Source organism: Podarcis cretensis (genome assembly GCF_951804945.1).
Source record: "Podarcis cretensis genome assembly, chromosome: 9".
Classification (NCBI taxonomy): domain Eukaryota; kingdom Metazoa; phylum Chordata; class Lepidosauria; order Squamata; family Lacertidae; genus Podarcis; species Podarcis cretensis.
This window is the reverse complement of record NC_137178.1, coordinates 75,710,922-76,843,251: the sequence shown is the minus strand read 5'-3', so window position 1 is coordinate 76,843,251 and position 1,132,330 is coordinate 75,710,922. Positions and strand designations below refer to the sequence as shown.

At 43.7% G+C, this 1,132,330-nt stretch overlaps 23 protein-coding genes and 2 long non-coding RNA genes across 77 annotated transcripts; 13 read left to right on the top strand and 12 right to left on the bottom strand.

The window, feature by feature from the left end:
• Positions 1-6,933: 6,933 nt before the first annotated feature.
• Positions 6,934-57,111, top strand: C1QTNF7 (C1q and TNF related 7). Of its 5 annotated transcripts, XM_079991723.1 has the most exons (4): positions 7,178-7,544; positions 9,567-9,690; positions 55,169-55,414; positions 56,083-57,111. In XM_079991723.1, the coding sequence occupies exons 3-4, from the start codon at positions 55,177-55,179 to the stop codon at positions 56,712-56,714; spliced, it is 870 nt and encodes a 289-aa protein (XP_079847849.1). In that variant the 5' UTR covers positions 7,178-7,544; positions 9,567-9,690; positions 55,169-55,176; the 3' UTR covers positions 56,715-57,111. The 5 variants fall into 5 exon arrangements, with proteins under 5 accessions (XP_079847850.1, XP_079847849.1, XP_079847848.1 ...); XM_079991724.1 differs by lacking the exons at positions 7,178-7,544; positions 9,567-9,690 and adding an exon at positions 6,934-7,162; XM_079991722.1 differs by lacking the exon at positions 9,567-9,690 and having other exon boundaries at positions 7,180-7,544.
• An 8,718-nt stretch (positions 57,112-65,829) lies between these two features.
• Positions 65,830-121,912, top strand: CC2D2A (coiled-coil and C2 domain containing 2A). Of its 3 annotated transcripts, XM_079991489.1 has the most exons (37): positions 65,830-65,871; positions 66,992-67,081; positions 71,828-71,916; positions 72,893-72,994; positions 74,253-74,354; positions 75,066-75,248; positions 76,195-76,357; positions 78,393-78,529; positions 79,838-79,969; positions 80,883-81,092; positions 81,373-81,483; positions 83,302-83,438; positions 84,802-84,958; positions 86,532-86,779; positions 87,769-87,946; positions 89,226-89,382; positions 90,715-90,862; positions 91,930-92,068; positions 92,436-92,639; positions 93,364-93,456; positions 94,868-94,959; positions 96,318-96,485; positions 99,068-99,173; positions 100,269-100,378; positions 103,647-103,743; positions 105,267-105,368; positions 105,547-105,723; positions 107,982-108,002; positions 109,262-109,465; positions 112,654-112,743; positions 114,587-114,700; positions 116,039-116,173; positions 116,391-116,513; positions 117,732-117,790; positions 118,918-119,095; positions 120,061-120,245; positions 121,870-121,912. In XM_079991489.1, the coding sequence occupies exons 2-37, from the start codon at positions 67,051-67,053 to the stop codon at positions 121,895-121,897; spliced, it is 4,710 nt and encodes a 1,569-aa protein (XP_079847615.1). In that variant the 5' UTR covers positions 65,830-65,871; positions 66,992-67,050; the 3' UTR covers positions 121,898-121,912. The 3 variants fall into 3 exon arrangements, with proteins under 3 accessions (XP_079847615.1, XP_079847616.1, XP_079847617.1); XM_079991490.1 differs by lacking the exon at positions 121,870-121,912 and having other exon boundaries at positions 120,061-120,358; XM_079991491.1 differs by lacking the exons at positions 107,982-108,002; positions 121,870-121,912 and having other exon boundaries at positions 65,832-65,871; positions 120,061-120,358.
• Positions 121,913-122,064: 152 nt separating this feature from the next.
• On the bottom strand, positions 122,065-152,194 carry FBXL5 (F-box and leucine rich repeat protein 5). 2 transcript variants are annotated; one of them, XM_079991565.1, is made up of 11 exons: positions 151,977-152,194; positions 145,939-146,154; positions 144,179-144,274; positions 141,779-141,974; positions 140,508-140,690; positions 138,840-138,965; positions 135,935-136,083; positions 135,647-135,729; positions 132,306-133,031; positions 130,175-130,323; positions 122,065-122,873 (listed from the first exon to the last, which is right to left on the bottom strand). In XM_079991565.1, the coding sequence occupies exons 1-11, from the start codon at positions 152,058-152,060 to the stop codon at positions 122,797-122,799; spliced, it is 2,085 nt and encodes a 694-aa protein (XP_079847691.1). In that variant the 5' UTR covers positions 152,061-152,194; the 3' UTR covers positions 122,065-122,796. The 2 variants fall into 2 exon arrangements, with proteins under 2 accessions (XP_079847691.1, XP_079847692.1); XM_079991566.1 differs by having other exon boundaries at positions 141,785-141,974; positions 151,977-152,189.
• Positions 152,195-169,216: 17,022 nt separating this feature from the next.
• Positions 169,217-196,081, top strand: LOC307224666 (ADP-ribosyl cyclase/cyclic ADP-ribose hydrolase 1-like). The gene is made up of 9 exons (XM_079991728.1): positions 169,217-169,541; positions 183,901-184,030; positions 187,015-187,150; positions 188,540-188,622; positions 189,044-189,120; positions 189,658-189,750; positions 193,332-193,418; positions 194,876-194,946; positions 195,811-196,081. The coding sequence occupies exons 1-8, from the start codon at positions 169,303-169,305 to the stop codon at positions 194,937-194,939; spliced, it is 909 nt and encodes a 302-aa protein (XP_079847854.1). The 5' UTR covers positions 169,217-169,302; the 3' UTR covers positions 194,940-194,946; positions 195,811-196,081.
• Positions 196,082-202,735: 6,654 nt separating this feature from the next.
• On the top strand, positions 202,736-236,541 carry HTRA3 (HtrA serine peptidase 3). Its single transcript, XM_079991567.1, has 9 exons — positions 202,736-203,855; positions 212,836-212,935; positions 215,233-215,455; positions 217,176-217,370; positions 218,929-218,961; positions 220,117-220,231; positions 226,224-226,272; positions 235,366-235,461; positions 235,955-236,541. The coding sequence occupies exons 1-9, from the start codon at positions 202,751-202,753 to the stop codon at positions 236,118-236,120; spliced, it is 2,082 nt and encodes a 693-aa protein (XP_079847693.1). The 5' UTR covers positions 202,736-202,750; the 3' UTR covers positions 236,121-236,541.
• An 18,131-nt stretch (positions 236,542-254,672) lies between these two features.
• ACOX3 (acyl-CoA oxidase 3, pristanoyl) lies at positions 254,673-280,583 on the bottom strand. 4 transcript variants are annotated; one of them, XM_079991561.1, is made up of 18 exons: positions 280,516-280,583; positions 278,909-279,083; positions 277,946-278,179; positions 274,377-274,451; positions 271,519-271,608; positions 270,834-270,977; positions 269,817-269,905; positions 267,781-267,877; positions 267,340-267,522; positions 266,521-266,643; positions 264,447-264,567; positions 264,202-264,324; positions 262,742-262,855; positions 261,766-261,881; positions 259,720-259,894; positions 258,834-258,901; positions 258,169-258,255; positions 254,673-255,569 (listed from the first exon to the last, which is right to left on the bottom strand). In XM_079991561.1, the coding sequence occupies exons 2-18, from the start codon at positions 279,065-279,067 to the stop codon at positions 255,450-255,452; spliced, it is 2,118 nt and encodes a 705-aa protein (XP_079847687.1). In that variant the 5' UTR covers positions 279,068-279,083; positions 280,516-280,583; the 3' UTR covers positions 254,673-255,449. The 4 variants fall into 4 exon arrangements, with proteins under 4 accessions (XP_079847687.1, XP_079847690.1, XP_079847688.1 ...); XM_079991564.1 differs by lacking the exon at positions 280,516-280,583 and adding an exon at positions 280,223-280,308; XM_079991562.1 differs by lacking the exon at positions 280,516-280,583 and adding an exon at positions 280,213-280,276.
• Positions 280,584-281,540: 957 nt separating this feature from the next.
• TRMT44 (tRNA methyltransferase 44 homolog) lies at positions 281,541-304,685 on the top strand. 3 transcript variants are annotated; one of them, XM_079991589.1, is made up of 11 exons: positions 281,772-282,165; positions 283,241-283,358; positions 286,981-287,200; positions 287,860-287,928; positions 288,608-288,715; positions 289,772-289,843; positions 291,625-291,725; positions 294,011-294,194; positions 295,511-295,895; positions 301,979-302,095; positions 304,299-304,685. In XM_079991589.1, the coding sequence occupies exons 1-11, from the start codon at positions 281,817-281,819 to the stop codon at positions 304,541-304,543; spliced, it is 1,968 nt and encodes a 655-aa protein (XP_079847715.1). In that variant the 5' UTR covers positions 281,772-281,816; the 3' UTR covers positions 304,544-304,685. The 3 variants fall into 3 exon arrangements, with proteins under 3 accessions (XP_079847716.1, XP_079847717.1, XP_079847715.1); XM_079991590.1 differs by lacking the exon at positions 283,241-283,358 and having other exon boundaries at positions 281,541-282,165; XM_079991591.1 differs by lacking the exons at positions 301,979-302,095; positions 304,299-304,685 and adding an exon at positions 296,147-296,690 and having other exon boundaries at positions 281,541-282,165; positions 295,511-295,932.
• A 2,071-nt stretch (positions 304,686-306,756) lies between these two features.
• On the top strand, positions 306,757-340,890 carry CPZ (carboxypeptidase Z). The gene is made up of 11 exons (XM_079991594.1): positions 306,757-306,953; positions 320,058-320,087; positions 320,583-320,957; positions 322,353-322,562; positions 323,772-323,968; positions 324,863-325,024; positions 325,707-325,865; positions 330,878-331,013; positions 335,223-335,362; positions 339,111-339,210; positions 340,337-340,890. Exons 1-11 carry the CDS (start codon positions 306,869-306,871, stop codon positions 340,699-340,701), a joined length of 1,959 nt encoding a protein of 652 aa, XP_079847720.1. The 5' UTR covers positions 306,757-306,868; the 3' UTR covers positions 340,702-340,890.
• Positions 340,891-460,197: 119,307 nt separating this feature from the next.
• On the bottom strand, positions 460,198-462,986 carry HMX1 (H6 family homeobox 1). The gene is made up of 2 exons (XM_079990130.1): positions 462,610-462,986; positions 460,198-460,975 (listed from the first exon to the last, which is right to left on the bottom strand). The coding sequence occupies exons 1-2, from the start codon at positions 462,914-462,916 to the stop codon at positions 460,296-460,298; spliced, it is 987 nt and encodes a 328-aa protein (XP_079846256.1). The 5' UTR covers positions 462,917-462,986; the 3' UTR covers positions 460,198-460,295.
• A 47,335-nt stretch (positions 462,987-510,321) lies between these two features.
• ADRA2C (adrenoceptor alpha 2C) lies at positions 510,322-511,680 on the bottom strand (the record flags this gene model as incomplete). The annotated part of the gene is made up of 1 exon (XM_079990103.1): positions 510,322-511,680. One exon carries the CDS (start codon positions 511,678-511,680, stop codon positions 510,322-510,324), a length of 1,359 nt encoding a protein of 452 aa, XP_079846229.1.
• A 12,930-nt stretch (positions 511,681-524,610) lies between these two features.
• DOK7 (docking protein 7) lies at positions 524,611-563,850 on the bottom strand. Of its 3 annotated transcripts, none has more exons than XM_079991573.1 (11): positions 563,239-563,850; positions 563,020-563,065; positions 557,697-557,927; positions 554,299-554,499; positions 550,967-551,086; positions 547,746-547,853; positions 545,248-546,116; positions 540,991-541,033; positions 537,769-537,840; positions 536,572-536,721; positions 524,611-525,077 (listed from the first exon to the last, which is right to left on the bottom strand). In XM_079991573.1, the coding sequence occupies exons 1-11, from the start codon at positions 563,293-563,295 to the stop codon at positions 525,070-525,072; spliced, it is 1,905 nt and encodes a 634-aa protein (XP_079847699.1). In that variant the 5' UTR covers positions 563,296-563,850; the 3' UTR covers positions 524,611-525,069. The 3 variants fall into 3 exon arrangements, with proteins under 3 accessions (XP_079847699.1, XP_079847697.1, XP_079847698.1); XM_079991571.1 differs by lacking the exon at positions 524,611-525,077 and adding an exon at positions 530,175-533,248 and having other exon boundaries at positions 563,239-563,848; XM_079991572.1 differs by lacking the exon at positions 524,611-525,077 and adding an exon at positions 533,173-533,298.
• A 3,053-nt stretch (positions 563,851-566,903) lies between these two features.
• RGS12 (regulator of G protein signaling 12) lies at positions 566,904-656,490 on the top strand. 6 transcript variants are annotated; one of them, XM_079991492.1, is made up of 18 exons: positions 566,908-567,171; positions 573,281-575,219; positions 589,610-589,726; positions 607,266-607,287; positions 611,222-611,391; positions 612,408-612,500; positions 617,639-617,782; positions 619,165-619,335; positions 620,196-620,349; positions 620,744-620,832; positions 622,979-623,173; positions 624,742-624,815; positions 625,101-625,227; positions 628,872-628,968; positions 634,240-634,310; positions 635,109-635,262; positions 639,263-639,871; positions 653,293-656,490. In XM_079991492.1, the coding sequence occupies exons 2-18, from the start codon at positions 573,375-573,377 to the stop codon at positions 653,646-653,648; spliced, it is 4,488 nt and encodes a 1,495-aa protein (XP_079847618.1). In that variant the 5' UTR covers positions 566,908-567,171; positions 573,281-573,374; the 3' UTR covers positions 653,649-656,490. The 6 variants fall into 6 exon arrangements, with proteins under 6 accessions (XP_079847621.1, XP_079847620.1, XP_079847618.1 ...); XM_079991493.1 differs by lacking the exon at positions 566,908-567,171 and adding an exon at positions 568,347-568,446; XM_079991495.1 differs by lacking the exons at positions 635,109-635,262; positions 653,293-656,490 and having other exon boundaries at positions 566,904-567,171; positions 639,263-639,459.
• On the bottom strand, positions 647,889-651,380 carry LOC307224711. Its single transcript, XR_013842710.1, has 3 exons — positions 650,788-651,380; positions 650,147-650,229; positions 647,889-648,295 (listed from the first exon to the last, which is right to left on the bottom strand). It is a non-coding gene; the product is annotated as an uncharacterized lncRNA (long non-coding RNA).
• A 4,341-nt stretch (positions 656,491-660,831) lies between the features above and the next one.
• Positions 660,832-681,703, top strand: HGFAC (HGF activator). The gene is given in 12 exon segments (XM_079991657.1): positions 660,832-661,048; positions 662,810-662,873; positions 665,010-665,141; positions 668,138-668,248; positions 670,973-671,147; positions 671,850-671,935; positions 672,784-673,036; positions 676,759-676,898; positions 677,359-677,499; positions 679,754-679,902; positions 681,422-681,566; positions 681,569-681,703. Coding segments are annotated over 12 exon segments (1,494 nt in total). The 5' UTR covers positions 660,832-660,979; the 3' UTR covers positions 681,598-681,703.
• A 3,657-nt stretch (positions 681,704-685,360) lies between these two features.
• On the bottom strand, positions 685,361-713,982 carry MSANTD1 (Myb/SANT DNA binding domain containing 1). Of its 11 annotated transcripts, none has more exons than XM_079991737.1 (7): positions 713,791-713,982; positions 711,861-712,079; positions 709,652-710,096; positions 698,742-699,006; positions 696,604-696,654; positions 689,621-689,905; positions 685,361-685,794 (listed from the first exon to the last, which is right to left on the bottom strand). In XM_079991737.1, exons 4-7 carry the CDS (start codon positions 698,993-698,995, stop codon positions 685,554-685,556), a joined length of 831 nt encoding a protein of 276 aa, XP_079847863.1. In that variant the 5' UTR covers positions 698,996-699,006; positions 709,652-710,096; positions 711,861-712,079; positions 713,791-713,982; the 3' UTR covers positions 685,361-685,553. The 11 variants fall into 11 exon arrangements, with proteins under 11 accessions (XP_079847863.1, XP_079847860.1, XP_079847865.1 ...); XM_079991734.1 differs by having other exon boundaries at positions 713,824-713,982; XM_079991739.1 differs by having other exon boundaries at positions 709,652-709,802; positions 713,824-713,982.
• A 587-nt stretch (positions 713,983-714,569) lies between these two features.
• HTT (huntingtin) lies at positions 714,570-821,592 on the bottom strand. Of its 2 annotated transcripts, XM_079991477.1 has the most exons (67): positions 821,180-821,592; positions 813,398-813,481; positions 809,104-809,224; positions 808,466-808,525; positions 807,033-807,112; positions 805,466-805,604; positions 803,518-803,659; positions 802,105-802,283; positions 800,933-801,137; positions 795,732-795,779; positions 791,560-791,637; positions 790,564-790,922; positions 789,623-789,746; positions 789,329-789,444; positions 788,795-788,906; positions 787,818-787,958; positions 786,403-786,561; positions 786,209-786,306; positions 785,075-785,214; positions 784,865-784,928; positions 784,101-784,201; positions 782,556-782,702; positions 781,443-781,563; positions 781,181-781,257; positions 777,606-777,760; positions 775,882-776,084; positions 775,159-775,285; positions 771,773-771,900; positions 771,047-771,157; positions 768,298-768,375; positions 767,984-768,207; positions 766,973-767,051; positions 766,150-766,311; positions 765,023-765,078; positions 764,091-764,239; positions 763,421-763,557; positions 762,443-762,559; positions 760,417-760,539; positions 759,869-760,107; positions 759,439-759,581; positions 757,845-758,052; positions 755,673-755,814; positions 752,313-752,492; positions 750,417-750,593; positions 749,875-749,951; positions 749,477-749,615; positions 748,169-748,291; positions 746,208-746,418; positions 744,190-744,335; positions 743,181-743,358; positions 741,999-742,094; positions 740,755-740,942; positions 740,233-740,359; positions 739,159-739,259; positions 738,337-738,491; positions 734,456-734,595; positions 733,761-733,843; positions 732,500-732,630; positions 731,237-731,366; positions 729,433-729,588; positions 727,002-727,192; positions 726,059-726,173; positions 725,056-725,269; positions 722,786-722,891; positions 721,388-721,550; positions 719,736-719,896; positions 714,570-716,394 (listed from the first exon to the last, which is right to left on the bottom strand). In XM_079991477.1, the coding sequence occupies exons 1-67, from the start codon at positions 821,371-821,373 to the stop codon at positions 716,181-716,183; spliced, it is 9,372 nt and encodes a 3,123-aa protein (XP_079847603.1). In that variant the 5' UTR covers positions 821,374-821,592; the 3' UTR covers positions 714,570-716,180. The 2 variants fall into 2 exon arrangements, with proteins under 2 accessions (XP_079847603.1, XP_079847604.1); XM_079991478.1 differs by lacking the exon at positions 795,732-795,779.
• Positions 821,593-824,318: 2,726 nt separating this feature from the next.
• Positions 824,319-848,431, top strand: NOP14 (NOP14 nucleolar protein). The gene is made up of 18 exons (XM_079991525.1): positions 824,319-824,552; positions 827,891-828,025; positions 830,772-830,913; positions 831,747-831,889; positions 832,124-832,258; positions 833,877-833,999; positions 835,069-835,197; positions 835,915-836,197; positions 837,146-837,276; positions 837,405-837,490; positions 838,801-838,936; positions 839,737-839,838; positions 842,696-842,849; positions 843,048-843,204; positions 844,343-844,490; positions 845,870-845,985; positions 847,341-847,496; positions 848,294-848,431. Exons 1-18 carry the CDS (start codon positions 824,334-824,336, stop codon positions 848,385-848,387), a joined length of 2,589 nt encoding a protein of 862 aa, XP_079847651.1. The 5' UTR covers positions 824,319-824,333; the 3' UTR covers positions 848,388-848,431.
• A 6,030-nt stretch (positions 848,432-854,461) lies between these two features.
• MFSD10 (major facilitator superfamily domain containing 10) lies at positions 854,462-878,841 on the top strand. 4 transcript variants are annotated; one of them, XM_079991660.1, is made up of 14 exons: positions 854,462-854,606; positions 856,229-856,338; positions 858,381-858,575; positions 859,788-859,884; positions 860,173-860,276; positions 862,408-862,566; positions 865,412-865,600; positions 868,024-868,132; positions 869,113-869,215; positions 871,121-871,229; positions 872,189-872,279; positions 874,248-874,295; positions 875,669-875,758; positions 877,272-878,841. In XM_079991660.1, the coding sequence occupies exons 2-14, from the start codon at positions 856,324-856,326 to the stop codon at positions 877,373-877,375; spliced, it is 1,413 nt and encodes a 470-aa protein (XP_079847786.1). In that variant the 5' UTR covers positions 854,462-854,606; positions 856,229-856,323; the 3' UTR covers positions 877,376-878,841. The 4 variants fall into 4 exon arrangements, with proteins under 4 accessions (XP_079847786.1, XP_079847789.1, XP_079847787.1 ...); XM_079991661.1 differs by having other exon boundaries at positions 854,480-854,606; positions 856,240-856,338; XM_079991663.1 differs by lacking the exon at positions 865,412-865,600.
• A 3,788-nt stretch (positions 878,842-882,629) lies between these two features.
• Positions 882,630-931,042, bottom strand: ADD1 (adducin 1). 6 transcript variants are annotated; one of them, XM_079991547.1, is made up of 17 exons: positions 930,949-931,042; positions 918,807-919,016; positions 917,287-917,449; positions 916,702-916,853; positions 912,498-912,578; positions 909,131-909,280; positions 907,046-907,189; positions 906,845-906,943; positions 906,286-906,462; positions 904,854-905,198; positions 901,752-901,853; positions 900,489-900,578; positions 899,648-899,740; positions 893,470-893,623; positions 890,217-890,312; positions 888,124-888,157; positions 884,697-884,836 (listed from the first exon to the last, which is right to left on the bottom strand). In XM_079991547.1, coding segments are annotated over exons 2-17 (2,073 nt in total). In that variant the 5' UTR covers positions 918,999-919,016; positions 930,949-931,042; the 3' UTR covers positions 884,697-884,835. The 6 variants fall into 6 exon arrangements, with proteins under 6 accessions (XP_079847668.1, XP_079847670.1, XP_079847669.1 ...); XM_079991542.1 differs by lacking the exon at positions 888,124-888,157 and having other exon boundaries at positions 882,630-884,836; XM_079991544.1 differs by lacking the exon at positions 888,124-888,157 and having other exon boundaries at positions 882,630-884,836; positions 904,947-905,198.
• Positions 931,043-934,335: 3,293 nt separating this feature from the next.
• Positions 934,336-961,939, bottom strand: SH3BP2 (SH3 domain binding protein 2). Of its 2 annotated transcripts, none has more exons than XM_079991606.1 (13): positions 961,835-961,939; positions 948,799-948,938; positions 947,977-948,079; positions 947,014-947,131; positions 945,528-945,598; positions 944,791-944,879; positions 942,283-942,348; positions 939,816-940,401; positions 938,442-938,571; positions 937,125-937,180; positions 936,606-936,687; positions 936,435-936,494; positions 934,336-935,419 (listed from the first exon to the last, which is right to left on the bottom strand). In XM_079991606.1, exons 1-13 carry the CDS (start codon positions 961,849-961,851, stop codon positions 935,282-935,284), a joined length of 1,656 nt encoding a protein of 551 aa, XP_079847732.1. In that variant the 5' UTR covers positions 961,852-961,939; the 3' UTR covers positions 934,336-935,281. The 2 variants fall into 2 exon arrangements, with proteins under 2 accessions (XP_079847732.1, XP_079847733.1); XM_079991607.1 differs by lacking the exon at positions 961,835-961,939 and adding an exon at positions 960,846-960,950.
• Positions 961,430-1,007,707, top strand: PPP2R2C (protein phosphatase 2 regulatory subunit Bgamma). 4 transcript variants are annotated; one of them, XM_079991678.1, is made up of 12 exons: positions 961,430-961,520; positions 963,598-963,782; positions 966,080-966,202; positions 967,399-967,558; positions 988,906-989,003; positions 990,570-990,735; positions 993,591-993,703; positions 997,419-997,596; positions 1,000,024-1,000,188; positions 1,002,437-1,002,606; positions 1,004,629-1,004,720; positions 1,005,148-1,007,707. In XM_079991678.1, exons 4-12 carry the CDS (start codon positions 967,489-967,491, stop codon positions 1,005,437-1,005,439), a joined length of 1,344 nt encoding a protein of 447 aa, XP_079847804.1. In that variant the 5' UTR covers positions 961,430-961,520; positions 963,598-963,782; positions 966,080-966,202; positions 967,399-967,488; the 3' UTR covers positions 1,005,440-1,007,707. The 4 variants fall into 4 exon arrangements, with proteins under 4 accessions (XP_079847804.1, XP_079847806.1, XP_079847803.1 ...); XM_079991680.1 differs by lacking the exons at positions 961,430-961,520; positions 963,598-963,782; positions 966,080-966,202 and adding an exon at positions 981,455-981,538 and having other exon boundaries at positions 966,484-967,558; XM_079991677.1 differs by lacking the exons at positions 961,430-961,520; positions 963,598-963,782; positions 966,080-966,202 and adding an exon at positions 981,444-981,550 and having other exon boundaries at positions 966,487-967,558.
• On the bottom strand, positions 990,052-1,037,405 carry LOC307224716. The gene is made up of 3 exons (XR_013842715.1): positions 1,036,998-1,037,405; positions 990,162-990,258; positions 990,052-990,125 (listed from the first exon to the last, which is right to left on the bottom strand). It is a non-coding gene; the product is annotated as an uncharacterized lncRNA (long non-coding RNA).
• Positions 1,008,306-1,028,473, bottom strand: WFS1 (wolframin ER transmembrane glycoprotein). Of its 6 annotated transcripts, none has more exons than XM_079991528.1 (8): positions 1,028,317-1,028,473; positions 1,025,031-1,025,126; positions 1,017,724-1,017,806; positions 1,016,200-1,016,344; positions 1,014,665-1,014,835; positions 1,013,695-1,013,778; positions 1,011,438-1,011,583; positions 1,008,306-1,010,674 (listed from the first exon to the last, which is right to left on the bottom strand). In XM_079991528.1, the coding sequence occupies exons 2-8, from the start codon at positions 1,025,119-1,025,121 to the stop codon at positions 1,008,872-1,008,874; spliced, it is 2,523 nt and encodes an 840-aa protein (XP_079847654.1). In that variant the 5' UTR covers positions 1,025,122-1,025,126; positions 1,028,317-1,028,473; the 3' UTR covers positions 1,008,306-1,008,871. The 6 variants fall into 6 exon arrangements, with proteins under 6 accessions (XP_079847654.1, XP_079847657.1, XP_079847655.1 ...); XM_079991531.1 differs by having other exon boundaries at positions 1,025,031-1,025,123; positions 1,028,317-1,028,446; XM_079991529.1 differs by having other exon boundaries at positions 1,028,277-1,028,394.
• Positions 1,037,406-1,041,478: 4,073 nt separating the features above from the next.
• JAKMIP1 (janus kinase and microtubule interacting protein 1) lies at positions 1,041,479-1,127,844 on the top strand. Of its 6 annotated transcripts, none has more exons than XM_079991533.1 (22): positions 1,041,479-1,041,500; positions 1,059,864-1,060,130; positions 1,066,821-1,067,315; positions 1,068,109-1,068,318; positions 1,069,715-1,069,834; positions 1,072,066-1,072,212; positions 1,074,332-1,074,472; positions 1,075,407-1,075,466; positions 1,085,835-1,085,963; positions 1,088,606-1,088,734; positions 1,089,981-1,090,064; positions 1,094,503-1,094,565; positions 1,099,584-1,099,682; positions 1,103,833-1,103,934; positions 1,104,984-1,105,037; positions 1,107,652-1,107,717; positions 1,109,588-1,109,656; positions 1,112,245-1,112,322; positions 1,115,421-1,115,624; positions 1,124,005-1,124,070; positions 1,126,152-1,126,196; positions 1,127,602-1,127,842. In XM_079991533.1, exons 2-22 carry the CDS (start codon positions 1,060,002-1,060,004, stop codon positions 1,127,632-1,127,634), a joined length of 2,523 nt encoding a protein of 840 aa, XP_079847659.1. In that variant the 5' UTR covers positions 1,041,479-1,041,500; positions 1,059,864-1,060,001; the 3' UTR covers positions 1,127,635-1,127,842. The 6 variants fall into 6 exon arrangements, 5 of the variants coding, with proteins under 5 accessions (XP_079847659.1, XP_079847661.1, XP_079847663.1 ...); XM_079991535.1 differs by having other exon boundaries at positions 1,126,121-1,126,196; positions 1,127,602-1,127,841; XM_079991534.1 differs by lacking the exon at positions 1,041,479-1,041,500 and adding an exon at positions 1,048,192-1,048,409.
• On the top strand, positions 1,082,315-1,085,963 carry LOC307224688 (uncharacterized protein). The gene is made up of 2 exons (XM_079991772.1): positions 1,082,315-1,082,643; positions 1,085,835-1,085,963. The coding sequence occupies exons 1-2, from the start codon at positions 1,082,538-1,082,540 to the stop codon at positions 1,085,864-1,085,866; spliced, it is 138 nt and encodes a 45-aa protein (XP_079847898.1). The 5' UTR covers positions 1,082,315-1,082,537; the 3' UTR covers positions 1,085,867-1,085,963.
• Positions 1,127,845-1,132,330: the final 4,486 nt, after the last annotated feature.

Here is a 1,132,330-nt window from a genome sequence, read left to right as displayed (position 1 = left end):
TTCTTTATGTTTTGCAGCAACAACATGGAAATGGTTCAGAAATATTGTGTCTTTTTAAAAATTACCACTAGAGGGCAGTCGTATGCAGAAAGCAATCAGAAGGAGTACTTTGCTCTCCTATGAAGCATCCAGTCAGTTAAGCATGAAATGTGCACACGTCTGATCATCATGGGTTATGTTATGTACTGAAGTTCTCACCCTGGGACAGCAGGGGGATACTGTAGATAGTTATGCAAATGAAGGGTCAAAAAGTGACGTTCAGTGATTGGATAGTTTTGTATGCAAACGAAGGATCGAAAAGTGACATTCAGTGATTGGATAGTTTTAGAAAATGGCAACAGTTACATTGTTCTGGAGCTCTCTATAAGCAGGCTGACTGAGCCCCTCAGCTTAGTTCTGTTCTGGCATCTGAATAAAGAAGAGCTGTTTGAGGAATCGCTGTGTCGTCTGATATGTTTGCCCACAACTTAACAGGTTACATGCGTGTTGCTGGCATGCTTTTTCACAGATCGTTTCATTGCAGGAATTTCTTAACGTTTCAAGCCGTTGCTTAAGTCTACAGGTAGCTCATCTTTTTAGTCTTACGACTATTATAACCTCTGAAAAGTTAATTTTTAAAAAATCTGAATCCATTGACAAATGGAAAGCCAGAAAACATAGTGGGGGGGCGGGGCGGGGCGTCATTGGTGCAGATCCTGCACAATGGAACTGAACATGCACCAAGTCCCTGCCATTTGATCTAGAACTTCCTGGGAAGTATCAGCTCCGTCCCACGCAGAATGGTCTGTGAGCCATTTCCTCCACTGCCGCTTAGTGTGAGATGTCCCTGGGCCATGTGAGTTTGACTATGGGCAGCCATGGCTGCTATGCCCAGCAAGTCTGGAGACCTGGGAGTGGAAACAGACATCAGTTCTGCCTTGTTCTCCAGCCAGCTGTGGCTTGTGCTAGTACGTTAGAGGGATGGGCTTCCAGGAGTGTCCCCGTGGTGAGTATACACTAGCAATAAGCCATTTCGGGGTAGACAGCAATTGCCCCCTGCCCTCCTGCTATCAACAAAGGTCTGGTGGACATGGATATCCCCTCCCTCCACTGCCGCCACTACGTCAACGAGAATCATAGAATCATAAAATTGTAGAGTTGGAAGAGAGACCCTGAGGGTCATCTAGTCCAACCCCCTGCAAATGCAGAAATCTCAGCTGAAGCATCCATGACAGGTGGCCATTCAACCTCTTCTTAAGAACCTCCAAGGAAGGAGAGTCCGCCACCTTCTAAGAGAGTCTGATCCACTGTCTAACAGCTCTTACTGTCATCATCCTGATGTTTAGTCGAAATCTCCTTTCTCATAACTTGGTTCAGATTCTACCTTCCAGAGCAAGAGAAAACCAGTTTACCCTCATCTTCTATATGACAGCCCTTTAGATATTTGAAGATGGTTCATCATGTCTCCTCTCAATCTCCTCTTTTCCAGGCTCCTTCAACCGTTCCACATAAGGCTTGGTTTCCAGACCCTTGATCATCTTGGTTGCCTTCCTCTGCACACGTTCTGGACTCTAGACTTCTCTTGATGCCTTGAAGACCATTAGCATTTTTTATGCTGCATCCCACAGTTGACTCATGTTGAGCTTCTGGTCTACTAAGACCCCAATATCCTTTTTTTTTGCATGTACTGCTGGCAACCCAGGTGTACTCCACTTTTTATTTCTGCATCTTGTTATTTATTGTTATGGTTTTCTTAGAATGTGTGTGTTGTTGTTGTTGCTTATTAAATTTATATGCTACCCTCCATCTGAAGATTACAGGGCAATTCACAACACAGAAATACAAAATGTGTTTAGTGGTTCTTGCTTTTATCTGCAAGCCGCCTTGAGTCTCTGTCAGGGAAAAAGGTGGGTTGCCTTGAACCCACTTCAGACATGAACTAATTCATACATTTAAACACTTCTGTGTAGAAAACAGCACTCAACATACATGCTGATGATTATATATGTGAAACATGTGCACTTTGTGCGGGCTACACACTGTGGCATTTATGGAAGTGCTTTCTTACTGTGATCTGCTTTAAATCTTACCCTTCATTGCAGTTTTACTTCCTGTTTCCTGTTTAATTCCCAGTTTAGCAAATGTAACTTCCGGTTACTGCTGGGCTCCCGTGAGCTACAACGTACATTCGCCACACTTTTCACGTAGGAATTATGCCAGGTTGTACCAATCCACAGAGTCAGCCGTAATGCAAGGAAGACAGGGCAGTTACGAGTTTCTGAATGCAGATGTATTCAGTTTGTAGAGCACAAGGGAAATCGCAGATGCTGACATCAAAGACTGAGCCATATTTTATGCCACAGAGTCACATTCCTCCCTGCCAGACACTCGCTGTACATCAAGACACTCACTTGATTCCCAGTGCTGCTCCTTGCGGTGGAAATTACTTCCATAGCCCTGATTAGAACCTGCTGCATCTTGGAACTTCTTGGAAAGAGAGTGAAGAGCAGCCCTCAACAAGGCACAGCTGCCTGCCACATGAGCCTGTTAAAGACAACAACTACTAAGGGTATCATGATGGTTTGCAGCCTCTGATACATTCACCTCCAGCTGCACATGTCCCTCTGTTTGGGCTTATTTTATTACCCTCTTACTCAAGAAAAGCATCTATAAACTACGAGGGAAATGCTGGAAAGGAGCCATGATTTCCCTTTTTTGTGTAGTTTTAAATTCTTACTTTTAATATGCTTGTGCATTTATATATTTCAACTGTGAAGTGCTCCACTTGCATTACTTCAGAAATTATTACTAACAGCCTTGTAAGGTAGACTATTATCATTTTCACTTATTGCCCCGTCTCAGGGTTTGGATCAGATTTTTTCAGGGTTTTTAGCTTTCTCCTCCAGTCTCAAATTTGGAGAAAATATCAGGGTGACAGGGCAGAAATCACAAAATAAGACATTAAAATCAAGAAAACGTAAAAATCATTCAAACACATTGACATTTTGAACAATGAGGAAGCAAGCTGAACCTCCTGTAGGACATTTCACAGCCTAGGCTCCACCACCAATAAGGCCCTGTTATTAGTCAAGTTCCTCACAAGTTTCACACAATGGCAGGACTGCCAACAGAGCCCCCTCTGCAGATCTTTATTGACAGGATGGCAGATAATCCTTTGAGTTTTGGGGCCTAAGTCATTTAGAGTTTTATATGTCAGTATCCAAGTGAACAGTGAACAGGCAGGAATCAGGCAATTCCAGTAAGATACATAATATTCCAGTCTCTAAGTTACCAGAACATGAATTGGTGTGGCAAAGTTATCTGGATCCAGGAAGCAGCCAAACCAGTTGGATCTCGGCAGAGGCACTCCTGGCTACTGAAGCCAGCTAGCAACATTACGGTGACTTTAATGGCATTTTATGACTTCATGGCTAAGAAGGATTTGAATGCAGCAGTTGACACCAGCTGGACTGAAATTACAGTCACACCAATACCTGCTGTGGCCCGAACAGCTTGCAACTCACCAAACACAAGGCAGCCCCCCCCCCCCCAATCTCGGCATTGTGGTCTTTCAGGTACTTGAGAACCCACAGACCCCCACATACACTATTTTTCAGGGGGTGGGGCAAAAAAATTGACTGGTGGAATGACAAGATTTTCAACAATGTTTTAAGGCCCATTCTTGGATGAAATTGAGGTTAGATTACAGAAAGGAAAAGCCCAATATTCTATGTGCTTGAGTTAGCCAAGCATTCATGAGCAAAGTGCTAATGTCCCTCAAGCCAGGAGCGAAACTAGGTTTCATTTGCCCAGGTCGAAGACCCAGTTAGGCACCCCAACACACACACATTTGCATACAGACACAGGCTGGGAGCCTCAGTGGTGCCCCCTAGAGGCTTAACCCAGGGCAGTAAGAGCTGCTAACATCTGGGCCCAGCTATGTGGCAAGGCTCAGTCTTGATTTGGTGTTTTGGGCTGGTTTGAATAAAGGCGAGGCGGAGGGTGGGGGACTCCTTTGTTCCTTTCTTGTGGGCAGATCACTAGAAGGTAGAGCTTAGGATCACTGCGAATCCTAACTCAACAGGAATGGAGGACCACGCCAAAGACTGATGGACCCAGACTGTTTCCTGATGTTTCCAGGAGATTTATTACATCTATTACATTGAATTACTGACATGTGTTCTACATGGAGCTACCTTTGGGGAACATCTAGGATAGTGCCATATGAAGTTGTGTTGCCTTTGACAGGAGCCGATTGTTTGAAGCATCAGACTTGGTCAGTACACCATCTGCATTGGCTTCTGGTTCATTTCCAGACTCAGTTCAAAGTCCTGCTCACTCCCTTGAAAGCCCTCCTGATATGCGAGTCTGCCCATTCTCTGAGGTTATCTAGAGAGGCTTTGTTGCATATTGTGTTGGTTTCTGAGGCTCAAAATGGCAGGTACTTGGACAAGGCTTCTCAGTTCTTGAGCTGAGGCTTTGGGAATATCCTGCCCTGGAACATCCATTTGGCATTCTGTTTAAGACAAAATCCTTGGACAGCTCCACACCATACATTGGAACACACATGATTTTCCTCAAAGAATTCAGGGAAATGTAGTTTTTTGAGGATGCTGGGAAACAATTCTCAGAGAACCACGATTCCTAGGGTACTTTAGGGAGTGTCATCTGAGTTTCAACCTATTTCACTGATCTGCCTTGAGCGTGTCAAACTGAGGCAGAAAGGTGAAAGACAAACTCTCATCACTAACTAACTAAAAGACAACATGTCTTGCGAGCATGTGTTGCACTCACTTCTCGTAATGTTGTAGAAAAGGGAACAGCAACTGGAGCTAGCCAGTAAGGAAGGCAGCGAAAGATGGCAGGTTCTACATGGCTACTTGGGAGTAAGCCCTGCTCAACCCAAAGGGGGCTGGGTTTGCCTGTGTAGGGTTGCTTACTATGAGTGAGTTGGCTGAGCATTTTCATCTGGGGCAAGGAAACAGAAAAGAGGCAAGAGGGAAAACTCTGGCTGAAGCATCCCTAGAAGAAAAAGAGGAGGAACCTGGCCACTGAGGAAGCACAGACTTCCAGTATAAAGTGGGAACAGCAAGTAGGAACAGACTGTGGCTGCAGGGGGGGGGGGATCTGCCGTCCTTTCTGAGACAAGCTCTACCTTCAGCTTAGCCAGGTCATAAAATAGGGCTATAAATAGTCATCAGTGGCTCTCAAACACCATTTTACAACCAGCTGGGAGTACAGATTTGAACTTTCTTCCATTATAAGGCCCCAGCAAAAAGTACAGAAGGAGGGGCTGAAAATGGCTCAGTGCAGTAGCTCTTGAAGAGGGGCGCTTGACCCTTTCCCTCACGGCAACATCACCCGCCCAATCTTGCAGCGCAGCGGGTGGGTCTTTCCATTCAGCTGCGCCTGTTTGGTGCGCCACCTTCCTGATGCACTTGCGCTCACTGCTAAAACACAAGCCCGATGTGAGCCTATGCACAATGGCATTGCTGGTCATTAAGGCACACGTGTGCTTTTGTGCACAGATAAAAACACAGCAATAACAAAAGTAAAGTTGGTTGTATCAATCAGGTGGGACGCGGGTAGCACTGTGGTCTAAACCATTGAGCCTCTTGGGTTTGCCAATCAGAAGGTCAGCGGTTCAAATCCCCACAACAGGGTGAGTTTCTGTTGCTCTGTGCCAGCTCCTGCCAGCCTAGCAGTTCGAAAGTACGTCAGTGCAAGTAGATAAATAGGTATCTACTGCTGCGGCAGGAAGGTAAACGGCATTTCCGTGCGCTCTGGTTTCCATCACAGTGTCCCGTTGTGCCAGAAGCGGTTTAGTCATGCTGGCCACATGACCCAGAAAGCTGTCAGTGGACAAATCCAGCTCCCTCTGCCTGAAAGCAAAATGAGCACTGCACCACATAGTCAAGTTTGACTGGAGTTAACCACCCCAGGGTCCTTACCTGTATCAATCATCTTTTTGTACAGCGGCCAGTGGATGGTCTCAAAGCAGGACTCCCCAGCGGTCAGTCTCCTGCAAGCCTGGCTGACTGCGCTCTCTGATTCAAGTGCACCACCTAAGCTGCAGCGCTGGCTGGCCTGAACACCCAGTCAGCAGACCTGAAGGACTAGTCCTTGTCTACCGGACCCCAAAATTGCCTGGCTGCAATACTGCTTAATTGCCTCTTTCTGGTCCTGCCTGGTTTTGACTATCCACATGCCTGTGGAACTTCTGGACCTTGTTTGCTGTTCTGGAAATGGACCTCTTTCTAGGCTTGACAATATACCTGCCCACTTGGTACTTGTTTTTCTGGAGCCTGAACTCTCGCCACAGCCCAGCATGTACAGTGGTACCTCGGGTTACATATGCTTCAGGTTACATATGCTTCAGGTTACAGACTCCGCTAACCCAGAAATATTACCTTGAGTTAAGAACTTTGCTTCTGGATGAGAACAGAAATCGTGCTCCGGCAGCGTGGCAGCAGCAGGAGGCCCCATTAGCTAAAGTGGTGCTTCAGGTTAAGAACAGTTTCAGGTTAAGAACAGACCTCTGGAACGAATTAAGTACTTAACACGAGGTACCACTGCACAATGTGCAGGAGCAGGTGGATGCACATTGGTAAAACCAACATAGGCTTGCGATATGGATATACTGATAAACAATCAGCCTGAGGGTTAGGAGGCGGCTGCCATTCAGGCTGGGAACATGTTGCTGGGAGAATAATTATTATTATCTTATTTTATTTTATCTTTTTACGTAGAGTTAACCCTTGTCCCCAGCTTTGTATCTACCATTTTCTAGAATTAAATCACCCACCACCACACAGCTGCATTAAACAAAACAAAACGAAAACCCCAAAGAAGAACATGTTGGCCGATCTCCAGCATCAGGTCTCGTCTGGCCCTGAGCCAGCCTTTATGGATGATCCGCTCGTTTGGTTTCCATTCAGAGCCTGGAGGTTTGTAAGGCTTGTTTCGAAACCCATCACCAATTCAGCTTTGGCCAGAAACAACAGGAGTTTCCCTTCTTTTATGTTTTTCTTTTCACAGGAGGAGACAATTTGAAAGATTGCATTTCCCAAATATTATGTCACATCATTATCCAGAACATATGGTGCACCAGCGGAATCTTACACAGGTCTACTCAGAAGTAGGTCTTCTGGAAGTCCTTGAGCTCCATGGGGCTTGCTCCTAGGTAAGCGGGTCTACGATTACAGTCTGTGCTGTATTACTTCAAGCAGGCAATGAAGCAAGCCGCTTGCAGTGTGCAGGGACCTCTTCCCTGCATTTAAAAGTAAAGTTGACAGTTGCTTTAAATTAGAGTGGCTGGCTCAAGTTCAAGGCAGCGAGTGGGTGTTTATTTAGCTGAAGAAGACAGTTGCAAAACTTGGGAATCAAGCTCCAAATGAATCCAGAGAAACCTATTATTTGAAAGAAAGACACCTCTCCTTGTTTTTGGAAGGACTTTTACTCATTTAGGACAGCTATATTTGCGTGAATTTTAACCAGTATGTTGCAGCTCCAAAGGAAACATACGGTTTTGCTGGGAAAGCTGAGATCGGTGGCTCCGAAGCAAGGTAAGAAGAAAGTGGCTTTGTTGCAAAACTTTTTCAAACAAAAATTAATGAAGGGAACAAAAGTGGAGAGGGCTTTGATTCAAAATGCAGGTTTGTGCAAAATAATAGCTGAATTCCAGTGCTGTAAAGTTGCTGCAGAAGTTGTGTATGCCTTAAATGCAGAGTTGTATATCCCAATAAAATAGGAACATTCCTTTCAGAACAAACAGGGCTTGTAAGAGCCCTCTTTTGTACAAACAGAACAACTTAGTTTTTAGCAGAAGTGTTTCCATTTTTGCAAGTAAGTCCCACTGTGTTCAATGATTCTATTTGGGAGGTGGTGGACTCTCCTTCTTTGGAGGTTTTTAAGCAGAGGTTGGATGGCCGTCTGTCATGGATGCTCCAGTTGAGATTCCTGCATCGCAGGGGGTTGGACTAGATGACCCTTGGGGTCCCTTCCAACTCTATAATTCTATGATTCTATGAGACTACTGGCTAAGGCTTCAATCCTTGCCCTGCTTATCTGGGAGTAAGTCCTAATGGAATTCACTTGGACTTACTTGTGAGGAGATATGGTTAGGATTGTGCTGTAAACGTGCTTCAGATTACAGCTTTAATTATATTAGGCACAGGAAGTTAACATTTGAAACTTCTGGATTTCAGTGAAGGGGCTGGGGTTTTTGTTTTTGTTTTTTAATTGCACAAAACCTTTTGGATGTTGCTATAAGAGTTTGGGCTTGGTACGGAAAGTAAGTTTCTCTATTAATTAAGAGGAGGAAATGGGTGCTTTCATATATTTTATATGCATATTAACAGAATGACCCTTTGGAGAGGAATGTGTAAATGATGAAGAACATTTTAATTTTAAAAAATTATAATCAAAGGGGACACAATACAACCATAGTTAAACACCTTTTGTGTTCATTTGCTTTCAATGAGAATTGAGATCAGCAGGGTTTAAAACTGCTCAATTGCTCTTTCCTTTTTTTATTTAAAAAAAGGCATACATATTTGGTTTGGCTTCTCTCATTCCTTTACCAACTGACTTGAATGTTTCTGGTTTTGCTTTCCCATGAACGATGTGAACATAATTCCAAACATTCCCTTTAGCTCAGTTGCTATGGCTCCTTGTGCACTTGTTTTTCTAACTGCTCTGTAAATACAAAATAAACGATAAGGCTTTGGAGTCATGCTTTAGCAAAGTTTGAGCAATCCCAAAACAGTTCTTTCTCTTTCTTACACACACACACACACACACACACACACACAGAGAGAGAGAGAGAGACAGAGAGAGAGAGAGAGAGAGAGAGAGAGAGAGAGAGAGAGAGGTTGGTCAGTCAAGCATCATTTGAAACATCTATCACAACATGTTAAAGCAGCAGAACTTACTGAGCTTTCTTGACATTTGAAGGATTGCAGCTGCTTAACACTTGGTGGGAGAAAACATGCCAGAATGAAAGGAAGTCTTCCATTCTCTGTTCACGCCCTCTTACAAAGTGTGAGATGTAGGTCGTGTACACATGAGCATTTGCTTTGGCACCTGTGTGCTCCCACTCCTCCTGTTTGAAGCTGAGTACACATGCAGTTGGCCATAACCCAGGTGTTTGCCGCAGTTCCTTGAGAAATACTCCTGTTTGGAGCTTTTCCCCTCAAACCAACTTCCATTCAACTTGAAAACGTAAGTCACAAGTACAAATCCTCCAGGTATCCCTATTTTCCAGAGACAGTCCTAGATTTACAGAAGACATCCCGGTTTCTGATTTGATTCCAGAATGTCCTGCTTTTCTTAGGATGTCCCTATTCTCATTGGAGGGTATGTATGGAGTTTTGAGACATCCCGAGCCAAGGAAATAACTACACAACCTTTAGAAAGCATCTGAAGACAGCCCTGTATAGGGAAGTTTTTTAATGTTTCATGTTTCATTGTTTTTATATATGTTGGAAGCCACCCAGAGTGGCTAGAGCAACCCAGTCAAATAGGCAGAGAATAATAATAATAATAATAATAATAATAATAATAATATGTCCCTATTTTCATCGGAGAAATGTTGGAGATCATGCAATTAAGCTGAGGTGTGTATATTTGAGGCAGGCGTTGCATGTGTGCAGATGACAGCTTCATTGAATAGGCATTTGGGAGTGTTGCAGGTGCAGGAAAACAAATAAGGTAATGTGCGTCAGGTGTGTGCAGTAACAGCCTTGCTACATTTTAAGCCACCATAAATCTCACTGAGAGATTTATAGCTCAAGCCTATACATGTCTACACAGACATAAGTCCCATCATTTTCAGTAAGGTAAATTCCCAGGTAAATTCTATACCATTTTGTTCTATACAATACAAGATTGCAGCTTTCTTTTATACTTAATAACCAGGGCAGGAAACAGTCAGTCAGATTTTGTCGTCATTATAAAGAAATTGACAATTTAAGCCCAAGGCCTAGTTTATACACCCAATAAAATCAAGTACTGTAATAAAACTTTCCCTGGTCTGTGTGACTTTAGACTGCAGATTCCCTGGGGGGGGAAATGAGTCTGTATTTTAATATCTGGACGTTCCAAGGGTGCATTTTCAAACATGGGGGGATTTCAGTTAGAGGGTGCACAGTTTGAAAGCATGCACCTGCATCTATTCAAAATTAAATGTTTTAAAGTTGTGCATTTGAAGAGCATTGGTTATAGTTTTTTTCCTCCTCCTTTTTGTACCTAACAATACAGTGGTACCTCGGGTTAAGAACTTAAATCGTTCTGGAGGTCTGTTCTTAACCTAAAACTGTTCTTAACCTAAAGCACCACTTTAGATAATGGGGCCTCCTGCTGCTGCTGGAGCACGATTTCTGTTCTCATCCTGAATCAAAGTTCTTAACCTGAAGCACTATTTCTGGGTTAGCGGAGTCTGTAACCTGAAGCGTATGTGACCTGAAGTGTATGTAACCTGAGGTACCACTGTAAATGAGAGCAGAAGTGTGAGTCCTTAGCTTATAGTCGCTGTGATGTGTACACCTTATTTGGGTTTTTTCGATAAGCAAAGCAATTTGTTCCTTCCTAGATCACATTTTGCCACCTTTTGAAATAGCTTCTATAACTGTGGTGGGAGCTAGAGACCCCCACCACATGGCAAAGATCTACTCATGTAGAGTCCCTTCACAGCATGCTAACTGAAACACTTGGAATTGGAGGTGCCTACTATGTGCAGGACTAACGTCTGCTCTCCATATTACTTAAATGCAAGGGAGCAGTCTGACTCTCACTGATCTTTAGCTCCACAACAAGTCAAATTTTAGCACTGATTTCTGCATCTCAAACCTCTTTTGAAAGGATAGAAGGTCAGGACATCCCCACCCCCGGTGAGCTGGCAATCCTAATTTAGATTCAGGCAACTTAATGGTTTATTACAATAGACGAGCAATGATGTCAGCAACGGAGTTTAAATTGTAAACATCGAAGGAACGATAGTAAACAGTAGTGACATTTGAATTGAATTTTAAAACCTTAAAAGCCAATACTTGGTCATAAACATAAGCACCAATTCTGTGAATTGGCTATATTTTTACTGCTATTTGTAGCTCAATACTACTTATAATGTCATATTTTTATAAACTGTTTTCTGGTCATTGACCGTATTAAAGATATTTGAATTTGAATTTTATTACAATAATCAGTGTGTGGAACCACCAGTAAGTGGACGATACAGGCTCTCCTGAGGAATCATAACATGGTCTAAACAATTTCATTTAAACCACCTTAAATTAAATTTCTAGAGCCGTCCTTCATGGGAATGGGGAGGGGGGGACTTCCCTGCACACAAATATAGAGGATGTTGAGTAAAGTTGCTTTCTCCCTGATATGCCTTTCATTTATGTGCAGGGGGAAGCTTGAACAAAGAAGCATATTCAAACGAGCTGGGGAAATATGCGGCCAAATTACCTGTAACAGACCAGTATGAAGTAAGCGGCACATAAGCGGCACACAAAACACTATCAAACCATTCTACCTTCTAAATCTTATATTAATAATCCAAAAATTGAGAGAACAAGGTACAAGATCTACTACAGAAGCCACAAACAGAAAAACTCATTCAAATTGTGTCCAAAAGGAAGATTCAGTCTTTAAAGTTCCTTTAGCCAGGCTCCTGTAGATATCAACAAAGGTAAGTTTGATCAAGTGAAGTGTCGGTGTTGGTTTGTGCCACCAGTGAATGTTTAGAAATATATCAAAACCATGAGAGAGAATTTACTGAAGAAGCCCGAGACTTCATGGGGGAAACAGGTGACAAACGCCGACACCCTGTCTACCTCTCATGAGTAACATCACCGACACTTCGCTTGATCAAACTTACCTTTGTTGATATCTACAGGAGCCTGGCTAAAGGAACTTTAAAGATTGAATCTTCCTTTTGGACACAATTTGAATGAGTTTTCTGTTTGTGGCTTCTGTAGTAGATCTTGTACCTTGTTCTCTCAATTTTTGTATTATTAATATAAGATTTAGAACGTAGAATGGTTTGGTGGTATTTTGTGTGCCGCTTATGTGCTGCTTACTTCATACTGGTCTACTACCAGTATTGGCAGCATAGGTTCATTTCTTCAGTACTTAAATTACCTGTAACAGCTGCAGGGGACTCACATGTTTAAACCTGAGGCGGCCCCAGTCATGTAAGAAGCAGGCAGCAGGAGCCTCCCTAGATGTCCCAGTGCTTAGAGCCAAAAGACCAAGAATAAGCTCTGATGGACTCTGCCCATGAGTAGACCTGGGTTTCGGTTAAGCAGACAAGTCTGCCATTATATATCTAAAGGTAAAGGTAAAGGTACCCCTGCCCGTACGGGCCAGTCTTGACAGACTCTGGGGTTGTGCGCCCATCTCACTTAAGAGGCCAGGGGCCAGCGCTGTCCGGAGACACTTCCGGGTCACGTGGCCAGCGTGACATCGCTGCTCTGGCAAGCCAGAGCCGCACACGGAAACACCGTTTACCTTCCCGCTGGTAAGCGGTCCCTATTTATCTACTTGCACCCGGAGGTGCTTTCGAACTGCTAGGTTGGCAGGCGCTGGGACCGAGCAGCAGGAGCGCACCCCGCTGCAGGGATTCGAACCGCCGACCTTTCGATCAGCAAGTCCTAGGCGCTGAGGCTTTAACCCACAGCGCCACCAATACCAGCCATGGGAAAGTGCAGTCTTCATAACTGAGTCACTGTCAGGAGAAAAGATGGAATATAAATGAATATAATCCTCATCAGAGGCACAAGCTTAGACATCCTGCTTTTGGGGGTTACCCATTTGGCAGCTAAAGTTGGCATTGCTTCAATGGAGACACCGCGTCTCACTGAAATGTGTCCCCCCAAAATGTCTGCCTAGTGCCCATGTTTGTATATTTTAGATGGCCAGAAAAGAGTATTTTGCTTCTGAATGACTTTGGGATTTCCTGCTGGTTTAGTGCTACCAGTTTTGGTGCTATTTTAACATTTGGCTTGTCTTTATTCATATAACCTATAATCTGTCATGCTAGTTTTGTATAGCTTTTCCATCATAGACGCTCAATATGTGGTTTAAAAACAGATAATTATCACAGTAATAAGTTCATCTCTTTAAATTTGATGTTGTAAGCTAATTTGAATGTAGATGATGGAAAGCTGGAATAAAAGTATTTTAATTAAATAATAGCAGACTTCTACAACCCATCTGTTGCTCAGCTGTGCCGCTTCAGACCTGCAGCCCTAACCCTGCAGAGTGCAGGTGTGCTTAAAGAAAGAAGACATCTTTATAGAAAACTAACATCCCAGAGAATAGCTTTATAGGCCTGTGTTTTCTCTGACTCACCATTTTTCGTTACGGGGGGGGGGCGGGGGGGAATTCAGACACCTAGTTTCCCCACCTGTGATCTGAAGAGAAGGTGCAGGTCCATCGCACAAGTCTGCTGGTATGTTGTAGATTAGCCCCTGAGTCAGGCAAAAGATCTGTTTACTAAAACTTGTAGCAGCTATTGAGGGCTGCATGCACAGATTCTTACCTTGTCTAGCCCACATTTTACCAGCTTCTCTGCAAGGATATCATAGGGCACTTTGTCAAAAGCCTTACTAAATTCAAGATATACTATGTCCTCAGCATTCCCCTGAACCATCAAGCTCGTAACTCTATCAAAAAAAGAAAGAAATGAGATTTGTCTGGCATGACTTGTTTTGTGAGAAACCCATAGAAATGTAGAGTTGAAAGGGACCCCAGGGATCATCTAGTCCAGTGTTGCCCAACCTTGTGCCTCCAGCTGTTTTTGAACTACAACTCCCATCATCCCTGACCAGCAAGACCAGTGGCAAGGGATGATGGGAATTGTAGTCCAAAAACAGCTGGAGGCACAAGGTTGGGAAACACTGATCTAGTCCAACCCCCACAATGCAGAAATATGCAACTGCCTATACAGGGATCAAACCTGCAATCTTGGAATTATCAGCACCATGCTCTAACCCAGGCTTCCTCAACCTCGGCCCTCCAGATGTTTCGAGACTACAATTCCCATCATTCCTGACCACTGGTCCTGCTAGCTAGGGATCATGGGAGTTGTAGGCCAAAAAACATCTGGAGGGTTGAGGTTGAGGAAGCCTGCTGTACCCAACTGAGCTATCCTGTAAGGGCATGAGGGTTATTTTGCTGGAAAACATTTAGAATGTGCTCCATCCATTTGCCCACACTACCAGTGGTTGTTTTAAGCAGCCGGGGCAGGCAAAAATAGAGAATGCAAATGGGAAGGCTCAAGCTTCCAAGACTCTTATCCACATCCTCGGGTAGAAAAAGCTGCAAAGTACCCACACTAACAAAACCAGGCAGAAACCTCCAGCACATCCACTAACTCTACAGTCAGCTTGAAGTCTTAGGTTGGAGCAGATGGGTGGTGTTTTTTTCTGCCAAGTGTTTTGCAAACTAGTCACAAGGGGCCTCTCAGAGTCCTACTCCACCTTACAAAGGCCAGGAAATATATATGAGACCCTTCATCGCCCCTCAGAACTGCTTTCACCGCCAACACTCTGCAGATATAGAGATGGAAGGGAGATTTCTTTACTTCCTTCAGGCTTGAAATGAGCTCTCAGCTGAGTCTTACCCCATCTGTCACCCTTGTGTTTTCATCATTCCCACCAGGAGATGTTTGTAAGCTCTCCCAATAATAATCAGAGGGGGGGGTTTGGGGGGGTGGCTCCCAACACTGTCCCAGAGACCCCTCCTGCCGACTGAGACAGTGACACTATTGGTTTTCTGCTTTGGATCTGGTGATAGATCTTTTGTAATCCCATCAGTGTTTTAAAAAATCAGAATGTTATTGTGTGGGTGGTGTTCCAAGATATACCAACCCCTCATGTCTGTGTCTAATTTCCCCTGTTCCCTACACACCCCTGCAAAAAAAATAAAAATTAAAAATCAGAGACAAGAGCTATGGCCTTTTTCATTATTGCTACGATCTTAATTTGCTTTTATGATGATGAGGACCTCATGGCTAAAAGTGCAGGACATTGTATAAAATTATAAAGTTCCAACTGCCTAATTTAATCTAGATACTTGTTCCCATTGATGAAGAGCTCTTTTATGGTGAAATTTTTGCGCCCAGTTTGTGTCCGTACTGCAAAATACTATGATGCTGTAGCCTTATGGTTAAGGCCGGCCAATCAATCAATCAATCAATCAGGACAGGCTTCCTCAACATCGGCCCTCCAGATGTTTTGAAACTACAATTCCCACCACCCTAGCTAGGGATTATGGGAGTTGTGGGCCAAAAACATCTGGAGGGCCGAGGTTGAGGAAGCCTGGAGAAGAATATTGCTGAAAATATAAAGAGCTATCCTAGTCCTCCTCAGAGGAGAGCCATTGACCTCAACTAGTCCTCCTCAGAGTAGACCCATTGAAATTAATGAACCTAACTTAGTCATGTCCCTAAACATCAGTAGGTCTTCCATACCCTCCAAGTGTCCCTATTTTCCAGGGTCAGTCCCGGAATTACAAAAGCCATCCAGGCTTCTGATTTGCTTTGTGTGTCCGTGTCTAGTCTTGCCCCGTTCTAAGATTTATTTATTGGTGTGTGCTTTTCTATTTGCAAATCTACCAAAGAATAAAACCAAATCAGGTTAAGGGGTTTTCTCAGGACGGTGGATGGTGTGTGCGCTGTGTCCCGTTGGTGGTGGGAATACTCTGTGGCGACAAAAAATGGGGGATTGAGGAGGGTCAGTTGCGGCGGAGTGAGAAATCTCCCTGTTTCCATCTGAGGGATGTTGGAGGGCATGGTCTTCTCTGAGTAGGGCTTGTGTTGAATGCCACCTTTTAAGGTCTGCAGATGAAGGTTTGAATGTGGTGAGGCCAGAGGAAAAGTGGGGGGAGATATCTTTAGAGGAGGGACGGCAACAGTCTGCCTCAAAGACTGCATTGCGTGCAGCCAAAAGGGTTCTGGCAAACTAATTTTAGCTCTCCTGATTTCTAAAGGCCACCTGGCTTAATTGTGCTCTAACCCAACATCTGTTTCAATTGCTGATGTGGGAAGCTTCAGTCTTCATGGAAGATAATGAAGCGGGATGAATATAATGGCCTCACATTTAAAATGTTTTTAATTAGGCAGAAAGATTTGTCAGTGGCTGAAGATGCAGAGTAGCGTATTGTGCTCTGATTGTGCTTGGTTATTTATGTTTATATGCCACTAGTATGTCGGGAATAGCAAGTTTCCTTTATGATCCCCATCAGTAGCCTTAGTCAAAATGCATGGTTCATCGGAATAAGGCCAATTTGTGCAAAAGCCATGATGCATCTACATCTTATCCAGGAATTAGTTTTAAAAGCCTGGCTAGTCAGTGTACAGAACTGCACTGTTTAACTTTGGCTAGGCAGTGATTGGGGCAGTTTCCTTCCCTGAATTTAAAATCGTAATAATAATGTTCTCTTTGAGATCAGTACAGTAAATTTGAAATCAGTTTCCACCTGCCTGGTTGTACTATTGTGTGTCACATGATGTGTTCAGATACTGCTTTGCCAAATCTAATACAACAAGGAGAAATGGGCTTATGGCTTGTCCCTGCCTGCTGGTTGCACAAACAATCCCAAACCTGGAGTACAGGAGAGGACAGGCCACAGGGTCAGGGAAATTTAAGGTACAGGCAGGTGCCATGTCTCCTTAACTGGGTGTTAATGTTCTGTGTCTGGTTGTGGAGTCAGTATGAGGACAAGCTAAGGCCCAAGACGCATCCTTCTCTTATGCCAGATGAACATGCCTGAAGCTAACAGCTGTGGAAGTAGTGCTCAGTTTATTTTTACAACTCTCTCTCTTATAATAATGCAAAGTTGTAGTTCACAAAGGGTGTGGATTTCAGGGTTTTTGTTAAAGGAAATGAATATTGGAATCTTACTTTGGAGATCTGGGAAACACGAGACATATAATACTAAAAGCAATGCTAAAATAAACACAAGGAATGGTGGACATCCATCTGGTGTGGGTGGGGGCTCTCAACTTTCTGTCACACTCAACCAATAAAAAGAACCCCCCGGTCTTGAAGGTAATCTGGTAAGAGCATCCTTGATTATCAGATTCTGGAAGCAGCAGGGGCAAAGCACAAATGTGCCCCCTTCACGCCGCCCTGTCCTTGAGCAGCCTAATTTTCCTTCTGCCATATGGGCGTTGTCCTTCAGTCTTCTGCAGGGCGGGGGGGGGGGGTTAAAGATCTGGGCTGTTGAAGAGAAGGGCAAATCTGTCCCCTGCCTCTTGGTTCTGCATGGCTTGGCCCCCACCAACAGGAATTCTGCAGGTGGATTCAATGCACAAACACTTCCCACAAATGTGCTCCACCGCTTATGGCAGATATTTTGCCAGAGTACTTATACTGGCTTCTGTTTAACCCATGTACTATTTGGGCTTCATCTGTTGCAAATGCCATGCCTTGCTGACCTAAGAATTTATTCCAGCTCTCTGTTGGCAGGTAACGATAGCTTATAGCTGTTGTTATGAGTTGGGTAGGCTGTATGCTGAGACCCTTCTAACCCCTAGATCCCAGCAAGTGTTAAAATATGAGCTAGCTTCCTGATGAGGCAATTGGCTGGGCGATGGGCCATTAAGGGGAACAAAGGAAAGGGGCTCTGTGCAAGATGGAGCCCATCCCTCAGCTCACATATAGTTAGAAGGACAAAGCCAGAGTTTAGTGCTGCAGTGATGTGAGCTAGAGGGATAGCAGCAACCTGGAGAAAGAATCAGACTGGTATTTGATTTCTGTTTGAATCCAAGGCTGTAGCTATGGGATACGAATGCTATGAACCCCTCTATTGTTGGCTTAGACACCACATTCTCTGCTGTGCTTCATTCCAAAGGAAACGCAAACCCTGGGTAAACACCTCGAACCCCTGGAATCTCATCCTGCTCGAAGACTGGGGTTGTGTGCAACAATGTGTTTAAATGAAATGAGGACCACCCCTGGCTATTCTCGGCTCACAACCCTTTCTGGAACACTTTCAAAATCTGGAAAGCAAAGTCTGTGCCATAAGCCAAAACATCTGGGGAAAGACTGTTTAAAAAATAATAATGGAGAGAATTATTCCAATTGTGCATTCTTGCCAGAGTGCTGGATATGGATTGGGAAAGCCTGTGCTAACTTTGAGCAAGGCTCCCTTAGCCTAACGTAACCTCTCATAATTGCTGTGGCGATAAAATTGGATTGTCCTCTTGCCTTGGAGAAAGGGTGGGAGACAGGTGTGATGAAGGCATAGCTGCTAGCTGCATAGTAGTACATGACTGTTGAAACCTGTCATTTCTTTAGCAGGAGTAGCTAACCTGTGACCCCCTCAGATGTTGCTGAACTACAACCCCCATAATCCTTCACCATTGGCCATGCAGGCTGTGGCTGATGTGACTTAGAGTCACCTGAAAATCTGAAAGGCCAGCTGGGAAGTGGGGCAGGAGGGTCACCTGGCTCAGGGCCTCAAGTTCAAAGAAGGCTTCAGATTCAGGAACTTGCTACATTTTCTGGCATTTGTAAAGTTTCACAACTTGTTTTTACGGACATGGGACAAACATGTGACAGACACACTCTCAGCTTAGAGATGCAAATGTAAGGAAATAAGAGGTGTGATTTGGTAAAAGTAAGGCCGCCATACGTCCAGGAATTGGACTGTCAAAATGGTGGCCATATGTCTGGGGAAACCTGGATGTATGGCAACTAGGGCGATTTTTAAAAGAAAAAGGCTGTAAAAATCCCACTTTTGGGAATATGGCAACCCTAAAATGCTCTTTGTTTGTTACCTGTACTGAGTTGAATAGGATCCAAAAGGCAGCAGTCTGATTGGTCCTAGAACAATAGGGTCCAGAATGCAGCAGTCTGATTGGTCCACAGGAGCCACCCAATCCAGTTCCAGGTGGAAGTGAATCCGCAACCTGATTGGCTTACAGGTGAATCCTGGAATTAGCCAATCACGTGGGGCCCATTGTGTAAATAATGTATATAAAGCAGACATTCTGGGGGAACTTCCATTCCTCCTCACCAGTATTTGCTGAATAAAGAGCATGAAATCCACTCTCGACTCCGAGTATATTTCATACCTGTTATAGACTGATATGGTCTGCTCCCAAGACAGAATGTTTCCGACAACTGGAGTTGTTCTCTTGATAACTGGAAATCTCTCTGCAGCTTCTGCAATGTAAAACTCATTGAGGAGACTACTTCTTTCAGCTAGTTGGAGAAGAAAGAGGGAGGGAGACAGCCTGGAGCCCTTTTCAGCTAGAACAGAGAGACTGAGGGAGAATTTCTAATTGTTAGCTGACTGGAGAGGAAGTATCCTTGGAAGACAATTGTTCTCTTTGTGGACTGAGTGCATGATTAGTAGTTGTGCTCCCTCCTGAAAGCATCAGTGCTGTTTCCACCATGCTCTGCTTGCTCATTAGTAAATACAGCAAATATATAAAGCTGCTCTCTCTCATCCAAATAACCCTAAACACTGTAGTGTGGTGCCTGGATTTCTCACTCCTTGAATAAATTGCAGCATATCAAATCTAAAAGTACTAACATTAAAGTGCAGACGATCTCTTGGGAACATTTGTTTCATTTCCATAGAAATGAAACTGTCAGCAAACTTTTTAGCACAGCTCAGTTAAAATTGGCAAAGAGCCAGACAACAAATGTTTTGGGGGCCAGGACTGGTCTCTGTGTTTCTATCGCTTCATTAGATAATATCTCAGTTCCTCAAAAAGTCAACACTTCAGCGCACCTTCCCCCCACAAAATGGCCTTATTGTGACCATCAAGGCATACCTAGAGGGTGATGTCCTCTCTAAAAGCATGCCGGCTAAAACAAAGAGTCCAAGATCGTCTTTATTTATTCTGTCTGGTTGGGTTTGGCTGTGTTTTCCATTTTAAAAACATCCTAACGTCATGCCCTATGGACCAGTGGGTGGTTTCCCATACCTTCTGTATGAGGTGAAGTGACATGCAAAGCAAGTTTGGCATCCAGATTCGCGAGTGAAGGGGATGCCACATCAGTTTCCAAATTCATCAACCACATTATTTTGTTGAGGGTGGAGGGGGCACCTAGCTATTTTAAACAATACGTGTAGCAAGACTGTCCTTTGCATATGCAAATGCTTTTGTTTTTCCCATGTTCGACTGACCTCTGAGGTTTTTCTGGAATGTGCTCGGGATTCTTAGAAATTAAAGCTAGATGATCCCATAGGAAGAAAAAAGCCTTGTTTGGACTAAGGCTGCCAAGATATCCTTAAAAGGAAGGGTCTGCCTGACACATAGCACTGAAAGCATTTTGTGGCAGTTTTGGCCTCTGCTGGAACTCAGGACTCGCGATGCCAAATATCCACGGGAGGTTCCAGTCTTTCAGGCCCTGCAAACGCCACACAAGGTTTGTAGAGCTATATCCAGTGTTTCCCAAACTTGGGTCTCCAGCTTGATGTTGGATTACAGCTCCCATCATCCCTGACCAAGTTTGATTGCCAGCTAGGGATGATCGGATTTGTAGTCCAACAACAGCTAAGGGACTCAGGTTTAAGAAACACTGGGTATTAAGTCATTATAAGCAATAAGAGCTCATCCGGTTTTAAAAACAAACAAAAAATCTGGGGCAAATCCCCCAGCTTTTAATGTTTCACAGATTATTGTATTTTAATATTTTGTTGGAAGCTGCCCAGAGTGGCTGGGGAAACCCAGCCAGATGGGCAGTGTTAAGTTGTCGGTGAACATATCAGACAACACAGCGATTCTTCAAACAGCTCTTGTTTACTCACAGGTCAGAACAGAACTGAACTGGAGCGTTCAGCCAGCCTGCTTATATAGAGCTCCAGTACAACGCAACTGTAACCATTTTCTGCAACTATCCAATCACTGAACGTCACTTTCAATCCCTTATTTGCATATGTGGACCTGAGTGAAAACTATCTACAGTATCCCCCTGCTGGCCCAGGGTGAGAACTTCAATACATAACAGCCAGGGTATAAATAATAAATTATTATCATCATCATCATCATCACAAGGTTCTCTCTTAGAAAAGGCACACTTAAGTTGATGAGAACCACACAAGAGCTCACAACCATTTCAGTGGGGACTAAGAAGGAGAAATTCCAGTAAATTGAGACAAACCCAGGGCCGGCCCAAGACATTTGGACACCTGAGGCAAAACAGGTGTTCAGGGAAGAAGAGGTAAGTAAAGATCTACATTGGGATTTGCTGCCCCTGTGAATCCTTCTGCCTGAGGTCACCTCCCCTTGCCTGGTGGGTGGGCAGCCCCCATCCCACCCATAGAGTGCCACCCACTTCCACCTCTGGCCATAACCTTCACTAACAGACACAGGTGAGGAGTAATATAGAGTAAAACAAAGTACCTCTGAGTGTATACAGAGCACCTTCTTTCACCAGTGAGCAAGACATAATCCAAGTACTAGCGGCGATTCAGGTAACAGAATTTGTTTGTGGGTGGGGTTTTTAAAAACATGAATAGTAATTTATATTAAGGTTTTCAATATTGCTTTACAATATAATAAGGAAAACGAGTGCAGAATAAGACAAAATAAACAAAACAATGTTTGTGGGTTGGGTTCAAAATGCCACACAATAGACAAATGGAAAAGAACTTCTGAAACATCTCTGGCATTGGAACATGAAATTATAGATAAAGAGATGAATCTGAGAGGTCGACTCATTTTAAAATTCCCAATATATCCAGTATCATAGCCATGGAAAGACCAGACTCTCTCAGAGATAGGCCCTTTGCCGAATGTTCAGCATTCTTATCTTTTTAATCAAGTTTTCTTCCCCTTTACTTAGAAAGATATCAGGAAAAGCGTGCAGGGAGTATTTTACCCAGCTGCTCACTAACGTCTGGTGTACACATGATACCAGGTGAGCAAAAAAGGACTAACCCACACAGTGTAAATGTACTGGGGTCTCTTTTAACTCAGGTCATCAGCTTCTGTGCATGTTTTGTTAGGATCCCAGCACAACACACACCCAGGCTATAGGTCCCTGACGTGGGGTGGTAGCCCTGTTTGTTTCCATGCCAACTTTCCCCCAAGGAACTCAAAGCAGTGTGTATGATTTCCCTTTCCCAAGTTTATCCTCTCAACAATCCTGTGTAGTCAGTTAGGCCAATTGGTTCACCCATTGCGCCGAACAGGGTGCAAATCTGGGTCTCCTCAGTCACAGTCTGACACTAACCACTACATCACACTGTCAGCCTGTGGGCCAAAAATCACCCACCAGGCCTCCCCATCCGGCCTGCCATTTCAGGTGTGGGGCAGCTACCAAAGTGACTAGAAGGAAACAACAATCACATGGTGGATGTGGGGAGCACACCTTGCTCCAATCGCACCAAGGGCTTTCTGTTGAAACCAGTGCGAAAATGGAGCAAAAAAAGCTCTGTTTTAGCAGCAGTTTCAATGACTTGCCACTGTCGGAGCAGCCAAGCGCTCAAACCAAAGCTGAAAACTGTGTGTCCACACGTTGCTTGTGGATAGAACACTTAATCTTTGCTCTTGACTGGTAAGAGCAGACATAATGGATTATGAATAGAAACAGAAATGTGGGTAATTAAAGAAGGTGAGATAGCCCAAAGATTTGCTCAGAGAATATCCTGAGAACAGGATAGGTCAGATGTAGCTATTCTAGACTACTCTGTGTCTTTGACTCTTAATGCTGTTTTTTAGAAGCTCTTCCCAGATGTTCAGCTGCGTAGGCAACTGAACACAGTAAGTTGAGAAGGAAAGCAGGACTATTTCTTGGTCTCTGCCGAGAGACCAGCTACCTTTGGCTCTCTGCAACAATCACCTGCTAGCAGCTGTTCCAGAAAGCTGCAGAGAAGCAAGAAAGAAGCAAACAGGACTATTCTTTTACCTCTGCTGACAGATCAGCTGCCTTTGGTGACCTCGTGGCAGCCATTCCAGCAGACTACGTGAACTGTTCCCATCCTGGGTGGTCATTACAAGAATGGTAATATTAAGAACTGGTGCCCAAGCTAGTTTTTCCCTCCCTGTGCCCTTTTCCTTATGTGTTGTGACTGTAAAATAGGCAGCGATCCTGTAGTAAGATACACACCTCCCTGTGTATGCAAGCAACTTTTCCAGTTTCTTTGTGAGTAAAGTGAATATTCTGCACTCAAGGTACCTTCTGTAATGAGTTGTTATTTACAAATGTGTACGTATGCAAGTTGAGCACAGGTTTTGCCACACTTGAATCAGCAGTCAGCCTACACTACCCTTTCGGTCTGCACACAAGCAAGTGAGGTGTCCCACAAGTGCCTGTGGCTTGGAGTAGCCACCAGCCATCAAAAGCCATTAGCTGTGATCACCCCCCTCCCCCATACTGAGCTCTGACTCAACAGAAATGGATATTTAAACATCCAGCCAAATTGCTGCAATGTCTGAAAATTTGTTACTGTGCTAGTTCAGTGGCCAAAATCCCCCGCACTGTGAAATTATTTGCTAAAAATGCTTATGTAACCAATTGCAAGAGTGGTCTGCTAGAAAATAAACATTTATTCAAGAAGGCTGCTATATTAATGAAGAATAGGCATGGCTTTAAAAGAAAGCATAAATTTATTTTAAGTGCATGTCTGTGGGGTGCTTGTGATCTGAACAAGACCTGGATGAGTCCCAGGGCAAGAAATCCTTCCTCTGTTCGCTTTCTCAGCATTCCCTACATCTTAACCACTTGTTATTTGTAGTAGAGCCACATATGGGTAAAATGGGAGACATAGCAGCTATCAAGCAACAGACCTCCAAGTGTCCCTATTTTCCAGGGACAGTCCCGGATTTATACAAGCCGTCCCTATTTCTAATTGGATCCTGGAAGGTCCTGCTTTTCCTTAGGATGTGCCTGCTTTCATCAGAGAAATGTTGGAGGGTTCTGGTGTGTGTGTTTCAGAGCTCATTGACACATCCATTTCCCCCTACCACTTTTGTTATGTACTGAAGTTCTCACCCTGGGCCAGCAGGGGGATACTGTAGATAGTTATGCAAATGAAGGATCAAAAGTGATGTTCAGTGATTGGATAGTTTTAGAAAGTTGCTACAGTTACATTGTTCTGGAGCTCTATATAAGCAGGCTGATTGAGCTCCTCAGTTAGTTCTGTTCTGGCCTTTGAATAAACAAGAGCTGTTTGAAGAATCGCTGTGTCGTCTGATATGTTCGCCCACAACATAACAACTTTCCCTCAGGGAAACCCAATCTTTAGTGCTGAATCGGCACAAACTGCAATTGAGTTTCCCGCAGATTGCTGTTTGTTCCACTTCAGAGCTAAAGAGCAGGTTTTCCAGGGGAAAGTAGTGGAGCAAAGGCTAAACCACTCCGACTCGTGCCTAGATATTGTGGGACAAGCAGGAAACTGCTTGTAGCCGTGCTTTCTAGGAACAGGACAAGCAGAAGTGTGGAAAAGCAGGCTTCTATACATGGACTGGAATCAGTGGTGTAGCATGGATTGCCAGTGCCTAGGGGAGGCAGGGAGATGGAGTACGTATTCACATTCAACTGCCTAACAGTGTCCATGACACCCAGGAGATGGCAGCCGCAGAGATAATAAAAACAAGTTGTTTCATTGTCTGGAGAGGTCACTTCCTGGTTCGCAGGGAGAAGCCCATCAACAGAAGTGCACAGCTGTATTGAGACAGCACCGGGTGTTGAAATTTTGTGCCCCTAGCAATTCCCCCCCCCCCCCGGGGCAACTGCCCCTATGGACCCCTACATGATATACCGCTGACTGGGATCCACATGTGCACATGCTTGCTGTGCCCCAGCACACGTTTTTCTTCTTTGCTCTATTTGAGAAATCAGGGGGCACAGTAGGGGCCGTTTGGAGGTCTAGTGCATCTCACTGGAGCCTGAACTGGGGTCCAAAAAATCTATGGTCTGTGTGCCCTGGTGCTTGTCTGGTGATGCCTCAAGTCCCCTGAGCCTGTTGTGCCACTTCCCACATGGGTCAAGCCCTTGTTGCTCCTTCCTCTATATCAGGCTTCCTCAACCTCGGCCCTCCAGATGTTTTGAGGCTACAATTCCCATCATCCCTGACTATTGGTCCTGCTAGCTAGGGATCATGGGAGTTGTAGGCCAAAAACATCTGGAGGGCCGAGGTTGAGGAAGCCTGTTCTGTATGATTCTGTGGCATATGACAGGTGAAGATCACCATCCAAGGCAGGCAGAGATGTCTCTGGTACCCTGAGGCATGCCTGCAAGTTGGGAGCCTAGTTCAGAATCTATCCAGGAAACCTGAATGAATGGCCACATGATTTGTCTAACTTTCCCAGAGGAATTCTGAATTAGGCTGGGTGAGTTTGCCTATCTCTGAACGCTTTATATTTGAAATATACTCAGAGTCGCAAAGTGATTTCATGCTCTTTATTCAGCTCATAGTGGTGAGGAGGAATGAATGTCCCCTCAAAGTATCTGCTTTATATACATTATTTACACAATGGGCTGCACATGATTGGCTAATTCCAGAATTCTACTGTAAGCCAATCAGGTTGTGGATTCACTTCAATCTGGAGCATGATTGGGTGGTTCCTGCCAACCAATCATACTGCTGCATTGTTCTAGGACCAATCAGACTGCTGCATTCTGAATCCTATTGTTCTAGGACCAATCAGACTGCTGCCTTTTGGATCCTATTGTTCTAGGACCAATCAGACTGCTGCAGTTTAGATCCTATTTGACTCAGTACATAACACCCCTCCCCTCTAAGTTCCAGTCCTGCCCGGGAGGTCGCATTCATAGTCCTCAAGGTACGCTGGCGGCCTACATGTGCGTTGCGGCCTGGGGTGTTCCCTGGTCCGGGGTTCAGGTTCTGGCTCGTGTTCCAAGGATGCTGGCTGTGATGGGGCTGTTTGGTCTGGCGCAACCGGCTCACTCAGTCGTGGTTCTGGTTCCAGTGTCCTTTCGGCCTCACGGGTCCTCTCTGTATTTACTGATTCTGCCTCTCCTGCTGGCCCCTGCTGCTCTATGGGCCTCACTGCCCCACTGTTCCCTTGGGACTCCTCTGACCTGTCCTCCTCCTCCTGGTTTTCTCCCGGGAATCGTCGGCGTATCTGGTCGCAGTGGCGGCGCCAGAATTGCCCCCCATCTGTTAGCACCTCGTACGACACGGGGCCAGTGACCCTGGTGACTGTGGCGGGTACCCATGCAGGGCCTGCTCCAAAATTCTTTGCGTACACTGGGTCCTGGGCCTCGAAGGTCCGGGGGTTCCTGCCTTCCCCCACCACTACCTCATCCTGAGCTCTATCGGGGTGAAGGCGGTCCAATCTGATTGCAAGGCGCCGACCCATTAGTAGTTCAGCGGGGCTCCTGCCAGTCGTTGAGCTGGGGGTGCTGTGCTGTGCTAGAAGGAATGTGGCAAGGCGGTACTCCCAATCCCCTTGCGTCATGCGGCGAAGGGTTTCCTTGGTGGTCCGCACCATGCGTTCTGCTTGGCCATTGGTGGCAGGGTGGAATGGCGCCGAACGGATGTGGCGGATGGCGTTCTGCGCTGTGAAGGTTTGGAATTCTCCTGACGTAAATGCAGTCCCGTTGTCTGAGACGAGAGTGTCAGGGAGCCCGTGGGTAGCAAACAGCCTGCGTAGTACCCGGATGGCTGCGGACGTAGAAGTGGACGGTACCAGTGCGACTTCCAGCCATTTGGTGTAGGAGTCCACCACTATGAAGAATGTTTTCCCCTGAAAGGGGCCAGCAAAGTCCACATGCAGTCGTGACCATGGTGCTCGGGCGGACTCCCAGGACTGGACTGGGGCCCTTGGGGGATCCGGGCGGGATTCTTGGCAGGCCTGGCAGTGTTTGACCCAGGCCTCTATCTCTCCGTCGATCCCTGGCCACCACACATAACTCCTGGCAAGGGCCTTCATTCTTACTACCCCTGGGTGTGTCTCGTGTAGGGCTGTGAGGACCCTTTTTCGGAGGCACTGGGGAACAACGACCCTGCTTCCCCATAACAGGCATCCCTTGTGGGCCGACAGTTCATGTTTGCGGGTTGTGTAGCCAGCGAATTCTGGCCCGGGGCTGCTGCTGGGCCATCCCCTCCACACCCAGTCCAGGACCCGGGAGATGACCCTATCTTTCTTGGAATGGTGTGCAACTTCTTGTGCCTGAATGGGGCGGTCAGGAAGCAGCTCCAGGCTCATAACCTCTTGTGCAGGTGCTGGGTCAGGGCCTGTTTCCGGTAGTGGCAGCCTGCTGAGGGCGTCTGCATGGCCCATCGCCTTCCCAGGGCGGTGAATCAGTGCATACTGGTAGCTGGCAAGGAAAATTGACCACCTGAGGACGCGAGGAGATAGCACTTGGGGGGTCTGCTTTTCGGGGGCAAACAAGCCAAGCAACGGTTTGTGGTCCGTCACCACGGTGAAGGGCCGCCCGTACAAGAAATCATGGAATTTTTTAACTCCCTTCACGATTGCCAGACCCTCCTTGTCGATTTGTGAGTAGTTCCGCTCAGTTGCGTTGAGTGTCTGGGAAAAGTATGCCACCGGTACCTCTCTTCCATCTGGGAGTTGGTGTCCCAGGACAGCGCCAATGCCATAGGGCGAGGCGTCGCATGCTAGCACCACCGGCAGCCTCTCGTCGAAGTGTGCCAAGACCGAGTTTGAGACAAGCAAGTCCTTGACTGCCTGGAATGCGGCCTCCTGGCGCTGGCCCCACACCCAAGGGGCCCGCTTGTCCAGGAGTCTGTGTAGGGGCTCCGCTACCGCCGCCTTGTGGGGAAGGAAGGAATGGTAAAAGTTCAATAGTCCCAAGAAGGCCTGAAGTTCAGTCTTGTTCTTGGGCGCTGGGGCATCACAAATGGCCCGTACCTTGTCCCCAGTCGGGTGGACCCCTTCTGCGTCCACCATAAATCCCAGAAAGTCCACCTGGGGCACTCCTAGTAGACATTTTTCCCGCTTCACCTTGAGACCCGCTGTCTGGAAACGGTGCAGAACGGTGCGGAGGCGGTCCTCAAACTCCTCTGGTGTGGGCCCGGCAATCAACACATCATCGAAGAAGGGGGTGACGCCAGGAATCCCTTTAAGGAGAGAGTCCATTAGATTCTGGAATATGCCTGGTGCCACGCTGACACCGAATTGCAGCCGCTTTACCCTGAATGCTCCTCTGTGCGTCACAATCGTCTGTGCCTCTGCTGTGGTCTCATCTACTGGCAGCTGTTGATATGCTTGGGCCAAGTCCAGCTTGCCAAAAATTTTCGACCCAGCCAGGGTGGCAAGGACATGGCTGACCACTGGCACTGGGTATGCATGGGCCGTGAGGGCCTTGTTTATGGTACATTTGTAGTCTGCGCAGATGCGGACTGAACCATTAGGCTTGACAGGTGTGACGATTGGGGTTTCCCAGGGGGCATTAGGCACCGGTTCCAGCACTCCTTGCTCCATGAGCCGGTCCAATTCCTCGTCTATACGGGGTTTCAGGGCGAACGGGACCCGGCGGGCCTTGAGCCTGACCGGTCGTACTGCGGGGTCAAGCTGTAGAGCAATGGGGGGGGGCCGTATACTGTCCCAATTTCCCATCGAAAACCCCCGGAAATTCCTTGCATATGGCGTCCACGTCCACTTGTAAGCTAGTGTGGTTCACCCCGGTGACAGCTAGCCCCAGTGGTCCAAACCATGCCAATCCCAGTAGGCTAATGTAGGGGCCCTTGACCACAAGTAAGTCCAGTTGCCGCGTCCGCCCTCGGTATTGCACCCTGAAGGTCCCCACCCCCATTGTGGGGACCTTACGTTTCTGGAAGTCCCGGAGGGTGAATGGGGCCGGCCTGAGTTTGGGACCCCCACTAGGACACAGTTTCCTTAAGGTCCTTGCCGAGATTATGGATAGAGTTGAACCTGTGTCAAGCTCCATGCGGCATGGGGCCCCCTCTATCTGTACCTCTACATAAATTTTCTCTATGTTGGGGTGGGGCAACTGGTATACCTGGAAGTCCGTGAGCTCCGTCGAGTTGCCTTGGTGCGTTGGGCCCCAGGACCTGGGGTTCTTGGATTGGTCATCTGATGCCTGGCATCGGGTGGGCCGAGCCCGACACACCCGGGCGATGTGTCCCACTTTTCTGCACTGCCTGCACACTGCGTTGCGGAAACGGCAGGTCCTCCTCTCGTGACTTTCTCCACAGCTTGCGCAGTTCCCTCCTTCTCGTCGAGGCAGCTGTGGTATGTGGGCTGCTTGAGTGCGCTGCTGTACTCGGTGCACCTCCTCCCTGTCAGATCCTGAGTCGTCGGTGAGGTCTTCGTGGTGGACCCTCGGTTGGGACGGCTGGCTCGGCCGTGCCTCTTGCGTTGACCTCTCGGCAGCTTCCGTTGCCAGGGCCTCCTCCAGAGCGACCTGGAACGTTAGGTTCTTAGCGTAGAGGCGTCGTTGCAGCTTCTCATCCCTCAGGCCACCGACGAGGCGGTCACGAAGCATGTTCTCCAGCTCTGAGAAGTTGCAGAACCGGGCGGCTTGGCGGAGAGAGGTCACAAACCCAGTTATGGTTTCCCCAGGGGCTTGCCGCTTTGCGTAGAAGGCATTTCGACGAGCCACCACTGAGGGCTGTGGCGAAAAGTGCCCCTTCAGCTGTTCCATTATTGTTTTGTATGGAACAGTAGCAACGTCTTCAGGCGCAAGGAGAGCCCGGGCGATTTCAAATGTCTCCTCTCCGCAAACGCTGAAGAATATTGCCCTCTTCTTGGCGTCTTCTTCATTGGTGACCCCTTTGGCTTCTAGGAGGAAGGTGAAACGGGAGGCGTACGCTTCCCAGTCTCCGGATGCTGGGTTGAACGGTGAGAAGCTGCTGTCGGTTGCCATTCTGAGTTCCTTGTGTCCCGGAGCTGAAGCCTGGATACACGGTGCGAGGCAGCGGTGCGGCAGGTGGCGGTGCTGCGGTGCTGTGTGTGGCAGTCAGCTCAGCGGGATCCCACCCTCGTCGCCAGTGAAATATACTCAGAGTCGCAAAGTGATTTCATGCTCTTTATTCAGCTCATAGTGGTGAGGAGGAATGAATGTCCCCTCAAAGTATCTGCTTTATATACATTATTTACACAATGGGCTGCACATGATTGGCTAATTCCAGAATTCTACTGTAAGCCAATCAGGTTGTGGATTCACTTCAATCTGGAGCATGATTGGGTGGTTCCTGCCAACCAATCATACTGCTGCATTGTTCTAGGACCAATCAGACTGCTGCATTCTGAATCCTATTGTTCTAGGACCAATCAGACTGCTGCCTTTTGGATCCTATTGTTCTAGGACCAATCAGACTGCTGCAGTTTAGATCCTATTTGACTCAGTACATAACAATATTGTTGGTGGTTTCCTCTTTGGGACTGTGCCGTGACACACTTTGCACACGCTATTCTTACCGGAGTAAAAGTCTTTAGTTGACTCGCAACCCTCCACGGTGGGAGAATGAAATGAGATGCCACTATACTCTGGGCCCTGGGCTTTATCTTCTGAGGGGTGCAGAGAACCCTTCCTATGTATCTCTTTGAGAGTTTTGCATGGCAGAGCACACTGCCATTTTTGTGCTGCAGTTGTTTGTCCTCGTACTATTGCTCAGCTATGCATTCAGCCAGAAGATAATGTAATTTTTTGGTAAAAGGGAGTGGGGGTGGTTGAAGTTGGGGTATTCTCCTTCTTTCCCATTAGACCAAAGCCACAGTGAAGTTTTTCCTCTGCATACATTTGCAGGGCACATAGTCTGCTTTGAGTTCTTCTGCTGTCAGGGTGGACAACTGATAAACTATGTTAGAACTTTGTAAGGGGGAAACCAGGAAATTACTTATCAAGCTCCAGCTTTGCAGAGTTTCTGGTGCCAACGTTTGGGGTGAGGAAGGGGGGAAGGCTCAACCAAACACACAACATCTGCACGCATTATAATCTTGAGGCTCCAGCTGTTCAGAACTCTTTCAAGCCATGTAAGTGAGAGAAAAACTTTATTTCTCTGAGGCGAATTGTCATTATTCTCTTGGCTCCTGAAAGCTCTCAGAGAAACCAGATTCCAAATAGGTTTGCTAATACCAGCTCCGGTTTTAACTGGCTTTCTTACACAGCAACACACACCCATGGGCATGATAAGCAGCATACTGTTTTGTTTGTAAATGTAATGATACGCTAGCCTATTCTCTAGGCAGCATTTTCTTCCTTTGCTCTTAAATTATAGAAATCTCTGCATTTGTGGCTTCAAGAAAAGGAGATCTGGTTTAATTTTTATTTTATTTTTTGTCTTTCCAGTGCACAAAGCGCAATTTATTTTCAGAGTAAAGTGTGCTGTTGATAAACTGCGGAAATAAGCATGGTTATTACAAAGCTGCTTTTCTTGAGATTGTAGCTTGTGATTTGAGACAAATGAAACATTTTAAGAGACATAGGGCAGTTTGCTGGAATCATTGTTGCCCTTAATACAAATTGCATCTGTTTCTGCTCTGCAATGGGCTCCTGTCAAATGACTGGTTTTGCAGTTTCTGGTATGATTCAGTCAAATGGGAGACAATGGCTGATTCAACCATTGTTTATATGGCTGCAGTAGGTGTCTACTGGTGAGTGTCTATGACATCACTAGATATCTTCCTTGAGAAGTTTAGGAACAAACATGTTTGAAGTGTTTGTATATGGTCATTAGTAGCTATTGGAAGGTATGGCCCATTTCAGTAGCCCAACAGTTTTCTCCAAAATTTAACTAAGCAAGATTTCAATGATTTAACCTGTTTCAACTCACTGAAGTCTGCAGAGCTAGAATGCAGTGAGATGCCCAACCCACGATGCTGATCCTGATGTTGGGACGCAAGTTTAGAATTGCACCCTTCTGCTTCCCCTTCCAACTTCCAGCATCTCATCTCAAGTATAGAGCTAGACCCAGGGGCTGCTGCTATTTGTGGATCTGGAGGCGACAATCACACCTTGGGGGGAAGGCTACAAGTTTCATCAGTATCCAGAGCAGATCATTGCTAAAATATAAAGCACTGGGCCTCTAGTCTCTGCTTTTTAAAGCTAACCCCATTCCCACCACCCAATCTGAGCTGCTTAATTTTACTTACTTTTTATCTCTTTGCTAGTAATGAGTTTCCACAGCTTTCTCACGCGGGCAGTGCCATCCTTTGCATGCTAACTCACAAGTAGGGCCCACTAACTTCAATGTGACTTTCTTTGTGGTAAACGCACACAGGAGAGCAGCCATGGCTTGCTCATTCATAGATTTGTGCCCTACGCCACCCACTGCATAATCTGCATGCCTTCCTCTCCCTTTTCTGTTGGAGAACTCTCTGCTGAAGCAGACTGCACCAAGCTCCAGAAGGATGTCTCTAAGCTAGACCAAACCCTTTCCGTTCACAACTTTCTCAGTTGGGAGATCTCCTTCTTCTGGAGCCTGACACAGTCAACCTGGTCAACTGGTTCTTCACAGGACCAAGAGAAAGGAGAGAAGTCCACAGGCCGAGGAACTGATGGACTAAACAAGGTTCTGGAAGAGTGGTCCCAAGAAGAGAGTGATCCAAGTTGTAAAGTAATACTTCTTATTTTACAAGTATCACAGCTCCAAAAAAACCCAAAATGGCTGCCTACTGTTTCAGAATTCTGCAGCTCTGTAGCACAATCCTTGGAACTAACCAGGCTGCCTATGACTATTGAATTTGAATCAAGGCTTGGAAAGAGAACTTTCTCACAGTTTGTATTTTAAGAAAATAAAAACTTGCAAACATTTAAATATCTGCACTTTAATATTGTAATGGGTTTGGGGTTAGACTAAGTTGGTTTTGGGGGTCCTTGGACTGTGCGTAACAATCTTACTGCTCTTACCATCTTTATTATGGAAACACTCTTTAAGAACTGGAACCAGAAATTTTGCTGAAATTTATCCAGATATGTGAAATATACAAATAAAATGGAAAAGGATACTACACAAAAATAAGATTAATTGGGAAAACTTGATGAACCAAATGCAGACAGGCACTTTTCAGTTATCAAACAGTATTCACCACCATTAAAGTATTTGTGAGAATTGACTAAGTTACCTATGGGCAATAGACTTTGCTATTCGTAAGCTGATTCATCTTGCAGTTTGATAGCTTAAAAGTCTGTGTCTATATCTGGCTTGCAGGTTTGTATTCACCATTTTATTATTGTGTACATAGTACTCTTTCCATTTTATTTATATATTTTACATCTCTGGATGAATTTTAGTACAATTTACAGTGACTGTCTTGATCTTTTAAAAATTGCTTTTTGTTGTTGTGAGCAGCCTGCACACTTCTTTTTAATCTGGCATTTTTATTATGGAGCTTGAGCATTCGTGAGGATGACGTTTTGTGTAGCAAAATACGCTTCCAGCCTCTGGGCCTCTGGCTGGAGAGGGGGCTCCTGAGAGTACACAGAGTGTGCTAATGGGGCTAATTGCTACCGGAGCCGAGTGGATGGAATTTCCATCTGGAAAATGGAGCTGGGGGTTGTTAATTTCCCAAGTGTTTCCATCCTAATCTAAATTAAACCTCTTTGTCCACAGCTGCTTTTTATCAAATTTAAAAAGAAGGGAGAGCCAAACTTGGCTCTCCAAAGTCTCTTCTAGTTTGATCTTCATTCAGTTACACACAGAGACACAGACACACACCGTTTATAATATAGGGATGATAATAAAACTGACTTATTTTACAGGATTCTTCCATGATTATTGAAATGGTGTAAGCAAAGAACTTTGAACACTCAGAAGTACTATAGAAGTGTTTGGTATGGAATATTATCTCAATAAGCAAAAACATGTACTTCGATGTTCAGGGTAAAGTATTTTCAGTAGGTCTGTAGATCCTTTCATCCTATATAATAAAGCTTTCTGAACCTTTTATTCCTTATCTGTTTGATCCAACAGATGTCCCTTGGTCCACAGATGGTTAGCCTATTTAATTTTCTCTGTAATCCTCAAATGCTCTGCTCAGTGCATTTTCTTTATGCAGGAATGTGCTGGTTTGTATCATATAGACTTCATATACTGAATGAAGAGCCCTTCTGACTGGTGAATGATGTCATTTCCTGGCTCCAAAGCTAATAAGCCACACATGTCATATTGTGTATTTGCGATGGTTAGTTTCTTCCTCTCGCTTAATGCGTAGTTTCCAACTGGCAGCCTTTGCACTGAAATGCTTCAATGTGGCTCAATTCTAGTTATGCAACCTATCAAATAGGATTTGTTGCATAAGGAAGTGTTTCGCTGGATATTAGTCCCCAAAAGCTATATTCAGTGAAGATGCTGAAATTGTATTGTTACAACCCATGCTCCACACCAAAAAGCCCACCAGAAGCTTGGTAATTATTCTGTTTTTGTTACATGCTTCAAAAAAAACCTCATGGCGGAGGCCTGCATTTAGCTTGGTGGATCACACGTGGTACAGTTCTATTGGTAAAATCTCCCACTATAATATTTCTAATACTCTTGTCATCACACTGAGCTACTAGGGGAGTGAAAGAGGCACACAGACTTCCGGTCCTTCCGGGAACCTATTGGACAGCCCGTGCCTGAGTCCAGGGGAGCATCTGGGGAGTGAACAGAGTCTGTTCCCAGGCTTTTCACCTGCCTCAGGTGTTCATCCTTGGCTGACCTGTGATAGAGCCCTGGGTCAGCACTGCCTGCAAGGGTGCAGGGAGCTACTCAAACCAGAGCCTATGCAACCAGTCACTTTCTGTAATCAGTAAAATTGTGGCCTAAATTCTGCCAAAATCCAAACTAAAATTTGAGTCAAATGTGTTTTTATTTAGGGGGAAGATCTCTGGGTCGGAACACGCAAATATTGTGGCCGGGAAGAGACACAGAGGCTTGCCTTGCTGTCTGTACTGAATCCAAAAATATGGCCTTGGCTTTGGGGGACACCAAAAGAAACCTAACCAGAGAGCATGTTTTGTTGGAGCATTATGCTGTGTGTTCAGCTCAGCCTCTATGTGTTTGTAAATATAACCATATATAACACCACCATCTCCAGTGACTTTCATTCTACTGCAACCAGACCTGGATTATGGCTGTGTCACCCCTGAAATATCTCACCACTAAGAAATCAGGATGCACATGAAAGTACATCTGGGGAATGGAAGTGTTCTAGGTTTGCGGGGGGGGGTAGTCCCTAGAAATTAATCAATTTAGTTATTTGGAATATGAAGGGGAAAACACAAGCTGCAGAGGAATTCCTGGGCTAGCCTATGCAAAATGAACTGGCCATGAAGAAACAATACAGGGCCATTGGCAATGCAAGAGAACTGGCCTTCCCCTGCACTGAGGTGTGAACAGAGGCAGGAGATTTGGAAGGTTGCCAGGGTAACTGGGTGTGAGGTGATAGGAAAAGAGAGTCTTTAGCAAGGTGTGCTGGGAAGAAAGCCAAAAATAATAATGACTGGGATCCATCTTGGGCAGGCTGGCTGAAGGCAAGCTGGGAAAGATGACTTAGATTCCAATGCTGCACTGTTGTCGGGAATAAGATCTTCTTGATATTACCATGCTGCAAGATCTGGACTGCCTCCATCTAAATTCAGATGTAAATATGTGAATAAATTATATTTATTTATATGGATCTGCCTTTCACATGCATATGCGTCTTGAGGGCAGCAGAAAAACAATAGAAGTTATCTCAGTGCAAAAATACATATATGTCTTTGTTTTAGACATCCCTTGTTTTTACCCACAAGATTTTGGAATGGTTGTGATTGGCCAGCCAAATCTAGTAGCCTCCCCTCCCCCACCTCTGTATACTTTCTTCTGCAGTAAATAAATGCAGATTTAATTTGGTTCCCTAAAGGATAATTCAAGACAGGAATTCATCCTGCCACATGACATGTATGTTATTGAAGCATTTGTCTGCTAGGACAGCATTTTGTTTTTGAACAGCTGCTGTTTAATTGTAGCAAGAGGATGAATGCATTCAAGCGCCAGGTGGAATTCTGCTACCAGACAGCAAAGGACAGCTGAAAGAAAGGAGCTCCAAAATAAATCCCCTATACAATGGAAAGATGTCATCATCCTCAGGTGTTGGCTGCCAAGCTTCTTCTTTTTTTTTTTTTTAGGTCAGTCTGTAGCCTAAAAGATGAAACTTCATTGCTTACGTAAATCACTAATAAGCAACAGGCCTTGAAGGGGCCGGCATCAAGTTTGCAGCTCCGCGTGGGGCTGTAGCTTAAAAGGGCTGGCCAGGTGAGCAGGCATAAGTGGGGTGACTCAGATTTATGACTTGATAAATGCCTGGAAAATTGGCTGAATAGTGATGGAGTGGGGTAATTAGAAATTGCAGGCCCTTCACTCCCACACGTCCCATTTTTTCCTCTCTCTCAAAGCCCTACCTCCTTTCCTTGTCCTCAACTCACCTACTGTCAGGATGCTGTCAGCGGCTCCCGGCTGGTTGCCCAGGAAAGTATAAAGACAAGGAGAAGTTTCTTACCGTCCTTTTTTATTCAAATCTTTACAGAGAGAGGCTATAGAACCCAGCCTCTTGGATAATGGCGTCTTCCTGAGTGAATCTCCACCCCCCATCTCTCCCACTTCCTCATTCATCATTCTCATCATCTCCTCTATGGGTGCTGCTACATGCCCTCTGTCTTTCAGCTCTTTGCTCTCCTACTTTTAAGGCTCGCCGGGTTCTGGGAGATGGAGGGTCTGGAATGCTTTCTAAAGCCAACATGTCAGCTGGGTGTTGTTCCAGCTCTCCCATGATTCCCCAGCTTCTCCCCTCATCTGCCTCTGAGCTGCCACCTCCCTCAAACCTTCCTCTTCCTCCTCCCTTGAAGGGTCAGGCTGGGGAGCTGGTTTCCACCATTCCTCCTCTGCCCAGTCCCTGACTCCTGCTGAGGCTGGGTGCTGAGGCTAGCCTCGGTCCTTGTGGGCAGCTGTGGTGGTGTTGCCTTCTGCAGCCAGCAAAAGAAATATCGCTGGGAGAAATAACTGAGACTGGAAATATAAGCTTGGGTCCCAAGATTCCCATACATGAGTGGAAGGAACTTCTGCTGGTGAACTCAGGGGTAGGATCACTGATTCCTCCCTCTCTGCACCTCCAGAAAGCCCTGTGCCCCTGTGTTGCATGGTGCTCTGGAGAGATTTTAAGCCCTATATGTGCAGGCGCAACAGCAGAGCAGATTCAGCATTCCTCCTGACCACAAGTAGGAGTGCCATGGAAATTCGTATGCTATCCCCAGAGGCAGTTCGGATTTCTGCCGCTACCTGCAGTTTCTTGTCAACATATGGAGACTTAATGGGGCCAAGTAAAATGAGGAGGAAGAGGGGGAAGACCTGATATTGTCTGTCAGACTTTGTAAAAGCTGCTGTGTTTGTGACTGGAATGCTGTCTGTGTTGTGCTTTGCCATACAACCAGGAGTGCCAACTTGAATAAAATATTGGGGGCAGGCAGGTAAGCATCACCCCGCATAATCGATCACATGATGTGGGGCATGCATGCCATTTGAATGGCAATGCCCATCAATTTTGGGGAGGCCTCTCAAATATTTTATGGGGGGGGACCGAAGCCCCCTTAGCCTCCAGAAATTGGCTCCTATGCTCACAACATTTTCTATAGTCACTCTTCTGCAATAAACTATTTCATTTCATACTTGGTATATTATTCTTCAGCGATGAGGTCAATTGTGCTGCAGTGCTTCAACATGTGTATTTTTTTTTTAATGAAGGCTTCATTAAAAGCTAATTATGATCAATTAGATTCCAATTACTGTGAATGGGGCAGGAAAATAAAATAGGTACTGAGGGGAACTGAGGTATTGACCTCAACATGGTAAACTGTCATTTATACTGGTGCAGCTGTATGATTATTGCTATTATTGTTGTTGTTATTATTATTATTATTATTATTAGTAGTAGTAGTAGTATTACTGAAGTCTCCTCTCTTCCCCCCCCACCCCCAATCTGAGTAAGGAATATTAGAAAAAGAGAGACATTAAGGTACCGTGCTTTTGTTGCTTGAGGTATGGCAGTAACTAGTTATCCAATGTACCTCTGAGTATACTTGCACAAATTCTTCAACTGCCTGCTATATAATTGAAACACCATGATGCATCTGTAGCAGCGAAACCTGGCACCTTCACCTGCCCCAGATGTAACATAACATGTCTCTCCCATATTGGTCTCTACAGCCACAGAAGGTTCTGTAACTCTCCAATTGTTTGACTTTACATCTAGTGGTGCAAACTTCCATTGTCTTTCGAGACAGGCGAATCTCTTGCTTTTAGTCTGCTAAATTATATCTTGTGTGAGGATGTATAGACATAGGGACTGAACCACAATGGAAGCAGACTCCGATACAGTGATTCATTGATAGCATGTTTTACTGATATGCATGTTTAGAGCTCTACAACAAAGCAAGCCCTGAGCAGGGCAACAAATTGATACTTCCTATTGTCCTGCAGTTTTCCCACAGGAAAAACCACTCTTTAGTGCTCAGCTGGAGCAAATGGGCAATTTGGGTTTCCTCTGGATTAGCATTTGCTCCCATTTAGCCCTAAAGAGCAGGTTCTCTCTGGTTTGTTGCCCTTAACCCTACAAGGGCTGCTTCAACTACTGAAGGCAACAAACCTCTGAATATCAGCAGCTGGGAAATGGGGAAGGTTCTGTTGTGCTCAGATCCTGCCTCCTGGCTTCTCACAAGCATCTGGTTGGCCACTGTGAGACTAGGAAGCTAGACCAGATAGAAGCTAGACCAGATATGCCACCAGCCTGATCCAGAAGGCTCTTCTTATGAAACTCTACTCACATTTTTAATATCAGACCTGGTGTTGATGAAACTCATAAACTCGCAACTTTTCGCTTAGTACCTAGATCTTATTTCACTCAGCTCTGATGTGGCAGATACTGTCTCCTTAAGACCACCTGGTCTGAAAATGGCTTTAAGGCTTTGGATCATTGGTCTTTGGTGGGTGGGTTGGGATCTACTCACTGATCTACAGAGAGCTGCTACAGCAGCACAACCACCGTACACTACAAATACATGGTAAAAAAAAATGAAGAGAGTCCCCAGGTGCATGTTTGTGTTAAATATGGGTTCTGGGCCTGAAAAGGTGGAAGAGCAGTTGCTCTAGATTATATTTAATGTGGCAGTAGTGCAGCAGTTTTCTAAGCTTGGGAGCCCTGGGTTTTCTTTGCGTTCATGCTCAGTATTTTCTTTTCTGTTCATGTACAGAGGCAGATGACAATTTAGCTGGTTGCTGCCTAGGTTAGTTCCAGATACCACTTATTCTTCATAGCTGCCAAGGTCTTCTATGACCTCACTGAGGACATGAATGCTTTGAGAATGCTCTCTTCAGCTTCCAAATGGAGCAGCTTCTGGGTAGCAGCCATGGGTTATTCCTATGCAACTCTCTTTCCTTAGCTGGCGTTGGCTTACAAAGAACTAACCATTCAAATGATTGTTTCCATTCATTCACACATAACTCTTCAACTCAATAAGCTTTCAGAAGAACTTCACAGCTTCCACAGTTTATTCAGATTCCCCACCAAATTTGCCATAGGTTATGAGGTTTCTTCTTTTGCAATTTCCCCAGCCCAGCTCCCTCCTCTTTTACACACAGATTCCCTCTCTGCTGAAGGGGTATGGAAAGGGTGGGGAGAATGCATTGCAGATATCAATATTGTGCATCTTGAAGCAATTGGATGCATAAAAACCAACTCCTCTTGGAATAAAAATTGTCCAGACCTATAAATATTATTCAAACCAGAACTGCTTCAAAACAGGTACAAAAACAAATCAATACCTCCAAATAGTTCCATAAGACACGTGCTTGGCCTTAGTCACTTGATTCATTTCAGGGTGTGTCTCAGCTGCAGACCCTCCAAGTGTCCCTATTTTCCAGGGACATCCCTGATTTAGAGAAGCTGTCCTGGTTTCTGATTTGATCCTGGAATGTCCCACTTTTCCTTAGGATGTTCCTATTTTCATTGGAGAAATGTTGGAGGGTATGGAGTTATACAACCCCCTGAGCCATCTGAAGGCAATCCTGTTTAATGTTTAATTACATTTTCATATGTTTTGGAAGCTGCCCAGAGTGGCTGGGGCAATCCAGTAAGATGTGTAAAGAGTAAAATTATCATTATGGAATGGGACGTCCCTATTTTCATCGGGGAAACGTTGGAGGGTATGCAGCTGTAAAACAAGGCCAATGATCTCCATATGGTGTATGGCTAATACAATCGGAGTGAATGTAGTCTGAGCTGTGCCTTGGAACCATCCGCTGAACACCCACTTTCTGCTGGTGACAAATCTGAGTGTGGTTTCTATTGGCCCAGCCATAGAACAAGCTCTCAGTTGTTAAATGGGGCTGTTATATCACAAATTAAGGCAGCACCCCTGTCAAATGCTAAGTGGGGCAAAGCTGTGCTCTAGCTAGGGAAGTGCACCCATTGGCCCCACTCTGGCAATGGTGCCTTGCTTTGCCTTGCTGTTTTCACCATCTGGGGCCACGCCATGTGAAATGCTTGCATGAACATCTAACTCCCAATTTCTGCTTATGATGCTTTGATGCCAGGTAGCATTCATCCAGCCATTGACTGCCAAGCCACTTCTCTGAGGTGCTTGAATCTTATGCCTAGCCCCGCAAACTCATGTGCTAAGAGTGTTCCTACTTTGACCGTTAAACTTGGAGGATGCAAGAATGTTGTGCTCCTAGTAGTGCCAGAATCATGAATCACTTTGAAGAGTCTTGGACTTGTCATTCCCATGTCGTGCATGTGTCAAATCTTAATACACAGAAATTCAGACTGCTGGCCTGTAGTCTTAAGCATGCATACCTAAAACTAAATTTATTTTGCTGAAAAGAATGGGGTTTCCACCCAAATAAATGTGTTTAGGATCAGGATACCAATATTATATATTTCTAGCTCAGCTTTTGATAGCTGTTTATTCTCCCTTTTCAGAGCAGCTTCTTGTGAAGGCTGTCGGTTTCCTTGTGATGAGAGAGCATGAAGGTTTGCACTAATTCATTTGGTTTATTTACAAAGCAGGATGAGGACCATAGAAACACCAAGACAGAATATATTTAAAGTGGTGGTAGAGAACCTGTGGCTCTCCAAATATTGTTTGATACATGGCTACTGACCATTCCAACTGGGACTGATTGGTGGGAGGTGCAGCCCATCAAGATATCTTCCTCATCACAAATTTAAAGCACCATTAAAAGGTAAAGGTAAAGGTAAAGGTACCCCTGCCCGTACGGGCCAGTCTTGACAGACTCTGGGGTTGTGCGCCCATCTCACTTAAGAGGCCAGGGGCCAGCGCTGTCCGGAGACACTTCCAGGTCACGTGGCCAGCGTGACTAAGCGGCATCTGGCGAGCCAGAGCCGCACACGGAAACGCCGTTTACCTTCCCGCTGGTAAGCGGTCCCTATTTATCTACTTGCACCCGGAGGTGCTTTCGAACTGCTAGGTTGGCAGGCGCTGGGACCGAGCAGCGGGAGCGCACCCCGCCGCAGGGATTCGAACCGCCGACCTTTCGATCGGCAAGCCCTAGGCGCTGAGGCTTTAACCCACAGCGCCACCTGCGTCCCACAAAAGCACCATTACTTCTCCCCAAGGTAAATATGACACTGAAGCCCCTGCCAAGCTCCTTCAGTGCTGGCATCATTCCATGTGCCAAAATGGTTCCTTCAGCCAGTGGGGTTTGTCAGATAACTGGCAGTTAATAGGCATCAGTGACTTATATGGCAAGTATGTTCTAGCCATCAGTATCTATTGAGGAAGCATTTTAGGTATTAGCTAAACAAAATCTGATGGTACGTGGGTGGCGCTGTGGGTTACACCACAGAGCCTAGGGCTTGCCGATCGGAAGGTTGGTGGTTCAAATCCCCGCGATTGGGTGAGCTCCCGTTGCTCGGTCCCTGCTCCTGCCAACTTAGTAGTTTGAAAGCATGCAGTGCAAGTAGATAAATAGGTCCCGCTCCAGCGGGAAGGTAAACAGCGTTTCCGTGCGCTGCTCTGGTTCGCCAGAAGCGGCTTGGTCATGCTGGCCACATGAACCACAAGCTGTTCGCTGGCTCCCTCAGCCAATAAAGCGAGATGAGCGCTGCAACCCCAGAGTTGTCCGCGACTGGACCTAATGGTCAGGGGTCCCTTTACCTAAACAAAATCTGGGAGAGAATGGCGCCATTACAATACTTTGTTTCATTCTATTGGCCTCATTATGCTTCATCGTTCCCTTTAAGAAATCCTTTTTATTGTGGATTTGTGATGATTTGTGCTCCAGATGGTGCTGGGGCAGTTATATGTGATCCCACTTTCAATGTTTTTTCTGCATGCAAATAGTTCAGGGCAGACATACTGCTTCGTTTCCGATCCATGCATGTCCTTAACTTCCTGCTAAAGTTGTGCTGTGCAGTGTTTTATATCACAAATGTTCTGGAGTGGGTGGGCTCTGTTTTGTTTTCATTGTGTTATATGGGGCAAGCGCACCCTTCCAAAGCAGACATGTTTCTATTTCCACACCATTCTCTGCTTTTGCACCGTCCATGCATAGAATTGGATCTTTTTTCTTACTGGACAATGATTTGCTCCTTAAATCTTTCATTGTTTATCCTCTTTCCTGGTCCACAAAGCTGTGGAGCTGTTAGAGTTTTGTTTATATGACTTATCCATAATGTTTGGAATTCACACTTAACTTGGCAGACATTCCCCAGTGTGGAGAAAAATTGTAGCATTTGAATGAGGTGGAAGTTCAGTGTCCTGCAGACTCTGTCAGCAAGTCTTTTTGTGGTTTGAGTGATGTTGGGTTTCCTTTGGCTTTTGAAAAAATCCATAACCACAGAACTGGATGGCAACATAGTGGAATACCAATATGGTGAAAAAATTAATTGTCTCTGCCTTGATTTCAGCCCAAGTTTTCAGCAACAGAATGCCATGAGCTTATGCCAGCTATTTGGTGGTCTGTATGAATCATTCTATCTAGCAAGCGACAATGCAAAAAATATATTTCTGCCACCATGTCATAATTACTTTACTGTGATTAATGGCTATTACCAGATGTTAAGTATTGTGTTCCAAATCCACACCACAAATCTGAAAATATAATATTTTATCTTTCTTCTTTGCCATCCTTTACATTATTGCCCACATATTTCCCCCTTGAAGCATACGTAGTTCTATCACTGGTGCCAGGGTCATGCAGACGCAAAAGAACCCCAAATTCCGCACCAAGAAAAGGGAAGTTATGTGAATTGTATAAAATGTGCATGCAGGGAGGGGTAGCTTAAGCGTAGTGATACATAATTTAAAATGCTTCAGCTAGTTATGGGAAGAGGCAAGGAAGCACATCTCTTAGAAATCTTACTCAGTCAACTCTTTGGCATTAGAATTGAGTAGACAATGAAGAAGTGCACCTTCAGAGGTGACATCAAACTGTTGGAAGATGCCTGCTGTGGCTCTAGAGACCAAAACAGGAGAGACATGTTTTGTTACAGCTAGGGCAGGTGAAGGCGTCCGGTTTTGCTGCTACAGGTGCACCATGGCATTTCTGCGCTCCTCCAAGCGGTCATTCCTTCTCTGGTCACTCTGGATACATGGTCTGACTGTCTGTTTCCAAGCACTGTGGTCATCTGCAAGGGATTCCCCTTCCCTGACACCTGCATGGGAAAGGACCCCCAAAACACACATGGGTACTGTTGACTCATTTGTGGCACAGGAAGTTCAGTTGGTTGCAACAGCTTAGTCTTAATCAGCTTTCTAGAATGAGAACGGAAGTGTATGCTAAACTGTGTAGGGGGAAAAGTGTTTCTGTCAGCTGAAGGAAAGTGGTTTCAGGAAAACACGTCTAGAGATACAGATGGAATTTGCACTGCAGACTAAAAGAGAATGTGCTGGGACAGTAACAAGCAAAACCACGTTATACAACTGTGTCTGGGATGCTTTGCTTACTGTGAATAAATGGGCAACTGATGAGTGTTCAGGGACTTTCACAAAAGATATCCATGAATCTTTTGCTAGCCCCTGGCTGTTTCAAAGCTACAATTTCTGCTTTTAAAAAACTGGTTTATTAGGAAGCCAACAATTTTCATCTAATAAAAGGAAAAGAGAAATGGTATGAATGCAGTTTTGCAGTTAAAATCAGGGAGCATCAGGGGTAGGCTGAGACCTTAGCAAGTGTTGACTAAGACTAGAGTGCAGAGTTGGAGCACGGTAGACTTTGGTGGAGGGGATATCTGTTGCAGAACGAGCAGCTTTGCTGCCTGATTTGATGAGTCCCCTTCCAACAGATTGTGCTTCAGTATTTGTAAATAAAACTGTTAAGTTGTGGGTTGACATAACAGACGGCACAGCGATTTCTCCAAGTAGCTCTTTATTTTGTAAGCTGGAATAGAACTGACTGCAAACCGCTCAGCCGGCCTGCTTTTATAGGCAGCCGGCTGTCAACATTGTAGCAACAACAGCCCAGAGTTCCCGCCTAAAATAACTGACGTGGACCTGAGTGAAAACTATCTACAGACCTGAGTGAAAACTATATACAGTATCCCCCTGCTGGCCCAGGGTGAAACTTCACTACATAACACCCCTCCCCACCGAGATAAGGCGTTAGTTACAATTGTAATGGTTTCCTTATATACAGCACTACGCGTAATGGTTCAATTAGGCACAAAAGCATATCGGTTACATTTCCCATACTTAGACCAACAGTGATACATGTCCAACAACATAGTCCTTTAAATAAGTTGGGCGCTTGGGAACTCTGCCAGACCGCCGGGGACTGGTAGCCAAGTCCGGAGGGCCACACAGTTCTTGCTGAGGCTGTGGTGCGACCCTAGGTGGCGTTGGAACCAACTCCCCTGGATCCGCTGCTGTGGGTGGAGCCTCCGCAAGTGGAGTGGTCTGAGTCTGTGGTAAGTCTGGCAGACCCTCTGAAGCGGCTTGGTTCGGTTCCACGCTGGCAGTTTGCGAGGGAGGTGTAGGTGGGGCCTCGCCATCTGTACGTGTCTCTTCTGGAGCCGCAAGCGCAGTTGGGGGCACCTCGGTAGTGTCCAAGTCCCCAACCCTGCGCCTAAGCTGGTCTATGTGCCGTCGCCACAAGCGTCAGTCTTCGAGTGCCACCTGGTACGAGCGAGGTCCAGTGACTCCAACTACTGTGGCTGGCACCCAAGGAATGTCCCCCACATAGTTCCGGGCAAAGACCTGGTTTCCTGGGACAAATGACCGTGGCGCGTTGGCACAGCCTGGGGGTTCAGCCACGGCAAAGTCCGGGTGTAGCCGGTCGAGCGGTGACCTGAGGCAGCAGCCCATAAGCAGTTCAGCAGGACTCCTCCCTGTGGCCGCATGGGGGGTGATGTGTTGCACGAACAAGTATTCGGCGACCCGCTCATGCCAGTCTCCCCGGTCCAGGCGCGCCAGTGCCTCTTTTGCTGAGCGCACCATTCTTTCTGCTTGCCCGTTGCTGGATGGATGAAAGGGTGCCGTTAGGGCATGGCGGATGCCCAGTCCCAAAAGATACCGCTCAAACGTGCCTGACGTGAACTGCGGTCCGTTGTCAGAGACAAGGACATCAGGACACCCATGCATTGCAAACAGGCCTCGCAGCACCCGGATGACAGCTTCGGTAGTGGTGGAGGGCATCAGGGCGACCTCCAGCCATTTGGAATAGGCGTCCACCACTACCATAAAGGTCCGGCCGTGAAAGGGGCCAGCCAGATCGATGTGCACCCTCGACCAGGGTGTCTTTGGCGTCCCCCAGGTGTGTCCCTTAGCTGCCGGTGGTGCAGGCCTCGACTCTTGGCACGCTTGGCAGGCGGACACCCAGGCAGTGATGGCATCGTCCATATTAGGCCACCAGACGTAACACCGAGCCAACGCCTTCATTTTGACAACTCCCGGGTGGCCAACGTGCAGAGCCTCCAGGACGCGCTGACGGAGTCCCTGGGGAATCACGACGCGGTCTCCCCACAGCAGACAGCCGCGATGAGCTGAGAGTTCATGTTGTCTGGTTGCGAAGGGCTGGAACTCCGATGCAAAAGGCCCCCTCCACACCCAGTTGAGCACCCGGCTGATGGTGCGATCCTGGGCAGACGCGGAGGCCACAGTGGCAGCCGATACAGGCGCTGCCGGAAGATCCTCAATCAGAAGGAGCGATGAAGCTGGAGCCGGGTCTTTCACAAATGCTGGAAGAGGGCAACGGCTGAGGGCGTCGGCATGGCCCATCGATTTCCCCGGGCGATGGATGAGCCGGTAGTGGTAGGCAGCCAGGAAAACAGTCCATCGCAGCATGCGTGGCGAGAGGACCGGTGGAGTTGGACGATCACCGGCGAGGAGGCCCAGGAGTGGCTTGTGGTCAGTGATGAGGTCAAAAGTCCTGCCATAGAGGTATTCATGGAACCTCTTCATTCCAGCCACAAGTGCCAGTGCCTCCTTGTCGAGCTGGCTGTAATTCCGTTCCGTTGGAGATAGCGTCCTGGAAAAGTAGGCGAGCGGTGCTTCTCTTCCGTCTGGAAAACGGTGACTAAGGACAGCACCGATGCCAAAAGGTGAGGCGTCGCAGGCAAGGGCCAGCGGCCTGGATTCACTGTACTGTACCAGCACACTGTCTGATGAAAGGAGAGCCTTGACCGCGTTGAAGGCCGCCGTCTCCCGATGACCCCAGGCCCAAGGCGTCTTAGTGCTAAGGAGTCGGTGAAGAGGCTCAGCCACTGTGGCTTTGTGGGGCAGGAACATGTTATAAAAGTTCAGCAGCCCCAGGAACGCCTGCAACTCCGTCTTGTTCTTTGGGGTGGGGGCCTGCTGGATAGCGTGGATCTTGGATGTGGTCGGGTGAAGGCCGGAGGCATCGATAAGATAGCCCAGGAACTCTACCTGTGGAACGGCGATCTGGCACTTCTCCCTCTTTACCTTGAGCCCGGCCTCTTGGAACCTGGTCAGCACGGCACGGAGGCGCTCGAACAGCTGCTGGTGTGAGTCTGCAGACACCAAGACGTCATCAAAATATGGTACCATGCCCGGAAGCCCTTGCAGGAGACGCTCCATAAGGCTTTGGAAGATGCCAGGAGCCACACTCACCCCGAACTGCAACCGGCGGCAACGGAATGCCCCCCGGTGGGTGACGATCGTCTGGGCTTCAGCAGTGGCATCATCGACTGGCAGTTGTTGATAGGCTTGGGCAAGGTCCAGCTTAGCGAAGACCTTACCCTCACCCAGGGAATGCAGCAGGTGTTGGACAACAGGAACTGGATAAGCGTGCTGCTGAAGTGCCTTGTTGATCGTGCACTTGTAGTCAGCGCAGATTCTCACCGACCCATCTGGCTTGACAGGCGTGATGATGGGGGTTTCCCACTTGGCGTGGTCAACCGGCTCCAAAACTCCTTGGGCGATCAGTTTGTCCAGTTGTTCGTCCACCTTAGCCTTGAGAGCAAAGGGAACCCGGCGTGGCTTTAGCTTGATGGGGGCGACTTGTGGATCAAGGCTAAAGGAGATGGGCGTACCTGTATATTGTCCCAAGGTGCCGTCAAAAACCTCGGCAAAGTCTTTGACCAGACCCTCAGTCTCTGCGTTAGAGATGCAGTTGATGCCGGTGACTTCCAGGCCGAGGGCATCAAACCAGTCTAGCCCTAGGAGGCTTGGCCGCTGACCTTCGACCACCACCAACCGGAGCAGGCCCGAAAAATCCTTGAAGGCGATCCGGAACCGGCCAACGCCTACCACGGGAATGTCGTTTCCCTGGTAGTCTCTCAGGTGTACGCGATGAGAGTCGAGTTGCCTTTTGGACACTCTGGGTACCAGTCTTTTGATGGTGCTCCATGACACGATGGACAGGGCAGACCCGGTGTCGATCTCCATGTCACATGGAGCTCCTTCAATGAGCACCGTGACGTTCAGCTTGCGTCGCGTAGGCGAGTCGGTTTGGCCAATCGTGGTTCCAGACGAGCAGCGGCAGTTGGTGAGAGCGAAACAACTTTCCTTGGCAGACTGGAGTGAAGACTTGGACTTGCGAGTCGATGAAGGGGGGGTGTCAGACGGAGCCGATCGGCAGACCTTAGCGATGTGGCCCCTTCTGGAACACTTCCTACAGATGGCGTCTCTGAATCGACACTTGGCACGGGAATGGTTGCCTCCGCAGCCGGCACATTCCGGTTGGCCCTTGGACTTCTGTTGGAACTTCCTGCGCTCCCGCTTTGTCTGGTGCACATCATCGTCTTCACTGGAGGATGCCTCATCACTGCTGGCCTCTTCGTGATGCACCGGAACTGGCTCCCTAGCAAGACGCGGGCTGCTGGACTTGCGGATCTCCTGGGCGGAGCGTTCAGCAGCTTCTGAGGCCACAGCCTCCTCAGTGGCTTTCTGTAGCGTGAGGTCTGGCTTGGCGAGGAGACGCCGTTGCAGATGGATGTCCCGGACCCCGCAGACGATTCGATCCATCAGGGCATCGTCTAAGTCTCGGAACTCACAGTGCATTGCAGCCTGTCGCAGGGCGGTGGTGTAGTTGTTGATTGACTCCCCCTCTGCCTGGTTCCGGTGGTAGAACGCATGGCGGGCAGCAATCTTGGACGGCTTTGGTGCGTAGTGGTTGCGGAGCTTCTCTTGGATCGTGTCCCATGGTGTTGCCTGGACTGCTTCAGGCGCAACCAATGCTCGGGCCATCTCAAACACCTCAAGCCCACAGAGGCTGAGGAATAGGCCCCGCTTCCGATCCTTTGATACTGCTGTCAGCTCGTTGGCTTGGAGGTAGCAGTCAAACCGAGCGAGGTAGGAGTCCCATGATTCAGAGGCTGGCGCAAACGGCGGTAGAGGCACAAGTGAAGCCATGATTCCGATGCCGGCGTGAAGGGCGATGGATGGAACACAGTGCTCTTAGCCAGAACAGTCAGCTCTGAATTGGTTCTGTCCAGTGATTTCGCTCAGTGATTTCGCTCTGTGATTCAGCTCAGTGATTCAGCTCAGTTCAGAGGCTGGCTGCATCTGGCTGTGCTCTGATGTCCATCGATCCCACCTTCGTCGCCAGTGTTAAGTTGTGGGTTGACATAGCAGACGGCACAGTGATTTCTCCAAGTAGCTCTTTATTTTGTAAGCTGGAATAGAACTGACTGCAAACCGCTCAGCTGGCCTGCTTTTATAGGCAGCCGGCTGTCAACATTGTAGCAACAACAGCCCAGAGTTCCCGCCTAAAATAACTGACGTGGACCTGAGTGAAAACTATCTACAGACCTGAGTGAAAACTATATACAGTATCCCCCTGCTGGCCCAGGGTGAAACTTCACTACATAACAAAAACAAATATTTGTTAATAAAGCAAAAAATAAACTATAACTCTCCAGTGCTATCTCATACAAAGGAAGCTAAGTACTTCAACCCTGGATTTCTCACCCAATCAGAGAAATTGAAGCACATAATGGCAGAATATTTTTTTGCTTAGCTGGTTTTGCCAAACCACCAACTTAAAACAACAACAAGATTCCATTCATATGTTGTGAGTCATATACTGGATCTGTTGCTCTATATTCCTCCTTATAGCATCAGTATGGAACAAAGATTGTTTGGTCTACAATTTCATCTGTATTAAGTGGTACCTCCTGCAGCAAAAGCATTAATTCTTGTTTTGGCTACAACAGCTGATCAGATTTTAGTGGCCCTTAAGCCTGCAGGGGAGAACTGCACACGAGCCCATGATGCATCCATTATATTCAATTTTACTGCTTTTAATTTTAACAACCAGTAAAGTTGTCCCACCTCCAGCATTCTAGAACTGAGATGTAGAAATGTCACTGTAGTCGTGCCGCTTTAACAACAGAACTTGCCACAGTTTGAATGACTGTTTTCATAAGTAAAATTTGGCAGGGGTTCTGTATTTGCTATAGAAAATATTTGACATTTCAGACATTTGTATTTCACATGTTTGAAAGCAGTTGACAAGACAGCTAACTTCCAAGTTCTGCAGCGCCTGAGTCAAGAAAAATACAACCAACTTGTTCAGGCACAGGTCTACATGCCAAAATACTTTGATGATATTATTTGCCTATTATGTGATCAAATGACTTTAAGCGATTTTATGAGGGGAAGGAGTATTGTATATTGGAATGAGTTAGATTGGTTAGATTGTGAAAACAGAGCTTCGAGAGGCTGGTGGACAAGTGAGCCGCCATTGCTGAAGGTACTCATCTGATTTATTCCAACCAAATGGCCCTGTTTGCATATTTACCCGGCCAAATATCCTAATTCTGAGGCAAGGGAGCAATTAGTGCAGTGGCAGTTGGTGCCTGTGGAGTCTGACAGGGCAGAGGGCAGAGAGACCAACAGCAGATTCCAAAAGATTTAAAGAAAGTATTCATGTACGCCACCAGTGGCGTAGCGTGGGTTGTCAGCACCCGGGGCAAGGCAAGTAATTTGCGCCCCCTAACCCGTGGATTTGCGCCCCCTAAGTGAGGAGGAATTAAAGAACCTTTTATTGAGGGTGAAAGAGGAGAGTGCAAAATATGGTCTGAAGCTCAACATCAAAAAAACGAAGATCATGGCTACTGGTCCCATCACCTCCTGGCAAATAGAAGGGGAAGAAATGGAGGCAGTGAGAGATTTTACTTTCTTGGGCTCCATGATCACTGCAGATGGTGACAGCAGCCACGAAATTAAAAGACGCCTGCTTCTTGGGAGAAGGGCAATGACAGGCCTAGACAGCATCTTGAGAAGTAGAGACATCACCTTGCCAACAAAGGTCCGTATAGTTAAAGCTATGGTTTTCCCAGTAGTGATGTATGGAAGTGAGAGCTGGACCATAAAGAAGGCTGATCGCCAAAGAATTGATGCTTTTGAATTATGGTGCTGGAGGAGACTCTTGAGAGTCCCATGGACTGCAAGTAGATCAAACCTCTCCATTCTGAAGGAAATCAGCCCTGAGTGCTCACTGGAAGGACAGATCCTGAAGCTGAGGCTCCAGTACTTTGGCCACCTCATGAAAAGAGAAGACTCCCTGGAGAAGACCCTGATGTTGGGAAAGATGGAGGGCACAAGGAGAAGGGGGCGACAGAGGACGAGATGGTTGGATAGTGTTTTCGAGGTTACCAGCATGAGTCTGACCAAGCTGCGGGGGGCAGTGGAGGACAGGAGTGCCTGGCGTTCTCTGGTCCATGGGGTCACGAAGAGTCGGACACGACTAAACGACTAAACAACAACAACAACAACCCTACCCCTAACCCCCAGATGTTGCACCCGGTGCGGCCGGGCCCCCCTGCCCCCCCCCACGCTACGCCACTGTACGCCACCACCGCAGCAAGAGTTGTGATTGCACAGAACTGGAAAAGGGAATGTTTACCGACCAAAAAAGATTGGTTGACCAAATTAATGGAGTACGTGGAGATGTACAAGTTGACTGGGCAGATAAGAGATCAAGCAAAACAAAAATTTAAAAAAGATTGGAACATATTCAAACAATATTTGAAAGACTATTATAGGGAAGTTGAAATCTGTAAAAATAAAATACTAAATACTAAAGTACTAAAATATAGCGGAAAATCAGGAAAACAAACTCAAAGACGTGTTAAGAGAGGCATTCAAATAAGTAAAACTGAGGACCCAAGTAAGAAGGGGGAGGGAAGTCAAGTATAATAGGAATATGAATGACTCAAGCAATTAAGCACAAACTTTTGTTTTTGTTTTCTTTACTTTTTATTATTTAGAAATACATGTTTTGCCATGAACGTAAATTAAAAGAATAGAGATGATTTGCAGAGAGAGAGAGAGAGAGAGAGAGAGAGAGAGAGAGTTGAGGACAGGCAGAGCTGAGGGATTCTATCTAGCCCCTTCCTCCTCCCTGCTGAGTTCTACAAGCGGCCACACAAAAACTAAGGGGAAAGAAGTCAGTGTAATAGTGGTGGAGGCAATGACTATTGGTTGTTAAGTCAGGAGAGAGGTGGGTGCTGACTGAGGGCAGTTTCGGCTAATTGGGAGAGTGCTGTTTGTCCTGAAGGCAGGGGGTGGCCCATCCCATTTTGCTGCCTGAGGCGAAATGGGAAGGTGCCGCTCTTGCCCACTGCTGCTTCCTCCCTCCCCACTGCTCTGTTTACTGGAAGCAGCGGCTTCCGACGAGATCTCACGAGACTTCATGAAAGTCTTGTGAGATCTGGCCAGAAACTGCCACATCTCTGGCAGGGGCAGCAGGGCACCCGTGGGGGCACCAACCAACCCGTGCGATTCTACCACCCGAGACAGCTGCCTCAGTCCGCCTCATGGGTGGGCCCTCGGCCTAAAGGATCGTTCTCCAATGAACACAGGCCTGAGATGCATCCAACATGGGGGGGGGGTTGATATCACACATGTGCATGATGTCACACGTGTTGCATGGGAGAACTGTTGTATCAGGAGAGGCCGCCCAGACCTCCTCCTGATGCGACATTCTTGTGCCAGGTCACGCTAGTCTGTGCACTGTCTCCTGATGCTGTGGGGCCCAGGGCAACGTCCCACCAAGCATCCTCTGCCCCCCCTCCCCCAAGATTGAGGGGGAGCTGAGCCCCATCCTAGATGACATGGGGGGGATGTAGAAGCCTCAGCCGCATACAGTTGGCATACCTGCCACTGAATCAGCCCCCTTCCACACCCCTCTGCTGTGGTTCCCCAGCCCCCATTACCTGAGGCTAGAGGCTAATAATAACAGAGACACCTTATTTCTGTGGTTTAAAGTTGCTTTAATATGTTTAATATTGTGCCTTAATTGGTGTAACCTGCCCTGGAATCTTATGGTGAAGGGTGAGTTAAGTAATAGTAGTAGTTCTCATCATCGTCATCATCATCATCGTGATAAAAATAATAATGATGACAGACCATCCAAGTGTCCCTATTTTCCAGGGACATCCCTGATTTAGAGAAGCCGTCCCAGTCCCAGTTTCTGATTTCCTGGAATGTCCCACTTTTCCTTAAAGGTAAAGGGACCCCTGACTGTTAGGTCCAGTCACGGACGACTCTGGGGTTGTGGCGCTCATCTCGCTTTATTGGCCGAGGGAGCTGGCGTCCAGCTTCTGGGTCATGTGGCCAGCATGACTAACCCGCTTCTGGCAAACCAGAGCAGTGCACGGAAACGCTGTTTACCTTCCCACTGGAGCGATACCTATTTATCTACTTGCACTTTGATGTGCTTTCGAACTGCTAGGTGGGCAGGAGCAGGGACCGAGCAATGGGAGCTCACCCCGTTGCAGGGATTTTCCTTAGGATGTCCCCATTTTCAGTGAACGGTATGGTGTTATCCGACCCCTGAACCATCTGAAGGCACTCCTGTATAGGGAAGGGTTTTTATGTTTAATGTTTTATTATGTTTTTATACATGTTGTAAGCTGCCCTGGGCAACTGGGGCAACCCAGCAAGATGTGTGGGGTATAAATAGCAAAATGATCATTATGGAATGGGGCGTTCCTATTTGCAGCAGATAAATGTTGGAGGGTATGTGATGATGGCGGTGATAGGTTCGTGTCTGAACACATTCACAACAGTATTTCTTAGCTTTTCTACTGTAATGGTACAGTACACATGAACACACAACCACAGAGGCAGACTCTGGGGCTAAATCGATGTCTATGAAAAGTATGTGGTCTCATCAAGGCCAACTGGTTTAGGTAACAGTAAAGGTAATGGACCCCTGGACGGTTAAGTCCAGTCAAAGGCGACTATGGTGTTGTGGCACTCATCTCACTTTAAGGCTGTGGGAGCTGGCGTTTGTCCAGTTTTCTGAGTCATGTGGTCAGCATGACTAAACAGAGTGCACAGAAATGCCATTTACCTTCCCGCTGGAGCGGTACCTATTTATCTACTTGCACTTTGACGTGCTTTTGAACTGCTAGGTTGGCAGGAGCTGGGACGGAGCAACGGGAGCTCACCCCGTCGCGGGGATTCGAACCACTGACCTTCTGAACTGCAAGCCCAAGAGGCTCAGTGGTTTAGACCACAGCGCCAGCTACATGGCCTCAGTGAATTGTATAGAAGTTATTATGCAGAAGGTTGCTCTACAAGCTGTTCAGCATTTCTCCAAGTTGATCCTTGACAGATTGTGTTGGCTCTAGTAACCGGTGTGTATTTTGTAATGTTTTTGCTGGCACATACATTAATTATTTTAGTGTCAATTTTACAGAAAGAAAAGGAAAACAATGAAAACAACATCCAGCTACATTCATATTTCTGTATTTCATCTTGGCATCATGTACAAAATGCAGGCAAAATGCTACCTCTTGCTTTGGCAAAGTTTGCAAGGCGTCTGATTGCTCTGTCTTAGGGCCGAGCTGGATGTTTGCAGGAAGATGCTTAGCTGAGGACCCCGCTACACCCTAACAGCTGCAGAGCAGTGGGCAGGGTGTAGTTTGCAGCAGAAGAAAGCAGTGCTTGGCAGGGCTACACAGGCCCGGCAGCAGAGTCAAGCAACTGGTTTCAGGCAGCGTCATGGAGCATAGACAGGAATTGATGTCTGAATGGTACAGCAAGAATTGAGGCCATATGGTGTGGAAGGGTGCCACTTGACTCCAGTTTAGGCAGCAAAATCTCTTGGGCCAGCCCTGAACTCTTCCACAACCCTCCTGCCACCATGTTGTTTATGAGTTCCTAAAATGGAAATGGTTTACTGGTGTTTTGTAGATTGCCAGATGACTTAGCGCAGATTTTCTGTCAATTTTCTGTTCCCTGCCATCCCATCCTTTTGCTGTATAGCATTGCCAGGCATAACATTCTCTTCCAAAAGTAAAAGCTGGCATAAATTAATTGGTTGTCACAAGCCACATAGTCATACACATGTAATGTTTTTCAGGAGCAGAACTGTCAAATCTTTTTTCTTAATGCTAGATATATATTTTCGCAAGAGCACCGGGGGAAATTGCCCATGGAAAATAACGCTTTTAAGGTTGAGGCCCAAATTGCTTGCCAAGCAAATACAGTAGGTGGGCCTCCTGCAACTGCACATAATTTGGTCTTCTAAAATAAGGTATGCTATTGAGATTGGCATAGTATATTTAGGTGTTTTTTTCTGCCTGAAACAAAGTCTATTGGTAAGATGCTTACAGCCTAAGCTTTAGCGCATTTACTTAGAAGGAATTGCTTAGAAATTAATTATTTTCATAAAACCATCAAGGAGCACCCTAACTGATGGAACATAAAGATGTACATAATTTGTATATTTTGATATGTGCGCACCTAAAATGTGTTGTTATGTACCTATATGTGTGTATAAATGCACATATTTTAAACAAGTGCCCATCAACTACTGTTAAAGTTTGAACTAAATAAGATGAATTGATTGTCTGCACATTTTGCATTTTTTCCAGCACCAGAGATGTTTGTGTTGTTCTGTGTCACAAGTTTGGCCATCTGTACAAGTGGGCAGCCTCTTCTCAGCCAGTTTAAAGGCGAGCATTATTCCACAAGATACGTATGTAGCATACCTGGGTTGCCAGGTGCTGCAGGTCTTCCTGGAGATAATGGATTACCTGGACCTCACGGGCGCATTGGGATCCCGGGACGAGATGGCCGAGATGGCAGGAAGGGAGAAAGGGGCGAGAAAGGCAATCCAGGTACTGAATATTCATTCTCTTCTTTCTTTCTTTCTTTCTTTCTTTCTTTCTTTCTTTCTTTCTTTCTTTCTAAAACAAAACTCTATCAAAACCATTTTATAATACTGAGTGGTGTTCAGCTAATTTTACTCAATGTAATCACAGGGAAATTATTGAGCCTGGCTAGGTTAGGTTCATTTATTTCAGTAGGTCTACTCTGAGTTGAATACCACCCCTAGATTCCAATGCCAGCCCTGTAAAATGCTTTATTGGAAGTATTCAGCACTACATAATTCAAATTTGTTTAATTTTGTATTGATTGTCAGGAGTTCATTGCATTTGTTCCATTCAGTTGATTCTACTTGATGCAGCTCTAAACTAAACTTAACTTGCTCTCTTGGAAATGAATATTTTTAATTTAAAAAACAGACAAGATTCACATTGTATACTTTGATAGCCCATGTATTTTGGTGGAGACAGTGGGAGTCCTGCTATCAGAGAAATATATTCCTGGGACAAATAAAGGAAGAGAATTCTTTAAAGCTATATTGCCACTGGCTGTGCGCTTCATTTCTATCTAATAATCCTGGATTTTTTGTGTGCTTGATAATAACTGGATGCTAGCCAACTAAGTCACATATTAGAGCCTTTGAAAACAATGGATTTAAGTGACTTTCTTCTCTTTTAAGGTTTAAGAGGAAAGACTGGCCCTGTAGGACCAGCTGGGGAGAAAGGAGACCAAGGAGAAGCTGGCAAAAAAGGACCCACCGGGTCAGGAGGTGTTAAAGGCAGCGTGGGTCCCGTGGGTCCCGTTGGTCCCAAGGGGGAGAAAGGAGACAGAGGGAAACCAGGTTTACCAGGAACCTGCAAGTGTGGGCAAATAGTTCTGAAATCCGCCTTTTCTGTTGGGATCACGACGAGTTACCCGGAGGAAAGGCTTCCAATTGTTTTCAACAAAGTCCTTTTCAATGAAGGAGGGCATTACAACCCTTCGAACGGGAAGTTCATATGCGCCATCCCAGGGATCTATTACTTCTCCTATGACATCACTTTGGCAAACAAACACCTTGCCATTGGCCTGGTCCACAATGGGAAGTTCCGGATAAAGACCTTTGATGCCAACACAGGGAACCATGATGTTGCTTCCGGGTCCACCGTGATGTACCTTCAGCCGGAGGACGAGGTCTGGCTTGAGATCTTCTACACGGATCAGAACGGTCTCTTTGCCGATCCGACGTGGGCAGACAGCCTGTTTTCAGGATTCCTCCTGTATGTTGATACAGACTATCTTGACTCCCTATCAGATGAAGATGAATTGTGAGGCTGGAGATAAGCGGCCTCTAAGTGAACACAAGACAATGAACAGAATCTGGCCTTCGCTGTTACTGAGACAAATCAAGGGAGGGTTTTTGTTTTGCTGTTGAGGCCTCCGAAGCAGAATACTTCTCTTGCAGTAACAGATGCTGTCTGCTGTTGCTTTTATTAAGCAGATGGTTCTCCTAAGTCGATGTACATAACAGTTCTCTCAGAAACCATGCTTATAATATTTAAGCAAATGTATGATAATGTACATGCAGTTTTATATAAAATATGTTGAGTAAATGACTGGATTACTATTTCTGTAAAGCTAAATATAAATGATATCTGTGGTAAATACTTTTATGGTTCAAGGGAGGTAAGTGTTAATAAAGTAATGCAATAAAAAATTGCAAATACAATTATACTGCTGTTCACTCTTTGAAATGATTTGACAACAGTCAAGACTTGGGAAAGTGTGCAAGCTGATTCCTGTACGCCTTCCCTCCACCTTAATAGCCACCCTGTGTTGCAAATAGGAATGGAATTTTCTGGGAAAACTCAAAGCCAAATGTATCCACACAGTTTTTTTTCAAATTCCCATACTGAGCCTTAATCTCATCAAGCAGCTAAAATTACAAACAATTCCACGCATAATATATGTGTGTTTATAAAGGCCAGGTTTCCTAAGTTAAGTTGCACATAAGCATATAATATTAAAAGGTAAAAAAGGTAAAAAAGGTAAAGGACCCCTGGACGGTTAAGTCCCGTCAAAGACGACTCTGGGGTTGCAGCGCTCTTCTTGCTTTCAGGCCGAGGGAGCCAGCATTTCTTCACAGACAGCTTTCCAGGTCATGTGTAGCACTTGAATAAACCACTTCTGGTGCAATGGGACACCGTGATGGAAACCAGAGTGCACAAAAATGCTGTTTACCTTCCCGCCACAGCAGTACATATTTATCTACTTGCACTGGCGTGCTTTCGAACTACTAGATTGGCAGGAGCTGGGAAAGAGCAACAGGAGCTCATCCCGTCATGGGGATTTGAACATAAGACGAGTCTGCTGGAGCAGGCCAATGGCCCATCCAGTCCAGCATTCTGTTCTCACAGTATCCAACTAGATGCTTGAATCTGCCACTGGTTCAAGACGGGGTGATGCACCACTTCATCCCGGAATTGATGACTAAGATTCTACCCAATACCTTACCTCAGCGCAGCCAGATTAAATGCATTGCTGGCCAGCAGGGTATGAAAGCAGACAGTGCCTGGCCAACCAGTGAGACCCTGACCAGAAATAAGGGCTTCTGATTTGCCCACTTGAACTTAAGGTTTTGTCAGGCAATTATGCCCAGCAAACCAGTCACAAAATGATCTGTAGATGGCTGCTAGGGGAAAAGGGGGAGGCTGTAAATATGGCCCACCCAGGAAAGGGGGTGAGCGGCCATTGCTGAGCCTCCTTACCCAATTGCACTCTCATTTTTCATCCCTGCTTATAACACATTTTCATAGCAGCTACTTCCAAATTGATCGTCGAAGTGATAACATGGCAAAAGGCAAAAATAATTCATTAATTCCAGCTGTGCTCTAAGTGCAGCTACTCACCCTCTGTGTTAACAGCCACATAAAGCTAAAATGAAGTGTGGACTCACAAGTGTCTTAGCCACACCTATGACTGAAATTGAGTCACTAATATACGTAGCGGGAAAGACAGATGTTACCCTTTAATGGGGTCATGACAGCAATGGAAAAGTGAGTTCAGTTTCCTTAGATTTCCCCATGTGGATTATGTATTTTCAACTGCTGAATAATATTGGCATGCATTTCCTTAAACAAGAAACATCTTAATCATTGCTCTTGTAGGTGGTGGCAAAAACTGCTTAGGAATATGGGTGTATTTTGTTAGAGAGACACACAGCGTGCCCCACAGCTACTGCCCATGTTCAGCCCAGCCATGTTTACCTCAGGGTGACTGGCATGAGGAGAAACCACATCTTCTATCACAGGCTGAGCCAGTTCCAACTGCTCAGCCCCTCTCCCTTGCCTCAGGAGGGGTTTGGCATGGAATAAGAAGGATCACAGCCTGAATGATCCTGGTCCCACATGTTCCTCTACCAGATTTCAGCATGAAGCAGCTCCGATGAGTAACAGCTACAGAAATAAGCAACAAATATAGAATAAACAATGAGTAGCAACTATAGAATAAACAGCACATCCCCAACTTTGTAGCTTTTCTTGAAATACACATAATGGTGATTTACAACAATGGTTTGTTTGAAAGCCCGGCAATTTATTTTTCACTATTTGGTAACAAATATGGGTCGCAACTGACCCCTTTAGATAGAGAGCATGCACAAATCACTGCAGGTTTTTCTGCTTGCTCCTTGCTCCCCACCATCATTCTGCAACCCATTTGATTTATAGCTGAATGCTGAGAAAGGAGTCTGTCTTGCCCCTCCTGGTGGCAGAACACAGTCTCTGGATCTCCAAGGAACGCAAGGAAACACTGCAGCCTGAAACAACTGCGTCAGTAGATAGACAACAGTCAGCAGCAAGATGAACCTATACAGTGGTACCTCGGGTTACAGACGCTTCAGGTTACAGACTCCGCTAACCCAGAAATAGTACCTCGGGCTAAGAACTTTGCTTCAGGATAAGAACAGAAATTGTGCACCAGCTGGAGGCCCCGTTACCTATAGTGGTGCCTCAGGTTTAGAACAGTTTCAGGTTAAGAACGGACCTCCAGAACGAATTAAGTTCTTAACCCGAGGTACCACTGTAATCTGACTCACAGTGGGGCAGCTTTGAATGTTTACATTTTCTTTCTTTAAAATAAATTTAAAATGCTGTGTGTGTGTGCGTGTGTGTGTGTGTGTGTGTGTGTGTGTGTGCATTCATTCAATGTTATGTACATTTGTTTTATTGCTCTTTAAGAAAAAAGGTAGCATTCATTTTTAAATATTAAAGAGACTTCTTTGGGCACTGAGTTAGTGACCTGACTTGTTTCCCATAAGCCACTGCTGTGTACAACAGCTTTTGCTGCAAAGAACGTATTTCCAAGATAATTACATCAAAGTTCTATGAAAAACTTATTTCCTTCAAATTTAGAAACTTCAGGGAGGAACAAAAATATAAATAAAATTATTGGGCACACTGAATTCTTCCCTCTCCCAACTGCACAGCTAGGCATGAAGAAGATGTAGAAGAGATGAACAACACTCATTATTCACAGGCATTCCATGGCAGATACAGAAAAGCTCCTCAGAAAATATCAATATTGGCAAAATAACAGCAAGATGGCTTGAGTGTGTGCTTTCTGATGGTGCCTGTGGGTTGCCAGTGCCCAGGGCTGTGCAGAGGGGGGGGGGACGGGAAACGGACGGAGCATGCTGTCCTCCACCACCCCGCATTCCCAGCTGTCAATAAAGATAAAAGAACACATTTCTAGCATTTCATAGAATCAGAATTATAGAGTTGGAAGGGACCCCCAAGGGCCATCTAGTCCAGCCCCCTGCAATGCAGGAATCTCAGCCAGAGCATCCATGACAGCTGGCCATCCAACCTCTGCTTAAAAACCTGCAATGAAAGACAATCCACAATCTCCCAAGGAGGACCTTTCAATGCCGGACAGCTCTTACTGTCAGAAAAACTGATGGACCTTTGGTATCAGACAAAATGAGTGGGAACTATTCTGAGTGCCTTTCCTTGCCACCCAAAAAATCCTTCCAGGTGTTCAGGGCCTTTGTACTAGGGTTGGGGAAGGCTGGGAAGCTGTGGCTCCCTGCAGCTTCCATCACCCTGACCACTGGCCGTGGCTGGCTGGGAGTTGGGAGCCCAACAACATATTGAAGGCCACAGGGTCTCTCACACCAGTTTTGTACCACCAGTGGCCAGTTCCCGGTCTCTCCTCATGTCTGTTTGCACAGTTAAAACACTTTTCTTCTAGCTGGTAAGTGGTGCTGGCAAGTGTCCATGCTACACCATTCATTCCCAAAAACTGCCTGGCAGTTGAAGAGTCTGCAGTCGGATCTCTTTATATGCAATGGGGCCTGTGTCATAGCATGGATTGCCAGCGCCCGGGGCTCTGCAGAGGGGGAGGGAGGGAGGAAAATGGACGGAGCATGCATGCTTATTCAACTGCCTAATGATGTCCATGACACCTAGGAGATAGCAGCTGCAGAGCTAAGAAGAGTCATTCCTATTTCTGGGGAGGGCACTTCCTGGTTTGCATGGAAAAGCCATTTTCAATGGAGCCTGTGATGGAAGTGCACAGCTCTATTAAGGCAGCACTGGGTGTTGAAATTTTGGGCCCCTAATAATTTTGCGCCTGGGGCAACTGCCCCAGTGGCCCTCCACGCCCCATGCTATGCCACTGGATAGCGCCCAAGAACACTTCCATAGCCATTTGGGAACTGCACAACTCTGGCAGTGTAAAGGAAGGAGATCTAGAACATGTGCAAGGAATCTGAAAAACAAAATCCATGCCAAGAGCAAGGCCACAAGCAGACATGATGTGGGAGATTGCCTGTCTGATACTATCGGTACCTGTAGATATTATACTGGTATCTATATTATTTCTAAAAGAGCAAAAGTAGCTGTGTTGGCCAAATTCCACAGTAGGTCAATACCATTTTTAAATTAGCCAAAATATTGCAAAATAGTGAGCAAGCTCCCCGTATAAGGCTAGTTTACCTCCCCCTGAAAAAAGTTCTGAAAAGTTTCCAAGTATATTCATTAGGTTATAGTGGCTGTCAAGACATAAAACCTGTTTACATAAGGGAATGTGAACTAATGCTGTGTTCTAAAATACCCACCAACATGACTGGCTACTATGAAGTGCCCATTGGACCTTCTGTTCCCTGGTAGAGGCTGAGCACATTTTATTGTAGGATATAGGAAAAGTGTCTTGAGTGTGTGTACATTACGGCCTTGCTTCCCATTTTCAATGAAATAAAACATTTAAAAAACACCACCACCACTTTTTGGCAGTAACAGATTTAGCATTTGATACATCTTTAATATGCAGCATGGGTTTATTTATATTTTACTGAGAAATTTGGTGAATCAATAAATGGTAACTGTGGCTTAATGTAGAGCATCCAGTTCATTTTTATAAATCTGTTCCAGAAGGTGATAAATCTGACTCAATAGGCCATTAATCTGAACCCCTAGGTGATAAATATGGCTAGGAAAGCCATCTATCTGAGTCAACAGGTTATATATCACCTACTGAACTGCATCTGCCCTGTCTTATTTAATAGTTATATCTTTCCCTTTGAGTAATTTATCTTTTCAAGAAACAATTTATTGCTTGCTGTTTAAATTCAACATGTAGGACATTTATTGAAGGAAGCGTACACGTTTCAGTAGCATGTAATCTGCCACGTGTGATTTTTAGAAGTATCTCATGCACACATCACATTAGACTGAGTGCTTTAGGGATGGGCTTTCCGTGAGACATTTTTTCTTGTTTTCTTACACACTTTTAACTTGCCATCCATCATCTGTAGAACAAAACGTTAGTTTATAAAGTAAATTAAAATCAGAGCTATTGAGAAATGTAATCCAGTGTACTTTATTGTTGTTTTTTACTGAACTTGTTGATAGTAAATCACTTTCAGCTGCTAGAGGGTGCTAAATCCCATTGATTTGACCAAAGTCCAGTTCCTCAATTAGCTCTTTGCAATTCAGAGCCATATGTAAATTAGCCAAGGTGTATTGCAGTATTAGGAATAGACTCATCTCGGGAGAACTCACTTGGTAGAGCCACCTCTCTCATGGAATTCCTGATTGCCTTCCATTGTATTCTTGCACATAAGAGAATGGCTGCTGTTTTTCCCACATAGGATACCGTATTTTTCGCTCTATAACACGCACCAGACCATAACACGCACGTAGTTGTTAGAGGAGGAAAACAAGAAAAAAAAATATTCTAAACGAAATAGTGGATATATGATTTTTGTGGTTCATGCTGTGGCCACAGACATGTGATCTGACAGTGAGTTTGGAGTAGCCCAATGCAAAAATCCTGAGGATCCATGTGGATCCATGCTTTGTAACCACGGAGGAGGGAAGGAAGGGGAACCATGGATCCTCTGCTCATGACTGCAGCAGATCCCCCCCCGCCACCCACAGGCATTCGCTCCATAACACGCACAGACATTTCCCCTTACTTTCTATGAGGAAAAAAGTGAGTGTTATGGTGCAAAAAATACGGTAATTCTAAAAAACCAGACTGCTGCTTTTGCAGACACCATTACAGAGGCAGCAAAGTACTGTATTTTCACGACTCTGCCAGTGGATGGTCTCATGTGCGCAAGCACAGTATATCTTTAAGAACAGACGGCACAAATATTTACTGCATTCCTCTATTTAATGCACACAAATATTTATTGCACATATATCCCGACTGTCATAATGGGAGTCAGAGAATCATAGAACAGTAGAGCCGGAAAGGACCAGTGGGGTCATCTAGTCCCAATGCAGGAACCTTTTCGTCCAACATGGGGCACAAACCCACAAGCCTCATGCTCTACTGACTGAGCTCTCCCACATAGTTGGCAGCCTGTTGGGCCAGAGAGATCTAGGTTTTTAAATCCCTGCCCATCCACAAAGCTTAAAAGGTGACCTTGGGCCAGTTACACTATCAGTATTACCTGCCTCACATGCTTGTTGTGAGGACACAGAATAAATTAAATCATAAAGCAGCGGCAGCGGCAGCAGCGAAGGGGCCCACTGCTTCTGATGTGGCTGACAGCAGTCCTCGACTCTGCACAAATCTCTGGGATCCTGTTGTTTCACATATCGTGCCAACTCTTTATCCTCATAGCACTGACAAGAACACTGGGCTTTGCCATCACTCCCTGAAGCGGTCTGCCAAATGTGACAAATCTTTCCTTAGCTGAGAAGGAGAAGAACTGGAAGAAGATATTCCATAAACAGAGTTGCCAACTTCGTATACTAACAAGGCTCTTGTGCCAGCAGAAATTCCCACTTCTGTTGGGATTGGATTTTTGTCTGCTTGAATTTTTGTCTGCTACACGGTACTTAAAGCCACACAAACTGTACAGCAGTGGCAATCCCAAAGATGAGCAATGGGATAGCTGGTGATATCTATATTTCTTTAATATCAAACATTTAGATCATATACAAAAAGGAGGTTTGTGACTGGAAAATGTACTGCTGTCATCCTCTTCTGTGGCAAAAAAGAGAGCTCTTATTTTACCTGAAAAACTATTATTATTATTATTATTATTATTATTATTTATTTAAAGACCCTTTGGACAAATGCATGCAAGTCAACAGAGCACAATGCTTTTGCGTGCAACTAAGTACTGAATCTGACCTGGGAAAAGGTACAAGGGGGCAATTTTATACTGCTCTTTGAAGAACTGAGTGTTTTCTTTGGGGGATTTTTTTGGTTGAGAACCTAAATTTCAGCAACCTGCAACATGGATTGATCTCAAATTTTTAGATGAATTATAGCCTCACAACTCTATTGAGCCCACTGTCCTGCAAACGGTGTTGGCAAGAGTCTGGTGCTGATAATGCCAGTGTTGCAGGTTCGATCCCTGGGTGGGGCAGCTGCATATTCCTACACTGCAGGAGGCTGGACCAGATGATCCTCAGGGTCTACTCCAGCTCTAAAATTCTATGATTCTAAGAGCGTGGAGGATTGCAGCCTTATTTATTTTTACATGGAAGGCTGGGCCTTGTCTGGACAGGGTTGAAGGAACAACGGCTGACTCACTTGTGCCCACTCACTGCCGCTGTAAAATGTTGGTTTTCTCCGTTGAGTCCTGCATTGTAGTGGGCTGGGATAGATGACCCTCGGAGTTCCTTCCAACACCACGATTCTGATTCTAGAGTTCGCAGGGTATGGGAAACAGGAGGATCCCAGAGGACTGCAGAGTGCAAAGACTGCTACCAAGCAGCCTGTCCCTTCATGTGATTTCATAAACAGGCGTCTTTTATTGGAGTCTTTGGCTCCCCAATAAAATATGTGAGCCCTCCCCCCGAGTTGATGGCCATTGCCATTCAAATGCTGTGCATGGGCTGCATCTTGTGATCAGCTGTGGGGTTTTCAGTGGCGTAGCGTGGGGGGTGCAGGGTGGGGGGCGGCTGCACCAGGCGCAACATTTTTGGGGGGGGGGCCGCGCTCGCACTCGCAGCTCTCTGCCCCTACCTGGCTCACTCTCTCTCTCCCACTGCTGTGCTGGCTGTGCGAATCCGATCCGGGTCGCCGCCCACTGTGGAGGGGGGGGTGCCAGGCATGTGGGTTAAAAAGGTAAAGGTACCCCTGCCCGTACGGGCCAGTCTTGACAGACTCTGGGGTTGTGCGCCCATCTCACTTAAGAGGCCAGGGGCCAGCGCTGTCCGGAGACACTTCCGGGTCACGTGGCCAGCGTGACATCGCTGCTCTGGCGAGCCAGAGCCGCACACGGAAACGCCGTTTACCTTCCCGCTGGTAAGCGGTCCCTATTTATCTACTTGCACCCGGAGGTGCTTTCGAACTGCTAGGTTGGCAGGCGCTGGGACCGAGCAGCGGGAGCGCACCCCGCCGCAGGGATTCGAACCGCCGACCTTTCGATCGGCAAGCCCTAGGCGCTGAGGCTTTAACCCACAGCGCCACCTGCGTCCCTTGGCGTGCGGGTTAGGGGGCGCAAATTACTTGCCTTGTCCCGGGTGCTGACAACCCATGCTACGCCACTGGGGGTTTTTAATATTCTGTTGGGAGCCACCCAGAGTGGCTGGGGAAACCCACGGGGTATATTATTATTATTAATTATTATTAATTATTATTAAAGTTTGCACCCCGATTTCATATGATTTCAAAGGGCAGCTCCCGTCCCAATCCCAGGGGGCAGATATCTGAAAACCCCAGCGACTTACACGCCCGGAGGCCTCTGCCTCCGTCCCCCCCCCCCCTTGCATCCCCCCCCCCGGCCCGGCGGCGCCCCAGACCCCGCGCAAGAGCCGCGCCCCAAGGGGAGGAGGAGCTGGGCGCCGGAGAGCCGGAGCGCGCAGCCGCCGCAGGAAGGCAGGCAGGCAGGCGTCTCCGGCCCGCCCCGCCGTCTCCGGGGGAACGGCGGGCCGCGCCCGGGAGTCGGGCGCGCGCTTCCTCCGGCCTTGCGGGGGCCGCCCGAAATGAGGGGTCCGCGCGCGCGCCCTCGGAGGGGCAAAAGGTATGTGCAAAAAGGAGAGGGGGGCGCAGAGGAGAGGCGGCTGGGAAGCCGAGTGCATTTCTCCGTGGGGACGCCTTCCTCGGGGGGCGGCCTGTGGCATTTCTGGGCCAAACCCCGACCTGCGAGAGGCGTCTCACAGCAGCAGCAGCAGCAGCAGCAATCGGCGAGGATCTGCCCCGCATCATCCATACAAGACGCGGTGCGCGCACACCGTTTGAATGGCAATGCCCATCAACTCGGAGTTGGTTCTTGTGCACAGTGACTCTTCTGAAATTCGAGATGAACCCCACTGTGCCACTCTTATACCGTAAAGTTGTTCCAAAGGATTATTTCAAAGATACCCCCCCCCCATCTGTTCTCTGGTTTATGCCAACTAGCTGCAGTTTATCATAAATGTCTCAACCTGAGCTCTAAACTGTAGTTACTATGGTTTATTGAAACAGCCATCTTCAAACCATGGTTTATGATTAATTGCCGTTTAGGGTTAAGATTAATCACAGGGGGAGGAGAATGCAAGAACATCTGAAAAGCCCGGTGCTTGTCTATGTAATGATAAACCATAGCTGTTATGTCGAAATGTAGTCATGTAGTCACAACTGATTGTGCTGAGAAGCTTCTTTGGAGCAAGCTGGTTTTATGGCCTTCTCAGTGAGCAGCCACTGCCTCACTGGGTTAGCTGCAGATGAATCTCAGGTGACATTTACCTTCCATCACCTGTTAATGTGTTTCAGCTGCTTGACTGCTCACCTGTCTCCAGTTTCAGATGTGCAAAGAGGAGATATGAGCCTGAGCCCCTTCCCCAAACTTGTTTCTAACAACATTGCAAATCTTTGTTTTGCAAGCTAAAGTCAATTAGATAAGGAACTTGAGAACCCTCTCTGGCAAGCTCTGCCACTTGGTGCTCGTTCACGTACATAGAATAAAGTGTTCAAGCGAGATGCTCCTGTGCACTAGTGAAAAGCAGCCACACACACATTTATTTCTTGCGTCTTTGGGAAAGCCATCTTCCACCTGGGTCACCTAGAAGCCACCCATTGTTGCTTAGCAATGGGATCTCCAACCCTTTCTCACTCGCACTCCTTCTTCCCTCCCTCTCTTCTTGCCCAATCTGACTTGTAAGCTGCAGAGAGAAGACAAGAAGTGCCTAAGAGATAGGTGGCTGAGTGAGAGGGACACACTATGGCAACTACCAGTGACCGGTCACCACGCAGTAAGTGCTCCAATCATTTGGGACTGAGGGGTGGAGAGGGGCCTGCCCTTCCCTTGACTCATCTGCAGGAGTGGGCCTTGTTGAGCACGGATCACATTTGCCTGCCAGTACAAGAGGAGAATCAGCTCTGTTGGCTCAGCAGAAATTAACCATACACTTTAGCCAGTGGCGTAGCGTGGGTTGTCAGCACCCGGGGCAAGGCAAGTAATTTGCGCCCCCTAACCCATGGATTTGCGCCCCCAAACCCATGGATTTGCGCCCCCTAACCCTAACCCCAGATGTTGCGCCCGGTGCGGCCGGCCCCCCCTGCACCCCCCACGCTACGCCACTGACTTTAGCTACTTTGTGACTAAAAATCAGCTATCTCAAAAAGGAAGATGAAAATAACTACAGTAATACACCCACGAACATCTGCCTCGTCTAGCGTCCATTCCGGAGAACGTCCATGGCAAACCCAGAAGTACCAGAACAGGTTTGCCACTCACGCATGTGCAGAAGTGCTGAATTGCGCATGCGCATAAGCGCAAACTGCTGCATGTGATCCCGGTCACAAAACAAGGTACGACTGTATTTTGTGTGCGTGCCTTTTGTTTTGCTACTTTTGTAAGTAATAAAGTTGCACTCTTTCAAGCTTTTCTCTTTGATGCAGCCACAAGGACTAAAATCCTTTTCATAAGATGAAATTGGTAGCAGTTACTTCCTATTGCATGTTTCTTATCTAAAGTACAGGGCAGAGAGCTTTCTAAATTGTAATGTAATTGTGTGACACATGTTTATAGTGCTGGGTTGTTGAGCTGAACTCTGCAGAGCCTTTTCAAATATTTATATATTCTGTAGCAGAGGGAACTAAATAATGCAACTGTTCCCCGCCTCCATATGAAATACCCCAAAATTCAGTTGAGTGTGGCTTATGTTCATTCTAGGTTAAGAGCCACCTGCCATATCAGACTGAAGCCCAAGTTAGCTCCGTGTTTTGTGTCAAGCAGTAGTTTCCCCCCCCCCCAAGTGCCTCTGAGAAGTTCACAAACAGGGCATGTTATTCACAGCTCATCCTTCTTTATCCCCCCATCACAGGTTACTTATAGCGAGAGTGGACATTCCATTTACCTAATATTGTCATAGTTCTATTAATTTATCTATTTTTAATATAAAATGCTGCCTTAAGTTAGTTACTTCGTGTATATCTTTGATAACTGGATGGTTTGAGCTGCTCAACATTATGCAGAGCCCTGCATAATTCAAAAGCCTGCATGCACTACCAGTGTTAAGTCACTGGAATCAGTACAGTCATCATTCCTTGCCAATGTCCCTGTGCTGTCCATTGTTGCTGTTCGGACAGAGGTGCTGCATACCAAGGTGGGAAAGAAAATGAGGTGGGAAAGCAGAACAGGAAGCTTAAGGGCTGTGCTCTTGTGCTTCTGTTATGCTGCTTCCATCATGATTCCATCACGCTGAGCAGAGTGCAGATGCAAGCCCATAGTGGACCAAATGACAGCAAGGCAACTTGCTTCCCTTCAGCTCAAGGTCTAATGGGGAGTGGGAAAGTGTGTTGTTCCCACACCCCTGTCAGATGACTCCTGCTCTGAGGATTGGGCTCAGGCTGATCTGGACCCTCCAGAAACTTAGGAACAACCCAGAACAACAGCCAAGGAGCAGCCATGACCCTCAGAAGGACCCTTCCTGCAGAAAGGGAGCTGAGCGTCTGAAGCAGGGGCAGAACAACCCCTTAGCCCCAGGAGTGATGGCAGCTCTGGTCAGAAGCAGCTCTGCTTGTGGAGTAAAGGGCTGCTCAGGAGTAGGTCCCTTAACATGTGAAGAACTCTCTGCAGAAAGCTCTAAGAGGCAGCAGCTGGGCCCAGGATATAATTCTGGAGCTCTGGTTTAGAAGCCTCAGTGGGAGAGTTTTGATCATGGCCCTTGAACTGCCCCTTGCCTGAATCCTTCTTAGATCTGCTTGCCTGAAATTGGACCTTGGTGAAGTTCCTTTGGAGAGGGATGGAAATAGTTTAGGATTTTAGGAGTAGGTCAAGAATGGACAGTAGAATATAGCAGGTTGAAAGGGACCACGTGATCCACAGGGACCTAGGTTTTGTGCATGTGCCCTCACCCACAAATATTCCCACCCAGATTATTCCCACCCTCTAGTGAGCTCCAAGCAGAAACAAGCACTGAACTGCAATACAATTGGACTGGATGTGTTCTGATCCTGTCTATTAAGTATGTATTTTCCTTGCTAAAATGAATTTTTCAGGAAACCTACATTGGTGTCTCTGCAGGCAAGAATGCTAATTTGCCATTCTCACAGATGCTATGACATATATGAGATTAGGAATCCCTGCTTTCTACCTGAAAGTAGATCACGTGCATAGCTAGAAGAAGGTTCCTTTTAAGATGGCACTATGTAACTTGATCTTTTAAAACATATATTCAGTGTGCAACATGTCCTCACTAAATCTCTCTGCATTCTGATCTCTGCCTTCTCATGAGCGCTTTTACTCTGATTCTGGTTCCTCGCCCCACTAAATAGCTGTAACTTAATCATAATTGTTCTTGAAGGTTGGGGATCTGCTGTCTCCCATTTTTTAAACAGTCTTGAAACGCTGAGATTATTCTCAAAACTTTTCTTTTCTTTTTCTTTTTTTGGTAGAGGGGTGGTGAGGAGGAATTGTGGCGTGTCCAGAACTTACTCAATGTCCCTAGGAGCCACTCAGTGTAATATTTATTTTGTTATCCTCATTCCCCGTCTGACAATGTGTATTTAAAATTACATCCATAGAAAGACTAACAATTGCAACAAGATACTTTCTTTTCCCTTTGAGTATTGCTCAACAGTTTCCTTAGCCTTTTTAAAGGCTAAAATCCCTTGGCAAAAATCTTTCATTTCCCTTTTGTTTAATCTTTGCAGTCTCTTGGATTCAGAACTACCATTTTAATTCCAAGGCACTGGCAGTATTTTAATCCCCTAATCAAGCAGACTAATAGTGAATAGAAAACAGCTGTGAACAATGAGGAAAAGGTCTTTTAGGAGACTTTAAAGATTTGACATTTATTCCCATGACAAATGCTGCAAGATGCAAACATTGTGGAGTTCATTCTCTATTTCTAGTGCTGTTGTTAAGATGGCCACAGGGGTCGTGCCTCAGTACATTTTTATGAGCCGTGGGGGTTTTAGGAGTCTGCACAAGTTCACACACAAGGAGCAGTATCTGTATTTAGTCTGTCAGATACAAATCTTGATTGTAGTCCTTGATTTTTATTTTAATGAAAGGAGAAATGTTGGCCTGTTCCTTTCCTAGCTTCAAGTGTTACACCAGTGTGGTGTAGTGGTTAAGAGCGGTAGTCTCATAATCTGGTGAACTGGGTTCGCTTCCCCGCTCTTCCACATGCAGCTGCTGGGTGACCTTGGGCCAGTCACACTTCTCTGAAGTCTCTCAGCCCCACTGTTTGTCGTGGGGGAGGAAGGGAAAGGAGAATGTGAGCCGCTTTGAGACTCCTTCGGGTAGTGATAAAGCAGGATATCAAATCCAAACTTCTCTTCTTCTTTTCTATTGCTGTCCCTGAACAGCCTCTCCTCATTTGTATTCCTTACATTATTGTTCCACACAGACATTCTTTCACAAAAGCGTGAGGAAAGAAGTTGAGTGGATTTTGTAAGAAGTCTTCTTTTCCCACCCACTGCCTATTGCAAAATGGCCTGAGGATCCCACTGCCCTTGAATACATTTCATGCAGGCATTTATCAAAAGATCCCAGAGTACAACATTAAGATCACAATGTATGCACTGTAATAATAAAAACATAATACGCAGCATAATAATACACAGCATAATAATAACATAATCATAATAACAGCCCCCCCCCCCCGGCATTTAACAGGCCATAGATTATTTCAGTGGCTGAGGGCTTGGGTAAAGAGGAATATTTTCACCTGCCATCTAAAGACATGTAATGATGGCAAGCCTCTCTGGGGAGAGCATTTCACAGATGCGGAGCCACTGCAGAAAAGGCCCGTTCTCATGTTGTACAAAGTTAATGTTCATGTTAATTTCATTCCTACCCAATTTTGCCTCTGGCCCAGGCCACCACTGGCATGTAAAACTCCCACCAGGAAAGTAGTGCGATTTGGAATCAGTTTACTGGGATAGATGGGATAGATGTTGTCTGATCCAACAATGCAGTTACAGTGGTGCCCCGCAAGACGAATGCCTCGCAAGATGAAAAACCCACTAGACGAAAGGGTTTTCGGTTTTTCGAGGCGCTTTGCAAGACGAATTTCCCTATGGGCTTGCTTTGCAAGACGAAAACGTCTTGTGAGTTTTCCCCCTCCCCCCCCCCTTTTTCTAAGCCGCTAATAGCGCTAAGCCGCTAAGCTGCTAATAGGGATGCTTCGCAAGACAAAAAAACCGCTAGACGAAGAGACTCGCGGAACGGATTATTTTCGTCTTGCGAGGCAGCACTGTATTAAGTTCTTAAGTGTTTGTATTCTCTGTTTTGATAGAGCAGAACCTACCAGCTAGATTGGTTAATGTACAGTCTTACTGAGAGCCTTGATTGCTAAACTATAAGATTTCCATAATAAAACATGTTTTTTTCTTAACCTTAAGCATCTTCTTTCAAAGTTTATTCCTCTCTAACCCAGATTTCCAAATGCTGTAAATGTTTTGAAAAGTTCTCTTAACGCAATGTCAGATTAATCTCCAGTCTGAGGATTCTTTTGAAATTTATGGTATTGCTTTCTCCTGTGCAGGCTTGCCTCCAGCTCCAGGTACCTCGGGGACAAGCTTTGCGGAGTTTTCCATGAGAGAGCGAATGAGAGAGAAACTGAAAGCTGCACGGGTGAGACTACGGGTGTAAAAATTTTAAAATGAACTCTGGTGGTTTAGTGCTTATCAGTCTGGAAATGAAACAGGGCCGCCCTAAAACAAGGAAGAAGTGGCTGCCTACTTGGAGACTCCCTAGCCATGCAGAGCTATCCATGGTTTCCAAACGCTTGGCAATTTGGCCTGCAAATGGCCTGACCAAAGACCTTTGAGCTTCCTGATTTGAGGACATAGAGTCAAGAAAATAGTAGAGTTGTTCCTCTCATCTGGGGAGAGGATCTCCCACGTCCACGTTGAATGCCATTGTAAATCACATTGAAGACATGAACTTCTGTATCTGTGGAATGGGGCGCAGGGACTGAGTGGGAGGAAAGAGGTGCTGTGTTCCAACCAAAGCTAGGTGTGGGTGAAAACAAGGCATACTAACCGCCGTACCCACTCCAAACCCGAACTGCATTGGAAGAATCCTTCTCTAGGCTGACTGGAGGCCTGGACTAGAGCACTCCTAGGTTAGAGAGGTACACTGCATCATTCTCTTGCTGATGCCAGTAATATACAACATTTCTGGTTTCTTCCTTAACATACCTATTAACGTGCTGCTGGTGACACCACATGCTTTCTGATAAAGACTCTTGTTACCGATTTTAAACAGCTAATTTCACCTGTTCTAATAATAGATTGTTGGTTAGAGGAAATATTTGTATTCTAAGTTGAGATTTGCCAAGATACTTAAACTGCTATGAAATAATATCACAATCTGTACACAGTGTGTTCATGTTAGCAAACCGAAAGAGTTGGGCTACAACTTTGAAGCCAGGAGATTGTGTATGCAGGAGTAGCATCTGGGTAGAATTTGGGAGTTTCTTCTTCGTCTGACCTATTAGCAGCTCTTTCTGTAAGCTGTCGAGCTGTTTTTTGTACTTCCTGGTTGTAGACTGTTAACGGAAAGCAGCACATAACTAATGAAAGCTAAGATTCTTCCCTCTGTTTAGTCTAAAGCAGAAAGCGCTCTTCTGCAAGAAGCCTCAGGTCCTCATCTGCGGTCCCTGAAAAGCCTCAGAGGGAGGAAAAAACAAGCTAGTTTGGAGAATGAGGTGAGCAGATTGTCAATCCCTGTGTTGTTTCCCTTCATTACATCAACATATTTCACAAGAAAGAGATGGATTGTCTGACATTTGGAAGGTTAATTTAATTCCTTTTTGATGACTTATACCAGTTCTTACTCTTATTTTTTTGTAAACCATTCCCTGTTTAGCAGAAATTGCACACGGTAACCCTGTACACTGAGTAGGAATCACTAAGTTTTAGGGAATCAAATGAAAGGTGCAGCCTATGTGAGGTTGAGCAAAATAACCTTTTGCACCAGACAGGTGTCCTAGGTGTCACCCTTAATTGTAGTTCTTTCATCTTGTTATGCCCTTCCTCCACAGCGTTCAGGGCAGTTTTCATGATGTCACTTGTTCCCTTTTTACCCCTCTGACAAATCTGAGAGACGGGTCAGGCTGAGAGATGATGACTGCCCTAAGATCACCCAGTAAGCTTTGTAGCTGAGTAGGCATTGTTTTGTTTTTAATTTTGCGGCTGGACAAGTGTGTGTTTTATCAACCAGCTGTTTTTTAAAAAGAGATAGGAGGTTTGACTATTCCTGTCATCCCCAGTGGAAAAGGACCGAGACCTGACTCTGCAGCATTGAAAACCCTTGCTTGTGTTGGTGATGCTTCCATTTCAGTTGAGCAGGCATTAACCACTGCTTCCAGCGGCTGCAGCTCAGCAGCAGTAAGTGGGTGAAGGGAACAAGTCCAGAGTCAGCCTGCAGCACCAAGGAACTACCTTATCACATGCCCAAAAACTGAGTGGGAATTTCAACCCAGGGCTCCCTAGTCTAAGTCTAACACTCTGTCTGCTGCTCTACACTAGAACTCTGTATCATGCGCCCCTCCAGAGCTTGCCAGAACTATTACGTTCTAGGGCAGTGGTCTCAAATGGAATTGGGCACTCAGCCCTTAAGCCCCATTGCAGAGCCACAGAGGGCATGTATTGTAGTGATACTGCATGTAGTGATGCTGTGAACTGGCTTCAGTTTGAAGCACAACTTGACACACATTTTCTGTCTCTAACAGTGGCCAACCTGACCTCTGCTGATAGAGATGCAGGGTGTGTGTGTGGTTTGTGTGCGTGTGTGTGTACGCGTGTATATATGCATGCACAAAAACATTTTATTTTATTTAGATCCCCCATCATTTTCCACATGTTGCATGGCCAACATGTGACAACACCTAAAATACACACTTCCCCACATTCCACCACTCATAATTAACAGTGATCATTAACAGTGTGTGTGTGTGTGTGCAGGTAGATGAAGGTGAACTGAGTGCAACAGAAGAGAATAAATGCAAGGTGTCAGCAAGAGTAAAGTTCCATGATTCTGTCAAAAAAGTCAAGCAAAAATCACAGGTAAGGGCTGATCTTATTTTGAAATAAAACGTGAGGTGTATAATTGCAATTTAAAATACACAGGCTGAGCCAGCCAGTCCTTTATGTGTACCATCTGTTATGTGCTGCTTTCCTCTCCCCAGAGAGTGATTTCTTGGGGAGTGGTCCCATTCCTGGAGCAGCAGCAGGAGGAGGAGGAGGGGGGGTGGGGAGCGTGTGGCAGGTGACCAGATCAACCCTGTAGTTTGTAAAGCAGCCTTGCAGTCTCTCCAATTCTTCTACATAAAGAGGCCTCCCTTCTCAACTCCAAAAGTATGCACATTCAGTATGTTTGCTTCAGTATAAATGAACAAAGTAAAATAGTTCTTTATTAAAAAGTAATAATCATATCAGTTGGTTGACAGTATAATCCCAAGGCTTGCTGAGCCTGCAAATATTTGCAGAGACTACGAAATATTAGCTGCTGCGTTTAATGAAAAGATTGCGAAACGTGACTTTTCAACAAGAGAGTTGGCTGTATATGATGCACAAGTTCAAATATTTTGGTTTGGAGTGTACAAGTTTTTTTAAATAAAAAATCTGGGGGAAGCAATCTGTGTTTTTGTATTGTAAACTGCCCTATGAACAGTGGTGTAGAAATATCAATTAAAAAATAATTTTAACTGTTTTGTTTTCATTGAAATATTGCACTGTGAAACTGATCTATAATTACCTTTTTTCCATTCGTTCCAGACTAGTTATCCTTCTTCTGAAGAAGCCTATAATTTCTTCACTTTCAATTTTGGTCCTGAACCAGAGAATGTTGTGGATGACATGCAAGACAAGACTAAGGGTGTGTTGAATCTAGATGGCAAGGAGAGGGAAAATCAGGAATCTGCACTCGGCCCCCGAGAAGAACAAGAAGAAAATGAAATGGTACTAATGAAATTATGTGTCCCTACCTGTTTGGGCAAGGTTTTAGTGTTAGTTATTTGTTTTGTATGGTATATGAAACTTGGAAGTGTGCAGCCAGCAGCTGATGGGCAGCAGAATCCTATCTATATGACTATTTGACTTGTCCTTGCATATTGAGCTTAATGGCACATCTGACATTTAAGCACATAATGTCCACCAGCCCAGACTTTTGTCTGAAACTCTGGCGATGCACTGCAAGAAAGTGTGGGCGATGCTGACCTAGTGAGACCAGTATTCTAACTTAGTAGTTTCCTGAGTACAGGCATGATTTGTGCAAGCATAGCCTTTGTGCTGAAGATGCTTGAGTGTAATTCGGAAGTGATGAACATGAGGCAGGAGTTGATAATGCAGGTGAGCTGCGCACAGGTGAGCTGCATTCAGGCTGCCGGCCAGCCCTATGGAGTCTCCTTTTATTGACACAAATATGCATTTTGGGCTGTGACCTTTACACATCTTCTGGTCCCGAGATAGTGGGGTGGTACAAAGTTATTTTGGCACCTGTTTCCACCGCGTCATTTTCCTCTTGCACAGTGTATGACGAAGGAGACAAAAGGTCTCAGAGACAAAGGTTGCAGACAGGACACCGTAGACTACTGAGACCGCAAAAGGTTAGACAGAGGGTACAATGTTCAGACAGCTGTGGCTTGTCTGTGAAGGGGGAGTGTGCCCCACACCCCAAAGTCAGCCCCCCAAAGGCTGAAGCTGCCTGCGGGTGGGGAGTGTCCTCCCTCCGGACCCAGCGATCATCCCTACATAATTCAAATAATGAGTGGGAAGTTTTTAATATACTAGCAATGCGGTGGCTGAAAAAAACATTTGCATATGCAGACCTGTGAAGTATGATGTCGTTTGTCCAGGGATTATGATGAAAAGTTGTTGTTTTTTAATGTTTGCATGTGAAATGCAGGATGAAGAGGAGCATCTTGTTCATGAAAAAGAGGGTGATGACCTATTCCTTATAGAACACACAGCCCCGGACGTCCTAGTGACTAGACCTGCAGAATATGAAAGCTACTCTGCACGTGTGCAGAAAGAGAGAGAAATACTGTTCACCCCGAGTATGCGAAGAGGTATGCCTGGCGTATTTTTACTGTGAGGTTTTGTGTGTTATTCAAGTTGTTAATGTGCCACTTGTAGTTGCAATAATTATTAGTCAAGCTTATGGGTCTATAAGTAAAGGACATGTTTACAGAATGATTGGGATATGAAATAATTCAAGATATATTTGGTGTACAACAAAACAATTCTGAAATGCTCTAGGTGGGTGGTTTGTCTCATAGATTGCCAAGGAAACATCCATCCAGACCTTGATTTGCCAAGAACAAAATACCTGTCATTAATCTCTGTTGGCTATCACTTCTCAAAAACTAAATGTACCCAATACTGCAGTCCAAAGCATAGTTAACATGAAAATACAGTAGTTTAAATAGCCTCTATTTCTTTATTTTTAAATTCAAAATCAGAGAGCCAAATCACAGTGAAAGTAAGGATATGGTCAGGTATGTACCGTATTTTTCACCCTATAGGACGCACTTTTCTCCCTCCAAAAATGAAGGGGAAATGTGTGTGCGTCCTATGGGGCGAATGCAGGCTTTCGCTGAAGCCTGGAAAGCGAGAGGCGTCGGTGCACACCGACCCCTCTTGCTCTCCAGGCTTCAGGAAGCTATCCACAAGCCTTGCGCGCCCGGCGGGAGTTCCCCCGGGTGCGCAATGCTTGCAGGCGGCAGCCTGCAGCGCCGAGCACGGGGCGCCCTCCGGAGGATGCCCTGTGCTTCGCGCAGGTGTCCGCAAGCCTTGCGCGCCCGGGGGAACTCCCCCCGGGTGCACAAGGCTTGCGGGCGGCAGCCTGTTCTGGGGACTGGGGTCGGGGGAAGCTCGGGCTTCCCCCGCCCCCGCCCCAGCCCCGCGGCTGGGGGGAGGGGAAATAATTTTTTTTAATTCATTCCCCCCCCCAATGAGGTGCGTCCTATGGGTCAGTGCGCCCTATAGGGCGAAAAATACGGTAATTTACTGATGGTATGGAAGTGACATGATAAGCTGTATCTTCATAAGGGATTTTTTTGCTGCTTCAGAATTCAGAGGGGTGGTACTAAGGGGATGTGGTTGCAATGTAGAACTGAAGCTGCAAGACCAAGACTAAACGTACATGATGAAGGGCCAAAAAAAATTCATTAAAATTACAGTGCGCTTTCTCTCTCTCTCTCTATCTATATATATATATATATATAACATCCAGCCTGAATAATTGTTCTTGTTTTTTAAAAAAAGCGACTATTTGTTGTGGTGGTTGGTCCTAAGAAAAGTATAATTTTGCCACCAGTTGTTCCCTTTATTTTTCTGTAAAAATAAGGTTTAATTGCCCAAGGTTTGTGTATAGTTTTGCATTTTTCTTCTTTGATGATTCTGACCCATCAATTTTTACAGCAGATTATTAAGGTAGATTTGTATAGGACTACTCAAAAGCTACGGACGCGGGTGGCACTGTGGGTAAAACCTCAGTGCCTAGGACTTGCTGATTGTATGGTCGGCGGTTCGAATCCCCGCGGTGGGGTGAGCTCACGTCATTCCGTCCCAGCTCCTGCCCACCTAGCAGTTTGAAAGCACTCTTAAGTGCAAGTAGATAAATAGGTACCGCTTTATAGCGGGAAGGTAAACGGCATTGCCGTGTGCGGCACTGGTGCTGGCTCGCCAGCTGCAGCTTCGTCACGCTGGCCACGTGACCCAGAAGTGTCTTCGGACGGCGCCGGCTCACGGCCTCTAGAGCGAGATGAGCATGCAACCCTAGAGTCGGACACGACTGGCCCGTACGGGCAGGGGTACCTTTACCTTTACTCAAAAGCTATTAACCTTTATTTCTTATTCATCTCAGTTAGACAGACCCTTTGACTTAAGGACACTTAAGAGTTCTAGTTCTCAGCCATGTGCTTGGATCATTCACTGCTTCTGTCTTGAGTTCCCTGTCTGTAATATGGCTATAGCAAGTCCTCTCAAAGCTAAACAAATATTGCAAAGAAAAGTGCATGTTGAGAGTGCAACATGTAATGGCAACATTACTGGACTAGTGGCTAATAGTATGTTTGTGTACTGTGTGTCTCTTGCTTTTAGTGCCTGCCTCTCTGAAGGTACCAGAAAATATGCAGCCAAGGTACCTTGAGGATGAAGGTCTGTATACAGGAGTGCGTCCTGCTGTCTCACTGTCAAACCAAAATATTGTAGAGAACAGGATTCTCAAGCAGGAACAGGTAACATTGTCCTCTTCTTTTTCTCATTTTGGTGCCACAAATGCAGGCACTTTCTGGGAGGCAACTACAGTACCTTGTGATTCTCAAATGACTCACTCAAGCAGTGCCTCACTTCAGCATCATAAAAGTTAATGCAGGCAGAAGCTTCCTTCACACAATGCAGGAAAAGATGTGGCCTCGTGATTTTCGGTGGCTAGGTGATCCTGCTCTGTTGACAAGGGTCTCTCCTCTGCAATCTAGCCCAAGGGCCCTTGAGGTTGATCCATGTGAGCTGTGTCCCTTTCATTTTAGCATTGACTTCAGGATTTCAAATGGCTGGGTTTTCATCTTGTTTCCCTTTTAACAAAACTTCCGTTTCCCTGGTGGTGGGAAAGGCTTTGTGTTTTGCAGGGTGAACTAAATATTCTTACAAATCTATTCAAGATTTCACGGTAGAATTATTTAAACAACATAAATGTGTATGGCATAAGAGCTGAAAATCAGCTGCGTGTGTGTCTTAATTAATCGACAAAGTGAACGACAGGCAACTGGTTGTTTCCTTTCAGGTTTTCAGAATGCAGATACGGAACTGACAGAGCTGGTCAGAGCGTATTTTAAACATTTAGCTATCTTCAACCATGCATCTTATCTATTTATTTTTTAATAAAACAATGGACACGATCTGTCATTATATGGGCAGAGTTGTCGGTCAGTGCTATCTGAGCCCTGAGGAAAGTGCAGGCATAGAGTTCAGCTAAGCGCAGGCATAGTGCCTCAAGTACTGTGTGCCAGACAAAAGAGCTATGGGGGGAATAGAACATTTGTTCCTTTAATTGCCTGTTGTGCTGTGTGTGTGGCAGTCCCTAAAGGAACAAAGCTCTGTGGGGTTTTCTGCGATCCCTGTGGGTGGGTGGTTATGCCCACATGGAAGTGTGCCGTGCCCAATGTTGCATATCCCATTGCTTTAAAAGCACTTAATTCTGGTGATGGACGCATGAATCCTGGATGCACACACCTTGCAGAATCACGGCAACTATTTAACCTATTAAAAGCCTTTCCAAGCTACGCAATATCTACAAAATCTGGACAGTGTGCAGAAATAAAAGCAGAAAAGCTTTGAAATGGTTATCATAAAAACAGAGATTTAGTAATTTGTCTATGGGTCAGGGAAAGGCTGAATGAAAAGAGATGACTTTGCAAGATGTCTGAAGCAGCTGAGAGATGATGTTTGGCTGAGAGAAGGGAGTGGTGGAATGTAGGGTTAATGATGGAAAGTCACGTTTATTGAAGATAGTTTTGAGCATTTTTATTGTCTTCTGTTGTTTGTAGGGGAAAAGGTGGTTTGGAGATGATGGCCAGATTCGGGCTTTGCCCAATCCAGTTAAACAGTCTCTTACTAGACCTCCAATATTCCCAGTTGAGGACGGGAAAGAACCAGAGCTGGTGACATTTTATAAAAAGGTGAGTTTGTTACTACCTCTTACTGATCTGTCAGAGTAGTGTGGCCTACTGGATAAGAAGATTAAATTATTCTGGCTTAAAAGACTGGGCAGTTTTTTCAGCCTTGGAGCCAGCTATTTAAACAGACCCCAACCCCTCCTGTGCAATCGGTGTAGTTTCACATTCAAGCTTGTGGAACTGAAACGACTCTAGGCTCCATAGCAATGTATTGAAGTGTGTCTGGTTTGGCGCTGGCTCACACTGACTTCAGGAGCAGAAGCCAAGCAGGAGGCTAGGATTTGTATGCACAATTCACCTCACATGAAATATTTTGTGATCTGGAGCGTACATAAAGATTTCTGTACACCTTGTGCTTGCAGTCTGTCCGCCTTACTAATTTTGGGATTTTGTGGCAAATGAATTAGGTGTACGACCAGAGTTTCATGTTAAGTTTTGTATATGATAGGGTGGGTGAGGGAGACACATATCAGCCCTAGATTCATTTATTTCGCCCCTGCCTCCTTTCTTTGCGTGCTGACTTTGGTACTGCAGTCCTTGCCAGTTTAAACCAGTGTTTCCCATTTCATGCAATACAATAACTCTGGTTTAACATTGGTTTGCTAACAGGGAACTTATACCACCATGTCATTAGAGTTCCTAATTTTGGACATAGTGGAGAACTCTGTTTCAAACAGTGTTGCAGTACTGAAGCCAGTGTATGAGGCGTGGGGAAGAGTGAGGCTCAACACTCATTTCCAGATTGGCAACCCATCGTTTAGCAAGCTAGGATCATTACATCCAAAAGGGGCCAAGATGTGCATTTGTGGTTTGATGGCTCTGTTCTTTCCCGCTCTAATGTACACCTCAGAGAACTGTTTTTTGTTTGTTTTTTCAAACCTCTGCTTTGTGTTTGCATTTTTAATCTGCTTCCTAGGCCATAAAAATGAGGCTTGCTAATCAGTACATTGTCGGATCCGGGGACCCTCAGGGGCAGTTTCAGCTGGATGTCGATATTTCTGGATTAATATTCACTCACCACCCCTGCTTTAGCCGTGAGCATGTCTTAGCAGCTAAGCTGGCTCAGTTGTATGATCAGTATCTATCAAGGAGACAGAAAAATATTACCGAACTTCTTACAGATAAGGTAATGCCATAGTTTTTTGAAGCTTCACAGTAAAATAGAAATCCTGGTGAAGCATTGCAAATATACCTTTCATAACATGTTTGATGAGGATATAGCAAGTGTCTAAAGATCCACTTTTATATACTTTATATGACAGAAAGAAGCTATCGCTCGACTGTCACCTGTCTGTGAGTTCTGCCTAAGTGTAGAATCTTCTTTTCTCTGACAGTATTTTAGATTGAGTACAGTAGCGCAATTACAATATATCAATTAAACTCCCCGCCCTTGATTTATTTTTAAGCTGCGTGCTCTGAGAAATGCCTTGGAGAATATTTCAGATCCTGGCGAAGGTGGCATTCTTAATCCAGTAGCAAAACAAAGCAGAACTGAATACAAGATTGAAATAAGGCAAGTAGAGGACATTTTTGTATTTACTGTGTCTTGTGCATGTGTAGAAAGGTTCTCCAACATGATGTTTGAAGGCCTAGTTTCTGTGACATGATCAGCTCCCTGAACCACTGCTCTGGTTTGCTCATTACTTGCCCTATCCCGGACACTTGCCAAGCAGTCAGAAAAGAACAAATGGATGCCTTTTTTCTTTTCTTGCCCCCTCCCCAAAAGCTTTTTTACAAAGATTGTCAAGCACACTGCCTCCAGCAGGCCTGACAACCTTTGTAGGAAGTTTTGAGAAAGGGTCCAATTCATTCCATTCTTGGTTGGTCCCTTTCCCCTCATACCTTTAGCTGGTGGTACGGGCAGCACTTGTCATGACTTTCCTTTCTTTCTGCCTGTGGGAAATGAAGATGCTGGGCAAGTCCGTTCGGACTTTTTCCTTCAAAAGGAACAAGAGCAAGAAAGGAAGTTGTGGTTCCTGTTGCTAAGGTCACGCCATAGCGTCCAGCCCTGGCAGCTCCTCTATGTGAGAAAGTCCTTTCTGCTCATGCAAATGTGGATCAAAGTCTTAGTGTTCTGAGCCCCTCATTGGCATGACATCCATGGCATTGTTTCATAGCAGAAGGAGCCGGGTTGTATCCAACTAGGTCATACTCAGAGTAGACCCATTGAAATCAGTGAGCTTCAGTTAATCAACTGAAGTCCATGTATTTTAATGGGTCTACTCTGACTATTAGTTGGCTACAACCCATTGTTCTCAATGGCTTCATTCTGTTTGTGCCTCTATTCAGAAAATAGATAATTAAATATATGAATATAAACAAACTGACTTCATGGGTTTTTTTAACTGACACAATAATACATACCTTCAGTAAGTATTACTTCATAGGATCACTGTAATTGCTGTTTATGCATGCTGGCTGTAATTCAGCCCATAGCCATGTGTATGAATTTTTGGCTTGCACATAATGGGACTTGCACATATTTGTGGGCTGGTTGGCAGCCACAACCATTGGCATGTTCCTGATGTGGTTTGTTTTAATGAACTCAATCTGAGCTGGAGATCTCTAGTCGGGGAAATGATAATTGGCTATTAAGAATCACATAATGCAGGTCCAAGGAGCTGCATCCAGTTATGGGATAGTGGGTTGAGTTTGGACGAGGACTGGGAAGACCTAGATTAAAATCCCTATCAGTCAGGAAGCTCACTGGGCGATCTTTGAACAATCACTACCTCTCAGCCACATCTACCTTATAAGGTGGTTGTGTAAACAAAGTAGATGGGGTAGAGGGAGAACCATGAGCAAACTGGAGCAGGAAATGTGGGATAAAAATACAATAAATAATTGAGACAATAAAATAAATCTTTGTTTTAATGTTTTGTTTGGTCACATTTCTATTTGCTGTTTTGAGCACCTCCAGTGGAAAGGACAAATAAATACATTTATAATAAACTTTTAAGTGATGACCAAACTAGATGCATCACAGTGTACGTGAGTCCTAAAGGTTTGGGGTTTTGTTTATCTTTCATGCAGCCACAAGGACATTTTACTTGAGCAGTAGTAAGGGAGAAGTGATGCTATAATCATTTTCTCTCTTCGCTCTTTCGCCAGTAGCTTTACCCTAATAATAGAATTATAGAATTGCAGAGTTGGGAAGGGCCACCGGGATCATCTAGTCCAGCCCCCTGCAGTGCAGGAACCCTAAGGCTCAGTTGAACCCAGCGCATTGCAATCGGGAAAGAAGTTAAATGTCAACACATCATTTGACTTTTAATGGTGCATGTATTCAGTGTGTGGTTCCCTCTAATGGCATGTGTGTTTGTGTGCACAGGCAGACAAGACGACTTCGTGATGTTGAGCAAGAAAGAGATCGGACATTGCTTAAGGCCATTATCAAAGTTTGGAAAGAAATAAAATCCCTGCGTGATTTCCAGAAGTTCACTAACACACCCCTGAAGCTCTACCTAAGGAAGTATGTTTTTACAGGAACTTGGTTGTTCGTTGTAGCAGTAAGATAAGATTGAATGCTTCCATTTGGTGCTGATTCATTTCTAAGGTCTAATGTACTACCCTAGCCTACTCACGGGGTTGAATTTTCCTCCAGACCATAACATCAAAAATCCCAACAAACAGAAATCTAGCATGTCAATCGACCCAAAGACTTATTTCAGTTCATTTTTAAATCTTTGTATCCTACTTTCCCATTAATAGAAACACCCAATGTGCCCAACAAGAGTTTAAGATATTCATTAAAAACAAGTACAGTAAATCAGTCGCAAAATAAAGTGTAACTCGGCAAAACCAACACAGCTGGTGACACTAACCCTGAAGAAAATTTTGACCCCACCTCAAAAGCCCAAAGGAGCAAAGAAGGCAGATGGAACGGTCAAAGTTGTCACTGTATTAGTGTTACAGGCTACCTCTCCAGTTAGTACTTTCAACGGTTGAGTTTTGTACCAGTTGAAGCATTTTTCAGAGGCAGCCCTAGAAAGAGAATCTTGCTGACATTTAACCTAGAGGTTACCAAGGCCTCCATTAACTGTAGTCAGGCTCCTGCTCCCAAACTATGAACCTTCTTTTTCAGAAAAAAAAACATATACCTCATCCAAAATAGTCTATAAACACCTAAATCTGGATCATTTTCACCCCCAAGCCACAAGTACAGTGGTGCCTCGCAAGACGAAAAGAATCCGTTCCGCGAGTCTCTTCGTCTAGCGGTTTTTTCGTCTTGCGAAGCAAGCCCATTGACAGCGGATTAGCGCTATTAGCGGTTTAGCGGCTTTTAGCGTCTTATCAGCTTAGCGGATAAGCGGTTTAGCGGCTTAGAAAAAGGGGGGGGGAGTCGGAAAAACTCGCAAGACATTTCGTCTTGCGAAGCAAGCCCATAGGGAAATTCGTTTTGCGAAGCGCCTCCAAAACGGAAAACCCTTTCGTCTAGCGGGTTTTTCGTCTTGCGAGGCGTTCGTCTTGCGGGGCACCACTGTACTTCTATGGAGTAAGTTTTTGCTTGTAGCCCCATCCAACCCTTCATTGATTATCATAGAATCTTAGAGTTGGAAGGGACCAAGGGTCATCTAGTCCAACCCCTGCAATTCCAGGCACCAGTGTATTCTATTTAATTTGGACTAGAATCTGCTGGAAAGGAGATGGCATTGAGACATAAGGCTGAACTAACACCCCCCTCCCAACCTTCTCTTTCATGTCTGCAAGGAGGATTTCAGCTCCTTCCCCCCCCCCTTCCATTTTTAGATTTACCGCAGCTTGTTGTGGTGTCAGAAGTGTGGATAACCTTAAATTAACCTTATAAGTAATAAATATATTGCTTGCTGTTGAAGGGAAGATGTTGATCAAAGGTTGGACGAGAAGGCATATGAAGCAGAAATTCAGGCTGAAATATCTGAGTTAACAGAAGAACACATTGAAGAGTATGAAAAGAAAATGGAAGAATATAAAACTGAACTTCAAGAGTGGAAATCTTGGAAGAAGGCACAGGTTTGAGAGAGCATAATTGTGTATTGGAACATGCATGGGACAGGCTCAAGACTAGTTATCTAAGCCCTTCCTTACTTCTTCCTTGCAAAATGGCATTTCTTAGATGAGATGTCATGGTGGTGTAGCAGGAGGTGAGAGGCCCATGAGGAGCTGGGGAATCTTTAAGGGCTGGGAAAACTGTGGTGTTGTGGTTAAGAGCAGTAGACTCGTAATCTGGTGAACCAGGTTCGATTCCCCACTCCTCCCCATGCAGCTGCTGGGTGACCTTGGGCTAGTCACACTTCTCTGAAGTCTCTCAGCCCCCCTCACCTCACAGAGTGTTTGTTGTGGGGGAGGAAGGGAAAGGAGAATGTGAGCCGCTTTGAGACTCCTTAGGGTAGTGACCAAGTGGGATATCAAATCCAAACTCCTCTTCTTCCCCCAAAATGGGAGGACAGCTTCACCCCCATATATATATCTGTTATTGATAATATTTATAACTACCACAATATTTGTGCTATTTTATGATAAAATAAATCATTTGCATTCAGAAATTATGACCACAGCCAACGCAGTTTGTTTCTTTCATTTTCCAAATTTCTAGTCATCTGCACATTGCAGCCTTCCTGGGTGCCTGTGTTTCCTGAAAACTGCATGACTTTCCTCAGCTCGGCTTAGAGGAGACTGCCTCCTTTGTTCCTACAGCTGTCTATCATTGCTTGAAAGTCTTTATTTTTGAAGAAATCGGTGTCATTGTTTTTTAGGGCAAAAAGAAGGACTTTCCTTAAAATCAGCAACTGCACATATCTCAGGCCCTCAACAGTCATCCTTCCGGGCTTCCTTGTGTTTCAAATAAACCTTAGAAGAAGACATCATGAAGCAACTGCTTCTGTGGAGCTTTTTCAGTTCAAAGGCAGCTGGGGAGGCTGGAGAGCAGTGGGAAAATGTTTAATGGGATTGCGGGGTGAGAGGTGTACCACTCATAGCTACCACACAGTGTTAAGTTAAATAAAGAGAAAGAGGCAGAAGAATGGAATCTTTCACAAGGAAGGAAAGTTTTGAGAAATGGAAGGACAAGTTTCAGTACAGCTTTAATTTTTGAACCTTTTTTGTCAGTTTTTGTACAAAGTTTTTCATTCTCGATAGATTTTTTTTAAATGGCTAATTGTTTAATTACTTTTTATCTCACTGCTTTATCTGTCATTAAAAAAATGTTGTGTTGTAAATTTATGTTTGGATTTACTGTCTTTAGCTTATAAGCTGCCCTGGATCTCAAACACACACAGACCCCCCCCCCCCAAGGAGTGTGAGATACAAGTTTGTGAATTAAATGACATTGTGTAGATACATATCTGAGTGGCAGAAGATCAGATGAGGAGTAATAGGAAAAATCTGGCATTATAATAAGTTCTGCGTGAAACTAAGAAGCGACTGATGCTAGAAATAGCAAAACTTTCTTTTCTTAGATATTTGGCACTTTTTTATTATCAGTTTGGTCACTTCAAAATTATCAGAAGTAACTAATCCAAAGATAGGTCCAGTTTTTATTGACATTCTCTGCTGAAGGGGGAAAATCTTTTTTTAACACACACAGAAAATCAGAAAGAAAAAGAAGAAAACAAGCCCAAATGCAGAAGATGAAGCAGAAGCAGAAGAAGCATCCGAGTGTGTGGAAGGGGAACGTATGAAACCTGTTCCTCCGCCGCCCGTAGTTGACAGGTTGGAGGTGGAGCAGGAGGTGAGAGAGAGAGCTGCTAAGATTAGAAGGAAACCGGGAGAATCCATTCTAATTCCCGAGTTGAGCTTGACGGGGAGCGTCACTCCAAACGAGCTTTGTCCTAGGTGAGCTTATACATGAACATTTTTATGACGGTAAGGTGGAAATGTCTGTTCAGCTATTTAGCTCATGGTTCTTACATCCCTACTTTAAAATGTTAATTTGCAACTCATTGAAATCTTAAGTTACCCTTGCTCTACAATAAGTCATTGGATGATGTGGTGCAATGATCTTCCGCCCCGAGGACCACATCAGATGGATGCCCCACCCATGCAGATAGCAGGTGCAAAGAGCTGAATCTGGATCAAGATTCTAGTGTTCAAGTGTGTGTGCAGGGGGGCTTTAACCTTTTGCCCTCCTTTGGTCCCATTCAAGATTGGGCCTCCTACCCCTGGAATCTGCACTACCGAAAGAGATCCATTTGTTTTTAATATGAAGGCTTATAGCCGACTAAGTCCTACCCGTAGAAATTAAGGGGTGCAAGTTGGTCATGTGCATTGATTTCAGTAGGTCTGATCTGAGTAGAACTAGCATTGACAGTAAGAGCTGTTCGACAGTGGAATTTGCTGCCAAGGAGTGTGGTGGAGTCTCCTTCTTTGGAGGTCTTTAAGCAGAGGCTTGACAACCATATGTCAGGAGTGCTCTGATGGTGTTTCCTGCTTGGCAGGGGGTTGGACTCGATGGCCCTTGGGGTCTCTTCCAACTCTATGATTCTATGGATGCAACCCATCCTTCTTTGGACAATGCAAATTGCAATACAAGGGGACCCATTCTGGATCAGGACCACAGCAGGGAGGCAAAGGGTTAAAGCTGACCCGCACCTATACATGGAACCTAGTGGTCAGATAATCACTGACGAAGAAGGTGGAAAGGCAGCATCCTGTTAACCCACAGCGTGTGGAGGCAATACTTGTTGGGAGCTCTGTCATACTCTATAAATAACAAGTTCTGCGTGTTTGAAGTAATAAAAGTCCTGTCAAGCACCCCAAAAGTGAAAGACAACTTTCTGGTGAATATGCACATTTTGAGGTGATCTTTTAAAACTTGTTTCCAGGGCTGAAGTTTCAAGACGCGAAGATGTAAAGAAACGTTCTCTGTTCCTAAAAGTCCTTTTCAATTCAAAAGAGGTGTCAAGAACAGTGTCCCGGCAGATGAGCTCAGACTTTAGAGTTCATTTTGGGCAGATTTTCAATTTGCAAATATTCAACTGGCCAGAGAGTTTGAAGCTGCAGGTATGTTGCATATTGGTGTGTGTATACATATATATATATATATATATTACTGTACATAGACATACATACTGAGGTCCTGTGCATTATTTATTTTATATTCCTACAAAGTAAAAAGCAACAACTTCATAATAATTAGTTCACAGGTTCACAGAGTAATTTAAACAAAACCTTATTGAAATACTCAATAAACCAATTAAAGGTAATAAACAACATAAGCAGTGCAGTAAGCAATTAAAATAGCCCTTAGAACTGCAAAGTAAAAACTTCAGTTCCAGTTTTATGAAGAGTTGTAATGAGGCCCTGGCTATGCACAGCTCCATCTCAAAGGAATAGTCACTTGGGCCCAGGATTGTTGGTTTTTTGTCTTTATTTTGGTTTTTCCCAAGGAGTTGTCTGGACTGTACCACTTCAGACAACAAGTGGCGGACTTGAAGGGTTGAATATTCCTCACAAAAAGTCCATTTACATAGAGAGTTAAGACATCAGGGAAAAGATTTTTTCCCCTGCATTGCAGGGAGTTGGACTAGATGACCCTCAGGGTCCCTTCCATCGCTACAATTCTACAGTTCTGTTATTTTAGCCTAGCACCTGCACCTTCTGGCAGTTCCCTCACTGCGAGAAGTGAGGCTACAGGGAACCAGGCAGAGGGCCTTCTCGGTAGTGGCGCCTGCCCTGTGGAACGCCCTCCCATCAGGTGTCAAGGAAATAAACCACTATCTGACTTTTAGAAGACATCTGACAGCAACCCTATATTGGGAAATGTTTAATGTTTTACCGTTTTTTATGTGCTATAAGCCGCCCAGTATGGCTGGGGTTTAAACAGTAAAATCATTTTCACTTCAGGGTATCCGAAGAAGTGTGCATACACACGAAAGCTTATACCAAGAACAAACTTAGTTGGTCTCTAAGGTGCTACTGGACAATTTTTTAATATATTTTGACTGCGTCAGACCAACACGGCTACCTACCTGAATCTAGTAAAATCATTATTATTATTTGGCTTAGCGTGTTATCAAAAACTGGTCTAATGGTTAACATCTCTCCAGACAAACCACAGGCCTCAGCCAGGGTGGGTTTGGGTGACACCCTAAGCCAAACCCCAGCTGAGCTCCACATGCTGTAGCATTGGCAAAAACCAAGTGCCCCAGTGCCCACCATCTCTTTCCTGGAAGGCCTTGTGTTTTCTCATTTGTGGTAAGCCATAGCATGACTGTGATTATGTGCAAATGAGGGCATAGTGTCTGGAAATGAAAATGGTGCTCTGCTCTTGGCCACACAGCTCTATGAAACGGTTGGGCTCGGCAGCACTAACCTGTTGGTGGAAGTGTTCATACCAGTCCCTGAGACTACAGTTCTTACTGGGAGAGCTCCTGTGGAAGAGATGGAATTCAGCAGTGACCAGCGTGTGCAACTGGACCATGAAGGCGTGGGAAGTGGTACAGAGTTGTCTTTTAAGTCCAAAGATTTAGAAGTTGCTCACATGCTTGTTGCAGACCCTGTGTTGGGACATAGTGGGTTGTTTGCTGCACCTGGGTTCAAATCCCCAAAGGTCTCTGGATGCCTATGAGTTAATCTTGATCTTTCAGCCTAAAAGGCCTAGGAGGGAATCATATTTATATAGCAACCTGAGCGCCTCGTATAATGATAAATGTAGTTAAAGAAAAGGCATTTGTTACCTTATCTCTTTTTATTCCTCTCCTCCCCCCCCCCGCCCCCCAGAACCCTGGATAGTAAGTGTGTGTCCTTGTTCCCCCACCACCACCTATTTTATTTTCACAAACAAGTTTTGCAGTGCAGATTTGGCTAAGAGATGGTGACGTGCCCAAGGTTATCCAGTGAGCATTATAGTTGAATGGGAGATGAGGACTGAAATCCAAGTCTGCCTGGTCCACATCCAGCACACTGTTCGCTATACTGACACTCTAATTGAGTCGAACAGCTCAATACATACTGCCTTTACTTCTTTATTGGGCTGTAAAAGTCTTATTTTACGATTGTTGGTACAAGCCAGCCAAGAGCTGCATGTGTTCCATATTACACTCGTGATTAATTATTTTGATTTTTCTGCAGGATTAAAATGTAGGAAAACACTTCAGGTTTCTTTCAATAAATACTCCCTAGCTTTCTTTTTCCTGATTCTTTTATGATTATAAGCATTTATAAGGAACCTTCGCTTTGTATTTTTATTTATTGATTGATTGATTACTTACTAAGTAGATACTTTGACTAGGTGTATTTCCTAGAGTTTGTGTTTCTAATCTGTTCAGGATGTCCTGAAATTTTGGAGAGCTCATGACCCTCAGCCTATAGGACCCATTTGGGGAATTTTCATGTCTAAATTTGACATGGTATCCAATGCCATTCTGTAGGGCAGGAGTGGAGAGGGGTGGCAGGCTAAATCTTTAGGACACTCCCCACTCCAGCCTTGGTGGCCTCTGTGACATATAGGTGGGGTTGCCCTGCTATTGTTGTGACCCTGATGTCTGGTGATCAATTCACTCAGGAAGTGTGATCTGGGCCACTGACTATCTAGCATGTCCCTGGCATGTAACAGTTAACAAACTGGTTTTGACGAAATCACCATTTGGTGAGTTTGGACAAAGCAACAAATTTGCTGCTAACCAAAAATGGAAATGTTAAATCTTCTTTCTATGCTTGTGAAAAGGGGGTGGAGCTTGAGATTTCTGACCACTCATGCATGTAACCAACAAGCCACATTTTTGTTTGCTACATCTGATCACGCTAATGTGTTTGGTCTCTCATTGCAGGTGTGCCATTTTCATTTGAAGCCGACGGCAGTAATAAAATTATTTTAATGACCTCAGGCAAAGTGTCCTGCAGTGTTTCCTGGGCAGTTGGAGAAAACGGGATACCCTTAATTCCACCAGCATCACAGAAGAACGCTGGAATCTCAAGGTAAATGAACTTCAGCAAGCATTTCAGAAACATTTTTAGTATATGCAGTTAGATAAATCATTCTATGGGCAAGCAGTTTCATTTTAATATCTGTTTGGTCAGCAACATAAAGTAATAGAAACCCATCTGCTCACTGCCTCTAAAAAGCATTTTATTTATTATGCATGATTGCTAATTCTAGTTGTACTCAGAGTAGGCCTGTTGAAATCTCTGTACTGATGTACATTGATTTCAATGGGTCTTCTCTGAACATGACTAGCATGATAGACCACTATTCATCAAGAGAGCTCAAGGCGCAGCACATGGGTTTCTAGGCTGTCTCCATCTAAGCACAGACCAGACGCAGATGTAAATTTCAGCAGATTTCCGGTATCATATCCCTTAAGACCAAGCCTTTCCCCTAGATATAGTTTGCTGGTGTTCTGCAAAGCTCAAGGTCTGTCCATTTGTCTCCCTTATGTTAATAATATAAGAGTTTTGCTGAAATTCCAAAAATTAGGTACCTTTTTGCATTTTGTGGAGAACTACACAAAACCATATTATTTTTCTTTACCTCAGATGAAGGGTGTTATATAAATATAATTAATAATAATAATAATTAACCCAATTAGGGAGTAGGGGGCGTATGCTGCCTCTTTTTTCACTGCCCCCCAAGAGATATAGGTTGAACTTGTGTAGTGGAGAGCCCCTGTAGTTGCCTCGTCTCTCTGTAAACTTAAAACTTGCCCTTTATTTATGCGCCAGTGCGCAGGGACTCCTTAGGAGACAAATCAATACAGAAAAACTTCTTGGAGTTCTAGGACATTTTAGTTGCTGTTGTTGTTTAAGTTAAGCAATTAGGAATACTGAGAAGTGAGTTTCAAAATGTACCCTTTGGTGTACAAATAAGAAGGCAAATGAACTAAGTTTCCAAAGTACAGAAACCCATACCTAATAGAACCATGGATTGTAGGATAAGTGTCACTTATCTGGTCCCAGAAAGAATAGGCAGATTGCTTTTAACTTTGTGTTTGTTTGTTTGTTTGTTTGTTTGTTTTAGAAAATATTACTAAATGTTGTCATTTCAGTGCTTTGAAGAATATTGATGCCATTGCATCAATCGGCACATCGGGGTTGACTGACATGAAGAAACTTGCCAAGTGGGTAGCAGAGGCAAAGCTCGATCCAAACGACCCAAGCAATGCTGCTCTGATGCAACTCATAAAGGTAAGAATGGCTTCGTGAAACATGGTGCTGAAACCTTGGATTTGCAATCCCAGCTCCCTCTGCCTCCGGAGTTTCATAGAGAATTTCCTGCCGAGTGCTGAGAGAGCTATGCCGTATTTCTGCATATGGTTGAATAGTCACAGATTGCCACGTTGGGTTCTTGGTCTGCAACTAATTTTTGCAGAGAGGGTGGGCCAGAATGTTGCTCCCCTATGTCCTCAATATCTCTCTTCCATCTGGGTTGGCAAGGAGGTAGAAGCTGGGCTGCCTCCAGGAGGAACCGTGTACTGATTCCCAGTGCAGGGGGTGGGTTAGAAGCCACCTAAATTTGCAACACCTTTCCATAAACTTCACATTTATTGTTTAGGTTGCTACAAGCGGCGATGCTTCCGTTCCTGATTTCTTCAGGCTGGAGCAGCTGCAGCAAGAATTTAATTTTGTTTCTGATGAGGAGTTTGACAGATCTAAAAGATTCCGGCTTCTCCAGCTCAGAAATAGTGAAGTGGCTGAGTTTCGAAGTTATAAGTGCGTCCCATTGTTGGAAAGAGAAATCAGCGAAAGAATCTTCCAGGTCAGACGTCACCTAAAATGGTTGGGATTAAGTTCATCATCTTTTGGATGAAGTATCCTCCTATTAAATAGATTCACTGCTGCAGTCTGTAAAAAACCCAGTGAACCTCATTTTAGAGAGTGTTCAGAGCAGTTCTTCCCAAACTTTGTTAAGACCACTGCCCCACTGGTTCCATAAACTCATTCCCAATGTTCCCTTACCCCGTCCTATAAAAAGCAGCATTTAGTATAGTGGTTTGCACAACCCAGTAAGGAAGATAACAGCACAGTAAAATTCAAAACAGTTAACTATTAATTGCACATTTATTAATTGCACATTTTCAAAATCCTGTCAAAATTATTACATTAAATTAGATTAATTCCGCTGGGGGCAGGACCACCCATCTTGGGAACCACTGGTTTACAGGATGGTGGTAGTATAATACATTTGAAGCAGAAAAGTCCAGGACTACATTTAAAAAAAAACAACAAACTTCTGACTATTTACTTGGATCGCTAAAATTCTAGTTTCTTACTCATCTTTATCACTTGACCACCCTTTTATTAGTTTGCATGCATTTCTTGGAGGGTGTTTAGGGCTCCCTGCTCCTCCCCCAAAAGTGGGATTTTCTGTTTATACCTCAGGGTCCCTTTTAAATCCCTTTGAAGCCCCTTCTCTGCCTGACAGCACTAGAAGTGATGTAGAACATTTAAAGAGCTCGTGGTTGTTGGCATTTTCGTTTTAGGAGTACGAGAAAAGATTGCGTGAGAGGGATGTCGTTGATACTAAAGACCATCTGGATGCACACAGAGCATTAGTTGCAAAGTACCTCCAAAAGGTAGGAGGCAAAATAGAGTCTTAGTTTTTATTATGCACAATTGTTCATTTTGGCAAGAACTGTGCTGGAGTGTGTGTATTGAAGTCTTCAGCGGCCACCCTCTGTGGCTTCTGCACTCTGGTTCCTTCGATGCAAAGGGCCAAATTAGACATGTGAATACCTTGAAGGCACTTGCATACGCTCCCTCAGCTGTGACATCTCCAGTTTGGTTCAGCAAGTTCCTTTTGGGTATCCTGACATTGTGAAACATTGCAAAGCTGCCAGTCCAAAAGGATGAATTAAGAGATAACACCTGCGCGTCCGATGAGCTGTAGAAATCACATGCTGAATACAGAGACAGCTATTAGTTTCACAGTTATTAGTTTCTGCTTTGTGGTCTTGTTCCTTCAAATACAATACAATGGTACCTTGGGTTAAGTACGTAATTCGTTCCGGAGGTCTGTACTTAACCTGAAACTGTTCTTAACCTGAAGCACCACTTTAGCTAATGGGGCCTCCTGCTGCTGCCGCGCTGCTGGAGCACGATTTCTGTTCTCAACCCGAGGTACTATTTCTGGGTTAGCGGAGTCTGTAACCTGTAGCGTATATAACCTGAGGTACCACTGTAATCTCCCAATGGTATGTGTTTTTAGTTCTTTGGGGTGTTTTTCCCCATGAAAATGTTTACTGGGGGCTGTAATCAGGAGCAGAAGTAATAGCCAAGGCCTTCAAAGAAGGTTAATTTCTTCCACCTGAATGGCTAATTTTAATTGGCTGTTGCTGATTATGCTTGGGGGGGCGGGGGGCTGTCAGGCTGCTCCTGTTCAGTTATCTTGTTTGTAGGCACATACAGTTTGTAGGCACATCCATCTATCATGGATGCTTTACAGTGGTACCTCGGGTTACATACGCTTCTGTTTACATACGCTTCAGGTTACAGACTCCTTCCCCTCTGTCCCCGGACCTGTTTAAAGCAAGGGGCGGCGGGGAGAAGATTGCTTCTCCCCGTTGCCTGCCCCGCAATCTCCGGGGACAGAGGGGAAGCGCCACGCGCCTTCCCCTCTGTCCCCTCTTTTGAAGCAAGGGGCAGAGGGGAGAAGATCGCTTCTCCCCGTTGCCGCCCCTTGGTTCAAAAGGGGTCCGGGGACAGAGGGGAAGGCGCGCTGTGCTTCCCCGCTATCCCCAGAGCTTGCGGGGCAAGCTTCATTTTGCAAAGCAAGCCCATAGGGAGATGCGTCTTGCGAAGCGGCTAAGAAAACGAAAAACTCCTTCGTTTAGCGAGTTTTTCATCTTCCGAGGCATTCGTCTTGTGGGGCACCACTGTAATCTTTGACCTGCCTTGTTGAGAAGAAGATGAAGATCCCTAGAAATGCTACTCCAATGTTTTTTAAGTGATTTCAGATTCAAAGTAAGTTTTGTTGTTTTTTTTCAGGTTAGAGAATCGGTCATTAACCGATTTCTGATTGCAAGGCATCATTTTCTCCTTTCTGATCTGGTCAATGAAGATGAGATCCCTACTCTTGGGTAAGGAAGAAAATGGAAAGTTAGATCAGAACCATAATAATGAGCTTCAAGTCAAACACATTTATGTCTTATTAAGTTCTTGATTTGTATTTTTGCCAAGCTCTCTTTTCACCTGCAATTCCTTTTCGTCGTTTTAAAGGGGAAGATTTCTGCAAGGTGTCACAAACATCTCTGCAAGCAAATGATATCTGACTTTTACAGAAATGTGTATGCTTTTGAAATAACATAGGGGCCAAATGCAGCCCTCAAGGCTTCTCTGCCTGGCCCTCAGGACTGCCTTCATCCCACACCCCTCCCTGCCCCTGTTTTTTGCCCTCCTCAAGTGCTTTTGCCTGGCTGAGATGTGGCCTTGAACTGTGAGAATGCCCTGCTGCTTACAGGAACCTGTGAGCTTTCCTTTGCGGGGTTGGAATGTCACCTGCTTACAAAGCTACAATAATTGCGCCAACCCCTTTTTTTCAGCCACCCCTAGCATGAAGCCAGTGCTCTATGACTTTGGCCTGGGCTTGAGTTGTCCTTAAGAATCTCAGCGCAAGAAAAGGGAGTGGGGAGTTTCATGTGTTTTGCAATCTTTCAGGAATGACCTCAGCCAGACTTTGGCTGAAATACAGTGTTTTAGAGCATTATGCCGCTGCCTTGAGCTAGTGAGGAGCTTACTAAGACTTGCATAGTTTTATTTATACGTTTAACTGGTCATCCATGCATGCTTAGGTAATTATCATTCCATACATGCAGATGTGACAGAAAACACCTGTCAGGCTGTATTTCATGCTACAGAAAAAGGCAACATTAGGCACACATTCCCCTCCCCTCTTCCCCCAAGTGGCTTGTAAGGAGAGCAGCTGAGATTTCACACACACACACTTTCATTTACATGGGAATTTGACTATGATTTGTTATTTCTGGGAAGTTTTCAGATAACTCGTCTGTTGTATGCATGCATTTGTTTTTGCTTGGGATTCTCTAGAGTTTGTAACATACAAATCCACATAACTGTGTTTTATTCTTGGTTTTTCTTTTTGTCCTGCTTTGCCTTCTGTTAAGTTCTGATGGCCCAGGGTATGTCATTATGCATCTGTTAATTTCTGCTTCTCTGTTGATGGTTGCTTTTGCTATGATACATGCATCCAAATAGGCATGTTTTGTAGAGTACTATCATTGTTTATATGCCATATGTATCATACGGTGTAAGCTCTTATTTATACCTTCCCATATCTATTTCCTTTCTGTTTCTCCTTTACTTTTTATGTCAAATAACATTGATAATTACCTTTTTAATATAAAGTATTTTATCATTTATTATAATAACAGAAAAAGTTACATGTGCAAATCTATTTAACTCTGCTTTTTATAATTAGCATTTTGGGACTCAGCCTGTTTAAATTGGCAGAGACAAAAAGACCCTTAAAACCAAGACGAAAAGAGAGGAAAAAAGTAACTGTGCAAAATCTCTCAGATGGTGACATAAAACTCTTGGTGAACATCATCAGAGCTTATGAGATTCCCATTAGAAAGCCTGTTGGGAGGTATGGAATTTTCTTTCCATTTTTCTTCACACACAAATTGTCTTTCCTGAGAAACATGTATGCTGTCTTTAGAAGGCTGATCAAGGTCTTCATTTTCTGAGGATCCTTTGAGTAGATCACTTAGTCGATTGATTTTGCTGCTGGGTTTTTTTTTGCACTGATTTATTTGTCTTTGTTTATCTTAAGTATTTTCAGCACTATCTTTTGTATACTGTTTTGATGTTTTTATCAAAAAGGTATAAATTATTTATCCATCTCTATCTTAGTGTAAATAAAGTACAAATCCCTTGGGGCTTCTATCTCTAAACTCTAACCCACACCAACCTCATAACATGTGAAGATAAAAATGGAACAGTTTCTTGTACTCTGAGCTTCTTGGTAGGGTCCAAACAATTCTGACCCCCTCAAAAAAAAAGAAAAAATCCAAGTTATTTTGTTTCTGGTTATTTGCTCGAACTAGCTCTTCTTCATCCAAAAATGCAGTAGCCCTAGGACTGCAGAAGCAAAGGGAAGGCACACGTTGGCATCTGCCACTAACCAAAGCACCAAGGGGCAGTAGGAGACTGCAGCCCCTGCCTGCTAGGAAGAGTCAGTGTGCAGCAGCTCTGAAAAAGGCAAATGACACACTAGGGTGGTCAGTAGGACAAGGATTGAAAAGAAAACTGATGACATAACACCACTATACAAACCAATGGTACAATCACACCTGAAATAATGTGTACCTTCTGGTCAACTCACCTCAAAAAGATAGTGTGGATGCATCAGTATCATATTGGAGCATCCAGCCTATTTTGGACTGAATACACCTTAAATTCAATGTTTTCTAAAATTATTTCCCTTCACAGAGTGTATATTTTGGGTGCATGAATCACAGGTTCTTTTCCTGGCAGAGAGTTGAGTGTGCTACACCTTTCTCAGTCCCCCGTTTCCATATGCTCTGTGCTCACTTACCCACTCTGAAAGATGGAGATGGGCATGGAAGAGACTTGATCTGGATTGTGGCTATTCCTTCAAATAAGATCAAGAACCTTAGTCTTTAGTGCTGCAAAGTCTTATTTATGAGAGGTGCATTTGCAACAAACTAGCTCCTGTTGTTCGGTCCCTGCTCCTGCCAACCTAGCAGTTCGAAAGCACGTCAAAGTGCAAGTAGATAAATAGGTGGGAAGGTAAATGGTGTTTCCGTGCGCTGCTCTGGTTTCGCCAGAAGCGGCTTAGTCATGCTGGCCACATGACCCGGAAGCTGTACGCCGGCTCCCTCGGCCAATAAAGCGAGATGAGCACCGCAACCCCAGAGTCGTCCACGACTGGACCTAATGGTCAGGGGTCCCTTTACCTTTACCCTTTATATAAACAGTGTAACTAAATAAAATTAAATAAAAGCAGAGCGTGATCACTTAGCCTGGAATAACTGGCATGATGGATCCAGATAAGATAATGATTAGGACAGATGTTCCTTTTACTCAGGGTCCCCTTGACACACACTGTGGAGCTCTCACTACATTGTTGAGTCTCCATGTCTAATGGCCTTTTCCCAGTCCACACTTTGGCTTTCGACTTCTATCCACACTGACATCCTTCGTCCAGAACTGGCAGATCCAGACCATTGGCAACCAGGGGCTTTTCCTCCTAAGGAGCGGCAGATGGAGTACCTGTCTCTTTGAGCTGGTGGGGAATGCCCATCCTTTGGTTTCTGTAGCTTCCATCCTGATTTTAGTGTGGTTGCACCATAAGGTGAGATTTGTGATCTGCCCATTTTGGTTAAAGGATCTACTCATGCTTCTGAAACACTCTTGACAACTCCTGTATTGCTTACCTTGGCAATGTTATTATAGGAAGAGCATAATTCAATAGCATACATTTCCTTATATTGTTTGAATAGTAAGAAAAAGTGAAGACATCAAAAGCTATACAACATGCTAATTTTAATATTTAAATATTATTGTTAGCAAGCCTAACAATACATTTATTATATTTATATAAAAGTGTATTACAACTTCAGGCAGCCTCATTTTGATTGGAATTATATTACAGTGGTGCCTCGCAAGACGAAAAGAATCCGTTCCGCGATTCTCTTCGTCTAGCGGTTTTTTCGTCTTGCGAAGCAAGCCCATTGACGGCTTAGCGGATTAGTGCTATTAGCGGCTTAGCGGCTTTTAGCGGCTTATCAGCTTAGCAGATCAGCTGATAAGCGGCTTAGCAGCTTAGAAAAAGGGGGGAGGGGGGAAAAGTCGGAAAAACTCGCAAGACATTTCGTCTTGCAAAGCAAGCCCATAGGGAAATTCGTTTTGCGAAGCGCCTCCAAAACGGAAAACCCTTTCGTCTAGCGGGTTTTCCGTCTTGTGAGGCGTTCGTCTTGCGGGGCACCACTGTACATCTGTAAGTAATGTTTTTTAAAAATCCCAGGGAAAAACATTGCAGCAGAAAGACATCTGTCCTGCAAAGCTTTCTTACAAAGGTAGTGAATTTTTTATATATATAAATTTTTTTGCAGAATTATATTTTATTCAGTTTTCAGTGTACCTGTATTTTTTCATGGTCTTCTTGGAAATTCACTGTGATTTAAAAAACTTCTTCCTCTCCAGCAAGCTTCAGCAGCCATCTAAATCATCATGGTCGTTCAATGAGATGTTTGCTGCTTCTGCCCCCCCACAGAGCCCAACCCACAGCGTAGACTGGGCCTTTAATCAGGTAACACCAAGCACCAGACAGACGCAAGTTTGGAAACTGCTATATCAGATCTGACTATTAGTATAGAAAAAAACCCAGAACATTTATTTTAGAAATATATTTCATGAGTTTGCAGCTATTTTTTTAAAAAAAATCATAGAAAACGGGGGTTTGTTGTCTCCTGTTTCCTTATAACTCCTCAAGGTACAGTTGTGCCCCGCAAGACGAACGCCTCGCAAGACGGAAAACCCGCTAGACGAAAGGGTTTTCTGTTTTGGAAGCGCTTCGCAAAACGAATTTCCCTATGGGCTTGCTTCGCAAGACGAAAATGTCTTACGAGTTCCTGCGGGGTTTTTTCCCTTTCCCCCCCCTTTTCCTAAGCCCTAAGCCTCTTATCAGCTGATCCGCTGATAAGCTGCTTATCAGCTGATCCGCTAAAAGCCGCTAAACCGCTAATAGCGCTAATCCGCTAAGCTGTCAATGGGCTTGCTTCGCAAGACGAAAAAACCGCTAGACGAAGAGACTCGCAGAATGGATTCTTTTCGTCTTGCGAGGCACCACTGTAATTCAGTTTGGTTCCATATCTTCTTATACTAATCTAAAAGTAATGGAATATTTATCCTTTTCTGGAAAGCATAATACATACACTTTAGCAATAATCAGATGATTGGTAACCAATCCAAGTCTATCTTTTAAGACAGCGTAACAAAATTATGGTGAGGTCCTTAGGGTTGGTAGGTCAAATTATTTCCAGTTTTTGAAAGTTTTCCATATGTTTGTTCTTAAGCACATTCTTTCCCATTTCCATTATAGCCTCTCTTGACTGGCACTTTTTTCTAGAAAAAAAGTTGTGTCCGATGTAGTTTTGTTATGCAGGCAATTACAATATATAACTTGATAAAACAACTATTTATCAATAATTGTTCATTGTACCTCTGTAGCAATGATTTAATAATAGTTATTACATCAATAATAAAATAATTTAAAAGGCCCCTTGAGAGTAAAAGGTGCGTCGTGGCTTACATGTTGGAAAGTTAATACTTGCCATTAAATAATTTGCAAGCATCCTTCTGCACACTTTGGAAAAACATGAGCGCTTTGTCTGTTTCATTGTAGGTCTTAGTCCGACCTTTTGTAGAAGTTTCTTTTCAGCGAACGGTTTGCCGAACAACCACTGCTGAAGGACCAAACCCAAACTGGAATGAGGAGCTTGAACTTCCATTTAGGTGCGAATGCATCTTCTGAAATGTTTAATTCTCTGCCTCGTGGTATGACAAATGATAGCCTAGCGTGAATGTTTAAGGACTCCTCGCTCTCTCCATATAACCTAAATAGCTAGCTTTTGACTTCTGAATTCAGGAGCACTGTTGAGGTGGCAGGGTCAAGCCTTTTCCTGATATTGGTGTCCCCAGTGTTTAGTGGTGCTTGAGTCCGGCTTTCTCGCTGCTGCCACCACCATCATGAGGTCTCTGTTTGCACTTCCTTTGCTTTCTCTTATTAAAACAGATGGCTTCCATTGGCTTGTCAGAGAGAAAGAAAAGATGTGTAGTTGAGATGGGCAGTCAGTAGAATTGCCCCTTCCCCAGGCTCTGCTAATCCCAGTTTCAAGAGAAATGCGGTGGGTGGGCTCTACTCCATCTCATAAGCATTTCCGATAGCAATTCCATGAACTGCTTTCCATAGAAGTTACCGTAATTTTCGCTCCAAAACACACACTTTTTTGCTCCTAGAAAGTAAGGGAAAATGCCTGTGCGTGTTACGGAGCGAATGCACGGATCGGAGCCATGGCTGCCGTCAGTCAAGCAAAGCGGGAGCCACTTACACACTCTACGAGGCTCTCGCTTTGCTTGCTTTAAAGTGACCTGGAGCCGGGGAGGAGGGAGGGAAGGAGAGCCATGGCAGCAAAGCGGGCAGCAGCCGCTTACACGGGAGGAGGGACAGACACTAGCAAAGGTCTGCGCGCTCTCTAAACAGAGCAATGAGGCTGCAGAGGGACGGCAGGAAAGATAAAATTTAAGCAACCAGCAGCAAAATAAAACCAACCTCGAGCTCTGAGCCACGCAGTGAAAACCAGGAAGTTAAAAAAAAGGCTGGGGAGGGCACCGGATGAGGGAGAGGGGAAAACTTCGCAAATCCCCCGCGTCTCAGCTTGTTTTCAGGATGGATTTGAGCATTGTCTGGGTCCTAGTGCCCCTACCGCTTTTTTGTGCTCCATTCTATTGCTGCTGGTGGTTGCTTATCACTCAGGCTGCAAGGAGGAGCACTTTTACACACCTAATCCCCTGCAATCCAAGTCTTCCTCACTTGCTCAAATCTATTCTGCCTCAAAACAAGGAGTGGAAGGAAAAGGCTGCAAACTGTTAAATGGAAAAAAAACCCAGGCACAGGGCAAATACCTTAAGTATACCTTTAAAGCAACAGTGCTCTTTCCCTCCCTCCTCCCTGCTCAGCTCGCTGAAAAGCTCCTTCTCCACACACCCCATGAGTGCTCCTTGTCCCTTGAGTGCTTTTCCTTCCCTCCCCACTTAAAACATGGTTACAAAGCATGGATCCACATGGATCCTCAGGATTTTTGCACTGGGTCACCCCAAATTCACCATCAGATCACATAGCATGTCCATGGCTACAGCCTGCACCAAAAAACACACACGCACCCCCTGTTTCATGGGGCCGCAATGGCGCAAAAACGTGGTTACAAAGCATGGATCCTCAGGATTTTTGCATTGGGCTACCCCAAACTCACCGTCAGATCACATGTCTGTGGCCACAGCATGAACCATAAAAATCATACATCCACTGTTTCGTTTAGAATATTTTTTTCTTGTTTTCCTCCTCTAAAAACTACGTGCGTGTTATGGTCAGATGCGTGTTATAGAGCGAAAAATACGGTAGTGAGATGCGCTGATGTACCTGAAGGAAGAGCTCTGGCAAATGGAGTTTGCTCACCACTGCTCCTTCTTGGTCTGCAACCTAGCACTGATTATCAATGTGCTCGATATTTGAGCAACATGAAACATTCCTTGATATGTACTGAGTTGAATAGGATCCAAAATGCAGCAGTCTGATTGGTCCTAGAACAATAGGATCCAGAATGCAGCAGTCTGATTGGTCCGCAGGAGCCACCCAATCCAACTCCAGATGGAAGTGAATCCGTAACCTGATTGGCCTACAGGAGAATCCCGGAATTAGCCAATCATGTGGGGCCCATTGCGTAAATAATGTATATAAAGCAGACATTTCGGGGGGACTTCCATTCCTCATTACTATGAGCTGAATAAAGAGCATGAATCCACTGTCTACTCCCAAGTATATTTCACTCCTGAACACAGGAGAACTTTTTCACTGGCTAAGTTAAATGCTTTTTTGCCATCAGCATTTATGGAAAGTTAATCAGGCTACCTGAGCACCTGACAGATTGTCCTTATTAAAGCAGCTTGGTGTAAACGTTAGTTCAGGTGATTCTCGGCTGCAATTTTTGGCAGGGCGTAAGAACCTGTTTCATCTCAGCTTGGGAAGATTCACTTGGAGTTTAATTTTATGTCTCAGTTTTAATGACAGATTCCAACCAAGATCTCAGAAAGATTTCTATAGCCATGAAAATCAGGTCACCTTTGTTAAAGGGAAGATGAGTTCTGAGTAGATTATCTGTATTTTTAACTAGTTGGATTTTGTTATACTTTTGTTTGAAAAGCCACTTTTTGTTTGCGTTTATACCGTATTTTTCGCTCTATAGGACGCACTTTTCCCCCTCCAAAAATTAAGGGGAAATGTTTGTGCGTCCTAGGGAGTGAATGCAGGCTCCTTGGCTTCAGCGAAAGCAATGCAAAGCCTCCAAAGTGCAGAGGGAGCGCTCCCTCCGCGCTCCGGAGGCTACACACTGCTTTCGCTGAAGCCTGGAGAGCGAGAGGGGTCGGTGCGCACCTCACGCTGCGCTCCAAAGGCTTCGGGTGGCTATCCCTGAAGCCTTTGGAGTGCAGTGGGACCTCGCGCTGCGCTCCAAAGGCTTGGGGGTAAGCTGCGCAAAGCCTCCACGGGGCAGCGGGGATGAAGGCTCCTCATGCCTTCATCCTCATGCCTTCATCCTCCTCATAGCTATCTCGGCGGCTATCCCAGAAGCCAGAACAGCAAGAGGCTCTCTCAGAAACCAGATCCCTCTTGCTGTTCTGGCTTCTGGGATTCAGAATTTTTTTTTTCTTGTTTCGTCCCCCCCAAACTAGGTGCGTCCTATCGTCTGGTGCGTCATATAGAGCAAAAAATGCGGTATATGTATATTTTCCTTTCTTGGTTCTGGTTGCCTTGATGCTCATACACTCTATCTGATGTTTATGGTCTATATACCAAATAAATAAACTGAACTGAAGGAAAGAGGTGGTGGGGGGGAGCAGGGAGGAGTGAGAGGGAAGAGGCACATAAACTGGAACTATATATGTATGATTGCAAATTGTACAGAGTTTTTATTTCAGACATTTCTCTCATTTTTTTATAATGTTGCAGAGCCCCAAATGGTGACTACAGCACCTCCAGCTTGCAGTCAGTGAAGGATGATATCTTCATTAACATTTTTGATGAAGTATTGTACGATGTCCTAGAGGTAAAAAAAAGCAAAATCTCAATAATTATGTTGACTGTGTATGCATAATAAGGAGGTCAAGGTATAAGGAGCCTGACATGTTTGCCCGAATGGAGTCCAGTGATGAAAAGCCTCTGGAATCCTCCCAGGTGGCTCCTTGTGGCCAGCCCATATCAGCTTTTGTGGGCTGAACTGTCAAACACTGGTCTCTGGCAGAGATGGGGCAAGAGATCAGGGCTGAGCCAAAATAGGGAACGCAGCGTCTGTCACGCAGAAGCCAACAAATGCTGGGCGGTCTTGGTAGCCGAGCATTAGTCTCTCAATCTGGTTCAGTGGCACTGTGGCAGTGCGACACAATTTACATGCACTTCTCACTGCAGACAGTATCTGATGAAGTGACATGACACTTGCATTAGGTAGGCTGATGGACCACTGCTTTTGACAAATCCCATCCTTTAGACCCAGATACATAGGTTTCAGTATAAACGCAAATATTTCCTGGCGTAAACCTATTTTAATTTTCTGTAAGACATTTTGCTATTAAAAAATGAAGGCAGGCAGCCTTTGCTGCCTTAACGACAAGGTTTCTTTTGTCTGTGGCATGATTATTATCCAGAGCAAACTTACCTGGAAGGATTGCTCAGTGATTCCGACTTCTGGGCGCCTAAGTTCAATGTCTAAACCACACTGGGCATCTGCAAAAGGCATTGCAATGTTTTAGCTTTTAGTTATAAATGCAAAGGATCTTACAAAGAGGTGTTACCATTTAAACGGCTAGTGTGAAGTACAAAGAAAATGCTCTGCTCTTCTCTGGTCTCTCGTGTGTGTGTGGTTTGGTGCTATACGGGTAGGAATATTTTCCACCCAAGAAGAACGCTTTTGCATCATGATGCAGTGCAGTTTGTGGAAGTCTTCTGTTTCAGGGAACGCAACGAGGAGCCAGGGCACTGCTTAAAGAAGCTTCAGTAAAACCCAGAGCCACCTCATATTTTGACATTGCACAACCCCTGCAAAAGTTTTTATAATTCATCCCCCCCACACACACCCAAAATATCCTCCTCACTTTAATGGGGAGAATAATGCAATAATGGCAAGTAAAGGTAAAGGGACCCCTGACCGTTAAAGTCCAGTCATGGACGACTCTGGGGTTGCACGCTCATCTCGCTTTATTGGCCAAGGGAGCCGGTGTACAGCTTCCAAGTCATGTGGCCAGCATGACTAAGCCGCTTCTGGCGAACCAGAGCAGCGCACGGAAATGCTGTTTACCTTCCCACCGGAGCAGTACCTATTTATCTACTTGCACTTTGACGTGCTTTCAAACTGCTAGGTTGGCAGGAGCAGGGACCGAGCAACGGGAGCTCACCCTGTCACGGGGATTCAAACCACCGACTTTCCGATCGGCAGGCCCAAGGCTCTGTGGTTTAGACCACAGCGCCACCTTCGTCCCTAATAGTGCAGAGTAGCTGTGTTGGAAAAGGAGAGGCATGGGAAGTAGCCACTTCATTTCTGGAAGAATTTGTCAAGAGTTTTGTGACTTTTCTTAGGATGATCGTGAAAGAGAATCCGGCGGAGTTCATACACGTGTTGAGAAGCACTGGCTTGGTTCTGTTCGGATTCCATTTACAACCGTATATTTTCAAGCAAGGGTAAGTAAGCATGAACAGGCAGAAGAGCATTAACGTTTTTGGAGCCTTAAGCAGTGAATAAAAAAAATATCAAAATAAGTCATCCTTTTTATTATTAATAAAATAATATCGTTGCCATTCGTGGCTGCTTATGCTCAACTGCATATTGTTACATGGCGTGTTTGTTTTTTGTTTGTAGATAGATGGTACATTTAAGGTAGATATTCCTCCAGTTCTTCTTGGATACAGTAAGGGAAAAAATCTTGGAACTGAAAGAACCTATGATTCCATTCGAAATCTGAGTGAAGGATCATATCTATCACTGTTTATTACTATTGAACCCCAGCTCATTCCTGGAGAATCAGTTCGCGAAAAGGTAAATCTCTTCGCGTTTTACTTCTGGGCATGTTTTTAAAATGTACAGCATAGTTCACTTACCCCTTAACTGCTGAGCTTGACCAAAGATAGTGGAGCCAATAGTCATATAAATGACCTGGAGTGACTTATTTTCTGAGCCAATGTGTATATACTTATTTTAATAGACTGACGCAGGTGGCGCTGTGGGTTAAAGCCTCAGCGCCTAGGACTTGCCGATCGAAAGGTCGGCGGTTCGAATCCCTGCGGCGGGGTGCGCTTCCGCTGCTCGGTCCCAGCGCCTGCCAACCTAGCAGTTCGAAAGCACCTCCGGGTGCAAGTAGATAAATAGGGACCGCTTACCAGCGGGAAGGTAAACGGCGTTTCCGTGTGCGGCTCTGGCTCGCCAGAGCAGCGATGTCACGCTGGCCATGTGACCCGGAAGTGTCTCCGGACAGCGCTGGCCCCTGGCCTCTTAAGTGAGATGGGCGCACAACCCCAGAGTCTGTCAAGACTGGCCCGTACGGGCAGGGGTACCTTTACCTTTACCTTTACCTTAAGCATGTGTAAGGGCAAGTGGCAGTAAAAAAGTAGGAAATACATCACTTTTAGAACTAGACTGAGTGGAAACCTGATTAGCAATACAGTGGTACCTCAGGTTACATACGCTTCAGGTTACATACACTTCAGGTTACAGACTCTGCTAACCCAGAAATAGTGCTTCAAGTTAAGAACTTTGCTTCAGGTTGAGAACAGAAATCGTGCTCCAGCGGCGCAGTGGCAGCAGGAGGCCCCATTAGCTAAAGTGGTGCTTCAGGTTAAGAACAGTTTCAGGTTAAGAACGGACCTCCGGAACGCATTAAGTACTTAACCCAAGGTACTACTGTAAATAGGGGACGCAGGTGGCGCTGTGGGTTAAAGCCTCAGCGCCTAGGGCTTGCCGATCGAAAGGTCGGCGGTTCGAATCCCTGCGGCGGGGTGCGCTCCCGCTGCTTGGTCCCAGCGCCTGCCAACCTAGCAGTTCGAAAGCACCTCCAGGTGCAAGTAGATAAATAGGGACCGCTTACCAGCGGGAAGGTAAACGGCGTTTCCGTGTGCGGCTCTGGCTCGCCAGAGCAGCGATGTCACGCTGGCCACGTGACCCGGAAGTGTCTCCGGACAGCGCTGGCCCCTGGCCTCTTAAGTGAGATGGGCGCACAACCCCAGAGTCTGTCAAGACTGGCCCGTACGGGCAGGGGTACCTTTACCTTTACCTTTACTACTGTAAATAAGGTGATTTGATTGACCAAATGCATTAATTAACTGTGGCAATGCTATTGTTTGAAATAAGTAATTGCAATTGTCACCAGTCTGGCACTGCTGTTCCTTACAGCTCTCAGGTGTGCTATAAGGCGGGACATGGTGGGATCCTCTCTTTACAGAGGTCCTAGAGATAGTAGCTGACTGCAAGGAATCGAGCAAGCCAAGCATAGGAGATGAGCTCAGCTTAGCTCTCCTCTCGACATCTGTGGCAGTTTGTTAGCATGCATGCATAAATGCTTACCTATATATGTGGCCCTTTACAAAGTAATGTAAGCAACAAAAGAAGCTCTTTAGATTTCACTGACCTCATTTGTTCTCTTTCAGAATCAATGTTAGCTAGTTTCCTTCAAGACAGAATCCAGACTCTCTTAAGAGTTAGAAAGGAAAGGATGTACCATAGACCCTGGAGTTGCAGCTAAAAGCTATACTACCAACCTTTTAAAAAAGTAGTAGCTAGAACCAAAATTTCAGTCTGTTGGAAGAAAGTCACTATCAAAATGCTAGCTAGACAGTGCTATTAAACATAGTAGGTAACTCAGAGTGAACAAGTAAGGTAAGAAATTTCACAGATCAGCTATTTATTGTGCCTTAAGTTGCTAAGATGAGAATAGAATATATTTTGCAGGGGGCGGTGGGTGTTAACTTCTTTTTTGCATCAGTTCTTTTAATGTGATTATTCTCTTTTTAAATCTTCTATCTGATAGAACCTCATAGTTTCCTGAAATTTCCAGAAGGTCTCTTCCCTCTAGTTTATGCAAGCACAATCCATGCTATGTGTCATAGCATGGAGACCATGCAGAATACCTAAACCTCCCCCCACCTCTATTATTACTTCTAAGCTTTCCACTAATACAAAACAATTGGATGTGTGCCTGTATTTTCTCAGCTGCTTAACTTTGATAGTCTTTCATGTTGCATTTTTTTTACATTGTTCACACCTTTATCTCTTTTCTTGCTTACCTTCCTGAATCTATGTAGATGAATGAAATGCTTAAGAAGGTACAAAATATTCATACTTCTTATTTTACAGTGGTGGTGATCTGTTAGAATTGTTTCGTGTGTCCATGGCCTAACAATTTTTTGTTAATGTAGTATTTTGTCTATAATGTGCGAATTAATATAGGGCAAATTCCTATGTGTTTAATTGTTGTACTAAAAAATGATGGGTGGTAGTTTTACTCAGAGTAAACCCACTGAAATTAATTGACATGACTAAGTTAAGTCCATTCATTTCAATGGGTTTACTCTGAGTAACAGTTGTTGCCAAATAATCTGTAAGAAACTGTTTTTAAACCAAAGGTGCAAACATTTCTGCAAAGTTTAGAGCCAGCTAGAAGAAAGATGGGAGTGATGAAATGCTGAGTGCTTCACCCACCATGGACCACTATGTTGCAGTGAAAGTCAGTCATAGAAAGGTGTCTGGGCAATTCATGCTTTGTGCATCCCATAGATTCATTTTTTGCTGTTTGGAAAATTTGAAAAGTGTAAATTGGTATTTATTTTAATGGGAATCTAGAAAAGCATCAGTACCTTTTTAGATGTCTGGCCAGATAAGTATTATATGATGATAGTTAAATATACATTTCCTTCCTTTTTCTGTACAAAGATGTATGGAATATGCCCATTCTTTATCTAGAATTACAGCACCCACTATCCCACTATCAGCTGTTCTACCAGTTTATTCCTGACCACCTAAGACCAGAACAAATTAGATATTACAGTGGTGCCTCGCATGACGAAAATAATTCGTTCCGCGAGTCTCTTCGTCTAGCGGTTTTTTCGTCTTGCGAAGCACAGCCATTAGCGGCTTAGCGGATTAGCGCTATTAGCGGCTTAGCGGCTTAGAAAAAGAAGAAAAAAGGGGGGAAACTCGCAAGACTCGCAAGACGTTTTCATCTTGCGAAGCAAGCCCATAGGAAAATCGTCTTGCGAAGCGCCTTGAAAAACAGAAAACCCTTTCGTCTAGCGAGTTTTTCGTCTTGCAAGGCATTCGTCTTGCGGGGCACCACTGTACAGCGTTTTCATTGTGACTGGTAATACTGTACTTCCTGGTATAATATGGAATTCTGAGAGACATGAAAGTTGCATGCAAAAACCCTGAAGGCTGCATCTAGACAACATACCAAAATCACAGTGTGTTATCGTCTTCTTGTACTTGAATGGAGTGCATAGTTGTCCTATTCATGAAGCGGAGATGTGGTGATGGGAGAGAGAATTCATAAGCAAAATCACATGCACTTAACTTGTTTTTCCCCAAGTTTGACACCCAGGAAGATGAACAACTTCTCCAAGCAGCTGAGAGGTACCAAGCTGACTGTGCACTCAAGTTTCCAGGTCGCCAGTGCCTGACGACTGTAATTGACATCAATGGGAAAACAGTCTTCATTACTCGATACATCAAACCTCTGAACCCACCAGATGAGCTCCTACGGGTTCATGCCGACAATCCCCAAGAAACGTCAGTAAGTGTTTCTCATGCGATAGAGGAATATGTTTTCAGTGATGGGTCAGAAAACAGGCTAGGAATCCTCACACAATCCAGTAAGTGTAACAGGGGAAACCTACATGACCTGAAGGTGTTGCTGTGTAATGCCAGGTCAATGATGAATAAAACCACTGCCATCCACGACCTGATTGTGGATGGAGGATTTGACCTGGCATGTGTGACAGAGACCTGGTTGGAGGAAGCAGATGGGCCTGTCCTTGCCGCTGCTTGCCCACCAGGTTTCTCTTATGCACAGCAACCCAGGTTATGTGGGCGGGGAGGGGGGTTGCAGTGATTTTTAGGAAGTCACTAGCTTGCACCAGGCGTCCTACTGGGAAGATCCAGTTTTCTGAGTGCATGTTCTGGAAGTTGGGCAATAGGGGCAGTACAGGATTCCTTTTGGTGTACCGACCTCCCCGCTGCACCAAGGATTCCCTGTCTGAGCTGCTTCAGGTCGTGGCGGATTTTCTCCTGGAGACACCTAGTTTGGTTGTCCTAGGAGATTTTAACATCCATGCCGACACGACCTTACAAGGGGCTGCTCGGGACTTCGTGGAAAGCATGGCCTCCATGGGGCTGTCCCTGAATAAGTTTGGCCCAACTCATAGTCATGGACATGCCTTAGACCTGGTGTTCACCTCTAGTGACGTGGGTGATCTGACACTAAGTAAAAGTGAAACAAAAGAAGTGCCATGGTCAGATCACTTCCTGGTGCAACTGGACTTCTCCGCGACCCTTCCCCTCTGCAGGGAGGTGGGACCAATTCGGATGGTCCGCCCCCGCCACTTAATGGATCCAAATGGGTTCCAGAGAGTGGTAGGGGATGTTTTATCCCATGTTGATGGCCTTTCAGCTGATTCCCTGGTGGCCCGCTGGAATGCGGAGTTAACCAGGGCTATCGACTGTCTGGCTCCGAAGCGCCCTCTCCGATTGCATGGAGCCCGGACAGCTCCGTGGTTTTCTTCGGAGCTGAGGGCGATGAAACAATCGCTGAGACGGCTAGAGCGTCGGTGGCAAAAAACTCACTCCGAATCTGACCGGACACAGGTTAGAGCTCAACGTCGAGCCTACCAAGTGGCGATAGCGACGGCGAAGAAGACTTTCTTCACCGCCTCTATTGCATCTGCAGAAAATAGTAGCAGGAGACTCTTTCAGGTGGTTCGTAATTTAACGGAACCACCTTTACCACCGGGGCCTTGTAAAGACCCCAAGATCTCCTGCAACGATTTTGCAAAGTTTTTTGCAGATAAAATCACTCATATTCGGAAGGAGCTAGACACCACCGTGGGAGCAGTGCCGGGGCGGGAGAGTGCTAGAGCTCTGTCTGGTCAAGTTGCATGGAATCAATTTCAATTCGTTACCCCCGAGGATGTGGACAGGCTGCTTGGATGGTGAAACCAACCACCTGTCTCCTGGATCCTTGCCCATCCTGGCTAATAAAAGCAAGCCGGGAAGGGCTGGGCGATGGGCTCTGCGGGGTGGTGAATGCTTCCCTCTGTGAGGGAACATTCCCAGATCCGCTGAAAGAGGCGGTCATTAAACCGCTTCTTAAAAAACCATCTTTAGACCCGGCCAGTATGGCCAACTATCGCCCAGTCTCAAATCTTCCTTTCTTGGGCAAGGTGATTGAGCGCGTGGTTGCTGAACAACTCCAGGCACGCCTGGAGGATGCGGACCATTTGGATCCCTTCCAATCGGGATTCAGGCCTCATCATGGGACTGAAACTGCCTTGGTCGCACTGGTTGATGATCTCCGGCGAGCTAGGGACAAAGGTGAGAGTTGTTTCCTAGTTCTGCTGGATCTCTCAGCGGCCTTTGATACAATCGACCATAACATCCTTCTGGACCGTCTAGAGGGGCTGGGAGCTGGGGGCACTGTTATACAGTGGTTTCGCTCCTTCCTCCTGGGCCGTGTTCAGAAAGTGGTGGGGGATGAGTGTTCAGACCCCTGGTCCCTCACTTGTGGGGTGCCTCAGGGTTCCATCCTCTCCCCCATGCTTTTTAACATCTATATAAAGCCGCTGGGAGAGATCATCAGGGGGTTTGGACTGGGTGTCCATCAATATGCAGATGATACCCAGCTCTACCTCTCCTTCAAATCAGAACCAGTGAAGGCGGTGAAGGTCCTGTGTGAGTGCCTGGAGGCGGTTGGAGGATGGATGGCGGCTAATGGATTGAGGTTGAATCCTGACAAGACAGAAGTACTGTTTTTGGGGGACAGGGGGCGGGCAGGTGTGGAGGACTCCCTGGTCCTGAATAGGGTAACTGTGCCCCTGAAGGACCAGGTGCGCAGCCTGGGAGTCATTTTGGACTCACAGCTGTCCATGGAGGCGCAGGTCAATTCTGTATCCAGGGCAGCTGTCTACCAACTCCACCTGGTACGCAGGCTGAGACCCTACCTGCCTGCGGACTGTCTCGCCAGAGTGGTGCATGCTCTGGTTATCTCCCGCTTGGACTACTGCAATGCGCTCTACGTGGGGCTACCTTTGAAGGTGACTCGGAAACTACAACTAATCCAGAATGCGGCAGCTAGACTGGTGACTGGGGGCGGCCGCCGAGACCACATAACACTGGTCTTGAAAGACCTACATTGGCTCCCAGTACGTTTCCGAGCACAATTCAAAGTGCTGGTGTTGACCTTTAAAGCCCTAAACGGCCTCGGCCCAGTATACCTGAAGGAGCGTCTCCACCCCCATCGTTCTGCCCGGACGCTGAGGTCCAGCGCCGAGGGCCTTCTAGCGGTTCCTTCATTGCGAGAAGCAAAGCTACAGGGAACCAGGCAGAGGGCCTTCTCGGTAGTGGCGCCCGCCCTGTGGAATGCCCTCCCACCAGATGTCAAAGCAATAAATAACTACCTGACATTCAGAAGACATCTTAAGGCAGCCCTGTTCAGGGAAGTTTTTAATCTGTGATATTTTAGTGTATTTTTGGTTTTTATGGAAGCCGCCCAGAGTGGCTGGGGAGACCCAGCCAGATGGGCGGGGTACAAATAATAAATTATTATTATTATTATTATTATTATTATTATTATTATTATTACTGTATATGTCTAAGAGTTTGGTGGTTGCCCTGATACAGTTAGTTAGGCTCTGGGTTTCATTGGCAGCTACAGCACCAGACTGATGGAGTGTTCTCGTCTTGTTTTCTCTTCTTGTTTATGTGTAGGAATTGATGGCCCGCTATGTTGCCTTGATTCCTTTCTTACCTGACAGTGTATCATTTGCTGGAATCTGTGACTTGTGGAGTACATCAGATGTAAGTTAAAGGCTTAGATTTTATTTTTTTTATTTATTTTATCTACTTACTTATTTACAAAGTAATAATCATAAATAAATAAGAATGAAAATGTGCGAATTTATTGAATTGGCCAAATAGACGGCGGCAATCAGACTACAAACTAATCAAAATTTAAGGAAAGAATGGGTATGTGTTGATGAATATATGTTAAAATGATGTTCCAAAAGTGATGTACTGATATGTTTGGACTGAGATCCACAAAGTTAAAAGGAAACAGAGACAAGATTTTACGGTTAATAGCAATAATATACCGTTCAAACACAATTTAAAAGATACCGTAACAAAGCTCATAGCGCTAAACATGGGTGGAGGGAAGTCACAGAGGGTGATAAATAAGTAAAAGTATTTGGAGATATGTATGTTGAATGTTTTGTTAGAATGTTAAAAGAAGGCTGATCTATTTTTGTTCACATCATTGTAATACTGTGATATGGTAAGAACTAAATGGGGAAAAATGGGAAAAAAGAATGAAAATGTGCACTCCACCACCGAGACCATTCCATTGTAACTATCCAACCTCCCAAAATTTCAACACCCCTTGCAATAGTTCGACCCTTTTCCGTTTTAACAGTACAAATTCTACAATCACCCTCCATATCTCCTCAAAATCATTTATCCTGCATATTCCCTGTCTTACCTTAACATGAATAGCTATATCCCACACCTCTTTATACGATTCTTCCATTTTATCTTCTGCTTGCCCTTTCCACTTCCTAGCTATAATAACTCATGCAGCCATCAATAAATTTGTGAGCAATTCCTTCATAGCCTGTGAACCTCCCACCCCATCGTAAATTGATAATAATGCTACCTCTGGACTTTTGGTAACCCAGTGATTTCTGATATCTCCTTAAAAACCCTTTGCCAAAAAATTGTACATATTTACACCCCCACCACATGTGTAGAGTTCTTCTTAATGTCAGCTATCATCTATGGATAAATTCATCAGCTGTTGTAGTAGAGTCTCAGAACAGAATCAATAAAGTTACAAGAATTTAAATTTTTGGGAGGAAAAATTGATAATTGATTTTTAAATTCTGTGGGGTTGACCTTTTTGAGTTCATTGTGATTTTCTTTTACTACAGAACTATCCTTCGGCTACTATGTGTGCCTAGAATGCACAGTTCAAGGTCCAGATTAGATAGAATGAAGAGCTAATTGCTGAGGCAATGAATCCTCTTTAAAAGGTTCTGGGTTTCTTTATGCCAGAAATGCCCTTAGGTCAGAACCAGAATCTAATGCCTTAAATATAAATAGATCCCAAATCCTGTCATTATGGTGAAGTTCCATATCAGAACTGCAGGCGGAGGTTCTTTCCACAGACACCTGAAAGACTTTATCCAGTCTGTTTTTACAGTCCACCTCCACAGAACTTTGAATTGTAGGAGACGGGAACATTGCCTGCATTTCATCAACCTCAAAAGCTGCTTGTCTGCTTTTGTTTCTAGCTGTTTGGTTCATTTATGAACTAGAAAGATGGTGTGTATCTTTTTAATAAGAAAATGTTTTTCTTCATCTATATATTTATTTTTCATAGTTTTCAGATGCCCTTCATGGTTCATAAATTAACCGTTCAAAATGAATGGAGTTTGGAGCAATGGTTTGCCAAGTCAGACTTCATGTAAAATCACAGTTCAGCTTCTTTAATTCTAGTTTCAATTGAGCCAAAATCTTTGGGGACACAAACATATTTCCAGACAAACAGAGCCATACTTTATGGGAGGAAGATTCCTGAACAGTGCAGATAAACTAGAAACATTGGCTATATTGTTGATGCAACTTGTTTGCTTGCATTCATTAGCAATTCCTTGATCTTTTGGCTGGAGATGAAGAAGAGCACGCTGTACTCTTGTGCAATTATTTTCTTGCTCTTGGCAAAAAGGCTTGGCTTTTAATTGGAAGTGCTATTCCTGAGGTAAGTCAGTAATTTATTTATACTCCAACAAACTTCCACATGCCTGAGAATGCAGTACACACGCTGAATGAATTGCGTCACAAATAATGGTCAGATTTATATTGTAGTCAAACTTTTAAAGCAACTTTGTCGGACAAAGGCATGATGCAAGCAAAACTCTAGTTTTGATATTGTTGTCAGTAAAAAAATTAGTAGTTGCAACTTAATCTTCTTCAGATGGAATTGAATGGTATTGCATGCACCCCGCTGCAGGGATTCGAACCGCCGACCTTTCGATCGGCAAGTCCTAGGCGCTGAGGCTTTAACCCACAGCGCCACCTGCGTCCCCCAGGTTGTACTAGACTAGGCTATTTGCAAGGACCCATAATAAGATAGAGATGTTTTCCCCTGCTTCCTAATGCTGGTCTAAGTTACATGGCAAATTTACTATTTGTTCTCAGCCCTACAAATTTCCCCAGAGAATATGTATATTTGCCTAGAGTTGAAGATAAGTACATAGTCCTCTCAGGTGTTCAAAGCACCTCACATTTACTATCTTCTTGTAGTTCTCAAATACACCCTCATAGGAGGAAGATAATACCTATCTCCTGCTGAGGCTAAGAGAGATGAGTTGCCTAAAGCCATCTTCTGAGTTCATGAAAGAGGAAATAATTCAAAACAAGGAATTATTGGTCTGTAGCTAAGAGCCTTATCCATTATACTTACAACACCCTGTCTCCACCCTCCAAGTTAAAACACCTTAAATCTTAGTAGGCAGTTTGTGCTTCAACATGAGGCCTGCTAAAGAAAAACTTAATTTTTTAAAACTTGGAAGTTTGGTGCATGCAACCTGTTACAGGAATCCATACATTGTAGAATCTCCTAGATTTTACTCTGTGCAACATTTAGCAGCCCTGCCAAGGCAGTGTGAAACTGCAAGTCTGTGAGTAATTGGAAAGTCCTGATCTTGCATTGGACAGAATTCATTAATACCAAAGGACTGGATACAAAATATATAAAATAGTATTGTTTCATTGGACAAACTTCTGTTGGCAATGGAGTAGACAGGTTTCCAGTTACATGGAATTCTTTACTGTGCAAAATGGGGAAATAGTTCATCCTGTTTAGCGGCTTAGCAAGAATAATATTTTTTCAGCGTATGAATTGCAGATATAATCCCCAGTGTGTGTGATTGGTAGCCTTCACAGAGGCTACTGCAGAGAAAATGAGCTGAAACTTATATCACATACATCAGCTGCACCTACTACTAAGTTCTGAGGGGTAGGAAATGCATGTAAAATCTAAATATATCCTGCATTGGAAAAGCAAGGCTTGAAGGAACTTGACAATTATTTCCAGGGACCAACAGCATATGTACTAACTTGGGAGCAGAATCAGTATGTGATCTGGAATCCAAGTTGTGGCCGTTTTTATGGACAGTATGATGCCTTCTGCCCCTTGCAGAGCGTGGGCTGCCTCATTTCCTGTGACAATGTAAGTAATTCACATCTCTCTATCTGCCATTCTTTGAATTCGATTCATTTAGGCCAGGATTGTTGACTGATAGCAGGTGCTCTGGTCAGCTGTTCAAAGAGAGTGGGGGGAAATTCCACTGGCTCTTCTATGAATCAAAGTTAACTCAAACCGAGGGCAGAAGTAGTACTGATTTGTGGTTAAGATGAAGAAAGTAACTAAAAAAGTTCTCTTTCAGGTTTGGTTCAATATTCAACAATATGATTCTCCACTAAGAATAAACTTTGATGTCAGCAAACCAAAATTCTGGAAACCCTTTTTTTCAAGAAGTTTACCATTTCCTGGTCTCTCCAGTGTGCAGGTATTAGGATTTTTAATTTTATAGGGCTGCATAGAAATAATATCTGCATCCTTTCATCTGTATCTGAAATTGTTTTGACCTTAAGGGAGAGATTACAGGACAGATACGTTAAAGAACTGTAACAAAATGAGAGGTAAAACTGATTTTACTATTTTAGGAAATGCAATAATGAATTTTGCTTGCTGAAAACATTTGCATGTGGTTTGTTCCACAAACTGGATACCAATTAAGACTGCATTCCTACCTTATTCATAAGCATGGAAAATCAGAATGTTTCAAATAGCATTGCAAAATGCTTATTATAGTATGCAGATGCTTAAGCCTAGGATAACACTGAGATGATTTTGCAACAAGGAGATGAGGTAATATTTTGTAGTGTGGGAATCTTTCTTCTTAAGTATCCGGAGAATAAAACATTAGTTAATGTATTTGCATTGCCAACTTCTTACTATATACAGATTATTCCAGATAATCAGGGAGTTGGGAATCTCTCTCCTAAGTTTGGAGTCTAATGTCCATCAGAATTTGGGAACATTATCCAGCTAATGGGAGGGAGTAGAGAAACAATCTGAAGTTCAGCTTTTAGCAGAGTACTGAGAATCAGAGAACTGCAAGTTGGATGAAGACAAAAAACTCTGGCTACAGGGACTCTCTGGGGTTCCTGTGTAGGTTTGTAGATTCCCTGCTTGCTGCAAGAGTGCCCACTTTAAGGTGCCTACCACAGGTACAGTTCTCCAGTATAAAAGGCCTCGGTCCAGTATATCTGAAGGAGTGACTCCACCCCCATTGTTCTACCTGGACACTGAGGTCCAGCGCCGAGGGCCTTCTGGCGGTTCCCTCTCTGCGAGATGCCAAGTTACAGGGAACCAGGCAGAGGGCCTTTTCGGTAGTTGAACCCACCCTGTGGAATGCCCTCCCACCAGATGTCAAAGAGAACAACAACTACCAGACTTTTAGAAGACATCTGAAGCTTTTAATGTTGGATGTATTGCAGTATTTTAATATTTTTTGGGAAGCCGCCCAGAGTGGCTGGGGAAGCCCAGCCAGATGGGCAGGGTATAAATAATAAATTCTTCTTCTTCTCCTCCTCCTCCTCCTCCTCCTGGCAGAGTAGGTGGGTTGAAGTATCAGTATATCCCAGTACATCTTAAAAGCAAGATTGCACATTTCACATTATGTAAATACCGAATTATACCTTACCCCTTCATATTTTGCTAGCCTGACGAACTAGTCTATCAACGGGTGGACAAGACAGCTGCCCTAGAACTGCAGAACAGGTACGCATGTCTATTGAATGTGTTTTGCAACCGCATTTAACCATGACATACATCAGATGTTAGGTGTATGGGGTTTTAAGAGGAGAGGCAGTACCTCTGGTCCCTTCTGGGGTAGTTTGTCCACCTTTGGACCACATCAGCGAGGCCGAGGGTGGGGGGGTCCAGTTTATCTGGGCAGTCCAGCACCTCCATACACACACTCTGAAGAAAAATGAATGCCAGCAATATCAAATGTCAGTTCCAATTGGATATGGAATCCTTGGTGGTTCCGATTGTGAAATTATTTGATTCATAGCTCTTTTAAGTTCAATACTTTATAAAGGGATCTGGAAAATTCTAGTGACTTGGACTACCGTATTTTTCGCTCTGTAAGACGCACTATTTCCCTCCTAAAAAGTAGGGGAAAATGTGTGTGCGTCTTATGGAGTGAATGCAGGCTGCACAGCTATCCCAGAAGCCAGAACAGTAAGAGGGATCTGTTCTAGCTTCTGGCTTAGCCACGCGAAGCCTCTTCAGGGCACGGAGAGCCTTCATTCCACTGCCCTGAAGAGGCTGCGCAGCTATCCCAGAAGCCAGAAGAACGATCCTTCCAACTGTTCTGGCTTCTGGGATTCAGAATATTTTTTTATCTTGTTTTCCTCCTCCAAAAACTAGGTGCGTCTTATGGTCTGGTGCGTCTTATAGAGCGAAAAATACGGCGCTTTATTATGCAGCCATTTTGGTTGCCTTGCAATATATTTAGCTTGGCCCTCTCCAAGTTTGACATTCCGTAACATCCTGACTTTGTTCTAACAAATAGCAGAAGAAAACTAGTAAATCAGACGAGCTTAAAACTTTTATCCCAAGCATCTAGTTTTTTAGATATAGGTTATTTTACCAGAGGAGCATTCAATAATGTAAGGCTTGGTCCTCCTTCAGTCTGAAATGATGCTTGAGAATTAGGTTTGCCACCTCGGTTTCTTACATAAGCATGTTGTGGAGAAGTCATTGAAATACAGAGTGCCTGTGGCATTTCAAATCTGGCTGCAATTGTGGAATTCTAAAAATCTCTAGTGTGCTTGTGAAGCCACAGTTGCACTGGAGCAGCAAAATTTCAAATGCAACTTTTAAAACATTTTAAAATGCAGACTTGAGAAGATACTGAAAGAAAAGATCATGGGTTGGAGGCCAAGACACTTGACACGTTGGAACAGATACTGTACCTCTACCCTTCGACACTTCTTACCTCTGCTGGAAAAAAATCAGGGCAAAGATGTAGAGGATGACCATCAGGCGGAATTACAGAAGCAACTAGGAGATTACAGGGTAATGTATAGAATAACGGCCCCTAGGGAACTGGGAGTTTAGTAACATTACTGGGATTATAGGATAGTGCTTCCCGTCCTCCCCCCAGGGTGATGTTTGTATTGGGGCCTAGCAGTAATTCACTCCACGTGAATGATGAAATCTCTCCATTCTAGCTTGTGATACAGTGAAAGCATTTTGCTGACTTATTTGAAAGTAGTCTAGAAATGTGTCTCTTACGGCAAGTTTTCCAAAGCTAAAAAGTTTTTCTTGCTGGTGAGGGAGGGTATCAACTGGCCAGCAGCATGGGTGGTCCACCTGGGCAGGGGGGAAGTGTGCTACCTGCTATTGTACTACGATGACAAGCACAGAAGTGTAATGGTGAACAATGCTTCAATCTAAGAGAAAGCTAGCTGTCAAGATACCCCAGTCAACAGAGGTCTTCGCTAGGGCAGGAGAGGGTGGTCGGGAGGAAGGCATGCAGTTGATCTGTTGTTCTCCCAGTCATCTTGAGCCAAGAGATTCAATTTACCTTAAGTCAGACATGGCCAAACTTGGCCCTCCAGATGTTTTTGGGACTACAGTTCCCATCATCCCTGACCACTGCCTTAAGTGGAAGGGCTGGCCCATAATTGCAGAATGTATATGGCATCATTGCATTCATCATAACATCTACAGTGGAACCTCGGGAGAAAAACGGCTCTAAACTTGAACATTTTGGCTCCTGGGTGATTGTTCCAGTTTTTGAATGGTTTTCGGAAGCTGAACGTCCAGTGCAGCTTCCAATTAGCTGCAGGATGCTCCTGCAACCAATCAGAAGCCATGCCTTGGAAGTCGAACGTTTTGGAAGTTGAAGGACTTCCGGAATGGATTCCGTTTGACTTCCAAGGTATGACTGTATTTCATTTTCTTAGTGGCCAACTGAGTCCAGAGGTGGTATTGTGGGTAAATTGACATTTTTTTACATTTTCCCCTCTTACTTGCAGGTGTCAGGATTTCCTATCCACATGGCATTTTCAGAAGTTACACCTTTAGTGGAGGCGGTGTATAGTACTGGAGTTCATAGCATTGATGTTCCAAACATAGAGTTTGCATTAGCTGTGTATGTTCATGCATACCCTAAAAACATTCTTTCAGTGTGGATTTATGTTGCTTCACTGGTTCGTAATAGGTAAGAGTTACTCAGACTTACTTTTTACTTGTAGTATTTAAATTCATTAGTATCATCTTATGATTTTGTATTAAACTCTAGATCATTAAAATGTGCAGATTAAAATGCTGCAATGCCCCATTAAAGCTGTATAAAACCTTTCAGCTCCAGCCACCCTGGAATCATGTGCTCAAAACCCCTGAAGCCATGCTGTGCTATGTATTCACAATTAGGCCGAGCAGCGTAGCAGGTTATTTTCCCGTGATTAAGAATTGCCATAGCAAAGCCAGGCTGCAGAAAACACTTGCTTACCTCTGCTGAAAGGAAATATGTAAGATGTTTAAATTCCTCCTGACTTACTCCCATGTCTGTATGGGTTACTCACTCATCAAGTTGACATGTGAAATGTAGCTATTATGTGGCTCTGGCACCTTATTTTCACTGCTCCCATATGGCAGTATCAGCACAGAAAAGGTATTTGCCTAGTCCTGGCAGCAGTCTGAAGTAAAACAAATTCCTGCCCCCTCCCCCATATCATCTTCATATTTTCTACCCAGGGCCTCTGATGCACAAAGTGAATGCTGCTTTTGCTGGAACACAGCTAAAATGTAACAGAGCAGGCATATGATTTCTACATGCAGAATGGTTGATAATAAGGACCATTTAAAGATGCTACACAAGAGGTGGGACCAATCTGTCTATTGGTTTAACACTGTCTGTACTGCAGATATCTTTCCTGTTTATAGGCTAACAATTAAAACTCGGTCAAAATACAAAATTAAAGAGATGGGATGAAACGTCTGTTAAAGGTAAAGGTACCCCTGCCCGTACGGGCCAGTCTTGACAGACTCTGGGGTTGTGTGCCCATCTCACTTAAGAGGCCAGGGGCCAGCGCTGTCCGGAGACACTTCCGGGTCACGTGGCCAGCGTGACATCGCTGCTCTGGCGAGCCAGAGCCGCACACGGAAACGCCGTTTACCTTCCCGCTGGTAAGCGGTCCCTATTTATCTACTTGCACCCAGAGGTGCTTTCGAACTGCTAGGTTGGCAGGCGCTGGGACCGAGCAGCGGGAGCGCACCCCGCCACAGGGATTCGAACCGCCGACCTTTCGATCGGCAAGCCCTAGGCGCTGAGGCTTTAACCCACAGCGCCACCTGCGTCCCTTGAAACGTCTGTTATTGTCCCTAAATTTCATTCCAGTTGTGGCAGACAGTTTTGTGCAAATTCATCTTTAGCTTAATGCCATACACAGTTGGAGAGCTCTAGTTCACTTGATTTGCAAACACAGCAGTTACTCATACTGCAGCAGTACAGTCTGACGTGTCTTGTGCGGAGGTTCCATTCCTGGGGTAAAACGTCTAGGGGAAAGCATTTATACTCAAACCACTCCCCTGGAATCATTGTGCAAGCATGCTTACCTTTCCGGAGCCATGCACTGAGTAGGCCTTGCCCACCTCGCGCCCCCCCCCCCCCCAATGCAAGGGACAACTTGGATTGGCCACACACACTGCTTTGTTTTGCTCTTCTCCTGGGATGCTCTCGTGAGAGCACTGCAGAGCCTGATAAGCAAAGCAGAGAGCTTAAAAGCTTTCGGCACCCAAAAAAACTCTGTGCTAAAAGAACTTTGAAGCTGTCTTCCTTCCAGGCATTTATGTGATTTTAACCAACCTTGAAGTGTGTTAAAGCTGAAATTGCACACTTAAACACATGTAAGTTGTGGCCGTACTGCATTAAAAAGTTTACCAACACATTTAGCTTTCAAGTTGCTGGAACAATATTGTTATTTTGCAATGCAACTGAACTTCCCCTCCATTCAAATGAGCAGATTACCACCAGCAAGTTCCTTAAAGCTGAAAATTTATTTATTTCAGTTGCTCTTACAGCAGAGAAATTACTTCTTGGAAAGTCCCTTTCAGAATTCAGCGTCTTTAATGAATTTCTATAGACAATACAGGGGTCCTGGTTGCTATGCAACTACAGTTAAGCAAATACTTTGTGAAGCCCACAAAAAGATGTGGCAAACAGTCATTGGCTTGCTAACTTATCCAGACAAATTCAGATGCTGATGGGAATGTTCCATGTGCTGTTCTTTAAGCTTATAACATACGAAGTCAGTGCTAAGACAAAGTATCTGTAAATTCTGCAGTAAGACAATTCTGGGATCAGAAGTTATGGGAGAAATCACTACTGAACAATATATATTGTTATCCAGATGTATTTAATATTTATATTGAAGCATGAGCTTAAAAAATAATAATCTTAAGGGCTTAGCACAAAACACAAAATAAAAATATTAAGTGCCAAACGTTAGGGGGAAAGTGTCAAAAACAATCTGAGTAAGTTTCACGGCACAAAGAATTAAACCTCCCACCTTCCGAAATCAGAGTGAAACATTGTGAGAATGGTGTGACCCTACACAGTTTGCTTATAAGATTCTGAATTATGGGGCAGAAAGGACCTACAATTTGCACTTCGGAAGGGAACTGTTAACACAAGATGCGGACTGTAAGTAAAGTGCATGAAAGGAAGTCTGCTGAGCTAATGAAGTAGACTGAAAAGGAAAGGAGTCAGGTCATTCACCAGAGCGGCAGCAGGCTCTGAAACCACACTGCAAGTTCTGGCATCCACTGGCGGTTTCGGCGTGAGGACCTGTGTAAAGACAGAACAAATGTGAAAGGAAGAAAAAGGGATGGTGTTCATCTTGTGCAGTAGCCATCCATAGCCTTTTTCATCAAGGGATATTTCATACTCATTCAGAGTCTCACATTGCAATTGTAATATCTTACTGGTATACAACTGATTATACCACATTTAAATATATTATTTGCCCAACAGACTGCACAGCAGTGCTGTGGCCTTCCAGGTGCTAGACTACAAAACCCATCATCCTTGGCTGGGGATGATAAGTGCTGGGGTCCAGCAGCATCTGGAGGGTTCAGGTTAGCTTCCTTGGGCTTAACAAATGTAGCTCCTATATGAGCTACCTATTTTACTTGGAAGAAATGATAAAGCACCTAATTTTTTAAAAACCTTCCAGAATAGATGATCTGTTTCCCAAATGTATACTCTGATGAGTTCTGGCTCGAAGATTATAATTTATTTTTTTAAAGTCCCATACCAAAGTTGTACCAAGTTTCAGCAACCATCACTTACCTTCATTTGCAAGTCATTTTAATAAACAGTGAAATTACTGCACTATTGGCAAAAGCCACATATGCATTTAAAAACAGGTGCCCTACATTATTTCAGGCACAGGACATTCATCTTAATGAATTAAAGCCATGAAACTGGCCAGACCAACCCTGCTGTCTCCTTGCAATACTCAGGGTATTTTATATAATCAAAACTGGACAGAAAGTATGTGAGGGTGTGTTAACAAATAATAACATGCCTGAAAACAGTTAAGGGGGAAATGAACCTCTTTCATTACTGAAACCAACATTTGTTAGTACAATTCAATATTCTGGAAATACACCGAACACACACTTCTGGCTATTCATCTTGTAGGATTCATGTGAAGGGCACCTTGACAGCAGAATACTATTATTAATTAATTAACGGCTTATATGTCAAAATGGCTTCTAAGCAGATTACAGCTATAAAATAAATCCATAATTAAAATGCACATTTGTAATTAAAATGCACAACAATTTAAACAGCAACAGTTAAAATAACCAAGTCATAAGATCAGGGAAAGGCTTGTCTACAGAAAAAAGTAAAAACTAATGGTGAGGATTTGTTGAACTAACAATTTGAATTGGAATACAAGAAAGGGAGGTATGAGGAGGTCTGGAAAATAAGTTAAAAGAAAATAAGTGATGGAAATTTTATGTGTTTTTAACTATTTTTGTATTTTTGTATTTTTCTTTTCTGTATTTTTGCTATCTTTTTGTTTTTACTTATTCTTTTTCAGTTTATATTGTATTAATTTTTGAAAACTTTAATAAATATTCTATAAAAAAAAGACTTTCCTAAACAGATGTGTTTTTAGGATCATATGAAACGATCAGCAGTGCTTTGCCTCCTATAAGGCTGCAAATAAAATCATTTATTTCATGTACCTGGGTTAAATAGACCAATTTTTTTTTCTTTCTTTCTTTCTTTCTTTCTTTCTTTCTTTCTTTCTGCATGGCCTCTCATAAGGCCAAACTACAGTTTTTATATTGAAGGCAAAGTGTCCTGTTCCAGCGTTACACTTGTTTCCTGCCAAAATTTGATCTCCCAGACTGCTATTTGCTCCTTTTGCTTGTAATAAACAGCATCTCTTTGGGCAAAAGCAGCTGGAGAGGGAGGTATTCTTGGCAAGAAATGAAGGCAGTGTCTCATTTCAGACTGGGAGAGAGCAACTGGTTTTCCTCGAAAAGCAAAGCTGAGTACAGTGGTGCCCCGCAAGACGAACGCCTCACAAGACGGAAAACCCGCTAGACGAAAGGGTTTTCCGTTTTGGAGGCGCTTCGCAAAACGAATTTCCCTATGGGCTTGCCTCGCAAGATGAAATGTCTTGCGAGTTCCTGCGGGGTTTTTTCCCTTTCCCCCCCCTTTTCCTAAGCCGCTAAGCCGCTTAACAGCTGATCCGCTGATAAGCCGCTTAACAGCTGATCGCTAAAAGCCGCTAAAAGCCGCTAACAGCGCTAATCCGCTAAGCTGTCAATGGGCTTGCTTCGCAAGACGAAAAAACCGCTATACGAAGAGCCTCACGGAACGGATTAATTTCGTCTTGCGAGGCACCACTGTATACTTTTTAAAAGTGTGAGTGACATTAATCAACATGCAGTTTGGTTCTTAGATGGATACTCAGTTCCTTAATTTAAGAAGTTTGAAGGTGAAATTTACTGAGACAAAACTAGAGAAATAGCAATTCTGAATTAGGATTTTAAGAAATACATTCAAGTTAGGCTATGTATCATCTAATCATGACCATACTTTTCCATGTGTAAGACTAGGGGGTTTTTTTTACTAAAAAATAATGTTAAAAAGGGGAGATAGTCTTCTACACGGGGGCAATCTCCCTCCATTTTCTTAATTTTGAGTCCCCAGTATATGTTGAAAGATCAGAAAAACTGTGGTTTTGCGCCCCAAACTCAGAATTAGAGAATTTCCATGATCAAGAAGAAAACTAGCTAGCTTCTGGAAGGGTTGAATGATTTTATTTTTCTCTGAGAGTCCAACACTAAATATGTATCTTCCCCCACCCCAAAACACAAATCTTAACTAAAAAACCTTTGGTCATGGATGAAAGCCTAGTTGACTGAAGCATTTTTTAAGACCAACCACAAATGCTTTCCCTTTTACCCAACAAATCATATTCAATGTGTTTTATTTGCTAGTTTTCCAAGTACTCTGACAGTGCACTTCTACACATGCCAACTCAGAATTAAGTTTAATTAAATGCAGTAGGATCATTTTCCAGGTAAGTAATCCCAAATCTTATATTCAAGCTACAAGTTTAGGAAAATCTGGGCAGGCAGAATTTAATTATTTGCTGCTGCAAAACAATAAACAGGGAAAAACTGAATGATCTCTTTCACCCAATCGATACCAATTCACATGTGATAAAATGAAATGAAGAAACTAAACAGATGTTTCAAGAAATATGATCTAGAAAAACAGCAAAAAAACTTGAGTAAGGAGGATACCCTTAGAGGTATAAAACGTTTGGCTTTTAAAAAGCACTTTAAATAGGGAAATAAACTTTTAACAAGAAAGTGACAGAAAAAAATAAGTCTCCCCATTTAAACATAATGGCAATTTAGCTAAAGGAATGAAGTTAAGGGTTGTTTTGTGAAGCTGTTACAATTCAGAGGTCAAAAGATGGAAGTATGCTTTACAGAATATTTTCTATTAAGGAATGGTTTTATCACCACTTTAGTAATAAACAGGAAATTTTAGAATGAATAAATTAAAGAATAAATCTCCTGCACCAAACACTTTGTTGAAGTATATTATAAAAAACTTTCTAGGAGATACTGGTTCCTGTTTTTGATTCATGTAATTAAGAGTAGCATCCAATTAGTCACTCTCAACTTACAGAACACATCCATCAGGAGAGGGATTTTTTTTGGCACTTACACCTTGTCAGCAAGAATATAGGCAGGTAAGAAGGTAGTGTTACAGATATATATATATATATATTTCGAATGTATCTTTATCTCCATATTTCAAAAAAAGAAAAAAGCCATTTAGCAAGCCATTTACTTTGGGAGGGGGAAATGTTAACACTTCACAGAAAAGGATGACATCTGTTTGGCAGTACCTAATTTAAAGGGTGTATTATGAAGCTCATCAGTTCGGCTAGTTAGCTTCACATTTTCACTATGAGAATGCAAAAGCCCTACACTATAGAGCTGGAATTGTTTTATTTATTTGCAAATGTTTAAACTGCTTTTCAGGCACATTGCCGTCACAAGGCAGCACACAAAGATTCACAACAGTGCACTATATAAGACCATCAGATTAAAACCATATCACATCTCTCTTCAAGTGAGCTGTAATAATAAAACACAGCAATTGGTTAACTCAGGTCAAACTATAAATAACAAAAGCTTGTTTAAAAGTCAACAATGACAGGGCGTATTGTACTATCTGGGGGTAGGGCATTCAAAAAATGTGTGACCGAGGAAGACCTGTTCCTGTCACCCGCCAAGTCTAACATCTTTCACTAAAGGGCCAGAGAGTAGTAGGGCACTAGCAGTTGGTGTTATTATGGCTTTACAGAAATTTAAGAACTTGGAATAAGTATAGAAAAATTCTTTCACCATTAGTACTGAAACTAGGGTAAAGAGAAAGGAAGGGGAAGGGAAAGGACCCCTGACAGTTAAGTCCAGTCGCAGACGACTCTGGGGTTGCAGCACTCATCTCGCTTTACTGGCCGAGGGAGCCAGCATTTGTCCTCAGACAGTTTTTTCGGGTCATGTGGCCAGCAGGACTAAGCCACTTCTGGCGAAACCAGAGCAGCACACAGAAACGCCATTTACCTTCCCGGCGGAGCGCTACCTATTTATCTACTTGCACTTGACGTGCTTTCGAACCGCTAGGGGGGCAGGAGCTGGGATTGAACAACGGGAGCTCACCCCATTGTGGGGATTCGAACCACCGACCTTCTGACCGGCAAGCCCAAGGATCAGTGATTTACACCACAGTGCCACCCATTTAACTTGAATTAATCTGTTAATTATCTTTCAACTTTCTGCGCACTAGCACATTCACTAGCTAACTTCCTGTTGTATCCAACAACTTGGAGCTCGTTTATGAACTTACTTTCTAATAATGAAACAGATTTCCCAGAAGATCAAGTACATATGATGACCTCTGGTTCCAACACACAGCTAAGAGAGCCAACCCCCCTCCCCATTTTGCCATCACCCTCTTCTGCACTCTTGAGAAGAGCATCACACACACAGCACAGCCTTATTCGTCCATATCAAAGCAAATTTGGATATCATAGCATTATTTCTTCCCCAGGAGAATCTGCTTTTCCTTGTTTTTCCTTGTCGTAAGTGCAGCATGAGCACACACCATCAGAGAAAATAAGGGAGGTATGCAGTCAGCGTGGTGCTTTTATTTATTTATACAGCAAGAAAAGCAGGTAGGTGAGAAGCTGCAGCATATATGGGCTTTCCAAAAATGAAGGGCAAGGCATAGCTGGAATTGAATACCATAGTTGCCTAGCCTAAAGGCACTGAAAGGCTTTAGCACTTATGATCCCTCCTTAAAAGTGAACAAACCCATATACCCATCCCAAAGGGAAACAACATCCAAACAAGGAAATGTTTGTTAAGGCATGAACCATCCAGTACTTACATTTTGAGAAGAGATATTATGTTAAGAGCTATCCATTATAGCAGTTCTTCACAATCTACTCTTAAAGATGATGCCAGCAAAATGGTTACAGTTTATTCAAACATTAGCCAAGGTGAAATATTTTTCAGTGGCTGACATTTGGTCACTTACACACGTTAAATTAGACTTTTAGGTTGTCGGCAAGGCAAAATGCGCTGTTGTACCATGCAAGAGGAACAAAATAAAACAAAACCTGGGCAAGCCCCTCTCAATAGCAGATAAGCCCCAGGATGTTTCCAACTGAGCCAGCTAGGACAAATTAGTCTTATTTTCCTGAAACAGCCAAACAGCATAATCTTTTGGGAGGTAATAAACTGTGCAATGAGGATTTGTTGTTGTTCTTACTGTGAAAGGGTTGGTGTAAGTCTGCTCCTTAGGCTAATTTCAACTGGCCCCAAACTCCTTTTATTAATTAATAATAAAATAATAATAATAATAATAATTATTATTATTATTATTATTATTTATACCCCGCCCTCCCCAACCAAGACTGGGCTCAGGGCAGCTAACATCAGGTATAAAAACAGGATTAAAATACAACCTAAAATGCAGCCTCCAATAGCTACCTGAAGACAAACCATTCATGCATCCACTGTTCACTAAGGACAAATTATTAAAAAAAGAGAACTCTCCATTTATGCTGTGAGAAACTTCAAAGAGGAGCACAAAGCTAACACTACTGGAAGAGATACGGATACAGACTTGTGAAACGTTCAGAAGTAATAGGAGTTTGTTCCAATAATCTTATCTGAGGCAGACCTGGGGGGGGGGGGATTACGTTGCGGTCTACTAGCTTGAGAGTTGTCTCATGTCAATAACTAATCCAGTATCACAGCTCCTCTTCTGTGAAACAAACCAGTCAAAGTACCTGTGCCAACAAGATTTCCACAGAACACGGAGGTCTAGGCTAGGCTTAATAGGATTTCAACTTTGTACACTACCATGACTTTTGTCATATTAAAACAAAGGCATTTCAATAGTTAGGAAGTTAGCAGCAAATGTTAAACGGAATCAATCCATTTTCAAGAGCTCAAGATCAGTGTTAGAAACTGAGATATGAAAGATAGGAGCTAAATGGCACCTTAATCCAAGTTACGGGTGCAACAACAGAATGTCTAGGTGTGCTTTTCTATAACAAGAATCCAAAGCTGAAAATGAATGAAATGCAGCTGAAATACTATGTTCATTTTTCACAAGGTCTAGTCATTCCCCTGCCCGCTCCCCTAATATTCTTCAGGGAGTAGCTGGAAGTGGGGAGGCAGAAAAAGGTCCTCCTTGCCTTCCACTCTGCAGTTTTAATCTGAAATTTTAGGCGCAGAGCTTGGAAACTGCTCACACTAATGATATTCCCTGTCACAAAATGCGCCTAGAACAATGGGAATTTTGAACACTGCTCAAGATACACAACACTCCATATTAACATTATTCTTTCAACTGATTCAAACTTTTTCAATCCTAATGTAATCTCTTTATATCAAAATGAGAGCTATCAAGAGGTGGAGCCAGTTACTTCACTGAAATGGGATTTTAAATGATCCACCACAAGTATGCTTCCCTGTTCTATGTCTAGAATGGTATCAATCAATCAAGCTTTATTGCAGTCAAAGATCAGACAGCAAAGTTAACAACAGCAACATATGCCACAACTGCATAAAGAAGCAGATGTAATTAAGAATTCCCTATAAACTTATTTACATTAAAAATAACACTCCTTCAGCTAAAATCTGTATTCCAGAGATCATAATCAGTACTCATTCCCTGGCTAACAATGTCACCACTGCCTGTCTTGTCCTATAAAACAGAATTTCGCAACAGGCCTGATGATATCCAAATCTTCATCGGCAAAAGGGTATTTAACGTATGTTTCCTCTGAACTGCCAGATAATTTCCTCAATAACGGTAAAATTAGCTCTCTTCAGCTAACATGGTACAACGGGCAGTATAGAAGAACTTGTAATATTTAAATCTATGCCTTCATAGACACATTAAACTTTTAACAATGAAAGGCTCAGAGGACCTACAACTACAGAAAGGAAGTGGCTTCAAATTCTGAACATTCCAAGGGTTAAATATAAATGCTTTTAAAAGGTACTTTATTCAAAAGACATTACCGTTAATGTTATCACAGTAGTAAAAGTGTTCATGATTCAGAGAAGGGCATACAGACACCAAATCCTGCAGGCCTGCACCGGTTACAGTCAGACAACCGGAGAGATTGAGGTGTTCTAGATGAGGGAGCCCACCTCCCAGAGTCAGCATCCTAATGTGGAAAATAAAGGCACATTAAGACCATGCCAGGAACCAAACAGGTAGCAGGAGAATTCTGCTTCTTTAGCAAGATGATATATACATTTAAACCACTCAGGACTTTTAATATTGGAGCATTTCTTTCCTCAACCTTCATTATAGCAGCCATAAAGTTCATTAAACACTACCCTGCTTCATGCAAAATGAATTCAAGACTGCCATTATTAGTGTAGGGCCCTGCTGGAATATATGGTTTGTTCAGACTTAAACAAAACTTTCTAAGAATTAGACACCTACTTTGCTCACCCAGCCCTACCATAGATAATACAGTGGATGAAATGCAAGGAACAGAGATGGGCAATGGAGTAAAGTAGGGATACTACAGTCATATAGGATCCCGTTTGACTTTTGTCTGTAACCAAGCTTAGAGGAAAGCAGAAATTCCATAGTACTGATAGGTAAATAAGCAAACAAATCAGAGTTAGATCACAAAAAAATTGACCATGGTAATAACAAAAAAGGAGTACAGTGGTGCCTCACAAGACAAAATTAATTCGTTCCGCGAGTCTTTTCGTCTTGCAGTTTTTTCGTCTTGCGAAGCACGGCTATTAGCGGATTAGCGGTTTAGCGCTATTAGCGGCTTAGCGGCTATTAGCGGCTTAGAAAAAGGAAAAAAACTCGCAAGAACTCGCAAGACGTTTCGTCTTGCGAAGCAAGCCCATAGGGAAATTCGTCTTGCGAAGCACCTCAAAAGACGGAAAACTCTTTCGTCTAGCGAGTTTTTCGTCTTGCGAGGCATTCGTCTTGCGGGGCACCACTGTAACCTGGCATCAAGAAACTTGATGAGGCTTGAAGTGCATGAGAGTAGACAGCAGTTATTAAGAGACAGGGGTAAGGCAGCGGATGTCTTCCTATGCCAATCTAGAAAGCCTATTCAAGGTAAATGAACCAATGCTCCCTTCTCAAGTTAGCTTTTGCACATACTCTAAGTGGATGTCTCCCATGCTATGTCACATCTAACAGTGAATCCCAGCAGAACAAATGTAGCTGTCTAAACTGGTGGCAAGATGTTCTAGAACAGGGGTAGGCAACCTAAGGCCCGGGGGCCAGATGTGGCCTATTCGCCTTCTAAATCCAGCCTGCGGACGGTCTGGGAATCAGCATGTTTTTACATGAATAGAATGTGTCCTTTTATTTTAAATGCATCTCTGGGTTATTTGTAGGGTACAAGAATTCATTCATATCTTCTTTTTTTTCAAAATATAGTCCAGCCCACCACATGGTCTGAGAGACAGTGGAAAAGGTTGCTGACCCCTGTTCTAGAAAACCCTTCTTTTGAAGACCGCTTGAGTTTATGTGTGTAGTTCTAACTTGTAATGTCTGGTGAATGTTGATGCGCACATCCATCCCAAAGGCTATTTCAATTTCCAAGCCAGAAACTGGTTTCATGTATTCTAGAAGATGGTAGTCATGGGAACTCCAGTGGGAGCACATATCAGCAACATTATAATGCCCAGATCCAGTTGAGATGGAAGAGCAGTTAAAGTCATCCTGAGTTGTAGGGAGAGATTAGCATCCAGTGTTTGGTTGGGAGCTTTCTTCCCAATGACAAACATGTTTTCTTTTATTGTCTTCAGATATACCTAAGGGGGGGGGGGGGCAAGGAGACACCAGAAGGGGGAAAGTGTATGGTTGGGGTTTTTTTTAGAAAATAAAACTCCGCTCCCCACCCCGGATTTTGGAAGAGAAAACTTTATAGAGGATTGTAGTCTAAGAGAAAGAAAAATTCAGAAAAGAGGAATGTGAACTCAAAGGCAGGGAGGAGAGGAATAATCATATCTGCTTTGGGCAAAGCACTTCTCCACCTCCAATCGTCAATGCATTACCACCAGATTCAGTGGCTAAGTAATGATGAGATAACAATATGATTTTGTGTTGTTTGTTTTTTAAATGGCATTAATGGATTTTGGCAGGGGTTTTAAAGAGGCTACATACCTGAGACCGTGGTCTGTTATCTGGTAACATCCTGACAGACTGAGGAACTGAAGAACTCGCGCTGTCTCATGGTCTGATTTTGCACTCCTGAAGTATGCAAAGTCTTTCCCCTCTGACTGTTTACTAGTCCTTGGTGCATGTTTAGATAGTGCAGAGGATCCTGGGAGTGCCTGAATAGTTCTTAAAGCTGTCCCAGCACAACAGAAAGAGTGACCGCAGTAGGTCAAGGCAGTAGGAGCACAGTGCTGCTGCCAGCAAATACTAGTCCTTAGTCCAAAAATGTCTTTGCTGCAGCATGTTGCAGAACAAGTGAAATTTGATGAAGGTTCTACCACACAAACTCCTTCAATATTTCTGTGTTTCCACTCAGCAGCATCTTCAATATCTGCCAGATCTTCCGCATCTAACATCCAGATATAGGCAGAGTTAAAGCTCTCTGATCTGACAGGTGCAATCCAATGGCTTTCATTTCCTTCTCCTTTAATCAAATTTTCATTTGCAATATCATGCAAACTACAATTCATTTTGCTGGCCTGCATGGCAATGTCTTTGTTTTTCCACACAGTTTTTCCATTCCTGTTTTGACAACTTTTCAGAGATCCTGCTTCATTGGGTGACAAAACTCCCAAGGCTCTGGAAATCTTTTTTACAGCCACATCTGTGATTCTCTCACATCCAGAGAGATCAAGATGCCGGAGATTCTGGCAGCAACCAACCCAAGACCAACTGAAACAAATATTTACATATTTGTTAACCAATATTTTGTTAGTGTCCCAACCAGCATATTCAAGCTATTGCAGATAAAGTAGTCATATTCGGATCAATGAATGTTCAACCCTAAATGCATAAAATACTAATAGAAATCAGTTAAGGATTAATAGCAACTATGCCATGCATACCCAACAAACTAGCTTTTCCCTTCTGAAAAGGGCATATAACTCTCCCTTGTAATGTATGACAGGAGTCAGGAAGTACAATTCATAGATTCTACGACATACATTCCCCTACTATTGTCCCTCAACATAGTTCAGGTGACCTTCCAGATGTTGCTGAACCACAACTCCCATGATCATTCCTTGCCATTGGGTATGCTAGCCAAGAGCAATAATATTTAAGTCCAACAATACTTGGAGGGGCAGACGTTGCTTTAAATTATCTGACTGCTGTATTGTAGGACAGGTTCAAAGGGTATGAAAACAAGGTTGCAACTCCTGGCACTGCGTGTTGCCACTGTTGTGTTGACTATCTGGCTGCACTGAGAATGCTCCCTCCAACCCTTCCCCCTCCTTTCATGCACAAGAAAGGAAGATTGTGTCCAGTTCTGGATACCGCAGTTTAAGAGGAAAATTGACGAGTGGGATATGTACAGAGGAGGGTGACCAAGAAGATAAAGGATCTGGAAGCCAAGCCTTAGGTGGAACAGTTGAGGGAGTTGGGAATGTTTAGTCTGGATAAAGAGCCTGAGAGGAGATATGGTAGCCATCTTCAAATATCTCAAGGGCTGTCACATGGAAGAGTTTGCTTTCTCCTACTCTGGAGGATAGGATCCGAACCAATGGCTTCAAGTTACAAGAAAGCAGATTCTGACTCAACATCAGGAAAAACTTTCTGATGTTAAGAGCTGTTTGACAGTGGAATCAACTCCCTCGGGAGATTATGGACTCTCCTTTATTAGAGATTTTAAAGCAGATTGACTGAGCAGACATGGACTTGCAACGCTCTGCACTGTCAATAGTTTGTACAGCTAATAAAGCCTGGAAAAGACAGGTTGGAGTCTTGCCTGTTTGCTCCTGAGCAACCACATCAGCACCTGACACAGATGCTGGATGGTCCTCTGGCCCTGGTGCTTCAAGTTGAGATTCCTGCATGGCTGGGGGTTGGACTAGATGGCCCTCAGGCCATGGTCCCTTCCAATTCTACAATAAGCTTCCATTACTGGTTTGTTGTCTGCTTCCAGCAAAATAGCAAACCACAAACAGGAGCCTCTGATCTCCTCCCCTCATGAAGAGAGACAAAAAAGAAGAGTGTGCATATATCCATGGCTTGTGTCTGTTCATTACCATGCCAAACGATGAGTTAGTGTTGCATTTGAATAGGATCTCTCTCTTTCTAAGACAGACAGGCAGGAAACCCAGCTCAGTCAAAGCTTTGCTACCAACAGAATGTCAGCTGCTGCCTGTGTGTGCATGCTACACTAAACCTTCTTTAAGAATCAAAGCACTGATAGCTAAATGAACCAAATAGTGTGGCCACACAATCATTCTCCATCATTTGCCAGGTCAAATGCAAAGGAAAAGACTGAAGGGGGTACCTCCCTACAGAAACAGAGTGAACAGTCTGCTTTTAGCAAGGAAAAGATGTCCCAGCCTATCACCCATGCCAGAAACACTGGAGGGAAATAACAGGGAAGCCCTATTCTGTTTATATAAGCCTGGTACAGACCTGGACAATGCAGAAAACAAAACATTCCACATTCATGGATCACTATGGTTTAATAAGCATTATTATTAGCTAAGAGTGTCAGACTAGATCCTGGGAGACCAAAGTTCACATCCCCACTCAGCAATGAAGCAGACAGGGTGGCCTTGGGCTGGTCACTATCACTCAGCCTAACCTACTTACAGGCTTATGAGAAGATAAAATGGGGAGAGGAAGACCCATGAGTGCCACCTTCAGCTTCTATCTAATAGCAAACTGCAATTCTTGCAGCACTGGGATTTCTGTTTTAAACCGTTTTGCTGTGTGCAGTTTTAGACTATATGGACAGTTTTTTCTTTTACCTACTCCTCCCATTTGCCAGGATGCAAGATACATTATCTTTCCCACACAGACAGTATAACAAAGCCATCCATCAAAATGAATTTATGCATCTTGTCCTGCTAAAAAGCACATTTGCTTTTATTGTCTCAGTTTCAGCTTTAACACACATATTAGTCTGTGGTTATTATCAGAAGGTTGTAGCATTCTCAGTAGGTGCTCCCACACCTTTCCAGTGCAATGTAAATCCCATATGATTATAGAAAATCAATTATTATTAATAATGTGTTGGATATGCCTAAGTATTGCTGGTCTGTTCTGCAGAAACAATGTGCCGCAGAAGCAAAAGACTTACACTTTATTAGAGACAGGAGCAATGGAATATAGAGTCTTAGACAGAATAATAACCCTTGCCTAACTCTTTTCCCTCATTCTGCAGGTAGCGTATGATATGTAACAACTTCCAAAACTAACATTTCTCCCTGCCAAAAACAGTTCACATAATCAAGGCTCTAGTAATTACTATACTGTTGGTAATTTACCAATGGCAAAGTAAGCAACAGACACCCCAAAGGATTACCAACCTTTCAAATGCAGAATCAGAAATATCAGTTTGAGTGAGATCAAGATGCTCCAAGTTAGGACAGAGTTCTAAGATCTGTCTGACCTAGGTTTAAAAGAAAATGGAGTATCAGTTTAGGGTTGCAATAAAAATTGTGTCAGAGATTATATTGCTGTCTTTATACTGTTAATCCACCTTGAGTACAGAGCAGGCAGAAAAGCAACAAAGAGATTATTTTATTGAAAAGCACCCACTTAAGCACCCTTATTCTTTACAGATTCCCCAGATGTATTCATTATGTATACTGTACCATTTTGTTAGATATGGCTGAGCTGTATGCGAGCACAATTGTTTTCACTGAGGTGCCTACACGTGGGAGAACATTATGAATTAAGCCCTGAAGAAAGTCCTTTTCTTTTTGAATAATGCTGATAGCCAAGGATTCTTCTGAATTTTCTTCTATAAAAGGGATCAAAGGACAAATTTAAGAATAAAAAATGGACATATATACAAAGTATGCAAATATATTAATTTTAAAAACATCTATATATCAAATGCGAATTAGTATAATAAAAGCTGCAGCCTAAGTACTTTAGTCAAAAGGACAAATTTCAGATGCAGAGCATTCTCCCTGCATGTTTTGCCAACCACCACAAGAGGTCAGCCTTCAGAGCAATGAAAGTTACCGTAGTTCTCTACGGTGTCAACAGTCTTAATCTGACACTGAGCAAAAGTAGTTTTCTATCCTGAAGCTAACTTACCATATACAGGTGAAACTCGAAAAATTAGAATATCGTGGAAAAGTTCGTTTATTTCAGTAATTCAACTTAAAAGGTGAAACTAATATATGAGATAAGACTCATGACATGCAAAGCGAAATATGTCATGCCTTTATTTGTTATAATTGTGATGATTATGGCGTACAGCTGATGAAAACGCAAAATTAACAATCTCAGAAAATTAGAATATTAAATGAAATCAGCAAAACAAGGATTGCAAATAGAGCAATATTGGACCTCTGAGAAGTAGAAGCATGCACATGTACTCAGTACTTGGTTTGGGCCCCTTTTGCATCAATTACTGCCTCAATGTGGCATGGCATGGATGCTATCAGCCTGTGGCACTGCTGAGGTATTATGGAAGACCAGGATACTTCAATAGCAGCCTTCAGCTCTTCTGCATTGCTCGGTCTCATGTCTCTCATCTTTCTCTTGGCAATGCCCCATGGATTCTCTATGGGGTTCAGGTCAGGCGAGTTTGCCGGCCAATCAAGCACAGTAATCCCATGGGCACTGAACCAGGTTTTGGTACTTTTGGCAGTGTGGGGAGGTGCCAAGTCCTGCTGGAAAATGAAGTCAGCATCCCCATAAAGCCCGTCTGTGGAAGGAAGCATGGTGCTCCAAAATCTCCGGGGTTGATGGCTGCATTGACCCTGGACTTAATGAAGCACAGTGGACCAACGACAGCTGATGACATGGCTCCCCAAATCAACACAGACTGTGGAAACTTCACACTGGACTTCAAGCATCTGGCATTGTGTGCCTCCCCATTCTTCCTCCAGAATCTGGGTCCTTGGTTTCCAAATGAAATGCAAAAGTTGCTCTCATCAGAAAGGAGGACTTGGGACCACTGAGCAACAGACCAGTTCTTTTTTTTCTTTAGCCCAGGTAAGACGCTTCCAACGTTGTTTCTTGTTCAGCAGCGGCTTGACAAGAGGAATTTGAAGCCCATCTCCAGGATCCGTCTGTGTGTGGTGGCTCTTGATGCGCTAACTCCAGCCTCAGTCCACTCCTTGTGAAAGTCTGAATGGTCTTTTCCTGACAATCCTCTCCAGGCTGCGGTCATCCATGCTGCTTGTGCACCTTTTTCTTCCACACTTTTCCCTTTCACATAACTTTCCATCAATGTGATTCAATACAGTACTTTGGGAACATCCAACTTCTGCAATTACCTTTTGAAGCGTTCCCTCCTTTTGGAGGGTCTCAATGATGGCTTTCTGCACAACTTCCCCATGACTATACTTCCTACTGAACCAGACTGTGAGACCATTTAAAGGCTCAGGAACCCACTGCAGGTGTTATGGATTGAATAGCTACTGCACCTTTTCACAATATTCTAATTTTCTGAGATTGTTAATTTGGGGTTGTTATCAGCTGTACACCATAATCATCACAATTACAACAAATAAAGGCTTGACATATCTCGCTTTGCATGTCATGAGTCTATCTCATATATTAGTTTCATCTTTTAAGTTGAGTTACTGAAATAAATGAACTTTTCCACAATATTCTAATTTTTCAAGTTTCACCTGTACATACAAACCAAGCTTTCCCCAAAACAGCAAGGAAACTATGCCTTAAATTTGACGGGCATGGTAGTTCTAACGAAAGTGTCAAGCACAACTTAACCGACAGAAAAGGCGCAATGACTTTATGAGAAATATGGCAATCAAAATTATATAGATTTACAAGTGTACAAGTATGCTTACTTAACTCTAAACATCAGTCAAAAATACCAGCAGTACTAATAAATATCATCAAAGAATAGCCCCTTCAAATGTCCTGCTGTTGGTGACTTGTTTTTTGGTGACAAGTGTCTACATCCCTCAGACAAACAGACCTATTCCTCTGCAAAAACAAGCCATGATCTCAAGGTATCCTTGCCAAGTATAACACTCTAGATGAGGTTCTCAAGCTTTTTGGGTCCACGGCTCCCTTGACCAACTACACTTTGTGCAGCACCCCTGTGGGGCTCAGGAGCCCCGTTATGTCACCCCTTCCCTGCAGACCTGGCAGCCTCTCGCCCTTTTCCGAACACCCTCCCTTGTGGAGTGTTCCCTTAGCCTCCTCTCCCCTCTTGGGAGTCTTCTGGGCAGCCACAGCTGCCGCCCCTGGTTTCTGAGCTGCCTCCTCCCACTGCCCCTCAGGGACCTGGGAAGCCCCGCCCCTGACCAGTCCCAGAGGCACCATTTGCCTGCGGAGCTTGCAGCCAGGGCTGCTGCAACAGCTGTGCAATCCTTTGGGAGGCAGGGATGCAAGAGGGCATCAGAGGAGAGAGGGAAGAAAAGAGGGACAGAGGCCAGTGTCACCCATGGCACCTGTGACCATCATTCAAAGCACCCCAGGGTTCCATAGCACACTGGTTGGAAACCACTGCTCTAGACCACCCAAGACAAAACTGTAAAGGGAAGATATACAGTTCACCCCTTAACTTACCAGACTCATCTATATCAGCATCTTCATCCCATTCCTGAAAAGCACAGCTTTCATCTTTTCTGTTTTTTACCCATTCTTCATCAGGATCTGTATCAAGATCACCAGGTGGGCCACTGGACCAGTCTCCTAAATAGCCAACAAGAAAGCATTTAATTATGTTACAGCAACCTTTGAATTACCCACACAGATCAGAAAGAAGTAGGCTTTTTAAGAAGTGTCAGCCAGCAGAAAACACAATGGTGTTACAAAGATCATGCATGTTGCTCTCCTTGTCCTTAATCCTTGGAGACTGGGAAAGTAGCACATGTAGAATTTGTATCTCCCCTCTCCTGTTCTGAAAAGGGCCCTCCCTTTTCAGAACATACCAGCGGTTCAGTGCTCGGATGTCGTTCCCGTAATCAGACGTTTATTGCTACAGCTTAGTCATCGAGGTGTCAAAATCAGTTGTAAGAGAATTGCACTGAATTAACAAGTGGAATAAGGAAAATTAAAATTAAAAATCCTTAATTTTTCTTTAATTTTAATCACAAGTGGACTCTTTATTACTGCAATTGCAGTTGTTCAAAATAAAATCTAGTCGTACCTTGGTTTTAGAATAGCTTAGTTTCCAAATGTTTTGGCTCCTGAACTCTGCAAACCCGAAGTGACTTTTCTGGTTTGTGAACGTTCTTTGGGAAGACGAACGTCCGACGGGGCTTCCAATTGACTGCAGGAGCTTCCTGCAGCCAATCAGAAGACACTCTTTGGTTTCCAAACGTTTTGGAAGTTGAACGGACTTCCGGAATGGATTCCGTTCGACTTCCAAGGTACGACTAAATTTTGGAAAGAGAAGAAATGAGCACTGAAACACTTATTTTAATCTCCTTACTGCACTCTTTACTGCATTTGCAATTGTTTATGATAAAACCTATTTGAGAAGGAAACTACTTTTGCCATTTTTATAGACGTTTATTGTTTGTTTACAGATAGTTGCCTTGGTGATATTATCTTGTAATATAGGTAAAGGTAAAGGTACCGCTGACCATTAGGTCCAGTCGTGGACGACTCTGGGGTTGCACGCTCATCTCGTTCTATAGGCCGAGGGAGCCGGCGTTTGTCTGCAGACAGCTTCCAGGTCATGACTAAGCCGCTTCTGGTAAACCAGAGCAGTGCACAGAAACGCCGTTAACCTTCCCACCAGAGCGGTACCTATTCATCTACTTGCATTTGACGTGCTTTCGAACTGCTAGGTGGGCAGGAATCTTGTAATATAGGTGTGGCTAATCAGGTGCCCTCCAGATATAGTATGACTACAGCACCCATCATCCCTGAAAGTTGAATCCAACAATTTCTGCTGGAGGGCCACAGGTTAGCCACCCTAAATGTGTTAGATACAAGATAAATAATTCTAAGCCCAGTCTTAACTTGGTGATTTAAAATAACTCAGACTGAACATAATTAATTAATTCTGTCTGTCTTGTATGTAGTATATCAGCAGTAACAGGTCAATGCAGGGCTATTCACAAGTGTACGCTAGCCAAATAATATAGATATGCCATAAAAAGAGTAATTTACGTTTACAGTGCTTGATCTCAGAAATTATATACCTTCTTCCTTAATGGCTTTTCTTTTACACATAAATGGATGGTAATCTAAGCTTCTGAAGAGCTGGGAATTTCAGCCACTTACCTCTGGCCCAGTGCACGGGGTAAAGATGTTTCCAAAGAGATCCAGTTTTAGCCAACTGAGACCATTTGCTATTTACTTGACTGCATCGACACAACTCCTGAGGGCTAAGGTAACTAAAAATAGTCAGCACAACCTCAGAAGGAAGATCAACAATATTGGTGGTTTGCCCTTTTTCTTCGGTTTCTGAAATATATGGGAATACATTCAGTATTTTGGCAGTGGCTTGAAGAGTATTATTCTGTTTAGAATGCAACAATAAAAAAATCATCACTGAAGCTGTGGCAGAAAAGCAAAGCTGACAGCATGTATAAATGGGGAGAGGGGGCAGAGCCCATCAACTTTTACATCTCTCCCTCAGAGGCATAGCACTGAGTGTTGACATCCTTTCCCAAAAGAATAACAAACATAAATACCCCAAACTCAACTGCTACTAAATTGCATGAACATTAAGCAATTAAACAAGTATAACTAGTGAAAAACCAACAAAGATAAGCACACTCAGCTGTCCTGGATTGAAGCCTAAATGTTATTTCCCAAGCTCTCTGGTGTCAATTCAGCGATCACTTTTTAAAGTCTTGATTTCTTCGTTGCCATTTATCTAATGGGCTTTCATATTAGCCACTTCATCCAAAAACAAAGCAGCATGCAGGACAAAATCATTGTGTTTTTATTTATTTTTATTATTTTCTTAAATTTATATACAGCCCTATACCTGCAGGTCTCAGGGCGGTTCACAGGATAAGATCAGAATATTAAACCACCATAGACATAATTCAAAATAAAAACATAACCAACCCATTTTAGAATATTTCCCAACCTTTTCTTACCATCCTGCAGGTGTCCCTTATTAATCTCTATACCACAAAGTAAAAGATGTACTTGGAAATAAATGCTGCTATTTTCAAGAAAGCTCATCAAAGCACTGCTGCTACTTGTTTTGGCAACCCAGATATTTTCCTGCAGGACTCTACTCTGCAGCATTATTATTTATTATTATTATTCGGCACTACCTTCAATCAGAAAACGAAAGCTAGTCTGGGGTGAAAATGCTCAGTCTAGGATACGAAAAATGTTTCAGTGAGTAAGACTGACCAGACCTGAGTTGAGTATAACAGAGACAAGATCACTAAAGAGACCGAAAGTAACTGCAACCTACATCAAAAGCTCTACAAGTTGCAAGAACATAATTTTAAGTGCCATGGAGTTATGTGACATTATTTTCTAGAAAACCAGCTGAGAAATTCGGAAGATTGCTACAAATAAAAGGTTACCTTCACCTTGATCTGCTTTTTCATCCACAGAATATTTAAAAGCTTTCTGCAGTTCCTCGGCTTGATTCCAGAGACTAATACCTTTACGTATTTCTGCTGCAGCTTCCTTCTGGGAGCAGTGTTGCGCAATTACTTTCTTTTTTATGTCCTTCAATTCCTCATAAGTAAAATATTCCATCAACATTGGCTGGAAAACCTAAGATACACAACAAACGTCACTTTTTGAATAACCCAATTGTTCCAACTTGCTCTTGTTTTGGAAATACTACATTTAACTTTCTCAGTCCAAGATCATCAAATACATATGATACACATACAAGGATGAGAAACAACACACACATAGGATTAGCTGCAGTAGGGCTGGGCGATATCTGGTTTTTAACATGAAATATCACCAGCGAACCATTGCAATATAGCAATATATCACAATGTCTGAAAGAAGGATGGGTGAGACTGGACTGAGGAGGGAGGGAGCAAACAGGAAGCACGACCAGGAGAAAGGAGGCAGCCCGCTTGCCCCAGCGAAGGTGTAGGCAGGCAGGTGCCCAGGTTCTTGGGCGCCCTCTGCCAATTTCGACAACTGGACTACAGAGGGAGCGAGCGAGCACTGGGCGCCCAGGGGTGAAATATGCTTTGCTGGTAGCAGCTAGGGAGCAAATGGAGATGTGCAATATATTGCTAGCTCAAAAATTCTGAAGCCATTATCACAATCTGAACTTCCAACCAGTTTCAGACGATGTATTGATATATCACCAAGCTCTGCAGGTTCTTTTGCAGATTAGAACCTGGACAGACAATAACTCATAAAAATTGAGACATATAATCATAGAATTGTAGAGTTGGAAGGCACCCAAGGGTCATTTGGTCCAACCCCCTACAATGTGTGAAGGCCCTGCCACAGGTCACTGCTAACTCGGCAACCCCCAGTGGGGACACCACCAACAGAGCCTCCCCTGCTGGTTGTATGGCCTGGGGAAGGTGCTCTTTTAGGTAATTGGGTTCCAAGCCATTTAGGGCACTGTATGCTCAAACTGGGAGTAAAAGCTGGACCATAAATAAGGCTGATCACCGAAGAATTGGTGCTTTTGAATTATGGCGCTGGAGGAGACTCTTGAGAGCCCCATGGACTGCAAGAAGATCAAACCTCTCCATTCTTAAGGAAATCAGCCCTGAGTGCTCACTGGAAGGACAGATCATGAAGCTGAGGCTCCAATACTTTGGCCACCTCATGAGAAGAGAAGACTCCCTGGAAAAGACCCTGATGTTGGGAAAGATGGAGGGCACAAGGAGAAGGGGACGACAGAGGATGAGACGGTTGGATAGTGTTCTCGAAGCTACCAGCATGAGTTTGACCAAACTGCGGGAGGCAGTGGAAGACAGAAGTGCCTGGCGTGCTCCGGTCCATGGGGTCACAAAGAGTCGGACACGACTAAACAACAACAAATGCTCAAACTATTCTTGAACTGGGTCTGGCGGCTCAATGACAGTCGTGTAGTGATCCAGGTACTGGTCACATTGGGCTGTCATACTTACCAATCTAACAACTGCATTCTGCACTAGTTGCGGTCTCCAAGGGCAGCTATACATAGAGCACATAACAGTAGCCCAGGTGTGAGGTCACCAGAGCACAGACAACTGAGGCCAGGCAGGCTATCCTGATTCAGGAAAAGCTGATGAAGAAGCCTAGGCTGGGCATAAGAACTCCCAGCCATGGAAGCCATTTGAGACTCCAGTGACAACTTGGAACCCAAGAGTACTACCAGACTATGAACCTGTTCATTCATTGGGGTATAACCCTACTGAAAACAGGTTGTACATCCAATTCCTAGACCCGGGAACTACTGGCCCACAACACCTCCATCTTATCAGAATTCCGCCTTAGTTTATTAGTCCCTCTTTATCCCATCACGGCTTCCAGACACTGGTCCACCTTCACAGCCTTTCCCGAAAAAAAGTGACAGAATGGAGAGATAGAGCTGTGTGTCCTCAACATACTGATGGCACTGTGCTCCAAATATCCTTGCAGAAAATGGAAATGAAGAGAAGTAGACATGAGCTTGCCATTTTTGGCAGCAGACCAGTTTTGTCTTTTGAGGACACTCAAATCTAAGACTAAAGGCTCTTGACTACTACAGTCAGAATCGAAAGAGTTACTTAGGATAATACAATGAGGTTCCCCCCTTTTTTTATTTGCTTTGAATAGCAAAATCTGCATACCACCAACTGCTCTTAAAGCTTCAAACATTTGCCACAAAGTAAATATGCCTCTTGTTCAAAAAGCACATCTAAAGCCTGCTTGGACACATGGCATTCTGAAGCTTAATTAACCATCCAATTCCAATCCATTCACTGGGTACAGTCGAACGTAATGGCCAGAAACCATTTCCTAGTACAGCTCACCTCCTCCTCTTCTTTCATGTGAGGAAGAAAATCCCTGGTAAAAGCTTCAAGCCTCTCCTTTAGCTGTTTCGCATAGTTTAGTTGTTCATATTCATTCTGAGAATGATAAAAAATACCATTACTAAGCATTTGTGCCATTTGAACACTTACGATCAATTGTTAGAAATTGTTAAGTTCTAAAATCCTTAAAATTAAATATGAAGCAATATTGAAATACCAATTGGTTTGTGTCAATTTCCACAGTAAGTTCAAGCCCTCAAAAACAACACACCTCTTCATTAGATGTCTTAAGTACCCAGATACCCAGAGACCAACTTATATAAAATATGTTAGCATTTCATTTCTAAAATGCTATTATTTTAGTGCAAATGTAAACACTTGTTGTCAGGATGTCTAATTACAGTAAGGTAGATTTTGAAATAATTCCCCAGATGATGCTTCAGATTAATTTTAAAGAACTTGTAGGTGACCAGATTTTGTGAGTATTTCATTATATCATTTAAGTACTTAACAGGCATTGAAAACTAGCAGTGGTACCAGTAGAATTCAACAAATGAAAAGATTAAAAGGATTACCGTCTGACATGTCACAAGCATGGAAAAGTAACTACATATGCCACTTTGTAAAGATAACATACAGTGAGTCAGAAGCCTATAGACTCATGGGTCTCTCTGATATACCTATACAATTAAAGGGGTCAGAAACTGGCAGTCCAGGGGCCAGATGCAGCCCCTCCATTCAGTCTGCAGAACCCCCTTCTCCTCCCAGACAAGTTTCAGGTTTTTTTTAAAAAAAAACCTTGGTTGGCTTTTCAAGTCTAATTTTGGGAGGAAGAATCAGGCAGGGATTGCATCTGGGGAGGGAAGTGCTTACCCTCTTTGTGCTGTGAATCCCTCATGCCAGAATAAGGGGAAAAAGCCTTCTACTTGGGGGAAAGCTTGGGGGGGAAGCTTTCTACTGGTGCTAATGGAGGGCTGTTTTCAATGCTAACTGCCACTTGGGAAAATAGGCTATCTTTAAAGAAAGTACAGCTAGCAAAGGAAGGCTTAAACTTCCCCTTCCTAACTAATACCTATGAAGATCACACACACACCACCATGCAGCTATTTTTCCACCCTAGTGTGGTGGAGGGAAGAAAGAATAAGAATCTGCATACATACATGTGTGAGGAGTGTGCTATATGTGCATTCTGGTGGTGCAGAGGAGAAAGAGCATGGTGTGCCCATGGAAACTTTAATCACATACTCCAGAATTAGCCTCTCCTGCCAATGGCATATGACCCCCAAGAGGGGTGGTCAAGATGGAACATAGCCCCCCAACTGAAAGATTCCCCACCCATCAAATCTTAAAGCTATGATGTTCTTATTCATCCACATCCCATGTGACACCTGTTTTATAAGGTGTGTTATTCAGGCATGTCATACTGCCAGAAGTGTCAGCTGCTGACATCGCCCAAACTGCTCTCAACAAAAAGCAGCTGCTTGCTAGGAAGTAAACCATATTTTTGGAGACCTTCCCTTCTACCTGGAGGAGTCAAGGATGCACAAGAAAGTTATGACTAAGCTGGAAATTCTAAAGCACACTTGCAAGAAATAAGCCTCACTACGTGTAGCATGGCTTCTTTCTAAGCAAGCATATATACAACCAGCCTTGTGGCACCAGAACTATGCCGAGACTGCACAAATTCACACATGATCTCAGAAATGTGATTTTGCATTGCTCCACCCAGAAACCAAACACTCTTCTTTCTGAAAGCTCACCTTCACATTCTTCAACCCTTTCTCAAAGAGGCTAAGCATTTCTGAGAGTTTATTGTCTGAGTGTACATTATACACAGTCCGGCTGCGTTGCTGAAGTAATCCAATTATGTATTCATTTTCAATTTGTTCATGCATTTTGAATTCCTTAAAAGTAGCATATAGGGATTGGAGGAGAGCCCGGAAGTCATTGTTGTTGGAGAAGTTGGTCTTAGAAAGCTGATGGGAAGAAACAAAAAATGATCAGTTTTTTTCTGGGCTAATACTCAGTAAATCATGTTATCCTCTAAAAAGGTATTTGACCCCATCCCACTTTCCTGGTCAAATGTGTTTCCCCTCCCCACCACAGGTGTTTCTAACTCTGATTAAGAACAAAACAAAACCTGCCTGACAACACATTATTACTACAGCTAAAAAGTCCTGGAAAGTTATTTTAACATATGGCAAATATAGCAAAACCTCTGTTTTAACTTCAGTAGTAAATGTAAAGGGCTTTCTCGGTAGTGGCACCCGCCCTGTGGAACGCCCTCCCACCAGATGTCAAAGAGAAAAACAACTGCCAGACTTTTAGAAGACATCTGAAGGCAGTCTTGTTTAGGCAAGCTTTTAATGTTTAACAGACTATTGTATTTTAATATTTTGTTGGAAGCCGCCCAGAGTGGCTGGGGAAACCCAGCCAGATCGGCGGGGTATAAATATTATTGTTGTTGTTGTTGTTGTAATTATAGAAAAAAAGGTTTTGCTCATAAATCTGGTAAGAGCACAAGCTTTTAAAGTGCTTTTAGGGTTGTGCTGTCGTTCAGTGCTGAGGTTCAGAGACTTTTCATACATACACACACACTGCTCCCACTAGGCTGAAGGAACCATCAGTGACCCTCAGCTATGGACTGCAAATTCATTTTGTCACAGACACTCTCCACAACAGATGAAGTGTCTTTGGATATCCAGTCTCTGGCATCCTTTGATTCTCAACAGAGGTCATCCCACAATACAAGGACAGAATACTGGAACAGACGAGGCTGGATGCTTCATCCCTCTCTAGGCATCGCCACACATCCAGGACAGACTCAATCATTAGCTTAGGAAAGATACCACATTCAGCTCACTCTCTAAGATGTGCCAGTGAGGCTATAATGTTAGCACCAATGAAGGCAGAAAATGAAATGTCTTGAAAAAGAAGTTCAAGGAATTCAGTTCCTACACTCAGGAGTATAGCCCAGGATGATGCTCTTTTACAATAAGTTGGCAACCATCCTTCTACACTAGAAATATGTGACTATGGTCTATTCTGAGGTATCAGTGTTCCCAACCAGAGTCAAAGGACAAGCCCCAGAACAACCACAGATGCAACATCCAGGCAAACCTCATCACCCAGACCAGGAACATCTGGCCAGACAACAAAGACTTCTTCCCGCCTTGAGACCCCCAAAGTAGGGATCAATGCCAATTCTGCCACTAGTATCCAGCACTCTTGTTTCTCAAATGGCACCCACACTGGGTGAGGGAGAAAAAGAAGAGAGAGAAATCCTTTTGCAAATTGCAAACAACACAATTAAGGTCAAAGGTTTATTTCAGAGATTATGTAGCATGTTCTGACATAACTGTGTAAGCCCCGCAAAGACACTAATTAAAGACCAAGAATTTCAAAGGATCTCCTCCTCCACTCTTCTTTCCACTCCCATATTCCATCAAATGACTCAAAGGAAAACAAAGGAAAATATCAACCCACACTGATAGTGACCTTAGTACTCATGCCAAACTTCTGAGCATCGGAATTTCCCCAGCGGACTCCTTAAAGATGAACCCACGCTCAGCCAAAAGCCTTATCGAGCAAAGATTAGCAGACATTGAAAATCAACACAACCTCTCCAGGGGTGGGGGTGTCTGCTCCCCCAGGTATCACGGAATAACCCCAGCACTTGGCCTTCCATCATACATGTCATCTCTTTCATCTGTACCACACCGACTTGCATTTATTCGTGCAAGGTTCAATGTTTTCCCATCGAACCTGCTGAGCCACAGATTTTCCAAGGGTTTGGTGTCTCCGCTATGCGAGTATGACGGGAAAACAGTTGAATCTCTTCCACATATAATGTTCAACTGTCCCTTACATAGCATAGCCAGGACTAAATTCCTGGGTCCTGCTTTATTGCGCTTGGTTGGCAGGCCCGTTGAGTCACATGCCGCACTGCTTTTGCAGGACACAGACCCTTCTATAACTCTGCAGGTGGCGAGATTCCTGAATGCGGTTACTTCACACACAAAAACCACCAAAAAACAACAACAACAACAACAAAAATTAATCGGACAGTTATGATGAGAGTGCATGACAGATCTCGCCTCCAGTTTTCCTTTCTGTGAACCGTCCTTTCTGTGAACCGTCCCTTGGATCTTTCCGGGCCCCAAGCTGTTATTTGTCACTCCTCAATGACCCACCCTTGCATCGTGGTGTTCCCCTTCTGTTGTTAGATGTATTGGTTTTTTATGCTTCTGTGCTTTTATGTTTGTACATATTTTATGGGCTAATAGCCGTAATAATAATAAAGAAAGACCTTAGTACTCACTGGCAGCAACAAACAACATAACTTAAGAGGATAGTGCAGGGGCAAGGTGGTGATTTAAAACACCAAGGGGGGGGGGAGGCAAATTTAAACCACTAATTTAGATCAAGTTTCCCACAGACACTTTTCATAAAATACCAAAATAATAGTGTAAATATGACCAGTACACCATGTTAACTTCTAACTACAGTATCATAATATTTTGACAGTGACGCCTGTCTACAAACAAAAACAAAATGAAATACCCATGGCTGAAGAAAATGTTTCTACTAGAAGCTTCTGGATCAGGAAGTTCTACCTAAAACGCAGAGGCTGAGTCACAGTCCCTTCAGAGAAAATGTCTGTACTTAGCCTGAGAAAAGCTGATCTATGGAACTTCTTGCCACAAGGAAATGTAACAAAAAAAGCAAATTCAAAAGTTGGATTAAATATCAGTGGGAAATGATGTCCATAACTGTATGTTGATTTTGTTAAACCTCGCTTCCATCTGCCACCATTTGCCCTGCACCACCATCTTGTTGGGCCTCAATATTTTTCAGTCATCTCAAGTGGGCTCTGGGGGTTGGGAGCTGTACTATAGCAACACACACTACAGTGGTGCCCCGCAAGACGAACGCCTCGCAAGACGGAAAACCCGCTAGACGAAAGGGTTTTCCGTTTTGGAGGCGCTTCGCTAAACAAATTTCTCTATGGGGTTGCTTCGCAAGATGAAAAAATCTTGCGAGTTCCCGCGGGTTTTTTTCGCTTCCCCCCTCCCTTTCCTAAGCCGCTAAGCCGCTTATCAGCTGTTCCGCTGATAAGCCGCCTCTCAGCTGATCGCTAAAAGCCGCTAGACCGCTAATAGCACTAATCCGCTAAGCTGTCAATGGGCTTGCTTCGCAAGACGAAAAAACCGCTAGACGAAGAGAATCGCGGAACGGATTAATTTCGTCTTGCGAGGCACCACTGTACATGTGATCATATTCAGTAAATTCTGTGTATTTGACATGCATATGGCCAAGTAAAATGGCCCCTCACCTGAAAAAAATAAATTAAACTGCAAATAAAGTTTACCCTGAGCTGCTCTTTTCTACAAAGGCTTTCCTGTAGTAGAGCAGGGGCAGGGTGTGGGGAGGTAGATCAGGATATACCTGTACATGTGGGAGTGACCTGAAATAGATCAAGTCTTTCTTACTCCCAGATAATTAACAATGGCAACAAATATGCTACTGACATGAAGAAGGGTGGAGAAGAGACGTACACAGAAATGGATATTTGTGTATTGGAAGGTGTGTGAGTTCAATTCAGTTCTGGTTCAAAAAAACCGCTCATGGACTGAGATTTAATTCTAAGTACCTGTATTTTGTACCTCTCTCCACTTACTAGGCCTCAGGAATCTAGTGAAAAACTAAGTCTTGCAAGCCTGGAATGTGCCCTGCCCTACAGTTTGATAGTACCCACCTGAAACCTACAGTTTATATTGTTTTAAGTTATTCTTTACTGGCAACTTGAAATAAAGGCACATGAACACACTCAATAATCAAAATCTGCATTGCTATGTGGAAAAAACTGCCAACAAAAATTGTATAGTCATACCTCAGGTTGATTGTGCTTCGGGTTGAGCGCGTTCGAGTTGCGCTCCATGGCAACCCAGAAGTAACAGAGTGTGTTACTTCCAGGTTTGGCCGCTTGCACGTGCGCAGACGGTCAAAATGACGTCACGCGCATGAGCAAAAGCGGCGAAAAGCGACGCATGCGTGCGCAGATGGGCCGTCGCTAGTTACGTTTGCTTCTGGATGCGAACGGGGCTCTGGAACAGATCCCGTTCATATCCAGAGGTACCACTGTAGTTGCAAATTACTTTTGAGGGAAGAGGGGTGTGCAGCTGCCAGGTACAGTGGTGCCTTGCAAGACAAAAAGAATCCATTCCGCGATTCTCTTCGTCTAGCGGTTTTTTCGTCTTGCGAAGCAAGCCCATTGACGGCTTAGCGGCTTAGCGGATAAGCAGATAAGCGGCTTAGAAAAAGGGGGGGAGGGGAAAAAAGTCGGAAAAACTCGCAAGACATTTTCGTCTTGCGAAGCAAGCCCATAGGAAATTTGTTTTGTGAAGCACCTCCAAAACGGAAAACCCTTTCGTCTAGCGGGTTTTTCGTCTTGTGAGGCATTCGTCTTGCAGGGCACCACTGTAAATCAGTTATGCTCCCCATTCACAGTGTGTGACTGCCTATTTTACAGACCACCTTGTGCTAGACCACCTTGCTTCAACCTTGAGCCTTTAAAGCTTGTTGGGATTACAACTCCCATAACCTCTGATCACTGGCTAAACTGACTGGGTCAAGCCAAACATGCCATCAGGAAGCTGTAATAACCAAAAGACATTGAGCAATACATTATCTTGGGCCCCTGCGATCTCTGCATTTCCTTGCTCTCCTTTACTCGTTAAGCTGCCAACTTAAAAAGCAAAGACACCTGCTTCAAGGAATGTGCACTCTAAAATGATACAGGGAGAGAAAAATCTGCCTTTAAGTTGCGCCTGCTGACACACCAATTCTGCATTGCAAATGTGACATGAAGGCTGGAAACATTAACCTCATGTGGGAATCCTTGCTCATCCACAGCAGTGACTGGAGGAGGAAGGACTGCTGGGAGAAGCACAGAGAAAATAAATGCCAATGTCTCTACAGTCACAGCAGGCACTGTAACTCTAGGAGAGTTCAACCCTGGAGGTGCACAGAGGGATGCCAACCATCTATGTTTTTTGACATTTGGATTTCTGAACGAGCTTTTCTTTGTCTATATTCGACACGCATGGCTCATGTCATCAAAAGTCCAATAACGTCTTCTACAGAGTTTCTGCCTTCATGTAGCAGCACAGCTGGGAATCGCAGTGGGGGAGGGAAAGTCGGCACCTAAGGCACTTAGGCCGCGCTTCGTTCGGGGTGGGGGTGGGGGGCTGCCTTTGGAAAAGATTCTTAAGCCCGGGACACACGTGCGTTCGTGCGTGCACACGTGCGGCGAGAAGGCCGCACCCGAGATACAAAACCCCACCAGCAGCGGAGAAGCCGCGTCACGTCTCCGCTAAGGCGGGGAAGGAAGCGCAGCCGGCGACAGAGCCCTGCGAGGGAAAGGGGTTCGCAACCAAGCGCCCAGAAACCGGGGAAGGAAGAGGGGAAACCTGCAAGCGGAGGAAGGCGGCGCGGGCGGGGGGGGGAACGAGTGTGCGGACGACGGTGGCCGAGAGGAGTCACGGCGCGCGCCAGGCGGTGGCAGCTGCGCATGCGCCCCTCTCTCCTCCGGCTCCCCCGAGGGTGCGCGCGCATCCCCTCTCACGCAGCAAACGAACGCCGGCCGAGCGAGGCCTGAGGGGGGGGGCCGAGGGGCGTGTCCCGGCGCCTCACGTCACGAGGGTCGCGCGACCACCTCGCCGCCGCCGCCCCCCCCTCACGGCTATGCCCCGCGCGCGGTCGCCCCCTCAGAAACCTCCCCCTCCCCCCCTCCTACCTTGTCACAATAAAGCCCGACGAGCTGCTTCATCCGCCAGTGCGGGGCCGTGAAAACATCCACCTCCTCAGGGAAGGGAGCCATCTTCTCTCCCCCATATATATAGAGAGAGAGACAGAGAGAGGCCAGGCGCTCTCGCTCGGCAGCCGCGGCCGGAGACGCTGCCCCTTCTGCGCGTGCGCCCCGCTTCCACCCGCCGAGTCACGTGCGCGAAGGACAAACCCGAGAGCTGCGGAGGGTAGAGGAGACGCGCGGACTGGATAGGTCGCTTCCGGGTGTGTCATGGAGGAGCCTTCTCTCCCCCCCCCCCCCGCCGCCCCTTCGTTTGTTTCAATGTCTCCCAGGGCAGAAGTGGGAAGAAATCAATCCAGGGATCTACATCCACACCCCAGTTAACAGAGAAGTTCCAGCTCTTCCGAGATCAGTTTTCATTTTGTGGTCAAACATTTAAGTTTGGGGTTTCTTTTTTAATATATCATTTTTATTCAATTTTCTGTTTTACAATTTAGAATATTCATTTAAACATCCTTAAGATATCATGGCTCATTTTGCATATCATAAATCCCTGCATATTTTATATAAACTATACCATTCAGTATTCCATTATTACCTCCATCAAAACTTATTTACACTGTTGAATTTATCTTAATGCTGCCAACATTTCCAGGTGTACATGATTCCCCCCATATAGTCCAACATTTTCCAGTCCTCTTTAAACGTATTTTCTTCCTGTTCCCTTATTCTATGTGTTAAGTCTGCAAGCTGTGCATATTCCATCAGCTTAAGTTGCCATTCTTCTTTCCTTGGGATCTCGCTCATTTTCCATTTGGGGGCTTAAGTTTTTCGTCCCTAAATATACTTTTTGAAAGATGGCCCTCCGCAAATTCCACCCGCTGTGTAGCTATTGTTTTATTTTTATCTATTAAATTTACATACCACCCCTTCATCGGAAGATCACAAAGCAGTTTATGATATAAAAACACGGAATACATAACATAGCAACAAAGTTATCCTCATAGATCACAACATAGTACTGCAAAGTACTCTAGAAGGTGGGAGGTCAGAGCAAGGCTGAAATAATAGTGTCTGCAGGGGGTGGCAAACCTATTGCACCCCCACCTCCAGTGGTCACTCACAAGCAGGAAGGACAGCGGCAATCCAGCAACAGCTGGTGGGTCACAGGTTCCCCCAACCCCGCTCTTCAGAACCCCACCAAATGTGGAGAGACACTCCACTCCTCTGTCGTCTTATATGGGGAGAACCAGCTTTTATCCAAACTACTGATTCCTCCAACCGCTGCCATCACTTACCTGTACTATACCAAGGCCTTAACGATAAAGCCAGTAGCTTTGGGGAGTTTTAGAAATGGTGCCAAACCAGCTTTTCACACATCCATAATTAAACTTTAAATTAAACTATATAATCCTACTTTGCTATGAAATCTAAAGGCGAATGATTCAAATCTGCTGGACACCACTGTGTGATACGAGGTTCCAGGAGCTTACCCAGGGTTTGTGTTTCCTTTGGAAGGTGTTGTAAACAAAAATTGCCCTTTTCCCTTATGGGGTATCCAAGAGCCCATATAGAGTCCTTACATAGGTTCCCTATTGGTGGGAGAGAATAACAGAGGCCAACCAGAGAATATTGAAAAGCAAAGCAGCCTGTAGGCTTGATCTTTATTGATCTGATGCAACAGGGTGCTCCCCTCACACGCAGGAAAGGAGGAGGACCCAGAAAAATGGTGTGCAAGGCCTTATAAAGACTTTTGAAATTGCCCCCCTGTAGATCAAGATCACCCCCAGAAACATCATACATACATCACAGAAGGGGTGTAACCTAAGACCACCCCTCAGATACATCATACCTACATCACAGAAAAGGCGGTCTAAACAGAAATTTGAATATTGTTTTTCTCCTGTTGTTGTTTATCTCTTGTCTGGCAGGTTACTTGATTGGATTGCCTGTGGAGCCCGGCCAGTCTTTTGTAGTGATAAATACTTAGTTACTGGGCCAGGTCTCAGGCTCACACCCTATTCAAACACAGACAGGATTTGTGAAAGAAAAGACAATGGGGAGGCTTTTCCATTTTGACTTTACAGAGAGTCAGTTTAGGAATCAAAATGGTTCCAGGTTGGCCTTCCTGTGCTGATCTATGTATGTGCTTGGTTGGTACACTTATGAACATTACCATATATCTAAGACCATTAAATTCCTATTACAAAGGGCAAACAGCAGAGATGTTTTTATGATACTGTATAGGGTAAAATGTGGGCTGGGCAATGTAACTGTTAGGTGGATTTGTAGCTTCTTGATTGACCAAATCCAAAGAGTGCTGGAAAAAAGCGACTAGTGGGGTGCCACAGAGTTTTGTCCTGAAGCCGTTGTAGTTCAGCATCTTTATAAAGGACCTGGACTTCCAGAGGCGGCGTGAAACGGCAATGGCGGTCCTCTTTGCGCTGTGAAGAGGGGCCCCGCAGAAAAGGGTCGTCCGCTACGGCAAAGCGGAGACCCATTAAGAAAAACCACAGGCAGAGTGAGCCTTTGGCCGTGAGACTCGGCGGGCACCAGAAGCCCCCCCAGAAACGAGGAAGGAACCCCGTAAGGGGCTCCGGAGCGTGGAAGGGGGAGCGGTGCTGTGAGTTCATCGCTCTTTCTGCGGAAGTGAAGCCGTGCGGCTGCTGCCGATGAGCGCCGACCTTTTTTCCTGGAACATCAGACTTCAAACTACAAACCCGTGAGTAGGGGATCCTAAAAATTTGGGACTAAAGTGATTGAAATTCGGCTAAAAGCGGGAGACGTAACCAGGAAGTTCGTCTCCTGATTGTGCTTAAAGGATCAAAGCAAAGACTTTGACAAGCTGGAAGCATTCAAAAAGGGCTGTAAAAAGCGTGGATTTTCGCGCAATAATTGAACTTTGTTTTTAATAATAATTGAAAAGAGATAATTTTGCTTTAATTTTACTGGCTTTTGATTGGACCTTTCCTCTCCTTTGTGGATTTATAAACTGAGAAGCCCAAAGTCACGGACTGCCGGGGCAACAAAGAGCTGTCAAATTGCTGAAATGTTTTTAATTCTGAAAGTGCTACATTTGAGCACTACAGTTTAGTTACAAACTGGGGAACTGTATCTTGCACATCTTCAAAGACTTTGTTTCAACATTGAGGAAGCTCTATAAACCAAAAGGAATTTGAAGGTTCTCTTTAAATCTGTCTTTAACTGCTGGGATTTTAATGGCGGAACAGTCCTTTCTTTCTGCTGAAGTACAAATGTACTCCCCCTAGAGGACTTTGGATTTATAATTTTCTGGGAACTGTATTTTGTTTTGACTCTTTGCTGCCTTGTTGTTTACTCTTTGGAACTGTCTTTCCCACAGGACTGTATATAACTTAACCTTGGCACGTAGTCAGGATTGGAATGAGTGGCACAGGGAAAGCAAGATTGGCTAAAACGAAAGCTAAACAACTAGTACAAACAACTTTGACTTCTCAGCCACGCAGATCTTCTGTCCCAGCTGTTCTAGTACAAGAAGAGGTAGTTGCGCAAACTGCACCAAAGGATATGGCATCTGGAGAATCTGAAACAGTTTTAAATCAAATTTTGGAACAACTGGCAATTTTAAATAAAAAGGCGGATGAGCATTCGTCCAAAATTGACCAAGCAACAGCCACTATTAGCAAACTGACTGATCAAGTTGCTCAACACACACAAGCAATTGGGAATATTCAGGAAGCAACTGTGGAAAATTGTAAATTGGCTGAGGAAGCCAATCAGAAAGCAGAGGCAGCCAATCAGAAAGTTGACGCATTAAAAGTGGAGGTAAAGCCCTTGCACAAACAGATCAATGAACAGCAGGTCTACCTGGCTATGACGGAACTGAAGAATAGGGAAAATAATCTTAGGTTGAGAGCTATCCCAGAACTTGAACAGGGAGATCTGATTGGTTATTTGACATCAGAAATTACAAAGTTCTGGGGTATAGAAGAAGATAAGGACTTTAAAATTGTAACTGCTTTTAGATTGGGAAGAGTGGTGAGGAAGGACAGATCCAGAGACTGTCTGATCATCTTGAGATCTAAGCAAGAGAGAGATAAAATACTAGGCCTTCATTTTGGAAAATCACTTGTTATCCAAGGCATCAAGGCAGAAATCTACAAAGACATCCCGAAACAACTTTTGGACCTTAGAGATACATTATATAGAATTAACAAGACTACTGAGAAGCAACTCAATTCCCTTTAGGTGGGAGTTCCCTCAAGGACTATCCTTCAACTTCAAAGGAAAGAAAGTTAAAATCAAAACAGCAGAAGATCAACAAAAGTTTTTGAACGACCACGAAGAGGACCTACAGAAAGGAACAACAGGATCTTGGCCACCACCTCCACCTATACCTACACCTGCACCTACACCCTCGGGACCAGAGGACCAAAAGAAAGAGATGCCACCACAGGACTAACAGACTGATCCAGGATGTCTCTGCAGCTTCTTAGTTGGAATATAAATGGCGGAAATTCCCCAGAAAAAAGAAGAAGAATTTTTCATATATTGAAAAAAGAACAATTGGACATTATTTGCTTGCAGGAAACACATGTGACTAGGCTTCACAGAAAAGTGTTAATTAATAAAAGACTAGGCCAAGAATTTATTTCATCGGACAAAGTTAAGAAAAGAGGAGTGGTGATTTATGCAAAGGAGAGCCTGTCACCAAAACTCTTATTTAAAGACGAGCAAGGAAGAATTTTGGCAATTGAAATACAGGTCCAAGGAGAAAAGTTTTTAATATTAGGAATTTATGCGCCGAATGAGGGGAAATCAGAATTTTACAGGAAACTGCATGAGACAATTCTGGATTATCTGGACTATACCAACATCATTATGATGGGAGATATGAATGGGGTGGTCTCTACAAATATGGATAAGTCACAAAATCAAAATTTAACAAATGACGGCAGACTACCTAAAACTTTCTTTGAACTAACTGACAATACGGATTTGATTGATATATGGAGGACAAAGAACCCCTTAGGCAGAGAAGGAACTTTCTTTTCTGAAGCCCACCTGTCATGGACAAGAATCGACCAAATATGGATAACTAGAGGACTGGCACCCAAGACTAGAAAAGTGGAAATCTGCCCAAAAACCTGCTCCGACCATAATGCTATGAAAGTGGAAATGAGACTTATTCCAACCGGTTCCTTCAGATGGAAAATGAATGACACCCTATTAAGAGATCAGGAGATTGTCAAGAAGGCCCAAAAAACTTTAAAAGACTATTTTGAAATAAATTTGAATACTACGGTGGAAAAAAGAATAATCTGGGACGCAAGTAAAGCAGTTATGAGAGGCTTTTTGATACAACAGAACACAATAAAGAAAAGACTTTGGAATGAAAAAAAGGATAAGATTTTAGACAAGATAAGAGATGGTGAGAAAAAATTGAGATCAAAACCTAAATCACAGGAGGTTCTGAGAGAAATTAAATTTTACCAAGCACAATACGCTAAATTGATAAATCAAGAAGTTGAGTGGAAAATTAAACAGATGAAACAAAGATCATTTGAATCAGCGAATAAGTGTGGGAAACTGCTTGCATGGCAGTTGAAAAAGAGACAAAAATTGAACACGGTTATCAATTTAGAGATTGAAGGGAGGAATATCCAGAAACCAGAGGAAATTAGAAAGTGCTTCCAGAGATATTTCAAACAACTTTATATGCAAGGGCCGCAGGAAGAGACTGAGATAGACCATTTCCTAAAAATTAATGGACTACCAAAATTATCCCAGGAAAAGAGAACAATCCTAAATGATAAAATAACGCAACAAGAAATTGAGGGTGCCATTCAGAATATGCAACTAGGCAAATCTCCAGGACCTGATGGTCTTACCTCCAAGTATTACAAGACATTGAAAGATTTTTTGACACAACCACTAATGGAGGTCTGTAACCAGATCATGGAGGGGAAGAAGAGTAGTTTGGATTTGATATCCCGCCTTTCACTCCCTTTAAGGAGTCTCAAAGCGGCTAACATTCTCCTTTCCCTTCCTCCCCCACAACAAACACTCTGTGAGGTGAGTGGGGCTGAGAGACTTCAAAGAAGTGTGACTGGCCCAAGGTCACCCAGCAGCTGCATGTGGAGGAGCGGAGACGCGAACCCGGTTCCCCAGATTACGAGACTACTGCTCTTAACCACTACACCACACTGGCTCTCAAGAAGGCACCAGAATCGTGGAAAGAAGCTTTCATCACATTGATACCTAAAGTGGAATCTGAAAAGACTCAACTTAAGAACTACCGTCCCATCTCACTCCTAAATGTGGATTATAAAATCTTTGCGGATATTTTGGCAAGTAGATTTAAAAAAGTGCTAAATGAAGTAATTCATAAAGATCAGGCAGGCTTTCTTCCAGGTAGACATTTGTTTGATAATACTAGGAACATTATAGACATTTTGGAACTTTTGCAAACTAATATTAACACAAAAGCAGTGTTAATTTTTATTGATGCGGAGAAGGCCTTTGACAACATTTCTTGGAGGTTTATGAAGAAAAACTTGGAAGGGATGGGAGTGGGACGGGGGTTTGAAAATGGAATAGAGGCAGTTTACTCAGAGCAAAAAGCTAAATTGATAGTTAACAATGTGGTGACAGAAGAGTTTAAAATTGAAAAAGGAACACAACAAGGTTGCCCCTTATCCCCTCTGTTATTTATTTCAGTCCTAGAGGTGCTTTTGAACATGATTAGGGAGGACCGGTTGGTGCAAGGAATACAGGTCGGAGTGAAACAGTATAAATTGAAAGCTTTTGCAGATGACTTGGTAATAACATTACAGGAGCCAGAATCTAGTACGAAAAGAGTTTTGGAACTGATATATGAGTTTGGTCGGGTGGCGGGATTCAAATTGAATAAGCAAAAAACTAAGGTTTTGGTAAAAAATCTGACATCTTTGGAAGCAGAAAGGTTTCAGAATGAGACAGAGTTAAATGTGGTTAAAAAAGTGAAGTACCTAGGGGTTAATTTGACTGCTAAAAATTTGAATTTATTTAAAGATAATTATGAAAAATGCTGGTCAGAAATTAAAAAGGATTTAGAAATTTGGTCAAGATTGAAACTTTCCTTGCTGGGTCGAATTGCAGCTATAAAGATGAATGTATTGCCAAAGATGTTGTTTTTGTTTCAAACTCTACAGATTGTGGACAGAGTGGAATGTTTTGGAAAATGGCAGAAAGATATTTCTAAATTTATCTGGCAGGGCAAAAAGCCCCGAATAAAATTTAAAATATTAACTGATGCAAAAGAAAGAGGGGGGTTTGCCCTGCCAGATTTAAAGTTATATTATGAAGCTGCAGCTTTCTGCTGGATGAAAGATTGGTTACTTCTTGAGAACACTGATGTCCTAGATCTGGAAGGGTTTAATAATGCTTTTGGTTGGCATGCATACTTGTGGTATGACAAGGTAAAGATTCATAAAATGTTCAAAAACCATATTGTCAGAAAAGCAATATTTATTTTCTGCACAAAATATAAAGACTTACTAGAAAGTAAGATCCCGAGATGGCTATCACCAATGGAGGCTAAGGCCCGGAAAAGACTCAATATGGAGGCCTGTTGGCCGAAATATTGGGAAATAATAGAAAAAATTGGAGACAAATGGAGGTTGCAGAGCTTGGAGAAATTAAAGAATAAGGTGCAAGATTGGTTACACTACGCTCAAATTCAAGAGGTTTTTATATTGGATAAAAAGATAGGATTCCAGGTGGAGAAGTCGAAATTAGAGACAGAACTGTTGGAACCAAAGACTAAGGTACTTTCGAGAATGTATAACTTGCTGCTTAAATGGAACACACAGGATGAGACTGTTAAATCAGCCATGATAAAATGGGCTCAGGATATTGGGTATAACATTATGTTTGAGGACTGGGAAAGGTTATGGACCACCGGAATAAAATTCACGGCATGTAATGCCTTGAAGGAGAATATTATGAAAATGATATATAGGTGGTACATGACCCCAGTCAAGCTTGCAAAAATATATCACCTGTCTGATAATAAATGTTGGAAATGTAGAGAGGCTGAGGGGACATTCTTTCACCTCTGGTGGACATGCCCAAAAGTGAGGGTCTTCTGGGAAATGATCTATAATGAACTAAAAAAGGTATTTAAATATACCTTCGTTAAGAAACCGGAGGCCTTCCTCTTGGGCATTGTCGGCCAGAAAGTGTCAAAGAAGGACAGAAGTTTCTTTATGTATGTGACAACAGCAGCAAGAATACTTATTGCAAAGTATTGGAAGACACAAGACTTGCCCACACTGGAAGAGTGGCAGACGCAATTGATGGATTATATGGAATTGGCTGAAATGACTGGCAGAATCCGAGACTTGGGAGAAGAAACAACGGAAGAGGACTGGAAGAAGTTTAAGGACTATTTACAAAAACAATATAAGTTGTATGAATGTTAAGTATCTGCACGATTTAGAAAATCTCAGTTCCAGCAAATAGATTTTGTAAAATAGAAAATTAAGTTATAAGTAAGAAAAGGTCGAAATTTAAGGCAACAATATGTTTAAATTTAAGGTATGAGTAAATGATAAAAATTACCTTAAATTTAGAAGTATAATATTTGGAAAGTACAAAATAAGGTATGAAACAAGGTAATAATTTGCTGATATTTTTAATATAAATAATGCAGGGTAAAGGAGATGTGAGGAAGTCCAGTTAGTTATATATAAAAAAATTGTATTGAATGGTTGGTTTTTTTCTTTTCCTTTTTTCTTTTTTATTTCCTTTTTTTCTATATGGTTTTTTGGTGTATTTGTTCTGGCTTTTTTGTGTACTATTTTTTGGTGAAGGGATCTTGTATGTATATTGTGTACTATGAAAATTTAATAAAATATTTAAATATATATATATATATAAAGGACCTGGACTGAGGAATTGAGGGGATTACCTTTACCTTTAATCAAATCTGCAGATGATAGCAAAGTGGGAGGGGTAGCCAATGCCACAGAAAACCAGATTGGAGAATTGGGCCCAAACTAACAAAATGAATTTCAATAGGGACAAATGTAAGGTTCTGTACTTAGCCAAGAAGAACCAGCTGCACAAATATAAGATGGGGAATACCTGGCTTGCCAGTAGTACATGTGAAAAGGATCTAGGGGTCTTAGACTACAAGCTGAACACGAGTCAACAGTGTGGTGCAGCACGGGGGAAACCTACTGCTATTCAAGGCTGCATCAACAGAAGTATATTGTCATCTTCAAATATCTTATGGACGGTCACGTGGAAGAGGGAACAAGGAGATTCTGACTAAGGAAGAACTTTCTAACAGAGCTGTCCAACAGCAGAACAGCTGGGCATGTTTAGCCTGGAGAAGAGGAGGTTAAGGGGTGATATGATAGCCATGTTCAAACATATAAAAGGATGTCACATAGAGGAGGGAGAAAGGTTGTTTTCTGCTGCTCCAGAGAAGCGGACACGGAGCAATGGATCCAAACTACAAGAAAGAAGATTCCACCTAAACATTAGGAAGAACTTCCTGACAGTAAGAGCTGTTCGACAGTGGAATTTGCTGCCAAGGAGTGTGGTGGAGTCTCCTTCTTTGGAGGTCTTTAAGCAGAGGCTTGACAACCATATGTCAGGAGTGCTCTGATGGTGTTTCCTGCTTGGCAGGGGGTTGGACTCGATGGCCCTTGTGGTCTCTTCCAACTCTATGATTCTATGATTCTAAACTCCAACAAAAGGTGGTTGTTAAGTTGTGGGTGGACATATCAGACAACACAGCTCTTGTTTATTTACAGGCCAGAATAGAACTGAACTGAAGGGTTCAGCCAGCCTGCTTATATAGAACTCCACTAGAAGGCAACAGTAACCATTTTCTGTAACTATCCAATCACTGAATGTCACTTTCAATCCCTTATTTGCATATGTGGACCTGAATGAAAACTATCTACAGTATCCCCCTGCTGGCCCAGGGTGAGAACTTCAGTACATAACAGTGGTGGCCTCTCCCATTTACCCTCTAACACAGAACAACTTTGTTCAAGAAATACATCAAGAAACTTGCCTGGTTAATTTAGGGTTGCCATATGCCTGGAATTTCCCGAACATAATTGGAATACTGCAGTCGGAAGCAGTGTCCATGTGGAAATCACACACACACAAAAATGTCCGGGAAAATCCGGATATATACGTCAGCATGTGTCAGCATGCTCCCCCCCCCCCAAAAGCTCAAAAACTTCAAAAACAAACCACAACCATTTCAAGAGCTCAACAACCTCAGGTATTAAAAGGGACTCAGGCATTATGCAGGCTAACCTCACTCCCTGTAAACTTACACCAGTATTTGTATTATTATTATTAATTTATACTCGTCTTTTTCCCTGAAGGGACTCAAGGTCTGCATGCTGCTCAGCCCTCTGAAAGCTCAAGGGAAACGAGGTTTCCACTCCTTCTACCTTCTGTAAGGCACATTGGGCTGTTTTTGACAGGTGGTAGAAACAACAGCAGCCTTGATGAGATGTCTCAAATGTGGGACCCAGATGTTTCTGGTGGGTGTTGCAGGCTAATGGTAAAGGACCCCTGGACAGTTAAGCCCGGTAAAAGGTGACTATGTGGTGTGGCTCTCATCTCACTTTTCAGGCTGAGGGAGCCGGTGTTTGTCCACAGACAGTTTTCTGGGTGATGTGGCCAGCATGACTAAACCACTTCTGGCGCAATGGAACACCGTGATGGAAACCAGAGTGCACAAAAACACAGTTTACCTTCCTGCTGCAGCGATACCCTATTTATCTACTTGCGCTGGTATGCTTTTGAACTGCTAGGTTGGCAGAAGCTGGGACAGAGCAACGGGAGTTCAGCACATTGCATGGATTTGAACTGCCAACCTTCTGATCAGCAAGCCCAAGAGGCTCAGTGGTTTAGACCTCAGTGCCACCCACATCCCTAGGGACTGTAGGACACAAGATGGAAGCTGATGGTAGAAGCAATGGTGGATGGGCTGGTAGAAGCATCCAGAGGCAGCGGCAGGTGAAACAGAGCCCTCATGTCCTTATTTTGCAGGCACAGTCCCGGATTTTCAGGAGCCATCCCAGTTTCTGATTTGATCCCAGAATGTCACGCTTTTCCTTAGGACATTACTTTTTTCATTGGAGAAATGTTGAGGGTTATGACAGGGTGTAGAAATGGTAAAGGATCCCTGGACAGTTACGTTCAGTCAAAGGTGACTATGGGGTTGCAGCGCTCATCTCGCTTCAGGCCAAGGGAGCCAGTGTTTGTCCACAGACAGCTTTCTGGGTCATGTGGCCAGCATGACTAAACTGCTTCTGGCACAATGGAACACTGTGATGGAAACCAGAGCAGCGCACGGAAACGCCATTTACCTTCCCGCTGCACTGGTACCTATTTATCTACTTGCACCGGCGTGCTTTCGAATTGCTAGGTTGGCAGGAGCTGGGACAGAGCAATGGGAGCTCATCCCATCATGCGGATTCGAGGCTCAGTGGTTTAGACCACAGTGCCACCCGCATATGATAGCGCATACCTATTTTCAAGAGAGAAATGTTGGAGGGTATGGTGAAATGATGGTTGAGGGTGGTTAAAAAAAAAGAAATAGTGGTACTGATAAGTCCCTCCTTCTGATCCTCCAACTGGGACAAGGGTCTATCTCAGCCTTCCCCAACCTTGGCCCTCCAGGTGTTTTTGGCCTAAAACTCCCATGATCCCTAACTAGCAGGACCAGTGGTCAGGGATGAGGGGAACTGTAGTCTCAAAACATCTGGAGGGCCCGAGGTTGGGGGAGCCTGTTCTATCTCTTCATATCCACTTCTCTCCTTGCTGAGTGCAACAAGGACTGCTGAGTGAATACGCCGTCTATGTCAGGCCACCATAACTTGTGACCTACCAAATTGGATGAAGCAGACAGCAAAATCTGAAGGGTTTGCTGAGTCCCTGGCAACGTATAGCTGGCAGGCTGTATTTAGCAGGGAGGATCTGCAGATCTCACCTGTGATTTTAAAGTTACCTATTCTGTGGTTGTTGCTGCCATTTGTCAGATTAAATCTATGAAGAGCCATATCCTCTAGATGGCACCTTTGTGTAACAGATACAGTCAAGGGAATTGTAATGGTTCTAGGGGGTTGCTCATGCGTAAGTTGCCGCCACTCTTGGCTTGGTTGCCTGGTTGAACCCTTTCTGTCTGGACAGCCCTTCACTGCGTGGCTGTGTCAGTCGCTGGCAGAATCCGTCAGTGGGCGTTTCTTAAACTTCTTCCAGCAAAGAAGTTCTTTGACGCCAAGTCTCCTCCTACTCTCCCTGCGCAGAAGTCTTCTGCGCAGGGAGGGTGTGGGCAGCGGAGGACCCGTGCTCTCCCCACTAGTCTCCGGTGAAGAGTCCTGGAGCCTTTTCTCCGATTCCCCCATCTGCCCCCCTTCTCTCCTGGTGTTACGTTGATTTCCTTCCCCAGCAGCTGGGCCACCTCTCTCCCTGCTGGGACCCTCTCCGGCATCGCTCTGGAGCCTTCCCTCCACCTCTGTCTCTGATGGCAGTTCCCTGACAGGAATGTTCAGTTTGCAGCTTTTTATTAGACATTTGGTGTTGCAGCATTCTCTGTCCTGAGCCAACACCAACAATACTCCCTAACCGGGGCATTAAAACAGCCTACTTGGATTTAGCGGATCATGAAGCCCACCAACAGTTCCTCAGTCATCCAGCTCAGGAGCAGGGGGGCAACATGTAAGTACGAGAATCTCCTTGCTTTTTTTAATTAAAAAAAAAAATTGTATTGGTTTTTAAACAAATGCAAGTACAATGACTATTAAACACTTGCAGTTTCTAACCCAGCCTTTTCTAGGGCAGGTGTGATGATGAAGAAACCTATTTGCAGTTTCCTTCCAAGACTTTCCCATATTTCCAGCTAACTTGAGGCAAGGTTTGGTTAACCTCTACAAGGAGTCAAAATTGGTCGTTTTCCCATGCAAGGAGAGCAATTAGCTGGGCACCCGGTTTAGTTCTCCAGCCTCGTTTCAAGCTGCTTTGTAGACTGGTCATCTCTCACCTTGAGCTCTTGGGAAGAAAACTGGGAGCTCAATGTAATAAATAAAGAAATAGTAGTGCCTGAATCTGTTTTCAGTTCTTGAGCCCTTTGCAGATGCAGTTTCTTGGAAGACTCCAGAGTGCTCTCCCTCCCTGTCCCTGGCCTGGAACTATTAAAACAAAGGAAATACATATTTATAGGTCGGGGGAAATCAAAGCAATTAAGCCTTTAAAAAAATATTCAGGGTACTGTTTGCAAGCTTTCAAATTCTCCTGAACTCTTCATCAGACTGGATGGTTTAACAACAACAACAACAACAACAACAACCAGCAAAAGGGGAAGATGGCTGCTGGTAAAGCTGCCTGTACATATTGTAAGGCTATGCACACACTAACCCGTTTGTAACACAAACATGCAGTTTTTCTCAATCTGGAATCCTTCCTGTGTGTCCTCAGCAACCTGCTTTCAATCTTGATTCAGGGCTCATCCACACTTCTGCTTCTCCTGTGCCTAGAGGAAGCACAAGTCCCAAGTGGTTTTCTACTCGACTCGCACTCTCTAGGCATGGATCCGAGCGGTTTCCCCTTTGCCTTGCTTCTTTGCCAAGGAAAACATGCTCTTTCGTTTTAAATGGGAAACCTGATTGCTGTTAGCTCCGACTGAGCACTAAAGAGCAGCTTTCCAGGGGGCAGGGAAGCAGCGGGACAAGATGACAGCACTCCGAAGACTGTGGGGCAGAGGCATGGGGCCAGGAGAGTGACGCAGGAGAAGGGGCCAGTGATGGGGGGGGGGTTGATGCCGCCCACAAGGCAGGAACCAGGGGAAGGGGCAGAGTAAGGGCAGTCTGAGACAGAGGAAGAAGAGATGGTTCAGCTGACAGATGGCTCAGTAGACTCCTCGCCTTTCACTGCCCCACTTGTCTATGAGAACCAGAAGGGGCTTGAAGCGGGAAGAGCAGTGGTGCCTTCCGTGCAGGAGGTCTCAGGTTATGGGTGCACAACCCATCAGGGTCTCTCTGTTGCTGCAACTGCTCTGCACAGCCTAGACCTGTGGACAGCTGCCCAGAGGCTGGAAGATAGTAGAAGATAGCTACCAAATCTCCTCTCAGTCTCCTCTTAGCCAAGCTAAACATACCCAACGTCCTCAGCCGTTCATCATAAGGCTTGGTTTCCAGACCCTTGATCTTCCTGATCATCCTCCTCTGCACACGTCCCAGCTTCCTTCTCAAATTGTGGCTCCCAGAACTGGACACAGTAGTCCGGGGGGGGTGTCTGACCAAGGCAGAGGTAATACTCCCTTGATCTAGACAGTAGGCATCTGCTGATGCAGCCTAGAATCACATTACCTTTTTTTTTACTGCTGCATCCCTCTGTAGATCCTTTCCCCATGTACTACTAGCAACTCAGGTGTTCCCCATCTTATATTTGTGCATTAAATATACTCAGTGTCGCAAAGTGATTTCATGCTCTTATTCAGCTCATAGTGGTGAGGAGGAATGAATGAAAGTCCCCTCAAAGTATCTGCTTTATATACATTATTTACACAATGGGCTGCACATGATTGGCTAATTCCGGAATTCTACTGTAAGCCAATCAGGTTGTGGATTCACTTCTATCTGGAGCATGATTGGGTGGTTCCTGCCAACCAATCATACTGCTGCATTGTTCTAGGACCAATCAGACTGCTGCATTCTGAATCCTATTGTTCTAGGACCAGTCAGACTGCTGCCTTTTGGATCCTATTGTTCTAGGACCAATCAGACTGCTGCAGTTTGGATCCTATTCGACTCAGTACATAACAGTGCAGCTGGTTCTTGCTGCCTAAGTGCAGAACCTGCCATTTGTCCCTATTGAAATTCATTTTCTTTGTTTGGGCCCAGTCCTCCAATCTGTCAAGGTCGTCTTGACTCTTGATTCTGTCTTCCGTGTAATAGTTCCCATGGTGAGAAAGTTTCAGCCTCTTTTGTTGCTGAGCCTATTGTTAAAGAACAGAATCATAGAATTGTAGAGGTGGCATGGACCCTGAAGGTCATCTACTCCCATCCTCTGCAGTGCAAGAATCTCAGTCCCCCATCCAATTGGAAACCATACTGGACCCTCCTTAAGCTGTGCAAATGTGTCGCAGTTTTACTGCTGCACCACTGGGAGAACTCTGCAATGATTGTTATTATGCATTGTTGAGGTTTCGTTATATGGAGGAAGCTGAGGTTACCTGGGAGCGCCTTAGGGACGTCTTACCCATAGAGGCTAGTGGCGCGGGGCGCCAAGTTCTGGAGGGCGCCAGGGAAGAGGCGGAGGCCTCCCGGCATCAGCTCGCCGCCCTCACCCGTCTCCGCCATGCCGCGCTGAAACAGTGTCGCGCCCAGAGCCTCCATCTGCCGTGGCCACCGCGGCATGAAGCGGCCAGCTGAGCCGGAAGGCACCAAGTCCAGCCTCCACCTGAATTGCCCAGTCAGTTAAGCTTCCACTAGAGGAATATGTAGAAAACCTGCTACTTGGGATAAAGCATCTCCAGCTGCATTTCTTATGGAAACAACCAGGCCTTTATCTTATAAAAGATAAAGAATTCAAAAGCTTGCTTACAATTTTGTGACATTTTGGTTGGGCAAATAAAGGCCTTGCTTGCTCTAATGTGGATTTTGGAAATTTTCTTGTTCATTTTGCTTTTTGATAATAAATTTATCCTTAGCATTTAATGTGCCACAGGGAAAGTAATTTTTGCTGCAAAATACTAACACGCTACCGCTCTGAAAGTTGTCACAAACTACCTTGTTATTTGGCTTGTTGAGAATGTCTTTTTCTTTTTAAAGAGAATTCCAAAACTATGGTCCCACCCAGTTTATTTATATCAGCATACTTTGTAACGAAGGTTTGCATTCAATTTAAACATATTGGCAGACCACCTTGCAAAAATATGGGAATTAGGAAGAGAAGACTAACAACTGTTTAATAGCTGGAAACAGTGCTTTTTTGGGGGGGTGCAGGGGTACGCATACCCCAGTGCCGGATTTACATATAAGCTAAGCAAGCTATAGCTTAGGGCCCCACTCTCTTGGAGGGGGGGCCAAAAAAAATTAAAGGAGAAAAACTGGATGTACATTTCCAAAACATAAGATAAAAAACAAATAAAATAAAACCTACATACAACAACAGTGTTTTGTGTTGTGTAGGCTCCTATTTGTTATGTGCAAATGACTTTAGATACCTATTAGGTCCATAAATTACCATATGGCATATATTCAACATATGAAACAGCAGCAATTTGTTGTTGACAAAGGACAGCTGGACATATAAAGGGCCCCATTACCTTCAGTAGTTTAGGGCCTGATCAAACCTAAATCCGGCCCTGTGCATACTCCTAAACAGTTTGTGAATCATTTCACTTTTGTCCATTTACTGTATTTATTTTTCCTGATTTGAACTATGAAACGGTGATTTTCTTGAGTCAAAATGAGAATACCCCTAAACATTACAGTGGTACCTCGGGTTATGAACTTAATTCGTTCTGGAAGTCCATTCTTAGCCTGAAACTGTTCTTAACCTGAGGTGTGCTTTTGTTAATGGGGCCTCCCGGTGCCACCATGCCACCACCGCACCCGGAGCAACTACTTCCAGTTACCTTGGGTTACAGTGGTACCTCGGGTTACAGACGCTTGAGGTTACAGACTCTGCTAACCCAGAAATAGTACCTCGGGTTAAGAACTTTGCTTCAGGATGAGAACGGAAATAGTGCAGCAGCAGTGGGAGGCCCCATTAGCTAAAGTGGTGCCTCAGGTTAAGAACAGTTTCAGGTTAAGAACGGACGTCCAGAGCGAATTAAGTTCGTAACCCAAGGTACCACTGTATTTTATTTTATTTTTAGAAAAGAAAACACTGGCTGGAAGGGATTCCTTTCTCTCTGTTTCAGACAGCCCTTGATTTACTTTGCAAAATGTTCCCTCTGAAGTTTTTGACAAGGGTGGGACATGAGTGCCCTCCTTGTGAGAAGCAGATTACAAAGACTGCGTAGCAGACCTAAATACAGACAATGTATTTAAGAACAGGAATGTCTGGTCACTATATCAAATTTGCAGGGTGCTGCAGAGATCTGCCCTGCTTTGGGTGCAGCCTTTTTATCTAAACCAATAGAAATGCAACTCATGCTCCTCTGCTCATTGGTCTTTACGTTGGGGGGGGGGGGAGAGAGAAACAGAAAGGGAGAAAGGAGGAGGAGGAGATATAAGAAAGTGACTTTTCTGCCAAGGATGAACGAAACAGAAGCAGCAGCTGTTGCTGCTTTTCAGAAACTTCCAGCGAGATGCCCTTTGCAAGCAGCTCTTCCAGGACCCAACGGCACAAACTGATATTGGCAGGGACCATGGTTGTTTTAGTTGCCTTAGTGAGTGCTGTGTTGCTTGCTGTGTTCATACCTGGAAGGAAAGGAACCCCTGGCTCAGAAGTATTGCAGTGGAAAGGCCAAGGGACCACTAAACAGCTGCATGAAATCGTCTTGGGGAGATGTCACAACTACATTGCCATAGTGAATCCTGAGCTCAGGTGAGTGCTAAGAATACACTTTTGAAGAATAAAAGCAGGAGTGCACAGTGTAGACAAAGAAGGAGCAGTAGGGAAACTGGACCGCAGCTATTCCAGAGAAAAATGTATAGGCTGAGATTTGAAGCTGTTCATTTCCTGCCCAAAGTGCTAAAAAGCTGGACTGAAAACTAGCTGAACAGCTCCTGCATTGGAATTGTTCAGGGCTTTTATATCTCTCTTATATGCATGATAATAAGCATGCAATGATGCGGGAAAGTTCCACCTTTTGAATTCTGGCCTGTTAAACAGCTGCTAAAAGTGTAAGAATTGCACAAGCAAAGATTGTCTTTCAAAGCGGGTTCTTTAAATGAAAGCAGGGCAGGGGAGGGTTTCCTGTATGTATAAGATGGGTCAGAAATGTATTTTTTTTAGCAATACTTACAGTGTTCACAGTTTTTGAAGTGCTTCGTGTACATCAGCTCAGAAATCCATACAATGGCATTGTGAGGTAGGTTAATGTTATTGGAGATGGCGTGTCTAAAGAATACTGACTTGATCAAGGCCATTTAGTGATGTTACGACAGAAATGACATTTTAACTTGGGGGCTTCTTGTTCCTGGTTCGAGGTTCCCAGTACAGTTCTACCCATATTTCTCCAGAACTTATTCCAACTCCATTTAGTTGAAATAGCTGCCAGGTAAGTATGAACCGAATTACGGCCTGGTAGTACAATTCTATGTGTGGTTTACTCAGAAACAAGGGCTACTAAATTCAATGAAATCAGTACATTGGGTTTAGGGCTGCAGTCTCTTTGACTTTCAAATAAGGGCCAGGGGGAAAGTGTTGAAATCACCAAATACATGAGAAAAGATGTGGTTGATTGGGACTCAAATCACAATATTTTCATTATCTTACTAGCTTTGGTGCTCAGAGGCATGTTGTAAAAACTTGTCAACAGAAGAACTTATTGAACCTTATCAGTACAGTATCTTGTAATAGCATTTGTTGAACCTTATCACAATGTTGCAATGAGGAAATAATACTGTCTCTGACTAGAGGGAGAGGTTGGTGAGAAGCAGACTTTGGCCATATGAGGAATGTTTGGCATCTGCTACCGAAAGATCTGTTGAGATATTCACCAGAAGGCTTGCTTTTCATCTGCTCAGCCTTTATCTGGGTAAATGTTGGGAGCCAGGCAGAGGGCCTTCTCGGTAGTGGCACCCACCTTGTAAAACGCTCTCCCATCAGATGTCAAGAAAATAAACAACTACCCGACTTTTAGAATACATCTGAAAGCAGCCCTGTTTAGGGAAGTTTTTAATGTTTGATCTTTTGTCGTGTTTTTAATATTCTGTTGGGAGCTGCCCATAGTAGCTGGGGAAACCCAGCCAGATGGGCAGGGTAAAAACAATAAATTGTTGTTGTTGTTGTTGTAGCAGCTTCAAATTTGATAAAATTCCTACATATAATATGTGCAGTGCACTTACATTTGTACATAAAATATATTGGTTGCTGTGTGTAAATTATGGATTACATTTACACATATACCTCTATACATCAGAAAATTGCCCAAGGCCATATGCAAAGTAGACTTGTATATTGTTGTTGTTTGAAGCAATCCATGTTCAAGTTGCATGCATGTGCATTCAGCCCATGATCATCCACATATAGGATGCACACTCTTTCTACATGGAAATGGTGTGCAAAATGTGTCTCCCCTCCTCCTTTCCTGTGTGGCATCATGTAGACCTCCTCCTCCCCAATTTTAGTATATGTGCTGCCGAAGCGAGCACCCTTCTCCCCAATTTTGAAAAAAACAGTGGTTAGCTTTTATTTGCTCAGAAACCAAAACTGCCTAGTCATCATACTTTGGAGTTGAGTAGGTTGGCAAGCCGCTATCTCCTGTGGTATTTTGGCTTTAGCGGTAATTGGCTTCTGTGGTATTTTGACTTATTGGACCTCTTTAGCTGATAGTCAGCTGTCTGGGTTATGTACCTACTCTCTGCTTCTGATATGTTGTGATCTGATCTGAACTGGTCCTTGAATAGGTTTTCTGTGGAGCTCTGTAAGCTTTGAGTAGAGTGTTACAGAAGATGTGCTCTTTGAGTGGGTAGTCATTTCTCAGAAGAGCACTGTGATAGCTCAAAGCATTTCCTCTGATCCCGTAAACTCCCCTCTTTTGTTTTACCACAGGAAGTGGGTCAGATTATTTTAATGCAGTTAATCTAGTCTCTGTAGAGATTATGTGTGAGGGTCACACACAATCCCCATGTCACTATCTTAAAGACACAAATCTTTAGTTGCCTGATTTTAGGCTGCCACGAAACCTCTAATCCCTATTTTTTGAGTGGTGGGGAGAATGGGTCTAAAACATCTTACAAAATGACTCCCTTTTATCTTCCTTAGGAGCATGAACTCCACTGAAGTGTGAGAAGGGCTGAGGAATTTATCCTGTAGGACTGAAAAGTGAAATCAAATGTATTTAAGGAAATTGGAGTTTGCAGGCAGTTAAAGTGAAAGATAATGAAAAGAAAGAAAGAAAATGCAACCTATTATTCTGCTTTCTAATCAGGAGGGAGAAAAATGTAAAATGAAAAATAGTTCTGGGTTCATTCTGCTTTCTGGCAGGGGGGAAGTTCGTCTGTGACTTCCTGGGCACCGTAGTCCTTCAACCCCTCTAGCTCCACCTGAAGTTGTCTCTCTGGTGCACAGAGAAGAATTCTATGTCTTCATCACTTCTGTGACTTTATGTAATAACATTTCAATAGGATTTTTTCTTCCTTCTTGTCAACTGAACCTTTTGTGATGTAGAGAGACCTCTATAGTATATTGTGCATTTCAAACATCCAACTGTACTAAGGTCAAGCAAGCTTACCTTCTCTCGAGAGCTATCACATGGAAGATGGAGCAAGGTTGTTTTTTCCTGCTCTGGAGACTAGGACCCGAACCAGTGGATTAAAGTCACAAGACAGGGGATTCCGACTAAGCATTGGGGAAAACTTTCTGACAGTAAGAGCTGTTTGACAGTGGAACAGTCTCAGGAGGTTGTGGACTCTCCTTTGCTGGAGGTTTTTAAGCAGAGATTGGGTGCATCTGTCATGGATTCTTTAGCTGAGATTCTGCATTGTAGGGGTTGGACTAGATGACCCTTACTCGACAATATGGTTCTAGGAAAGAAGTCTCCCTATTGTAGAGCCCTCCAGATGTTGTTGGATTCCAACTCCAGCAGCTCCCCTCATCCATCATTACCGATTAGGCTGTCTGGGACAACAACACTGAAAGGGCTAAAGCTCTATCATCCTTTTCTGAAGGTAGATAATGATGAAAAGCTGTCTGCCAGAAAAGATAGTTTGCTATTTGCTGCTTCTCTTCTCATCAAGAAACCTGATAAGCTTCCACAGCGCCACCCGCGTCTTCCAGGTATTACCTTACTCATATAGATAGGATTTGCACCCCACCTTGTATCTTGCACCCGAACCTCCCTTTTGCACTATGTTCCTCCCCCTTACCTTGTAAACTGACGAACCTGTGACAAATAAGACCCCCCACAACTGCGACTCTATAAAATTCTGAACTTACCTTTGGGCGGGGTTCCTCATACCTTTTGTCACCTTTGTGTAGGGAACCTGGTTGCAACAGAATAAAGGATTTATGCTTTTAAAAAGCCACATGATTCTTTCTCTCCGTGGTTGGACATCACCCGTCTTCTCCTCCAACCGTAGCGGACCCCTTTGGGACCCCAAACCCAAATTCTGAGTGTTTTACATCAGAATCAAGAACTGGGACTCTTGCCTCTGCTTTGAATTCAGTAGATGAATTCTTAAGCTCGCCACCCAACACTGCCTCAGCCTTTTCATATGGAGATGATGGCAATGCTGACTTATTTCACTGGATTGTTTTCAAGGATTTAAAGAAGGGGGGAATGCATGTGAATTGCTTTGAAAATTTGAAAATAAATGCTAAATTCTGCACACTAACAAGATACCTATTTTTGGAAATTTCTTCAATCCAGCATGATAACTCCTAAAAACAGTCCAGCTTATTCATGTTGGCAGGAAATGGTTTTCTCTAAAGAGCTCTGATCACAAAGTAGGTGCTTTTGAACATCAGTATCATGATTTTGTTCTATTTTTAATGTTTCATTTAGTGCAATCTTCTTGTTTGGTGATCACTCATAGCCATGTAAGATTGTCTTCCATGAACATGGTCTTAACAGTGAGTCCGTAAGTCACGGTGGAGGCCAATTCTGGATCCACAAGTCCTTCCACAGTGGGGACAGATTTGTGAGCGGGAGTTGATCATGGTGAGGTTTTGCCAAATGTGCCTTCTCCTTAGCCCCTTTCTCCTTTTCGCCCTGAGTTTGTGCTTCCCTGACACCTTTGGTGATGGCTGTTCTCCAACTGGAGCACTCGCAGGCCAGTGTTTCCCAGTTATCGGTGCTTATACTACATTTCTAAAGATTTGCCTTGAGAGTATCTTTTTTTCTTTTCTTGAGAGTGTCTTTAAACCCCTTTTGTTGTCCATCAGTATTTCGCTTTCCATTCTTAAGTTCGGAATAGAGTAGTTGCTTTGGAAGGTGATAATCAGGCATCCGCACAACATGACCAGTCCAACGAAGTTGATGTTGAAGAATCATTGCTTCCACACTGGTGATCTTTGCTTCTTCCAGTACACTGGCATTAGTTCACTTATCTTCCTCATCCCCCAATCCATGGCCTTCGTTTCTCATTTTAGGCCTATTATTAATACTTCTAGTCACCAACATTATTTCAGAAGGAATGTCACAGAGCCCGTGGCATCTGTCTTGGTCTTTCTTTTGTTTGCTTGATAAGTTCCTGAGAAGGGCAATTCCTCCTACCCCTTCAGTGATTCAAAGCCTATGCTTGTGAAGGGGGAGAAAGACTTCTTTGTTCCAAGTTTCTGGCTTTGCTTCAACGACTAAACATTTTAGTGCCACAAATTCTTGCCCAGACTTCCTTTAGTCCTCCATCATGTCTGCATCACCGTTTAATTAAAAACCTTTCTGGGCACTGCAACTGACCCAGTTGTGCTGAAAAATCCTCTGTGAGGTGCTCATCTCCAAAGCTAAATTTATATGTTTGTCATTCTACTTATAATTAATTATTGCTAAATTCAGCTTAAGGAAGTGTAAGTACACTTGAAAAATGCATGGTTCTTGCTAGAACCATGTGAGTCACTTAGGGCATTTCAAGTAAGAGCCAGTTCATACAGAATCAGTTCATAAAACATTTCCGTGCAGTACCATTTCAAGCTACAATTTAGCAGAGGGGCTTGATGGCTCGTGTTCATTTGGATAAATAGTGGTCACTAGCTTTCCTTCAAGCTAAATTGTGGCACAAGAGGCTGTTGTTTGGCAGTGGGGAGGCACTTTTCTCTATCTCCTCTCCAGCTATGACCATCCCCACTTAAAACACCCCAGCATGCAGCACTTAGGCACAAAAAAGGTCTCCCCACCCATAGTTGTTTTGTGTGCATAGGATGTTCCTAGGAGGGTAAGAGTTAAATCTCTCCCCCTCCACTTCAATCTCTAGGAGTATCACATGTACCCTGCTGGTGCCTATGCATGAAAAAAATCTATATATAATTTCAGTTGCTGATAGAGGGTGGAAGTGCCCATGCCTACTTCTGTTTTTAATGTGTGTCACCACCAACAACAACCTAGTCCTAGATTTGAAATATCATTTACTTTCCCATTTTAAAATAAAGGAAAGGGAAAATGGAGAGTTACAGTGAACTGTCTGAGTGCAAGGACCAGTGTTAGAAACCCCCATCGTTTCAGGCACATTTTGCGACAGGGAGTTTCATTAGTGCAAGCAGTTTGTGAGTTCTAGGCACAGTACACCCTTTTTAATAGACATTAATTTCTTGTTTTGAAATATACTCAGAGTCGCAAAGTGATTTCATGCTCTTTATTCAGCTCATAGTGGTGAGGAGGAATGAATGAAAGTCCCCTCAAAGTATCTGCTTTATATACATTATTTACACAATGGGCTGCACATGATTGGCTAATTCCGGAATTCTACTGTAAGCCAATCAGGTTGTGGATTCACTTATATCTGGAGCATGATTGGGTGGTTCCTGCCAACCAGTCATACTGCTGCATTGTTCTAGGACCAATCAGACTGCTGCAATTTGGATCCTATTGTTCTAGGACCAATCAGACTGCTGCAGTTTGGATCCTATTCAACTCAGTACATAACATGTTTACTATGTATTTTTATTTCCAGTTTCAAATTCTGTCATAGGTTCTATGTGTGGAATAACCAACCTCAAAAAAAAAATAAAAATGCTGAAGTTTAATCAATGCATGAAAGGGTTAATACCATACAGTAAGCTGTCCTGCTAGGTTACTATGTCCACTTCCCCTCAGATTGGGAGGAGCTAGGTCATCAAGTCTTTGTTCTCCTCCAATCTACCCGAGAAGCTCAGTGGACCAAGGAGAAGAGTCGGTGGAAGAAGATTGGAAAAAATTTAAAGTATATCTTCAAAAACATTGTAAAATTAAGGAGTGTTAGAAAGATGTTGGAAAAAGAAAATTAGGTGGTTTTGGTAGAAATGATATAAAGGACTAAGTAAAAATGAGTTGATGAAATTGATGAAAGAGAGGACGTTAAATTATAATATATTAAATTAAATTATTTAAATGAAAATAAGGTTGGAAGGATTTGCTGAAATAACGATTCGAACTGGAATACAAACTTGGGAGGTGAGGGGAGGTCAAGGAAATAAGTAAAGGAAGAAAGTTATGTAAAGGTTTAATCAGTTCTTTTTATTTTTTAAGTGAATGTATTTTTCTTTTTCTTTTTTATTTTCATTTTCATTTTTTTTTCTGTTGTTGTGGTATTCTTCTTTTTGTATTTTGTATTCTTCTTTTTTCTTTTTGTAACTCTTAAACTATGAATAAATATTATTTAAAAAAAGAGAGAGAGAAGTTCAGTGAGTGTGTGAAGAAGTTGGAGCTGGTTCCTCCAGCTAAACCATATGGCTCTCATAAGCCACCCGAGTTCCAATAATTTAGGAACGATCACCACTTTGTAACTAAGCTAAATATTACTGCCCATGCAACTTTTCTGAAGGACATGAATTTTGTAAGTGAACCATTTTAAAAACCAGGTGTGATCTTTTCCTCAGCTGGGGGAAGAGGAAAACTTTGGAAAGAAACAAGCAGACATTCCTGAACTCACTTGGACATATTTTAAAAATCTAACAATCTAACCTATATTTCCACCCTTTACTTTGCTGCATGTTTTGTGATTTTAAATCTCTCCTTGGGTTCTCTCATCAAAGAGCACTTTAATTCAGGAATTCTCCTTTCTTGCTCGTTCTCTATATTGCACCAACACTATGGGTCTGAAAACTTGAAAACTTAACTGCAGTGTTTTTATTACTTCTGAAAGCCACTGAGTTTGGCGTGAAAGAATGAAAGTTTTAGGTAATGTTTGCAGGGAGAACTATTTGCACACAGATTTGACATTCTTTGAATAAACATCCCCCACAAAAGAGTGAGCTAAATAGCATTTGGGTCGTCCCTTTCCCCCCTACTTCCTTATTTACACACATTCATAAAGCCATTAAAAATACAGTGGTACCTCAGGTTAAGTACTTAATTCGTTCCGGAGGTCCGTACTTAACCTGAAACTGTTCTTAACCTGAAGCACCACTTTAGCTAATGGGGCCTCCCACTGCTGCCGTGCCACCGGAGCATGATTTCTGTTCTCATTCTGAAGCAAAGTTCTTAACCTGAGGTAATATTTCTGTGTTAGCGGAGTCTGTAACCTGAAGCCTATGTAACCTGAGGTACCACTGTATAATAAATAGAGTAGTTAGAATGCACTGTGGGGTCATCAAAGTCCTCAACTAGAACATTTAACCTAAGTTCCATTCAACTCATACATGCATTTTTAAATTTAAGAGAAGTATGATGATAGGACAAAAGGGCAGATATGTCTCATTAAAATTCCACACTTAAAGCAAATACTCAGAGTCTACTCAGGATTGATGGCTTGGGTGTCCCAGTTTTCTTCTTGGTAACCCAGGAAACGCAGCATCTCTGCTCTGGACCAAGAACGGCTGCTTGGTCATTTGCCTGTAAGTTGCCATCTCATTCAGAATGTGGTTTTTAGAAATATCTGGAAGTCAGTGCCCATTGACGGTTCTTTTGCACTTGGCAAACTGTACAGAGGTAAAATCTTCAACCTTGGATTTCAAAAAGTGCTATTTAACAAAAATGCCAAAGTGAATATTCCCATTTTTAGATGATGGATACCTCCAGGAAGGTGGATCAAACTGAAATAAAGACAAAATGTGAAAAGTAACTTCCCCTAATTACAACTTCTTGGTTGCTGAAGTTGATTCCATCTTTCCTACAACCATCTAATTGTATACAGTCGCACCTTTACCTACTTGTGATCACAGTAGGACATGCCCTCCCCTAATTTACAACAATAACATCATGGAGCAATGCTCTAGTAGGCCAAGTGTGTCCTTAACTATAGTCAATTTCCCTCTTAGTTTAAAGGTTAAAACTTGAACCAAAAGTTCTCAAAATTCAGACCCCTTGAGATAGTTAGCAGGGTTCAGGGTTCAATTTTATTGAGCAATTTTTACAGGTGTTTGTGTAGCATGGAGTCTGCCCGTAAGTCTTCAGGCTTCAGTCACATGCACACTGTACTAATCAGGATCACTACTTCAAATGTCAGCATTTTAAAACAAATCTTTACAGCCTGGGATGACCCCTTACCGATATGCATTTATATTGTGACTGAAGCACATGTAAAAAAAATAATGTGAATTTGCTAGCTGTTTATCAGAGTGTGGTATTGTCTGGGTGTGAGTTGGTCACCAATTCTGCTTTATTTATGTCATGGACTTTGTATGCAGTAATAAACCAAAGGAAAACAAAGCTTACAAAGAGGCTTTGAAAAGCCATTTTTTTCAGGACCTCTGAAATTGGCAGGAACTTTCAGAGGCATGCAAGAAAGCCTGAAAGAGCTCTCTTTTTCTGAATTCAGCAAGCATTCAGACTTCTACAACATTTAAAGGGAGAAAGCGGGGGATGACTACTTTTCCCCAAAGCTTGGAAATGAAGTCTCCCCTCTCTTCTACCACCAGTTTAGAGCTGTATTGGTGGGATGGTACCCTTCTAAGTCCTATGCAGAGTTGACCCATTGAAATCAATGAACTTATTTGAGTCCATTGACTTCAGTTTTAAATAATGACTAATGTTGGACACCATCCTAGGTTCGTCTTGTTGCCCCCTTGTTTAGCTTACTTACAGTTGAAACAAATGTCCTGTGAACATGGAAGAAAGCAGTTTACAGTACACACACCCTGGGAATCCTAATATTTATCTTCAGAACTATTTGATATTTTGCCTTCTTATTAAAAAGACAGATTTCCTTTTATCGGTAGCTAACTTGGGCTACAGTCTTACTTGCACTTAACACAGTGGGACTTACTTCTGAGCATTGCCTTGCCTTGGTAATGGACTGGATGAGAGCCAACAAACTGAAGCTCAATCCAGATAAGACCAAGGCACCGTTCATGGGTGGTTCCTTAGACCAGATGGCTGGGAGGTGGCCTGCTCTTGATGGGGTTACCCTTCCTCTGAAGGAGCAGGTATGTAGCTTGGGGGTGCTCCTGGATCCTGGCCTCGGTGGTGTGGGGTGCTATCCATCAGCTGCGGCTGGCGGCCCAGCTGTGCCTCAGCTGGACAGAGATAACCTAACTTTTGTTGCCTATGCTCTGGTAACCTCTAGGTTAGATTACTGTGATGCAGTATACACAGGGCTGCTTCTGAAGATGGTTTGGAAATTTCAGCTGGTGTAGAATTCAGTAGCCAGAGCAAGACAGTTTGAGCACATAACATCAATCCTGATCAGACTGTATTGGCTGCCAGTTGGTTTCTGGGCCCAGTTCAAAGCGCTGGGGTTTGCCCTATAAAGCCTTAAATGGCTCAGGACCAAAATACCTCAAGGACCTCCTTTCCCTGGCCCAGACCCTGCAATAATCATTTGTTGATCCCCCCCCCTCAATTTAATCATGAATTAAGATGATGAAAAATGGTGCAGAATAGCTGATGGGAAAGCACACATGAGAACTGCATTTTTACCACCCCCACTGTTGCACTTTAGCCTCCAGAAGGTGCACTATGGGTCGATGCAGCCCCCAGCCCAAATTAGGTTAGCGCTCAAGTGCCCAAGGGAGGGGAGAGAGTGCAGAAGCCAAGACTCCTGCTGGTAACAACTGGACCTTCCCTTTTCTCTTTCTGGCTGAAGACGGTTCATTTGAAATTACAGTAATTTTGTGCAAACAAGCTCCATAGATAAGAGTCCAAACAGGCATAAATGGAAAACAAAGAGAAACATTACAAAAAACTACAGTATAAGGACCTTTCCCTCAAACACCTGTGATGTGAAAAACATATTGCCACAGGCACTTTAGTAAGAGCCCAGCTTATTGTTGTATCCATCTTTCCATATGAAAGGAAACAGACCCACAATTTTAAACCGAACAAATTTTAAACAAAACCTTATTCTACCTGCTTTCGTACATGCTCCTCTCCCAGTTAATCCTGCGTTAGGCTAGACAGAGAGGCTGTATACACAATACGGGTTTAAAATGCAGAGAGGTTGTCCCACCGCCCTCCACTACACATCATGTCGTATTTGCCTGTCGTCATGCACATTGGTGTGGTAAGATTTGTTTCCAAGTTGCCCACTATCTGCCCACACCAGGGGTCAGACAGCGGACATGGGCATCTTCATACAGTCTACCTTTTCAAATGGAATCAAGACTGGTTTGTGGGGGAATGCATCCAAACTCAGCATTTCTCAAGAAGCTACAGGACAGAGGGGGATTGTGGCTAGCATCATGTGTACATAGCTTGGGAGTGTGCTGGATGCAGAGTAAATGGGAATGTGTACACAGCCATAGTGACTGGAGAAAAGTCATCCAGTTAACTTCCTGGCTGAGTTGGAATTTGAACCGAGTTCGACACTTTGACCACTGGCTACATAAAATGCAAAGTAGGGACAGCGAATAAAATAATACAAAGAGGATCCTGACCTATAAATTCAAGCCAGAACAAGCAATAAGTCTACTGGTGCTGAATCAGGAAGCTCTTTAACCAGCAATGGATCTCCATCAGGGGGAAAGTCAGACGAATCTCATGGAGCAGGGAGTTCCACAGCCTCGCACAGCCAGTTGTGAGAATACATAAAAGGCTCTCCTCGCACATCCTGACCTTGGATGATGACTGGATTCAGTAGACTTGCACAATTTGTACACCACCAGTTAGCTATGTTCAGTGGTGGACCTACATTTTGGGGGCTTGAACTGGTTATGGGGGCTGCTTTGCAACCAGCAACAAGGTCTGGGTAACCACTGTTACCTTTTTCAGTGGGGTTGTTCCACCTTCATTGTCAGGTGGCTGAGGAGGGGGGGGGGTGTTTGTGTTTCCCAGCAAATATTTCTTCTGTACTTCCGTCTCTCTCTGGCTGCTTGCATTTCCTTATCTGGAAAAGAGAGAATACCTCATGATGTCTTTCCTGAAGGTTCAACTGAAATGTGGAAAGATGGGAGAAATTATTTTGTAAAATTAGTGCAAAGACATCCACAAATGCCACTTGGCCACCTCAAAAGTAAGGTATTCACAACAAACCCCCTACACCCCACCCCCATGATAAAGTGTTGCGTGTCGAGGTCCCCAGGGCCACCCCAATAACTCACACATCACACAGAAATTTTTGTTTTAGATTTTTGGCATAATTTTGGCCACAACTTTATTAAAATACAAATTTGTGAGTGGTTGCGTAGGCATTGGTTGCGACTATCTGCCCCCACCATGGGGGACAGACTGACATTCCACACGATGCGAAAGTCAGAATGGGGGAATACACTTGGGGGTTACGCGGAGCAGGGAACCTGCCCTCACCCCAAATGCAACCAGGAGCTCATTGCTATGGCCCGAGCCCCCTTGACAGAGTGGACAAGCAATAGTTAGCCCCCGATTCCTTTAACGGAATCCCTTGCAGCTGCAGCAGCATTAGAGGGGCAGGCACAGCCAATCCATGCCCCTCAACCAACCAAACCATAAACCAATGCCTAACTGCGAACCTTACAAGTTGTGACGATTTGCTACGCAGTAGGCAAAAACCAAATGGCCCCAGCCAATCAGCCAGATGGACAAAATTCCTACCAGGCCCCTGCTCCAAAGCAGACGACCCCATGACAGGCATAGCAAGGTCAAAGCGAACAACCCTATTCTAGGGAGGGAGGGACGGGCAATCCAATGCACGGGCGAAAAGAGGAAGCCCTAGCCTCGTGCAAGGAGTTTTACTATTTCTGGCTGTCAATCAATAAATGGCAACATTAACTTCTTCCCAACAACAAGGGAAGCCCCAATCGCATCAGTGGCCAACAGTCAATTAGCCCAGCCCCCAACTTTGGAGTGTCCTGGCGGCCCCCACCGCAACACGTGCTCTCCATGAAGGAGAACACACTTTATTTTACTTTTGATAATGATCAAATGCAACTTCTGTTCTTATTAATTGATGGAGGATACTTTGCAGTGGGGGGGAGAGAACACAGTGCTAGTTTTAACTATGCTGCTACAAATGTTGCTTTCGGTGTCTCTCTCTCTTCCTCTCTCTTCCACATGGTGGCTGTATATATACACTGATATACACTTTCATAGGAAGATAAAGCGAGCTCAAGCTGCAAAAGGTTTGGGGAGTTTTTACGGTTCTTACTTCCCTAACTACAGTGGTACCTCTGGTTACGTACTTAATTCGTTCTGGAGGTCCGTTCTTAACCTGAAACTGTTCATAACCTGAAGCACCACTTTAGCCAATGGGGTCTCCTGCTGCCGCCGCGCCGGCGGAGCACGATTTCTGTTCTCATCCTGAAGCAAAGTTCTTAACCCGAGGTAATATTTCTGGGTTAGTGGAGTCTGTAACCTGAAGCCTATGTAACCTGAAGCGTATGTAACCCAAGGTACCACTGTACACAGAAAAAACAAATAGTTGCTTTTTCCTGTTGCAGTTCCCCAGCAATGCAAAAAGCAATAATTCACCCCTCCCCCAGAAAGATTCTGCCCTGTCAGGCTGCATCTATTTTGGTGGTTTTTTATACATAAAAAACTAAACATAATCATCGTCATTAATCTGAATGGTTCTAGGGCAGTAGGAAAGTTTAAACTTCTCCACCCAGCCCAGTACCCTGATAAAGATGCAAATTGTCCTCTCCCTTGTTATCAGATTAACTATTTATCTCTTATCAAGATGCATTAGGACCTGGAGTCAGGGTGGAGGAGATGTCCTTTTTGGCTGTTTTGTGCAGAATTGGATCAGCAGATTCCGGGAGGGCCTGTGTGTTGTGTACAAGGGGGCAAAGCCTACTTTTGGCCAAACCCATCACTGGTATGGAGGGTTCGTCAAGGGTGAATATGAGCCTTGGGTCAAAATAGGTAAGCCTAAGTAACTTACCTGGTTAGACACCCCCATCAAATATTATACAGGTGGTGTGGGATTCTCTACAGCAGAGGTTCTCAGACCATAAGGAAGTGCTCCTTCATTATGGAGTCTGCAGGGTACACTCCCCAGTATGTTTTCACAGAAGCCAGGTCTAGTATTTTGAGGGCAAGAGCGTTTCTCATTGACCCCAAGGAGCATCTGTTGCTGCCCACCTTTTCCCAATGATGTCATGTCTCCCCTTGAAATGTTGCCCCACAGCAAGCAAATGTGCCCTATTCTTTCTCTGTTGGTACAGTGTATGTTTCTCACTGTTGCTCTGAATATCAGCCTCCAGATAAAAGTAAAGGGACCCCTGACCATTAGGTCAAGCTGTGTTCTATTTATCTACTTGCACTTTGATGTGCTTTTGAACTGCTAGGTTGGCAGGAGCAGGGACCGAGCAATGGGAGCTCACCCCGTCGCGGGGATTCAAACCGCTGACCTTCTGATTGGCAATTCCTAGGCTCTTTGGTTTAACCCACAGCGCCACCTGCGCCCCAGCCTCCAGATAAAGCAGCATTAATTTCAATGTAACTTCCACCTCCACAGTTGAAAGAGAAAAGAATGAGACTCAAGCATGTTAGTTAGCCTACTGTTATGCTCATAGTTTACTACGACTACTGCTTTTAGTCGAAGCAATCCTCTTAATCAGAAGTACATTTCTTGGGCTGTTCAGGAGAGGGAAAGGCAGGTTGTCAGACTTCCATTATGCTTAAGAATTAGGAGTGCTTTCTCACTATCCAAATACTATTTTGTATAATTCACATTTAATAGTGTCAGGCTGAACAGCAGCCATTCTCAAAGACCCCTGTGTTTGTTTGTTTGTTTGTTTGTTTGTTTTACAGAGACAGAGACTGCCTCAAAATTTGGGAGCTATTTCAAAATGCCTTTATGTACAAGCATCCATGCAGGGCGACAGAGGAAGATTTCCAGCCTCTGATGGACTTGGCCAGACAATCCATCCCATGTAACAAGGTAGTTATTTTGTGCTTGTTAATTTCTCAAGAAAATTATTAAAGAATATTTTGAATTAAATTGTAATCAAGATGTTGACTTAAAAACTGTTTGGGATGCAAGGAAGGCAGTTTTAAGAGGTTATTTTATTCAGAAATGTGCATACCAGAGGAAAGTAAGGGAATGTAAGAAATTGGAAATATCTGACAAATTAATAAAGAAAGAGAAAGAATTGGTTACAGATGCAGGAAATAAAGAGAAACTTCAAGAGATTAATTTATTACAGATGCAATATTCTATGCTTGTAAACCAATAAATAGAAAGGAAAATTAAGTTTGTAAAACAAAGGAATTTTGAATTTGCAAATAAACCAGGAAAGTTACTGGCATGGCAACTTTAAAAAGAGAGTAGACAAAGATTAATTAATGAGCTGGTGAAGGATGGAGTACACATAAACAATCCAAAAGAAATCAGACAGGAATTTGTGAGGTTTTACATAGATGTGTTGGGACGCGGGTGGCACTGTGGGTTAAACCACAGAGCCTAGGACTTGCCGATCAGAAGCTTGGCGGTTTGAATCCCCGTGACGGGGTGAGCTCCCGTTGCTTGGTCCCTGCTCCTGCCAACCTAGCAGTTCGAAAGCACGTCAAAGTGCAAGTAGATAAATAGGTACCACTCTGGCGGGAAGGTAAACGGCATTTCCATGCGCTGCTCTGGTTCACCAGAAGCAGCTTAGTCATGCTGGCCACATGACCCGGAAGTTGTACGCCGGCTCCCTTGGCCAGTAAAGCGAGATGAGCGCCGCAACCCCAGAGTTGGCCACGACTGGACCTAATGGTCAGGGGTCCCTTTACCTTTTACATAGATGTGTATAAAAGAGAGAAAGAAGACTTTAAACTTATAGAGAATTATATAGAGCGAAGTAAATTGGGTAATATTTTGAGAGAAAGCGCAGAGCTATTAAATATGCCAATCTCCACGATGGAAGTACATCAGGTGATAAGCCAGGGAAAATCTGGGAAAGCCCCGGGACCAGATGGGCTCCTGGTGGAGTACTATAAAAAGTTTCAGGATGAGTTAGGCCTATACCTAAAATATATTATGAAGAAAGTGTTAGAAACAGGACAAGCACCAGAAACTTGGAAGGAGGCTTATATCACTTTGATACCCAACCAAGATAAAGACATGACAAATCCCAAAAACCTCTGCCCAATATAGCTATTAAACTGCAATTGTAAGTTATCTGCAACAATATTAGCAAATAGACTCAAAAAATTATGAGTGACTTAATATGTGAGGACCAAGCAGGCTTTCTCCCCAGCAGACCATTAAAAGATAATGTTAGGAATATTATAAACATAATAGAATACCTAGAAGTGCATAACGAAAAACAGGCAGCATTGATATTTCTGGACATGGAGAAGGCATTTGACAATGTGTCTTGGATATTTATGAAAAGAGTCCTGAAGGAAATGGATTTGGGGAAAATATTTTTAAAGGCTATAGAAGCAATATATACTGAACAACGAGCAAATATTATTGTAAATAAAACTATATCTGATGGGTGTACAGTTATGAAAGGAACCAGACAAGGCTGCCCATTGTCCCCATTATTGTTTATTTTGATTTCAGAAGAATTGGCACAAAGATTAGAATGAATGACAAAAGAAGAGGTATAAGAGTGGGTCAGCAAAATTCTAAGTTAAAAGCATATGCAGATGATATTATTTGACCTTAGAAAACCCACTAGAAAGTGTACCAGCAGTACTGGAAGTTATAAGGGCATTTGGCAATCTAGCAGGCTTTAAACTGAATAAACAGTGATATAAAGGGCGAAAAGAAAGTGAAATACCTGGGAATTCGGTTAATGGCGAATAATCACAACATCTTTAATGGTAACTGTATGTAAAGGTTTGGAAAGAAATTTAAAAAGACCTGAAAATCTGAAGTAGAATGCAATTGTCTTTGCTGGACAAAATTTCGGCTATAAAAATGAACATAGTCCCAAAATACTAATCCTATACCAGACAGTACCTATAGTTAATGACATTTGAAACTTCAAGGAATGACAGAAAGTGCTTTCTAAGTTTATTTGGCAGGGGAGAAAATCCAGGATAAAACATGAAATTATGATTGATACCAAAGAGCGAGGCGGTTTTGCTCTCCCTGACTTACAATTATGTTTATGTTGAAAGAATGGGTTTTACTAAAGAATAGCCACTTATTAGATCTAGAAGAGCACAGGAAGGCCTGAAACTGGGAGGGGTAATTGGCAGAAATTAAAATACTCCCCTCTACATGTAAGCATAACTGTATAATGAGCAAAGGGGGGGGGGAGGTCACAGGAGTTCATGGAGCAAACATTACACCAAAAACAAAACAACAGAACCTACCCATTCTTACTACCAAGACTTTTTGTTCTTATCTGTAAAGGTAAAGGTAAAGGTACCCCTGCCCGTACGGGCCAGTCTTGACAGACTCGGGTTGTGCGCCCATCTCACTTAAGAGGCCAGGGGCCAGCGCTGTCCGGAGACACTTCCGGGTCACGTGGCCAGCGTGACATCGCTGCTCTGGCCAGAGCCAGAGCCAGAGCCGCACACGGAAACGCCGTTTATCTTCCCGCTGGTAAGCGGTCCCTATTTATCTACTTGCACCCGGAGGTGCTTTCGAACTGCTAGGTTGGCAGGCGCTGGGACCGAGCAGCGGGAGCGCACCCCGCCGCAGGGATTCGAACCGCCGACCTTTCGATCGGCAAGCCCTAGGCGCTGAGGCTTTAACCCACAGCGCCACCTGCGTCCCTATCTGTACAGATGCCCAAATATTTTCTGCCACTACTTCCGGGTCTCTTGCCCCGTAAGACACAAAAAAACCCAAAAACCATCCAAAAGCTTTCAGCCCAAAGCTGAAAACTGTGGAGAGAAATGGAAAGAGGAGGGGTTATATTGCTGTTATAGTTCAGGAAATGTGTCAGAGCTAGGAATTCAATATTGACACTTTACTTACAGTCGCTGTTTTGGAGCAAGACAAATGACCTTGTACACCGTTACACAAAAACTAATCGTGATTTCCTCACATTGGAAGACACTTTACTAGGCTACATGGCAGATGGGCTCTCATGGTGTGGAGACCCCTCCAGTCCAGGTAAGAAGAGTGTCCTGTTCTCTACCAAAAGAGAGAGAGAGAGAGAGAGAGAGATATTTAGGGTTCCCCCCTTCTGGTATGGGGGAGGGTAGGAATTCTATCCTTTAAGAAGGTTTGAAGTAGAAAGGATATAATAATGTATTGTTAACAGTTATCCAGTGATTGAAAGATGCAACTTCAGAATAAAAGAAATCAAAGCCATGGAAATAATGTACAATAGATGCTCTGTATGGTGTGTAGACATCAAATTCACCCTCACCCCTACTTTCCAGTTGTAGCAGAGGCATTGCACTGTTGTAAGAAAAACCTGCTCCTTTTCCTTTATGGGGTCTCCAAGAGCCTGTAAAGAGTCCTTAAGTGGGTTTCCTGTTGGTAGGAGAAAGTAGCAGAGGCCAACCAAGGAATATTGAGAAGCAAAGCAGCTAGTAAGCGTGATCTTTATTAATCTATTGCAACAGGGTGCTCACTACCACATGCAGGAGGGAGGAGGAACCCAGAACAATGGTGTGCAAACCCTTCTATAGACTTTTGAAATTGCCCACCCTGTAGCCCAAGGTAAAGGTAAAGGGACCCCTGACCATTAGGTCCAGTCGTGGCCGACTCTGGGGTTGCGGCGCTCATCTCGCTTTATTGGCCGAGGGAGCCGGCTTACAGCTTCTGGGTCATGTGGCCAGCATGACTAAGCCACTTCTGGCAAACCAGAGCAGAACATGGAAACACGTTTACCAAAGTGGTACCTATTTATCTACTTGCACTTTGACGTGCTTTTGAACTGCTAGGTTGGCAGGAGCAGGGACTGAGCCAAGGGAGCTCACCCTGTCATGGGATTTGAACCACCGACCTTCTGATCGGCAAGTCCCAGGCTCTGTGGTTTAACCCACAGCGCCCAAGACCAACCCCCAAAACATCAGACATGCTTCACAGGAGGCGGTCTCCAGCAGAAATCCTGTTTGCCAGGATACCTGATAATGGTCACTGATTGCTTTACCTGGGCAGCCTGGCCACTCTTTTGTGATGGTAAATACTTTTAGTTCCTGAATCCAGGTCACAGGCTCACCCTATTCATACACAAATATGCCCTTAAGACAGGATTTCTAAGCAAAAAGACAAAGGGAAGGCTTTCCCCATTTCCTCCCTCCTTGGGGAGAAATATATTGAGGTCAATTTGGGAGAGTCAAAACTATTTCAGACACGTGGTTTATATACTTACGTACCGGTATGTGTTTGCCTTGTACATTTATGAACATTTATTTTCTACTTGAGACCCTAAAATTCTTACTTTCCAGTTGTAGCAGAGGCATTGCATTAAAACTTAGTTCTTCTTCCCTCCCCTCTCATAGGGCACAATATATCCGTCTTGTATTTATGCTCAAACTGTATTTATTATAGGAGTCAACTATGAATCTTGCCCCGAATGGACTGAGTGTGAGAATAACCCTAGTTCAATGTACTGGAAAATGTCATCCAAGATGGTATGTTCTATGCAACCCAGGTTAGCGATACTGAAATATATATAATGCTTCACTAATACACAATTGAATTAAAATCAATGGCTAATAAAACAGAATCGTATCCCTTAACCCAGGGATAGCCAAGTTGGTGCTGCCAAGATGCTGTTGAATCACAATTCTCTCGCCAGCCTCTGCCAGCACAGCAAATGGTCAGGGAAGATGAGAGTTGCAGTCCAACAAAATTTAGAAGGCACTCTATTGGCTCCCCCGATATGGTTGGGCATTTTGAAATTAACACCACTTGCAGAACCTGGACAATCTTTTCTTCACTTAGGCAAACTCATAAAATTGGTGACGGTTGAAAGGTCAAAACTGTAAGTGGGTACAAGGTATTGAGCAGGTTCTCTTGTTACATTAAACTATGTTTTCAAATATGTTTTAGTTTGCAGAAGCAGCCTGTGGTATAACTCAAGTGATGCTTAATGGGTCCATAGAAGCTGGAGCATTCAGAAACGACAGGTATTTTCCCACTTGACTGTAATGCCTGCCTATCCATGCCCAGGTCATTGTGATATGCCTGTGTATATCTTCCTGATGTTCCCAAAGTGAATTGATAGACGTGGTATTTTTGTGGATTAAGAAGGCAGCCATACTGCTTCCAGGTAGGTTGTTCTTACTCTTGATTGATGAAGAGGTAAATAAAGACTCATAATAAACAAACTAGCTTTATTGCTGTCAATAAGAGTCAACTTAACATAGCTCATTGGCCTTATCCTGGCCTTTGACAATTTAGACATGTATTTTAAGGACTCGCCCTATGCTTGTGATTTTAAACTGTTTTTAACATTGTAGTTTAAATTGTTGTGATCCACCCTAACACCTCAGAGTGAAGGATGGGTAATTAATCAAAATCATACATACATACATACATACATATTTATCTTCTGAAATTGCTAGGCAATGGCAATGAATAACATCTATAAAGATTTTTACCTGATATGTTTTATTGAGGCTGGTAAACATCTGAGCTCTTTTCTTATGCTCCTGCTCTTTCAGCATTTTTGGCAGTGTTGAAGTTCTTAACTTAAATCCGAATAAAGTCTCCAAGATGCAGATTTGGCTTATGCAGGACATTGATGGACCACAAAGGTATGTTTTGATAATGCAGAATATAATAACTCTCTATATCTAGGGTTCAGTTAGAAACAGACTACTACAACATGGCATATCCTTATCCAACAGACATGCTGTTTTTCCAAGAATAATTCCTTCTTTGTTAGCAGTACTGTTCTGCTTTCTCAGAAAAAGCTCAGTTTAGGCAGTCATTTTAAAGGTGTTTTTTGGGGGGAGGGGGTTTGGCTGCTGCTGTTGTTAAATTAAGCACATTAAAAAATTATTTATCTGGTACTTTGATATGCAATCTATCCAACATATTAAGTGCATTAAAAAAAACCATGCATATTTTCTTTTCTCATAATATTTGGCACAGCCTTTGTCTTTTGGCTAGAGACAAATTACTGTATTTTTCGCTCTATAAGACGCACCAGACCACAAGACGCACCTAGTTTTTGGAGCAGGAAAACAAGAAAAAAAATATTCTGAATCTCAGAAGCCAGAACAGCAAGAGGGATCGCTGCACAGTGAAAGCAGCAATCCCTCTTGCTGTTCTGGCTTCTGGGATAGCTGCGCAGCCTGCATTCACTCCATAATACGCACACACATTTCCCCTTACTTTTTAGGAGGGAAAAAGTGAATCTTATAGAGCAAAAAATACGGTAGATACTGAAAACTTCTATTAGTTAAATGTCTTGAATTTCCATGAAGAACCCAGTTTGAAATGGGTGTTGTGTGACATCCTTAGGCTTCCTCACTCCCAGACCTACAATTTGAAGTGTTACCTGGAGAGACAGAAAGAGCACCTGTTCAAGTCTGCGGGGCACATCTACTCAAAGAGTTGAAAAGGGCACTGTGGGGTCCTCAGTGAACTGAGGACAATGGTCATCTCTGTTCACAGTTTTGTCTGGTGTTTCAAAAACCCATCACTTTTTTCCTGGGGGGGGGGACGCAGGGGTACACATACCCCTAAACATTTTGTGAATCTAAATTTGGTCTCAGTGAGGGGCAGTATTTCAATATGAGTATTAAAATGAGAATACCCCTAAACATTTTTTTAAAGGACAAAAAGCACTGCAAAAGCCTGTTCAGTAAGAGATGAACATGCACAAAAGAAGAGAGAAATTACGCCTCTTTTGTCTCTCTAGAATAATTGTCTCTCTCTAATGTTTGCCTGTCTTACCATGTGCTGTACATACTCGGAGAAGTTAATGGATTTGGTTGCAGTGCTGCCTCTTGCCAGTAGAGGACATCTGCATCACACAAATGGATTTTGCTTTTATACTTCAGGGAGGTGGATGAGTTTCTAACTAAGGGTAGATAAAAAGTGTGCGTATCAGTGGCCTACATTATTATTATTATTATTATTAGTTGTTGTTGTTGTTGTTGTTGTTGTTGTTGTTGTTGTTGTTTAGTCGTGTCTGACTCTTCGTGATCCCCTGGACCAGAGCACACCAGGCACTCCTGTCTTCCAATGGCTCCCGCAGTTTGGTCAAACTCATGCTGGTAGCTTTGAGAACACTGTCCAACCATCTTGTCCTCTGTCGTCCCCTTCTCCTTGTACCCTCCATCTTTCCCAACATCAGGGTCTTCTCCAGGGAGTCTTCTCTTCTCATGAGGTGGCCAAAGTATTGGAGCCTCAGCTTCAGGATCTGTCCTTCTAGTGAGCACTCAGGGCTGATTTCCTTCAGAATGGATAGGTTTGATCTTCTTGCAGTCCATGGGACTCTCAAGAGTCTACTCCAGCACCAGAGTTCAAAAGCATCAATTCTTCGGCAATCAGCCTTCTTTATGGTCCAGCTTTCACTTCCATACATCACTATTGGGAAAACCATAGCTTTAACTATACGGACCTTTGTCGGCAAGGTGATGTCGCTGCTTTCTAAGATGCTGTCTAGGTTTGTCTTTGCCAGTGTGGTGTAGTGGTTAAGAGCGGTAGACTCGTAATCTGGGGAACCTGGTTCACTCCTCCACATGCAGCTGCATGAAGTCTCTCAGTCCCACTCACCTCACAGAGTGTTTGTTGTGGAGGAGGAAGGGAAAGGAGAATGTTAGCTGCTTTGGGACTCCTTCGGGTAGTGATAAAGCGGGATATCAAATCCAAACTCTTCTTCTTTTTCTTCTTTTCTCCCAAGAAGCAGGCGTCTTTTAATTTTGTGGCTGCTGTCACCATCTGCAGTGATCATGGAGCCCAATAAAATAAAATCTCTCACTGCCTCCCTTTCTTCCCCTTCTATTATTATTAATATACCGCTCATCTGATTGGGTTCTCCCAGCCACTCTGGGTGATATCAAACATTAAAAAGTTCCCTGAGCAGGGCTGCCTTCAGATGTCTTCTAAAAGTCAGATAGTTGTTTATTTCCTTGACATCTGACAGGAGGGTGTTTCACAGGGTGGGCGCAACTACCGAAAATGAAGAAGAAGAGGAATGAATGAAAATTATGAGACTGAGGGAAAAAAGAGAAAGAAAGGGACAGCTGAAAAGAGAAAATGCTAGAGGGCAATAGTTGAAAGAGAAAGGAGCAGATAGCAACAGTGTCTCAGTTTAATAATAATTTGAGATTTTTCATACAATATAATATTGTACCGTTTCATCAACATTTTATTTAGAGAGCTTGCAATGCTTAGAAATGTTTTGCAAGTGTAGCTCTTATCATTTGCCCTGCGCTTTTCTGGTCTTTTTCTGAGGGCATTTTTTCTTCCCTGGCACTTCCCCCAGGAAAACCTGATCTTTACCGCTCAATCGGAGCAAATAGCAATTTGGGTTTCCCCTGGAATGCCGTTTGCTCCGATTCAGCTGTCAATAGTGGGATTTTGCCGGGCAAAAGAGAAGTGTGTTTGTAGTAGCTGTTAGTGCTTACTGTCAACTATCCTTCAGTGTATAGTAGGAATAGTTATTCAAGAATGTCGGGAGATTAAATTATTCTGCTCCCTTCAGAGCAGCAGAAGTTCCTTACAATTCCCAAACTCACTACTTTCCTATGCCTTTTTAAATGGTTCAGCACTTTTTAAATAAACAGTTATTCTGGAATCTGGATATTATGGCATACGGAGGGAGGGATTTCGATTTTTATATCCCCTTAGCCCCCTCCCTCGTTGAAGTGTTTCTTGTGATTAACAACTGGAGGAGGGGGCAGAGCTGGGCTACGCTCTCTGGCTGCACCTGCTGCCGGTATCTCCTGCTTGCCTCATTCCTTAGCTGTCCACACACTAGTGGAATATATCTGCCATGGGGAAGACTTCTAAGTGCCCTCAGGCTCTCCTTCTTGTCTAGAAACTTGTACAGTCAGGATCCAGATCACCCAGCGAGCCTATGCAAGTTGAGCAGGCTTCCTTGTTGCAGACAATCCCCCAGCATGTAGCCCCCAGGGACATGGCAGCTAGCCTGAGCCTACCCATTCATGTGATTTTTATTTGTATGAGGAAGAACATGTCAGAGGAAATGAAGACTCTGGAGCTCTCAAGAACTTTTATGAGTCATGCAGCAAGGACAGATGTACTTGCCCTCTCTTAAAATGCTTTTACTAGTTCCTTTACAGTTAATTTGTAAACATTACAGGACCGGCGGACATACAAATTTCATTCTGAATGGAAATGTGATTGCTTTTATTTCCAGAGAAACTTGCACGGGCCAATCCATTTTAAAGCTGAAAGCTATCCTGGAAAGCCGAAAGATAAGTGTCTCTTGTGAAGATAATTACAGGTAATTTTGTGTACCGGGTTATCAACATGTTTTTAAACAGCGAAGGCAAAATTAGATGTATGGAGGGGCATAAATCACGCATACCCATTCACTTGGATATAAGGGGAGGGTGGGGAGTCTACGCCCAAAAATTGGAGTGGTGAACCTTTCTGCCCTTTACCCTAGTTGTTCCTGGGGTGTGTGTGTGAGGTTTTTTCATCCTTTGAAATTCAAAGTACAGTGGTGCCCCGCAAGACAAACGCCTCGCAAGACGGAAAACCCGCTAGACAAAAGGGTTTTCCGTTTTGGAGGCGCTTCGCAAAACGAATTTCCCTATGGGCTTGCTTTGCAAGACGAAAATGTCTTGCGAGTTCCTGCGGGGTTTTTTCCCTCCTCCCCCCTTTTCCTAAGCCCTAAGCCGCTTATCAGCTGATCCGCTGATAAGCCGCTTATCAGCTGATCCGCTAAAAGTCGCTAAACCGCTAATAGCGCTAATCCGCTAAGCTGCCAATGGGCTTGCTTTGCAAGACGAAAAAACCGCTATACGAAGAGCCTCACAGAACGGATTAATTTCGTCTTGCGAGGCACCACTGTATGGCCTTTGTGCAAATAAGAATCTAGAGATGGAATAGTGTCATAACTGTTTAATTTCTTAAAGGAGACGTTTCAGTAGGGCATTTCAGTTCAGAAAAGCTTTGATTCCTCTGTAAGAGCTGATTGTTAGCTCTTGGTGCTTCTGCAGCCCAACCTGTTTTTTGCTGCAGTAGCGGCACCAAAGTGACCTCCCCAGAGTGCAAGCCGGGGCAGTTTTGATGGAGGTTCTGAGCTGCCGTGAGGACCAGACCTCCCTCTCATCCTTGCTGATGAGGCCTAAAGGAAAGCAGAGCAGCACGTTTGGCCCAACCTGTGCAGATAGTTAACCTTCCAGCCTTATAGGGCGATGAAAGCTTTCTGAAACTGTGGTTCACAGTTTATTCCAGGGGTCGACAAAGCTGCAAAGCCTTGGGCCGGTAAACTGCGTCCGAAACCTTGGGGCAGGCCGGAGTAGGCGCATGGGTGCGGGCGGGCGCACATGCGCACATCCCGGTTTCCTTGCTGCCAGAGGTGGTGGTGAAGGAGGTGTCCGCAGCTTCCTATTGGCTGCAGGAGCTTCCTGCAGCCAATAGGAAGCCGTGGCTGTGCCACACTGCACCAGTTTAGCTCCGTGCGGGGACTGGCTGAGTGGGCAGGGCTAGTTAAATGACCACCCCCAGGGCAGATGTGGCCCAGGGGCCATAGTTTGCCAGTCCCTAGTTTATTCTGTTATATGAAACAATGGAATAGCCCTCATGTTGTGAAGACAGAAAGACAGGGATATCTGAGATTATTCAAGTAATTATTTTATTAAATGGCACCTGTGCTCTTCAGCACTGTCTTTGACTAAAACAGTCACTAAATGCAAATGAAGTTGCTAGTGTATTTCTTATGTCTTGTAACAGGCCAGTTCGGTTGCTTCAGTGTACCAGTAATCCTGGCCACTCCAGCTGCGATGTCTGTTCCTGAAAACATGGTAGGTACCCTATGCTGCTTATATCGTTGTTCAACTTTGTATAGTATGGAATGGTGTTTCTAGAGGGAGTCAGATATAAAAGCTCAACTAGCTATCATTGTAAAAGACCTGTGTAGTTTAAACCCAGGCCTGCTACAAACTAGATCCAGACTAATTTAAATTCCACTTTCAAAGGGTCTACTTTAAGCATGAAAAACTTTGGGTCCAGTTCATAGAGAGAAGGGGCTGGAAGGGAAGAATGGAAAACTCTTCTCCTACTGTTTGTCATCCAAGATAATGGAAAGATTCGATAGGCTGTTTAGTGCATTTATCTTCTGCCCTTCTTCAAAGGATCTCCAAGTGACAAACATGTTCTCCCCCCTGCCATTTACTTTCACAAAAAAACTGTGAGATAAAAGTTAGACTGAGAGATACCTACTGGCCCAATATTGCCTAGGGAGCTAAGTGGGGATTTGAACATGAGTCCAGATCAACACTCCAACCTCTGCAACAAGTGGGGAACCTCTATCCTGTGGGTCAGATTTGATAAGCAGGAACTCTCCATTTTAACTGCAAAGCTGTATTCTCCAAACCACATCCACCTACCCCACATCTGACATAATATGTGGTGTTAGATGTGGGGTAGATGTCATGCCTGTGGCTGGAAAGAAGTCCCTATGCATCAGTTCCTTGCTTCACCCACTTGTCAGTCACCTGGCATCATTATGGAGAGATCAAGATTTGGCCTGCCAGGCCAAAACTGTTGCCCAATCCTGCACTACACCACATTAGCTCTCTTGTTTCAGCTACTGATGAGGATAAACAAAGGGCCCATTACAGCCCCTGTAGTTAATGCCAAGCTTTCCCTTGTGCTTATTACTGCAGAGGACCTCAGCATCGGAGGAAGACAAAGAAGAAAAAATCCACACACTTGAAGCAAGACCCAAAAATGTCACAGCAAATGATCTCTGGAGAAAAAGGAGCAAAAAGTTCTCTACAACTACAAGACTCTCCTGAAGTTGGCATCACTTGGCCAGTCTTCCAAGTACAAACTCTTCAGGACAAGTTCAAGAGGGGTTTTAATTGAAGTTGCAATGGGATATGGCATCACGCCTTGAAGGACTGTTTTGAAGGAACAAAATGTTATTGCACTGAATAGGAGGTTTCATTCCTTTACATGAGAAACCGTTGGGGTTATTTAATAAAGGCAAAATCCAAATGTAGTACACATCAGATTAGTCTACCTGCTCTTGAAGGGTTTGATTTTACCCTTTCTTCTTTACATTTGATACGTTTCATAATTTTTGCAAGAAGCGGGCACACTAGGACCTTGCTAAGTATGTGCCAGGGGTACTTTGGCTGCTACCTTGTGCATCTATCCCCTGCCATCATCACAGCGTGTTTAACTAACTATGAGCATGAGAGTTAGAAATTCAAATAGTGGACCTAATTTAGTAATGTTGAATAATTTCAATGGGTCTGCTCTGAGTAATCGAATACCACCATTTCATGTGCAAACATGAGCATGGCAAAAACTTTTAAAAACTTTTTTAAGAGCCCCCCCCCCATGTGCCCTCTATTCTTTTACTTGATCATGGATGGGGGCCAGCTGCCTCTCTGCCCTTCTTAGCCAAGCCCATGGCTCCTCCCCATTTTTCACCTTGCTGTCCAGCCTCCTGGATGAACTTAGAGATTGATAGTAAAGACCATTTGTACCTTCAGTGTTCAATCTAAAAGACACGTCACAAAAGAAGGAAGAAGAGGGAACCACTGCTGCCAGCCAGAGCGGCGCATGCCCCGACGTTGCCCCCAGCACATGTGCACGGCAACAGCTCGCCAAACATCGGAGGAAGCCTTCGCTGGCAATCCAAAGACCAAGTGGGCTCTCTGGACCGTCTTTAAAAGTGTGATTGGCGAGCCGCCTAGCCAATTCATCAGCCGCGTGAGCCGGGCCACGAGTTGTGTTTACCTCACAGCGATTCCTCAGTCAGTGAGGCACTTGCTTTACTTACATTGCAATGTGAATACAGTCGCCTATTTAATAAATATTTAGCAGGTCTACTCAGAAGCCCCACTGAGTCAAGACAGGAGCAACTTAACTTGCTACACACCCTACAACTAAGGGCCTCAGAGGAAGTCACATGGGTGTAGGTAATTTTAATTTTTTGTATGTTTAAGTAAGTTGTTCTTCAACGTTTCTATTATTTTTTCTTGGTATGTAGCTTTAGTGTGTTTTTGTTTGTTTTTATGGAAATAAATGTTTTTTTTAAAAAAAAGAAAAGAAAATTTAACAAAAAACAGCCAAAAGCAATAGGGACTCAGACATCTTGTTTTAATAATAGCACTTTTTTTGGGGGGGGGCAATAAAACAAGTCTGTTCCTACAATACAAAAGAAAAAGGGAAAGTTTAAACAGTAGTACCCAGTTGCATCAAAGGTGTGTAAAATAATCCCTGAGAACGGAATCTAGAAGCAAACTCATCCCCTCAGAAGTCTCCCATTTGGGCACCTCAAGGGAGACGTGAAAGAGCCTCAGAGGGGAGCCTGGGGGCTTCTGCACCACCTCAGGCGGCTTTTGGGGAGCAAGTGTCAAGTGGGTGGGGTGACGGATATGGGGCCTTCAGCCACGAATTCACCCCCAAGCGGCCTCTGGCCCCTCAGGCCTGGAGGTCAGGCATTGGCATGCTCCGAGAAGCCTCCAGAGACCGGAAGCAGCCTGATCCTTTTGGGCCTGACCCAAGAGTCCGTTCCTTATCCCGGGGATGGCCGCACCCTCTGGGCAGAACAACGGTCAGAGAGGAGCAAGGCTGGCACAGCAACATCTCAAGCTGCGGGTGCCAAAAGGCCGGCTACCAGGGAGGGAAAGGAGGGCCCTTGGGCGAGTGGGAAAGATGGGGCTGAAGTCCTTGCAGCCAGGAAGCCCCCCTATGGGGGAGCCAGACCATGTAGTTCTCATTCCTCTCTCTGCCTGGGGACTGCGCTGCAGAACATGCCACGGAAAAGCAGCCCTCCCCTTGAAAATAAGATTTCAGTCCAATTCCTTCTGAATAAAGGGCCGAGATAAGCAGGGAGCTCAGAAGCGGCTTTACACCAAATCAGACATTTGGGTTAGCTAGCTCTGTATTCTTAAACGAGTGGTTTGGCTTGGCATAGGGCAGCTTCCAATGTTGCTTTTTGAATCTAAGAAATTCTGGTTAAGTGCCTTTTGGCAGTTTGGTCCCTCTGGGAAAAGATGACACAGCAAGTGGGAGATGAACCCAGCCCCAACCACTGGCCACAGAAGGAGCAACTGTGGCTGTTGCAAACCAGAAAATGGCTTATCTCCTGAGTTTACGCCAATAAAACTCAGACGAGGGGAGTTAGGAGTCCATCATTGTTTATTGCAAAGCAATAGGTTTCAGTTGGATCGTTCCGCAAAGGTTGCAACCCCGCCTGGGGTTCAGGCACAGGTATTTATAAATTTTAAAGAAAGCATTTCAATTTCCAGCAATCATATACATCATTGCCTCATTTCATGTTTAATACACATGTGCAATAAGCGTTAGCAATTTCTGCTGAATCAGTTCTGCTTCCCACCGCTGTCTGTTAATGTTCTGATTTCTCTTACATTGTGTTAGTATGCATGTTGGGAACCTATTTTACGCGTAGCCATTTGCACCATGGAGCAACTTATGTTCTAGCTTATGAGCTGTATTTCTGCCCGGGGGGGGGGGGGGGGTGGCGGCAACTTGCAGAATCATTGGTTTCATAAAATAATAGGCTACAATAACTTCTCTATTAGAAGCACACTCGAGGATTCCTAGGGGTACACATTAGCACATTTATTATGGGCCTTTGGGCCACCACTGCATGGGGACGGTGCTCCTCTCCTCCACTGCAGGGACGGCCAAGCAGCCAGAGGATTAAAGGCTGCCAGGTTGTGGGCACAGATTTTACCTGATATGCTTTTATTTGTTTCTGTGTTAATTTCTACATTGCCCTTTTAACAACAAAACCTTCTCAAGGCAGCATACTTAATAAAATCAACCTAAGAGATGAAATTTAAAGATAAACAAAGAGGCAAATATCAGAACATAAAAATAGGTCACAATATTCTTTAACATGGCATCTAAAATCAGGCACAGAAACCTCCCTAGAATACAAATGCAATGAACTGCACAACATAAGTGCTGCTGCATTAAATACCCCATTCTCTGTGGCCACTGAGGAATTCAATTACAATACAGTATTCCTCTTTTGTTTGTACAGTATACTCATTCATTTTTTAATCTTACATATTAAATCCATTTCTCTAAATGCCCCTTGTTTCTCTAAATGCCCCCTTTTAAGTGATGGCCCAAGGGACCTCCTGCATGCCCAGATGCGATTTCTCCTCAATTCCTTTCCCTCTAACGCACCTCAATCTTTTAGCTAAGCTGCACCGGCACTGATGCTCTCCTTAGGGCTTTTCCTCCTCTGAAGAAAGAGCTTTGGGGAAATAAAAACCAAGGAGAAGAGTGCCTCTGAGCATGTGCGGAGTGCCAGGCCAAGGCGCTTTCCCTAGCCTATCCAAAACGCCTTCCCAGCTCCCTTCTTGGAAGTATACACTTATGGGTTTGACGCGTTCGCAACTCACCCAAGTGTCCACTGTATCTGCATTTTTGAGTCCCTGAAGATTCTCAGCATCTTTGAATCTCATCTTTAGCAAACAAAGTTTTTCACATTCTCCTATATAAAATGGAAATGCTAACATGACTAAAAAACCCTTGTCCCTCCTTATTTCACCTGTGTGAATTAACCAAGTATTGTTATAGATTTAGGGAAATCCTAGAAATTAATAAATAATAGGATTTTTGTTATTTCTGATATGGAGAATGTATACAAAGGAATTCCTGGGAGGCCTGGAGGAATCCAGGAAGCTGGAGATCGCTTGAAGGGGAAGCGTTACTGTGTTTTAAAATGTGCCACTATGCTATCATTTGCTTTTAGTAAATCTGCTAAACAGTTATGGAAAACTTATTTTTTATTCAGTTGTTTTTTATGAGGGAGTGGTGGTTTTATAGATTAGGGTAAACCCTCAAAATCAGTAAATGCTAGGACATTTGTGATATGGAGAATGCAAGCTGCAAAGGAATTCTTGAGCTCGCTTAAGCAAAACTGGCTGATCTACAGCTATCAAAAGAACTGGAGGCAGCTTGTTTCCTAGGGCAGCAAAATGTCCTGGGCCTGCTCTGTGCTGAAGTCTGCTGCCTTTCCTCATTAAAAAAACAACAAGGAAAGGAGGTGTAATATCTGTAACATTTTCTCTCCTCTTGGTACAAACTTTCAGGTAGATGTACCTTGGAAGAGAGATTGTTCAGCTCTCTCACAGAACTAGCATTCCCTTGGGAACGGAGGGAGGGATGGAGTGACTAATAATTAGAAACAGGTTTGCATTTGTAGGGGACGGGAGTGGCGTTGTGGGTTAAACCACACAGCCTAGGACTTGCCAATCAGAAGGTCGGCAGTTCGTACCCCCGCGATGGGGTTAGCTCCCGTTGTTCAGTCCCTGCTCCTGCCAACCTAGCAGTTTGAAAGGACCCCAAAAAGTGCAAGTAGATAAATAGGTACCGCTCTGGCGGGAACGTAAGCAGCGTTTCCGTGTGCTGCTCTGGTACGCCGGCTCCCTTGGCCAATAAAGCGAGATGAGCGCCGCAACCCCAGAGTCGGCCATGACTGGACCTAATGGTCAGGGGTCCCTTTACCTTGCATTTGTAGTTATAGTATTTCCTAAAGGTCTGTGGTGACAGTACTTCCCCCACCAAAAGCACAAACCTGCTTTCGCACTCTAGCTCTGAACCAGAAGTGTGGGGAAGCAGCAGAGAACGAGGGCACGAATGCTTGCCTTGGCATCGATATCCTGTCAGTCTCAGAACCATCAATCTGGCCAGCAGAGATTAGGGAAATTGCTGTGATCCCTGAGGATGTCAGCACAACGGAAAGCTGCAAAATCACTCATTTTTTGCACTGGTGGCTTTTGGGTCTGTGGGGCCCTGTCCACAGTACTTTTGGGCGACCCCATTTGCCCACCTAACATGACTATGTTTGAAACTATGATGGGGCTAAATGCATAAGAATGGATTAATAACATGGATTGTCTTTTTATGGTCCTCCAGATCTTCTGGAGAATTTTTTTGTTAAAAGATGTAAATACAAGGCATATGCCAAGTGGCATCCTGAGCAGGAAAATGTGCTAGTCACCATCAACCCAATCAAAGCATGACCCCTGACCATTAGGTCCAGACATGTCCGACTCTGGGGTTGCGGCGCTCTGTTGGTTTCTGCTCTCTTCACTGTGCAGCAAAGTGCTTGTCACGAGACAGGTGTTTACATTCCACAGAGTTGCTGTTGGGTTTTCTCACGGGAAAGGGAGACTGGATGTGACGTACACTGGTTTCCTGTATTTCACTGATCACACAGTGATTCTCTCCGTGCTTCAGAGGAGAGAGGATGCATTTTCTGCTCCGGCAGAGGCAAGATGTTTTTCTGTAATCTACCAGCTTTGAAAAGTAAATAAAGCAATATAGAGTATGTGCACGTATTCCTCATCATTCCGCTGTGCACGGGACACTACAAATCAACATGTTTATCACGCTTTATTGGCCGAGGGAGTCGGAGTACAGCTTCCGGGTCATGTGGACAGCAGGACTAAGCCGCTTCTGGCAAACCAGAGCAGCGCACGGAAACACCGTTTACCTTCCCACCGGAGCGGTACCTATTTATCTACTTGCACTTTGACATGCTTTTGAACTGCTAGATTGGCAGGAGCAGGAACTGAGCAGCGGGAGCTCACCCCGACACAGGGATTCGAACCACCGACCTTCTGATCGGCAAGTCCTAGGCTCTGTGGTTTAACCCACAGCACCACCCGCGTCCCTTGGAGCCAATTTGATTCCCTCCCTCCCTCTCTCTCTTTTTTTTCTTTTCCTTCTCCTCCTGCGATGAGGCTACATTTTAATATTTTAATGTTCCATTATTTTAATGTTGTATTTTATTTTTGTTTTTAAGTTGTAATCATTCATCTTGTTTTTATTATTGTTTGTAAGCCGCTCTGAGCCCGGCCTTGGCTGGGGAGGGCGGGGTATAAATAAAAAAATATTATTATTATTATTATTATTAATCCAATGCTAGCCCTACTCAAAACAGACCCATTGAAATGAATGGACATGAATAACTTAGGCCCATTAATTTCAATGGATCTACTCTAAGTAGGGCCAGTATAATCCTTCATTGCTAGTTAGTCACATGATACACAGAATCACTGCTGTTCTGTCACCAAAATGTGGAGAAGAAAAAACCCAGAAGCGAATAACTGTAGTACAGTGGTACCTCAGGTTAAGTACTTAATTCGTTCTGGAGGTCCGTTCTTAACTTGAAACTGTTCTTAACCTGAAGCACCACTTTAGCTAATGGGGCCTCCTGCTGCTGCGGCGCCGCCGGAGCACGGTTTCTGTTCTCATCCTGAAGCAAAGTACTTAACCCGAGGTAATATTTCTGGGTTAGCAGAGTCTGTAACCTGAAGTGTATGTAACCTGAGGTACCACTGTACCAGCAGGGAATAAGGTTAAGAGAAGTAGCCTTCTCTTCTGCCTTGGGGAGACCACCTGCTCACGAGGAGCTGGAGGGCAACTAATAAGCAACAGTCTCCTGCAAGGCAGCGAAGTATAGCAAGAATCATTAGGAGGAGGTTCACTGGTGCTTCAGGCACAGCAGAAACAAGGGCAGCAGTTGCCACAACGGGCAATGAGACATTGGGAACATATTTGAAGATCTTGTTTACACTGCGGTGGCAGACACCCGACCGTCGCATGTTTTTGCATACAGCCGCAGAACTTGCTGCTGTCTCGCCGTCGCCATTTCCAGCCACCTTGTATCGATCTCCCCGACGGCGATGCCTTATTCTTTATCACATGCGGGCCTTTGCAAATTGGTACTTCCACCCCGTGCCTTTCTTTCTCTGCATCGTTTTTCTATTTTGCATCGATCCGGAGCGCGTTTGCACCGATCTGGAGGAAAAGTGGCTCGGCACGGAAACCCCGCCGCGCGCTGCAAGTTGTAGCTGTGCGGAGGCCGCGTTCTGGTCGCGGGAAGCGGGGCCGGCGCTGGTTTCTAAGAAGAGCCGAGGGCGCTCCGGCTTGGGAGGGCGGGGAGGGGCGAGTCCGCGTCCCGACAGCGGGCCACCCTTCCCGCGCAGCGCTGGCCGCCCCTTTCGGAGCCTCCAGCTGGCGCTGCGCCCCTTGGCAAGCGGGGAAGAGCCGCGTCAGTGTCCCCACGTAGCCTCGAGGGCCTCCTTCCCACCACCTCCGCGCCTCCTTCGACAGCAGCAGCAGCAGCAGCAGCCAGCCCGGCGAAGCCCCCTCACTCGCTCGCTCGCTCGCTCGCTGCCGGTTGGGCTTCGCCTCGGCGGCTCCCGGGGCTCCAGCGCGCACCGCCTTCCCGCCCTTGGCGCGGCGCCCTCGGCGGGGCTCGGCGCCGGGCTGCCGGCCATGAGGGCGCCGGCGCTGGCGCTGCTGGTGGTGGTGGCGGCGGCGCTGCTGCTGGGGCGCGGCTGGGGCGCGCGGTGCCCGGCGCGCTGCGACGTGTCGCGCTGCCCGAGCCCCGGCTGCCCCAGCGGCTACGTGCCCGACGGCTGCAACTGCTGCTTGGTGTGCGCGGCGGGCGAGGGCGAAGCGTGCGGCCGCGCCGAGGACCCGCCGTGCGGAGACGACCTCCAGTGCCGCTTCCCGGCCGCCGCCGCGGGGCAGGGCCAGGGCCAGGGCCCCGGCGTGTGCCAGTGCCAGCTCCGCGCGCCCGTGTGCGGCAGCGACGGCAGGACCTACGCCAACGGGTGCCGCCTCAAGAGCGCCGAGCGCCAGGCTCTGCAGCAGGGGCTGCCGCCCGTCGTGCAGGTCCAGAAGGGCGCCTGCCGAGCCGGTAAGAGCCGCGCCGACCCCCGCCAGACCCCTAAGAAGCCGGGGCCAAGCCGAGAACCCGCCGCCCTCTGGCCCGAAGGGAGAGCAGCCGCTTAGGGGCCGCCTTCTCCTCCAGCCCCCGGCAGTGGCGTAGCGTGGGTTGTCAGCACCCGGGGCAAGGCAAGTAATTTGCGCCCCCTAACCCATGGATTTGCACCCCCTAACCCATGGATTTGCGCCCCCTAACCCGTGGATTTGCGCCCCCCTAACTCGTGGATTTGCACCCCCTAACCCATGGATTTGCGCCCCCTAACCCGTGGATTTGCGCCCCCCTAACTCGTGGATTTGCACCCCCTAACCCATGGATTTGCGCCCCCTAACCCGTGGATTTGCACCCCCTAACCCGTGGATTTGCGCCCCCCTAACTCGTGGATTTGCACCCCCTAACCCGTGGATTTGCGCCCCCTAACCCGTGGATTTGCACCCCCTAACCCATGGATTTGCGCCCCCTAACCCGTGGATTTGCACCCCTAACCCATGGATTTGCGCCCCCTAACCCGTGGATTTGCACCCCCTAACCCATGGATTTGCGCCCCCTAACCCGTGGATTTGCACCCCTAACCCGTGGATTTGCGCCCCCTAACCCGTGGATTTGCACCCCCTAACCCATGGATTTGCGCCCCCTAACCCGTGGATTTGCACCCCTAACCCGTGGATTTGCGCCCCCTAACCCGTGGATTTGCACCCCTAACCCGTGGATTTGCGCCCCCTAACCCGTGGATTTGCACCCCCTAACCCATGGATTTGCACCCCCTAACCCATGGATTTGCGCCCCCTAACCCGTGGATTTGCGCCCCCTAACCCTAACCCGCAGATGTTGCGCCCGGTGCGGCCGGCCCCCCCTGCACCCCCCACGCTACGCCACTGGCCCCCAGACGGCCACGGACCCTCCGGGTCTTGCTCCTGATCCGCTTGCTACTGCGAAAGAGAAATACGGAGCGGGATGGGAGCTTTAGACGCAGGACTTTGAAGGCGGCCTGACAGCTGTCACTTCTGCAGCGTGGTGGTCTCTGTGATCTCACTCCGCCCTGCCGAACAGGTTTTGTATGCTTCTGTGGCGCTTCAGAAACCTGCAACACCTGTTCCACCAGAGAGAATAGCAGTGCAAAAGATGAGTGAGTGTATATGCGCGCGATGCACAACTTGCATCGTTCGCCTTCAGCTGTCTTGTTGCTGACAGCTTTCTTATTGAGCCAACAACCGTAGGCAAGCTTTTTATGGCAGTGCGCTCTTCCTGACGGGGCATTCTTCTGGGGAAGGCAATGCTTTATTCCATTAAAAGACAAAAAAAAATAATACTGATTTGTGCCACGTGCCAACGTGCCAACAGAACCAATTTGGGAGCAACCTCTCCATGTAATAACAGCTTAGTAGGGAAATGAGAAGGATTTAATGCACTGCATTAACTTCTCTCTCCGGTGGGGGAGCATGTACTACTGGCAGCATCTCAAGAACGTTTTGTTCTGATATGGTTCCTTCTGTCAGCTGAACCCTTTTCAGTTCCCTTCATAGTGCATCATGCCGACGAAGCCTAACAGTAAGCCTCTGATCTTCAAAAAGTTATACATTTAGAGGATTATATTCCCACATTGACCTGCATGCAGTGGAAAAGGGGCTGGGAGAGGAGGTGGCTCTGCGTCCAAAACAAGAAAAGAAAAACAATCTTGCTAGGGTCAAACCGCATGTTACACTGGGGCACTCAGGGCTGGCCCACCCACCAGGCAAAGTGAGGCAACCAGCTTGGGTGGCAGGATCCACAAGGGCAGCAGATCTGGCCTCCAAGGAATGCCAGTGGCAGTTATGGCACACTTCTCGGAGGCCGAATCTGGCACCTCCTTGGCAGCCCCCCACCCACTGCTGCCTCTACAGTGACCTTTTGGCAAATAGGAGGCGCTGCTGGTCTCCTCCCACTCTTGTTCCTAATGCAGATCCTTATTCCCCACTTGCTCCTGATCTAGATCATCGCTCACTCCTTCCCTGGCAGGGTGACAAACCCACTTTGTGGTTCACTTCAAATGCCTTGGGCCAGCTCTGGCAGTAGCATCAAATCAAAGCTGCAACAACAAACTAAGACGTGCTGTGAACAACTCTTTTTTTTTAATAAGATATTTATTAAAGATTTTCTTAATACAATAAATAGGAACAAACAAACAAAGTAACATAATCATACTTTCTTCACCTCATTGGACTTCCTCGCGTCCCTCGTTCCTGCGTTCCAAGTTTGTCAAACTTTATCCAGCAATTTATCACCTTATTTCAATTCTTATTTTATAATTTTCAAATATTGTATCCCTAATTTTAGATAATTTAACCCAAACCTTAAAAGCTTAATTTTAACATAATATTTATCCAAAATTTAACTTTTCTTATATTTTTACTTATCTTCATATTCCTTTCGACTAATTTAATGGTGCCATATTATTTGTAATCTTGCATCTTTCTTAACACTCATACAGTTTACAATATTTTTGTAAATAGTCCTTGAATTTCTTCCAGTCCTCCTCCACTGCCTCTTCTCCCAGGTCTCGAATTCTGCCGGTCATTTCTGCTAACTCCATATAGTCCATCAGTTGCATCTGCCATTCTTCCAGTGTGGGTAAATCTTGAGTTTTCCAATGCTTGGCGACTAGTATCCTTGCTGCTGTTGTTGCATACATAAAAAATGTTCGGTCCTTCTTTAACACCCTCTGGTCGACGATGCCCAAAAGGAAGGCCTCTGGTTTCTTAAGGAAGGTATACTTAAATACCTTTTTCAACTCGTTATATTTCATTTCCCAGAAAGCCTTGACTCTAGGGCAGGTCCACCAGAGGTGAAAAAACGTTCCTTCAGTTTCTTTACATTTCCAACATTTATTATCAGACAAATGGTATATTTTTGCAAGCTTGACTGGGGTAATGTACCACCTATATATCATTTTCATAATATTTTCTTTCAAGGCATTACATGCCGTGAATTTCAGACCGGTGGTCCATAACCTTTCCCAGTCAACAAACATAATATTGTACCCAATGTCCTGTGCCCATTTTATCATAACCGATTTAACCATTTCATCTTGTGTATTCCATTTTAACAGCAAATTATACATTCTGGAAAGTACCTTAGTCTTAGGTTATAACAGCTCCGTTTCCAACTTTGATTTTTCCACCTGGAATCCTATCTTTTTATCCAATTTAAAAACCTCTTTAATCTGAGCGTAATGTAGCCAATCTTGCACTTTGTCTTTTAATTTCTCCATACTCTGCACGTGCTGTGAACAACTCTTGGCAGTGGCACAAATTGTGGTTCCATGTTCTTGTGGGACCAACTGTGGGTCACAGACTGATCTAAAGTGGGTCACATTAAAACAAGCAACACTATCACCATTTTGAGATAGGATAAAACATTAAGAAGTGGGTCTCTAAATACATATTTTGGGTGCTGTGTGGTGGCATCTCTCCTCCCTTCCCTTTGTGTATTGTGCTCCAAAATGGACCAATGTACGGGGACTCCCAACTCCTCCCTGGACAGATGCCTCTAGTATTATTGGTGGTTCCTCTAGTTGGTGGTGCTTATGTCACTGGAGCTGATGGCTTGGTGGTGCTGTGATGTGTCCTTCATCAACCTCTCACCATGCATGTGGGTGATTTCACCAGCACACTCTCCAGATCTGCCTTTCTCAACCTTGGGTCCCCAAATGTTCTTGAACTTCAACTACAACTCCCATCATCCCTGACCACCGGCCATGCTGGCTAGGAATTATGGGAGTTGTAGTCCAACAACATCTGGGGCCCCATGGTTGAGAAAGGCTATTCCAGTTGGTGGGCACAGGCAGTGTTTCAAGGAGCACTAAGGAAGCAAGCCTAGAGACTAGGTTGATGTCCGTTGTTTCCATAACTCTTCTTGTTATGAGACTTTTGTGGGTGACCAGAGAGTTTGTTTGGATCCTGGGTGAGAACTTGGAGGGAGCATGTGTGTCAGAAGGAAAATGAATTGATACTGATTTATATATATTAGTCACTTTGCATTATGGGACGCAGGTGGCGCTGTGGGTTAAAGCCTCAGCGCCTAGGGCTTGCCGATCGAAAGGTCGGCAGTTCGAATCCCTGTGGCGGGGTGCGCTCCCGCTGCTCGGTCCCAGCGCCTGCCAACCTAGCAGTTCGAAAGCACCTCCGGGTGCAAGTAGATAAATAGGGACCGCTTACCAGCGGGAAGGTAAACGGCGTTTCCGTGTGCGGCTCTGGCTCGCCAGAGCAGCGATGTCACGCTGGCCACGTGACCCGGAAGTGTCTCCGGACAGCGCTGGCCCCTGGCCTCTTAAGTGAGATGGGCGCACAACCCCAGAGTCTGTCAAGACTGGCCCGTACGGGCAGGGGTACCTTTACCTTTACCTTTACACTTTGCATTAATGGAACATTTTAATACGTAACGGTGTAATTTTGTAATATTTAAGTTGTCTGTTGCTTTTTAAGCTTTTAGTACACTGCTTAGAGATGTTTTAAACATATTAAGCAGGATAGAAATTAAATAATCAATGACTTCTCTTCTAAAATGCTATTTTAGTAGGATTTGGCAGGAGCTGTTTTTTTGGCATAATAGTCGCTTACCTTCCCCCATATCCTGCATCCTGGTGTAACTAGGGTATAGGATTGCTCTGTAAGTGGAACTGATGGGTTTTTTTCCTCGAATCAGAAACCCCAGTTGAACTATTTTGGGCTGTTGGGTAACATTTTCAGATAGTATGTAAAATTTACATGACACACTTTTTAAAGTTTTTGTTTAGCAACTTATGTCAAACATGCTAAATCAGTTCTCCTTGGTTTTAGGACAGTGGGAAGTTTTTGGGGGGGAAACTTTCCATTCAGTTTTTCCCAGAAAACCCACATAATCTGCTAGAAATACAAACACTCAAACAATAACATTATTTTCTTTTCCGGTTGTTTCCTGCAAGTTTCAGACAGTTTCAAAATGTTTACTTTGGTTTTCTGTGTGTGCAAGTCATACCATTTGAAAATTTTAAAAACAGCATTTCATAGTTCTGTGGCTGAGTCATGAAAACATGTGCACAATGGGCTGTGATCTTTTTGTTTTTGAAGAAGAACTGTTTTACCCTGTAAATTAAAGCCTCTTAGTAATGCAGAAACTCTTAACACAATATTTGGAGGTTGGCAAAGGGAGAAAAAAAGCCATTATCTTAGGCTGCATACACAAAGCAGTTTAAAATGGATTCAGTGTGTGGCATCTTTTTCACACTCCCCTCCATTTAATTTCGATTTCCCTGATCCACAGATAATGTGGTTTGTTGGGGGGGGGGAATCAACATATAATTTCATTTTACCCAACTGTGGACATATTGAATAGTATTGTGTGTGAGGGAGGGGGTTTAACCTATGTGCTAATGTTTTGTTGGATATCACGACATTCTTCAGTGGGCTGCTGGTGGGTTGAGAGCAACACATATTTTATGTAAAAAAAAAAACAACAACAACCCACTGTTTTGTGTAAGTGTGCTATATCACAAAACTTGTATCTCAAAAACATTTTTTTAAATAAAAAAATGCCCACCCACACGGTTAAACAAATATTCTCACAGCAGACCTCACAACACTTTTATTGTCACCATCATTATTAAATAAATTTATATGCTGCCTTTCAACCCAAGATCACAGGGTGGTTGAAATTCTGATGGGAAGCCCACTCACAGGTGGGGAATGCGCTGTTGTGCTGCTTTCGGGTGTCTGATTGGTCATGGCAAAAACAGGATGCTTGACTAGACGGGCCATTGGCTCAATCCAGCAAGCTCTTCTTATATTCTTGGGACCTAAGTGCAACCACATTCTCCCCATTTGTGATGCCCAGAAACTGGTACACTGAAGATGGAACATGGTTAAGAGCAAATGATAGGCTTACAGTGGTACCTCTGAATGTGAACGGGTAGACCAAATGATGCCTCCAAAATGAAAACACAAAATACATACAAGAAGAAGAAGAAGAAGAACAATAACAACAACAACAGAAACAACAACAACAACAACAACAACAGAAACACTACCCCACACACATTTAAAAGGACATAGAAAAACAACAACAACAACAACAACAACAGAAACACTACCCCACACACATTTAAAAGGACATAGAATCAGCCAAAGGCTTGGGTGAAGAGGATTGTTTTTGCCTGGTGCCTAAAAATATGTAGTGAAGGTGCCAACAAACCTCCCTGGGGAGAGCATTTCACAAACAGGGAGCCACTGCAGAAAAGACCCATTCCCTTGTTGCCACCATGATTTTCGCCAGGCAGGTCTGGATTAGTTCATATGGGGATAGGTGGTCCTTTGTGCAAGTCTGGTATAATGGAAAACTTGTATTTCAAAAATGGAAAAGAATTGGCTGTGTGCACAGTTAAACAAATATGCCCACAATTGACCTCAGGTTTCCAGAAGTTATGGTGGGTGGGGAAATACCAACCGAGGGGAGAGGACAACACCACAGGGTGCAAATAAATGCAGCTCATCTCACTCGTGTGGACAGGAAGCCTCAAGACCTTGAGAGTTCAATTGAATGCTCATGGTGCACAAAAGCACATCCGGGAAAATCAAAGTTGTGTGGCTCACATGCACTTTAAACCCCTCTGGTGTGCCTGGCAGGGTGTAGAAGTATGAATGGTGGCTGAATGTATAAAAGGCCTTTTTTGTTTGTTTAATGAGGAATAACTTCGATGGAGGATTTGGAATCACAGTAAATATACATAGAAAGGAAATGGGTGTTGGGAAATTAAAAGGTGATGGGAAAACACACATAGGAGCTTGAAGTATATACTTACTGAGAGTCAAAGCCCAAAGCAGGGGGCAGCATATACTTATTAATAAATAAGAAATTTAAATGTTAATATAAATTCTAAAATCCAACTTGCGCTGAAAGTTGACCTCTGGCAAGTGAAGAAAACTTTTTGAAATATTGCCAATGGAATTTATCCATCCCCTTCAGAATCTGCTTCCTTCATTTATTTTCTTTGAAGATATTTTTTTTTAAGCAACTTTCAGCACAACAGGTTCAGCATGGAATAAAATAATAATAATAATAATAATAATAATAATAATAATAATAATAATAATAAATTTTATTTATATCCCGCCCTCCCCAGCCGAAGCCGGGCTCAGGGCGGCTAACAACCTTAAACAGTATGACATTATAAAACATTATAAAAATGAATTAAAATCAAAATTGATGGCAACCATAAACTAAAGTTTTGTAAAGATTGCCAAAGGAGGGAGTCAAATGCCAGGTGGAACAGCTCTGTCTTGCAGGCCCTGCGGAAAGATGTCAAGTCCTGCAGGGCCCTTGTCTCTTGTGACAGAGCGTTCCACCAGGTTGGAGCCGCAGCCGAAAAAGCCCTGGCTCTAGTTGAGGCCAGCCTAACCTCTCTGAGGCCTGGGACCTTCAAGATGTTTTTATTTGAAGACTGTAAGTTCCTCTGTGGGGCATACCAGGAGAGGCGGTCCCGTAGGTACGAGGGTCCTAGGCCGTATAGGGCTTTGAAGGTTAAAACCAGCACCTTAAACCTGATCCTGTACTCCACCGGGAGCCAGTGCAGCTGGTATAGCACCGGATGAATGTGATCTCTAAGCGAAGACCCCGTAAGGAGTCTCGCTGCGGCATTCTGCACCCGCTGGAGTTTCTGGGTCAGTCTCAAGGGCAGCCCCACGTAGAGCGAGTTACAATAATCCAGTCTGGAGGTGACCGTCGCGTGGATCACAGTGGCTAGGTCAGGGCAAGAGAGATAAGGGGCCAACTGCTTAGCTTGGCGGAGATGAAAAAATGCCGCCTTTGTTATAGCTGCAATCTGCGCCTCCATGGAGAGGGAGGTATCGAAGATTACACCCAAACTCTTAACGGACGGTGCTGGCACTAATTGCACCCCCGCAAGAGATGGGAGTTGCCCCCTCAGTCCCATGTCGTCCCGTCCCAGCCAGAGGACCTCTGTCTTCGAAGGATTTAACTTCAACCGGCTCCCATGTAACCATCCAGCCACAGCTTCCAAGCATCTGATCAGTGTGTCTGGGGCCGAGTCCGGGTGGCCGTCCATCAACAAATAGAGTTGGGTGTCATCAGCATACTGATGGCAGCCCAGCCCAAAACTCCGGACAAGCTGGGCGAGGGGGCGCATAAAGATGTTAAAAAGCATCGGGGAGAGTATTGCACCCTGAGGCACACCACACACCAAGGAGTGGCGGGATGACAATTCCCCCCCAAGCGCCACCCTCTGTCCCCGACCAGAGAGAAACGAGCGCAGCCATTGAAGGACTGTGCCCTGGATCCCCACGTCGGCAATTATGACTCATGTCGTCTGAGGAAATGAGATGTTAAACTGTTAAAAAAATGAACCACTAGTCCAGAATAAACAATATTTTTTAAAAAAGCTTAAAACTCCTTCCTAATGTTGGAGTATTTGATGTGCTCCTGTAGAGAAGCAAAACAAAAACATAGCATTTTTAAAGAAAATAATATTCCTCCCCCACCAAGTACTTCTGGGAACTTATTTATTTCTAATTACAATTTTTACATTTCCTGTAATGATGATGTCCTCATGCAGAATGACAAACAAACAAAATACAGGGACAATTTTTGTTTCTCTGAGAAACTAACCAAACAGCTTCCGGGGGGTGGGGGAAATATCTTTACATTTATATTGTTATTTTGTTTTTTCACACCTTAAATTAAAAATTATTATTTGCTTGATTCTGAAGAGCTGAGACAAAATAAAATACAGGACGTGACCATTTTACACACATCAGATTGATGGCTGACTGCCCACATGCTCATCACCACAGATCTGGAAGTGGCCCAAAAATGGGGCGGGGCTGGGGCAGGGGCATAATAGGCATTCCTATTACGTAGAAATAAGCAAAATCCCTATTGATTTCTAATTTCTTAATAACACTTCCCTTTATCTTTGCTAGTATAGATCATCAACAGCCAAACAGCCCAAGGTATAAGTTTAACTTCATTGCAGATGTGGTGGAGAAGATTGCACCAGCAGTTGTACATATAGAACTTTTCTTAAGGTAAGCTGCTGGCATTTATGATTATAAGCAAAAATGCTGTGCAAGTACATACCTAGTTTTGATGACAACAGGAAAGCGCAACACTACTTTGCCACCATTGGGGATTTGACTACTGGTGGCTGGGGGTAGGGGAGGGTTTATGGTAGATTTCCTAGATTTCTTTTGATTTCCTTCTCTTTACTTTGTGCTCATTCAGCCGTTCTGTTGAGGTGGATTTTGCACATGTCCAGGATGTCCAATTTAGAGCAGAATACTATCAGCAACACACACACAAATTGTGCTGCATGCTCAGGGTCAGCTAGCCAATTGAATGGAGCAGGAGGCACAGACACTTAGCAGAAGTGGCCTAGGCAGAACCAAGGAGTGGATGAAGAAACATGGGTTTTCTGGAGAAGGTTCCAAGATAAAATATGAATACAATGTGCACAAGTATGGACTCACAGATGACAAACAGAATGCTGAAAGCCTGGATTTTACCAGCAAGGGTAGATGGCCCTAAAACCACTAACAACAATGGGTGGAGTTGCACAGTAAATAGTAACTGAGCATTTTCCATGGCATATCTTTCCAGAATTGGGTGGTTACTGTTTTGGTGCATTTAATCACCCACCATCTGTTTGTAGTGCCCATTAGATCAACTTACTTGTGGTGACTTTAGCTCTGCCTCTTGTACCTCAGGACCTCAGGAAACCTGTTGGCAGAGGAAATGGGGGAACGTTCACTGTACTCACTGTGAGCTTTTACTGTTTAACCTGAGGGTAAATTTACAAAAAGGGAGAATAGCAGAAAAAGTGTCTCATTTTAAAATGTGGATGTCAGAGCACTGATATTTTTGTAAAGAAGATTCAAAATCTACCTCAATTTCCTCAGGTAGGAGCTGCCACTAGATATAATTGGTATTAAAATTCATTACACTAAGCGAGCCTGAGGCACAAGAGCAAACCTGGCAATTGTATCCTGTCATCCTACAGCCTTTTTGAGTCCACAGCCTTCTCTCCTTGGGAATCTTCCAGGCAGCCATTTTGCTTCCGCAGTACTCATGAATTTGTCTTAAGTTGCAGGGCCAAACAACACAACGTGACACAGGAGTTCTGGGACTGAATCACCCAATTTCTTTTTATTTTCCTGAAAGCGGGCAGACGATCCCGCAGAGTTGAGGGTTGTTTAACCCATTTCCCCTCCAAATCAGTTCTCCAATGCACGTCACTCAACAGCCCCCCCCCCCTAAATGTCGCCTTTAGCCATGGAGGGAAGAAAACCATGCATTTTCTCATTGTACTTGCATGTTTTCTTCTCAGTAGCTAATACCAACCAGAGAGGGTACAGGGGTGAGGAATTAACCAACCTCAACCCCCAGACTTTACCCTCAATTCAAATTGGGAACCCCTTGAAGGTGTTTTTACAAAAGTAAAAGGGCATTGTGAGATCTTCACTCAGATAAAGTGGCTGGTAAAACAAGCATTAACACCCCCCCCAAAAAAAATATAATACATAACAATAAAACAGGATCAGGTAAAACCACACATCTCCCACATCATGTGTAGTTTGGCCTTGGGATATGGGCAACTGAGAAGAAAAAGGAATTGGGAATTACCGTATTTTTTGCCCTATAGGACACACTTTTCCCCCTCCAAAAATGAAGGGGAAATGTGTGTTCGTCCTATGGGGCGAATGCAGGCTTTCGCTGAAGCCTGGAGAGCGAGAGGGGTCGGTGCGCACCGACCCCTCTCGCTCTCCAGGCTTCAGGAAACTCTCCGCAAGCCTTGGGAGCCCGTGAGAGTTCCCGCCGGGCTCCCTAGGCTTGCGGATTCTGGGGGCTGGGGTCGGGGGAAGCTCGGGCTTCTCCCGCCCCAGCCCCACGCCTGCGGGGGAAATAATATTTTTTTCTTTATTCCCCCCCCCAAAAAAAAAACTAGGTGCGCCCTATGGGCCGGTGCGCCCTATAGGGCGAAAAATACGGTACCTGATTATGGCTGACTTTTGTTTGGACATATAAGCTGTAGCTGCTGTTGCAGGTAGATGCTTAAAGATGGGTTGCTCCTGAAGGCTGTCTGTAGTGCAGGACCGTCACTAGTATAGCATCTGGATGCTTGTTGTGGGGCATGTGCTGGGATTTCTATGGCATTTTATAGGTCTCTTATGTTAATACCTTTTAGCAGCTCTGTCATCCCAGCCATTTCTCTGGAGAAGAGGCACTGCCCTCTTTTTGTTTCTTGGAAAAGGGTGCAGATCACGGTTGTGGCCTGCTTATTTTTTCTCGGTGAGGTTCATTGATTAAGAGGTGGCATTTTTTTCAGGCATCCTCTGTTTGGCCGGAATGTTCCTCTTTCCAGTGGATCTGGGTTTATTGTGTCAGATGCAGGTTTAATTGTAACCAATGCCCACGTGGTGTCAAGCAGCTCCACAGTCACCGGGCGACAACGATTGAAAATCCAGCTGCAGAATGGAGACACATATGATGCAACAATCAAAGACATTGATAAGAAATCTGATATAGCGACGATAAAGATTAATCCACGGGTAAGTAGGGCAAAGGAAGTGTGCCCAATATTTGACGAGTGCTCTTTGCATTGAAACCTGAGGCTGCTGACGCTCCATAGTTGCCTTTAGACTCTCACTGTTTTATGGTAAGGATTCAGTCACATACCTGAAATTGCGGTTTTCATGAATACAGTGGATTAAAGTACTCTGGTGCAACAAATCCACTTTTAAAAAACACCCACACTTTTTGTTAGAGAGTGATGGGGAAAGGCAGGAAAAGTGTGAGATAACAGTTCAAGGACAGCAAACAAATCAGAATAGTTGCTCAGGAAAGAGCTGCGTTTGTGTCTCTTGTAACAACTAGTTTTTCCCTAAGAAGGCAGTGATTTTAGCAGGGTTAAAGTGCATTGAGGTAGAGGGTGCTTCTCCTCTTGGATCTTATCTTAATAGGCATGAAATGCATCACAAGTGAAACATTCCACAAATGGAAATTTCTTACATTTTGCCAAGTTCCTTTCAAGCGATTTAGATTGAGAACAGATTTGTAGATGAATGTGCACTCCGAAACGCCTAAAACATAAATCATAGATGGTACAGTGACTGTATTTCCTGACAAGATGTTGGAAGCAAGAGGAAAAGGGAAACCTGGATTGATTTCTAAACTCCAGTTCTTTCATAGTGCTGTTCATTATGAAAGAAACAAAGAAGTAAAGTTTAAATTCATGATAGATTTACCACCACCGACCTCAATTACTTCATGAAGCGGCTTGGAAAAAGCTCAGAAACTCCCTTTACTTCAAAAGATATTGGTAAATAGCATAAATTATTCCAAACGAGTTGGAATTAATTCCCATCCCATCCCATCCCTGATTGGGAGTACAATGGCATCTGCTCACCCCACTCATAAGCCTCTGTTGAGATGTCAGGAGCACTGCAAACAATATTCCCCAACAGTCTTTGGGATCAACAGAGCAGTGCAGGGAGGAGTACAGGTGTAGTGGAGAAGGAAGGAGAGAGATTTCTCCCCGCCTTCATGGTGGCTAAGAGAGTGCAATTGAGTTCTTCCCTGGCTTGGTTAAAATCTGAGCCATGGGGAAACTGGGGTGGGGGTTATAATGTTCATCTTGTTTGTGAGGGCAGCAGCCACAATTCATAATATGAACCTGGGAGTTATTATTTTCAGTGGCATTTCTAGTTTAAATGTTGAGAATTGGACTGAAAACAGAACGTTGGTTCCCTGGTGGTCTTTATGCAGTTTTCCTGTGGGGCTGTATGTAAATTTTAGTAACATTTCTGCACCGATACATCTCAAGATCTTGGAGTGTTCAAGGCGGGCATAAGGCCAAGTTCTAAAAGCAACGGTTGCTGGGAAAGGAGATCGAGCTTAGCCAAGATGGGGGGTCCTCTGCAGTGAGCTCAAGCTGGGGCCTGGTGGTTCCTGAGGCCCTGGTCCTTGGGGTCAGTTTACAGAGTTGTCAGTCAGATGTCAGGATTAGTTGAAAAGCAGAGATTGATCTGCAAAGCTTGTGGCAGTCACACAGTATGGGTGGTGCAGAGCGTAAGGCCACGGGACTTGGCTCCTGGGAACCCAGTAGCTTGCCTTGAGTAGTGCAGACTTAGTCCAAAGTCACCCCGTGAGCTTCATAGTTCTTCATAGTTCTACCCTGTCCCTAGTTCTGATACATTACTAAAAAAATTTCTGGGAATGCTATGGTTTGCTTTCCTCTGCTCAAATGCAACCACTGTCTTTATCTCCTAGAAAAAGTTGCCTTTCCTCGCCATGGGCCTGTCTGGGGATCTGAGGCCTGGTGAATTTGTTGTGGCCATTGGGAGTCCCTTTGCTTTGCAGAACACAGTGACAACAGGGATTGTCAGTACAGCCCAGCGGGATGGCAAAGAGCTTGGCTTGAAGGATTCTGACATGGATTATGTTCAGACAGATGCTATCATCAATGTAAGTAAATCCTCTGATTTCAGGAAATCTCAAAATCTATGAAGGACCAGAGGTGATGATTTTTAATCAGTCCAACTACTAAGAAAGAACATAGTATTGGAAGGTTTCCCAGTAATATCACAGTTTACAGTTTATCCAATTTACAGCAGTCCAGTACATTCAATACATCTTTTGACTACAGGCAACTCCCAGTTTACGCAGGAGTTACGTTCCCAGGCATGACATGTTGAAGTGAAATCGCATATATTTGAAACACCACTGGAAAAGCCTGCAAATACCCAGTTCTACTCCTTTTTGTGACATTTTTGTAACTTTTGGGGTGGCTTCGGGTTGGGAACAATGCCTGTGTGCACAGTCATTCACACTGAACATGCCTAAAATGGCAGCTGCCTGTATTTCAAAGAAACTGTGAAAGTGGTCTGTATTTATGAACTAACAAAGGCTGATTAATGTTTTCTATTTTCCTGGTGTTGATGAATCATTGTTTAACCTCTGTCCTTGTTTCTTAAGAAAAAGCAACTTGTAGAACTTGGCAAATTGTTTTGCATTGGCTCATTATTTTAATGTTTCGGCTTATGTTCTTTGCAGTCCTATTTCCTGATCAGCAGGGCTACCTTAACCCTGACCACTCCCAGCAGCAGCGTGGCATCTCAGACTCAGTCAGAGCCCCTGAAAGGGGTGCTGTAGACCAATAGCCGTTAACCTTTTCAGACCTGGGGCCCACCTTTTACCCCAAAATGTACTTGGTGATCCCATAACTTAATTTTTACCACTTATTTGTGTGGTGGTAGCGCTGTTGCGACCTATCTTAGATCAGGCTGTGACCCTGTAGTGCAGAGGTAGGGGGTCTTTTTGGCTATACTGATGGCTTGAGAACCTTCATTTTCTCTGGTTGCTCCATTTCTCTACTGCCTGACCATCCCTGATGGGCTCAGCTGCCATTCCCTCATCTAGGATGTGGTGGGGTCTTCAGCCATAAAGTTCCTGGGAAGTGGTAGGCAACCAACTCCTGGTCTTTCCAGTGACTCACACAGCCCATGCATGACAGGCCAGGCAAGTGTAAGCTCAGAGAAAGATGGGAGTTGGAGAGCAACTCTGTGTCCGCCCACATCAGGCATGTCTGTCATTCTCCAGTGAGGCAAAAAGCTGAGGTGCCTTATAGAGATGTAGATGCAGAAAGCGCTAAGATTGGCCTCACACATTTGTGTTTTCCTAGCTGTCCCAGTAATTTTAGCTGAACTGCCGTCTTACTGAAACTTGCAACTTGTGCAAGGGAATGAACGTGTGTCTTTATGTCTGCATATGGTGCATGCATATTGTTGTTGTTGGCATCTGTCTGTCTCAAGAGACAATGGAGTGCACCCTTTAGCGGTGAAGTCAAACCACCGCATTAGCAGCACTGAAGTGACCTCCCTGTGAAGAAAATGAGTCTAAGGTGCACACAGCAGCTTTTGTGGGGCAGAAAATACAGAATTGCTGCCTGATAAAGTATGCTTCATTGAAATATGATGTTCACTTCCTGAAAGTAGCCATAACGTTTTCTGATATTGTTTTGCAGTACGGAAACTCAGGAGGACCTCTGGTAAACTTGGTAAGGACAGATTACTTTAAAGGAGCTTGATAAGCATCTGTCTGCTTTCATTTATCAGATTGAATAGTTTTTTTTTTTCCCCCAAAAAGGGACAGTTACCCAAATTGCTATCTTGATAGTCTCAGTTTGGCCAATAACGTAGGAGTTGTTTCATGTAGTGGCCTGGGAAACCAGGGTTCCAGTCTCCACTTGACCGTGAAGTTCACTGGGCTATCATGAGTGTGAGAAGAACAGGTCTATCAACGCATTGATGATACCCAGCCTTGTTTCCTCTTCTAATTTAACCTACCGTATTTTTTGCACCATAACACTCACTTTTTTCCTCCTAAAAAGTAAGGGGAAATGTCTGTGCGTGTTATGGAGGGAATGCCTACGGGTAGCATGCCTACGGATTTTCCTCCTCTAAAAACTACGTGCGTGTTATGGTCGGGTGCGTGTTACAGAGCGAAAAATACGGGTAATTCCCACAGTCCTTAAGTCTATTGTGAATGGCAGCGACATTCCAAGCTCTCAAGCACAGAAAGGGCTTTTCCAGCCCTGCTCTGCAGGATTCCTTAACCAGAGATACCAGGGACCGAACACAAGGCCCTGGGCACGCAAAGCATAGGCTCCACCACTGAGCTGCGGTAGGTGCCCTGGGTCTATTTTGTGACATCCAAAAATGCAGTGGAAGCCCAGCCCACTGGTCCACTGGGCAAGGCAGAGCTGAATGCTCATAGAGCTGAATGCAGAAGCCAAAGACTCAGTCCAGCATCACAAGCCATGGCGACACATGACAGTTGCAAAAAGCCAAGCGTATACAATCAGAGCTTTTTTTGGGTTAAAAATGAAGTGCCGGCACTGATAGCATAGAGCATGAGATTCTTAATGTCAGGGTTCTGGATTGGAGCCCCAGGTTGGCCAAAAGATTCCCGCATTGCAGGGGGCTGGGCTAGATGACCCTCAGGGTCCCTTCCAACTCTATAATTCTACCTTGGTAAAATGACCAAGGGGGTTGTACTCTGTAGCAGTGAGTACCGTGTCAGAAAAAACACTGATTCTCGTTAATTTACTATTGTGATAAAAGCACAAGCTGCCTGTTAGGAATACACTTCTTTTTAAAGGCAAAAGCTTTTAAAATAACAAATGAAATGTGTTGGTATCTTACTTCAACAGGATGGAGAAGTGATTGGCATCAATACATTAAAGGTTGCTGCAGGAATTTCCTTTGCTATTCCTTCCGATCGCATTGCTCGATTCCTCTCGGAGAATTCTGACAAAGAAAGTAAAGGTAAAATTTGAAAGCATTTGTTGGGGATTGGACCAGAGCAGAGGGTGGGGAAACCTTTTCAGAGGCAAAAATGGGCAGAGCAACAAATGTGAATTTTGCCATTTTCCCCCCCAGTAGGCTGTTTTCTATGGACACTCACACACCCCTCTGCACCCTCCTCCCAGGGATGCAGGAAGCATTGTCAGAGTTCAGTGGCATGTTCCATGCAGGCAAAAACACCCAAGGAAGGTGCAAAGCAGGGCTGGTAAGGGCCTGGGGAAGGTGTGCTATGGCCTAGGGACGGGCCCTGAGCCTGAGGTTCCCCATCACTGGACTAGGGAAAGATATTGTACTTCTGGTTTAGTACAACCAAAAGTTTATTTTTGATAGAAATGCCCTTAACAGTTATTCAGGATGGTATTATGTGGCAGCACAATACTCTTATATAACAGTCCTACACATGCCTTAAAAAACAAGTCCTGTCAAACTCGGTGGGGCTTACTTCCAGGTAAATAGGTTTAGGACTGCCACATTAGAGCATAGCCTCTTAGGAAAAGCAAACGTTTAGTTATAACTAAGTGTTTGCCCCAGGCATAGTTTATAACATTATTAAATAATAATAATTAAAGGAGGCCTCTTATTCAGATGAAAGATGCTTAAACAAAGTCTTTTATATCTGCAGGGATAAGATGGATGTTGGCATGACGTTATTGTGCTACTCCTGAAATTGTTTGCACTCACGAAGTTTGTGCATGTACTGCAATATGCATGATTATAATAGCATATTATCACAATTGTGTTATCGAGATCATGTATCGTTTTGATACTGGAACTGATTCTCGGTTTTCCTGGCCAAGTGCTTTTCCACATGCATCCCATTGCAAGTGCTATTTGATATAAATATGCTTTTATGTTATGGCTGTATCATCTGTTGGCAGAACAGTTTGGCAGCTCAAATGACATTAAAATGGTCTAATAGTCCATCTGAGCCCCGCCACTATTTAGGGACCACGAGTGCTGCTACTTCCCCTCTTCAGCCTCTGCTATGCAAAGAGAAAGAAGCTGGGTCCCCTTCCTTTCTCACTAGTGGTCCCTATCCTGTTTTCCGTCCCACTGGACCCTTCCCCTCACTCTTTCAGACTTCACTTTTCCTCCTTCTGTGTTGAGCCTACAACGATGACTATTTTTCCATGTGTGAAATTGACTAGTACATTACTAGTGCAGCTTAGGGCATGGTAAGTAGCCGAGCTCCTTTCAAATCTTACATATCACTTTTCTGCATTCTGTCCTAGCTGGCTGCCTTAATTTCCTTCCTTCCTAACCCGCCCCCCTTCATTTCTTCACACGCTTTTAGTAGCAAATGCTCCTCCAGGCTGCCAGACAGAAAGCACTGGGGGCTGCTTATCCACAGAACAGGCACAGCACAATAAGCTGTTGCGCCAGCTTTTCGTGTTGCTGCCGCTGAACTGAATCGATTCACTTCTCACGTTGGATTGACAATGAAGTGCTAGAACTGTGTGTTGAGGCTCGTAAAGATGTCAGTATTAATTGCTCTTGGAATTGTTATTACTCATATTTCAGTATCTGCCTGTGAGTATGAATTAGATACAAAGTGTGGCATTAAACATAATTGAAGCATTTTTAATGGTTACGTAATTTCTGATATTATTTCCACCAACTCTGGAAAAACTCAGCCTCCAGCTGCAAAAGTAATTATGGTCCCTATCTGGGGCACATTTTAATAATTATAAAATATAAAATACAATGCACAGATGGTTATAACCAAGTCCCCTTCTCCGCCCCCCCCAACCTCAGCATCCAGTTTGTTCCTTCCGCATGGCCCCAGCTGTTGGATCAGTGGAGGAACAGGTCGCAAAATATCTATTTGCACATACATTTCCTCATCCAGCTGTAGTTACGAGAGTGGAAGCAGGGTTGGTTAGATCATTATTTGAAGCACAAGTCACCAGAGTAATTCTCCACTAATAATAGAAGTCCCTGCTGTCACAGGAAAAGGGCATGAAAAATCGCTAAGAAAAATCCCTTTCTGGACTCCTAACACTTCACAACTGGAAAACCACAAAATATCCTCTATTAATTACCCAGCTCCATCTTTGATCCATGCTGCTTTAACTGTTTCAGAAACATGAGTCCCTCATTTCCTTTTTCCTACTTACTCATAGATTAAAAGCCTGTTGCTGCTTACTCTAGAAGCAACATGGGAAGTAATTAGGAGCAACATTATGCACTAATGACTATGGGTCGCATCCAGTGCTGCACTTGCAGAGTCCTACTCAGCCACCAGGACTTCCTCTCCCTGCCCACCTCCAGATATGCCCCGGAAGGTCCTCCGGCCTTCTGGAGCAGATTTTGAGGGTGCCTGGGGGAGTCTGCTAGGGAGAAGAGAGGAGTGGAAAGTTCTGCTGTGCAAGCAGAAGTCTGCTGTGTTAACAGAATAGCTGTTTTGGTTACGGCCACATATGTCTCTCTGTGTGTACATGTACGTACGTACACACACGCTGAAACCAACCCGTTAGAAAACATAAATCCTATTTAAGAACCTATAGGGGCTATTCTCACCCCCAAAAGCCAAGCCCAATTAGAAACAGTAAAAGCTGATGGTTCTTTGGGAAAATACTCAGCCTTTTTCTTTTGCAGACATTAAAGCGAATGAAATTCTGCAGCTGGGTGGTGGTCACTAAGTGTATATATGAAGTACATACGATAGAATTAGGAAGGAGCCTTGCCAGTCTTATTTTTTATTTATTTTATTTACAATGTTCTACGCTGCTTTTTTGCACAAGTGCCCATTCAAAATGACTTACAATAAAAAAAAAGCCTAGAAGGCAACTTGAAAGTTTTCCTCCTACCATACTAATGGGTATAGGGATGCAGGTCGTCCTGTGGTCTAAACCACTGAGCCTCTTGGGCTTGCCAATCAGGTTGGCAGTTCAAATCCCTGCAATGGTGGTGAGCTCCTGTTGCTCTGTCCCAGCTCTTGCCCACCTAGAAGTTCGAAAACACGTCAAAGTGCAAGTTGATGCTGCAGGAGGAAGGTAAACGGCTTTTCCGTGCGCTCTGGGTTCCGGCATGGTGTCCTGTTGCACCAGAAGCAGTTTAATCATGCTGGCCACAAGACCCAGAAAGCTGTCTGTGGACCAACACCGGCTCCCTCGACCTGAAAAGTGAGATGAGTGCCTCACCCCATAGTTGCCTTTGACTGGACTTAACCATCCAGGGGTCCTTTGCCTTTTACCTTTTTTCCCCCTAATGGATACAATCCCCCATACCTCTTGTGCTGCTATTGAGCTTTTTACTATTAAACTTAGTAAAAAGCTTAATAGCAGCATGGTGTTGAATCATCAGAGTCTCAGGGGAGAGAATATGAGGACTGGATGTTGGCAGGTGTTAAATATTCGCAAAATGCTTGAGTTATATGCGTCATGAGTTATTTAGAAAGCTGTCGTTTCCATGCCAGGGAAAGGAGGGAGGGAAGCAGGCAGACAAAAGGGGGGTGGGGAGAGAGAATGAGAATTCTTCTGTCTCCCACCCCCATTCACAACCCTTCACCTTGTCCATTATGAAATATCGTGCATTGGTAATGTTCACTCTTGCACACTAGTTCTGTGTGTGTGTGTTTAAGTGCATTCATTTTAGGAAAGATGCACCTGTCTGTCTGCCCAGTTTAACAAAATGGGAATGGAAGGTGGGCAAGCACTTTTTGTGAGGAGAGGACAAGCACTCAGCACATGCATATATCCTCTCAACACCCACCCACTAGTGTGAATGGGAAACATTGGCTTAGGAATCAAAAGGCAGAAAATTTAATCTGCTTTTTGGTGTGGAACCCTTGCACCAATGTGCAAAATTCAGACCTGAGGTACCCATTGTGTGAGAAAACACCTCCACATGGAAACAGCCCTCGTTTTAGGGCCAAACCACATAAGACATTTGCTCTTCCGTCCATTTCAGTCTCTCATAAACAGAGCTGTGAGTCCCCCAAATGGTATTGTCACCAGGGAACAGGAGGCCCTTTTCTCAGTGTAAAGCCTGCTCTACCATGTCACAGGTTTCCTGGTGGGGGAAGTAGAAGCCAGAGAGGGTACTTGTACCAGAAAAAGGGGGAGAGTACAATGGTGCCCCGCAAGACGAATGCCTCGCAAGACGAAAAACCCGCTAGACGAAAGGGTTTTCCGTTTTGGAGGCGCTTCGCAAAACGAATTTCCCTATGGGCTTGCTTCGCAAGACGAAATGTCTTGCGAGTTTTTCTGACTTTTTTCCCTCCCCCCCCTTTTTCTAAGCCACTAAGCTGCTTATCCGCTAAGCTGATAAGCCGCTAAAAGCCGCTAAAATCCGCTAAGCCGCTAATAGCGCTAATCCGCTAAGCCGTGAATGGGCTTGCTTCGCAAGACGAAAAAACCGCTAGACGAAGAGAATCGCAGAACGGATTCTTTTCGTCTTGCGAGGCAGCACTGTATTGACACTCCACTCAGCACTGTGCTCCCCGCCTAATTTGCAGGGCCCCGTGGCTGTTTTTAAAACAAAGTTTAAACAAAGCCTCACTGTCAGTCATCCCCTTGTGTTGGGGACAGGGCACCTTCCCTGCTCTGAGGTCATACAGAGAAATAAAGGTTTGAGAACTGCTGCAGATATAGAACAGCTTGCCCTTCCAAGAAAGCACTTTGGAGACAGGTTTTACCTTAGGCGAAATAGATCATGTATATAAACTTTGTAAGTCGTAAGGTCTAAAAATAGGAAGCTGCCACATAGTTTAGAAACTTGGCAGATTGTCTGGCCTTTCCGTAAGCTTTCCTAACAACCTGATGTTATGAATTGGCTTGAACTGCTGCCTGTGGAGATTGGTTTGTGCTGCCACACACACATACACACAAACGTGGACTTCTCTGCCCTCCTTCCCTTATGGCCAGGGAAGAGAGGTTCAGAGCCCTTAAGATGCTGCCTGAGGGAGGAAATGCCAGCCCTAGGTCTTTTTCTCAGCCCCATTATGTAGCACACCTGAGCCCTGGAAGGGCTGGCACTTGAGCTGAGCCAACCCTGGCCATTGGGGACATTTCTGGGAAGACCTTCTTATGTTGACAGGGCATGGCAGCTGTTTCCTTTTAAACTTTTTTTTTAATTACCGTATTTTTTGCTCCATATGACACTTTCCCCCTCCTAAACAGTAAGGGGAAATGTGTGTGCGTCTCACGGAGCGAATGCAGGTGGGAAAAGAGCCACACACATGCTCTGCGCGGCTCTTGGGGGTTATTCCCGAGGAGGGAGAAGGGACTGACTGGCTGTGTCAGTCCCTTCTCCCTCCTCGTAGAAAAGCCCTCAGGAGCCCTGCTCCCTTTAAAGAGCGCACGGCTCTTGCTGGCTTTTTTGGGAGGTGGGGGAAGGGACAGAGGGCAGCCCCTCAGTCCCTTCCCCCACCTCCCGGAAAAGCCCCCAAGAGCCGCACTCCCTTTCACTAGCCATGTGAAGCATGTGTGCGGCTCTTGGGGGCTTTTTCCCTGAGGAGGGAGAAGGGCAGCCCGTCAGTGAGGGGAAAGCCTGCAAGCGCCGCATACATGCTCCACGCGGCTCGTGAAAGGGAGCGCTGAGCAGAGCCTGGGATGCATACAGGCTCTGCTCAGCGCTCCCTTAAAAAATATATTTTTTCTTGCATTCCCCTTCTAAAAACTAGGTGTGTCTTATGGTCAGGTGCATCTTATGGAGCAAAAAATACAGTAGCCGGGCATTTTAATGATTATCTGCATTGGTTTTAATGTTTTGACGGTGTACACTGTTCTTTTATTTCATTATACAGCGGCATAGGAATACTTTAAAAAATAAATAAAATTTACAATATGTTGCTGAGAAACCCAACTGTCTTAAAGAGATGGCCTATGGCACAAACTTTGGTTATTTTATATGCCATGTAGAGGTTTTTATGTAATTCTGTAGTGTTTTATGTTACTTTGTGCTTTGGAACGTTTTTAAAAAACTAACTAGGTTTTCATTTTTATTCCAGATATGAAAAAAAGGTTTATTGGAATAAGGATGCTGACAATAACACCTGCGTAAGTCTCTCTTGGTGTACTGAACTACAGAACACCCAGAGCTGCATTCATGTATATAATTCCAGTTGATATAAGCCCATCTCCCATGTGCAGAATTGTAACCCTGGGCCTAAATCCAGTTGTAGCCAGGGGCTGCGAATCATGTATAACAATGGGTGGACTAGATGAGCATTCTCATTCACATCAAAAAGAAGCATTGCTGGCATCTGGGGTCAGCATTTTCAGGCAACAACCAATGCCATAATGCCTCTGGAAGGCCCATTGGCGCCACCCCCTGACCTGCTGTGTAGAAAGAGGAGCATCTGGGCAGCTGCCCTCCCTCCCTCAGTGGCATTGCACCCCTGCTGGCATGGATAGCCTCTCTTTTGCAGCTACTGCCCAGAATAGGAAAGCCTGCTGTTGTGTTGTGCCACCAACTGACAGCCCAAGTAGACAGGCAGGAGAGGTGAGTGAGCAGCAGCAGTACCAGGTGCTGGGAGATGCTGGCAGCAGTGGGGATTGGACCACAGGTCTCATCCTCACATCTGTCCAGAGGGAGAGGACAGGTAAAGTTCATCTCCTTTTTTAAAAATAATAATAATATTTTTTCAAAGTTTAAGAGTTACAGAAAGAAAAAAAGAGAAATACAAAATACAAAAAAAATACACCAACAACAATAAAGAAAATACACTCGCTTGAAAAAAAAAAGAAAAAAGAACAGATTAAACCTTTGCATAACTTTCTTCCTTTACTTATTTCCTTGACCTCTTCACACCTCCCATTTTTGTATTCTAGTTCAAATCGTTATTTCTGCAAATCCTTCCAACCTTATTTTCATTTAAGTAATTTAATTTATTTTAAAAACCACTTTTACTTTATCCAATCTTAACTCTCATCCAAACCTATATATCAGTACTTATTCTTAAGACGTTTCTCTAAGGTCAAAAAAGATTCCCTTCCACGAATTTCCCAACTCTCATAAAAAACAAAAAAGCAAATTATATTGTATACCCTTTGAGTTCCCAATTTCCATTCCACCCATACCCCCTTCCCGGTTTCAGTCCCCAACATAAGTCCATCAATCTCAAAAAGCCATTAGCCCGGAGATCTTACATCCGAGACTCTTAAGTCTCTCTCATGTCCCCTCTGCCAGTCTTTTTGATAGTCCTTAGTACTGAAAGCCAAATCTCGGGGAAGCTCCAATCCAACAGCATACACATTCCTTCCAGCCAAACCTCCGTACTTAAAAGTAAGGCCTATGGGGTATTCCAAATCTTGTTTCATTCTCCTTTCAGATCCAAATGTCCCCAAAGCTCCAACTTCCACCTGAATCAAATTTATAATCCTAGGGTCATCTGATCTCCACGTAAGGAGATCTCTCCATCTTTCACTTTCCAATTCAGGCCAAGCTTCCATCTTCAAAAATTTATTTCCCCTTGTTGCCATCATGTCAGGCCTCAAATTGCAGCTCTCCTTTCGCATCTGCAGGGTTACGGCTCCCCCTTTCTTCTCTTCAGAGACAACATAATTCTCCTTCTCAAATTTCCCTGTTTGTTCAGTTGAATAAAATTCCTGTGCCGAGTTCTTATCAAGTTCAATGATGGTACTCACTCTTGTGTCCAAAGTTGTAACATTTGTAGTCAAAACACCAATTTGACCTTGCAACTTTCCCAAGAGAAAGAATGTCCTATTCAGTTCAGACTGGATTTCCTTTCCAACAGCCATTCTCTGCAATATCCCAAAGCTCCCTCTAGGGGAATTTAAGTTTCTTTTTACTCCTTTCAGCACAGATCCAAAAGTCCAGTTAAATTGTAACAGTCCTTCCTTCTTTTCAAAAGCAAACTTGTAACAAATGTAGACAACAGAAACAAAGTCCTCTTTTTGCGTCTTGACAGCTAGCTTGACATCTGTCAAATTGTTCTATACTTCATCTACGGGCTCTCACGGACCATTCCCGGGTCTGTGGGGGGGGGGTGGCACATCAATTCCCAAATTTAATTCTTTTCCTGCAGGCTCCCCTGCTTCCAGATAAAATTTCTTATAGTGTCAATCCGTACAATTAAAGTCCTTTACAGAAAAAAAAAAAAATCTCCATGACCTTAGTTGACAGATTCTTTGCTTTAAATTATTTACAGAAAGGGGAGGTGGACTTCCTGTTTGGACCTTCCCCGATCGTGCCGAATTTAAAAATATTTTTTAAAAATCCAATTTCCGTACTACTCACGGGTTGTTGTTTGAAATCCGAATGTCCACAAAAAGAAGTCAGCGCTCTCCGACAACGGCTGTGCGGCTTCACTCCGCAAAAATAGCAGTCGATTCGAGACACCGCGCCACTCACCCCGCGTCACTTCGGAACCCCCGAAAAGGGGTTTCCTGGTGTGAGCCGAATCCCACGTTCCCAGGCTTCCTCCGCCTGGGATTTTTAGAGGGCCCCCGCCTTCGCCGCGGCGGCCAGACCCGATTTTGGCGGAGCGGGTTCCTCTGAGTCAGAGGAATTCCGCCATTGCCGATGGCGCTAACCCGGAAGTCTTCGGTAAAGTTCATCTCCTGTACATCTGGGGGTGCAAGTGATGAAGGTGGTAAGGAGGTGCCACAGCCTCTTGGGAGAGCAGAGCAAGCATGGACCACAGCTGCTCCTCTCTGCTCTGCCTAACTGCTCATTTTGGCAAGCAGTGAGGAACATCTGTGTGGGAATGTTCAGGGTGACAGGAGAGGATATATTGTTTATTAATATCCTTCCTAACTTGTGCTAGCAAGTTCCTTTACTTAGCAGAGTTACATTCCCCTTTTTACACGCACAGCAGATAGCTGGTTGCAGGCTCGTGTGAGCCTCTCACTATTATACAATTCTGTCTGTCTCAGATTGAATTGTACATTCCCAGTTAAGTTCCCTTGAATCCCTTTTAAAAGAATAAAGACACCACAATCTTATTCAAAGTCAATAAAATAAGTTTACTTACATCAGTTCACAGTTGGATTCCTGAAGGCAGACTTAGTTACAAATATGTACATGTGGATCTACCCCATATGGGGGAATAATCCCAGTGCTTCTGCTAGCTGAGAAGCTAGCAGAGCATTCTTAGCTAAAAGCTGGTCAAACGAAGAAGGAAGTCAAAAAGAGGGAGGTGTGCTGTGTGACTCGTCCCTTTGTTACTTGGACAGGTTACTGTATTTTTCGCCCTATAGGGCGCACTGGCCCATAGGGCGCACCTCGGTTTTTTTGGGGGGGGGAATAATTTTTTTAAAAAATATTTCCCCAGCCCCCAGAACAGGCTGCTATCCGCAAGCCTTGCGAGCCCGGCGGGAGTTCCCGCAGGCTCGCAAGGCTTGCGGACATCTGCCTGAAGCCTGGAGAGCAAGAGGGGTCGGTGCGCACCAACGCCTCTCGCTCTCCAGGCTTCAGCAAAAGCCTGCATTCACCCCATAGGGCGCACACACATTTCCCCTTCATTTTTGGAGGGGGGAAAAGTGTGTCCTATAGGGCGAAAAATATGGTAGGTCATGCCCACCTTCTATCACATGCAAAAAGAAGGAGGCTCCAGCCAGGAGGAACAGGGAGTTTTGACTAGCTGGACCAAACATTCCCTTTTATGTCTTCTCTAGCATTTCAAGGAATGTTGTACTTGACTGCTTCTCATGGATCACATCCTACAGACTGCAGCAGCAGCAGCTGCCTCCCATCTCAGTCAGGAAGAGGAGAAGGTGCTGTTGCCTTGTTGAAGGGGGTGGCCACAAGAAGCTCACCTGAGGCAAAGCACCTTACCACAGACAATAACCTTGGACTACTTGAACGAGGGTGTGGATGCACATCCACAGTGTCTGCAGAAGGCAGCTTATGCATGTGAATGCCTTACACGTGTGCATGGGTGCGTGTAGCTAGGCTGTGATTTTATGTTTTATTAGAGACACTCCTGAGTTTATAATGACTAAGGACCAAAGTTCACATGACATGCAGTTTGCCCCCAGTATTTTTCCTTTTACAAAATTAAGGGTGCCATCTCAAGTGGAAGATAAGCGCAAAGGATAAGAGACTTCTTAATCCTTGACCACTCAGGTTTTCCTGATTAAAAACAAAACAATAGTACACACCCCAAAAGCTGCTTGTCTCGGGGCAGAACCAGCTGGGAGGGGAGTGGTTTTTTGGCAGAAAAGAACTGTAGGCTCATAGTCCATTTTAGATCACAGTCTCTGCAACTGCATTTTGTAAAATTATATATATATATATATATATACACACACACATATATAAAATATTTATTACTTTTCCAACAATTTAAACACTACAAAAAAGAAGAACAATACAATACAAAACACTACATAACACTAACACATTAAACTAACAAAACAAAACAAAAACAGTTTAAAACACATCAAATAATTTCAATATCTTATCTTTCATTCACTTATTTCTGCGACCTCCTCACACCTCCCTTTTTGTATTCCACTTCTGTTAATCGTTTCAGCAATTCCTTTCCATCTTCCTCTGTTTTCTATCCTATAATTATCTTAGCACATTCTAACCTTATTTTTTCCTTTAATACTCTGTTCATCTATTTATACTTAATTCCTTATAACATTTCTACTAAAGCCATATAACTTCATTCCAACATTTTTCTAGCATTCATTAATTTTACAGTATTTCCGTAAATAAGCTTTAAACTTTTTCCAGTCTTCTTCCACCGACTCTTCTCCCTGGTCTCGGATTCTGCCAGTCATTTCCGCCAGTTCCATATAGTCCATCAACTTCATCTGCCATTCTTCCCGGGTGGGTAAATCTTGTGTCTTCCAATACTTCACAATGAGTATCCTTGCTGCTGTTGTTGCATACATAAAAAAGTTCTATCCTTCTTTGGCACCAATTGGCCGACCATGCCCAGGAGAAAGGCCTCTGGTTTCTTCAGGAAGGTATATTTGAATACCTTTTTCATTTCGTTATAAATCATCTCCCAGAATGTCTTAATCCTTGGGCATGTCCACCAAAGGTGAAAGAATGTATCTTCAATCTCATTACATTTCCAACATTTATTATCGGGCAAATGGTAAATTTTTGCAAGCTTGACTGGTGTCATGTACCACCTATAAATCATTTTCATTAAGTTTTCTCTTAGGGCATTACATGCCGTAAATTTCATACCTGTGGTCCATAACTGTTCCCAGTCAGCCATCATTATGTTATGTCCAACATCTTGTGCCCATTTAATCATAGCAGATTTCACCATTTCATCCTGAGTGTTCCATTTCAACAGCAAGTTATACATTCTTGACAAATTCTTAATTTTGGGTTCTAACAATTCTGTTTCCAATTTTGATTTTTCCACCTGGAAGCCAACTTTTTTGTCCAAATTGTATGCCTCCATTATTTGATAATAATGGAGCCAATCTCGCACTTTATTTTTCAATTTTTCAAAACTCTGCAATTTTATTCTGTCTCCCTCTTGTTCCAAAACTTCCCAATATTTCGGCCATTTGGCCTCCATATTGAGTTTTTTCTGTGCCTTCGCTTCCATTGGTGACAACCATCTTGGCGTTTTCTTTTCTAACAAATCCTTTAAAGATCCAAACATTAAACAATGCTTTTCTAACAATATGATTTTTAAAAGCTTTGTGTGCTTTTACCTTATCATACCACAAATAAGCATGCCAGCCAAAAGCATTATTCAAACCTTCTAGATCCAACACGTCAGTGTTTTCAAGAAGCAGCCATTCTCTCAGCCAGCAACCAAATTCCTGTGTGAGGAAGTCTATCAAGCTTTCCTTCTTCAATTCAGGTAGGGCTCTGATCCTCAGATTCGTCTGTTTTTCTTTAAGTTCAATCATAGAAAGCGGCGACTTATGTTCATCAAGTTGCCTCTGTAGGGCTGGGACTCTCTCTCTCTCCAATTGTGTTACTTTACATTCCGCAGCAACGGCTTTCTCCCTAGCTTCCTCCGCAGTCTGCCGTATCAAAGTAGATTCCTGAATCAATTTCTGGATGGTTTCTGTATTGGTATTCACCTTTTGTCCCAAATTATTTATACTGATAGTTGCAGCATCCACTTCCACATTTGTCGCATCTGTTTTCTTGTTAAGCTGTTCCAGTGAATCATTTATCTTATTTAATGCAACCGCTAAGGCCTCTTCTGTCGACATTCCTCTTGGTTTTGAGTGTACTGGTGCAGAAACAGCTGCAGAAGAAGCAGGGGGGGGGACTGGTGTTGAGCCTCTCCTGGGTTGCTGCAAAGTCCTCCCAGACCTTAATGTTTTTTCTGCATTTGGCTGGTCTGTTTTTTCCTTTCCATTTGCCATAGCACTTAAAAGATTCAAGGTCAGTCCCAGAGTCTCACAGTTTTTTATCTTGCAGCTGGAAATTCCCCTAGCCCAGCTCTTGTAAAGCAACCAGTTTCAGAGGCTTCCACTAGGGGGAAACAGTTTCTATTTATATTAATCAATAATGTCCTCTTTTAAACACAGTTCAAAGAATCCAAAATTAGTTTCAGTTTTCAGTTACTTTTACTCCTTTTTAAAAGCAGCCGGAGACAGTAGAAACAATGTATTTCTCTTATTAGCTAGCTGTCAATGAACGTTCTAAGCGCTGTCAATGAACATTTCAAAAGACGTCAGTCCTGCTAGCAGCCCGTTTCCAGGGTCAGAGCGGCGGTATTTTAACTTTCTTCGCTCTCTCCTGCAGGCATATTCAGTCCACAACTCCCCCCCCCTCTCCTGCCTCCAAGGGGAGGGGTTAATGTTCTTTACTGATGGAAATTTAGTCTTTTACAGTAGGCTTTCCAAGACTTCAGCTTGCAGCCTCATTGCTTCAGTCTATTTACAAAAGGGGAAGGCGGACTTCCTGTATTGAACCTCCCTGTTACGATACCAAATTAAACGTTTAAAAACCCAATTCTCCCGCCTCAGCTCTACTCACGGGTAGTTACTTTAGAGTCAAATTGTCCACAGGAAAAAGTCAGCGCTCTCTGGCAACAGCTATGCGGCTTTGCTCCGTGGAAAAAGCAGATGATTTGAAGCACCGCGCCGCTCACCCCACGTCGCTCCGGACCCCCAAAACTGGGTTTCCCCGCGAGTAAGGGAGGCGCAAAAGGTGCCCGCCAAATCCCACGCTCACAGGCTTCTCCCGCCTGTGATTTTTTGCGGGTCTCCGCCTTCGCCGTGGCGGCCAGACCCAAATTCCCACGGGGCAAATTCCTCCCGATCAGAGGAATTCCGCCATTACCAGAGGCACCAACCCGGAAGCCTTTGTAAAATAAAATATTAAAAAACTGTTGGGAGACAACACATTGGAACAGAGAATTGGGTTCAGCTGATCCAACCGCCAGCTTATTTGTGGAATTAGTTTTTCAGGCAAGACTACGTGTGAGCTGTGTACTGTGATAAGAGGGGCTTGCAGCGATTCCTCCACAAGGAAGCTGTGATCTTCGGTGGTGTAGAGGCTTTGGGGATAACTTTGGGTTGCTAAGAGAAGCAGAACACAATTTTTTAAAATTAAACAAAATTGGCAAGATGTTCTTACACAGCTGCAGGGTGGCATTGGCAGCAGCAGAATCCTTGGAACTCCCCGAACACCCTGTTAGGATGTCCCCAAATTCCATGAGACTCCTGGGCTCTTCACAGGCCCCTCAAGGCCCAGCAGCTGATGAGAAACAGCTTATTTCAGCAGACTCCAAAAAGGAATGCCAGCCAGCAGCACTGCCAAGTCTGAGGGGTCGCTTGGCAAGGTGACCTCTGGGTGCCACCCTGATTTCTCTGCAATCCTCTCGCCTCACTGCCCTTCCTCTGCCAGGCAGCAAGAAAGGGCCCCTGTTCCTTGTTTATGTGGGTGGGCAGATACTGTACATTCTCTGAAGGATGACTTAGGCAGCAGTCTCTTCTTAATGCTGAAGTAGCTTTACCTCTTTGCACACAAGTTGATGCTGCATAGGCTACACAGTGGGAATCGCTTGAGCAGCACATGCCCGGAAGCCTCATGGCTGGTGGCCTCATTCTGATACAAAACACGAATAACTGTCATTTTATTGTCCACCCAGTTTGCTTTAACGGCAGCAGAGAAAGGCTCACTTTCCTCAACCCCGGAGGTTTATAGTCAAGAAAGTTGGCCCGTCAGACTTCTGCCTGCACTCCAGGACTTCCTCTCCCTCTCCTCTCCCCATGCATAGTCCTCCAGCCCCCATATCCGCTCAGAGAACTTCCCCCAACCCTATGATGCAGATTTGAGCATCAGAGGAGAGAAAGTCCCATTGCTCAGCTGGAAGTTCTTGCACTAATGGGGCAGCTTTGTTGGATACAACCCAAAATATCCAGAGATGGGAGTGGGGGGGGGGTGGGCTCATCCTCATCCTCTCCCACTTTGAGAAGAAATAGTGCTCCTAATCTTTCAGACAACCAGTCAGCTTTTCTCAACCCTTCCTCGGTCCAGTATACCTGAAGGAGCGTCTCCACCCCCAGCGTTCTGCCCGGACGCTGAGGTCCAGCGCCGAGGGCCTTCTGGCGGTTCCCTCATTGCGAGAAGCAAAGCTACAGGGAACCAGGCGGAGGGCCTTCTCGGTAGTGGCGCCTGCCCTGTGGAACGCCCTTCCAGCAGATGTCAAAGCGATAAACAACTACCTGACATTCAGAAGACATCTTAAGGCAGCCCTGTTTAGGGAAGTTTTTAACGTGTGATATTTTACTGTATTTTTGGTTTTTATGGAAGCCGCCCAGAGTGGCTGGGGAGGCCCAGCCAGATGGGCGGGGTATAAATAATAAATTATTATTATTATTATTATTATTATTATTATTCCTTCCAAAGAACCAGAGGAGCTGTGCAGCACAGCCCACCTGCCCCTTCCTCCATGAGTTTCCCTCTCCCTGGGGTACTACATCTGAAGCTGAATGTTACAAGCGTTTTTCAGAAAAACTGCTCATCCACCTTGCCTCTCACCAAGAGGCCACATAAACAGCCTGTGTCTTACAAGTTTCACTTGCCCTACTAACTTCCATTTAACACAATACTGCAAAGTTGTTTTAAAATGTTAATTCATGGAGGTAGAAATTCTGAATTCTTCAAAAGCTGCAGCAGCAATAGTAATACAATGATTCAATTTTGGTAATATTTGTGCTTCTTTTCTTTTCTTTTTTTTATAGACTAGTGGAAGAACTTAAGCTCGATGATCCAGATTTTCCAGATGTCAGTAGTGGAATTTATGTGCATGAAGTTGTTCCAAATTCTCCATCTCAGAGGTATATTGGTCACAATCCAGAAGCAGTTGCTTAAAACATGCTAAATCCAGCATAAACTCAGAGGCACAATTAGATTCAAGGTTCAACTTGTGTTGACTGATTTTTATTTTTTAACCAACTAAAAAAACTTGTAATGAGAGCCCTACTTTCCTTTTCTGGAGTTGTATATCCAGTGATATTTCATTTTTAAGTATTTTTCTTAAAGTCTCAGCTGTATTAGATTTCAAATCATGTAGGAGAAGTCTGTAATATCTGTGCTTATTTTTGTTTTTTGTTCTGTTTTTGTTCTAATAATTGTTTTTAATGCTGTAACCCACCCTGGGACCTTAGGCTGAAAGGTGGGTTATTATTGTTAACAACAACAACACATTGTAAGCTGCTTTGGGAGCGTTTAGGGGAGGTCAAAATGTTTTAATAAATAAATCTGTGGTTTTTTTTTTAAAAAATAAAGGATAGACTTTATCTTATAACTGTTTCTCTTTTGCCATCACAGAGGTGGGATTAAGGATGGAGATATCATTGTTAAGGTGAATGGGCGTCCATTGGAGACTTCTGCTGACCTGCAAGATGCAGTAATGAATGAATCACCTCTACTACTTGAAGTTAGAAGGGGAAACGATGACTTGTTGTTTAACATAGAACCTGAAGTGCTTATGTAAAACAAATTGAGGAAGATCATTGCAACACAATTAAACTCATTTATTCTGGAACATCAGATACCTCCTTTACAATGATTGACATAACTGCCTGAGCCGGGGCTGTACCTGACAGTCAACAACCTCACTACTTCAAGAAAAGTTCCTTTTGGTAGTTCTGCATATTGAATTTCATATAGTGTACGACTGTTGTATATGAAAGCAGTGAAATGTAGAAAAATGATTCTTATAGAATTATTGCCTGATATAAAAGCAAAACAATGTGCAAAACAAAGCTAAAACTTTGAGAAAGTGCACAATTTTTCAGGGTTTTTAAAATGATTTTTTTTCATTGTATTAAGAAAGCATTATTGTACAAATTGTATACTTATGACAAGTACTGTATGTTCTACTGTACAAAGATTAAAGTTTACACAACTGAAAAGTTTTCTCTTTAATTCTGTTTAGCTATTATTTCCTAGTACTATTGCTTTGAACAGAAGCACTATACAACAGCCCATCTGAGCCCTCAATAGAAGTGCTGTACTATGACAACTAGGGCTATATCACTCACGTTTAAGCTTAAGCCATTGCCAAAGAAGAGTATAGTACTTGTAATGTTAGCTGGAGCTGGTGTCCTTTGGGACGAAGGGCAGGATATTCATTCAACAAATTAATAAATAATTCTATATAGTATCTCTGTTCTGGATTCACTAGAGGGAAGGGTGAAAAGAAGGGTGCACACCTGTCACCACTGTTCACTAAGTGTCTGTTGTGCAGCAAAATGTTCTGTGAACATTTCCCCAAGAAAAATAATAGAATCATAGAAATTTAGGCACCAGCAAAAATGTTTCTCCTTAACCAGGACTTTGGCTAATTGACAGTCTCTGTCTTTCTAAATGTGTTTGTGGAAAGGGAGGTTAATGGTTTGTCATCTTGTACTTTGGGACGCAGGTGGCGCTGTGGGTTAAAGCCTCAGCGCCTAGGACTTGCCGATCGAAAGGTCGGCGGTTCGAATCCCTGCGGCGGGGTGCGCACCCGCTGCTCGGTCCCAGCGCCTGCCAACCTAGCAGTTCGAAAGCACCTCCGGGTGCAAGTAGATATATAGGGACCGCTTACCAGCGGGAAGGTAAACGGCGTTTCCGTGTGCGGCTCTGGCTTGCCAGAGCAGCGATGTCACGCTGGCCACGTGACCCGGAAGTGTCTCCGGACAGCGCTGGCCCCTGGCCTCTTAAGTGAGATGGGCGCACAACCCCAGAGTCTGTCAAGACTGGCCCGTACGGGCAGGGGTACCTTTACCTTTACCTTTACTTTTATGTCATGAACTGCCCTGTGATCTTTGGAGGAAGGGCAGTATACAGATTTAATAAGTAGTAGTAGTAGTAGTAGTAGTAATGAATGAATGAATGAATGAATGAATGAATGAATGAATGAATTGTAGAGCTGGAAGGGATGCATCCAATCCAACCCCTAAAGAGAGGAATAGATTAATTTTATTAACAATTATTTAGGCTCTACTGAGAGGGAACTAAGTGGAAAGGACCTTGTCACATCCTCAATCTAATGCACAAAACTGCTATCTAGCCTGCCAGAAGGCTGCAGGCCACAAAGCTATTTCTAAGTACTAGAGCAGGGGTCCTCAACCTTTTTCAGCAGTGGCCTGGTCCACCGTCCCTCAGACCATGTGGTGGGCCCGGCTATATTTTGAAGGGGGAAAAAAATGAACGAATTCCTATGCCCCACAAATAACCCAGAGATGCATTTTAAATAAAAGGGCACTTTCTACTCATGTAAAAACGCCAGGCAGGCCCCACAAATAACCCAGAGATGCATTTTTACACATTCTACTCATGTAAAAACACGCTGATTCCTGAACCATCTGTGGGCCAGATTTAGAAGGCGATTGGGCCGGATCTGGCCCACGGGCCTTAGGTTGCCTACCCCTGTACTAGAGGGATCCTGCATTTGTGTGCGCAGACTGGCTGAACCACTCTCAAGGGGAGGCAGCAGCCTTAACTGATGATGGGGGTTAGTGGCAACACTCCCACATTCCTCCTGAGCTTGGTACACACCTCAACAGAGAATCAGGTCGCATATTTATTAGTTTATTTATTAGTTTATTATTATCATTATACTTTCCACCTGACATGGCTCAAGGCGGCTTCCTGATAAAAATAAGAACTGCTTAAAAACACAGGGGAAAAAATCATTAAAAACAATTCAACATTAATAGAATTAGAACGATATACATATATAAAATCTTAAAATCATACAAATAATTGCAATAAAAACAGCAGGGCACCAGCATTTTCATTAAAAAGTAGTGAGTTCCCCAATAATTAATAATAATAATAATTTTTTATTTTATACCCCGCCCCTCCCGGTTTAAAAACCAGGCTCAAGGCGGCTAACAGCATATATAAAACATTGATTAAAATGCGACTATAAAACAGCATAAAACACAACATAAAATGCAGTATCAATAGCAAAATTCAGTCATTTTGGGGAGGGGAAAAAACAACAACCCAGACAGTAGACATCGAATGATCACCAGGGCTAACTGGCCCAAATCCTGTTGCAACAGGAAAGTTCACCTGCCTGAGGAAGGACAGCAAGGAGGGAGCCAGTTTGGTTTCTCTAGGGAAGGAGGTCCAAACCACGGAGCCACCACTGAGAAGGCCCTCCCTCTCCCGCGTCCCCACCAAGCAGGCCAGTGAGGGTGGTGGGACTGAGAGAAGGGCCTTCCTTGAAGATCTCAGAGGCCCATGAGGGCATGAGGTCCTTCACCTAGCTTGGACCTAAGCCATGTAGGGCTTTATAGATCATAGCCAGCACTTTGCATTGTGCCCGAAAACTGAGCTGCTGTAGGATTTACCACAAGAAGTGGCACATACACACCGTTTCAGCATCACAAGGGGGTGGGGCAGGGCAGAGTTACATGTGTCCTGCTGGTGCGTGTGGTGGCCAGGAACGCGAGTGTTGCCTGCAGGGACGGAGGAAGGGGGGTTCGGTAGGTGCGGTGCGCCCCAGGTGTCCCCACTGGGGGGTGATAAAATGCCAGGCGGCACTCACCACAGGGCCTGCAGTGCACCCAAAACACACGCCTCTCCTGGAAGTGACACGGTGGCTTGAGCGCCCACAGGCTCCGCAATGCCCCATATGGTTCGCCCGCCGCCTACCCCTCAGCTGTAGGGCTGAGTGGGAGGAGGCAGGCAGACTCCAGGCCCCACGGAGTGTCCTGGCCCCACCCCATGGGTGGCTGGCCCCGCCCCTGGGTGCAGGGCACACGCGCCGACCCAGGCACCCAATCGACTTGCTCTGCCACTGGTTGCCTGTACCATAACTGATAAAAAGGTAAAGGTAAAGGGACCCCTGACCATTAGGTTCAGTTGTGACCGACTCTGGGGTTGCGGCACTCATCTTGCTTTACTGGCCGAGGGAGCCGGCGTCCAGCTTCCGGGTCATGTGGCCAGCATGACTAAGCCGCTTCTGGCAAACCAGAGCAGCGCACGGAAACGCTGTTTACCTACCTATTTATCTACTTGCACTTTGTGCTTTTCAACTGCTAGGTGGGCAGGAGCAGGGACCGAGCAACGGGAGCTCACCCCGTCGCAGGGATTCGAACTGCCGACCTTCTGATCGGCAAGTGCTAGGCATTGTGGTTTAGACCACAGCGCCACCCATAATGGATAGTCTTTAGCAAATACTTATCTCTGGCCCCACATATTTATCTCTGGTACAATTTTGTGCATTATACTTGCTCTACTTACTGATCTGAAACAAAAGGCTCCTTTAAATCTTGCTCTGCGCATGTAGTATGGCTGCAAATGACTAGGGCCTGCTTTGGGTGTGCCTGCATTCACTTTCAAATATAGGACCGGAGAGTAAACACTGGGAGAACAACAGCTAAAAGTGAGCAACTTCTTTTTAGAAATAGAAGTGTTGCTTTATGCCACCGCATCGCATAGAAGCATAGAATCATAGAATCATAGAGTTGGAAGAGACCACAAGGGCCATGGAGTCCAACCCCCTGCCAAGCAGGAAACACCATCAGAGCACTCCTGACATATGGTTGTCAAGCCTCTGCTTAAAGACCTCCAAAGAAGGAGACTCCACCACACTCCTTGGCAGCAAATTCCACTGTCGAACAGCTCTTACTGTCAGGAAGTTCTTCCTAATGTTTAGGTGGAATCTTCTTTCTTGTAGTTTGGAACCATTGCTCCGTGTCCGCTTCTCTGAAGCAGCAGAAAACAACCTTTCTCCCTCCTCTATGTGACATCCTTTTATATATTTGAACATGGCTATCATATCACCCCTTAACCTCCTCTTCTCCAGGCTAAACATGCCCAGCTCCCTTAGCCGTTCCTCATAAGGCATCGTTTCCAGACCTTTGACCATTTTGGTTGCTCTCCTCTGGACATGTTCCAGTTTGTCAGTGTCCTTCTTGAACTGTGGTGCCCAGAACTGGACACAGTACTCCAGGTGAGGTCTGACCAGAGCAGAATACAGTGGCACTATTACTTCCCTTGATCTAGATGCTATACTCCTATTGATGCAGCCCAGAATTGCATTGGCTTTTTTAGCTGCCGCGTCACACTGTTGGCTCATGTCAAGTTTGTGGTCAACCAAGACTCCTAGATCCTTTTCACATGTACTGCTCTCAAGCCAGGTGTCACCCATCTTGTATTTGTGCCTCTCATTTTTTTTGCCCAAGTGCAATACTTTACATTTCTCCCTGTTAAAATTCATCTTGTTTGTTTTGGCCCAGTTCTCTAATCTGTCAAGGTCGTTTTGAAGTGTGATCCTGTCCTCTGGGGTGTTAGCCACCCCTCCCAGTTTGGTGTCATCTGCAAATTTGATCAGGATGCCCTTGAGTCCATCATCCAAGTCGTTGATAAAGATGTTGAATAAGACCGGGCCCAAGACAGAACCCTGTGGCACCCCACTAGTCACTCTTCTCCAGGATGAAGAGGAACCATTGATGAGCACCCTTTGGGTTTGGTCATGATGATGATGATGATTGTGAGAGGTGTGTGCTGCCAAAGCCGGCATAGATAAAACTCCAGGCTCGCTGCCAGTTACAATCTTTTTGATTTATTTACAAAGTTCAAAAGAACATCTCCAGAGCTTCAAAGCATGTCTGACCCTGTCAGCAAAGATGCCTCGTCTGGTTTCTTTTTACTTTTTTTTGCCCAACATGCAAGTCGGCGGAAACCCCGCCTCTGATTTCCTCTGTTCAAAGAGTGACTAGTTCCGGGCTCAGCCTCCCCCCTGCCTGCCTCCTCTTCGCTGTCAGACGACAGACTACTAATTATCTCTTTCGGCTCTCTAGAAGTGCTGGTCTCTCCTCTTAGCTCTTTCCCCGTTTGCCTCTCCCTGACAATGATGATGGAATGGGTGAAGATAATCAGTTCAATCCAAGGGTGCCTTGAGTTGGGTGGCCACAGTCCTCTTGAGTAGCATACTTGAGGTACTGGTGGCTGGGTGGTAGTTATTTAAATCCTCAGAATCCAGGGAGGACCTCTTAAGGACAGGACGCCTCACTGCTTCTTCCAAGGTGCCAGGCTCTTTGGACCCATCCCGTCAGCCCCCTGGGCTTCATCAACTTGAAGTTGGTCATGCTCCTGCAAGTAACCTGATTCCCATTTTTGTCAGCGATTCATATTTTCACCTGCCATAGCTACATATCATAGATTAATCTGATGCTTACCAAGCCAGATCCTTATCATGTTGGGTGGGGCTTCCAACCTGTCGGTCACCTGACAACACAATGACATAATATAAATGTATAAGCACCCTGCAGGCCACTGCTAAAGCAAAGGTTCAGCAGGCTTTAATGTAAAACCCTTCAGGATATATGGAAAGCCCTGCTAAAATGTCTGTGGGAAGTGGGTTGTTTGAGCCTGGTTTTTAATGCAACCCCCTTTCTGAACCTGGGAGGGGTTTGCTTGGAAGTTGCCAAACTGAGCAGGACTTAACCTGATGAGTAGGGTTGGGAACAGATACGGACAGCCAACACAGGATTTATCCCTCCCCTCCTACCCATCAAGTGGGACTTCATTAATGATGTCCCACCTGATGGGTAGGAGGACGTAATTTGGGGGAAATAGCCACACATTATCTTTGCAATTTTGCATGCATGGCAGATCAAGATTGGCATGTCAACTGGAAATTCCCCAACCCAATCCAAACATAAAAACAGAATTATCTTTTGCACTAATAGTATATTCTTTGAGTCTAAACTTTTGCCTGTTGTCTGATTGCTATGTCCTCCTGAGAGAAGTGTAATTTGGCCCCTTGGTGCACTATAATTGTAAGCTAAAGTCCCCAAAATTTGTTGGTTGGGTAGTCATGTACAACTCACGGTTTTTCTTTCATAGTATTTTTCCTACAGAACTATTTTTTGCCAGCAGGTTGTAGCAACTCAGTTCAGCTATTTTCTCATTATTCTCTAGTAACCATAGAAATGTAGGAATTGCCAAGACATTGTTTTGAAACAACTGAAGGATGAGGCAGTTGCTAGTCAGCACTGTGGCACCTTCTGACTTCATTCTTAACTCATTCAATGGCAGGCTGAGAAGGAGGCAAGGAACATTTTCTTCCTTTGACTGATTTTGTACTTAAGTCATTAGACTACTAGTTATTTGCTTCCAGTAAATGTTAAACTGGGGGCCAAGGAGACACCCTGATCTTATGTATGACTTGTTTGACCTGTCACATTCTAAGTTGGCTTTACACATGTGGCACCAAGTCAGAATCGGCTTTCTAATGGAGAGGGCCCAAATGTGTGGAAGCATATGTGTGTGTGTGAATTATCCTGGTTAAATGCCACCCTTCCCTGGCATCCCATTGATCTTGTCATATTCTCCCACTAGTGTCCTCACTCCCCTGATGCCTATCCAGGCTGAGGCAACAGAGACTCTTACTTGAGAGTAAGGAAGAGACATTTGTTGAAGCGAAGAAGACTTGCAGACAGGAATAGGCGATGAATCACAGTAGCTGTTAGGCTCAGGACTGATGCAGGAAATGTGAGGCCGGCCAGCCAGGCTAGAAGCGGAGATGCAACCTCTTCATCAGCACCCAAACTTTTAATTTGTACACTGCCTTGCTATATTGCTATATACAAGGCAGTTTGCAAGCTGAAGAAGCTACAAAATATACAGCAAAGACCATGCATCATGTAATAACCCAATCCCATGCAAATAAGAGACAATAAAAGATATGACTTAAAATAAACAACTTGTATCAAATAAAGTAATCAATAACCTTAGAATATTATAATGCACAAAATATCAGCAAATAATAACAGAATGGTCGCAACGGGTTGGCACTCCCACCTGCCGAGCATTTACTCACAAGATCCGCGTGCCTTGTGAGATGGCTGAGTGTGCAAATGCTCACTGCATTGGGGAAGATGCACCGATCCCCAGAGAAGGGAGCACTGCCAGGCCCTGGGCAGCCAGGCTGTGCCCTTCCCTTTTCTGGTTCCTCAGCCCCCAGCACTGGTCTGACAGCCTCCCTGGAGTCTGTTGCTGTGCTCCTTTCCCCAGGGGAGAGTCCTGCATCCTCAGCCAAGGCAGCCATCTCCTTGGAAGGGGGATTACCAGCCTCCTCCCGCCTCTTGCCCAGTCTTAGCCCACCCTGCAATGCCACTCTTCTGTTCCTCCTCCTCTGCCCACACCTCAGGACTCAGTGACACTAGCAAAATGTTTGGGTATCCTGCTCTTGGGCCAACAATATGCAATCCAGCTCAGAAGCAGAGAACACCATTGTCCTCCACTTCTGGACCATCCTTGCCCACCTGCTGCAGCTCAGAGGACATCCCTCTTTACCACCTCTAGGAGCCAGTGGCTGCAAAACAGAACCACAGCCCTTTGAATAACAAACAGCTCTTCAGAGGGACCAGGCCTAACAGGCGGTATCAGGCTAACGAGCTTTCGCAGGACTGCAGAGAGTTGTTGCCAACGAGGGAGCTCTCCAGGGTTCTCTGTAATCTTTCACTTGGCCCAGACTGAACTTCTGGACTTATCCTCTTTGGTTCCTGTTCTTCAAGACCTAGCCACTATGCTGAACCAGTGAGTTCCCTGTTGTTATGTTCTGAGTTGAATAGGATCCTAAAGGCAGCAGTCTGATTAGTCCTAGAACAATAGGATTCAGAATGCAGCAGTCTGATTGGTCCTAGAACAATAGGATTCAGAATGCAGCAGTCTGATTGGTCCTAGAACAATAGGGTCCAGAATGCAGCAGTCTGATTGGTCCACAGGAGCCACCCAATCCAGCTCCAGGTGGAAGTGAATCTGCAACCTGATTGGCCTACAGGTGAATCCCGGAATTATTGTGGGGCCCATTGTGTAAATAATGTACCGTATATAAAGCAGACATTCTGGGGGAACTTCCATTCCTCACTACTATGAGCTGAATAAAGAGCATGAAATCCATACCTGACCACCACAACCCATGGGACCCCTAACTCAAGAGAAGACAGGGAACAGGACCAAGGAACTCCTCTGTGGCACCATTGGTGGAACTGGACCTGCATCACAAGAAGGTCCCTGACCCAGAAGCAGCACTTGCACAAGAGCCCCCTTTTTGTGATGAACTGAGCACAACCCACTTTGTGCCAGAATCCTGGGTAAATATTGCACAGCCCCCTCTCACTTGTTTTAGTAGTCAAATATACTATCTAGCAGGTTGTGCAGAACCAGTTAAACTGAAATAAAACCTCTCTTGGTTGATAACCCCATCTATAGGATCATTGTATTGCACTTATTCTTATGGAACAACTACCTTTTTTATGCATACATGAGGTCTCACAAATTTCTATGTTAACTTTAAGAAGATTCATATCAAGTTTCCACTACAGTTTTCTCATTAACTATGCTGGGACTCTGATCAAATTCTGAGTAATGTGATGGGCTTGTGATACCTCTTTCTGGGAATAACATACATAATAAGCTAGCTAATGAAGCTCTCATGCTTTCATTCTCTTGACCTAAACTTGACCGAAACAAGTTACTGCTGCCAGAGTTTTTCCTCAGAGAAAGCCCAGACTTGGTGATAAGCCTATTTTTTTTGGTCTTTGACACAGACACAGAAAGAGTAACTGGGTGCTTACTTTGTTATTTATTTTAAATCAATTGAACATCTTGCTTTAAACAAAGCCTCAAGTACTTAACTGTCCAAAAGTAAGGCTTCAAAATGAGTTGTAAGAAAAGAAGGTGGAGGGAAACCATTTATTATTGTTAACCTATATTTATACGGCTGCCCAATAAAATATGTGTGCTAACTAGCTTACAATAACAATATCAGAACATAACTTAAAAGCTCCAAGCGCTCCTTATTTGGTTAGCAAGTTTTCTCAATTATTTTCTCTGAAACACCTTTCAGACCTTTTTTCAGGGAAGAAAGAATTCATCTCTTTTTCGTGACATCTGTCAAGACATTTGTAGGATCACCATTAGAGGAAAGGTGATAGCAGATAGCAGCAGCAAATGTGAAGGGTTCTGTAGAGGAAAGACTATGGGTTTAAGGAACCAGGTGGCAGGATTTCAGAGGTTTCAAATCTGTAATGGGCAACAAACCAAACATGCACAAATCATGCATGCGCAAATCAAGGGAAGTAATAGTGCCACTGTATTCTGCTCTGGTTCCAAACTACAAGAAAAAAGATTCCACCTAAACATTAGGAAGAACTTCCTGACAGTAAGAGCTGTTCGACAGTGGAATTTGCTGCCAAGGAGTGTGGTGGAGTCTCCTTCTTTGAGGTCTTTAAGCAGAGGCTTGACAACCATATGTCAGGAGTGCTCTGATGGTGTTTCCTGCTTGGCAGGGGGTTGGACTCGATGGCCCTTGTGGTCTCTTCCAACTCTATGATTCTATGATCATCATTTATTTATACCCCGTCCATCTGGCTGGGTTCCCCCAGCCACTCTGGGTGGCTTCCAAAAAAATATTAAAATACAGTGGTCTGTTAAACATTAAAAGCTTCCCCAAACAAGGCTGCCTTCAGATGTCTTCTGAAAGTCTGGTAGTTGTTCTCTTTGACATCTGGTGGGAGGGCGTTTCACAGGGCGGGTGCCACTACCGAGAAGGCCCTCTGCCTGGTTCCCTGTGACTTGGCTTCTCGCAGCGAGGGAACTGCAAGAAGGCCCTCGGCGCTGGACCTCAGTGTCCTTTGACTTTTAGGCCTGGTTCTGGCATTGATACAGCTTTGGTTGTTGTGGTGGATAGGAGAAAGACCAGAGGAGGACAACCGTGTCAGTTCTTCTTGAGCCCGCAGCTACTTTGATACAATTGGTCATGCTATTCTCCTGGAGCAGCTCTGTGGGTTGGGAGTGAAACCACAGAAATATGGTGGTTTCACTCCTATCTGGGGGCCATTTCCAGAAAGTAACTTACAGTTAATTCTGCTCAGCCCCAGAGCAGTTATTTTGTGGGGTCTCACAGGGCTCCATCTTTTCACCGAGGCTATTTAACATTTATGAAGAGCCGTTAGCTGCAGTGGTCATCAAAGAGTTTGCAATTCGGTGTCATAAATGTGCTGATGGCACCCAGCTCCAGCTCTCTCTATCATCTCATCCAGATGAATCTCTGTCTATGATGAATCAGTTCCCGGAGGCAATCATGGGTTGGATGAGAGCCAATAAACTGAAAATGAGTCCCAGCATCTGCATCCAAGATTTAATCCGATGTTCCAGTGTTTTGCAATAGTACTCCAAGATTCAGTGGCTTGATAACATGACAACTTGGATCTTTAAGTCTAAACAGGCACACACATTATTATCTGACTACAATTCACCTTAATCGCCTTATCTGGATTCGACAGCCATATTTCCAAGAAATACGGACCTCACTTAGCAGGTTGGCACCATGTTCTTTGAGGCACATTCAGCAAAGGGAAGAAACAAGAATCCACCACAGGACCCACTCATCTCACATGGAAGCTATTTTGATCCTCTTTTCACAACACCCACTTTTCCCTGCAGAATTAAAGGTACCAGCCATGATGGCAATGTTCTGCCCATATGTTCTGTTTACTAGTTGAGAGTTGTGAAGGGAGCACTGTTGCAGGCTTCCTCTTGGCATGTGGCTGGTCAACGTGGGAACAGGAGGCTGAGCTAGATTCAGGAGGGCTTCTCACTGGTTCTTAATGGAGCTGGGTCCTTAATCCCCCACCTGTAAACTCAGGGCTCCTAATCTAACAGCAGCAGCAGCAGCTCTGGGAGAGTGGGGCCATTGACCCTTTTCATCCTTGGTTATTTCTGCCATCTAAACTGCCCACAAACCTCTGCTGTCAGTTTCCCATGTGTGTGGGGGGCGGGAAGACAGTAGCTTCTGGTATTGGTGGGGATTTAGTTTGGGGAAATGGTGAAGGAAGGAAGAGCAGTCCTGCTCATCCAAAAAACTTAGGTCAGGCTTGGTAGTAGAGCAACTGTTTTGCATGCAGAAAGTTCCAGGTTAAATCCCCAGGATCTCTTCTGCTTCTTTTTCTTCTTCTTCTTCTTCTTCTTCTTTGGCAATCCCTCGTAGCCAAGTAAGATTGTCTTCCCTAAATATGGTTTTAGCAGTGAGTCCGTAAGTGACTGTGGAGGCCAATTCTGGATCCACACATCCTTCCACAGTGGGTACATTGGTTACCGGGCAGGAGTTGATCAGGTGAGTGGTTGGCAAGCGTGCCTTCCTCTTAGCACGTTTCTCCCTTTCGTCCTGAGTTTGTGCTGTTCTCCAATTGGAGTGCTCGCAGGCCAGTTTTTCCTAATTGTCAGTGTTTATACTACATTTTTTTTTAGATTTGCCTTGAGAGAGTCTTTAAACCTCTTTTGTTGACCACCAGCATTACGCTTTCCATTTTTAAGTTCAGAATAGAGTAGCTGCTTTGGAAGACGATAATCAGACCTTCAAAAAATATGACCAGTCCAATGAAGTTGATGCTGAAGAATCATTACTTTGACACTGGTGATCTTTGCTTCTTCCAGTACACTGGCATTAGTTTGCCTGTCTTCCCAAGTGATATGTAAATTTTTTCAGAGACACTGTTGATGGAATCTTTTGAGGAGTTGGAGGTGGTGTATATAAGTGGTCCATGTTTCCCAAGCATACAGTAAGGTTGATAAGTACAATAGCTTTGTAAACAAGCATTTTTGTTTCCCTGCGAATGTCCCAGCCCTCAAACACTCTGCACTTCGATTAGGAGAAAGCTGCACTTGCAGAACTCAGGCAATGTTGGATTTTGGCATTAGTGTCGGCCCTTGTGGAAAGATAACTGCCCAGGTAGGAGAAGTGATTGACACTTTCCAACGCTACACCACTGAGTTTGATTTGTGGTGCTGCAGAGGGGCTGTATTGTGTTTGTTGGTGCAGCACTTTGGTTTTTTGGATGTTGAGCAATAGGCCAAGCTTTTCGTAAGCTTCTGCAAAGATATTTAGGATGGTTTGGAGGTCATCCTCTGAGTGTGCACACACTACGTTGTCATCAACATATTGAAGCTCTATGATGGAAGTTACGGTAACCTTACTCTTTGCTTTCAGCCTACACAGATTAAAGAGCTTTCCATCTGTTCTATATATGATTTCTACTCTGGTGGGGAGTTTCCCTTTGACAAAGTGTAGGATCATGGCAATGAAAATAATAAATAGAGTTGGGGCGATAACACAACCCTGTTTAACACCTGATCCCACTGTGAATGGTTCACTTTGAGAGCCATTGATATCTGCAATTGTTGCTGTCATATTATCATGGAGGAGCCGAAGGATGTTCACAAATTTATCTGGGCAGTTGATTTTCAGGACAGTCCACGGGGCATTACGATTTACAGTTTCGAAGGCCTTAGCCAGGTCAATAAATGCCATGTGCAGCAGTTGGTTTTGCTCTCTGAATTTTTCTTGAAGCTGCTGAGCAGTGAAAATCATGTCCACTGTCCCCCTAGAAGGTCAAAAACCATTGTGGGATTCAGGAAGCCTCAGATATTGTTAGGAGACAGTGTGCTAAGATCCTTGCAAGGATTTTGCCAGCCACAGCTAATAAAGAGATGCCGCGATAGTTTCCGAAATCCTATCACCTTTTTTAAAGAGATTGATCATTTTGGCATCCCTAAAATCTGCTGGGATCTCCTCTGTCTCCCATTTTTTCCCGATGAGATTGTGAAGTTGTTGTGTTAGTTCAGTTCCACCCACTTTGAAGAATTTGGCAGGTATCCCATCAGGACCGCTGGCTTTGTTGTTTTTCATTTGGTTAATAGCTGTACACAACTCACCCAGATTTGGAGATACTGAAAGCTCATCACCAATTTGTTTTTGTGGAATTTGTGAGAGGACCTCGGCAGCTGCGAAAGACTCCTGCATGAAGCCTTGGAGAGCTGCCAGTCACTGGAGACAGCAATGAGCCAGATGAACCAAGGGTGTGACTCAGTTTAGGGCAGCTTCCTATGTTCCTAACCCCAAACAGCTGCACCGAAGTTTCAAAAAACAAACAAAAGCACCCGGTGGAGATCCTGATCCCAGTCCTTCTGCGTCATGTCTAGTTTGTCTCCAAGAGAACACGACTAATTGAAAACTGACAGACCCTTCTAAGCATATTAGTGGCAGCTTGGGGGGTGGGGAGAGAAATAAGATCTTTAGCATCTCTTTAAAGTAGTAGGTCTAGCACCAGATTCATTGGCCTTGTGTTCTCAGGACAGAGATGATGACTTCCATTTGTGCCTGATCTTTTATCATGATTAAAGCACAGGTTGTCATCATAGAGACTGTAAATGTGTACGGTACAAAAGTGGGTGTCATACGTATACATTAAATAAATAATGCTTTTTAAAAAAATATGCTCAGCACTGACCACTTTCTTTCTCGGTTGCATTCAATTTCCACCAAGGGGATACCAGCTCAGCTCAGCAAAACTTTACATGCTCACTTGCCTCATTTTATTTGCTGGCCGCCACTATGGTAGCAGAAGTTGTCTTTCATAAATATGTTATCATTCCACTTCAAGGGCCAACTTACTAATGACAAAGAACATGCATGGTTTGGATCTGACTTCCAGTGTTGCAGGATGAAGGTTTTGGTTTCTTTCTTTGTTTGTAAACAGTTCCCATCATGTGCAAATGTTGCTCCCAAGAGCTTTTGGGAGAAAATTATTATTATTAATAATACACAAATACAGACATATTGTGCCATCATGTTTTGTCTGCTGCAGCTAACAGTCGCTCTGGGGTGGGGCAATTTGCATATGCAATTGCCCCCACCCCCAGCTGTATGCAATAGCTCCAATGCAACCCCCTCCTATGGCTACTTCTTTAAAAAGAAAACAGCATTTGATAGATCTCATATATCATATTAAATCTGGCTTTAAGTGAGGCATGGCAAGTATTTATCAGAAAATAATAGCTCAGACTTGCAGGTAACAGTTCTGCCCCACCCCTGAGGCTTGCCAGCCAGCAAGGTCCTTAATCCAAAAGTTGGCAAATCAGCTTTTTATCATACAAGTGAGCCAAGCAAAGGGCTGTTAACCCGCAACTCCCTCCTCCAGAGTAAACGGCAACAATGAAGGCCGCCAGAAATAATTCAACCCACATTATCTGCCTCAGAAAGGGCCAAACTATACATGACACTAAATCTATCCCTTGGAAGCAGGATAGGTTTTTAAAATATTTGTTTGTTTATTCACTAAATTTATACACCGCTTGAGTGTAAAAAAACCCACAACAACTTCAAAGCGGTTTACAAAAAGTTAAAACAAGGAAACGCAGAAAAAAATACAATACTTTAAAACATACAAAAAATTAAAATACTCAAACAGATTAAAATTCATATGAGCACTGCTAAGCAAGTGTGTTTTTAGCCAGTGCTGAAAAGAACAGAGTAAAAGTGCCTGCTTGATATCAATAGGCATGGAGTTCCACACTAAAGGACTGAATCCTTTGCTGTGATCCTGGTGATTATTAGCAGTTAGTCTTGAAAGAAAAGCTCCCATTGGTTCCCAGGCCCTGAGCAGCTGAAGCACATCTGGAGAGCAGCTCTGCCAAAGCCTTGTTCCCACTGTAGAAAAGGGAATTAAAGAGCTTTGCCTTTGTTTTGGCTTGGGTGGGAGTGAGTCAGTAGGTGGAGCCCATATTACTGGCGGTTCAGCACTTGCTCCATTCAAATATGGCCCCTGGTATAAATTAAGCCCTGCTATTGCCAGCAAAGCCAATTTACACATTGGATCTGCCTAGCCCCATGTGGGGATATATGTCTCCAGTATATAATATGTGAAGCCTAGCACAACTCTCTCACCCCAAGCTAGAGGGTCCAGATAGGGCAGCTGTTGCACACAATGGTTTGGCTCGAGATGAGATTTCTGGTGAGGCAGCAAGAAATCATAGATCCAGCCAGAAGATTTGCAAGGCAAGGTGCATAAGAACTTCCTAAAGTCCTATAGCCTGGGTTATTCATCATAGAAAAGTATCAGGGCAACAGGTAGCCAAAGTGCTGGTGTCATCACTCTCAACCCTTGTGCGTTTAAAAGTATGTTTGCTTAACCTAAACCATAAGGTATTCATTACATTAGATGTACAATAGATTGTTCTGCACAGACTCAACAGTGAAGTCCCTTGAGCTGCCCTAGTTTCCTCAAACCCATTAATCACTGACAAGATGTCTCACACATCCAGTAAAACGGATTTCATCCAAATTCTATGAGTTTTATTCCATATTAAACATTTTAATAGGAATTTTATGTCCAGCTATTGAGATATAACATTCTAATAACACGTTATTGGATCTCCACCAACTCTAACATATGCTTAACATATGATGATGATGATATAATCTTTATTGTAACAACTATCATTTCAACTGCTCAAAATACACCCCACCCTGATATAAAAGGAAGTGTTTCTATTTTTAGAACATCTCGCCTAGTGCCCATCACATCTTTGGGCAGCAAATTCCTCGTTAACAATGAAGTATTTTCCTTTTGTCTGCCCTGAACCTGCTGCTAAAGGTGAGTCAAAGGAGCAAATTTCACCACCCTGGGCACCTTCAGGAGGAAGGATGGGCTATAGCACGGGTTGGCAAACTATGGCCTGGGGGCCAGATCTGGCCCAATTGCCTTCTGGATCTGACCCATGGACAGTCCGGGAATCGCTGTGTGGATTGGCGTGGGGATTCCGATAGTTCGGGCTCCGCCATTCCCCCCTCCCCACTGCGGTGGCGCCTCCTCCCTCCCTCCTCCTGGCTTCTCCCCGCCCTGCCTAGAGAAGGAAGGGGGCTGGGCTTTGTTGAGCCAATGTTGGCCGAGTGCCATTTTAAGCAGCCCCTCTCTGGAGCCAGCCCTTTCGCACCACTTATTGTCCCTCCGCTGCTGCCAGCCCCTGTCGCTCGCAAGGCACAGGGAAGCAGCCACTGGGGCTCGTCCGGTGCTATGGAGAAGGGAGGGGAGAGTCGTGGGGGGGGATATTTATTTCCCCCAAAAAATGTAGTCTGGCCCCCCCACAAGGTCTGAGGAACAGTGGACTGGCCCCCTGCAAAAAAAGTTTGCTGACCCCTGGGATATAGAGTGATTTAATTAATAAATCCAGGCCCCCTTTAAGGCAGGGGCACAGGGGGGGAATTATTCCAAGCCACACATGGTGTGTGTGTGTGTGTCTTTACACATGGAAGCCACATCAACTCTCCAAATGTGCTTCAGCTGTTCGTTACGCATCTATGAGAATTTGGACAATAACACTAAAGGCTTCAGTGTCTAGTTTGCCAAGACGTCAAATGTTCAACTGAGGGCAGAATGCAAAGCTGTAGAGAATACTAATCTCCAACAAGCAGACAGCGTAGAGAAAACATAGTGTCTGAACCCAGCACACCACGTTTATTTGCACATTGGACAGAGTTGCACACCATTATTTTTTTGTAATGGTTAACAAAGCGAAGGTTGCCTGGGCCACTTGCAGCTCCTTGTCAAGCCGCTGATGTTGGTCTGACCTGAAGATAAGTGCCCTCTTGGTTTGACCTGAAGATAAGAGAGCAAGACCACAGATCCGTTCAGGGAGTCAGGGCATTTTCTGCTTGTGAAGAAGAGAAGCTTGAAGGTCTGAACTGGTCTCCTGTAGAAGAATGCTTCCACTAGAGGGGAATGCTGAGCTTCTTTGGCTGAAAAACTACCAGTTGAAATTGACCTAGGAGGGGAAGCTTAGCACTACCCTAGACTCGGTTTAGCCATTTTTACTGCCTTCAGCTGCAGAGCCACAGAAACCGCCCTCTGCTGCCACCTACTGGAAGCTCCCCATTTGGGGCTGCAGCCTCTCTGCTGCCACCTGCTGCTTGGAATTCCTTATTGCGTGGCTCTCAAATTCTGCTGTCATTGCTTGCACCCCCAAACTAACTGCCAGTAAAGCCTAAGGGCACAGACTTCCTTTGGCATAGCAGCATCTTGGGAGAAGGTGGAACATTCTGGACTAAAATCTATTTGTGTACTGCACCTTATATTTTCAATCTCCAGTTGATACAGAGATTAGTGTAGTTGTTAGTCAGAATATCCCCTATACACTTGAACCTGGTCCTGGGTGCTAAACCAAGGGTTACACCACAATTTCCATTCATTCTATTCTGCCTCTGTGTGGGTCTCTCCCTCCCACACACACCACTCACACAATTTTACCTAAAACGTTTGTGAAAACAGCAGAAATCCCAGGAAATAAAACTGAGGAACCCATTTTCTCAGGTTTCCTATAGAAAAAAACCTAAAACTCAATTGGTCTTCGTGTCCCTATGTTTGCATTCTTTAAAGACAAGAACTAGAGCATAGTGGAAACCAAACAGGTAGAGCACTGTGTGATGGTTAATGCTCAAACTGCGTGCTGATTGACATGATCCTACAGGAAATAAATGTGACTTCCATGTATGAACCTGCAGTAAGTAAAACCTGGAGGTGGCAAGTCCACTTGGATAATAGGCCACAATTCTGTTATTGTACATTTTGCAGGTAATCAGTAAAATCTCTGACTCTGTTTCCAGATTTGTAAAAGGTGCTTGTCATCAAAAGTGATTTGTGAAAAGAAGAAGCAGATAAGCTTTTGCAAAACTGCAGAAGTATATCCCAGTGCCGGTTGTTGGTAGGGGTATATATCCAAGTGTTGCTTATCAGGTAATGGAGGTAGTAGGCATAGGGATAAATAATAAAAGCGTTCCACGCAATATTTGGATTCAGAGTGTGCAGTGAGAATTTGTGACTTGTTTTTCCTGGAGGTGGCCAATGTGTTTGTGGACACAAGCTGCAGAAATGACCGAATGCTCTTGTGTGCATTCTCTGCACATAAAAACTAGAGGTCAGGAAGAGGTAAGGTTGAAGCCATTCTCTCTGACATCTATCAAAGTCATCTTGTGAAATAACATGCTGACTTTACCTTGTTAAAAACAACAACGGTCTTATGAACAGTGTGAACAGAAAAGATCCTTGTGAGAGGCTGAGGTTTCTGCACTCAGCATTCAAGATTGTACTTCAAACTGCTTTTTTTATTTTCAGCGTGTTTATCCTTTTAAAGGGAACCAATAGTGTAGCAGAAAATTAAAGCAGAAATGTTCACTAATTTTATGGATTTAAAAAAATGCATATAAAATAAAACTATTTTATTCATCATTGTTAACATTTGCTGTATCTTGTCAGCACAAAACATTCCCCCCAAAATATGTAGCAGGTATAACATATATTATGTTTATCTTTCACAGATACTAAACTAGGATTTTCTGACACCAACTTACACTTAAAATTAAAAAGTGCGGATAAAATGCAGACTGCTGGTAAGGTGATATAAAGTTCAACATTTTCATTAACTTCAATTGGACCATGAATTAAACAAGAAACTAAAAACATTTGACTACAGATGTACAAGATACGACAATTAATCAAAGTGAGAAAGTCCTTATCTGCTCTGTATTCCAGGAGAGTGAACTTGTTTTAGGTCTTTGGGCGAAATTGTGCATGCCCAGTGCCTCTTGTGGCCTCTGCAGGAACTCTAAGGGAACTACATAAGTTTACATGAACAGAGCACACTGCTGACTTTGCAAAGGTATAATTTCCCTTCAATTTGTTATAGCTATTTCCATACCTGGAATTCAGACTTCAACTATCATGGCCACTTCAGGCTCTGAGTAGCAGCCCATTTTAAAGTGACTTCATTTCCGCAAGTCCTGACCGGCTGATGCAAGTGAGAAAAGTGTAAACTAGGCTGCACTATCCCTCACTGTGCCAGTAGTCATGGAAACGGGCTGAAATGCTATTTCAAAGGCCTTTCCTCCACAAAAATTACCTTCTTCAACATGATCCTTTATCTAATAATTTCAGATTACGATTAATTATCTACGCCCTCGCTGAGCCTCTCCAATTTACATTTACATTCTTGATCTTAGCCTACCTACAACAGGTTTATTAGTACAAAATTCTGACCACCAGGATGGCCTCTCCAACACCTTATTGCCTTGAAGAACGGTGCTCCACAGGTTTTTATACAGCTGGAGGGGGAGAAAAACAGAAATGGTTTCAGCAACAGCATTCATTTCCAAAATGTTCAGTCTTTGCAGTGGTGTCACCTTGATCTCAAAGAGGCACAATGAGACCTTCATTTAATAGTTTCCCTGTATCTTTACATTTACCCATATCTCTTTTCTAGGGCGTTAGAAAGCATTGCTAATAACAAGGTGAGTGGAAGTGATGATATTCCAGCTGAAGTATTTAAAATTTTAAACGATGATGCTGTGAAGGTGCTACACTCAATATGCCAGCAAGTTTGGAAAACTCAGCAGTGGCCAGAGGATTGGAGAAGATCAGTCTACATCCCAATCCCAAAGAAGGGCAGTGCCAAAGAATGCTCCAACTACCGCACAATTGCACTCATTTCACACACTAGCAAGGTTATGCTTAAAATTCTTCAAGGCAGGCTTAAGCAGTATGTGGACCGAGAACTCCCAGAAGTGCAAGCTGGATTTCGAAGGGGCAGAGGAACCAGAGACCAAATTGCAAACATGCGCTGGATTATGGAGAAAGCTAGAGAGTTCCAGAAAGACATCTACTTCTGCTTCATTGACTATGCATAAGCCTTTGACTGTGTCGACCACAGCAAACTATGGCAAGTTCTTAAAGAAATGGGAGTGCCTGATCACCTCATCTGTCTCCTGAGAAATCTCTATGTGGGACAAGAAGCTACAGTTAGAACTGGATATGGAACAACTGATTGGTTCAAAATTGGGAAAGGAGTACGGCAAGGCTGTATATTGTCTCCCTGCTTATTTAACTTATATGCAGAATTCATTATGCGAAAGGCTGGGCTGGATGAATCCCAAACTGGAATTAAGATTGCCGGAAGAAATATCAACCACCTCAGATATGCAGATGACATAACCTTGATGGCAGAAAGTGAGGAGGAATTAAAGAACCTTTTAATGAGGGTGAAAGAGGAGAGTGCAAAATATGGTCTGAAGCTCAACATCAAAAAAACGAAGATCATGGCCACTGGTCCCATCACCTCCTGGCAAATAGAAGGGAAAGAAATGGAGGTAGTGAGAGATTTTACTTTCTTGGGCTCCATGATCACTGCAAATGGTGACAGCAGTCACGAAATTAAAAGACGCCTGCTCCTTGGGAGAAAGGCGATGGCAAACTTAGACAGTATCTTAAAAAGCAGAGACATCACCTTGCCAACAAAGGTCTGTATAGTTAAAGCTATGGTTTTCCCAGTAGTGATGTATGGAAGTGAGAGCTGGACCATAAAGAAGGCTGATTGCCAAAGAATTGATGCTTTTGAATTATGGTGCTGGAGGAGACTCTTGAGAGTCCCATGGACTGCAAGAAGATCAAACCTCTCCATTCTTAAGGAAATCAGCCCTGAGTGCTCACTGGAAGGACAGATCCTGAAGCTGAGGCTCCAATACTTTGGCCACCTCATGAGAAGAGAAGACTCCCTGGAAAAGACCCTGATGCTGGGAAAGATGGAGGGCACAAGGAGAAGGGGACGACAGAGGACGAGATGGTTGGACAGTGTTCTCGAAGCTACTAACATGAGTCTGACCAAACTGCGGGAGGCAGTGGAAGACAGAAGTGCCTGGCTGCTCTGGTCCAGGGGGTCACGAAGAGTCGGACACAACTAAATGACTAAACAACAACAACAACAACTTTTCTAGGGTGATCCAACACAATAGAGAATTCTGCAGGTGCCGTTCAGCAGAGGCTAAAAGTCCTGCTAAAATTCTCCTTTCTATGCAGCAAATGAAAGGAAAAGAGCTCTGCCTTCCCTCACTCTCTTTCTCAGGGTTTCTCAACTTCATAATAATAATAATAATAATAATAATAAGAATAAGAATACCACCTTTATTGTCAATGTACAACCTGTGTACAATGAAATTAAGCGAGCCTCCCCCCCAAACACTCAATCTCATGGTACTCTGTGTGCTTGTCGCACAACACACCAACCCCGAAAGTCAGTTGCACTATATTATTTTCTGTTCATATTTCTGCCTCTCTCCTTAAAACCCCCAAAAGCTAGATAAAAAAAGAGGGAATGGTGATGCCACCACAGCTTGTGCTAGGGCCCACTTGTGGGTATCAAGGCATAAGGAGAAGACCAATGTTTAGAGCAAATAAACAGATAAATCATTTCAAAAGAACATTATGGCTAAATTGAATTGAGCTGCAGAGTCTGAACAATGCGGTCAGGTTCCGAGATTATCAAAGAGCTGGTGAGCACATCAAATGGTTTCCTCTGTAGCCTGTGCTTACAGTCAAAGTTCTTCAGTTTGTTAAGTTACTTCATTTACTTTGGCCTGGTGGAACGGTTTCCTGGACACCTCTTCTAAAACGGTTACTTTCCCCAAGCAGAGGTGCTTCAAACTCAAGGATCAGAAAGGCTGGAATGTGCGGTTTGAAGTGGATTTACTTCCAGCATCAGAAGAATGCAACATATATTCATGCTGCTAGACTGTGGGTCTTCCCTCTCTGCCACTCCCAAACACACACAGTTTCTAGCTGTGACACAACAGAGCACAAATATTGAAAACACAAAGTTCAAAAAGAGGCACAGTAAACCTGAGTCAGAGCTTTGCAAAAAGACTTGTTTACCTCTCCATCAGCCCTGCCGATTGGCGAGTTGAGAATGAAGTCTGGAGGAGCAATCACATCTACCAAAGCCACAGCCTCTTGCTTCAGCTGTGCAGGAAAAAAAGTTAGACTAGAAACTGGGTATTCTGATTAGGTTTCTACAACAAGAAATAAACTACAGAGCTGTAGTGTAACTATTTTGGCAAGCCACTAAGAGCCAGCAGTTTTAGATTTCTAATATGGAAAGCTCCATAATCTTCTCCAATTTTCATTTTCATAGAACCTCATGGGCCATTGCGTCCAACCCCTGCAATGCAGGAATCAAGTGTAAAAGAAGCTCAACTCTTTTGGGGGTTTCCTAAAAAAAACACTAAGAAGGATGTCCCAGGTCATTTTGGGGTTTTCACTTGGGCCTGCATGCTTCCAAATTTCTCTGTAGTGCTCATAAATCACAGCTCTGACTTCACTCATAAGCTAACAACAATGAAAGGCAAGAGTAGGCTCATATACCTTGCAAACCAATTGCTTTGAATGATGCCCACACATTTTACTTCATAGCTTTCAATCTAAAGGCTAGAGACTTGCACTTTTTGTTTAAAGGAAGCTCAGAGTCTGGGGCCCCTGCTGCCCTTGGACTCTTATTCTACAGTTACTTAGCATAATATTTAAGCCAAAAGGGAACATACCTTTGAACACAGTTCTAAAATTGCATCTTGCACAAATCTGCCAGCATCTGCACCCGAAATGTAGCCACCTGAAAGATATTTATCATGATAATGAAGCTAAAGGACTCATTTTGGATCAAAAAATCTGCTAGATCTGTGGGGTATGAAGAATGTTATCTGAAAGTGAGCAGGTTTCCCCTTCATGGATGAATGGGAAGAGGACTTGGAATCTGGTGTCCAAGCGCATCATTGTCGCTCTCTGGACAGGGAAGAATACTGCCGAGTGCCAAAGCTGAGCTGGCCATGGTCAGCGACAGTCCTGGGAGGAACAGACAGAGTTGAGGCAAAAACTTTGTTTTCTACCTTCCGAGTTCCTATTCTCCTCACAGAGCTACAATTCTCATAATGGTTTAACAAACAGATCCTCTTCCCAGGGAACTCTGGGAACTGTGGCTGTGTGAGGGGAATGGAGGTTTCCTAACAACTCTCAGCACACTTAACAAACTACAGTTCCCAGGATGCTTTGAGGGAAGCCATGGCTGTTTAAAGTGGTATGGTACTGCTTCAGATGTGCAGTGCAGATGGGGCCTTTAGTTACCTTGCTAGTTTTGCCTTTAAGAAGATTGCACTCCACAGCTTAAGGCAAGTTTTGTAAGAGGCTGGATGTCAGAAGAAAAGGTTTAGGAAATTCAGTATTGTATCTTAAAACACAGCTCCCCCAAGCTGTGCAATAGAAGAGGACTGAGGCTAAAAGACCAGAACTGTATAACACATTTACAGCTTCCTTGGTGCAGAAACTACACTGGGTGCCTGAACTTACTTACTTAAATGCAGTAGTAAATTTGTAAGGGCATTGAAGTGTTTGCAGATTCTAAATTTTACCATGTAGGCAGAATGTTGATCTCACCTTGGTAGAGCACTGCCATGTGCTTATTTAAAGACCATAATCCATACAGCGAACATATATTCTTCAGTACCGGCTGGAGGCTAGCTGGTGTGGTGGAACTGTGAACGTAGTCATGATATCTTTGCAAAACAGTGTGCTCAATAAAAGCTATAGCTAAAGAACGACAATAGTACACCTTGAAAAAAGAAAGAAAGAAAAATTCAACTGTAGCTACAAATCCAGGCAAAGATTACTAACTGTTCAAAAGCAATCAAGTAAAAGGCACCCAAAAGGAAGTTGAAAGGCCCGTTCTTACTATCCTCTCTATATCCTTCAGGGCAATCTGTGCTGCATAAAAGTGATGCAGATTGTACTCTGAAGCAACTGTGTGAAGGAATGCTGGTGGCATATATAGAACTCAACACGACTGCACCCCGGCTTGAACATCTCTCATGCGATTTCAGGGGGACAGGTATGCAAGACGGATCGTGACACTTCTGTAATATGAGGCAAGGTTGGGCATCACGTCTTGCAACTTTCATCACTAATCCGTTATCTGCAATTCTCTTGTTCCTCCCCCGGAGCTTCCTTACAGTGGCTGGGCCTGAGAACGAGGCCACTGTCTCTGGAGTTCTGGTTGGGAAGGCCTTGAGATCCTGCCTCCAGGGGTACTGTACATCACATGGTGTTAGTCTGTTATAGCAAACAAGGAAGCCCTGTGTTACGTTAATGAGTAACAGCACTGTGGGACTCTCTGCTGTATTTAATAAACTGTAGGTACCCTGGCAAATATTAAACTAGGATGAACCATCATAACCAAGTGATAATATTGGTTCCTCCAGCTCTTTAGAAACGTCCATTTCCAACCTCTAGCTTCATGAACTCTTAATTTGGATTGGTCTGCCACCATGACCCACTTTCCCCTTTTCTCGCTAGTATCTGTTCCTGACTTACCCCCACTATTTGACATGCCCATTCATGCGCTGGAGCTCCTGGGCATTTTGGAGGCAGTCCAAACACTGGACTTTTTTTCTGCTCCTGTTATTTTCTCATGCTCTGCTCCTTCTCTGTTATCTTCCTGATGGAGCAACCCTGAGCCACACTCACTCGGAACCGTCCTCGGCACCTCTTCTCTACCTTTGACTCTCTTCCAAAGGCTTTTGTCATACTCGTTTCCCACCAGTGGCAGACTTGAGTACTATAGCACGATGTGCGAGGCCAAAATTTGGTGCCCCCCCGCCCAGCCCTTGCACTGCCTTCCCAAAGCTGGCTAAGTGAGGTACTGGGTTTGGGAAAGGAGGCACAGGCTCTGGCAGGGTCCTAGAGCCCTCCCATCTCCTTCCCAAAGCTGGGAAGTGCTACCTAGGCTTTGGGGAAAAGGCAGGAGGACCCTAGGACCTTCTCAGAGCCCTGTGCCTCCTTCCCAAAGCCCAGTCCCTCACTTACTGGGCTCTGAGATGATGCCCCCTTGGCTAAGCACCCAGTGCATGAGCATCGCTTGCAAAGCCCTAAATCCATCCCTGTTCCTATATTCACTGGAATCTCTCTGCCTCAAGCTCTTAGGAAAGGCAATAGCATAGTGGGCATGGAACTGAATTATTATTGTTGTCATAGAGAGGGAAGGAACTGTTACTGCCTGGACACAAAACTTAATGCAGGACTTGGGATGCCCTGGACACATTCCATAAGCCCAGCATTTGGGAGAAAGAAGGTTGTGGCTCATTACACAAGAAATCTCCTGATGTGTAGATCACATTTTCCACCACTTGGTGTTAATCTCACTAGTTATTTCTTTTAAAGTAAAAAATGCATGCAGGAGGTTATTTGGCTGTAAGCCTGATGGCAGTGTTTATTCTTTTTAACTTAGTTGCTGCACAACAAAGCATGAACTTTAGCTCCAGCTGAGTTTGAGGTCCTAGGTGCTTTACTTTTCATATTTTTGTGAAAGGAAGTGTGCAATGTATAGTGCGTATGTGTAGGGGAGAGGCAGCGGAAAAGGGCAACATCCATTAAAATAGCCCCGTGCATGAAATTGGTCCACAACATAAAATCATACAATGTGTTTACCTGACTGTTGTTCCTTGCCTCAAATTCATTGCAACCACATTTTTCTTGGTTCCTCAGCTTCTGGAAACTCTCTTGGAGCAAGTAACAAACCAGCCACTTGTATCCTCTCAGAAGTACTGAAAAAAGAAAGGTCAAAGGTTTAATGTTTTCATTCAAGATAAAATGATAAAAAAATCCTTATAAAGCCGACGGCAAATGATGCTGATAGATTGCATCAGAATCTGAGTTTCTGTAATGCACAGTCTGCGTTTTGCAGAAATAAGGTTGAAAAGCATCCACAAAATTAAATATTTTGCTGCTGAAACTTAGCTGTCCTTCCTCTGCTCCACCCCAACAACTTGCTGTACATATAAAGACAGAAGAAATAATTTGGCATTATACCAACTAATAGAGGATAGACTTGCTTTCATTTTTGATACTTCTATTTAAGGCTAGTGAACTAATTCATGAGCACTTCAAAGCCCCATTTTTCCTATGTAAGACTGTATTCTCCTTCATCTCCAAAGCAGTATCTTCTCTACTCTCATGTTCATCACTAACAACTGAACGTCTTTCCCAGGCATCATCCGCACACAGGTCCCCTTTTCCCTGCTGATTTACATGCTCTCTTGTTCCCATGCCTCAAGCCCATTCGCTCCTCACAGAGTTTTCGTTTCCACTGTAACATATGGCATAAAGCTCCAGTCATCAAAATCTCAGTCAATCTCTACAAAAGAATTTAAAATTTATTATGTCAAGATGTTCCCTCCCATTCTACTGTCTCCAAGATGGGACAACCTTCCTCTAGCAACCCACCCTCTAAACTGGTACTTGCCATAACAAGCCCAGGGGGCTGGTGTGTGAATTGAAGGGAAGAGAGAATGCACAAGGACTTAACCGCAAGCCCTGAAAGGAAGAATAGTCAACGGTTTGTAGGGGAAAGGGGCCACACTCAAAATTATAAGCACATGACAAGAGATGCAATTTGAACAGTTACCAGAAGAATCCATGCAGTCTTGAACATTTGACACTGTGAACTTCTGGCAGAGAATATGATCACAGTCTTCCAAAAAATCTACCGATCCCAATGGTGAAGCAATAGGACCTTTGTCTGAAATGCCAATGATACGAAAACTAAATACCAAGTCAAAGTGTGTTAATGTCTACGCACTAATGGCTTTGAAAGTCAATGCAAGTCAAAAATCTGCTCATCGGTGCATTCAGCGTGGATAATCTGATTAAGCTATTTCCCCCATTTCTCCAACTTCAACCAAGCAAACTCTTTAACACATCTATGCTTCTGAGACACGGCCCTTTTATTTCTAAGTTGGAAGCCTTAAAAACAACTTCTATTAACCTGTATTTTGCACATGATGCACAACTGTGCACTCCTTAGCCTCATTGCATCACATTCAAATTACGTTTTAAGTTAATTGGTTTAGGAACTTGAGTCAACTCTTCTTGAACTCACCCTAAGCAGAATAAAAACAAGGTACTCAGCGTGAAACAGTAGTCAGCCCTCCCTGGTATTCTCACATGACAATTAGACTGCTGTTCTGTTGTTTGAGGACACCAGGGAGCACAGACTACTGTTTCACACTAAGTACCTTGTTTTTATTCTGCTTGGGATGAGTTCAAGAAGAGTTGACCCAGGTTCCCAAACCACAGAATATTATGGGTGCTAATTAAGTACCCACACCAATGTGTGTTAAAAATCATGCTTTCTACAGGATGTGCATGCTTAGTTGTGAGGCAGCAAAGTTACAGGTCACCCTCAGTGAAAGTCCAAAACCTGCCCGAAGGAACAAGGATGGCGTCCAAGCTAGATCTTGAACCAGATTCCATGAGAAACCTCTAAAATGCATCAAGACCGCAAAGCCCACAGTTGGGTATTGCCTTTATCAGAATCAAGCAAAAAGGTCACAAAAATATGGCAAGCTGTTACGCAAAACAGTGAGAGGAGGAAAAACCAAGCTTGTTCAAACAAAGACCACAGGCTGAGTTAAGCCCATACCAGGTGCCATACCAGGTGCTACTGATAGCAGGTTACACACACTCTTTGAGAAAACAAAGCCTAGCTTTTAACTTTTGGGTCTGTTCTAAAAACTGTGGACTTCTGGATTTCTGCTTGCACTGCTTTTTTGGAAATATTTCAGTTTCTGATTGGGAGGTTTCTCTCACCTCTAAAATTAAAACCATCAAAGACACTAACAGTTGCATCTACGGAGCCCAACGAACTCAAATTAAGAGTTCAAGTAAGGCCATTGTGACCCCAAACAGTACTAAGAATAGTTAAAAACAGGGTGCTTGAGTGCTGACCACCATTTCAATAGAAACACTGATAGGAATGCAGTAGTTCAACTTTGCAAACACACAACTGCATCTGCTGGCAGTTTTACCCTGTCTCCACTTGGTGGGCCTCTGAGTCAGTGCAACATCCAAGTTCTACATACTAACCTTGGTGTTTGGCGTTCATCCAGCCCAATAAGTAGTTGCTAGTTTGCTGTAGCAGAACATTATTGTCTCCTTCATAGGTGCAATTTGGGTCGTTGTCGTTACGGATATCACCCAGCCGATTCACTTTTGGAAAGAACAGTTAACATATAGGAACCTTGTATCAGCGAGCTGTGCTTGTGATTTAAAATTTTATAAAACCACTTACTGACAATTATGGGAAACAATTATCCGTCAAGTTCACTTACTGGCCAGATAGCCATGTCCTCCACAAGCTTCTCTGCATTCCTGAGTTCCTTGTTGAGTCAGCCAGGAGGCCAGCGGTTTCCCCGAAGTAGATAAAGCATGGATTTCACGCCCGAGTTCCGCCTAGTAGAACCAGAGCGAACAATGAATATAGAACACAACAGCCAACATGCTGGATTAACCCTTCTGGGTCCTCCTAGGCCTGAGGAACCATCAACTTCAGCACAGAGCAGAGCAGCTATGACAGGCCAAACCAGAGGCCAAGGATGTAAATCAGGGGTTGGCAAGGTTTACCTTGCCTGGGCTGGTTCACTCCAGCGGAGATCCCTCGGTGGGCCAGATCGTGTGTGTGCGCTCGTGCCCGCGATTTTCGCCATCTGCACAGACGTGATTTCCGGCATCTGTGCATGCGCAGACGCAATTTCCAGCAATGTGGAAGCAAGTCCCCACCTCGTGCTGGTTTAGTGCAGCACGCGGGGACTCGCCAAGCGAGCAGCTCGGTTCGGATCGTGGGCCAGTTAAACAACCCCTGTGGGCCGCTTGTGGTCCATGGGCCTTAGGTTGCCGCCCCCTGACGTAAATGCTCAACTCTAAGCCTCTTTGTGCAGGCTTCTGGGTTACCAACAACCAGTGTTTTTTCTGGGGGGACTTGGGGGTACACATACCCCTAAACATTTTGTGAATCTAAGTTTGGCCTCATTGAGGGGCAGTATTTCAACATGAGTAGGAAAATGAGAGTACCCCTAAACATTTTTTTAGGAAAAAAAAGCACTGCCAACAACTGTGGGAAACTGAACAAGCAGGATTACCAACAAACGTACTAGCAATTTCCTGCTCTTTAGAGAATACAGCTCAGTGTCTGTGCGTTTAGAACATGCAACACCTCCCTCCCCCCAAAAGGGCTCAACTGTAAAATTACTGTACAGTGGTGCCCCGCAAGACGGAAAACTCGCTAGATGAAAGAGTTTTCCGTTTTGGAGGTGCTTCGCAAAACGAATTTCCTATGGGCTTGCTTCGCAAGACGAAAATGTCTTGCGAGTTCCTGCGGGGTTTTTTTCCTTTCCCCCCCTTTTTCTAAGCCGCTAAGCCGCTTATCCGATAAGCCGATAAGCCGCTAAAAGCCGCTAAAAGCGCTAAGCCGTCAATGGGCTTGCTTCGCAAGACGGAAAAACCGCTAGACGAAGAGAATCGCGGAATGGATTCTTTTCGTCTTGCGAGGCACCACTGTACTATTAAATTTATAGATGCAGTTAAAAGAAATTAAAAGCCTAGCAAAATCCGTGCCCCTCCTTCATGCTTATAAGTGATGTGTTTTAAAGAATAAATGAAAATGCATCAGGGAAGAAGAGAAGGAATGTAAAAGAGGAAGAGATTCAGTTGAGGTAAACCAAGACTATTTATTTTATTTAACAAAATCTAGATACCGCTTGATTGTAATACGGTAAAACCTCTAGGCAGTTTACAAGAATATTAAATGTATCATTAAGAACAATTTAAAATGTTTAAAGATAAACAAAACAACAAGAACAACCTGTTTCACAGTTAATTAAAATGTAATTCAGATATTACAAGATGCTCTTCCCCAAACAAATAATAAAATTTGGCTTTCATGATGTCTTCTTCTTTACTGCATTATCTTCTCACTATTTATTTGGAAAATACAACCTTTGTACTGCTCCCATGTTGTGTAACTTTGATTAAGTACTTTATCAACTGTACTTTTGATTTCACAGTAATAAAAAAACTTTATATAAAAAGAAGGCACTGAAGAAACAATAGGCTATATTTGTTGTTGTGAAATTTGTTGTGCATACAGAACTGGGTGTTTTGCTCATATTCAGAAAGGTAACAGTGCTGTGCATTTTCCCACAGCTGGCAATATAGTTACTGTTTTCCTCTCATGAAATTGGGGTGCAAGTTGCCATGTTCTGGGCTGCAAAGCGTTTAGAGCCCTCTGGCGAGCAGAATAGGTACACTCTTCAGACAGCGGAATGCTTGAATCCTGCCAGTCCAATAATGGACCAACTCATTTCCCACGCAATGGCTTATAACGAAAAATTACTGACAAATCCTTACCTGCTGTGGACTTTTGTCCTTCATGAGGAGACCTATGTGGAATTCTATGGAGTTTATGAACAACATTTTGGAGAAATGGTCTAAGACATAGGTGGCTGCTAAATACGGCAGCAAGCGCCATTGCTGGAACAAAAATGAAATTTGCATGAGGAAAAACTGAGAGATACACATCCTTTTAAAACACCTTTAAAACACACAGAGGAGACATTTTTGTCCCCTTTGTAAAAGTGGTAATTTTCTTAACCTTCTTTCAGTGATTGATCACTCTGAGGGCCTTCTGGTGGTTCCCTCATTGCAAGAAGTGAGGTTACAGGGAACCAGGCAAAGGGCCTTCTTGGTAGTGGCACCTACCCTGTGGAACACCCTCCCACCACATGTCAAGGAAATAAACAATTATCTGACTTTTAGAAGACATCTGAAGGTAGCCCTGTATCGGGAGGTTTTTAATGTGTGATGTTTTACTGTGGTTTTATAATTTGCTGGAAGCCACCCAGAGTGGCTGGTACAACCCAGTCCAATCGGTGGCATGTAAAAAAAATTACAATCCTGCTTTATTCTGCCCCTGCAGCCCTCCTCCGCAAGCACTACTTTGGATTTTTCTGAGCCAGGGTTTTTAAAACTCCAAATAGCAAAACAAAAGCATCCCTCCTCATTTAACAAGGAGCCACCATCCAGTTCCAACCAAACAGTTATCCTTGTTCATGGAGGATGTTTGTTTCTAAGGTGTTAGACTATGTCTAAGTCTTATGTTTAATTAAGAGTCTCACTGGGTGCAAAATCTAGCACTTCAGGGTTTTAAAGAGCACTTTAGATTTTCACCTGCATTTGGTATTCAAGAACAGGTATTTCTTCATCATCTGTTGGTCCAAATTGGCGCCGGGTAGCTGAGAAGCGAATTGCTATTGATATGGCGAGCTTTAAATTGACCACAGACATGGATATAATCATAACTCTTCCATTGGACAAAGCACCAAGAGAAACTCCTAAACGCTGCTTGCGATCCTGGAGAAATAAGATAGGATAAGCAGAAAGGCTTTAAGGATTTGTTTGAACGTTTTGTACCCGGCAAATTCTCCCCAAGTACACCAAGTGTAAACATTCAAAGTATAATATTGTGTTTATGTTGTTAATTATACTGCGATAAACTCTGGAGAGCATGTGAGGAAGAACTAAACGGATTAGGCAATAAAAGGAATCCTTAGTTAAGAGCAATTAAGTTTTGCATTAAGCACATGGAAGTTAGTTAAACACAATTCATACCTTGAAGGCACTTGCATACGCTCCCTCAGCTGTGACATCTCCGGTTTGGTTCAGCAAGTTCCTTTTGGGTATCCTGACATTGTGGAACATTGCAAAGCTGCCAATCCAAAAAGAATGAATTAAAAGATAACACCTGCACATCCGATGAGCTGTATAAATCAAATGCTGAATACAGAGACAGTTATTAGTTTCAGAGAACCAAGAGCAGACATGATCTTAAATGCATGAATGCATTTAGTGTGTCTGCTTCTCCTTTCAGAATAACAGCTGCAGGGGGCACGCTGCAGGGGGCAGCGTGAGAAGGATCACGCTGCATGGGGCACTTTCGGTTGCAGTCAACAGGTCCTGTTGCACTACGAGATCCATCATCCATGTGGCTGGGGTTACAGGAGTTCAACATCTGGAGGCACAGGGTTGGCTCCATGTGATTTAACTCTATCATTCTTACATTTCAGTTCTGGTTATAGGCCTCCCTGGAGATGTGAAGGCTCAGGGGAAAATATGGAAAAATTGCAGGAGGGGGCTGTTCCCCATTAACAGCTGTAACCACTGCTACAATTTACTAGTTGTGTTATTTTAAAGGAAGCAATCGGGAAAACTATGTGCAGCACAATTCAGCTGTCTCTTGGCAGGTGATGGGTTTGTGTGTGTGCATATGCGCGTGAGTGTAACGCAAGGAAGTGACAGTGAGCAACACGTATTTTCTAGAAAGTAAATTCCACAAATAATCCACAGTCAGTGTCTTGGTTCACTTCCTCGCTCAATCTGATTTGCATTTGTTTTGAAGCTTTGCCGGTCATCCTTAGGACCAGACTCTTCAACTCAGTGCTTCCAACCTATAAAATGAGGGTTTTCTAGAACACCTGTTAAATGTTTGTCCATAATAGGCTGTGCATATGCAATCTGTTAATCTCTCGTGTGCTTGTGTTATGGATTCTGCTCGCGCTTTAGCCTTTGCTTTGCGCTGGTGACACAGCTGTAGTTCTGTGCCACTAGGCCACTATGCGGTAGTTTAATAACATGTATGGATAGTTTTGCTTGGTGGGCTTGTAAGCACATGCAGGAACTGTGCACTTCAGACATTGTCCACCCAACCTGCAGAGCATTTGCTGACAGGCCAAGGGAGCACCCTGACTGCAGAAAGTCTAAGCCATAGGCAAGAAGGAGAGAGTCTGCAGAACATCTTTACTGCTCAAGTGGTGTGGAAGGTGGGCAATCTCCATACTTTTTGGCATATAAATGGGTTTGCACAGCCCTTAGCTTTTCTACTAGCCGAAGTTTTTGATCCTAAAATTATTTCTGCTTTGTGGTCTTGTTCCTTCAAATACAATAGAATGAAACTGCATTACTGAATTAATTGTAAAAGGTAAATGTAAAGGGACCCCTGACCGTTAGGTCCAGTCATGGACGACTCTAGGGTTGCACCGCTAATCTCACTTTATTGGCTGAGGGGGCCAGCATACAGCTTCTGGGTCATGTGGCCAGCATGACTAGGCCGCTTCTGGCGAACCAGAGCAGCGCACGGAAACACCATTTACCTTCCCGCCGGAGCGGTACCTATTTATCTATTTGCACTTGACGTGCTTTCGAACTGCTAGGTTGGCAGGAGCTGGGACCGAGCAACGGGAGCTCACCCCATTGCAGGGATGTGAACCGCCGACCTTCTGATTGGCAAGCCCTAGGCTCTGTGGTTTAGACCACAGCGCCACCCACGTCCTGAATTAATTGTACCACTCTCCAATTTGGAATATTTCTGCTCTTTAGACTATCTTTTAGTTGACTTTGAAAAAATGTTTGGGTTTTGCAATCATTCCTTGAGAGGGAGCAGAGATGACTGTGAGATTCCAAAGCTTCTCTCCACTCTTTCATGTAATGGCACACAATGATGCGGCAATGTGCTTGAACCATCTCAGACTGGGACAGATCAACCTGAAGGTCCTTTCCCTGTGCGATGCACATGCTAGGATTTCTGTTCGCGAGGTCTGCAGAAGTGACTTGTAACTTTTGCAACATCAGAGTATTTGGTTTAAACTTACCCATTATCTAATCCATTCTGCCCAAGTTTTCTACCTATATCACCAACCAACACCCCTGGCATGGGAAGAAGCGTTTTCGGATCTCGGATCTGTAACAAATGCCTCCATTAAAACATTTACAAGAAGTCATTGAACCACCTTTTTGTTCCGGTTCAGAACTCTATACAATTAATTAGAAAAATGTGCACATCTGTTTCAATGCATGCAACTGGTTGGATTATATAGCTATGATCTAAAGGGCTCTCACATAGTTCCCTGGGACAATACCTAAGCTGAGAAGTGAATATACTTCTCCTCTCCTGGGGTTATTGGAGGCTGGGGGGAAATGTACTCACCAGAGGGGTGTCTAAGTAGACCCCTTCACTTTCTCTCACATAAATAAGTGTAACTGGGAACCATGCAGCACTAGGGTGGGGAGAACCCACCTAAAACCCAATACACAACAAACTTCACATTTCCCCACAGGCGCTTCTATGGGGCTCATGATGTCTCTCAGTACACAGCTCATTGTACGATTGCACTGTCAGATGTCCTTCAGAGAAATATTTTTTAATCTGCTACAAGGGCACATGATGCTCCCCATCTTCATGGGTCTAAAGTAACACAGGACTCAGCAGCACAGAGCTGTGCTCATCTACAGCTGCAGTGTCTCTGAACCTACTGTCCAAACGCACACAGAGGGAGCAATGTTGAGAGCAAATTCAAGCCTCGGTGGATCTAGTTTTGCATTGGGTTGTGCATTACTTTCTGCTTGGCCAAACCAGGGCAAGGGCACTTGCAAGTATTTCATACCCAGTAGAAAGATGTTTGCCTGAAGAGGGACACATTTTAAGCACCCCACACACCTTTATTGATGCCAGAGTGATCTTATGCAATTCCCAGGCTAGCAAGTGACCGTTCCACAAAAAGTGTTTACAACTAGGAAATAGTAATAGGCAAATGCCACCAATGATCCAGGTTAATGAAAAAGCTCTTGGCTTATTCCAATATTCTAGATTTAGATGAATTCATTCTCACCTGTACGACAAAGGAATGCAATCCATGGCACTGGCCATCCGGAGTATATAGCTGTGCGTAGACAACTGCATGAGTTGCATTCTTCCCCATGTTGCCAATCCAGAACTTTGCTGCTTCAAAATCCGGTGAGTGAATAATGAATTCCTACATAGTTGATAAGAGGGGGATGGGGAGAAAATTCTAAACACACTGTATATCTTCTCTGAAATATGAAGTTGGATGAATCTATTGACAACCTCTGTTCTGTGCTGTCGCAGCACAACCCCTGTCTACCTGGCGTTCAGCGGGGCTTTCTAAATGGGCACAGGACTGCAGCCTCAGTGAGCAGGACAGAAACGCAACGGAAAATGGTTTCACAGGAGTAAACAATACGTACATTTTAGGAGAAAGGCTTCGAACAAAGCCACAGAGGCATTTTTCTTTTTACCACTCCACCACAGTCATGGAGCTCTTTTCCAAACTATTTACCAGCAGCAAAGTGAGGCTGAAGGGTAGGGCTCTTCCATGGCAGGTCCCAATACAGTGGCCTGTCTGGATCAGGCCTTGCCCTCCGCCCTGCTTACTGCATAAGGGCTCCGGAAGCATCTCAGGGCCCTTGTACCATCTTCTCAGAAGTACAATGTCCTATTTTAATAAAAAGTTAAGTGAAGAATATTAGAGAACTTTACAGGGCACTGGTACTAACTTGCGTAGTCGGGTCATATCTAGCAGTAGTCCGCATGTTCTTGGTATTGCTGCCATGGCTTAATTCAGTCAGAGCAAAACATCCAAAGTTCTGGAGACAAAAGACACAAACTGAGTAAGAACTTATATGATTCAAACCGGGGTAGCATAAACATTAGGGCAATGGGGGATCTCTGTTGTAAAAGAGCTGCCCTGGAGCTCCAGCTTACAAACTTAAAGATGTTCATCTGTGAGCTTCAAAGTCTAGTCCTCAAATGATTCAGAGTGTGCACACTGCCCTGCAGCCGGGTAGAGGTCACCCACTGACCAGCGGCTGCCCGTTGGGAAAGCTCATCTCCTCTGGCAGGCTAGGACAAGAAGGGGACAACCCTCTGCAGACTGCATTTGACAGGTGTGTGTGTCGGGTGTGGGGTGTGCCCATCTTTCAAGCTCCTGTCAGGTGGATCTGATCTCTGCAGAAATGCATGCCAAATGCTTCCAGGCGTGATCAGTTCCACTCAGGAGCTCTCAACTGAAGTTTTGATCCCTTCTGGAAGCTGCAGGGCTTGCATTAATAATAATAATAATAATTTTTTATTTATACCCCGCCCTCCCCAGCCAAGGCCGGGCTCAGAGCGGCTTACAAGCAATAATAAAAACAAGATGAATGATTACAAACTTAAAAACAAAAATAAAATACAACATTAAAATAATGGAACATTAAAATATTAAAATGTAGCCTCATCGCAGGAGGAGAAGGAAAAGAAAAAAGAAAAAAAAAAGAGAGGGAGGGAGGGAATCAAATTGGCTCCAAGCCAAAGGCCAGGCGGAACAACTCTGTCTTACAGGCCCTGCGGAAAGAAATCAGATCCTGCGGGGCCCTGGTCTCATGAGGCAGGGTGTTCCACCAGGCCGGAGCCAGAGTTGAAAAGGCCCTGGCTCTGGTTGAAGCCAATCTAACTTCCTTAGGGCCCGGGACCACTAGGGTGTTGCTATTTATGGACCTCGAGGCTCTCCGTGGGGCATACCGGGAGAGGCGGTCCCATAGGTACGAGGGTCCTAGGCCGTGAAGGGCTTTAAAGGTCAAAAGCAGCACCTTAAATCTGACCCTGTACTCCACCGGGAGCCAGTGCAGCTTGAAAAGCACTGGGTGAATATGCTCCCATGGCAGAGACCCCGTGAGGAGCCTCGCTGCAGCATTCTGCACCCGCTGGAGTTTCTGGGACAGCTTCAAGGGCAGCTCCGCATAGAGCGAATTACAGTAGTCAAGCCAGGAGGTGACCGTCGCATGGATCACTGTGGCCAAGTCAGGGCGGGAAAAGTAAGGGACCAACTGCTTGATGCGGCGAAGGTGGAAAAATGTTGCCATTAGGATGCTGTTTAAATTTGGCACCCAGTGCAATGCCAGCATCCTTCTTTGAGCAAGGATTACAGCTACTGTCAAGAGTTCCTGACTGGAACTGGTCCTGCTTGGAAGCAGCGAGCAGCAGGGCAGCATCGTAACGCAAATGAATTATCTGGATTGTCATCTGCCTCCTGGTTTTCCCTTTGAGGCCACGGCTGTGCTTGTCCCACACCCCTGGCACCATATGATTTTGGGTTAGGGACAGGTGGCCACACATGGCTATTGTGAGGCTGCAGCAGCTCTAAAGTGAGCCCTGAAATGTACTATATTTATCATTTTTTAGCCATTTATTAAATTTGGATACCGCCCTTCATCTGCAAATCTCAGGGCAGTTCCTCCTTTCCCTCTCCTCCCACCCATCTGAGCTCAGAGTTTATATTACAATTCACAGGTGTAAACGTTTAGGATCAAGTCAAAAGGTAAATGTTAACACCAGGTCACCACAGCAACAAGCAAAATCCAAAGCAGGCATAGGCACACTCGGCCCTCCAGATGTTTTGGGACTACAACTCCCATCATCCCTAGCTAACAGGACCAGTGCTCAGGGGTGATGGGAACTGTAGTCCCAAAACATCTGGAGGGCCGAGTTTGCCTATGCCTGATCCAAAGCTTAGTCAATGTATTAACAGTGAAAAAACACAAAATGAAAAAGTTTCCTTAAGAAGTTAAAAGAAAACTCTTTGCTTTATCCAAAGGAGTGTGCATAGAGTCCTTTAGAAGGAGGATCAGCTTTCTCAAATCCCACTGTTCAGAGAAGCACTACTTCCCTTTCTGAACATTTTTTTTTATGCCAGGGTGGGGATTCTGTGGCCCTGTACATGTTGCCAGACTACAACTCCCATAATCTCTGACTGCTGGTTGCAGTAGCTGGTGTTAGTGGGAACTGGAGTTCAACAACATCTACATGGCAACAGGCTTTTCATCCCTTGGCTAAGTTTACACCTTTTGAAAACTGTTTGGTTGTGGGAATAGGGGTCATGCACACAGAATTGACGTATACAGCTTGGGATACGCATGTGGAATCCTGCTTCTACCTGCATCACCCTTAACTGAAGCAAGGTGAGCATCTTTTGGACAGGTAAGTTTGTGGCTTTGTGCTGAAGGACTGCACTCTGCTGATTTGATGCTGCAAGGCACTTCTTGAACTATTGCCTTATAAATTTGTATTAGATATTGGTGCTGATGATCCTGCAATAGTTTCATAAATGATGAATAAGCAAACTGATCCAGATAATTCATCACTTCCACTGTAAGAAACTTTAATTATGGTTTTCCGACAGAAACAGAGAAGAACTAGTAAATCAAAATGAAGTAACTCCATATGAGATACTATTTTACAAGAGATTTGCAGATATTGCTTCATTAGAATACGTAGCTAATAATCTTGTTTTTAGAAACACCATTAACTCAAAATTAGTGGCAGTATATATACTGTATTTTAAAGCAAAGATTGATTTAGGTAGTTTAAAGAGTACCTTCATATTTGCATTATCTTTAATAAATTCTTCATGTCTTCCAGAGCCAGAACTCTCAATTGCACTTTTGAACACCTGTAAACATTAAAGACAATTAGCTGATGTAAATGATAAATAGTAAAAACCTTTTTGTTAAAGTAGAGGAAGGGGTCAAAATGACATGTTCAATAAAGATTTGAGATAGCAAAGCATCACTGCTCACAGCTCAAACCACAAGTCAAGTATTAAGTTGCTCCCTTCCTAGGAGAAAATGCTATTCTGTGATATTTTACGCTATTCTGCATCAGGAAACACAACTTCATTACAAGAAAATAATTTTCCTCCTGGTTTCAGCTGCAAAGTGAAATAATGAAAATAAAAATGAATGATTCCTTGATCTCTGGATTATTATTAAGCAATAGTACAGTATCTTCTCAAGGCCGGTGAAGAAAACAGGTTTCATCGTAGGGCACTTGCCACCATCCCAAAAAGGGGGTATTTGCAACTGGGCAGTAGTCGTCACAAAGCAATGGGCCCAGGGTGATTTTTTCTGGGAGTGGCTGGATCACTGCCTCTTTCAAGATGACCAGAACCACTCCGTCCCAAAAGGATGTGTTGGCCACACCCAGGATGCATGTGATCGCACACCCAACATGAAAAGAAGGGCAGGAGCCATGAAAATATGTCCCCAGGACACATCCATTGATCCCAAAAGGGTGATGAGGCTGAATTGAACTGTTGAGTAAGTTTGACAATCACAATAAAATCAAACATGGAAGGTGTTCGTTTTCAACCTTTGACACGCAAAGGCTCTGGTAAAGATCTAGTGAAGATATAGAGGTAAATCCTTCCACTGCCATGATGATGATGATGATGATGATGACGACGACGATGACGACAACAACAACAACGATAATAATAATAATAATATTGTATTTATATCCCATCCTCCCCAGCCAAAGCCGGGCTCAGAGCGGCTAACAACAGTAAAATAATACAGCATTCTAAAATTAATTCGTTATAAAATCAGTTCAAATCAAATTAATGGCAACCATTGGGCTAGAGTTCTGTGAGGATTACCAAAGGAGGGGGTCAGGCTGTGCCTTGGCCAAAGGCCTGGTGGAACAGCTCTGTCTTGCAGGCCCTGCGGAAAGATGTCAAGTCCCGCAGGGCCCTAGTCTCTTGGGACAGAGCGTTCCACCAGATCAGGGCCACAGCCGAAAAGCCCTGGCTCTGGTTGAGGCCAGCGTAAGCTCCCTGTGGCCCGGGACCTCCAAGATGTTTTTGTTTGAAGACCGTAAGGACCTCCGTGGGACATACCAAGAGACATACCATGTTTCAGGTCTTCCCATCCTGCCTCCTCCTCCTCCTAATGGGAAGCTGGGGAGTGTTTATTCTTCCTATTCATCAGGACTTTTGTGTTCAAGGCACTGCTGCCCACTGGTGTCAGAATAATGATACTACTTGTTTAAAAGGGTTTATAGAAGCGCAAACATCTGCCAGACCTAAGCATTTTTATTTTTTTTTAAAGTAAGTTGCTTGGAGACCTTTCAGGCAGTGCTATTTGTTCTAGAAAAAGAGATGCCGGAACTCACCATGAACACCTCCCTCGTTCTCTTAGAATGGCAATGGCGCCCACCTGCGAGGTGCCGGAACAGTGTTCCTGTAAGTTCCCCCGGAAAAAATGCCCTGCTTTTAGGCAGCAAGCAACTGATAATAAAAACAGTAATGGAATGTCAGGTGGGAATTCTGCCTGTGTGGCACCATCCGTGTCTGTCCAAAAGGGAGAACTTGAGGAAGATTCTACATAACTCTTTACACCATTAGGTGCTTCTTAACCCTAAAGGTTTCTTGGCCAGCTCAGATCACTGCTGTAAGCGACTAGGAGGTTTTGTAAACTGTCTGCTTTGCTCCCTGTATGACAAAAACCAGCTTAGCTTAAACCCAAAGGAGACAGTGCAATTCTGTTAGCTTCAGTCAGAATCTGACCAAGGTCTGTATCAACACAGGGAAATGGTTTAAATAAAAGTAGAGAAACAGTAGTTTAATCATTTCTCACAGTTAGATGATCAGATGACATGATGAGATAATGGTTTATAATTCTGATACCAGTTTTATAAATTTATTTATTTATAAAAATATTTATATACCACTGTATCATAAAAACATATCACAATGGTTTTCAACCATATAAAAATATACCGTAAAACCAAAGAAGTATTACAATATGAGTACATCGCAGCTGCAAACTGGCAGCTTGTTTACATCACATGATGTGGCTATTCCTGGGAAAGAATCTTCAAGGCAGTTGACGGGATACACAAGGCTTTGTTCAGTGTGTAATATGAGACCTTCCTATTGCGTTTGTAAAGGAAGTCTGAGTCACCTACTTGGAGAAGTTTGAACTGATCGGACATGTTTTCTGTAGAGTTGTACAGTCAGAAATAAACAAGATGTAAAAGGACTTTCTGACTATTCTTCTTTCCCCTGTGAAAGGGGAGAAGGGGGTGTGCATCTTCCCCACTGGGAGATGTCGCCTATCAAGATCTCCCTGGTCTGTCTGGGATGCCAGCCAGAGGAAGATCACAGGTAAACAGGCTCCGGGAGCGGAGAGAGAGGCCAGCCTCTCCCGAGGGGGCTAGTTTCCCAACAAGAATAACATCCTAAAACCACCCTGAGACCTCCGGGTATAGGGTGGTATATAAATTCAATACTAATAATAATGATACAGTGGTACCTCTAGTTGCGGACACGATCCGTTTCGCGGTGCCATTCGCACCCCAAAAAGTCCGCAACTAGAGCGGCGCTTCTGCACAAGTGCGGAGTGCAATAGAGCGCTTCTGCGCATGTGCGAAGTGCACAGAACGCAGTGTATACACTTCCGGGTTTGCCACGTTCGCAACCCCAAAATACATAGCATGAAGCAAACGCGTGAAATAATAATAAGTGAAAAGCAATTTAAAAGCAAAAAGAAATTAAAAACAAATATCAATAGACTATTATGGAGGGTGTATGTTCAAGCAAGGGACGCAGGTGGCGCTGTGGGTTAAAGCCTCAGCGCCTAGGACTTGCCGATCGAAAGGTCGGCGGTTCGAATCCCTGCGGCGGGGTGCGCTCCCGCTGCTCGGTCCCAGCGCCTGCCAACCTAGCAGTTCGAAAGCACCTCCGGGTGCAAGTAGATAAATAGGGACCGCTTACCAGCGGGAAGGTAAACGGCGTTTCCGTGTGCGGCTCTGGCTCGCCAGAGCAGCGATGTCACGCTGGCCACGTGACCCGGAAGTGTCTCCGGACAGCGCTGGCCCCTGGCCTCTTAAGTGAGATGGGCGCACAACCCCAGAGTCTGTCAAGACTGGCCCGTATGGGCAGGGGTACCTTTACCTTTACCTTATGTTCAAGCAATGAAGTTTTCACTACAATTACCACGTGAAAAAAGTGTCAAGCCACTATAGCTTCTAAATCAAAAGCGTACATAGAGCAGCTCAGATGCAATCTCCAAAAATATTTATCCAAAATAAAAATGGAATGCTTTGCTAGTAGGCTTGAGTCTTTAAGGAAATCTATAAAGGAGCTTACACCTGCATTGTACATACCTGGGAATTTAGCACATATTTGGCTCCTAGAGACCAGTCATACATGCCCAGGCAAGTGATCAGCGCTACAACTCTTAATGGTTTCTCAATTATGTCTTCTAGCCGTAGAAAATCATATTCAAAGAGTTTCCTACAGCGGAGGAAGGTTAGTTCACGGTATTTCTCAAGAGGTAATTCTTCTCCAGTGTGACGAGCAAAGAGAGGGTCATTTTCAAAAGCTGAGAATATTCTGTTCTTCATGGAAGAAACACATCAGAATAGTTGAACGTCAGATTTGAATTTATCATTGAACTGAAGTATTCATATTTTATATATTAACACATTTAGTCATTTCCCTATGCCATAAGAAATGTACAAGAACAAGGACAATCAGGAAGCCGTTTAAAACTTAATAAATGTCAACCATCTTAAAAGCAATATTACATAAGTTCACATCCAAATGTTGCCTCACTGATTAAAAGCTCTTTGAATCATTATTATAGATATTGCATTTCATGTACTGCACTAAAAGTAGTAGAAGTTTGGATCTGATAAAGAAGTGCATAATTTCAATTTTATACCAATATAATTGTGTGGTTTTCCTCCAGATCAAAAACACAATACAAAATAAACCTATCCCCTCCTCAAAAGGCTTCCAATATTTTTGAGAATATTGTTTTTATCCAGTCCTAGATGGAAAACCCTTTAAGCATGAACATCATGCACAGTCCTATCAAAATGTAAAGTAACTTGCTGGACGGCCATTTACACTGACAAAAACAGAAACACCTCAAATCCCTGTTTATCAAGGATCATGGCTCTCTTGACCTAAGAAAAGGTCCCTGGCCATGTGAATACCTTGGCCAGACAGGCCTCACAGGAACCAGAATTTAATGGTACATACTGGATACTTTAAGGGGGGTTATGGCAGACTGTGTTTAATTTGCAACATCGTTTTTAAAGAAATATTATTCTAAGCCTTACTTTAAAACGGAGGAGATCTTCTTCCTCTACGAAGAGTGCCATCTCTTTCCAGTTGAAGGATGCTTTCTTCCGGTAGGCATCCAGCGGTCCACTGGGTAGGTCTGGGAGCACCAAAGTGTTCCAAGAGCTGACCTTTTCCTGATCACTGACAGATGCCATCTTAACATGCAATGTTCTGTAAGCAAACCCAAAAATCATTCAAAACAAATGCCTTTTCAAAAAAGAAGAAATCCTTCAAAAGTTACTTGTGGAGGATAACAGAGCCATCCTCTCAGTGTACATTAACAGCTCCTGGTGTTGTGGGTTAAACCACAGAGCCTAGGACTTGCCGATCAGAAGGTCGGCGGTTCGAATCCCCAAAACGGGGTGAGCTCCCGTTGTTCGGTCCCTGCTCCTGCCAACCTAGCAGTTCGAAAACACATCAAAGTGCAAGTAGATAAATAGGTAACGCTCTGGCAGGAAGGTAAACAGCGTTTCCGTGCGCTGCTCTGGTTCGCCAGAAGCGGCTTAGTCCTGCTGGCCACATGACCCGGAAGCTGTATGCCGGCTCCCTTGGCCAGTAAAGTGAGATGAGCGCTGCAACCCCAGAGTTGGCCACGACTGAACCTAATGGTCAGGGGTCCCTTTACCTTTAAAAGAGAGGTTGCTGCTGCTAAAAACTTTCCCTTTTCTCTCTCTGACTGGATACTGGAACTGCCTTTGGTCATTGTAAATAAACTTCGACCCTGCACAAAGAAAGCTACCAGGGGTGCTTAGATCAGTGTTTCCCAACCTTTGGTCTCCAGCTGTTTTTGGACTACAATTCCCATCATCCCTGACCACTGGTCTTGCTAGCTAGGGATGATGGGAGTTGTAGTCCAAAAACAGCTGGAGACCAAAGGTTGGGAAACACTGGCTTAGATACAAGAAGGAGCAGCTGGTTTATGGGCCTGTTGACACGTCCACTGCCTCTCGTGCCATTGCTTTCGTGAGCAGGTTATGCAAGGCAGCGCCCCAGGCCAACTTCCAGGGACTGCGCAATCCGACAGGTTCGCTGGCAAGCAGCTCCCAAGAGCGCTTCCCCGGCCAAAGCGCGCAGGGCGGCCCCCCAGCCCCCGCGGAGCACCGGCGCAGCAGCCAGCCGGGGCTCCTTTCCCAGCCATGCGTTTGCGCCCCTCCGCCTTCCCACGCGCGGCCAAGCTCCCCGAGGGGGTCGCGCAAGTGAGCGGGGGGCGGGGGCGGAGGCGCCGCCAAACAGCCGCTTTCTGCGCGCGAAGGCGAAAGAGGTGGGAGGCCCCTCCCGACTCCCCCGGGACTTGACGCACCCGCACCCACCGTCTCTCCGCGGAAAACGCGAGGTCGCCGCGCTGCGCACCTTCCTCGACGGAGACAGACTTCGCTCCCCGCCCCGCGTGCGCGCGCGCGCGCGCAGAGACGCGCCCCACCCTCTCCTAGGACGCGCGCAGAAGCGCCACGGGGCGCGCATCCAAGCCAGCCCCGGTCTTCCTGCAGCGCGCCTGGGCTCTTCAGCGCCTCTGATGGGTCTCAAGTCGTGTTGGAACTTACTAGATCCCAGGGCGGTTTGCAGCACGGAGAATCGCGCTGCCCCGCGCGCGGGACTTCCGCACCTGCGGCTGCCTTTTCTTCCGCGGTGAAAGCTTTGCAGCCGCCCTGAAAGTTACATGGAAATCCTTCCAGTAGCACCTTAAAGACCAACTAAGTCAGTTCTTGGTATGAGCTTTCGTGTGCATGCACACTTCTTCAGATACACTGAAACAGAAGTCACCAGACCCTTCCATATAGTGAGAAGGTGGGGAGGGGTATTACTCAGAAGGGTGGTGGGATTGGGTGATTGGCAGATAGCTGTGATGAGCCTGTTGACGACTCTTAACGACTGCAATAGGTCTTACAGGAAAAAAACAAGGAGTGAGAAGGTGAAAAATGGCTTTGTCATGTATAATGAGATAAGAATCCAATGTCTTTGTTCAGACCAGGTCTCTCCATGGTTTTAAGTTTGGTTGTTGTTTAGTCGTTTAGTCGTGTCCGACTCTTCGTGACCCCATGGACCAGAGAACGCCAGGCACTCCTGTCCTCCACTGCCCCCCACAGCTTGGTCAGACTCATGCTGGTAACCTCGAAAACACTATCCAACCATCTTGTCCTCTGTCGCCCCCTTCTCCTTGTGCCCTCCATCTTTCCCAACATCAGGGTCTTCTCCAGGGAGTCTTCTCTTCTCATGAGGTGGCCAAAGTATTGGAGCCTCGGCTTCACGATCTGTCCTTCCAGTGAGCACTCAGGGCTGATTTCCTTCAGAATGGAGAGGTTTGATCTTCTTGCAGTCCATGGGACTCTCAAGAGTCTCCTCCAGCACCAGAATTCAAAAGCATCAATTCTTCGGCGATCAGCCTTCTTTATGGTCCAGCTCTCACTTCCATACATCACTACTGGGAAAACCATAGCTTTAACTATACGGACCTTTGTTGGCAAGGTGATGTCTCTACTTTTAAGTTTGGTAATAAGTTGCAATTCAGCAGCTTCTCTTTCCAGTCTATTTCTGAAATCTGTCTATTTCCATCTGTAACTGGAAATCCTGCCTTGCCCCCTGGTTGGTGGATGGCCACCTGCCGTGGATGCTTTGGTTCAGAGTCCTGCATTGCCCGGGGGTTGGGCTAGATGACCTCTGGAGGTCCCTCCCAACTCCCCCACCATGCTATGTTGCTATGACTTCCTCCAAATGGTGCCAAGGGGAAGCGGTTTCTTATCTCTCGTGGTTGTTCTTGCAAGCGACTCCTCCCGGAATATCCCCACGAGCAAGGAAAGCGCGCCGCTCTCGACCTTTTTCATAGCTCTCTGGGTGAGATGGAGCGGAAGAGCGGGGCGGGGACCGCTCCTTGCCCGGATGTGACGTCGTCAGCCCGCGCCGGCCGCCATGGAGCTGCTGGCGGAGGTCTCCGTGCGGGACTCGGCGCTGCTCCCGGGGGGCTTCTGGTCGGCGGTGGGCGTGTGGCTGGAGAAGCCCCAGGTGGCCAACAAGCGGCTGTGCGGCGCCCGGCAGGACGGGGCTTGGCGGGCCGCTCGGCCCGGGGCAGGCGGGGAGGGCAGCGCCGGCAGGCGGGCGCTGGAGGCGGCGTGCCAGGCCTTCTGCCGCTGCTGCCGCGAGGACTTCGAAGCCCTGGGCCTCGCCGGCCCCGCCCAGGAGGAGCTGGAGGTGGTGCTCCGGACGCTCGTGCCCAAGGCCTGCCCTCCCCCCGCGCCCGCCAGGGAGATGGTCGTCAAAGGTGACTTCGGGGCGGGAGGAGGAGGAGGAGGAGGAGGAGGGATCGGGGCGGCCGCTTCGGACTTGGGGCGGGCAGAGGGGCTTTGCCTGTACGCCCCGCCGCGAAATTTAGCGCTGAGTGACAACAGAAGGCAGTCAGGTTTCCCGCCATGGAAGGCAAAACTATTCTGCGGGGCAAGCGGAGAACGCCAAGGGCTTGTCCACAGTTCCACTTGGCCCAGGCCTAGAAAGCACAGGTCTGAGCAGTTTCCCGTTTGCCCCACCACTTCCCCCAGGAAAACTTGCTCTTTGCTGCAGAATTGGGAGCAGTTGTCCATCCGTGGAAAATCCAGTTGACGTTTGCACTGATTCAGTGGGTTTCTTGGGGCGGGTGGCAGCAATGTGGCAAGCAGAAGTGTGGGTGAGCCCTAGCTTGGTCCAAAGTGGCCCAAAGCAAAGAGAAAACATTCAGAACATCAAAAATGAAAAGCATTGGATATATATATCAAACATACAGAGAGAGGAAGTCAGTAAATTCAAAAATCAGCTCTGTGCTTGATCTTGGTGGGCAGAGACACCTTATTACTACATACAGTGGTACCTCAGGTTACATACGCTTCAGGTTACAGGCTCCGCTAAGCCAGAAATAGTACCTCGGGTTAAGAACTTTGCTTCAGGACGAGAACAGAAATTGCATGGCGGCGGCGGTAGCAGGAGGCCCCATTAGCTAAAGTGGTCCTTCAGGTTAAGAACAGTTTCAGGTTACAAACGGACCTCCGGAATGAATTAAGTATGTAACCAGAGGTACCACTGTATAGGCAATGGCTTTCCTGTGTCAGTGTGGCTCCGCTAACTAGCAGCACTGTGTATTTCTATGTTCAACGCAGGTGGGGAATTAAGCATTGGGCCTTGAAAGGGTTTGAGCATCAAAGGGCAAGCGCCTCCACAGCCATCCATAATAGGGTGTTGATAATAATGCTGGCCTGCTTACAATGTTATTGTAAAGGTTGTAGTAATATGATGTATACTACGTAAGTCTTAAACACTACTATGTTTCCCAAAGGTAAATAAAACCTACTGTTGTGAAATATTTACAGATACATTTAATGGGACTGTAACTTTTTTGCCATTGGTACAAACCCATGATGGGAAATACAAGATCAAGAAGAGCAATATTTATCAAGTTCGACTTCTGCATACACAAGACAATGAATGGTGGGTGCCGAGAAGATTTTTCACTCTTTGGAATGTATTTATCATGTGGAATTATTACGGTGTGTGTGGTGGCTAGAGTATAACATTTTTGGAAATTTATGAAACCATTAAATAAAAATCATGCACACCCAACTTACACATTGAAATATAAGCAGTTGACTGCTTCCTGACACACCTAAACCTGTTTCACTACTTTGGTAGCATAAAAAGCATTTATAACTAAGGTGGCATACAGGCAACTCCCCATTTATGTGTGGGTTCAACTGCAGGTCATTGTATGTGTCGGCCGAGTGTATGTAACTCTTCTATCCTCTTCTGGGGCTGAAAACAGCATATGTGTCAGCAGTCACGCATCACTTAAGAGCACAGAAAAGAATTGCCACCTATATATAATTTTTACTATTTAGCCTATATATGAAATTTAAAAAGCAGTCCTATCTCTGTATGTTTACTCAGACTTACGGTAACCTGATATATGGAGTGTTTCCCAGTTGTACACATAGGACTGCAGCCTCAAAAGTATGGATGTCCAAATTAAGGCAAGCAAAATCATGAATACTCCCAGTCCTAGAGAAAGAGTGCTCCAAACTTCTGCACGGTGCTACAATAAAATTTATTTATTCCAAAATTGTCTCCTGCTGTCATGGTATTAAGGGCAGAGCACAGCATATTATTTGTGGCAAATAAACACCCTTAAATGCTAGTATGCAAAATAGTAATATAGTAAGCCCACAACTTACATCATAGGAGTTACATTCCAAGGGTTTGCCTGCAAAGGCAAAACTTTGCAAAGTCCAGAAGACCCCTGGAACCACCCCTGCATTACTTCCTACATTACTAGGTTCTGGAAAGGTGGTCTGGAAGGCTGTGGGAGCCTCCCATGAGATCCAGTAAGCAAGGTGGTGGGCTTAAAAGCCCTTTTTGGGCAGGAAAATCTGGCACAGGAAAAGCTTTTTAAGTAATCTGTCTCTGGTAAACCCAGCTCTGGGGAGGTCATGCAAGATCTAATGAGGCCTTTTGAGATCTCGAGACGGCCCATTCTGACCCGTGATAGAAACTCAGATATGTCAGCTAATCACCAAATGGTACCTTAGACCTAAGTTATGGTCGCCATAATGGAACGTATTTTTTTAAAAAATGAAATTTATTGTTGTTGTTATTATGATTATTTTCATTTCTACATCACTTTATATTTTAAAGAAAATAATCTCAAAGTGGTTTGCCTGCGTGGTGTAGTGGTTAGAGTGTCAGTCTAGGATCAGGGAGATTGGGGTTCAAATCCCCACTCAGTCATAAAGCTCATAGGGTGACCTTGGGCCAGGCACAGCCCCTACCTCACAGGGTTGTCGTAGGGATTAACTGAGCAGGGTGAACTGTGTACTCCTTGGAGAAAAAGGTGGGAGATAAATGCAATAAATAAGCTCCTCTTACCTACTTAAGAAAGCTGGAGGGGCCAGCCAGGAGGAGACATCAGTTGACAGTCTGGCATCCAGAGATCTCCACATGGTCACAATTGGACCCTCGGCAGTTGCAAAATGTGCCTGGCACCTGGGGAATTTCCAACATTGCTTCTGACACTCTTCCCTACTCTCCATTTATTAATTTTTCTGCCACTCATTCAAAGCTGCAATCGCATAAGTAAGCCATGTGTAAGTTGCAGCTCTGCGGTACCATAAATGCTATCATCTGTAATCAGAATCTGTTTCTCCATGATTAATAACTGAATCCGAGGCTTCATTTTTATCTCCATGGATGGCAAAAAAAGTTGAGTTTTGCACAAATGGGACCAATGTTTCAATCACATCTTGGTCATATCATTTGGTGTGAGAATTCTAAACATGGGTCAGTTTATTGCACGTGAAGGAGTCTGAAGCATGTACATAACAGGAGTTGGAGGCTGCATCACACAGATCTAAGTGTTGTATATCTCTACAGAATACACAGAACTACAGGCATCCCACACGTGAGGGTTACCTTCCGGGCCCCCACATGAATAAGCGGAAATCGCATAAGTGGGAAGCACCCTCTAGAAAGCCTCTAAATGCCATTCCAGCCCCCCTCTCCTACTCTCTCCAATCTACTTTCCTTTCAACTAGAGTTGAAGTTCTGCTGGCTGGAGGACATATGGAAAGTGGCGGCAGCTGCTGCGCTACCACCTGCGTCAGCTGCTAGACCTAAATGAAGCCCCACTGTGCCTTCAGTGTCTGGAGCTTCTACCATCCCTGAAGTCCTCTTTGGGCTCCCAGGGAGCCACAAGAATGCTCCAGCTCTCTCTTGCCATTTCCTGGTTTGAATCTATTTCCAGACCCCAAATGTCTACACGGTCATGCGCAAATCAATTGCACTTAAGTTGGACGCCTGTATCATTCTATAATGCTATTGATTGTATTACCTAAAACGCTTCCTGCAACACATTCTTTGAGAGTGTAAACCATTGTCTTAAAAAGGATTTCACTAAAACGAAATTCTTTATCATCCTAATTTATCAGTTTTATCACTGGGGGGCAAGGTGACATGCCCTCTCCCCCCCCCATTGTTTTCCTCATAGACCTCTGAATCTCTTACCCAGACAGCTAACTTGGGAAAAAATATTTCTTCAAAGTTTATTGAATTTTTTCCATTAATGTGGTTCAGTTATGCCAAGCTTCTCTCTTTTAAAAATAGCCAGCCTAAAACTTAAAATTGCATTTAATAGAAATTAGGAAGGTTGGACCCTGCCATGATGACATAGACCTTTGTTACTGCCAGATTGGTTTTGTTGCAATGTGTTTTGCATGGGGAAGTCCATGGAAACATAACCTCTGGCCACCTTTTAAATCCCTAAGTGGTTTGGGCCCATGATACCTAAAGGACCATTTCTTTCCGATACGAGTCTGACCCTTCAGGGTCTAAAGGAGAGGCTGTTCTTCACATTCCCAGGAAAGTGGAGGCATGATTGCTTGGGATGCCAGAGATCGTATTCTCTATGGCTATTCCCAAACTGGAATTCCCTTTTCCAAGAAATTTGGTTGACCTCCCTTCTTCCAGACTTGTGGTCAAACATTTTTCCAGCAGGTGTTTTGGCCTTGTCAGACTGAGTAGTTTTTAAGAGACCAGTCCTCTGTAGGTTTTGAGGTTTATCTACTTTTCTTGCCTTTGATCTTCAAGGTTTTATGATTGTATTGATTTGTTTAATGGATTTTGTGGGTGTTTCTAAAAGCATTGTGTCTGCAGTGCGAGAGCAGGGTATATATATTTGTATATAAACTAAGAAAAATAGGTGGCATAAGTCCAGCTTGGCTTGTCTGTCCTTTTTCCACCTTGTCTTCTGATAGGAATGGGCACATACAAAATTGAGTAAGATAAGGCTAATTAGGTAGTGTGCTAGGCCCTAAAGTCATCTCAAAACCTATTTTATCCGTCATCTTAGTTCTTTCCCCATTTCCTGGAAAGAAAGGTTTAGCTGACAGAATTAAATTCATGCATCCATACCATAAACATGCAAGAGCCATTCCTCAGAGGTAGCTTCCTATTTTTGATACCTGATAAATTCATAGTCAGACACACACTGAGCCACAGATGATTTCAAGCATTTTATTACTGAGCAGCTCTGATTTCTTTTTTTCTTTTTTTAACGTTGAAGGTCTATTTCAATGTTTACATCACCTCCAGAAAACTACATTTCAGATGGAATTCTGTGCCCTAAAACAACATGGCTTGGAAGTGAACTGCTGCCAAAACTTGCTAAATGGTCCACAGAGACCACAAAACGTGAATTTAAGAACACTCTCTCTCTCATTTCTGTTGCTAGATACAGCAAAATTTATCAAGATCTAAAGGAAAAGTACAAAGACATTGTAAAGGTAAAGAGCAGAATGACCAGATAAGCTTTCTGCTATTCATTTTTTTATTAAAATGTATGTGACAGTGTTTGTATTTCAAATCTGAATCCATGCTAAAGAAACTTCATTGGAATCTTTCACTCCATATCTAGATATTTGTGTGGTGGGGAATGTTAGTATTTGTAATATGGCACAGTGATGAGCAAAAAGCCTTGCCTTTAGGGATTTTCAAGACAGCTTGCCTCCAAAACATCCTTCCCTCAAAATGCTCCAACCTTGCGAAAGAGGCAAACTGCCATTGCTCAATTCCCGTCTTCTTATTCGTACAACTGGCTCTGTGGACCTACAAAATCTACAAAATGGAATCTACAAAATGGGGCTCTTTCTAGAAAGGCCCACCATTCTGGTGAGTTTTCTGTGGGCTGTGTATGTGTGTATATTTCCTGCCCAGAAACCTATGTCCCCACTATGGAAGGATCTGTGGATCCAGAATTGGCCTTCACAGTCACTTAGGGACACACCATTAAGACCATATTCATGGAAGACAATCTTTCTCAGCTATGAGAAAGAGTGATACTACTATCTACTATGTGTGGGTTTTTTTGTATGTGTGTGTGTGTGTGTACAATTCTGAATATTCACAGTTAAATGAATTGTCATTTTTGCTTGTTTACCTGCAGGTATGGCCTGAAGTAACAGATCCAGAAAAATTTGTATATGAAGATGTTGCTATAGCATCATACCTGCTGGTGCGTGGTGGTACAAAATATCTCTTAAAATGTAGATTTATCTTTTTTTAAAGAAACAGATTTCACATAGTGCTTGTAAAAGACAGGATGGAATTTTAACGAATGGAAATGTGAATTTGACTTTAAAATGCACAGTTGATATAAAAGTTTGAAACAGAGACAGAATAATGGTCTCAGCTTGGAAATGCATTTCCAAGGGATGACTGATAATGAGAGATGATGGCTTTGGGTTTTAAAATATTTGATTTACCATGTGTATGTTACATCTATGAAAAGGAAAAGTACACAACTCAGTGCACAAAAAGAAGAAAATGCATTGACACACAAGAAGACAAAGCAGTAAGAGCTAAACATTTGTCTTCTTGTGTGTCTATGCATTTTTTTCTTTTTTGTGCACTGAGTTGTGTACTTTTCCTTTAAGAGCTTTTCTTAGTACAGGCAACTCCCCACTTATGAGGGGGCTAATGGAGTCTCTGATTAACTTACATTTCTTAAAGAATGTAGATGGACATTTCTTTATCTTTCTTGTCAAAATATAATGTAGCCACGTATCCCTATTGCAAACACCATTAGAAAATCATCTTGATTTCTGTAAACTAACAAACCTTTTTATAGTTTTCATTAATGCTGGTTTTGCCACCAGTGGTTTTTTAAAAAATGGGTTTTGTCTTTTTCTTAGATCCTTTGGGAAGATGAGAGAGCTGAGAGAGGATTGTCCAAGAAACAGTCTTTTGTGGATCTTGGCTGTGGAAATGGTCTCCTGGTTCACATTTTAAACAACGAGGGGGTAAATAATTTGAAGTTGTCAGCTTATTTTATTTCTTTATAAAACATCTATATACTGCTACCTCATTATTGTGAATAACTTCAATATTTTTTTATAATACAATAAAAGCACACAAAAATTTAAAACTCAAGGCTATCAACTAACTATTATAGAAAGATTTTGCTTCAATGTCTGCAACAACCCAGCAGCATAGACAAGTTTTCAGCAGGCATTTAAAGGTTGAAACAGAAGGTGTCTGCTGTTACTCATGCATTGTGCTATATAAGCTGAATTACTACTGGGTTTCTATGTCCCTTAGTCCTATGCCTGCCTGCCCAGAGTATATTTTCTCTCACTTCTGCAATCTCAGGACAATGGGCAGTTGGAGCAGAACGGTTTTCCTGGTAAGGTGGGGAAAAGCAGGTTCTCTGCAGCTGCTCCTTGCCTGGCTGATGGTTGTGGCTCGAATGATATTCTATTTGGGATTGAAGGCTTGCAGCCTCTAAATGGGCTTTTGGCTGCTGGCTAAGGCCATAGGGGACGTGGATCTGTTTATTTTTTAAATGTATGTGTCTATTTTTGTGTTATAATTTCTTTTAAGCTTTCGGAGACCTTTTGGCAGAAAACCAGCTCCCAGATACGTATAATCACTGCTTCAGCCTCTAACAGTGCATCGTATTCTCGAAGGGGCTTCAATAGGGGCATTCTTATTAACAGGAGACAACTGCAACATTTTGTTGTAGGACTCACATAAACACTGTATAAAAACTTGTCTTAGCACTGATGAAGTAGAATCAGGCAATACATTGGGATGAGGGGTAAGGTAAAAATATGGTTTTACAATCAGGCATCAGTCCTGTGAGAGTCCCCTACTTTCATTACAGTTTGTGCTCCATGTGCCTCGCTGGACTCCTTTAGGAGGAAGCATGGGATATAAATTGAAGAAATACTAGAAGAATTTATGCTGATTTCAGGATGTATGGTGGTATTCTGTTCACTGTTTGTATCTTTTTTGGAAGGAGTATCTTAAAAAGTAAGGTACAGTTTAACTGATAATTCACACATGGAATCTTTCAGCATCCAGGCAAAGGGATTGATGTCAGAAGAAGAAAAATATGGGACATGTACGGCCCACAGACACACTTGGAGGTATTGTTGAAACATGGGCTTTCTGGGTGGCATCTTTATAAACTTCATCTTACTCAGAACTGCCTTTTGCAAACAAGCTCACTTCCAGTTTAGTCCTGTGCATGATTACTAGGAAGTAAGTTTCTTTGAGTTCAGTGAGGTTTATTCCAGGTAAATGGATATAGGATTGCAGCAGAAGGGCAAAAGACCCACAGCTTTATGTAAAGCATATCAAAATGTAGCCTAGCCCATTTTGTAAGTCTGTATTTGTGCACAAGATTGTGCAGAGAAAACATTATATCAGCTTCCCTTCTCCACCCCACCCCCATTGGTTCGTTAACACTGGATACTTATATTTTGATCTCTCAAACGGAATAAGAGTAGTTAACAGGAGGCAGAGAAGAGGGTGAAACCGCAGCCTTGCTGAGCAGTCTTAGGTTGACCATTTGTAGGGTTTCCACAGAGACCTGATGTTCATATATTTCATAAGGACTCTTTGTATTACCTGTATCATTCGTAACTAAGCTTTTGTTGTTGCATTGTTTTATGTTGTAAGCTGTCCTAGTTTCTTTTTAAAGAAGAGTGAGGTAGAAACTTTGTACAATGAAGAAGTAAAAAAACAAATTAATCCGGCAGTCACTTTAATTTGGATTGTTGATTCCTTCTCTCTCTCTCTCTCTCTCTCTCTCTCTCAACCTGTCTCAACCTTCCCCATCAATGTGAGAGAGAATGCCACAGTAATTTACCTATACAGTGGTGCCCCGCAAGACGAACGCCTCGCAAGATGGAAAACCCGCTAGACGAAAGGGTTTTCCGTTTTGGAGGTGCTTCGCAAAACAAATTTCCTATGGGCTTGCTTCACAAGACGAAAATGTCTTGCGAGTTCCTGCGGTTTTTTCCCCCTTCCCCCCCTTTTTCTAAGCCGCTAAGCCGCTTATCAGCTGATCCGCTAAGCCGCTAATGGGCTTGCTTCGCAAGACGAAGAGACTCGCAGAACGGATTCTTTTCGTCTTGCGAGGCACCACTGTACATTATGAGAGAATACATAACATATTAAGGTGGTTTAGGGGAAAGGTTGCATCTTATTTTATTTTTAATAGCCTTTGGAATTTGCTATGACCCACTGCATAAAAGCATATTGCTCATAGTATAAGCTGCAATGGATACAGAGAAAGGGGTTGTATTAAACAATCTTTTTGCCTCAGGTGTGAGGTGGCACTGAAGTGAGGACCCTTTGCCGAAGTGATCAGGAAGAAATCCAGATTTTCTATTTAGTAGGAGTGGATGATATGAAAAGCCCTATGGGCTACAACCTAGAGTTCTCAAAAGAGATTTTGAGTCTTAAAGGTTTACTACCAAAACTTCTGTTAGAATTTCTCAGAAGGTAAAATAACCTTCAGTTTTCAACTTCCCTCTTGTTTTAAAAGAATAAGCTTAAATACATTTGAATTGTTTTTTAAAATGTGAAAATAAGAGTGGTATAAATGTAGGCTTTGAAACATATAAGAAACATAAGACTGCAAGGAGATCTCCTGGGTCAGAACAGAGGCCCCCACCCCATCCAGTATTGTGTTTTCACCATGGCCTCTGAGAAACCCATGGGAAGCCCAGAGAGATGAGTAAATCAAATTGTGAACCATTCTCAAAATGCACAACATCACTAACTCAAGCTATTTTGGAAATGTAATCAAACTGTAAATCTGATGTGAATGATAATGGATTTCAGTAGTAAAACACTACTACCAGTTTTGTTTACTTTATGTGACATACTGTGTAAAAGACATTGTTTTGTTTCCTTTTAGGAACATACAGTTAGTCCAGACAATCTGTATCCGGATGTTGACTGGCTGATTGGAAATCATTCTGATGAGCTGACACCATGGATACCTGTAATTGCAGCCAGGTACCAAATCTCAGTGCTTTTAAAAACAAAGTGGACGCTCTTATCTTAGGATGAAGAACCAGTATGGAATGATATATCTACTAATCGCCTTTCTGCCATGGTACATGGAACAAATAAAAGCAGAATAAGGATAGTATAAAAATCAACTACAGCGGTACCTCAGGTTACATATGCTTCTGTTTACAGACTCCGCTAACCCAGAAATGTTACCTTGGGTTAAGAACTTTGCCTCAGGATGAGAACAGAAATCGTGCTCCAGCGGCGCGGCGGCAGCAGGAGGCCCCATTAGCTAAAGTGCTTCAGGTTAAGAACAGTTTCAGGTTAAGAACGGACCTCCAGAACGAATTAAGTACTTAACCCGAGGTACCACTGTATGTCAAAAACAACAACACACACCACAAAATATGGTTTTTGGGGAGAGGATCTGAGCTGAAGTAATGACACCAGTGAAAATGGCAACAAAAGCTTCAGTAAACGCAAAAGTTGCAGAAATGAACTTTGGGTGAAAGAAACTCCTCTGAAGCCTAGGAAAGTTGGGTTTCTTTAGAACAGGCTTCCTCAACCTTGGCCCTCCAGATGTTTTGGAACTACAATTCCCATCATCCCTGACCACTGGTCCTGCTAGCTAGGGATCATGGGAGTTGTAGGCCAAAAACATCTGGCGGGCCTAGGTTGAGGAAGCCTGCTTTAGAACATAATCCAGAGAAAAGAGCAGCATAGGTTTGAGTTTGCTTCAAGGGCCCTGAATGCCTGAAAGGTTCCTCCACATTTGCTGTACACCAAACGCCACGAGAATGTGGCTATTGGTGGGAGATGGACAGCCTTGGAAGGGCAGAGAAGCAAACTGAAGCAGTTGCTAAGGGATTGATGTGGAACTGCTAGTGGGTGGGTTGTTTATGGTAATGATCTCTGTGTGTTCTATTGATGTTTAATTGTTTTAAATGACGTTTTTAGCTATTTCTGTTTTATCTGTAAGCTGCCTTGAGTCCCTGCCAGAGAAAAAGACAGGATATAAAATTTTAAAACTATTGTTATTTAAATTCTTACTTCCTCTTCACCATAACTTCCCAGGGCAGGTTAAACCAGTGTAAAATGCAATATTTAGATGAGCTAAAACCATCTGAAAACGGAAGAATAATAGGTAGAGGTTGGTGGTGATGGGGAGCAGAATTTTTGGAGACAGATAGTAGTGTGAACAGCCACCAGGGGGCAGCAGTCCATTTAGATGAGGTACATCAGCTCAATTCAGTTTTATTTCTGTATTGGCTGCGGGCCATGAAAGAATACAACATTCTACTTAACAGAATATCTATATCTTACTGATTATTATAGAAAATGAGTCAAGAAAAGAATATTTAAACGATCCCATTAGCAGTCTACAACTGCAAGGGAAATTGGAGCTTGAGATGGAATAGAATAAAAAGCTTTCGGGAATCTGGTGTCCTTTTAGCTGGAAGCCAAATTCCAGGAAGTCAAGGCAGCCTTGGCTCTTCTATAGTCCAGCTTGCCAGGAAAATGCTCTGACCCAGGCTTCCTCAACCTCAGCCCTCCAGATGTTTTTTGCCTACAACTCCCATGATCCCTAGCTAGCAGGACCAGTGGCCAGGGATGATGGGAATTGTAGTCTAAAACATCTGGAGGGCCAAGGTTGAAGATGCCTGCTCTGACCTTAGACTGCATGGCAGAGTGAAAGGGGAAATAGGAGATCAGTCTGATCTTCATAAACCCTAAACTGTGACAACAGCTTGTAGATTTTGCATAAGTATTTGCAGATGTATTTTCAATAGACCACATAACACCGGTCTTGAAAGACCTACATTGGCTCCCAGTACGTTTCCGAGCACAATTCAAAGTGCTGGTGTTGACCTTTAAAGCCCTAAACGGCCTCGGCCCAGTATACCTGAAGGAGCGTCTCCACCCCCATCATTCTGCCCGGAGGCTGAGGTCCAGCGCCGAGGTCCTTCTGGCGGTTCCCTCATTGCGAGAAGCAAAGCTACAGGGAATGAGGCAGAGGGCCTTCTCGGTAGTGGCGCCTGCCCTGTGGAACGCCCTCCCATCAGATGTCAAAGCGATAAATAACTACCTGACATTCAGAAGACATCTTAAGGCAGCCCTGTTCAGGGAAGTTTTTAATCTGTGATATTTTAGTGTATTTTTTGTTTCTATGGAAGCCATCCAGAGTGGCTGGGGAAACCCAGCCAGATGGGCGGGGTACAAATAAATTATTATTATTATTATTATTATTATTATTATTATTATTATTCAGCACATTTCCCTTTTTGCAGGTCTTCCTATTCTTGCCGCTATTTTCTGTTGCCTTGCTGCTTCTTTGATTTCTATGGAAAGTACAACCGAAGGCAAAGTAAGAAGACCCAGTATAGAGAGTATCTTGATTTTGTTATGGAAGTGGGATTAGTATGTGGCTTCCGTGTGGAAGAAGATTGCCTTAGAATTCCTTCAACGAAAAGGGTAACTTCCACATGCATTGTTCTTAATCCATTTTAATTGCTTCATATAGCCTTGAGTTTTAAAAGACTACCTTGCTGTAGCCTGGCTGAATGGGTGGCCTTGAAAGTAGTGGTGGGAAGCTCTTGCTCCCCGCCCCCCCTCCCCCCGTAATTGCAGTTCTCCCAGCAAATGTCTAATAATCCTGATGGGTTGGATTTCCTTTGAAATAACAAAGTAAGGCAGGAAAGTGTTTGGTTAAGGAAGGCTGCACGGTCAAAGAGCTAAAACTGGTGGCATCTTAATAAACCTAGATTGTAAAGCTGTAGCAGACCTATCAGTGCAATACATTTTAGCAACTATCTCATACAGAACAGTTGAGAGTATAGAATCTCACTGGTTTCAAAATGGACTTGAGTTAAATACAGGACACTGAAATTATCCAGACTAATTGGACATTTAAAATATGTCATTAAGTTGTGTGTTTTTAATCACTTCTTGTTTGCTGCCCTGGACTCCTTTGAGAGGTAGGGCAGGATATAAATGCGGTAATTATTAATAAGAATCAGTCATGTGGACCCTGCATAACACTTGCATGCATGAGGAGCCCCAGTCCCACCAGAAACACCTGTCTGTAGACAAGTTTTCTTAGTGAGATAGGTGTTGCTTATCTATAAACGTTTTATACTGCATCCACATGAAGTTGGTATCAAAATGCCAGCCCATAGCACAGTATGTTGTTTTGAACCTTGTAAGCTCAAATCAACTATTGTAAAGCAGACATCACAGATGGGGCTTTCATGTCATCGAATACCCCGCTGAACAATGCATCACACTGTAGGCGCATCAGAAATGCAAAACGATCAAGTTATTACATGGTAGACTTTTAAGGTTAGGAGGGAGGCTCTTCTCTCTTGGTGGTCCTTTTCCCCTCTGAGTCTTCCACAGCCAAAGACCGAATATTAAGACAGGTTGGGCTAGTATCCCGAGGAGTGGTGAAGTTCCTTATTCTGGGATTGCGGGAGTGGAGGCTGAAGCAACTTCCTAGCCCAATTTGGCTGGTGATTCTGCTGAGTTTTCCCCATCCCCGAAGCTATAGTCACTTTAAACAAGAGGATCATGCTCTCTGCTTTGCATTCATATCTGATGAGCTGAACATTGTCTGATCCAGATTTAATGTGGGAGGATAATACATTGGTTGTTGTTTGGAGGAGAGTGTTGCCTTATGGCCCTATAATACAATAAAATTGAGGCAAGCTGCTTGAGTGGGAGGATCTCTTTGTTCAGGGCATATAATTTTGTGGTTTGCGTCTAAATAGCATTAATTCTGCTGCTCTTAGGTATGCCTCATTGGGATGTCTAGAACATATCTAGCAACGCAAGGTGCTGTACTTGATGAACAGCGAGCACAGTATATCAGTCGGCGCCAGTCAAACTTCATGGTAGCACCAGATCATCAAACAGATGGATTTCATCAACATGACAGCCTCCCAGCTGCAAGCAATGTCACCATCTGCCCAGCAGCAGATACAAAAGTATCCCAAAAGACAGATGTGGGGAAAGTCCTAACATCTGGATTTCTGCCCAGGGGAAAAGAACAAGTGAGGAACTGTACTACTCTCCCCCAGGATTTGGTAGACAAAGTGGTTTTGAAGGTAGCAAAGTTACTGTTAAAGGAAACCAAAGGGAGTCCGCTTGAAATGTCCAACACGTGGAATCGAGGAGGTGAGATTTTTGCTTCGTATATTATTTTAAAATGGAAGTTTCATATAAATTGAAATTGTCTATTATATTTGAATTCACAAACCTCATTTGAAGGATGTTAGAAAGCTTTCTGGGTAATCATGCTGAATTCATCATCATACAGAACTGTAAATTGTAGGCGCCCATTGTTGTCTAACAACTCAAATATTATGGAGTTTCTGGAATGGAAAAAGTTGGCATCCAGCAAGTCATAAAAATATATTGTGTTACAGTAAAGGCTTGACACAGACAGCATGCTTGGAAAGAAATTATTCTTTAGATACAGCCCTTTATTAACCAGAGATTTCTAGGCTTCTCTTGGGCCATAGCCCTCCTTGGGTTCACCCAAATAATGGTAGAATTGTTAATGTTTTGGGGAGAGGGTATTTCTTGGAGATAGGGGAGAAACCAAGAGTGGATTTTTGTAGGTGATAAATGTGTATAATTCTAGTAGAGGAGATGGTGCTTCATTTCCAGAAAGAGGGGCTGAGGGCCGGGCCTGAGTAATATGTCTGGTGGTGAGCCTGGATTCTTGATTTTAAATGTATGTGGGTGGATAAGTTGTAATTCTTAGCAGTGTGTGAAATGCATTATTCACATGCTCATAAGCAGTTCTTCCTCTTATATTCTAGGACTTAGCCCAAGTATCATAAACAGATTTTAGGATTCATCCCTGGGAAGCTCAGCGTAAATAGTACTCTGTCCAAGGCTTTGTTTTGTCTGTTTTCAACTTTTTGTTTTTGTACTGAATAAATGTGAGCATACAGCAGAGAGAAAGTTTTTGGAGACCTTGCCTCAGTTGGTTGAGATGTAACCAAAAAATAAATGGTTTGATTCTGTGTGGACAAGCCTTGTGCTCTGACTTCCCCGCTTACATCTGACCTAATTTTCTGTTAGTCCAGTTCAGATTCAATGGTCTGTTCACACTATAGATTACCCACTTAGGGTGCAACTTTAACTATAATTACCTAGTTGTTCCAAGGTAAGGAAGCCTTTAGTCCTGGCATGTACCACTTCTTCCATGGCAGGCTGGATCCTCTAGCAAGAACATCACCATGGAGGGGTGTCCATCAGCTTCAGGATCAGCCCTGCTTGGTTAGGGGCAGCAGGGCTCTAGCATCGTTCATATCACATCGTTTGAATTATACTTCTGCGTTTGCTTTTCTGGGGGAAAGATACAGTTATAGGGAGGGACTCAGGTGATCATTTTATTGCACCGCAGCCCTGAAGTTCTTGGCTCCCCACACTCAGTTTCTCCCTTGGAGCAGGAAAGCAGTTGGTGCTGAAGTAAAGTGTTACTATTCGTTTCTCTCGGCTTCCAGCAGAAGAGGGTAAAAGGACTGCTTGGTTGCAGAAACCATGGTCTGTCACTTGGCCAGATCCCCTGCTGTTCTTCACACAAGCGGCCATCAGTTTGTCTTGGAGGCACCATTGCTCTCCTCAACAACTAGAGAACACAGATGCCAAGAAAGCAGTGAGAAGTGTTACGAGTGATATCCCCAGGAAGTTTGATGTGTATTCTCCTGCTGTCTTTGCTTTATAAACACCAACATGGTTACCAGCAGTGAGATCACCACTTTCCCTGCAGTGATGGTACCTTGGGAAAGGATGGTAGATCTCAGTTTCTCCTCTCTTTAGCAACATCTTTTCCTTTAGTCCTCAGCTTCAAAAGGGGAAGACTGATGGATTTTTGTTGGGGACTGAAACCGGGAAAAGGGTGGGTGGAGTTTGGGAATCCAAAGGGTATATAAATATAGTTTGTTTTGTTCTTAATTTGCTTTGTTATTGATATGGAAATTGGGAAAGTCATGGAAGGGAAATTTTGGTCGACTTTAGGAAAAACGTTTGAAAAAATAATGAGGTATAAATATTGATGTGTAAATTTGGACAGGTTAAAATTGGTTTTTAAAACGGTTTAAACTAAATGAAAATAAGGTTTGTAAACATAAATTGAGGAAATGGAAGAAAGAAAAAAAAGTAAAATAATAACAGGTTAGAATAAATTATTAAGTCAAAATGGAGAAATAAGTTAAGGACTTGCTGAGCTAATAACTTAAATGGGAATACAAGAAGGGGAGGTGTGAGGAGGTCTGAGAAACAAGTTAAAAGAAAATAAGTATTTGAATTTTTATGTGTTTTTAATTGTTTTTAAGTTTTGGTTTTTTGAATTATTTTGTTATTTTTTGTTTAATTTTTGTTTTTGATTTTATATGTATTTTGAAAACGCCAATAAATATTTATTAAAAAACAAAAAAAAACAAAAGGGGAAGTGTAGCATGAGCAGGGCTGGCGGATCAAGTATCAACAAAAAAGGAGGAAGATGGCACCTCTGGGTCTCCCTTCCTCTGCTGAGTAAGCAGCTCCCCCTTCGCATTCTGAACACTGGGTTGTAATTCAGTATGAGTAAACAACAGAGTCGAGGGTGCATTCTTTTTGAAATCAATAGAGAAATTAATCCAATAGGCCCCATTTATTTCAGTTGAAAACAAATGTTACCATAAGTTCCAAATGGAAATGTGTTTCTCATTTGCCCTTATGTCTGTTTCCCATCTGCTCAGCTTCGCCCCTTGGCCAGAGGATCCTCTTGCTTGTTCCCTTGTCTCCTATAGAAGACCGTAACCTCCCAAGTACACCAATACTTGTAGATTCTCCCTTTTCAGATTTATTGTGTAAATTGTTAAGAGATGTTGTAAATTTACCACGACATCCTTTATTACGTTCATGACAGCTAGGAGACATGAGTTTCTCATTAAGTTTCTGTCTGTTCTACCCAAAAGCCTTTTTATGTTGACTATTGCTGCTTTACCACATTTGTAGAATCAGAGAACTGTAGAGTTGAAAGGGACGTCGAGGGCCATCTAGTCCACTCCCTGCCATGCAGGAATCTCAACTAAAGTATCCATGACAGATGACCATCCAACCTCTGCTTAAAAACCTCCAATGAAGGAGAGTAGGAGAGTCCACAATTTCCCAAGGGAGGCCACTTTCCCGAGTTGAGCAGCTCTTACTGTCAGAAAGCTCTTCTGCATGTTATTCAGAACCATTTTTCTTTTAACTTGAATCCATTGGTTTGGTCCTAGGCTTCAAAGCAGGAGAAAATAAGCTTGTTCCATCTTCCACGTGACAGCCCTTGAGATATTTGAAGCAGAGTGTCATAAGTCCTCTCAGTCTCCTCTTTTCCAGGCTACACATACCCAACTCCCTCAACCATTCTTCATCAGTCTTGCTTTCCAGACCCTTGATCCTCTTGGTTCCCCTCCTATGCACAGGTTCCAGCTTGCCAGTATTCTTCTTAAATTGTGGCGTGGTCTGACCAAGGCAGAAGAAAGTAGTACCATTGCTTCCCTTGATCGGGACTCTATTCTTCTGTTGATGTAGTCTACAATAACGTTAGCCAGTGGTTTTATTTCCAATATTTTCCTCTCTCTCCCTGGGCCATGATCTTCGACAGGAAGGATGAAAAAACCACCTGTGCCCCAAGGCCCTTCAGCTTCCTGCTCAGAGTTTCATAGTCCCTTGCCATGTGTCAAAGGCTCTGTCTGGCACTTGTACCCACGTGAATCAGAAGGAAGGCGTTGCAGTCAGAAGGCTTTATAAAACTTGGCAACTTTTCTGTCACATTGTGAATCTTTGCACCTGGAAGACAGCACACCTCCCAGGACATCCTGTTAACTCCGCACACTGCTGCCTCTGTCCCTCTCAGTAGTGAGTCACTTACCAAAACCCTGCGTCTCTTCCTCCTCTGGGGTGTGGCAAGAATTGTTCTGTGCACCGTACCTTCCACAGCCACCTGTTTTCTGAGGTCTGCAACTGCTGTTCTTGCTCCTCTGGCCCAGAATCAGTGACCGAGGTAAGGGCATGGAATCAATTTTGCAGCTCCAGTGACACAGCATGGCTTCTAACAGTTCTGCTTCTGTGTGTCAGGCTCCTCCAGAGGGTTGACTCCCCCATTGAGTGATCTTCTTCCTCCCCTAGGGGTACCCCGCCTACGTCTCTGTTCCACTCTGGTCTAGTGAGAAATTCCTCATGTGGATAGTTGGGCTTCAAGTTGCTGTACCTTCTCTTCCAGCAAAGCAACCAACTTGCACTTGCTGCAGGTGTACCTTTGCACATTCCTAGGCAGGAAGACAAACATGGCACAGGTGTTGCCCATCACTTCAGCAGCTCCTTCGCCATCCATGTCTCTTGGTCCTACATACACCATGAGACAGCACTCCAGGCTCTGCTTCCAGAGACTGCAATAAGCTAAACAGAATAGCTGCTGGCTGCTAATGCCTCTGCCAGCTCACTTGCATTCAACTGATGGTTGTAGGTTTTCTATAATACCAAATTGGTCACATGGTAAGTTTAATGGTAGATTAATAGCAAACCAATTTGTTAGTTTTACCTCTTTGTTCTTGACGTGTTTCGCATAATACTTGCATACATGTTCTGACCCTGTAGAACAAATTTCAAGGAAGTCCTCCATTGCCTTGTAAGCCAAAGGTCACAGGGCAGAGCAAGATTCCCTCAGCACTATTACCATCTGGCAGCACCCATTCAGAAATGACCATAACCACTGTAAGCCCTCTAAGCCCAACGATAATAGACAATCCAGAAGGATACCATGACTGATGGTCTTGAAAGTCTCCAAAGTGTCTAGAAGAACTAACTCTTCTTTTCTTTGCCCTCTCCTTGCATCCATTCTATGACATAAGTCATCCACCGTAGCAGTCAAGGCCATTTCTCTTTCAGACGTAGGCCTCAAGCTAATCAAAATAATCAGCAGCATGAAAAGCTTATGGTGTTACAAAGTCAAAACCCACACCAATACCTTGCTGAAGAATGGCCAATGCCCCAAGATCTGAATTTAGCCTTTTTTAAGGAGTGGCTTCACAACTACCATCTTAAAGCCCCAAAACCAAAGTCCAGACTTCCACTCTTGATTTTACTGATTTAACCAGACAAGGTGGGCAGGGAGCCAGCAAACAGGTGGCAGGGCTTCAAGAACACTGCTAGATAGAATGTTGGTCCTGTCAACCTGTGACTCTTATCCAGGTCATCATGGGTGTGAATGAATTTATCTGGGAGATGCTTAGCAAAATGTTCACAGCAACTCTTTAAAGGCTTTAGGTGGTACTCAGAAGATGCTTTACCACTTTCAAAAGTTGTGCTGAATAACACTTCCAGGTGACAAAATAGTAAAACCTCTTAATCACCATCACTGTATTGACATTATATAACTGGGCAACATGTTGAAACCGTTCTCGCTGTGCACATCAACTTTACCAATGCAACACACATTCCATCTTGAAATGAAGCATTTTCATTGAAACCTTAGACAGGGTACGTTCACAGGGATATGTTTGATGCTTCACCACCAGCTATATCTCTTTTCTCCACATACCACTTTCTGTAGTCAGCATGCAAGATGAGGCCACAGACAGTGTTATTATACTGCACAGGGAGTTTTGAATACCCTTTTTTTTGGGTCAAAGCTCAGCATCCTGTCATCACTTGCACAATAAGCATAGTGGTCCACAGACAGTTGTATAGAAAGAAGTGGATATTGTTTAATGTTGATATACATTGTAGCAGCTTAGGCACGTGAATTTGGAAGTTCTGTAACCGTCAAAATTATAATAAGTATGTATGAAAATTACAGAAAGTAGATTCCTTCACATGGCAGTAATAGCTACATTTCTCTGTATTGGTCAGAGCTCTTGTCTTATACAGGATGATAACTTACGGTAGTTCCTGGGTGTACAACCTCCAATTCTGAGTGCACAAACCTTGTGTCCGAGGAACAACTGACCTCTTAAAAGAGCAACTTACTGCTTAAAATAGTAGCTAAATATGCTGGTACACACATGGCCAGTGAGAGTGTCTTCCTTTAGTGCCTCTTGCAGCAAAATGAAGCATGCCGACCGGAAGCACAGATTGTGATTTGTTTCATTTGCCTACATAGACAAGGGTATTTTCCATAGCACTCTTAAGAATAGTGGCCTGCTGTTCTCAGAAGCTCAGAACTGAAAATAGTGCTGAGGGTTAGCAATTACTTTACATAAATATATTGCTTTCTGCAGAGAGTCTCCCCCTGAGTGAAATTGCAGAACATTTGGACAAGGACACTTTAAAAAGGCTGAAGAATGAATATGGAGGCCTCCAGACCTTACTTAGAAACAATCATCAAGTGTTTGAAGGTAAGGACAAGGTTTGTTCAGTGACTGGTAGTTTCTTATATGTTGATTTAAGTATGTGGAAGATGAATGATCTTAGTCTAAGGACTGCTTCGCCTCTGTCACAAGCATGTTGGGTATTGGATTCAAACAAGAGCAGAGGTGTAGCTGGGGGGCATTGGGTGCCACACCACAGTGGGTGGCACTTACTGCCCCCAAGCCATGCGTGCCTTCTGGGAGTGACGCGGTGGCTCGGGTGCCTGTAGGCTCCATGCTACTAAAAAAAGCAACGTGGGCCTGCAGGACGCCAGAGTGGAATGGGGCTCGGGCACCAGGATTCCGGCATGCCCCACCCTGCAGGCGCCTCGCCCCAGGTGCCCAAGTGGCTAGCTATGCCGCTGAACAGGAGTGTAAGCTTCCTGGGAGTTCTGAAGCTGTAAACTTGGTCTTGGTTCCACATCATATCTGCTTCTCTCCAGCCATGGCTTAATAATAATTTTGTTATTTATATCCTGCTGGGTTTCCCCAGCCACTCTGGGCGGTTCTCAACAGAATATTAAAAACATGATAAAACATCAAACATTAAAAACGTCCCTAAACAGGGCTGCCTTCAGATGTCTTCTAAAAGTCAGATGTTTATTTCCTTGACATCTGATGTGAGGGTGTTCCACAGGGCAGGTGCCACCACCGAGAAGGCCCTCTGCCAGGTTCCTGTAACTTCCCTTCTCACAGTGAGGGAACTGCCAGGAGGCCCTTGGAGCTGGACCTCAGCGTCCGGGCTGAATGATGGGGGTGGAGACGCTCCTTCAGGTATACTGGGCGGAGGCTGTTTTGGGCTTTAAAGGTCAGCACCAACACTTTGTTGTTGATAATTATACCTTCACAAGCTCATGGGAGAGGATTGTGGATCATGGCAGGAATGAAGTAAATCTACCTTGGAAACTTAGCTCAACAGATCCAGGCAGGCTGTAGTAATTTAGTCAAGATACAACTTGAGAAGATAACTCTTTATGGTACAGGATGGGTGTTCTTTGTGGAGATAATATGCTTTTTCAGTGCTGATGCCTAGCAGAAAATATTTTTCTAATTTGATGCATCAGTATGTAGGTAATATCAAATTTGCCTTTTTTAATTGTAGTACTGTACTTCATTAAGTATTGGTTTACTTCCCCTCCAAGGCATCTCACAAATTAGCTAGAAAATATATAAGAAAAATATTTTAGGATGCATTGTATTTTCTTTTTCTCTGTTTTTTATTTTAAAAAAACAATGTTTAGAAAAGTAAAGTCTTTTTAGTTGTAATTAACATTTCCTGATAATGCAGGAGAGTATTCTACTTACAGTAATTCCTCGATAGATTAGAGGGGCCTGTCTGTCACTCATCCTGAGAGATAGCAACTCCCAGTTTAGTTCTGTTTTCTGATTGGAAAGGCAGAGTGTTCCAGGATTTCCCCCTGCCTCCTTCCTCATAATGTGGAATTACCAGCTCACTGGAACATTCCCTTTATATAGCTTATACTTTCTTATGTGCGGGCTGAAACTGGGTAATGGTGAATTAAGAGCACTGCAAGCACCTCAAGGACACAAGGATAGACTCTCCAGGATTTCAAACAGGTCTATTTTCCAGCCCTACCTGGAGATAAAAGGGATTGAATCTGTGGCCTTTTGGCACGCAAAACGTTCTGTACCACGAGCAGTTAATGTTAAGTATGATCAAGCACAAGGGAAGTGTGCCCCAGCTCCTTTTTAAACAAAAAACAAAAAACAAAAGCTGAGCATTTGAATTCAGCTTGAGATGCATTACAGAAATTGAGTTCAATGTTGAAGGCACAAATTCTTCGATTTTATTTTATTTTTTTGATTTTTCTTTCCCCCGATCTTTTATTAGCAGATTGTTGGTACCTGTAACCCATTTGAGTTCTTCTATATTACCATTCATATGCTTGCAGATGTAATGTAGTTTTTTCCATCCAAATATATATTTAGATTTTATACGCCGGCCTCATTCACGTGTATTGCCAAGCCAAATGATGCCCGTTTTGCTTCTCCCCCAGCTAAGCTAAGGGTTGTGGCACCTCAGAGACTAGCAAATCTCACATGCATATTTGTCGTGTTTAAATTTACTCACCCAAATTTCTTGTGGTTCTTATTCTGGCACTAATTGTAACCATTTGTTAATATTCGGGTCTGTGTGTTTCTCCTTTCCCTCCCCACCCTTTAATTTCAGTTCTAAATGGGAAAGTTCATATTCGTGATTGGAGAGAATGGAAACCACCAAGGAAAAACAAGCCTGGCAAGCAGCTTAAGCAAAGACTTCCTTCTAAAGCATTTAAAACGCGCCTGTGTTGGTTTCACATCCACCATCCTCAGGGCTGCCCGTTGTCTTCTGAACTCTGTTGTTTTGCTCACGGTAGTGAGGAGTTGAAGCCATCTCTGAAAACAGTGACAAATGATAAAGGATTTGGGAGTTAAACTTATGCTACTTGGATGGATTTCTGGTGGAATTTCATGTACATTGATTGTACAGTGGTGACATTTATGTTTTGTTCCACTTTATGTCTGCTCTTCTCTGAGAATCCCCTCTGTGGTAAGAGAATAAAGGTTTTTAAATCTCTTCTTGGCGGGATCCATGTTTGGATAGTCGATGTGCTTTCCTAACAATACGAAAGTCCATTGGTGTGTTGAATTTCAACCTCGATAGTCTTCTGAATTCTCTGAATAACTCAGAGGTTGTAGTTTATAGTGTTCATTTTGTTTCAATCATATCTCAGAACAACCTTGAGCCAAATCTGCCTCTGAAATTACATACCTGATGGGCAAATGTCACTGTATGAATTTACGATGCCAGTTGTCTTTGCGCTGTCTCAAACACATCCAGGCACACATTCTTTTTACATGTTTGGTGTAATGCAAAGAACACAGAATTAATCATTTTTATTTCTGTGAAAGAGTAAGGGGAGAAGAGTTTTGTTCTATAAGCTCTGAAGATGTGTCAATGCTCGGGAGGCGCAGATCTGAGCTTTCCTGAGCTACTTCCTATAATTTCCTTTTGGGCATAAGCACCCCTTTGTTTTCCTGCCCTGATTTCCATTTAAACAAGGTGAGCTAACCTGTTTTGGCCAGAGGACCACATTCACCCAAGAAACATCTACCCGCTGTGGGTTTGCACATTAAAGTAGCTGCGGGTGGGGGACCTTTTTAATAAACTGACAAAATGGGGAAGGGGGCTTGGGGTCAGCACTATACTTTGACAATTTTAAACCTCACACTAATAGGATTTCAGCACTTTGGAGACCTGAATCTTAGTCTACTTCCTTCACAAATAAATAAAACTTACTGTTTGTGTCTGTTGTATTACACTGCTTGTGGGGAGCCATGTTACAGAACCTTGAAGTCCCTAACATTAAAGGTAAAAATAGGGTGTGTTTCTACAACAAACAAATGCTGATAAACTGAAGCTTCATTCAGGTAACTCTACTTTGTCTTGGGGGGGGGGGTAGACTCTAGCCCAGGCATAGGCAAACACAGCCCTCCAGATGTTTTGGGACACAACTCCCATCATCCCTAGCCAACAGGACCAGTGGTCAGGGATGATGGGAGTTGTAGTCCCAAAACATCTGGAGGGCCGAGTTTGCCTATGCCTGCTCTAGCCTGTTCTGTTTGCCGTTACTCTTCCTGAAAAGATCACATTCAGAACTTGACCAGTTTCCCTGTTGGCAGTTCTAACTTCCCAGGAAGGGGCATGAGCAAAGAATGCTGAGTGGGGCAATATTTAACTTCCTGTGACTCATGGAGATCATCTGGTTCCAGAAAAGCAGCTCCCCCACAGCTCTGTGACTGACTGACTTGTGTGGAGAAAGGAAAGAGGCTGGTTGGAGGCTAGAGCTTTTAAGAGAGAAAAAGGGGCAAGCCTGCCTGTGCCATTTCCCCTAAAGAGCTCCTGAGGCTCAATGGTCTGTCACCTGGACCGCCTATCCACGCAGAACAGTTGGATGCTGCAGAAACGGAATGTGTCAAAACTTAGTAAAAAGAACCTCAGAAATGGGCATGAGAGAAATGTGCACCAATGTAAGCCATGCCATTTGAGGATATTCCAGGAGAGGGAAAAGCCACCTTTGTTCCCTTCTCCATTCCAGGACCTCTTCCGCCCCCCACCCTGCTAAATAGCAATGAAGCCCTCTAGTTTGGGGCTGGTATCCTTAAACAAGGTCGCCAGAACAGAGCTTCTGTTCCAGGTTGGCTTGGCTGGATCCCCGAACAGGTGCGCTCTTGCCGCCTTGCCTTCTACCTTTCCACGACTTGAGCGCTAAGCGAAGAGTTGGGGGAGGCTGGCCGAAAGATGCCTTGACCCTGGGTCTTGACCCACGTGCTAGTCGGGGTGGGGGGCGCGGGGGCTGGCTTTGAAGCATCGGTGCACTAGCAGCTGCAGCAGCAAACGTGCTGCTGGGGTCTTGCTCGCTCCGGGAGAAGGAGGAGGGGGCCGTCCCTGGAGCGGCCAGATCTGGCAGGATGCGCGCGCCTGGCGGAGAAAAAGGAGCCCCCCACCCCCCGCTTCCTCCCTATTCCCCTTCCCAGCCCGAGGCTCCTATAAATCTGTTTTTCCACCCAGGAATACCAGCCGCTGTAACCCGATCCCCGCGCCGTATATCCCATAATACGCGGGCGCGCACTTGCAGCGCGCTCGGTCCCTTCGCGGCTGGCCAGAGAGCAGCGCGCGCGTGTGGCTCCATCGACGTGGAGGAGCCTCTGGCCGGTGCTGCCACATCACGGCGTCGGCCACGCGCGAAGGGCCCCGGCATGTGGCTCCCTCTGCTCGTGGGCGCCCTCGTGGGCGCCCTGCACCCCGGCGCCCCCGCCTGCCAGCCCGGCCAGGGGGCTCAAGGTAAGGCGATCAGCCCCAAAGCGGCGCCTCGGGAGAGGGGGAGCTGGGGGGGGGGGCTCAGCCACCCGGGGGTGCTTTTGCCATTGAAGCGCCGGCTCAAGGGCTTCTTCCTGCAGAGCAGAGCAGGATCGCACCGTCCCTGCAGCGGCTGAAAGCCTGGGAGGATGCGGAGAGACGTGAGATTTCCTCTTTCCAGGAACAGAGTCTTGGCCAGACTCACTGATCAAAGGGGACGGTCCCTCGCCTGTAATTTTGTGCGCGCGCTTTTGGTCTCCTGTGCATTTAACTTTGAGCGTGGCCCCCTTCAAAAGAGATCAGGAGAAAAGGGCTCCTTAAAACCAGGACGTTTCATTCCCCGGTGCCTCCTCCATGGGGCCCTGGGAAGCCATAAGGGGACTTCAGCTCCCGGTTGGAGGAAGCAGAAAGAGGGGGCTAAAAGGGGGGCGGCGGCTCTGCTCATCTTCTCTTCTCCTACTTGCTGCCTTCAAGAACCAGGTTTTCAGAACCAGGTTGGCAAACTCTGTAAGATCCTTCTTTTTCCTCCTGTATGATACTCATCTCCATTCTTTCTGTTTATTATTATAAATATTCGGAAGCATTTGTGGCGGCTCAAAAAGTTTTGGGGGAGGGAAATGATTCCCTTCATTGTACCCAGTTCCACAACCTGCCCCTAGAACGCAGCCAGGGAACTGATCCCAGCCTTGACATTTAATGCTGGTAGGCTTGGGCCAGCAACGCAGGCAGCAGGGTCCCTCGTGGCATATTTTCGTGGCATCCCATGGGTCTTTCAGAGCCAAGGAACCTGCTCCAACCCTGAACTGGCCTCCTTGGGCAATCTGAGCCAATGGGGAGGGTTGGCTTCCTAGCAAGAGTCAGGAGAGGAGCTTGGTGCAAGGATGGGCGTCTTATCAAGCATCAAGCTCTGTAAACCAGCACCTTGACTTGGAGCCAAAAATTGACTGGGAGCTGGTGAAGATGGCAAAACAATATGATGTGCTCAGATAGATCAGATTCAGTTAACGGTCTTTTAGCCATCATATAAGCTACCGTATTTTTCGCCCCATAGGACGCACCAGCCCATAGGACGCACCTAGTTTTTTGGTGGGGAAATAAAGGGAAAAATTTTTATTTCCCCCCCAGGTGCGCTGCGCTAATCCCGAAGCTTGGGGTGTGCGGAGCTCAGCGCGCCCCAAGCTTCTGGGTGCCGGCAAGGTCTCCGCTAGCCCTGGGAGAGCTGGGTCTCCCACGGCTAGTGGATAGCTTCCTGAAGCCTGGAGAGCGAGAGGGGTCGGTGCGCACCGACCCCCCTCGCTCTCCAGGCTTCAGGGAAAGCCTGCATTTGCCCCATAGGACGCACACACATTTCCCCTTCATTTTTGGAGGGGAAAAAGTGCGTCTTATAGGGCAAAAAATACGGTAAGTGGAGTTTCTTCGCTGTTTTCAAAGGCAGCTCTATGCCTACCGTATCCTGGTAGGGCTGCAGTTGGCATGGCAGTCTAACCTGGAAAAAGGTACTCCGGCTCACAGTGGCCACTTGCCTCTCTAGGGCCGGGCTGGTCCCTCCATAAGGCAAGGTGAGGTGACTGGCTCAGGCGGCAGGACCCACAGGGGCAAAAGATCAGACGTCCAAGGAATGCATCGCCCACTGCTGCCGTCACAGTGGTAGCAATGGCTGCAGCACATTCATTGGAGCCCCCCCTCCAATGCTGCCTCTACAGTGGCCTCTTGGGGAAATTGGAAGAGCTGCTGGTCTCCTACCCCTAGGGAGAAAATGATGGGGGGCTGCCTGCTGGGTTCTCCTGGGCTCTGTGTCCACCCAGCATGATTCAGAGCAGGCCTCTTCTCTGCCCAGCCCTACCCCCCATGGCCTTTGATTCCCACAACTGTTGGATAAGGTTGATTTGATCCCCCATCCTGTTCCTGATGTAGATCTTTACTCCTCCTGATGTAAATCTTCACTCACCCCTTCTTCCCTTGTGGTTCACCTCAGGCGCCAAAATGTCTCAGGCCAGCCTTGTTTCTGCAGGGTCAGCCTGACATGAAACAGGGCCTATCCTGGTGACGCTGGGGAATGGGCAGGTTCCTAAGCTAGGAGATGGTCCTTCAAGTATCCTAGTCCTAAGTCACCAGCACTTTGAAGTGGGCCTACAAACTGACTAGCAGGTCATGAAGATCTAGCAAAGAAGTCACATGTTCCTAGTATCTGGAATCAGTCAAAAGTCCGACTGCAGCATTTTGCAACCAGCTGAAGTTTCTGGACACTCTTCAAAGGTAGCTCCAAATGAAGAGCATTATAGTACTCTTTGATATGACTCAGTTATGTGTGACCATGGTCAAATCTGCCTTCTTTACAAATTGCTGAAGCTGGTGTACCAGTCTCAGCTGGGCAAAGGCAGTCCTTGCCACAGCAGCTCCCTGAGCATTCAGGAGTAAACCTGGGTCCAGGAACACTACCTAGCTGCACACCTGATTCTTCAAGAGGAGTGCAACTCCACAGCAGTGGAGCAAGCCAAACCAAATTGCATCTGCACTGACAGATCTAGAGGACCTACTAAGCAAGAGCATTTGTCTAGATAGATTTTCTCTCTCTCATTCATCCAGCCAGCCAGCCAATGACCTAGAGTGGCCACTTATGCACTGCCACAAGGAGGATAAAGGTAAAGGTAAAGGACCCCGACAGTTAAGTCCAGTCGTGAACGACTCTGGGATTGCGGCATTCATCTTGCTTTACTGGCTGAGGGAGCTGACGTTTGTCCACAGACAGTCTTTCCGGTTCATGTAGCCAGCATGACTAAGCCGCTTCTGGTGAACCAGAGCAGCGCACGGAAATGCCGTTTCCCTTCCCGCTGGAGCGATACCTATTTATCTACTTGCACTTTGATGTGCTTTCAAATTGCTAGGTTGGCAGGAGCAGGGACCGAGTAATGGGAACTCACCCCGTCGTGGGGATTCGAACCGCCAACCTTCCGATCGGCAAGCCCAAGGCTCTGTGGTTTAACCCACAGTGCCACCTGTGTCCCACAAGGAGGATAAACATCACCAAAAAGAGGAAACGAATTTGCATAAAACATACATGCTAATGTATATATGGGTGGAAATTTCAAAATTAAAAACTGGAATTTAAATTTTGGTGGTACCTCCATCCCTTAAGACAAAAGACCTACACACATATCCATAGCATCCCCAGTTTATTCGTAGCTGTCTCCATATATCTCTGTAAACTGAGTTGCTATTTTAAGGCCCAGGAGCAACCTACCCAGAGTTGGCTCACCCACTCATGAGGCAACATGAGGTGGGCTCTCCAGACAGCAAATGTGGGTCTGAGGACTGTGGTGTGCTGCCTCTTCTTCTGCTGTGAGTGCACCCCACCCCCGCTGGCTCCTCTGGCACCGGTATGACCTGCCACTGCTGCTGCTGGTGGTGGCATAGCACAGCTGTGGAGGAGACAGTGGTGGTGCTATGGCATGCTTGCAGAGGAGGAAGAGGAGGAGGCAGGGCACCCCAAGCAAAATGCCAAGGGGCAGGATGGCCCTGGCCAGCCCTGCTTCCCCCCATTACATGTGGGTCATCTGGCTACCTGGGGCTGCTACTGTCAGAGAGAAGAGAAGGGTGGCAGCCATGGCCAGAGCTCTCCACAACTGACTTGTGGTAGCCAAGGCCCCAGCTGTAGCTTGCAGGAGCAGTTAGAAGAGCCCCATCTCTACTTCTAAGCGCTGGGTCAGCTCAGTGGCAGACACAGGCTCCAGTCATGTTGCCAGGCATGGTGAGGCCCCGTCAGGGGAAAAGGAGAGGAAGTTGGAAAACCTGCCTCCTTTTCTTTGTTTATTTTTCCTTTCTATCCAGCTGTAGGAATTACCATTGTGCATTATGTCCATCCATCATTTCTATTTTATTTTATTTTTTAATATTTTTATTGGACTTTTGTATAAGCTTATCAGAAAAAACAAAAGAGAACTCTGGATCACAAACACAGGATATTGGATTCAGGTCAATAGTGCATATGTAAAGGGTACATGAAAGTTACAAATAATAATAGTAATAGTAATAGTAATAGTAATAGTAATAACAATAACAATAACAATAACAATAACAATAACAATAACAATAACAACAACAACAATAATAACAATAACAACAATAATATAATAATAATGTTAGTCCTTTTTTAAGGACCACATGCTCCATAAGTCCAGGGAAGCATCAGGTAACATTTGATGCAACTGATAGGTATTTGCATAAAAGATAAATTCCTCCCATACAGAATGAAAAGAGACCAGTTTTGCAGTGCCATTAATAGCCCTAAATGCTAAGTTATCTTTTCTAGAAAAGCAAAGTTCCAAACATTATTTAGTCATGAGGAAATACAGAGGCCATATAATGTTTTCTATTTTTGGGCTATAGAAAGGCTTGCAGAATTTAAAGTTTGTTGGATTTCATGTCATTATTACTACCTTCAAACAAAGGCAAAAGGGAAAGCTGTGGGGCAAACTGAATACAGTGGTACCTCGGGTTACAGATGCTTCAGGTTACAGACACTTCAGGTTACAGACTCTGCTAACCCAGAAATAGTACCTTGGGTTAAGAACTTTGCTTCAGGATGAGAACAGAAATTGCGTGGTGGCGGCATGGCGGCAGCGGAAGGCCCCATTAGCTAAAATGGTACCTCAGCTTAAGAACAGTTTCAGGTTAAGAACGGACCTCCAGAACGAATTAAGTTCTTAACCTGAGGTACCACTGTACAGTAAATTCAATTTCTTTGAAAACTGCCAACCAAAATAATTAAACCAGGGGGCACTCCCACCAAAGGTGGAGGTATGTACCACATATCCTGCAATCTCTTTAGCAATCTGGGATACGCTACAAATCATATTGGAACGTTAGATTGGTTAAGTTTAACCTAGGGTTATGTTTTAGAGAAAGTTTCCTTCCGTGTGCAGAGATAATTTCTGTTGGTTTATTTGTCATCCATCCATCATTCCTTACAGGGTAAATTCCAGAAATACAAAGCTGGAGAAACTATTTATTTAGCTATGCAGCATTGGAATGTACATCCCATTTTTTAAATGTGTGCAGCGACCACAATATCTGCCTTGTATCTGCTGTGTTTTGAAACAGCTCTACCCGTTTTGAATCTGTGCTGTATCATTTTGATTCAGTATTTGGGTCCAACTCTGATATGTTAAATTTGAAGCTGTTTCACTCCCATTGACTATAATGGGAGATATAAAACTTGCTATTAATCCCCCCATTTCACATAAGTGGATGAAATTTGCAGTCAAAGGAGTGGTTTAAACCTGCTTGATTTCAGGCAAATCCATTCAGGGGTTTTTTTGCTTAGGGAATCTTTAGGGCTGTATCCAAGTGAACAGTTATGCTTGTGCAATAATGTTTAGCTGTGCAATGTAACATCCCCACTCCCTGCACTCCCCCCCCCACAAAAAAAAAAATCTGCTGCAGAAGGTTGGGGGAACCCCTGGACAAAATTTGGCACAAGAAGAGGACAGGGAAAATACATTGTGCAGCTAAATGTTGTTACACTAGCATAGCTGCTTAGTTGGGTACTGCCCAAAGTCTCAACTTTTTTCTGAATTAGATGCAAACCAAAGACAATTTAAAACTGAAGACAAGGCCCCCTCTTCTGAGGGGATGAAGACTGCCAGATTTCAGGAAAAAAATAGACACAGGAGTTCTCCTACAAGCTCACACTTTTGTTTTCCCACCCTAAATTGGCAATCAAGTTCTCTCCCTCAATTTGTTATGGGCAAAATCAGTTTGAAAACTGGGGAGATGGAGGTGGCAGTCCTGGGTAGGAAACTCAACGAAGTTCCTATAAAAGGTCCAGGGACTTTTTTTGCTAGGTGATTTTATATCTAGCTATCATCTAGCTATCATCTATCATCTATCTATCATCTATCTATCATCTATCTATCATCTATCTATCATCTATCTATCTATCTATCATCTATCTATCTATCTATCATCTATCTATCATCTATCATCTATCTATCTATCTATCTATCTATCTATCTATCTATCTATCTATATCTATCTATCATCTATCATCTATCTATCTATCTATCTATCTATCTATCTATCTATCTATCTATCTATCATCTATCTATCTATCTATCTATCTATCTATCATCTATCTATCATCTGTCTATCTATCATCTATCTATCTATCTATCTATCTATCATCTATCTATCATCTGTCTATCTATCTATCTATCTATCTCTGTCTCTATCTATCTATCTATCTATCTATCTATCTATCTCTATCTATCATCTATATCTATCATCTATCTATCTATCTATCTATCTATCATCTATCTATCAGCTATCTATCAGCTATCTATCATCTATATCTATCTATCTATCTATCTATCTATCTATCTATCTATCTATCTATCTTTCTATCATCTATCTCTATCTATCATCTATCTATCTATCATCTATCTATCTGTATCTATCATCTATATCTATCTATCTATCATCTATCTATCTTTCTATCTATCTATCTATCATCTATCTATCTATCTATCTATCTATCTATCTAATCTATCTATATCTCTATCTATCTATCTATATCTATCTATCTATCTATCTATCTATCTATCTATCTATATCTCTATCTATCTATCATCTATCTATCATCTATCTATATCTATCTATCTATCTATCTATCTATCTCTATCTATCTATCTATCTATCTATCTATCTATCATCTATCTATCTATCTATCTATCTATCTATCTATCTATCTATCTATATCTATCTATCTCTATCTATCTATCTATCTATCTATCTATCTATCTATCTATCTCTATGGAAATAAAAAATAGGGAAATCATGCTTTTCAGTCCTTTCTGAAAGTACCCTGAAGAAGAGAAAGAGAAAGAAATGATGTTTAATTGTTTGGTAGGAGGAAGAATGATTGGGAAGGAAGCAAGCTTTCCCAGTAGTCAACTCTAGCTGCTTGCTTTTCATAGCCAAATGGATTGTGTACAAGAATGACAACCCAACTGAAGAACAACTGTTTATTTACTTCGACATCTTTCCCCGCAAACACTGTGATTGCAGTGCACTGGGGAAATAATTAAACGTCTTTCGATCCCTTCTACCTCTCCACCCCCTCTAGAGTTCTGGGCGTTTCCCCAATCAGTCTGGTTTCATTTCTAAGAAAAGAAAAGGCAAAGTGGGAGCAGGGGGAAGGCTGCACATCTAACTTCTTTGAGGGGAAACAAGGCCACAGAGGGGCCTTGAAAAGCCTTGTTAATTCCATTTGGGCACATGAAAACCTGCCAGAATCACTCCAATTTGCCGTGTTATTTGGGGCACGCTCAGAACATATCTCTACCAAGGTAAGGCAAGGCAAAAGACTCCTGGACGGTTAAGTCCAGTCAAAGGCAACTATGGGGTGCAGCATTCATCTCACTTTTCAGGCTGAGGGAGCTGATGTTTTTCCACAGACAGCTTTCTTGGTCATGTGGTTAACATGATTAAACCACTTCTGGCGCAACGGAACACCGTGATGGAAACCAGAGCGCATGGAAACACTGTTTACCTTCCCGCCACAGTGGTACCCATTTATCTACTTGCATTGGTGTGCTTTCAAACTGCTAGGTTGGTAGAAGCTGGGACAGAGCAACAGGAGCTCACCCCGTCGCAGGGATTCGAACTGCCGACCTTCTGATCAGCAAGCTCAAGAGGCTTAGACCACAGCGTCACCCGCATCCCTTATCCCTAGTATGCATCACTCACAGAGGCCTGCAACAAGTAAGGCCACAATTTCAGACTAAAACCCCAATATCAAGATAACGTACTCAGCAGGGCAAAAGCTGGTGGCCATGCAAAGTGCAACATGACTTGCAGAGCAGCAGGCAGGGAGGCGAGCAAGCAGCCCAGGCGAGCTGCAGAGGAACGGCCAGGACCATCCTGCTCCGCTGACACTCTCTTTATTTCTTTTTTTAAAAAATAATATTTTTAAAAAATTTTAAAGGTTACAAAAAGAAAAAGTAAAAACACCATATTGAACAAAAACAAAACAACACATCACAATAAGGAAGAGAAAAAAAACCCACAGCTAATCTTCCCATAACATCTTTCATTTGCTTGTTTCCTTGACCTCCTCACACCTCCCTTTTTTGTATTCTAGTTCGGTTAACTATTTCAGCAAATCCTTTCCATCTTTTCTAATTTTTGTTCTGTAATTTATCTTAATATAATGTAGCTTTACTTTCCCTCCTTTCACCAATTAACAGTCTATTTTTTCCTAAACCCTTATAACATTTCTGCTAAAATCACATAACTTCATTCCAACATCCTTCTAACATTCATTAATTTTACAATGTTTCTGTAGATAGTCTTTAAATTTCTTCCAATCTTCCTCCACCGACTCTTCTCCCTGGTCTCGGATTCTGCCAGTCATTTCCGCCAGTTCCATGTAGTCCATCACCTTCATCTGCCATTCTTCCCGGGTGGGTAAATCTTGAGTCTTCCAATACTTTGCAGTAAGTATTCTTGCTGCTGTTGTAGCATACATAAAGAAAGTTCTATCCTTCTTTGGCACCAATTGGCCGACCATGCCCAGGAGAAAGGCCTCTGGTTTCTTCAGAAAGGTATATTTAAATACCTTTTTCATTTCATTATAGATCATCTCCCAGAAAATCTTAATCCTTGGGCATGTCCACCAAAGGTGAAAGAATGTACCTTCAGTCTATCCTGAATTACAAAATAACACTACAAGAGATTGAAGAAGCCATTCAGAACATGCAATTGGGCAAATCTCCAGGACCAGATGGTCTCACCTCCAAGTATTATAAGACATTGAAAGATTATTTGATGCACCCACTAATGGAGGTTTGTAATGAAATTATGGAAGGGAAGAAGGCACCAGAGTCGTGGAAAGAGGCCTTCATCACATTGATACCTAAACTAGAAACCGAAAAGACACAACTTAAGAATTACCGCCCCATCTCCCTCCTGAATGTGGATTACAAAATATTTGCAGACATTTTAGCAAGCAGATTTTAAAAAGTCCTAAATGAAGTGATCCACAAGGACCAAGCAGGCTTTCTTCCAGGTAGACATTTGTTTGCAAACACAAGAAATATTATTGATATCTTGGAACTTTTGCAGACAAACATTAACACAAAAGCAGTTTTGATATTTATAGACGCAGAGAAAGCCTTTGATAACATTTCTTGGAAGTTTATGAAGAAAAACTTGGAAGGAATGGGAGTGGGGCGGGGGTTTGAGAATGGGAGGCAATCTATTCGGAGCAGAAGGCAAAACTGATAGTGAACAATGTGGTGACGGAAGAGTTTAATATTGAAAAAGGAACACGACAAGGTTGTCCTATCTCCCCTTTGTTATTTATATCGGTCCTGGAAGTGCTCTTAAATATGATCAGAGGAGACCGGTTGGTGGAGGGTATTCAGGTCGGAGCGAAACAATATAAACTTAAAGCATTTGCAGATGACCTAGTATTGACCTTACAGGAGCCAGAGCCCAGCACCAAAAGGGTACTGCAATTGATTCATAAGTTTTGGAAAAAAATATGACCCCTTCAGAATCAGAAAGGTTTCAGAAAGAGACAGAATTAAATGTGGTTAAAAAAGTTAAATACCTAGGGGTAAGCATAACAGACAAAAACAGGAACTTATTCAAAGATAATTATGAAAAATGTTGGTCTGAAATTAAAAGGGATCTAGAAATCTGGTCAAGATTGAAACTTTCCTTGTCAGGACGTATTGCTACTATTAAGATGAATGTATTGCCAAGAATGTTGTTTTTGTTTCAAACTTTACAGATTGTGGACAAAATGGGGTGTTTTGAGAAGTGGCAGAGAGATATTTCTAAATTTGTCTGGCAGGGCAAAAAGCCCAGAATTAAGTTTAAGATATTAACTGATGCTAAAGAAAGAGGGGGCTTTGCCCTGCCAGACTTAAGGTTGTACTATGAATCAGCAGCTTTCTGCTGGTTGAAGGACTGGCTACTTCTTGAAAACACGGATGTTTTAGATCTGGAAGGATTCAACAATGCTTTTGGATGGCATGCATATTTGTGGTATGACAAGGTTAAAATACATAAGGCTTTTAAGAACCATGTTGTCAGAAAAGCAGTATTCAATGTCTGGATAAAATATAAAGACTTACTGGAAAACAAAACCCCAAGGTGGCTATCACCAATGGAGGCTAAGGCCCCGAAAAGACTCAATATGGAGGCCAAATGGCCAAAATATTGGGAAATAATAGAAAAAGACGGAGATAATTGGAGGTTGCAGAGTATGGAGAAAATAAAAGATAAAGTGCGAGATTGGCTACATTATGCTCAGATTAAAGAAGTTTTTAAGTTGGATAAAAAGATAGGATTCCAGGTGGAAAAATCAAAGTTAGAAACAGAACTGTTAGAACCCAGCTCTAAGATACTCTCAAGAATGTACAACTTGCTGTTAAAATGGAATACACAGGATGAAACGGTCAAATCAGCTATGATAAAATGGGCACAGGACATAGGGCACAACATTATGTTTGCTGACTGGGAAAAGTTATGGACTACAGGTCTGAGATTTACCGCATGTAACGCCTTGAAGGAAAATATTTTGAAAATGATATATAGGTGGTACATGACCCCAGTCAAGCTTGCAAAGATATACCATTTGCCTGATAATAAATGTTGGAAGTGTAAAGAAGCTGAAGGAACATTCTTTCACCTCTGGTGGACTTGCCCTAGGGTTAAGGCCTTCTGGGAAATGATATATAATGAGCTGAAAAAGGTATTTAAGTATACCTTTCTTAAGAAACCAGAGGCCTTCCTTTTGGGCATTGTGGACCAGAGTGTGCAAAAGAAGGACCGAACTTTTTTATGTATGCCACAACAGCAGCAAGGATACTCATCGCTAAAAGCTGGAAAACTCAAGATTTGCCCACATTGGAAGAGTGGCAGATGCAACTGATGGACTATATGGAATTGGCAGAGATGACTGGCAGAATCCGAGACCAGGGAGAAGAATTGGTGGAGGAGGATTGGAAGAATTTTAAGGACTATCTACAAAAATATTGTAAACTGTATGAATGTTAAGAAAGATGTGAGATCCGCAATAAGATGGTTCCAACAAATTAGTTACAAAGAATATAAATTTAAATGTGATTGAAAGAAAAGATAAATTTTGGATGAACAATATGTTAGAATTAGAGTGTTTTAAACTATAAGATTTGAGATTTAATATTGGATAATTAAATGATATAAATTGAATTAAGTGAATAATTTGCTAGAAAAATCTATGTGTTTAGAAAGCAGGAACAAGAGATGTGAGGAAGTCCAAAGATGTGAATGAAACGTGGTTAATGAGAAAGATCTTGTTGTTATCTATGTGGATTTTTGTTTTATAAAATTAATAAATATTATTATAAAAACAAAACAAAAATAGTACCTCGGGTTAAGAACTTTGCTTCAGGATGAGAACAGAAATCGTGCTCCGGCAGCAGTGGGAGGCCCCATTAGCTAAAGTGGTACCTCAGGTTAAGAATAGTTTCAGGTTAAGAACGGACCTCCAGAATGAATTAAGTTCTTAACCTGAGGTACCACTGTAAATTAAAACATGACAAATACCAACAACTTGGCCAACAAGGAATAAATTCAATACATATTTATAAGGCCACAATCTGGGCTTAAGTACGTAAATACAAAGCAAAATGAGAGTTATATGCCAATAAATTCTCTGTACTTTCTGTACTCCAAGGAGCCTGGCTTACAAACAATGGGTGGGGGGGAGCATTTCCAAAAGGTGGTTCTTTACCCTGAATCTTAGGCAAGTCAATCGGAAAATCGTGTTTTTATCGTTTTTGTAAAGAAAAGCTCAACAACAATTTTGGTGGTTTCTTAAAATGAAGCTGAACAATGTTAAGGTCTTCCTAAAACTTCAACAACTTTCGGGGTGTACTGGTTTTTCCCTTGGCAACCCTACTGGAACTACCAACTGCTGGTGCAGGTCTTATTGCGCTTTGAATTATCTGGGCATGGGCATGGCTTTGGGATCTTTGAAGGATGGGTCGGGGTTTGGGTGATCTGTAAGGAGAAAGAATTGGGGCATGGGTAGTCGGGGGGGGGGCAGTTGCCCCCCACGATCAAGTAAAACAATAGAAATACTTAAGTAACTGACCAATCACAGTGGTTCTGTCTTCCCTAACCAAAGTCCCTCCCCAACAAAGTCCTGCCTGCCCCTAACAAAAATCCTGGCAAGCTCCATAGATTGGGGGAGGTGTAAAGGGAGGGGGTTGGCTAGGGAGGGGTTGTTTTTGTGGTGTTGGTAATCAATGTGAGCACAGCCTCTAGCCGTTTTGTAAATTGCAGGCTGCAAAGGCTCCTTTAAAGATCTATGTCTATTACAGTGGTACCTCGGGTTACATACGCTTCAGGTTACATACGCTTCAGGTTACAGACTCTGCTAACCCAGAAATAGTACCTCAGGTTAAGAACTTTGCTTCAGGATGAGAACAGAAATTGTGCTCTGGCGGCACAGCAGTAGCAGGAGGCCCCATTAGCTAAAGTGGTGCTTCAGGTTAAGAACAGTTTCAGGTTAAGAACGGACCTCAGGAATGAATTAAGTACTTAACCCGAGGTACCACTGTATATGTTTTCTGGTTCATCAATCTACTTTCCCTCCCCTTCCCTGGACTTTCTATGCATTAGTACTTAATGATGAGATCCGATAATGAGTTTTGGAAATGACTTAACTCTCTCTGCTACTGTCTGTATTGCCACCTAGTGACTAAAGTGCAGATTTAACCTACAATATTGAATCTTTAATACGGTATGTAAAGTTACACGAACTGATGATGAGGGTTCTTCCTGAGCTAGTTACAGACCATAAGTTGTTTCTGCATTTTCATGGGCATTCAGATTTGGCATCCAGTCGCTGAACTCACTCTCAAAGCAGAAGTTATACATTTAATATTTTCGGGTAGGCAGATGGTTTCGATGTGTAAAAATGGTTTCGATGTGTAAAAATTCTATCTAATATGCTGCAATTTGAAGCAGTCACATTTTAATTTATTTCATTACAACCTGTCCCCCCCCCCACCCTCCACCTTTGTTTTCCAGCTCAGTGTCAAACCCCATCAGAAAATAAAGGTAAGATATCTGTTTTTGTTCCTTTTTTGAATTTAAATCTAATGTGCAAATACTGAAAAATCTTCCCAGATTTTCTCACACATAGAGAGACAAAAGTGCCCATATTTCACTCAGAGTAATTAATGCTACTACTTCACCCCATGTAGAATCTTGTCCAACATATCTATGAACCTCTTCATATTTAACATAGGGGTGCTTTGGGATATCACTATTAACCTTCCTGAATAATAATAATAATAATAATAATAATAATAATAATGCTCATAGAACCCTTGTTTTAAAACAGCTGTCCCAGATGCCAATTTGCTTCTGGGCCCAATTCCATGTGCCAACATGTATAAAGCCCTAAACAACTTAGATGCCTCAGTCCTGTGAAGTTTCCAGACAAGCCACTGATGAATAAATTCAAGGAAAGTGCTATGTTTAATACTAGATTGTTTTAGGTAGAATACTTAACAAGAAACATTTGTTTACTTATCTCCTGATTTCTTACAGCATCATGCGTGGACATCAGCTTGGGATCCTGCAATGATGTGTCCTATTCAAAAACAATTTTCCCTAATTTGCTGGATCAGAAGTCCAGAGGAGTGATTGAATACAGCTCCGAATATATCTTGATGAGTGTGCTCCATAACTTGCTGCAGGGAGAATGCAATCCTGATCTAAGGATTCTAGGCTGCTCTATTATGGCCCCAAAATGTGAAGAGGGGAAAATTGTTAAGCCTTGTCGTAAAGTTTGTGAAGCTCTGAGGAAAAACTGCCTTCCTGCCTTTGATGCGATTGACATGGCATGGCCATATTTCTTAGACTGCGATCGCTTTTTCGTCGATGAAGCGGAAGGATGCTTTGATCCATTAGCAAAGCTGCGAGGTAAGAACCAAAGCCATGTCTGCATGTCGTATATTATGCTGCGACGAACAGATCCAGTCAACAGGCCTAGAAATTTGGCATGTCCTTGTAAATAAAAGGACTTTGTAAATAAAAGGACTTTATGTATTTATGTCTGTAGCCTACAGAATAATTCCTACCAATATAATTCCAACGTATTAGGGACTTTGACTAGAGGTCAACTGAGTTACTCATTTTGTTACAATTGAATATTGGTTGCTGAAATCAACTTGTTTCAACCTGAGTTGAATCGGATGATGCATTTGTCATCTGGATTGCCAATCAGCCAGTCTTTTAAGAAGGAAAGCGGAGATGTCAGTCACATAATTAGATATGTAGCTGATAATTTATGCACAAATAAACTAACCAGATTACTGGCGTAGCCTGTACAAAACTACCTTGGGTTGACATCAGTTTAGGTCCATGTAAATCAGTCCTGAATGAAATAAAGTATTTGGTGTCCAGTTGGGACAAAGGTTTTTATTGTACATCACCTTGAGGCAATTGCGTAGAAAGTGATCAATAAATTGATGATTTAACATATCCTGCACACAGATTGGTGAAATCTCAATGTGATTTTAATGCCAAAAAGGTCAGATTAAGATTAGTTGATGTCTTGGAGTTGCAATCATTTGATCAGGAGGGAGCAGAAAAACATGTCTCTTTATAGTACAAAGAGGTATCACTCTAGCTAAAGGAACCAAGATTTTATGTCTTCAAGCATGAAGATCTCTTTTGTAACCATTTTCATACTTCACAACACAACAGCCATGTGGGGTAGGCTAGCCTGAGAGCTGGTGATTGATCCAAGGCAGGAAGTGAGCAAAAACAATGATGAATTAAGTGGAATTGAGCTGAAAATGTAAAACTGTATATGCTCAGATTATTTTCATTTGGTTATTAGGCTTGACAAAATGTTTTTTGCTTTGGTGTTTTGTTAAAATTTGTGAAACTCTACAGGCTCAGATTACTTTTTTGTAGTCCACAAAATCTTATGCCACAACAAATTTGTTAGTCTTTAAGATGCTACAAGAATTGTTTTATGATACTCCAAATGCCTCTGAGATGTTCACAAACAGAGCATCATGGAGAAGAAGGTCTCTTGCACATAGTTCTCAGAGACATATTTTCCTTAGGGACCAGTCTGCCTGCAACCCAGGGAACAGGATGACTTAACATGGGGTAAGTGTGATCCTAAAATAGAATATTAACCACCTACTTACAATTGGGTATCATGCTTGATTTACACATATCTTTTCATTTCTTTGAATTACATTTGTCCCAATTGTGTTATGTCCTCAGATGTTGGCATAATCTTCTACATGGGCATAAAAATTAGTGAGCAAACACAGCTACATCAATTTTCTTGCATTGCAGGGGAAACTGAATTTGTGGAAGATGCTCCCAGTGAGGTTCCTACTTTCATTCAGTTCACCCACCACTCGTACTCACAAATGGTGAGAGAGTTGAAAAAGGTAGCATCCAGATGTTCCCACATTGCTAAGTTGTACAGTATCGGCCGCAGCTTTGAAGGGAAAGACCTTTTTGTGATTGAGTTTTCTACTAGTCCTGGACACCATGAACTGCGTGAGTAATGGACACTCGAGCTATATGAAATTTGTTCAGAGTATTGGCGTTGCTTGAACCATGGCAAACTGGAAAGAATACTTCTGTCCCTTACTGTTAACTGCACTAGGGATTGAGATCTGCATCAGCGAATAACGACTAAATTAAATGTATTTATTTTGCTGTTTGGTAATAGCAGTGTTCAATTGCTGTAATATTTATAGAATGAGCATGCCAAATAACCATAAATGAACTATTGACTTATTGCATGTTTATACCAGATCCTATTTCCACCCTCCAGCAGTGGCGTAGTGTGGGTTGCCAGCACCAAGGGTGCACCTGCTCTGTCCGAAACAGAGCCTACTCACCCCAGGAAAAAACTCTTTGGTGGTGGCACGCCTGTGCCTCTCACCTTGAGGCATGAAAATGTGGGATGTGAAACACAAGAGCAATCAAGTACAACATTCCTAGAGTGAACATATTTACACATAGGGAGGAATGTTTGTCCAGCCAGCAGGTAAACCTCCTGTTTCCTTCTGGGCTGGGACAGACTTCCTCTGCAAGTGACTAGAGGTGGGTGTGGCCTCACCTGTGAAGGTATCGACAAAAGCACAGGGCAGGGCAGCCATCTCTCTTTCTTTCTCCACATGCATCGAAGAAGCAACATCTGCTTAGCCAAAGATGCCCTCTTGGCTTCCAGCCAAGAGAGGACAAAGGGACTGTCTCCTTATGGAATAGTTCCCAAGTATATGTTACTTTTCTAAGCTAAGTCTGCCTTCTGGGATCTGATTGCGAACAGAATGTGTGAGTAAACCTTTTTATACTTTTATAGAAGACTGTGTCGTGTCTTATCCTTTATGAGGGAATAAGGGGGAAATACCAGAACAGTTATTATAGAGGCTTTAGTGAGCCTGAGCAAACGCATCCGCTGCAAGTTTAAAAAGGGGAATGTTACTCTGCTAAATTGTGAACTTGTTAACACAAGTTGGAAAAGGATATAATCAGACAATATATCCTCTCCTGCATCCCTGAACATTCTCACAGAAAAGGCCAGTCTGGGGCAGGGAGAGATCAAATGTCTCCCAGTGGTTCTTACTTTGGCAGTTTGTGACAGACACCTTGATAAGGGCAACACAAACCACAGTGACCACTGAGCCAAGTCTCACGGTCTGTTTCTTGAAAGTCATCTTGAAAGCCAGATAAAACATATCCTGGTTCATCTCTTCACAGTTAAGCCAGAGTTTAAATACATCGGCAACATGCATGGAAATGAAGTTGTGGGCAAAGAATTACTGATCTACCTTGCCCAGTATTTGTGCTCTGAATACCTTACTGGGAATTCCAGAATCCAGACGCTGATCAACAACACTCGAATTCATCTCCTTCCTTCCATGAATCCAGATGGATATGAACTCGCAGCAGAAGAGGTCAATACCTAGCAGGGGATTGGGCAGAACTTTTGTTTTGTTTTGAAAAATATAGTGCTAAAAAAAATAGTGCCCAAGGTGTCTCAACAATGAATTCACAAAACAATATTTAAAAAAACTAAAAGACCTCTTTTGCTTTTCCTTGGCAATAGTGTGTGATTTGCATTTTTTACCTGAGTCATCCAGAACAATTTATTTCGGGGTGTGTGGGGTGGCTGATGTGTAGATCCTTCTGCCTCCTGGCAGTGGCGTAGCGTGGGTTGTCAGCACCCGGGGCAAGGCAAGTAATTTGCGTCCCCTAACCCGTGGAGAGTGAGTGAGCCAGGTAGGGTCAGAGAGCTGCGAGTGCAAGTGCACCCCCCCCCGATGTTGCGCCTGGTGCGGCCGTCCCCCCTGCACCCCCCACGCTACGCCACTGCCTCTTGGTCAGGAGTTTGTGGTCAGCAGTTCCTTCAGCTCTGTAAGGCTGTAGCACCCAAGCTCCACCCCCCATAATCCCAGGTAGAAGAAGATCCTGCAACATTAATATGTTGTGTCTTCTCCAGTTTTCAAAGACATGTGCAGGAAGATGAATCAAAGGAGATACTTTTGGAATTGCCATCACCCATCTCCTCCCCTCTGCTTCTCCCTAAGGTAAAATTCCTCCCCTTAGTGACCAGGGCAAAGTAGTGCAGGCAGGAGGCCCCCTCAACCACCCCAATATCTGAACTGACCACTTGAGTTTTCTACTTCATTTTCAGGGCAAGCATGCCCACTTCTAGCTGTGACTATTTTGTTTAGATTACATGTTAGTTGCTATTGCGGCTCTTCTGGATTTTCTCTGGTGCTTCAGTTCACCATCTCAAAGTAGCACCAGAGTTGTGGAGCTTATCCTTTTGTTCACTGCTTGACCAGGGGGCTGGCTACAATGGATGGACAAATGGGAGACAAACAGCGCAGAATCTGGATCTTAACAGGAACTTCCCAGATTTGACGTCTGAAGCTTACAGACTATCAAGGATCCGAGGGGCTCGTACTGACCACCTTCCAGTTCCACAGTCTTACTGGTGGGGTAAGGTATGGATTGCAAAAGTTTATGAAACATGTTCTATTTTATAGGCCATTAACATAGTATCTAAAAAGGTAAAGGTACCCCTGACTGTTAGGTCCAGTTGCGGAGGACTCTATGGTGGTGGCACTCATCTCGCTTTATTGGTTGAGGGAGCCGGCGTACAGCTTCCGGGTCATGTGGCCAGCATGACTGAGCTGCTTCTGGTGAACCAGAGCAGCGCATGGAAACACTGTTTACCTTCCCGCCGGAGCGGTACCTATTTATCTGCTTGCACTTTGACGTGCTTTTGAACTGCTAGGTGGGCAGGAGCTGGGACCCAGGAACAGGAGCTCACTCTGTTGCAGGGATTCAAACCCCCGACCTTCTGATCGGCAAGTCCTAGGCTCAGTGGTTTAGACCACAGCACCACCTGTGTCCCCTAACATAGTATCTAACTGCACATTTAAAATATCCTTAGATCATCGGGGCTAAAATACCCTTTGGTGCATAGTCTGCCTTATTTCAGTAATGCATGTCAAAATGACATCAGTTCTTAATTTCATGAGCTATGGTGATATCCTTCTTTACACAGAGCACTTTCATTAAAATGTTCCAGCGGTAATCTTCAGGCTGTGTTTTCCATTCACAATATCTCAATGAGGCCATATTAAATGCATCTTAATGTGATCACTTTAAAATGTTCTTCAGGTCGCTCCTGAGACGAAAGCTGTGATGAAGTGGATCAAATCTATCCCATTTGTCCTGTCTGCCAGTCTCCATGGGGGGGATCTGGTTGTTTCCTACCCTTACGATTACTCTGTACACCCCCTGGAAGAGAAAATGTTTTCCCCCACCCCCGATGAAAAGGTAATATTGCATGACAGACCCATTCGGAATAATGCGAACCTGTGTGAATTTTCAAAATGGCTGACCAAAGAATTTGCTAAGAATTGCCTGACAAGAAAAGTGTGATAGTTCTACAAACAGCAGTTGCTTGCATTTAAATGGCTCACCACGCACATCCATTGCAGTTTAGAACAAGAGTCATTGTATTTAAGAAGAAAATGGCTGAATCCATTGTCCCAGGAACGCCAAGTCTTAGTCCCCAGGATCAGCAGGAAACATTGAAAGAGCAGCTCTGAGTAAAATTAAAAGGCAACAGAAGGGGGCAGTAATGTCATTTTTATTTAGTCTGTCAGAAGAAGCCCTTTTACTCAATTTCTTTGGGGTTGCAACTCCCAAAGCATCTTTATCTAGAAGCCTATGGGATCTCCTTCCAAGTAAATTTGTCTAAGATTAGAGTGAGCTTTTACCCTCTGAAGAACTTTAAAATGCACATTTCTCATTTTCCTCTTGTGCATTTTATTGCCTTAAATTGCTGAATTACAAGAGAAATATTTCACTTTTATCTCATAAAATGCTCCCCACCCCTTTTAAGGCAATCGTACATGTAGTATTATATATCTGGATTCATCACACCAAGCAGGTAAGATGTCTATAAGATGGAGCCCAAGATATTTTGTGTGGATTCTCAGGTCCCAGGCAACATTTTGGGAAGGCCAGTATAGACTTGGAATATGGGTCTCTTCCCACACATATATCATAATCCTATCCTATACATTCAATCTCATGAGTCATGGAAGAAAAGTGTTTCTCCAAATTCTGAAATGACATTTCTAACATTTCTGAAATTGCACCGTGGGCAATGCTAGTGTTTGTCTACTAATCCCCAAAACACACACATTTTTTCTTTGCTATTATTTTGCTTTTTTGGGTTATTCTTGTAACTTTGTGTTGGTCTCAGTAAAGGAATTATACCACCAATGTTTTGAATACCACCCCACCTTAATGGATCCACAAGGCTGCAAACATTTTATAAAGCATGCCATTCCCTTCAAAGTTTTATTTTTATGGTCTTTTTTCATTGCAAAATCATGAATTATCTCCCAAAGGTCAATTTCTTCTGACAAATATATACTTGATAGACAAAATAGCTAAGTGACTCACAGAGCAATCCTATGCATTAGAGATTAGGCTGACTTTGTTCAGTGGTGCTTACTTCCCCCTAAGTCAGCATGGCATTGCAGCCTTATCCACTCTGGGGTTCTGGTCGAGCACGTGCAGTTTTTAATGAGTGGCCCTTTACACTATTCGCAAGGCTGGATCTTTGCCAAAACAAACAAACAAACAAACAAACAAACAAACAAACAAACAAACAAACAAACAAAGAATCAGACAGTACAGCTCTATTCTCTCCTGTTTCTTGTGAGCCTTTTCAATGCTAATGGTGCTATTACCTGTCTTTTGAAAGCATTAGACTGGAGTCACGTGATGCTTGCGGCCCATTGTCTTCATCATTTGCCAAAGACAGTCTCGACACTGAAATCATCTTATTCATCAACTTCCCTAGTTAGTGTATTACCCGAGTCAGGCTGCAAAATGGCTTGTTTTTCTGGGAAAAGGCTAGAGGATTGTTGGTGTCGTTTAGCTCCCCTTATTTAACTTCCTCACATTTCTGACTCCTTGACTGATATGTATAGCCAGTCCCAGAAACAGTAGTGTGCTGTGTGAACAACACATTTACTCACATAGATTTTGGGCCTGTGATTCCTACCAGCATCACGGGCTCTCACTGTCCCTGGTTATTATGGGTGCTTTGTCCCTTCCAGCGGCTGCATCCCTCTCCTGCTGTGTACAAGGAACCCAGGCACTTGCAGTTCTTGAGAACACAAGCACAAATCTTTCTGTCTCTAAAACTACAAATGCTAGCTTTTCTGCAGAAACACATTCTCCCTGTCCTAGACAAGGGTCCAGATGCACAACTCATTGTTTGGAAAGTTAGTTCTTCTTTCCTAACACAGAATCTGATTGATTGACTCCAGCAGATCTCACAATAGGTATGTAGATGTAGGTGTGGTACGCTGGTTTGACATCATCTGACAGGAAGTGCCTACAGAGGGTGGTGAATACAGGACAAGATATTATGGGCTGTCATGTGAATCCGCTGGATGAAATAGCAGAAGAACGTTGCCTCAGGAGAGTGAAGAAAATTCTCAGGGATGATTCACACCCTGGCCGGCACTTTCTTGATCTCCTGCCCTCAGGCAGAAGATATAGAAGCATGATTAGTCGCACCAACAGGGTAAAGAACAGCTTCTATCCGTGGGCTGTTAGGCTGCTGAATGAAAAGATAACAACAGGGCAACTGACTTTTGGGTTTGGTGGGTGTGCGTCAGTAAACGAGGGGAATTAAGACTAAGAGTGCTGAGTGGGGGGTGCTCCTGTAATCTCACTGTATACAAGTTGTACAAGTGACAATAAAGTATTTCAATATTTCAATTTCAATAGATACAGGAAAAATAATTTCCCAGAAATATTCTGAAGCATGATCTGCAATTTAGTCAGTTTGGACCAGGCTCTGCTGGTGCACCTGATGATAGAGTCAAGGGCTCCCACAGTTTGATCAAGTGCTGGAGCCAGTGCAAGACTGGATTCACCTAACTTGAATGTCCTGCTGCCTAATCCCAGATGTGTTGGATTGTGCTGTAGTCATTCAGTCAGGAGGAAAATGCACGCTGTCTTTCTCAGAGGCAACTTTTCCAGTTCTAGCGAGTCCTGGCATAGATGAAGACCTGATAGCCTCATTTCAGTGCATGGAGCAGACTGGGAGGCATTCTCTGACACCCTGCAGTGTTGGGTATCCAACTGAAAGGGGAGCTAGTCAGGCAAGAAGAGGTATTGAGGGGAGAGCTAAGGACACAGTGTCCCCCAGCCCAACAGGGGATAAAAGTGGAGTGGGAGATACGTTGAAAGTGAAGCCCCCAACCCAAAAAGGGTGAGAGTCTCACCAGATGGCTCTGAACGTTAGAGACATATTGGAGCTCTGAAGGCATTTGTGACCCACAAAGAAGTAAGAGGGGAACCCTCCGGATTGCCCATTGTCAGCCTTGGCTTTTGGAGCCCAGAAAAATCTAGCCTTGTTCCTTATCCACAGTTGCTTCACACACTGCCCAGAAGCAACAACAAAGGGAGTGTGAGCCACCTGCTTCAGTGACGAGAACCCGCTCGCCATCCGTAAATAATCAGTCTCACACCAAAATGGGTTGGAGAAGTCTGGCCGCAGCTCTCTCTAGAAGCTGCTGGAGCACAGCCTTTATTGTGTGTCCACGAAAAGATACAAATTCAAGGAGAGCGCTTTGCCTCAGTCAGCAGATAAAAGACAATACAATACATTAGTCTCATGTTCTCACACCAGACCACGTATTTGATCATGCTATGCTACGTGGACCAATCATTGGATGGCATGAGCTGTCCACGCATTGATCATGCTCCAAGCAATGCTTTCTGCTTATGAAATCATTCTTGCAATAATGAACTTTTGCCCATGCTCTTATGGACAAATGACCATATTCCCACACTTCAGGTTGTTGTGCAAAGGCAAAAACTGTTGACAAGATTTTAGTTTGGCTCCAGGCAAAGCACCCGACACCCGACATCTTTACTGCTGCCACTTCTGGGTTCTATGTGACGTGGACCTCAAAATATAAACAAGGGGAAGCTTAATGCCCACAGCCTGCTTTGTCTGTGGTTCCTGCTATTAGTTAACCTAGAACTTGGAGTGAAATGTGCTTCACCAAGGGAGGCTTGCCTCTTCTTTCGGCTGCAGCCTGTCTGCCCTTCATCCACAAGCTGCTCCTCAGCTGCAGCCCCTCTGCCAGCTGCCCGGTCACAAGTCCTTGGGCCTTGCTGTCTCCCCCTCTTAATCTCCATGGCACATGTGCTTCTTTGTGCCTCCATAGCATTTGCTGGTTTCTCTCCTCCAGACACTTCACCACCAGAATATTTTAGCTAGGCAAATGCACAGCTGAGTGCCTTTCTCTTAAGGTTTTTCAAAGGCTGTTAGCAGAATATCTGCAGTCTAGTACAACTGACATCAAACCAGGGCTGAAATAAGCCTTTTTAATTTATGCCAAGAGAACAGAGGTGCCCTGGAATGGGCATTTGTGACTTCGCTTGCCAGATCTATTCAAAGAAATGCTGAGCATTTAACACCTTTGGAAACATATAAGAGAGATTTTTAAACTTTGTTTTATACCATCACTGCTCGTTGCCTAGAGAATATATTTTTATTAGGTGACTAATGAAAATAAGCATAACAACCCGAAGCATTTGCAGTTAGAAATTGTGCTGCAGTTTAAAACACACAAATTCTAAGTGGTGGTTGGACACAAATGTGGAATCATTATTAATGACAATATGGTAATAAAAAAAATTAATGACCAAGAATCCTCACTCTGCTGATCACTGCGTGCAAATGTAAAATTAAAATAGCAACAAAAACTTCACACAGAACAGACAAGGATCCAGAAGGGAGATTTACAATCAAGGTTCCTTTGTTGCACCTACAAACGAATTTCATCGGGTTCAAAACTAGACTGCTTCCTCTCTGTTTTTCATTCATTAAAAGAAAAAGAAATGAAGTGAGCAACAGAAAGTAACATGATAGGAAATTATACAGGATCAGAAACTGTAAAATTTTCTTGTTTTTCTTTTTTTATCTTTTTGTAAATGGCTTTGAGGGTACCCCCACCAACAATCAAACTCCGTCTAAATTTTAATAAAGAAACCAGCAAGCCAGCCAAAACGTTATGCCAAACATTTTCAGCCCATTTAACTAGAATAGGCTGGTGGTGTTTCCCATAATATCCCAGTACTGGTGGGCTGCTGTGCAGGTCACAACCTGTTTGAAATGTCCAAATGCAAGTGGTAACATCAGGAATTTAATGGACATGTGCTTGCAACGTGTGTGTTTCAACAACTGGAAGGCAAACAGCATTTGGAGTAAATAAAAATAATTTAACTCTCTCTTGTGTTTTTAGATGTTCAAATTGCTGTCTAAAGCCTACGCAGATGCACACCCTGGCATCTCGGACAAGTCAGAAATGCGTTGTGGTGGAAATTTTGTGAAGCGAGGAGGCATCATAAATGGTGCTGAGTGGTACAGCTTTGCAGGAGGTACATCTCTTTAGCAATTTGATAACTCTGCGAGAAGTGTGAAGTTTCTAATCTTAAATTCTCAAAGGAAATTTCAGTAAGGCTTTTGACAAAGTCTTCCATAATAGTCTCAGGAGGAAGCTGGTAAAATGTGGGTTGAATGAGGAAGCTGTTAGGTGGATTTGTAGCTGGTTGACTGACTGAATCCAAAGAGTGTTCATTAATGGTTCCTCGTAATCCTGGAAGAAAGTGACAAGTGGGGTGCCACAGGGTTCTGTCCTGGGCCTGTTGTTGTTCAACTCTTGGAAGAAGGAATTGAGGGGATGCTTATCAAATTTGTAGATGACACCAAACTGGGAGGGGTAGCTAATGCCACAGAAGACAGAATCAGAATTCAAAATGACTTTGATGGATTGGAGAATTGGGTACAAGCTAACAAAATGAATTTCAATATGGACAACTATAAGGTTCTGCGCTTAGGCAGGAAGAACCAGGTGCACAAATCTAAGATGGGGAACACCTGGCTTACTAGTTGTACATGTGAAAAGGACCTAGGGGGTCTTAGTGGACCACAAGCTTAACAGTGTGATGCAGCAGCAAGAAAAGCTAATGCTATTCTAGGCTGCACCAACAGAAGCATAGTGTCCAGATCAGGGGAAGTCATGGTCCCACTCTATTCTGCTTTGGTCAGACCACACCTGGGAATACTGTGCCCAATTCTGGGCACCACAATTTAAGAAGGATGTTGACAAGCTGGAATGTGTGCAGAGGAGGGCAACCAAGATGATCAAGGCTCTGGCAACTAAGCCTTACAAGGAGCGCTTGAAGGAGCTGGGTATGTTTAGCCTGGAGAAGGGGAGACTGAGAGGAGATATGATAGCTATCTTCAGATATCTAAAGGGCTGTCACATGGAAAAGGGAGCATGCTTGCTTTCTCCTGTTCCAGAGGGTAGGATCTGAATCAATGGTTACAAGAAAGGAGATTCCATCTAAACATCAGGAAGAACTTTCTGACAGTAAGAACTGTTCAGCAGTGAAAGAGACTCCCACAAGAGGTGGCGGACTCTCCATCCTTGGAGGCTTTTATAGGTTGGATGGCTTTAGCTGATATTCCTGCAATGCAAGGGGTTGGACTAGATCACACTTGGATCCCTTCCAATTCTAATATTCTATGAAATAGACTCTTAAGATGGACAATTCATACAATATTTTCACATATTATGGCAATTCTTAGAATTCCATGGGTCAGTGTCATCGTAGTATGTCAATGGAGCTATTGCGAGTTGAGAAAGAGAAACTTTGGCTAAGGGTGCTGATTTGTTATTTATTTCATTTCTATCCCACTTTCTCCTCCAAGGAGCCCAAGGTGGCTCTCCTGCTCCTCATTTAATCCCCACAACAAGAACCCTGTGAGGTAGGTTAGGCTGAGAGGAAGTGACTGGCTCAGGTTACCCAGCGAGCCTCATGTGGGGATTTGAATCTAAGGCTGGATCAACACTGATTAAAAAAAAACGCTAAGAAAAAAAGTTATATCTGTCAATGCAATTTCCCATTGGCTGCTGGTGTCGCATTTTTATACTGCATTTATAATGCTCACCAGTATAGATTAGTCCTAAGGACTAGCCTCCCAAGTCCTAGTCTAATACTCTAACTGCTACACCACACTGCCTCTAATGTAGGCTTGGCTAATTTGTGATCCATCAAACCAAATGTATTAAAAGGGAGAGAATGATATATCTGCCAGCATTTCACAGATGGAAACGGTGATGTGTTTTTATCTTACCAAGAATTACGTACTTCACACTGTTGACAAGACACAACACTACCTGCTTTATTCGCTTGTTTTGCAGTAATCTGTCCTCTGCTGAATTTAGAGCCAAAAGTGTGATTCACTGGAAGCAGAGAAATGCTGTGGACACATAATTGCCCCACAATCTGTTATGGATAGTTCAAAATATCTTAGCAACTGTACAGTGTGAAACAACAACAACAACAATAACAATAACAATGTTTATATCCTGCCTCTTTTCTATAAAGAGATCCAAGGTGGCTTATGGATAAAACAGAAACAGCTAAAAGCATAGAAAAAAATAAAATTAAAAGCAATTAAACACTCATTAGTATTTAAAACAGTGCTTTTTTCAGGGGGTACTTGAGGGTACACAGTACTGGCACCTTGTTGTTGTTGTTAAAAAGTGTGACGCTTACTGTAACAGCTTCATAGTGAGTACTGGCACCTATTTTTCTAGAAAACAAAGCACTGATTAAACACACAGACATATAAACACACACATATAAAAGATATATTAAAACATACAGATAATAACAACAAGAACATCACAACACCAGCCCTTTCCTTAAAAACAGTCAGGCAGAAATGGCAGGCTGTGCTGTATTTTTCACGCAGAGATGTTTACCTGCATGCGCACTAGAGACAAAGTGCATCCGTGCACCTCCTAAGAGCTCTAATCTTGACGAGGGAGCCGAACACTGAAGACTGACTGCTCCAGCAATTCACCCTAACAAAAACGTAGCATGGCATCCCTAAGGGGAGAATGTAGGGGAAATGCTTTGCCAGGGACAGGAGCCAGACAATAGGCTCTTTCTCTGGCTGATACTGTGGGTGAATGGGAAGGTTTCTGAGGAATCGTTGTTCTTCAGGCATCTGTTTCTAGAACGGCTAATGAGACAAGAGAAAAGTGCGAGTGAACCAGGCGATTTCAAGCTACACTGGACCCACCTCCCATGTTGAGACATGACTATCTGAATAGGGAACTGGGCATTTGGAATGGACTGAAGAAGTCCTAGTAGAGCCTGGAAGTCAGTGGCGTAGCATGGGTTGTCAGCACCCGGGGCAAGGCAAGTAATTTGCGCCCCCTAACCCGTGGATTTGCGCCCCCTAACCCGTGGATTTGCCCTAACCCCAGATGTTGTGCCCGGTGCGGCCGGCCCCCCCTGCACCCCCCACGCTACGCCACTGCTGGAAGTGGTCTCTCCCCCACCGTCAGTGACAGTGGCGTAGCGTGGGTTGTCAGCACCCGGGGCAAGGCAAGTAATTTGCGCCCCCTAACCCGCACGCCTGGCGCCCCCCCTCCACAGTGGGCGGCAACCCGGCGGCTCGAATTGGATTCGCACAGCAGTGAGAGAGAGTGAGTGAGCCAGGTAGGGGCAGAGAGCTGCGAGTGCGAACGCCCCCCCAGATGTTGCGCCCGGTGCGCCCGGCCCCCCCTGCACCCCCCACGCTATGCCACTGGTCAGTGAGACCTCCTGTGTACCAGGAAGCGGTGAGACTGCTACCCACTTGGCACAGAGATAACCACAGTGGATTGTGGGATCTATTCCAGATGATACAAATCCATTCCAGAGTTTTGGCAGAACAGAATGAACTCACAGAGGTATAGAATGATCAAGTTGGAAGGGACCCCAAGGATCATCTAGTCCAACCCCCTGCAAGGCAGGAATCTCAACTAAAGCGTCCATGGCAGATGGCCATAATTCCTCCCAAATTTTCCAGAGTTGAACTCCAAATCCCTACTTAAGTCATATTCGCATTTCACATGACTATGTGAATCTACATTGATTAGAATGTGATTCTGTTCCAAAAATAATCTCCCGTTTTCTGTTCCACATTCACACAATGCGGCAGCTAGACTGGTGACTGGGAGTGGCCACCATGACCACATAACACTGGTCCTGAAAGATCTTCATTGGCTCCCAGTATGTTTCCGAGCACAATTCAAAGTGTTGGTGCTGACCTTTAAAGCCCTAAACGGCCTCGGTCCAGTATACCTGAAGGAGTGTCTCCACCCCCATCGTTCTGCCCAGACACTGAGGTCCAGCACTGCGAGAAGTGAGGTTACAGGGAACCAGGCAGAGGGCCTTCTCGGTGGTGGCGCCTGCCCTGTGGAACGCCCTCCCAGCAGATGTCAAGGCAATAAACAACTATTTTACTTTTAAAAGAGGTGGCCCTGTTTAGGGAAGTTTTTAATGTCTGATGCTGTATTGTTTTTAATATTCAGTTGGAAGCCGCCCAGAGTGGCTGGGGAAACCCAGCCAGATGGGCGGGGTATAAATAATAATAAATTATTATTATTATTATTATTATTATTATTATTATTATTATTATTATAGAACTAAACCCTGGGAGGCTCCAAGTTGCTTTAGTGTCGTATCAAAATGCCCCCATCAAATACCATCACTGATGAACCTTCCAATCTTCCTCTTTTCAAGGAATGGCAGATTTTAATTACCTTCACACAAACTGTTTCGAAGTTACGGTGGAGCTTGGTTGCGAGAAGTTTCCCCTGGAAGAAGAACTGTATTCACTCTGGCAGCAAAACAAAGAAGCTCTTCTGAAGTTCATAGAAATGGTAGAGTTTCTTGTGACTCCTTTCTTTCTCCTTCCTTTTACTGAGCTGCTCACCAAGGATGATTTGTGACACGATTTGACTCAAGGGACCCAGCTGACTTTTCCACAAATGGGCTGCAAGTAGCAGTCCACAGATAACTCTGATGTAACTTCCTCCCTTATTTGAGATTATAGCTGAAGACCGAGGGCAAGCAGTGTCCAAATTCCTGCTGTCAAGCCAGTTACGTGTGCTCATTTTTCATTCTGTTCATCCTGGGCAGGGCCGGCCTGTCCATGAAGCAAACTGAGGCAGCTGCCTCGGGTAGCAGAATTCAAGGGGCACAGCCAGGAGCATCCATCGCCGTTGCTGCCACAGAAGTGAGGAGAAGCGGCTGAGCTCTACAATTCTTTGATTCTAATGTGTAGTGCAGACAGTGTATTTTCGTGGATGTGCTGAAGGGTACAGGCACCTTTTTTCTAGAAGAAAAGCACTGAATTCAAATATCATTTTTACAGTCATTTTTGTGCAGGGCACTTCAGAACAGACATTCTTGAAACCCTTATTGGGGAGGCTGCAGCTTAAGTTTTTGAAGCAAATGCTCTCTTAGATCAGTGGCCTGGCAAGTCTACCAGAACAATAAATGGCTGCAAAATTAGGAGCAACTAGACATCCCTTTCCAGGTCATTAGCAGGTATCTGTTGTGTATTGTTCTGAGGAGCCTGGTCATAATAGGGATTTAAAGTAGTTAGGAATATGCCCATTTCCCTTCACGGGCATTAAGTTACTCCTCATTAAGCATCCCTGTTTTATTTGCAGTATCATCTTTCAATACAAAGTCCAGTCCAGACCCATAAATTTATTTTTATTTTACAGCTGATCTGCTTTAGAGAATCCAAATGGGACTCACTCGAGACAAAAGGGCCTGCGAATAAATGAGCCCCTAATAGAGATGACAGAGTCAAGTCACTTTGATTGTGTTTAGCCATAGGCCATTGTAACAAAACACTGACCTCACCCAGTAAAGTCTGGCAGAGGAACGGGAGTGCGGAGGGAGCAAACCACCCCCGGCGCCACTATTCTGGTAGGGTGGTGTCACAGCGGCCCCCCTGGACACGTGCCACGCACCCCCCACGCCCCAGGAGCCATGCCCCCAGAACACGCACCACACCCTCGCAGGTGGCATGTCACACTTCTGCGGATGGTGTGCTATGCCCCCGGGATGCACATCATGCCCCTGGGGCGCTAGCCATGTCCCCGCCTGCTCTCCACCCCCGGTAGTGGAGCATGCGGCTTCGCCACTGCTGGGAGGAGCCCTGAATATACCGCACAGGGAAGCATTAAACCAAGGAAATTTCCTGAACAACCGAGGGTCCTCTCAGTCAAAACCTTTGCCTCATTCTGCCCCTGCTCCCCAGTCATTGCAAAAAGGGCCACTCTGTGCATGGTAGATAAATCTTCACATGATAATCAATCCTAAACATTCCTGGGCTCAACCACCTTTTTCAAGTTCAGTAGATGGTATTGTGCCATCTCATAAAGTTTCGCCCGAAACAGAAATGTAGATTGATGGATCTCACAGCAATACAGTGGTGTCCCGCAAGACGAATGCCTCGCAAGACGAAAAACCCGCTAGACGAAAGGGTTTTCCGTTTTGGAGGCGCTTCGCAAAATGAATTTCCCTATGGGCTTGCTTCGCAAGACGAAATGTCTTGCGAGTTTTTCCATCTTTTTTTCCCTTTCCCCCCCTTTTTCTAAGCCGCTAAGCTGCTTATCTGCTTATCCACTAAGCTGATAAGCCGCTAAAAGCCGCTAAAAGCCGCTAATCCGCTAATAGCGCTAATCCGCTAAGCCGTCAATGGGCTTGCTTCGCAAGACAAAAAAACAGCTAGACAAAGAGAATCGCGGAACGGATTCTTTTCATCTTGCGAGGCACTACTGTAGATGGAAATCCACTCTCTGCTCTGTGGAAACCCCTCGGGGGGAAAGCCTTACTCACCAACATCTCTTCTTTGTTCAATAAGCAGCAATTAACTCTATAGCGAAGTAAAAATTAGAAACATGAGCTATTTACAGGCTATTTACAAAAATGTTTCATACTCGAAATATTTTGAAGGTAACAACCAAACACAGTTACTATTTTTTTAAGTACACAATTTTTCATAAAACCGTAGAAGATTGGGGGAGTGTGAATAACTAATGAATTTGTAACATTGAAGAAGTTGCACCCATCATCAAAACCTGATGAAAATTCAGTTAATTCTGTCCTGCACTTTTCTGTCTTCACATCTACTTCATGTCAAGAAGATGGGGAAACATGGACATGATTGGAATACACTCTCTCTTGCAGACAACAGCCACTTTATTTGTAGTTTCAAACAAGGTTGATGGGGCTGATCAGTTGGTTTTACTCAGTCCTGGGTTGAATATACATTCCCCTGCAGGCCTGACAAAGTCACTCTAGAGTGCCTGCTGTGGCTGCAGACACCAGTGTGGGAGAGACATGTTTTGTTGCAGCTGGAGCAGATGAAAGCATCCAGAAGTGTTGCTACAGGTGCATGATGGCATTTCTTCACGCCTCCCAGAGGTCATTCCTCCTCTGGTCACTGCACAACATGAGTGTCTGTCTCTAGGCACTGTGGTTGTCTGCAAGGGATTCCCACATGGTAGAGGTGATGTTGCCAACCTTCATGTCATGTTTGCAGACATCTCTGTCTTCTTCTTTGGCGATCCCCCGTAGCCGAGTAAGATTGTCTTCCATAAACATGGTTTTAACAATGAGTCCGTAAGTGATTGTGGAGCCCAATTCTGGATCCACACATCCTTCCACAAGTGGGGACATAGGCTTCCGGGCAGGAGTAACACAGAGTTGGTCTGCCAATGGGCCTGGTGCCTGAAGCCAGCTCCCTGCAGATCACATCCTATCATCTTCCATTCTGTGAATATGACCAAGCCAGTGTAGACGTCGCCGAGACAGAAGGGTGAACATACGGGGAATGTGGCCTCAAGAGAGCACATCTTTAAGACTCTGTCCTGCCATGTAATGCCCAAAATCTTCTAGACGTAGTGCATGAGATCTCACTCCTAACAGTTGTAAGTTGCCTACATAAAGCAGCATGCTCAACACACAAGCCTGATTGACCTTCATCTTGTTATTGGATATAGGCATCACATTCTCCCATACCCTTTTGGAGAGGTGAGCCATTACCAGAGCTGCCTTGCCAATATGCTTGTCCAGCTGTTGGTTATGATGGAGCCTATGTAGACAAAATTGTCTACCGTGTGCGGTCAACAGTGCTGATGTGTGGGGTCCTGGCGATGTCCTGACCCAGGATGTTGGTCTTTGCCAGGCTGGTGGTAATGCTGAACTCCCCAAAGACTTGGGGAAATGGTTGATGAGTCTCTGTAGAGCTTCCTCAGAGAGCGCTGTCAAGGCTGTGTCATTTGCAAACAAGACCTCTTGGATAAGGACTTTTGTCTTGGTGTGGGTCATGACTGTTTGAACAGACCCCCATTGCTCCTCAAATGAAAGTCCACACTGTCTTCAGTTGAGCTGAAGGCAAAAGAATATGCTAAAGAGAGTTGGGATGATAACACAACCCTGTTTCACACCATACAATTAAAACCATAAAATAAAAACCACGAACAACCACAGAGGTAAAATGCCATTAAACTCTCACTACACATGCAGGTTTTAATGGCGCTAGTGAGGAATAGATACAATAAGTTACTTTATTACCACCTGTTAAAATTGCTGTCTCTTTCTTTGTAGGCTCATCGTGGAATAAAAGGAATTGTATCTGACAAATTTGGAAACCCGATAAAGAATGCCCGAATTTCGGTCAAAGGCATCCGTCATGATACACTTGCAGGTAATAGAATTGGATGGAGAAGCAAATTAAGGCCTGAAACTTTGAGGTGGGGTTCATCTGAATATCACAATATTCTTTTTTCATTTCGAATACAGTAATATTTTATTAATTGATTCACTTATGCAACAATTTCTTTACCTTCAAGTCAATTTACAAAATCCAAAAGCAATAAAACAACTTGGACATTAATTGTAATTAATAAATTAAACTATCAAAATACAGTGGTTCCTTGGTTTACGAACTTAATCTGTTCTGGAAGTCCGTTCTTAAACCGAAACCGTTCTTAAACTGAAGCGTGCTTTCCCTAATGAGGCCTCCCACCACCAGTGCCCTTCCACCGTTCAGCTTCCATTCTTAGACTGAGGTAAAGTTCGCAAACTGGGACACTACTTCTGGTTTTGTGGAGTTCGTAAACCGAATAGTTCGTAAACAGGGCTGTTCTTAAACCGAGGTACCACTGTATCAAAGGAAAGATCAAAACAAGGGAAAAGCCACTGTGATGCTCTCCAGATGTTGGATTGCAGTTTCCATCAGCTCTGACCATTGGCCATGCTGACTAGGGCCGATGGAAATTGTAGTTGCTTCAGGCAATGGAATCTGTGTGTGTGTGTGTGGGGGGGTCCATCTGTCCCTGCCACCACAGCAGAACTCACAGAACTCTTGTGGAAGTCTTGACACCAGTAGGTGAAACTTTGGGGTGGCAAAGTAGGATGGGCTGCCCCTGATTGTAGGGCAACAATATTTTGGGGGCCACATTGTTCCCCAGGCCTGTGTGAGAATAACATGGAAAGAAGCATCCCTGTCTCTGGTTCTCCAGTCTTGGTCTCAAACTACTATAAAGGTCTAATAGTGACAGGAAAGTTAAATGAGGATGGCTTCAAACTAGAACTGAGATATGAATTTCAACAGGGACAAATATAAGATTCTGCACATAGGCAGGAAGAACCAGAGTGGGGGCTTAAAGCTGGGTCCCCTCAATCCTAGTCTACGACTACCTTATACCATCTCCAGAGCACCTCACTTTCAATAAATCCTATACTACTGAAATAGACCGATGAATATGCATATGTGGAAGTATCATTCCATAATGTTTGAAAATTTAAAACAAGACATTTGTTTCCTTTAGCTGCCGGTGGAGACTACTGGAGACTGCTGCCTCCTGGTACATATGTTGTCAGTGCTCAAGCTCGTGGCTACAGTAAAGTCCTGAAGAAAGTGACTTTGCCTGCCAAGATGACCAAGGCTGGAAGGGTGGACTTTGTCTTGCGACCCCTCCTTAGTAAGCCCCCTCGAATTGGCCATGGGGCCATGGGCACAGCATATGAGCATTATGACCCACTGGAACACTTTGACCCTCACGCTCAACATGCCCGACCAGAACCAAGAGATGATGGAGGGCAGTCTGTCCAGCCGAGAGAAAAACCCTGGTGGTGGTCTTACTTCAGCTCTCTTGATCAACACAAACCTTTGTGGCTGCTTAAACATCACTAAACTGTTCTATGTCGCACTCTTCATCTGAGCACACTAGCAGTAAATTGCATTTCCAGCTCTACTTTTGATGATAACAGAAGTATTTGAATCTGATTCCATTGTGAATATAACATTGCCTTGCTTTCCCCCTCCCTGCATTTCCTTTATTTCAAAATACAAAGAAAATATTAAAATTAGTATGCTCTTAAAGCTGGATGTAGCGGTTAATATTCCCTAGTACTGTGCTTCCCTTGTGCCATTGTTGTTAATCATCAGATTTATTATTTATTAGGACCCTAAAGTACCTGAAGAGAAATCTTTGTGATCCTTTAATGCATTTTCATACATGTCTTAACACATTCATTACTGTGAGTGAAAACACCCTTTAGGAAAAATTGGAAAAGCCTTTTCTTCTATACACATTACTTCTACTTAACTTGATACATTAATTTCCCCATCTGAAATGGTTTCTTAAAAAATATCACTTAACGTCTACATTGGTTTTCATGTAGGCCTTTGAAAAGTGTGAAAGAAGAGATCCTCATTTAAGCCGGCAATGACTTAAATGGGGTAGCCGGATTCTTTCAGACTGAAAAGGACATCATGCTCTTGCTGAAACGAAGATCCAGCATGCGTTTCTCAAAAACAAGTCATGCTAGATGAATCTCATTTCTTTTTTTGATAGAGTTACAAGCTTGGTGGATCAGGGGAATCCTGTGGATGGATGTAGTGTACAGTGGTACCTCGCAAGACGAATGCCTCGTAAGATGAAAAACTCGCAAGATGAAATAGTTTTTCGTTTTTTGAGTTGCTTCACAAGACGGATTTCCCTATGGGCTTGCTTCGCAAGATGAAAACGTCTTGCAAGTTTGTTTCCTTTTTCTTAAAACCGTGCATTCAGGGGGTGCAGTTGCGACTTGACTTCGAGGAGCAACTCATAGCCCATGGTGTGGTAGCCTTTTTTGAGGTTTTTGAAGACTTTGGTGATTTTTGAAGCTTTTCCAAAATCCGTGCTTCGCAAGACGAAAAAAATCGCAAGACGAAAAACTCGCAGAATGAATTAATTTCGTCTTGCGAGGTACCACTGTATCTTGATTTCAGAGAAGTCCCCAGTGATATTCTTGTGAAGAAGCTGGTAAAATGTGGGATGGACGAGGCAACTGTTAGGTGCGCTTGTAGCTGGTTGACTGACCGAGCCCAAAGAGCGCTTATGAATGGTTTCTCCATCCTGGGTTTTCTGAAGCTTTAATTTTGATGCCATTGTCTCCTCCTCTTGTTATTTAATTCAGATGGAACTACTGAGGAAAGCGCTTTTGGTAGTTTTTGATACCCACCAGCCGCCCAACAGTTTGTGTCAGAGCACATCCCACAAGGACAGGGAAGCAAATACAGTGGTGCCTCGCAAGATGAAATTAATTCGTTCTGTGAGTTTTTTCATCTTGCGATTTTTTCGTCTTGCGATTTTTTCGTCTTGCGAAGCACGGACTTTGGAAAAGCTTCAAAAATCACCAAAGTCTTCAAAAACCTCAAAAATATGGGGATTTCCCTCTCACTAAACGTTGCTGTTTTGAATGCTCAGGAAATGCAAATCCCCTGATGAAAGAGTGCTAGCTTGAGAAAGGCCATCTGGATGACATACAAGCCAGCTTCCTGAAAATAAAACCATATAATAAATAAACGCAATGCAAACTTGCGCACACCTCTCTCTGGCTGAGTGAGAAAATGCACAGAAACATTTGAGCCTCTTCAGGTTGCAAGAAAGCACATATGGACGGGGTTTTCTCAGGCATGGAAGCAGACAGGTCAGCTAGAAGGGAGGGAGCAGGTCCATGTGGCCCCAACATGTGGCCTGAAGGGGCCAGAAGGAGGCACTCCAGGAAAGCCAAAGGCCATGAGAAGTGGGGGGGGGAGGTGCCCCCTCCTGCTCCAACACTCCCAGGCAAAGCAAGCTGCCCATCTTGAATAGATTAAGTTGGGATTTTTCTGGGAGGCAAACAGGGAGAGCAGCAACAGGATAATCATAATAGGGTTTCACGTGCAAATAACAGTATAATGGTGTTGCCAAATGCGGATGCTATTACCAAGGGAGGTTTTTTTTTATTATATAATGTTGGGTGAAATTAGCATAAAGGCAGAGATTCTGCATGCACTTACCTGGAAGGTTCTGAGAATAACTGACTTGCATGCTTGTAACTGGGCTTTAACTTGAAGCTCAAAAGCCTCTCTCTCCCACCCACCCCAGCCGCCACCTCCCAAGAAGAAAGGCATTTTCTTTGCATTTCTATTCAGTTCTATTAACCCACTTCTATTAACCATTTCTAAAATAGAAATAAGTTTAGGTTCCTGAACTGCAGCATATAAACCTTTCAGATTGGAAGCAAGCTTGTTTTGTTTTAGAAATTGTTACTCTGCTTTTCGTTATTCTTCTTCTTATTCTTCAAATCCTCAAAGCAGCCTTTATCATAGCAAATACAAATTGAGTAAAGCTAATGACCTGGGGAAAACTTTGCAATTCTTTGCCATCAATCATTGTTTTGTAGAAGCAGAGGGAAATCTTCTCATCTCATACTGAATGAACTTCAATGGAGCATTGATAATTTGTTTACTTTGCAATTATCTTCCATCAGTGGAGACAAATTGATTTGAACAATAAAATTGATGGCAAGTGCAGTACAAATGTCGTCCAAAACTGAAGAAAGACATAACTAGTTTCAATACCTGGGAGCACAAATTTACTCAAAAAATACATATCTTATTTGATAATGCACTGCATTGTGTATTAGGACTAGGAGATTTGCATATAAGGTATATTTTGTACATTTAAGCAGCCTAAAGATTCAATTTTAGAACTTATTGTCAATGTAATTACTAATCCCTCATTGGTTTTTAGAGGTTCTTTTTTAAAAAGAAGAAAATAATGTCAATAAATATTTAAAGGAAGCAAAGTAATTGAATGGGCTTCCTTTTTTATATACCGGTAATATAATATTTTTGCTGGATAAAAGAAAATGAAGTCAACACATTGGATAATAATTGATAAAATATTATGAATAAAAAGCATCTCAAAATACATACCAACTAAAATGAGGTTGTCTAAAATGGGCTGTCTGTGGGTTTTACCCTGTTTTTGCATTTACTGGCTGTGTGCTTTTCCCTGCTCCTCATTGACTGAGCAAGTGTTGAACACAGCAGCCGTTCTGCTGGAACAGAAGAGATTGCAATGTATGCAACATTATATTTTGTTAATTACTACATTTTCCCATGTATAAGACAATGTTTTTTGCTAAAAAAAAAAGTCAAAAATTGGGGGTCGTCTTATACATGGATGGGGAATGCATAGGGGTTAAAAAAAAACCCTGCACTACGTCCCTTTCCATGGCTGCTGTGAAGAAGTTGCCAGAAACCCTGGAGTGCTGGAGATACTGTCGCTCCCGGGTGCCCAAATTTGGGTGATCTTGGGTGTTGGTGGGGCACACTCTGCTGCTGGGCCCCCCCCAGTGCCCCAGGCACCAGCAGGGATTGCTACGCCAGTGCCAGTGCTTTGAATAGTTAATAAAATATAAAAGTTGTTCTGTTTGATGTTTAAAATATTGATTCCTTAATTTTGGTTTCAAAAAAATAGGGGTTTTCTTACACATGGGGGCATCTTATATACGGAAAAATACAGTATAAGTATTACTAACCCTACTTGCCACCATGACCTTAATAATTGTGTTAAATAATGCACATCTTTCCTTCCCAAAAAGGGGAGCCCTGCAGGAGCAAACCAATGGCCCATCAAGTTCTCACAGTGGCCAACTAGTTGCCTCTTGGGAAGCCCGAAAGCAGGACCTCAGCGAATCAGCACTCCCCCCCCCCCCGCAAGTCCTAATTACTAGCATCCAGAGACATATGTCTCAAAAGATGACACTAGGAAATGTACTATTTTATTTCTAATATTTGTATCTTATACAATTCACTGTTATTAAAATACAGTTGCAAAGATTGTACAATTTAATACATTAGCCCTGCGATCTTAAATCCTCTGAGGCAAAAGGAGAGATCTCCCTCTCCAAGGTCAGAAAGAGAGAGCCAAACTTAAAGAACTTTGGGTTCACTTTTCCAGACCCAGGTGGCATCAAATATTGCAGAACCTGAACAAATCATAGATGATGCAGGTGTAGTTTAGTAGCCATGCAAGTCTAGACCATGGGGGAGGCATGAATGATAAATTCAAGAGAATTGCCTTTTTACTACTTTAAATGTCAAAGGAATTTGGGGAAGTGTATTTAGAAATAACACCCAGGATAACTGCCCTTTAAGGAACTCCAGTAGAGTGCTGAATCAGAGACGCTCAAGGGGGCACCATTGGTCTAAGTCAGAAAGTAGGCTTTGTCACTGTACCTAATTAATTGATATTTTCTTACAATTTTCTTTTTTCCTTAGGATCTACTTGCACCATTTGGTTTCCAAGGGTATCTTGGAATATTTTCAGTTGGACCTGCTCCAAAAATCCTTTTTAAAAAAACAAAAAACCAGTAAATGCTTGTAAATTATTTTCTCAACTTCCTTTGTTGTGGAAATTTGCTGAGACAGGTTGAAACACCCAAGAGAGTGAGATATTGAAACTTCTGTGCATTAAACCATGGAACCGTGTTGCATGAGGCTGGTTCTAAAAATCGCAGCATTAACACGAACACTGGAAACGGCAAAATCTCATCTATTCCCAGAATCTGTGCTTTAAAAGTTCATCAGGGTTGCATTACTAATGTTGTCAACTTTGCAGAAATGCAAGATCACTGTTAAATGATAACAGTATTTCTTTTTGCAAACTTTAAAGTCTGGAGGAAAATGATACTTCACAGTTCAAGCACATTTGACTGGGCTAATTTACAAGGTAAACAAATCATTCTGAGCCCTGATCAAAGTGCAGATCTAGGGCCCAGTGACCTGATCTTTAGGTGTGAGAAAGAAAATTGGAGGAAGAAAGTCCCATGCTTGAAGCCTTAGCCATTGGACTTTGACTTGACCTGCCCGCTTAGCTAGGAGTGGTTCCTCCAGCTACTAATATGGGATAAGGTGAAAGGTTACCAATTAGTTGGAGAAGCTAAGAAAGTTGTAAGCAGTTGCTCTCGGCTGTCGTTTCAAATTAGTATTGGGCCACTAGTAGGTAGGTTATAGCGGTCAATGCTTCACTGCACTGCATTGGTTGCTGATTCAGAGACAGTAACAAGGAGACATTTTTCTATCAGTTTATTGTGCCAGGCTGCTGTAATTTACAGTAGGATTTTACTAGGGAAACCCATCATAATGATTTCTGTTATTTCCACGTCATAGGTTTCTGCTTAGCCGTGAAAGTATTTTTCTTTCTTTCAGTGAGTCGCATTCTTCTGCAGGGTTGTGTTTCTTTGGCCATTTCTGCAGTATAAAGGAGGTCTGCTCTTGCTTCGTTTTAAAGAACCAAGTAAAATCCACTCTTTTAAAAATGTAACTAATATTGCAGATTCCAAATTTTAATACAGTGGTACCTCGGGTTAAGAACTTAATTCGTTCTGGAGGTCGGTTCTTAACCTGAAACTGTTCTTAACCTGAAGCACCACTTTAGCTAATGAGGCCTCCCGCTGCTGCCGCACCACCGCCACGCAATTTCTGTTCTCATTCTGAAGCAAAGATCTTAACCCGAGGTACTATTTCTGGGTTAGCAGGGTCTGTAACCTGAAGCGTCTGTAACCTGAAGCGTCTGTAACCCAAGGTAGCACTGTATTGTAAACCAGATTCCAAACGTTATGGTATTATTTTGTGTATGTGCACGTTTCTAGCGGTGGACAGTGGGGGGGCACTTGACCTCCTGTGGGGATTGGCTACACTTGGGCATTTCCACTGTGCCAACCTCTCTCACTCTACATCCAGGCAGGCAACAGCAATGCAGCCGGCCAGAGGTCAGGTGAGCACTGTTATTCAACCCTGAGTGTGCACATTTCTGTATTGTTACGCACACCACACTCTCCAGCCAAGGAGAATTTATGGAACCCCAGTGCATGCCTTTTTTGGTTCCCTTCTAATGACGGTCACTGGAGACTGGGGGCATTTCTGTGATAATAGGCTTATTTACACGCATATACAGGCTGAATGTGCGATGGAAGGCTCACAGCATTAACTCTCCAACAGATCCTGCTTCCCCTTAGCTTCCTGCAGGGGCAAGTAGTACAATACTCTTTTTCTGCAGGCATAAAAGGGCAGGGAAGCCAGAGACCTAGTTGCTGGGAGTGTGTCTGCATGAAGTTCCTGTCTCTTTTCCTGCTCCAGTCCCTTGAGTGCTAATTTCTTTTACACTCTTATAGAGTGGAGGCTGGCCTACTAAGGCTTTTGGGGCCCAGCCCTCCTATAGAGAATGCCAAACAATATTTTTTTTACCCCCTTCCCTCCCCCCAAAAATCTCAAAGCTATTTCCTGTGCTACACACATTTTATACTTTTATTTGAACTCTCAGAAGCTCTGCAAACATTCCTGCCTATCTCCCATTCTCTGGCCAATGGGGTCTCTGCAGTACTCGGCTAACCCTAACCCCAAAATGTAGCTCTGTCAAAGATGTCCCGCCCCTGAGTTTTGAAGCAGGAAAAACATGTGACTGAATGGGCTGCCTGCAGACTCCTGTCCATTATGAAGGCTATCAAGAATTCTCAGTGTTGGCCTAGTAGGGCCACCTTTGCATGCTCAGAACTGTATTTTTTTTTTGTGTTTGTGTGTGTGTGTGTGTGTGTAGCTAGACAGAAGAAGGATGTTGTTTAGGGTTGCATTTATTTTTGTGAATGGGGGAGGACACTTGAAAGTGCTATTGGAACAGGAGGGTTTCTAGGTGTGTCTCTAGGTTTGAGATCTATAGAGAAATTTTGCATTCCAGTTTTTCTTAAGGTTTAGTGTGCAGGTTTACTCCCCCCCCCCCCCAAAAAAAATTTTTTTTTATTGGTTTTCCAAAATGTTTTTTAAACAAACAAACAAACAAACAAACATGAATCTCAACCGTATTCAAACCGAACTTATTAACATTGTTAAGTGACTTCCTCGTATCCCCCTGGTTGAATTTCAGTGTATATCATTTTAATGGTTTTCTAAAACCAAAATTCTTATAAAATTAACTTAATCACTTAATTCCCCCCCTTTCAGTTCAGTATTAAACATATTAATGCAACATATTACCTATTTAAATCCTAAGCCTAACAGTTGTTTGCAAGCATTCCTTTTTAAAAAAAATAATATTTATTACTTTTAAACACTACAAAAAAGGAAAGGAAAAAAAGAGACAATACAATATAAAAAGATTACACAACACTAACGCAATAAACAAAACAAAACAAAACAAAAACAGTTTAGCACACATCATACAATTTCAGTATCTTATCTTTCATTCACTTGTTTCAATGACCTCCTCACACCTCCCTTGTTGTATTCCTCTTCTATTAATTGTTTCAGCAATTCCTTTCCATCTTCCTCTATTTTCTGTCCTATAATTATCTTAACATATTCTAACCTTATTTTTCCTTTAATACTCTAATAATCTATTTATACCTAATTCCTTATAACATTTCTACTAAAGCCATATAACTTCATTCCAACATTTTTCTAACATTCATTAATTTTACAATATTTCTATAAATAGTCTTTAAACTTTTTTCCAATCTTCTTCCACCGACTCTTCTCCCTGGTCTCGGATTCTGCCAGTCATTTCCGCCAATTCCATATAGTCCATCAACCTGGAGATCTTCTGTCCGATGCTCTTAGCTCTTTTCCAAGTCCCTTCTGCAGATCTTCTTCGTATTTATACAAAAACTTTACTTTCTCTTCTACTGATCTTATTTTTATTTTCCTTCCTTTAAAGCTGAAGAATAGACCTTGGGGAAACTCCCACCTAAAGATGATTTTATTCCTTCTCAGCAGGGCAACCAAATCTCTGTAGTTAGACCTAAGATCCAAAAGGTATTTCGGGACGTCTTAAAAATTTTTCACTCTTGGCTGTTGTACTTCTAAGTTCTTCTGGTAGTGCCAACAGTCTCTTATTCTGTTCTTCTCTTTTTTCCCCTCCTCTTCCAAATCTGAAGGCCCTCACAGTTTTAAACTCTTCTTGACCCAGATCCAAGTCCCAAAAATCAGCAAATCCCTGTGTGAAGAAGTCTATCAAACTTTCCTTCTCCAATTCAGGTAGGGCTCTGATCCTCAAATTCGTCTGTTTTTCTTTAAATTCAATCATAACAAGCGTCGACTTATGGTCATCAAGTTGCCTCTGTAAGGCTGGGACTCTCTCTCTCACCAATTGTGTTACTTTACATTCAGCAGCAACGGCTTTCTCCCTAGCTTCCTCCACAGTCTGCCGTATCAAAGTAGATTCCTGTATCAATTTCTGGATTGTTTCTGTATTAATATTCACCTTTTGTCCCAGATTATTTATACTTTCTGTATTTAAGTCAATTTTAATCGTTGCAGCGTCCACTTTCGCATTTGTCACATCTATTTTCTTGTTAAGCTGTTCCAGTGAATCACTTATCTTACTTAACGCAACCGCTAAGGCCTCTTCTGTCGACATTCCTCTTGATTTTGAATATACTGTTACAAAAGCAATAGCGGAAGAAGCAGGGGGGCCTGATATTGAGGCTCTCCTAGATTGCTGCCAAGTCCTCCCAGACCTTAATGTTTTTTCAGGAATTGACTAGTCCGTTTTTTCCTTTCCATTTGCCATAACACTTAACTGATTCATGGTCAGTCCCAGAGTCTCACAGCTTTTTATCTTGCAGCTGGAAATTCCCCAGCCCAGCTCTTGTAACAGTTTCAAAAGCTTCCTCTAGGGGGAAACAGTTTCTGTTTATATTAGTCAATAATGTCCTCTTTTAAACACAGCTCAAACAATGAAGTTAGTTTCAATTTTCAGTTACTTTTACTCCTTTTTAAAATCAGACGGAGACAGTAGAAACAATGTATTTCTCTTATTAGCTAGCTGTCAACGAACGTTCTAATCGCTGTAAGTGAGCCTTCCAAAGTACGTCAGTCCTGCTAGCAGCCCGTTTCCAGGGTCTGAGCGGCGGTATTTTAACTCTCTTCGCTCTCTCCCGCAGGCATATTCAGTTCACAACTCCCCCCCCCTTCTCCTGCCTCCAAGGGGGGTTTAATGTTCTTTACTGATGGAAATTTAGTCCTTTACAATAGGCTTTCCAAGGCTTCAGCTTGCAGCCTCAATGCTTCAGTCTATTTACAAAAGGGGAAGGCGGACTTCCTGTATTGAACCTCCCCATTACGATACCAAATTAAACTTTTAGAAATCCAATTCTCCTGCTTCAGCTCTACTCACAGGTAATTACTTTAAAGTCAAATTGTCCACAGGAAAAAGCCAGCGCTCTCCGGCAACAGCTATGCGGCTTCGCTCCGTGGAAGAAGCAGACGATTCGAAGCACCGCGCCGCTCACCCCACGTCGCTCCGGACCCCCAAAACCGGGTTCCCCCGCGAGTAGGGGAGGCGCAAAAGGTGCCCGACGAATCCCACGCTCACAGGATTCTCCCGCCTGTGATTTTTTGCGGGTCTCCGCCTTCGCCGTGGCGGCCAGAGCCAAATTCCCACGGGGCAAATTCCTCCCGATCAGAGGAATTCCGCCATTACCGGAGGCACCAACCCGGAAGCCCCTGTTTGCAAGCATTCCAATTAATTTAACTTAACATATTTAACTAAATTTCTTCCATTCTTCCTGGTAGTCCTCCTCCTTCTGGTCACGGGCTCTTCCAGTCAGGTCGGCTAGCTCCGAAAAGTCCATCATCTTCATCTGCCAATCTTCCACTGTTGGTACTTCTTGTGTTTTCCAATTCTTAGCTAATAAAATTCGAGCAGCAGTTGTGGCATACAAAAATAACTTAACATCTTTCTTGGGCAATTCCAAACCTGCTATTCCAAGAAGAAAGGCCTCTGGTTTCTTGATAAATGTATATTACAACATTTTTTTCAGTTCATTATAGATCTTTTCCCAGAAGTCTTTCACCTTGGGGCAGGTCCACCACATATGATTAAAAGTACCCTCATTATCTTTACATGTCCAACATAAGTTATCACTGTTATGGTAAATCTTTGCTAATTTTACAGGAGTCAAATACCATCTAAACATCATTTTCATTATATTTTCCTTTAACACAGTACATGTAAACTTAACCCCTTTCTTCCACAGTCTTTCCCAGTCCTCAAACATTATGTTATGTCCCACATCTCTTAATGTTTGAGGACTGGGAAAGACTAGGTTTGAGATCTATAGAGAAATTTTGCATTCCAGTTTTTCTTAAGGTTTAGTGCACAGGTTTACTGCACAGCACACCCGGGCAAACTTATGCTAAGTGAGACCCCTTTTCACTTTTCACTTTCTATTTGTAAAATTTTAGTGCTTCAGCGTCCAAAGTAGCTTTGCAAGGGAGAAAACCAGAACAACTTGGCCATATTCCTGTGAACTTCTAGTAGTCTAGCGGGCACCAGCTGCCACAGCTCTTAGGTGCACACAGACCTTGACGACATCCCCTCCAACTGGGAGAGTACGGGGAGACATGTCCCTTTCTGCTAGCTAGTTTCTATAGTAAGCCTTTGGCCCAAGCTTTTATAATGAAGTAGATGCTTAATAGACCTGGCTAGGCTATTTACAAGAAACTGTTCTCACCATTTTGCAGTTGCCTATCTTTGCAGACCCCTTCATGGATCACTGCCTTGCCGTGGCAAAGGGGCTTGAATAACTCAGAGAAGCTATGAACTATGCCGAGCAGGGCACCCAAGATGAACAGGTCATAGTGGAGAGTTTTGACCAAACGTGATCCACCTGGAGGAGGAACCGGCAAGCCACTCCAGTATCCCTGCCAAGAAAACTCCGTGGACAAAGACAACAGGCATATAAAAGTTATGACGCTGGAAGATGAGCCCCTCAGGTCGGAAGGCGTCCAACATGCTACTGGGGAAGAGCGGAGGACAAGTACAAGTAGATCCAGAGCTGATGAAGCGGCTGGGCCAAAGCCGAAAGGAAGCTCAGTTGCGGATATGCATGGAAGCAAAAGGAAAGTCCAATGCTGTAAAGAAAAATATTGCATAGGAACCTGGAATGTAAGAACCATGAACCTAGGTAAGTTGGATGTGGTCAAAAATGAGATGGCAAGAATAAATATTGACATCCTGGGAGTCAGTGAACTAAAATGGATGGGAATGGGCGAATTCAGTTTGGATGACTATCATATCTACTACTGTGGGCAAGAAACCCGTAAAAGAAATGGAGTGGCCCTCATAGTCAACAAAAGAGTGGCAAAAGCTGTACTGGGATGCAATCTCAAAAATGATAGAATGATCTCGATACGAATCCAAGGCAGACCTTTTAACATCACAGTAATCCAAGTTTATGCACCAACTACTGGTGCTGAAGAAACTGAAATTGACCAATTCTATGAAGACTTACAAGACCTTATAGAAGTGACACCAAAGAAGGATGTTCTTCTCATTATAGGGGATTGGAATGCTAAAGTAGGGAATCAAGAGATAAAAGGAACAACCGGCAAGTTTGGCCTTGGAGATCAAAATGAAGCAGGGCAAAGGCTAATAGAGTTCTGTCAAGAGAACAAGCTGGTCATCACAAACACGCTTTTCCAACAACACAAGAGACGACTCTACACATGGACATCACCAGATGGGCAACATCGAAATCACATTGATTATATTCTCTGCAGCCAAAGATGGAGAAGCTCTATACAGTCAGCAAAAACAAGACCTGGAGCTGACTGTGGCTCAGATAATCAGCTTCTTATAGCAAAATTCAAGCTTAAATTGAAGAAAGTAGGAAAAACCACTGGGCCGGTAAGATACAATCTAAACCAAATCCCTTATGAATACACAGTGGAAGTGAGGAACAGGTTTAAGGATTTAGATTTGCTGGACAGAGTGCCTGAAGAACTATGGATGGAGGCTCGCACCATTATACAGGAGGCAGCAACGAAAACCATCCCAATGAAAAAGAAATGCAAGAAAGCAAAGTGGCTGTCCAACAAGGCCTTACAAATAGTGGGGGAGAGAAGGCAAGCATAATGCGAGGGAGATAGTGAAAGATACAGGAAATTGAATGCAGATTTCCAAAAAATAGCAAGGAGAGACAAGAAGGCCTTCTTAAACGAGCAATGCAAAGAAATAGAGGAAAACAACAGAATGGGAAGAACCAGAGATCTGTTCAAGAAAATCGGAAATATGAAAGGAACATTTCGTACAAAGTTTACCATAATAAAGGACAAAAGTGGTAAGGACCTAACAGAAGCAGAAGACATCAAGAAGAGGTGGCAAAAATACACAGAGGAATTATACCAGAAAGATATGGATGTCTCGTACACCCCAGGTAGTGTGGTTGCTGACCTTGAGCCAGACATCCTGGAGAGTGAAATCAAATGGGCCTTAGAAAGCACTGCAAATAACAAGGCCAGTGGAAGTGATGGTATTCCAGCTGAACTATTTAAAATTTTAAAAGATGATGCTGTTAAGGTGCTACACTCAATATGCCAGCAAGTTTGGAAAACTCAGCAGTGGCCAGAGGATTGGAGAAGATCAGTCTACATCCCAATCCCAAAGAAGGGCAGTGCCAAAGAATGCTCCAACTACCGCACAATTGCACTCATTTCACACGCTAGCAAGGTTATGCTTAAAATTCTACAAGGAAGGCTCAAGCAGTATGTGGACCGAGAACTCCCAGAAGTGCAAGCTGGATTTCGAAGGGGCAGAGGAACCAGAGACCAAATTGCAAACATGCGCTGGATTATGGAGAAAGCTAGAGAGTTCCAGAAAGACATCTACTTCTGCTTCATTGACTATGCAAAAGCCTTTGACTGTGTCGACCACAGCAAACTATGGCAAGTTCTTAAAGAAATGGGAGTGCCTGATCACCTCATCTGTCTCCTGAGAAATCTCTATGTGGGACAAGAAGCTACAGTTAGAACTGGATATGGAACGACTTCTGGAGGTGGCACCTCCGACAATGGCGGATTCCCTCTGATTCAGAGGGAGATAGCTCCACAGAAATCGGGTCTTACCGCTGCAGCGAAGCGGGGACCCTTTCGAAAACCGCAGGCGGAAGAAGCCTGCGACCGTGGGACTCGGCGGGCACCGTATGCGCCCCCCCCCCCCCCGTTTGGCAAAGGGACCCTATAAAGGGCTCCGGAGTGAGACGGGGGTTGGCGCAGTGCTGAGAGTCAATCGCTACTTCTGCGGAGCGAAGCTGCACAGCCGATGTCGGAGAGCGTTATCCTTTTTCCTGTGACAATTCGGACTTTAAAAAACAACCCGTGAGTAGGATAACTGAAACTTTTGGATATATATAAAAAAAACTACTTTTGAATTTGAACTGAGATGGGAAGGTGTAAACAGGAAGTCTGCCTCCCGTTCCTTGTATAAAGAATAAAGCAAAGATTTTACAAGCTAAAAGCTGGGTAAATTGACAGCCTGGAATTTCCTGCACTTTTAACCATCAACCCCCCTAACCAGCAGGAGGAAAGGGGGAGAAATTTGACTTTTAATCCTGTAGAGAGTGTGTTAAGAAAGTAAGTCTCCACTGTCCCTAATCTGGGGACGGAATGACAGGAAAGAAACTGTCGGTGATGCCTACAACTTGAATAGAGGAAAATTGACAGATAGAATTGGAAAAAGGGAAGAAATAATTCTAATGCTCACTTCTGCCTGTTTGTCTTACGTTGAAAGGAAACAAAATATTTGAAAATCGAAAGTAACTTTCTCCTTGCTGGTTACATTTTAAAAATGGATGCCAAAAAGTAACTGCACCCCGTAGAGGAAGCCTGCCAGTGTGTTCGTTACAATTTACAAAGAGAACATTGTAACTGGGAGACCGTGGGACTAGCTCCCTGACCTTGACAGAAATGACTAGAAAGGAAGTTTTATCTGTCCTGGACAAAATATATGATGTGCTGCTGCAGCTGGATGAGAAAGTATCTCTGATGAACCAAAAGATGAACTATTTAACAGCTGCAGTCAGCAAGGAGGTGCCAATGGGAAATGAAGTTATAGAAATTGCACAACAATTCACCCAGGAAGCTGGACTAATAGAGCAAGTGCAAGGGCAGAGAAAGATGGAAGAGGTTGCGAATGCACCTCAAAAGACAAAGAGACTTCAAGTCCTACATGATCAAAAGCTGCAATATTGGGAAATGGAACTTGGAGGACACTGGCTAAATTTTGGATTCAAGAAAATCTTTATCTCTAGTGGGACTGTGAAACAGGTGGAAGATCATTTCTGGAATAATTGCTTTCTGGATTACAATACAAATGATGGGGAGAGCATCACTGGGGAATGGGACAATTGGACAAAAGGAAATGAAGAATACTACTGTACGGAACTCCCCGGAGATTGGCTCCCCAAAGAGAAAGAGAAGAAAATGCGAAAGAACCCAACAGGGAATAAGGATGTATGCAACTACAAACAGAAACAAGAAAACCTGCAGAGGGGGCTTAGAAGTGACTTGAGGGCCTCAGATATTAGAACACCGGACTGAGGAGGACATAATGATATAAGGACTGACATTATCCGGAACCAAGAAAAGGGATGTTTGAAGAAACTTAGAATGAGAAATGTTTTTTCTAGTAAACTTATATTTATGGAATTAGTGTAATACTAATGAAATTTTAAGAGATGCTGGAAAGGAATAATTGGCTTTAGCAGAAAAGTTAAATATGGTTTAAATTTAATAATTTTAAAGACTAAGAGGATAAGACAAATTAATGAGATTAATGTAAAAAATGAAGTGGTTTGAGTAACAAGCGTGAATTTGCTGAATAAATTTTTAAATGGAATACAAAGAGGGAGGTGGGAGGAAGTCAGGAAAATAAGTGAGAGAATGTCGAAAAATTTGAAAGGAGGGATTTTATTTTTCTTTTTTCTTTTTTTCATGTCTTGTTTTTGAGTTGAATTTCTGGTTTTCGTATTTTTCTTGTGTTTGTTTTCTTTTGTTGTCCTTGTAATTTTTTTTTCTTGTTGGAATTTAATAAATATCATCATAAAAAAAGAACTGGATATGGAACAACTGATTGGTTCAAAATTGGGAAAGGAGTACGACAAGGCTGTATATTTAACTTATATGCAGAATTCATCATGCGAAAGGCTGGGCTGGATGAATCCAAAGCCGGAATTAAGATATGCAGGTGACACAACCTTGATGGCAGAAAGTGAGGAGGAATTAAAGAACCTTTTATTGAGGGTGAAAGAGGAGAGCGCAAAATATGGTCTGAAGCTCAACATCAAAAAAACGAAAATCATGGCCACTGGTCCCATCACCCCCTGGCAAATAGAAGGGGAAGAAATGGAAGCAGTAAGAGATTTTACTTTCTTGGGCTCCATGATCACTGCAGATGGTGACAGCAGTCACGAAATTAAAAGACGCCTGCTTCTTGGGAGAAAAGCAATGACAAACCTAGACAGCATCTTAAAAAGTAGAAACATCATCTTGTCAACAAAGGTCCGTATAGTAAAAGCTATGGTTTTCCCAGTAGTGATGTGTAATGGTTCTAGGGGTTGCTTGTGCGTAAACCGGTGCAACACCTGGCTGGGTTGCCTGAGTGAACCTTTTCTGTCCGGACAGCCACTCACCCGTGGCTGTCTCAATCGCTGGCAGAATCCGTCAGTGGCCGTTTCTTGAACTTCTTCCAGCAAAGAAGCTCTTTGACGCCTAGTCTCCTCCTACTCTCCCTGCGCGGAAGCCTTCTGCACAAGGAGGGTGTAGGCAGCGGAGGAGCCTTACTCTCCCCGCTGGTCCCTGGCAAGGAGTCATGGGACCGCCTCGCCGATTCCCCCATCTGCCCCCCTTCTCCACTGGTGCTACGCTGATTCTCTTCCTCAGAAGATGGGCTGCCTCTCCCCATCCCGGGACGCTCTCTGGAACCCCTCCGGAGCCCGCTCTCTCCCTCCGGCCCTGATGGCAGTTCCCTGACATGATGTATGGAAGTGAGAGCTGGACCATAAAGAAGGCTGATCGCCGAAGAATTGATGCTTTTGAATTATGGTGCTGGAGGAGACTCTTGAGAGTCCCATGGACTGCAAGAAGATCAAACCTATCCATTCTGAAGGAAATCAGCCCTGAGTCCACTGGAAGGACAGATCTTGAAGCTGAGGCTCCAATACTTTGGCCACCTCATGAGAAGAGAAGACTCCCTGGAAAAGACCCTGATGTTGGGAAAGATGGAGGGCACAAGGAGAAGGGGACGACAGAGGATGAGATGGCTGGATGGTATTCTTGAAGCTACCAACATGAGTTTGATCAAACTGTGGGAGGCAGTGGAGGACAGAAGTGCCTGGCGTTCTCTGGTCCATGGGGTCACGAAGAGTCGGACATGACTAAACGACTAAACAACAACAACAAATCTTTGCAGAACTTTCATCTAACAACTATAAAATCCTATGGTTGGAGGAGACTCCAAAAGCCCAAACTTGTTATGTGGATGGGGTTTTTGTTTTTTTAAAAACAAATGTTCTTGAACTGAAATCCTGCTCTCCTTGTATTCTATTTTGTTTTTTAAAAAAACACTCTTCATTTGAAAAATAACAGTTCCAGAACCAATATGTTTTTTTTCTCCCCTCCAAAGTTCCTTTCTGTGCATATCAGAAGTTAATTTCTGGTCTTTGCAATTCTTTTTGGATTAGAATGATCCCGCCCCCCCCCCCATTCAGCAGTTTGCAGACCAGGTTCCTATTGTTAGTAATCTTTGCTTTGTAGAAAGCATTAACATTTTGTCTCTACTTAATGTCATTCTTAAGGGACACGGGTGGTGCTGTGGGTTAAACCACAGACCCTAGGGCTTACCGATCAGAAGGTCGGTGGTTCGAATCCCCGTGTCGGGGTGAGCTCCCATTGTTTGGTCCCAGCTCCTGCCCAACTAGCAGTTTGAAAGCACGTCAAAGTGCAAGTAGATAAATAGGTACCGCTCCAGCGGGAAGGTAAACGGCATTTCCGTGAGCTGCTCTGGTTTGCCAGAAGCGGCTTAGTCATGCTGGCCACATGACTCAGAAGCTGTACGCCAGCTCCTCGGCCAATAAAGCGAGATGAGCGCCGCAACCTCAGAGTCATCCGCGACTGGACCTAAGGGTCAGGGTCCCCTTTACCTTTTTAATGTCATTCTTATTGCACCCACACCCAGGAAATAAGGAGGTGGGATAAAAACTTCTTGCCACAACTTTATTGACTGTTTACAGGATCTAGCTAACAGTGGGATAATTTAACTATCAACTATTTCCAACCCCCAGTGTGAATATTCTACTGCTGAGGCTTGAGAGAATGGATCTCATCCTGTGCTTGCTGCATCCCCTGACATCCAGGTGAGCACCAGCCTGGCTCTGAGCCCGGCAGCAGTTATATAACTGTCCCAATCTCCTCATGGCCCCAGGTGTGTTGGGAGAGGCCTGCCTCATCACCCCACTTGCTCATTAGCTTTGGCCGAGTGAAGCAGCTGCACCCCAAGAGAATCATAGAATCATAGAATCATAGAGTTGGAAGAGACCACAAGGGCCATCGAGTCCAACCCCCTGCCAAGCAGGAAACACCATCAGAGCACTCCTGACATAGAATCATAGAGAGTCCTGGTAACAGCTCCATCTCAGCAAGTGATGTGTCAGGGGCCTCGCCACCATCTCCTCCTTCCAACGCCCTCTTTATCCCCACTGACCTTCTAACAGGAAAGACCAAGCTTCCTTCGTTTCCTATTTGTGTATGCAAAAGCATTTCTGAACTGTTTATTACTAAAATAATCTCTAAGCAGTGTCCAATATAAAAACATACAAATCCAATAAAACATTAATGTAGAAACCTAAACCATGAAAACAGAACCAAAAGAACACAAGGTACAGGGACCATGGTACTGAGCTGATTTAGAATATTTGGTCCATTCTTTGAAGTTTTTCGGTCCATCCTTCCTAGTTTTGTATCAGCCTAAATGAGACAAAGGATAAATGTGATGAGAAATAAAATGAAGTAAAAGGTAAAGGTAAAGGTAAAGGAAGTAAAGGTAAAGGAAGTAAAAAGGTAAAGTAAAGGACCCTGACAGTTAAGTCCAGTCGCAGATGACTGGGGTTGCGGCGCTCATCTCGCTTTACAGGCTGAGGGAGTTGGCATTTGTCTGCCGACAGTTTTTCTGGATCATGTGGCCAGCATGACTAAGCTGCTTCTGGTGAACCAGAGCAGCGCACGGAAACACCATTTACCTTCCCGCTGGAGCGGTACCTATTTATCTACTTGCACTTTTTGGCGTGTTTTCGAACTGCTAGGTTGGCAGGAGCTGGGACTGAGCAACGGGAGCTCACCACGTCGTGGGGATTTGAACTGCCAACCGTCTGATCGGCAAGCCCAAGAGGCTCAATGGTTTAGACCACAGTGTCACCCGCTTCCCAAAAAATGAATGTACTGTCGATTATATTAAGCAATGCTGAATGTCTCCAAAACTTGCTGTGCTTCTTCATGAATGTTTAGAGGACCACAGGGCAACACAGTGTTGTTTGTGTCACCCTGGGCACAAACAGCATAGCTTAGTGGTGACTTGATTTGCTCTTGCCTGTTCTAGGTCTCTCAGTGCATTATCCAAGTTGTCAAGGACAAGGACTTCCATTTACTGTGGAAGGTTATTTCAGAGCCTGAGGTGGATTGTGGAATTCCCTCCTGATTCCATTGCCCACTCTGGAGGATTGTCCCAAAGGGATTTGACCCTTTTGTGTGCACTCCCAAGTTAGTGCATGGAGAATGTAGAACACCCATGGTTGTTTCAGATCTCTTAAGTATTCCTCTTTTCTAGGGACAGTCCCGGATTTACAGAAGCTGACCCCATTTCTGATTTGAATCTGGAATGTCCCGCTTTTCCTTAGGATCAGGGGCGTGTTTCCCATAGAGGCTAGTGGTGAAGGGCGCCAGGGAAGAGGTGGAGGCCAGTGGCGTAGCGTGGGGGGTGCAGGGGGGGCTGGCCGCACCGGGCGCAACATCTGGGGGTTAGGGTTAGGGGGCGCAAATCCATGGGTTAGGCGCAAATCCACGGGTTAGGGGGCGCAAATTACTTGCCTTGCCCCGGGTGCTGACAACCCACGCTACGCCACTGGTGGAGGCTGGACGCAGCGCCTCCCGGCATCAGCTCGCCGCCCTCGCCTGCCTCCACCATGCCGCCTGCACCGAAGCAGCACCAAGCCCAGAGCCTCCGTCTGCTGTGGCCACCATGGCATGAAGCGTCCAGCTGACCCGGGAGGCACCGCATCCAGCCTCAGCCTATTCCCAGCGGGGGGAGCCGCCCTCCAACTGCCTGTCTCCTCCAGCCCCACCGGCAGTGCCCTCCTCCCTAAAAAAAGGTTGACAACTCAGGGAAATGGGGGCGGGTGGTGGTGCCGGAGGGAGCTTTGCACCACAGCACCGGATATGCTTAAGGCGGCCCTGCTTAGGATGTCCCTATTTTCATCGGATAAATGTTGGAGGGTATGTTGCTTGAGGAGCCCACTTCTGCTTTTGCTGCCACCAAGTCTTTTCCTTGCTCCTGCTCACCAAGTGCCCCCAGAAGAAAGGAAAGGTGTCCTTGTCTTCGGTGGAAACAGAACCATTAACTAACAGACACATGTTCCTCCCAGGCATGCTGGGACATGTTGCCCCTATGCTGTCCTTATTGGGAACATGAAATTATTTTAAGAAGCTGCTAAGGATCTGGAGCCCCACAATGCCATCTTCATTTCAACCACCTCTCCCTTCTCTGCCCTAGGAAAGTTTGGGGTCTCAGGGTGTGGGGAGGAAAGGGGAAGCTGGCAGTGAGAGCTCAAGATGGGTGCTGAGTGGGCACTCACTCCCTTGCAACTGATCCCAGGCATTTTTTGTCATGAGGACCTCTTTGCCATTATATACTTGCAAGCTGCAGGATCCTGAGCAAGGTTGGCTCATCAATGAGGCTCTGTGAAGCAATTTGCCTCAGGCGTCAGATCCAACCCCCACCATTGCTCCACTGCCAGCCCCACCATGGCTTTTTGCTTCGGTGGCAGTGGGGAGGTGGGGGGGGGCATATACCATATGCCTACAGTGGCAAAACATTACAGGCCACCCCGATTCCAAGGGAGTGACTTTCCAACTCATTTGTTCCTGGGTTTTTTTGTTATTGTTCTTTGACATGGCACCCAGCATCTCCACACCACAAATACTTACCATTACGACAATAGAATATTCTGCTCTTGACTTTTGGCTGTGCACAATGTGCATTTGTAGTTGCAGTGGCTCCACCAACAGTTGCTAAACAAGAGCCTGGTTCTTCAGCTGCTTCAATCTGTCTTGCGTGTTTTATGGATTGACCCAACAGGTTGTGAAGATGAAACTGCCCGTGGATTTCAGTAGTTGCACATGGAAATTTTCTAGCATTGTCAAGACTTCTGCAGAGTGAAACACACACTAGTCCATGCATAAAGGAAAAGAAAACTGAACATGAGAAAAATGTGTTGCACAGGCTTGCATCCAAAAATGCCCCAAAGAATGTTAGCATTTAGTCAGAGTTAATTGAGCAGTTCTCCAGTTTGAAAGACATGACTATTAAATCAAGCAGAGAACCATAAAACATTTCTGGCAGTTTATTACAAGGCTAACTTCAGACTGAGAAGAAAATGTCTGTCAGGCCTGTAGGAATATGGTTGGAATGGGGTGGGGTGGGGCGGAGTTTGAAAGGCAGAGGAGAGGCCATAGCTTTGAACATAGATTGCTGATTAATAAAGTGTTTTTCTTGTTTCAGTTAGCTTGGTCTGTATCAAGCTATTACTATTACATTACTATTGGAATCTACACTTATGCTTAAAATGAAAGGCGGGGGGGGGGGGAATGCCCCAAAATAAACTTCATGGAGGTCAAACCACAAACCAGACAAGGATAATAAATGTGAATGACTGGCAGCTGACAGAGTGACAGTAAAAAGAATTCCCCTCCAGGTTATTATTTTTATTAAATTTGTCTATCTTGAAATTCAACATTTTTTTCAGGTTCCACCCCCCTCTATATTTCTCTCTCACACACAAACACACACATTTTTTGACATGTCAATTCCATGTGGAGATGCAATGGATGGCTAGGAGAAGGAAATTGTAAGCAACTGGATATGAAACATCCTTTAAAAATGATGTGTGGATCCATTTTGTTTTAAAGGGATTGCGACCTTACATGAAATGACAAAAGGCTGTGTCTGCAATCTCTGCTTTATGGGTAAAGGGGCATAAAAATAGTAATCACTATGATTAGTCTGGACTTTTCAAATCATAATCAGATAATCAGATATTACCCATCTCTGTTACCTGGCCTTGCACTGATTACTTGAATGTGCATCTATTCCCTATTAGATGTCGAGAGAAAGTTAACAATTTTTTGGTAAGGTATTATATGTATAGTACAGTTTAAACAACACAATTCTCGATTGGCCTCCACAGTCACTTATGGAATCACTGTTGAAACCCCTATTCATGGAAGACAATCTTACTCGGCTACAAGTGACTGCCAAAGAAGAAGAATCAACACAAACATTTAAGCAATTTATATAAAAGTTGCTTGCACTTACTTAAGCCTACTTGTAGCACCCTGCTTGTGGTTAACACTTAGCTGGAATGAAATATTCAACGCAGCAATAGAGAAATTAAAATAGTAATTTATTTGTCAGACAAATAAATATGAGGCACAGTGGTATATGGTTACCAAGCTCTGGCCTGGCCTCTTGCCATTCTGGCCAGCACTTATATTTCCTTAATCCAGCCCCCTTGCTCCTCCTGTGGCTGCCTCTGTCCAATCAGCCTGGTTGAAATTCCTATTGGCTGTTTGCTAGAACCAATCACAAAAGATACACCCATTTCCTCTTGCCTTTTATGGGAATCAAAAAGCTATATATTCTTCTATCTATAAATGACAAATAAGTAGTAATATATCTTACATGTGTCTCAACAAGGAATCTTAATTACCAGCTCACCTCTTGCCCTCCTTGCCCTATTGCCTTCCAAAACAGATGGTTAATCTTGAATTTTTATCTTAAGCATATGTCAAGGATTTTGAGTTCACATCAACATTGAGAGATCTCCTTCATTTGAAGGTTTCTAAACAAAAGGCCTGACAACCATATATCAGGAGTGCTCGATGGCGTCTCCTGTCTGACAAGGGGGGGCTGGTGCCTGATGGCCCCTGTGATCTCTTCCAACTATATGAAATAAGAATCTAGCATTTCTTAAATCCTTTGCATAATTATATTTAAACTAATATATTTAATACATAAATAACCTTTTAAAAGGAAAAGAAATCTTAAAAGGATCTTAGTTTAAGAAAGAAACAGCTTTAGAAAAGACTTCCCAAAAATGTTCTCTTTCTGCCAGCTAGATGCTTTTTCACTGCTCTTGACCTTTTTAACCTTAGGAAGAAGATATGGCTCATTTTACTATTTATCAACCCTTAATTTGTAGGGTCAGTGTAACCTTGGCTGTCAGCCTGTAATTCCCTTTTTACGACTTTGAGAATTGTTTTCTGCTATAAATCAGGGGGGCCCCTTGTCTAGGAGAAAAACATCTTGCCAAGGTTTTTAGGCAACTGGTCTTCTGCCTGGCATGAAACAGAACATTTTTAAGCTCATTCTTAAAATACAAGCCCTGATTAAACATATAAGCTTTAATAAAAATGCAAGCTTATGATTAGATGCCTCATACTGAGGTCAATGACATTTAAGTTAGAACTGGAGTGAACCAAAACTGAGGGCATGTAGGTAAAGGACCCCTGGATGATTAAAGTCCAGTCAAAGGTGACTATGGGGTTGCGGTGCTCATCTCACTTTTCAGGCCGAGGGAGCTGGCGTTTGTCCACAGACAGCTTTCTAGGTCATGTGGCCAGCAGGACTAAACCGCTTCTGGTGCACAGAGGACCGTTACAAGTGCCAGAGCGCACAGAAACACTGTTTATTTTCCTGCTGCAACAGTACCTTTTTACTGTATTTACTTGTGCTGGTGTGCTTTTGAACTGCTAGGTTGGCAGGAGCTGGGACAGAGCAATGGGAGCTCACCCCATCATGTGGATTTGAACCGCCAACCTTCCAATCAGCAAGCCCAAGTGGCTCAGTGGTTTAGACCACAGCGCCACCCACTGAGGGCATGCAAGACTTTCACTTTTTGCAAAAAGTACCTCCCCCTTGGCAATGATTTAGAGGTCACTGTGAAAGGAAGTGGAAGTGGTCCCCTCTCCCCCTCCATGCAGAGGCAGGGGTTGGGTGTGGGTGGCATCCTGTCTCCACTGCTGAGTCCACTGGGCAAGATTTCCATGCTCTGCTACACTGCGGGCTATGCAGGTGCTGTAGCACAAGATAGGAAAGGAGCTTCAGCCCAGTTGTCAAGGCAATGCAATCCATTCTCATGATGCCTGTTCAGAATGAGGGCAATAGGTTTAATTTTGCCTTTTTTGATGGCTAATGGAGGTGCAGTATCACATGGCGAAGGAAATCCAAAGAATGTTGACAGAAGGATGCTGAAGCTGGAGAAGATTAGGGTGGTGAAATTGTCAGTGTTTTCAGAGTTAGTGTTTATAACATGTTTGCCTTTTCAAAAGCCCACCTTTCACTCTCAAAATGTTCACAGGAGAGCATCTGGCACAGATCTAGTTCTGATGGACATTTTCAGAAGGACTTCAAAGGTGCTTCCCAAGCAATGTCGAGTTTTCTTTTTCAATGGAAGGTGGTTGATTGACTCATGAGGCCATTTTGGGGAAGCCACACCCACCCTACGCCCGATGCCTTCAAGGTGTCAGGTACAGGGTGGGGAATGGTGGGGCTTTAGAGGAACTACCAGAAGTTTAACAAGGACTTCTCATTGTTCTTTTGCGGAAGCAGGGCATGCTCCCTATCAGGTAATGGGTGGTAGAGGAACACCTTGCTCAGGGAGGGAGAAGCAGTCTCCATTCAATAGACACTGCTTCTCCCTCCCAGTGGAGCTCTCTGAAACCACCCTCTATGGCTCCTTTCCTCCTCTTCCATTGGAGGAAGAAGCAATGGCGGAGGAAGCCTCTTCGGCACCTGGTGTGGGGCGCCAAGGGGCAGGGTGAACCACCAGCCAGCACACGAGTGGTGAGCATACGGACGGCACACATGCACCCTTGACCGCCCTACAGCTGGGGGGGGGGGAGAGGCAGCAGGCAGACATCTCAGAGTCTGTGGGTGCCCAAGACATGTGACGTGAGCGCGCTGCCGGCCCTGTGGTGAGTTCTCGCGCCATTTGTCACCCCCCCCACCTTCCTATGTGCCTGGGTAGAAGGAAGCAGTGTGGGTGGCTTTCAATCCATAGAGCTGGCAATGCCCCTTGCACTGTGGCTCCCAGGCACGGGATCCCTACGCAGTGCATTTTGACAAGGGAGTGGAGCAACCGATTTGTCAATCATGTGGCATCATAATTATGTCGTGTGATTGACAGGTGGGTTGCCTGCCCTGCCTACCTGTGAAAGCTGGCCCATGGACTGGGGCCACAAAGAGATCTGGCTCCCTGCTCTAGAACTTCAGGTATATGTGACTGTCATCATATTTCAGCGACATCGGAAGAGCCTGATGGGCCGGGTCCAGGGCCCATCTAGTGAAGCACCTGTTCTCACAGTGGCCAATCAGACGCTTATGGGAAGCCTGAAAGCAGGACCTGAATTCAATGGCTGCTCCCCAGCAGATGACATTCAGAGGCATACAGCTTCCAAGAGTGGAGGCAAAACACAACAATCATGTATGGTAGCCACTGATAGCCTTAACCTCCATGAACTTGTCTAATCTTATTTTAAAGTAATCCAAGTTGGTAGCCATCACTGCCTCTTGCGAGGGATTAATTCCATAGTTGAACCATGTTCCACTGTGTGAACTTTCTTTTGTCTATTCCGAACCTTCCAAAATTCAACTTATGTCCCTGAGTTCTAGTGTTATGAGAGGGGGAGAAATGCCTTTCTCTACCCACTTTCTCTACACCAGGAATTATTATATATACCTCTATCTCTTTGTACTGGCCTAGATTATTTGATTCAAAGATCAGGCGACTGTTAATAAGCCCCAGAGGTGCAAACTGTTATGCTGTTGGGCACTCAGTGCCCCAAATGCTATTTCCTCATTTATGTTCCTTTTTACCTTCTTAATGATTCGGTTCATGTCTACCACTACTTGATGTAAAGAAAAAATGATTCTCATTCTGTCTCCTTAGCATCAAAGATAAATTAGGTACATTCTGTCAATCTGCGTCCACCTAGACGGAATACTTAGAGCGCCTCTGCTCTACATTATACTGTTTCTCTCTGTAATAATAGTCCTACTTACACCCTTGAGGGACAACATCTGCTATTTCCCAATCACCAGATTTATGTCATCTTTTCTCCCTCGGCAATATCCTTGACCACAGTGATGTGGTAATTTTTTTATGTATTTCAGATGTGTTTTTCTCAGGGTCCTAAACATCAGAATGTACTCAGCCTTTATACTTTTCATACTATCTCGGCAGCATCAGGTTTGTGGAGGGTAAACCTTTTAAGATAATTGTAGCCCTTGAGGTCCATCCAAGTAAAAAATTGAAGAAACTAAGCAATGGTTTCAGCTTAGTATCAGTTTCTTATCTGTGTAATAAGAAGGATAGGATGTCCAGGCAAAGTGTTTGCCCCTTGTGGTTCGGTAAGGAGCTCTGATTTCTCAGAGACTAAGAAACAACTTAAATGTAGTTGGGCAATAGAGTCTTACATTCTTGCTTTCAATTACATGCAAAGAACAAAGCCTTGTTTACAGTTACCTCTTTGTCTGAATGAAGATTATCAGGGGAGCCTTTGGAGTGTGTTGAATGTCAGAGGGAAGATGGCTTCCTCTCAAGAAGCACATATCCAAAGCAGAGGTGCATTTGAGTAATTAGCACCAGTTGGGGTGGATGAGTCATAACTGCAGCTTCTCAGAACCAGAAAAAAACAAATATAAGATGGGCCTCACTTTATCACACTAACGTAGGGTTACCAGACGTCCCCAGATTTGCAAATCTGTCCCCGGACAAATTCCATCCCTGGAATGTTCCCAGATTTGCAAATCTGTCCCTGGGAAACATGGCAGCGGCAGACTCAGCAGCCCGGAGCCAGCCTGGTAGCGCAGTTGGCTCTGGCTGGCTTCAGGAGCTGCTCGCTTCCGTGACACCCACCATTTTTCCTCGCTGGAAGTCCCCATATGATGTGTTTAGTCCAGCCAGTCATAACATTTGTCTTAAGGTAACAGAAGGGAAAGAAGGGAAGGACCTAAATACTCAAATACTGTTTTGACAGCTTACTGATTTATATTAATTGTATTGTCATATTTCATATTCCACCTTGAATTTCAGCATAGGGTCTGTATCTTGTTTTTTTCTGCCGTTTATTTATTGTAGTATTATGATTGTATAATGGCTTTCTCTTTTGTAATATGTAGACATCAGTGAAGAACTATATATACAGCTGTTAAGGTTAGGTGTACGGCAATTTCTAGATGTCAGGAATCAATCCAAATAAACATTAGGCTAATTGAGCAAGAGCTAGCAAATGCCCAGACCAGTCATAGAGAACATGACATGTACAAAATGTACAAATAACACAGGAACCTGAAGAAAAACAAGGAAAAACCTTGTCTTTTTCCCAAAGAAAGCTAAGAGACATCAAGACAACCAAATCAATGGATGGATGACCTCACAGTTCATGTTGTTTAAGCCCAATCAAAGTCTGACTTGTGGAAGCCTCTCTATGGTTCTCAATTCAATTAGCTTTTTATAAGTGAAGAACAGACAGCATACATTTCTCCTATTATGACTTTATCTGATAGAAACTCTACAATAAAACAGGACAGTGCTCTAGGGGTGAGTCATATGGTGCTAAAGAGTCATATCATGCAAGGTTGAGAGCCATTTGGAGATCCTGCCACAGGCTTTGTAGTGATGGCAGTAAGTAAGGGTGGAAATAAGAATAGACCCCCACGGGAAAAGGGTCCAAGATTCAGTTACTGTTGCATTTTGGATAAGAGAAATATAAGCTTAAATACAGAATAGCCTATGCTGGATACAATATAAGTACAACCAGATATTTTTGTTGTTATTGTTATTCTTTTTTATACAGTGGTGCCTCGCAAGACAAAATTAATTTGTTCCGCGAGTTGCTTCGTCTTGCGATTTTTTCGTCTTGCGGAGCGCGGAATCCCCGGGTATTAACGGCTTTAAGAAAAAGGAAGCAAACCCGCAAGACGTTTTCGTCTTGCGAAGCAAGGCCATAGGGAAATTCGTCTTGCAAAGCACCTCGAAAAACGGAAAACCCTTTCATCTAGCGAGTTTTTCGTCTTGCGAGGCATTCGTCTTGCGGGGCACCACTGTAAAAGCTTGCCATGCTAGACAAAAATCCCTTGGTTTACCTATGTCTCTCAATAGAGATAATCTAGCTGCTATTATGAGTAATATAAGCAACTCTGAGATTAGGATAGCCTCAAACAAATAGAAAAAAGTATGGGTTCTTTCAAAAACAAAGAGATTATCTGTTGCACTTTCTCCCAGAAAGTTACAGCCATCAGACAAGTCCAGTAGAGGTGATAATATGAGCCTCAGTTCCCACAATTATGCTAGCAGGTTATGGAAACACCATTTACAAAATGTGCAAATTGTACTTTTGTCGTATGTCATTTATTCTATACCAGTTTGCATGGATTTAAATAGCCAAATAGATTTACAGCCACAGTCATCTATAAACAGTTCCGTAGCACTTTCCCAAGTTATCTTTAAACCAGTCATGGTAACAGTTTTGGATTTAATTAGTTCCGCATATAGTTTTGATACTAGACCCTGCTCTGAGAATTAGTTGCTTCTAACACATTTTTTTAAAAGCAGGCAGTTTGCATGCATTTGAATCCCATCCTCTTTAAGAATATATTGTAACTGATGTATTTGTACCCAGTCTACTTCAAATTCTCCAATATCTGTTCATAATCGCTCCATGGTAATTGGATTGCCACTTTAATAGAAACCTCTAAGTTTGAAATAGCATTTTTCTTCCCATTTTGCTAGTTTATATTTAGGTGGCGCTTGGGATGCGGGTGGCGCTGTGGGTAAAACCTCAGCGACTAGGACTTGCCGATCGTCAGGTCGGTGGTTCGAATCCCCGCGGCGGGGTGCGCTCCCGTTGCTCGGTCCCAGCGCCTGCCAACCTAGCAGTTCGAAAGCACGCCCGGGTGCAAGTAGATAAATAGGGACCGCTTTCTAGCGGGAAGGTAAACGCCGTTCCATGTGCTGCGCTGGCTCGCCAGATGCAGCTTGTCACGCTGGCCACGTGACCCGGAAGTGTCTGCGGACAGCGTTGGCCCCCGGCCTCTTAAGCGAGATGGGCGCGCAACCCTAGAGTCAGACACGACTGGCCCGTACGGGCAGGGGTACCTTTACCTTTAACTTTATTTAGGTATATCACATTTGAATCTTCCTTTTAAAAAAACCTTGTACATATTTCTCATGTTTCAGGAACATCCAGGAAAAAAAGAATTCCGAATCAGAAATATTTCCTGTGTCGAGAACCTTCCCATTTTTATTTTATGTTATTTTGTACTCTGACTGACAGCAGCTCTCCAACATCTCTCAGACACAGGTCTCTTCCCAGCCTTTTACTGACAATCCTTTAATTGGGGGTTGAACCTGCATGCAGATATGCACTTAACTTCTGCTAGACCCTGTCCTAATTGCACTGCGAAGGGCAGCCAGGAGGGAGCAGTGGAACTAAGCTTCACACCACCAAATCTCTCGGCTCTGCACTCCACCAGATAGGTCAAGATGCAGATTACGGTAAATTTCTTTGAGCCAGACTTTACAATTGCCATCTGCAAGGAAGCACCAAGAGAGAGAACCTTAAAGAAGAAGTCTTCATGTTTTGCAAGGACTGCTAGAGGAATTTTTTAAAAATTGTGATAAAAGCAGAGAGATCCAATCCCAAGCACCATGAACCTTTGCTAAATGTCAAGGTTTTGTTCTCATCATTAAGCAAAGAATCTCAAGAGGATATATTGTTAGTATATATGGCCAAAGTGATGTAGCCCTTGTGCTCCATTATCATTATGTACAAAATCAATATCAGAACAATCCAAGTCTAGACGCATAAATGTCAAACTATTTAACAAGAAGCAGTTAGAGTGGGAGCAGGAGAAAACCCACTTAAATCGCCACTGAGGTGGTCTGAGTAGCTTCCCAGGATTTTATGTAAGATTAAGAAACTGTTTAACTGAGCATGTAGAACAAAGCCTGGGGCCTTCTGGTCATGGAGAATGAAGTATATATGGGTCTCTACGAGGCGAGACACAGTGGTAACAGCAAGAGACTTTATTGCGCTAACAGAACAGAACAAGGGCAAAGCAACTGCTTATATACATTTCTGAAGGCCTGGGCCACTCCCACTCTCCATGTGATTGGCTGTCTAAACTACCAAGCTACAAAACGTAACTCAGATCTTGAGAGCCTATTCCAGTAGCTCAAATCCTGATAATGCTATGTGATTGGATATCTTGTATTGAATCAGAACACAGGCGCTCAGATTCCTTAGTCCAGACTCAAACTCAGGCGAACACCACTGAATATATAACAGGGAATATCAGAGGGAACAATTACAGAGTTCTTTATTGTACCTGTCTGATGGTAAAAATGGGCTGCTTTGTCAAAAGGAAAGAGATTCTTTAATCTAATTTTATCTTTCTTTAAAGGTTTTAGGTTACCTAATCAAGTTACCAAATATGGAAAACATCATATTCCTCCGACTTCGAGAGAGCTGAAGTTACTCACATCACTTTCCTTAACCTTGGCCTTGTTGGTTCTGTATAGATTTATGAGCCAAAATATTTCTTATAGTAACACAGGAGAAAGCAATGAAAGCAGATTTCACCTGTCTGTAAAATCTTTATTGGCCCAGCATTATTAGTCCTATTAGTGTTTGCAGTTTTCTGGTTTTGTGCAAATATGAGGAATCAAAAGAAAATTTGCTTATAAAAAATGCTGAGCTCTTGATGTACCCTTACTAGGATGCTGGAAAAGAAATGCAAGCAATTTTAAAATCTCAGCACACACTTTTCAGATTACTGCCCATTATATAAGGTGTAGAAACTTTTAATGTGATTTACTTGTGCAGCTTTCTGGTTTTGTGCAAACATTAAGAATGTGTGTGTGTGTGTGTGTACACTCCTCGGTTCAGGAGTGTGCTGGAAAGAGTTATATGTACTGGTGGGAATGTAAGAAAGTAAAAAACTTCTGGGAAATGATATATAATGAGATGAAAAAGATGTTGAAACATACATTAAAAAAAAAAACCAGAAGCATTTCTACTTGGTATTATAGGTGAGGACATTAATAGACAAGATGTTAAATTGTTTTTATATGCAACAACAGTTGCAAGAGTATTGTTAGCCCAGAAATGGAATCAAGAAGAAATTCTGACGAAAGAAGAATGGCAGACAAAATTAATGGACCACGCAGAATTAGATAAAATGACAGGAAGGATTTGAAACCTGCGGGACCAGAGATTCACAGAAGATTGGAAGAAATACACAAACTATTTGAAGAGCAACTGTAATCAACAAATTACATTAGTAGGACTACAAGAAGTTTTTTAAGGAGAATTACGTATGTGAAACATTGCAAAGTAGAAAAAGAATAGAAATATTAGTTATGAGACTTAAATGTAATAGTGAAAGTAAGAAATGTATATTAAGTGATTAGATTGGAAAATTTTCAGATGTGATTGATGGAAGTAAAAAAATTGTATAAGATGTAAAAGTATGTTTAATTACTGTTGAAAATGATACGTTAAAAAAACTAATAAAAATTATTTTAAAAAAGAGGAAAGAGTTATAAGTGCAGCCAGAAATGAAAAGAAAACATTGAGGAAGCAGTGAACATGGTAAATGGAGTAGCAGACAGTAATGACTGACCTACCCCCACTCCCATCCATCCTTGCTCCCCAAAACACGGAAACAAATAGTCTGCAATTCTGAGTGGAGTGATTTGGTGTCTGATTTCTCTCAATTTATCAGACAAGCCCAAGGTTGCCCACTGTAGACTATGAAGCGAGGATTCTGCCAAAGGTAGGTTCTCCCTTCACCATAGTCATACAACTCTGAAATCCAAAAGGATATTGAGAGTCAAGTGATAGTTGGATAGAGAACTGGCCAGCCAAACTTCTAAACCGTATTGGAAGAAACCTCAGGCAGAGAAGAGGAGAAGGAGCAAGCAAAATGAACCATGCCCAAATGCCTGAATAATCATCATTGTTTCAGGAAATGCCCCTTTAAGAAGATGGCCATGGGTTGCTGGGGTGACAATGCCAATTGAATTAGGGGGAGGCAGATTTATAATTCAGAGGGCTGGTCTTGGAATTATTCAAGATTAATCTGGTAAAATAGTAGTTTACTTTGTGGATTTCTTTGTGATTGTTTCTTTAGAAAATAACCCCAGCATGTTCTTGAATTAATCCATCATATCCAAGAGAGCATCTAATACTTTTGTGGAAGGAAAGCTGGAAGGGGTTGTGTTTGGAAAGAACATCCTGACCTTCATAGACCAGAACTGAAATAAAAACTGGAATATAATCACAAATAACTTTCATAGCTCAGTTTTAAAGAAAATTAGAATACTCCCCTTTCATCTTGACCCATTGCCATTGAACTTATTGTACTTTTAATACAGTTTTCACCATTGTGCTATATAGTTGAATTAGAAAATATAATGTTATGTAATCCACTGTCAAGATCTGTGTTGCTTCAGTTGTTTATATTGTTCATAATGGCTTTTCTAGGGTCTGTATGAAGATTAACCTGTCTAGCTTGCATTGTGCACACAGATTCACCCATATTGATTACTGAGATCATTATGAACTTCAGTTTGGACATTTTTCTTAGATACATTATGGACTCAATGGCTCTTGTAATTATATGAAATCTGAAAGTACCCAACACTTAACTCATTACTCATTACTTTGATTTTTATATAGACCACAGTGTGTGCATATGCATCTCTCTCTCTCTCTCTCTCTCTCTCTCTCTCTCTCTCTCTCTGCATAATATAGCCCTAAGAACAATCTATACAGCTATCCTTTCCTTGCTCATCTGTTGAGTAGATCTGCAAGGTCTGTTACATCAAGAAAATGGTAGTTCCATGTTAATGAACCAGGGCAAGCTGCAATTTAAGTGAAGATGTAGACTGGGGTACTGCCGAACTTATTCATTCATTATTCTTTTACTTCCTGTCCTCCCTTCAAATAGCTCAGGGTGGCATAAATGAGATCTTCCTTCACTTCCCATTTTATCTTCATCACTCTGTGAAGAGGGCGGGGCTGATAAACAGCCAAGGGCCAATCAGAGAGCTTTCTAGCAATGCAGGGACCTGAACCTGGGATCTTCTTGTCCTAGGCTAGCACTGGCTGGCTCTCAGGTGCCTGCTGAGCATGTGGACTGAGAATGGGAGACATTATAGTTGGCTACTTTGCTGGAACTCCCACAAGCCATCTTGTGGTGTGGGTCCATAGCTCAAATGTAGGACCCCATGTCAGGGGTGAACTCTTCTCTGCGGCCAGAGCAGCACTGCCTCATGCACAATATGGGATGCCTCCAACAGGCAAACCCCTGTGGGTCCCAGACCCATATAGGCAGCTTCTACCATTACTTTCCTAAGAAGGACACAGCTGCCAGATGAGGTTGGAAAAATGCCATAGCAGCAAAACTATCAGGTTCAGAAGCAACCCAGATCTGAATGTGATTCTTCTGGGGTTGAGGAATGACATTTTCACTTCCTGTGCTTTCCCTGAGAATGATCTGTATGGCTTACACCTCAAAAAAGATTCCACATAAAACATCATAAGAACATTGCTGCTTCAGGATGCTTTGCTTTCCAAAGATCACTGAACCTCCTCAAAGGCCTTTCTGTACAGAAATATTATAAATCCCTTGTCTGCAGAGACTTGAGTACGGGCAGATTTCTATGTCAGGAATGTCAAAGAACTTTATCTGCAGCTATGTTATTCCCTCTAACAGCAAAATTAGCTGGTGTGCAATGGCAGGCCGGTAGGAGAAATAAGAGGGAGGTATCAGCAGGCTCAGGACGCCCCCTCCCAAAATCCCAAAATTTGTCTTTTGGGGGGCAATCCTATTAGTGCCAAAGTGACATGGGTGGCGCTGTGGGTTAAAGCACAGAGCCTAGGGCTTGCCGATCAGAAGGTTGGCGGTTCGAATCCCCGTGACGGGGTGAGCTCCCGTTGCTCAGTCCCTGCTCCTGCCAACCTAGCAGTTCGAAAGCACACCAAAGTGCAAGTAGAAAACCCACTCTTTAGCTCTAAATTGGAGCAAGTGTCAAGCAGCGGGACACCATAAAGTGGGGATAAGCCCTCATTGGGGAAGAAGGTTTTGTAGATTAGAGCCAGGCATCAGGTGAAATGGACTGCGGTCCATGAAAGGTTATGCTATAGGCATTAATGTGTATTTACAGTACTAAACAACGGTTGTTTTTATGTTGCACATTGGGAGAGAACCTTTCTGTCCATGTTAATTCTTCAGCCTGTAAAGGAAGTTGATTTCTGCATTGAAAATCAGAAATTCAGTTCTTCAAGTTCCCCATACTGTATATGTTTAGACATAACAAATATGTTAAACCATGTTGCTATATCATAATAGTTCATTTCATGAGACAATATGTTACATTATGTGGTATCTACTGTAAAATGTTTTGAGGATTTTTACAAACAAGCGGTGTATAAACAAACAAACAAACAAACAAACAGTGTTGATCTATAAAGATAATTACATAATTTCAGCCATGTGATATAGGTGAAATGATCTGAATATTTTAAAATGCCTATTAGTAGTTAAATAAAGATATTTTTGCTTTCTAAAGGCCTCTGTTTTTCATTTCACATGCCCACAAATTGAGCTTGTATGATAATTTTCATTGGATAAATGCTAGTTTAAATAATTTGCATTTGACCTTTAAGCTACTATTAAAATGTTAAAACAATTTATGCTGTTAAAATGTATTGGATAAAATACATGACAATCACTCTTATAGAATGTGAAGCTGTTTTGATGATCTTTAAAGATAGTGGATGGTATTTATGATAACAGCTCAAAGCACCTTTATATCACAGCTGTGGTGAGGCTTAATGTGGCAGCAACTGTCAGAACAGATCAATACATGCTTTTCAGGCAGCTTTTGGTGCTGTAATCCAGTCCCTGCAAGAAGTGACCTCATGAGCAGCCTAAGCTCTCTTGTTCTCGTTCTGTTTGATTAATTGAAGAATATCCAGACGCACTAAAACGACAAAAGCTAATTACCAAAGAAAAACAATGAAGCTGAGGGTGAGCCTAGCTCAGCTTTCTTCTGAAGAAGAGCCTTCTCTCTCCCTTTTATTTTGGTCTCTCTTCTACTAAACATAGTTTTCAAGAAATGAACTGAGAAATGCACTTTACTGGTAGGAAATTAGCATAACGATACAAGGCTTAGCAACTGCTGAGCAGTCCAGTTTGCGGACACGTTCACAGACTGATGACAAAGCATACTTTAAGATGCTTTGCATTAATACATTGTGAGATGTGGTTTTTGCAGGGAATTAGGATGCTTACAGAACGCACCCCTGCCAGATTCCTCTCTGAATATTGGGGTTCCGCTTCACTGGAAATGTTTACGAAAGCAGAACCAATCATATCAGAATCCACAAGAGCAGAATTGTTTGGTGGTGTGTGTTTTTAATGACACAGAATAGTTTATTTGCTGACACAGGAGTATTTGCTTTATTTCCTCCCCACCCCACTTCTGATTACACTTCAGCAGAATGGAAATTTTACAAAATGATCTGGAGAGAAAACCCATTTCTAGAACCATTTGAAATTGTACTCTTAAATCACCCTGTCCACAATGCTCAATTTAAAATACCCATGCTAGGAATGTGTTGTTAACTTTTCTTCCAAAGGATCTCAATTTTGCTCCTTCAGGAACATTTTATTAATTTATACTTTTTATTCTTTTTTAATGTTTGAGTCCTACCATCCAGAGCAGGAGAAAACAAGATGGCTCCATCTTCCACGTGGCAGCCCCTTAGATACAATGGTGCCTTGCAAGACGAAATTAATCCGTTCCGCGAGTCTCTTCGTCTAGCGGTTTTTTTGTCTTGCGAAGCAAGCCCATTGACGGCTTAGCGGATTAGCGCTATTAGCGCTATTAGCAGCTTTTAGCAGCTTTTAGCGGCTTATCGGCTTATCGGATAAGCAGATAAGCGGCTTAGCGGCTTAGAAAAAGGGGGGGAGGGAAAAAAACCTGCAGGAACTCGCAATACATTTTCGTCTTGCGAAGCAAGCCCATAGGAAATTCGTTTTGCGAAGCACCTCCAAAACGGAAAACCCTTTTGTCTAGCGGGTTTTCCGTCTTGCGAGGCATTCGTCTTGCGGGGTGTTGTGTATTGATTCAAAGGATTTTATATCTGTATTATTATTGTCTGTATTTGCATTAGGATAAAGTAACTGCCTTTTGGTTCCAGAGGGTACAGCTACTATTGGTTCATTTAAGCTGCTGTATTTGGATCCTCTGTCTTATTGGTTTCCTCCAAAAGGCAGGACTGTGATTGCCTGATATTGTTCCCTCCAAAATGTATCCTTTCTAGCTAGTTCCCTGTCCCTATAAATGTAGCTCTCCCCTCCTCAGGCCCCAGTCTTGTTGCTTTAATAAAGAAGTGTTATTAGAGAACTGTCTCCAGCATATTATGTCAAGAGAGCTGAAATCACAAACCCCACGTCACAACACGGGGCACCACTGCATTGTAATTATTTTAAAGAATGCCTAAAGGAACTAGAGTAACAGTAGTTATAGAATTGTTTAAAATTGTGAACTGATTAGAATATGAATTCATAGAATTGCAAAACTACATTTCCTATAAATAAAGCTTTAATTAAATAGATAATCAGTAAAGTCAATAACAATTCATAGTCCATAGATCATCAAGTAAAATTCATTAATAGCAAAGTTCTATATTTTATAAGCTGTAGTTTATATTTAAAAGGAAGTTGTAGTTTATAATTAATAAGGGGTGAGCTGGTATTTCTAAGCTTTGGAACAGAGTAATCAATCTTGTTAAAAAGAGCCCTGAATATAAAATCAAAGGGAAATGGTAAGAAACACTTAATTCACAAACAATACAGAAAGATGTTCACAGAGATATATTGTAGCATAGATTGGCTGAGGATATTTTCATAAAGAACAGGTTCATTGTTGAAAACTTTGTTGTTGTTTTTTTGTTTTTTTTTTGATAATTTTTATTCATTTTTCAGATAGATAACAAAAACAATACAAAACAGTATAATTTCAATCTCATCATTTCGTACCCTTCTTTCTTTTGACTTCCCCATACCTCCCCATCCCTGCATCCTTGTTTAATAGTTCTTTAGCAACCCTTAGGTCCATTATCTTAATTCCCTTTCATAAAGATTCCTTTAGTTTTTTTTGATTACTGCTGCAATTCTTTACCTCTTACCCCCTGACATCTTAACATTCCTCAATTTTACAATTATTTTTAAGATATATTTTAAATTTCTTCCAGTCCTCTTCCACTGTCTCTTTCCCCTGGTCACGGATTCTGCCCGTCATCTCGGCCAGTCCCATAAAGTCAATCACCTTTGTTTGCCATTCTTCCAGAGTAGGTAGTTCTTGCGTCTTCCAATACTTTGCCAGTAGAATTCTTGCTGCTGTAGTGGCATACATAAAGAAAATCCTGTCCTTCCTTAACACCACTTGGCCAACCATGCCCAAGAGGAAAGCCTCTGGTTTCTTAGGAAAAGTCCACTTAAGGACCTTCTTAATTTCATTATAGATCATTTCCCAGAAAGCTTTAACCTTTGGGCAGGTCCACCAAAGGTGGTAGAAAGTGCCTTCACATTGTTGAAAACTTTGAATGCTCCTTTTTACTCAGCCTCAGAACCAAAAAGCAGCTAGGATGTTACTGTGGAGATAGCAAAACAAAAGGAGGTTAATACAAAGCAGGTATATTGAACAGCCCTTGCCTTTAAAGTTCCAAACTTCAAAGATAGGGTTAAATTGAAACAGTGTTGTTAGCAAGGTGTCACTACAAAGAAAATTAATTGTACTGTAAACTTGTTCCCTATACCATTACAAAACTCAAGTCAGTTGTGGATCTCATAGAAACATTGAAAAAGGGGAGGAGGTGAATATGGAAACTTAAGATAATTCTTCCTTCTAAGTTTCAGTCCTTCAAAGTTTCACAGATAAAGTCAATTATAAAAGTAGTACTATGTAGAAAATTAGTAAAAGATGCTGCATAGTCTGAACTCACAACTCTTCAAACTGGTACTTGTGGGGAATCTTCTCGTGTTCATGGGTCAGATCCTTAGCACAGTCAGCTGATCATTCATGTCTGCAGAGAGCCTTCCATGGGGCTCTGACAAGGGCATCCATTGACATAATTGACGGAGGCAAGACTTCTAACTACAGGCTGTTGACTCATGACTAAACCTCACATGAGAAGCAGCAAGAAACAATGGTGATTTAGTGTACTGTATGGGATGGTATGGGGTATGGGGACGCAGGTGGCGCTGTGGGTTAAAGCCTCAGCGCCTAGGGCTTGCCGATCGAAAGGTCGGCGGTTCGAATCCCTGCGGCGGGGTGCGCTCCCGCTGCTCGGTCCCAGCGCCTGCCAACCTAGCAGTTCGAAAGCACCTCCGGGTGCAAGTAGATAAATAGGGACCGCTTACCAGCGGGAAGGTAAACGGCGTTTCCGTGTGCGGCTCTGGCTCTGGCTCTGGCCAGAGCAGCGATGTCACGCTGGCCACGTGACCCGGAAGTGTCTCCGGACAGCGCTGGCCCCTGGCCTCTTAAGTGAGATGGGCGCACAACCCCAGAGTCTGTCAAGACTGGCCCGTACGGGCAGGGGTACCTTTACCTTTACCTTTATGGGATGGTATACGGACGCAGGTGGTGCTGTGGGTTAAACCACAGAGCCTAGAACTTGCCGACCAGAAGGTCGGCGGTTCGAATCCCCATGACGGGGTGAGCTCCCGTTGCTCAGTCCCTGCTCCTGCCAACCTAGCAGTTCGAAAGCACGTCAAAGTGCAAGTAGATAAATAGGTACCACTCCGGCGGGAAGGTAAACGGCGTTTCCATGCGCTGCTCTGGTTCGCCAGAAGTGGCTTAGTCATGCTGGCCACATGACCCGGAAGCTGTACGCCAGCTCCCTCAGCCAGTAAAGCGAGATGAGCGCCGCAACCCCAGAGTCGTCCGCGACTGGACCTAATGGTCAGGGGTCCCTTTACCTTTACCTATGGGGTGTTATATTTCAGAATGAAATCTAACCAATTGCTGTATTTGTCCATTTAATAATAACAGAGTAAGGCACTAGAAAGACAAGCAGCTTTAACTTGCCCATTGAACAAGTGTACTGTAGGACTCTAAACCAAATAATAATAAGAATAAAACACCTAAGGCTGACTTTCACACCTTTTACCTTTTACACAGACTCTGTCTAAGCTGTGGTGAATGCCAGATATAGGATCTGAAACAAGTCAGGGTTTTTTTGTTAGCACTTGCCCACCTACAACATAAAGGAAAATATAATACAAAGTGGATCACTCTTTAAACAAAAACTGGACTCTTCAACGGTCTTGGCCAAAAGAGTCAAGAAAATTTTCTATGAATTTCTCCTTGAGATAGGTCTTCAACTTTTCTCTATGGATGCTCAACAAACACAAGCCAGACAATCGATCTTCAGCCGTTGTCAAACGTAGTCCTGTCTTCACCCTGCGCAAAGTGCTAAAGGATCGTTCAATTATGCATGTTGCAGCCGGGATGGAAAGTGCTGCAAAGATGGTCATTTTAATAGCAGACAACCATTTGGCGTAGTCCTAGACTTCAGTAAGGCTCATGTTGCATAGGTCACATGACGATGGGTGCATTTCTTTAGCATGTCTTTTTGCCCACGTTTCATACCAAGTCATAGCTTCATCCCCCAAGTTTTCAAATTTGTATAGTTCCTGAACTGAATTGATATGAGTTTATAAATTCTTTTTCTTCTGTGTGGTATATCTGAGATGGTTATAGTTTCAGAAAACTGTGAGCAAGTTGGCTTTCATCACTAAAACGAGTCCTCGGTGAGGCAGGGAATGTAGAATAACTGCTGGTGGCTTTTCTAGGTGCTTTAAGTTAACTTCATTGTCCAGTTTCTTTCACTTCTCTATTATTGTGCTAATAGCCTCTTGACTAGCTCCCCTGTATTATTCTGTTATTCACAGAAATTCTCATATAGCTGCTTTCATTTCCATTACAGTGGTACCTCTGGTTAAGTACTTAATTCGTTCCGGAGGTCCGTACTTAACCTGAAACTGTTCTTAACCTGAAGCATCACTTTAGCTAATGGGGCCTCCTGCTGCTGCAGCGCCACCAGAGCACGATTTCTGTTCTCATCCTGAAGCAAAGTTCTTAACCTGAAGCACTATTTCTGGGTTAGTGGAGTCTGTAACCTGAAGCGTATGTAGCCTGAAGTGTATGTAACCCGAGGTACCACTGTACATCTAACAGCACAGATTGCAGAGCTTGAATGACTAGCTTCAGCACTGAAGAATATTTGCTTATGATGACAAGGCAAACAATAAAACTGGCATGAAAGATATCGTCTTTTGGTGTCCCTTGATTCTGCTAATTGCTTGAGTTGTGAGAAAATGCTTGAGTAATTTTCTGCAAACAGATAGATACTCCACCATGTTTTGTATGTTGGATATTAGATGTTGTCTTTGGGTGCTTTCGCAGAATTTTTTTCATGGTGGCTTTCATTGTGCCAACTGTATTATGCACATGAATTCCACCGTTGAGATCATTTACAGTGAGATTACAGTATGTCTAGGGATGAGCAGTGGACAAAGGTTGCCTGAGGATATGTTGCCATGATTTGTGCTCAAACTCCACCTTCATCATATCCTTGTCCAACTAACTTACTGAGATCTAGTCCAAAATCAGAGCAAGCATGTAAGATTGTGTTGGCTATGCAGACAGCAGTTGGGTTTAAGACTGAAATGAACCCAGAGAATTCCTCATGTACTTATGCTTCCCATCACTTTCTTCCACAGACCTTACATCTAGAGACAGTTGTTCTATGCCAGAAATATCTGATGTTTCATCTGTTAAAACTGAGAATCTCGTGGACACATCACAATGACAGTTTCCCTCAGAATTTGACCATAGATTTTATTAACTCCTTCTTCGTTATTGCAGATGAGTACTTAGTATTGTCTGACCCAGTTTCCAAATATTTCTTTTTTAAAAAAAAATAATCTCCTGCCTCAACACAAAACTGTAAAGGGCTTGTCGTGTTACCTGTGGCACTGGCCTCACCATGAAGAGAAAGCTCATGTGACTCACAAAACACAATGACTGATACTATTGAGTGCAGCTTCTGATTATTTTCGTCTATAGCTCTTGCATGTGATGTATTAGGCTGCTGGTTCAAGTGACATCTTTTTCTTGTTCATGACAGAAAGAATCGAAGCATCTGCAGGTGAACACCTATGAAATCAATATTCTGCAGCAGGATGCGACCTGCCAGGCTCTCCCACAGATGCAGCAGGCAACACCAGGACCTCCTGAGTCCCACAGCTGCTTTTTGAAGTAGTTGTGGATATCCGCAGGTAAACAAACAGAAATACTTCTTGTTCTTTACCATGCCCTCTACCCCACTGTTTTAAAATGATGTTGTGCCAAGCAATTGTTATCCCACATTTTCCAATGCATTTTCCTTTCATGTTCCTTATTGTAAAAAGTCCAACTTGGGGATGTGGGTGGGGGAAGTGGGTTTGTTGTGCACGAGCTGAAGACCAACCTGAATTGCACAACTTGAATTTACTGCAGAGGGACACCCTCTGGAACATATTTTGATCCTGTGCAGAGGCTGCAGTGGAGACGAAGTGTGTTTGTATGAGTGGCAGTTTATTGCACAAGGGGGATGCCACAGCTGGATATCACCCAGAGTGTTTGTTTGAGAAGCACTGAAAACAGATCCATAATAAACTGCAGTCCAGGACAAATGCAATTAGAATTAGTAATCTCTAATCCCCTCTCCCCTATTCGCTCTTCAGATGACAAGACTCCCAACCATACCTTCCCCTTTCAAATCCCCTGGGCCACTTACCTTAACACCCCAAATTCCAAATGATCTCCCCTTCCCTCCCAATACAGTTCATTGCATCACTCTAATATTTAAAGCTGAGCATAGCTGAGAGCAGCCAAAAAGGAGATGGTGCTGCTCTTTCACAATTAGGTAACTAAGGATACAAAATCTGAGCCGAGCACATTACTGTATTGTGCTCTGAGGCAGGAAAGTGCAAGCATGCATAGAATATGCAGCTGATCATTCCCATGACAGGCTACTGACTGGGGATTGGTGGAGAAGGTGTGCTAACTCTGCTTCTCAGGCCTCACTGGGATTATCATTTATTTTATGTGATTCAGGCAATGAGCCATGCAAGCAACCATGTATGTAGACAACCGCTTAACAAATAATTTGTTTTCAGCGAAAGCATCCTCTCATGGTTTGGTATATTTACGCAGGCAATTCATCTATTTTTCTAGCTAAAAGAATTAAATCAACAATGCACCAGCTTTAATGTGTTTGGAGAAAAAACATCACTGAATATTCTGGAACATAAAAGAAATATCATTATCCACCAGCCCTTTGTTAAAACATGGTTTTATTTAATCCTTGATCACTGTGAAAAAATATTAAACACCTGTGATTCTGAGACAGTAACAATAATGATAAGATTCATTAATATAGATGTTAGGTGCAATGTAAATTGAGTGGTTAATGTGAATAACAACTGGCCATTGTCATGGAGAATGTGCACATAATCCATCCATGAAATGGGAATTGTGCACATTTCTCAGTCAATATACTGCACATAACATGGGGATGTGCATATCTTGACCGCATTGTGTACATTTCCTGGCAATATGCATATATATAAAATCTTCAAGAAATATGCTTTTTTCAGAAACCTGCAATCTGCACACATGCACTGGTTGCGTCTAGCCTTACATGCTCATTCTCCACGAGGCAGGCCTGCTGAATGGGTGCAAGGGCTGGTTGTCATGCACATTAAACATTCAACTTACATTACTCCCAACACAGACATATGATAAGAAGCTTGTCAATTTCAAAACTATGTGAATGGCTCAAGGAATTATCCAAAGAAACATTTGAATGTGTGAATATGAAAAGAAAGGCAGAAAGTCTTATTTGTAAGTAATGCTACTTTACGTGTGTCTGAGGTCAACAGTACTACTGAAAAAACAGTTTATCTCTGTTGTGACGTGGGGTTTGTGATTTCAGCTCTCTTGACATAATATGCTGGAGACAGTTCTCTAGTAACACTTCTTTATTAAAGCAACAAGACTGAGACCTGAGGAGGGGAGAGCTACATTTATAGGGACAGGGAACTAGCTAGAAAGGATACATTTTGGAGGGAACAATATCAGGCAATCACAGTCCTGCCTTTTGGAGGAAACCAATAAGACAGAGGATCCAAATACAGCAGCTTAAATGAACCAATAGTAGCTGTACCCTCTGGAACCAAAAGGCAGTTACTTTACCCTAATACAGACAATAATAATACGGATATAAAATCCTTTCACTCAATACACAACACCCCTCCCCCCCTAGTGAGCACAGCAGACGTGATCTCTCAGGTACTGTGGGGTCCTACAACTTCTACTTGATCTCCTGACAACAGGTGTTGCCGGTTCTGGATTGGGTGTCACCTGTGGTAGGGGGCTGCTATAGGGGTTTCGTCAGGAACAGATGGAGTCCCAGACATCTCAGGGTCCCCTACCTGTACCTCGTCATCCTGAGGACTAGCAGACCCTGGTTCATTTGCTGAAGCCCCTGGTGATTGCACCTCTGGGCCATTTTCACTCTGGTTCTTTAACTTCCTCAGCTCATAGATATGCCTTTGTAAAGGCAAGATTCAACACCTTCCCATCAAACGTGCTGAGAAATAGATTCTCCAATGGACAGATATCGCTCTTATGTGATTGTAACTGTGGGGCACCGGAATCGTTGCATCACATCATTTTTGACTGTCCTTTTCACTTACCGGCCAGGAGCAAGTTTCTTGCTCAATATCTTAAGGGAATTGCCGATGATACGATTGAAGCCAAACTGAGATATCTACTAATTGATGATGACCCCCAAAGATCACTCATGGTTGCCAGATTCTTGATCAGCGTCCTATCCCTAAAGAAGAGAAACGGACTCCTGTGTGGCTCCGATAATCCCTTTAAACCATGATCTATGTTTTAGGTGATATCACCATTGATATCCCTGATTAATTTATGAGCAGAGGGCGATGTATAGGTTACAAATTTATTGTAATGTATGATGGTGGTCTTTGTTTTTATTTTGCTTTAGATCCTGTTTGTTTTTTGTAAGTTTTAGCGATTTTAAATTTGGAAATTTAAGTATATTATGCTGGTATGCGAAACTGTCGTGTAACGGGCCAATGGCCGTAATAAAGATCAATCCAATCCAATCCAATCCAATCCACTCTGGTCTTGCAGCTCTGCGTCGTTAGCCAGGGATGAATTCTCAGACTCCTCCCTGCTGAGCGCCCGGCGCCTCAGCTGATCTATATGTCTCTTCCAAACTTGCCCATTTTCCAAGGTCACATAATAGGACACAGGTCCACTAGTCCGGGTGACCACACCAGCCACCCACCGCGAACCTCGGGAATAGTTCCTCACCCAGACCAGATCTTCAGGGGCGAAATACCTTGTTGTGTCAGTCTCAGCCTGGGGGTTTGCTCTTGAATTACGGTTTGGCATTTTATCTGGGTGGACATAATCCAGCACCGTTACCAATCTTCTACCCAAGAGCAGCTCAGCTGGCGACTTGCCCATCGCAGTACACGGTGTCGCATGCTGCAAAAATAACATTCGCGCGATGCGAACTGACCAGTTACCCTCCATTAAGCGCGCAATGGATTCTTTGGCTGTTCTTACCATGCGCTCCGCCTGCCCATTGGAGGATGGGTGAAAGGGCGCGGATGTGACCCCTCTTATGAAGTTATCAGCCAAGAATGCCCTGAATTCTTGGGAAACAAAAGCTGCCCCATTATCTGATACAATGGTCTCAGGTAACCCGTGGGTTGCAAACAGCTGCCTCAACACCTTGATTACGGCAGCTGATGCCATGCTAGGGACCATCGCCACTTCTAAACATTTGGAATATGCATCAACGATAACCAAAAAGACCTTCCCCTGGAATGGCCCAGCAAAATCTAAGTGCAGCCGGCTCCAGGGAGCTCTGGACTGCTCCCACCAGTGAACTGGTGCTCTGGCCACTTCTGGCCGCACCTCTTGGCATGCCTTGCATGTTCGTACCCATTGTTCTATGTTCTGGTCCATTCCAGGCCACCACACATAACATCGGGCTAGTGACTTCATCCTGACCATTCCCGGGTGTCCCATGTGAAGCGTCTCAAGAACCCTGTTTCTCAGTGGTGCTGGGATGATCACCCTATCTCCCCACAGGAGACAACCCTTATGCATGGATAACTCGTGCTGCCTTGTCACATAAAGCCTGAATTTGTCTTCATGCGGATCAGCTGGCCACCCCCTCCCCACCCAAGTGAGCACACGGGAGAGAACAGCATCTTTCCTCGTTTTCTCAGCAATATCAGTAGCCGTTACAGGAGCCCCCGGAAGTGTTTCCAGCATCATTATGTGCTCCGCTGGAGCAGGATCCTCATTGCTCCCGCCAGGAAGGGGCAATCGACTCAGCGCATCAGCGTGGCACAACCGTTTCCCCGGCACATGGGTCAAGGTGTACTGGAACCCGTTCAGGAATATAGACCAACGCAACATTCTGGGGGAGAGAATTTGTGGCGTTTGTTTGTTCGGGTTGAACAACCCCAACAGTGGTTTGTGGTCCGTTTCAATGGAGAAATGACGACCGTACACATAATCATGGAACTTTTTGATTCCTGCCACAATTGCAAGCGCCTCTTTGTCAATTTGAGCATAGTTGCGCTCCGTGGGCGACAACGTACGGGAATAGAAAGAGATGGGCTTTTCCGACCCATCCGGTTCCCTATGACTCAGCACCGCCCCCAGGCCGTATTGAGAGGCATCACATGCCAGGACCAGCGGCTTCGATTCATCATAATGAGCAAGGACGCTCTTGCTACTCAGCATTCCTCGCAAGGAGTCAAAAGCCTTCTGCTGCTCCTGCCCCCATCGCCACACATTCTTTTTCTGCAACAGTCTATGTAATGGTTCAGCTACCGAAGCTTTCTGGGGTAAGAACGAATGATAAAAGTTAATAAGTCCCAGGAATGACTGCAACTCCGTCTTGTTCTGTGGTCGTGGTGCCTTGATGATGGCCTTAACCTTAGCATCTGTGGGGTGGATGCCTGATGCATCAATTTTAAACCCCAAGAATTCCACAGTTGGCACCCCAAAACTGCATTTTTCCTTTTTTAGTTGCAACCCCACCTCCTTGAACTTGAGCAACACTGCACGGACACGCGCAACCAGTTCCTGTGGGTCTTTTGCAGCAATCAAAACGTCATCAAAAAATGGCAAGACCCCCGGCAGACCTCTTAACAGGCGTTCCATGAGCCCTTGAAAAATCCCTGGGGCCACACAAACTCCAAATTGTAATCTGTTAACTCTGAACGCCCCTTTATGAGTGACAATAGTCTGTGCTTCCGCTGATTGTGGGGTTACTGGCAGCTGTTGGTAAGCTTGCGCCAGGTCAATTTTGGCGAACACCTTGCCCCCAGCCAGTTTAGCCAACAGATGTGATACGACTGGAATGGGGTATGAGTTTCCCCTGAGTGCCTTATTGATAGTACATTTGTAATCAGCACAGATCCTGACTTCCCAATTGGCTTTAAGGGGCGTGACGATTGGAGTCTCCCACTTAGCGGAGTCCACGGGTGAGAGAACTCCCTGCTTGACCAATTTATCCAGCTCTGCTTCGATCGATCTTGGGTTGCAGTGCAAATGGCACTCGCCTTGGTTTGAGTCGGATTGGGGCCACCCCAGGGTCCAATTCGAAGTCAACTGGGGGCCCTTTATAACAACCCAGTTTTCCATTAAAGAGACCAGCAAATTCTTTGCATAATGCCTCGCTCAGCTCAGGGCAGGTTTGGATTGAATTAAGCCCTGATATACTCAGTCCCAGGGCGGGGAACCAGTCAGTGCCCAGGAGACTGGGGCGACTGCCCTTCGCAATCACCAGTTTGAGTACCGCCTGTTTGTCCCGGAACTGTACTCTCACGGTACACATTCCCATGACATGGATGCGGCCCACTGAGTATGACTGCAAAGTTGCCGGGAAGAGCTCCAGAGGGGGCAACTTACCCCTGGGGAAGAATGTCCTCGTGGTCTGGTCCGACACGATAGTGAATCCAGATCCGGAGTCCACCTCCATGTCGCACAGCTGACCCTCAATCTTCACCTTGACGTGTGCCTTGCCTTGCGCTGGAAACTGCACGACCCTCCCGTTGATCTCCGTTACGTAGTGGCAGTCCTTTAGAACATGGTTTGCTGTGGGCGATCTGCGATGCTCCAGTCTAGGTGCTCCTGTCGCTCCCAACGCCGCCGATCTACAGACCCTGGCGATGTGACCTGTCTTTCCGCACGTCCGGCACATAGCATCCCGGAAACGACAACTCTTCCGCTCATGGTTTCCGCCACAACCAGGGCACCTGCCTCGGTGATCTTTGTGCACTGTTCAGGCCTGACACACTGACTCGACCCCACGGACTGGGCTCTGGCTCGGAGTAGCCTCTAGCTCGTCCATGGCATGCGCAACTTCTATCTGTGGCTTAGGGGCCCTGCGACTGGCATCAAGCTCCTCTCTTTCATAATTCTCCGTGGCGGTGGCCTCCTTCAAGGCTGAAGCAAGGGTAACCTCTTCTTTGGCCACGATGCGTCTTCTGGCTTTTTTGCTGCTCAGACCACCGATAAACCGATCCAGGAGAGTCTCTTCCAGATCTTGGAAGTTGCAGTGCTGAGCGAGCTTCCGCAGTTCAGCTAGAAATGCAGATACAGACTCCCCAGCACTCTGCTGCCTCTTATGAAACTCCATCCGCCGGGCCATCTTGGTCTCAGTAGGCGCTAAATGGCTTGTTAGGCAGGCAAGAATATCTTTGAGAGATGTCTCACTTAGCATCGCTGGGGCAAGCAATGCCTTGGCCAGCTTGAAGATCTCAGGCCCACAGTAGCTCAGAAATGTGGCCCTTCTTTTGCTGGCATCGGTGATCCCTTGAGCCACTGCGAAGAACTCGAAGCGTTCGACGGAGTCTTCCCACGTGTGGGGCTCTGATGGCTGGAAGGGCTCCAATACCCTTGGACTCTCCATTGTCCTGTGGGCAGGGTCCTCTTCTCAGCTGGCCAGTGAGTCTTGTTCTTAGCTACAATCCGGACTCTGAGGCAGGGCTGCGTTTAACCGCTCCTCAGCATTCCGGATCCCACCTTCGTCGCCAGTTGTTGTGATGTGGGGTTTGTGATTTCAGCTCTCTTGACATAATATGCTGGAGACAGTTCTCTAGTAACACTTCTTTATTAAAGCAACAAGACTGAGACCTGAGGAGGGGAGAGCTACATTTATAGGGACAGGGAACTAGCTAGAAAGGATACATTTTGGAGGGAACAATATCAGGCAATCACAGTCCTGCCTTTTGGAGGAAATCAATAAGACAGAGGATCCAAATACAGCAGCTTAAATGAACCAATAGTAGCTGTACCCTCTGGAACCAAAAGGCAGTTACTTTACCCTAATGCAAATACAGACAATAATAATACAGATATAAAATCCTTTGACTCAATACACAACAATCTCTCATAAGAAAAAAACAAAATCAAATGTGTGTATGATTGGTGGCAACAACAGCAATGACAGAACTTACATTACTAAAAATAAAATAAAAAGGTATCTTGCAATCAACTTTGGTCAGAGAGGGAGCCAAAACTGTGGACAAAAAAGTGTTCTTTGGGGTATAAGTCTTACTTAAGGCAAATATTTTAGCCTCTGTAGATGTTCATATAGAAATGTATGCATGGGGAGGAAGAACTCCATGTGTTCAGTGTCCCATATGCCTAGGGGCCCATGACATAGATGGCTGAGCTCCCTCTGGCTGATCTGTACCCTCAATTTTTGCAGTGTACAGATTGTGTTAGGAGTCCACGTTTCTGGCTTGATAACACAGTAAGCGTACGTAATTAAAAAGGAGAATTTATTGCAAAAAAAAGCAATTATTGCAAAAAAAAGCAATTATCTCCGGACAGCTCTAGCAAGCCTCTGCCCCCCATCACTCAGTTGACCCTTCTGAGGAGTTCTTCCTGTGTTGGCAGAAGAGATTGAGCCTTCGACCTTTACACTTCTTATTTTGCTTCCTGTCTAGCAGCCTTCCTATAAACCTACACCTCGGACTTATTTGGTCAGCTACCGCTCCTTCCTGTTCTGAAAAGCTATCTCTGTGGCTTTCCGTGCCTGTTTGGGCTTCTGAAGAGCTTTGGCTGTGTTCCAACCTGCTCTCCATTCCTCCCATATCAGCCGGCCATCCAAGGTCGGGGGAGTCGACACTGGCAGCTGTGGGCTCCCCTGGGCTGGCGTAAAAGCCCAGCCTCCCTGTTCCTGACTGCATTCTGCAGCTGGCTAAGACATTACACTTGGAGCTGGTGTGTTCATGACAGATTGGATGTAGGGAGCATTTGCAGATGGGGCATTAAACATTTGGCAGTCAAGAGCACAACCAGCGGCTGTTCCTCTGTCTTGTTCCTCTATAGTACTATACACAATGTTTCCTGGCTCCACCAGTTGTCCAAAGGTAATCTGGTTTGTACACCAATATCTTAGCTGTAATTTCTACTTTGGGGCTTGCAGTGAAGTTGCCAGTGCTCTCTCTCGTAAAGTGGTTCTAAGCCCAACCTCCTGGTCTAAGGGCAGAACCAGAGGACATGCCAGCAGCACTGTCTCAAAGATCAGTGAGCCTTATAGAATCATAGAATCATAGAATCATAGAGTTGGAAGAGACCACAAGGGCCATCGAGTCCAACCCCCTGCCAAGCAGGAGCACTCCTGACATATGGTTGTCAAGCCTCTGCTTAAAGACCTCCAAAGAAGGAGACTCCACCACACTCCTTGGCAGCAAATTCCACTGTCGAACAGCTCTTACTGTCAGGAAGTTCTTCCTAATGTTTAGGTGGAATCTTCTTTCTTGTAGTTTGGATCCATTGCTCCGTGTCTGCTTCTCTGGAGCAGCAGAAAACAACCTTTCTCCCTCCTCTATGTGACATCCTTTTATAGATTTGAACATGGCTATCATATCACCCCTTAACCTCCTCTTCTCCAGGCTAAACATGCCCAGCTCCCTTAGCCGTTCTTCATAAGGCATCGTTTCCAGGCCTTTGACCATTTTGGTTGCCCTCCTCTGGACACGTTCCAGTTTGTCAGTGTCCTTCTTGAACTGTGGTGCCCAGAACTGGACACAGTACTCCAGGTGAGGTCTGACCAGAGCAGAATACAGTGGCACTATTACTTCCCTTGATCTAGATGCTATACTCCTATTGATGCAGCCCAGAATTGCATTGGCTTTTTTAGCTGCCGCGTCACACTGTTGGCTCATGTCAAGTTTGTGGTCAACCAAGACTCCTAGATCCTTTTCACATGTACTGCTCTCAAGCCAGGTGTCACCCATCTTGTATTTGTGCCTCTCATCTTTAACATTCTGTAGAAACACAAATGCTACTCAGGCAGGTAAGCATTTGTTTTTAATAATTCTCAAAGGAGATAAATTAACTTGCCAATGACATACATCAAAGAAGAACAACCAGGCTTATTAAAAAAACTACAGCAAAAAATGTGGTACCCAGAACTGGACACAGTACTCCAGGAAGGAGCTCAAGTTCCCAAATCTGGCTAAGGAAATTCCTGGACATTTTTTGAAACTGAGATCAAATTTCTGTAAGTTGCTTTACCCCTCTAAATGCTGGGTGGAATTCACAGAACCAATTCCACTCCCTTAATTCACCTTTAAACAGTTAACCTAGGGGTAGCAGAACTACTCCCCAGACAACTACTAACTCTCTGAGGTCATTTCTGTTACCCTCCTAAGTTTATTGTATTCTCCCTCCCTGCAGCAAGGCAGCTGTCATGACACCTTCATACCACAATTAAATGTGACATTTTGTTTTAAAACTGGGTTGGCTTGCCCTCGCTTCCTTACTTTTAAGTTTGTATTTGAGCCTGACCTCTTGCTATTTTTAGATTATTTTTTTTAAGAAGGCAAGGAAGTCTGCACATTTAATGTTAATGTTCAGATGCACCTGCAGCTCGACCTTCATAATGCCATCACTCTGCCCATTTCTGCCCTTGGTCCACAGTTGTGCCATTAAACGGAAAGCTCTCTCACAGGATGCATTAGATACAGGAATGGAAAGTGCAGAAGAGACCATCATCTTCATTTGGTTGCCACTGACCTCTGGTATTCATCTGAAAACCCATCTACATTCTGCTCCTTGGAGACAACCTCTTCCTCTGCTTGTTGTAAAACACAGTAGTCCTCATACAACTTACCAGTGCAAGTTGAAACCCTATTCCACTGAAAAAATTCATTAAAACTTAAATAACAGAATTTTTACAAGAAATACTACTGATAATCACACTTCAGCCATAATTTGTGAAACTTTATAAGTAGTAATTAGAGGAGTCTTAATAAGGAAATATAGTAGAATTTTTAAAAAGACACAGACCCAACTCAGAATCAACTGGTTACTGATATTAAACATTTGGAATATGCTCACAAAAAGAGAGACAACTGATTTTTTAAAAAGGATGCAATTTAACATATTACACGTTCTCTCCAATATTTAAATCAGGCCTTCTGTGAGTTTGCAGATTATGTACTATAAGATTAAAGAATAAGAGTATCTCTTAAAAATGGATCTGCAAAACAAACAAACAAACAAACAAACAAACAAGTAAAGTCCTAGAGAAAATAAAAACCTTTTATTCAAATTTGTATCGTTCCCAGTCACCTAATCTTCAAAAAATTCAGGAATATGTAGAGAAATACTGGTTTAAAAAACTAATACTAAACTGTATTGAATATTTCAGTGGAGTAAGTGGACTAGCTGCCTGACTTATTTGTAAGAGAGTTAAGGGCCTGAAGAATTTGAAACCAATAATGCCTATAATCTTTTATGTGTTTTTTATTTGATCCCTTTGTTTTGGTCTAAAAAAGGTAAAGGTACCCCTGCCCGTACGGGCCAGTCGTGTCCGACTCTAGGGTTGTGTGCTCATCTTACTTAAGAGGCCGGGAGTCAGCGCTGTCCGCAGACACTTCCGGGTCACGTGGCCAGCGTGATGAAGCGGCTCTGGCGAGCCAGCACCAGCGCAGCACACGGAAACGCCGTTTACCTTCCCGCTATAAAGCAGTACCTATTTATCTACTTGCACTTAAGGGTGCTTTCGAACTGCTAGGTGGGCAGGAGCTGGGACCAAAAGACGGGAGCTCACCCCGCCGCGGGGATTCGAACCGCCGACCATACGATCGGCGAGTCCTAGGCACTGAGGTTTTACCCACAATGCCACCCGCGTCCCCTTGTTTTGGTCTACTGCCTATCTAAAAATCCATTAAATGAAAGAGGCAAGGAGCTTCCCATTTTGAAAAGATTGAAATTTATCATTCATAAAATAAAGGTTGACTTAAGATAGGGATCAGGGGTGAGAGTGAGACTGTTAGTATTTTGCTCCATGTTTTCCAAACCATCCAATTGTCTTTTAGGAAACTGTCTTGTTGTTTTGAAAGGTGGATTAAATATGGGAGGCCATAAGAGTGTATACAAGTCAACTCCCATGGCAGCCATTTTATGATGGCCCACAGGTTCACAAGGATTGAGGATCCCTAAAAACTAGAAACTTAATGTTGTCCAGCTCTGCTGGACGAATTACCATAATTCTGGCTCCTCCCAATAACCTAAACTCCCCACCACTTGACTTCCCTGATTCCCTTACAGTTGTACACCATCTGGTTCTTTCTTGGTTTCCAGTGAGACTACACAGACTAGCACAAAGGGCCATGAGACTGTGAACAGTGCCCACAAGATTAATTCACTGCTTTACCTGTCATGCCTTACCCCTTTTTGGATCACTTCATGTGTATAAGAATTATCAAAATAATGTTTTGCATCAGTTTCTTCCACACAACAGAGAACAACTTGCTTTCTGCTCCAGCTGAAGAACTATAACATCTCTGCATTCTCTTAAGGATGGTGACATGTTGTTGTTGTTGTTGTTGTTTACCAAGTAATCACTGGGCTACAGTATTTTTTTCCAGGATTTGCATGACATGACATTCTGCTAGATCCTCAGTTCTGAAAGTCATCAATTCTGGTCCCTTTTGTTTACCTCCTTCAAAACCTGAGTTCTGTGCCTGCCAAGCTCTGAGCCAGTTTGGGACTAGTAGACACCCATTCAGTTGCTACCCCACCAGAAAACAGTCATGACCTGCTTGAGCTATGCTGAACGTATGAAGTTATTATTTTAAAAAAAGTTGCCGTGCTAAATTCCCACTGGGCGGGTTGTATTAATACACTGATAGTCGGCATTTATAATACATATTTTTTGCTGTAGTTTTTTTAATAAGCCTGGTTGTTCTTCTTTGATGTATGTCATTGGCAAGTTAATTTATCTCCTTTGAGAATTATTAAAAACAAATGCTTACCTGCCTGAGTAGCATTTGTGTTTCTACAGAATGTTAAAGATGAGAGGCACAAATACAAGATGGGTGACACCTGGCTTGAGAGCAGTACATGTGAAAAGGATCTAGGAGTCTTGGTTGACCACAAACTTGACATGAGCCAACAGTGTGACGCGGCAGCTAAAAAAGCCAATGCAATTCTGGGCTGCATCAATAGGAGCATAGCATCTAGATCAAGGGAAGTAATAGTGCCACTGTATTCTGCTCTGGTCAGACCTCACCTGGAGTACTGTGTCCAGTTCTTGGCACCACAGTTCAAGAAGGACACTGACAAACTGGAACATGTCCAGAGGAGGGCAACCAAAATGGTCAAAGGCCTGGAAACGATGCCTTATGAGGAACGGCTAAGGGAGCTGGGCATGTTTAGCCTGGAGAAGAGGAGGTTAAGGGGTGATATGATAGCCATGTTCAAATCTATAAAAGGATGTCACATAGAGGAGGGAGAAAGGTTGTTTTCTGCTGCTCCAGAGAAGCGGACACGGAACAATGGATCCAAACTACAAGAAAGAAGATTCCACCTAAACATTAGGAAAAACTTCCTGACAGTAAGAGCTGTTCGACAGTGGAATTTGCTGCCAAGGAGTGTGGTGGAGTCTCCTTCTTTGGAGGTCTTTAAGCAGAGGCTTGACAACCATATGTCAGGAGTGCTCTGATGGTGTTTCCTGCTTGGCAGGGGGTTGGACTCGATGGCCCTTGTGGTCTCTTCCAACTCTATGATTCTATGATTCTATGATTCTAAGATGTTGCATTTCAAGTGCAGAAAAATTATCTGAGGAAAGCCCCAGCCTAATAGTTGCAGGTTTCCCACAGGCCACTGTGAGAATAGGATGCTAGATTAGATGGGCCATTGGCCGGATTCAGCAGGGTCTTCTTATGCACTTGCAAATAAAACCTGCCTGTTTCTTACCGCACCAATATGTGTCCCGTCTTTGTCCCTGCCTTCCAATTTGTTGATTTTGGAGAAATGAAACTGGTGTGCAGGAATCAGCAGAGCCATGGGCATACCTTTTCTAAAAAAAATTAAAAAATGTATCTGTGGAGCAGCACACATGTACTATCACACAAGTTTGTGTGTGTGTGCAGTTTTTCTGGTTTAGTCGTTTAGTCGTGTCCGACTCTTCGTGACCCCCTGGACCAGAGCACGCCAGGCACTCCTGTCTTCCACTGCCTCCCGCAGTTTGGTCAAACTCGTGTTGGTAGCCTCGAGAACACTGTCCCACCATCTCGTCCTCTGTCGTCCCCTTCTCCTTGTGCCCACCATCTTTCCCAACATCAGGGTCTTTTCCAGGGAGTCTTCTCTTCTCATGAGGTGGCCAAAGTCTTGGAGCCTCAGCTTCAGGATCTGTCCTTCCAGTGAGCACTCAGGGTTGATTTCTTTAAGAATGGATAGGTTTGATCTTCTTGCAGTCCATGGGACTCTCAAGACTCTCCTCCAGCACCATAATTCAAAAGCATCAATTCTTTGGCGATCAGCCTTCTTTAGCATCAATTCTTTGGCGATCAGCTCTCACTTCCATACATCACTACTGGGAAAACCATAGCTTTAACTATATGGACCTTTGTTGGCAAGGTGATGTCTCTGCTTTTTAAGATGCTGTTTGGGTTTGTAGGCGTGCAGTTTACTTTATATTTAATCCTAGAACAACTGGAATTTCCCATTGCGGAACAGGAAGATGGCAATGGATAGGGGGAAATGATGCAGTGAGAGCTAGGGAAATAATTGTTTTCCAGTATTGCCCAAATCTGAAAGGTTTATTTTAAAATCCATGGTTGTAGAGCACACCCACCCAAATAGGTACCCTACTACTGGAACAGAACTGGCATTAGGCGGGTTTGGGGGACATATAAGATGAGGAACACCTGGCTTACTAGCATTACATGTGAAAGAGATGTAGGGGTCTTAGTGGACCACAGGCTATAAGGAATCAACAGAGTGATGCAGCAGGAAAGAAAGCTAATGTTGCTCTAGGCTGGATCAACAGAAGTCTAGTATCCAGATCAATGGAAGTAATAGTTCCACTCTATTCTGCCTTGGTCAGGCCACACCTGGAATACTGTGTCCAATAATGGGTACCACAATTTAAGAAGGATAAGGACAAGTAGAGGAGGTGACCAAGATGAATAAGGTTCTGGAATACCAAGCCTTATGAGGAGCAATTGAAGCCGCTTGTTTTGTTTAGCCTGGAAAAGAGGAGACTGAGAGAAGATATGATAGCTGTCTTCAAATATCTAAAGGGTTGTAGACTCTTCTTCCTTGGAGGTTTTTAAGCTATGGAAGCTTTAGCTGAGATCCCTGCATTGCAGCAGGTTGAACTAGATTCCCTTTGAGGTCCCTTTCAACTCTACGATTCTATGATTCTATGGAAAGGAGAATAGCAAAAATGGATGCTTGATCCATGCCTTCTCTCTTGAATAAGGCTGTTCTGGAACAGCATTTTTCAAAACTTGCTGCATTATGTCTTGATCAAAGAAATAAATTTTTCAGAAGAACACCAGCACAATAGGAGCTTTTGGAGGGGCACGTCATGTTAGTGACATTACTTAAATGGGAGTTTAAGCTGTAATCTGCTCTGTCCTTGTCCCTGTACAGTGGGACCCCGGGTTACAGATGCTCCGCTAACCCAGAAATAGTACCTCGGGTTAAGAACTTTGCTTCAGGATGAGAACAGAAATCATGATCCGGCGGCGCGGCAGCAGCGGGAGGCCCCATTAGCTAAAGTGGTGCTTCAGGTTAAGAACAGTTTCAGGTTAAGAACCGACCTCCAGAACGAATTAAGTTCTTAAACCGAGGTACCACTGTATTTATAGCTTCCGGTGTTTTTTTAACTATTTCCTTTCATTATTTCTTCAAGGAACAAAGTCCTTGTAAAATAAATTATTTGAATAAAAGTTAACACACTTCAGCTAATTCTGAATGTTTTTATTCCAGGCTTATAAGCTCCTGACTGCTGGCATATAAATGAAAGCATATTTGTTCACAGAAAACGTATACATGACACACCATTGTCTTTGCCCCATCAATCATAAATGCCTACAAATTCTCCACCTTGGATCAATTTTTGTTCACCAATTCAAAAGGAAATAGATACGCCTGAGGTGCTGGGAACCTTCCATTGTGCATATGGATATTATTACAAGTTTATTGAATTCTCCCTGCGATATTTCCTTTTTTCCTCCTGAAGCTTTTTTTAAACACACATGCACAAACACACAATATAAACAGGCCTGACGGAAATCAATTTAGGCCAGGAATATATTTAACTAAGATTAGCATCCCTATTTAAAAAAAAAAAATAAAAGTATTTGTTACAGTGATAGAGAATTTCTGCTTGGATTCCAATTTTGCTGCAATTTTTAAACATAAAAAGTTGCAGATAAGATTTTTTCCCACTTTTATTTAAAATTTATATAATTTAATTATAGAAATAATTAATATGATTTAACTTTTTGCAGCCTTAAGCAGTATAGTTCAGAAACAAGAGCTGCAATTCTATGCACACTTCATTATAAGAAAGCCCCATTGAACTTAGTGAGATTTACTTCTGGGTAAACATGCTGAAGGATGTGTTTTAATTTTACCTCTTATTTCATCTGAAACAAAATAATACATATCTGAGCTTCAGTGCGCAAAGGGTGGGAATTATTTTATAATTATGTGATAATCCAATGTGATTTTTTTTACTGGTTAGAAAATGAATTCCCTTGCCCACCATAACCCATATAGGGCTCTAAAAGAAAACCCACTGAATCTCCTGAGGTATTAATTTACTTCTGGTATCTATCATCATATGGGTTGTAGACTAACATTGCAAAAATGTACTTTGCAATGGTTGATTTCTAGAGAATTGAAGGGGTGAGTTCCACCCTCTATTGTGTGTGCAGGGCGATCCTAACCCTACCTGATTCACTCGCCTGGCAACACCTCCCCAGCGGGGATTGGCTAACTGTCTGAGTTTAGGAGGGATCCTCCAGGTATCCAGCAAAGCCAGGCTGAACTGCCGGGGATCATGTACGATCAGGTGGCTGTGCATGACCCTGCAAAAAGCGCCCCCCTATTTGAGGTGGGGAGCGGTCATTCTAGAGAAGAAATGGCAGAAGCCTGAATTGAAGGGGTGGAATCCAATGCGGTGGCAAGGCAGTCATTCCATCAATGAAAGGATTTCTACTTGTTCGAAGGGATGTTCTCCCCTGCAGGTCCCCTATATCTATTCTAGGGGTTTTCCCCAACAAGTGCTGCCTGAGAAGAAACATGTGCTGTGGATGAGGGGGCACAGAAAGGGCAGTGGCGTAGCGTGGGTTGTCAGCACCCGGGGCAAGGCAAGTAATTTGCGCCCCCTAACCCATGGATTTGCACCCCCTAACCCGTGGATTTGCGTCCCCTAACCCTAACCCCCAGATGTTGCGCCCGGTGCAGCCGGCCCCCCTGCACCCCCCACGCTACGCCACTGAGAAAGGGGAGTAGCTAAAACGAAGGATTGATCCACCCACAGGGAGAAACCTGGTGCAAAATATCTGCTGCTCCAAACGTTGTGGCCTTGGGTCATTCTTTTCACCACTTATCAGGTTAATCTGAATTTAGAGGGGCAAATTCGTGAGATCATAGTTCTTTGTAGTGTATGTCACATGGACAATGCTAAATTAAGGAGAACCTGAGTAACTTTGAATCTACATTATATTCTGGTGTGAAAAAACACTAGGTTAGTGATAATGCCATCTGCTTTGGTGTCTGCCGTGAGAATGTATTGTGGGAGATTAATGAAAATACAGGGATATATTAAGTGCTATGTGGACCCACAATTATCACTGAACGTCCAACTGATTGTGGAAGAGTAAAAGGTCTTTGTGTGGAAAGGACCAATGATTTGCGGATGTGCTTAACATCGTTTCCACGCGCTCTCTTCTAATTGCTGCCATTGACTTCAAAGAACTAGGAGGATTCCATGTTTTCTCCTGTGGCGTTCTTTGCTTCAATTTCTTATGCACAAGCTTTTCCACGAATCTCTGCTTAGTAAGTATTAATTTACCCTCAATTACTAATGACAAGTAAAAGAAATTCTTGCATTCATCAGTGCCACTGCCTTAGGACACCCATTTGTCCTTCAAAGCGTTCAACCTTTCAGTGATTAAAATTAATAGTTACTCCAGGCTATAGACGAGGAAATGTGGCCCATCGTCCTTATGCTCCTTTTTTGCAGAAAGGAATCCTGATAGTTGCAACAAGCTCTTGATTTTCATTTAAGAGAAAGTCAAGGAATTAGGCACAATTAAGATGTGACTAGTCAATTGTTACCTACTAACCATGGTAAATATCTCTTCTTTATTATAATCAGAAACATAACATAAAAGCCAAACCTAATGAGAAATTTAAACGGCTTCATGGAAAATATTGTGTTTATAGCACAGGACTCAACAAACAGAAAGGAAGACAGCATGTTATGTTTAAATATGTTCACATGTCCTGTGAGAGTGCTGGACCAAAATACATGAGTCACCTGGCCTCTGCGAAAGCTCGGAAGCAAAAAATGAGCATCCCGATTTTGATCAGCACAATGTTGGAGGGGATGCTGTTGTGAAAGTGCACAGACTGCAGTCCTATGCATACTTTTTGAGGAATACATTAAACATAATAGGTCTTTCCCTCAAATAACCATGCACAGGATTAAGCTGTTAATTTCCTTTTCCAGGTGTCTACCATGGCCTAGACAAGGCAGTCATCAATAGCTTTTGTCGAATTATCTGGACATCTCCTGAATCCTTCCCTTTTCTGGAACCACAGTATAGACTGTAAAGTCCAGAGGAATTCATAGAATCATAGAATTGTGACGCATTCACCAGCATGTGAAGCTCACTGCCCAGCCCTGTCTGACTTACATTTATGAGCCAGGATGGGCAAGGGTCAAGAAGACAAGTGGTTGGTTTCACTTGTCCACATCCTTGGAGGTAATAGGTTAAAAATGATCCCCTAGAACTTGACTTAGAATCATAGAATCATAGAGTTGGAAGAGACCACAAGGGCCATCGAGTCCAACCCCCTGCCAAGCAGGAAACACCATCAGAGCACTCCTGACATATGGTTGTCAAGCCTCTGCTTAAAGACCTCCAAAGAAGGAGACTCCACCACACTCCTTGGCAGCAAATTCCACTGTCGAACAGCTCTTACTGTCAGGAAGTTCTTCCTAATGTTTAGGTGGAATCTTCTTTCTTGTAGTTTGGATCCATTGCTCCATGTCCGCTTCTCTGGAGCAGCAGAAAACAACCTTTCTCCCTCCTCTATGTGACATCCTTTTATAGATTTGAACATGGCTATCATATCACCCCTTAACCTCCTCTTCTCCAGGCTAAACATGCCCAGCTCCCTTAGCCGTTCCTCATAAGGCATCGTTTCCAGGCCTTTGACCATTTTGGTTGCCCTCCTCTGGACACGTTCCGGTTTGTCAGTGTCCTTCTTGAACTGTGGTGCCCAGAACTGGACACAGTACTCCAGGTGAGGTCTGACCAGAGCAGAATGCAGTGGCACTATTACTTCCCTTGATCTAGATGCTATACTCCTATTGATGCAGCCCAGAATTGCATTGGCTTTTTTAGCTGCCGCGTCACACTGTTGGCTCATGTCACGTTTGTGGTCAACCAAGACTCCTAGATTCTTTTCACATGTACTGCTCTCAAGCCAGGTGTCACCCATCTTGTATTTGTGCCTCTCTTTTTTTTTTTTTGCCCAAGTGCAATACTTTACATTTCTCCCTGTTAAAATTCATCTTCTTTGTTTTTGCCCAGTTCTCTAATCTGTCAAGGTCGTTTTGAAGTGTGATCCTGTCCTCTGGGGTGTTAGCCACCTCTCCCACTTGATGGAGCACCACCACTCTCCTGTCCCAGCCTTCCTACCATAGTAGGTTTAACTCTTTCCGAATTGCTGTATTGCCCTTCTCTTGTGTCTTCTCTTGTGCATACTTCACAAGAGCTTCACACTGCAGTAATAACAGGCTCCATGCCCTTAATGACGGCCTCAAACCAGTCAGGGATCTGCTATTCTCTTTTGCCAAAAGAGGACACAACGGTGTTGTAGGTTGCCTCTTTGATATAATTCCACCTTGCTTCAACGCTGTCTCTGGGGCAGTTCAGTAGTGCTTGTTCGACAGGATCAGAGAAGCGTTCACAAAATTCAGATATGGCTGTTCTGCCAGTGTTGATTCAGAGCTACAATTTTTTGCTTTGTGTTTATAGTCCCTCTTTGGCTGGAGAAGGATCTTGCTTGCCACAAGGGAGTGATCCATGTCTCAGTCAGTACTGTGGCAGCTTTGTGTGACACGAACACAATTCAGTACCAATTACCTGGTGACAATCCAACCTCCTCTACTGCTCTTTAGGTAACAATGGAATCTATATAATCTCTCCTGAGCAGAATCTGGGTGAATAGACAGCACCAACCACTGTAGTTCCCATGTTTTTATCTGTAAGCACTCCAGTCAGTACCAGATTCCCTTTCAGGTTTGAAAGGGAAATTGTTGAATTGCCTCCAGTGAGCACCCACCCAGTTTCTGCCCCCCCCCCCGATCCTTTCCCCTCCATATCTGCTTCAAAGATGCAGAAGCCAAGGGACCAACAGCAGTGGAAGGAGCAGGAGCAGATAGGAAGACCCCTGCAGATCCCACCCAGCAGCCCAGTATTTCCTGGGTCCCAATCCTACACAGGGTGCCCAAATAGAGAGGGAAAGCAGTGCTGTGTGCTGTCCATCATAAGTTGGCAGTGGGTTCTGCGAGGCTCAGCATGATGTTGCACCCCCTGGAAGGAACAGGTTTATAGCTTTGAGTGCTCCTGGAGCCATCTTTGTCATTTGATGCTCACTTGAAGTTTCATTGGCTAAGAGTGCGCATCCTCAGTTACACCTAGTTTGCCAGGTACAGCCTTTCTTGGACAGGGATAGCCTGGCTAGTTATAAATGCTCTGGTAGCTTCCAGATTTGAGTATTGTATTGCAACTTTAAGCTACCCTTGAAAACAGTTTGGAAGGTACAACTGCTGCAAAATGCTACAGCTAGGATGCTAGCATGCGTGGCTGCTCGTTTGCATATAACAGCTAGATTGAAAGAATTGGACTGGTTGCAGATTGCCTTCTAAGCTCGATATAAGGTGTTTTTAAATCACCTTTAAAGCCCTAAACAACTTGGGTCCCCAACATCTGAAAGAATACCTCTTCTTAAACTAACTTGCCTGTGGCTTAAGATCTGCAGAGGACGCCTAATTAGTGGTTCCCAAACTTAGTGAGGTTGGCAGATGAAGAAGCACCTTTGTCCCCCCTCTAGGGATGAATCAGGCATATCACAGACTGAGTGTACTCTAAGTCACTACTGCTGCCGCCACCTTGTGATTCTCAAGATTAATTGTAATTTTGATTTGACAGTGTTGTATTTAGGGTTTGTTTAGTTCTCCTATATACTGCTAATGCTTACTTTTGACATTTATATACACTTCACCCTGGGATCTTCAGGTAAATGGCAGAGTATAAATGCTTTTCATAAATAAGTAGGTAGATAAAGCTGCTGCTACCAACACTTTTTTAAAAAAGCCAATATGTATTTACAAAATACTACGCCAGAAGCTGAACACAAAGAGAGAGAGAGAGAGAATGGTGGACTGTGTCACTCCCCAGATAACTCTGAAATGAACCCCTATGCAAGCACGCTTCTCCTCTCTCTCTCTCCAGCCCAAATTAGGGTTTAGACTAGAGGGGATTAGGGTGATATAAATGGAATAAGAAATAATTGTTCCAAGTGGATTTGCTTCCTGATAGTTATAAATATTCATAATTTTACAACTGACAGCATAGGTAGTTACAGGCCTACAAGTATAAGATCACTCAGGTGGACTCAAAGAATGATTATGATGAGATACAGAATGGCATCTCTTGGAGCCAAGGGTGGATGCCAGTTCCTGGTATCCTGTATCAAACTTACAACTATACATGAAGTATTGTGTCATAATTATAATGGTTGGTTAGAAAAGGCAGATATTTTTCCCTGGTTCTTTCTCTAAATAGAAAAGTAGTTTGTCTTTCACCCAGTGTATTTAATACTATGTCATGTCAAGAATTCAACTCTAAGAGCTTTCCTATAGCGTATCTGTATTAATTTCAAATTAATTAAAGCAGACTGCTCTTAATTAAAAACAATATAAAAAGTCTGTTAATTAATAAGCGGTTAATTAATGTGCTTGCTTATTGATGACATCCATTATCCACTCTCTACTAGATTACTTTGGATTTCTCATAATCTACTAGGGGTGTGCATCAGATTCAGAAAAATCCCAAATCCTGAAGCAAAGCAAATACCTGGAAATATTTTGAGCCTGTCGAAGGTAAAGTCAGACAAGTCAAAGATGAGACCCCTATGGCAACTTGGCAAATCCAGACCAGAGGAGCTATTATACCTGAAAATTTCATCCAATTCTGCCAAAAGAGGAAAGTTATGGCTATTTTTTTAAAAAAAAACACTTCTGCAGCGAATGGGTATGGGGGAATGGAGTGAATTTGGATCCCCAAACAGAATTTTCAGCCTTTGAACTGATCAAGGCTGTTTTACGGCATGCCAAATTGGGGTCTGAACTAAATCTTGACAATTGGGTTTTCTCTGGATTGCTATTTGTTCTGATTCAGTGGTAAACAGCAGGTATTCCCAGAGAAAGTGGTAGGACCAAAAAACAACCACCTAAGTCACAGACTTAGAAAGCACAGGCCTATGTCTGGAAAGCATAGTGCAAAAGAAGTCTGCATGAGCACTCTTGCAGAAAAGGGATCTTGTCCAGGGCCTTTCTTTTAGTTTTTGGAACAGAAACTGCAGTCTAGTAGCAACTTGAAGACTAACAGATAGATTTAAAACTCTTTGTACCCACATCCAATATGAAGTGAGCTACATCACAGGAAACCTTGTGCCACATTAAATCCATGCCAACAGTTATTTGTCATTTTGCTGCAACGACAAACTAGGACAGCGACCACCTTGGAACAGTTCTGTATGGAGAATGTGACTGAAGACAAACCTGACTTTGCCACCTAATATGGACTTCATAACACTGGTGAATTTGTCTTCACTTGAAATTTAAGACTGACCCTTCCTCCCTAACTAGAGAAATGATCACAAAGAAATGCATGCCACTGTTTGACCAGGATCAAGGCAAACAGATACTCCTACCACACACAAGCGCATCCTGGCTCCAAGGGCGGAAGGCTTAACTTGGAGGCCAAGATGGGGTAACAAGCCTCAGCTCTGACCATGGCTCTAGCATCAGCTCCTTTTTGGATGTGAGAGATGGTTTTATGGAAGCATCAGACAGAAATTTCTTAATCATGTGTGTAGGAGGTGTTTGGTAGAGCTACACTAATGTACTTTCTTCCTGGCAAAATGTGGATGCATGAAACTTTTTTTTATAATGAACTACACAAAGCCTTCACTGCTTACATGATACAAAACTTCGGGTATTTGCCTTAACTTACAAGTATTATGCATTTTGGAGAGTGAATGTGCCTTTGCTCCTACGTTATTAAACCAAAGGGGTTTTGCTTGTCTGTTTTTTGATAACAGACTATATACATAGACACTGTAGTAACAAATTGGCACATTACCCTATGCTACCATTTACTATACAAGATTATGAATGTCATCTAGATTTTATGAAGAAAGAACAAAGCACACATCCCTTGCTTCAGGGAATTTTATGGGTGAAATGTCAAACTGTTCTTTTATTCGTAAGATACCATATCAACATAACTACAATCGATAAATAAAGGTTGACCTCGTTATTTCATCACTTTACATAAGAAATAAATCCCAGTGCCTGTCAAGAAAAATAAGAATATGCCCAGAATGATAGCACAGATGATTTCATAAGATTTTTATTCTCTGGAACACAAGAATTCAAGTCAAGAACTTAAGCTGCAAGGGGGCAATTGCTGTGGCTGAAAGTATTTGTTTCAAAGAAGGGTGAAAGTAAATGAATGTGTCACTTTGAGCTAATGTGATAGGCAGCTATTCTGCCCTGTCAGAACAAGCAAAGTCCTGTAAGCTTTATCCCATGCCTACAGGCACTTGGGCACCTCTCTTGAAATCAATCACAGATTGGCGTGAAGAAGAGCAGAGCTCCCGAGCAGCTCCAAAACAATGGAATGGCACCAGAGCATAATGAAAGCCACTTGTTAGTCCACACCTAGGCTGTCTAGACAGCACCTCCTGTGCTTTGATCACTGATAAAACAGTCTAAATGTTACCAGCACCCATTTTGGATTCTGTTTATGGGTAATCATTGGGCCTCTGGCCACTACCACCATCTCAGAGTCTTGCGTTTCATCTGCCTGCAATCAAATAAAAAGATCAAAGAGGACAAAGAAAGAACATTCTGGATATGATGCACTTGTTTTTCCTGGCTTATCCATCTATAAATTAATGGGGGGCAGGATAGGAAATTATGAATATACATGATAAAAACTTTAAATCACAGCTATGTTAATCAGCTTGATGAAAGATTTCCTTCCATTATGCAACTGCAAGGATGACTGAGGTTGCTTAGAAGCACCCCTAATCCAACATTATATGCAAAGAGTTCTTAGGGCTTACTTTAAAACTTTTTCATGCAGCTGGAGTTGGTTTTTTACGTATTAAGCAGGCTAGAAATAAAAAATAATGCTTTCAAAAATAGCAAGTTCATAAGAATTAAGAGGCAAACCACAACTTTACTAATACAAAAGAATCTACAATGAATTTATATTTAAGCCCAGTTCTATGCCTTCTTTCCAGAATGTGGACTAGGGTGTAAAATCAGTATAAAATCACCTCTCATCTGAAGCTCCCTGGATGGCCTTTTGCTGCAGAAGGATCTTGGGCTATTCATTGTCTCAAGGTTATAAGAATCAAATGTGCAAAAGAATAATAATAAATGCCACTACAGGACAGAAAAGGAATGAGTTCAAAGAATTTAGAAGAGATTACAGACTCACTGTCAACAACCAAAAGTTGCCTTGTGAGCAGAAAAAAGTCACTTGGGAAAAGGCTGAGTGTTCTGCTGGAGATAAATCCTGTAACAGGAGGCCTTGTCACGGATGACAACAAAGATGCTGCAGGATTGATAATATAATAATAATCTTATTATTTTTAACCCCCCCCCCCAGGGTTGCCCCAGCCAGAAAGAGCACCAAGTATGAATCAGTATGATGCAGGAATTATTATTATTATTATTATTATTATTATTATTATTATTAAAAAATACCCTGCCCATCTGGCTGGGTTTCCACAGCCACTCTAGGCAGCTTACAGCACATATAAAAAACTGTAAAATATCAGAAATTAAAAATTTCCCTATACAGGGCCTTCAGATGTCTACTAAAAGTCAGATATTTGTTCATTTCCTTGACATCTGATGGGAGGGTGTTCCACAGGGCAGGAGCCACCACCAAGAAGGCCCTCTGCCTTGTTCCCTGTAGCCTCACTTCTCGCAGTGAGGGAACCGCCAGAAGGCCCTCGGAGCTGGACCTCAGTGTCCGGGCTGAACAATGAGGGTGGAGATGCTACTGCAGGTATACTTCCATAAGCACAGCCCCCCTAATTGAATGGGGACACAGTCAATCAGGTGTCAGCTAAATGTAATTCCATCCTCTGACATAATTTTTGTCGGATGGGAGGCCATCAGTCTTGGATGCTTTAGCTGAGATTCCTGCACTGCAGGGGGTTGGACTAGATGATCCTATGGGTCCCTTCCAACTCCTATGATTCCATTATTATTCTATTATTTTATTTTGTTCTATTGTTTTTGCAGGCACTGATTTGCTGTCATCACCTCTGTTTTATCTTTGTTTTCTTTCTTTGAAGTGTTTTCTTCTTCTTTTATATATATCTGCTGTATTAATAGTGAGTGTATATTTTTTTATTACAGCAAAGCCAGAAATGTGGGCTGCAATCCTATACACACTAACATGGGAGTAAGCCCACTGAATTTAATTGAGCATTTAAATCTAATTAATAAGCAATAATTCATATAATCATGACTGGAGGTTGCCACAGTGAATGACTTAATTAGTCAACTTTTATCCATAGGCTAAAAAGGTGGCTTCATTAATTCTATTCAAGGCTGTTTTTCACATCTGCTGAAAATAACAGTCAAATCAATTTAAAGGAATGTTGCATTACCAAAAGCTATCAGCCAGAAACTCTGCTGAAATCAGTTTCACATAAATGTGAACATTTCTGACATGCTCAAATATTTGGATTACATTTATATGTAACTGATGTGCTCAGGATAATATTTGTTATGGTTAATGATTTTCAGCTGTGAAGATCCTGGTATTTTGAGCTATATATTGAACATATACATTCACATCAGAATAAATATACGTATTTAAAAATGCTAATGTAATTACTGATTAAGGCCGAATCGAAACGGGGGAATCTGTCCCCCTGAAAAATGTTTGTCTATTTGGAGTGAGGGCAGCATCTGATTTGGCTTAATGAAGTTATTTCTCTAGCCATATTTCATTTGCCACATGGTGCCATGTGTCAATCACACTTGCTGTTTGATCCTGGTTCCTTCCAACTCTACCATTCTTTGACTCTATTATCTCCCCCAGTTGGCTCAGCTACGAAGCAGCTACTGAGAGGGAAAGAGAACAGAAGCAAATTGATATGAAATAGCAAAGGCTGAAACGCGTTTCAGAGAACATTCCAGAGACCCTGAAGCATCCTTCTTCTGACTAAAAGGTTTCATCCATTGGGCCCAGCCCTAGTAGTAGTAGTAGTAGTAGTAATAATAATAATAAGAATAAGAATAAGAATAAGAATAAGAATAATATATTTTTACTTATACCCCAGCCATCTGCCTGGGTTGCCCCAGCCACTCTGGGCGGCAGGGCTGTCTTAAGCATATGCGTCGCTGGGGTGCAAAGATCTGCCTGGCGCCCCCCCCCCAGGTGCCCACTCTCAGGCACTGGCTCAGTTTCCCCCAAACTCATGGCGCAGAGCTGCCCGCAGCAGAAGAGCCCGCCATGGCGCTCCGACCGATGGGCGGGCTCTTCCCCGGACTCAACTCTCGGGCCCCAGATTCTCGGCTTGGTGCCCCTGAGAACCCGGCGCCCGGGTGCCCCACACCCCTAGCGCCTATGGGTAAGACGGCTCTGCTGGGCAGCTTCCAACACATATGAAAACATAATAAAACATCAAACATTAATAGTAATAATATGTACAATCAGTGCTTTTTTCTAGAAAAAATGTGCCATGATGCTCTCTCTCACCCCCCCACTTCCCCCCCCCCCTCTCCCTCCTGCACCCACAGACATGGAAAGAGTGAGCAGAGATGAAAGGGAAGTGATGCTCATGCTCACCCGGGCACTCATGGTGCAGCGAGGCAGCAGCACAGCTGCACATCCAGCGGCAGCCAAGGGGGAACCTGTTGACTGAGCGCGGCAACTTGAACAAGGGCCTCCCTTTTCCTTGCTGGCACCACCACTGCAGCCTCCTGCTTTTTGCAAGCCCCCTTTTAGCCACGGTTGCTTGAGAGCCAGTGTGGTGTAGTGGTTAAGAGCGGTAGTCTCATAATCTGGGGAACTGGGTTCGCGTCCCCGCTCCTCCACATGCAGCTGCTGGGTGACCTTGGGCCAGTCACATTTCTTTGAAGTCTCTCAGCCCCACTCACCCCACAGAGTGTTTGTTGTGGGGGAGGAAGGGAAAGGAGAATGTTAGCCGCTTTGAGACTCCTGAAGGGGAGTGAAAGGCGGGATATCAAATCCAAACTCTTCTTCTTCTGCTTGTTCTCCCCATCCTCCATTTAAGATGGGAGGGGGGTGCCGGTACTGCGTGCCGTAGAGTACTGACAGAAAAAAACCACAGTGTACAATTAACCTTCTATAATAGAACCAGAAAATGTTTCTTCCAGCATTATTTCGATTGTTTGTGTCCTGCAGTATTCTACAAATCCCTCCCTTCACTAGCTGAATTAAGGAAGAAAATGAAAAACAATAGCCCTGAATATGGCTCCTGCAGTGGTTCGTAATAAGGCTTCCTTGATACTCAAGAGTCAACATTCAGTCCCGTGATACAAGTGCTAGACAGAGGTTTTGAAGAACCCTGCTCTTCCTTCTTGTGTTGCTAACAGCCCTTTGGCCTAATGCCTGGGGTTCCACCAAGAGAATGAACACTGACACATTACCAAAAAAGAAGAAATGCATCAGCAAAAAAGAGGATCCTTTTTTTTTGGATACAATTTGTATTATTTAAGTAGAAATGCATCCCGTCATAGTGGGGTGGGGAGGACTTGTGTGCCTGGTGACTTGCATGCCATCTAGCAATGGGCAATCTCAAGACACCTGTCCTTCTTTCTTTTAGTTCCTTGATTCTTAAAATGAATTTGGGGTGAAGAGTGTTTAAACAGAGGGCACCTTCAAATAGAGGATTGCTTCTGCGACATAGGACACCTGGCTCCATTGTCCACCAAGGTCCAAGGGCCTCTTTTCATTCTCACCCGGGCAAAAATGTAGAGTTCATTGTCAGAAGGGCAACAAACAAGCACAGAAGGCACTTTGTACAGTTGATAATATATTGCAGCATCGGAAAATACTAGTATTTTGATCTCTGCTATGAGCATGAGGAAAAGTGGTGAGTTGCACAATGATAGGTAGGATTTGGCTGCAGATGACTTGTCTTCAAATCCTGCTTCAGCTATGAAACTTAATGGGTGGCTTAGGATAAGCCACTTGCCCCGACCCAGAAGCCCCTAAACAGCACAATACGCAATTGGCCCAATTCATACCTGACCACTTTGTGACATGGTGGTTGCTTTAAAAAACCCAGCTGTCCTGTGATCAGGTTGAAAGTCATGTTGGCAATTAGTGGATAGATGCTCAGCACAGAGGAGTCACCCAGATAGCATAGTTATTGCATGCATCAGTTTCTCTCCTCCATCAGGGCTGCTAACACTGGTGTTATATTCTGTTACCTATACGTTGTGTTTTCATAGAATCACAGAATTGTAGAGTTGGAAGGGGCCCTGAGGGTCATCTAGTCCATCCTCCTGAATGCAGGAATCACAACTAATGCATCCATGACAGATGGCCATCAAATCTCTGCTTAAAAACCTCCAAAGAAGGAGAGTCCACCATCTCCTGAGGGAGACCATTCCACTGCCAAACAGCTCATACTATCCAAAAGTTCTTTCTGAACTTCCACAGTGTTTGTTGTGGGGGAGGAAGGGAAAGGAGAATGTTAGCCGCTTTGAGACTCCTTTGGGTAGTGATAAAGCGGGATATCAAATCCAAACTCTTCTTCTTCTTCTAGTTGGAATTGCCTTTCTTGTAACTTGAAGCCATTTGTATGGTTCGTTCCCATCAGAACAGGAGAAAACAAGCTTGCTCTATCCTCCATAGGTGGCCCTTTAGGAAGCTGGCTTTCATATCTCCTCTCAGTCTCCTCTTTCGCAGGCTAAACATATGTTACTCCCTCAGCCATTCCTCATCAGGCTTGGTTTCCAGACCCTTGATCACCTTGGTTGCCCTCCTCTGCACATGTTCCAGATTGTCAATATCCTTCTTAAATTGTGGTGTCCAGAACTGGACACAGGACTTAATCCAAAGTAAGTTTGTCCTTTGTACTTTAACAGAACCCAGTAGCTTGTGGGGAGGGAAGAGGCAGAAAAGAATGTGGTGAGATGTGACTGGAAGTTATGAGTAAAGCTTTTAAAAAGAATAATTATTTTGTATTTTTATGGTGTGAACTGCCCTGAGATCTTTGGATGAAGGGTGGGATAAAAATTCAATGAATGAAATAAAAACAAAGACGGTAGATCTATTTCTCATCAGGCTGGAGGAATAGGTCCAAAAACTGACAGAGGAAGTGACCACACACAGTATGAGACCAACATGATCAAAACATTGTATAAGAGCTATTAAGTAGTGAAATAAAGAGAGAAGCGAAAGAGAGAGTATATTCGTGTAGTGCCTTCTTAGGTTACATAACTGCCTACGTAGTGTATCCATGCAATAAATGCTTCAGGAGGGCTTTTTCCAACTGCAGTCATCTAACATAGATGATGGGACCCCAAATATTTTTCCCTGCAGGTAAAAAAGTAGCTTGGTTTGGGCTTTAAAAACTAATGAAGCACAGAAGTAAATGAAACCTGACTAACTGAACAGGGAACAGTACGTAGTTTGCTTGTGCGGCTGTGCAGCATCTGGATCACTCAGGTTTTTCCTGCACCAGTATGTGCATTTCTTTGCTGGCATAAATATTTGGTATAAAACATTATTAGCCATGTTGAAACCTGATGCTGTAAGGGGCCTTTGCAGCACAATCAGTTGCATGTTATACTTATGCTGTGGCCAGTGGTTTACTCCTGGCCTAGGTGAGCATGCCTAGGAGCGTGGCCTTAGTCCTACAGGAGTCGAGCTTTCTTTCAAAAACTGCTTCTTGTGTTGAGCATCTTTTTTCTTAAATATTTAGATTGGTTATGTACATCCCTAGCTTGGTGTTTCCCAGTGACCAAATGTGTTTAGAAATAAATGTACAAACTGCACTTTTTAATCCAAATTTTACTTAGAAAAACCGTTAGCCTGCTGATAGCTCTGCTTAGCTGAGTGTGTAAATCTTAATTCAGAAAATAAAGAACAAGCTCTTTCCTGATGAAATGGTACAAAGTGTTTTCTCTTGCTGAGACAACAAGAGTGTAGCAGCTGTGATCCAAACACCACGCTGGATGAACAGCAAATCCTGCAGTGCAGAATTGTTCCAGTAAATGTTAAGTGATTTGAAAAGACCTGACAGGCGAGAACAGCAAGCCCTGAAGTCATGTAAAATGCAAGAGAAATACCATTTTAAGGATGCTTCATGATGGTTTAGAAACAGAAGATAGCAAGCCAGCTAATAAAACTACTTGGGCATTAATCACACACACACACAAAACCCCCACCCAGTTTTTTAAAGTATCATTCTAAGACTCTGTATCTTAGGAATTCAAAATGGAATTTGCAACATGTGGCTTGAAAAACATTCACATTATTACCAGCCTGTACTTATTAAACATGAGAATATATTTTCCTTCCACCAAAATCATTCAAAATCATTTTTTAGCACACCCCACTAAAAATTGAACTATATGCAAGGGAGTCGATGTCGGAGATGATGAAGATGGTTATTCATGCATTGTGAATGGGCCTGGAACAATTTAACTATTTCAGCTACAACTCATACATAAATCTAGCTGAAGACAATGAGATCTGCCGCCACATAACCTATGACAAATTTGCAGCCTTAGAGAGCATCTGGTGGGACTCTCATTCAACAGCACTGTCTTCCTTGGTAACAAATCTGTTAAGTGCAGCATTAAGGCATAAGGTTAAAGGCATTTAAATGACAAAAAGCAAGGAAGTTAAATGTGAACAATTCAAATCTTCACTGGTAAACTTAGCCCTGTATTACATGTGGGGAATTGGGGCCTTGTGGATCTGAGAACTCTACACAATTCCTAAACAAACCTGGGAATAGGAACAAAGCATGAGGGTGACTTTATTCAGTCCAAGAACTCCATGGGTTTGCTCCTGTTATCTGTATTATACGTATGTTTTCATTATTTATATAGGAAATTTGCAATTGTAGGGAATCAATGTTAGTATGAAATGTTTTATCACTGCTTTAGGTAGTTAAATTGTGTGGTTGCTGTTTGAGTTTATTGGCTGTCTTTCTTTTTAGAAAAGTGGCTGTTAGTTAAAAATCTATTTATTGTCCCTACACCAGGTTAAAGTGTCAAACACCTAGTGACAGAATACAAGCATTGCACCATATTGTACATAATAGAGGAAACTCACACAATATGTTCCTAGAAAGACAAAAAATCAAGTTAACCAATCCATAGATAAGCAAGCTCACATATATTCCGAGTCCTTATGATATTTGACTGAACTAATGCAGTTAACATTGGGGTCATAATGAGAGTGAAACAAAACTGTAGCCTTTTGAACCATAGGCACAAGACAGCCCATTTACGGTACAATCCTAAAGTGAATTATGAAGGAAGTTTAAGCACTTCATCCAACACCCTGCTGGGCCATTGCCAGCAGGGCAGAACTGAGGGTGGATAAACATTCTGCATTCTTCTCTCTGTTTTCAGTCTCAGAATTCTTTAAAACACTTTTGGAAACAATGAGAAGAAAAGGATGGGGGGGGGGAGGCATCCCCTTTTTGGTCTTGCCAATGATAAAGCTCCAATGTTGGTTGGGCCAGGAAATTGGAGGGGTGAGTGGCATCAGACTAGGAGACTCCTGTGGGTGGAAAATATGAATCGCTGTGATCCACATGTGTGGGATAAACAACAGCAACAACAACAACAACAACAACAACAACAACAAAAAGGCTGGGTGCCTGGATTCAAAACTTTGGGGCTAAACTCATTCTCCAGCAGGAGAGAGCCCCCAATAGCAGGGTTTAAATTCACAAAAATCAAGCAGCACAGTGAAGCATTAGCAATGTAGCATGCTAAACCTTCTGCATATCCTGTTTTGTCTGCTTACAAAGCATTCCCCTCTTTCTACCCCTCTTGCAATGAACAGACCACACACTATTAAGTAAGTTTAAAATGCATTACTTACAAAATGTTCCAAATGTCAGATCATGAACTTATCCAAGCAGCAGCAAGGAGAACACAGGCAGTATAATCTTGGGTAGAAAATACAGAGATCTAGTTTCAAACATGTGCTCTAATCTTGGGGCTTACTTAGGCACATCTTCCTTTGTCAGTTACATTGTGTGAGAGGAGAGGGAGGGAACAGAAAAAGAAGGCATCACTTCCTCCATCATTAGAGAAGAGGGGGTGTGACCTAGCTGGGTCTAGGAATCAACCTCTCTGGTCTTAACCCCTTCATGCACTAATTAGCACTCATGCATAGTTAGGTTTGATTGCAATTTCTCTCAGCATCAGTTCTCCTGCTTCAACACTGGAGATCTCCCAGAGACCATAGGATTGCAGCCTTAATCACTTTTCAGCTCAATAATTTCAGTGGGAGACTTAAGGACATATGTTGCTTTCTCTCACTGAAAACAGCTCTGTCTGGCTTCTGCCAAATATTTTACTTTGTGAAAATGGTATCAAATGATATCCCAATGCTGTGGGCACTAAGAAGGGCAATATTGTAGGATTTGAACCCTCCCTTGCAATTCATTTTGTATTCTCTATAATTACTGACATCATAATAAATTCATGATGCAGTCCCATGAATGTCATTGTAATTTAGCATTAGTTAAGTGCTAGTTAATGAACTGTTGTTGCTCAGCATTTAATTTATGTAGATTTTAAGTGGTGTGTGCATGAATAAGTGGCAAAGGGAGAACTGGGGCTGAGTCCGAACTTTGTATGATATTGCATAGATGTTCTTCAATGGACTGCTTGTTTTTTAATTTTATGCACACACAAAAAAGACTCTACCAAACTAGGTCATATTCTGCTCCCAAGTGTACAGTAGAGTTCCATATAAATGAGTCTGCTGGACAGCCAAGCAGAGCTCTGATACTATTTTGCTCTACAAAACTCAGGAGTATATTCAGGATGTAGGAATCATGGCTTTAATACTGAACCAAAATTGATGCAGAAATTCAAGGGAAAGCAGTTTTGTGAAACTGTCCCAACCTCAACTTCGTCTCTGAATTATTCCACTGATTCTTCAACACATTTGCTTGCTGGTAAGTCCCCTTGAGCTCCCTGGTGCTTACTTCAGATGTGGGTGGTGCTGTGATCTAAACCACTGAGTCTCTTGGGCTTGCTGATCAGAAGGTCAGTGGTTCAAATCCGCACAACAGAGTGAGCTCCCATTGCTCAGTCCCAGCTCCTGCCAACCTAGCAGTTCAAAAGCACGTCAAATAGGTACCGCTCCGGCGGGAAGGTAAGTGGTGTTTCCATGTGCTCTGTCTTTCGTCACGGTGTCCTGTTGCACCAGAAGCGGTTTAGTCATGCTGTCCACATGACCTGAAAAGCTGCCTGTGGACAAACACTGGCTCCCCTCAGCCTGAAAGCTAGATGAGCACCGCAACCCCATAGTCACCTTTGACTGGACTTAACCATCCAGGGGTCCATTACCTTTACCTACCTTATTTCAGATTATATAGGTTTTTGTGGATTTTTTAAAAAAATAAATAGTTATTTGGGATGGCTGAAAATGGCTCAGCTTTCTACAGAAGAGTCTGTTGGAGGAAGGCCTACTCATCATTAAACCAACCATGGGGCATAAAAAGGAGTATGGAAAGCTTTAGGCAAGGGTGCAAAACTTTTTTGAGCCTCAGAATCAGGTTGCCTGGATAGACAGCTCTCCAGGCCTGCATTCCAGCCGTGCGGTATGTGTGTGTTAGACACACACACACACACTACATTCAGAACCCTTCCCATGCACACATCACATACATATATTCTCAGTGCAGCACCCTAACAGCAACCTCCACCACAAGCATACAGATTTCAGGAGAATTCCTAATTAATGGCAGGAAATAGAGAAACATGGGGCTTATCGTAACGCTTCCCCAAACACCCACAAGTAGATGAGCACTTGCAGACCTTCCTGAGCAGTTCCAACAATTTCCAAAAATGCAGAGTGCAGAACAAAGATGCTCAAGATGTAGAGCAGCCAAGCGCTCTGGCCAGTGGCGTGGCGTGGGTTGTCAGCACCCGGGGCAAGGCAAGTAATTTGCGCCCCCTAACCCTGGATTTGCGCCCCCTAACCCTATCCCTAACCCTAACCCCCAGATGTTGCGCCCGGTGCGGCCAGCCCCCCCTGCACCCCCCACGCTACGCCACTGGCTCTGGCAGTGAAAAAGCAGCTCCACCCGCAGTGCTGTGGGTTGGATGGAGTGGGTCTGGTGGGCCAATATTTGGAGGTCTCCCTTGCATGCAGTGCCTTAAAGGGCGCTGAGGGGTTCTTCCTGCTCTCTGAGGGCAATTCCAGAGCTGCCAATAGGAAAACCCTAAAGCTGAATGGGGAACTACTCTTTCAGGGAGACTCAGCAAGCTGATGATCGATACCCCAAAGAGCCAGCAGAAGAAGCAGGCTGCGGAGAAGGCAACAAAGGTAGGATAACTCATGTGAATTGTCACTTCGCTAAACTCTAAAAGAACATGCTGAAATCCTGGCCCTGCCAAGTCGCACATTGTAACCCCAGGCTGTGCTCTCAAGCATGTTCCAGATGGCTGACCTACTATTTGGAGGGTAAGAGCAACCAGGCTGCTGCGTTACCCTATCTATTGCTTCTAGTGCTTGCTTGAAGAAACACAGAAGACTCTCTGGGACACATGGGAGGAAAGGTATTTCTGTTATAATTAGAGTAGTAGAAGAAGAAGAGTTTGGATTTGATATCCCGCTTTATCACTACCCAAAGGAGTCTCAAAGCGGCTAACATTCTCCTTTCCCTTCCTCCCCCACAACAAGCACTCTGTGAGGTGAGTGGGGCTGAGAGTCTTCAGAGAAGTGTGACTGGCCCAAGGTCACCCAGCAGCTACATGTGGAGGAGCGGAGACGCGAACCTGGTTCACCACATTACGAGTCCACCACTCTTAACCACTACACCACACTGGTGGGTAACTACTTGGTGGGTTCCTATTATGCATGTCTGGAGTCCCTAGCCTGCCTTGCATGTCTAACTTCAATAAAAAAACACTTCAGGCTGGAATATTGCTGGGCTGCATATATGTAAAGGGAACCTCCATAGATTCCCATCAACCCACCTTCCCACTCATAGAGCCTGTGTTCTTGCTGCACTTTGGCAGACACAGCTAGGAGAGGCTAACCCAGAGGTCAGCAACCTTTTTCAGCCATTGGCTGGTCCACCGTCCCTCAGACCATGTAGTGGGCTGGACTATATTGGCAGGGGGGATGAACAAATTCCTATACCCCACAAATAACCCAGCGATGCATTTAAATTAAAGCACACATTCTACTCATGTAAAAACATGCTGATTCCTGGACCGGATTGAGAAGGTGATTGGGCCGCATCTGGCCCCTGGGCCTTAGGTTGCCTACCCCTGGGCTAACCCTTCCACCTTGGTCTCGGTAATACATGGCAATACACTCATCTAGACTCAAATCATACTCTTCTGGAGAAATCTAGGTGGCAGATGTTTCCCCATTCAGTGATAGGAGTCAAAGCCCTATTGTTTCCTACATGCCAATAGGAGCTTTCCCGACTAGAGGAAAGACCAGAAGGACAATAACAGAAAGTTGCCTTTCTCCCCTTCCTTGGCTTGTTCTGTTTCCATTGCCCATATACTAAGATCTCTTCACCCCAACACAAACCCGTTGTAGAGTGGCACCACACATCCTTTCCTCCCACAAACATCTGCCCTTTTCCCCAAGCATAATAAAAAGAATAAGCAAAACAAAAATTGAAGATGACAAAGTAAAACAGATAATAAAACAGATACAGAATGCAAAGAGCAAAAGATGCAATCATGTGTGTGTGTGTGTGTGTGTGTGTGTGTGTGTGTGTTCTCAAAGTATTTTGGTTGGTATATAGAGCTATGCCGTTGCAAAGCAACATGGCAAAATAAAAAGATAATAGGCCACATCAGGAAGCACTGGCAAAAGTTAAGAAGCTGCTAATTATGATCCTCAGTTAAAGGCAGCATTGATTAGGAATATCTTCAATGCTTGCCTAACGGTCCGAACAATGAGGCAAAGCACAAGTCAATAAGAAAGGAGTTCTGCTGTTCTCAGGCCACCACCGAGAAGGTCCCATTTCTTGGGCCAACCAACCTAACCATTCTTAATCGTGAAGCACTTCTGAAGTAGAACTCCATTTATGGACACAGTTATATGAGTGAAGGCAATTGTCCGATAACCTGGTCCCAGGCTGTTTGGGACTTTAAGATTTAGAATACAGGAGAACCCACAGGCTATAGCACACCAAGCTCAGAAATCTTTTAAAAATCTGTCAAGGCCATAGTGCTCATCAGAGGGCTAATTCCAGCTTCAGCCAGGCTACAAAACATTTTCCCCCTAAACTAAATGCACAAACTTCTTAATTTGTTCGTATGGCTGACAGAAAACATGGTCAGCAAAAATGAAAACAGATATGGCCATGGGGGGAAAATCAGATTGTCTTGAGGTCTTGTTTTATGATACTGCCAATAACTAAGTGAAATAAGTCATGTTAATCTTACTAATATTTATATGCAATTTTCATTTGCAGTGTTCTGCAAAACTGGGGCTTTAATATTTTGCAGAGGTAACTGATCCAGGTGAGGATTCTAAGCACAGTAGCAAAGTAGTATAATGGGTTAAATGGCTTGCAATGGACACTGATTTTGACAATTCAAAGTTTTTGTTTGCTAAATCAGAGTATAGATAGTAATGAGAGATCTTAGTGGAGGAAGGGGACAGAAGGGAAAGCACATGAAGAGGAATAATTAGGAATAGACATCTCCTTAAAATAATGGACAGTCTTAGAAGACAAAAAGTAATTTTATAAAGTAGGGATTACTTTTAAATTGAATTAAATACCTGGGTGTTTTAGCTGCTCATTCCTCCTTAATATGTAGAAGTTAGAAATAGATTAGAAGGAATTTAACATATTTTGAATATGTTTTTAAGGTCCAGATAGGACCTTGATAACTGTAAGGAAGGTAAGTTCAAGCTGAAATGGGAAATAAATTTGTATAGTACCACAGATAATCAGGCATGCCATTATTTAAATGCACGGATGCCTTCAGTTTCATTAAATGTGGAAATAAAGAGCAAATTCTTAGATTATTTATAAATATAAATTAAGTGATTTATGTATTATCAAGTTCTGTTTGTTGAAGGTGTAAATCTAAATTTAAAGAAACAGACTTTTTTGTACATCTGTTGGTGGTGTAAAAAGATTCAGATATTTTAGCTGTTGGTGGAGCTTATGTGATGTTTTTAGCCAAAAGCTGGTTTTGGCACGAAGTTAAGCCTTACTGGATGATATAAGAGTTTTGTGAAACAAAATGTTGAATTGCCTGTTAATACACGTATAGCTCCTGGGATATTAATAGCTATAGGAAGAAAAGCAGTGCTTCTCCTATATATGAACGGTTTCAAAAAAATGTGGTCTGTTATATTAATGAATCAAAATTCAGCTCTGATTTTCATCAGGGCAGAATAAATACATCGCAAAGATATGTTAAAGAGTGGGATTTGTTTGCATGTTGTGGGAAAGTTAAATTTCCTGGTTATGGAGTCTGTGGTCAAGGCAAAGCTTTGAATCAGAAATTGTTGGCTTTTTCCTCTTAAGAATAGAAGTGCCTGCTGGATTGGACCAATGGCCCATCCAGCCCCCTCCCCCCTTCTCACTGTGGCCAACCAGAGGCTTATAGGAAGCCCAAAAGGACCTGGGGGACAACCACACCTTCTCACCTGCAATTCACTGCAACTGGTCATGGAGACGTTGTGCTTTTGACAGTGAAGGTGGTTCCCTCTCTCTTGACAGATGGGTAAGGCATTGATTATGAGGCAAGAAGGTCAAGAGAGGTATTGAAGAGTCATATAATATTCAGTATTCTTAGCATTTGCATAGTATGTATCCTTACTGATATGTGCCTTTGTGATATTTATTTGCAGAGACATTTGTATGTATTGTATCTGCAGATACTGAGATATTTGTTCATGTAGAAATATATGACTTGATGAAATAAATGTGACATCATATATGGCTTACATTGTGTTTAATATGATTAATAAACAGCCAGTCTTAACTATTCATTATGTATTATTAAGCACTTTGATCAGTTATGAACTTCTGTACACTAGAAGTATTAAATTAATGCAACAATAACAAATATTAAAGATTATGGAAAAATATTTCTCCTTATCAAGTTATGTTCTATTTTTAGCAAAGGTGTGGAGGGTATGCAGAATATTCCAGAGCAGAAAGTTGAAAAATAATTGTTTTTACATTATATAATTGAAGGAAACTATGCTTTAACAAGGGACGCAGGTGGCGCTGTGGGTTAAAGCCTCAGCGCCTAGGACTTGCCGATCGAAAGGTCGGCGGTTCGAATCCCTGCGGCGGGGTGCGCTCCCGCTGCTCGGTCCCAGTGCCTGCCAACCTAGCAGTTCAAAAGCACCTCCGGGTGCAAGTAGATAAATAGGGACCGCTTACCAGCGGGAAGGTAAACGGCGTTTCCGTGTGCGGCTCTGGCTCGCCAGAGCAGCGATGTCACGCTGGCCACGTGACCCGGAAGTGTCTCCGGACAGCGCTGGCCCCTGGCCTCTTAAGTGAGATGGGCGCACAACCCCAGAGTCTGTCAAGACTGGCCCGTACGGGCAGGGGTACCTTTACCTTTACCTTTTTATGCTTTAACAATGTTTCTTATCATGAGTTGTCTATTTTCTAGATCCGTATTTGTTTGTATAGTGGCTACTTTGTTTGCTTTAAAAAAAATATGAGCAGCTTAAGAAAAATAACATTTCCATGTTCATTGTTAGGTGGCCCTTAAGTGTGTTTCTCCTCTGGGCAGTGCAGAAATACTCTGCTGAATGAAAAGGGTAATGAACAATGAACCAGCTGCTAAATATGGCACGAAAATGCTCCAAGCAGTGAAAGGGCTAATCAGCTTGATGGAAATCGCTTCCTGACAAGCCCAGGATTCCTGTGACAATAATTAAGAATCAGGTTTCCACCAAAGGGCTTTCTAACCAGAAGGGGTTGTAAATCAATAGGCAGCAGTTTTATCACAGAATTGGAATTAATTATTCTGTGTTCAACATGCTTTCTTACACTAAATGCTTCCATTAACCCTTGATTCCTACGAACGCCATTAAAATATTGTTCGTAATAGTGGCTAAAAGATAAAGCTATGAATCAGGAAGTTCAAATCTCATCTCTGCCATGACCTCCCTAGGTGTGGCCTTCGGCCAACCACTCTCTCAGTCTGCAGGATAAGGGATGATAATACAGTAATAGCTTACCTTACAGGATTGTTGTAAGGCTTCCCACTAGATAATGCATGCGAAGTGCTTTGGACTCTATTTAAATGTTATTACCGTTGTTAAAACAGCAGAGAGTCTTGTGACACCTGGAAAAACTAACAAATGTTTTTTGTTACAACAAAAACAAATAATAACAAGTAGGGCATAAGCTTTGGTAAACTATAGTCTACTTCATGTATCTGATGGAGTAGAACATAAAAGCTTAAGCCATGATAGATTTTTTTTACTTTTAAGGTGGCCGTGAGATTAGGGGTGGGACACAGGTGGGACGCACTGTGAGCCTAGGGCTTGCTGATTAGAAGGTCGGCGGTTCAAATCCCCACGACGGGGTGAGCTCCCGTTGCTCTGTCCCTGCTCCTGCCAACCTAGCAGTTCGAAAGCACCCCAAAAAGTGCAAGTAGATAAATAGGTACCGTTCCGGCGGGAAGGTAAATGGCGTTTCCGTGCGCTGCTCTGGTCCGCCAGAAGTGGCTTAGTCATGCTGGCTCCCTCGGCCAATAAAGCGAGATGAGTGCCGCAACCCCAGAGTCGTCCGCAACTGGACCTAATGGTCAGGGGTCCCTTTACCTTTTAAGATCAGGGGTGCCAACTTGAATAAAGTATTGGGGGGCCCAGCTAAGCCCTGCCTCACATAATCAATCACACGATGTGGCGCATGCGCAATATTTGAATGGCAATGCCCACCAACGGGGGGGGCAGCCTCCTCAAATGTTTTATTGGAGGTGGGGACAAAGGGACTTTAGCCCCTAGGAGCTGGCTCCTATACATAACATGGTTGCTGACTAACTGGGCTCCCCCCTAAACCATTATTTTTGCAGTACATAGAATATCTGTCTGTGGTGATGATTGTTTATTTTGAACTATTTTTCTGAGTTTTTGTGAGTCCAGTTCTAACCAGTGAGCCATAAACTGACATTTGCAGCCTTTATGAAGCTCCAGAAGCCGTTGACACAGGGAACTCCTGAACATAACATACGGCCTTTCTCCCCAGACTAAAAGCCTTCAGTGCATACCCTGATTTTCCAGGGACAGTCCCAGAATTATGAAAGCCATCCCAGCTTCTGATTTGATCCTTTGTTGTTGTTGTTGAGTCGTTTAGTTGTGTCCGATCCTTCGTGACCCCATGGACCAGAGCACGCCAGGTCCTGTCTTCCACTGCCTCCCTCAGTTTGGTCAAACTCATGCTGGTAGCTTCAAGAACACTGCCCAACCATCCCTATCTCCCCCGCCAGTGCTGCCACCACTGAGCTCAGGAAGGAGGATGAACTGACACTTGTCCCAAGCGGCAGCAGTGGTGGCAAGGGAGCACCCCGTTGCCCCTCCATGGCCTCTCCATGGCTCCTGCTGCCAGCCTCCTCCCTTGAGCAGCTTGTAGTGGCTGATGGAGAGCAGGCAAAGAGAAGGAGAGGCTGCGGCTGCTGAGGCATAGCCTCACATGACGTACCAGCTCTGAGGGACAGCCAGAGGACAGGGCTGTCCTGGGCGGGAAGAAAGGGGGAGCGGGGAGGAACGCAAGGAGTCTTGGTTTTTTAAATTAAATTAAATGCTTTGTGTGTCCGCGTCTAATCTTGCCCCTTTCTAAAATTTATTAATTGGTGTGTGATTTCCCTTTTTAAAATCAACCAAAGAATAAAATTAAGTAAAATCAAGATTAAGGGGTTTTATCAGGATGGTGGAGCTGGAATACCAGGCCTGCCTCTTGTGCCTTTGATCACATCAAAAGAGCAGCCTGGGTGATGAGTTGCATGGTATTTTCCTCACTGCCCTTTCACCCATAGACGGGCTTGATGTTTAGGTAGCTCAGAAAACTAGAGGAATTCCTTTCCTTGATTTCAGTGGTAGCCTGGCTGGTGGGCTGCTGGAGTTAGGAATACAAGCTTGTTGATTGGGAGAATAATAGATCTCTGATGCATCAGTATCTGAGATGTGGAACTAGCAAATATATAATTATAGGTTCTGGTTGGCTAATGCTCAGTTAGGTTGTTGGCTGACTACATATTCACAATGAGAGTTTATGAAAGGACATGGTCTCCTAATAACTAAGTGTTAGGTTGTGGGTGAACATATCAGATGACTCAGCGATTCTTCAAACAGCTCTTGTTTATTCACAGGCCAGAACAGAACTGAACTTCAGCCAGCCTGCTTATATAGAGCTCTACTACAACGCAACAGTAACCATTTTCTGTAACTATCCAATCACTGAACGTCAGTTTCAATCCCTTATTTGCATATGTGGACCTGAGTGAAAACTATCTACAGTATCCCCCCTGCTGGCCCAGGGTGAAAACTTCAGTACATAACACTAAGAATCAATCTTGAGCTTTTGAAGCAAGATATCAGTTATAAGACACTTCACCGATCCTGGAAGATGCAAAGAAATCTTGGAACCAAAGACCAAAATAGCTGAAAAGGGTCGTGGATGAATCACAATGCAGGAAAGTATCTCTCTGTCAGGGCCGGCCAGCCTGCTAGTCTAGGAATCTAGCACAATCATATTGAAAAATAAAATAAAAGGATGCATGCCCACTTCATTCACCCCATGAAGGCCCACCCCACAAAACAAGAGACTCTTGGAATGAAAGTCAGTTCTCTTTGCCGTTCTTTATTCGGCACATTATACTGAATGAAAAGAGTAGTGCAGATTGCAGCAGCTATAGAGTTCAGGGAATGTGGAAAGACACACAGAGAGATCCAGACCAATTAAGAACAACCAAGTGTAGATAAAACAACAAAACATGGATGTCTCAATCCCAATCCCTTGTTGATTATGTTGCTGTGTTAGTTTACTGTTCTTGACTGAATATCAGCTTTCTGTACATAGTTCTGCAGTGGACTCGTAATCTGGTGAACGGGGTTCGCATCTCCACTCCTCCACATGCAGCTGCTGGGTGACCTTGGGCCAGTCACACTTCTCTGAAGTCTCTCAGCCCCACTCACTTCACAGAGTGTTTGTTGTGGAGGAGGAAGGGAAAGGAGATTGTTAGCCGCTTTGAGACTCCTTCAGGTAGTGATAAAGCGGGATACCAAATCCAAACTCCTCCTCCTCCTTCTCCATCTTCTTCTTCCTGATGTCTTTTTTCTTTGCACTCTTTTTCTTCAGAGGATTACTTCTAGACCTCCTCTTTGCTTCTTCTGCAGCTAACACCAACCCTCTTTTCCCTTGCTTTCTCCCTACATTTTCTGCCTGTCCATGATGGCCTTGTAGCACTAGGCACTGCAGTTTCCAGCCACACGCTCATGGAAACCATAGTGGAACAATTTACCTTTCCATGGCAATGTTCCCAATGGCATAAGGAAACTTAAGGTCCCTTTTCAAGGAGGAGCCACCTCAAACTGATAATTCATAGACAATGTAGTTTCAAGGGCATCAACCAATTTCTCTGTTAATGAGCATGCACATATACATGGGTGCATACTTGGGAAATTATTGTTATTTTAGATAAATTTAACAAATGAATAATGGGTTCTTATTTTCAAATATATTTTGACAGAAGTATACCAAAAGCCAGCTTTTTTCTGGGGGGACTTGGGGGTAACACATGCCCCTAAACATTTTGTGAATCTAGGTTTGGCCCCATTGAGGGGCAGTAGTTCAATATGAGTAGGAAAATGAGAGTACCCCTAAACATTTTTAGGGGGGGAGGAAGCACTGCCAAAAGCCACAGGGCAGAAGCCACATGTTTGAAATGGACAGAACACGTGTGTTTTTTTTTTAAATCAATAGCACACAATGGGGAAATAGATATGTGATCCTCTTCAACAAATGCCAGACCAAAGGGTGAAAGATCAGACCAATATGGCCAGGGAGGGTCAAGCCATTTCACAAAAGGCAAAATGTTAATGGAAATAGATTGATTAACTATGCAAAACCACAGCTAATGTTACATAATATTTTATAGTCTGGAATACATTGTTGTATTTAAATCTATAATGCTATCAAATGGAAGGGATATTTCAAACATTGTAAACTTTTAAGAACATGTTTTTGTGGTGCCACCTTTTCTCTCGGTGTCCAGCGCTCGTCCCTCCTCAAATTCCCATGCCCCCTTGAAAGTTTGTCAGATCACTCCCCTACCTTTGCAACAGTATTCAAGTATGCAGTTTAACTATATTTATGTCATATTGTGGTTTCACACTTTCTGAGAATTGTGATGCTGCAAAACTGGAAAGCATACAAAGTTTCCACTGTTTGGGACTTATCCACACTTAGCCTTTGCCCCACTCTTTTATTTTATTTTCCCCCACTGATATTAATAAGGGTTTTCAACCTAATATACCATAAAATACAAACAAAACTAAAGAGAAAAATAAAAAACAATATATCAAACAGAATAAAACTAAAGAGAAAAAGGAAGTAAGATACATTAATAATAATCCTCACATGATCCTCATAAAACACAAAATTATTAATATATCTATGTAGCCTTCAGCCACCATTTAATCTTAATCTTCACACATGCCTTGCTTTTTCCAGGCACAGGTCCACACTTAAAAGCTTCATGTTCAAGTGTTGGGTTTTTTGCCCCAGAACTTTCTGCCCCACAAAAATTTGCTCTTTCGTGATTAATCAGAGCAAACATCAGTTTGGGTTATCCACAGATTGCCATTTGCTCTGATTGATTTTTAAAGAGCAGGATTTCATGGGATAAGCTCAGGAGCAATAAAATAAAATAAAATAGGGTGCTCAGAGCCAGAGTTTTAAAGTGCAGCATGGAGGAAAGGTAAGTGTGGATAAGTCCATAGTGAAACTTTTTAAATCACAGACGTTCCAAACTGAAACAAATCTGATAAATTAGTTGATTCCGCCAGTGATGTACCATAATTTGTGGTTGTTTGTTTATTGATGTTTGAATAGATTGGTATCACTAAATCACAAATTGGCATCAACTACTTTGAATGCATTTAAGTAAGCTTACCCAGATGTTTAGAAAGTTTGTGTGAGTTTTGATTTGTTTTGGTCTACTGTATTCCGGTTTTAACTTTCTGTATGTTTTATGGTTGCGGGTTTTTTAGTGATAATTTTATTGGTTTGTATTTTTTCCCCTGCAAAACCACTTTGAGGCTTTTTTTCTATCATCAAAGAGAGATATTTTAATGAAATAAATAAATATAAATAAAAACCAGAAATAAAAACAATTAAAAAATGCTTGGCACAAGAGACAAATTCAGTGTCGGGTATGGGCATAGCCAGGATTTATGTTAGGGGGCAAGCTTCATGTTAGGAAGGCGGAACCTCAGTTAGTTAAGTATTTGTGTTGATTTGCTTGATTTAGGGGGGCATTTGCCCCCCTGGATATGCCCCTGGTTTCAGCCTATTATGATGGTTCAATCAGCACAAACAGGCAGAACGATCTCCCCTCTCCTCGCCCATGTGGGGGGCCCTCCCTACCCCCAAGCCGATTTCATTCCACTGGCTCCCACTAGCCCAATTATTTAGTTGAATCTGGCCTCAAAATCCAGGGTTGACCCAAACTACGGCATCTCTTCTGCAGGCTATAGGCCCACTTTAGGAAACTGAAAGAAGGGATGAGAGAGGTTGTTTGAATAAAGGTAAAGGTAAAGGGACCCCTGACCATTATGTCCAGTCGTGACCGACTCTGGGGTTGCGGTGCTCATCTCACTTTACTGGCCAAGGGAGCCGGCGTACAGCTTCCGGGTCATGTGGCCAGCATGACTAAGCCGCTTCTGGCGAACCAGAGCAGCGCACGGAAACACTGCTTACCTTCCTGCCAGAGTGGTACCTATTTATCTACTTGCACTTTGATGTGTTTTCGAACTGCTAGGTTGGCAGGAGCAGGGACCGAACAACGGGAGCTCACCCCGTTTCGGGGATTTGAACCGCCGACCTTCTGATCGGCAAGTCCTAGGCTCTGTGGTTTAACCCACAGCACCATCCACGTCCCTGTTGTTTGGATAGCATACTCTAAAGGAGGAGTCATGCACACCTGCTAAGCATTGAAAAAATACATGAGAGGATTGTGGAGCCATGTGGACTAGCCCCACCTCAGTACATTCATATCGCCTGCCTTTCTTGTATTTGGCACATGCAAGAAAGGGCTTGAAATGCACACCAACATGCTCATCACACAAGGGGAATTCTGACCCAATCAAGATCCCTCCTTATATGGCACAGTGTGACATGCATACATTTCACATGTGCTAAACATGCAGAGGAAGTGCATGGCCACAGGGTGCAGCAGCAGTGGACCTGGAGGTAGCCTCTATAATGCTCTGACTCAGTCATGCAGTGCTGGCACTATTAGACAGACCACTGGTCCAACTGGCTCGCTTTCGTCTACGTTAACTGGCAGCGGCTCTCCAGGCTTTCAGATGGGGTTATCTCCCAGCCCTGTCTGAAGGTGCCAAAGACTGAACCTGGGACCTTCTAAATGTGCAAAGCAGATATAAGCCAGCTTCCTGTGTTCCTATGCATAGGCAAGAAGAAGTCAGCCAACAGGGTATGGTAGGGAAGAGAGCAGGAAGTAGAGAGAAGAACAGTGATAACCATGGATAGTGAGATCCCTGGGATGATGGTATCTACTGTTTAAATTTGCAGGCCCCAAATATATGTGAGTAGGCAAGTTCGAGAATTAGAGCTCTGGCACATAGAAGAACTGACATTAGATCCCAGAACAGGGAACAGAGTGTAAACATCCCTCCCTTTTGTATATTTAATATCCATGCATTGCGTACAGCTGTGTCTGGGTCTGAAGACAAAGCAGGAACATTAGAAGGTTTACTAAAGTAAATTAAAAGAATCTAAAAGACACCTAACAATCCTTCACTATTTCAAAACAGGCAAGGGATTGCAAGGGGAAAAATTTCCATAGAAATTCATAAAATTCCATAGAACTGAAACTATAGGGTGTTCTTCACAGACTCACCATGGACCCCTATGGAATTGAGAGCCAGTGTGGTGCAGTGGTTAAGAGCGGTAGTCTCGTAATCTGGGGAACCGGGTTCGCGTCTCCGCTCTTCCACATGCAGCTGCTGGGTGACCTTGGGCCAGTCACACTTCTCTGAAGTCTCTCAGCCCCACTCACCTCACAGAGTGTTTGTTGTGGGGGAGGAAGGGAAAGGAGAATGTTAGCCACTTTGAGACTCCTTAAAGGGAGTGAAAGGCGGGATATCAAATCCAAACTCTTCTTCTTCTTCTACCCCTTATTTCATCCTGCTCCATTCCATGTTCTGATTTCATTCTCTTTTGGCACAAAGGATCAGCAGAGGCAGCTGACTGGTGCAGATTTCCATTGCAAAATTCAAGCATAGTTTTACTTCTTTGAAAAATCATTTAATAGGTTAGCATTATTGGAAGGATTGCCCATAACAGCTGTTGTAACATTTGCTAGGGGCTCTAGATATTTGATACTATACATAATGAAGCATCTGTCTAGTGAGTGGTGAAGAGTGTACCATCCCAAACATCTAAATTCCATCCTTGGGAAGTATAACACATTTCAAATATTTTCTTAAAAAATCAAAGAAATAATAGGCTATTCTAAAACATATGATCCCCTAATGGCACAGTTTATCTGAATTATTTGCTACTTAATTGAAAAATAAGGATCCTGCTTCTGTACTGGAGCTGTATTATAGGTTGCGACCCACTGCAAATATCACTGAACTTAAGGCTGTATGAAGAAGGATATTAGGTTTTCCAGAAACCTTGGTGGAAACCCACATTCACTCCCAATTTTGTAAAGCTCAACTGTGTTTCTTGTTTTATGACAGTGAAGCACACTGGGAGACAGCCAGAATGCAGATTGCAAGAAAACTCAGGATGAATATGGCTAAACAGAGAAAGGCTAAAAAGTGTGGTAGCAGCAGTGAAGAAACAACATCCAAGCAAAGCTTTTAAGAGAAGTCTGTGGCTTGTGGAAAACAACCATCAATAACAAGTTGTTTGCTAAGCACCTCAAGGATTAGATCATCTGGATCCTTTGACTTGTTGGATGCTAGAAGTTGTCTTTTGAGATATGTACTTTTAAAAGAAACTCAGGATGAGATTCAAGAAAGATCTCTCAAGTTTGCAGATTGTAGCAACCACTGGCAGAGGAAGAGGAGTGGGGGGAGCGTACCGCCCCCGGGAGCACGATCACGGTGGGGTGCCATTGCGGCTGCCCCCCACCTGCGCCACGCCCCCACAGACAGCCTGCCACACCCCTGTGGGATGCCCCAGGACGCGCACCAACCCCGCCCCCGCTTGCTCTCCACCCCATGGTGCCAGAGCATGAAGCTCCACCACTGGTAGCAACGAAAGAGGGGAAGAAATTGCTCACTTAGTAAATTTGACAACCAAAATAAGGAATGAAGTCCACAGAGTTTTATTATATGTGACATCTTTTGCCTGTATGTTAATGTCAGCCATGTGGTACAAAATATTAGCTGGCATAGATATTTGTAACAGGGTCATTCAATCTAGAGATGCCACACTGGATATTGAAGTAGCAAACATAGAAACTCTCCTCACAGAGATGACAAAACTTTGAAATGACTGGAAATGCATGTGGAATAGAGCCAAATTGGTTGTGTCAAACCTAAATATAGAAATAAAACTGTCATGTAGGTGTGATGGTGTTGGCGCAGGAGGGCAAGGCCACCTGACAACTAGACACCTGATGGTAACTTGGAAGAAATGAGTGACACAGATGACACTCCAGAAGAGGCCTACTTCAGAAAGTGTGTTTTATATTTTGGTAGACAATGATATATAATAATAATAATAATAATAATAATAATAATAATAATAATAATAATAATTTATTATTTGTACCCCGCCCATCTGGCTGGGTTTCCCCAGCCACTCTGGGCGGCTTCCATAAAAACCATAAATACACTAAAATATCACAGATTAAAAACTTCCTTGAACAGGGCTGCCTTAAGATGTCTTCTGAATGTCAGGTAGTTATTTATTGCTTTGACATCTGATGGGAGGGCGTTCCACAGGGCGGGCGCCACTACTGAGAAGGCCCTCTGCCTGGTTCCCTGTAGCTTTGCTTCTCGCAATGAGGGAACCGCCAGAAGGCCCTCGGCGCTGGACCTCAGCGTCCGGGCAGAACGATGGGGGTGGAGACGCTCCTTCAGGTATACTGGGCCGAGGCGGAATTAACTGTCCACTTCAATGCTGCTAAGCAGTTGATGGAGGAGGGGAGATGCTTTCTTGTGGAAATATCCCACCATGTCCAAAAGTGATGTGGAGATAAAAGATTTACCTTTATCAGAGCAATATCCTGCTTATTTTAATTGTGATTTTGGAAAAGAAATGCAACATTTACCCTCAGCACATAAAGCAAATTTTGTAAATGCACAATTAAAACCATTAGATCTAACAGAGTACAGACTTGGTCCCAGTTTCCAAATGCAGTGCTACCTTCATCTGTTCCGGAAGTCTGTTCCAAAACCAAAGCGTTCCAAAACCAAGTCACGCTTTCCCATAGAAAGTAATGCAAAATGGAGTAATCTGTTCCAGACAATTGAAAACAACTCCTAAAACAGCAATTTAACATGAATTTTACATGAATCTAATGAGACCATTGATCCATAAAATGATACTACCCAGTATCAAAAACTGGGAGTGATCTACCCATTGCCATTGGAGGGACGACAGGAGGTGGCTAACTGAATGCAAGAGAGGAGAGTTTCAGGGGGGGGGGAGAAAAACACTCAAACTGGAGGGATGAGGAGCGTGCTCCCCCCCAAAAAAACCACTGCTTTTCTGCAGGCTGGGGGAGAGTCGCCAACTTCCAAGTCTCCCTATTCTGAAGTCACTTACATTCCGAGGAGCCGCCCAACTCCACTTTGTACAGAGGAAAGAGGCGCTTGCCAGCAGAGGAAAGGGAAGGGAAGGAAGAGGCGGAAGTCACTGCTGGGGCCAAGCCCCTCACTCAAAACGGAAGTGTGCACTCAAATTGGAGCACGTTCGGCTTCCGAAAAAAGTTCGAAAACCAGAATACTCATTTCCAGGTTCCAAGTAGTTTGAGAACTAAGCTGTTCGAAAACCGAGGTACCACTGTGTTAGTATTCTTAAGCTAACACAAACTATCCAGCAACAGTAACTTCTGGAGAGAGGTCATTTAGCAAACTTCAGCTAAATTAAGAATTATTGAAGGCCTACAGTTTCTCAGAAACATCTTGTAGATTTGACCAGGCTAAGTATTGAATCAAACATTGGCAGAACAATTCATTTTTTATTGTGTTTTTAATATTTTGTTGGGAGCCGCTTAGGGTGGCTGGGACAACCCAGTCAGATGGACGGCATATAAATAATAAAATTGTTGTTGCTGTTGTTTTCATGCCGTGGTTCAAAGTTTTTCACATAAAAGGCTAGAAAAGCTCTTTTTAAAAAGTAAATATTAAGTTTCTCTACCTTTTTTATTAATGCTAATTTATTTTGATGATATGATCTGTACTGCAATAAAAAATGATGTTTCAATGTGAATTATTTCTCCTTATTGGTATCATAGCAAAAACAAATACGTTCAAACCAAATGTGATTTCTTATCTCTGATCCTATTTTATTTATATTTGCTTATACTGTGCTTATGGAAGGAGTATCAGAGCATAAATCCTTAAATGCAGAAAATTAACAGAGCGCTCTCTCGTCTTCCAGACCCTTTTTGACCTTACACAGGTCAGGGCATAAACCATAATGGATAAAAACAGAATGACTAATGGACAAGGGAAGGGGCCCCGACAGAACTTTGTACCCCTGGATAAAATTCCTATTCAGAAAGGAGATCCTTTATAGCTACACTTTGAATGTTGCTTGACCCCCTGAGTTGGTTGCCTGAGATTAGATTTTCTTTGCTGCTGTTTTTAGTAATTGTAGTTCATTGTTTTTAATTAGCTGTATTTCATATACATACATACATACATACATACATACATATTAATTTGTTGTGAGTTCCTTAGAACAGTGTTTCCCAACCTATGGTCTCCAGCTGTTTTTGGACTACAGTTCCCATCATCCCTGACCACTGGTCTTGCTAGCTAGGGATGATGGGAGTTGTAGTCCAAAAACAGCTGGAGACCAAAGGTTGGTAAACACTGCCTTAGAACTCTGGGTCTAGAAGCAGTAAAGAAGTACTTCTTTTGTAAATGAATGCATGCTTAAAACATACAAGGGCGAGTTGAATAAATTTATCATAATAATTTCAAGATCCCTATCTTGTTCTTGATGCTGAGAATCAGCATTTTATAGAACTGTACCCAAATAATTATTGCTGCATGGACAAACATGCTTTTATACCTTCCATCTACTTGTTTTTGGAAGTATAAGATGAAGAGAGTGAACAGCACTTTTGCTGAGGAAGTTTTAAAGCTATTTTACCCCTTAGAGAGGCTTGCTGGTGTTTGCTCTTGCAAATTGCTCAGTACTTCCTGATCATGTGATGTGCAAGAAGCCAATAGAGCTCAAGCTTGGTGTCATCACTTTTTAGTTCAATCATCCCAGGTGCTGAGCTGCATCATATTGAAGATGGCCTTTTTAAATTATGGATGATTGTTATCCATTATTGAAGACTTCTCTGCCCTACATAATTATTGCCCACACAAGTAATAACTGATAATTTCCTGGTAATTTATGTGACTTAAAAACAAGAAACTTTACCAAATTGAGATATATATTTTTCACTTGTTCCCTGCCTGTTTTATTATGCATGTTCATTCTTGTGTGAGGGCTTCATAAACTGGTCCTTAAAATGCAATGATTTTGGCTTATTAAACCACTTCCCTACTTCCCCTTTGTTCACAGTAGAAATAATCACTTGGCTTCATCCTTTTCTGTCCATATCCCCGTCTCCCATGAGTACGAGCCCTCATCCCACTGGCTTTCTATATATGCATAGCTGCATTCTCTTCTTTGTTCATCACATGGGGAAGGGATGAGCAACAATATGAACTTGGGGAGTCCTTTTGCACAAATAACAATAGGAGAGATCTTCAATTTCTCAGAACTAGAAAAGGCCTTGTATTATTTTTTTCTAATGATGTATGTAAGATAAAGGGGGGAAATGGGATGGAGGTTCTTGATTTGTGTAATTAATAAGTCCTGTGAGATATACTGTGCAAATGCAATGTTGTCACTGTGCCTGGAAAGAATTGCATAAGCCCGGTGCCAGATCTCCTGGGTCTAGGATGTGAGTAATAGGGCTTTGGGGGCTTTCAAATGGCAAGCAGAGCAGAGCTGCACAACTATTTCCTTCTTGCCAAGTGCAAATGATGATGGCAGTGCTTTAGTTGCAATAGCTCAGGCTGTTGTTTGTACTACTGCAAATTAAGTGGCCCCTTAGGACTGGGCTGTAAGAGAAGAGGAGTGTTGCCAGTTGCCTAGGGTAAGTGCCAGTAACTCTTGTTAAAGTGCACACTCCTGTGTGTACAGTTGACCTCAGAATGACACACTTGAGATGCCTCTTGCACTGAAGCTGATTAACCATTTGAAACCTACCTGGAACATGTTACAACCAATTCCGAGCTCAACTACCCAGCTGATTGCAAGGCCAAATATGCAGAGTTGGGTTCAATTACTGGACTGAGATCACTGAACTGAATTATCATGAAATTGCCTGAATGAGGAATCCCAGCCCCCCACCCACACTTGAATAGTGTTCTGCTGCTGCCTTTTCTCTAGCATGCTTTAAATTCTTCTGCTATTAAACTTTATTGCTTTGGTCCCTGAGTTCAGATGGTATCCACCAATGATTTTTTTAAAAAAAGAAGTCAAATATGAAACTGCTTATCTTCTAACAAGAATATGTAACTAGTCATTAAGATCAGCCTCCATACCTGAGCACTAGAAAGTAACCGATACAGCATCAATTTTTGAAAAGGGATCCAGAAAATTACAGGCCAACTAGCTTATTGTCTTTTCTGTGAAAATTTGTTAAAAGCATTATTAAAGAGAAACATTATCAAATGTATGGAACATAAAGGCTTGCTGAAGAAAAATCAAGATTACTTCTGAACAGATGTCGTCTCTCACTAACCTTCTAGAGGCAGGACCCCCAATAGCAAATGTGAAATGTGAAAGCTTTGCAAATGAGCTTCAGACATATCTTATGATAAAGACCAGGCACTCATTAAGAATTCACTGTATAAGGCCTGCTGGAAATGCAAAACAAAGGAAGGCAATTTTATACACATGTGGTGGACATGTGAAGAAATAAAAAAAATTTGGGACACGATATATAATGAATTAAAAAAAAAATTTAGATACACATTCCCTAAAAAGCCAGAGGCCTTCTTACTAGGTATCATCGGAGAAGAAATTAAGAAAGAAGATAGAGTCTTATTTCAATATTCAACAGCAGCGGCCAGAATGTTAATTGCCCAAAATTGGAAAAATATAAATATACCAACGGTGAGGGAATGGCAAACGAAACTATATAACTTCGTCGAATTAGCTAAAATGACGCAGAGAATTAGAAACCAAAAGAATACAAAGTTAAACAACGATTGGATTAAATTTATGACATATATTGAAGGTAACTATAGTAACCTACCAAATATAGCAGGTCTGTTATGAAACTTCAGATGTATAGATCAATTAACCAATATCAACTGTAAAAATGAAACTCTTAAAATTAAGAACCCGAAATCAGGAGGGAGGGAAGTCAGCTAGTATAGGTTATGTATTAGCTTATTTTTATTTCATTTCTTATCTTACACCCTTTCCCCCCCACTTCTTTGGTGCTTTTTTCGTCACTTTTTTCTGGTATTTGATTTAATAAGTACTGGATTTAATGAGTACTTGTAATTTTTTCTTTTTTCTTTCTTAGTTGTTGCTTTAAATGGTTCTGTTTTTCCTTTGTGTGTGCGTGATAAATGAAATTTAATAAAAAGAATATTAAAAAAAAAAGAATTCACTGTATAGCCAGCCTACAGTACAATGGTATACATGTATACTCAGAAGTAAGTCTCTTTGGGGCTTACTCCCAGGTAAATTGGTGGAGAATTACTGCCTAAGGTTGGGTTTGTGGTTGGTAATTGGGAAAAGTGGAGTTATTTTACCTCTAACAGCTGTGTGGTGGGCAGAAATTGAACAGGTGAAGCCTTTTCTAGTTGAAGTTCTGCCCACAACACAGCTGCTAAAGTTCCAGACTCTCGACTTCCGGGTTAGCGCGATCCGGTTAATGGCGGATTCCCTCCGAGCTCCGGAGGGAATCGGCTCCGCTGGAGAAGGGTTCTACTGCGACGGCGACGCGGGGACCCTCAGAAACCGCAGGCGCTGAAGCCTGCGGACTTGGTGACTCGGCGGGCACCTAAAGCGCCCCCCCGACCCACGAAGAGCCTTTTTAAAGGCTGCGGAGAGGGTACGGGGAGCGGCGTGGTGCTGTGAGTGGACCGCTACTGCAGTGGAGCGAAGCCGCGAGCCATGGCCAGAGACCGCTGACTTTCTTCCCTGAAATTTGGACTTTAATTAATCCGTGAGTAGAATGGAATTTGGACTTTAAAAATTGCTATCCTTGAATTCGGTATGATCGGGGGATGTACTAAAGGGAAGTCCGCACCCCCCTGCTTACAGAAGATTTAAAGCAAGGATCGGAGAACTAAGGTGGAGAGTTTTTTCTTTTTGGTGTTTTTTAAAAGATAATATTTTCATGAATTTGACACAAGAAGATTTGTGCTGGAGAGTAAGACTGGAATTTTAGAAGTTTTTGTTTAAACCCCCCCCCGACCCGGGAGTGTCCTGTATGTGAGCTGGAGAAAAAGGAACAAGGAGTTTGACAGCTGTCAAAGGAGCTGTCAAACGGGCAGTGAAAGTTAAAAATCTTATTATTTAACACCTTTCTGGACTAAATTTGTTATATTTGAATTAAAATGGTTGGGAACAAAGCAGTGAAATAACAAAGTAACGGACTGTTGGGAAAAGACTATTAAGTAACCAGAATCCCCCTAGGGGAAACATTGAAACACTACAATGGCTGCAGATGGAAAATTACAGGCAGAGATAGAAAGAATGTTTTTTCTTGTGGGAAAGTTGCAGGAGCAGACTACGGCTATGAGTAAACAACTTATAACCTTGAACTCTAAAATAAGTGACTCTGCTGAATGCACAATGGACTTGACCGGGAAAAAATCTACAGCTGAATTAGAAGAGATAACTTCGGAACAGGAGGAGAGGGAACAAGGGCCAGTACAGATGGAGACTACCAACCACAAGCCTACATTGTCAGAACACAAAGAAGAAGACCTTTGGATTACAAACTTGCGAGAGATGCGAAAGAGGAGGGAGGAAGCCCCTGGAACACTTGGAATATTTGAATTTAAAAGAAATAAGAAATATGATTGGGGCTTCCTCTTTGAGCATGGATTGGCTGATCTTTCGCAGCAGCTGGTGTCAAGTATTTTGGATGGAAGAAAATCTGATGAGACTGAGCTAGAACTCCTTCGAGACCCGAGGACCAACAAAGAGGGCTACCAACAAAATCGGCAGAGAGAGACTGACAGAGATTTAAAGGCCTCAGATGTGAGGAATCCAGGCTAAAGACTGTTTTTGTGGACATGGGGATATTGGGAAGGGACAGAAACCGGGCCGGGGGGGGGGAAAGAATTTTTAAAAATATGTTTATGACCTTTGTGTTTGATTATTATGACCTATTTTTAAGATAAAAGGGAAATTCGTGGAAGGAACTTGAGTCGACCTTAGAAAAGGATTTAATGTTTATAAGGAAACTGGATAAGTAAAATTTGGCCAAGTAATAAGAATTAAGTATTTCTTTAAAAATATATATATATAATAATAATATGTAAAGGATGAGAGATATGAACTTGCTGAGCTAATTTAATTGAATTAGGATGTACGAAGGGGGGGTGGGGGGAGGTCAAGAACTGGGGTTAGGAAAGTAAGGATATGAAATTTCATATGTGTTGTCTTTGTCCGTGTGTGTGTGTCTGTGTTTATAAAATGTGAAAACCCAATAAAAATTTTATAAAAAAATAAAATAAAATAAAATAAAGTTCCAGACTCTCCAGCTGATGCAAAATGCTATGGCTAGATTGCTGATGCGAACAAACTATTGCCTGTACATAACTCTGGTGCTCAAAAACTTGTACTTGGCTCCCTATAAACTACCGGTCCAGGTTCAAAAGTCTTGTATTTAACCTAAAGTCACATAGTCCAGGCAATTCCTAGAAGTCCTAGAAGTTGCTGCACATGTTTGCTTTAGAGGTTCTGGAGAATAAAGTTATTTCAAGTCATTTCTCGTTCCTCTAGTTTGGCTGTAGACCCAGAATCTACAGAACCAGCCCCAAGGGTAGCCACACATAGAGCGCATTGCAATAATTAAGCCTTGGAGCTACCAATGTGTGCATCATTGTTTCCATACTCTTCCTGTCCAGGAATGGCCACATTTGGCATACCAGCTGTAGCTGGTAAAAGGCACTCCTAGACCCTGATGCTACCTGAGCCTCCAGCGCCAAAGATGGATCCAGGAGCATCCCCAAGCCCCAAACCTGTTCCTTCAGAGGAAGTGCAACCCTATTCAGATCTGGTCAATCTCCCAAACATAGGAAACTTCAATTCACAGTGTCCTCCACTCCACCAGTGTGCCCAGACAATAGTCCAGATACAGTGGTACCTCGGGTTAAGAACTTAATTCATTCCGGAGGTCCGTACTTAACCTGAAACTGTTCTTAGCCTGAAGCACCACTTTAGCTAATGGGGCCTCCCACTGCCGCCGTGCCGCCGGAGCCCGATTTCTGTTCTCAACCTGAAGCAAAGTTCTTAACCCGAGGTACTATTTCTGGGTTAGCAGAGTCTGTAACCTGAAGCGTCTGTGACCTGAAGCATCTGTAACCTGAGGTACCACTGTATATTAATAATTTTAAAACTAAAAAGAGACATACCCTGAATTACTTCTATCTTAAAATGTTTTTGGAGGACAACTTGGCTTCAATATATATAGAATCATTAGTGATCTGTGAATTTGAATGATGGTTTAGGGAAGGGGCCTGTCCTTGGACTTTATATATGCTTTTTCTAAGAACTATTACAGTAGTCTAAAAATCTCACCAGTAAAAGTACTCACATACATTGTAATGCACACAGGTTCTACTCAGTGGCAGAAATATTCTGTGCATTAAGTGGGGAAACTTGAAATGTGGCCACTGTGATCCACTGATAGGAACAAGATGTACCATATTTTCCGCTCCATAAGATGCACCAGACCACAAGACGCACCTAGTTTTTGGAGGAGGAAAACAAGAAAAAAAATATTCTGAATCTCAGAAGCTAGAACAAGAGGGATCGCTGCGCAGCAAAAGCAGCGATCCCTTTTGCTGTTCTGACTTCTGGGATAGCTGCGCAGCCTGCATTCATTCCATAAGACGCACACACATTTTCCCTTACTTTTTAGGAGGGAAAAAGTGAGTCTTATAGAGCAAAAAATAGGGTACTTCCATACAAGGTATCTAGGATTTATAGGTTAGTTTCATTGAAGCATAAGGGGTTCAATAATTGGGACCATAAGAACCTATTATGCCACTGACCTCTTATAGCCAGAAAATACCAATGTGCAAAATAAAACGGTGAAAGGAATGACTTTTGGATGCCCCCAACACTTTCCTTCCTTGCTCTCGTTTCGGAGCATTTCACACAGAAACAAAAGGCAACAGTACACATTAAACTATTTTCAGCACTTTAAAGGAAACTTGATTGAATGTCTTTTTAAGCTATTGCCTATCTCAAGGGGCTATTGAAGAAATAAGGGGGGGGGACACACACACAGAGAAAGTGCTTAGAGATTGCAAATGGGAAATAGGATGCTTGGATTTCAGCGTGAACAGTATCCGGTGTCTATAATTGCTATAAATGAAGCCAATCAATAGTATGTACAAAATACCATTATAATGGTCCATAGTCTTAGCTATCTCTAAATGATTACAGCTGGTGTGTCTTCATCAAGAGTACTTTGATCAGATGGAATATTACATAGATTTTTGTCCCTAACAAAGCTTGACTCAAAACAAGGCAGAAAATGGACAGGGCCAGAAGGTCGTGTTAACCTTGTGGTTTTATAGCAAAGTGCAGCTGGAGACAAAAAATGGTCCCATGTTTAGAACTTTGTTCATGGGCAGAGCCAGAAAGTCTGGCCACTATCTGTTATCCTAGCATTAGCAGCCAAAGGAAGAAGCGTTAATGGGAGTTTAAGGGGGGAAATAGTAACCTAATATTAATGAACTGGCATGTCTGTCACTTCTGTGTTCATTTAGTTTGATTCAACTGTCAAAACTTCTGGAGCCTGAGTAATGGAAATAAACCTTGGAGATCTCATTTAAGAAGAATCTTAAGTCTATTTGTACATGCAACCATCTCAGAATTATTCATTAATGTTTCACTTTACACTGCTAGTTCAGAAGCTGCAGTGTTGAGAACTGATAATGAGTTAGAATCAGAAAAGCTTAATTATTAATGCACTAAATATTTGCAAAAGAAAATACTGAGAAATCTTATATGTTGTCTCTGGAAGTTCTCTTGATAGACTTAAGATGCCATTAGCAGCATGCTACCTTTCTATTGTTGTCACTAACACTGGGAGTTTTGCACCCATTTATTAAGCTTGGCAACAAAGGGCAAGGCAACTTGTTATAACGCCTAGTTTGGCCCTGTATCTTTAATTTTTCAGCTTTAAATAGCAAGGACAGCTTTGCACAAATATCAGTTTCCGTCCAGTGCAAGTAGCAGCAGGGAAGGGCACAATTTTTGTCAAGATCATGGCACCAGGGTAAAGGGTTTTTTAAAAACTCATTGTGTTCTGATCCTGGTACGTCACACCCTAGGTACTATTTATAGTGGAAGCACTGGGCACACAGAACCAAACTGTACATTGAATTCAACAGGCACTTTGGCCCGAAGTTTTCCGAGGGAAAATAATACAAGTTAAGTACTGAGCAGAGACCTAAGTTGTGTCTGCTTGCACTAAGAAATTGCTATCACACCAGTGCAACAGACTTGGGTGGCTACAGCTTCTCGTTCCTGACCTCAGTGTGGTCCAGCTACACCCTCTTTAACTTTGAGTAGTGGGACAAGGGAGCAGGTTCCTATCTCTTCTTCTCTTCAAACTTTCTCCCTGGACAGGTGCTCAGAATGTGGTGCCAGAGCCTGAAGTCTGCCTGCCTTCTGCTCCTAGCAGAATGGTGGTACTAGCTATGGATGAAGGAATAATAACTATGCACAGATTCAGTTTTTCACATGCTCTGGGTCTGAGCAGGGGTGGACTTTGGTTACCTTTCATAATGTGGTACCCTTTGTGAGGCCAAAATTCAGCACCCACAAATGGATCTTCTTTCCTTGGCTTGGTGCCCTACGCAGTGGAACCACCCACACCACCCTAAAGCCAGTGCTGATCTGAACTCTTCACTGAAAACAGGTGCTGAGGCTAATTCCTGGAGGGTCCTGTCTTAGGGAAAGAGTTGGAGGCAAAACACAGTGCATTCAGTTTCTTGAAACTGTCTAACAAGCTTTAGCTATATTCCTGAACCTAACTGCCTCTTATGAAGACTGTGAACCAGAGATTGCTAACCTATGGTCCGTCCATGGGGCCATCTGACCCCCAAGGAGTACCCAACATTTATCGTTTAAAATAATAATGACAACTGTTTATGTTTTAAAAATAAAGAATGACTGCTCCCAAGGGTCACTTGCTGTGATGCCATTGCTTCAGAAGAGTTTGTGTATATGTGTCTGAGTGATCCAAGCCCTTCCCTCAAATATTCCCCCCAAAATTCATCCTGATTTGCTTGCATAAAGCTTACACACTGAGTAGGGTAGATTATATCTGGTCTTCACTGAACATTCATTCTGATTTTGTTATAGGGCAGTTATATAACAACAAGCATTTATCCTGCTTTCATCCAGATTTGCTTGCAGGGTCTTCACACATCTTCCTGTGTGAGGATTTCTAAAGCCATTCTTAGGGTTTCTGTTAAAATGACAATAATATGTATGTGTCCTGTTATGTATAGTATATATGCATAGGACTTCCGAGGGAGGAAGATGGCAGACTAGATGTTTCTTGTTGACAATCTGTCAGCAGAGATGATTATGTGATTAATAATGATAGCCAAGCCATAAATCTTGGTTATCACATTCTCTCTGAGAAAATGGTTGGCATGCATATTTGTGGTATTATAAGGTAAAAGCACATAAAGCGTTTAAAAATCACATTGTTAGAAAAGCATTGTTTAATGTTTGGATAAGATATAAGGATTTGTTAGAAAAGAAAACCCCAAGATGGTTGTCACCAATGGAAGCGAAGGCACAGAAAAAACTCAATATGGAGGCCAAATGGCCGAAATATTGGGAAATTTTGGAACAAGATGGAGACAGAATAAAATTGCAGAGCTTTGAAAAATTGAAAAATAAAGTGTGAGATTGGCTTCATTATTACCAAATAATGGAGGCATATAATTCGGACAAAAAAGTTGGCTTCCAGATGGAAAAATCAAAATTGGAAACAGAATTGTTTGATCCAAAAACTAAGCATTTGTCAAGAACGTATAACTTGTTGCTGAGATGGAACACTCAGGATGAAATGGTGAAATCAGTTATGATTAAATGGGCACAAGATGTTGGACATAACATAATGATGGCTGACTGGGAACAGTTATGGACCACAGGTATGAAATTTACGGCGTGTAATGCCCTAAGAGAAAACTTAATGAAAATGATTTATAGGTGGTACATGACACCAGTCAAGCTTGCAAAAATTTACCATTTGCCCGATAATAAATGTTGGAAATGTAATGAGATTGAAGGTACATTCTTTCACCTTTGGTGGACATGCCCAAGGATTAAGACATTCTGGGAGATGATTTATAATGAAATGAAAAAGGTATTTAAATATACCTTCCTGAAGAAACCAGAGGCCTTCCTCCTGGGCAATTGGTGCCAAAGAAGGATAGAACATTTTTTATGTATGCAACAACAGCAGCAAGAATACTCATCGCAAAATATTGGAAGACACAAAATTTACCCACACGGGAAGAATGGCAGATGAAGTTGATGGACTACATGGAATTGGCGGAAATGACTGTCAGAATCCGAGACCAGGGAGAAGAGTCGGTGGAAGAAGACTGGAAAAAGTTTAAAGACTATTTACGGAAATACTGTAAAATTAATGAATGTTAGGAAAATGTTGGAATGAAGTTATATGGCTTTAGTAGAAATGTTATAAGGAATTAAGGATAAATAGATTAATAGAGTATTAAAGGGAAAATAAGGTTAGAACGTGTTAAGATAATTATAGGATTAAAAATAGAGGAAGATGGAAAGGAATTGCTGGAAAAATTAATAGAAGTGGAATACAAAAAGGGAGGTGCGAGGAGGTCACGGAAATAAGTGAATGAAAGATAAGATATTGAAATTATTTGATGTGTTTTAAACTGTGTTTGTTTTGTTTTATTAGTTTAATGTTAGTGGGGTTTTTTGTATTGTATTGTATTGTACTGTATTGTTTTTATTTTTTGTAGTGTTTAAATTGTTGAAAAAGGTAATAAATATTATTTTAAAAAAAAAGAGAGAGAGAGAAGCGAACAAGCACTGGCCAGGGGGCCATTTAGTGAGGAGGCCAGCCTTGATGTGACCCAGCCTGGAGACTGAAGGGCAGCCCAGCCTCGGAAATGCACCCTCAGGAACACAAGGAAGATGGACAGAGCCCTCTGCCAGGCCTGTGCACAGCTGGGGATACAGCAGTGAGGCCAGGATGGGCTCCAGGGCCCAGAGACCCCAGCAGCAGGCAGGTAGGAAAGGATGGGGAGCACAGGACAGGGCCCACCAGGATGCGCCTGGGCTGCAGTGGCAACAGCCCCCCATGGACAACTCTGCTGTCTTCACTGGGGCAGGGATCACCGCAGATGCTGATGTCTTGTTGCACCCCCTCAGCATTTTGCACCCAGGGCCAAGGCCTCCCTGCCCCCCGCCCCAATGTTACACCACTGCTGTGTACAATTTGGAGTGAATGCAGAGTGGGGAGCTACTAACCTCTGGTGATTCTCCTGGAAAAAGAATGGAAGAACGGAAATGGAAGGAACTTCCCCCCCTAAACTAGAATGAAAAATCATGGCCAACAGGAGATGGGATTGGAAGATATGGAACTGGGTGTGAACTGATTAATATACAATAAGTAAATTACTGTTTGAATATGTGACCTCGGTGGAGAGACTCCTGTGTGAAATAAGACGAAGGGTTTATTGTTTTTCAACATAGGAATTAAAGTTGTTGTGCTGGACTGGAGAAAGACTATTTTTGACATTTATTTATAATAATAATTGGAGAACCCCTTTTAGACATTTTGTGTGGGAGGGGAAATGAATGAAGTTGAGATGTATGGATCTGAAGATGGGGAAAATATTGCCTAGAAGGAGGAACACCTGGATACCACCCTGAATAATCTTTATATATATGACTGACAGATGGAGAATTGCAAGTCCTTTTCTTTTTTCATTCTTTTGTGGTTTTTATCTTCCTGCTTCTTTTTCTTCTTTTTTCCTTGCTTTGCTTTTGTTCTGTTCTTTTTGGTGTCCTCCAGGAAATCAGCCCTGAGTGCTCACTGGAAGGACAGATCCTGAAGCTGAGGCTCCAATACTTTGGCCACCTCATGAGAAGAGAAGACTCCCTGGAGAAGACCCTGATGTTGGGAAAGATGGAGGGCACAAGGAGAAGGAGATGACAGAGGACGAGATGGTGGGACAGTGTCTTCGAAGCTACCAGCATGAGTTTGACCAAACTGCGGGAGGTAGTGGAGGACAGAGGTGCCTGGCGTGCTCTGGTCCATGGGGTCACGAAGAGTCAGACACGACTAAATGATTAAACAACAACAACTCTGGGGTACTGAGGGGATTGTACACACATTAACGTAGAATCATAGAATCATAGAATCATAGAGTTGGAAGAGACCACAAGGGCCATCGAGTCCAACCCCCTGCCAAGCAGGAAACACCATCAGAGCACTCCTGACATATGGTTGTCAAGCCTCTGCTTAAAGACCTCCAAAGAAGGAGACTCCACCACACTCCTGGGCAGCAAATTCCACTGTCGAACAGCTCTTACTGTCAGGAAGTTCTTCCTAATGTTTAGGTGGAATCTTCTTTCTTGTAGTTTGGATCCATTGCTCCGTGTCCGCTTCTCTGGAGCAGCAGAAAACAACCTTTCTCCCTCCTCTATGTGACATCCTTTTATATATTTGAATATGGCTATCATATCACCCCTTAACCTCCTCTTCTCCAGGCTAAACATGCCCAGCTCCCTTAGCCGTTCCTCATAAGGCATCGTTTCCAGGCCTTTGACCATTTTGGTTGCCCTCCTCTGGACACGTTCCAGTTTGTCAGTGTCCTTCTTGAACTGTGGTGCCCAGAACTGGACACAGTACTCCAGGTGAGGTCTGACCAGAGCAGAATACAGTGGCACTATTACTTCCCTTGATCTAGATGCTATACTCCTATTGATGCAGCCCAGAATTGCATTGGCTTTTTTAGCTGCCGCGTCACACTGTTGGCTCATGTCAAGTTTGTGGTCAACCAAGACTCAACCAACGTGATGGATGGCAGGTGAAGAACCCTGTGTGAGAGACAAGGAAGGGAAGATCTGCCAGAGTGGGAGAATGGGAGAAGAAAGAGAAGCTCCCAGGTGAGAGCTGGGAAGGTCCACCCCTTCAGTGTGAGAAAAGTATTAAGATCTACCTTTGACTGTGTTTCTTCTCCTTTTTCTTTCTCTGTTTTTGTTTTATTTGGATTAGTTTGTTTTTTATTGCATTGTATGATAAAAAAAACCAATAAAAAATATGGGGGAAAGGTATATGGATATGTGTGCATATCCACATATGTCTGTGCACTACTGGAATTTGAACAAGACAAGAAAATATTTGTTATAAAATATTAATACCATGTACAATACCAAGAGAAAATAATATCTGTAACATCTGGGACAAATGAACTTTTGCAAGATTATTAAACTTAAGAAGAGGCATTGTACCACTCTCTAATAAACACATGCAAAAATCAAATCACATTTCCCCTCCACAACGATCAAACACTAAATGTAAAGGCTCAAAAGAAGACTCAATTTCTGAACATACATTATTGTTTTGGGTTGCTGGTGTTCAAGAAAGTGCTCTAGGACATTTTTCTGCTGAGAAGGAGGAAAGGAAGGAAGAAATAACAACCAATTATAAGCTTTGCTGTATTTACATGAAAGAACCTTTTTGTTGTATTCTTCAATCTCTTGTTTGGGCTGTCAACAGCAATTTGATAAAGAACGTCCCTCTGTCTGACCTGTTTTTTCAGTGGTAACCTATATTGTGTGCCACAGGAACCAATGATAGCGCAATATATTATGCTCCTTCACAAACCTCCTGCATGTTTAACATAGCATTTAAAACTCATGGCTGTTTGATAATTTAGCTAATACTATTTTAGTTAGGAAACAAAACTTAGTTACTTTAATCTCTTTTTCCCCTCCCCCAACACACACTTTAGAGGCCAGAGCTCATGACAACTGTTTTGTGGTGAATGGTCAATTGTTACAAAATTCTAATTGGTTCTGGGTCAGTCCCTTTGAAATGACTGCTCTGCTCCAGTAATTTTTTCAATTAATTCCTAACAACTGACAAAACTTTGGATCTTGTCAAAAATTGTTGCAGTTCTTTAAGCTAGAGGTACAAATAACTTAATAAGGAATACAATTGAATTGAATTACCAGAAGATACCTTCTCACTCTCAAAGATTTTGCTGGCATAAAATATACTTGCTTGCATCCACATTATATTGATATATTTATCTCCCGTCTTTGTTGGAGAACTTCTGTTTGAGGCTTAAATAATAATAATAAAAGGCTTTTACTAAAAATGTAGGAAGTGGGAGCTCAGTTTTATACAGCTGAAAGAGATTTTCATTACAATAAACTTTTTTACCTGCTTAAAGTAATACTGCAAAACAAAACAAGTTCATCCATCAATTGTAACATGAACAGACAATTTATATTACTTGCCCTTTGCCCCTTTGGTAGGCCAGTAAATGACAAATCCAATGGCTTTATGTGAAAACGTCAATTGATAATTCTTTGGCCAGTAATCTGTCCTCATTGACTAGATTTCCGGAGAAGAGGGGACACAATGACTTGGAGTCATTTTGCATCATTTCCTAAAGTCCATGTTGATTCAAATATTAGACTGTATATGGTGTTGAATCCTGAGTTTCTGAAATCAAGGAAGCCAGTGGATGCGTCATAATGACTGCAGAATAAATCTGCAAGGTTACAGAATGCAGAATACACAACCAGAAACTAATGCAACTAATTTAATTTGCAGTGTCTCTTCTACACAGGAGATGCAAGTCCTCAGTGTGCAGCAAGGGGAGCCCGTGAACTTTAGTCCATGAAGATAACTTCTATATTTGTGAATGACAGGCCTTTTCCTCTCTCCCTCCCCCAGTTAGGACCAACACTTTAACAAATTTTGTGCCACCATTCAGACATCAGTTCATGCCTGTTTCATGCTGCATATGGGGCTGGGGGCGCCAGTCTGGCACCCACGGGGCTGCAGTGCCCAGGACCTAATCCTGCTCTGACAGTGTTAACATTCCCTTTATAACAGCTGTTGTTGTGGTGTTGGTGTTCTTGCTCACCTGAACTGACCTCCAGATGATAATGTGAACAGGGAACCAACACAAGGAAACTTTTGCAACAAGGGCCTTCACCCGCTGACCACTTTAGCCTCAACAACGTAAGAGGGCAGCCTACTCTGGTCTCATTAGCTTCCATGGTAAACAAGGCATTCTGCTACATGGTGGTCAGAAGGATGGACAATGAAGTTTGCTAGGGAAATATTCAGCAAGCTCAGGCAATAGATGGGAGGGCTAATGCAAAAGTATTGTGGGAGTCCGGCAGTTTGGCTGAATCAGGGCTCCTCCTGATTGGTTTCTCTCTTAAACAGTAACGGAGCAGTACCGCTCTCAGTTCAGCAGGCATACCACACAATGATTCCCGTGATGCAATTTTTCAAAAAGGTTTATTTTATTTTTCTTGGAAAAGGTATACAGTGGTACCTCGGGTTACAGACGCTTCAGGTTACAGATGCTTCAGGTTACAGACTCTGCTAACCCAGAAATAGTACCTCAGGTTAAGAACTTTGCTTCAGGATGAGAACAGAAATCGTGCGGCGGCAGCAGGAGGCCTCATTAGCTTAAGTGGTACTGCAAGTTAAGAACAGTTTCAGGTTAAGAATGGACCTCCAGAACAAATTACGTTCTTAACCCGAGGTACTACTGTACATGTAGATATAATTGATAGCTACTGTATGTTGCGCTTGAATTAATAATAATAATAATAATAATAATAATAATAATAATTTTATTTATAGCCCGCCCTCCCCAGCCAAGACCGGGCTCAGGGTGGCTAACACCCAATAATAAAAACAAGTTGATGAAAATACAATTTAAAAGATTAAGATATAACATTAAAACATTAGGATGCAGCCTCTTCTTTAATAAGAATGTTAAAGATTTAAAGAGAAAGAAATTGATACCCAGAAGTGGTTGAGGTATTTGGAAAGTGAGACCACCATCCGTCCCCATTCACCTTGCCAAGCCACTCCCACTGCATGTTCCCTAAACTCCGCCCATCCAGGCTCCTCCCACCTGCTGCAGAAACACACCAGCAGTGCCTGTGTCCTCTCTAGGAAGGACACGTAGTTTGCTCTGCTCATGGAAGAGCCTCTTCTCAGCCATAATAGGTACATGGAACTTCCGTGTTCACCTGTATACCTGGTGCTGGAGACAACTGGAACATTTGACTTCATGCATCTGATTATTTGTTATTTTATTCTTTATACATTGCATTTATATCCCACTTTTTTTCTTCAAGGAGCTCAGGGTGCCTTACATTGTCCACACGCACCCCTCATTTAATCCCCACAACAACTGCATGATTTAGGTTAGCCTGGGAGGTAGCAACTGGCCAAGGTTACCCAGCGAATTTTGTGGCCAAGTGAGAATTTGAACTCTGGTCTCCCAGGTCTTACACTCTAACCGCTATGTCACACTGAATGTTGTCCAGGAAAGCATCGGCCATAATAAAAGTGTAAGTCTTGCAGGTTGCTGCAAGACTCTGTTGCTTTTGCTTCAAAAGACTAACATTGTAGGCAACAAGCCCTGCTTGTGAGCTGCCCAAAGAACTGCGCACAGCTGGAAAGAGAACGCTGGACTAGATGGGGGCCAGTGGCTAGTTCACCAAGGCAGCAAACTGTGTACCAGAAAGAGTCAAGGGGCTCTTGTCTCTTTCACATTTGCTGTGGCAACATTCATTTCACCAAAGTGAAACAAGGTCTAAAAGTGGGGGGGTCTACCCTACCCAAAAGTAGTGTCTGCATAGGGCCAATGTCCTCTTCGTTCTCCCTAGCCTCTCTTCAGTCTTGCCTTTAGGCGCTCAAACTCTCCAAGGAATTTATCCCATTACAAACATTTATTTCCTTTCCAGAAATTAATTTCCCTCAAATTTTGCCATAGTAATTTCCTCCTCCGCTTTCCTCCACCAGCTCTACTCAAACAAACAAACAAACAGAAACATTTTTTTCTCTCCCCTTCCCCATGAAAAGTGGTGGGGAGGGCCACTTTCTCCAGTCATGCCACCAACCCAGCTCTCAGGCTCCCCTTTAGTCTGGACCACTAAATTATAACATGGCAAGTCAGCACAATCCTTCTTTGAATGCCCACATGTTCTTCGTGTTCAAAAGTGCCACAAATGAGTGTGAGGAACTGCTGCCCATTCTGCCACCGATAGCCAGCCTGGCTCAGTCCTGCTCTACTCTTTCTTTTCAGCAATAACAACAGTGCCGGCACTCCAGGAAGTCAGTTTTGTGACCTAGAGGAGCCACCCATCAATTCAGGTGAGCCAGAAGCAGATGTTTGGGTCCCAGATGCCAGCATTGCATTCCAGAGCTGCGGCCAAGGACCAGATAGACCAGAGGTAGGCGTGCAGTCACAAGTCAGGCTCAGATCAAGATCCAAGGAAGCAGTCAAGGAAAGGGCATTGGCACTCAGGCCGCATCCTTACAAGCATACAAGTTTGGGAAGCCAAATTAGCCAAAAACACACAGGGCCCAACACCTACAAGAATGAAGCCCGGGATCAGCTGAGGCTTGAATTGGCCAGTATGCCAGCTCCAGATCCAGCATGTGACTTGTAGGTGGGAGAGTGCTTTGGTGTGTAGATCTCCTTGGCTAGATTAAATAGAGAAGTATGGATGGAGGAAGAAAGGGAGGGCATTGTGGGGAGTCATTTTTGCCTACCCCAATACTTCTAATTTGGGCAGTGAGGTATTATTTGACAGGAAGTCCTCCCTGTTGGAGCCACATTCCTCCAGTGTCCAGTCTAGCAAACAGGAAATGTTGGACTTGACTGAGCTGTCTGGATATCTCTGGAGCTGGTTTCGGGGATTCTGGAAGCAGATCTTCCCCTTGGTTTGGCTGAGCTGCCATCTCAGGTGGCACTGGGCGTCCGAGGCGGCCTCCAGCTGGAGGATCTGGCTGGTGGATCTCCTTCCTGGAGGCCTCCGTCGGCGCGTGACCGCAGCTCCAGGCCAGTTCTCGCGGGGAGGGCTCCAGGGCCCGGCTGCAGATGCCCTCGGCCTCGAGTGGGGGCACAGAAGAAGGCATCACACGTGCCCACCTTTCCAAAACGCGGCAGAGAGAGCGGAGCGCGGCGACCACAAGTCAAAGGGGAAAGCCTGGCGCTTCAGGACCACAGGCGCAGGATAGGGTCTTGCCTAGACGGACTAGCATGGGTCCTGCAGGGCTTCAGGCGTGAGCCTGGCATGGAAAGCGCCTCCCCTGCAGCATGGGGCGCAGGCACTGGAAGCGAAGGCTGGCGGTTCTGCGGGCAGCGCTTCCCTTCCCTTGTAAGGCCTGCCTATCCCAGCAACCCCTCCCTCCCTCGCTCCCAGTCACCCCAGTATGGCGTAGCGTGGGGGGTGCAGGGGGGCCGGCCGCACCGGGCGCAACACCTGGGGGTTAGGGTTAGGGATAGAGTTAGGGGGCGCAAATCCAGGGTTAGGGGGCGCAAATTACTTGCCTTGCCCCGGGTGCTGACAACCCACGCTACGCCATAATGGTTTGGAACGAACGCGCCCCTTTCCAAACCCCGAACCTTTCCCATCCCCGAGCTAGTGCCAAGGGAAACAGTTGGGTGGGGCCGGGGTCCCACCTGACGGAATCTCTCTCTCTCTCTCTCTCTCTCTCTCTCTCTCTCTCTCTCTCTCTCGGCTATGGCGGAAGAGCCCTCCGGCCAGTGGCGTAGCGTGGGTTGTCAGCACCCGGGGCAAGGCAAGTAATTTGCGCCCCCTAACCCGTGGATTTGCGCCCCCTAACCCGTGGGTTTGCCCTAACCCCAGATGTTGCGCCCGGTGCGGCCGGCCCCCCCTGCACCCCCCACGCTACGCCACTGCCTCCGGCCCCCGCCCGGCTCCTCCTCGGTCCCCCGCGGTACCGGAGCTCCCCTTCCAGGCTGCCTCTGTCCCTGCAGGGCCGGCGCGCTCCCTCGCGTCCTCTTCGGCCTGCTGGGGGAAGCGCTCCCGCCGAGCTTCGCTCCGGGATATTGTTGGTGGCTAAGGGCAGCCGCGGCCGGGGATGCAGCTCAGCTGACGGCTCCCTGCCCGGAGCGCTGCGCGTCCCCGAAGCCTTGGACTCCAAAGCCGCCTCCGGGCTGCACCATCCGTCGGCGGCGAGGCTTTTCCAGCAGCGGAGCGGGATCTCGGACGGCAACCGGGAGGGACAGCTGCCAGGCGCTGACGATTGGGTTGGCGGCCAAGAGGGCGAGAGGAAGGGGCGGGGATCGCACGGGGGTGGCAGGGAGCTGCAGCTCCGGAACCCCCGGAGCCCTCGTGCTCGGATCCGACCAGGCGACCCGAGGGAAAGGAAACGGCGCCGGCTTCCTAGCGCCAGCGGCCCGTCTGGCTGGCCTGGTTTGCGCTCTCACACGTTGCTCAACACCCCGCGCTTCAGATTGGCTTGTTTTTAAAAAGAAAAAGTGTCCGGTGCTGTTCAAAGTAAGACGTCCTGGAGGCCTCGACGGCAGCTTGAAGGAAAGGCGAGGCTCGGCCGCCGTCCCTCCCGTCTCCCCACCAGAGAAGGAGGCCTGAGGCAGGGGGAGGCGAGCCGTACGGGGTCGTATTTGGCCCCCGATCCTCAGGTTAGGAAGGGGAAGGGGGGCTCGTGGTGGAAGAAGGAACGTTCAGGTCACAGTTGAGCGATTCTTGGAAAAGACGCCCCTGACCTCTGGAGCAGCACCCGCTCAGGTGCTGGATGCAGGATCCAGCCAGCGAGCCAAGACGCCCTTTGGCAGAGGGCTGTTCTGCGCTAGCCTTCTGGAGATGCGCCACAGTTGCGCAAGCCATTCAGACGCGCGGCGGGGTTTGGGCCGAGGGACGCGGTCCGAGGCGCCCCCCGCCGGCTTCTGTGGGACAGCGAATCTCCAGGGACAGGAGGGCCGGTCTTCGCTTCCCGGAGAGCCCCAAGGCGGGAGCAGATTCCCGTTTCCCCTTGCTGACGCTTCCTTGCTGCAAGATCGCGCCTTCCAGCGCCAAAGCAATAATCGGCCGGTCCCTGATCCCTGGGAGGGCCCGCCTGGGATGTGGGGCTGGGGCAGAGGCGCCTGCGCTGTGTGGGGCAGCCGCGCTCCTTACCAGGGACAAGCGCGCGCCTGTGCTATAGAGCCTGGAGGGACCCAGGAGAAGCGCAGCCCTGCGCTTGCGAGGCCTCTCGGCTCCGGCGGCCTGGAGACGAGGAGGCTCCTTGGAATCAGCCACTGAGTAGCTAGGGCTCCGGCTGCAGATAAGCCCTGCCAGAGTTTCAGAGAAGATCCTCGGTGAAACGGGAAGAGGCTGAAAGCAGCTCAGAGTCTGGCCAGCGAGCGGGCTTAGAGGAGAACAGTTCCCAGCCAAGCTATTTCCGTGCAGCAAAAGCAACAAGAACGAGAGAAGTTCGTGCCGTGATAAATTCCGTAGTCTTTCAGGTGCCGCGAGACTCTCCTCGGTTTATATTAGAGTTGCTGACATTCCGTGAAAGATAACTGAGTCTGGATGGGATGGATGCGCATCTTCCAACCTGGGGCATCAATTGTGGCGGAGGCTGACGCGCTTCTTTGAAAAGGGAAGCTTTAGAATACAGTCACAGGGCGACTTCACAAACCGACCCAGAGGCGCGCGCGCACCCACCGACCTGCCCGGTTTCCAGGGGGCAAAAAGGACCAACCCTAGCAAGGCATCGAGATTAAGGCGTGTGTAACTTGCCTTATCTCCGCACAGTCTGCTTAGCGTGGAAACGCGGAGAGTCAGCCGCCTTCATTGCTCACTGTTGACCCGATTCTTATTGTCTCCATTGGGATTGCAGCAACGCCTGTGTGTGCGGTACTGCGGACAAAGTGTTTTGAAAACAGGTTTGGGTTTGGGTTTGGTTCTTGTATAAACTGAAACCTAAGCCCACGTGGTGTAGTGGTGAAAGTGTCGGACCTGTAAGATCCTGCTTCAGAGCCCCACTCAGTCGCTGCCTCTCAGCCTGACCTCCCTCACAGGGTTATTGTGGGGGATTAAACGAGGAAAGGGAGGGCCGTGTATCCCACCTTGAGCTCTTGCAGGAAAAGGTGGGATATACCTGCAATAACAAAATATGTAATAATGAACACGATTCGTCTTCGACATCCCGGACATATTATGCATTCATGAGTGAGGTTTGTAAATCCTGCACCTGAAACTGTGTGACTTTGGATATGAATCCAGTTTGGGCGGAGGGCGCTAGAAGGTCTCCCTCTCCCAACATAGTCTTGTTTTTAAAGAAAGCAAACGTTATCCAAAAAGAAATGGCCAGGTAGTTTTTGCAGCGCTACCACCGCACCGCTAAAGACTAGACCCGCAGTAACTCAACGTAATTCGGTTAGTACCAGCCTCCTTTAGTGGCCTAAAGAGAGCCCTGAGGTCAAAGCAGATAGTAACGCTTACCAATCGGAGACCTAGACAAATAGCAATTCTTTCTCCGAGTGTGGTTGCTGATGGAGAAAAGGCGGCACCGGCGGAGGTAATAAATGCAGGCGTAGCCAACTCCCCTCCAGATCTTGTCGGACTACGACTCCCATCATCCATTATCGTTGGCCACGCTGGCTGGGGCTGATGGGAATCGAAGTCCAACAGCACTTGCCCCGGCTTTTGGAGGTGCACACTGAAAAGGAGGGGGATCAAAACAGCCCAATGGGGAGGGAGAACTGTGCATGTTCAGGGGCCACGGAATTCTTGGGCTGTTGGTGAAAAGCTGCTTGGAGGGGAATGGCTAACTGTTGCTGGCTGCTCTGAGCCCGGCTTCGGCAGGGGAGGGCGGGATATAAATAAAATTATTATTATTATTATTATTATTATTATTATTATTATTGCCTGAGGAAGGCCACACGGCAGCATCTTGACCAAATATACGTATATGGCACCTTCCTGCGCTTAACAGGTCGAGAGTGGCGTCGCTTCTACCCAAATACCTCTCAGTCCCATCACTCAAACACGTTCACTTAAAAGGGACAAGAAGGAAACCCAGCTAGTTCCCTGCAAGTCGGGAAGCCTGAGTAAATTGGCTAAAATACTGCGCGGAGAAAGGAGGCTCAAATCTTACTGAAGTGGACGGCAATGAACTGGCCCGAGTTGAGGAGGGCAGCCTTTAAGGGTGGAGGAGTTTCTGTGTGTCTCTGTGTGTCTGTGTGTGTTTTACTGCTGAGTTTCGGATCGGGGGTGCAAAGCTGCCCCCATTCTACCTACTCCCAACGCCTCCATCTGTATCAGCCCTGGTCTGAGCGGCAGCACATAAAGTCAAAAATATGAAACGCAAATAAATAGTCTCTGCGTTCAAAAGTAGAGGGTGATCAGACAAGATCTGCGTGTTCAGGGTAGCAAGGCCTTAGGAAAAAAAGGAGAGGGTGATGGACTACAGAGCCCCAAATCAGCTCCCATACAAGGAAGGAATCCTGCCTCCTCTGCGTGACTCCAGACTTCTTTTAGTTGCGCATTCAGTGATATTTGTAACAAACAAACAAACAAAAAATTCCTTCCAGTAGCACCTTAGAGACCAACTAAATTCGTTATTGGTATGAGCTTTTGTGTGCATGTACACGAGCTTTCATATGTGTGCATGCACACAAAAACTCATACCAATAACAAACTTAGTTGGTCTCTAAGGTGCTACTGCAAGGAAATTTTTTTATTTGTTTGTTTCCACTAGGGCAGACCAACAGGGCTACCTACCTGTAACTAGTGATATTTGTGTGACGCTGTGTGGGCGCAGGCATACCAATGCCACCTTCGATACTGTTTGGCCTTGCAAAGCCTTCGAGGCAGTCGCCCGGCGTCATTTCTGATAACACGGTAACTTCCAGCTGAAATCCCGTGACTTTTCGTGCCACAATGTTGTGAGTGTGTGTATGCTGTAGCCCATGGGTAGGCAAACTAAGGCCCAATCTCCTTCTAAATCCGGCCCACGGAGGGTCCAGGAATCAGCGTGTTTTTACATGAGTAGAATGTGTCCTTTTATTTAAAATGCATCTCTGGGTTATTTGTGCGGCATAGGAATTCGTTCATACCCCCCCCCCAAAAAAAACCCTATAGTCTGGCCTCCACTGTCTGAGGGACAGTGGACCGGCCCCCTGCTGAAAAACTTTGCTGACCCCTGCTGTAGCCCCTCGGCCTAAGATAGTAGTACTGGAGGAAGTATGGCAGAACAAGGAAAAGAATCATCGAATTGTAGAATTGGAAAGGGACCCCAATGGTCATCTAGTCCAATCCCTTGCAATGCAGGAATCTCAACACGCCGCCCCCCACCAATCAGAATAAATCCACTACTCTGCGCCATTGTTGTGTCGAGCACGTGCTCCAGAACACCAGTCTGGGGACAAGAAGTCCACCCTCTCCGAACTGGTTTTTGGAGTTGGCTACTGGCCTTCGCATCAATAACTTGTCCAATATGACTCAGCTCACGTCCTATTCGGATTTCAAAAGCGAATCCCGAAGATGACACGGACAGTTGCTGTCTGCTGCGTTGTTCGGTCACCACCGGACCTCGTAAAGCTGGAATCTCAATACGTTCAATTGGAAACAAGTTGGCTCAGTTGCTCTTCCTCTGTAAGCCATTTGACCCCAAATTGATGATGAAAAAGAACTATTTCCATGGGGAGTGGGGCTTATTGGTTGTTGTTGTTTGTTTGTTTTTATTATACTTCTTGTGTTTTTATATTGTGATTTTATGTTGTAACCGCCCTGAGACCTCCGGGTATAGGGCGGCATAAATTGCTACTACTACTACTACTACTACTACTACTATTATTATTATTATTATTATACCAGCACATGCTCTTTTTGGGGGGCAAAGGGCGGAAACGGAAGGGCAGGCTTGAGCAATCGCCCCTCTCTCGGCACTTGGCGGCAGCAGTAGAAGCCGGTTGCCAGCTGGATGGTTGGTTTTTAACCTTCTAGGGAAAGAAAGAAAGAAAGAAAGAAAGAAAGAAAGAAAGAAAGAAAGAAAGAAAGCGCCATCGCCATTGGATACCTTCACGTGAGCCACTTGGGGGGGGCGGTCTTTACCGGGAAGGGAGAGACAAAAATGCAGTGCTTCTCCGTGGGGGACTCCGGTAGTAGCAGAGTTTGCAGTGTGGCCTAGTGGTTAGAGTGTCGGGCTAGGACCTGGGAGACTAGGCTTCAGAGTCCCACTCAGCCAAGGTGTTCACTGGACCGGTCACTGTCTCTCGCCCGAGACCTACCTCACAGGGTTGTTGTGAAGTACCATGTACACCATCTTGAGCTCCCTAGAGAAAAAGGTGGGATATGAACGCAATAAATAGAATAAAAAATCGTATTGCACTTTATTTCAACGGAATGTGCTTCAAATGACCGACGCGCCACGTAGGAATCAATAGCGCAAGTCTAGCTAGGCAGAGACCTCGTGCGCCTCGAAGAGGGATCCCAGCCGAGCCAACGAGTCACTGGATTGTGCGCAAGCTGCAGCTGGTCTTGGCACGGGTTTCCTTGAGGAGAGCTTACTTCACCCCACTGAGCACTTCCTTCCGAGCATCCTGCGCGGGATGGGGCCACCAGCTCCTTTCCCCCGCCCCTTCCCTTCCCTCCGCTTTGCCTGCCCCGCTCCCTCAGTTGGCACATGGAGGCACGTTGTTTGGGAGCGGAGCAGCCGTTTCATAAAAATTATAATGTTATTATTTATACCCCACCCAGCCACTCTAGGCGGCTTCCTACACATACAAAAACACAATACAAAATCAAGCATTTAAAACTTCTGGTGGGAGGGCGTTCCACAGGGCGGGCGCCACTGCTAAGAAGACCCTCTGCCTGGTTCCCTGTAACTTCACTTCTTGCAGTGAGGGATCCGCCAGAAGGCCCTCGAGCTGGACCTCAGTGTGCCTTTAGTGAGAACTAGACATGCTCAAGGGCGGAAGCATCCTTGACTCAGGAGAGGAAACATTACTCAGAGGAGTAATCAAGGAGGCAGTGAACACTCTTAATGATTTTTTTCCACACACAAAATGTCTTCCTAAGGTTGGGAGGTTAGTTGTTCCAGTGTTAATGGCTAAATTAGGTGACAATATTAAACACCTGCAAACCCGTTCAGTGGGCTCCGGCTCCCAGGACGCAGGAGAAGGCTTGAACTGCTTGCTTCTTTCTCTGACTCCGAGCTTCGTAGGAGGTGAGGGTTAGGGAGACGCAACGCCACCCCACATCTTCATCCTAATTAATCTTAACTTGCCTCCGTGACAATTTGCCTGAGTCCATCTCCGGAAGCAACGCCGCTGATTTCCAAGTGCCGCCCTGTAAATAGCAATGCTTCTTCGGCGCCTACCTTTCAAGTCCCTTCCACTGTCAGGATTCATGCACGTTTATCTTTGCCCAAGAATTTACCTTCCAATAGGGACCGTCGCCGGTGCTCCTGGTCCATATTCGTAAAAGAGGGACAGCCCAGACAGCGAACCAAGCGAAGGCTGCAGAGGCGGACGAGGTGGCCTCATCCCTTGCCAGGGTGGCAAGACAAGCGGATCAGTGGGATAAAGGGATAAGGATCCTGCTGAGGTGCACTTATTGAATGGTTCCGCATTTGTGTCTATGGGTTCCCTGGTAGTTTGGGCCCGAAACCTAAGCAGAGATTTTCACACAAGTAGGAGGTGCTCCGGGAGCTCCTGGGTCTCCCTACGAGTTGTTGCAGCAGCGATTCCCTTTGAGGACGCCCCAACGCGCGGGATTTGGGTGTGTAACAGCACAGTCCATCTAAGAGGCGGCTTTACTTGGCTATGCAATCCTGTGCAGGCCTTCTAGAAGCAAGTCCTGCCAAGATCACAGAGACTTACAACTGTCGAGGGTTTTATCTTTGCTTAATACTTTCCATTGAAATCCGTCGTATTTACGGAATAGCAATAGTAGTTAATAATTTTATATCTATGCAACTCTTCTTCTCTTGTTTAGTATTCAAAGCACTTTACCTACACGATTTGTCACTTGCCCAGATGCAATTCTATGTACACATATTTGAGAGGAAAGGTCACTGGATTCAAATCGGACTTTCTTCCGATTAAACACATATAGATTTGTGTCTGCCTTTAGGATTAAGAGTGAACTCTAAGTAAGTCTTCCCTCTTACATACGAGACATTTATATCCAAGCATAAAGTTGTACATAGGCAACTTAAAGTTTTCTTTGACATGCTTTTGTTTTTTCTCCGTAAGTTATACTAAAAATAATTATCTATTACTTTGCTGTATCTTATACTGTATAGTTTATAAAACCATCGGATGTCTTTATTATTCCAAATACGGACAGTGCACGGAATTTTGCAATTTAATTGTGTGACTCCTGCACTAGGTTTTAATTAAAACAAACAAACGGAGAGGCATGCTATTTGCACCTCTTTCCTCACTTTCGTGGAAGCAGCTGAACGCATATAAACTGATTCTTCTTGGAAATCGAAATGGCAGTGAAATTCACGATGCTGTGTTATGAGTCTTCCACTGCCTCCAGCATTAGCCAGGCAAAAATTCAAAATCAAACTTTCGGAACCAGGCGCAGAAGAGAAGCGGTGCAGCCTCTCGGGCCCCACAGTTCCCAAGGATATTTACCCAGGAATAAACTCGTGGCGTCTCGTTCCCAAATTAAGTGTTCGAGCCCCTGCTCACGAATTTGTGAGTAAGCCCGACTGAACGGAATGGGAGCTTTTCCGCACTTAGCACTGCGCCTTAAAGGGAGCTCGTTTGAACTCCTCGTTTGAACCTTTAAAAAGGAGAAGCCACGATCACAGATTGCAAGATTAGCATACATGAACAATTGTTTATTGAAATATTCAGAATGCCTTTTAAAAAGAGAGAAAGAAAGAGAAGCAGCAGCAGCAAGAAGACATTTTTTAGCTGCCAGTTTGTTGCCTTAAAAAACATTTTGGAGACTAACCCCCGAGCAATCGCGTTTTCTAGGGAGGAGCAGAGAAGAGGGCGGGGTCCTCCCGGGTTGATATGCGTGCAGCGAAGTGTCCTTTTTACACTTAAAGATTTTTGGGAAACCAATTGTGGTGGTCATGGAGCTACTTTTTGTGTTTTCTCGGATACCTGTAAACACGTGGATCAAGGGCGGGGGGGGGGCTGGGCTCTAACTGGAACAAAAAACTCGAATTGAATTTGTTGGAAAGTAAATCCTACATAGTTCAATGGGATTTACTTCCAAGTAGGCCTAAACCTGCAACCTTAAACATATTCAATCTAAATTATCTGAAGGATAATGAGCCATCTTGGATCCTGCTGGTGTTGTAATCACAGCGCTGAAGGCATGAAAGACCCTCCGACGCACAAGGGCAGAATCACATCCTAATAGCTTGGGACAAGACAGACACCCAATATATTCCGCCTGTTGTATAAATAATAATACTTTGGAGCATGTGATCTTTAATACGTTGAATAGTCTGCGCTTTGCCCCAGCAGACCACGATTTCAAAGCCCCTCTGCGACGGCAGCTTCTTCCGCGACAGACACACTGCTTTAAGATTTAGTTGCATAAAAATAAGTGGGCATTTTAATATAAAGACTGCATTACTGTTATGCAGATAAAAACTGGTTTAAACAGCGAACAATTACTTCCTTATCTAAATACGCTTCTCAAAATACTAGCCGAACTACCAACAAAAATCGTTTCCCCCTCTATTTTTTCGTGTTTAGCTGCCAATTTTGATCCTAGAGTCATTAATTCATAATTGCAAGTAGGCTTCAAAAAATTGGAAAAACTTTATGTTTACAAAATATATCCTTCAAGCTTTACAGGCGTCACGGATGTTCCCTCGTTACCGGCTATTTCAACGCTCTCGTTGTTCCAAATAACACTAAAAATTAGTTTGCTTGTTTTTTTAAAAAGAGGGCACCCAACCCCTCAATATTCCACAGTCTCTATGCTGGGAATAGCTCCGAGCTAAGAGACTAAATTATAGTTGAGTGTACTACGATAATACATATGTTTACAGCTTGATGTACATTCCAGAGTAACTTATCTGGCGAAATCCCTTCTTCATTTCTCCTTCCATCTCTTCCCCCACCCCCAAATCAGATTTGCTACAGCAAACTGACGAAACTGGGATTAATTTTGTGACTTGGACTTGCTTCCATAAATATTTAGGCAGAGAAAAAGGTTGGTTAAAGAAACATAGTTTACGCATGCATAATACTTCATATAATACCGCATTACAGTCGCTAAAGACAAGTTATCAACTGAAGTTTTACTCTAATATGTTGTGAACAGGACACATGAATGCGCATTCCAGCTTTCCACAGGAAACATATTCGAACATGACTGAAGGAAATCAAAGGCTTTGGCAAATTGATCGTTTTCAACTGCTCAAACAGAATTAGGCTATAACATGACGTCAAGGGAAGTATAAACTATTATAATGGGGGGCTTGGGGAAATGGTTGAGGAATGAAAATTATTAAGGAGGATTTTAAAACATTTTATACCATAAATTAAAATCAACTGAATAATTATAGCGCATACTTCATATATGTTGATTTCTGGAGTGTGAGGGATAGAAAATAAATCCGAATATGGATTTTATATCTTAAATGTTACAGTAAGAGAAGATTGAAGTTATTTTTTTCCCCTCATGAAAACCTGTCCAAAATTCAATAATTATTTGCAAATTGGAAAGCAAATCTCTTTAGCATCCAATTAATTCCAGGTTGTTGTTTTTTTAAAAAAGATACAAAACACCCATTGACAATCAATTTCAAGGTAGGCCACCTAAGGCCTTTCCTAAACAAGATACCGAATGAAAAGCTTTCTGAGGGAGGGTGATAAAACTATCTTGTTGAATGCCAATGCTTCAGTTTCCCTCAATCTTCCTCATCCTATGAAAAGGCAATAAACTATGCGACAGATTCACTGTTTCAACTATACTTTTAATCCGAGGAAGAGCTGCGGGGGGCGGACAAGGGGAGGAGGCCGTGGTCCCTGTCATTGTGGCTGGAAAAGTAAACATCTTTACATTCTTTTCTTACACAACATTGCCGCCATTAAGAAACGCGAGAAGCCCGTCCGCAGATCTTCGGAGTATAAGGAGAAGTGTCTCTAGGACTTGAGCCCGCAAACTATGGTTGGCGTTTTCTCCAGTATTCCTGGACGCAACCCTGGCAGGCTCTTGCTCAGGAGAAGTCCGAGGAACACAGGTCAAGTAGAAACTTTTTGCTTTGCTTTTTGAACAAAAAAAAATTATTAGGCCCGGGGAAAATATATAAGTTTATTGCACCTTTAAAACAATCAAAAGCATCCAATCAAGTAGTTTGGGACCCAGAAAGGAAAGCGGTGTCCAGGCGGCCGAGGATCAAACGAGGCCCGTCACTTGCGAGCGGAGGAAGGGCGCCGAGGCGGCGGGGAAGGTCGCCAGCGGGTAGGCGACGCTGCCGGAGACGGCGACCAGCGGCGGAGAGGCGTGCGCGGGAGGCGGCAGCGGGAAGCAGCCCAGCGCGCCGCCCGCCAGCGAGTTCTCATGGTACAAAATGGGCACGCGGACTATCCTTTGCGCCGCCGTGTGCGGGAGGTTGGCGGCCTCCAGGTCGGCCGCCAGCTGCCTCTTCCACTTGTTGCGGCGGTTCTGGAACCAGATCTTCACCTGCGTCTCGGTGAGGTGCAGCGAGGCGGCCAGGCCGGCCCGCTCCGAGCTGCTCAGGTAGCGCTTCACGTCGAAGGTGGACTCCAGCTGGAAGACCTGGCTCCGGCTGAAGACGGTGCGCGTCTTCTTCTTGCGCCCGCCGCCGCCGCCGCCGCGCGCCTCGCCACCCTCCGACTCCTCCGCGCGCTCCTCGTCCAGGCTGCTGCCCTGGCTGCCGCCACCGCCTTCCTGCGCGCCGCCGCCGCCGCACGCCAAGTCCTCGCTTTTCGCGCCGGGGCTCAGCTCCGCGGCCACTTTCTCGCAGCCGCCGCCTCCTCCTCCTCCTCCTGCTGCTGCCGCTTCCTTCCCGGGAGATGCCTCCTCGGGGATCTCCGGAGAGTCTCTGTCGCTGGCTGAAAAAGGAGGAGAGGGTGAGCGAAGCAGGGACCGGCCAAGGATTGCAACGAAAGGATCCTGAGCTCTGACCTTCGGCCATCCCCCTCCAACAAGCCTTGCTCAAGTGCTAACGGTGCTGCCGGTTAATTCACCTCGAATTTGTGCCGGCAGCTAAACCCTAATTGTAAGTATCTGTAGGTATCTGGACTGGCAAAGGCGCGCAACGCTATAAAACGATCGGACTTGCTGGCGTGGCTGTTTCTCACCCCCTCGTTATTCTTGTTTTCCTCTTTACTATATTACAGGAGGAATTTGTGTTAACAGAGTGCTGAGACAGCCAGCCTCTTTGGGCAGACCCCAGCTCGCCCGCCCGCCTTGAAGCCTTCAAGATTCAAGCGCCAAGATCTGACGATCCCGAGGCTCCGCGAAGCAATTTAAAGTGCAGGGAATGGGACTGCACGCCACAAGGCCCAACATAGATACTACAATGAGTCGAGGTGTCTGTGTTTTTAGAAAATAGGCTGCAAAAAGCCAAATAAATTCCCCAATACCGTCGTTGCTTGTGGCACACCCCAAATCCTAGTCTCCTCTCGCGCAAAGTACCTTTTGCAGTTCTCGATCTCTCCTCCTGAAGTTAAGCAAAGCCTTTGTTTATGTTTGTTTTAGGGACAAAGCACCCAAGCACCCAGCTCAGTTAAAGCTAAACATCTGGATTTAGCCAAGTTTCTTCTCGCTAATAGGCGACAAAGTGGTCTCTTCAAGCTAAGCCGAAGCGCTTTCCTCGGAAGCCGCTTCTCTTGTTTCCAAAACTTGCTTCCGAGAAAGGCCCTCCGGTGCTGCAGGCCGGCGCCCGCGTTTTAGACTAGGCCGAGCTGCCCTAGGGACTGAGGGAAGAGGGGGCTCCTTACGACTGCATGTATATATGCTAAAATGACCAGATTTTTTTCAATGAATCCGGAGACACTTTCCAACTTCAATGGATTTTGTATGGGGACTGATTTGTAAATCCGAGGGAGAGCTATCGGTTGTAAAAACATTTCCCATTTCCAGAAAAGAAGTGTCGTTTTATGTCTCCAAAAGAAAGACCTGGTTGTAAAAACGAATCTTTCGCGAGAAATATTATTTCTCTCTCTCAAGAGGCCTTAATAATGTCTTAAGCAAATTCGTGTGACACCCGAACGATAGGACTGGCCCACCGACAGTGCCAGGGCCTGCGGTCGACGGGGCGACCAGGACAGACGAAGAGGCAGGAAGGAGTTGCACTTCGCGGGGTCCGCGGAGAGAGGTCGGCCGGCGACCCTCTCAGAACAGCGGAGCACAGGGCAGGAAAGGGCTTTATCTTTAAATGTTTATTTTTTATTTTTAAAGGGGGGGTGTTTCCTCCAACTCTAGGGAATCACGAGGGGGTTTGCTTGGTCCTCAATACGCTTTCAAGAGCCGCCTTCTCTAGCCTTGAACCCGGCTGGGCTTCCTTCCGTGGGGAGCTCCACGACCCCTGCCCCCTCCCCGCGAGGCTGTCCCTCTCAGAAATGCCCTCGTGCAATCTGACGAGACACCCACTCCCGGGAACAGGGGTCGGCGTGATCTCCGTCCGCTGAGCCTGGGGAGCGGCCGGGGGCCCGGGGCCGGGAAGGGGAGCTGCGGCACTTACTTTCCGGACTGGCGCAGCCTATGAAAGCCACGTGCGCTCTTCTGTACCAGTCCACGGTGCTCTCCCGGAGCGGGAAGCCGCGCAGCCCCAGCCCGAAGCGGGAAGCCTGGCACGGGCAGCAGGCCAGCGAACAATGGCTGCCCGCGAAGCCTCCGCCGCGCGCCCGCCGCGCTTGGCGCTCGTCGTCGGCGCCGTCGGGCCGCTGCTCGTCCTGGGCTTTGGCGGCCAGCAAATTGGCGATGAAGAAGGAGGAGACGCGCGCGGGCGCCGAGGCGGGAGGCGCGCTCTCCGCGGCTTGCTCGGGCATCGCCGAGGGGAGGCGAGAGCCAGCGCGGCGGCCGCGCTCCGGGCTGCTGCCAAGGCGAGGGGCGCCGCCCGCTCAGCTCACCCGGCTGGCCAGGCGAGGCGCCGTCGACGGAGTCCTCATCCGCGAGCGCAATCGGCCCTCATTTCCTGCCCGGGCAGCGCGAAGGGAAGCCCCCGTCCGAGGCGCCAGGGGCTGCGCCCAAACCGGCCCCGGTCCCGGTCCCGCGCTCGGCCCGCGAGCAGAGCTTCCCTCTGGGACGCGCCGGGCGGGCAGCCGGATTCCTGCGAGCGAGCGAGCGAGCAAGCGCGCAGCCCCGGGCTCGGCGCCTCGCCCTCGCCAGCCTCGTTATTTAGGTCAATTGGGGAGCAAATCAAAACGCAGAAAGCGAGACTCACTGGCCGCAAGTCCGGGAGAGAGGAAAGAGGGGGAATCCGGGACTCCCATTGGTCAGCCGGGAGGGAGAGGACAGACGGAGCAGCCAATCGCGTCCTCGGCCACGGAAGGATGCTGACGACCAGAAAGGCAGCCTGCGCGCTGCTGGCAAAGCTCCCCCTCTGCATTCCTTATTTGGACCTTCTCTCTCTCTCTCTCTCTCTCTCTCTCTCTCTCTCACACACACACACACACACACACACACACACACAGGCTACCCGTGACCAGGGGAGACACCTCGGTCTGCTGCAACAAGAGTCTGCAGAGCTCCAGCAAGCTTCCTTAGGTAGCTTTCTGCCAAGAGGCGCAGCAGCCCTTGGAACTTGGACGTGTGGCCAGGGCGGCCCAAGACATGGGGACACCAGAGGCGGACCCCCGAAGGGCGCCTCCCTGAGGGAAGATGGACATCAGGAACAAGGGGGAAGAAAGATCGACATGGGCATCTCCTGCCCCGTGAATCGGGCCGCCCGAGGCACTCGCCTCACCTGGCCGCCTGGCGCCTGGCCGCCTCTCCCCGCCGGGCGCATTCTTCGCGCGAGGGGAGCGCGGAGAGATCTGCAGACAGGAATGAAAGGAAGCCCATGGCGCGGCCCTGCGCCCAGGTCTCTAGCGCCCCAGGCTTCGGGGCCGCGTCCGTCTTCTGGAAGCGAGGCACTTCCCACGAGGAGCACCCGGCCGCTTGGAGGAGCTGCGGAGGCGCGTTTCTCGGCAGGGGCAAGAGGCGCTCGGCTGCCGCGTCTCCTGCGCCCCCAGGGAGACAGCCACGGACTAGACCCGCGCGGCTCTCCGACCCCGAGGGCCGCCTTGGACCCACGCACCTGAACTTGGCGCCCGCGCTTCGGCGGCCTTGGCTGGCTCGGGGCTCCTTGCGCAGGGAGCTCTCGCGGGCCAAGAGCGGCTTCTGTCCGAGAGGCCTCCGGTTTGCCTCTCCAGGCCGGCCGGAACCTGGAGCCGGCACTACGAGCCGCAGCAGAGCCTAAGCACCGAGGGTGCCGTCGGGCCAGGGCTGCAGCAGCCCTCGAGGCTCTCGATCCCAGGCTGGCGCGGAGCCGGCTGTGGCAAGGTGCCTCGAAGGAGCCGAGGGGCTCCATCAAGGTTCCCTGCCGACTTTCTCCCCAAGTTTCCTCGCGGGCCAGGCATCCCTTTCCATTGGCCCGCCTTCCGCACCTCCGGCTTGGCCTAGCGCAGACTCGGGCATTGCAAACGTCCCGCGTACCGGTAGTTGCAATGGAAATTATTGTTATTTATTAATTTTGCTAGTCGCTTTATCTTGCCTAGGGCAACCCAAAGCGACTACAACCAAATGGACAGTGTTCTGCAGATCAGTGGCGTAGCGTGGGTTGTCAGCACCCGGGGCAAGGCAAGTAATTTGCGCCCCCTAACCCGTGCATTTGCGCCCCCTACCCCTAACCCTAACCCCCAGATGTTGCGCCCGGTGCGGCCGGCCCCCCCTGTACCCCCCACGCTACGCCACTGCTGCAGATGCCAGTAGGCACCGAGTGGGGCTTTTTCCTGGGCAGGCGCGAGCTCAGGCTCTGCGCTTGGCAAATGGTTTGCAGCGTCAGTTCGGCTTCTTGGTTTCCAACGCGCGCCTCGCGCCACAGTCTAGGAAAGGGAAAGGAGCGGTCGCGCTGCAGTGGAGGAACCGGGTTTGGGTCCCCCGTTACTTTCGTAGCAGCGTGCGAAGACGAGCCGAGAGGGGCAGAGTGTGGCCCTCTGGCCTGTAAAGGCGCTTCTCACGCTGCAGGAAAGACGCAGAAACGTTAAACAGTAGCTAGCTCACTCCACCGTGGGAGATAACATTGTGGCGAGCTATTATCAACTCGCGTGTGAACAGTAACGTGAGAGCGTTACCAATAATAACAGCAACCAGCTGTATAAGATCACTAATACGCGCGCATTTATCAAGATTGTTTTGCCAGCCTGGTGTGCAACGCAGCTACAAAAGGTGGCATGAAATCAAAATCAGAATATCACCCCTGTTTTTAACCCCACAAATATTTGGTTTAAATAGTTTGTATACTTAGATTTCGTGTAATGTTAAGGTGGGTTTAGTTTACTGAATATTTCGATTTTTAATATGTGATATGGTGTGCATCTTGAGAGAGGCGGGGAGGGACGAAAGGGGAGAGAGAGGGGATTTTTTTTTTTAATTGTTTTAAATATTTCAAAACCATAGGGGATGCTGGCATACAGAGAAACAAGCATATCAGCGTATTTACTAATTCAGCTACTAGATGTAAGAACTCACTCTGATTCTCCTGTACTGACCTCCCAGTACATATATGTATAGGATGGCATTGGGGATGGTATAAATACTAGGTTACTCCCTTCCAAAAGAGGCTTAGCTCTTGGAAATAAATTATATCGAAACCAATGGGATTTATTTTCACCTAATATGTTTTGTCTCAGAGGCTAAAAAGAGTGATGTGTAGCCTGATTCTATGCATTTATATTTAAAAGTAACTCTATCTATTCAGTGGAACTTCTTCCCAGGTAATAATATTACTGCATTTGTGAGTATGGTGAAGAGACAGGAAAACATACTGGACTACCCGGTTTTAGATGAGGGGATCCTTACTGGGAACATGGAAACAGATAATCGTCCCCTGACACAATTGTTACAGGAGCTCCATAAACTGACATTTCAGACCAAGGCTAAATATTGATAAACATTCTGCCGTGTTTCTGTTGGGTGAGGACAGCTACCGGATAAGGCGCTAAGCACACCCCCACACCCCAATTTATTCCTTCAGGGTGGTTTCCCAGTGGCTATCTCAGAGAAAGTTAATTAAGATGTTTCATAACCTCTAACAATAAAATGTTTCATAACCTATAACAATAAAAATAATTTATTAGAATTAGAATACAAAAATAAGTTGTCATATGTACATTCGCATGCCAAGTGATTCCCCCCTTTAGGAAACAAATATTGTTTCCGCTGCAGAACAATAGCAGCTGATTTTTAAGCAGAAAGTGGCAAGAAAGTGGAGCTTTAAGCAGTTCTTTTGCAATTGGTTAAGAAAGAAAGCATCAGAGAAAAGACACATTCTGACCAGTACGTGTAATAGGTAGTTTGGTCTGGAGACACTGAGCCTCGCTGCTGATTCAAAAGATTACCTAGCAAACAACAGACCCATTGTTGAATCTAAGATCAAATGCATCGTAATTGGGGAAACAATGTAACCTAAAATGACATTAGAACAAAGACTCGTAATTGCAAAACCTGAAATAGGAAGTGTTTATGAGGCAAAGCAGGTATGGAAGCAGCGGGAAGGACCTCTGCCCCTGCTAAATGGGGGGAGTATTCACTGGACAAAGCAAGTTCTCAAGCAGGCAGATGAGGCAGCAGACAGAAGCAAATAAGGTAATGGATCTGAGAGAGGAGGACAAGATAAATGAGGGAAAACAAGGTGGATAAAAGCTAGCTTAGAAAAGGAGAAGGCAGGTGGGGTAAACTCTGCTGAAGTTAACGTGGGGCTGAGTGAAGTTATGAGGGGCTGTGTGTCCAGCACCCAGAAAACCTGCACAGACACAGCTAGCCTCTGATCTGTAGCTTCAAGAGCACAGCATGGATGCAATTGGTGGGAGTGCCTTTGTTGTCTGAAAAATAGGTCAAAAGGCAAGCCAAATAAAAGACAAAGGCATGGTTAGAATGACATCAGCCACATGACAAAGACAGAAGCTCTCCTCTCTTCTCATTAGGCCTCAAAAGCCAGGGTCCATTATCTAGCCAGACCTAAAACTTTATTCATGGGGAGCACAAAATGCAAACAAATTATTATTGTTACAGATATGGGAGAACAGGGTTTGGGGTGCAAGGGCACCCATAACTGCTGGAGTTTGTATCTGAAGAAATGTGCATGCAAATGAAAGCTTAAACCTAGAACAAACTTAGTTGGTCTCTAAGGTGCTACGGGACTATTTTTTAATTTTTTATTTCGATTGCGTCAGACCAACACGGCTACCTACCTGATGCTAGAGTTCGTGAATGTTAGGAAAAAATAAAAGGGTAGGATTTAGCTGATTTTTGGAGTATTGAAGGGAAGAAGTTAGGTCAGTGGAACAATTACGGGCTAAGTTCCCTTTCCAGGCCAGGGTCTCACCTGGGATAGAAGCCATTAAGCATAGCAAAAGGTGTTGATGCCTGTGCTAATGGAGGTTACTACTGGAAAACTGTCACCTTTTAAAACTAGGCTTGGAATAGCAGGGAGAATGGGGATGAGCAGACAGAAGAGGAGGAGTTGCTGGGAAGGAGTTTTCTGGGAAGGAGAAGCAGGAAGTGGGGCAGACTGAGGGACAGGCACCATGAGTGCTGGCTGGAGTCAAGCTAGAGCAAAAGCACAGAATGGCACATAGAAAGCCTTTGAATGCAGTGCTGGGCTGCTGTGAAGGACAAGCCCCTCTTGAGATGTGAATGCTGTAAGTTCTGCACTCTCTCCATCTGCACGCAGGTAGTTAATATGTGTTGATAAACCATATTTCTTAAAGACATGACAGTCTCCCCCACATCTTCATTCCAAACGGAAACATGACAACCCTTGTAACATTATTTATCTTTCTAACATACCATACATAAAGCAAATTTCTGCACAGATCAGAAGTATAGCAAAATTGTATTCTGACAAAGGTAAAGGTAAAGGTACCCCTGCCCGTACGGGCCAGTCTTGACAGACTCTGGGGTTGTGCGCCCATCTCACTTAAGAGGCCAGGGGCCAGCGCTGTCCGGAGACACTTCCGGGTCACGTGGCCAGCGTGACATCGCTGCTCTGGCCAGAGCCAGAGCCAGAGCCAGAGCCGCACACGGAAATGCCGTTTACCTTCCCGCTAGTAAGCGGTCCCTATTTTTCTACTTGCACCCGAGGGTGCTTTCGAACTGCTAGGTTGGTAGGCGCTGGGACCGAGCAGCGGGAGCGCACCCCGCCGCAGGGATTCGAACCGCCGACCTTTCGATCGGCAAGCCCTAGGCGCTGAGGCTTTAACCCACAGCGCCACCAACAGAGTGAGAGATTGAGTAAAAGCGCTTAGCACACAATGGCTTTTGAACAAAAAGTGGCTAAAATGAGACACCATTCTAGAAAGATAATTTATGTTTGTCAATAAAACTTTGGAAATCACATTCTTATTAAGTCACCCTCTATTTTAGCTAAGTTAGAACATGACTGTCTGTTTGCCTGTAACAATATAGACAAATTTCTGTAGCAGAACCCAGAGCATGGAATATTCTTCCCTAGAAGATTCCATTGTCATTTGAAATCCTTGCTTTTCTGCTGCTTCAGTTACATTTTTTTTTCTAAAGTTGCTCCTGCTGTTTACATGTTTGTTAATGTTTATTGCTGTTTATTGATATTGTAAATTATTTTAGAGATCATTTATTTTTCTTGCTGGTTTTGTGTTGTTTTATTCCCTCCTCAAATTCATTACCTCATTTGTAGGTGACAAAATGGGTGGGGGGGGAAATTCTGCTAAAGTTTTAGGACCCCTTTGCCTTTGGTGGTGGTAGGGGAGTTTCTTATATATATTTTCTTCCTTTTAATTTATTTCCCTTGTTTCCCTCCATTGGGACAGCAGTAACAGTGAAAGAACACCAGCCGTTCTTTCTGGTGGCCAAAGTCTTCTGGTAGATATTTTCTTTTCTACAGAGTGCTCCCAGAATTATACTATCTCACAATGTGGTGTGATTCCAGGAGCACTCTGGGATGGAGAGAGCAGTGCCCGAAAGCAAGAAAATAAAGGTGACTGCTGCCACCACAAAAGGGAAGTGATTTTAACAGATTTCCATTTCACCCTTTATTGAGCCTCCCACCACTTAGGAGCTGAAAGATCTATCAAACCAACTTTCGGATGAGCACTAGTTCCTATATTTTATTGGCTACGTTGGGCATTGCAATTTTTGCAGTGGAAAGCCAGATACAAATCAGAAAGAAAGAAAGAAAGAAAGAAAGAAAGAAAGAAAGAAAGAAATACAAGCCACTAATAAAATATTCCAGGATTGTGATTCCAATTACCATTCAGACCAGCCTTTGAAAATGGGTAAAACCAGTATCCACTATTATCCTCAGAGTCCCCCATTTGGCCAATAAGTCCATTTTGGCCAAGCAACACCCACCTGTCCATCACCTGACATCACACAAATTCCAGCTGGGGCTTGCAAAGGAAAGAATCTTATTCTGGATTGTGGATTCTATTTACAATCAGCTGGAATCATATGTTTTCAGGTGATTGACAGGTGGGTGTTCCCATGCACTTCTCAAAGTGGTGGACGGTAGGAGTTTTTGGAGTGGGCGACCTATCTATCTGATTGTGATAGATAGGAAGCATGCTTTTAATACATAACACAAGCGGATAATAATAAATCTCCTCCTTTTTAGTGTGAGTCTGTAAAAGAGACCAGGGCCACAGAAGTCCCACATGCTGGTTAAGCTTCACTGAAGTAAGCTATCCCATCATTTTCTGCCCATCCATTCCCAGAACCAAATATCAAACAGAAACATGAAATGAAAAAGATGTGACGTGGTTTGCCAATATCAACCTAAAAAGAAAAAAGAAAATAAATTCTAATTTATTTGGCCGCTCAGAAAAATGGGAGAATTCTGAACAGGTAATGTGTAACACAGTGCCATCTTGAGGAGATTATCAGCATTGCAATTAGGAGGCAATTCCTACCTATTTAAATAAATCAGCGCAGTCAATTTATCTTTATTTAGATGGATGTTATGCCATATGTACACATCAGTATCAAATGCATCTTGCTTCTTTTATTTTATACAAATTCTCACACCTGATGTAATGAGGCAGAACACTGGAATACAGCAAATTCTATACAAATATTAAATTACTATAATTACAAAGTAGTAAGTGTTGTGGGGGGACGCGGGTGGCGCTGTGGGTTAAACCACAGGGCCTAGGGCTTGCCGATCAGAAGGTCGGCAGTTCAAATCCCTGCAACGGGGTGAGCTCCCGTTGCTCAGTCCCTGCTCCTGCCAACCTAGCAGTTTGAAAGCACGTCAAAGTGCAAGTAGATAAATAGGTACCGCTCCAGCAGGAAGTTAAATGGCGTTTCCATGCACTGCTCTGGTTTGCCAGAAGTGGCTTAGTCATGCTGGCCACATGACCCGGAAGCTGTTCGCTGGCTCCCTCGGCCAATAAAGCGAGATGAGCGCCACAACCCCAGAGTCGGTCACAACTGGACTTAATGGTCAGGGGTCCCTTTACCTTTAAGTGTTGTGGGACAGTGTGAGCAAATCTGTGTTCAATCCCATATACAGGCAGAAAGCACACTGGATGGCTTTGGGCATGGCACACTGAATGGTTCTCCAAATACATTGATTGATTGATTGATTGATTTGATTTCTTCACCATAAGGCCCCAGCGTGGCATAAAACAGAAGAATATACAAATATACAACTATACATATACAGTACATACATACATACATACGTGTGTGTGTGTGTGTGTGTGTAACTATTACAACTAAAAAAGAGAAAACCATTCCAAATGGAACAGAAGAGAGTCCCACTAAACAAATCACCTCAACTGTGAGCTATACAGTTTGCAGGCTGTCACAGAGGAAGTCCTTTCCCCAAACCGCCACCCTCCCACCCCCCCCCCCCCGCCTGCACTCTTGAGGGTGATGGAACTATCTTAATACTCAAAAGGTTGATAGGGATGGAGACTGTCTTCCAGATATCTGGGGCCAAAGAACCTTCTGGCGGTTCCCTCACTGAGAGAAGCCAAGTTACAGGGAACCAGGCAGAGGGCCTTCTCGGTGGTGGCGCCCGCCCTGTGGAATGTCCTCCCACAAGACGTCAAACAGAACAACAACTACCAAACTTTTAGAAGACATCTGAAGGCAGCCCTGTTTAGGGAAGCTTTTAATGTTTGATGCATTACTGTGTTTTAATATTTGGTTGGAAGCCACCCAGGGTGGCTGGGGAAGGGTATCAATAATGGGCAGGGTATAAATAATATATTAGTAGTAGTAGTAGTAGTAGTAGTAGTAGTATTTACCCTGAATTTGGCCCTGATTCGCAGGGTGGGTGGCCAAAATCATTGCTAATGGTGTGTGTGTGTGTGTGTGTGTGTTCTGTTTACAAAAATAAAATCTGTTTATTTTAAATAATGTGTTATGTGAACTTACTGGTATCAGATTGTACCAAATATTATTTGGGGGGGGGAGACACAGTTGAGGAGGAGACAAAGAGGAAGAGGAAGAGGAAGAGGAAGAGGAAGAGGAAGAGGAAGAGGAAGAGGAAGAAGAAGAAGAAGAAGAAGAAGAAGAAGAAGAAAATGTAGTGTCAGGTTGGCAGCAACCAGGCAAATGTTTCAAGAGCTGGACAGGAAGCACAAAGCACAGTCACAGTTACCCTTCCTCTGCTGTCAGCCTAGTTGTGTGGTGAGATCACATTTGTGACAACACAAAGCCCCATGTAATACACATTCGTATAGACACATACAAACTTGATTTGGGTCTTGCCTGGCTTTTGATTCTGTTGCTGTGTAGATCACTCAACAGCAACAGTAGTTTCTAAGGTCAACACTAATTCACTATATATATATATATATATATATATATATATATATAGTGTGTGTGTTTCTGTGTGTAGGCTACCAATACAAACATTTAACAAGATCTGTTATGGCAGCATCCTCTGAAAGAAGTTCGAGCAAGTTAAAATAAATTTAAACATGTTGTGAAATCTTCTCTTGAACAAGAGAGGTTGTGAAATACTGTATGGTGATCCTTTCAATTGAAAATAAAATAACAAAATATATACATTTTAACCAACTAATCAACATTTTCCCTACAATTAAAGCTTGGAGGTTTACATTATAAGTTAATGTCTGAGGATGTTCTGGTTATATATATATATATATATATATATGTTGTGGTTATCATTATTATTACTCACCCTTCACGCTAAGGTCCCAGGGCAGGTTACATCATTAAAACACAACATTAGCAACAAATTAAAACAACTTAGTTGGAAAAATTTGGTGGATCCTTAAAACATGTACCTCAAGTGCCAAAAGCCAGGGTAAAATGGTGCATCTTCAGGATTCTCTGGAAGTTGCCAGATGAACAGCTCTTAGGGGCCACCACAGAGAATGCCCTCTCCCCCACAAACCCTGAGGGTTGAGTAATTTCCAAGAGGGTCACCTCCTCCAACCTCAGCACCTGAGAAGGTATTAGGAAAGGAGGCGATCTTTCAGATATTTTGGGGCCTGAGACATCTGAGGCTGTAAACACCTACGCTAGCAACCCCCACAACATAATGTAGCCTATTTAATGACCTACAGTGGTATTGACAGGATAAACTTTATGATAGAAAATGGAACCCAAAATGCCACATGTTACATTTATGTTATTGCACAGAATACTAGGAGCATAAGGCATGGGACGCGGGTGGCGCTGTAGGGACGCAGGTGGCGCTGTGGGTAAAACCTCAGGGCCTAGGACTTGCCGATTGCATGGTCGGCGGTCCGAATCCCCGTGGCGGGTTGCGCTCCCGTCGTTTGGTCCCAGCGCCTGCCAACCTAGCGGTTCGAAAGCACCCCCGGGTGCAAGTAGATAAACAGGAACCGCTTACCAGCGGGAAGGTAAACGGCGTTCCGTGTGCTGCGCTGGCTCGCCAGATGCAGCTTGTCACACTGGCCACGTGACCCGGATGTGTCTGCGGACAGCGCTGGCTCCCGGCCTATAGAGTGAGATGAGCGCACAACCCTAGAGTCTGGCAAGACTGGCCCGTACGGGCAGGGGTACCTCTACCTTTACCTTAAGGCATGGCAGAGTTATGATGCCTTTGGTTTTCCATGGGCAGGGCAGTCGTACCAGGCTCAAAAAGCAGAAAGCATGTACTTTAGCACAGAGGTGGGAAGGGTCCTCCAGATGTTGCTGGAAAGCAAGCGCTGGCATCCCTGACCGTTGGCCATGGTGGCTGGGAATTATGGGAGCTGGACTCCAACCACATCTGGAGGGCCAGAAGTTCCCCAGCCCTGCTTCTGCAAGAGCAAAGCCAACACATGTTGATGGAGATCACATGGAAACTTTGTTATTCTAGTTCCAGGGTTGGGGACCTGTTTTGGCTGGCCTGTTGGATTCAGCTGTGGCCAACCCTACCTGAGTCACATTTGACAGGTGGGTAGTATTTTGTAAGGCTAATTAACTAGTGCAGAACCTGATTGTAAATATAACAAAGTTATTCACCTAAATAAAAGTTCCCACATTCCTAGGTCGGGGAGCAAATGTGCTCATCAACTCCAGCGCAAACAAGTAAGTACTCATTGGCTCACTTTGGACTTTAGTGGGAACAGAACAGGCAAAGAACATTTTGTGCTTCATAGGCTAGAATAGTGATCACTACTATAAATTATGTGTATCCTAGATTGTTTATTGATGATGCCCACTGATTCCAGCAGGGCCTAAGGCAATGAAGCAGAGCTGAATTTAAAAAGAGGCAATGAAATTTCCTTAACTCTGCAAATTAAATAGAAAAATGCCTTTCTTTCAGTGGCCCCTCTCTCTGGCACAGGAAGAGCCTAAGAACGAAGTTCTAAGCCAGTTTTGGAGTATTAAAACATCCATACTCCTCTCACCAAGTGCTGAATACAGAGATGCTTTTACTTCTGTCTGGGAAAGTTTCCCCTCATTACACTCCTGACAGAATAGACATAGACAACATTAGGGATGCTGGTTTAAACTCCAGCCCCCAAAGGAATGTTCTGCACAGAGCAGAAAGGGGCTCACAAGCAATTTTTGTTGAATACACGAAGGCTCTCAAGCAAAATTGGCCGTAGGAAGGAAGGGAACCCCAAGCCTTCATCCCCTCCGTCCACCCCCCATTTGTGTTCCCTCTGAATTATCAGCTTTTGTCAATTATGACCTTTCCCAGGAATACGGGGAGAATGGCGATTAAGAAGAACACATTCTGAGCAGCTTTCCTGACAAAGAGCTTACAAGGTCCATTTGTTTAACCTTTCCACAACAGCTTGACCTTGTCAAAAAGAACAAATCATGTTCAAATAATGTCTGATGAGAGCGGAGGCAGGGGCAGGGCCGGAGAGGGACAGTGCTTTCAGCTCCTCAGGCCGCAGGCAGTGCTAGAGAAACAGGGGCTCAGGTTAGCAGAAATCACCTCTTTTAGCCTCATTTTGATTCTGCAGAATGATAAATGGATACAACTCTGGGAAGTTATTCTATCTAAGCATCTTTGCAGGGAATGAAAACTGTGGAGGACCCATTAAAATGGAGCAGGGTTTCTATCATATCCTATAGCACATAGCTCAGCTGGGAAGGGCAGTAGCCTCAGGTTCAGTCTCCAGGTAGGGTTGGAAACCCAGGACAATGGATGCCAGTCAGTGTAACCATGAGTGAGCTAGATGGGCCAATGGTCTGTCCCAGTATAAGGAAGATGCCTACGTCCCCTCAAAAAGCATATCTTGAGCATATGACTTTTCCCTAAACGTCACTGGTAGGTGTGTGCTGGCATTGCTCTTTACTAAAAACAAAAGGCAGTTGCATAAAATACTTAAGTGGTGGGAATATGATAAAAAATTAAGCAAAAGAGATTGCCAAAGAACATCCCCATTCCACACCAAGGCATACAACACATCTGCAAAGGAAGCCCAAATCCTGCTTCAGAGTGAATTATTGGAGTTTGACTAATTTGCATATATTGGCTCACTTTGCACATTTATTTTATTCATTTATAAATACGCCTCCCCTTGTACATGTTTGTGTTTGAACCTGTACACCTGCCAAACTGCATGTGCCATACTATGTGCAGAACCATATCTGAAGTGAAACTTACGTATGGCAATGTCCAATGGCACTGAGATAAACTGACGCTTATTGTGCCGGTTTTAATGTGAAGTTTTTTTTGTGGTTTTACTAATGAACAATATAGTGCTAATCAAAGGGACCCCTGACCGTAGGTCCAGTTGCGGACGACTCTGGGGTTGCAGCGCTCATCTCACTTTATTGGCTGAGGGAGCCGGCATACAGCTTCCGGGTCATGTGACCAGCATGACTAAGCCGCTTCTGGTGGACCAGAGCAGCGCACGGAAACACCGTTTACCTTCCCGCCGGAGCAGTACCTATTTATCTACTTGCACTTTGACATGTTTTCGAACTGCTAGGTTGGCAGAAGCTGGGACAGAGCAACAGGAGCTCACCCCATCATGGGGATTTGAACCGCCGACCTTCTGATTGGCAAGTCCTAGGCTTTGTGGTTTAGACCACAGCGCTTCCCGCTAGTGAGATGCTATATCCTTATACGAGAGACTGCATATATCCCAGTTGCTGCGTGGGAGAGCCGTGTCAATGATTGCAATCTTTTATCATCTTTTAGTCCCCAACCAATTTCAGAACACACTCGCACAGAAACAAACATAACCCACTTTTTAAAAAGCAAGTGGAAATATAACTTAATGGAGAAGGATGAGGAAGGTCATCTCCAAGACCGAGGTCTTTGTAAATGAGTGACCAGGAAACCATTACCAATCAACCATAACCTCACTCTGAAAGCAACAAGAGTACCCAACACAGAAAAGAGGTAGGTGCCCCCAGCAGAGTCCACCTCTCATTGCATTAGGAGAAAGTAATAATTCAAGAAGCAAGTTGTTAATTTAGAGTTTAACAGAGAGGAAAATGTTTATTTAGTGTGCTGAGCTGGAGCAAAGAATGCTCTCATCATTCTCTGCTTTAGCCAGGTCATAAAAGAAGGCCCTCAGGGAAGAATTGACCTCCCAGCCTATGGTGGCTAAATGCAGCAAGCAGCAAACTTAATCCCTCCAGTCTAGGAATCAGGTTCTGTCTTGTTACACCAGTCAGTGTCATGATGTGCCAAATACGTAAATCTGGCAAAATTCCAATAGCCTGTCCTGGCAAGTAACTTAGATGGAAAGTAAGGCAGGGGAGGGGCATTGGCAGAGGAAGAGGGGGCGGAGGAGAGCACTGCTCCCAGCACCACGATCCCTGTGGGGTGTCATCGTGGCTGTCCCCCCGCGCTGGGCACCACACCCCCACAGGTAGCACGCCACGCCCCCCAGGATGCATGTCACGCCCCTGTGGGTGGCACGCCACGCCCCCGCCTGCTCTCCGCCACTGGGGAGGGATCCTGGGAATGACATTGCTCTACTCCTTGCTCCCACTACAGCCACATGGAAAGGGACTGGCAGAGCCTGTACAGAGTGCATCAACCGCAACTAAATACCCTCTGACATTTCACCATTGGAAATAGGAACACTCTTTTAAACATTTAGGGGCAGGGCCTAAATGACCCAAGCAGAATGTAGAAAATAAATAAGTGCAGTCAACATAACTGACACAAGGCAGGTAAAGTCACACCAAGTCACAAACTGGGCAAGGAAAAATACAACACACAGACATATATATGCCATATATTTTATTTCAAATCTCTACAACCACAGCAGGTGCTGCAACATTCCAACAGCTTGACCTCCCCCCAAAGGCGCATTACTTTATTGTCTCCCAAAATAGACAGATGCCAGCACATTAGGTAGGAATAACATTTAGTGGGCATCATGGAACTCATTTTGTTTACATGGTAAACACAGTCCTTGCAGTAAGTTTTAGCCTTGGTTAGTGAATTCATGGCGGAGAACATCATACAAGCATACATATGATATTTTACAGAAGAGAAATACCCGTGTCAGACACACACATAGAAGATGCACACAAGTGCACAACATCATCACTCCTCGTTTTCTCTCTCTCTCTCTCTGATGTACACAAACAAGACTTTATATACAAGCATATGTCACACAAGTCACATGCAGATAGGCAATACTATCAGCACCCTGCTGGATTAGACCAGTCTGGATTGTTCCGGGTAAGTTACCCCTTTATTTCCATCTTAAAATAATAATAGCACAACACAGTTTTCTTTAAAAGTAAGAACAAAGTTTTACTCACATTCAGTTCACAGCAGTGATCTGAAAGCAGGCTTTATCTTGTGGTTACAAAGAAAAGAAGTCTGAGTTACATCTCAGACTATCTGCTTGTGGGCTCCATCCTATGTAAAGGTTGAGCCATGGGCTGGCAAGGAGCCAGCGGAGACCAAGAGTCCAAGAGGAAGAGTCCAAGAGTCCAAGAAAGAGATGGTGGCATGGCCAGCCCGTTTACTTGGTCAGCTAGGGTCACACCCATCTACCTGTTCACAGGGGGAGGAGTCCTCCCTGTCTGGAGCCACATTCCCTTCAGTGTCCATTCTAGGCAACAGGAAAATGTTGTAATTGACTGCTCTAGTAATAATACATCCCAGACAAACTATACAGGCACTGCCAACCTCGTGCCCTCCAGATGCTGTAGACTCCAGCTCTCACCAGCCTCGGGAAGCATGGTCTATAGTCAGATATTATGGGATCTGCAAGGCAGAAATATCTGGAGTTACCTACCCCCTGCAATTATGTTAATCATATGCTTAGGACTGACCAGGCCTCTTCATAAACAAACAAACAAACGCATCTGCAAGAGCTCTGATCCAGACTGTGGCAAGAGGTGTAAACATTTTCCCTGTGCACCATGGTCCCAATCCAGACCAGGCTGTTGCTGCTGCTTTTTTGTGAAGAAATGTATGACTAGCACTAAGCATGCTATTTAAATATGTTTAGTAATGTGTTGCCTTCCTACTGGCAAGAACCCCTCTTGCTTGACCCACCTGGCTGCAACTCCTTCCAAGATCAGTCCAAGAGGAAGTTTCACTGGCTTAGCTGAGCTGCTGATAAAGACTGAGTTTGTGTTTAGACAGCAGGGGTCTTTTGAAGCACATGCAAAACAGATACTTATTCCTCTTCTTTTGTGGCTTCTTAGGCCAGATTTAACCTTTTAAAGGCAATTTTAGGATGATTTGCCAAATGCTTCTCCTCTGCACTAGCCCACTAGGATTCTTCCAGAAGGCAGTTATGCAGGTATACAAGATTTTGTGTGTGTGTGTGTGTGTGTGTGTGTGTGTAGCAGCATCTGCATGGCATCATTGGCATCAAAATGTCAGCCTGCAAATTCCCCCCATTTGATTCAGATCTACCCTTTCTGGTGGAAATGCAATAACTTTTTAATTAAGAGATCCTTCTCAAATATCGTTTTTACTCTGCTTTTGCCAGGGAGGTTTAAAAAGTGGATTCCAATATGCATGACAGAAACATGCCCAAATTTATCAGCAGGGGCAATCCTGGGGGGGGGGGTGTTCAGGACACTTGGAGTTTATGGAATTAATCTAATGTATGGACTGCCACATTTCCCTATACTTCTGTTCTCAGATGATTAGAAGCTCGAGAGCAGAAAAGATCACCAAAGCACCTGTACAAAAATGACAGTAGATAAATGCTATGTTAGGACCTTGGGCTATAAGCAATTCTGCAATCACATAATTCAAGTTTTAGAGTTTTACCAAATAGTCACCCGCCTTAAAAAATATAGATAAGCCAAAAGATAGTATATGCAACTGTCTGCAAAATAAATAATTAGACTGAAATACATTGTGATCACTGATTCATGAACAGAACTTATCCTTGTTCCATCATTTTCTGTTTAGTTTGGTTTGCCAATGAGCAAAGAGAACTCAATGCCAACATCTGATGCACAGTTCTGTGGTGAAATAGTAAGCGATGTCTTTAATGGAGAGCAGACCTTTTTAGTGCTTCTTAACAAAGAATAGCTACTCAGTTTAGAAACAAGTTTTTATGAATACAACCATTCTTGGGGAAATGACTTGCTTGAAAAACTAGAATACTGATTTGAACATATTTGGAGATCAGTGGCGTAGCGTGGGGGGTGCAGGGGGGGCGGCCGCACCGGGCGCAACATCTGGGGGTTAGGGTTAGGGGGCGCAAATCCACGGGTTAGGGGGCGCAAATTACTTGCCTTGCCCCGGGTCCTGACAACCCACGCTACGCCACTGTTGGAGATGAGTACCTTCAGTAAAAACAAACCGAGGAAGATACTTTGATCACCAATTCATGTCAGGGTAACTTACCAGCTTATCACAAATTAAGGGCCAAACTAGACAAAATATTAGCACATATCTGCGCCCTTTTGCAAGGTTTTTATCCAATTGTAATACTTGCTACCCAAACTGGATGATCTGGATTGTGGCCATCCCCAAAAAGGGGATGGGGAGACATGGAGTTGAAGGAAAGTAGAGCCAAGGAGGCCGGTCTTGGGTTCTGCACTCTTGTCTTGACAGAGAGAGTTGTAGATTAGGACCCCAAGGGGACACAAGGCTGCTAGGTTTTTGAGCCAAGACCCTGAGAGACACATCGCACCCATTGCAGCTTCTACTGGTGGTGTTGTTGTAGCTGGCAACTCTAAGTAAAAAGCTACAGAGTTTGGTAGGGCTGGATTTCACCCACTGAGTTTTAACTCAGGTGATTCTTTGGCTGTAGGCTTCAAGATCAAACAGATAGCAAATACAGATAGCAAATATACTGTGACTATGTTCCTAGTAAGATAATATCTAGAGAATCTTGACCACTAGATTTGCAGATAAATTTTCTTGTAATTAAAATGGGACATCTTTCACTTTTGATTTAGAAGAAAAAAGGAGATTTAGCACCAATAAAACTGTCCCTGTCCACATTCTTTTTATGCTTCCCGAAGTACAGAATGCCTGCAAGACGTCTCCTGTTTCACAGACCTCTCCACACTCTTCTCTCTCTCTCTCTCTCTGTGTGTGTGTGTGCAACTGAGGTGAATTAGAAGTGTCAGTTTGAAATAGTTGGCAAACTGATATAAATTGAAACTGCCCTCCCTGTGAAATGCTTTGAAATGGCAGAGAGGCCAGAGGCAGCCCAAAGGAAGAAGAGAGAAAGCGCATTCCAGTGAGCAGAGAGAAGGGGGGGGGGGACGGCTCCCTCCATTTTTTTGCTCAATAAATTTCTGTTTTGTTCTCACTGTGCCTAGGCCATCCCCCCAAGGCTGGATTTCTGCTGTGGGAATATCTCATTTCTCAGCAGTAAAAACCACAATATTTTGTACCTGGGAAGACGCTATAGATCACATTGTAATTAGGAGCCAGTTTGAATTTCATAGTGCAGCAGAAAGGTGGTATAAAAATATTACAAGAATAATATTAACTTAATAAAACACAGCTTCCAGACAGAACCCTCAGGCCCAATGCCAAAGGATTCTGGAAGATGTTAATTTAATTGGGAAATTAAAGCATTTCCTAATGCTGTAGAGTCTATACAATTCCCTGCACGGGGGTACTTATTCTCCCCCTTCTCTAAACACCAAAACTGGGAAGGTGTTGAGAAAAATCATGGTTTTAATCTGGACAGTCTCACCTTTAAATTTCTGCAATTTTGCTCCATCTGAGAACTGATGGGAATGTATAAATACTGTATAGAATTGAGCATAATTCTCGCAGCCTTTCCATGTACGTGGAGGGGGTGCTTCCACAACTGACCTGAGCCACATAGATATGGGATTTGGCTCAGAGAAACCTTCTATGATAAAGGTGGAGGACAGCAAGCTGCATGTGGCTCACAGAACTCTCTCACCTGGTCTCCTGTATCCCCTCCGGCTAGCGGATCCCAAAGGTGTGGGCATATGGATGTGCAGGATGTTAGGAGATCTCCGTTCCACCCTAAACAGGGAGCAGGCTGTTGTGGTGAGCAAAAGATGGAGCACACGTGCCCGTGTATTTTAGATGGGAGGTTTGGGTGCCCCATCCAGCAGGGACATTTGCCCCTGGAGAGACAACCAGAGGGGGAAATGCGAGGCCTTCAAAATTCCAAAATAAATAAATGAAATGAAAATGAAAATAAAGGTTCCCAATCCTTACTCTAAAAGAATATCTTTTTTAGAGCTTGATTTGACTACTCCCTCCACCCCCAGCAGCCACTGGATAATGCCTGGATATTTCCATACTTTGGCAGCTATGTTTTGGTATTGTTTCCTTCTGTGTGTGGATGATGCAAAGAGTGTCATGGGCATTGCCATTGTACACTGACGTGGTTGCCATGGCTGTTGCAGGAGTGGCTGTTGCTACATTCTCTGATTTGGAAATGCTGCTCTTTCCTTTTCAACTTTCCTGCTAAAAATGTATAGGATCATGGGCATAGCCAGGATTTATGTTGGGAGGGTGGACAGAACTGCAGTTAGTTAAGTATTTTTTTACTTGAATTGGAGGGGCAGCTGCCCCCTGCCCCCCCCTTGGTTACGCCCATGTATAGGATCCCACCTTATCTGCCCCAGTGTCAACGCACTGCTGCTAAGCTGCTGCCCCTGTCCCAATCACATCCCAGCCTTTCCAGGATTTGTATGCTACTTGTGAATGGATCATAACCATGCAGGGGCATGTGGGTGTGTGAGTCAACTCTCCCATCTTCATGTGTTGTGACCAATATCACAGTAATCTCCCAACAGGGGTGTGGGTGTCTGGGTGTGGGTGTACACAATCGCAACAGCAACAGCAGCAACATCATACATTCCATGTGGTTTTGCATTTATTCCAATGTGTAGTTTGTGTGGGATGTAAAACACAGGAGCAGTCAATGACAACATTCCTAGAGTGCACATGTTAGAATATGGGGAGGGATGTCTGTCCAGCAAGCAGGTAAACTTCCTGGGGACGGACTTCCTCCGCATGTGACCAGAGGTGGGTGTGGCCTCACCTGTGCAGGTAATGATGAAAGCACAGGGCAGGCAGCCATTCTCTCTCTTGCCATCTCTCTTGCCTCTCTTGCCTCTCTCATCTTCATCTTCTGAAGAAGCAGGATGCCCTCTTGGCTCTCAGCCATGAGAGGACGGGACTATCTTGCTATAAGATAGATTCTGAATGTATGTAACCTTTTTAAAGCTGTCTGCCTTCTGGGATCATATTGTGATACAGAAGGCGAGTAAACTCTTTTATACTTTTATAAAGAGTGTGTCGTGTCTTGTATTTTAAGAGGGAACAAAGGGGAAATTACCGGAGTAATTATTATAGAGGTTCTAGCGAACCTGTGCAAGCGTTACCGTTGCGAACTTAAAGGGGAATGTCATAAACTCTGCTGATATTTTGGGAACTTGTTAGCACAAGTTGGATAAGGATATAATTAGTCAATATATCCTCTTCTGCACCCCAGAACATTCCCACAGTTTGTAGGTGAAGCATAATTGTAGGAGGGTCTTAAAAACAACAAACACCAAGACACATGGAAGGTGTTTCATCATAGCAGTGCCTGTGTCCTTGAAGATCCCCAGCAAAAAATAACGGGCAAGTCTCTTCTCCATTGCTGCATGCCCAATGCAGGTATGATTTCAGTACTACAGGATGGCCTGCTAAGCAACAAGGGCCCTGCACAATAGTTGCCAACTGCACTGGGAAATGGCACGGTGGTTGCTGTAAATGATGATAATGGGAAACCTACTTTTCTCTGCACCTGTTGGAAGGCTGCCTGGGAAGAGCTGGAAGAGACACATGGAAGGGACTTGAGCAATGATCAGCAGTTGCCTTTGCCTGACTGTTCTGTAAAGGTAAAGGTACCCCTGACAGTTAGGTCCAGTCGCATACGATTCTGGGGTTGTGGCGCTCATCTCACTCTATAGCCAGAGGGAGCTGATGTTTGTCTGCAGACAGCTTCTGGGTCATGTGGCCAGCATGACTAAGCCGCTTCTGGCGAAACCAGAGCAGCGCACAGAAACACCGTTTACCTTCCCGCCAGAGTGGTACCTATTTATCTACTTGCACTTTGACGTGCTTTCGAACTGCTAGGTGGGCAGGAGCTGGGACAAATGAAAGTTTTGCTACTTCAGATTTCCTCCAATAGATGGTGTCCATCCTTTGCGTGTTTTAGGATCCACTTTAAGGAGCAACTGCACCAAACCTGATGAATCCTCCTGGAACACAGATGTTATGGGCCACATTTTTTTATTGAAATAAGGAATATAACTAGAGAACCTGTTCAAGCTACACCTCAGTCAGCATTATTATCAATATTTGATGGTAGAAATGAGGAAGTAAAATCAAACTCGCTATTACTATTTTTTATTAGTGGCAGCATGTGCTATCCTGTTTCAGAAGGGGAGGAATCTGGTATTGGGAAACGGTGGGATCATGTCTGGAGATGTAAGCTATACAGGAAAAGCTTACTTAGCATGTAAGATTCATGCTAGGCAGAACTCAGCCAGAAGCCTTTCGGGCGCTGTGGAGAGATCTTGTTGAAGATACTGTTACAAGGGTTGGGTGCCACTTCAATTTCTGCCGAGCTGTGGCAAAATTGGGGGGGGGGGGGTTGGTTCTAGGCGCTCACCCAGGATCCAGGCTCCTTTGAGAATCCAGACGTAGTGAAGGTTGTCGTAGTTTTAGGAAATACGATGTATTCACATGTTTACACCTTCAGACTCCAGTCCGACGGAAGTTGCCGGCCTGGGCACATTTTCGGGGTGCTACAAGCCTCGCGGGGGGAGTTCAGGGGTCCCTCTCCCTCCCATCTCTGCGGCGGCGGATTTCGGGGCGGCTCGAAGGGGCTTTTCCCGGCGCGCCAAGCAGTTCCTCTCGGCTGTCGGGGATCCGGCAGAGAGGCGGCAGCGGCGGGAGGGAAGGCCAGGCCAGGGCTGGAGACTCGGCCTCGGGTCCCGCGTCCCACCCTCCCTCCCTCCCGCCTTGGCCGGCCGGGCGGGTTTCTAATGGAGCCGCTCTGGGGGTTTCGGCCTGGAAAAGGTTTGCTGCGACGGCCGGAGCGATGGGCCATCTCCAAGCGCGGATCGATCTCGCCCATTACCGCCAGGCGGGTTCCAGGAAAAAGGCAACCGCCTTGGCAGCTGGTTTCTGGGCTCGGGGGCGGGCGGCCCCTGGCTGTGCCCACCCGGGACGCGCGCCCCTTCCCGGGGTCGATAGTTCCCTCCTCCGACCTTCTTTTCCCAGAACAGCCAAGAGGGCGGGAGAAGCGAGCGGGGGCTGCCGGAGCTCCAGGCTCCAGGGCTCGCGCGACCCTCGGCAGGAGGAAGCCAGAAGTCCTTCCTGCTGGTTTCCAAAGGGCTTTCCTTCAGTGGCGTAGCGTGGGTTGTCAGCACCCGGGGTAAGGCAAGTAATTTGCGCCCCCTAACCCGTGGATTTGCGCCCCCTAACCCTCACCCCCAGATGTTGCGCCCGGTGCGGCCGGCCCCCCCCCCTGCACCCACTGCCTTCCTTCCCCTCTCGCGCTTCGTGCCAAGGAAGCACCGAGGCAGCGGCTCTTCTCCTTCTCCCGATCTGCAAGCCCCAGTCGCCTTACCCCTCGAAAACTGCCTGCGCGCATCTCGAAGTGCACCTTGTTTCGAATAAAGAAATCTTAAGGCAGCCACGCGTTAGTGACGTCCCGGTCCAGCATCTTCGGTGGAGCTTTGGCTGGTTAAGTCAACGGAGAGGACGGGACGAAGGCGAACTCGTGGCGCGGGGGGTGTCGTGGCCGGGACTCGCCTCCCGTGGCCCCGAGTGCCAAGGAGAGGAAATCTTAAAGCGCGCTACATTAAATGATGAGGGATTCATCAGAGGAGGAAATACATTAACAATTTCACAGAGACCGAGGAACAGAAGGCTGTTAGGTCCTTAACTTCCAAAGCCGGCAGGGCAGCCGTGTTAGTGCGTTGCAAGCGCCACAACAAACATCTTGCGGCGTTTTGGAGAGGCAGGTTTCTTGGACTTCACCAGCTGCACGGAGGGTGGGTCTTGGGTTTGCCCAGGACACACACGCGCGTAAGGCGTGGGGTGGGGAGGGGGGGAAATAGAAAAGTTTGAGACAGAAAAGATAGGCAAAATGTGAAGTCCGACAATCAAATAGATCTCAACTGGTTTTAAATATATATTTTTTGCAATCTGTAAGCAAGGACCAGCTCTAGCAAAAATCATCACTTTCGGTAACAACAGACATGGATCTGTTTTGCAAGCGAGCTGGAAGTCAGAAGTTTGTTTCTCCTGGAGGAATGTTGTAAAAACGAAAGACACATAATAACAATAATTTCAAATTAGTCTAGTGCGTCTATGGTACAGAAATCAACGAATAGCGTTTTATTCTTGTGTTTTTCTACAGATTAACAGACTTAGGCAGTATAAGTTTTTCGGAGCTCACTTTTGTCAGCTACGCGAGACGTCTTCCTTTGACAAACGAGATAGGTTTGAGGAAGGGGTTTTTGGCCTCCGGGAGTTGATGGGCTTGCTTTGGTTTCAATGAGCCACTGAGCTCTTTCTCTCTCCCCCCCCCCCTCCTTCCACTGCGATCCTTCCTGCACTTACTTGAGCTGTTTCAATGCTTTTGAAGTGCGAAGGATTTAAGGAAGTTGCGCGGCGTCCCAGTGACAATGTACACAACAAAGAAATGTACACACAAAGCGCTCCAAAGAGCAATAACGCACAAACCCAAACCCTGGTTTTAAAATGCGCAGGAATTATTTGCAACTCCTCCACAAGACAAACTGATGTAATTTATATTCTCCGACAGTAAATAAATATTGCTCTTTGGTCAGTAACACAGCCCTGTACGTGGACTGCGAAGCACATCTGCTGTGGGGCCGCGAGCAAAGCCCCCCTGGTCGGACTTTCTCCTGTTTGGCAAGCGAGGTCTCTGCATCTTTCACCAGCCTCTTCCGACTCCCCCTTCCAGAGATTCACATACGAGCCTCGGAACAGGCCTTCAAAGTGCTGCCTCTGGGGGAAAGCTCCCCTCGCCTCCGGAAAGGGCCTGATCCTTACCGCCTTGCTTCGGCCCCGCCAGGCTCAGGCCGGTCGCTTTCGCTAAAGCCCGGGGGTGTTGGTGGAGCTGGGGGTGCAGTGCCCCTCCTAAGTGGCCCGAAGAGAGGAGGGAGGAGGTCTTGGCCAGAACCCGCTGCGAAGGCGCTGAAGGGGCTGCTCCGCGAAGGGGCGCCTCCGAGGTCCCTCGGCTGTCTGGAGCTCCCCAATGGAGAACAGGGGCGCCCGTCGGAGAGCAAGCGGGTGGGGAAACGCACCACCTTTCCCTCTTGCTCCGTCGCCTCCCCACTTGGACCGCCTGACCTGGAAAAGCCTCCCTTCTTTGTTGAAAGGCGCTCCGTCGGCTGAGAGGAGAAGGAGCTTGGCGCGTGAAAGTTATCCCGACTTCTGCCCGATCCGCCGCGTCTCGCTCTCTTGCGCGGGTTCGCGGCCTGGCGGTTTCCCCCGCGCCTAGAATGGGGATGCGTGTGTGCTTGGACTGCAGACGTGACCCCGAAACAAGATATCCAGAAGGAATCCTGTCAAGGAGGACCAGGCAGCTATGCCAGGGAAAGCGTCGCAAGCCCCCCCCCCCCGACGGCATGCCCGGGAAACGGCATAAAGGAAGATCTCGCGCGCGGCAGAGCCAGAAGTACGGGAGGATTCAAGGTCCGCGAGGATTTCCTCTACAGCAGGGCCGCACTCCGTCGCGGGGCCCCGCGGGGCTGGACATGGCCAGAGCAATGGACGTGAGTCAGGCGCCAGCTACTGCAGCCCCCTCCTCAGATCTCTCCATCCTCCTTCCAGGCAAGCAAAAGGCGCGACCAGCCGCGGGGGGGGGGGGGCAGCACTGGAGGAGGATGGGCTCTAAAAGCAGGGGTGGTAAGGGTCGTGACCCGAGGGCCAAATCTGACCCCTAGGCCAGAGGGCCTGTCGCTCCCCACCCGTCTCCTAAAGGCCGGCACTGCGATGGGAGCCGCCTCTTCCCCTCTCCGGTGCTTCCCAAGCTGAGCTGCTGTTCGGGGCCAAGAAAAACGAGCCTCGGAGCTGGGCAGCCGGAGCTGCTTCCCCTCTCGCGGAAAAGCCCTTCCAGAGCTCGGGAGCGGCGCGTCGAGGCCGCCTCTTCCGCCGCCCCCTCTAGCAAAGCCGGAGTCACACAACGCAGCCAAAGTGAAGTGCTCGCCGCGGAAACGGCCAGAAGGTGCGCTCGGCTGGGACAGACCGGATTCGGCCTGCCGTTTCCCGGCGAATCTGCCGGACGCCGCCACCAGGCGCTCCTTCTTTCCAGAACCAGAATTTCGCAGCACCAAGCCCGCTTGCCCCATCCAGCGCACGGCGGGGAACTTCGGGCTCCCCCCGTGTTACCCCAAACAGTGCAGATGGATCTACGGGGCAGGGGAGCGAGGTGAGTGCGGCTTTTGCGCTGCCGAGAGCAGCCCGTCGGGGTGGAAAGGGAGCGGCCGAAGGGCAGGAGCAGCCGCGCCGCTTTCGCCGGCGTTGCTGCGGAGGGAAAAGCGGCCTTCTCGTTTCAAAGCAAACACCTCTCGATCTCTCCACCTAACTACCTGATAGATGGTGTATTGCTCTTAGGAAGGGAGCAGAAGTTCTTCTGGTCAAGCGAGTGGGCAGGGAGAGCCAAGCGCGATCTCCGTCGAAGCGATGCCCAGTCCCGGTCACTTTTCTCAGCTTGGACGTCGGGGCGGCGGCAGGACGCTGGGAGCAGAAATACGCTTTTGAAAAATTCTTTCCTGCTTTTATTTGTTTAATACAGTAAAAAAAAAAAAAAACCACCCACAACTTTTAAAACGGGTAATTTAGCTCCGTCTGGGGGTTCGCGACTAGACCTCCCTCCCTTTACCAAAATAAAACATAAATAGAAGCTGAGCCCGGCGGCTCGTGGGGTGTCGGGGGGACCTCTTTTCACCGCTCGGATCGGAGTCGGGTCCGTCGAGTTCCCACGCGGAAAACCCGAGCCGCCCCGACGGAAGATGCTAAGGCAAGCTCCCGCTTTGAAAGCAAAACGGCATGCGCGCCGCCTGGAGGGCTCTTCTGCGTGAAGGACCCACGCGTGTGAATAGCGCCTGCCCAGGTTAACCGTGGCGAAGGAAAGGCCGCTTTGGCGCGGGACGGAGGCCGCTTGGAGCTGCTTCCCCTCGACATGGAGGCGTCAAGCTTCTGGGGCATAATCGTTTTAGTTTGTAAAAGTGCATTGGAAATCACTAGGTACTTTGTTGTTTAGTCGCTTAGTCGTGTCCGACTCTTCGTGACCCCATGGACCAGAGCACGCCAGGCACTTCTGTCTTCCACTGCCTCCCGCAGTTTGGTCAAACTCATGCTGGAAGCTTGGAGAACACTGTCCAACCATCTCGTCCTCTGTCGTCCCCTTCTCCTTGTGCCCTCCATCTTTCCCAACATCAGGGTCTTTTCCAGGGAGTCTTCTCTTCTCATGAGGTGGCCAAAGTCTTGGAGCCTCAGCTTCAGGATCTGTCCTTCAAGTGAGCACTCAGGGCTGATTTCCTTAAGAATGGATACATTTGATCTTCTTGTAGTCCATGGGACTCTCAAGAGTCTCCTCCAGCACCAAAATTCAAAAGCATCCATTCTTCTGCGATCAACCTTCTTTATGGTCCAGCTCTCACTTCCATACATCACTACTGCGAAAACCATAGCTTTAACTATACGGACCTTTGTTGGCAAGGTGATGTCTCTGCTTTTTAAGATGCTGTCTAGGTTTGTCATTGTTTTTCTCCCAAGAAGCAGGCGTCTTTTAATTTCGTGGCTGCTGTCACCATTTGCAGTGATCATGGAGCCCAAGAAAGTAAAATCTCTCACTGCCTCCATTTCTTCCCCTTCTATTTGCCAGGAGGTGATGGGACCAGTGGCCATGATCTTAGTTTTTTTGATGTTGAGCTTCAGACCATATTTTGCGCTCTCCTCTTTCACCCTCATTAGAAGGTTCTTTAATTCCTCCTCACTTTCTGCCATCAAGGTTGTGTCATCTGCATATCTGAGGTTGTTGATATTTCTTCCAGCAATCTTTATTCCGTCTTGGGATTCATCCAGCCCAGCCTTTTGCATGATGAATTCTGCATATAAGTTAAATAAGCAGGGAGATAATATACAGCGTTGTCATACTCCTTTCCCAATTTTGAACAAGTCCATAAATAAATCCAAATGACAACCTTTAAAGGTCTGTGAATTTGTTAAAAGTCAAAAGTTTCAGGGCTGTCTCACATTCCACGGACACACCGAGGGGTTCTGTTCTGGGCCTGTTGTTGTTCCACATCTTTATAAAGGACTTGGATGAATGAACTGAGCAGATGTTCATCAAATTTGCAGATTACACTAAACTGGGAGGGGTAGGTAGAAGACAGAATCAGAATTCAAAATGACCTTAACAGATTAGAAAACTGGGCGCAAACTATCAAAATAAATTTCAATAGGGACAAATGTAAGGTTCTGCACTAAGGCAGGAAGAACCAGATGCACAAATATAGGATGGGGGACACCTGGCTTACTAGCAGTTCATTTGAAAAGGATCTAGGGGTCTGGGTGGACCACAAGCTTCACATGAGTCAACAGTGTGAAGGAATGCTATTCCAAGCTGCATCAAATTAAGTGTAGTGTCCAGATCAAGGGAAGTATTAAAGGTAAAAGGTAAAGGTACCCCTGCCCGTACAGGCCAGTCTTGACAGACTCTGGGGTTGTGCGCCCATCTCACTTAAGAGGCCAGGGGCCAGCGCTGTCCGGAGACACTTCCGGGTCACGTGGCCAGCGTGACATCGCTGCTCTGGCCAGAGCCAGAGCCAGAGCCAGAGCTGCACACGGAAACTCCGTTTACCTTCCCGCCGGTAAGCGGTCCCTATTTATCTACTTGCACCCGGAGGTGCTTTCGAACTGCTAGGTTGGCAGGCGTTGGGACCGAGCAGTGGGAGCGCACCCCGCCGCAGGGATTCGAACCGCTGACCTTTCGATCGGCAAGCCCTAGGCGCTGAGGCTTTAACCCACAGCGCCACCTGCGTCCCCTAAGGGAAGTATTAGTACCATTCTATTCTGCCTTGGTCAGACCACCCCTAGAATACTGTGTCCAATTCTGGACACCACAATCTAAGAAGAATGTTGACATGCTGGAAAGTGTGCAGAGGAGGGCAACCAAGATGATTCAGGGTCTGGAAACCAAGCCTTACAAGGAATGGTTGAAGGAGCTGGGTATGTTTAGCCTGGAAAAGAGGAGACTGAGAGGAGATATGATAGCCATCTCCAAATATCTCAAGGGCTGTGATATGGAAGAAGGAAGAAGCTTGTTTTCTCCTGCTCTGGAGGGAAGGACTCAAACCAACGGCTTCAAGTTGCAAGAAAGGAGATTCTGACTAAACACCAGGAGAAACCTTCTGACATTAAGAGCTGTTTGAAAGCGGAACAGACTCCCTTGGGAGGTTGTGGAGTCTCATTCCCTGGAAGTTTTAAAGCAGAGGTTGGATGGCCAACTGTCAGGGATGCTTTAGCTGATATTCCGGAATTGCAGGGGATAGAACTAGATGACCTTTGGGTTCCCTTACAACTCTAAGATTCTATGATTCTGGGAAGAAGAAGAATAAATCAACATGGATTCACAGGAAGAGTGACTGGATAGTTGCACTATTGTGGGGTTGTTGACAAACTAATGGCCTTTGGATTATTATTTGATCATTAGTCATCTAGCTTTAATGTATCAGTTAAAATTCAATAAAAATGTGAATTCCCAGAACTTCAATATAAGTGTGTCCTTCTAAAGTTATTGAAAGAAGAGCAGAGTTTCACATTATAAGGGAATAAATAACCACATTTTCAGAAGAAATGACTGTGTTCTACCATTTTCTTTTCTAAACTATTTGGAAGTCTGAAATACAGCCCTTTTTATTTTAATAACCACAGTGCAGAAGCAAGAACTGCTTCAAAAGTGGAGGACTTCCTCTCATCTATTGTGGAAGGTCGTGGTTTAAAAGGATATATTGATATTGATTTCATCAGTTGTCAGTGGTAGTAGCTTTACCTTGAAACACAAAACGTCAGCTGACTTGGAGTAAAAAGAATGGAGAAGTTCCTTTTCAAGTCTTTAGGAGACACAGGAAGGAAGCAATTCTCCCCCCTGGATACTTTCCTTGGCATCCTGCCCTGACTAATTTGGCAAGGGGTTAACCTTCAGTTAAAGTGCTGGTTAAGTTACAGCCTCCAGTCTAACCATTAGACTCTCCTATGGATGTTGAGGGACGCAGGTGGCGCTGTGGGTTAAAGCCTCAGCGCCTAGGACTTGCCGATCGAAAGGTCGGCGGTTCGAATCCCTGCGGCGGGGTGCGCTCCCGCTGCTCGGTCCCAGCGCCTGCCAACCTAGCAGTTCGAAAGCACCTCCGGGTGCAAGTAGATAAATAGGGACCGCTTACCAGCGGGAAGGTAAACGGCGTTTCCGTGTGCGGCTCTGGCTCGCCAGAGCAGCGATGTCACGCTGGCCACGTGACCCGGAAGTGTCTCCGGACAGCGCTGGCCCCTGGCCTCTTAAGTGAGATGGGCGCACAACCCCAGAGTCTGTCAAGACTGGCCCGTACGGGCAGGGGTACCTTTACCTTTACCTTTTATGGATGTTGAACCAGCGGTAGGCAACCTAAGGCCCGTGGGCCGGATGCGGCTCAGTCGCCTTCTAAATACAGCCCACAGACAGTCCGGGAATCAGCGTGTTTTTATATGAGTAGAATATGTCCTTTTATTTAAAATGCATCTCTGGGTTATTTGTGGGGCCTGCCTGGTGTTTTTGCATGAGTAGAATGTGTGCTTTTATTTAAAATGCATCTCTGGGTTATTTGTGGGGCATAGGAGTTCGTTCATATTTTTTTTCAAAATATAGTCCGGCCCCCCCACATGGTCTGAGGGACAGTGGACTGGCCCACGGATGAAAAAGGTTGCTGACCCCAGTAAGCTGAAGAGTTATATTCCCAGCCAGGCAGATTGCATTGTGTCATTTGTATGTATTTATCAGGCAGCAGAGTGAGCATCTTCTTTGGCTGCAGAAGGTCCGAGGCTCCTTCCCCAGTGGCTTCTCCAGGGGGGGTGGGAGAGACCTTGGCCTGAAGCCCTTGAGAGCAGCTGCCCATCATTGTAGACCATACTGAACTTAGATGGACCCAATGGTCTAACTCAGTATAGGGTCGCTTCCTGTGTTTCATAGTCAGCACCCTCACCAATGAATATGGCAAAGGTGATATTGGATACAAATGGCGGTGAAGAAAAACAATCACATACCTTTGAAAATACATTGCAATCTATACTGTAATAGTAAAACTGGCATTTCAAAGGAGGAAGCGCTATTGGCATCAAAATAGGAATTGGCTATTCCTTGTTGCTGTTTTTATTTTGATTATGTATTTTGTGGTTTTATATTTTGATTTTATCCTGTGAACCACCCTGAGACCTCCAGGTATAAGGTGGTAAAATAAATAAATAAATAAATAAATAAATAAATAAATAAATAAATAAAATTCCCCTCACAGATTAAAACGTAACAACTTTATTTTTGTTTTACAAGCCAAGGTTTGTCCTTTGCAAGTATTTTTCATTCCTGTGAAAGAAGTGCATGCTCAGTTTTCCTAGGAAAATCAGTGGGCATTACACACACTTAAGCTGCGCTGGACACTGACAATTGTGGCTCCAAAGGACTGTGGCTTAAGTCTGCATTATTTGCATAAAGTACCCTGGCAGCGATAGCCTAATCAGGAGTAGGGCAGAGACAGGGCACCTCAACCCTAACAGTTGGGTGGGTGAGGACATTTCAGCAGCTGCAATTTGCCCTGCAAACTCCTCAAAGGTGCAGGAGCCTTGCCCTCATTTGCAGGCTAGAATTTGCAGAACCCTAACCCTAACCCAAAATGGTCAAAGGCCTGGAAACGATGCCTTATGAGGAACGGCTAAGGGAGCTGGGCATGTTTAGCCTGGAGAAGAGGAGGTTAAGGGGTGATATGATAGCCATGTTCAAATATACAAAAGGATGTCACATAGAGGAGGGAGAAAGGTTGTTTTCTGCTGCTCCAGAGAAGCGGACACGGAGCAATGGTTCCAAACTACAAGAAAGAAGATTCCACCTAAACATTAGGAAGAACTTCCTGACAGTAAGAGCTGTTGGACAGTGGAATTTGCTGCCAAGGAGTGTGGTGGAGTCTCCTTCTTTGGAGGTCTTTAAGCAGAGGCTTGACAACCATATGTCAGGAGTGCTCTGATGGTGTTTCCTGCTTGGCAGGGGGTTGGACTCGATGGCCCTTGTGGTCTCTTCCAACTCTAGGATTCTATGATTCTATGATTCACCTCTAAGGTTTGCACAGACAGGACTCGTCTTCTCCTTGCCTCTGCCTCCTGGGCAAAATGTGAAACACCCTGCTTTCTTGGGGGTCATTCTTTGCTTCAGCTCCATGCCTCCACCATGGCTTCTTTTCCCTCCAATCCCTGCCTCATCATCAACTCCTTTCAGAATCTTGCCTGCTGTGCTCCTTTCTTTCACCCACCCTGTGCTGGGACTCCCTGCTCCTCCTATGAACCCCTCCCATTGTCAGTCTTCCAGTCACCATGTCCTTCTGTCTCCATTTCCCCATGAGAATTGTGGGATGCATTACTAGAGCAGTCAAGTACAACATTTTTCTATTGCCTAGAATGGACACGCAGGGAAATGTGGCTCCAGGCAGGGAGGACTTCCTGTCACACCTGTTGGGAGCCCCCTCCCTCTGTGTGTGACCAGGTAGATGGGTGTGACCCTGGCTGACCACGTAAAAGGGCTGGCCACGCCGCCATCTTCCTCTCTTCTTTTGGACTTCCTCTTCTAGATCCTCACTTCTGGATCTCTACTGCTCCTGGCTCTCACACAGCACATAGCTCATTCTTTACTGAGACCTAGATCAGACTTCTTTTCTTTACAAATGCAACTGTAACCACAAGATAAGCCTGCCTTCAAATCACTGCTGTGAACTGAATGTGAGTAAAACTTTATTCTTATTCTCAAGAAGACTGTGATATGTGATTCTTACCATATTTTTCGCCCCATAGGACGCACTTTTTCCCCTCCAAAAATGAAGGGGAAATGTGTGTGCGTCCTATGGGGCGAATGCAGGCTTTCGCTGAAGCCTGGAGAGCAAGAGGAATCGGTGCGCACCGACCCCTCTCGCTCTCCAGGCTTCAAGAAGCTATCCGCAAGCCTTGCAAGCCCGGTGGGAGTTCCCGCGGGCTCACAAGGCTTGCGGGCAGCAGCCTGCAGCCCCAGCGAGTGTCCGCAAGCCTTGCGGGCCCGGCGGGAGGTCCCGCCGAGCGCGCGAGGCTTGGGGCGGCAGCCTGTCGCCCGAAGCACGGGGAGCCCTCCGGAGGGCTCCCTGTGCTTCGGGCGAGTGTCTGCAAGCCTTGTGCGCCCGGCGGGAGGTCCCGCCGAGCGTGTGAGGCTTGGGGCGGCAGCCTGTCGCCCGAAGCATGCGGAGCCCTACGGAGGGTGCCCCGTGCTTCGGGCAGGTGTGTGCAAGGCTTGGGGCGGCAGCCGCGGCTGGGGGGAAAAATAATTTTTTTTATTCATTTCCCCCCCCAAAAAAAAACGAGGTGCGTCCTATGGGCCGGTGCGCCCTATAGGGCGAAAAATATGGTATTTTAAAGGGGAAATTTACCAGGAAGAATCAAGTCTGCACAAGCCAGACTGGATTGCTTAATTAAAAGACCCTAATGTAGTGGTGTCCAAACTTTTTCCAAAGAGGGCCAGATTTGATGAAGTGAAGGGCCATGAGGGCCGACCAAAGGGCCAACCAAGGTTGTTGACCTTTTTTTAGGACTGAAGTTGTTGAGTTGTTTTTTTTAGGATTTTACCCCAGGAAACGGACTTTGGACATGCCTGCTCTAATGAGTCACCAACTGCTTCCAGTAAGTTGCAAGGGAATGTGCTCTGCTGTTTGTTCACTAGCATGAGTGAGGAGGGATCAGTGGCGTAGGAAGGTGGGGTGGAGGGGGTGGTCTACCCCGGGTGCCACTCTGGGAGGGGTGACAAGATGGCCCCTGCCTCCCCGCAGCTGTAGAGTGGCTGAGGACACCCGCTGTCCGTATGGGCGCTGCTCGTGTGGTGTCCTCTCGCACAGCGACCGTAAGGGCTACCGCACATGCACAGTCCGTACAGGCCGCCGTGCACTCGGCAGCCTGTACGGACTGCGCGTGTGCAGCATCCTGTATGGTAGCCACACATGTGCAGTCCGTATGGGCTGCGCCGCCCCGGGTGCCAGAGAGGGTTCCTCCGCCACTGGGAGGGATAATATCAAAACAATATATACTCTCCTACCTTCCTTAACATTCCCACAAGAATTTCCTCAGCCACTAATCTTTCATGTCAAGAAACTGTTTTATGCACAGTTACACAACAGCAGCTCAGTGCAATGTACTCCTGAGTGAACATGCTTCAGACTGAGCTGTAAGAGCTATTAATCTGGAAGTCTCCCGATCAGATCCCCTTCCTGCTTGCTACATACCCATTTAGTGCATGTGAGGTGTGGGAGGATCTGCGGCCAAATCACAGATTCAATGATGGCTAAATAGTCACTCATAGGGGACTCTGACTCTATGATGTCATATCCTCTAAATTTTCATGGCGGGAAGGGAAGAGTTGAGAGGGAGGGGTTGCCAGGGTAACGGGGAGGGCATGATGTTGCCACAGGAAGGAAAGTATCCTGAGGTTTTGGGGCAGGAGAAAGGAGGGGCAGAACTCCATGCAGGGGTGGAAGGGCAGGCAGCAACCATGCTGGCTGGCTGGCTGGAGCAGGCTGTTACAGAGAAGGATGGGAATGGTGCCTGGGATGCCTCTGAATCCAATGCTGAGCTGCTGGGAAGGATTAGTCCCTCTTGAGATGGGAATGCTCCATCAAAAACCAGGTTGTATATATGCAAAATAGAATAATAGATGACACTCATGGTCCCTTCCTACTCTACCATTTTGTGATTCAATGACAGTCTCTACTGCGCCTCATTGCATAGGGCTGCCATATTTCAAAAAGTGGGAATTTGGACAGAAAAGCTGTTGAGCTATTTTTGCAAAATGGCAAAGAAGTAGGAGGTTTCTGAGCTATTTCTGGGGGAAATCAGCAAAAAGGATACTGCTGCCATACACCTGGAATTTCCTGGACATTTCTGCCTGGACCTTGCTTGCGACTGCAGTATTCCAGATATGTCCGGGAAATTCCAGACGTATGGCAACCCTACATTGCAAAGAAGCACAAACCCTGGTTCAGTGCCAAGACCCCTGGGATCTTGCCTCAGCTAGGCTGAGATTGGGATGGCCTGTAGCAGCATCCTTCCCCTTGTTTCTAACTTGCTCTCTAGATTTTAAATAGGGAAGGCACCATTTACATTGCATTACAAAGTATTTTCTCTTTCTTAGATCATGTCCATGGATTGGGTTTTGGGGTGTCTCCAGGGCCCTTTGGTCCTCCCCCCACCCAGCTGAAGATCCTAGACAGCCATTGGCATCTCTCCTCCCCTCATCACCTTCAGGGTGCCTGAGTTTTGCTTTTGCTTTTGCTTTCCAATGAGCAATGAGGGTCCCAACAAATAATTTTCTCTACAGGATTTTAATTCTTACATGGCCCTCTGCCTTGTCATGTAACCCTGGTATGCTTATGAGCTTCTAGACCAGGGGTCAGCAATCTTTTTCAGCCGTGGGCTGGTCCACCGTCCCTCAGACCATGTGGTGGGCCGGACTATATTCTGAAAAAATATATAAAATAATTCCTATGCCCCACAAATAACCCAGAGATGCATTTTAAATAAAAGCACACATTCTACTCATGTAAAAACACCAGGTAGGCCCCACAAATAACCCAGAAATGCATTTTAAATAAAAGGACACATTCTACTCATGTAAAAATATGCTGATTCCTGGACCATCCGTGGGCCAGACTGAGAAGGCGATTGGGTCGCATCTGGCCCCCGGGCCTCAGGTTGCCTACCCGTGTTCTAGCCAATTCTCTCCTGGAGGCACCTGAAGTGGTCTTTATGCCTTCTCCCAAAGAATTAAAATGACAAAAGCAAAAGGCATTTGAGTATGAATAGCTATCCTCTGCTCTGACATCATTCTGCCCTGATAGGCTAGTAAAACATCAGAGCAAAAACAAAACAGAAGACAAAAGAGAAATTTGTCAATAACAGAAGATGTTTCCAAATTACCTGTGGGGTGAAATACATCTTAACACAACATGAATTAAGTCTTATTGATTCATGAACTTCCTGTTGAGTGTGCCTGGGACTGCAGGCTGGCAGAGTTTAATATGCATTGAAAAGCTTTCATCGGTGTACTGACTGAATGCCAGTAATAGCTGGATCTGCATATTCCCCTTTGGAATAAATCCAGATCTAGCCAAATCCACATATCTTGAAGCCAGATCTCTGGAGCTGCAAGTGTATGAGTAAAGGCTGGGGGCTTGAACAGTGGCGTAGCATGGGGGGTGCAGGGGGGGCCGGCCGCACCGGGCGCAACATCTGGGGGTTAGGGTTAGGGGGCGCAAATCCATGGGTTAGGGGGCACAAATCCACGGGTTAGGGGCGCAAATTACTTGCCTTGCCCCGGGTGCTGACAACCCACGCTACGCCACTGGGCTTGAATCCAAATTTGCCTATTACCAGTTTCCAACTGTCCGCATCTTTCATTGAAAGAGAAGTAATGAAGAAGGGAGACTTCAAAAGTGCACCAAATAAAATGCAGGAAGCCATGGGCATAGTCGGGGAGGTGGGAGGGTAGCTGCCCCCATTAAAGAAAGTAAATAAAGAAAAATACTTAACTAACTGACCAATTGCGACACAGATAACTTGGATCTGCTCCCCTCAAAAACAAATCCTGGCTATGCCCATGTTTCTCATTCTGTTCCTCAAATTGCAAAGCTATTTGGTCTGTCCAGTATATAGGCTTTGTTATTTTTTACTCATTAGATTTTTATTTTTAATGACATCTATGAGCAGTGCTTTTTTTCAGCCAGAAAGCACCAGAGCACACTTCCAGCACCTCTCAGGTGGGCGCCATTGTGGGCCAGCGCTCCCCCCGCCTGCTTCTTGCCTTTACGTACTTCTGAGAAGCCCAAAACGAACATTTCAAGTCAAAATGGAAGCTGGCCAGCATGTGTGAGTCTACACTTTTTTAAGATCTATGACTCCACCTAACTCTTAGCTGCTCCTCATCGTGGTTGGTCAAGCACAGGGTGGGGCCAATTCGTATTTCCTTTTCTTAAACCCATCTCCTGTATAGCAGCACAGGCTTTAAGCTTTCAAGCCAGGCCTCTACCATTGCACACACTTGCATTTGCACAAGGGCCCTTCTGAACTGCCCTAGCCATCTGCCAGAATCTAAGAGAACGAGGGAGGCAGGGGCACATTTATTTTACCTGCACCAGAACCAGAGGCAGGCCCCAAATCAGCTAGAGAGACCGCTTTCCAATTGTTTTTAGCAGCTCTGGGAGTGGCAAATGTGGCTGTTGTCAAAACAGCATCTGTTCAGGGCACCGCCAAGTTGCCTGATGACTTAACTGCAACAACTCCATGGCAAAGGAGCAAACTTCTAGGAACTGAGTTCCCTCCCCCCCCCCCCCAATATTTAATGGGGCTGCTCCCCCCAGTTGGTGAGCATTGCAGTTCAAATTGTGTGCATGCACCACATCATGTGATCACTTACACAGGGCAGGGCTCACCCCCCCCCCCCCCGCAATATTTTATTCAAGTTTGCACTCCTGCTTCATGGTGATTTCTGGGAGGAAAGCACTGTTTCTGAGGGTCTAATTTTCAGAGGAACAGCACCCTCCCTTATTTTAAAGTGAAATTATTTTTCAGTTTAAAAAATGAGAGATCCGGCAAATGGATTCCATGGAGGTTCCATGGAAAGCGCAGTTTAACCTGCAAATCATGGGATGAGGAACACTGATAATTATTATTTACAGAATACTGCCATCTAGTGTTCACGTCTGAGAATTCTGCACACATACACTACCCATAAAGCAATTTTATGTGCTGACTGATTAGCACAGGCAGCCAGTCTGGTCTGGCATGTTGATTCCCCCTCGCCTCTGTTTTGTATCATCTTCTCCCCTTATTGTTCAGGGGATATTTGAGGCATGAAGATGGACCAGGGTCACAGCTCAGTATGAGCACCTGAATGGAGATCCTTCTAGCTATTGTCTTCTATAGATGTTGCAGAGTGAAGGGGCTGCTCCATGAAGGGTTGGTTGCAACCTGTCATGTGAAGATACCAGTGAAAGCTTCCTAGTCTGCTGTCATAAATAACCGTAATTATTTTGCAGAATAACCGTAGTTATTATGTAGAAGTAGACCCTTCATCTAACAGCAGCAAAGCCACTGCTGACTCGAGGCTGATTTAAGAAACAGAGATTGTGGCAATTACACTATGGACAGATTCATGCATTGCTGTAGTCTGGATTTTGCTGGGCACTTTGAACCTTAGTCGTAGAAATCACATCTTCAGGTAATGGTTGGATTTTTGTGAGTCTGCCCCATCCATTTCCCGATTGGATAATTCCCCCATTCAAGTCCTGGACCAGACTTTCTGCCATTGTTTGATTGTTGGTGCTGTCTTTTGCTTTCAGCACCCCGCCATTGCCATTCAAGTTGCCGTTAACAAATAGGCAACTAGCCATTTGTGGTAATACGGATGGTTCTCAGAAACTATTAGATCTAAGAGTAGTTGTTTGGGTATCAGTTCCAGTTGATGCCAGATGATTTCACATATCTCCGAGACTACTGATTGCCATAATTGCTGGACTACCATGCATCGACCCTGAGCCCTGGTAACAAGATAATTTGTGGTACCTCTCCCAGCCAAAGATTTACTCTGAGGTGAAGCAAAATGAGACTGCATTAGGGTAGAGGGGTGGAATCCTTATAGCTAGCCCCCAGTAACAAAGAAGAGGAGCTGTAATCAAGTGAAAGGTTTTACTGAATAGAGACAGAGATAGATGGGTGTCTCGTCAGTGTTTGTGAGAAGATGTTTAGAAATTCTCTACCAAAAGGCAAGTGCCCTTGTGACTCCGGAGAGGTCAAGTCCTCCTGTACTGCTTCTATTATCAAGATTTGCATAAAACCTTTATTGTACCCTTCTTATGAAATTTGCCAGGATGATCAGATGCAATTTTATGCCCTTCTCCTTCTCTCAGATCAAAATACTCAGTATGGTCAAGTACAGTGCTGTGGCAAGCAAGACCCACCAGGAACTGAACCCATAAGTTTTGCAATTTCCCTTTTTGGAGTTCATGTCATGACTACAACTTTCTATAATGTTGATGCCCATTTTATGCTCTGTGCTACTTTTATTTACTTTGTTTCCTTTTATTCTTTTTTACTCTGTTATGCACACCTGTGAAATGTGTTCTCTGTTCTTCTTATCTTGCTTTCTTAATGCTGATCACTGTCCATAACAATAAAGATTTGATTTGATTAGGAGGGTGCCTGAAAATATGCACGGCTAGGCTTGCTGACCTTTTCAAACCAACAAGGCTCCTTTGCTTCTGACACTTGCATTACAGATGCAGAATCTGTTGTTCCATCTTTATGCTGGGCGTGGCTTCACTATTGCATAATTGTCTATCACAGAGTTTGTAAAGGTGCGGGAGCCTGTCTGAAGTTGGCTCACAGGCCACAAGCTTGCCACCTGGGAATTTAGGATTCAGCAGAAGCCACATTACACCAGCTGTGGCCCTGATACACCACCAGTATGACAGATATGCCACTAGAATCCCCCAGAATGCCTAGCTGCAGGACAACAGGAATGTGGTGGGGCCATGGTTGGTCCAGGGGAGGAGCACACAGGCCAGACTCCATACTTCTTTAACACACCGGCACACTCTGGTCACCTGTGCAACTTTGCATCAACTCTAGACCTGGAGCAGGAAATGGCCGCCTCAGTTTCCAGACTTCAAGGTGTCACGGTCCGGTTCACGGGCGATCGAAGTCCCAGCAGGGGACATCAGGACCGAGGGCAAGATGGCGGGGTGGGAGCAGGAATGGGAGTCTAGAAGCCAGGAGTCAGGAGCCAAGAGTCAGAGAGCTAGGAGTCAAAAAGCCAAGGGTCCGAGGGTCAGGAAGCAAGGTGTCATGAAGTCAAGAGTCCGAGGATCAAGAAGCAGGGAGTCAAGAAGCCGAGGTTCAAGGATCAGGAAGCAAGAAGCCAAAGGCAGGAAGCGTGTTGCTGTGGCAAAGAGCCGAAGGGAAATGATGACCTTATATCTCTTCCCAGCTCTTGCCACCAGGTGCTGTGAATTACCAATCGGCCTCACCTGCACGGGCCTTGCCTCTTCAGAACAAACTTCTGAAGGCCCCTGTCCTGCAAAGTCCTATTGGTCACAGGGCCTGGCTCCTGCAGGCACTCCTGACACAAGGTCAATGAGCCATAAGCAAGGGAAGGAGGAACACATCATGTAATGTGGAACTGTCTTTCATAGCTTTCTCTCTTTGACATATGTGAATACTGTCACTTTTCTTAATTATATTGTTCTAACACTACTTCTCTACACACACACACACACACACACACACACACACGGAACAGCCTTCCCCTGTGGGGAATCACTGCAAAATCTGCAAATTATGTTAGCCAAATAAGCATATGAAGGGGTTAAGACTCACAGAGTTCCTGTATCTCTAGAGAAGAAAGGTCTGTATGATGACATATCCCCTATATATAATGCCAATTCTGGCTCGACTGCACTGGCTGCCAATTAGCTTCTAGGCCTAGTTCAAAGTGCTGGTTTTGACCTATAAAGCCTTACATGGCTCAGGACCCCAATACCTTAGGGACCGCCTCTCTCCATACAAACCAACTAGGGCCCTGCAGTTGTCATCTGAGGCCCTTCTCTACGTCCCTTCTCCCCAAGAGATTTGGAGAGTAGCAACATGAGAATGGGCCTTTTCTGTGGTGGCTCCCCACTTGTGGAATGCTCCTCTCAGAGAGGTTCTCCTGGCACCATCATTACATGTCTTTAGGCCCCAGGCAAAAACATTCCTCTTCACCCAGGCCTTGGCCATTAAATAATCAATGGCCGCATGGGGGGATGACGGTTATTATGGTAATTTTATTATTATGTTGTCTATTATGATGCTTTTTATTATGATTTTATTGTTGTGCTCCATAAAATGTGCTCTTAATATACACTGCCCTGAGATCTTTTGATAATGGGTGGTATATAATGGGTGAGTGAGTGAGTGAGTGAGTGAGTAATTCCTGTGGTGGGAAGTAGGACAAAGGATCTTAATCTTTTTTTCCTTCCTCCTTGCCTCACTCTTTCTCTTTCTTTCAAGCTAGCTATGTGAGCAGACACACATGCCTGGGCTCTACTCTGTTTTGGAAACTAATCTTGCATTTTGTAACTAAGAAGTATTTTTACCTTTGAAATATTTGCTGCCTGCATTGAAATGTAAGTAAACCTTTTTGTTTTTACTAAAAAGTGTGGTTCATTCTTAGCAATGGGGACAAAGAGGGGACAGGTCAGCAGCCCACAAATAAGCAAGGATCAGAGGTGTAATTGCCTAATTCCTAGCTTCCAGTAAGCTGCAAAAGTGTGTAAGTATTTTTACTCTGCTAAAAAGGCTTCACAGCCGGTTTACTCTCATGTTTTCCCCACACACATGGTATAGGAGGTTTAAATTTAAATTTACATATTTAATCCTCAATGCATCTCCTTCAGTCCTGAGATAAAGCTATTACAGAATGTTACAAAATCTGTAAGAGAGACATTTTGTACCTAAATAGATTATGTCATAATCCTAGAAATCCTCTGATTTAATGGCAGGTGCTTTGATTAACGGGGGGGGGGGTGAAGGTCAGGCATTAGATTTGCAAATTGATAAAGATGATTTTGTGTAAGTATTTTCATTGTTTACTGTATTAACCTCATGTCTATGTTTTCTGTGTAAAATGATGAGGTTGGGGATTATTATTATTTGTATGAGGTGGAGGAAGTTGAGAGACAATCTGCAGGATGAGGAAGCCTCTCTATAGTCAGGTTACTAAGAATAGTCCACTCAGGAGGCCCACCTCATGACAAACAGCAGGAATAACCACCTAGTTTCCTAAGCAGGTTGTACACGCTATGATTGGCAACAGGTAAAGGTGTCCTGAAGGGACGCAGGTGGCGCTGTGGGTTAAAGCCTCAGCGCCTAGGACTTGCCGATCGAAAGGTCGGCGGTTCGAATCCCTGCGGCGGGGTGCGCTCCCGCTGCTCAGTCCCAGCGCCTGCCAACCTAGCAGTTCGAAAGCACCTCCGGGTGCAAGTAGATAAATAGGGACCGCTTACCAGCGGGAAGGTAAACGGCGTTTCCGTGTGCGGCTCTGGCTCTGGCTCTGGCCAGAGCAGCGATGTCACGCTGGCCACGTGACCCGGAAGTGTCTCCGGACAGCGCTGGCCCCTGGTCTCTTAAGTGAGATGGGCGCACAACCCCAGAGTCTGTCAAGACTGGCCCGTACGGGCGGGGGTACCTTTACCTTTACCTAAAGGTGTCCTAGTGATGGAGTAGGGTGCCAAAAGGGACTTGCTACTTTACTGTACCTTGAGCAGCAGCAGTCCAAGGAATCAGCCCTGCTGGGGTTGGCAAACCTGCACATGTATTTTTCCTTTCAGGATGTCCTCCAGCCAGATGCTGTTCATTAAAAGCTTTGGCACATGTCAGGATGACCTCAGGATGAGCAGCTTGATCAGGAACTTGATGTGTGCAGAGGAACTTGATGTGTACAGAGACACTGCCTCTTGTTCACTAAGGTTCTTTGGACAGTGAGGGACTCGCCCTTCTCCTTTCTCTAGGGTGTTATTCCCTGGATTCAAACCAGTGACATCTAACATGTAAAATAACCTGCTCCATAGCCTAAAGCACTTCCAGCAAATCCTATGCTCCTGGCCCCTGTGAGTGTGTTTTGGGGGTGGGCAAAGAGATTGTCATGGACTGACTGGACACAGAGGAATGGTGGGAAGAGCCAGCTGGGGAACCACCAAGGGAAGAAGGCTCAGAGCCAGAAGACTGATGGTGGGATGACGATGAGTGGTCAGAAGAAGAAGACGACAGGGAGGAGGTGTCAGAAGCTGAAGAGGTAACAGGGCTTAGTAAACTGAGGGAGTCTGTGGTAGAGAGAAGTCCAGAATCGGAAACAGAAGCTGAAGCAGGAGAGGTGGGAGGCCAAGAGACAGAGATGAGTCTGACTGGTGAAGAGGCATGGGTGTCTCTTCTTCCAGAGCCAGGAGAGGCATGAAGAGGCTGAAGAAGAAATTAGCTTCACACAGACGCAGTCTCAGATTGCTTGGAAAAATCCCTGGAGAGTAGGGGACAAGCAGGTGTGGGGAGGCAGGGACCTTCAGTCTCAGCAACTGCTTCATAGGGGCAAGACCTGCTGGAGATGAACTGCTCTGCTCACTAGGCATGACACTCCTGTGCAGATCCTGTTTTGCTAATGAAGAATTAACTCCAACTTGCTCGGTGCGATTTACAGCTGGCTCGCTCCTAACAGAGACATACCGGTATGTCCCCCATGTGCTATCAGGGAGCAGTTCTGCTCTGTGGTTCAGATCCCAGGAGTTCTCTCTCTTTTGTCCTGATGTGACTGTTTTCCCCACCAACCATCCAATGAGTAGGCTTATATTCCTCTCCTTCCCTCAAGTAGGGTTTGATTTCTGTCTCCTGCTTCTCAACCCCATGCTCGGTGCATGAGTCACTTGTGGCAGCTGTCGGCATGGGCCTGTGACTCCTCTTTTTGCACATCCTGGTGTGGCCCTTGACTGCTTATCAAAGTAGTCTTACCCTCCCTCTGTGGATCTTGAACCCCTGTCTCAGGAGGGTTGTATGCACTTTCTGCAGATATCCTGCCCAGAAAGCTATGTGGGTGCTGTGCTGGGTATTATTTCCTTCCTGCTCTTTCTTCAAGTATTCCAAAGAATATATATGGGCATGTAGATGGGGAGGCATGCAAGCCCTGCCTCCACCTCAAATGTCCCCACATCTGCAAGCCACACCTGCTCCATCCCCAACATGTAGGAGTATAGCATCTAGATCAAGGAAGTAATAGTGCCACTGTATTCTGCTCTGGTCAGACCTCACCTGGAGTACTGTGTCCAGTTCTGGGCACCACAGTTCAAGAAGGACACTGACAAACTGGAACGTGTCCAGAGGAGGGCAACCAAAATGGTCAAAGGCCTGGAAACGATGCCTTATGAGGAACGGCTCAGGGAGCAGGGCATATTTAGCCTGGAGAAGAGGAGGTTAAGGGGTGATATGATAGCCATGTTCAAATATATAAAAGGATGTCACATAGAGGAGGGAGAAAGGTTGTTTTCTGCTGCTCCAGAGAAGTGGACATGGAGCAATGGATCCAAACTACAAGAAAGAAGATTCCACCTAAACATTAGGAAGAACTTCCTGACAGTAAGAGCTGTTCGACAGTGGAATTTGCTGCCAAGGAGTGTGGTGGAGTCTCCTTCTTTGGAGGTCTTTAAGCAGAGGCTTGACAACCATATGTCAGGAGTGCTCTGATGGTGTTTCCTGCTTGGCAGGGGGTTGGACTCGATGGCCCTTGTGGTCTCTTCCAACTCTATGATTCTATGATTCTATTCTATGTCCATAATGGGTGGGAAGGTCTGAAGGGGGTTTATAAGCACATTCAGGTGACTGCACTTAGAAGCCTCCCACAATCCCTTCCTGATTGGAGGGAGTCTTCTAAGCATGCTCAGTTGACTGAGCTTAGTGTTAGAAGCCCACTCAGTGCTTATTATACATACCACCATAGGTAAAGGGACGCCTGACCATTAGGTCCAGTCATGGCCGACTCTGGAGTTGCGGCGCTCATCTCGCTTTATTGGCTGAGGGAGCCGGCGTACAGCTTCTGGGTCATGTGGCCAGCATGACTAAGCTGCTTCTGGTGAACCAGAGCAGTGCACGGAAACGCTGCTTACCTTCCTGCTGGAGTGATACCTATTTATCTACTTGCACTTTGACATGCTTTCGAACTGCTAGGTGGGCAGGAGCAGGGATCGAACAACGGGAGCTCACCCCATTGTGGGGATTTGAACCACCGACCTTCTGATCGGCAAGTCCTAGGCTCTGTGGTTTAACCCACACACCACCCGCATCCCTACATACCACATGTGTGGCTTAAAAATACAAATCAGGTGGCCAAAATGGAACTTAATACTGTAAAGGTACTCAAAAAAAGCTAAAGGACACCATCCAGTCATTCATTTCTTCATTAGAGACAAGGTATTCTATGGAAGGTGAGAGAAATGTTACAAGTTTGTGCTGGACTCCAATATAAGGTTCCTGAAAACCGAAGAATGGTCCCCAAGGTGACCCTGAGACATTATGCATGTGCAGTAATATCCAGGGCCCTATGGCTGCTGAAGACTGCACAGACCAAAATCAGGCTCCCTACACTGCCCCCAGATGCCTCCAAAATCCAATTTAAATTTTTCCTTCAGTGGAATTCACTAGCAGCCTTCAAACTTTGTACATTTGCAAGTGACCGGGTGGCCCAGTTAAATTTCCTCCTCATATCTAGGGCATTATTCACCTCTGAGACTATTTTTGTGGCCTTGGTCTCCACTTACGACTGGCAATGTCAACTTCCCTTGCTGACTCTTTTTCTTACACCTTTCTGTAACCCCCCGCGGGATGTGGTTAATCGTGAAGCCTCAGTACAGGTGTAATAGCTTCTCTGAAGGCCCCTCCCCATAGTCCCCACACCACATAGGAAGGTTTAAAAAACTGTTTTGCAAAACAGACAATCTGTCACCCTAAAGATATCAGGAATCTTGCAACTGCATCTGCCTCCCCCTCCACTCCTTTCAGATATGGAGTGGCTGGCTAGTTGTAATGTTTAATTAAGGTAAAGGAACCCTTGACCATTTCTGGTTTTGGTTGTTTTGGAAATCACATCATTGATTTGGATGACACAGTAGCTACCGGTAATCTACTGCCCATAACATATGTAAACGTTCCTCATAAAGTTGCATATGCCATCTTGAAATTAACTAACTATTTTGCAGAAAACAAGATTTCTGTATTTTAATCATCTGTTACCTACTTGTTACCTTCTACCTGGTCCTAAACATATTTTTTTTGGAATTGAGGCTGCAATACTATACCAATTCACCTAGGAGTAAGCCCTGTCGAACTCAATGGTGTTGACTTCTGAGTAGACATGAATAGTATTTCACTGTAAATTCCATTGATTTTGGTCATTTTCAAGTCAATGTGTCAAGGACTACAATATAAGATGCTTCTTTCATATACCAATGCATTTTTTTTATCTTTTGATAGCAGGCAACAGTGAACCTGCTCTAAAATTATTCAATACCATTTTCCATCAGGAAAAGAATGGTTTCATATTAATAGAATACACTATCAGCATTGTCCAATTTTCCCTATGATTTTTTTAAAATCAAGCTAACAAAACAAAATTTAAAAACTCCAAAACAAACCCATTCTGGAAACTTAGATGATCCACAGCAAGAGGAAAGCACCATCAAAAATCTCTTTGTTGAATCTTATGAAATTTCCTGGTTTTAGTTAGCATATGTTTTGAAACAACCAGGATTATTGTTTCCAAACCAATCCTATTTCACAAAAGCAGAAATCCTGGGACTTTGATTCTTCGTGGATTTGCACATACACAGTTGTATTCAGTGTTTCAGTGAACAGGAACAAATTATTCTTAGCAATTCTGAACGTATAAACTCTAGACTCATTTACTCTACCATTTTATATAGGTTGAGGTTAACATTAATTGATACCTTCACTGATTTCGACATTTTGACCCACCCTTGTGAATGCTTTGACATGTGTGTTGGTTCATCTTTCCCCACATCCCCCAAAATACTCAAAAGTTTGGGGCTAAGTCATTATCTGAATACTCTTTAAGTTGTAAGACTAGTTCAACCCTTCAAAATCCACTGAAAATGGCTGCATTGTTTTTAACACAAACATAATAAGAATCAGAGTTAACTTAGGAAATGTAACTAAGGCCTACTTCCTTAAAAAGAAGAAGCCAAAACTCATTGCGGAGCAAAATGAAATGATAAGCATTCCAAATCACTTAATAACTTACACATATATTTAAAATTCATTATGTTCTGACAGGTGCTCCTTACAGATGCCTCCCCTCTTCATCTTCCTTCAGGAAAATGTTTGCTCAATGACATTACCAGCATGTGAAATTAGCTGCTTAGTTTAATGACTGTTGTGCACCTAAACCTGAAGTAACATACCCCTGTACTAACTGTTACTCATTCAAGAGGGGCCTTCATGGTTATCTGAACATCTCTATTGAAACAATGTGCAACAGATGTTAGACGTTGGATAAAGAAAGAGTGGTGGGAGCTATTGACCCATTGCAGCCCCTCCACCATAAGACTATAAGCCTCTATGCATCACTCAGCTACAGGCATGTGACCGTGCACACAATATTCCCTGCTCCCCCCTCAAAAAAAGAGGAAGACCTGGCACACACAAAACACTCGTGTGTTTTTGTCCCACTTCCTTCCTAATGCCCCTTGAAATCAAGATACTTGCTTGCTGTGCTACTGCAGTGCAGAAGGAAAACCCACAGTGACCCACCCAAGGGTTCCATCCCTGCAGGGTTCTATGCAGTGATGCTGCCCAATTGTGTGCCATCCCATCCCCTTTCTGGGGTGCTCAGTAAGTGGAGAGGATCAGCAGCCTGGATCCATACAACTTTATATTTAAGGCCTCCTGTGGTGCAATGGGTCAGCGCGTCTGGCTGTTAACCAGAAGATTGGCCGTTTGAGCCCATCCAGGATTATTGCATTGCAGGGAATTGGACTAGATGACTCTCAGGGTCCTTTCCACTTCAACAATTCTACTTCCTTTCCCCTCTGATTCCCCATAACTTCATTTGCTCCATCTTAGTGGAGCCTTCTTGTCCGTATAATTTTTGGCCCATTCTGAGGAAGGAGAGAAGCGGGAAGTGGGTTGTAGCAAAGTCTTCGTGCTGCTTCATGGATAAAGAAAAAGGCTGTACTGAGGTAAGCTGGGCAGGGTTAGTGCAAGGCAACAAGGTGTTTATGGAAATCAGGTGGGTGCTACAAGGACAGGTGGGGGGAAGGACAGTGCACTGCCCAAAGATGCAGAACAGCTATAGCAGAAATCCATTTATTTCAGAGGAGAAACTGAGAAGCAATATATATCTAGCTCAAGGATAGATTTGATTTGGGCAGCTCAAGATGCCAGCCTTTATTCAATTAAGTTTAGTCAAATCTGAAAGAGTTGTTTACTATGGAAAGGCCTGAAGACAGATTTGTTCTTCTCTCTTCGGAAGAAGCGATATGCCTAATATAATCTAGCAGGTTTCCCCTTCAATTTACAGGCCTTTGGCAACAGTATATTGTGGGTGAGAGAGCAAGCCTCTGAAATCCTCCTGGAAATGGTTTAGCTATTAATGGCTGGGCTGAGAGTACATTCTCTGTGTACTCTTTGGTAGTTAAGAAAATTTATAAATTATCTGAGAAAATAGTTTGTCACTTGTAAAACTGATTAGAAATTTTAAGCTGTATACAAATAAATAATCAACCAACCAACCAACCAACCAACAGACAGGCAGAACAAGGGCACCTTAATTGGTTTCGGTTATTAAAATGACTGTTGTTGGGTGTTGTTTCTTTTTTAAAGAAATAGTTTGTCACAAGACACCAAGTCTCTGGAAACCCAATTTCACCTGAAATCAGGCATACCATTACATTCTGTGGAAAAGGCATCTATAAGCAAATTTGCTCTGTTGCTAGTAGTAGCCCCTCAGCCCTCCCCATGGGGGTGGGAGATACAAAGTAGATTCTGGCACAGAGATGTGGGAACCTGTGGCGCTCCAGACATTGTTGGGCTACAATTCCCCTCTTCCCTGACCACTGTTCATGCTGGTGGAGAATGGTGAGAGCTGGAGCACAGCAACATCTGGAAGGCCACGTTCATTCCCAGCCCCTCAGGGAATCGCTGAGCAGGGAAGAGAAACGTCACCTCTGTGTAAAACCACAATTCAGCAAGGTTTACAACTGATTAGAAACATTTATTTAGAAAAAGAAAAGTTAATATTCTCCTTTAGCAGGATTTGGGCAAATATATAAATCATTTCAGGTATAAAAGACTGTCAGTGCCTGACAGCGAGTGCAGGCTGGGCTCCTTCCCCCCCTCTTCTCCTCCTCCTCCAGTAAAGTCGGGCTCCCTCTTGGGGCAAATCCAGCCCTGAAGACAACCCCAAGTTCTGGGCCCCCCTTGTGCAGAGGCCAAGGTGCTGAGCTCAGGCGCCTCTCAGTGCAAGAAGGGCAGCTTCCTCTCCCTCCTCCTCCTCCTGGTCCTGCCGAAGAGAATGTGCTTGAAGGACCTGCGGAAGTCCTGGTTGAAGATGGTGTAGATGACGGGGTTGAGGGAGCTGTTGCAGTAGCCGATCCAGAAGAAGAACTTGAAGAGCGCCTCGGGGACCTCGCAGGCTTCGCGGCAGATGCCGTACAGGCTGTAGCTGAAGAAGAAGGGCGACCAGCACACCACGAAGACGCCCATCACCACCGCCAGCACGAAGGTGAAGCGCTTCTCGCGCGCCTGGCTGGCCGCCGCCTTGGGACCCACGCTGCCCGCCCGGTGCCGCCGTCGGTGCGACGAGAAGAACTCCAGCGAGCGGCTGCTGGAGCGCGACAGGCGCCCGCTCGACGCCGCCTTGCACGACGCCGAGGCCAAGGGCCGCTTGGCCCGCGCCGCCTCCCGGCTCCGCCGCCGCCGCCGCCGTCGGCTCTCCAGGGTGCTGCTCTCGTCCAGCTCCACGTCCTGCAGCTCCGCCGCGGCGGCCTCCTCCTCCTCCTCCCAGCGCCGCGCGCCGGGCCACCGGCCCTTCTCCCGCGGCGGAGAGCGCAGCGACAGGAAGCCCCGGCCGCCGAGGCGGGGCGCGCCGTTCTGGGCCTGGGGCGCGCCGTCGGGGCCGGGCCGCTTCTCGGAGAGCGTCCTGGTCCTGAGCTTGGCCACGCGGTAGATGCGCACGTAGACCAGCCCCATGATGAGGCAGGGCGCGAAGAAGGAGCCGATGCAGGAGGAGAGGATGTACCAGGTCTCGTCGTTGAGCTGGCACGTGGCGGGCGCCTGGCCGGGGGGCTGCCAGTACTTGGAGACCAGCGGCGGCGAGGAGATGAGCGCCGAGAGGAGCCAGACCAGCAGGATGATGCCCTTGATGCGCCGCGGGGTCCGCTTCTGGTTGTACTCCACCGCCTGCGTGACCGACCAGTACCTGTCCAGGCTGATGGCGCACAGGTGCACGATGGAGGAGGTGCAGAAGAGGACGTCCAGCGCCAGGTAGATGTTGCACCAGGCCTTGCCGAAGTGCCAGGCGCCCATCAGCTCGTTGGCCAGCGAGAAGGGCATCACCAGGGCGGCCACCAAGATGTCGGCGCTGGCCAGCGAGACCAGGAAGAGGTTCTGCGGGGCGCGCAGGGCGCGGCTGGTCAGCACCGCGATCACCACCAGCACGTTGCCCACGATGGTGAAGACGATGAGGAAGCCCACCAGGGAGGCCAGGCCGGCCACGGCGCCCGGGGAGTAGGCGGCGGCGGAGGCGGGGGGCGAGAGCGGCGCCCCCAGGGACCCGTTGAGCGGGGGGGCGCTGCTGTTGGGGGGAGCCTCCATGGCCCGGGCGGGGCGGGCGCGGCGCCCTAGGGAGACGCCGGCAGCCCCCGCGGGCTCCCCACCTGAGCCCGGCCGGCGCGCGCTCCCCCCGCCGGCCCCGCCATCCCGGGGAGAAGGGGGCGCCCCCGGACCCCTTCCCGGTGCAGCGGCAGGCGGGGGGCTCCCTCGTCCTCTGCTCCTCGCGGCTCCGGGCGCCCGGCGCTCCGGGGGCGGAGAGGCGGCGTGGCGCGGGCTGCTGGACGGTACCCCCGGAGCCGCGCTCCTCCCGCCGGCCGGCGCCTCTCTCCCGGGCGCCCAGCGCACTGCCGGCTGCTGCGGACGGCGCCCGACGCTGCCTCGAGCATGCCCAGTAGCGGCGGCGGCGGCGGCCAGGCACGCTCCCTCACGTGCGCCAGACGGGAGGGGCGGCCAGGGAGCCCGACAGCGCCCGCCGCGCCCGCCGCCGCGGGGGGGGGATCCCCGGATCGCGCTCCTGCCCCAGCATGGACGCGCCCCCCCCCAGCCCGTCCTGGCGAGTGGGCGGGAGAAGCGCGGAAGAAAGCGCCCCCGGGAGCCCTGCTCGAGGGCAGCCTCGCCATAGGGATGGCGGAGGCTCCCCGGAGGAAAGCAGGGGGCGGAGGAGACCCCGAGAGAAACCCTGCGCCCCCCCCCCACGAGCGCCAGTCCCCAGTGGCGTAGCGTGGGTTGTCAGCACCCGGGGCAAGGCAAGTAATTTGCGCCCCCTAACCCGTGGATTTGCGCCCCCTAACCCCCAGATGTTGCGCCCGGTGCGGCTGGCCCCCCCTGCACCCCCAGGCTACACCACTGGGCATAGCCCACGCCCACCCAGTGGCGTAGCGTGTGTTGTCAGCACCCGGGGCAAGGCAAGTAATTTGCGCCCCCTAACCCGTGGATTTGCGCCCCCTAACCCCCAGATGTTGCGCCCAGTGCGGCTGGCCCCCCTGCACCCCCCAGGCTACACCACTGGGCATAGCCCACGCCCACCCAGTGGCGTAGCGTGGGTTGTCAGCACCCGGGGCAAGGCAAGTAATTTGCGCCCCCTAACCCGTGGATTTGCGCCCGCTGACCCCCAGATGTTGCACCCGGTGCGGCTGGCCCCCCCTGCACCCCCCACGCTACGCCACTGCCAGTCCCCCTCCCCCCGCAACGGCGGACGCGGCGCCGCCCGTGGGACTGGCTGACTTGTAAGGCCTTCGCTTTCTCATCCCGCTGACCAGGGCGGGGGGAGAAAAACGCGACGGCAGCACCGAGAAGCTGCCCAGCTGGAAACCAGAAGGGAGGTCCCGTCAGTTAGCTGCTGCCCCGCCGGGCCTGTTTCCGCTGGTGCTGCGGAGAGCAACGAGGTCCCCGCGCAACCCAGCAGGGAAGTTGGCCTGGGACGTTGTGTGGCTTGGATGCTTTCCAGGCAACTTTCGAGGGTGCGCAGGTGGACCTGTTCTGAATGCTTCCTTGAGAGCAGCGCAAGGGACAGGCCTCCCATGGGCTGGAAAGGGATCCCCAGCTCCTTCCTTAGCAAAGCTGGGGAGGCGGCAGGGTTGGTGGATGGAATTGCCGTATGTGGATCAGGGGGGTGAAACTAGGCTTCAAGGAAGCTGTTGATTCAGCTGGTTACAGCCTTGATGATGAAGCAGTGGCGTAGCATGGGTTGTCAGCACCCGGGGCAAGGCAAGTAATTTGCGCCCCCTAACCCGTGGATTTGCGCCCCTTAACCCTACCCCCCAGATGTTGCGCCCGGTGCGGCCGGCCCCCCCTGCACCCCCCACGCTATGCCACTGTGATGAAGCAGTCCAGGATGCCTTGGTGCAGCCTGGATTTCTCTGGTATTTCCCTCTTTTATCCCACTTAAAAACAATAACAGCACACCAACAGTCTTCTAAGAAGAAAACAGTTTACTCGCAGTTCACTTTCAGCAGCAATCTGGAGGCAGGCTTATGTTGCAGTCATAGGTACATTTTGTGTGTGTGTTTGTGTGTGAACAATGGAATCTAAGTCTGACCTCAGACTTGAGAACTAGCTACATCTCTGTAGAGATTGCAGTGACAAGATGGACAGATGGACTAGAGCAGGAATAGGCAAACTCGGTCCTCCAGATGTTTTGGGACTACAATTCCCATCATCCCTGACCACTGGTCCTGTTAGCTAGGGATCATGGGAGTTGTAGTCCCAAAACATCTGGCGGGCCAAGTTTGCCTATGCCTGGAGTAAGAGAGCCAGGAGAGAAAGATGGCGGCATGACCAGCCCTTTTATATAAGTTACACCCATGTCTTCCTGGTTGCACCCAGGGGGGAGTTGCTCCCACAGTTTTGACAGGACGTTCTCCCTGTTGGATCCACATTCGGCTGAGTGCCCATTCTAGCAAACAGGAAATGTTGGACTTGACTGCTCTTTCTGGATACCCCACAAGTGAAAGGGTAGCAAGTGGCAGTGGGCTGTGAGAAGGATCGGGGCAAGGGAACTGTTTCGGGCAAACTGTGCCCACCTTGGTTCTATTTTCAGATTTGAGCAGCTGCCTTTGGATCTTTGCCCCTCCTCCCCACATCTTTGTTAACAAGCAGTGTGATCAGAATACTGCAAGTTGAATATAGATTGAACATAGATTTGGGAGCCCACTTGTGTTCCAGAACAGGTCAAAAATTCTGCATGCAAGACACCTGCCACTTTGTCAGTTTCAATTCTCCTTCCATGGAACAGCCAGTTGGAGTTCTTGCGAGGCTAGATGAGATAATGGATTTGTAATGTGGTTCTCACACTGCATAAATAACCTGCGGGAATTAATAATCAAAGCTCTAGTGAGACAGTATTCTCCCACCACCACTTTATTTGCTTAGGGAGGTTTTGTGGGGCTTTGTTGAAGAACCTGGGAAGTAAATCCGCAGAGTTCCAGAGGGCATCATGCGCTGTGCGACTGGCAGACATTCTTACAGCCTGTTTGTTCCAGTTCAGATCAAAATTCCACTGACTTCTTTAAGGTGCTTTTAGACTGAATTTGTTTCAATGCAGCACATAGCTTAATCCATTTCCTTAGGGCACTGAGTGACACAGAAAATTAATCAGGGATATGATTACCTGCTTTAAAATCCATTTTAACTCATGAGATGAATCTGGGGGCTTCATTTTGTTCTCAACTCTTAAATAAGTAAGGAAGAAGAAGAAGAAGAAGAAGAAGAGGAGGAGGAGGAGGAGGAGGATGAGCTTTTGAGTCATTGAAACCCCTTTCATGTGCCGAGAGGATGTGAATTAGTAACCTGGAGACAGTAACCTGGATCCCAGCATTTGCAAATGCAGAAGGAGATGCAGTACTCACAAATGCTTACACTGAGCTGCACAAAAAGAGAGGCTTTCCAGTTCACATCAATGGGGGTAGCTTTGTAACATCTCCAACGCAGCATGCATCTTTCCTCAAAAATGAAGGTAACGGGAAACTTGTTCCCTCTAGAGCTCCATAGAAGTAGCACTACCAGGTAGAGTCTACCTTTTGTTCTGCTATCTATCCGAAAGCAGGCTTCACCTTTGTGGAAAGCTTCACTGCACAGTAGCAGTCAGCAGAAAGCATTTCGGGAAAACTGGTTTGTGAGCAACCAGGGTCTGGTGCTCCTCCATCATGTCTTTATGAGCAAGATTCAGTTGCCTTCCCTTTACTCAGAGGAATTTGGGGGGAGCTTTGCCCTGACAAATGCGAGGGCATTTGGAGGAGGAGGAGGAGGCCTGGAGTACTGCCACATGCTGTACATAAGACTAAAAGACATGGGGGGGGGGTTGAGGGAGTTGGGGCAGTGACCTGCAACACCCGTGTCATGTTTGTCTTCCTGAGAATGTGCAAAATTACACCTGCAGTAAGTGCAAGTTGGTTGCCTTGCTGGAAGAGAAGGTACAGCACCTTGAGGCCTGCCAAGCCTCACTTTGAAGCAAAATGAGGAATTTCTTGCAAGGGTGGAGTGGACTGTCCTGAAACAGCAATGCAGATAGGCTGCCCCCCCCCCCCCCCCCGAGGAAGAAGATTTCCCATTGCAGGAGATGAACCCCTGGAGAATCGTAACACACACAAGCAGGACTCTCAGGAGCTGCAAACACGATTCCATGCCCTCACCTCAGACACCGATTCTGAGCCAGAGGAGCAAGGACAGCAGACCTCAGAATACACCGAGGAGGCTGTGGAAAGTACAGTGTACAGAATGATGCCTGCCACTCTCCAGAGGAAAAAGCAACACATGGCGGTGGCAGGTGGTTCACTACTGAGCAGGATGGATATGGTACCTCGGGTTAAGAACTTAATTCATTCTGGAGGTCCATTCTTAACCTGAAACTGTTCTTCACCTGAGGTACCACGTTAGCTAATGGGGCCTCCCCATTTCTGTTCTCGTCCTGAAGCAAAGTTCTTAACTCAAGGTACTATTTCTGGGTTGGCGGAGTCTGTAACCTGAAGCGTTTGTAACCTGAAGCGTCTGTAACCTGAAGCGTCTGTAACCCGAGGTACCACTGTTGCTGTCACTTACAGAACTCGGCAGACCTCACAGAAAGATATTGCAAGCCCTCCCCTATTAATTTTCCAGGATCCTTGCTTTGATTATCATTATTATAATTACAATGAAGTGTTTTTTGACACTGCACTGATAGGGAAGTATATTGTGCTATTAGCTGTGGGGACTCTCCGTATGACGTGCTGATGCTATTAATTATAACAATCATATGGTATCCTGGCTCTCCATAGCAAATGACCAGCAAACAGATCATGATTTTCTGTAGCAAATGTAGATACCTTCTGCTATAGCTTAACACTTTGGTTTTAGCATAAATCATTTTTTATTCCTTGGATTATGGAAATGCTACATTGTAAATCAGCTCAGTGTAATACACCACAACATAAATCACATATATTTGGTGCTGCATCCTTTACAAGTCTAGACAATATATTTTTGCAACTTCAGACATTTCAAAAGATGATTGATGACAGAAATGAATAATTGAGTAGAGTGTCTCTGTTCTACAAACAATAAATAGAGCAGCATCATAAAATGTGTGGCTTAGGGGAATAAATGGCCCCAGTTTCTCCAGAGTTTGCAATTCTTACATCCATATATATTTATTCTTTTAAAAGTAAGTGTGCACCTAGACGGTCAAACTACAGGAAAAGATGTTCTAAAATGAAAACCACTTCTTCTGGGCTCCTGATAGTTGAGAAGGATTCCATTCTGAAAGACTAGCAGAAGACAGACAGCCAACAGTTTTTAAGATAGTTGAAATAATAATAATAATAATTTATTATTTATATCCTGCCCATCTGGCTGGGCCTTCCCAGCCACTCTGGGCGGCTTCCATAAAAACCAAAAATACAGTATTTGCCATGGAAAAAACTCTAAACCGTGACATAGCATTATTCGCAGGGCTTTTGGGACTGGAGATGGCTTCCCAGAGGGGTCTATGAAGAAGAAGCAAGGAAGCTCCTGGGCTATGAACAGCTAAGGTAGTAACACTTGCCAACTCTCCTAAACGTTGGCATAAATTCTCTTGTAATTTCATGGGTGAAAAAGGTTTTGTGAAGGGGTAGAATGACCTCTAAGGATGGGAGAATCTAACAGTTTCAGTTTCTCATTACACCAATCTACCAATCTTAAATTCAGTTCTCCATGTAGTTTGTGACTATATATATATATATTCACCAGCATTTTAGTGTGCATTTCTTTCAATATACACATTTTATGCAAATTTGCCAAATGTACAATTTTTGTGTGCAAACAATTTCCCCCTAATATAATGCATTTTTATATGTTGCTTTAACTAATAGATACATTTTGATGCACACTTTTACCCTGCTATGTGAATTTTTGTACACATTACTTATAAGCTAATGTTAGAGAGTCATGGATGGAGAACCTGTGATCAGAAACGATGGAAGTGGGAGTGGAATGCTTCAGGTTCACCACACTTGCTCCCCATCAGTCTGATTTTTGGATATTTAACTAAACCGGCTGAGCCAAAAGGAGTGCAGGCATTTTGTGAAAATGCATTCCACCAAATTCAATATCCCCAACTGTGCAGAGGTCCTGACAACACAGAAGACCAACACATACTCATCTGAATGCAAGTAAGCACCCTGCATTGAGAGGGCAGATCCCTCAGTGTGCATGTTATAAAAAGTGGAGCAGCAGTACAGCTTCACTCATGTTATCCATGTATAGTTTCAACTCCCAAGTAATGTCTATGAAGGCCTTCAATCTTTCCAAAATTGGATTGCTTAAAGTTCTGTTGAAGCCCGTGGACTTTAAGGTGCCTCTACCAAGCCCCCCCCCCACACACACACACATCAGCAAAAGTTTCTGCAGCAGTTGTGTGGAGGAGAAATAGTTGGATCTTCTGTTACTATGGAGACAACAGCAGTCAACATGCTCTAAGCTCCGTGGTATTTTATATGGGCACCTCCAGTCACCATGGAAACAGATGTCTCTAAATCTTCTCAGTATTGTTAGAAGAAAAGAATGATTTCAAGGACGGTATGGAATCAATCTGATTGGTGAGCAGCACCTTCTATACAGGGATCTCAAATATTTTTCTGCTTTGAGACTGCAGGGATATAATGAGAAGGAAAAGGAAACACCGTCAAACCTGGAATGCCCCTTGTGATTGATGTGCTAATGTGCTACAGAGACAAGATGAAATGACAATGTCTTGTGTTAAGTTCTTTTAAGGGGAGGTGTTTGAGTGTGAGATCTGTTTTACAGAGGGAACGACTGCAAATATGTGGACTCATGTAAGTTGTAAAATTCCTAAAGTTCTAGTTATTGTAGCATTAAAATTGCACTGAAATGTATAATGTGGGCAACATTTCCCACCAGCCACACCTCAACTAATCCAAGGAGGTAAGAGAGGTAAGAGATCTCCTGCAGATCTTAAGGACTGAGCAGTCTCATACTGGCAGAACATTCCTGAAGCCATGCCATTTAGGGCTTTAACAGTAACAACCAGCAGTTTCAGTTGTGCCTGGAAATGATTCAGAAGCTAGTGCAGCAGACCCTCCAAGTTTCCCTATTTCCCGGGAATGTCCCTGATTTAGAGAAGCCATCCCGGTTTCTGATTTGACCCCAAAATGTCCAATTTTTCCTTAGGACGTCCCTTTTTTCATTGGTGAAATGTTGGAGGGTATGGAGTTATCTGACCCCTGAGTCGTCTGAAGGCAATCCTGTATAGGGAAGTTTTTCAATGTTTAATGTTTTGTTATGTTTTTATATATGTTGGAACCTGCCAAGAGTGGCTGGGGCAACCCAGTAAGATGTGTGGGGTATAAAGAGTAAAATTTATCATTATGGAATGGGACATCCCTATTTTCATCGGAGAAGTGCTGAGGGGTATGGTATGGTACAGCTGTTGTGAGATGTCAGGAGATACCAGGGACCTTTCCACTCGTGTGTGTGGCTGTCCCGTGTAGTGAGCTATCAGAACTGCAGCACCAGTTATTTCCCAGGCTGATAAGGAAGTCTTCTCAGAACCTGATCTGGTCCTGCTTACTCCGGTCAGGTCATTGGACCTTTCTGCATAGGACAGGGCAATAAATGGTTTCCTGTTTGGGCTGGGGCTTTGCCTGAGGAACAAAGTTTTCCTGACTCCAGTGTTTCTATGTCCCTTGGTACATATACTTGTGTATTAAAGTACCGTATTTTTCGCCCTATAGGACGCACTTTTTCCCCTCAAAAAATGAAGGGGAAATGCGTGTGCATCCTATGGGGCGAATGCAGGCTTTTGCTGAAGCCTGGAGAGCGAGAGGGGTCGGTGCGCACCGACCCCTCTCGCTCTCCAGGCTTCAGGAGAGCTGCAGTGCCAGTCCCACTAGGTCGGGGGACAGCAGGGAGGCGGAACGCCGCCATCCCGCTGTCTCCCGATGTGGTTTGGAGGCTGACGGCAGGGAGACGCGTGCTTCTCCCGGCCGCCAGCCCCACAAGCTTCGGGGACAGCGGGGAGGCGCAGCGTGTCCTCCCGCTGTCCCCGGACCTGGTCTGCAGGTGGGCGGCGGGGAGAAGAGTGCTTCTCCCCACTGCCGGCCCCACAAGCGCCTGGGGGGGGAAATAAATATTTTTTTCTTTATTTCCCCCCAAAAAAACTTGGTGCGTCCTATGGGTCGGTGCGTCCTATGGGGTGAAAAATACGGTACATGTACATGTAGCCAGTGACCAAATGGACTCTTAAACCTTTTAGCTGCATGCTTTGTAAATGTGCCTTTCCAGGTTCTCATCGGGAAGTCAACTCACTGACATCATTGTACCACAGGGACAGCCTGCACATGGCAGAGAAACAGAAATTCACGAAATGTTATACTCAGAGGAGAACCTACACCCCCAGGACTTGCATGATTCATACTTTTATTAGCTGGTCTGCATGCTTCCTACAAAAATCTGATAAGGTTAATGCAGTGATACAAGGTCTTCTATGGTAGTATAACGGTCCTTTATCATCCCAGCATTTGGTCTGAAGGATGTAAATGTTAACAAGGTTATGAACCTGGATTCCTTTCTCCTATAACCATGAGTCCGCGTGGGATTTTATTAAACAAAAGTAAAATCCCCTAACACTTGGACTGATCATACTGAAAATGAAGTCCCACTCCATACCCTACTAATAATTCAATAGTTGTGCTCTCCACCTAGGTAGTATAATGAATGTATTTGGAACCACTCAGCACTGACCCATATTGTAAGTAAAGGTAAAGGGACCCTTGACCATTAGGTCCAGTCGTGGCCGACTCTGGGGTTGCGGCACTCATCTCGCTTTATTGGCCGAGGGAGCCAGCATACAGCTTCTGGGTCATGTGGCCAGCATGACTAAGCCGCTTCTGGCGAACCAGAACAGCACACGGAAATGCCGTTTACCGCCCGAGCGGTACCTATTTATCTACTTGCACTTTGATGTGCTTTCGAACTGCTAGGTTGGCAGGAGCAGGGACAGAGCAATGGGAGCTCACCCCGTCGTGGGGATTCAAACCGCCGATCTTCTGATCGGCAATTCCTAGGCTCTGTGGTTTAACCCACAGTGCCACCTGTGTCCCTCCAGACCCATATTGTACCCAGCCTGATATTTATTTTCAATCTAATTCCAGCCCGCTGCTTATTATTTGTGCCTGTGTTCAGTCATTATTTAAATTTAGGTTGGTCTGACATGCTTACTGCCACCTCCAGGATTTTAAAAGATCCCTCAAGCTATGCAAATGGAGAATTCTCTCTCACTGCCTCTGCTCTGACCTTCTTGTATGTGAAATTGGCTGTTGAGGCCAGTCTTGGGTCCTGGCAAATCCCCGTACTTTCCAACCTTTGGAATTCTCGATGGGGGGACATGTTCATTTTGACCAGTATTAACCTTCACAAGAAGGGAGAGGCACCCTTCCTTAGTCTGGCAAGGGAACCTGGCAACTGATATTCACAACTGATATAGTCACCTAAGGACAGGAGGGAGGGGAGCGAGAGAAACGGTCCTTGAGCTTTCCCTCTGCTACTGGCAACTACTATGCTTTTTGCCAAAGGCAGGGATGGCAACCAGTGGCCATTCGATGCTTCCTGCCTATTGTAGCAGTCAGTGCTCTTGTACTAATGCCAGGGATGAAGAGTAGCTTTAATGCACAAGACATTTAAAATTGTGATATAGTTAACAGTGACAAAGATTGGCAGGGTTTGGGTGGGAGGGTGCACTTTAAAATACTCTGCTTTAAAAGTGTGACACTTCTAAGTGTTTATAAAAGCTTCTCTAAAGAGACAGAAAATATATTCCTTAGTCGTCTTCTTCATGTATTTTGTGTGAAAAAGACACTAGCAGAAGAAAACAGATTATGTAATGTCTGATCCAAAATACTGATAGATTGCCCAGATCAGTTGAGGTTGCACGGTCCTTCCAAGACTGCAGTCTGCTGCAGTTCAAAACCGAGTGACAGGAGCATCCCAGTATGTCTCCTGTGCGGTCCCTAAGGTGAACTGTAATGCTGTGCAAGATGAAAAGCAGGTCATCACACTTCAGCCCAGTATGAAAAGCCTCCTGTCAGCTGCTTCGACCCTCCAATTGCTCTTTGTGAGAAGTCTAGCACTCACCTATTTCCTCAGTATACCAAGTGAACCTGCATGGAGTCAGCTTGTTTTCAACCCAGTCTCCAGATTGGCTTGAAGCGAACCAGCCCTGTGAGTAGTTTGTCATAAGACTCTGGTTTCGTTTGTATGCCATCACTCAAACCACTTTAGGTTTTTGTTGACATACAAAATTGCAGTCTGGACTACACGCAGACTAATTTATTTCCACGTTTGATTTGCAATAGCACATTTTTAAGATAAGCAGGCTCAGCCCCATTGGATAGGTTGTTTGATTACCTCCCAAGTGGGCTAGTTCTTTGAACAATGCCCTCCCCATCCTGGGTGATGGTGGTTTTGCCCCCATCTCCCTGGAAGCACAAGCCTCTCAGCACAGGAGCTCTCCTGCTGCTTAGCCAATGAGAAGGTAGCTCCTCACCCCTAACATTGGTCCAAGAGAGCTGTAGCATAATTTATTATTATTATTATTATTATTATTATTATTATTATTTATACCACGCCCATCTGGCTGAGTTTCCCCAGCCACTCTGGGCGGCTCCCAATAAAGTGTTAAAAACAATACAGCATTAAATATTAAAAACTTCCCTAGGGCTGCCTTCAGATTCCTTTTAAAGATAAGATAGCTGCTTTTTTCCTTCACATCTGAAGGGAGGGCGTTCCATAGGGCAGGCGCCACTACCAAGAAGGCCCTCTGCCTGGTTCCCTGTAACCTCACTTCTCGCAATGAGGGAACTGCCAGAAGGCCCTCGGTGCTGGACAATGGGGGTGGAGACGCTCCTTCAGGTATACTGGACCGAGGCCGTTTAGGGCTTTAAAGGTCAGCACCAACATTTTGAATTGTGCTCGGAAACATACTGTATGGTGCCTGATGTCTGAATTACTTCTGGCTGCAAGCCTGAGGTCCGGTGGCAGAGATAAAGGTGGCAGCAACAATAGTATATGCTCAAGACATACCGTAAGGTGTTGTTAATTTGGGCTTACTGGTTAACCTGAGAAACAGTATTATTCTGATATAATGAACAAGGAATTGTAAAGTCTTTTTACATCTGAGTACAACTCAAGTTATTTCGGCCAAGTTGCAAGAAGCTGCAAAGTTTGCAGGGGAAAGGTAAAGGTTGTAGTGTTGGAGGAATGAAGCCCCCAGATTCGTATGTATGAACACAGCAAAGTAGGTCACAGACAGCTTTAAAGATGCACGATGAGTGTCATAGACTCCTGTAACAGTATTTATTGGCTGTTTGAGATTTGTGAATTTTCCAGAACTCTTCATTTTGCGAGAAACAAAACAAAAAGAAGATTCATTCCGGGGAAAGACAAGAAGGGACTAGAAAGTTACAGTTTCTTTTCCTGTCATTGCACCTTTCTCCTTACATGGTCCTGTGCAGATTCCTGAATATTTCAGTCCCTAAGTTTGCCCATCTAATGTATGGAACATCATAGGGCAGCCTTTTGGATGGACAAAAATGTCACTGATTCACAACAGTATATGTGCAATCAGGTTATGCTACTGGTCAGGATTTAAAAATTAATTAATTTAGAAAACTGCTGACAGAAAGCAGGAGATTTCAGAATGCTCAGTCTTCTGATAGAAAGTGAGAACAAAGAGAGCAATTGCTCTAAATCTCAAAGAGCTTAGGGGGCAGACAAAACAAACCTTTGGCTTATAGGTAAGCTCATTATCACTGTTATTGCATAAGTGGCATGGAAACACAAGCTAAGAACTTATTAGCAAAGAGAAACTCTCTGGAACAAGACCTGTCCTCTCCTGTGCTCCCAAAGGCCTTATACCTTTCATCTGTGCAATAAGAGCTAAACCAAAACATCCACCCAATGTATTTTTGTCAACCGTCCTTCACTTGTTCAAATCCCATGCATATAAGGATTTATTGCATGGGATTTCTTTCCAAATGACAATTCTTTATTAAAAGTTGAGTCTGATGTGGAATCATTTACCACGACTGAAACTTTCAAATGTTATACTGCCTTACAAATGTCAATAAAAAAGGCAGGCAGGCTAGCTCGTGGGACTGTTCCAGCTCTACATTTCCTGCATTAAGCCCTAGAGAGGTTGAGCTGGATGAAAGCCTTTTCCAGTTGCAGGATTCTAGATGCTGAAGCGGAAGAACATGAAGGTTGCCTCATCAATGCTGCTGTGTTTTTCACCAGAATTTTACAGAGTAGCTCAAAGTATCTGTGACAGACATTCCCTGAAAAATAACACTATTATGCAGACAGGAAAAACACACTTGAAGCATTTCTCTTCTTTTTACTTCAGTATCCCCCCCCCCCCAAGCATCCCTCAGATGAAAATAGGGACATTTCTCACTCCTCATCTACTGACTCTCCTCAACCTCCGATTTTTTGACATTGTCCCCTGCTGCAGAGCATTTCTTAGCAGAAGAAGGGTGAGTGCACGCTAATAGGACACAGCACATATGCCCTCCACTGTCCTTAGAAAACCCCTTCATTGCAATGTTATTGTATTTTACTCTTTGGTAGATGTACAAAAAGGGACACGGGTGGTGCTGTGGGTTAAACCACAGAGCCTAGGACTTGCCGATCAGAAGGTCGGTGGTTCGAATCCCCGCGATGGGGTGAGCTCCCGTAGTTCGGTCCCTGCTCCTGTCAACCTAGCAGTTCGAAAGCACGTCAAAGTGCAAGTAGATAAATAGGTACTGCTCTGGCAAGAAGGTAAACGGCGTTTCCGTGCACTGCTCTGGTTTGCCAGAAGCGGCTTAGTCATGCTGGCCACATGACTTGGAAGCTGTACGCCGGATCCCTTGGCCAATAAAGCAAGATGAGCGCCACAACCCCAGAGTTGGCCACAACTGGACCTAATGGTCTGGGGTCCCTTTACCTTAGATGTACAAAAAGAAAAACACACACCAATAAATTAATTTTAGAAAGGGGCAAGGTTAGATGTGGATGCACAAAGCATTAAAAAATAAAATCAAGGCTTTTTGTGCTCTGCTCTGCTCCCCGTTTCTTCCAGCCCAGGGCGGCCCTGTCCTATACCTGCCCCTCAGTCAGCGTATCATGCGAGGTTGGGACATGGTGGTGGCAACCTCTCCTCCTCCTCACCAGCTCTCCAGCAGCTGCTATGAGTTGACGGAAGGAGGCCAGCAGGATGCTCCCGCACCACTGCAGCCACCACTGCTTGGGACAAGCACTGGCTCATCTTCCTCCCCAAGCTCAGTGCTGGCGACAGAAATAGGGACATTCCAGGATCAAACCAGAAGCCGGAATGGCCTTCATAAATTCTGGGACTGCCCCTGGAAAAATCAGGAGACTTGGAGGGGATGCTTCAGTTCCTCTTACTTTTGTCCATTATTTTCAGACATCTGCAGCAGGATGAAATGTGACATAATTAGAAATGGATGGTTTTCTTCGCCAGGAATGGGCTTGCTTCAAATAGGTTAATCTCAGCTTGATTCAACATGGGCCCCAAATAAGTTAATATCCGCTAAGTCCCATCTAGAGTGATAGCTTCAGCACACACCTGATTATATTACTGTGGTTGTAATGAGGCCTTAAAGCCTCACCCCAGCTCCTTTTCCTTCCCCGTAATTTATCTGGGAGCTGCATCTTCAATAGACCTTCAGCCTGTTGGCAGAATCTTGAATAAATATACAGTGGTGCCTCGGGTTACAGACGCTTCAGGTTACAGACTCAGCTAACCCAGAAATAGTACCTCGGGTTAAGAACTTTGCTTCAGGATGAGAACAGAAATCGTGCTCCGGTGGCGCGGCGGCAGCAGGAAGCCCCATTAGCTAAAGTGGTGCTTCAGGTTAAGAACAGTTTCAGGTTGAGAACGGACCTCCAGAATGAAGTAAGTTCTTAACCCAAGGTACCACTGTAGTTCTCATAGATTGACATCTTAGAGGGATCATTAGGAACTAAATCTCTTGGTACCACACTTGTGATACTGTCCACGTGATGTCCAGAAGCATCCCAGATGTAAGAAAACATGGGAAATGTAGTTCCCATGGGTCTTGAAGATTGTGCTAGCTTGGACATCAGAACCAATGGGAATTAGCTTTCCCATGGATCTTTTATGCAATATATTAAGGCAGCCACCTTGTAAATTTGGACTGGAACAGGGAGGGAAAGGCTTGTGCCAGTCTGAATCCAAGCAAGGCCCATGCATTAGATTAAGATTGAACTTGGGTTTTGGTTTTTGTTTTTTGAACCGGGGGAGTTGTTGCTTTTTGCACTCCCCAGTTCCAAACTTCAGCACCATCACTAGTTGTTTTCACATATGCAACCCCCCCCCCAAAAAAACCCCACCAGTTTTATTCTTTAAGAGTTATGCAGATAAATATTCTGTCAAGTCAAAGATACAGCAAATGAGGAATATAAGAGGTGGAGAGTCATTAAATTTCAGTTGTGTCAGTGAAGTGTTCATGACATGCCAAATGAGAAATGAAAAAAGGCAGTTCAGGGCCTGCAGCATGAGTAACTGGTTAAAGTGTGAAGCTAGTGCTAAAAGGCATACTATTAAGTCAGAGAAAAGAAAGGAGCGGATGATCTCTGAGAGAACAATTGTTAGTTCTATTTTTGAAATATTTTCATTAGTCACCTTAGGGAGGAAAGTAGGAGCATCTATCTGAAATCTGCAGATGGTACCAAGTCATTCTTTTGTTTGCTTCACCCACTCCTACCTTTGTATCTTTCCTCCTGCCATTCTGTGAAACCTACTCATCCTTGTCCCAGCCCATGTCCTTGGCACATAGGCCACCCCACCCTCACCCCGCTATCTCAGTCTCTTGTATGCCTCCTAGGGATGAGGGGAGAACTAGAATCCCCTCTTCCATTCCTTTAGTATGGTCTGGGTTTGATTAGCTCTGCACTCTAGGGGGCAGTGCTTGCCAGTGTGCCAGGGCTCCTCTGTGGACCAACATGGGGGCAAGACTGCCCCAAGAGGGCTAGTGAAGTGTGCTGTGACCACAGCAATAATTGCTAAAACAATTTAGAGATACTTGTGGGATGCGCATGTGTGTAGAAGTGGTTGAGTTCATGTTCATGCAAGTAAGCACACCTATCATAGGTCTGGAACATATACAGGAAGTTAAAGGTAAAGGTAAAGGTACCCCTGCCCGTACGGGCCAGTCTTGACAGACTCTGGGGTTGTGCGCCCATCCCACTTAAGAGGCCAGGGGCCAGCGCTGTCCGGAGACACTTCCGGGTCACGTGGCCAGCATGACAAAGCTGCTCTGGCGAGCCAGAGCCGCACACGGAAACGCCGTTTACCTTCCCGCTGGTAAGCGGTCCCTATTTATCTACTTGCACCCGGAGGTGCTTTCGAACTGCTAGGTTGGCAGGCGCTGGGACCGAGCAGCGGGAGCGCACCCCGCCGCAGGGATTCGAACCGCCGACCTTTCGATCGGCAAGCCCTAGGCGCTGAGGCTTTAACCCACAGCGCCACCTGCATCCCTTATACAGGAAGTTACCTTAAACCAAAAGTGTGTTTGTTTGTGCATGTATGTCTATGAATTTCTGTGCATTCGTATCCATGTACATATGTATTTCTCAAGTCAACATTTATAACCTCTGCCATCCATAGTGCTAGGAACGCCATAGGGTTTTTTTTAATAATAAAAAAAACAGAACCAGAGAGTACATCAGTGCTATTTTACCTTCTATGCAAGATATGTCTGTACCATGCAATACGCCCCAGAGATTTGCCTTTATTTTAGTCACCCCTTTTATTGCTGAAAAGAGTTATCCAGTTTATCGATCATTACAACAAGTATAAACAAAACCAAATAGATGTTAGAAAAAGACAAAAATAATTTTAAGAAAAGACATCAGATCAGATACTAGCTCTTGATGTTTAATTTTGAAAGATACTTAAATTATGAAACAAAAAGGAAAATTATGTATAAGATCAATTTAGCCTTATCATGGGGAAATTATGTGCAAAGCAGAAGCGACTATGAAATAATTATCTCAGAATTACAATACAGTGCCTTCATGTCACCTTCCATCAAATAGCATATTGAAACATATTTAAGGGCATTATCTATTACTAGTTTCAGTTTAATAACAAGGCAAAAAAACTGAATTACCATGTTGGATGCTCAAAAAGCATTTGATATTGTAGAGAAGCCTTTGTTAAAAAGCAGTATTAACTACATTTATTTTGAGAACTCAAGTTTGTGAATTAGTTTTCAAGTATTTATGATAGACCCATTCCTAGGATTACTCCAAGTAATAGATGGTCAGAAACAGCATTATTGGAAAGAAGAACATGACAGATTTGTTCCCTTTCGCCAATATTTTTCATTTAGAGTACTAAAATCTGAGCAATAGCAGTAAGAACTAATTAAAGGGATGCCTCTGAGAAATAAAGAAAGTTAACATTAAATGTTGGTGATAGGGTGTTAATGCTATCAGCGTTAGTGCTTTTTAAAGAAGTATAGCTAGATTTCCAGTAGTTAAATAAATTAAAGTAGGACATTTTGGGAATAATCATAATACCACAGTCTTTAAAGTTATTGCTTTTTGTAAAAACCCTTGGAAGAAGAAAGTTAATTATTTCCATATATTACTTAGCAGTAGACGTTAAAGAATTTTCTTTGAATTATTTGTGAATCAAAGAGATTGAAACCGAGAACAGCAAGAATTGAATGTAATTCTAAATTGTTTTTGTTTTTACATTATGAATAAATATACCCAAATAAAGGAGAAAATGATAAAGGTATACATTAACAGGATTAAAAGATCTGGACTTGCATGCAAGATTCTATATCAAAACAAGCAAAGGCTCCCTAAATCTGTTCTGGGCTTCTCCCAACCCTCTGGATCAGATCTGAGGAGGGTGCAGGGTACAAGGGGCTTAAGCAGGGTGAGTTCCATTGCACAAGTATAAATCCTTGCACTGACAGAACAAACTAGAGATTCATTTTATAGACATTCATATGGTTCAGTAAAAAACACTGGCAAGTAAATGTCTTGGCTAATCCTGTAATTCATTCCTTTTATACACGTTGGAAAACGATCCAGCTTAAGTACTGTTATTGTCTCATATGCATCCTTCTAGTTTAATGATTAGGTTCAAAATTTTAGATTTGATCCAGGTCAAGATCACAGTATATGTTTAAACCTGATAATTGTGTTAGTTCTTAAAATAGAATAGAATACTTTCTACTATCTATAGATATGAATAAAAACTGAGGACAATTTTTTGTTTGAAAACTTTCAATTATAGCATATATTTAGTTATTTATAGTGCAACTCCATGCATGTCTTATCAGAAGAAAGTTCCATTGAGTTAAATGGAACTTACTCCCAGGTAAATTATAGTTCAGCCTTAGTGAGCAATGTTGGAATACAGTGCTACCTCTAGTTGCGGACTTAATCTGTTTCGGGGTGCTGTCCGCACCCCAAAAAGTCTGCAACTTGAGCGCCTCTTCCGCGCATGTGCGATCGAGTGCTTCTGCATATGCACGAGGTGCGCAGATCACTTCATGTGTGCGTGGCAAAGGCGGAAGTAAACACTTCCAGGTTTGCCACGTTCATAAGCTGAAAGTCCATAACAAGAGTGGAATGCAACTAGAGGTAGCACTGTACACTGGAACTTGGTTTGAAAAATTGTTAAGTGTACTTACAAGATACCATCTAAAGTATACAGTACTGGGTTTAATGGCAGAATAGGGAAGGGAAAATGAAAATGCATTTATGGAAAAGGTCAAACTATTGTGAAATAGAAATAAACGGAGAGCCATAGGTATCCCCATGAATTTTTCTGGATGACTGAAATCTAAAACACTGATTGGAGCAGGCCAGTTTTTCCACACACAACATGAAAAGAAAAGTGCCTGTACATTTTGCTTCATATCTCAGACTCTACAAATAAATGCTAGAAACGTACCTGTTTAAAAATGATAGCTGGGGATCTGGAGAACATTGTTTTTTATTGGGGTGGGGGTGTCCCTACCCTGCTGAACACCCATGCGGAGAACAGTATTTCTGAAAGAACTCCACTTTTCAATTTCAAAGGCACTGATGGAAAAATCATTTTATATTTTTGTATAATTGCTATAACTTCCCATCAGCAGAGTTGCTGCTGTTTGCTGGAAGGAGAAACTGCTTCTTGTTTTTGAATTTTTGTATAGTAGTATGGAGGCAAAAGCTGGTCATAAAAAGGAATCCATCAAATGTGAATTTGAGTGATATCACAGAATTCTGGTTCTTTCACATTATAGTATGCTGTGTAAAATGAAGCATAGCTCATTCTGCCTATTTAGTAGCTATCATGGGAGTTCTCATCTGACAGGTACAATTGGAGGCAAAAAATACTGATAAGTGCTCGTGGACAATTCTTAGAAGGGGGTATTATTTGAATATTATGAGATTGTTTAACTTTCTCTTTTAAACCCCTGCATTGCCAGAAACAACTTTGAATAATAGCAGTTTGATACAAAAAGACACAGCAGTAAATTATAAATAGTAAATTGTATTAGACTACAGTTGAATATAAAAACATTTATAGAATTAAAGGCTCAGTTGTACCAATCCTTCAATACAAAGTACAGTGACATTACTGACTTTCCAATAGATTGAACACTGTTCTCTAAGTATCTGCAGCTATATTTGCAATAAATGTTATGAATTCGGGTAAATATTCTTTTGACTACTTATTTGCAAGAGTAAATAAGTATACTGTTTATGGAATACTGTTATAGTTGCTAAAGCCCAGAGTACAATGCACTAATATCTGAATTGTGTCAGTAGTATTAGGCCCACTTTTCATAAAATAGCAACTTCTTTGCTTGAGAGCACCTCCATATTTTAAGTACAGTGGTGCCTTGCAAGACGAAATTAATTCGTTCTGTGAGTTTTGTCGTCTTGCGATTTTTTCGTCTTGCGAAGCACGGACTTTGGAAAAGCTTCAAAAATCACCAAATTCTTCAAAAACCTCAAAAAAAGGCTACCACACCGCGTGCTATGAGTTGCTCCTCGAAGTGAATGCACGGTTTTAAGAAAAAGGAAACTTGCAAGACAAAGGAAACAAACTTGCAAGACGTTTTCGTCTTGCGAAGCAAGCCCATAGGGAAATCCGTCTTGCGAAGCAACTCAAAAAACGAAAAACCCTTTCGTTTTGCGAGTTTTTCGTCTTCCGAGGCATTCGTCTTGCGAGGTACCACTGTATTCAGTGGAAAAGTTGTATTAAGTGGGAAAATACATGTAAGACATCCCAATCAGAAAATGGGAAAAATTAAAACACTGAAATGAAATGAAATGAAAACAAAGAATAGACACACTTACTTCATTTGGGCCCACAGAAACTGAAGGCAAGAAATGTCCATCTAGGTGAAGATGGGTTTGCGCATAAGCAGGTTCTGGAAACAACACAGGAAGCCACACTGTTGACCCAAAGGTCATGATCAAGCCCCCTGTGAGAGTTTTTGTTTCAGCCACCTTTTGAGGCAAACTTGGGAAATCAAAATGCAAATCTCTATTTTCAAAAGGGGCCATGGATTCTGCATAAACTATCCCTTACAATATTCTATAAAATCATGTGACAGTTTCATAGGATGTTGAACCAAATGCTAAACTACAGTGGTGCCTCGCAAGACGAAAAGAATCCATTCTGCGAGTCTCTTCGTCTAGCGGTTTTTTCGTTTTGCGAAGCAAGCCCATTGACGGCTTAGCGGATTAGTGCTATTAGCGGCTTAGAAGCTTAGCGGATAAGCAGATAAGTGGCTTAGCGGCTTAGAAAAAGGGGGGAGGGGAAAAAACCCACAGGAACTCGCAAGACATTTTCGTCTTGCGAAGCAAGCCCATAGGAAATTCGTTTTGCGAAGCACCTCCAAAACGGAAAACTCTTTCGTCTAGCAAGTTTTCCATCTTGCGAGGCATTCGTCTTGCAGGGCACCACTGTACATGAAATAAACAAAGTGAGATAAACAAAGAAAGTGGCACAGTCATGAAATGTGGACAGAAATAATATATTAACCTGTTTCAGTAGAGTAAATAATAAATTGCATTTGACGGAGGGGAAGATGGCAGAGATACCAGTTCATTCTACATGGTACCGCTGAATCCAGAGTCACTAGTTACATCTAATAAAAAAAAGAAAGTCAGGGTGTTGCTTTAGTAGAAAAGTTACTTGTAAAAAAACCCAAAAACCCCAGAGGAAGTCATTGACAGCATACCTATTTTATCAAGAGATGAGGTTGCCATAAATGTTGTTTTTCAAAAGTCCAACTAAACAAGCCAAAAAAGAAGAAAGGTGGTGTATTCACAGATAATAGGAATCCACCAGCAGAATGGGGAGGGAGGCAATTTTTATTTATCAAATTATTTATCTCCCAAAAGAGTCCAGGGTGGCATTTTTGGAGATCTGCCACTGGTCCCACCCCTGGTCCATTCCTCTGATGGACTCCTTCCATCAGCACATGGTTGCCACTGAAGACTACCCAGAATGTTCAGCATAGCTGGTGTGCCTTAATTCTGCAATTTCTACTGTGAATTACGACTGCAACTTGGTTTATTCAAGGTGCGATTGGCTGTTGCTTTGCTGTTCATCATTGCCTCTACCATTATGATTTTGTTTAGGAACTGAGCTAGTGTGCTACAGCACTGAGGCACCAGCTCAAAGGCCAGAATGTGGGCTTGCTGTTGTCCCTTACGATGCTGCGAAGACAAAGTGGGACAGTAGAGTGGCAGCTGCCTTTGGTCAGGCAAGTAGCAAGTAGGTGTGTCAGCCTATTTTCCTGTGTATCTTTTCCTGGGAAGTGGAACAAAGCTTCACTTGCCATACGATTAGGTTTTGCCTGCACTGGCAATAGTTTTGCTGCTGCAACTATTAAAGAGAAACTGTTTGGTAATATCTGATTTCTTCATTATAATTAATAATTACGTTTTCTATACAACTCAAGAGTTGCCAAAAAGCAGAAATAGAGAGGCTGGAAATTTAAAGCTGTATCTGTTCTCCAACAGTGATTCTTATGAGAAATCTGTCTTTGACTTTTGAAAAACAGCATGAAAAGCTACCTTAACTCTTAACAAAACACAGCATTCTTGTCAATACGCATGCTGTATATTTAATATTTAATGTATACTTAGCTACATGTACATCCTTGTTAACACACAACACATTCAAATGTCTTTAAATTAAATGCCACAGTTTGAAAATCATTTGTATTTGATACCTGATTTGTCAAGATAGTAAAAAAATTACAACGTAAATGATCTGTCATACATGTGTACAACCAATGTTTTTACACACAAACCCACACACCCCATGCTACCAGTTTTCCAATTGGAAATGAATAGATTGGAATGAATCTGGTACAAATCTGAAAACGATGGCAGCGTTTAGTTAAATTAATAAACTCATGAAACATTTACAAGTACTATGTTAGGGGCAGCTATGAAGAGCCTTTCTTCTTCTGTTCCAGCTCTTGCAGACGCTCTTCTCTGAACTGAGCATGTTGTGTCCCTACTTTATGAGCAGTCTCTGTCGCTGTGATGTCAATCTGGGCATATTTAGTTGATCCACTCCCTATGGCAGAAAAACATTGCCATGGTTATAACATCTTCATGTACTTTCACCTAAGATAATTAGGTAAGAATACAATAACACTCAGTTTGATGTCACACACAGCACAAATAATAATACCCACACCAGAACTTAAAAGCTATAATCTTTGTTACTGGAAAACATAGCATCAAGAAACAGTTAAGCTCTTGTAGCTCAGAATCCAAACAAACAAGTGGAACCTACAACATAATGTTGCAGTGCTATCAGCACTTCTGTGGGAATGACCAGGGATGCAGGAGAGGATATATTGCTTGATTATATTCTTTCCAACCTGTGTTAATAAGTTCTACAATTTAGCAGAGTAACATTCCCCTTTTTAAACTTGCACAGCAGATGCGTTTGCTCAGGCTCGCTAAAGCCTCTAAAATAAGTTACCTGATAATTTCCCCTTTAGTCCCTCATAAAAGACATAGACACATTACAGCCTTCTATAAAAGTATAAAAAGAGTTTACTCACTCACATTCTGTTCACAGATGGATCCCAGAAGGCAGACTTAAGTTACAAAAGTAATATACCTGGAATCTATTCCATAAAGAGATAGTCCCTTTGTCCTCTCTTGGCTTGAAGCCAAGAGAGCATCTTAGGCTAAAAGCAGATGTTGCTTCTTTGATGAATGTAGTCAAGAGAGAGAGAAGGCGGCCAGCCCTATGCCTTTGTTCCTGCACAGGTGAGGACACGCCCACCTCTGGTCACATGTAGAGGAAGTCTGTCCCAGCCTAGGAGGAAACAGAAAATTCCGACTGGCTGGTCCAGACACCCCCTTTTTATGTCCACTTTAGGGATGTTGTACTTGACTGCTCTGTGTTTCACACCCCACAACTTCCCCATTAGTAGTGGTCCTGCTCAGGACCATCTTTCCTTCCGCATTGTTTTCCTGCTGGGAAGATGCTTGTCCTTCTCACGAAGCAGACCCAGAGGGGCTGCTCTGTACCCAATGGGAAGACGGAGAGCATCTCGTCCCGCTGGACACTAGTTTGCAAGGGTAGATGGGGCACTGCCCCATAATCAGCTGCTGCCTGTTTGTTTTTGCACTGCCAACCAGTCCAGGGAGTCTCACTACTTGTCACTTTCCTTCTCCTTAATCTCAGCATTGCCCCTGTAGGGATAAAGAAAAAGCTGGAACTGGTTTGGACTGCCAGCCATTGGTTCTGCTGGTCTCTTTGTCTTCCACGCTGCCAGCCCTAATGAGTATCAGCAACCGCTGCTTCCTCCCTAGCGAAGGAGTTGTAAAAGGTTCTGAAGATATGCAGCTGCAGAACCCTACTTTAGGAATGCACTTTTTCAATACAAAAATTGAATCCACCAGAGCTTTTTCCTTCCTCTCTTCAGTTACTTCCTTCTAACCTTTCTTCCTTCTTCCCTGCCACATGTGATGAGCTGACCACCCTATAATCCTGACCTAACCTGTGTTTTCCTGGCTTCCAGCTGCCATCAACCGTGCTCTTTTCCACATTATCATTTTTAAATTAATTTTATTAAAGGATTTCAATCTAATATATACCATAAAATTCCAATTAAACTAAAAAATAATAATAGAAAACAACATACCAAACAGGAAAAAAAACTAAACAGAAAAGTAAAATAAAGCACACTACTCTCCTCTGGCTGCTTCCCATTGGTATTCAAACATATCAAATCTCTTGGCCTCTACTCAGTCCTCAGTTCTCAGTTTCCTCAACATTTTTGCTCCCTTAGATATGGGTCACATCCAGAATGTCACTATTCTGTAGGAGGGATTTCATTGCATATCAGAAATGTAGGTTTGCTCAATTAAAGTGCTGTGTTGTTCTGGGCCCAACAAATACACTTTTTTAAAAAACAATTTTTTGCGTATAGCAAAGTAGCAGGGAAATGCATTAAAAAGTGTGGGATAATGGTTGACTGATGGGAAGATGTATAACTTCTGCACAAGCAAATAATGAATTTAAAGAAGATATCGTATCATATATTATACTACTACTACTACTATTAATTAAATTTGTATACCTCCCTATAACCGCAGGTCTCAGGGTGTAAGTTTTGTGCAACCAAATCAGGATGCTCCATGAACAGATAATTTAGAAGAGCCAACAGTTGATCACCCCCTCATTTCCCTTGATCACAGTGATTCTGTCCTCAAATGGTTATCTTCCTACTTGCCTAATTGCTTCTCCAATATCTCCTTAGGGGGAATGCTTCAGCTACTCTCCAGTGAGCTTCTTAAGAGTTCTGTGCTATTCTCTCTAAATACAGTGGTGCCCCGCAAGACGAATGCCTCGCAAGACGGAAAACCCGCTAGACGAAAGGGTTTTCCGTTTTGGAGGTCCTTCGCAAAACGAATTTCCTATGGGCTTGCTTCGCAAGACGATAATGTCTTGCGAGTTCCTGCGGTTTTTTTTTCTCCCCCCCTTTTCTAAGCTGCTAAGCCGCTTATCAGCTGATCCGCTAAGCCGCTTATCAGCTGATCCGCTAAGCCACTAAACATCTGATCCGCTAAGCCGCTTATCAGCTGATCCGCTAAGCCCCTAAGCCGCTTATCAGCTGATCCACTAAGCCGCTTATCAGCTCATCCGCTGATCCGCTAAGCCGCTTATCAGCTGATCTGCTAAGCCCCTAAGCTGCTAATAGCGCTGATCCGCTAAGCCGCTAATGGGCTTGCTTCGCAAGACGAAAAAACCGCAAGACGAAGAGACTCGCGGAACGGATTCTTTTCGTCTTGCGAGGCACCACTGTACTTTGTGCCAGGGTAGTATGGCTTCCAAGAGCACCTACCCACTGCTGACAGACAGCTCTACACCCTTGTGCAAATCAATTGAAACAAAGCATGTTTTCTATCTTACTCGTAATCCTGTACTCAAAACAAACACGAAAAGTCAGTTGATCATTATGGTGTCAGAAGCCTGCAGCCTATAGAAGGAACAATGCGCTTGCCACAATATATTGAGGTTCTGCAAAAGAGAGTTATTCCAGAGCTGGAAAAGAGGTATCCTGACAGTACTGGGATATTGCAGCAGGACTTAACCCCCCTGTCACACATCAAAAGTGGTAAAGAAATTCAAGACAGAGCAGCAAACAAATTGTTGGAGATTGTATACTACTTGAAATCAAAGAGAAAAAATAAAGCATGTAGCAGTGCTGCATTGGAGCTAACAAGTACCCAATAACCAGTGGTGATTGGTGCATCTGTAAAAGGTGACCATGCCACAGTGTAGCTTTGCAAAAGCCCCTTTTGGTCCATGGAACAGCCTAAAATGTTATGCAAAAACAGCAGAAACACGCTTCAGTTGCTTTCAAAGATATTTACCTCTTATGCTTGTACTAGGTTCCTGAAGTTCCAACTCCATGTAATGAAGCTGTTTCTTTGATGTGGGGCTGGTAGGAATATTAACATAGGTTGCCATTTCACCATGCAGTCGATCAGCCATCGGTAGGTCTGCTGAATAACCTACTGCCCCTGCCATAAGAAGGAACATGCTTTTAAAAGATACATTAACTTAAGCCCCCTGAAGAAGTAAAAAGACATCAACTTGGGTGTAAGACAAGAAGGGAAATCTTTGAATTCATGCGCTCATGGAGTTCTCCTGCCTAAAAGCCCCCACCCTGTTCATTTCAACAGGGGAAATGGATTCTCCTTTGTGATATGGCTGAAAATGAATGTGCCAACCCAAGCATACATGAGTTCCATGCACACCCAGAGTGCATACAGCTGTCGGTTGTATTACAATGAGAGGGCAAGACTGCATTCTGAAAGTGCCCTTGCTCTGCAGGTGCTGAGGATCAAACTAGACATGATGTTAAAATACATCTTTGGATTTACAGTTGAAGTTTTAAAAAATGCAAATAGCATCAATTGGATGGGGGGGGCAATAATAATGATCAGGATTGCAGCAGGTGGGGGTGGGGAATATAACCCTTTCTTCACCTGTTATGGTCCTGAGGTACATTCTTTCCTCTGAAGCTTGTATTTGCATTGGGAAAAAATTACCCAGTAACGGGTAGTGGAATAACTTATGAATAAAAGAACTTCTACAGATTCTCCACAAAGAATATATTGATATATGTGCTTAGAAGTGAGAAAATGAGGACTAGGCAAGGCAAAGTTGGGTATTCTATGGAAAACAAAACTCTATTGGGGTGAGGTATGCTTTGTAATACTCCAGGGAACCCTCCCTATATGTTCATGGCTTTTTCATTTAGGAAGTAGCTCACGTTGTTCCTCCAGCAAGTGCTTGCTTGGGCCCTCATCATATCCCCAGTGCTATTTTTCAAGAAAAAGAGGTGCCAGAACTCACCATGAACAGCTCCCTTGTTCTCTTATAATTGCAACGACACACACCTGAGAGGTGCTAGAACTGAGTTTCTGCATATCCCCCATTAAGGGTTTGTCCAACGCCTTGTGTCATTTGGAGTGTTCCCTCGCCACCCATTGAACTAGATCTGTCTGCCTATTCATATGAAATCACCACCAGTCTGTGTACTCCTCTGCAAGTCAGTTACTCACCAGCTTCTTCAGGATCAGGTGGCGCGCCAGACTCTGTAGGTGGCATCATAAATTCATAGCTTCCTTTAGGACCTAGAGCATACAGAAATCTATACATTGTTGATCCAATTTTAAACAACAATATGGACAGTAATAATAATGCACATGTCTCAATTCTTTAAGTTTCCTCACAAAGGATTAAAAAATGTGGCTCAGTCAAGAAATATGGAGATTATCTAGGAAGAATTACATGCTTCTAAGAACACTCCAAAGGGAATACAGTGGTGCCTCGCAAGACAAAATTAATTCGTTCCGCAAGTTTTTTCTTCTTGCGAGTTTTTCATCTTGCGAAGCACGGTTTCCCATAGGAATGCATTGAAAATCAATTAATGCGTTCCTATGGAGACCGCTTGCCAGGCTGGCGGTGCGAAGAAGGGCTTTTCTCCCCACCGCAAGCCTTCAGGACAGGTAAGGGAACAGAGGGGAAGGCGCGCAGCGCTTCTCCTCTGTTCCCGGGGCTTGTGGTGGGAGGAGGGTTTTTCCTCCCCGCGCCAACATGCAGAACAGCAATCTGAAAGTTGGCGGTGGGAAGGAAAACCCTCCTCCCACCGCAAGTCTTCAGGACAGCCATCCGAAGGCTGGCAGCGGGAGGAGGTCTCTCCGCCCCACCTCCAGCCTTCGGAGCAGCCATCCCAAGGCTGGCGGCGGGAGGAGGTCTCTCCGCCCCACCGCCAGCCTTCAGAGGAGGTCCGAGGACAGTGGGGAAGACGCGCTGCACTTCCCCGCTGTCCCAGAGATTTCCCTATGGGCTTTCGTCTTGCAAAGGAAGCCCATAAGGAAATTCGTTTTGCGAAGCGCCTCCAAAACGGAAAACCCTTTCGTCTAGCGGGTTTTCCGTCTTGCGAGGCGTTCGTCTTGCGGGGCACCACTGTAAATAATACCACAGTTTGAAGAGTTTGCACCGTGCGCTAATCGCTCATGATGCATGGGGGTTGGGAGTGCTGTGATACTTGCAACCTTCCCAGAGTCTTTTAAGACAGTCTGCCTAACTGAATGACAGTAATAGCAGACACATCTGATTAGAAATGGTACAGCTCCACCGAAGGACTAGTTCACCTCAATTTTATGTGAGGGGACACCTGGAAAATCAAAACAGTTAAACCTATCCAACTAGAGAGAAAAGTTTGTCATAGTACTTTTTACAATTTCTGCAAGGGAACAGTTGCTTCCCTATATTGTGCAATCTGCACTTCAGGATCGGTACCACATAAGATGGACATAAAAATGAACTCCAGAAGATCATCTGTAAACAGGATTTTCTTATCTTTCATGGAGCTTACTCCTCATTCAACTTCATTTTCTTAAATAATTCAAACATCATCACAGGAACTCCAAGGACCAAGAACTACAGCAAACATTGCTTTGACCATGGGGATCCTACCAAAACCAGCATTCCTGTGATGAAGTTCTTCACAAAAGGTCTTCCAACTTGCAGTTTAAATGCAAAGATTACTGCCTGTGACTTTCCACATGCACAACCTTTCCTATCTGAATAGAAAAATAAAGCATAACTATCTATCTCATAAAAAATACTGAGTACTTGCTTTTTTGACCTAGGTTTGTTTGAGAAAATTGTCTCTCCAAATACTATGCCTATCAACTTGTAAAGTTTGTCCTTCGTTTGCTTTCAGGGACCAAAACACTATCATAGAAGCACCACCTGTTTTTAAAAAATCTCCAACTTAATACTAAAAATCTTTAGCTACATTTATGGTTCTATTGTGCCCAGTTGCTCAAAATAAATTGCTTTGTAGAGATAGTCATGGCAGTGGGGCAGTAATAGATAAATCAATTCCCTCTTTCTTCTTCCTACTATTCTCCCCACCTTTGGAGTCACTGAGAGATGAAGTCATTATTCTATTGACTTTGCTTTGAACAAAAATTCAGCAAATGCTTCCTAAAGCTAATTCAGCTGATGAAAGGAATCAGTTAAAACATTTTTCTATTTCCTATTGCAGCCTTTCTGATATCCATTAGATATCATTAACATGAAAAATATAACACAATTGACCACAATATAACAACTGCACATGACCAGTAGCCAAGGACAACAAAATTAGATATGTATTCCCACTTGCATGACAACAGAAATGGAATAGCCATCTCCAACCAAGTAAAATAATGCCAACAGGAATTATTTTAATTGGCCTTGCACCAAGATGCACATCGTTATGTGATAATAATCATTATTAATTTGTCAGAACAGATTACATATAGAAATGAACATAAAGTCAAAAGATTATTTGAAACCTATTTTTCCAAGAAATAAAAAATTGATTGATTTGGTTCTTAAGTAACTTCTGGAAAAATAGGTCAGCTTGGGTCAAGAAGGCTAATGCCGTCAGATGTGTATTGGATTTCAATCCTCATATTTACTTCCACGTCCTGCATGGCAGAAGCTCACGCCAGAGAAGTCAAAGGTGATTTTGGCGGGATCTCTTTGGACTCTGGAGAGTTTGGTTTGGCCTAGGAGTCAGAGGTTGGCTTGGCTGCAACTGACAGGGCTGTTACTTCCTCATCTTTGGAGGTAGAGAACTAGGAATGCTTATTGAAGGTAGTTGAGGGGATTTTGCTATGCCTGACTACTTGGAATGCTCTCTGACTTTGAAGACAAACTAGAACCTTCAACTAGTGGGAAATGTGGGCACACAGAGATCCACACCCAAAAACTTGTCGGTTGGTTTCTATGGAGGAGGCTGTTTGCATGTACCATGCTGTTTCCTCTACTGAAATGAATGCCGGAGCCTGTAGAAGCAGGATCTATTTGCACACAACTCATAAGGAAAATATACCCGATATGAAGCAAAGTTATAGGGGTGGGGATGGGAAGGAAAGAAGGGAGGGAGGGACGTTGAGGGGGGTTTTGTTTTGTGTGCATGTACAGACTTGCCCAACCCACAAAGAAAGAGGATTAGGGCTCAAAGACCAGGTAAATATAGGTAGCTGTAAAATCAGCAGTGTGAGAGATGGCACAGATGAGCTTACAATTCTTTTTGATACAGAGTGAATTTATTAATACCTTGCTCTTCTTAAGCTTAAGACCTGTTTTTCTTTTTGTCTTCTTTTAAGTCCAAGAATAAATATTGCAGTCTTGTGGATTGGGACCTTAACTTGTAATTTCGTTTCCCTGAGTACTGAAATCAACAGGTGTCAACATCTAGAAAAAATCTCATTGCCTCTTACCTGGGCTGGCTGGTAAAATTCCAGATGATAAAATAGACGTTTCCTTTTTAAAAAAACAGAGAGAGAGAGAGAGAGAGAAACAGATGCATCATCATGAATGAGTTTCTTGCAAACTTAACACTGAAAATTTTCACCTGATAAACTGTTCTCAAAACTATTTTCAACCATGTTAATCGTGTTGATAAAAGTTCCAAGGAACTGCCTAAGAAATTCACCTTGTTTACATGAGCTCAAATCCTGTCAGTCCAGCTCTCAATATTGCTTGTGAATAATTTTACAAGTACATTTGAAATGATAAATCCTTTATGCATATGTAAACGATTATATATATGCAGCAGATGAACACTTTATGCTGAAATTGACCTCCATATGAACTAGAAGATAATCACTATTCAATTTTTTAAAAAGATCAGTCCTAACTATAGGAATCCAGCAGAACTTAACACTGCCTTGAGTTAAGCAGGCATAACTTACTCCTTTCCCAAACTCTGTCTAGCACTGGGACTAGGGCTGGCTGAGCTGTCCTGAGCCTGGCAGAGGGAAAACAAGTCTTTAAAAGATGGCTTTGACTTACATTATCATTTTTGCTGGTGTAAGTTCAACTGGGTTGCTAGGTCACATGGCTGAGCTGAAAGGCGTTTGGAATAGGTACCAGTCTGCCCCTGTCCTGTCCTACCCCAGCATTGCTGCACCCCCAGAACAACCCCTTTGGGGGACTTACCATGGTCAGCCAACTTCAGCTGAGCTCCAGGAGGAATTGCCCTGGCTTCCACAAATGTGGAAAAAGCAAGGGATGGGTTTCCATATGATGTGAAGAAAGAATCTGGTTTGTCTTCTCCTCAATGCAGCAAAAGCAGAGGCCGAGGAGGAGCAAATCAGGCATTATTGATCAGCATGCACCAGCAGGCTGTTCATTCAACATTAAACTACAATATCTTTTAACAAGGGGCTAGTAGAAAGGAACGATTAGAAAGTATTTCCGTATGCAGTAACAGCAGCCAGAACTCTTTTGGCCCAGAAATGGAAACAAGAAGAAATGCCTATGATTGAAGAATGGAGATCGAAATTAATGGATTACGCAGAACTGGACAGATTGACAGGGAGGATTCGCAACCGACGAGACCAAAGATTCACTAAGGACTGGAGTAAATTTACAGAATATATTAAAAATATTTGTGATAATGATATAACGTTTGCAAGTTTTCAAGAAGCTCTGTAAGAAAATTTGGTAGAAATATTGTTTAAACAACATGGTAAGATTATATATATATATAGTGCAATATAAATTAAGAAATGTGAAGATTTGTGATAATTATGGAAAATTATCAGACATGTTGATGGAAGTCTAAAAGAAAAAAAGATGTGTGATGAGTTTTTGATGTTTAATAATGTTATAAATTTGTTCTTATTGGAAAATTAATAATATATATATATATATATATATATGTGTGTGTGTGTGTGTGTGTGTGTGTGTGTGTATATATATATAAAGGGGCTAGTAGAGAGAGGCCCCCTTTGGCACTGGCGCCTTGGCTGTGGAGTGCTGTCCCCAGAGAGGCTCACTTGGCACCTATTTTAGAGTTTTTTGTGGCAGGCACAAACCTTTTTTAATTTCTTTAATTTCTTTAAATTAATCTTAAATCTTTTAAACTCTGTTGAAGCCTGATGTTTTATGCTTCTGTAAGTGACCAATGCATTTTAATAGTTTATTGACATTGCAAGCTGCCCAAGAAAGTTGTTATCATGAGATACAGAAATGTCATGAATAAATCAACCCCACTAGCCACTAACCCCTGCTGCTGGAAAGTTCAGGACACCACTGAATTTCTTGGTTTATGGTTACATGCAGACCAGCGCACTGCAAGTAGGCCCACACTGCTAAATGGAGAAAAAGCAAGCCTAGTATATATTTCTGTATTGTCTCAGCCCTGGAATATGTGCAGCAATAAAGAAGTAAGCCTCTGCTGCATGCTTGCTCCCTCATCACTGAGAAACATAAAGCAGCCACCACACAGCAGATATGAGGGACAAATGACATGAAGCCAAAGAGTAGGACCAAATGCTCTTAAGAACAGGAAAATAATTGTGGCATCCCAGCAATCAAAGTTCATCTGTCTAGCATTCTGTTATCAACAGTGACCATTCAGAAATTCCAGGGTGGTTTGCAAGCCAGGCATGACACAGCAGCTCTCCTATTGCTTTTCCTTAACAACAGGTATTCTGAACATGTGCTGATTTAGAAATCACGCTAAGCACTTAATTTCTAACGTGGCACATTTTCAGAGATACTAGTCCTCCCATTTGCCCATCTCAGGCCTTGGCAAATTCTGAAAGAGGACTGGTCAATTTGCCTAACACTTTTTGCACCACTGCCCTATTATTAGAAAAGCTAAAATTACAGTGGCATCCCAAACTTCCCCCTTCTCAATGGTCTCTGTCTGGAGGCATTTGGAAGCAACCAGTCAGTCAAGAAGTCGCCAGGAACAGCAGGGGGAAATGACACAAGCAAGACTGTGACAGCTGAGTAAGATCATTATATTTAAAGTTCTTCAGTTATGGTACTTCATATATTCTTAACCAGCACAGTAACTAGACTCTGAATTATATATATGAATGACCCATGATGTTTACTCAAGACTTTATAGTACACTTGGCCCAACTTTGTTCATGCTCCCCCAACCTGTTGCAATAAACTTTTCACTAGCATAAGTACCATGTTTTGTCTCATTTTCAGGCCACATTCAACCAACCATATTCTCAAGGAGCTAAAATGCCAGCGCAATAAGGCATGACTATATTGTGGAGCTGCTCACCTAAAGATTTTGCAGAGACAAAGAACTGAATCACATTTGCTTAAAAGGATGAAACTTTCCACTTGCACATCTAGATATAGCAAGTGGTACAATAACACTAATGCCTTGGGCTAGGGGCCCGATGGCTCCCAGGCAGCATGCAATGCTTGGCCCAATTTCAAAGTCAAGGTGGCACAGAGAGAGAGCGAGCGAGCTATAAAATGCTGCAAATACCGCTCATTTTTGGCTCTGGCTTGGCCCACCATCAGTTATAGCCCTTGACTGGCTTTTCCAGAGGGTAATAGAATCATAGCACCAGAGTTGGAAGGAACCCCCAAGGGACCCCTGGAATGCAGGAATCCTGCCCACAGCTGTCGCTGGGTAGACTCAAACCACCAACCTTCTGGTTAACAGGGAGACACACTGACCTATTGCATCACTGACCAGTGGCGGAGCTTCATGCTCCGGCACCAGGGGGCAGAGAGCAGACAGGGGTGTGGCTGGCGCACATCTCAGGGGCGTGGTCACTGCCCACAGAGGCATGATGTGCACCCTGGGGGCGTGATGCACCACCCGCAGGGGCATGGTGTGTGTCCTGGGGGCATGGCATGATGCCTGCGGGGGCGTGGCGCCTAGAGTGGATGCGGGGGGCAGACGCGATGGCACCCCACTGGGATCGTGCTGCCAGGGGCAGTGGGCTCCCCCCGCACTCCTCTTCCTCCGCCAGTGCCATTGACCCAAAAGGTTCCCACTCCTGGACTAGGGACATTCTTCAGTTGAATTACGAGCTGGCTGGCAGGAACCATATCCTAAGACAGGCCATCTCAGAATGGCCCAACACAATTTATTTTAATAAAAGTCTGAACAAATGTTCAGTTATTTCTGATGGAACAAACTGATTTCTCCTACAGACTTAATAGTTGTCTTCAGGAACATTTGGCCCTCCAAAATGGTAAAAGAATCATTGGCACTTGTCTGTCTCAATCAACAGTGGAGCGCACCTCCAGGGGTGAAGCCAAACAACTGTGTCAGCAGCACTAAAGTGACCTCTCTGGGGCACAAGCCCAGGCAGTGTGTATGACTGCTCAGATGACAAGACCAAAGGCAAGTAGAGCAATTTATTTGGTCCCAGCTTGGAGAGGCATACAAGGTCCCTCCAACCATCTTAGAGGCTCCACATAGTCCTGGGACTACGTATGAAGGCTAAAGCTCAGCAAACCTGGGCTGGTCAATGTCTGCATGGAAAATCACCCAGTAACCTTAAGCATGACACCCTGAATTCAATGGAACAAAAGGTTGGATATAAATGTAATGAATAAAATAACATTTACCTGTTGTTGTTAATGTTTTCCTGACGGTAACTGATTTCAGCTACCATTGGCACAGATATAGTAGCATTTATCCGCCCATAAAATGCACACAATTCTACAAACAAGACCAGGATGTGCTCAGAACAATGATTTACCTTTAGCCCTCCACAGACCGGGCAAGGTGAAAAGAAAGCTCGAGTTGTCCCAGAAGGAGAGCTACACAGTTCACACGGGCTGCTGGAGACCCCAATGAATGCTGCCACATCAGTACTTCTAGAATCTAACAATTGTGTTTGCTGTCTTATATGTGACCACCTTGAAACAAAATCTGTGCTTGCCTCAAGTGATGAGTCTTTGGCATGTTCCTGGGGGAGTGCTGCTTGCATGCCCCCTTCCCCTCTGTGCTCAGGAGAAGCTTGTGCTTCCAGATGTGGCAATGGCAGTTTGAGGTCACTAATTTCTTGAGACGATTCACCCTTGGATAATGAGGAATCTGCACTTGAACTTTGTGTGTCTTTAGCAGCTACCTGTAGCAAACTCCTGGGTGTGTCATAGGCGTGTCTAAGGGAACTGGGAACCTGGTACCCCAGGCCAGGGTTCCTCAGGTGGTCACCTGGTGGGCAAGTACATATATTCTGGTCTGAAGGGAGGTTCAGCGGCAGACTCAACAATGATCCAAATTCATCACCATGGCAAATGTCCAGGCTCCCAGCATATGAGGAAAAACTTCCTGAGTAAGAAGAATGACTCCCTGTAGCTATCCCACTATCAGAAGAACTTTGGCGGCCTATTTCTTGCAGCTGTCTGGATCGAAGAAGCTTAGGAGGTGGTTTGGTGATGCTGCGGACACTTTCTGAATGGGCCTTCTCCTCCCCAAGATGAATTCCCTTTGCTGCAGGCAATCCATGACTTTCTTGAGAAGTACTGGCTGAAGACTGGTCTGCCCAAATAGTCAATCTGCTCCCAATGCTAGCATCAGAATGGCTTGTGTCCGAAGATGAACTTGATAAGCTTCTGTCATCACCTAGGGTGAAAGAAAGGAGATTGGTGATTCAAGTGGAAATGGCTGCACTATAAAGATGATAGCTGGGGTATCAGCCATACTTCTGACTTTGACAGTTCAGGGAGCCCTAGACCACTACATCTGTAAGGGGAGAAACACTCAATTTAGAGAAACCAAGTCCCTTGGCTGCATTAGGGATTTTTCAGTGGGAAACTTCCTAGTGCAGCCAATTCCAGAACGGGACCCTGTCAGCATTATCCAGCTGATTGACATTGACAAGGAGCCCCACGTGCAAAGGAACCGCCAGAAGCTCACACAAAGCTTCCAGCTGTCCCTTTGAAGCCCTGTCTCCACCTGCCCCACCCCAACATCATATGTGACATCAGGTGTGGACCAAATTATGACTCATGCCAAACCTAATTAGGCCACTAGGCCAGAGGTACCCCACAACTGCTACAGGAGAATGAAGAACAGCAAATATACCCAATGACAAATTTCATTCCATCATCTCTCTAGTCTAAAGCCATGGCCTAGATGTGACTTTAGCTTTAGCTATTTTGAGGAGTCTAAGGGCTCGTCCCAGGGACACAGGTGGTGCTGTGGTTTAAACCACTGAGCCTCTTGGGCTTGCCAATCAGAAGGTCGGTGGTTTGAATCCCCACAACAGGGTGAGCTCCCATTGCTTGGTCCCAGCTCCTGCCAACCTAGCAGTTCAAAAGCACACCAGTGCAAGTAGATAAATAGGTAGCGCTCCGGCGGGAAGGTAAATGGTGTTTCCTTGCACTGCTCTGGTTTCAGTGTTCCGTTGCGCCAGAAGCAGCTTAGTCATGCTGGCCACATGACCCGGAAAAACTGCGGACAAACGCTGGCTCCCTCAGCCTGTAAAGCAAGATGAGCGCCACAACCCCAGAGTCATCTGCGACTGGACATAACTGTCAGGGGTCCTTTACCTTTACCTTTTAAGGGCTCATCCGCACTTCCACTTGTGTGATGCCTAGAAAACACAGGTCTGAGGGCTTTCACCCTTGCCCTGCTGCTCCTTTCCAAAGTAAAACCTGCTCTTGCAAGAGATCAGAACAAATGGCAACCTGGGGAAAACCCAAATTGCCATTTGCTCTGACTGAGTGCTTTCCATGGGGGAAAGCTGCGGGGAAGAGGAAGTGTGGAAAAGCCCTTTATCAGGTAAGGGGACACCACTTGAGGGCACATTCACCCCCTGGCCAGCGTCTAGGGGCTTGAAAGCCTGCAGTGGGTGAGATCAAAGAGACAGAAACACCCCATGGAGAGTCCTCTCTTTTTTCAATAGCACAGAAACTTGGTGACCTGCCCACGAGGGAAGACAGCAACCCCCTCATCTGTGGGCAGCCATGGCCCCCCTTTCCCACTTGTTCTTGCAAATCAGTGGAGCAGCAGCAGGCGGGGAGACATCACAAACAGGGGCGGTGGAAATTTCATGCCTCCCACAATCTGGTACTGCTGCTCAGGGGGAAATGGCTGTACAGCCTTGGAACCAGGGCTGCAGAAGGCGAGGGGCCTCAGAGGGTGTGGGGCCCGGGAGAAGTGGTTGGAGAGTCAGCTGGAGAGGCCTTGTGGCCCACGTGCCACCACCCAGGATCAAATGCCCAGGTGGATGATGTACTTTGTCCTTACCTGCACTCCCATGATAACTTGTATGGGACAGAAGGCTGAGTCGCTTCTCTAACTGCAAAGCTTCATGGGCCACTCTCTCTTCCGTGCATGCAGGATTTATGCTGGGGTCTTTAAAAAATCAAAACCAAAGTGACAAATCACAACTGAGGCCTAGCTGTAAAAAAAAAAATGCTTCCACTTTAATAGTCTAAGTAGAGCACCTGGAGCAAGCATCAAGGCTGCCTGCGAACCTTAAACATGAGCACTTTGTTGCTTTATAGTCAAGAGGGTTCAGGTACTAGAGTTCTGTTCTTTCCTGCCACCCAAAATCTTTACATATAGCATCAGAAGGGGAGGTTTTTAATATCAGCTGCTAATAACTCCCTCCAGGAGTGGTACCTCGGGTTACAGATGCTTCAGGTTACAGACACTTCAGGTTACAGACTATAGTACCTTGGGTTAAGAACTTTGCTTCAGAATGAGAACAGAAATTGTGCGGCGGCAGCAGTCAGAGGCCCCATTAGCTAAAATGGTACCTCAGGTTAAGAACAGTTTCAGGTTAAGAACGGACCTCCAGAACGACTTAAGTTCTTAACCCGAGGTACCACTGTAAAATGATAAATTCATAATTCCTTCTTGGCAAACAATACTTGTTCTTCTATTTTCCAGTCAGGAATTTCAGTAATTATTACAGTTAATACATTTGTAAAAAGATATTTGAATATCTAGACATCAATGCTATTTTCACCATTTATCAGATATTACTTTCCCTTCAGTGACAACCATGCCCTCATTTAATCTGGTAGGATGCACAAATTTTAATCTAGCTTGTTGAAGACCACACAGTGATTTCTTGAACCACTTTGAAGTTTAAGTGTTAATGTTCTAAATATTTAACAGCTGAAATCCTATGCACACCTATCAGAAAGTGAGCCCAATTGAGCCTACTGGGATTTACAGCTGAGTCAACACTTGTAGAATTGGCCTGTAAATCATGTTTCTTCAAGGTTTGTCTCATTCTATGAGATACAACTGAACTAATGATGCTTGGACTAAAAATTTGGGGTGCTAATAATGTATTCATGTATTTCAAACTACACAATATGATTGTTTCCTTCTAACCAACCAGTTGTTGTTGGCATCCATCTGTCTCGAGAGACAATGGAGTCTGCCTCCAGGGGTGAAGCAGTGGCGTAGCGTGGGGGGTGCAGGGGGGGCCGGCCGCACCGGGCGCAACATCTGGGGGTTAGGGAAATCCACGGGTTAGGGGGCGCAAATCCACAGGTTAGGGGGCGCAAATCCATGGGTTAGGGGGCGCAAATTACTTGCCTTGCCCCGGGTGCTGATAACCCACGCTATGCCACTGGGGTGAAGTCTAACCTTTGCGTTAACAGCACCAAAGTGACCTCCACAGGGTGCAAGAATAGGCAGTGTGTCTGTAGGTCCTGGGCTGCCCAGGCAACAACCCGCCCCCTTGGCCTCGCTGAGGTGGTCCAAAGAAAAGCAGAGCAATATGTTTGGCATCAGCTTGGCTGCAGGAGTTGCTGGAAGGAGTGTATCCAACCATCTTAGGGACTCCACTCTGGATTTGTCTAGGGTTTACTCTTGAGACTTTTCTTCTCCCAAAGATATGCCAAAAGGCAGCGGAGGTTTAGGATCAGAATTTTGCTTCTCCGAGGTTGAGCCCCATCTGTCCTTACTTCCCTTGACAGCAGTTGCTGCCTTCTTGACCATTGGCCCACTGTGGGTCTCTTCTGCTCAATCCACTAGAGCCTGTCTTCATATGCAGGGCAAGTCCCTAACTCACCAAGGATTTAAGATCCATTGGCTACCCTCACTTGGTTTAGCCTGCCAGTCAGCCGTTCTCAGGGTGTAGCACCACTCTATTCTGCCTTGGTCAGACCACACCTGGAGTACTGTGCCCAGTTCTGGTCATCACAATTTAAGAAGGATATTGACAAGCTAGAACATGTGCAGAGGAGAGTGACCAAGATAATCAAGGGTCTGGAAACCAAGACTGATGAGGAAAGGTTGAGGGAGTTGGGTATGTCCCATGGAAGATGAAGCAAGCTTGTTTTCTCCTGCTCTGGATGGTAGGACTCAAACCAGTGGCTTCATGTTACATGGAAGGAGATGCCAACTAAACATCGGGATGAACTTTCTCACAGTAAGAGCTTTTTGACAGTGGAATGGACTTCTTTAGAATGTGGTGGACTCTCCTTGGAGGTTTATAAGCAGAGGATGGATGGTCATCTGTTGTAGTTGAGATTCCTGCATTGCAGGGCATTAGACCAGTTGCCACTTGAGTCCCTTCCAACTCTACAATTCTATGATCCTATGATTCACCTGATACTAAACTGAACTAATAGCAATGCTCTTGATGGTTGCCTAGCAAGGAAAATTTTTACTTTCAAAATTAATTACCTGGCAACTTCCAATTATGTCAAAGTTTAACAAGTTAATTTTCAGAGTAGTGTGATGCAACTCAACTCAACATCTCAAATTAAAGTTGGGTCCCCCTCTAGCTTTTTAACATTTATAAACATTTATGCAACTATATGGGACGCAGGTGGTGCTATGGTCTAAACCACAGAGCCTAGGGCTTGCCGATCAGAAGGTTAGTGGTTCGAATCCCCGCCATGGGGTGAGCTCCCATTGCTCGGTCCAAGCTCCTGCCAACCTAGCAGTTCGAAAGCACACCAAAAAGTGCAAGTAGATAAACAGGTACCACTCCGGCGGGAAGGTAAACAACGTTTCCATGCACTGCTCTGGTTTCGCCAGAAGCAGCTTAGTCATGCTGGCCACATGACCTGGGAAAACGGTCTGCAGACAAACGTCACCTCTCTCGGCCAGTAAAACGAGATGAGCACTGCAACCCCAGAGTCATTCGCGACTGGACTTAACTGTCAGGGGTCTCTTTACCTATGCAACTATATATATACCTTTTATTTAGACAATCCAAGGAAAAATGTACATGTAATTGTATTTTGATGTTTAATGATGACAAACATTTTATGCATCCAGAACCTCTTATTCCAATCAAAGTGAAATATATTATACAAGCTAAACTCCCTTGTTACATGGTTATGCACAGTGCTATTTTTCTAGAAAAAGAGGTGCCAGAACTCACCATAAATGCATCCCTTGTTCTCATATAACGGCAATGGTGCCTACCTGGGAGGTGCTGGAACTGAGCTCCGGCTGAAAAAACGTGCTAGTTATGCTATACATCCAAAACTAACCTGGCAGGACTGGACGTAGACCAAAAGGGCCTTTCATTGGAGAGATGCCATGAACAATGCAATCAAAGAGAAAGCTGATCTTTTCTCCTTCCATGCAAGATAAAAAAAACACACCAGCCCCTGAAAGAAAGCAAAACATTTAGGACAATTTTAAATCTGGATAAAGGACACATGGGCATATTTATGCAACATCAAAAGAACCTAAGGAGCAATCTATATGCTATGCTGGCTCTAGCATTGCTTCCAGAAAGGTCTTATCGGTCACATTTCAGAGGTTCTTAACCTGTGTACCGTCCGGCGTTTCTGTACTAGACCAGAGCACTATAATAATATGGACTTGTGGTTGCTGTTTTGGTCAAATTCCTGAACCAGAGAGGAACCAATCTTGTGCCACATTGTGAACTTATGTTTGTGAAGGGCAACACATTATCGGGCTCTTGTCTTAGTGGATAATTAAATATAGCAAAAACCACATAGTTGCAGAAGGCTTTTTTTTAAACAGTGGTTTCGACACAATGAAACAAGAACCCGATCTTCTATCAAACATTTTGAATACAGTATATTATTACAGTCTAGAATGAATAGTGATCAAATGCTTTCAAAATGAAACTTTAACTGCCTTTCCTTTTTGAATATTATTTTACTACTTTTTCCCCCCTAGAAATAAGCCAAAAAGTCTTTTTTATTATTTCATTGACAAAAATGATTCTTAATTTTTCAGTCTGTTTAAAGTATCCCCCCTGAAACATTATCTAATATTTGTCCACATTCTAGACATGGGAATAAAGTGAGTGAAATCTGGATATTAAGGCTCCAGGAAACCACACAATCCCTAAAATAGTCCACAGGGTTAGCTCCCAAATCCTGTAATAAACTGACATGGACTGGTTCACAGCTGTTTCAAATGGGGTATTTTTATTAGGAAACATTTTAACGACAGGGAGACAAAATTCTTTTGCAGGGGAGCTGTTTCCTTCCCCCCCCCCCAAACACCTGTTCTGAGGTGAATTTTGGAAAATTCAAACTCATAAAAATAGCTGCCTCCTTTGCTACTCACTAGGGGGAGCCATTATAGTGGACAGCAGTTGAATATCCACTAAAAAAAACATTTTTACAGAGTAAGCATATTGTTCTTCCAACAGCTCAATTTAAAATTTCTTTTTTAAAAAACTTGGACATCCCTTTGAAAAAAACCATTTCTTTCTTTTAAAAAATTACCTTGCAAAACCCAAAATATGCTTTATTTAAAAATAGACTCAACAGTTTGTGAGTATGCTAATAAATCAGCAAAATCAATCACTGAATCAAAGTTAAACAAAGCTGGAGAGGCAATTGAAATTAACTGGGTAAATTTCACAATTTTGAGTCAAATCATTATTTCTCTACAAGGAAGATGGAAGGCTTTCAAAAAGTGTATAAAGGAGATTCTCCAAGCTTATTCTGACAATTTTTGAGAATGCACAGTTCCCTTGCTCCCAAAGGGACTACAAAATTCCCTGGTGCCTAAACATTCAGTTGGGGGGGCATTTGCATAGGTCTGTTTGAACTGTGATTAACATAAAAAATGGGAAAATAGCAGAACACTATTTTGATTGTGTGTGAGAGAGAGAGAGAGAGAGAGAGGAGTGAGGGAGAGGGAGAGAGAGATTTGCTTAGCTGTACTGAAAGGTTCATCCATATTCATATTTCAATATTCATATTTCAACACAAAAATCAAACCTCACAAAAATTCAGTTTACCTCTAATTTATTGATGTCTACAATGCCCTACATTACTTGACAGAATAATGTTTTTCCAGTTCTTGGAAAAGAAAGCACGTATCCAAGACACTTTCCTATCCTCCCTCAGCTCATGTCCAATTTGGACAGTGTGTTGTATTTGCTTAATGACAACTGAAGACATTCTCCTATCACTGGGTCAACATTAAAAATCCTTTAGGGCTAGCTATGCAAGACAAAATAATCCTGAAGACTGTTCTGGTCTGCAAAAATTATTGACACAACCCAAGTGTTAGAACATAGAGAGGCAAACTAAGGCCCAGGGGCCGAATCCGGCCCAATCGCCTTCTCAGTGCGGTCCGTGGACGGTCTGGGAATCAGTGTGTTTTTACATGAGTAGAATGTGTGCTTTTATTTAAAATGCATTTCTGGGTTATTTGTAGGGCCTGCCTGGTGTTTTTACATAAATAGAAGGTCAGTGGTTTGAATCCCCGTGACGGGGTGAGCTCCCATTGCTCGGTCCCTGCTCCTAGCTCCTGCTCCTCAGTCCCAACCTAGCAGTTCAAAAGTACATCAAAGTGCAAGTAGATAAATAGATACCGCTCCGGCGGGAAGGTAAACGGCGTTTCCGTGCGCTGCTCTGGTTTGCCAGAAGCGGCTTTGTCATGCTGGCCACATGACCTGGAAAAACTGTCTGCGGACAAACATCGGCTCCCTTGGCCAGTAAAGCAAGATGAGCACCACAACCCCAGAGTCGTTCACAACTGGACTTAGCTGTCAGGGGTTCTTTACCTTTACGGGGTACAAAGGAGAGTTTGAGGAAGAAGTTTAGGACCCTGAATCTGTCTGAGCAATAGGTGCTTTCAGCCCTACCTCTCAGTGGAAAAGTGGAAGCACCTGAAGCAAAGATGCCAGTTTCAGCCCAATGTTCACAAACATCCCCAAGGAAGGTTCAGACAAACTCGGTCCCACATTGAAAGACAAAGGGAAGAGTGTTGTGGGGCTGTGTGGGCTCCTTCCCCTGTGTGTGCAGCCAGCATGTAAAGGGGTTCTGCATCCATACTGATCTGCATGTTGAGTGAAGTGGCTCGTCTAATACAAAGATTGGAATACAGCTATCATTTGGCTTTTGCAATTCCCCAGATTTTGCACTGTAGTTCTCAGCTAAAAATAGATGCCAAAATTGCATTAAAATGTACTTACAAAACTAACACAGATAGACTGATCCATCCATCCCTAGATAAATGCATATGGCCCCTCCACATATCAGCTGAAATGTGTAGAAATTGGGGATGTTGCTAATACATTCATTATCAAAGGGGGGCAGCTAGCCAATGTGACTAAAAGCCTCAGAATGGGGTGGGATATGTCAAGCTGTGCAAATAAACCTCCCCTTTCTGAGAAAAATGCACATCCACACAGTTTCACAGCCCCATAGTTGTTCACAGACATAATAGAACATTATATTTTAGGACCATTTTGCCACTTTATTTGCAGCCCTAATATTTTTAATATATATATTCTTACATACAGATCCCTAACTGATGAGATGCTATCATTCTACAATTTTCTATATTCAAAAAGCTAATCAAAATTTAAGTGCAGAACACTCACAGAAACCACACCGAGTTCCTCCTTCAAAGACAAATCCGTTAGGAACAGCTCCGTAGCGTCGCAGATCTGAGAGTTTCCATTGTCCCATGATAGAGGGTGGGTTATCTTTTGCTAGTACTAGGATATCATTGCAAAAGTGGAGAGTTGCTGGACCACTCTCCAGTTTAGTTCCAGGTGCTACCACAACATGAAACCTGTGAACTATCAGAAGGAGGGGGAAATGAAAGTACAAGGGATTAATTTAATCATTTTGCCAAAAATAATTAAACAGTCAAATGCGCACGAAGACTGGTTTCATTGCCACTAACATAAAAATGTTCATGCTAATCCATGTTCATATAATGACGTTTAGCAAAGGCTACAAGACATAAAATAAAACTTGGTGGTGGTAACCTCTTTTCCTGTAATTTCATTACAATTTTATTTTAATTCTATATTTAAATATATTTTAAATATATATTTAAATATATAACAGCAAAGGGCTGAATATTTTAAGAGCAACTCATTTACTCTGATGGCTCACAGGGAAAACAAAGAACTTCCAACTACAGTCGTACCTCGGGTTACATACACTTCAGGTTACAGACTCCCCTAACCCAGAAATAGTACCTTGGGTTAAGAACTTTGCTTCAGGATGAGAACAGAAATCATGCTCTGGCAGCGCGGCGGCAGCAGGAGGCCCCATGAGCTAAAGTGGTGCTTCAGGTTAAGAACAGTTTCAGGTTAAGAACGGACCTCCGGAACAAATTAAGTACTTAACCCGAGGTACCACTGTACTCGGGTGGCGCTGTGGGTTAAAGCCTCAGCGCCTAGGGCTTGCCGATCGAAAGGTCGGCGGTTCGAATCCCTGCGGCGGGGTGCGCTCCCGCTGCTCGGTCCCAGCGCCTGCCAACCTAGCAGTTCGAAAGCACCTCCGGGTGCAAATAGATAAATAGGGACCGCTTACCAGTGGGAAGGTAAACGGCGTTTCCGTGTGCGGCTCTGGCTCGCCAGAGCAGCGATGTCACGCTGGCCACGTGACCCGGAAGTGTCTCCGGACAGCGCTGGCCCCTGGCCTCTTAAGTGAGATGGGCGCACAACCCCAGAGTCTGTCAAGACTGGCCCATACGGGCAGGGGTACCTTTACCTTTACCACTGTACTGAAACAATCTTTTTCATATTTCACAGAAAAAGACATTAATTTAATGGCAACAAAGAGAAGGCTGCATTTTAACAAGATGTGAAGGGGGGGGGGAGAGAAGAAGAAGAAGAAGAAGAAGAAGAAGAAGAAGAAGAAGAAGAGGAGGAGGAGTTTGGATTTGATATCCCGCTTTATCACTACCCTAAGGAGTCTCAAAGCGGCTAACAATCTCCTTTCCCTTCCTCCCCCACAACAAACACTCTGTGAGGTGAGTGGGGCTGTGAGACTTCAGAGAAGTGTGACTGGCCCAAGGTCACCCAGCTGCTGCATGTGGAGGAGCGGGGACGCGAACCCGGTTCACCACATTACGAGTCCACCACTCTTAACCACTACACCACACTGGCTCTCACTTATACTCGAGTCGCAGCTATTCAGAAAATCTGCTCTCCATCAAGTGAAATCCATCTAGTGAGTTATCATCTCAGTGGTACAGGGACACTTGCAGGGGAGAAATAAACCAGCAAGAGCGAGGGAAGCAACACTCCTCCTGCAGATTTCCCCTTAGCTAAGCCTACTTCCAGTCTTAGAGTCACAGATGGTTGAAATGACCTAGGGGGCATCTGCATGGGAGAAGTAGGGAGTGGGAATTAAGCATCAATGGGTGGAGATATTGGTTAAGAACCCCAATTTTTCCTTATAACGCAGCTTTCTAGTGTGCCAACTTCAAGCTCCTGCATACCAGCACTAATATTCAGGTTGATTCGCAATGGTGCCAGCTTCAAGCTCCCGCATACCAGCACTAATATTCAGGTTGATTCGCAATGGTGCATAAAATGCTGAGACCATCAAGCTTCACGAGACTGACTTTTTACATGACAGCTATGGATGAAGTGGTCATGACAACAGACCCTAAGACAGGATTGGGGAAACTCTGGTCCTCCATTTCTCCAGATGTTGTTGCACTCCAACTCCCATCAGCCTCAACCAATGATGCGATTTCTAGTCCAATAACATCTGGAGAGCCACAAGTTCCCCATCTCTGTCCTGAAAGGTGCTATAAAAAGCAAAAGAAAAGAGGGACAAGTAGCCAAACTAATTGTAGAAGGCAACCAAGGAGCAGGGAACCATCATATGTTAACAATATCATTGTAAAAAAAACAAAAATAAAATAAAATAGGATAAGGGGAAGCATGATTCAACCAACACACAAAGCAAGAGTTGTGTAGTCTCTGAAGCAAAGTGGACTCACAATACTTCTGGACCAATGTGGGATGGCTCAGAGCTATCAGATTAACTCCATGTTATTCACCTTCACAAAAGCAGAGGTGCATGAATGAATTTGCTGATATGTATAAATGGTAACTGATGCTAGGTTTACAAAGCCCATGGGAGCCAAACAGTTGTTTAGGTTTGCACATAGGCTAGTAAAATTGTTAATGTTTTTTTCTTTTCTCTCTGGTCTCAAAGCTACTGTATTTTTCGCTCCATAAGACGCACTTTTTTCCTCTTAAAAACTAAGGGGAAATGTCTGTGCGTCTTATGGAGCGAATGTGTGGTCCCTGGGGCTGGGGGGGATGGGACCCGGGCTTCCCCCGCCAGCCCTGGGAGCAGCGGGCAGGCTGCGCGCAGATGCCCCATGCTCCTGAGCAGCTGTGGGGTAGCCCGCGAAACCTCTGCAGGGCAGTGGGATGAAGGCTCCCCGCTGCCCTGCAGAGGTTTCGCGGGCTACCCCAGAAGCCAGAACAGCTAGAGAGAGTGCTGCGCAGCGCTCCCTCTAGCTGTTTTAGCTTCTGCCTTAGCGGCGCAAAGCCTTCGCAGGGCAGCAGGGAACCTTCATCCTGCTGCCCTGCAGAGGCTTCGCGCGGATATCCCTGGCTTTTGCGGGAGGTGGCCCCCAAGAGCCGCACTCCCTTTAAAGAGCCACGCGGAGTGTGTGTGTGGCTCTTGGGGGCTTTTCCCCGAGGAGGGAGACGCCTGCCCTTCTCCCTACTGTGGGAAAGCCTGCAAGCGCCGCACACACGCTCCGTGCAGCTCATGAAAGGGAGCGCTGAGCAGAGCCTGGGATGCATACAGGTTCTGCTCAGCGCTTCCTTTAATTAATTTTTTTTCTTGAATTCCCCCTCTAAAAACTAGGTGCGACTTATGGTCTTATGGAGCGAAAAATACGGTATATCACAAAGTACTTCAGAAATTCCCTTATGCACCAAAAGCACATTCCTGTACACAATATTTTTGCTTTAACCAAATGAACCATGTGTTTAAAAGAAGCAAACATTACCTTCACCTAAACTGTAGCGAATGCGCAGATCCCAGGCATGCATGGTTTCCTTGTTTTCAAAGCCCAGCATAACAACTTGACTCAAACAGATGATGGCAAGAGTGTGATTCAGGCCCTCATAACAAAGCCCAGGATCCAGGCCACAGATGTCTTCCAAAGTCACGCTGTTCCTCTCCTTCAGCCCCTTCAGTCGTTCAGATCTTTCCTTGTATACAAGCATAAGCAAGCAATCTGAAAGATGGAAGCCTGTGATCAAATACAAAGTATGGATGCATTGCAACATTTATTCTCATGCTGATCAGAATTTATCCTTAGTATTAACCAGGACTCATTTCCTAAACATTTCCTGATCAGATAATATAGATGTTAAAGCACCACATTTAAGCACTTATCAGATACAAAAGGAATAATTACAGGTACTACGCTAATTCAGGTGTGCAAACATTGCCATGTTCCGCAAAGCCATCTCACCTTGTGGAAAAAATAATTCCACCACTCCACAAGATTATCAATATGAATTTATGGGTTAAAACAAAATCTATGTCGTTATCCTAATGCTATCTTTTGTTAGCTATTCAGAAAATAAATATATATTGTCTATATCTCTTCCCAGTTCTGTCACTGGGACTGTTCTGAAGAATGTTGGCCCAGAAGTGGAAACAAGAGGAGATACCGACGATAGAAGAATGGAGATCAAAATTGATAGACTATGCAGAACTGGATAAACTAACTGGGAAAATCAGATACACTAAAGACCAAAAGTTCATCGAGGACTGGGGAAAATTTGGGGATTATCTGAAAAATATATGTGGTGTAAATGCAACGTTAGTGGGATTTAAAGAGGCACTGAAAAAAAAAAGTATTGTTTATTACAAACAATGGGAGTAAGGAGGAACAATGGCAATACGAAAGAAGGAAATGTGTATTAAAGGTATAAATATGGATGATTGTCAGAGACGCTGAAGGAAGTCAAAAACAGTTATAATTTGTTGTATGTGGGATTAAATGAATAATTGGATGGAAATTTATAAAATGTATAATAAAAATTTTTTTGAAAAAAAGGGACTGTTCTGAAGAAAGCAGGAAAGAAATCACTCTCATTTCACATGCTATTACCAAAGCACTAGAATGAGAATAATTATTTATTTCCATATTTTAAATGCACAGGCTTCTTTTTTCCAACGTTCTTATGGTATCAGGGGGCGGCCATCGGAACAGGGGAGGGAGGCAGGGGGATACAGAGAGCCTCCGATGCTTCTGAGGAGCAGCTCCTCGTCCAACAGTGAGGAAACCACGCCTCCAGTGGAGAAGAGAGGGAAGGGGGCAGCCAAGCAAAGGGAGGGCTCAAAGATGCTGCTGAGAGCCCAAGCGCCTCACCTAGCCCGGCTGGCCAGGAGGCACACATAACATTTCCGTCGCCCAGCTTACGCAGAGGGGTGAAACGTAAAGAGGGGAGGTAGAGATTCGGGGTGTCTAAGTTCTTGTGTTGGGGGAGAAACCGGAAGGGGCCACTCCCAGAATCTGCAAGTGACTAAGACGGACATGAACTTTGTGGTTCTGCACTGTAAATAGTTTGCACCAATAAAACCTGTAAAAGACAGGTTGGAGTCCTGCCTGGTTACTCACGAGCAACCACCACCCGCACCTGACACATGGTTTATAGACAATATAATAAAATAAGCAATTTAGCATTTAAACAATTAAATGCTCAAAGTCTTGTGATGTTGTCACTTAGACTTGTGGTTGGTAGTCTCTCTGAGTCTTTAGTGTTGACTGGAGACCTGAGAGGACTGGCACTGTGTAGCCTTTTCTTCTTCTTAGGCAAGGCTTTCTTCTTTTCATTAGTCACCATGAGGACCTTCTTTAAGGAACTACCGGAGAGCTTCACTCCTGAGAAAAAAGGGCCTACCAACTGGAAGATGGGATCCACATCTGAGTGATGGAGCTGCTAAAGGACCATTGGCTATCACTGATCTTGCTGCGAGATTTGTGGTATTAAGTAACAAATATGGGAGAAGCAGCTCCTGTTTCCGCCCTAGCAAATGCTGAGTTACAGCACAATCCTATTCATGTCTACTCAGAAGTAAGTCCGACTGAATTCATTAGGACTTATTTTCAGGTAAGTGGGACTAAAGTTGCTTAGTCACTGAGGCCTCAAAACTCTTATTTAAAACCAAGTCAGTGCATTTTCATATGCGAATCCTTTGAGGTTTCCCCTATAAGGCAAATCCTTTGAGGCCGCCACCACTGCGTTGTACCCAAGGGTCCTGCATCCTACCCATGTCACTGAGAAGAGGGGAAAGTGTAGTTTGTCACTGAATGGCTTGCCTGCTCCTGAAAATAAGCCAACGGTGAAGTCAAATGGAAGAAAGCCCAAGGGCAAGGGACTGCAACTTTGCAGGTGTCTATTGCCTATTATGCTTGCCCAGCCCTGAGAAGGCAGCAAAGGCAGGAGAGAAAAATGGGAGTAAAAACAGAAAGGCTATGAGGAATTGTACCTCCTTTTGATAGAATCACAGAGTTGTAAGAGATCCCCAAGGATCATCTAGTCCAACCCCCTGCAAATAATCCTTGACAGATCCAACCTCTGTTCAAAAACCTCCAGTGAAGGATACTCCACCACATTCTGAGATAGCCTATCAGAAAGTTCTTCCTGATGTTTAGTTGGAATCTCCTTCCTTGTAATTTGGATTATTTGGATTTGGTCCTACTCTCTGGAGCAGGAGCAAACAAGCTCACTCCACCTTCTATGTGATTGACAGTCCTTCAGATATCTGAAGTAGGCTATCATATCTCCTCTCATTTTCCTGTTTCCCAGGCGAAACATACCCAACTCCTTTAACCATTCATCTTAAGGCTTGGTTTCCAGACGCTTGATCATCTTGGTCGCCCTCCACTGCACATATTCCAGCTTGTCAATATCCTTCTCAAACTGTGGTGCCCCCTCTGCCCAGTTGTTCCTCTCTGCCCAGTCCACTTGAACTTGAGGGGATGGTGTAACAGGATAGAGAAAAGGGCAGGTGTATTTCAAGTTCATCATGCTGCCTCCACTTCCCTGCTGCCCTAGACCAGCAGAAAAGGCCAAGGAAAATGCCTTCCTGCAATCATGTAGTTTAGGAAAGAAGCAGGCAGCTCAAGCATACCCTCTCCATTCTTGTCTGCCAAGTGCTCCCCAAAGAAAAGTAAGCCCCAACTGATTCCTTTGAAGAAATGGCAGGGTAGGGAGAAGTACAAGAATTGCTGCAAAACGATGTAGCATCTGGCTAATCTAGACTCTGCTTCTCCCTCCCCATCACAAGCCAGAAACGGATGGCAGAAAAGACTCAGCCCCCATAGAGCTCACCTATCTTCACCTGCATCATACTTTTTTAAAGAAAAAAACCTAAGCCCTTGTTGAAGATGTGTCATGTAAGATGTGTCATTAAAATAAAAGAGAGCATAAAAAGAAGAGCACAGATTCCGCTTTTGAGATCTAAGGCAGGACAATTCTAGAGACTGGGAGCTCCTCTCCAGCAGAGGAATCAAAGTTCAAGCCGGCCTTATCTCATTCTGATGCAACAAGGGTGGGAGGATAACCCTGAAATGTCTAGAGCATGTCCACCTTACTAGAACAGGGTAACCATGAAGATCAGTTACAGGTCATTTTTTTGGGGGGGGGGTGCTTTCCTCCACTTTTACTTTTTATTTTTAATATTGAGAACCTATTGGCACACACTTTTTATGTGACATAAAGCTCTTGACGCATTTTTAAAAAATGTTACAGCACATACAAAAATGTCTCTCTCATATATATATATATATATATATAATCAAAGAGCAGATAAAAGCAATGTGATGTAAAATTCCACTTATGATACCTATTGTTCCAAAAATGTAAATTATTCTGAGAGGTCTCCAAAGAGGTTGCTGGAATAACATGTTTTACCTAAGAAACAAACATACAAACAAAATTGCTTCCAGTAGCACCTTAGAGACCAACTAAGTTTGTTATTGGTATGAGCTTTTGTCTAAGGTGCTACTGGAAGGAATTCTTTTGTTTATGTTTCAACTATGGCAGACCAACACGGCTACCTACCTGTAACTTACCTAAGAAAGTTTGTTTAATTTTTTGTTAGCCATTCAACGTGAGTAAGATTAATTTAAGGCAATAAATAAAATATTTCTCCAGAATTATGAACTTTTCTTGAAACTGTACTTTTTACATATCCATGCAAGATTACCAACAGGGGGAGGCAAGTGTATTTCAGTATTTATTACAGCATGAATTTCAGTCCAATATAAGTTAATTTTAATATATATAATGCTTCAAAAACCCAATATATTACATGCATTAAAAAGAAAGCTCTGCCTATCCATTCATTATCACAGCCATTTCTTATGGGAAGAATGGTATGGGAATAGAGAAGAGGCAATTGTCACTGGGGAGGAAAGGCTGAAGAACAGAGACAAATAGAGGAAGTCAAGGAAATAAGTGAATGTAAGTAAGTGAGTTAAAGGTTTGACTTGTTTTTTTATTTCCTTTTCTCTTTTTTATCTGTTTTTTGGTTTTTGGATGTGTATTGTTTTTCTTTTTTTCATTTTTGATTGTTCTTTTTTTTCTTTTTTTTCTGTAACCTTTAAAATCTTAATAAAAATTTATTTAAAAAAAAGAAGAACAGAGACAAATGGAGACAGCATGTAAAGAGCTACAAAAGAATGCAAGTGGAATTAGTTAATTGAAAGGTGTGGGTCTTTTGAAAGGCAGCTAGCCTATACTGTAGAGACGGTTTCATCAGAAAAAAACTAGGGATAATCTTATATTACGCTGTGTTTATTTATTTATATTATGCCCCGCAGCTTGTGTTTAATATACACCAGCAGACTGAGAGGACCCGGCCCACAGCCTGGCCTTCTTAATATAGAAATGGTTCGAAACTGAATCGAAGATTTGGTTTGATAGAGGAGGATCAACTGATCCGCGCAGGCTTCCAGGCCCCTTCCATATCCTCTTTCTATAATTAGCGCGCCCTCCGGCCCCCAGAACAGGAAGGGAAAGGAAGAGCCGCGAGACGGACAAGGGCAGCGAGGGGGGCGAGAGGCGCCGGGGAGAGAGCGCTCGCCCTCGCCTCCTTCCCTTCTTCCCCGGGCGCCCCTCTCCAAAGGCGCACGGCCTCTCCAAAGGCGCACGGCCTCTCCAAAGGCGCACGGCGCACGGCCTCTCCAAAGGCGCACGGCGTCCCCTCGCTCTCCCGCGGAACCCTCTCGCGCGTCTCATTGCCAAGGGGGAAAAGGAAAGAGCGAAAAGCCCCTTTGTCCCGTCTCCCACCCCCGATCCCAGACTCACCCGCCACCGGCGAAGGTTTGCGCAGCACCGCCCATCGGCTCTTCCACTGCGGAGACAGAAAGAGAGACAAGGCGTTGGTGGCGGGGAGCGGCGCGCCTTCCCTCGCCCCTCTCCCGCGCCCAGCCCCTCCGGCAGGCAGCCCCCCCCCCGCCCGACCCCCCCAGCCCCCAGGGAGAAAACGCAGGCCGCGGCGGGCCGGGGGAGCTTGGCGCCGGACACCTTTTTGCCGTCTCTCCACTTGAGCGGGCCCTCCACCACCACCGCGGAATCCGTCATCTTCAGTCATGATTTCCGACAGCTGCTGCCGGCTGGGCTGAGCTGCTGCGGGGGTCACTTTCAAAATAGCTGCGAGTGGGAGCAGGCGGGGCGGAGGCGAGCGAGCCGAGAGAAGAAAGGGGAGCGCGCCGGAGGGAGGCGGCCGGAGAGCCCGACGGGGCGGCAGGGCTGGTGGCGTGGGGGCACCTGGGTCGAGCCCCAAACGGGCGCCACCTCCTCCTCCCCGCCAGCGAAGAAGGGATCAGGAATAGGGGGAGGGGGGAAGAAAGATCGACGTCGCGATCGACTGCCCCTGGGAAACCTGCCCCCCAAGGGGCTCGCCTCCCCCGGGGGACTCGCCCTTGCAAGGAGCACCCTGCTTGCTGCCTCGCCTTCTCTCTGGCTTGATCTCATGGTTCATAAAGGATCAAAAGTTACAGGCGAGCAGTGAAGCTATCAGGTCTACAATACCGAAAACAAGTAGAAGCCCCAAAGGATTTCTCCAAATTGAACGGGCAGTAAAATGGAAAACACAGTTCAACATAAGCAAGTGTAAAGTGATGCACTGAGGGGAACCCTCCCCCCCAAAAACCCTAAATGCACATAAAGTGGTACCTCGGCTTAAGAACTTAATTCATTCCGGAGGTCTGTTCTTATCCTGAAACTGTTCTTAACCTGAAGCACCACTTTAGCTAATGGAGCCTCCTCCTGCTGCTGCCGCGCCGCCAAAGCACAATTTCTGTTCTCATCCTGAAGCAAAGTTCTTAACCCAAGGTACGATTTCTGGGTTAGCGGAGTCTGTAACCTGAAGCATCTGTAACCTGAGGTACCAGGTACATATGTGCTGAATAGAACTGATAGTGACTGACCATTAATAAGATACTGAGATTGTAGTGAGTAGCTTTAAGAGAAGGAAGCCTTTGATCCTAAACCCCTGATGCCTTGCAGCTACACTAATTAGTAGGAAAGGCTTTGGGAGTAAACCGTGAGGAAAAATCTGTACCTGCTGGCTTGTGGGACATCTTTGGGAGTAAATCCTACACAGATCTGGAGTGGAGTCCCTAGGCTCCTTCCGGCAATTCCTTCAGCCAAACTAGTTCCAAACGTATTGCTCTTGCTTTCCTTTGGACCACATCAGCGAGGTGAAGAGGGAGGTCTTGTTGCCCAGGACCTCCAGACACGCTGCCCAGGCTTGTACTCCAAAGCGTTGATAGCTTGAAGATGTTGGCCCAGGATGTGGCAAATGTGAAAAAAGCAAATTCCATGCTAGGAATCTTTAGGAATGGGATTGAAAATAAAATCGACTGTCATAAATGCTGAACTCTATGGTGTGACCATACTGTTTTACCTCAAAAATAATATTGTAGAGTGGGGAAAACTCCCAAGATGACCAAGGGGATGGTGCAACTGCCCTTAGAAGAAAGGTTGCAACATTTGTAGCTTTTTAATTTAGATAAAAGGTAAGAAGCGTGCACGATTCTTTACAGGCCCCTTTTACGCAGGGGTTGAGTTCTGAGCATAGCTGTCAACTTTTCCCTTTTCTTAAGAGGAATCCTATTCGGAATAAGGGAATTTCCCTTTAAAAAAAGGGAAACGTTGACAGCTATGGTTCTGAGGCACCGTGCACATCAGGACGCATGTAAGCCTGCCCCGTCCCACTTGTGGTGCGTCAGGGGTCGCATGCATGCCAATTGTGCACAAGTGGGTAGTTTCCTGTTATGGAGAAAGTGGACAGAGAAATATTTCCTGTTGCATGGTACTAGAACTTGGGGTCATTCAATGAAGTGGGCTGTTGTTAAGGCTGATCAATGGCTCGTAAAACTAGCATTTGCTCTCATGAGACGAAGCAATGGCCACCAACTTGAATGGCTTTAAGAGAGGATCAGACAAATCCAGGGAGGACAAGGCTGTTGGGCTATTAGCCACAGTGGTTCTGCCTTCACTGCCCTTGGTGCCTTTGAATGCCGGTTTCTGGGAGACGCAGGAGACTGTGGTGGTTGCACCCCGTGTCTGCTTATGGGCTTCCCACGGGCCTCTGCCCGGCCACTGCGAGACGAGGATGCTGGAGGAGATTGGAGCCTTGGCCTAACCTGCTGACTCTTAAGAATAAGAATAAGAATCTTTATTGTCATTGCCCCCTCTCGGGGACAATGAAAATTACTTGGCTGCTCCATCCACCCAGGTAGGGCACTCCACACAAAATCAAAACAACTATAAAAACACTAATTAAAACAATACAGTATAATACAGCAAGGAAGATTAGATGACTTTCAAAGTCCAGGTTTCCCATTCAGGGCGGAGATCGCTCTGGAGAAGAAGCTGTTCTTGAGACGGCTCGTTCTTGTCTTCATTGTCCTGTATCTCCGTCCCGACGGCAGGAGCTCGAAGAGACAGTGACCAGGATGTGGTGGATCTTTTACTATGTCCAGTGCCTTCCTATGGCACCTTGTGGCATAAATCTGCTCTAAGGTGGAGAGTGGGCAGCCAACAATGCTCTCTGCTGCCTTCACAACTCTGCACAACCCCTCAACTAGAGCCAGGGCTTTTTCGGCTGCGGCTCCAACCTGGTGGAACGCTCTGTCACAAGAGACAAGGGCCCTGCAGGACTTGACATCTTTCCGCAGGGCCTGCAAGACAGAGCTGTTCCACCTGGCATTTGGTCAGGGCGCAGCCTGACCCCCTCCTCTGGCAATCTTTACAAAACTTTAGTTTATGGTTGCCATCAATTTTGATTTTAATTCATTTTTATAATGTTTTATAATGTCATACTGTTTTAGTGTTGTTAGCCGCCCTGAGCCCGGCTTCGGCTGGGGAGGGCGGGATATAAATAAAATTTATTATTATTATTATTATTATTATTATTATTATTATTATTATTATTATTATTATCATCCTGTCCTGGGTAGTACAGCTTCCGTACCACACACATAAGCCATAAGTGAGCACGCTCTCAATGGCACAGTGATAGAAGGCAAGCAGCAGTTTCTGTGGAAGATGGTTTTTCCTTAGGATTCTCAAAAAGTACAGTCTCTGCTGCGCCTTCTTCACAAGCCCCCTTGTGTTGACACTCCAGGACAGATCCTCTTGTAATTCAATACCCAAAAATCTGAACGTTGTTACCCTCTCCACACAGACCCCATCAATCAAAAGTGGCTGGACATTGCTCTTCTGTCTCCTGAAGTCCACCACAAGCTCCTTTCTCTTCCTTGTATTTATGAGCAAGTTGTTAGCTTTGCACCACCCTTCGGAGTAGATAGGTAGCCGTGTTGGTCTGCCATAGTCAAAACAAAATAAAAAAATTCCTTCCAGTAGCACCTTAAAGACCAACTAAGTTAGTTATTGGTATGAGCTTTCGTGTGCATGCACACTTCTTCAGATACGTTTTGTTCAGCTATAGTTTTGTGCAGTCTTTCAAAACCAAAACGCAACGACAAAATTAGCCCTCAGTTTGAGAATAAATGTGTGCGATGTGGCGATTCCTGTCATTATTTTCGAAACACGTGCGTCGAAAGGGGCTCATTTTATTTAGGAGCTTTGTGGGCGGGGGGGTGGAGTGCGCGAGGCAAGCGCGTTTTTCCGCCTTTCCTCTCAAAACTCGGGCCAAGGACTGAACTTCCCACCAGGCCTCACGCGTCGGGGCCTCCGAGCGGCGGGCGGGGAGGGGCATGGTGGGAGTTGTAGTCTCTCGAAAACTGCCGCCTCCCGCCACGCCAGCTCGTCGGGCCAGCTCGTCGGGCCCCGTGATTGACAGCCCGCCTCGGCCAGTGGCCGACGGGGCCGTAGTCAAGGCGGGCCCGGCGGGCATCACCCTGGCAACGGAGTCGGGGCGAGAGCTGGCTCCTCTGAGGGAGGCCTGCTTGGGTGGTCTCCCGGCCCCTCGGCGAGGGGGCGAGAGAGGTGAGAGGAAAAGAGAGAGACCCCCCTTTGCCCCCCCAGCAGCTCCGACCCCCCCCTCCCGGCGCTGGGATTCCTGGAGGGCGGCGGGTGAACAATGGGCGGGGTGGGGGGGGGGGCGCCGAGCGAGTTGTTGTCGAAGTTAAGGCGCTAGTTCTCTGTGTGGAGCCTGGACGGGCTCCGCCGAGAGCAACAAGTTCTGGGTCCGGCGGGCCCTTTCCCCTCCGCTTGCTGTCGGCCCTCTTCGGCGGGGGCTTTGTCTGGGGCTGCGACCGGGGGGGGGGGGCGCCAGGTAGTGCCTGCGGGGGGCGCGGCTCTGGCCCCGAAGCCGCGTCCCAGGTGCGACTTTTGCTGGGCTCTCGGCTGCCTTGTGCTTCCGAGGCAGGAGGGGCGGTTGCCACAATAGAGGCAAGTGTGTGCAGCGAGTGGATCCTCCTCGTAGGATCTTGGAATGGGAGCTCCGCTGCTTGTGCATGCAAGGCGGCCCAAGTTTATTCCTGCCTGTTCGTTTAAAACACTTTTTATCCCGCTCTTCAGCCAGAAAGAGCTTCCGAAGCAGCAGCTCACAAGTTACCTACCAGCAGTGGCGTAGCGTGGGTTGTCAGCACCTGGGGCAAGGCAAGTAATTTGCACCCCCTAACCCATGGATTCTGGGACGCAGGTGGCGCTGTGGGTTAAAGCCTCAGCACCTAGGGCTTGCCGATCGAAAGGTCGGCGGTTCGAATCCCTGCGGCGGGGTGCGCTCCCGCTGCTCGGTCCCAGCGCCTGCCAACCTAGCAGTTCGAAAGCACCTCCGGGTGCAAGTAGATAAATAGGGACCGCTTACCAGCGGGAAGGTAAACGGCGTTTCCGTGTGCGGCTCTGGCTCTGGCTCTGGCTCTGGCCAGAGCAGCAATGTCACGCTGGCCACGTGACCCGGAAGTGTCTCCGGACAGCGCTGGCCCCCGGCCTCTTAAGTGAGATGGGCGCACAACCTCAGAGTCTGTCAAGACTGGCCCGTACGGGCAGGGGTACCTTTACCTTTACCTTTAACCCATGGATTTGCGCCCCCTAACCCATGGATTTGCGCCCCCTAACCCGTGGATTTGCGCCCCCTAACCCTAACCCCCAGATGTTGCACCCGGTGTGGCCAGACCCCCCTGCACCCCCCACGCTACGCCACTGCCTACCAGTAATGAGTTTGCAGGTGGTGGCAGATTATTCAGAGCACAATGAAATCCCAAGAAGAGTTTGAAGAGCTTTGAAAGGATCCCACTCTGAACTAGGTGGAATGGACAGGTGCGGATCCTATGCCAATGAGAGCTTGCTGGGATAACAAAGTTCGCTTCGCCTAAAGGGTGTGAAAATGGAAAGGGGATATTGGCTAATGATAGGAGGTACATTTTTAAATGGCAAGACATGCTTTCGAAGAAGGATACCAGTCATATGTCTCCTGTAATGAAGTTGGAGGACTCAAAATGCACTGCATATGGGTCTGCCTTTAGGCAGTTTTGAAATTTCAACTAACACAGGATGCAACTATCTAGAGACTCGTCAGGTGGTCAGAACATGGTACACCAGTATTGTACCAGTTGGTTGCCTGTATGCTTCTGGGTGCTGCTACTAACTTCTAAAGTTGTACAGTAAATTGCTTGAAGTAAAGTGATTTCAAGGACCACCTGCACCCACACGAACCTGCTTGGGCCTTGAGATCGGTATTTGCAACCCTTCTCACTGATATACCTGTAAGACCTGTTAAATAGACAGGCTGGCAGGCCCTTCACAATGTGCCCCATCGCAGCGAAATTAACATTTCTGATATCTCACTTCTGTCCTGAGGGCATTAAGAATATATTCTTAGTGTGAACCAGATAGTTTTCTTTACATCTTATATGTCTCTTCCTCCATGCTCCCTTTTCCAGTCTGTTGCAGACCTTAGGACTAACTCTAGCTTGTTGATACTATTGCGGTAATGTTTTGGCTACATAAGTGCAAACACTTAAAAAACCCCTGATATTTCTGTTGGAGCGTGGTGCTGATATTGCCAGTGTTACAAGTTTGATCCCTGTATGGGACAGCTGCATATTCCTGTATTGTAGGGGGTTGGATTAGATTATCCTCAGGGTCCCCTCCGACTCTACAATTCTGTGATTCTGTGATACCATGAAATAGTATCTCATTATTTTTAGTTAATTACGGGATCTGATGTTGGATTATAACTCTTGGGTTTTTAATTGTGTTTTATTTATTTTTTTAAATAATATTTATTCAAAGTTTAAGAATTACAAAAAGAAGAAAAGAAAAATACAAAATACAAAAAAAACACAACATCAAAAAAGAAAATACTCTCACTTAGAAAAAAGCAAAGAAAAACAAATTAAACCTTTACAAAACTTTCTTCCTTAACTTATTTCCTTGACTTCCTCGCACCTCCCATTTTTGTATTCTAGTTCAAATCGTTATTTCTGCAAATCCTTCCAACCTTATTTTCATTTAAATAATTTATTTTAAAAACCACTTTTACTTTATGCAATCTTAACTCTCATCGAAACCTATATATCAATACTTATTCTTAAGACATTTCTCTAAGGTCGAAAAAGATTCCCTTTCACGAATTTCCCAACTCTCATAAAAAACAAAAAACAAAAAAAGCAAATTATATTGTATACCCATTGAGTTTCCCATTTCCATACCACCCATACCCCCTTCCCCATTTCAGTCCCCACCATAACTCCATCAACTCAAAAAGCCATTAGCCCGGCGATCTTACATCTGAGGCTCTTAAGTTTCTCTCATGTCCCCTCTGCCAGTTTTTTTGATAATCCTTAATATTGAAAACCAAATCTCGGGGAAGCTCCAACCCAGCAGCATCCACATTCCTTCCAGCCAAACCTCCGTGCTTAAAAGTAAGGCCTATGGGGTATTCCAAATCTTGTTTCATTCTCCCTTCAAATCCAAATGTCCCCAAAACTCCAACTTCCAACTGAATCAAGTTTATAATCCTAGGGTCATCTGGTCTCCACGTAAGGAGATCTCTCCATCTTTCACTTTCCAATTCAGGCCAAGCTTCCATCTTCAGAGTCTTCAAAAAATTATTTCCCCTTGTTGCCATCATGTCAGACCTCAAATTACCGCTCTCCTTTCGCACCTGCAGGGTTACGGCTCCCCCTTTCTTCTCTTCAAAGACAACATAATTCTCCTTCTCAAATTCCCGTTTGTTCGGTTGAATAAAATTCCTGTGCCGAGTTCTTATCAAGTTCAATGATAGCACTCACTCTTGTGTCCAAAGTTGTAACATTTGTAGTCAAAACACCAATTTAACCTTGCAATTTTCCCAAGAGAAAGAATGTCCTATTCAATTCAAACTGGATTTTCTTTCCAACAGCCATTCTCTGCAATATTCCAAAGCTCCCTCTAGGGGAATTTAGGTTTCTTTTTACTCCATTCAGCACAGATCCAAAAGTCCAGTTAAATTGTAACAGTCCTTCCTTCTTTTCAAAAGCAAGCTTGTAGCAAATGTAGGCAACAGAAACAAAGTCCTCTTTTTGCATCTTGACAGCTAGCTTGACAGCTGTCAAATTGTTCTATAGTTCATCAACGGGCTCTCACGGACCACTCCCGGGTCCGGGGGGGGGTGGCACATCAATTCCCAAATTTAGTTCTTTTCCTGCAGGCTCCCCTGCTTCCAAATAAAATTTCTTATTGTATCAATCCATAGAATTAAAATCCTTTAAGAAAAAAGGGGGAAAAAACTCTCCACGACCTTAGTTGACAGGTTCTTTGCTTTAAATTATTTACAGAAAGGGGAGGCGGACTTCCTGTTTGGACCTTCCCCGATCGTACCGAATTTAAAAATATTTTTTAAAGATCCAATTTCCGTACTACTCACGGGTTGTTGTTTGAAATCCGAATGTCCACAAAAAGAAGTCAGCGCTCTCCGGCAACGGCTGTGCGGCTTCACTCCGCGAAAATAGCAATCAATTCGAGACACCGCGCCACTCACCCCGCGTCACTTCGGAGCCCCCGAAAAGGGGTTTCCGTGTGAGTAGGGGGGGCGCTCCTGGTGTGAGCCGAATCCCACGTTCCCAGGCTTCCTCCGCCTGGGGTTTTTGGAGGGTCTCCGCCTTTGCCGCGGCGGCAAGACCCGATTTTAGCGGAGTGGGTTCCTCTGGATCAGAGGAATTCCGCCATTGCCGATGGCGCTAACCCGGAAGTCTCGGTTTTTAATTGTGTTTTAAATAATTTAATTGTTTTTAGGGGTTGCTTGATTGGACTTAGATTTTTCTAACTTCTATTTTAAGTTATGGCATTTTATTTGATGTTAAGGATTTACATTTTCATATTAGCCACATTGGGAGGGCTTTCCCCCCTAAAATAGCTCCACTAATAAAATAAAAGTTGGTGTTAGGAAAGTACCACAATGTCACTGTTTCAATCTTTGGTGTACCCATGTTTAGAATATGGTGTGCAGTTCTCTGGCCACATTTTGAAAAAGGATGTTGTAGATATGGATCAACTTCCACCATTGAGCAATGTGAAGAAGTCACTGTGGGCAGCATATTACAGTCAAGCCAACATGTTCCATTTTTTCATGCTTAACTAATGTAGTTTGAGTGACATACAGCATAGTATAAAACAAACAAATCAACAAAGCATAAATTCCAAAATACATTTCTAAACAACAGCTTTAAAACCATCCTAATAAAAAAAAAAAAAACCCAGAGAATCCAGCAGCAAACAAACATTGCATAAAATTACTATTGGATATTAGAGGGATTAAAAGGGTCAGATTAGAAGGCTTGTGATAATAGAAATGAATTTGCCTGGCACTAAAATATTATTAAAATAGGATGTAGGTGAGCCTCTCTGGGGAGAGCATTGTACAAGCAAGGAACCAGTGCTGAGAAGGCCCTCTCTCTTTTAACTGCCTTATCTCAGTTTGAGGGAGTATGCAGAGAAGCCCTCTGCTGATGATAACAGCGCCCAGAGAGGTACCCATGGGAAGGGGTGAGCCATTAGATACTGAGGTCCCAGGCTGCGGAGAAGCAGGGGGATTGGTCATGTAAGTTGCTAGGGGGAAGAGGTGTGCCAGAAGGGTTATTTCACCCAAGCAGGAACCAAGCTGTCAAAGCTGGTCCTACCTTTAGGTGGTGTAAGGCAGCTGTTTCAGGCAGCAGACTCCTGGCTAATTCCCCTAAGTCCCTGGCTATAACCTTCAGTTGGAGGACAGAGCTCTGTGTGAGCTGCAAGGAACCCACACTGAACCCAGGAGACTTCAGGTATTGCTTTCCGGCTCTGGATTTAATCTGAGACAGAGAAAAGAAAGGGGAGGGACTCCTGTCCCATCCCAAGCGTGGTTTCACCAACATCTCTTTAACCAAGTAGTACACATGGAAAGAGTAGAAGTGTCCTCCATAATGTTAGTTTGAATGTAACTAAATTGCTCCATGCTTGCTTGACATGCAGTTCCATTGAGCCAAATGGAACTTCTTTCCAAGAATGAAAGATTGCAGCCACTGTTATAGAATAAAATGGGGGACAAGATGATTAGAATTTTGAGGCTTTGAACAACAGATCCATGATCACAATAAAAATGTCAGCAAATGGATGAATTAGGAAGTGTGAAAAGGTGTGAAATCTGAGTCTGCAGTACAGTATTTCTGGTCCTGTAAGCTCTGCTGTGTGCTAACAAGCCAGCACTATACAGTACTAGAAAAATGTGACTTTTAAAGTTAAGGCTTTCAGTAGTGAGGCTCAATGCAATTTCTTGGAAGGATTGTTTTATATTTCGTGCTTTAAGTTCTTTGTATCTGCCTTTACAAAAGTGAATATCAGAATAAAAGGATCTGGTCTTTTAGGAACTGTCACAATTAACACTGTGGAACAAAATGAACAGAAGAAAGCCAGCCGTTTCATGGGCTTCTTGCTGAGAGTGAACTTGGCAGATGTTAGGTACTTGGGGAAGTAGTAGATGTGTCACTAATAAATAGTAGAGTTTGTGCTGGGTGCTTCTTTTGCTTAGGAGAGTTTGTACCTAGGTCAGCCTCCTTACGTTACTACCACGTATCTGAACAACAACAGCAACAAAAGTAGGAATAGCAGATATATTTAAACAGTATTTTTCCCTCTATAGGCTTCACTGGATAAAGACATGAAAATTCCTTGCCTGCATCCCAGGAAACATTAACACTGCATTGCACAGACTTTCTTTTCCAAGAAATACCAGCATGTACAGACCAGGAGAGAAAGTGAAACGTCGGATGCGTATGCATGGTCCCAGCATAAGAAGTGTTGAAGTTGCTAGAGGAAGAGCTGGATATGGATTTACCCTTTCTGGTCAGGCTCCCTGTGTTCTTAGTTGCGTTTTAAAAGGTAGTCCTGCTGATTATGTGGGACTTAAAGCAGGAGACAAAATATTTGCTATAAATGAAATCAATGTGAAAAAGGCATCCCATGAAGATGTGGTGAAGCTAATAGGCAAATGCTCTGGGGTTTTGCACATGGTCATTGCTGAAGGGGTTGGCCACGCAGACTCTGGCTCAAGCGATGAAGAAGTTGGGTTTTGTGATGGGAAGGGGTGGCTGAAGCCAAAGCCCGATTCCAAAGGATTGGGTATAAACAGAGCAGAGAAGGTTGTAGAAGAAATGCAATCTGGTGGAATTTTCAACATGATCTTTGAAAATCCTAACATTTCTGCTGGTAATCTGCAGACGACGACCAGAAAGCAAATGCTGGTCCATGAAACTGCTCCTGTTAAATTAGAAATAGGACCTGAAAATAACAACCCAGATATTCCCTGTAATGAGGAACTGCCCAAAGCCTTGAATGATGATTCCGTTTTTAGAATTGGAGTGGAAAACCAGGAATATTTTGGATTAGATGCAAGTATTTTAAATGTAGCAATGGTTGTAGGCTACCTAGGATCAATTGAACTTCCATCTTCAAGTTCAAATCTGGAATATGATAGTTTGCAGGCTATTCGTGGATGTATGCGACGTCTTCGAGCAGAACAAAAAATCCATTCTTTGGTTATAATGAAGATTATGCATGACTCTATTCAACTCTGCAGTAATAAATCTGGTGTGATTGCAGAATATCCTGCAGAGAAGCTGGCATTTAGTGCTGTATGCCCTGATGACAGAAGATTCTTTGGGTTAGTTACCATGCAAACCATTGATGATGGAAGTTTGGCTCAGGAAGATGAAGCAGTTTTGAGGACCTCATGCCATGTGTTTATGGTGGATCCAGAGCTTTTTCACCATAAAATTCACCAGGGCATTGCACGACGTTTTGGATTGGAATGCACAGCAGATCCAGACACTAATGGCTGCCTAGAATTTCCAGTGTCATCTCTCCCAGTTCTTCAGTTTGTCTCCGTTTTGTACAGGGATATGGGAGAATTGATTGAGGGAGTTCGGGCAAGGGCCTTTCTTGATGGAGATGCAGATGGGCAACAGAATAACAGTATGAGCAGTAATAGTGATAGTGGTATTGGAAATTTTAACCAAGAAGAGAAAAGTAATAGAGTTTTGGTAGTTGAGCTAGGTGCTAACTCAAGTAAACATGCTCTTAATAGTGCACAAGACAGTGCAGTAGGTAGAAGTCAGGCTATTTCCCATTGGGCATTTGGTCATGAACAAGAAGGAAACTCTGCATTAGAAGCAATGTTTCAGAATGATAAATCTCAAAATGTAAGTAAATTCTTAGCTCCTTCAGCTCGCACTGAAGTTCCACTAGTTCCTCCCCAAAGCTCAGTTACATCATGCAAGAAAAATTCTGTGAACATTTCCAATCAAAGATGGTTGCCGGTTCATGTATTAAAAGATTGGCAACATGGATGTGTAAGTGACCAAGAGTCATACACAGATTCTACGGACGGTTGGTCAAGTGTCAACTGTGGTACTCTTCCTCCTCCCATGAGTAAAATTCCTGCTGACAGATACAGAGTTAATGGCAGCTTTGGGCAGCCTCATCTAATGTCTCAAAATAATGAATTGACTAAAAAAGGGTTTCATATACAAAACACATTTGACTCTCAACACAATGTCAGAAAGGCCAAAGAAGATAAAAAGGTAAGAATGTTCATGTAACACTTGTTAGAAAATGCTTTGAAAGCAGTGCTGTTAGAGAATGGGGGGAATATAATAAAGGAGCTGCTGTCTTCTGTTCTTTCCCCCTTGTCTGTAATTATTATCAGTACCATGCAAAAGAAATTGTACTTACAGATAATAGGAATGTTGAATAATAATATTGCACTGCATCTGTAGGGTGGAGGATTGGAATGTGATTTATGAGCAGCAAAGAATTTTTAGTGTCACCCATGGAAAATTAGACATAATAAGTCTGTTCTTTAATTTCTTTGTAGTACTGTATTTGCCCGCACTATATCAAATGGTCAAAGTTTTGGGGTTTATATGTATAATTAAACCATGTAACGTGCAAACCTCTTGTGAGATGAAACTAGAAAACCTCTGTAAAATATGCTTGCAAAAGAACTTGGGCTGGTACAGCCACAATGGAGCTGATCTTTTCATAACAGTTAAATCAACTCCAGGTGTTGCACACAGATGCAGAATGACAAGACTGCACAAAATACATTGAAAGAATGTATGGGCAGCAACTTTATTAAACCATTAAAGAATGTGCAGCAGGGTAAACTTGGGAGTTTTCAGTACAGACTGAAAAATGGCATTGTAAAGGCTATTGAGTGATTGGGGCAAGGTTAGAAGTATGCATACGCCACCCCAGCTCAGGGCCTATGAGCCCATATGGTTTTCAGTCGTTGCAGCTAACCTGTTCAAAGTGTGATCTGAGAGGCTTTATAAAGGCCTCATTTTTCAGCCTTCTAAGCTTTGGGTAGGTGATGTGGCGATTCCACAAGAGATTTTCTGTCCCTATTCTCCCAAGCGGAATAGCACCGAGAGACGGGTCTGAGGAAAGGATGCTCAGCAGTGTTCCCCTCTCTAATCCTGTGCCATAACTGTCATCTGAAAGATATTCACGATCATTCCAGGAATGCTGCTGTGGTGGGGAATATGTAGCATCCACTACTACCAGGTTCCACCTCAGGTCCTATTAACCTTTTCCCTGGCTCTGGCAATGCACTTTGAGTCCTTGGCACATCTCAGAACCACCCTTTTCAACATAGCAGTCAACCAGCCATCTCAGTCTAGATATGCTTTAATCTGTTGGCAATGGGATGTGCCAGTTCTCATCCCCAAGTCATTTGCACCTGAGCGAACCAAAAGATTTTGAGAAAGTGGGAAGGCCTTCAAGTAATGAAAGAGGACAGGAAGCAGGCAATCCCACAACATGCTTCTTACTTTGTGCCCGTCTGTCTTGTTAATTGAGCATATTCCATACTGTGATCCAGGAAGAGCTCCCAGAATGACTTGCCCCACAAAGTTCCTGTAGCCCCACAAAATAATTTGTTTGGGGGCATTAGGCTCATATGCTTAAACCTCTAATAAAATATTAAGTACTGAGGTGCATCGTAAAGAGAGTCAGACCAGCCCACAATTAGAAAAATAAACAGTCAAATTTGACATAGGGACAGGGAAGGGACCTGTACTGCCAACTAACACAAATGAAAAACAAAACAAAAGAACACCTGGCCTTGAACCCATTGTGTCAGCAAGATTTACTGCTGGCCTATTACCCACTAAAATAAAACGTCTCACAGTGTTAACATTCCTAAATGCCTGAAATTGCAACCTGCTAACCATTTGAATTAAAGGAGTGCCAGATATCCCCCTTTCATGGGACTATTCGTCTCCTTCAAAATTAGGGGCAGGATATTCTTCAACTTTCATGGCAGCAGGCAAATTTTAAGATTTTGCGGGGAGGAGTCTTGCCTTTAAATATGAGATGGCTCATAGTTTTTCTTGCATTTTAAAAAATATTGGACAGAATGCCCTGGAAAGGATACTACATTATGATATAATGCCCTTCCCAAGGACATCTTGGAAGGGGATCAAAGCTGGCTGCCAGAAACTGCCAACTGAATGAAGCAGCAGTAAATCTTTTTTCTTTTTTTAAGTCCTTGCTTCTTACTTAAAGTTAAAACACACACACACACCATTCTTTAAAATTGCCTGCGATCTTTGGTGGTATTTGTCCTCCCCACCCCCACCCCCACCCCAAATAACATTCAAAATTGGAAAGGGCCAGGATAGATCAGTTGGTAGAGCATGAGATGCTTAATTCCAGGGTTGTGGGTTCAAGCCCCACGTTGGGCAAAAGATTCTTGCATTGCAGAGAGTTGGACTAGATGACCCTTGTGGTCCCTTCCAAGCCTATGATTCTATGAAAATTTAGCTTCAATACAGCAAAAATTTGAATGATATGGTAATAAGTGTCCAAGAATTTAGGCATGTATTTTGCTCCAATCATAAGCCTGCAGGGAGGTCAATATTGCTAAAAACAATTATGATTCAGAACTGGTTTCACATCAAAGGCACTGCACCAGCATTCCTGAAAAGAGGTGCTGGAATATTGTCCTGAGGTCTTCATGCCTATATCTTGCTGCAATTGCACAGAAGCCGTGGACAGCAGTTAAGGCCAGACAAAATAGATGTTCCGCTCTCCTGTTCCATCTTAGAGAACTGTAGTTTCATAGAGACAGCCTTCTCCTGAACAGCCAGATCCCAAAAATTATGTCATCTGCCAAAACTGTTGAATCCAGAATGAACCAGAAGCTTTCTAATACAGAAGGATCCAGTATGTTCTAACTGCAGCTGCTTGAAAAAGATAAAGAACAAATATTTAAAAGACAAGTGTTGCCAAGAGCAGGTCCAGAGAAACAGGACTCCCACTATTAAATGAGGAACTTTATAGGGTTACTCTTCCAGTATCCTCCATACCCTAAAGGCCCCACAATTGTCTGTATACCCAACTGCCCCTGGCATGTATTATTTGTTTAGAATACTTATACCACACTTTATAGACTTGGAAAGCTCTAAAGGCCAATACTTATAGGAACAGTCCTAGGTATGGTTGCATCAAGTGTCTTACAAGTATTAGAAAACTTAAGGAATTAGCAAAATGCCCTAGCATAAACTGCCCTAGTAAGAGGAGCCAAATATGGAATGCCTGGTTCTCATTGCACAGGCAGTTCCACCAAAACTCCAGTGTCCCACACTCTGTGCTCTCTGCACCGGCAACTTTGGCACCCTGTGTTGAATACAACATATGTCTCAGATGAACTTACAGTTCAGACAGCATATTGTCTGGGTACATATTGTTTCTCTGTGCCAATAATCTCAGTTCCTAACTCGAGTCCTAGCACCAAGCACATGCTGTATAGATTTGTTACTGCTCCAGATGTCCTTACTATGCAGCTCCAGTTCTGGGCTAGAGTACCTTCACAAAGACAATTTGGGTATATTATATTTATTTTTGTTGTTGTTGTTGTTGTTGTTGTTGTTTCTATACTGCCCTTCATCCGAGGATCACATTCCTCTTATTATTGGTACTGCTATTTTATTATTTATTATATTTCATCCAAAGATCACAGGGCAGTTCAAAGCATAAAAATACAAAATGAGAATATGAAATACATAATAAAAGAAAAATATACCAATAACGTCCCTCCCACAAACATATTTAAAAGGCCATAGAATGTTAATCAGCCCAAGCCTGGTAATCAAGAATCATTTTTTGCCAGGTACCTAAAGACATGTAATGAAAGCACCAGGCAAGCCTCCCTGTGGAGAGCATTCCGCAAATGGGGAGCCACTGCAGAAAAGGCCCCGTTCTTGTGTTGCCACCCTCCGGACCTCTCACGGAAGAATTATTGTTTTATTTATTATTAATTAAATTTGTATACCACCCTTTACCATCCCTTTGAATCTACAGGAGATTGGGGAATCTGTGCACAAGGCACACAGTGTGGGGACTTTATCTCTTTTGTTGGCACTACTGCCGCTTGCCACCAACTGGAGGCACTCTGTACATTACCCAACAGGGAGTATAGACCAGCTTTCAGTTGCTGACCACCTTTTTTGAGCACAGAGAACTCTAAGGGTTCTTTGCTCACTAAGGTTACTACCGGTCCCAGAGGTGTCCCTCACATTGTATTGCCTCTACATCCCATGGTGAAGCAATATTCATACAGAACATGGTTATTCACAGAACAGTTGGTTGCACCCTCCTCCTTCTCTAGAGCATCTCCCTTATTTAGTTCACCTTCAGGTGAACTCCATGAGTGAACTTTTACACAATCTTTGTACCTAGTCTAACTTTGTCAGTGTCTGTCTCCATAAACATACGTACTGAGGAATGCAGCACTGTTCTCTTGATTTAACACAGCTTGCATCCTGTTGACTATCTGAGTGTGTACACCATCGGGCAGGAGGTTCCTTCTGCCTCGTGCATTAGTAGGAGTGGAGGGACCAGTCCTATGAATTAGGACAAATTATTGTTATGTCTTACCTCTATAGACAATTTGACAGTGGCTGTTAAGGACCATGTACACCTGCACACTCTGCACGAAAATCATTCACCTTATTACACATATGTTGGGAGTATGCCCTGCATATGTCCCTCAATAAATGTACCTGGCTAGCTGTCTTATGGTACCTGTCATGCAGCCCAGCTTCCCTGGGTCCTAGACTATGAAGGGAAGGATGATTCAGCTAAAACAATGTGTCTCCTTTCTGTTCACCCACCATTAGTCTCTCACTGCTTCCATGTGAAATATTTTATTTCCATCACTGCATTCAGACACTGACCCAAAGCTTTCACAGCCTCTCCTGATTCAGATGTTATGGAGAAGTAAAACTGTGTATCATCAGTGTATTGGTGACATCTTCCTCCAAAACTCCGAATGATCATTCAAAATGGCTTCATATAGATATTAAGTAGCACTGGGGAGAGAATAATGTCTTGCGGAACACTCACCCAGAGCATATGAAGTACAGGGGAATCCCCACTTACACAGGGATTCCGTTCCCGCACACTGCATGTGTCACTGGGATCTGCACAAGTGTGAATTCCTCCATTCCTCCCCCTCCCCCTTTCAGCACTGAAAACACACGTGTCAGCAGGAGCTCACATGCGAGTGGGGAGACACCTGTAGTGCAGTCCTTTGAAAAGCAGAAAAGGAAGTAATATTTAGCAGATTTTTTAGTATATTATTTTCATTGATACAGAATTCCCAAGGAGAGGGTGTATTTATATACAGTGGTACCTCAGGTTACATGCCCTTCAGGTTACAGACGCTTCAGGTTACAGACTCCGCTAACCCAGAAATAGTACCTCGGATTAAGAACTTTGCTTCAGGATAAGAACAGAAATCGTGCTCCGGCAGCAGCGGGAGGTCCCATTAGCTAAAGTGGTGCTTCAGGTTAAGTACGGACCTCCAGAACGAATTAAGTACTTAACCTGAGGTACCACTGTATATTCATAGAAAGTAGAGTGGGGAAGCTTTTGCAGCCAGAACCTGCAGGTTGTCTTCTTTGGGCTGCATGTTAGTGATGGGTAAGTTCAGAGACAAACATGGATAGGCATAAAGCCAGAGCCAAAAGTGGGCAGGGCAGCAGATATGACTCTTATCGTTGTACAGTAGACTACAAACCAGTCATGCAAAAGTCAGCAGTTTCTAGATGCACGTCCATGCGCATGCGCGCATGCATGCATGCACACACACACACCCCTCTTTATTCTGCAAACAAGAGGCATTATCACAGTTCAAGAGCACATTCCAGCCATGTTAAAACACTTGAGGAAGCACAGAACTGTTGAGACGTGTCACTCGGGGCAAATTCTAGATAGGAGGACACTTTTAGCCTCTGGGCCAGGCCTGCAGTTCCTCGCCTCAATATATAATACTGTTGCATGTTCATTTACAAATATTTTTCGTGTTTTATTTCAAGATGGTTGTGCCTCATGGGGCCTCCGTTGTAGGACTACTGTATTTTATCTTATTTGGAAGTGAGGCATAGTTGAGTTTTGGAGGCTGAATATACTTTTGGGGGAAAGGATTGTTTTGGAGGAAAGGTTCATTTTATAAATGCTTGTCTTTTAAAAAATGATTTGCTTGCTCCAGCTGTTTTCTGCAATACATGTTAACGACATCATTTTTTCTGATTTCCCCTCCTCCCCATGTTCCACTTTTATCCTTCCATATTCTTTTCAGGTTACTTTTGAGGATTGGAGATCAACATTCTTTAGGAAATGTTTAGAAATCAATGTTTATACACCTTATCTGTTGAATACTGTACTAAACTGGGCTGTTCATATCCTATTAAAGGAAATTCCAGGCATATTAAAATCTCAGTTTACTAGTTATCCATTGTTGTAAACAAAATCTGCCCTTTTTCCCTTATGGGGTATCCAAGAGCCCTTAGAGTGGGTTCCCTATCGGTAGGAGAAAATAACAGAGGCCAGCCAGAGAATATTGAGAAGCAAAGCAGCTAGTAAGCCTGATCTTTATTAAAACTGTTGCAACAGGGTGCTCCCCCCACACGCAGGAGGGCCCACAACCAGGATGTGCCAGCCCTTATGTAGACTTTTGAAATTGCCCACCCTCAAACTCAAGACCATCACCCCAATACATCATACATACATCACAGAAAGAGGTGGTGTCTCCAGCAAATTCCTGTCTGGCAGAAAACCTGTTAATGGTCACTGATTGGATCACCCTGCAGCCTGGCCATTCTTTTGTAATGATAAATACTTAGTTCCTGAGCCAGGTCACAGACTCACCCTATTCACACCTTAAATGTGCCCTTAAGGCAGGATTTGTGAGCACATAGACAATGGGGGGGTTCATTTCCTCCCCCCTTGCAGAGAAACATTTGGTCAGTTTGGGAGAGTCAAAATGGTTTCAAGACTGTCTTCCTGTACTGTTTCAGTTATATGGTTTATATATTTATGTATGTGTTTGCCTTGTACATTTAATTTATATACTGTATTTGAGACCTTAAATTCTTATAACACCATAACTAGAATTTCTTCTTCTCTCTGCTTATGCCCTAAGTTTCTTACTGCCTTTTCTCTTAAGAATACTTCTCCTTTCTCTTATAATCATACAGTCTTCAATGTTTCTCAGGGCCAGATTAAACAAGATACCATTCATGCAATTATCAATTGAGTGAATGGTTTTTAAAGGTAAATAGGAGGCACAGGGGGGCTGAATCTAAACTGGGACCCTGGTGGGTGAGGCACGGGAATTTCACATATTCCCCTCCACCCCGCTGTAGCATATTAGGACCCACACACCTAATGTTGGCAGTGGAAAACTTCCAATTTTATGCAAATGGGAGTTCTCACCCCACAAGACAAAAAACATGCACAGCACCAGAGCCCAGACCTAGACTTGTGCCTGCTATTTAGTTTTTCGAAAATCACTCAATTGCTAATTGTGTGAATGGTGTCTCTTGTCGTTTTACTCTAAGTCTCTCCCCTAGATTTTTAACTGCAGTATTACTTGGGGAATGAATCAACTCCTAGGAGTCTTCCTGGGCTAGCAACAGCTGCATCAAAGAATGTACTTCTTTCCTTTCCTTTTGGTCCCTTTGGCCAGTAAGTACCCCAAGCTGACATATTTTAGGCGCTGTGGGTTAAACCACAGAGCCTAGGACTTGCTGATCAGAAGGTCGGTGGTTCGAATCCCCGTGACGGGGTGAGCTCCCATTGCTCGGTCCCTGCTCCTGCCAACTTAGCAGTCCAAAGGCACGTCAAAGTGCAAGTAGATAAATAGGTACCGCTCGGCGGGAAGGTAAATGGCGTTTCCATGCACTGCTCTGGTTCGCCAGAATGGCTTAGTCATGCTGGCCACATGACCTGGAAGCTGTACAACGGCCCCCTTGGCCAATAAAGTGAGATGAGCGCCACAGCCCCAAAGTTGGCCATGACTGGACCTAATGATCAGAGGTCCCTTTACCTTTACTATTACTTGAGGAATGAATCAACTCCTAGGAGTCTTCCTGGGCTAACAACAGCTGCATCAAAGAATGGACTTCTTTCCTTTCCTTTTGGTCCCTTTAGCCAGTAAGTACCGCAAGCTGACATATTTGAGATTAGCAGAAACCACACAAAAAGCAATTTGCAACTTTAAAAAGTTACGTAAATTAAAAATCAAAGGTTTTAATGAGATACAGATTTCTAGCATCAGAGCAGAGACAAAATTAAAAGTGATATAAGTGTATTCTCTCCCCCAACTTCAAACTTCCTTCCCACAACTGTAAAAAGACTAGGGTCTATACTCTTCACTGTCTTCCTTCTTTAGCTTATTTCCAGGAATTGAATCTTGTTGTGTCTAGACTAGAGCAGGGGTCGGCAACCTGCGGCCCATTGGCCACAAGCAACCCACGGGGGTTGTTTAAACAGTCCACGAGCTGCCTCCAAACTGAGCTGCCCGCTCGGCGAGTCCCCGCATGCTGCGCTAAACCGGAAATCATGTCTGCGCGTCTGGCCCACAGAACGATCTCTGCGAGGTAAACCTTTGCCAACCCCTGGTCTAGAGGACCTTTGGACCTCCATTCAGAGCAAGGATCTGAGCCACCCATGAACACAGCTCTGCTCTGAGACATCAAACAGATTTATCCTCCCAAGTAGATCTCTTAAGTATGTGGAGGAGGAGGAGTTTGGACTTGTTATCCCACCTTTCACTCCCCTTAAGGAGTCTCAAAGCGGCTAACAATCTCCTTTCCCTTCCTCCCCCACAACTAACACTCTGTGAGGTGAGTGAGGCTGAAAGACTTCAGAGAAGTGTGACTAGCCCAAGGCCACCCAGCAGCTGTATGTGGAGGAGCGGGGAAGCGAACCCAGTTCACCAGATTACGAGTCCACCGCTCTTAACCACTACACCACACTGACTTAATGTCCTTTTAACTTCATCACCTTTAGTCACATAAAACTTGATAATTTGCTGGGAGCATGTAAGGTCAAGTCAGTCTTTACATGTACAACCCCTCCTCTCATGTAAAGATATCACAGCAAATGTCAGGCTGGTATAGGTTAATCTCTGAGCCTAAACAGAATGTAAAACAGAATGTAAAACAAAACTTTACCAACAATGCATGATAGCCATCTTCAAATATCTGAAGGGCTGTCCCATGGAAGATGGAGCAAGCTTGTTTTCTCCTGCTCTGGATGGTAGGACTCAAACCAATGGCTTCATGTTACATGGAAGGAAATTGTGACTAAACATTAGGAAGAACTTTCTGATGGTAAGTTCTGTTTGACAATGGAATGGACGACTTCCTCAGAAAGTGATGGACTCTCCTTCCTTGGAGGTTTTTAAGCAGAGGTTGGATGAAGAATTTGACTAACCAGGGTAGAGCTCTACTATATAAGAAACATGTTGTTGTTGAAAAAGCAGCCTCTGCAATGTGTAGAACAATATAACCTATGTCTGGAAGTCATTATTATGCGAAGCATTTCTCTCCCTGTCAGGGGCAGTCAGTAATGCGCAGTGGAGGTGGGGTAATGGACAGCATGATTAGTCAGGGCATGGGTAAGTTGTGCTAGACATTATGCAGGAGTGAGGAAGGATGAAGATAAGTTGCTATTTTCAGCCGTCACCACATGTTCCTTAGAACATGTAGTTCTGCCCTCAGAAATTAATGCATAGCAACCCAATATTAGAACAGTTTTTCTAGATGTTATTTAAAAATAGAACAAAATCCTACAATTAAAAAAGGTTACATTAAATTGCATGGCGCTAAACAGAATTCCAGCTGCTACTAATTTTGCTTTATAAAAAGCTTCTCTCCCCCCCCCCTCTCTCTTTACTAAAAGGACAGTCTCCAAAGCAAAGTGAGCAGAGCTCTTGAAGATTGAAGACACTATAATTATGCAAAAGAAGAAACTGATAGTATTATGCAGATTTGTTAACATTGTCCTTGCATCACAAGTGACTTTGGTTTATTTCAGCAAACATCAGCTGTTCATTAAAAAAACCCAACCCTTAAATGCATATATGCCATGTGAGCTTATATGCATATATGCCAACTTATTTCAGTGAATGGTTGTATCTTGCTTTTCCTTCCAACAGGAAGCCTATTGCACTTAATAACAAAAAAATGCAATACTTTTTTTTAAAAAAGGAAGCATTGTATGAAATATTCTAACAATAAAAATGGTGCACTAATCAGTACAATATTTAAGAGGGGGAATTAACCATTAAATAATAAACAGCAGACATTTGAAGAAAAAGTCTAAGCAGGAACCCTTTTGGAATTACCCTTCGGTAATGACATGCTGGCATCAACCACCTCCGCAGTTTTCTAGCACTGCTTGGAGTGCATTCATACATATTCATACACCCCCCCACCCCACCCCCATATATATATATATATATATGGTTTTTATTCCATTCTGTCTTAATTCCCTTTTTCTGTCTGCATACTGCAGTGAAATCTCTTCCTGTTGACCCATCAGAGCTCTTTGCTCATCCTTCTCTCTGCTAACTCACCCTCTCTTTTCTGTCTACATCCATGCACACTCTTCTTTTTGCCCAACAGCAACTCTGCACTCCTAACTGACGGCTCCTCTCCTTCCGCATTCATACTTGTGGGTTTTCTTTAGACAGACCTATAGGCCTGTTTCCTTCACTGAATCAAAAGCAGCCCAAGCAAGAAGTCTGTAGTCCCTGTTAACTGCAGTAACAAATTTAAGTAGTTTAAGGCACCAGTTGAACTACGGTTACAGGCAGCCACTGGAGAAAGTGTGAGGCAGTGGCTTTACATCTACCTAGCAGTAACCGGCACCAGTTTTCAACCTAAAGCAAACAGATGTAACTCCTGACCTGAGGAACAGGCTGCATGACTTATGTGTTGGAATAATGGCAGCAAAACTACAACCAAAGAAGTCAAGGGAGCGAGATGCAGGATACAAGACTGTTGGTGTTGTATAGAGTGTCTTCAGTAGCCAGACAGTGGATCTAAAGCAAATACAAGACCAGGAAACTACAGGGCAAAGTGTTTATTCAGAGAACATACTGGCTGCTTTTGGAAATGCCACAGTTAAATGAAAGGGTACAGGAATAGCTTACAGCACAGCTGGGTGTAATTAAGAAGTTCTCCCGTTCTACATCACAGAGAAAGAGGATCCACGAATGCTAGGCAGTGTACTTCATTCTGAATCTCATCAGGTGAGTTTATGATGTTGCATTACAAGCACCCTCCAGCAAAGATAATGTTTCCAAACTATATCTAGATATTTTTGAGGGGCTTTGATAATTTCCCAACACTCAGTGTATCTGCTTGGTTCCATCTGTGACCCCAAAGATCCAAGGATATAGGAAAATATATGCAATGCTACCAAATCTTAAGGCTACTTTTTAAAGGCTGGAGGCTGATAGAGTTGTTATCAAAGTGTGGAAACCCAAACCCTACCTAAGTCAATGACATGGTAATCAGAGAGTAAAAAAAATAACTGTATAGTCATAGCAAAACAAAGCTAAGGGGCACCATTTCCGTTGCTTGCAATTCAGGATTCCCTCATCTTTACCCCTACCCCACAAAAGGCCAAATCAGCTAGAAATAAACTATTCATGATACTGGATGAGAAAGATGCTAAGTGACAGTGGACAAATAGCCTTCAGAAGTCCACATGTTTATTTACCCATGGAGATGCTCCTCCAACAAACTCCCTTTTGGAATAAAGTCTGCAAGTGTTCTAGCAGAAAAACGAGTGTTATTAAGTGTACACATCATAGCAGATGACATGATAATCGCATCAGCTGCCAAAGAACATGCTGCCATTCTAAAGGAAGCATTGGGCAGAGCTGATCAGAAAGGAGGAAAACTCAACAAGAAACAGTACAATGCCTGAATCACAATGTCAAATATATGGAGTTAAACCAAGTGAAAGCAAGACAGAAGGCATCTGCTTACAGAAGATTCTCAGTACTAATCAGTAACTAGCATAAACTAAATAAGTTTAGCCTAACAGCACAACCGCTGAAAAATAATGTCATCTGCCAATGGGGACCAAAATATGAAGGCTCAAGCAAAACCTTACCACAGCTCCAAGGGATAACACAGCTGATACTATGACCTGGCAGAGCAACTTGAAGTACAGACACATCTAAGGATGGTCTAGGTGCATGTCACTTCCAGAAGAGGGAATCCATAAAGCCTGTTCATCTCTATTGCATCAGCTGAAAACAGTCGCAGGAGACTCATTCAAGAGGTTCATAATTTAATAGAACCACTTTCTCCATTGAGGTCCTGTGAGGTCGAGATCTCCTGCAATGATTTTGCAGTTTTTTGCAGATAAAATCACTCAAATTCAGAAAGAGGTTGACTCTACCATGGTAGCAGAGCTGGGCTGGGTGAGTGCCCATGCTCTGTCTGGTCAAGTTGTATGGGACCGATTTCAGCTTGTTACCTCTGAAGAAGTGGTCAGGCTGCTTGGATGAGTGTAACCAACCACCTGTTTGCTTGATCCTTGCCCGTCCTGGCAAGCGAGCCAGGCTTGGCTTGGCAAAGGGCTCCATCGGGTAGTGAATGCTGCCCTCTGTGAGGGAGTCTTTCCAGAACCCACAAAAGCAAGTCTGCTGTTTCGTGTACAGACTTTTCTGTAACCAAACTACCTCAAATACAGCCTTAGCTTCTACTGGATTTGATTATTGGCATCCCATGGAAAATTGAAAAATCATATGACCTCTATGCTAACATGCTTAACTAGAAAGCATAGTCAAATGCTTACATTAGCTGGTAATTTTTAATTTTTGTGAACCTGCAGGCAACCAAGAAACAGATTCACAATGGCATTGCTGGAAGAGTATCCAAAGGATGTTGGCCTTAGTCTAGTCAATGAACTCTTTCACTTCCATCTGTGCAAACTTACCCTGTGGAAAAAGAAAGTTTCAGCCACCAATATATGTATCAAATAATATTACAGGAGAAAATTTGGACAGGTTTTCCAAATGTGGAAACAATTTTCAGATTGTTTGTGTGTTTAACAATTACAAACTGTACTGATGAAAGATTATTTTCTAGACTAAGAAGGATATAGCATGATCTATGGTCAACAATGTCCCAAGATCATAGCTGTCAACCTTCCCTTTTTTTGTGGGAAATTCCCTTATTCCAGCGCCATTTCCCGCTGCTTCCCGCTGCTATCCTGGATTGTTAGATATCCCGTAGGCTGTCCCCGGGACAGGTGAGGCTGCTGATCCCTTATTTTCAAATCTGAAAGTTGACAGCTATGCCCAAGATTGGTTGTGTGATCTAAGCATTCTCTGCACAGAAAATGATAAACTGCGACTCACTGATTTTAGTGATATAATTGATAGGTTGGCATCTAAAAAAGCTTGAAAGAAACTGTTGCATATAGTGTAATGTTACAGCTATGATTCCCCTATGAATGTTCTGTGTGAATGTCTTCATTAATTCCATACTTTTGTAAACTTACTAAAGTTTATAAATTTAGAAACAATATTTTCATGAATGCTCAAATTTCAGCAATGTTCTGTTTCCAGAAGAGAATGGGGTTTTGTTTCTCAGGAGCAGATGCTATTAAATTCAGGCCTCCCAATGTCTCATGGCCCAGGGCCTCCAGTTGCTTTAATCCAGGCCTGTCCAGAGGAGTGCAAGAAAACAAAGATACAAAAGGGTGATTCAGAAGACAGTTGAAGATGGTTTCTGGTGTCTAACATTGTGGTTTATTAAAGGGAATAAGGATTGATTTATAGTTGATGTTCTCTGATCAGGGAAAGTATCTCCTGGGCTATGACATGAGGTCAAGGTTGCTTCCGCCTAAAACTGTTCTCTGCAGTGCAGCTATGTCACCTATGTAAACAGAACTGCACTAGAAGGCTAGGGATGAAGGCAGATGGGTGGTAGAGCATCTTTATTTTAACCTGCAGTATTAATGCTGCCTGCCACTTATCTTCAGTTTGTGCACTTTTCTATGTATATCGGACTATTCACTGGTCTCTTTTTTATTCTGTTTCACTTGCTAGCTAAAGTAAAATGTGTTCAAGATCTATTTCATTGATTAGAATTTTAAAAGCAGGCATGTTACCGCAAGCATCTGTGTAGCAGATCTAGGCGGTAAAATAAATAATAGTATATCATTGTTTAGTTGCTAATCTGCACATAGTCCCACAAATGACTATTGTTAAGCCTGCTTTTTTAAACTACCGTATTTTTCGCTCTATAAGATGCACCAGACCATAAGACGCACCTAGTTTTTGGAGGAGGAAAACAAGAAAAAAAATATTCTGAATCTCGGAAGCCAGAACAGCAAGAGGGATCGCTGCGCAGCGAAAGCAGCGATCCCTCTTGCTGTTCTGGCTTCTGGGATAGTTGCGCAGCCTGCATTCACTCCGTAAGACGCACACACATTTCCCTTACTTTTTAGGAGGGAAAAAGTGAGTCTTATAGAGCAAAAAATACGGTAAATACTAAGTGCCATCAACGGGGATAATAAAGTCAAATAAATTTTCCTGTATCAGGAATGAATAAAGCAATATAATTAAATATATATTTCTTGGCTTATTTAGTGTACAAAGTTTGGACCTACTTCTGGTTTAGGACAGCTTCCCCAGCGCTCTTCTGCTCGAAGATCATTTGGACGGACAAAGAGATTCAGCATTACTCGCTCACTTGATGATCTTGAGGTAATTTTATTACACTAAGCTTCCACTGTTTCCTGTGAAGATAGAGTGAACAGGCATTGATAAGCTGCTTAAACAGTACTCTAAGGAAAGTAGATATGTTCTCAAACGAGAGTAAATTAACGTGTTGCTTTTCTCTGTTCTGGTTGACAAATCACTTTAAACCACTGTTAAGCTTGACTGTGATTTAAAAATGAATGTGCCATGTCCTGGGGGGTCACATCACCCCTCCCTGCTCCCACTGCTGATGCTGCCAGGAGGCGAGCCCTGCTTTGGCTTAGCGTTGCGTTTGGACCCAGACTCGGGAATTACCGTATTTTTTGCTCTATGACTCACTTTTTCCCTCCTAAAAAGTAAGGGGAAATGTGTGGGCGTCTTATGGAGCGAATGCAGGCTGCACAGCTATCCCAGAAGTCAGAACAGCAAGAGGGATTGCTGCTTTCACTGCACAGTGATCCCTCTTGCTGTTCTGGCTTCCGAGATTCAGAATATTTTTTTTCTTGTTTTCCTCCTCCAAAAACTAGGTGCGTCTTGTGGTCTGGTGCGTCTTATAGAGCAAAAAATACGGTATATCTCTCCAAACAAGCCATGAGCTATAACCATATTTTGTTCTTGCCTTACTGATTATGGCTTGTTTGGGGAAGGCAAACCATGGAATTCAGGTTCAGACGTAATCCTAAGGCTGAACCCTCAGAAGCAAGAATGGGGGAGGAGTGAAGGGGCTGCAGTTTTCTTCCTCTGCATCAGTACACTGCACATTCACCTTTAAACCATAATTAAGCTTCATTATGGTTTCAAGTGGCATGCAAATGAGGCCATTTAATGCATGCATGCTAAATATTCTTATAATATAGGTGGTGCTGCTGAACATGTGGAATTTGTGTTATAAATTTGCCTGGGTTCTCGGTTTGATGCCTGGTAACTAAATCCCTGCTTTCATAACAATGCCTAGCCTTCATCATTGTGTGTGTGTATGTGTAAGCGGGGAGAGTCTCTACTAGTCTTCAAAAAGTGAACATTAACCAGAATGTGGCTCAAAAAACGTGATTTTCAAAATGTAGCAAGCTTCTAAAAGAATGAACAATTCATTACTGGGGTGGCAATATCATATATATTTTTTATATAGTATATTCAGAAGTAGTCATTTTTAGCTACACATATGACTTTTTTGTGGTTGGAGTTTGACTAATGCTATGACATAATAGAAGTATCCTCAGTACTTCATAGGCTTGTGAGTTAAAACAAATGGGTGTGGTACTGAAATGTATGAGAATCCTGTTGCACAAGGAAAAAGAATTCTGTAACCTTCTTTTGCTTAGTCAAAAGAGCAAGGAACAGACAAGTCGGATGAAGCAAATAGCATAATAGGCTTGCATGTGATTGCAATCTTGAAGGAACATGCAGCTACATGCCGAGAAACAGAGAAAATGGGAACAAGCTGTATAAAGTTGCTGTTTGATTTTAGAGCTAGTTTAAAGTTTTTCTATACAGTTCACACTGAACCTATGAACCACTAGTATGCAGTCTCTGTGAAGGGTTCATTGTTATGCAAAGACAGTCACAGCAACAATTTAAAGCCTTGAGTGCAAGCTGTTTTTTCTTTTGATGGGTAGATACACAAACTGGTGCTTAGTCTGGGTGGGTCTCCACTGTGAAGGAAGGAAGAAGAGGCACCTTAGGTTCATTTGTTTTACTGGACAGGAGAAGTAAACATGTGTGTTCGTAGGAAACTTTCCTTAAAATGAGAGAGAAGTCCCTTAGGGACAACTTGTACATGGAGGAACTTTGCAACATTAGTCACGTAAGTATGTTTCATTTATCTAATAGTGTATATGGAACTCAAGAAAGTGACTTAAAGGACAGCCTTCAGTTGCAAGGTCTTCCATATAGTTCCTGTAAAAGTCTACATTCTCTCCAGTTGATTTCCCCCCTCTATTAATGTTAACTGATAATTTTTATATTTAATTCTTTTATTGTGTAAGTCAGCAGTAAAGTGGTTTTCCAGTAGGTACTTATGCAACACTGTGCACTGTCATTTTTCTAAGAATAATTAAATGCATTAAACAATGGCAGCTCCTCATGTATAAAAATAGTTTGACTGCATGGTTTGATGGTTCTTTGTATGTTTATTTGGTAGACCTACCCGTTAGGGGTTTTCATGACTCAGATAAAGTTTGAGACGGGGATGGTTCAGTTTTTAAAAATGTATAATGTTTCTTAAATGAAACACAGAGAAGTATTCTAAAGGCTCTGTGTCATTAAAAAAGGAAGGGGAACAATATGCCCTGGCTAGATTGTTAATGGAATACATTCCAGTAACACACACACACAAAACTCACTGGTAGGCATATCTATCTTCAACAGGTTGTTAAAAGAGACCTTACGTATTTTTGTGGCTATTTCTTGGCTATCCTTATTCTTACTGGTAAAGAATATAAAGCAAGCACATTTTTAATACGCAAAAAAAATTGTCTTCTAAAAAATCCTTTGTGGCTACAAACTTATGAGTAGAATTGGACTTGCTTCAGTGCTAGCATGCATTGGATGGCATATTTTTTATTGGTATTGTAAGTTTCAACCATATCCTGAAAAACATGTTCAGTTTTCTTAAGAGTGACATTTGAATGCTTTGATACAGTTTTTTCTTTGAAGTAGATTCTCTAGTGAGAATATATTTTTGCTATACAGTACGATCTCATAGTTTTAACAGGATTATTATTAAGACTGAAACTTAATTGAAACTTTAATAGCTTAATCATTGAAGGGTTAGTCAATCTATTAGTTAAATTTGAATATTTATACAGCATTCTTCCCATTCCCATATATATAACACTAACGTATTTGGTGTGTTTCATATTTTCACTAACTTCTGTTGTTTCCTGCTGGGAGCTGCTGCTAACACAAGATATACGGCCTTCATAAATGGAGGTTCCATCCCTATCTGTCCTAGTTAAGAAATTCCTTGATTAAACAGATCTGGCTATTCATACTTAAGAACAGCCTTGATGGAAGAGAACCTGAGTTCCTATAATTTAGTGTCCTGAACAGCAGACAGCCCAGTATTGCTTCTGAGAAACCCACAAGTTTTGAACTCCCACCCTATCCCCTAGCACCTGCTGTCCTCTGCCTGTGTGTTTTTCTTCATGGGCTGAATTTGTGGGTGGAGTGGAGAGACAATGTGGCCTTGAAGGAGCAGAGCAGCAGCTGCCCTCTCCCTCTTTACCCTTCCCAGTAAAAAGCTGGTGAGAACTGCAGAAGGCTGTGCCATTTGCACCAACATCCACCTCCCCTTCTCAGCATTTGTTTGCTCAGTGACAGACCACATCTTTGGCATACCAGAGGTCCCTGCTTTGATCCTTTGCATCTCTAGTGAAAAGGATTGTCTGGCCAGTAATGAAAAAAGACCTCTCTCTCTTCCTGAGATCCTCAGAGAGCCAGCCGCTGCCAGTCAGAGTAGACTAAGTGGAGAAATAGTTTGGCCTGGTATAGTCAGCGCTGTCTTTAGCATATGTGCTGCCGGGGTGCAGAGATCCCCCCAGCACCGCCAAATTTAGTTTAGCCCCCAAATTAACTTTTATTATGCTTATGTCAGACACCACGCTTAAGCCTTATCTCTTGCTTAGGAAAGAAGGAAGGAAAAAGAAACAAACTTTTTTATTTGCTCATTTCTTTACAATACACTTATACTTAAGTATACAGCACCACCACACTTAAACTTACAAGTATTGTTTAGGCACCTCCTTAGGAGAAACATCAGTCATGTCAAAGGTGCCACTGACCCTGCTGCCGCATAGCAGCTTAATACAATATGTAACGTAATATTTTGATGTAAGAGTTACTTTCGCGTGCACGGTGCCATTGTGAATGACAAGCGCCGCCATTGTGAATGATAAGCACACCGCTGGCGCGGTGCATCTTTGGTAAATGAGCGCATGATGTCGAAAGTCCTTTAGTGAAACAGTAGGTGTACATTTCGATAATACCTAGGTATATATGTATTTTGTTTTTCTAGCTTGATCAAAATTATGTATTATTTCATGACAGGTAGATAGTTAAGAGCTTAAGCGGCTTCAGCAGCGGGCACCAGGTGCCCCCCAAAATTTGGCACCCGGGTGCCCCACACCGCTTGCACCCCCGGGTAAAGACGGCCCTAGGTATAGTGCAGCTTGCAACATGAGTGAGCCTCTTCCCTTCCCAGCACAGCAGCAGCTGGGATCAGCCAGGGTGACTTGCATGCTGAACATCTGACTCAGATGTTCAGCATGAGAACCACCCTGGACACCAAGTAATGAGCCTTATCAGTGTCAATTGGTCTGAAGGGGATGGGGTTGTGTCAGTGAATCATGTGCGGAACACAAACTATGCAGAGGAACTTTGCACGCAGAGAAGGGAAAGGAGGGGGAGAAAGTTTCAGCTCAGCACAGCTCAGGCTGATTGAGGCTAAACATTGGGAAGAACTTTCTGAGCTGTTCAACAGGAGAATGGTTTCCCTCGGGAGGTGGTGGGCTCTCCTCCATTGGAGGTTTTTAAATCAGAGGTTGGATGGCCATCTGTCATGGATGCTTTAGCTGAGATTCCTGCATTGCAAGGGGTTGGGCTAGATGATCCTTGGGGTCTCTTCAAACTGTACAATTCTATGATTCTAGAACCCAAATTGGGTTCAGAGCTTTGACAACTGAAAAGAGGATATTGGTCCACAATATTGATCAAGGCAAAGTATTTTAATCTTGAGGCCACTTATTACTTCATTTATTGGTTTAGTTATTTAATGCTGCTGGAACAAATAATATGCAGTGCAGAAAACAAACTTATTTGCTTTCCTGGGAAGGGGGGTCTTTTGAGACAGAAACCCATTGATAGAACTGTCTTTGATTCTTTGTGAAAAACATTGAAAATTATATTTGCTTGTAACATAATGGGGGGGGATTTGTTTTTACATCTGCCAATAATTGCCCCAAACCAGTATCTATCTACCTCTTTCCTGGATTTGTTGAGTCTCCATTTCAGGGTGGGGAGGGACCCCTCGCCTTAGAGGGTACCAGGAGTATGCTTAAAGGTAAAGGGACCCCTGACCATTAGGTCCAGTCATGACCGACTCTGGGGTTGCGGTGCTCATCTCGCTTTACTGGCCAAGGGAGCCGGCGTACAGCTTCCGGGTCATGTGGCTGCTTCTGGCGAACCAGAGCAGCGCATGGAAATGCCGTTTACCTTCCCACCGGAGTGGGACCTATTCAACTACTTGCACTTTGACGTGCTTTCGAACTGCTAGGTTGGCAGGAGCAGGGACCGAGCAACGGGAGCTCACCCCGTCGAGGGGATTCGAACCGCCAACCTTCTGATCTGCAAGTCCTAGGCTCTGTGGTTTAACCCACAGCGCCATGCTTACTTAGACGTAAATCCCATTGCATTAATGAAGCAAGGCAGCTCCTGTTTAGGTAATCCAGCATCTGGTCTGTCCCTGCCCATTGCCACATTACCCTCAAGGAGTAATCCTAAAAACTCATTTTTTAAAAAAAGAAATTAAAATTCAGAGTGCTCAGGTTGTCTGTGGGAAGATAGTGCTCACAAGGGTCACATTGTGGGGCCCCAAAGCTACTCTGATGCCTTGAGTAAGCTTTGCCTGGTTCAACTTATGTGCCTGGCTTCTGTATGGATCTTCAAGATGTTCCTTTGAAGGGAAAAAAGTTAAAGTCACTCTCACCTATATCCTCTGCACATAGAGGATTTACTACTTGCTTGTTCCTCCTCTTTCTTTGAACATGACTGAAGAAAGCTTTTAAAATTTTATTTTTAACCTCTCTTGCAAGCCTGAGTTCATTCTGAGCTTTGGTCCACCTGACCCTTCTCCCTGCAACTATTGGCGACTCATATATACTCTTCCTTTGTGATTTCCCCATTCTCCAAACACATTCTTGCTGACCACTGTGAGGTGCAACCCATGGGACGCAGGTGGCGCTGTGGGTTAAAGCCTCAGCGCCTAGGGCTGGCCGATCGAAAGGTCGGCAGTTCGAATCCCTGCGGCGGGGTGCGCTCCCGCTGCTCGGTCCCAGCGCCTGCCAACCTAGCAGTTCGAAAGCACCTCCGGGTGCAAGTAGATAAATAGGGACCGCTTACCAGCGGGAAGGTAAACGGCGTTTCCGTGTGCGGCTCTGGCTCTGGCTCTGGCCAGAGCAGCGATGTCACGCTGGCCACGTGACCCGGAAGTGTCTCCGGACAGCGCTGGCCCCCGGCCTCTTAAGTGAGATGGGCGCACAACCCCAGAGTCTGTCAAGACTGGCCCGTACGGGCAGGGGTACCTTTACCTTTACCTTTATATACTCTTCCTTTGTGATTTCCCCATTCTCCAAACACATTCTTGCCGACCACTGTGAGGTGCAACCCATGTCTGGCCAGAAGTCCTTCCTCAAGGAAGTGGAAACTATGGTCTAAGAGCCAAATCCTTCATGACAACACCACCTGCGCAGTCAGTGGTTTACTTCCAGTATTTCCCTCTCTCTTCCTGGACCAAGACCTTCAACAGAAAGGAGAGATTTAAAAACACCTGTGCCCCAAGGCCCTTCAGGCTCCTGGCCAGAGTCTCATATGTCAAAGGCTGTGTTTGGCAGTATTGTTTGCACCCACATGAATCAAAAAGAGAAGGGGTTAGTGTCAGTGGACTTTATAAGATTTGGCAGTTTCTCTGTCACATTGTGAATCTTTGCAGCTGGAAGACAGCACACCTCCCGGGACATCCTGTTACTTCCGCACACTGCTGCCTCTAAAGATAACTAAAGAAAAAAACAGTATTATATAAGGGGAGTGGGGATGCTTGAGACATGCCTATCCCACCTTTGAGCGATGGAGTCTTTGATGGACAGGCAGTATTGGTAGACAGGCAAGGGTTGTGCAGACCTTCATGACAAATACATACTCTGCTGTGTCACATTTATTATACTTTATCTCAAACATTAAATCTAGTTCTGTCCCCAGTTTGTTGTTTTACATAGAAGAGCAGTCTTCAACTTTTGCTATTAGTTTTGGTAAAGGGTCCCGGATAATAGACTATTGCATTCCTGTATAATTTTGCACCACCTGTTTTTAAGGAGCATTTAATACAACATACGCATACACACTGATTTTCGATAATCCTGATATATCACCTTTTTCCAGTAGTGGAAGGGACAAAGACTTCAAAGCTGCTCCCCAAACCAATTATTCAGCAACCCAGCAGGTATCTGAGATTCAGCAAACCTTTCTATGTTTGCAGCTATGAGGACTGGAAACCTCCTTTTAAAAATATAAATCTGAGATGCTCTGGAAGCTGAATTCTATACCTACTGCCACACCTTGCCCATTTTTGCACTCTTTCAGCCATGGCAGATGCACAGACCTAACTATAGTGTTCTTCTGCAAACGCACCATTTCAGACTGAATAAACTGTGTTATGTTATTTGCTACAGACAGGATTTGTTAAATACCACAGCCCCAATTCTCCAAACTATCCTTTTTCTGTGAGATAGCTGAGATACAATCTGATCCATGATGAACTGGAGCGTTCTGCGGTGGCTGGTTGCTATTGGTAACATAAAGGGAGTAAAATAGAACATGTGAAATGCCTTTAAACTTTGTAGGCATTTTGCACAGGCAGTGCGGAGTATTGGATGGTGCACTTAAGCTCTTGAGAACCTGTTTTATTTAAGAAATGCTCTACCATCTAAAGTAAAGATGAATTTAGGAAAGGTGCTTCTGGCAAAAATAACTGCTTTTTCTTACGATGAACAGGTAAGCAATATAATTGCTTGTCACAAGGGACTGTCTTGCATTGGAGATTAGAGACCAGAATTATAGATTATTATTATTATTCCATATTAAGACTTTTGAAACTTATAGCTGAAATTGTATTTTGTGAAAAAAATAATTTTTTAAAACAAATGTCTATTATGGGAGTTATGTGAAAGAAACTACATAGCAGCAGTTTTACAAGTTTTTTGTTTTACTCATCAAATTTTAGTGTGTAAATATTAACTTTTATCAGAGATGTTGCAAGATGAAAAACAAATTTGACAATCATCTATAAATGGTACAGATTGCTTATGTCTTCTTGTCTGTTTGCAATAAACCACACAAATGCATTTTTATTTTGGAGGAAAAACCTTTTATTTTTTAAAATTTGAGTTGCATTTTTTTGACACCAGTGTCTTATAACAATTTCTCTAACATGACAAGAAAAAGACTATCATCTTTGTCTTCTTCTTGCTTTATTGTTTTTATGCAAGTAGACAATTAATATGGAGCTCCATATTAATCCACACTAATATGGATCTTAGTGTGTCTTAATTCTGGGTAGACAATTTTAGAAGTGGAAAGAAAACAATTTTAAAAATCATTCTGAAGTAAAGGAATGCTATCAAATTGTGATGAATCAGCTTCCTGCACAACAGAAATTATGATTTCTTACAGTTACTTTGTTACTTTTTGGTGTTTAAAAAATAACCTGCTTTAATTTCCTCTGTAAGAAATGTCTGGCATATATCTTTTCTTTACAAAAAATATCAAAGTAAAATGAATGAGTGATAACTGGGGCAGGAACCGAATGAAAATATGCAGAAAGTAAAATACATATTTTTAAGGCATTCATTTCATAATAGTAATACTTATATTTTTATGTTTAGGTAGTGTTTTTAAAATAATATTTATTTTCATACTTACGTCCAGAGAGGTTATGTGTCATTTGAATTTTTAAATTTAAATGAAAATATTGAATATGCATAATCTCTGTGTTTGCAAAAATATAATTTGCAAAATAGAAACATTGACCAGAAACCAGGAAGACACAAGAGAGGGTGTTTCATGTCATGATCAAGAGCCCCTTGATCTGCCAGGAGAGCTTTCAGAGGGTAAGGGGCTGTTGCCAGATGGGGAGAGTTGAAAAGTACCAGTACAGAACATCACATGAAACACTCTAGAGCTTAGCAGGAGAACAGGCGTATCTGCTGTGTGATAACAGCAATCCTTTATATACCATTCAGGTTGTTTCTCATATCAGCGGCGTAGCGTGGGTTGTCAGCACCCGGGGCAAGGCAAGTAATTTGCGGCCCCTAACCCGGGGCAAGGCAAGTAATTTGCGCCCCTAACCCCTAACCTGCCGCCGCTGCCAGCTTCTTCTTGCTGCTGCCTGGGCTGGGGTATTTACGGTAAGGTAGCCACGGCGGCGGCGGCAGGTCCGTGTCAGGTGATCTGAGGCGAGTTGCCGCTGGCGCTGCTGCCCAAACGACGCCGCTTGCCCGGAGGAGGAGGGCAGAGAGGCGAGGAAAATGCAACATGGCCCAGCAGCTGCAGCAGCAGCAGCGGCGGGGGCGGGGCTGTGAGGAGGGGCTGCCTGGCACGCCCTCCGTGGCCCTGACGCACGGGGACCGCAGCGAGCGCTGAGAGCCGCTGGCTGCCGGACGCCTTCAGCCCAGACGCACGCACAGCTCGTTGGTTCCACGAGACATGGGGCTCTGCTACAGCCTGCGCCCGAGGCTCTTCGGCGACTCCGGAGGCGGCGAGCGCGCCCCCCCAGATGCTGCGCCCGGTGCGGCCGGCCCCCCCTGCACCCCCCACGCTATGCCACTGTCTCATATGCGTTGTTGTTGTGTATGCATGAAACTTTACAATCTAAAAAATAGACACAAAGAGAACAACAGGGGAAGGGATATCAGGGTAAATGGGAAGAATATGCAATTACTTCAGCTGCACCTACTGAGGTTTAGTTACAGTAAGGTTAGGGTCTGAGGGTTGTTCCACAGGCTTCATGAAAAATGTGAGTTTTGAGGAGGGACTTGAAATAAAGAAAGAAGCTGGTCTCTGAAACTTTCTGCGAAGCAATTTCAGGCAGAAGGGGCAGCAATGGAGAAAGCAGCTGTCGTTGCAGGGAGTAGGAAACCTTCTGATGGTTGGTGAGGGTGTTTAAAAAGTGAAAGACACAGGTTGGTGTGTGCTAGGATACAAGAGGAAGGAGATGGGGGCAGGTGAGAGACTGGGGGGGGGGGGGTTTCTGGCTTGTGCAAGGCCTGGAATGGCTGGAAGCCAGTACAGTCATACCTTGGGTTAAAGATGCTTTGGGTTAAATCTTTTCAGGTTGTGTCCCGTGGCAACCCAGAAGTACCGGAAAGGATTGCTTCCAGGTTTCGTCGCATGCGCAGACGCTCAAAATGATGTCACACGCATGCGCAGAAGTGGCGAATCGCAATGCGCAGACGCGGGTTGCGTTCTGCTCAGGTTGCGAACGGGGCTCCGGAACGGATCCCGTTTGCAACCAGAGGTACCACTGTATAGGGATTAAAGGAGAAGTATGGGGGGGGACGCAGGTGGCGCTGTGGGATAAACCACTGAGCCTAGGGCTTGCCATTCAGAAGGTTGGCAGTGAGCTCCCGTTGCTCGGTCCCTGCTCCTGCCAACCTAGCAGTTCGAAAGTACATCAAAGTGCAAGTAGATAAATAGGTACCGCTCTGGCGGGAAGGTAAACGGCGTTTCCGTGCGCTGCTCTGGTTCGCCAGAAGCGGCTTAGTCATGCTGGCCACATGACCCGGAAGCTGTACGCCGGCTCCCTCTGCCAATAAATTGAGATGAGCACCACAACCCCAGAGTCGGCCACGACTGGACCTAATGGTCAGGGGTCCCTTTACCTTTACCTTTACCTTTACCTTTACCTTTACCTTTACCTTTACCTTTACCTTTACCTTTACCAATGTGCTACCAGGCCATGTTTAAGTGTTTGTAGTTTTAGGGCTTTACGCAAATAAGGACAAGGTTACTTCAGAGAGTGCCTTATTGCTTGTATACCCAGTCAGTTGCTGCATTCTGCAGAAGAGTTTCTCCTTCAAGTACCATCCCCACACTAACTTGGGCAAGGCTTTTAGTGTGGCTGCCTCTGTTCCGTAGAACACCATTCTTGTTGAGGTCTTGCATAGGCACCCACTATTTTTACTTTCTAGAAACAACGGAAGACATTTTTATTTCTACAGGCTTCTCCAGCTTCATGAGAAGGTGCCTCTGCTCATTTTGTATTATTTTTAAACCTGTCTTGTTATTTTTTGTACCATTTTTAAAACTATTTTAGCAGTTTTTATATGTTCATAAATTGCCTTGACTCAAATGTCGAAAGCATAAATTAAGAAAATGCATACAAATAAAAAAGATGAAAATACTGTTTTTGGACATTCTAAGCTTGAGAGAACCATAAAGCATACAAGGGGAAATATCAGAGCAGCACTTGGAGATGCAAGACTGGTTCAGAAGTAGAACAGGATTTCATCAGAAGAAGAAGAAGAGTTTGGATTTGATATCCCACTTTATCACTACCCTAAGGAGTCTCAAAGCGGCTAACAATCTCCTTTCCCTTCCTCCCCCACAACAAACACTCTGTGAGGTGAGTGGGGCTGAGAGACTTCAGAGAAGTGTGACTGGCCCAAGGTCACCCAGCAGCTGCATCTGGAGGAGCGGAGACGCGAACCCGGTTCCCCAGATTATGTGACTACCGCTCTTAACCACTACACCACACTGGCTCTCATCAGCATATAAACTACTGTTTTATTTGTTGGTTTTATTTCTATCCTGTCCTTCCTCCCAAAGGAGCCCAGAGTAGCAATCAACAAAGTGGTAAAACAATACAGTAGAGGTAAAAACATGTCTAAAGACTGTAGAAACAATGAAAAACATTTAAAACAGTAACCTGTCCTCAGAGATAATAATTCCAAGGTTGTCAGTATCTTTGGTAGTATTGAAAGCCATAGGATGTGAAGATGTTTTCCAGGGACACTAAATATAGAGAGAATAGTCAAGGGCCAAGTAAAGTAGCCCAAGGAATGTATTAACTTGAGAGTAACCTTCCAGGAAACACAAGTCAACCTTTTGTACAGTACATTCCCCCCCACACACACACCCTCATTGCAGCCAGCAAGTGGTAGTAGTTCAAGGGTCAAAGTTAAACAACGAGAAAAAGAGTTGACAAAGGTTCTGAAGGAGGGAGATCTGGAAGAGGGAGGAGAGAGGGGTTTCAGAGCAAATAGATTCAATTATAGCATTGAAGAAGATGGCAAAATCTTTTTTTTTTAAATAATATTTATTCAAATTTTAAAGGTTACAAAAAGAAAAAGAAAAGTAAAAAAGACAGAAAAAATACAATCAGTAAAAAAAAAGAACAATTCGAACCTTTACATAGCTTTCTTTCCTTTACTTATCTCCTTGACCTCCTCACACCTCCCATTTTTGTATTCTAATTCAAATTATTGTTTCAGCAAATCCTTCCAACCTTGTTTTTATCTTAATAATTTGTCTTAATATACTATGATTTTACATTCTCTCTTTCACCAATTCATTCTTACTTAATCCTTTATGTCATTTCTGCCAAAACCACATAATTTTCATTTTCCAACATCTTTCTAACAATCCTTAATTTTACAATATTTTTGAAGATAAACTTTAAATTTTTTCCAATCTTCTTCCACCGACTCTTCTCCTTGGTCCGAAGATGGCAAAATCTTAAGGAGGGGAGAGGCGAAGGAGCAGGCATTAGCCAGGTATCTTCAGGATGTCTTTAAAAATTATCCCCAATAAGAAGAGGTTTCTATCACTAAGAGTGCAACATAGTTTGAACATCATTTATTTTTCTTCTTGTCTATAATACTGATTTTTGGCTACAATTCCATATGCATTTATCTGGAAGTAAAGCTCTGCTGAACTCTTCGGGACTTGCTTCTAAGTTGACAGGTGTAGGATTGTACTGTTCATTAATCAAGGTAAAAGAGTAAAATGTGGTAGATTCATGAGACAAGAAAATAAGGTTGGTTTTTTGTCCAGTTGGATCTTAATTTGACACATGGTGTACTTCAGGGAAGGGATGTGGGTGGTGCTGTGGGTTAAACCACAGAGCCTAGAGCTTGCCGATCAGAAGGTTGGCGATTCGAATCTCTGCGAGGGGGTGAGCTCCTGTTGCTCGGTCCCTGCTCCTGCCAACCTAGCAGTTTGAAAACACGTCAAAGTGCAAGTAGATAAATAGGTACCACTCCAGCGGGAAGGTAAACGGCGTTTCTGTGTGCTGCTCTGGTTTGTCAGAAGTGGCTTAATCATGCTGGCCACATGACCCAGAAGCTGTACGCCGGCTCCCTCGGCCAATAAAGCGAGATGAGCGCCACAACCCCAGAGTTGTCTGCGACTGGACCTGTCAGGGAACTGCCATCGGAGAGTCAGGTGGTGGAGGGGCTCAAGGAGGCTAGGAAACCCTCGGATGCAGAGGAAGGAACCAGCAGGGGGAGAGAGAGAGTTCATGGAGAAACTCAGTCGGAGGGATGGCTCCAGGAGACTTCCAGTGAGAACAGCGGGGAGGTCTCAGGACCTCCTCTGGGTACACCTACCCCTCGCAGGAAACTGTCACGCCGAGAATCCCGAAGGAGAGTGTCCGTTAAGGAACTCTTATGTTGGCGCAAATTCCGGAAACGCCCACTGACAGATTCTGCCAGCGATTGAGGGAGTCATGCCTTGAGGGCTCCCGCAAAGGCAGAGCTTTGAAACCTTTGCAAAGCTCTGAGGGATTCAGCTTTTACGCACAAGCAGCTCATTATCCCATCACAGGACCTAATGGTCAGGGGTCCCTTTACCTTTATACTTCAGGGAAGGAAGTAACTTTTATAATTAATATGGTAGGTTACACTGTGCTAGATACACTAGAGGGCTCACTATCTGTTTATAAAATAGGAGTTTGGAAACCATATCATTATGTTGTATACATGCTTCTAATTTTGGTAATAGCTATTTTCTCCATCAGCTTGTAATAAAAACTGATGACTCGTTGGGGAAACAGATTTAATACTTGGAAGTGGTTTAGTACAAGGTCCATTTCAATCTGGCTTCAAGCCTGGGTTAACTCATTTGGTCACCCAGATCAAGAGGCACAGGGGATCTGGACCCTATTAATTCTCCCCAGTCTCTCAGCAGCTTTTAATACCATCAGCCATGTTATCTTCCTTGGTTAAGATCTGAGGGTACATTGTTACGGGGAGGGACTTCACTTCAACCCCATGGCATTTGTGTGGTGGGATCTGCAGGGCTCCATCCTGTCCTCCCTGCTTTGTAACATCTATATGGAGGTGTTGGATGTGGTCATTAGGGTTTGGGGGCACAGTGTCGTGAGTATGCTGTTGACACCCAGCTCTGTTTCTTCCATCTGGATCAGGTGATTCTATGCAGGTTAAATATTAAATATTGGTTCCCCACCAACACACACTTTTCTGCAAAGTTGACTGACAAAGCAATGGCTTGTCATGTTGCTGCACAGACTTATGCAAAGCAGGCCCCAAGTTTAGAATTAAATTTTGCTAGATATAATGATACTAGGAATATTGTCACCTAAACAAGTTTCTTCTGCTTAATAAAGAAATGGCTGTAATATTTGGACAGTAATACTGAATCAGTTCCTATCATTGAAATAATTTGCGAGGCCCCTAAGGCATTTCTGAGGGGTACCCTTTTAAATTGCCTATCAGCAAAAAAAGAGACAATAGAAAAGAGAATATATTTTAGGGAATAATCTTATGATACATCTTAAGGAGGCAAATAGATCTATGAAATTCTGTATATTAAGGGTCATTTCCCGGCTTGGGAATCATGATCAAAATTGCTTCCCTTCAGTAGTCTGGGATTGGAGTATCAAAGTGGCAGGTGGATTGTGTCCACTTTAGATATCAATTCTAAATATCCTAATCTTTTTCTAAACTGTTTTATAAATGTTTCATATGCAGTCAAATGCCAAATTTGTGAGTGGAAGCAACTATGACTGTGATCCTTAAGCAGGTAAACACTTAACACACATAAATAATCTGTGATTGTGTGAAATAGGGATCTTGTTTAGGGTTGAAACACTGAACTGTTGCAAATGATTTATTTGATTACATTCCTGTAAATATGCAAATACTGAGAATAAGAAGTAGGAAAGACTTAAGTAGCTGTCACACATCTCCCTAGATTATTTTTAAAAAAATTGTTATTGTGCCAGTCAATATTCCTGTGGAGTTACTGGAACTGAGAAAGTGTGTTGAAAAGATTAATAAATTGGCAGGGATGGGGGGAGATCTAGGCTATCATAATGTTTTGCATTTTTTTAAAAAAAAGGTTTATTGTCTAAACTAACAGTTCATTACTTGGCCCTAAACTGTGGCAGTTGCTGGTTGGTTTACAGTTCAACCATCTGCATACTGGAAGCAATGAGAACAGGATGTGACAGGCATTTGTGTACAGTCAATCTTTAGAAATAAAAAGCCTACACGAAGAAATGGGTAAAAAAAAGAACCATAGTCACTTTATTTACATATTTCATTTCCCACAGATACATATCCCATAGACAATCCAATAGTCATAGAATCGTAGAATTGTAGAGTTGGAAGACACCCCAAGGATCATGTAGTCCACCCCCTGAAGTTCAGGAATCTCAGCTACAGCATCCATGGCAGATGGCCATGCAACCATTCACAAAAGTTTAGTACTTTAAAAACCATGATTGTTGGCATCCATCTGTCTCGAAAGGCAATGGAGTGCGCTTCTGGAGGTGAAGTCAAACTGAAAAGCATAAAGTTTACCAATAGGTCAATTAATGATAGCCCAAAGTAATTCCAAAGCTGATGATGTTAGTACCTAGCTGCCCCTGCCCCCACCCCCAGTGGCGTAGCGTGGGGGGTGCAGGGGGGGCCGGCTGCACCAGGCGCAACATCTGGGGGTTAGGGTTAGGGGGCGCAAATCCATGGGTTAGGGGGTGCAAATTACGGTACTTGCCTTGCCCCAGGTGCTGACAACCCACGCTACGCCACTGCCCACCCCCCAAAAAAAAACCTAGACTGAAAAAGTCAAAATCCCTTTATTAAGCCAATTGTGTTAAGTTGGGGGGAAACCAATGAGGAACTTACTACCAAAAAAATTTAAAATCCTTCGTCACTTCAATCTTTTATAACGGAAAATCTAATTTCAGTTTTATGCTAAATATTCCAATCTGCAGTTCTGATAGTTTTCCACATGGTGCAGCTTGTGCATAGGACGAAAGGTTGTTTTTAACTGCTTTTAATGTAAATCTCTTTGGATCACTCTGTGAGTAAAGTGGAAGTTTTATTCCATCTAATAGTGAACTTGGAAGCAAAACAAGGACATCCAGAAACTAATGTAGTGATTGCTACATTTCTCAAGGGACTCACTTGATACACAGAATTATATATGTTTGTAAATTTTAAAAAGAAACTTACTTTAAAAACACACATTTATTTTCTTAAAAAAAAAAAAAAAGCTCTGTAAGTTTCCAGGTTCTACGGAATTTTGATGTCATACAGATAAGAGACACCTGGACTAAACTCAGTGTCAGGAGAGAGCACTCCTGCTTCACATTCACTACCAAATAAGAAGAATGGCTTGCAGTGCTACCTTTATCTAGGGTGGGGAGAGGCTGCTGCTTAATCACAGCAACACTAAAATCTGAAATTGTTTACTCCCCCTTTGTATGTAACTTCGACCCAAAGAAGGGGGGAAAGGTCTAAAGAAGGGGTAGTTAAACCCCAGTTTGGGGAGCTGGTCTGCCCTTATCCCTTCACAATATGGAGAAAGGACCTCCCCCATCAGTGACTGACACATAGGTTTGGAATTCTTTTCCAGACTTGCCAGCTTAAACTGTTTGGAGTTTTGTTTCCTCATATGCATTTTGGTAATAGAAAGAGGGGAAGAATGGTTGGATAATTTAGTTTAGCTCCCTGCCTCAAGGCTTTGGGATGACAGAAGCTGTAAGTCTGATAAATAATAAATTTTGCTGGGAGGCAACATTTTCCACTGAGTTACAGAACAAAGGTATTTTAAGAAGCTGTGAATAGGCTTGGAAAGCAAGATGGTTGTATTTTGAATCATGGTATGGAAAAAAAATACCAGTCATTAATTGTGTTAGACTCCTGATGCTGGTTATTTATTTGGCAAAATAAATAAATAAAAATATTCAGTGCAATCCACACAGAAGCCAGAAAGAAACAAATTTATATTTTGAGCCTAAATTGTATATGGACAAAATCTCTTTGGTTTCTAAACATTTTGGACCTTGTAAGATTTTATAAACCCTGTGTTCCACATGGAGCGTAGGAGAAGCGCAAAGAAAACTGTCTTAAGATGTTAAATTCATAAACTCTTCAGTTGGAGCAGGGCCTGAATGTCAGCATTAAAACCAAAACAGGAACAAAAGAAACCTTTGGGTTATCTTAACTGTTCATTATAGAGAAATCAAAGACTACCGGTCACCCTTGGGAATAGATTCAAACCCTTACATACAAATAATGTTACTAATCCACAACCCAAAGTTGATCTTATTCCCTTTATAGCCAGCGGGAACACGTTTGTTGACATTGGTGGGGAGAATGAAATTGCCCCGAAGGGGCTGCAATGGATGGCTCAAAATTATCAGTGTATTTGGAACAAAAGTCTGGTTCATATATTTTTGATAACTGAACAATGCTCATTATCTATAGCAGTTTATGTGTAACTGATGTTTCTCCCTCTCTCTTTGCAGTGTGCAGCTGTGTCTGATGGAGGTAAGCATTAATATGTGGAAATATTTGATGTTTCTTAAATTGGACACTGGCATTGGATGATAATTATAGCAACCTTATTTTATAAAATTTGTATACTGCTTGATTGTAAAACAGGAGTCAGCAAACTTTGTCAGCAGGGGGCCGGTCCACTGTCCCTCAGACCTTGTGGGTGGCCAGTCTATATTTTGGAGAGAGAAAAAATGAACGAATTCCTATGCCCCACAAATAACCCAGAGATGCATTTTAAATAAAAGGACACATTCTACTCATGTAAAAGCACGCTGATTCCCGGACCATCCGCGGAACGGATTTAGAAGGCGATTGGGCCAGATCTGTCCCTTGAGCCTTAGGTTTCCTACCCATGTTGTAAAACAACAACAACAACAACAACCTTCAAACCGGCTAACAAAAAGATAAAGGAATAAAATCAACATAATGGCTAGTCATATTTGTTTGGAAAACAAACCTAATATCAATGTCTCAGTGGAGTTTATTGAGTATAATGCTGATCTCTGTTTGTTGTGGTTCACTAAGAATGTCTACATCCTCTAGCCAGGCCCAGGTTTGCCAGCTCCCTTCAGGAGGGTGTGATCCTGGAAAATCTAGTTGTACAATGGGCCAATCTCCTATCAAGGCATCTGTTCTTCCTGATTACTCATCCAGATGCTGTCCTGTCTTCTTGTTAATCATACCTAAAATGCCCAAATAGGATTTGTGTTAAAGTCACTATCAGTGCTGGGAGACTGAGAGAGTAGCGCTCCTCCTGTATTATTACTGCTGCTAATACTAATAATTTATAAAGCACCGTAAAGTTAATAAACAATACAGTCCCTGTACACATAGCCAGACTATCTAACTGACTCAGTGCAAAAGGAAAAGAGAAGAGGGAGAGAGAGACAGGTATACTCAAGTTGCAAAATTTGTACATGCTGAAGCCTGTGAGGTGTACTCCACCTTCCTTGGTATGCCTTTAGTGATCGTGAAGCTTATTTACAATTTTATCAATATCTAAGTATAGAAGAGCTGTTTCATTGGCCTTTCTTAATGTTTTACCTTCATAGCTCGTAGATAGGAAATACGCTGGAGTTCCTTTTAGAGATAGATGTTGGCAATCATCACTTGTGTCTTCTTTTTCTGTAGTTACTATCAGGAGTCCTCTCATGCAGCTCTTTCCAGGCCGGTTTTTAGAGGCCCTGCTGAGTGTTTTTCTGGGAGAGACTTTTACAGTGGTGCCCCGCAAGACGAATGCCTCGCAAGACGAAAAACCCGCTAGATGAAAGAGTCTTCCGTTTTTCGAGGCGCTTCGCAAGACGAATTTCTCTATGGTCTTGTGATTTTTTTTGCTCCCCCCCCCCTTTTTCTAAGCCACTAAGCCGCTAATAGCCGCTTTGCCGCTAATAGCCGCTAAGCCGCTAATAGCGCTAATCCGCTAATCGGGTTGCTTCGCAAGATGAAAAAACCGCAAGACGAAGAGACTCGCAGAACGGATTATTTTCGTCTTGCGAGGCACCACTGTATCTGTATCACTGAGAAGGGGGCAAAAATTGTTGTTTCTCTTTCAAACCTGTTCTGGTTGCCATTTAATCTTAGTTCACCACTCTATATAACTGGTTTTACTGAGGCTGTGATTTTGTATTTTGGGTTATTAGATAAAGACATCCTGCTAGCAGAACCATGGCTAAACTTAGAAAAGGGAAGGGGGAAAAGGGCATGGGCACAGAAGGAAAGGAGTGTTCAATGTTACCTGTCCCAGTAGAGTGAAAGGGGCCATGTCCATGCCACTAGACCGGGGGCAGCGCATCCTGTTTCACCGCCTGAGGCAAAACGGAAACGTGCTGCTGAGTCCCCACCCTGCCCTGGGAAGTCAAAGAGGCAGTGTCCCTGCACCAGGATCCCTGACTGAACTGAGTTTAAAAGAACAAAAGGGCAAGGAATAGCAGGGAGACCAGGTTGGAGCAGCCTGAGTGTCCTGTGATGTAATCTTCCTCCTGGAAACCATGAAATGGACCTTTAAGAATGAGTGGGACAGGGGTTGAAGTGCAGGCGACAGAACACCCAGAACAAACCCAACCATTTCTCTCCCTTCTCCCCTCTTTTGAGGAGCATGGAGGTATACGTTGTGTTTCATTTCTTTGCCGTCCAAATCAGCTGCCGTTACTTGCAATGCCAGTACAATGTGAATAATTCATGTTCCTTCAGCGACAGCAGTTGAAGGCCCTTTCTTTAAATTATTTATCCAGCTTTTTATAATGCTTTGTGCCAAGTATATTGAGGATATCTCTTGTGGCTATAAGGGGAAATAGACGTTCAAGTAAAAAATGGGTAATTTGTTGAAGAGTTGTTTGAAGAAGATGTAATCTAGTGGGAGGTGTTGCAGAAGAACAATGTTCCACTCTGTTCAGAGAGCGTCTATCAAGCGTGCTCCAGGGGAATGGATCTGTGTTAGGAATGGATACAGAAGGATGGTTTTCAGTGAATGGTTTCAAGGATTTGGTTAAATGGCACTACAGTGGCTCTTACCAGCTCTATCCAGGTAATACCTTCAGTGATGCTGATGATCATTTAGAGATATAGGCATTCTGAATAGGATTGTGCTGTTTCACTGTAAAAATGATTGCACGGGAAATATTTGTTTTGAAAGGGTAGTTCTTTGCTTAAATATTTTTGGCATGATTATTAAACTAAAACTTTTTTAAAAAAAAACCTCTTGCAATCAGTAATATTGTTAGCTTTTTATTTTGAAAGGTTCCATTTTTGGTAGTATTTTTATGAAAGCAAGAAATTGGTAAATAGGAAAATTATTTGAATTTGCCTTTCCATTCAGTTGCAATTTCCCCACTTTGCATTTTTATTTGTAACTGTTGTGGAGATGTTATAACAAGGAGGACAACAAGAAAGAGAGGGTTTGTTTATCAGTGTGCATAAAATTGCTACTTGTTAATTTCATCTGCTGAAGTGGGAATGCAAAGTAAAACTGTACGACTCCAACTGTTAAAGTCATTAATAGAGACCCTATATTAATGCCTTTTGCTTGTCTAGAGGATGTAGAGGTAGAGCTGTGGGTGTGGAAAGTAGACCACTGCATAAAAATACACCCACTGCTCCACCCACTTTTGCATCTGGGCTCACCCACGGCTGGCATGTCGCTCTTGGAAGGCTGCCCCAAGCAGAACGCAGCCCTTGAGCTGAGAAGGGTTCCTCTCCCCAATAGAGGGCAAGGTCCCCTTGCACCACCCCATTCCCCCGTCCCCCTCTGAGCGCAAGTATGGCTTAGTCCAGATGATGTGACAGGTGGGTGGTTGACTTTTGTGTGTCTTCCATAACTTCATCCAGCCCTCCTTCTCTGTGTCTTGCAAGTTGTGTATACTGCCCTTCACCAGTAGGCCACAGTAAAATATAAAACAATACAATAAAACAATTCTATAACTTTGACACACAGAGAAACAAAAGAAAAATGCAATAATAAATTATCTATCAGTCCAGCAGTGGATGTAGCTGCTGCACTAGCCCAAGCCAGGCATAGGTTTTCCTAGCCAGCAAGACCCCTTGGACCTCCAGACGCTTGTTCAGCCCTTTCATTGCTTCTCCTGGTAGCAGTAGAAAGGTGAGATAGGGCTGGGTTTCATCAGCTTAGTGATAGCCGCATGGTATACACAAAGATGTGCTTGAACCTATGATGATCATATGCATCCTGGGCTCTAATCAAATTGGAGAAAGTCTGCATTCCTTCACTGGAGGGGAGGGATAGTCTGTTTTGTACAGGTTACAAGTGAGAGAGGAGCTTGTGAGGTCCAAGTTCTGATTCTGCAAGATTCTGCTCTCCAGCTCAACAGTGATATCAGAACAATAGTTTAATAGATGAAATTTATTTTCTGAAAAGTTTGCATTTTTGTAATTTGTTGATAAATTAATTGGTTATTTCTTCCCACAACAGAGCTAAATAACACAGATTTGAAAGACTGTGTCAGTGATAACAGCCTCAGCAGCAATGCCAGCCTCCCAAGCGTCCAGAGCTGCCGGCGACATCGGGAAAGAAGAGTGGCAAGTTGGGCAGTTTCATTTGAGCGGCTTCTGCAGGACCCAGTTGGTGTAAGATATTTCTCTGTAAGTAAGGGACAAAATGCTAACTTTTTTGGTATTTATATTAATGTAGTGTCCAACACAAATTGTGCATAAAATTTAGCTTATTTCAAAAAGAGAATTAACTCCAATGTAAAATCTCCTGTATTAAATATGCTCATTTTTGTTGTATTGGGCCCGTTTTATGTTTCCAAAAGTCTAAATGAAGCCTGTCAAAAATTCTTTCTACCAGGATAAAAATAGTGATGTGCAAAGACCAGTTAAATTATATTTGTACTAGAAATTTCAAGCTTCCTCCATGAACATTAAAAAGATTGCTTTTTCTAAAGACTTGCATATTGGCTTGTACTGTCACTTACATGCGACCATGTGGGGGTGTCATTTATTTTTATTTTTTAATCCTCAGGAAAAGTGATTATTGCTTGAAAAGGGGTGCAGCATTCTTTAAAATGAGTATTGTGAGCAGTTTCTTGTAATCAACAGGGCTAATTAAAGAGATTGCTGGGCAAATCTTAGATTGAATCCTAATTCCAGCAATGTGAAGTCTACAGAACCCATGTGTGCATCACATGAAGGGGCTCCATGAATAGAACTTGAGTCAGACTACACTGCTGGCCATGCCCTCAACTTCACACGGCCGGACTCTCCCCACCTGCCAACTTCCATGCATTGATCACAAGCCTCCTGAAGAGGAACACCTATGCATAAGCAGCTATGCTCAATGCGCACAAGTTGTAGGCAGGGCAAGCCTAGCTGCTGAATGTTGGAGGCAGAGTCAACAGGTCAGCCCCACACTTTGTTCAGTGAGTGAAGTGGGCTATCAGTTAATGGAAGTGTGAAGCCATTTAAGTACAGGAAATTATTGTTTCATTGAAAAGCTATCATTGGACCATGTCTGGAACCCTCATATCTCCCAGACTCTCCTCTATGGAAAAGTTACTTAAAGGTAAAGAAATTGAGACCTAACAGTCTCTGGAATATTGTAATACTTTTGAATCAGGCCGTCTTTGAGTGACAGCTATTCACTTTTCTTTTTCTAGGAATTTTTACGGAAGGAATTTAGTGAAGAAAATATTTTATTCTGGCAGGCCTGTGAATATTTTAACCACATATCCGCTCATGACAAAAAAGAGGTAGGACCATGTGGCCATGTGAGGCTTATGTTATATATGAACTACTATTAACTTAGTGCTGTATAATTTTTTTGGAGAAGGTCTTCATGGTTTTAGCTTGGTTGGGGTAAGCCCTAAGGATTCTCAGTTCAGGGGTCCATTTCCTGAACCGAGATGAATGGCATATCAGGAGAATACAACTGTAAATGTTTGAGATTCCATGCAACAATTCCCCCCTCCTTCGGGTGAGACCCATCCACTCTGCAATGTGGGCACTACCCTACCCTTCTCTCATGCTTGTGCCAGCATACACTAGGCATATTGGGGAGCTGGGAAATGCCTGGCCCAGTGGCCACAGAAGTACCACTGGCACTGGCTTTGCAATAGAAGAGTGAAAAAAGGCAGGACAAGTTTTAAGCAAAAGGATGTGCCATTTAGTATTGCCTCAGTGCCCCTCTTTCAGAACAAACTGACCAAGCAGGTAGTTACTTCCCCTGGGGGTTACTTTTATGCAGGTGTTACTTCCCTCGGGGATTGCACGACCCCCAGAACTGTGCCCGCCACCTGAGATGTTGTGAGATATCAGACAGCCCCACAAAATCATGCAGGAGCATCCCAGAGCCTGGAAGACAACGTGGAAAGAGCTCTGGGACTCTGGGAGGGTTGTGCAAGGACTCTGGAGGCTCTCTCTGAAGATATCACAAGGGCCTCCTAGACCCTGGTGAGCTAGGCTGTCCTGTCCCCTCATTCATTCATTCGTTCATTCACTATTTTTCAGAACAGCACATTAAGCTGTAATCAAATATGTGAAATACAGTGGTGCCTCGCAAGACGAAATTAATTCGTTCCGCAAGTTTTTTCTTCTTGCAAGTTTTTCGTCTTGCGAAGCACGGTTTCCCATAGGAATGCATTGAAAATCAATCAATGCGTTCCTATGGAGGCGCGCCTTCCCCTCTGTCCCCGGACCTGTTCAAAGCAAGGGGCGGCGGGGAGAAGATTGCTTCTCCCCGTTGCCTGCCTCGCAATCTCCGGGGACAGAGGGGAAGCGCCGCATGCCTTCCCTTCTGTCCCCGGACCTGTTTAAAGCAAGGGGCGGCGGGGAGAAGATTGCTTCTCCCCGTTGCCTGCCCCGCAATCTCCGGGGACAGAGGGGAAGCGCCGCATGCCTTCCCCTCTGTCCCCGGACCTGTTTAAAGCAAGGGGAAGGGGGGCGCGCGCCTTCCCCTCTGTCCCCTCTTTTGAAGCAAGGGGCGGAGGGGAGAAGATCGCTTCTCCCCGTTGCCGCCCCTTGGTTCAAAAGGGAGATTGCGGGGCTGGCAACGGGGAGAAGCGATCTTCTCCCTGCCGCCCCTTGCTTCAAAAGAGGTCCGGGGACAGCGGGGAAGACGCGCTGCGCTTCCCCGCTATCCCCGGAGCTTGCGGGGCAAGCTTCGTTTTGCGAAGCAAGCCCATAGGGAGATGCGTCTTGCGAAGCGGCTAAGAAAACGAAAAACTCCTTCGTCTGGCGAGTTTTTCATCTTCCGAGGCATTCGTCTTTCGGGGCACCACTGTATGCATATTGCAGTCCAATTGAAGTCGAAATATGGAGCGGGCAGCAGAAGTCTGCCTGCCAAGCCCATTGCTGACACTTAGACACTGAGTGGGGCTTACTTGCAAACATTATGTGCAATGCTGAGATGTCAGGGAGGGGTGGGGAGGTACACAGGTGTTGGGACTGGGGGTAGGGCCAGCAGGTGCACTTCTACTGCCCCCTCAACACCTTGGCTGTAAGCATGGAGGGGGCTGTTGTGAAGAGGGGCACAACAAATGCTGCAAAGAGCTGCCTTCCCTTCTGACACGGACCTGATACACAACACACACACAGGTCCCTCTGCTGGAAAGCTAGTTATCCAAAATTTCAGTTACTCAAACACAAGGAATTAATGCCCCAACCTCTTGACACCAACAGCTGATTCAGAGATCCGAAAAGCTGGAGTTGGCCAACCTGTTTACTTGTTTGTGGCTTGCTGGTCAGCATCAGTCATTTTGGGCAGAAACCAGGGAAGGGATGGAGGGAAGGAGGAGTGGAAATTGAACAAACCAGTTTTTCCTTCATTTGGCTTTTGCTGATTGGCTGAAGCAGCTTCGGGCAGAAAGCATGGGGAGAGAAAGCATGGATTAGAAATGTTTCCATAGAAAATAATGAAAATCATTGACTTGCTATGTGAATTCTTGCCTAACGAACAATTTTATGGGAACGAACAATTTCCTGGGAACATACCATGTTGAGAAAGTGGGGCCTATGTGTGTACCTAAAAAGCCTATTTTCTTGGTCACTTTGTTTTGGAAAACAGGCCTCATGACAAACCTGTAGCGCATAACCTTTTTTCAACCAGAACTAATAGGCTTTCTTCAGATGAAAGAGAGTTTTTATTATATGTATATTTAATATTTTATTATATGTTTATTTAATATTTTATTGATTTGTGTAAAGAAAAGTGCAGACATAACAAAAAGTTGGAAAAGAAAGAATAAAAAATGTAAACCATATAGCGTCACAGCCTGGAAGGACGAAAGTACAAAGATCTATTTGATAACTAAACAAACTATTACTCCATCCTTCCACCTGGCCCTTTTGAAACTGTATATGGAAACAGAATGGGTTTTGAAAAGCAAAGAGCTTATCTTTCATCAACAGCAGCCCAGGGCTCTGTTGCCAGAACCTAGAAGACCTTCAGTCTCAAGAATTGGGATTGCTTTTACTCTAGGGTTTGGCAACTTGCCCCCTTGAAATGATATCTTATAAACTAGAAGTATCTAAAGGGCAGAGCTTGAATGACCTTTCCTTTTTTTTGGCTATATGGCATGATTTTATTTCTTAAATAAATATTGAGGCACACGGTCACTCAATGTCACCAGTATATGCAAATGTTTGGTTGATCTAAAACATTATAGACCCTTTGTTCTCAATAACCATGGAACTCACAGGTGGAGAACACTTTTATTCTTACATATCTTTATTATTTGTAAAGGGAATCAATGTATGAGTTAATACTTTATTATCTCTTTGGAGCTGTGTTGTATCTTTGAGAGGGTTCTGTTCTCTGAGAGCTTAGCTGCTCTTCGTCTGGAGAGTCTCTTAGGCTCTGGTTCTAAGGTCTTAACCATTTGGATGTGAGGTCTATCAGCCTTGGTCTGAGGGGAAAATGGGACTCTCTGTTTGAAACTTTCTCTGGACAGGTAAATTATTTTCGGTTGGTGAAAGATCTGGGGAAAGGTGAGGCAAGAAACTCACTTTATACATTTAATTGAATAATTCCAAGTTGATATTTTTCTGATATCTGGTAACTGTAATAATAGACATTAGCATATTAAAGGTACAGGGTAAAGGGACCCCTGACCATTAGGTCCAGTTGTGGACGACTCTGGGGTTGTGGCGCTCATCTCGCTTTATTGGCCGAGTTTCCGGGTCATGTGGCCAGCATGATTAAGCCGCTTCTGGCAAACCAGAGCAGCACACGGAAATGCCGTTTACCTTCCCTATTAATCTACTTGCACTTTGATGTGCTTTCGAACTGCTAGGTTGGCAGGAGCAGGGACCGAGCAACGGGAGCTCACCCCGTCGCAGAGATTCGAACCGCTGACCTTCTGATCGGCAAGTCCTAGGCTCTGTGGTTTAACCCACAGCGCCACCCGCATCCCTAGAAGAAAATTAATAGATAATTTACTTTTTAAGATTTTGGGGGAGATCTAAGGGAAGTAAAAAGCACAAAAGAGCAACTACAAAACAGATGTTGTACTTTTTTAGCTTTTAATTTGTTTTGTTTGTAGAATTTGTTTTGCAAGTCACCTTGAATTATGCATTTAATAAGTAATAGTAGCAAATGCAAGGTAACTGCTGCAGACCAGACCACCATCTGTGCCTCGGTTTCTCATTGCCACTCTGCAGTCACACAAGGCTCCCCTAACACCCAGGGGGAGAGCCCTGGCAGGGTATTCTGGGAGCTCTGTTGGATTGTTAAAAATGTCTGATGAGGGCCAGACTCAATGTGATACTAAATTTGTGAATTCTTGGAAGTGTCTAGTTTTTATTTTAAATATGAGGTACTGGGCAATGGGGTGGTGCTGTGGGTTAAACCACAGAGCCTAGGGCTTGCCGATCAGAAGGTCGGCAGTTCAAATCCCTGCAACGGGGTGAGCTCCCGTTGCTACCAGTCCCTGCTCCTGCCAACCTAGCAGTTCAAAAGCACGTCAAGTGCAAGTAGATAAATAGGTACCGCTCTGGCGGGAAGGTAAACGGTGTTTCTGTGCACTGCTCTGGTTCACCAGAAGCAGCTTAGTCATGCTGGCCACATGACCCGGAAGCTGTCTGCAGACAAACGCCGGCTCCCTCGGCCTATAGAGCAAGATGAGTGCGCAACTCCAGAGTCGTCCGCAACTGGACCTAACGGTCAGGGGTACCTTTACCTTTACCTTTTTACTGGGCATAGAGGGCTGGGGCTGGGGCCTGCATGTAGGGATTTTAATCTTTCCCCCACATCATAGTTATCAATGAAAATCCCTCCACCCAGGGAGAAATTGCTGTTTCAGGTGGGTGCTAGTGGGGAGGGATTAAGTATTTTTTCCCTTGTGTGGACGCGGGTGGCGCTGTGGGTAAAACCTCAGTGCCTAGGGCTTGCCGATCGCATGGTCGGCGGTTCGAATCCCCGCGGCGGGGTGAGCTCCCGTCTTTCGGTCCCAGCTCCTGCCCATCTAGCAGTTCGAAAGCACCCCTAAGTGCAAGTAGATAAATAGGTAGCGCTTTATAGCGGGAAGGTAAACGGCGTTTCCGTGTGCTGCGCTGGTGCTGGCTCGCCAGAGCAGCTTCGTCACGCTGGCCACGTGACCCGGAAGTGTCTCCGGACAGCGCTGGCCCCCGGCCTCTTAAGGGAGATGGGCGCACAACCCTAGAGTCAGACACGACTGGCCCGTACGGGCAGGGGTACCTTTACCTTTACCTTTACCTTGTGTGCTGCAGTCCTGATCCTGATGCCCCCAAGCTGCTCTTATTTAAAAGAAAAAATGTTAGGCATGTTAAATGCATTCACACATTTAACACCACATCTAGTTTGACCCTGATTCCTTAATTACTTTGCAAGTTGTTTTGCTTCCAGGTGAATAACAGGACTTGTGCTTTTTAGCTTTCTTTCAGAGCTCGGGAGATCTTTAATAAGTTTTTATGTAGCAAAGCTACAACCCCGGTTAATATTGATAGCCAAGCACAGTTGGCAGATGATGTTCTCAACGCACCGCATCCAGATATGTTCAAGGATCAACAGCTTCAGGTGATTTTTGAAATGTTAGAAAGTACATTTTGGAGAGCTTATAAGAGAGACTTTGCTCGTGATGTGATGTGACACGGAAAATGTTGGGCATAGCTGTGGGTGGGTGAAAATGTGCTTTCCACCCCCTGCTACTGGGTAAAGATCGCTTCCCACAGCTTGCACGCCTCAGATTATGCACATGCGTGTCTTCCCAGCCTTCTTTCGTCTTTATCCCTCTTCACTGCTCTGCACCCCAATAGCTTTGCAAGTTATCCAGTTAAACATTTATTTGTTACCTTAAATAAAACCAGATTTTATTTAACTTGAAAAACTGTTCTGAAAGGGGAGAGTGTTTGTGATTGGTTGGCTTTTGTGATAGCCAGCAACACTGTTGTGAAATGGATGAGTGGCTTTCACTCCCAATCTCAGCGATTAAGAGAAGGCTGCGCATCTGACCAAAACGCAGGGAATGCAGAACCAGAGCAGACTCACTGCACATGCATTTAGATGTACACGGTATGGGTTTTTTCTCCCGTTCTAGGCTCGATGCTTCTCTTCCACTCACACTCAATCCCATTCATAATTTCACAGAATCATAGAACAGTAGAGTTGGAAGGGACCCTAAGGGTCATCTAGTCCAACCCCCTGCGATGCAGGAATCTCAGCTAAAGCACACATGACAGATGGCCATCCAGCCTCTGCTTAAAAACCTCCAAGGGAAAAGAATACACCAGAGGTGCAATATCACAAAGCAGAAATGAGCGAAATATCCAGAGAGAAGTGAATTAATCAAATTATTTTCACAACATTTTTGAGATACTCTTCATTATATTAGATTTAATGTAACGTAATGTACAGCATTAAACATAAATTGGTAAAGACTTTCAAGTCTTTAGTTTTTCAGTTGCCCAGAATAAGAAATCCCAGTTGTTCTGCAGCGTCTCCAACCAGCATTTCCCCAAGAGATACAGATATAGATACAGATATATATTGGAAAGGTTGTTTTTTTAATGCAGGGAAGGTAACAGAATCTGCTCATATGCACCAAGGATATGAACTTCAGTTTTCCTGGTGCCATGGATCAGATTCAGCCAAAATGAAGCACTTTTTAAAATTAAGCACTTTTAAGTAGTAAGCACAATCTCTCTTATTGAAAACACTGGAGTGTAAAAGTCTTTTACATGGTAACATTTATGACAAGTCTTTTATTTGCAGTTGTGCAGGAACTTATTTTATTTACAACAGTTCACGGAAATTAGATGTAGCTTCCATTTTCTTCTTAAACTGCAAGCACTCTTAGGACAAATTACTATCATTATGTTTAGCATTTTTTTAAAAATGATGCTTGCAAAAGCTTTATTCAGTGTTGTTGTTTTTGAGATGTTGATGTGTTTGCTTCTCAGATTTTCAACTTGATGAAGTTTGACAGTTATACACGTTTTCTGAAATCTCCACTTTACCAAGACTGTATTTTGGCGGAAGTAGAAGGTCGCCCTGTTCCTGATCCACAGTATGCCCCCAGCAGCCCTACTTCTAAACACAGCTTTGGCTCTGAGAGATCAACACCAAAAAAGGTTTCTGTCTCTTACATGACCAATCATTTACAATCAAGCGTTTTTTATTTGTTGATTTTCTGGATGTATAGGAAAATATAACCACTTTTGCTTATAGTGCCCTATGTTGACATGAGGGTCTGGGTCAGATGTAATGGATGTGCTAAAGTGAGCCTCAAGCTTTTATTTTGCCACCTTTCTTCTATTTTTTCTAGCACCATAGCAAAAGATCAGAAGCATTCGGTTCCACATTTAGATGAGTTGCAGTTCCACATGATATCTGTATTGGTGCAAGAATTTACAGAATTTACAGATTTGGGGTAACAGAGTTTGGGGTGCAAGGGCACCCATAACTGCTAGAGTTTGTGAATGTTAGAAAATAATAAGGGGGTAGGATTTAGCTGATTTTTGGAGTATTGAAGGGAAGAAGTTAGGTCAGTGGAACAATTATGGGCTAAGTTCCCTTTCCAGGCCAGGGTCTCACCTGGGGTAGAAGCCATTAAGCATAGCAAAAGGTGTTGATGGCCCACCACAGGGAAATCTTTGCGCCTGTGCTAATGGAGGTTACTACAGGAAAACTGTCACCTTTTAAAACTAGGCTTGGAATAGCAGGGAGAATGGGGATGAGCAGACAGAAGAGGAGGAGTTGCTTCGAAGGAGTTTTCTGGGAAGGAGAAGCAGGAAGTGGAGAGTGCTCTCTTGTCACAAGTGAAGGGATAGAAAAGAGAGCCCAAGGCTTCTTGGGGCAGTCACTTGTATGAAAGGTTAGTTGTGAATTGGTCTATAATTATTAGCTATATCGGAAAGTATAGGTGCTGCTCTGATTAAATTAGCACAACATTTCCAGCTGTTTTTCTTTTTTTTAAATTATATTATGATAGTTAAGTGGAAAATCCAAGTCTGGGCGATCTTTAAATGAAGAATCGGGAGAGGAAGACCTTGAAAGGAAAAAAAAAGGAACATTTTTTTCGTGGTCTAGAAGCAAGAGTTTGGGGAGATCTCAGAAGAAAAAGGAGAATGGTGATTATCCCAAAGGTAAGTTTTAGTATTGTATTAAAATAATGATATTATTAATGATATTATCATTATGATTACTAACGGTATTATTCGTCTGAAGTCTGAACATCTCTACAACATAAGTCATAGCCATATGTGAAACTTCCTGTTCAGAGTTCCATACTTTTGATGGTCACAGCAGCTTAATTTGCAAACATAGAATTATAGACACTGTTTATAATCTCAAGCATGTTTAGTTGACTGCAATGGACAGAGCATTATGTTTTTTTCATCTTAAAGCATGATTAGGAAGCTGTTTCAATACATTCTACACATGACATATACTCAGCATTTTATTTGAAAATTCTGCTCTGGTGATTGAAAGTTGTCTAATAAGATTGTTTAAATTAATTGCACTATCTGTGATTTTAAGATTGCTGTACAGATTCCTCTCATGCCAATGGATTGTCCTACAGACATGAATCTCAAGACTCATTGTCATCATCTGCAAGTCTTGAAATGGTAAGGCTTGCATGTTAGGACCATAAATATGTCAGGGAGAGCATGGGGGTAAAAACTTGAATAACTGTACTCCCTAAGTTAAAACAACCGGAGATGAGTCAGAAAAATACTGCTTGGTAGGCAAAAGTCCAGCTGCTTGACAGAAAATAGGATGTGGTGTTTCATTATGCAAAAATAATGTGCAAATGTTAAAGGAGAGAACAAGTTTTGCATTTTAAATAGTTTAGATAATCAAAATGCAGCTACATTCAATAATTTGTTACTGTAATCGAAAATGTGTGTGTGTGTGTGTGTTTATGTATAAAATGAAAGGTGAAAGATTTTTTTTTTAAAGACAGGAAATCACACTGAACACAGGGGCCAAAGTTAAACATTTTGAAGGCCCTTTAATATCCACGGCATATGCTTAACTCAGTTCAATGGAGCTTACTGCTTATCTTTGAAATGCTCATTTGCATTGCTTTAAAAACATTATCAAGTAGGAACATAAAGGTCTTTCACATTCCCTGTTACTTTAACTGGAGATGCCATGGATTGAACCCAAAATCTACTACATGCAAAGCCGGCGATCTATCACTAAACTATGTATTTTATCTGAAGGAAGTATGCTCTAGTGATAATTATATTGCATACTGTAGTAATTTGCATTTATAAGACATTTTTTCTAGCCTAGCACCCTAAACGTTTGTGTTTTGTAATAATATTTTGCATTTCATGTGCTTTTTGATGCTCAGGTTGTTTGATATTGAATATATAGTTGGCTGGCTAACAATTTTAACATTTTTATACACATTATTATATGCATTACTGCACATATGTTTTCCTAAAATATTAATCATAGAAACATAGAATAGAATTGTAGAGTTGGAAGGGACTTCAAGGGTCATCTAGTCCAGTGTTTCCCAACCTTGGGCCTCCAGCTGTTTTTGGACTACAACTCCCATCATCCCTAGCTAGCAAGACCAGTGTCAGGGATGATGGGAATTGTAGTTCAAAAACAGCTGGAGGCCAAGGTTGGGAAACACTGGGCTAGTCCAACTCTCTACAATTCAGGAATCTCAATTAAGCATCCCTGACAGATGGCCATCCAACCTCTGCTTAAAAGCCTCCAAGGAAGGAGAGTCTACAATCTCCCAAGGGAGACCATTCCGCTGTCGAACAGTTCTTGCTGTCAGAAAGTTCTTCCTGATGTTTAGTCAGAATCTCCTTTCTTGTAACTTGAAGCCGTTGGTTCAAGTCTTACCCTCCAGAGCAAGAGAAAACAAGCTTGTTCTCTCTTGCTTGTAACAGGCTTTGAGATACTTGAAGATGGCTGCCATATCTCCTCTCACTCTCCTCTTTCCCAGGCTAAACATACTCATCTTCTTCAACCGTTCTTCATAAGGCTTGGTTTCCAGACCCTTGGTCAACTAGGCTGCCCACTTCTGCACGTATTCCAGCTTGTCAGCATCCTTCTTAGATCCTTCTCAAGAGCACATAAACATGCAACAATACTATACAGTGGTGCCTCGCAAGACGAAAAGAATCCGTTCCGCGAGTCTCTTCGTCTAGCGGTTTTTTCGTCTTGCGAAGCAAGCCCATTGACGGCTTAGCGGATTAGGGCTATTAGCGGTTTAGCGGCTTAGCGGCTTAGCGGATAAGCAGATAAGCGGCTTAGAAAAGGGGGGGGGGACCCGCAGGAACTCACAAGACATTTTCGTCTTGCGAAGCAAGCCCATAGGAAATTCGTTTTGCGAAGCACCTCCAAAACGGAAAACTCTTTCGTCTAGCGAGTTTTCCATCTTGCGAGGCATTCGTCTTGCGGGGCACCACTGTACATGCAAAAATACTTATAGATAAAATGTGTTGCAGATATAGTTCACCATAAGTCTTGACTCTTTCATCCCTGCTAGCCCTCATTAACAAGGAGAGAGTATGCAGTGTATAGAATGGCAGCTTCTTATAAGAGAATAACAATATTTAATCCTGCTTGCACAATAATTTAACAAAGGAAAGTTAAACATCAAGTATTATTTACAGTATTATTTTCTTTATTTTTCATACAGTGGTATTTGGCTTGTAATGCTGTTTTCCAAGTAGCCTTTCTTCTCTGCTTGTTATTTTCATTTCACGTTGAATATTAACCTGTGGTCTTGTCTCTTGAAAGTTTGACTCCTATAGGGCATCTGCAACTGAGAAAGAGAAGACTTCTAAATGCTGCCATATAAACCTTCCAGATGGCTCATCATATACAATGGCTGTTAAAGCTGGATTCTCAATCAAAGAGATGTTATCTGGATTCTGTGAGAAACAAGGCATTAACATAGCTGCAGTAGATCTGTTTCTAATTGGTGGAGACAAGGTACTTAATTTGGTATTCTAAGCATTGCCTGCATGTTCACAGTCTAGCAGACATTTTGTTTTAGTTAACAGGATTTGTATACCACTTAGTTATCAAAACCTACAAGTTGTTTACATAACATATGAAACATACTCTAAAAGTACTGATAAAGTCAGATGTTAAAAACAAGTTCACAAAAGAAAAAATTAAAATATAAATAAATTCAACAGGTTTTAAACTACAGTGGTGCCTCGCAAGACGAAAAGAATCCGTTCCACGAGTCTCTTCATCTTGCGGTTTTTTCGTCTTGCGAAGCAAGCCCATTAGCGGATTAGCACTATTAGCGGATTAGGGGCTTAGCGGATCAGCTGATAAGCGGCTTAGCGGATCAGCTGATAAGCGGCTTAGTGGCTTAGCGGATCAGCTGATAAGTGGCTTAGTGGATCAGCTGTTAAGAGGCTTAGCGGATCAGCTGTTTAGCGGCTTAGTGGATCAGCTGTTAAGCGGCTTAGCGGATCAGCTGATAAGCGGCTTAGCGGCTTAGAAAAAGGGGGGGGTGAAGGGAAAAAAACCCGCAGGAACTCGCAAGACATTTTCGTCTTGCGAAGCAAGCCCATAGGAAATTCGTTTTGCGAAGCACCTCCAAAACGGAAAAACCTTTCGTCTAGCGGGTTTTCCGTCTTGCGAGGCATTCGTCTTGCGGGGCACCTCTGTATACATAATAAAATACATATTAAAATACATGTCAGAAAATGTTTGAGTAGGATTGCTTAAACAAAAGTTTTAGCTGACAGTAAAAACAATACCATGAAGGACAGGGGATACCAGAGTAGAGGTGCTGACACACCGAAGGATCAGTTTCTTGCATGTGAAGGACAAACATTATGTGGCACTTCTAAAATTGCCAATATCACAGATCAACATGGTTGAATGTGCTTATATGGGGAGATGAGAGAAAAGGAAAAGGGAATAGGGAGGGAAGAGGAAAGCAAGCATTGGAGCAACTGATTCTTCATTGGCCAATAGAAGAATCCAGGTTCCTGGGAGGCAGGGTGTGTAGTCTCCCAGTAGACTTGGTCTCATACCTCCCATCAACTCTGCAGTCACAGGGCGATTGGCAGGTGGAGTAGTTATGAATTTCCAAAATCCTTTGTCACTTTCTTTATCTGCATTTATTTCTGATATTGCATGACATTGCTTTTAATAATAATGTTATGTACATTAACACAGAATGAGAACATAATTTTAAAATATGTTGCATACATACACACATTCTGTTCTTGTACAATATTTCCCATAATGAGTGGGAGAGGGAGGCAGAGGCAGTTTCTGCACTCGGTTCATTAGCTGTTAGAAAGGTGTGGAGTTTGCAATCCTCTTCCTCAGCTATTCCCAACAAAGCAGGTAGGCATGAGGAATCACCTTGAAATATGTACATATATATGTATTCCACAAAATCTCAGAAAAGTCCTAAGTAGTAGTTTGCACTGTACTGAAAGTAAGGCTGTTTCCTGTTTTTGATAGATTAACCCCCCCCCCCCCGATACCATTTCTATTACCATGTTCTTCTGTTCCTTCTATGGTTGTAGCCACTTGTATTGCATCAGGACAGCAGCATTCTGGATTCTCGAGCTCTTCGTTTAGAAAAGAGAACTTTATTTCGGTAAGGAAAAAACCTCCTTCTCCTGTGGCTTTTAAAGTTGATGGCATATTACCACATTATGTCCCATTTCTGTGCCTGAGGCAAAACAGGAGCATGAGATCTCGTGAGATACCACTGAAATCTCACAAGATCTTGTGTGCTCTGTGAGATCTCACAAGATTTTGGTGAGAGATCTTGTTCACAGATTCTCATGTATTCAGATACCCTAACAGGATTGCAGACTTCTTATATGTTCTGAATGGCTTTTAATAGCAAAGACTTACTGAATGTTTTCATATATTTTAGGTTGGATCTCATTCCTATCAATAGATCTGTTGGCTTAAAAGCTAAACCTACCAAACCAGTAACAGAAGTCCTTCGACCAGTGGTTGCAAAATATGGTTTAAATCTTAATAATCTTGTGGCAAGGCTAGTAAGTACTTTATTAGAATATGTTTAAAATCTTTAGTTTTGCTTATCTGCAGAAGAATATACAGGTTTTTTTAATAGCATATTTGTAATACCTTTATATAGGAAGCACCATATATTGAAGTACAAATAATACAGTCAACGTATTTCATTCCGGGGTTTTTGTAGAAAAACAAAACACACCTATGTGTCTGTTACTTTGATTCCACTTAATATACAAGATTTTTAAGCTTATTTGGGACACCATTATCCTTTACTTCTGAACTCTCTTTTTCTGTTACTGATATATGTTTGAAGACTCTAGATGCATGTGTGCATTTACTTTTGTGGTTATCAAATCCAAAAGAATAGGAAGTACAGTGGTACCTCGGGTTACATACGCTTCAGGTTACAGCCTCCGCTAACCCAGAAATAATGCTTCAGGTTAAGAACTTTGCTTCAGGATGAGAACAGAAATCATGCTCTGGTGGCTCGGCAGCAGCAGGAGGCCTCATTAGCTAAAGTGGTGCTTCAGGTTAAGAACAGTTTCAGGTTAAGAAAGGACCTCCCGAACGAATTAAGTACTTAACCCGAGGTACCACTGTAAAGGTAGATAGCAATAATATGTGTGTTAACACTATACATTTGTCAAATGCTTATTCATGTGAGACACCCTATTAAATACCTCTTCTCTTGAAACAAGAATAGCTTTGTTTTAGGATATGATCTCTTATCTTCAGATCTGTCTGAGTCCAAAAAAGGTAGGACAATGGTCTTCACAGCCCAGTAAACCTGGGCTGATTAGGAATGTATTGCCATGAAACATACTCTGTTGGAAAAATTAAAGATTTATAGGGCAGCTAATCTAACTGTACTTCCGGCAGCATGGTTCAAACTTAAGAGGACATACAAATCTCTGATATATTTAAAAAAGAATCAGGTTCAAAGGGAAGCATGGCAATGCTTAATAGAAGCCTCCTTGAGGAGAGATTCAGCCACCTTTTGGAGAGTAGTTGCAAAAGAATGGTAAAGCCCGCCATCTGAAGTGGAATATGCTATCCGACTGGGGTCTGGGAAACAAATTTCCATTCTCTATATCCAAGCAACCAACCAATCATCACAAGCAGTGCTAGCCCAGAATGGCCCTCAGTTACTATAGAGCAGGGGTGCCCAAACTTTTTTCAAAGAGGGCCAGATTTGATGAAGTGAACGTGCGTGAGGGCCGACCAGAGTTGCTGAGCTTTTTTTAGGATTTTACCCCAGGACATATACTGCCATGGGGGGCTGGATTAAATCGGCTGGCAGGCCAGGTTAGACCCCCGAAACAGACTTTGGACATGCCTGCTATAGAGGAAGTGTGTCAGTTTACTGTAAATCTCAAACAAGGCACAGTCCCAGGGGTAGATAATATTCCTTCTGAGCTATTTAAAGCCAGTGTTGAATAGTGGGCCCAACTGCTAGTCGCCTTGTTTACCAGCATCGATCAGTCAGCAATTATTCCTGACAATTGGGGATTAGCAATTATCATACCACAATATAAGAAAGGGAATAGATCTGAGCCATCTAATTATAGACCGATTAGTCTTTAAAGTATAATTAGTAAACTAGACGCTGCCCACCTCTGTAATAAACAAGTGGATTGGATGAATCAGGAAAACATTCTAGCAGAAGCAGAAGTAGGATTTAGGGTGGAGCTGTCAACCATAGATCAAGGACTTGTGCTCCAACATGATAACAGAATAAATGATGCTAGGAGGGAGCTGCAGTCCAAGAAACGAAAAGAACACCTAGCTAGTTTAAATGAATTCACATCTCCAGGGCCTGATGAGCTGCACCCAAAAGTACAAAAAGAGCTTGGGGGTGTGATCTCAGAGCCTCTGTCTTTCATCTTTGAGAATTCTTGGAGAACAGGTGAGGTCCCTGCGGACTAGAAGTGGGCAATTCAGAAAGGGAGGAAAATGGCAGATGAAGGTGATGGAGTACATGGAACTGGCGGAAATGACTGGCAGGGAGAAGAGTTGGTAGAAGAAGATTGGAAGAAATGTAAAGACTATTTACAGAAACACTGTAAAATTAAGGAATGTTAGAAGGATGCGGGAATGAAGTTATGTGGTTTTAGCAGTAATGTTATAGAATTAGGTAAAATTGGATTATGAATAGGTGGGAATGTAAAGTTACAATATATTAAGATAAATTACTAAGATAAAAGCAAAAATGGAAAGGATTTGCTGAAATTGCTAATTGAATTAGAATACAAAAAAGGGAGGTGTGAGGAGGTCTGGGAAACAAGTAAATGAAAGACAAGACATGAAAAGATTGAAATGTTTTTAATTGTTTTTATTTTTTTGTATTTTGTATTTTTTTATTTTTATTTTTCACCTTTGTAACGTTTTTGAAGCTTTAATAAATATTATTTAAAAAAAAAAAAACAGAAAGGGAGGAAAAGACGACCCTGGTAACTTCTGACTGGTCAGCTTGACATTGATACCAGAAAAGGTCCTAGAACTGATAATTAAACGGTTGGTCTGTGAGCACTTAGAAAAGGATACTGTGATTAGTAAGACCCAGCACGGGTTTCTCAAAAACAAGTCATGCCAGATGAGTCTCCAGTGACACAGCTGGAGCTTGAAGCCCCCCAGGCTGCGAACCTGATCTTACCAAGCAGCTTCACCTCTTCACCAAGCAGAACCTTGGTATAACTTGATATAACTTGGTATAACTTACAAATCAGCTTATTAATAATTTCAGATTGCTTTGCCACCATCCTACAGACTGACCTGTCCCAAAAACCAGTCGTTGTCACTGGATTGCATCTTCTCCCAAGCTGGGATCCTTGTTGATGGCTTTGTGGTTATGTTTTAACTCAGATGTTTCCCAGAGTAAAAATCATAGTAACTATGACCTAGATTTTTTACTATCATTATTATTATTATTAAGAAAGTTATTACACTGTCCTTCACCAGCAGGTCCCATGCCAGCTTAACAGTACAGCCATTTTTTCTATTCTATTTGATATAGTTGGTGGTCAAGTTGCTGACTGTTCTAGCAATTAATACAGTTTTCCGTGTAAGGAGCTAATCCCCGATATTTTGCATTTTCCCTGGGATTGCCCAACTCAAGAGAATGGGTTGGCACAGCAGTGCATAAAATATCAAATTGACTACTCATAAAAGAATCTGTTCAAGGAGCCAAAGCTGGGAGGGCATAACAATTTTATTCTGCTTTGGACAAGTCAGTGATGTCCCAGACTCCTTGCCCATTTCCATTCTTACAATTGTTTGAGTAAAACACACTATCAGTAGTTACATTGAAATCACACAGAGCCCACTAAAATACATCCAAGCAGTAATACTTCAGGATGATCAAATAAAATGTAAAATAGCTAGCTATTTTTACTTGAGGTGGAATTGCTACTTATAATTAGCTACCCTCCTCCTCACAGACCCCTTTGGCCTTTGGTTTCTAGAGGTTAAATAGCTCGTTGGACCACTCTCCTTAGAGCCACCAGGTGGACACAATAACTTCTCACAGGGAGATGCTCCAGCAGGTAAATGAAGATGGCTTCCCCAGTCTCTAGCTGATAACTTATGTATAGCAATTCTTTGTTATATAGTGAATTTTTAAGGCAAGAACTTAAAATTAGTTTGTTTTATCAAAATTTGACCACAGAATGGTGAACAGGAACCATTAGATCTTGGTGTTCCCATCTCTAATCTTGATGGACAACGGGTTATTCTAGATGAAAGGCAACCAAAAAAAGGAAAAGGTAAGCAGTTCTGAAATGGTTATTTCTGATTCGTCTACTGCTTTCTTCACTTCACATTCCTAGAAATACAGCCTTGCCCACCCTTCAGCTGTTTTAGAACTAGAAAAGTAGGTGCCGGTACTCACATTTAGGTGAGTACAGTAATTACATTTAGTTGTTACAGTAAGTGTCACACTTTTTATCCAAATAAAGAATAAAAAGTGCAGGAATGTTTGAAACCTGCAAGCAGAAACCTGGAATTTTATTAGCACTGTATCAGAGGGGTATTCTAGAACTCTGGTTTTTGTATTTGGCTGTTGTATTTAGCTGCTTTCACTGTTCTGAAGAGGGATCCTTGCTTTTGGTGGCCGAAGATTGGGTTAGGGAATTGTAAGGTGGGAAATCTGAACGCTACTATAGTCAGTGTGTTGAGCAGAAAGTGGCAAGGCAGTGGGAGTGTTTCAGGTAAGGAAGTTCAGACAAGTGAGAGCTGTTCCTTTTCTCACAATATTCTGTAGTTTTTGGCAGTCACATCAGGCACCCAGGATGGACAATCCAATATGGTTCGTGTGATTGAGACTTGCTGCTTAGATGAGGTAGAAAGGATTAATCTGTCCCACATTTGTCTACCAGCTTTCCTATTGCAGCAGCAAGCTAGACATAGGCAGGGAGATGGAACTTGAGTAATCTGCTGTGAACCCACCTCTTTGTCTAGGCCCTTTCTGGCAAGCTCTGATAAAATGAATAAATCTTGGCATCAGATAGTATCTCGCTGACCAAGCTTACAGAGTTGATTTCATTGACCAAGCCTGCATAGGCCTGCATGGGCCTGTCTTAATACTGGGTCCTACCCATATTGTAGCATATATGTATATACAGCATAAGCCTATGTGGATGTATAGATTGGGGGAGTTTAGCATAACTTCTTTGTCATGAATATGGATTTTCTGTAGCCTCTATTTGCAGGGAGAGGGGATGCTATTAAAATAGTCTACCCCTGGAGACGGAAGGATCCAGATGGATTCCTGACAGTTCTGGAGGTGTTTCCTAGTGCCAGAAATGGGTAAATGATCAAAATAGTTGACATTATAAAGCTATAGCACTTTCTCCCACTCATTAGAGGCAATAGTTTCCTGTGGACCAGGGAGAAGGGATGGTAGCTAGTGTGATACTAGAAGAAGGCATGCAACAAGTCTGATGAGACTTAGGTTAGAGCCTATTACATTGCTTTTCCACCCTTAGAAATATATTGTTAGCAACACAATGAATGAAGATTAATTGGGCAAAACTAAAATCAAAGTTGTAATTAATTTTTTCCTCCTCCTCCGAAGGAATTACTTATATTTATGCACTCTTCAGGCATGGACATAAGTATGTTTATAGATTTAAATGCATGCCTTAAAAAAATCTAAATAATGTAAGGCAAAGGTTTTCAACCTTTTTGGGACCATGGCTTCCTTGACCAACTACATTATTTCTGTGGCACCCCTGTGGGGCTCAGGAGCCCAGTTATGTCACCCCTTGCCTGCATAGCTGGCAGCTCCTCACCCCTTTTTGAACACCCTCCCTTGTGGAGTGTTTCCTCAGCCTCCTCTCTCCTCTCCTTGGGAGTCCTCTGGGCAGCCGCTGCTGCCGCCCCTGGTCTCTGAGCTGCACCCCCACCCCAAAGACATGTGCTTCTTTGCACTGCCCCACAGGGGCCTGAGATGCACCCCCTGTCTAGCCCCAGAGCCCTATTCACCTGGGAAGCTTGTAGCCAGGGCTGCTGCAACAAATAGCTGTGCAAGCCTTTGGGAGGCAGAGATGCAAGAGGGCATCTGAGAAGGGAGAGAAGGAAAGAGGGACAGAGGCCAGTGTTGCCTGCGGCACCCCTGACCATCAATCAAGGCACCCCAGGTTGCCACGGCACACTGGTTGAAAACCACTGATGTAAGGGAATATGCTATCATTTACAAGTATTCCAATAAAAATATTTCCAAGGGTGATATCCAACTAAGTCATAGTAGACCCATTGAAATCAGTGGACTTCAATTATGTAAGGTCAGTGATTTCATTGAGCCTACTCTGAGTATGCCTAGCAGTAGGTTTCACCTGAAGTAAAGCTAGAATTGGCTTGAGTACAACATAGCATTTAATCCACACTACAGTCACATTACTGAATGTTTTTCCTAATCAAATATTTCTAGTCACCCACCTTTGGCTGTGGGAAGAATTTTTCAGATATTTAAATTGCATTTAAAATTAACATGAAATGTTTTTTAGTTGTGTGTTGCTAAATGTAAATCAAATAAATGTGCTTAATCAGATCTCTAGGGTAGTGGAAACATTTCCCCAATACATAATTTCCCATAAAACCCACATCACTGTCTTCATGTTTGCTCAGGGTAGATCACTGGAGCTATTCTGGGTAGGAAAGAGCCTATTCTATCTTGGTCTGATGGGGAGGTATTATTGCTAACCTGCTGTGACCAATTTGCACAACACTGTGCAGCTAAAATTGTTGGTATTCATTCCTATTTGGAGTACAGGTTAATTGCTGAGTCTGTGGATGAACCTGATACATCTGCTTTTTCTGTTTGTTATGGGTACATTTCAGCTTGTGCAGCTTGAGAAAGTGAACAAGATCCTTGGAGGTTTGTGTTTGACCATTTACACTTCTGGTCCATTCTTGGCTAATTTGGGTGGAGAGGAATGGCCAGATGGAACATTTAGTACTTGAGAATAAGGTTACATTAACCTTGAAAGGAGCAATAATAAGATGCTGTATCCCATCAGCCTGGGTAACTGTAGACTTTGGGGCAAGGGGCTCAAGATTATACAGTTGTACCTTGGAAGTCGAACAGAATCCGTTCTGGAAGTCCGTTCAACTTCCAAAATGTTCGGAAGCCAAGGCACGGCTTCCAAACATTTTGCAGCCAATCGGAAGCCATGAAACCTGCATCAGACATTTGGCTTCCAAAGAGCATTTACAAAGTAGAACACACACTTCCAGGTTTGTGGTGTTTGGGAGCTAAAACGTTTGAGTCGCAAGGCATTTGACTTCCGAGGTACAACTGTATGTACTTTCTAGATGCAGACCTGGTTTTGGTACTGAAACTGCCTTTGTTGCACTAGTGGCCGGCTTGTATTAGGAATCGGATAGGGGGAATGTGTTCCTTTTAGTTTTGCTGGTCCTATCAGCAACTTTTTATCTGATAAACTATGATATCCTTCTAGACTGCTTTGACAGATTTGACTTGTGGGCACTGTTTGGTGTTGGTTCCAGTGTGAACTGGAGGGCAGATCCCAGAAGAGACTTTCTCATTTGAGTTCCATCATGTTCCCCATGCTACATGAAGCCACTTGGAGAGGCCTGCAAGACATGTGTAAGAAAGCACTGGGAGAAGTTGTCCGTAGTATTGGAGAATAGTGTCACCAGTATGCAGTTCACACCCAGTTCTATTTCTCTTTCCCATCAGGCACTTGGGAGCAAATTTAAACTCTAAACCAGTGTTTGGAGGCTGTGATGTGATAAGACTTAATTCAGGCAAGACACAGGTGGTTTGGGTCAGTGGGAAAGCCAATCTGGGAATAGATATTCAGCCTGTTAGTGCTCCCTCTGAAAGCTCAGGTTTATAGTTTGGGCATGCTACTGGACTCAGATTATGACTGTGGCTAATAAGCTTTGGCTAGGGCACCAACTTTCTGGAGAAAGCAGATCTGGCCACTATTATACATTCTTTGGTTGCACTTTGCAAGGGAAATCTACTTTGAAGATTATTTGTAAACATCAGCTGGTTTACAGCGTTGTTGGTAGTCTGTTAACAGTACCCCTTATTGGGATCTTGGGACTCCATTGCTGTGCATCGACTCCCTGTAGGTTTTTGAGCCCAGTTCAAATAGCTGGCTGTTACTTTGAAATCCCTGAATAGTGTGGGTGCAGGATATCTGAAGGATCATCTACTCCCACCCTCATGATAGTAAGATCTTGTGCTCTGGGTCTTTTCACCATCTGAGCTGTACTTGGTGAGTACCTGGGACACGACTTTCCCCGTAGTAGTAGTGCCTAAGCTCTGGCATTCCCTCTCTCAGAGGCATGTTTAGGCCCTTCCCTCCTAGTCATCAGAAAGTTTGTTAATGCTGTATAGATGTGCTTTTCATGCTGTCTGAACAGTATTTTGTTCCGTGTTGTTTGTTTAGATGATGTTGCTGATTTTAGTTTGTTGTTTTAAAATGTTCTATTATGTCTGTGAACAACTATGGGGCTGTGAAACTGTGTGTATGTGCATTTTTCTCAGAAAGGGGAGGTTTATTTGCACAGCTTGACATATCCCACCCCGTTCTATGGCTTTTAGTCATAGAACATTGGCTAGCTGTGCCCCTTTGATAATGAATATTAGCAACATCCCCAATTTCTACAAATTTTCAGCTGATATGTGGAGGGGCCATATGCATTTATCTAGGGATGGATGGATCAGTCAGTTTTGTAAGTACATTTTAATGCAATTTTGGCATCTATTTTTAGCTGAGAACTACAGTGCAAAATCTGGGGAATTGCAAAAGCCAAATGATAGCTGTATTCCAATCTTCGTATTAGACGAGCCACTTCACTCAACATACAGATCACATGAAATCATTGCATCAGTATGGATGCAGAACCCCTTTACATGCTGGCTGCACACACAGGGGAAGGAGCCCACACAGCCCCACAACACTCTTTACTTTGTCTTTCAATGTGGGACCGAGTTTGTCTGAACCTTCCTTGGGGATGTTTGTGAACATTGGGCTGAAACTGGCATCTTTGCTTCAGGTGCCTCCACTTTTCCACTGAGAGGTAGGGCTGAAAGCACCTAGTGCTTAGACAGATTTAGGGTCCTAAACGTCTTCCTCAAACTCCCCTTTGTACCCCGTAAAGGTACAAAGGTAAAGATAAATAGGTAGCGCTTTATAGCGGGAAGGTAAATGGCGTTTCTGTGTGCGACACTGGTGCTGGCTCGCCAGTTGCAGCTTCGTCACGCTGGCCATGTGACCCGGAAGTGTCTTCGGACGGCGCCGGCTCCCGGGCTCTTGAGCGAGATGAGTGTGCAACCCTAGAGTCGGTCACGACTGGCCCGTACGGGCAGGGGTACCTTTACCTTTACTGAAATAGCAATCATGAAAGTCAGTGGGGACATCCTCCAGAAAATGGTAAAATCCAGTAAACTTTTCTCTCCCCAAATTCTTGGTCATAAACTAGTATGATTTAAATACGTTTGTTACAGGAAAAAAACCAGGTTTTGTAATTATTATTTTTAAAATCTCTATCATTCACAGACCAGGGAAAGGGGGCACCATTAAAACACAGTACAGCTATAACTCCTAATACAAGATTTCAAGCACCCACAGTAAGTTTCTTGAAATTATTTGTCACTCCAATTATTCCCAGGTTTTGGTTTATTTCCCAGATGGGAAATTGTGGATGAAAAGAATGTCCCAAATGTTTAATGGCATTTGCTTAGTGTTTGTTTCGGCTGATTATGTCTTGCCTTTCACGTATGTAAGGGCTTTGTTTTGTTGCTTTCACCAGTGCATGCCCCTGTCTTCTGTTCTCTGACATCTGTCCTTGAAGACCAAAACACATGCTATATGCAGTTACATGTACCTCCCCACGTTTTTCCCCATGCAAAGCATCTAAAGGGGGATGCAATTGTGAGTGAAGCATCACAAGGTGATGAGAATGCTTATCCCTGTCACCTTGAACTGTTTCCCCACTCAAATCATCCCTAGCTGCTCTTCTCCACAGAGAGCTGGAAAATGACTACGAAAGAAGGGGTTAAAGGAACTCTCCTCCCACACACCCCAACCAGTGCTCTGCTCAAAGTCACAGTCTCCACAGATTTTCATGGGGGCAAAGAGAGACGTTGCTGGGTGAAAGTTACATGCAACTATATATAATAAAATGGAGTTTGGTCCAAAGACAGACATAAACCCTACAGTTCAAAATGAGCATGTTGCTTTTTTTTGTACGTAGGTGTAATTCTTTTTTTCTCTTCTCTTTTTGTTTGTGGTTTACTGAAAATGCTTGTACTATGTTTAATCACAACTCTGTGCACAAAATAATTGTTATTTATCGACAATTTATTGCATCCGTTTTGTAGTATTATGTAAAAGTAAGTAGCCCTTTAACTTTCCTTCTAATACAGGGAGAGGGAAGAACTCTAGGAAAGTCTAATTCTATTAAAATAAAAGGAGAAAGTGGAAAAAGCTCTAGGGATGTCCATCTAGCAAACAGAGAAGAATGTATTGCACAGACGGGGAAAAAAAAAAGTCAGAAAATTAATTTGGACGAAGCAGAGGGTATGTCACTTTTTTAGTATATGCAGTAGTATTAGTTTTTAAACCAAACATTTGTAAACAGCGGTATTAGTTCATTTTATAATTGAAGAAAACAGGTTGTATTATAAATTTCAGCAGTGTGGTGATGTTACTAATAAATTAATCTAACCTACTCTAGAATTACCTTTAATTGTAGGCAAAGGCTTCTCGAATGCATGTGAAGGAATGCGCTCTCAGCAGCCAAATTGAAAACAGCAGTACTAACTAAAGGAGAACATAGAAATAGTGCCACCCACTCGCCCAGTAGTATCTATGGCAACATTACCAGCGCTGACAAATCACAGAACAGCATGGCCACAATGCCCCCACATTAGCAGTGCAGGGGGCAGACTGTAAGAGATTACAAGGCTGTTCCTCTGCGCCCTTCAAAAAAACATCTTCTGGGGCTATCACCTATGCCCCCCACTTCCACTAAGGGGCAGAGCAAAGGGATGTGGGAACTTTCCATGAGATTACCCCACCCCAGCCTACACTCTTGTGAGAAGGGGTCTGAATAATAAACATCCAGAGTTCCTGAGGGAAAGGAGCCATTTGCTTGATGGAGCAAAGCTGTATTAAAAAAACCCACCATCCTTTTGCCAGTGCTGCAGATGGAGGAACCAGGACAAGCAACAAGCCATGGTTGCATAGAGCTCTGAGATGGGAAAAGGTTTGGGGAGGTTTGAGTCCTGCTATGTTTCACCATTTGCATGTCATGTCAGCAGTCTGCATATCAGAGAGAAAAGAGGCAGCACACAGAACTGGCACAGCACAGAGCAGCTCTCTGGCCATTTAGCCACGACAGGCAGAAGGACACATCATGAGCCATTTGCCTTTCCACAGCCAGCAGTCCATAGTCCCAGCCATGCACACCAGGGGCAGGTCTAGCCCAAGCGAACAGCACAGTAGATGCCCAATTTGGGTCCTAAATGTGATCCCCCACCGGAAAAATGTAGATCACCCCACACAGAGGCACAATGAGGGAGTACATAGGCTCTGAGAATCAGAGGAGCACTGCACCAGCCTGTTGTCATTTGCCTAATAGGCAGTGCTTACAAGATAGTGCCCTAGCAATAATGGACAGGTTTTGAAAGGTAGACACTTGGTTGGGGTTGCCAACTTTCTTGCCCTGGCAGGAGTCACATGCCTTTGGAAGTTCAATGACAGACAGCAGTTTAACAGGCATCATTCACTCCATGGCTTGTTCACCCTCCTTCACTGATGCAACAGCATCCTTGAAATAGCTTGCAAAGATGCAGGATCCCAACTGGAACATAAAGCTTAGCAACCACACAGAGGAACAGTATTATTTTTAATTTTTAATTTTGTAAAATTTGAGAGCTGGGATAGTCTACAAATATTTTTATAAATAAATAAACAGCTAGAACCACAGTGGGAACCACACGTAGCATTAGGAATAAGAACCATCCTTACTTCTACAACTGTTGAACATCTACCTGTTCAGAGCCAAGAGCAACACAGGAACAGTGATGAGCAATGGTCAGCAGCAGTATCCACATAGTCCCTGGACCGAGATGCCCATCTCTCAGCCTCCCACACCCCTTAGGGGAGAGACTGTAGTAAATGAGCCAATATTTATCCCTTCCCATAAGGAGTTGCAATGAAACTCATTACAGTGACTGCTTGTTCTGTTCTGTGTGGTTTATTTGTGCTCCTGAAAATGTTTGATCAGCATTCCACCAACAGTGCACTTACCTGCTTGTAGAATGGCTGCCAGCTCTTCCTACCCTTTCTGCACCCAGTGTGAAAGGCAGTGTTGAAGGAAGAAGGAATGGCTAGTCAATACAATTTAGCCAGTACCCAGTGGACAATACCAAAGGCGGAGGGAAGGACATGGAAGGAATTTGAAGCATTCATACTTGGAAGTACAGTATCGTTTGCTTACCTGGGTGCCCCGCACTGCCCATTTTGAAAAGAGAAATGTTAGCAATCTGTTCTTCCCATATATATTCTGCGGTGAAACCGTGCAAAGTGTTCCTCTTTGTGCAAAATCTCTTTTCTGTATAATTGCCATGTCGCTAACTGATCAAGAGCACTAAGCACCCACAAAGACCTAAAGCCCCATGCCATGCCGTTTGAGTTACGGCACATTGTCAGGGGTTTAAATGCTGCTGTGAGTGTTCTGTAATTGGGTTCACATTTGTAATCCACTAAGAATAAGATTGAACATTAAAAGAACTGCACATAATTGTTTTTTGACTGACTAGTATAAAAGTTGTAAAGCCCAACCTGATCTAAACTAGCTTTTTTTCATCCCCAGTTGTTTTTGGAAATGGCTGGAAAGTAATAGCCCCTTGACTCTGTAATATCTCTTGTGTGAACCTGGCCTGTTAACATTATCACAGTGTGGGTGTGTGCGGCTCTACTATACCCACTTTGCTCCTCTCCTAGCATGAACAGGCACAACAAACCAAGGTTTCCTGTGTCATCCAAACCAGAACTATAGTTTGCTTTCCCTTAAATGTACAAAATAATTAGCAAACCAAGAACAAACCTTGGAGTTAGGTTTCAATCTAAGCCTATTCCTCACTGAGAAAATGTGATAGTCACATAGACATAGAGCATTACATTATGCCAGTGTGTCCAACATAACCCAGATACCAGTGTGATGTTACTGGCAAAGCAGATGTTTCAAATCCTAAGGTCTCCTAGATGATGAAAACTGAGCATAGAATTCTGTGCTAAAATATAGTGACATTTCATCATCTGCAACTAGGAATATTTCAGTTCCGTAAGGGCTCCCATTAGTTGCCAGGCAGGACCCTACTTGTAGCCGGCTCAAGCAGACTATGAACAAAGCTGTATATGCCCCAGTGTGCCTGGCAGGAAAGCCTGTTCCTGATGGAAATGGACATAATTAGCATAGCATTTCTGCTAGGTGTGTTGGCATATGTGGGCCCTGTTCCCTCCTTGGCAATAACTACCCTCTGCCGAGGAGCTGGATTCCTTACCTTTCATTTCCCCTGCCCTAGGCAATTGGGGGGAAGGCAGAGGAAGGTGGAGAATGTGTCAGCAAAGATGGCAGCACATCCTTCCTGCCTCCGCAAGTGTTTTTAGCACATGAGCTTGGTGTGCACACTGAATGTTTCTCTCTCTTTTTTGCATGCACTCACTTAAAGGATCACACCTGCTTCATGGTGACCCAAGGGATGCCCACGCATACCATCTCCTACATGCAATAAAGATGCCTGGTCCTGGCTTAAAAGTGCCTGGTTCTTTTTTGCAGCAGCAGTGGCAGCAGCATGCCTGGTGGGGCTATGGGCGATGCCTTATGTACATGCAACTGCTAGTCTGTGAATGCCAGTTGCATGAGGCAACAATGGGCAGATTCAGAGTTCTGCTTTTGGCATGTGGAAGTGGTTTCTGGATTCCAGAGAGTGCTGCTCATTTGTGAAACTTGCCTGGGTCCTGGACAGATGAGGCTATAACTTTCTATCCATCTCCTACTGCAGTTAGAATTGGTATTCACATGAAATGCCTATGTGTCACACTGTGCATTTTTTCTTCACATTTTTTCCCTATTTGTGTTCAGATTCAGCAGGTGGATATGTTTTTTTCCCCTGTAACCAGTGGAGGAAAGCAATCCTCATTCTTTCTCAATGTATTTAATACAAGCAGGATGAAATGGCATCTTTCATATGAAATATTACAAGTGGCAGGTATAATATGAAAAACTGGTACCAGAAAAAAATATGCTACTACATGCACCTATTAAAATCATCAGAGATTTAGGATTACTATTGTCTTTTAAAGTTACTTGTAAACTTTAGTTTTATTTATAATGTTATAGGAGTTTCAGCTCAGAAAGTGGGCAGATGTTTTAGATTTTGTTGTTTTTGCAGTGTTGTTGGTAAATGGTGGGTGAATCAAATGTGTCTAGTTAAGAAAAAAATATGATTGTGTGGTGTCATGAAATTTTGCGCTATTGACTAATGGGTCTATTCTGGGTTTCTTGCAATAGAGTTTTTTGAACTTATATCAAAAGTGCAAAGTAACAGAGCAGATGACCAGCGAGGGCTGCTGAGAAAAGAAGACTTGGTTCTGCCTGATTTTCTTCACTTGCCTTCCTGTGGGACTAGGCCTTCTTCATCTACACCCGACGGGTCTAAAGGCTGCAACAAGAGAATTGCACATCCTGATGTCAAGGACAAATGCATACAGTTGAGTGGCAAAGTGGACGTCATGAAAAACAGTAGTGAAAGCTCCGCAGTCAAAATGGCTTATTCTGGAAGCAAGCAAAAACCAGCTGTGCTGGCAACTTGCAGCAGCCAGAAGACTTGCAGTGTTCCTTTTGGTGCCCCACTGTCTCCGATTCCGCTTTCGCAGGATGCCACCATATGGAAAAGGCAATCAAAAGAACTGCAGGCTGAAAGCATACAAACTGTTGAGGACGAGAACGTAGCAGACTTGACTCTGGTGGCTGAGGGAGACATTAACAGCCCTAACAGTACGTTGCTGCCATCTCCACCCTCTTCTTCAGACAAAAACACTCTTGCAGGAGCCAAGTATCCACCTCCCGTGTCACTAACAGATAATCAGGAAAAAACTACCCATGAGAAATCCAAATCAGGTATTTCCAGATTTTAAATGTCTTTAATAAGAAATGATTCCCCATTACATTTGTTTCAGCACTTGTTGCATCTGATTACAACATGCAGAAAAGTGCAACTGAAGCCTGTCTTTAGGGCATGTACAGACCGTAGTTCTGAGGGGTAGCACACAATTTGGCCTCTGTGACCCTTGTCTACATCCCACTCTGGCCCCTCCTGCCTGTCCACACTGCGGACAGCTGCAAGTTCCAGACCAGCCAGCCTGAGCTACAGGCTGCGTTAAGTACACAAACTCCAAATGGAGAACAGATGTGGTATCACTTGTTTGGCTGTGCACTCATAAAAAGCCTCAACGACCATTTTGCATGTTGGAAATAAATACATTTTTGTTTGGAAGAGCCTTGCAAAACATAGTTTTTCCATTTAAACCTCCAAGACACACTTTTCACGCATATGCATGCATTATTTGCTGTCGTTTCCTCTTTGTGCTGTATACCATTATAAGGACTTGAAGAGGAAAGGGAAAGCCCAGCCTGGTTCCCACATTTCTGCTGGAAGTCCTGGGCACGTCCCCGCGAAGCACATGCAGACAACTTTTTATAGATACTCATCTCTAAAGACACATGAAAATACCAGATGAGGATCACATGTAACATGTTCCTCCTGGACCACCCTTGAGGTTGCTCATGCCAGTGGTGGGCAGGGCCAGAGGCAAAGTGGGCAGAGCAGCTAGTGTAAATTTTACCAAGAAGCTGATTTTACACATACACACATCTCCACCCTCCATCTAGGCAGCCAAGAAGCATTATCAGAATTCAAGGACACAAAGCAGCCAGGCAAGAACACTCAAGGAAGGTGCAAAGTGTAGGGCTGGGGAAGGGTGCGGAGGAGGGGGAGACGGGGAGGCCTGGATGGATATGTCTCCCCATCCCAGATATATAACACCTGCCTCTGGGAGAAGATCCATCCCCGTCCTCCCCAAAGAGGAGTCCACCCCTCTGCACACTCTGAGCAGCAGGCAGGTATCAGTATGGGCAGCTGGGTTATCTGCTGGAAGGCACAGAAATTCAGGAATTGCCATATGCCTGGTAAGAATGTGGTGCTGGGCGGGGAAGAAAGTAATCTGCCTACAGTGCTTCCTGCTGTCTCCATTGCACATGGGCCCAAGGGCTGGATCGCCACCTCTGATGCAACTGGCTGTACTTATCTTCATAATTCCAATACCAAGCAGAATCATGACTTGTAGAATGCAAACACATTCGGTTTGACTGCTTATTTCTTGTTTCTTACCTGTACTTATTTAGTGATTTTCACATGCCTAATTGTCACGTGCTAACAAATGACAGCCAAACTCTTTTGTCCTGCTACTCTGAAAAATCAGAAAAGGTTTATGTCTTTCACAGTGTTTTTATATATGCTACCATAAAAATTATTGAAATTAAACATCAAATGACCTTGTAATTGGCTATGTCCAAATAATAATACATGAAGTGTATTTTGTGGCCTGGTTGTGTACATTTGTGTATATCTATAGTTAGAGCATGTGTGTTTTAAAAGGGGAGTTTACAAGTTAGACTGTCTTATTTTTAAACTGGAGTTCATATGTGAATATTTTCAAATCTTCAAACTGACCTGTATTTAGTGCATGCCATACCTTCCCGTGAGCTGCAGCTTTTGTTGTTTCTATCTTCTTTTATTCTGTAGCTGCCTTAATGTAGTTTCTGCATATATTTTGTATCTGAGTTCCGACCACTACAAAGAGTAATAAACTCTGTTCTTCATTAATTCATTTTTTTCTTATTCAAAAGTATTTAATGTGCAGAAGCAGATCTAAATGCAATTGGGAGACATACCGAAAATCAGTGGGGAACTACCCTCCTCAAAGTAGCTTCTCAATTTATTTCCATAGAGGCAATGCAATCTGAGCTCTCACAGATAGCTTGACCAAGGCCCATGTATATTGCTTTCTATAGCAAGTCATGAAAACCTCATTATCCATTTAGTGCTTGCAAATTTCTTTCCCCTTTTTATCTCTTCTGTGAGACCCCTTTAAGTCTCTTGTACCATTGACTCGTATTAAACTCTTTTATAAAACATGCAAAATTGTATACTTGCAAAATGTTGAAAGAATTTGTTCTGTTATATTTGCATTTATAAATGGTGTTGTCCATGTCTCCCAACATCCCTATTTATTTGCTTATTTAAGCCTTTATTTATTTTGCCTTTCACATACGGCAAGGTGTACAAAACATCTATACTTTAAAGCACAAATTAAATTGTGATTCAGGGCAAATTAAAACATAATATTATGATGCCAGCAAAAGCCTTGAGCATAAGCATATTTTCAAGAGGTGCGAAAACACTTAGCTAAAGGGGGAGTTGGTGCTGCCACAGAGAAGGGCCTCCCAGAATCATAGAGTTGGAAGGGACCCCAAGGGTCATCTAGTCCAACCCCCTGCAGTGCAGGGATCTCAACTAGATCATGCATAACAGTTGGACATCCAACCTCTGCCTAAAAACCCCCAAGGAACGTGCTTCCACTGTCTAACGCAGTGGCGTAGCGTGGGGGGTGCAGGGGGGCCGGCCGCACCGGGCGCAACATCTGGGGGGGGGCGCGCTCGCTGCCTCCGAAGTCGCCGAAGAGCCTCGGGTGCAGGCTGTAGCAGAGGTCTCGCGGAACCGACGAGCTGTGCGCGCGTCCGGGCTGAAGGCGTCCGGCAGGCAGCGGCTCTCAGCGCTCGCCGCGGAGGGTGCGCCAGGCAGCCCCTCCTCACAGCCCCGCCGCTGCTGCTGCAGCTGCTGGGCCATGTTGCATTTTCCTCACCTCTCTGCCCTCCTCCTCCTCCGGGCAAGCGTCGTCGTTTGGGCGCCAGCGCCAGCGGCAACTCGCCTCAGATCACCTGACACGGACCCGCCGCCGCTGCCGTGACTACCTTACCATAAATACCCCAGTCCAGGCAGCAGCAAGAAGAAGCTGGCAGCGGTGGCAGGTTAGGGGTTAGGGCGCAAATTACTTGCCTTGCCCCGGGTTAGGGGGCGCAAATTACTTGCCTTGCCCCGGGTGCTGACAACCCACACTACGCCGCTGGTCTAACGGCTCTGTTACTCTTTCTGGTTACTGCGAAATGTACTTCTCCAAAGTGCAGCACAACCAAGAGAATCTCCCCAGCTGTTCACAATGAAGGATTGGGGCGGTATGAGAGAAAGCACTTATTAAAGCTTACTAACAGGCAGACTGCCTTGGCATACACGTTAAGTAAAGGTACTCCTGACTGTTAGGTCCAGTCGCGGACGACTCTGGGGTTGTGCACTCATCTCGCTCTATAGGCCAAGGGAGCCGGCATTTGTCCACAGACAGCTTTGGGTCATGTGGCCAGCATGACTAAGCCGCTTCTGGCAAACCAGAGCAGCGCACAGAGACACCGTTTACCTTCCCACCAGAGTGGTACCTAATTATCTACTTGCACTTTGACATGCTTTCAAACTGCTAGGTGGGCAGGAGCTGGGACCGAACAACGGGAGCTCACCCCGTTGCAGGGATTCGAACCACCGACATTCTGATCGGCAAGCCCTAGGCTCTGTGGTTTAGACCACAGCGTATTGGACTCCAGCTCAAATTGTCCTGAAGCTGCTCTTGAAAAGATTTCTACTGCGGGCACTTTCACACTAGTACCTCTGATATCTCTGTTCCAACATAGATGTCTTGCAGTTGTTGTTGCTTTATCATGTGCCAGTAGTTCCCATTCTTGAAGTATAATGCCACACGGCTTCATTGTTGCTCTCTGATTGCCCTTTTATTTCTTTGTTCTGGAAACCTTTTTTATCAAGCCTCTATAAAAGAGATGCTTGTGGAGGTGGTCGTGAAACATTTGGATAGTATAACCTGACTAACAGCAGAGGCTTCATAACTATGCCATCTGCACTTGACAGCTTGGCTGTTCTATATTCAGTTTCAACTTTTGATTCACAAGGCAAAAGTGTGAATTTGTTCACCACCTGGTAGAAGTAGCTTCAAATAATTTTTGCTGGGACATATAACTATTTGGAAGGTGGCTGAGATAAAACTGGGGCAGAATTATATAATGCCCCCACCTTGGCTGGTTCTACCAAAGTGAAAGAATTGAGGACATTGGTTTGTCTGAAAATAAGAACCCCATTAAGAGATCCTATACTTCAATCTATTATAAATGAGGAAGATCAAAGGCCCCGTTTGAGGGGGGGGGGAGTTGCTGAGAGATTTCTCCAGTCCCTGTAAAAAAGGTAAAGGACCTCTGACAGTTAAGTCCAGTTGCAAACGACTCTGGGGTTGCGGCGCTCATCTCGCTTTACAGGCCGAGGGAACCGGTGTTTGTCCGCTATGCAGACAGTTTTTCCGGGTCACGTGGCCAGCATGACTAAGCCGCTTTTGGCGAAACCAGAACAGCGCACGGAAATGCCGTTTACCTCCCTGCCCGCCGGAGCGGCACCTATTTATCTACTTGCACTTTTTGGCGTGCTTTAGAACTGCTAGGTTGGCAGGAGCTGTGACCAAGCAACGGGAGCTCACCCCGTCATTGCGGGGATTCAAACCACTGACCTTCTGATCGGCAAGCCGAAGAGGCTCAGTGGTTTAGACCACATCGCTACCCGCATCCCTGTAGGTCTGGGGAATTAGAGGAAACAGGTTGTCTTGATCCATTGTGGATCTACCGTATTTTTCGCTCCATAAGATGCACCAGACCACAAGACGCACCTAGTTTTTGGAGGAGGAAAACAAGAAAAAAATTATTCTGAATCTCAGAAGCCAGAACAGCAAGAGGGATCGCTGCACAGTGAAAGCAGCAATCCCTCTTGCTGTTCTAGCTTCTGGGATAGCTGTGCAGCCTGCATTCACTCCATAAGACGCACACACATTTCCCCTTACTTTTTAGGAGGGAAAAAGTGAGTCTTATAGAGCAAAAAATATGGTAATCACTCTGGTAAACAGGCTACAACAGGAAACAAACAAGGTGAATGTGATCCTTTTAGCTTTTCTGGATCTCTCTAAAAACCAGAAACCTTTGAAGCAATACTCATACTCTGGGCCTGGGAAAAATGGGTGTAACAATGGCCTCCAGGAGCAGGTCGTGTCCATCTCTGAATCTGCCACAATTGTGGCAGTACAGTGGTGCCTCGCAAGACGAAAAGAATCCGTTCCGCGAGTCTCTTCGTATAGCGGTTTTTTCGTCTTGCGAAGCAAGCCCATTGACGGCTTAGTGGATTAGCGCTATTAGCGGCTTAGCGGCTTTTAGCGGCTTATCAGTTTAGCGGATAAGCGGCTTAGCGGCTTAGAAAAAGGCGGGGGAAAGGGGGGAAAAACCCGCAGGAACTCGCAAGACATTTTCGTCTTGCGAAGCAAGCCCATAGGAAATTTGTTTTGCGAAGCACCTCCAAAACGGAAAACTCTTTCGTCTAGCGAGTTTTCCGTCTTGCGAGGCATTCGTCTTGCGGGGCACCACTGTATTTCTTGATCTAGATTTAATAACTGACGCAAAAAGTTTAGCTGACCTAATTTTTTATTCAGTTGTCCTTGAAGTGGGTGGATGAAGTACAGGATGACCCTCAGTCCTCTTTGAAAAGGAACAGCTGAGTATGAGACTGGCCCAGAGCAGCAAAATTCAGACTGAGATGCTGCAGCAGCATCTGTCTGCAGGATGAAGAGTCAGATGGTACAGGACAGATGCCCACCTGACAGCCAGATCTGAATTTCTTCAGGCAGATACTCAGAGCAGATACTATAGTGAGCATGAATAAAAAACAAAGCAGAAAACAATGGAATGGCAAATCCTACTGGTCGCCCCCCTCCCCACCTCCTGAACTTTAGCCAATGCATCTTCATCTTCTTTGCAGTCTCCAGTGGGCTGATGCTGCCAAGAAACATGCAAATTCTTCTCCTACTTTTCCTTCCCAATGATAGTCCCTCAAAGCAAGCTAGGAGGTGAGCGAGTGGGAGATTGAAAAAGTTCAGGATTAAAAGAGTTAGGCTTGATTCACTTGGGAGTGGGTGTTGTGTTTTACCTGTACGATACGATAATCTTTATTGTCATTGACCTATATAGAACAACAAAATTGAAAAAATCTACAGCAGACATTCAAAAACCAACAAGCCTGCTATCCCAGCCTGGTTAGCCCCTTAAAAACTCTGATACCCCATAACTGAATACAATATACTATAGAGACTACCTTACACTGCGTTTAAAACCAAAATCGCATTTGGATAGAAACTGTTTCTCAGGCGGCTAGTCCTAGTCTTTATAACTCTGTACCTTCTTCCAGAAGGCAGAAGCTGAAACAGATCATTTCCGGGGTGTGCACTATCCTGCACTATCTCTGCAGTTTTCTTATGGCACTTGGAAGCATAGATTTGATCCAAGGTGGGAAGGGTGCACCCAATTATTCTCTCTGCGGTCTTTGCAACCCTGGACAGCATTGTTTTTTTCCCTGGCCGTGCAGCTCCCAAACCACATACACAGACCATAAGTTAATACACTCTCCACGGTACAATGGTAAACTGCCATCAGGAGGTCCTTTGAGAGATTATTTTTCCGGAGGATTCTCAGAAAATATAACCTCTGCTGTGCTCTCTTCATCAGGTCTTTGCTGTTTTCTCCCCAGGTTAGGTCATCTCTCAACTCCATTCCCAGAAATCGAAACACCGAGACCTGTTCCACACACTTATAGGCTTTCTCATGATGCACATGATGTTCATCCCCACTTGTGTTGATACTGCTAGTTCTGGCCCTTTATTCCAGGCTTTCTCGGAACAGATTTGTGCCAAGCTTTTTTAGTCACTGTGTTTTCCTCCTGCCTATCATCTCATGAGCACCAGCTGCACAGTCTTGACATCGGCAAGAGTGGCTTCCTTCCTGCAAAACCTATTTGGCACTCTTTTCTAAACCTTCCTCCTCTGCCTCATCCTTGGCCTTACAGTGAATCTGTGGGAAGAACGTTTTAGCCTCCTTATTTTTAGATGCTGCTTCTCAGTGTGCACCTGCACATCTGCACAGCTATAAGTATGTTTTCCAATAAATAATGCTTCTATCTGTGTGTTCCTTGAACAGCTGCAGGGACAGGCTGAGATTCTCCTGCCTGGGATGACAAAGGAAATAATAATGAAGCATAAACATGCAGGGAGAGAAGCAGGAAGAGGGGCAACTGGCAGTAGAACACACAATGGGAGGTGGAAGATCATCAATGGCAGGGGTATTTTAATTTCTTTTATTTCTATCTCTGCACCTCCTTTGCTCCCCAAAGAGCTCTGGTTGACAAACAGAAAAAGGGTAAAAGAATACATGTTTAAAAAATGTAAAAGTATTTAAAATATATACAAAACAATTACAAACATCTAAAAACATTAAACGCATTTAAAGAAACATTTCAAAACAGTCACATACTCTCACAGCCTAATAATTCCAAGGTTGCTGGGTTCTGTATCTTTCAGCCATCAGACTCCTGGCCTGGGTGAACAGGGACTTTTAAAAATGCCTCTTGAATATTGATAATGAGAAAGACAGAAACAACTCCCCAGGAAAGGCAATTCCACAAATGGGGAGCCACCACTGAGACTATCTTGTCACAAGTTAGCACCCAGCAATTGCAGCCACAACGGGGGATTTCCAGAGTTCGGCACATCAGTGAATTATTTTCTGATTTAAATCAACCTGTGTAATGTGTCTGAGGAAAAGGCAATGAGGCTGAAATGGCCTCAGGGTCTCACTGCCACAGAAGCCTGCCTTGCACTTCATCAACGGAAATAGGAAGTCTTCACACAGAGGGGCTTAGCTTGGAATGACTATTCCAGCAATGGCAGATGCCCACTGCGTCAGGTAGGGCTACTAGGAGATGAGGTCACAGGGATGCATGGCGAAGTTATTCTGGTTTCCTCCCGACCCTCCTCTCTTGCAAAGATAATGTGGACACTTAAGAGTTGCAGTTTTGCAAATTCCTAGCACCCAACTGAACTGATAAAGTATCACAGTGGCTTCTCTGATGGGAAAAACATTATGCCTCCTCCACCTGATTTTGTTTTCTCCCTGTCCTCCTTTGCAAAAAGTCAGTGGTCACTTCTAACTCTGCAGTTGTGCAAATACTTAACAACTTAACTAAATAAATGAGTGTCGTACCTTGGATAATAAGCTGCAATAAAGGCTACCTGTGTGGCATCCACCTCTCCTTAGAGCCACCCTGATCCCCTCCCCCTGGTCTCTCTTTATCCTCTTCCCTTGCAAAGAAACCAAGCATCTGTGAACACTTCAGCAGTACAAGCATCTAAGAAAACAAGAAAATTATACTGTGGTTCAGAAGAGGTTGATGTAGATGGTTGTATTTATTTGCTGAGAGAAGATTACCTGTGTCACCTCCACCTCCTCTTGCAGCCACCCCAACCCTCTGCTCCTGCTTCTTATTTCTCTCTTCACCATCTTCTCCTGCAAAGACCAGGGTGCTGTGTGATTAAATAGGGTATTACCTTGGTTCAAAAGAGAACTGTGCAGTCAGCTCAGGGCTGTTGAAGCAGCAAGGCTGTGGGAGTTGGGAGTTGTGTTCCATCTTTGCATCTGTAATTGCACGGGTGATTCCTCCAAAACCCAAGAAAATCAGACCTACACAGTCCTCTTAAGCCGCATGACACTGATAGGTGGATGTTAAGAAGCTTTTCCCCACAAGGTGTCTCCGGGTCTTCTTTTCATATCTTCTTGTGCAGAAAGTTCATCCCATTATCTTTCAGACTGGCAAAAAGTTTATTGAGCCTACTGTTGAAGTCTGGAATTCCTGGATCATCCATTTCTCAATGGACATGCATAAAGGAGGGAGGACTGACAGAGCAGGTCGGTAAAGAGCCCTTATGGGAAAGCTTCATTTGCGAGTGTTGCACCTGGAAAGTTCAGTGGCTTTCATGCCTGTTCAGGCTGAAGAATTGACATTTTGATTTTCTATTTATAGAAAATAATTAATTGAGGTTGCAATCCTGTACACACTTAAGTGGGAGTAAGTCTTGTTAAACTCAATGCAGCTTACTTCTAAGTAGATGTGCATTATTATTATTATTATTATTATTATTATTATTATTATTTCTATACCACCCTCCATCTGAGAATCACAAGGTAGTTTACAATATATGGATTGTATAGGATTGCACTGTTAAGTCCTAACCAGCATGAAGTGAAGGCCCAAGACAGGTGTTGATCATCATGTGAGCTGCGCACAGGTGGGCTATAGCGAGCGAGCTACCACCATTCCTGTGGAGCCTCTTTTTATTGAGACAAATATGCAAGCTAGGCAAATACATTTTTGGGCTGTGACCTTTACACATCTTCCGTCCCGAAATCGTGGGGTGGTACAGAGCTATTTTGGCACCTGCTCCACAGCGTCATTTCCCCCTTGCTCAATGTATGACGTAGGAGACAAAAGGTCTCTAAGGAAAATGTTACAGACAGGACACTGCTGACTTCTGGGACCGCAAAAGGTCAGACATGGGTGGAACGATGTACAGACAGTTGTGGCTTGTCTGGGGGGGGCGGGGTTCCCTGCACCCCAAGGTCACGCGTGCAGGCAGACTGTGGCTGCCTACACAGCAAGGAGGACTGATGAAGCTGTTAGCAAGAGAGAAAATGAGGTTGAATTTACAAATTTAGGGGGAGGGAATCATTTCAGAATACTGCAGGTAGGATTATCACATGTTTGAATGTAGAAAGCTCTCTCCAGATAGGCTCACCTGGTGCCATCATTACATGCCTCTAGGCACTGGGAAAAACATTCCTCTTTACCCAGGTCTTTGGCCAATAAATATTCTATAGCTTGTTAAAGCTGTAGGTGGGGTAGGGACGCAACTGTTACTAAGATTAATTTATTATTATGCTGTCTGCTATTATACTTTTTATTATTTATTATTATTATTGATGCTGCATAAAATGTGGTCTTAATATTGTACACTGCCTTGGGATCTTTCGATAAAGGTTGATATTAAAAAATCAAATAAATAACAATAACAATAACAAATGGCTAAAATAGCAGAGCAGTGGTGTAAGAGAAAGGGGGGGGGGAAGCCTGGCCAAAGCTAAGATTTTGATGCTGGAAAAGTGTAAGATTCATTGGCAGGAAAGCAGCAAAACAAAGAGGCCCATTCCTTTTTAGCCATACTGCTCACCTCTGAAAGTTCACATATGGCATTCAATGAATGTACAGTCTGTGTTGACAGCAGGTGAGCTGCACAAATCAACACATAACGTAAGCACATCACCCAATTTATTGGAATTAGCTTGGCTACAACTGTAAATTACCTGGAAGTGATGGCTCCCACGTCTGACTGCATATATTGCAGCTTATACAAAAGGTCTTCAGTCAAGTGATATATAACCTTTAGCTAGGGAAGGCAGAGAAATTCCAATTGGCTTCACATTCAAAGGCAAACCTACCTGATCAGCATTTTCCAGAACAATACACAACGCAAAACACTGCCGCCCTGCAAAATGGGCACTTCTCTGAATTTTGCAGTGCATTTCTCCAGCCATGTAATGTGCACGGAAATTAAGAAATCAGGGTAAAGTTTGCATTTATTAGTGAAAGTGGCATACAAAAATGGATTATATAAGGAAAATTTGATTTGAAAAATGTGTATATAGGCAAAACTGAATATATGAAGACAAATTTTCATTAAAACACTGCTAGATTTTAATGATTTTTTTTTTTTTTTACAAAAACAGATAAATCACAAACTGTTACGACAATGTAGAGTGGGAAAATTAGAAAGAAACTGAAAGTGACCTATTTGATTATGCCTTTCTTTAGCTCTTCATTAGAAAAGCAAATAATCTTGGAAACACCATCAAAGAAGAGGAAATCTAACCTCTGCTTGGTTATTTTCCTCATTTTCCAATTTATGCTAATGTGTCATAAACAAATTTGAAGGCTTCATCATCACCCCACACATTTGCCGCAGCAAGGAGAATCCAATAATTTCTCTGGTGTACCAGCAGATGATAGCATTGGTCCTTCTCAGAAATGTCCTAGAACTGTGCTGTTCCTCTGCTACACCACTGGATGACTTGGAAGAGGAAAAAATAATCAGCCATCAGCCTAGTAAAGGATGAGGGAATGTAAGCCTTGTGGTTGCTTGCGTGCCTATCTCATAATTGAAGACTAATTGACTTAGGGGTGTATGATGGGCCTCCCCACAGCCTACCTGGGTGTGGGGGCCATGGGGAGCCAGGAACACAACTAGAGGTTGCTCTGTGGCTCTGAACTAAGGTTGTCTGACAGGGCATGAAGAAAGGAAGAACTGCCATGACTGGTGGATGGGGCTTTACATATTTAAATATTGCAATGTTTAAATATGAGGAGCTTGCTGCAGTTCCTTTGCTAACCAATAAATTTGTGGCCTGGCATTCATCTAACATCTCATCTTTTCCTGATTTTTGTGTGCAATAAACTTTCAAAATACAACTTCCCTTGCCCATGCTAGGTCATAACTAGCTCTGAGATCTGTCAGTCATAGCCCCATCTCTTCTTTTTAACAAATTTACTTATTAGAAATAAGAATTTATTATTATTTATAAATTTGTACTTTACACATTGTAAACAAATGGAAATACAATAATCCATTGCCTCCAGACATACAGATTCAGCATTCAAACATATTACTTAACATAACCCCTCCACTGAGAATATTAAGCAGTTGGTATAAGAAGTTCTAGATTGTTGTCATTAGCATAGTTAATGAAAGGGGTCCATGTTTGTGGAAGGGTGTCTCTCTTCGTTATGCCTTTAATTGCCCTCCTGTGTCCGGTGAAATGCTCAAACATTGCTGTATCCCAGATATTATTTTCCCATATGCAAGGCCGTAGCTATGGGGGGCTAGCCAGGCTCCCCCTCAGGTGAAACCTCCAGAGGGGCACCATTAAGGCTCCCTGCCTGTGTGTGTGTATATGCAAATGTGTGGGGTGAAATCAAGGCTAGTTTCACCCCTGCCATGTGTTCAGGGGTATTTCAGTCTGGTTCTTCCATTGCTGAACTATTGCTAATCGTGCTGTGGTCAGTAAGAAACCTACTAGTTTGCTGTGGCACAGCGTGGAGCCTAAGTCTGTATCCAAAGATAGTAGGGCCAAGGCAGGACAGATCCTGAAGCTGAGGCTCCAAGACTTTGGCCACCTCATGAGAAAAGAAGACTGCCTGGAAAAGACCCTGATGTTGGGAAAGATTGAGGGCGCAAGGAGAAGGGGACGACAGAGAACGAGATGGTTGGACAGTGTTCTTGAAGCTACCAACATGAGTTTGACCAAACTGTGGGAGGCAGTGGAAGACAGAAGTGCCTGGTGTGCTCCGGTCCATGGGGTCACAAAGAGTCGGACACAACTAAACAACGAAAAAGGCATAATTTGGAGAAAGGGGTTGGCTTGTAATTGGGCGATAATGGAGAATACTCTATTCCAAAAGTTTTTAACTTGGAGGCATTCCTACTCAGCTTTCCCCACCCGCTTCCAACATAAAGAAAAAAGGGAAGGGCTTATTTCCCCCCAGCCTGATTGTACCTGTGCCATTGAGGACTCCTGTAAGCAAGCTGAGGTACTAACTGCAAGTCATACAGTGTTCAGTGGGATCTACTCCCATGTAAACATGCAATGGGTTGGATATATTACTTACAGAAGGAATTGTGGGCCCTTTCTGGCTTAAATTTATCCAGAAACTAAGCTGCTAATACTGAGCAGCCTTCTTGACAGGGTGACTTGGCTTTTAAAAGTCTGTTTGTGTTGGTTAATGTTGTATTTGCTAAAAAGGAAAAATGTAGATATGATAAAATAAAAAAGGAGAATTCCCTGGATGACTCTATCCAGGTTTGGGGCAAGTATTCTTTGCTGAGAGAGCCCCAGCAGAGATTTAAAATAAGAAAACACTAAGGTCTTAACCCCTCCATGCAATAATTAGAGTTAAGCATGTTGCTTATATGAGGCTGGATATATCCCACATTTTGTTAATTGCCTTCACTCTCAGAAATCTTCAATGATACGTAAGGAACTGGAATGGTGATTTGATTACAAAAGAGCTTATACTGTATTATTTGCTTTTATGGCTATATTTGATTATTCTAATCACATGTTTTTGAATGAGAATCCTGGCCTATTGTGATTCTATTATTTGGAAGTTTGTAAATAATGCATTTATATTTTTATCAATTTTTGTACATATTCATTACTTTTTCTGCCGTGACAGATGTGCAAAGCAATGTACAAATTTACAATTAAAACCACAAAGTTAGTTCTACAGACTCAGCTCAGATACATAAAATTTTAGTATTTTGCACCACAAAAATAGGATAGCAAAATATCCAAGCTGTTGAAATGCGATAGACTGTAAAATTTGACTTGTGTAAAGCGAAGCATAATAAATATTATCCCCTTTTTTTGTCTTTTTCTTTCCCTTTTTTTTCTAGGTGTGAGCCACAGAAAGAAAAATGATGTGCAAGTAGCTGGAGGAAACCTTTATGAACAAAGTTCTAAAAAAACTAGTCATGACTTTATCGCTGCTGAATTTAGGGGGGAAATGTTCAGAAATGAACTCCCTGTGAGTTGTGTAATAGATGTGGATAGAGTTGCTCCAGAAGATGGTCTGGCCTGGTCTTGTAGTGAATCCGAAGGGAACCTCAGTTTTGAAGGCTGTATTGCAGAGTTAAAATCTTGCCAAGGGAGGATGCGAACAGGTGTCTACAGGACATCAGATCTTCCATCTCTTATTGCTGCTAAGAGCGAGAAAAATAAGGATGAGGATTGTAAAGCAACATTTGTATGAAATTGCACTATGCCTGGCTCCAGAAACTTCATTCTCCGAGGTCATTGCAAGCACTAGTGCATTTATTGCCTTTGAAACATAAACACAAGCTGCACTATTCCCTTTTACTAGGAGACAGTGAAACTTGTTGACAGCATCTGAGAAAATCCACCAAAAAAACAACAACAGTCTTGTTATAAAATTTACTGGAAAAACATACACAAATTAGTACATAAATATGTTTTAAAATACATATTTCTGAATGTATCTTCTCACAAAACAGGCATGCCAACTCAGAGGGACCGAGGCAGTTCTCCCTCTCCCCCCCCCCTTGGTATTTTTGAGGGGGCTGAGATGAGCCAATACTCAGGGGGCGTTTGGCTCTGCTCCCTGACATTGTGCGAGCTGTCACACGGCATCACATAGGGCGCCCCCCCATCCCCTTAAGAAGATGGCACCTCTGTCACAAAATATGCATTTATAAATATGTGTTCTCTAAACATAAGCATATATAAGTGTATTTTATCATGAAATAGACATTTTAAATGCATTTTAGTAATTTCTTGGGGTGAGAGCTGCATTGCAAAATTCGACGAAGTTCAATAACTGAAGGTTGTGCTCATCTGCATAATAGTCTGGGCAGTGTGTATGAAGTCAGTTTCCATTCTCATTCACAAAGACCACATTTCTTGAAGGTCCCTCACCTGAACTTCTCTAGGTATTCCCTTTCAGATATAAACCTTTAAATTAAATTAAAATTCTGAAGGCTAACAAGACATGAAGTTAAATGTGTTGTTCAAAGTGTTGTTGTTGTTGTTGTTGTTGTTGTTGTTGTTGTTAAATGCGAATAGAATCAGCAGGAGGGAGATGTCTGCTGTGAGCCTAATAATTATTACCCACCCACTCAGCTGATTCTATTTACATTTTGTTAAAACCTGCATGTTAAGTCCACAGATCCATTTAACCAGTCTCTAGTCTTTCATGGGCTGAATATCAACTTCCATGCTGGGAAACAAGTATGGTAAATGAAAAGTACATAGGATCACCAGCATGGAAGTTGAATATAATAGTCCAGGATATCTATTCCTGCCCTAGTTCAATATCTTATCTTACAAAAGCTTTTTTGTGCTACAAAACAAACAAACAAGGGGAAATGCATATATATTGTCTCCATTGTCAATCCATAGAGTATTTTTCATTACAAGTTGAGGCTGGCAAAGGAGACAATTTTAATACAAACTAGGCAGTCCAAAATGGGCATGAGGATCATGTGGCTCTCAGTGTTGTTGAGCTACAATGGTCATCCCTAACCATTGGCCATGCTGACTCTGGCTGATGAGCTACAGAGTCCAGCAACATCTGTAAGGCCAAAGGGCCCCATCTCAGGATTTATAATTCTGAAATTACTCTGTGCTGTATAAGGACACAGAAGGCCCTCAGAAACTAGTATGGAGAAATTCTGTACCTCCGGACTGGAAATTTTATCAGTAGAAGAGAAGGCCTTAGGAGTTGCTCCCAAAGTGAAGTGGGAAGAGAAGATTGGTGAAATCCCGACCCATTGTGTGCACCATTTTCCTGGCTACAATCACTTAAGTGGGTCAAACAATGACAACATTGTGGTTCCATAGAATGGGCAGAAAGAAATGCAGACTGTGGAGATGTGTTCTTCTAGCTGAGATAGGGACAGCCAACTTCCAATTTACACACGGGTTACGTTCCCAGGCACCACACGTTCAAAGTGAAATTGCATGTATTTGAGACACCACTGAAAAAGCCTGCAAACACCCCGTTTTGCCCAAGCCCTGTTTCGCCCCTTTATGACACTTTTTGGGTCATTTCCAGGCACAATATGCACATGCGCAGTCACGCACATTTTGGACGTGTCTAAAACGGTTGCTGCCTGTACACTCATTGTGGTGGTGTGCTAGGATGTAGGAGCCCCTGTTTGAGGTGAAATCACCAGTTGTCGTCTCCTTATACTTGGTAGGTGTGTATATGTAGCATGAGAAGCATATGTAAATATGGAAACACTTTCATTATACAATTCAGCTGAAATTTTTACAGGAAAATGTTACAGGAAACTGTCAGAACAGACCCACGGCTAGTGGTGGGAATCTAGCTGTGTGGGTTGCATAGCCAGTGTTGATCTTGCGACATCAGTGTATTCTTCTGGACATCGGATAAAGGAAAACATTAGTGTCAGTAGGATCACTTTGGGCCTCTCTGTGCAGCTGTAATGAGCCAATAGGAAGCAGCCTCTCAGTTTTTCAACAGAAGCAGGTGATGCTAAACATAAGAGTGAACTTGCCACACTTGCAAAGCACATTCCATAACAAAAAGCATACAGACTAACAGTCCTATATTGCTGAATCTGGAGAGTCACGCAATTAAGTGGAAGAAAAAGAAAGAAACTATTTTGGTGTGTCAGCTGCTTTTTCATCTCAATTAATTGATTATCTATTGAACTGCAAATATTTTGCCCTCTGGAACCAATCTTAAATTTTCATTCGGAATTTGAGTAGTAAAAATCTGTCATTGGGAAATAGATGTAATTTAAATATCAGATTGTCCATCACTTTTCAAAAAACATGGTCCATTTTTTTCTTTACAATGATATATTATTACAACTTACATAAATCAATTATTTTAAAATACTAATTTTGTTTTGTTTGAAGTAAGAAATAAGAAATGCAATTTGAGCTTCAGAATTAATCCATTTGTGTGTGTAAAACAAGAATTCAGTTTAGCTTAATTAAGAGCACAACATCTTGTTATAATGATGCTAAGGAATCAGTCTACAGTGTAATATATGAATGATCTTGTAATCTGCTTGTATGATATTAAAGTAATATTAAATATTTCAGTCTTTCCTGTTCTTTCCATGTGAAAAGAACTATGAGGAGTGGTTCATTACATTGGTTTTAAAAATCTACAATAGGAAGGAAATTAAGGCTGAAATTCTAATCCCACTTACTCAAGAGTAAACCTCACAGAGCGCAGTGGGATTTATTTCTCATTGGCCGTGGACAGGATTGCAGTCTTGGTGCACAGAGGCTGCCTTTGGGAACAAACACTTCAGAAAGAAGAAAAACGAATAGGCACCTGTGTACATCAATGGATATTTAAATAATGTATATTACAAAGCAGTTTCTGGATTCATAATGTGTTCATGGTTTTTCTTTTTTAAAAAAATGTTTTGGTTTTTTTTTGTATAAAACTGAGGCAAATAGTTTTCCCAGGCAGAGTAGATGTCACAATGGGGGTTGAATGGACGGACGGAAAGAAATTCACTTGTTAGTCTTCAGTGGATTCCTCTCATATCCCTAAATTCATTTGGAAAGAGACATTCCTTTAAGTACTGCTTAACAACTTGCTTACATTATAGGTCAGGAAAAGCTAGTGAGCTCTTCAGATCCTGATTTCCCTGGATTAGAAAGTATAATGCCCATTAGACAAGTCCTGCACATCAACGCAGGACAGCAGGAAGGAAGCAGACCCACCTTGGGGGGCTGCAGCAGCCTGTAGGGCTGGGGGAGAACAGTCCAAAATTTGGCTTAGCATGTCATAAGCCAACTTTTGGTTTAGCATGGCCGAGTCATAGAAGGCAGTGGGTGGTAGCCAGGTAACAACAACAACAACAACAATTAATAATAATAAATTATTTATACCCCGCCTATCTGACTGGGTTTCCCCAGTCACTCTGGGTATTTTTACCCTGGGTGAAGCCTCCAGAGGCTCCCAGTCTGTGTCTGCGTTTAGGCAAATGCATGTGGAGGGTGCCAAACAGGGTCTTTGACCCTGGTGAAATAAAGCCTAGCTTTGCCCCTGGGCATGGTCACGTTGTCTCCTTGCTAACCACAACTCTGGGGTTGCGGCGCTCATCTCGCTTTAATGGCCAAGGGAACTGGCGTACAGCTTCCGGGTCATGTGACCAGCATGACTAAGCCACTTCTGGCGAACCAGAGCAGCGCACGGAAACACTGTTTACCTTCCCGCCGGAGTGGTACCTATTTATCTACTTGCACTTTGATGTGCTTTTGAACTGCTAGTTTGGCAGGAGCAGGGACCGAGCAACAGGAGCTCACCCCATTGTGGGGATTCGAACCACCGACCTTCTGATCGGCAAGCCCTAGGCTCAGTGGTTTAACCCACAGCGCCACTCGCGTCCCACCACAAGCTGTAGTCAAGAACAAACATGGGCTACAGGGAAAATACTTTAACAGCTGCTTCCTTGAGGTTTGGCTCTCTTTTCTTCCGTCTACAGTAGTGTCAGCAGCGGTCTGGTCCAGTTGACCTTCTGCTTGAGAATCTGGCCCCCCTGCTGCTCACCTCCTTTTTTCGTGGGACCCTCTATGAGCTTTCCCTCTTGATTTCATTCATCAAGCGACACTGAGGCAAACGCTACATGTGGGTCTGATAGTGGGGCAGTTCAAACTAACAACTTTTGGGATACTCTAAAAGGCTCTACTCCCCTCCTCTGAAGAGTCAGTTGTCCATTACCTCCACCAGCACTGCTTCTGATTTTCTCATGGGTTATGAGTATGTTTCCACATGGTCAGTTGTTCTGCTCTGCTAGGGATTTCTTTCTTTGCTTTGCAAGTCACTTTCCATTGGAAATTTTGTAAATAGGTTACAAAAACCCCATTTATAAAAAATGTGGTGAATATGCATTTGAGTCTTTTCATGTACCAACAGAGATAAAACAATTACATTTGTATTGCAGAGGGCAGCTGGATCTGTGTTGAACCGGGCCAGGATCTGCAAAAAATAATCATCACTAGTATATGAAGCTATTCTAAATCCTTGATGTGGTTCAAGGCAGGAATATAGCCTGCCTCTTGTATGTCCTTCAGGCTTCACCTCCTACAGATTGTCAAGTTATGTGTTCAGCTGATGGCTCCTTCGTAAAAGGGGAATTTCCCTACGCAACAGTCACAGACTCCTTTCACTTGACTTACCATTTGATCTTGCTGAAAACAACCTATTGGGGTCAACAGCTCTGTAGAAAGGGAGATATTTAATTTACGACTAAAATGTGAACTCTCCCAGGGCGGCAGAAGAGACTGCAGCCCACTCAAATCTATCGTCAGAGCTTTCTTCCTTTGCTTTTAAAGCTATAAACCTATTGGAAACATGTCGTGGGGGTGTCTAATATGCTAATGAACAACGTGGGTGGAAAAGCAGAAACTCTAGTACATCTAAAAATGTAACCCTGAATAAAGTGCAAATGAGTTTATTCTAAACTCCTTCAACTTGGTTGGCAGAATTTCAAAAGTGGGTGCATTTACAATATATATATTCAAAAAAAAAACCAACAGCAAAAATTCCACTCAGAAATCTAGCTGTGTCTAGATAATTATTTGAGAAAACTCAGGTTTGATCCACAACCCTGCAGACATTACCCTCCCTACGCCAGTGCTTTTGCAGATAGCTAAGTCCTAGCAAACTAAGGCACAGGTGCCAGAGGGACTGTAGGGGAAGATGTCCAATTCTAGTATCTTCATGCAGAATCTTCAGGAACCTGCTGTGGAGCTACAAGTCTAGAATGGCCTCTTGTTCCTTTCTTACTGGGACATGGAAAAGATGAAGCACCTTACAGAAACTTTCTCTATTGCCCATATGCCTTTGCCATCCTGGGATGGAGTCACCTCACTGCCTGAACTTATTATTATGAGGTTAAAAAATAATAATAATAATTCAACAATTCATGGTGGGGATTGGGATTGTGAGGCCATTCACCCACAAACTGCATGGCTCAAATACCTTCAGAGTGCTTTCTAGTTAAATAATAATGTTATGAGTTGAGGGGGGCAAGGGAGTAAGTTGTATGTCGAGACCCTTCTAATTCCTGGATCCAGCAAGTGTTAAAATCTAAGCAAGGCTTATTGAACTAGCCAGACAAGTAATGGTAATGGCCTTCTGAGAATGGGGCAATAAGGTTACAAAAGAAGTGCTCCATGCCAGAAAGCAAATGGGTGGGCCTGGGTGGGCCACCCTCCCTCAACTCGCTGGTAGTGAGTTAGGAAAAGACAAAGGCCAGGGCTGAGGAGTGGGTGGGTGTAAGCTAGAAGTTGGAGGAAGAAGCAGGCTGTCTCCTGTGAAGGAGAGCAATGTCTGGTTTCTGCTCAAATCCAAGGCTGTGGCTATGGGTGAAGCAAAAGTCTTTTCTGGCTGCCTTTCCTGGGGGAAGAGAGCTGCACATGGGCATCAGCTTGAGCAAAGTCCAGAGAACCAAAAACTCTGAGGGGTCACCGCTGCATGGACTCCAACACCACAGGTTCCTTCCTTGACGCCACCAACAAACTCAGTAGAGTCACCAATCTCCACAAGGGAAAGGGCATCCCAATCGCTTAATGTCCCACTGGGACCAAGCTTGGTCTGATGCCCTAATAAAAGTGATGTGTTCGAGTTCTGATTACCACCCTAACCCAATAAAGAGAAAAGAACAAACCTGAATCTTTGCTACGTAAACTGTAACTGTGACATTGAAACCATCTATGAATGTCATCTGTCTGCCTTCCAAACAGGAGTTCACCTCCACCCTTAAATCCATTTACATTGTAAAGCAGGCTTCCTCAACCTCAGCCCTCCAGATGTTTTTTTGGCCTACAACTTCCATGATCCCTAGCTAGCAGGACCAGTGTTCAGGGATGCTGGGAATTGTAGTCTCAAAACATGTGTAGGGCCAAGGTGGAGGAAGCCTGTTGTAAAGGGGGGGGGAAACAAAGTATAATAGATTTCACAACACATTGGAATGTCAGTTCTTGGACCCAGTTGTTTCTCTCCTGAATTATCTATTATGTATTTTGTGTTTTTCTCAACTGAACTGCCCTGAGATCTATGGATGAGGTGCTAAATAAATAAATAAGGATAGACTCTGATAAATTTGGCATGAACTCTATTCAAAAACCTGGGGATCTAAATACCAGTCCAGATTTCCTGTTCAATGCTGGTTATTCTGGTTATTCTGGAGTATGACAAATAAGAGAAAGGCATGGAAACTTTGGGAAAATATTAATCAGTCCAAACAGGAACTAACCCAAATTCTTAACCCAAATTCAGGATGCGGCATATTTAGTCCATCCTTGGGCCTACTTTTTGTGTGTGCTTTCCCCGAAATGTTTCTGAAACCAATATTTACCTCAGTACACAAACACATTACTTATTAACATTGCTGAACGAGTGATTGCTTAAGAAGTCAAACATACTCTCTAACGCAGGGGGTTTCCATAAGCCCCAATGTTGATTAGACTTCCCACTCTGGATTTGCAGACACTGGAAGGCCCACTCCTCCAGGAAAATTACAGGGAGTTGCAAAAGAAGAAAAGAAAAGAGAAATAAAAAGGTGAAATATGAAAGTCTACATTTGCTCCATGGTTGTTACCCTCTCTTTGGCTTTAAGCAGTGCTCCCGAGCGAATGGTAAGTGTGCCTCTTCATTTTCTTCCCACAACATTATCATAAACCTGCTTGTTTAGAAGTATACCCCACCAATATTTAAAGAACATGCTCCTTAGTAAATGTGCTGGAAACGTCCCGAAATGGAAACGTGTTTTGGCACTGGTGTACACTGCATTTAAAAAGTGCAGCAAAGAACCTTAAGCATGGCCACCCTGAAATTGGAGGCCAGAGCATAGACTCAAGGAGGACTTTCATAGAATTGTAGAGTTGGGAGGTACCTGAGGGTCATCTAGTCCCACCCCCTGCAGTGCAGGAATGTCAGCTAAAGCATCCTTTGCACACCTTCCAGTTTGTCACTATCCTTCTTAAATTGTGGTGCCCAGAACTGGACACAGTAATCCAGGTGGGGCCTGACCAAGGCAGAATAGAGTGGTACTTTTACTTCCCTTGATGCTATTCTTCATGCAACCTAGAATAATATTAGCTTTTTTTTGCCAAAGTATCCCCCTGTCGACTCATGTTAAGATTGTGGCCTACTAAGACCCTTATCTGGGGACGCAGGTGGCGCTGTGGGTTAAAGCCTCAGCACCTAGGGCTTGCCGATCAAAAGGTCGGCGGTTCGAATCCCTGCGGCGGGGTGCGCTCCCGCTGCTCGGTCCCAGCGCCTGCCAACCTAGCAGTTCGAAAGCACCTCCGGGTGCAAGTAGATAAATAGGGACCGCTTACCAGCGGGAAGGTAAACGGCGTTTCCGTGTGCGGCTCTGGCTCTGGCTCTGGCCAGAGCAGCGATGTCACGCTGGCCACGTGACCCGGAAGTGTCTCCGGACAGCGCTGGCCCCTGGCCTCTTAAGTGAGATGGGCGCACAACCCCAGAGTCTGTCAAGACTGGCCCATACGGGCAGGGGTACCTTTACCTTTACCTTTTTAAGACCCTTATCACGTGTACTACAGTGGTGCCTCGCAAGATGAAATTAATCCGTTCCGCGAGTCTCTTCGTATAGCGGTTTTATCGTCTTGCGAAGCAAGCCCATTGACAGCTTAGCGGATTAGTGCTATTAGCGGTTTAGCGGCTTTTAGTGGATCAGCTGATAAGCGTCTTATCAGCGGATCAGCAGATAAGCGGTTTAGCGGCTTAGGAAAAGGGGGGGGGAGGGAAAAAAACCCACAGGAACTTGCAAGACATTTCGTCTTGCGAAGCAAGCCCATAGGGAAATTCGTTTTGCGAAGCGCCTCCAAAACGGAAAACCCTTTCGTCTAGCGGGTTTTCCATCTTGCGAGGTGTTCGTCTTGCGGGGCACCACTGTACTGGCAAGCAAGGTGCCCCCCCATCTTATATTTGTGCAGTTGTTTGTTTGTGCCTAAGTGTATAACATTTGCCCCTATTGAAATTCATTTTGTTAGTTTGGGCTCAGTCCTCAAATCTGTAAATGTCATCTTGAATCCTCGTTCTGTCTTCTGCGGCATTTGCCATCCCTTCTTGCTTGGTGTCATGTGCAAATTATAGGATCATCCCCTCAAATCCTTCATCCAAGTCTTTATATAGATGTTGAACAGGGCTCCCAACTGCAAGGCATTCCCAAATGTATTAATAGGCCTAGCACAAGGTTTATGTCTGTGAGAGAAAGGCAGAAACTAAAAGCTGCCATAGGTTTCTGCCTCGGTGCCTCAGGTGATTGAGTTGTTTTTAAAAGGCAATCCCTGGCTGCTCTTCTGCCAATAGGAACTTTGTATTGATAAAATCCTCTATAAAAGCAAACTTGTTCTTCATTGTTTTATTTGTAGGAAGGAAGTAACAGTCCTGGTACTGAGCCAGAAGAATCCAGACATGAAGTTCACCACTCCAGAGGTACCAAAGATGCTTTAATGTGCCTCACAAACAAACTAAGCCTTCCTTCCTTCCTTCCTTCCTTCCTTCCTTCCTTCCTTCCTTCCTTCCTTCCTTCCTTCCTAGCTTGCTTTCACAGCATGTAAAATTGCTCACTGGACGGCTTCCAAGATGGATTCCAAGATGTGATTCCAAGGGTTATTTCCATGATCCAGCTGAACTGATACGGCAAACTGGTTGCAACTGAGACTGGATTCTCAGTGAGAGCCATCCTGCTTAGTTCCTCACCACAAGGTGGCACCCCAAGACCTCGCAGGGCTGGGAAGGTGACCCCCCTCATTGCTTCTCCTCTGCAGCACCTCTGGCTGGGCTGAGGAGGTCTTCAATTCACTTGAAGTGCCTGCATCCCTCAGTTCTGCTCCCAGCTCTGGTTCGCCCACATTATTCATGGCTGTGGAAATGGATAGTCTCTCTGCTTCTAGGAACCTCATGGCGACATATGGGTGGGCGACATATGCCCGCTATACTGCAGTACCTACAATATAATGAACTTCCAATTGTCATATACTCACTGGAAAAATATTAGGGTTCATCATTAATGCTCTTGGAGGTCAGAGGCAGCATACATCTGAACACACATTGCTGGGGACCAGGCCCATGCAGAGGGGAGGGGGCACCCAGAGGGCGGGGGTGGAACGCCATGGACCGGCTGTTTTTTTTGTTTGAGTTTATACTTTTTTTTTCTTTTTCTTTTCTTTTTTAAATAATATTTATTAAGAGTTTAAAGATTACAAAAAGAAAGAAAAAGAATTAAACAAATCAACATAATAAAATACAAAAACAAAAACAAAGACACTACATAAAACATTGAATTAACAAAACAAAACAAAAACAATTCCAATATTTTCAATCTTAACTTTCATTCACTTGTTTCATTGACTTCCTCACGCCTCCCTTTTTGTATTCCACTTCAATTAACTGTTTCAGCAATTCCTTTCCATCTTCATCTATTTTCTGTCCTGTAATTAATCTTAACATATTCTAACCTTGTTTTTTCCCTTTAATACATTTATACTTTTTTCTAACAAGACTCCTACCCAGGGGCATAGGAAGGGGGGTGTGGGGGGGTGGTCCGCCCCAGATGTCATCCTTGGGGGGGTTCAGCACTTACCGCAGGGCCTGGCCTGCAGCGCACCTGAGCCACACGTCTCTCTTGGGAGTGACGCAATGGCTCGGGGCCCCACACTGCCCAAAATGGCAGCGTGGGGCTTGCGTCCGCCAGGCAGACTCTGTGGGCAGCTCACCAAGCCACCCCCCAGACGAATCGCCATGCTGCCCCTGTGTGCGAATTGCCGCAGAGCCCGTGGGCAGCTTGCCCTGCCCCTACCGCTCCGGGTCAGACCTCACCTGGAGTACTGTGTCCAGTTCTGGGCACCACAGTTCAAGAAGGACACTGACAAACTGGAACGTGTCCAGAGCAGGGCAACCAAAATGGTCAAAGGCCTGGAAACGATGCCTTATGAGGAACGGCTAAGGGAGCTGGGCATGTTTAGCCTGGAGAAGAGGAGGTTAAGGGGTGATATGATAGCCATGTTCAAATATATAAAAGGATGTCACATAGAGGAGGGAGAAAGGTTGTTTTCTGCTGCTCCAGAGAAGCGGACACGGAGCAATGGTTCCAAACTACAAGAAAGAAGATTCCACCTAAACATTAGGAAGAACTTCCTGACAGTAAGAGCTGTTCGACAGTGGAATTTGCTGCCAAGGAGTGTGGTGGAGTCTCCTTCTTTGGAGGTCTTTAAGCAGAGGCTTGACAACCATATGTCAGGAGTGCTCTGATGGTGTTTCCTGCTTGGCAGGGGGTTGGACTCAATGGCCCTTGTGGTCTCTTCCAACTCTATGATTCTATGATTCTATGATTCCTACCCGGGGCCTCAGACAAGCTGCACATGGGCCTACTGGGAAGTGCAGAAGGGGAGAAGGTTCTGTTTGCAGGTTTCCCACAGGCACCTTGTTGGTCATGGTGATGGACCAGATGGGCTGGAGCCAGGAACATCTTCATATGCTCTCCAGCAATATTTATTTTATAGCAGAAAGAAAGAAAAAGATTTAAGAATAAGGCTTAATGTGCTCTTTTGCTTTTTTTTAAAACTGCAGAAAAATGCTTTGATGAAACTCTGCATGAATATTTTGCAACTGGAGAAAGCTGGCCAAGAATCTACCAAGGGATAGTGCAGAAATGCACATGTGTTAACAACCTAATTAACTGCCAATATGCACAGCACACAGGTATTTCTATACAGCTTCTATACAGCTTCTATACTGCATGCTTTATTTTAGTATGTTTGCTAATCTGTTTATATGTAGTCCAGTGAAATGATAAAAAAATAAAACGATTGAGACACAGAAGTTGAATTGCATTAAATAATGCATAGAGTAGTGAAGAAGTCATACTCTCAGCCTTAAACCACTTACAGCAATTAAAAGGTATGCATCTTAAAATGTAATCTGTGAAGTAGCGGCATGATAGTAATTTCAAGTATTCTCGTAAGTTTCCTGAAAGGATTTTATCTTCTTCACCTCCTTTTCAGTTTTCAATTCCTTAATTTATCCTAACTGTACTGGACTTTTTGGATAATGTGCTGCTCACAGGTTGAATTTGACCGAAAGTTCTAAAAGTTATTCAACAATTTAAGTGGTTTTGTACCAGATCACGGGCACTACTTCAGAATAGTAGATGGTCCTGCCTTCAGAAATGAATTTCTCTAGGCACAATCATTTTTTGCACCCCCTGCCCCTGCCCTGCTCCATACATGGGAGTCCCATGGCGTTGACTCCATTGGCAGCCTCCCTATGTTTGAAGAGCTGCCCACTTGGGAAGGTGGCATCCACCCAATGGGCAGAGGCAGGTGCTGGGTGGGGCCCTTTGTTTCTTTGCCCTTTCCTGGGTTTATATTTCCTCACTCGGCTCCCCACCCAAGCCACAGTCACTTTAAAAAGGCTGCAGGGGGGAGTGGTCCTTTCTCCCTCTTGGCAAAATGGGGAAGGGTCATTGGTGCTATGGAGAGTGGGAAAAAGGAGGAGAGGCTTTAAAGCCCCTTTCTGAACTGCAGCACCAGCTTCCTTGCCTGCAAGAAGAGAGACACAACCAGAAATGCTGTGCACAACGCTGCCTTCTCCTCTCTTGGCAAAAACAAAAACAAAAAACGAAATTGCACGTCTTGCTGATTGCCTCTGTGAAGTGGCTGTTTCAGTTGCTTTAGGACAGACACTCTGCAATGTGTGTGTGTGTTTGGGGGGCAGTGGCGTCGCAAGGGGGTGGGGGGACGGTGCACCCCGGGTGCCATGTCTGGAGGGGTGACAAGAAGGCACCCCGTGTGGTGCTCACCCCGCTGCCCCTGGGCTTGGCGGTGTGAGCAGCCCTTGTGCCGCCGCAGCCACATGTCGAGGATCCTCCGTTCACAGCTGCAGCTGCAAGCAGAGGATCTTGCCACAGTCCGTACGGCGTTCAAGCGGCGCCAGTGGCAAATCGCTACGTACAACGCATGCACAGTGTCTCACACATGTGCTGTACGTAGCAACGCCGCACATGCGCTGTACATAGCAGTTTACCACTGGCGCCACCCGAGCGCCCTATGGATGGCGGTGGGAGCCCTCCGTCGCCACTCCAGCTGCAATCAGAAGATCGGTCCACTACCACTGCAGCCGTGAGCGGAGGATCCCTCCACTGTCCGTACGGTGCTCAGGCAGTGCCGGCGGCAAACCACTATGTACAACGCATGCACAGTGCGCTGTACGTACATGCACTGTACGTAGCGACGCTGCACGTGCGCCCTACGTAGCGATGTCATGCACGCGTCATATAGAGCGACACCACACATGCGTCATATGCAGCGGCGCAACACGTGCACAGCCAACGGCTTGCCCTGCCCCGGGTGTTGGTTAGCCTTTGTTCGCCCCCTGGGAGGGGGAGAGGAGACTAGGCATTGCAGCTGAATTGTGTGTCTGAAATAGGAGTTGTGGGTTGCTGCTGCTGCTGCTGCTGCCTATAAGCAGTGTGTGCATGTGTATGCATATGCGTACAGAGCTTTGTGTGTGCCCACATGGAGGGCACTGCTGCTTCCTGGCTGGTGGTGAGGGAAATAGGGTGAGGGGTGGGAAAGGCCTACGTGAATCACGCTGAGCTCCTTGGGAGGAAAAGCAAGCTTATAAACGTAAATATTAAATTAAAATGGGGTGAGCAGAGTAGGAGAGTGGTAAAAATATTTTGTTAAAGTCACCCTGTGGAGAGAGAGAGAGAGAGAGAGAGAGAGAATGGTACCTTGGTTTACGGACTTAATCCGTTCTGGAAGTCCGTTCTTAAATCAAAGCCATTCTTAAACCAAGGCGCACTTTCCCTCCCGTCGCCGGTGCCCTTCCATCATTCAGCTCCTGTTTGTTGACCAAGGTAAAGTTCGCAAACCGGGACACTACTTGCTGAATTGGTATACCAAATAATTCATAAACAGGGCTGTTCTTCAACCGAGGTACCACTGTATTGTTTTGGTGTGTTCATGGTCAATCATGGTGCAGCCACTGAAAGTCCCAGAGTTTCCTCCTCCCTCAGACTCTTATACCTGAGTCTTTTGGATTTTTAAAGTATTTTTCAGGAATGTTATTCTATTCCAGTTACAATTCAGCTGACATTATATATCTCAATCTCTATATGTATTCTATGAGACTCTGGGGATAATAAGGGGTTGGTCCAGTTTTAATTCACCTTTGGATTTTCCTACTAGTAATGTGCACCTTAGCATTTATCACAAAAACACTTTAGGCCGTTTCTGTGGGTATTGTGTGCATGTTAAGGCTTACCTTCCAGGCAGAGGTTCACACGTTAATGCTGTGTGTCCAAGCATCCTTTTTCTTGCTCTGGAGCTTTAAAACCCGCTCTTTAAACGTTAAATGTCAATTCAGGTTTTCCATGGATTGACATTTGCCCCAACTGAACTTTAAAGAGTGAAAAGCGAGAGGCTGCTCAGACACAGAACTTTAAATTGCATCCACACTCAGAAAGCGCAGAGGAAAGGTAAGTGTGGACAAACCTTCAACTGGAGCAAACACCAGTGTGCAGAAAACCTGAATTGACATTTGCTCCGATTCAGCTTTAAAGAACGAGTTTTTGTGGTAGAAACTGGGGTGGGGGGTAGGAAATGCTTGGACACGGAGCGTTCAAGTGCAGGCTTCTGGCTGGACAGAGCAGGGCAAAAGGTCAGTGTGGATAAGTCCTCTGCTTCACCTTGCAGGCTGCACCGTCAATCCATGCCCCCAAGGCAGTACTTGCAAGAAGATTGTCTTCACTAACGAAACAGTCTGTGACTGCAAAACACCCTGGGCAGGAAAACATTGCAATGTTGGTGAGTTGTATTCAACTTTCACTCAGTTTGGATCTTTGACTTATTTCCTTCCACAGAATTTAGGCCTCATTCACCGAGGCTTATGCTATATCCAGGACCCTTCATAAATTTTGTTTTGGAATTTGATAAACAGCTCCCTGCTCCTTAATGCTTGATTCCCAGAGCTGAATGGACTAGATTTAAAATTATTAGAACTCTGGACTCTTGCTGCCCTTTCCTGTGGCACAGCTTGTATGTCAATATGGACATTTTCTTTACTCATGTTTATTTTTAGGCTGCTTTACAGGAGCCTTTATCTGCTCTGACTTCTCAACATGGCTTACAATATAATATTTAAAACCTACCAAGCAGGGCCACTGATGCCAATCTTAAGAGAAAGTCAAGTCCATATAGAAGTAATCAGCCCTTTAACTAACCTGACTCTAAACCATTTAGGGATTTAGAAGCCAAAACCAGGACTTTGAATTGGGCCCAGGAGCAGCCTGACAACCTGTGCAGCTGGTATAGAGTTTATGTCATATGCTTTGACTAACCTGGCAAGCACCTTGAGCAGCTGGATTCTGTACCAGTTAAAGTTCCCAAGTTCTGTTCAGAGGCAGCCCTATGTAGTCTGTCCGAATGCATGCATGCCTATGGCAAGGTCTACCTTTTCTAGTGTTAGGAGAGCTTGCAGCTCAAGTGAATGAGATTGAAATTATCATTTATGTTTTTGGAGTTTAAAGGCTTTATTCATGCAGGAACAGATTTCTCTCGAAAAGAACTACTTACAGAATCAGAGTTGAAAGAGAGAGAGATAGCAGACTTTTTGTCTCAAGCTGGGAGAGAAAAAACAAAACAGCTAAGCTTTTAGCGGCAGAGTTAACTTGGACAGATAGGCTACAAGGAAAGGCTGCCTAGATTACTAGATAAACAGTCTAGCGGATGGCAGGAGGTGGGGTGGGGTGAGCAGCAGCCATGCCTTTCCCACTCCTCATAGGGTTGACTTCCAGAACTATCCCATATGTCCAACCTAGTCAGATGGTCTAGAAACTGGATTAGGTTGGATTGAAATCACCCCTCTTTGCCACCAAGCCAACAACGTCATGCTTTTTCTATAGTATGGTGGACAAAATAGCAACTGATTAGGCTGGGCAAGTAGTCTAGCTAGATAACCAGATATTTGCTTCTTACAATGACCATTTTACTTTTCATTCACTGTGTTGGGCCATCACATTTAACCTGCTTTTTCAGCACCTTAGCTGACACAGTTGCTCTCCCTTTGGCTATCCTCTAAACCCCTGCTGTAAAGAGGGCCAAAAAGCAGAGGAGAACCCACTACCCCCATGACCCAAGCTGCCCTGAAGTCCTTGTATTTTCATTGTCAAATTCATTGTTCATCCACAAAAGATCATTTAACAATTTTTTAAAAAAATATTGTACAGAAGATGTGAAACTTTGCAGATAAGAAACTGCAGCTCTTATTATTTACCACTAGGTGGCAAAATCCAGCAGAATTTAATGCTTTAAAAGGGAGAAAGATTAAGAACAGCTGCAAGAACAGAGATACATTTTTTAGTCAAACATGGGTGAAATAAAACTGCTCAATTCTCAGAGTTTGCAAAATACTCAACAAAGCAACAGAACTACACCATGCTTGCCATTCATAGTTCTTCAGACATATTGCAAAAATAAGAGTGAGTCATAGGTTTCAGCTGGGGCTGATAACATCGGCATCACCTTACCTTGGGTAGTCAGGTGTGCTTATAGTGAGAACAGGATCCATTCTATCCAAGCTGTGTGCTGTACAGCAGCACACAATGCCACAAGTGGTTTTGCCCTGGGAAATGTAGCTTCACCAAGGGCTGATGCAATGTGAAGGCAATGATGTTCTCTCCCAGTGGCCTACAGCCAGGTCCACCATCAACAGTGGTGGCCCAGAAAATATAGCTGAAAGGAGAAGATGACTGGAAAAACAGGGTGTGGTGAAGAGGGGGTGGGTGGGGCTAGGGTCACATTGAGATGTGGGGGGGGGTAGGACAAATTTGGATCACCTCAATATTCCAAAATGTTTCCCAGTTTCTCTGGAAGCAGCTTGGGTCATTTCCAACACAAGCTGTGTGTGTGTAAATAATAAGTGGATAGGTAAAAGGTAAATAGGCAGCGCTTTTTTTCTTAAAAAAATGTTTAGGGGTACTCTCATTTTCCTACTCATATTGAAATACTGCCCCTCAATGAGTTCAAACTTAGACTCACAAAATGTTTAGGGGTATGCATACCCCTGCGTCCTCCCAGAAAAAAAGCACTGTAAATAGGTAAAGGACCCCTGGGCATAGTCAATGGCGACTATGGGGTGTGGCACTCATCTTGCTTTTCAGGCCGAGGAAGCCTGCGTTTTTCCACAGACAGATTTCCAGGGTCATGTGGCCAGCATGACTAAACTGCTTCTGGCACAACGGAACACCGTGACAGAAACCAGAGCGCACAGAAACACGGTTTACCTTCTTGCCACAGCGGTACCTATTTATCTACTTGCACTGGTGTGCTTTCGAACTGCTAGGTTGGCAGAAGCTGGGACTGAGCAACGGGCGCTCACCCCATTGTGGGGATTTGGATTGCCGACCTCCCGATCGGCAAGCCCAAGAGGCTCAGTGGTTTAGACCACAGTGCCACCCTCTCCCTCACAGAAATAAGTGGATAATGTTATGCTAGCAGATGTTTACTTAAGACTTCTGTATGTTTATCTAGGTCCTAGCCAACATTGCTATTCTGGTAATGGGACAAACTACAGGGGCATTGAGAAAAAGACAATTTCTGGAGATAATTGTTTGCCATGGAATTCAGATCTCCTTTACCAAGAGCTTCATGCTGACATAGTTGAAAACCCAGTGCAACTGGGACTGGGACCACATTCATACTGCCGGTAAGAAAATTAGCTGGTAGATAGTGGAAAATACAAGTAAAAATAGAGACATTTGTGGGTTACACCCTGGTTCTCACCCCAGTGACTCTCTGATCGCACACATATACACACATGCACAAGGGACGCAGGTGGCGCTGTGGGTTAAAGCCTCAGCGCCTAGGGCTTGCCGATCGAAAGGTCGGCGGTTCGAATCCCTGCGGCGGGGTGCGCTCCCGCTGCTCGGTCCCAGCGCCTGCCAACCTAGCAGTTCGAAAGCACCTCCGGGTGCAAGTAGATAAATAGGGACCGCTTACCAGCGGGAAGGTAAACGGCGTTTCCGTGTGCGGCTCTGGCTTGCCAGAGCAGCGATGTCACGCTGGCCACGTGACCCGGAAGTGTCTCCGGACAGCGCTGGCCCCTGGCCTCTTAAGTGAGATGGGCGCACAACCCCAGAGTCTGTCAAGACTGGCCCGTACGGGCAGGGGTACCTTTACCTTTACCTTTTACGCACATGCACACATATTCTTCTCTACTTTGATAGATGTGCGGTATTGTGTGTTAGCAAAGCCACTTGAATGATGCAGAGAGAAAATTGGGTTTAGAACTGAAGGTATATGAAGAAAACCCAAACTTGCATAAGAGGAAAAAATGGTGGGGTTAGTGACAAAAGCAATGTTCACCAAACATTAAGGGGCAAATGTTTTTCCTTCCCCACTGCGTTAGAAACCCAGATGAAGACAAGGAGCCATGGTGCTACACAGTCAAAGAAAACTCAGTATCTTGGGAATACTGCAATGTTACTTTATGTCGTAAGTAACATTTTGCATCTATGGGGCTTTTTGAAGTTAGCATAAGCAAAGGAAGAAGTGAAATTAGTAAATGTAAGGGAGGAACAAGTCCCTTTCCCCTTCCATATACAGGTCACGTGCCATTTCTCATGTTTAAGGTCAGAATGTTCTGGAGCAGATAACAGCCGGTACAACAGCTCCATAGATAGTCCTGTCTGTTTCCCCCAGCCCAGCCCAGTAGATGCCTCCCCTTCCTCTCCAGACCAGGTTCTGCCGCTGTGCTGTAAAGATGAATCCTTAAAGACTTCTGTGCTCACTGTGTCAGTTCTCATGCAAGGCTGACTTGGGGCATTCAGCCTGCCCAAGTTCTGCTCCTGGGGAAGGACTGAGAGACGAAGAGACGGATTTGTATGAGGTTGTGTGCGCATGATGTGGTTCTGAAGGACTGGGTGCATCTGGCTGATAAGTGCTTGAGTTTGAGACCCTATTCACTAGTCTGAATAAAATGGCCCAATCCAACCCAAGTCCAGCAACAAAGGAACATATCACTACAGGGAAGGGAAGCACAATGCTAACATCAAAGGCTGAACTAGGAATGACATAAGCAGGGTGATTCTACCCCTCCTATGCAGTTTCAGACTCTGATGTTAGTGGGATGGCATCAGGCTGAGCAGCAAGCAGGAAACGCCCAGAATGAGAAGATGCAGCCTAAACTAAGCTGCTCCACTTCTGCTACGCCACTCTGAAGACGCCATAATCAGAAAAGAGCTCTTTGCCTTGTAATCATATTCCGTAGCTATTTAAAGTAAATAGTAAAGATTCAGTAGTAAAAATGGGTAAAAGATTAAATATATCTGTTCTTCACTCAGGGAGCAGAAGAAGGCAGCCGCCACCGCCACCCCCACCCCCGGAAACTTTTGATGACTTTGCCGTGGTCCAGAATTTATGTGGGAGAAGACATAAGAAGCGAAACTTCTTAAGACCCAGAATTATAGGAGGATCTTCCTCCTTGCCAGGATCACATCCCTGGCTGGCCAGCATATATATTGGGAAAAATTTCTGTGCTGGAAGCCTTCTTCGTTCTTGTTGGGTGGTGACAGCTGCGCATTGTTTTGCTGATAGGTAGAGCCTATGCTTTGATTTCATCTGAAATTCACTGCACGTGCCTCAAAATGCTTTTAAATCAAACAAAATGTTTCATGTGAGATCCCTGAGCGAAGATGGAATGAAGTTTGAGCCAAGAATCCCTAATGCTCAGAACCTCTAGAAGCAGGCAGGCCCTGGGCCCTGTGAAGCAATAATACAAAGTTAAAGCTTCTTAGAATGTGCACTAGCCTGCAGGTATCACAAAGACTGTAAAGAAATTGTGTTTTATATAATGGGACTCTCAGAACTTTTTATATTTTGAAACAGTATTTAGCAGTTTGGAACAGCAAGCATAAGTAAAAAGCAATTCCCAGAAGGTGCAGCTGATGTTATATTAAAGAAGCAATGCCAGGAATATAGTGAAACCTAACTCCCATCTATCAGAGCGGGGGGAACTGAAACTGGCTGGCAGCTGGATCCTTATTTTCCCCACCCTCTGTGGACAAGTTTGACAAGTATGGTGTGCATCACTTTGGAGTCCCAACAAACTGCTGATTGTCAGGACTTTAAAGCTCCTTTCACAGCTCTCTGCTGATCATCAGGGGACCAGCTGATTGTCAGTACTTGCAGAGATGTGTGTGCATTGCTTTGAAACTCTGATGCTTCACGCAGCTCTCTGTAAGCTCCAATGATCTCCTGAACAATGAGGCTTCTAAACAGCAATGTTGGGCACTATGCACAGGGCTTTACAGATACAACCCCCCTTTTGACCCAGTCATGTCTTTATCTGCTGCATACCTGATGTTACATCTTCTACAGTTTAAATCTAGAATCATAGAATTGTAAAGTTGGAAGGGAGCCCAAAGGTCATGTAGTCCAACACCCTACAATGCAGGAACCTCCGCTAAAGCATTCGTGGCAGATGGCCATCCAACCTCTGCTTAAAGGAGAGTCCACCACCGTCTGACGAAGTCTGTTCCACTGTCAAACAGCTCTTACCATCAGAAAGTTCTTTCTGATGTTTAACTGGCATCTCCTTTCTTGTAACGTGAATCCATTGGCTTGGATCTTACCATCTGGAGCAGAAGAAAACAAGCTTGCTCCATCTTTCATGTGACAGCCCTTGAGACATCTGAAGATGGCTCAGATATCTCCTCTTAGTCTCCTCTTTCCCAGACTAAACATACCCAACTCAACCATTCCTCATAAGCCTTGGTTTCCAGACCCTTTTTCTTCATGGTCACCCTACTCTGCATACAATCCTGCTTGTCAATATCCTTCTTAAATTGTGGTGCCCAGAACTGGACACAGTACTCCAGGTGTGGTCTGACCAAGGCAGAATAGAGCTGGACTATTACTTCCCTGGATTCTATACTTCTGTTGATGTAGCCTAGTATAGAATTAGCTTTTTTGCTGCTGCATCACATTGTTGACTCATGTTAAGCTTGCAGCCTGCTAAGATCCCTAGACACTTTTCACATGTACTACTGGCAAGCCAGGTGTCCCCCATCTTATATTTGTGCAGCTGGTTTTTCATGCCTTGACATGCTGTCAAGGTCATATTGAATCCCCATTGTGTCTTCTGCAGCATTAGCTATCTCTCCCAGTTTGGTGTCATAGAATTGTAGAGTTGGAAGGGACCCTAAGGATCATCAGCAAATTGGATGAGCATCACCTCAATTCCTTCATCCAAGTCTTTACGAAGGCGTTAAACAACAATGGGCCCAGGACAAAACTCTGCAGCACCCCACATCACTTTTTCCCAATATGTTGAGGAAACATTAGTGAACACTCTTTGGGTTTGGCCAGTCAACCAGCTACAATCCACCTAACAATTACCTCATCCAGCCCACATTTCACTAGCTTCTCCACCAGAATATCATGGGGGACTTGAAATCAAGAAATGCCATGTCTACACCATTGCCCTGATCCACCAATCCTGTAACTCTATCAAAAAAAGAAATGAGATTGTTTCTTAGTAATCACAGCATCCTTTTCTAAGTGCCCACAGGTAAAGGTAAAGGTAAAGGTACCCCTGCCCGTACGGGCCAGTCTTGACAGACTCTGGGGTTGTGCGCCCATCTCACTTAAGAGGCCAGGGGCCAGCGCTGTCCGGAGTCACGTGGCCAGCGTGACATCGCTGCTCTGGCCAGAGCCAGAGCCGCACACGGAAACGCCGTTTACCTTCCCGCTGGTAAGCGGTCCCTATTTATCTACTTGCACCCGGAGGTGCTTTCGAACTGCTAGGTTGGCAGGCGCTGGGACCGAGCAGCGGGAGCGCACCCCGCCGCAGGGATTCGAACCGCCGACCTTTCGATCGGCAAGTCCTAGGCGCTGAGGCTTTAACCCACAGCGCCACCTGCGTCCCAAACAAGTGCCCACAGACTGACCATTTAATTATCTGTTCCAGGACCTTTTCTGGTATCAGTGTCAAGCTGACTGGTTGGTATTTATTTACCTGAGTCTTATTTTTTCCTCTTTTTGAAGTTGGGGACAACATTTGCCTGCTGCCACTCGGCAGGAACCTAATCTGTTCTCCAATATTTCTTAAGGATTATAGACAGAAATTCTTAGATTACATCTGCAAGCTCCTTTAGTACCCCTGAGTGTAGTGCGCCATGCCCTGGAGAGGTCTACATTTCAAGTAGCTAGGTGTTCTTTTCCTATCTGGGGCTGCAGCTCCCTCCTTGCAACATGCATTCTGTTATCACCAGGTTGAGCACTGCTTTCTTTTGGGTTAAGAAAGAGGCAAAGAAGGTGTTGAGCTGTTCCACATTCTCTTTGTCATCCTATAGCATGTCTCTGTCTTCTCCATGCAGAGGAAGTACTACTTGCTTGTTCTTCCTATTGATTCAGGCATAGCCAAAGAAACCTTTCTTGCAACTGTTGGCTTCCGTGGTGAGGTGCAACCCATCTCTTGCCAGAAGTCCTTCCTCAAGGAAGCGGAGACCATGGTCCAAGAAGCCAAATCCTTATTGACAACACCAACTGCACAGTCAGTGGTTTACTTCTAGGATTTCCCTCTCTCTTCCTGGGTCACATCCTTCAACAGGAAGCGGAGGTGAAAAAGGCCCTTCAGCTTCCTGCCCAGAGTCTTACGGTCCCTTGCTATAAGTTAAAGACTGTGGCTGGCAATCTCATTTGCATCCACATGAATCAGTGAAGGAATCAGTGCAGCACATCCTCACTAGTTCAGCAGCCCAATGGCAGAACTAAATCCACAGGATGGAAGCAAAGGTTATGTCAAACCAAGGTCACTTCCAGGTAACCCATTTGCTGAGCATTCCTCCCAGTTTGTTTGTGGGGAGGTGATACAACATTCTGTTAAGCAGCTGCTATTCTGAATTTCCCCCTTCATTTTCCTTACAACAAAATGTTTTTTGGAAGCAAGTTGCTTGTGTTACCAAATGTTACTCTTCATTTGGTGAGCATGGCTGTCATGCCCATTTCTGCTATTCCTTCTGCTGCTGCTGGGCTACTGATGCTATAAGTTGGCTTATAGCATCACGACTGCAACTCACAACGTTACATTGGCACCCTGACACCCCAATCAAAATGTTATTTGCTGGATCAGCCAATTTAAATATTATAATACTATAATATTCTGTTCCTTACCTATAGGAAGGAAGGAAGTGCATTTGTTAAGGTCATAACAAAATCATTCAAATATACAGATAAATAAGAATAAAATATTTAAAATGCATCATGTAGCTTAATAACATCATTCTCTTCATCATTTTCTTTCCTCTTTTCTTCAGTCCGCTGATGTCAACAATTCGAATTGTCTTGGGACAACATTTTTTTAATATGACAACAGATGTTACTCAAGAATTTGATGTGGAGAAGTACTTCATGCATCCTGACTTCACAGTATACAACCCAACTGAAAATGATATAGGTGAGCCTTTTTCCTCTTTCTGGTTTAGTTTTAAGTGTGTGGACTGAGGTGCAGCCAAGTGGGCAGTGATATTGCCATATCTTCCACCTATCAGACACCGGAAGTGTAGCTCTGGCTCCCTGTGCCTGGCCAGACTGAACTGCAGGCGTCGTCCTCAATAGGAGTTTGGGAAGATCAGAATGGATCTTCCCTCTAAAGTTTGAGAAGATCAGAATGGATCTGCTCTCCTTGCTGCAGAAAGCTTTTGATAAAAACCAGAACTTTATGATTCTACTCATTCCTAGTGGCAAAGTGCTTTTTTGAACAAAGGTGAGAGACCAAAAAAAAGAAGTACCTGAAATCTCAGCTCTTCACTCGCAGGGCTGGGTCATCCGCGTGTGGTCATTGCTTGATGATTTCAAAATCAAGTGAACACAGTCACTTTCTGTGATCTTTTTTTAAAAGTTATTTTCTCTTGCAGTTTTAGTTAAGTTGAGGAAGGTGAATCAACGCTGTGCAGTGAAGTCCCAGTTTGTTCGACCAATCTGCCTGCCGGAAAAGGGAATGTCGTTTCCAGATAATCAGAAATGCCAAATTGCTGGATGGGGACACTTACATGAAAGTAAGTTAGAACATTGCTTTTATGTGTGCTACTGATACTGACCAGAGACATAACCAGATGTTCTAACTAGGCAAGACTTGGAACTATGATCACTTTAGTCTTCATGCAGATGATTTGTCAACTGAATCACTTCTTTGGCCAATTCAAGAACACATATCACCCGTTAATTGTTTTATTGACAGCATGATTTAGCTCTGTTTTGCTGAAATGTCCTTTGACTTTTGCCGCAGAATTCTAGCACAGTGCAGCATAAAGTATGGCACCTGCTTTCTAGACATTGCACCCAGTTTTAAAATGTAGTTTCTCTTTTGTAATAGCCACTAAATCCTCAGAGGCTGAAATGCGCAGGGACTTTTCTTTCCTACACCTGGTCCTGCACAGCGGCCCTTTGCCTTTCTGCCTACTACATGATCCAGGGGATATGGAGAGAAATGGGAATTGGAGCCTTCAGAATAACTATAGGAAAGAAAAAGTGCTGGAGAGGAAAATTAGGGGCCAGAAAGAAATGGTTATGTGATCAAAAGGCAATGCAAGTCAACCATGACTGTGAATGGGATTATACCGGAATAATAATAATAATAATAATAATAATAATAATAATAATAATTTATATGCCACCCTTCTATCACTTCAGGAGTACACTACAGTGGTACCTCGGGTTACAGATTCTTCGGGTTACAGATTCTTCGGGTTACAGACTCCGCTAACCCAGAAATAGTACCTCGGGTTAAGAACTTTGCTTCAGGATGAGAACAGAAATCGCTTGGTGGCGGCACAGTGGCAGCGGGAGGCCCCATTAGCTAAAGTGGTGTCTCAGGTTAAGATTAGTTTCAGGTTAAGAACGGACCTCCGGAACGAATTAAGTTCTTAACCCGAGGGACCACTGTAGTAGGCTAGGAAAGGTATTCTACAGTAGTAGGGCTGCGAGTTCAATGTTCCTTTCCGATTCTCTGAGTTGGCTCAGTGAAATGCTCAGAAATAAATAGAATATTTGTCAAGTTAAATGCTTAAGCACACTGCTGAAGCCCCGTCTTGCATAAGGCTTGGCCTGCCGGCCCCACCTGTGAAGAGCAAGAGTTAGAACTTGGCCACAGCTGTTTCCAGGGCAAGCCTATTTGGCAGGTTTTTGGGGCAGTGAGTGACTATGAGCAGGCCAGCCCTGGTGGGAGGGCAATGGTAGGGACAGCCCCCCCCCCCGAGGATTTCTCCTTTGGGGTGTGATGAGGGTGATGGCACTCCCCCGGGCGACTGCTTGTGGCTGGGCTTGCTCCTAGGTGCGAAACTGAAGCAGCTGGACTAGGATGGGCAGTGGGGATGCCAGTTAACCTGGCTTCCAAGTGAGAATAGTATTTATTTGTCTGCTTGGTTGGTTGGTTTGCACTGATATCCCGCCTTTTTCTCCACGGAGCTGAAGGTGGTCCACATGGTTCTCCCCCTCCTCATGCAATCCCCACAGTGACCCCAGCAGGTAGATGAGGCTGAGAGACACTGGACTGGCCCAAGGTCACCCAGTGAGTTTCACGACTGAGTAGGAATTTGAACCCTGGTCTCCCTGGTCTTAGTCTGACACTCTAACCACTACACCACCCTGGGGGAAATGTGTCTGAGAATGAATCCAGCTCGCAAATATATAACTAGTGTGATTGCATTTTATTTTTCTATTTTATATTATTTTAATTTACTGCACTGATTGTATTTTTATTATTGTTATTTTTGCATAAATATTCCGTTCACCACATTGGGGGCATCTGAGCCAAAAAGTAGCATATAAACCATAACATAAATATGTAAACTATTACGGGTTGTAGCCAACTAAATTTTACTCAGAGGAGACCCTTTTATATGGATCTGGTAGTCATATTCATTCATTTCGATTGGTCTCCTCTGAGTAGTACTACTGTTGAATCCAACCCTTGTGAGAGTGCTTGGCAAAACACTTTAAACACTTCAAGTTAATCTACTCTGCTCATCACAGCTATCTGCCAATCACCCAATCCCACCACCCTTCTGAGTAATACCCCTCCCCACCTTCTCACTATATAGAAGGGTCTGGTGACTTCTGTTTCAGTGTATCTGAAGAAGTGTGCATGCACACGAAAGCTCATACCAAGAACTAACTTAGTTGGTCTTTAAGGTGCTACTGGAAGGAATTTTTTTATTTTGTTTTGACTGTGGCAGACCAACACGGCTACCTATCTGTAACTACTCTGCTCTAGTTAGAATTAATTGTTTTCTATACAATTTATTTCTACAGATTCATCCAGCTATTCTAAAGTATTGCAAGAAACATCAGTTCCGATCATCCCTGATTACAAATGTCAGAACTATGATGTTTATGGAGCTGACATTAGTGAAAATATGTTCTGTGCTGGTTACCTTGATGGTAAATCAGACGCCTGCCAGGTAATATTATTGAGTTTCTGCCTGAATTAAATTTGTACAAGAGAGTGAATGTGAATGTGAGAGTTCAAGGAATCCCTCTTGGCATTTCTGTTTTGCTCACACTTTGTTTTGGGTTTTTTTGGGGGGGGGCTGTGTAGCACATCTTTCCTCCCCCTTCCTTAGGGAATGCAAAAAAAATACTGGGTTTGGTGTAAGTTCTCTTCTTAAAGGGGTGGTGGAGTGGCCTAGTGGAGCGGCCACCTCCTCTTAATGGGAGATAAATCCCTTTTGAAATGTAGACTATGGAGATGAGATCTCCATTTCAAAAATCTGAACTCACCACTCCTGTGTGTGTGGTGTGTGTGTGTGGGGGGGGGGAAATCAAAGTGGAAACATTGGGGTTTTGGTAGAGGACCAAGGACAGCTAAAATGTTTAGATATAGGCTTGACTCTTCTGGAGATTGGAGAATTCCACATTTTAAGTGCTATTATGAGTCCAATGAACTCCACCATTTACTTTTTTTAAATGCATGGGCAGGGCCATCAATGGGTGCAAATCGTAAAAACGTCCAATTTCCAGAGGATATTCCTTTTGTGAAGAAGGAACTGAAGTGAAATATGTCAGTTCTACATGTAGGGCCGCACCTCGGGTTTGGCGCTGAAGAGCTGAAGGGAGGGGTTCTTTGATTCTTGGGGTCTTGCCTCTCATTCCACTTCATTGCCTCCTGGAGTTTTCAGTTAGAGCTGAACAATTTATTGTCCTGCAGTTTTCTCAGGCTGACCCTTGTCACATGCCTCACAACTGAAAGTATTGAGGGTCCACTCCAGATCTTGCATAGAAGTTGGGGGTTTTGTAGTATAAAAAAGGGAGGGCTTCTTCTTGAAAACTTGAATTTTTTTCTTGAAAATTCTTGACTACCAGCTGAAGGATGCCAATGTTGTGTGGTAAGATGCCAACTGCTCCTGCCTCCACTATAAATGCTTCCACTATAAATGGTGAGCAACAAAAGGCCCAAATATCCAAATATTCAAGGAAATACTCCAACCATATGAGCATTAATTATTTGGCCCAAACTATCTGGCAATTGTTTTGAAAGGCCTATCAGTGTCCTGCAATGTTGGCAATTTATGACACTGGTAAGGAATATGAGCATGCTTGGTCCCCATTTTCTTATTTACATTTTTCCAATTTATTACACAGCTTGTATACCAGGTGGAATCTAGACACATATAAAAACCGCTTTGAAACTGCTTTTTTTAAAAAGCATGTTTAAAAATACATTGAATTTTCCATAAGGCTCACCATTGCCATCTAGTGTCACATTGTATATTGCGCTTAAAACACACTTAAAACGTTTTATTTGCAGCCGTATAGCTAGTCTCCTTTTGCAATGTTATTGAGCTTACAACAAGCAAAATTATTTCGTAAGACGCAGAGATTGTCATTTGCAAAACCTATGATAAATAAAACGAGCCAATCTTTCCAAATAATGGAAAGCATAGCAAAATACTTTTGTCCTTAAATTTATCTTTGAAACAGGGAGATTCTGGCGGCCCCCTGGCCTGTGAAAAGGATGGCGTATCTTACCTGTGTGGCATTATCAGTTGGGGTGATGGATGTGGCAAAGCAAGGAAGCCTGGTGTTTATACAAGAGTGACCAAATATGTGGACTGGATAAATGAGAAGATAAACCGACTCCAAAAGAGCAGCCGTAGTTCCTTACCCAGATGAAGCATTTCACATTTTGCTGAAATTATGGATTGCCACCGTCATTGTTTATAATGCTAACTGTTGTCATTAAAAGGCACCCTGTTCCACCTGTTTCTGCCAAGCCTTTCTGTCTACCGTACTTCACAATAATGGACTTGTTTCAGGGCTGGACAAAAGGATGATGAAGCCCTAAGCTGTCAGCTTAAAAGGTCCCAAAGCATTACCCCACAAAAAATGTGCATTGTTCTAAAAGAAAGGACAATAGAAATAGAAATTATAAATTTTTATATGTGTGTATATACAGAATATACACATATATTTTCACATAGGTGAGGATTCAACTAAAAACTAACAATCTAATTGAAACATACACCTTGTAGCCAATTGTGTAAAACCTGAAATTTGGGGATTTGCTTGTTTGTTTTGTAATCAGAGTGTGGGAGTGGTCAGGATCAGGCACTGCACCATAATGGGGGTACATAGTCATTATGGTCACCAGTAACTATGCCAGGGGCCCCCAAACTTTTTTCAAAGAGGCCATATTTGATGAAGTGAACATGCGTGGGGGCCAACCAAAGTTGTTGAGCTTTTTTTTAGTTTTTTAGGATTGAGGTTGCTGAGCTTTTTCGACAATTTTACCCCAGGACATATACTGCCATGGGGGCTGGATTAAATTGGCCGGCGGGCCAGATTAGACCTCCAAATGGACTTTGGACATGCCTGAACTATGCTGTGGTTAACACTAGAGCTGAACTGACATGGCCCTCTCCATTTTACTGCCCTATTTGGAAGCAGAGAAACTGGATAGGTATCAATAGAGCAAAACATTTGCAGAGTACTTACCTTGCTTTAACACTACCCCCTGTTTTAAAAGGACTCCCCCTCCCTCTTATGGGAGGGGGGAGTGCAGGAAGTATGCCTCACTTGGCATTCTGGAAAACATATTTGCTGTACTGCAATTGTGGCTTCAACAAACTGAACAGGGAAGCATGAAGTCTACTCCTTTGAGCATGTGATCTAACATTTAACTAGTGCAGCAGCCTAGCACTGCCCACACTCTAAGGCTTAGCTGCATGCAAGTGCTTGCGCAGGTCATGAACAAGGAATATATCATAAATACTGATAGCAGGAATAGCAAAAGCAGCCAAAACTATGGAGATAAGGAATATTAGAGTAACACATACACCCATTGTCTAGAGAGGGACTTTCATGGTTTTCATCGTGTACAAAAACTACTCTTCACTGCTACTGGTGGGGTTTTTTTTTTGGGGGGGGGGTACTGCTGCCCAACCACAGGTAAGCTAAAATTTGGATTTCAGTTGGGCAGACTGTATGAGACCAGCAGTTAAGTCTGTGGTTGCCAGCAGATGAGGCACAGAATGAAGAGATTGGAAGATAGCATTTAATATTACTGTAAGTATTTTGAAGCAGAGGGTACCTGTCATGAGGTTAAAAAAAAGAGGCCCCACTTTTTTCCATACAGCAATTAAAACACTCATGTTTGGGGTTGGCAGCCATAGCACAGTAGAGGAATAGTTCAAGGGTGATGGGAAAGAAAAATGGTTTCTTTACCCTTCCTGAAGGGTCCTGAATCTAGTCAATTATGGGAGACAAAACAAGAAAAAATCTCTCTCCACTTCCTACACGCTAAGCATAACTTATATACCTCTATCATATCTCCTCTTACTGGCCTTTTGAGTAAAAAATGCCATGTGCCACCCCTCTGTTCATTTTGGCTGCCCTTTTTGAACCCATTCCAACTCTGCAATATCCTTTTTTTAACGTGAGACAACCAAAACTCTACACCATAGATTTGCGTAACAGCATCATATTGTTGGCAGTTTTGTTTTTAATCCCACTCCTAATGATCCCTAGCATCTTCACTGAACGATCCACTGTGCCCCCAAGGTCACATTCCTGGTCAGTCACTGCGAGTTCAGACCCCATGAACATATACGATGTGAAAACAACCACTGCCAGGATCTCTCCACCACCTGGAGTGTTTTCACTGGCGCATGAGGATAACTGCTTATCTCCCTCTTCCTCAGTGATGCCCTCCTTCCCCAAGCTCACCCCCCCCCCTATGAAAGCAGGAGAGATTTCCTCCTTGCAATGGGACACAGCTCCCACGTCCCTGAAGGCCTTGACCACCAACCCCTCTGCTTCTCTCAGCCTCTCCAGGTCAGCCGAATGTTACCCCCTGACCTTTTCTATCTAGCAGGGAACAAAATGGAGGGTCTTGTACCTGAAAGAGCAGATAAATGCAAGGGGGGAAATAGAGCTACAAATCTTTCAAGCTCTCCCAGTCTATCAGGACAGCAGTCGGAGGAGAACCTAAAGAGACCAAGCCACCAGCATTTTATTAAATTTAAAACTGCATACAGCCAGTGTTTAATTATTTGCCCCCCATGTTGTGTATGGTTGGCTCTTCTGCATCTCTTGACAGCCAATGTAGCCTAAAGGTCTGGAGTTTTTATACACCCTGAACGTGGGAAAAGTGTGCAGGATCAGGCCAAAGGCCCATCTAGTCAAGCTTCCTGTTCTCACAAGAGCCAACTAGATGCCTCTAGAAAGCCTGAAAGCAACAGGGATTCAAGGGCATACTGGCTATCCTCTTTTGGTTTAAATCCCAAACCTCCGTGCAGCTGACCACACAACTGGCACTGTTTGGTGACCAGAGGCGTACCTAGGGGTCCCTTTCGCAAAGAGCTCTATTGGCAGCAGGGGGGTGGGGCATTACCATATTTTTCGCTCTATAAGATGCACCAGACCATAAGACGCACCTAGTTTTTGGAGGAGGAAAACAAGAAAAAAATACATTCTGAATCTCAGAAGCCAGAACAGCAAGAGGGATCGCTACACAGTGAAAGCAGCGATCCCTCTTGCTGTTCTGGCTTCTGGGATAGCTGCGCAGCCTGCATTCGCTCCATAAGACGCACACACATTTCCCCTTACTTTTTAGGAGGGAAAAGGTGAGTCACATAGAGCAAAAAATACGGTACTTTACTGCAATAGTGACGCAAGTACTTGGTGTGTCTGGAAAGAGGGAAAGCTGGCGAGGAAGGGTGAAAAATTTCACACAACGATGTGCTGCGGTGTGAGAAGGATAGGAAGCTTCTCCCGTGTTTGATTCTGTTGCGATAGCAGCGTCGTGCCGTCATACACTCCAGCATCATACTGTCTCCAACGTCCTTGCCACTTCTCCTACTGCTCAGCTCCAGCTGTTGTCGAAGCTCATGATCGTACACACATAATGGGAGGCAGATTTCAGGGGCGATTTTTTGCGCCAAACCCTCTTCCTCTCTCCTTTGTTGGGGGCAGAGGAACTGTTCACTCATAAATCCATCCTATCCTGTTTCTGCATTACTCTCAGGTTTTTAAAAAATAGACATGAAAAGCTACATTTAAATGCGCTTCCTCTCAAAATATGTATCATGAAATTGCATTTTGATTAGTCTCCCAACAATCTAAGTACAACTGTTTCCACACCAGGTGATTTCTCCTCTCCGCCACCGCAGAGAGTGAGGCAAAGAAAATCAAATGACTTTTGAGTCTTTCCTTGCACTTTAGACAAAATGGTCTAAGGACCTTTGATCCCTCATTTTTTCAAAGCTGCCGTGTGCTTTGAAAAGGCGACTGTATCTGCCCCTGGGAGTGAAGCAACATAATGGTGTGCTGTCATTTCCAGGGTCCTTGAACAGAAAACAGTTGGCTGCCCTAAACTGAGCATCCCAATTCGAATAAACTGTCTAGAATCTAGAAAAAAAATTCACAAAGCAAGACCACATTTTATTTCATTAAGAAACACCCAGTTGTCTAGATGGCTCACCTCCTACACTGATTAAACTCTTCATAATTACATTACAATTTTTTATTTACCTGGAAGGAAGAGGAAATCCTAGGATATGTAATTTCTGTAAAATAGATAAATATTGTATTTTCAGGAGCACTGCAAAAGAAACTAAACATTGACTTTCGATATCATTTTCTCCAATAAATTCATCATTCTCTCTTGCAGCTGCAGGCTCTGAACTTGGATGATGTTCTGCTGATCCAGAATCCTTCTTACTTCCCTGCAAGTTTCTTCCATTGCCCTACTCAGTTTCTTTTGTTCCTCTAGCATTGCTTCCATTAACTTTAGTTTCTTCTTTTGAAAGCTACAACTCTGCATTTTCCTTTTCTTTATGGGCCTCTCTTCAGCTCTGAAAAGCAAACATTTCGGCATTAAATCTGCTTTTGTGATCTGCTATATCACATGGTTGGGTAATATCTAATGTTCACCTGGACTGGGCAAAAGCAGGGCTGCTCTGCACATGCATTCACTTGAACTCAAGAAAAGTCTTCCATGCTGTGGGGACCCTGGCAAAGCAAGGGAACGCTCCTGTAGTTTCTCAAATTTCTCTCAAACTTGTTGGGTATTCCATGCTCCCCTATAACCCAGCTGGAAGCATTATTTGATATACTCACCCAGCACTTGGCATTGTTTTCACAGGGAATACTGTTTGACAGCACATCCCACCAACCCAAGGTCCCAAGCCACCTCCTTCCATCTGAAAATAATGCTTCATATAACATAGCCAGAGGGCTGGCTATGTTAGGCAGTATAAACAACATAGAGTCTTCGGCACCTTAAAGACTAGCAAGTATATTATGCCATATATTTTAATAGACTACAGCCCACTTCACTGTAGCTGTTATCTTCTGTTGTTAGTTGTATATGTACCTAGTGTGGAGAAAACAACGCAAGGAGTGATGAGAGAAAAGAAATGCAAAAAACCAAAAACAGTCTAATTGTATTGTTTAGAGTTTAGGGTGGGGTCAGTCTGGATGAAAACCTAGTTTGCCTTCCAGGCCTGCAATCCTAAGGGGATGTAAGGGGAAGCTTGACAAACTAGTTCCTTTGGTGAGGTGGGCTTTTCTCCTCCGCCCCATCCAAACTGGCTGCTACATAGGTGAACAACAGCCAGAGTTGTGTGTGAGAGTTGGAAGCTGGAGAGACAGAGATGTGCATGATCTGTGCCGGATCTTAAGTTGTGACTAGTGGAGGAACAAGATCTGTTGGGGTGTTAATACTGCTAACCCATCTTATGCTCAGGTTGTACAGTGGTGCCTCACAAGATGAAAAGAATCCGTTCCGCGAGTCTCTTCGTCTTGCGGTTTTTTCATCTTGCGAAGCAAGCCCTTTGACAGCTTAGCGGATTAGCGCTATTAGCGTCTTAGCGGATCAGCTGATAAGCGGCTTAGCTGATCAGCTGATAAGTGGCTTAGCGGCTTAGAAAAAGGGGGGGGGAACCCCGCAGGAACTCGCAAGACATTTTCGTCTTGCGAAGCAAGCCCATAGGAAATTCGTTTTGCGAAGCACCTCCAAAACGGAAAACCCTTTCGTCTAGCGGGTTTTCCATCTTGCGAGGCATTCGTCTTGCAGGGCACCACTGTATATATGTGTAAATGAAACCACATATGCTAAACACACCACCACTGACCTTCATTCTCAGGAAACTGAACCCTGGAAAAAGCACTTGGAACACCTGGAGTCTGTCACTGCATAGAGATTGTGGTGGAACATAGCAGTATCTTTTAATGAAAAACTTTGCATATTTAAAGTAATTTATAATAGAAGAGTACTAGGGGTCTAAAAGGATCTAGGTGTCTTAGTAGACCACATGCTTAACATGAGTCAACAGTGCAATGCAACAGCAAAAAAGCTAGTGATTCTCTAGGCTGCCTCAACAGAAGTCTAGTGTCCAGGTCAAGGGAGGTAATGGTACCACTCTATTCTGCCTTGGTCAGACACAACTTGGAATACTTTGTCCGGTTCTGGGCACCACAATTTAAGAAGGATATGTTGACCTGCTAGAACATGGGTAGGCAAACTAAGGCCCGGGGGGGCGGATCCGGCCCAATCGCCTTCTAAATCTGGCCCATATACGGTCCGGGAATCAGTGTGTTTTTACATGAGTAGAATGTGTCCTTTTATTTAAAATGCATCTCTGGGTTATTTGTGGGGCATAGGAATTCGGTCTCCCCCCCCCAAAAAAAAAAAAATAGTCCGGCCCCCCACAAGGTCTGAGGGACAGTGGACCGGCCCCCTGCTGAAAAAGTTTGTTGACCCCTGTGCTAGAATATATGCAGAGGAGGGTAACCAAGATGATCCAGGGTCTGGAAACCAAGCCTTATGAGGAACAGTTGAGGGAGCTGGGTATGTTTAGCCTGGAGAAGAGGAGACTGAGAGGAGAGATGGTAGCCATCTTCAAATATCTCAAGGGCTGCCACATGGAAGATGGAGAAAGCTTGTTTTCTTCTGCTCTGGGGGCAGGATCTGAATCAATAGCTACAAGTTGCAAGAAATGAGATTCTGAGTAAACATTAGGAAGAACTTTCTGACGGTAAGAGCTGTTCAACAGTGGAACCGACTGCCTTGGGAGGTGGTGAGATTCCTGCGTTGAAGGGGGCTGGACTAGATGACCCTTGGGGGTCTCTTCCAACTATAATTCTATGGTTCTATGATTCTTAGGGTAGATGTAAATTAGCATGTCAATCATGTTTTTATTGACAAGCTGTTCATTTGAAACCTTCATCACATGATGACTGAGAAAATTCCTCTGACCTCTGTCATTCCTTTCATTTCCAGTTTAAATAGACAGAAATGCTCTCAGAAATTGTAGAATGGAATTAGGTAGCAAGTGCCCCCTTCAAAAAACAAAAGATAATTGCCCCCTCCCAGCCCAAATATAGTTATGCATACAGAAGCTTGATGCTCCATTGACTTGCCCATCAAAAGGTTTTTTTGTCAATGAGCAATTGAAGGGTTAAAGTAAAATCATTAGACACATGCATATTGCGAACAGATATTATTCATGTCCTTTGGAAACTAAAGGGTGACAACAATAATTATCTGAGCATGCACAAAGGTGAAGGAATTTGGTTGCTTAGTCAGGCCAGCCATGACTAAGGTGCAAGTTAATATCAACTCATAATTAATCTTGGTTTGAATTATGTTGGGTTTTTTTAAAAAAAGTATCAAAGTCATGGTTTGTTATAAGTCTGAGAATTACGATTTCTGTCTAGTGAATTCTATCTAGTGATAGCTAGAACTCAAAATACGGTAAGTCACTTTACGAGTTTTGTCAGGGTCACTAGTCTTGACATTCATGGTCAAAATACCCCTTGAGTCTTGCTAGCTGGACTACCTTTTTAATTACTTACTACATTTACATGCAGGGGACGCAGGTGGCGCTGTGGGTTAAAGCCTCAGCGCCTAGGGCTTGCCGATCGAAAGGTCGGCGGTTCGAATCCCTGCGGCGGGGTGCGCTCCCGCTGCTCGGTCCCAGCGCCTGCCAACCTAGCAGTTCGAAAGCACCTCCGGGTGCAAGTAGATAAATAGGGACCGCTTACCAGCGGGAAGGTAAACGGTGTTTCCGTGTGCGGCTCTGGCTCGCCAGAGCAGCGATGTCACGCTGGCCACGTGACCCGGAAGTGTCTCTGGACAGCGCTGGCCCCTGGCCTCTTAAGTGAGATGGGCGCACAACCCCAGAGTCTGTCAAGACTGGCCCGTACGGGCAGGGGTACCTTTACCTTTACATTTACATGCACTCAAGGCAACTCACAGTTTAAAACAACAGCTTACAAGTAACTCAATGCAATACAAAAAGGAACAGACAGGGAGGGAAGAGAAAAATAAGCCTGTGGTGGTTCTAGGAGGGGAGGATCAGATGAAGGTTGGGTCCAATTGATGGGGGAGACCTCACTGTATCTCTTCTCCCCTGATACAGCAAGAGTTGCTGATGGAGATGGTCTGGAATCCCACAAAACAGAGCCTATAATTTTTCACATTAAAAGACAGCAACCCTTTGCATACATCTGACTTAAACTAGAACTACTAGACCCTTCACAGCTGAAGAAAACAGAGATCCCCTGAAGCCCCCAAATTAAGTGGTCCTTAAAGAAATAGATTTTTGCAGCTTTATCCTATATCCCACATAGGGCCCAATATGTAAGATATCAAAGTAATATATATATAACTGTTACCTTAACTTATAAGAAAGTAAGCTGGAAGAGCTCTCAGAATGCTCATCTTCAAAAAATTCTTCTCTCCCTTCATATGTGAACTGGTTATAAGGCAAATAGAGTGGAGTAGACTTGGCGGATGGAGACTGTGACGCCTCAGTCTGGGATGTTGAAGGACCTGGCAGCTGACTGTCATGCATTTTCACATCATTGTGCTCTGACACTTTAGAGAGTATTCTATCAATGGTTTTAAAGTAAGGCCAATCAGGTGCAAGCGTTTCACTATCAGTCATACATTTTAATTTCCTGCAATGAAAGAAATAATCATGAAAACTCAGATAGTAATTTCATGCAGGTTTCAAAAATTCTACTATAAAAATATGTGTGTGTGATGGGAGGGATTAAGTTGAGCTGTTAATATGTGCACATGATAATCTGTTCATTAATTGTGCACATTTCCTGGTCAATATACATAATCTCCAAAAGGTCCTAAGGAATGTGCATATCTCAAATGCATTTGGCACATCATCCAACTGGCCTTGGAGAATGTGCATATCTCAACTGATTGACTTCCACCTGAACTCCCATTCAAGCAACCCAAATACTTGTTTCCATTTCTGACTCCAAACTTTTGCTAGAGGCTACGATTTCTAGAAATTCTCAGTTCTGCTGAAGAGGCCAGAAAATAACACTTTGACAGAAAATGCTATTCAAGCACACAAGTGTTTGAAGAAGGGTCACTCCCATCGTTTTCCAACCTGGGCCTTAATGTCCATGGGAGATACATTGCTGTAATTCTATCAACAACTATGGTTAATAGCATGACAACATGGAGCAAGACCTCCCCGCTTTCTGGTTGTTAAATGAAATACAATTGTCCTCCACATTAGAAGCTTTTCTGTATTATGAAGCACCTTCAGATGTTTGGGGCCAGTTGAACTAATGAATTCTCTTTTTACTGTTATGCTGGTTGTTTTTTATGAGACGTACTGGTTTTATATTATGTTTCATAGTCTTTTAGTATAATACTGTATATTGTCCTGTGAACCTTCTAGTTGAAAGGTGGATTCTAAAAACAATAAATAAACAATTTAGCAGAAATTTTCTAAGGCAGCATGGTGGAATAGCACAAGTCCCCATCTCTTGATCAGTGGGCTGAAGTGTATTCATACAGGGTGGGCATTCCTCTTGATTTAATTGAGGAATTTAGAGCACACCCTTATTTTAAAAATAGATCTCAGAGCAGGTTACACTAAAAACATCATAAACAATAAGACCAAACACATCAACTTCGGTATAACACATCAACAAGATCAGCACATCCATAAGGAAAGGCTACCTCTACTTAAGCAAAAACCTGAGTGAATAGATGATCTCTATGTGCATCATAAAATGCAATAAAATAAAATGTACTGAAGATAGAGGTTAAAACTGAACTATACAAAATACATTTTGGAGGTTTCCATCAATAATCAGGTAATAGATCTTATTCTAATTGCCCCTGCTAATTTTTTTTGCAGTTTTTGCTGTCACCTGATCATCTTGATCTGCTAGAAAAAAGGACACAGTAGCAAATGTTGAGCGCCCAGGCATGGACAATAGTAGAGGAGTAAGAACCTCACTCTTCAAATCTTTATAAAGGGTGCAAGCCAGAAGCACATGAGCCACTGACTCAATACTGCCATCTCCACAGGGGTATAACTGTTTTTCCAGCGGAATTTTTTGAAATCGACCCTCATGTACACCTGAAGGCAGTATATCAATCTTGCAAAAGTGAAAGCGCACCTGTATTTTGGAATGGTTAAATTTTGAAAATTGGGTTCCAAAGTGTCAAATCGACTGGGTGGAAAATAATCATACAATGGACAAAATTTCCTTATTGTGGCTAAATTATTCTGTCGCTCAATATAATATAGGCACTGTCTAATTACCGTATTTTTTACTCTATAAGACTCACTTTTCCCCTCTTAAAAAGTAAGGGGAAATGTGTGTGCGTCTTATGGAGTGAATGCAGGCTGCGCAGCTATCCCAGAAGCTAGAACAGCAAGAGGGATTGCTGCTTTCACTGCGCAACAATCCCTCTGGCTTCTGAGATTCAGAATATTTTTTTTCTTGTTTTCCTCCTCCAAAAACTAGGTGCGTTTTATGGTCTGGTGCGTCTTATAGAGCAAAAAATACAGTAAATTATTTGCTTTACAGAAGCCCAGTGTTAATAACTGTTGTGGTGATAAACCAGAAAAGTAAAGCTTTTGGTTGACAATTTTAGTCCAAGCGCTCTCATGGCAATCTTGCGAGACTAAGAGTTGTAGACTAGTGGGGTTTAAATTTAAAGGTAAAGGTAAAGGGACCCCTGACCATTAGGTCCAGTCGTGGCCGACTCTGGGGTTGCGGCTCTCATCTCGCTTTATTGGCCGAGGGAGCCGGCATACAGCTTCTGGGTCATGTGGCCAGCGTGACTAAGCCACCTCTGGTACTATCAAGTAGTAGTACTCCTCTATTCTCCCTGAGTCAGATCACACCTAGAGTTGTGTGCCTAGTTAGGTGTGCCACAATTCAAGAAGGGTATTGACAAGCTGGAACATATGGTGAGGAGGCCAACCAAGAAAATCAAGGGTCTGGAAACCAAGCCTTATGAAGAACGGTTGATAAGAGGAGACTGAAAGGAGATATGCTAGCCAGCTTCAAATATCTAAAGGGCTGTCACATGGAGGATGCAGCAAGCTTGTTTTTTCCTGCTCTGAAGCGTAGGACCCATACCAATGGATTCAAGTTACAAGAAAGGAGATTCCAACCAAACATCAGGAATAACTTTCAGGTAGTTTGACAGTGTTCCACTGTTTGACAGTGGAAAACACACCTTTGAAAGGTGGCGGACTCTCGTTCCTTGGAGATGTTTAAGCAGAGGTTGCATGGTTTTTTTAGTTGCAATTCCTACATTGCATAGGATTGGACTACATGACCCCATGGTCCCTTCCAACTCTACAATTCTCTGATTCTAGGATATGTGACGAAGCCATCAAAAAAACTAAAAAGTCAAACAGTGCTCTAAGCAATGGGGACCATTTTCCCTAGCAGACTCCTTCCCCCAGTACAGACCAAGACCTTCTGATGAAATCCAACTAGTCGTCTAAGGACCAGTGGATTGTCCCTTGGTGAGAGCAGATGAGCAGACTTCTTTGGTGGCAGCACTGGTCCTTAGGAATGACCTCCCTCAGGTGGGCTGAGAGGTAGACACAGCAACCAGCTTCAAGCACCTCTTAAAGTCATATATATTTGCACAAGTTTTCCTAGACACTGATTCCCAGTTTTATTTTTTTGTTTATGTACTGCTCCATTTTACCTATTTTATACGGCTCTGCTCTTTTTATTTAGCTTTTAAGAAGTCTTATTTGAATGCTGTTATTGTATTCTTATATGAAGTTCATTATTTTTCTGGTTATACTTTATGTAAACTGCTCAGAAATTTCTTTTTATACTGAGCAGTATAAGAAATGTATGATTATATAACCTTTCAATAACTACAAGTAACTTGAGTTCCCACACTCAGTTGTGAGTATTCAAGTCCTGAGTAACGAAGCAATGTTACATGCATGTGTGAACTCTAAGAATCCTATGTGAATCCTAGGATCCTAGGTTTTACACCTGCCATTTCATATATCGTTGAAGTACCAAGTGCAATAAATAAAATAAAGTATATACACATCCTAGTTTCTTTCCATTCAAATATAGCATCCCTGTCTTTTGAATTCTCTTTTTTTATTACGGTATTTTATTTGCTAATACTCTACTTGACCTGCTGAATGAAAACAAGATTAATCTCTTGAGGCTTGTAAAAAAGCTTTCAAAATAAATTATAAATAACATTGCTCATGTGCCAATCGGTGGCTAAAGGGGAGAGAGGAGCAAAAGTGCAGTACTTAAGTTTTGTCTCTGCTATGAATGAATTATTCAAATAGAGCAGAAAACTGGTAAAATATTCAAATGCAACTTTCTGAAGCAATTTGAGTGAGTTCTCTCTCTCCAATTACGACATCAAAGAATCCACACTGAAAAGCATAGCAAGGATCTAGATAGTGAACTCCTGCACCCAGTGATGTTTTTGATGTTTAAAAAAATATAAATCACATTTTATGAAGTTTGGAAATTAGATATCTAAGGATGCTTTATACACAGCTTTTGAAGGGGTGAAAAATGAGGTGCCAGTACAAAATGGCTACCATGGGCAAGCAAAAAAAGAGGTGACAATACTCCATTCCAGTGATTTCCATCCCTTAAAAAAGGACCTCTTGAGAGGGATGGCACCTCTTTTCCTTTCCCACCTCCTGTGCTGTACGCTAGAGGGCTCAGATTTGGGGCTGGTTGTCAGTCTTGAACCTGAGCATTTTATTGCTCCATGGCAGGATAAAGGATTCTCGGAAGGTGGCGAAAGGGAAATAAATATGTCCTTTCTTCTTTCCTTCCTTCTCAATATCCTTGTAAATAGAACAGAGAGTAGAAATGTGAAGAGTGGGGGACAACAAATAAGATTGGGGTCAAATGGTTCCTGGTCTTCTTTTTCCCTCTGATGGTTTTATTTCTTTTTCCCAGTGGAAAAAGTTGGAAAGTTGGAAATCTGGAGGGATTTGTAATCTTATTTTATCTTTTAGAATAATAGATGAAAGGGGTTTTAAAAAAACAAAACAGAACAAAATTGTTTTCGATACCTTTTACTTCTACAAAACGGATTCTAATAACAAGGGTTTCTAGTAACATTGTAAAATAATATATAGTACAAGGTAATTTAAATACCCATATGCTATAGACTGCTCCTCCATAAACAACAACGTATATGTCAGTTTCACATGTGATCATTCTATCCATTTTCTCAATTAACATGTAATTTCTTCCCCCAAAGTTCCAAACAAAATTCTTACTGAAAAAAGCACTGATGGGGTATTTAATATTATCTTTTTTTTAACAATCCAAGTCATCACTCCAAGCAGCTAGAGAGCTGCTGCCTCTGTTTGCACTACACACATTCAAAATAGGGCCGCAAATTCCTCTGGAACAAAGAGATGCAAGGATGTTGCTGTCCCTCCCAGGGATAAAGTAAGGGAAAAACATGGCTGCCTCCATTTGTAGCCTCTAACAACTTACTTGTAAATATATACATTTGTAAAAATTAATTAAAAGTAACCTCCAGACCACCTTGTCAAATCTGTTCAAGGGCAGATTCCGGAAGATAAATATGTTCCTATATACACATTAATCCAGAAGGTGTGGATCCGGTGGGCTGCAATGGAATGTGTACTGAGAAAATTCCTCAAGCTTCCTTAATGTGCTTGCTACTCCATCTCTAACTCTGGATATATCATATTTTTCCATGTATAAGACTAGGTTTTTTCCCTAAAAAATAATGTAAAAAATTAGGGGGCGTCTTATACATGGGGGCGTCTTATAGATGGAAAAATACGGTATTTGCTGCTGTGCTATACTAGGGCTTATATATAACCCCCCATTTACACAGGGGTTGCGTTACTAGGCACCACATGTGTCAGTCGGATGTGCATAAGTCCGCCCCGCCCCCTTGCCGTGCCAAAATGGTGTGCGCATCAGTGGTCGCACATGTGCCCATCGCATGCAAATAGGGATTTGCCTGTACAGTATACCATTTTTTGACCCAAAGGTCTCCAAAGCAGTGGAAAACATATCAACATGAAAGAAAAATGCCATAAATAAATCAAAATACCCATAAATCACACTGGATATGTGTTAGGAACTCCAGCAACCCCTGCAGCAAGAAACAAAAAAGCACCAATCCAGCCACCCCTCTCTCTCTAGCACACCTGGGGTGTCTCTCCTGCCTCTCACACAGGTTCCACTAACAGAAACCACTTCTGTTTCGTATTGCAGCCAACCAGCCAACAAAATACTCCTTAACTCCACATTACAATAACCAGAGCCTGGAGAGAAAAGAAAAACAAGCCCAGCAAGGAATAGTTGGGTGATGGGCAGGATCCACAAGAACATCTCCACTAGCTGATAATTAACATTCCATACAACTCAACAGGTTTCATTTTATTTTTTAAGTCGGCAAAACTCAAAAGGGGCATGGCACTCTCTGGGGTCATGCTGTCGAGGTTGCTCCACTGCATCATGTCAGCTGGCTGCTATACAGCAGCCTTCCTCAACCTCAGCCCTCCAGATGCTTTGAGACTACAATTCCCAGCATCCTTGACCACTGGGTCCTGCTAGCTAGGGATCATGGGAGTTGTAGGCCAAAAACATCTGGAGGGCTGGGGTTGAGGAAGGCTGCTTTACAGCTGAGTAGGTCCAATCCTGAAGAGCGTCACAGCTGCCCAGAACACCCTCACTGCCTTGCCAAGGAGCTGGTCTTTGCCACAGGTGCTTCTCAACTAGGCAAGCAAGGTTACTGGGTGGTGGAAGGTAATTTGTAATTATTTTGCTTGAATAAACTGAGCACTTATTTAAGAAGTAGAGCAAAACAATGCCCTTTTCAATTACGGGGTCAGAGTGGCCACAATTGAAAACCTGATGATAATTCTTTCCCCCTCTCTCACAGTCCTCCTAAAACAAAACTTGAAATAACAGTGGATCCTCATTATTATTATTATTAATTATTAGAATTATATACCAAATCCTTCCCAGCCGCTCCACAATTCATGCTACCTGTTCAAGAAGATAGTCTGAGGGCGGGAGGTGGCAGCTCTGAGATGTGGAACACTCACTTTCTCTATCCACAATGAACCACAACAGAAAACCAAAGTGCAGCAAAATTCTTATGCATTTATATGTTGCACGTGGGCTTATTGCAGGATCTACAGCATATTTCTAATACCTAGTTTTCTCTGGTTTATCTATAAAAAAGTTGAACTATGTAAATCTTAAGCACTTAGCTCAAGTATTAATTGAGAGCGTGGGATGACTCCTCACCCAAGCAAGGACTTTTCCTCGTGTGACGCTGCCTAACCAGTAAGAGGGAAGATTTATGGCCTGATACTCACCACTTGACTCTTCTTGCATCACTGCTTGGTTCTTCAATTATATGCATGCATCTGGTTGTAAAATTAAACGTTACAAATGCTAACAAGTGTTACAAGTGTCCTGTTTATCACTTTTAAAAATTCCATGCATACTTGATAGTGCTTTTTGGCGATATTTGATTGTGAACATGGAAAAGAGGAAGCACTAAAAGTGGTATTTGCCATAAGTATCTCTTGGGAAGAGGCCCATCTAGATCACTCCAGTTTGTAAACAGCATGATGAATAATAATTGATATTTCCACCTTCTCTTGTGAACTAGAACAGTCTCAGCCACAGCTGAATGCAATAAGGCGATGGGGTAAGAAACTGCAATTCCTCTAGTAATCTCTACTTCTGGACTATAGTAGGCTTTGTAGAATCTTAGCTATTGGACTGAAGCAGAGCTCTTCAGAACATTTCAACTTTCTTGGAAATTAATTAAGGTATTGCTGTACGTGTCAAGATTATCATTCATATACACAGAGCCGTAATATTTAAACTTGAATGTTCAGTCTGCAAATACTTTAGATGCCTTTGTTTTTAGCATAGTTTAAGTTTATGAGCAAAATAAATAGAGTGATTTAAACACACTATGATGTTCTCAATTCCAGTTATATTCTGGGTCCCATCCCAGTGGTTAAGGCACTGTGAGCATGTCATGGTCAGAGGGCAGCGTCAAAGCTCCCAGTATTGTACTTTCAAAACATTTCAGTATATTTCTTTAAAATATGGATAATTATATGTGTATGTGAGATGGTGTTTGTTGATATATTTCTATGCATACACATTCATGTGTTGTGTGAGAGAAAGACATAGAGCATTTTCACCTCTTTTTCCTTTATGCTTTGGGGGCCATCTCAATTTATGAACCAGAGGTGGGCCTTCAGACTAAAAACTTCAGCCCACGTTTTCTGGATTTCTCACTCTCTTGTCAGACTAAGGGCACAAACTATGTGTTTCAGAGTGTACCTCTGTAAATAATACTGGTGCCATCCTGCAAGGTGATATGTAACTGAAAACATATCATTTTGAGAATATTCATCATTTCATGCAAAACACATATAATAACTTAAGAGGTCACCATCTTAAGATGATCCAGCCAAAAGTGAAAATGAAGAAAGACACAAATTTATAAATGCTAATAGGGAGTTGTAGATTGCATAGCATAAAGTTTAAATATAAAAATGATGTTCTAACCTAACCCACCCAGGCCCAAAAAGCCCAAAACAAGCAGACTTAACATGGATGCCTGTGACTTTTTTTTAATCACTATTTTTCTGCACTGAAAAGAGATTAAATAAAGGAATCATGTATTTCAGATTGGTGAATTATAGCTAACCTCCAACAGATCCATATTAGAGATTACATGTTGTCACAAATTAGAACATAGCTAAAAGCAGATTTGGTAGTTCATGTCACATAGAAATAGGGAAATGCTTTTCAACACCATGCAAATATTTTTCTGTCCCTAGGCTGCAAATACTTCATTTTCCTAAGCCAACTTCCTCTCCTGATGGGCTCTAACTACTTCATTATCTCATTTCAGATACCTCAAGTTTCCTCCCCCAGCTGGAACAGTGTTTACAGTGTGCACTGATTTCTGTCTGCAAATGTAATTGTTCCTTTGCTAATGCTAGCTACAATTATAGCAACGTGTGTCACTCAGTGGTGAGGCATGCAGATATTTTAGTCCTCCGGAGGGTAACTTCCTCAGTCTGCGATGGCAAAATTTAGAGATTTTTTAACAATAATTATTTTATTTAAATTGTATTTAGTTTTTACATTTGAAAAGACCAGCTCAAAATTGATCTAAGCTGTGCCAGTTTAAAGTGCAAGTGAAAGCTAAAATGAAAACATAAACAACAATAATTCATACTATCTTTTGCATTCCCTTGTTTCATAAAAACAGTAATTAACAAAAACCACCACCAAAGTTATGCTACCATTTGAAAGCAGTAAGGAGAAAAATTAGGAATGTTAAAAGTGATTTTTAAGAGCCCTATGAACAACCTTTAATCTTTCATCTGTTGTTTTCTCTTTACAAGATATTTTCAGAAAGGCAAAGAGCCTGATTAATATCTAGAAATCACTCAAATAAAAGGAATTAACTGAAGCTTACCTGTACTGGAATGTCATGTTTGTAATTTTTATCTTTATTTCTTCTCCATGTCGAATTTCTCCAGTCATTTCAAAGAGTTTGTTAGCCATTTTCTCATAAACTTTGGCATTCCTTTTAGTTTGTTTCAATTCATCAAAAAATTCTTCCCAAACCAGCATTAAGCCCCTCATTTCTGCATCAGTCCAGTTCCTGGCCCTCCTGTGCTTCTCAGTCTGAGAAGAAACAATATAACTGGGAATTTCTGCAGCAGCCATTCCTGATTGACCTAAAAGGGTTTTAAAAGAGAACACTTAATATAGATTTCAGTTTTTAGTTTAGGATTTTGCAGTGCAAGGCATGCATATGAAGCTACAGGATTTGAATGACAACAGAACACATGAAACCTCTTTGCAACAGCTTGAAGCTTGAGTGCACAAAATGGGGCCTACATCTGACAGGCAGGAATTTAGTTAAAAGCTTTTAAACAGAGAAACGTCATTTTGATGTCACGTTTCCATAGCAACAGAGCAACTGCATAAGCTACAACAACAAAAACCTTTTAACTGAAAGCCAAAGAATCAGGACAAAGTTGACAGGCCATCAATATTAAAGCTTTTAAACACTTTAGGTTTAACAAAAACAACAACAACAAAAGATCTATGCAGCCTTTGAGAAGCTACTTTTAAGTTTTTACTTGTTTTTAGATTTTTTCCCCCTTACCTTTTAGGCAATCTGCTGCAAGCAGGGGGTCATGGCTGCCTGAATGAGCTTTTAAGTTGTGCCTTGACAGATTCACTAGGATGAGGGAAAGACGTGTACACAAAAAAGACCCCTTTACAACAATTGTGTCTAAAAAGTCTCACACCTTTGTGGAAGCACAGTTAGCATCTGAAGTATACAACAGCAGCACTGAAAACAGTTAAGCAGCTAAAATGGTGCCAGATTCCTATTTCAGGAACATGCACACAGATTTGTGTTTACATATGTGTGTGCAAGGGAGAGAGAACCAGAGGCCGATTTGGGCTCCAAGATGCTTGTCTGCTGCTAAGCTAACCCTTCCAGCAGCCCTGTCAGCATGAATTTGCATTTTGTAGGTTCAAATTACCACATATGTATTTGCAATCCGAACAGTTTCAATGCTGTTTGGAGTCTTTTATTCAGCCGTGTGCTGCAGCCTCAGGACTGCAGCGGAGGCATTTTAAATCTGCCTTATGGTGAACCCATAAAGATTATTTACTGTGCAAAAGCAACTGGGAATGGGGAGAACGGCATGAGGATTAAAAACTCTAAATAAATTGCTGTTTTTATGTTGTAGTTTTCTTCATATAGGAGGCTAGATCTTGTTCCCTGTTATAATAGCAAGGCAGCATCTCATTTCCCAAAGCACCATTCCAGAGTCTGCGCTGTGGCAAACATGATGGACTCAGCTCTGGTTTTAAGGTCCAGGCACTTTATCCAGTGAAGCAATGCTGACGGCTAATGCACAGCGCATTAATTCTCTGTATTAGAAAGGAAACTACCGTTCACATTTTGAAAGATAGCAGTGGGATGAAAAAAATGTGTGTGTATTCATTTTTAAGACAGCAATACAGACCTCAGTGCTGGGCGTTTCCTAGAGATTAATGGCAAGCAGAAAATAATGTACTCCATAGGCTGTTAATCCCCAGGAAAGGTTCTCACGTGCTTTAGTCCATACTTAAGTATCCTATACACTAATTACATGCTCAATCTGAACAAGCTGAAAAGCACAGGATCCTGAAGGAAGGGGAGGTCGCAAAATGCCTTTTTCAAGGCACAAACCTCCTGTCCTGTTCTATTCCTTGTTAATGGCATTTCCCCCTGCACTGTAGCGCTTTAATATAAGGAAGTCAGAATTAGGATTCCCTAGAGAAAAAGGTTTAAATGCTGTTCGAATAAAGAGCACAATGAACTTTATTGATGAGTCACAGGTTCCTATAGAAGAATCTGGCACTCAAAAGGCACCTTTGGAGCAGCTACTGTCAGTGGTCCTGTGCAGAAGAACCCTTTCAAGGCTGGCAGAGCACCGTATGCTGGCTGGTGTGTGTGTGTGTGTGTATGCGCGCGCGCGCGTGTGTGTGTGTGCATATCATGGAGACCCAGTTGGGAGGCGTCATGTGACCAGGTGACAGATGGCAGCCAAGAGGAGGATTAAGTAGAAGCAGGGTCTCCTTTTCATTCTGTGTGTGCATTTCAGACTTTCCAAGCATTGCCTCAGGAAGCACCAATGAGAACATCCAAATTTAACTGTGGCTGGCTTGGAGAAAACATTGGGAGGTTTTTTTCAGGCCACTGTTGTGTATTTCTATCCAAATAAGGCATGAGTTGGGTTGGGAAGGATTTGTATCCGCATCTTCTCGCAATTTAGCCAAAGGTATGTGAATGCCAGGGACGCAGGTGGCGCTGTGGGTTAAAGCCTCAGCGCCTAGGGCTTGCCGATCGAAAGGTCGGCGGTTCGAATCCCTGCGGCGGGGTGCGCTCCCGCTGCTCGGTCCCAGCGCCTGCCAACCTAGCAGTTCGAAAGCACCTCCGGGTGCAAGTAGATAAATAGGGACCGCTTACCAGCGGGAAGGTAAACGGCGTTTCCGTGTGCGGCTCTGGCTCTGGCCAGAGCAGCGATGTCACGCTGGCCACGTGACCCGGAAGTGTCTCCGGACAGCGCTGGCCCCTGGCCTCTTAAGTGAGATGGGCGCACAACCCCAGAGTCTGTCAAGACAGGCCCGTACGGGCAGGGGTACCTTTACCTTTTTATGTGAATGCCAGCATGTGTCTGAACCCCAAATGTAAATATGCATTCCTCCCAAACTGCATGGGTTTGGATTCCACCAGAATTGCAAAGTGGCTTACAGAAGAATATCTACGTATAGGCAGGACTTCTCAAAGTGTGGGCTGCAGACCACCAGTGGCCCATGAGCTTCGTTCTACAGGACTGCCTCTCCTGGTATGCCCCGCGGAGGACCTTACGGTCCACAAATGACAGCACTTTGGAGGTCCCAGGTCTCAAGGTGGTTAGATTGGTCTCAACTAGGGCCAGGGACTTTTCAGTACTGGCCATGACTTGGTGGAACGCTCTGTCATAAGAGACTAGGGCCCTGCGGGACTTGACATCTTTCCGCAGGGCCTGCAAGACAGAGCTGTTCCGCCTGGCCTATGGTTTGGACTCAGTCTGACCCTTCTGTTTCCCTCCCCTTACAGTTTTGATTTATGGGCTACTTTTAAAATGAGGCTGCATTTTAAATTGCATTTTAGCCTGTATTTTAAATTGTTTTTCCCCCCTATTATGCTTTTATTGTAATTTTACTGGTGTTTGACACCCTGAGCCTGGCTCTGGCTGGGGAGGGCGGAGTATAAATATATTATTATTATTATTATTATTATTATTATTATTATTATTATTAATTATGGTGATTCTGCAGAGTGGTATAGCTACACGTGAGAGAAGAGCTGTGTTTGTGTATTAAGAGCAGCTGGCACAATTGCCACGTGTGTGGGAAGAATTGTGGTTACAGCAGCTGCTCCGTTCTTATCCTGTGGGCCACCCAGCAGGTGAGCAGAACAAACTGGAAGTGGAAGCTGGTGGCAAGATGGTGGAAGCTCCCAAGTGAGGAAAAGGAGCACTTGAAAGGAGCAGAGAGTCAAAACACGTGGAAGAAGGAAGCCGTGAGAAAGACAGGAAGAAACTAAGAGCAAGTGCATGCAAAAGAAATGCTTTGGAATATTTCCTCATTTATTTCAGATAAAATGTAGCACCCTGCTTGTGGTTAACACTTAGCTGGAATGAAATATTCAACGCAGCAATAGAGAAATTAAAATAATAATTTATTTGTCAGACAAATAAATATGAGGCACAGTGGTATATGGTTACCAAGCTCTGGCCTGGCCTCCTGCCATTCTGGCCAGCACTTATATTTCCTTAATCCAGCCCCCTTGCTCCTCCTGTGGCTGCCTCTGTCCAATCAGCCTGGTTGAAATTCCTATTGGCTATTTGCTAGAACCAATCACAAAAGATACACCCATTTGCTCTTGCCCTTTTATGGGAATCAAAAAGCTATATATTCTTCTATCTATAAATGACAAATAAGTAGTAATATATCTTACATGTGTCTCAACAAGGAATCTTAATTACCAGCTCACCTCTTGCCCTCCTTGCCCTATTGCCTTCCAAAACAGATGGTTAATCTTGAATTTTTATCTTAAACATATGTCAAGGATTTTGAGTTCACATCAACATTGAGAGATCTCCTTCATTTGAAGGTTTCTAAACAAAAGGCCTGACAACCATATATCAGGAGTGCTCGATGGCGTCTCCTGTCTGGCAAGGGGGGCTGGTGGCTGACTTAATTTCAGGATAGTTACAACTCTTACAACTATATGAAATAAGAATCTAGCATTTCTTAAATCCTTTGCATAATTATATTTAAGCTAATATATTTAATACATAAATAACCTTTTAAAAGGAAAAGAAATCTTAAAAGGATCTTAGTTTAAGAAAGAAACAGCTTTAGAAAAGACTTCCCAAAAATGTTCTGTTTCTGCCAGCCAGACCAGTTGCTTTTTCACTGCTCTTGACCTTTTTAACCTTAGGAAGAAGATATGGCTCATTTTACTATTTATCCACCCTTAATTTGTAGGGTCAGTGTAACCTTGGCTCTCAGCCTGTAATTCCCTTTTTACGACTTTGAGAATTGTTTTCTGCTATAAATCAGGGGGCCCCTTTGTCTAGGAGAAAAACATTGCCAAGGTTCTTAGGCAACTGGTCTTCTGCCTGGCATGAAACATTTGAAGATCTTTAAGCTCATTTTTAAAATACAAGCCCTGATTAAACATATAAGCTTTGATAAAAATGCAGGCTTATGATTAGATGCCTCAAAACCATGAGACTTTTTGCTGATTGGAGAACATGCTGATTTTTGCACGGCTAAAATCCGGTTTTCTACTCTGGCAATAACAAAGTAAGGTTACTGAACGCTACATTCAAAGGCCTAGTTTGCACATTACATTAAATAGAGCTGAAAACAAACTGTAGTGTGAATGAGTTCTCACTCCACTCCTTTCTTGCTGGTTCTGCGCTGCCAGGAAGCAAATGACATCTGAACCCGCATTTGTGGTTTCCCCCAAGCAAACCACAAGACCAGATGCAGACATCAAAACCCAGACTTGAGTCCTGGTGGTGTGGCAGGAGTGAGCTGTGTGGCAGCACTGTGAATCAGTACAATGTGCATTCACGTGAAACCACCACTTGTTTTCAGCTATGGTTTATATGACAGTGCTGGTCCACTTGTTTATAAGTTATTTAGAGGAGTAAGGAATATGATGGTTGAAATGGTTCCTACTCTGTGAAATATCTACACAAACAAATCACAGATAAATCAGAATTGTGAAAAGTAGGAGAGGTTTGGAATAAATATTTAGAGAGACCAATTATTTACTTGCTATGTTTATATACTGCGTTGTGCCAATGAATCCAAGCTACAATCCAAGCTTCCCTGATTACAACAGGGAAAAGAGGATATGAAAACTGTAAACTAAATCCTGACAGGGAGAGAGACAATAGTACTGAGAACAGGGGAACACCTGGTAATGGGGATAATAGCTTCATTGATGCACAAGAAACTGAGATGGTACTCCAAAAACCTACTAAAGAGCAAGAAACTACAAGAAGGAAGCCACCGGAGGGAATGATTAATGGTTTCAGTTGTCTCTATACTAATATTCACATTAAAAATCACCGTTATAGTAAAGTCAAAAGAAAGAACAAATAAGGCAATTATACAATCAAAACAAATCACTTTAAAACAAAGCACACAATAGTCAATTAGGACAAAGAGCAAATAAGAAAGGTTTCTCAGAGCCCACTGTGCAATGTAGAAGTCCACATATTTGAAAGATCAGGGAAAATAAAAAATACTGAAAAAACAGGCGAGCCCTTCTGGAGATAGCATTCCACAATCTGAAATGCCCCTTTCTCTCAAAGCCACCTGCTGTATCTCAGTTGGGGGGGGGGGACATTTGGAGAAGAACCTGGCACGGTGGTCTCAAGGCTATTTATCCACAGTTATAACCCAGCATTTTCTATTTTGCATTATTTTCAAACATAATCTGCTCTATCTGTTAATAGCCCATGTGGGATCTGTACATGTACGAGAGAGTGAAAGATACAATGCCAAATGAAATCCATGACTAAATGTAGGTTTTAAATATTGGTCTGATTCCTTTAATCAGGCACCGCCACCTCACTCTCAGGCCCCCAGTGCAGCCATTTTGTGACTTGTGCCCTTGACATTTTCACCAAGCTCCCAACGCACCTTTGTGAGCCAAGGCAGTAGCCAAGCACCGTGTGAAAACAAATGAAGCTGGCAGACAGACACACAGGACAGAGTTGCTGGAGAATGAGGAGGAAAGGGAGCTTGAAATCATAATATTGCAGAGGATCTAGAAACCTACCGCGGAAAACAGAAGTTGAGCTGAAAAGATCCATTGTCAATGGGCTAGGAGGGCTGGAGAGAAACTGCTTCACTCCTATGTCCTGGCTCAAGCAGGGAAAAGGATTGTTTTGTTTTACCATGGTATTTTCCTACCCTAGTTGCTCTTATGGGTAATTACAAAAATGGTTTTAAAATCTGGGTGGGCTGGGAGGGGTTGTCTAGAAATACAACTATAATAATTGTTTTCTGGTCATAACCATTATTTTGACAAAATAATAAGCACATTTCTTATTGGTTTAAACTTGGTCTGACGCCTTGATTTTCTTTTTTTCTTTTTTATAATTTTTATTAAAGATTTTTTAAATACAACAAACAAAATAAAACATACAAAAATGTCATGTGTCATAACATATTTTCTGATCCTCCTTGGACTTCCTCACATCTCCCGCTCCTACGTTCCAAATTTATAAAAATTAAACCAGCAATTTCTCACCTTATCCCCACCTTAAAATCCATTTTTACAATGTTATATCTTAAATTTTAGATATGTTTATTTCCTCTTCAGTGCATTAAGATTAACCCAATAATTATCTAAAAATTTAGTTTTTTCATAAATTTAACTTAACTTCATAATTCACTTCATTTGTTTCCATGGTGCCCAATAGTTTATGATCAAACATCCTGCTTAACATTCATACAATTTACAATACTTTTGCAAATAAATCTTAAATTTTCTCCAATCTTCTTCCACCGTCTCCTCTCCCAGGTCTCGGATTCTGCCCGTCATCTCGGCCAGTTCCATATAGTCCATCAGTTGCATCTGCCATTCTTCCAGTATGGGTAGATCTTGAGTTTTCCAATGCTTGGCAACGAGTATCCTTGCTGCTGTTGTTGCACACATAAAAAATGTTCGATCCTTCTTTAGTACCCCTTGGCCAACAATACCCAAAAGGAAGGCCTCTGGTTTCTTAAGGAAGGTATACTTAAATACCTTTTTCAGCTCATTATATATCATTTCCCAGAAAGCCTTCACTTTAGGGCAAGTCCACCAAAGGTGAAAGAACGTTCCTTCATTTTCCTTACATTTCCAACACTTATTATCAGACAAGTGGTATATTTTTGCAAGTTTGACTGGGGTCATGTACCATCTGTATATCATTTTCATTACATTTTCTTTCAAAGCATTACATGCAGTGAAATTCAGCCCAGTAGTCCACAATTTTTCCCAGTCCTCAAACATAATATTGTACCCAATGTCCTGTGCCCACTTTATCATAGCCGATTTAACCATTTCATCTTTTGTGTTCCATTTTAACAGCAAGTTATACATTCTTGAAAGTACCTTAGTCTTAGGCTCTAACAGTTCCGTTTCTAACTTCGATTTTTCCACCTGGAATCCTAGCTTTTTATCAAGTTTAAAAACTTCTTTAATCTGAGCATAATGTAACCAATCTCGCACTTTGTCTTTCATTTTCTCCTGACTCTGCAATTTCCAGTTGTCTCCATCTTTTTCTAATATTTCCCAATATTTCGGCCATTTGGCCTCCATATTGAGTCTTTTTCGGGCCTTAGCTTCCAATGGTGAAAGCCACCTTGGAGTTTTGTTTTCCAATAAGTCTTTGTATTTTGTCCAGACATTAAACAATGCTTTTCTGACGATATGGTTCTTGAAATTCCTATTAATCTTAACCTTGTCATACCATAAATATGCATGCCAACCAAACGCATTATCAAAACCTTCCAAATCCAATACATCAGTATTCTCAAGAAGCAGCCAATCTTTTAACCAGCAGAAAGCTGCTGATTCATAATACAGCCTTAAGTCTGGCAGGGCAAAGCCCCTTCTTTCTTTTGCATCAGTTAATATCTTAAACTTAATTCTGGGCTTTTTGCCCTGCCAGACAAATTTGGAAATATCTCTCTGCCACTTCCGGAAACACTCTGTTTTGTCCACAATCTGCAATGTTTGAAATAAAAACAGCATTTTTGGCAATACATTCATCTTTACAGCAGCAATTCGGCCTAACAAGGAAAGTTTCAATCTTGTCCAAGTTTCTAAGTCTCTCTTAATTTCAACCCAACATTTCTCATAATTATCTTTAAATAGACTCAGATTTTTTGCTGTTATGTTCACCCCTAGGTATTTTACTTTTTTGACCACATTTAACTCTGTCTCTTTCTGAAACCGTTCTGACTCTGTAACTGTCAAATTTTTTCCCAACACCTTAGTTTTCTGCTTGTTTAATTTGAATCCCGCTACCCGACCAAACTCTTGAATCAATTGTAGTACTTTTTTCGTACTAGATTCTGGCTCCTGTAGAGTCAAAACTAGGTCATCTGCAAACGCTTTAAGTTTATATTGTTTCTCTCCGACCTCAATCCCTTTAACCAACCGGTCCCCTCTAATCATGTTCAAGAGCACCTCCAGGACCGAAATAAATAACAATGGAGAAATAGGGCAGCCTTGTCGTGTTCCTTTTTCAATTTTGAACTCTTCTGTAATTACATTGTTTACTATCAGTTTAGCCTTTTGTTCTAAATAAATTGCATCTATCCCATTTCCAAAACCCCGTCCCACTCCCATCCCTTCCAAATTTTCCTTCATAAATTTCCAAGAAATATTATCAAAGGCCTTCTCCGCATCGATGAAAATTAACACTGCTTATGTGTTGATATTTGTTTGCAATAGTTCCAAAATATCAATAATGTTCCTTGTATTAGCAAACAAATGTCTACCTGGGAGAAAGCCTGCCTGGTCCTTGTGAATTACTTGGTTCAAAACTTTTTTAAATCGGATAAAGTGCGAGACTGGTTACATTACGCTCAGATTAAAGAAGTTTTTAAAAATGATAAAAAGGTAGGGTTCCAGGTGGAGAAATCGAAGTTGGAAACAGAATTGTTAGAACCAAAGACTAAGGTATTATCAAGAATGTATAACTTGCTGTTAAAATGGAATACACAAGATGAAATGGTTAAATCGGTTATGATAAAGTGGGCTCAGGACATTGGGTATAATATTATGTTTGAGGACTGGGAAAGGTTGTGGACCACTGGGCTGAACTTCACTGCATGTAATGCTCTGAAGGAAAATGTAATGAAAATGATATATAGATGGTACATGACCCCAGTTAAACTTGCCAAAATATACCATTTGTCTGATAATAAATGTTGGAAATGTAAAGAACATGAAGGAACATTCTTTCACCTCTGGTGGACCTGCCCTAAAGTGAAGGCCTTCTGGGAAATGATATATAATGAGTTGAAAAAGGTATTTAAGTATACCTTCACTAAGAAACCAGAGGCCTTCCTTCTGGGTATTGTCGGCCAGAAGGCGCTAAAGAAGGACCGAACATTTTTTATGTATGCAACAACAGCAGCAAGGATACTTATCGCTAAGAGCTGGAAAACTCAAGATCTACCCACACTGGAAGAGTGGCAGATGCAGCTGATGGACTATATGCAACTGGCCGAGATGACTGGTAGAATCCGAGACCTGGGAGAGGAGAGGGTTGAGGAAGACTGGAGGAAATTTAAGATTTATTTACAAAAATATTGTAATTTGGTTGAATGTTAAGAAGGATGCTAGATCATAAATAATTGCCCACCACTGAATTAGATCTGAATTTGATGATAAGTGAGATTAAGGAAAATACAAACTTTTTGGAGAATTGCTAGATTTTATTTAAATGAGCGGAGATAAGATTGCAAACAAGTGGGTAATTTGCTTGGAAAATTTTTTTGTAACGATGTAAGTGCGAGCGGGAGACGTGAGGGAGTCCAAAGAAGTGACGAAATTATGTTATGATATAAGTAATGTTGTTTATTATTTATGCATTTGTATTCAAAAAACTTTAATAAATATGTATTAAAAAAAAAACTTTTTAAAATCTACTTGCTAAAATGTCTGCAAATATTTTGTAATCCACGTTTAAAAGAGAGATGGGGCGGTAGTTCTTAAGTTGAGTCTTTTCAGTTTCGCCTTGATTTTCACCCCTCCTTATCAATTACAATCAGCTGCCTGAGGCCCTAGAAAGTTGCAGAACTCATAGGGCTATTTAGTGGAGTTAGCCAAGAAACAAAGACTTATTCTTGATGATGCAATGAGGACCATGGGAGGGATTAAGTTAGCTGGTTTGCTTGCCTCCTGTACAACATGATGAACCAGCAACATTTTAAAACAATTTTAAAAACAGTTTACAGTACATAAAGTGGCAGATGGGGATACATGAACAAATAAATAAGATTTTAAAATGCCTACCAAAACAACAAAGCTTAAGAGATTGTGAAAACCCATCAAAGGAGTCACTGGATGGATCTCCTGGGGTGGATGCACGCTTGCTTAAGGGATGGGCAGGTTCCTACCCCATAAGTGATGTAAGTTAAAAAGACCTACTAGACTGGGGAGCAAGAACACACTGCTGCCATCACAACCCATATCCTGCCTGTGCTACCACATTTGGCATGTCTGGGGCTCTGCCACCCACTCACCTGAGCATAACAGGCACCAGATTCTGATGATGGGGTGTTCTCCAGGACTCTGTCTCCATTATGGCTGCCATGCATCTGGACATTACCGGGATTTCAAAGGCAGAATTGACATCCAGGGGGGATTCCCCAAAGGCGGCGCTTTGTCCTGGATCTTGGGCAAGTCAATCGAAGAATCGTGTTGCTCCACACCTTAGGGGTTTGTCTTAAAAAGGCTCAACAACTTCTAGGTTTTCCTTAAAAAGAACTCAACAATTTTAGTTGTCCTGGTTTTTACTTTTTGAAATATGGCAACCCTAGACTCTCCATGCTGAGTTTCTCTGCACCTATTGCAAAACAAATTGGCAAGGCCATGAAGCTGGCAGCCCTCTAGTTAGTCATTTTGTCCGTCTGCATAGGACAGTCTGTACATTGCCAGTCCTGCCATGTGTACCTGCTGCAGAACTGCCTGTGGATGAGAGAGGCACAGAGAGAAGGCAGCAGCATTTTAGGGGGTGGAGAAACCCAGTACAAGCACACACAATTCCATCCTATGCAATCTCACACATTTCTATTTTAATTCTGAAATTACATTTCCTACTGTACATTTCTGAAATTACATTGTGAGCCTTTCTTTGCATATTTTGTTTAACACAACATCCAGTCTGAAACAGAGTTCGAAAAAGCTTGCTGACTATTTTGAAACTATTTTGGTTGGTCCTTAAAAAGATCTTACCCTGTTTGATTTTTTAAAAAGAAATTGTAATGGAGCAATGCAGCTGCAAAACATACATCAACAGCCCAATTCACAAAGCCTTATTTTTCTGGCCTTTTTCATTGCAAAGTCATAACTATCTGTTACGTTTTTTAGGGCAGAGGCCTGGATCTTTGGTGGAAAAAATTCAGATAGTGTAGCAGCTTAAATCTTCTAGCTACAGTAGTGCTAATAACAATATCACCAGAGTGGGGTCACATGATATATCCGGCAGCCTTTTGCTTAATTTACCAGTCAGTCTTTACACTGAACCCATTTTCGTTCTGGATGCTTTTTAAAATCTACTTTCCTATTTAGTGAATTACCTGAAAGGCCTTGTCTGTTTTGAAAAGGTGACGGATTTATTTGTGTCCTGCAGCTTCTTTCTGTTCCCTCGCTCTCTCCAGCTGCCCAGTCTGATTTGTGTTACAGCCAGACAGGGCCGTATGCTACGTATGTGTGTCTGCTAGACATTTACTTGCAAATATCTGGGGCCTCTAAATCCGACCAGCAGCCCTGGCTCCCACTGCCCTAGGGAGCAATTATGGTGCTTTGTCTCACCCACAAGCTGTCCCTTCCGCTTGCCTGTGCATCAGCCATAAGGCACTCTGGGACTGGTAGTTCTTCACAGAGTATGCCACATAGTCACCAGCAGTTGGTGTTTCCAGGAGACTGGAGAAGAAACTGACCATCATTGCCCCCCCCCCCCGCCACCCCAAATTTGCCTTTTGCTGCCATCAGCCTCCTCTGGAGTAAGCCTATGAAAGGGGTAGGCAGCCTAAGGCCCGGGGGCCAGATGCGACCCAATCGCCTTCTCAGTTTGGCCCACGGACGGTCCGGGAATCAGCGCGTTTTTACATGAGTAAAATGTGTCCTTTTATTTAAAATGCATCTCTGGGTTACTTGTGGGACCTGCCTGGTGTTTTTACATGAGTAGAATATGTGCTTTATTTAAAATGCATCTCTGGGTTATTTGTGGGGCATAGGAATTCATTCATCCCCCCCCCCCCCGAAGTATAGTCCGGCCCCTTGCTGAAAAAGGTTGCTGACCCCTGGCCTATGGGAACCAGCTGTATGCCATCCCCCCCTCAGAACTGTATGTAAGCCAGGCTCCTTAGCAGTGCCAGAAACATGGTTGTTGATTAACTCTTGTTCTGCTACATATTTATGCCTAGATGTTTTGTTTTGTTTTGCTGAATTTATTCTGGTGTTTGCCAAACTGTTTATTTTCATCATTTTTTAATTTACTGGCATGGCCTGTATTTTGTATATTTGTATTTTCAGTGCTCTGTATTTGGATGTTTTTGAGTGTTTGCTGTAAGCTGCTTTGGGCAAAGCTCGTTGTGGAAAAGTGACATATATGTAAACTCAGTCAAACTCAATAAATCACATAGGAAAGCACAAATCTCTCTCTCTCCCTCTGTTCCGGTTTAACTACAGACCCAACACCCCATTCTGGGGAAGGGGGCAGCAACTCACTGATCAAAATGTTGCTTGTTCTGCTGTAACACAGCTGCAGATTGGCTCCAAGGTATCTCATAATCTTTGGATACAGGCGTCTACTGTAGATATACAATATGGGCTCTGCAATTTATTTATGCTGCAATTTATCTCTTCCCCGTGGCAATGAGGCTGTAGCCCCCTGGATCTTCTGGCCCCAATAAGCATCAGACCCTGCCTGGCTCACATGTCTGGGCTCTGCATGGAAAGAGAGTAATGAGTTGGTGTTAGGGATGGGACCTCCCAATAATTATTGTGTTGCCCTTGACTCCCCACCCCTTTGTGAGGGAAGACGAGGCTGTAGTGACTGAGCCAATACAGTTCTTAATCCTTCACCCCATGTTATGTACTAACCTTGGATCCTAGAACAATAGGCAAGTAGGATCCTAGAATGCAACAACTGATTGGCTTTCAGGAGAAGACCAATCAGGCTCCAGGAAGAAGTTAATTAGCCTATTAGGCTGGTAGGATCGTAGAATGCAACAACTGATTGGCCTGCAAGAAAAGACCAATCAGGAAGGAAGCAGAATCAGCCAATCAGATGGGGCTCATTGTGTAAATAATGTATATAAAAGCCTGAGGTTTGGGGGGGCGCAATTCAATCACTGTGTTACAAGCTGCAATAAAGAGCATGAAATCACTACTAGACTCCGAGTATATTTCACCCCAACAGACCACGAACTATAGCAAATAATTGTTGTTTTACAGATTGTGTTTTTTGGGGAGCACAAGAAACCATGATCCCTGGCTTGGCTGTTAAGTCCGTGATTAGCGGGAAGGAGACAAACAGGAGAGATGAGTTCACATTTAACCATGGTTTACTGAGGCATGAACTGGGCGAGAGTGGCTTAATCTCAAAACAGAAATGTAGCAGAGTGTTATTACTGTATATTAATAAATCAAGTGACTCCATGGCAAAGATCTGAAGACACGATACAGATACTGTGTGCAAAAGGTGTAAATCATTCATAATTGCTTAGAGCAGGCATAGGCAAACTTGGCCCTCCAGCTGTTTCTGGACTACAACTCCCATCATCCCTAGCTAACAGGACCAGTGGTCAGGGATGATGGGAACTGTAGTCCCAAAACAGCTGGAGGGGCAAGTTTGGCCATCACTGCAATAGAGAGTGGCACTATCAGAAGGCGGCCTTGCAAAGTGGAATGCAGAGCAGCTCAGGCACAAAATCATGTACCTCCCAAGTGCCAGCAAAGGAACCAAACTGACTTAGGTCCAGGCCATCTTGTTGAATTGTTTTTTTGTGGTGAGATGGGCAGTAGCGCTCCCCAAGCCTTGTGGAGGGCTAAGGCATTTGGACAGGTTCCATAGCTTATGAAGCATAGCTGTCAACTTTCCCCCTTTTTTAAGGGAAATTTCCTTATTCCAAATAGGATTCCTTGCAAGAAAAGGGGAAAGTTGACAGCTATGTAATATCAAGAGATGCCAAAAAGAGCCCAATGATTACCCTGGAAATCTGGCAAATGATGTCATCACTCCCGCTCTCCTCTTTTTCCAGCAAGCAGGAAACCAGCAGTTCCCATGCCTTTAGTGGACCTATTCTGCAAGTGATAATTAGGTGGGAGGTTTTTAATCAAAATCTGGGTTGAAGAGAAATGGATCCAGAGTTTCTGCAGTAGTAGAGGTTATCAAGGTATGGTGAACTAGCTTGAGAGGGCTGCTAGGTTGGAATGCCAGCCCCCTGCCCAGGGGGAAGGGTGGCAATGTTTAAAAATGATCTTTTAACATTAACAAGTACTGAGTAATTTACAATTTTCAAAATCAAGATAAAGAATGAGAAGGGGATTTTACATCAAGTTTCACGGAATCTCAATTCTATGGGTCATCAGGAAATATTTCATGTGCATCTTGTGCTATTTTTCTATTAAAAAAAACAGAGGTGCTGAAACTCACCCCTTGCCTTCTTATAACAGCAATGGCGCCCACTTGAGAGGCACTGGTGAATTCTGTTGAATTCCGGCTGAAAAAAAGCCCTGTGTGTATCTCTCATTTTCTTGTTCTGGAAGCAAGAGGTGCAAAAGTATAAGCAAGAGGCTTGCTGATGCTGCTTCCACTGGTCTCTGAACTTTATGCTTTCTTATTATCCCCCAGGGTTCCTGCAGGCACAGCTGCATTTCAAGACAGAATAGATGTCAGCAAGGAGGGGGACTCCAGCATGCTTGCTACTGTCTATTTCTGAGACTCTGGTTAGAATTAATTTGCAAGAAAGCTTCCGCAGCAAATCTCAATCTTATCTGGAGAATTTCATAAGTAGGGAGGAGGCAAAGTTATCATCACATGGTCTTTAAACAGACATTGTTTATGTATCCATCTAGAACAGGTGAATTAAATACTTCATAGCTTATAGAAGCATCTTGAGTGCATTCTTCTGTTCTTGAATGAACAGTCTCACCATCACCACGCAAAACAAAGTTATGCATATTGCACTCCTATCATTGCTACTTACAAAATATATTGTGCCCACATCTTATCAACATATATTTTCAGACACACACACAGTAATATTTTACAGAATATGGGCCATTAAACTCTGTATTGGCATTTATAAATGTGTAGACTTTTTTCTAAAACAGTAGCCTAACAGAAGTACTCACTAGAATCAACTCTGCTGGGGAGAGAAGTCTTTCTATTGTTAATTGTTTTTGCCAAAATGAAAACAAGAAAAAACAACATGTGGATAAATTGCTTTTTAATCAAATTATGTTCAGATGCAATAATGCTTTAAGATGTTTAAGAACAGGAAACAGTTTAAATCCATCAGTTTAATAAATACAAATATACACATGTATACATCAAATGCAGTCACATGTATAATTTTACATATATTATATACACAAAAGCACAGTCCACATTCCTCCTGATAAAACTATTGTTTTGTTGGTGAAAATGTTGAGATGAATAAAAATACAGCATAATAGAAAATCAAAATATTGAACTTTCCCCACCCTGTATTTCCATATGTGAAGTCAATGTTCTTTCCCTAGAAATACAATTTAAGGGGATTTTAAGATGAATTACTATTTATGCTATACATCTGTACCGGCAAAGTGCTGAGCCATAGAATAATGCTTGCATATTTATCAAATATTTGTGCCAGCTCCAGGGAAATCATAGTTAGACCTCGTTCTTAATCTGCATACAGAGTACATGGACTGCATTTTTTTTTCAATCAAAAGACTTATCTAAAAACGTCTGATTTGCTGCTTACCAGGAAAAAAATTTGCTTTCCTAAAAATATTTTGCTCTAAAGAAGGAGTGGCTAATTTATTTCCCCCATTCACTGGTTCAAAGTAAACCAAAAGCATCTGCAGAAAATTAATGATATTTAAAACCAATTTAAACTAATATATATATATTCCAGTTTTTCAAGTAGTGACATACAAGAGACGTAATATAGGGCTTTAAAGATGACTTGTACATCAAAGTGATTTTCAAATATATATAGATATATATATGTCTGTGTTTGTGTGTAAGAACATTCAATAGGAAACTGAGGGATGGTGTCAAGATACTCAGCTAGAGTGGCTATTATTAATTTCAAACTGCAAGTGCTTTTCCCGTGCTGCACCATTTTACATCTTTACATCCTATACATGATACAGAAATATTTATAGAAGTTTTTTTTAACCAATATATCATTTGAAATTTTAAATCCTGAGGTAAAAAAGGAAGTATGGTTATGTAGGTCTACTCTTCTCCCCCCCCCCCCTCCAGAAGACGACAATAAGGTCAGAGAGCATCCAAACACAGTATTACATGCTGGGTATAAACTTTTTCTTTCTTTTTTTCTTTTTACAAGACATATTAAGGGGAAAAAAGCCTCTGGTCAGTATTATGCCACAAATGAATACATACAACTACAAAACAAACAAACAAACCCTAAAGCATTTTGGTTTTAAAATGCCTGTAGCTTGCCTTGTGGGACACAATGTTATTAATCAGGTTCACTATTAGCAACAATAAGGTGACTTATGTTGACATTAACAAGTTGCTTGGCGTTCAGTACTTGTTCGTTATCTTACACAGTAATGCTAAAGTTTATCCCAAACTTTGCAGCAAATGTGACCAGACATTCTTTTAGCACGACCCTGGTAAGTACCATGTCCAATTTAATGTCGTTTGTGTAGTTCAGCTTTATGCAAAGGAAGATGGAAAAATATAAACTTACAAAACCGAAACCCAAGATGGGACCTGAACATTTGTAAATGTTCAATTGTCCTCATATGTCAATCAACCCATCTGGTTCCAATATTCCATTTCTTCATACCACCGCTGTCCCTGATTCAGCATGCTGCTATCTTGTGGACATTTTGCAAACAAGTTAGAAGGCGTTGATAGGGGTTACCTGGCGATGCCACCACCTCAAATACAGACTGAAAGGCTCTGCGATCCAATTCTTCATCTATCTGATGTCTGTAAAAGTCTATGGCCACCAAGCAGAAGAGGTTAATGTCCACTTGCTCTGATTTTCCCATTCTGCTGATAATATGTGGAAGACTTTCAAAACAGTCAAGGATATAACCAAAAGCACCATATAAAGCATTCTGAGTTTTAACCACATCACTCCCCATTGGAAAAAGGATTCAAAATTAAACTTTACTCTACACATCAGCATAAAGAAACCTAATATGCAGATGATACCCAGCTCTACCTCTCTTTCAAATCAGAAACAGTGAAGGCGGTGATGGTCCTGTGTGAGTGCCTGGAGGCGGTTGGAGGATGGATGGTGGCTAATGGATTGAGGTTGAATCCTGTCAAGACAGAAGTACTGTTCTTGGGGGACAGGGGGCGGGCTGGTGTGGAGGACTCCCTGGTCCTGAATGGGGTAACTGTGCCCCTGAAGGACCAGGTGCGCAGCCTGGGAATCATTTTGGACTCACAGCTGTCCATGGAGGCACAAGTCAATTCTGTATCCAGGGCAGCTGTCTACCAGTTCCATCTAGTACGCAGGATGAGACCTACCTGCCCGCAGACTGTCTTGCCAGAGTGGTGCATGCTCTAGTTATCTCCCGCTTGGACTACTGCATTGCGCTCTACATGGGGCTACCTTTGAAGGTGACCCGGAAACTACAACTAATCCAGAATGAGGCAGCTAGACTGGTGACTGGGAGCAGCTGCCAAGACCACATAACACCAGTCCTGAGAGATCTACATTGGCTCCCAGTACGTTTCCAAGCACAATTCAATGTGTTGGTGTTGACCTTTAAAGCCCTAAATGGCCTTGGCCCAGTATACCTGAAGGAGCGTCTCCACCCCCATCGTTCTGCCCGGACGCTGAGGTCCAGCGCCAAGGGCCTTCGGGTGGTTTCCTCACTGCGAGAAGCAAAGCTACAGGGAACCAGGCAGAGGGCCTTCTTGGTAGTGGCGCCCGCCCTGTGGAATGCCCTTCCCCCCAGATGTCAAAGAGATAAACAACTACCTGACATTTAGAAGACATCTGAAGGCAGCCCTGTTCAGGGAAGTTTTTAATGTGTGACATTTTAATGTATTTTTAATTTTTGTTGGAAGCCACCCAGAGTGGCTGGGGTACAAATAAATTATTATTATTATTATTATTATTATTATTATTATTATTATTGATATAGTGGCTTTCAGGAAATATCCTATTTTGGTTCATATCTCAACTGCTTCATACAGCAGCTTTCTTTTACAGAAACATGTATGGCCAATAAAAAAAAATAAAGAATGAAAAATCACCCAGTAGACTGTGAGGATAAAGATATCCCGCCTAAGTATTCTGTATTAAAATTCAGCAGAACTGATGGAGCAGAATCAAGCCTCAGTATGACAGTGTTAAATGTTATTCAACATGCTGATAAAACGTATCTGTTGGCTAAAATCAAGTTTGGTGAAGTACTGTGTGGGTTCTTGCTTTGAGGATACTGAGACCAGCACAAACCCCGACGGCTCTTCCCTTGGGAAGCTTTGAAAGCGTGTCAGCTAAGTCTGCACTTTCAAAAGCTTCTGTCCTTGGGCATAAGGCTGCCCAGGCACCCAGGACAGATTTGACCGTGTGGGTAAGTCTGGCTGTAAGCTCCATGCTTCCAAAGGCATCCCAACACTTCCTCCCCTATCCACCATTTATTGCGGCAAAGGTCAAGTGGGGAGAGGGAGTATGTGCCACAGGCCAGATGAAAGCGAGCAGCGAGTTGTATCTGGTCTGGAAGCTGCTTCCCCCAGCCATGCCTTAAACTGTGGTGAATAACAGCTATGGCTTGGTTGAAGCATGTCACCTTTATAAGACGCCATTTGAAGTTGGCTTGCTACAAAGAAACCATAGTGAACTTTAGCCATACTTTGCCACACCGTTCGTCATGTGTGAACCACACAAGCTGTGTGGAAGCGAAACCTTCTGCACTCTTCCTTGCAGCCATACCAGCGGAGAAGGCAGCGTGAAACTGAGAGAAGCTTATAGGATATGGTAAGTCCAGCCACAATAGACCATGACTTACTGCGACATTCAAGCATAGCCACCATATATATTTTTTTGTATTGATTTTACCACTGAATCCTGCTGATAAACCCAAGAAAAACCTTTAAAAAAGGCAATGGGAGCTTTTGGCATTGAGTTTTTCACCGATCAGATTCCAAATGATCACTTGCTGCTCTTCTGACAGAATCTGTGGCTCCAGAGACAAAATATTGTGGATGAGACATCACTGAATCCCTGATGGGAGACCAGGGAAACTGATGGGGGTTTCATCTAGATTTGGGGTGTGGTGTGGTGGTAAATAACTTCGGTCACATCCACACTATACATCAAAAGCACAGGGCTTTCCCCAAAGAATCCTGGGCACCGTAGTTTGCTAAGGGTCCTGAGAATTGTAGCTTTGTAAGTATTAAACTACAGCTCCCAGGATTCTTTGGGGGAAGCCATGTGCTTTAAATGAGCTGTAAAGTTTACATATATAGTGTGGATGTGGGCTTTGTGAACACGGCAGAGCATCAAATGTCAGAGTCCTGCACTGAAAGCGGTGGTTGATTTAAGTTATGTGCAACTTCTTATGAAAAGGACAGATCAGAACATGGAGATAAAAAAAGAGAATTTACGAGCTGGAGAGGAGTTCTGCAGAAATCCTTTTAACTGCTAATGGCTCACTATTCTGGAAACCAGGGCAAACCCCCACTCCCGCTGGTGTTCGGTCAGTAGGGCATGAGACTCTTAATCTCAGGGTCATGGGCTACGAGTCCCATGTTGGGCAAAAATATTCCTGCATTGCAGGGGGGCTGGACTAGATGACCTGTCAGGGAACTGACATCAGAGCGAGAGGTGGAGGCAGGGCTCTCGAGCGATGCAGGAGAGGGGCCCAGCAGAGGGGAAGGAAATCAGCGCAACACCAGTGGAGAAGGAAGGGAGATGGAGGATCTGGAGAGGGGTCTCCAAGACTCTTCGCCCGAAACTAGTGGGGAGAGCACGGGCACACCTCTGCCCACTCCTTCCCTGCGCAGAAGATTTCCGCGCAGGGAGAGTAGGCGGAGACTTGGCGTCAAACAACTTCTTTGCTGGAAGAGGCTCAAGAAACGCCCACTGACGGATTCTGCAAGCGACTGAACGGCCACGGAGTGAAGGGCTGTCAGCCGAGAGAAGGTTAACCAGGCAATCTAGCCAGCAGTGACGGTAACTTACGCACAAGTAACCCCTTATAACCATTACATGACCCTTGAGGTCCCTTCCAGCTGTACAACTCTGTGATTCTTTGAAAGCTCACCCTGCCTGCCACCAAGAGGAAGCTACTTTTCCAAAGGGAAGACTGCCCCATCCCAGCACCACTGGAAAACGGAAATCTTTCTTTAGGCTTTAAAATGAGGCCTATAGAAAAATAATCTGCTTAGGATACATTGCTGAAATCCACTGGCTGGTGGAAGCACTGACAAAAAAGCAAGACAGACTCCACATTGCCATGGCGACCGGTGTTCTCTGCGTGAAGTTGGAAAGTGACAGCATCACCCAGTCACGAACCATGGAGGACTGGCCAGTGGTATGCAATGTTTGAAATACCTGCAAGAGTTAAAACAGATAGATCATATGCGAAAGAAAATGTGTATAAAGATTCTGCTGCAACAAACAGAAAGATATACCATACCCAGTTATATATAACTGCAGGGTTGGCTTTGTGTTTATGCTCTTAATCCAACAATTCAATGTCAATTTTCAGATTAATAATCCATAAATTATAAAACAAACTACATAAGGAACAAGTACATTAATTAGCAGACAGAATACTAGCACAAAACAGACTTAAAGCTAACAAATCTAGAAGGCTCGGGAAAATAAAAAGCCTTCACAAGCTCCACAGCTACATGGGTTGTGTATGCTTAAAAAATCTGCTTGGTTTCTTCTTCTTTTGCTAGTCATGGAGGGGAACAATTCAGGGCCCTGTTGCGCCTGCAGTGATGCACAGGTCAGCAATGTGGCCTCACTCTCTGCTGACGACCCAAACCCTGATTAAGTGTGGGTGGGGGAAATTGACACATGAGCAGTACGGTAACTTGTTTCTTTAGCCATGATTAATCCTTCTAATGTTGTATTAAAAGCTACATAAACCTATTTTTCCCTAAGCAGTGCCACATCATATGTCATGTACTCTTGCAGTAAATAAATAATTTGTTTTCGGTATTTCAACACTTTCCCCACAATGACTATTTTTTTAAAAAGATCTCACTAACAGGACAATCCCAATGTAAATAAATGTGTTAGGGGAGAGAGGGGAGAATGAAAGACTGCATGCCCAAATGCTGATGGATTCCAGCTTCTATCAGTAGAGCGAGCATGGTCCACAATCAGAACAGCTACACCTCTACGGCTGATTTGCCACCCTTGCTTTAATTATTCCATTCTTTTCATACATAGAAAGGATTCTGAGCTGTGGAAAAGATGCATGAATGTGCTATTGGGGGTCTGAGACAGCATAGGAAACACCACTACAGATCTCAAATACCGTTTGTGTCGAGTTAGACTGCTGTTGACTCTAAAATGAAATTTTGTACCTTTCTTACATTATTTTATTTGTTTATAAAAGTATGTATATACTACCCTCTCATAAAATATCAGGGTGGTGTACAGCAATATAAAAACACAAAAAAATATAGCAGTACAGACTAAACATTAACATGATGGGCTACTCAGTTTGATTTGAACATTAAATTAGAATCAGTATCAAATAGATTTAAGAACTGTTACTTAAATGGTGTCTTATTTGTGCCTTTCCCCTCAATGTAACATTATCAAATGCTTTTTAGAAGCAGAGGAGGGTTGAGGCCTTGATCCTAAGAGACTATCATTGCTTGCTTGCTTGCTTGCTTGCTTGCTTGCTGTGAATAATTTGCCACATACTTAGCAGACAATTTTTTTTGTTTCACCCTAGTAGTCACAGCTAGTGAGCTAGTGAAAATGTCTAAGCAAAAGGGAAAAGTGGAAAACCAACAAAGTGTTAGAAGTGAGCAAACAACAGAGGTCAGGGGGAGACATGTGGGGGGGGGGAAATCTTACCTTATACACTACAGTTGCCATAAATTGTGGATATGGCTGCTGGTTTGAAAGAAATTCTCCTATGACTTTATTCATCACATCTTGTGGGGGGAAAAAGTCATCAAGAAACTGAGGGAGAATCCGAGTTACGACTCTGGCTTCAAAGGGAAATCCTTTTCTAACCCTAAAAAACAAACACATGTATTAACAAGCAACTATCATATTTCTCAAATATTCAGCTTCATGTAAGAAGATATATTCATCCCAGTCAGTGACCACAATAGAAAGGGCTTCCCTGCTCCATTCTTTAGTGCAATCAGGGTGAGTTCCTATAAGATCTCTTAGGCTGAGGGGTTCATAACACAACTTCTTTTTAATGAACCATCACAGCTATTTTGGAACTCTCAGACTGCTCATTTGGAGCAAATGAGCTTCTCAGACAGCACTTTTAGCAACAGAATATGAGTTTTTAAAAGTATTCTAAAAAACAGTAGGACTTCTCTAGGTAATGTAGATCCTGGGGAATGTGGAATGGCAGAGAGCTCTCAGGCCACTGCTGGTTCCTTTGGGAGCTAATGAGGGCAAGCTTTCCAGCTGCAGCATCTTCTCTTCTGCTTTCCGACAGGGCACAAAGTTAGAGACAACCAGCTGCCTATGTGGATGTGTGTCCATCACATTGTAACCACTTGATAAACAGACGTTTGTCTTTTCAGCCGTTTTGTTTTTCAGCTGTGACAGGCTTCTATAAACGACTTACGGGCTCTAAAAATGGAAATATTGCACTTTCTCCAAATGTGTATTATTCTGCTGATGTAGGGGAAATAAAGTGGTCTGGAAAACCTACAACTACATTTTGCGATCAGTTCATTATGAAAGCATTACCAATCATGGTTTATAGGATCATAAAATACATGCTTGATTATTTCTAATAAAAATATATGTGGCTGTTCCACTGCTGACCCATTGAGTATTGACTAGGTGTAGGATTTTCAGCAATTAAATCAATCTTGAGAGACTTAGTTTCAGATAACAAAGGGATTAACTTGATATATGTGCACACATCCAAAATCTCTGCATTGAATTTACATTAGATTCATATTCCTGGAAATGGAATTTACTTGTATGCTTTATCATGACATTTTGTCCCAGAAAGATGGCTGGGCTACTGGGATCGGCCAAAAGGTTGCCACTTTTTCTTCTTTTCACAAAGGAAGGCAGTGTGTGTGTGTGTGGGGGGGGGGGGAATCTTTTGGACATTTCAACTTTCAAGATAAAACCCACCTCCCCTGACGATTCTTAAAAATCTATCCTCCTAACCTGCCATGAAAGTGTTTGTGGGGCATATCTGACATACCTTTAATCTCACCTATAAATACAATCCCTGCCAATTACATTTTCTTTAAAACAACCATTTCCTACCTGTCAAAAAGAACAGAAACTCGCTCCATAGCCACAATGACAGACTCGCTGTCTGGAGCTGCTTGGCTTTGATCTGCAACTCGCCCTGGACTTATCTTCTCTTTTCCTAAAGGCAGAATACCAAGAAAACACAGTTTTAATATACAGTACAAGGGAACCAGATAATTAAAATAAAGGTAGTTAAAGTAATACAGGCACCAGAATGAGGGACTGACATCCATTGGCTAAGTGCTACAAATGCCCTGAGGTTGGCCCCAGCCAACTCAGGATTACCAGAGTTTGAATGCTGAATCTGGAACTACCATTCATTATATAACCTCCTGCCTGGCCTGACCAAATAGCCAGAAAGGGAACCCACCATCATTGCTGAAGTGCCCTAATGTTAAGACAAGTTCTCTAAGGAAGAGGGCAGCACTGAGCTATCTCTATTTGAATGTGCTTTCTGGCATCCCAGAACAGCTTCACTTCTAGAAGGCTTATTTATGCCATAGTGGGTATGCAAGCCACAAACTCTTGTCTTCAACATACCCAGCAGACAAGCTACCCACTTTGGACTTGGGCCACAATCTTAGAAATATTCAAGAGGTCCTTGGGTAGGTGTTCCTTGTGCTATGTTGTAAAAAGTACCAAAGGGGGTGGGGTGGGGAACCAAAATATATCCTGGAGATAACAGCTTGGGATTGAGACTAGGTGTTGAATTGTACTGCTGAAGGCTTGATGTTTCACTGAATCCCTCAAGCAAGGCGATGTTACAAGGAACCAGGCAGAGGGCCTTCTCGGTGGTGGCGCCTGCCCTGTGGAATGCCCTCCCATCAGATGTCAAGGAAATAAACAACTATCCGACTTTTAGAAGACATCTGAAGGCAGTCCTGTTTAGAGATGTTTTTAATGTTTGAAGTTTTGTTCCGTTTTTAATGTTCTGTTGAAAGCCACCCAGAGTGGCTGGGGAAACCCCAGATGGGTGGGGTAGAAATAAATTATTATTATTTTTATTATTATTATTATTATTATTATTATTATTATTATGCAAATTCCAGAGGGTAAACTCCAGACACTGCCCTCTGGACACACTGGCCCACTGCTGTTTGTGACCAGTTTGTGACCAAATGGTTGGTCTTATGTGGAGGTATGCTCTTTCCTTGCATGTAATTAGAAGTTGAGAAACAAGTGGAAGATTGGTTAGATTTCTTGCCCGATGACTTGAAGATGCAGTTCCATCAAGGCTTGAATACTCCAAAGGTATGTGCTTGTTGATAAAGAGGCTTGTTGGATTTTTTATTTCACTTGTCCCTTTTTTGGCTGTCAGCAACATGGGTGTATATGTGCGTGTGTCTAGTTTCGGTGACGACTGCCTCAACTGGCTCACCAAATACTTCAGTTCTTGCAAAAGGGAAACTTGCCAGTCTGGCCAAGATCTATGTCCTAGTTCCTAAGCCAAATTATTCTTCTGGCCACTGAGTTCTCTATCATTGCCTTGGATCTTAGATCATGGGTCGGCAAACTAAGGCCGGGGGGCCAAATCCAGCCCAATTGCTTCTGGATCCGGCCCGCGGACAGTCCAGGAATCGCTGCATGGATTCTGATCATTCGGGCTGCGCCATTTCCACCCCCTCCCTCTCACACACCATGGTGGCGCCTCCTCCCTCCCTCCTCCTGGCTTCTCCCCGCCCTGCCTAGGGGAGGAAGGGGGCTGGGCTTCGTTGAGCCGCGGTTGGCTGAACGCCATTTTAAGCAGCCCCTCTCCGGAGCCAGCCCTTTCGCACCATTTATCGTCCCTCCGCTGCTGCCAGCCCCTGCCACTCGCAAGGCACAGGTAAGCAGCCACACAGGTAAGCAGCCACTGGGGCTTGTCCGGTGCTGTGGAGAAGGGAGGTGAGAGTAATGGGGGGTATCTTTTTTCCCCCCAAAATATAGTCCGGCCCCCCACAAGGTCTGCGGAAAAAGTTTGCTGACCCCTGTCTTAGATGATGTCCAAGGAAGAATCTGCTAGCAGGTTATAGAAAGTACCATCTTTTTGAAACCATCTCTCACTGGCCCACTTTACCTACACATCATGGGGCAATAATTAGAAAGTGGGAGGCAGCAGAAGTAATCTAGCATTTATTTCACTGTTGGGTCAGGATTACCTTGATAATCCTTACTCCAGAGGACTACACATTACTGAGAATATGAAAAAAAGTAAATGTATGTGCTATGAAAACAGTTTCTGGGAAGTGTTACTTTATGAGGTGTGCATTTTCAGCACTGAAAACATGTGAAGAGATCCATACCTGTATACATGCATGTCAGCATTAACCCCAATGCTGCCATGGCTCTGTGTGGGCTGTGCACATTCACTCTGTCTACACTCAGTTTAACTAATGATTCACAATCCAGCCTTGAGAGTTGTTCTGAAAGGAGGAGCCGTTCTAACCCTCTCAAGACACAGTGATAAATAATGGATGGTGTCAATTCTTCACTTCCAGACAACATCACTCCACACATCTGAAACAAACAGGAAATAAATTTAAATATCCATAGGCAGGTGTGGAATCACAACAATAAGGTCAATATGTGAAACTCAATTTAAAGTACAACAGAGCTCAGCAACAGCAAATTCATTATGACAAAGCGCCATTTATTACCACTATGAAGCACAGTGAAGTCTAGAACCACACTGGGCTCCCCTCTCTCACAAGCATTTTCACAGATTATACCCCCAAAGAGGACCTTTTCTCAGACTGAAGTGGCAGGAAACTATCCAACTTGCTCAACATTTCCCCTTATTCCCAAATAGCTCATTCACAAGATGGTGGAAAATAACTATGACACAGTGGCAGGCTTCTAATGTGGTTTGGTATTCACCAGTATTATAATGAAGTGAATCTTAAGAAGGTGTACGGAAGGTTCAGTGGAGTCACCTGTCACGTTTTGCAGCAGACAAAAGTGGGCAAAGGTACAAGAGAAACATGAGGATACAAACACACAGCCAAGCTCTACCTGATAAACCTTAACCACAGCGGACACAAAATCTCCTTACATGCAGCTGTGAAATTCGACCTCCAAAAGTGTTTTCAGTCTGGTAACTGAGGTTGCACCAGCTCTCAGCTATGCTCTCCAAAAATAGGCTAAATTCACACCACTTAATGCATAGTAAGTACACAAGCAGACTATTATGGGTTGAAGCTCATTTCCTTATATTCTGCCATGGTCATTTATGCTAATTGATCGATTCTATTTTACTTCTCCAGATAAAAGCGAATGCAAAGTCTTTCTTTCACACGCCATACCTACCTGTATAATTCCTGAAGAGAATTCAGGCCCTACATCAAGGGGATAGTTTTCTATTAAATAGAATGCCACTGCACACATTACCAAGACATGCTGCTGGTTGTGGGCATTCACACAGCTGTTAAAAAGGAGAAACATTGATATATCAGTGGGCTGGAGTCTTCCCATAGAGTGTTAAAATCAAGTGCTCTGTTCTATAATCCTTACATAGCTGGAACTACAACTCTTTCTAATGAGACTCAGAAAAAGTGACTAGAAGAAATAACTGTTTTATGGTTCTTGTAGCATTTTTTTTTTTAAAAAATTAAATATACAATATCTATCAAACCAACTGTTTGCTCTTGTTCAAAAGGAGGTTTCCCTGGCTAGGTGACTGGTAGTCACATATTTATGCAAGATCAAAGTACAGTGGTACCTCGCAAGACGAATGCCTCGTAAGACGAAAAACTCGCAAGACGAAAGAGTTTTTCGTTTTTTGAGTTGCTTCGCAAGACGAATTTCCCTATGGGCTTGCTTCACAAGACGAAAACATCTTGCAAGTTTGTTTCCTTTTTCTTAAAACCGTGCATTCAGGGGGTGCAGTTGCGACTTGACTTCGAGGAGCAACTCATAGCACGCAGTGTGGTAGCCTTTTTTGAGGTTTTTGAAGACTTTGGTGATTTTTGAAGCTTTTCCAAAATCCGTGCTTCGCAAGACGAAAAAATCGCAAGACGAAAAAACTCGCAGAACGAATTAATTTCGTCTTGCGAGGTACCACTGTATTATAAGATGCTAACAATTTCTAAAGTTTTACCCACTGTTTCAAGCTTGCTGATAACTTTAACTAAAATGCCCATTAAAGCAGACTGAATAGGTTAACCACATCAGGTTGTGTTGCATTTTCAGTTCCACAGCTCAGAAATTCTGTTAAATGAAGGCCACAGCACATGATTACATAAACACCTACTGTGATATTCCTCTTAGATTGGAAAGCAGATATTCGGAGATGATTGGAATAAGCTGCTTTGCTGTTTCATCAAGCAGGTCACACTCAAGGATGTAAAGAATTCCATGCAGGGCTCCTATCCGGCTTGGCATGTGAGTGCTGCGTAATGTTGATTCTAGCAGGCGGCTCACGGGCTCTGCTACCATTTTATCCTAGTGGGTGTGAAACAATTAGATGCAAAATTGTGCTGAATTAATTTACAAGCTGGCAACTATAAAGTTAGTAACAATTAACATAAAATAATGATGCAAAAGTTTATAAAATCCATAAAATATTCTAAAGTATGATGAAATACGTCCAAGTCATTAACATTCCATCCATTTACTGACATGTGGTATTATTTTGAAGGAAAACAGCTTTATATTGAAATACATGACACCAGTAATTCCTGGTGTGTCATTTGGTAAGCTAAAGGTCCGAGTCCTCTTATATTGTGTCCTGGGAAGTAAATGTGGTTTGAATGCTTGGAAGATTCTGCCCCTTACACATTATGCTGAAATCAAGAGAAAGACTGGGGAGAAGAGCCAGAATCTGGAAAGAAAACTGGAAAAATGTGCAAAGGACGTTCTGTCCCCAAGGGCAGCAAACAGTTGCGGGCCATGAGCCAGGAGACCTGGTCATTTATACAGACACCCTAGTCTGCTCTCCCACACTTTCGCTCCTTAAGAAGAAAATGCTACTGACGTCACTGACATCTGTTCTAATCAGCACTTTCCAACTGGTGGGTTGCAAGGCCTGTGCATGGGACTTATAAGTAAACCCCAAATAATTTTTGCTTGTAATCTTTAACTAGTATGATGAATACCTCTTCCAACTTTTTGTTTTCTTGGCATATTATAATGCAATGTTGACATATGTAACCGAATGTCAGAAAGGCACCAAAAAAACCCCAAGACTTTTTGAATAACTTTGTAAGTACTTTGTAAGTAAACCACATCAATAGGGGTGTTCGGTAAATTTAATAGGCAAATTTGCAGGTTAAAATGCACTAAACCAATGGCTGCTGAAGAACAAAGGTCCAAACTTCATGGGACAATAAATCAATTGATCACCATACCAAGTAAATTTAGACTTGTGGGCCACCATACCTAAAAGGCAATCATTGCTCTAGATTGACAAATTCCAGTGTGCTTTGCTAAGATCTTGGGGGTGGGGTGGGGGTGGGAGAATGTAGGTATTTTTGGGCCTCTTGCATTCTAGACTTGATAGTTTGACAATGTTCGGGGGTATAGAGTAAGAAATACCCTCAAAGTACATTAAATTATGTCAATTTCTGCAGTGGCTCCCTGTTTGTGGAGCGCTCTCCCCAGGGAGGTTAACCTAGCACCTTCATTGTACACTTTTTAGGCGCCAGGGGAAAATGTTCAGCCTTTAACCGATTAACATCCAATGCCCTTTAAAATTGTGTTGGGTTAATAAAAGAGATAGAGCAGTTATCTGCACACAGATGGTACCAAACTCCAGTTGATGTTTCCCCATGAGATGTTAAATAGATCTGCGAGAGTCGGAAAACGAACCGCTCCTTCAGGCAGGAGAGAGAAAAATGAGGCGTGACCACGCCTGCTTCCCAGAGTTCTTTGCTCTCTTGCCTCCATCACGTGACGAGATAATACCCAACCCATTCATAGCATCAGCAACCACCTCCAATCCCTGAAGAAGAACAGGACCACACAGATACTATAGAGCTACCACCCTCCAAGACCACATTCTGGAACCAGCCATACAGGGAGGAAGTGGAGCACAGTGCCCTGAAGGATACCATGGTCAAGAAAAGAAGGCACAGATGTCTCTCCTGAGAGGAAGGAGATTCTTCCTCCTGCTTGCATGGCACCCTCTCTATCTAATCTTACACTGCATTTAAGGAAGGGAAAGAGGAGAGGGGCAGCTATAGTGTCAAATGCAGTCTATGTGCTATTTGGCGCTACCTAAATAGGAACTGTAAGGAAGACATTTTATACCTTTCCACATGTATACAAGAGCAACTTCTGGAAGAGTCTGTTGTCTTGCCCTTATCATGAAAATTATTATTTTGAATTGTATTGTATTGTTTTGATGAATTTATTGTTGCTTGCTTTATTTATATGTAACTTGTGGTTGATATGATAGTGTTTACAATGTTTCACCCCTCCTAATGCTATTGTGATTATTGTAAGCCACTTCGTGCTCAACATTTGTTATTGGAAAAATTGAATACAAATATGAAATCAAATCAAACTTATTAAAAAGCCGCTGAGAATTCTAACAGAATCAACAGGGATGTACTCCTCTTGGTTAAGCTCCCATGAAGGTCATCCATACCAGAAGATCAACAGCTGATTCAGTCCCATTACTAGGCCAGAAACCAGACTGAAATGGAACTGGGAAATGACTTGTAAATTAAAAGAAATCCTACCATTCCAAGAACGGCAGCTGCCTTACATGTAGCTGGAACCAAATACTGTATAAGGATTTCATCTTCTGATGGGTGTGTCTTCCGCAGTTCTGTTAATGTTGTGTACATCATTTCAAACTGATTCCTTTCTGTAAATAAGTCAGATACTGCTAAAAGCTGCAAGTACAAAAAACATTACAAAATAAGTCTTTTAAAAGTTGTTTATATAACAAGTCATTTCAACGAAGTATACATAACGTATATGAATACAGCTTTACTAGAAAGGTCAAATGTGAAAATGATAAAATATTTCATTATTTTTTTAAAAAAATGTGTGTGTTAAGATTAATCACAAAAAGAACACTGAGATCACCGAGAGAGTTCTTTCTCTGCTTCTGAGATGGAGATTATATTGGACTTTGGAGATAGCTAATGAAGCAGCCTTTTTTCTCCACCAGTAGGAGAGATTCCCTCCCAGTTCGAGATAGGTGGCAACTGGGAAATCCATTCTGTTTTTATAACTGTGTGTTATATTGTGGTAAACTGACCTGAGACCTTTTGGTTAAGGAAGAGTGAAAAATCCTATGAAGAAATTTTAAAAAATAAAATCCCTCCACATCCAGAATACTTACATGCAGCTATTTAATTGGTAGCCTTGAGCTGAATTTAAAGAACCATACCTCCAAAAATGGGGAGGGGAGAAGTGATACATTAAAGTTTGTAATTTGGGATCATATTATAGGGTGGTATCTTTCATCAGGCAGATGAAGCACTTTCATTGCTTGCAATCCTTTGCTGCTTTTCCAACCTCTATCCTTGTTTTGTTTGCTTTTCCCATTCTTTCAAAGGATCATCTACCACCTTCCTCACCAATAGTAATGGTGTCCAATTTCCTTTTTTGTAGAGATGCTATCAACCACTTTTTGTGGTCCTTAGATATACAGTGGTACCTTGGTTCTCGAACTTAATCCATTCTGGGAGTTTGACTCCCGAATCCGTTCGAAAACCAAGGCACAGTTTCAAATTGGCTGCAGGAGCTTCCTGCACTCAAGTGGAAGCCGCGTCAGACGTTCAGCTTCCGAAAAACATTCACAAACTGGAACACTTACTTCCGGGTTTGTGGCATTCGGGAGCCGATTTGTTTGGAAGCCAAGCCGTTTGAGTACCAAGGTACCACTGTAGTTAACTCAAACCCCATGAGTATATGAGGTCAGCCTGCTCAGTGACTGGCTTCAGCTTTGCACTTCTTGAAATGTCTAACAGATCTTGAAATCTCTAATTTTAGGACTTTTGTGCTCAAGATTAGGACTGTTCCAATAATGAAAATAGATTAGATTGCTGGCCTTACAGTATATCAATTGTGTAATCAAGTCCCAAGGTCTGTTAAAATTTCACTGCTCTTTAAGAACTGAACCAGATCATCCCAGGCTTGCTGTCCACCAATCTTTAGAACTCTACTTAGCACCTGTAATCCATACTAAAGCATTGGAATTTGTAGGCAAATTTAAACAAACAGAAGCATTTATTTATGACAGCCCAAAATAGTGTTAAGATTTGGGAATTGCAATCATATATACAATATATGGTAGGTTCTCCGGTTAATTTGCACCCCAGTCCAGATCACCTCATGTTAGTTTCCCTTCAGTTCAGTTCCTCCCGGTTAATTTGCCAACAGATCCTGTTCCAAATCAATTCAACTCACTTTAAGCAAGCCCAGCAAGCTTCTCCCTTTATTCCCTTTATTCTCCCTTTATTCACCAAAATTTCAGAACAATATATTTGTTCAATATGACAATGAATACACTGCAAACAGTATAATACTTACAGATCGGACAACTTCACTGATGAGGATAACTGGGGTCCTTTTGCCTGGGTTGGAGGGCAGAATCCACTGACTATACAACTCCAACAAGAATTGAGAACAGGAATGTATATCTACACCGGCACGATGTTTCCTATAACCAGATACAAGCACAGTTAATAAGCTACTACATTGCAGTTATCTTATAATAATCTAAACATGTTCACCAAAGAGTGGGTCTTAGGGAGGAGAAACAGCTTTGCCATGAATTTGAAGCACTCATTCAGCTGTTGGAACTAGAGAATGGAGATCTGCCGTCAGGTAGGACAATGTATTTCTGGCTCCAAGTTCCTACTAGCAACAAAGGCAGTGCTTTGATATTTTTGACAAACATGTCATTTAATTGTGTTCTCAAAGAGCACACTTGAAGGCCAACCAGGAAGTCAATTGTGGATGTGGTTAAGATTCATATTAATAGGGAAAGGGTGCTGTAACTTAGGACTATCCAATCAACCTTTTATTGAACTGTAGCTAGAGTGGGAGCAGGGCAATACATTTTAAATGATCCCATTCTGCCGAAACTTGAGGCAATAACTGAATATTTGTTACAGGCAGTAATGCCTTTTGCAACTACTGAAAGGCAGAGTCTTCTTTAGGATTAGAGTGGATGGGAAAGACTTTCGAGTATAGCTGAAAAGGTTAAATGCAAGAAGAATAAAATAAGCAGCTACCCCCTATTCAGTGCTGAAATGTTTACTGTAAATAGTCTCCCTTAGAAATGAATATTCTTTTTGGTAATTAAGGGAGATGTGACTGTATAGTGTCTTTTGGTTCTTATGATAAACTATCTATCTATCTAATCTATCTATCTATCTAAAACCAATCAGTAGATCCACTGATTAATGAAGGCACAAAAGGATTTTCACTTCTGAATGCAAAACTAACTGCAGATTATTCCAATGACAAACAAATATATCTTACTATATAATAAAATCATATAGATGGTCACAACAGCTCCAGCATGACAGAGCAGCAGGCACACGAGCAAGAATGGGTTGAAGTTCAAAAGAGAGTGGGAGATCAGTTTGCCAAACTGCTCTCTGAAGTGACTCCCATCTGCCTTTAAAAGTGGGTGGGGGTGAGCATGGGGTGGCAGGTGAGGAGGCAGGTGAGATGTAAAGGGAGGAAGTGTTGGCCAGGTGTGGGATAATTGGGGCTGGCAGGCAGGTGGGGTTGGCAAATGGAGCAGAGCTGGCAGCCGTGTGTGCGCACAGAAAAATTCAAAACCTGGAATTCATGGGAGAGGATGGTGGCGAGGAAGGGGCAGGCATATCACTCTCATCGTCTTCATCTTCATCCCATTCTTCTTCCCGCAGTGGAGTGATGTTATTTCCTAGCCACACAGAGTGGATAGAGACCTTAAACAAGAGGGGAAAGTAAGTTAAGTGATCCAGTATTTTTACTTCTTAAAATGCCCTCACACTCTGACATAATGAAAAACCTCAAATTAGTTTCTAGTCTATATACAAATGATATCATTACATTTGCATCTGTAGGCAGCGTCTCTCCTAAATACTTAGAATTGTGCCCAGAGACAACTGGAAACTGATAACGGAAAGGTTAATACAGTATGTTTGCTGGGGGTTCACGTCAGCCTGTACCAGCAAAAGTTTCTGGGTAACTTTCAAAGGCAGCCCCATATATGACAGTAATCAAGCCTGGGTGTGATTAGTCATCTAGCCTAACTGCAACCAGCCCCCTTCTAAGTTTAGCATCACAAACAACGTTGAAGTAACATGGTCTGATGCCACTTAGGTTTTTGTTTGTTACTATGATATGTATTTCTGTGTTTTTATATTGTAAACTGTCCTGTGATACTCTAAGGGCACATAGAAATTTAATAAATGGTAATACCTGTAAGTTCCTACTATGGATAGAAATGCTATCGTCACCAGTTCCTCAAGCAGCATGATTTCTGCCTTAAAGCAGAATTTCCTACCTACTAGCTCCCACAGAGGAGTACTGAACCTGTTACAACCACAAAATATCTTCCAAATATAGGTTTTACTTGATCTCAACATGATAAGGCTAAGCCAGTGCAACTTTACAGGATGTTTGCTCTTTGTTCCGCAAATAATCCTGGTGTTTCCCATTATCTTGTTGGATACAATGGTTCCTTAGCCACCAATAGATATCCAGAGGGATGGGGGAGTGAGATTTGTTTCTTGCCCCCAACCAATGCACTTTTCAGGAATGGGGACCACAGGGAGGTAATACCCCCAAAGAATAGGAGACGCATCTGGTATGAAGTTTGCTCCCTAACCTCTACAGAAGATCCAAATAGTGGTCCTGATGACCAGAGCTATGTCATCAGAGTTAATGAGATCACATGTCTGCTGCTCTGCTACTTCATTCTGTTTTCAATCATAATTTGTCTTCCCCTAAAATAATAATCCTACAATCCCAAGATTGTAATTCAGCAATTCTTGTTACTCTGGAAAGTCAAGAATACAAAAGGTTCTCGCTAAATATAGACATTGGAACAAACCTGTCCTAGTTTATAGCCCATATTGCCCATTTCACGCTCTGTATTGATCTGTAGTAAAAGCTTTTCATGGCTGATAAGAACACCTAAAATAAAAAGAAAAATACAAAATTCTTTTAGGCAAAGCCCACAATAAGCCTGAAAGTACACATTATCACTGTGGTCAACATATAATGCTGACCCTTTTTGCTACTGATATGCTCAACTTGCGTTCTCTCTGCTGGAGATTCTGCGGATATGCTCCATTTCTCCTATCACTTGGGTTATGTTAAGCAACCTCAGCTGCTTCCTTTGGGTTCAATGGAATGCCCAGCAGAGTACCTTTATATACTCTCTGGAAGCCACTTGCCTGACCCAAGGTACAGTAAGGCAGGGGTGGGTGCAGGGCTACTGCCGGTCCAAAGGGCGAGCTTAAACAGGGGGAAAGGCTCTTCCACAAGCAATGTCAAAGGGGAAAATTCAGGGACAGCATGCTTCCCTGGAGCCTTGGAAGTTAACATTTGGGTGATGCTGCCTATTTCCTTTTGCCAGTTACTGTGGACAAGAACCAGACTTAGTAAGACGCACCAGTGGTGTTAGAAGAGCATATGCCAAGGATAGTTCAAGTCTGAAGAATACTTGCAAGTAACCTAAGGTTACTTTCTGTTTCAATTTCAAAAACTGTAGAACTTCTGCATAAGCAGCCATTGGATATGTACCTGTAGCAGAAGGAGAAAGAGACGGAACAGGATCCCATGCTTGGTACAAGTGGTGGGTGGCAATGTTGTCTCTTTTGGATGCCATTTCTTGGATTTCTTGTTCTACAATTCCTCTTATGACATTTAATTTTCTCCCAAACCTGAAGTTCAGCAGAAATAATCATAAATGACTAAAACATCTTCTACAGCCAGGAAATCTTCACTAATAAAAAGACTACTGTATCAGCTTTTATTTTTATAACAGGATTCACTTCTGGAAAAAAGGCGTATCAACTAATTTAAAATGCAAATCAACTATTAACAAACCTAGGCTTGATTTGCTTAGAACTAGCCTAATTTAGAGATTTCAAAATTAACCAAATGCTGTGAAAAGAAAAGCCTATCATTATACAGATATGGGTATTACGTAAAATAACATGGGAGTTTATTACCCATAAATTCGCTCTTTGCGACTCCTGGAGGGCATTCCTTAACAGTGGGATGGCAGTGTCAGGAGCTCAGCCTACACTTGAGTAGGACCCTGGCAGAGACACATGCCCGACTGGCATGTTCCCTCCCTCCTGGTCGATTGTTCAGAAGCTTCAAAAGCTTTCTTTAGCCCGAACATCACAGCGACCAATGCCAACAGACACCAGCACACTTAGGAATCCGCAGAGTCTGCGCAGTTCGCGTGACAGACTTCAGCAACTCAGCATTTTGGCTAATCTACTTTATTTACATATAAACACACACGGAGCACTGCAACATGGCTCCCTCTCTCTCTAGCATCAGACAGCAAAGAGGAAAAGGACAAAGGACAATAGTTCTATTTCACGGAACACAGTAACACAAACATCCTGTCTCCGTCACTTCCCACTCTGTGGAGTCAAAACAAATACCGCCATGTGAAGGACAACAATCCCATGACTGCAATCATGGAGCAGGAATTCTAACAAGCACCCCTCCTCCAAAAATAAGGTTGACAACATTGCAGAGGGTCACCAACTATCTCATAGTTACCACACCTGCAAGTGTGGTGTCCTTTCTTGGTGTCCTCCCTGAGGCAACCAATTTAACCCATATTTTCTTTATTGATGAAAGGGAATCCTGTGAGGCTTCATACTGCTCTGCAGTGCAGAGCAGTTCCTGGAGTTGGGAAAGTCCATCCCTTCCTCTTCAGTTGGTTGGGCAGTCAACTTCTCCCCTCTTTGGGGTATGAGAGAAGAAGTAGAAATGGATTTCCCACTTGGATTGCCCCGTGGGCTGCCTTTCTGCATTTTCCTGTCCCTGCAGACATTTTGAATAGAGGTTGGGAGAGATGAGGCTCATCTGTTTGCTTTTTCTTGTCCCAGAGGGCATTTTGATTTGGAGCTTCGTGCCTTCACCATGAGGTGCATCACACACTCATTTAATGCCCATTGGAAGAAGATGAGTTGCGGTGGATGTGCATTGCCAGCCTTGCTTGGCTGCAGTACACTTGACTTCCCACTCTGCCCCATCTCTGCAGTTTGTTTTACTACGTCCAGCTGGCCTGCTTTTCTGTTTCCAATGAGGTTTCCCTCCAACTTTCAATCTTGGTAGGAGCAAACTACCAAACAGTGGTAAGTAGTGGCAGCCTAAATCCAGCACGCGGCCCCTTCCCCTCTGTTCTCTGGGTCTTTCTGCTGACTTGGATCCTTCCCTCTCCCCCTCTTTCTGGCTGCAGTAGGTTTTCTGTCAGTTGGTCACATGCACACAACATAGGAAGGGAAGCTAAATTCCTCACTTCTCTGGTGCCTTGATTTACACTGTAGGAGGAGGGCTCCCCATCTCTTAGGCTGCTGTTTTTTATTGTTTTGTGTTGGCGGAGGAGGGGGCTGCCAGCTACCCTGCTAATTTATTTGTGACAGCAAAGGGGGGGAATTCCCACCTGTTCGGCTGCCTCTGTCCTGCCTGGCCAGTTTTTGTTTCTTTGCTACACTGGAGGAGGAAAGCTCATGTCTTGTGCTGGAACCAGCAGGCCTTTAGGATTCTTGCTTTTCCTGTATGTAAAAGGGGTGGAGGAGCTGGCATGGCATTCCCACACATTTATTTACCTGCCTTTACTGGTGATCATGGGAGTCAGTGGGTGCTTCCTTGGCCTCCTGGGTGAATATATATGCATGCGTTCACCACCAAGTATTACCCAGGGCAGGTCCAGCTATTTGGCAGGGTGAAGCCATTGCCTTAGGTAGCAGAAGCCCCTGAGGCGGTGCCTCTGCGGGCATCCAGCATATCCCTGCCACCTGTGAAGAAACTACACTGGCACTGATTTCCAGTGAAATTTTGCGAAAATTATGCAAGAGCTAACTAGAGATTGGTGCCAATGCCAGTAGCGGCACTTCCTGTTTTGTCTCAAGTGGTGAAATAGGATGTGCCACCCCAGCACTACAGAATGCTGTGTTCTATATTGTATTGCTGTATTTTGTACATTGGTATGAAAAACTAATTTTTAAAAATCCTGAAAAGAATTCCGGGAAAGAAAAGTTGGGATAAGCATCACCACAGACAAGCATGAAGAGCACCAACATCAGAAGTACCGTAATTTTCGCTCCAAAACACGCACTTTTTTGCTCCTAGAAAGTAAGGGAAAATGCCTGTACGTGTTACGGAGCGAATGCACTGGATCAGAGTCAGTCAAGGAAAGCGGGAGCCGCTTACACGCTCTACAAGGCTCTCGCTTTGCTTGCTTTAAAGCAACCTACGGCTCGGAGGAGCCGGGGAGGAGGGAGGGAGGGAAGGAGAGCCGTGGCAGCAAAGCGGGCAACACGGGAGGAGGGACAGACGGGAGCCATAGCGAGCTGGGAGGAGGCAGGCGGCTCAAAGGCAGCAGGCGCTTTTAAAGTAGCCAGCAACAGCTGCTGCAGCCTCAGCTAGCAAAGGTTTGCTCGCGGAGCAGTGAGGCTGCAGAGGGACAGCAGGGCACAGGAGGGCTTGGATCAGGAAGGATAAAATTTAAGCAACCAGCAGCAAAAAAAACAACAACCTGGAGCTCTCAGCCACGAGCACAGTGAAAACCAGGAAGTAAAAAAAAAAGGCTGGGGGGGGGGGGCACAGGATGAGGGAGAGGGGAAAACTAGGCAAATCCCCCGCTTCTCAGCTGTTTTCAGGCAGGATAGATTTGAGCATTGTCTGGGTCCTAGTGCCCCTATTGCTTTTCTGTGCTCCATTCTATTGCTGCTGGTGGCTGCTTATCACTGATACCAGTAGCCACGTGTACAAACAAAGTAGAAGGCTGCAAGGAGGAGCGTTTTTACACAGCTAATGGCGAATCCCCTGCAATCCAAGTCCTCCTCACTTGCTCAAATCTATTCTGTCTCAAAACAAGGAGCGGCAGGAACAGGCTGCAAACTGTTAAATGGAAAAAAAAACCCAGGCACAGGGCAAATACCTTAAGTATACCTTTAAAGCAACAGTGCTCTTTTCCTCCCCGCTCAGCTCCCCTAAAAGCTCCTTCTCCACACACCCCACGCGTGCTCCTTGTCCCTTGAGTGCTTTTCCTTCCTCCCCACTTAAAACGTGGTTACAAAGCACGGATCCACATGGATCCTCAGGATTTTTGCACTGGGTCACCCCAAATTCACCATCAGATCACATAGCATGTCCATAGCTACAGCCTGCACCAAAAAACACACACGCACCCACTGTTTCATGGGGCCGCAATGGTGCAAAAACGTGGTTACAAAGCATGGATCCACATGGATCCTCAGGATTTTTGCTACCCCAAACTCACCGTCAGATCACATGTCTGTGGCCACAGCATGAACCACAAAAATCATACATCCACTGTTTCATTTAGAATATTTTTTTTTCTTGTTTTCCTCCTCTAAAAACCACGTGCGTGTTACGGTCTGGTGCGTGCTATAGAGCGAAAAATACGGTACCTTGTGTCCAGAGCTTTTAAAGCTTTGTTTCGAGGTTGCTGCTCCAAGCAGCTAACAGCTGGATTGCCTGCAAGTGGTATTGTCATGGCACTCAACACCAAGGATGTTATGGCTTGGACAGCTAGAACGTTTATTTGGGTCCTCTCTGTATCTTCCTGAAAAAAGGAACACATGAAGCCAAAGTTATGAGTGTAATTCTACAATAAGAAAAGAAAAACCTGCAAAGAAGCATCGTTTCATACCTAGTAAGCTAGGATTACAACTTTCTTTAAACCACAGACCCTAGGGCTTGCCGATCAGAAGGTTGGCGGTTCGAATCCCCGCAACAGGGTGAGCTCCCATTGTTTGGTCCCTGCTCCTGCCAACCTAGCAGTTCAAAAGCACGTCAAAGTGCAAGTAGGTAAATAGGTACCGCTACAGAGGGAAGGTAAACAGCGTTTCCGTGCGCTGCTCTGGTTCACCAGAAGCAGCTTAGTCATGCTGGCCACATGCTTAGCTGTACGCCGGCTCCCTCAGCCAATAAAACGAGATGAGCACCGCAACCCCAGAGTCGGCCATGACTGGACCTAATGGTCAGGGGTCCCATTACCTTTACTTTAAAACTTTCTTCTTGGCAGAGCTCCAATTTGCAACTAAAGAGCAGAAATGTGTAAAAAACTCTCTTTATAGGACAATTTGTATGTTCTATTCAGTTTCCCTTGGGGGCTCTGTCTCCTTTTGTACACAGGCCCGTCTGTTCCAGTAGTGTTACCAGAAAATCCCAATCGGCAACAACATGGAGGTTGAATTGACAAAATAAAACCATTCACTGGATTACTTTACCTCTTGCTGGCTTTCCTCTTGGTCCAATACAATTGGCTGGGTTACAAGAACACCAAGAAGAGTAGCCCATGTCTCTTCAAACTGCATGCGGTTTGTCCACCCTGAGGGAAGATCCAAACCACTGATGTTTACTACTTCAAAGGATAGAGAATTACCAAAGTATAGGTTCCACAGCTGTATTTTTATGCTATTAACAAAAGAAGTTTTAGAAATCTCTGAAAACATAGTATGTTTATCTGCCAGGGGTGGGGAGATACGGATAACTAACTACCTGTAAAGACTCCTTATGACACACAGAGTTTATGTGTAGAATTAACATAATAAACTTGCTTTCTGCCAACCATAATTGCATATTTTGGCCAGTTCTAGAAATTCTTTCCTTGAAATCAAAGTTTTATCCATGTGAGAACCTACAACATTCCCACACCCCAACATTCCATCCACACGTGACTATGGCCTGCTTTCTGCTGTGGAATGCTGATTTTTGTTATGTCATTTTATGATTATAAATATGCCCCATTAAAAAAAAAACTATGAAAAATGTAAAAATTCTATCTATGCTCACACTCTAATCTGTGCATTCATATTGGAGGCTAAAGATTTTCCCTCTCCTCACCTACATTTTTGTAAGCATGTGGAAATGAACTCTTCTTTCCAAGTGGAAAGTTGGTTTAAATTGCAAAAGTAACTTATTCTGCAGTGCTGCATAATGACAACACAAACTACATATTTATATTGGAAAATGTTCCTTTAGATTCTATGAAGTTTAAGTTTATTTTCAATATGCAGGAAAGGGCATCTCAATTCTGAAAACTCATAAGCCATGTCCTATATTCAGAATCTGACCTAATGAGGTATGCCACATACTGCAGTGTTCAGTGTAGCAGATCAGCAAATCGAAAAGGCCTTTGCCTCTTACTTCAAAATACTAAGGTATCTCAAGGTCACCCACTCACAACCAACGCTTACTTTGTATTAAACAGTTTAAAATAACGTTAGTTCACCATGTACAGTGTTTTAAAGTAATAAAGACGAAACTACAACTTATATATTCAGCTCAGTTTATCTACCTACCCAATGTATTAATTCGATAGATAAACTCCTTGAATACTTCTCTCTCCTGAAGAAATTCTACTGGTATTTCTGGGAAATTTGTGCCAAAATCACCTGTGGGCTTTGGAGACCAACCCAGTTTCCAGACCTGGACAATATGGAGACATAAATATAAATATCTTGCAGTTTGGAGCCCTACCTTTCCACAAACATTAAGAACATCAGGTTCTTGTCTTTAAGCTAGGACCCTCTGATTTGTCAACAACCATAGAGGGAGACAGAGAAGACATGTTGACTTCTTTGCATGTGTAAGAAGCTAAGAACCGATGTCCAAAAATGACACTCCCGCTCTTAACCTATTAGAAGGGATTCTCATAAGACCACCACCAAATTTTCAATAGGGGCCTTTAGGCATGAAAACGTGTAATTTACATACTTATATAATTTACTGTGAGAAAAAGATACCTAGTAAAAATCAAGAAAAAAAATGACAGTATGATCAGCAATAATTTTCAACATCAACTTTAGCAGTTAAACACATACCAGTGGGGGAACTCTTGCATAGCTGTTTACTATGGGCAGTCTTGACAAGCTGATGATGATGTTCTTAAGAACAGGGGTGAGGAATGCTGAAATATGGCTATTTTTCTTGTGCCCCAAAGCCAAGACAGATTGCAAACATTCCACCAACTCTGCTACTATTTCACAAGTCGTTGCGATATACTCAAATTCTTGAATTGGGAAAGAATACGAAAGTTCAGTACAGAATACTGCAATACATGCAAACATACTAAATTCAAAATTGCTCCAATCTATCCCTAGAATTCTATGGTGTCAGAACAGCTATCTTGACAAAACACATTAACAGGCTTCATCTGGAAAGCCATAAAAAATGGTGCATACTGAACAATTATCTAAAAAACCAGGAAGAGCAGTATCAATTAAAACTATTCTGAAGGGCAACGTAGATGTGATGTTAAATGTGTAAATCCATTTAATGTGTCGTTTTCTTACTTTCAAATTAATAGCTGACTGTGGGTGGGTGGGTGGGGTAGAAACAGGATCTGGTACTGCAGCGTTTAGTAGACGGAAGGTTTTAGTCAAGGCATTCAGACCAGGCAGTTCTGTGGAAGCCTCGAGCTAGAGCAATTCTAGGAACCAGTATTTTAGGAATACTGGGCCTTCAATAAGATTGTGATTAGCTTCACTCCACAATGAGAAAAGCTGCTTTGGTTAAAGCACCTTGCCTGTTTTAGCAGCCTGCAGATAGCACTGAAATCTCTTCAAGCTGGAGCACTGCTGGCAGAACAGCTGCTCCTGAGCCAGAACTTCTGGGGAAGTGGGACACCACAGTAGCCAGCTTGGAGGGAAATTCTTCCAATTCTTCCTCCAAGGCAACAGCTCAAAGAGGGAAAATTAGTCCCTGAGATCATAACACATAGGGAAAGTGGGTTCCTCCACAAATGTGGGCTCTGATGAACACCGTTCGCCCAGAGAAGCCTCACAGGCCTCACAGGCCATGCTACTTCGAAAGCTTAAAAAGATACATTAAATGCAGTCACACGTTTAACATTACATCTAATCTTTGCCTCGATAAAGTAGCAACAGAATATGTATATGAAACGGGCAAATATTTCAACAATAGTAGTAAATGTGGAAATACATATAAGAAATGGTACAAAGATATAAAACATGCTAAAGATTTAAAACAACAAAAGTGAGTAAAAGTTTATACTAGTTAAATTAAAACACTATTACATGCACATTTGAAGCTTGAATCTCCTTACTTTCTCTTTGTGGATCTACTTCATTCTCACTTGCAGGTTTTGTAATGTTCTTCTTCCTTTCTGGACTAAGAAGCTGATTTCCAGGTTCAACTGCCACTGTATTAGAGACACACCAAGCATTTCTCAACACTAATCTTTAATTCCCCTGAAGTAGCATTATTGGACAAGTATTTGAATTGCAAGCTGAACAAAAATACTCTTAGTTTTGTAAGACAGAATTGCACAAACTGATGACATTTTGTTGAAGCTATTTGATATCATGGATTTTTGAGAACTTCACTCACTTCCAGGTAAGTAGGCAGGGGCACAAGATGATACACGCACTTGGGATTGTATTTCGTGTTTTTTATTTTGTGTTTTATGCTGTAAACCACCCTATGATCTTTGGATGAAAGGCAGTACAGTCATAAAGGTAAAGGTAAAGGTACCCCTGCCCGTACGGGCCAGTCTTGACAGACTCTGGGGTTGTGCGCCCATCTCACTTAAGAGGCCAGGGGCCAGCGCTGTCCGGAGACACTTCCGGGTCACGTGGCCAGCGTGACATCGCTGCTCTGGCCAGAGCCAGAGCCAGAGCCGCACACGGAAACGCCGTTTACCTTCCCGCTGGTAAGCGGTCCCTATTTATCTACTTGCACCCGGGGGTGCTTTTGAACTGCTAGGTTGGCAGGCGCTGGGACCGAGCAGCGGGAGCGCACCCCGCCGCAGGGATTCGAACCGCCGACCTTTCGATCGGCAAGCCCTAGGCGCTGAGGCTTTAACCCACAGCGCCACCTGCGTCCCTTTAGTACAGTCATACCTCGGGTTAAATATGCTTCAGGTTGAGCGCTTTCGGGTTGTGTTCCGTGGCAACCCGGAAGTAATGGAACGCGTTACCTCCGGGTTTCACCGCTTGCATATGCGCAGACGGTCAAAATGACGTCACGCGCATGCGCGGAAGCAGCGACCCGCGCATGCGCAGATGTGGGTTACGTTCGCTTCAGGATGCGAACGGGGATCCGGAACAGATTCCGTTCGTATCCAGAGGTACAGCTGCATTTAAATTGAGTGAGTAAAATAAAAAAAACACAATGCACAGAGCAGGTCCCAGGGTGAAACTTGTAAAGGTATTAGGACGATACAAGATTCTGGGATGGGCCCCTTTGATTGAAGGAGCTTCTCATACTACGCCATCAGGCAACTCACCTGCTTCTATGATGAATCTGATACAGTTGATTACAGAGCAGGCATGTGTCACATACGCCACTGATGCCAGCAGGTTCCATAAATTAGGTTGCTGTAATGCCAGACAGCAGCAATCTAACACAGTCTGAAGATCAATACTTAGTGGAATATTCTTATGTATCAAATGCCAAGAAAGTATCTAAGGAATAAAAACAATATGAGATGAGATGGGACCATTGGTACTTAACTGAAGGGTGTTTCTCTATGGCTGTTAGGCTGCATCCATGTGGGAAGTTTCTCTCCCTACCGCTAAAAGAGGAAGGCTTCCTGTTTGCTCCAGTTTCTGTTTCTTGGCAGAGCTCCTGGTTCAAACTTCGCCAAAGCAACACAACAAAGAGAGAAAGGTTGGCTCTGGTACCCCAGAGCCAGTGCAGTCACTTCTATGGCGACTGGCAGCTTGCAGGTAAGAGTGTGGCCACGGATCCATCCTGACACCCACACAGAAACACCCTTCAGGTGAGTACTGCTGGTTCCTTCTGCCTATTTGAATCCCAGGGGGCTTGGTGCTATTTGGCCACCCCAACTGATTCTGCCCTTGCTGCCACTGAAGTGGTGGGAGACTGTGCAACTTGTGGGTGGCACCTCCAGTGGTAGGTGTAGACAAGTCCTCATTCAATGCATCCTAAATTCACTACAGAATATTTTATTCTTGTAGTAATAGGCATATTGTCTCTCCCTCCTAATTAGGAAAACAATAGACATAACCCATTCCAAACTACAGGTAACTGCAAAAGGCTACAGAAAGGTTGGTGCCACCCTATTCACTTTCCAAACAGGTGTTGCAGGTGCTCACATCTGTAACATACTTTCAAACGGTTTCCACATATGCCATCTCAATAGAAGTATGGCAGATAAAACTCCCTAAATCAAAAATCACTAGAACTATTACCTTAGATGATTTTATAGTAAAGGCTGTGATGACACACACATCTGATAAGCAATATTCCGTTTGCTACATTTGTGGCCTTACCTCTAGTAACATCACAACAAACTTCAGAATGTCACTTTCTTTGTCAGGTGGAATGCGAAGAGAGGGTGGCAGTTTTGAAAGTAACACCAGGTGCTGACTTAAAGCACGAGACAAGACCAATGTAGATTGATACATCCCTGGGTCTCCTGCATAGTAAGGACATATCATTAAAAATGTTATCTGCAAATATCAAACTTTAAAACTGAGGGGCACAGGGGAAAAATATCTCATGGGTATTCCATAGCATGTGCAGAAATCATCTGGGATAAATGTAGAATACGGGAACAAACATAACCCCCTAAGGTTGCCCAATTAACTAGTTGTTACAGGCAGAGAAGCTGTGGCATTCAATAAAAGTTGGCAGCCCTTATATATAATCTTATTTAACTTAATAAATGTTATGCTTAAGATACTTTGCATGTGAATTCTTGCCTTCCTTAATGATGTGTGATTTCTTATTAATTCAGATGGTCAAAGGCCTGGAAACGATGCCTTATGAAGAACGGCTAAGGGAGCTGGGCATGTTTAGCCTGGAGAAGAGGAGGTTAAGGGGTGATATGATAGCCATGTTCAAATATATAAAAGGATGTCACATAGAGGAGGGAGAAAGGTTGTTTTCTGCTGCTCCAGAGAAGCGGACACGGAGCAATGGTTCCAAACTACAAGAAAGAAGATTCCACCTAAACATTAGGAAGAACTTCCTGACAGTAAGAGCTGTTCGACAGTGGAATTTGCTGCCCAGGAGTGTGGTGGAGTCTCCTTCTTTGGAGGTCTTTAAGCAGAGGCTTGACAACCATATGTCAGGAGTGCTCTGATGGTGTTTCCTGCTTGGCAGGGGGTTGGACTCGATGGCCCTTGTGGTCTCTTCCAACTCTATGATTCTATGATTCTTCCTCCTTCTCCCATTGAATTTCTCATTTTCCAATTTCAAGCTTGCCTAATGAGAGTTGTAGGCACAGGTCATGAACCTGCATCACATTTCTCTATTCTTTTTACATACTAGTGAGATGATGTGTCAAAACGACATGAGTCTCATGCTAGGTATGAGGTCCTCCAGCCTATATGAGGTCCCTCAAAAGGTGTGTCCTTCAGGTCTCACCGACACTACAGCAGATAGACGGCAAATGAGCTTCCATGTAGCTAAAAACTATGCTGGGCAACACAGGCCCCACTCAGAAGCCTCCCACCTGAAAAGATATTCCACTACTTCAGGCAGGGAAACTGGGGGGCCAGAATCAGGCCAACTGGGATAGCTTGTGGCTTTCTTCTGAGGAGGTATGTACTGAAAACACAAAAACAATTCCTTCTCATGGCTCTGCTCAGGAGTACATGAACCAGCATGGAAAGAACGTTTCTGTCATGTAAATTCCAGGCAGAAGTGTGGGAATTCATGACACTGGCTCAACAGAAATAGGATCAACTCATCATCCTTTGACCTCACTAAAGATGCAAAATAAATGCTGGTGGTCTCATACTAGTATGGTCTCACTTCCATTTCCTTTCTCCATACAGTGGTACCTCGCAAGACGAATGCCTCGTAAGACGAAAAACTCGCAAAACGAAAGAGTTTTCCGTTTTTTGAGTTGCTTCGCAAGACGGATTTCCCTATGGGCTTGCTTCGCAAGACGAAAACGTCTTGCAAGTTTGTTTCCTTTTTCTTAAAACCGTGCATTCACTTCGAGGAGCAACTCATAGCACGCGGTGTGGTAGCCTTTTTTGAGGTTTTTGAAGACTTTGGTGATTTTTGAAGCTTTTCCAAAGTCCGTGCTTCGCAAGACGAAAAAATCACAAGACGAAAAAACTCGCGGAACGAATTAATTTCGTCTTGCGAGGCACCACTGTATAACCTGCTAGGAAAACAGTCTTCAGCTTTCTGCAGGCTGATCTCACATGGCTTATTGATTTGACGGGGCAGGAAAAGTTTACTGGGGGTACTTGCTACTGTACAGATTTAGTTATGAGAATGCTGCAATATAGCCAACTGTTTTATAAAAGTAAATACTCTCTACTTCTATTACCAAAAATATCGCTCAACTTCTTCCAGTATGCTGACGTTTCATTTGGCTGCAATGGCTGAAAAACCTGATGACTGGTGGGAAGCTTTTGTACGATAGCTGTCACATGACTGAGAGTTACCCAACGGGTAGCTTCAAAAAGGCTCTTCTGATTTTTGGAGATTTCATGCATGCCAAGACTTAAACATGGAGCTAGAAGGCTTAGGTTGAAGTCCTGAAAGAACAAATGATGGATAAAAGGTTGACAAAAAAACATTTTCACACAGAAAAGGAAAACTAGAAATTATAACAAGCCTATATGATTTAAAGTGCTAGCCTGGTTATGTAACGATTGTCAGTCAGGTTGGAATTGAAATAAATTGTTGAAAATTTTACATTATCAGTTCCTGTCAAGCTGAGATACAGCAGACAGATGTCTAGGCCTTTTGGCCCAAAGTACACCCACAAAATGGAGGACACCTAGTGCAAGACTAGATTATCACGACACTCTGAAAGCACGAGTAATTATGTCTGATGCAAAAAACTCACAACGTATTTAGATTGTATACATATAGGCTTGAGCTTAATGCATAAGCTTAATGTACCTCATAATAGCGGCAAGCACTTCATCAGACTTTACACCAAGCCACAATTGTATGTAATGGTGCGCTGTGTGTGTGTGTGCAGAAGGGAGACACAGCTTCAGTGCTCCAACTGAGTTTGATTTACATACGTAAAAATAAATGGCATATAGAATGAAATCTACGGATGTTTCTATATTTGTAAGATACAAGATATAATTTATTAAAATTCCATTTAACAAGATGGCAAATGTGTAACCTTTGCTCCTTTTAAACAATTTACTAATTAGCTATTGCTCAGGGCAGCCTATTAGTCACAAAGCTGCATACTAATAAAGTCACAGTGACTTAATTCCAAGTAAGCATGCCCTTACTTAGCCTTAGTAATAATTTTAATGAAGATTTTAAAACGTCCAAAGTTTTTATTTAAACAAGAGAGAAAAAACATGGATATTTGATAAAAGATTTCATGTGTCTGGATTCTAAAAAAAGAAGGTAACCATCTATTCCCTGAAATGAAGGCTCGGCTCCCCAAATTAATTTAGCTTGGATATTTTAAAAATACATACTCTATTATGAAGCTTACACATCAAATCCTTGTTGTGAAGGGGTGTGTAGGAATAGCCTACTGGATTAGGCCAATGGTCATAACAGTAACAGAATTGTAGAGGTGGAAGGGACCCAGGGGGTCATGATCTAATCTAGCATCCCATTCTCACAGTGGCCAACCACCATGAGCCCCGTGGTCCCAACAGGCTTGAGAGGCTAGGGGGGCAGTTGCTGTCAGATGAGGAGCAGGAGGATGCAGTCGGGGGGATCTGTTGCCTTTAGGAGCTGAGGAGGCACCATCACTGGCTGCTTGTCATTTCATATCCATGCTGCACAGGGAATCCTAAGCAACGGAGGGAGGGCATCAACTTGCCAAGAGGGGAGGCTGGACTGCAGGAGGAGAAGGAGGAGCCAGAAGGGCTGACCAAAACTAGGCAGCGCATCCACTGTTGGGAACACTGATATGGAGTGGAAATGATTTTAATACTATGTTTGTCTGCAGAAAATTTCTCACTGTTAGAAATGTGATGTTTTATAAATGGTATCATAATGGTGTCAAATTGAGCATCTGGGAGGGATACAATACCAGTGAAATCTAAAACAAACTACTGAACAGTTTTCTCAGGGCTTTCTTCCACCCTTAACATCTAACACGAAGTATATTTTATTGAATTTATTATGTTCTAAAATAGCTGCATTAAAAAAAGAAGATATGTGGCATGTTACTTTTGTTTTCAATCATATTTTTATACTTGGATTTGTATTTTTGTTTGGATTATTTTGAAAATGGAAAGCCGATTCATAAAAGTATACATTAAATCCCCCTTTATTTTGTAATAACAGCAAACTAATTACCTTATGTAGCATAAAAGAACTCAGTTCGGGTTGAGGAAGCCGATTCACCAACTCTGCACCTTCTAACAGAGCCGAGGCTGACTTCGTGTAGCATTGTGAACTCACTAGTGAAACATACCAGTCCTTTCAAGAAAAGAGTGTCAATCAACTACACATACTTAAAAACAAAAGAGATAAACCATCATGGGTGACCAACAGAAGCCTCAAATGCCAGACTAAGAAGAGAATGGCAATTCTGAGCAAGTAGCAGTTCACCAGACATATGGACGCTATCAGAATTTTGTCAGCACAAACAGGGCATGAAGTACTACAATGCTCTGATAACCCTTTAAAAGTCTGATTCACTTGGTTCTTGTCTTACGATGCAAAAAGGTCCACTTATGCCAGCAAAAGAGGTCACAAGATGAAAAACTGCTGCGTGAAGCTTCCTTTTGCCCTGACTGAGGTGCTGCCTGCTCTGTCAGTTGGCCTGGAGAGTTTTTTCCAAGATAGGAGCTCAGCCTTCCAATGACAGGCTCACAGGTATCTGCACACCACAGTAATGACCACCGGGAATCTGTCCTGGATGGAATCTAGGGATGCATCTGCTAGAAAAGACACTGCAGTTGACACTTTCAGGAGAGACTTCCAGAGTCTAACCAGGTCTTAGCAGTTCCTCTAACCATATCAGAGTCACCATTTTGTCCTCTTGAGTCTACCCTCCTCCTGCATTCTCTACTACAACTGTATGTCAGCTATTGAGAAGGTGAGAGGTCAATCATTCTGCAGCAAAAACCCATCTTTTTCTAGACGGAGACATACTTTTTTAATGCACAGGAATCCACACATTTCTGACTGCTTTCTGTAGCTCGAACAAAACCATTTCCCCACAAACAACAAAAGCATCACATTCTTAGCATTTTAAGGTGTGGGGGTGTGTGTGTGTGTAAACCAAGACCTATCTATTTTGTCCTTATTTAGAATACTGTATTTGATTCAAGGCATCCTATTTTGATGAGCACTTGCCAAAAATGATCAATTAAAAATTAATTAGGCCCACTTTAAGGACAGCATGTCTAAAAGGAACATTTTAACAAGCTAAGTGTCTCTGAATACAATTGCTCTATAATATGGAAGCAGGAATCATGAAATTGCTGTGCAAAGCCTTAACGTTTGAACAACACAGATTCTTGCTTTTAACCAATCTCTAGCATTCAGAACAGAAAATGTACATCTATTTACTAAGTTATTAGACTGAAAAGTGTTACCAGTACATTTAATATAATATTATAATTGCAGTAAATCTACAACAATAATCTACAGCCTTACTTTATCTGGAATTACAGTTTCCAGAGCAGGCTGGCTCTCCCCATCCAGTGGGTGTGAAGTAACCAAAGATGATGGGCTACTTGTTTCTGGTGCTACAGTAAGACGAAACCTATCCAGGAGTGAGTAGAGCCTTTGGTGTCTGGAAAAAAGAAATGCAACCAGATTATGCAGAGTCTAGAAGAGACAAAAACATTCTGGTAACATCTCCAGTGGATAAATGTGAACAAAAGTTGCTTTAAGCAAAGCTTGGGTAGAACTACTATGATTTTCTCTCACAGGAAGCTGTTTAATGCAATTACTTCTTGTTGGCGGGGTGGGGGGTGGGGACCTATGCAAAATACATTTTGAAAGATTGGCACATTCCATATTGCAAGAATACAGCATCACTAATGCGCTACCTGAGTGCTAATCCAGTATTCTGAAGATATTCCTGAATTCTATCCAGCTCTTCAATTGGTAACTGAGCAGTGCTGTTCTATACAAAAACAAGAAAAACAAACATTTGTATAGGTCTGGCAAATGAAAAATAAAACATACATTATGATAAGTTAAGAATAACGCCAAGAAACTGTGGTTAGCACTAATCATTGTTTGTTACTTTAATTTTACCTAAGACGGCAAATATGGACTGAAATAACTTAACTTTTCTCTTAACCTGAAGTTTTCTAGATACTAGATATATGTATTTTTCTTTAAAGCCTTGAGACTTATGCACATTAAGTTTCACGCCCCTCCCCTTCTCATTGCATTTAAATAGCTATGTTTATATACAACATTGCACATAACACAGTCAACTCTCCCTATGAGACATGGTAAATTATTTTGTTCCCACAATTTACTTAACAGGCAAACTGAATGCAAATTAAATTTAAGAATACTGCACTGTATCAGAAACACTGACAAATGAAAGTATACATAAACATGATAATGCATGTGGTACCTGCACCGTTGCAGCTAAAAGCATTTCTACTCGACGGCAAGCAAGAGTATCGACCATGCGAGCCAGCACACGGAATGGAGTACACAAAAGCTTGTCCACGTACAATATTAAGACGGCACCAGACTGGCTGAGGTGAATCCCCTCTAAGCACTGTAGAGTCTTCTTTACTGCAGTTGGCTAAACAGGGAGAAAAGAAAATTACAAGGCTTTTTTCATACTAAACTACCGAAAAGCAAATGACATATGAAAGTTTTGAACAGCTCTGAACAAAACAAATCATTCCTTAATGGAGTTATAGCTTAAACTCAGGCACAGACTAAACAAAGGCACGGACCCCAAAAATGTACACATCCCTTCCTTGAGTTTCTCTTTATGTCAACCTCGCCCCCACCCCCCAATAACACCCAACTCTACCTCTTTTTTGCATCTGATCCTGACTAATTTAGAAGACACTATGAACAGGAGTGCTGGGAGATAACAATAGGGTAGATGAATGCTAATACAGTGGTACCTCAGGTTACATACGCTTCAGGTTGCATATGCCTCAGGTTACAGACTAACCCAGAAATAGTACCTTGGATTAAGAACTTTGCTTCAGGATGAGAACAGAAATTGTGCTCTGGCGGTGCAGCAGCAGTGGGAGGCCCCATTAGCTAAAGTGGTGCTTCAGGTTAAGAACAGTTTCAGGTTACAAAGAGACCTCCAGAACAAATTAAATTCTTAACCCGAGGTACCACTGTAAACTGAATCTGAAGCCAGCTAAGAATCCAGAATTACTAGTACAGTGGTACCTCTGATTGTGAACGGGATCTGTTCCAGAGCTCCGGTCGGATCCTGAGGTTTTCGCTACCGGAGGTGCCTGTTCTGCCCATGCACACACGTCGAAACCCGGAAAAATACTTTCGGGTTTGCTATGTTCGCATTCTGAAGTTTACATAACCAGAGGGTTACATAACGTGAGGTAAAGCAGGTGACATTTCTAAGCAGGGAGACTGTATTCAGCTGATTCTGGACAGGGTTGCACTCCCCCTTAAAATTTAGGTTTATGTTGTTGTTGTTTCTCCCATTTCTTTAAGAACTTGCCATAGTTTGCCATGGTCGACACAGTCAAAGGCTTTTGCATAGTCAATGAAGCAGAAGTAAATGTCTTTCTGGAACTCTCTAGCTTTCTCCATAATCCAGCGCATGTTTGCAATTTGGTCTCTGGTTCCTCTGCCTCTTCTAAATCCAGCTTGCACTTCTGGGAGTTCTCGGTCCACATACTGCTTGAGCCTTCCTTGTAGAATTTTAAGCATAACCTTGCTAGCGTGAGAAATTAGTGCAATTGTGCGATAGTTGGAGCATTCTTTGGCACTGCCCTTCTTTGGGATTGGGATGTAGACTGATCTTCTCCAATCTTCTGGCCACTGCTGAGTTTTCCAAACTTGCTGGCATATTGAGTGTAGCACCTTAACAGCATCATCTTTTAAAATTTTAAATAGTTCAGCTGGAATACCATCACTTCCACTGGCCTTGTTATTTGCAGTGCTTTCTAAGGCCCATTTGACTTCACTCTCCAGGATGTCTGGCTCAAGGTCAGCAACCACACTACCTGGGGTATATGGGACATCCGTTTCTTTCTGGTATAATTCCTCTGTGTATTCTTGCCACCTCTTCTTGATGTCTTCTGCTTCTGTAGAATGGGATTTTTTATTGATCCAGCATTGCCCATGCCACCCCCCCGCAAGGCAATTTTGGGAGGTGCAATGTGCACAAGGGAAGCAGAGGGAGGAAAGCCCCATTCCGCAAGCAGAAATCCTTGCACAGGGCTTTTGCTGAAGGGGCTCAGAAGATGAATCCCAAGGTGAGGATAAGAGTCACAGAAAAAGGGTAACAGGGAATTTTTATACAACTTACAGCTGCAAAGTTCTCACACCGCGACTGAATAGCCTGGATGAAAAGTCCACTCGCTGCTGAATTCCTGTGAATGGCACTAATGAAATCTTGCACAGGTGGTTCATGGGAGAGATTAATAAGATCTTGAACGTGATTCACTGTCAGCCAGGTTAAGTGTTCAGAATCATGCAGGTTTTGGCACTATGGAAGGAAAAAGAATTTGATTCATCAATTCTAAGGCAATGCCAACTGTCAACTGGGATAGCTCAGTCGGTAGAGCGTAAGACCCTTAATCTCAGGGTTGTGGGTTTGAGCCCCACACTGGGGAAAATATTCCCACTTGCAGGAAGGGACTAGATGACTCTATGAGTCTACGAAATCATAAAGGTTGCATGGATGACATCTCTACAGTGGTGCCTCGCAAGACGAAAAGAATCCGTTCCGCGAGTCTCTTCGTCTAGCGGTTTTTTCGTCTTACGAAGCAAGCCCATTGACGGCTTAGCAGATTAGCGCTATTAGCGGTTTAGCGGCTTTTAGCGGCTTAGAAAAAGGGGGGGGGGAGGAAAAAAACCCTGCAGGAACTCGCAATACATTTTCGTCTTGCGAAGCAAGCCCATAGGAAATTCGTTTTGCGAAGCACCTCCAAAACGGAAAACCCTTTCGTCTAGAGAGTTTTCCGTCTTGCGAGGCATTTGTCTTGCGGGGCACCACTGTACATGTGAATTCCTCTACCGATACCCTAACTCAGAGAACTACATTTAAAGTTGGCCAACCCTCTGAAGGTCTTCTGCTACCAAAGTGGCCACTGAGCATGTAAGAGCCCTGCACTCATTACATGTATACATACATGCAACACACTCTTTCTCATATGTGTGCAGGCACATGAAACAGAGCATACCACAAAGACATGCACACACCTCTTAATCGTGACTAGTGAGTCTTTAATATGTTTTATGTGTTTAATATGTCTGGATTATCAATGTTTTATGGATGGTTTTTATTGTCTAAATTATGCCAATAAAGGCTGAATGAATGAATGCACACACCACAGTCATGCTCATCACATCATTGGGTTTGTTGAGGAGGTTTAAACCTCTGCACCTAGCCCAACACTACAACTGAACACAAGTCTTGCTGGGCAGAACTAAACCTCTCTCCAGAAGCCCAGAGCTGCACAGAAGAGGAAGATGGGGCCTGGAAGGCTTTGTGTGTCTGATTCTGGCCACAACCACCCCTGTTGTGACCGAACATCTGTAGAGAAAATAAGGGAGACAATCTTCCCTCTTTGGACTAGAAACCACAGTATTTAAGTGGAGATCAGGTAGACTTGGTGCTACGTTTTCACCTAGATGCAGACACTGTTTAAGACTAAAGACGAAATTATCTTAGGAGCAGTGTTTTTTTATTAAACCTCGGATTAGAGCCCTATTACTTTTTATGGAGGAAGCAAGAACAGAATGAGCTAATGGCAGAAATCCTGACTGTGATGTCCATTGGGAGAAAATCAATGCACTAAATCCTGGAAGGAGGCCATATCTAACAAACAAAAGTCTTTAGAAGAAGGGCGGTATATAAATCTAATAAATAAATAAGTAAAAATAAAAAGATATGTGAAAGTTCAGGAGTGGGAGAGGAAACACTCAAGAAAAAAAATCCTCACCTGAGAACTCCCACCCCACAACTTTTGCCAAAGGAAAATGTTTTTTTGCCACATTTCATCTTTTCAAATGCGTGAAATGTTTTCAAGACTGGGGTTTAGTAACTCAAAATGTATAGTGTTATGTTTCTTATGTAAGGTAATCTACAGCATTAGAAAATGATATACGGTAGACACATACAATACAGGCAACTTCCAATTTATATGGGAGTTACCTTCCAAGGCACCGTGTACCTAAGTGAAATTGCGTATATTTGAAACACCATTGAAACAGCCTGCAAATACCCTGTTCCGCCCCTTTTTGAGTCACTTTTGGGTTCAATGCAGTCGTGCACATATTGGGCACACCTAAAATGGCCACTTTCTGTACTCAAATCCAAGATGCATTTCTTAACCTAGAGAGTGCTGTCACCTTTCTGAGGAGCCTATAGGTTCTTCTTTTTCTTGTGAACTGTTACCTTCTTCTTCTGACCTATGATCTAGTGTGGAGATGCTAGAAATAAGAATTCTACACCTGCTGCCTTCTGACCTCACCCCTCCCTTGTGGTCAACTTTCACTTCTCTCAAATTACATAATTTGCTATAATCCTGTACCTACCTACTTAGAAGCAAGTTGCATTGGGTTCAATGGGATTTACTCCAAAGTATGGGACACGGGTGGCGCTGTGGTCTAAACCACAGAGCCTACGGCTTGCCAATTAGAAGGTCCGCAATTCAAATTCCCACAATGGGGTGAGCTCCTGTTGTTCGGTCCCAGTTCCTGCCCACCCAGTAGTTCGAAAGCACGTCAAGTGCAAGTAGATAAATAGGTACCACTCCAGTAGAAAGGTAAACGGTGTTTTCGTGCGCTGCTCTGGTTCGCCAGAAGAGGCTTAGTCATGCTGGCCACATGACCTGGAAGCTGTCTGAGGACAAATGCCGGCTCCCTCGGCCAGTAAAGCGAGATGAGCAACGCAACCCCAGAGTCGTCCGTGACTGGACCTAACAGCCAGGGGTACCTTTACCTTTTTATGTGTGTACAGGATTGTAGCCTAAGGCATTTATAACTTTGAGGCTACTATCTAATGATGGCTTTCTTGGGACTAAATATGCCAAGTAGCATAATTATATATGCCAAGTTAAAATGATGCATTTTATGCTGTTAAAGTAGTAAAAGAAATTAAAGTTTCATAAGAAACTAGCTATTGCATATATTTACATTTTCAGGGATGGGGGTGGGTGGGATGGAAATACTGAAATGTCCAACGGCTTTAAGAAGCTGTCTAGAGCAGAGACCTGTTCAATTTTTGTAAATAAAAGGTTAAACTTCCACACTATATTTAAGCAGAGTGCCTGATCCTGACACTCTGATGTCCAAAATGGATAACTGTCAGAAAGCAGAGAATTGGGAATGAAGAAAGTACAGAAAATGGCACTGCCACAAATACATAAAATGTTTATATGCAGGATTATGCATCAAAATCACTAACGGTATTCTCTGGGAGTTATTATTTATCTAGCTGCAACACAGAGTACATGGACCTTAACAGCATAAGGCAAACAGGTCTCTGCCCAGAAGACTTTTCAATCACAATTACATGTGAATAGGATAATAATAGTAAGTAAATAATCACCACAACCGACTAGTTTACACACAAAATGTTCACAGACAAAATACACAAAATTAAAGTAGGTCATTGCCATAGGAGGGGCAGCGGCATTATTTCGAATAATTCAAAACTTACCACATAATCACAAAAAAGGATGAGTGCCCCTCTTCGGACTATCTCTCGATTACACATACCAAGTTTGGATTCAGAATCTGCTTCAATGTCATCTCCATGTTTCTCAGGCCTAAACAATTTTGTAGTGGAAAGACTGTGCCTTCTGCGGGGGGGGGGGGGGGGGGGGAGAGAGAGGGGGGTAATATTTTTACTCCTAAATGGAGACTTTGATTTCCAGAAAACAACACTGTCAAACTTGATTCCAGTTTGAACAATAACCCTTCGTTATGCAGTTAGTTTATCATTTTCTTCTAAAGGTGGACAAGTCTTCTATTATCTAAGCCCCTCTGTACAAGGTGAGAGGAAGAGAAGGGAGCTGGCGGAGCTTTCCTAGATCCTCTTTTAGTAAATTGAGAAGAGTGGAGGCGGTGGGAGTCACCAGACAAATATCTTCACTGACCCCCACCACCACCCCTACCCCCCAGACAAAAACCCAAGAGAAAGGGTGTCAGGGAAGAGTTAGAAGTTTTCAGTTTATCAGAGGGAGAAAGCATTCCCCCAGGGGGGAAGGAGAGCAGTGAATCTACAGTGGTGCCTCGCAAGATGAAAATAATCCGTTCCGCGAGTCTCTTCGTCTAGCGGTTTTTTCGTCTTGCGAAGCATCCCTATTAGCGGCTTAGCGGCTTAGAAAAAGGGGGGGAAAGGGAAAAAACTCGCAAGACTCGCAAGACGTTTTCGTCTTGCGAAGCAAGCCCATAGGGAAATTCGTCTTGCGAAGCGCCTCGAAAAACGGAAAACCCTTTCATCTAGCGGGTTTTTCGTCTTGCAAGGCATTCGTCTTGCGGGGCACCAATGTAATAGAAGGGAGCAAGAGGAACAACAGGGAGGGACCGGCTGTTCCCAGGAAAGGCAAGGGTTGAGTTCTAGCTCAGATTGGGAGGAGGGGAGATACAGGCCAGCTCTAGCCAGGAGGTTAGAAAAAAGAGCAGGAAAACAAAGGGAAGGGCGCGTTCGCCATTTTGAGAGTGGCTGGTCATGGAGAAGCAGAGCTCAGAAGGGATCTGAAAGAAGTGACTCTGAGGAATAATAGTTAAGAACTGTTTATAAGATTATTTTGTTAATACACAATAAAAAGTTATAAAAGAACAAGAAGTGTTTGTGTGGTGATCTGAAGAGGACAACGACCAGGCCTGACAAAGGGCTAACAAGTAAAATGGAATAATAGGAGGAACAGGGGAAAACAAAATGGCACACAGGCAATAGCCAAAAGAAAAACACACACAGATTAACAAGCAAGATCCCTTTAGAAATAAATAAATTACATACTACAAGACACCCAGATAAGGACAAGCAGGTAACAAAGAGTACAAGGAAAGAGACACACAGAGGGTGGAGCACCACTTCGAAGCAGGCAAAATCAGAAATTGAAGTTGCATGCTGCTTGTACTTGTGGGCAGGGCTGATGCCAATTGTGGGCAGGACCATAGGTAACTAGTCACCCTTTTCTGTACTCTCTGACACCTTCCTGTCTTCCTCTCCACCCAGAGGGCCAAGGGATAACAGATCCCTCTTCCTAGAGGTACAGTGATTACTAGCAGAGGTCTTCAAATCATACCATGGGCTGAAGCATAGCTGTCAACGTTTCCCATTTTTAAAGGGAAATTTCCTTACAGTGGTGCCTCGCAAGACGAAAATAATCCATTCCGTGAGTCTCTTCGTCTAGCGGTTTTTTCGTCTTGCGAAGCAAGCCCATTGACGGATTAGCGGATTAGCGCTATTAGCGGCTTAGCGGCTTATCGGCTTAGAAAAAGGGGTGGGGGAGGGGAAAAAAACTGCAGGAATTCACAATACATTTTTGTCTTGCGAAGCAAGCCCATAGGAAATTCATTTTGCGAAGCACCTCCAAAACGGAAAACCCTTTCGTCTAGCGGGTTTTCCGTCTTGCGAGGTGTTCGTCTTGCGGGGCACCACTGTATTCCGAACAGGATTCCTTGCAAGAAAAGGGAAAAGTTGATAGCTATGGGTTGAAGGTTGCCAACCCCTATTAAGGACTCTGCTTGAATGAACTATGGGCAATTTGTATTTATTAAATTTATGTACCACCCTTCATCTGAGGATCACAGGGCCGTTTACAACATAAACACACAAAAATGCTTAACAAGATACTTCTACCACTACGAAAAATAGTCTTACTTTGGAGTCTGATGCACTTCTGACCACCAGCTACAGTTAGTATAATTAACAAGTAGTAAGATTTGACACCACAGGAGGACTAAAGAAGGATGTGTAGGTATCATGGACTGAACGAGATCATTTAAGCTTTTAAGGGTGTAGAAATCACCATCTGACTCATCTCCTGTAAAGAGCTTAGTGGCTGCAGCTGTGATTCTTCTGAACATTCCTAAAACAGTGAAAACGGTTTTTAAAAACCCAAACAAAATTAGAAATAGCACATTGTAACAGAGATCCATTTGACAACTCATGGTTTAGGCTACTAAAATATTTAATTCTTATCAATCTGAATTTTAAATATTTCTTAGTTAATGAAGTTTCTAAGTATCATGCTTCCAGAAAAAAAAAAAACTTTTAAAAGTACTCCTAGGATCTTTTTTTGACTGATTTTTAGCAGTGCATTTCACTGAAATTAGTCATACCCTATCCTGGCCAAATGCAAAGCTCTCCAAATATCAATGAGTATTTTCTTCAAAACATGATCAGTGGAAAACAATGAGGCCCAGATACAGATACAAGACTACCCTTTGTTAAGGGACATGGCTGCATAATTGTGTGCCCCCCCCTTCTGGCATAAACCTCTCCAAGGAGAACTCAGAGATTGCCCTAAACTGAAACCTTCCTCAACTGTGATACACACACTGCAGTTAGACTTGAAAGAAGGCCCTTACTGGTACTAACAGGGATGCTGTGTATCAGAGGGCCCATTGGGTGCACCAACCTATGGGTTGCAGAGTCCCCCACCCCAACAGCGCTAGTTCATTTCATAGAATAACAGAATAAGAGTGGGGGGTCGGGTCGTCTAGTCCAACTTCCTGAAATCTTTTTCTCCAACGTGGGGCTTGAACTCAGGACCCTGAGATTAAGAGTCTCATATTCTACCAACTAAGCTATCTCTCTCTCTCTCAATTTGACAGGTTTTGAACTCTAATTTTCTCAGGGGAACTACCTTAATCAAACAGTACCATTTAAAAAACAAGTTTTTAAATTCAGGTACAACGGAAACAGAACTGTTCAATGGGATTCATTCCAAAATACAGTGGTACCTCTGGTTGTGAACAGGATCCATTCCTGAGGTCCAGCTGGATCCCTGGGTTTTCGCAACCTGAGGATCACTGTTCTGCGCATGCGTGCAGTGGTAGACCACTTCTGCGCATGCGCGTGGGGCAAAACCCGGTCAAATACTTCCGGGTTTGCCGCTTTCGCAACCTGAAGTTTAGGTTACCTGAAGGTAACATAACCCGAGGTGCTACTGTAAATCCAAAGTAAAGCCATTACAGTAGTACCTCTGGTTACATATGCTTCAGGTTACAGACTCCGCTAACCCAGAAATAGTGCTTCAGGTTAAGAACTTTGCTTAAGGATGAGAACAGAAATCATGCTCTGGCGGCACAGCGGCAGCGGGAGGCCCCATTAGCTAAAATGATGCTTCAGGTTAACAGTTTCAGGTTAAGTATAGACCTCCGGAACGAATTAAGTACTTAACCCAAGGTACCACTGTATTTTAATGGCTGACACAATAATGTAAGACAACACATTATCTGAAGGGCAATACCTGATTTGAAGGTATGAATTAAGCACATAAGCAATGTGCCCAACTCTTGGCAATAGAATGTGTGCTGCTGTTCATTCATATCCACGTTCAAGTGTTTGGTAGTGATATCTTCCAGGAGGATCCCCACTAACTGCAACAAGAACCTAGGGAGAGGGAGTTTTACAAAGCATCATGTAATTCCCCAAGTAAAGAACAAAATAGGGTTAAGATCTATTTGTCAACACAGCCCTGGAGAGGAAAAAGAATCCCATAAGCTCACACACAAATGTATGGACACAATAAATAAATAACTTATATTTGCCCGTAGTAAGATTTCATTGTTGGGTTACTATAAAATTCTAGGATGTCTCAGGTCTCCTTTTCTAATAAATACACACTTTATCCCAGTATGTATTATAAGGAAATTGTACAACAACAAAAAATGACTAACCTAGAAAATGTCTCTTCAGGCAGATATTTATCTTGCTCTTCCAGTGTTTGTTCGTGAGTTGAGGTAAGAATGGTTTCACCATTTCGTAGTCTGTTAATTGTTTTGCAGGAGATTAAATATGGTGAGAAGGAGAGCTCTTGAATACGAGAAAGAACAATGTCTTCTGTCGACTGTGAAATCAAAACGCGAAGAATGGCAAGAATGCCAGATATCCATAATTGCACAGTGCTCACGGAGGCCTACCAATGAGAGAAAAACCCCAAAAGAAGGAAAGCGATGAAGGAAGACGACAACACCAGGGCCTGCCCAAACTGAACTGCCTCCCTTCCCCTCCAAGGGCCAACATTTTTTATTTATTTTAGTATTTTTAAATTGTAAACTGCCTTGGCAGAAAGGTAAATGCAATCAATCAACAAATTGTACGTAAAGTTGAAAATACTGATGGGGGCAGGAGTGTATGATTCCTCCTTCCATTATTTTTTTACCAGATTGCTTTAGCTTTCTGTGATTTTCCACTCACATCTTGCCAAGTAAAAAATGATGCTTACCAATGTACTGGGAGTCACAAACATGCTCCTTAAAAGCATGTCCACTGGTCGGAGGGCTGATGGTGCCAGAATTTCAAATAAAGTGTTCAATACACCCAGAGCTTCGTGAGAATCTATATGCATCTATTTAAAAAAAACAAACATAAATTCCATTTTTTGTCACCACCAACATTATTATGTTTAATTGTTTTTAATGATAGTTCCCCCCATTTTTAGCTTTTTTCTAATAATGATGATGATAATGTCAAAAATCTACAAAGTCAGTTAAATAACAATAATAAAAATAAATAAATGCTGAACTCATTTTTTTCATTTCTGAGAGCAACCTAATCAGACAGAATTCTAATGCTTAGTCTTTCTAACACAAATCTCAGCATGGCATTAAAGCATTCCATGAATGCACATTCAACTTTTTCACAAAGAAATATAAAGAGCTGGGAGCATCAGCAAGGCAGGCCTATGATGCATACAATCTTGATATGAAATTTACCTGACTTTATGAAGTTACTGATTTACACTTGCCACATACAGGCAGCTACCATTTGGCACACGTCCCAAGTGATGCACGACTGCTGACATGTGGGCCCCTTTTGGCGGAACGGGCTTATGCGGGACTGCAGACACAAACAATGACCCAGAACACAACCCCCGAGTAAAGGGGGAGTTCCCTGTATTTAAACATTTCACGCATTTGGAATTTTGAAGCCTTGTGGGTTTCTTGTAAACAATATTCAGAGTAGACTCACTGAAATCAGTGAACTTAAAGAGTTAGACATGACACTGATTTCAATGGGACTGCTCTGAGTTTGACTTAGTTGGATAACACCCCCTATATATCTAAAAGTCCTGTATGCCCTGGCTCTTGCTCAAAACACGACAACAGGGGCTCCTACTTGAAAGTAAGGAAGATATATTTATTGAAGTACAGACTCGGTGACAAGGCTAAAGTAGCCTCAAACCTGTGACTGGGTAATGGGAACTGGTGACGCTCACCAGGCTAGAAGCTGTCGGCAAAGTTCAAGGAATTCAAGATCAAAGCAAGAAAAGTTCAAAAGCATAAGGAAGCTTTGCCCAATGAGTTCTCACAGTCACCAGCAAAGCTTTTAAAGGCATGGCAGGGCAAGCTTATGCACAAGCCTCCCACGGCTTATTGGAATGCCAAACTTGCGGACATGCGCTGTGTTGGAGAGTGCGAGTCTGCTCCCACATGTGGAGCCACAGCTGCATCTTGAGCAACAAGCCTGCGCCCTCCCCATCTGACCCCAGGGGGACACCCATCACAGGAGAGATTGGGTGGCTGGAACTGCCACTTCCCCATCAAAAACTGCCAGATTGCCAGCCCACAAATGGGCACAAGCCTGACATCAACAAAGACAATACATAAAAACCAGCAGAGAGATATTTCATGATCCCAGGGTTATTTATTTATTTATTTGAACTTAATCTCTTAATTGACCTTAAGGTGGCTATCCTGGAACAAAGAAACTTCAAAAAGAGACTGCAGTAAAAACTGCTGGATTTTAATTCATCATAAGAAATTTGTTAGTCTTTAAGATGCTACAAGTTTGCCTGTTGTTTCAGTTGCAGCACACTTAACAAGCCTACTGGAAGTTGAAACACCACATATTGCAAACAAACAGTGGAACATATAAACATACAGTGGTGCCTCGCAAGACGAAAATAATCCATTCCGCGAGTCTCTTCGTCTAGCGGTTTTTTCGTCTTGCGAAGCATCCCTATTAGCAGCTTAGCGGATTAGCGCTATTAGCGGCTTAGCGGCTATTAGCAGCTAAGCGGCTAAGCGGCTATTAGCGGCTTAGCAGCTTAGAAAAAGGGGGGGGGAGGGAAAAAACTCGCAAGACTCACAAGACATTTTCGTCTTGCAAAGCAAGCCCATAGGGAAATTCATCTTGCGAAGCGCCTCGAAAAACGGAAAACCCTTTCGTCTAGCGGGTTTTTCGTCTTGCGAGGCATTCGTCTTGCGGGGCACCACTGTATCTTAGTTTAGGTAACTGATAGTTTTAACCTGCTGTTTTGCCAACATTGGGAGAATGATGTCTGCTATCTGTCGGGATAATCTTTTCCATTTGTCCTCATTCTCTCTGTGACACTGCTGCAATACTAGGATGAACATCTCCAGCACCTGAAGATAAATAAAAATCTCAGAACATGCCACATTCCTTTATATCATTAGAAAACTATTCCTTTCAGTTCTCTTTACCTGCTTGTCTAACAGAAATTTCCCATGTTCTTTTCTCCCCAAGATGCAATATAAATTTCTTCAGGTCATTACACAGAGTGTTTCTGTGTCAGCCTCAGCCAACACATAGCAAAAAGAGAGAGAAATAGAAAGGGAGAACCCAACCCATGGCTGCTTTTTTCATAGTGGTCCCCATGTTTCCTATAATGCATTGTAATGTATAAGGCAGCTCCCACTTGTGTGCACTCAAGACACACATGGTGCCAATCAATCAATAAACAAAAATACAAATAAGTAACAAAAATATAAACAAACCGAAAAATATAAATATATATAAACAAAAGTAAACAAATATATAAACAAATAAAGAAACAAAATATATAAAGAAACAAAATATAAAATAAATAAACAAAATTATAAAGAAACAAACAAAAAAATAAAATACAAAACAAGCACTCCTCAAGCATTCAGTGACTGACTATAATTAATTTTGCTATTTTAATACTGATCCTCTTTCAGTAGTTTGCATTAAATATGAAATATTATGATATTTTATTCAAACTGTTTTTTATTGATGTTATTGATTCTTAAGTTACCTTGAAACCCTTACAAGCAAGAGGCAGATAAAAGTATTTCAAACGAAGAAGAGAAAATATAGAAACGTATTAGAATTTTTTCCCTACAGAAAAAACATACAGGGTACTGGAAGACTGTCACAGAAAGGAACATAACATGGAATTCAAGACCTTCAACCCAAACTATTCTAAATAAAAATGGACATAGTAACTAGCCTACACAATTTACCTGATGGTACTGGATAAGCCTCAACAACATTGAGACAACCACTTCTTTTTGTGTCTCCAGTTCTTTCCCAGCATCTGCTTTGTTTGCTCCTCTTAATATAAACAGATCATGAACAATGGGCTGCAGAGCAGGTATTGCTACAAAAGAAGGTACAATATTAATTTTAAATTAAAATGTAACAGAACTAAAACATATAAACTCTTAACTATAGACATTCTGCTGTCAAACCTTAGGACTAACGTATCTTTAATGTGTGTTTTTTTATGACACTTGTATTTTAAGGCCAGGAGTAGGGGGAAGGATTCAGAAGCCAAGCCTTTTATCTCTGCTTAGTGCAAGAAACAAAAGTTTACGGTTAAGATGATCTAGCTCTTGTAAATAAAGAATAACCACACGCCCAGATGGCAAAGAACCTAGCTAACACAGTTACAGTGACAAAAATATTCTTCCCAATAGAAGAGAATAGGTCAACAATTGGTAGTGAAAAGTTTCTGGCATAAAGTCCCTTATTAAAAGGAGGAAAAGGCAGGATGTAAAGAAAGCACATAAACGCTCCTGCAAATTTTTATAATGATTGGAATAATTCTCAAATCCAGTGCCACAAAACCCTTACAACTTTTTAGCACTTGATGTACCAAACATAAGTTTTGCAACTTTTCTCTTTAATTACCATGTGTAACGGCTTTCCTTCCACTGGCCATTATCCCATCACATAGCTGAATAATTTTAGGAATTCCAATTATCTGTTTGGAGTGGTAGCGCTCATAAGACAACAACACCAGGAAGAAAAAGATACTAGGAATAATTGCTTCTGATTCCCTAGAGAGAGAGAAAGGAAGAGAAATATTTTAAGATACTTTTGAAACTTCCAGAAGGAGGACCACTCAGTTTTGGAGGCTCAAAGACCTGAGAACTAGATTCAGCTAATGACAAAATAATCTTAAGCCTAATAACTCTATAATTTAAATATTCCTAAATGCAGAGCAGTGAGAGAAGATCATCCCTATGATCTAATTTCTTTCTTGCTTGTGGGAGGATGACATCCCATTTTAAAAAACGAAAAAGACAACCACTGTTTTTGTGTCATTTCGATGCCATTTTCCTCTCCCATTGCATGATCTCAGCCAGTTATGGATCATACATTGCGATAACATGATGATACATACCCAAATCTGATGACATGTCAGCACCACTGAAAGCAAATTAAGTGGTATTACCCTTACTTGGATGGGGAGGGGATCTGCGCCTATGCTCCCCATTTAGTGACACAACTGCTATGGTGCAGAAAGGGGGGGGGAGGTCTTGGCAATAGTAATAATAATCATAATTTATTATTTATACCCCGCCAATCTGGCTGGGTTTCCCCAGCCACTCTGGGCGGCTTCCAACAGAACATTAAAATACAATAACCTATTAAACATTAAAAGCTTCCCTAAACAGGGCTGCCTTCAGATGTCTTCTAACAGGGATGTAATTTCCCATCTACCCCCAATTGCCACGAGGAAGCAATTTTTGGAAAAATGAAAATCATTTAAAAATTGGACCTGCATTCAAATTTTTATACATATAATTCCGCAGGCCTGTATGAGACTTGATTTATACCTGAACTGTCCCACTTCAATGTATTCAAACTGCTTTAGCACAAATCCAATGAAAACCTGCAAACAAACAAACAAAAATCTGCATTAACTTATGCCCCACCAAAAGTTTAACAAGTCAAAACACTTAATGTGCATTGGGATTAAACACCTGATCAGGCTTTTTAAAACAACCACTTGCTGTTCATATGACTCCATATACTGTACATATTATTGCACAAATACAATTTACATGGGGCTTGTTCCTAGCGCGCACGCCCCCTCATCAGACTCGTGTGGCAGTGGTTGCACATTTTTTGGATGTGTGCAAAATGGTCACCGCCTGTATGCTAAAAAGAAAATGAACAATTCTTGTAGCGACCAATATTCCAGTTGCCAAATGTGTTTAAAAAATTACTATAAAGTTCCCTTTTCCTGCCAATGCCGTGGTCAGTTTCTCTGCACATCATCATGGTATGAAGACAGGGTCACTTCTGACACCACTTAGGGGAAGAAGCTTCCTGGTTTCCTAGTCCAGAATTGGCAATAAAACAGTTTCCTCCATTAGAAGTATACAAGGTCAGGAGTGGGGGTGGGAAGGGAGAACGTAACCACAACCAAAGAAATCTGAGAAAACTAAGAACGAGCAATTGAAGTGGTAGGAACACGGCACCCCTGTTTGACCCTGCCTACTCCTTCCACACATGTGCCTATGATAACAGAGCAGCCAAAACACTTTTCGGGGAAGGAGACGGCCCTCTGGAGTAAGTAGGAAGGCAAATATTTCCCACTATTTCCAGGAGTACACAGGCCATTTTCTACATCCTGCAGGATCCTGAAGTTATTCAATGAATATGGCTTTGAGTAAAAGCTTCCACCATATTTACAGTATATCCAAAAGCACAGTCCGCAGCAATGCTTTATTTCAAAGGAGGTGAAGTGGCAGTCAGCCAAACCAAGAACGAGAGTAAATTATTAGGTTTTAGAAAATAAGGACATGATTTTTTTTCTTTAACACAAATTACATCTTCTCCACTGAAGTCATAAATCAAGCTTATTTGTCTATAATCATACATTATGTCAATATGAGTAAGAACACAAATGGCCACTCCTCTTTAATCAGTTCCACATAAGTGAAACTGAAGGACTTACCTGATCGGAGTCTAGAAGACAATAGTTAACCCGTAGCTGAACCAGTTGTGCAAGAAGATCCAAAACTTGCCTCTGCAGCTGTACAGATGTTGTTGTGGTATACTGTTTTAATGCTTTGATGACAAGGGGCTCAAACAAACGAATGTGATTATGAATAATATTCTACGAAAAGGGGGAAATGCAGGAATTAAATTGGATTCCAGTGTGAAAATATTGCATTTAATTGTCAACCTAAAGTGACAAAAGGTTTCCTGTCATGATCACAGGCCCAGTTCCAATAATTCCAATAAATCTGTTTTGAGAAAAGCTGGCACAGGGTTTAGAAACACTTAGGTCAAACTAGAAACACTTTTAGAAACACTTAGGTCAAACTAGAATGGAAAATGTCAACCTCATTTCTCTATAGGCAAGACTTCCATGATTTTTGAATAAAGCAGGGACTGCTGTGGTTCACAGGTTTGCAATGCAAAATATTCCCCCCTCAATTGAGCTCTAATAATGAAAGTGAGCCCTTCTTGGGGTGGAAGGCGGGAGGTAAAGCATTCTGTGCCTGTGGCAAAGGAAACCACAGCAAACTGAAGGTTTATCTCCTCTGATCTACATGCCTCTGTATCAGTGAATGGGGCAGACCTGCATTTAAAGAGAAAGGTCAGCTGCTGTCACAGAAAATTTCTGTCTTTATACTTGCATTTATGTAACTAATTCTGTTGCTTTCAGCTAAAACATGATAAAAACCCATGTAACAGTGACAACAACAACAATCAATACCATAATGAATAAAATGCAACAAGCAACAGTTTTAGAAATGTATTTCTGCTCGTACCTTGTCAGCACGATTCTTCACTGCACTTGACATGCCAGCTTTTAGCTGGGTAGAAACTTTCTGCAATATATCAAACCACCTATAGAAAACAAAAATTAATACTTACCATTACTGCACATTTATTATAGAATATCTATATTGTTGCAGAGAGTAGTGGAAACCACCCTGTGATCTTTGGAGGAAGGTAGGTATATTATTATTATTATTATTATTATTATTATTATTATTATTATTATTATTTAATTTCAAGAAGGCCTGTGGGTTAGGCTGCAGTGGTTTATAGTGCAACACGAGAGGAGTACCACAAGTGCAGTAAATACACAAATAATTTAACAGGTGACCTGCTTGGGCTTGGCTTCTGAATCCTTCCTCCTGCTCCTGACCTTAAAATATCAGCTTTATCTATGGGTGTCATAAAAAAATGAATTTCTGTTTTCAGAGGGCTCCAAGCTGGTGTGGTCTAGTTTCAACTTTAAGAAGTAAATCTGAACTCCTGTTGCTGAATCTATGAACCCATGGAAAGAAGAGTAGAGACTGCATCCTCAGAATCTTGGCAGCGCAGCACATGTATGAGCTTCCTTGCATGCCCACGTGTTGGCTAATGTGAATGGCTTTAACTTCCTGGGCTGCAAGACTTCTGAACTTAGGCAAGCCCAAGAGGCCTGGTGGTTTAGGCCACAGTGCCACTGACATCCCTTACATGGCAATAAGTCCTACTGAAGAGGTCGTACTTCTGAGTAGGTAACCACAAGATTGCACTGTAACAGTCATCCTATTCACAATTATCTGGAAGTGAGCTCCACTGAACACAGGGGCACTTATTTTTTAGTATGCATACATAGGACTGCAGTAAAATGTGTATTATATCCTGCTTCTCTTCATCTATGCATTACAAGGGCTGTGTGTGTGTGTGTGTGTGTGTGTGTGTGTGTGTGCGTGTGTGTGTGTATAGATAGATATAATGTAAATAAAGGAATATGATTGAAATAAAAGGATAAAAGTTACTCTTACCCAGAAGTATCATGTTCTTGTTCAGCCTGCATCATATTCCTTAAGCTTGCGTCCGCAAGTGCCTGTGTAAAATGTGTGTAAGGAGCCATGAAGCAATAATGATAAAGTCCCGGCCTCAAGTTTGAAGAGCCTAGGCGCTGGGCTTTGCCTTGGGATCTGCTAGGATTTGAAGACAAGCAATCGTATTGTGATGCCAAGTTGGTGCCAAACAATGTCTTTAGCAACTAGGGGGAAATGGGAAAACAAGTCTGAAATTAGGCAAATTCAGACAAGGTTAAGAATGTTGAAAGAAAACAATCTTTTTTTCTTTTTACCTGTTGCACACATACAGTTGCCATCATTGGTTCTCTGTTGAAACAGGATTTCAGATAACCCAAAATTTCTTCAACATACTATAAACAGAGAAATTTCAAAAAGTTGCAGTTTAGCCAGACTTTATTTATAAAGATACTGCTACACACACACACACACACACACACACACACACATCACATGATGTGAGGAGCTTGTTATTGTCACATCAATTTTATTATACTGAACTATTAAATTAAGGAACAGGAGGGGAACAGAAAACAAAGAATAAATATTGTTATCAATGATAATAGTGACATAGCTCCCAGAGTATTTCTTTACATGGGCGTTTGTAAAGTAATTGTAATTCTGTAATGTTACCTCAGCAAGTAGATCAGTGAAAACACTCGTAAATAGTCCTTCAAAATTGTGTATTTTAAACATTTCATTGTGATGGCATATACTGAGTGAAGCATACCTAAAATCTAAGGATATCTGTAAGGACAGTGGTAGAATATCTGCTTTGTATATAGAAGGGGCCCTAGTCTATCCCCTGGTAGGGGATAGGAGAAACCCCTGTCTGAAATCCTGGAGAGCTACTAGTCACTGCAGACAGTACTGAGGTAGATGGATCAATTGTGTGACTCAATATAAAGCAGGGAACCTTTTGGGCCAACGGGCCAGATTGTCATCTGTCCCCACCCCTGCAGGCCAGCTTCCCTGTCCAGTAGCCACCCAGCTATCTCACCCAGCTGTCAAAATCCCTTGCCCTGTACTTCCTAAGCACAAAGCGCTGGGTGTAGGGCTGGCAAAGGTGCTCTCTGCAGGGAATGACTGCATGATCAGGTTCCCAATGGGGAAGCGCAGTCTCACAACCCATTCAGGAGGGTTAAAGGCAACATTCGTCAGCTGATGGGCATGGACTTCAACTTTAGAAGAGTGACTTTAGAAGAGTGACTAGTGGGGTGCCACAGGGTTCTGTCTTGGGCCCGGTCTTATTCAACATCTTTATCAATGACTTGGATGATGGACTCAAGGGCATCCTGATCAAATTTGCAGATGTCACCAAACTGGGGTGGGGGTGGGGGTGGCTAACACCCCAGAGGACAGGATCACACTTCAAAACAACCTTGACAGATTAGAGAACTGGGCCAAAACAAACAAGATGAATTTTAACAGGAAGAAATGTAAAGTACTGCACTTGGGCAAAAAAAATGAGAGGCACAAATACAAGATGGCTGACACCTGGCTTGAGAGCAGTACATGTGAAAAGGATCTAGGAGTCTTGGTTGACCACAAACTTGACATGAGCCAATAGTGTGACGCGGCAGCTAAAAAAGCCAATGCAATTCTGCGCTGCATCAATAGTATAGCATCTAGATCAAGGGAAGTAATAGTGCCACTGTATTCTGCTCTGGTCAGACCTCACCTGGAGTACTGTGTCCAGTTCTGGGCACCACAGTTCAAGAAGGACACTGACAAACTGGAACGTGTCCAGAGGAGGGCAACCAAAATGGTCAAAGGCCTGGAAACGATGCCTTATGAGGAACGGCTAAGGGAGCTGGGCATGTTTAGCTTGGAGAAGAGGAGGTTAAGGGGTGATATGATAGCCATGTTCAAATATATAAAAGGATGTCACATAGAGGAGGGAGAAAGGTTGTTTTCTGCTGCTCCAGAGAAGCGGACACGGAGCAATGGATCCAAACTACAAGAAAGAAGATTCCACCTAAACATTAGGAAGAACTTCCTGACAGTAAGAGCTGTTCGACAGTGGAATTTGCTGCCAAGGAGTGTGGTGGAGTCTCCTTCTTTGGAGGTCTTTAAGCAGAGGCTTGACAACCATATGTCAGGAGTGCTCTGATGGTGTTTCCTGCTTGGCAGGGGGTTGGACTCGATGGCCCTTGTGGTCTCTTCCAGCTCTATGATTCTATGATTCTGCTTTCTGCAGGGACTGGCCGTGTGATCCAAGTTCCCCATGAGGAATGCAGTTGTGCAGCCAATCCATCTGTGTCTCTACTTGCCCCACAACAGATGCCACACACGGGCCAAATTGTGAGCCATGGCTTGTTAAATTTGGGCCCCGGGCCAGAGATTCTCTACCCCTGGTATAAAAGCTGCTTCCTTTGTTCCTATGATTCAGAAATGGAAAGCAGTGCTATTTTCATTTGCACCGCTACTCTAATAGCACCTCTCCTACTGCTCTGGAGACTGCTAAGGAACCTCTCCAGAGTTTCAAGGATGGCTTATCATGCAACACACAAGGGCTGTGTCTGGAAACAAGGGAAACATTGATCCCCAAATAGAATAGGCAGATCCAACAATGAACAAATCATAGCTTTGTTTACATATACTTAAGTTCATCTGACATCATTGTGGTGTACGTGTGCACACAAACACACTCCTAGATTCTGTCAAAAATCATGGCCCATTGAACTACCTGACAAGCTTTGCATGTACACTGAGACTTCTGACTCATTTCATTCTTATAAGAGTCTGATAGGCTGCTTGTTAAGCCACTTTTGGGGATTTGAAAGTAGAAAGAAATGTAAAAAAAATCTTGGCATGGACGGAAGAGGTTGAAGGGGTTCTCAGGATAGGAGTCCAAATCTTTAAAGCCAACTTCTGGTACCAACCAATAGAGGCAGGAATTATTTAACAAAATATACCATCATATCCAGTCTGAGGATAACTTGTAAAATGATTAAGACTTGTTTCTCTAGTTGATGTAGTGACACAGTCATTAAAAAGCATTACAAGTAATTATTAACCCACTTTTCCAACATCTTGAAGAGTGGCAAGCTCTAAAATCTGAGAGAGGACATCCAAAGCAGACCGGAGAAATCCACCAAACTTTTCGTTGCTGTTCTGGAGATCCAGTGTAACCTTATCCACCGATACAAAATAATAATAATAATAAATTAAGAGCATAATAACCATTTAGCAAGCTTGTAAAACTCTGCAACCAGCTATCTGATAATACACCCCATCAAACTACTTATCAACAGACTAATAGGCAGGCATAGGATTGCTATCAAAAACAAAACCTACTAAAAAAATAATTTAGGAACTGAAGCATTTCCACGCAGAAAGAAAAAGGAGTGGGAAATCCTTATTTGCTTAATTTCACTGCATTTGTCTATGTTAAAGAAATAGAAACAAAGCTAGAAAAGTTGGAATGGATGGATGGAGGAGCTTCAGAACCTGGAAAACCATGGTCCTGAAAGCTAAGCAGGAAAAGGTTTGGAAATAAGGCTGTGCTTCATTTAATTTTGTGGATTAAATTTAATATGCTTCATTTAGGTATTCTGTATGTTGTTTTTATGCAGCAAGTGGGCTCAAGAAATCAAACAAAAAATACGCTTCTCTAATGCTTGCTGCTAAGCTATGACTTGGAACCCTAAGAAAATATAATTTACAATATGAATTAACTCAGTAACATCAGAGCATGCAGACACACTATGTTTGGAAGATAGATTTAAGTGCAGGAGGAGATAGTACCTTATAGTTAGCATGGGTAGCTTTCAAAACATCATACAGCTTGAGATATGAAGGGAGGTGATAGAAGTTACCCAGTGTTGACGATTTGCTTGTTGGAACAGGACCCGAAGCATCAGTTTGCCTGGGAGCTTGTTAATGAAAAAAATATATATTTCTATTAGTGTCAAACTCTTAGAACTGACCTCCAGAGATGACGGCGATTCTCTGTGTAATCACTTTGTGGATTAAATATATATGCACTTCAAATATCTAAAGGGCTGTTCCATGGAAGATGGAGCAAGCTGATTTCCTCCTGATCTGGAGAGCAGGACTGCAACAAATGACTTCAATTTACAATAAAGGAGATTCTGACTGAACCTTCTGACAGTAAGAGCTGTTTGTGCAACAGTCTCCCTCAGAAGGTGGTAGACTCTGGTGGCTTCTAAGCAGAGGTTGGATGGCCATCAGTCATGGATGCCTTAGTGGAGATTTCAGCACTGCAGGGGGTTGGACTAGATGGCATTTGGTGTCCCTTCCAACTTTACAATTCTATGATTCTAAGTGGGACTTGCATGCTCTTCACAGGACTGTTATGGGGGGGATTCCGTTCTTTAGTTCCCCCCTTAGTTGCACTTCTGCAAACCACAGGGTTCTTTCAAGTACAGATGGGGCCATTTTGGCTGTATTTGGCCCAGCAGTTGGAGAACTGAAATGATCATTACCCAACCCAGTTAACCCTTCCTTATCCCACCGAAATCTGAAACCGCTATGGGCATTGTAATGGTTGTAAGGGGGTTACTTGTGCATAAATTGCCTTCGGTTTAGTTTGATTGCTTGCCCAACCATGCTTAGGCTCACAGCTCGCCCTCCGTGACCTGCTAGTCACTGGCAGAATCCGTCAGTGGGCGTTTCTTGAATCTTTTCCAGCATAAAAGCTGTTTGACACCAAGTCTCCGCCTATGTTCCCTGCGCGGAACTCGTCTGCGCAAGTAAGGGGAAGGCTGGGGCGTGCCAGCGCTCTCTCCACTAGCTTCTGGTGAAGGGTCTCGGAGCCCTGTGGCCAATTCCTCCATCTCCCTCTCTTCTCTACTGGTGTTACGCTGAATTCCTTCCCCCCTGCTGGTCCCCTCTCCGGCATCGCTCTGGAGCCCTGCCTCCGCCTCTCGCTCTGATGTCAGTTCCCTGATATGAATCTGTGATCAATTTTATTTTGCTTTTCCCTTTGCTCCTGTTTTTAAAGTATTATTAATTAAATCTGCATACTGCCCTTCACCCAAAGATCCCATGGCAGTTCACAACGGAAAAATAAAAACGAGAAAACAAAACACGTAATAAAATAAAAACAAAAAAATAACTCCCCCCTCACAGTAAGCATATTCTGTGCAAATGCAGACATCAAGCATGGAGAGATCCAACATGGTGTGAGCAGGGGTCCTTTTGTGTAAGGGGCTTCTCCTTCCTCTCTTTTGCACTCTGCAGACGCTTCTACACTCACCAAATTTCCGCAGGGGGTGGGGACTCCACAAGGCTGATCACTTACATCATAGGTTTTTTTTATAAAAAAAGAAACGATGGTTTAATGTGACTTGCAAACCTGGCCTTTATATTTAACCATCTTGACAATTGGAAATTGCAGAGTTTGGAGAAAATGAAGGATAACACTGGCTACACTACGCTCAGATTAAAGAAGTCTTTAAAAATGACAAAAAGTTAGGGTTCCAGGTGGAGAAATCGAAGTTGGAAACAGAACTGTTAGAGCCTAAGACTAAGGTACTTTCAAGAATGTATAACTTGCTGTTAAAATGGAATACACAAGATGAAATGGTTAAATCGGCTATGATAAAGTGGGCACAGGACATTGGGCACAACATTATGTTTGAGGACTGGGAAAGGTTGTGGACCATTGGGTTGAACTTCACTGCATGTAATGCTTTGAAGGAAAATGTAATGAAAATGATATATAGATAGTACATGACCCCAGTTAAACTTGCCAAAATATACCATTTGTCTGATAATAAATGTTGGAAATGTAAAGAAAATGAAGGAACATTCTTTCACCTCTGGTGGACTTGCCCTAGAGTGAAGGCTTTCTGGGAAATGATATATAATGAGCTGAAAAAGGTATTTAAGTATACCTTCACTAAGAAACCAGAGGCCTTCCTTTTGGGTATTGTTGGCCAAGGGGTACTAAAGAAGGATCGAACATTTTTTATGTATGCAACAACAGCAGCAAGGATACTTATCGCTAAGCACTGGAAAACCCAAGATCTACCCACACTGGAAGAGTGGCAGATGCAGCTGATAGACTATATGGAACTAGCCGAGATGACCGGCAGAATCCGAGACCTGGGAGAAGAGAAGGTTGAAGAAGACTGGAAGAAATTTAAGATTTATTTTAAAAAGCATTGTAATTTGGTTGAATGTTAAGAAGGATGCTAGATCATAAATAATTGAGCACCACTAAACTAGATGGAATTAGGATGACAAGTGAGATTGAGGAAAAAACATAAACCTTTGGGAGGATTATTAGATTATATTTTAAATGAATGGGATATAAGAATGTAAACAAGATGATAAATTGCGGGTAAGAATTGACAATGATGCAAGTGGGAGCGGGAGACCTGAGGGAGTCCAATGAAGCTAAGAAAATATGTTATGATATATGTTTCATTGTTTTTTATTTCTGCATTTATGTTTAAAAATTTTAATAAATATATATAAATATATATATATATATTTAACCATCTTATGCCTGCTAGGGACGCAGGTGGCGCAGGGACGCAGGTGGCGCAGGGATGCAGGTGGCGCTGTGGGTTAAAGCCTCACGCCTAGGGCTTGCCGATCGAAAGGTCGGCGGTTCGAATCCCTGCGGCGGGGTGCGCTCCCGCTGCTCGGTCCCAGCGCCTGCCAACCTAGCAGTTCGAAAGCACCTCCGGGTGCAAGTAGATAAATAGGGACCGCTTACCAGCGGGAAGGTAAACGGCGTTTCCGTGTGCGGCTCTGGCTCTGGCCAGAGCAGCGATGTCACGCTGGCCACGTGACCCGGAAGTGTCTCCGGACAGCGCTGGCCCCTGGCCTCTTAAGTGAGATGGGCGCACAATCCCAGAGTCTGTCAAGACTGGCCTGTACGGGCAGGGGTACCTTTACCTTTACCTTTATGCCTGCTATGAAAAATCTAATAAATGAGCCAGCTTCATGTGTACCCATTATTCTGACTATAAAACAATTACATGATTAGAAAGAAACAGCTTTGTCAGAAAACTCAACAAAAAGATACAGAGTTTCCAAATATTGTACTATATAAGCAGAAATAGGACAGTTGGGGGGGGGGAGAGAAACTGAACTGGAAAATACAAAAATTTTAATATGCTATTCAATGCGTAGCTTGACAGACTCATCCTACCTACCTGGGCTGTTTTCACTACTCTTTTTAGGGCTCATTGGTACAGATGTCTGTTCAACAACATCTTTCTCTTTTCCCTTGCGCCGAATTGGACTCAGAGAAGGTGGATTTGTTAAAGATGGTAAAGTTGCCTATAAAAAAGTATCGGTAAAAAACAACAACACACAACTATGCTTAGTAAAAAAAAAAAATCAACTATGTTCCCAAAGAGCACCATGCACATTAACAAAATGCTGCAGGAAAAGAAGGAACATGCCAATCTGTAATCTTCTTAGCATTAACCATTTTAGCATATAAATGGCATAAACTGCAAATCATTACATTTCAGATAAGTGTTTAAAAAACTTTAGTGCCTAATTCTATCAAATTCTTTTATAAAGAACAGGTGAAACTCTTTCTGCATCTAACTGAACTATTTATTTTAATTATGAAAAAAACCATAAACAATAGTAGTGTTTAACTGAGACAATAGTAGTGTAATACCTTTAACTGAGAGCAACTACAGTGCCATAAAAAGCAACATCTGCTTATCTGATGGGACTTTTCCTTACTCTCTCCCCACTCCCAGCCCTCCAAATTTGGCTCTGGATGGCCGAGTGACAACACTGGAGTTTATTTAATTGCACTACTTTGTGACATTTCAGTTATTCCTAACGAAATGGGGAAAGCATATACTACTATTGCTGCTTAAGTATTTAGCAATATCACTAAAAAAACAAAGCCATACCTTTATTGTTGAGCCAGGAACAACATCGTCCATTACATGAGCACAAATATTAATGACCTTCAGTAAATGGGAAAAAATTTGCTCCACCAAAATGACAAGAGTTCTGTCTGCTAGAGCTGGCCAAGGCTCCTCCTGTTTAGCACCACCAGCGTTTGAATCCTCTTCAGTAGTCCAGGGGTTTTTCAAAGATTTTGAAGCACTAGCTGAAATCACAACAAGCAGCAAATTCCTTAAGTTAATTATATATTAAAGAAGTCTTGAATATGTATTAGGTAAATGTTCCTTACCAGAGTTCACTATGTATCTATCACACATGTGTGTGTATAAAACACATGGCTGATAAATGAGTAAGCCTTCCTCTTTTTAGGGGAAGGAATGTAGCTTAGTGGTAGAACACATCACTGCATGCAGAAAGTTCTATGTTCAGTCACCAGATCTCCAGGTACAGCAGGGAGAGATCCTGACAGAAAGCCCTAGAGAGCTGCTGCCAGTCAGTGTAGACAATACTGAGTAAAATGGACCAATTGTCTGACTCAGTATAAGGCAGCTTCAAATCACAGATGAGTTAGATCTTATTATGTACCCCACTTGGCGTTTTAAGCAACAGCACACACAGGCCGGTGGGCACAAGAGGTGGGGTGGGAGCTAGGAACAAGGTATAAATAGTGCCATCTTCACATTTTAATATAGCTATTTTTCCCTACCAATGATCAATGAAATTAGGGCAGTGTCACCCAGGGCACTGCCCAAAGACCTCCACTGAAGCATATGTTGTAAAACGCAGGATGTTATCTGAATGCTTTATTTATTGAAGAAAGAAAATTAATATATATATGTTTAAAAAAACTTTTAATTGTGCTTGGAAATGGACCAGTAACTAGTATAACTAGTATAGAGAGCCAGTATAGAGAGCCAGTGTGGTGTAGTGGTTAAGAGCGATAGACTCGTAATCTGGGGGACCAGGTTCACGTATCCGCTCCTCCACATGCAGCTGCTGGGTGACCTTGGGCCAGTCACACTTCTCTCTGAAGTCTCTCAGCCCCACTCACCTCACAGAGTGTTTGTTGTGGGGGAGGAAGGGAAAGGAGAATGTTAGCCGCTTGGAGACTCCTTCAGGTAGTGATAAAGCGGGATATCAAATCCAAACTCTTCTATAAAAAGGGAATCCTGACAGTTAAGTCCAGTCGCGAACGAGGGAGCCGGCATTTGTCCACGGACAGTTTTTTCGGGTCATGTGGCCAGCAGGACTAAGCCTCTTCTGGCAAAACCAGAGCAGTGCACAGAAATGCCGTTTCCCTTCCTGCTGGAGTGGTACCTATTTATCTACTTGCGCTTTGACGTGCTTTCGAACTGCTATGTTGGCAAGAGCTGGGACCAAGCAATGGGAGCTCACCCCGTCGCGGGGACTCAAACCGCCGACCTTCTGATAGGCAAGCCCTAGGGCTCAGTGATTTAGACTACAGCGCCACCCATGTAACTAGTATATTCACTGCAAAAATTGAATGTTTTCTATATCTGGTCTCAAGTTATAATCACACTACTGTATTCTGCCAAACATTAGTTTCTGAACAGTCTTCAAGGCAGTTTCATACACGAAACATTGCAACAGCCCAAATAAGATGCCACCAGTGCATGGAAAAGGAAAGAATGAGAAGAGAGAACCTGAATGACAGCAGTAAGCTGTTGATTCAGATTAAATCATCATTGCTGAACTTTTTTCCTACCTGCAAGCAGATTTCCAGCCAATATTAAAGCATCTTGATGTGCAGAAAGATCTAGTGGGAACCAAGCGGATGAAAGCAGGGACAGAACCAAACCAGCCATACCAATAGTGCTACTCTTTTGAGAGTCTTCGGTAGTAGAACCCAGCAGAGTAAAACTGGAAGTTGAATTATGAACAGTCAGTTTCCACAAAAGGCAATATACACTATAATGCATAATAAAATATAATATAATATACAAAAGTTAGGACAAAAATGCAAATAAAATGTCCCTGCCTCACATCCTGGAATTTTAGCAAAAGTTTCCATAGTGGTCTGTAGTGTTCCCTGGCCTGAACCAATGCAACTACGGGTGCAACACAAGTTAGCTCGTGTAAAATTATGACGTAAACCTTCTAGCAACCTTATTCTTTAGCATTTGGGGAACTGAACTAAAGACTACAAAGGCTAAAGATGGAAATACCATATTTTTCGCCCTATAGGACGCACTTTTCCCCCTCCAAAAATGAAGGGGAAATATGTGTGCATCCTATGGGGCGAATGCAGGCTTTCGCTGAAGCCTGGAGAGCGAGAGGCGTTGGTGCGCACCGACCCCTCTCGCTCTCCAGGCTTCAGGAAAGCCCCACCGCCCGCCCCACAAGCTCGGGGGACAGCAGGGAGGCGGAAGGCCGCCATCCCGCTGTCCCCCGACCTGGTTTGGAGGCTGGTGGATGGCTTCCCCCTCCCCCAGCCCCGCAAGCTCCCAGAGCGATGACAAAGCTGCACGCAGCTTCCGCATGGCTCTGGGTCCTGTTCTGGGGGCTGGGGGAGGGGGAAGCTCAGGCTTCCCCCACCCCAGCCCCGCGCCGGGGGGGGGGGGGAATAAATTTTTTCCATTTATTCCACACACCCCCCCCCCAAAAAAAATCTAGGTGCGTCCTATGGGCCGGTGCGTCCTATAGGGCGAAAAATACAGTACACATCTCCAACTAAATCCAAGAAGTCCAATGGGGCCTGGTAGATAGCATGAAGTTCCAAGCAGGTTATGCTGCTATCTCTGTGTAGTTCCTTAGACCTTCATCTGGGGCTTCCAGGCAAGATCAACTACTCTGAAAAGCTGACATCAATCATTAAATAAACTGACTATTTTCCAAGGTTCCCACAGCAGCTTGTTCCAGAGGGAACCAACACATGCACACACAGAGGACTAGACTGTATCTGGAATTGCTATTCTTTTTTTTTTTTAAGATATTTATTAAAATTTTGCAATTTAATACAAAAAGAAAAACAACAGACAAAAAAGCAAAAATACACAGTTAAAACAAAACAAAACAAATATAATTCCCATTTCGTATTTCCATTACCTTATATCCCGGACCTCCTCTCACCTCCCCCTTTTGTATTCCAATTTAAATTCTTAATTCAGCAAATCCTTATTATAACTTAATATAACTTATTTTAGCTTGTTGTTCAACCTTTACATTACAGCTGGTAACCATTTAATTTCTGTCCAACATCATTCTAACATTCATTAATTTTGCAGTATTTCTGTAAATAGTCTTTAAACTTCTTCCAATCTTCTTCCGCCGCCTCTTTTCCCTGGTCTCGGATTCTGCCGGTCATTTCTGCCAGTCCCATATAATCGATCATCTTCATCTGCCATTCTTCCAGGGTGGGTAGATCTTGCGTCTTTCAATATTTTGCAATGAGTATGCTTGCTGCTGTTGTCGCATACATAAAGAAAGTTCTATCCTTCTTTGGCACCAATTGGCCAACCATGCCCAGAAGAAAGGCCTCTGGTTTCTTAGGGAAAGTATATTTAAATACCTTTTTCATTTCATTATAGATCATTTCCCAGAAAGCCTTAATCCTTGGGCACGTCCACCAAAGGTGAAAGAATGTACCTTCAGTCTCTTTACATTTCCAACATTTATTATCGGGCAAATGGTAAATTTTTGCAAGCTTGACTGGGGTCATGTACCACCTATAAATCATTTTCATAATATTTTCTCTCAAGGCATTACATGCCGTAAATTTCAAATCGGTGGCTGGAATTGCTATTCGAGTTTGCTGTCTGAGAGAGAGAGGCAAGAAGCAGCCCCCCACTCCTTCATCAGCCTACCTGGGACTGACTACAATTTGACTCCTCCACGTAAGAGTGTGGACCTGAAAGAGGGGAGAGAACCACAAAAGGAGGGATGGAGGGTGGGAAGGAAGGAATGTGGCTGTCGATATATCTGTATGCCAATCTAGAAGGCCCATTCATGGTATATTATCAACATTCTTGTCTCTGATTGGCACAGGATACATCCTCACAATGTGAGGTGCTGAAGCTAAGGTGATCTTTGGGAATATGTGAAAAATAGAAAGCATCTGTCTTAAACTGATGTGAGCACATTCTATAAAACCAAGGAAAATGTTCGAAGTGTGAAGGTCATCTGACTAAAATTTGTGAACAGGACAACTGAAGTTGTCCTCTTAAGTGTGGAGTAATCTGTAACAGGGTGGATAGATGCTGAGCCTCACAGGTGAGAGCAATACATGCTTTTATCCTCCTAGCAACGGTGAAGGAAGAGCCCCGCCCCCCTTGCCCAAGGTCACAAGGGGAAAAGAAATAAAAAAGGAGTTAATGAAAAGTAAGGACGCAGTCCTACTCTGGTATTTTTTAAGGACCCTCTTACACTCTGGCCTCTGCCAGTCCTTTTACAAAAGGGTACTGAGTTTTGGGGCAAAAATCAAGCAATATCTCTTAAATTGTTGGATAATTCTTTATAACACTGTTATTAATTAGCCTAGAAACCAGTAGTAAAGCTTATCACTGAAGTTTTGTTGTTGACGACAAAGAAAAATGAAAGTATTTACTATCAAATATTGGTAGCTTAAAAGCAATCTTCACTCTTGGATATCTAAATTTTGACTTTGAAACTTTAAAACATGGCACAGAAATTTAAGATGATGCAAACTTCTATTGGTGAAGTATTCATGGCAGAGGAAGGATCCACCATCAGCAAGTATAATCTCCATAAGGAAACAGGCACAGAGAAAGATACAGACTAGGGATGGGGAACTTCTTGTTCCCCTCTGGGTATTGTTGGACTACAACTCCCATAGTGACTGGGGTAGATATGAGTTCGAGACCAACATCTGGAGGGAGGGACACAGGCTCCCCATTCTTTGCACAGACATCAGTTATCTACTAAGAATTTTTTAAAGATTTTTTAAAAATTAAAATTAACATTTCTGATCCGCTCTCTCTAGCAGGTTTTCATGCCTTTGATGAGAGCAGTATGGAACTAAGTATCACACAAAAAGTAAGCTGTATAAAAAGTTAACTTCTGAAAAGAAAATTATTCCACCTTATACTCGAATACCACATATTCCTCTTCACTGGAAAAAGTTTTTGTTTCTCACACCTTTATACTTATTAAGTTAAACCATCTTTTAAAATTATCTGACTTTCTAGAACTCGATATGACAGCCTATCACACTAATTTTGAAATTTCATTCTCTTTAGGGTTCAATGGCAAATAAGCTAATAAGACCGTATGACGGGTCCTCTGTTTTTGTAAACATGAACTCTAGAGGAGGAAGAAACATACCTGCAGTGCCATCCTCCGCTCCAGGTGCAGACTGGAAATGATGTGGACAGAAGACACAAAGCTTCACAACAACCAAACTAAAATACCAAAACAGAAAATACATTTCTATCAATAACATGGGGAAATATGAAGCATGACGCAGCATTCCCACCCTTAGTCTCCATTATGGATGATTGAGATAGCAATGCTTTATACACAGAAGATGTAAAAATCATCTGAACATATTTAGAAAACCAGCTGGTAAACTTCCAGACAAACTCACTGTTAGAGATCTTGTTGATGATGTTGTCAAGGCATGGGAAACTGCAGAAATAACCCTAGAAAGGTTATTTTCCATTGTGACATCTGTTGGACTTGGTAGTATATTATATCCTCTGTATGTTCTAAAACAAAAGCAATAAATAAATAGGCGTTACTTTTTCCCTTTAAAAGTTGAATAGTACCTTGTTGAATGAGGGAGGAATTGAATATAATTTGTGATCTTCACCGTCCCATGTGAGATCTCCCTGATGTATATTCCCAGGGTTGTTGGGTTTTAATGACTGATTTTTCTATATTTTTAGCGGTTCTTGTTTTTATCTGCAAGCTGCCACGAATCCCGTCAGGGAAAAAGGTGGGGTATAAATAAATAACATCCTGCTCTCTCACAGATCACATACACAAACCTATATACCCCCACACCTCCCTTTTTCTCTGTTCAAGTGCATCTCTCTCAAACAGACACACACAGAGAGTCCTAGCATTCCCCTTGCTGCCAAAATATCCCAAAAATATTTTAATAATATTTTTTTAAACCATGGGCACCAGGTTGGCAATTCCTTTCTCAAATATACTCACAGGATAAAAATACAAACCAAAAATTAATACCAGCTAGGAAGCTTGCTCAATTAGAGAATGGTTAACCCAAGTCTTGGAAATTGCAGAAATTGATATATTAATGGATATTGCATGTAGCAGAAATGGATTAACTGTTTCAGTTTTGTTAACAGCTAAACATGCATCTTTTATTTATTATTGAGATACACAGTGTAACATCATGGTATCAGACTGTAATTTGTTTCTGTAATTTTATTTTGGAAATTAAAAGTTTAAAAACAACAACACCAAAAAACCCAAAAACAACAACAACACCGTCAAGCCTTAAGATGCAGTGTAAAACAAGTCCTTATTCCTGCAAATTTACCATGAACAACCCGCTTGCATCAATGAGACACTATTGCATAAATATCCTCGATCAAAAGTAAGAGAAGCTGCTACTGAGGGTGAAGTGAAAACTTTTGAATGCTGTAAAGAAATGGGGTCCAGCTGGTTATGCAGGAATTTGACTCAACATAGTTTTCTTCCCAAGCAATGAGACAATAAAGCGTAACTCTACCTGGTGATAGTGCTTACTGCAAAATGAGAAGCAGGCTGAGTTTCATGCATTAGCAGCTTTAGGTAGACGCTACTTTGGTCCCTTGCCACAGCTACTACTGGATCAGCTTGCCCCTGGTCACAGTTATAGAACAGCTTTGGAACCAGCCTGAAACAGAGAACAGAAGGCCTCAATGAGGGTCAACTATGGAAAAATAGTGAAACTTAGATTGTATGCAAGCTTCCTCGTCTTCAAGATCGAAGTGTGATATTCATTTAAAGCAACAGGCAAACACTACCTGTTAGCCTTAATAGGCTGACTACCATGAAGAATCTTAAACACTTAAGATTTTACTCCACATTACAAAACTTATTATGGCCAACATTTTTAATTCATTAAGGTATTTGGCTTATATAGACAAATCATATTCAAACATCTACTAATAGATGCACTGACGGAACATACAATATATTTTATAGAAAAAGCTGCTTAGATTAGTAGATCTATTAGTAAACTTCCACATCTGAGCTCCAACACAATCTCTCTAGCACAGAGGCTCTTCCTAATAGCCATGGCGCTATCTTTTCCTAGAATGTGAAATCACCAAAGAAATGAGGTGGTGATATGGAGTCAGCGGCCACTGAAAGTGAGCCGCAATTGTGAAGCCTTGGATACGATCTTCCTCCATTTATCTTTAAATCTGATTAATAAACTGGCCCGTGGCAAAATGAGCTGTAGCGTGCAAAAAAATGAGCATGTTTAGCAACCCTGTAGGAGAGCAGTATACAAGGACGCTCTGCAAGAAAGTAAACTAAATAAACTAAAAACAAGAAGAACTAAGGTTGCTAAGGCAAACAAATGGGTGGGGAGGGACAAAATATTTTTTGAAATATGTATGTGTGTGTGTGTGTGTGTGTGTGCGCGCGCGCGCATGTGTGTACACACGCACACGCACACACATTTGTAAGACTCAAAGACATGGGGTAAGTTGCTAAAACTAAGGGAAACTAGGGAAAATAAAGCAACAATAAAATGAGATCAAAAACTGAAAATTTATCTGAAGAAGCAGGAGAGCCAGGAGAAACAACTTGCTGAGTCAGGCAGGAGAAAAAACTGAGGAGAAAGTACCTGTCTTCCACAAGTTCTTGCTCCTGCCTGAGGTCATGTGAGAGGAAATGCCCAATTCACTGTTCCCAGCATCCCATGAAATAAACTGAATGGTTTTCATGGGCTAATGGAGTTCAAATATGGTTCCACCCCAAGTCAAAGAAATCCACTTTTCAGTCCTCACAAAGGACTTGCAGTCTCTCTTTCCAAGACAAGGACTGCCAAACTATGTCCTGCAGCATCAAAATTCAGGAAACAGTCTTGCCGTTTGCCAAACCCAACAGAATATTGCTATGTATGAATACTCTCTACTCTGGCAATTCCTTTACTGCATGCAAGTATCACACATAACATGAAAGCTAAGTTAATCCCCAATGACTGCATCAGAAAATTGCAAACTGAATGTTTTTAAAAGGCATATTAAGCAAATTTATTTTAATTATTTAATTTAACCAATACCTTATTAAAGCTGCAGCAGCAACGTGCCTCACTCTAGGGTCTTCATCTCCAAGCAGAGAAATGACTACATCACTGAGCATGCGTTCCTGAAGTTTTAAAAGCTATAGGAATTGGACAGCAAATACATGTACATTACAACTACTAGCAACAGTTTATTAACTGCAACTTCCACATTGAAAAAGGTAAGAAAATTGATGGTATGGTAACTAGAGATCACAATGTGTCAGACAATGAAGACACAAATTCTAATTTCATCTTCAAAGGCATCTCATTCATAGATAACCTTTTACACAAAGGACACATTGGAAATCCTATGCAAAAATGTAAGTGCCTCTTTTCAGTCCTGGCCCACCAATGAGGTGGGGTGAAGCACCTGCCTCAGGCAGTGGAAGAGCAAGTGGTGGAACCCCACCCCACTGCTGCAGTGACCCCCTCTGGCCAGCAAGATAGAGGCATTCTGGTGCATGGCACTGCCATTTGTCTTCCTTGCCCTGGGGCTGAGAAGATGAGTAGCAACGCCTTCCACAATGCCCCAGCTCTGGCAGAGTTCAGTGAGAAAAGAGGCATTCTGATAGCAGTAGAAGCACAAGGTGAGTCAGCAGCAGATCTCCGTTTCGCCTCAGGTGGTGATATGGGACAGGCTGCCCCTGTCTCTTTTTCATATGCATTAAAATCCATCTGCTTCAACATGGAAAACTAGCTACTTTCTGTTAAGTAAACCTGACAACCATAAAAGTGAAGAGTTTAATAGAACAGTTACTCACTCCGGTATAATGATGTGCACCTCTGTGCAGGTGGTTAGCCCCTCCTTCCAAAAAACTGATTAGCCTTAAATGAAAGATAGGGAAATATAGTACAAGAGATTGTTAAAAGTTGAGCAAAGCAAAGCCTTAAGGAGTAACAACTATAACTTAATTTTTAAAAGAAAAAAACGTAATTAAAGCTGGGAACAAAATTCTGAAATAATAACTTACCGAAAATCTATCTCAGCAAGGGTTTCCAGTAGCTCAGTCCTAACCAGCCAATAGGAACTATTCCTCAGTGTAAGGAGGTCAACCATTAATTTTAAACCTAATGCACTATAGTTGCTACTGCACAAACTCATGATGCAATGCTAAGGAAGAAAACAAATTTTTTTTTGTTTTAAATAGTATAATTAGTACATAGTAGTACATATCATTTAAACTTTATAAAAGCTTACAATCTTAGTATTTGCATAGTATTTTTGAACTGGACAATCTGCCTATTATGATAAATCTATCAATACAGCAACATCTAAATAAATAAAAGTTAAGTATTTATTACATTGAATAGGAAAACAAAGAAAGCCTCCCGCAGCAAAAAAATAATAAAAATCACTAGTGCACTAAAGCCATCAAGCAGATGAGCCATCAGAATCTGAAGGACTGTTGCACAGAAGAGGGCAAAGACTTGTCTGCTGACCAAGAGGGCAGGATTAGATCTAAAGGTCTTAAATCAGGCATAGGCAAACTCCAGCCCTCCAGATGTTTGGGACTACAATTCCCTAGCTAACAGGACCAGTGGTCAGGGATTATGGGAATTATAGTCACATCTGGAGGGCTGGAGTTTGCCTATGCCTGCCTTAAATTATAGGAAGGTTAAATGTTGCTGACAATTAGGAGAAACATCTTGACAGTAAGAGCAGTAGGGCAGCAGAGGGCCCTTTGACTCCTAAGGGACACACAACAAGGAAGCAAAGGTACACACAAAGGTGTGGAGAAAAGAAGCTCAAGCTCCTGGAGTATTATATTGGAGGAGGATGGGGGGATGGGGAGTGGGGAGGAAAAGCCTGGCTCCAGCAGTCTATATGCTCTGCAACACCCCAGAAGCACAACATAGGAGCCTTACACCACGTGAGACTATTTGACAATGGAATCCTGCATCACCCCACAGAACCATGAGTTGATCAGCAGTCCAAGGTGCAAAAGGTCTATCAATTTGTGCTGCAGAAAGTGGTTGTGAAAAAAGCATCTTTGTTTACTGATGGCTGCTTCATAACTGTATTTGTGAATGCCTGCCTCTGCAACAAGACCATAGAGATGTGCTCTTCTTTTCAAATCTTATATTTTAGAGAGATTTCTGCTTACCCGTACAGCTGTGCAAGCCAGTTTGCATGTGACAGAGGACTCATCTTTCAGAGTCCTTTGCAATAAGGGTATACAGTCTACTATTGAAAAGCTGTTTCCTGCGAATAAGAAAAAACAAAGACAATGAATGAATGAAACTATTGAAAGCATTTTATGGTATAAATTCTGATTCTACAAATTAACCTGGTTATTACCTGTTGAAGCTCTTATGTTTGCTAGCCAATTTTCCACATCAAAGCGAGATTTACTGAGAATGGAGTAAACGATTGTTCCACATAAAATGGCAGTTGCTCCTCTAATCTGGGGATCGCCATGATCAATATAATTCACAATATCCTTTATATACTGTTCTTCTAGAAAAATAAATTAGGTACAGATAATAAAGAACTCCGTCTTGGTTTATAGGCTTTCTGTTTCTGGCCATTTTCCACAGTGCTGAAATAAACTTTTAGACTTTTCTGAAGGAGGGCTTAATTTATATAACAGATATAAAATCCATGAAAACAATAAATCAAAGAAATGAATAATAAATGCAAAGGAGAAAATGTTCTTTAGTCTTAGACTTCCATTTTTTTGTTACAGGTGAATATGGGTGTAGTTGATTATATTTTTTAATTAACAGAATCAAAACTTAGATCTCCAGCTTTGAAATTCCACTGACTTTGGCAAAATGTCAAACACCTAGGATGTGTACAGTGGTTCCAAACAATTTATAAAGTTGGAACTAAGCACGAAGCAACAATTCTCCAGCATTATCTGGGAACAGCCAAAGTTACGTGAAAGTAAGAAGAGAATTCCCATGTTGCCACTGCAAAAAGCATATCCCAGTTTCCAAACCTTTACTGGAAGTGCCGAGGGGCTGTCAAGATATTCATTGTGGTTTATAGCCAAACAGGAATTGCTGTTATTCCTTAAAGTAAAGTAAAGGTAAAGGTACCCCTGCCCGTACGGGCCAGTCGTGTCCGACTCTGGGGTTGCGCGCTCATCTCACTCTAGAGGCCAGAGGCCAGCGCTGTCCGCAGACACTTCCGGGTCACGTGGCCAGCGTGACAAGCTGCATCTGGTGAGCCAGCGCAGCACACGGAAACGCCATTTACCTTCCCGCTAGTAAGCGGTCCCTATTTATCTACTTGCACCCGGGGGTGCTTTCGAACTGCTAGGTTGGCAGGCGCTGGGACCGAGCAATGGGAGCGCACCCCGCCGCGGGGATTCGAACCGCCGACCTGACAATCGGCAAGTCCTAGGCGCTGAGGTTTTATCCACAGCACCACCTGCGTTCCCTAAGTAAGTAACTGAGTCCCCTAAGAACGCCACCCCGCGTTCCTCAAAGTATGACATAGTAATTCTTAGTTTACACATGAGGAAGGAATTCTTTCAATATGTATTTCTGGGTACTGAAGCAGAGTGGCTTCTTTAATTTATTGATTACATGTTTCTTTATTTATTCCTTCCCTGTCAGCAGGTACGGTAATAATGGCAATGCTCCAACTATAGACAGATGACTATTTCACTACAGACAAGATATCTGATAAATTTCAAAATAGTCAGAAATAAAAAAGTTTTATTTTTTCACAAGAATACAAACAAGACAATATGAAATTCAACATACCGCACTCTTCTTTGTTGGCTTCAAAAGGCATTTTATAGAGTTTGCTGAAGAAAGCTTCAGGATGGAGTGCGACAGCTGCTCCTACACAACTCACTGCTAAGGCTTTTACGCTGACTCTTACATCTTTATCAGGAACCAGTGCTAAAGAAAAGATAATTGTACCTGACTATACATTTAATGAAATAAAATTCATTTAATTGCATAACACAAAACACCCACACTTTCAGTTTGTAATAGTTTCACCTGGATACTGCAGTAACGAGAAGCCATTATACAAAGTATAGGAAGTAATATTTAAAATATTATGAAGTCAAGCTATGTAGTTAAATAGGGAAAAGTAACAAAAAAGTAGACTGTTGGAATTGGAAATGGACAAAAAACACTAATTCCACTCCAGAAAATGTTGTCTTAAAAGAGAAAGGTTTTTAGGACATTCTACTGCTATTTCCTGTATCCTGGAGGAATCTGTCCAGTTCTTGATCACCTGGTGAACTGCAGCCCTCACCAGATCTTTCCTAAAACCTCGGTGTATCTGAATATACCCCATCACATCATCAGCAAACGCCACATTCTATGGTCCTTAGTAATGGATACAGCTTATACAGTGGAACGTCTCCCTGTTTGTTGAACTAAATCCCACTGTGCCAGCTACAGCCTCTGCCAAAGTCTGTTGGACCCACAGCGCACCTGTTATATTATAGCATAGCTTTAAGACATCAGCAGAAAGCCAGTATAGTGGTGCATGGCCTATTGAACCTGCCACAGATTTAACTGTTCTTGACTTTGCCTTCTTTCATATGGCTTCAGCGAGTTGGAATCATAGCAACAAACCATGCTTTATGAAGCCTAAATTATGTTTTCAAACAAATCATTCATTTCAGTTCTTTGCTAATCAGAATTTTAGCCAATCAGGTATTAACCATATTAAGTGAGAGAAGCAGGAAGAGGTGGTTTCTAGTGGTATTTATACTACTTACCACCTTTCTCCCCTGTAAGAAGAAAAGAGGCAGCCAGGAGACGGACACAGTGAACCAGCGGAGCAGCATCTCCGTCCGTATAACAACCAATATCTCCTTTAATTCTGGAGAGCTGTTAAAAACAAGCAAAATTATATATTGGTAATAAAGATAGAGGTTCTTTGTAACAAAGGTAACAAATATAATGGCCCTTCGCTCTTTGCTCTAACCTGTTACTGCAACACTATCTGGAGTTAAGCTACGGTTTGGCTTAGCATTACTTCCAAAGCTGGGCTTGCAGTTTGTCTTGCTTCAGACAAACTATGAGCTGTAGCCAAGGTTTTTCCTTGGCATACTGCTTGTGCACTTGCCCAGAGGAGATGAACGATGAGCTCAGGTTCAAAAGCAGCACTAAACCAAACCAGGGCTTAGCTCTGAGGAGTATTATATGGACAGGCCCTAAGAAAGATCATATTCTCCTGCCATTCACTGACATATTCCATTATAAATGGCTTTCAGATACACTTAACCCTTGAATGTGAACAACCGTCTTACCTTATTTTCATAATCATTGGGGTCCAGTTCTTCTTTTGATGTAAATTTGTCCATACTGCTGTTGGAAGGCTGTCTGCTATGACCCATGGTCTTTAATAAATGGGGTTGCTGAAGGGCTTAAAAAAAGAAAGCAATGAAAGTGATGGCTGACTTACACCTCAAACAATAAATATGAATATGTAGGATCTATGATTAGAAGTAAAAGGGGAAAAAAATGCCCTAAGAGAGCTTCATTCTAAATGAGACAGTTCAGTAAATATTTTCTCACAGACTTTCTCCTTATAATGAACATACCAACACAAGAATTTCTGAAAGCCTCAGCTGACTCATCCTGGAGGACATTTGCAGTTTCATCTTCCTCATCTTGCAGCTGTCCAATCTGCATTCCAGAATACTGGCTTTCAGTTCCCTCAAGAATCTAAAATGTAAAAGTGTAAAAACAGTTTAACAGTGCGGTTAATCCCAACTTAGAAATCTGTCTGTCACACATATTCTTTTATAGTTCCACAGCATCTCACAAAATCCTCAGGCTGTCATTTCTAGCTATAACCCTGGAAATGTTCCCCTTGAACCTTGAAGATGATCCAGAATGTGATGACCAGGCAGTTAAGCAGGGTAGCTAGATGGGATCATGTGACACTGATCTTCAAAGTTATGCACTGATTGCTTGCAAACTACAAGCCCCAAATCAAGATGTAGGTACTGACAAAACAAAGGCCTGAACAGTTTAGGATCCAAGTACTTAAAAGACTGCCACTCCCAGTATCTATCGGTCCATGTTCTGAGACTAGCCTTCTTTCCCACAACAACAAAAAAATTAAAGCAGCACTTGGATCCTAGATGTAGGGCATGCCTGGGTATGTTAACAGAAGACACACGTTTAACCCTGTTTGTGTGCAAGGGGATTTTGAGTGCACACATATATCCCCAGTCCTGAAAAGCAGCCACAAATACTTTCTACTGAGGGAATCAAGCTGAAAAAGGTTGTCCCTGTCTGCTTTAATTTAAATGGGTGTCAGAATCAGAAAGAAGGGGCTTCTCCTGTCCTTTCCCCTCCCCATCACTGCTAGAATACTGCAGAAGTGCTAAAATGACATCAAACCACCTCATGTTTAAAGAAACAGCAACCTTTAAAGTGCTACTGGATAAGAGGCAGGTATGTCTAAACCTTAAAACTAAGGGATGCAATGAATCAGACTTCCCAGTAACCACTTGGAATCCCACTGAGCACTCACCATTTCAGAACTGTCAGAGGGGGTGACGGCTGAATCAGGGCCTTCTGTAGTTGTCTGAGAGCTGTCACTAATCGGAGAGGAGGCCCGAGTGCCATCATTCAAGTCTACCAGAAGGTCTGACTGGACAGCACTGATTTGGCTGGAGCTTCCGCTAAGAACGTCATCATCAGCATCTCCTTTGTTAGCTGAAGTCAAATCACAACTTGTCAGATCTGACTCTGTCTGCAATGTGTGCTGAGAACGTGGTTGCTCAGTTATGATGTCATAGCTTGAGGAATCAGCTCCTGAACTTGCAGGCGTAGCTGTCGACAAAGCTGATGAAGCAGCCACTTCACTAGTTAAGTCACTCTTCACAGTAGCTAAAAAAAAGGGTAAGAGAAACCCACAAAGATCCAGGAACCCATTAAAAAGGTAAGAGAAACCCATAAAGATCCAGGAACACCTAAAGCACCTACAAAATAAAATAAGTAAGCTAAATGTCTTAACAGTCGCTTGCTAATATGCATATATCCCTATCTAATTTTTATATCCTGCCTTTCTTTAGTCATGGAACCTGGGTCAGTATATTAGTGGGTTCCAGGTGGTCACCCAATCTAAGCACTGAGTAGTGGCTTGGTTTCAGCCTTTATATAATCTCTTGACATATTTCACAATTGTTTTGTTCTACATAATATCATACTAGAAATCACCCAAGATATTAACATAAACAAAATACTGTTCTCTGGAACTCATGGAGTTTTCCAACTAAAAGGCTATAGCCTTATGACCACGGGGACAGTCACACACATCACAGAAGCACAGATGTCTTTTCCTGTCTGATCTTCAACAGCAAAATTTCTATAAGTACAGTTTTTAGGTTAATTCATTTAAAACATTTTATCACTACGCGCAGCCTTCTAGCTATAGGGCAATGTCTTCATGACTGACAAAAAAACTATAATGGGTAGAGTTGAACAGATTACAGAGATGTTAACAACAAACATGAAGAAGATCTACCTGCGAAACCAGCGCTGCTGCCTTCAGGTCTTGTTTCAGTGTCATCTTCCAAACCTTCTTCTCCTAGAAGTACTTTAGCTGATAACCAAGGCAATAATTTGTTTAGATTTTTTGCTTCTTGTAAAACTCTGCACACAACAATTCAATTATCTGCTTGTGAAGTATTTACTGTAATAATATTTGTAATGTAATGTTTAAAATAGATGTACTGTGAGGAACTAAAACAACATTAATAGAAAGAAAATACAATAACTAGCACCCCAAAAGATACTTAGAAATGGACCAGAAATGGATAGTGAGATAGTGGATAGTTCATAAATTTAAAATATAAAGAGAATGAAAATATAAAGAGAAACAATGGTAGCATTTAAATAGCTGCTTTTTTTAGTTTCCTGTATAAAAATCTAGATCAGTGTCCCAGTCCAGAGAACTGCAATCACTTCTTTTTGCCCTTCCAAACAGATGTTGTCTAGAGATGCTTGGACTGGAGGAAGTGGCAGGCAGAAATTCTGACATGTCAGCAGTGGGCAGGCATCATTTGTGTTTCTATGGGTGAGGAAAAGCATCATGTTCACTTTGAAGAATAAAGTGGTTGGAATGCCGCATGTATTGCCAATAATATGAAGAATCCACAGCAACAATAGGTATCTGCCTATTTAAAGGCAATGTGAGACTTACTAAAGGGCAATATATTTTTGTCTTCTGAGGAATTATCTCTGTCCAGCAAATCATTATTTATTAGATTTTCAAAGGTTCCACCAAGGGCTGCTTTTCTAGTTTAAAAGGTAAGGAAGTCTGAAACACAGACTTCTCTCTAACTGCCTGTCTGGCCACCATTCTTGATCAGGAGTTCTGCCCAGGTATGTGGAATTTCCTCCATGCAACTGAGCAGGCTGAAAACTGTTCTTGCTTCACCAACCCAGTACCAGTTTTCATGCGGCTGCAGCCGATTTCATTTGCCTTGTCACTTTGGGAAATGAAGGTGGCCAATGCAGCTGGAGCTGGTTTGTGTGGTGTTCCCCTGCAGCACAGAACACCAGTAAGGAAGCAAATGGCCCTTTTCCCCATGACACTACTTGGTAAGGTGGGAGGAAAAAGAGTAAAGCAATCAGGGTGGCAGAGAAGTAGAGAGAAAGAAGCATGGGAGACGAGATGGAACTCTATGAGACCCCAAAGGCCAAGAGCCAAGAAGAATTCCTTCATCACCACCTTCTGCAAGGTTCCTTCTGGAACCTAGCCTACAGGAGGAACGAAGTCAATGCAAACAACATTAGAGGAGGCTGCTGGATCAGGCCAAAGGCCCATCTAGTCCAGCATCCTGTTCTAGCCAACTAGATGCCTATGGAAACCCAAGAGCTGGATCTGAGCACAACAGCACTCTCCCCACTTCTGATTCCCAGTAACTGGCATTCAGAGGCATACTGCCTCCAGCAGCAGATAGACCCATCACAGGCAGGTAGATCATGAGTCAGCTCAAGTCACAACTGCTATTGGAAGCCACTTTTCAGGATGCAGACTGCAGTGTAATCAATATACAGTATTCCAGATTTATTTTATTTTTCCATCCATCTAAGGAGGCACAAGAACTCTAAATCAATGCCTGGATGTAACAATGGATTGGATTTAGCTTAACAAAACCAGACATAAGGTTGGTGAGTAGGACAGCAAATCCAGGATTAGATGTTTAGCCTCTTCTGAAGAAAATAGTGCTCCTCTTGAAGGAGCAGATTTAAACTGAAGTGCTGCTGGATCTGGTTTGCTCCTAGGTAATCAGATTACAGACCTGGCCAGGAGTGCAACTGCACTGCTTTAGCTAGTGTGCCAGCTACTAACTTTCCTGGTAAAGGTAGACCTAGCCATTATCACATGTGACTCTGTCTAGGCTCAACCTAGACTACTGCAGTATGCTGTAATGTAGAGGTAAAGGACCCCTGAACAGTTAAGTCCAGTGAAAGGTGACTATGGGGTGTGGCGCTCATCTCGCTTTTCAGGTCGAGGGAGTCGGCGTTTGTCCACAGGTCTTGCGGCTAGCATGATTAAACCGCTTCTGGTGCAACGGGACACCGTGACGGAAGTCAGAGCGCACAGAAACACTGTTTACCTTTCTGGCGCAGTGGTACCTATTTTTCTACTTGCACTGGCATGCTTTTGAACTGTTGGCAGAAGCTGGGACAGAGCAATGGGAGCTCACCCCATTGTGCGGATTCGAACCGCCAACTTTCCAATTGGCAAGCCCAAGAGGCTCAGTGGTTTAGACCACAGCGCCACCTGTGTCCCTTTATGCTGTAATGTAAGCCTCTATGGCTTAGCAAGTTTTTGCATAACTTTTTTTTAAACAAATGCCTTCAGCCATCAGCGGTTCTGGCAGAAATCCAGGATTGTAAATAATGTCCTCTGCTGCAGAACAGATGGTACTGGCATAACATGGGATTGAGCTAATACAGATTCCTACAGAATACTGACACCATTTCATATACTGAAGTGTTTCTAATGGACAAGATTAAGATCCAGCTGATGGACACAAAGAGCATGAAGAGCAGGGGTGGGGGACTTCAGGCCCACAAGCCATTCCTCTCTGTGTGGCCCTCAAAACTCTTCCCAGGTCATACCCTTCACGGGCCCTGCTTCAGGGCAAAGGCCCTGTGTTCCTCAAGGCCCTTGTCCTTGAATTCTAATCACTCTTGCTGGACTGGGTGGAAGACGGAGAGGAATGATGTAGAAGCTAGCCTACTGTACAAAGGTAAAATGTGCATTAATTTCTTCACCTACTTTTATCTGTGGCTCCACCCCACTGGCATGTGGCTTTTAGAAAGCCGCCCAGAAAGGAATGCAGCCCTCAGGATGGAAAATACTACCAAGTCCCAATATAAACCAACACAAGATACTACTGAAACACTAATGCAAGTTATAATATGCAGCAAGCAGTGCCTCTCCAATTGACCTAGGCCAATCTTAAGGGGGAAAATGTTGCTGGCCTTAATAACAGAACTGGGCATAGTTTAGTGCTTTGTGGACAAGCATGAGTGAACTGCCAGGCTAAGGCACAGCCTCCCTCTCTTCTTCTTCTTCAGCCACAGGAGCTTTGTGGAATCTAGGCTTGGCTTTATGTAAGAACTTAGAATTTAAACAAGCTGGCTTTATAAACACATGGTTTGAAGGTGGTTTATTTTGAAGCTGGTCAGAGTTGGTTTTAAGCAAGCACTCCTGGTTGGTATGCAATGCTAACTAATCTCAGTAGTACCTCCCTCCCAGATGCATGCAATTAGGAGAAGAGGGGGCTGGCCAGGGCAGAGAGCATGTGAGTCTAGCAGCTCAAATGGGCTCCACACAGCATTAAACCATGTCAAGATCTAGAAAAGAGAAGTAATCAATTCACATAAACTTGTCTCATTTCAATCCAGATAAACTAATCTAAAGGTAAAACTGCAGGTCTAATGTTAAAATTCTAATTTGGGTTGGATTCATAGAACTCTGCTTATGTGATGTGGCTTTCATAGCTCCACCATTCCAAACCCACTGTAGTCTTTTGCACACACACCCCCAGAAGTCTCTCTTGAAGGTCAAAATACTTTTGGGGTGGTATGCGATGGGGCACCAGAGGCTACAGTGGGGTGGGGAAATTATGAGACCACAGCAGGACTGCCTTGTGCAATCAGAAGTACTTTGTCACTCATTCCTAGATCCAAGCCATCATTATATAGACTGTGATAGCAAAGAATACATATTATATATGAAGAGGCATTTAATATGTGCAATACATAAGCATGCATTACACAAATACCATAGAAGTTGAAAACATAATGAACAAAGCAAACTTAAAAGTAGGTTATAAAAAAAAGTTTTGACTTTTATTCAAAGCAAGGTATGGTAGTCAAAATAAACAGTCATAGACAAATCAAGCATTTAGCCAAAGCCATATGCAATTTTGAGAATAGCAAAAAGCAAGGAATGGCTATAAGAAATAAAAAAAAGTTTTCCATATTTTTAAAATACCAACTGTATATGCCAAAAGCAAGAAAATGATAATAATGTGTTGAATTCTCTTAGTGACAGGTGTGTAATTAAAGAAGAGCCAAACAAGATATGTTAATGGAAACCAATATTTACCAAGTCAAAGAAATGAAAAGGGTAGAAAATGTAAAGTCAGAGACTGTGATTTCATATATAATCACCTTTTTGTTTTCTGGGGAAAACAGGGCTGCATGAAGAACCCCCTCCAGCTGCAAAATTACAGAAAGTAACAAATCAAAGCATAGATAAGAGTGATTATCAAGAAGGAATTTCAATAGCCTCTGAGAAATGAGGTATCAGAAGATTTGTTGTTAGCCACCATTAAAAATAATGCTATAAAGTATTTCCTTCTTCTAACAATCAGCAGCAAACTTTACTACTGGATATTGGTTAAGTTTCTCATAAAGTGTGAACAAATAAGGGTCATCTTTAAATGTTACAATCAGAAATGAACATTTTTATAAAATCTAAGCAATGAAAGGAGAAATAAAGGCCAAGAAAACTGGAACTCATCATTTATTCCAACTGAATGTAGCTTCAGTACAAGGATTGGCTACAAACACTTAACAAAAAGAGACTTCTACGGCAACTTGAAGGGCAATAGGTTTATAATGCCATAACTTCTAGTAGTCTCTAAGGTACCACAGGAATCTTTCTAGAGTAACTAACATGGTTCTCTGGAATTCCACACTTAAATGCATCCAGAAAGGAACACAGGACACTTACCATGAAGATTCCTTCTGGCATGGTGTGATGGAGACATCCAGCAATGTGGGTTGTCTCCTCCTACTGCCCAGGAAAAGGCAGAGAGCATGCTACCTAGAACTTTTGCTTTTAGGTCTTGTCTGACTCTTCCCCAGTTCAGTCCCATGGCCAACTGTGAGACAGAGCAAAACTGAGGAGACATAAGAGCCAACAACAAAAATAGGCCAGGCAACAAGGGGGAATAAAAGGAAGGAAAGACTGGACTCCCGTTAGGCAAGAGGGAGACCCAACATAACCTGCAAAAAGCTGGGGTGAGGGGCTTAGCCTCCTGACTGCCTCATGCTGGTATCAGCTAATGCTTAGCCCATAGTGCAGCTTGGATGCCTCTAGAAGGAATCCTCGTATTAAGTGTCCAGTGTTCCTTTCTAGGTTTAGTGTGCAGGAGGCATCCAAAAATGCAGGCTATGTAAAAGCTAACCTGCAAATGGATTAGAAGGGCCAATTCTAGGAAACACTGAATATGCTGTACAACACTCCTTCCAAAGGCCTCATCATCTAAAGTGAATGTTTCAGTCGTTCGTATCTGATGAATGTGGAAGGTGACTCACATGTTGTCAGGGACTGACTAGATGAGAAAGAGTGGTGGGAGCCGGCTGCCCAAAAGCCCCCAGGGAGGACACAGAAGAAAACGAGTTAGATCCCGGATCATGGTGATGGGACACGGAAGAGCAGTCTGCAGAAGGGATGAACAGGGACAGACTTCCTCAAACTCGGCCCTCCAGATGTTTTTGGCCTACAACTCCCATGATCCCTAGCTAGCAGGATCAGTAGTCAGGGATGATGGGAATTGTAGTCTCAAAACATCTGGAGGGCAGAGGCTTTGCGGAAGCCTGAGCTGGGAGGTGCTAGAAGCAGGGAGTTTGAGCAATCAAAGGGGATCAGGAGAAGGAGGCACTTCCAGGACAGGATTAGAGGCTGAGAGTCACAGTATGAGTGCAGTATGAGTTGCCCTTCCTACACAGCAGCAGGACAGTCCCAGTTCTGCTGGCTCTCCTCCCGCTCTGACACCTCCAACGAGAAGAGTCCTGCACATTACTGAGCAACAGGCCCAGAGGAGGAGCCCATCCCCTCAATGCAGCCTTCATTTGCTTGGGAAGGATCCAGGGTGAGAGGCTAGAGAGGGAAGGGAAGGGCCAGTGGTCAGTTTCAGCAACCTCTCAGCTGGATTAAGATGAACCAGAGGACTATGTTGATATTTTCTGATAATAAAAAGCTAATCACATTCTGTGCCTTCCGTGTGTCCCTGCCCTGTGGTCAACCTGGGCTCACTTGACAGCTCCTTGACACATGTGGTGGCTCAGCAGATCTCACTGAGAGGCATGGTAGTGAAGATTAGTAGTGTATGCCATGACATTCTGAGGTTTATGAAGGAGTTGTGTTTCAAAGGTCATGGTGAAATATGCATTAAGGCTTTGACTGAACTTTTTATCCCAAAGAGGTTGAAGGAAAAGGGACAAACAAAATATCAGCCAGCCTAAAGTGTATTGTGTGGTTGATGTAGGGTTGAAGAACCCAGCTCTTGCGCAGCTTGGGGGAGGTGTTTGGGGACAGAAGTAAAAAGCTTGAGTCCTGCGGGAAATGGAATTAACATTTAGGATGCAAGCTGGATCAGTGTGCAAAATGGCTCTCTTTGCGGAAAAGACAAAGGTGTTGTTTTATGAAGAAAGCTTCCAGCTCTGAAATCATTTAAGCAAGTTAGTGGCTAATAGGAAGGCCACCACTAAGGACAGCAATCTAAGGAGTTCTCCTGTATGTGGTTGGATCAGGGCTTTTGAGGACAACATACAGGTTGCAATGGGGAACACATACATCATGGGAGGGCGAAGTAGCAATGCATGTTCTAAAAACACTTCAAGCAAGGGTATGTTTTAACTGTTTTATGTTCCTTTTGGAAAGAACAAGAGATACTGTTGAGAGCTGCACACAGGGTCTTCAGTTTGAGACCAGTATTGAATCCCTGAAGGAGCTGCAGCAGCTTATGCCCACTGTTTTGTACTTAAGGTCCTTGCAGATTGCCCCATCTGAAGCTTCCTAGGTGAAACATGGTGTCCACTACCACAGATGGTTAGCCAAGCTCTAGGAGGACATGCCTTTCAGATGCCAGGTGGCTAACAGGAACCACCTCTGGTGTGGATAGATAACGGACCTACGAGAAAGTAGATATCCCAGTGTAGGGGGGAACCAGTGAATGGTCTGGAGGATTTCTGAGAACCACAACCTCCTCCGCTACTAGAAGGAGTGTGGCTTTCTCTACTTAAGACAGGCCTCTGAAGGGGAGGGCAGTGGCTGTGAAGGTGTTGAGCAGTCCCTTTTGCCTAGAAGATCTGAGAGTGTCCACGGCCTCTGCTCTTGATAGCGTTTGGTGAAGAAGCAGAGCGACTTATGTTTGCTGGAGATGCAAACAGGTCTACTAAAGAGCCAAAACATTCTTGGCAACAGATCTAGTGCTGCTCTCCATTCCCCTGGTTCTAATCTTTTGTGAGTAAGGAAGTCCGCAGTGGTATTGTAGGTCCCTTTGATGTGCTGTGTCAAGACTGTTATGAGTTTGTTATCCACCCAGATGTGGGATGAACAGTTGCCCCCTTGTCAATTGAAACAGGTTTTGGTACACATACTGTCTGTTCTTACCAGCATACAATTTTGCTGAATTAGGGGCAGAAAGGACAGCAAGACAAGGCTGACTGCCTGGAATGCCAGCCAACTGAGACGTTGTCTAGAAACGACCAGGTCTTGTGCACTGCCTGTGCCAAGTAATGGGCCCCCAAGCCTAAAGTTCTGCATCCCTAGCTACTGTCACCTATCAAGTAAGAGATATCTGCTTGTGACATTGGTGCACAATGTCTAAATGCTAAGAGAAGAGAAGCCTTTGCAGAGGTCTGCATAGAGGTGAGCCTTGGGGAGCCATCCTAATCAAGATAACTATCAGGATCAGTGTGTTTCTGGGGCCCCTTCCAACTCTACAATTCTATGATTCTATGTGCATAGAAGGGAAACTAATTACATTAGGAGGCAAAATCAAGATTCCAGTGGTGAAGCCAAATTGATCTCCTGTCCATAGTATTGGCTGCTTTAGCCTTGGCAGAAAATTAAACACAGGCAACTCCCAATTTACATGGGGGTTAGGTTCCAAGGCACCACATGTTTAAGTGAAATTGTGTATATTTGAAACACCATCGAAAAAGTCTGCAAACACCCTGTTCCGTCCCCTTTTGTGACGTTTTGGGTAACTTCTGGGTTTGGCGCAATGCGAACAGTTGTGGTCACACACATATCAGACACGTCTAAAACAGTTGCTGCCTGTAGTTGCTGCATCCACAACAAAGAAAGATGACTTATATTAGCAGCAATTTATTAGTTGGTTGACAGAGAAATCTTCAAGCAACTTACTGATTTTAAAAGCATAAAGGATGGCATTAAATGCATTATAATAAAAACCATATAAAAGTCTATAAAACAACTGAACAAAACAGCAAAACTGCATCATCAATAGACAGCAAAATCATCACCATAATCTGCCAAATGGCACCAAAGGATGCCAGGCAAACCTCACTGGTGCCAAGGCAGACCTCACTGGTGCCAAGTCTCATTCTGGCCTTTTCCCCCTGGACTCTGACCAGAAACAAAGTCTGAGAAGCACTAACTGGTTTTTGTTTTTTTTAGGAGAGTGATCTTTGCTGGCAGGCTGAAGAGAGATAATGAAGTTAATGTCATGCTGCACTTCCATTCAGTGATTATAGCTGAACCCAGCAAAAACATTCCTCCTTGGAAATTGCTCTGTTATGACACTAAAGGAATGGATCTAATAAGTAAGGCATCAGATAAGGTGCTGGGCATGCATACAGTCTCCCTTCACATCAACTGCGCTGGAGAGAATAGTTTTGCCCTGAATTCTCCATGGTTGCTGCCTTACTGGGAAGCCTTGATAACAGCAGTTGCTGGCATGGATGGGTTGCAGCTGGCAAAGGAGAGAGATCTCTGCCTGCTCCACTCAGGCATGGCTCAAAGAGCCATGGAGACTTGCATTAGGTCTGAAGCTTTTAGTGACAGAAACATGTTGCTGGCCTATTTTAAAATCCAGATTTGGCAGTTTGCCTTCCAGAAGGAGCCAAGAGCAGAGGAGAAGAAAGCAGACAAAGAATAAAATTGTTTTACTTTTAAAGAGGTAAATGGAGGGAGAAAAGACAAGAAAAGAGGTTTCAGCAATATGGATGTCTAGAAGAAAACAATGAAGGAGGAGTACGTGGCAGAGGCCATAGGTACTAAAGCCAAGGGACTCTGTTCCTGTGCAAGGTGGGGAACAAACTGTGGAAGCACCTATCAGACAGGACCTAATGGCAGAAGTTCTAGGTCACATGTCCCCTGCCTTTTCCCAGGAAGTAGGAAGAGGCAACCCACACCACTGGATGCCTTCTTCACCCCAAACTCAGAATGATAGTTTAGATCTTCTGAGTAAAATTACTTGGTATTCTTAAGGCACTGAAAGATTTTTTAAACATGCTTTAAAATTCTGTCATAGTAGAAACCAGAAATTTTAACTGAAGATGTTTACGATGACTTATCACACAATTGCTTTTTGGGGAAAAAATATGTATCTTACCTATAAATTCTACTATGCTGTCACTGCGGTTTCTGCTGGTCGTCTCATCTTTGGATGCATTGACTTGCGCAATGGCACCAGCAGTAGTGAGGGCGAGGAGGAGAGGAGGAGGGGGTGTTCTAAGAAGCTGCTGTAATAGCTCCAAAGAGCCAGTCACAACATTGTGGTCCCGGTGCTGCGTATAATGCAGTGTCAATTCATAAACCTAGAGGACATGGAGATCAGGGTTCAAACATTTCTGTGAATGTTCCTGAAAGCCTCTTTCTATAAAATGTGCTTTCCACAACATTTTTGCACCCCAAACACCTTGTGCTGCTCTGATGCCACTTCCAAGGGCAAACTCAACTTTCAGCAACAGCTACTGAAACCATGTGGGGTGCTGCAAAAGGTGAAGCTGGAATTGGCCAATTTATGGTCAGGCAATTTAAGTTAAGAACACTAAGCGAGTCTTGATTTGCTATTCCATTTTTTTCTGTATTTTTTCTAAATTAAAGGTGTGGCTTCACTCAGATTACAATATACAAAACTACAACTTGAAAAAGACCGTTTGGTATTTACCTGCAAGAGTGAAGTTTTTTCTTGCAATTTTGCCTATAACCACTAGGGGGGCTGAATACCCACCCTTGCCATCAGCTTCTATGTACACCTGGGGAACTTGATCTATGACTTCATATTTACTCCTGGATACATAAAGTTATGCTAACAACTAATACAGGTAAACAATTCGGATTATTTGAAATATTTAGGATAAATCTGAAAATAGTCATTTGCTTGTTGCAAGTAGAATGACACAGACCGAGAACCATCTGCTTGTGCAACTGGGCTTCTCCTTCCTCTGCAGCCTCCCACCAACTGCAAAATCTGCTCTAGAGAGTCGGTGGACCATCTGGAGCAGATTTGGGGGGCATGTTCTGGGGCAGAGAAACAATAGGTTTTATTGCATAAGCAAATTTCTGTTGCACAAGGGGGCAGTGATCATTGCATGCTATACCATGATCAAATCATTGGCTGCCCATTACATAAATGAAAGAGAATGAAAAATTTCCTCATCCAAGACCATGATATTTAAAGAAAGCAAAAGCAGTAGATTTCAGAACCACTGTAAAAGTTAAAGTGTTCTGTAAAATATGTAAAAGACTATGACAACTGAACAGCTGCCATTTTATTCCTACCTGTATAAGTTGATCTAAGGAAGGAGAGATCTCCATTTCTTTCCGTATCACACCAAAACTACCTTTAAGACTTGTATCTTTCACCTGCTGCTGCAGTAAAGGTATTAGATACCTTAAAGTGAGCAATACGCCAAGAATTAAGACACTGGGATATTCATTTTCCATGGGAAATAATAAACCTGCAAAGATAACCATCACAGTTTAAAAATTGAGACATTTCCCACAATAGTCAAGAAGGTGCCTGGGGAAAACCAGAAGGAAGAGCAAAAGGCCTCTTCCGTTGCTGTTCCACACTGACACCCCCATTCAGAGGCATGTTTCCCCAGATCCTGGAAGTAGTATATGAGCTATCTATCATTACCATAGCCTTATTCCTCATTAATTTGTCCAATCCTGTTTTTAAGCCATTTAATTTGATGACCATCATAACTTGTATAAGCAAATTCCATAGTTTAACAATGTGCTGACCCTGGATTCTAGTATAACTGCAGTGTGTGAAGAAACTGGACTACGGAAATCAGATTTATGCTTACACTTCTGTGCATGTTAAATTAGCCCTCTTGACACAGTATGCTACCCCATCACGTATGAGATGCACCAAAGCCTGGCAATATCCGAACTAGACCATGGTTGCAAAGAATAGCTTGTATCTTCGGGTACTGCAGTTTCCATACTTGCCAGCTGAGAATACATCAGGATTAATATATATCTCTAAATAACATTTGCACAAATGGGGAAAGTCCTGTAGTCCACATGTCCTACTTCCCAAAGGTATCTAGCTGGCTACTGCAAGAACAGCTTGACGAGATCAGCCTTTGGCCTGTTCCAACAGGCCTTTTCTTATTGCTCAAAGGCAAACCTGACTGAATGATTCATAAAATATGGTCTTTTCAAGACATGTTATTTATTAGTAAAGATGACTCCCTTCACTGGAGATTTCTAAGCAGAGGTTGGATGGCTGTCTGCCACTGATGCTTTGGTTGAGATTCCTGCACGGGGCTAGACTAGATGACCCTCATGGTCCCTTCCAACTCTACAATTCTATGATTCTATGCATCTTTATTTAGTTAGAATATTTTTCCTTCATTTGTCTTCCCTGGAGTTAGAAGTAAAGTCAAGCCATGGTTTGGTGCTACATGAACAAACCTGTTTTTTCTTCTCCAGCTTCCAATTTTGTTGCAAGCAATGGAATTGCTTTTATTTTATATCAGTTTTCACCCAGCTGGCCAGTTCAGATTTCCATATATCCACAAAATTAGAAGTAAAAAAGAAGGGGGAAGCACAAACCTGGGCTGCCATTGTGTCTGAATCAGCTCATCATATGGGAGAAACAGTAAATAATACCCCATTACAAATACCCCATTACATTTTTCCAGTTTTTATTAAAGCCTAAAATATTATTGACCTTCTTACCTAGTAATACATTCAGTAGCCAAGTATAAAAATACTGTGTTCTTCGTGAATGCTGGCAGATGCTCACTGCTGATGCAGCTGCTGTTCGACGAATAGTAGGAGAACTGGATTTAAGGTTAGCTACAAAAGCCTTCAATAAAACCTAAAACGAATAAAGCTTTTATCAATGTTTCAATGACACCAACATTTACTAGGTTCTTTACGACTGACTAAACATGAGATTGGCCTACACTTTTAAAATAGATTGTGCATAATAAAGAAAAAACTCTCAGTGAAGCAAAAGTGATATTGATCTACCATACAAACTGAAAATAAGCTACATTTATCCTAAATTGCAATCACAGCACTTAAGGAAATCACATCTCTATAGCACCAAATGTCCTCCCATCTATTCATCAGTGCACTTCTAGCAGTGCTGCAAAAGTATCCTGCCAAAGGGTAATAGCATGTACCGATTTCCTCATGGTGCTGCACAGCAGCATTTGGTCAGTGCTAACTGCACTACAAATGCCTCCAACAAATGAAATTACTGATTATTTTATATCTTAAAGAGGAAAAAATGAAAAATATAGAGCTTCCTTCTGAGAATACGAGACAAAGAAAAGCCCTAAAAACAGGCAAGCAAGTATCAGTGCTTCAATTTGACAAGTCATAACTTGCTGCCAGTCCCCTCCAGGTGGCCCCAGTGCTTTATCACTGGCATACTAGAACGGTTTTGTGATTTAACTTCAGCTTAAACCTTACTCTGTGGTTTAGTTTACATGCAGATATTACATTACAGTGGTGCCTCGCAAGACGAAAAGAATCCGTTCCGCGAGTCTCTTCGTCTTGCAGTTTTTTCATCTTGCGAAGCAAGCCCATTAGCGGCTTAGTGGATTAGCGGCTTAGCGGATCAGCTGATAAGCGGCTTAGCTGTTAAGCGGCTTGGTGGATCAGCTGATAAGCGGCTTAGTGGATCAGCTGTTAAGCGGCTTAGCAGCTTAGCTGATAAGCGGCTTAGAAAAAGGGGGGGAAGGAAAAAAACCCGCAGGAACTCGCAAGACATTTTCGTCTTGCGAAGCAAGCCCATAGGAAATTTGTTTTGCAAAGCACCTCCAAAACGGAAAACCCTTTCGTCTAGCGGGTTTTCCGTCTTGCGAGGCATTCGTCTTGCGGGGCACCACTGTACAGAGTTTGATAAGGAAGCCTGCAAAATATTCTTGCACCACAGAACTGGAAGTAGGGTCTACCAGCTTGCACGAGTATGTTGTGGGGGCGGGGAGACTGAATGGTTGTGTGTGTACATGCATGAAAGAGAAATATACCATGTTCATTCAGAGGCTGCATTTGCCTGAAATTCTAAATTAAAATTTAGTGTTACAAGAAAAACCTGTGGTTCTTCCTACCTGTAGCTTGCTCTGATGTTCAAACCTCAACAAATTGCAATTAGTTGCAACTGTAGATGGTGGAATCAAGTCAACTTGAAACCATCTTTTATGAAGCTAGATTGTTTTTACTAGCTATAGTTAAGGATTATCCACACTTTAAGGTTCAGACACAAATGCTAAACTGTGGCTAGTCTTAAACAGAAGTGGAAGTCTCTGATCTTCTCCTCACACCTATGCTAGAGGAGAAGTATGTGAGTATGTGAGCTTGCAAGCTCAAAGCCTCCTGGATAACAGTAAACCATGGTTTAGTATTTCATATGAACCAGCCAGTTAAGCCATGCCATGTACATGAAATAAAACTCAAATCCTGTCAGTTGAGGATTTCTAAATGTTTCCACAGAATATTCATTTTATACTACCCAGATTCCAGAACTTTTATTCCAGAACTAAGCCCCATTTAGGATTAGAAAATTGATATTAATCCTTTGCAAACTAACAATTTTGCCTTTTTCAAAACAGTGAATTTACTGTGGGCAAAATCTTGTTTCATTTACTACAGCAAACATTTTAGATGATTATACCTTTATTTCATTGTCATTTGCAAAATTTCCAAAAGCTGCCATGATTTTTGGTATTGCTGCAGCCAGCGTTTCTTGTACTGATTCTTCAGAGCGCTTGCTTACTCGTGTTAAGCATGGCAAAAGGTTTACTAAGTATGGTCTGTAACAAAAAAGAGAGATATAAGTATTCTTCAGTTGTTTGGAACATAATATTCAAAGGTTTGGTACACTTGAGAGGTTTACATGGTGTGTCACAATCCTATTTTTCTCCTTAAACAGAAAAAATATTAGAATTATGACGAGTGCACCTTCTCTTCAGAGCTAAAGAGCACACCAGACTTCATTTTTTAAAAAGCAAAAAAATAAATAAATTAAAAAAAAAAATTGCAACAGGGGCTAACCAGATGAAAAGCAAAAAATGAATTTCACCCCAACAACACTGTAACTGGGATGGGGTGGGATGGTATGACCCAAATATAGGAGGCTAGCAAAGAAGAAGGACAAAGGGTACAAAAAGAGACCCTTCCTTGCCTTCTTTGCAGAACCAACCAATGGGTGAGGCATAATACCCTTCTTACCCCTTAAGGAAAAGAACCCATGATAAGTCCAACATTCCATTTTCCTTCCGAGGACAATATCCTAAACAGGGATGTAAAAAAGCAATGGCTCTCTTCCCAAATGGCCCTGCCACCTGCTGAAAAGGACCACACAATTCACCAAAGAACACATGCCCCAAAGCTGAACCTTCTGAAACATAGCTATTCAGTTACACCAAGTAAGGGTTGACACAGACACCAACATGACATCCGTACGTAAGTCTACCAATGATGTAGAACTGCAAGACCTGCTAGGGAGCAAGTACTCCAGCATAGGTGGCTGCTGTGCTTAGCCAGTAAGTAAAATAAATATAGTAAGTGTAGAAAAAAACACTGTGTGCTCTGCTGGATGGCTTGTTCTAGATGGTGGGAGTGCAACTCTCTTGATTCTGCTGGAGTTTTTCATAGCACTTGAAACCATTTACCAGGGCATCCTTCTGGGCTTAGGAAGCACTGTGTTAGAGTGACTGTGATCCTTCCTAGTCAGAGAGTCCCAGAAAGCAGTACTGAGTGACTTCTGCTCCATTGACTGATTTTGGGGGTACAACTTCAATTACTGTAGAAAGCCTCTGAGAGAAACCATCTAGAAACTTGTGGAGCAATGTCACCGACATGCAGATGCTAGCGCTTTTCAAACTAAGAACCACAGGGAGGCTGTGGAACTCTTTAACATGTACCCAGATGCAGTACTGGGATGCATAAAAAAGAACAAGATGAACGTTAATCTAGGTAAAATAGAGATTTTGTGGATTGGGAAGTCAATTGATCTGGATGTATTAAACTGTCCCTGGACCAGATATGCAGCTGCAGGTGCTCCTGGGTTTGTTACCTTCCTGGGTTTATCTCTGCCTGGTGGGGCACAGATAGAGTCTGTGGCCTGGAGTGCCTTCTTCCTGCTCAGGCTAGTATGTTAGCTGTACCCCTATCTGGAGCAGCCAGATATGATACCAAACACTTATTACTTCCAATCTGTTCTAGAAAAGCAACCTCACCTGCATTTCAGGGGTCGAACAAGATGTGCAAGTTCAGCAAACCTCCAAAGAGCAGCACGTAGACTTCGAGAAGCACCATTCTATCCAGAAATAATTGAGAATATATCAGTCACACGGATTTCAGTCTTGATTTTACAAAAAAAGTATGAAAAGGTATGTGTATGGACAGTCTAGTCTAGACAAAAGAGAAATCCAGAGCAGAAACTCAGAGGAGTTTTTAAAGTCACGCAATTAATAGCCTTTAACTAGAATGTTAGTAGGGATGCGGGTGGCACTGTGGTCTAAACTACTGAGGCTTTTGGGCTTGCCACCGGAAGGTCAGCAGTTCAATCCCCGCGATGGGGTGAGCTCCTGTTGCTCGGTCCCAGCCCCTGCCAACCTAGCAGTTCGAAAGCATATCAAAGTGCAAGTAGATAAATAGGTACCGCTCTGGCGGGAAGGTAAACGGCGTTTCCATGCGCTGTTCTGGTTCGCCAGAAGCAGCTTAGTCATGTTGGCCACATGACCCGGAAGCTGTCTGTGGACAAACGCCGGCTCCCTCGGCGTATAGAGCGAGATGAGCGCGCAACCCCAGAGTCGTCCACAACTGGACCTAATAGTCAGGGGTACCTTTACCTTTTTAGAATGTGAGTAGTGTAGAGGCAACTCCTCCCTTACACAGGGGTTACATTCCAGGTTCCTGCACACATAAGTGGGGGGAGGGTCTGCTGCAGTTAATACAGCTTCCCACCCAACAGCTGTTGAGAAAGGTAGCAGCGAGAGCTCCCACACGCCATTTTAGAGCCATCGGGAGTCTTTTTTCTGGACTTGGTGCTCTGGGGAGTGTGTCCTCATGAGCCACAAGGACTTTCCAGCTCTCTCCCACGATTTGAGGTCAGTATTGAATTATTTATTTATTTCCCGGCACCACATATACATGCATGAGCCAATCACGCACAAATGGGGGGCAAGCCTGTATGTATTTGGATGAGTATAGCCACTGGAAAGATCAGAGTGAACAATGACTAAAAAAGAACAAGAGTTCCACTTGGAAATATGGGAGTGGAGTTCTGGAAATCACTCTTCTACAGGATCTCAAACCACTGCCCTTAATAAAAATTCAACTCTTCATTAATATATGGCAAATCTTGTATACTTCCTAATACATATTTAACGATGAGAAAGATTATTGCCCAATAGCCCAACATTTCAAAGAATCATAGAACTGTAGAGTTGGAAGGGACCACGAGGATCATCTAGTCCAATTCGCTGCAATGCAGGGATCTTTTACCCAGCATGTCAAATTGTTAATATTTTGTGTTTTGTGTTTATTGTTAGTGTTTGCTGTTATAATAGTTTAAATATTTACTATGTGATTAATCACAAAATCTTGTTAAAAAAAGGTATGACTCTAAATCCAAACAAATTAAGAACATCAAATAAACCCCCCTCACCTTTTTAATCTCCTTGTAGAGTTCTAACTGTAACCTAGGAAGACTAGAATCCATCAAAGCCTAGAAGGAAACAAAATAATATCTTTTTTAGTATCAGCAAACTATGCCTTGCTTCAATAGATTACATAAAGCAGAAGAAGAAGAAGAGGAAGAAGAAGAAGAAGAAGAGTTTGGATTTGATATCCCGCCTTTCACTCCCCTTCAGGAGTCTCCAAGCGGCTAACATTCTCCTTTCCCTTCCTCCCCCACATCAAACACTCTGTGAGCTGAGTGGGGCTGAGAGACTTCAAAGAAGTGTGACTAGCCCAAGGTCACCCAGCAGCTGCATGAGGAGGAGCGGAGACGCGAACCCGGTTCCCCAGATTACGAGTCTACCGCTCTTAACCACTACACCACAATGGCTCTCCACTGAAAGCACTGAAAAGTTTGCAAGTTTACTTGCTATGATAGTTAACTCTTAAACTACAAAGATAGCAATTTGCTAGATCTACAGAGATGATACTCATACATCAGAACTTCATATACTAATATGCTACAAAAGCCTACTCTTTCCACCAAGTCATCTGTCACAGAATCCCAATGATAATATTCAGTAATTTTATCAGCAATTACAGGGCACAAAACCAAATGCAACTTACTTTTATAACTTTATTGAGACATTCATCAGCAACCATCCTTACATCTGACTCTGCATCATCACTACAGAGTAGGAAAAGTTCCATAGCAATGCCCAGCAGTTTCTGAAATTCTGGAGAATTTCTTTAATGGAAAAAAAGAAAAGTTATCATGAGCCAAGTTCCACTTGTCAGGTTAAACTCCTGGACGTTACGCTGTGTTCATAAAATTCCAAATTAATTGAAAACGTAGAATTATTTTTCAGCTTCAATAATCCGAAGTTAGCACATTCCCCAGTGTTTTGAAAGGGCTCCTCATCAAATGCTGGCTGCCTCTGGATCTTGCTCCTCTCCTTCACTGCAATCCTTTGGTGCATGAGAGTTTGAGGGAGGAGATGCAAAAGCACACTACAGTGGTGCCCCGCAAGACGAACGCCTCGCAAGACGGAAAACCCGCTAGACGAAAGGGTTTTCCGTTTTGGAGGCGCTTCGCAAAACGAATTTCCCTATGGGCTTGCTTCGCAAGATGAAAATGTCTTGCAAGTTCCTGCGGGGTTTTTTCCCTTTTCTCCCCCTTTTCCTAAGCCCTAAGCCGCTTATCAGCTGATCCGCTGATAAGCCGCTTATCAGCAGATCCGCTAAAAGCCGCTAATCCGCTAATAGCGCTAATCCGCTAAGCTGTCAATGGGCTTGCTTCACAAGACGATAAAACCGCTATACGAAGAGCCTCACGGAACGGATTAATTTCGTCTTGCGAGGCACCACTGTATAGCAGAAAAACTGTGACAAATAGTCATAGAAACAGGTGCAGCCTGAGATGCTTTGGTACCTGAGGCGAAACACTCTGCTGCCACCCCCACAATTGGAGGGGATGTGAGGCTCCACAAGGGCTTCCTCTCAAGGAAAAGTCCTTGCAAACTCTGCAAGGGTTTCTCCTTGAGGAGAAGCAGCAAAACAGAGCGGAGGGACACCTCCCTCTCACTGAAACTCAGCAAGAGCAGGGTGTTACGGAGAGATTTCCCACTGGCCTCTCTCCACCCCTAAGGGGGGGGGGGAGCCAGCAGCAAAGTGGAATAGTGGAATGCCTTGCTCTCGCCAAAACTGCATGGTCAATTATGGATAATGGATAGTGCAGGAGAGAACATATGGACTGAGGTGTGAGAGATAAAGGGTGGGAATGGTTTTTGTCCTAGCCAGTGACCACCAGCAAGTTACCCCAAGGGAATATGGTCCTCAACAACAAAACAACTCCCAAACACTGATCTAAACAATGGCTGAGGAACAAGCAGGATTAGACACAAGATTTACCCACTCTGGAAGAATGGCAGATGCAAGTAATAGACTATATGGAGAAGGCAGAAATGACTGGCAGAATCCGAGACCTGGGAGAAGAGTCGGTGGAAGAGGACTGGAAGAAGTTTAAAGACTATTTGCAGAAACACTGCAAAATTTATGAATGTTAAAATGATGTTGGATTTTAAAATAATACGGCATTAGTGACAAAGTTAAAGGAGTATGCATAGATGAATTTAAAAAAAGGGTGAAAGACTAGAGATATACTATGTCAAACTTAAATAATATGGTATAAGTGACTAAGTTATAAGGAATAGGTAAGAATGAACTAAAAAGAGAAGAAGGATTGGAGACATAATAGGTTGAACTATATATTTGACAATGAGATTTGGAAGAGGGTAAGGATTTGCTGAATCTGATTGGGTAAATGGGAACACAAAAAAGGGAGATGTGAGGAAGTCAAGAAACAGAGTTAAATAAGTATAAAGTTAAAAGTTGGATTTTTTTCTTTTTTATGTGTTTTATTATTGTTTTTTGATGATTTTTTGTTGACATTTTTTGTGTATCTTCTTTGTATCTTTGGCTATGTTTGTTGTTTTTTTCTTTGTGGTATCTATTTATGTGTTTTTCTTGGTAAAATCATAATAAATATTTTATAAAATGGGAAAAAAAGAAGAAAAAAAGAGGAACAAGCAGGAGTGAGCCAGAGGGATTAACTGGCTCATGCACTCTCCCCATCCTTTTCATGGTTTTATTTTCCGCTTTGATATTTAACTCTGCATTGCTGGGAGTTGGGCTATATGACCCTCCGTGTCCTTTCTATAATTCTAAGACCAATGCACGGTTCCCAAAGTTAGTATGTAACACAGATCTGCAGTTTTTTCCTGAAGTTTTCTCGCCTGCTGAAAGCTTTTTTGTTTAAGCAACCCAGCAAGATATGTTTATTGGGCACATATTTCAGCATGTAATTTTATTTTAAAATGTATATTTTAAAAATGTTGGTTGTATTTATAGTTTGATCATTTTAGGTCAACTTATTTTCAACATCATTGGTAATTTTAATGTATTTTATACTTTTTGTATTATACTTGATGTGAACTGCTTAGATGGTTAAGTTACTAGTTTTCGAACTGTGGTCTGCAGACCATTAGTGGTCTACAACCTTCAGTTAGAAGCCCTGCAGCACATCTGTGAAGCACGCTTACAGTTTGAATTCTAGGGAATTCAAACTGTAATACAGCAAAATACAATGAAAGAAATAAAAGAAGCAGTAAAAATGCAATTAAAAATCATACAGCATCTAGCACAGCACACTACAGTTGCTACAACAAGCAGAAAAAGTATTAAATGGTCTGCCAAGATACCCAGCTCTACCTCTCTTTTAAATCAGAACCAGTGGGGGCGGTGAAGGTCCTGTGTGAGTGTCTGGAGGCGGTTGGAGGATGGATGGCGGCTAACAGATTGAGTTGAATCCTGACAAGACAGAAGTACTGTTTTTGGGGGACAGGAGGCGGGCAGGTGTGGAGGATTCCCTGGTCCTGAATGGGGTAACTGTGCCCCTGAAGGACCAGGTGCGCAGCCTGGGAGTCATTTTGGACTCACAGCTGTCCATGGAAGCACAGGTCAAATCTGTGTCCAGGGCAGCTGTTTACCAGCTCCATCTGGTACGTAGGCTGAGACCCTATCTGCCTGCGGACTGTCTTGCCAGAGTGGTGCATGCTCTGGTTATCTCCCGCTTGGACTACTGCAATGCACTCTACGTGGGGCTACCTTTGAAGGTGACTCGGAAACTACAACTAATCCAGAATGCGGCAGCTAGACTGGTGACTGGGAGCGGCCGCCGAGACCATATAACACCGGTCTTGAAAGACCTACATTGGCTCCCAGTATGTTTCTGAGCACAATTCAAAGTGTTGGTGCTGACCTTTAAAGCCCTAAACGGCCTCGGTCCAGTATACCTGAAGGAGCGTCTCCACCCCCATCATTCTGCCCGGACGCTGAGGTCCAGCGCCGAGGGCCTTCTGGCGGTTCCCTCATTGCGAGAAGCAAAGCTACAGGGAACCAGGCAGAGGGCCTTCTCGGTAGTGGCGCCCGCCCTGTGGAACGCCCTTCTAGCAGATGTCAAAGTGATAAACAACTACCTGACATTCAGAAGACATCTTAAGGCAGCCCTGTTCAGGGAAGTTTTTAACGTGTGATATTTTACTGTATTTTTGGTTTTTATGTAAGCCGCCCAGAGTGGCTGGGGAGGCCCAGCCAGATGGGCGGGGTATAAATAATAAATTATTATTATTATTATTATTATTATTATTATTATTAGCAATTTTCAAGCTGCCTGTGGGTAAGAGGTTCAGGAATCACTGGGTTAAGTGGTATATAAATACTGTATAAATGAATTTCAGATTGCTCATGGGGACATTGTTTTCACACCCTGTCAAGAGGAAGCTTTCATATTAAACAGTTTTCCCCATTCCCCATTAATGAATATAGTGCAATTGTTTCTGAGCAGTAAATAGGAGAAAAGACTGGAGAGCTTTCAGTGCTGTATTGCTATTAGAAACACCCCTATTTTATATTTGCTCAGTGCATCATATAACTTAGGCAGGACTTCAGTTAAAAGTGGGTGTATCTAACTGCAGACAGAGGTGTAGCTAGGTATACTGAACAAACTCCTCCTTATCAAGGCAGCAAGCCCAACCACTCAAATACACCAAACAGCAGCATACACAGGAGAACCAAACCATTATTTGCTTGTCTAGTTCCTCCTTTCCCTGCCTTGATCAAGAGTAGCATAAAGCCCTTTCAAAGTAGAAGGACAACATTTTGAGAGCTGATTATCAACCTTTATATTTCATCCTGCAATGAAATGGGAGCATAAGAGCAAGTTCCCTTGTTCTGCATACAAGCATGATGAACCATTAGAGCAGCAGAAGTACAATAATGTATATTATATACTCATTGAAACATTGAATCACTGAAACAGAACAGCATTTGCATAAACAGAGATCAGAAAACACTTGATTACCTTAAAGATTGAGCAACTATATTTTCACATATTGTTAGGCAATGATTCACTCGATCTTTCTTGGTGGTGGAAAGTTCTTTCTTTCTAAAATAAGAGATAAAATTTGTAATTATACAAAATACCAACACTTGATATGCTTTATACAACAGTAAAGTTAAGGTAGTAGAGCTATCCTGTGAATATCAGAAAATTCTATTTTGTTGTTACAATGAATTGATGATACCTTGACTACATTATTTCTTAAATTCATTCATTTGGTAAAGAATGACTTAAGAATCCTGAGAATGCATATCAGACACAAAACAACATTTCATGTAAAACTTACTCTATATATTTCATCAATATTCCAAAACGTACGATCCTCAAATCAAGGATGGTATAGAAATTAATAATAATAATAATACTAAAGTATCAAGAAACAATAATAGAATGATTGCAATAAATTTCTTTCTAAAATGCTTGAGCAAGAAAAGGGTTTAGTTTTACAGGTTTTCTGAAAATGCATGGCACTGAAGTCAAAACTCAAAGCCAGATAGCCAAAAATATATTGTGAACCACCCTGAGGTCTTATGATGAAGGGCGGTATAGAAGTCAAACAAACAAATAAATGCAAATATTCAATTCTGACCAAGACAGCATTAAACTTACTTAATTATCAACAAAATTATAGCTATTATTTCAACTGAACCATTAGTTCCATGCGTCTAACAGGACTCTGAAATTATGCTTCCTCTCCTTTCTCAAGCTACATTGCATAATGAGTCTAAAACAAGAGAACTTCAGATCTGGCAAACAGATCTACAGTTTAAAGGAGCATGGTATCCCAAAAAGTACCTCTGAAATCTAGCCTATCTGTTAGAATGTTATGTTGGAATAATGTTATGTTGGAACACCTCAGAGAATCAGAGTTGAAAAGGCCCTCAAAGATCATCAAGGGCAAACTTCTACTGAAGCAAGTAACCAGTGGTGTAGCATGAGTTGCTGGCACCCAGGGTGGGGCAAGTGATGCGCTCTCCTGGTGGACTTGGCAGCGGAGGTGGAAGCATGCACCAGGGTGGCCTCCTCCTTCCTTGGGCACTTTCCTGCTTTCCTCCATCCTCGGTGGATGGCAGCAGCCTCCCACTCCCTCCCTCTTGGGCAGGCCAGCAGGTGGTGTTGGCAAAGGCGCAAGGGCAGGGGGGGTACGCTGTAATAGAGCAGTTCAATTACTTCTTGCAATCTAAACACTATACTTAGAATCATAGAAGTGGAAGGAATCCCAAGAGTCATCAAGTTCAATTTCCTGCAATGCAGGAATCTTGGCTACAGCATCCATGACAGATGGCCATGGACCACACTGCTGACTCATCTAATGTTTAGCTTGTAGTCTGCTAAAAAGCCCAGATCTTTTTAACATGTAACTTACAACTTGTGCAAGGATTGCATTCCGAAGATTGCAGGAAAAGTCAAAATCACATATAGTTAATACAACCCAAGCACTGATCCTGCAAAAGCATACCCATCTGACAACCCAGCCAGATGGGCAGGGTATAAACATTATTATTTATTATTAGCCAGCGAGCTGAGTGGGCCTCGCTCACCAGACTCTGGGAAGTTCAAACAAGCCTCCCAATAGTAGGTAAGCAAATATGAAAGCTAAAAAACTCCACACCAGGGAAACTCAGAGCAGAAAGAGCTTTTAAGGCTAGCGCTCCACTTTGCATGTGTATGATTTCAGCTGGCCAGCTCCCAAGCGCATGAAGCTGGAATCACACTTTAAATTTGCATAAGTAGTGTTGCTCATCTTATATCTGTTCATCTGAGTCTTCCCACCCACATTTATTTCTTTTGAAATTTCTTTTGTTAGTTTTGGCCCAGTTTTCCAACATATCAAGATCTCAACCAATTTTATGTGACCTGCAGCTTTTATGAGCATCCCTTTTGATGCCTTCATCAAAGCCATTTATAAAGGTACAATATCAAAAGCATATCGGACAGAATCCTGCACCACCACACTTCTAGGTGGATAAGGAGCTATTGGTCAGCATTTATTAGGTACAGTCCTTCAATTACTGTAGTTGCAAATCCACATAAACAGTAGACTCCCCTTAACCACAACCAACTTGCATGTGATGAAGTGGACTCTAGTCCAGAAAAATGTATGCCATGGTAAATTTGCTTTAAAGATGTCACCACATCATCATCATTTGAAAGCAAATGAGCGTTGACTCACAAGCAAGCCCTACTGAATTTAATGGGGCTTACTCTGAGGAAAGTAGAAGTTTGGTTGAACTCAGTGGGGCTTATGAACACACAGATTCCACTTAGAGCTCTGAGTGGGGAAGCAGATGGAACTTGACTAGTAAATCACTTAAACTATTCATAAATTAGTTGAAAATGTATTAAACATAATATATGGAAGTTTATTTAATATTTTTATTAAATCTATTACTTCCTTACATTTTAAGGCCATCTACCACTGCAAGGAGCCTCATCAAGGGCGCCCCCGTCCTGCCACTGCAGGGACGAATGGCGGGACCCTCTGCACCCACAGGGAGGCTCAGCAAGGCACCCCACCACCACAGATATATATTGTGATATACTGTGATATTGTGATATTTAGCTGGTGCTATATCATGAGTTGAAAACCTGGTGTTGCCCAGCCCTAGCAATGAGGAGGTTTGACGTATGAGTTTGTGTATTTAACTTATCTACTTAGTAAATAAATGATAACAGAAAACTGCATTTTCTATTAGCAGTAACTGATGATAAAATTCTTAAGAAATTCAGTGTGTTGCCAAAAATGATAATTTTATTTTACGCTTTTATTTGTTTAGGTTTTACATGAATTTATGAAAATCTGAATAAAAGTATTTCATCTCCTAAGCTAATATTTGTTGAGATACATATTTTTAAAAGGGGGCATGCTGCGATCTGCCATGGAAATTCAGCATTTTAAGTTTAAGTTGTACAGTGGTGCCTCACAAGACGAAATTAATCTGTTCTGCGATTCTCTTCGTCTAGCGGTTTTTTCGTCTTGCGAAGCAAGCCCATTGACGGCTTAGCGGATTAGCGCTATTAGCGGTCTAGCGGCTTTTAGCGATCAGCTGAGAGGCGGCTTATCAGCGGAACAGCTGATAAGCGGCTTAGCGGCTTAGGAAAGGGGGGGGAGCGAAAAAAACTCGCGGGAACTCGCAAGATTTTTTCGTCTTGCGAAGCAACCCCATAGAGAAATTCATTTAGCGAAGCGCCTCCAAAACGGAAAACCCTTTCGTCTAGCGGGTTTTCCGTCTTGCGAGGCGTTCGTCTTGCGGGGCACCACTGTAATTTTATTTGGGTCAGAGTTAACTTCTATTGATGATACCCTGTACTATTCTCATACTGTTAAAGTTTCATTTTGTGATGGTCTGATGAGCATATCTAAAACTCTTTACTCAAAGGAAAGCTGCAAGCATGAGAATGTATACAAAAATCTACAGCTTTTATGAGAAAAGTGAAAGTGGAGTGGTAAGAACGCCACATAAATTCTGTGACCTCACCGCAGAAAGAGCAGAGGCTAAGAAATTTTGTCCCAGGAAAGCAAGATGAGAATTTGTGTGTCTGTCACATTGATTTGGATTAACCAAACAAATATTTGTCTGCACATCTCCTGGAAGCAAGGGCTGTTAGATTATGTTTTGAACTCCTTTCTATGTTTCTAGATTATATACCTGTTACATTTTAAAAGAAGGAAAATATTAAAATGGATACAAGCGTCCAGCAAATTGAGAAGCAGCTCAAATGCACTCACAGAAGTGGCACAGCACCTGCATACAAGACTTCCAATCTATATTTATTTGACATTAGTAGCACTCATACCCTTGCAATTCCCACTCTAACCATCTCTTTGGTTGTTACTTCCCAAATGTTATTATTCATACTGTACCCTCCCTCTTATGTTTGCTTAGGTCAGTCTATAAAGCACCAACTACACTGAGGGTGGGCAGGTTTCCCCCCACATAAGAGCCATGTGCCCTTCTGGACAATCTTCCGGGGCCACACACAGTGGTAGGACTAGAGGCAAAAGCGGGCAGATGAATAAACATAAATTTTACATTTGTACACTACACTAGTTTCCATACATACACCTTTTTATCCTCCAGTCAGACAAGCAAGAAGTTTTGAACAGAGTTCAAAGTCACATTCTATCTAGGAAAAACCAGTCAAGCAGGTTGCAAAGCTGGGCCAGGAGGTAACTGGGGAGGAAGTGTGGCCTGTAGAGGGTCCCAAGGGCCAGTTAAAGAGGCATAAAGGGCCACATTCAGGCCCTGGACCCGAGGTTCCCCAGCTGAAAATGCTCTATACATTAACAAAGAATTCTGGAACAAAGAACAGCTTAAAGAATAGGAATGAGACCAAGATTATAATACACAAGCAGAAAGATGGCAACCTTTAACACATAATACTTTATTTATTGTTCCCCACATCTCTGGGGTTCAGTTAGCCTTAGCTAAGGACTGAGCCTTTAGCGAGGCAGGCCCTGCCTTGCAGAGCTCCCTACCAGCACAGGTTCAGCAGGAATAATCCTTGCTTCTTTCTGACATCTTCTGCAAATTCTATTGCTTACACAGGCCTTCACAATATGAATTTCTCTTTTTAACCAACCTGTATCTACTGATGTTTTAAATTATGTTCTTATGGATACCCTTACTGATTTTATTATATTGTGTATGGTGCGTTCCATTTTGACACACTTCATGAAAGTGGGGATTATAAATATTTAAACAAATAAATGTTCAGAAATATGTATGTACACTTAACGTTTCCAAAATCACTAAGAAGTTTTAAAGAAGGGCTTGAAGCAAAGAAGACAGAATGACAACTGGATTGTACTAGGTATAGGACCAGAGACAGGAAATAGAATGGAGCTTGAGTTGAGGTAACAAGCATGGATATAAGATGATCTAAGAAAGCGTACACAGCAGACCTATGCATTATACATAATACATGGGAACTGCCTCTCAGCACTATTACACCGGTTTTCAGCTGGAACATGTTAAAAGAAGTGTGTAACGAGCTCCCTTTTCTTGAATCACTTGCAACAAGTAACCATCAACTCCTGGCAGTCAGATATGTAAGCTTTTTAACAGCTGCTTTTTTATTATTTCAAGTAGAATTATCTGCAAGGATACCAAAGCCTGTTAACTTTACTCAGGGCTATAGCTGTAGTAAAGAAAACAGGGACTAGAATGTCAAAACTAATCTCACTGTAGAAAGTAGTATGGCAAGGGTCAGAGTTTTTACAGCTTTAACTTTCAGCAGCATTCCATAAATGCACTTGCTTCCTCCTTGGTAGTAACAGGTTCCTCCCCTCTCTGGAAAATGCCCAGTTTCTCTCCAGGAGGTCTACCACAGACAATTTGGTGAAGAGAAATGGTTTTCTCTCAGGTTGCCTTGCAACATGTGCTGTCTTGGAAAATGTTTTAACCCACCATTTCTCATGTTGTTTTACTGATCTCGGTTTCCAACTCTGGAAAACATTTCCTTCTTTAGAAATGGGGTGAGGGGGTGAGGCAGTGGGGGAAATTTGAGAGCTTATAATTTAGACAGAAAAGGAGCATTGTTCTCCCAAGGCAACAAATTAGAATAACTTTGCGGTGCTATCATAATGATGCTTATTTAAGAAGCAAGTCGTACTGAACTCAAAAGGATTTGCATCAAGGTGCCACGCAAAAACTTTCTCTACAACCAAACAAAGCCATTTAACTATTTGTGGCCTTTGGCAGGGATGTTTTTAATGCATTGTCCACCTCCCCTTGGTTTTAATGTACCTATGTGGGAGGAGGGATTGTTTGTTCATGTTTGTCTGTTTGCTGCTTTATCTTGCCCAGGACAACCCAAACAACTCACAAATTTAATAAATAATAATGGAAAAATATGACTAGTGCTCCTGTAAAAGCCCTGGATAACTTGCAGAACATCCTGATTGTTTGTGCCATTGACACAATCACCCCTGAGAACCCTCTCCCACTTCATGGAGCCCATTTGGTTCCCGTGTATACTCCAGAACTTAGGGCAAGGAAACAAGCTGGGAGACTGCTTGAATACTAATGGAGTAAAACTCCAGTCAAAAGCTACTGAACACTGGTGAGGGCTCATGACCAACTCTACCTAGTGGTAGTGAAAGCAGCAAAGGAGGCATACTTTGCTGCCTCCACTGCATCCTCATTGTCGCCCGGCAGAGCTTTTCTGGGTAGTAGAGGGCCTCTTACAATCTAGCCCAAAGGAGGAAGAACTGACTGGCTCACTGTGAATTGTTTGTGAAGCATTTTGAGGATAAAATCCACCAGGTTCTTGATTCTGCTGTTGCAGCAGATGACCTGTTATGGATCTATCCTGTCCAGTTATGTTGTATGAGTTTCAGTTGGTAAGGCTTGAGGTCAAGGATGTGGACAAAGTGCTTGGATCAGACTTGTGCTCTGGACCCTTGCCCTTTTTGGCCGAGGAAAACTAGCAGAGAGGTTACAGCTGCGTGTACATGAGAAAATGGGTTATTCTCATTCATGAGTGTAAATCATCCCATAGATATTTTAATTGCAAGTGCATGGTCAGCCAAGACAGTTGCTACAGTAACAGCCCAGTGCCCTGACAATAGCTGTGATTAATGCATGTCAGCTCAGTAGCCTGTTGGTCTGCAGTTTGTCTGTCAGTCTGTTTCTCAATTAAGCCAGTCGGTGTTACTTGTCCAGTGTAACATCTTAAATTGTTTAACTTATTTAGCCTGATTCAAAGTGCTGGTTTTACCTCTAAAGCATTAAATGGCTCAGGATCGCAATGCCTCAAGGACTGTCTCTCCCCATGTGAACCAATTCGGACCCTGTGATCATCGTCTGAGGCCCACAAGAGATCCAGAGGGTGGCAACATGAGAGCAGACCTTTTCTGTGGTGTCTCTCTGCAGGGAGGTTTGTCTGGTGAAAACTTACCAGGCCTTTTCACTGAATGACATATCACTGAATGACATTTTAAATGTGTTTGGGGGGAGAGGGAGGGGTCATGAGCTTGTTTTGTTCTTGTTTTCACTATGCATTTCGTGTTCTCAATTTGTATTTTTATCTTGCAAACCGTGAACTTCCAATGAAAGGGGGTATACAAATTGAGTAAGGTAAAAGGTAAAAGGTAAAGGTACCCCTGCCCGTACGGGCCAGTCTTGACAGACTCTGGGGTTGTGCGCCCATCTCACTTAAGAGGCCAGGGGCCAGCGCTGTCCGGAGACACTTCCGGGTCACGTGGCCAGCGTGACATCGCTGCTCTGGCCAGAGCCAGAGCCGCACACGGAAACGCCGTTTACCTTCCCGCTGGTAAGCGGTCCCTATTTATCTACTTGCACCCGGAGGTGCTTTCGGACTGCTAGGTTGGCAGGCGCTGGGACCGAGCAGCGGGAGCGCACCCTGCCGCAGGGATTCGAACCGCCGACCTTTCGATCGGCAAGCCCTAGGCGCTGAGGCTTTAACCCACAGCGCCACCTGCCTCCCCACAAATTGAGTAAATATAACAACAATACGTGAAAACACCTATGCCCGTTGGACTTGAGGCCCCGAAGATTACATTTCCTCGATTTTAAGAGGCTGGTTTCCGCGATGTAGCTGCCGTGCTTTGCTCCTTCCAGGCTACACTAGCCTGCGGGGGACACGGATGACGTCCAAGAGCAAACGGCGCTCCGGCGTCCACCGCTCCCACCGGACCACCTCCCCGCCTCCCCCGAGCGCGGGCCCTGCGGCCGCTTTCTCGCCCCCCGCCCGCTCCAGCCTCCCGTCACAACTCACGGTCGGTGAGGCGGCTCCCCGGGGGCGGCGCCGGCGACGACCGGGGCGGCGGCTGAGGCGGCGGGTGGTGCCGTGCCTGGTGCTGCTGCTGCTGCTGCCGCCGCCGCCGCCGCCGCCGAGGCAGCGGGGCCCTGTTGCTGCTGGAAGGAGCGGAGGGACTCGAAGGCCTTCATCAGCTTCTCCATGGTGGCCATGCCCCCCTTCGCCCTCACGGAGGCGCGCGGAGGGAAGAGCCAACTCCCACTCCGGCTTCGGGCCAAACTCCCTCGCCCGCCCTCGGGGGACTCGGCCCCGCAAGAGCCGTCGCGGCCAGCCGCTCACAGCGCCACAGCGGGCTAGAGGCGGGAGACGGCGCGCTCACTCCGCCACCGACGCGCCGGCGCCATCTTGAGAGCCTCCCATCATCCCCGGCGATCCCGGCACAAGCGCTGACAGCTTCCGGTTCCCCAGGCGAGCCCCACCGCCCCGCCTCCCTGGATGGACAGCCGAAGCCACCAATCGGAGCAGGGGTGGGGAAAGGGATCGCCGCGCCCACTTCCTGCTCAAGCGGCGCTGCCACACGCTCGAAGGAGGCGTTTGGCCAGTCAGCGGGGAGGAAATCGGCGAGGGCCAATCGCAAAAGAGAGCGGGACCGAAGGCCCTCCCACTTCTAACTGGGCAGCGCTGAGACCCCGCCCCGCTTTCTGTCCAGCAGCCTCACCAGCGCGGCGTTGTTGCTTCCAAGGCACTTCCAGCTCGCCCGGCAGAGGGCGCTCCTCTCTCGCGGGCTCAGGGAAATAGTGAAATAAATAATTTCCGCAAGAGTTCCGGATGGCGTTGGCTTCCGGCCAATTGAGGGACATAAAGCAACGTAATAAAAAAGAACTATTTATACTATTAAAATTAATCACAATCAACATTGATCAGAATCAGCGTTTCGAACAAAATAAACTAATAAATGTTAGGCGAGACAGACCACCAACACAATAAACATAAGGAGACTAATTGGATTTTACCAGAAATGAAACTGTAAAGTAGGATAGGGAACCATATTTACAACGTAGAAAATATATAATTGTGCAGTTGGAAGGAAGGAACCCCAAGGGTCATGTAGTGCAGCACCTTGCAATGGAGGAATAACTTTTGTTTTGACATTTATTGTTCCAAAAAGGTATAGTATAGCTAATATCAATTTTTCAACAAGTATGTTGACTTATTTTTTAGAGAAGCTGTTTTAAAAAGTAAGCTGGTTTCACGAATAATCCAACGTCCCGGAGTCTTTTTGGCAAACTGAAAGTGTTGGGGGTTTTGAAGAGCTTCGCAATATGTGCTGCTGCAGGAACAAAGAGTCTCTTTCTTTCTAACTCAAACCTTATTTCGTCTGAAAATGTTCGTTTTCTTTTCTAAGGTTTTAAACATTTGAAAGAGCAACGTGCCAGCAGAAGGGCTTCAGTCTACACGGGGGACTTTTTAAAGCTAGAAATTCCAACCGGCTTCAGTTCCACCCGCTAACCTGCAATAGTAAAAGTTTGCGCGGCTGTCACAGTCATCTCATTCATAACTTGCAAATGCACTGTCTGTATTTTTACTAGTATGCTTTTAAAAAAAAGACATTGGAAGCAAAAAAAAGTGCTGGAAATCCTCTCTTTGCTAAAAAAAAAAAAATCCTTCCAGTAGCACCAACTAAGTTAGTTCTTGGTGCTACTTCTTAAGGTGCTACTGGAAGAAATTTTTTTATTTTGTTTTGACTATGGCAGACCAACACGGCTTGTTGTTGTTGTTGTTTAGTCATTTAGTCGTGTCCGACTCTTCGTGACCCTATGGACCAGAGAACGCCAGGCACTCCTGTCCTCCACTGCCCCCCCGCAGCTTGGTCAGACTCATGCTGGTAACTTCGAAAACACTATCCAACCATCTCGTCCTCTGTCGCCCCCTTCTCCTTGTGCCCTCCATCTTTCCCAACATCAGGGTCTTCTCCAGGGAGTCTTCTCTTCTCATGAGGTGGCCAAAGTACTGGAGCCTCAGCTTCACAATCTGTCCTTCCAGTGAGCACTCAGGGCTGATTTCCTTCAGAATGGAGAGGTTTGATCTTCTTGCAGTCCATGGGACTCTCAAGAGTCTCCTCCAGCACCATAATTCAAAAGCATCAATTCTTCGGCGATCAGCCTTCTTTATGGTCCAGCTCTCACTTCCATACATCACTACTGGGAAAACCATAGCTTTAACTATACGGACCTTTGTTGGCAAGGTGATGTCTCTACTTCTCAAGATGCTGTCTAGGCCTGTCATTGCCCTTCTCCCAAGAAGCAGGCGTCTTTTAATTTCGTGGCTGCTGTCACCATCTGCAGTGATCATGGAGCCCAAGAAAGTAAAATCTCTCACTGCCTCCATTTCTTCCCCTTCTATTTGCCAGGAGATGGGACCAGTAGCCATGATCTTCGTTTTTTTGATGTTGAGCTTCAGACCATATTTTGCACTCTCCTCTTTCACCCTCAATAAAAGGTTCTTTAATTCCTCCTCACTTTCTGCCATCAAGGTTGTGTCATCTGCATATCTGAGGTTGTTGATATTTCTTCCGGCAATCTTAATTCCGGCTAGGGATTCATCCAGCCCAGCCTTTCGCATGATGAATTCTGCATATAAGTTAAATAAGCAGGGAGACACGGCTACCTATCTGTAACTGGAACTCTCTTTGCTACTTTCTCAGCTTCTGCGTAAACGCGTCGCTAGTTCCAACCTCCTCATCGTGAATGAAACCGGCCAAGACTAAGCGAAGAGGGCTGCGCAGGCCCTTTATTTATAGCCCAGGTGCGGACGCACGTGACGCCAGCCGACGCAGTTGGCCCCGCCCTCGGGGCGTCCCTCCACAACAGCCCCGCTGCGATTGGTCCATTTGCAGGCCGCTTACGATCCTCCCAGCGCCGCCGCGGGATTGCGCCGGCGGGACAGTGCCAGGCCTCACTCCGCCCGCCAGCAGGGGGCGAGCGGACTCCCGAAACGCAGTAAAGACCCTTCCCGCGAGGCATTCTGGGATGCGCCCTTCCTTTTCCGTAAGCGGCTTCGCCTCTACGGTCCGTTTCCGCCGGAAGAGAGATTTGAGAGCGAGAGTTGCCGCGCGGAGGTTCACGTGCGGCTTCCGGGGCTGGGGGAGGCGGGTGAGAACTGCGGGAGCGCCATGGGCAAAGCGGGCAAGCGGAAGGGGGCCGGTGGTGGCGCCGCCGCCGCGGCGAGGCGGGCTCAGGGCCTCCCCTCCGCCGCCGCCGCCGCCGCCCCCTCGGTGTCGAGCAACCCCTTCGAGGTGAAGGTCAACAGGCAGAAGTTCCACATCCTGGGCAGGAAGACGAGGCACGACGTGGGGCTGCCGGGCGTCACGCGCTCCAAGGCCCACAGGAAGGTGAGCCCTGACTACGATGATGATGATGATTTATTATTAAAGCTTTATTTTAGCCGTTGCAGCCCGAAGCGACTGACAAACAAAAAAAACCCCACAGAGATAGGTTAAAACCGGGGTGGGGTGGGGTGGGGGGGAGAAAGATAACATGAATAAACCGCCCACTTCTAAAAGGCCACAGATTGTATAATCGACTTAAGACCTGTTTATAGAGAAATGTTTTCGCCAGGCATCTAGTGGCTTATTATGAAGATCCTACCTGGGAAGGGCTTTCCACAAACTGGGGGCCACCACAGAAAAGGCCCGCTGTCCTGCTGCCACCTTCTGGACCTCTGGTGGGGGAGGCTTATGGAGAAAGGGAGATGGTGTGGAGAGGCGGTCCTGAGCATGTGCCTCTCGGCACAATAAAGCTTGCCAACCCAATAAAGCAAATCAGCTAGTAAGGCCACATCGAATTGTATTCGGAACCCACTAGGTATGCTGTAAAATAGCGTATGTTTCACATTGTGCTTCTTCATAATGCTAGTATATAGTATATGTCCCACCCTGCCTGAAGTCGTCAACTATTGTTCCTCTGCCTAAAAAATCTACAATCAGTAGTTTGAACGACTACAGACCAGTTGCACTGACTCCAATCATCATGAAGTGTTTTGAGAAACTGGTGCGCCGTCATATAATTTCCTGTCTTCCATCAACTTTTGACAACTACCAGTTTGCATACAGGGCAAATAGATCCACGGAAGACGCTATCACTATCACTCTCCATGCTGCTCTGTCCCATCTGGAGCAGCCGGGGAGTTATGTGAGGCTGCTGTTTGTGGATTTTAGCTCTGCTTTTAACACTATCCTCCCCCATAGACTGGTGTCCAAGCTAGAGGCGATTGGACTCTCCAACTCCACCTGTCTCTGGGTTTTGGATTTTTTGTCAGAACGTTCTCAGAGGGTTAGAGTGGGGTCACATATGTCCACAGCCCTTAGCCTTAACACCGGCTCACCACAGGGTTGTGTGTTGAGTCCCCTGCTCTATACTCTCTATACGTATGATTGTACAGCCATCTATCCCAGCAACAAAATCATCAAGTTTGCTGATGACACTACGGTGGTGGGGCTCATTTCAGGAGGGGATGAGTCCGCCTATCGGGACGAGGTGGAGCGGCTTTGTGTTTGGTGTGGAGAGAACAATCTGGCTCTTAATACGGCTAAGACCAAGGAATTGGTGGTGGATTACAGGAAAAAAAAAGGCGGACATTCAGCCCTTGTATATCAAAGGGGAACGGGTGGAGAGGGTGGCGGAATTCAGGTTTTTGGGAGTGACTATCGATCAGGGCATGACTTGGAGCGCAAATACCACTGCTCTGGTGAAGAAGGCCCAGCAGAGAATTTATTTCCTCAGACTTTTAAAGAAGAACAATCTGAGTGAGAGACTGCTGGTGTCCTTCTACCGAGGCTCCATAGAGAGCATTCTCACATACTGTATTTGTGCCTGGTTCTCCAGTTGTACAGCTAGGAAGAGGAAGGTGCTCCAGAAGGTCATAACCACAGCCCAAAGGATTATTGGTCATCCTCTCCCATCTTTGGAAGAACTGTACGGTTCCCGTTGTCTTAGGAAAGCAAACAACATCCTGCAGGATGCATCTCACCCGGGATACAGTCTGTTTGCACTACTGCCTTCTGGCAGGAGATATAGAAACATCAAGTCAAGGACAAATAGACTGAAAAATAGTTTCTATCCAAGAGCTGTGGCCTTTTTAAATGCTGTAACTCGATAGTGTGACCTGGGAGTTTGATGGGTGTGGGTGTGGGTGTGGCTGGAATGTGGTTTGTTTGGTTGTTGTTGTTGTTTTGCTTTTGTTGTTTTTAAGGGATGGCATCCAATTTCGTTGCACTTGTGCAATGTTGCACTTGTGTAATGACAATAAAGAATCTATAAAGAATCTATAAAGAATCTATATCGATACATACCTTGCATGTCTTCTGCCGTTCCACAATTCACAGCATAATCAAAGTGGCCTACAACTTGAAAAAATACATAGTTACAAATACCACAAAGGTAGGCATAAGAATAAATAAAATATTAAAACGTGTGCAGCTAAATTGTTCAATTTCCACATCAATCAAAATAAGATCTAAGAGATACAAAAGTATGATCACTAGCAGCAACAAAACTCCTAAACAACACCCCAGCCTCAAAGTGTTCAGCAGCCTCATCTTTCATAACTGGTCAGGGGCCCCTCCCTCCCAGGTAGTAGTTCCACAAAGACTGCACTCACCTACAAGATCACCTGCAGTTAGATGGCAAGAGACACAGACTGGAGTCTGTGCTGGCTAGGAATGCATGAGGTGTAGATTGTGTGCTTGCTAAATGCATACTAGGAAATGGGGCCAGACAGTTTTGCAACTTCCCATGTCGTGGTATGATATGGGATACAAATCTTTCAAAGGCAGCTTACAAATGACATTAAATTAATTTTAGCAAACGCTATAAATAATATTGGCATGCTAAAAAAAAAACCATCATGACCTTTGCCATAAGGCAGTTGGTGAAAGAAAGGGGGGTTTGGGGGAGCCTAGCTAAAGCAGGCTTTGTAGTAGTCTTTATCTGCCTTCCCTAACCTGGAATCCTTTTCAGAGGACAGTTGGTGGAAAGTGACCTGGCGGGGATATGGGGCATGTCTAAAAGCAAATTCATATGAGCTAAAGGTAAGAATAGCTCATGTGTAATATTTCCTAAGTAGTTAAAGGTAAAGGGACCCCTGACCATTAGGTCCAGTCGTGACTGACTCTGGGGTTGCGCGCTCATCTCGCTCTATAGGCAGAGGGAGCCGGCGTTTCCAGACACCTTCCTGGTCATGTGGCCAGCATGACTAAGCCGCTTCTGACAAACCAGAGCAGCGCACGGAAACGCCGTTTACCTTCCCGCTGGAGCGGTACCTATTTATCTACTTGCACTTTGACGTGTTTTTGAACTGCTAGGTTGGCAGGAGCAGGGACCGAGCAACGGGAGCTCACCCCATCACGGGGATTCGAACCACTGACCTTCTGATTGGCAAGTCGTAGGCTCTGTGGTTTAACCCACAGCGCCATCCGTGTCCCTGTTTCCTAACTATGCATCACCTAATTTTGCGTCTTGGTCAAGAGGATAATTCAGGCTGGGGGGGGGGGGGACAGAAAGGATGTGAGAACTAAAAACCAGCAGGTGAGCAGCTAAAAAGCCCGAAAACATTGGTAGCATTGTAAATTAATAACATATGGTTTTAACATGTTTGGCTATTGCTTATTGGTGCTCTGTTTAAGTAGTATTTGTTTCTGCCTTAATATATTGTGGTATTTTGCTTTTTCAGCGTATTCAGACTTTGCAGAAAGAATACAAAGAAAAGGAAAAATCCAATGTCTTTAAAGACAAACGTTTTGGGGAATATGATACCAAAATAAGTCCAGAAGAAAAAATGATGAAGAGGTTTGCTTTGGAACAACAGGTAATAATGAAAATAATTTCAGAAAGTGACATAGCAACTCTTTAGAAGTTTCCTGTTCTCTTATAAATAAATATTAAATTGAATGAACATTTGAGCTGTATTTTTATCAAGTAATAGAATATGCAAAGTTGAAGATAAGCTCTACCTTAATTCCACATTTTACTAAGATCAGTTTTTTCCACTTCTCCAAGAGGTTTGTAGTTCCCTTTCTCTCTTACCACACAGAATTTCCAGTAATTTTAAACCGTGATCCTATGCACAGTTAATAGAAAGTAAGTCTCATTGTTGTAAAATGTATTTACTTCCAACTAAAGATGCGTAAGAGTTGCCTGTTATCAGCATGTTGGAGAGTTGATGCTAAACCGTTTTGGCAGTGTTATATCTGCTTTTATAAGTTGTTTGGGATTATAAGCAATTGTTCACCAACTCTAAAATATAATTTAAGGGTGGTGTTGAAAAATAGGCTGTTAGTTTAGCACGTAAGACCAACTGGTCATTACTTCTATCATATGAGAAGGGCAACATGAGCAAGGTGATAATGAAGACAACATGGACTTCCGGGTTGGCGCCATCGCCGAATGGCGGACTCCGGAGGGAGCCTGCTTGGCAGGGGCTGGGTTCTACCGCGCCGGCGACGCGGGGACCTTCAAAAACCATGGGCGCTGAAACCCATGGGCATGGTGACTCGGCGGGCACCATTTGCGCCCCCCCGACCCACAAAGGAGCCTTTTTAAAGGCTGCGGAGCGGGTGACGGGGGGGGGTGCTGTGAGTCCTCCGCTTCCCCTGCCGAGCGAAGCCGCATGCCATTCGACGGAGAGCGCTGACTTCTTCCATTGAAAATTTGGTCTTTAAAAGAATAACCCGTGAGTAATTGGAATTTGGATTAAAAAAGGGGAAAAATTCTATTTAAATTCGGAGCGAGCGGGGGAGGTGCAAAAAGGAAGTCAGCCTCCCCCCTGTTGTAGAGGAGCTAAAGCAAAGGATTTGACAACTAAGATCGAGTGTAACCTTTTTTTGATAAAGTTATTAACTTCGCGATGGAAAATTATAAGACTGGGCTGGAGGAGAAAAGTGGAATGTGAATTAAAATGCAACCCTCCCCCCCCCCCCCGGAAACCCTGGGAGCGATCTGAAAGAGCGCCGGGAGAGGAGAAATAGAGGTTTTGACAGCTGTCAAAGGAGCTGTCAAAGCGGAAGAACAAAAAGAGAACTTTTTTACGAGGACTTTGCTGGTCACATTTGTTACAAATTGGATATAAATTGTTTAAAACAAGGAATAATAAGTTACTTTGACTGTTGGGTGTGATCGGGAAGGAAACTGAGTTACTATAATCCCTCTAGAGGAGCTGTGGGACACTACAAGTATTGTTGGCATCGAATTTGAATAGGACTTTTTATCGCCTGGGAAACTGCAGAGATGGAACACTATTTTGTCTACAGAGGTCTACACACTAAAGGAGACAATAGATTTATCTATTGAAGAATGGAAGGGACTTGACGTAATGTTTTGTTCCTGAATAACAAAGCCTCTGCAGAGGAATTAGAAGCTTTTTGGAATTAGAACATTTGTGCAGGAGAGCAGGGGAAAAAAAAAAAGAGGAGGAGAGAGAACAACAAGAACAATAAGAATAACAAGAACTGGACAAAGTTGGAAGATAGACTCCTTCCAAGATTGGACATGTGAAACCAAAGATGACCAAACGATGGCAAAGACTAATAAAAAGACGGCAAAGCGGACTGGTGAAGGACTGTGGTTTAGATGTGGGAGCTCCAGGATGACAGTAGACATTGATGGACATTGGGAACGCAACCGGGAAAGGGGGGAGGGAAATTTGGAATCCAAAGGGTGTTAAATTACATTTTATTCTTTTTTTTATCTTTCTGTTTATCTTAATCTGTATTGCATATTAAAGACGAGAACTCGTGGAAGGGAACAGGTCGATTTTAGGGGATGGGAAAATATTTTTTTTAAATTGGGCCAATGATAATAATTTTAAAATTTGGGGTAAGAATTTGTTGAATCTATTTGAAAGAATTGGAATACAAGAGGGGGAGGGGAGGGGAAGTCCTGGAAAGATGCCAATGAAAATAAGGTTTTAAATTTGGATGTTTTTCTTTTTCTGTTATATTTGAAAATCTTTAATAAATATTATTAAAAAAAAAGATAATGAAGACAACATGGAATAGGTGGGGATTGGTAGGCAGAGTAACGTATATAGAAGGAAGAGGAAGAAACAAGGGAAGAGTTGGAAGCTGGCACATGGCTCTAGGTGTTCTGGTAGACGATGGTTAAGCCATCTGAAAGTTTGCTTTCTCTGCAGCAATGTGGTTTTATCATTTATTCATTCTGCAGAATTTTGTTGGGTCTATCTAGCAAATGCCATATGTAAATTAGACATCTAAGTTACCTGAGAAACTTAAAATATGTATGTGAATAAGAGTTAAGAGAACTACAGAGCTGAGATTAAGTGAACGGATCCCATTCGCATTCCGAGGTACCACTGTATGTTGACTTTGATATTTAAGCTGCAATCAGGAATGTACTTTTCTACATTTACTCTCTACACACCCTTCTAAATAGAGAGCTACTTTCTCTTGATTCCAGGCCTTACCCAGAAGTCTAAGCTTCTTTGCTTAACCAAAGTATAGGCACAATATCTCTATGTGTTGACAATGTGGATAGGAATTAACATTTTACCAAAGATCACAAAAAAACACTTACTGATTTGTTTTGTTTTGTTACAGAAAAATTATGAAAAGAAAAATATATATAATCTCAATGAAGATGAAGATTTAACCCACTATGGCCATTCTCTAGCAGACATTGAAAAATGCAATGATACTATTGATAGTGACAGCGACACTGAAGAAAGAGGAATACTCTCAGGTAAGAAGAGTCAAAAAGGCAGAGTGGTACATATGTCCTACTATACGGCAATTGTGTGTTACATAAGGCACCACATTTTCTATTTATTGCAATGGTGGAGCTTTTCAGATGCAAGCAGCTACAGTTATCCGAAAGTGTGATGGAACTTGAAACTAAAATGTGGCACATGTTCTAATTTTATACCCATACAGTTGTGCCTTGGCTCCTGAATGCCTTGGGAGTCAAACGTTCCGGCTCCCAAATGGTTGAAAACCGGGAGTGTTCCGGTTTTCAAACTTTTTTTGGAAGCCGGGCTTCCGCAGCTTCTGATTGGCTGCAGGAACTTCCTGCAGGCAATCAGAAGCCACGCTTTGGAAGTTGAATGTTTCGCAAGTCGGAATGGATTCTGTTCAACTTCCGAGGTATGACTGTATTTAAAATTCTACTTTCAGAAGTTAAAATTACAGTGTGATAGCTAACGTAAGTCATACTTTGAGTAGATCCATTGAAACCAATAGGCTGTAAGTCCATTGATTTCAGTGGGTCTACTTTGACTAGGAGTAATGACAGCTATGATTTAAAATGTGCTGTTTATTTCATTTAACACAGTCTCTAGAGTTGGAGAAATGTTTTGACATGCCACCCCTAGAGATGCCATGTAAAACTCCTCAGTGTTTCCTAGGACACAGAAAAAACATTGCTGGCTTAGTTGGTACTTTTGCAGTGGAATTCTAACCATGTTTGCTCAGATGTAAGCACTATTGAATTCACTAGAGCTGCTTCTCCAATAAATGGGGTTAGGATTGAAGCCACATTTGACCTTTTCCTAAGCAGCTTCATTCTTTCATCTCTAGCGGAATTAACAGCTGCTCACTTTGGAGGTGGTGGACTTCTCTGTAAGAAAGCCATCACAGGGAAGGAAAGCGAAGAAGATAAAAAACCTAAGTCACGGAAGGAGCTCATTGAAGAAATGATAGCAAAATCTAAACTGGAAAAGGTAAACTCTGGGTTTCTTGTACTAAATTTGAATTCCTTTGAAATTAAAAAAAATGAAATAAAACAAACAATGTTAACCAATATTTGCCATTTTCTGTGAGATACAGTGTTCAATTTTGTTCTGTTTTGGCTGTGTGCAATTTCAGTTTCTCTTTGTTTTCAAGAGAGGAGTTTGCACATTAAAGGCTAGTTGCATGATAGACCATTTCCCACAATTGTTCTTTTTTCTGTTAAGAGGGAGCGGCAAACGCAGAGGGAAAATACATTGGAGCTTACAGAAAAACTCAACAGTGATTGGAAGGAGGTTCAAGCCTTTCTGTTCCACAAGACCCCAAAGTCGGAGAGACAAAATCAAGAGGAAAAGCTCAAGGTAAACCTTATTTTACTTCCTATCCAGTTTTACTTCAAATAGTATTCTGCCTGTTAGCGGTACAAATTCCTGTATGGAATTAAAGAGAGAAACTGAAACTTTGTGAATTTTAGTGATGTTCTCTTAGCCTGCTTCCCTGCTCTTAACGTCCTGTGCATTTAGGTGGTAGTCTAGATTCTGCTTTGCCACATCCTCCTCCTCTCCGTAAATCTGGACAGAAGTGGATCTCCCTTATTTAAAGCATTTTTACTCTTATTCAGTCAAAAATTCTAAATTATATGGCTGATTTTTTAAAAGACAGTCTCTGCCCTCAGGATTACAATCTAAAAGACACACACAATATCACATGCAAAGGGAGAAGAAAAAAGAAATAAACTTGGGACCAGTTCTTAAAGCTACAGTTCTTAAATAACCAACTGGTATGGAAACAGTTCAAGTACCTTGATGGAATGGCAGTTGCTAGGTGACAGTAGATGGATAGTCGGAGGCATCTGGTGTGTCAGCTAATGGAATAGCCCACACTCCCTTCTCTGAAATTCCAAGTGTTGAGCTACATATCTCTGAAGGCATCCAGCCTGTTACAGATAAAGTCAAGTGTTTGTTCTTGTGTCCTTCAAAAAAAGTGAAGAGAGCAGGCCACCAACTTGTTCATTCTTGTAGATGATTCTCAACTGTTTCAGTGGTGGATGTGTAAGTAGGTAAACTTGCAATCCGATCCGCATCTAGTAAGTCCCATTGGACACAAAGAGGTTTACTTCCACATAGACATGTATAGGATACCATTGTAAACTAATGAGGTTTTCATGAGCCCTGTCTGGGTCTAGGCAGTTATTTGCAGTGTCATGTGTACACTGTCTTAGATTCCATGACAGAAGATAGGTGGGAATTAAATGTAAGAAAATTTGTAATGTTGTTATAATGCTTCCTGGTTTGGGAGTTACTTAAAATAGATGTTAATGAAATACTTAAATGTTTTTAATGTAAACTTTTATGCCAAAGGAATGGAAGTTGCTCCCAGTTCCATTCACCACACAGAGAAAGGTTCAGATAGTTTACTGTTGCAGAAGATAAGGCTCAGTAAACCAGTTCTGGACATAGATACATACAGATTGTAGGCTTTATATATACAGATATATGCAAGTACAGAATATCCCCATTGCTCTAAATAAATTCAGTAATTCAAGATGTAACACTGGACAAAAGTAACATTGACTAACAGACTAATTGCAGACTATTTAATTAGCTCACACAACATTAATCACAGATATAGTTGTTGCCCTGAGCATTACCGTAGCAACTGGCTTGGCGGTCCACGTACCTTGAATTAGCTCATCCATGGGGTAGTTTACACTCATAAAGGAAATTAACCCCTTCTCACGTCCAGTTTCTTCAACACACTGTTGGGGCTGCATGCCTCTGAATACCAGTTGGGGAGAGCAGTGTTTCACTTGGGCCCTGCTCCTGAGTTTCCCACATGTATCTGGTTGGCCACTGTGAGAACATGCTGCTGGACCAGATGGGCCTTTGGCCTGAACCAGCAGGGCTACTCTTAGGTTCCTATTGTAGAGCACAGCACAATGACTGTTACTGTTTGTGATTCCCCCCCCCCCCCCCACAGCCTGATGAATATGATATGATAGTTCGGGAGCTTGGGTTTGAGATGAAGGCGCAACCCTCTGGTAGGATGAAAACAGAAGAAGAATTAGCAAAGGAAGAACAAAAGAGACTCCTCCAATTAGAGGTATGATGTTTGTGTATTGTGTTCCACATAATAATAAACTGTTTTCAGTGACTGTGAATATACAAGATGCCATAAATATCCATGAAATATTTTTACTTGAAATAGCGGAAGGACTTTTTCCTACCGTATATACCTGCCCAGACCTGGAGAATGCAGTCCCTTGTCTGGGTCCCCCTGCCAGTTGAGGCTGGGCAAGTAACCACTAAACACTTCCAGGCCTCTTAATTCTAACTTCATTTTTGGTTAGACACTAACTTGGTTTCCCCCCTTTGCTGCTTCTTGAGTTGGTTTTTCCATGGATTTTAGGCATTTTAACGCTGTTTGGTTTTGTTTTATTCTGAGTCCTGAGCACAGTTTGAGAGCCAGAGTGCTATGGTGTTTTAGAGTGTTGATTTAGACTTCAGGTTGACCTTAAACCAGTCTAACCTACATCTTAACCACAGGATGGTTATAAGGAGAAAACTGGGGTATTCTGTCCTGAACGTTTTAGACAAGATATAAATGTAACCATCAGATTATACATGTTTTATGTTAAATTTGATTAGTGTAGATCTTAATTTATTGGAATAATCAGTTCCAACCTGGCCAAGTTTGTCTGAAAGGCTCTTTCCCCAAACTCTGCCCACCAGCTGATGTTCCTAGCTTATATCATCTGATGGAGGACTAGTGAAGGCTCTTCTGCCAGCTTGGTCCCTGCTGGTGAAGCAGACTCCTGCAGCCAGGAGGAGTGAACCTGCTGAGTGCTGCTTCTCCAGTGTGTTCCTGACGAAGCAGTTTCATCCCCACACCCTGCTGGACAATTTTGACAGGTGGATGGGGATTGTCCACCTGTCAATAACCTGGCATTGTCATGACATTAGAAGCTTGACAGACAGGTTGCTTCATAGAGTGGGGAGAGATAAAAATCTGGCTTACTGTACCAATATTGTTCCCCATCACTGACAAATATAAATGCCTCCATCATTCATTGAATGCTTGCACCCTTGTAGCAGAATTTTATCATACCGTCTGTGATAAAAAATCAGACTAGCTGTTAATGTTACTGTTCTCAACATATTATACATTGCAGACTGACAGATTACGTCGAATGTGTGGAGATGAGCCTGAGAAAGAAAAGAAACCCAAACACATATCAGCTGACGATTTGGCAGATGGATTCCTCCTTGATAAAGATGACAGGCGTATGCTTTCTTATAAGGTACATGTTTTTTCGTTGAGTTTTTAAAGAAGCTGAAACAAAAAGATCACAATCCAGCCATGCCAACCTGGGGAGCAAATTGCAGAGGCCTCAGGAGACATAAATTACTTTGAAGACTAGGTATGTAACATTGCTGACACGTGAATTTAAATCCCTTGTAGTTGTATGGCGGTGCCCTGGATAGACTGCTTTCTCCCTCAGCCTGACATCCTGCATCTTGGATCCATCCCATTCAGCAATACTCCCAGTGGGAGTCATAAAGGGATGGTCTGACCAGAGATGGTCTGCGGCTCAAGAGGAATGGAGCCATTGTTTCTTTTGGGGTAGTGCTCTATTACACCCTAGCAGCTGGACTACTGAATGGAAGCAATAGGGAGAACTGAGAAGTTGTTTTGCTGTCATTTTTTTCCTAGTTCATCAGAGTGGTCCTGGACCTGCCCTTTTTGCTATGGACACTTTCTTTGTTGTTGGCTGTACTTTTTTTAGCTATGTCAATCACAACTGCTTCTAGGGAGAGAATAAGTGGGGAGGCATTTTCTGAGCCATACTCTTTGCGAGGTTATTCTTCTCAAAGGCCTCCCTCCCAATATTTTGCAAGGAGATCATCCCCAAAGTCTCCACCAGTCAAACAAGTAGGAGACTTCACTGAGAAGCAAACTCTGCTTTAATGCCTAAAGATTCCGCTGATTGATATATATATCTCAACCTATTAAATAGGATGGCAAGCTGAATATTGACGATGATAAAGACGAGGAAGAGAGTGTGGCGAGAGAAGACGGCAGCAGTGATGGAGAGGAGAGTGATGAAGAAGCTGCGACTGGTGCTGATGATATTGACAGTCCCTCTGATGTTGAAACTGAAGAGGAGGTCATGGAGGTAGCCATTGCTGGTGAAGAGCAGAAAAGGGGAAGGAGGGAAGGAAGCAAGAATGAATTGCATATGAAGAAGCAAGATGCCAAAAGAGAAGCTGCAAAACTGGAGATGCCATATTTGTTTGCTGGTAGGAAGAAAAACACCTTTATTCAAATTGCATTATATACTTTCTGTAGGAAAACACTGCTCCTTGTTCACTGGTAGAAAATAGTGTGGTCTGGTTTTCAGGAAGAAGAGCATCTAAAACATGGTAAAATAATCTCTTGAAAGTTCAAATCTTAAACAGCATTTACATTGCTGCCTTCTGGTTTAACCACAAAACATGGGGAAAATGTGGAATTTGGCTTATTAGATGCCTGAGAAAGAGGAGGAACAGTGGAACTTGCGTCAGAATCAGAGGAAACACCAGGGGCAGGACTACAAGAGTGAGCTAACTACCACCTTCTGATTACTAGAGCCATCTCTGCACTGGGCTTGTGCTCTCCTGAACCACACCCAGTTAAGTAAACCTCAAAGGGTGTTTCTGTTCTCCCCACGGCCCCACAAAGGGTGTTTCTGTCCTCCCCACACAGGCCCCACACAGATAGTGGTAGTGCTCTGAGCTCCTAAAGCCTAAAGCAGTTTGTTATGCATGTTATTAAAATTCCTAAAGTGGTTGAATATTGCAGTTGCGTCACTTAATTTCCAACATTCTCCTGCATAAAGATGATGATGCCATATTAAAACAATCTGGTGAGGGGGGAAAGCAGATGCAGCATCACGGAAAGACTTGGAGGTAGCTGCCCTGGCCTTCAGGGTCACCTCTGTTTCTTCGGTTTTAGCCAGAGCCAGCCTATTACGGCTCAAGGGGTTGTCACACTTTACTAAGCTGTCCAGAGAACAGGAATTCCTGAAAGATGCCGCTCTGGATCCCCTATTCTTTAGATTCAGGGCAAAGGCAACTATTGTGGCAGCTTGCTAAAGGACAAATTTTAGTCTTCGTTTGTAAGACTAATCATAGTACCATTTTTCTATGGCATAATGTTTGTGCTTTGTTTTGTGTAAGATAGCTATACGTTTTTCATTTTTACAATAGCTCCAGAATCTTATGAGCAACTTAAAGCTGAATTGTTGGGAAGAACGACAGAAGAACAACTGCTTGTAATTGAACGGATTCGGAAGTCTAATCACCCAAGCCTTGCAGTGGGAAACAAAGCAAAGTTAGAGGTATGTTTTTGTGATCAAGTACATTATTCACACATCAACATGGGGGGGGGGGGAGTTTTTGCTAATTGAAGGGAACAAAGTACTTTGCATTCCAAAGTTCATTTACTTTTAAAAAACTTATCCTGTAGAAACTGTTTGAATTCCTTCTGGAGTATGTTGGGGAGCTGGCGCGTCAGACACCTCCAGAACTGAAAACTGTTGATAAGTTGGTAATGTAAGTATATTATATTTTTATTTCAATGTAAATTGTCTCCAGCACACATAAATTTTATTGTATTTGATGCTCTTTTTGCTGACACAATTTCACTCCCTGTGCTCTGCTTAGCTGTACCAGACCTAAGGTTAGTTTCAGCCAGTTTGTCAACTAGTTTTTAATTTTGGTTTAAAAGATAGGCATGGCTTGCAGCTGTGCAGATGTAATGCTCTCTGTGTTAGGCCATCCCTCAGCTTGGCCCAAGAACTGCAGCCAATGTAAAATTTGGCTGTTTGACTGTTCACTGAGGCAGAATATTGCCGTCATGTTACCCTGCTGTTGAGAATAATGCATTGGCTGCCAGTGGGCTACCAGGCTATGGTCAAGGTGCTGAAACTAGTATACAAAGTCCTAGGCAGCTCAGGACCAGAATCCCTAAAAGTCACCCTTTATATGTCCATCTGATCACTGACTCTAGACAGAAGGTCAGTGTAGCAGCTACCTAAACATTATATAAATGAAATTTGCAATTGTTTTATTGCCACCCTGGGCGCCATAGGGAGAAAGGACAGGATAGAAATAGAATAAATAAATTATGCGAGCGGAGACTATGGTTCCTGGCTGCTACTGGAAGCACTCCTCTCCCCCTGCTCCACTCCAAAAAGTAAAAATCTGAACAGACAAAGGAACTCCCATACCTCACTGTAATGTGTCATGCCTTTTTGATCTGTAATACTGAACCTATGAGGTATTGATGCCCATGTTTTGACAGGTGGGAAATTGTCCCATTTTCAGACTCTTCTAGTGATAAAGTGCTGTAAACTATGAATATGTCTTTTTTCTAAGTCACTGAGAAATATCTTAACAATTTGGTAGTACACAGTCTCTAGTTTTATGAGGAAAGACCTATAAATACCTAGTTCTAAGATTTTTTTGAATAAGATGTTTACCAGCTTAGAGCTTTAGCTCATAGCTGTCAACTTTTCAATTTTCTTGCAAGGAATCCTATTAGGAATAAGGGAATTTCCCTTTTAAAAAAAGGGAAACGTTGACAGCTGTGCTCTAGCTCACCAGGAGGTAGGCAATTGTGATTCACCTGCCAGTCAGTGAGGTCCAAATGTCCTATACCAGGATTAATAGGTTTGATTAATAGTTTTAGATGTCCGTTGAGTTCAGCTCATTGACGGTCAATATCATCAACTATGGTATTCTTCTGGATAAGCTGCCTGGGTAGAAATTGGGTGTATTGTTTCAGCTGGTTCATTCTTCTTTTGGAATTAAAAGGCCATTAAAAATTGTCCTTAAATCTGACTTGATCTTCTTGTTAACAGGCCCTTGTATGATCTTTGCCAAATGTTCCCTAAAGCTGCAAGTAATCATGTTAAACTTGTCCTTCAAGATGCTACTCATGACATGGAAGAAATTCTAGCAGTGAAAGGTCATGCGTCATTTCCAGGGTTAGATATGGTACTTACTTACTTACTTACTTATTGCATTTATAGAAAATCTTTCTGCCAATGCACTCAATACAGCTTTTGGTTGAAAATATGTGTGCTGTGGCTGTCTGGTTGGAACACAGAGCAGGAGCCACCTTGTAAGTTAGTGAGAAGGATACACTAACATTTTTTTTGGAGGTCCTACCTGAAATATTAAAAGCCTGGTGGAATGGCCGCTGGGGGGACTGTTCTGCCAGATTATGGCTGGGCCATGCCTGACTGTCTCACAGTTCCTTCTGACTGAGGAAAGTAGAATGGAGACATGCACAAATTTTATTTGTGAACAGCCCTGAGATCTAGGGGTATAGGGCAGCATACAAATTAAAGAAATAATTTAAAAAATAGTGGTTTCTTAAAAGAAGTTGACTTCTTTTACTGTAATGTGCATAAACATACGGATGTTCTATGGTATAGCGTCTATAGCACATTTACTTGAACGTCCAGTGACTTCAAATGAGCTTAATCCTTATGCACCATGAAACTTAGGGACATGATAGCTGCTTCTGAGCGACTAGGTCTTGTGGCATTTTAGCAATTTATGAAACTGGGACTGCAGGGAGCAGATGTGAAAAACGATTGCTTCACTTTGGCCATTTCTTTTCTGTATGGTTACATGGCTGCAGTGATAGGGCACCGGAACCCACAAAAACAGCTCAAGCTCCTTGCTGCAAGGGCCGTGTGAAATGGGGCATTAACATCCCCTTAGACAGCTTACTGAGCAGTTGGTAATGTAACAGTGGTAAGTTACTGACTGAATATTTTTCCTTTCAGCTTATATATTTGAAAATTATTGCAGTACTTTTTCCAACCTCTGATTTCTGGCACCCTGTGGTAACACCGTCTTTGGTTTATATGAGCCAGCTACTCACAAAGGTATGTCTGCAATGTTGCTAATGACACAGATCTTTCTATAATAACCTAGTTCAAATGTGTAAAGATTTCCATTGAAACTGCAGTTAGGCAGCTAAAAGAAGATGGATCCACTTGACTCTATGCAAAGTTACCATCTTTGCAAATGCACTTGACTATATACAGAGACCATCTGCCTAAAGTTCTTATATCATTCCTTCCTCTTGGGGGACATAATTTGAGGCTGAACTTCCCTGAACACCGTAAGACCTTTCCACTACCTGGGTTTAGTGGTCATAGTGGAAAATGGGATGAATGGTGCAGGGATTGTAATTTTGTGCACAGCTGAACCTGTTCTGAGATAGGTAAATGAGCAAGTGCAGAATGGCAAATTATAATAACTTCGTAGCTACCTCTCTGTATAGTTTTAGGGCCTCAAGTCAGAATGACAGGACAATCTCTGTGTGTGTGCATATGTATGGGGAAAGAGACCACTACAATGCAGGATTGTTCCAACCAAGAATGGGGAGTTAAAGCACTTTCTAGCATTTTTAGCATATGTGTGCCCCTTTATAAAAAAACCAAGATGCATTCTCGCTACCAGCCCAACTCAGCCAGAAGATCTTCAGACAAATGCAGATCTCACTTTCCAGAGCTCTTATGCCAGACCTGTAGTGTTGCTGTCACAGATCATTCAAGTCCATTCTGCTGAGGTTACACACGTTCTTTTCGATAGCCACATCACCACATAATCAAGTACAGTGGTGCCCCACAAGACGAACGCCTCGCAAGACGGAAAACCCGCTAGACGAAAGGGTTTTCCGTTTTGGAGGCGCTTCGCAAAACGAATTTCCCTATGGGCTTGCTTCGCAAGACGAAATGTCTTGTGAGTTCCTGCGGGGTTTTTTCCCTCCCCCCCCTTTTCCTAAGCCGCTAAGCCGCTTAACAGCTGATCGCTAAAAGCCGCTAAGCCGCTAATAGCGCTAATCCGCTAAGCTGTCAATGGGCTTGCTTCGCAAGACGAAAAAACCGCTAGACGAAGAGCCTCACGGAACGGATTAATTTCGTCTTGCGAGGCAGCACTGTATTAGGGCTTGATTGGGGAAGAGTTATTCAATTGCACATTCTGTACTCTCTGTGGTGTACTGCCTCATCTTCCTTCATAACTTTCCAAGGCTGCAAAATTGCCTTCCTCTTGTACATGTATGGGCAGTGACCCATTACGCATGGGCGTTCCTTTCCCTCCCCCACATGTCAGTGAGCCGCATATAAGTGCACCACAGCCTGTTCCTCTTCCAGGTCCAAAAGGACCCACGTGTTGGCAATTGCACATTGGATGCAGCTAAAATCGTCGCCTCCTGTACAGGAATTGTAGACCGCCTTTTGGCAGGGAGTTTCCACCCAGCTGTCAATTCCAAGTTACATGTGAAAGCAGTCTTGGCTTCTAGTAGAACTTGGAACTTTTATTTTGTAAAGGTGGACATTAATACGGTCCAACAAGAGTTGGGAGACATTTTATAATTTAATGGTTTTCAACTTTCTTTTCTGTTCAGGGCTTCATTTCCTCGGTGTTGATGTGTCAAGCTGCAAGGTGGAGATAGACAGGGCCCAGTGCTGGGTGAAGCCATCTCCCCTTTCTCTTTCTGCCAACCACCTTCTCTTTCACTCTTCCCTCTGTATGAAATGACTGCAACGCAGTGGGATTCATTATTTGTTTTTCTGTTCCTCCATATCCCTCTCTTGCTGTGTAAGATTCTCTTCACTACTCCCCTTCTGAGGCTTTTCACCCTTCCATCCCCGTTCTGCTTGGTGAAACTAAAAACATTCCCTGACCTTCTATCATACTTTGCCCTCTTCTTCCCTGCCAACACCCCCCCCCAAAAAAAAAAAACCCTGTGAGGGTCTCTTCAATAGACAGGCAAAGAAGGGGCCGGGTGCTCAGTCCCTCCTCCAGCTGTACTTCCATGCTGGCTTTGGAGGAAGATTAGCCCCTCTCTCTGCAGCCAACACAGACACCGAGGGAGTTCCCAGAGGAGGAACTCTTCCTCCCTCCTCCTCTTGAATGAAGTGAAGCACCTTGTCCCCTTGCGGCCAGCTCAAACACCGGAGGCTGAGACTTCCCGACCTCAGTTTTAATACATTGCAGTGGGTTCCAAAACTTTTTCATTGACCTCCAGGAAGACAAGGAATCAAAGCACATTCAAAGAAATGTACAGCGGTGCCTCGCAAGACAAAATTAATCCGTTCCGTGAGGCTCTTCGTATAGCGGTTTTTTCGTCTTGTGAAGCAAGCCCATTGACAACTTAGCGGTTTAGCGGCTTTTAGCGGATCAGCTGATAAGCGGCTTATCAGCGGATCAGCTGATAAGCGGCTTATCAGCGGATCAGCTGATAAGCGGCTTAGGGCTTAGGGCTTAGGAAAAGGGGGGGAAAGGGAAAAAACCCCGCAGGAACTCACAAGACATTTTCGTCTTGCAAAGCAAGCCCATAGGGAAATTTGTTTTGCGAAGCGCCTCCAAAACGGAAAACCCTTTCGTCTAGTGGGTTTTCCGTCTTGCGAGGCGTTCGTCTTGCGGGGCACCACTGTATTAAAGCAATGAAAAGTAACTTTTATAGGTTCAGTGGTACCTCTTCTTGCATTCACCTCTGGTTACGTATCCTTTGGGATACGTATGTGGCAAACCAGGAAGTATTTTTCCAGGTTTCGCCGCATACGCAGAAGCAGCACCTCCGGTTGTGAATTCCTCAGGATGCAACCGGATGTCCAGAACGAATCCTGTTCACAATTGGAGATACCACTGTTCTGATAACCTGCTAATTGAGACTAATTAGAATAGTTGGTTTTCTGTGTTTAATAATTACGTGTGCTATTTTTTCTTTAGTGCATAGTAACAACAGTGCAAGATGTTGTTAAAGGATTGTTCGTGTGCTGTCTCTTCCTAGAATATATATCCTTATCTCGAAGATTCATCCCAGAACTTGTCAATTTTCTCCTGGGAATTCTTTACATGGCTATACCAAACAAAGAAGTTCAAGGTATGGTTACTGGGGAGAATAGGCATATATGTTCTCTCTCCCCCCCCCCCTCTCCCACACACACTTCTGAGTCTAGATGGTTTAGTGCATCAGAAAATGTTTAGAATTATGTGATTCTGTCTCTTACTATTTTGAAATTTACCATAGCGTAAGATATTCAGCGATATTAAAACTAATCTCTGTGTTCTTCTCTTCCAGGTTATACCTTGGTACATCCTTTTGCGTCACTAGGAAAACGCTCAGACTTGCTTGTTGTCACTGACAAAGCAGATGCAGATACCTGGCAAAAACAACATCTTCCACTCCATATTATAACTAGATCTAAAGATGACAGAACAGGCATGAATCATCTGCGGTATGCTAGAATGTGTTTAGAATGTGTCCCTGCTGATATAGATCCAGTGCATAAATACTTAGTATGAAAGAACTGTCTTTTGTGTGCCTTAGCAACAGACACAGAATCATATTGTGGGCAAAATATTTCACCTTGCCTTTAGGAAATTTGTTAGTGGTAGCTGACTAAACTACTATGAAGCACTCCACTATCAAGCAAATCAGAAGAAATAGTCCTTTCATAGTCTTCAGTGACTAGAGAGTGCAGCCTTGCAGCGGTTGGAGAGTAAAAGGTGTCTGCAGATGAATCCCTGCTGCTGCAGGAAAGCTTTAGGTGTGCTCCGGACAGCTTCAGTCCTATTGTTCACAGACACATATGTGTTTGAAGGACCTCAGAGCCCATCTTGTCCAGCCCCCATACCAACTGCAGGAAATGTGGGGCAGAAGGTTCCATGGGGACATCCCTTGGGGATGATGTGTGCAGACCCAGAAATAGGGCTGCAGGGTGCTACTTAGAGGAATCTCTTTCTCATTGCTTAGTGCCCTCAGGTGTGATGAGGAACAACCACCACACGTAATTTCTTCTTCCTGCTGACCTCAGCCTTCCCGTGATAAAGATGTAGAAGATGTAAACTTCGATAGCAAGGGGCAAGCAGTCCTACACTAATGCTTAGAGTCCCCAAGACCCAGGGAGGTTGAGTGAAATGTAATGTGATAATAGTGTAAATAGACCTGATAAAGCATGGAGTTTGTATGTAAGGGCCTACTGGCACAAGCGCACTGCAAGATTGTGGGCCAGTCACTACCTTTTAGCATGCCCACAGAGGGCATGCATGCCCAACAGGGCTCATTGGCTGAAGAACAGAAATTTAAAAGTAGCAGTGTGCGTTTTTTTCTCTCCTTACCAGTCAGGCGGCTCTGAGCACTTCCAAGACTTTACAGTGGGTTGGGGAAACCGTCAACTGCTTTGCACACCAGCATTGTGGAGTGCAAGAAAATGCTTCACTTTGGGAACATTCGCCTGTAATTGTGCTATGGCTTTTCTCAGCTAATTGTGGGGCAAAAGTAGATATTTCAACTGTTCCAAATTCTTCATTAAAATTGCAATGCCAGTTTTGTCATTTAAGCTGTTGATATGACAACTACCAATTGTTTTACAGGTTATCATGCTTAGACCTGTGCCTGGACCTGGTTAAGAGATGCGCAGTTACATATGGATCACTTCCATCATTCAGTGAAATAATGCAGCCCATCCAAATGCTGCTTAGGACACACATGCCAATGATTAGGTACCCTCACCACCTGCAGGTAAAACATGCTGCCGCCTCACTGAGTTTCAGTCTGTGAGGCATTCTATGCTGTGAAGCATTTCACCCAATAGAAACATTTGTGGTACCTTTGCAGGTTGTACACTGAGTCCTTTCATTTGCTAGACATCTCAGAAATTGTCAGTGTGGAAAGGCAAACTGCTTGACAGAATTTCTGAGAGCAAGTGACCAAACGAATAATCAAAGTGGGCTTTTTATTAGCAGCTTTAGAATTTGGAGGGGCGGTTCTGTGCAACTCCTTCATTCCATAGCTGCTGATTGAACTACAATCCGTTAACTTTTCTAATCCTCCTTAAAGCGTCTGAGCTATTGACCATCACTGCACTGTGTGGCAATGATTTCCATTGGTCAATTATGTGTTGTGTAAAGGATTTTATATTGTCTGCCCTGAATTTTGTCAGTCAATTTCATTGTGTGACCCCAGGCTCTTGTATTATGAGAGGGAAAAATACTTTCTCCACACCATATATAATTTCTATGAATCTCCCTCCCCTTTAGTTCTCTCCCTATTAGCAAAAAGCTCCAAACTCTTTAGCCTGCCCTTTTGAGAGGTGGCATTCCATCTTCTGGACTACTTTGTTGCCCTTTCCTATGCTTTTCCACCTCTGATACAATGCCCTTTTAGAGGTGGGATAATCAGAACTGTGCGTGGTATTTCAAATGCATCACACCACAGATGAATGTAAAATAAGTATGATGAAGAGGCAATACCGTGCTAGGAATTTGTTAATTTGCATACTAAGTTACCTTTCTTATGGAGCTATCTTTTACAATCAAAAGGTATTTCCTATTGAGTCACTGACAATTTGGATGGACTTGCACTGTTGGAAAGTTAGCCTTTTGACCCAGTCTGTAGCACTTTGCACATATTTATACTGAACTACATTTGCCGGGTTGTTGCCAATTCTCACAGTTTGGAGAGATCTGCTTTCAGGTCTTTGCAGTCAACTTGGATTTTCACATCTTGATCAATTAGGTGCCATCTACAAACTTGGCTGCCTCATTGACTGCCTGACACCAGCTTGTGTATGAACCATCAGTATTACTCCAGTACAGACCCCAACTGCCTGCTTGCTTCCATTGCAAGAACTGTTTGCTCCTACCCTCCGCTTCCAGTTCCTTAGCTGGTTGTTGATCCCTAAAAGGACCTATCCTCTTATTTCATGACTGCTAAGTTCACATGGGCATCTTTTGTTGGAAGACTTTATCAAAAACTTTTTTGAAAGCGGCAGGCAAATTCAGATACAATTTCACTAACACTTTTTCTTAGTATATGTTAACTATATTACAACTGTATCTGTGTATTTGTTTTATTTCATTTTATTCAACTGCCTTTTTAAAGCAGAGTTTCATTTTCAGGAGCTGTTTGACAGTGTTCTGAAACAGCTGGAGAGCAAAGGGCAACGTTGTCCCTTGGTGTGTGAAAAGAAAAAGCCAGTGCCTTTGAAGCTGTTCACACCCAAAATAGTGAAAGTGTGAGTATCTCTAGCTCTGGAAGAAATACGGCTGAGGGTCATGTACGGAGATTGCCTGTGTTGCAAATAAAATTTGACACTTTGCATCCATGACAAACCCTGTTCAACAATTGAAGTTGAATCGATAGCTCTGCTTAATGCACATAATTGCTTGGTGTTTACTGCCCCATGTGAAATTAATTCAGGTGATGAGACTAGGAAGAAAAGCTAAAGACATATAGCTAAGGTCCAATGGTTGCATCCTATCCTGAATCATTAATGTTTGAACTGGGAACCATGTGGCTAGTAGTAATTATTTTGCTTTGGGTAGCATGAGAATTAACCTCATATTTTGCCTTCCCACATGGTTTCTCGTGCTTTCAAAGCTGCCAGTGTGGTATGTGATCTAGCCATAGAGCAGCCTCAGTCAAAGTGCTTAACCAGTCTACCTTAAGCCTACCTGAGGTGTGCAAAAAACCTAGGGGGGCTTCTGGTAGATATGCACCTATGTATACCAGTGACTTAATTTGAGGGTTAGTACACTAGATGCTATGGACGCGGGTGGCGCTGTGGGTAAAACCTCAGGGCCTAGGACTTGCTGATCGTAAGGTCGGCGGTTCGAATCCCCGCGACGGGGTGAGCTCCCGTCGTTCGGTCCCACCTCCTGCCAACTTAGCAGTTCGAAAGCACCCCTAAGTGCAAGTAGATAAATAGGTACCGCTTTATAGCGGGAAGGTAAACGGCGTTTCCGTGTGCTGTGCTGGTGCTGGCTCGCCAGCTGTAGCTTTGTCACGCTGGCACGTGACCCGGAAGTGTCTTCAGACGGCGCCGGCTCACGGCCTATAGAGCGAGATGAGCACGCAACCCTAGAGACTGGCCCGTACCGGCAGGGGTACCTTTACCTTTACCTTTACACTAGATCCTACTAAAACAGTACTATGTAAGGAAAGGGAATTGCAAAGCATTGTGACTTTACTTCTGCTGCTACTGTGAAACACCAGTTTATTTCTGTAACTTTATTCTAATGCCTTTAATTTACTGGCTTGTAAAAGGCATTTTTAGGGGCTGCACCACCTATTTGCACAACAATTTTGTTAATAGCTGGAAGAAGCTACATAAATTAAAAATAAAAATAAACATTCATATTAAAATTAAAAATAACATTCATATATAATGTGGAAATATTTATGCTGTTTTTTAACTTCACATATTCTAAACCATATAAAAGTGGATCAGATTTTTATGCTATGAAATTAATTTGCCGTGGCAACGATGCCCTCAATATGTGTGCAGTTTTGGTGATCCTGATGCAAAAAAGAGTTCCAGTTAAGTCCAGCAGAAAAGTGTGTTTGAGATAATGTACTTTATAATTTCAGCCTGGAATTTGGAAGAAAACAAGAAAGCAATAAGAAAGAGCAGGAAAGAAAATGGCTAATTCATAAGCACAAACGTGAATTTAAGGGAGCTGTTCGTGAGATCCGCAAAGATAACCAATTCCTTGCTAGAATGCAGCTTGCAGAAACCATGGAAAGGTAATGCATATATTCTTTTAATTCCACTTGGTTTAAATTTGTTATCCTTGAGATAACTAAGAGAGATAGCAGTAAGATGATCTATTGCAATGGTTTTAATGTAGAAATACACCAGATTTCAGATGAAATCAAACCCTTCATTAGATGGTCTGTATGTTTTATAGTGCAAGATACAAAATATAAATAGAGCATTCAGATAATGCACTATTTATATTTTTCCAGCAATCGCTAACTCACAAGAAAGTAACAGACTGCACTAATCCTCATATCTAACATGCAGTCTGCAGTGTTCTATTCATTCCCAAAAACATTTTTGAAAGTTGCAGTTTCATCTTACAACTAGGACTGATGTCAGAAAGAGTGATCACATTGGAAAGATATAGTCATCCACAAGTGAATCTTTTCATTGTTGTTTCTCAAGACTTTAGGTAGTTTGTCCTCTTTCTACTCAAGCATTAGAATAATGCAGGTGGCATATGAGGCTCTTTCCTATTCTGAATCCAGGCTGTTCACCATGGCTGAGGAAGATACATGCACTCAGCCGTTGAAGAGCATGGTTTGATCTCTGTCAGGGATTTGTTTCCATGTCTTTGAATTCTGAAAACATGAGGTCATTTGAAAACCAGAAATGTTAGGTGGTCTGGAGAAAAAACCATTTGGTTCTCATAAATTTTGAAAGGTGGAGGTGATTGGTGCAGATTTCTTCAGTTAAAACTGTATCAGAGGTTGTATATATCTTTCAAACCTTCATTGGACGGGTAGTTCCAAAATAAAAGTAATTTCATTTTAATTTTCAGGGATTCAGAAAGAAAAAGAAAAGTGAAACAACTCTTCAGGAGTCTTGCTCAGCAGGAAGGAGACTGGAAGGCAATGAAAAGAAAAAAGTTTTAAATAAACAGTTTTATATTGTACAGAAGGAAACTAGAGATATATTACATTTTGTGTTGTGCATCTTATGTGTGGGTATATTACTAAGAGGGGGAAAACACAAACTGCACAGGTAGGCATTTCCTTATAAAGGAATGTTCACGTTGAAAAAATGTATACCAAATACTGACAGATGTTTATTTAGAAAAAGGATGTGACTTTGGAAGAAGGTATTTGAAAGAAATGTGGAAGATAACCAAACAGGAAATGCAATGTTCTCCTCAATTGGCACTGTTTGTAGATGAGCAGCAAAACCACAGGATATCACCAATTGATTATTGGTGTCAGAAGGTATGGTGTCTGGAACTCGTAATTCACTATTGTTTGCCAACAAAATTTGACATGCAGTTGGCAATTCACTTTCTTTATAATATGCCCAAGAATAATGTGATACGTTTGTATCCTGTCCTATGTTTGTGAATATAAATATATGCATAGATGCATAAAATCCCGTAAACACACATACAAAAGAGAGACAATTCAACTCCATCAGACCTAAGCAGCTCTGAAATAACGGTACAGTGGTGCCTCGCAAGACGAAATTAATCCGTTCCGCGAGTCTCTTCGTCTAGCGGTTTTTTCGTCTTGCGAAGCAAGCCCATTGATGGCTTAGCGGATTAGTGCTTTTAGCGGCTTAGCGGATCAGCTGTTAAGCGGCTTAGAAAAGGGGGGGGGACCGCAGGAACTCGCAAGACATTTTCGTCTTGCGAAGCAAGCCCATAGGAAATTCGTTTTGCGAAGCGCCTGTGGGAATATGGTCATTTGTCCATAAGAGCATGGGCAAAAGTTTATTATTGCAAGGATGATTTCATAGCTAAAAGCATTGCTTGGAAGCATGATCAACGCGTGGAGAGCTCATGCCATCCGATGATTAGTTCACGTAGCATAGCATGATCAAATACGTGGTCTGGTGTGAGAACATGAGACTAATGTATTGTATTGTCTTTTATCTGCTGACTGAGGCAAAGCTCTCTCCTTGAATTTGTATCTTTTCGTGGACACACAATAAAGGCTGCGCTCCAGCAGCTTCTAAAGAGAGCTGCGGCCAGATTTCTACAACCCATTTTGGTGTGAGACTGATTATTTACGGATGGCGAGCGGGTTCTCGTCAAGCGCCTCCAGAACGGAAAACCCTTTCATCTAGCGGGTTTTCCGTCTTGCGAGGCGTTCATCTTGCGGGGCAGCATTGTATTTTTTCATAACACGTGGAACATTTATCCTGGCACTGCAAGCAAGTAGCACACTGGCCTCTGAAGTAATTGGGAATCATTGTAGGCCTTTCCCTTCAAACAAGCTCTTGCTAATTAAAACCAAGTAATTATTGCATATATACTGGCAGTATCCAAGGTTGTACAAGCAGCCTTTCATTCCTACAGCATGGCTTGACCTTTCTCCCACACCCCTGTCGCATGAGTCCATTCCATCTGTGGGAAAGCGTCACCGGCTACATCCCAGTGTCCAGTTGGATCTTGGATTAGCCCACCTTCCAGGGGCCACTTCTGACAGGTGTTGGGGGCACCTATACCTGTCAAATCACCTGATTAAACTGCAGCGATTCCTGCTGAAAATTTCAGTGCCAAAGGCACGCTGCACTTTTGGCAGCTTCACTCAGCCGGAGCCAGCCCCAGCGGGGCTTGCATTTTGTGCCAAATGCAAAAGATGCTGAATTGGTGGTAGAGCATTCCCTGCCTGCGCCCAGTCAGATGGGCAGCATATAAATAATAAATTATTATTATTATTAGGTTTAAGGTGCAGTTTGGCCAGAGCTGTAGCTGGGGGGAGGGGGGCTAGCCTGGGTTTTTGCACCAGGTGAAGCTTCAAGTGGGTGCCATTGAGGCTCCCAGCCTGTCAGCATTTACTGTGAGCTTCAGCGAAAGAGAGAAAAGGAAGAAGTGAATGGCGTTTGTTGCAAGCGCCTTGCCTTCTCTGTTGTTAAGTGCGTGTTCCTTTCAGATCAGTGGAAGGCTTATTTACAAGAGGAAGCAGGGAGAGGGAGGGAATAGTTGGACTGAGGCTGGTGGCTCTCCCCAGTGAAGCTGAAGGTTGGGTGCCCTGTGGTTTTGTAACTCTGAAATTCTGAAGAGGGGGGTGGGGAAGCCTGCCCTCCAAGCAAAGTTGAAAAGTGTTTTGTTGCTGTCCTCTGCTTGTTCTGCTGTTAAATCTAAGGAATTGGAAGGGATCCAACTCCTGGAAATATACTTTCTCCTTTTTCTTTTTCCACGTCTCGGAGATCAATTAAAAGTGATGAAGAGATCAGACTTCCCATCCTGCCTTTTTTGGGGGGAAACGGGAGCTTTTGTCATGATAAAACAAATGGCAAGTTCACAAGATAAGCATTTTGGAGTATTGCTTGCTTATAATAGGTGGGGTGGGGGTGTTTGTTTGGATTTAGATGCTGGCATGTCCAAAGTCTGCCCCCGTGGCAGTTTATTTCCTGGGGGGAAATCCTTAAGAAAGCTCAACAACTTTGGTCGGCCCTTACCTTCATCAAATCTGGCCCTCTTTGAAACAAGTTTGGACACCATTCTAGAGGACAATATACATGTTTACACTATTTGAATACATAAAGAGGGCACTGCTGTAAAATACTTGTACCAAATGAAAGAAATGATGCTGACATGTGAAGCACTTTGTATTTTGTAATTTTGAAGGAAAATGTAGCCAATCCACTTTAAATTGAGTCTTGCACTGTATGTGTCTACTCAGAAGTAAGTCCCACTGAATTCAATGGAACTTGTTCCCAGATAACTGGGTAAAAGACTGCAGTGGTACCTTGGGTTAAGTACTTAATTTGTTCCGAAGGTCCGTTCTTAACCTGAAACTGTTCTTAACCTGAAGCCTCCTGCTGCTGCCGCGCCGCCGGAGCACAATTTCTGTTCTCATTCCGAAGCAAAGTATTAACTGGTGGTACTATTTCTGGGTTAGTGGAGTCTGTAACCTGAAGCGTATGGAACCCAAGGTACCACTGTACTGCAATCCTAAGCGTTTTTACTCAGATGTCCCACTGAGTTCAGTAGGACTTGCTCTCTGGTATGTGCCTGATGATTCTCAGAGTTATGATACAAGAAAATTTGCTCCACTACACACATATACCCAGTTAGATTCTATGTCAACAGAGGGGTGGAGGGCAAAAGCCAGTGAACCTGCAAATTTATAGCAAGATTATGTTGATAAAAGCGAACTCATTCTTGAAGTGGCAAGTTTCAAATATCATGCATTGAATTTAGACTTGTCCACCGGCGAGTCAAAAATGGTTAAAGGAGTTCAGGTCGGAGTTAGACACTACAAACTAAGAGCATTTGCAGATGACCTAGTATTGACTCTGCAACAGCCAGACACTAGTACTAAAAGAGTATTAGAATTAATTGAAATATTTGGTCGAGTAGCAGGTTTTAAATTGAACAAACAAAAAACGAAAGTGTTGGAGAAAAACTTAACAATGGAGGAAAGAGAGAGATTTCAGAATGAAACAGGTTTGGAAATAACGAAAAAAGTGAAATACCTGGGGATAAACTTAACATCTAAGAATGTGAATTTATTTAAGGATAATTATGAAAAATGTTGGTTAGAAGTAAAAAAAGATCTAGAAATATGGTCAAGGTTGAAACTTTCCTTGTTAGGCCAAATTGCTACTATTAAGATGAATGTATTGCCTAGAATGCTATTTTTATTTCAGGCGTTGCAGATTTTGGACAAGATGGACTGTTTCAAGAAGTGGCAGAAAGACATATCAAAATTTGTCTGGCAGGGCAAAAAGCCCAGAATAAAATTTAAGATTTTAACTGATGCAAAAGACAGAGGGGGGTTTGCCCTGCCGGACTTAAGACTTTATTATGAATCGGCAGCTTTTTGCTGGTTGAAACACTGGCTACTTCTTGAGAACACAGACATTTTGGATCTGGAAGGGTATGATAATAGCTTTGGTTGGCATGCATACTTATGGTATGACAAGGCAAAGGTGTATAAAGGCTTCAAAAACCATATTGTAAGGAAAGCATTGTATAATGTTTGGATTCGATACAAAGATTTGTTGGAAAGTAAAACTCCCAGGTGGGTGTCACCAATGGAAGCTAGGGAAGTAAAAAAGCTTAATATGGACTCTAAATGGCCAAAATATTGTGAAATTTTAGAATATGATGGTGAAAGGGTTAAACTTCAGAGTTACGAGAAATTAAAGCCCAAAGTTCGAGATTGGTTGCACTATCATCAGATAAATGAGACATTTAAACAGGACAGGAAAATAGGATTCCAGAAAGAGAGGTCAAAACTAGAAACAGAATTGTTAGAACCCAATACTAAGAACTTATCAAGAATGTATAACTTGCTGTTGAAATGGAATACACAGGATGAAACGGTGAAATCAGCTATGATTAAATGGGCACAAGACATCGGTCATGATATTATGTTTGCTGACTGGGAACAGTTATGGACTACCGGTATTAAATTTACTGCATGTAATGCTTTAAAAGAAAACATTATGAAAATGATCTATCGGTGGTACATGACCCCAGTCAAGCTTGCAAAAATTTATCATTTGCCAAATAATAAATGTTAGAAATGTAATGAGACTGAAGGTACTTTTTACCACCTTTGGTGGACCTGCCCGAAGATTAAAGCTTTCTGGGAAATGATCTATAATGAAATTAAGAAGGTCCTTAAGTGGACTTTTCCTAAGAAACCAGAGGCTTTTCTCTTGGGCATGGTTGGCCAATTGGTGTTAAAGAAGGATAGGATTTTCTTTATGTATGCCACCACAGCAGCAAGAATTCTACTGGCGAAGTATTGGAAGATGCAAGAACTACCTACTCTGGAAGAATGGCAAACAAAGGTGATGGACTTTATGGGACTGGCTGAGATGACGGGCAGAATCCGCGACCAGGGGAAGGAGACAGTGGAAGAGGACTGGAAGAAATTTAAAATATATCTCAAAAACTATTGCAAAATTGAGGAATGCTAAGATGTCAAGGATAGGGATGCAGGTGGCGCTGTGGGTTAAAGCCTCAGTGCCTAGGGCTTGCCGATCGAAAGGTCGGCGGTTCGAATCCCTGCGGCGGGGTGCGCTCCCGCTGCTCGGTCCCAGCGCCTGCCAACCTAGCAGTTCGAAAGCACCTCCGGGTGCAAGTAGATAAATAGGGACCGCTTACCAGCGGGAAGGTAAACGGCGTTTCCGTGTGCGGCTCTGGCTCTGGCTCTGGCCAGAGCAGCGATGTCACGCTGGCCACGTGACCCGGAAGTGTCTCCGGACAGCGCTGGCCCCTGGCCTCTTAAGTGAGATGGGCGCACAACCCCAGAGTCTGTCAAGACTGGCCCGTACGGGCAGGGGTACCTTTACCTTTTACTTAAGATGTCAAGGGGTAAGAAACAGAGAATTACAGCTGTAACTAAAAAACTAAAGGAAATTTAATGAAAAGGGAATCAGGATAAATTGACCAAAAGGTTGCTAAAGAATTACCAAACAAGGATGCAGGGATGGGGAGGTATGGGGAAGTCGAAGGAAAGAAGGGTATGAAAATATAATTTTGAAGTTATATTCGTTTAAATGTTTTGTATGTTTTTGTTTTGTGTTCTGATTTTCTGTTTTCTGTTTTGTTTTTATTATGTTTGAAAAATGAATAAAAATTATTATTATTTTTTTTTAAAAAATGGCATTCAAGACGCATACCCAAACATAACCGTTTGGAAAACGTTGGCAGCTTTAGGGCAGAGAAAAGGGAAAGTCCTTCATGCAACGAAGCAACAGGCTCCCGCACGAGGCAGCGATGGCCACGAACGGCTGGCTTTCCAAGAGGCTCACGCCAATTCACGGAGGAGGAAACGGGTGCCGTCGAAGAGTGAAGGCAGCTGGGACCCGGCCGGGAGGCGAGGAAGGGCTGCCCAGGGCCAAAGGGCCCCTGGGAGAAGAGGGTGGCGGGCTGCGGGCGCCCCTGGCCGGATCCAGCCCCCGCCTGGAGCCGCGGTGCGTTTTTGCGCGCCGGGCGGCGCGGATCCTTCTGGCCAGGGCGCGCCTGCCTCCCGCCCTCGGCGCCCGTCTTGGGAGCCTCCACTTGCTGCGGCCTCGGAGGCGCACGGAGAGGCCCCAGCCCGGAAGAGGAAGCGGCAGGAAAAGCCGCGGCGCCACCCAGGACCCCGGAGGCCCGCGCCTCGTCTCTCCGCCCGTCCGGGGCCCCGCGCTTCTCCGGGCAGGTGGGCTTGCGGCTGCAGCGCGCGGGTCCCCTTTGTTCGCGCCCCTGGCGCTTCTCTCGCCGGGTCCCGGGGAGCTCGGGGGAAGGGCGCGGATGCGCGAGGGCGAAGAAGGCTCCCTCCGCCCCGCTGCTCTCGGCCAGCCCCAGGCGCGGGCATAGCCCACCCAGTGGCGTAGCGTGGCTTGTCAGCACCCGGGGCAAGGCAAGTAATTTGCGCCCCCTAACCCGTGGATTTGCGCCCCCTGACCCGTGGATTTGCGCCCCCTAACCCGTGGATTTGCGCCCCCTAACCCGTAGATTTGCGCCCCCTAACCCTAACCCCCAGATGTGGTGCCCGGTGCGGCCGGCCCCCCTGCACCCCCCACGCTACGCCACTGGGCATAGCCCACCCAGTGGCGTAGCGTGGGTTGACAGCACCCGGGGCAAGGCAAGTAATTTGCGCCCCTTAACCCATGGATTTGCTCCCCCTAACCCGTGGATTTGCGCACCCTAACCCTAACCCGTGGATTTGCGCCCCCTAACCCTACCCCCCAGATGTTGCGCCCGGTGCGGCCGGGCCCCCTGCACCCCCCACGCTACACCACTGGGCATAGCCCACGCCCACCCAGTGGCGTAGCATGGCTTGTCAGCACCTGGGGCAAGGCAAGTAATTTGCGCCCCCTAACCCGTGGATTTGCGCCCCCTAACCCGTGGATTTGCGCCCCCTAACCCTAACCCCCAGATGTTGCGCCCGGTGCGGCCGGCCCCCCTGCACCCCCCACGCTACGCCACTGGGCATAGCCCACCCAGTGGCGTAGCGTGGGTTGTCACCACCCGGGGCAAGGCAAGTAATTTGCGCCCCCTAACCCGTGGATTTGCGCCCCCTAACCCTAACCCCCAGATGTTGCGCCCGGTGCGGCCGGCCCCCCCTGCACCCCCCACGCTACGCCACTGGCATAGCCCACCCAGTGGCGTAGCGTGGGTTGACAGCACCCGGGGCAAGGCAAGTAATTTGCGCCCCTTAACCCATGGATTTGCTCCCCCTAACCCGTGGATTTGCGCCCCCTAACCCTACCCCCCAGATGTGGTGCCCGGTGCGGCCGGCCCCCCTGCACCCCCCACGCTACACCACTGAGCCCACCCTCCGGGAGCGAGAGGGGAGGAATTGTGTTAGCGAGGCAGAGCCTCAGATTGATTTGGGGGGGTATTGATTTGGGGGGCAGCTTCCGCCCTGCTCCCCCCCCCCCCGGTTCCGCCCATGCCGAAGGGTCCCCCGTCTTTGCATTCCAGTCCTGCTCCCGCCCCTGGAAGCAGCCTTGAAGGTCCGGCGCACCTCTTTGGCCAATTCCCCGCGTCCAGCCTCTGATATTTGATGCTATAGATTGAAATCGTACTGCGAAATTAAGATCACTTGGCACTGTTAAATACATTATTTGGTTTCTTTTCGAAAATTAGCAGCCCTCCTTATAATGTGGCTTTTTTAAAAAAAAACCACATACACGTAATTGCAGCTGCAACCAAACAATGTATCAGTGTTAAAAAATGCAGCCATAAAAGCTTGGGTTGCCATAATTCAAAAAGTGAACATCCATACAGTAAAGTTGTTGAACTCCCCCCCCCCCCCGACATTTTTACCAATTTCAGAAATTCCACAGAAAACCAAACCATTAAGCAGTACCACCAGATGATATGAACACTTCAGGGCAGCGGCTGCTACAAGTGTGAGACCACAGCAGACAATGGAAGGGGATCCGGTGAGACATGCCTTGAACAATATGCATTTTTGCAGCTTCATTTGTACATATGGAAAAAGTGATAATATGGAGTATGCTTCATATCCTTAATACTTTCGAATTTCTGTCTCACGTGCATTCTGTCAATCTGCTTTTTGATAGAACACACTCATTTATCAGTTTTCTGCAACTGATAACCTTGCCCAGGGAAGTCTGTTCTGTAACTATTTTAACTTTTACAGCTAGATGCTGCCTCTCTTACTACAAAGCGTCCTCTCAGAGGAGAGTGTCCATTTCAGTCCTCACTAGAGCACAGTGGCCTCTGAGAAGACAGAGTGTGGCCGTTCCACCTCTGTGGACACTGCAAAGTTTTACCCTAAAGCAGTGGTGATGGGAGTTGTAGTCGCAAAACAGCTGGAGAGCCAAGTTTGGCCATCACTGCCCTAAAGAATACAGCTTGCATACTTTTGTTGTTGTTGTTGTTTAGTCGTTTAGTCGTGTCCGACTCTTCGTGACCCCATGGACCAGAGAACGCCAGGCACTCCTGTCCTCCACTGCCCCCCGCAGCTTGGTCAGACTCATGCTGGTAACCTCGAAAACACTATCCAACCATCTCGTCCTCTGTCGCCCCCTTCTCCTTGTGCCCTCCCTCTTTCCCAGCATCAGGGTCTTCTCCAGGGAGTCTTCTCTTCTCATGAGGTGGCCAAAGTACTGGAGCCTCAGCTTCACAATCTGTCCTTCCAGTGAGCACTCAGGGCTGATTTCCTTCAGAATGGATAGGATTGATCTTCTTGCAGTCCATGGGACTCTCAAGAGTCTCCTCCAGCACCATAATTCAAAAGCATCAATTCTTCGGCGATCAGCCTTCTTTATGGTCCAGCTCTCACTTCCATACATCACTACTGGGAAAACCATAGCTTTAACTATACGGACCTTTGTTGGCAAGGTGATGTCTCTACTTCTCAAGATGCTGTCTAGGCCTGTCATTGCCCTTCTCCCAAGAAGCAGGCGTCTTTTAATTTCGTGGCTGCTGTCACCATCTGCAGTGATCATGGAGCCCAAGAAAGTAAAATCTCTTACTGCCTCCATTTCTTCCCCTTCTATTTGCCAGGAGGTGATGGGACCAGTAGCCATGATCTTCGTTTTTTTGATGTTGAGCTTCAGACCATATTTTGCACTCTCCTCTTTCACCCTCAATAAAAGGTTCTTTAATTCCTCCTCACTTTCTGCCATCAAGGTTGTGTCATCTGCATATCTGAGGTTGTTGATATTTCTTCCGGCAATCTTAATTCCGGCTAGGGATTCATCCAGCCCAGCCTTTCGCATGATGAATTCTGCATATAAGTTAAATAAGCAGGGAGACAAAATGCAGCCTTAACCCCTATTAAAATACAGATGAGAGTTCACTGTTCTTCCTGCGGCAGTTAAAAGTCATCTGTATTCCACATCAGACCTTATTTGATTGCTAAAGCATCATCTTCGAAGAGCACCTGATTAATGAAAGATCATGGTGCTGCGTTGTAAATTAATGGCATTTTGTTCCAGCCCAACAATGGGAATTGGAGCTGTAAGCTAGTTTCATTTTAGGCATTGATATTTTTGATGCTGTTGTACCAAATATATTAAATATTAATGTCTGTGTGTTTATTTGGAATTTTTGTGGTTAAGGTAAAAAAAGAGGAGTGGTAGTTTGTTAAACCCTGCCTAGAGCCAGAACTACTATATACAGACCCAGATGGTAGATTGTTAATACTTAACATAAAACACCAAGGGGAAATAATTTATGTAACAGGAGTCTATGCACCTAAGCAGAATAAAAAGGAATTCTTCAAGAAGATTGAAAAAAAGATGTTGGAATATTTGGAAGGAAAAATAATATTACTGGGAGATTTAAATGGAGTCACCAATCCACAATTGGGTAGATCAGGAGAAGGAAATGAAAAAGGGAAACTACCTCCTACCTTTTTTTTTTTTTAATTGCAGTAAAATTTCAGTTAAGGGAGAATGAGTCAGCAAGTTATCCACTTCCTCCCCTTTCCTCCCCCCCACCCTTTGTATTTCAGAGCAGGATCCCTGAGACAATGTCACTGGGGGAAAGCCAAGAAAGCAGGAGGCCTCTCAAGGAGTCCCGGGGAACTGAAGAGGGCTCTACTCATGTGATCACCATTGTTTTTATCGCACTCCTCATAGACCTGTTGGGTTTCACCCTCATCCTGCCTCTACTTCCTTCAATTCTTGACCATTACAGCAATAATAATGTAAGTAAGACCTAAGCCACGTTTACCCAAAACACTCGCGATAAACATGTAAAATATGATGGGATGCCACCATGGCATGATTGTGCTATGGCAGTGCTTGAAACTCACATCTCTGTAGAGAGTGTGCTCTAACGATAATGTACCACTTTAGTCCAGGTGCCAAAGTGGTCCACCTGGAATTTTGGTGTGCCAAACATCCTATCTTCTGTATACAGTCGTACCTTGGGTTACATATGCTTCAGGTTACAGACTCCGCTAACCCAGAAATATTACCTCGGGTTAAGAACTTTGCTTCAGGGTGAGAACAGAAATTGGGCTCCGGCGGTGCAGCGGCAACAGGAGGCCCCATTAGCTAAAGTGGTGCTTCAGGTTAAGAACAGTTTCAGGTTAAGAACGGACCTCTGGAACGAATTAAGTACTTAACCCGAGGTACCACTGTATGCAGATGCCTAAACCAGACAATGCCTCTATGTAACCTCTGGGCAATTTGAAATGTTTCTGAGTGAACCAGCAATGCTCATGGAGCATGTGTTACTGCTTAACAAGAACAACTTTTCAGGCAACAATATATGTTTAGAATTCATAGTAAGTGATCTAGCACATCTGTGTCTTAGTTGAAAACTTAAGACAGGTTTTGATGTAACTCTAAACTGGTACGGTAATACTGCAAATATTAACTCTTAATTATTTTTTAAAGCTGCTCTTGTTATCTTACAGTGGGGAGATTTCAGACTTGTGACGGTTAGTTTTGTTCTTCACTCCATGTTGCTGACTGTAGGAAGGCAATGCAGGAAGCCCTTATATTACTCTGATTGGATGTGAAGCATAGGATTAGTAAAAGCAGAACGTGACTAGTTCCTTCTTCCCCTTGTGATGTGGCATAAATAACGGAGAGAGTGTGAGAGGGTGGTTAAGCTATTCTCTTTCTTTCCAGTGGCTTGTCTGTCTCTGAGCCACTAAGATGTTAAATGATAGTACAAATGTTACAGAGCCTGCTAAGGTCTGAGGGCAGTTCAGGCTTTCTGTCTATTAAAGCAAGTGTTTCTAAAAACATTGGTTGTGGTTACTTTTTGCACATGACAAGAACTAGAAAAAATAATTGCGGAATAATTGCACGTGGTGGGCAGCTCTCAGGCTGACCGTGGTTGCTCCTCTGTCCTCCCTGAATAGCTCTCCTGAACTTATCCCTCCCTTGCATATTTTCTTCCACAGGATAGTTTCTACAGGACGCTGCAGCACGGGGTGGACTGGTTCAGTGAAGTGGCTCAAGTGCCTTCTGAAAGGAAATACAACAGTGTGTTATTTGGAGGTATGAATGAAGTTTCAATATAGGACTCTTAGGTTTGCTCACAGTTTGCATGAAGCGCAGGACCGTATAAATCTGGCATTAAATGCAATTAAGCCATCTTAATAATGTATGGGAAATACTTCCTGATGCTTTCAGGTGGGTCCTGAGGACAACGGCCCAAAATGTTTAGGATCCATGGCAGCCTTCAAAATGTAATGTGTGGTATGGCTCACATGTGAACATGGCTGTGAAGGATTGACCTTGATGTTGGCAGATCCATATTGCATTTTAATTTTCCATATTTTGCAGGTCTGATTGGCTCCATATTTTCCATCCTTCAGTTCTTCTCCTCTCCACTTACTGGTGCTACATCTGATTACTTTGGGAGACGGCCGATCATGTTGTTGACTGTGGTATGTCTGTTGACGGGACTAAAGAATGTGCAGTGTAGATCGGTTAAGTAACCCCGGCTAAACCCAGGCAGCCCTTTTCCATTATGCACTGGGTGTTGTGTGAGTCAAACCATTACATTTTCTGGATTAGTTCTGGTCAGGCTGAATTCATCTTGCACGGTTGATTTGCACAAGTAATAAGTAGGGCAAAATCATAGTTGTTTTTTAAAACTCACCCAATTCAGCATGAGCTGGCTGCTCCTCTGGTGCACACACACAGGCCTTGAGCTTTTCCTACGTGTTCTCCTCCACTGAGGAACACATCACCATTTCCTCTGGCACAGGCTGTTCTTCTTGCACGTTCACATGCACCTCCCATTACTCTCTTCCACAAGTGGAGAAATCTGTCAGCAGCAGCTCCTCAGCTCCAGCCACCTCACCCTTCTCCAAGGTTTTGTCCTCGGCTACTGACTGCGTCTCTTCAAAGTCCAAGCCCCTCAGCTGCCCATCCACACTCTGGATCTCTTCCACTGGGCTCTTCCAGCGGGGCTCCCGAGTCGCTTTCAACCCCCTGTAGCATTTCAACCGGCAGGGCCCTCACCTCGCATGGAGCCACGCTTTCCTCTCCACTGAGGCTTCTCACACACTCTGCTTGCAGCTGTCAGTTGAACCACTGGTTTTGCCGCTCCATCCATTGCTGGCTTTGCTGCTCCAGGAATGCTGCCGTTCCTCCATTTCGGCTCAGATTCTTGCTCACAGGTTCTTCAAGGAACATGAATCCCACTTCTGACAGCAGTGTTGCACGCCATCCTAATCTCCGAGCAATGCGAGATTCCAGGGGTTCCAGGCGCTTGACCAGGGATTGTGTTTCCTTCAGGATGAGGTACAGGGGAGGCTCTGGGGTCTTTATGGGATATGGTGTGTGTGCATACACAACCTGAGCCTACCATGGGTATGGAGAGGGGTGTCTACACCATTAACACCCCAGCTTTGTATTCAAACATAAATCAGACATTGCTGTGACTCTCCCTCCAGTTTGCTGCCTTGCTTCTAGCTCACATCACTCCAAAACTCTCTGCTGGGTTTGTGCTTCTATCTAACTGCAACTTGGGAGAGGAGCCCCCACCCATTTGCCATCTCACACAGAGCCCCTTCCTTTGTTCTCTTTATGGCCCATCTCCCAGGCTCTCAGCTCAATGGGAAGCCAGCCTGGCTTGTATTTCCACACTTGCTGGATCCAGGGGTTAAGAGGGTCTTTGCTTACAGCCTACTCCCCCGCCCCAAATTTATAACCATATATATTTATGGGGCAGAATCCTACAAGACCTCATCATCTTCTCCTCCTCGCTGCAGCCCTCTGCACATGCCACAAGAATCTGTGCTTTATTTTTCATTTAAAGAGAGGAGAAGGAATATATTTGTTCACACACAAGCGCGCACGTGCACCCCCCCCCCAGTACATAGCAACTTTCCTGATTCCTTTTAATGAAATGAAGAAAATGACTAATTTATCAAGTAGCAGGAAGGAAGGAGATGGGGATGAGAGCAAGTTTTGGGGGTAGAATGAGTGAGTGATCCAAAGGGCAGGGGGGTGGCTCTCAAAGGCATCTTCCCCTGGTCTCCCTTCAGCCTGGCACTGCTGTTGATTCCATCTTACAATAAACAGCTGTGTATCGCCTTGCCTTTAGGCTAGAAGAGAAAAGTTTCCATGCCATCTGAAAAAGCAGCAATTATTTGCAGTATCAGAGATGTTTTAGATAACCTTCATGATTTCTGCTGCTTGAAGATTGCTGAATACACAAGCTTGGACAACTCCAATATGAGTGAAAATTCTCTTCAATACTGCTTTTATGTCCTTATGAATTGGTCTGCATATGGCCAATAATTGTACTAGGGGTTTTTACCTCATCAAACTTTTATTCTGAATAAGTAACCTGGAATTTCTCTTTAGCTTCCCAAACTGGGTTCAATAAAGAATCCAATAACAGTATTCTTTTGAGAAAACATGAGGTCCCCCCCCCCTTTTTTTTAGTTTAGGTTCAGTTTAGCTTCCCCTGTGTAATACTGTAGGTCCAAGGCGGAGTGCTTACATTTTCTTGTGCTTTCTAAATACCATTATTTTCATTACGTATGTACCTTCTTACTTCTGTAGATTGGTATGATAGCATCGTATTCCTTGTGGGCCATTTCCAGGAGCTTTGAGCTATTCATTTTCTCCAGAATTCTCGGTGGAATAAGCAAAGGGAATGTCAGCCTCTCCACTGCAATAATTGCTGACTTGCAAAGTCCAAAAGCTCGAAGCAAAGGCATGGTGAGTTAACGGCCTGGTGTGAGCCTTTGATCAGGATCTTTGCTGTTTAATTTTTGATCAGCCACATGGATGTGAATGTGTTCCGCATACAGAGTGGGATTGGATGAGATGCAGCAGTGACATGAACATGGCCATTCCCCTGTTTTGTTTGCCCAATACTAGGCTAGGAATGTTAGGTGCCATTTTCCCCCAAATCCCAAGGGGTGGTGGTGGTGGTTAGAATTCTCCAGTCGCAGTCCAACCTGATTTTGGCTTAAACTTCATGCTTCTTTCTATCCAGCAGAAAAACTGCAGATTCCAGGTGGTATCCAGTGCAGTGCAAGGACTTCTGCCTGCACAACGGAACGCCCTCCCTCTCTTCTCCCTCTGCCTAAATGTGTTCTGGAGTTTTGCCCCCAACCCTCTGGAGCAAGTTTGGGGACTGTGCGAGGGGAGTATGGGGAGGCACAGGTAGTGGCCATGGTGGCAGCCCTGAAACTGGGCCTAGCTTGGCACTTGGCCTCCTCCGCTCCCCCAATATTAGGGGAGCTGAGCCCCCTGCTAAACGATGTTGAGGGGGCTGAAGTGTCTTCAGCCCTAAGGAGCTGGCGCCTATGCTCTCAATACAGCTTACACAATATACAGTGGTACCTCAGGTTACAGACGCTTCAGGTTACAGACTCCGCTAACCCAGAAATAGTACCTCGGGTTAAGAACTTTGCTTCAGGATGAGAACAGAAATCACGCAGCAGTGGCGCGGCGGCAGCAGGAGGCCCCATTAGCTAAAGTGGTACCTCAGGTTAAGAACAGTTTCAGGTTAAGAACAGACCTCCGGAACGAATTAAGTACTTAACCCGAGGTACCACTGTATAAGCTTTATCAGTACAACTTAAAACATCTTAATATGTGTTGCATTTGTGCAAAGTGCATACTTTCCCCAATGAAACCAACAAAATATTAAGTGCAAATTTCTCAGGAAAGTGCTCTTGCTCCCCAACGGGACCCCAGCTGCTCTTCTTCGTGCTGAAGAAGACAACAATGCAGGCTAGAATTGATTAAAGGTAAAGGTAAAGGTACCCCTGCCCGTACGGGCCAGTCTTGACAGACTCTGGGGTTGTGCGCCCATCTCACTTAAGAGGCCAGGGGCCAGCGCTGTCCGGAGACATTACCTGTGCCTAAATTATGTGAAAAGACTTCAATCTCTTTCGAAGGAGAGATGCCCCGCGATGTCTTACACCAGGGGTGGCCAACTCCCGAGGGACTGCAATCTACTTTCAGAATTAAAACCCCTTTTTAGGGGTTCAGGTCAAAGTTGTTGAACTTTGTTTAGGGAGGGGAAATGCCCCATTTTAAGCCCGTTTTTGGGGAGTTCCTTTTGGGGGGGGACTTTTAAGGGGGGAGGGGATTAGTCACTTTCCATCTTCTGTTACAGATACCAGGAGAAAATACAGGCAAGGGGAAGGGGGCTGGGGGCTCTTGCGCAAAAGCAAAGGAAAATGAGCCCTTGATCAACAGTGATCGACTGCAACCTCCCGGGGATCGACCAGTCGATCCCGATCGACCTGTTGGACATCCCTGTCTTACACAGAACGGGAACAGACCAAATGCTGGAAGGCTAAGAGGCACTTAAGAGACTGTCTCTTTAGGTCCGATGCAGAAAGGGATCTAACCATGATGGCTTCTACCAAGAGCTCACCATGGTTCCTGCTTATCAAAATGGAGCATGCCTGAGCCAGACACCTGACGAAGCTCCCACTTGCCGTACTAAGAATCGCTTTTACAGAACTACGATTCCAATTGATGCCCTTGGCGGTGTTGGGTGGACGGTACGGCAGAGTACGTTACGAAGAGAGACTCTGTCTGTGTGGATAACCCTGCATCGAGGACCTCTTCCATTCTTTATTGCAGTGCCCGTTATATATCGACCCAAGAGACCAATTTATAAAACCCCTGTTTACGAATGGAACACATTTGAATAGGGTGGAAAGGGTGAAATGGTTACTGAGCGACACCAAGGATTTTGTTACTTATAAAGTAGCTCTCTGTGCGCTGGCAGCTAAGAAGATCAGGAGGAAGGAACTAGACAAAATAGCGGTCAACTGAAAAGGGGATTCGGATATTTAATTTGGCACATCTTACCTGAGAATCTTCTGCTATTCTGTTCTATTTAATGCAACAAATAATTTTAGTAGCCGTGACCATGGTTTTATTGTATGTCTGTGCCCAATGATTTTTATGGTTATTGCCGTTGTTGTTTTTTGTTCTCCTTCTGAATGATGCCATGGCCTATGGCTAGTGCAATCAAAAGTTTAACTGGTATTTGTAACAAAACATTAAGTTATTATCGAGAAAAATGAATGTGTAATTATGGGTATCTATGTTTCAAATAGTGGGACGCAGGTGGCGCTGTGGGTTAAAGCCTCAGCGCCTAGGGCTTGCCGATCGAAAGGTCGGCGGTTCGAATCCCTGCGGCGGGGTGCGCTCCCGCTGCTCGGTCCCAGCGCCTGCCAACCTAGCAGTTCGAAAGCACCTCCGGGTGCAAGTAGATAAATAGGGACCGCTTACCAGCGGGAAGGTAAACAGCGTTTCCGTGTGCGGCTCTGGCTCTGGCTCCGGCCAGAGCAGCGATGTCACGCTGGCCACGTGACCCGGAAGTGTCTCCGGACAGCGCTGGCCCCTGGCCTCTTAAGTGAGATGGGCGCACAACCCCAGAGTCTGTCAAGACTGGCCCGTACGGGCAGGGGTACCTTTACCTTTACCTTTATGTTTCAAATAGTACATGTCTGTATTTGCTGCTCTGGAAGCTCTATTAGAGTTGAAGGAGGAGAGAAATGTTACTAAATAAGTATTACCCTTGTTTCCCTAGGCAATGATTGGCGTTGCTTTCTCCCTGGGCTTTACCTTTGGGCCTATGCTTGGAGCATACCTCTCCATGGAGAAAGAGAAGGGAGAAATCTTCTATGTTCGGTCTGCTATGTTTGCTGTCATGTTTGCAGTGATTGACTTGGCTTTCGTCTTCATGTTGTTGCCAGAGACACTCCCCAAAGAAAAACGGGTAACATGTTCTAGAGACAGATAGTCGCCATCTTGTTCTTAACAGAACATCAGGAAACCAGTGCCTCCATTTTTAAGCAGAATCTGGCCCAAATAAATTGTCTCACTCTGCTCTATATTTTCAAAACAGGTCTGGAGCTCCATGTATGCTTGTTATTGGCAAGTGAGGGAAGCAGTTCAGTGGCAAGTTATCCTCCTTATGTTCCATTAAGTGGAATTGCTCAAGAATTGCAGAAGAACACATAGTCCTCAAGGGCAGAATTTATTTACTGCATTCAAGTCCCATCTCCCCTCCAAAGAGTACAGTCCCCTCCCGCTTCCCATTTAATCATCACAACAAAACTTGAGATAGGTTAGGCTAAGAGAGAGCCCATGGTCACCCCATGCGTTTCATGGCAGAGAAGGGATCCAAACTCTGGTCTCCCAAGTTCTAGTCTAGCAGCCAAACCACCACATAATGCTGTCTTTATTGCCCTAGTTGGAGCACGGGATATGGATGGAAAAGGCAGACTGAGTTAAGTGGTCCAAGTCACTAAAGGCAAAGTAGCAAATACGATTTTAATGGTTCTCCATTAATTTTGCAAATGCTTAAGATAGTTTTTTCATTAATCTTGATCCTTCCAAGAGCTGCCTTAAGCTACTTGGCTTTTTAGTGCTAAGAAATTATCAAGTGTCATGCTACTTTAATTCTGGACAGAAAAGGCATACGTTGAGAGAAATGATTAACAAACATAGTTTAGGCCTTGGAAGTGGCTGTGTGTGAGTGTGTGTTTGTGGGGTGTCAGGTGGTGGGCGTCAGCTCTAACCATTAGCAAAGTGAAGCAGCTGCCAGATGGATGGTGTATTGCATACTGTCAGGGAGGGAGGGAGAGGACTGTGGGATTTTTCTGCTTCAGGTGCCAAAGTTGGTTGACCTTGGTCACTATGCACCTTCATTTGCCGAGGGACCCTTTGCTGCTCTGACATTTTGTCAGCCCTGGTGTAGATACAGGAAGAGTAAAGCTGGACTAATTCCAAAAAACCATTGCTAGAGAAGTGTAGTCATTTGAATCTATTATCTCTCAGCCACCACAACCCCTGAATCTGGGATATTAACAGCACATTTACATGGTTCACTCCGGAACAAGTCCCTCAAATCCAGTGGGGCTTATTCCCAGGTAAGAGGGTATAACATTGTACCCTAAAGACTCCTTAAACCTGCTTTATAGCACAATTTTGTGCATGGATACTTTGACATAAGTCCCTCCCATTGGGCTCAGTGGACTCAGAATTGCACCGGAGGCCCAGACAACTCTGCATGCATAGTTGTTTGTTTCAGATCTCCTGGGTAGCATGCGGAAGCTGGAAGAGTCTCTCTCCCTTGCTATGTCTTTCCTCTACATTTGATGAAAATAACTGGATGTAGCTATAGTGTCATTTTAAAACAAATACTTAGAGTGCATTGTACAAGCAGAATTGGGAAATGGCTGTCTGAGATCACCAACTGAATTGAGAACAATGTGCGTAACAGATAAAATTTTGATTTGGTCTATGCAATTTTAGAAGAAAAATGTGTTAAAATAAATGTCAAATGTTATACCTTCACAAACTATATATATAAACCAGGACAAAATGGGAGAGAGATTTTTGAAAATAAAAATAAAAATGAGGCTTTCTGCACCATTGGTGGGGTTGTCCCAAAGTGGAAAACTATTGAAGGACATAAAATAAAATTTAAAAGTAAAAATTGTTTTAAGACCCAAGCTTTTTAAGAAATCTTTTTATTGTTTCATTAACCAGTACATTCAAAACAATAAATGATAACAAGAATTATATAGCATAATAGAATACCAAGGAATAAATGAAACAAAACTGGTTATCTAAATTAGTCCCTATATAACTCTCAATTAGTATGAGGCAACCTTCTGTCTTTCCCAATACTCTCTATGTGTTAGATAAATTTCCTTTTATCTATACCTGTACAACCCAGGACTTTCAAAATTTGGCTCCTAAGATTTCCAGCCAGAGCAGAATCCCCCAGTCTGCTTTTGCAGCAAGATGGGGTGGAAGTGTCGGTCTTGCTCAGGAGTCAGCAACCTTTTTCAGCCGTGGGCCAGTCCACTGTCCCTCAGACCATGGGGTGGGCAGGACTATATTTTGAAGAGAGAAAAAATTAACGAATTCCTATGCCCCACAAATAACCCAGAGATGCATTTTAAATAAAAGGACACATTCTCCTCATGTAAAAACACGCTGATTTCCAGACCATCCACGGGCCGGATTGAGAAGGCGATGGAGCCACATCCGGCCCCTGGGCCTTAGGTTGCCTACCCCTGGTCTTGCTCATGCAGGTAGCACTAAAGTCCTGGTTTTGTGTGGCACGCAAAGCGGCTCAGTCATCGCCTTGAGACTCAATTCTTTCTTTCCTTCTCCTTGTTTTGTTAGGTGTCCTCCATTATGTCGGGATTCCAGTCAGCAGCTGGCCTGATTAGTCCTCGGGCTCTGTTCCAGTTCTCTGCCGTCAGCCAAAATATGGAAACCTCTTCGAAAGAGAGCAAGTCCTTGAGCTTTTTGTTCTTCCTTTTATTATGAAGTTGCCTGTGCATGTCAAAATCCACTACCTTTTTCTCCTTTGCGCCAACCCTGATGTTGCAAAACGTTGTGTTGTCTTTCTTCACAATGAGGCTTAGCCCTTTCCTGAATATATTTGCATATCTGCACTTTTGCTTGAGATTTGGCAGTCCTCCCAGTGAGCAAACTGGCTTGAGTTTATGCAGCACATAGCATGAAAGAATGATTGCAGAGATATGCTTTGAGTGCGTAAGGCCTCTGCGTGCATCAGCTTCTGTTAGTAACATGAATATCTACTCTCTGACATGCGGAATGAAACATGGAGTGCAATAGAAATAGGTTTTTAAAAAACACATACACACACAACACAATTCCAGTAAAAGGCACATTTACTCTGAACTAGTAATCACACCGGTATTTTTCTTACCACACCTGCATAGTAGGATTAGTCAAGTACTGAAGCTTTCAATACTTTTGCAGAGAAAGCATCTTATCTTATCTTATCTTTTAAAATGTATTTGTTTAAAACATATTTATGCCACTTCTAACACATATCAAGGTACAGCATCCAATTAATATCCCCTTACGCAGGGGTTACGTTCCGGGGATAGCGCATGACACCAAAATCACGTATAGTCAAAATGCATTGGGTGCCAGAGCAGGTGCCTGTCCCAGTGGGCCAGCAGAGCTGACCTAAGGCATGGATAGGTCAGCAAGGGGGCAGAGGAGGAAGGGGCTGGAAACTGTGTATATGCAAGGAGCCAGTATTACATCTGCACTGGATTTGTGTGTTGTAACAGCTTTTAGTCTTCCACAACTGGAGCCAGAGCCCCACCTGAGATTTGCAAAGTCTAGAGCTGCTTTTTTGAAGGTCTTGATTCTATTGGTATGGCCATTCTGTTGGTGTGTTTACTTTTGTACTTGTTCTTATGAATGGAATTTGATGGTGGTGTTTCGTAACAGATCTCAAGATCCTAGGCCTGGTGTATTTCCTGTATCTTTTCCTGTTTTCTGGTCTGGAATACACTCTGAGTTTTCTTGTCCATCAACACTTCCAATTCAGCAGGTATTTCGCATGATATTTATTTTATTTGTCAAAATAGTGAGCCTCACAAGACATCAATATAAACCAAGTTCTGTCATGGTGTTTACTCAGATGACCTCTGTGTTTAATTACAGTATAAGATATCATCCCCACTCCAATCCACCCCCATAATGTAGGCTCTGGTTGAGGAAACTCATCTAGTGTTGCAGGCCATTTTCTCTGGAAATATTTCTCCCATTAGCTTGCGTAAATCACCCAAAGTGGAAACTCATCTGGCAGCCCTCTCTCATATGAGTGAACATTCCTATAACCATTTTACTTACCTATTTCCTTGATACATTTGAATCATGCTGTTCCATCAAGGATATGTCTGACAATTTAGCTCAGGCATAGGCAAATTTGGCCCTCCAGATGTTTTGGGACTACAACTCCCATCATCCCTAGCTAACAGGACCAGTGGTCAGTGATGATGGGAATTGTAGTCTCAAAAAACATCTGGAGGGCCGAGTTTGCCTGTGCCTGATTTAGCCTCTCTGCACCTCTGTTAGGCTGAGAGAGTTGCTTCCAAAGGCCAATCACCAAGTTTCATGACTGAGCAGGGATTCGAACTCATGCTTGCGCTCTTTTGGAACGTAGAGACAGCATTCCCCAGGTCTGAGAGATCTCCTGACAAGGTGCTCTGCTGCAGACCCAGATGTATGTGGAAGCTAAATCTGGGAGGCTGCCTGCCTCTCCAATTCCCTACAATGTGCTGGTGCAACACTGCGTCATGTATTGTGTTAAATTATAACGTGGCAGGCACTTTCCCAGCACAGGCCCTGATCCCAGATAAGTCCACTCCTGGCGGGGCAGGAGGGGGGGCCCAGGCAGCTGCTGGTGCTCCTGGGCCCTGCTGGGGAACATGAGGCCTGGCAGCTGCCCAGTGCTAACACTGGTTCTCTCATATCTTTTGTTTCCCTCCGTTTCTATCATATGATTACAATTTTTTAATTGATTTCTGCAAATTTTAACAAATGTCAGCAAACATATGAACATACAAACGTAACCCCCTCCCAAAGACAAGAATATTCCCAGACTCTCCTCATTACTGTATGATTTTTGAGAGCTTAGTCTTTTAGGATTCGTTGTTGGTAACTGATTCCGTGTTGTTAATGGTAAAGCTGTCCAAGAAGCCTTCCCTTTTGCAGGGACACCAGAAGCCGGGGGCAGCTTCTCATTTCTGAAATGTGGAGATGTTTTGGTGACCAGGGGTCATTCCTGAGAAGCAATTTGGTTTGTAATGATCAAGAGTTGCCCAGACACTTAAATGTTTTTCATTATAAAAATGTGAATGGAGTCAGATTTCATCCACCTCCCCTGGCAACACATAGCTGTTGCCAGGTACTCAAAGGACTCAGCCCATGACATAAATTTGCATTTGCTCATTTATATGTAGAAATGCCCCTGAGAAATTAAGATGGTTTCTGGTTGGCCAGGTGTGTGACTTAGCAGCAGTACACCTTGCAGGGAAGCTGACTATCCCAATATATTTAAGATTAAAAAGGAGAAGAAGGGCAAAAGAACTGTGGTATGCTGGCAAAGTCCTGGGAATTGGACCCCCTGGGCCACCCCTCCAACATCTCTGTATGTTCCTGTAATAATTGTAGAAGCCTCCTGTAGAGGGGAGATTGAATGCTTTATGTCAAAGTTTCTTCTAGTTACTGACCGGGTAGAACTAACTACTACTAACAAACATAATTGCAAATCAAGCTAAACTACGGTACTTTGTCCCTAAGAGGGCTGTGTCAGAACTACTAAATTGGTTAGTTAGGGAACATGCCCAAATATCCACAGTATATATTCCTTAAAATATAACAGCTGCCAGCCATGTTAATTTTGGGAGTTTGGACATGGAGAAGAAAATAACTTTTTCCTGTTTTCTCTTAGTCTGGAACAAGGGAAGATGTTTTTCTTCATTGGAATTACGATGGCTGTGATCCAAGGAGGTTACACTCGCCAGATTGAGCCAGGAAACGAAGTGAAGAGTGTAAAAAGGGTGGGGCTTGTTTTACATTTGAAGTAGTCTTTCTTGTACTTTCTTTTGCTTCATGCATAGTTGAAGAATTTTCAGGAAACGTGTCTTCTGTCATTTAACTTGTAATATATCCTGTTGATTTGTCTCCTTCCTTTTGTGTGAGAGTACACAAAGCATTTGTTCATGTTGGAGAAGGTCAGTGTTCAGTAGACCATAATAATGAGACAGAGAGAGACAGAGAGAGACAGAGAGACTGGCTTTGGGGCTATGAAGTGGATATAAAATGGTCTTTAAAGTGCAGTTTCTGGTGGTGATGGTGCCCAATTCCACCATCAAACAAATCATTCCAAACCAACTATTTTGTTCCTAGCATAAAATTTCTTGTCAGTTCGCCAAATGAGAAAAGAAAACCAATAAAATAAAGGCTCATTATCCTATTCTCTAAAAAAAAAAAAACCTAGAGAAATTCTGAGTCATCTTGCATGTCACACTTCTGGTCATTTTACTCACATGTAAAATGCCATTTTGAAAAACTGTTAAACTTGAGGAAGTTATCTTTGAAATGATATAGAGCACGTTAAATATATATGAAAATGAAAAATGGGTCTGTAGGTTGACATTGTCATGGAATCACTCCTACTACATAGCTCTTTGGTTTTCCCTCCCCTTAAGGCAGGAAAGCTCTTGAATTCCTCAGTGCAAGGCAGGGGTGGGCAAGAAAGGAGAAAGAAAAAGACGAGGGTGACCATTGACTCCCCACTCCCCATTGACTCATCCAAATGTTGCCATGTTCCAGGGAGCCAGCCAGGGCTGTTTCAAGGTGAGCAGATGCCTGCATCTCAATAGTTGAAGCAGAAGAGAGAGCGGGAGCCCAACTGCTCTCAGAGTAGGGCAGGCCCAGGAGAAGAAGCTTTGGGTTTTCACTAGAGTTTGTGTACTGTAAAACCATTTCTCACTTTGCCCCCTTTTGTTTTCGACAGGCAATAATGGTGTCGGCTCTTGGTTTCCTTTTTGTTGGCTGGAGTTCTAATATGATCCTCCTGGGCACTGGACTGTTGTTTTACTCCTTTGGTGAGCTTCTCAAACAAATCTTTTCAGGCACTAAAGCAAAGTGAAATTGGCTCCATAGATTTTTTGAGTTCATTAATGCAGAATGGATTTAGGTTTCCAAACTGCCTTTGTTGCTTATCAATCTTGAAGGAGCTGTCCTTTCGAGTTTATTTTAATGCTAATGACACTATAGAAGTTGCCATGGTGATGTTTAAACACGTCATTAACTTGTGCTGCCTCAGCTTATGGTTGATCTTTCCAGCCTCCTTCTAGGGGCTGAAGAGGATATCTAAATTGTCAATAATCCTGGCTTAGCATGCTTTTCCAAAAAAGAAATGTGATGTCCCCGACTGCTGTTTAAATACAAAATAGACATCTACAGGCAGAGGAAAGTTGCATAGTCCAGGCTGTCCAATCAGGGCTTGAGTTCAGTTAAGCGCAGGGGTCAGCATACTTTTTCAGCAGGGGGCCGGTCCACTGTCCCTCAGACCTTGTGGAGGGCCGGACTATATTTTGAAAAAAAATTAGAAATGAACGAATTCCTATGCCCCACAAATAACCCGCAGATGCATTTTAAATAAAATGACACATTCTAAAAACACGCTGATTCCCGGACCGTCCGCAGGCCGGATTTAGAAGGCGATTGGGCTGGATCCGGCCCCCGGGCCTTAGTTTGCCTACCCATGAGTTAAGGCAAGGACTCTTGAACCTAGAGGATGCTCAGTTTCCCAATTGACTGCTGAGGAGATGGACCAGTTTTTTCTTTGCAACTTAATCCCTGAATTGCAAATACTGCAAAGCTCTGCAAAAGACCAGCAAGGTATTTTCCAAAAGAAAGGCCTTACTGCAAATTTCTGTTCTCTGACTGGAAGGGATTCCACCACCTTTTGATGACTCCTTCCTCTGGATCCTCATCTTGGGCTTTTTCTCCAGAGGAAGGGGGTGTGCTGACCTCATGGATCAGCTTGGAAAGCTTGAGGAGCCCCTCTGTCCCTTGCTGCAAATACAGAAAGGCCATCTGGCAACAGGAGCTCTTTTATCATGCTTGAGAAAAACATTGCTGAGGGGAAGGTTTGAGCACGGGAAGTGCCCCAACAAACTCCTCCTCATGTTCACTTAAAGGCAGAAGCCTGAAGGACCAGCCACCTCCCATTTCCTGCACCACAGGGGGTTGGACTGGATGACCCTCAGGATCCGTTCCAATTGGACAATTCTGTGATTCCATGATGCCAGTCCTGAAATAAAGCAAGAATTAGAATGCCCTCTGGGAGGCTTGCAGACAGAAAGTCACAGTATGGGCATTTCTGTTTTCTCCTGAGGCTCCTGGAAAGCATTTGTTCACTTCAGGATCTACCAGCATGATCAACTAAGGCAGGCACCCCCAGACTCGGCCCTCCAGATGTTTTTGGGACTACAATTCCCATCATCCCTGACCACTGGTCCTGCTAGCTAGGGATGATGGGAGTTATAGTCCCAAAACATCTGGAGGGCAGAGTTTGGGGATGTCTGAACTAAGGGATAGTTTTTGGTATGACTAGCATTTGCCTGACCAGCACTTTCAGGAAAAAAACCTCACCCTAAATTGTCATTAGGACTTAAATTCTGAATTCATCACTCCAGCAATGTTTAAAGGGGGTGGGGAAGCTGATTCAGAGAGCAGTTTGGCAAACTGCTTTAATTAAAGACAGTCTCTGTGCTCCTGTATGAGCAGACAGGAATGGAGGAGCTGCTTTAAAGCCTTTGCAAAAGCCTCTTTGTGCAGCGTGTGTATGAGATCCACTTCAAATGGCACTTTTGCATAGGGTTTAATCCCCATTCAAGTGATGAGCAGGGATTCGATCCTGCTGTTTTGGCTATGGAATCTTGTTTCCTACTGGGAACTGAATCGTAGCCCATGCAGAATTAAACCTTCTCCTGCCATCCATTGTTAACACATTTGCATTCTCACTTGTTTAATCATTTTCTAACCTGTTATTAAATTACTTCCAGCTGCTGCTACGGTTGTTCCTTGTTTGTCTACGGTGGTGTCTTGCTATGGTACGTGGCTGTTTACTGTTGTAATGGGCAGAGCCCTTCTCTAAAGAGTTTTCTGCTTGCTCTTTTAACTGTGTGTTGAATCTTTACAGCCAGGCTGCTGTCAGATTCTTTTGCCTCATAGTTGGAGACAGATTAAACAGAGAATTGGAAAATGATTCCACTTGGCGTTGGCTCCTGCTCTGTTTTGTACAGCACGCAGTAAGGACAGTAGGTGTGGTTCAGACACATGCAAGCACTCAAAATACCATTAATTTTCATGGAAATAAGTGAAGGATCTGTTTAACTCTCCCATTAAGAAATGTGGGACTTCAAATGGCTAATTACTGACTGGGTCATGTCAAGTTTTTATAGACCTCTTATTCCTATATGGTGCTATCGACTACAGATACGTGACACTAGAGCCCACAAAATGATCTCTAAATAAAATAATACATTTTTGCAGGTGGAAACTATTGCCCCATTTTCACATGTTGTATGTGCACAAGGGAAGATAAAGACATTCAGTTCAAAGTAATGGTAGGAATGACCAAGAATGGCTAAGTAGAAACTGTGCTCTAACCCAAGGACTTGCTCAACATTCCTCTGCCGGTTAACTGGCGAATAAAATATACCTCAGGGAGCCTCACATGGAAATGTAGTTTTGATGCTGAGTTTTAGCAGTGAAGTACACTCAAGATTGTGGGATTTAGGCTTCACATGCTGGTGGTAAACTTGCCTGAAGAACTCTCCTTGATCCTCATAAAGGCAAAGTTGAGAAGAACTTCTAACACTATTAGTCCAGTTGCACCTAAAAATACAATATTAAAAGGACAAGAATGAAATGGAGATAGTTAGAATGCTCACTGGGTTTGACAGTGCAGACTTGTTCTCATTATTTGAATAACTGAAGGAGTTGGGTTATTCGGTAGCTGGGGTTGTTTCTGATGCAACAAAAGTGTTTCTTTTATTTGTAAGCCATCCAGGGCATTGTTGTCAATGGACAGTTGTCTAAATGTAAGAAGTAGATGAACTACAGCAGCTTTTTAGTCTGAGACATCATGGCAAACACACAGATACTCCTGCTACCTCCCTGCTATATAACTCCTTCATTGACTCCACTACTTTGCAGCCGTTTTGCTTGATCTCTCAAATCTGGGTCTGCTGACCAATGCATAGTTCCAGCCTCAATAACACTCAGGAGGCAGTGGATCTGGTCTTCCTAACCAGGGCCTCGGCATAAGGATGCACGGTTCCCTCTTAAAGACCCAATCCTTTATCATTTTATTTCTCAGATGTTTTATAGTGCTGGTCTCTAAGTGTTTTGCCTTGGTAGGGAAAGCCAAGAAGTAAAAAACTTGACAAGTAGTAAACGATGATGGTTCTTTCTTTCATAGGGTTAGCCAGCCAAAAGGGAACCGTAATGGGAATCTTAAGAAGTCTGGGGGCCCTCGCAAGAGCTTTTGGACCAATTGTGTCAGCAACAGGTAATTGTGCATGTATGCGTGTGCTCACTATTACCCTTGTCGGTAATAGAAACAATATATTGTTCTAAATGGATTTCACCAGAGAGAAAATTGAACCTCGCACTGCATATCATGGAAAGTGTTTCAGCTATGGTAGGATTCCTGTTTTCATACTTCTGTTAGGAAAGGTTGTAATAGCAACATGCATTTTCCTCGATACTACGAAGCGTGGCTGTGATACAGAGAAGTGCATCCATGCAGCCCACATTTTGTTTGTAATTTGCATCACAATACAGGGGTGCCTCGCAAGACGAAATTAATCCGTTCCGCGAGTCTCTTCGTCTTGCGGTTTTTTTGTCTTGCAAAGCACGGCTATTAGCAGCTTAGCGGCTATTAGCGGCTTAGCAGCTTTAAGAAAAAGGAAAAAAACTCGCAAGAACTCGCAAGATGTTTCGTCTTGCGAAGCAAGCCCATAGTGAATTCGTCTTGCGGAATGACTCAAAAAACGGAAAATTCTTTCGTCTAGCGAGTTTTTCGTCTTGCAAGGCATTCATCTTGCGGGGCACCACTGTATAGTCTTTTTTAAAAAAAGATTTTTATGCATCACAGGATAGTCTTGGCAGCCAGCTAAAGTTAGAAACTTGCATCTCTCCCTCTCCCTTCTAACGTCTAAAACTAGAAAAATGCATGCCTTCAGGTTGTTGCAGGTCACTTTCTTTGCCCTTGCTCCAGTTTTTGTTTGTTGTGGGGACTCTCCAGCCCTCTCACTCAACCTTCCCTTCCCACCATTAGGTTTAAGAAGCATCTTTTGGATAAGAGCTTTTTTAAAGGGGAAATGCTGCTGGTCAAAGTCCAGTCTCCAAATGCTTTTTGAACTTAGGAGCTTTAAAAATAAATTTGGGTGTTCTTCCAGGGAAATTCTATGGGGGAAAGGTAAGGTTTTTATCTCACTGTGGGCTTGCTGTAGATGTTTATGTGTGTGCTTCGACTCAAACTAGCTCTGTATTGGAAAAGGCGGCATTTGAGGCTCCCCCAGGAACTGACCTTCCTATAGCACTTGCTGACTAGAGAGAAGCAGAGTTTTGAACCCCAGATACTTCACAGGAGCTTCCCTATAGCTTGCGCCAGGCACAGAACCTCAGAAAAGCAAACAGACCTGCAGCAAAACGTTTGTGGAGCTGAGTCACATCCTCGCCCCTTTCCCATCCATGAGGCTTTCCTCATGGTAGAGTTCCTGGAGCATTTTCTGACACCTGCTGTCTTGGGCAAATGTGGTTATTTTTTATTGGGCCCTGGCTGCTCCTAGTCTGTTGATATCGTTGGATAGGAGCAGCGGGTTCTGCTTTCAGTTTGAAAATTCCAGTCCAGGTAATATTTAATTCTGGTGAGGAAAAGCTGCATCTTCTGGGAATGGCAGAGCTCTTCTCACTCAGTTTGGTACAAACTGTTTTGTGGAGGCCACTTTAGGAAAGTTCTCGCTTTTCCTGGATTAACAATATTCTTAAATGCTGTTTTCTCCTTCCTTTCTTTCCAGTATACTGGCTGGCAGGAGCTGAAGTTTGTTTCACGGTCTGTGCCTTTTCGTTCCTCCTCCCCTTCATTCTCCTTGGATACATTCAAAAGCAAAGGAAAGAGTAACAAGCAACTCTGGCTACCATTTTCCGAGAAACATTGGAAATCAGGCCCTTAGGCGGCTGAGCTAAGAAACATTTGTGGCACCTCCGGCCTTTGCATATGATGAAGTGCACAGATTTTGAGCACATGTTATTTCTGCTGCACTGTGGCAAAGAGCCCTGGAGAGAAACTTCAGCTACTGCCTTTCAGCAAACAATACCTTTGCCATAAAAAATGCTCAAATACATTTCCTGTTCTGCAAGAGAGTGCACAGTGGTGGAAAAGGGTTGTTTGCTTTGGCAGAAAGTGTTTAAAGAAGGAAATGAAACAATATCTACAGACTTGCACTAGACATGCTGCATAAATTTTGTTGAATGTGTTTTGTCTTTACCTGCACACACACATGCAAACGTATGCTATCCTTGAAATACATTTTCTAAATAATATATTTACTGTTGATTTGTCTGCCAGATTTGAAGCACACCACAGGTCCCGCTATGGCAACACTCGTTATCTGCAAATTCAGTTATCCAAACACAAAGAATTATGCCCAAACCTCACTACAAAAACAGCTGATTCAGATATCCAAACAGCCAGAGTTTGCCCACTTCCTTCCTTGTGTTTTGCTGGTTGGCTGCAGCCATTTCTGGAAAAAGCCAATGGGGGGCAGAGACTGGACAAATCACAGATTATAAATGTTCCCGTAGGAAATAATGGAAATCATCAGCTCGTTATGCAAATGCTTGCAAATGATTTCCTGGTAATGCACTGTGTTTGGAAAGCAGGACCTACATGTACAACATTTCCTTGATACTTAGCTATTGAGCTCAAGTAGATCTGTATGTTTTGTATATTGATGCCAAAACCTGAGTCTTAACAGGTTGCCAAGGGCAAGAGTTTCTTTAAACCAAAGGCTTAAGCTGCAAGCTGGAAAAGTGTGTACAGGTATATCCTACGGTTAGCTATGGGGGGCAGTAAGCTGAAACACATCATGTTCGTACATTCATGTGCAAAAGATTGTGTAGTTAAGGTAGTATGTATCTAAGGTAACCAGTTTTTTGTTTTTTTGCATAATTATGATTCTGGCTCTGTTTACAAGAAGCGTATTTTATATTCTTTATATAAATACTTCAGATTAAGCTTCAGGGATAATGGGAAGACTTTTCATGCTTGCAACAAATCACTTGAAGGGAGGAACTTATGCCTTACCACATGGGATATTTGAACGTGAGGCACGCTTTGATTTGGTCAATCATTCAGTATGGTGTGAAAGCATGAGATACGGCGCAGTCTAAATCATGATCCACTCAGAAGTAATCTATTTAATTCTATTAACTCAGTGGGGCTTACTCCCAAGAAAGTGGTTAGAGAAGTCCTGTTTCCTGTTCTGTGAGGGAACTGTGCTGCCAGTTCTGTGAATTTAAGCCTAGCAACAGTCATCCACAAATAGTTCTGACTATTCTGGATTAACACTCCTGTTTGGGGTTGTTGGGTTTTTTTTAAAAAAATATTTTCATATTTTATTGGAATTTGATTGTTTTAAGAGTTAAAACTAGAGTAGAAAGTCAACCAGGTTTTGGTCTACAATTGAAATTTGATACAGGAAAACCTGAAGAGGTTGACATTTAAGGTGGCTTCATATTGTGCCTTGATGTTGCTCCATATTGTGCCAATGCATCAGCCTGCTACAGCCAACAGTTACGATGTCTTAATAGGTTGGGGAGAAGGAACCTGAAAACAAAGAGTAATCTGGAACATACGAAGCTGCCTTATAGCAAGTATAATAGTTCAGTATTACTCAGAAGTCAGCACTAGCTAGTAGTTGCTCTCCAGGGTCAAGGGCAGACAGGGTCTGCTTCCTGAACCTTTTTTGAATTCAGTTGTTTTAAGATTAAACCTGAGGTTTCTGTATGTAAATGAAGTGTTCGAACCCTGTGCCAAAAACTACTACTGTAGTGTCTGTGGAAACAATTGTAGGACTTAAATTACAGCTGTGCAAGACACGCCCCCCCCAATCTAATTTGGGACCTGATTCATTGATCTGGATCTTCCTCTGTTGTTGTTGTTTAGTTGTTTCCGATCTTCCTCTAGTATAGACCTAATCTGGACCTCATTTACATTGAGAAACCAAAACAGCCATTCTTTTTTTCTTTTTTACTAAGTGCATGAAATTGGAGACATGGTAGCCCCTACAACCCTACAGGTGGCCCTAGGGCAGGCATAGGCAAACTCGGCCCTCCAGATGTTTTGGGACTACAATTCCCATCATCCCTGACCACTGGTCCTGTTAGCTAGGGATGATGGGAATTGTAGTCCCAAATATCTGGAGGGCCAGAGTTTGCCTATGCCTGCCCTAGGGTGTTTGTGCTAGCTACTTTTTGAAGTCCGTCCGCCCCCCAACAATAAAAAATGTTTACTCGGAAGTCCCATTTAGTTGAGTGAGGCTTACCCTTGAACTGAAATCCCATTCCCACTTAATGTAATAATAATAATAATATGAATAAAATTTTATTTATATCCCACCCTCCCCAGCCGAAGCCGGTCTCAGAGCGGCTAACAACAGTAAAATGATACAATATTCTAAAATCATTTCATTATAAAATAAGTTCAAATCAGATTAATGGCAACCATTGGGCTAGAGTTCGGTGAGGATTGCCAAAGGAGGAAGTCAGGCTGTAATACCACTTTTCCTTGGGAACTCCTTGCAGCTGCTATAATACTGAATTTTGTCTCTAAATAACTCTTTCTCTATAGCAGTCTAAAACATTAAGCATACTGTTTTTTGTGTTGCACGGATATTTTTGTTTTCCCTATATAAAACTTTTGAGAGACCAATTTTTCATTGAGTTATTAAAAAGCACGCCTGTCTTTGTGCCTTATCCAGCAAGTTGGATCCCAGCTAGTTTATTCTCCTGAATTCTGTATAGCATCCCAGGGTTGTATCTGTTAGAAGAGGCAAATTTTATTGTTTTTCTCCCCTCTTTTTCTCCTGCTACACAAGCAGCCAGCATACCAGCTGCCTCTGAATGTAATTGAAAAAGAGAGCAACAGGAAAATTAATAAAGCCAGGAATGCAGGAAGAGAAAAAAGCAGAGAGGGAAAGAAGAGATAGGAAAGTTGGGGAAATGAGAGGCAGCAAGAAAAACAAGATTCTTTGGAAAGCAGGGGGTGCTAAAAGGATGCTTCTCCTCCCCCAATTTATCTCCCTTCCTTAATCTATAGTTGGCTACTATAACCTCTGCCAAAAGCATAAGAGGGGCTGGCCCCTCTCCTTAAATTAGAACTGTGGTATTTTCGCTCTGTGACAAAATGGTTATTTGTCTCTGTAAAATAGGCTAAAGGATCTGTTTATATTTACTGCTCTGGTGTATGAGGGGTTAACTGTCATTGCAGCCTCTTAATTGGAGTCTCATGTAACAAAGGTCACCTAATTAAGACCTGCAGAGCCCATTCTCAATCAGGTCTGTTCTGTGTTGTCCCACTGCATAGCAGATATCTATATTGCGTTTTGAAGATGTTGCTTTTTCAATAAACATTTTAAAATGGAAATTTTTATTCCAGTCTGTATCTGTATTGGATTTTGTTTGTATATATGAAATGGTTTTATCTATGTTTTTATGGTTATATCACTTAGCTATGTTTCTGAGAGAGATTTATGAATTGAGCTTAAAAAACATAATAAAAAATCCTTCCTTCCAGATAGTATCTATATTATATGTAAGATTCAGGGCACAAACTTTAATATCAACATACATCATAGTCCTTTAGTTTGGCTGCAGGCTGCCTACCTAGTTTTGTACAAATCATTCACGTCGAGAATAAATTGTAAGCGAGTTGGGTCAATGAGATTAGCCTTGGTCAAGGTAAGCTTGTGCTCAGGATTTAGAGAAAACCAAGACTATTTGCAGATGAATAGTGAAAGATAAGCACCTGACAGCTAGAACTAATCCACAGATAAATGAAATATATATAACAATTGTCCAGTAGCACCTTAGAGACCAACTAAGTTTGTTCTTGATATAAGCTTTCGTGCGCATGCACACTTCTTCAGATACATGTACACAAAAGCTTATACCAAGAACAAATTTAGTTGGTCTCTAAGGTTCTACTGGACAATTTTTAATATATATTTTGACTGCATCAGACCAACACTGCTACCTACCTGAATCTAGAACCACAGATAAATGTTGATGAAGGCTACATGAGTGTTTTTTAAAGTTGCAAATTTACACTGTTGAAGCCTATCTGCGGGTTAGGGAGCAACGGTGCAGTTATTGGGCTCATCACAGGTTTCACTGGTGATGTGCGATATTATTTGGCCTTGAATCTTTTTGTCAGGGGGTCAATATATTGGCTTGCTGGATTCCTGTAGCTATATGCTAGAGTTAGTGATTTTTGTCCCACTGTCCATGGGGGAAAACATGGAGTCATCTGAAAACCTGAATCAGCATAGGAACATGTTTCTCACTTGTGTTGAGAATGCGCCACAGGCCTGCATCATCTGCCATGTCTCATCTGTGTTGGGGGAAGTGATAGTTATCATGGACATTAAATAATAGTGGATACACCGCTGCACAAATTGGCTGTATAGTCCAGCAGATTTGGGGTGTTGTCTCTACTCCAGCCAGCCACCAGCCATTGAAGGCCTGGCTGCAATTTTTACTCTATTGTTTTTGAAAGTGGTGTGTGTGCCCCTCCTCTTCTGGGTTTGGAAAGTATAGCAGACACAGCAGTGCTGTAGCCCCAGCATATTCTAGCCTTCCCATCCTCTCCACCATAACTGGTCGCGATATTCTGTTGGTGTCTTTGGATCGCTCTGAATTGACTGGGTTTAAAAAGGTAAAGGTACCCCTGCCCGTACGGGCCAGTCTTGACAGACTCTGGGGTTGTGCGCCCATCTCACTTAAGAGGCCGGGGGCCAGCGCTGTCTGGAGACACTTCCGGGTCACGTGGCCAGCGTGACATCGCTGCTCTGGCCAGAGCCAGAGCCAGAGCCGCACACGGAAACGCCGTTTACCTTCCCGCTGGTAAGCGGTCCCTATTTATCTACTTGCACCCGGAGGTGCTTTCGAACTGCTAGGTTGGCAGGCGCTGGGACCGAGCAGCGGGAGCGCACCCCGCCGCAGGGATTCGAACCGCCGACCTTTCGATCGGCAAGCCCTAGGCGCTGAGGCTTTAACCCACAGCGCCACCTTTTCCATAAATGTGCTATGAGTCTTGCAGCAACATGAGCTCAAGAATACCTGGATCTCAGAAACAAGGCACAAGGAGACACAACTCCTTTAAAGAATTTTATTTGTGTAGAATTGAATTAAACAACAAAAGAAGAAGAAAAAATACAGGACTCTTCCCTTTCCCTCCCTGTCCCACTGAAGTGTGTTCTCATACAATACACAACTAGATTTCATTATGTAATAGAAAGAATTGAGAACTACAAAACTGGAACTTAAAAATCATTGCATATGTGGTCAAAGATTAGAGTCCCTACATTTTATAACAGAAACACTAAAGCAATGGCTTTTGTAATGCAATTTCAATCCTGGCAATGAGACACGGTTAAGCTTTTAGTGTTCACAGGACACACAGTTAGGAAACAAGCTCAAAGCCATTAGTGCCATGCAGTCCATATGAAAAATTCCTCTCTCTCTCTCTCTCTCTCTCTGTTATCAGCACTTCTGCTTTTCCATTAGTGATGGTTTTAGTACCACCAACCCTCCCCCAATCTCCCTGTAACCCTTCTGCACGGGTGTTATTTATTTATTTTACCATTTTAAAGTGATTTGTTTCAAACTGGTTTCCAAGGTATCTATTTGGAACCTAACATAGGCATAATGTTTAGAATAAAGCTGCAGCAGTCACTGAATTCTTTCTAATCTGTGCTTTTTTTAAAGCACGAATTGTAAGGCATTCAATACTAGCTATTTCACCAAACTTCAATTAAAAACCTACACAATCTCCCCACCCCCCGTGGTGCATTATTCATTACCGAAGTTAATAAAAATCAGCATCTTCGTTCCCAACTGACCTTAAACAGTGAGTCTTTTCTTTTGTTATCACCAGAACTCAGTCAACTTTACAGGTTTAGAAGAAATACCAATTGTTTCTGAAACACTGCCTTGCACAACTCAAAAGTTTAGTCTCTGCACTGTAGCTTAAATCAGTGAATCCAGAGAAGCAGAAGAGATTAGCAATCTGTGCCAAGTCAGTGCCAGATTAGGACAAACCTTCCAAGGGTTCTTGGAAATGAGCCACATGGCCTTGGAAATGAATGGGGCAGCTCACGCTGTAGTACAGCTGTTGCATCCGCAAGTGGCACAACGTATTGGAGCAATTGAGTGAGGTAATGATCTGTCTTAATAAAGGCAGTAAGTATGTGCCTGCTACTAGGAAATTTTATTTTCAAAGGCTTGAAATTAACTTCTGAATTATCAGGTGAGGTTGGATACAAACTTTTGGTAGAAAAGAAATTAGTAAAATAACTGGTTGTTCTGTCAGTTTATTAGAACGCAGGCAGAGGGATCAGCAGGAAACACCACAAATCACTTCATTCTTCTTACACATAACAAATAGATTTAAATTTCAGCTATGCTACAATACAGAATAAGGGAAGGGAAAAGACAGCTTTCTTCAAAGCCTCAGTGTAACGTTATTTCTAATTACACAGTGCGAAAGCAGGTGCTCGGTTCCATAATACAACCTCTCAAAATATAACTGCAATTATATCCAAGTTGTCAGTATTTAAGAAGCCACTTGGTAACAACAGTAGGCTCTGGGACAAGAACAAATGTTAGAGTGAGCAGACAGCAACACCCCGTGGAGCAAGACCTTGCGAAAATCCATTGACTGCATATATAAATCAGCATGGGTTCTCAACGTGACACAAGGGGTTCCATGGAAGTCATTTAGCTTTGCTTGCGTACTAGGGATAAACCCTGGTTAGCTGCTGTTGAATATGCAGGATTAGCACCTTCTGCTCATTAATTTTCCATTATAATCTTAAGCAATCAAGCTATAGCTTGAGGGTGTTGCTTGTTCTGCTTGTTACTAAAGACAAAAGAAAACACTCAGTAAGAACTGATACATTCTAGTGGTTAATAAACTTAGACTCTAACCATGACAGTATATTTGAAGGTATTTAGGAGTCAGTCTTCTTTTTGTTTTTCTTCAGGAAGGAAGGTGTACGGAACTTCTTCTTCTTCTTGGACGGAGACTTCCCAGGAGACTCATCACCGCCGGTTTCGGCTGCTGCCCCCTCCTCAGCCAGTGGGGTCACTGCCTCTTCACCCGGCTGAGATTGGGGTTCTGGATTTTCAGGAGGTAACTCAGTCTGGCTTTGGGCGAGATCTTTGTCACTTTTATCATCCTCTTTTCCAAAGGTTGGGAAGCCGAGGGGCTCTGAAGGCTCATCAGGGGTGAGATCTGGGAGGCTTTGCTTGAAAGTTGCAGCATCACTGTCATCGTTGCAAGTCTGGTTAGGCTGCCTCTCTAGTGGAGCAAGCAACAGGAAACATCTGTTAATGTGTGCCTGTTGCTGAAATGAGGGCGAACAGAAATTAACTGTGGAAAACCTACATGCAGAGCCAGGTGTTTTGAGTCTCTTTGTAAATGGCCTTTGGGCAGAGAGATGAAACTGAAATATTTATTCGAATTCTGTCTTCTCCACAATGCTTTAGAGTCAAAAACCAAAGTGTCAGAAGTTTACATACTAAAAATTCTGCTGACTTCTTACATTTATTTATGAAATATTCACTCTTCTCTATAAGCACACAGGGTAAAGGGACCCCTGACCATTAGGTCCAGTCACGGACAACTCTGGGGCTGCGGCGCTCATCTCGCTTTATTGGCTGAGGGAGCCGGCGTACAGCTTCCGGGTCATGTGGCGAGCATGACTAAGCCACTTCTGGCAAACCAGAGCAGCGCACGGAAACGCTGTTTACCTTCCCGCCGGAGTGGAACCTATTTATCTACTTGCACTTTGACGTGCTTTTGAACTGCTAGGTTGGCAGGAGCAGGGACAGCCTAAATGGAAGATGCATATGCTTGTTTCTCCTTATTTTGCAAAATAATAATAATTGGACTCAGTATTCAGACGGAGTAGCACTGATGACTTAATGAGGTTTTATATTAGCCTTTTGCAGTGGCCCAAAAGACTGGCTTACACGAAGGCATTCAGTATGAAAAATGAAGCCACCCTCTCTGCAGATGAAGGAGCTTTTAAACAAAGCTCAGCAATGCTAACTATTGCTCCCTTATCCTCAAAAGACATCTCACCTGTATCTTCAAGTGGGCCAGAGTTTTGTGTGACTTGGAATCTTAAATTGTGCATTCTTTGCAACCTGATTCTCCGTTTGTTCAAATATTACAGAGACACAGGGAAAGCAGAGGCATGAACTACCCCCGCTTCTGTTTCCCCTCTCGCACTGCAATGCAATAGAAGAAAGGAAACACGGACGTTTATGGGTGATTCAGCTTCTGTTCCCCCTACTTTTGCATAATGCATGAATTGGCTTTCAGGATGGAAAAGCATGTTGTACTTTGCCGTCTCTTATCTGTTTTTTAGACACAGTCCAAAATTTTAATAATCATTAGGAAGGTGCCTCTTTCTCTGGCCTTATAGGAAGTGAGAAAACACTATTGTGAAGAGCATCCCGGACATAAACAACAGGAGATGATCTTATGTAGATCAAATCTTAGCTAACTCCTTGAATTACTAAGGATGTTAGGATCCACTGCACATGCTCTCTTCACATAAACACAGGGAAGCGCAAACCATAGCAAAGTTGCAACAGCAAACATATCACTTTATTTCTGAGGCACTGGAGGTTTATGGCCATGGTTCTTGGCCCAATTTGAATTGCAGTGACTTTAGGTACCTGGTTCATTTCTAGTACTGCACCGAAAATACCATGCTGTGGTTTGTATTCTTTTAAGGTTAATTTAATATTGCATTCACATTCTTTGTATTTGTATTTAACAATTCTCTGTTTCATCTTTATTTGAAGCTTGGAACAGGAAAAACCTGGGATTTGTTAGCTTAGTGATGATAACCACTTCAAACTCAGCAAACCAAAACATTAGAAGTTTTAAAACGGGTTAGGATAATTTAAAAGCAGGGGAAATGAAAAAGCTATTTGGAAAGTTAAAAGCTGCAATTAATTTCTTTTATTTAAATGTAGTTCAACTATCCTTCTGTTTTCATTGTTGCTGTTATAGCAATTAATTGCTGCCTTACATGGAAGGAAGTCAGATGAAAATGGAGTCAGACCACCAGTCCCACTAGCTCAGCAATGTTTACACCTGACTTCATCAAGTGGGCACCCTCCAGAAGTTTTGGACTACAATTCCCATCAGCCCCAGCCAGTATGGTCATGCTCCCATCAGCCCTGTCAACATACAGCTGTGCTGGTGGGGGATGTAATCCAAACTGTAGTCCAAAAACATCTGGAGGGAACCAGACTGGCAAAGGTTGGTGAGTGGCAGTGGCTCTCAAGCGTTTCAGACAGCATATTCCCAGCCCTACATAGAGATGATGGGAACTGAAGCTGGGACCTTCTCCATGCAGGCAGATGCCATAATAGAGTTATGGCTCTTCCTCAAACTTTCTTGGTTTCCCTTTCCACTGTAACCAGAGAACATGGTTTGTTTTTCTGTAACCACAATCTCTAGTCTACATTAAGCCATGATTTGTGCCTGGCTTGCTGATTATGGCTTGTTAGGGAACCCACAATCCCAATCTCTGGTTCAGATGCAACAGAAAGGTAGGTCTTCCCAGTTTAACCCCTCATACGCCAGGAGAGGAGTGAAGTGGGAGCAATCAGGCAGCATGTGCCAGCACACTGCCCATTCATGCTAAATTGGTAAGTCTGGGCTTTTGTTACGTGCAAACATGGCAAAGAAATGTATGGATATGGCTTTAAGGAACAACAATAAAAACTTTTAACATTTATTCAGCTCAGCAAATTAAATGCACCTTTCCAATGGGACTTATAGTTAGATTTTACTTGAAAGAATTTCAGAGTCAAAAATAAATTGAAAATGTAAAGCTTAGTGGATGCCCATGAAGAAGCACAGTAAATGCTATATAAAACAATGCAACTGGTACAACCATGAGTTGAAAGTGGCACTATAAAGCCACTCTCTAACATATGATTATAGTCCGGTTTGACATGAGAAGGAGAGGGGACTTTCCTGTCCCACAGAAATGTATGTGGAGTGCTGTTATGGAGGCATTTTAAGAGAAATACAGGCTACCAGATTTGCACTGTCTACCCTCTTCTCTTCTTTGTGCTCCTCAGCTTGAAGAGAGGGGCTCAGGCTCCCTTCTCACAACAGACAACGCGCCACTAAGAACACTTAGGAAAACAGACACAATCATGAAGAGATGAGCCTCTTTAAAACATCCTTTTGTCTCTTAAGGTGATTTTAGTTTGTTGTCATTGATATAAGGAGCAATGCAACACTACCTTATTCTCTGCTTTACAGGATAAATCAATGGTTTGGGGTCAAAAACAGTATGTGAACATCTACTTGGAGTGTTTTATACATATGGCTACCAAGTCACACTCAAGTCTAATACAGACTGTATTTTTCTTAATGTACCTCTGATCTCTTTGTTCTGGTAAAGCAACTGAAATAGTTAAGCAGACTTCAAACTATGTAAAGGCTGACCAAACCAACATAGGGAGGAAACACCACAAAATATGCAAGAGAATGAAGCACAGCACAGAGAAGTCAGGATAAAGCAGCAGGAACAGGGATGGGATGATACTTACTATGGCAACAGGTACTCTTTAGCATATCCACCTCCTGTTTGTAACGCAGCCACAAGAAGAAAAAAGCACAAGTAGAGAATCTATACATCCATCACAGCCATTGTGTTATATTAAAAGAATGGTCATTACCATTCTTATAAAATACAGAATGAGGTGGTGTGAAGAGACAACTTTGTAACAGACAAGTGATAAAATCCAGGGTAAAAGGGAGACACTGAACACATCTTAGATTACACCTGGTTTGAGTACTCAACTTATTTTTACCAATTCACTGCAACAATAGGTCTGGTCTTGCTCTCATTAAGCAGAGACCTTAAAGAAATCAAATCTTTTAACTTTGAAACCTATGAGTAGAGGTGTAATCCAATTACAATAATGCTTAAGAAATGTGCAACCACCAAGCAGAATTTGCTAAAAAATTTGCATGATCCAAAAACCCATTTGGGCAGGAAGATTTCCCCTCGCATTTCAACAATGGAAACAGCTCTAGACAGGACCTGCGTCTCTCTGGAAGTGAAATCTCCTTTTGTTGGTAAGTGGGGCTCAGGTGCAGCAGTGGTTGGTGTGGCATTGCCAGTTACCGAGAGGAAGGGAGGCACAGCTGTGGGGAGCTTGGTGCAGCAGCGTTTGAGTGGTTCTGCCACTGCACTTGCACTGCACTGAGCTTCCTGCCACTCGCCCCTCCCCCTCTTGATAAGTGGCAGTGATGAGCAGTGTTGGGAAGCCAGATCAGCAAAGCAGTGGCGCCCACTACTGCTCAGGGGTACATAAGAGTTGCTGAGCACAGTGATCCTGCTCACTGGTGCACACTGGGACATTAGCTTCACTAATATCCTGATGGATGGCATTCTACAACTTGTGCCTGGTTGGGTAGGCAGCTACTATTTGGTAGCATAGATATTTCCTAGTAGCCAGCTGTGAGGTCAAATCCGAAAACAAAAGGTTCAAGATCAACTGCTGACGAGCATTTCTGCCAATGAACGTTTCAATGAAGAGGAGAACTGGAGAGATAATGGCAGAGTGGCTGGCTATTCATGATCAAGAGTCTTTCAGTACTGCTGAAAGGACACTCTGGGAACCCTCAGTGCAAAGAAATAATTTCAAAATTCTCTAGCATCATTTTAATTTCAGCAAATTTGTAAATTCTATTCTTGTGACTTTGTTAATTTGACCATCCAAAAAGCTATTGTGTGATTTCCCATTCAGTCTCCCTTTTCACAATATTTAGCTATGTTAAGTTTTTTAACAGCATGATCCTGTGCCAATTTACTTGGAAGTAAATCTCACAAACAGCAGTTACTCCCAAGTTAACTGGGAACAGGATATTAAAAGGGGCTTTGAAGTTGACTCTTCCTGATCCCACAAGCCATGAAAAAGTTACACTCGGAGCTGGAAATGATCCAAAGGAATTTTCTATTGCCATTATGGAATAGAGAATTTGGAAATACTGTGTACAGTTTTGGGAGACCACCACTTGAAGAGAGTGCCAAAGAGATGAGCAAGTTGCATAAGAGTGCAACCGAAGAGATCCAGTGCTGGAACATCTTCCCTATGAAGAAAGCTTAAAGCACTAGTGGCTTTTCCGTTGAAAAAAACTTAAAAGAAACAGGAAAGAGGCTTACAAAGTTGTGTACAGTGCAGATAGAAAGAAAAACCTCCCTCCTTCACAACACAAGAATTCAGGATCACTCGATGACACTACTGGCAGCAGATAAAGGTCAAAATGTGTAAATAATCCACAAATTAAAAGTTGATACTGCTAACTAGCTAAGATGGCTTTTTAAAAGAATAAAGCAATTCAAGAAAGAAAACTACTGATAACTCTATTAGACGGTATGCCACTTAATCAGGAGCTAACAAAAGGAGATGGCCATCACTTTCCATGTCACACGAGACAGAGCGTGGTCTTGCCCAATCAGGCAGTCCTTGTGTTCTCAGTGCACATTTCTTTATTATTGCGAACACAACCACTAGCACATTTAGCTATATGTTGCTCTACAGAATAAAATAGATGAACACATTTTTATCTGATATCAACTGAAACATGAACACAGAGGTGCAGCTACACAAACTCTTAGCTCCAGGGGACATACCTTCCTCCAGTTTCACTGGAGTGCTGGGTGGAGTGCAAGCAGCAGGGTGCTCCAAAGAGCTCCTCTCCCTCTGCTGCCTGGCATCTTCTGAATCTTCTACAAAATGTAAGAGTACAGACAAGGTTAAACAGATTACTCTCACAATTCACATAACTGTGCATAAAGGATCTTAACTTTTAATGAAGAACTCTGTTCAGAAGCTGTTTCTAATATAAATGAAAACATGAGTGCAACTGAGCAAAAATGTGTTACTAGTTGTGCCCTATGTTAAAATAGATAGGGAAGTTTACTGTTTAGAATTTAGAACTGTTTAGAATTTACTGTGGCTGATGACATCTGAAATTCACAGGAGGCAATGAATGGAACATTATATAAATTATAAACACAAACTGTTATGGATTCCAGATTAGTCCAGGTACTACAGATCACAGAAAAAACCCATAAATGACCATCGCAAGGAACTTTGTTCAGCGGAAGCTTCTCTAGCAGGAAGCAATTAAGGAACATGGCCAACCATAAACTAAAAGATATTCACAAACTGGACTGGTCTTGCCCAGCTGGCAGCTTCATCGAGCAGTAAGATTTTTGGCAACGTTAGTTCAACTGTGTGTAGCTGCTGCTGAAAAGCTATGTACTGATGTGCAATTCTCCATCCTCTTTCTACCCAACTAGTCAACGAAGAACAATCAGCCTGGGGTTACAAGGCATCTGTCTAGTTGCCTTGGCAATGCAAATGTGTTTATTTTCTCACCCTCAACCACCGTGCAAACTGAATCCCATTGTTTCTTAAAGGTAAAGGTACCCCTGACCATTAGGTCCAGTCGCGGACGACTCTAGGGTTGCGGCGCTCATCTCACTTTACTGGCTGAGGGAGTCGACGTTTGTCCGCAGACAGTTTTTCCAGGTCATGTGGCCAGCATGACTAAGCTGCTTCTGGCGAACCAGAGCAGCTCATTGAAACACTGTTTACCTTTCCGCCAGAGTGGTACCTATTTATCTACTTGCACTCTGACGTGTTTTCGAACTGCTAGGTTGGCAGGAGCTGGGACCCAACAACGGGAGCTCACCCCATTGCAGGGATTTGAACCGCCGACCTTCTGATCGGCCAGCCCTAGGCTCTGTGGTTTAGACCACACCACCACCTGCGTCCCTTATATGCAAAAGAAAAAAATCATCCTAAAGGAGAGGCAATTTTTGTTCAAAGCTCAAATGCAAGGAAGGGAACGACTGTTGTGTAGTGGCAAGCATTTCATGCTTGGGAGACTGATCACTACGTAGCCACGAAAATGACTGACTGGCCTTGGGCTCAGTCTCTCTTTCTCAGCCTAATCTAGAACATATATGCCACCCTGGGCTCCAAGAAGGCCTGGATAAAAATGTAATCAGTAACCATTATAAAGACAATCAGTTTAAGCTGAAGTATCTCATGCATCAAACACACAAGAATAACAGAGTCTTCAATTGCTGGGTCAACTTGTTCAAAATTTCTGGATGTCCCAATAATGTTAAGTCTTATGATTTTTAACATATTATGCTTTACTACTTGAAGTTTCTAAATTACATCCATTTTGTCTGAAAAATATTTTTCACAAGGGATGCCAGAATGTTATATCCAATAAATGTACTATTTTATACCTGTGTACACAATAGCCGAGCTTCACAAATCAACAAATGTATTCTTACACAAACATCTGTACATGCATTGAGATTGTTAGTACCTGTATTCAGTGCAATGTGTGAGTATGTCTAGAGTTACTGACAATATAGAACAATGGGCAGTACTAGGCTCAGCAGGATATTCTCCCCCCCCCCTTGTTGCTTCTTTGTGGTTTCAAATAACTTTTCTGTATATGTTTTATTGTACAGTGGTACCTCGCAAGACGAAATTAATTCGTTCTGCGAGTTTTTTCGTCTTGCGAAGCACAGATTTTGGAAAAGCTTCAAAAATCACCAAAGTCTTCAAAAACCTCAAAAAAGGCTTACCACACCGCGTGCTATGAGTTGCTCCTCGAAGTGAATGCACGGTTTTAAAAAGGAAACAAACTTGCAAGACAAAGGAAACAAACTAGCAAGATGTTTTCGTCTTGCGAAGCAAGCCCATAGGGAAATTCGTCTTGCGAAGCAACTGAAAAAACGAAAAACTCTTTCGTCTTGCGAGTTTTCCTTCTTACGAGGCGTTCGTCTTGCGAGGTACCACTGTATTGGGAACTAGCTTTGAGATGCTTTATAGCAGGGATGGAGAATTTTTGGCCCTGAATTCCAGATCTCTTTCTAACCTCCAACCCATGGGCCAGTTTTGACAGCTGGTCTAGGCCGTTCAGCTGTCAAGAATTAACCCACATGGTGGGGTGAGGAAGCCTGCTTCCCCACTCCATTCATCGGCTTCATGGAGAATTCAATTCTGCCCTGTGCAGGGGTCTGCTTCCCCAGTGCATTCACCGCAGATTCCACATGGCAGGATTGAAGCCTGCCGGCCTCACCAGCTGATGAGCATAGAGTTCAATCCTGTTCTCTGTAGGAGTCTCCTCTGCCAGCACAGTCCCTGCAGGGAACATGCTGATGTGCTGATGAAGAAATACCCAGCAGACTGAACTCTGCTCCCAGCAACATCACTAAGTGACTTCATTGATTGACAGGTGGGTGTGATTTGGGATGAGTCAAACTGGAATGGCCCAGATTGGCTGGAGGTAACGAACCCCTGCTTTGTAAGAAGCAATTCATAAATGAAATAACAGAATTGCAATGGAATTTGATTATGTTTTAAGATCACAGTTCTATTATTTTTTGCTTCTCGAGCTCAGCAACATCATCAAGTAAAGGAAATCCATACAAAAACCATTTCAACTTCAACATGAAAGAGCAACTAAGTCTCCAAACTCTGTGCTTCCAGCAGAAAAAATGAACTACAGTAGCAGCAATAAATGAGTGTTTAGTTTAACATTGCTTGTTTCTTATCACTGAAGTTGTCTGCAAGGTAATGTGTTGCTTGTCCTAGCCAACAAGAAGCCCACCATCAGACTCCTCCTTTGTCTCAAGTAAGAAGCACAGCAGCAATACAGAATGTTTCTGCCAGGACCGCTCCTGTAACTGCTTGGTACATTGTGCAGGTTGGGCAAATGTCACAGTACAACCACCAAGGTATGATGAGAATCAACGCTAAGGAAACCTTTAAGGGAAGCCTGGCACATTAAACTACATATCTGAAGTATATTGACACCATGGTAAAGCAAGTTAGAGTTCGGTAGACACAAACCTGACTGCCTCTGTTTCCTTTCTACTTCTCTGCGATACTCTTCTAGTTCTTGGTCTGTGAACTTGTTGAAGGGGTTTGGTCCTGTTGTGCTTACGATTACTCGTGGTTGGTACTCCTTCTCAATTATTGCCTTTGATGCTGTCACCAATTCTCCCTGTTTGGAAGAATATAAACGTTTTTCATGAAATAATATACAGTGCACTAACAATGCCTGAGGGCTAAAACAATGGAAGAAATTATTCAAAATCTGATTAAAAAAACAAGACTGAAAAGATTTTCATTTAGAGAAAGTATGAATATCCATTTTATCACATAGTTATTGCATCATGACTACATTCCGCAATAGAGCGAGACTAATGAGTTCCAAACTTGTGAAGAGTTTTCAGGTGAAAGACTGCCTACACACATAACAAATTAATAATGGTAACAATACTCATTTAACCCATTACATGAAAACAGGCATTTCAGGGATAGCATCACACAAACATCAGTGTTTCTGCCACACTATATTCACTCTTAAGCAGCACAACAAAATATAACATCACTACACAATATTTAAAAGCACCCCTTGGGAAGCAGTGGGAACCAAACTGTTAAAAGGTTCAGCTGCAAGTCCAAATTAACCTTGTCCAGAACATTCAAAAGTGGGGAGAGGCCTTCAGGGAAGGCTTTCCTCTATGGGTTTTCCTCTTGTGCAATACTGACCAGAAATTCCCTTTTACACTTCCACTGGGGGAAAAATCTTGACAAGGTCCACAGCCACATTTTAAATGTGTGCTATAGAATTACATCTTTGTCATAATTTGCACCGGAGGCACAAAAACATTTAACGTCAGTGACCACAGGTATCTTTATTTGGAAGTGCAGTCTCTCATTTTTCTTTATTCTTACCCTGTGGGGAACAGAACCCATAGTCCTGCAAAGGAGGGCACTTCTTCCAGGACGTGGACTCAAATAACACAAAAGCCGGGCTATATTGTTCTTTCACTCTTTCAGGTACTTTTAAACTTACAGAAAGAGCAAAGTCACCAAATCATGTGGGAAAATATGTCAGTCTCAGCCACTGAAGACTATATTAGCACCCCGCACAGAAGGAAATCATTCCCAGGAAGAAACAAAATACTCAGTTCCCCCAGGAGAGATGGCAGATACATCTTGTCAGCACCTAATACTCCATGAAGGGCATATATCAGATGAGTTACAGAATTCCAGACTCTTCTGATCAGATTTCAAAGGCTCATTTCTGGCCCATATCCCTGAGTGCCCAAACCTTGTTGGAAGATACTAGATGATGCTCTTGTTGACCAGTAGAGAACTCCAATGTCTGTTCCCTGAGCTTAGATTCCAGCAGTAAAAAAGGTGGATGAGCAGGAGAGGGAAAATAAACTGTCAAAGGAGTCAGATATCAGAGGATGCTCTAATTCTGAGACACTTCCTATGGCAGTCAACTATATTTTTGTCACTTTTAATATTTTATTTTATTTCAATATTTGAAGTTACACTTTGTCACTCAACAGATGTAACCCTATTCTACAATACTAATAACTAACCCAACCTTTATTTTTATAAATTATGATTACATACAACCCAGCCACTCTGGGCAGCTCCCAATCGAGTGTTAAAAACAATACAGGATTAAATATTAAAAACTTCCCTAAACAGGGCTGCCTTCAGATGTCTTTTAAAGATAGGATAGCTGCTTATTTCCTTCACATCTGAAGGGAGGGTGTTCCACAGGGTGGGAGCCACTACCGAGAAGGCCCTCTCTTTCTGGTTCCCTGTAACCTCACTTCTTGCAATGAGGGAACCGCCAGAAGGCCCTCAGCGCTGGATCTCAATGTCTGGGCTGGATGATGGGGGTGGAGACACTCCTTCAGGTATACAGGACCGAGGCCGTTCAGGGCTTTAAAGGTCAGCACCAACATTTTGAATTGTGCTCGGAAATTCATATTCAGTTTCATCCTTTTAAACAAATTTCTTACTATGTTCTGCTATTCTTTTTCTGTGGATTTCACATATGAAAAGTTACTTTTTAAGTAGGCTAGAAAAGAGACATTGCACATACCTTTGTAAACCAAGAAAACTTTAATAAAAATATCAACTGGGGGGAAAAGGTAGGCTAGAAAAGGCAGTCAACTATATTGAGCAATACTACTATTAATGAAGCACTGCTAACTGGCCAGTTCATCTTGGGATAAGACCAATTAGCTCAGCCAGGTTATACAGTGAAATGCTTGTAAGCTGTAGGCCAATGTTGGGACAATGTACTGGCTTCATCAATGAACCTTTAAAAACTCTAAAAAGTCAATGGCCAAGTCTGAAGAGATGTAAAAAGATGCAAAGTAATGCCAGAAAATTCCACATATATCCTCATGGGGACTGAACTGGCAGTGACTGACCAGGAAGGTGACCCTGGGGTTGTAGGGGAGAGCTTGAGGAAGACGTTGACCCAGTGTGAAGCAGCTGTGAAAAAGGAGAATTCCATGCTATGGATCATTAGAAAAGGAACTAATAACAAATCCATCAATATCATAAAACAGAATTAGGAATACTGTGTACAGTTCTGGTCACATCACCTCAAAAGGGATATTGTAGAGGTGGAAAGGGTTCAGAAAAGGGCAGCCAAAATGATCAAGGGGGTGAAGCAAATTGTGTATGAAGAAAGGCGGGGAGTGTGGTCAGCTTAGAGAGAAAACAAGCAAGAGGTGACATGATAGTAGGGTATGAAGTTACACGTGGCATGGAGCAAGTGGCTAGAGAAGTTTTTCTCCCTCTCTCGTAACACTAGAACTCAAGAACATCCAATGAAACAAGGTTGGAGGATTTGGGACCCAGAAACAAGAGTACTTCTTCACGCAGCACATAGTTGAAACTATGGAACATGCCCCAGCAGGAGGTAGTGATGGCCAGCAACTTGGATGGCTTTTATTAATGGCCACGAGACATGATGGTTAGTTACACTCTGCCTCCATGGTTAGAGGTTGTATGATTCTGAATATAAGTTGCTGGAAACCCTAGCAGGGGAAAATGCTTTGCTCTTGGTCCTACATGCCAACTTCTCAAAGGCATCTATCTGGTCAGCCACTGTGAGAACAGGATGCTGGTCCATATTTAGCAAGACTTGGTTGCTGTTTTTAACCCAACTATAAGCATTTTACATAAAAGAACAAAAAAGTTGTAATACAAACAACTTTTTTAAAACTGTAAACGTAATAAAATTATCAAGGCATAAATAAAATTAAGTTTTTATAATTGCTGGCATCCATTTTTCTTGGGAGGCAATGGAAGAATGAACCTCCGGGGGTAAACCACTGGAGAGTTACAGCGCCTGCTGTGGCTGTATCAGAGACTGATACAGGAAAGTCATGTCTTTGGTTTCGCTGCTATAGGTGCAGCATGATGTTTCTTCTCTCTGCTCTCCTCCCAGCAGTCGCTGCTGTGGATATACTACCTGTCTGCCTCTGGGCAATGACATTGCCTGCAAGGTATTCCCACACAGCGGGGTTAAGGTTGCCAGCCTTCATGTCACATTTGCGGACAACTTTGTAACAGGTCTAGTGTCTGAAGTCCGATTCCAATAGAGCACGTTCTTGTGGATTCCTGCCATTTTCCATTCTGTGGATATGACCAAGTCAGTCCAGATGTCACTGAGACAGAAGTGCAAACAGGTTGTGAATGTGGCCTTAGGAGAGCACATCTTTGTTTGAGACTCTGTCCTGCCATGTGATGTCCAAATCTTCCTGTCCCACTGCATGTTGCCCATAAAGCTCAACACACAAGCCTGGCAGACCATCTTGGCATTGGTCATTAGCATCACATTCTCCATACCCTTTTGGAGAGGCAAGCCATTGTCATAGCTGCCTTACCAATACGTTTGTCCAGCTCAGTGTTGATGGAAAGGTTACTGGTTATGGTGGAGCCCAGGTAGACAAAATTGTCTACCACCTTAGGCGTTTGGTTACCAATGCTGACATGTGGAGTGCTTGTTGCCTCCTGAGCAAAAATGTTGGTCTTTGTCAGGCTGATGACAAGACCAAATGGACAAAATGGTTGACGAGTAGCATTTCCTCAGAGTGCACTGTCAAGACTGAGTCATCTGCAAACAACATCTCTCTGATAGGAGCCCACCACACTTTTCTTTGTGAAACGTGGAGATGTTTAGCCAGCTGAAGTATGTCAGAGCTCAGTACCCTGTGTCATAACAATCAGAGCCAAAATATCACTTTCAGAGACACAATATGGAACGCTTCAGTGATTCAACTGTGGTTTCTGGAGTGCTAGAAGCACTTTGTTGAGATCCCAGATCTTTGCTGGACAGGTGGACTAAGGAGAGTTGCTCCCTATAAAAATGGAGGATGCCAGAGCTGATAGGTTTGCTGGAACATTTAGAAAGCCCTGAGGATTCTGCAGAGGCTATTAGGCTGAAGATCTATGCAGAGTCCATCTTGTAGGAATGAGAGAAGCTGTGTAAATCCTGTGGTGTTCAGTTGCTGATCCTTCTCACACTATCTCAGGAATGCCACCCAGGTGGACTGGCAAATTCTAGAGATATCTGGCCACCCGAATGGTGCATGGGACTTCCTCTGGCTGCCGAAACCTGAGGAACTTCTCAATCTCCAGGCTGTCAGTTGCAACCATTGAGGATTGGGTTGCTACAGAGAGCCTTAGGACAGCAGATCGGCTCTGTGAAAAAGATTCTATTCTGTGTGTGGTACAGCAATTTGGGCGTTCAGAGTTGCCAAGGCTAGTTTAGGGCCACCAGGGACCTTATTTGTGTGCCTCTTTTTAGCATGCAGAACAGGAGCAGAGTTTGAAAAGCACACAGAGAAGGCTGTCAAGGGCATTTCTGTGTCTGGAGAAGAAACAAGCCATCTTGTAGCCGGTGGCTGACACAGAGGTCCACTTCACTTTGCTGAATGCTCTAATTGACACTCTCCTAGCATGTGGAAGGCCTCTAGAAATTCTGTGAAATTAGTGTATGGCTCAAGATGTCCTCAAAAAATTATGCCTGCTTCTTAAATTAGCAGACTGCTATCAAGCTGTAGCATAAAACTATCCCAAAGCAAGCAGCCCTTGACTCCACTGCAAGAAGAAGAACAAGGCTAACTAATACTTTACAATTCAACTGTCCTTCATAATATTCTATGCAAATACAAACTAACAGAATCATGAAAATATCTGAAAAGCTGACAAATAAGGTACAACTAATGCATGGAACTGACTGCTTTTATTTTTCAGTTTCTAGTATGATCTACTCTTGTGGCACCAGACACCTTAAAGACAAAAAAATGGTAAGTCTTCATGCAATACAGTCTACTTTATGATGCAACAAATGTTATCCCAGATTGGCAGGTATATATGCACATGAGTGTAAACTCTGTGGAGAGAAATTTAAGCAGTAAGGCCTAATATTTCCCTTTCTCCACATTCATGTAGCAGAGAAGAAGAACACAACAGGGCCACATCAGAAATGACCAAAGTGATGCTATTAGTTTGAGAAGAGTAACTTAGGGCTGATTCATATATGTGTCAATGTCTGATGTGATGCAGGCCCTTTCACTGTAACTGGACTACCTAATATAGGGGTGTGTTTGTAGAAGATTGTCCCATATGGTTACATGCCAGAAACGAGACTACTTTAAAGCTTACCGCCATGTTACATTTTATGATTTTTCACAATTTCAGAGACATGGGTTCTCATGCAAAATTTGGCCAGTACAATCTGTAAAACGACTTTAGGAAGCCAACAAACGGCTCAATCTTCAGAGGCAGTACCATTTGAGATTCATCCATATACAACACCCATTACATGAAAACAGCTACAATCATGCTTTACATATTTGTGCTCCTTTAATTTTTGGCTAAGCCTGTGGATATTTTGGGTATTACACTGATGTAACCAGGTTACTTAACAAAGACCATGCATAAACAAAACTACACTGAGAACCGTACAATTTTCCATATGCTATCCATGATCATAAAAGGAATAAGACTGACCTTATTTCTTAAAAAAAATTTTTTTTTAATGTATCAAACATAAACACATGCATAATTTGTAGAATCGTATAACCTTTTTAACATTTACAAAGAAATATAAGCTACAACCCAGGGCAAGAAAGAGGTAGAAGTGAAAGGTAAACAACAGAACTTAGAGCAGTTATGACATGGCAGTAAGTACCTTTCTAACAGAGACAGATTTAGCGGGATTAAAGGCCTGCTCTGTGGGATCGAGCCCTTCAATTGTTTCCGTACAGTCTGAGAGGGGAGCATCCTGCAACAGTAAATTGAGTGAACAGAGCAAACCAAGCTCGGGCTTTAGATCATCAGCTTAAAGCATTATGGCATGGGATAAATATCATGCAGAAAAACAGTAAATTGTGATACAGAAGCAATGGCAATGAAGCAACATGCACCAATACACTAACCCCAACTTGAAAAATTCCCTGGCCATGATGATGACTAGTCAAACTGCATAAAAGTACAATAAAAAAAAAAATAACTGGGCTAGCTTTTGCATCTCTAAAATCTACTGAGTGAAGTCATTTGGTTCTATGCTTTCTCTGAAAAAGCATACATTATACCTATTTAAAAACAATAAAGGTAAGACAATATCTTCAAATGAGTATGTCCTAAAAAGAAAGTTTGCAATGAAGAGTTCATTGCTGACTAAATGTACTGTAGCAATAATGGCTTTGGACTCAGCAGCTTTTTCAATACAGCTGTGACACAAAGTCTGACTAGTCAAGAGTGGGTTTTTAGCCCACAGAGAAGCAGCCTTGGTGTCTCTCATGCACTGCAACCAGCACCAAAGGCAGTATACTTGCTAATAACATGCTTCCCACTGAGTTTCTGACCTAAACATGGTTGCAAAGACAGCAAAATGTTACCTCTAAAACTTACCTTATAAACAGTTAACTTCTGCCGATTAAAGAATAATTTCATAGTGATACATTAGGTGACAGCAGGAATGTACTATAAAGTAACTCTAAGTTTGTATTTTAAGCAGGCTATGTGCTCACCTGAACGAGGCTCCTGTCCACAACAACCCCAGAAAGAACCTGTGACTGTGGGCCAGCAGTTTTAATGTCTTGCAGGTTTTGCTCTCGGATCTGTAAACGATAAATACATTAATTGCATATGAATAACAGAGAGAACGTAACTCACCTGCCTGTGTGCACCACAATATGAGCGCCTGCATATGAACCTCGGTCAAGTTGGTTTGGATATATACGGTATCAGTTCCATCAATTACCACTGCAGGATACTATTTTATATTTTATTACACGTTTGGGACCACAAGCATCAGTCTCTCAAAAGCTTCCAGGGGTAAAAGGTAAAGAGTACCCCTGGACAGTTAAGTCCAGTCAAACTTGACTATAGAGTGTGGCACTCATCTCGCTACAGGCCAAGGGAGATGGCGTTTGCTGCAGACCATTTTCTGGGTCATGTGGCCAGAATGACTAAACAGCCTCTAGGATCCTGCACTAAACCCCAAATTTTGTGACTGCAAATTGGCAGATTTCTTTCTTTCCATAGGCTTAGTTTGAATGCATTGTTCTTGTTTTGCAAAAGAAAATCTTATGAGCAATGCAAGGGAGTATGTTCATTGCTACACCCACAACAATAAGCAAATTGTATCAAAAATTCCAAAGATCAATTCTTAGAAATAGTGCACAGACATAATATCTACCTACCTTTCTAAAATGCAAAATTATGACTTTAGGGACAGTGTGAACAGCAACATGGTTAGCTTCTTAAATATGCATTCAAAAGTAATCAGTGTTGACTTGGAAAGCCAAGGGATGTATGAATACATGAATAGGGCGTGGGAGGGAGGGGATTGTTTGAAAAACCAATCACTATCTAAGCAATATATTTGGCACACTTAATATATGCCAGCCTTCCCAACCTGGAGCCCTCCAGAGGTTTTGGACTGCAACATCAGCCCTAGCTAATGGTCAACAATCCAAACTACCAGTGGGGGACTAGATTAAGAAAGGCTGGCTTACACCAACAGCCGCTGTGCTATTCTGACCAGTTCTTGCCAACTTGAGGAAAGGGATATGAGACTGTTTAGCAAACATGGCCTGTAAGTAACTTATTACAAACTGAAAAGTCAAATCCCACATAGGAGAAATGTTTCGTCTAATTAGCACTCATATTTTTAAGGCATTTTGTCTTTATTTTTGATTCTCTTGAGATTTCAGCTATGATATAGGCGTACTTTCAATGTGGACTATAAAAAAACATCCAGAGATTACAGATAGATTGCCAGTACAAACCTTGTTCCTCATTTCTTGGACTTCCTTTGGGTTAGTGTTCAATGGAACAAATAGATTTTGGACAGCAGAGGTGGCAGTTCTATGTCCATCCTCTTTAGTCCACTGTAATATCAAGAACAATTACATAAAATCAAAATTGCAGTAATGGCTAGAACATTCATAGAAGCAAGTTTACAGCACAGTAAATCATGCATATACAGAACCGAGAAATGAATCAATGACTGCATTCCAGTATTTGTAAAGACATAACCATCTCTCAGCTTTGAAACAGCTGTTAAGCTGGTTTTTTGTAATTCAGAGCAAATATTTCAAAAAACTAAATATGAAAAGGAATGAAGTATACCACAAGATCCTGAAAAATGCGTCAAAAGATCTTGTTGATTTTTCTGATTGTCTATATTAACTTAACAATACTCCAAGAAATGTGAACTAGCTAAAAAATGTTACTTTGCTATTTGTATTAACCACAGAAGGCTGTTTCCTGGAAGCAAGTCTAACCGTACTCAGGCCCCATCTGCACTACACATTTAAAGCTGTATCATACCACTTTCAACAGTTATGGCTTCCTCCAAAGAATCATGGGAAATGTAGTTTGCTAAGGGTGCTATGAGTTGTTAGAGGCCACCTATTCCCCCTTCCAGAGCTGCAGTTTACAGAGTTCCCTGGGGAAAGTGATTGACTGTTAAAGCACTCTGGAAATTGTAACAAACTCAAGTTCCCAGGATTCTTTGGGAGAAACCATAGCTGTTTAAAGTGGCATGATACTGCTTTAAATGTATAGTGCAGATGGAGGCTCAGTACAGGACTGAGCCATTAAAATATAAATCTATTAACAATGCCAAACTTCCTCGACTGTCTTTTAATTTCCACATCATTGATTCACTTCCCTGATATTTAGACACATCAAAGCCAACAGAAAGCACAAGATGACAGGAATATGAAAAGCAGTGTGATGTCAATAACCAGGTTGAGTGAACGATTCTGTACTATGAGGAAAGAGTGGGCATCACCAAAGTTTGGATTCAAAACAAAACTCAATGTAGTTTTCAGAATTGTTTTTGCACAGGCAAATAGATGGATCAGCCTAAGAAAGGAGTTTGGTGATGTCAAAATATTTTGTATAAAGCTTACAGATTCAAAGATTACAAAAAATAAAAACCCATACACAAAGCACTTCCATGATTTCTTTACAGAAGGTTGTTTCATATGGCCAGTACATTTAGTATGTTGGAAGGCAACTTTGTGCCACAACGATCTTTTAAACGCTCAGTCTCATAAATTATACACCAATTATTGCACAGAAAATGTACTGAACATTGAAACAAACCCGTTTAAAGATGCTATTCCCCCCAAATAATTTTAAGACGAAAGATAGCCAGAAATAGAACTCTTAAAAAAAGCAACAGAATTTAAAAAAATGTTTTGCAAGTATGAAGTAAAAAGATGGAATGAACATGGAGCTATGGATACTCACTGATTCTTATCTTTTCACATAAAAATAACTCCAGGTTTTTATTAAAGATATTTAACAACAGTATTAAGAACCTTAGTATAACTGGTACTTTAAAAATATTTAAGAGCATTAAAAATCAAATACACAAACCGAGTAAGATTACATTGTTCTAGCAAAATATTAAAACAAGCTTATGGTTTCAAGTGATTCTTTCATTTTATACTTATTTCAGATATTCACTTCATTACATGTGTTCAAAACACACAAACTCTCATCAATATTTTTACAACATAGGCCACTAACTCTTTCTAGAATAAAAGAAGGGTTTGACAGTACTAGATATAGGATAGCAAAAGGGGAGGGAGTCACCACACAAAGAATCTCTCCTTTGGATTCCATTTTCTCCGTGGATTTTTAGATGGCACTACCTTGACTAAGAGCAACTACATTCCCCATTAATCATTCTGAAAGGGAGAAAAAAGCAACCAAGATTTAGGGGGTTTTCCACTGACAGCAAATGAAAGTATTCAAAGGAGAAGAGGAGAAAGTTAACAACTTTTGAACAATATGATTTTTCATGCTCGACACTGATCTGTACTAGAATGGCTATGAAGGACTCTATGTTCTTGTCTCAAGTTCCTACATTGTCAGCTATGTATCAATCAGCCACTTTAAAGCCGGCATCATGCACAAAATCTGGATTTTAGAATAGAATAGTATACACTATCACAATAAGCATTTCCAAACAGCTATCCACACGATAGCATTTGAAAACCTTTAAGTCAAGACTGAAGTGCATATTTTAACTTTGTAAACAGCAATGTTAAACGAAGTTTCCCCGAACAGTGCCTGGTGGTTGCCTGAGCTGCACTTTAGTCATGCCACACCCAGCTGGTACTAGAGGAAAGATTTTCAAATTATGGCCATCTACTTACATGCAACAATTCATGCAGAAGGCTGTGAACACTGGGAGGCTTTAGGACAGACAGAAGCATAGTGGGGAGAGCAGCAAAAGAGGTCAATTTGTTAGGAAGCAAAAGGGCTTAAGAGGAAATAAAGCCTGTGGGGTTAAAACTCTCGTCATTTTTGGTAATCCACAGATCAGATAAAAGGCACTTCAGTATGATCCAAATCAAGACCCACAGATTTAACTAAAATGTGGTAATTGGCCAAGTACTTAAAACAAATACCACAAATTATGAAAAGGCAGCCTGGATACAGATTCGTAGACCAGCTAATTTCTGTGTTGAGAAGTGTTCATAATTTAGACAAAAATTAAAAAACTAATTTACTTTAAGTTTTAACTAGGATATTTCCCAGAAAGTACGACCAAAACTTCTCTGATAAAAAACCATTTAAGTAACTTGAATATATAAAACAGAACCAATAAGACATTGGCTTGTTCATTTATTGCTGGCTTAGCAGTCTTAAATGTATAGCTCTCTGCACCCTTCCATTCAAATTGCAATGAGAACGCAGGTCTAAATTGCATTACTAGAGCATATTAGAAAGGAATGTTTCAAGTGAAGCCAGATTAGACAGGAAAGAGGGAGGAGTTAATGTTGTATTTTATTCCCAAAGCCTCACAGTGCCTGCCACCCAAAGTTGCTCTACATCATCTAACTATGAACAGTAAGGTAGGCACAGACCAAGCAGTTGGTAATACAGCTTGGCACGCAGACACCGGACGAGAGAGACTGCAGCAAGGGTTTCACGTGATCGTGTGTAATGTTCGTCCACACCTTAGTCTTCGACTTGGGGCTGCCGCCATTCTGCCCTTCTTCAGAAGCATCATCTCCTCGGCCAGAATTCAGCCACCTTGTCTTCTCTCGCTGCTGTTTCTGAAAACTATGCCGCAGAGGAGAACAAGTGCCCGAGTCCCCATCGCTAGCAAAAGAATACCCCGTGACACTAGCAGGGATTTCCACGTCACTATATTTTTTAGATTTCTCTCTCAAAGCAGGGCATCGATAGGGGTAGCCAGTTCTGTAACCCTAAGGAAACACCATAGCAGAACACTGTCAACATGGCCTCAAAACCTACCCGTTAAACAAATTTACTGACAGCCATTATGGAAACATTTATACATGCATGCCAAGTTCTGCCCTTGAGTATCTTTGCCATTTTGGTGATCTGAGTTCACACAAATACATCAAATTACGAAACATGCTTTGAAGCACTTTAATTATATTGGCATGCCCATGAGTGAATCAGTATTATGTCAGTCCAAAGCTCCTTTGAACGAAACAAGTACAGTTTGCAATTAAGAGTAATAAATATGAACTAGAACATATGTCCAAGTCTCAGTTCTTCTCTTCTATGATGTAAAAACACAAGGCATCCAAGTGACCACTTGTAAACTGGGCGATGCCAATTGAAAAAAACAGATCAGGAGGAGGGCTGGGACTATCAGACTCCGTTAAAGAACACTTGTGCCTGCCCACCTTCAGTAGAAACTCTTCTCCAGATGCCCCTGTCACCTGAGGTGCAGTAGGGGGCTACCACGGAAAAGGGCCTCTTTGGTGGTGACCCTCTAATTATTATCTACTTGCATACCATCACCAGTGTGCATTACTGAATCCTCCCACTAGGGAAGTTCACCTGGTGTGTATGCTAATGCCATTTCAGAAACAGGAGAAAACCTTATTTGTTGAAGCTTTTTAGTTGTTTAAATTTAATCTGGTTTATTTTTTTCTCTTTTAGAATTATATTGCTTTGTTTCTGTTCTGTTTTTACATAATCACCCTCGAATATTGTTTGAAGGGTGTGTTAGACATTTTAAAAACCCATAAATAATAATAATGCTGAATTACTGCAAGTCTACAGCAATTTTGTTTTGTTCTTGCTATAAAGGAGATCAGGGTACAGTACAGTTAAGGACGAGCCTCTTGGCAGCTGCCATTGGAAATGGAGCTTCACAACCTACTCCTGGCATTCTCAGAAAGTGCTTTTCTTCCTAAACTTATTTGTCCTTTAATTATGTACATTGTCTAAACAGAAATGAAACCCTTGAGACCATTAGCATATGTTACAAGATCTTTCTGATGCTAAAAATCAGTTGAATAGTAGATTTTCTCTTACCAAATTATCAAGCATTCGCATAAGAGCTTCAAATTCCTGCTCTCCAGTCTGCCATTTGAGGTAAGGTGCTGTCCCCTCCCCTGCTAGAGGCTCATGACCACGAGACTTAGCCTTGTATTTTCCAGGGTCCAAGAGCACTAAGTTGTCTGCCCCCCCTGCACTGGCCAGAGTACGTACCTTAAAGTAATCAAAACAGATAAAAGTTTCTGTGATATTGAATAAATCAAACATATTTCAATGTCTAATCAATAATTATGCTAAATGTTTCATTACAATGTCTCTAATCAAAGTGCCATTTAATAATAGCAATAATATTTATTTTTTTTATATGCCACATCTGGCCGGGTTTTAAAGATAAAACTACTAATCCAATAAATTTAATTCAACACTACCATTCACTTACAGTGCTAAAATAAAAACCTGCCATATAGTTTCAGCAAATAAATCTTTTCATTACACTATCTGCTATACGCATTACCAGCCTGAGTTTTTTAAAATTGATGAAGATAAATAAATAAAAAATGAGATTAAAAAATAAAAAACAATTTAGCATGCTTACTTGGATCTCACAAGCAACAACCAAATTATGAATATAGTAGAAAGCCTCTTCCACGCTTTCTCCAACTGATACCAAACCATGATTTCTGAGTATGAGAACCTTGGAGAGGAGATAAAGAAAGAAAGTGTTGACAAGTAAGAAGAAAAACAAAACAGACTTTCTGCTTGCCTTTTGCGCCTTAGATGATGTTTGGACACTGACCTTGCTTTTGGGGCCCAGATTCTTCTGAATCAACACTTTCTCCTCCTCATCTACAAGAATTCCATGGTAATCATGATAGGTTACTTCCCCAAGGGACAGTGCCTCTGGAGAGATTGGCAAGAGACCACTTTTCATTGCTGACACCTAAGAAGATGACAACAGGTTTCATAAATAGACATTTACGAAGAAAAACAAATTCTTGGCAGAAGGATGACAGTATGGAGAAAGGCCCTTCCTTCAGGGCTAGGAAGGCAGTCTCCAAATTTCACTGCCAGAAGAGGCACTCCTCTCATCAACCCCTAAACCAGGTTTGGGGAATCTTTGGCCCTCCAGACGTTAAAGAACTACAACTCCAAACACCCCTTGCTATTGGCCATACTTACTAGGGTTGATGGGAGTTGCAGTTAACAAAATCTGGAGGGTCAAAGTTCCCCATGCCTGCCTTAGACAAACTCTAAAAATGAACAAAACCTGACCTAAGGAGGCAAAATATGAAACTGAAGAACCTCCATTGGGATGAAATAGAAATACCGCAAACTTTGTAGGCCCATGCACAGTGAAGCAGAGAGAGGAAGTAGGAAATAGACAGGAGCTAGTTCCTCAGATAAAATAAGATCAAAACTTTGTCTATTACAAGAAAGGGGCACCAATTTCAAGCCATGCTGACTTGGATAGGGATCAGGTTCCACACCTTACATGTGCACCTGCTATGTTAGCTGTGCAGCTACATACACCTGCCAATGAGACCTGCAAAGGGCTGGCCACTTCTGGATCTGGCCCTCTGCCCCAAAGTGGTTCCTCACCCTTGTCCTAATGGAATAAAACATATCTGTGGTAGACAGAACACACAGAGAGACTCTGTTCTACTTAATGATGTAAGCAGACAACTCCATTTACCGACCTACAGAAAGTTGGTAAGATACAGGGCAGCATACCTGCCCTCCTGAATAACAGAAATTAAGCAGTTAGTATAGATCAGACATGTCCAACAGGTAGATCGTGATCTACCAGATCACTGAATGTCTGCGGTAGATCACTGGTAGATCCCCAAACCCCCAAAAAATGGGCTTTCCTCCTTCCTAAAAAAAAAAAAAGTTCAACAGCTTTGACCTGAACCCCAAAAAAGGGGGTAGTTCAATACCAGTTTTTAACTCTGTGAGTAGATCACAGTCTCTTGGGAGTTGGCCACCCCTGGTATAGATTTTCCATTTCTCTCCTCAAATAGAAGAGGACAGCTAGCATAGGAATGTCAAAAACAAATGCATCCCAGGATGTAAACCCTAATTTCATTAATCCTCTAAGACAGATTCTTTTGGGGTGCATAGTCCTCTGCAGAACACAACTTCCAAAGGCCCCATCAGATGAAGCAAATGTGTCAATTTTTTCTAGAAGGCTGTTGTGTTCTTCCCACCCAAGACTGACCAAGAAGACACAGTGTCCTATGCTGGGTGATGCCGTCTTGACCTTCCTACACAGTGCTTTCAAGTTTATCTCCAGAGTAAATGCAAAGAATTTTAAATATGAAAATTTCTTTCTCTTAGATACATTTAGGGTATATTTTCTGTATTTTAAAAAGCTTTGTAATTTCTACCCCTCAATGCCCCTACTTTTCTGGATTGGGAAATAAGTACCCCATGTGTTCTTTCTCCTCCTGGACTGGTGCAGTGCAGTACAGTGGTGCCTCGCAAGACGAAAAGAATCCGTTCCGCGAGTCTCTTCATCTTGTGGTTTTTTCGTCTTGCGAAGCAAGCCCATTAGCGGCTTAGCGGATTAGCGCTATTAGCGGCTTAGGGGCTTAGCAGATCAGCTGATAAGCGGCTTAGCGGATCAGCTGATAAGCGGCTTAGCGGATCAGCTGATAAGCGGCTTAGAAAAAGGGGGGGAGGGGAAAAAACCCGCAGGAACTCGCAAGACATTTTCGTCTTGCGAAGCAAGCCCATAGGAAATTCGTTTTGCGAAGCACCTCCAAAACGGAAAACCCTTTCGTCTAGCGGGTTTTCCGTCTTGCGAGGCGTTCGTCTTGCGGGGCACCACTGTACTTTACATGAAATTTCCCCACCACTAGAGGAAGAAGGAACTTCTTACCGCTGCTCCTGCCGGCGTGTGAATATGAACGATGCACTTAATGTCAGGTCGAGCTGCATAAATAGCCGAGTGCAATGTGAAGCCAGCCTGATTAACTCCCAAATTAGTGCTTCCACGATCAACAACATCACCTTGAATATTTATTTTAACCTGGTAACATAAAATAGCATTAATTCTAGAAATGAGCCTACCGTCCTATCGCAGGAGAGAAACAGGCTCAGTATTTTCAAACACCCCCCCCTCAATGAAAGCAAATATAAGATGGATACAAAAGCAGCAGTCACATCAAATAAGGAGAGGAACAAATCAGTTGATCAGTCGCTCACCAGAGCACCCTACCCACTCTGGCAAGTACCCCCAGGAGGGGGGGCAAGGGGCTTCTTTCCTTTTGCATTGGGCTTTCACAAGGGGTGAAAGCAGCAGGGAGATGCTGCTGGCAGTTTCTCTTCTTATGGGGAAAACGGCGGGGGGGGGAGTGCCCCTCACTCCCACTGAAAAGGCTTTTACAGGGGTTTATTTTATGCTACTCTTCGAAGGTGTTTACACAAATACATTAGAAATATTTTGCATTGCAAGCATAGTTCTGTATTATGGTGGAATGTGGGGGAGGAAAACGAACACCTAATTTTAATCGTCAAAATATTTGGGCCCAGATAATGAAAAATCACCACATTCTCTCAATATATCTGAGTGGCTGTGCTGAGCTTGTAGAAAGGTTTGTTAAGATTAGAGGGGGTTTTTAAGAGGCTCAAGATCCATGGAATGACTACAGCCAACTGGAGACTTTACAGACAGATAATATGCTTTTCAGAATTATTTGCATCTTTATAGGTTTTCACATATTCTTTTATTTGATGATGAAAAGAACAGTAATCATGTTGAAAGCAGGATTAAAATGTCATTCATAACACCTCAAACATTTGTGCAATTCAACATTAGAAGGATTTTGCAACTTTTTAGGAGTTCTTACCATTTTCATATTAACACTATTGGAAAGTTTATTTTTTTAAAAAAGAAATGTTTAAAAAACCATGTCTTAGGCTGCATTCACGCATGGGGTGTGTATTGCATTAGTGCTTCTGTCCTGACCTCCTAATGTTCTTCTCGCACTGCAGTACCTGTATGTTAAGGAAAGTGTTTATTGAGTTAAATTCACATGAGTTGGTGATGCTGGCTCATGCCCCACAATGCACCTGGATGAATCTGGTTCCTCTCTCATGCATGTTACTGGACATTTGGCAAGTAAGTTCGTGTATGAAAAGGCTCAGGTTACTGCACACAGTGAGGGTCCACAGTGAGAGTCGTGGTAAGAGATTGCAGGACTTGAAGGCTATCTGCTGGAACTGTGTTTTTGTGTGAAGACTTTTTGAAGAGATCATCTGAGAAGAAGTTGGAGAACTGCCAGACTTCAGAACTCAGAGAATTCAGTCAAGTTGTTCAGGTCTCCGAACAACTGAACTTAGAACTTGCTAACGGACTTTGGTTCAAAAGGACTTTGAAGTACAGAACCCTCTCTGGGACCAGAGAGAGAAACGCCTTTGTGTAACCTGTATATAGAATGTATGTGCCAAGTAAAACAACTCTGCTAAGAACAGCTGTTTTGTGTTGAAGAGCTTAACTGCTTTGCTGAAGCTTCTACAGCGCACATACACAGAACAAGATCTATAGGAGGGAGATAAATACACCCCGCATACCACCATATTGCACTAAATTTCATTCAAGCCGGCAGGTAATGCAGTGTGAAAGGTAGGTAAAAATAATCAGGATTCTACCTCTGCTCAACAGCTGATGAGCAGAGGTATCATTGCTGGGGTATGCGTGATCAAAAGGGAAAGCTCTCTGTGCAGTATCACACCCACACACCCCAATTCAACCCAACTGTTGAGCAGTTGTGTGTGTTGATGCCCCACAAGCAGCTATCTTTTAAGGAAACAGCTTCTGGTGCATCACCCAGAACCTGCAGGATTGCAGTTGATCCCTGGGATGGGTAGCTGAGAAAAGCCACTAGTGGAACCTCACCCCTATTATCTTGCAGGATCACAGCTGTTATGGGGAGCGGGCAATCCTTGGTGGGGGGGGGGGGAGATGAGGCTCCACAACTGACCTACTTTAAGGGAAAACCAGTTTCAGAGCCTCTCCTGTTGAGGGGAGGGGCAACGGGGGGCACAAGGCTTTGCAACCCTTTCCTTAATGAAAGCAGAGCATCCTGCAGGGCCTCAGTCAGTGCAGAAATTCCACGCTTGCAAGCTGATTGTGTTCTGGAAGCAAGTAACACCGAAATGAATGCTGAACCTGTGCCGTGTTCCACTAGATTTCTAAAAGTATGTAATGTGAAAGCCTGAATATAATGTGTATATTAACATTTAGAGAAATGCCAGTAATGAACTGCTGTGTGAATGCAGCACAAATAATTTACCAGTAAAACCAGCACTCTTTGAGTGATCTTATTTGCTGTCTAATATACAGGTTCTGGTCTGTGCAAACTAACATCTTGAAAACTTCCAGAACTTTAGAAACCGGGTTCTCACACTTCCCCATTCCTGTGATGGGGGTGGGGACGGATCCTGAGCTACGTAGGAAAGGATGCAGCATCTAGATCTCAAGTGTTCAGCAAACAAGAAAAAGGAATGAGTATAATTTACAAGGAGGTGATCCTAACTATCTACTTAACTAATTTTACCTCCCAAAAACACAGGTGGTGAGATGCTGTTCAGGCAGTGGTCAAAGGAAGACTACAGGGTAGTAAAGTGCTTACTTGCTCTTGCCACATGGGGTCTGCCCACTCAAAGGAAGGGACAAGTGCTAGATCCTATTTTCTAAAGTGCTAGAAGTTTTAGATGCTTCTTTGCACAGGCGCACAACCCACTGATATGACTACATAAATACCACAAAGAAATAGCTTGCAAATTGACTGTAGGGAAGAACTTGTTACAAATTCAACATCATCATCATCATCATCATCATTATTATTATTATTTTGCAGATACAGGAAAAAGGAAACATCGTCAAGTCAGCTCATATTAATAAGAAAAATTATCCCACCAATCTTGATTTAAATATATATATTAATATAAGCAGTTCATTTGTCCAAATGGATGCTCAAACAAGATGGATGATTATAAGATTAAAAGTTTAAAAGTAGAAAGGGCAGAATACCCTTGCACATAAGAGATGGAGTGATTAAATACTACAGTCCCAATCCAAGGTCAGTTGTGACCAAATTATATTGATAGCAACTGGCCTTAAGTTACTAATGACTAACTTGTTCCATTGCCTTTAATAGTGCTCTGTCACATCTAAATGGAGCTGTATTGTGATCCGATGTTCAGGATTCTCATTTGTTGGAACAAAAGAGTCTTTCACTTACCAGACTGGATGCAGTAACTTCACTATAGAGAAGCCCAAAAGGCACAATGAGAAAGTGTTCCTGCTCTGAATTTACTCTGACCTACAAAAAAGACAAAGAAAAAAGAATGAAAACTGAGTATGTAAAAACAAGGAAACATCACTTTAAATAACTGATTTACAAAAAAGACAAAATCTAGAAATTGCAAAATGCATATAATTCAGATGCACTGGAAAAAGTCATTATTACACATAGTAGTAGTAGGATGTAAAAGTGTATTTCCTGCCCTTCACCAACAGCTCTCAGGGCTTGTTACAATTAGAACAATTTAAACAGATTACAGTTGGGTGAATAGGTTGGGCCCTGACAACACATATATTAGATGTGAAAGAGCTTGGGTAAAGAGATGTGTCTTCAGCATTTATACAGTATTATACAGCATAAAAACCATATAAAGAAGCCAGATGCAGGCCAGAGGGCCGTCCGTTAATAACTTAGGGTCTGCCACAGAGAATGATCTCTCCTGGGCCCCCTCCCTCAAGTGAACTTCTGAGAAAGGCAGAACCGCAAGAGGGCCCCCTTTGCTGATCTTAACACCTAGGAATGTCTGCAAGGAAGGAGGTTGTCTTCCAAATATATGGAGCCTTAGTCATTTAGGGTTTTAAACACGAGCGGGTGCACCTGAAATTAGGCCCAGAAAAGAACTAGCACTGAATGCAACTGTTTTAGAACAGGAGTTGCAATAATTCTACAAGCGACTTTGGCCAGTAATCTGGTTGCTGCATTTTGCACCAGTTGAGGTTTCAGAATAGCGTTCAAGGGCTGCCCTATGTAGAGTGAATTGCAATAATCCAATCTGGATGTAGCACGGAGTACTATGTCCAAGACACCTCTGTCCAAAATGGGCAGTAGCTGGTGAACCAGCTGTACCTGGAAATAGCCACTCCTAGCCACTGAGGCCACCAGGGCCTCAAGTGACCATGTTGGATCCAGGAGTATCCCCAAGCAACAAACCTGCTTCTTCCAGGGGAGTGTAACCCCATCTAGAACAGACTGTCTTCCCACCTCCTGGACTTGAGAACTTGGAACATAAGTACATGTAAGAATACAGATACAGTGGTGCCCCGCAAGACGAACGCCTCGCAAGACGGAAAACCCGCTAGACGAAAGGGTTTTCCGTTTTGGAGGTGCTTCGCAAAATGAATTTCCCTATGGGCTTGCTTCGCAAGACGAAAATGTCTTGCGAGTTCCTGCGGGGTTTTTCCCCTCCCCCCCTTTTCCTAAGCCCTAAGCCGCTTATTAGCTGTTCCGCTGATAAGCCGCTAAACCGCTAATAGCGCTAATCCGCTAAGCTGTCAATGGGCTTGCTTTGCAAGACGAAAAAACCGCTAGACGAAGAGCCTCACGGAACGGATTAATTTCATCTTGCGAGGCACCACTGTACTTTGTTTTCACGATACATGTTTGAACAAATGCTTTCACACTCAGACTACAAACATTAATGAGAGTTTAGACCAGACTTTCCCAACCTGGTGCCTTCCAGATGTTAGATTACAGTTCCCATCATCTCTAACCATTGGTCACACTGGTCTGGCTAATAGAAGTTGTCATCTCTGGGCCATAATGCCTATAGCACGATGACAATTACCAGCTCTGAGAATGAAGGGCAGTGAGATCCACGTGAACTGCTCTTAACTCAATTCATAATTCCTATGAAGTTCTAATGAGAAGTGAAGGGACTCTAGAAGGGTCCAGAATAGACATGTCACTTAATTTTGAACCTATGAACATTCCCAAAGCAGCCACTATTTACGTTTATCCTGCAGTCTCAAATCTAATCAGCAAAACTGGTGTGAACAGGAAGAAAAAACCCTTTGCACACAAGAGAACTCTAACTTCATTCATGAAGGCTGGTGACCCAGTTTCCATCTTCTTCTCTACCTCAATGCCAAGTGGCTAGTTAAGAGATTTCACACAGCCTTTTCAGCAGACCACTTCCAGTTTGTAGGAATTGGGGTAATGGCTAAGTTTCAAAAAACATGCCCAACCCAACTCCTTCCTTCACCTGCAGCAATAGACTTAATGTGGGGGTGAATATAGCTGTGAACTGGAATTAGAGGACCAGCTCATTCTTCCCCCATCAAAGCAGATGGCTTTTAGCCAGCCTTAAATAAAGAGGAAGAGTACTTCTAACTAAATGAACATTTCTAACATACACATCTACTCTCTGCAATACCCCTGAAAAAACATCTATTCCCTGGAATATCCCTGGAAACTAAGTGTTCAGGGTGGGAGACTTTCACCGCCAGGCAATGGACAGGAGTGATTTCATATAAGTATGAAATAGCCTGGGAGGAAAGACACTGGAGAATGTGACAGATCCTCTAAAGTTATCTCCTGCGAGGAAATCCTTGAGGCCTTCACCTTTGAAGTGTTACACCCCTCTCTTTCATTTTACGCTTAGTTGAGATCAGGGCAGGGTGTGGGTCTGTCACTCACGTGGCCCAGAGGATGAGCCAACAACAAACAGCACCAAGCATATGGCAAAGGACTGCAGGCTTATGCTCTGTCTGCCCAACCAGAAGTCAAAGGTGGGAAAGGCAAAACTGAACTGCAGCCTCCTCTCAAAGCCTCGTTTCTTTCAAGTTGGGACACTGCCTCTCTCCATCTCTCTCTGTTGCTGGCTCCAGCAGACAGGCCCAAGAAGGGAAAAGTGCCAAACACTTTCCCCATGAATTGCTTCACAAATCACATCTAAGGTACGCACACAAAAATGTAAAGTGTGAGTAAGACAGATCTGTTTTTGAAAACATGCACATCCTAATATGTTTGGTATTCAGACAGCAGATTTGGGAAAACAATGATTTGATCAAGAGCAGTCTTTGTGTAGGGACTGCTATTTGTGGAAGGGCTGGCAACCTAGCAAAATTTGCTTCTCACAGAACAGGGAGAATAAGCTATTTTCACCAATTTTCACCTCCTCCATCACTGTTCGGAGGGCTTCAACTGTTAAGAAAAACCACGAGAGAAAATCAGAAGTCTGGAAACCTCTTCACAATTAAGCTTTATAATAAAATACAAGAGTGACTTCAATTCTTACTACAGCTGTAGCTTAATGCTTATTTGGCACATGAGTAAGCTCATTGTGATGCTATTCATTCTTCTCAAGCGTTAATGACATGGGTGCCAATAAATTACTCACAGTATAGACATCTGGAGCACACAGGCCAAATGGTTTCACTTAAGATGTGAAGTTCCAACAGTTATACTAGATTTTAAAAGAGATACAGTAGATGTCCCACTACTTTGTCAATGGAGCATAAAAATTGCTTATAGTAAGATAAATACTGTTACTGTTTATTAAATTTCATTTCTATCTAAGGAAACAAGGGTAAACTTTTCCAAAATATTATTTTAGTATGAAGACTTTTCAAATCTCCTTTTTATTGAATTAGTTGGGACATATCAGCAGGCAACCAATATTTCCAAACTGCGGTGTGAATTTCAGTAATAGCATCTTTACCATTTCATCTGTTCTCTTAACCATGAACAGACAATTTCTTAATTTTGGGAAGTGGTGTTAGGGTTATTCTACGGGCACAACTCCAGGACCTAAAGCAATTCAATCCCTTCACAGTCACCCATGGTTTTTAATAAAACTGGTGTCAACTAGCAGTAAAATCATCGCTGGTACAGTACTTAGTATTTAGAACCAGGAGCTAGAACATTCACCAACTAAGTAATTTTCTTTAACATAATTTTTATATCCCTTAACTGTAAATAAAACTTCTAAACAGATTACAAAAAATATACAACATACAATAAAATAGTTAATAAAGGTCAAAATTAAAACAAGTTTTTTAAACTGCCAAAAACGGTCTCTGAAAGATCCACCCCCCCAAGAAGCAATGATCTTTTGCCTTCCAGAACATAAATATACAGCAACACACGAAGTTATATGAACTGCATGCAGAAACCCATTTCCCTATCTCCCGCAAATGAAATGAAGACAATTTTCTATTACACCCAGATCCAAAATTGATAAGGGCCACTAGGGGCCAGATAAAGTTTTGTAAACCGCTATGAGGTATTTTAAAATCAAGCGTTGTATGAAATAAATTAAGTTGTTTCAAACGACTGGACTCCTCCAAAGTTGGTTATTCCTATTCTACCCTAAACAACAAATAAAAAGGAGAAATATAGATATAGATGATTTAATACTCACTGTTATGTGATTGTAAATAAGCTGTGACCACCCAAAGAGGTCAGCTAGTCTGTAAAAAGCTGCCAACTTGCATCTCAACAGTTTCTCACCCTTGTCATAAGCAATTGAATCTGAACCCCTGAGATCATTCACAGGGGTCACCATGCCAAGACCTGGGGAAAGGGAAAGAAATGCCCAATATGATTTACATCTCTTAATAACAATGTCTAAATGGTGTGGCCATACCCTCATTCCAACAGGAGGCTAACACCATAGTCAAGTCAATTCACAATATGAAATCTGAATCCTTTCAGCTGATGCAAGGCACCACACCCGTTTAATGAGGAACTTCTCTTTTAAAACTGAAATCTACATCTATTCTCTTTCACTGAAGCATAACAAAACCATTCCAGCACTTATTACAAAATCTCCTAATTTCCTAATCTTAATACAATAAATTCTTGAAACAAAATTAGAGCCAGTTCTCACTAAGAGAGTTGTTTCAAAACTGCACTGTTTACATTCATGTTTGGATTAGTCCACTCTTAGCTTTGAATTCACCAGCTGCAATCCCTATCCACTCCCAAAATATCTGCTGGAACTCACTCATGTTAAGGGCAGCCATTCCACCGTGAGGTGCTGCTGGGTAGACATTTGGAACATTTGTCGTCATGAAATCTGCAATCTGCTGTAAAGCCAGTAGACCTGTTGGGTTCTTTCCTTTCTTAAATTGTTCCTGGATCATCGATTCCAATTCTTCACAAAATGCCTAACAATAGAATACCATGTTAGACACCGAAATACTGGAGAACCTCAAGCAAATTGGATTCTCTTAATTCGTCCCTTCCACATCTCTTGTCATTAATGCTTCTCACAGACAGAAGCATCTCTCTAGGAATAATTATTGAGCCTGCTCCTGCTTTTTGCTGCACTGTCTGAATAAGGGTCTTGAGGCAGAAGAGACAGACACACAAGTTCTTGTCAACACTGTGTCCCATATACTACTGTTATTTAAACCCAGTAGCTTCATAGCAGCTTGACTGCATCCTGGGATCGGGTGCTCTCATGGTGAGAAGTGAGGTGTGTGATGTCTGGAAGAGGGCTCCCTTCTCTGAAGTTTTTCAACAGTTAACTATGATTCTTTTTAATGTTGTTGCCAGTTTTCATCCAAATTTTGAAATTTTGTTAGTTTCTTGTTGTATTGTATTATTATTGCTTAAGCAGCCCTGAGAATATTTATATTGAAGGATGTCAGAAATATTTCAAAAATAAATAACACATTACATCGAGAAGTTTTAACCAACTTATTCAACTGAGAATTACCCTTACTGCAAGTTGGCAGCTCAACACAACTGAGGACTGCTTCACAAAGAGCAATTTTACTACAGAGACCAAACTTGTGTACAACAAACGGCACAGATACAGCATTAAGAAGTAAAGTTTACATTTCGATTTGGCTATATCTTTGTGCTACAAGAACTTGTGGCTTTTGTTCTGTATCACCAGATGCTTTTGTCACAGGTAACTATGTAACCTGTCATTTTCTACATGGAAACTATATTGTACAAGAAAATAATTTTGTATAAAGCAGCCTAGAGTTGCTGAAATTCCTGATACCTTAATGACACCAGAGCTAAATGGTTTCACTCCACCTCCCACCCCACCCCACCCCAATTTTGGTTTCAGCGGCAATATACGCAGAAAACATGGATGCTTGCTGGAATGAGACCATAGCTGGGATTTATTTATGTCATTCACTAGATTTCTTAGCTGCCTGGGCAATACACAGCATAATTAAAAAATACAATAGAACTGTAAAATGCAAAAGGCTGTTAGGATGCTTTCACCAACAGGAAGCCTTTCCCAAGAATATTTCAACGTCCACTGTAATTAATCAGCCTGAACTTGATTGAAACTTGAGATTTGGAGGACTCCAAGGCAACAAAAGTACCTGCCACTGCAAAAAACAAATGAGGAGCTCCTGTGTGCCACAAACATACACAATGTGCCTTAAGTCACTTTGAATTCTGCCACACAAATTAATGCTGCCTTTTTGAGGAAATGTTTAAAAAACTGATTTTTTTGTTAGCTCTCTTCTAAAGTCATGCCTAAGTATTTATCCTTACTGGGCTCTGAAGGATCATGGAGACTCTCTTCTTCTGTTCCATCATATTGAAATCCTGGCGAAGGTCAGGAGCCATGTTCCTCTCTCGCAAGTACTCTGGGTTATTTTCATCCACTCTATCAAAATACCTCTCTTTATGAGGGGCTGCTGGAGGTGGTGAGGTTACCACCTCTGCTCTAGATTCACCATTCATAGCACCTTTTCAGTGGTTCTGTGGAATAAAAATCAATCAAAAGTATTCCAATTAATTCATCTGCTAAAGTTTAAATGAATACACTGGCCCCTATCCCTTTTCTCCACTTTATCCTTCAGTGGACATGGAGAGAAATAAAAGTTGTTGAATAAGGAAACAAAATCAGAACATAAGCATGATCACTGCAGATGGTGACAGCAGTCACAAAATTAAGAGACACCTGCCTCTTGGGAGAAAAGCAATGACAAACCTAAATAGCATCTTAAAAAGCAGAGACATCACCTTGCCAACAAAGGTCCGTACAGTGGTGCCTCGCAAGACGAAATTAATCCGTTCCGTGAGGCTCTTCGTCTAGCGGTTTTTTCGTCTTGCAAAGCAAGCCCATTGACAGCTTAGCGGATTAGCGCTATTAGCGGTTTAGCGGCTTTTAGCGATCAGCTGTTAAGCGGCTTAACGGCTTAGGAAAAGGGGGGGGGAGGGAAAAAACCCTGCAGGAACTCGCAAGACATTTTCGTCTTGTGAAGCAAGCCCATAGGGAAATTCGTTTTGCGAAGCGCCTCCAAAACGGAAAACCCTTTCGTCTAGCGGGTTTTCCGTCTTGCAAGGCGTTCGTCTTGCGGGGCACCACTGTATAGTTAAAGCTATGGTTTTCCCAGTAGTGATGTATGGAAATGAGAGCTGGACCATAAAGAAGGCTGATCGCCGAAGAATTGATGCTTTTGAATTATGGTGCTGGAGGAGACTCTTGAGAGTCCCATGGACTGCAAGAAGATCAATCCTATCCATTCTTAAGGAAATCAGCCCTGAGTGCTCACTGGAAGGACAGGTCGTGAAGTTGAGGCTCCAAGACTTTGGCCACCTCATGAGAAGAGAAGACTCCCTGGAAAAGACCCTGATGTTGGGAAAGATGGAGGGCACAAGGAGAAGGGGACGACAGAGGACGAGATGGTTGGATAGTGTTCTCGAAGCTACCAGCATGAGTTTGACCAAACTGCGGGAGGCAGTGGAAGACAGGAGGGCCTGGCGAGCTCTGGTCCATGGGGTCACGAATAGTCAGACACGACTAAACAACAACAATAGTAATACTGGTGTTAAATTGTTTCTACAGTTCAGAGCCCAGCTTCTGCTCTTGAATTCAGCAGGGCTTCTCTCCTTTCCCTCATTCTTAACTATCAAGTCACAGAGGACACAGCTGAATCTCTTTATTAACTTCATTAGACCTAGTGCCTATTCATCACTCTAAGTTTTGTGTTTCATATTTTTATGTTGTAACCCGCCATGTGATGGTTGCCAGCCTGTGAACAAGTCAGGATTCAAAGCCAATTCAAACAGGGATTTAGGATACTACGTTGCTCCAAGATTTCCTGGGCAATTATTTTCATAACTGCTTATTAAGCCAATAGTATTGTTCAAATTGGGCAATTAACTTTTATGGGTTTTACAAGGTTCTAGACTTAGATGTCTAAGAGGCACAGAACAGCTGATCCTCCAGAGCAGGGTTTCCCAAACTTGGGTCTCCTGCTGTTTTTGGACTGCAGCACCCATCATCCCTGACCACTGGTCCTCCTGCTAGCTTCGGATGATAGGAGTTGTAGTCCAAAAACAGCTAGAGACCCAAGTTGGGAAACCCTGCTCCAGAGCATCAGAGATCCTGCTGGCTTCTGCCAGGCAGAAGGTTGAAAGGAAAACACTTTCAACCTTCTGCCTGGCGGAAGCCAGCAGAACCGAAGATGGGGCTTTAAGATGCCATGGATTCAAAGCCTACACAACACCATAAAACATTGTGGCTTACTTCCAGTGGTAGCTTCCAACCTGCTAGGGCAGATCTTTGTGTCTCCAGCACAGCAGGGCTACACAACTCCCACCAGTAGTTCTTCTACCACCTCTCCCCATCAACTTCGGAGGTTGAGGACTGTGTCCTTAGAACATAGCCACAACACATTACACACTATTATCAGAGTGCACCAGTATCTGAACAGGGCTTAGAATATGGCTTCTACTTCAGTATTAGAGTAGTTCACAGTGATCAGTGTTATGTAAAACTATGTTGTTGTTGTTACATTTCGAATGGGGTTTTTTTTGGTTGTTGTATATATATATTGGTGAGGGCGAGGGGTTGAACAGTTTCTTTATTGTCTATCCTTATCATGCTTTCATTTCACTGTGTTCTTTCCATTTTGGACATTTGCAGCTAAATTGAAGGGGAAGCTGGCACCATAACAGGAAGCCAGCAGTCAATAAAAGAAATCAGTTTGTTAGCAGACTGTTCAAAGATCAGAACACGCTCCAATTTAATGAATGGGCTTGGCACCACTGGAGTGCTTTGCGAGGATTAATGCAGACAAACCAAATCTCAAAGCTCTTATACTGGCAGGAAGTGCAAGAAACAAACCATCAAAGAAATATGCAGTGCAGTTGTTTAAAAGATGACATCTCTGTTTTAAATCTGGGGCTCAGTTAATTAACAATCTTATTTAAAAGGGTCCTTGTAGATGTGGTAGCCACCATAATAAAATAAAGATGGCAATCATTGCTTTCTTGGCAGAGAAGCCATAGGAAAATTAACATAGGAGGGTGTGAGAAATGAGGAATTATGAAAACTTCAGTAATAACAATATTTTCATTATTTGCATCCTGTCCATCTGACTGGATTGTCCCGGCCACTGGGGCTGCCTTCGGATGTTTTCTAAAAGTCATGTACAGTGGTGCCCCGCAAGACAAATGCCTCGCAAGACGGAAAACTCGCTAGACGAAAGGGTTTTCCGTTTTGGAGGTGCTTCGCAAAACGAATTTCCTATGGGCTTGCTTCGCAAGACGAAAATGTCTTGCGAGTTCCTGCGGGTTTCCCCCCCCCTTTTTTCCCTTTTTCTAAGCCGCTAAGCCGCTTATCTGCTTATCCGCTAAGCCGTCAATGGGCTTGCTTCGCAAGACGAAAAAACCACTAGACAAAGAGACTCGCGGAACGGATTCTTTTCGTCTTGCGAGGCACCACTGTAGTTTTTAATGTCTTTGACATCTGATGAGAGGGTGTTCCACAGGCTGGGCACCACAACTGAAAAGGCTCTCTCCCTGGTTCCCCTGTAACTACACTTTTTGCAGTGGGGTAACCTCCAGAAGGACCTGGGAGCTTGACCTCAGTGTCTAAATGATGGGGGCTGAGACGCACCTTCAGGTATACATGGCTGAGGCCCTTTAGGGTTTTGAAGGTCAACACCAACACTTTGAATTGTACACAGAAACATACTGGTAGCCAATGTAGATCTTTTAGGACCGGTGTCCCAGCAGCTGCTCCCAGTCACCAGTCCAGCAGCCGCATTTTGGGTTAGTTGTAGATGGTATCATCCACATACTGATGAACACCCAGCCCAAACCCCAATGATCTCTCCCAGTGGTTTCATATACAGTGGTGCCCCGCAAGACGAACGCCTCGCAAGACGGAAAACCCGCTGGACGAAAGGGTTTTCCGTTTTGGAGGCACTTCGCAAAACAAATTTCCTATGGGCTTGCTTCGCAAGACGAAAATGTCTTGCGAGTTCCTGTGGTTTTTCCCCCCTTTTCCTAAGCCGCTAAGCCGCTTATCAGCTGATCCGCTGATAAGCCGCTTAACAGCTGATCGCTAAAAGCCGCTAAACCGCTAATAGCGCTAATCCGCTAAGCCGTCAATGGGCTTGCTTCGCAAGACGAAAAAACCGCTAGACGAAGAGAATTGCGGAATGGATTATTTTCGTCTTGCGAGGCACCACTGTAAATATTAAAAAGCAAGGGGGAGACAATGGAGCCCAGAGGCAACCCACAAGTGAGCACCCAGGGGTCTGAACACTCATCTCACCCCACCACTTTCTGGACATGGTCCAGGAGGAAGGAGCAGAACCACTGTTTAACAGTGCCCCCCAACTCCCAACCTTCTGAGACGATCCAGAAGGATACTGTGGTCAGTAGCTCTGATTAGAAAATGTAATTGGGTCTCTCCTATCTGCCCACCCCACCCCATGCTCTTTCAGAGAAACTCCCTAGCTTCCTGTATTTCCAAACCTTTGGAATGTAAGGTAATTAGCACAACCAATTTTAAAGCCTTACTGATCCTCATATTATTGGCTCATTCGTGTTTGCCAGAAATGAAGGAAGTAACACTTTCCAGAACAGAGAGGGGCCGTAACCATAGTGACCTTGGCAAGGGCTGTTGTGGACTGCTATCAATGGAGTTTACTCCCACATTAGTGTGCAAAGGGCTGCAGAGCTAAAATGAATGTGGTGAGGAGTCCACACTTGTAGCCAGAAACGGCTGAAAGAACATTTTAGGACTGAGAGTCTCAAGTGAAGAAAATCAGGCTACATGACTGAATATCAAACCCAGATTATTAAAAAAAACCAGTTTTTCCAAGACCTATTGGGAGAGCACTACAGTGCTTTAGGCTGAAAAACTACTTGACTTACTCCCAGGTAAGTAGATATAAGACTGCAGCTAAAGTGGACTCCAAAGCCTATGAAAATACACAACAAAAGGACTGTTAATTTTTAAATGTGAAAGATAATTCCTGCTTCTTAAAAAAACTTGCCATTATTTCACATTTGCAATGAATGACAGTGAATTAAAATAGATATGTTACTGGACAAAATCCATGCATTAAAAAAGTGGAGTTTTAATAAAACTCTTTACCGCTAGCCCTAAAAGTGAAAGAAAAAAAACCCCACTGAATCACAACTAATTTTGTTTTAAAATATGTTCACATATTCATTAAACTAGAAATATCTGAATTAAAACATAACTTCATTAAATCGAATGAATGTATAGCTATAAAATACATTGGAGGACAACACAATACCCGTATATACTAGAAATTGATGGTATAATGCTGGAGGTTGTTACCCACTGAGTATTTCCTCAGCTGGTAAAAAAAAGGTAAAAGACCCCTGACAGTTAAGTCCAGTCACAAACGACTCTGGGGTTGTGGTGCTCATCTTGCTTTACAGGCCGAGGGAGCCGGCATTTGTCCGCAGAGTTTTTCTGGGTCATGTGGCCAGCATGACTAAGCCACTTCTGGCGAAACCAGAGCAGCGCACGAAAACGCCGTTTACCTCCCTGCCAGAGTGGCACCTATTTATCTGCTTGCACTTCTGGCGTGCTTTCGCAGGAGCTGGGACTGAGCAATGGAGCTCACCCCGTCACGGGGATTCGAACCACAGACCTTCTGATCGGCAAGCCCAAGAGGCTCAGTGGTTTAGACAACAACAACACCCGCGTCCCTTCCTCAGCTGGTAGATGTGTCCTAACATAGTCCTAACATAGTCTTCTGGCAAATAAGTTTGGGCTTCATTAGCCAAATTATGGACGCTACATTTTTTATGAATCCCTGCTATTGTATTAATTGGTTATTTGATGGATTCAGATGTCTAATTAGAACATTGATTAGTACTTCTACCAATACAATTTGTTTTTCTAATGAAGTATTTCTGCCATCACTGCCAGGTGCCTCATTGCAATCCTGGATTTGCATCATGTCAGGGTGGGGGAAGAAGCAAACTAGAAGGCAGGTTTGAAAATGGTGGTTCTAAACAACAGCAGAGGCATGAATAATGGAGAAAATGTAGTGATTTTAAACAATGGCAGAAATGTGAACAGAGTGAGCCGGGGTGACACTGAGCGTGAAAGTGGGATTGTGCCTTCCCACAATCATGTATTTTACTCTTAGTACATTATGATGTCTTCAACATGAAATTCCAGATTCAATGAATTTAGAAATTATTTTATTAACAAGCAAACGTCCATACAAACACAAAATCCAGCAACTTCTCTAACTGAACATGCTAGCCGACAGGCCTGCTTAAGATTCACCTGAAAGACGCAATAAAGTACAGTATATGAAAATGAGGGGGTGCAGAAAGAAAGCTACAGAATAGAAAAGAGGCAGCGGCATAGAAATGAAGGCAACCTGTGAGCAAGGCAGAGTTGAAAAAGGGGGAAGGAGGAGTGTGAGTGCAGAGTGGTTGCGGTCTCCACAACGGAATGTCTATGTGCTTTTTTGTGCAGTAACATTTTTGTTGATCATTTCTATACCACTTTATATTTTAACGAAAAATCTCGAAGCCATTTACAACACATTGAAACATCAAATAAAACAAATCCAGAATAAAATTAATTTGAGATTCAAGAAAAATATGTCAGTGACATTTTGCCTTCCCCTTATTTCTTTACCCACTTAATTTACAGAGCTGCCCCATAGAAGAACTATTTTAGGTAGCCAGTGTGGTGAAGTGGTTAAAGTGTCGGACTAGGACCTGGGAGATCAGGGTCCAAAATCCCACTAAGTCATGAAGCTCACTGAGTGGCCGTGGGCCAGTCACAGCCTCATAACCTATCTCACAGGGTCATCATAGGGATTAACTGAGGAGGGGAATGAACCATGTACTCCTAGGAGAAAAAGGTGGGCTATAAATGCATATAAACTCTTATAGAAATGGATCTAAGCTATTTGGCTCACCTGCTTAAGAAAACTGGAGGGCCAGCCAGATGGAGATGTCAGCCTCCAATCTGGCATCCAGAGATCTCCACATGTTTACATGCGTGCACATGTATGATTGGCAATAAAATAAGAAAAACCTCTTTTAAGAAAGCCTCTGATTTAAAGCACATTTGCCCTTCTAAACCAACAGCGTAGATAAAATGTATGCCTTAAGGGGAAAGATTTTCAATTTCTGTAGCATTCTACTTAGGCGTTTTACTTTCAACAAGAGACTGTTTGAAATGCAGCCTCCCTGCAGCCTTCAAGCCAAAAGCTCCACCCTGAATGAAGGCCAAGAAAATGATATATTTAAAAACTGACAAAGAAAGAGAAAAGATTAAGTTACAAGGCTTATGTTCTTTCCAGACATGGAACATGCATTTTAACACAATACAGATGTGTCAAAGCATTAAGTGTGTGCAGTAACATGTAGCTGAAGTTAAGGACAATTATAAAAGTGGCCATTTGAAAAGAACATGGAAAAGTTTCAAGAAAGCAGCCACTGCAATTTTCAAATGGTACTGTGATGCTTATGAAGAGCTGTGTTAAAAAGATCAGAGTCAATAAGTCTATTTGGGGAGGGAGAAGGCTTTTAAACAACCAGTCTAACTTATATAATAATAAAATAATAAAATTCCTTCCAGTAGCACCTTAGAGACCAACCAAGTTTGTTATTGGTATGAGCTTTTGTGTGCATGCACAAGCTCATACCAATAAGAAGGTGCTCTCTAAGGTGCTACTGGAAGTACAGTGGTGCCCCGCAAGACGAATGCCTCGCAAGACGGAAAACCCGCTAGACGAAAGGGTTTTCCGTTTTGGAGGTGCTTCGCAAAACGAATTTCCTATGGGCTTGCTTCGCAAGACGAAATGTCTTGCGAGTTCCTGCGGGGTTTTTTTCCTTTCCCCTCCCTTTTTCTAAGCCGCTAAGCCGCTTATCAGCTGATCCGCTAAGCCGCTTATCAGCTGATCCGCTAAGCCGCTTATCAGCTGATCCGCTAAGCCGCTTATCAGCTGATCCGCTAAGCCGCTTATCAGCTGATCCGCTAAGCCGCTTATCAGCTGATCCGCTAAGCCGCTTATCAGCTGATCCGCTAATGGGCTTGCTTTGCAAGACGAAAAAACCGCAAGACGAAGAGACTCACGGAACGGATTCTTTTCATCTTGCGAGGCACCACTGTAATTTTTTTATTTTGTTTCGACAATGGCAGACCAACACGGCTACCTACCTGTAACTTATACAATAATATTTTAAACCTGTTAAAGGAGATAGTAATGGAAGACACAGGCCATGTTTGGATAGCACACAAAGCACAGGTTCTCAGGTTCTCCCAACCCCTCCTCCCATGAAGTAAGGAAGAGGAGTCTGAATTAGGACTGCCATATGTCATATGTTAAAATTTGGCAAAAGGTTCAGAATTTTGTTGTTGTTGTTGAAGTGTGAGAAAGGAGGGAAACAGCAGGAATCCGCACCAGGCACCTTGCCGTTGTGGGTGGGGAGCGCAGCCCTCACTAAGTCCCCTCCCAGTCTCACACGTGAGCAAGAAAGATGAAGGGTGGGCAAACAATGGACAACAATGAGGCTAGTGGGCCTCATCCCACCTCACGTTGACTCAGCCAGTTCCTTCCCTTCCCAAAATTGGTTCTGCTGCTCTGCCAGTTGTGCCTCACACCTCAATTTACCCTCTCTTCCTGCCATCTCTTCTCTCCCCACCCCACCCCCCAGCTACTGTTAGGATGGAGGTGTGCAAGGCAGTTGGGTAGGAAGGAAAGGGGGGTCATGGAAACCATCCACTGCTCTGTCTGATGGCATTCAAGTTAAAACAAGGAGCAAACAGCGCCACTGAGCCTCAGGCAAATGAGGAGCAGCCTGCTGCAAGACTGCATGCAATCTTATGCAGAGGGGGCTACATGGTGCAAAAGTAACTGCTCCATTGTCTATTGTCTGAGCACTATAATAGTGCACTAAAGTGGCAGTGTAGAAGTGGCTGTCAAATGTATCAGATGACTTGCAGCCTTTTTGAATAAGCTCTACTGTTTTTTAGCCTGTTTTTTAGCTCTACTGTTTTTTAGTTGTGGCCTCTTAAGCAATAAGCAGTTGTTCAACAAGATCTTATCTACAAAGTGCATCTGAAAGTGACACACCATGAGGTATTTGCTAATATTTCTACCAATACAGGAGTTTCATATAGGGTACCAATTGTTTGTATTATTTCATTGTTGAAAGTTAAGAACATTGCTATTAGCAATATATCACAACTTTTATAGCCTACAGATAGTAGGGGCATTTAAAATGAGAGTAGTCATAGCAATCCATAGTTAAAAGTATAAGCCGGCAAATGTGTCCTTTGTTTTGCTCTTCAAAATATGACAACCCAAAATGCTTTCATGCTTTGTTAACTACAGCTTGCCATGCCATCCACACCTGCAACTAGTAACAAACACAGTTTAAACAAGCCAGCTTTAGAAATCATCATTAGCTAGTTTCAAATTAATCTGTTACTGTTCAGGTTTTGCAAAATCAGATGTCAATGTGGTGTCAGGCCCTGCATGCTCTGGCAGGGGAATGAGGTGAAAGGAGGTTTTTAAGTTTTGCTATTGATAGTTCAAATTTCTAAAAAGCTGCGGACATAGGAGAAACAGAGCCTTTCACTCTGTTGAACAGGAATACCCAACATGCTGCCCTTCAGATTTTGCTGGACCACAATACCTATCATACCTGGCCACAGAGCGGATGGGCCAATCCAGTCGGATGGGTGGGGTACAATAAATAAATAATAATTACTGGCCTCTGCTGGAGTGGATGGGAGTTGTAGTCCAACGGAGGAAACACACTGGCTACCCTTACTGTAGGATAATGCTCGCTCAGTTCTCTTAGCTATTAATTGAAGCAAGCAAGCATATAAAGCTTAAAAACAAGGCTTCTTTCTAAGAACACCACACCCAGTAAATGCCAGGGCCCTACCTAAAGACTTTAATTTTTATTTTTTTTATGGAACATCTGCTGTACTATGAAACAAAGTGCCTAATCTCAAGCTGACCGCCACCTAGAATGTCTTTGCTGTGGGTGCTCCTGCAAACAGGCCTCCTTGGTGCTGACATTCTGGTAAAAAGCACACAAAAAAACCCTCCCCAGAAAGGCTCATCTACCGCCTTCTTTTGGCCACAGATGAAGATTTCATTCCCCCACTGTAAATGCTAACTACCATAAGCCTCGTGCCCCAAAGCTAATAATGGTGCCAGTTTACTACATATAGGAAAGAATAATTGCAGTAAGTTTTTCTAATTATTCTTATTAAAGATGTTTTAAAGATTACTATAGTTAAAAAGCAGACTACACATTAAAAAGAAAACACTTAAGAATGCTAATACAGATTGGGTATAAACCACAAACTAACCCAGTTCAATTAGGAACCAAGAGATTTCCTTCGCTAATCCAGGGGATAGCAGAGTTGATCTATGCTGGTGTTACCGGCTAATAGCTTCTTTGTACGCTGAGCAGTCTCTCCACTCAGTTTCTGCATGTCAGCCACCTGTGGTCAGGTGCACTCTCTTACCTTCTGTAAGGCAGAATGCAGTATTTTGTATGAAATATTTGAAAAATAGAGTAGTTATGTTATTCAGGGGCCCTTTTCTAAATGTCTCCCATTTTAGAGATATGACAGTTGGCTATTAATATCATTTGGCTATCTCCACATAGAAATAACTGCAGCCCTAGGATTCCTTTAGCTTCTGGCAATGCAACATCAACTGTCTAACACCCAAAGGAGCTCCTGTTCCTCTCCCTGGAAATTAACCCAATAAGCCATTTTCCAGCTTCTCAACCGCAAGGTCCCTGCCTTCAGGTCCACAAGTTTCATTTGGGAGGTATGTGTGTCTGTGCAGAAAACTTACCAATTGAATTATATGGCATTCAAATTGCAATGCAATAAAAAAGCAACAGAAAGACAATTAAAAACCTCACCACATATAGCACAGCACATTACAAATGATACAACAGGCAGAAAAAAACCAATTCAAGTCTTTAGAGTGTCTATGTTTATGCAGCTAAACACCACCGCTTATAAGCAACCAGAAGGAACCTGAAGCCACAGAGTAAAAGAGCAAAGTATTGGGGGGGGGGGGTCGACTGGGTGGTGGTGGTGGTGGAAAGAAACAGCCCCAAAGTAACTCAAAGACCAAAAATGTTCAGAGTCTGAGAAGTGAAGGAATCCTTAGAAGTGGGAAAGGGAGAAGATAAAAATATAAACTAGTACAGTACATGGAACAAGAAGACGAGTTCTGTACGTGCAGAGGTATGTGAGCACAAAGTACAGGCAAGCATCTCATTCTCTAGGTGGAACACTTCCATTATTTTTAAAATGTCCTCGGGCATAGAAGCATTGCAAGCAGTCATCAGTGGACAAATAAAGCAGTTAATGTTCTGGGCTTGGGGACAAGCGCAGTCACCCACTCCCCCACAGAGACGCACCTGGAGAGAAGCCTCAGAAACGAAGCATGCCTCAGTGAGAACTGGATGCTGAGCAACTGTGGGAGGCGGGAAAAGGGGGGGGGGGATGGAACAGCTGAAGGGCCCGATCCCTACTTCCAAGGTTCGGGGGGGGTCGGGGTCCCACCACCGTTTCTAAGATAGCATGCTACAATACATCCAAAGCAGGCCCACCCATGCAGTGTCGCCACGCTGACTTGGGAGACCCCCGAGATCTGCAGGAGGACACAAATTCTTTTAGTGAACTGGGGGGGGGGGCTGGAGCTGCTGCTGCTGCTGCCGCCGCCGCTTGAGCCAGGAGTGCAGGCACTTAAGCAGCTTCCCAAGCAGCAGGCCCAGTGGGGGCCCCAGCCCTGGCCCTGGGAAAACGGACGCGGGACACAACTGCGGAAAGGCTTCCCCCCCTTTCGCCTGAAAACACGCCAGCTGGAAGAAATCCCCACCCCCACGGCAGAGTATTCAATCTGCTGCTGCTGCTGGGGGGGGGGCACACAAAAAAGAGGGGGGCCGCGCGACGGGAAAGGCGGGCTACAAACATAACGGCAATAACGGCCGCGCGACGGTGCCCTGAAGGGCTTCGCTCGTCGAGCGGCGGCGGCGGCGGCGGCGGCCCCGTCTCGGGGGGGGGGGGGTCGCTGCAGAAGAGAGGCCGCTCCACCCCCTGCATTGGACGCCACCCGAGCCTGCGGGGGGGGCAGAGATCCCCCCCAGACACCGAGCATTTCTTGGCGGGGAGGGAGGGAGGAGTCACCTGTCGAGCAGCGGAGCGGGGCGCCCCCCCTCACCACCCGCACCTCTGAGGAGCCGACGCCGGAGAAGGGTCGGCACGGGGAGGGGGCGCCCCCCCTCGACTCGCCCCGGCCGGGGGGGGCAGCTCCCTCCCTCCCCCCCTCTCTGTGGGGCCGCCCCCTCCCGAGCCCCAGGGGAGGCGAGGACGCGGCGCAGGCGGCGGGCTCTTCTTTACCTCCCTCCCCTGAAGACGAGGAAGCGGCCGCAGCCCCGGACGGATCCGCCACAGACGCGCCTTTCGCAGCCGAAGCGACCCCCAGACGCCTCCCCCGCCCGCCCTCTCTCTCTCTCTCTCCGCCGCGCCAGGGTGCGGCTTTGAAGGGTCCGCAGGCCAATAAGCGCGGCAATCATTGGAGCGCGCCCGCGTCCCGAGCAAGCCGCCTGCTCATTGGCCGGTCCTGCGGGGGAAAAGGCCCGCCCACCCGCCTTCTGGGATCGTAGACTTATAAAGGAAGACTAGGGAGTCCGCGGTCTGCTGCGGAGATGCGCCGGGTCCTTTCGGGGGCCATTTCCTAGAGCAGGAGGCGACAAAGGGAAGAACCCGGGATTTTTAATCCGGTGCAGCAGCTTCTCGCCCACGCATTCAGGCGAAATGTTGACGTGAAGGCGGAATTTTATTTTATTTTATTTTATTTAAAGAAACGAACTACCTCCTTAAACGTTTTTTTCAAAGTAATACCCAGCAATTAAAGTGCAAGCACAGGCGGTGAGTGGGCAACACTCTGCAGCCTAATGCAGTGCCGTGGAAGCTGGGTCTAAAAATGGATTTTACAAAGCTAAACACCAAAACAATAAAGGAGGCATACTAACAGAAAAGAAACACATCGTATTTCCTATGCAGTGGAAGTTAGTAGTAGCAGCAGACTTTATTACCCTCTCTTCACCCTAAGGTCCCAGGGGTTACAACAATCAATCAATTAATTAATGTTATTTTCATTGTTATTATTAAAAGCAACTTTAAAACAATTTACAATCACAGAATAAGGTGTGAGTCTTACAAAATATACAGCCTAAGGGTCGAAAGCCAGGGCAAAGAGGCGGGTCTTTGGCATTTGCCAAAAGCTGTGTAATGAAGGTGTCAGATGACACCTATGGGGAGTGAGTTCCACAATTTAGGGGCTGCCACAGAGGAGGCACAAACCCAAGCCGCCGCCACCACCCCACTGAATTTATGAGTGCAGAGGAACTACCAGGAGGTCCCTGGCTATTGATCTTAACACCCAAGAAGGTCTGTAATGGGGTGGACTTTCAGGTATGTGGGGCTTGAGTCATTCAGGGCTTTAAACATCAACGTGAGCACCTTGAATTGGGCCTAGAAACAAACTGGCAACCAGTGCAGCTGTTTAAAACAGGAGTTATATGATATCTGTATGAAGCCCCACGGGATGCGGGTGGCACTGTGGCCTAAACCACAGAGCCTAGGACTCGCCAATCAGAAGGTCGCTGGTTCGAATCCCTGCGACGGGGTGAGCTCCCGTTGCTCAGTCCCTGCTCCTGCCAACCTAGCAGTTTGAAAGCACGTTAAAGTTCAAGTAGATAAATAGGAACCACTCTGGCGGGAATGTAAACGGCATTTCCGTGCGCTGCTCTGGTTCACCACAAGCGGCGTAGTCCTGCTGGCCACATGACCCGGAAGCTGTACGCTGGCTCCCTCGGCCAATAAAGCAAGATGAGCGCCGCAACCCCAGAGTCGTCCATGACTGGACCTAACGGTCAGGGGTCCCTTTACCTTTATATGAAGGCCCAGCCACTAATCTGGCCGGTACATTTTGGAACAACTGAAGTTCCTGAGTTGTCTTCAAGGACAGCCCCAAGATGTGGGTAGTACAACAATTGTCACAATGAGCAGAACATTTTAGGGAGAACAAAGGATGCTATGCTGGCTGAGTAGTAGGAACTACCAAATCTAGCCAGAATTGCAGTTTGTTAGCTCACTCACAACACGTTAGTCATTGTTTTAGTGTTTTTTAAAGTGTTTAAAGTGCTTTCTTTCTTTCTTGCCAATTCAAAAGATCAGTGGATGGTGAGTATACATTGTCTTGATTATTACCCAATGGAAATGGACAGGGTCTTAAAGAATACAAGGAACCAGTGGCTTCCGACAAATTTTTCACAGCATCTGTCCGGCATCCTGGACTGAGAATGGACATCATGACATCTGCAGTGGAATCCACAACTGTCCACAGTGTCTCAAGAACATGGACTGTTGAAAACTGTCCCAGGGAGCCACTGAGGTGGCTGCCATTGGGGCAGTGGGTGGCAAAGACACCACACATAAGGAGGAGGTTGCTGGTTTTGTTTTAAAAGCACCTGACATGCAGTTTTTGAACAGGGAAACTAATATTTAACACTGTAAGATACCTATACGTAATCCATTTGTCTTGGATATTGGTTCTCTAGAATATCTCAAGTATTTCCGCATGACTTCAAACATCAAGCCAACACTTCCTTTTCATTGTAAACTAATGCTAATACTTCTCCTTTCCTGTTTGGTCTATTCCTGTTGAATAGGTTATATGTCTATTACCACATTCCAGTCATGAGTTTCATGCCACCAGGTTTCTGTAATGCCTATTATATCATGTTTGACATCCTGCATTAAGAGCTCAAGTTCATCTTGTTTATTTCCTATGCTCTGTGCACTAATATAGAGGCAACTGTAACCATAAGCCATTCCCTCCAGCTGCTTCAATATTGGTTTTTTCTTGCATATTAGCAGGTTCCTGTAGCACCACCCCAGTTTCCTGTCCATCAATGAAGTTATTCCCAGTACTTGGTGTCCCCATCCTCTGAAATATTGTCTCCCTCATCCTGAGGATTCAGTTTAAAGCTCTCCTAATCATGATGTCATATGTTTGACAGGTGGCTTGTTCCACCCACCTGTCCTATTTGTCCTGCCAAAGGTCCTTCATCCTTTGCCTATTGTGGGGTGGGTGGGAGGCTTGGTGAGATCTAAGGGGATAGGGGATCTAAGGGGATAGGGGAGTTGGCAAGCTGTAAGGGGTGGGGATGGCAAGGAATAAGCTAGGAGTGGGTGGCTTTTCTGGGACATAGGCAGTTTGTGAGCAAAGTGAGTGGGAACAGCAGCCACTGGTGCTACAATTAATATGCTGGTCTTTAAAGATGCCACAAGGTTCTATACCCAGTGCTTAGGTAGCTGTGCTCCCTTGGGTTGAAGATTTCCAAAGACTTCCTTCAAAAAGGAAAAAATGTGTTTCCTGAATATTTTAGATAGGAATAGCATACAACAGTATTTTCTTTATACCTGAACAGGATTAAATTAAAGTTTGGTGCATATGTGGTCTGTGTACACATAACTACTATCTATGTTAAGTAACTCATGCTTGTTATATATGACCATGACTTGAACCATTTCTTCAGTCTGATGCACCGATTTGGTTATAAACATCTTTGAAGCATTTGCATTCAGCACTTGGTGCAGAAAGTCTCCCTTACCTTGATACGATACAACTTCCACAGAAATGCCTTGCCTTCAAGACATACATGGCACACATGTCTCTTACATAGCAAAATTCTAATGAATACATTGTGAAATATGTAGTATAGCACTGTTGACTTAATATTGAACAAAATAATTATACAGGAACATCACAGATGTATCAATACAAATCACATATTGAGAAATCTTTATATAAACCCTGTTCAGTAGAGTTCTTCTTTCATAAGAGCCATAGTTTGTTGGTATAGTTCTTACAATATAAAAATAATGAAATATAGGACATTAAAAACCCTTATTTTTCACATTAATTTGAATGTTAAAAACAAGTTGCCATTCTATTTATTCATTGGGTTAATACTTATGGTTAATCATATGGTCAACACATTTCTTTAATTTAACTATTTGGTGATAATATCAAAAAGTGCATATACGTCAATATTCCTGGTAGATTTTTCCAAAATTACAATTTGGCATCAGCTGAATTTTCACACAGTTACCCTTGCACAGAGGTGCTTTGTAACTCATTAAGCAGAGCAAAATACAATATTGTGTGATGCGTGTAAGAGTGAGAGAGACTGGTGCTTACTTTGACAATTATTATGAGGGTCTAGAGGCCTAGGGGGTCCAAATGCCCTTAAAATATCACAATTGTGACAAAGCAAAAGTGACAAAGCACATTCATGCATGGTTTGTATTATGGTGCAGTTTTGTGTTATTTACAGCTAAATTATAAACTATTTTAAAACTTTGTCAAGCACCAGTGATGAGTCAAAAGCCAGCCAGGAAAACACATAGCAAGAAGCCATTAGCACTTTGCTTCTAGACATGTCTCTTAGTAGCTCTGTTAGTTGTCCATATGACCCATTCAAGTTAGGAGGTGTCTTCAGCCCTCTTCTGAAATTGGTCCAGACTCTTTATGAAAAGCACAGGGGGAGGGAGGAGGGGATATCAGTCTATAACCATTCATTAATTAGGAAGGTCAACAGTTGTGTCCTAGGATTCCATAACTGTGCTTGGTGTTAGAGCGAGAGTGGATTAGGTAGGTCTGTCACCTGGGTCCAGAATAGCCGTAAGGAAATTTGAGGACCAGATTACGGTGGCTGGGCAAGACATAGCTGCCGTAGTGCTCAACCAGACTTCCAAGGCTTAGAAACACAACATCTGCCTCCAGGTAAAACTTTGAGTCCTGTTGCGGAAGTAAAATGGACATCTGAAGTCACTGACCACCGCAGGAACATTCCATGACAATACAACAGACATACAACTCAGAGCAACTCTGACATACTACAAAACATAACTAATTGGCTACACTCCATAATGTTTGCAAGCCTAATTCTGGTTAATGTTCAGATCAGAATACTGTATTTCCTCCCTTCAAACATAAAAAAGGTAAAGAACCCCTTAAAGTTAAGTCCAGTCACAGACAACTCTGGGGTTGTGGCGCTCATCTTGCTTTACAGGCGAAGGAAGCCGGCGTTTGTCCGCAGACAGTTTTTCCAGGTCATGTGGCCAGCATGACTAAGCTGCTTCTGGTGCAACGGAACACCGAAACCAAAGCAGTGCACGGAAATGCCGTTTACCTTCCCACCGGAGCAGTACCTATTTATCTACTTACACTTTTTGGCATGCTTTTGAACTGCTAGGTTGGCAGCAGCTGGGACCGAACAACAGGACGCGGGGATTCAAACCACCGACCTTCTGATCGGCAAGCCCAAAATTCAAACTGCCAACCACCAGATCAGCAAGCCCAAGAGGTCAGTGGTTTAGACCACAATGCCACCCACATCCCTTTCCCTTCAAACATATGAAGACCTAAATCTGAAAAAATCAGATGAGGCCCTTCTACATCTCCTTATGCAGTGGTACCTCGGTTTTTGAGTGCCTTGGAAGTCAAATATTTCGGTTTTCGAACACCGAAAACCCGGAAGTAACTGCTTCGGTTTTTGAATGCTTTTTGGAAGCCAAACATGCCACATGGCTTCCATACTGAGTTTTTTGGATGTAAATGCTTCCAGAAATGCATGCTTCAGTTTTCAAACGTTTCAGAAGTCCAACAGTCTTCCAGAATGTATTACGTTTGAAAACCAAGGTATCACTGTAATCCAAACTCTGTGGAAGATTAGTTTAGAAGCACAGCGAATACTATTTTATTCAATCACATAAAATAGAAGGGAATAGTTGCAAACCATATTTTTACCCACCTGTTGAAAGATTCTGTAGTTTCTCACTTTCCCAATAGATTCATCCCATACAACCAATACCTTAAAGGAGGAGGAAAAAATCAAGATAATCACCTTACAACACCAACCATGTCCCAAACATCTTCCCAGTTGGTATACTGCGAACAAAATTATTACAATTTGGTTTATTACCTTGCCAGGATTTGTGGATGAATTCCTAATACAGAATAATCCACTTTTCGGGTGTCCTGTGGGATTTTCTGATCTGAACATCCTAAAATTGTAGGAAAATACTGAATTGTTACTTTTTTGAAACAACAAAAACAAGCTTCAATATGGCAATTACAACAAACCTGCCAAATGAATTCTCAGCAACAACACTCATTTTCAGAACAGGTTAAAGATTTGCATAGCCACTCAGAACACGGATATTGGAGGAAACCACAACATACCCATTATGGGAAACTGATACATACTGCACATCAATGAGAGCAACCTAACCTAGTCATAAGTTGCCACTGGATCCCATCTTCAAAGCTCTCGGCACCCAATAATCAATGCTACAACAGTACATATCAGTACGTATCAAGTGCCCAGAATTCTGGTTTTCAGCCCTTTGCCAGCAGCTATTTCCCCTCAGTTTTCCATCCCTTTTTCTGACTGATTTTTGCAGCAAGCACTAGGAAATTTCAGCATACCACAACGGCTTACCTTTCAACTTCAAGCGATTCAGAGGTGTTCACAAATACTGAATTAGGCAGCTCAACCTGTATGAAAAAAGGGTTGTCAAGCCAAAAGAATAAAAAGAGTACAATAGGTAAATGCCTATCAAAAGCAACTTTATGATCACACGTGACCACACCCATCTGTGGATCAAGCCCAAATCACACACATAGGGAAGCATATGTGACATCAGGGCAGCATTAAGAGAGTTGAATTATGAGCTGGCACTTCATCAACACAAGTTTTTATTGCTAGATGTCTTCAATGCCAAATTACAGGAAATGCAGAATACTGCCCCTAAGATAATAAAAGGCAGATGCCGCAGTACCAACAATTCTGTAACTTGACTTAGCACTCAATAAAAGCCTGGTAGAGTGCCCTCTTTGCGCCAGGCTTGCGGGAGGGTGAGGTGCCACCAAGCATGGGCTTGGGGCTGCTGCTGCCAAACTCTGTCCCTCCTCCGTGTCTCTTAGGACTGTAATCACCACGAGACTTTGTCTGCAGCCACTTATGGAATCAACATCCTGCATACATCTACCAAATGCTTGGCCTTCCCCCCACCCCACTTGAGTTGGCTTATCATGTGGCAACGGTTCACAACCGGACTTGGTTGGCATTGGTAGGATCTATTGTCCAGGGTGAGTAAGGGTGGGCTCCCTGCTTACCTTCTGGAGCTAGATCTTTAAGGGGCTTGAGGCTGTGGACTGAGAGACGGCTAGCCAGCCATACCCTTCAGGTCAACAGTGGTGGTCATAAGCCATTTGCTACTACTTACACTTGCGATTACTTTCTTGTCCTAATCTGATACTTGCTGCAAGTACAAGCCCACATTTTCAAACACTATGGACTGCATACTTGATTACTGTGACACACATTACAACATTCCTACCGCATCGATTTTCCAGATGTTTCTGGACTACACCTCCCATCATCCTTGACCACTGGCTATCCTGGCTGGGGCTGGTGGGAGTCGGGTGTCCAACAACTTTAGACTGTAAACTGCCCTGTGATCTTCAGATGAAGGGTGGCATATGAATTTAATAAATAATAATAAATAATACCACTGCATTTTTTTGATGCAAAGGCAATGTCATGGTGAGCTGCATGTGAATTTAGTGTATACTCCTACTTTACAAGTGCTTTTGCTGTAGCCACTCAGTAACATATGAAGCCGTTCTGCTTGTTTAAAGATCATTAGATGATTTGCCCATCAATTCCAAATACAAGGCATATCAGGGTTCTGGTACTAGCCAACAGGATAGGACTCTATAAAGCAGAGCAATCTTACGGAATGAGCTGCCTTACCTTTTCATAGTCACCATCGGACTCTTCTCCAGATATGTCTGATTTTGAAGGCAATAGTGGATTCTCAAATGAGGCAACTCGGAAACTTTGTCCATCTGGAGAAGATCTTCTAGGAGAAGCAGAGTCTAAACTGAAATTAGAAAGGAAATATTACATCGTTAACAGATTACGTAAGGAGATTCACATATGCCCAGTGCTTCATATGAACTGAGCCTGGGATAGATCTACTGAGTCTTCATAACTGAAGCATATGAATTGAATAACGCAATGCAACCAATAAATACACATGTAACACTTGTAGCTGCACACAGCAGGCAAAAATTGGCAAAAGCAGACAAGTCGCTTTGCGCACCATTGTTGATCTTCGATTGAGAAACTCCCAGCAAAACTTCCAAGGGACCCTAGAAAGCCTGGGAGCAAGTCTGAAAGCTAACTATCTAAAGCCATCCCAGATGCTTAATTAGCATTAAAGGTAAAGGACCCCTGACAATTAAGTCCAGTTGTGAACGACTCTGGGGTTACGGTGCTCATCTCGCTTTACGGGCCGAGGGAGCCGCAGACAGTTTTTCTGGGTCATGTGGCCAGCATGACTAAGCTGCTTCTGGTGAAATCAGAGCAGCGCACGGAAACGCCATTTACCTTACCGCCGGAGTGGTACCTATTTATCTACTTGCACTTTGACGTGCTTTTGAACTGCTAGGTTGGCAGGAGCAGGGACCAAGCAATGGGAGCTCACCCCATCATGGGGATTCAAACCGCCGACCTTCCGATCGGCAAGCCCTAGGCTCTGTGGTTTAGACCACAGCACCACCCGCGTCCCATTAATTAGGATTAGGGGACCACAAATACAGTCACCAATCAATCAGGAATCGAATTCAGGGAACCAGGACAGGGGTTTAGTCAGCAGCCTGGAAAAACTGCAGTATTTTGTCATTTGTTATAATCTGTGAAGCAGCAGCAGCAGCAAGCAGGGGCTTAAAAAAATTATGTTCTTCTGCTACCTCTGATGTTACATCAACAGAAAAAATAGGAAAAAAAATCACGAATGTTTTCCCTTTGTGTTGTGTTTTTAAATTTTGCATTCCTGGGACAACTTAGTTTTTTAATCCATTCCCCCCCCCCCACACACACACTAAAATCTGAGGTCATAATGGGCTTTTAAAAGGTTTTTTTTATTATTCACTAGTTTATCTATAAGCAGACTGTGAGTATTATTTGTAGGTTGGTAACTCAGCAAATTGTTTGCAAGACTGCTCTGGCAGCTTTCCATTCCAAGGCAAGGATTTGGGGGAATGGCAAATGAATTACTACCACATAATTGAATTAACATCAGAATCTCCAACATGATCAGTACACATTTGTTTTCCAACTTACTGTGGAGGCAAAGGATTCTCTGGTTTAGAAACAGGCACACGTGGTTTCTCACAAGGCACTTGAGGCTTAGCTGGTACTTTTGGTGTCAAAAGTCCAGGTTTCCTTGGTGCCTGGGTATTTACCAGTGGAGTCACAAGATACTGTGGTAATTTGGGCTTGGTGCTTGGCAATGAAGGAGGCACTTGCGCAGGAAGTTTTTTCTCTTTAAACCTCTGACTCTCTTCAGCAGTACGTAAAGTGCAGGTCAGTGGCAGACGTATACCTGAGGAAGAGCAACTCTCTGTGAGGTAGGTGGGCTTTTTGGCCAGAGGAATTGGAGGCACTGGTGGACCCTGGTTAGTGATTTGATGACGTGCTGGGTGGGGTCTCACATCATGCTCTGCTTGGCACTGAAAAGGGAATTCTCCTCTCCTGCTTAAGAGGACTTCAGGCCTCACATCTGTTAAGCTTTTTTTCAGGGAGGGCGCTGGAAGCACCGGCACACCACACCTGCCAGAGAACGAGTGTGCTTTTGTCTCTGGAAAGAAAGCTTTTCCTGGCGATGGAACCGGAGGAGGCGGGTACACTGGTGGAGATACCACATGATCTGTGTAAAAAAGAAGTAGAACGAGCCCGTCATTTAAATGGAAGTGTCTTCTACTCAGAGGAGAATCTGACAAATTTATTTAAAGGTCATTTAAATTGTAGATGGGAGAGAGGGGGAAATGCCACGAGGCACAAATAGAGGACAGAGATGCAGAAATTAGAACAAGTGACAACAACCACTTTAAAAACTGTGTTCAAGACGTTAGTGGCATTACAGTCCATTTAGTATGTAATTTAGAGTAAGTCACAGACCCTGGGAGTGACAGAGAAGGAAGGGGCATGGTCCAGATCTGACCATCACTCAGCAGGCCACATCTCTAGTCCAAGTGCTCATTTTGAGTCTCATCAGTTACTAAACCATTATCTGGTATGCAAAGAAAGACACTTCAGGATGTATCCCAAAGTTATATTTTGTGGGAAGAATGAGTGACAGAGGTACAATTTGAGATTTTAGTGATCAAGACTTCAACACAGATGTTGCAAGTCACATTTGAGGAGACTTGGAAAGTTATTTGTTCTTTTAAAAGGGTTGTGAGATTGACTAATTGGGAAACCTAGTTTAATTCAGAAGCAGGATCTAGCTTATCTCAATATATTATTTACAATAGACGGCAGCATGCCTAGAGAGTGGCAGGTGTAGCTGGGAACTGAGGTTGCTTATACAGTGGTACCTCAATTTTTGAATGTCTCTGTTGACGAACATTTCAGTTTTTGAATGCCATAAACCCAGAAGTAAATGCTTCGGCTTTCGAACGTGCCTCGGAAGTCAAACATGCCACACGGCTTCTGCTGAGTGCAAGATCCTGAGGCCTAGCTGTCGACTACTGAGGTTTCAGTTTTCAAAAGTTTCAGAACTCAGTCTTCTGGAACGGATTATGTTCGGAAACCAAGGTACCACTGTGTAAGTATACATTACATGCTTAATGTAAGTTGCAGCTGCATTGTCCGTGTTGTTAATCATTTCTTTTCCTTGTTTATATTTGGATTATTATTATTTTTTAAGTAATGTATTTCTTCAGCACAGAGGTGAGCACCCTTTTTGACCCTGAGGGCCACCTGCAGCGGTGATCACTTACAAACTGCATGCACATGCTCATCCTTTGAGATCGCCCTTTAAAGTATAGCATTGCTGGAATGGAGAAGGGTAGACTCCTCTCCTCACCAGAAGGGAGACATAGCACTTCTCTTAGCTCACCTCAGTTTGGCAGGCTGAGTGCAGCATGATTTACACAAAGAGGAAGGTGCATGAATCAACATTTCTCTGGCATGCTAACCTGATTTTTATCAGTGGCAGCAAAAAGCAAAAGTTTAGAGTAGACCAATGTTTCCCAAACTTGTGCCTCCAGCTGTTTTTGAACTACAACTCCCATCATCCCTGACTAGCAAGAACAGTGGCAAGGGATGATGGGAATTGTAGTCCAAAAACAGCTGGAGGCACAAGGTTGGGAAACACTGGAGTAGACAATGCTAAGATAGGTAGAGAGTTTGAAATCTGTCTACCCAACCCAGTGTCCCGATAGGTATGGGAATTGGCCCATTTGATAGGCAGGGAGGCGGTGATACACTGAGAATGAGGAGCTATGTGTTCATGCAAGTGTGCACATGTGATAGTCTAGGGTAGTCACACCCACTTTCCACACACACTCATTGCTGGGCTGTGGGTGCCAAATGGTTTACCAATGGTGGATGTAACTTTAGCCATTCCTGCTATAGATATTATTTTCATTAAACCCTCAAGGTTTTTCTCCTGTTACCAAGTACCAATAAATCTCTTCATTTATTTCAAGCTTTGCACCAACAAATTGTTAGTTACAGGCTGGTCAGATTTCTGAAAATCATCAGTCTGGTTTCTGTGGAGATGTAACTTCCTAATTCCACATACCTTCACACTTTATACCATCCGAGTTATCTGGCTGTAAATAGTCATCATCTTCATCCTGGTCATAATCTGAAAATCAAGGTAATGCATTAAATAGCACAGCAAAGTTACTTGACAGTACATGTCAGGGGCTCTGCAGCAGTTTGCCCAGCCAGAGGAAAACATGATTGGGCCGGAAATGACACAAAGCCAGTAGCATTCTGCTCACATCCTTATACATGGCCTCTCAAAACTTGCTTTGGGGATGGTAAAAACTGCAGCGCCCCTTTAAAAGGCAAGCAACTAACATAAAGACAGAAGAGAAGCCCTGCTGGATCAAGACAAAGGCTCATCTAGTCCAGATTCCTATTCTCACAGTGGGCAACTGGATACCTCTGGAATTCCACATGGGGCCAATTACAACAGCGCTCTCCTGACTTGTGGTGACCACCAAGGGGTATTCAGCAACATGCATCCTCCGCCAGTGGAAGTACAGCATAGAATTATCCTTCAGGAATTTGCCTAGCTGTCTTTTGAAGCCATTCACATTGGTGACCACCATCACCACTTCTTGTAGAATTCCACAGTTTACACTATGTGCCATTTGATGGCTTTTCTTTTGCCTGTCCTGAATCTTCCAACATTCTTCATTGGATGACCCCAGGTTATGAGAGTGTTATGAGAGATGGAGAAAAGCTTCTCTCTCCTCACTTTCTCCACAACAGTCATAATCTTGAACACCTCTCTCATGTACCACCGCCTTATTGCCTTTTCTAAACTAAAAAGTCCCAGATTTTGCAACCTTTCCTCATAGGAGCTCTAGTTACAGTGGTGCCCCGCAAGACGAACGCCTCGCAAGACGGAAAACCCGCTAGACGAAAGGGTTTTCCGTTTTGGAGGCGCTTCGCAAAACGAATTTCCCTATGGGCTTGCTTCGCAAGACGAAATGTCTTGCGAGTTTTTCCGACTCCCCCCCCCTTTTTCTAAGCCGCTAAGCCGCTTATCAGCTGATCCGCTAAGCCGCTAAGCCACTAAAAGCCGCTAAGCCGCTAATAGCGCTAATCCGCTAAGCCGTCAATGGGCTTGCTTCGCAAGACGAAAAAACCGCTAGACGAAGAGAATCGCGGAACAGATTTCCATTCCTTTTCGTCTTGCGAGGCACCACTGTACTTGATCGTTTTGGCTGTCATTTCCTAAACCTTTTCCAGCTCTATAGTACCTGTTTTCCAGGTGAGCTGGCACAGTATTCCAAGTGTGGTCTCACTATAGATTTGTATAACAATGCTATGATTTTTCATTTTCAACTTGTTTCTTAATGATCCATAACATGAAGTTCACCATGTTAGGGACAGCCATGATACATTCATGTTGAGCTTTGCTACTAATTAGGGACTTTGTCTGTTCTCTTTCCCTCCATGTACCTTTAAGAGTTCATGCCTTGGCAGTGGTACAAGTTCTCTGGGGTGAGCCAAAGGGCAAGAGCTCTAGGGCTCTTTGCCTGGGGTTTGTGCACCTGGGAGGAGAGAAGGAAGCCAGTCCAAAGGGACTGTGGAAAGGATGCTCCTAAGCTTCTCGCATGGAGAAAAGATATAGACAATCTGGATCTTCTTTGGAACCTGTTGCCCCACCCTTCCAAAAACAACATCGTTTCTTTATTTGATCAGTTTCTTTATTTGAGGGTGAAACAGAAGTGGAGACTAAAACCTAAGAAAAACTAGCTGCCTGGGAAAGTGAATTCTCCCTTCCCAGAGAGAATATATCAACTGCCCCAGAGCTGGTGCCATTTCTGATATTTTTTTTGAATCACTACGAGTTCATATTAAAGTGCATTAACAGTTTGTTTTTATGGTTGGTTTTCTGCCTTATTTATATGCTATCATGTTTTTGATATGGTTATAGTGATTGTAACAGTTGCTAATTTAAAACGTTATTGCTATTACTGTGAGCAGCTTTGAGCTCAACATTGTTGTTGGAAAGGTGGAATACAACTGTTAAGTCAAACCTGATTTGGATAGGGTTGCCTTCCCACAAAGGGCATCATTCATTTTGGAGATTTTCCTGCACTCATTGCTGTCTGTGGAAGTACAGGTGGCAGCTGTGCCTAAGGAGTGTGGCTGCCAACAAATGATCAGGAGACTTAACGTGTGCTCCTGTTTGTTCCTTGGCAGGAGAGGCTTGCTGCCACAGTCAATCAGCTGATCGCCAGTGAAAGAAGCCTGTGGGGATTGGCTGTGTTAGAGAGTTACATGTTGAGAACTCCATAATGCAGAGCTTGAAGTCATCACCTGTCAACTGACCAGCAGTGACTGCAAGCAGCATTTGAGTCCTAGCTGTGCTGCAGAGGAAGATCCAAGGTGAAGTCAGGTGATTGATGGTGGGCAGACCCACCCACCTGTCAAAGTAGCCCTGTTGGGGAACCTAGGATCTGGTCCAGCCACTGGAAAGGTTCTTCCCTCTGCCTCACTCCACAGGAAAAATGTCTACCAGGTGCATCACCTTTATGAAAAGGGAACTTCTAAATTATCTTCTTACCTGAATTTTCTGTTGAATGTTGAGAGTAGTGTATATTAATGGGTTGTTCTACTGAGCCATAGAAACTGTCAACATCTGAACCAGAATCACTAGAGAGAGAGAGAGAGAGAGAGAGAGAGAGAGAAGTTTTAGAGATGGCACTTGTACATTGGACTTATGGGAAGAGAAAAACTAGAGCACATTGATTGTGGAAATACAAAGTAACTGGAAAACTATTTATATCTTATGTTACTGACAAAATGATATTGTATTAACAGGCAACATTCTTATTTTAGACTTTATAGCAGCCTTCTCCAACCCTGTGGAACGCCCTCCCACCAGATGTCAAGGAGATGAGTAATTATATAACCTTAGTTTAGAAGACATCTGAAGGCAGCCCTGTATAGGGAAGCTTTTTAATGTGTGATGTTTTATTATGTTTTTATATATGTTGGAAGCCGCCCAGTGTGGCTGAGGCAACCCTGTCAGATGGGCAGGGTACCAATAATAAAAGAATGTATGTATGTATGTATGTATGTATGTATGTATGTATTATTCTCCCTACTTTAGGGGTAGCCCGTGTGGCACCCTCCAGATGTTTTGGAATACAACTCAGATCAGCCCCAGCTAGCATGGCCAATGGTCTGAGAAAAAAGGAGTTGGCCCAAAGCTTCTGAAAGCACCAGGCTGAGGAAGGCAGCTTAAGGCCAGTTCCTTGTCATTCTTCTGCCATGATGCCTGTGCCAGCATGTGCAGACCTTAAGTCAGTAACAGTTTCCTTCTTCTCGTGGTAGTGATCTATTTCTCTTCTAAGTGAGGCCATCCAGTCCTGAAAGACAAATGATGCATGATTTGGTAGGATTTTTAAGCAACAAGCATTTTGAAACAGGTGTGTTTCCAAGATATAACTGCATAAACAGCTATGAATCATGTAACATTCTATTAACTAATTTGTATTTTCAAAGCAACTATTATACAAGATTTATACAGGGGAGTAATCTCACATGGGCCAACCTCACCCCATGGCCAGATTTTTAATAGTACGAATGATACAACTGCACTATGGCCCATGCCTGCAATGCAGCACAGACCCTAAGCTTCCATTTTTTAAAAAGGAAGTAGTAAACCTCTCTCACCCTACTAGGAGGAAAGTGATGAAGAAAAATATGCAGGCACCCTTCTAAGCAATTTCTGTGGCATATGCCAGCCTGGCTGCTCCCATCTCTCAGTGTTTTTAGCCAATGAGTGAAGTTAGAACTGGGAATGATAAGTCAGTTATTTGGACACCCTACTGGGATCCTAAAGAGCTACTGCTTTCCCCTCCGCTCTAGTGCACTTTCCCTTCCTGCTTCTGTTTCATTTTCTAGTCTTCCAAATCTCAGTGGTTCTAAAGACCAACTTTTGCCCTTCCCTCAATCACCTCAGGTGGTTTTGTTTGAGGTAAGGTAGTCTCTAAAAGTATTTTTTTGCAAATGCTGCTACGTAATAGGTAGCTGAAGTCCAGGCAGCCTCTAAGAGTTCACCATATAGTTAACATACAATACAGTGGTCTACATGACTACTCAGAATTAAGTCTCTTTGTATTTACTGCTGGCCACATGACCAGCTGGACGCCGGCTCCCTCAGTCAGTAAAGCGAGATGAGCGCCGCAACCCCAGAGTCGGCCACGACTGGACCTAATGGTCAGGGGTCCCTTTACCTTTACCTTTAAGTGGGAATAGGATAGCAGGCCTTTGCTTGCTTGTGAGGAAGGAGCATAGGGTGAGGGGGGGTCAGTATCAATACAAAACATACAGATCTTGCAATAAAGGCATTTATTTTAAAAATTATGAAAGAGGAGTATAAAATTAACAATAATTTTGGCACAATTTATTATTAATAAAATACAATTATTCTATACATTTAAATATCATGTTATTTATCCCAGTGGGTCTGCTGTTGGAGTAGAATATTGAAATGTAGGGCTTTTTGGTTTTTTTACTGGGCCATTAGGAAAAATACTATCCTTAGTATTTTACCTATAAAGAATTAAAATAGTAAAATGGAAAAATAATATTAAAAGTATATCACTCTGCTTTTCACAATTATTAGTATATAATTATGGCTGTGAGGGGGCATAACTGTGATTATCATGAAGGGACCCTAAACTTCTGAATTTGCCACTACAGTACTGGTAGACATGGCTAGGAACATAGCGTTGATTGCCTTTCAAATATCGTATTTAGATAATAAATTTTATTTCACCTTTCTCTCATCTTCAGAGGCGGCAGAAAAAAACCAGGTCCTATGCTTTTTGCTAATGTGAACCAACTTGAAAGGAAATACATTGTTTGATGTTGTTTCTTCTGCTGCCCGCATAACCCTGTGTAACAATGAAATTATTTTTAAGCTAAAATCATGTTTATAAAGATAGCAAAATTGACACACCACAATTGCATATAGACTTTTCTGTCCCAAAGACCAACCAAATCAATGCACAACACAACATCTGTTCTGCTTTGTCTCAAAGAGCTATACAAATGTAACCTTACTAAACTACAGGTGGAAACAACCTCCACAAATTAGGAGGACCACATGAAATAGTTTCCAAAGGGGAAGCCATGTTAATTGTTGCAGCCAAGAGCCTTGCAACCACCTTAAAATACATTTATTATGGCATGCTTCTTTGTGGACTACAGCCAACTTCATCAGCAGCATGAAGCATTCTACTAAATAGGCACGTACTACACAAGCGTAAAACAAAATGCAAAACAAGCCACACTGTGGGAACTATATTAAGGCTTAAATATATGTAAATAATTACAACAACAATTCATAAAACCATGCTGGTGAGAACACAAATAACATTGTATTGCTAAGCTAATTCATGCATTATTAATTGAATTTATTATATAGCTACTCCATACCATAAGCTCTCTAGGCAGCTTCCAAAGCAAATTCAACAATTAAAATACATTGATAAACAGACGCTCCATGAATATGACTAATGCTCTTTTAAAGTCATCCACACTGATGGCCGTCACTGCATCTTATGGGAGCAAATTCCATAATTTAGCTATGGGCTATGTGAAAAAGTAGTTTGACTCTCCTGAATCTTCCAACGTTCACTGGATGGCCCCAAGAGTTCTAGTATCATAAGGTAGGGAGAAAAACTTCATTTCTATCATGATGAAATACTGCAATAGGATAAACTATATTTCCACTTACCTATTATAGCCCTTCAGTGAGAAGGCACCCTGAGGAGCTGCCGAAGTGCTACTCTTAAAGTAGTAAATACATCCCTTATGGATAATCACAAACCTCAGTGGCCCTGGACCAATATCAAGGACATGGAAAGAAAAGGGGGGAAAGGGACTTCATGTATTATTAGATTACAAAAAAAATGTACTTGCTTACATCAACACTGATGGACTTCGGATCTATAGCATTTCCAGATGCCTATCACAATGCTAGGGGATGCCAGCGGTCTTCCCCCTTCCCATCCCAAATACTCCCTACGTGGGGAAAGGTAGCATAAAAGTCCGTGAAAACACAATCCTGGGGCCTTGTGAATGGTTTTGCAAGTCAGATAACTGCCCCTGAAACACATGCTCCCTCCCTCCTTTCTACCCTGGAAACTGCTTAAACAAGAATCTAGTTAGCATCAGATTCAGTGCAGAAGTAGCCATAAGGCCAACTAGGGAAAGGAGGGGACATTTGTGCCAGAAAAGGGACATGCTACTAACACATGTACCTGGTTTGCAAACCCTATTTTGCAGGGAGCTAGTGTTACATCTGCACCAGACTTTATTGGCTGACGACTCAACCACATTCTACACAGCTGCAACTAAAGCACAGCAATAGGATATGGGGATGAGTGTACATTTACTGCACTAAAAACAGATAGTGAAATAAGGCATGCCAGTAAAATTAAGTCTAGTCCACTTTGATCTAGTGCAGATATAGCCGCCGTACAAATATAAGCACATACTTTATCACAGTTTGGAATTAAAGCATTTGAGGTTGGCACATCCTTGTTTTCCAACATACATTTTAAGAGCTGGAACTGAGTTCCTCCTTTTTTGTGCAGGTATCCTGACTTGGTAACACCTCCAGGCATTGTCAGTAGGTTCTGTGCTCCAATAGCTTTCATTGGGACAGGCCACAATGTCTCTTCTGAAGTCATTGTTCTGAAATTTACAAAATGAGCACATTAAAGATATCATTTCATTAACATACACCAACACCAATTTACATGTAATGCATTATCTAATTTGATACAGCCTACGAACACTGATCTATTTTCTGGAAACAGAGAAACTAGTCTAGCTTAGACTGTTGCAATGTGTTGTAAAACTGTGTTAGCTCCATACAAAGACAGCACACTAGTAACTCAAATTGAGCACTGAGAACCATTTTGCCAGTACAGTGGTACCTCGGGTTAAGAACTTAATTCGTTCCAGAGGTCCGTTCTTAACCTGAAACTGTTCTTAACCTGAAGCACCACTTTAGCTAATGGGACCTCCCGCTGCCGCCGCGCAATTTCTGTTCTCATCCTGAAGCAAAGTCCTTAACCCGAGGTGCTATTTTTGGGTTAGCGGAGTCTGAAACCTAAGGCATCTGTAACCCAATGTACCACTGTACTTAAAAGCTCCACTGAATTCTGGTTTCTTTCCAAGCATAGTTCAGAGTGCTGGCGCTTACAAGATGCCACAAAATACTGTTAACAAAGGGCCTAATATAATAAACTTTCCACCCTAGTTATAAAGAATACCCCCAGCCCCATCCCAATATAGAGATTTCAGCTGTAGACATTACCAAAGAACAAGCCTCCCTGAATAAAGTACTTATTTCTGAGTAAACATGCATAGGATTCATCAGCAAAAGGAAAGTTTCAAGAACAGTGATGGGGTGGAGGAGGGAAGCAAAGATGGCAAACAAAAAGCAAGGGAGGGAAGTCTTTCCTGCGGACCCGGCACCAAAAGCCAGCATTCAAGCAGTGGGGGCAGGGATTGCCTAAAACAAACCATAATCTCCTTCACTCACCCTCCTCATACTGCATAGTCAGTACACACCCTGCTCCATTTTGTTTTGGTTTCTGGTACACTTTCAGTCAAAGGGGTAGCCCACTAGTCCTAGCTTACAGCAGAAACCAACAAGAGTCCAGTAGCACTTTAAAGGCTAGAAAATGTATTACTGCATAAGCTTTTATGGATTACCAAGAATGGTGCATCTGAGGAAAGTGACTGTAACCCAAGGTACCTTAGCCATAATAAATCTGTTTCCCATAAGTGTTTATGGGGAGGCCCTGTAAAGAAGTCCTGAGTTAAGGCTAACCAATTCAGGCTACGAGGCTGTGCATAATTATCATGGAGCAATTCCCATGGAATTCAGTGTGGTCTGCTTCTGAGTAATGTACAGTTACCGTATAGTAGAATCTCACACCCTCCAGCATTTCAATGAAAATAGAGGCATCCAATCCGTGGCAGATTCGACCTCTTCTGAACCAAAGCTGGACACTTTTCAGTTAACTTAGGTGTAAAACTGCAATGCTGAACGTTCCACAATATCTTTGCAAGAGAGGAGAGGGGGGAGAAAACCAGAATGACTTCACCGCACTCCTATGACCTCCATCAGACCCAGCTACCTGGGAGTAAGGTAAAGGTAAAGGGACCCCTGACCATTAGGTCCAGTCGTGTCTGACTCTGGGGTTGCGGCGCTCATCTCGCTTTATTGGCCGAGGGAGCTGGCGTACAGATTCCGGGTCGTGTGGCCAGCATGACTAAGCCACTTCTGGCGAACCAGAGCAGCGCACGGAAATGCCGTTTACCTTCCCGCCGGAGTGGTACCTATTTATCTACTTGCACTGGCATGCTTTCGAACTGCCAGGTTGGCAGGAGCTGGGACCGAACAACAGGAGCTCACCCCGTCGCAGGGATTCAAACCGCCGACCTTCCGATCCGCAAGCCTTAAGCTCTATGGTTAAACCCACAACACCACCCAAGTAAGCCCCACTTAATTCAATAAGAGTTACTTCTGGGTAGACAATGTTTAAGTGTGTGCCACATATCAAAAACCATGACAACATGGCACTCATCTTGAAATTTTTATTTTTATTTTTGCTTTCAGTAGGTTTATTGTTCCAGTTGCAGATGTGTGCTTTCAGCAGCTGAGTGGCATACAAATTCTTCTGCTGGTAGCAGAGAACATGCTTGGTGTCAAAACGAGTCAGAAATTCCAGGAAGTTTGCAGTCTATTTAAAAAAAACGACAAAGCAGAAAGTCCCAGTTTATTTATGTACTTCGGAAAACAGACAACTGACCAAAGCTGAAAAAAGGAACTTGAAATGCACACAGTATTTCCAAATGCAGTCTTCATTGCTTCTCTGCCCTTGCGTGACTCTGTATGATCTCTTTTAACAAGACACAATTATGATCTAATCAGTCTTCTCTGCAATAGTTCAATCTATTGCCATCCTAAGACTGAAAGCTAGCTGCATACAAGGGTTTAATGCAGGGGTAGGCAACCTAAGGCCCGGGGGCCGGATCCGGCCCAATCGCCTTCTAAATCCGGCCCGCGGACGGTCCGGGAATCAGCGTGTTTTTACATGAGCAGAATGTGTGCTTTTATTTAAAATGCATCTCTGGGTTATTTGTGGGGCACAGGAATTCGTTCATTTCTTTTCATTCAAAATATAGTCCGGCCCACCACATGGTATGAAGGATGAGGGACTAGCCCACGGCTGAAAAAGGTTGCTGACCCCTGGTTTAATGCATGGGTGTAGCCAAGGCGGGGTGTAGCCCAGATCAAGTAAAAGAATAGAAATATTTAACCAACTGACCAATCACATCAGTTCTGTCCGCTCTAACAAAAGTCCTGCCCTCCCCCAACAAAAATCCTGGTGATGTCCATGGTTTAATGCTATACCCTGTTAGAAATATTCTTTCTTTCCCCTATTTCTTTTATCATCCTGCTTGAGAAAAAAACCCTGCAATTCAGAAGCTCAGTATTATGAACACTGATTGCTCTTCAGCAATATATATATATATATATATATATATATATATATATATATATATATACACACACACACACACACACACACATATACATGAATGAATTATTAGGTATCCAATAATAAGTAAATACAGAAGCCGAGTTAAGGATGCTAAAGCAATTTCATTACACTGTTATACTTCCCCCACTGAATAAAGAAACAAAGCATGCCTGCAACTTTCCCGGGGTTTATGTTCTGGGGATCATGCCTAAAGCCAAAATCGTGTACAGTCAAAACACATTGGGTTTATTGGCGGGTGGGATTGCCAAAGTCATTTTTCCTGGGTGCACACCCCCTTTTTATTTATTAATCTTCCCAAGCATGTAAAGCTGAATGCACACAAGTAAATTGTGTTTAAGTTGTGGACTTACTGTGCATGGAACCACTGTAAAAAATAAAGTAACTTAATTAAAACTAAATTCCCCCTCTCTCACCAACAGACCCTTGGGTTCCAACTCTACAATTCTATGATTCTAAGTGTCACAAAAATGTCCTCAACATATCAGTGCAGCAAAGAAATAACAATTTACATGCAAATAATAACATAGCAAAATATAATTAATCTACCAAAAGAGCAGTTTACTTCACTATGCCCAAACAGCAACTCTTCATAAATTCTACAGTGGTACCTCGGGTTAAGAACTTAATTTCTTCTGGAGGTCTGTTCTTAACCTGAAACTGTTCTTAACCTGAAGCACCACTTTAGCTAATGGGGCCTCCCGCTGCTGCCGCGCCGCCGGAGCACGATTTCTGTTCTCATCCTGAAGCAAAGTTCTTAACCTGAGATACTACCGGTATTTCTGGGCTAGCGGAGTCTGTAACCTGAAGCGTATGTAACCTGAGGTACCACTGTATTGTTATTAACAAGTTTCACAGCATAAAAAACAACCAGCACTGGTGCGGGATTTGAAGATTAGATACATAGATAAGGTCTAAGGTCAAATCACATCAAAACAGATTTTCAAGTATAGTGACAGCAAAAGTACTGATATACAACAGAATCCCTCCAAAATAATCACTGAAGAACTAAATAAAAAAATTCCTTCCAGTAGCACCTTAGAGACCAACTAAGTTTGTTATTGGTATGAGCATGCACGCTTCTTCAGATACCTCTAAGGTGCTACTGGAAATATTTTTTTTATTTTGTTTCGACTACGGCAGACCAATACGGCTACCCACCTGTAACTGCAGAACTAGTAGTTGAAAAGCCCCTCCCTATGAGTTAAAGTAAGTAAGAAAAGGGAACCACACATCCATAAAATTGTATCCCCCACCAGCTAATCTACACTGAGAGTTAATTTCTCTTCTAGAGCTAACAGCCACTCTACAATATGAATGCTCAATCAAGATTTTCTCTAATACTGTACACTACTCTTTTCAATTATTTATTTAAGGCATTTATATACCTATTAATCATTAGCATTTCCCACGATGCACAATTTCCATACTCACTGCCATCAATAACTTAATGATCTCTATGAAGCACTTGATTGTTACTGACTCTGAAAATACTGAGAAGTGCTAAAACTGGATCTTAAAACCTTTATGTGGACAAAACATTTTCTCTACAATAAAGAGCAAAGAGACTTGATTTGCAGAAAATCAGTGCAGGTTATTATAAAGAAAATATCCCTCATTCCCTAGCTGAAGATGAGCCTAAACAACTCTCACCATACCTGGCCAATTGGCTGTGTTGACTGGGGGCTAACGGGAGCTGATATTTAAAACATCTCTGCTGGGCACCAGGTTGAGGGAAGCTATTCTAGGCTATAGAATCACAAGGTTGGAAGGGGCTTCAAGGCCAATCTAGTCTGAATCCCAGCCAGTGCAAGTAATTTTCTGGTACTGCATCCACCTCAAAGGTTTTTAACTACAGGCTGCATGACCACCTAACAAACAAAAAGTTCACAACTTTCCAGGGCACTTTGTCTCACTGTGAAACTGCTCATACACACATGAACATTTTTCTAATATTTAGTCAAAATTTGTTCTCCTGACATTTGAACCAGTTCCTTTGAAATGAGGCACAGAGGAGACTGTGGTGCCTTTATGATATATGGTTTATTTACACATATACAACCTGAGCCTACAGTGGAGGGGCTCGCAGCATTAACTCCTATCGCCACAGCCTTGGATTCAAACAGACATCAAACGCTGCTCTCTGACTCTCTCTTCTGCTTGCTGCTTTATTTCTAAGTTCACATCACAGCCCCAAAACTCCATGTCAAATTCAGCTTTGTCTGTTGTGGGAGGGGGCCCCCACCTATTTGCTGCCTCGCACAGAGCCCCTTAATCGTTTGCTCCCTTAAGGGCCAGGCGATCATTTGCCAGGAAGCAAGCTTGGCTTGAACAGATTTTAACATTTCTGGATCCAGGGATTAGAGAGGGCTAACACCCAGTTCGAGGGACGCAGGTGGCGCTGTGGGTTAAAGCCTCAGCGCCTAGGGCTTGCCGATCGAAAGGTCGGCGGTTCGAATCCCTGCGGCGGGGTGCACTCCCGCTGCTCGGTCCCAGCGCCTGCCAACCTAGCAGTTCGAAAGCACCTCCGGGTGCAAGTAGATAAATAGGGACCGCTTACCAGCGGGAAGGTAAACGGCGTTTCCGTGTGCGGCTCTGGCGAGCCAGAGCAGCGATGTCACGCTGGCCACGTGACCCGGAAGTGTCTCCGGACAGCGCTGGCCCCTGGCCTCTTAAGTGAGATGGGCGCACAACCCCAGAGTCTGTCAAGACTGGCCCGTACGGGCAGGGGTACCTTTACCTTTACCTTTAACACCCAGTTTAACACATTGACACACACACATCTAAACTCATAATACCTTCAAATGTTGAAAGATAGCTATCAAATTGCCTCTTCATTTCTTTTTTAGGCCAAATGTATACAACTCCTTTAATCTTTCCAGGGCCTTCAGCAACCTTGTCACACTCCTCCAGACACTTTCCAGTGCCCCTGCACTGGTATCCGTCTTAAAATATGGTACCCAGTTTGGGCACAGAATTCTAGGTGAGATCTGACCAAAGCAGAATAAACGGGTGCCATTACTTCTAAAGATCTGATGGCTATAATTCTGTTGATGAAGCATAGAGTTACATTAACTTTCTTAGCTATCATATTGCCCTGGTGACTCACATTTAACTTGTGGTCTACTAAAACCTCTTCCCACATGCACTGTTGTAAATAAAGCTCAGTATATTCCACTCAACATTTGTCCACCTGATTCTGCCTAACCAAATGCAGAACTTTATATAATCTGTTAGACCAATCTTTACTTTTGACACAGTTCTCCATCCCATCATGATAATTCTGAAATTTTGTTTCTGTCTTTAAGGTTGTTAGGTACCTCTACCAGTTTGATGTCACTTGCAAATTTGATAAGGATCCCCTCTACTCCTTCATCCATGTCATTTATTAACTATGTTGAAAGCCACTGAGCCCAAGACTATGGCACACAACTTGTCAATTCTCACCACAGATGGGCACTCTTACCAAACAGCTTACCATAGCTTACCAAACAGCTGCAAATTTACTTAACAATAGCACAATCTTGCCCACATTTTGCCAGCTCATCAACAATAGTATGGGTGGGGAAGAAGACTTTTCACAAGGTATACCATATCTACAGCATTCTCCTTAGCTACCCGGGCTAGTAACTATATTTAAAAAGAAGATACAGTTTCTCAGGCATAAATTATTGTTGAGAAACCCTAGCCAGCTCTTTGTAATGCATGTACTTTTCTGAGTCCAGCTTTCTTTCTTTTTGCAAAGTTTTTCAAACTTCATTTTATGATGTACATAAAACAGAGAAGAATTATAACAGCAGATTAAAATTAAAAGGTAAAAAACAAAACCATAAAATAGGCAATATATTTAGTACGGTTGCACAATGCCTTAAAATGACAAAGTCCAAGTAAAGACTACCAGGGTTATCAGATTAGCAAGAACATTTCCAACTACTGACATTATTGACATTATGCTATTGACACAGCAGTTGCCTGGGTCCTCTTTCCCTCTCTTTGTAGAGGGAGGGGTTTGCTTGCCTCTACTTCTCTTGTTCTCTAAGAATTCTGAAAACCTGAATGGACAGAGGCTCTGAGATTACAGCTTTAGTTCCTTGGAACTAAATTGTCAGTTGTCAAGCCCTGGATTCATTTAGAGAGGCTGCTAGCTGCTCCCATACTGCTTTACCCAACCTGGACTGCAGCACTCTCCCTTGTCAATTTGCTATATTTTTGCCGGGTTGCTCATGGGAGAAAACTGAGGCAAAGTAGAAGTTATTATTCGTTAGTTTATTCATTACATTTCTACCCCAGCCTTCCTCCCAAAGGAGCCCAGGGTGGAAAACGCACCTTGTATCACATTTCTCCAGCAAAGCTACTATTTCCTTGTTCTTTCTCTTGCTTTGAACACAGTAAAAAATCAGTCTTCTTATGAGCATCTCTCACACACCAAGCCTCATTCTATGCTTTAGCCCTCCTGACACTCTACCTACAAGCTTTGCTCACTTGTTTCGTTGTCTGCATATTATATTTAACATGGTGTCCTATGGAAAAGATGTTTTTCATTGATGTCTACTACTCAGTGAAAGTATATAATAATTTCTTGGTGCTGTTCTACATGAGCTAGCCCCTCCCCACCCAGTTCTTCTTGCTCTTTCAACATCTGCCACAGTCAGAATACATGCACAATTTAATCTGCAAGCTCTAGCTTTCTCGTAATGATCTAACAAAGGGACTATTCGCCCAACAACTAGCAATTACAGCCCTCAAGTAAAACCTCCATGAATAGAGCAGAAACCCTTATCAAAAGGCTGTATTATCTCCAGGAACATTTCTGCCAAAAAGTTGGCCCAGTGTTGCTCAGTATTTGAAATTAAAAAACTATTTAAAAAATCAATTCATATGTAATGTCTCATGTATTATTTATTATAGTCTCAAGGATCTGTACCATATAAAGATTCACTAGTTTACCCCACTTGTGGGCACAACAACCTCTTTCTCCACATCCACATGGAAAGTTTATACAGTGATAACGCTATGGCACTCCAGTTTATGACCAAAATGGTGGCTTAACAACAGACACCAAAACAGAGAAATAGAGTGTTCTTTTCATGCCACCCTTTGCCCAACTTTATGGATATCACCTATCCATCTATAATCTGGGGCTGTATTTTGTAAAAGCAGGAACACTGATTCCAATCTACAGCGCTTAATGCAGTGGCAGCCGGTGCTTCCAAAATGTGGGGCTTCTCCAAGTCACACTTATCCTGCCAAGCTATTCAACCCCTCAGTCTCACCCACACCAAATTCCTCTTAGGAGTCAGGAGACTGCAGTTGCTCTCATGCTCTGCTTGTAAGCTTCCTAGAGACATTTAACTGGCTGCTGCTAAAATGCTGGACTAAGATGGAGATGAGCAACTTGTCTAAGTTAGTATAAAAGCAGAGCTAAGGCCTGGGCACCAAACACCAAATGCCTTTACCTTTTATTTGCTACACCACCGCAGTAAGCTGTGCTCTGAATTGCTTCTCTTTCCTTCAGCACCCCCAACCCGGCTTTCCATGGTTCTGGAAGCAAGAGGAAGGGGAATGAATGTAACTTTATAAAACACTGCACATGTTATTTCTCCTCACATCTTATAGAATGAATTCACAAGCTGTGGCAATGGCCACTATATTAATGGCTTTAAAGAGGATCAGACAAATTCATAGAGTATCAATGAACAGCTACTACCTATGTACACTAAATGAATCTACTGCTTTCAGAGGCATAATAATGTATGAACATGCCTCAACCCTTCTGATTATCATTTACACTTTCATGTGGTATGTGAATTTCACTGCAATTGCTTTATTTTGTGCAAGTCTGTGTTCTGTTGTGTCATCCACTGATGCAAAAATATATGCAGTTTGAATTGCAGTATATGTGTTATATTTTACACATATGAATTTTTTTACATAGCACATAATAGAAATGCATATCTCACATTAATTCAATATTTACAAATGAATTTATTTCCCTGCATGCTCCCTTTCAAAGTTAATGATTTTCAGAAAGTAGCCCTGTTACTCTTTTTCAGGAAAAACAGCAAAGAGCCTTCTGACACCTTAAAGACACAGTTAATGAAGTGATTAATTGCTCACCACAAAGCCATTTATGACTGTAAAGCTAATCTATTCCCAGGTAAGTGGGGATATCTTGATTTCACAGTTGTCATAAATTTGTCATCCTAGCTCACTTCCCTCATTTGGGCATCAGGGTTGGTCAAGTTTAGTTATGTCAAGAAAACTGCAAGGAAGGGGGAGGAAATTTTAGATTTAATTATACTTTTTTAAAAAAGTATACGGTGGTCAAATATGGGTAGTCAAATCAGGATGGTTCTTCCCACACCGACAAAGAGGCTAGGACTTTAATGGAGGATCACAAATAAATCCACAGATATTGAGAGATTATTCTTCTCCATGTAATAAGAAAAGCAAAGAGGCACCTGTATACACCATTGACTTTCTCACATTTTGGAAACCCTTCTCTCAACCAAAAACAAATACCTTGTGTTATTTACCTCCATGTGCATTCTATTTTAAAGTAAATGAAGCAGCTAACGTCCAGCCATATCCCCTCACGGTTCTAAACCTCTATGGTGCTTCATGATACAGTAATAGTGTTAGGAAACATCAAGTAAAGCAACAAGCCAAAAATTACAATATTAATTACATAAAATCTTCACTTAAAACAGTGTGGATGAATGTGGATTCCATTCACTTCAAGGAAGTACATTCCTGAGCACTGACAAACAAGCAAACAGCGAATTTCTGTATCTGCCTCTACTTAGAGCAGAATTCTCCAGCATCTGTATTGATGACTCAAATGAATTTTGAACTGATTCAGCAAAGATCTTATACATAAAAACCCAATTACAATTTCCTGTAATAAAAATATTTTCTTTTTACATATTCACCTTCCCCAGATTCCTTGAAAATTAATTTTCTGGCAGAATTCAGTTCTCACCAGATTCCTTCTTCTAAACTCTTACCTCCAAACTATTTCTGCCCAAATTACATTTTTCTTCACCTCTAGGAAAATACTGGTTTCCCCCCTCACCTCGCTCATGCCAGTTCCCACTTCAATGAAGCACAATCCTGTTATGCCTGTAGTCATACACACCTCATTTTTTTCAAAACAGATATGGCAACAGGCAACAGTTATCCATGCAGCAGCCTTCCATCAGAATATGCTAGCTTATTCCCATTTCACACTATCCCACATCCATGTTTATAGACTGTGCAAGTACTAATATGCCATTCTGCTTTCAACCACAAAGACATGCTGGAAGCAAAACCTTTTGGAGTGATGGGTTGGAGTCTTAAAGCTCCTCTGCATTTATTTGTTCATTTGCTACTGTTGGAAAAGCAGTGCAAACACATTCACTCAGCAAGTATATCTTGTTCAGGATTGCCTCACGCTGATCTGTTAGTGGAAGAGACTGTCATAAGTAAGTTCATTATGCATCTCTCACTATTTAGATGTAGCATAATCTAATACTACTGAGTGGCTCTATAAATATATCAGGAAGCAGGGATGACAAAGGGCACACCGGCTTAGGACCCCAGGCTACTCAACTCATCTTTTATCAAGAAATGAAGTCACAGGAAGTTTTTAATGTTTGAAATTTTATTTTATTTTTTATATTTTGCTGGAAGCTGCCCAGAGTGGAAATCCAGCCAGATGGGTGGGGTGTAAATAATAATACCAATACTAATACTAACAATACATATGGCTGTACTGGATGAGGGGTTGCATACCAGCAATGTCAGAGCCAAAACATACAGACTTCACACTACAAAAGGAACTTCCTTTCTTTGCTTCTTCACTGTGTGCTTGAGGAAAAGCCCCTTTCTCAGCACAACCAAAGGAAATGCAGCAAACTGGAGATGCAGGAAGAGGAGAGCACTATCACATTGCATTTACTCCCTGTTTCCAACCAAGCTCTTGGCACTACACAGCTCCACTGGCCCTGCTTCTCAGCTGCCAAAAGCTCACCAGTCAAGAGAGTCAATGGAGGGGATGGAACAGAGGCTGGTGGCAAGTCAGTGAGCCAGAATGGGGTATGGCCTGCAGAGAGGCTGGGAGACCTAATTTCTGCTTTTAAAAAGGTATCTAGGGATACGATTCTGACAGGGACTTCATAGCAGTGGCGTAGCGTGGGTTATCAGCACCCGGGGCAAGGCAAGTAATTTGCGCCCCCTAACCCATGGATTTGCGCCCCCTAACCCGTGGATTTGCGCCCCCTAACCCGTGGATTTCCCTAACCCCCAGATGTTGCGCCCGGTGCGGCCGGCCCCCCCCTGCACCCTCCACGCTACGCCACTGCTTCATAGACATTCTTTAGATATGCTATTCTATGTACAGAATTTGAAAGCTGTAAATAACAAATTCTTTTTCATATTTTAGGCTATATAGATTGCAATAGTCAGATTGTAGTGACTTGACAAACCATGTTTGAAAAAGGCAGCTTTCTCCAAAACTATACTCTAAATTGCCTACCAACTACCCTCACAAGCACCTTATGCCCAAATGGCAAATTTTAGACTAGCCAATATTTGCTCAAGTCATCTTGGTTTAATGCTCTTCTTCACCAAGAAGGGATTGAACAACAAAACAGCAGCCACATATCCAACGCTAAAAAACAGCATTGCTATCCTACTGACCAGGCTGGGCCGGCTTTCCAGGTGCCACCAGCCAACAAGGGCCATACCTTAGATCAGTGTTTCCCAACCTTTGGTCTCCAGCTGTTTTTGGACTACAACTCCCATCATCCCTAGCTAGCAAGACCAGTGGTCAGGCATGATGGGAATTGTAGTCTGAAACAGCTGGAGACCAAAGGCTGGGAAACACTGCCTTAAGATGTCTCCAACACCTTGCCTGCCTCTCCAGGCAAAACCAAGAGAAGCAACCACAACTATTAGAAGCCAATGCAGACTTTGCTTGGTTTTCAGGTTACTGGTGACAAGATTGCTAATTCTCAGCTCTCAAAGCAAGGCTACTTACTAATGGAAATATTTCCTGTTCTTTGATTTGTAAGCCCAAGCAAGAGGAGGTTTCTCCTTGCTATCACCCAAGTCTCAGGAAAGGAAGAACGCAATGCTCAACAGCAAAGTCATAAGCAAGAGGGCAGTTCTCTAGGCAGGTTTCTAGTCATGAGGAGGATACTGAAGTTGTCAGGAATCCAGTCCAGATGTTAAGGTACTCCCTACTGGAGACCCATTTTCTTTTGTACCAGAGACAGCCTTCAAATACTGTCCCAGGTCAAGAACACAGCAGTCGCTCAAATGTCAAGCATATGCACAGATGCCTAAAAAGATCAAACCACATTTTTCTCCAAACTGAAGATGATGAATGCTTCTTCTGGAATATATATATATATATATATATATATATATATATATATATATATATATATATATATATATATATTTGAAAGTCACAAAAGTTGAGCTATCGATATAATTTATTTTTATTTATTTCATGAAATTTATCTACCGCAGTTGCAGGGCGTTTGATTTTCGTCTTGATTTTCTATCTCCCGCTGTTAGGTGCGCGCGCGGCGGACACGCGCCCTAGTCTCGGGAGATCCCTCGGCCTTCTTTCTCGCCTTATCAGCTCACACAAGCGGAAGAAACTTCCCCGAGCCAAGAGAGACCGAGGAGGAGCCGTTTCCCAAGTGTGAGGAGACGCCTTCAGGCGGCCATGGCGCGCAGCTCAAGGGCGCCGCGTCCACCACCAGGCCCGCCCGCCCGCCCGCCCGGAGGGAAGGGGAGCCCGGCGCCCGTCCCGCGCTCGCTCGCTCGCTCGCTCCCACACGCGGCCTGCCGCTTTCCGGCCTCGCCCCTGGGAAACGCCGCCGAGGGAGAGGCGGCCTGAGCACCTGCTGCGGGCGCAGCCAGCCCCCGTGGCCGCTGAGCAGCGCGGGGTCCCCAGCCTCCTCCGGGGGCGCCTCCGCTCTCCGGAGCGCAAAGGCCGCCGGCCGCCTTCCTTACCTGCGCGCATAGCGCATGAGTCCCGTCAGGGGCGCTTCTTCCCGCCGCGGCGCCGGGAGCCCCCCAGGGCCGCCATCCTCGCCGCCGCCTTCCCGCCCGGCTCCTCCTCGCAGCAGCGCCCGGCGGCGGCCCCGGCTCCTCCTCTGCGCGGCTGAGGGAAGGCGGAGGCGGCGGCGCGGGAAACCTTCGCCAGAAGAAGCCTCGAGGGGCTCCGGGGGGCGCCCGTCGCAATGGCGCCCCGCGGCTGCCGGCCCAGCGCCCGAGACCGGGCTGGGAAGGCGCGAGAGCCCTGAAGCGCCTCTTGCCTCAGCCCGAGTTGTAAATGCAACTGTGAAACCTTCTTCTTCTTCTTCTTTCTTTGCTGAATTGCACCTTCACGTCGTAAATGCATCTCCCTCCTCCGCATTGGTTCCCCCCCCTCTTTTTTTTCTTTTGCGTTAGATGGAGGTTCATATGCTGAAACCCCTGATTCGTAAACTTTCAAGAGGGTCCAAGTCTGGGGGCGTTTAAAGAGCGCAGTCTTGGTGACTCTGAAGAAAGAACTCGCAGGAACCTGAACATTTGCTTTGCTACATGTGAAAGCTACCCTGGGGCGAAATGTAAATGGGTCCCTCAGTGCTGTCTCATTTGCAGTGACCCTGAAAATTCTGGATACGCCTAATGGAAAACTGCTTACCAGCACTGAATTAATAGGAAACCGGCAGCAGCTTCAGTCATCTACCACCTGTAGAAACACCTTCGAAGAGCTATGTTAAATATGATCCCCCCCCCCCCGCTAAAAATAATCTCATACATTTTTATTTCTTGGCTTTAAACACTTTTATGGATCTTTCTTGTTCTGAACATTCTCTTTGATGGAAACATGACAAAAGGAATTCATGGTTTGCCTTAAGAACATGAGAAGAGCCTTCTGGAACAGGCCAGGGGCCCATCTAGTCCAGCATCTTGTTCTCACAGGGGCCAACCAGATCCCCCAGGGGGAATCCTGCAAACAGGACCTGAGCACAAATAGTACTTTCCCCTCCTGTGGTTTCCAGCAACTTGTATGCAGAAGCATTGCTGCCTCCAATTGTGGAGGGAGGGCAGAGCATAGCCAACCGAGTTAATAGCCATCAATAGCCCTCTCCTCCTCCATGAATTTGTCCAGTCCTCTTTTACAAGCCATCCATCACTGCCTTCTGTCGAAGCAAGTTCCATAGTTTACTGTAACTACGTGCTATGTGAAGAAGCAGGGCTTTTATTCCAGGGGAACTCACAGGAACTCAGTTCTGGCACCTCTCAGATGGGTGCCATTGCCATTGTAAGAGAACAAGGGAGGCATTTATGGTGAATTCGAGCAACTTGTTCCCTAGAAAAATAGCACTGTGAATAAGTATTTTCTTTTATCGGTCCTGAATCTTCCAGCATTCAGCTTCACTGAATGTCCATGAGGTCTAGTGCCATGAGAGAGGGAGAAATACTTTTCTCTTTAAACTTTTTTCAAATCATGCATAATCTTATACATCTCTATCATGCCCTCCTCCTTTGCTTACTTTTTTCTAAACTAAAAAAATCCCCTTTTCACCTTTCCTCATAAGGAAGTTTCTCTTCCCTGCACATTTTCAGCTCAATAATATTTTTATATAGGTTTAGTTACCAGAAGTTTACAGATTATTTAAAAATGTAGTCATACCATTGTTTTGTATAACGGAATTATGATATTTGTACTTTTATTTTCAGTTCCTTTCCAAAAGTTCCTTAACATGGAGTTCACCTTTTTTCAGGGCTGTCACACACAGCATTTTCAGGACAGATGAAAGAAAGTAGTGAGGTTCTGATCACATCAAAAAGGATATTGCAGAGGTAGAAAAGCTTCAGAAAAGGGCAAGCAAAATGATCAATGGATAGAGCAACTCTCCAGAAAAGAGCGGTTGCAACATTGGGGGCTGAGGGTTGGCTTAAAGAAAAGGTGAGTAAGAGCTGACTTGATAGTATGCTATAAAAATATGCATGGCATTGAGAAAGCAGATAGAGGAAAATTATTTTCCCTCTTAACAGAAGAACTCAAGTGGGCGCTTATCCACCAAGTCCTCTGGTCTGGCAGTGGTACTATGTAATGCCAGATCAATACAAAATAAGACCATGCTCAGCCATTCTTTGATCATGGATGAAGGCGGCAACTTGGCATATATCACTGAGACCTGAGTGGGTCAGCTGGATGGGTCTGACCTACTTGGTGCAGCACCAGGTCATACTGGAGAGCCAGGGCAGGAGCATCACCAATGTCCATAGGAGTTCCATTTCCTTCGCTATAAAATGTCTAGCATTATGCTGGTGGTCCTCAGGGCAATAGTTCATAGTCTAACATCCATATAGAGGCTGCTGTTGGGCCAGCTTGGGACTTAGTGGTTTCCATTACAACCATGTGGCTGTCTCAAATGTTCATCGGTCTAACACACCAAGCAGATCATACCTTCAATGTAATCTCTCCCCTGAATGATGCAAGTTGTGGTCCGACGGTACTGTACCTGTGGTTGTAGTCTGATCAATGTCTGGTGAAGTTTGGGTTGGTGGAGGTAATTCACATTAGAAGGGTGGTGTACCGGTTTGAATGGTCTGCCCCTGGAGCCTGATCAATTCCCGGATGCTCCGGGGGATTTTACAGCTGAGAAAGCTTGAACATCCTGTCAAAGCCCTGATCTCACTGTGGAATGGGGAGTTGAAATCAGGGCCAAGCCACTCACCCATGAGACAAGGTGAGATAAGGCCTCAGGCATCAAGAGCCACAAGAGAAGCAGATCCAGTCTCCAAGCAATGCATTGCCGCCTTCTGTTGCTGTGGTGGCAGCAATGACTGCGACACGCTGCCAGGAAGCCAGACATTCTGCTTCCTTGGCAGCCCCCTGCATGCCGCCTCCACAGTGGCCTCTCAGTGAATAGGAGGCACTAATGGCATTGATGGTCTCCTTGCACCCCTAGGGAGGAAATATTGGGATCTCCTGGGCTCTGCACATGCCAAGCGTGATTCACAAAAGCACCCTTGCCCATGATGGCCTTTGATTCCCACTGTTGGGTAAGGTTGATTAGATCCTCCTGCCCCCCGCGCTTGTTCCCGAAGTAGATCTTCACTCCCCACCCCTTGTTCCTGAAGTAGATCTTCACTCACCCCTTCTTCCCTGGTGGTGCGGTTCCATTTTGTGGTTCACCTCAGGTGCCAAAAATCTTGGGCCAGCCCTAGTTGAGATGGGTGGTTGGTATAATCACCCCTGAGTATCTGCTCTGGCGTTGTGGAGCACATTTGATTCCCTGGTGTTCTGAGGAGCTGTGGGCTATGAAGACACATGGCAGCACACACACAGAGCTGGCCCACAGCTGAGGTGGGATGCAGCAGCTGCATCAGGCAGCGGGAACGCAAGAGACAGCATCCTGCCCACCCCACCACTTCTGCCGCTGTGGAAGAAGCTCTGTTTTGGCACTGAATGTCCCTGTGCCCCTAGAGGTGGAGGGAGGTCAGTGCCAAAGCTCTCTGGAATGCCCCCCTCTGAGTATTGGCCGGGGGGGGGGGTCTGGACACCCTTGTGGATTTTGCCACCCCACCCCCCAATCTTGCAGTGAGGCATTCTAAGGTCTTTTCCTTGAGGGGAAGCCTTTGCAGAGCCTCACCCATTCCTATCACAAGGGTGGCAGCAGGACGTTTTGCTTTGAGCGCAAAAATGTATTGGGATTCCCTTGCTGGCAGAAGCCTTGCTTTGAAGTTGACCAAGCTCTGGTTAGTGTGCATAGCCATGCCTACCATGCAGCAGTGTGGACAGCTCAGAAGGCATGCTTCACAGCTTGCATTGCAGCCTCAAGTAGCTGACCAGCAGGGCTCTTTTGGGTGGTTCTGAGGCTACTGCTAAGCAGGAAGGACCACCGCAGCCATCAAATACCTGCTGTGATCAACTGAATGCACATTTTAAGGATAAAGTATAGGTGACTGTTTTTTAACAGACAGCTTCTAGCACTTGCCATGGAAATAATCCAGTCCAAATTTCAAATGGTTGGACAAATAATCTTGATTTTATAGATTATAGCATAGTTGAGACCGCATAGTACTAAAACCTGTTGAACCTCTCTTCCTTGCCCATATAAAGTTGACAGTGTTTGTGTAATTCAAATTCAGATTTTCACTTGGAAGTTACGGTGATATTTCAAAAGGCGATGTTTCAAAAGGTGATATTTCAAAAGCTTCATCCACTGCATCTTTTGCTCTGTATTTCTCATTCAGGCTCCAGCCTGATGACTTCTCCAGCTATGTTAAAGCTGCCACTGAACTGGGAAGCAAGAATTTGTGAATACTTACCTCTGCTGGTCCTTTTGTTTGCTGTTCCACTTGCAGAAAGGACTCCAGGTATGCTTTGAATTGATAACTGACAACCTACTTCCTCCATTGCTTGTGTGTTGAAAAGAATGATTAATTTTGCCCCATTACAGGTGAGCAAGATGTGCGAGATAGAACTGGTGGATAAATGGGGCAGGATGCACAGCAACTACAATCCTGCTCAGTTTGTAATATGGCTGATTCAGGATATTTGAGTTGTGTGATTGTATGAAACACACTGAATTTCAAAAATGTGGAATGCATCTATATACAATGAGTATTATTAAGCAACACCCCTTTGATAAAACCACCCATTTTTGCTGACTTGCGCCATACAGAAGTTGTTTATTTGAAATTTTCTGTCTTGGGTTCCATTAGAGGCTCATCTTCATTGCTGTGTTGGAGATGTTGAAAATGCTATGAACTAGGGACCTATGGACTTGCACCATCCCTGACCATTGGCTATGCTGGCCGGGGCTGATGGGAGCTGGAGTCAACAATGTCTAGAGTGTCAGGGTTCTCTCCCAAGAAGCAGGGCAAAGCAAGTAGGGAGGGCCTCCTACCTTAGAAATCCAAGACTGCAACATAATGCAGAAGGAAAGAAGTGAGCACAGGAGAACGCAGTTGCTACAGCTATAACAAATAATGAATAAGATCAAATTAATCTTATCCTAGAGTGGGATAATGTAGAGCAGGTTGATTTTAGTATTTTTGTTTTATTTTCTCCCTTAAATTTCAAGGCCTGGTTTCCAGGCACACAAGCTGAAATCCTCGCCTGCATTCTCATTTTTCAGTTTTACTTCCATGCAAATCTTTCCTGGTTGGATAGTGAGAGGCTGGCTGGGAGGGGCTTGCTCAGATGCAGCATAGGCAGATGACAGCAGTAGCTGCAGCAACAATCACTGAGCTAGTACCAGGCAGCATTTGCTGCAGTCAGCTGCCTGCCACTTTCTTCACATTCTGTAAGATTTCTCAGCGGCAAGCTTTGGGAGCTGCCTCTGCACAGGAGCTCATTTAAGGAGCAGCTGACTAGAGAATTTAGCTATGTCAGCAGGGCCTCTTTCCTTTGCATCTGGACCCCTTCTGGCATTTTGAGTTCTGCATTGTTGATTTTTGGAGCCGATCTTGCGCTTGTTCTTTCTTTCATTCACCTTCAAATCTTTGCTGCATCACAAGCTCTCATTATGCTGTACATCATACCACAGTCTGTTTCTTGCCTCTGCTAGGCAGTGGCAGCATGGATGGTGTTCTTGTGACGACCTCTGCTGATTCTATCAGTCCACTGCGGACAGGCATGCTGAGTAATCCTGCTGTAAATGGGCGAGGACACAGACACACGGAAAATTAACCATGGCTTTCTTCGAGACCACAACTATGTGACTGAAGGTAATGTAGATGCTGACATAATTTATCTTTTTGTTTTTGAATGCTAGTGCATTATAATCAAAACCTGTATTCGCTTGTTTGGGTAAGTTATATATAATGAAAGCAAAATTTTTATGTTTAGCAGATGAAGAAGCCAAATCTCTCTGGTCTTGCTAAAATGCAAGGAAATTTGCCAGGTTCCTGTAAAAATCTGAAGTAAATGGAGCACTTGGATTAGCTTGTTGAGAGGAATGTGAGCAGCTGGAACTGCATGCCTAGGAGATAACTTGAGAGATCAATTAATATGATAGGCTGAGCTTCCATACATCTTTGGAAATATGCATTCTTTACCTTGCACCAGATCTCTTTTAAGTGAGCCCTTCCTTTTGAGTCTCTTCTGACTTTCTGTCTGGAATGTTATGTAAAAAGCTTGTTCCTGTAAATGTCATGGATGCTAAAATATTTATAGTGAACAAATATATTTTACAGGCAAGCAGGGCTTTTATCCATAACAGTGTATAGCTGCATAGCATAATACTGGAAATATGGTTTTAAAAACATCGGTCATGACTGAGCAACATGCCTATCAGTCACTGTGTGATCAGGTTGTGAACTTCCCAAGCATGTCGTTGTCGTTGTGTGTTGCATGTAGCCTGTTTCTGTAGCATCTTCCGTGTGGTATTTTCTCAGCTAGGATGGCAGCTTACATAAATTTAATCAACTGGGCCATGCTCGATTATTGATGATCTGCATTTTTCTAGAAGTATAAAGCAGCTTTATTACTGGAACTACAGAGACAATTTTGGGAGAAACCCCCATCGCTTGCCTGAACTTAAGGAGCAATATAAAAATTAAGTCAAAACAGCCATTTCTACAAGCATTGACTCCAAGGCCTTCTGCTTTTATGTTCTGAATTGTTGTTTGAAGTCTTGCATCTGTGCGCTTTTTGTCCTACGCATGTCAATTTTTGTTTTATATTAAATATTATTTACACATATTTTGCAATCAGGTGGTAAGGTCGTTTTTATTAGGTATGAAGGATGGCAAAAAATGTGCAATGTGACAACTGTGGTGTGCTCACTTTAGCCATGTAGGCTTGTACATGTGGACAGCTGTAGGTTAAATAGAAATTGAATTCTTCAAGGATCCAGAGCAGTATTTGGTGTCCTCAGTAATTACCACTGGAGAAAATAATTTGCTGAGTTATATCTTTATATATTTATATATTAAAAATATCTCAGGCCCAGAAATTGGGTATTGTTATAGCTCTTTTTCATTTTGCAGAGCATACTGCTGATTCATGCTTTCATGGTGGCTAATACTTGAGTTGCATTTATTTTTAAAGTTTAGTCACTTTCCTGCTAGAGTAGCCTTGAAGGAGAATGTAGAGCTGCCTTTCCCCACCATACCGTTCATAGAAATATTACTACAAATTAACTGTTATTTTCTCATGGCAAAACAGGTTCGAAGTGTCGTATTTTTCATTACTTCCTATTTTATTTTAACACCAGGGGTGTTCATGCAAAATACCCTTCATGTGATAAAAGAGGGGATGGGGATGGTACCCAGCGGCCGCATCCCCCCCACTGCTGACGCACTCGCACACCATGTGACCATGTGTCAGGTGGCTTTACAACATGCACATATAGAAATCTTCCATGTGGAGGTGATCCTGGCCCAAGCGATTATTATTATTATTATTATTAATATTATTACCTCGCCCATCTGGTTGGGTTTCCCCAGCCACTCTGGGTGGCTTACATCATATGCAAAATATTAGTATATATATGTAGAATCTCTTCACACACATGCCACAATTGTGTGTTTGGATGGGGGATCTGAGCACCTTTAAATTGATGGCTGAAAGAAAAGTTAATTTGGGAATAATTTACGTGTCTCAAATTTTCTTCCTTTCATTTTGTGACCTCCACCTACTGTTTGGCTTGTTTGCCCCTTAAAGAGAACCTTAAATCTTCCTGAAATAAATAAATCGTGGTTCACATAAGTATTCTGTATGGAAAAGGAGGAAAAATAATGGAGGGCATCCACCATCAGACATCAGTGTTTGGCATCTCTGTTACCTCTTAGTTCTATCTGGAGCTGTAGATGAAAAGTGTACCTAGGTTATGAATATAGAGCAGCTGACTTAATTGGACTCTTAGGGCCAGTCTTGCCACAGGAGTGCTTTGGGAATTATTCCTGTTGAGACAAAACATGGAAAATGTTGCATCAGAAACTAAAGCATTGGGGTCGGGGGGGGGGGCTTTCCTGGGGGGAAAAACATAGATTCCTGCAGACTTTTCTTATTAGAATATTTCTCAAATTTTAGGAATTAATGCTATGTCCAAACTTACTAGGGATTATTTTATTTATTTGATGTACTGCTCTTTGTTCAGAAATAATACTCTGAGAGGTCTAGCAAAGAAGTTTGAAGCACTATCAAAGAAAAATAAATATGATAAAATAAAACATTATAATTCAGTAAATAGCAATGCAGATTGAAAAATAACATATAATGGCTCTAAAGTCTGGGCAATTAAGAAGTTATGCACCTAGTGCCAAAAGAATATCAGACAATGGTGCCATGTACAGCCAAAGCACTGGGAAAGGGGATAATTGTAGATAATTGTCAGAGCTGCCTCTAGGTCCCAGCTCACAGAGGACCAACGCTAGGCTGTAGTTATGTACAAAAGTCTTTATTGAGGTTCAGTTTCCATTTCAAAGCCGTAGCGCACAGCTCTACGTCTTAAAGCCTAGACCGGCGAAGTACCGTCTGAGTCTCCTCCCCTATGACACCAGTTTAAGATCCTAGCCCGGCTCCACCTTTTACGCTGCTCTCTCCTCCTCTGGGTCCTCCTGCCCGCTGGGGCATTGCCCTTTCTGGACTCTTCCGACGCTGAGTCGCTTAGCTCCTCCCCCTGCCTCCGGCGGGCTTTAGGACCCGGTTCCCAATCCTCATTCTCTGCTGTCCCGCGCTCCTGTACATTTGAACTTGCCTCTCGCACCAACCCAGTGACCTTCCTCCTGACCGTTACACTACTTCTGTCACTGCTTCCCTCTTCCAGTACACTGGCCGGATCTGACCTCCCCTCCGTTGTCTGACTCTCCGATGGAGGTGTGGTCAGCCCTGCCTTATCTTCTCTCCCTGGTGGGGAATGCACTGGCCCTGATCCTTGGGACTCTTCCCCCCCACTCTGCTCTGGTGGGGAAGCTGGTCCTGATTTCCAACTACTGCTCTGGGAGTCCCTGCTGTCCCCTTGCTCCTGGGACGTTCCCCTTGGGAACCCCCTACCCCTGGCCACTGGCGCCCCCTTCTGTGAATCTTCCGATTCGCTGGAGAGACTCATGGAATCCCTCGGTTCACTGTCCTCTTCTCCTATGCTCCCCTCGGATTCCTCCTCCTCGCTCTCCATCTCCTCTCCTCCCTGTGCCTCTGCTCCTGAACCCCTGACAATAATGATTGAGGATATTTATGGAAACTTATTTCCCTGTAATTATGTACCTAACGTATCCACTGAAGCCAAATGTGGGAATTTTTAAAAATGCTGAGTGATAAATGCCAACTTCACTCTAGATAACAGTGCCAGTTCCTTTTTTTTTTTTTTTGCAAAAAAATTATTAGTTTTTACAATATCAATGACAAACAAAAACATAAAACAAACAAAACATAACAGACATAAATCATAACCTTGTTGAAAATAACAGTTATTTACTTTGTAAAACGACTTCCTCGTTTCCCCTTAGTTGAATTTCATTGCATATCCTTATAACGGTTTTCCAAACTGGTTGAAGCCAGTTCCAAAGCAGTGTTCCTCAACTTTTTCAAACAAGATGGCCCTGGTTTTCTTCACAAGGGTCTACTGAAAGAACTGGAATGCATTGGAAATTTCCTCAGCAGGCCTCAAACTACAATGGATTAACAAAAGGTGGGGTGCTGCATATTAGTGTAGGTTAAGCAATGAAAAAATATCTGCCATCTAGGATTTGATTGTCATTTGCGGATGAGTCACAACTTCAGCAATAGTTTGGTGAAACTGATTATTTAGATAGCGTTGCCACATTAAAAAAAAATTAAACAAAAATCGCCCTACTTGCCATACATCTGGGTTTTCCTGGACATTTTGCAGATTCAGCAAAAATCTGCCCGAATGCTATTTCGCAGCCTGATTCCCAGATTTATGGCTGCCCTAAATTTAGATCCATTCCAATTTGGCTTTTACTCTGATTTTTGTTACCCCAGTGGACCATTGTTGCCCTAGTAGATCACCTGACCAGGCAATAAGCAAAGGAGATTGAATCCCTGTTGAGTGTCTGTTGTATCAACAGAATTCAGTATCACAACATAATATCCTTCTGGCTAGGATGGGACTTGAGGGAAGGCACGACTTTGTTTTGTTGCTACCAAGTGGTGTTCAAGGTAGCTAGCAGCAGTAATACAAAGAAAAATACAAAATAAAATGAATCAAATCATGAAAACAAGGCAGGTTAATCACATCAATAAAATCAGTCAAACCGGTACAGACAGCAGCCAAACCAATGGCAGCATGATTCCAACAAATAAAAAAGAGACTGTGAAGGCCTCCCAAAGAACCTCTCCAAAACTGAGTGAATGGGTGATAAAAATGGCAAATGCAGCTCAGTGTAAGCAGGTGTAAAGTGATGCATGCTGGCACAAAAAAAATCTTAATTTCACATACATTCTCAGGCCAGGCCAGATCAGGTACGAGACCTTTGGGTCATAGCTTGATGAAGATGTAGACCCCGTGTGCAGCAGCTGTGATAAGGACAGATCATTAGGAAAGGAATGGGAAATATGTCTGTCAATACCATGGCATTTAACAAATCTATGGTGTGACTGCATTTGGAATACATGCAGGTCCCTCTAGGTGAACCTAATCTGTTCATGAGAAACAGTTCATAAGGTGAGTGTTTGCATAGTGAGCTGACAATTTCCATTCTTAATTGGGAAAATCCCAGTGCATTCCCAAACCCAGAATGGTTAACCCCCAAATGATTAAAAAAAGAGATTCTCCTCTCCTTTCATTTTATTTTCACCGACCACAGTTCCGTAGATTGCATTCAGTCAGGGTGCTGAACAACTTCTTGCTGATCTGTATACATACAGGTCCTGCTGTTCGGATATTTGAATCAGACATTCATTTAGTGACCTCAGAGTAAAGATCCGTCACGTGCAGATAATTGAAAGTTCATATAACGAGTGTTTGCATAGCTGGACCTGCATGTAATATGTATGGTTCACATCACCTCACATCAAAAAGGATAGGGCAGAGTTGAAAAAGGTTCAGAAAAGGGCAACCCAAATGATCAAGGAATGGAAGAAAGGTTGCAGCATTTGGGACGTTTTAGTTTGGAGAATAGGCAAGTAAGAGGTGACATGATAGAAGTTTATAAAATTATGTGTGGCATAGAGAAAGTGGATAGAGAAAAATTGGTTGACTTTGAACGAGGATTGGACACTGGGGTGTGCTGATGTCATGAGAGCCCGCCCCGGGGTGTGCTGACATTGTGCAACATGCTCAATAGCGGGGGTAAGGTGGCGCGTGTGATCCACTCAAACCAGATACAATATCAGGATAATTCCTAGTGTTGGGGCAGAGTAGTGTGCTTATGCAGGCCTACCATATTACTGGAGTTTCCAAGGTTCAGATAACAAGTACTGAATATACCCGAGTATAAGCCCACGCGAATATAAGCCGAGGCACCTAATTTAAGCACAAAAAACTGGGAAAACTTATTGACTTGAGTATAAGCTGGTTCACCACACCACAAACCTGGTGGTGGTGGCAGCAGCGGAGGAAGAACAAGCAGCCTGAAAGGGCTGCTTTTGGGCTGCTCATTCCTCCGCCACCGACAGCGGCAAAGGCACTCGTCCCTCCACTCAGGCCACTCATCCCTCCGCCGCCACCGCCGCCCGCCTCACTCAAGTATAAGCCGAGGGGTGCTGAAAAAGTCAGCTTATACTCGAGTATATACTGAACATACTGTGTTGAGTACGTGATGTTAAGCACTTTTTTCTAGGAAAAAAGGTGCCAGTATTCGCCATGATCCTCTCCACCCCCCTTCTCTCTCTCTCTCTCTCTCTCTCTCTTTCTCTCTCTCTCTCTCCCGCCCCTCCCACTTTGCATGCCCCTCCCCCTTCCTCAACCTTCCCCCTACCTTGCTCCATCTGCTGTTCACACCCACCCAGCATTCTGCCCTTCCCTTTTTCCTTCTCCCTTCCCCTCCTTCCAGTCACCAGCCACACTGCCCATGCTCACCTCTATGGTTTGCCCCAGCCAAAGAATGGAAGGTGGTGGCACTAGCAGCACAAGATTTAGCGGGGGGGGGGGAGGTGCCAGTACGGTATACCATTGAGCACCGCCAGGGGAAAAAAGCCCTTAAGATCTTGCTGCTATCTTTCATTTCTTGCTAATAGTCAGGGATTATCCGTTGTTGTTTCCTGAATGACTGAAAATCCCTTTAGAAAATGCCACCTTTCAACTAGTGGAAGGGTTTGCAGTGTGAATTAAAAGACAGAGAGTGCGGCATTTTAGAACTTGGTTTTATCTGGATTGGAAGCAGTCGGAGTTTGGCTAAGGATCCCACGCACAATTGGGGAATCTGATGCAATTTTGCATCTGCTTTTAGAATGCATTTGCTTCCACTCTGGTGTGCTCAGCTATGGCCCTGCAATTACGAAGACTGAGGCAGCCTCTTCAAGTGCTGAATGCTGGGGGGGGGGGGGGTTGAATCTTGTGGTGGATGCTGGGGCTCCATTCCTCCTGGGGCCCCTTGCCATTTCCCTCTGTTGGACGACAGTCATGGGTGTGCCACACAACCTGCCTGTGTCCCTAAGTTAACTTGCTGATCTCATGTGTGGTGAAATTGAAATTATATTATAAAACAGCCTCGGTCCAGTATATCTGAAGGAGCGTCTCCACCCCCATTGTTCTGCCCGGACACTGAGGTCCAGCTCCGAGGGCCTTCTGGCGGTTCCATCACTGCGAGAGGCCAAGTTACAGGGAACCAGGCAGAGGGCCTTGTCGGTAGTGGCGCCCGCCCTGTGGAACGCCCTCCCATCAGATGTCAAAGCGATAAACATCTACCTGACATTCAGAAGACATCTGAAGGCAGCCCTGTTCAGGGAAGTTTTTAATATGTGACATTTTAGTGTATTTTTCATCTTTGTTGGAAGCCGCCCAGAGTGGCTGGGGAAACCCAGCCAGATAGGTGGGGTACAAATAATAAATTATTATTATTATTATTATTATTATTATTATTATTATTATTATTCAACTGTCAGATTGATCTGCCTCTGTATTTAAAACTGGGAGGTGTTCCATCTTGTCCTTTGTTTTAGGCAGCAAAATGTCTTGGCTCAGCCCTGGCTCTGCTCGTTATTTGTAAGCAGAACAATCTCCAAATCTCTCACTATAAAATGAGACCTTATAGCATCAACCTAGACAGGTGGTGGCTCAAGAAAGTGTGAAGCATTGAACTATATTGTTGAAATCACACCAGTTGCTACATCTGAAGGGTGAGGTCATTATCTTGTATAAAATGCTAATCTCTTTGTAATTGAAACTGGCAGATCAAAAGCATTGAATAATGCAAAACGAAAGAACACACAGTTCATGCAGAACACTTCCTGTTGCTCCACTGCAGGGGATTTTTATCATCACCTACATCATTCTGAAAGGGAACACTTATGTTTTGTATCATAGTCATCTAGAATATTTTTCTTTGATAACCGGGTCTCCTTCAGAATGGATAAAGAAATTAGAGGAAGGACAGACAAGTTGTCAGTTCAGTCTATGACTGTGAAATATGGTTGAATAATACTGAATATTTTATGGTAGAAAAATTAGAAATGACTGTCTTTTATTAAACTCATAAAAAGAAAATCCATCACTACTGGGTGTATCACATAACATATTCCACGTCTCATCTTTCAAAAAAATGAAAATGAAAAAGGCAATTCACATACTATAAGTTATCAACGTACAAGGAACATAGCTGTCAATGTTTTCCCTTTTTTAAGGGAAATTCCCTTATTCCGAATAGGATTCCTCACAAGAAAAGGGAAAAGTTGACCGCTATGACAAGGAACATCCTTCCTTAATGCCTGAGTGAGAGAAATAAGGTTGGTGTGTAAAATCAAGCTGGTGAGGCTGGGGAAGAAATTTGATTCAGTTGAGAGTTAAATTAAGCTGAATTTGTCAAATTTGCAGTTTCCAAAACAACATGAGAAGTGAAACATAGCCGTTTTTGCACTTACAGTACCTGAATTTTGCAGTGCAGTTTTCCAACCAACCAGTATTTACAAAAAATCACAAATTAGGTAAACGTGTACATAAATTTGAATATATTAGTGTAAACAAGGTACAAAATGCATTATAAAGGTAGAAAAGTAGAAAACACTTGCAAAAATGTGTACATTAGTCAAAACTGCATTACAAAAATGTGTTCTTAAGAGAAATTCACTCTAAAATGCTGAGGCATTTCATTAGGATTTTAAAAAATTAATAAATGGCTACAGAAATAAGAAAAACTGAATTTAAGATTTGAAAAATGGGCAACAGAAATTGAGAACAGAAATTGACATCCTTCTATCCCTGTCTGGTAGTAATCCCAATTTAATTCATTGGGACTTACTTCTGAGTAGGCATGCAACTGTAGATGGTTTTTGAAAGGCCATTAGCCACTGCATTTTATTTGTGTTTAAAATTCCGTAAGATTCTTTGCCCAGAAAGACTAACAGAGCTATCCATCTGAAACGTCATTAACTTTGAAAGGAAGGCAACTGATTTGTAAATGAATAGTAGAGAGATATATGTGTATTGTACAATATATGTAAAAAATATGTTTATTTCCTCATTAGCAACGAACTGGAAGAAAGACTTGTACAAAATATACCAGTTGAAGTGAAACAGAAAATACTGGATGAAAGTGCAATTAATTAATTAAATTTCTATACTGTTCTTCATCTGAAGAACATGGCATGGTTAACAATATAAAGACATCTACAGGTGATACCTAACACCATGTAAGCTAGCGATGATACATCCAGGAACTTCACCTAGGTGCTGGGGAGGCTGCACCGCCAAGGGCACATAACTCCACATATGGTGGGAGTGCTCCAAAATTCAGTCCTTCAGGATATCAGTTTTACAATACAGTAGATCTGCAAAATAACAAAACAGGTAATCGAAGCAACTCCAGAACTGGCTCTACTAAATATCTCCCAAGACAATAACACACAGTCACATGACAAAGAACTCATTAGTTGGCTCCTGTGCTCTTTGGCAAAACATGCAGCAAATAAAAGTGTGGAAATATAGGCTTTAAATCCTTAAAAAGTGCCCCTTTCAGTTAATTCCAAAGTATTCCACATTAAAATCTCCTTCCAAATTTCCTTCTTCCCCTACCATAGAAGAAGACCACACATTTGGTAAGTTATAAAATGGTTTACTTACAAACTCCCCAAAGATCATATTCACGTACTTTTCCATACAGCAGTAAGCAAAGTTCTGCAGGCAGGAAAATGTAGCTTGGTTGCAAGATGGTAAAAGTCCCTATACTATTGGTATCTGAAAACACTACTTTCAGATTCCATTCTTGTCTGAAGCAAAAGTGACTAGTTGAAGTCATCTCTCCCTTTAGCCTGCCTGCTACATTTTTCACCACAGGAAGTTTCTGAATTGTGTTCAAGGGCAGTGCATTACAATACTCCAATCTGGATGTCACCAGAGTATGGAGCACATTGACCAAGTAATCGTCTAAGGGGCAATGGAGGCAGCAAACCAACCAGAGATGGAAATAGGCACTCCGGATACATTACCACTTGTTGCAAATAATCTGAAAACATATATTTTGTTTTTCTACTACACGGTTGCAACTCCTGGACCTACTCCCAAACTTCATACATTGTCCAGGTCTTCTGCAGACAGCCTTCATGCACACAAACTGTAGGCTGTGTCTGTGTAATCTGAGTAGAAGTGTGCACAGGCACCGTGAAGGAGCTCTGAACAATGGGTGGTGAATAATCATGCTTCATCTTCCACATATTGAAGATTGCCACTGTTAAGTTGTGGGTGAACATATCAGACGACACAGCGATTCTTCAAACAGCTCTTGTTTATTCAGAGACCAGAACAGAACTGAGCTGAAGGGCTCCTCAGTCAGCCTGCTTATATAGAGCTCCAGTATAATGTTACTGTAGCAACTTTCTAAAACTATCCAATCACTGAATGTCACTTTCAATCCTTCATTTGCATAACTATCTACAGTATCCCCCTGCTGGCCCAGGGTGAGAACTTCAGTACATAACAGCCACATTGTAGTCATCTGCACAGGATTAGTAAAAACTCTGTGTAAGACAACCGAGTGCATAATTGATACCTAAGGCTCAATACACCCATGTGTCTATGCCACCCTAACTGGTTCGCACCTCAGTATGCAAACTGCCCTCACTGAAGAATATTAATGTTTGAGGTGATTTGAAAGTTGCCTCTGTTATTTGAGCTTCTAAATGACATAGCATCACACCTTGTGATTCAGTTGCCAGCATATTGCCAGAAACTATCAGTACTGTATTATTTCTAGAAATGCTTGAGAGGTACATGCAAACATGCGAGAGATAAACAAAAATGTGTGTAACAATAGGAATTATCAGACGTTGTTGCTTGAGGACAGCTTCTAGCTGTCTTGTATCATTTTATTTTTTTTACAGCACGGGTGGGAAACATTTTTCAATCTGAGGGGTGCATGCTCAGGGGGTGGGGGTGGTAAGAGGTAGGCAGGGGCAAAAGCCAGGGGATCAATGGATGTACAGCAGGCAACATTTCACCCATGCAAAAGTCAGAGGGTCACACCCACCCACTGTTCCCCATCTTTGTGCAGGCAAGGAAGAGATATTCAAAGACACAGTCCAAATGGGGGGGGGGATCTAAGGAGGGTGTGGAGCAGGACTGGCGAAGGGTGTGGCCGAGAAAGGCCTGGAGGGTTGAATTCAGCCCCCTGACTGAGGCTCCCCACCCCTAATTTGCAGGCTTAAATGTAGCATATGAGTTACCACATTTTTCGCCCTATAGGACGCACTTTCCCCCCTCCAAAAATGAAGGGGAAATATGTGTGCGTCCTATGGGGTGAATGCAGGCTTTCGCTGAAGCCTGGAGAGCGAGAGGGGTCGGTTGCTTGCGGATAGCAGCCTGCATCTCGAAGCCTGGGGCGCGCTGTGCAGCACACCCCGGGCTTCGGTTCCCCGACCTGGTTTGGAGGCTGGCGGCCGGGAGAAGCGTGCTTCTCCCCGCTGCCAGCCCCACAAGCTCGGGGGACAGCGGGGAGGCGCAGCGCCGCCTTCCTGCTGTTCCCCGACCTGGTTTGGGCTTTAGGCAGATATCCACAAGGCGTGGGAGCCCAGCGGGAAGTCGCGCCGGTCTCCCAAGGCTTGCGGAGAGCTGCCTGTTCTGGGGGCTGGGGTCGGGGGAAGCTCGGGCTTCCCCCGCCCCAGCCCCGCGACTGGGGGGAAAATAATTTTTTTCCCTTTATTTCCCCCCTCCAAAACTAGGTGCGTCCTATGGGCCGGTGCGCCCTGTGTTGAAAATGTTGATATAAAACAGAGGATGTTGATTACAAGAGCTGAACATTCTCATTGGGATCATGGAGAAAATCACTTTGGACTTCTGATGGAATAATTTCTAGTGCAATACACAAGGCATTTTAGATTAATTTGTACTTGGACTGTTACAGGGGAAATTATAATTGGAAGATTTCCCATAGACCTAAGTGCACTTTTGCATGATCTTTGAAGACTTTCAGAAGCAACACTTCAACCATTTATTTTGTTGAGGTCGGAACTGACAAAATTGTGGGAGAGGGCTTGGAATACATCAATTAGTTGGCAGAGCAATCCTACCAGGCGGTTGCGAGAGCCCCAGCATCAGACGATGCAAACCCTTGCCAGGCGCAAGGTGGAAGAAAAGGTGGAATGGCATTTCCCCTTATTTTATTTCTTTCTGGGGTCAGATCATACCACACACTTAAAGCACACAACTTCTGCCAAAGAATCTTGGGAATTGTAGTTCTCCCCCACAGAGCTACAATTCAGTATCCTTAACAAACTACAGTCCCCAGGATTAAATTGGGGGCGGGGGGAGTCATGTATTATCAATGTGTATTACATGTGCTTTAAATGTTTAGCGTGGAACTGCCCTGTTGTTGTTTTCTTTAGGAATGTCTCTCTCCCCTGGTTTCCAAAATATATATGCCATATCCTGGGCTTGTGTATATTTGCCCCGGTTTTGAGAGTGTGCTGGGTTGAGTGGGGGGTTTTTGGATCCTTCAGATTCAAACCTTCCCCCTAATACGCTTCCTGAGACGCTCAGCTTTTGTTTTTATTGATGTCAGAGCTCTGGTGTTAGTGAGGCAAGGGCCACTGAGGTTTCTGAGGCAGTGGGGAGAGACCCTACACAGTCAGATCACACTCTCAGAGAGGCAGGTCTTGAGCATTCAATGACCCCTGGGACACTCTTCCAGGGACCATAGGAATGCGGTCTATAAAATATTAAATAATCAAGGCAAGCTCATGAGTTGTCTCATCCTCTTTTAAAGCCAGGGGCCACCACATCCTGTGGCAGTGAATTTTATGTAATGTATAATTGACTTACAAGATCCAATGCCGTAGCCACAGGATGTGCTGATAGCCTCTAAGTTAGAAGACTTGAAAGGGAGATGATTAAAGAGGCATGTCATTTGCAGTGGTGTTAAAAGGCTGATCAGCACATGCTAGAAACAGAGAACAGGGCAGGGCATTTGTTTCCCCGCCCTTTTGTGTAGGCAGCTCTCTTGGAAAGAAGAAGAAGAAGAAGAGTTTGGATTTGATATCCCGCCTTTCACTCCCCTTCAGGAGTCTCAAAGCGGCTAACAATCTCCTTTCCCTTCCTCCCCCACAACAAACACTCTGTGAGGTGAGTGGGGCTGAGAGACTTCAAAGAAGTGTGACTGGCCCAAGGTCACCCAGCAGCTGCATGTGGAGGAGCGGGGACTCGAACCCGGTTCCCCAGATTACAAGACTACCACTCTTAACCACTACACCACACTGGCTCTAGTGGCGCCTCTGTCTGATCCACCAGAACTCTTTTGATGTAACAACCACACATTTAAAGGCCTCAAGTAGAACCTGGGACCAGAAAACTTGGGTTTTATCTCCTTAGAGCAAGCATGGCCAAATCTGGCCCTCCAGATGTTTTGGGACTACAATTCCCATCATCCCTGACCACTGGTCCTGTTAGCTAGGGATGATGGGAGTTGTAGTCCCAAAACATCTGGAAGTCCTAGTTTGGCCATGCTTGCCTTAGCGTATGCCCTGCACCTCCTCATTACAAGAGAGTCAGTATCAAAAACAAGTAAGTCATGCTAGCAAACATGGCACATTAATGGGTCAAATCTGCTTTCTGAAAAGGCAAGTCACAACTGAGGTTCATGTAGAAGTGTGAGGATTAAGCTGGTCATATTTGTTCTTTGTTCTTAGAAAACCATATATATACATGAGGATATATATATATCCTCATCAAAAGATTTTACTGGAAGAGTTCATCCCATAAGAAATATTTTAGGGAAGGGGAAGGCACAAAATGCCATTTTCCTTATTGCAAACAGTTTTCCCCAACACATCCTTTGCAAACACATGTTACAAGCTCAATTCATTAAAATAATGGTGTTTGCAAATATTTTGCCTAAATATTGTTCAAAAAAAGAGCAGTGCATATGAAGTTAAGGGCTCTTCATTGTTGTTTCTAATGAAGATGGGGCTAGAGAATTTTGTTTGTTTTCTTTTTCTGCACATGTAACCTGACAGGTGCTGAACTGGCAGCACTGGAAATTGAAGTCCTCTATTTCTCCACAGGACTGGCATAGCATGGGCGGCGGCAGCCATGCAACCTTCCCCACACTGCCATGCCAATGTGTCTGAACCCTCTTCTGAAGAGAGCACCTCTGGAGGTGAGTGGGAAGGTCAGTCTCTATGTCTGTCCAGTCAGTGGCCTGCATGCCAGTGACTTATGAAGCTGCCCAATGTGTTAGTATTCCGTGGACACTTATCCACTTGGATGAGAGGAGGGCTGGCCCTCCCGTGAGGCAAGGTGAGGTGACCACCTCGGGCGGCAGGATCCACTGAGGCAGCCTCCGAGGAATGCATCACAAGTAGAAAATCTTTATTCCCTGTTTGCTCCCAATGTAGAGCTTCGCTCCTCCCTTCTTCCCTGGCAGGGGGAGGGCGCCATTTTGTGATTCGCCTCAAATGCCAAAATGTCTTGGGCTGGCCCTGGATGAGAACACCACCTGTACTCTGTGAGCAGCGTAATGGGCTTGGCTTATGGTGACAGTATAGTCAAAGCCTTTTGCTGCTGGGCTATAAATGGTGGGGGAAGAACGATATTAATTGACACTTATTGCATGGGCTGCACAAGAGTTGGCACTCACTCTCTGAGTGCAGTTTGCTTGCAGCTAGCCTGGGTTTTTGTCTCCTCACTGTCTTGCATTATAGCTGCCAGTAAGTGATGTCGGGCAAATTCCAGATTCCATTATTGTGCATTTATGCTCAATAGTGCTAACCAAGCATCTCTTCTGAGGAAGAACCTGTGGGTTTGCATAAATCCTCAAGGCTGGATCACTGCAATGTGCCCAAGTGGAGCTACCCTGGAGGTTCGTCTAGAGGGTGTAGTGAGTGCAGAACATGGTGCCTAGGTTACCTGGAAGGGGGAACAAACTACTCAGTGGCGTAGGAAGGGGGTGCGGTGGGTGTGGGCTGCCCCGGGTGTCATCACTGAGGGGGTGACAAAATGGCAAAAAAAAGTGTTTTGGGGAAAATAACTCCCGCCCCCCCGCCCCCCTCCTATACCACTGCAGGAGCCCACTCCCCTCAAGTAATTTCCAGAAGCATTGCTGCCTCCAACTTTGCAGGCAGAGCACAGCCTTTATGGCTAGTAGCCTTCGACAGCCTTCTCCCCCATGAATCTGCCTAATCCAGAGGCATAGCTAGGTGAGGCAGGGGGCACTGGGTGCCACACCGTGGCAGCACGGGGCTTGCATCTGCCCACCGCCTCAGCCACCCTACAGCTGAGGGGGAGGTTGTGGAGAGGCTCCACGCAGCCCTGCTTTGGCTTGCCCCGCCCCATGGGTGGCTCGCTCCACCCCCGGCTGCAGGGTGGGCGCTCTGCCCTAGGCACCCGCACAGCTAGCTACGCTGCTGAAACTACTCCCAGCATACAGCATCTTACTTGGGGACTTACACTGGCTACCAATATGCTACTGGGTCAGGTCAGGTTTAAGCTATTGGTACTATCCCATTAAGTCCTATTCAGCTCAGGACCAGGTTACATGAGGGGGCATCTTGGAAACTCCTTTTGCTTTGCACAAATCACTTTGTCCAGGGTACGTTTTTGTTACTTAAGCATGGGCAGCATACATGGTGCCTACCAGGGTGTTTTGGACTGCAGCTCCCATCCACCCTAGCTAGCCAATAGTCAGGACTGATGAGAGTTTTAGTCCACAGCAGCACTACAGCACTTTCCCCTTTCATAAAAGATAGCCGTAGGTGTGCCGTCTTTCGTGGGTGTAGGTCACTGTTCCAAGGCTGGCCTGTGAGGGAGCTAAGGCAGTCCAACAAGGAGATATGACTTAAACAACTTGGAATCCCTTGTTTTTGTAGGCAAGGAAGATACCCACCCTGAATTCTGATGGTACAGCCTGTAGTAAGTTCCTTTCAAGTTTCCGTTAGGCTCCCTGTGTCCACTGAGTGTTGCACAGACTGAAAGTCGTCTTCTAGGTTTTGGCTGCTTTCATGTATTGTGTTATGCACCATGTTTCCCTTCCTTATTCTAAGTGTGTGCAGTCTTCAGATTATGGCAAGTAACTCAGCATTAATGTAATCTATTATACTGAGCAATAATAGTGGCTGCAAAGTGGCAATATACCAAGTGCATAATGATTGCTTTGTAGATCCTGCATACTTCCGTAAGGGCTCAATAAATCTTAGCAGACACGACTGATGCAAAAACAAAGCACACAAAAAAGAGTTCAGCTAATACCAGCATTTAGCATTTGCTGCTTTGATATCTCTTGCATTAGAGATCTACCCAGGAGTCTTGGAAATTAATCATGTTGTGTAAAGAAGCCATCACACTCTTGACATAGATTCTGTAGTGATGAACATCTGTAATGCAGGAAGTATGGGTATTATTAGTTTATTTGGGTGGTTGAAGAGCTCTGATAAATCTGTGATCTCATCTCATGATTTGCACACTAGTTTTCAAAAGGCAAGTGTGCTTTTGTGAGCGTGAAAGAGAGGTGACTTGTTTGGGTGCATTTTGTTTCAGCTTCTCCGAGAGAAATAATAACCCCGAGCTAATTGAAGTGATGCTATAATGTCTTGTCAGGCTATAAAACCTGAAAAGTTATGATTGGGCAGACATACACAGAAGGTTGGATTTTGTCTTGGAGACTTGTGATCCTCAGTGAGACATGGTGGGTAGTTAGCTCAGTTTCTTTTTGTTCTCTTCCTTTGGACAAATTACAGTCTTGTTCAGTTCTAGTGACTCGTCTCAAAAAGGGTGTTGCAGAGTTGGACAGGTTTCGAAACAGAGCAACCCAATTGATCAAAGGGATGGAGCAGCTTCCTTATGAGGGATGGTTACAACATTTTGGGCTTTTTGGTTTAGACAAAAGAGTAAGAGACAAAATGATAGAAGTGTATAAAATCATGCATGGTGGGGAGGAAGTGGAGAGAGAACAGTGTTTCACTCTCTCTCACGATGCTAGAACCGAGGCACATCCAGTGAAGCTGAATGTTGGAAGATTCAAGACAGAAAAAATGAAGTACCTTTTAACACAGCACATAGTTAAATTATAGAATTTGCTCCCACAAGAGGCAGTGAAGGCCACCAACTCAGAGGCTTTAAAAGCAACAAATTCATGGAAGACAAGACTACCGAGGGCTGCTAGCCACAAGGGCTGTGTTGGAGGCAGCAGTGCTTCTGAATACCAGCTGCTGGAAACAGGAGAGTGTGTGCTGAGGTCGTCTTCATGGGCTTCTCACAGGCACCTGCCTGGCCACTGTGAGAAGATGATGTTGGACTAGATGGGTCACTGGCCTGATCCAGCAGGATCTTCTCATGTTCTTAAGCGACAGTCCAACCATACAGAAGTCAGAATTCCCAATTTTTCTATCAAGAGAAGGAAGATGTATTATTTCAGTGAAGAGACAGATTTCAACAAAGCAAAAGAAACCTGGATTTTGGCATCCAAGGATTCTCTATTTTTAGACCTATTTTCCCCTTAACTAACCAATGCCAATAATTTGCAAGCTTGGCCACCTCACTGAGGGAGCAGCGGGTCTTGGGGCATCTAGGTGCTGCGTTGCGGACCCTGGTTCTATGATATTCAAGCTAGATATTAAAGAAGAAATTGAATGAATGAATTTATTATTTCGGTCACAGACCAGTTCCAGCTCACATACAAAATCAGGGGAGTCATGAAACACAACAGGGATACATTTAAATTAGCAGAAATTAAAGAAGAAATTACAAACATGCTTCTGTGGAATCCATGGACATAACCACAGGTTTACCTGGCATACTTTTCAGGCTATAAAGAAAAACCACAGGACACAAAACCAATAGCTAAGCCATTATCCTTCAATTCTAATACTGACTTTTTTGTATAATCTCATTGGCATCAGTCACTGCTGGCTTTGGTGCAATAAAGCTGTGATTCAGGCATGTGGTAGCTGGGCCGCTGATTGGTTGCCATGGCAGTGTGCCTGTTCAGACCAACCAGCCTCCTCATTCATTTTCACTTGAGAAACACAAAATACTTGTGTGCGGCATATCACTTTTTGTTACTGAAATAAAAACATCAGCCCGTTACTTTGGGAATCAGAATAATGTTAACTGAAAAAGAATCGATGTGGCTATAGTACAAGTAAAACGGGACACCTGTCTTGCAGAACGTAGTAGTTTATTTTTCAAAATAAAGTACAAGAATACTTTATGTATTCTTATATAAATTTTATGAAACAAACAAATCACAGCTCTAACTTCACATATTGGCTAAAAACACTGAAAGGCAGGAGGAGTCAGTCTGAGGTATCTCCCAGAAATTGCTTAGAAGCTGGCCTGTGCATTATGCTTCATAACTTTCTTTCTAGAAGGGCTCGAGATACGTTTTTTTAAAAAGAGAAAAGCTCAGAATCTGGGGCACCTGCTGGCATAGGCCTGGAAAGAATTGCTGCAATAGCATTGTCATCAATTCAGCCCCAGTAGTTACCACTCAAAGTACTGAGAGCCAGGGTCCTGTGGCCATCAGGTGGCTGAAAGCATTTGAAGCAGAGCTGGAGAGATGGAGAAAATTATGACTTGAACACCTTTTATATTGATCAGAACCTGGACCAGGAGGGTGAAATCTCCTATATTTCACATAAGTTTCAGTACTTATGGTATACAGGCTAGTCCATTTAAGAAGTAGACTGTGGATGACTACCATCAGTGTAACTGGGATACATTCTGGTACATTCATTTGAAACTTTAACAGTCTTTATAATTTCATATCCAGTGTGACACTATCATTCTTCTCTTCCTGTTCTTTAGCATCTTTTCAAAAGGTTACAGTGATGGTATGATGTTGTCATTAATCTTATTGCCATCCAAGTTGCCAGGGTCTCATGTGACTGTTACTGAGAGTCAACAGTCGTTTCCACAGGCCCACACAAAGGTGGTCGAGCACTGAACCTCTCATCCATGGACGTCCATCATGGCTGCTCTCCTGCTTCCTGACGTTTGCTGTAGCTGGCAGTTTGGCAGGCCTAGCACAGTCCAGATTAGCAAAAGTGACTGTTTGTAGCATCGGGAACATATATTTTGAGAATGTTTATTATTTATTTTACTGATACCATTGGCCTGTAAAGTGTTGAACAATAGTAATCAAATACTTCACTAATCCATAAAAGCAGCCCCTTTATTGTCCAGTAATCCAGAAAATAAATAGCCTAGGATGACATTTATGCCATTGCTATACAAGCAGAGAAAGATCTTGCCTTAGCGCTTCTTTCCAAGCTGGAACTCGTACTATGCTGACATACAAGGATCATCTATTCAAATTAATGGAAGTAGTGCTCATGGAAATCGTGCTCAATTGGAAGGATGTGCGCAATCTTTCTACCCACAGGTGTTGCTCCTGAATATGGCCACTAGCATTTGATGAAAAACTGACTAAGCAATGTAAGAAGGCATGCAGATAAAATCCAAAGATGTAGGTTTCAGGACACTTGGTTTCAGTTTATTAGTTATGTCAACTTTAGTGATCATTTGATCCATTGTCCTCGCTCTCAGTGTCCTCTTTGAAGAAGATACCCTTCTTCAATATGATCTCTTTAACGGTTTACAGTATAAGTATTTTGCTGTGCTTGGGAATGATTATGTTTATTTCTTTGGGCAGGACACAGGTAGTTTGTAGTTTTGTTGTTCAGAGTTGGAAAAATTAATAAAAAGTATTTTAATAGATGCAAAGTAGCTTGTTTGATGTTTTTGCCTTTATTCCTCTGCTCATTTTATGTGTACATATTTCTTTAATATTGAAATCATGATCGTATGAATTTAGATGTGCTAATTAGCTTTTGGTGATGTCGTGTCAGCATCTGGGTCCAAGCTGTTTTATAACCATCATCTCTTTATGTGCTTCATCAGAACTTCACCTCCTCTTGATCCAATTACTCTCAAGGATCATTGGGAGTTGTGCCAATGGGTGTCAGAAGCGATAAAGAATAATGAAAGTGGCTGTGCAATTAAGTGAATGTGGAATACAGATAATTAAATTCAGAATAATTTGCACTGTTCTTGTGTTGTATAGCATATAAAGTATTCTCCATCAGTTACAAATAGATTAAAAATTATTCCCCTATAGCTAGAGTATTCATAGCAAGCGAGTGAAAATATTTGACCTTTTTAGTGCTCTGAATAGTCAGGGAGCTTGATATGGAGGAGTATTTTGGTGGTTTAGTTCCTGTTACCATTTAGTGGCCTGTATTTAATGAACTGGTTTCTAGATGGGTGACATCTGGCTTCTCAGCAGCACAAGTCAAAAGGATGTCAGTGTTTTAGAAAACAACAAGCTAAACATGAATCAGCTGTGTGATCTGGTGGCTTAAAAGGTTCAAGCAATTCTAGGCTCCATTAATAGAATTAGAGATCATAGTAAGTACCACTCTATTCTGCTTTGGTCAGACCTCACCTAGAATATTGTGCCTCCTTCTGGGCACCGTAGTTTAAGAAGGATATGATTCAAACTAGAATGTGTCCAAATATGGCAAGGTCCTACAAAGAGAGGCTGAAAGAACTGAATATACTGTATTTAGAATGAAGGAGGTCTTCATTCTAATGCAGAGGTTTAACCCCCAGAGGCGTACTCCATTGTCTCTCAAGATAGATGCCAACAATTAAGAGGTAATAGGATAGGTAAAGGTAAAGGGACCCCTGATCATTAGGTCCAGTCGTGACTGACTCTGGGGTTGCGGCTCTCATCTCACTTTACTGGCCCGAGGGAGCTGGCGTACAGCTTCCGGGTCATGTGGCCAGCATGACTAAGCCGCTTCTGGCGAACCAGAGCAGCGCACGGAAACGCCGTTTACCTTTCCGCCGGAGTGGTACCTATTTATCTACTTGCACTTTGACGTGCTTTTGAACTGCTAGGTTGGCAGGAGCAGGGACTGAGCAACGGGAGCTCACCCCGTTGCGGGGATTCGAACCATGACCTTCTGATCAGCAAGTCCTAGGCTCTGTGGTTTAACCCACAGCGCCACCCATGTGGTTTAAGCCACAGTGCCATCCTATCCCTAATAGGATAGCCATCTTCAAATACTTTACATACTACAGATACATAGAGGATGAAGCAAATATGTTATCTGTTGCTCCAGAGGATATCACTTGAACCAATGGATTAAATGACAAAAAGCATTACTTCCTGACAGAACTCCATGAAGAGCTGCATGACAGTGTGAGCTGTTCAAAATGGAACAGATGATTGAAAGGTGCTGGGCTTTTCTTCACTAGAGGTTTTTACATAAAGGTCAAATAGCCACCAATCAGGCGTGCTGTTGGAGATTTCCTGCATTGGCAGGGGGTTGGACTAGATGGCATTTGAGGTACCCAACAGGTCTGTAATTCTGTGACTTAAAATGCTAATGTTCTCTTGTGGTGGAATGAAGGTGGGGCTCAGGAAAAGAAAGGAAAAACCCCAAGTAACTCATTGTGAAATATTTGGTATTTTGGATGGGCGGTTTTTTCTGTAATCTGATTTTTCTACTTTTTCTTTCACAGCTGACATTATTTCAACTGTTGAGTTCAACCACACAGGAGAGTTGCTGGCAACAGGGGATAAAGGAGGTCGAGTTGTTATATTCCAAAGGGAGCCAGAGGTATGAATTTTTAAAAAGGTGTTCTGATTGTTGAAGGAATGTTTCTTACTACAGTATTCAACAGCAAATAACCCCACCCTCTGTTTGACCATACTATTAGCTTCCATGTCCTGATCCACAAGACCTGTGCACACACACAAAATGCCGATACAGTATTCTCCAAAGCTACTCTAGCTCTGGACGCCTGCCCAGAGTGTTTATTGTGGCATTGGTGCGCCTTGCTTTTGCAAGTTCTTTTTTGCAGCATCTTCACGATGTCACTGGCAGCAAAATGCCAGCTCATCTGTGCGTGCGCACACACACACACACGTCTACAAAAATCTGATATCTACAAAAACCCTCTTTGCCAAGCACCTGTTTGCAAATTAAGCTGCTGACTGCAAGCACCCTGTGAATATTTTTTTAAAACATCATGATGCACAAGCTGCTATTCCCCTGTTGTTTACAGGACAATAGATGTGACTGTTCTGGGCTTATTTTAATTGCACACTGGCTATTTTTGTCGTGCTTGTATGCATGCTTGATAATGTAATGGTTACATGTAAAGGTTCTTATTTGTGGTTCAAATCGAAACTTTCCGAAAAGATTGTTTGCGATTGTTGGAAAGAAAAACTATGTTAAGCCCTAGGTTTAGAAACAGTGAAGCTAAGGCTTGGAAGGGATTGGTGCCTTGTATTTTTAAAATTTGGTTTGTCCTCTCAAAGTTAGATAATATTGGCTTTTCCAGTAGCAGTAATTCTCCCTGGTGCAGCTAGGTGATGCTGCAAGGCAACATTCAGAATGGTGGAAAGAGGAATTTTCTCTTTCTCTTGTAGAAGCTTTGTGCAAATAAATTGATTTGCAATAGGTTGGGAACAGACAAGAGAGTGGGTGATATTCAACTAAGTTTTACTCAGAATACACATAACTTAGTCATGCTCATTGATTTCAGTGGGTTTGCTTTGAGTACAGCATAGCTGAATGCCAACCTGTACTTTTCCACATAACAAATTACCGTATTTTTTGCTCTATAAGACTCATTTTTTCCCTCCTAAAAAGTAAGGAGAAATGTGTGTGCGTCTTATGGAGCGAATGCAGGCTGCACAGCTATCCCAGAAGCCAGAACAGCAAGAGGGATTGCTGCTTTCACTGCTCAGCGATCCCTCTTGCTGTTCTGACTTCTGAGATTCAGAATATTTTTTTTCTTGTTTTCTTCCTCCAAAAACTAGGTGCGTCTTGTGGTCTGGTGCGTCTTATAGAGCGAAAAATACGGTACCTTGCAGAATGCACCACCACAAGGGCAGGTGGTCACTAGTTTAGATTAAAAAGAAATTATTATATAACGTCATGGAGGGCAGATCTAGCAGTGGCTATCAGCTATCAGAACTAAATGGAAATCCTGCGTTCTGAAAGCAGATGCCCAGCGAAAGCCATGGCCCGACCTGTTGCTGTAATGGTAAGTATATAGGCTCCCTTCCCTCTTGGTTGCCGTTGAACATATGGTTTATTTGGATCAAGTCAACTGGAAAGATCAGATAAGCTCTGAGGTCAACAGTTCATTTTTTGTTTGTCCTATGTTCTTCACAGAGTAAAAATGAGCCTTATAGCCAAGGTGAATACAATGTTTACAGCACCTTCCAGAGTCATGAACCAGAGTTTGACTATCTGAAGAGTTTGGAAATAGAGGAAAAAATAAACAAGATAAAGTGGTTGCCGCAACAGAATGCAGCCCACTCTCTTCTGTCCACAAATGGTAAGACAGCAGGAACAATACAGGATTCACAGTTTTTCCTTGTCTCTGGCAGATGGGCTTCAGCTGAAAATTTGATGAATTACATCTAATTTTGAATATACATTTTTAGTGTAAAAAAGAAGCTTGGAAGTGGCAGCAGGTTATGATGTGTCTTCACTTTATGGGAGTAAAGGTGGGGAGAGGGGCATACGAAGTGGGGGGCGTGTCACCCTGGGTGCTACTCTGGGGGGGATGACAAGATGGCCCCTGCATCCCCCCCAGCTGTAGAGCAGCTGAGGGCAAGCAGTCAGTATGAGCGCTGCTCTCATGCGTCGTCAGTATGGGCTGCCTCTGGCACAGCGTCCATACGTGATGCCGCTTGTGTGCACTCCATACGGGATGCCGCTCACGTGGCAGCCCATACGGTCGCTGTGCAAGTGGCAGCCTGTATGGCAGGAGTGCGCACGTGTGGCAGCCCGTACGGTCGCTGCACATGCGCAGTCCGTACGGACGTAGTACGTGTGTCACCAGGCAGTTCGCCCTGCCCCGGGTGCCGGAGAGGGTTCCTCCGCCACTGGGTGGGCAGCCCTCATGTACCTATGGAGCCATCTTTTCCCCATACTGTTAGGCCCCCTATAATGTTCCATTTTGATGCACACGTACCAACATAACATAAAAATCATGGGTTATTTAAGCCCAGGATGAGGAACCTATGGCCCTCCAGCTGCTCTTGGACTCCAGGTCCCATCACCTCCAGCCAGTATGGTGAATGGCTAGGGATGGTGGGGAGTTACCTCCCCTCTTTTCATGGACTCAGTAGGCAGTGTCCCTCCCCAAATTAAAGAGGAGCTCTTTCAAGTACGCACTGAAACACATGTGAGTTTGAGCTGGGAACATGGAAGCCGCTTGCCACAATAACAGATGCCATCTGTTAGACCTTTGCACGTACAGTCAAACCTTGGTTTTCAAATGTCTCGGCAGCTGAACATTTCGGAAGCTGAATGCCAAAAACCTGGAAGTGAATGCTTCCATTTTCAAATGCGCCTTAGAAGTCAAACGGCTTCCAAGGCGCGTTTCTCAATTTTCCCCATTAAACTTGCTGACAGCCCTTTGATCCTTGGTTTTCAAACATTTCAGAAGTCGAATGGACTTCTGGAATGGATTACGTTTGAAAACCAAGGTTCCACTGTATAGCACCAAGGTCTAAAGAGGAGTCAGGCTAAGGGTGAAGCAAGGAAATGGATCAAAAGTGTGTAGATTAACTTGGGATGTGTTTTATATAAAGTGAGAATCTTAGGACAGGAAGAAGTGCTCAGAAATGTTTGCTGCTGATAAGAGGGTGCAGGAACAGTTGCCCTAGCTCATGGGTAGGCAAACTAAGCCTCAGGGGGCCGGATGCAGCCCAATCGCCTTCTCAGTCCAGCCTACGGACGGTCCGGGAATCAGTGTGTTTTAACATGTGTAGAATGTGTCCTTTTATTTAAAATGCATCTCTGGGTTACTTGTGGGGCCTGCCTGGTGTTTTTACATGAGCGGAATGTGTATTTTGCTTAATCGGTTGCCATTAATTTGATTTTAATTAATTTTTATAATGAAATATTTTTAGAATGTGTGATTATTTGATTGTTTGATTATTTGATTATTGTTAGCCGCCCTGAGCCCGGCTTCGGCTGGGGAGGGCGGGATATAAATAAAATTTATTATTATTATTTAAAATTCATCTCTGGGTTATTTGTGGGGCATAGGAATTCATTCACCCCCCAAAAAAATATAGTCTGCCACCCCCACAAGGTCTGAGGGACAGTGGACCAGCCCCCTGCTGAAAAAGTTTGCTAACCCCTGCCCTAGCTCAAGATTTTCAAAATTTAGAACCCTGGGGCTCATTGAAAATTACTGAGGCCCGCTATTAAAATAGTGGCTCATGGGCAGAACCAGTCATAATATGGCAGTGGAGCCAGTCACAAAATGATTGTGCAGAAATAAATTGTATAATCTCTTCCTGTTTCCTAATAGTGGCTACATTGGTTATACCAAACAATTTGGGAAGTGATAAAAAAAAATAAGAAAAGAATGAATAAATAAAAAGTTTGGCAAACAGCACAATTGACTACATTAACAGTGTACAGCGGTGCCCCGCAAGACGAATGCCTCGCAAGACGGAAAACTCGCTAGACGAAAGAGTTTTCCGTTTTGGAGGTGCTTCGCAAAACGAATTTCCTATGGGCTTGCTTTGCAAGACGAAAATGTCTTGCGAGTTCCTGCGGGTTTTTTTTCCTCCCCCCCCCTTTTTTCTAAGCCAATAAGCCGCTAAGCCGCTAATAGCGCTAATCCGCTAAGCCGTCAATGGGCTTGCTTCGCAAGACGAAAAAACCGCTAGACGAAGAGACTCGCGGAACGGATTCTTTTCGTCTTGCGAGGCAGCACTGTATGTAATATTAAAAGATGGAAGACATGGGGAACCATCTGGAGCAGATCTGGGGAAAGCACAGGGGAAGAATGAATCCTGCCCCCTCCCCAATTCCATTGAGAGGTGCCTTCTGCTGTATGGGGAGCAGCAGTCCATGTGTCTAAACTAATACATACAATCTGCATGTTGTTCCTTTTGTAGAACAAACACTTCTTATACAATGGTTTAGAGAAGCTTTTAATATTTGATTAATTATTGTATTTTAATATTTTGTTGGAAGCTGCCCAGAGTGGCTGGGGAAACCCAGCCAGATGGGCAGGGTATAATTAATAACAACAACAACAACAACAACAACAACAACAACAACAACAACAACAATAATAATATAATGATAATATAATAATAATAATAAATGAGGGAAAATGTGACAGTTACTTCTCATAACAGTGCTGATGTCTTTTTCTAAAAGATAAAACTATTAAACTGTGGAAGATCACTGAACGAGATAAGAAACCTGAGGGGTATAATTTAAAGGATGAAGAGGGGAAGCTTAAAGATCTTTCTACGGTGACATCACTTCAGGTGGGTAGATGGAGAATTGTTTTCTTCACTGAAAGAACAACTCGTGATGTTCTAATATTTTATGTGCTGTGTAGCTTCAAACAATGGAAAACACTTGAAATGCAACACAAGAACATGAGAATAGGCATTTGAATGTACAACAGCAGCCAGGGAAGCTGGGAACTTAGGGTGTCAAATTTATCATGGTTCCCAGTAGACCCTGGATGTTACCATTTCCTGTGTCTAAAGCCTACCTGAGGTACCTGTGCAGACACAGAGATGAACCAGGCAATTTGGTCTGTTCTATTAGTAAAACTTACATCTTAGACACCATCTTAGGCTCCAATGCCTGAAAGATGAAGGGTTATAAAAAATTAACAGGAGATAGTCTATTTTAAGGCCACACATAACCAATGTTTGGAGAGTAAATAAAGACACTTACCCATCAGCCATATGCTATGATAAGAAGCACAGGAATGGGGGAAAAGATAAAATCCAGACAGATTAGGGAAACAAGATTGGAACATTCAAAGGAAGCTGGCATTTTACATGAAAGAGTGGGAAACTGTGTGGCAGACCCTAAATAATGAAGCCAAATTTTGGAGACTTGTGGCTGTAGGAGAGGGTGAAGGGAGAACCATAAAGGAGGCCTCAATTTCCCCACATGAATGGTTTCTGCATTGTAGTAAGGGTTTTGGCGAACCCTCAAATGTCTATTCCCCTATTCTTGACCTTCCTATGGAACAGGGTTACATTAACTCAACAGGCATTTTAATTTCAGGCTAGTCATCTAGTGTTGTTTTTCCAGTCTTTTAAAAAGTTAACAACAGACCAATAACCTGCTGGATGTACCTTCTAAACTGTTCTCCAGATACCTTCTGAGCAAGCCAATAATATTAAAAATTGTTTCCAGCCTTTATAGACCTGACCACAGCTTTCAACTCAGAAAACAATATATGTTACCCATATATTAGTGGGATTAAATGGGCATCTTATGGAAGTTAAGAATATTTGTCAGGGAGCCTAGCAAGGATGCATTTCTGATTAATTACCGCCCCCCCCCCTTAAAACAAGCACGGTTCCAAACTTTATGTACATGAGTTACCATACCTTTTCGTCTATTTTGGGGGACTGAATTTTTAGAAATTGAGAGGAGATGGGCCAAAGTTGTTGAGCTTCTCTCCCCATGCAGCTGCGGGCAGAAAACACGCCCTAGGTCGTTTCCCGTGCCCAGCGGCATCAGGGGAAGTTGCGCTCCGCTTCCCCTCCTCATGCCACTATCCGTGTATTGGACGACCCCAGTTTTTTTACACGGTGTTTGAGTCTTAAAACCTCCTCTAATGTACAGAAAAATACGGTATGTAGTTCTGCTGTCAGTCAGTTAGATAGGATTGTGACGCATGTTAACTAAGCTCTTTTGCAATAAAGGACATCTTAGCACTGATTACCCGAAAACTAATATAGTTGTTTTTGGAAAAGGACACAGAAAGCATAAGTGCACCGTGGATGTCTCTGCTGTTGAGCAGTGTAGCTCTTTTATATAAGCCGTCAAAATGACGGTATGCAGAACTAGACAATGGACGTTAACAGCTTTTATTTCTGAAGGCAGCTGATTGGTGGAGTCTGTTCTAAAACATATTTGTAGGAAAAGCAGTTCCTCAGTGGTGTTTTGGTCCAAGATCTGGAGTGAAGGCAGTGTCACTTCATTGGAAATACTTCAGAATGGGTTCTTGAGAAAACTACTTCCTTTAATCCTGAATACACCAGCAGCTTTGAGAACAGAGACCGCTGTGCCCTCTAGTGTAAAGGTAAAGGTAAAGGTACCCCTGCCCGTACGGGCCAGTCTTGACAGACTCTGGGGTTGTGCGCCCATCTCACTTAAGAGGCCAGGGGCCAGCGCTGTCCGGAGACACTTCCGGGTCACGTGGCCAGCGTGACATCGCTGCTCTGGCCAGAGCCAGAGCCGCACATGGAAACGCCGTTTCCCTTCCCGCTGGTAAGCGGTCCCTATTTATCCACTTGCACCCGGAGGTGCTTTCGAACTGCTAGGTTGGCAGGCGCTGGGACCGAGCAGCGGGAGCGCACCCCGCCGCAGGGATTCGAACCGCCGACCTTTCGATCGGCAAGCCCTAGGTGCTGAGGCTTTAACCCACAGCGCCACCTGTGAGTCAGGAGTTATAGCAGGTTGATCCAGTATTGGTGCAGACTGAATGAAATGGGCAGGTCAAGACTCCCAAAGAAGAGTTGGTATGAACAAGTGAGATTGGGGGGGGGGGGATGGGCAAAGATCTGCCAGGGCAAAATGAACATGTATTCAGCGAATTAGAAAATTCTGTTTATCTCGGGATAAGGAAGTGATTAACAACCTTAATAAAAACCACTCCTCTCAGTGGTATGTTGCCATTAAAAAAGGGCCATCAAATTCAGAGATATTTCTCTAACATTACCTACCAACAACTGATAAAAGTTTTTACAGAATTAAGATTTCAACAGATGCTTTCCACAGATTTGACTAGCAGGTGTCGTCATATTCCTGTAAGAAACACACATAAAGGTAAAGGTAAAGGTACCCCTGCCCGTACGGGCCAGTCTTGACAGACTCTGGGGTTGTGCGCCCATCTCACTTAAGAGGCCGGGGGCCAGCGCTGTCCGGAGACACTTCCGGGTCACGTGGCCAGCGTGACATCGCTGCTCTGGCCAGAGCCAGAGCCAGAGCCGCACACGGAAACGCCGTTTACCTTCCCGCTGGTAAGCGGTCCCTATTTATCTACTTGCACCCGGAGGTGCTTTCGAACTGCTAGGTTGGCAGGCGCTGGGACCGAGCAGCGGGAGCGCACCCCGCCGCAGGGATTCGAACCGCCGACCTTTCGATCGGCAAGCCCTAGGCGCTGAGGCTTTAACCCACAGCGCCACCTGCGTCCCTAAGAAACAGACATAGTACAGTATTTATTGCATTACTCAAGAAATTGTTATCTTGTGTTGCAGTGTAGTGGGTAGCCAATATACAACATAGTAATTTACTGATTATCTGAGGAATATGTGATTATCTATATGCGGGTGGCGCTGTGGGTTAAACCACAGAGCCTAGGACTTGCCAATCAGAAGGTCGGCGGTTCGAATCCCTGCGACGGGGTGAGCTCCTGTTGCTCAGTCCCTGCTCCTGCCAACCTAGCAGTTCGAAAGTACGTCAAAGTGCAAGTAGATAAATAGGTACCGCTCCGGTGGGAAGGTAAACGGCATTTCTGTGCGCTGCTCTGGTTTGCCAGAAGTGGCTTAGTCATGCTGGCTACATGACCCAGAAGCTGTACGCCAGCTCCCTCGGCCAATAAAGCGAGATGAGCGCTGCAACCCCAGAGTCGATCACGACTGGACCTAACGGTCAGGGGTCCCTTTACTTTTACCTTTATATCCCGTCAAGTTGTTTACAACTGCAGTGAAAAAAAAAATCCAAGTGAGAATCCTTGAATTTGTCAAGGTGACTTGTTCATTTGAGCAAGCTAAATACAATTGGCATTATGATTCAAATGCGTGTTCATACTTGGATTTTTTTTTTAAAAAAAAGGTTTATGTATTGTGTAATATTGTCTTGCATGTTGTATGTATGTTTTGAGAAGTTCTCAAATAGTGTCAAATGTTTTAAAATATACCAAGTTCAACTCACAATTCACAAATCCATGAACAGCTCCAAGTTTGAAATGTTGTTTAAAACACATTTCTCCATTACTTTTTTATGTAGGTGCCTGTACTGAAACCCACGGACTTGATGGTAGAAGTCAGCCCCAGAAGAATTTTTGCTAACGGCCACACCTATCATGTCAATTCAATTTCTGTCAACAGTGACTGTGAGACATACATGTCAGCAGATGATCTTAGGATTAATCTCTGGCATTTAGGAATTACAGATCGAAGCTTCAGTATCCTTTCTCATGGTTACGCGCACTAGTCAGCTACTACAGTTTTTTGTTTCAATGCATTTCAGACATCTCAGTCTCTGGCTGATTTGTAACTAATGTACAGTGGTGCCCCGCAAGACGAATGCCCCGCAAGACGGAAAACCCGCTAGACGAAAGGGTTTTCCGTTTTGGAGGTGCTTCGCAAAATGAATTTCCTATGGGCTTGCTTCGCAAGACGAAAATGTCTTGCGAGTGCCTGCGAGTTTTTTTCCTCCCCCCCCCTTTTCTAAGCCGTCGCTTATCAGCTGATCTGCTAAGCCGCTTATCAGCTGATCCGCTAAGCCGCTTATCAGCTGATCTGCTAAGCCGCTAATAGCCCTAATCCGCTAAGCTGTCAATGGGCTTGCTTCGCGAGACGAAAAAACCGCAAGACGAAGAGACTCGCGGAATGGATTCTTTTCGTCTTGTGAGGCACCACTGTACTAAGCAAACAAAGCAATAATGACGATGCCTGGAGACTTCTGCATTACCACCCCCACTCAAGCACCCCCCCTCGCCCCCATGACTGAAGGGGGCAGGGCCATGCTATGCGCATACACTGTGCGCACATGCTGCAGGGCATGCTGACGTCACTCACACACAGGTGCATCACACGGTGTGTGCGCACAGCTGCCGTGAAATTTTGAGGGGGCCCGGCCCCACCCTTGAAAATTTGGGGGGCCCTTAGCTCCCCTCCCTCAGTTGGCACCCCTGACCCCACCTGAATATCCACTCTCTGCTGGAAAGTACAAGGAGATATCAAGTCTTTTTCACTACTAACCCTCTTGTCAGGGCCATCTCAAGAGATTTTGACACTTGATTTTTGCCCCCTGCCATCACCAGGCACCCACTGCTTGCCACAAATGGGTGCCTGCTGCCTCCTCTGCTGCCCAACCAAGGCCTCCAGAACGCCAGGGCTTCCCCTGGCCACCTCCAGGACAGCACAGGAGGACTTGGCCATTGTGGCAGAGCGCAGCCACCACAATGGAAGAGCAGGAGGTGGTAAAGGCTCTGCCATGGTAAGTGGCAGGTGCCCAAAGTCATGAGACAGTGGCAGTGCCACCCTAGGAGCCTGCCACCAAGGCCACAGTCTCAGTACACCTCATGGCACTGCTTATGGTGACACCCTCCCCATCTCACACAACCCCATTCCATTTCCCCCAGAATTTAGCTAGCAGTGGATAATATCTCAAGAGGCAGCTGACCCTGTATAAAAAAATGGGCAGTCATGCCAAAATGACGTTTTGGTCCACCATCTTGCTTAAAAATGACACCCAGTGTCCAAATGGTGACAAAGTCTGCCACGTTACCTTGGGAACCCTTATTCCAAGTTTGATGATGATATAGAGAGAAGGCCAAACCTATGCTGTGGTAGAAAACAGGTAAAGTCCCACCAAACTCACATTTTGGTCTGCCATCTTTATTCAAAATGGTGCCTGGTGTCCAAGCATCAGCAGAGATCATTGCCTCCACTCTGGGAACCCCCGAGACAAATTTGGTGGCAATATCTCAAGAGGCATCCAAAGGCAGAGAATACAACCAAGCAGGCAAACTATTTTCTAAAATATCTAGTAGATAGTGTCTGACGGTTATGGCCAAATTGACAAATCAGCAATTCTCTCTAGTCTAGGCCAGCAGAAGAGTTAATGTAGCTTTCTCCTGGCAGGGGCTATAAACTCAATTAAGGTTAGAAAGATATAACTAAATTGGTCAATGAATTAAATCCCTACAAAAATACAAAATAGGTTGCTGATGTGGTCTTATTAAGGACCCATAATGTTTGAAAAACTACATTTCTCAAGGATGTTGAAGCTCATAAAACAGTAGCAAAAGGTTATGACAAAGTGCAATGATAGTTCTTCTCATTGTCACACACAGATAATGGCAGATATATATTAGCAAATAATGGGATGAGTGCTGGCGCCTACGGCAGTGGTAGGAGGTTCCTGCTGAGTCTGAATCAGCCCAGGAGTTCTTTCAAAGAGGCTGATTGTGGACTTCAAAATCCCCAAACAGAACTTGGATCACTACTTCACAGACAAAATCATATTTATCTGAACATTGGAGGGGTGCATTTCAGCCTGGTTGCCAAGGCAATACTTGATGCATAAAAGGCCCAGTTTTTCCTCCTCTTTTTAATGGGTTTTAATGGAGATTTTTTTCAAACTCTCAGATTTCACTGTCAGTCCCATAACTATCAATTGCACCCTCAACAGATTAGCAGAACAAGCGGTTTTGACTAATAAAATGTACATAGCCGATATGATTAGCTAATAAAAGGTATTTTTAGCTTCCTGGCTGTAATTCAGTAGCTTTTTCAATGAGAAATCAGTAATGTAGCATACATGAAAAGATGGTGGAGTATAAGTTTGTCTCTGAACATGTTCCTTACTAAATATTTCCACTCAGACATTGTAGATATAAAGCCAGCCAACATGGAGGATTTGACAGAAGTTATTACTGCATCTGAATTCCATCCTCACCACTGCAATCTCTTTGTTTACAGCAGTAGCAAAGGGTCTTTGAGACTTTGTGACATGAGGGCATCAGCGCTCTGTGACAAGCATTTTAAACGTAAGTTACCGAGTGAGATTTTCATTAAAAAAACGTTGACGTTTGCATATGGCAGACTTGAATGTGGAGGTTATTGTTTATGCCCTCATCAGAAGTAGAGATGGCTCACTAATAAGCACCATGACCATTCCGTCCCCCCCTCGCCACAGCCACCTGCCCAACAGCCAACATCACTGGGGCAAGAGGACAGGCTTACCGTATTTTTCACCCTATAAGACGCACCAGACCATAAGACGCACCTAGTTTTTGGAGGAAGAAAACAATAAAAATATTCTGAATCCCAGAAGCCAGAACAGCAAGAGGGATCGCTGCGCAGTGATCCTGCTTGCTGTTCTGGCTTCTGGGATAGCTGCTAAGCCTGCATTCGCTCTATAAGACGCACACATTTCCCCTTACTTTTTAAGAGGGGAAAAAGTGCGTCTTACAGAGCGAAAAATACGGCAAATCCTGCATTGGCTATAGGTGAGGCTGTTCTCAGCATGATGAGTGGGAGTTGAATCATGCTTAGTTCAAGCAACCCAGGAAACTAGAGGCTCGCCTTGGAGTGTGAGGGCTGCCTGAAAGCCCTTGTGTCATGTCAGATCTGACCCCCTTCCCCCCGATGGGGCACAGGGGTGAAATGGACGAGGAACACAAGCTGAGCTTGAATCCTGGCATGATGGAGGCACGGTGGGTGAGTAGCTCCCATCTCCGAGAAGTTGGCCCAATACCTACCCTGGATGGAATTGCACTCCCACTGAAGGAGTAGCTTTGCAGTTGGGAGTGCTTCTGGGTCCATGTCACGGTCCAGTTCACGGGCAGTCGAAGTCCTGGCAGAGGACGTCGGGACTGGGGGCAAGACGGCAGGGTGGGAGCAGTAACGAGAGTCGGGAAGCCAGGAGTCAGGAAGCCAAGGGTCCAAGAGCCGGGAGTCCAGAAACCAGGGGCCCGAGGATCAGGAAGCAAGGAGTCAAAGAGCCAAATGCGGCAAGGCAGGAAGCATGTTACTGTGGCAAAGAGCCAAACTGAAATGCTGACCTTATATCCCTCCCCAGCTCTTGCCACCAGGTGCTGTGAGTTACCAATCGGCCTCACCTGTGTGGCTACGCCTTGCCTCTTGAGAACAAACTTAGGAAAGCCCCAGTCCTGCGAAGCCCTACCAGTCACAGGGCCTGGCTCCTGCACACACTCCTGACAGTCCAGCTCCACCCCTGGAGGCTCAGGGAGCCTCAGTGGCTGGAAGCGCCTTTGACCAGCAGCAGCTGGTTTGACAGCTACAGCCATTCCTGGACCAGGAAAGCCTTGCCACAGTAGCCCATGCGCTGGTTACTTCAAGACTGGGGTTCCTGCAATGCGTTCTATGTGGGGCTTCCCTTGCGCTTGATCTGGAGGCTGCAGTGAGTGCAGAATGCTGCAGCGCGATTGCTGACAGGAGTGAGGCCTCTCCAGCATATAACATCCATGCTCAGAGATCTGCCCATTTGCTACTGGGCCAAGTTCAAGGTTTTACTATTAGTATATACAGCCCTTAACAACTTGGGTCAGTTTTCCTAAAAGATTGCTTTCCCTCACATGTACCCACTTGACCAATTTCACTGGTGAAAATGGCACTTCTACAGGTACCTCATAATACACTTTCTGCCTTTGTAAGTACTTGTTTAATGGCAGCACCTACACTGCGGAACTCCCTGCCTATTGATACCAAGCAGGAGCCTTCAATGAACTCTTTTTCAGCGCCTGCTAAAAACATTCTTGTCTAGACAAGCCTAAGCAGGTGCTTAGAAAGTTGGGGTAATTTTAATCTATTTTGATATTTTAACTTTTGTATGTTTTAAAGTAGGGTTCTCTCCCCACCCCTGGTTTTAATGATTTATCATTTTGTAAACTGGTCTGAGTTACTTTGCAATTAAACAAATAAGTAATAAAAAACCAGAACCTAGGCAGTGATTAGGCACCTTGGAGGCACTGTGTGAAATGTTAGCATTTTAAACATTAAGTCAGTTTTACATTAACAGGACAATCCTATAGATATATGTCTTGTTTTGAGTTAGCAGAGCTGTATTTGTTATTTGAGCCAGCTATTAAAAATACATTTTAAAAAGACCTTTATTGTGCCTTTTCTTTTTAGAAGTTCAAGGTGGATAACAGATTTTTAAAATCAGATAAGAAATTACAATGTAATATTCTGATCAATTTGAAAATGCCATGGCAAAATAAGTGCTGTGTACTTCTCAATAGGCATATTTTTCTCTTTGTTTCACTTCATCAGTTTTTGAAGAGCCTGAAGACCCCAGTAGCCGCTCGTTTTTCTCCGAAATTATTTCTTCTGTGTCTGATGTCAAATTTAGCCACAGTGGGCGATATATGCTAGCAAGAGATTACCTCACTGTCAAGGTTTGGGATCTGAACATGGAAACAGTGCCAGTAGAGATATACCAGGTAAATGTTTGTTGTTTCTATTAGACCATGATGGTCTAATAAATGGCAGTCTAGGATAAAATCTTCTCAAACTCTGTGATACAGAGGAGACTGGATTACCTTTGACAAGTAAGACAATATTTTTAAAGGAAGGGATGTGGTAGCAGTAAACTCTTCCAGGGCCAAAAGTCAGCGCTTCTTCTGACATTACTTAAAAGTAAGTAGCTACAACTGCTATATAAACCGTTAAATAAACAGAAGGGGGTTACATAAAGAATTTATAATGATTCAGAGCCACTGAGAAGGAAAGCTAACTGACAGATTTTGCAATTTTCCCATCACTCCCATGCAAGAGGCAAATGAATCCTCTGGAACATGGGTAGGAGTTGTGAATGTGCCTGTCATTAAACTCCAACATATATCCAATACTATCTTTTTAATCCTAAACCTAATGCCTCTTTGTTGCTGTTGTTGTTTAAACTGCACCTGTGATGTCTTTCAGCTCCCAGGGATGCTAACTTACTTCAGTCTCCTCTCGTCTGTTAAGCCAAGCCTGGAAAAATGCCAGTAGAGCTTGAAATATATAGAAACTCTTTGAGAACCATGCAAGCAATAGGGGCTTTGGGCTCATCCACACTTTTGCTTGTCCTACCACTTCCCCTTGGAGGAAACCTGCTCTTTACTGCTGAAGTGGAACAAACATCCGTTGGGTTTCCTGCAGATTAATGTTTGTTCTGATTCAGCAGTAAAGAGCAGGTTTTCTCAGGGAAAGCAGCAGGGCAAATGGAAAACTGCTTTCTAGGCATGCGACAAGTGGAAGTGCAGACAAGCCGAGAGAGCTGCTATTGCGAGTGTTTTGTGTGGGAGAACATGGCTATTGAGATAAGCACCAGCAAACTGCAGTGGAAGCTGCACTTCACATTGCCCCTTTCCCTAGGAATTTGGGCTGAAATCCTGTAGCCACTTTCCTAGGAGTAAAGCCCACCTAACAGGAGTATAGGGTTGTGCCATTACATTGAAACTGAGCACAGGCTTCTTCTAATTTCACTTCTGAAGCAGGGATGGCAATTCAGCTTACTACAGAAGTCTCTTTCAGGGAAACTAGTGTCACATCTCAAATAAATTAAATATAGTTCAGAAAAGATACAGGTTCTGGCTTTTTTATGTAGCACTGGTTTAAGTTATGTGCACATTTTCCTCAAATAATGGAAAGTTGGTTCAAAGATTATAATATTAATTTAGGTCTGTAAATCTATGAAGAGTCTTTAAAAATTATCCAAAATGTGCCCTCGTTGTTTTTAAAAGAAATTCATTTTAAATGTTGAAGAGAAAAGCTCGTTTGGAATTAGCAATAGCACAACTAGGAACTTAAACAAAATAAATTAATCAGCAATGTCAGGTTTGCTGCTAGGGCCATTGCTTCAAAACAGAAATAAGCTCAGTCTTTAAAACTAAGATATTCCTATCAATTGCCTGGGAGCAAGCCCCACTGAACTCAATGGGCCCTTCTTCTGAGCAGACAAGAATAGGATCACACCCCAAAGTGCTTAATCACATATATAATTTTGTCCCATCTAACTCAGTGGGATTGACTTTGGCTCAGTTGTGCTCAAAATAATATTTTTTTTAAAGTGTCAGAGGATCACTGTAGGTAAGGGAGAGTCTTCTTCACGTTCACTATTTATTTACAAATGGGACTTGCAACAAACGTTCTTATGCAGTTAATCCCCAGGCCCGAAGAATGCTCCAGTTCAGGGCTGCAGCCAGCCTGGAAGACCAAGCTGAATGAAAGCATATGTAATTCCTAATAGTGGGGCCAAAGCAGGTTGAGAGATATGTCTGGATCTCTTAACATGATCCATCAATAAAGTTACTTCAAGAAAGATGTTCTGTTCTCTTAATTTTATTATGAATGCTTGTTTACCAGCAACATTTAAAAAGCTGATTCCACCAAGAGCTGTTGGCAGTGGTGTTCTTTGAGGGCAAATGGGAAAATAGAAGGTCTAACCTTGAAATAAAAGCTGCTTTTTGCTCACTAAACAGGTTCATGACTACCTTAGAAGCAAGCTGTGTTCCCTTTATGAAAATGATTGCATCTTTGACAAGTTTGAATGTGCGTGGAATGGATCTGACAGGTAATATAGCCAACTGTCTTGTTTACCATACAATGCTACTTTGATAAGATGAGAGGAGCCAGTCAAGAACGCCATTATAGCTGATGCCTAGGGGAAAGGCTTCTCTGATGTACTAAATTATAAAAAGGAATATTTCTTGCTCTAAGAGATGTTTGGAAAGTCTGAAATATATTGCTGCTCCCTTCAGTGGGGGGGGGGGCAAGCAGAGTGGCGCTGGGAAGCAAGAAAACTCCACATATTATCTATTCATATAGTTATTGATTTTATATCCCCCACCCTGCCTCTCAAAGGAACTTAGGGCAACAAACATGGTTAAAATAATGAAAGCCATCCTCAAATGATCTTAAGAATAATTCCAACACTGATTTCAATGGCTCCTGCGTTGTGCTCTTCGTTCGTGACGTTTCCCATTTTCCTTCCTCTGCAGTGTCATAATGACAGGAGCATATAACAATTTCTTCCGAATGTTTGACCGGAACACTAAGCGAGATGTTACGTTGGAGGCCTCCCGAGAGAGTAGCAAACCCCGAGCAATTCTCAAACCTCGGCGGGTGTGTGTCGGAGGCAAGAGGAGGAAAGACGACATCAGTGTTGACAGCTTGGACTTTACCAAGAAGATACTGCACACGGCATGGCACCCAACAGAGAACATCATTGCTATCGCGGCTACAAACAATCTGTACATATTTCAGGACAAAATGAACTCTGAAATGCACTAGGATTCCTCTTTGTAAACAGCCGCCCAAGAGGTGACAGGTGTGGTCGCTGTTTGAGATGTGATGCTAATCCTTTTACTTGAAGGCAAACATCACTCAATTCAATGGGTCTTACTCCCCATTAAGTGTCTGCAGGTGTGATGGAGATGGATTTGCCCTTTTAACTACCCCTACCACCCCTTGAGACAACCACTCAAATGTTTTAATTTATTGCAATTGCTGCAGATATGTTTCAAAATCAATTCTGTTAAGAAGGGCCCTGTGTTCCACTCATCACTAATTATTTTATATTGTTTCTAAAAGACTGCCCACAAGAATCAGACACCTACGTAGTTCAAGGTCCTCCGTGATTTTTTTTAAGGATATCCCCCTTGTGGGGGAGGGGTTTAAGCCCACTAACACAGTCGTAGTTCCAAGAGCAAGGAATTACTGAAGCACAGAAATGGCCCCAAAGATGCCTTAAGCCAGAATCTGGGGCATAAGGAAACCTTGCAAGAAGCCACTGCTTGGGCCAGGGCAGCTAACAGCACATATGCAAGCAGAAAGAGATGTGGCGGAGATCAAAGGTAGATTAGAAGGCTTTTAGACTAAGGACCGCATGGTTGGCCCTATCATAAGGTATCAGCTAAGGGGGTGGGGCCATTAAGGACACACACAAAGCAGAGGACCACCTGCAGCCTGTCAAGCAAAAGTGCTGCATGACTCTTTCAATCCGCAGCTCTCCCCCACTATGCAATACCAGAGTAGGTTGATGGAGGGACTGGCAATTATTCTTTAAGATCTATTTTCCACTCAATTTGAGTAAGGTGGGTAGAATATGATGTCTATCTAATGACTTTTCAAAACAGCTATCTAATGACTTTTCAAAATATCTGCCATTGTTACATCTGCAAGTTCAGAAAGTAAAAGGGCCAGGGGGACAGGCACTAGCTCACCTCAGGATACACAAAACGAATAAATGACTGTCCCAATTAATGTCACAACGCAGCCGTTTAAATCACTCTTCCGTCAGAACTCGGCTCTTCCGACCAGAACTCACTGAGTTGGCAATGCTAGCCCCTTGGACACGAAATGTGGAGATTTAAATAAAACCTGCAGCATGCTCAATGAAATCTGCAAGAGTGAGTTGTCTCATGTCAACCATCTCCAAGTTATTTCTTGGCCTGACTGAAATGGAGGAAAGCACAATCACCTAACTGGCCAGGCTGCCTTTCTCAAGATCCCTCTGCTGTTAATTAATTTTGCACTATTCTGCATAGACCTTTCGATAAATGAGAGGAGGGCGTCATAAAGAAACTTGCATGCCTCTGCACTTTGATTTGGAGGGGGGCGGGGAAAGAGAAGGGGGGAAAAGTGAATCCAAACGGATTCTGTGACACCATGATTTTAATCAGAAGCTTTGTTAACACTACATGAAATGAAGGACACCTGCCATTTTCTTGATGCTGGACATTGTGTACAGAAGCATCAACTCCAATAATCCACATACAGTATGAAATGTATACAGTAATTTTACCTGAGAATGAATGTTTGTTTATAAAGCTACTGCATACTCTACCAGACGCTGGCAGTATTTACGTACGCTGTATTCTAATTGAAATTTGAACAATCCAGTCTTCTTGTAAAAACTTTTAGGAATATGAATACTGTATAGAATTCTTGTTAAAGCCAAATAACAATTTTTCTTTTTTTAACAAAACAAAAAAAAAAACCCTTTTGGCTTTATTCATTAATCAGAGTAATTTAAAAAATGATAACTGCACACTGGAATTTTATGTCTAAAAATTGTATTTTGGGGGGGTGGCGGGGGCACTGTCTGGCAGTAACCAATGATGCAATTGTTCTTCACACTCTTTCCCCCAGTTTCAATTCTATTATCTTATTCATCAACTACCGAACTGGTTTATGCAGGGATTATATAATATCTTTCTAACTACATAAAATGGGTTTTCAGGCCACATTAATACAAAGTTTTCCGTTAAAAAGGAGGAACTAAACTCAAGACAGTAGTGATCTATCTGGGTCTCCGATATCACCATTATAATCTAATTTTGTGAATGTAAGCAATGAATGTCACTCATTCCAAATCCATGAAGAAGATCTTTTTGCTTTGGTTTTGAAGTTAAGAAGGTAAATAATGATACAGTTGGTAAATCCAGTTAGTTGGAAAGCTTCATGGCTGTATTCTTGTGTTGCACAAATTAGCTGTTGTTGGAACATATATATAAATATGTTGATACTGGCTTTTTCAATAAACACTTTCTTTAAAAAGCTGAGCTGTGCTTAATTCTACTCCAGCAGTTGCTCCTTTAAATCAAATAATTGCACCTTTGATTCAATTATTGTTCTCAAAGCACTTGAAATGTACATTTAACAACAAGATCAACCCCATTCTATTCAGAAGTATGTGAGGAGCAAAGAAGTTGCACTCACACACGCAAGACACTTCCAAATTTAATGATTATGCTCTCCACCAGCTTCCTCTCATCTGTCCCCACCGGCCGAAAGAACACCCCATCCAATCCTTTACTTGGAAAGTGGCAGCAGAAATGATTTGAGTAAAGGACGGGCGCCATAGTTCTTGAAGCACAATTTAAAATGCTGGGCGTGGCCATACTGCTATCCAAATCTGTGGAGTTGCCCTCTAATTGTGGATTTCCTTTTGGCATATTCAAGAAGTTCACACAGAGCAGGAGGGAAGTACCCATTATTTCATACTTGAAGGCAATAAGGAGGGAGGGGTGCAGGCCTCTATAGTGGTCCATTATTGAACATAGTCTGGGCTACTGCGTTTATTAAGTGAAAAGTGGTGTAAAATCTAGAACGGTAGGTGTGTGAGACAAAAGCGTATACAATAAGACTACAAATCTTTACAATGCAGATTTTGAATCCTTGTTTAATTTTGTGTTTGTATTCATATATACAGACCATTAGCCAGATGTCCATTTCCACCTTCAGTGCAGATTCCGACACATTAGCCATTCAGACTTTCCACTATGATTACACACTTTTCTTTTCTGTTCAAGAATACTTTCAGCAAAACTGATGACTGATTTAAGTCTGTCATTCTCCAACACCGAATACACAATTTCTATCTCATAGCAGTGTTAATATTTTTGTATGAATCACTACATAACTGGCACTAAACAGTTGTCACCCATGAAGTCAGCTTTAAGTATAGGAGAGTGGAAGAGTGAATTATCTAAATAAAGTGCTTTTAATATCTCTGCCTGATGTTAAAAATCAGCTCGTGTAGGAAACACTGTTCATGCTTTTAATAGGCAAATAATGTTTTTCACATATAGACATGTCCAGCACAGAAATTACTAAGATGGCATTGTGCATTGTACTCAAAATTAATTTCATTCCTTTGAAACATTTTTATAACTTGTTTTTAAGCCAAATCTTTGGTTGTGCAGATATGACAATTAAAATTCAGCATGCAACTGACAAAAATGGGGAGAAGAAAAAATCAAAGGCAAATCTGAGAGCTTTCTGGACAGTGCTTCGCCAGTCATGCTCTAGTTTCACATGCCTTCCTGCAGGAGAAAGTTTAGACATGCAATTTAAGCAAGAAATGGCTTTTAGCTCAAATACAGGCCATTTGCTGCCAAGACGGCCTTCCAGGATGGTACTGAACTCAATGACACTTCCTTGCCTCAAGTTCAGTAACACTTTCTTAAACTCGTTGCTTGCCTTCAGCACAATATCTTTGGTTACATCGTCCTCTTCCATAACCTTGCTTCCATTGAAAGGCATGCCTACCGTTATTTCAAATTTATAGCGGTCAAACCTTTTCATGTGGCAGTCGTGTTTCGTCAGATACTTTAGACGACAGAGTTCCTCCTCTTCCAGGGTTACATTCTGGGGATCACATGCTGGATATGTTTCACCGTACAAGCATCTCAACCAGTCACCAATGAAAAAAGGAAGCATGTTTACTGCTGATTCTGCACTATTGTCGATGTCAGTAACTCTCACGTATTTGAACCTTCCCGTCCAAGTCACTCTATGGCCCTCCAGATGACTACATAAGATTTGGGTGCGCGCCATGTTAGTTTCCTTCCAAGCCCGGGGACCACACAAGAACCCATACTGATTCCACGTCAAGGTAGAGTTATACACCTTCATCCCCTCTGAGCGGTACACATAAAACCAACAGAACAACACTATGGCAGTAATCCACACCAAAATAAGCTTAACTATAGAACTCTTTGTTAGGGATTTCACAATTTCAACCAGAGAGATGCTGGCCTTTGTCCACCATCGGAAAAGCAACGGAACAGCACATAACAGAAGAGTTACCACAATCTTCATGAGCTCTAATGTTATGAACCATTTTATGAAGTGGACGAGGCACATCAGTGCAACGCCTACCATGAGAACAGGAAGGGCAAAGAGGAAAAGGAAGTAGCCAACGGAGGCACGAATTAGCCCAATGCCAGAGGATTCTTTCAAAATCACCACTGACAGTTCACACCACATGAAGCACACTAAATAAGGAACCAGGTAGCAATAGGTGCCTTTGAAATTCCTCATCTGTGCCATTCTGAAGAAGAGATAAAACAAATACAAAAACAGAAGGCAAGGAACGCTCACATTCAGGACAAAGAAGTGGCCAACAGGAATGCTGTAAAAGGTTTTCCCCAAGAGCTTCAAATGGCCCAAATGAACAGGTATAACCGGCAATAAGGAGAGGGAACCTGCTGCGACCTCCGTGAGTAACGCTCTTCGTGTGTAGGGCTCGGCGCTTGTGCCCAAACTCATGTAACTTGTCACCATGAAGAAAACAGAGATAGTGGCCAACTCTGAGCAGGGGATCCAGTCCTTACTAGCTACAGGGAAGGAGAAAATGACAAAGAACACCGAGAGGAGGAAGTACAGGTAGGGCTCTAAGTGGTTCCAGCCAAAATTCACTTCCGCTTCCTCGACATCTAGGTTGGGTTCAAAGCGAAGGAGCAAGTCAGTGAGGGTGCGGAAGTTTTCCCAAGCTTTGCTATCTTGAAAGACTTTCAGGGTGCAAATCACCATGGAAATGAAGGACAGATAGAAGATAACTAGTGGGATAAAAAATGCAAAGAAGTCAATGGTGAGGTTACTGATGATGAAGAAGAATATGAGAGCATTGATGTGGTGTGTTGGGATAATAGTGGACAGCCAATGCATTCCTGCTTTAGATGCAAGATCTATAAGGTGCTCTTTGATTTCCATAATGGCATGAAGTGGAAACTTTATCACCTGGAAAGAAAGAAAATGCAGTTCACGCAACAACTCTTTTGTAGCATCACGTATCACCCCACGTCCCCTGGACAGAATGGACAATCAAGCCAAACCTGATCAGCTGTTTCAGAAGCATCTTCTTCTTTTTAACGAACAAGCTGATTGTGATAGCCATTGTGTTGGGCTCTCAACTAGTGCCCACAGACATTACAAAACCTGTCACCATTTCATCCCATTGAAATGGTGAACTCAGGTGATCCAAGTACATACGAGATGGAAGTGAAATGAGTCCTTTTAAAAATATATATTTTTGCAGAGGCAACCTGGGTTCTACACACTGGGGAAGGGGGGGCTCCCCAATATGAAGAGGTTTGCAAATTAAAGGAATTTTTAAAAACCCAACCCCCAAATGCCTGACAAGGACCAGGTGGTAGAGAGTCTATATAGAGAAAGAGAGAGAGAGTGTAAAGAAACCAGGCAGATTATATGAGTTTATCAATTAAGTCTATAGTCGGAAACAGATGAGACACAGAATTTTGGCTGCCAGTAGAAAAAGGAGAATGAAGAGTGTGGAAATGGACCTGCTAAAGCCTCTTACAATGAGTATCCTGCAATGAGAGTTGTGATTGAGGAAGGATGTACACACACACACACACACACACACACACAGAGAGAGAGAGAGAGAGCGCACAATTTAAAGGAAAGGAAAAAATGAGGCTACATTCAATTCTCACACTTTAGAACCTTGGCCCTCCTCACTTATTCTTAAACAAAATTTCACCTTGAGTCGAAGAGGAAGGTCTTCTGGACTCTTTCCTGCCAGTTCATCATCATCATCATCCTGCACCAGAAGGTTGGTTGGGATGATGCCTTTTGCATATTTTTTGGTAATTTCAACAAAGTCATCCAAGGCAATATAATTCTTAGCTGAAAGTCGTAAACGCAAAATGCATTACTAAAACATTTTATTTTTTTATTTTTCTTGAGATAAAATGGTTAACGGTGGATTATTAAGCAGTGACAACACATATAAACCAACAAGACTAGATTTAAAGTTGGTTCCGATATCAACATTTTAAACGTGGCAAAACTCTCTTCCTTTTGACTCTCCCATTTAAGTCATGAGTTCAAGATTATTATGTCCTTAACTATGCAGCTTTAAGCCTATTCAACTGTATGACTGCCTCAGGGGTCTGTGGAGGAAATAAAATTCTAGAAAATATTCAGAATTATCATGGCGATCGAAGGATGAAGAGCAAAATGAAACTCTGCAAAGCCAGCCAGTCTCACATACACCAGTAAATGCAAATCATGAACGATGGGCCTGAACTGCTGATCTCATCAACCAAAGATGGGGAAGCTGTGGTCCTCCAGATCTTGGACTCCAGCTTCCATAAGTCCCAGTCATCATGGCCAATGACTAAACTAAATGAAGATGAGCCCGTGACTCCCAAGTTCCAAACAGATAATTAAAATACTGCTATGCCTTTATTTTTAAAAAGTGGATTTCAGGAACTTTGAATGAACTAGCCCTTCAAACATCCTGTGAAATAAACAGGATCCTAGTCTTTTTAGCTCTTGTCTGTTTTTTTTCTTGTTGTTTACATTTAGGATCCAAGTGATAATCCAAGGAAGTTCCAGACTAGTAATTATGCCTTTCTTGTCAGGCAAATTGGGAGAATCTATAAAACTAAGTTTAAGAATAATGACTTTATGAAAAAAGAAAAAGAATTGTAACTTCAAACTTAACAGTTATGGTGGAAAATATTGAGCAACAGCTGTCTTGACACTTGGAATAAAAAAGGCTAAGAGAAAAGGTTCATCTCCCCCTTTAAGGTGTGTGTGGGGGGGGGAAGGTGGCCCTTTCCCAGAGGCTTAAGGATCCTATTGGTGGGCCCCGATGATTATACAAACCCTTAAACGGCTGGAAAAGGGCACCTTGCACTGCTCAATGAACATGATCTACCCTGGGACGCAGGTGGCGCTGTGGGTTAAAGCCTCAGCGCCTAGGACTTGCCGATCGAAAGGTCGGCGGTTCGAATCCCTGCGGCGGGGTGCGCTCCCGCTGCTCGGTCCCAGCGCCTGCCAACCTAGCAGTTCGAAAGCACCTCCGGGTGCAAGTAGATAAATAGGGACCGCTTACCAGCGGGAAGGTAAACGGCGTTTCCGTGTGCGGCTCTGGCTCTGGCTCTGGCTCTGGCCAGAGCAGCGATGTCACGCTGGCCACGTAACCCGGAAGTGTCTCCGGACAGCGCTGGCCCCTGGCCTCTTAAGTGAGATGGGCGCACAACCCCAGAGTCTGTCAAGACTGGCCCGTACGGGCAGGGGTACCTTTACCTTTACCTTACCCTGCTTTAGCAACCCCCTGAGTGGCAGGCCAATTCAGATACTCAAAATTTAAGCTATTTGCCCATTCTATGCCTCAATGCATGGGCACAAGGCCCCCTCTCCCTTCTGCCCTTCCTTCAAGAAGCAAAGCATCTGAGGTTTCCCCCATAAGAACCCTGAGAGGTAAGGTTATGGTGGAGGTGATTCGAGCATTTAAGCTGGCATATTCTACCTGAGATCCCCCTGCTATTCTATCGTATGCAACAAATAACTTCTAGGAGACGTGATCGTGCTTTATTGTATTTGCAGTGTGTGGTGTTTTTTATGGTTTTGGTGGTTATTGTTGCTTTTCTTTTTCTTCCCTTTGTGAATGATGCCATGCCAATGCAATGATGATGATGATGATGATGAGAGTGTGAATGGTCAAAGGTCACCCAGCAACCGTGCACCAATTCCCCCAACAAAGTCCCCCCACCCCACCCACTGAACATTGCTGGCTCTTTATGGGAAAAGACTCAAACGTGAAGGAAAACAATTTGGAGCAGCGCAGCAGGACACTGAAGGGCAACCGTTAGAAAACCGCATCCTGAGCCCAACTGAAAACATTCTGAGGACATGATCTCCAACATCTTTCTCACAAGGTAACTTATAAAAGAATTAGCCTGAACCGTGTATAAGATCCAATTTTAACAGAAGAAATGCTTCCTTACATTCGCTGCTCACCAGCCGTTCCAGCATCCTTCTTTGCTTCTGTACAGCTTTTGGAACTGGGCCACCAGTCTGTTCCTCACCACCTGTTTGTTCAAGGTATTTCACACAGCATCAGTGGGAAAATTCAAAGAAAGAGAAACTCACCCAAAAGATATACATACTGCACCAGTCAATTGTGTAACATAGCAATCTGCTCTTTCAAAATAGCTGTAGCCCCCATGTTTTAAAAAAGCAATGTAAAGGCTGATTCTACAGGGATTCAATCAACAGCTTTCAATGGATTAGAATGTAAAGTTGATTAATTATCCAAAATGCCTCTTGTATAAATGGAAACCTATTTGCCATAGGAAGGAGCAATTTTTGAGAAATCAGAGAGCGAAGATAGTGTGAAAAACTAAAGACTGTCACTTAAACTTTGAGGGCCACTTTATATTACAGTAAGACATCAGAAATAAAATACTGTGCCTAAGCATGCTACCTGCAGTTTTATAAGGGTTTGGGTTAAAAATAAAAGTGTGGTTTTTTTAATATCCCAATTAATGAAAAAGAATATGTAATTTACCTAACAGATCAATCAATTCATTCTTATGATTCCTGAGCATCTCCAGTCCTTGGGAAATAGGACTGGGAAGGAGCTGTCTCTTCTTGAGAATCTGGAGGAGTCTGCCAGACAGGGGCAAAAATACTAGGCTAGATGGATCATGGTCTTGCTCAGTTTAAAGACTGTTTCTTATGGCCAGAATAGATAAGGTACTATTGTTTCCAGACACTTTGCATTCTCAGAAAGCGCAGTGGAGTTCATGTGCCCTTCCACTTGCATGTTTTAATGAAATTATACCTATGACTATCACTGCAACATTTTTTTTCTCTTAAGCAATTTTCCCTACAGCAAAGGTTTAATTACACCATTCTAATTTTGGAAGAATTATTCATGTTCAGTACATCTTTTATATTATACTGGATACAAACCTTCACTGTCAACTTGGCCAACGTTTTCTAATAGTTCTGAAACAGCCAACTGTTTTTTCTTCTTTGGGTTTAGTTTCCAGTACATGACTAACGCAGCCTTTCTCACGGCTCTTTCTAAATCAGTCTCTGATGATAATTTCTTCACTTCTTGTTCATTCTCTGAAGTGATGCCTCAAGTAAAGAAAAAAATGAATTGGGTACGATTATCCCACCTTCTAGGCTGAGGGAAGAGTTGACACCTTTTAATAATTTGTCACTTAAAAAGATATCAAAGTGCTTGCAAAAACTAACTCACATTTCAAACCAGAGTTAGGTTACTCGCATAGACTCTAAATTCACATCTTATATAGCTAAAGTAAGTAGGCAACTCCTTAATTCACACTGTATTTTACAGAAGGCATTTCTACATACCCTTTGGAACAAAGACTCTTCTTAATGAATTACATACCCAAAAGAGTTTTGTTGGTGAGTAGAGAAGTGAATTTTGCCTTTTCATGACATGGGGTTGATGCCAAGTCTGATCATGAGAGCTAGGCAAATGGAACTGCAAAAATCACATGCACTTTCTGGTTCTCATTGTAGCCAAGACCAAAAACCCTTCTCCAACCTTATGCCATTAAGAAAAAACCTAATTATTTCCTTTCTGTTGGTAAATACTAAGTATTCCTCTGCATACTGCTCATCTGGCCTTTAAAAGTGTATACAAAACTGCAGATTCTTGGAATAGAAGAATCTCGTCTTCCCCTTGTTAATGGCTGCGCACAAAGAACATAAATGTAGCCAACCAAGCCACCAGCCACACACATTTCCCCCTGGACTAGAGGAAGGCCAAAAGGGTGCTGATGGAGGGTGGTTCGTCTATTCAGGAATATGTTGTTCAATGACTTGTGCAAATCGCTTCACTCCCACCATAACCATGGGATGTGCAGCTTGGGAAAGCTCATGGATCTATAACTGTTGCTAAAGGATCAAGTGGCTTCAGTGTTATGGATTGCCCTTTGTTAGCCAAGGCTAATATACTAACTGTGGGCTTTCCTGAACAAAGACTGCATAACCTCAGATACTCAAACTCTGTCTAGTAATTTGCAGGCTCAGATGGCTGTAGTGCATTCTTGCTGGGTTTTGCCTTTGATGAAAACCCACATGTTCCAACAAGTTCAAAACAAAGCTGCTAGACCGCTAAACAGGGACTAGGGACTCGGCTATACAGCTGCAAATAAAACGTTTTAAGTGTGTTGTAAAGTGCAATATACAAATGTGACATTAGATGGCAATGGTGAGCTATGGCAAATTCAATATATTTCACAAAACGTTTTTTTTAAAAAGCATTTTCACAGCATTTTTAAAATCTGTGTGTAGATTCCACCTAGCAAGGAGGATCGTAGCACACGGGATAAATATTATAATAAAAATAAATAGAATAAAAATAAATCTTGAGATTTTTCTAACATGCTTATCCTTGAGGAAGCTCAACAGAAGTCTCTTGAAATTCACAATGGAGGTGTTAATTGTCAAGGACCAGGAGGGATGTATACCTCTTCTTTCCGCTAAACATCTCCTCAGCAGTTTAACAGCTTCCCTTCGTCCCTGCTTGGCAGCAAGGATCAACCACTCCACCCCACTGCAACTGTTCAGCTCCTCATCCTGGTCTTCTGCAAGCTTCAGGTAATGCTTCCCCACCTATACAAACATAGAAAAAAGATATTGTCAGGGGTTCAGGAGCAGAAGCACAGGGAAGAGGGGAGATGGAGAGCGAAGGGGAAGAATCTGAGGGCAGCGTAGGAGAAGATGACAGTGGCCCGAGAGATTCCATGAGCCTCTCCAGCGAATCGGAAGATTCACAGAAGGGGGCGCCAGTGGCCAGGGCAAGGGGATTCCCAAGGGGGACACTCCAGGAGCAAGGGGCCAGCAGGGACTCCCAGAGTAGCAGTTGGAAATCAGGACCAGCTTCCCCACCAGAGCATAGTGGGGGGGAAGAGTCCCAGGTATCGAGGGCAGAGGATTCCACACCAGGGAGTGAAGATAAGTCAGGGCTGGCCACGCCTCCATCGGAGAGCCAGACAACGGAGGGGAGGTCAGATCCGGGCAGTATCCCGGAAGAGGGAAGCAGTGACAGAAGCAGTGTGACGGTCAGGAGGAAGGTCACTGGGTTGGCGCGAGAGGCAAGTTCAAATGTACAGGAGCGCGGGACAGCAGAGAATGAGGATTGGGAACCGGGTCCTAAAGCCCGCCGGAGACAGGGGGAGGAGTCAGCCGACTCAGCGTCAGAGGAGTCCAGAAAGGGGAAAGCCCCGGCGGGCAGGAGGACCCAGAGGAGGAGAGAACAACGGAAAAGGTGGAGCCGGGCTAGGATCTTAAACTGGTGTCAGAGGGGAGGAGATTCAGACGGGACTTCGCCGGTCTAGGGTTTAAGACGTAGGGCTGCGCGCTGCGGCTTTGGAATGGAAGTTGAACTTCAATAAAGACTTTTGTACATAACGACGATCGGGCGTTGGTCCTCTGTGAGCTGGGACCTAGGGGCAGCTCTGACAGTTATTTTTTTTTTGTTTTAATTTAAATAGGGTTTCTTCCACCTCTACAACTCTATGATCCTACAATTCTCTTCTACGTCCAAATCAGGATTCTCCTTACGAACAGCCATATTCCATAACATACTTCATATTGAAAGAAAAGTACCAGCAAACCAAGGATTCCTTTCAAAACGAACCCGGCTGACATCTATTCCTGTGTTTCTGTAACACAGCTGGGTAAGAGTGACCAAATATGTTGCTCTAAGTCAAAGACAGGATGATGTCCTGGTCAGCCCTCACCTGGGCAGTGGGGGAAAAGACTGGTGTTACCCCACAGCTGGAATAGATGCTTTCCCTCCTGTGTTTCACATCTTTCCAAATTGCAAGCTTCTGTAGTAAAAATGGAATCTCTGAAAATTCAGCACAACGCCATTTATAATCCTATGAAGTTACAACTACAGCGTAAGACTTTAAACTATAATTAGAAAAATGGCATCCAGCACTATTTAAAGAGAGCTATACAGGAAAGTGACAACCATGAAAAATTACCTCTGTCTGCGCTTTAGGTTCCCCAGCTTTTGCTCTTTCCAGAAGTTCTTCAAAGAGCTCCTCTGGTTCCTCCATCACAGTCTCTACAGAAGGCAGGCAAAAAAAGACTTGCGTTTACTAAAGGAGCACTGGGCCACCTGCACAGCTTGAGCAGATCATGTACTCACTGACGCTTGAAATTCAGTTTTTCAGGAATGCAAGTCAAATCTCCAGCTGCAAACAATGATGCTGCGCCTGACATTAGTAATAAATTAGTTAACCCAAACTGGATCTTGGTCACAGGCACACCACTTATTTAAAATACTCTTTTTTAAAAAAAATAAAATTCAACAATTTTAACAAAACAAATTATTAATCAAAATAACCAATTACATTTCCCTCCCCTTTATTCCCCCCCCTTCCCCCCTCTCCCACCCGCTAAAGACTTCCCTCAACTCCCCAATCTGATTTGTTTGCACGTATTATTCTCTGCATGTTAAAAATTGTACATATATTTGCCTTATCTGTCATATATTCTACTAATTAATTTGTGGTTGTTTATTCAAAACCTGCCAAGGAGTCAAAATCATTTTGTTGTTTTTTTAGATAGTTTGTAAAAAGTTCCCATTCTTCCTTGAAGTCACGATTGTCCTTCTCACGTAATTTATATGTCAACTTTGCCAACTCCGCATAACTCATCGGTTTTTCTTGCCATTGTTCTTCGTTCGGGTTTCCTCATTCTTCCATCCTTGTACTAACAAGACTCTTGCCGCTATTGTTGCATACATAAATAGATTATTTGTTTTTCTTGGCAGGTTTCCTCCTAAAATCCCTAACAAAAATGCTTCTGGTTTCTTTACAAATGCCATTTTAAACATTTTCAATTTGTTATGTATCATCTCCCAAAATTTTTTAACTTCTCTAAATTCCCAACACATATGGTACAAAGTACCTTCTTTTTCTTTCCATTTCCAACATGTATTTGACCCGGTATTGCACATTTTCCCCATTTGTACTGGTGTGATATACCATCTATAGATCATTTTCATATAGTTTTCTTTCAAGAGAGAACAATCTGCAAATTTCAAATCCACCTTCCACAACTTTTCCCAATCCTCAAATTGTAAATTTATGTCCTATATCTTGTGACATATTTAAAATACTCTTGTGCCACTTTAAGATTTATGCAGAATCCTGGAAGCTGTAGTTTGTCAACGGTGCTGGGAATTTTAGCTGTGTGTGGACAGCACCATTAAGAATCTCCCCAGGATCCCATGACTGTTAAAGTGGTCTAAGTGCTTTAAAGCGATGGTGTGGATCTGTGGATATAGTACTAGCTCTGCTACACTGGAACAGCATCAAGTGAGTCACGATTTCGACTTCCTCTCTAGGCCAGAAAGCGCCATGGTTTGTTTTCGTAAGAACAGTGCAACGCGCTGAAAAACTGTGTCTCAGGACCACCATAGCTGCTTGTATATTTTCATTTTCTCTCTTCCTCCATCTCCTCTGGAAGGCAATTCATCTTTGTTTGGATGATAAGTTTATGTTCAGCATGAAAATGGGCCTTTCAAAAAGCTCTGACTCATGCAAATGCACGGCCAGTCTTCAAAACAAGCACATACTTTACAAAGGTCACCTTCTTAATTCTTGGAAGGAAAGAAACCAGCAGCAGTATTTCTTCTTAACTCTTTAAAAGCAATACACCTTCCTGAAATTTAGTGGACGATGAAGAAACTCTTCTTCCACATTCAATCTGAAGCAAGTCCATCAGACATCCTCATCTTTTTCTCCCTTGATTCTATGGCTAGTCCCCTTATTAGCAGCAGCTCTGACAATTTCACGAAAACTAAGCAGTACTAGCACATATTTATGCAGAAGTTATTTTCAAACAGATTATCTAATTAAAAAGGTAAAGGACCCCTGACAGTTAAGTCCAGTCGCGAACGACTCTGGGGTTGCGGCGCTCATCTTACTTTACTGGCCGAGGGAGCCAACACTTGTCCGCAGACAGTTTTTCCGGGTCATGTGGTCAGCAGGACTAAGCCACTTCTGGCGAAACCAGAGCAGTGCACGGAAACGGCGTTTACTTTCCCACCTATTTATCTACTTGCACTCTGACATGCTTTCAAACTGCTAGGTTGGCAGGAGCAGGGACCGAACAACGGGAGCTCACCACGTCCCGGGGATTCGAACCACCAACCTTCAGATCGGCAAGCCCAAGGCTCAGTGGTTTATAATTCCCAAGCAAATCAATCTGCTTTTGAAAAAACAGTAGGGGGTGAAACAGCTGGAAAGAGGGCATTTCCTCAGCCGCCAACAGCAGCAACCAACAAAGTGGAGGGAAATCCCTCGGTTCCAGCAGAGCAGGCGTTACAGCAAGGAAGTAGGTGCAAAGCTTTCATTATTAGTGGCAGACATGCCTTCATCACACTGGCTATTCGGGCCTTCAAGCCCTTTGCAATTAACATAGAAACTTCTGCTTTCAAATTACTGGTAGATATTTCATCTAACAAGGACAGACTCTTCGCTTCTCTGAGTCTATTTATACTCCTCGAAGCGAGTTCTGTGGCTGAATGAATATCCTGCTACACATGGAGGGAGCAGGCCACATCCTATGTATCAAGACCCGTTCCATTCTTAAACTACACTGATCAAACAGCTTTGATAAATCCTGATTAGAATTATCTGTGCTTACACTGCAACTCGTACCCAAACAAATGTTAACAGGGTTAGTGTGATGGGCACCTGCTAAAGACCACATTAGACACACCACGGACCTGAGATGCATGGTCAAGATGCCTGGCCACCACAGAATACAGAGGGTGCAAGGTTCCACTGCTACTTCCTTCAGCCCCCCCTCCCAAAGACCCTTGAAAGATATACCATTTGCAAGGTATATCAACACTACCTCAAATTCTTTTTGGGCCTGCCAGTTCTGTGGAAGGAGAGTCATGCTCCGTTACCACCAGCAAACAGGCGTCAGGAGACACTGTAAAATTTCATGGCCATCCAGGGCATGAGAGATACCCTTAGAGCAGGCATGGGAAAACTTGTTTTGGGACAATAATAATAATAATAATAATAATAATAATAATAATAATAATAATATATTATTTATACCCCACCCATCTGGCTGGGCTTCCCCAGCCACTCTGGGCGGCTTCCAAAAAAAAAACACTAAAATACTGTAATACATCAAACATTAAAAGCTTCCCTAAACAACTCCCATGATCCCTAGTAACAGGACCAGTGGTCAGGGATGATGGGAATTGTAGTCCCAAAACATCTGGTGGGCTGAGTTTGCCCCTGCCTGCCTTAGAGGGAGGAGAGTAGCCACTTGCTCAAACTCAAAAAAAACCCTGAGTTGTTGCTCCACCCCCCCCCATCATTCTGCCCGGACACTGAGGTCCAGCTGCGAGGGCCTTCTGGCGGTTCCCTTACTGCGAGAAGTGAGGTTACAGGGAACCAGGCAGAGGGCCTTCTCGGTAGTGGCACCCGCCCTGTGGAACACCCTCCCACCAGATGTCAAAGAGAAGAACAACTACCAGACTTTTAGAAGCCCTGTTTAGGGAAGCTTTTAATGTTTATCAGACCACTTTATTTTAATATTTTGTTGGAAGCCGCCCAGAGTGGCTGGGGAAACCCAGCCAGATGGGCAGACTATAAATAATAAGTGATGATGATGATGATTATTTTATCCCCACTGGGGTAAAAAAAAAGTGTTTTTTGTTGCTCAGCTCCTTCAGGTCTCTCTCTAATCAGGAAGTAGGAAACTGCCCCAAAAGTGTCCTTGTCTCTGGAGCCAGGTTCCATATCCCACCTGCTTTTGGCAATGTCCTTCAGCATCCCTCAAATAAACAAATACATAAATAATCTTCTGCAAAGTAGGAGTCGGCACATGCAATAAATGTGTTCTCCACCCTAAAAATGATGAAGAGATTAGCTATTTACTAGACTAAACAAGAAATGCAGCTGATTTTGCTGTAACTATGAAAATGAGAAAAAGGAAAGCTACTTAACTAAAGATTCAATAAGCAAAGTAGATGTATCTACTGGTCAGCAATACTGAGAGCGAAGAGAGAAATCCACACAGTATTATTAACATCTTATATTCAGTTTTCAACAGCAATGACAAACATGCCATCCCACTACAGAATGGGATTTTGTTATGTTTGTGCCAGGAGGAAAGTATCCTCCTTAAAATCCCATTCTAAATGTGTTACACGGAAGCAAGAGTCACTGAAAGAATTCTGAGATATTGCTACGCAAGCATCTGTGATCACTGGAGAGTTAGTCACATCTCAACTAAAAGCTATCAGGCACACTAAGTGCCAAGGGGGTGACATTTCTACGCCCTCAGTGACAGTAATAAGAAGCACATTTAAGATATGTAGGTGGAGGAATAAAAGGGCCAAATCACTTGACACTTCACAAGAATGAAATAAAAAAGACATGTTACAAAGGATAATTTGATTTTTTTTATGTGGCACCAATTATTCAGAGAACAATGAAAGTTATTTACATAGAGTTTGATCCAGATTTGGAATCATCACAATTCCGTTCACAGAGGAGGGAGGATGAGGGAAGGCAATTCATCCATCTCCCCGCAGCCCCAAGAAAAACTGCTCCAAAGGGATGCAAGATGGCAGGCAGGAAAGGGGAAATGTGGCCAAAATCACTTCCTCCACTCCCCCTGCAGGGAATCCCACTGGATCTGGGGGCCTTGCATGAACTGAAGGCATTTTGTTTACAGATGGGAAACCCTGGATCCAACACACAGAGTATTTTTAAGCATGAAAAGAGATCTTCAGCCTTAATCAATATACAAGAAAAAAGCACACCAAGAACTCTGGCCAATATAAGTTTCAATAGTGGGAGTGGTCCCTACTCACAAATCAATAGTCAATTGTAACAAAAACTATATTCCTTGTATTCTGACAAGGATTACAAACTCAATCAAGGATTACAAACTCAATCAAGGATTACAAACTCAAACTCATAAGGATATGTATAACACAATAATTCGCTACAGTATTAAAAATAAGAGTTTATGAGTAGAGATAAGTTCATGTTAGTCCATAGTAAGATTTGACGTGAAGATCTTAGTTTCAATCATTCAGCAGAAGTCAGAAGTCAATTATGGATCAGAAACCAGGACAAGGCCCTGTTTCAATGTATTCACCTAATCAATATACAGTCATACCTCGTGTTGCGTTAGGTTCATTTTGCGTCTTTTCGGCTTGCAAATGCAGCAAACCTGGAAGTGTATACTTCCGGGTTTCACCCCGCACGCGTGTGCAGAAGCTCTCTATTCTGCCACGCGTGTGCACAGAAGCGGCACTCTAGTTACTGACTTTTCGGGGCATGAACGGCGACCCGGAACAGATCGAGTCTGTAACTAGAGGTACCACTGTATAAGTAAACAACAACAATACAGGAACGAGTCAATCTTCATTGTCTTGTACAGGTGCACTCTTTCCTTCTTTCACAAATAAACCATCTGGCAGGAGGCAACTCTACATCCAACTAACTTTCTTTCCCAAATCTCTGGTTGAAACCTAGCAAACAGTCTAAAGATTAACCCAGTGTCGTTCATGGTGCAGATCAGGTAACTGGTTGAATCTGACAGGACCCTTCTGTGCCGCTCCAGATGCGTTTTTAGTAATTTTAAGTTATCCACTTTCTAGCAAGTCCCAATGCAAGCAAAACTTTCAAACAATTTGAAGACTATATGAGCACATCAAATGCCTGCATTGATGGACACTGAAGAGTAGATTAGACCAAGATCCACGCTTTCAACAGTTGCCATCCAGAAAAAAACCAGACTACAGTGGTGCCTCGCAAGACGAAATTAATTCATTCCGCAAGTTTTTTCTTCTTGCAAATTTTTCGTCTTGCGAAGCACGGTTTCCCATAGGAATGCATTGAAAATCAATCAATGCGTTCCTATGGAGACCGTCCGGGGGCAGAGGGGAAGCGCCGCGCGCCTTCCCCTCTGTCCCCGGACCTGTTTAAAGCAAGGGGCGGCGGGGAGAAGATTGCTTCTCCCCGTTGCCTGCCCCGCAATCTCCGGGGACAGAGGGGAAGCAATCTTCTCCCTGCCGCCCCTTGCTTTTACCAGGTCCGGGGACAGAGGGGAAGGTGCGCGCCTTCCCCTCTGTCCCCGGAGATTGCGGGGCTGGCAATGGGGAGAAGCGATCTTCTCCCCGCCACCCCTTGCTTCAAAAGAGGTCCGGGGACAGCGGGGAAGACGCGCTGCGCTTCCCCGCTATCCCTGGAGCTTGCAGGGCAAGCTTCGTTTTGCGAAGCAAGCCCATAGGGAGATGCGTCTTGCGAAGCGGCTAAGAAAACGAAAAACTCCTTCGTCTAGCGAGTTTTTCGTCTTCCGAGGCATTCGTCTTGCGGGGCACCACTGTAATTAAATATTTACTAAATAATGGCATTTGCTAAATATTATTTTATTATTTTAGCAATCTCAGAATAGAGTAACCTTAATGAGACTCCTGTGATGATCAGGTCTACGCTTGCCACCTTTTCCCACAGCTATTGGATTAGAATGACCAGACCAGATACTGATCCCCAAGGGTACAGTCTCCCTCAGCAGGACTTGAACCAGCAAAACCGCAGTAGTCTTGCCACATGCCACCCAGGCTGCTCTGTAGGGCAGGGAGAGACATTTGGGTGAGTGGAATCTGAGCATGAATACTTCTGGGGGGGGTGGTCCACTGCCTCTCTTGACACCCCGAATTCAGAGCAACTTTTCCATTCTAAGAAACGTGATAAAAACCCTCGATATTAGACTATGAGGGGATAATTAAGAGAAACAATGATATTAATGAGGTCCAAGATTTTTGACTAGCCTTTGTAGCCCACCCCAAACCTGTGTCAACCTGTCCCTCCCCAGGCTGGTTTGGCCACCATGAGGCTGAGGTGCACATGGCAGCCACAGGAAAGCGGTGGCGCAGGGTCTGTCCAGCTGGCTCCTGCTTGGCCAAGGCATTTTGGGTGTTTTGGCTGGGCAAGGAAGCCCCACATCAGCCATTCCTCCTTCCAAGCAGGGACGTTGCTCCTGAACTACAAATATACTCCAGCAACCCTGTGGCCACACTCCTCCCAGGCTACTCGCTGTCTTGGGAGTGCAAGGATGATCTTACTACTACTTGAGAAAGTGACAAAACCCTATTTCACAGCAAGTACAATCCATTTCACACTTCATGCGTCCTGTTCATCTCAACAATCCCTTTCTGCCTGTTTGGCAAATTGAGGTGGAACTAAGTAGACAAGAACTAAATCTCCAGAAGACGATCAAGGTTTCTGGTTTCCCTCACCTTGGCCTTCAGCACCAGCAGCTGCATTTAGTTGGGATCTTCCAAGCTGAGTGTAATGGATGCCTGAAGCAGGATCTTGTTTTGAATCCATTTCTGCTACAGATTAGAAATAACAGAGATTGGAGAAAGTTTATAGCCATTGTGTGCTGTTTTTTAATTTTTTAACCATGAAAATAAAAATATAGTAATGCATATGGAAATGATCAAGGTCTAATGCTTATCTTTTAAGAGAAAAACAAACTAATTACAAAATGTATTTCATAGAGAAATGCGGCAATCCTATTCCAATTTGCCAAGGAAGCATGCATAGGAACATGCTGGAAATTGTTTCCCCCCCCACTTCTTCAATTCTTCTTCAAACAAGAGCCCTGAACTTGCCCTTCGCCTTCAATAAATATGGGTCATATTACACCAGACCATCTTTCTAAGCATTAGCTCTCATTCAAGGTACATGTTTTTACTCGGCAAGAAGCTCATAACATTGACTGCTGCTCGTATCAGGAGGTGTAATAAGTTCTAACACAGAGAGATTTTGACCCACCGGATATCTGTTTACAAGGATCTGCATGCAAGAAGAGGAAATTAGGAGTCACCCTCTCCTCCTTATGAGGCTTCGCATGCCTGTCAGCTGCTTGACCAAATACACTACAGGCAGTGAACATTTTGTGCAGGGGATAAAAAAAGAAGGGGAACCTAACAGAGGAATCCCCCAAATAGCCCCATAACAGATCAGTGGCATGGAAGGTTGAAAACAAAGAAGAATAATCATAGAATCATAGAGTTGGAAGACACCACAAGGGCCATCAAGTCCAACCCCCTGCCAAGCAGGAAACACCATCAGAGCACTCCTGACATATGGTTGTCAAGCCTCTGCTTAAAGACCTCCAAAGAAGGAGACTCCACCACACTCCTTGGCAGCAAATTCCACTGTCGAACAGCTCTTACTGTCAGGAAGTTCTTCCTAATGTTTCCTAATGTGGAATCTTCTTTCTTGTAGTTTGGAGCCATTGCTCCGTGTCCGCTTCTCTGGAGCAGCAGAAAACAACCTTTCTCCCTCCTCTATGTGACATCCTTTTATATATTTGAACATGGCTATCATATCCCCCCTTAACCTCCTCTTCTCCAGGCTAAACATGCCCAGCTCCCTTAGCCGTTCCTCATAAGGCATCGTTTCCAGAAGCAGCAGCCTGTAAACTGGGTAGTGAGGGAAATGAAATGGAGCAGTTGAAGTGCGAGCATGGAGAACCATAGCTATATCAATTGTCTGGAGAGGGAGCTGCCTGGTTCACAATGAGAAGCTGTTTTTAAATAATGTCAGGGAGAAATAAATGTCCATAAACATTAGTGGGGAAACTGAGCCAGGCATAAATGTGTCTTGGCCATAGAGAAAACAGCAACAAAAGCAGTCAATAGGACTGAGCATGTTCACCAGGTGTGGAGCTAGAACCCCGAGCAGATGCACTCCAAACTGAAACATTTTGTTGCATTTAGCTAACTGCAAGTCTCAAACCATCTGATGATTGTATTGCTTCTAGTGGCTTATATAATCAATATTATATATTGATTAGATTGATGCTTTAAAAAATACTTGACTAACCTCTACTGCCAGTTAAGATGATCATGGAACACAAGAGGGACCTACAGAAAAATGCTGCAGTATCCTATCAGGAGTGTTCTTGCTCAGGATTCCAGCTAGACTACAATAATAGTACTATCCAGGATACAATAAGGAGCTCAAAATGGGCAATTCCCTTTTCTGCCCCCTGCCCAACAGAAATGACACATTTTGTTGCCCCTGAAGACCATAAGCATTCTCAGTCGTCAGTGGATTTTTCTAGGGTGGGGGTGCCCCTTTGGGATTTAAAAAGAAGTTTTATACTTCCACATACCTCAAGATTCACCCAAGCCTGCCTCTTGCTTCTCAGTCACCCAGATCTGGCTCCAATCCTGCCAGCACTTAGCTACTCACGTTGGCAACTAGAGGGAACGAGTCTTGTTTACAAGATTCTATGGGCAAAAACTGGAGTCTGGTTATCCCAGGGGCATAATAATTCATTTGACACCCAGTTTTCCCTCTAGCATAAAGGTAAAGGTAAAGGTACCCCTGCCCGTACGGGCCAGTCTTGACAGACTCTGGGGTTGTGCGCCCATCTCACTTAAGAGGCCAGGGGCCAGCGCTGTCCGGAGACACTTCCGGGTCACGTGGCCAACGTGACATCGCTGCTCTGGCGAGCCAGAGCCGCACACGGAAACGCCGTTTACCTTCCCGCCGGTAAGCGGTCCCTATTTATCTACTTGCACCCGGAGGTGCTTTCGAACTGCTAGGTTGGCAGGCGCTGGGACCGAGCAGCGGGAGCGCACCCCGCCGCAGGGATTCGAACCGCCGACCTTTCGATCGGCAAGTCCTAGGCGCTGAGGCTTTAACCCACAGCGCCACCTGCGTCCCTTTCCCTCTAGGATAGCCAGTCTCAAATGCAGAGAGCAGATGACAAGTATTAACACCCGATAAAATAACAAATCCGAAAATATGAAGCCTATGCAAGTTTCAGAATATCCATCGAACATTATGAGGTTGTTACAAGCAGAATTGTTTTTGCAAGGTCAGTTCAGCGGACACTGTTCCAAGTTTTCCATGCTGATACTGAAGCTACAAAAGCCGCCTTTGCAGCTGTCGGGTTTAGTTCTGGAATTTCTCGCAGGACGCGGAGCCAGCTCACTGCGCCCGGAGCCGGCGCAGAAAGGCGGCGCAGAGACAGAGCTCCAGCCAGCAGCTCTCATTTCTGCTTGCGGCTTCTGCAAAGAGTTTCCAAAACAAGGGCAAATTCTCCATGCCAGAAGTGGGCGCTGCTGAAATGGGGGAAAGGAAGGTTTCCCCGTTGATCTCCTCACCCTCGCGGCCGCCAAGAAATAAGCAGCTCGCTCCGCATGCCCAAATGAACTAACCGTCTCGGAGCCAAAGATTTTGGAAAAGGCACATTTTGAAAGTTATTGTTCCACATGAAATCGGAACAGTTGTCTGTTCAGACAGCAACCCCGCTAAGAGAGGTTTCCACAAAAGGCGAGGGTGGGATGGAAGAAATGTCCGCTTTCTGGTTCTGCGCTGGGAGAGGGAGGGGAAATGGAGAGCGCAGGGCGCCCGAAAAGACGCGCGGGGAATTTATTTTCGTGTGGCTCCTCCTAAATACAGCCAGCGTGGCTTGAGAAGCGCCAGGCTCAGCTCCCAAATATGCTGAGCAAGAGACATACATTACGCGGCGAGCCTTTTTCCTCGACGCCAAAGAGTTACCTCGCCCGGCAGAGCCGCCTCTTCGGAGCAGCCCCGGGGCGCCCGGCCTCCACTCGACGCGCCCTCGCTCCTCCGGTCGCCGAGCAGCAGCTCCCGGAGCGAAGAGCAGCGCGCCCGAAGAGAAGAAGCAGCAGCGGCCGCCTCCTCGTCGCCAAGCGCCTCCTCCTCCTCCTCCGGCGGCGGGTGGGGCTTACTCCCGAGGAAGTCTTTCCGCGAGGGGCGCGCGAGGCCCAGCGGGAAGGGGCGACTGGGTGGGTCGGGGCAGCCGAGCCCTCCGGCCACCCGCCTCAGCGCCTCCCCGTCCGGCCCGGGAGGAGCTCCGCTGCCCAGCTGCTTCCTGCCCGCCCCTCGGGAAAGGCCGGCCAGGCGCCAGGGCGAGGGCGGCGCGCCAGGCCGGCTCTTGCCCCGGGAGGTTTCCCTGCTGCATTACCGTCTGGAGGCGGTTGGAGGAGGGATGGCGGCTAACAGATTGAGGTTGAATTCTGACAAGACAGAAGTACTGTTTTGGGGGGACAGGAGGCAGGCAGGTGTGGTCCTGAATGGGGTAACTGTGCCCCTGAAGGATCAGGTGCGCAGGCTGGGAGTCATTTTGGACTCCCAGCTGTCCATGGAGGCACAGGTCAAATCTGTGTCCAGGGCGGCTGTTTACCAGCTCCATCTGGTACGCAGGATGAGACCCTCCCTGCCCGCATTTTGGACTCCCAGCTGTCCATGGAGGCACAGGTCAAATCTGTGTCCAGGGCGGCTGTTTACCAGCTCCATCTGGTACGCAGGATGAGACCCTCCCTGCCCGCATTTTGGACTCCCAGCTGTCCATGGAGGCACAGGTCAAATCTGTGTCCAGGGCGGCTGTTTACCAGCTCCATCTGGTACGCAGGATGAGACCCTCCCTGCCCGCATTTTGGACTCCCAGCTGTCCATGGAGGCACAGGTCAAATCTGTGTCCAGGGCGGCTGTTTACCAGCTCCATCTGGTACGCAGGATGAGACCCTCCCTGCCTGCATTTTGGACTCCCAGCTGTCCATGGAGGCACAGGTCAAATCTGTGTCCAGGGCGGCTGTTTACCAGCTCCATCTGGTACGCAGGATGAGACCCTCCCTGCCCGCAGACTGTCTCACCAGAGTAGTGCATGCTCTGGTTATCTTCTGCTTGGACTACTGCAATGCGCTCTGTGTGGGGCTACCTTTGAAGGTGACCCGGAAACTACAACTAATCCAGAATGCAGCAGCTAGACTGGTGACTGGGAGCGGCCGCCAAGACCATATAACACCGGTCTTGAAAGACCTACATTGGCTCCCAGTACGTTTCCGAGCACAATTCAAAGTGTTGGTGCTGACCTTTAAAGCCCTAAACGGCCTCGGTCCAGTATATCTGAAGGAGCATCTCCACCCCCATCATTCTGCCCGGACGCTGAGGTCCAGCTCCGAGGGCCTTCTGGCGGTTCCCTCATTGCAAGAAGCCAAGTTACAGGGAACCAGGCAGAGGGCCTTCTCGGTAGTGGCGCCCACCCTGTGGAACGCCCTTCCAGCAGATGTCAAAGCGATAAACAACTACCTGACATTCAGAAGACATCTTAAGGCAGCCCTGTTCAGGGAAATTTTTAACGTGTGATATTTTACTATATTTTTGGTTTCTATGGAAGCCACCCAGAGTGGCTGGGGAGGCCCAGCCAGATGGGCGGGGTATAAATAATAAATTATTATTATTATTATTATTATTATTATTATTAACTTGGAACCCCAACATCGGGGATCCCCCGCCAAAGCTTGGCAAGCATTTCCAACACAAACCTTGCTTTCTGCTGCAGCACCCGCTCTCCCGAACTGAGTAACTGCTACGTCCAACCAGGGATCGTAGTAACACCACTCCCATTCTCCCATTTACTCCAAACCAGGCCAAAGTGTTGCAGAGCCCAACCCTCATGTTTTGAAGCGCCCCAAAAATGCGCATTTCAGTGATACCTCAACCCCGGGTTGCTAATTAAAAGGTAAAGGTAAAGGTACCCCTGCCCGCACGGGCCAGTCTTGACAGACTCTGGGGTTGTGCGCCCATCTCACTTAAGAGGCCAGGGGCCAGCGCTGTCCGGAGACACTTCCGGGTCACGTGGCCAGCGTGACATCGCTGCTCTGGCCAGAGCCAGAGCCAGAGCCAGAGCCGCACACGGAAACGCCATTTACCTTCCCGCTGGTAAGCGGTCCCTATTTATCTACTTGCACCCGGAGGTGCTTTTGAACTGCTAGGTTGGCAGGCGCTGGGACCGAGCAGCGGGAGCGCACCCCGCCGCAGGGATTCGAACCGCCGACCTTTCGATCGGCAAGTCCTAGGCGCTGAGGCTTTAACCCACAATACCACTCAAAATCTTGTGTTGTTGCGGGGCATTTGAAATTTTCCTAATGGAAACTAAGGCACCCAGTGCTGATGCTGCTTTTTTAAAAAAGCAAAACTGTCCTTGCTTTGCCTTCTGTGTGCAACTTTCATTAACATCTGCTATGAGAATAGTACTTTCTAACTCAAAGATTAGCAGCCAGTGGCGTAGCGTGGGGGGTGCAGGGGGGGCCGGCCGCACCGGGCGCAACATCTGGGGGTTATGGTTAGGGGGTGCAAATCCACGGGTTAGGGGGCGCAAATCCATGGGTTAGGGGGCGCAAATTACTTGCCTCGCCCCGGGTGCTGACAACCCACGCTACGCCACTGTTAGCAGCTATTACTATTCATTCATGCTTCAACCTCTCGCTTTAAACTGAGAAGAATCATTTCCAAAATGGTGGCTAATAAAGAAAAATTTTGAATTGCACAACTGTCACTGAAAAGCCAGGTTTCCATGCAATGCTTAGCCACACCGTAACTCGGCAAGTAGAAGCAATCATGTTGGTGCACAGAACCGAAACCACCACCACTTCACTCCTTCCTCAGTCTTAAAGTTAAAGGGACCCCTGACCATTAGGTCCAGTCGCGGACAACTCTGGGGTTGAGGCCCTCATCTTGCTTTATTGGCCGAGGGAGCCGGCATACAGCTTCCGGGTCATGTGGCCAGCAGGACTAAGCCGCTTCTGGCGAACCAGCGCAGCGCACGGAAACGCCATTTACCTTCCCGCCAGAGCGGTACCTATTTATCTACTTGCACTTTGACGTACTTTCAAACTGCTAGGTTGGCAGGAGCAGGGGAGCTCACCCCGTCGCGGGGATTCGAACTGCCAACCTTCCGATTGGCAAGTCCTAGGCTCTGTGGTTTAACCCACAGTGCCAGTCTTGCTGCAGCGCTAACCTGTGGTTTGGCCCAGCACCCTGCAGAAAACCCAACTTGTAGCCTGTCTCACTTGAAACAAACCATGAGCTGTAACTCATAGTTTACAACAATGGGCTAAATATGCAACGCTAAATACACATCTACAAGAATGCAGAATGAGTTAATAAAATAGTGTGGCCAAATTTGGGGGGATGATATTGTGAAGGCTGACACTTTTACAAGATTATCAGTTTTCACAGCACACATTTCTGGCATACCACAACTATCTCTAGGTGTAAAATTTGTGGAAGAAAATGACCGGAATGCATCAGTACTTGAGAAATTCCTTGGGTTCTTTTCAGTCTCAGGCCCAACTGCAGGCAGCATAGCCGACACAATCCTATCTGCTTGTTATCATTTTGGACTATAGCTTACTAGTGGACAAATAAATCAATTTGTCCGAAGTTAGTTCTGAAACGTATAATAAGGTTACCAGATTTTTTTCAAAGAATCCAGGGACACTTTAAAAAAAAAAGAGAAAAAATGTTATTTTAAAAAGTGTTGTTTTTTTTAAAAAAAAGAAGTAATATCTCCCGGATTGCTCCCGGATTGATTTGGGTTGTAGGGGGGGTCAGTGGTTCCCCCAGTTGACACGCTGGGCATCCCCAGTTCCCCCTTGGCGGTGGCGGCAGTGGCAGTCTCAGCAGCCCGGAGCCAGCCTGGTAGCGCAGTTGGTTCTGGCTGGCTTCAGGAGCTGCTCGCTGCCGTGGCGCCCGCCATTTTGCCTCACCAAAAGTCCCCATATGATGTGTCTTGTGCCATTGAACCAATCACACAACATTCATTCCCTACTAATAAATCTACAACACTTAAAATATAAATCCGGGGACGTTAAATGAAATCCGGGGACATCTGGTAACCATAACATATACAAATAAAGTAAATCACTTAACGGGCAGAGCTCAGCATGGTTTCTCGTTGCTTCTCTTCAGCACCAGAAAATGTTTTGTTCCTATAAAGTCAAATAGTCAAGTCAGCAACCTGTAGTTACAAGTAACAGGCCTGACCTATTTCAGACGTGCACAGAAGGGGCTGTCCTGACATATAGCACCATCCCAAAACTATTTTCAGCATTGCTCCTCTAACTTGTTATGGGGTAGTGATTTTTTTAAATGATTAGTTTTATTTATAAATATAAGAATATTGTCAGTGAGGTCCTCTTATATTCTTACTTAAAGCTGAAAAGTTACTAAGAATTCCAAAGAGCAGAATGTTTTGTAGGATGCATTGTAGTAATCAATAATAAATAATAATTTCCTCCAACACATAGTAGAAAATTAAATGTTGATTGTTTGCCCGCTAGTATACCTTTAATTTTGGGGTTAGTTTTTCAGCAATAGCTATCGATCAGATTTGACTATAGCATAAATCCTTATTAAATCCCTCTAAATATTTCAATTTTCTTGCTATAACCACCCTGGCAGCTAACAAGAAATATAGAAACAATTATTTAGCCAAATCATATTTGTTTGGCCAATGCCACAACCCTAGTTCAGCTAAGAAAGGGGTTGGGGTCAATTATTGTCTTGTTTATAACAACTCCATCTCCCAAAAAGCTCCCAGTGGGTTACATGAAATACATAGTTATGTTTTTTTCACAGAGCCAGCATTTGGGGCGGAGAGTGAGGTTAATATGTGGTAAATTTATGGGTGCACAGTGCCACCTACTGGTTATATTAAGGGTAGAGCCTTGAAACTCTGCTGAGATTGATTTCCTAGGCATCTTGTTCCATATTCTTTCCCATTCTGTGGGTTCAATTTCGTAATGCATGGGCGTAGCCAGTGGTGGGGGGGACAGGGAAGGGCAGCTGCCCCCCTATATAAAAAATATACATAGTTAACTGAGGTTCTGCCCCCACAAACAAAAATTCTGGCTACGCCTATGTCGTAACCCAAATCCTTTCCTCAGCATTTTGTAATCCTGTTATCTAATTTTGTTACTATTCTACATATGTGAGTGATCTGTCATTAAATTATGTCCCACAATCAAGTGTTCAAATTGTGTTAATTCTCTTTTACTTGTTGTTTATATTTTGCTATGGAGGAGCTAACTCACCTAAATTCAAATCAAGAGTGTTCTTGTTTATTAAAAAATAAAATTGATCTCTCGTTCTGTTTTAGGTTAGCCATTATCATAGAAATTCTTAATCCTTTATAATTCCTTTTTTTAAATATTATTTTAAATAATTGTTTAATTGAATAAAATAAAAAATAAAAAGGAAAATGTGAATTATATCATTATAAAATTTAACAATTACAATTCCATATATCCTTATCTTAAATATAAGTATTATTATTATCATCCAAATACATACAGTGGTACCTCAGGTTACATACGCTTCAGGTTACAGACTCCGCTAACCCAGAAATAGTGCTTCAGGTTAAGGATGAGAACAGAAATCGTCCTCCGGTGGCAGCGGGAGGCCCCATTAGCTAAAGTGGTGCTTCAGGTTAAGAACAGTTTCAGGTTAAGTAGGAACCTCCGGAACGAATTAAGTACCGTATTTTTAGCTCTATAACACGCACCCAACCATAACACGCACATAGTTTTTAGAGGAGGAAAACAAGAAAAAAAATATTCTAAACGAAACAGTGGATGTATGATTTTTGTGGTTCATGCTGTGGCCACAGACATGTGATCTGACAGTGAGTTTGGGGTAGCCCAATGCAAAAATCCTGAGGATCCATGTGGATCCATGCTTTGTAACCATGTTTTTGCACCACTGCGGCCCCAGGCAACAGTGGGTGCGTGATTTTTTTGGGTGCAAGCTGTAGCCATGGACATGCTATGTGATCTGATGGTGAATTTGGGGTGACCCAGTGCAAAAATCCTGAGGATCCATGTGGATCCGTGCTTTGTAACCAGGCTCTCTGTCCCTCTCTTCTTCCCACTCAGTGGCTCTTCTCCCGCTTTGCTGTTTCAAAGCGAGCCACGGAGGAGGGAAGGAAGGGGAACCATGGATCCTCTGCTCACGACTGCAGCAGATCCCCCCGCCATCCGTAGGCATTCGCTCCATAACACGCACAGACATTTCCCCTTACTTTCTAGGAGGAAAAAAGTGAGTGTTATGGAGCAAAAAATACGGTACTTAACCCGAGGTACCACTATATAGGTATATATATTTAGCCTACTATATTTTGTAGAAATGTGTTACAGATATCATTATACTTGTCCATGCAAAGTCTACATCTATAAGCAATCCGTTCATAAATTGCAAGTGTGGTCATATCTTCAATAGGTTGATTAAATGCAGCCATACACTTACCTTTCCAGTGCATCAGTATCAGTCTCTTGGTCACAGTAATGGCACGAAGAATCCATTTATGTGTTCAGTTGTCAAATTCCATATAGTAGGTAGATAGTTAAAAAAAAAAAATTTCCCTGGAAAAAAATTACCCACACAATTATATTTATATCATCCACTATTTTCCCCAAAACTTAATAAACATTGAACGTTGTAAAATCATGTATTTTAAATAAACAATCTCCTTACTACTTCTCCAACAACATGTTGACTTAGACAGTCCTTTTCTATACAGTACTAGCATAGTGGAGTCCATTAAATTCTAAACATTATTTTTTTGTTATATAAATCATAGTTTAAGGTCCATTGACACATTTGCTACAGGAGCTAAAACACTTTCCCTTTGTCTAGGCAATATAGGAACCTCCAATTCTTTATTCACTCATTTCTTAAAATCTGCATATCAAATTGATTCATTTATAACAAATATCTATAAAAACTAATCATGGGGGGTTTTTTCATTTCAAAGGATTTGACCAGTTGTTCTAGTATCACCAGTGTCTCAGAAGCTGTAAATGCTGCTGATGCAAACAAGGTTGTTAACAAGTGTAGTAGCTGCAGGTTTACATCTGATAGATGATATTTATCTTGCAAAACAGCATATGTTAGAAATTTATCTTTCTCATCTATCAGTTGATCCAAATTCAATATGCCTCTGGATGTGCTCAGGACAGCAAGTCAAAGAAAAACAATAAGCTTGACTTTGTAAAATGAACTTTGGACATGATTTTATATTCATTTCACAATATTTATACAGTGGTACCTCGGGTTAAGTACTTAATTCGTTCTGGAGGTCTGTTCTTAACCTGAAACTGTTCTTAACCTGAAGCACAACTTTAGCTAATGGGGCCTCCTGCTGCCGCTGTGCCGCCGGAGCCCAATTTCTGTTCTTATCCTGAAGCAAAGTTCTTAACTCAAGGTACCATTTCTGGGTTAGCGGAGTCTGTAACCTGAAGCGTATGTAACCTGAAGTGTATGTAACCCGAGGTACCACTGTATAGCAATAGCAAGGCAGTGGTAAGGGTAAATGGACAAGATTTGGATATTCTGAACACACAAAGGGGCACCAAGCAAGATTGTCCCGTGTCACCTTTGCTACTTGCATTGTCAAACAAAGTCCTAGCTAATGCCATCCAGAATAGCCAGAAAATAAAACAAAATAAAATAAAACAAAATAAAATAAAATAAAACAAAAAAATTCCTTCCAGTAGCACCTTAAAGATACACTTTAAAGATACACTTCCAGTAGCACCTTAAAGATACACTTCCAGTAGCACCTTAAAGACCAACTGCACACGAAAGCTCATACCAAGAACTAACTTAGTTGGTCTTTAAGGTGCTACTGGAAGGAATTTTTTTATTTTGTTTTGACTATGGCAGACCAACACGGCTACCTATCTGTAACCAGAAAATAAAAGTTATCTTGAGAAATGGGCAGAGTTTTCCACTAAATATCTTTGCTGATGATATTGCCCTTATGGTCTCCAACCCAAAGGCATTCTTGTCAGAGGCTCCCAGGGAAACAGAAGTATCTATAGAGCTAATTTTTTGTCACTAGTGAAAAATATACATATAAAGATCTAAACATTTGGTGTAAGGCCATCTGTCTGTCTGTGACAGATGGGTAGAGTGGCATCAGTCAAGATGATGGTAGCGCCAGTGTTTTTATTTCTCTTTCAGTCTTTACCTCTATGTATTTCAGCAGAGACCCTTAAGAAACGGACAAAAATGATTGTAAGATTTGTCCACCAAGTTAAAACATCCAGATTGTCTTTGGAGATTTGAATACCATATTGGCCTTAATGTAATCCACACTTCCCCCCCCCAAAAAAAAATTCTGACCGTGAAAGGTTAAAGTGCGGCTTATATTTGTGACCTTACGGTATGCAGCCAGGAGCGTGGGTCAAGCAGCACCCACCCCATGCGCTTCAGCTCCCCGCCCCCCACCGCCCGGTATGCAGCCAGGCAGCGAGGAATAGAGCAGCTTATACAGTATTTGGGTCTTTTTTTTCTTTTTTTTCCCTCCCCCCTCCAATTTTAAAGGTGCGGCTTATATTCAGGCCAATACAGTGCTACCTCGGGTTAAGTACTTAATTCGTTCTGGAGGTCCGTTCTTGACCTGAAACTGTTCTTAACCTGAAGCACCACTTTAGCTAATGGGGCCTCCCCCTGCTGCCGTGCTGCCACTGCGCAATTTCTGTTCTCATCCTGAAGCAAAGTTCTTAATCTGAAGCACTATTTCTGGGTTAGCGGAGTCTGTAACCTGAAGCATATGTAACTTGAAGTGTATGTAACCCAAGGTACCACTGTACAGTATGTTTCAAGTAGCTAGGTGTTCTTTTCCTATCTTGGGCTGCAGCTCCCTCTCTCCATCGTTTATTCTGTTGTCACCAGGTTGGGCACTGCTTTCCTTTCAGGTGAAGACAGGAGGCAAAGCAGGTGTTAAGCAGTTCTCCCTTTGAACCAATGACATTTTTCCATCTTCTCCACACGGAGGGCCTACGACTTCCTGGTTCTTCTGTAGCACCCTGCTTGTGGTTAACGCTTAGCTGGAATGAAATATTCAACGCAGCAATAGAGAAATTAAAATAGTAATTTATTTGTCAGACAAATAAATATGAGGCACAGTGGTATTTGGTTACCAAGCTCTGGCCTGGCCTCCTGCTATTCTGGCCAGCACTTATATTTCCTTAATCCAGCCCCCTTGCTCCTCCTGTGGCTGCCTCTGTCCAATCAGCCTGGTTGAAATTCCTATTGGCTGTTTGCTAGAACCAATCACAAAAGATACACCCATTTCCTTCTGTCCTTTTATGGGAATCAAAAAGCTATATATTCTTCTATCTATAAATGACAAATAAGTAGTAATATATCTTACATGTGTCTCAACAAGGAACCTTAATTACCAGCTCACCTCGCCCTATTGCCCTCCAAAACAGATGGTTTAATCTCAAATTTTTATCTTAAACAGATGTCAAGGATCATCATTGAAAGATCTCCTTCCTTTGGAGGTCTCTAAACAAAAGCTTGACAAATGCTCTAATGATGTTTCCTGCTTGGCAAGGGGGGGCTGGGCTGGTGGCTGATGGCCCCTGTTATCTCTTCCAACTATATGAAATAAGAATCTAGCATAAGGATTTAACATTTCTTAGCTTCTAATTCCTTTGCATAATTACATTTAAGCCAATATATATACATAACATAAATAACCTTTTAAAAGGAAAAGAAATCTTAAAAGGATCTCAGTTTAAGAAAGAAACAACTTTAGAAAAAGACTTCCCAAAATGTTCTCTTCCTTTCTGCCAACTAGATGCTTTTCCATTGCTCTTGACCTTTGAACCTTAGGAAAATATGGCTCAAGTTTAATGGGAGGCACATGGTTTTATTTTACTATTTACCCAGTCTTAATTATGTTTTTCTCTGCTTTTTTATCTTCTGTAATATGTAGGGTCAGTGTAACCTTGGCTGTCAGCCTGTAATTCCCTTTTTACGACTTTGAGAATTGTTTTCTGCTATAAATCAGGGGGCCCCCTTGTCTAGGAGGAAAAACATTTTGCCAAGGTTCTTAGGCAGCTGCTCTTCTGCCTGGCATGAAACATTTGAAGATCTTTAAGCTCATTTTAAGATACAGGCCCTGATCAAAATATAAGCTTGATAAAAATGCAGGCTTATGATTAGATGCCTCACTTCCTCTTGCTTTGAACATAGCTGAATAAACCTTTTTTTATTATTTTAAAACCTCTCTTGCAACTCATTCTGAGCTTTGGCCAGCTTGACTTTCTCCCTGCTCATGTACACTCCTCCTTTGTGATTTCCCCTTTCCTATATACGCCCTTTCTTAAAACTCAGCTGAATTCAACCTGTGTTTTATGTGTTCCAGGTCACCAGAATCAAAACAGTTCCATTCCAGGTTTTACAAAATGCTCACGGGCTCTAGGGACAAGGCCCTGAAGCAGCAAAGAGAGAGTTTTCTGTTGAGCTTTTCACATTCTAAATAAAGTGGTTTCATCACCATTCTTCCCATAAAAAGTACAACTTAAAATTCCCCCTGTATTGACAACAATCCAGCTTTGCATTCATTTTGCCCACAATAAAATACAGCAATAGCAACCAGTACGGTTACACAATAAATTATCTCAGGTCAGATGAAACCAGCTTTCCATGAATTGATAATGGATAAGGAAGCTGATCTGGTCTGAATCACTGAAACCTGGGTGGGTGAGCAGGGCAGAGTTGGTCTCACCTGTCTGTGCCCACCTAGGTACTCCTTGCAGCATCAGGGCAGATTTGGGTCAGGGAGGGCAAGTTGCTGTGTTGTATATAAATTCTCTCTCTCTGCTCTGTCCAGATGTGAGGGGATATAGAGTGTGTGTGTTCCTGACATTGGGCAATTGGGACAGATTAGGTCCGTATAGTTAAAGCCATGGTTTTCCCAGTAGTGATGTATGGAAGTGAGAGCTGGACCATCAAGAAGGCTGATCGCCAAAGAATTGATGCTTTTGAATTATGGTGCTGGAGGAGACTCTTGAGAGTCCCATGGACTGCAAAAAGATCAAACCTCTCCATTCTGAAGGAAATCAGCCCTGAGTGCTCACTGGAAGGACAGATCGTGAAGCTGAGGCTCCAGTACTTTGGCCACCTCATGAGAAGAGAAGACTCCCTGGAGAAGACCCTGATGTTGGGAAAGATGGAGGGCACAAGGAGAAGGGGACGACAGAGGACGAGATGGTTGGATTGTGTTTTCGAGGTTACCAGCATGAGTCTGACCAAACTGTGGGAGGCAGTGGAAGACAGGAGGGCCTGGCTGCTCTGGTCCGTGCGGTCACGAAGAGTTGGACACGACTAAACGACTAAACAACAACAACAAGGGATTCTCTGGTTTACCACCCTCTGCAGAGGCGAGGGACCTACATATTAGGATGGTCCACCCTTAGAGGTTGATAGATCCAATGGGTTTCCAGTAGGCGTGAGTGATATTTGGTTGTTAACATCAAGATATATCAGCAGCTGAATACAATGATTTACCATATCAGCTCTTCTTCCTTGCCATGAGCAAGAGCAGTATGAGAGCTTGATCAGCTGAAGGGCAGGCAGTGTGTGAGTGGCAGAGTCCCATACCAGGAGAGGGGTCTTGCATCTTGTGGCTGGCACAAATATCCTTGCCATGCTACTTGTGCCCATGGTCATAGCCAGGATTTGGGGGGGGGGCAGAACCTCAGTTAGTTACGTATTTTTATTTATTTACTTAAGAGGGAAGCTGCCCCCCTCCCTTGGCTACGCCCATGCTTGTGCCACTGATTTATGGGCTTCCAGGTTCTGCAGCATCTGGAGAGCATTTCTGCGCATGGTGGAGCAGCTACTGGGCGCAGGATTGGAGGCCTGATTTTCCCCAATAACGGGACCAGCCCATTATTCACTATGAAGCATGTCACTATTTGTTGCTGTGCATATAAAAATGCAGGGTCGAAAAGTTTGAGTGCTGCCATAAAAAGTTAAAGCGAGTCATTGTAAGATTGCAATTAATTGGAAATGATATAAAGCACAGGTTACTTTTACTTTAAAAAACCAGATAAACGTGTAATTATCCCTGCAGCAGCGTCAGACGTAGTTGCCCCCCCGGGTGGAGGTCCCGTCCGTCAAGCACTTTTTGAGGGCGAGTGCTAAAATCTCTACGAAAAGTGGTGCTCCACAGAAAAAAAAATTATAGTTTGAAGGGGCCACTGTGAGAAGCACCACTTTCAGAGTGTTGCTACTGAGGCGTCTGCGCTCTTTCAAACGGATTCATTCCACTATTTTAATTGCGCCGGGAGCTCTTGCGGATACAGGAATTAGGATTAGGTCTGTAGATATTAGAATTAGGTCTGCAGATAGTTTTCACTCAGGTCCACGTCAGTTATTTTAGGCGGGAAACTCTGGGTTGTTGTTGCTACAATCTTGACAGCCGGCTGCCTATAAAAGCAGGCCGGCTGAGCTGTTTGCTGTTCAGTTCTGTCCAGCTTGCAAGTAAAGAGCTGCTCTGGAGAAATCGCTGTGTCGTCTGCTATGTTCGCCCACAACTTAAGAGGAATGATGGGGGGCGGAGGTAGAAAAGGGGCGCCATCCGAGGGGGGGACGGGACTGGCGAGCGCGCCTCCCGGGACGGGCCAATTCGGAAGCCTTCGTGCACGTACGTATGGGCAGAGGGAAAGCGTGGCTGGATCCGGTCCCAGGCCCACCTCGCGCGGCAGCCTATGCTGGCGGCGTCCACTTAGCCAGGCGCCCGCAGGAGGCACCAGAGGAGCGCGCAGCCGCGCTTCTTCATCGCGCTGGGTCCGCGCGAAGGTGCAGGCGGGCGCAGCGCCTCTTCCTCCGTCAGCATCCTCCGGAGCCCCGGCCGCAGGCGAGGGCGGCGGCGGCGGCGGCGGCGCGCTGGAGTGGCGGGGCCCGGCGCCAATCCCGACGAGCGCGGCGCGCTTCAAGGCGCTGGGAGGCGGAGCTGCGGCCGCAGCCCGGCGGGGAGGAGCGCGGAGCCCAGCCCAGCGCAGCCCAGCCTGGCAGGCGGCGCGCCCGCCCGCCCGCCGCCCCGCTTCCCTCTGGGACCCTCGGCTTCCCCCAAGGCAAGTGGACGCGGCCAGCCCGGCAGGCGGGAGGGCGGCAGGAGACGCCCGGGAGGAGCGGGCAGCGGCAGCCAGCTGGCGGAGACCACCTGCCCCGCCAGAGGGGAAGGGCTCGGCCCGGACCCGGGCGCGCAAGTGCGCCTCGCCCGGCGGGTCGGAAGGCGTCGGCCAGGGAGCCACCCTGCTGCTGCTGCTGCTGCGCCGCCTGCCGCATCCTTCCTGCCCAGAGGATGCCGGCGCTGGCTTGCTTCGCGCAGGGAGGAAGGGAAGGGGGGCTCCCCTCTCCGCGCCCCTCTTTTCCAGGGGCCCCAGGGGCGCGGCGGCCTGGCCAGCCTGCGCTGCTCCGGGAAACGAGCCCCCTGCTAATCGGCGGGTCAAGTGCGGGCATTGGCGGCCCCCCCGGCGCTGCCTCCTCCTTCGCACCTGCGGGGCTGGAGGGGCCTTGCTCCCGGGGGAAGGGCAGGGGGCCCGGCAGCGCCCCTCGGAGGCTGCTTCGGGGAGGGGCGCCCTGGTTCCGGGCCGGGTGGTGGCGAGCGCCCCGGGCCCGAATCCGCGGCTGGTCCCGCGTGGGAGCGGAGCCTTCTCTGGAGAGAGCCGGAGCAGGATGGGGTCTGGTGCTCAGATCCCAAACTTTCCCTCAAATGCTCTGAGAAAACAGTATTGTTTCTGATCAGCAGAAGGATTCATGAGGGACCGAGGATATGTGTGAAGATTTTATTTTCACTCTGAAGTGGTCATATGCGAAGTGGTGCTTCAAAGTGGAGTGTTTACTATTTGCAAAAATATTGTAAACTGTATGAATGTTAAGGAGGATGCTTGATCACAAACAACTTGGCACCATTGAATTAGATAAACTGAACTATGAAGATAAGCTAAATTTAGGAAAAAATCAATTTTTAGATAATGATTAGGCTAAACTCAAAAGTTTTAAAAAGTCAAATGAATATATCTAAAATTTAAGATATAACATTGGAAAATTAGATAAGGTGGGGACAAGGCGATAAATTGCTGAATTAATTTTTATATTTTGGAACGTAGGAGAGGGAGATGTGAGGAAGTCCAAAAAGGATAAGAAAATATGTTATGAAATGTGATGTTTTTTGTATGTTTCGTTTATTATGTTATAATTTAAAAAAAACTATTAATAAATATTATATAAAAAAAAAACAAAGTGGAGTGTTTACACTTCACCTCATCCAAATTGTCCCCGTCCCAACCCCCCAAAAGCTGTTTGTTTTTCTGGAGAAGCTGTACAATATTGGTACATAGCGGTTGGCGGGAGGGGGGTTTAGACTGGGCGGAGGGAAAGACTTGATGAGGGTCCAATGACTGCTTTTAAGTAAAAATCAAAGCACCAGGAGTTAAGGATCTCACTGACCCTGTAAGTTGTCACCAAGAGTTTAGTTTGATGTTGCAAGCCTTATGGTGAGGTCTGGGAGACAAGTCGGCATATAGAGATCTTTTTTATGAGGAAGTGTGTGTATGTTGAGTTCAGTGTAGCTTTAGGATCGCAGGGTCAATCATTGGAACACCTCCCATACAAACTGACAAAGTTTTGAATTTCAATTAGTACTATTAACTTCAGAAGAGGCCCTTTTTTGCTCCCACTGAACTGTGTTGTGTGGTGGCAACTCTTATGTAATGCAGTGTCATGCAGATTTTTTAAATAAATGGTGGTATTAAAGTAATTTTGCAGACTTTGCTGAGGGTACTGATTTGCTTTTTGCACTTCCCTACAGTTTGCTTTTTGTTTTGTCTTTTAACGTATTAATGGTCCACAAATGTGGAGTCTGTATCCTGAGTTCTGCAATCGGTCTTCAGATTTTAGGCCTCGGTGACCACACAGATTTATGGAAGGCATAGATACTTGCTTTAATTGAAATTAGTGGCCTCTAAGGTCTATTATTATCCAGTTAGAGATGCTGTATTGCCAGCCATTTTTTTCTTTTAAGTGCTACTTGCTTTTAAAATAGCACTTAATGAACCCAATGTCTAAAATGACATCAGGGGTGAGATGTATATTTGAATGGGGAGATACCAACTAACTTTACGTTCATTTCCCTTGTGCTTTACACATCCATTTACTGCAAAGTAGTCCAGTGAAAGAAATTGTGAGTTACTGTACTTAATATCCTTGTGATATGAAGTGCATCTTGATACACATGGTGAATGTTACCTGATTCAGGTTTTAGTTCTTATTTAATTTTTATGTTTTTGACCAAACTGATTGCACGGCACTGCTCCCCCATTGTTGTTCTGCTGTTCGTTCTAAATTGAACACTATTTGTGTTGGCTTCTCAAAAATTTTGTGACAACCAAATTGTGGCAGAAGGGAAAAAATGCTTAGGAACCACTTGAACAATAAGAAGTACAGTTGTACCTTGGTTCCCGAACGCCTTTTTACTCAGACGTTTTGGCTCTTGAACGCCACAAACCCAGAAGTAAGTGTTCCAGTTTGCGAACATTCTTTGGAATCCGCACGTTCAATGGGAGCTTCCTGCAGCCAATCATAAGCCGCACTTTGGTTTCTGAATGTTTTGGAAGTCAAATGGACTTCCGGAACGGATTCCGTTCGACTTCCAAGGTACGACTAGCTGAATTCTGTTAAGTGAATTTTACTTTGTAAAGTGTAAATGTATTTGTGCATGGTGCATGCATAAATAACAACAGCAAAGTTAGGCTGAATGAGAGGAATGTCTATTTAGTCCAGCAGTGGTCAGCCAGATTCCTCTGGAAAGCTCTCAAGAAAAGGATGAAGGCAATGGTCCTACCCTGCTCCCAGAATTTACAGCAGAGGTGTGGGAGCTCCAGTCTGCATTATGCCGTTAATTCTAGCTCAATTTTTAGAAAGACCGCCTGTCTAGGAGCCATTCCATTTATCTTGGAAATTATACTTCTGAATCCTGAGCACATAGAAACATTACATTTATATTGTTCTTTGGGATACAGATGTAAAATTCATGGAAATTTGTAGACATGGGGTTAAAAAAAATCCTGTTTCCATTGTTTTCTAAAGATAGTGTGATTGGGGGTCTTTCATGGCTTAGAAAATATTTACAGTTAATTCCAAAGTGGGAGTAAGTTTGCAGCATCCAGGGGTGAAGGACCCAAGGATGTGCTGGGGTCACAGTATGAACTGTGTGATTTACTGACAGACGTGCTGTGTGACATATTTATTATATTCCACTACTTACATATTAAACATAGAACTTGTTGTTTATTTAGGCCCCATCAGTACCTGTCATGTAGCTCTGCTTGTGGTTAATGTCTGGTTTTTGTGTACAATGCATTACTTTTTGTGTAATGAGAAGTTTGGGGCTTAAACCTGCCTGCATGACCATACCCTTTTGGATGCTGAAAGCTGAGGACTGAGCTGAGGCTTAACAGTGGATGAAGCAGCACTCCTCACACACAACTCATGTGTGGTATTGCAAGCATACAGTAAACCTCTCAAAAGTCCAAGGCTGAATTAAATGGAGTGACTTGCTCTGCAGTGCACCCTCCTCCTGTAGAAGTCCCTTTTAAAAGTCATTAAAAAATTATATCCCTAAAAAAGAAAAGGAAGTGATCGTTGCTGCTGCTGCTGCTGCTGCTGCTGTTTGAGTCTCCTGTTCCTATGCTTGTGCCTTGTAGTCCAGCCTTAGAAAAATCAGTTTAGGACTGGGACAATTTGGCATGGGGACAGCTTTGAATTGTGGACACTTCTGCTGTTGGTGTTTTTTCAGTGGTAAAGTAGAGGAGGAATGCAATTGAGGGCAGCTTGGGAACCTTTTTCAGAGCAGGATTGATGTCATCTGCAGGAGTGGCAGGTCAGTTGACAGATGAGAATTTGAAGTTTGGTGCCAATGACAGGATCCCCTGTCCCCGCTGGTGAGCTTCCTCCCTCGTTCAAATTTTCCTGAACTGTAGAGAATGCAAGAGCAGGGGCGGCATCTGCCTCTCCTCGCCAAGCGTATCTGCTCAGAAGCACTTGCCCAGTTTTTTAGTAGGCAAGCAAACCTCTGCTAGGTGTGCCATGGCAAGGGCCAAGGAAGATTCACATTGTAATCAGTAAGCTGAGGGATCTGTTACCACTTGGCTGAGATCCCTGCGAGGGTGGACTTCCCTCTTCTTGGCTGACTGTGTCTTCAGTGGAGTTGAAACACAGGGAGGAGTGAAGCCACATCAATGAGGATTTGTCTCATGTGAGTGTAATTTGTTAACAGTTGTGTTCATGGAGAATTTGCTCAGGAAAATGAGTCCTGGTCACCCTATGCTTGTGAGAGAGCTACTTTGAGCAGAGTTTGGCCATAGACATGCAGTGATCGGGCCCAAACCTTTTGTGACCTATCCCTCACATCTACCCTGCTTTGAATTTTTTACACTGATCACTTACAAACTTATATTCTTTATATCAAACAACTTGCACTAGTAATAATAATAATAATAATTTATTATTTATACCTCACCCATCTGGCTGGGCTTCCCCAGCCACTCTGGGCAGCTTCCAACAAAATATTAAAATACAGTAATGCATCAAACATTAAAAGTTTCCCTAAACAGGGCTGCCTTCAGATGTCTTATGAAAGTCTGGTAGTTGTTCTTCTCTTTGACATCTGGTGGGAGGGCATTCCACAGGGCGGGTGCCACTACCGAGAAGGCCCTCTGCCTGGTTCTCTGTAACTTCACTTCTTGTAGTGAGGGAACCTCCAGAAGGCCCTTGGAGCTGGACCTCAGCATCCGGGCAGAACGATGGGGGTGGAGACGCTCCTTCAGGTATACTGGACCAAAGCCATTTAGGGCTTTAAAGGTCAACACCAACACTTTGAATTGTGCTCGGAAAGGTACTAGTGATTTGTAAGGTGCCAGTTGAACTAAATGACAAATATAAAATAGTTTTATATGCAATGAACAAACAAAAGGTGTGCAGATTCACAATGTAATATGAAATCTTGTAGCATCACATAGGCATACAAATATGGAAGGTGGAGCAAGCTTGTTCTCTCCTGTTCTGGAGGGTAGGACTCAAACCAATGGCTACAAGAAAGGCGATTGCAGCTAAACATCAGGAAGAACTTTCTGACAGTAAGAGCTGCCCCACAGTGGAACAGACTCAAGAGAAATTATGGACTCTCCTTCCTTGGTGGTTTTTTAAGCAGAGGTTGGATGGCCGTCTGTCATGGATGCTTTAGCTGAGATTCCTGCATTGAAGGGGGTTGGACTAGATTACCCTTGGGATCCCTTCCAACTCGACAATTCTATGATTCTAAGTAGTTCACTGAAAATTGTTGTTTGCTGCCAGTGATACAGCTAGGCAACTTTAGACCCTGAAATTAATGCTTGTATAGTGTCCCCCTTTAGATAATAGGAGACCTATAAGCCTATTACTTCACTTGTGGAGCATATAATTAATGCCTCTTTACAACGTGTTCTATAACCACTTCTACATTCCTTAAATGTTGCGGGGTGGGGAGTTTGCCAGCCCAGTGTGCAGTTTTGCATTTTAAGATCAGTTAGACTGCCAGAATAAAATGGAGCTTGGTTTGGCTGCCATGATGCTTAGCACATTTACTTTGGAATAAACACTGTTTTATTTTAGAATAGGATAACATAAATTTTAAAGTAAAAATAATATCAACATCTTATTATTGTTTTTTTACAGCTACGGAGCAGCCGTCACATGGTTTTACAGCTGCCCTATAGCTATAAAGGGTTTTTTTAAGATAAGAAAGGATGCTGTGGCGACCATGTTGGCTCCCGAGGGCTTAGCCTGCACATGCCAGCCGAAGTACTGGATGGTAATTTGCTGGTGCCCCCATCTTCTGCCACTTTCAAGTTCTGTGGGCCCTGGATTTTATCTCATGGACCTTTTTGTAGTTCTTTGTGAGTGTCATCAAGCAGGTAGATATTCACAGAGCTGATCTAGTTTGTATTATGTAGAGCTTTCAGAGTACCTCAAAAAGCTTTCAGAGTACCTCACCAAAGTTTTCAGAGTGAGTTTAGCTGTCGTGAAATAAGAAGGCAGGTCCTCTTAGGGTCATGAGTTAAAAAAAAACACCAGTAAGCTGAGAGCAAGAATAAATGTAGTTCTGCCAGTGAACAGATCAAGAAAGTGAAGTCCCCAAAATGGTTAGGTTGGGAGTTGTGCATATTACCTTGATCTCTAGTTAGGGCTTAGCAATGAGATGGCCATCTTTGTTGACACCAAATTGTTAAAGGTGATTAAAACAAGGGAAAAGAGCTATCAAAGGGTCTCTCCCAACTAGGTGAAATGACAAATGCAATTCAGTATAAGCAAGAATTAAGTGATGCGCAATGAGACCCCCCCCCTCCAAATACTTATTTAACACATGCTAACAGTATCTAGGGACACGGGTGGCGCTGTGGGTTAAACCACAGAGCCTAGGACTTGCTGATCAGAAGGTCGGCAGTCCGAATCCCCGCAATGGGGTGAGCTCCCATTGCTCAGTCCCTGCTCCTGCCAACCTAGCTGTTTGAAAGCACGTCAAAGTGCAAGTAGATAAATAGGTACCGCTCTGGCGGGAAGGTAAACAGCGTTTCCGTGCGCTACTCTGGTTTGCCAGAAGTGGCTTAGTCATGCTGCCCACATGACCCGGAAGCTGTACGCCGGCTCCCTCGGCCTAGATGAGCGCTGCAACCCCAGAGTCGGCCATGACTGGACCTAATGGTCAGGGGTTCCTTTACCTTTACCTTTAACAGTATTTAGGAAAGAAATTGAAAACAAAACTGCCAATTATGCTGCAATACAAATCTATGGTGCGACCACCACTCTGGCCACCTCACGTGAAAAAGGATCCTGCAGAGCTGGAAAAGCTACAGAACGGGGGCAATCAAAATGATCAAGGGGAAGGAGCCACACCCCTGCGAGAAAAAGTCACAACATTCGGGCCTTTTTAGTTTCGAGAAAAGGTGAGTAAGAGGAAACATGATAGAAATATATAAAGTCTTCTTGGTGTAGAGAAAATGGCTAGAGGGGGGAAATAGCTGCCTGCCTACACACTCCCAAGTCAAGTGCAAGGTATGGATGAATTGGGGTCCAAATACTTGCAGGCATGCTTCTCCCCCTGTCTCCAGCTTGGCCCTTGAGACCCGGGAGGGAGGCCCTTCTCATGGCCCTACAGCGACCCGAGATACAACCTCCTCTGCTTTGCCTACGTAGCTCCTTGCTGTCAGAGGTCCACCAAGTATCTTTGGTATTTGGACTTGGATGTCGCCATTTATTTCATGCTGTGAACTGCTCATTTAAAAATCCAGGAGTGGTCAGTAAATAAAAGATGTAATTTTCAGCTTGGTCTGCCTTCAGAGCGAAAACGGATATGTAAAGTTCAGGCACGAGGGGCATTCTTAAAATGGCACAAGACTTGTTTTCTTAGCAGTGGTTGGGGACTCCTTGCCTGCCACTTCCGCTTTTTCAGTCTTATCTAATTCAGCTCGTGGATGGGATGCCCCTCCACTTGAACTCTTTATGCCTTCATCCGAGGATCTCTTCCCACATTACACATCGATGGGTGCCAATCTGTTGCTAGATCTTTGGCCAGTGGCCCTGAGAGCAAGGAAACTCACTGACTTCAGACACAGGCAACAGGAGTGATGTTGATCAGCTGGGACAGAAAGTAGTATTATTTGTCCTACAGGTATTGGATTTGTCATTTTCTGTTTGCGGTTTAGGTATCCTTTCTATTTTTAGCTAAGCGCACGTTAAGCTTCTTGGTAACTTAAGGACAGTTTGTTTCTCTTGCAACCTTTTGTAACCTCAGTTCTAGTATATTACCTTTGGTGTCCCCCCTCCTTTGAATTATTATTTTTTTAGGACTGCAGTATGCTTCTAGAACACATATGTGTTCAGCACCTGTTGTAAATCAAATATACCTGACTTGAATATAGCAGCAGAATTCCTTTCTTGAGGAACTTGCCAGGGCTAGTGGTAGCAAATATTCAGAAACAAGTGTGAGGATATTTCCATTTTTTGTAAGTATAAATTGATTTGGTGTCAATTTTTAGACATTTGCTTTATTCCATTCTGTTGCACCTTGGATAAATTGTGTTGGTGATCCTAGTTTCCCACAGTAAGGGCTGGTAATGAGAAATTCCAGGGGTGCCACTAACTGCATTTATGACACTTGTACAATATTTGATTTATGTACAAATTATACACATAATCCTTTCTCTTTCAACTCTATCTTTGCCAGTTCAATACGCCTCTTGATTTCTCCATCCGTGGCTTCATTCCACTCCTCCTCCAACACAATTCAGCCATTTGGATGTTTTATTTCTCTAGAACAGGGTTTCCCAAACTTGGGTTTCCAGCCATTTTTAGTCTACAACTCCCATCATCCCTAGTTAGCAGGACCAGAAGTCAAGGATGTTTGGGAATTGTAGTCCAAAAACAGCTGGAGACCCAAGTTTGGGGAACCCTACTCTAGACACCTGTGCAAAGGCCTTTTCCATTTCATCATCCACTGAATCCAACTTTACCTTTGCTAGAGCAGAAGACGTTGCCAGCCTTCATGTCACGCTTGCAGACAGTTTTGTAACACACTCTGCCAACAGGCCTGGTGCCTGAAGCCAGCTGTCCGTAGAGCAGGCCCTTGGGAATCCTTCCATCCTCCATTCTGTGGACATGACCAAGCCAGCGTAGACTTTGCTGAGACAGGAGTGTGAACATGCTGGGAAGTGGGCTTGGAAGAGCACATCTTTGTTTGATAACAGGCTCCATGTCCTCAATGCCACCCTCAAACCAGTTGGGGATCTGCTGCTATATTTTGCCCAAGAGGGCATAGCTCTTTGATGTAGTTCCACCTTGCTTCAATGCTATCTCTTGGGCAGTTCAGTACAGCTTGTTCAACGGTATCACAGAAGCGTTCACAAAGTTCAGGTACGACTGTTCTGTTAGTGTTGATTCCAGGCCATACTTTGTGCTATGAACGGTCTTTGGTTGGAGATGGATCTTACTCACTACTAGGGAGTGATCTGTGATCCGTGGCGCAGCTGGCACGGTGGTAGCTCAGTGTAACATGAACACAGTTCAGTCACCAGATCTCCTGGTGGCAATCAAGACCATCTGGTGCCAGTGGCCTGGATCCTCCAGGATCCTTGATGTTTTGCCTTGTTAGAGAAGAATGTGTTCCTGATGCAGAGGCTGTGATACAAGCACAGCTCAAGCAGCTTTTATCCATTCTCACTCATGCTGCCAATTCCAAAGTGGCCTACGCAGTTATCCCATGTGTGATGATCATTCCCAACTCTGGCATTGAAATCTCCCAGCAGGAATAGGTGTTCACAGTCTGGGACCCTCACTCTGAAAGATAGCAAGTGTGTTGGGAAGGCTACAGACACACCATAAATAGCCTAAGAAATAGAATAGAATACAGAATAGTCTGTATTTCCGGGCTGCAGCACTAGCTAGAATGCAGAGATGGAGCCAATGCTATGTGGGTCCAGGAACCAAGAGACTGCTGTTTGTGGCAGAGAGGTAAACAGGAGAGAGGGAGACCGGGGGGGGGGCGGAGAGCAGGAGGGGGCGGGGCTGGCATGCGTCCCAGGGGCATGGTGTGTGTCCCAGGGGCATGGGGTGCCACCCACAGGGGCGTGGGGCGTGTCCTGAGGGTGTGATGCACCACCCAAAGGGGTGTGGTGTGCGTCTCGGGGTGTGGCATGCCACCTGCGGGGGCGTGGTGCCCAGCGCAGCCGGGGGGCAGCCACGATGGTACTCCACTGGGATCGCGCTGCCAGGGGCGGTGCGCTCCCCCTGCACTCCTCTTCCTTTGCCAGTGCCCCCCTGCGAAGACAAGAGAAGGAGGGTGAAAAAGCTGGTTCCTTTTTTTAAAAAGATTGTATGAAAACTTTTCAAAATACAATAAAAGACCAGAACAAAGCAGAGGCAGAAACAACACAAATAAGACAGAAAGAATATTAAAGGGAAATAATAACTGAATAAAAAGATAAAGACAAAGCTAATAAAAAAGAAAAAGGCAATAAGTATAAGTGACTTCCAACTATCCATCTATCAGTTATATATACACGAATTCCTCAAAATAATTGAATGTTCAATCCTGAGTAATATCCAGCTATTCCTTTGCTAGCTGAAGTTTTCCCAGTCTTCCGTCTAGGCACCTTAAGTTCATTAATTTTCCTTTCTAACCAAGAAGTTCAAAAGTTATTATAAGTAAAGGTCAGCCGCAGTCTTCCTCCAGACCCACATCAAAGCTTTATCTCCAATATTTTTTTTAAAAAAGCCTTATTTTTTTTATTCCTCAAGAGTTTCTTTGCTGTGGTTATATAATAAAACAATGATCTATCATTGGTTACTAATTGTATAGGCATTAATTCACACCCAAATCCATATACAAATCTTCCAATTCCCTTTCCTGTTGGCCATGTGTTACATCCTTATCCTTTTTTTTTACAAAGTTTCAATTTCTTGCTTTTCCGTTCTTTTTCCAGAAGGAGGCTTAGTGGCTTTTCCCTCTGAGTTCATTCCAAATTGCGCACAGAGTCCTTTCTTCTCCAACATCATAGCTTCAACTATACCTTGTTCTGCTCCTTCAAGCATCAGTATGGAACCATCCTCTAGGACTGGCTAAGCATCATCAATATTTTTCCCAAGAGCTATAAATCTTCAGCCATCTGTATGGAACCATCCTCCTGATCTTGCACATCATCACTAGTATTTCCCCCCAAGATCTTCTCCTGTCTCTGCTTTGTCCAATACATTTCCCCATATCAGTTTCTTCATCTTAATTCCTTTAATTGATCATTTAAAAGTTGTTGTACAACTGCAACAGTCAGTAAGTTATTTTTTTGACTTTTTTTTCCAGTCCTGGGTGCTTTAAAATAAGTTTACACAGTCCTTGCTCAGATAAGACACATTCCTAGCCTTCCGATGCTCCCAACAGCAAGTACAGCCAGCAGCCATATAATTTTGCATTGCAATAAACACCCTTGAATCAGAGGATAAAAAGTAGAACTAAACAAGATGGAAACTTCTCAGAACTGGACAAACTCTTGGCTGTTAGAAACAGTTGTTATAAACTTTTTTGGAATGTAAATCAAGGTAAGCTTCCTGAAAACTATTTTTTTTTAACCCCTCAAAGATGTATTCTTTTAAGTTGTGTTTTACATGCACATTTTAACTGACAGATAACTTCCGTAAATATAGTCTCTATAGGAATTTCAAAAGTAGTTGCAGAAAAGAGGTCTTGCTGGTCTTTGCCCTAGAGATTAACCTCTGGTGGCTCTTAAGTGGTGCTAGGGCAAGGTTACGGTTCTGCCACCCCTGGTCTTTTACCTGTCTGAGTTCCTCAAAGATTTATCAGTCCCACAGAGGACTGAGTAATCCTTCCAGAGCATTCAGAAGTTAATCCCTTTGTTATCTCTGTACCTCAGAGATGAAATGACCGACAGGAACTTATCATTAATCACCACATAATTACATCTGTTGACAGCGTCTTGACAGATGCAGCTAACCAGCCATGACACTCCCCGGAAGTCCCAAAAAGCTGGTTCCTGACCTGATAGCTGCACATGTTGTAATGGTGCATCTGGCAGCTTTGCTGCTACAGTTGTTTTCACTGTTTTTAATTTGTGTGGGGTTTTTTGGTGGTGTTTGTTTTTATTGAGGGAGAAGAGATGTGCCTAGAAGGAGAGGAGCTGGGGAGAGCGAAGGGGTAGGGTGAGGTATGGTGTGGTGTGGGAGATGGGACAGGCCAGGTAAGGGGCACACAGCACAGGCAGTTGTTGACTGTTGCATGTCAGCCCCTCCTCCAATCTGGGGAATTGTGGTTGTCCTATCAGCCAGCCCTCAAATCTGTGGCTGCTATTGAATGCCAGGTCAGCTCGGAGTAAGTCCTCCCTCATCCATGATCTGATTGTGGATGAGGAGGCCAATCTGGTCTGTATCACTCAGACCTGGGTGGGTGAGCAGAGTGGAGTACTCAGGGCAGCATCAGGGCAGACTAGAGTTGGGGAGGAGCAGTTCCTGTTTTAGCAACACCTGGCAAGCTGTTTTAAATCCCAACTTTAGGATTTCAGAGTACCTTGCACATGATATCAAGTATCCATGCCTTCCATAAATCTGTGTTAATGATCTACAGATCTAGTGCTTGTCAACAGTGCAGAAAATATTGATCCAGTAAAACTGCTAGCACATTTGCAAAGCTAAGCAGGGTCCAGTATGGTTTAAAATTGGATGGGAGACTGTGTTGAGATTCCTGCATTGCTGGGGGTTGGACTAGATGACTCCCAGGATCCCTTTCAGCTCTACAGTTCTATGAGTCTGTTTACCATCATGATTTTTACTTAGGATGATATGAAAACCAGCAAATCACAGAACACATTCATAGACACAAAATTGATGGTGTTTTTCTCTGGATTACTTGTAGAAACTATAATGATCTGTCTGGATCTGTGCCTCAGATCCATTTTTGTGTGTGTGTGTCACGGCAGTGATGGCAAACACATGGTTCAGTCAGTGGAGACAGATGTGATCTGTAATTTCATGGTTGGTGCGGGGAGTGAGAGAAGGCCCTTTAGGGTAAAATAATGCCATTTCAATAGGAACTTTTCTTTTCTGTATCTCCTACCCCTCCCACACTGTGCTTTCTTCTCTCCTCTCAGATTGCTCCCCTTTCCCTCCTAGTCTCTCAGCCATTCTACCTTTTCTTCAGCTGCCAAAGTGCCGGTCTGAATTTTGAAAAATGCATAGAGGTGAAAGAGGAAGTTGCAGAGAGCATCAATCTTTCAGCTCCACATACTTTTTTTGGGTGGGTGTGTATGTTGGATAATGACCTTTGCCATGTTTTGTGGGAGGCCGTTTTGTGGGAGGGCACGACGCTAGTGACCCCAAAAGTTGATGAATGGGAACTGTGAGATAGACGCCTCATCCAACAATCCACACCTAACAACTTGAGGAAGGAGGAATCAGGTGTGTTTGACTGCCTGTTGCGCTGTCTGCTAGGAAAAGGAGCCCTATATTTCACTAAGCTCCTCTGCACACATAAAAAGGTAAAGGGACCCCTGACCATTAGGTCCAGTCATGACCGACTCTGGGGTTGCGGCGCTCATCTCGCTTTATTGGCCGAGGGAGCCGGCGTACAGCTTCCGGGTCATGTGGGCAGCATGACTAAGCCGCTTCTGGCGAACCAGAGCAGCGCACGGAAACGCCGTTTACCTTCCCGTCGGAGTGGTATCTATTTATCTACTTGCACTTTGACGTTCTTTCGAACTGCTAGTTTGGCAGGAGCAGGACCGAGCAACGGGAGCTCACCCCGTCACGAGGATTCGAACCGCCGACCTTCTGATTGGCAAGTCCTAGGCTCTGTGGTTTAACCCACAGCGCCACCCGCGTCCCTTCTGCACACATGGACAATACTATAATTGCCCTAGATCAAATATAATACCTTGCCAAAACAATAAAGGTAAAGGTAAAGGTACCCCTGCCCGTACGGGCCAGTCTTGACAGACTCTGGGGTTGTGCGCCCATCTCACTTAAGAGGCCAGGGGCCAGCGCTGTCCGGAGACACTTCCGGGTCACGTGGCCAGCGTGACATCGCTGCTCTGGCCAGAGCCAGAGCCAGAGCTAGAGCCACACACGAAAACGCCGTTTACCTTCCCGCTGGTAAGCGGTCCCTATTTATCTACTTGCACCCGGAGGTGCTTTCGAACTGCTAGGTTGGCAGGCGCTGGGACCGAGCAGCGGGAGCGCACCCCGCCGCAGGGATTCGAACCGCCGACCTTTCGATCGGCAAGCCCTAGGCGCTGAGGCTTTAACCCACAGCGCCACCTGCGTCCCTTGACACAAAACAATAGGTGTTCAAAATCTATATGAATACAATAAAAGCCATGACTGTGTTTCTGCCTTATGATTTATCACACCAGAAGTAAATAAGGGGACTTTGTGTGTAAGGCGTCTATTCATTTGCCAGCGACAGCTAGAGAGGCTGAGGAAACCCAGCCAGATGGGTGGGGTATATTATTGTTATTATTATTATTAAATTAGATAGAGCCAACCTTGACCCAGGTGGATGTAGTTTTCTCGTTTTAACCTCCATAGTGAAAGCAGCTGAGGTGTGTATCAAGGCATCCCTTTTTCCTAATCGCACTTCATACAAAGATGAGAGCTGCAGTACAGTGAAAGCTTTAGCTAAAGAGTGTTAGTGATGGAGCGAGCTATGAAAGCAGAACCATGTCCTTGTCCCAACAGGGTCCCTGTGCTTCTGAAAACTGCTGTCTGTCATGCAGAACAACAGGTGCAGTTCCCTCAGATGCCCAAATATATATATATATTTAAATAAATATTTATTAAGCATTTTTTAAAACAATCAAAGACATAGGTAATAACATAGTATTTTTAAATATCCATGTTTCATGCACCTCCTTGGACTTCCTCACAGCTCTTGCTCCTGCATTCTAGACTTATAAATTTCGCTAGCAAATTATTAAATTAGTTCCATTCATATAATAAAATTTCCCCAAATTAATTCTCAAATTTCGGAATTTAAAATCACACTTATAAAATACTTAATTATACAATACTGTTTAACCAAAATTTATCTTTTCTTCCAATTACGCTTAAATTTATGTTTTTTATGTTTGGTTTGTTGAAGCCATGTTGTTACTAATCTTACATCTTTCTTAACATTCATACAATTTACAATATTTTTGTAAATAGTCCTTAAATTTGTTCCAATCCTCCTCCACCAGTTCTTCTCCCAGGTTTCGGATTCTGCCCGTCATTTCTGCCAATTCCATATAGTCCATCAGTTGCATCTGCCATTCTTCCAGTGTGGGCAAGTCTTGAGTTTTCCAGCATTTAGCGATGAGTATCCTTGCTGCTGTTGTAGCATACATAAAAAAAAGTTCGATCCTTCTTTTGCACACTCTGGCCGACAATGCCTAAAAGAAAGGCCTCTGGTTTCTTAGGGAAGGTATACTTAAATACCTTTTTCAGCTCATTATATATCATTTCCCAGAAAGCCTTCACTCTAGGGCAAGTCCACCAGAGGTGAAAGAATGTTCCTTCAGCTTCTTTACACTTCCAACATTTATTATCAGACACATGGTAAATCTTTGCAAGCTTGACTGGAGTCATGTACCACCTGTATATCATTTTCATAATGTTTTCTTTCAAGGCATTACATGCCGTAAATTTCAAACCTGTGGTCCATAACTTTTCCCAGTCAGCAAACATGATGTTATGCCCTATGTCCTGTGCCCATTTTATCATAGCTGATTTGACCGTTTCATCCTGTGTATTCCATTTTAACAGCAAGTTATACATTCTTGAAAGTGTCTTAGAGCTGGATTCTAACAGTTCTGTTTCTAACTTTGATTTTTCCACCTGGAATCCTATCTTTTTGTCCAACTTGAAAACTTCTTTAATCTGAGCATAATGTAACCAATCTCGCACTTTATCTTTTATTTTCTCCAAACTCTGCAACCTCCAATTATCTCCATCTTTTTCTATTATTTCCCAATATTTCGGCCATTTGGCCTCCATATTGAGTCTTTTCGGGGCCTTAGCCTCCATTGGTGATAACCACCTTGGGGTCTTGTTTTCCAATAAATCTTTATATTTCAACCAGACATTAAACACTGCTTTTCTGACAACATGATTCTTAAAGTTCTTATGTATTTTAACCTTGTCGTACCACAGATATGCATGCCAACCAAAAGCATTGTTGAATCCTTCCAAATCCAAAACATCAGTGTTTTCAAGAAGTAGCCAATCCTTCAACCAGCAGAAAGCTGCTGATTCATAGTACAATTTTAAGTCTGGCAGGGCAAAGCCCCCTCTTTCTTTAGCATCAGTTAGTATTTTAAACTTAATTCTGGGCTTTTTGCCCTGCCAGACAAATTTAGAGATATCTCTTTGCCACTTCCGGAAACTTTCCATTTTATCCACAATCTGCAACGTTTGAAACAAAAACAACATTTTTGGCAATACATTCATCTTAATAGCAGCAATACGTCCTGACAAGGAAAGTTTCAATCTTGACCAAACATCTAGATCCCTTTTGATTTCAGACCAACATTTTTCATAGTTATCCTTAAACAAGTTTCTGTTCTTCGCTGTTATATTTACCCCTAGATATCTTACTTTTTTAACCACATTTAATTCTGTCTCTTTCTGAAACCTTTCTGATTCTGAAAAAGTCAAGTTTTTTTCTAAAACCTTGGTTTTTTGCTTATTAAGTTTAAATCCCGCCACTCGACCAAACTCATGAATCAATTGCAAAACCCTTTTAGTACTAGGCTCTGGCTCCTGTAAGGTCAATACTAGGTCATCTGCAAATGCTTTCAGTTTATACTGTTTCTCTCCGACCTGAATACCCTCTACCAACCGGTCTCCTCTAATCATGTTTAAGAGCACTTCCAGGACCGATATAAATAACAAAGGGGATATAGGGCAACCTTGTCGTGTACCTTTTTCAATTCTAAACTCTTCTGTCACCACATTGTTCACTATCAGTTTAGCCTTTTGCTCTGAATAAATTGCCTCTATCCCATTCTGGAACCCCCGCCCCACTCCCATTCCTTCCAAATTATTCTTCATAAACTTCCAGGAGATAATATCAAAGGCCTTCTCCGCATCTATAAATATCAAAACTGCTTTCGTGTTGATATTTGTTTGCAAGAGTTCCAAAATGTCAATAATGTTCCTTGTATTAGCAAACAAATGTCTACCTGGGAGAAAGCCTGCCTGGTCCTTATGAATTACTTCATTCAAAACTTTTTTAAATCTACTTGCTAAAATGTCTGCAAATATTTTGTAATCCACATTTAGGAGGGAGATGGGGCGGTAATTCTTAAGTTGTGTCTTTTCAGTTTCTAATTTAGGTATCAATGTGATGAAAGCTTCTTTCCACGACTCCGGTGCCTTCTTCCCCTCCATGATTTCATTACAAACCTCCATTAGTGGGTGTATCAAATAATCTTTCAATGTCCTATAATATTTGGAGGTAAGCCCGTCTGGCCCTGGAGATTTGCCCAGTTGCATATTCTGAATGGCCTCTTCGATCTCTAATTGTGTTATTTTATGATTCAGGATTGTTCTGTTCCGCAGAGACAACCTTGGTAAACCCTCAGATGCCCAAATAGAGGATGGGAAACCTGGCTTGCCAGCAGTGCTTGTGAAAAGGATCTAGGGGGTCTTGGTGGACTACAAGCTTAACATGAGTCAACAGTTAAGCAAAAAAACTACTATTTCTGCAGTGATTTTTATTATGATAAATTGAAACAGATGATTTACGGGCCTCCCCCAAGAACCCCATGAAAAGGTTCAAGAATGGCTTCCCTTTTCAAGTCCATGACAGCAGGGCAAGGGTTAAGCCAGGCGGTTGTAGTGAAAGGTAATTTGGCTCTGTGAAAAGTGCTCTATGCTTTGTGACTGCAGCTGCCTTAACTTCTTGGGTTTGAGTGCCTTCATTGGCCTGCATAAGATTTTTGGAAAAGATGACAATTATGTGGTGCTTAATATGATGGGATAGCACTGATCAGCTTTTCTGTAACTTTTGCCTTTATTGCATTGCACTAGGCTGCATTTCTAACTGTACCAACAAAAAACCCATATGCAAAGAGTATTTCCATGATGCTGCTTGATGTAGTAATAAACACTGTAGAAGACAACATTGTAGAAGACAACATTAGGTGACCAAATAGCCCTCAAATTGCTATCTGGTATTTGACGAGTCAGATAGTACTGTACTCTGAAAGACTCTAAATCAGATGTTTTGCTCTCCAGCCACTGCTAATCTATAAGCATATTTACTGTAAGTGCTAGCTTGGCCCTGGGCAGCATCTCAGATTTGCAGAATTTTCACACAGTTGAGATTTTTCCTGTAGATTTGGTCTTATTAATTTTAATTAATTCAATGAACCTTTTTTTAAATTTCATGGTTTTACTGTAACCAAACAGGGTGCATGTTACTTCCCAGTTGATGTAAAAAAGTTAGCATATTGCTACACGGGGTATGATTTAGCCACATTAAACTTCTTAAATCTCATTAGTTTAATTGAAAATGCCTTTAGTCAGACCCTGCAGAGATGTTATGTTCATGTTATGTTATATGTTCTCCTGCAATAAATGGGAATGAAACACAATAATCTTGGACAGCATTGTGTTTGTTTAAGGCTTTCTTTGATCAAATAGATTCAGGTAGGTAGCCGTGTTGGTCTAACGCAGTAGAAATATATCTGAAGTATCTGAAATGTATCTGAAGAAGTGTGCCTGCACACAAAAGCTCATACCAAGAATAAACTTAGTTGGTCTCTAAGGTGCTACTGGACATTTTTTTAATTTTAAAAATATATTTCTACTTTGATCAAATAGTTAACTTTCGTTTCCCATTTTATTTTGTGCTTTAGAATATTGAGGATAGTGACTATGACAGCGGTGGGTTCTACATAGGATGGCACTGACTGCTGCTTGACGTCTTAACATTCGATGTCCAGAACTGCTTGGCAGTTGATATATTGCCAATATAAGAAGACGTATTTGAAGCCATGTCGAAGAAAAGCCGCACAAAGGCAGAAAAGGACATGGAGACTGAAGCTGTCCAAGCAGCAGCGAATGAGGAATTGCGGATGAAACTGACAAACATTCAGATTGAATACCAGCAGGGAAAAGGCAAGGTAGGTAAGCTTAATGCTATGTGGAGGTATGTCCAGCTGAGCAATGAGCAGCTCTCACACCATCAGGTCTTAAGGGATTTAAAGAAATGAAACACTCATCAAACTTGCATACAGTGTTTTCATAGCTTCTCCTTTCTGGAAAGTTCCCTCAATTTCAGTGCTTTAGAATAAAAAGGTGTGTATATTTTTTTCTGGAACGGAGGTGTTAGTGTCACTGTTTCACCAACAGCCAGATGAAACTGCTTGTTGGTGTTATCCAAATAGATAATAGTTTTGAATGATAATTTTAAAGATCTCAGGATGCAGCTCTTTCTGCCTTGTTACTTTATGTGAGAGATTTGGTGTATTGAATCCCCATGACAGGGTGAGCTCCCGTTGCTCAGTCCCTGCTCCTGTCAACCTAGCAGTTCAAAAGCATGTCAAAGTGCAAGTAGATAAATAGGTACCACTCTGGCGGGAAGGTAAATGGCGTTTCCGTGCGCTGCTCTGGTTCACCAGAAGCGGCTTAGTCATGCTGGTCATATGACCTGGAAGCTGTGACTAGACCTATGCACATAAAACTTCATACACTTCAAAGGCTTATGCGTTTAAGCCGTGGATTATTCACTTCAAAAACTCTTAAAACCCTGTTGTATCAGCTTTACTGAAACTCAGGAAGATCTGTGTAAAATGCTGAGTCTTATTTTTTTGTTCAGCTCGGGTTTGCTAAATTGGAGAGTCTTGCAAGAAATAGATATATATTCAGAATACCAAAAACCTTTTCAAGTGCTTGCACACATGACCTACTAGATTATAAATGTCTAGATTTGGGGGCTTTAATTATTTAGCAATAAACTTTCAGAAAAAGCTCCTTGCTATAATTATCCTGCCCTTCCCTCCTTGCTTTTTGAGAAATAAGTATTTCACCTTTACAGCAGAAAAAGAAGACTTGCTGCAGCTGTCACAAAGATGAGTTTTAGATGACTGCTTAAAGCATTTCTGTTTACAGAAGCATTCTCTGAAGTGTTCTGCAATAAGATATTAGTTGTATATTATCCCAATATAAATTCAAAACATGTACACTAAGGTATATTGTGAAATATTAAGGCGTCCACAGCTTAGGTATTTTTATTAGGCAGTATACACATTTGTATTGCATATAACAAAATAATAAGCATTCGCTTAAGGGAATTTTATCACCCTCTTTTAGACAGGGTCTTGCAAGTTGGTAGCTAAGGGTTTGTTTAAATAGCTGGTTTATCCCAACATGGTTTCCTTTTTAACAGTAATTGTTTTGCTTGCTTGATTTTCTTAAGAGTGGGTTTGTTTTGTAAGTGATCTCACTTGTACATGCCATGGGCAACAGGTGCCTATTAAGCGGTTTAACCTAGATACAACCCAACTAAGGTTTGACAAGAGTTAGGAAGCTGGGAAGGGAATCTGTGAGTGCAAGGAGAGTTGAGAGCACTCACTCGTGTCACATCAAACGATGGTTTGTTATTGCACAGGCCCTGTAGAACTGGAATTGCTGTCGTATTTGCCTAGTCAACAAAGCTTAGGAAATAAGAACTGTTATTGCACATGTATGCCACTTAATGTTTCCTCACACTTCAGTAAGTCTAAGAAGATAATGTTGGTGCATAAAGCTAAAAAGCAATATACAGTAAACTTCCTGTGCTGTTAAGGCACGTATGTACATATACAGAAAGCTGAGATTTATTAATGATGTGTGTTTAGCCAGTTTTATATATACCGTAAGTGATGGCTTTGTAACTATTTTAGTGTTTTAGTTTCCCCTTAACAGGTGTTCTTTGCATGTTCATTGAGTGTGTGCAGGAGGCTCTGTCAAGATTTCTGATGGCACAGAGAACCCTCTATACGTTCAACTGTAAATGTGTGTGCTCTCTACAGGTTTTTAACGAGTGTGAGTAGGTTGGGGTGGCGTTTTCTCCTGCGGTGCCATCCTGCATAAGCATCACCACTGTATGAGCAAATAATGCTTTGAAGGACTACACTGTTCATTGACTTCAGATGCCAGGCTAGACTTTGCTTCCAGGCTCTCCCACCAATATTAAGTACCTTTGTCTCTAGATTGTTCATTAGCATAGGGATATCAGTTTACAGAAGTAAGGTGTAATGCTGGGCATGGAAATGGTCTGTTTCTAATAATCCAGTAGCTTTTGCTTGCTGTCATGTTTTGGAGCTGCTTTGAATTTTTGCTGTTTGTCCTTGCTAGATAGTTATGCAAGTAACCAGCTGCCAAATTTCTCCAGTGTTCCTTGTTAGTCAGCAAAATTGGGAAGTGATTATAGTTACTATTCTTTAGTTATGCTGTTCCCCTCTGTTTCTCTGGTATGCATAATGAGTAATTGTGGGAAACGTAACGCAGTTGGACAGGGAAATTGCCAACTTCTTGAGGCTGGTTCACACAATACATCTTTTGTCCGTGCAAATATTGCATGGTGTTCACGCTTACGGACAAACATAATAACCCATTTGGGATGTAATGATAAACAAAGGTTTATTGTTGCATGTAGAAGACTTCGGGTTATGGGCTCCCCCTCTGCCATTGCTGTGAGGGCTGTGGCTTAGTTACCCAGAGTTTAGCATTGTGTCTGAATGGAACCTTAAACTGCAGTTGAGAATACCATATTTTTCAGTGTATAAGACGATGTTATTTTATTAGAAATAAATGTTAAAAATTGGGAGTTGTCTTACACACGGATAGTGCAGAGGGGAGACAGGCGATTGTTGGCGGCCGCGAGCAGGAGATTGTCAGTGGCGATTGTGCTGGTGATTGGTAGCTGTGGCACGGCCTGCTGTCTATTGGCTTCTGCTGCGGCAATTGGGCAGTCGATATTGGCGGTTGCTGACAGATGGCTTTGGTGGCTTTGGTGAGACGTGTGACTGGCAGTGGTGGTCAGACAGGTGAGCTCAACAACTGGGCAATTCCCCCCCCCCCAAAAAGCTTAACAACTCTGGGCAATCTCCTCCCATTTCCTTAATTTGGAGTCCCAAAAAATAGGGGCCATCTTATACATTGGGGGGGGGGGTGTTATACACCGAAAATACAGTAACTATATTTAGTTTGTTTCAGCTAAGGCAAGGCTAACTGCAGTTTGGAGTCAAGCATAGCTCTTACCTCAAGTTAGTCTAAAACAGAAGTGGAAAATACAAAACCCTTCTTATCTCTACCAGAGGGGAAGCGGAATGTTGTAGCAAGCTTAGGTTTGTACCTGTGCCTGTAATGATAAACAAGGGCTTTTATCATTCCAACCAGATGAAACCAATGTGTGAGCAAGAGAGCACAGATATGGTCAACAGCAGTTCTCATGATGATGCTATCTGGAAAAGTGCCTCTGATTTTCTGATTCACTTGCTGTGTTGCTATTTCACTACATAGCCCAGGCTATCTTTCATTGTGGTGTGTATGTTCTGATTTACACAGGCATTTTTTCTAAAATAGTTCTACTTCCTTAGTTTTAGGGACTTTCAAATAGATTTGAAAATGTGCTGTTTTGTTCGTATCTTCCCCTAAACATAGGGCTTGTCCAAACTGGGCCTTATGGTGAGTTTGAGGCTGATTGAGTCCAAGATTTCTGAGCATCCCATTCTACTTCTTTTGATGACTGAATTTAGACTTCCCCAATCCTGGGAAAATCAGGAGAGCAAAGCAAAACCTCTGTAGTCAAGGTGGCACCAGGACTTTAAAAGAGCAACATGGAATTGATTTTTTGGTTTGTGAGACTGTGAATTGAACCGTGTACATCCATTCAAGGAGCAGCAGGGGTCTGTTCAACCTGGCATGTCTCTACACCAAGACAGGATGGGCCTTTGTCTTCATCCAGCAGGCTCTTTGCAGATGCATAAAACTGAAAATAAGAATGAAAAAGGCACCTCTTTCCCTGGGAAACTGCATGAATCTGGCTCTGTCCACTACTGGAATGGGAACCCTGACAGCTTTCTGCTGGGGTACTGTGGCCCTTGGACTGAAGAGCTTCACCCCTAATGTAAATCCTTGCTAGTTATTTCCACTATGTGCTAGTTAACAGACTCTTTGTACACGGGAAACTCTGGTAAATAAATGAATTGACAATTGAGGATTATACCTACTTGGTCCATGCAATGCACTTAAATCCTCAATGAGTCCTCAGTCCAGTCATTCTGGAGAGGATCTGGTGCAAAGTGATGGGATGTAACTGAAAGGCAAATTCATGTTTGTCCCACGTTTGGAAGTAGCGAGGTTATTGAGATGAATCACTATTTCCCCTTCAGTACACCTTTTCGCACTGAATGTTTAAGAGTAATCACAAAAATAAAACACTTCCAGCTGGGATTTCATTGGTTTGCTTTTAATTGCTGTGCTTGTTCCATTCTGCAGAAGGGAGTAGCCTTTGCAGTAGCACTAAACTGGTGAGGATAAGTTCTTGTATTTGCAATGAGCTTACAAGTGAAAAGCTTATGCAAGGATGACTGTAATGAGATTGCCTTACTTCGTTGAAGGTAGTATGGGCCATCAGTAATCTTATTCAATCAGGAGGCCTTTGAATGTTTGTGTTTAAATCCTCCTCCTATTTATTAAAGAGCTAATAATGATGAAGAAAGTAGTGAAGCAGTAGGACTGAATTTTTATTTCATTTTTAGGATCTCACTTGAGTAAATTTTATGACCCAGCGGATTCCGAAATGCCTAAATATATTTCTTGCATTCTGTAATCTCCTTTTCTGAACACCTCACTGCAATCCCCACGCTTCCTCCAGCCCTGGCTATCATTCAACTGCCTTCCTATTAGCTATCCTACTATCTGATTTCTTTGCAACATCTGCTGAGCTAAGGCAACCTCCACACTCATCACCTTAACTATTATTAACAACTAATAATAGCTAAAGAGTTAGTAATTCCGGCACTGTGCTTTGCTTATATGTATGTGGATACTGTATGTCAGGCATAGGCAAATTCGGCCCTCCAGGTGTTTTGGGACTACAACTCTCCTCATCCCTAGCTAACAGGACCAGTGGTCAGGGATGATGGGAGTTGTAGTCTACTGGAGTGACAGGGATGGAGCTTGTTGTTGTTGTTGTTTAGTCGTTTAGTCATGTCCGACTCTTCATGACCCCATGGACCAGAGCACCCCAGGCACTCCTGTCTTCCACTGCCTCCCGCAGTTTGGTCAAATTCATGTTAGCAGCTTCGAGAACACTGTCCAGCCATCTTGTCCTCTGTTGTCCCCTTCTCCTTGTGCCCTCCATCTTTCCCAACATCAGGGTCTTTTCCAGGGAGTCTTCTCTTCTCATCAGGTGGCCAAAGTATTGGAGCCTCAGCTTCACGACCTGTCCTTCCAGGTAGCACTCAGGGCTGATTTCCTTCAGAATGGATAGGTTTGATCTTCTTGCAGTCCATGGGACTCTCAAGAGTCTCCTCCAGCACCAGAATTCAAAAGCATCAATTCTTCGGCGATCAGCTTTCTTTATGATCCAGCTCTCACCTCCATACATCACAGGGATGGAGCTTACTTAACAGAAATAGACTAAACAGGAAGGGTGGAGAGTTAAAGGATGCATACACATGAAAAGAAATCCATGAATTTGAACATCTTGTTGTTGTTGTTTAGTCGTTTAGTCGTGTCCGACTCTTCGTGACCCCCTGGACCAGAGCACGCCAGGCACTCCTGCCTTCCACTGCCTCCCGCAGTTTGGTCAGACTCATGTTTGTAGCTTCGAGAACACTGTCCAACCATCCCGTCCTCTGTCGTCCCCTTCTTGTGGCCTCAATCTTTCCCAACATCAGGGTCTTTTGCAGAGCGTCTTCTCTTCTCATGAGGTGGCCAAAGTATTGGAGCAAAGTATTGAACATCTAGGTCAAATTAAAAAAAGAGGAAAATAGTGGTGCCATTGTAGGAGTATGCTACAGACCACCAAGCCAGGCAGAAGTCTTGGGTGGTGCCTTCCTATATAAAAGTACAGTGGTGCCCCGCAAGACGAATGCCTCGCAAGACGGAAAACCCGCTAGACGAAAGGGTTTCCCGTTTTGGAGGCGCTTCGCAAAACGAATTTCCCTATGGGCTTGCTTCGCAAGACGAAAATGTCTTGTGAGTTCCTGCGGGTTTTTTTCCTCCCCCCCCCTTTTTCTAAGCCGCTAAGCCGCTTATCTGCTGATCCGCTAAGCCGATAAGCCGCTAAAAGCCGCTAATCCGCTAAGCCGTCAATGGGCTTGCTTCGCAAGACGAAAAAACCGCTAAACGAAGAGAATCGCGGGACGGATTCTTTTCGTCTTGCGAGGCACCACTGTACCACTGTGGAAATTAGGCCTTCATGTAATTAATTAAAAAAACCTGCCAACTTAAACAATGGAAAGGTGATCTGTTAGTATTATCAATGTATTTTATATGTCTTACTGAATGCTGCTTTGAGGGCATTTTGACTGAAAAGTAGTGTGTAAAAATATTGTAATACGTGTGTGTGTGTGTGTGTGTGTGTGTGTGTGAACAAGACTTTCAGTTTTGAAATACAGAGTTTTTGTCGTGGGATCACACAAAGGCCTGCTGTGGACTCCCAATCAGTATTAAACATTTTGTCCGTAGTCCAAGTTTAGAAGTCCTACATTCAGAAAGACTTTAGATATCTACCTCATGTTTCATTTGCTTCCCAAACATTCCTCCAGTTCTACACAGTCATGCTAATGTGCTGCTTTTGTTTTTTGGTGGTGTTTCAGGTGAGTAAACTGAGAGAGAAGCTCCAGGAAGCAAAACAAGAACGAGAACAGGAACAGCACAAACACACAGCCTACATATCTGAACTCAAGGCTAAACTCCATGAAGAGAAAATGAAGGAACTCCAGGCTCTCCGAGAGGTACTCATTCGGCAACATGAACAGGAAGTGGCTCGTATGGTGAAAATAAAAGACAGTGAGATCCAGCGATTGCAGTCCACGGTGAATGTCCTGCGGGACGGGGCAGCTGACAAAGTGAAAACTGCCTTGCTCAATGAAGCCAGGGAAGAAGCCCGGAAATCATTTGATGGTGAGCGAATAAAGATGCAGCAGGAGATACTAGAACTGAAGTCAGGGAAAAAACAGGTGGAAGAAGCCTTGAGTAACATCATGCAGGCAGATAAGATGAAGGCAGCTGACCTGCGCACAGCCTACCAGTCCCATCAAGACGAAATTAATAGGATAAAGCGTGAATGCGAGAGGGACATCCGTAGGCTGGTAGGTTCACCCAATATTACCGTGCATTTGTCTAGTTAAATATTCCACTATTTTTAATTGCCACTAGTATAATTGTGTGTCATGTCACAGTCACTTGCTTTTCCCCTACTTTATTTTGTAAATAAATGGATGTTAATCCTGTATTGTAATTCTTCCTCAGGGAAAGGAGGGCATTTCTTATTCAAGTCTCTTTTATTTCCTCTGACGAGTGGCACACTTAGCAGATTTGATTTTGCATCAATCAAAGCAGCTGTCTGTTCACAATTGCTTTACATTGCCGTTCATGAGATTTTTGAAAGGAATTCAATTGTTCTCATATCTGGCTAATACTAAGTAAGTCAAAAGAACACATTATACAAAAAACAGAACTTAGGTTTATTCCTTTCATAGAAGCAGCCCTGGCTGTAAATCCAGTACAGTCATACCTCGGGTTGAATGTGCTTCGGGTTGAGCGCGTTCAAGTTGCACTCTGCGGCAACCCGGAAGTAACGGAGCACGTTACTTCTGGGTTTCACCGCTCGCGCATGTGCAGACGCTCAAAATGACATCACGCATGTGAGGAAGCGGCAAAACACGACCCGCGCACGCGCAGACGCGCCGTCAGTTGTTACATTCGCTTCAGGATGCGAACGGGGCTCCGGAATGGATCCTGTTTGCATCCCGAGGTACCACTGTACTACTTATCCTTTGGCATGATTTGGCTAACGTAAAGTGTTGGTACGGCAAAATAACATTCGGTTTAATGGGAAGTATTTGGAGAAATTCACATTGTGTTGCTTTCTAACTCTTCAAGATGGATGAGATACGAGGCAAAGAGAGAGTGATTTTGGCTTTGGAGAAAGATCTTGGTGTCCAGGCAGGACATACACAAAAGTTGCTGCTCCAGAAAGAAGCCCTGGATGAACAACTTGTTCAAGTCAAAGAGGCAGAGCGGTTCCATTCCAGCCCAAAGAAAGAGCTTCCTCCCTCTGTGGGAGATATGATGGAACTTGTAGGAAACCAGGTAAGAAAGCTAACTGTTTTTTACATGCATATGAATGTTAAAGTTCTTTTAACAACGTGGAGATTCCCTGCTAATAGATTGTAATCAACTCCTTTCAGAGTGGGGGGGGGGATGAGTTATCACCTTCAAAATACAAATAAAGTAAATTATACTTTGAAAATGGAACATTAAGCTTTGCTTCCATCCTTCAGAGAACTTTACTGCTAGAAACAATAGTTCAGAAGTACATTGTGCATAGTCCATTTTTATTGTCTCTGTATTGCCCGGGTGGTGGTGGTGAGGGGACTGCAGGCTTAAGAGAGACAGTGCCCTTGTTTGCAACGCCAAGCCAAATCATGTCTTAGTGCAAACAAGCAAATGTGGGGGGTCTAAGAGAGGAGATTACCTTTTTGCTCCTCTGGTTGTAATCCTGCTGTGGTTTTGGTAAGCTGTGATTTGGCTTAATATGTTGTTCAAACCCTGGCTTGTGGTATGCTCACTTCAGACACACAAGCTGTGATCCCCAAAACTTTGATTTCAGGACAGAGAGCAAACCCAGCCTCTGTATAGTCATAGCCCCAGAAGACTAGCACCAGACCTATTGTTCTCCTTCTTGCCCTCTCACCGGTCTTGTCTGCCCACTCGTCTGCCTGCTCCGTCAGCCCTGCCCCTTCCCTGCATAGCTCTGCCAAACCATGGCCCAGGCGAGCCACAAAGGAACAGGGACAACAGGCCCGGTCACTTCCCCAGCAAACATCTTGCTCTTTTGTTGCTTCCCTCCCCTTCACCCGCCAATGTGGATGCAGACAAAATGATGGCCTTGGGTGCACAGGGAAAATGGAGCAAGATGGCTGCTTGGAAGTTGCCCCTGGCTGTTCCTCTGTGGCTCACCTGAACTGCTTACGTGCTGTTCTGTCCGGCAGCCACACAAATTGCAACCTGATCACAGCCTTGCAGTTTTATTATATCTGTTATTTTACTGCTTCTTCCTACAGCAGCTTTCTTCTCTTCTCCCCTTCCTTTTTGTTCCCTATTAATTACAGTACTATTTTGAAAAAAATATTAACCCTAATTTATTTATTTGAGTGCACACTCTGGCCCTTCACACCGTCATGTCTCTTCCCGCAAACCCCTCTGCCTTCTTGCCACTTTTATTCAGGGCCTGAAGACTGCTGCTCATGTTGCCATAGGTCCAGACAAAAGAAAGTAGCATGGCTGGGGGGGGGGGCAGAAATGGGCGAGGGTGGGGTCTGTGCCCCTGAGGCCAGCCTCAAAGGAGACTGAGGCCAGCTGGTGGTCTCTGTCACTGTCTGAGAAAACACTACCTTCCTCCATCTATTCCACGTGCTTTTTTACTTTTCTGTAAAATGAAGTTATGCCCAGTTTTTGTGCTGTAATGTAGCCTTTTATTTTCAAGGAGCAACATATGGATGAACGAGATGTGCGGAGATTTCAGCTAAAAATAGCAGAACTCAGCGCTGTAATTCGGAAGCTGGAAGATAGAAATACACTTTTAGCAGATGAAAGGAATGAACTAGTAAGTAATTTTGATGTTTTATTTAACAAAATTTATATGCTGCTGGGTTGTAGTAAAACCTCCAAGGGGTTTACAAGAAATATTAAAATTATCAATAAAACATTTAAAAACAACGTACCGTATCTTTCTGTGTATAAGACTATATTTTCCCCTATATTTTTCAAATTTAAAATAAGGGGGACATCTTATACACAGTGCATAGTGCATTTTCTTAATTTTGAGTCCCAAAAAATAGGGGGCGTGTTATACACGGAAAAATATGGTAAAACATTTAAAGATATTAAAATTAAAATACATCATCAACACCTGTGTGTCTGGATAGGCTTGTCTATACAAAAATGTTTTAAGCAGGTGCAGAAAAGAGTACAGGGCAATGATTGTACCTACCTGTCAATAGGCAGGGGGTTCCAAAGTGTAGATGCTGCCGCACTAAAATATCAGTTTCTCACAACTTTGTTATGTATCTTTAGGCACCAGGTGAAAATGTCTCTCTGTAACTAGGCCATTGACTGATTAAACCATCTTTTAGAACTGGGCAGGTTGCTTTTAATGTATCTATGCAGGGAGGGTTGTGTTGTTGTTGTTGTCTGTTCGGTCGGTTGTAAGTTGCTTTGGGTTCCCCTGAGCAAGGTCAAGCAACTAACAAATTCAGTAAATAAATAAAATAAAAATAATGTAAGTGGACATTTGCCAAGATCACATTTGACTTTAACAAAAAAGAAAAGTTCCCCAAATGAGGGTATGGGTAAAAAGAAAGTAGAAAGGGGGCACATCTCTCCAAAATGTTTAGCAGTTGTTCAGGATTTTAGAATATCAGAAGCTCAGCTAGAGAACATGCCACAGAACAGGAAAGATACTTCCAAGGCCAGCATGGGGGATGAGCAAAGGCAAGAAAGATGTTAGAGGCAAGGAGGCTTCTTTCAGAAAGTGGAAGTCTTGTCGAAATGAGGAGAGCAAAAAGAACAGAAACTTGGGTACAAGAAATTCTAGCAGATGATAAGGGATGAAAAAAGAGAGATAATTTGATGAGCGTATTACAAAAAATAATAATAGAGGAACGACAAAACTTATTTAAATACGTTGGAAGCAGGAGATCAGCTGGGGAAGTGGTTAGACCTTTGGATGACGATTGAGTCAAATGCGTGTCCGTTTTTCTTCACAGCGGGAGGCAGAAGGCAGATCCCTGTGCCTGAGCTATCTGTCTCAGAAAGGGAGTCTGAGGAGCTGATGTAAAAGTGGTGACAAGACACAAAATGGGCAAACCACCAGGCCCAAATGGCATCCGCCTCAGAATCATAGAATCCTGGAATTGTAGAGTTGGAAGGGACCCCTGAGAGTTATCTAAGCCAACCTCCTGCTGTGCAGAAACCAGTTCTTGAAGAACTTGGAGAGCTACCAATGTCAGAATGCCATTATATGGCAAGACCGCACTTGGAATACAGTGTCCAGCTCTGGTTGCCTCAACTCAAGAAAGACATTATAGAGCTTGAGAAGGTTCAGAAAAAGGCAGGCAAAATGATTAAGGGGTCAGAGCAACTCCCTTATGAAGAAAGGCTATATTTGGGACTTTTTTTGTTTCGAGTAAGGGAGGGAGATGTTGTTGTTAAGGTCCCAGGTTGGGTTACAACATTAAAACACAATATTAAAAACAAACAACTTACAGTTACAGAAATAAGTTGGGTCCTAAAAATATACACATCAAGTGTCAAAGGGCGGGGCAAAGAAGTGCATCTTTGGCATTTGCCGGAAGCTGTATAATGACAGTGCCAAGAGCACCTCTTTGGGGTGGGAGCTCCACAGCTTTGAATGTCCTCTCCCAAACTGCCACCTGCTGAGGGTCCGAAGGTGGAGGAACTGCCAGGAGGGCCACCTGTGCAGATCTTGGCACCCGAGAGGATCCGTAGGGAAGCAGGCAGTCTTTGAAGTATTTGAGTTGTTTAGGGCTGTAAACTCTAACATGAGCACATTCTACACCAGCTGGAGCTTCCAAACCAGACCTCAGGGCAGCCCCACATAAGAGCACATTTCTGTCCAGCCCAAGCATGGACAACAGTGGCCAGGCTATCCTCGTCCAGGAATGGCAGTAGCTGTCAAACCGGATGAGGCTGGTAAAAGGCCTTCTTAGCCACAGAGGACACCTGGGCCTCTGTGGACAAGCTACCCACTTGCAACCCTGTGCAGAACAGATCTGCTTTAAAAACAAAAACAAAAAAGTACAACTTTTTTTGCAGCTGAAGAGGTCTCGGGAGACGGAAGTGCAGGTGAAGCCACTTGTAGAAAAAAACAGAAGGCTGAACAAAAAGAACGAGAGCTTGCTGCAGAGTATACAAAGAATGGAAGAAAAACTTAAGCATCTTTCTAGGGAAAATGTCGAAATGGTAAGCAGTCGTCATCTTCAGGTCACAGATTCTGATGATTCCTTTGCCAGTTGTGAGAAAGATGGCCAGAAAGTGCTCTGCTCCCTTTTTGCTTTTATAGCCAGTAATATTATTTACTTATTTAATAAATTTTATATCCCATTTTCTCAGAAATCTTTTCCATAAAGTGGTTTTCACTTTATCTAGTACATTTTTACAGGTGGAAAGTCCTACTGCAGATTTTGATTCAATCTGCTTGATTGGCACATTGACATAATTCCTATTTTTAAGGTATATTCTAAAAGTGTTGGGTAGCTCAGAAACAGAAATTACAGTTGTTCTTTGTCTTTCTTTGGGAGCATCTGCAAATCCAAGAAGGATAATTAACAAAATGAGTCATTACCTAATGTGTAGCTGAATACTGTATATAGTACTTTATAACATATGGCATGGGCAGGGGCCAGATCCAGCCCAATCGCCTTCTAAATCCGGCCCGTGGACAGCCCAGGAATCAGCGTGTTTTTACATGAGTAGAATGTGTGCTTTTATTTAAAATGCATCTCTGGGTTATTTGTGGGGCATAGGAATTTGTTCATTCCCCCCCACCCAAAAAAAAATATAGTCTGGCTCCCCACAAGGTCTAAGGGACAGTGGCCTGGCCCCCTGCTGAAAAAGTTTGCTGAACCCTGACATATGGCCTGCAGAGTCAAAATGTAACACATTCTGGACTGACCTTTTTTAACTGGTCAAGCGGTCAGCTGCTGTGTCCAGCTGCTCACCATGCTGTGGGCTTGAAGAGGAAAGGCATCAGCATAATTGGATATGAATTTGCTGAATTAATTTTTAACAGGGATACAAAAAAGGGAGATGCGAGGAAGTCAAGAAAATAAGTGAATCAAAGATGAGAACTAAAAAGAGGGATTTTTGTGTTTTTTCAAATGTGTTTTTTTTCCTTTTCTTTTTTGAAACTATTTTCCTTTTTTTACGTATTTTATAACTTTGTATTTCTGTGTATTTGTTTTTCTTTTTCTTGTTTGTTGTCATTTCTAAAACTTAATAAAAAATATATATATAAAAAAAGAAGAAGAGGAAAGGCATCAGCTCAACCCCAGCCCACAAGATGTTACCCAACTCAGGGTGCCGTCACCCTTGTCCTCACCATTTATTTGTATGCTGCCTATGGGGGCTCACATGAAAAAATCACATCATTCACTAGTTACAAAATACAGCAGAATCTAAATAATCTGTTAATGAAAGCATCTCATTAAGAAATATTCAATAAAATTGAAAAACCCCTTATAATTCATGGTAAGATCTAATGACAAAACACGAAAACGTAATAACAAAAACAGCAAAAGTAATTAAATCTGGGCCACACAGTAGTCCCTAAACATCCTGTGTAGACTTGAGGTCAAGGTGGTCTCTGGTGCCTCCTGCAGCAGCTTTCATAGCTGGAAATGGTCTTGGTCTCCCCTCTCTCAGCCCAGATGGAAATAGGCCAGCAAAGATGGGAACAGGCCCCACAGGACTTGTAGCATCTCTAGAGTCTGAGCCGGGAACCCCATTGCCCTAGGGCTGAGAGGCTTCTTGGGGCTCTGTATTCAGGCTCCAGAATCTTCTTGGGCCTAGAGGCACATTTGGAAATGTGAGAAACTTTAATGGGCACTTCAAAATACCTATTTCACCAAAGGAAAACTGGTGATGCTTTGGACCCCTGCCCCAAATGACAAATCACCTACTCAGTATTTACTTAAGCTTGCTGAAATCAGATTTTCCAAAGTCTAGGGTGCACATATGACCACGTTCAACTTTATCTTTTCCCAGTATCTTGAATCCCAAGTCGATGTGGTCACTTTCACCCAAGACTCACACTTCTGTCATGTGAAAGGGATAATAGAACCGGTTATTAGCAGTTGCTCTGTTTAGGATTACAAGTCATTCGGTCTCACTGCTAATGCTGATGTTTTTTTTCTCAGATGTGTTTTACTGTTTTCTCTTTGAACAATAATGTTTAAAATCATGAATGGAAAAGGGCAAGGATGTTTACCAGCCACCTTCTTGTACTAGTATTGCTTTGGCTGAAACCAAAGAGGGTGTGAGAGAGATTTGGTTGTGTTAATGAAATTACATTTTTTTATAGAGAGAAAAGCTATCTGCTCAGCCAACAATGAGGAGGCACACATCATTGAATGACCTCAGTAGCACACATGAAGAACCAGAAGTTGAATTTCTTAAATTGCAAATTATAGAACAACGGCATCTTATTGATGATCTGACAATGGTAATATGCAGTTACTATTAATCTCTGCTTTGGCATTCGTTTCTTATTCCCTTGGAGAGACATTTGTAAGGGCACATGGTCACTTGATCCAAATATAGCATGCATTGTATTTTGGAACAGCCTCCCCTACCCAAATTGATGTTCTTCCTTGTCACATCAGCCATGGAGGAGGAGCAGGGGACAGTGAGGGGAGTAGCCTTGTGACAACAGACAGTCATGTTTTCTGCTTTCAAAGCATTGTATTCTTGGCAAAGTATAACAGAAGGCTATGTGTTTGGGGTTAAAGGTCACAAATAATAGAAAAAGTTATATTTACAAGCCCAAAAGTGAAGTGGGGATGTAGTATCCCCAATATTCATTTATATTTCTGCATGTGGATGTTTACAAAGGGCTGTTTGAAAATTCTGTGCTTCACTTTGAAGTCCCAACAATCAGGGCTGCAAAGGGAAGCATCACCTGACATCACAGTGGGGTTAGTTGATTAACAGGTGAGTGGCCCTGCCTCGCTGTTAACATTGGCCTGCCAAGGCTGGAGCAATAAGAATCTGACTAGAAAAGGTTCCCCACTCCTGAATTAGAAGGAAATAATCTATTTGTCCAGTTTTAAACCCATCTCCTTTTCCATGTTTTCATTTCTGTTTCTCATAACTCATGAATCTATCTCATAAAAGAAGGAGCGGAGAAGTGAATTTATCCAAAATCTCTTTCCATTTCTCATGGCTTGTCAGCTGTGTACATTGTCGATTCGCTGTGTTTCCCCCAGATTTTCCTCTGCGGTAGCTAGTTTTAAAAGTGTGTATTTCAGAAAAAGAAATGGAATGGGATCTTTAGCTTTGCTGTGCAGCATGTTAGAATTTTAGAATCCACACCCATGATTATTTGTTACATATTTTGAATATATGCTAAATCATTTAAAAGACATTCCTTGCTCTAGGAGCGGGATCGATGGTTACGCTCCAGGAAACAGAAGACGCAGAATTTGAAACCCACAAAGGTGAGTGACATTTTTATTGAGAACAAAAAAAATTCCTTCCAGTAGCACCTTAAAGACCAACTAAGTTAGTTCTTGGTATGAGCTTTCGTGTGCATGCACACTTCTGAGGGATAATGGTTTTTCCAAACTTCTTTTCTATATTAAAATTATGGCAATAAAATAAGAAAAACAACAATTGCCATCACTATTAATAATTAATTTAAAAAACTACAAAATGCTGATTTTTTTCACAGCTGCTTCTTGTTACTTTAATATATGGAGATGTCAAGTATTTAACTGCAGTGTAACCTGGAAAGTACTGCTGAAGTCCTGACCGTGGCACATTTTCTTAATGTTCTGTTTTGCACAGCTAAGTTTGCAAACATGTGCACACTTATCTGGACGCAGGTCCCAAATAACTTCTGAAACAGTTTAGTTTAGTTATAAACTTTATTACCCGCTTTCAGTATTAAACAATCCTCAAGCAGGGTACAGTACAGATAAAACTCTATAAAGTCTTGTAATCAATCAATACATAATGAAATAGTAAAAAAGGAAACAGGTGACAGCACATACACAGTTGTATATTCTTTGTTTCTTTTTTCTTTTTGTTTAGATTAGTTTGTTTTTTATTGTAAGGTATTATGAAAAGTCTTCATAAAATCTTATAAATAATAGGTATTGTTTGAAACAGAAACATAATTCTACAGCACTGAATATGAGCAGGGTCAGGCCAGGATATTTCTCTGCCCCTCCCTGCCAGACCCCCTTACTGCCATCTGGAGGCGGCCCAGGAAAAAGAGGAAAGGAGGCTGGAGAGGAGCAGGTGGGGGGGGCACAAAGTGGGGGGAGGGAACCACGGTGGTGGGGAGGGCATGGAGGAGGAGGTGGCAAGTGGCACGCTCCTAGGGCCTGGATTTGACTGCTTTGCCTCGCCTCATGGGCTGGCCAGCTCTGAATGTTGTAAAATGCAACTGTGGGGTTTTTTTTGGGGGGGGGGGGTGAGTTAGTTTCTCAATGAATTTCTAAAATGGAAAGCTTTGTATCTAAGCCTGTATGGATGTCACGTGGATTTGACTATCCTTCCCAGACGTGGAGGATCCTCTTCCTATCTTAGGCAAAAGAGGCCAATTATGTTTAATCACGTTTGTGACGTACTCTGCACATGAGCAGAGGTTATGGCTTCACATTTTCAGGATTGAATCATGGGTTGCAAATATGTTCTTTTGTGCTCTGGCTCAAGTGAAACCATCATTTTTTTTATTCCATTGGCTGGAATATTTAGTACGTTTGTTTTGGAGAAAGAAATGTTTGGATTAATGAGAAGTGTGATTTTTGGGTGAGGGAGCAAAATGGCAAGCAAGGGTCCTCATATTTTAACATTTGTGTGTGTGGCTCCGTAGTGGGGGCAGGGCTGTGGGGGCTGCAGCCAGGCCTGGAACCAGAGACCGCCGAGGGGAGGAGGAGGAGGGCCTGGCGTGGCTCTTAACTCACCATGGGGGAGAAGCGGGGTCCACTCAGCTGGCCGGCCAGCCACCCGCCAGACTGACAGGCAGACTGTTCACCCACTCCCGCAGCACACGCCCCAACCCGGACGTTTTTCAAAATTTAAATCCACCCAGATGGTGATTTTGCCTCTGGAATCCCAGGCATGTTCAGGGAAATCTGGACGTATGGCAACCCTGGGGGCTGCATGCCAGTAGCAGAGAGGGCAAAAGGCCACTGAGCAGTGGATGTAAGCATCATACCATAAGCTAGTTTCTACGCACACTCAGGATCCCTTCTCTAATCTCTATCCAGGCAAGCAAAAGCCATTATCTGAGTTCTGGGACACACTCCAAACAGCCAGGGTGGTTTGAATCCCCGCGACGGGGTGAGCTCCCGTTGCTCAGTCCCTGCTCTTGCCAGCCTAGCAGTTCGAAAGCACGTCAAAGTGCAAGTAGATAAATAGGTACCACTCCGGCAGGAAGGTAAACGGTGTTTCTGTGCGCTGCTCTGGTTTGACAGAAGCGGCTTAGTCATGCTGGCCACATGACCCGGAAGCTGTACGCCGGCTCCCTCGGTCAGTAAAGCAAGATGAGTGCCGCAACCCCAGAGTCATCCGTGACTGGACCTAATGGTCAGGGGTCCCTTTACCTTTACAATGGCAAAACTCATGTCTCAAAATGGACTGGAACTGGGCAGTGGATCTCAGGAATGATACAGCCACTGTGTATTTTCTCAGGCACATTGCTCTCTCTGAATTACAGAACTGGAGAGATGGAAGAGACCCCAGGGGTCATCTAGTCCAATTCCCTGTAATGCAGCCATCCCTGGGTGGGCTCAAACAGCCAGATGAAGTGACCCATTTCTACAAAAATATATACATTCAAGCATTTGTACTTTATAACATGTTATAGAAATGATTACAACAAGTTTGGATATCTATTCAAACCTGTATACAACAAGTTTGGATATCTGCAACCCCAGAGTTGTCCGCGACTGGACCTGATGGTCAGGGGTCCCTTTACGCACACTCAAGAGCCCTTCTCTAATCTCTATCCAGGCAAGCAAAAGCCATTATCTGAGTTCTGGGACACACTCCAAACAGCCAGGAACACTCAAGGAGGGCGTGCAAAGGGCAAGGCCTGGGAAGGCTGGCTAGAGAGTCCCAAGGCCCAGCTAGGGAGGCCTAGAGGGCCATATTTGGCCCCTATCCTTGAGCTTCCTCATTCCTGGTGTAGAAACTGTTGGGATTTCAGTTCCCACCAGCTGTGAAAAGCAGCAACATTGTTGACATCATGCGATGTCCCTGAGCATGAGACAGGAAGTCTCAGCCAGTTCTCAGTGTAACCGGGTGGAGTTACTGAGTGTTTTTGCTTTTGCTTCTGGGTTGAAGCTAAGTCGAGTCGGAGACCATGTGTTCTGCTGCTCAGAGAGCAGTCATGGTTGTACAGTCTTAATAAAGTAGCTGTTAGACTATGGGCTGTCTCTTTCTTCTGTGATGAGATGCCAGGAGGAAGTGAGTGTGCTCCTCTCATAAGGGAGTCATGAGTCTCTCTGGACTGAAGGCAATTTCCAGCCAGAGAGTGACCACCAGAGAGAAGCCCCGGCGTCTTGGGAAACTTGGCACCTTTCCCCGGGGGCATTTTTCCAACAGAAACTAGCTACTGTACCAAAGTAAAGGGCATTTGCCTCCGACCCCCGTGGTAGGAGGAGAATCCTTGGTTTCTAAGGAATCATAGTATCCAACCTCTGCTTAAAAACCTTCAATAAAGGAGAGTACACAACCTCCCGAGGGAGACTGTTTCACTGTCAAACAGCTATTACTATCAGAAAGTTATTTCTCATGTTTCGTTGGAATCTCCTTTCTTGTAATTTGAGTCCATTGGTTCGGATCTTCCCTTCTGGAGCAGGAGGAAAGAAGCTTGCGCCATCTTCCGTGTGACAGCCCTTTAGATATTTGAAGATGGCCATCATATCTCCCAGTCTCCTCTTTTCCAGGCTAAACATGCCCAGCTCCTTCAACAATTGCTCATAAGGCTTGCTTTCCAGACCCTTGATCCTCTTGATCGCCTTCCTCTGCACATGTTCCAGCTTGTCAACATCCTTCTTAAATTGTGGTGCCCAGAATTGGCAGCTGTTGATAGCTGTAATGGTTCTAGGGGTTGCTTGTGCATAAATCGGCGCCACGCTTGGCTGGGTTACCTGGGTGAACCCTTTCTGTCCGGACAGCCACTCACCCGTGGCTGTCTCAATCGCTGGCAGAATCCGTCAGTGGGCGTTTCTTGAACTTCTTCCAGCAAAGAAGCTCTTTGACGCCTAGTCTCCGCCTACTCTCCCTGCGCGGAAGCCTTCTGCGCAGGGAGGGTGTGGGCAGCGGAGGACCCGTGCTCTCCCCGCTGGTCTCCGGCGAGGAGTCATGGAGCCACCTCGCCGATTCCCCCATCTGCCCCCTTTCTCCACTGGTGCTACGCTGATTTCCCTCCCCAAAAGATGGGCTGCTTCTCTCCCTCCTGGGACGCTCTCCGGAATCCCTCTGGAGCCCTCCCTCTCCCTCTGGCTCCGATGGCAGTTCCCTGACAATAGCATTAGATTTTTTTTGCTGCTGCATCATACAGTTGACTCATGTTAAGCTTTTGGTCCACTAAGATCCCTAAGTCCTTTTCACATGTTCTACTAGTAAGCCAGGTGTCCCCCATCTTATGCACCCTGTTCTTTCTGCCCTGTTCTTTTCTTACATTTGTCCCTGTTGAAATCCATTTTGTTAGTTTGGGCCCAGTTCTCCAATCTGTTGAGGTCATTTTGAATCCTGATTCTGCCTTCTGCAGCATTTGCTAGCTCTCCCAGTTTGGTGTCATCTGCTAATAATAATAATAATAATAATAATAATAATAATAATAATAATAATAATAATATATTTATACCCTGCCCATCTGGCTGGGTTTTCCCAGCCACTCCAGGTGGCTTCCAACAAAATATTGAAAGTACAATAAAACATCAGACATTAAAAACTTCCCTAAACAGGACTGCCTTCAGATGTCTTCTAAAAGTCAGATAGTTGTTTATTTCCTTGATATCTGATGGGAGGGTGTTCCACAGGGCGGGTGCCACTACCGAGAAGGCCCTCTGCCTGGTTCGTTGACGAGCACCCCCTCAATTCCTTTGTCCAAGTCCTTTATAAAAACATTGAACAACAATGGGCCCAGGATGGAACCCTGCGGCACCTGCTTGTCCCCCACTTGACAAGGAAAGTGGCTGATCAAGTGGGGAAAGTAGTCAATGGGAGGGCAGCCATGTTCACAGCCAGTAATATGTGATGGCCTATGACCCAAACATTAATAAACTAAATCTACATCTCAGCCAGTAGAAGGAGCTCTGCTGTGGCAGCTAAGGAGATGGAGAATCCCGAAGCTTGTGACCATGGTTAGAGAAAGTTGGCCTCATCAGACATCCTATGAGGAGAGTGAGGAGGGATTTGGATGTCTGTGAATCTGTCAGTAAGGCTCTTTATTTGCATGCATGCCTGGCCATGTGCTTCCCTGTGGAACCATGAAGGAAGATGGGCAGGAAAATAAACATTAAGGCTGCAGTCAGTGTTACTAGGTACCTTCAGTAAAGCTCTTTCCCACCAACTTTAGAATATTTTGTATTTGCTCTACCTTCGTGTTTACTTCAGCAGTCAAAATGGACATGCCAAGTGCTTACACATATTGCTCATTTTGGGAGTTTGGGGCCACCAGAGCAAGAAACAAGATATTAGATGGTAAGGTGCTGTCCCCTATTAATTAGGCAGTATTTGGGGGGACTGTTTGGCAACCAAGGTACCACTGTAACTCTCCATGATAATAGACAGCAATTCTGAGAACAGGCCCCTTCGGTACCCTAAAATTGATCTGACCCCAAGGACTTGAACTTGTTTAAGGTAAATAGGTATTTTCTCCTTGTCAAATCTGGAACTGCGATACTAACACATCCTACAGTAGTGGGTAGAGCTGAAAAGCAACCTTTCTAGTAAGTGCGTCACGGCTGCTTACTGGGAAGGTTGGAGGGGTTCTGTGCGCATCGGATTGGTTCTCCCAGTGCAGTAACTGCACTAACCTTCCCGATACCTCTCTCCTCCCCTTCCAAGCAAGAGGAGGTGTCACACCAGCTGGGAAACTAGCATTGTGGCTGCCCCACCCCCCCACCCCACTGGCTGCTTCTACTTTCATGCTGCCGATCCAAGATTGCATGTACCGTATTTTTTGCTCTATAAGACTCACTTTTTCCCTCCTAAAAAGTAAGGGGAAATGTGTGTGCGTCTTATGGAGCGAATGCAGGCTGCACAGCTATCCCAGAAGCCAGAACAGCAAGAGAGATTGCTGCTTTCACTGCGCAGCGATCCCTCTTGTTGTTCTGGCTTCTGAGATTCAGAATTATTTTTTTTCTGTTTTCCTCCTCCAAAAACTAGGTGCGTCTTGTGGTCTGGTGCGTCTTATAGAGCGAAAAATACGGTAATTCCCCCTCTGGGAGAATAGAAAAGCAAAAAACGGAGTTGAGCAGTTCCAGCATCTAATAGTTGGCCCTTAACATTTCACAATCCTTAGAATCATAGAATCATAGAGTTGGAAGAGACCACAAGGGCCATCGAGTCCAACCCCCTGCCAAGCAGGAAACACCATCAGAGTACTCCTGACATATGGTTGTCAAGCCTCTGCTTAAAGACCTCCAAAGAAGGAGACTCCACCACACTCCTTGGGAGCAAATTCCACTGTCGAACAGCTCTTGCTGTCAGGAAGTTCTTCCTAATGTTTAGGAATCACAATTCTTAGGAAGCAATGATACTACCCCCCCCCCCCCCAGCATCCCTCTCCAGCCTCAGTTTGCTTTGATCTTTAGCTTACCTGATACCATCTCTACAGGTGAGAGCTACTTGTCTGTATTTTCAGTTAGTGACTTTCACCTCTTAGGCACGCTCCCTTGCTTTTTTTATTCATCTCCCCGCTAATCTTTGTATGCAACCACATTGGCCCTTTTTATATTTTTCCTATTTTTTTTGTTTACTCGTCCCCGTCCCCCGATTATGCCTTTAGTAACGTTTTCTCCAAGAACTCCCATTCATCTTGGCCTCCTTCCCTCATTAATGAACCTAGTCTTTCTCTGAGCTTATTAAAATCAGCTTTTTTCTGAAATCCAAGCAACACGTTTGCATTAAGATCATAACTTCCAGCATTACAAAGTGACTTCCCCCAAGTGTTCCTTTTAATCATTCCCTTGCTTACGTGTAAGAGTACCAGGTAACAGTTGCTGTGCTTGCTTTCACTGGGCACTGTCTTAATTGCCAAGGGAAGTTTGAAAGTAGCAGGCTGCTGGCAGCTATCTTCGGTCTCCAGGAGCAGCACTGAGGGTGGAGCTCTTTGTATACTTGGGTAGCCATGGATATTTAAATCTTGGGAACTTTGGTGGGTGAAATGGGTAGAAAACCTGTCCAGCATGTCTGACTTTACGATGGAGTAATGGAACTACAGTGTTCGGAATTTAGACAGCTCATGGGACTATTTGCTGCTCTGCAAACTTAATTATGATGCTCTACTTTTTATAAACAAAGTGCCCGGTGTCTGCATCATTAAGATGGAATACATATTTCTCGTCTTGTATTTTTCTTTTTTCCTCTGTCTCTGTGCTCTGGTATGCCTATATTTTTCTGGCTGCCAAGAAATGACTTACAAGCATGATGGTAAGAAACTCTGAGCTATTTCTTCATATTCTTGCGATGCTGAATTTAATTTGAGATTCTACCCTGTTACTTCGTTAATGACGTAAAAAATGTAAAGTGAAGTATATGATGTTACTGAAGTTAAAAGAAGAGAAAAGGATGTTTGTTTGTTTTTTTACACAGTTTAGCTCCTGTTATTTATTTATTTATTTAGTTAGTTAGTTAGTTAATTTATATATTGCTTTTCATAAGATTTCAGGGCAGTTCACAGAATAAACAGCCAATCATTCAGTTTTCAATGATGTTCAGACCAGTTCTTGCACAAGAAAATCCCAATGGATTTTGCCCTTTGTCTTCAGAAATAAAACATCATTTGCTCATAAACAGCTCTTACGCTTTAATCAAAGTGGTGTCGCCCAGTGATGAAATGGATAGCATATTCTAAACCTTTTTGGTGGTTCTCATAAATTTACACTGTGGACCCTCTGGGGTGATGCTTATAAAACGTATGTTGCTGCTTTGGATAGGGAAAATATAAACAAAAGGGTGCAGAGGATGAATTTTGACAGAAGAGATTTTAAAACAAAATAACGATATAGAAATGCTGTAAATAAATGATAAGGCCTTTGAAGTAAACCATGCCTTTTCACTCTATTTTTCCTCCATTTTTTTTTTTACTGTAGTTTTAAAATGTTATGCATTAAAGAAGAGTTGTTAAATCTTACTACTACTGGTCCACCTATTTAAGTGCTTATCTGATGAATACGGAGCAGTTGCGTTGTAAATTACATTGCAGGTGTTGCATAAATCCCATGGTGCACTTAACCTCATAATAATGGTGGTGTGTTAATTTTCATTTTAATGAATACATTTCTCTTACACGGAAATAGTCTGTGTGTGATGCTTTCCAAGCATTTTTCATATACTGTAAAGCATATTAATTGGCACTCACACATTATGGGCCATTGATTAATAATGTAGGGAGGAGGACCAGTGTGTGTGTTTTGGGGCTTGGAGGTCCTACCCCTCTTGTCTCAAGCCCTTTTGTGCTTTCTTCTGCCTCTTCACTTCTTTGCACAGCTGCCACTGTTTTCTACATTGCCAAGTCTTTGCTTCCACATGAATAAAAATAATAACTACTTTGTTAACTGCCCATACAGTTATGTTAAAGGTGTGAAATAGAAATTATGTAAATATAAAAAACCCTCTTCATTCTGACACATTTCTAACTCCTAGTCTTCACACTCCCATTTACAATTTCTATTCCTGTGTGCGTGATCTCCTCCTCCAAGTCACTTTTTGAAGTGGTCTTACACATTCACACATGCAGATAGTGTCCTCCAGGCACAACAGCACTTCATGGCATTTCTAGACAGCAGTCTAGATTAGGGATTAGGTGCCTATGGGAGATGGTGCTATTTAAAGGGCTAATCCCCCCCACAAAAGAATTCCTATAATTATCTGTTTCTTGTTGGGCTATCAACACTAAAGAGCTGTTTAACCAAAGAACCACAAGACACAATTGTGAAAACTCTTTGTAGGAGGCAGAGTTTTAATTCTGAGTTATAAATATGGTGCTATGTGCAACAAAACACAGCAAGGCTGTTAGAAGTATTTTAAAGCTCTAGTTCTGTTCTTTCTTTCGGTCGTAACACATACTCTGCTTAAGGCTGGGGCGTCTTACCCATAGAGGCTAGTGGACTACAATCTAGTGGCAGTTTTGAAGTGGGCCTTCTCTGTAATGGTTCCCGTTCTCTGGAATATCCCCCCCCCCCCGGCACTCTAGGGACTCAGCTACATTAGTAAAGAAAAACCATTTTATATGCGTTATAACACTGTTACACCAAGATGGTGCTGTGGAGTCCTGTCTTCTGTCAACATGATTTCCCTTTATGAAGTTTACAACAGGTTTAACTGAAACACTTTTTAGATGTGTCTATATCCAGCCTAGGGACGCAGGTGGCGCTGTGGGTTAAAGCCTCAGCACCTAGGGCTTGCCGATCGAAAGGCCGGCGGTTCGAATCCCTGCGGCGGGGTGCGCTCCCGCTGCTCGGTCCCAGCGCCTGCCAACCTAGCAGTTCAAAAGCACCTCCGGGTGCAAGTAGATAAATAGGGACCGCTTACCAGCGGGAAGGTAAACGGCGTTTCCGTGTGCGGCTCTGGCTCTGGCTCTGGCCAGAGCAGTGATGTCACGCTGGCCACGTGACCCGGAAGTGTCTCCGGACAGCGCTGGCCCCTGGCCTCTTAAGTGAGATGGGCGCACAACCCCAGAGTCTGTCAAGACTGGCCCGTACGGGCAGGGGTACCTTTACCTTTACCTTTTATATCCAGCCTAGGAGACACTGTAATACGTTTCAAGTGTTTACTGAAAACATATCTTTGTGTGTGGGCATTCCACAACTGTTGGTTGCTGGATTGTACTGATTTTTATTTTTAGTATTTTATAGGCAAAGAATTAATTAATTAATTTGGTTGCTATGTATATTATTTGTGTGTGTGTGTGTGTGTGTGTGTGTAATATTTATCGAGAGTTTTAGAGTCTTTGACTCCTTAATGTTGGGGTAGCCAATACGGTGCCCGTCAGACATTCTTGGACAGCAACTCCCAGTAGCATCAGCCAGCAAGGCCAGTGGTTAGGGTTCATGGGAGTTGTGCCAGGTTGTTCACCCTTGCCTTGTGGGTAGTCCTAACTATAGGAAGCCAACCTAACTTAGGCTGGTGCAAGTTATCTCTATTCCAAACTCTGTCCAGGAGCCTCTGGCATGGACTGAGTTTTGAGGCTTGGGCCCTAGGTGTAAGTTATTGGGACTTACACTGGCACAAGTTCTGCAGGCTGAGGGACAGGTGCTGGTGGGTGCTCAGCTGGGGTGAGGCCTTTACTCCAGCGTAGACCTGGTTGAACCCCATAGCAGCAGGGAAAGCCCAAGATGTCTCAAATTCAAACTCTCTCGTCCTGGTAGATCTTGGGTTTGGATTGTTGCTGATCACATTGCGGAAGAGGACATGGAAAATACTTCCCTATGCCTTTGAGAGACTGTGGCTGAGGTGCATAGTTTGTGGATAGTTATTTTGGTGCTATGCTGAGGACCAGGTGGGACTCCTTTGGCCTCCGATTGTTGTCACCTTCTTTAAAGACAGAAATAAAGGCCCTTTTGATACAGCTCTTTGAATAACTTGCTTGTCTATAACAAAGTACTTTGGTCTTATTTCAGAGGCATGTTGTGGAGACATTTTTTGGATTTGACGAAGAATCAGTGGATTCAGAAACATCATCAGTCACTTCCTATAATACAGATAAAACGGACAGGACTCCAGCTACACCAGAAGAAGACTTGGAAGATGTAAGCACCTGTGACTTTGATATGCATACTGCCATAGACTGGTTGGACGTAGAGGAATGGTGGGAGGCACCAGCTGGGGAGAAGGCTCAGAGCCTGGTAGGACAAGGGGGAGAAGAGGCATCGGAAGCTGCAGAGATAACAGGGCTGGGTGAGTGGGGGGAGTCTGTGAGAGGAATTCCCAAATCAGAGGCAGAAGCTGAAAGTTAGCTTCACATACGTGCAATCTCAAGATTGCTTGGGGAAAACCCTGAAGAGGAGAGGACTTAGGAAGCTGTGGGGAGATGAGGACCTTCAGTCTCAGCAACTGCCTCACGGGGGCAAGACTTGCCGGAGATGAGTTGCTGTGGTTATGAGGCCTGACACTCATGTGCAGATCATGTTTTTGCTAATAAAGAGTTAACTCCAACTTGCTCAGTGGGGTTTACTCCTGGCTCATTCCTGTCACATCCATATGTCTCTCCCAAACTGCTGGAGAAGGAACACAGCGATCAGTCCCTCTTCTCGTCCTCCCCCCTCCTCCTCTCTCTGCAGCCAGAATGGGGGGATGTAAGGCCTAGAGGGCTGAGGAGGAGAGGCTGATGGCCAGTTCCAAATATTCTTCGGGGGGGGGGTCCAGAAGTGCTGAGGGCCAGTGATTCCCCACCTGCCCTAAAGGGTTGTGCCCACGTTTTTGGGATGCTCTTGGATCCAGCACTTGTCACTAGGCCAGAAGCTCAGAGCACTTTTATCCTCTATGACTGTTATACCAGCTGTTGTCTTATCTGGACTCGGATAGCTTTGCTCTGATAGACTCTTATTTGGATTACTGTTGCTTATGGGGCTGCCTTTGAAAATGGTCTGGAAACTTTAGCTGGTGCATACTAGGGGGCCATCTGCTTCCAGTCAATTTTAGGGTCAAATTTAAAGAGCTGGTATTCACCTTCAAAGCAGGGATGGGGAACTGCTGTCTGAGTACTGTACTGTTCAACCACAACTCTCATAAGCTCTAGCCAGCATGGCCAATGTTCAGGGATGATGATAGTTGCAACCCATCCTTGCTTCAGACCCTAAACAGCATGAGCCCAGGTTGCTCGAAGGATTGGCTTTTCCAATATGTACTGAGGCACTTTTCCAGTTGCTCCAACAAATGAGGTTTGGCTGGTAACTACCAGCTACCCTCCATTTTTATATTTCTAGTGCTTTGATGATGATGATGATGATGATGATGATGATGATTTATTCTTTATACCCCGTCCATCTGGCAGGGTCTCCCCAGCCACTCAGGGCGGCTTCCAACAGGAGATTAAAAATACATTAAATCTCTTGTGCTTGCTGTAGTTTTCCATTGCTGGTTTTAAATCTGACTTTATTCTGCTTCTGATTTTCCTCTGTTGTATTTATGTTCTATTTTAATATGTTGTTATTGGATGGTGTGTAGATACTTGGGACTCATGGGCTTTCCCACCGTAAGCTCTGGTCCCTCTCACAACCTGTGCCACAGCTTTTATCAATGCAACTGTTGGTGAGAGTGTGGGCATTCTTTCCATTATCATTAAGAATCATTACATCAGAAGAAGAGACAGGGAGGACACATTATAGGAAATAAAGGTAAAAAAAAGGTAAAGGACCCCTGACAGTTAGGTCCAGTCACAAACGACTCTGCGGTTGTGGTGCTCATCTCACTTTACTAGCCAAGGGAGCCGGCGTACAGCTTCCAGGTCATGTGGCCAGCATGACTAAGCCGCTTCTGGCGAACCAGAGCAACACACGGAAACGCCGTTTACCTTCCTGCTGGAGCGGTACCTATTTATCTACTTGCACACTGACGTGCTTTCGAACTGCTAGGTTGGTAGGTGCAGGGACCGAGTAACAGGAGCTCACCCCATCGCGGGGATTTGAACCGGCAACGTTTCAGTCGGCAAGCCCAAGAGTCTCAGTGGTTTAGACTACAGCGCCACACGCGTCCCCATTATAGGAAATAAAGATGGCTATTACCAATGTAATAATGAAAGAGATTGGAAGCACAAGTGTAGGGGAGAGATCTGGTGTGGTAGTGATGGCTGGTGTCAAAGATGGATTGGGGAGACCATGTTCCAATCCCCACCCAGCCATGAAACTCACTTTGGGCATCACCCTTTTGCAGCCAATTCTGCCCTGTAGGATAAAGGGGAGGGCCGAAGACACTATTGTTTTAGCAAGAGTGGGATATAAATCTAACAAACACATAAACAACATTTTCATGTTCACAGCAAGGCCTTGTCCCTTTTATGAATCAGATTTCTGAAAAGGCTGGGACTTCTCCATTATCATTGACCTCTTACAATATTTAATGTACTGGTTAGGGGGCTAACCAGGCTGGGATAGCTGGGATAGCAGGCTTGTTGGTTTTTGAATGTCTGGTGTAGATTTTTTCAATTTCGTTATTCTGTATGGGACAGTGACAATAAAGATTATCGTATCATATCGTATCATACTGAAACTATAGCTACGTTTGTGTTTCAGTCATCACCAAAAGTATATTGATGTTTGCAATTTCAGGACATGGCAAAAAAGTGTAAAAAGACTTAGCTAGAATGGTATGTCTGCTATAATTTGTTTATTTACAGAGTTCTTTCTCTTTTAAAATGATGACGGTAATTTATTTATTTTTACATTTCTTTAAGAGCTCTCCTAAAGAAGAAGCTGACTTGCGGTTCTGTCAGCTAACCAGAGAATATCAAGCTTTGCAAAGAGCATATGCATTGCTCCAGGAACAGGTTGGGGGAACCCAGGATGCAGAAAGAGAAGCAAGGGTAATTTTTTTTAATGTGGCTTTGCAAAAAAAAAAAATACAGGTTCTTTCAGTTAATTTGACATATGTTCAGTTTTTAAATGCCCAGGCTTTGCCTGTTTAACTCCTTTGCTCTGTCTGAATACATGCTACCTGATTTTTTTTTTTACAGCACTCTTTACTTTCTTTTAAAGTTTTACCTTTGGTATATAGTCGCTCTTAGTTGGTAAGGGCATTTGCATTTGCTTTCGAAACATCTTTTTTGTGTGGATCCTGACTTCAGAGTCAGGTCCAATAAAATTACAGACTGGATCTCAAATTTGTTGCATTCTGGAATTGCCAATTTCAAGCTGTGAAGTGGATCTGAAAAGTCACTGAGCAACTTGATATATATATTTGTAATATTTTTTATCCAGGAAGCTTTTAATGTTTGAAGTTTTAACCTGTTTTTAATATTCTGATGGAAGCCCCTCAAAGTGGCTAAGGATACCCAGCCAAATGGGTGGGGTATAAATAATTTGTTTGTTTGTTTTCAATTTAAGGCAAAATGTTCCTAAAATTGCTTTATACTATCATCTAATAAGAAGAAGAATCAGTATTTTAAGGTGATGCACTTCTTGACCTAATGGAGCTTAGAAATGTTCCAGTAAGTCCTGGTGCCGAAATACTGGATTCTTCCTAGGTGGAACACAAAGCCCATCACCAGAAATCAGGTTAATCTGATTTGGGCAGCAACACTATTCCTTGCTAGGAAGAAGATTACCTAATCTTTGGTCATTTGAACCCTTTCCCATTTTACTTTGAAGCATGTTTTAAGGCAGAGTGTCCGTCAGCTTGATAACGCAGTTTATTGACATTCCCTTTAAATCAGACTGGACAATATTTATTCTCCATAATTCTTTTTCCATCATAGAATTGTAGAGTTGGAAAGGGACCCCAAGGGTCATCTAGTCCAACCCCCTGCAATGCCGGAATCTCATCTAAAACACCCTGACTAACTTGGGTTTACTGCCAAACCCAACATAGTATTTACGGAGTGTCAACGTAGTTGGCTCCCACTACCGCTTTCAAAATAGTTACTGATTTCGTTACATAAATCCTACTGGAAATGCTGAGTTTTGCAATGATTAATTGTGCACAAAGGCAGAATATAGTAGAACCTCCTATATCCCAGTTGTTAAGTATTCTATATCCCAGTTGTTAAGTATTCCTATATCCCAGTTGTTAAGTATGATATCAGTTAAGTATTCTTCAAACTCTCTATTCAGACACGGGAACAACTACAAGCTGATCTTCTCAGGTGCCAAGCAAAAATTGAAGACTTGGAGAAAGCTCTGGTTGAGAGAGGACAGGTAAAAGACTCTCTTCATACTTTCCGTCAGTTCATTCTCTCTTCTGCATGCAGTGCTGCTCTTATCATCTTCATTGCTTCCTGGTACATTGCTGTGTTTGATGTACAATAGACGAAATGGGGAAAAACAATTGTATTAAATGGAATTATGTGTACTGGAGAGAAGGCCATAAAAGTAGTGAAATAATAAAAGCACATTAAGGTTGATATCCTTCCTAATACAGTCCAATAGCATCTTGAAGATTCCCACCAAGACCCTTACAGAAGAGAACTTCGACTGATGATGTCAGCTATGTATTTTCCATCTCCATGATGTAGTAGTTTAGGCATTTGCTCAAAACATTTGTGTTTGTTTTGTGTTGTCTTTGTAAGCAGGCAAATGACCCCCATGTTTGCAAACAGCATACTGTATTCCTTTATCAAAGAACACAGGAAGATTCTGTATCATATAGAAAGGTTATGACATACAAGCTTAAGGCAATTCAAAATTTCTTAGTAACAACAGATCACAGATATAGAAGATTCCTTAGGAAGTTAGTTTTTCTAGAACTCAAGTAAAAACTGTAGCTCTTCATTTTGCCAGTTATAGATAGGTAGCCGTGTTGGTCTGCCATAGTCAAAACAAAATAAAAAAATTCCTTCCAGTAGCAATGTATCTGAAGAAGTGTGCATGCACACGAAAGCTCATACCTAGAACTAACTTAGTTGGTCTTTAAGGTGCTACTGGAAGGATTTTTTTTATTTTGTCTTCATTTTGCATAAACAACCTCAAACTGTAGCATGCACAGTTTTTATTTAGTGATGGAGGAAATCCATAATTTTATGAAGACTGCACACTAAATTTGTGGGGTCCATTTTATTCAGCCCCATTTGGGAGTTTGTGGACCCACAAAGGCCTACTAGTGCTCAGCACCCCTCCCATGTCCCGTCATGTTGTACCCTTTGCTAGAGACGGGGGGCCATGTGGGTCAGACCTGTGTTGGGAAGGCCAGTGAGCCTAAGGAGGTATTGGGCACTACTGCAGATGTACAGCACTTCCAGGTTGGTTTGCTGTCATTGGAAAGGGTCATTATTTTTAATGCCGAAGTAGGTGGCGCTGTGGGTTAAAGCCTCAGCGCCTAGGACTTGCCGATCGAAAGGTCGGCGGTTCGAATCCCTGCGGCGGGGTGCGCTCCCGCTGCTCGGTCCCAGCGCCTGCCAACCTAGCAGTTCGAAAGCACCTCCGGGTGCAAGTAGATAAATAGGGACCGCTTACCAGCGGGAAGGTAAACGGCGTTTCCGTGTGCGGCTCTGGCTCGCCAGAGCAGCGATGTCACGCTGGCCACCTGACCCGGAAGTGTCTCCGGACAGCGCTGGCCCCTGGCCTCTTAAGTGAGATGGGCGCACAACCCCAGTGTCTGTCAAGACTGGCCCGTATGGGCAGGGGTACCTTTACCTTTACCTTTTACCCAGAGTATAGCCTGCAATCATGGCAGCACCTGGGTCCTCTCTAGTCCAGCATCTTCCCTGGCTTGGATTAGGACTTCTCCACTGCCTTCCATCTCTGGAAAGAATTGAGAAGTGGGGGTCAAGTGCCCTGGCTCTTGGGGAAGGGCAGTGTTCCTAGAGAGGCCTTGGCCACTGCTGTGCACCTGTCACACATTCTTGTGGCTTACATTCTTCTGCTGACATTCAGAACAAGTCCTCCTGCTGCTATAGCAGTAGAACACGGGTTAGAAGAGACAATGTCAGGCTCCAAGCAGTCTTACTGATCCTGGCTCAGCTCTGCTGCATTTGGGGAGGCAAGACTCAAACTTGCATATTTCCTAACAGAAACTAAGATGGTTTTGGTTCTGATCCCTTGCTCTTCTTACTTTTATCAGCTTTGGGATGCTATGTTTGCTGTCAAATGGTACATGCCATATAATTTTTTTAAAAAAATCAAACGGTTAACATATAGGAAATGGCTGCCTTTGTGTGAGGGCCAGTTTAATGTTTTTGAGTGGAGGAGCTTCCTTGCAAACACCCTCAAGGTATTCAGTCCAAATGTACCTTATCTCTCCAGGGCTGCGGTCTGGGTGGTGGGTGGGACCCAGTTTTGCTAATTTACGGCAGGGGTCAGCTGTGTATAACTCGGTGGATGTCTCTAATGTCACTGAGAAGCACCTCTCCACAATTCCCAGAACAGTACAGCTTTTTAAAAAATAAAATAAAAAATATCATTTTATTTTGTCAATAAGGTAACAGGGAAGGGGGAAAAAACCAAATGTACACAAGCTCCACTTTTAAAAATAAAAAGGGAGTGTCTCTCCTGAAACATGGGGAGAAGTGACTGCACCAGCATTCAGTTTGCTGCTACACATTTCCCTTGGTAGCAAATCATTCTCACTGTGGAGCTTAGGGGCCACTCTGAGTTCTATTTTACTGCTAGCCTTTTCTTTATGTACTACTGTATTAAGCTACGGAATGTTCCAGAATTGTGAATGTCTCTTGAAGTTCTAGGAAAACACAAAACACTTTTTCTTCTTGGGGCATGGTGTGTTTACTACTTAGTTCAGTACTAAAGCGAAACTGTTAATAAGCAGTTCTTCAAAATAAATTTTGTTTTGCAACTCATGAAGTTTTCTCGTGCATGATGTAATTTATTTATGTTTAGTAAAATGGTTGTTTTGCAGCAGAGCTAGTAGTATTATTTTATCATCAACGACATGGCTGCTTTTCGCCTGAATTGGCAAGCAGTTGTCTTTATTCATGAAGAGATTTAAAATGCTTCAGATTGTCTCCATCTCTTTAAAAATAGGAATGTTCCTCCCTATCAATGAAATCACTTAGTGCTTTTCCTAAGTACCTTGCATACATGATCTCTGTTAGCTTTACAAAATAAGATAGACCGGTCTTGTCACCCTCATATTGTCAATGGCCAACAAAAACTGTTAGGCAGCTTGCCTAAGCTCAGACTTGACTAGGTAGTCTAACAGCATATATGAAATACAGTGGTACCTCAGGTTACATACGCTTCAGGTTACATACGCTTCAGGTTACAGACTCCGCTAACCCAGAAATAGTACTTCAGGTTAAGAACTTTGCTTCAGGATGAGAACAGAAATTGTGCTCCGGCGGTGCGGCAGCAGCAGGAGGCACCATTAGCTAAAGTGGTGCTTCAGGTTAAGAACAGTTTCAGGTTAAGAACAGACCTCCAGAACGAATTAAGTACTTAACCCGAGGTACCACTGTAAATTAAAAAAATTGTCCAGTAGCACCTGAGAGACCAACTAAGTTTGTTCTTGGTATGAGCTTTCGTGTGCATGCACACTTCTTCAGATACACTGAAACAGAAGTCACCAGACCCTTATATATAGTGGGAGGGTGGGGTGGGGTGGTTTTTTTTTCAGAAGGGTAGTAGGAGATGGGTGATTGACTAATATATCAAGTATTTGGTAGCACTCTTAAGTATGTAGGCATGTTCCTGCCTGCCCTGCTCTGAACAACTGCAGCTGCAATTTAGCTGAGAATCTGTACCTCTGTGTGAAGGTGTTACTTATGACTGTCATTTAAAGGCAGTATCGTATGAGGCTGTGGAAGAGCTGAACTAGTGTTTGATGTCAGTAATGGCCTGGATGAGAGCCAGTGAACTGTCCTGTGAGTAGATGGTTCTCCAGTTCAGGGAGATGATAGTCAGTTCTGGATGAAGTTGCACTATCGCTTAAGAAAGAGATCCCCACCTTGGCTCTCAATCTAAGCCCAGGTGACCTCTGTAGCACACAGTAGTACCTTTCGCCAGTTTGGGCTGAAGTGTCAGTGACCACCTTTCATAGGCAGATAGCCTGCCATGATTATCCATGCTCTGGCAACATCCTATCTGGGTTACTCCAATGCGTTTACACACAGGGTTTCCTCTGAAAAAGGCTCAGAAGCTTCAGTTAATGCAGAATGCAGCAGTCAGAGTTTTGATGGGCATTGCTCACATTGTTTATTAAATCTCTTCACTGATTGCATATTCATTTCTAGGCCCAGTTCAAAGCTAGTAGCTACTACTTAACTTTAAATACCTAATTGGCTTGGGACCCAAGGACTTAAAAGAGCATCTCCTCCCATACCTGCTTGCCCACACTATAATGTCATTGACCAAAGCCTTTCTACAAACGCCACCTCCATTAGAGTAGAGGTTTGTTTCAGTGGGCAAATTGAAGGGCAGGGCTTTTCTGGCAACCTGGGCAGTGCAGTAAGCTTTCCTAGAGTGGTACACTTGAAGCCAATATTGCTGCTTTGATGCTGTGCAAAAACGTCTATTCACCCAGATAAATTCAAATCTCATGATTTTGATTTCTACTTTTATATGTTCGTTGTTTTGCATGCTTTTTATTATTTTGTAAATGTCTTGGTGATTGACAAGTTGCAGTGTATATGATTTTTAAAATAAATACATTAAAATACATTATAATTCTAAAAATTCTTTACAGGACTCCAAATGGATAGAAGAAAAGCAGGGGCTTATCAGGACAAACCAAGAACTGCTAGAAAAGGTGGGTGAAATAAATGGTGCCTTCAATGTTTCCAGAACTGATTACAACAACATCCTTTGTGCTGAGTAACTCAAGTTTTTACATTGATAATTTTGTTTTCTAAAAATGTGTGATTGATACAAACACTGTTTTTGTTTATTAAATTCCTGTCCTGCCCTTTCCTCAAAGAAGCTGGGTTTCACTAGCCAAAATGAAACTATTAAGAGCCTTCAGAAAAAATTATATATAGCATGTAGTAGGCAGTAAGGGGCCTGCCAACCTAGCAGTTCGAAAGCACCTCCAGGTGCAAGTAGATAAATAGGGACCGCTTACCGGCGGGAAGGTAAACGGCGTTTCCGTGTGCGGCTCTGGCTCGCCAGAGCAGCGATGTCACGCTGGCCACATGACCCGGAAGTGTCTCCGGACAGCGCTGGCCCCTGGCCTCTTAAGTGAGATGGGCACACAACCCCAGAGTCTGTCAAGACTGGCCCGTACGGGCAGGGGTACCTTTACCTTTACCTTTTAGGCAGTAAGGGAGAGGATAACTGGATTGTTTTAATGATAAAACTCTTTGGGTTCAGTCAGTCAACCAGCTGCAAATCCACCTAACAGTTACCTTGTTCAGCTAACATTTTACAAGCTTCCTCACAAGAATATCATAGGGGACTTTGTCCAAATCCTTACTGAAATCAAGATACACTATGACCACGGCATTCCCCTAATCCACCAAGCTTGTAACTCCATCAAACAAGAAATGAGATTAATCTGGCATGACTTGCTTTTGAGAAACCCATTTTGGGTTTTGGTAATAACAGCATCTTTTTCTTAGTGCTCACAGACCAACTGTTTGAATGATCTGTTCTAGGACCTTTCCAGGTATTGACGTCAAGTTCATAGGTCAGTGGTTACCTGGTCTCCCCTCCCCCCTTTTGAAGATGGGGACAACATTTGCCTGCCTCCATTCTGCAGGGACCTCACCTATTCTCCAAGAATTCTTAAAGATTATAGACAGAGGCTCTGCGATTACCTTCACAATCTCCTTTAGTACCCTTTGATGCAGCTCACCAGGCCCTGGAGATTTGAATTTGTTTAAAGTAGCCTGGTGTTCCCTTACCACCTCTTTTTCTATATTGGGCTGCAGCTCCCTCCTTCCATCATTTATTCTGTTATCACTAGGTTGGGCATTGCTTTCCTTTTAGGCAAAGTAGGTGTTGAGTAGTTCTGCCTTCTCTCTGTCACCCAATAGCATTTCTCTGTCTTCTCCATGCAGAGGACCTACCACTTTCTTGTTCTTCCTCTTGCTTCAGACATAAATGAAGAAACCTTTATTATTATTTTTAACCTCTCTTGCAATCCTGAGTTCATTCTGAGCTTTGGCCCGCCTGACCTTCTCCCTGTAACTGTTGGGTACTCATACATACTCCTCCTTTGTGATTTCCCCTTTCTTCCATTTCTTGCACATGCCCACATACACCTCACCTCACCTCACCTCACCTCACCTCATCTCATCTGTAAGCTCCTTACGCAGCCACACCAGTTTATTTAGATGCCTCCCACTTTTCTTTCTTGTTGGAATTGCCTCTCTTTGTGTCTTCAATATTTCATTTTTAAGAAACTCCCATCCATTTTGGACTCCCTTCTCTTTCAGTATTTCTGACTGTGGAATCTCATCCAGTAGTTCCTTAAGCTTTTTGAAATGAACCTTCTTAAAGTCCAAGTGCATGCCTGACTACACTCAGGTTTCCCTTGCCCCTCTATATCATGAAACCCAAGATGACATGATCACTTCTTCCCAAAATTCCAATACTTCCACTTGGTCAATCAGTTCCTGCCTATTGGTGAGGACCAGGTCCATAATCTTCTTCCACCTCCTGGGAAAAGAAAGTGTCATCAAAGCAATGGAGGAATTTGTTGGACCTTACTTTCTTGGCAGAGTGAGTTCCAACAGATAGGGGTAGTTGAAGTCTCCCATGATTGCTGTTGTTGGCGGCGGCATCTTTCTGTCTCAAGAGACAATGGAGTGCACCTCTGGGGGTGAAGTCAAACTGCTGGAGAATCACACTGCTTGCTATGGCTGCAGAGACTGGTAACTCGTAACAGCTGCCTCGTGTGTTCTTTTTGCAGTGTTAGCAGCACCAAATTGGCTTCTTTGGGGTGCAAGCCTGGGAAGTATGTACGGAGGTCCTGGGCTGCTAGATCTCTCCTGCTTGAGGCTTTTAAGCAGAGGTTGGATGACCAGCTGTCGTGGATGTTTTAGCTGAGATTCCTGTATTGTAGGGGGTTGGACTAGATGACCCTTGGGTCCCTTCCAACTCCTAGGATACTATTAATTCCTTTTTGAATGTTTGGTAATCTGCTGCAGGAAGGCATCACCCAAATCTTCAGTCTGGAGGTCTGTGTTACTCCTCTCTTCCTGTTTGGTCTGTTCCATTTGAATAGGTTATACTCCTCAATTTCTGCATTCTAGTCATGAATCTCATCCCACCAGGTTTCAGTAAAGCCTATTAGGTCATCTTTGCCATCCTGCATTAAGAATTTCAATTTGTCTTGCACATTTCCCATACTCTGTGCATTAGTACAGAGACATGTGAAGCCATGAGTCATTCTCTACAGCTGCTTCCTGTGCATCAATGAAGCAATTATCCGCAGTACCAGGTGTCCCCCTGTTGTCTGTAGTATTTTCTCCCTCCCCCTCATGATTTGTTTTAAAGCTCTCCTGAACAGGTTCAGTTCTTGTTGGAAGTAGGCAAACAAGATATGAAGACAATAGCCCTCTCTGGTAGATCACTTGGCAGCTCATATTCAGTGACTTACAGTTTCTTACCATAGAGTTTGCATATACCCATCCTGACCATTAATTAGTTTCCGCTCTTCCAACCACTTGTTTTTTAATGGCTCACTCCATACTATTAATGACTCACTGCAGACTATTTGTGAATTAAAAGCATCCATCCCAATACAGATCCTCAGGAATTTCACTTCCTGCATCCTACCATTGTAAGAACATTATAAGAACTGTCCGATTAGTCCCAATACCTGCTTACCAATACTTGATCCGCAAGAGGACCTTTGCTCTTATCTCATAACTGCTAAGTTTACTTGGGAATCTTTGGTGAGAGACTTTTTTGAAAGTACAAATATGGAATATCCACTTGATCACCCTTGAAGAACTCTAAAACTTTACTGAGACAGGACTTACCTTTGCAAATACCACTTTGGCCTTGTTCTTCTTTATTCTTTATAATTTTATTTTTAAGCACGCTTTCCACCAATTTACCCAGGACTGATGTTAAGCTAATCATCCTGAAGTTTCCTGGATCCCATTTCCATTCTAAAACTAATCTTGCTGCATTCCTTACAGGGGGTATTCATGGGCTGACTTTTTTAAGGAGCAAAAACTTTTAAAATGCACACATTTTACAGAAAGGCTTACAAGGTTGTCCTAAGACTGCCTCTTTATTCCTTTTAGCATTTTTAACATTTTCAGCTGCTTTAAACATGGGAAACAAATACCTTTAAAGGGGCTTCCAGGAAGTGGCCGTTCCATTGTAATGTGCATCCCCTCCCTGTGGAATTGTGCTGGGGGGGGGGGAGGTGGCTCCCTCCATCTGCACATGAGGGTGTTGAAATGTGCCTAGAGACGAAACAAGCCCCTAATGACTATTGTTCGGGATCCCCAAACTAAGGCCCACGGGCCAGATAAGGCCCGAGGGACTCGTTTATCCGGCCCATGGTGACCCCCGCCGCCCGCTGTTACCAGCGCTGCACTGCGCGGCTGCCCACTTCCAGGTCGGAGGAGCACCGGAAATAGCTGGTGCACATGTGCAAACGTTATTTCCGGTGCACATCCGGGTCGGAGGAGCTCCGTGCACATGCGCACAAGCTATTTCCGGTGCTCCTCCGACCCGGAAGTGCGCCGGAAATAGCATGTGCGCACGCATATGGGCACGCGCTTCCCCGCCCTGCCGCGCGATTGGCGCTGGAGACACTGGCCCAAGGCACAGTAAGTTTGCTGACCCCTGCTGTTGTTGGTACAGTACATAACATTCTGTGGTGAACGGAATCAGCATGCGTTTTGCACCAAATTTGACCTTTATGGAGAGCCTTACCTCCAGTAGTTTTTATTTCAACATGCTTAGTGACTGTGCAGAATCCATGACCACAATGACCCATGTTTTCCCAACTAAATGTCAGGAAGAACCTTCGGGGAGTAAGAGATGTTTGACAGGGGAACAGACTCCCTCGCAAGGTGGTGAAACTGAGAGTACTTTTCCTTGGAGGTTTTTGATCAGAGGTTGGCTGGCCCGCTGTCAGGGATGCTTTAGTTGAGATTGCTGCATTGCATGAGTTTGGACTAGATGAACTCTTACCATTCTGTGAATCTATTTGCCAAGTGCTTCTGAACTGGCATGGAATCCTCCTGTCACAAGGTGTTCATTTCTCTTAAGAGCTATTGTCTTGCTCAGCCTAAGTGGGGCTGGCATCTGGAAGATCCAAATTTGCAAGCCCACACTAGTGACTTTTTAGAACTGCGTATGATAGAATTTGGGACGCGGGTGGCGCTGTGGGTAAAACCACAGAGCCTAGGACTTGCCAATCAGAAGGTCGGCGGTTCGAATCCCCGCGACGGGGTGAGCTCCCATTGCTCGGTCCCTGCTCCTGCCAACTTAGCAGTTCGGAAGCACGTCAAAGTGCAAGTAGATAAATAGGTACCGCTCCAGCAGGAAGGTAAACGGCGTTTCCGTGCGCTGCTCTGGTTCGCCAGAAGCGGCTTAGTCATGCTGGCCACATGACCCGGAAGCTGTACGCCGGCTCCCTCGGCCAATAAAGCGAGATGAGTGCCGCAACCCCAGAGTTGGCCACAACTGGACCTAATGGTCGGGGTCCCTTTACCTTTATGATAGAATTCACTCTTGCATTTCATTAAGAGGCTTCCCCCCCCCCAGTGGCTTTCATTTCTTTTGCATGCTATAAAGATGTTTGCAAGAATGTATTCTACATCTCCCTTGGCTCATAGCCGCATGATACTTTTCTCTTAGATCTACAAGATAGAACAAGAAGAAGATCTGCTGAAGAATGAGATGCAGGATGCCAAAGACCAGAATGAGCTGCTGGAGTTCCGAATCCTTGAACTGGAAGTAAGAGATTCTCTGAGTTGTAAACTCACAAATGGAGCAGAACTTGTCATTGAACCCAAGCTGAAATACGTATGACATCCATTAGCATCCATTGCATGTGTAAGGGGAAACTAACTGGATTTTCTGAAATCTGCCGCGATGTTGGGGCAATGAATTTAATGCCTCTGCCTTAATGTAGTTTTGGAGAGCATGCTCACTAATTTTGCAAAACTGTAACATAGATAATATGTATATTACATATAGTTTGTTCTGGCCAATAAATTTTTTTCTGTGTTTCTGTCTTTTTGTTTGTTTCATTTCCATGACTGCTCCTTTATTGCATGTGACATTATCTGATACACATACTACCAACTCCCAGCTGGCATTATTTTAATTAACACATCTCTGTGCATTCTGCATGAAATCAAACCTTAGGCTGTGACACATCCTTCATCTTAATATTTTTTTTCTTAAGTTTACTTGGTCAGTTTTAAAAGGGAAATTTCTACAGAACTTCTTTTATGGGAAAAAATTATTTACATAAATCTGTTAATGAAGTAACGATGCAGTTTAAAATGAAAGAATCTTAAATAGAAAAAAATATGGTTACCTGAAGAATTTGCATTTTCTTAGCACATTAATTCATTCAGTCTGGTTCCATTGTGTTAAAGGAGTGGATGATATTGTTGCTACTTTTTTTTGTTTTAAAAATATGCTCCGTTGTAACGGGACGGGTAAGACTGTTGCCTTTTCATACCCATGTGCAGTACATAAACCTAACTAAAAGATTGTTAACAAAAATCATGTTCATTAGGCTATTTGTAATTTCATCTACTGAATATCTCAGAACTCTTGGCATGCACAATCTTCATTCCACCTCAGCCTCACTTTGGAAATGCTTTTGTTCTTCATATTACTTAGATATCAATCTTGTTTGACCCATTAAAGCCAGGGGGTGGGCAAATCTCCATTTCTGTCGAGGGTCATGCTCCTTCAAGGACAAGCCGCTTGGGGCCAGAGCCAAAAGTGGGTAGAAAAACTCTTTCTATCTCTCTTGCCCTCTGCTCTTCAGCTGGCAAGCCACTGACAGTAAGGATCATATGCTTTTGCCAGAGGTCTGAACTGAACACTTCTAGTGTTGCAGAGGGCTTTTGAAATCAGGATAAGGGTCCTATCATCCAGTTAAAAGGATATTTGATAGCAGGGCTACGGAGTACCTTCAGCCAAAATAAACAGATAGATGGGCCAGTGTGCCTGGCAGGAGGATACAGAAGCACTGCAGGTTTATTTTGCAAGCTATGAAAATTAGCTCCTCCTTGACATCTTGGAAATTCAGCTGTGGATGGAATAGACATGAAAATGAAACCAATGTTGACACTGATTTTTTTACTTCCCTCTTCGCTTTTGCTCACACCCAGTGCTGGAGGGGTGGTGAAACCTGTGGCCTTCCATATGTTGAACTCTTAAGTCCAGTCAGTATGCAGGACCACAGGTTCCCGATCCGTGCCTTTTTTAATGGGCTCGCCTATCTAATAGTTAGATGGTTGGATTATGAGCTGGGAGACCAAAGTTTGAATCCCCACTCAGCCTTCCTTGAAGATCACTGGCCAATTTTGGGCCAGTTACAGTCTCTCAGCCTAACCCACCTCACAGGGTTGTTGTGAAGATTAAATGGGGAGGTGAGACTCAAGTACACCGCTTGAGTCCCTCTCAGGAAAAGATGGTATATAAATGGAGTAAATAAGAATAAGTCAAAGGAGTGGTGCTATCCAGAGTTCATACGCTGCACTACATGGTTGGCAGATCCAGTGTGGGATGTCAAATTAGTCTATTAGTTGGAAATGCCATTAAAGAAACCCCTATTTCTTTCTGGGTCTTTTCTTGTTACTCTCTTCCCCTCACCATTTTGTGTTTGCTGGTATCCATGCGACTTTCTTCACTTCTCGCCTCATAACTGCTTATGCTCTCTTATCTCTTCCAACCATTACCCCTTTAATAATTTTGGTTGAAAAGCAGAGTATAAAAAAATCCTGAAACCACCTAAGAACACCATCTATTTCCATGTATAAGGAACCCTCCTTTGCAGCAGCAACTACCCTCTGAAAGCTTAAAGGTAGCCTAACACGGCCTGGGCCTTCCCATCTGTGGACTGCACTGGATATATTTGTGGGAGGTATTCAAATGCATAATGTAAATTATGCATTTGAGCACCTAAAGTTGTTCAAAGTGCTCTGTCATCTAGTGTAATAAATCCACTTCGAAAAGAAGCAGACTTTAGGAAAGTGATAGATATGCATTGAAACGTGTGGGGTGAGCAAATAATCACCGGGTGGATGTACAAACAATTCAGAATGAAAATCGGACATAATCTAACCACCACATGTTTTCTGCAAGCAAATCAGAATGAACGCCCAGTAAATAGGTTGTCTGGAGGAGCCTTCAAAACTGCTGTGTAATTAGGGCATATGCTGCAACCACACCATTTGTTTTCATCTATGAGACCTAGATGTTTTGAAAAACCAAATCAAAACCCAAAAGTTGATGCTTATATTTTAACAAGAGCGATTCATACGAACCTCATTCAAACTGGCTCCTGTGGTTAAGTCACAATGTAATGCCATTTGAGTAATTTTTTGTTACCATGCAGTCAGTTGAAAGGTGATTTACTAGAGCCATATATCACAGTTGTGTATATACTGGTCCCTTGATTCCTCAGCAACACTGCGGATCTTGATTAAAAAAAAAAAAGTTCTGAAAGATAGTTTCTGCTCTAATTGTGGGAAAGCTCCACAAGTTAACTTAATACTTTTTCTGCAACATGAGCAGTGTTTGCCTCTACAAGATAGTTCTTATTTTTAAAGCAAAACTAAATTGTTTAAAGCAGCCACTTTTCGTTTTACTGTCTCTCCCTCTTCCATTCCTCAGCTGCCTCATGAGAGAGAGAGAGAAAGGGCACAGAGCTCTCAAATATTCCATAGTATGTTATTCGAACCTCTGCAGTTGTTTAAAACTGCCATTTCCCTCTCAGGTTTCTACATCCATACTGTGCTCATACCTTGCTTTAAACCACCACTTCCCCCCATCTTTCCAATGTTCTTGCTCCCATTCCATGATCAGAGCCCTGGTGCAGTCTGCTTCTCCCAACCCCACCAACTTCATGCAAATTCGGGATTGTGATGCAGCACTACAGTGCAATGACAGCCGTATCTTTTTAATTGCATGCAAACACATACATAAGGAAGATGTAACAGGACTCCTATGGGGATGATAAGGAGGGGGGTGAATTTGCACGGCTGCTGCTGCTGTAATTTGAAGTCTCACCACCCAAGCTCTTTCTGCTGCATACTAAGCAATATAGAAAATCTGTTTGGGCCATTATTTTCTGGTTGCATTTCTGCATGGGGAGATTGGGGGTAGGTCTCTCAAGTCTGCTTCTCTAAGAATCACTCACTAATGCCTGAGCTTCAGTTAAATGCACGGTCTCTCTTAACTGGGTGGATATTGGATCCAATCTGAGCATTATTGTCCTGTGTCGACTCAGAAGCTGGATTGTTAAAAAAACAACATCAACCCACAACCTTGTTGGCTGCTTTGTGAGCAGCACCAGTTAACCAACTTTGCATGTTTCACCCTCTACCCCCCCCCCACCAACACTTTCATTTCCTTTATCACAAAGTTGCAGGAAAAGGAAGGTGTGAAGCAGAGGTTTTCAACCTTTTTGAGTCCACGGCTCCCTTGACCAACTCCATTCTTTCTGTGGCACCCCTGTGGGGCACAGGAGCCCAGTAAGGTCACCCCTTGCCTGCAGAGCTGGCAGCTCCTCACCCCCTTTTCAAACACCCTTCCTTGTGGAGTTTGAAGTCACCTTCTTTTTCAGTGTATCTGAAGAAGTGTGCATGCACACGAAAGCTTATGCCCAGAACAAACTTAGTTGGTCTCTAAGGTGCTGCTGGGCTATTTTTTTATTTATTGAAAGAGGTTGTGTTCTTATAACAGTAAATAATCTTACATTGCATATCAGGGAAGGACTGACCTTGCAATGCATTTTGGTATATTTTTCGTACGCAAAATCCAGTATTTGTTCATTTAACTTGACTTGAATGATTTGTAGAATAGAAGTTTGGTATCTTTTATAAACACCTATTCTATTTTGAACAAAATCTTCCCTTAGGAGAGAGAACGAAGGTCGCCAGCTTTTAACCTCCATATAACTGCATTCCCTGAAAACAATGGAAGTGCACTTCAACTGTTTTGTCATCACGAGGGAATAAAGGTAGATGGAAATTTGTTGGTTCTTGTGCAGCATCTGCAAGGTGGTCTGTGGGCCACCAGACTTGATGCGATGGCAACAGAGGCATATGTTTGATCAAATCTCTTTCCTGTTAGTTCGCACAAAGCAGAAAGGGGGGTCTAAACATCAAAGGGGATGCATAGCTGTGAGGAGGGACCTCCTCTCCAGCCAGAGCTCTTCTTACCTCTAGAATCAGAGCTGTGTTAAGGGGAAAGTGGCTTTGGTGATGAGCCAGCGAGGAGGTAAGATGGGGAGCAGGTTCAGCTTTCCTCATCTGCATTCCACCTTTGAAATTAAAATCTGATGGATACCCTCTGCTTTCTAGGTGTGGGTGGGGGACACACCATTTAAACAAACATAGCTGCCACCATGACATCTAGTTTCACCTTGTAAACCTATGCTGTTCCTACCCTTGTGCGTAATTATACGGAAAGATCAGTCTCCACGACCCTGTGGAAATTCCACCTAAGATCTCAAGATGGTTTCCACATCTTCCTGCACACTTCGTATGAATTCCCAACCTTATTATTCTCATCTCATCTTATTACCACTAATTTTGTTTTACACGAAGCATTCTTTCTTTGACTATGAATAGAAAATGGGTGTAATGTTGCCTAGTCCATTAAACCTGATATTTTTAGGCAAAAACCTTTAATGCTGTTCAGTGTTACTAGCACTGGTATGATGTGGTGTGAAAAGACCTATTTCAGTTCAATATTATTTTCGGTGTCTAATCAAATGAGTAAATAGCAACAGACTATAAGATATAATCAGTAGTATTTCTGACATTGTATTGTTTCATTGTTAACTTTGATAACTGTTCTTACCTAAATTTCCTGTGATTGAGAGGAAATTGGGTTCTCCCTTTTTTTAAGATGATGGCAGTTTTGCAATTGCTGGAGTCAGAATGTCTTCCATGGTGTTGTTTCTCCAGCCTAGTTAATGTGAAAGAATTTGTAACAGTTAAAAACTAACACAAATACATGATTTAATTCTTGATTAAAAGATAAATGTTGAAATTTCTTTTCCAGGATGTGAATATTTCTGAACTTATGAAGAAGCTAGATATCCTTGGTGATAATGGGGTAGCTAATGTATTTATTTAAGTAGTTCCAATTGCATATTTGTGAAAGGGACACTATCTGTAATAGCATGCCACCAGGGATGCCGCGATGGAGGGTGGGCAGCACATGCCTCTGTGTTACGCTGCGGTCTTATGCATTCCCCCACCCCGACTCACTGGGTCTCCTGTCATGACAGCTTGAATTTTAAAATGCGAATTTAAAGTGCTTGAGTATGTTTCAAATACATTCCAGATATATAACTGGAAATACTATTTCAAGATGAAGTTATTAATATTAAGCCATTGGGATCATGAAAACAAATGAAACACCCCACCCATTCTTTGTTCTTGTTTTGCTTCAGTTATTTTGGTTTTAAGTTTATCTATTGGGATTTTCTTCAAGTTGTTTTAATGTCAGACAGCTAAACTTTTGGAACAGGAGTACTGTAGAATTGATGCAGAGGGCGCACCAACTGTAGGTTGAGATCCGTTGTGTTCTTGAAAAACGTGGGCAAATTGAACCGATAGCATGCATCTAACCCAGGCTTCCTCAACCTTGGCCCTCCAGATGTTTTGAGACTATAATTCCCATCATCCCTGACCACTGGTCCTGCTAGCTAGGGATCATGGGAGTTGTAGGCCAAAAACATCTGGAGGGCCAAGGTTGAGGAAGCCTTAACTAATAAATTAAGTGGCAGCCCTCTAGTCAATTCTCTCTCATATAGCTCAGTATTTGAAGCAGTTCATCCCCTTTCCATTAAGAAAAGGCATTTACTTTATCATTGTGCAGCTCCTATCATCAGAAGGGCACTGGCTTGTGCTGATCTGCCAGAATGCAAGAGTGAGATACCTGCAAGATAACAGCTCAGGTCATAGGAGCCAACTCCTAGGGGCCGAGGTCCCTTCGGCCCACCCAATAAAATATTTGAGGGGGCCACACACACCCCCAGTTGATGGGCATTGCCATTCAAATGGTGGGTGGGTGCCACATCTTGTAATCATTTATGTGGGGTAGGGTTTACCTGGGCTCCCCCCAATATTTTATTGAAGTTGGCACTCTTGGCTCAGGTAGTGCAGGAGATCATGCTTAGACGAGAGGTCCCCAAAGTTGGAAAAGATGGAAGTGTTAACATGATTTCTGCAGTGTAACCTTTTATCATGTAATTGAGCAGGATTGGGGGGGTGGATAATGTAAATCAGAATATTATTACTTTAATGACCATCAGAAGACTAAAGTTATACAACAGACTAACCTTATAGAGTGTGCTGTAACGCCTAACCTTACAATGATTGGAATGTTAATTAAACTGAGGACAGAAAACAAAGTTTCAGGATTTTTGCTAGGGGTAGATCAAGAATTGAAAGCTGGCTTGGGTGTTCAACTATGCAAGCAGAATTAAAGTTTGGCACAGCGTATCTTGAACAGCCTGCCAGCCTCAATGCTGCTTCCATGCCACAGCCCTGGGACATCCTGTGCCACAATTTTGATGGAAAATTAAGGGATTATTTGAAAAGCAGAACTTCAGAAGGCAGCTGCTGGAGGGCAGAATCCCTAGTCTGCCCACTGCAGAGACCCCTCATACCCCATCAGGAGGTGGGCATTGCCCCAAATAACCCAATAACAGTTTTTCCAGGAGCAGCTTTTCAGTTTGATTGTTTGTGAGCATTCCCTTCGAGTACTCACAAAACCTGGGGGACTTTTGTGTGTTCTTTAAGGCTTGCAAAAATATACCCATTTTGGAGCTTCTTTTTCTTTGTCAGGGTGAGGGGCCAGAATCAAGGCAGCAGACGTCCTGCTTGGCTTGAGCGAGTTTGACATTTGTTACCTCTTCAATATTGACGACTAGGGCATAAGTAGGGACGCGGGTGGCGCTGTGGTGTAAACCACTGAGCCTAGGGCTTGCTGATCGGAAGGTCGGCGGTTTGAATTCCCGCGAAAGGGTTAGCTCCTGTTGTTCGGACCCAGCTCCTGCCAACCTAGCAGTTTAAAAGCACGTCAAAGTGCAAGTAGATAAATAGGTACCGCTCCAGCAGGAAGGGAAACGGCATTTCTGTGCGCTGCTCTGGTTTCGCCAGAAGCGGCTTAGTCATGCTGGCCACATGACCCGAAAAAACTGTAGACAAATGCCAGCTCCCTCGGCCAGTAAAGTGAGATGAGCACCGCAACCCCAGAGTCTTTCGTGACTGGACTTAACTGTCAGGGGTGCTGCAGGATACTGCCTGCACTCTGAGCTGCAGGATACTGCATGATCTCCCTTAGGCCCGGTTCTCAGAATTGAGCTCTCAAGGGGCCTAGCAACCCAATCCTGAGTTCACTTTGCTCATATGCAGCACAATCCTATGCATATCTACTCAGAAGTAAGCCCTATTGGGTTAAATGGGATTTACTCCCAGGTAAGTACGTATAGGATTGCAGCCTACATGATCCTACTGAAAAGTAATGATTTACAACTTTACAGTATACTCCTAAGGTTGTTGCAATTCCTGGCAGTTTCTGGCAATTTGCCTTTGCCAAACTTTTTAAATGAAAGGGAAGTTGGTGTGCTCAGTAATGCTTGCTGCAGCATGTACTCTGTTATTTTAATTTGATGGATTTCTGCTACAATGTAAAATACACTGAACTTCTTGTGTTTTAGAATTTGAGGAATGAAGAACAGGTTGCGATAATTCAGGCGGGGACTGTACTTTCTCTCTGTGAAAAGGTAGAGTTCTGTGAAGAATTGCTTCTCTTAGACATGAATTTCATCCACCCCACAAAAGCAGCGCTCTCTGCACAATTCTGTTTAAATCTGTAGCTCTGCTCACAAAAGTCTTGAATGTACAAGCCTTTTTTAAAAAAACTCTTTCTGTATAAGAACAGCAAGCTGAATTCCTAGTGGAACTTAATGTATTTAGCAAGCAATATGTCCTCACTGACTGAGTTGTCTGTGTGACCACAACAGGTGGCGTGTGCAAATGACCCAATAACTGGTATGTGACTAGTGGGGTATTTTATTTTAGTGAGGACTGTACCTCAGAAGAAAGGTTAACGTTAATAGTAGTGGGATGAACAAAATCATTTTACAGCTACTTTAAGGATTGTCAGTAGGGGTATGTACCACTCAATGAGTGTACAGTCTGTGTACTTGGGTACACAACAGTTGCAATGCATCCGTCCAACATTCCTCAGGTGAAAATAGGGACATTTATCACTCATCACTGGGGTGGCTTTTGTGATTCCCTGGAAAATAGGGCTACTTGGAGGGTCCGGAGCTGTACCCCCTGCAGTTTTCACATGTCACATTCAACAAGTGTAAAATCTGTAGTCTGCACAGATTTGCTGCCAGCGAAAGGAAATGGTTCCCATGGCACTTATTAAATTTGTCGTTGAAGCAACTCCCTTTTACTGGCCACAGGTCAAGGCGTTATAGGTCTATTGTACTTTCTGAAACAGTTCCTTACGTTTTGCTATTACATTTGCTAGCATGAGGGCAACTGGACAAGCCCAGTCCAGAGAAATCCTGCTATATGCACCTTTTTCTCTGATCCACCAGCTGGAAGCTTTCCTAAATAAAAGAGGATTTGCATATTACAAGGTTTCATCACAACCAGAGGGCACCAAAAATTAGCAAAATAACTTGTTTTTCATCTTCTGCCCGTTAACTGTTATGTAGTTTAAAAAAAGAAAAAAGAGTGAGGGCATCTGGCCATGTGCAGAAGATTTTGCCTTCACCACCACCATGGCTAACTGAAATAGGGCAAGAGTTTCCAAAAACCGCGAATGTCTTATAGGCACTGTTCAGCTCTTGCACCACCATACTTTTAAACCACATGACTTTCCCCCGGGAATCCTGGGAATTGTAGTTTGTTAAGGGTGCTGGAAATTGTAACTTTGTTGGGGCAGACTGCAGGACTAATGTTTCCACTCTGGGGACACATGGAATATTCAATAATCATGAGAAGAATAAGCAGATGTATACTGCCAATTGTACATTACATAAAACTCAGAACACAAAGATACATAATTTGCCATTCTGACTTCCATTTAGTCCAGATACTACATACACCACAATTAGGCCTCTAAGGAGCTCTATAAGGGCCAATGCAGTTACAATGCAAATGAAAATTCAAGTGCTCTTGGAAACTGCCTTTCACCCCATGAGACACCTTCTAAAACTGTTTGGGGAAAACATTATTACAAAAACATGATTTCAGATGGTTGTTGCCAAGGCTTAGGCCTCTCCTGGGTTTTTCCTGAGTTGGCATTGTGCTGCTATTTCATCCTAGGGCTCTGTAACTTTTTAGATTTTTTAGCACATACGAAGTACATACAATGTTATGTCCCCCAAACTCATTGTACTGGTAGCTTTGTTGGAAAACATACATTTTTCCCAATTTGGGAAGAATGAGCAATATTTGAATACAGCCAATGCTCATTATAATTAGTCACTGTTTTCAGGTGTCCAAATCAATAGTTCTGTACAAAATTGAGAAAATATTTGAATTTAAGGTAAAGCGCTTTACTTACCTAATGTTTGGCATAAGCTCTGTCTCAAACTGCCGTTTTATTTTGCCCCCGTCATTTTTATATAGTGGCTAAAGCAAATAGAGGAAACTGAAGCTGCACTCACACAGAAGATGATTGACCTGGAAAATGAAAAGGTAAGAGAAGCATTACTTCATAGCTTGGGCAAAGAACAGGAACATGGGTGCATGTTGCAATGCCCCTCCCCCCCCCCCCCGCTTGATATAAGTGACTGCATGACTGGCATTGTGCATGAACATTATTTTCCCTTGAGCATGGCTTTGTAGTTGGCAAATGCATTAAATTGGCCCAGAATCTAAAGGCATGGCTCTGTAAGTGAATGAAGTCTTTCCCCCACAAAGGCACTTGCACACACCTTCTGTTTCATTCAGTATTGTGTTTCAGAACTAAGTGAAGAAAGGAGGTTTTGCTTGTTATTTAGAGACTGACTTCTGAGGATATTAAGTGGCGTTTGGGCCTGGTTGCAGTTTTTTTGCTCCCTGGTCACTTACCCGCCTGGGTTCCTTGAACATTTTTTGGTCCAAACCAAAGAACTGGATTTGCATTGTGCCAACTCTTACTGTTTTTCAGCAAGTTGATTCTGACAATTTCAATGCTGACGATATTAATGCTATTAACAGGTGCAGGAGCAGGCCCTATATCCTAAATTCAGCACTTCCATGTGGCTTTGGCAGTACAGTGGTACCTCTGGTTACATACTTAATTTGTTCCAGAGGTCCGTTCTTAACCTGAAACTGTTCTTAACCTGAAGCACCACTTCAGCTAATGGGGCCGCCTGCTGCCGCCACGTCACCAGAGCACGATTTCTGTTCTCATCCTGAAGCCAAGTTCTTAACCCGAGGTACTATTTCTGGGTTAGCGGAGTCTGTAAACTGAAGTGTATGTAACCTGAATCATATGTAACCCGAGGTACCACTGTACTGATCATTCTCATTGCTTTCTCTACTTTCTGATTCCAAGGTTGGACAGTTCCTTATCATGTCATTGCTTGCTATACAGCAGAGTTCCTCTCCCCTGCCCTCCAATGTTTATTGTTGTTGTAGGCATCTGTCTGTCTTGAGAGAGACGATGGAGTATGCCTCTGGGGGAGAAGTCAAGCTGCTGAGTTAGCAGCACTGAAGTGAGCTCCCTGGGGTTCAAGCATGGACAGTGTGTATGGAGGTTCTGGGCTGCCCTGGTGAAAAGTCCTTGGCCTCCCTGATGTGGTCCAAAGGAAATCAAGAGCAATACGTTTGGCACCAGCTTGGCTGCAAGAGTTGCCGGAAAGAGGCATACAAGGTGCCATCCAACCACCTTAGAGATTCCACTCCGGATTTCTCTAGGGTTTACTCCTTAACCTTTTCTTCTCCCGAAGATGTCCCACAAGGCACCGGAGGTTAGGATCAGAGTTTCCCTTCTCTCCTTCCCAGACCTCTTGGCTGCTCTTTCCACAGCTGCCTGTGAGTAGTCTACAAAGTACAAATCACTTGAATTTAGTATGGATATTAGTTGATCTTATCTCTTGAGATTCCAAAGCAGAGCAGGCTCCTACACAACCACCCTTAGTAATGCCCCACATTTGCTCTCTGATGTGCCTTTGTGGAAACCTCCTTTAGAGCCATGGAACGACTTCACTATGGAATGGAAAACAAGCTAAGGCCTCTATTCTATTCTGCTTGCAGGCCCCTTGGTACAAGGTGCAAGTGAAAACCTGCTCTTTTCTGCTGAATCAAAGCAAACAGCAGTCCACAGAAAATCTGAATTGCCATTTCTTCCACTTCAGCATTAAAGAGCAAGTTTTCCTGGGGAAAGCAGCAGGGCAAAAAAAAAAGTGCTTGGCACAGAGCCAAAGGTACCGTATTTTTCGCCCTATAGGACGCACTTTTTCCCCTCCAAAAATGAAGGGGAAATGTGTGTGCGTCCTATGGGGCGAATGCAGGCTTTCGGTGAAGCCTGGAGAGCGAGAGGGGTCGGTGCACACCGACCCCTCTCGCTCTCCAGGCTTCGCGGACCTCTCTGCAAGCAGCGGGAGCCAGCGCTGGGCTCCCACAGCTTGCAGAGAGCTGCCTGTTTGGGGGCTGGGGTCGGGGGAAGCTCGGGCGGGCCTCCCGCGCCCCAGCCCCGCACCTGGGGGGAAAATAATTTTTTTCCCTTTATTTCCCCCCCAAAAAACTAGGTGCGCCTTATGGGACGGTGCGTCCTATAGGGCAAAAAATACGGTAAGTGTGGAAAAGGCCTGGGAGAAGAAAGCTGTAGCTGAATGAAGGAGGGGCAATACCTACTCACTCACTCACTCACTCACTCACTCACTCACTCACTCAGAGCTCGCATCCATACTGCCCTCTGCTGCCCAGGATCTAACTGACCTGTGTCACCCTTAGGTGGGGCAGTTTTGAGGGTGTGGGGGTTGTATGAAACCCTTCCACAATTTTTCTGCAGAGTTGGGTGGCCTCTGCAGATGGTAAAGTGGCCCCTTCTTCCTGCACAGGGTGAATGTCTGCACAGCAGACACTGAGTTTAGAAACAAATAGGAAGAGCTTTGTCTTTTCTTAGTGCTGAGCTGAAAGTTCTCTACCCAGCACTGTTGTCTAACTGCTCCTTGGCGCATGTTATCTCGCTCTCTTTTTGGCCTTTGTGGACTAGCTAGCTATGGATACCTGATCTGCCAAGGCTTGTGACATTTTGAGTCAAGCTGATTATTATTATTATTATTATTATTACTCAGGACCTGTTCAGTAAACAGAAAGGTTATTTAGAGGAAGAACTTGACTACAGGAAACAAGCTCTGGACCAGGCTTATATGGTAGGAAATCTGTGTGTTTGCTGAAAGTAAAATTCATATGTGTACATGTATGCTGTCTATTCTGCTAAATGAAGGACCTAGATACTGCCTAGTTGAGATAGATAAAAAGGGTCAGAACTGTTTTTTAAGGTGTTTTAAGTAGCATATGCAAAGTTTAAACGGATTGCAATACTTACACTGCTTGTGGCAGAGGTTTGAAATTTCTGGTTCTCGTGTTCTTGCAATGGCAGTTCTGGGAGTTGTTACCTCCATTCTTTAAAACTATGATTGCTGGAGTTCAGCTCAAGCTAGCCACATTGATTCTAGGTAAAGGTAAAGGTACCCCTGCCCGTACGGGCCAGTCTTGACAGACTCTGGGGTTGTGCGCCCATCTCACTTAAGAGGCCAGGGGCCAGCGCTGTCCGGAGACACTTCCGGGTCACGTGGCCAGCGCCGCACACGGAACGCCGTTTACCTTTCTGCTGGTAAGCGGTCCCTATTTATCTACTTGCACCCGGAGGTGCTTTCGAACTGCTAGGTTGGCAGGCGCTGGGACCGAGCAGCGGGAGCGCACCCCGCCGCAGGGATTCGAACCGCCGACCTTTCGATCGGCAAGCCCTAGGCGCTGAGGCTTTAACCCACAGCGCCACCTGCGTCCCATTCTATTGATTCTAGTCCTACAGAAATCAAGTTTATTTCTAGACTTTCCAAGTATGAGGGTAATGCTTTACTAGACACTCTTACAAGTTGCCAGGTAACTTTGCTCTCTCAGTTTCAGCTGCCAAACAGGTAGACAGAAGAGGCAGAGGTCAATCAATTTTCACTTAAAATTGGGGGCACCAGGCTACTTTTTGTTTGAGTTTTAACTTTATTCTAACAAGACACCACTCTGGCCTCAGACAAGCTCTGCATGGGCCTGGTGGCAGGTTCCACTCATACAACTCGGATCCTGAGTGCAACAAGAACCCTGGTTTCAGAGAATCCTCTCTGTATACAGTGTTGACAAATATGTGTTTACGATATCACAAAAAAGGCTAGCCTATGGTAGGGAATTGCAACAGGAAGAATTTCACTTGAACCAGCTGGTGGACCCTAGCGCTGGACAAAACTGCGTTTCCATTTTCTCAGGACTATTCTTCCCCCGTGAAAATGGACAGTGAATTCTCCTTTCTTTTCTGTGAAAAATGTATAGGAGTGTGTGTGTGTGTATGAGAGAGAGAGAGAGAGAGAGAGAGAGAGAGAGAGAGAGAGAGATGTGGGTTGACTTACCTCCCTTGTGGATGAAGTGTTTTGAGGGCAGTATTGTTTCCATGGCCGTCTGTCACAGGAGTGGGAAAGCAGGCTCAAGGAATTCGGGCAGCTGTGGGCAGCATGAGGTGTCACTAATGGTAGTTGACAAAGCTTCTTTGGAAGGGTTAAAAAAAGAGTAAGAAACCCACCCTTGGTCACTGTATTTGGAAAGCAGGGCCAACCAACCCTACCTGGCAAATTTCTCGTAAATTGGTCGCCCAGCTCAAAGTTTGTTAGAGTTTCTATTTGTCCTTCCTCCTGTAATGGGATGGGTGTAAAGCCAAGAAATGGCCCAGCATTAATACAAAGGTGTTGGGTGTCCTTTTTTACACTATAGTGGAAGCACAAAGCTTACTGGTCAGTCAGGATGAAATAGAGAAGCACGTGCAGTAGCATTTTGTTTGCTATCTTGCTGGCTCAGAGTATGCATTTTGTTTTTCTTTCAAAGCGAGAAACATTTGCTCCGGCTGTTTTAAAAGGCAACCAAAATGATCAAGGGGATGTAGCAATTCCACCAATAAGGAAAGGTTACAAAGCTTGGGTGGTGATTTATCGTAGCTCTTTGCCATGCTGTTAGTTCCTAACAGTCTTTTGCTGGCCAAAAACTGAAGAATTGCATTTGTTTGATTGTAATTTAGTGGCTGATCTGGGATCATCATAATAAAGATTGATTGGTTGATTGATTTAAAATTATATTCTACTTTTCATCCCACTTGGGCCTCAAAGGGACTTGGGTAATAAAAACGTGCAAAAAATAAAATATAAATTAAAACTCTGAAGAATAAAACATCAGAAGAGCATTTGTGATGCAGAAGTCTTCTGAAATAAAATCATTTGCCTTTGGGGCTGACCCTTTGCTGGGATGGTACCGACCTTGTCTCTAATGAGAGCAAGTTCCCTAGAGTTGGGCATGCAGTATGGAAGGCACAACTGCTCATGGACATGAGTTGGGCGTCTAGTCCATGATCTTGGTGATCATTTATGAAGGAATGTGATGATAAGAATACAAGAATATCCCTGTGGGTTCTGACCAAAGGTCCATGTAGTCCAACATCTTGTTCTTACAGTAGCCAACCAGATGCCCATAGGAGGCTCTCAAAGCAGGACCTGAGCACAGCAGCACAACCACTTGTGATTCCCAGGTATGAAGGTATTACACAGACACCCTGACTTGATAGCCTCGTCCTTCATAAAATGGTGTCACCCCTTTTTAAAGCTACCTAGGTTGGTGGCCGTTCCTGCAGCTGGTGGTTGGGAATGCCATAGTTCAACTAAGTACTATGTGAAGAACTACTGTGTCTGTCGACTCTGAACCATCCAACCTTCAGCCTTGGATTCTCTTATTATGAGAGAGAAAGAAACACTTTTCTCTATCCAGTGTCTCCACACACTGTAATTTTGTATGCCTGTATCATGCTGCCATCATTCTATTTGCCTTTTTTCTAAGCTAAAAGCCCCAAATGTTGTAACCTTTCCTCCTATTAGAGTTCTTTCAGCCCATTAATAATTTTGGTTGCCTTTTTCTAAAACTTTTCAAGCTCTACCATTTCCTTTTTGATGTGAAGCAACCAGAATTGTACACAGTATGCAAAGTACAGACACATCATAAATTTGAATAATAGCATTATGATATAGTGCTGCACCGTGTGAGCCCTTCACACAAGACATTTTCCGCTTGTTTACCTCATGTGGGAGCTGCTTCTCTCCTGCTGAATTGTGCCCTTATGCCCTGCAAGCATTGCTTCTCTTGCCTTTCTGTTGTTACCATCTTGTGTGGCTCCCTGTGTTCAAACATGAGTCTCTCTTGAATATCATTTGCATTGCATTAGAAAATCCAGGAGCTGGAAGCCACCCTCTACAGCGCTCTGCAGCAGGAGCCAGGGAAGAGAGTGAGCGAATCCCTGGATGAATCCCAGAGGGAGGACTTGTGTGCTGCCGTGGAAAAGGTGCGGAGACAGATACTGAGGCAAAGCCGTGAATTTGACTGCCAGATTCTACATGAGCGCATGGAATTGCTGCAGCAAGCACAGCAGGTAACCTAGAAGTTTCCGTGCCCAACACTATGTCCCTCCTTTGACTACCACCACTTTGGGACTATGCTGCCACTTTTATTTCACCCTGCCATGTTCTAACATTTCCCGCAAAAGTCCAGTTTCAGTTGGGGATCTTTAAGTTGTGCATGCTGTATTGCTGGAAAAGTGGTTCCCATGTCCCTGTTTAAAACGTGCTCCGTGTGCAAGCACAAAGCTCCATTCTCAGAACCTGCAAAGTCCAAATCTGTCCTGGGTGTTAATGGCTGTAGTGCGGTATTGATAAACCAGAGGGAGAAGACACAAGAAGTGTTCGCTCTGCAGTGTTTTTAGCCAATCCATGGTTTGAAAACAATGTCTGAAAAAGCTCTGCACATTAGATACCTGTCTGAAATGACATACCTAACCATTCTCCAGCAGAAGAGATTGGCTAAGATCTGTCTGTGATTACCACGTGATCTGATAGCTATAAATGGCAAAAATTTCACCAGGTACAATTGATTGGAGGATGGAAGGTAGTTCATGCTGAAAAGGGAGGGAGGAGATTTCAGGCTGCAAGTCAATGAAGTGAAAAGCTCATGGGGCCACAGGCAGCATTTTTGTTGTTTTTGTTTAGTTGTTTAGTCATGTCCAACTCTTGGTGACCCCCTGGACCAGAGAACGCCAGGCACTCCTGTCTTCCACTGCCTCCCGCAGTTTGGTCAAACTCATGTTGGTAGCTTCAATAACACTGTCCAACCATCTCGTCCTCTGTCGTCCCCTTCTCCTTGTTCCCTCCATCTTTCCCAACATCAGGGTCTTTTCCAGGGAGTCTTCTCTTCTCATGAGGTGGCCAAAGTATTGGAGCCTTAGCTTCACGATCTGTCCTTCCAGTGAGCACTCAGAGCTGATTTCCTTCAAAATGGATAGGTTTGATCTTCTTGCAGTCCATGGGACTCTCAAGAGTCTCCTCCAGCACTATAATTCAAAAGCATCAATTCTTCGGCGATCAGCCTTCTTTATGGTCCAGCTCTCACTTCCATACATCACTACTGGGAAAACCATAGCTTTAACTATACGGACCTTTGTCGGCAAGGTGATGTCTCAGCTTTTTAAGATGCTGTCTAGATTTGTCATTGCTTTTCTCCCAAGAAGCAGGCGTCTTTTAATTTCGTGGCTGCTGTCACCATCTGCAGTGATCATGGAGCCCAAGAAAGTAAAATCTCTCACTGCCTCCATTTCTTCCCCTTCTATTTGCCAGAAAGTGATGGGACCAGTGGCCAGGATCTTAGTTTTTTTGATTACAGATAGGTAGCCGTGTTGGTCTGCCATAGTCAAAACAAAATAAAAAAATTCCTTCCAGTAGCACCTTAAAGACCAACTAAGTTAGTTCTTGGTATGAGCTTTCGTGTGCATGCACACTTCTTCAGATACCACTGAAGTATTGATTTTTTTGATGTTGAGCTTCAGACCATATTTTGCACTCTCCTCTTTCACCCTCATTAAGAGGTTCTTTAATTCCTCCTCACTTTCTGTCATCAAAATTGTGTCATTTGCATATCTGAGGTTGTTGATATTTCTTCCTGCAATCTTAATTCCGTCTTGGGATTCATCCAGTCCAGCCTTTTGCATGATGAATTCTGCATATATCAGCATTCTTACAAAGGCCAAATTATTTTCTGCCCTTATTCACTGTTGGAATACAAAAGGGCTATGATATTCCATAATCAAGCCTCTGTGGCGTGTATCTAAAACTGGAGTAAGTACAGGAAGTTTGAGGGCTGCTTGCTTCAAGGTAAGAGAGCGTTCTAAATATAGGTAACAGACATTGCACAACTAACTTGGAATGTTTTTACTGCAATGGAGGTTCTATTCCTCCCTCCCTCCCTCTCTCTGAATGAGAGGCAACAACAGACACATTTATTGTTCCAATATCTTCTCCAACTCATGTCTCAAAGGAGAGACAGTATAACTGTGACCACAAAAGGGTGAGTGGAGCTAAAGTCCCCCCCCCCCTTTTCCACCTGGCGTCCCCTTAGGCCATTGTTTCCATTTAGGCACCTTTCTGCCTAGCCTGTGTCACTTCTGGTATCAGAGCTGGGCCTGGAGAAAGGTGTTTCAAGCGATAGAGCACAGTGTAGTAATGGAAGGAAAGAGAAAGGGCTCGGTTTCCCTAATCCATAAATCCCTTTTGTTTTAAAAATTAGACACACACCCCTCTTTGGATGGGGCAGACATGCAAATAACATCTGCGACTTCCTCCATCATGTTACAGATAGGTAGCCGTGTTGGTCTGCCATAGTCAAAACAAAAAAAATTCCTTCCAGTAGCACCTTAAAGACCAACTAAGTTAGTTCTTGGTATGAGCTTTCGTGTGCATGCACACTTCTTCAGATACACAGAGTTAGTTGTGCAATGTCTGTTACCTATATTTAGAACGCTCTCTTCTTCAGATACACAGTGTATCTGAAGAAGTGTGCATGCACACGAAAGCTCATACCAAGAACTAACTTAGTTGGTCTTTAAGGTGCTACTGGAAGGAATTTTTTTTGTTTTTCCTCCATCATGGTAGAACTTAGGAAAGTTTCAATAGCTGTGCTAAATGTGACCTTGAAAGAGAGAGAGAGAGAGAGAGAGAGAGACTTGCTGTGTATGAAAGAAGCCAGTCTTTCAACTCTCTGGACTGTGACGAACAGCCAGTTTGCATAACCTAACAGTTCAACATCTTTGATTTCTAACCTTAATCTTAATTCACAGTTTCATTATATAACATTTATATAACAAATAAACATGCCTTTTTGTCTATGCACCTTTCAGCATTTTCATTAACAGTGGCACCACTTCAATTGTTTTGAAAGCGGAATTCCTTACCGTTGTGAGCTGCAATATATTTCTCATTCTGGCGATGCTGACTTTTCGTATTCCAGACCATGTGTTTAGTTACAGGATGATGTTGTTTGAAAGAGCTCTTCCTTAGGCATATCTTGTAAATCATACTGAACCTTTCAAAGGTTTTCAAGCTGAGTTTATAAGCAGCTTAGGGAGTCCTTTTGAACCTGCCTTGTGCTAAAATTACCACATTGTTTTCATGGATTTGTTAATGAAAGTAAATCCAATAAGAATTACATGAGTCACAAGAGCTACTAAGCTGCTTGCTAAACCTCCAGTTTTGTATTATAGTAGTTCAGACAACATCCAGAAAGTGCTTCAGCAAAATAAATTAATGGTGCCAATGAGCTCAATGGTGCCCATGCCAAATCAATTTTACAGGATGTAAAGTGACATTGAAGGTCCTTGTCAAGGTCACATATCACTGCACTGCACATATGAATGGGTTGGACTACTTTTTGGGAAATTGTTGTAGCTCCAAAGTAATGAACTTACGTTTGGATATGCTATGCAACAAAATGAAGGCAAGAAGCTTAGAAACAGACTCCAACCACTGAAGTTAAACTCAAACATGAACAGCTTTATTTAAATATAATAGAATGGTGTTTCCTGCTTGGCAGGGGGTTGGACTCGATGGCCCTTGTGGTCTCTTCCAACTCTATGATTCTATGATTCTAGAAAGGGGGCCCTGCTTACTCTGTGGCCTCCAGGTACACACTGGCTTTCTCCTTCCACTCATCTTCACAGGAATTAACAAATCGCCCTGTTTCATTTTAGCTCCAGTATGATCCCTTCCCCCTTTGGGATCTGTTTCAGATTTACAAGTCCATCTGCTGTGGTGGCCTCACTTCCCAACCACTCCTGGTTCATTAGGAAGATGGTGGAGATTCCCGCTCACCAGGTCTCTATGGTTCTTGCTCCTTTGGTTGTCTCCGTGGTGATGATCGGATCTCCTCATTGTCAGACAGTGGCCTTTGCTGTAGCTCCGTTTCATGGAACTCTTGGGGATTATTTCTATAGGATCTTGTCAAATAGAAGCTGTCCTTCTAAACAGAGTTTCAGCTACTGTCCTACACTCAAGAGAGCTTCTCACCACCACCCCCTTCGGTACCCAAGCCTGCAGTGCTGCCAGTTGGGTCTTACAGTCTGTTAATTGTTGCCCCCGCCCCCTTTTTGATCACCTTCAGCTCTAGAAACAAGGGGGGGGGGACAGGGAATAGCCAATCAATTGTTAAATCCTGGGATCCTGGACCAGCACACCTCCAGTCGATCCCTTGACTTTATGGTTGATAAAACTTTCCTCATGTGAGGGGTGAAGTTGCTCTTAAGGGGAATATTTCACTACTGGGAAAATGTCTACCAAACAAAGGAAACTTTGCCAAACAAAGAAAAGTAAATTTTTGGTCAGCTCCATGAGAGTGCTTAAACAGACAAAAGACTGCAAATGGTCAAACTGCTGGTTAGTTAACGTGACAATGCAACTAGAGCTGCTGAACTGCCAGCTGCTTAAAGACAATGCCTAACAAACTGCTGGTCACTCAGAGAGCAATCAAGCCTGCAGGCAAGCAAGTTGAAAAACTTGTCTGGTAACTGTGATGACTCAGGCCAGAAGCAAAGGGAACTCTGAAAGGGTGGGGGGTGCTGGGAGGGAGGAGGGGTGAAGGGAGGAGAAGAAAAGCCTGGGGGGGAGTTGGGGGGGAGGAGGGGGTAAAATGAACATGCCGGGCATGGAAAAGTTTAGAAGAAAAGCAAAATAGCTGTCCTTTACAGTGAGCCAAAATGAAGTGGAAATATAAACCGCAACCTGTTTTGTCTTGTTTTGTTTAAAAGCGGTTATCTTTAGGGACCCTGTACTGGCAAGTGAAGCCAATGACAAGAACCAGGCAAAGGTACACCTTCAAAGGTTCTAAACATATAAATGTACAATGCTGAGGAATGGTTCCCTGGTCAGAAACCCTGAATTGTCCCCCCCCCCCAAGCCCTGCCTTATTTCTTCCCCCAAACGCCAAGCGAAAAGGGGGTGTGGCTTAGATAAAGTAAGAGGGGTGAGGTTTAAATGCACAGTCTATTCTAAGCCCCAGCATCATTTAAAATTTCAGAGGGGGCTCCCGATTTAAGTGGTACCAATGGATGGCAGGGTAAATCAAACCCACACTAAAAGAGTAATAAATCAACAAACGGCAGGCACAAACACACGCTGCCAGCACACACACACAGAACTTAAAATTAGAGAGGAACAGGCAAGGGCAAGGGAGGGGGGGAAACGTACAAGCACCCTGGCCAACAAATTAAAATGTAAGGCAAACCCAAAGGCAAACCCACTCAGTCACCCAGACCAGCCAGGCAATCGGACGGGCAAGGGCAATAGAAGGGAAAAAACATACATGCACACTGGCCAAAATTAAAATAAAATGCACAGCCACCAAGGCAGAGGCCAGGGAAGGAAAGTGAGGGGACAAGGGAGATAGTAAGATGGCATTCACACTCAGACCTCGCTGGTGGTGGAGTGACCATGTGCTGGGCAAAGGAACAAGCTGCAGCTTAAGAAAGGTAATTCGCACTTAAAAACACCCAAACAAATCCAGCACCAGGAGTGGGGGGAAATAAAAGGTTAAATGTAGGTTTTTACACAGAAAAGAGGACACAGCAAGACAGCAAGGCAAACTTGGGTGCATAGGTTTTTTTAAAAGCAGTAAAGCAATGAGCGCACGCAAGCCTCCTAAATTTAAAAAGGCAAGCCAGGAACCAGACAGCCTCCACACACACAAACACCCCCCCCCGACTCCAAACCTCGTGGCTGAGCTCTTCCCTACGATGACTCCTGACTCGCACAGGACGACGAAGAGAAATGAGGCCGGGGAGAGGCTGACGCTGCAGCATCAAGGCTGCAGGACACGCCCCCCCACGGCACCTGGTTGGACGGCCACCGGGGGGGGGGCGTGAGCGCCAGCCAGGTGAGCTGGAGGCAGGGGGCTACGCCCCCTGCTAGGGGCGGTGTTCAGGCTCCCGCCCACAACCACTCCCCTCTCTTTCAGGGAGGAGAGTCTTTGTTGCCCCCGCCCCCTTTTTGATCACCTTCAGCTCTAGAAACAAGGGGGGGGGGAAACAGGGAATAGCCAATCAATTGTTAAATCCTGGGATCCTGGACCAGCACACCTCCAGTCGATCCCTTGACTTTATGGTTGATAAAACTTTCCTCATGTCTTCACATGCTCTTAGTCCCAACAAGTTCATCCAGCACATAAATAATTTCTTTGATTTTCTTGCTTTTACTCTGCAAAATAGTTCTGAACATTCCACAGTTGCTACTCAGATTTTTGTCAGATTTTAAGAGGCACTTCTTGAACTTTAATTTAAATAGAGTTAATGGGATTGCTGAACCTGCAAAACATACCTTTGCAAATTGTCCCTTTTTCTTGCAATATAACATACAAAATCTTTAGCTGGGCCTTTTTATTTTCTGTTTTCTCTTCCCTTTGCGCTACAGGCATCTGTCCTCTTGACTCAGAGTGTTAACTTTTTAGACTGTTCCCGTGGGCAGTTTCTGTTGCAACCTTCTTTGTTCCGTTTGCTTCTGGCTTCTATCTTCTTTATGGGCACTGCTGCCCCCATGGGTGCCCTGTTGCTGTCCCTTGACCCTCTCCCCTTGACCCACTGCATTGACTTATTTTTGCAAAATCTAAATGGTCTTGGTACTTCATATCCATATTTAATGATCAACATAGTAAATTTTATGGAAAGGAGACCAACGATAACAAACCAGATAAACTAAAGGAGTGACCAAGGGTGAAAGTGGAGGAAATTAGAGAGATAATTAATAGTTTGAAACCGGGCAAATCACCAGGGCTAGATGGTCTGTCAATAGAATTATTTAAGACATTCATAGATTGGTGGGCAGAACCCCTAGCTCAGCTTTTTACACTGGACTTCTCCGCAACCCTTCCCCTCTGCAGGGAGGTGGGACAGATTTGGATGGTCTGCTCCTGCTGCTTAATGAATCCAAATGGTTTCCAGAGAGTGATAGGGGATGTTTTATCCCATGTTGATGGCCTTTCAGCTGATTCCCTGGTGGCCCGCTGGAATGCCTCTCCAATCTTCCAATCACTTTGTCAGTGTCAAGAAGGACACTGACAAACTGGAACGTGTCCAGAGGAGGGCAACCAAAATGGTCAAAGGCCTGGAAACGATGCCTTATGAAGAACGGCTAAGGGAGCTAGGCATGTTTAGCCTGGAGAAGAGGAGGTTAAGGGGTGATATGATAGCCATGTTCAAATATATAAAAGGATGTCACATAGAGGAGGGAGAAAGGTTGTTTTCTGCTGCTCCAGAGAAGCGGACACGGAGCAATGGTTCCAAACTACAAGAAAAAAGATTCCACCTAAACATTAGGAAGAACATCCTGACAGTAAGAGCTGTTCGACAGTGGAATTTGCTGCCAAGGAGTGTGGTGGAGTCTCCTTCTTTGGAGGTCTTTAAGCAGAGGCTTGACAACCATATGTCAGGAGTGCTCTGATGGTGTTTCCTGCTTGGCAGGGGGTTGGACTCGATGGCCCTTGTGGTCTCTTCCAACTCTATGATTCTATGATTCTATATTTCTTCAGATGATCTTGACTCGGCTCAAGTGAGAGCAGAATTTCATCTACTTGGTCTCGCATTAAGTACGTCAGGGTGTTTACTCCTCTTCAGGTATATTATTTCATCCTGAGACTGTTATGAGGCACTGAAATCTGCACTACCATCTAGGCCACTCCCCTAGTGTTGAAAATATAAATGGCTTAAGAGACTGGACATTAAAAGAAGCTGTGGCAGAGATCACCTTCTGAATTTGGCAGATTGGAATAATCCCAAATTCTTTGGTTATTTTATTTAATTTTCCTTCTACTAAAGCTGTTGATTTCAGGAATCCACTGAGCTGCCATCCTTAGAAACAGACTCCAGGCACTTCAGGCAAACTCAAACATGAGCAGCTTTATTTGGGAATGATAGGGAGCTCTGCTTAGCCTTCAGGTCTGCACTGGCTTCCTCCTGCCTCTCGCCTCCATGGAACCCAGGAACTAACCAACTACACAGTTTCTTGAGTGGCTTCTTTTTTGAAATGTTTTTTTCTAAGAATTCAAAAGCTTCTGCTGTGATTTTGCCTATGCTTTGGTCAAACCTCAGTGGAACAGTAACAAGGAAAAGGTGTCATGTTTTGGTTCAGTGTGTTAGGTTTAGAAGGTTCTTGTGTTCGTCTTTTGAATTCTAGTACAGAGCTTTGAAGCAGATCTCAAATCTTTTCAGGTGGTTGGTTGCTCTATTTTAGGCATAGCCAACCTGGTGCCCCCTCCAAATGTCGCAGGGCTCCCAAGTCCCATCATCCCTGGCCTTTGGACCTGCTGGCTGGGGCAGATGGGAACTGGAGCCCAGGCACATCTAGGGCACCCCTGCTCTCGAGTGTGTAAAAGGTGGATATTGTTTGACAACCTATAGGAAATGCCTTTTTACCTTGAAAAAAATATGTTCCTGTTTATTCCAGAGAATTCGAGAGCTAGAAGAGAAAATTGAACTTCAGAAGCGGCAACTCAAAGAAATTGAGGAAAAGGTAGTTTATTCTCAAACCAATCAATACTGTAAATTCTGGACTTCTCAGTATTTCTTTTTAGCTTCAGATTTTAATCTGTTTTGGAAAAATGCACATTGTCATTAGAATTCTTCTAAGTCCAGGTAACTCGCATCTTACATGAGGGTTATGTTCCTGGCTATCACACGTATACACAAAATCACGTAAATCCAGAACAACTTTAAAAAAAACTGTATAAAAATGCTGCCCATACTGGTCTTCCTCCTTCTCTCCCTTGCTGGATGATGTTTCAGTGGATAATATGAGGACAAGAGGGAGTTGAGGAGGTTAAGATCCGGAACAGTATCCATCATGTTAATAACAACAATCATAATTTTATTATTTATACCCTGCCCATCTGGCTGGGTTTTCCCCAATCATTCAGAAGAAGGTGAGCTTTGTGTTAGCAGCAGGTGAAGCAGCAAATCATACCTTGATCCAGAGGCTGGATGAGAGAGAAGGGGAGAGAGGGACAGCCTCTTCTTTGCTGTGTGCAAAGGGGTGTCCAGGAACATTGTCCCCAAGCAGCAACACTCTAAACCAGAGATCAGCCAACTTTTTCAGCAGGGGGCCGGTCCACTGTCCCTCAGACCTTGTGGGGGGCCGGACTATATTTGGGGGGGGGGAATGAACGAATTCCTATGTCCCACGAATAACCCGGAGATGCGTTTTAAATAAAAGCACACATTCTACTCATGTAAAAACACCAGGCAGGCCCATAAATAATCCAGAGATGCATTTTAAATAAAAGGACACATTCTACTCATGTAAAAACACGCTGGTTCCTGGACTGTCCGCGGGCCGGATTTAGAAGGCGATTGGGCCAGATGTGGCCCCCGGGCCTTAGGTTGCCTACCCATGGTCTAAACTCCAGGTGTTTCTCATTGAGAGAACATCTCACCTCTGGAATGAATAACTTGTGGAACCAGCCCAGAATTGTTACTCTAGTCACCTTGGCCTCTTTGTTGGAGTGCCAATACTGTACACAGGACAGGAGGGAGATAATTGTCTTTCCCTTCTAGGGCATGTGGGTGATCACCGTTGCTTGCTGCCACAGCACCACAGATCTCCTTCTCAGCCACCTTGATGGCATGGATGCTGGATTCATTCTGGCCATATTTGCATGCCACGACGCCCACGCCAGCCCTCAAGCAGTCCAGCACAGCCTCCTTCTCTTCCAGCATGGGAACCACCCTCGGCTTCTTTGGTTTTTCAGTAGCTGATGTTGAGGCCCTGCATTTTGGGGCCATTCCGCAGTCTCTCCAACCAACTCCTCCACAAGTTTCTCCTGCCTCCTCCAATCTATCTCCAGCCACCACCAAAACTCCCTGCTACCTCCTCCACTCTCTCCCTACACTCCACTGACTCTCCAACTACACCCAACCACTCTCTCAGTAGCTGATGGGATTGCTGGCCATTTCCCTCCCCCTGCTCTCCCGCCCCCTTTCCCCACATGTGTGACATTCATTTAATTATTTTTGGTGGTCCATGTAAAGCTGCAAATGTGCAAATATAATGAACATAAGATGCGAGTTACTTGTAATGTGGTAGAAGTAGGACCACAATATCAACAATCCTGTCACAGATAAAATAGGTGGATCAGGTAGAACTAGAACTTGCATTGCACGCTTTTTGCAAAGCAGCTCTTCTGTATGGGACAAAGAAGCCATTTTGTATGGGGCAAGATGGTGCAACAACACACAGGTCTTAGACCCCACACACATAAGGCACACCCAAGAGACTGCAGTGTTAGAATGGACAGATTTGTCTAGTTCCATTCTGTGGGATTTGCCAGCATTGAATATTTAGGAATGTCAATGTTGCTAGGAAATTGCTAACATTGTCATCAATGGATTCATTTCTCCTGATTCATGAAAACATATGCAAATTATGAAAAGCAGTATAGTATGGCCCACTGCATTTTTAAAAATAATGTTCTAGCAATCTGAGGTTTGATACCGCTGAATCAATATTGTATATCTTACATCTTCTTTCTTCTTTTTCTTCTTTTCTTTTTGACCTTACTTTATAGTTTTTGTTTCTTTTTCTGTTTTTCTCATTAGCATTCATCCTGTGGTCTTGATGAATCTACAGCGAAAGGATATATGGTTGGTATTATTATTTTCTTTTACAAAGCTAATTTGTTGTTAGATTTTGTTAATTTTTGAAGATCTCCTTTTTGGAATGTCCATAAAAGGCAGAAATATGAAATAAAAATGACCAAACTCTAGATCTTCAATGCTATCCATAAATTCTGTACTAAGAGTTATAGAACGCAACTGAATTGGTTCATAATATGTATCCCTTTGTAACTCCTTTAAGAGAGAACCCTTTTATAGGAGAAAATTACTTTTCAGAGGAGATTTGTATTTTTAACCCCTATGGGTCTTGCTTAGCTTTGTTCAACCTCTGGTCACTTTTACTTCAGCATGCAGGTGAGCTAAGAATCTCTGCTGGGGCAAAAGTCTGACGCAGGAGTCAAGTGAAGGAACCCTGGGAAGCCAGACAATTTTGCTGGATAATAAGAGTCTAGCCTGCTCACGAGTGAGACAGCTCTTAAAAATACAAACACACAAACACAAAAAAGCTTTCTACATGGTGCCAGATTTTTTTAATGGCTCCATGCTGATCTGCATTTGCCTCTTAATTAATGTGTGTGCTGCCACATTGATAAGAAATCAATGTTGTGTTTTTCGTGGCTTAGCTTACGCAAGGTAATTCTCACAATTAGTACTATATAGTATGTGTTTGATAGCTTTTGTTGTTTAGTCGTTTAGTCGTGTCCGACTCTTCGTGACCCCATGGACCAGAACACGCCAGGCACTTCTGTTTGATAGCTAGTAGCTGTTAATTAGCAACACACTGGAAATCAGTTTGCTGGGATTTTGATACGTCCCCAGCCTTTCCCCCCTTTTTAAAGTGGCACATTAGGAGGAATTGCTTTTGAACAGTAATATGTGGCACTCTCAGTTGTATAGCTGGCTTTCAAACGTCATAGAATTGTAAAGTTGGAAGGAACCCCAAAGGTTAATCTAGTCTAATCCAACTTGCTTGTCTCAGGAGTACTGCAAAAAAAAGTTACAGATAGGTAGCCGTGTTGGTCTGCCATAGTCAAAACAAAACAAAAAAATTCCTTCCAGTAGCACCTTAAAGACCAACTAAGTTAGTTCTTGGTATGAGCTTTCGTGTGCATGCACACTTCTTCAGATACATCTGAAGAAGTGTGCATGCACACGAAAGCTCATACCAAGAACTAACTTAGTTGGTCTTTAAGGTGCTACTGGAAGGAATTTTTTTGTTTTGTTTTGCAAAAAAAAGGTGCAGGATGAATTCCTGTATCTATTTGTTCTTGAATTAGATGATCTTACCAATTAATTACTTTTAAATATCTAAGAAAAAATTTTGCAGTTTCAACTTTGGACATATATTAGAAGAAAGAAGCCTAAAAGATTTTTCAAATTGTGCATAACAATGAACTTACTTGCTATCTGTTATATTCTCTCTCTTCCTTAGGGTATGAAAAGGGCCTTTGGATTGAACCAATGAATTTGTGTGCAAATTTCAAAACTGTACAAGCAGTTCAAAGTCAAAGTCTCTTTATTTTTCCTTGATGCAGTTTGCAACTGTTTGTATTTATATGTTAAGCTGTGGGCTATTTGGGTTCCTCTAGGTATTTTATAAAATTATAGCTATAAACTGGAATTATTTGATAAGTTGATATAAGCCAGCACACACTAAGAAACTGAGTGCACTTTTGAGACAAGTAAATTATTTATTATTATTTATTATATTTATATACAAAACAATGAATAAAAATGCAGGGGCCATTATTGACAGCAGTCTGAACTATGTCTACCTCTGTGAGTGTTATTGTTAGTCACCTACCTTTTTGTACCCAGTTGCATGATCTCAAAAGCACAGTCTTCGTTTCACATAAAGACATCTGCACTGGAGCTTTCAGTGCAAAGAAGCAGTGCTGGTTCAATCTAGAGTGAGAGCTACTACAAGAATGGAACGAATTAAAGAACTCAGATTTCCCTTTGATAAAGCTAACTCCAACTTACAAAGACTGGACGTTACCAAGAAAGGGAGAAACGACACCAGGAGGAGAGAATGGCCAGGCGGATCAAGGCAACTCCTGTGTTAGAAGAAGAAGAACTTAGAAGTTCTGTGAAAACTGAAATGCTTGCAAAGAGATTATCGTGATCTCAGAAACAAAATTTAGTTTCTGGAAAGTGTTTGACTGGGGAAGTTGAGTATTAACAACTAAAATTCTGGACAAGCCTACTATGATGAAATGAGAGAAAAAAACACTCAGTTGAAATTTAAGCTGTTGTGTAGTTTGGAGCTAGAAAAACTGAGGATGAAAGAATGATTACTGAAAGAAACATTCAAAGAAACACAACATGTTAAATAGAGCACCTTAATGCTGCCAGGGTAGGGGAAAACCTGGCCATAACCCCATTTATATGGCTTTACAATATCAACCATTTACAGTATATTTAAAAAGTTCTAGTCAAACAAAAAAAATGAGGATGGTTAAAATATGAAGACCCACAATGTTTGGCACAGAAGAAAATGTGATGTATGTATTTTTACAGCATTGGTAATAGAGATACACTTTCTTCACCTTTAAGAAAAGTTACAATAGCAAAAAAATAAAATAATCTCTTATTGGGAATGTTTCTTGACAAAAGATTGTGCAAAGATAGCCATATGGCATATTAGGAGTATTTCTTGGATGAATTCAAATAACTTTTCGTATCTGGTTTAATTAGTTACACATAGATTTAACTCTAATTAATGATGAACTGCAAAGAACAGGATAAATCTTCTTAGCCATTAAAAAGTACAAAGCTAGCTAAAGGGAAAGCAATAACCTAAAAAAAGAGTTAAGACTCAAATGCAAAAATATTTTCATAATACCAATCCAGAAATATAGAAAACATGCAACAATCATGCTAATAAGTCAGAAATGATCTCAAAGTGGTTAAATTCATGTGATGTTGGGAGAGGGGAGTGATTTTTTTTAATTTAAAAAACTTGTTGAAATATCCATCCCCCACCACCAAAGACAGAAGTCATTAATATGAACTTATTAAACCAACAACCTGCAAACTTTGAATTGAGCATGACCTGCATGGGAAAAGTAGGATTGGCCAACTTGATATTAAAGATGGAAAATGGAATTATCTATGCAGTGGTGGATATAGTACAATAACAAATCTGCCAAGAAACATATTCTTGTCACAAAAAGGGCTGTGAGAGGTAATCTGAAATAGTAACTCATTGGCAGTGTTGTTCACAAGAGAAAAAAAATTAGCCTTGAATAAAGTTTATTAGATCAGCCTCAAAAGTTTTAATTGCAGCTTTGGGAATCAACTTACAAGCAAAAGTAAAATGTGTGTTTTTGCTTAAAAATCTAGAAGTCTATACTCTGCAGAAAATGTTACTGGGCAACTTGGGAAGCAGGTATGTTACAAAAGCATTATACAGTGGTACCTCGGGTTAAGTACTTAATTCGTTCCAGAGGTCCGTTCTTAACCTGAAACTGTTCTTAACCTGAAGCACCACTTTAGCTAATGGGGCCTCCCGCTGCCACTGTGCTGCCGGAGCACAGTTTGTGTTCTCATCCTGGAGCAAAGTTCTTAACCCGAGGTACTATTTCTGGGTTAGCGGAGTCTGTAACCTGAAGCGTATGTAACCCGAGGTACCACTGTATATGAGAGTAAAGAACCTTAGACTAAAGGTTGAAGAAAAATGTTTAGCTGATTTGGAGCATTATTCTAGAATTATTATTTTTTAAACCAACCCTTCAATATGATTGAACCACCGTATTGTTGTTATATGGTGTAGTGGTGGTGGTGGACTCGTAATCTGGTGAACCGGGTTCGTGTCTCCGCTCCTCCACATGCAGCTGCTGGGTGACCTTGGGATAGTCACACTTCTCTGATGTCTCTCAGCCCCACTCACCTCACAGAGTGTTTATTGTGGGGGAGGAAGGGAAAGGAGATTGGTTAGCCGCTTTGAGACTCCTTAAGGGGAGTGAAAGGTCGGATATCAAGTCCAAACTCTTCTTCTTCTTCCTCTTGCAACAATTGGTTGCTACATGAATTGGCAAAACTGAGTCGTGGTGAATGCAGGCTGGACTTCAACTTGGAATCAGATCTCTGCTGAACCATGAACCCTTATTGTTTTATCTGTTGCATCTTGACTGCTGAATTCAGGCTCCATGCAGATGATGTTAACTTTATTTACAAAGTTATACACAACCCCCTGGCAGAGTTCCTAATGCAAGTCTGCACAGTGGTTCTTCTAGTCCTTCCTTAATAGTACCTGGCTATCCTCCTGTTGCACAACTTTCATACCAGGTAGGCAATTTTTTGTATTATTTTTTAAAGGTAAGTATGTACGGCTCTTCATCTTATGGGTGACTGCCTGGGAAGCCTATGTATGGCACTTGGGTTCCGTGATGGAGGAGAGGCAGGATAATACGGTAAATGTCAGACATCAATAAATAAAGTATTTATTCCAGAACAGTTTACAATGCAAATTAAAACAAGGAACAGTAATGATGTTCAGCTATTAAGAAACACAGATATTACTTATTCCCAGTGTTTTTAAAGTATAGCATTGTTCCAATACATAAAATGCAAATTATTAAAATCCCTGAGAAAATGAAAATGCCTCAACTGAATCAGCGGAACTGCTAGGGCCAGACATCTGGCACCCTGTTCAACCCAAAGGGCCCCATGCAGAGCTGGCATCTTAAAAAAAATAAAATGACAGGCTACTGGAACTTCAGGGGAGCTAGCTAGCCCAGTGTAGCATCTGCCAGCCAACCTCTGTGCCATCACCTGCCTGCCTCCCATCCATCCAGCTAGCAGGGAGGGAGAGCAGTGGGATGGCAGGGGCAGAGAAGCCCCCTGAAGGCACCTGGTTCAGGGCCTCCTCAAACATCGGCACACTTCCGAATCCAATACCTAAAAGATAATATAATATATGCTTCCCCAAGGTGTTGGTGGAGATGTTCAGAAATTGGATCGTATGTCCGCCTATGGTGTGGTTGTACTAGAGGGCAAGAATTTGAAGGCAAGGTGAAAGATAATAAAATGGCTGTAGGTAAGCTTTCCTGGTGAGAGAGTTCTGTAACCAGAGCGTCACAGTCTAGCCTACCTCGCAGGATTGTTGTGAGGAAAAAATGCTTGGGGGAAAGGATTGTGTACAACACATTTATCTCCAACAGATTAATGGAAAGAAATGAAATGTAAAATATATATAGTTGGAAATAGTTCAAAGCAAGCCATCCTGCCCTAGTATTCATTGTGTGCTGCCTTGCAATGTCCACACATACATACCCCAAAAGATAAGTTGCCTCCAATATTCAATCCTTAGATTAATTTTATAGAGACCCTGGGAAGGCAGCTAAGCCCAACTGAACATAATGAGATTGACTTTTGAGTAAGCATACATTGGTTTCTGCTGTGAATACAAAAGACTGGCTGACATGATGTAATTTTTCAAAGGAAACTAATAATTTAATATTTGAAGAAGACGCTGTTTTGCCCCTCATTTGTTGCATCCACATGCCTGCATTTTTTGTATGATTATCAAAAACTGAAAGAAAATTGGCTATTCCCACCTGCCCGAAGCTAGCTCTGACTGCGGAATACAGGCTGCAGAACTGTCAATAGTCACCTTTAGAAAGCAGATTGGCAAGAATCTGTATCCGTGCCTCCACAGCCGGGAGAGCATGGACCAGAAACTCGAACAGCTTGCTTCTTGTTCTCCGCTAGTGCCTTCGTCGGCAGCATGGGTGCCAGCGCCCTGGGGCCCTGGGTGCCCGAGCACCCACAAAATTCCCCATAAAGGGGCTGGGCACCCACAAATTTCGGTGCCAAGGCCATGCACGCTGCATGGCACCCTAGCGTCGGGTCTCTACTCCGCCTCGCCTCCCTGCTTTCTCCTCGATCAGTCCGTCTGCCTTCCTTGCTGCGCTGGTTGCTTCGCCTTCTGCCTCCTCCCTTCCTTTTTTCCCTTTTCCCTCCTGCAACTCTCGTGGCCTCTCTCCGTTTTTCTCCCCTCCAGGCCCTACTGGGCGTTCCGCTAACCCTTCTAATAGCGACCCAGAAGAGCGGAGGAGAGACCTGGGGAATGCAGTGGCGTAGTGTGGGGGTGCAGGGGGTGCCGGCCGCACCGGGCGCAACATGGGGGGGCGCACTCGCACTAGCAGCTCTCTGCC

Coding starts and splice junctions, on each gene's coding strand:
- C1QTNF7 (XM_079991722.1), top strand. CDS start 7,478: ATGTTGCAGCTCCAAAGGAAACATACGGTTTTGCTGGGAAAGCTGAGA. Junction 7,545..55,168: donor ATCGGTGGCTCCGAAGCAAG/GTAAGAAGAAAG, acceptor CATTTTTTCCAG/CACCAGAGATGTTTGTGTTG. Junction 55,415..56,082: donor GGGCGAGAAAGGCAATCCAG/GTACTGAATATT, acceptor TTCTCTTTTAAG/GTTTAAGAGGAAAGACTGGC.
- CC2D2A (XM_079991489.1), top strand. CDS start 67,051: ATGGCAACTACCAGTGACCGGTCACCACGCA. Junction 84,959..86,531: donor AATCTTGGAAGAAGGCACAG/GTTTGAGAGAGC, acceptor TAACACACACAG/AAAATCAGAAAGAAAAAGAA. Junction 99,174..100,268: donor TAGACTGGGCCTTTAATCAG/GTAACACCAAGC, acceptor GTTTCATTGTAG/GTCTTAGTCCGACCTTTTGT.
- FBXL5 (XM_079991565.1), bottom strand. CDS start 152,060: ATGGCTCCCTTCCCTGAGGAGGTGGATGTTTTCACGGCCCCGCACTGG. Junction 144,275..145,938: donor AAGGGTTGAAGAATGTGAAG/GTGAGCTTTCAG, acceptor TATCATTCTCAG/AATGAATATGAACAACTAAA. Junction 135,730..135,934: donor CAGCCATATCTAACAAAATG/GTACAGTATACA, acceptor TTTTAAACCTAG/GTCAGACAGATCTTAGAACT.
- LOC307224666 (XM_079991728.1), top strand. CDS start 169,303: ATGCCCTTTGCAAGCAGCTCTTCCAGGACCCAACGGCACAAACTGATA. Junction 188,623..189,043: donor GGAAAATGTCATCCAAGATG/GTATGTTCTATG, acceptor AATATGTTTTAG/TTTGCAGAAGCAGCCTGTGG. Junction 189,121..189,657: donor GGAGCATTCAGAAACGACAG/GTATTTTCCCAC, acceptor CTGCTCTTTCAG/CATTTTTGGCAGTGTTGAAG.
- HTRA3 (XM_079991567.1), top strand. CDS start 202,751: ATGTTTTTGCATACAGCCGCAGAACTTGCTGCTGTCTCGCCGTCGCCA. Junction 203,856..212,835: donor GAAGGGCGCCTGCCGAGCCG/GTAAGAGCCGCG, acceptor TTGCTAGTATAG/ATCATCAACAGCCAAACAGC. Junction 235,462..235,954: donor CCAAATTCTCCATCTCAGAG/GTATATTGGTCA, acceptor TTGCCATCACAG/AGGTGGGATTAAGGATGGAG.
- ACOX3 (XM_079991561.1), bottom strand. CDS start 279,067: ATGGCATCTGTCAGTGATCAGGAAAAGGTCAGCTCTTGGAACACTTTG. Junction 267,878..269,816: donor CAGAATGGATTAGATAATGG/GTAAGTTTAAAC, acceptor TTGGATTGGCAG/CTTTGCAATGTTCCACAATG. Junction 259,895..261,765: donor AGGCAAGGAACAACAGTCAG/GTAAACACATTG, acceptor TCTTTTTTCAAG/GTGTACTATTGTCGTTCTTT.
- TRMT44 (XM_079991589.1), top strand. CDS start 281,817: ATGGAGCTGCTGGCGGAGGTCTCCGTGCGGGACTCGGCGCTGCTCCCG. Junction 287,929..288,607: donor CTATAGCATCATACCTGCTG/GTGCGTGGTGGT, acceptor TCTTTTTCTTAG/ATCCTTTGGGAAGATGAGAG. Junction 294,195..295,510: donor GAATTCCTTCAACGAAAAGG/GTAACTTCCACA, acceptor TGCTGCTCTTAG/GTATGCCTCATTGGGATGTC.
- CPZ (XM_079991594.1), top strand. CDS start 306,869: ATGTGGCTCCCTCTGCTCGTGGGCGCCCTCGTGGGCGCCCTGCACCCC. Junction 306,954..320,057: donor GCCCGGCCAGGGGGCTCAAG/GTAAGGCGATCA, acceptor TTTGTTTTCCAG/CTCAGTGTCAAACCCCATCA. Junction 325,866..330,877: donor CCCCCACCCCCGATGAAAAG/GTAATATTGCAT, acceptor TTGTGTTTTTAG/ATGTTCAAATTGCTGTCTAA.
- HMX1 (XM_079990130.1), bottom strand. CDS start 462,916: ATGCCCGAGCAAGCCGCGGAGAGCGCGCCTCCCGCCTCGGCGCCCGCG. Junction 460,976..462,609: donor AGGCTGCGCCAGTCCGGAAA/GTAAGTGCCGCA, acceptor CTCCTTTTTCAG/CCAGCGACAGAGACTCTCCG.
- DOK7 (XM_079991571.1), bottom strand. CDS start 563,295: ATGACGGATTCCGCGGTGGTGGTGGAGGGCCCGCTCAAGTGGAGAGAC. Junction 557,928..563,019: donor CAAACCTTCGCCGGTGGCGG/GTGAGTCTGGGA, acceptor TCCATCTTTCAG/ATTGCTTGCTTATGCTTGTA. Junction 551,087..554,298: donor AGGAACTCGGTGTGGTTTCT/GTGAGTGTTCTG, acceptor GCTTTCTTTCAG/GGGCTGGTGTGTTTTTTTTA.
- RGS12 (XM_079991492.1), top strand. CDS start 573,375: ATGTACAGACCAGGAGAGAAAGTGAAACGTCGGATGCGTATGCATGGT. Junction 589,727..607,265: donor GCTCACTTGATGATCTTGAG/GTAATTTTATTA, acceptor CTCTCTTTGCAG/TGTGCAGCTGTGTCTGATGG. Junction 617,783..619,164: donor TCAAGGATCAACAGCTTCAG/GTGATTTTTGAA, acceptor TTTGCTTCTCAG/ATTTTCAACTTGATGAAGTT.
- MSANTD1 (XM_079991737.1), bottom strand. CDS start 698,995: ATGGCTGCTGCAGAAATTCCCAGTTATATTGTTTCTTCTCAGACTGAG. Junction 689,906..696,603: donor GATGCAAGAAGAGTCAAGTG/GTGAGTATCAGG, acceptor CTTTCATTGCAG/GAAATTAAAATGTATGACTG. Junction 685,795..689,620: donor TTACTTTCTTATAAGTTAAG/GTAACAGTTATA, acceptor TTTGCTTTTCAG/AGCTGAAGAGAGGCCCATAA.
- HTT (XM_079991477.1), bottom strand. CDS start 821,373: ATGGCCACCATGGAGAAGCTGATGAAGGCCTTCGAGTCCCTCCGCTCC. Junction 746,419..748,168: donor GTTCTTTTATGCTACATAAG/GTAATTAGTTTG, acceptor TTGTTCTTTCAG/GACTTCAACCTAAGCCTTCT. Junction 727,193..729,432: donor CAGCTGCCGTTCTTGGAATG/GTAGGATTTCTT, acceptor CACACCCACTAG/GATAAAATGGTAGCAGAGCC.
- NOP14 (XM_079991525.1), top strand. CDS start 824,334: ATGGGCAAAGCGGGCAAGCGGAAGGGGGCCGGTGGTGGCGCCGCCGCC. Junction 828,026..830,771: donor GGTTTGCTTTGGAACAACAG/GTAATAATGAAA, acceptor GTTTTGTTACAG/AAAAATTATGAAAAGAAAAA. Junction 830,914..831,746: donor AGAAAGAGGAATACTCTCAG/GTAAGAAGAGTC, acceptor TTTCATCTCTAG/CGGAATTAACAGCTGCTCAC.
- MFSD10 (XM_079991660.1), top strand. Junction 862,567..865,411: donor AAGCTCGAAGCAAAGGCATG/GTGAGTTAACGG, acceptor TTGTTTCCCTAG/GCAATGATTGGCGTTGCTTT. Junction 865,601..868,023: donor CACTCCCCAAAGAAAAACGG/GTAACATGTTCT, acceptor TTGTTTTGTTAG/GTGTCCTCCATTATGTCGGG.
- ADD1 (XM_079991542.1), bottom strand. CDS start 918,998: ATGAATGGTGAATCTAGAGCAGAGGTGGTAACCTCACCACCTCCAGCA. Junction 912,579..916,701: donor TTATTTACAATCACATAACA/GTGAGTATTAAA, acceptor TCTTTTTTGTAG/GTCAGAGTAAATTCAGAGCA. Junction 901,854..904,853: donor GCTGTATTACCAACTGCTTG/GTCTGTGCCTAC, acceptor TTGATATTACAG/TGGACTAAAGAGGATGGACA.
- SH3BP2 (XM_079991606.1), bottom strand. Junction 948,080..948,798: donor TCAGTTCCAGCTCTTAAAAT/GTATGTTGGAAA, acceptor ATATTGGTCCAG/GGCCACTGAGGTTTGTGATT. Junction 938,572..939,815: donor GAGAATCCTTTGCCTCCACA/GTAAGTTGGAAA, acceptor TTCTAATTTCAG/TTTAGACTCTGCTTCTCCTA.
- PPP2R2C (XM_079991680.1), top strand. CDS start 967,489: ATGGGCGAGGACACAGACACACGGAAAATTAACCATGGCTTTCTTCGA. Junction 1,000,189..1,002,436: donor CTGTGACAAGCATTTTAAAC/GTAAGTTACCGA, acceptor TCACTTCATCAG/TTTTTGAAGAGCCTGAAGAC. Junction 1,002,607..1,004,628: donor TGCCAGTAGAGATATACCAG/GTAAATGTTTGT, acceptor CTCACTAAACAG/GTTCATGACTACCTTAGAAG.
- WFS1 (XM_079991527.1), bottom strand. CDS start 1,026,652: ATGATCATCTTAACTGGCAGTAGAG. Junction 1,017,807..1,025,030: donor TGCTGGTGCTGAAGGCCAAG/GTGAGGGAAACC, acceptor TGCCTTCTGTAG/AGACTGTGATGGAGGAACCA. Junction 1,016,345..1,017,723: donor AACCTAAAGCGCAGACAGAG/GTAATTTTTCAT, acceptor ATGTTTGTATAG/GTGGGGAAGCATTACCTGAA.
- JAKMIP1 (XM_079991533.1), top strand. CDS start 1,060,002: ATGTCGAAGAAAAGCCGCACAAAGGCAGAAAAGGACATGGAGACTGAA. Junction 1,075,467..1,085,834: donor AGAATTTGAAACCCACAAAG/GTGAGTGACATT, acceptor GTCTTATTTCAG/AGGCATGTTGTGGAGACATT. Junction 1,094,566..1,099,583: donor ACCAAGAACTGCTAGAAAAG/GTGGGTGAAATA, acceptor CTTTTCTCTTAG/ATCTACAAGATAGAACAAGA.
- LOC307224688 (XM_079991772.1), top strand. CDS start 1,082,538: ATGGAATACATATTTCTCGTCTTGTATTTTTCTTTTTTCCTCTGTCTC. Junction 1,082,644..1,085,834: donor AATGACTTACAAGCATGATG/GTAAGAAACTCT, acceptor GTCTTATTTCAG/AGGCATGTTGTGGAGACATT.